The sequence below is a fragment of the Gopherus evgoodei genome, chromosome 1, assembly GCF_007399415.2.
Source record: "Gopherus evgoodei ecotype Sinaloan lineage chromosome 1, rGopEvg1_v1.p, whole genome shotgun sequence".
In the NCBI taxonomy this organism is placed as follows: domain Eukaryota; kingdom Metazoa; phylum Chordata; order Testudines; family Testudinidae; genus Gopherus; species Gopherus evgoodei.
In genome coordinates this window covers 338,767,134-339,920,566 of record NC_044322.1, presented here as the reverse complement: position 1 = coordinate 339,920,566, position 1,153,433 = coordinate 338,767,134, and the positions used below count along the sequence as shown (strand labels likewise).

The 1,153,433-nt window shown below is 43.2% G+C and overlaps 14 protein-coding genes, 3 long non-coding RNA genes and 2 pseudogenes across 36 annotated transcripts; 10 read left to right on the top strand and 9 right to left on the bottom strand.

The window, feature by feature from the left end:
• Positions 1-67,044: 67,044 nt before the first annotated feature.
• CCDC71L (coiled-coil domain containing 71 like) lies at positions 67,045-68,210 on the bottom strand. The gene has a single exon (XM_030550665.1). The coding sequence runs from the start codon at positions 67,903-67,905 to the stop codon at positions 67,144-67,146; it is 762 nt and encodes a 253-aa protein (XP_030406525.1). The 5' UTR covers positions 67,906-68,210; the 3' UTR covers positions 67,045-67,143.
• A 57,285-nt stretch (positions 68,211-125,495) lies between these two features.
• Positions 125,496-186,417, top strand: PIK3CG (phosphatidylinositol-4,5-bisphosphate 3-kinase catalytic subunit gamma). 4 transcript variants are annotated; one of them, XM_030550372.1, is made up of 12 exons: positions 125,496-125,582; positions 144,347-144,498; positions 144,788-146,797; positions 149,119-149,184; positions 149,292-149,517; positions 156,883-156,986; positions 165,519-165,665; positions 166,508-166,598; positions 169,622-169,752; positions 171,267-171,378; positions 173,560-173,717; positions 183,722-186,417. In XM_030550372.1, the coding sequence occupies exons 3-12, from the start codon at positions 144,800-144,802 to the stop codon at positions 184,001-184,003; spliced, it is 3,315 nt and encodes a 1,104-aa protein (XP_030406232.1). In that variant the 5' UTR covers positions 125,496-125,582; positions 144,347-144,498; positions 144,788-144,799; the 3' UTR covers positions 184,004-186,417. The 4 variants fall into 4 exon arrangements, with proteins under 4 accessions (XP_030406232.1, XP_030406137.1, XP_030406401.1 ...); XM_030550277.1 differs by lacking the exon at positions 144,347-144,498 and having other exon boundaries at positions 125,502-125,582; XM_030550456.1 differs by lacking the exons at positions 125,496-125,582; positions 144,347-144,498 and adding an exon at positions 143,423-143,579.
• Positions 186,418-231,545: 45,128 nt separating this feature from the next.
• On the top strand, positions 231,546-431,551 carry PRKAR2B (protein kinase cAMP-dependent type II regulatory subunit beta). Of its 2 annotated transcripts, none has more exons than XM_030549404.1 (11): positions 231,546-231,966; positions 307,679-307,714; positions 370,423-370,475; positions 371,876-371,959; positions 412,091-412,197; positions 421,121-421,274; positions 423,687-423,788; positions 424,659-424,733; positions 425,955-426,020; positions 426,212-426,350; positions 430,088-431,551. In XM_030549404.1, exons 1-11 carry the CDS (start codon positions 231,615-231,617, stop codon positions 430,219-430,221), a joined length of 1,302 nt encoding a protein of 433 aa, XP_030405264.1. In that variant the 5' UTR covers positions 231,546-231,614; the 3' UTR covers positions 430,222-431,551. The 2 variants fall into 2 exon arrangements, with proteins under 2 accessions (XP_030405264.1, XP_030405318.1); XM_030549458.1 differs by having other exon boundaries at positions 231,549-231,903.
• A 94-nt stretch (positions 431,552-431,645) lies between these two features.
• LOC115645413 lies at positions 431,646-442,171 on the bottom strand. Of its 2 annotated transcripts, none has more exons than XR_003998743.1 (4): positions 441,879-442,171; positions 437,637-437,777; positions 433,632-433,739; positions 431,646-431,762 (listed from the first exon to the last, which is right to left on the bottom strand). It is a non-coding gene; the product is annotated as an uncharacterized LOC115645413 (long non-coding RNA). The 2 variants fall into 2 exon arrangements; XR_003998735.1 differs by lacking the exon at positions 441,879-442,171 and adding an exon at positions 441,290-441,364.
• Positions 441,046-475,718, top strand: HBP1 (HMG-box transcription factor 1). 2 transcript variants are annotated; one of them, XM_030549334.1, is made up of 12 exons: positions 441,051-441,143; positions 442,179-442,278; positions 447,697-447,889; positions 449,151-449,385; positions 450,647-450,779; positions 452,368-452,479; positions 452,569-452,678; positions 459,534-459,690; positions 461,153-461,297; positions 464,979-465,305; positions 473,111-473,252; positions 474,599-475,718. In XM_030549334.1, the coding sequence occupies exons 3-12, from the start codon at positions 447,721-447,723 to the stop codon at positions 474,614-474,616; spliced, it is 1,548 nt and encodes a 515-aa protein (XP_030405194.1). In that variant the 5' UTR covers positions 441,051-441,143; positions 442,179-442,278; positions 447,697-447,720; the 3' UTR covers positions 474,617-475,718. The 2 variants fall into 2 exon arrangements, with proteins under 2 accessions (XP_030405139.1, XP_030405194.1); XM_030549279.1 differs by lacking the exon at positions 442,179-442,278 and having other exon boundaries at positions 441,046-441,143.
• Positions 475,719-475,934: 216 nt separating this feature from the next.
• COG5 (component of oligomeric golgi complex 5) lies at positions 475,935-822,355 on the bottom strand. Of its 3 annotated transcripts, XM_030549122.1 has the most exons (22): positions 822,185-822,355; positions 820,699-820,838; positions 818,661-818,718; positions 805,131-805,185; positions 804,974-805,043; positions 794,979-795,099; positions 686,910-687,040; positions 589,746-589,911; positions 588,702-588,814; positions 588,528-588,605; positions 565,983-566,064; positions 563,136-563,340; positions 560,493-560,654; positions 558,743-558,842; positions 521,469-521,579; positions 518,395-518,457; positions 517,478-517,581; positions 514,450-514,687; positions 500,025-500,101; positions 499,355-499,481; positions 498,636-498,715; positions 475,935-476,703 (listed from the first exon to the last, which is right to left on the bottom strand). In XM_030549122.1, the coding sequence occupies exons 1-22, from the start codon at positions 822,288-822,290 to the stop codon at positions 476,589-476,591; spliced, it is 2,502 nt and encodes an 833-aa protein (XP_030404982.1). In that variant the 5' UTR covers positions 822,291-822,355; the 3' UTR covers positions 475,935-476,588. The 3 variants fall into 3 exon arrangements, with proteins under 3 accessions (XP_030404982.1, XP_030405072.1, XP_030405120.1); XM_030549212.1 differs by lacking the exons at positions 588,528-588,605; positions 588,702-588,814; positions 589,746-589,911 and having other exon boundaries at positions 822,185-822,354; XM_030549260.1 differs by lacking the exons at positions 475,935-476,703; positions 498,636-498,715; positions 499,355-499,481; positions 500,025-500,101 and adding an exon at positions 510,887-514,353.
• On the bottom strand, positions 579,100-582,776 carry LOC115645309. Its single transcript, XM_030549801.1, has 2 exons — positions 579,250-582,776; positions 579,100-579,133 (listed from the first exon to the last, which is right to left on the bottom strand). Exon 1 carries the CDS (start codon positions 581,714-581,716, stop codon positions 580,691-580,693), a length of 1,026 nt encoding a protein of 341 aa, XP_030405661.1. The 5' UTR covers positions 581,717-582,776; the 3' UTR covers positions 579,100-579,133; positions 579,250-580,690.
• On the top strand, positions 758,244-767,385 carry GPR22 (G protein-coupled receptor 22). Of its 3 annotated transcripts, none has more exons than XM_030549604.1 (4): positions 758,244-758,378; positions 760,169-760,419; positions 761,441-762,520; positions 764,545-767,385. In XM_030549604.1, exon 4 carries the CDS (start codon positions 764,568-764,570, stop codon positions 765,867-765,869), a length of 1,302 nt encoding a protein of 433 aa, XP_030405464.1. In that variant the 5' UTR covers positions 758,244-758,378; positions 760,169-760,419; positions 761,441-762,520; positions 764,545-764,567; the 3' UTR covers positions 765,870-767,385. The 3 variants fall into 3 exon arrangements, with proteins under 3 accessions (XP_030405464.1, XP_030405535.1, XP_030405402.1); XM_030549675.1 differs by lacking the exon at positions 758,244-758,378 and adding an exon at positions 758,860-760,021; XM_030549542.1 differs by lacking the exon at positions 758,244-758,378 and adding an exon at positions 758,860-760,052.
• Positions 822,356-828,659: 6,304 nt separating the features above from the next.
• LOC115645358 lies at positions 828,660-866,262 on the top strand (annotated as a pseudogene).
• On the bottom strand, positions 830,630-837,728 carry LOC115645470. Its single transcript, XR_003998757.1, has 3 exons — positions 837,718-837,728; positions 835,716-835,721; positions 830,630-830,708 (listed from the first exon to the last, which is right to left on the bottom strand). It is a non-coding gene; the product is annotated as an uncharacterized LOC115645470 (long non-coding RNA).
• Positions 866,263-873,280: 7,018 nt separating the features above from the next.
• On the top strand, positions 873,281-907,908 carry SLC26A4 (solute carrier family 26 member 4). The gene is made up of 21 exons (XM_030544852.1): positions 873,281-873,341; positions 875,306-875,468; positions 877,193-877,332; positions 879,708-879,818; positions 880,275-880,459; positions 881,637-881,801; positions 887,388-887,540; positions 887,642-887,724; positions 888,516-888,663; positions 892,442-892,555; positions 893,189-893,266; positions 893,485-893,580; positions 895,214-895,320; positions 896,366-896,435; positions 896,800-896,892; positions 897,002-897,097; positions 901,936-902,166; positions 903,760-903,814; positions 904,155-904,300; positions 905,519-905,602; positions 906,683-907,908. Exons 2-21 carry the CDS (start codon positions 875,314-875,316, stop codon positions 906,704-906,706), a joined length of 2,334 nt encoding a protein of 777 aa, XP_030400712.1. The 5' UTR covers positions 873,281-873,341; positions 875,306-875,313; the 3' UTR covers positions 906,707-907,908.
• LOC115645252 (basic proline-rich protein-like) lies at positions 873,618-875,315 on the bottom strand. The gene has a single exon (XM_030549624.1). The coding sequence runs from the start codon at positions 875,313-875,315 to the stop codon at positions 873,618-873,620; it is 1,698 nt and encodes a 565-aa protein (XP_030405484.1).
• A 5,738-nt stretch (positions 907,909-913,646) lies between the features above and the next one.
• DUS4L (dihydrouridine synthase 4 like) lies at positions 913,647-959,548 on the top strand. Of its 6 annotated transcripts, XM_030547317.1 has the most exons (8): positions 913,647-914,548; positions 915,416-915,518; positions 945,923-946,058; positions 946,351-946,472; positions 952,287-952,404; positions 952,970-953,092; positions 954,306-954,532; positions 957,689-959,548. In XM_030547317.1, exons 3-8 carry the CDS (start codon positions 945,949-945,951, stop codon positions 957,934-957,936), a joined length of 948 nt encoding a protein of 315 aa, XP_030403177.1. In that variant the 5' UTR covers positions 913,647-914,548; positions 915,416-915,518; positions 945,923-945,948; the 3' UTR covers positions 957,937-959,548. The 6 variants fall into 6 exon arrangements, with proteins under 6 accessions (XP_030403177.1, XP_030403813.1, XP_030404250.1 ...); XM_030547953.1 differs by lacking the exon at positions 915,416-915,518; XM_030548390.1 differs by lacking the exons at positions 913,647-914,548; positions 915,416-915,518 and adding an exon at positions 944,824-944,871.
• LOC115644515 lies at positions 919,794-926,102 on the bottom strand. Its single transcript, XR_003998519.1, has 3 exons — positions 925,600-926,102; positions 923,983-924,103; positions 919,794-921,084 (listed from the first exon to the last, which is right to left on the bottom strand). It is a non-coding gene; the product is annotated as an uncharacterized LOC115644515 (long non-coding RNA).
• Positions 939,948-944,776, bottom strand: LOC115644476 (conserved oligomeric Golgi complex subunit 5-like). Its single transcript, XM_030548895.1, has 4 exons — positions 944,624-944,776; positions 943,139-943,278; positions 941,068-941,125; positions 939,948-940,163 (listed from the first exon to the last, which is right to left on the bottom strand). Exons 1-4 carry the CDS (start codon positions 944,727-944,729, stop codon positions 940,099-940,101), a joined length of 369 nt encoding a protein of 122 aa, XP_030404755.1. The 5' UTR covers positions 944,730-944,776; the 3' UTR covers positions 939,948-940,098.
• Positions 959,549-974,557: 15,009 nt separating the features above from the next.
• LOC115644350 (B-cell receptor-associated protein 29-like) lies at positions 974,558-1,028,163 on the top strand. 3 transcript variants are annotated; one of them, XM_030548772.1, is made up of 8 exons: positions 974,558-974,653; positions 975,672-975,779; positions 987,333-987,433; positions 990,139-990,289; positions 997,489-997,624; positions 1,006,717-1,006,828; positions 1,021,301-1,021,401; positions 1,027,127-1,028,163. In XM_030548772.1, exons 2-8 carry the CDS (start codon positions 975,688-975,690, stop codon positions 1,027,163-1,027,165), a joined length of 732 nt encoding a protein of 243 aa, XP_030404632.1. In that variant the 5' UTR covers positions 974,558-974,653; positions 975,672-975,687; the 3' UTR covers positions 1,027,166-1,028,163. The 3 variants fall into 3 exon arrangements, with proteins under 3 accessions (XP_030404632.1, XP_030404462.1, XP_030404549.1); XM_030548602.1 differs by lacking the exon at positions 974,558-974,653 and adding an exon at positions 974,874-975,001; XM_030548689.1 differs by lacking the exon at positions 974,558-974,653 and adding an exon at positions 974,874-975,053.
• Positions 1,028,164-1,030,197: 2,034 nt separating this feature from the next.
• LOC115645239 lies at positions 1,030,198-1,071,853 on the top strand (annotated as a pseudogene).
• Positions 1,071,854-1,076,673: 4,820 nt separating this feature from the next.
• Positions 1,076,674-1,092,355, top strand: CBLL1 (Cbl proto-oncogene like 1). Of its 3 annotated transcripts, XM_030543826.1 has the most exons (7): positions 1,081,152-1,081,923; positions 1,082,055-1,082,086; positions 1,083,194-1,083,361; positions 1,083,768-1,083,868; positions 1,084,151-1,084,234; positions 1,086,239-1,086,312; positions 1,087,703-1,092,355. In XM_030543826.1, the coding sequence occupies exons 3-7, from the start codon at positions 1,083,322-1,083,324 to the stop codon at positions 1,088,742-1,088,744; spliced, it is 1,341 nt and encodes a 446-aa protein (XP_030399686.1). In that variant the 5' UTR covers positions 1,081,152-1,081,923; positions 1,082,055-1,082,086; positions 1,083,194-1,083,321; the 3' UTR covers positions 1,088,745-1,092,355. The 3 variants fall into 3 exon arrangements, with proteins under 3 accessions (XP_030398932.1, XP_030398468.1, XP_030399686.1); XM_030543072.1 differs by lacking the exons at positions 1,081,152-1,081,923; positions 1,082,055-1,082,086 and adding an exon at positions 1,076,674-1,076,768 and having other exon boundaries at positions 1,083,771-1,083,868; XM_030542608.1 differs by lacking the exons at positions 1,081,152-1,081,923; positions 1,082,055-1,082,086 and adding an exon at positions 1,076,674-1,076,768.
• A 21,380-nt stretch (positions 1,092,356-1,113,735) lies between these two features.
• SLC26A3 (solute carrier family 26 member 3) lies at positions 1,113,736-1,131,778 on the bottom strand. Its single transcript, XM_030549607.1, has 19 exons — positions 1,131,648-1,131,778; positions 1,130,990-1,131,129; positions 1,130,741-1,130,851; positions 1,130,352-1,130,509; positions 1,128,982-1,129,146; positions 1,127,998-1,128,150; positions 1,126,373-1,126,455; positions 1,124,509-1,124,656; positions 1,124,261-1,124,374; positions 1,124,082-1,124,159; positions 1,122,899-1,122,994; positions 1,121,691-1,121,797; positions 1,120,991-1,121,060; positions 1,120,809-1,120,901; positions 1,118,855-1,118,950; positions 1,117,833-1,118,066; positions 1,116,759-1,116,813; positions 1,115,037-1,115,182; positions 1,113,736-1,113,999 (listed from the first exon to the last, which is right to left on the bottom strand). The coding sequence occupies exons 1-19, from the start codon at positions 1,131,776-1,131,778 to the stop codon at positions 1,113,736-1,113,738; spliced, it is 2,442 nt and encodes an 813-aa protein (XP_030405467.1).
• Positions 1,131,779-1,153,433: the final 21,655 nt, after the last annotated feature.

Below are 1,153,433 nucleotides of genomic sequence, written 5' to 3'. Positions count from 1 at the left end.
TATAGGAGATAAGCGAACTCAAATGGATGAGCCCACGTCTGGGTTATGAACAGACTTAGGCTTTCTGGATGACCATCTAGGGTAATGGGAGAGTAACAATTTCTGAAATACTTTTTGGATGACAGAAGCTATAATGTTGAATAACTTTTTTTGGTTTGGTTTGTGACTATTTAGAAAAAAAACAGTAGAAATTTTTGCATCCTGGTTGGGTTGCCTCCTTCAAATAACTTCCCAACACCGGGAGGGAATGTTGAAGGAAGCACCACAGTTGCACCTGTTCTAAGTACTGACCAGGCCTGCCCCTGTTCAGTTTGTGAGGTCTGTTGAGATAACAGCCCAAGTTGTTATGACTGGACATAGTACGACTAGGCAGAGGTGAACATGAGCTGAGAAAGAGCTGTGTGGTTAAATTAATTGTGGGCAATAGTGCTGTTCATAGCCTCTGAAGAGGGAGCAAAGTGCAGGCGCTCTCCTGTTTAGGCAGTCTGGCTTGCTGGGAATAACACACTGTAGGCAGGGAACTGTGATCCTTGAAAAACGCCAGTCATGGGGGAGAGAGATGTGAATGATGGTTGGGAACTGGAAGTGGGTGCTGTCACTGGACCACAGAGGGAAATACAGGTGCAGTTGCCCTGAACTGTGACAGTTTATGCACAAATGCAAGAACTATGAGGAACAAACAGGAAGAACTGGAAGTCAGTACACATGCTAAATTGCGATTTAATGGGCATCACAGAGACTTGGTGGAATACATTTCCTGAATGAAATATTGATACAGAGGAATGTAGCTTGTTCAGAAGGACAGGCAAGGGAAAAAGGGAGGAGATGTTGCATTGCATGTTGATGTTACAGAGTAGCTCACCCCTTGGAGGCTGGGGTGAGCCAATACTGACCACAGAACAACTGCACCTCAGAGAGATCAGGCTGATTGTCCTACAAAGAGCAGCAGGAGGCTGCAATGAAGGGGCGGGGAATGTTCAGGGATTAGAGGCTGCTAGCAGCGAATGGGCTCCAGCAGAGTCCTGGGAGTTTGGACTTAGACTCCAGCCAGATAAGGCCTGGGCGTGGCCTGCCAAAGCAGGAAAAACCCAAAGCAGGAAGGCCTGGGAGGAGGAAGAGAAATCTTTGTTTGTGTGAACTTTTGGATGAACTTGAAAACTTTATTTTCAGTGTTTGTTAATAGACTCATAGACTCATAGACTCTAGGACTGGAAGGGACCTGGGAGGTCATCGAGTCCAGTCCCCTGCCCTCATGGCAGGACCAAATACCTTCTAGACCATCCCTGATAGACATTTATCTAACCTACTCTTAAATATCTCCAGCGATGGAGTTTCCACAACTTCCCTAGGCAATCTATTCCAGTGTTTAACTACCCTGACAGTTAGGAACTTTTTCCTAACGTCCAACCTAAATCTCCCTTGCTGCAGTTTAAGCCCATTGCTTCTTGTTCTACCATTGGAGGCCAAGGTGAACAAGTTTTCTCCCTCCTCCTGATGACACCCTTTTAGATACCTGAAAACTGCTATCAGGTCCCCTCTCAGTCTTCTCTTTTCCAAACTAAACAAACCCAATTCCTTCAGCCTTCCTTCATAGGTCATGTTCTCAAGACCTTTAATCATTCTTGTTGCTCTTCTCTGGACCCTCTCCAATTTCTCCACATCTTTCTTGAAATGCGGTGCCCAGAACTGGACACAATACTCCAGTTGAGGCCTAACTAGCGCAGAGTAAAGCGGAAGAATGACTTCTCGTGTCTTGTTTACAACACACCTGTTAATGCATCCCAGAATCATGTTTGCTTTTTTTGCAACAGTATCACACTGTTCACTCATATTAAGCTTGTGGTCCACTATGACCCCTAGATCTCTTTCTGCCTTACTCCTTCCTAGACAGTCTCTTCCCATTCTGTATGTGTGAAACTGATTGTTTCTTCCTAAGTGGAGCACTTTGCATTTATCTTTATTGAACTTCATCCTGTTTACCTCAGACCATTTCTCCAATTTGTCCAGATCATTTTGAATTTTGACCCTGTCCTCCAGAGCAGTTGCAATACCTCCCAGTTTGGTATCGTCCGCAAACTTAATAAGCGTACTTTCTATGCCAACATCTAAATCGTTGATGAAGATATTGAACAGAACCGGTCCCAAAACAGACCCCTGCGGAACCCCACTTGTTATACCTTTCCAGCAGGATTGGGAGCCATTAACAACTACTCTCTGAGTACGGTTATCCAGCCAGTTATGCACCCACCTTATAGTAGCCCCATCTAAATTGTACTTTCCTAGCTTATCTATAAGAATATCATGCGAAACTGTATCAAATGCCTTACTAAAGTCTAGGTATATCACATCCACCGCTTCTCCCTTATCCACAAGGCTCGTTATCCTATCAAAGAATGCTATCAGATTAGTTTGACATGATTTGTTCTTTACAAATCCATGCTGGCTATTCCCTATCACCTTACCACCTTCCAAGTGTTTGCAGATGATTTCTTTGATTACCTGCTCCATTATCTTCCCTGGCACAGAAGTTAAACTAACTGGTCTGTAGTTTCCCGGGTTGTTTTTATTTCCCTTTTTATAGATGGGCACTATATTTGCCCCCTTCCAGTCTTCTGGAATCTCCCCCGTCTCCCATGATTTCCCAAAGATAATAGCTAGAGGCTCAGATACCTCCTCTATTAACTCCTTGAGTATTCTAGGATGCATTTCATCAGGCCCTGGTGACTTGCAGGCATCTAACTTTTCTAAGTGCTTTTTTACTTGCTATTTCCTTATTTTCTCTTCTAAACCTACCCTCTGCCCGTAAGCATTCACTATACTAGACATTCCTTCAGACTTCTCAGTGAAGACCGAAACAAAGAAGTCATTAAGCATCTCTGCCATTTCCAAGTCTCCCGTTACTGTTACCCCCTCCTCATTGAGCAGTGGGCCTACCCTGTCCTTAGTCTTCCTCTTGCTTCTAATGTATTGCTAAAAAGTCTTCTTGTTTCCCTTTATTCCCATAGCTAGTTTGAGTTCATTTTGTGCCTTTGCTTTTCTAATCTTGCCTCTGCATTCCTGTGTTATTTGCCTATATTCATCCTTCGTGATCTGACCTAGTTTCCATTTTTTATATGCCGCCTTTTTATTTTGTAGGTCACGCAAGATCTCAAGGGTAAGCCAAGGTGGTCTTTTGCCACATTTTCTATCTTTCCTAACCATCGGAATAACTTGCTTTTGGACCCTTAATAGCGTCCCTTTGAAAAACTGCCAACTTTCCTCAGTTGTTTTTCCCCTCAGTTTTAATTCCCATGGGACCTTGCCTATCAGCTCTCTGAGCTTACCAAAATCCGCCTTCCTGAAATCCATTGTCTCTATTCTGCTGTACTCCTTTCTACCCTTCCTTAGAATTGCAAATTCTATGATTTCATGATCACTTTCGCCCAAGCTTCCTTCTACTTTTAAATTCTCAACAAGTTCCTCCCTATTGGTTAAAATCAAGTCAAGAACAGCTTCCCCCCCTAGTAGCTTTTTCAACTTTCTGAAATAAAAAGTTGTCTGCAATGCAGTCCAGGAACTTATTGGATAGTCTGTGCCCCGCGGTGTTATTTTCCCAACATATATCTGGATAGTTGAAGTCCCCCATCACCACCAAATCTTGGGCTTTGGATGATTTTGTTAGTTGTTTGAAAAAAGCCTCATCCACCTCTTCCATCTGATTAGGTGGCCTGTAGTAGACTCCCAGCACGACATCACCTGTGTTTTTTACCCCTTTTAGCCTAACCCAGAGACTCTCCACCCTTCCGTCTCCTACGTCCATCTCCACCTCAGTCCAAGTGTGTACATTTTTAATATATAAGGCAACACCTCCTCCCTTTTTCCCCTGTCTATCCTTCCTGAGCAAACTATACCCATCCACACCAACATTCCAGTCATGTGTATTATCCCACCAAGTTTCAGTAATGCCAATAATGTCATAGTTGTATTTATTTATTAGCACTTCCAGTTCTTCCTGCTTATTACCCATACTTCTTGCATTTGTATAAAGGCATCTAAGATACTGGTTTGATCTTGCCTCCCAGCTTTGCCCTGACCCTCCTTCCTCTCTGCTATTATAGCCCGTGCTCCCTCCTGTTTCCAACCCATCTCCCAGGTCTTGTTCCCCACTTACCTGTCGAACCTAGTTTAAAGCCCTCCTTACTAGGTTAGCCAGTCTGTGCGCAAATAAGGCCTTTCCCCGCTTCGAAAGGTGAACGCCATCTGTTCCTAGCAGTCCTTCCTCAAATAGCATCCCGTGGTCGAGGAAGCCAAAGCCCTCCTGGCGACACCATCTTCGCAGCCAGGCATTCACCTCCACGATGCATCTGTTTCTGCCCGGACCCCTACCTTCAACAGGAAGAATCGAAGAGAATACCACCTGCGCTCCAAACTCCTTAACCCGTACTCCCAGAGCCCTGTAGTCACTCTTGATCTGCTCAGCATCACACCTCGCAGTATCATTTGTGCCCACATGGATGAGTAGCATGGGATAGTAGTCAGAAGGCCGGATAATCCTCGACAAAGCCTCTGTAACATCTCGGATACGGGCCCCTGGCAGGCAGCATACCTCCCGGGATGAACGGTCAGGGCGACAGATGGGTGTCTCCGTCCCCCTCAGCAGAGAGTCTCCAACCACCACTACCCTACGTTTCTTATCAGTGGTGGCAGCAGACCTCCCAGCCTTAGGGGTACGAGGCTTCACCCCCTTAACTGCTGGGGGTGATTTCTTCTCTCCTGTATCAAGAAGAGCATAATGGTTATCTTTTACCACAGCAGGAGGGTTCGCAGCAGCGGTGGAGCACTGCCTGCTGCTAGAAGTAACCAGCTGGCTGTGTCCACCCTGAGCCTCCTCCTCCACTGGTGTGTCAGACACACCCTGAGGCATCTCCTCCTCCACTGGAGTGTCGGTAGTCCTGTCAACTGGGACAGCTCCATCAGCTGTCTCCACATGGATACTGTCCAGGAATTGCTCATGGACATAGATGTTCCTCAGCCTGGCCACCTCCTCCTGTAGCTCTCCCACCTGCTGCCTGAGAGATTCCACCAGTAGGCACCTTTCACATTGGATGCCACCCCCAGCCTGGATATCAGTAAGTGGAAATTGCAAATTACAGTCTTTGCAAGCCCACACCAGAATCTGGGTAAAAGCATCCATGCTTTGGTGCTCTGTCTGGCTACAGGCGCAGGTGGAGGAGACAGAAGCAGTGCTGGCACAGGTGTTGCGGGTCCTCCTCACCATTGTAAGCCTCCCTCTGTCAAACTCTCGCAAGTTCCCGTCTACAGTTCCCTGTCCGCTCCTCTCTGCTGTAAACAGAAAGGTTTTTGATGTGGCTCAGGTTATGGGTTCAGGGGACCGAAGGGTCACAAATGAGACCGACAAGGGACCCCCCCCTTCCTACTCCCCTTCCAAACTCCCTTGCAAAACTCCCTGTTAGCAGCTCCTGTTCGCTAATGTAATAAAGCACAAGCCAAGAAGGGCTGGGAATGGACAGAAGCATTTTTTGAGTTTCTTGAACAATCCAAGAAGGAAAACTAAGGCAGGCTGGCTGTAGTGTAACCCTAGGCCACAGGGAGGCCCCCAGGAGGCAGCCAGACCACTACAGCCAAGAACACGGTCATTTGTTCTGAGCTCCAGAAGGAGATAAGAGGCAAACCAGTTGAAAGTCACAGGGTGAAGATAAGAGGGGGGAAAAACAGGGGTGACATGATAGAGGTTCTCATGTCGACACAGCTTCAGCTGTTCATGGAAGTGGTTTTATTATGACAAAAGGAGACCTCTCTCCATCAGCGTACAGTGTCTTCAGCGCTGTATGAGTAGACATGCCCTAAGGCATAAAATGAGTTACACCTAGTAAGGGATGTGCAAAGCAACAAGAATAGGGTCTATATACATTAGGAGCAAAAGAAAGACAAAGGAAAGTGTAGGTCTGCTACTTAGCAGGAAAGAAGGGCTAATAATAGGATACACCGAGAAAGCTGAAGTGTTTAATGCCTATTTTGCTTCAGTCTGTACTAAAAAGGTTAATTGTGACCAGATGCTTAACACAATTAATATGAACAACACAGAGGAAGGAACACAAGCCAGACTAGGGAAAAAACAGATTAACACATATTTAGATGTATTAAAGTCAGCAGGGCCTGATGAAATTCACCCTAAGATACTTAAGGAACTAGTTGATGCCATCTCAAAACTATTAGCAAATATTTTCAGAACTCATGGAGGATGGTTGAGGTCCCAGAGGACTTGAGAAGGGCACGGCTGAAAAAAAACCATTCAGAGTAGTTACTAATGGTTCTAAGTCAGGGGCGGGCAAACTTTTTGGCCTGAGGGCCACATCAAGTTTCCAAAATTTTATGGAGGGCCGGTTAGGGAAGGCTATGCTTCCCCAACAAGCCAAGTGTGGCCAGGCTCCCGCCCCCATCTGACTCACCCCCTGCTTCTCGCTCCCTGACAGCCCCCCCAGGACCCCTGCCCCATCCACCCCTCCGTGTCCCCTGACTGCTCCTGGACCCCTCACCCCTGACTGCCCCCCACTGCCCCATCCAACCCCTCTTCTCCTTCCTGATGCCCCCCCCAGAACCCCTGCCCCATCCAACCACCCCTTCTCCCTGACCGCCCCTGGAATCCCTGCCCCTGACTGCCTCCTGCTGCCCCATTCAACCCCCCTTCTCCTTCCTGATTGCTCCCCTGGGACCCCTGCCCCCATTCAACCCCCTGTTCCCTGCTCTCTGACCACCTGAACCCCTATCCACAACCCCGCCCCCTGACCACCACCCTGAACTCCCCTGCCCTCTATCAAACCCCCACTGCTCCCTGCCCCCTTACTGCGCTGCCTGGAGCACCAGTGGCTGGTGGCGCTACAGCCACACTGTCCAGAGCACCAGGCGCAGTGAGCTAAAGGTGTGGGAGAAGGGGAACAGTGGGGGAGGAGCTGGGGGCTTGCCTCCAGGGCCAGGAGCTCAGGGGCCGGCAGGAGGATCCCATGGGTCAGATGTGGCCCTCGGGCCATAGTTTGCCCATCTCTGATCTAAGCACTGATGGTCAAAATGAAAGTATGTATCTTGTTGGGTCCCTCGGGGTGTGTCCCGCGTCTGTTCCTATTCAATATTTTCACTAATGGCTTGAATAATGGAGATGAAAGTATGTTTATAAAGTCTGCGGATTACACCGAGATCGGAGGATTTGTAAGCCCTTTGAAGGACAGGATTAGAATTCAAAATTATCTCAGTAAATTGAAGAAATTGGTTTGAAATCAGCAAGATGAAATTCAGTAAAGACAAGTGCAAAGTGCTACACTTGGGAAGGAAAAATCAAATGCACATATACAAAATTGGGAATAACTGGCTAGGCAGTAGTACTACAGAAAAGAATCTGGGAGTATGATGGAGCATACATTGCATATGAGCCAACAGTATGATGCAGTTGAGAAAAAGGCTAATGTTCTGGGGTGCGTTAACAGGATTGTTATATGTAAGACAAAAGAGGTAATTCTCCTGCGGAGCTTGGCCCTGGTGGGGCCTCAGCTGGAGTAGTGTCTTCAAATATGTTAAAGGCTGTTATAAAAAGGACTGTCATCAATTCTTCATGTCCACAGAGGTAGGAAAGAAGCAATAGGCTTAATCTGCAGCAAGGGAAATTTAGGTTAGGTATTAGGAAAAACTTTCTAACTATAAGGATAGTAAAGTACTGGAACAGATTACCAAGGGAGGTTGTGGTTAGATAAACACCAAAGATCAGCAACCTTTGGCGCGTGGCCCAGGCCACTTTGTTTACCTGAAGCATCTGCAAGTTTGGCCAATCGCAGCTCCCACTGGCCACGGTTTGCCTCTCCTGGCCAATGCAGGCTGCAGGAAGCGGCGTGGGCCAAAGGATGTACTGGCCACCGCTTCCCACAGCCCCTGCCGAACAGCAGCCAGTGGGAGCTGCGATTGGCCAAACCTATGGACACTGCAGGTAAAAAACCGGCCCAGCCTGCCAGGAGCTTTCCCTGGCGAGCTGCGTGCCAAAGGTTGCCAATCCCTGGTCTAGGTATACACGGAATCATTTCAGCATGGGGGGTGGGTGGACTAGGCGATCTTTTAAGGTCCTTTCCAGCCCTACATTTCTATTAATGGCTCATGGCTGTGAAAATGGCTTCTTTTAACATATTACCTAAATAAATGAGTAATAGTAGTATTCCCGCCTGAGCCCATTTACTCAAAACTAGAACGAACTGAGCTATGCCCCGGTTACATCAGAGATGACAGCTGCACTCTTCTGTCTAGTTCTCATGCCTTGCCCATCATCATGTTTGAGTGCTTGTTGTTCTCTGGTGCAGTATAACTGTGAGCATCCAAGGCTAAATTCTTGAAAGCCAGAGAGATAAGGAGTTCTTTGTTTCAAGCCCTTGCCTGTGGAATGACGTACTTGGAAGAGATAAGACTGAGCCAACGTATGTTCTCAGGCATGCATTGTTGGAAAAGTCTTCCAGCAATAATGAAAGACAAGGAATAACCACAGAAAAAGAAAAGAAAAGAGTAAGAAAGCTGCCCAACAAAGAATGGTGATGAGCAGAATGCATTAATGACAAATCTGTAAGACACTTAACTACCCTATTTGGCACTCAATACTATGGTGATGAGTCAGTCATACCTCCCCGACCCACAGCATCCCTTCTTTGCAAACTTGACATTCCAGAAAAGAGTGATTTGTCTTTATAATTTGTTTAGTTTTGTTGGGAGGAGAATTCTTCTGTTTTCTTAACTTGTAGGGAGATGAACAATTATGCAGTATAGGTGCAAGGGCTTAGATTTGAAAATTTAAAAGAAATCTCTTTTCTATATATTGGGGGGAAAATCCTCTTTCTGAGCTTTTATTTAGAATCTTTCCTTGTCTTGTCTTATATTTGAGACACCAATAATCAACTTTATCTCAGCTGACAAGGTGTCTCCTTATCTCTTAAAGTCCATTTTGTGGACATAAAAGATTCTCTCAAATTCAGTTAAAATAACTTCTCATCAGAACAAAAAGTGAGAACTTTGGGAAAAATTGAAAATCTGTGTTGTTTTTATTATGAAGTACAATAGACTAATTTTTTCCCAATTCTTTTGGCAATCCTCACTCCTATTTTTTTTTTTTGCCAAAAACATTCTAAATATGTTATCTAAACAATTATTGAAGTTTTTCATTTGCCAAAAACCCACAAAACTGCAATCTGTACCTCACACTTTAGCACATATTACAAATGCTTTTGTAAAGCCTATTTTATATATGTGACACAGGATAGTCCAAATAGATACTTTCTGCTGTAGAGAATGCAGAGCATTGGGGAAATGCATACACTTGGTGGCATTTCCCAGGAGCGAAAATACTTTGGAAGCTGGTTTACAAATATTCTAAAACCTCCATAACCAGCTACCAGCTACTTAAAAATCATCATCCATTTGCCAACTGAAGTTTTACTTGCTATGGTTACAAGTAAATGTTGTAATGAAAGAGATTACAGAAAAAAATGTAATTTTTCAGATTGTTGTTTTGTGCATTTGACTTCTCCTATGTAGGAAGTTAGTAATCTTTGTCTTTTGTTTGTGTGGGTCTTTCCCACGGCAATGAGGTGGAGAAACAGTGTTAAAATTAGAAGACAAGACTGTAAAACTACACAAATTGGTAAGGAATCTCAGGAACAAGTGTAGGACCTAAAAAAAAAAAAATAGCTCATTTAAAAAAAAACTGATTAGATTTCAGTTTGATCATGCCCAGGGGTGGCTCTAGGTATTTTGCCGCCCCAAGCACGGCAGGCAGGTTGCCTTCGGCAGCTTGCCTGCGGCAGGTTCCCGGTCCCACGGATTCGGTGGCATGCCTGCGGGAGGTCCACTGAAGCTGCAGGACCAGCGGACCCTCCGCAGGCATGTCGCCGAAGGCAACCTGCCTGCCACCATCACGGTGACCAGCAGAGCGCCCCCCCGTGGCTTGCCGCCCCAGACACGCGCTTGGTGTGCTGGTGCCTGGAGCCGCCCCAATCATGCCCCATTAAATTCAGATATAATTTGGTGTACAAATTATGGGGGGGAAGTAGGGGGCTCATGAATGGCAAGTCGCTTGCTTTAATTTAAACGGTAGTGGGACTTAAAGGGGATCATAAGAAAGAAGTGAGGTAGCCCCTAAAGCAGCAGGGTCCCCGCCAAAAATTTTTTCCTGTAATTCAAGTATGGATATATCCCAGTGTGGCAACAGCATTGCTGGGATACATTAACAGAGAGATAGATTTGGAAATGCTCAACCTCTTGTTTCAGACTGCCCAAATAACAATGGCAACAGAATGGAAGTGCCCTTGTGCCAAGAACAACAAAGTAGATGCATAAATTCTGAGAATTCCTGGCAACAGATATGAAAATTAAAAACTCTAATATGCAGTATTTTTAGATTTATTGGAAATGGATAAGATAAGACCCTGGCAAGCAAGTCCCGTAGTTTGATCCCTTCCTAGAAAATAAAGTAACTCTTGATAGCAGAATCCACATTTAATTCCAGAAGATGATTTTCTTCATTTTGATTATTTACTGCAGCTCATATTCTCAAAAGGACAAATGATCACATATTGACAAACAAACATCAAGATGTGGAGAGGGAAATAGTGAGGCCCACAAAAGTTTGTGCTTATATCTCAAGTAAATACCAGTGTCTATAGTTTAATAAGATCCTGAATGTCCCCATCTCCCATTGACATCAATGGAAACCCTTGGTGTCCAGATCCTTGCAGAAGGCATGCACCATCTGTCATGATCAGGGCCTACATGAACAGATCCAAGTGTTTCTAACTCTCATTATAAAATCATGAGTCTCATAATATTTGGTGATTTTGTTAAAGTCCCAGCTCATGGATCCTGTGATTGTGTAAGAATCTCATTTTTTTTAAAGCAAGTAAAAGTAAATAAATAAATCTTAAGACTGCTGAGAATGTGAACCCTAAAGACTCAAAAGACAGAGGGCAAATTAAAAGACACCCCCAAATTTACTATTTTTAAAATCTCATGATTTTTAAGCCAACCTCAAGATTTTTTGCAGGGAGGTGAGTGACTTATGATTTTTGAATCCTTGAAGATGGCAATACTGTGATCATCCTCAAAATTCTCTGACGCTACAGAAAATCCCATGAGAGATGTTTTATTTAGACTGGACAGGAACTTTGTCTTCTTGCTTTTAAAATTCGTATTATAATCATAATACAGTAGTATCTACTAAGGAAACAGGAACCCATCATTTTGCTCCTCTCCGATATAGATCTTCATTCTACTTCCATTGAAGTTGATGACAAAGTTCCCATTGATTTCAATGGAGGCAAGATCAGGCCATCAGGTTGTAAACAAAGAAAATGGTGTCCCAAATTTACATACCTGAAAGTGACTGGAGACGTCCACAAAAATCTAAGAGAAATTCTGTGGATTAATAGAATTGTTGTTGTTGGTAATTCAGTTGTTCAGTATATGCAATATTTGTATTTTTATGTATTACTTGTATTTTCTACATACCTTTTATTATTGACAAGAAAAATGTATCTTACACATGAGGCTGCCTTGAGCACTTTTCTCTCTGCACTCTCTTTCGTGCATTCGTTGTCAAGAAGCATCAACAGATTTGACTTTCTAAAGAGAAGTAGTGGTAAAATAGCAGTGCTCATCAAGAGAGGCTGAGAGATTAAAAGCTATGGGAGATGTTAAAACCTCAGTCCTGCAAATGGCTCCATACAGCCTCAGTGGTCTGCCTGCATACAGCCTGTTACAGAATCAAGAACTAAGGACCTGATTCAGCAAAACATTTAAGCAAGTGCTGGGAAGTCACTGGAACTACTCGTGCTTAAAGGTAAGTATATGATTAAGTGCTTTGCCAAATCAGGGCCTAGAATGGTAATTGGTATTTTTAAGAAATATTTTGACAATTTAAACTTTTTAAATATGTTTTCTTATCTTGGTACCTATTCAATGTAAGCTAGTAGAACTAATCACTGCAGCATTTTCCCCCTTTACAATTATTGCAAAGGGTAAAGAGGTAGGTTTGTTGCAGAGTAAATTTTATCTTCATGCTCAAGTATACATTTAGATTCATTCTTCCTAACTTATTTAGTAAAGCAATGTCATTGACAAAGTCAGCTTATGTAACTCTTCTTCATTATCCAATTTTACACCGTTCATGAGGTCTTTTATTACTCACTTTATCACCAGTCTATTGCTAATGCAGAGAGGATTGGTAATAATACACACTATTGTCTAACCCCAGTCACAATATCAAACAATTCACCAGTCCTGTATCCGATCATAGTGTGTATCTATTTCCATCGTATGTTGGACATCATATGTCCCTATTACGTTGATCAGCTTGACCATCAGTCCGTAGCTCCTAGTCCTATTCTACAGGGGGTCGATAAAATTGATTACGATGGATTTTTGCCAAACAGTAGCTGTGTTGATAATCTGTCAAAGAGCAAATATCTATTCACAATGCAGGATGAAACTCAGCCCATCCTTCTCATACTATTTCATCCACTGCTTTCTTCATTCTATTCAGCATAACTGTATGTGATGCTCCGCAGGGGTATTCAGGGTTGGGAGGCACCTCACCACCACCTGCCCTTAGCATGAAGCCCTCGTGTAAGCTCCCTCAAGCCACCAGTCTAACTGCACAAGCAGGACTTTCCAGGTCCCTGCACACCTCACTGTATCTGTACGGGCAGTCCTTGGAGCTTGTCCTACAGTGTCCAGCCTCTTGTCCACTGAATACCCACAGAATTACAGGCCAACTGTTCCCCAAGCAACAGAACACACCAGGTTGTACAATTCAGCTCAGGAGCATTACTTTAGTTAACACCACTGCACTTGGATATATTTATAATGAAAACAAGAATAAGTTTATCACCAAGAATCAGAGAATCAAGTAACAATGAGTAAGAATATTGGAAACAAATGGTTACACATAAAACAAAATCATAACATGTTCTAGAAAGAGTCAACTTCACTAACAAGTTATTCTCTTGTTCAGAGACGCTTACCTCACTCAAAGCTCTCTCCAGCATTTTCAGCCAAGTCTTGTTGAGAGCTCTTATTGATGAAGCAAAATAACTCAGTGAAGGGTGTCCGAGCATCTTGTCTGCCCCCCAAATATAATTGAACCAACCTTTGAAATGCACCTCAACGTAAGGTTCTTTCCCCTGCTGGTTTTCTCTTCCTGAAGTTCTCTATGCTTCATTCCGTTCACACTGGTGATAGGAAGCCCACTGTGAATGAACATGTCTTGTCTGACAGAAAATCTGTTTTTCCCCTTTTCTGGTGACTAACCCCCCCAACACTAACTTTAAGAACATTAAGTTCTTAGACATAACTCCTTACCTAGTATCTGTACATACATTTCACAGTGATATTGATGAACAGTGTTGTCATAACCTTAGTCCCAGATTTGGACCTTAGCGTCCAAAATATGGGGGTTAGCATGAAAACCTCCAAGCTTAGCTACCAGCTTGGACCTGGTACTTGCTGCCACCACCCAAAAAATTAGAGTGTTTTGGGGCACTCTGGTCCCCCTGAAAAACCTTCCCTGGGGACCCCAAGACCCAAATCCCTTGAGTCTCACAACAAAGGGAAATAATCCCTTTTCCCTTCCCCCCTCCAGGTGCTCCTGGAGAGATACACAGACACAAGCTCTGTGAATCCAAACAGAGTGACTCCCCCTCTCCGTTCCCAGTCCTGGAAACAAAAAGGACTTTCCTATTCCCCAGAGGGAATGCAAAATCAGGCTAGCAAATCCAACGCACACAGATTTCCCCTGATTTCTTCCTCCCACCAATTCCCTGGTGAGTACAGACTCAATTTCCCTGAAGTAAAGAAAAACTCCAACAGGTCTTAAAAGAAAGCTTTATATAAAAAGAAAGAAAAAATACATACAAATGGTCTCTCTGTATTAAGGTGACACAACACAGGGTCGATTGCTTAAAAGAATATTGAATAAACAGCCTTATTCAAAAAGAATACAAATCAAAGCACTCCAGCACTTATATTCATGCAAATACCAAAGAAAAGAAACCATAGAACTTACTATCTGATCTCTTTGTCCTTACACTTAGAAACAGAAGATTAGAAAACAGAACTACTTCTCCAAAGCTCAGAGAAAGCAGGCAGGCAGAAAACAAAGACTCAGACACAAACTTCCCTCCACCCAAAGTTGAAAAAATCCGGTTTCCTGATTGGTCCTCTGGTCAGGTGCTTCAGGTGAAAGAGACATTAACCCTTAGCTATCTGTTTATGACACGCCCCCCAAATTGCAGACAGTGGGGAAGCTCACTGGCGGCGATTTCCTTCTAGAACTTGAAAATAAACAGATGAATACAACACATGCACCTTTACATATACCCCTAAGTATATAACTAACAGACTTCTACATTTTAAGAACACTTTTTAACTACTGAATTCTGGGAAACTCTCACGGGAGAGAGCATCAGCAACTTTGTTAGAAGCTCCTGTGATGTGTTGATTTTCAAAATCAAAATTTTGGAGAGCTAAACTCCAACGAAGAAGTTTCTTGTTGTTTCCCTTGGCAGTATGAAGCCACTTTAGTGCAGCATGGTCAGTTTGTAGTTGGAACCGCCGTCCCCAAACATATGGGCGTAGCTTTTCCAGGGCGTACACAATGGCATAGCATTCCTTTTCACTGACTGACCAGTGACTTTCCCTCTCAGACAGTTTCTTGCTGAGAAACACGACAGGATGGAAGTTGTGATCTGTTGCTTCCTGCATGAGCACTGCTCCTATACCACGCTCAGATGCATCCGTGGTTACTAGGAATGGCTTGTCAAAGTCCGGGGCCCTGAGCACAGGGTCAGACATGAACATTACCTTAAGCTGGGTAAAGGCCTTTTGACACTCATTAGTCCACTTAACGGCATTTGGCTGGGTCTTTTTGGTCAGGTCAGTCAATGGGGCAGCGATTTGGCTGTAGTGTGGTACAAATCGCCTGTAGTATCCGGCCAAGCCTAAGAAGGATTGGACCTGCTTCTTGGACCGTGGGACAGGCCACTTTTGGATAGCATCCACCTTGGCCTGTAGGGGGTTTATGGTTCCTCGACCCACCTGGTGCCCCAGGTAAGTCACTCTGTTTTGGCCTATTTGACACTTTTTGGCCTTAACAGTTAGTCCTGCCTGCCTGATGCGCTCAAAGACCTTTTCCAGGTGTAGTAGGTGTTCGGGCCAGGAGTCTGAAAAAATGGCCACATCATCGAGGTAGGCAACTGCAAATTCTCCCAGTCCAGCTAGTAGACCATCTACCAGCCTCTGGAAGGTGGCGGGTGCATTTCGAAGGCCGAAAGGAAGGACATTGAATTCATACACCCCCGCATGGGTGACGAATGCTGACCTCTCCTTGGCAGGTTCATCTAGCGGTACTTGCCAGTACCCCTTGGTTAAGTCTATTGTAGAGATGAACTGGGCACGTCCCAACTTGTCCAACAGCTCATCAGTGCGTGGCATTGGATAGTTGTCCGGACGAGTTACCGCATTTAGCTTACGGTAGTCCACGCAAAAGCGTATTTCCCCATCTGGTTTGGGTACCAGAACCACTGGAGATGCCCATGCACTGGTAGATGAGCGGATTATACCCATCTGTAGCATGTTCTGGATCTCCCGTTCTATAGCAGCTTGGGCATGAGGAGACACCCGGTAGGGTGGGGTTCTGATTGGGTGAGCATTACCTGTATCAATGGAGTGGTATGCCCGTTCAGTCCGTCCTGGGGTGGCTGAGAACAATGGGGCGAAGCTAGTGCACAGCTCCTTGATTTGTCGCCGCTGCAGACGTTCCAGGGTGGTTGAGAGGTTCACCTCTTCCACGCCACCGTCTTTTTTCCCGTCGTAGTAGACACCGTCAGGCCACTCAGCATCATCTCCCTGGACTGTAAACTGACAAACCTGTAAGTCTCTGGAATAGAAAGGCTTGAGAGAATTAACATGGTAAACTCTAGGTTTTAGTGAGGAATTGGGAAATGCTATGAGGTAGTTTACAGTTCCCAGGCGCTCTTGGACCGTGAATGACCCTTCCCATGATGCTTCCATCTTATGGGCCTGTTGCGCCTTCAAGACCATAACCTGGTCTCCTACCTTGAAGGAACGTTCTCTGGCATGTCTGTCATACCAGGCCTTTTGCTCTTCTTGAGCATCCTTTAGGTTCTCTCTAGCAAGGGCTAAAGAGTGTCGGAGGGTGCTTTGTAGGTTGCTTACAAAGTCCAGAATGTTAGTTCCTGGAGAAGGCGTAAACCCCTCCCATTGCTGCTTCACCAACTGTAATGGCCCCTTAACCTCGTGACCATACACAAGTTCAAATGGTGAAAACCCTAAACTGGGATGTGGTACAGCCCTGTAGGCAAACAGCAACTGCTGCAACACTAGGTCCCAATTACTGGAGAATTCGTTGATGAATTTTCGTATCATGGCCCCCAAAGTTCCATTGAACCTTTCCACCAGGCCATTGGTTTGATGGTGGTACGGGTTGGCAACCAAGTGATTCACCCCATGAGTTTCCCACAGTTTTTCCATGGTCCCTGCCAGGAATTTAGACCCTGAATCTGTAAGGATGTCGGAGGGCCAACCTACCCTGGCAAAGATGTCTGTTAGGGCCAGGCACACAGTGTTAGCCCTGGTGTTGCCTAGAGCTACTGCTTCTGGCCATCGGGTAGCAAAGTCCACTAAAGTCAGTACGTACTGCTTTCCTCTGGGCGTCTTTTTTGGGAAAGGGCCCAGAATATCCACAGCTACTCGCTGAAATGGGACCTCAATTATGGGGAGTGGCTGGAGAGGGGCCTTGACCTGGTCTTGAGGCTTTCCCACTCTTTGGCATACCTCACAAGACCGGACATACTTGGCAACGTCCTTGCCCATCCCCTCCCAGTGGAAGGACTTCCCCAACCGGTCCTTGGTTCTGTTCACCCCAGCATGGCCACTGGGATGATCATGGGCTAAGCTTAAGAGCTTCCCCCGGTACTTAGTTGGAACCACCAACTGTTTTTGCGGCTGCCATTCTTCCCGGTGTCCACCAGAAAGAATTTCCTTGTATAAAAGTCCTTGGTCTATAACAAACTGGGATCAATTAGAAGAGCTGAGAGGCGGTGGGGTGTTCCGTGCCGCCGCCCAAGCTTTCTGAAGGCTGTCATCTGCTTCCTGCTCAGTCTGTAACTGTTCCCTTGAGGCTGGGGTCACCAGTTCTTCCTCAGACTGTGGACTTGGGCTTGGTCCCTCTGGAAGCGATGTAGGTGATGGGGTTGTTTCCGTTGCTGGTGAACCGCTCTCCGCTGGTGCACCTGAGGGTATTTCAGGCTCTGGCTGAGCCTTTTGGGTATGGCTGTCTGTTGCTTCTGCCAGTTTGGGCTCGCTGGCGCCCTCTGGCGTTGAGTTTGAAGCTGGGGTTGCAATTGCTGGTGCTGGTTGCTGTTCCAGTTCCGGGCCTGGGACTGGAGGTGCTGTGGCTGTTTCAGTGGTTGGCATGGAATCTGGATCCACTACCTCTGTCTGGGTCTCTGGTAACACAGACGGGGCCTCTGTGGACGGCTCAGGAACAGGAATAGGTCTGGAAGCTTGCCTGGTTTGGCTACGTGTAACCATTCCCACTCTCTTGGCCCGCCTCACCTGGCTGGCCAAGTCTTCCCCCAGTAGCATGGGGATAGGATAATTGTCATAGACTGCAAAAGTCCACATTCCTGACCAGCCTTTGTACTGGACAGGCAGTTGAGCTGTAGGCAAGTCTACAGCTTGTGACATGAAGGGGTAAATTGTCACTTTGGCCTTTGGGTTGATGAATTTGGGGTCAATGAAGGATTGGTGGATAGCTGACACTTGTGCCCCCGTGTCTCTCCACGCAGTAACCTTCTTTCCACCCACTCTCAAATTTTCCCTTCGCTCCAAGGGTATTTGAGAGGCATCTGGGCCTGGGGATCTTTGGTGTGATGGTGGTGTAATGAATTGCACTCGCATGGTGTTCTTGGGACAGTTGGCCTTGATATGTCCCAGTTCATTACACTTAAAGCATCTTCCATCTGATGGGTCACTGGGCCGAGGTGAGTTACTGGAGACTGGTGAGGTGGAAGGGTAGGGTGTCTGTGGCTTTACTTGGGTGGTATGTGGAGTCTTTGGCTGTCCTCGGTTGTAGGGTTTATGGTCTGTGTGCCCCCTGGGGTAATCGTTCCCCTTGACAGTAGCTTTCTTGCTTTCTGCCAGTTCCATCCATTTGGCTCCAATCTCCCCCGCCTCAGCGAGATCTTTGGGTTTTCCATCTTGTATGTACCGTGTGATGTCTTCAGGAAGACCATCCAAGAACTGCTCCATTTGTATGAGGAGGTGCAGTTCTTCCAAGGTTTGAACGTTGTTTCCTGTTATCCAGGCCTCATAGTTTTTTGCAATGTAGTAGGCGTGTTTGGGAAATGACACCTCTGGTTTCCACTTTTGGGTTCTGAAGCGCCGACGGGCATGATCTGGGGTTATCCCCATTCTGTATCTGGCCTTGGTTTGAAAAAGTTTATAGTCATTCATTTGCTGCTTAGGCATTTCAGCTGCCACCTCTGCTAAAGGTCCACTGAGTTGTGGCCTTAATTCTACCATGTACTGGTCTTCGGGGATGCTGTACCCAAGACAGGCTCTTTCAAAATTTTCCAAGAAGGCCTCGATGTCATCACCTGCCTTGTAGGTGGGAAATTTCCTGTGCTGTGGAGCAATAATTGGCGCCGGGTTGTTAGGGTTGGCTGGCACATGCAGCCCAGCTTTTGCCAAGTCCAGTTCATGTTTTCTCTGTTTTTCCTTCTCTTCATTCTCTTTTTGTTGTTTTTCCATTTCTTCTTGTTGTTTTTCCATTTCTCGGCGGTGGGCCACCTCTTCTTCTTCTCATTTTCTTTTGTGTGCTGCCTCGTAGGCTGCCTGTTCTCTTTGGTAGGCTGCCTGTTCTCTTTGGTAGGCTGCCTGTCTGATCTGTTCTTCTCTTTCTTTCATCTCCATCTCTTTTTGTTTTATTTCCAGCTGTCGCCTGTGTTCAGCTTCTCTGATTTGTTCTTCAGCCTCCATTTTTGTCTTGGTAGACATGGTTCCTGTTTTCTTGTGTTGGGGTGCCCTCCGGTGTTTATCTTCTGAACTGCAGGTTCTCTGTTGCCTCCTGAAGTCTGCCTAGCAACAGTGCCTTTAGCTAATCTTCAATGTTAAGTAAACCTGAAAAACCACTTTATTTGCATTTATATAGTGCTGGTAATGACTCTCAATGGGAGTGCTATTGTGTGACAAAAGACTCGTGATAGCACCTTAATGATTTCTTGCTTAACATGCTGTCATAAACAGATAGCTAAGGGTTAATGTCTCTTTCACCTGAAACACCTGACCAGAGAACCAATCAGGAAACCGGATTTTTTCAACTTTGGGTGGAGGGAATTGTGTGTCTGAGTCTTTTGTTTCTGTCTGCCTGCTGTCTCTGAGCTTTGGAGAAGTAGTTCTATTTTCTAGTCTTCTGTTTCTAAGTGTAAGGACAAAGAGATCAGATAGTAAGTTCTATGGTTTCTTTTCTTTGGTATTTGCATGAATATAAGTGCTGGAGTGCTTTGATTTGTATTCTTTTTGAATAAGGCTGTTTATTCAATATTCTTTTAAGCAATTGACCCTGTGTTGTATCATCTTAATACAGAGAGAACATTTGTATTTTTTCTTTCTTTTTTATATAAAGCTTTCTTTTAAGACCTGTTGGAGTTTTTCTTTACTTCAGGGAAATTGAGTCTGTACTCACCAGGGAATTGGTGGGAGGAAGAAATCAGGGGAGGTCTGTGTGTGTTGAATTGGCTAGCCTGATTTTGCATTCCCTCTGGGGAATAGGAAAGTCCCTTTTGTTCCCAGGACTGGGGAACGGAGAGGGGGAATCACTCTGTGTAGTTTCACAGAGCTTGTGTCTGTGTATCTCTCCAGGAGCACCTGGAGGGGGGAAGGGAAACAGGATTATTTCCCTTTGTTGTGAGACTCAAGGGATTTGGGTCTTGGGGTCCCCAGGGAAGGTTTTTCAGGGGGACCAGAGTGCCCCAAAACACTCTAATTTTTTGGGTGGTGGCAGCAAGTACCAGGTCCAAGCTGGTAACTAAGCTTGGAGGCTTTCATGCTAACCCCCATATTTTGGACGCTAAGGTCCAAATCTGGGAATAAGGTTATAACACATGCAAACCACAAACTGCCAGAGAGAGCAGAAAAAAAAATTCTCTCTGGTTCCCTTTTAAAACCAAACTGTTCTCTCTGTTAAAAAGCCCTTAGCAGAGAAGAGAAAAATATAATATTCCTACTGGCTTCTGGATTCTGTCTATATCCCAACCACTGCCACTCATGTGATAACCTTAGTCCCAGATTTGGACCTTAGCGTCCAAAATATGGGGGTTAGCATGAAAACCTCCAAGCTTAGCTACCAGCTTGGACCTGGTACTTGCCGCCACCACCCAAAAAATTAGAGTGTTTTGGGGCACTCTGGTCCCCCTGAAAAACCTTCCCTGGGGACCCCAAGACCCAAATCCCTTGAGTCTCACAACAAAGGGAAATAATCCTTTTTCCCTTCCCCCCTCCAGGTGCTCCTGGAGAGATACACAGACACAAGCTCTGTGAATCCAAACAGAGTGACTCCCCCTCTCCGTTCCCAGTCCTGGAAACAAAAAGGACTTTCCTATTCCCCAGAGGGAATGCAAAATCAGGCTAGCAAATCCAACGCACACAGATTTCCCCTGATTTCTTCCTCCCACCAATTCCCTGGTGAGTACAGACTCAATTTCCCTGAAGTAAAGAAAAACTCCAACAGGTCTTAAAAGAAAGCTTTATATAAAAAGAAAGAAAAAATACATACAAATGGTCTCTCTGTATTAAGGTGACACAACACAGGGTCGATTGCTTAAAAGAATATTGAATAAACAGCCTTATTCAAAAAGAATACAAATCAAAGCACTCCAGCACTTATATTCATGCAAATACCAAAGAAAAGAAACCATAGAACTTACTATCTGATCTCTTTGTCCTTACACTTAGAAACAGAAGATTAGAAAACAGAACTACTTCTCCAAAGCTCAGAGAAAGCAGGCAGGCAGAAAACAAAGACTCAGACACAAACTTCCCTCCACCCAAAGTTGAAAAAATCCAGTTTCCTGATTGGTCCTCTGGTCAGGTGCTTCAGGTGAAAGAGACATTAACCCTTAGCTATCTGTTTATGACACTGGTGATAGGAAGCCCATTGTGAATGAACATGTCTTGTCTGACAGAAAATCTGTTTTTCCCCTTTTCTGGTGACCAACCCCCCCAACGCTAACTTTAAGAACATATTTTCTTAAGTTCTTAGACATAACTCCTGTACATACATTTCACAGTGATATTGATGAACAGTGTGACACTGGCTTCTATCTGAGACCTCACATAAGACTCTTTGGTGAACTGGAACATACAGATCAGACTCAAGAGATCCTGGCAAGATGAGGCATAAGCTGGCCCCAATGCATGCCTCATCTTCTGTGTCAAGACAAAATAGAGGGAGGGATAGCTCAGTGGTTTGAGCATTAGCCTGCTTAAACCCAGGGTTGTGAGCTCAGTCCTTGAGGGGGCCATCTGGGGCAAAATCAGTACTTGGTCCTGCTAGTGAAGGCAGGGGGCTGGACTCCATGACCTTTCAAGGTCCCTTCCAGCTCTAGGAGATAAGATATCTCTATTTATTTTATTTAAAATCACATACAGCCTAAGGCCCAGCTATGAGCCTCTTGCTGAATTATTCACAGTCCTGTAAGCTTCATGCACAATGCCATGCCCACAAATCCATACTCCCACCCATAGATGTTCCTCCAATACATTCTATACGATAGACCAGCACTCTATAGCCTGGACCTCTGACCCATCCAGACCCAACTGGGTAGCCACTGTTATGGCCTCTATACAGAACAAGTGGGAGACATACTCTTTTGGTGGCAAGCCCAGAAATGACAGCCCCTTCCTAAGCCCTCCCACAACTGGAATTTTGTTGGAAAGGAACAATCCCTCATGCAGGAACAGGGGATCCTCACTGAGTGACCACTGAGTCACATATGCCCACAGTGCCCATACAGGACACAGGTTCCCCTCACCAGAGCGGTGCAGAGCAACAGCCTCGCCAACCCCCCCACTGGAACAATTTTTGATCTGCAGACCTTGAGCCACAGAGAGTCACCTTCTTGCTGCACGTACTGTTGTTCGAGTGCCTGCCCCAAAGAGTATCCCTTGGTTGAAAGGAACAACTCACTGACCCACAAGGCCTCAAAGAAAACCAGCAGAAAGGATGTTGTCATGAGGTTTGCATACCCCATCCTCCTTGGGGGGGGGGTCAGGGTTGTGATACCACTGGGGTTACAGTTTACCAGACTGTCCTTAGGCTGAAAGCAGCGCAGCTCAAGTGCTGGAGTCAATATAGTGGCCCTCGGGTACAGGGCTATGTGGTCTAATGAACAGAGTCAACACAGCTGCCCTTATGTTTAGGGCTGCGTGGCTGAACAACTAGAGTCCATACAACTGCCCTTGGGGTATTGGGGTTGCATGGCTTAGTGGCCAGAGTCTATGCAACTGCCCTTGGGGTCAGAGCTGCTCAGCCTAGTGGCCAGAGTCTCTGCAACTTCCCTGGGGTCAGGGCTGCATGCAGGAAAGTGGGCCACCACGTAGAGATGGGCAGGACTGTCTGAAGGAGTTAACCCATAGCATGGAGTTAACCCTTTTTTGCCCAGTGCGGGGTATGCCTACCCTGTCGCAGATGGTTTGAAGAGTACAGCCTCATCCCTGAATGTTAAATCCAGGAAGAACCTCAATTAATGGCCTAAGGACCTGCAAGGTCACTGATTTGCTAGCATGGCTCCACATCCCTGCAGCCTGGGCCCAACCCTCCCAAGTCCTGAAGATCACGAATCCCTGATAGGGGCCTAGATGACTCACAGACCTGCAGTAAAAGGCCACCCCAGATAACAAGTTAGCTATAGCAAGACCATGAACCACCAAATCTGGAGTTCTGGTATCGGTCAGGCCTGGATAGACCCTCAGCCCCCTGAAACTCCTCAAATGCTATTGTGTAATCTAAAAAGGTGCATGGTGCAAGTGCTCCCTGGGCCATGGATATTGCTTCTAGAAACCAATATTCCATAGGGATGCCAGCATCTGTTCTGGGACTTCCTTGGCCACTGGTGCTCGTGCTCTGAATCTGTTGACCTGCAATCGAGAGAGCCTGGGTACATGCTTGAAGTGCAATTAATATTGTATGCACATTTCTGTTTGGTAGTCTTCATTATTAAACATCTCAGGACAGCAGAGAGTGCTCTGAGAGCCTTAGTCACATTAAGGTTTCCATTCAGGTGGAGTCACTCCTTCCCCTGCCTGTGAAGGGCTGCTGCGTCCCTTGTCTGGAAGGGAAATCTCCCTTCTTCCACACCTCAGTGGGTGAGACACAGAATAGATATAGATAGAATAAGCCCTGGTGTCCTGCCGTTACATAATTCCAGCAAGAGTGGAGTTAAGTGCGTTCCAGTTCCCGTCAGGGAGGATATAGGGACAGACAAGCCTCTCTTCAGTGCCTACCATGCACATTTCACAAGCAGGGACTTTTTCCTAGGAGTGGCTCTGCTCATCTCAGCCCCTCATCTGCACTCCCATACCCACTTGAGGGCACGCAAGGAGAGATATGGAAGAAATTCCAATGCTGAGCCATTTCCCCCATTCAGGAATCTGGTAATGAGTGTTCAGTTCATCCAGCAAGTGACTGACTCATACTGCAGTCAGTCTGTGGGGCTACGAAACACCTGTCTGACCAAAAGAGTCCTGCATTGGTACTGACTGATGTGCTTGAGCAGGACTGGTATGCAAGGACAGAGACGGACACACTGAAAGCCATTCAAGACACAGTTTAATAATCTAGGCATTGTCAAGCTCCCACCTACATTAATGCCTTGCTTTAAGGCTCCAGTTAGGATATGGGGCTAAGGGGAGCTGCCTTCGGATTATCCCATTTAACAGACCAGACTGCAGCCCTGCAAAGCTGAAGGCTGCATCATGCTCTGGGGACATGACTCAGTGTCATGAGCACTGAAGGACAGAAGTACATCGGGGCTACCATGTTTATCCATATCCCAGCATGGTAGAGATTCTAGTGTAGAGGTGCAGTGGTGGATTTAGAGTTAATGGGGCCCTGTGCGCAGCTTCATTTTCACACACACCCCACCCCCACCCCTCAGAACCCACCCAAGAAAAAGAACATTCTCTCTCATCTCCTCCCACATTTTTCATTCTCCTTTTTCTTCATCCTCCTCCTATATTATAAATAAGAGGAAGTAAATGAAAATAAAGTGAGGTATCTTGATTGAGGCGGGGGCTGGGGTGTGGGAGGAGATGCGGGGGTCAGGCTCTGAGAGGGAGTTTGGGTGCGGGGTGTGGAAGGAGGTGAGGGGTGCAGGCTCTGGACTGGGGCAGGGGGTTGGGGTGGGGGACGGGATGCGGTGGGTCAGGGTCTGAGAGGGAGTTTGGGTGTGGGGTGCAGGAAGGGATGCGGGGTGCAGGATCTGGGCTGGGGTAGGGGGTGTGTGGCAGGATGAAGAGTATGGACTCTGGAAGGAGGTTTGAGTGCAGGGTTCAGACCCTGGGTTGGGGCAGGGGGTTGGAGTGTGGAAGGGGGTGAGGGGTCCGGGCTCTGGGAGGAAGTTTGGGCGCAGGGTGCGGGTTCTGGGCTGGGGCAGGGGGTTGGAGTGTGGAAGGGGGTGAGGGGTCCGGGCTCTGGGAGGAAGTTTGGGTGCAGGTTCTGGGTGTGTGGGAGCAGTCAGGGGTGGCATTTACCTTGGGTGACATGGCTCCCAAAGCGACTGGCACACCCCTCTGGCAGTGGCTCCTAGGCAAGGGAGGGGCAGTGGGTCTCTGCCTGCTGCTGCCTGCAGGTGCCACCACCACAGCTCCCATTGGTCGCAGTTCCCAGCAATGGGAGCTGCAGAGTCAGTGCTTGGGGCAGGGGCAACACATGGAAACACCCCCTCCCCCCTCCAGGGGCTCCAGGGACATGCTGACCACTTCCAGGAGCAGCTGCAGTGCAGAGGGAGGGAGGCAGTGTGGGCAGGGTGTCACCTTAGCCCTGCTGTGCAGCTGCTGGCACATCTCTGCGTGCCCCTTGGGTCTCTGTGTGCTGCTTGAGGCACAGGCAGTGCACAGAGCCACCTCCCCACAGCCAGGGGCATGCTGAGACGTGCCAGCAACCAGCCACTTCTGTAAGTGGTGTGGTGCCACCGGCCACACAATGCAGGGAGCCTGCCTGCCTGAGCCTCTGGCTTGGACACAGGGGCAGGTTGTCAGATGAGATTTATCCTGCATTTTGGGGGCCCCATGCCACTGCACTGCTTGTTTCATGGTAAATCCACCTCTATAGAGGTGGCTTCTTACTCGACAAGCAGAGTTGCTTTAGCTCTATAAGTAAGAGCTCAATGGAGGGGGAAAGTGTGAGAATGTCTTTGTTGAGACATTACAGCCTCCAGTTTAAGTGAACAACCAGATCAGTTCTGCACTTCCTCACATACAAGTCCCCTAGCAGCTCATGCAGTGTTTGCTCAAGGCTCAGCTCACAGGGTTTTTTAGCATCTTTCACCAGATGATCACTCCCATCATCTCAGTTTCTGTTGGGAGGGGTGGGGCTCAGCAAGGTGTGGGAGTCTTCATTTGCCTTTCAAACACAGATAATTGTCCTCCCTTGGCTTGTACATTAGACTTGAAAAAGCTGCATTCTCATGGACAAAAACTCCTGCACTCCGAGGGAGGAGCAGAGATAAAGAGGGGACAGGCCCACTACTTTTTCTGTTTGTTTGTTTGGGGTGGTGTAAGGAGAAGCAGCTTTTATAACCTCTTCTCTGTAGTCTGTAAGTGTTGTTTGGACTGTGGGATTTATGGGCACTGACAGCAAAGGTCACCAGCACTCAGTGGAAAGTTATGAACAGAGGAAGTTTGCCCTAATGTAACTACATAAGTGTGCAAACCCCTAACTAAAGTGCAACAGTCCAAAGCGGGGCTTTTAAATAATAATGGAGATATACCTATCTCCAAGAACTGGAAGGGACCCTCAAGGGTCATTGAGTCCAGCCCATTGCCTTCACTAGCAGGACCAAGTACTGATTTTGCCCCAAAACCTTAACTGGCCCCTCAAGGATTGAACTCATAACCATGGGCTTAGCAAGCCAATGCTCAAACCACTGAGCTATCCCTCCCCACTCCTTTAACATAGTGGCTCTCAACTTTTCCAGACCCTTTCAGGAGTCTTATTTTTCTTCTGTACCCCAAGTTTCACCTCACTTAAAAACTACTTGCTTACAAAATCAGACATAAAAATACAGAAGTGTCACAGCACACAATTACTGAAAAATAGCTTACTTTCTCATTTTTACCATATAATTATAAAATAAATCAATTGGAGACTCCCTGGCCGGCCATGGAGATAGGGCAGGCAGAGAACCTACCTTAGCCCTGGGCCCCCAGCTGCGCTGTCAACCAGACTTTTAGTGCCCCAGTCAGTGGTGCCAACTGGAGCTGCTGAGGTCCCTTTTTGATCGGGCATTCCGGTCGAAAACCGGAGGCCTAGCAACCCTAGCCCCTGCTTGCCCCCTCTTGAGCACACACCTAAATCCAAGCACATGGCTCTTATAACAGTTCCAAATCTCATGCCAGATCCTGTGAGATCTTATGGCTCCAAATTAAGTGCCAAATCCCACAAGACCTTAAGCCTATTCTGGAAGTCCCCATCCTGTGGGGAGTGGAAATCTCATAGGACCCACCCCCTCCGGTCCTTTTTGCCTTCTCCCATTGCGGAAGCCATCAAAACACACCCCTCACTAGGCTTGGGGACCTCTTTTTGAGGGCTATTTCAATAGCATAGCAAGCCCAAGAAGAGGAAGGAAAGGAAGTCAAGGCACTGGGAGTAGACTGCTTGCTTAAGAAGCTTTGACATGAAGGGAGAAAGGAGATTTAGTAAAAGGCAGAGAAGGAGGTAGGATTGAGTGAAGTCTTCTTAAAGACAGAAAAAGCAACAGCAGACTTGAAGGTGAAGGGAAAGAAGCACAAGGAGAGATTATTTAATGATAGGATACCAGGAGGGGCTGAGGGAAGTAACCATAGGAAATGGGAGGTATAAAATAGCTTCTCATAGAATGACAACAATGTAGAAATGGAAGGGACCTTGAGAGGCCATCTAATCTGGCCTCCTCTCCTGAAGCAGGACCAAGTATATCTAGACCATCCCTGAGAGCTCTTCATGTAACCTGCTCTTAAAAACCTCCAATGACAAGGATTCCACAACTTCCCTTGGTAACCTGTTCCAGTACTTAACTATCCTTATAGTTAGAAAGTTTTTCCTAATATCAATCCTAAATCTCCCTTGCTGCAGATTAAGCCCATTACTTCTTACTGTACCTTCAGTGGACCTGGAGAACAATTGATCACCATCCTCTTAATAACAGCTCTCAACATATTTGAAGATTCATCAAGACTTTTCTCAAGACTAAGTATGCTCAGCTATGGCACTGTAGCTCTGCCAGAGTAACCTCCTAGTACAGATGCAGCCTACAGCAACAGAAAGGGTTTTTCCATCTCTGTAGGAACAACACCTCCTCAAGCAAGGTACTTATGTTGAAGGAAGCATTCATCTGTCAATCTAGCAGCAGCTACACCGGGGGGTAGGTTGATGTAGCTACAGTGCTCAGGGACGTCAATTTTTCACACTCCTGAGTGCCATAGTTATGTAGACTTACGTTTTATGTGTAGACCAGGCCTGAACAATTTACCATCCCACACAAATGGGTCCTGGTCTACATTAAAAAGTTACATCAACCCAGCTACGTCGCTCAGGGATATGAAAAATTCACATCCATGAGCAGCATAGTTTAGCCGACCTAACTGCCAGCATACACAGTGCTAAATTGATGGAAGAAGTCTTCTGTTGACCTAGCTACCACTTCTCGGGGAGGTGGATACCTATGTTGATGGGAGAATCCCTTCTGTCAGGTTAGGTAGTGTCTACAGTGTCTACTATAGCGTTTCAAGTGTAAACAAGCCATAGGTCTGCATTTGAAAATAGAGTGAGAAAACAACCTCCTCGACAGTAGTTACCAAACGTTTTGTCTGCATGACCCCAGACTTGCTGTTTCCTGTGACCCCAGACAGCAACAAAGCAATGTAGGGACCAAGAAATCCATGGAATTTACACTTAAGTACACTATTTAAAGATCTCTAAAGTGACACATGGATTTGCATGTTGTCACACAGATTCTCAAGTCTGGTGGTATGATAGAAATTGCACATCTAATCTCTGATGTGACATCAACAGTAGATCGATACTAAGACTGGATGGACACAAAAGCCATCTCATATTTGTGAGCACATTTCTTGCACTCTCGTTTTTCATTCATAACTGCATCACTAGACTCACTGCTGGAGGTTGAAGCAGATGCTCTGCATACAAATGAGTCCATAGTGCGTCTGATCACAAATCAGGAAGAGGAATTCACTGTTGAGCAAATGAGGCCAGCACTTAGGAAGGTCCTGTGTGGTTATACTAAAGCAGCACAGAGACAGTGCCTTACAATGATTCTTTATCGAGTGCTAAAGAAGCTTTGGGCCCTGCCTTAAGGACACTTACAAGCCACAGCAGATTCCCATCTCAGAAAAGGCTAGCACAGGCATAAGTACCAACTTTCTCCGGTGCCAGTGGGTGCCCACGCCCACCCGCCCCTTTCCCCATCCCTGGCCCCGCCCTGCCCCTGGCCAGACCCCATTCCAACCCCATCCCCAAAGTCCCCACCCTAACTCCACCCCCTCCCTGCCCCTATTGGATCCCTTCCCCAAATCCCCACCCTGGCCCCACCTCTTCCCCCAGCATGCTGTGTTCCTCCCTCCCCCTGCCCTCCCTGCCCCACAAATCAGCTGTTTTGTGGCGCAAGCACTGGGAGGGAGGAGGAGAAGCAGGATGTGGCAGCACACTTGCTGAGGAGGCGGAGGTGGAGGTAAACTGGAGCAGGGGGGCAGGGCGGGGTCGGGAGCTGCCGGTGGGTGCTGAGCACCCACCAGTTTTTTTCCATAGGTGCTCCAGCCCCATGGAGTCAGCACCTATGAGCACAGGCTCCTACTAGCTCAAGCAGACAGGATGCTCTGTTGATAAGGCTGCTGCCTAGAGATAAGTCTCTTTTAGATTCAAGTCTCTCAGCTGGTTGCTTGCACAGCCAGATGGTGCAAATGGCAAAATGACATCCACAGTGCCACCTCAACACAGCCAACATGTCCAGACCTGCTCAACAAATGCTGCACCAGGAGGCCACCATTTTACAAAACGGCAGCCTCCATGTCACATGAACTCACATGGATTGTACATGCAAGGTCGTGCTGAAGGCTGCCATTTTGGGGATAAAAATGGCAGCCTCCTGGTGTGGTGTTTGTGGAGCAGTCTGGACACATTTGGGGGCAGAGGGCATCATCTTGCAGACCAGATGTGGCCAGTTGGACCCGAAGCCATCTGCTGATGGAGTGACCCCAAATCACAGTTTGGAGACTGCTGCTTTGTGATTGTTCCCAATACAGGGCTTTCTTCCTCTTTGTTTGAACATGTCTATTTCAATCATTTTGATTAAATGGTTGATCTTGTTATCCATATGGCAACCGGATGCTTATAATATCAGTAACAATGCCTGAGTAACACAACCTTTAGTGGTAAATGCCTTTTATTGTCATGGATTTTTCTTGGGTTCTTTTTACCTCTCATTCAGAATGTTGACCTTCCTTATCAGTGAAGTGAGAACTCTTTCTAGCTAGAGATCACATTATTCAACAAGTGCCTGAAGCAAACAAAAGAATTGTTGTAAATTAAGCTGTTTTATTCTTTAAAACAAATGATCTGGTTCTTGAGGTACCAATCAAATTAACAAGAGATCAAATTAATTAATGATTGAATTAAATGGTATGCACAGCAGCCTATTCAGAGCAAAAATATATTATTTTTTTAACGCAGCAGCAGCAGCAGCGATGTCCATAGACAAAAATGAAAGGCTTAAAATATTCTCATGTTGGTTTATTTATTTTTAAACATATCATTTGGTTGGGATAAGAGATAGGACTTGGGAAAGTTTTGCAGATGTTCAGGAAATCGTCATGTGCAAACTGTTCATTCATTTGCATTAAATAAAATAGGAGGGAAAAAATGAGCAAAAGAGAAGGTAAAATTAACGGGGGAAGAGGAACGAATACTCCTTTTGTGGCTAGATCATGAATGTGTGGCTGTGTTAGCTCAGGCCTGGTCTACACCTAGCTACTACTTCTTGGGGAGATAGATTAACTTCAGTGACAGAATCCCATCACTTAATTAGCAAGTGGCGAAGAGCTACAGAGGCACAGCTGTGCTGCTGTAGCAGTTTAAATGTAGACATAGCCTCAGAGAGGTGGATTTACAACAACAGAAGAACCTCTTCCATCACTGTAGCAAGTCTACACTAGAGTGGCACAGCTACATTTCTAGTGTAGACATACCCTCGGGCAGGAGATTCAGTCCATTCTTCAGCTGAACAGAAACACGTGTTCTGGCTAAGGTCACGCAGAAAGACAGGAGTGAGCAACAAAATCAATTTCCTGCATGGAGTTTCCTCTTTCTCCCAGAGGCAGCTTACAGGAGGCACTTGTCAGGTGCACTGCTAGGCTCTAAGGACCAGACGCACAAAGGGATCCATACTCAGTAACAAATGGTTTCTTTACCAGGGCTGCCAAAAATAAAAGATGCAAATGCCCTAGGTACAATTTCTTTAACAATCACAACAAAAGATCAAAACAACAGTTCCTAACCCAGATCTTCGGAAAGCACTCCAGTGCAGGGTGTCAGGGTAAGCACACCCTGTGGAACTGCTCAAGCTGCTACCTTTATCTTCCTGCTACTGATATGTCTGGTCCCCTGCCAGCAACAGGCTGCTTCCCAGCCTGACTCTCAGCTTTCAGTCCCATCTCTTGGGATGCCTGCTGCCAAGACTCTCCACAGACAGAGCCCAGACAGCTGTCTCCAGCCTGCTGCTCTTGCTCACATCGTCTGGCTCCCACCCAAGCCAGGTCCTCTGTGATCCAATGGCACAAACTCTCACAGCGGTACTGTGGGGCTTATAGTATTGATGTTTTTCTGAGTTCCACCATTTCTGGAGTGAAGTGAATACATGGAATTTCAGCTTTCAGAGTGGTAACTGTGTTAGTCTGTATCAGCAAAAAGAATGAGTACTTGTGGCAACTTAGAGACTAACAAATTTATCTGAGCATAAGCGTTCATGGGCTAAAACCCACTTCATCAGCTACATGGAGTGGAAAATACAGTAGGAAGATATATATACACAGAGAACATGAAACAATGGGTGTTGCTATACCAACTATAACAAGAGTAATCAATTAAAGTGGGCTATCATCAGCAGGAGAAAAAAAACGTTTGTAATGATAATCAGGATGGCCAATTTCCAACAGTTGACAAGAAGGTGTGAGTAACAGGGAGGGGGAAATTAGCAAGGGGAAATAGTTTTTACTTTGTGTAATGACCCATCCACTTCCAATCTTTATTCAAGTTTAATTTTATGGTGTCCAGTTTGCAAATTAATTCCAATTCAGCATCTCTCGTTGGAGTCTGTTTTTGAAGTTTTTTTGTTGGAGTATTGAGATTTTGAGGTCTGTAACTGAGTGACCAGGGAGGTTGAAGTGTTCTCCAACTGGTTTTTTAATGTTATAATTCTTGACGTCTGATTTGTGTCCATTTATTCTTTTGCATAGAGACTGTCCAGTTTGGCCAATGTACACGGCAGAGGGGCATTGCTGGCACATGATGGCATATATTACATTGGTAGATGTGCAGGTGAACAAGCCTCTGATAGTGTGTCTGATGTGATTAGGTCCTATGATGTTGTCACCTGAATAGATATGTGGACAGAGTTGGCAACAAGTTTTGTTGCAAGGAGTTTTTGTTGTGTGGTTGCTGGTGAGTATTTGCTTTAGGTTGGGGGGCTGTCTGTAATTGAGGACTGGCCTGTCTCCCAAGATCTGTGAGAGTGAGGGATCTTCCTTCAGGATAAGTTGTAGATCCTTGATGATACGCTGGAGAGGTTTTAGTTGGGGGTTGAAGGTGACAGCTAGTGGCATTCTGTTACTTTCTTTGTTGGGCCAGTCTTGTAGTAGGTGACTTCTGAGTACTCTTCTGGCTCTGTCAATCTGTTTCTTCACTTCACCAGGTGGATATTGTAGTTGTAAGAATTCTTAGAGATCTTGTAGGTGTTTGTCTCTGTCTGAGCGGTTGGAGCAAATGCAGTTGTATCTTAGAGCTTGGCTGTAGACAATGGATAGTGTGGTGTGTCCTGGATGGAAGCGGGAGGCATGTAGGTAAGTATAGCGGTCAGTAGGTTTCTGGTATAGGGTGCTGTTTATGTTACCATTGCTTATTAGCATTATAATGTCCAGGAAGTGGATCTCTTGTGTGGACTGGTCCAGGCTGAGGTTGACGGTGGGATGGAAATTGTTGAAATCATGGTGGAATTCCTCAAGGGCTTCTTTTCCATGGATCCAGATGATGAAGATGTCATCAATGTAGCACAAGTAGAATAGGGGCATTAGGAGATGAGAGCTGTGGAAGCATTGTTTTCTAAGTCAGCCATAAAAATGTTGGGCTACTGTGGGGCCATGCGGGTACCCATAGCAGTGCTGCTGACTTGAAGGTATACGTTGTCCCCAAATGTGAAATAGTTGTGGGTGAGGACAAAGTCACAAAGTTCAGCCACCAGGTTTGCCATGACATTATCTGGGATAGTATTCCTGATGGCCTGTAGTCCATCTTTGTGTGGAATGTTGGTGTAGAGGGCTTCTACATCCATAGTGGCCAGGATGGTGTTTTCTGGAAGATCACCAATGAAATGTAGTTTCCTCAGAAAGTCAGTGGTGTCTCGAAGATAGCTAGGAGTGCTGGTAGCGTAGGGCCTGAGGAGAGAGTCTACATAGCCAGACAATCCTGCTGTCAGAGTGCCAATGCCTGAGATGATGGGGCTTCCAGGATTTCCAGGTTTATGGATCTTGGGTAGCAGATCCTGGTCGGGGTTCTAGGCATGTGTCTGTGCAGATTTGTTCTTGTGCTTTTTCAGGGAGTTTCTTGAGCAGATGGTGTAGTTTCTTTTGGTAACCCTCAGGGGGACCAGAGGGTAAAGGCTTGTAGAATGTGGTGGTAGAGAGCTGCTTAGCATCCTCTCATTCATATTCTGACATATTCCTGATAACGACAGCACCTCCTTTTTCAGCCTTTTTGATTATGATATCAGGGTTGTTCCTGAGGCTGTGGATGGTGTTGTGTTCTGCACAGCTGAACAGCTGAGGTTATGGGGCAAGTGATGCTGCTTTTCCACATTTTAAAATATGAAGTATGTATGCATCTAGCATCCTGGTTGCAGAGAAACATCTGAAAATGTGAAGAATAAAGACAAAAAACAGAAGGCAAATAAAAGAACCCCAAAGTTATTCTTTCTTAAAAATCTCATGGTTTTTAAGTCACGCATGATTTTGTTATTTATTGGTGGCTGAAAGGTGAAGTGTCTGACATGACTTCTGAACAACTGAAGTTGGCAGCACTGCTAACTGTCAGGAAATTACTTCCTTTTCCTGTACTCTTGATATTATGGAGCCATCCTACAGGCCGGATGCTTTCCATCCAGCTGAGCAAGGTGGAGAGCTATCATTCTGCTCTGGTAACTCTTTGCCCAGGAGTAAATGCTATACAATGTGCAAGACAGTGAAGTACGAAAAGTTATTTACCTGTACAGCAATTGGAGCTTGAGATGTGTTGTCCATATGTATTCCACTCTTTGTATGAATCCAGATGAGACAATGATGAAGATATTGCCACCTCTTCTGGAGATGAAGAGGAGATACCCACTGATGCCTGAACTTCCTCATCATGGGGCTGTTCTTCCTAGTTAGAGATTTCCTCTGGATGCTGTCTGCCACAAAGAGATGCCTGAGACTGTCTTGTCTGCTGCCTCTGAGCAGCAATCTCTATGAAGTGGAGTATGAGAGACCCTATGAGTTTATATGGCTATGCAGGAACATTATAGGGAAAGGGAATAGGAGCCCAAAAGGAAGGGTACCATGGCATTTGGCTACCATCATAGCTCTTATGCTGTCTAGATCTGTAGGAACCCTGGACTCTCTCTCTAAACCAGTGGTTCTCAAACTTGTACTGGTGACCCCTTTCACATAGCAAGCCTGAGTGCAACCCCCCCTTATAAATTAAAAACACTTTTTAATATATTTAACACCATTATAAATGCTGGAGGCAAAGCAAGGTTTGGACTGGAGGCTGACAGTTCATGACCCCCCAGGTAAGAACCTCTTGACCCCCTGAGGGGTCCCAACTCGCAGTTTGAGAACCCCTGCTCTAAACCATAGAACTCAGAATAAGGGGCCCTCAAGAAATAGGTCGGGGATCTCTCAATACTTCTCCGCAAGTCAGGAGAATAAGAAAATTCTACCTCTCAGGCTGTGTCTAAACTACACACCTTGTAGCGATAGCTGTGCCTCTAAGAGGTGTGCAGTGTAGCTGCTGTTCTCCTGCCAACAAAAACTTCCACCCTCAACGAACGGCAGCAGCTTTGTTAGCAGGGAAGCGCTCCTGCCAACAAAGCGCTATTCACACCAGAGCTTTTTGTCAGTAAAACTTTTGTCATTCTGGGGGGTGGTTTTTTCACTCCCCTGCAAGACAAAAGTTTTGCCAGCGAAGTTCCAGTGTAGACAAAGCTTCAGAGTGAAGCAGTGGGCGTACGTACTCATCGAACATCAAGTCCTACAGATAGCAAAGGGGCTTTAGTTCTTCCATACCTGGAGGTCTTTCAGTACCATGTACGTGAGCACTGGTGCCAAAGTGGATAGGACTAAAGTATAGCCACAGGGGAACCTAGAGTTAAAGCACTCAGAACCAGTGTGTTTGGTAACAATACTGTTATTGGCAGGGGTGAAAGTTGACCAGTATGGGCCGGTACTGTGTAACAGTAAAAAATGGCAGCTGGTACCCGCCTGTACGCAGCTGACGTTAAAGCGCTGCCGTGGCACAGCTTTAATCAGGGTCCTTTGCTGCAGCAGCACTTTAACATTACTGCCCCTTTTGCCCCTCAGCTCCCCTGTTGGCAGCCCTGCCAATAGGGACCCTATCAGCAGGGCAGCCAATGGGGGGGTGGCGCGGGGTGCAAAAGGGGCAGTGAAGTTAAAGTGCTGCCACGGCAAAGGGCCCTGCTTAAAGCACTGCCACACCAGCACTTTAACATCGTTGCTCCTTTTGCCCACCCAGGCCGCCACTGTGATTTAAAAGGGCCCGGGGCTCCCAGCTGCTGCCACTGCTACCACAGCAGCAGCCAGAGCCCCAGGCCCTTTAAATTGCCACCGGAACCCCAGGCGGCATGGGCCAGGCAGCGTGGATATGCTGGCTGGGAGAGGCTGACCCCCAGCCCCGCCCCTTCTGCCTGAGGCCCCACCCTTTCAGCTCGAGGCTCTGCCCCTTCTGGGGTCCCGGAGCTGGGCCCTCATACGAGTATGTGTTTAATATTAATTTCACCCCTAGTTATCGGTACTGAAGAAAAGGTAGAAGCTGGTGCCAATGCACATGGACCCACCATCACCACAGTAGTTATAGTCTCAGTACCAACCATGGAGACTGTACTCTCAGTGAACGGTACCACATTCCCTGGAAGTACCCAAATTGGCTCAAGGTGTGTCTCCTTAGACCAGGCATGAAAAGAGAATGTTGACTTCTTCTTTACAGAAGTCTTAAGAGGAGATCCTCTTCTAAAAGTACAGACAGAATGATGCTTCTATCATTCAGAACTTTTAACGGGAATTGTCTTGCCAGAATCCCTGGAAGTTAAACGTTATTCAGTGGAGCCTTGGAGCTAACTGAAGCCAAGCTCACAGGCTGAGGTATGGGTGGGAAGGGAGTGTCAGAGAGACCCCAATCTGAGATAGCCTGCATGGAGCACTCAAGAAGAAACATTTTAAACCTCATTCTCTGGCTTTTAAAGTTTTCTTTGAAAAGGACTTACACACGATGCATTTACTGGGAATGTGGGACTCCCCTCAAACAAAAGACTCCTCATATGTCTATCAACTACTCGGATTGTTACCACTCAAGAGGGGCAATATTTGAATCCAGGAGGCTTTGGCTGCAACACACTAAAGGCCTGGTACTGAGAAGGTCCCAAGTGAGAATACGTACAGGGGGGAAGGATTAAAAAAATTCCTCAGAATTAACTGAAACACCAACAAGGAAGGGCCAACGAGCAACTGACTATACTAATATATACACGAATTCTAAAATGTTTCTCTTAAAGGGAGAGCATGGCATCTCAAAGCCATGGGTCATGAGAAGATGAGGAGGCCTGGTCTACACTTAAAAATTTGATTCTGGCTTCTGCCTCTGTCCCAGTCAACAAACAACTCAGAGATCCTTGTGCTGGTCCGACACCTTGTGCAGTTTATTTACAAATGGGTTCCTACCTTCATAATATAAACAGCTCTTGTAAGAAGCAGGGGAGAGCAAACGAGCAAATGCACTCACTCACACACACACACACACTCACTAGCTCTCTCTCTCTCTGCTTCCACCCTTTCCAGTTCCTTACTACGCCTATGGTGGGCTCTGCCAAATTGCTTAATTAGCCTTTCTGCCCTGCACCATGCACATATTAGGTACAGCTCTGCTTAATCAGCTCCATTCTGTCTTGCTTGATTGGAGCTGCTGTGAACTGAGTGCTGACTCAGCCTTTTTTGCCTAGCACTCTGTCACACTACATCATTCAGGGCTTTGAAAAAAAATTCACCCTGAGAGCACCATGGTTAGGTCGACCCAACTGCAGTGTAGAGTGCAGCTAAATAGATGGAAAATTTTTCTGCCAAATTATCTACCACCTCTCAGAGAGATGGAATAATTACATCAGTGGAAAAACCCCTTCCATCAATGTAGGCAGCATCTACACCACAGTACTGTAGCTATGATGATGTAGTGTAGACATGCCATAAGACTATGCGCACACTACCAAGCCTCTCCCAGCATAGCTATGTCAGCATAGTCCACCAGTGTAGACACAGAGGACACCATCCGGAATTTTTGTGCTGGTGTAGAAACACCACCTCCCCAACTGAAGTTGGTTATGCTGACAGAGGGCGGAGGAGGGGTGTTTGCTAACATACCTATGTTGCTAAGGGGTGTGGTTTTTTTCATAACCCTGCCTTGTACAGCCAATGCCTGTATAAATTAATTGTAGACTACACCCAAGTGACTGTTGGTCCTACACCACTCTTTCTGCCCCTGGAGAAGACTTCAGGATACATATGCAGATCTAACAAACATTGCTGGCCAAAAGGGTCCAATCTCAAGCACAAGGGACACACATACACCAAGCACATATGGACATGTACGCAAAGAACCAGGCCTTCAGACTCCACATTAATCTAAGTCCATATCTATACTACAGACTTATGTTTACTCAAGTTAGATTGGCATACAGCCACCGCAGTTAGTACCTCACTTGTGCACGTGCATACTTGGCTCCTTGTGTCAGCGGTGCACATACTCATCAGGAGTGCTTGTGTTGATGCAGAGTGCGGTGCACCATGGATAGGTATCTGTGACATTCCCCTCTGGTGTTATCTGGACCAGTGATCTGCTAGATCACTCCAATCCTTGACTCTGGGAGCCAAACTTACCCTGCTCTGCTGTGAGAATCCCCACTCCTGGGCTGTTCACGCACAGCCTCTGTCTTTCAGTGTCCAGTTATGCCCACTGGACACTGCAAGCTTATATGAATTCATCAATTTAACAAAGAAATTGATATGTACCTTGGCTTATTATCCCAAGGGGAGTCTTTGACACGCTTCAAACCAAACACACTGCTTCAGGAATAAACAAACAGATTTATTAACTATAAAGATAGATTTTAAGTGATTATAACTCAAAGCATAACAAGACAGATTTGGTCAAATGAAATAAAATCAAAACACATTCTAAGCTAATCTTAACACTTTCAATGCCCTTACAAACTTAGACGCTTCTCACCACAGGCTGGTTGTTCTTCAGCCAGGCTCTCCCCTTTGATCAGCACTTCAGTCACTTGGTGTGGTGTCTGTAGATGTAGGTGAAAGAGAGGAAGATCATGGCAAACGTCTCTCTTTTTTATCATGTCCTTTCTTCCCTCTTGGCTTTGTCTGCTCCCCCCTTCAGAGTCAGGTGAGCATTATCTCATTGCAGTTCAAACTGACCAAAGGAAGGCGAGTGACTCACTCAAGAGTTCAACAGATTCTTTTGTTGCTGCCTAGGGCAGCGTCCTTTGTTCCTGTGGGGCTGGGCTGGGTTTGTCCTATACATGCCCTGAGGTCTGAACTGCCTCTCTGCTCTTGGAGAGTTTTTGCTTGGGCTTATTTTAAGCCATGAGGACACATTTTCAGCCTCATAACTATATATATGAAATTATAACCTATGACACTGTAACAACAATGCTCTGTGCCTCATGAATCTTCCGAAGACACTCGACATGACTAACTTTGCATTGGACACCACACAATCATTTTACAAGGATGAACATGGGGTTGCTGGGTGTTCCCCCAAGGTACAGAGCATCACAGTATCCCACTGTGCAACTCAACACCATTCAGACTGTCTTTTGGGAAGTTCTGGCAATTCATGAGGGCCTAAAGACGTCACATTGGGTGACTGGGAGCATGAGGTCAACTTCCCAGTTTGCAACTGTCTTCATCCCATAATGTTATCTGTATCCCATAATTTTCATGCCTTTTTTTCAAAGTCCCACAAAGTTCGCATGACTCTCCTCACTGTCCACCATCTCTGAAGAAAGCATGCAGCCTGCACAGCTCTGTACTGTTGTCATGAGCATTGCAAACACAGGGCGCATGATCCTGTGGTATTTGCAAAGCAGCACAAAGAACTGAATGAGTGGGGAACATGATGATTTCTGGAGGACAGATTGCTGTGGGACATAACAAGAACCAAGTCAAGGTTTTGGTGGTGTTCATGAAGCAGCTACAGATGGTTGAGCTGCACCGACAGCGGAGAAGCAAATGGCGATCACACTGTGGAAACTTGCAATGCCAGAGTGCTACCAGTCAATCGTGAATCAGTTTGGAGTCAGGAAATCCACCGGCGGCTGCTGTTATGCAAGTGTGCAGAACCATTAAGCACCTTTTGCTATCCAGGACTGTGAATCTTGGCAATGTGCAAGACATAGTGGATGTATTTGCAGCAATGGAGTTTCTGAATTGCAGTGGGGTGATAGATGGCATGCATGTCCCTATTTTGACACCAGATCACTTTGCCAGAGAACAGAAAGCGCTACTTTGTGTGGTTATGCAAGTACTGGTGGATCACCAGGGACGCACTTCACAGACATCAGCGTGGGCTGGTCAGAAAAGGTGCATGACATGCACACTGTCATGGTATGAAACCCCACTCTGAACCTTAGCATCCAAAACATGGGGTACCAGCATGAATTCCTCTAAGCTTAATTACTAGCTTAGAAATGATAGAGCTGCCACCACCCAAAAATATAGTGTTTTAGGGCACTTTCTGGCCCCCAAACCCTTCCCTGGGGACCCCAAGACCCAAAACCCCTTGGGCCTCACAACAAAGGGAAATAAACCGTTCCCCCCTCCTTTCTTCCTCCCTGGGTAACACCAGGAGATCCCTGTGATTCAACTCCTTGAATCTTAAAACAGAGAGGAAATTCACCTTCCCCCCCTTCTCTCCCCCTCCCAGACTCTCCCTGAGAGAGAGACCGTAATCTTAACACAGAGAGAAATCAGGCTTTTCCTCCCCCCTTCTCTCCTTCCTCCCACCAATTCCCTGGTGAGTGCAGACTCCCTCCCCTTGGGTCTTACACAAGATAGCCAAAAAAATCAATCAGGTTCGTAAAAAGAAAAGCTTTTAATAAAAGAAAGAAAAAAGTAAAAGTTGTCTCTGTAAAATCAAGATGGCAAATGTTACAGGGTCTTTCAGCTTATAGACACTAGAGAGAATCCTCCCCACAGCACAAATACAAGTTTCAGCAACAGAGATACAGTCCTTCCAGCAAATACAGATTTGCAAATAAAGAAAACAATCCAGAAGACTAAATTGCCTTTCTAACTGGTACTTACTAAATTGAACAGAATAGGCTGTTTCAGAAGATGGGAGGAATCAGTTATATGTCTGGCTTCTCTTAATCCCAAGAGAGAACAGAGCAAAACCCAAAAAACACAAACAAAGGTTTCTCTCCACCAAGATTTGAAAGTATCTTGTCTCCTGATTGGTCCTCTTGTCAGGTGTTCCAGGGTCACTGTTTGTTAACCCTTTACAGGTAAAAGAGACATTAACCCTTAACTATCTGTTTATGACACACACCTTTCAGAACACAGGACTTTTCAGAAAGCTGCAAACAGAGACTTTCTTTCCCAACTGATGGATTACCATTGGCACTGTTGAAATGCCAATAGTGATCCTGGAGGAACCACCCTATCCCTTGCTCCCCTGTGCACCATCCTCCTCAACAGCACTAAGGAATGATTCAACTACCAACTCAGCAAGTGCAGCATCACAGGCGCCATCTGCCTCCAGGTCCTGCAGGATCTCAACCCCCACTCTGTCCCAGCCCCACTCTCACTGCCACCCCACCCCTTTTCCCAAGCCCCAACCCCGCCTCTTCCCATCCCCACACCACCTCTTCCCACCCAGTTCCACTCCCTCCTCCAAGCACGCCCTGTCCCCGCTCCTCCTCCTCCCCCCACAGCGCCTCCTTCATGCTGCGGAACAGCTGATCGTGGTGGGCAGAAGGTGCTGGGAGGAAGGGGATGGAGTTGATCAGCGGGTCCACCGCTAGGTGGGGGGTGCTGGGTGGGGGGGCTGGTGGTGGGTGCTAAGCATCCACTAATTTTTTTCTGTGAGTGCTCCAGGGCTGGAGCACCCACTGAGTCTGCGCCTATGTGCAGCATGAGAGTTGAATGTGCCTTTGATAATCTGAAAGGACACGAGCATTGTTAACTCAGAAGATTGGACCTCAGTGAGAAAAATATCCCAGTGGTTATAGCTGTCTGCTTGTGCTGATTTACGGTGATCATATTTCCCAAAGGGAAAATGGGACACTGCCTGAGCCCTCCCACGAGACCCCCACTGTGCGGGGCTGGCCCAAGCCACTTGTTGGAGCCCTGTCCCTCCCTCCTTGGGTTGGGCAGGGCAGGCATCACTGCTTCCCCCGGCATGTTTCTCCACACCCCACTTTTTTGATAAAAGTGGGCCTTTGTCCCGTTTGCTCTTGCCAACTGATCAACTCAGCAAGAGCAAGTCAGCGTAACAGGGCACTTACATCAGTGGGAGACAAATTTAAGTACAGTCACCAAGGCTGACATTAGCTGCCTTGCGTTGACCGAAATTTGTAATGTAGACCAGGCCTAACTCCAGGCACGGGAGATGTAGTTTGAGGGAGTGTTCACTGAAAGCCCTCTTAGAGGACGAACAACAATGTTACACCACTACAATAGTCCCTGGGCTTGTCCCTGACATACTATGTTCTCATCCAGCCACCGTCAATTTCACAAGCACAGTTGGCTAATGACTCTTTTAGACAGGTAGCCTACTGGAGTTTACAAAAGCCAGGACAACAACTGGTTTTAGTTTGGGAACAAGCATTGAAAACAGGGAGATTCCAGTTTTTAGTGACACATCAGTACTGTATTTATAAGAACAGAAGCTGGTTCAAAATTGAAAATTGAAGTATGAGAAACTTCTAAGTGGTTTCCATTCCACAGGGTTCAAAACTGACTGACTTTTCAAAATATTTTCACCGTTTTGTAAAAAAACCGAACTTATCAAAACATTTAGTATTCCAAAATAACAAATTTATTGGAAAACAAGAACAGGAACAGTTTTAAATGTAAATGTAAAAACAAAATAGTGCACACAAAAATAGCAGCTTTTTGCAAAATTCTTCATTTTTTAAAAAAGTCAATTTTTAATAAGTTCTTTAAAAAAATATTAATCCTACCAAAAACTGAGCGTGAGGTGCATTCACATTATCTGGGATGGGATTTGATCAGAGAGTAAGAGTCAATTTGAAAAAAAAAGGTTACACAGGAAGGAATCGGTAATTTTCTTATTTTGCAGGAGGCTTGAAGGTGAGGGGCAGGTAGTTAACATTTGTTTTTTGCTGCTTAAATGATTCAGAGCATTAAAGTCATTAAAAGAAACATGGTGGGTGAGAGAGTATCTTTTCTCAGACCAATTTCTGTTGGTGAAAGAGACAGGTTTTTGAACTACATGGAGCTCTGGGAAGTCACTTAAGACACCTGGTTCTGTGGTATGTGGGATGAAATTGCACTAGTGGAGTCAGCTGCTAAGCAAGGAAGTAGATTTGTACATGCAGATAAAATTAATTCGCATATAGTCGTTACACAAAGGATCACTACTTATTGATAATACATGAGTGGCTAAAATGAAGTTGATCAGCATCAAAATGCCTGTTGTGCTTAAAAGGAAAAATAGGGAAGGCATCTATTCTCTGAAGCAAAGCTCACCACACTGAAAAATTTTATCAAATTGAATATGGATATTTTATAATGAAAGGAAAGCTGGGAATTGAGACACTGAGAAAAAATGGCTGTGGTGCATGGAAAATTTTGGAAACGGGAAATTGCCCAAGGATTTTTAACCTTCTCCTGTCAATTTGCTGGAAACACGTAACAGAGAGCATCTGTACAATCTGAGTCAAGGGACATAAAACGCAAGCTCCAAACAGGACCACAGTTGCAATTTACAGTTTCTAGAACGTGAAAAAGCAGAACTCTCCTGGTCCTCAGATGGTTCCTGCTTCTTTTGTCACAGTAGTCTCACTTTGGCTCTGCCCCCAAGATGTCTGTGTTCCCACTCCCCTTCATGCTGACAACTCCTCCCTCAATTCGTACGTTCCCCCTTCTCCTCTCTAGCTTTCTATTGGCCCTTTCCAGCCAGAAACGTTTAATGTTTCATACTAAGCATCTTTCTGTTGGACTTTTTATCTGTCAACTCAATGTTGTTTTCAACTTAATTCCAAATAATTAATACTTTTTAGATTATCTGAAGGAGCAAGAGTGAATTGCAAGAAATATTCATACTGTATAAGAAAATACAGACAAGGGAACCAGTTGTCCTTTATAGTAAAGACCTTTTACACCACTCAGGCACTTTTCTGCTTTTGGAGTCCTGCCAATACGTGGGCACAAACCCAGCTCCTTAATACACATAAGTCCCTCCAAGAAAAACAGAAAGACAAAGAAAAATAATCACAGCCAACCAAAATAGAAGCATCCCCCCAGCCATTACACAGTAGAATCCCCTCACCAACGCACTCCTTACCCGTGGTATGCCAGTCTCTGTGATATCTAGGGTAAGAGCAGTGAACCACACCTTTGCTGCACATGTTCCCCCTACCTAATACTGTAACCTTATTCCAGTTCTTACCATATCACAAGCTAAACACTCTCCAGTATCCTCTTACTCAGGGGACCCCTTTCACAAAACAAGCCCCTGAGTGCGACTCCCCTTATATATTAAAAACACTTTTTAATATATTTAACACCATTATAAATGCTGGATGCAAAGCGGGGTTTGGGGTGGAGGCTGACAGCTCACGACCCCCATGTAATAACCTCGTGACTCCCTGAGGGGTCCTTACTCCTTCACCCATTCCCTCTGAACCTGTTCCAAGAGGTCTCTGGGCCTCTAGACTGGGCTCTGTCGTCACCCCCACCTTCATTATTGCCTCTCCCTTTCTAGGCAGCACAAGCCTTAGCCCTCAGTTCTTTCCAGCTTATCTGTACTAACTCTTCTGAGAAAGCCCAGGTCATGGGGCTCTTTCAGAACATCACCTCATATCTCACCTTCTAGACAAATGAGCATAAAACCATGCTGATGAGAGAGAGTCTCTCCTCTCATTGCCAGATCTGAGAAAACCCTGTATCCCTCCATAAGCACTCTCTTGTCCTAGGAGGACAGGCACATTCAATACCATCATGTGACGCTTTCTCGGGGTGTCCAGAACTGTGAGACACCTTATTACCTCTCTGCCTCAGTGAGAGAGAGATTTGCTGCTGCTAAATTGTGCATCACTTCCATGACATTCCACTGTTAGCCCAACAACCCCTCAGGATGCTGGCAGTCCTTTCCTTGGCTTAAAATAACTCTTGGTGCCGCCAAGCCCTTTGGAAGAGTGTTCCACTGCAATACCCAGCCCTTGTCACTGGACATTGACAGAAATTACCAAGTCTGCTCTCTCCAAAGAGACAATATACACACCAGCCTGCTGGCTCAGCTGAGGACTCACACCTCACTATAATATAACAGCACTGAGATGAATTTATAACAAAGTAAGAATAAGTTTATTAATCAAGAACAGAGATATAAGTGATACTAAGCAGAGATAACAGGAACAGAAAATGGTTACAAATGAAACAAAAATGTAATCACACCTTCAAGTCATTAAAACTTAACTCAACAGGTTACAACCCTTGTCTAAGGCAGTTTTCTTATTTTAAGCCACTTATCTGTGTCACAGGCCTCACATAGTTGGGGATCCACCAATCATGGATTGCAAAGACCGCTGACCTCTCCATTTCCTTAATGATTTGATAACCAGTTGCCCTTTTTCTTCTCCTAACATTCCCCAAATTTCATTGTCTTTGCCTCAAGAATCAGGATGAACCCTGGGATTCAGACTTTAGGGAGTCTTCTTGTGCTGATTTCACATCATGACATTAATTTGTTCCTCTGATGCAAATGAAGTGTCCATTGTGTTGGTTTCACAATATTTGATTCAGAACTGATACCCAGACATGCAGGTAAATCTACATTCCTTTGTCTGAGGAAGACTTGTTTATCGATCCTGCTTGGCTGCATAGTTCTAAATATATTTTCAGTATACACATACAGCTTTTTAATTAACATACAATGCCTATGATGACTAATGTGACATAGGTGTTCATTTTATATCTTACACAATATTCTTTAAAGCAATGGTTCTCAACCTTTTTGGGCTCAGGAACCATTTGTAACTATTTGTCCTGTCATGACCCAGTAAACAGTCTGAGGATAGAAGCCTTGGGGTGGTTTCAGTTGGATTCTGTCCTTTGGGAGGGTTGGGTCCTGCCTGGCACTCATCCCACACTCGTGACTCGTGTAGCTCCTGTGCTATAGGGCTGGTTGGGCTTTGCTCTCCACTCCGGGCTTGCAACCTCTGGGCTTGCAGCATCACTCAGGTTTGGCCCTGCCCCCCAATTAGATTAAATGTGTGTAAGTGGAGTTGTGATCTGGTGTTACGTTATTGACGTGAACTAAGACTGTATAGATCATTGTTGCAACCAAGGTCCTATAGTGGGCACCAAATCTTTTATAAAGGGAGTCAAATAAGGTGTGTAAGACAAGGTTATGACTTGCTGGTTATGATTATGCTGTCCATATGTGTATATCATTTTTGTAGTTGAAGCTATGAATATTGGCTCTATACTGTCTGTATTTCAAACTTATGCTATGCTTCTGGGTGACATCCCAGACAAGTTGGTGTCAGCTCTGCCTAGCCTGCTTGATGGCCCATTAAGGACCATCAGCTATATAACTGACCCATTGAGAGAAGGCAGATATGCCTTTGTGACTCAAAAAGTATGCAGGGACTTGCCCATGTGACTCCAAACTCCATTTTGCTGTAATTTTCCAGTAAGAACAAAGAGGTGTTCTTATACCTGGAAAAGACTATAAAAGGCTGATGCCTCATCTCCTCCATCTGGTCTTTAATCGTGCTTCATACCTCTGGAGGGACTTTGCTACAAACGGAAGCTCTACACAAAGGATTGATGATCCATCCCAGCTTTGGATGTACTCCAAAAACTTGATTTGAACCTGCAGTTTATTCCATCACTGCTACAAGCCTGAACCAAGAACTTTGTCATTACTGTATGTAATTGATTCCATGAAACCAATTCTAGCTCTCTTCTATATCTTTTTCCTTTTATGAAAAACCTTTAGATTTTAGATTCTAAAGGATTGGCAACAGTGTGATTTGTGGGTAAGATTTGATTTGTATATTGACCTGGGTCTGGGGCTTGGTCCTTTGGGATTGAGAGAACCTTTTTTCTTTTACTGGGATATAGGTTTTCAAAACCATTCGTCCCCATAACGAGTGGCACTGGTGGTGATACTGGGAAACTGGAGTGTCTAAGGGAACTGCTTGTGTGACTTGTGGTTAACCAGTGGAGTGAGACCAAAGTCCTCCTTGTCTGGCTGGTTTGTTTTGCCTTAGAGGTGGAAAAACCCCAGCTTTGGGCTGTAACTGCCTTGTTTTAAGCAATTTGTCCTAAACTGGCACTCTCAGTTGGGTCCCGCCAGAACCAGCATCATTACACCTGGCTCATAGGGTTGCAGTGCCACTCACTCAAATTTGGTCTACCCAGATTCCCATCATCATAGCAGTTGGGCCAAACCTGAGTGGTTCTGGGACCCCAGAGGTTGCTATGCTTAGAGCAGGGAGCCACAGGAGCTGCCACATGACCCTTTGGAACATTCTGGCGACCCAGTTTTGGGTCCTGACCCACAAGTTGAGAAACCTGGCTTTATAGATAAATATTATCACAGCAGTACATTAGGTGAAATGAGTTTTTCAGGCCTGATGGGAGTTATATAGCAGTGGACCCTTTCCCAGTGGGCATGGAGGGGCTCTTAAGATGACACCACACCAGCTCTGCCTGCATCTATTGAGCCCATGGACAGTCCATCAGCATCTCCACATAACTGAGATGCCCCTCTGCCCTGCCAACTCCATCAAACTGGGCAAATACACCAGTTTATTATCCTCTAACCCTCTCCTCAACTTGACCCGTAAACTGTGTTCCCCTGCCCCAGCCAACTACAGTGCTTCTCTCCCTTGGCTAGAATTACTGTTTTCCAACTGAACCATACCTCAATCAGTTCATAGGGAACCATATTGCTCTTGAACATAACTGTTACTTCTTTATGCCTTGGGCAGTTAGAGAGATGGCCACCACATACTGCCACTCTCCTTTACTACTAGCTACTAGCTGTCACTAAGGGCCACTGGACCCAGCAAAGCCCAGCTCACACATAGAACACACTGCTGGGGGAAGGAGGAGGGAGCTATAGAAGTGGTGTGCAACGTGTGGCCCATCACGGTAATCCGCTGGTGGGACGCGAGACAGTTTGTCTACAATGACCGTCCGCAGATCTCAGTGGCCACGGTTCACCTTTCCTGGCCAATGGGAGCTGTGGGAAGCAGCAGCCAGCACATTCCTGTGGCCTGCATCTCCTCCCGCAGCTCTCATTGGCTGGGAACAGTAAACCGCAGCCACTGAAAGCTGCAGCTGACTGTACCTGTGGCCAGTCAACGTAAACAAACTGTCTCGTAGCCTGCCAGCAGATTACCCTGACAGGCCACACATTGCCCACCACTGATCTAGACGGTTCCTGGCACTTGCATTTCCCAGCATGCCCTGAGAAAAGTAGAGGGCAGTGTGCAGGAAACTTTGTGTAACTCTGTGGCTGAGCATCAGGCTGTTTCTCCCTCTGGATCCCTGGGCTCTGAGGGTGAAGGGGGGCAGGTGTCTGAGCTGGGGACCATAGCTGGGCTCTGGGGAGGTGGGGGTGGGTATGGGTATTTGGGCAAGTGGAGGGCCCTGTGGCTGCATACTGGAGGGGAACAGGTGTGGGTATCTGGGCAAGGGGGCCCCATAGCTGTGCTCTGGGGGAAAAAGGGATGCGGGTATCTGGCCTGTGGGAGAGGGCCCATGGCTGGGCCCAGGGGCAGGGTAGGGGGGAGAGAAACAGGAACTGGGTTGTCATAGGGGTTTCTTTAACTCTCTACTCCTAGGGGAATTTTTGTGTGTGTCTATATTGTTACAGACCTACTTGCTGACAGGTATTTTGAAATAAATTAGCAAAATAATTGAAACTGGCATGATTATGTAGCGTTATTTTGACAAATAAAATCTGTAGAATTTTAAAATATTGTTTGCAGAATTTTTAGGCACAGAATACCCCCAGGAGTAAAAAAGTCCCTTGACCCTGGCAACTGAATCTCTATTACGAGGGCCGAAGGCGCAACCTCATACCTTTCAACAGGAGAGTCTCAATGAAGACATGTCTCTTTTGCATTATTAGGGAAACAAACCATGTCCCTTCTCATCTATCTCCAGTTATTTGTCCCTGTACTCCCACTTCCCACCCCATTTCCATCCCCTCTCCCTTCCAAAGTCAGCACCCTCCTCTCACTGCTGCCTTCCATCCCTTCCACTTCAAGAGTAAGCAACGGGATCAATTGATTGTATAAAATGGTATTATGCTAAAACGAGTACCAAGTAAGGTCTTTTATGAAAGCTTCTGTTGTTCTGAACTTGATCATCATTATGAGATAGGTATACTTGTCTGTACTTATGAATCTATTATATTTATGTGTATAAAAAAATATGTTCATGACATGTATTACAATTTCAAATACACTTCACAGCATGGAGAGGCTTCTCTCATGCTGGTTGTTTACACAAAGCTAAGTTCAAGTATCCAGCCATTGCCAGCTAGGAAAAAACAATGATGGGCCATTAGAGTAAATGGGGAAACATAAAAACAACTTGAAACTGAAAAGAAAACCCCACCTTGATCATCTAGCCTGACCTCTTGTGTAACACAGGCTCTAGGAATTATTTTGGGGAAGTTCTGTCTGTGGCCTATCTTGATTTTAAAATGGTCAGTAATGGAGAATCCACCAGGATCCTTGGTAATTTTTTCCAGTGGTTAATTACTCTCACCATTAAGACTTTCTGCTTAATTTCCTTCATCTGAGGAAAACCCTAGGGGGAGGGCATTACATGTGTTAAGAATCCAGCATCATTCCTGACATCATGACTAAGTTAAATGGATATAAATTAAACATACAACATAGATCCTCTATGCTATAATACACAGAGTGGGAGGCTGGGAACTAATACCAGACATCAAAAACAGTTTTCTTAATTCACTTAGGGTATGTCTACATCTACAATTTTGCAGCGCTGGTTGTTACAGCTGTATTAGTACAGCTGTATAGGGCCAGCGCTGCAGAGTGGCCACACTTACAGCAACCAGCGCTGCAAGTGGTGTTAGATGTGGCCACACTGCAGCGCTGTTGGGCGGCTTCAAGGGGGGTTCGGGGAACGGGAGAGCAAACCGGGGAAGGAGACCAGGTTCCCCGCGGTTTGCTCTCGCGTTCCCCGAACCCCCCTGCAAACCGCAGGGAAGGAGACCTGCTTGCACGGGGGTTTGGGGAACGCGAGAGCAAACCGGGGAAGGAGACCAGCTTCCCCGCAGTTTGCTCTCGCGTTCCCCTAACCCCCCTGCAAACCACAGGGAAGGAGACCTGCTTGCTCGGGGGTTCGGGGAATGCGAGAGCACACCGCGGGGAAGGAGACCTGCTTGCTCGGGGGTTCGGGGAACGCGAGAGCAAACCGCAGGGAAGGAGACCAGCTTCCCCGCGGTTTGCTCTCGCGTTCCCCGAACCCCCCTGCAAACCGCAGGGAAGGAGACCTGCTTGCTCGGGGGTTCGGGGAACGCGAGAGCAAATCACAGGGAAGGAGACCTGCTTGCACGGGGGTTCGGGGAACGTGAGAGCAAACCGCAGGGAAGGAGACCTGCTTGCTCAGGGGTTCGGGGAACGTGAGAGCAAACCGCAGGGAAGGGGACCAGCTTCCCCGCGCTTTGCTCTCGCGTTCCCCGAACCCCCTGCAAACCGCAGGGAAGGAGACCTGCTTGTTCGGGGAACGCGAGAGCAAACCGCAGGGAAGGAGACCTGCTTGCACGGGGGGTTCGGGGAACGCGAGAGCAAACCGGGGAAGGAGACCAGCTTCCCCGCGGTTTGCTCTCGCGTTCCCCGGACCCCCCTGCAAACCGCAGGGAAAGAGACCTGCTTGAAGGAGAGGCTTCCTCAGGTATGCTGGGATACCTGCTTATTCCACGGAGCTCAAGAAAAGCGCTGGTAAGTGTCTACACTTGATTACCAGCGCTGGATCACCAGCGCTGGATCCTCTACACCCGAGACAAAACGGGAATACGGCCAGCGCTGCAAACAGGGAGTTGCAGCGCTGGTGATGCCCTGCAGATGTGTACACCTCCTAAGTTGCAGCGCTGTAACCCCCTCACCAGCGCTGCAACTTTGTGATGTAGACAAGCCCTTAGAATCCTCCAAAGCAGGTAACCAACTTATGTTACTGCAAAGTTTAGCCTTTCGATTGTGGTGCAGACATACTCCACATGAGGTGTCACAGTCCTCCCTCTATCCATGACTGCTCCACCATCAAGCTCTCATGAGAAGGGTGAGAGAGACAGCAGGTGTCATCCTTTTTTTCACTGCCTTTCAAGACTGAAGCAGCTAAATGGGGAGTTTGCCCCAATTTCTGCACCAGCTGATTCAAAATAGGGTAGAAGGACACAGAAACTGTATTACACAATGTTTCCTGGCCCAGCTACTTCTCTGTTGTGGCCTTTTGTCAATTCCTGGAGTGGCTTCAGCCATCTTAAACAATTTCTATAAGAACTGGAGAAGTGCAAGATACTTTTCTGAAGAATTCCGGTGATCCTCTGTAGTGGATAGGTGGGAGTCCTTTAGATACCAAAACACCTAACAAAGTATTGTTGGCAGGGCCAGCCCACAACATTTTGGCACCTGAGGCAGGGAGCTAAAATGACGCTCCCATGCCCCCTCAGTTAGGCCAAAATTTTGAAAGGTCTCAATTCTGCCTTCTTCCTGTTCTACTCCTCTCATGGTACTGCTCTGCTACCTACCCCAATAAAGGAGAACAACTTAAAATACTTTGTTCAAAAATTTTAAACAACACTTAACTTTCAAATACCTGAACAGCAAATGTAACTTTTCTTGTCTGCATAGTAAACACTGGCATTTTTATCTGTTTGAATAATCAAAGTGGTGCTTTCCGTGCCTTCTTGGTTGCAAAGATTTGAACTGCTTCCTGAAGGTATACCGTCTGGGCCAGCTCGTGCTCTATTGAGATGGTTGCAAGGCCGACCAGCCTCTCCTGTATCATTATGGAGCATAGATGTGTTTTTATTAACTTCTGCTTGGAGAAGCTGCATTCTCCACTGACAACTGTTACAGGAAGTGTTAGAAGTATGCACAGAGCAACAAAAGCATTTGGAAAGAGGGTGGTCATCTTAGGGTATGGCTACATTTGCACTTCAAAGTGCTGCCGTGGCAGCGCTTTGAAGTTTTGAGTGTGGTCACAGTGCCAGCGCTGAGAGAGTTCTCCCAGCGCTGCACGTACTCCACATCCTCTACGGGTGTAGCTTGCAGCACTGGGAGCCGGGCTTCCAGCGCTGCGGCACTGTTTACACTGAGGCTTTACAGTGCTGTATCTTGCAGTGCTCAGGGGGGTGTTTTTTTCACCATTTTTCAGCATTGCAGCGCTGTAACGCGCCAGTGTAGCCATGGCCTTAGTTGTGCACATATATTCCAGAACAGCCTTTGGAGTTGATACTGCTGAAATGTATCTTGAAAGGGCTTTCAGTTCATCACCTAAATCACTCGCATCAATATCATGCATGTCATCATGTGTCAACATTGTCTCTAGTGCCCTGCATTGCTAGTGTAGGTCTTCAGGTACAGTGAAGAGTTTTGGAACATCATACAACATCCCAAATATACCGCTGTGTTCCTTGAGCTGCATGAAACCTTCTTCAACTGACTATATTGCACAATCTAGCCCCTGGTTAAAGAATTCAACTTTGAATTGTTGTTTGGGGTCTCTTATGGGATTATCCCATGCATCTGAAGAAGTGAGATTTTTTTACCCACAAAAATTTATGCCCAAATAAATATGTTAGTCTTTAAGGTGCACTGGACTCCTTGTTGTTTTTGTGGATACAGACTAACATGACTACCCTCTGATATTTATCCTGTGCCTCGTAATCAAAATGTCTTCTTCTTTGGTGACTTCTGTATTCTTGAATGGATGGGAAAATAGCTTCAGTGTGAAATTCCTCTGCCAACTTCTGTGCACTCTTCAGATCATTTTGAAATCCCTCATCTGGCTGATATGACTTTGCTTTGTCCAGTTGTTTCATTGCTCCAGATATATCAAGATCAACACCTTGGAGTCTCTTGCTTACAACATTTATTTCAAACAGTATGTCATGCCACAACACTAAGCCACACAGAAATGTGAAGTTATGTATGTTTCTGGTGATTCCATTTCCATCTGCCACTGTTCTCCCACGAACAGTTCCTGTCATAGCATTATCCCGAATAATGGCAACTATGGCATCATCTATCTTCCCAATTCGGTGTTTGATAGGCTTTATCGCCTCCACTCGACTTTCCCATCGTGTGGCACTCAGTGGTTTCAATGTCAGAGAGGATGTTCCCAGATGTTGCTTCAAAATTTGCCATCAATGAGTTAATGCAGAGAAAAATACATAGATGCTTTGAATTACATTAAAAAAAATCAGCAGCCTCACTAGAAGCTGATGCTGCATCACTAACCACCAAGTTCAATGAATGAGACCTGCATGGGACAAAAAAAGCTCAAGGGTTTAACTCTCGGATCCATGTCTGCACTCCTATGTTCTTTCCTCTCATGTTGGCACCATTATCGTAGCCCTGACCTCTCATGTCAGCTATCGCAATTCCTGTATCTTCCAGCTTTTTAAGAAGCACATTTGTCATATCAGCTCCAGTAGTATCATCAATGTCAATAAATTCTAGAAAATGCTCTCTGACAGTCACCATTACAGGGACATTTTCACTAGGTTCTGTTGTTGTTACAAAACGCACCATTAAAGTCATTTGTTCTGTATGGCTAATGTCAGGTGTACAGTCCAGAATAACAGAGTAATATCCTGCTGACTTCAGATCTGTCACAATCTTCTGTTTGACTTTTGTTGCCAGTAACTGTATGATCTCATTTTGAATTGTTTTTCCAAGGTAGTGATGTGTGTACATTTCTTGGGTGGTGACTTTTCGTAGATGCTCCTGGAGTACAGCATCAAACTCAGCCATCAGCTCCACAATTTTCAGGAAGTTTCCATTTTGTGGCACATACAGCTGATCTGAAGTGCCACGCAGTGCTAGGTTTTGGATAGCAAGCATTCTTACAATGGCAATGAGCCTTTTCAGAACTTTTTGCCAGTAAACAGACTCTGATGCAATCTTCTCTTGATGCTGATCATCTATAGTGGCCTTTAACCTTAGTCTCATCCGGGGGCGGCTCCAGGCACCAGCGCAGCAAGTGAGTGCCTGGGGTGGCCTGCCGGTTGCTGTGAGGGCAGCAGTCAGGCTGCCTTCGACGGCTTGCCTGTGGGAGGTCCAGCAGTTTCGGCGGCAATTCAGCGGCGGGTACTGAAGCCACGGGACCGGCAGCGGAAGATCACCCACAAAAACGCCACTGAATCCAAGTGCTTGGGGCAGCAAAAAACAGAGCCACCCCTGGTCTCATGTCAAGCTCTCTCAACCTATGGAATGCTCTCTGGTGATTTGCTGCCTTCTCATGGTATGCCAGATTTCTAGCCAGATTTTTCCAGTCCCGGCAATGACCACTATAGTCACAATTGTGAACTCCACTGCCCATGGGCCACAGAGATCCCACCCTTTAAATCCCTGTGTATTTTTGAAATGCCCTTTCCTGATTGCCCCAGTTGGTGAGCTCTCCTTTGTTGTGTGCAACTGCCCAATCAACCATGCAGGCTACACGCTAGACAAGCTCCTGCCTGGAGCAGACAGGAAGTATTGAATTTCCTGAGCCTGTGGGGAGAAGGGGCTGTGCAGTCCCAGCTATGGACCAGTCAGAGAAACACAGACATCTACAAAAAGAATGCACAGGGAATGTAGGCAAAGGGGCATGACAGGGATCAACAGCAGTATCGCATGAAAGCAAAGAAACTGCAGCAGACTTACCACAAGGGCAGGAAAGCCAACAGACAATCTGGTGCTGAGCCACAGACCTGCCACTTTTACAATGAGCTGCGAGCCATATTTGGTGGAGGCTCCATCAGTACCCCACACACCATCCTGGATACCTCCAAGGAGCAAAACAGAGATACTCCTGCCATGAACAGTGAGAAGGAGGAGGAAGCTATTAAAAAAAGAGGAGAGTGTCCAGGTAAGCTACAAGCCAGGATCTTTTCGAGACTCCACCGCAGTCTAGCCAATCCCACCAGCTAAGGATGCATGAGCCTGATCCAGGGAAAAGAACCTTGGGGAAGCGTGGGTATCGATTCACCCCTACAATATTTAAAAGTGAAGATGGAGCCTGGCCCAACTCCAAGTTAGCAGGACGCAGGTACCTACTTTTCATTGGTTTACTTGTATGAGAAGAGATAGCGGTACAACCAAGAGAGACAGAGTTACCTGCTTTTCATTCCCCTGTAGGGGTGTGGGTAGGGGGATAAGCAGTTTGTTTATATACACAGGAATGTCCCTTGTATCTTCCTGAGAGATCTCAATGAAACTTTCATGGAAGTACCCTGCAATTCTCTCCCAAATGTTTCCAGGGATAGCAGCCTTATTTCTTCCTCCATGACTTCCTCCATGACTTATTTCTTTCCCACTACTTCAGCAGGCACCGTTGCAGTAAAGAGGCAAGCAGCATATGGGCCTGGATGGCTTCGTGGTGCTAGCAGCAGCTATACTCTCTTTGGGCCTGTCTACACTGGCAATTAACAGCGCTGCAATTTTCTCACTCGGGGTGTGAAAAAACACCCCTGAGTGCAGCAAGTTGCAGCACTGTAAAGCACCAGTGTAAAAAGTGCCCCAGCACTGGAAGCCCCCGCAGGCCATATTCACCAAGGCTGCAGCTGGAGACCAGTGCTGCACAGAGGTGCTCCAAAGCTGTCAATAAACATGAAGTGTCAATAAGCATGTCTTGTTTAAAACTGTTCTGGGAATAAGGGAAGCGAGTTCTGAAACTTAACTTTCTCTTTCCATTGTGACTGTCCATTTCATCTGTAGTTGCTGTCATTATGACCTGGCCCTGAGGAGGAGGAGAAAGAAGCAGACTAGGAAGGACATGTTCACACCATGATGCTGCAAGTCAGTGGTGCATTGAACCACGAACAGAGGGCCTGGAGGGTGAATATTGCAGATAGACTTAAAAAGAGAAAGCAGAGAAGAGAAAGGTCTAGGATTCTCAGCAGGAAAAGGAGAGGAAGATGCACCAGGACGTAAAGAGGCCATCTCAGTCAGCAAATGCAAATGATTCATTCTTGCTGACCTACAATTACAACTATCACAGGTTTCCCTCCTTCTGCAATTAATAGAGAGAGCTCCATTTCAGCAGCACCCTACATCCCTCAAAATTCCACATGGCATCATGGACCACATCCTTATCCCTACCGCTCCACACTGTGGGACAATAAGGAAAACCGTAGCTTCACATACACTGACCTGTGAAAGCCATGGCTGGTGTATGTTTGGCAGCAATGGGTTTAAATGGACAGTACTGTTCTACTTTTAAAGTTTTGTTAATTGATTTTATAAGTTTGCACTGTACTGTTTTTTAATTGCATATTAATGTTTTGCACTTTTTGGTATACATTTTTTTTTAAATCATCTTTATTACTTCATAACTTATACTGCAGAAAGCCCACCACTACTCAAAGCACATTGTGTAATAGAACAGGACTGGAGAATTCATAGGTAAGCACTGCATAATTCAGAGGTTCATTAAAAGACAGTGTGATATTCACAAATGTACACTAACCTCTTCACAATTCCTAACAACCTCCAAAACTTCAGGGCCGGGCAGAGCGCCATCCAGTACAACACATTACTGTTGCTGACTGTTGAAGTGCTCTTCCAAGGCCTCCCTAGCTGCATAGGTCTTCACTGAGCTCTTCTAATGGCCTTTGTGTCTGGACGTTCAGACTTAGCAAACAGCCGCTCCACTTCCGCCTCCACTCGGCAGCAACTTGTCCCCTTTTGCCTCACAGATATTGTACAGGACACAACAGGCACTTATAATCATTGGGATATGTTTCTCTTTCAGATCTAAATCTAGTGAATAAATACCACTAGCAACCCTTTAACCTGCCAAAAGTACATTAAACGGTCATTCTGCACCTGCTAAACCAGTAGTTTAATCTTTCCTTGGCACTGTCAAGAGGGCAAGTGTATGACTTCATGAGCCAGGGGAGCAAGGTAGGGTTCCCAAAGATCATTACTGGCATTTCAACATCATCAATGGTAACCTGCTGCTTGGGAAAAAATGTCCCTGCTTGCAGCTTCCTGAACAATCCTGTGTTCTTAAAGATGTGAGCATCATGCACTTTCCCTAACCAACTCACATTGATATCAGTGAAGCATCCCTCATGATCCACCACTGCTTATATAACCGTAGAAAAGTAGCTCATTTTGTTGATGTACTCTGTGATCAGGTGAGCTGAAGCTAAAATAGGGATGTGCACACTGTCTATCACTCCACTGTAGTTTAGGAGCCTCATAGCTGCAAATCCATCCACAATATCCTGCATATTACTGAGCGCCACCGTCCTGCATAGCAGTATTTGATTAATAGTCCTACACATTTTCATGAAACAGTGCCCACTGTGCCTTTTCCAACTCCAAAATGATTTCCCACTGACCGGTAACAATCTGGCATTGCAAGTTTCCACAATATGGTTGCCACTTGCTTCTCAACTGTCAGTGCAGCTATAATTCTGGTGTCCACATACTGGAGGGCTGGGATGACCTTGGCACACAAATCCAGAAACGTGGCCTTCTGCAACCGAGAGTTCTGGGCACTGGTCACCATTCCAAAACCTGCATGGTGATACAATCCCACCAGTCAGTGCTCATTTCTTGGGGCCAGAAGCAGCACTCCATCAACTGCAACAGCTCTGTGAAGGCCATCAACAACCTTGAATTGTTTTTCACTATGACCCCTAGCAATCCGTCGTCAAAAAATAATCATGTCCCCCATTATTTCAGTACTTCCTGTGGCTCTACAAATACAGGAGGATCATTTGTGCTATGTATGCAACATTCACAATAATAAGTGCAAAGCTGTGTGAACGCTATGCCTGCGTCAGAGATGGACAGCAAAAAGTGGTGCCCAGGTTTGTGGGATTTTACAAAAAAGTGTGAAGATTATGGGATAGAGATGGCATTCTAGGATGGAAAAAGTTGCATGATGGGAACTTGACACCTTGCTCCCAGACCCCCTGCAAAACTCATGTGAACCACACATCACATTGTGAAAATTCTCCAAAAGGCATTGAGTCAGAAGGTGCCATACAGCACACTGAGATATCTACCCATGGTGCATTGCACTTTGTATTAACACAAGAACTCCTGGTGAGTATGCAAAGCAACAAGTATGCACACACACAAGTGATACACTAACTGCAGCAGCTTTATGTCAATGTAACGTGCATTGACCAAAGTTTTAAGTGTAGACATGGTCTGAGACTCATCTTCTGGTACAGCAAGAATGGCATTAGTACATTAAGAAGTTTAAGCAAAACTATGTCAAATACCAAAACTGCATGTATGTGCACAAAAATAGGCACTGGAGCTGCATAGCCAGCAGCCAATGTCAGAAAAAATGCACCCCAGACAACAGTTTCAAACCCAACTAGAAGGCAGGATTATACGCACAAAAGGATACCCAGTCAACAAGGTGGTGTTGGGATCCAATGAAAAGCCAGATCACTGGCAGATAGTCTTTTGTGGTGATTTTCTTTGTCAACCACAGACACACAAGAATTGACAACTGTTTTGTAAGGCAACATTTCTACAGTGTGTGCAAGGAGACACAGGAATGTGGTACATAATGGCCCTAAGGAGTTTGGCTTGTGCTCTAGCCCACTACTTCTGTCCTGAAGCATCAAAAAACCTTAAGAACTGGAGGAATTCCATTATCAATTTAATTCTTAAGAGTTAAGTCTCAGGAGTGAATATTCTGCACAGATGGAGATTCTTAGGGGAGAAAATGTTACTTTTCTGTCAAGGTTACCTAAACAATTTTCTATTGTACAGTGAATTTAGGGTTTGTTAAGTACACTCATTTCTGAGAGCTCACCATCCCTCCAGAAATATATGCTCAGTGCTCACTGTATTACAAAAGCAGGAGACAATCTCAATTATAAATGATTGTAACAATCCTGAAATGAAAGAAGTGGGTGATTATTTTTGGAATTACTGAATTGGAAAAAAAAAAACTTTAACAATGCAGTATCCCCATTGTGGAATTCAAGTGTATGAATGTGTGGGCTGTGTAAAGAGGATAGTGGAAGAAATCTCCCCTGCTTCCCACCCAAGCACTAGTTTCTAAAAATCCTTGTAGGAGAAACACTTAAGTGTTTTGACTTTTCATTCAGGAAAAACAGCGAAGAGTCCTGTGGCACCTTATAGACTAACAGACGTTTTGGAGCATGAGCTATCGTGGGTGAATACCCATTTCATCAGATGCATGTAGTGGAAATTTCCAGGGGCAGGTATATATATGCAGGCAAGCTAGAGATAATGAGGTAGTTCAATCAGGGAGGATGAGGCCCTGTTCTAGCAGTTGAGGTGTGAAAACCAAGGGAGGAGAAACTGGTTCTGTAACTGGCAAGCTATTCACAGTCTTTGTTTAATCCTGAGCTGATGGTGTCAAATTTGCAGGTGAACTGAAGCTCAGCAGTTTCTCTTTGAAGTCTGATCCTGAAGATTTTTTTGCTGCAGGATGGCCACCTTAAGGTCTGCTATAGTGTGGCCAGGGAGGTTGAAGTGTTCTCCTACAGGTTTTTGTATATTGCCATTCCTAATATCTGATTTGTATCCTTGTCCGTAGCGACTGTCCAGTTTGGCCGATGTACATAGCAGAGGGGCATTGCTGGCATATGATGGCGTATATTACATTGGTGGACATGCAGGTGAATGAACCGGTGATGGTGTGGCTGATCTGGTTAGGTCCTGTGATGGTGTCGCTGCGGTCATGGTGTGGCTGATCTGGTTAGGTCCTGTGACGGTGTCATTCAGGAAAGTCATTTGTATAGTGACTTAAGTCCTTCATTCACCCTACAAACCTGAGATTAGGACAATGCACATTTTTAATACTTACTATCAATATGCAATGGGTGTACATATAACTATGACCTCTTTATCTTCTCACATCATGCTGTAGCAGCAACATTTGGTGTGGACTTCATACAGCAACAAAGTGGACTGCTGAAGCATGTATAAGATGGATTCAGAGAAGGTTGAAGATGCAGTAAAAGTCTTCCTGGGGAGGAGAGAAATCCAATTGTACCCAATAAGCTAAAATACAGCAACTTAAAAAGTTGTTGTACAAGCCAGGCACCTGACATTTGCTATAGATCACTGAGTAGCACCCTCTCCAACCCACCCACTGCAAAAACAGCAGGAGAGGACAGTCAGCATTTCTGGAGCTGCAGAGTTAGAAGCAAGAAGATGTTTATTATTTTCAAATAAAGGGTTGGGAGGGGGGGGGTTGCTGTGTTTGTTTCTTCTTTTAACTGTAAGAATATCAAGTCTCATCCGCCATAATTTTGCTTGAATGTTTTGGAATACAAGAAACCAGAGTGGGAACTTTCTCAAACTCCAGGGGACTGTGTAGGGAAATATTTGAATCTTTAACAAAGACAGTCTTTTCCTGAAGAATATCTGTCAGATGTTAAACAAGTAAATGTAAACCATTCCCCTCAAACTCCTGTGATGTCATTAAATGCTTCTGGTTCTGCAATTGTTCAGAAAGTTCCCCATCAAAAAAATGGGTAGATATAATTTGAAATTCTTGATATCAAAACTTCTGAAAACACTTTCAGGTCTCCTTACAGTATAAGAAAACAGCAGCAAAAAAGCCCAAAACCAAACAAATCACAAACATTTTTTACAAGCCTATAAGATTCAGACAGATTTAAGAATCTATGTTGTTTATGGAGCAATAGCTCTGCCAGAGTTAAGGATGAGATGAGCTCTAAAATCCTCATACTCCCTTTGTCCTGTAAATTGGTGTGCCTCAGCAAGGCCTGTGGTAAAGTTCATGGTGCAAATCTGGACTGATTGGTTGAGAGGATCCTGATATGATGATCTCCTAGAAAGGACCAGTCAATAAAATTTCCCAGTTCTTCTGGTTTTTTATGCACACGTAGGGCTCAAACTATAGCACTGATCAACCCCAAAATAACACTAACCAATTGGATTTGATCTAGCACCTGCTGCCCTATCAGAGAAGAAATATTTTAAAAGTTATTAGGAGTTAAAGTTAGCTGTACAAACTGGTTTGAGCCTGGGTGCAAGCTGCAGTGACTTGCACATATACTGTGGGACTACTGTTCTGTGGTGTGCAAGTTTGTGGAGACAAGTCACTGGATAGCTCACAGCAACATGCTGATGCTATTGAACCAAAGCAAAACACAAACACTATGAGTTTAAATCCTACCTGTGGCAAATATCTGAGATTATTCTGTGCCAGCATTTTCCTTGAGGCCCTTTTGGAAGTTTGGGCCTAAGAACCGAGCTTTTTGTTAAAAGCCAGCAACTCATGCTCTAAAGGCCAAATGCTCACAGATTGTTTTGAAAATTTCTATGCTCCATCAGGGTAGAGAGAGAGTAGAACAGGTTTGGGATCATTTAATCAAGGGTTTCCTCAGGTACAACCATCACAGTAAATAATTGATTTTACTATTCAAATAGCTCTAAATCTCACATGCATATGGAGACTTGTCATGAAAACTTGTGTGCAACAACAGGTAGTTTGTGGTGCAAATCTGGGGTCATTTGGTCAGTGATCTCCCAAGATGTAACCTCCACGATACGAGATGCTTATAATTTTCAAAATGCTCTACAAATCGATGTGCATTGGAAGCTTGTCTCAAAAACTGGTATTCTGCAAAGGCAACTGCAGTAGAATTTGTGGGGCAAATTTTGGGTTACTTGGCCCAAGACATTGAGGAAATATTCCCCACACCCCCAGAAAAGCTGCTTTTAATATTTTCAGATTCTAAAACTTTTTTGGTGTAAACCTGGGGGCAGGAGGAGGGAGAAATAAGGCTCTGATCTCAGGAAACTTGTATCACTGAAGTGCCCTCAAGATCAGCTATTCAACACTACAAGGACCTGTTTAGAAATATTCCAAAATTTATTGCATTACAAAAGCTTTATACTCCTGGGAGAATTCTGGGCCACTGTGCGTGCACAGAATTCATGTCCCCTGGAGATTTCTTTGCTTCCCCACAGAAAAATGAGTTTCTGACAGGAAAGCAAAGGGAAGCTGCAAGAGCAGTTACGCACCAATCCCTAGCTGCGCAGGTATATTGTTTCAGGCACCCAGAGCAGCCGGCAGAGAGGTAAATCACCACAGGGCTGGGGACACTCCACCCAGTAGCTCCTACCTTGAACAGGGATCTCTGGAGGCAGGGGAAGATGGGATTTCCTCTTCCCCTGCAAGGAGTGGCTAGAGCTGTGTCAGACCCATCCCTAGAAACCTACCCCAGCTGCAGGAAGCTCAGCATCCCCTCCCCCCTCCCTACTTCTTGCCCTTGTTGCTCCTCAGCTGCAGGGGGAGGGATTACAGTAGAGGGGAGGGTTTCCCCATCTACCCAACCCCATGCATCTGGACCTCCCATACCTACACACCCCACACACCCAGAACCCCCCTAGCTCACCATACCTAAACCCACCCTACTGAACTTCAACCTCTGCATCTGGAGCCCCCCCCTGCACCCAGAATCCCTGCATCCAGACCACCACCACCCAAGCTCCCTGCATTCAAACCCCTACCCTGACGAGTCCCACCCCCGACAACACTGACCCCAAACTAGCTGTACTGACTCCAACCTCACCAAGCCCTACTCCTCCAAGACCCAGACCCCTTCGCTGAGCCCCAACCACCTTCATTTGGAAGCCCTTACAGAGTCCCATTGCCCCTGCACCCGGAACCCCAACAAGCCTCTGTGCATCCAGCTCCCCTCACACCTATGCTGCCTGCACCGAGACTGTCCCACACAGAATCTTCTCACCCCATACTGAGCCCCTCCACATTTAGATCCTGCCTGGTTGAGCTGGCTTGCTCCCACCTGGTGCATATGGGGCAGAGGGGAAGGGTCCCAGGGTGTTTCTGGGGTAGGCCTAGGCCTGTGCTATGTCAGGATCAGGTGCAGCCCCAACACTGAGTCTGTGTCCTGGGGGTGGGGAAACTGCAGGGTGACCTCCCACCTTTGTACAACCAGTAGCCTGTACTCCTCACTGCTATGCTGGAGCCTCTGCCTTTATATTTTGACAGATCAAGCTGGCAGAGTATTGTAGAATTTTAAAATATTATGCACAGAATTTTAATTTTTTGGCACAGAATGCCCTCAGGAGTAGCTTTAGAACCTCTGCTGACCACAGCATCCTCTACAAGCTATTGCCTCCTCAAGAACTCCTTTGTGAACTACACTTGCTGAGTAATGGAATTACATGACAGTTCAAGAGAACCAAGAACATGCATGTGAACCTCTATGCAGGAGATCTGAGGATTGCGCACACTGGTGTTCTCAACCTTCCATTTGGTTGGTGTCTTGGGCTACAATAGGACTTCTTCTGGAAGTGAGAATATCATGTGAAATTTGGTAACCCATAAGTGTACCCCAATGCTGTATGCACCACTCCTCTCCAGGGACAGTTTTGGGGGCAGGACTGTGTCCAGGACATGAGATCAAATATGATGGTGGTAGGCAGGGCTCAGAGGAGGAACTAGCTACTACACTGAAAATGATACCAGAGAGGTTGGCATAAGAGTCCTAGCAAGGATAACCACTTCTGTGCCAGGACAGGCTCAATGAACTCCTGGTAGGAAGTAGTAGGCACAGTGGACTGGGTCTGGGCTGGGCACAAGCGTGCATGGTGCAGGTGTACGTGCTGAAACCAGGGTAGGGAGCTGGTTTCCAGACCTACAAAGAGGTGAGGGCTTCTCTACACTTAAAATGCTACAGGGGCACTTCAGTGTAGACACTAGCTATGCCAACAAGAGGCATTCTCCCAGTGGCATTGGTAATCCTCCTCCCTGAGCAGCAGTAGTTAGGTCCTTGGAAGAATTCTTCCATCAACCAATGTCTGTACAGGGACTTAGGTCAGTTTAACCACACTGCTCATGGGTGTGGTTTTCTCACACCCCTGACTGATGTAGTTAAACCAACCTAATTTTCTAGTTTAGACCAGTCCTGAGATTTGGAGGAGATGGACTTGGGTGTAATCTTCATTGAGCTGAATGTGGCAGTTCAGGCCCCTCAGAACTAGTGTTTCAGCCTATATTCATCAGTATGGTGTGGTCTCATTCAACTGATGGATGAAAGAGCCCTTTCACACCTCTGTAACCTCCCACACCACAGAGCCCCTTCCTACTATTAACCCCTAGAGTATAAATTCTAGCCCCACCCTGCCACCATCTCAAATTGGCAGATGCACTCTTCACAGGCCATTAGCATTTACATTCATCTCTAATGCACATGCAGTAGATGAATGGTGGCAAAGCATACCCAGGACCTGTCTCAATCATGGCCCCAACTCTTCCCCAGAAAACAAAGGAAAGTCACTGACAAACTTTAACACAGAGTTAAGGTTATCTACTCCCACCCTGTGTCTTTCCAGAACACAGAAGATAGACAAACATAAATCTCTGGAAGTCAAGAAATACAAAGTTAAAGTTAGCATCTCTAATAGCCCCCCACAACCTTAACTCTGCCAGTAGGCAGAGGGGACCAAACCAAACCTGATCTAGCCCTAACAATTTAACATTCTATATCATCCCTCAAAAACAACAAGGAGTCCGGTGGCACCTTAAAGACTAACAGATTTATTTGGGCATAAGCTTTCGTGGGTAAAAAAACCTCACTTCTTCAGATGCATGGAGTGAAAGTTATATATATATATATCCCTCTTTATATACTTTCACAGATCCCTATGTTAGCTATAGCAATACTGAGCCAGGGCTAGTTAGAGCAACTTGACAAATTCAAACTGCTCTCTTAAGAGAGATGCAGCTACAGCTAGAAGAAGCTGGGTTCCCTATTTTCTGGACTGTTATGGAGGAGGTACAAGTAAATGATCAGAGCCGTCCCTATTGGCTCTAAAAGTCAGGAATGTACGAAAGAGCTGTAAAAACAAAAACGGGCTGCTAGAACAGCCGCCACTGCCATCTCCAGAGGCAGATATTCCACTATGGATATGAAGAAGATAGGAATGAGTCCTTTGTCTTACTCTAATGAGGCGTAGCCTCAATGCAACAAGAGTTTTGAGATTGGCAATTTAAGCACTCATGTTCCCGCACCCTGGCTTCCTACCTGCAGCACTCAGTAATCTCCACCCCTTTCCTCCTCCCTAAAAATATCCCAAGCTCTACCACAGTATCCCTGTACTCAACTATATTTATACATTGTGTTCTTTATCATGCATGATGTAGTATTATAAATGCTTCAGTAAGAATGGTGATTTGCAAACCACTAGTTACCTCATCAGAATGAGGAACTGAATTAACAAAGCTGGGATTTGAATTAGAGGCTGATTTGACACGCACACTCTGCACAACTCCCCCCCTCCCCCATAAGCTACAGTGATCAGTGATGCATATTTCTAAGAAATGGTTTTAAAAAGCCAAACACACAGTAATAGTTCAAACTCCACCTATGTCTATTGTGTTAAAACATTTCAGAGTCCAAATATGGGATGAAATTACATTGAACACACAAAATAGTAATGGATAAAATTCTGATCCTATTGAAGTCATTGGAATCTTTATCATTGATTTCAATAAGGCCAGTATTTCACCCATTTTCTTATTTATTGGTATATCAATCCATGGTCCAACTTTGGGAAGCCAATGTCATAAATAAGTCAAGGCCAAATTTGGCCCTTCATACGCTGTACATTTGGGTATTTATTCTTATTACCAGTTCATCATACAATAAGGTTTTTCAAGTCAACATATAAATTACACCAAGGTATCTCTAAGAAAAATGTAGGCTTCAGATAGGATTTGTATAAATATACCTTGATCTTTCATGATTTCCTAGTGTTTTGGAATCTGAAATGGTAGTACAGTACAGCAATCAGCTTGTCATCCCATTTTATGTCAATAATTTTAAAAGCACAGCATCTACAAGATTGATGAAGCTTTTGGTTTTAGAAAGATATGGATATTGCAATGTAGATTTAAATGAACTACAATGGTATAAATAACCCAAAATATTAAGATTCAAAGAAAGGGAGAGAACTACTTTTTAATTAAAAATTAGCACTATAACACAAAATTAGACAAATGTCACTATAATCAAATCTAATTTGCTTCTTAGCACAAGCCTTCTGAAGAAAGGAAATTAGAATAGGAATTTGAAGAACCAATAAATTGAACAGGGAAATCAAGAAGCAGGTCCTACTTCTCAGGGCCTATAGGGATATAAATGACCAGTTAAAGCAAGTTACTTGTCCCTCTTTTGGAATTTCAAGATCTTTTTCCCTCCCCCTACCTTTATCAACTTTACCTTCCCCACTGGGAATATTCCAGTTTTTAGTATTGTGAAAGCACCAAAAGAGATTTAAAGAAGGATGAGTAAAATGTTAAACAGTTTTAAATATCTACCAAAGGCTTTGTACTTTGCCTTAAAAATGGGCATTTGTACAAGACAAGACAGCCAAAACACAAAGCCTCAGTCAAAACGAGCCTTTAGCCATAAACTGTAACACTTTCTAATGAGTCCTTGCATATCACATTTTAGCTGCAACTGATTTTTAAAAACAATACTTGAAGGAGTGACATGTTAATATGAACATCCACTACCAGACTCTAGACCCTGAAGTGACAACTTGTGCTATTTTAACTAAGAAGGCACTAGCTACCACAATAGAGTATTGCTACCTCTGTTTAAAAGGCACTTAGATAATCTAGAATTCTGATATGTGGCCACTTGAACTAATCTCTTGCTAGCATTAATAAGGAGATTGTCTATTGCCTGCCCTCTAGTAATCATTATAATAGTTATTTCTCTTTTACATTAGATTTTAAATAAATATTCCTCATTTTAAGTAACTTTGGGTTTGTTTACTAGAGCAGTAAATACATCAAACTATTTGCTTGTTCCACTGAATTACACAAAAGGTATATGTAACTATCCAACAACTATCCATCCCTTTGCAGTTAGTTTCAATGTACTGAAACAGCATTAGTTGCTCTTTCACTTTTATTAAGTTCACTTACATTGACCAAATAAGTGTCACTAAAGTAGAGAGTAAATAAAATAAGAGCAATTCAATCGGATTCCGGTGCTCCATAAAAACAAGTACTTAATTCAGCTATAAAACTTTAGAAATGACTTTAGATACAAAAAGTAGAGTACACAGTACATCCTTTTATAGATCACTAAGGAAACTTTTGCACCATTGAGACAGCCTAAGTTCTGAACCTCCATAATTTTTTTTTGCATCCTTGGTCAAAGTTTCAGTCGGTTGAAATTGGGAACAAGTGGGATTCAAGATACCCTGAGCACATACTAGTGCAACATCACAAAAAAAAAAACAACATACATAATCCAATGGTTAGGGAAAAAATTAAGCAAGAGTCAGATGGTGCTTTATTATACAAGCATGACTGCGAGTTCCTTTGGAAAATAACTTCTTGGGTGGACTTCCAGACCAGTGAGGTAGTCCCAGGGAAGAGAATGGAAGGAAGTAGACCTTTGTCCCTGCTTGAGACGCCTGCCAAATAGCTTCTCAGTTTTGGGCATAAATACGATAGATGAGAACAGTGGCCCCTACTAGGGAACATAGCGAAACAGCCTCTCAGTCCAGGTGAGGGTGGTAGTCGCAGCTGGTGACAGGGGCCAGGCAGGTTCTCAATCCGGGTTTGGGTGGGCAGGAACCTGGCTCTGTGGAGGAAGTGGTCCCATCAGTCTGAGCCATAAAGTGCAGTAGAAGGACACGATCCAGACAAATGCAATGTAAACAGGTGACTGACACTTGTCTCTGCTCGCTTCTTCCCGGGGAAGAGCCTCCCCCCCTCCCCGATGTCCCCGTTCCCAGGCGGGGCAGCAGCTCACGATCTGGCTACGGGGAAGCGGCGGAGCCTCACCACTGGCGCCAGGTCCACTCGAAGGATCCGCTGCGCCTGGCGCCGCGCCGCCTCCAGGCTCCGCGGCTTCCAGACGCTGCCCCGCACCTTGATGGTGGGGAAGGTGGTGAGACGAGGGGTGGCCGCTTTCCAGATCTCCTCCAAGGACCGGCCCCCAAAGGGAGCACAGGAGGGCACCTCGGCCGAGCCGACCTGCTCCTCCTCCCGCGGCGGCTGCGCCTCCCTGCCGGGGGGACCGGCGAGCGCTGGGGCGCGTTTCCCCCCCTTTGCGCGGCCGGTCGCTCCGCGCCTGGTGCCGGCGGGCAGGGGGCGCCTCCTGGCCGCTCTGCGGCGGGTCCGGTGCCCCGGCGCCGGGAGGCTGTCGGGCACCACGGCCCGGCAGGAGGCGTAGCCGTACACGTCCTTGCTGCGCAGGATGACCGGGGAGAACTGGTGCTTGAGGCTGCAGAGGAAGTTCCACAGCTCCGAGTCCGAGCTCATGAACTCGGTGGAGCGGGGCATGAAGAGCTTGAAGGCGTCGCCCAGAGCCTTGGTGCCGGCGGAGGACACCTGCGACCGGGAGTAGACAACTTTCTCCGCCTCGCCCTCCTCGCCCCACGCCGCCGCGCCGAGCCCGGCAGCAGCTCCCCGGGCGGCTCCCTCCTGCTCCATCCTCCTGGCTCCTCGCTCCAGCGCCGCCTGCCTCCGACTGCAGGGCGCAACGGTCTCAAAGTGAGAACTGGCCATAGCGGCGGTCGCACCACGCCGCTCGCTCGCCTGTCTCCTGCCGCCGCGGCAGGCAGCCAGCCCCAGCCGAAGGCGCTTCTTTGCCTGTCTCGCCTCCTTCCAGGGCGGAGAGCAGCGATCAATATCCTACCGCTCGGCTGGAGGGCCCCGCCCCATTCGCTCCCCTCAGACACAAGGGGCAGCTTGGCTGTTACTGAGCGTGCGCAGGAGGGCTGCGCGTGCTCAGTAACAGCCACTGAAGACGCTCGCTGCCCTCACCCTGCCCTTACTTGGGGAGGAGGAGAGAGAGTGTGCCGGCTGCGAAAGCCGAGGGGTGGGAAAATCTGTGCAGGGGGCAAAGGGAGTGCCCTGAAGGCAGGGGAAGGAGAGGGTAGGAGCTGGGATATGGAAGGGGTAGGGAGGGGGGTAAATGTTACCACATCAGAGGTGAGCATCGGTTTGGAAAGGGGTGGGGTGGGGGAATAGAGGGGCTCCCCGCTGCTCCTGCAGAAAGGAAATTTCCCCACCTCCTTATATTGCTGTGGTCCTACAGGCACAGTCAGGGAGGCCACTCATCCAGTTGTGTACTGGAGGGGCTGGCATTTTTCCTGGTTTGTCCCTGTCCTGGGGACAGCTTTAGGAAGTGTGACGCCCAATTTGAACATTTTCAGCGGGGCCCTGGCAGGGATGACTTAAAAAAAAAGTGGAAAAAAAAGCCTTTCATTTCTTTCATGTATTATTTACTTTCCATAACTGTATAAATACAATTATATATTATGTACATTGCATCATTTATGCTGTTGACGGGTTATTAATGAGTGCTGTTTCACTTGTGTGGGTCCCAGCTGCTCCCTGCCCCCCTCATTGAAGCAGGTGTGCAGGGTTACTGCCCTGGGAACTGCAGGGCACAAGTGGACATGGGGCTGACTGGAGTTAGGGTCTGGCTGCAGGCAGGGCAAGGAGTGTGGGACTGGTTGGCGATAGGGGGTGTGTGGGGCGGGCTGGCTTCAGGCAGGGCCATGGGGGGATGCAGCAGGGGTTGGCAGGGCTGGAGACAGAGGAGTGTGAGACTGACTGGCTTCAGGCAGGGGGTTGCAGCAGGGGTTGGCTGGAGACAGGGCAGGGTGTGCAGGGCTGGTGCGGGCAGCAGTGTGTGTGGGGCTGGCTGGCTTTGGGCAGGGCCATAGGGGTGTGTCGCAGGAGTTGACTGGAGACATGGCAGGGGGTTTGACAGGGACTGGCTGTGGGCACGGGGTGCAGAGCTGGCTGCAGGTAGGGGGAGCGGGGCTGGTGTGGGCAGGGCAGGGGGTGCAGCAAAGGTAGCTCCCTGCTATCCCAGGGCTTTGGGGACTATTTAAAGGGCCCCGGGTTCCCCAGCTTCTACCCTGCCCCGGACCTTCTAAGTAGCCGCGGGAGCCCTGGGGAATGCATGGGGGTGGTGTGGCTCTAGCGGCTATTTAAAGGACTGGGGTGGCAGAGGCAGCTGGAGCCCTGGCCCTTTAAATAGCCCCCGGAGCTCCTCACGACCCCAGGGCTCTGGAGGCTATTTAAAGGCCCGGAGCTCCAGCCGGGAGAGCGGGGACAAGGGGCTTGCTGCGCTCCAGCTGGGGCTCCAGCTAGGAAAGCGGGGCCTCGGGGCTTGCAGCGCTCTGGCCGGGGCTCCAGCCGGGAGAGCGGGGCTTGCCGCGCTCCGGCTGGGGCTCCAGCCAGGAGAGCGGGGCTGCGGGGCTTGCCGCGCTCCGGACGGGGCTCCAGCCGGGAGAACAGGACTTGCTGCACTCCGGCCGGAGCTCCAGCTGGGAGAGCGGGGCCGCGAGGCTTGCCGCGCTCTGGCCGGAGCTCCAGCCGGGAGAGCGGGGCTTGCTGCGCTCCGGCCGGGGCCCCAGCCACGAGAGCGAGGCCTCGGGGCTTGCCGCACTCCAGCTGGGGCTCCAGCCGGGAGAGCAGGGCCTCGGGGCTTGCCACGCTCCGGCCAGGGCTCCAGCCGGGAGAGCGGGGCCTCGGGGCTTGCAGCGCTCCGGCCAGAGCTCCAGCCTGTAGAGCGGGGCCTCGGGGCTTGCCACGCTCCGGCCGGGGCTCCAGCTGGGAGAGCGGGGCCTCGGGGCTTGCAGCACTCCGGCCAGAGCTCCAGCCGGGAGAGTGGGGCTTGCCGCGCTCCGGCTGGGGCTCTAGCCGGGCTGCGAGGCTTGCCGCGCTCCTGCCTGTGCTTTGCTCAAGGGAGCGGGACCACGGAAGACCCCCTGAGCAGATCGCAGCCAGGGACCCGGGGTAAGTTTTAAAAAAATAAAAAATGTCTAAGGCGTGGGGCCCTCTTAGGCGCGGGGCCCAATTCCTGGGAATCGGGCGAATCGACCTAAAGCCGGACCTGTGTACCAGGACAAACCACATCCAGTTCTGTCTGGTATTGGACAGGAGACACCATTCTGAAGAGTACACTGCTCTGCTCCCACCACCACAACTTCACATGCTGCATGCCCGGTCAGGCTGGTCAGGACAGGGCAGCGCCCTTTTGAAAATGTTGTCCCTCAGCAGCATGACTTTGCACACACCACATATGATCTCATGCCAGTGGGGGCGGGGCAGCTGGCTCTTGAAAAGGGTGTCCCCAGAGTGGTATGCCCTTGTACACATCATGCATGTGAGATCATGCCAGTGAGGGTGGGGCAACTTGCTTTTGAAAATGCTGTCCCCTGTGTAGTGTGACCTTGCACACACCATACATGTGAGATCATGCCAATGGGGGCAAAAGCAGCTCACTCTTGAAAATGGTATCTCCTTTGCAGCATAACTTTGTCACGATGGCAGGGGCACGGTCATGCAGACGGGGCGGAGTCATACAAGCAGGGGCAGAGGCAAGCCCATGCTGTTTCGGAAAGTGCCAGATGTCCAGTATTCTAGGAACATGTTAGTGGAAACCTTACACACACTGTGTTCCTCTGCCTAGCCAAAGCTTCTCTTCCCTATCTGAAATGATGGCTTGAACTGCTAAAGGAGACAGGATTCAGTTAAATATTTTATTCACTTAACTCCTAAAAAAGAAAATGTAATCTTCATACATTTTTAGTGTTTAAAAGAATCTCTTATCTGTTTATATGTCTGCATAAAGCCTCATACCATAATTCACATATTTGTCTTATGTGCTATTCTGATTTCCTAAATTGGACTCCCTTGCTTGTAAACCCCTATAAATATAGTTTAACTCCTTTTAATTATTTTTTAAAATTTCATTTTTTTTATTCTTAGTACTTCATCATTAACCTTGTTAACATTGTGCAGCAGGATGGCATTATGCTCTTGCTATTTTTAATGGCAAATAATCATTGGAAATAATAGTTGCTTGTAACTTCAGTAATCACATCTCACCTAATAGGCAGCAGGTTTAAAACAAATAAAAACGAATGATTTCTTCACACAATGCACAATGCACACTAAGGAACTCCTTGCCGGATGATGTTGTGAAAGCCAAGACTATGACAGGGTTCAAAAAAGAACTAGATTAATTCATGGAGGATAGGTCCATCAATGGCTATTAACCAAGATGGGCAGGGATGGTGTCCCTAGCCTCTGTTTGCCAGAAGCTGGGAATGGACAACAGGGGATGGATCACTTGATGATATCTGTTCTATTCATTCCCTCTGGGACACCTAGCATTGGCCAGTTGGAAGACATGATACTGGGCTAGATGGATCTTTGGTCTGACCCAGTATGGCCATTCCTATGTTTGCACTATAACACTTCCGTGACAGGGACATCCCACTACCATCTTGTGCTCTATTTACACACTCAGACTCAGAGACCTTCCATTGTTAAACACCACAGTGCAGTTTTCTTTACACTTACTCTTCCCACCACCTTACTGCTGCATAGACTGTATTTATTTACAGTTTCATTTTCTCCTCAGTTCTGTGCAGGAGAGGAGAGGGGAGGGGAGGGGGAAGAGATCTCTCTACCCAAAGATCCTTCCTGGTTCTGGCTCTGCTGGTTTACCCCTCAATCCTGCACCTCCTTCCTATGTCTTCTTATACCTCCTGTGTTACTGGGCCACTTTGCTCATTAGTCTCCCCTCCCCCAGCCCATTCTAATCCATTAATTTGGCCCCAACATTTCCACTTTAGGGGAATTAAAGGTGTTTAAGTGACCAGAGTGCTGGCTCAGTTGTTGGTTCCCAGCACCCACTTCCCAGGACTTTAATAGGTGTTGCTTCCCAGCATTCTGTCAAAATGGCCCAAGTTTTTATTGTGATTTGTAATTTGCAGTTTGCACCATGCAGTCTTCTGGATTTCCACTTGGAAGTTGAGGTGGAGGGAGCAAAGAGGTAGCTGGGGGGCTTTTCCTGGTTGACAGCAATTCCTCCGAGTCTCATTTTGTGTTATAGAGGCTGAGGGAGAGGTCTCACCAAATAATCATCTAGCACCAACAAAAAAAATTACCTGGTTATCACAGTAGCCCTTCCATCCCACCGCTCTCCTGAGCCAAAGCCCTAAAAAGTAACTGCACCCCCCATTTGCAACTCCCATCTCCCAAGATATTTCCTTCACTGAAAGCCTCACAATGCCACCTGGCTTCAGCTCACTCCAAAATAATAACACATTCAGAATTTCCAATGTGTATGTCAAATGTTCATGCTTCCCTCACTTTTCATGTTGTATTCAGAGTCCCTTTACAGGGTTTTCAAGATGCAGCAAAATAAATTTTCTTGTGTGTATTTAAAAAGGAAGGGTTTGTGTAGCAACTTCCAGGGGGAAATGATCCCCAGAGAAAGAACAGAAGACTCAAAAGGAGAACCCAGATGAAAAGAACAAAGAAGAAGTGGACAAAATTCATACTAGATTAAAATTATGCTCATGTGTTTATATAATAATATCTACTGAAATCCCTAGATCCTATGGACTTTTTGATTACACTGCTCTACAGCCAAAATGCTTCTGAAATAAATGTAGTCCAACTTTACTAATTCTGGGTCACTGAGAACGAAAATGATGCTTAAAATTGTTGATTGGCTCTAGTTTTCAAAATACGCTATTGGGTCAGTGTATACGACCCTTGACTTAGGAATGGCGGAGGATAAGTGAGTTATAAAGGGAAGAGACCTCAATTTAAACCAGAAATGACTAAAATACATCTTTGACTGGATCTATGAATAAATCTATGACTGGGTTTGGATAGTACTTGCTTTTTAGGCAAAACAATGAATGATGCAATCTGAAGCTGGTATTGCATCATACATGATATGAATTGCATCATGTTATTCCTCGAAGTCATGGATGATGCAATCATAACGAAGCTTACATCACTCTGCTGAACAAATTGCCCTATATCAGCTCTAGAAATCATACAGTGTTGTACTCTCTTATTTGTCAGTGTTTGATTTTGCAAAGGGACACATTTCTGTTTAGCCAAAGTGAGCAGAGATGCCTCGTACTTGTGTGAACAGTGCAGATAACTTCTGCTATGTTTGTGGTGAAGTGACTTTTGCATCACAAAAGCGCAGTATAACCACTATGGTTAAGAAAGCCTATCACCTTTCTTTTGGCAGCAAAATTGGAGATCAGGACAAGAGGTGGGCCCCACACATATGCTGCAACATTTGTGCAACAAATCTTCACCAGTGGTTGAACAGGAAAAGGAAATCTATGCCTTTTGCAGTGCCAATGATTTGGAGAGAGCCAACAGATCATACCAGCAATTGTTACTTCTGCATGGTGCCTCCAGTTGGGAAAGGTGTGTCAAAGAAGAAAAAGTGGACTGTGCATTATCCAAACATTCCATCGGCTATACGCCCAGTACCCCACGGAGAAGGACAGCCGGTTCCTGATGTACCAGAATCATTCTCACTTGAGTCAGACGAGGAAGAGGAAGAGGATGAAACTTCTAGTCCTGAACCATCAACGTCACAGGACCCACATTTTCTCCCATCCTCCTCCTCTGAATCACACCACATAACACAAGGTGAACTGAATGACCTTGTCAGGGATTTGGAACTACCCAAGAGTAAGGCAGAGCTGTTGGTCTCCAGACTACAGCAGTGGAATCTCCTGGCAGGCTATCAGGGCAAATGGAGCCCATCAATGCTTGCAGACTATTGCTGGACAGTGACAAGAGATGCTCCATTTAATGAATACAAGAGACAAGCCAAGAAGCGCCGAGTAGACACTGAATAGGACTAAACTATGTACATAATAGTTTTTTGCCTTTTGTTTCATAATAAATTTTATTTATATAACCCTTTTACTAATTTTTAAAGTGTTACATAAACAGGTGAAATATTATCATATAAAGCAACCATAAACACATGAAAAGACCTAGGTTTACAATTTATGATTACACAATATACATAGACATAAAATGTAAAAACTTAAATATCTTAGAAACAGTAGCCAATCAGTTGTTTTAATTGTCATATCTGAATTCAGCACATCAAAATACATAATAAATATCACATTTTATCTCTGCAGCAGAAGACTTCTCAAAAATTGTAGACCAGTGTTACCAAGAAAAAAAGTTATTGTAATGCAGTAAATCAATTATTCAGTTCACTGATGTGCTGAATATTGTGATAGACCCAGGCCAGTTAGGTACAGCAGAAGGCAGATATACTGGCCACTGGATTAACAGTTTTCTGTTCCCTGACTGACCAGAGCAGGGGTTGCTCCAGGCTAATGAGAACACCTGACTCCAATTAACCTGTAAGAGTCAGGTGAGGCCATTCAGTTAATGTGACCACCTGACTCTAATTAAGACCCTGCTGATACTATAAAAAGGGCTCACTCCAGTCAGGCACGGGAAAGGAAGTGTGGCTGAAGGGCTGGTTACTGAAGATCCCCCTCAAACCATTGTTTAAGGAGGCCTAAGGTAAGGGTGAAGAAGAGAGAAGCAGGAGAGCTGTGGGGAAGTGGCCCAGGGAAATGTAGCAACTCTGGCAGTGAAAGGTTGGCTGCCAACAACTGCTACCGTTAGGGTCCCTGGGCTGGAACCCAGAGTAGAGGGCTGGCCTGGGTTCCCTGCAACCCACCACTGCAGGAACATCTCCTGGAAGGGAAAGTCAGGTCCCTGTCAGGACAGGAGGCTGAACAGAGATTGTGGGAGTTCTTACCAACCTCCTTGCAGGCCTATGATGAAAAGGGCTCAGACTGTAACCCTGGCCCTAGAGAGGCTCTGACCTTGCTCCTGTGGGTCCTGTGCTTCTAGATGGTTTATGTTAGCCTCAGTGGCTCACTGTGACCCTCCACATAGCCCTTCTCTCTCTAGGGCCAGGGTTACAGTCTGAGCCTTTTTCATCATAGGCCTGCAAGGAGGTTGGTGAGAGAACTTCCACAGTCTCTGTTCAGCCTCCTGTCCTGACAGGGACCTGACTTTCCCTTCCAGGAGATGTTCCTGCAGCGGTGGGTTGCGGGGAACCCAGGCCAGCCCTCTACTCTGGGTTCCAGCCCAGGGACCCTAATGGTAGCAGTTGTTGGCAGCCAACCTTTCACTGCCACAGTTGCTACATTTCCCTGGGCCACTTCCCCACAGCTCTCCTGCTTCTCTCTTCTTCACTCTTACCTTAGGCCTCCTTAAATGATGGTTTGAGGGGGGTCTTCAGTAACCAGCCCTTCAGCCACACTTCTCTTCCCCTGCCTGACTGGAGTGAGCCCTTTTTATAGTATCAGCAGGGCCTTAATTAGAGTCAGGTGGTCACATTAACTGAATGGCCTCACCTGACTCTTTACAGGTTAATTAGGGTCAGGTGTTCTCATTAGCCTGGAGCAACCCCTGCTCTGGTCAGTCAGGGAACAGAAAACTGTTAATCCAGTGGCTGGTATATCTGCCTTCTGCTGTACCCAACTGGCCTGGGTCTATCACAAGATATTGATGTATTCACACTATTTACATAACTAATTTTGTATCTTAGGATAGCAGATTGGTTATGAAGTCCAAAAATAAAGATCATCTCCTGTAGTTTGTTGATGAGTGTTTTTTTTGGTAAGCCACCCTCTGAACCTGGTTCACAGCACCATTCCTCACTGTGTGGTACTCATAATGCTTTCATAGACTCATAGACTCTAGGACTGGAAGGGACCTTGAGAGGTCATTGAGTCCAGTCCCCTGCCCTCATGGCAGGACCAAATACTGTCTAGACCATCCCTAATAGACATTTATCTAACCTACTCTTAAATATCTCCAGAGATGGAGATTCCACAACTTCCCTGGGCAATCTATTCCAGTGTTTAACTACCCTGACAGTTAGGAACTTTTTCCTAATGTCCAACCTAAATCTCCCTTGCTGCAGTTTAAGCCCATTGCTTCTTATTCTATCATTGGAGGCTAAGGTGAACAAGTTTTCTCCCTCCTCCTGATGACACCCTTTTAGATACCTGAAAACTGCTATCATGTCCCCTCTCAGTCTTCTCTTTTCCAAACTAAACAAACCCAATTCCTTCAGCCTTCCTTCATAGGTCATGTTCTCAAGACCTTTAATCAATCTTGTTGCTCTTCTCTGGACCCTCTCCAATTTCTCCACATCTTTCTTGAAATGCGGTGCCCAGAACTGGACACAATACTCCAGTTGAGGCCTAACCAGCGCAGAGTAAAGCGGAAGAATGATTTCTCGTGTCTTGTTTACAACACACCTGTTAATGCATCTCAGAATCACGTTTGCTTTTTTTGCAACAGTATCACACTGTTGACTCATATTAAGCTTGTGGTCCACTATGACCCCTAGATCTCTTTCTGCCATACTCCTTCCTAGACAGTCTCTTCCCATTCTGTATGTGTGAAACTGATTGTTCCTTCCTAAGTGGAGCACTTTGCATTTATCTTTATTGAAGTTCATCCTGTTTACCTCAGACCATTTCTCCAATTTGTCCAGATCATTCTGAATTTTGACCCTGTCCTCCAAAGCAGCTGCAATCCCTCCCAGTTTGGTATTGTCTGCAAACTTAATAAGCGTACTTTCTATGCCAACATCTAAATCGTTGATGAAGATATTGAACAGAGCCGGTCCCAAAACAGACCCCTGCGGAACCCCACTTGTTATACCTTTCCAACAGGATTGGGAGCCATTAATAACTACTCTCTGAGTACGGTTATCCAGCCAGTTATGCACCCACCTTATAGTAGCCCCATCTAAATTGTACTTTCCTAGTTTATCTATAAGAATATCATGCGAGACCGTATCAAATGCCTTACTAAAGACTAGGTATATCACATCCACCGCTTCTCCCTTATCCACAAGGCTCGTTATCCTATCAAAGAATGCTATCAGATTAGTTTGACATGATTTGTTCTTTACAAATCCATGCTGGCTATTCCCTGTCACCTTACCACCTTCCAAGTGTTTGCAGATGATTTCTTTAATTACTTGCTCCATTATCTTCCCTGGCACAGAAGTTAAACTAACTGGTCTGTAGTTTCCTGGGTTGTTTTTATTTCCCTTTTTATTGATGGGCACTATATTTGCCCTTTTCCAGTCTTCTGGAATCTCCCCCGTCTCCCATGATTTCCCAAAGATAATAGCTAGAGGCTCAGCTACCTCCTCTATTAACTCCTTGAGTATTCTAGGATGCATTTCATCAGGCCCTGGTGACTTGCAGGCATCTAACTTTTCTAAGTGATTTTTTACTTGCTCTTTTTTTATTTTATCTTCTAAACCTACCCTCTTCCCATAAGCATTCACTATATTAGACGTTCCTTCAGACTTCTCAGTGACTAAGACCGAAACAAAGAAGTCATTAAGCATCTCTGCCATTTCCAAGTCTCCCGTTACTGTTTCCCCCTCCTCACTGAGCAGTGGGCCTACCCTGTCCTTGGTCTTCTTCTTGCTTCTAATGTATTGATAAAAAGTCTTCTTGTTTCCCTTTATTCCCATAGCTAGTTTGAGCTCATTTTGTGCCTTTGCCTTTCTAATCTTGCCTCTGCATTCCTGTGTTATTTGCCTATATTCGTCCTTTGTAATCTGACCTAGTTTCCATTTTTTATATGACGCCTTTTTATTTTGTAGGTCACACAAGATCTCGTGGTTAAGCCAAGGTGATCTTTTGCCACATTTTCTATCCTTCCTAGCCATCGGAATAGCTTGCTTTTGGGCCCTTAATAGTGTCCCTTTGAAAAACTGCCAACTCTCCTCAGTTGTTTTTCCCCTCAGTCTTGATTCCCATGGGACCTTACCTATCAGCTCTCTGAGCTTACCAAAATCCACCTTCCTGAAATCCATTGTCTCTATTTTGCTGTACTCCCTTCTACCCTTCCTTAGAATTGCAAACTCTATGATTTCATGATCACTTTCACCAAGCTTCCTTCTACTTTCAAATTCTCAACGAGTTCCTCCCTATTTGTTAAAATCAAGTCTAGAACAGCTTCCCCCCAGTAGCTTTTTCAACTTTCTGAAATAAAAAGTTGTCTGTAATACAGTCCAGGAACTTATTGGATAGTCTGTACCCCGCGGTGTTATTTTCCCAACATATATCTGGATAGTTGAAGTCCCCCATCACCACCAAATCTTGGGCTTTGGATGATTTTGTTAGTTGTTTGAAAAAAGCCTCATCCACCTCTTCCACCTGATTAGGTGGCCTGTAGTAGACTCCCAGCACGACATCACCTGTGTTTTTTACCCCTTTTAGCCTAACCCAGAGACTCTCAACACTTCCATCTCCTATGTCCATCTCCACCTCAGTCCAAGTGTGTACATTTTTAATATATAAGGCAACACCTCCTCCCTTTTTCCCCTGTCTATCCTTCCTGAGCAAATTATACCCATCCACACCAACATTCCAGCCGTGTGTATTATCCCACCAAGTTTCAGTAATGTCAACAATGTCATAGTTGTATTTATTTATTAGCACTTCCAGTTCTTCCTGCTTATTACCCATACTTCTTGCATTTGTATATAGGCATCTAAGATACTGGTTTGATCTTGCCTCCCAGCTTTGCCCTGACCCTCTTTTCTCTCTGCCATTATAGCCCATGCTCCCTTCTATTTCCGACCCATCTCCCAGGTCTTGTTCCCCTCTTACCTGTGGGGTTTGCTCACCTGTCCCCGTCGAACCTAGTTTAAAGCCCTCCTTACTAGGTTAGCCAGTCTGTGCGCAAATAAGGCCTTTCCCCTCCTCGAAAGGTGAACGCCACCTCTGCCTAGCAGTCCTTCCTCGAATAGCATCCCGTGGTCGAGGAAGCCAAAGCCCTCCTGGCGACACCATCTTCCCAGCCAGGCATTCACCTCCACGATGCATCTGTCTCTGCCCGGGTGCCTACCTTCGACAGGAAGAATCAAAGAGAATACCACCTGCGCTCCAAACTCCTTAACCCGTACTCCCAGAGCCCTGTAGTCACTCTTGATCTGCTCAGTGTCACACCTCACAGTATCATTTGTGCCCACATGGATGAGTAGCATGGGGTAGTAGTCAGAAGGCCGGATAATCCTCGACAAAGCCTCTGTAACATCTCGGATACGGGCCCCTGGCAGGCAGCATACCTCCTGGGATGAACGGTCAGGGCGACAGATGGGTGTCTCCGTCCCCCTCAGCAGAGAGTCTCCAACCACCACTACCCTATGTTTCTTATTATCAGTGGTGGCAGCAGACTTCCCAGCCTTAGGGGTACGAGGCTTCCCCTCCTTAACTGTTGGGGTGATTCCTTCTCTCCTGTATCAAGAAGAGCATAACGGTTATCTATTACCACAGCAGGAGGGTTCGCAGCAGGGGTGGAGCACTGCCTGCTGCCAGAAGTAACCAGCTGCCAGTGTTCACCCTGAGCCATCTCCTCCTCCACTGGTGTGTCAGTAGTCCTGTGAACTGGGACAGCTACGTCAGCTGTCTCCACATGGATACTGTCCAGGAATTGCTCATGGATATGGATGTTCCTCAGCCTGGCCACCTCCTCCTGTAGCTCTCCCACCTGCTGCCTGAGAGATTCCACCAGTAGGCACCTTTCACATTGGATGCCACCCCCAGCCTGGATATCAGTAAGTGGAAATTGCAAATTACAGTCTTTGCAAACCCACACCAGAATCTGGGTAAAAGCATCCATGCTTTGGTGCTCTATCTGGCTACAGGCGCAGGTGGAAGAGATAGAAGCAGTGCTGCCACAGGTGTTGCAGGTCCTCCTAACCATCGTAAGCCTCCCTCTGTCAAACTCTCTCAAATTCCCTTCTGCAGCTCCCTGTCCGCTCTGCTCTGCAGAAAGGGTTTGGATTATAGGTTCAGGGGACCAACGGGTCACATATGAGACTGACAAGGGACCCCCACTCCCTTCCAAACTCCCTTGCGAAACTCCCTGTTAGCAGCTCCTGGTCGCTAAGCTCCCTGGTCGCTTGTGCGCAGCTTTCTAAAGCCCTGGCCTGAGTGAATGCCCCGCCCACTGGTTAAGGCTCAGCCAATTACCAGAGGCTTCTAGCTTTCAAACCTTCCTTGGTAGCTCAGCCTCCAACTGCCAGCTACAGCACACGGTCCTTCAGACAAACAAACCACCACAACAACCAAACATTCTGACAAACACAAGCTCAGCACACAGCAAGTAACCCCCAGCATTGCAACCCCCAGCATTGCAATGCCATTTCTCAGATATCAACAAATCACGTCTTCCTCAGCCTGTGACTTTCAAATGATATAGAGACTGGTCCTAATAAAATAGACTAGATATAAATTGAAGAGTCACTTGAATAAAAGAAAGGAGTCCCTCTCTGTGTCCAATGTCTCCCGGAATCCTTAATCTGTGTGGGTATCATTTATATTTTGAAATTATTTTTTAAAAGTATGAGGCTTAAATGACTCACTGAAACAAGGAAAAATTCTCTGAAAGGAGACATTTTGACTTTGTGTGCCAGTTTAGCTATAGTCTCCTTGTGTAGGTGAACTTCTTACTGGTAAAAGAGAAAAATTTTGGCAGCATATTTTACACTAGTTCCCCAAACAAAATAAGCTATTCCAGAAAGCACATTTTTGCAGCTATAACTGTGTCTACACTGGGGCTTTTGCTGACATAAATGTAAAAATAATAATAATAAGTCACACCCCTGACTGATGTTACTATACTGTTAAAACTGACCTTGGAAAACTACCTTAAAAGCTAATCCCAAAACGAACAAGTCTCCCTACAGATAAGTAAAGTTTGGAATATCTTTGACAGTTCTACCTCTTTATTTGCTTCTCTGAAGATATCAGATGAGATCCTTGCCTACACTTTGTTCCTTTTACATTGCATGAAAAGGCTGAAACACTATAAAGGGACCCCCAAAACCTCATAATCTGTCATGAGTCCCCTCAACTCACTGCAGAGACTGCTGTAAACCACCCTCCTAAGGTCCCTTTTGCAAGCCCTGGCATATGGCCAAGGCTGTGGACACAAAGGGTATATGGGGATGGGACCATAGCACTGCCAAGATTTCAGGGAATGCTGCAGCCCATAGGGCAGCCTGCCTGAAATTTGACAGGCCCCATGGTTGTTTAAGTTAGAACAGAGATCTCTCCAGTCGCCACAACACCCCAGTATCAGGAGGGTGCTGTCACAGATCAGGGCAATTGAACCTTATTTTCCCTTAGTGGTTCAGCAAGGGTACCAGTCCTCTGGCTTCTGGCCTCCTAGCCACTGCCTTTCTTGGGCGGAGACCCATTATCTCTCTCCCTCCTGACCAGAGTATTTCCCTATTGTCACTGTGTTATTCCCAGTAAACAACGGTCAGCCTAGACAGGTCGACTTGTTTCCTCTTCAGAGACTGATAATAGAGTAATTGCCCACATGCATGCTAATAAGCTTCCCTCTCCCCACCCCCTTTGTCATCTCCACCAGGCTCTTCCAACCCTTCCCTAAGGATTGGGGCCTTCCATGGGCAGGAGGTCTTGTCCCTTTGCTGGAGCTGAACCAAAGCCCTAAGTCAGTTCACCACCAGGTTATTTATCGAGTGTCCTTTCTTTGTCTGCTGGTCTCTAGATAATCCAATTAAAACCTTTGAAGACAGCATGAATAGGTAATCAGATAGACAATGAGTCCCTTCCCCACAGGGAAGCTTCAAAGAACTGATAACAGGAGGAATTATATTATCATGCTCCTTCCTCCTAAAGCAGTTACATACAATCTTACAATAACACATAAACTATGGCATTTTAATGCATTAGACTTAATTTAATAAAGTTTAATTTAATCCAGTAAGGTTTATCTAGACTATTGTCAGATCTGTCTCAGGCACAAAGTTGGTTAACCTTTCCACCAAACTGCATGTTGGTACAGTGCAGAATTGTGCCCACTGTTTGAGTGTATTCCTACTCACCGCCTCTTTCCAGCATTTATTAAGGAGATAAAATTTTTTATCATTTTTTTCTAGGGCTGTCACACAATTAAAAAACTAATCATGATTAATTGCACTGTTAAACAATAATAGAACACTATTTATTTAAATATTTTTGGATGTTTTCTACATTTTCAAATATATTGATTTCCATTACAACATAGAATACAAAGTGTACAGTACTCACTTTATATTTATTCTTATTACAAATATTTGCAATGTAAAAAACAAAATAAATAATATTTTTCAATTCACCTATACAAGTACTGTAGAGTAATCTCTTTACCATGGCAAACAACCACAACCACAACCACTTGGAGGTAAAAAAAGGACGATTACAACACACATGAGATTGCCCTGGCTATGAATAAAGACAAAAGATTGTTTCAGTATATATGATCCTGAAGAAATTCGGCACCAAAAAATTTAAACTTCTGCACACAATATTTTAAAATTATGCAAAATTCTGCATATTTTATTTGTCAATAAATAAATGTGGATGCTCTAGCATGGCAGTGGGGAGCACAGGCCACTGTCTGCACAGAGGTGGGAAATCACCCTGCAGCCCCCTTCTTGCCCCCAGACCCTGCTGCACCTGACCCTGACACAGTGCCTGGGCTGGGCCTGCCCCAGAAACACCCCAGAGCCCTGCTTCTCCATGCCAGCCACACCAAGATAGCAAACAAGAGGGAAAGAACCTTGCACGCCCTGATCCCCTGCTCAGCCCAACAGGATCCAATGTGGAGGGACTTAGTGTGGGAAGATCCAGGTGTGGGGTGAGAGGGTTCTCTGTGGGGCAATCTGTGTTCAGGTGGCTCAGTGGGGGGTCTGAGGGGGAGGGTCTGGTTCACAGGGGCTCACTGGAGGGGTTCCAGGTGCAGAGGAAATGGGACTCTACAAAGAGGTCCAGGTGAAGGTGGTTGGGGCTCAGAAGGGAGGTCTGGATACTGGAGGATGGGGCTCAGCAGGGGGATTTGGGTGTGGAGGATCAGCGGGGGGTCTGTTTGCTGGAGGACTCGGGCTCAGTGGGGTGGGGGTGCAGTTGCAGGTGCAGGGAGCTCAATGGGGTGGTTCAAGTGCAGGGGGTGGGGCTTGTCAGGGTTTGAATGCGGGGGGCTCAGTGGGAGAAGAGTGGTCCAGATGCAGGGGGGGAGGGCCTCAGCGGAGGTCCAGATGCTGGCAGGTGGAACTTGGTGGAAGGGTCTGGGGGTGGGTCTGGGTGCAGGGTGTGGCTTAGCAGGGTGGAGGGTTGGGTGCCGGGGGCACGGTGAAGGGGTTCTTTGTGTGGAGAAGCCAGTGCAACCATTTAGGTGACTTAGGCGGTCGCTTAGGGCACTGGGATTTGGGGGGTGCCATTTTCTTTGGCAGTGACTGCGGCGGCCGGATCTTCAGCCACCCCAGTCACTGCCGGCATTTAGGCGGTGGAAGCTGGGGCAGGGGAGCACGGGGAGGGCCGCCAGCAGCAAGTAAGGGGGGGGACAGCACGCAGGGGAACTCTCTGCCCCAGCTCATCCCTGCCCCACCTCCTCCCTGAGCACTCCGTGGCTGCTTCACTTCTCCCACCTCCCAGGCTTGTGGCGCCTAAGCTGATAGGCGCTGCAAGCCTGAGAGGCAAAAGAAATGAAGCAGCCATGGCGTGCTTGGGGTGCTTGTGCTCGTGCTCGTGCGTGGAGCAGGGGTGAGCTGGGGTGGGGGGGTGCCTCAGGGCAGAGGGTGGGGGGTGGGGAGCTGCTGCAAGGGGAGCACCTCAGGGCGGAGGGGGGTAGCTGCCATGGGGGGGGCACCTCAGGGCTGGGGCACGGGCAGGGGGGGCGCAAGGTGGAAGTTTTGCCTAGGGCACGAAACATCCTTGCACCGGCCCTGCACGCCCTCATTCCACCCCTTCCCCAAGGCCCCCGCATGTCTGCCACTCCCTGCTCTCTGCCTTCCCCCAACCCCTTCTCCAAGCCACCAAACAGCTGTTTGCCAGCGGAGCCACCTATCAGCTGTTTGGCAATGCCCTGGATTAGCTGATCAGTGGCATTGCTGAACAGCTGTGGCTGGTTGGTGCTGAGCATCCACTATTTTTTTCTGTGTGTGCTCCAGCCATGGAGTTGGTGCCTATGGGTGGATGTTTTCAGAGAACTATCAACAATGACTCCAACATCTTGTTGAGAGAGGGTATTTTTCTTGTAAGATTGGATCATGGTTCCTGGTAGGGGCACCAGAACAGGGAGAGCCAAGGGGCTATGGCCCTCCCACTTTTGAAAGTCTGGGGGATGGGGACACAGGACAGGGGCTGCTCTCAGGACCCCCACACTGCAAGCAGGTGAATGGGCCTGGGCTCCACAGCCAGGCTCCGGCTTCTGTCTTGGCTAGGGGCCAGGGCCTAGGGGGAAAGAGGAGGGGTAAGGGTGGGGCCACAGAGGGGGTGGGGCCTCATGCCCTCCCCCCACACTTTTAAGAAGAGTCTGTCACCCCTGGTTCCTGGGAAGCCAGCCCGCTCTGCAACAGACTGCACTTTGCGAGGATATCTACCTGATTAAATAAGAAAAGTAACATTAATAAGTGCAAGTGCCAGTTCACATTTTGTAGTGTAACTATTTGTTTCCATCACTCTCTTTTGTTTCTAGTGGAACCTCTATTCTTTTTTACATAAACCTTCTTTTGTTTCATTACAAACTGTGTTATACAGGAGCGGTGGTTCAAAGTGAAACTGGGTTACCCTGCTCCTTTGGTGGCAGAGGACCTGGGAGGTCTGAGAGTAGTCGGTGGGTGGAGGGGATGACTGGGTATCACAGGGCAATACTTCAAAGGGACTCCAGGACTGGGATGGAACTATTGTTAATGTGCAATGCAAAGACAGAGCTGGCATAGCCCAGAGGAGAAAGCTTGAGTGGCTGAAAGGCTGGTGTCATTATGGAGCTAACACCCAGCCACTACAGGCAAGACTCCCCACTGGAAGCAGGTGGTAACAAAGGGATTCACCGTCCTAGGTACCCCGAGAACCATCACACTTAGCATCATTGTTATGATCTTGATCTCCATTGCTGATGAATGTGCCAATGTAGCATTCTTTCACTTGACAGTACATGCTGTAAGAACACAGATGCAAGTTTTGAAGGTGCAAATATCTATGAAATATTCCTTCCGTTATTCAGATAATTAAGGTAAAAAGCAATGTTAAACTAAAAGGGTTGTGTTCACGTGGTGCAGCTTTTATGAGTTTTCTGTGTTCTCATCTTGGGATTTTCTATAACATGTAGTCCTAGGACACAAAAAGCTATTCATTTTAATAAGCTAATAAATATTCCTGAATGACTAGAGCCTGCAATGACAAATGATACTAAAATACAAAAGTAAGACCAAATAGACTACTAATTGTGACCCTGAATTCCATAAACACAGAACAAAATGCTGAAGATTTAGGACGGAAATCTCAGCAGATTTAGTCCAAATTTTCCATACATTTCATTCTCTGTGGGAACTACCACTTCTAATGATAGTATAGAACAAAAGTTGTTGAGAATGTTGTAAAAACCCTTTTATTTAGGTCAACCAGTCTAACTACCTGAATTTTGCAGGGCCACTCTTTATGTGCCTGATCCTGCAGTCCTTACTCACTTAAATGTTCCATTGAAGTCTATAGGAGATTTGAGTGAGTCAAATCTGAATACGGACTGTAGGAATTGGCCCTTTTCTACTGCATAATCAGGCATTAGATTGTTTCCACCCTTCCCTGATTTAGTCTGTTTATGAAAATCTGTACATAATCATCATCTCTTTATTCAAGTATGAAGTTGTATTTGGTCTTGAGCCTGCATTGTGACCTATGTGGAAAGACTTGTGACCCCCACAAAGCTGTATCAACTTCATTGCGGCTCTACATGGGTGCAGTGGTCCACCAGAGTACTACACAGTGCAGGATTGCAGGAGGGGGAGAGAGGGAGTTAGTTGTCTACTGACACTCTTCCTAGGTCTTTCTCAGACTTCGTACTGCACAATTTTTAGCTGCGCATCCTGGACAAACCTCACTGAATTAAGTTAAACTTTATTGAATTAAGTTTAACATCTTTGGAGTTATATTAAACATCTTCGTATTAAAAATGCAAAGGTTTCTGTACTTCTGTGAGATTGTATGGAACTTCTTTAGCAGGTAGACAAGATTAATGTAATCTCTGGAAGGCATTAGGAACTTCAAAGGGCTTTTTGGAACAATACCTGTGAAGTGGATTTCCTAGGAAGTATGTGGGCCTGAGGAGCATGCTAATTCTTCTCTGAAGTCAATATTTTTAAGCTATACCCTGAGGCGAGAGACCCATTGTATACTAATTACTTGTTTTTGGAAACTTCTGATCAAAGACCCCTGAACTGTATAAAGGGTGGACTAAATATGATCTGAGTGTGTTTGTTCTGATTTGAAGTGGTGATGAACTTGTGACCACAAAGGAAATCTCTTGGGTGAAGTGTCGAAGGACTGTTCCTGCCAGAGCCCATGTTAGAGTTGGGGTGCTGCCTGGTACGCTTAGGCAGGTCTACATTTAAAACACAGCAGTGGTGCAGCTGCACTGGACGTTAGGTCAGTATAACTTGCGTTGTTCAGGAGTGTGGATTTCTCACACCCCTGAGCAATGTAGTTATACAGATGTAAGTTTACAGCGTAGACCTGGCTGTATTAGCATGTGTATATGATCTTTTATTGTCTTTAATATGTTTTTTTCTGTAGTGCTTTTACTTCAAGAATAAAATAGAACTGTCTGGTAACTTATAACAGTTGGAAATCACTCTGTTATCAGTCTTTGAAGAGAAAGCAAGCAGGTGTGCTGAGCAGCCTATCACTGCTGGGAATAACACAGTGAAGAGAGTGAACTGTCCAGCCTGGAAATATGCCAGTTAGAACGGAGTGAGACCCAGGTGTCCACCCAAGAAAGCAATAGCTGGGGAGCTGAAAGTCTGAAAGTGGGTGTGGGTGCCCTTGTTGGACCACTAAGAGGAAATACCTGTGCAATTGCCCTGAACTATGACACTATTTCCTATCCATTGGTGTATGAGCCTACATTTATATACTGAAACGCTGCACACAGTATATGAAATTAAATGTGTTTCAAGTCCACATCATGTGACTTTTATAATTTATATCCATTTTCTGAATTAATGAACATAAGAATGGACATACTGGGTCACATCAACGGTCCATCTAGCCAAGTATCCTGTCTTCCGACAGTGGTCAATGCCGGGTACCCCAGAGGGAATGAACAGAACAAGTAATCATCAAGTGATCCATCCCACTTCCCATCCCCAGCTTCTGCCAAACAGAGGCTAGGGATACCATCCCTGTCAATCCTGGCTAAAAGCCATTGATGGACCTATTTTACATGAATTTATCTAGCTCTTTTTTGAACCCTGTTATAGTCTTGGCCTTCGCAACATCCTCTGGCAAGGAGTTCCACAGGATGACTGTGTGCTGTGTGAAAAAATACTTCCTTTGGTTTGTTTTAAGACTGCTGCCTATTAATTTTATTTGGTGACCCCTAGTTCTTGTGTTATGAGGAGTAAATAACACTTCCTTATATTCTTTCTCCATACTTATCATGATTTTATAGACCTCTATCATATCCCCCTTAGTAGTCTCTTTTCCAAGCTGGAAAGTCCTAGTCCTATTAATCACTCCTCATATGGAAGCCATTCCATACCCCTAATTATTTTTGTTGCCCTTTTCTAAACCTTTTCCAATTGCAATATATCTTTTTATAGATTGAGTAACACATCTGCACGCAGTATTCAAGATGTGGGCATACCATGGATTTATATAGAGGGAATATGATATTTTCTGGCTTATTATCTATCCCTTTCTTAATGATTCCCACCATTCTGTTAGCTTTTTTGACTGCCATTGCACAGTGAGTGGATGTTTTCAGAGAACTATCCATAATGACTCCAAAATCTCTTTCTTGCATGGTAACAGTTAATTTAGACCCTATCATTTTATATGTATAATTGGAATAATGTTTTCCAATGTGCATTATTTTGCATTTATCAGCATTGACTTTCATAGGTCATTTTGTTGCCCAGTCCCCCAGTTTTGTGAAATCCTTTTGTAGATCTTCACAGTCTGCTTTGGACTTAACTATCTTGAGTAGTTTTGTATCATCTGCAAATTTTGCCACCTCCCCTGTTTACCCCTTTTCCCAGATCATTTATAAATATACCAAATAGGATTGGTCCCAGCACAGACCGCTGGGGGACACCACTATTTACCTCCCACCATTCTGAAAACTGAAAATTTATTCCTACCGTTTGTTTCCTATCTTTTAACCATTACTGAGAGAACCTTCCCTCTCATCCCATGACAGCTTACTTTGCTTAAGAGTCTTTGGTGAGGGACCTTGTCAAAGGCTTGTCCCATGCTTGTTGACCCTCTCAAAGAATTCTAATAGATTGGTGAGGCATGATTTCCCTTTAAAAAAAACATGTTGACTCTTCCTCAACAAATTATGTTTATCTACTTGTCTGACAATTTAGTTCTTTACTATAATTTCAACTAGTTTGCCCAGTACTCAAGTCAGGCTTGCCGGCCTGTAATTGCCAGGATCACCTCTGGAGACCGTTTGAAAAATTAGCGTCACATTAGTTATCCTCCAGTCAGTTGGTACAGAAGCCGATTTAAATGATAGGTTACAAACTAGAATTAAGTATCAGAGGGTAGCCGTGTTAGTCTGGATCTGTAAAAAGCAACGAAGTCCTGTGGCACCTTATAGACTAACAGACGTATTGGAGCATAAACTTTCATGGGTGAAGGGGGGAGGGATAACTCAGTGGCTTGAGCATTAGACTACAAAACCCCATGTTATAAGTTCAATCCTTGAGGGTGCCACATAGGAATAGGGGCAAAAATCTGTCTGGGGATTAGCCCTCCTTTGAGCAGAGGGTTGGACTAGAAGACCCCCTGAGGGTCCCTTCTAACCTTGATATTCTATGATTCATCAGATACACGTAGAGGAAACATGAAGGCAAGAATCAGTCTAGAGATAACAAGGTTAGTTCAATCAGGGAGGATGACACCCTCTTCTAGCAGTTAAGGTGTGAACACCAAGGGAGGAGAAACTGCTTTTGTGATTAGCTAGCCATTCACAGTCTTTGTTTAATCCTGAGCTCATGGTGTCAAATTTGCAGATGAACTGAAGCAAATTTGACACCATCAGCTCAGGATTAAACAAAGACTGTGAGTGACTAGCAAACTACAAAAGCAGTTTCTCCTCCCTTGGTGTTCACACCTCAACTGCTAGAAGAGGCTCTCATCCTCCCTGATTGAACTAACCTTGTTATCTCTAGACTGAATCTTGCCTGCATATTTATACCTGCCTCTGCAAATTTCCTCTATATGCATCTGACGAAGTGAGTATTCACCCACGAAAACTTATGCTCCAATATGTCTATTAGTCTATAAGGTGCCACAGGACTCTCTGAAACTCTTGGGTGAACACCATCCAGTCCTGGTGACTTATTATTTAGTTTATCAATTTGTTCCAAAACCACCTATAATGATTGCTTATTCTTGGACAGTTCCTCAGATTTGTCACCTGAAAAGAATGGCTCAGGTTTGGGAATTTCCCTCACATCCTTAGCCATGAAAAATGATGCAAGGAATTCATTTAGGTTCTCCGCAGTGGCCTTATTGTCTTTGAGTGCTCCTTTAGCATCTCAATTGTCCAGTGGCCCCACTGGTTGCTTAGCAGGCTTCCTGCTTCTGATGTACTTAAAAAAATGTTTGCTAGTACTTTTTGAAAATGTCTTTATACAGCATACAGTCAACCTGTGGAACTCTTTGCCAGAGGATGTTGAAGGCCAAGACTATAACAGGGTTCAAAACAAATGTAGATAAATTCATGGAGGTTAGGTCCATAAATGGCTTTTAGCCAGAATGGGTAGAGATGGTGTCCCTAGCCTCTATTTGCCAGAAGCTGGAAATGGGCAATGGGATGGATCACTTGATGATTACTTGTCCTGTTCATTCCCTCTGACGCATCTGGCATTGACCACCATTGGAAGACAGGATACTGGGCTAGATGGACCATTGTTCTGACCCAGTATGACTGTTTTTATGTACTCAGATCAAATTCATCTTTTATGTAACTGCACTGGCTCATTGTTTCCAGGCTGAGTAGCTCTATCATCAGTAATTAAATACAATTATCTTTCTGGAATAGTCTTTCTCTATTTGCTCAGCCTCATCTAGACAGATGGTAGTATCCAAGTAACCAACTAGCAATGGTGTGGAAATCTTTTTCCAAGATATAGAGAGAGGCCTCCAAAGTTGTATAATAAAGGCAAGATTTATCAAGAATTTAACACCATCCAAATCTGATTCCCTTCAAGCACCTAAATTGCACTCACTTAACCTGAACTGATTTAATTGAATTGGCATAAATGCCTGTGTGAGCACTCTCATTTTGGTTACATGTGGCTTACTTCAGTTCTGTTTTACCCATTCCTAATCAATTTAAGCTAAATTGAAATAATCCACTCTTAAACAGAAATGTGTGCTCACAAACGTTTGCACTGATATAATCAAATCAGTTACAATCAACCTCTTCTCAGACCTTTGTTCTCATAAATCTACTTCTCGAGGCCAAGGTTTTAAAGTTATATTCCTAAATTCATTGACTTCAATTGGAGTTGCTGGGTGTTCAACACTTGCAATGTATGACCCAATTTTCAGAAGTATTGAACACTCGCCAGTCTCTTTGCAGTCAATGAGAGCCCAAGGTGCGCAGCATCTCTGAAAATTAGAACATTAAGAATTTAAATAAATATGTCAGTGGCTAACTTTAAGGTCCTATTTTTGAAAATCTTAATTTATAATTTCTAGACTGTAACACATAATGGACATGTTACAACAGAGAAATATACATTTATTCTACAAGTTAAGAGTTCTAAGCCTGTTTCTTTTTCTTCCATTCCCCCTTCCCTTTCTGTCTATTTTCCTCGTGATTGTTCCTCTCCCTGACTGTGAGTTTAATCATCACAAGTCCTCCTATTGCTTCCTGCCACAGTGAGTCAGTGTTTCCAGATGCAGCACTTCCTTTCAATGACTAATACATTACAGTACAAATTTATTTTGTATAATATATGTCATATTATATCCTGGTATGATTACAGAGTTAAATAATTCAGTTACAAAATTAAAAGGTAATGGATATTAGCAGAAAGGAACAATGGGAGAAACAGGGAAAGCAGAAAAGAGGAACAATTTTATGTAAACCTTGTCTACTACAATAAGAATTTGAACAATGTGGAAAATAGTTTTCAGATACTAGGCATAATCAGATGAAATTTGAAGATAGATGTGGAGTCTTTGAGGCAGAGATTTTACAGGAAGGCTGTTCTAGATGGCAGGATTTTCACAGCAGAAGGTTCTCATGCTAACAATAGTTAGAACGTGTGAAGGTGAAGAGAGAGAGCGAGAGAGAGCTGATGCTAGAGAAGTGGAAGGAATGGGAAGATCAGCAGAGAGAGAAGTACGCTGTAAGGTTTCTGTGTCACCCAACCTGGCTAACGCTATGTCTACACTACAGCAGCTACCATAGCACAGCTCTGATGTTACAGCTGTGCTGCCATAGCATCATAGTGTTGATGCTTCCTACAGCGAACGAAGGGGATTTTCCATCATTGTAGCTAATCTACTTCTCTAAGAGATGATAGCCGAGGTCAGTGATTATCTATAAATCAAAGACCCACTTGAAGACAGCCATTTACATTTTCCAGAATAAGATTATCATAGTTTCTTGCACCATTCCCAACAACTTCTGCTCTATACTATCTTTAGAAATGGTGATTCTCACTGAGAATGAAATGTGTGGAAAATTTTGACTAAATCTGCTGGGATTTCCTTCTTAAATCTTCAGCATTTTTTCTGTTAATAGATTTTGGGGTCATAATTAGTAGTCTATCTGACCTTATTCTTATATTTTAGGATAATGTCACTGTAGGCTATAGTCATTAAGGAATATTTATTAGCTTATTAACATATAGAGATATACCTATCTCATAGAACTGGAAGATATCTTGAGGATCATTGAATCCAGTCCCCTGCCTTCACTAGCAGGACCAAGTACTGATTTTACCCCAGATCCCTAAATGGCCCCCTCAAGGATTGAACTCACAACCCTGGGTTTAGCAGGCCAATGCTCAAACCACGGAGCAGCTTTTTCTGCCCTAGGGCTATATGTGATAGGAAATCCACAGAATGAGAGCGCAAAAGACCGATAAAAGCTGCACCACATGAATCTAACCCTTTTTAGTGTAACATGCTTTTTACCCTAATTAGCTGAATAACTGAAGAAATATTTCATAGATATTTGCATCTTCAGAACTTGCAGCTGTGTTCTTACAGACTGTACTTTCTAGAGAAAGAACACTTACTGGCATATTCCACAGCAATGGAGATCAAGAACAAGAATATGACTGACCAAGGTGATAGTGAGGGATGGGTTCCAGAACCTCCTCTACCTCTGTTTTAAGGAAACTAAAAACAAAAACAAACAGTTCATCTAATATTACTATTAGATTTATATTTTACATAATTTACACGAGCTAAGGTCTTTTCATCTTAAATTAAAGAAAGGAAAGAAAAAGCTTACGTGTCCCAAAATGTAATCCTTGGCTCTGACCCATTTGTCAGGGTCCCAGGATCTATTCTATTCTTTATAGCAGGGGGTCTCAAACATTTTTTTTTACTGGGCCCCCCCCTTTGAAAATATTTCAGGCTATCACACACACACTCTCTTGGTACCAGACATAGCTTCTGCAGCATTAGTACAGAACCCTACAGAACTAAGTAACCATCCCATGCCACCCTTACTTCTGCACTGCTGCTAGCGGCAGTGCTGCCTTCAGAGCTGAGTGCCCAGCCAGCAGCTGCTGCTCTCCAGCCACCCAACTCTGAAGGCAGTGCCACTGCCAGCAGCAGCACACAAGTAAGGGTGGCAATACCATACCTTGCCATCCTTACTTCTGTACTGGCCAGCAGCTAAAGCTCTCCATGCTCCCAGCTCTGAGGGCAAGGAAAAAGGACAAACAGGGAAAAATCACCAACATCTGTTTGTATGTCAAAAAAATCTGCCAGAGATTGGAGGACCAAAAAAGAGGTCATATCCAGGAAAACCTGGATGTCTGATAATCCTGTTTTGAACTCACAACACCCCTAGAATAGCGACCCCCTTTTGGGTCAATACCTCCAGTTTGAGAAACACTGCTATATAGGTTCATATACCATGCTCGTCACCAGTGGTGCTGGAACAATTTTTATAATGGGGGTGCTGACGGCGAAAACCATGTATTTGGGTTGTTATTACTACTTCAAGCTTGGGGGTGCGGCAGTAGACCCAGCACGTCTAGTTCTCGCACCTATGCTCATCACTGTAGTATCTGAGTGCCTCCCAATAGTGCATTAAGCAAGATGACTACACACCCCTCCCTCTCCTCAGGGAAAAGTGTTAACATTGGAGTGTTTTGTTTTTTAATTTACTTTATGATATATAAACATCTTTTATGTTTGCTAGAGAATGCTAGGTCAAAGAAAGGCACCTTGCTCTTGGAGCAGATGGTGGAGAGGTCTGTGATAATCCTTAGCTCCTGCAGGAGTTCATTCCACAGTCTTGGGCTACCCCCCGTCAAAGCTCTGTCTCCTGCACAGACAACTTGTATCCTTATTGTAGATAGTTCCTTTGTGCTAGAAGAACGAAGTGCTCCATCACAATCTTCACCCTGTGGTTTAGGGCAGAGGTTTTCTGGAGCGGTGTTTGCTTATATATCCTTCTCGGCTCCTCGGAGCTAAGATCAAGTGTAGATCTGTACGTCTGAATCAAATTGCAAAAATCATCAACTGAAATTGTAACCTTTTTTAAGAATGTGACCTATATTTTGCGTATGTAACAGTAACTGTTTAGGGATATCAAGGGCAGCAAGCCTTATTGTAATGCCTGAAACTCCCTGAGGGACTAATAGAAGAGTCATCAAATTCAACTGTGACTGTGTTCTAGTCACAGTCTAGCATAGTCTTTGTATTCCAGGGGGTCCACCCCTAGAATAATGGTTTTACTATAGGGAGGAGCCCGGTGGCAGGAAACTGGTTTTCCCAGTGGTGATGCAACAAAATGACACCAGTTCTGATTGATGATTCTTACTGGCACGCTAACAAAGTAGAATCAAGGGGCTGTGGTACATCTATCCCATAGGTATATCCCCAGAGGGACACATAGGAATAGGATAACTCTGGTGCCAGGGGATTCTATCACCAGCTTTATATACCCCTAGGTACATACTGCTTTGCACATACCCCTAGGTATTTTATTGAGTGCTCATTAAAATCCAAGTTTTTAAATCACATCTTATTGATTTGTCTTAGAGAGATACTTACTCCTAACATTTCTGATTTACTGCAGTTCACTTTAAAACTAGAGACTTTCTCAAACACTTGCTCCAGAAGGGCCAATAATTTTAAAAGAAACAAAAAAACAATCAAAAAACAGGCTGGAAGCAAATAAAATTTCCCTACATTGTTACCAGCTTTGACCGTTACTTTGGGGTATGCTCATTTATTTGGGTTACTCTTCTGGGCGGCGGGGGGGAGAGGCGGGGCAGGAATCTGTATTTCTATCAATGTACTGCTTGTGTCACTTGTGTTCTCATATGGAGCTCTACTCCTCCCTTCTGCAAGTTCCCTCCCAGTGGAGTTATGCTGCAGGACCCAGGTTCCCATGGACTAGGTTCCTCCAGCCCCAGAATCAGATGAAAATACACATACACACACATTAACAGAGCACGTCTGCGAGGATCAGGTTAATCAGCACTCCCAAGTTGACCTCTTTTATGTCCCTGGACTCAGTAGGCTGGGTCAAGCAGCATTTCCAAGCTGTCCCCTCATAGCCTCTTGGATTCAGCAGCCTGGGTTGAACAGCAACTCCCAGCTGTCACCCTCAGATGCTATGAGCACTGCAACAGAATAGAGTACACCTGAGAGGCTGGGTCGAGCAGCACTTCCAAACTGCCATCTTCATATGTCCCAGGGTCAGCACGTCCCTATCCCCACTTTCACATTACAATTGTTCTGGTAGTAACCCACTTGATGAGCAAACCCCATAGGATTTTGGGCGCTGCAGGGATCTTTTCGCTTAGGTACAAGGAGCGTTACTGCAGAGCGAATGAGGAAACCAAAATACACACCCATGGGGCGGGGGGGGGGGAGTGAGAGACAGAGAGAGAGAGAGGGAAGCAACCAGCTTAATCATGAAAGTTACTTATTGCCAGGTAATAAATATAGAGGAGCCAAACAAACAAAACAGTTATAAAATTAAATCTAACTTAAATTTGATTATAAAAGTCAGGTTTAGAAAACTATAACTGATCACACGATCAGGGTCATAAGGCTATATCTAGAGAGAGAGAGAGATGAGTTCTCACCACTTCGTAAAGCTTGAATCAATCGGGGTTCCCAGGTGGTGGTGGTAGCTGAGGGTCCGGAATGCTGGAGATAGGCACAGCCCCCAGCATGATCAGTCAGGAGAAGATGAAGTCCAATGGAACTGATGCAGATTTTGGATCCAGGCATCAGAACGCTTACTTGAGCATGGGTACGGATTTTTGTAGAGAAACAACAATGGTTCAAGGGAGAACACTAGATTTGTTTATGTGTATACTGATGGCTCAGGGGAGTATATCACAGCTGTTTTGTTCAGGCCAGACAATCGGAGCTGATCACTTTTGGGTGGTGTTCCTTGGAGGGAGCTCACAATGCAATGAGGGAGCATAGAATTAGAATTTCATAGAATTATAGACTTTAAGGTCAGAAGGGACCATTATGATCATCTAGTCTGACCTCCTGCACAACGCAGGCCACAGAATCTCACCCTTTTAATACATCCCAGAATCATATTTGCCTTTTCTGCAGCTGAATCACCTATTTTGGATACCAGTAAAGGATTTATTACTAGAATTGATCTGATAACTACTGAGCTGGGTGTGTGCAGGTGTGGGTTCATTAACATCTGGAGCAGAGATCCCCCATCAGGCAGTGCTTCCCTGCTTTTCTGGTCCCAGAGTTCTGTGCAGTTCTTGCCTTGTAATCTCTGTTCTCCATTCTGTATGCTAATGGCAATGCCTCCTTGTCCAATCTTCAATCCAAATGAGGCTAAGGGAGTTTCCTTAATCCTGTCATCCTTATCCGAGGGGTTTAGATGTGTCTCCCATTGCCTCTTCATTGTTTTTTGTAAGTCTTCCTTCTGATGCAGATTTGCTTCAAGCAGAGGCTGGGGGTGGGGGGTGGCAGGAAGGTCTTTCTTGAGTCAGACAAGCTGGGTACTGTGCCCTGGTTCCCCAAGAACAGAGAGCTGACAGGTAACAACATGCAGATAGCAATCTATGTTGTCCTCCAACAATAGTGACACCTTGTTTAAAAAACATTCATTGGAAGTAAGTTGGGCAAGTGGTTCTCTTGCTATGGTGCCTTTTTGGAGAGAGACTGTATCAGAGCTGTATCCTTTCATATAAATAACAGCTTGGAGATGGGCATATAATATTTCTATCCTTTCCATGAATTGGGGCCTATTCCTAGTGTTAATTTAGAATATTTCCAGTTAACTCTATCAAAGCTTTTGCAGGTAACAATAGGAGTACTTGAAGGTTCTTTTTATTTGAGTTGAATGTAATATTCGTTATACCCCTCTTATATTGACTATTAAGATAACTGTCTTTGATAAATCTTATCAGGCCTTGGTTGATATAGCTTGGTAATATGTGATATAGACTTTTTGCCCATACCTTAATTGGAATCTTTACATCTGAATTTAATAAGAAAATTGGCCTGTATGCTGTAAGATCCTTTCCAGTTTTAGAACAAACATTATACTAGTTTGATTAGAAACTGCTATTTCTTCTCCATCAATTCCAAATTAAACCCATTTTTGACAGGTCATGCCTGTTTTTCTTTAAATGTTTCATAATATTCTATTGGCAAGCCACCTGGGTCCAGGACTTTTCTATTTTTCATATCACATATGGTTATTAAGACTTCCTCCCGTGTGATGGATGTTCAAAGCTGTCTAACAATAGAAGCCTGCGTAGATTCACATTATTTATATGGGCCAGAATTTTCAAAAGCTTGTTCGTGAAACGTTGGCATTATGGACGGTGGCTAAACGGGGAGTTTTAGTTCCTCTGGCTACACCTGGCATTTTCAAAAGGGGTCTTCTAGTAAGGAACACAGAAAGGTCCATTCAGCCAAAGGGATAAGGCTGGGGTGAGGCTAATATCTTTGTGTGGGAAGGTATCCCATAATTCTCATCATATCTGACATCACAGATGCAGTCCCACATACCAGGTTGGATCATTTGAAGGAGGGAGCAGGAGAAATGAAATAGATGAACAAGAGCAAATAAACTTTATAGCACCTAGGCGATATGCAACTGAGCCAGGAAACAGTGCAAGACACCAGTGCAACAGTAGAAAAATCCACAGGCAATGATGGGGGTGATGGGTACATAGAAAGCAAGGTAGAGGCGATATGATGTGGCGAATGGAGAGCAGCAGGAAGTGCAAGATAATTAACATCAGTAAGCAGGGTGACCAGATGTCCCGATTTTATAGGGACAGTCCTGATTTTTGGGTCTTTTTCTTATATAGGCTCCTATTACCTCCCACCCCCTGTCCTTATTTTTCCAATTTGCTGTCTGGTCACCCTATCAGTAAGGAGCATAGTGTTCTATAATTATAGGACAGCAGACCTGGAGCAAGTCTAACATCAGACACCATCCTTAGCATGGGCATGCTCCTCCAGCTTGTCCTTCCACCTGCCTTAGAGGATGCTTACTGATCTTCATGCTGTCAGCTCCCCCTACACCACTGGCCTTGTTTAGGATGGGTCAGCAAGTTAGTTAGACCATGCATCAAAGACTGATCCAGCAATCATTCTGAGTGTACCAATATCACACTCAGCAAAGTTGCCCTTTTCTTTGTGCCCTTCCCCTCCTCATTTTTAATGCACGTTCAGAATCCACCCTAGGTTCTTATGTGGCAAGAACAGAATACATGGTGGTTTGATGTGATATTAAATCACCCATTTGGGTGATATAACTTGGTGTGGCTATCCCAAATTCCTGCTGATAAAGCCTTTTGCTACATCACAATGTACTTTCTTTGTCATTCATCTGTTACACACATATTTCTAGATCACCTTCCATCTACAAATCTTAAAATTTACTATGAGTATTAATAAATTAAACTTTACACCATCGTTCTGAGGTGGGTAAATATTACCCCACACTCACACACTTACAGAGAGGTAGAGAAATGAACATACAGGCTAAATGATTTGTTTACAATCATGGCAGAGCTTGGAAGAGATCTCAGATTGCTTGCCTCCAATGACTGTACCTTAACCACACAATTGTCCTTCCTCCCACCCAAGTGAAACTAATGAAGAAAGAAGAGGAGGAAGTTTTTAAGTTTATGGAGAAAAGACACCTATCTATGGTACTTACATGGTCCCCCACAGTATCTGAGCACTTCACCATCTTTAATTTATTTATTCTCATAACACTTCTGTTAAGTAGGGGACTATTATTATCCCCATTTTACAGCAGGGAACCATGGCAAGAGAGATTAAGTGACTTGTGCAAGATCACACACTCTATAGTACAGCAAGGAATGGAACTGGAGTCTCCCATGTCCTAAATTAACACCCTAACCACGGGACCACCCTTCCTTGCTAGTAAGGTTAGCCTTAGGGACTCTTTGCACTGTACCAGAAATAAAACTAGGTTACTGAGAAAAGTACTTTATTTCCCCTTTCATTGAAAAATACTACTACTGAGAGAAGCAACCATTATTATTTTTCCACTTTCCCAGCAGGTGTCACTATAAGACAATGGTCTCATTTACATCCAAAATACAGTGAATGACATATCATTTATAGGGTGCCATAAAAGTACATACCACTTGGCAGTAGGTTAGATATATTAACAACAAACAAATAATTACATTTCTGTTCCACATAGTTTACACTCTGAAGAGTAAAGCCTTGTAAAGGAAAAGCAAAGTGAAAAGTAAGAGTGCTCACAGAAGACAAAATTATATAACATCCAATTAATTACATTATGAAAAAGTGAACTAATTTAACGTTTTGAGTTGAGCCATTGCTATTTATTATTTGCCTTACAGTAATGCCTGGAGACCCTCAACGAGATCAGATCCCCATTGTGCTGAGCAAATAGTAAAGAATTTATAACTTAAGTTACCAAGAGGGACAATGGGTGGGAGAAATGGGCAGGATAACACTGCCTTTTATGGAACTGTGACACAGAGAGATTAAAGTCACAACCACAAAGTCCACTGAAGTCAATGGGAGTCCACTCACTTCAATGAGCATTGGGCTAGGAGCTAAGCATCCCAAGGTCACCAAAGAAGCCTGTTGCAGAGCCAGAAATCAAACCCCTCTCTATAAAGTCCCATTCAAGCACCTTAACCACAGAGCCCTCCCTTCTCTCAAGGCATAGGGCTGTAGTACAAACACGGAACTTGTTTTTCTCCAAAAGCTGCAGTGTTGTAATATTTGCACTTCATTTAAATCAGATTGCCAGCCTACTTCAGATTAATATAGCTTGTTATTCCCCATTAACCAGGGCAGAGGATTCTCACTTTTTGTACTCCTCCTTTTGTGAAACTCTGTCTGAGTACACCAGTCATTTCGGTGTAATGCCCAGTTCTTCGAGTGACAGTCCACATGCAGACCTGGATTAACCGGTGTGCACTGAATACATTTGCACAGGGCACCCATTCACAGAGAGGTCCCCTGACCACTTGGTCAGTTTTTTAACCAGGCTAGCTGCTTTTTATTCCTGCATTGCCTGTTGTGATGTGCCACAGGGCGGGGTGTGTGGGCATATCTTTTACAAGCTACTTTTAAATTACAAATGGGAAAAAAATGGCACGTTGCAAAATGCAACCATTGCTGCGTGCACACAGCGGAGTGGCAGCTGCTGCTTCCACTATGGCACATAGGTCATATGGCCACTGGGAGCACCGTGGTGCATTACTCAGATCCTGTTTCATGTGTCAGGCCCTCAACAAGCTGACATGGCAACTCCAGCTCCTCTCGGTGCCAGCAAACAGGATGCATCCAAGGCTCGCCAGCCGGGTGGGGTAAGGAGTGGGGACCAGGGTGGGGGAGACAGGGGCTCCTGGGAGGGGAACGTAAGAGGGGACTCCCTGGGCTGAGGCTTTTGTAGGGTGACCAGATGTCCCGATTTTATATGGAGAGTCCTGATTTTTGGTTTTTTTCTTATATAGGCTCCTATTACTCTCCACCTTCTGTCCCAATTTTTCACATTTGTTGTCTGGTCACCCTAGGCTTTTGGGAGTGGGTGGGTGTGAGGGCTCATGGGCTGGGACTCCAGGCTCCTGGTGGTGGTGGAACACCTGGGAGGGAAGAGGAGGGACAGGCTGGTAGTGAGCACAGTGGTTGTTTTTTCTGCCTCAGAGGTGGCAAACATATTTGGACCCTGACCAGAGGTGTCCAGGCCAAACTTCAGTGAATGGTGCCATGACCTGGTGAACAGGGTTGCAGCACCACTCAGGTCTGGAGCCTAGGGAGCAGCACAGGCAGGTTAGGCTCCCTAGGCACCTGGGCCTCTTCTTAGCACTCTCCCAGATGACCATGGTGATCAGAGCCACATAAGAGTAGGGGACTTCTGGTAGGGATCTAGTGTCCTAGGTCCCTTTTCAGGGTTCAGCTCAAGTTTGGTTCATTCTGCCTCCTGCTGGCATTGGTGTCAGGAGCCATGGTGTTCTCTTCAGAGATGTGGTAACTGGCCATCATGGCACTCAAGTCCACCCTTCTTCCTGGGGGAAAAGGACCAGCTTTTCTGCTTGCTCAGCTGCTGAAGTCCAATCCCACAATGAGTGTCTGAATCAGTCCCTTCTTTGTATAAACTCAGATCAAACTAGTGTACAGCACTAGCTGAGACTCAGAGACTCTTTCCCTTAGGAGCTGATAAAGTTCCTCTTAGCCCTGCATGCTTTTCCAAAGGCAGTAAAGCATCTCTGTATCAGGAGGCTCAGAGATCCAAATGCTAATGTACTTGCTCTCTTCTGATTTGTATGGTCTCCAGCAAGTTCTGCTTTAGTGAGGGACCCTTTCCCTTATAAATGGGAGCCAGCTGGGCTCAGACAAGTTCATTTCTAAGTCACATTTAATAAATACACCCAAGTGATTAACCTCCTTAGCAAATGTTTCCCAGGGCAAAAGGAAAGAAGGTACTAGATTTTTAAAAAATAAAATCAAATTGCCATGTATATCTAAATTTAATATATTTCATATTAAAAAAAGTCTTCTCTGATCTAAGAATCAAATGAAGATGTTCTCGCATTTAGACTATGTCACAAGCTCTGCCTGGGAAGGTGGGGAAGGAACCCTAAAACTCTTTAATATAGCTCTGTTCACATGAATTCCACACTTGGTGCACATGCACGCCCTGTGCGCAAGATTGTATCCTTCTGGCCAGCAATGTCTATTAAGATTGCACCTGTGCCCTAGATGTCCTTGTGCCCCACTTTGGTGGAACCAACTGCACCTCAGTTCCTCCTTTCTGTAACGAGACTGAACACCTGAAATGTCCACCCTTTGCGCACAGTGCTAGTGTTCCTTTAGATAAGATTATTAATTAGTTTGTATGATTAATTGTCCACTGGCTAATATGTGTCTTAGACAGTTTGTTAGGCTAGAACTCTGTGACGGTACCTCCCATAAGGCTTTATGGAAATATATTTAGAATGTGTTTTATGCTACATATGCCATGTAACATATCTCAAAGGTTATGATCTACTGAATCTATTAATCCTATTTGTATGCATGCGTAAGCAGAGTCAGAATGAGCTTTACCCTGACATCTGGTGGTGAATTATGGGGAGTGTGGAAAGGAATTTTAGGTATTTGCATTGGCACACCCACCCCACCTAGCATAGCCCACGGCAGCCTGGGATGGTTATTTTGACAGCTCTGGGATCCCCAATTTCTTTGTTATTGGGGCAGGAGGAATAAAGTGTTGTCACCCTGTTTATGTGAATGAGGAACTATGAGACTGCTTTATGACAGAGATATCTCAATATCAATTAAGTAGCACTTGCTAGACAAGGGACATGGGTGCCAAAACCCATTGAAATGAGAGAGGTTGGGGACTGGTGTGAGTATCTGATAGTATGGGCCCCTTTTGAGGGCCTGGAACACCAATTGCACATCCTCCTCTCTCCACTGTTGAAGAGTAGAGCTCATTTTGATTCCATTCGGAGTCCAGCTAGAGGCTGCTGAGCTGAATTCATGTTGGGCCAATGGTGCACCAGCACTGGGGCTCCCCTACTACAAGCTGAAATCACTAAGAACTGAAATCACTAAATAGAGCTAAACTTACTGAGCTGAGATCACTGAGTGCTGTGTTAACTAGTGGAGGAGCCTGAAGATCTATTGCTAAGCGGCTGGCAGAGCGGAGCAGTTTGCAGCATGTTGGAGCAGTCCATGGAACAGTGAGCAGAGTGGAGCGGTTTGCGGGGATGGCTGGCATGGCTCATGGCTTGGCTGGAGGAGCGGCCCAGCTGGTGTGGTGAAGGTTGCAGCAGAACTCCATGGAGAGGCACAGCAGTTGGTCCTGGCCCACGTAAGGTGCCCCTTAACACCCTGTGTGTGCCCCCTCCATTTCCACCCAGGCTAGGGGGGTAAAACTCTGCAGATAAACTTTTGAACTCTGGGGTGGCACTGACCCCAGAGACTTTCGGGTCGTTGGACTTTGGGGTGATTGGACTTAAGACCCTAAGGGGGAAAGGACATTGGCAAATGTACTTGGAGGTGGATTTTGCTTATGGTGTGTGTTATAATCCTGTTTGTGGTGTTTCTCCAACGTGATGCCACATTGTTTCCCTCCTTTATTAAAAGGATTTTGCTACACTCAGACTCCGTGATTGCGAGTGGGGAAGTATTGCCTCCTAGAGGCGCCCGGGGGGTGGTATGTAATTGTCCCAGGTCACTGGGTGGGGGCTCGAGCCGGTTTTGTATTGTGTTATTGAAACGGAGCCCCTGGATACTGAACCCGGCCCTTGTTGCTGCCAACTCAGAGGGGCAGAAAGGTTACACATGTATCATTTTTGTATTCAAAGTTATGAATATTGGCTGTGTACTGGCTTGATTTCTAAACAACTTTAGTGGAGCATTTGATCAGTTTCTGGAGAAAGGAATGTTGAAATTAAGTACCTAATCAAGAGACACTTAAAGGACAATGAATCTTGGAATGCTCCAATGCACATAAGAAGTCTACTTGAGAACATTCAAGGTAGCATGTGACCCATGGCTGCTACCTGGTAAGAAACTGTGAGTCATGCATGGACTTGTGACTTGCCCAGAGGACTCCAGAACTCCATCTTGGAGCTAGACTTTGCATAGGAGTGCGGAGGGGGTCTCCACCCACAAGGGAAAATCTATTTAAACCCCTGGGAGATCCCTCCATTTTGTCTTCAGCTGGCTAAAGAAAGAGCCTCTCAACCCCCAAGGATACTTGAAAGAAACTGGAACAAAGGACAGTGTGCAAGGAGTGTTAGTGATTGGTGGACCCAGACTAAAAGGAGATTAGTCTGTAAAAGGGAACATTCTGGAACTGTTGAGGATCTTATCTGTATTTAGTTTGATTAGACATAGATTTGCGCATTTTATTTTATTTTGCTTGGTGACTTACTTTGTTCTGTCTGTTACTACTTGGAACCACTTAAATCCTACTTTCTGTATTTAATAAAATCACTTTTTACTTATTAATTAACTCAGAGTATGTATTAATACCTGGGGGAGCAAACAACTGTGCATATTTCTTTATCGGTGTTATAAAGAGTGATCAATTTATGAGTTTACATTGCATAAGCTTTATACAGGGTGAAACAGATTTATTTGGGTTTAGACCACATTGGGAGTCGGGCATCTGAGTGTTAAAGACAGGAACACTTCTGCTAGCTGTTTTCAGGTAAACCTGCAGCTTTGGGCAAGTAATTCAGACCCATGGTCTTTGGTGGAGCAGACGGGTGGGTCTGGCTCAGCAAGACAGGTTGCTGGAGTCCTGAGCTGGCAGGGAAAGCAGGAGCAGTAGTCTGGGCACATCAGGTGGCAGATCCCAGGGGATTTCTGTGATCCAACCCATCACAACCTCCTCCCCTTCCAGTACAGGTGTGACAGCAACATGTTGAACCTAAATTTTTGGGAATGAAGACTTGTCCCTTGTGATGCTTTGATACCTGTTAAAAATGTGCATTCCTGGTGCCTGCTCTGCATAGGAGAGGGACATATCCTGAAGCAATGTTCTATATGAAACTCCTCTAAGAATATTCAGAGCTAGAGAAGCCCACCTGAAGCTGTTCCTCCTTGAGAAGTCAATGCAAGCCTTCTCAGACAGCAAGTGGAAGGTCACAGCCAAACCACAGTGTTCTGTTGAGTCTCTTTCCATTGCTGCCCCAATAAGCCAACACTCCAACAACCCCAGCTCCTGAGTCACATCTACTCAAAGGCTCCAATTATCCACCACTATTCAGGGACTGACATCTTCTGACACGAGAAGAAAGAAGCCCCACCCCAGGGATGAGCCGAGTCACAGGTCACTACCTCTAGCACCTAGCAAGTAGAGACACAAGAGTCAGACTTCTGATGCATTGTGGGTGCAACTTATAAAGGACAAAAGTCTGAAAAGGCCTCTGCTGATGCCCCAGTACTGACCACTAAGAGCACAACCAGTACTCACTAGATCTGCAAGCTGCACTTATCTTGGACCCCACCACATACACACACACACCCGGCAACAAGTGTCTCAGCACCCAGAACCTTGGCAGCAAGTGCCACAGTCCTTGAAGCCCCAGCGCCTACCACTTCTGTATCAGTTGCCTCAGAACTGTGCCCAGTCGGTACCCACTATTCAATATTTCAATATTTAAAGCATACAAGGTGCTGAGTGACTCAACTGCAGGCCCAGAACCAGAGTCTTCTCTCCTTGAGAGATTAAGGATGGTGATAAGCAAACCACCAGCTTGTCAGCTTAAGGAAATATACCCTCTACTGACCTCTTCTCCACAGTGGCAGAGGACTGCGTTGAAATGGCCTCTTGCTTGAAGGATGCGTACTCCTTCTCCTGTAGGCACTGTTCTGATTCATCACCCACCCATCCACCTTCTACTCCTTGGGTAGCACAATGGGAGTCAGGAAGTGATTCTTGAGAGGATTCTGTGAGAAGTAGCAGGAAGGAATCTGGGACTCATGTTGGAGGCCATGAAGTGTGCAGCCATATACCCAGGTCAGCACCACAAGAGTGTGTGGTGCTTTGACATATGAGATGACATGTTCACTGGCCCAAAGAGCATATAGTCTAAGGCCTTAATCCTGCAAGATTTTCGGTGCAGGCAAACCTGAGTCCCTGCAGAGCCTCCTCAAAGGTCCATTCACTTGGAGTAGATGGCCACACAACAAAGCTATTTGTGATAGCTAACAAAAGCATTCATAATGCAAAGTTATATTGTCTGAAACTTATGTACGAGTGCTGCTGTTTTCTGTCTTGTAGGTACCGGATTTTGCATTAACGTTTTCATTTCTATAAAAAGGACATATATGAAGTATCTGCTACACCAGGGTAGGTTCTGGTCTATTATATCTGCTTCTAGTTGAAGTGCTGGCTATAGGGACAATAGTCAAAAAAAGGAGAAGTTGTACTTCCCAGTGTAAGTATAGGCATTTTCTCCACCAAAGCTATTTGTGTCAATGAAGCACTGTCTCTCTCTCCGTAACACACTGCCACAGTTGTGGTCAGAGGCACTTACACTGGGATCCCCTTCATTATGAAAGAGAATGCTCTGCTGACAGCCCCCAGCAGCCTCGGAATTCTGAAACTTGCTCCTGCTATTGGTCCAGAATGGCGCAACTTTAGTAGTTTTCTGCATGTGCTGCAAAAGCTATTTGTGTCACATGGTTTTTGAAGAAGACTAAAGGCATGTTCCCAGAGATGATGGGAGTTGGGAAAGAGGTTTTTCTGTGGCTGATTTACTTAAGGGCTGAATTGAGTTGAGATGATTTGTTCCTTTTTTAATAGTAGCATTAAAAAGCAAACAGGTATTATGTTGCAAGATCAGTTAGATATGAGGATGCCTAGAACTCTTGTATAGGATTTTTTTAGAGGGGCGAGGGGATTTACACTGCCTAAATCTAAAGAAATAAACACAGTAGTTTAAAATAGAAGCATTTAACATTATCAGCATAAGAAAATGCATGACAAATCCCTAATAAAATTCTTACCTAAGGTAACCCATGTATTACTCCAATATACAGATGCACTCATACAGATACACACACATACCAACATCCCGCATATTTACACACACACACAGCAGTTCATCGTACAAGGACTAAGAATAAGAAAAACCTAGCTAGTAGGCTAAAAGCAAGGGGTATTAGTGTACATGGTTACAGAAAGCTGAATAAAGATTTTTTCCCTGTGATTTATATATAGCCAGTTTAGATTCAGATGCATTTTTGGTGGGAATATTCCAGAGGCTACTGCAACCTCTCCTATCTGTATCTTAGATTTTAAAATGTCACAAAATGCTTTTTCTCTCTCTGAAGGTCTGCTTGGGCATATGAACTTTCTACACATTTCTCCTTTTTGTTCCCATTCACTTCCTCTTTTAGAGTCCTAGCACCACAAGATGATGCAATATTGCATCACTACATAATAGTGAGCCCTTTCATGATAGTCACAAAAATTAGTGAGTTCCTCTCGATTCACTTCCTCAAAGACCCATTTACTATCCTGAGCAATAATACCTCTCGGCTACACACATAACTCATGCAGACTAACATGCAGATAAAATCTGTTCTTAATGCATTAAAATGAATTCAGTTTTACACAAGTTTATCCACTGTTTTATATTTCAATTGTGCATGTACCATGCAGAGGTGAGCAGGAGTACATTGCTTGTACTCCCCACCTCCATATCTGTAAATGCCATCTTTTAGAATACAACATGAGGATTCTGTTTAAAGCCATTTTAAATCAACTAAAAACAGGAGGAAAGGCTGCAGGAAGTTCATCTGCAGAACTTTCTGAAAAACCTAGTGTAGCTTCCCGTAGTATAAGAGTCTGAGACATTTTGAAAGATTTATGCAAAATCTATGTATTGTCCTTTTTGCTCAGAGGGAAGGTAGAGCTGGCAGAGGTAAAAAGGGAGAAACAGATATTCCTTTGAAGACAAAGAGGTGGATATAGGCAAGACCACTTCTGACTCCATCAGGAGTTGCTGCTGCTACGCCTCCTGCTAAGACTCCAATCGTATTTCAACAGCTTTGCCTTCTGTGGCAAACAGGGTCCAGACAACCCAAGGGGAGAACAGGGGGTCTGCACCCCCAAAGAATAAGCCATCAAATCAACTAGTTGTACTGTGTATAAAATATGTTGCGTAAGATCTATTATGAAAACTTGAAGTGTTCTGAAGTTGATGGTCATTACGAAATGTGTATATAGACTGCGCTTATGAGTTTATGTATTTGTGTACGTGTAGAGCTGCACTCATGATTTGTGCTGCAGCAGTCGGCTCCATTTCACAGCAGGGAAGTGAACCAGGCAGGCTGAGAGGGGCTGCCTCCCCAACTAGATGAGATTAGCTCCAGCTATTTAGTGTTCCACAGCCCAGGAAAAGCCAAATGATGGGCTACTGGGGCTAATGGGAAAACATTAAAACAGCTTGGCTAGAATTTCTCCATCCTAAATGACCATTAACTGCCAGGCCAGGAGAAAGAGAAAAAGAAAGTGTGGGGGGTGGGGGGCGGAGAACCCTTCTAAATAGAAGGCTTGAAACCAGGGGTAGTGGATGAAGCTTCCCCTGGGAGTGGTTAGCTCCCTGTCCTGCCTCTTTCGCCACTGGCCCTGCTCACATTCCACCCCCACTCCACCCCAGACCCTCCCTGCTGTGCCCCAGGGCCCCACCACCACCACACCCCCCTCACACCGCTGCTAACCTTGTCCCTCCTCATCCCCTCACCCACTGCATCCCTCCTCACTCCCATACCAGATCCCTCTGCCCACTGCAAGACACCCCCCTTGCCTGCAGCTGGCTTGCTGCATCACTCCTCATTCCCTACCTATCACCCACCACCTCACCCCCACTAACCTCCTCAGCCACTCACCGCCCCCGCTTGCTGCAAGACCCCTCTCACCTGCCATGTCCCTCCTTGCTCCCCTGTCCACCCATCTCCTCACCTGCTGCTTGTTATGTCCCTCCTCTCCCCCCCTACCCCTATGGGGGGATGAGGAGGGACACAGCAGGCAGCGGGGACCTTTGGGGAGGAGGGTGTGGAGTGAAGGAGAGGAGGAAGACTCACCAGGCAGTGGCAGCAGGGGACCTGGGGAAGGGGTGGAGCAGGGAGAAGGAGAGGCAGGGCCATGATGCACCAGTGGCGGGTCCACAGTGGCTGCATCAGAGGAGACTTGTGAAAAGGCCTCTGCAGGGTCCTGGAGGGGATGTGCTGTGAATGTTGCCAAGCTCTAGTGTGACACTGGCAAACGAGCTGCCAGCTCAGGTCAGAACCCTAGGCCGATTCACTTGTGTGTTAGTATATCTCTGAGGTTCTCACAGTGTGGATTGGGTCGTGACCACGTTTTAATGAATTGCCAGTGCTGGCTTAAGACTTGCTGGGGTGCAGGGCCGAAACCTGAGCCCTGGGTGGCGCAGCTCAGGCTTCGGCTTCAGCCCTGGGCTGCAGGGCTCAGGTTACAGGCCTCCCTGCCTGGGGCTGAAGAGGCTTTGGCCCTCCCACCCAGGACAGCAGGGCTCAGGCTTTGGTCCCCCCTCCTGGGGTTATGTAGTAATTTTTGTTCTCAGAAGGGGGTCATGGTGTAATGAAGTTTGAGAACCTCTGGTATAGATCAAAGTGTTAAAGGTATGTGTGTGTATTCAGATGTTTAAACTTCACGAAAATTTGTCAAATGTTACTTGAATTGTTTTTATTTATCTGTTCCTGTTATAATGTAACTGCAAACATTTACATGGTGTATACCCTGTGATTAAATAACCTATCAAAGAACTCTTGTGAAACACTGATGAAGGACTTAAGGGCTTTAACAGAAAAGGCTAATTCCAAAGCAAATGGCAATTGTGGTGATGACCCAAGGTCAGAAACTCAAAGTAGACCCCTCGCTCATCGTCAAAGGAAAAGCCCATACAGGTAGAGGCACTGTCAGAGGTGAAAGTAAGCTGGCCTGGTCCACCAAATGGCGTACGGGCAAGAGCCAGTACACCCTGCTGGACTGCACTGCCTTCCACGGCGGCAATTGAAAGGGCTCAAAGCTCCCTGCAGCTGCGGGCAGCCCAGAGCCCTTTAAATCCCGGCCGCGGCTGAGATTTAAAGGGCTCAAAGCTCCCTGCGGCTCCGGGCAACCCAGAGCACTTTGAATCCTGGCCACAGCTTCAGTGGCCAGGCTGAGGCCGGGATTTAAAGGGCTCAGAGCTTCCCGAGGCTACGGACAGCCCAGAGCCCTTTGAATCCCGGCTGCGGCTGAGATTTAAAGTGCTCAGAGCTCCCCGTGACTGCGGGCAGCCCAGAGCACTTTGAATCCCGGCTGCGGCTGAGATTTAAAGTGCTCAGAGCTCCCCGTGACTGCGGGCAGCCCAGAGCACTTTGAATCCCGGCTGCGGCTGAGATTTAAAGTGCTCAGAGCTCCCCGTGACTGCAGGCAGCCCAGAGCCCTTTGAATCCAGCCGCGGCTGAGATTTAAAGGGCTCAGAGCTCCCCGCCGCTGCGGGCAGCCCAGAGCCCTTTAAATCCCAGCCACAGCTGAGATTTAAAGGGCTCAGAGCTCCCCGCCGCTGCGGGCAGCCCAGAGCCCTTTAAATCCCAGCCGCAGCTGAGATTTAAAGGGCTCAGAGCTCCCCGCCGCTGCGGGCAGCCCAGAGCCCTTTAAATCCTGGCCGCAACTCCAGCGGCTGGGCTGGGGCCATGATTTAAAGGGCTCAGAGCTCCCCGCAGTGGCAGGCAGCCCACAGCCCTTTAAATCACAGCCGCGGCTGAGATTTAAAGGGCTCAAAGCTCCCCGCAGCTGCAGGAAGCCCAGAGCCCTTTGAATCCCAGCAGCAGCTCCGGCGGCAGGGCAGGGGCCAGGATTTAAAAGGATCTGGGCTCCCCTCAGTGGCAGGAGCTCTGGACCCTTTAAATCCCTGCCCCAGCCCTGCAAAGCTTAGGGTTCCCCCCAGTGCTCCAGACCCTTTAATTTGTCCCTGAGCCCCAGGGGGTCTCCCAGCCACCTCTGCAGCTGGGAGCCCCTGGTTGATTTAAAGGCCCTAGGTCTCCCAGCCACAGCTGGTGCCCCAGGGCCTTTAAATCTTGACAGGCCACACCTCTTCCGGATGAGGCCACACCCTCCTCAGGACTCCAGCAGTACCGGTTAGTCCTGTAAGTTACTTTCACCTCGGGCACTGTCAGCTTGCTTTCTGTGTGAAGATACCATAAATATGGATTCAAAGAAAGATCCTTCATCTCTGGACTCTAACAGGGCAAAATAACTGAATGAGAAGAGAGAGATCCCCAGAGTTATTTCTGGTAGCCCTGAGAGACTTTTGGGAAACTGGTAGATCAGGGGTCGGCAACCTCTGGCACGCGGCTTGCCAGGGTAAGCACCCTGGTGGGCCAGGCCAATTTGTTTACCTGCCACATCAGCAGGTTCGGCCGATTGCGGCTCCCACTGGCCACAGTTCGCCATCCCAAGCCAATGGGAGCGGCGGGAAGCCGCAGCCTGCACATCCCTCATCTGTGCCGCTTTCTGCAGCCCCCATTGGCCTGGGATGGTGAACCGCGGCCAGTGGGAGCAGCGATCGGCCAAACCTGATGACGCAGCAGGTAAACAAACTGGCCCGGTCCACCAGGGTGCTTACCCTGGCAAGCCGCGTGCCAGAGGTTGCCAACCCCTGTGGTAGATTACCACATCTCTGCTACCATTTGGAATTATAGACTGTGACTCACCTGTACATATATTTTACCTGCTTTAAATAAGACCTGGTCGACAAGGGACCCTGGCAGGTCCAGTCAGCACCACTGATCAGGTTGCTAAAAGTCCAGTTGGCAGTGTAGCTGGGCTAAGACAGGCTCCCTGCCTGCCCTGGCTCCACATGGCTCCTGGAAGTGGCCAGCATATCCAACTCATAGGCACAGGGGTCTCCATGTGCTGCCCCCGCCCTGAGTGCCAGATCCACAGTTCCCAGATCCACAGTTCCCACTGGCAGGTGGAGGCAGAGCACAGAGTCCCCTGGCTCCTCCACCTAGGAGCTGGCCATGCTAGCTGCTTCCAGGAGCCGCCTGAGGTAAGCACCGCCTGGAGCCCGCACCCCTGAATCCCGTCCTACAATCTAATCCCCTGCCCCAGGTCAGAACCTCTTCCTGCACCCTAATTCCCTCCCAGAGCCCACACCCCATCCTGCACCCTAACCCCCTGCCCCAGCCCTGAGCCCCCTCCCACACACAAACCCCTCATCCCTGGCCCCAGCCCAGAGCCCACACCTCCAGCCAGAGCTCTCGAACCCCAGACACACACACATCCCAAGTCCCTTCCCAGCCCGGAGTCCCCTCCCACCCTCTGAAGCTCACAGCCCCACACCCCAGGCAGGAGCCCTCACCTGCAATGCAAACCCCTCATCCCTGGACCCATCCCAGGGCCCACACCCTAACCCCTGGCCACAGCCCAGAGCCCCCTTTTGCAACCTGAACCCCTCATTTCTGGTCCAACTCCAGGGCCCACACTCCCAGCCAGAGCCCTCACCCCCCCACACACCCCAACCCTGCCCCAGCCCATTGAAAGTGAGTGACGGTGGGGGAGAGCAAGTGACAGAGGGAAGGGGTGGAGTGAGCGGGATGTGGGGCTTCAGAGAAGGGGCAGGGCAGAGGATGGGGTAAGGGTGTTCGGTTTTGTGCAATTAGAAAGTTGGCAACCCCAATTTAACCTCTCAATAACTTTCATTATTTTTTCTTAGCTAATAAACATATAGTTAGTTTAATATAGTATTGGCTGCCAACGTTGTCTTTGCTGTAAGATCCAGAGTACCAATTGATCTGAGTAAGTGACTGATCTTGGGACTGGGAGGAACCTGATGTGGTGTGATTTTAGGTTTAAGTGACCTTTTATCACAAAGTTCAGTTGTCCGGGTGCAAGACAGATTGGAGAGTCTAAGGGGACTCTATGGTAAGACTAAGAAATTTATTTGAGCATAAGCTTTCATGGGCTAAAACCCACTTCATCAGATGCATGCAGTGGAAAATACAATAGATAGATAGATAGATAGATAGATAGATAGATATACACACAGAGAACATCAAAAATGGGTGTTGCCATACTAACTATAATGAGAGTAATCAATTAAGGTGGCATATTATCAGCAGGAGAAAAAAAATTGTAGTGATAATCAGGATGGCCCATTTCCAACAGTTGACAAGAAGGTGTGAGTAACAGTGTCACATCCCAATGGTCCCCTCCCTCAGGGAGTCCCCAGGGAAGGCAGATCAGCATTGTATGTGGCTAATGCTGTTGCAAGCATCGCAACGCATTTTGGGGAGGGTCAAAGGTGTGTGAGTGGAGAATGGAAGATTCCCTTCCAGGAGTACGAGAGGCCAAGAAAGGGAGGGGAAGAAAGAAAAAAGCAGAGAACGGGTTATCTCAACACTTTAGCTAGAACACAAAATTAGGCTTGCAAGCATTAGATTTTGATCAGTAAATGCTGATTTTGCTGTTCACACAAACCAACAAAAAATATTTCCATCAATAATTAAAATTTACAGACAGGGAAAAAAAGGAAAATGCTGCTTGAGAACTCAGTTTGATTTAAGGAAACTTAGTTTATATATTTTGACATGATATTGACAACGTGTGTCTAATGGTAATAAAGCTTTAACTTTTTGAATCTCAACATCTACTGTCATTAAATAACAATTGTTTGACCCCCCCTCCCACCCATAACTTCCCATAGCAGTTAAAATTTAAATCCATAAAAATGGGGGGAAATGCTTAAACATCTATATTATCCATGAAAATTATAAAAAATGAAAATTGAAATCTGCCAAGCCTATACAACTAATTTTTGCTAATGCAATAGGCATAAAAGATATAATCCTCCGTTTCTTGCCCCCTCAAACCTTTAATATAATGACAGCATGTCATTTGCAGTATTTTCACAGCTGAAACGTAAAACAAATAAATGCATTTTCTCTGCATTCCAGATCACATTAGCAAAATGAAGTCTTCTTTGCATGAGACTTTTGATTGAGCTGGCTTCATTTAAATACCAAATTGGGTTCTTCATCTTCCTACAGTAAGCTGTGGTACTGTTGCTTAGGTAGAACTCCTGTGGTGAAATATGGATTTCATTTTAATGCTCAATCCTGACTGACAAAAGAAATATAGATGGACAAATTATAGGAAAAGGTTTAAGTAATTTTTTGGAAATCAACTGTTATAGTGCTAATTTAAAAAAAAAAATGTCCAGAGCTACGGCAGCCTATAGACACTGTATCCACTTACAGTATTCTCTTTATTACTACATCTTTCACATGAAGAAGTACAGAAAGCCATGTTTTATGTTTAGAAACTGAAATTAATTATGGTATAATTGTGAATATTTTATCTATACTCTTCCTAGACCTATACGTAGCCTAAAGCTACTTCAGCTATGGCTTTCAGTGATGCCTTAGGAAAATTCTTTTCTCTAACTTTTCAGCAATTATAATAATCAATTTCTTCATGTATTTCATTGCAAATCACATTATGCTGATTGATACCTATTTTTAAAAGTCTATTCATATATAATTCTCTCTCAAGTCTACAAGGAAAGTAAAGTGTGTCATTCATACTGTAAATTATTCCTACTGTCATTATATTATTTTTGACAAATGAAAGTCTTTAAAATCATTATGGGCTAGAAAGATCTTGCAAACAGATCTGCCTGCATGTACCCTGCCCCCACATAAAGTTCCAATGACTCAGCCTGGCTCCCTGTGGATGCAGTCATGCTCCTGGAAGGATCCATTTGTAAGATCTAGCCCTTAAAATATTAAGAATGAAGGGGGTTTAATAGCTATTTTATCTATTCTTAAATTATTTCATAATGCATGTATTGTGCAAGGCTGGGCTTGTCACAGTTATAACTAGTGGCACCATTGCAAATTAACTCGCATGACAGCTAGCACAAAGCTGAGAGGTCTTCATTGTGTTTTCATTTTTTACCACAGAAAGGTCCTTGCTCTGCTCCCATTTTTGCAAGAAGGGGAACTTGCTTCTGGGAAGAGTTATGCTTTATTTGGCTCCAGTGCAGTGGTACAGTGTTTCAGAATTATGATACTTGTTCACCCAATTTATAGTTCCTCAGTTACTTTCATGACCTGAGCAACTCTGCTTCAGACTGATTAAAAATGAATATTTAATGACCTGTAACATTGTCATAGACATTTGTAAAAAGGTCAAATGAGTGAATTACTTTATTATAAGCAAAAATAAAATGTTTAATAATGACAACTGGAATTTCATAGGAAAACATAGCATTAATTACATGGATGACAGTTATTGTAACTAGCGCTTATATTTTAGTATCTATGGATTTTAGTAATGCATGGATTATGCCTGTTATTTTGTCTCTAAATGTAAATTAAAAAGGCATATCTAGAAAGGTCATGGTCATTTTGATATACATTAAGGAAGAGGTGGGCAAACAACAGCCTGGCCTGCAGGACCGTCCTGCCTGGCCTGAGCTCCTGCCCCGTAGGACCAGCTCCAGGCACCAGCACAGGAAGCAGGTGCTTGGGGTGGCCAATGGAAAGGGGCAGCACGTCTGGGTCTTCCGTGGCAATTCGGCAGCGGGTCCCTCGATCCCTCTCAGAGGGAAGGACCGACCGCCGAATTGCTGCTGAAGAATGAAGTAGCGCAGTACAGCTGCTGCCGAAGTGCTGCCGATCACAGCTTTATCTTTTTTTTTTTCCTTCGCCACTTGGAGTGACAAAAAAGTTGGAGCCGGCCCTGCTGCCCCTGCTGTTCCCCCTCCCCCACAGCATCAGCTCACTGCGAGCTCCTGGGGCAGCACAGCTGCAGAGCCTGGCCTGACCCAGTGCTCTGTGCTGCACAGTGGCATGGCTGGCTCCAGCCAGGTGGTGCGGCTGTAGCGCTGCCAGCCACCAGTGCTCCAGGCAGTGTGGTAAGGGGGCGGGTGGATAGAGGGCAGGGGAGTTTGGGGGATGGTGTGGTCAGGGGCGGGAGGGTGGATAGGGGTCAGGGTGGTCAGAGGGTGGGCAGTAGGGGGGTTGAATGGAGGTAGAGGTCCTGGGGGGGCAGTCAGGAAGGAGGGAGGGTTGGATGGGGTGGCAGGGGGGTAGTCAGGGCAGTGGTTCTGGGGGCGGTCAGAGGACAGGGAGAAAGGGTGGTTGGATGGGGCAGGGGTCCTGGGCGGGCAATCAGGGAATGGGGGGATTGGATGGGGCAGGAGTCCCGAGGGAGCCAGCAGGGGGCAAGAAGTGGGGGGGGGGTCAGATAGAGGGCAGGGCCGGGCCACTCCTGGCTGTTTGGGGAGGCCCAGCCTCCCATAACCAGCTCTCTGTACAATTTCAGAAACCTGATGTGGCCCTCAGGCCAAAAGGTTTGCCCGCCCCTGTATTAAGGCCTTGATCCTGCAAGCTTTTCCTTACAGAAAGGAAACACACAATTTAATGCAAGCCTCTGGGCTCCATGCAGGTACAGGGGGGCTCACATGTGCAACCTCATTGCAAAATCCTGATGGTATCCTGGAGAGTTTTGTCATTGCTTTCTATAGAAGGCCTACACAGGGACCTGCAGATGCTCAGTTCCTCTCAAGAATAAATATTTGGTATCTCATTCAGCAAGTATGTATCAAGAATTCCCCCTGAGTATTTTACAATTTGGGGTGCATACCAACAGACACACAGACTTAACAGGCAGAGCCCAGGATATGGCTTTCTAAGAACATAAATTACAAAAAACACAAGCATTTTATCCACTACTTCACAGTCAAATACTAAACTAAGATTGCTTCAATTCAGATCACAGTATAATTTCTTTATCCACCCAGAGTCCCAGAATTTGTAATGCATATTCTGTACTAGTTGTTCATATTAAACATTAATTCCAAAACCAAGTCACATTCAAAAGCTAGGTAAGGTAGCTAAGTGACAACAATTTACTTACTGATCACATTTCCAGAACCCAAACATTTAAATCAAGGAATAACGAATAATGGGGACAATATAGATCAATCATGCACTGCTTATATTAAATCATAGAAGATTAAGATTGGAAGAGACCCCAGGAGGTCATCTAGTCTAACCCCTTGCTCAAAGCAGGACCAACACCAATTAAATCATCCCAGCCAGAGCTTTGTCAAGCTGGTCCTTAAAAACCTCTAAGGATGGCGATTCCACTACCTCCCTAGGTAAAGCACTCCAGAACTTCACCACCCGCCTAGTGAAATAGTTTTTCCTAATATCCAATCTAGACCTCCCCCACTGCAACTTGTTCTGTCATCTGCCATCACTGACTACCTGAAAGGGGTTCCAAAGAGGATGGATCTAGACTGTTCTCAGTGGTACCAGATGACTGAACAAGGAGTAATGGTCTCAAGTTGCAGTGGGTGAGGTTTAGGTTGGATATTAGGGAAAACTTTTTCACTAGGAGGGTAGTGAAGCACTGGAATGGGTTATCTCGGTGGGTGGGGGGGAGTTAGGTTCCAGGGAAATTTTTTTCACCAGACAAAAAACATATATATATATATATATATATAAATAAACACACACACACACGAGTATACCTTTTAAACGAACAATTTAATACTGTACATAGCAATGATGATTGTGAAGCTTGGTTGAGGTGGTGAGGTCAGAGGGTGGGATATTTCCCAGGGAATGCCTTGCTGCTAAATGATGAACTAACACTCAGCTGAGCCCTCACAGGTTAACACATTGTTGTTAATATAGCCTCACACTCTACAAGGCGGCATGAATGGATGGAGGGGAGACAGCATTGCAGACAGAGACACACACCGCATGTGTGAGAGAGAGAGAGAGACACACATTGCCCCTTTGAGTACGCTGACACCATTCTAAGTACACTGCCTTTTTAAGTAGATCAGGAAGTTGAGACAGCAGCTGCAACCGGCAAGCTCCCTCCATCCTGAGCCCTGTCATGCCTCCCCCTTACTCTATGGATGGGGTAAGTGGATGGCAGGAGCAGGGGAAGGAAGACACCCTGACATTAGCCCCCTCCTCCCCCACACACACAGCAAGCAAGAGGCTCCCAGGAGCAGCTACAAGACAGAAGGCAGGAGCAGCATACAGCAGTGGGGGGAGGAACAGTTGAACTGCTGGCAATTGATAACCTGCTGGGCAGCTGCTGCACAGGGAACTTCCTGCCTGTCCTGGCACCGTGGACTGTGGTGCATACCGGAAGTGGCCACCAGCAGGTCCAGCTCCTATGTGGAGGTGTGCAAGCAGCTCTGCCTGGCTCTTGCCTGCAGGCACTGCCTCTCCTCCCAGCTCCCACTGGCCAGGAACTGGCCAATGGGAGTCAATGGGAGTGCAGAGCCAGTGCTTGGGGCAGGGGCAGCACACGGAGCCCTGTGGCCCCCCCGCCTAGGAATCGGACTTCCTGCTGGCCGCTTTCAGGGTGCAGTGTGGTGTCAGAACAGGTAGGAACTAGCCTGCCTTAGCCAGGCAGCACCGCTGATGGGACTTTTAACAGCCCAGTTGGCAGTGCTGACCAGAGCAGCCACCACATTCTGCGACCCAGTACTGGGTTGCGACCCACAGTTTGAAAACCACTGGTCTAGGTCACTCTGGATCCTATATTTAGCCTCCAGCATATCCACCTCTCCCCTCAGCTTAGTGTCATCCACAAACTTGCTGAGGGTGCAGTCCATCTCATCATCTAGATCATTAATGAAGATGTTGAACAAAACCAGCCCCAGGACCGATCCCTGGGGCACTCCGTTTGATACCAGCTGCCAACTAAACATCAAGCCTTTGATCACTACCATATCAAAAACTTTGCTAAAGTCAAGATATATCACATCCACCACTTTCCCCATATCCACAGAGCCAGTTATGTCATCATAGACTTGCCCTTGGTGAATCCATGTTGACTGTTCCTGATCACCTTCCTCTCCTCCAAGTGCTTCTAAATGGATTCCTTGAGGACCTGCTCCACGATTTTTCCAGGGACTGAGGTGAGGCTGACTGGTCTGTAGTTCCCCAGATTCTCCTTTATATATAGTCATATAAAGTGCAAGGAACATGCATGTTTCATCACAGCACAACTACTTTAACTCTGAACAAGGGTGTAACTGGGTGCTTTCCTGTGTAACTCTCTTGTGGCTAGGAGTGGTTCTGCAGAACTCTGCCTCAGTTTTCCATCTCACAGGACTCCTCAATCACTCACCACCTCAGTCCAACAGTAATTAGAACACTCCTCTCTTGGGGTCCAAATTATTTAGTCTTTACACACGGTCCCTCCAGGCCCTAACCCCAGTTCGGCATCTCTCTCCTTTAATCAGAAGCTCCCAGCACTCCTTCTCAGGGGTGGGTTCATAGAGCCCAAAGCCAGAAGGGACAACATGACCATCTAATCTAGTGATTCTCAACCTGTGGCCCATGGGCCACTTGTGGCCCAATCAGCACACAGCTGAGGCCCATGTGACATCCTCAGGGCCATACACATTGTGGGCCACACACAGGCACTGACTTTTGTTTTTGCTTGTGGGTCCTTTTGAAGAGGTGTGTGTGTCTGAAGGGGACACTCTGCCAGTTTTGGGGGGAGGCTATTTTCAGCATATTTATACACTTCTTTCATATTCTAGTTCAGGCGAAGGCGGCATGTGAGCTGATTTTCAGTGGCACTCACACTGCCCCAGTCCGGGCCACCAGTCTGGGGGGCCTCTGCATTTTAATTTAATTTTAAATGAAGCTTCTTAAAAATTTTAAAAACTTTATGTTCTTTACATACAACAATAGTTTAGTTATATATTATAGACTTATAGAAAGAGACCTTCTAAAAACATTAAAATGTATTACTGGCATGCGAAACCTTAAATTAGAGTGAATAAATGAAGATTCGGCACAGCACTTCTGAAAGGTTGCTGACCCCTTTTCTAGTTATTGAATGTGTCTGTCATGGGTATCTTTACTATTTTAATAATTATTCAATTGTTATGAACTACGTAATTACATTATCATAAATTACAGTATATTAAAATCATTGCAATCACCTACAAGCTGTCTTCACTAATGTCCCAGTTTAAAGACATTATGTCTCACTGTAGCTTTCTGAATGAAACTATCAGCAATCTTATTTACATCTGGCTTCTCTGGTATTGTTTTGATGCACATTAAGGACAGCTACATTATTCAATTGTGTCTGTCCCATTGATGACTAGAGACAATTTTTAGGTCTTCTGAAGCTGGAGAATGAATTCAGGATGATAGAGGTACAGTGAGAAGGATACTTATGAATTTGCAGTACTCTGGAAACATAGTGCTTCCAGAATACTGCAAATGACTCCAAGTTCTCTTTCTTGATGGGTAACAGCTAATTTAGGCACTATCATTTTGTATGTATAGTTGGAATTAAATTTTGCCATGTGCACTACTTTGCATTTAAAATTGAATTTCATCTGCCATTTTGTTGCCAACTCATCCAGTTTTGTGAGATCCCTTTGTAACTCTTTGCAGTTTGTTTTGGACATAACTATCTTGAATAATTTTGTATCTCTGCAAACTTTGCCACCTCAGTTTACCCCTTTTTGCAGATCATTTATGAATATGCTGAATAGCTCAGTACAAGCCCCACTATTTACTTCTCTCCATTCTGAAAATAGACCATTTATTCCTACCCTTTGTTTCCTGTCTTTCAACTGGAATGCCTGAGAATGCTTTCAGGATCATCTAAGGATTCTTAAATAATGACAAGCCTTTTGTTATCTTAATCACCCTGCCTCTGTTTATAAACAAATTCCCTGCCCCCAGGGCAGAAGTTGTTAGCAGCACAGAACTCATCACATTCCACACTCAAGCTCTGGCACCTGGGTGCTGAACACCCACTATTTTTTTCCCATGGGTGCTTGAGCCCTGGAGCACCCACAGAGCATATGGGGCCCACACTGGTAAATAGGTTGAGAACCACAGATCTAATCTAACACCTGTGTAACACAGGCCATGGAACTTCTCCAAAATAATTCCTAGACCCTATCTTTTAGAAAAACATCAGATCCAGATTTAAAAATTGACATGGATGGAAAAATCCCCCATGACCCTTAGTAAATTGCTCCAATTACAATTTATGCCTTATTTCCAGTCTGAATTTGTCTATCTGAGTGCAGCCCACAGTGTGTTATGTGGGCCACATCCAATACTACATGTGTGGCCCTGAGGATGTCACATGGTCCGCAACTGTGTGCTGACTGGGCCACAGGTTGGGAACCACTGGTTAAATTCTAGCCTTTTTGTTGTACCTTTTTCTAGTAGATTGAAGAGCCCATTATTAAATATTTGTTTTCTATGTAGGTACTTATAGATTGTAACCAAATCACCCCTTAACTTTCTCTTTGTTAAGCTAAATAGATTGAGCTTTTAGAGTCAATCATTATAAGGTATGTTTCCTAATTCTCTCATCATTCTCATGTCTCTTCCTGAACCCTCTTCAATTTATCAACATCCTTCTTGAATTGCAGGCACCAGAACTGGACATAGTTTTCTAGCAGTGACTGCACCAGTTTCACATAAAGCAAAAACAACCTCTCTACTCCAGGTTCGCATTAGTTCTTTTGGCCAAATGTCACACTGGGAGCACATTTTTAGCTAATCATCCACCATGACCCCAAAAATCTTTTTCAGAGTTACTGCTTCCCAAGATAGACTCTTTCATCCTGTAAGTATGGCTACATTCTTTGTTCCTAGATATACACATTTACCCATATTAAAAGGCATATTGTTTGCTTGTGCACAGTTTACCAAGCAATCCAGATCACACATAATGCTGAACCTGGAAGGGTAGCTTCTCATACTCATTCTATATGTACATTGCTCCTTGGGAGAAGACAATCTGGGATTTCCATGACTAGCTAGCATGAAGGGCTGGATATCATAGATGTCAAGGTTTTTCCCCCACTTTGAACTTTAGCGTCCAAAAAAATGGGGACCTGCATGGACCCTTCTAAGCTTAATTCCTATCTTAGATCTGATAACGCTGCTACCAGCCAAAATATAGTGTTTGGCACACTTCCTGTTCCCCCAAAACCTTCCCTGGGGAACCCAAGACCCAAACCCCTTGGATCTGAACACAAGGAGAAATTAGCCTTCTCCTTTTTCCCCCCAGACTTTCCCCTCCCTGGGTTACCCTGAGAGGCTACACTGATACAAACTCCTTGGATCTTAAAAAAAAGAGGAATTAACCTTCCCCCCCCTTCTTTCCCCCCCCACCAATCCCTGGTGAGTTCAGACCCAACCCCCTTGGGTCTTAAAACAAGGGAAAAAAATCAATCAGGTTCTTAAAAAAGAAAGCTTTTAATTAAAGAAAGAAAAAGTAAAAATTATCTCTGTAAAATCAGGATGAAAAATGTTTTCAGGGTATTCAGATTCATATATCCTAGAGGGACTCCCCCCCTCCAGCCTTAGATTCAAAGTTACAGCAAACAGAGGTAAAAATCCTTCCAGCAAAACGAAAAACCATTCACAAGTTGAAAGAAAACAAACATAAGACTACTCCACCTTGCCTGGCTACTTACAAGTTTGAAACATGAAAGACTGATTCAGAAAGATTTGGAGAGTCTGGTTGTACGTCTGGTCCCTCTTTTTCCCAAGAGCGAACAACGAACAAAATAAACAGCACAAACAAAGACTTCCCTCCATCAATATTTGAAAGTATCTTGTCCCCCCATTGGTCCTCTGGTCAGGTGTCAGCCAGGTTCACTGAGCTTCTTAACCCTTTACAGGTAAAAGAGACATTAACCCTTAACCATCTGTTTATGACAACAGGGGAAAGTTTCAAGGGGACATGGGGACTGGGTTGCACCTTTTGTTAACTTGCAAAAAAACATGAACAGGTCTGACTACCAAAAGGAGGCTGCCAGACAACTCTCCAATACCAAATTCTACAGACCACTTCCCTCAGATCCCACTGAGGAATACACTAAGAAACTTCAACATCTACTCAGGACACTCCCTACACTAACACCGGAACAAATCAACATACCCTTAGAGCCCCGACCAGGGTTATTCTATCTACTACCCAAGATCCACAAACCCGGAAATCCTGGACGCCCCATCATCTCGGGCATTGGCACTCTCACTGAAGGACTATCTGGATATATGGACTCTTTACTCAGACCCTATGCCACCAGCACTCCCAGCTATCTCCGTGACACCACTGATTTCCTGAGGAATCTACAATGCATTGGTGACCTTCCAGAAAACACCATCCTAGCCACCATGGATGTAGAGGCTCTCTACACAAACATCCCACACAGAGATGGAATACAAGCTGTTAGGAACAGTATCTGTGATGATGCCACAGCACAACTGGCTGCTGAGCTCTGTGCCTTTATCCTCACACACAACTATTTCAAATTTGATGACAATATATATCTCCAGATCAGTGGCACCACTATGGGCACCCGCATGGCCCCACAATATGCCAATATTTTTATGGCTGACCTGGAACAACGCTTCCTCAGCTCTCATCCACTCACGCCCCTTCTCTACCTATGCTACATTGATGACATCTTCATCATCTGGACCCATAGGAAGGAGTCTCTGGAAAAATTCCACCACGATTTCAACAGCTTCCACCCCACCATCCACCTCAGCCTGGACCAATCTACACAGGAGGTCCACTTCCTAGACACCACGGTGCAAATAAGTGATGGTCACATTAACACCACCCTATACTGAAAACCTACCGCCCATTATGCCTACCTTCATGCCTCCAGCTTCCATCCCGGGCACATCACACGATCCATTGTCTACAGCCAAGCACTGAGGTACAACCGCATCTGCTCTAACCCCTCAGACAGAAACCAGCACCTACAGAATCTCCACCAAGCATTCTCAATACTACAATTCCCACACAAGGAAATAAGGAAACAGATCAATAGAGCCAGACGTGTACCCAGAAGCCGCCTACTGCAAGACAAAGCCAAGAAAGAAACCAACAGGACTCCACTGGCCATCACATACAGTCCCCAGCTAAAACCCCTCCAACGCATCATCAGGGATCTACAAGCCATCCTGGACAATGACCCCACACTTTCACAGGCCTTGGGTGGCAGGCCAGTCCTCGCCCACAGACAACCTGCCAACTTGAAACATATTCTCACCAGTAACTGCACACCGCACCATAGTAACTCTAGCTCAGGAACCAATCCATGCAACAAACCTCGATGCCAACTCTGCCCACATATCTACACCAGCGACACCATCACAGGACCTAACCTGATCAACCACACCATCACCAGTTCATTCACCAGCACGTCCACCAATGTAATATACGCCATCATATGCCAGCAATGCCCTTCTGCTATGTACATCGGCCAAACTGGACAGTCACTACGGAAAAGGATAAATGGACACAAATCAGATATTAGGAATGGCAATATACAGAAACCTATAGGAGAACACTTCAACCTCCCTGGCCACACTATAGCAGACCTTAAGGTGGCCATCCTGCAGCAAAAAAACTTCAGGACCAGACTTCAAAGAGAAACTGCTGAGCTTCAGTTCATCTGCAAATTTGACACCATCAGCTCAGGATTGAACAAAGACTGTGAATGGCTTGCCAATTACAGAACCAGTTTCTCCTCTCTTGGTTTTCACACCTCAACTGCTAGAACAGGGCCTCATCCTCCCTGATTGAACTGACCTCATTATCTCTAGCTTGCTTGCTAGCACACATATATATACCTGCCCCTGGATATTTCCATTACATGCATCTGAGGAAGTGGGTATTCACCCACGAAAGCTCATGCTCCAAAACGTCTGTTAGTCTATAAGGTGCCACAGGATTCTTTGCTGCTTTTACAGATCCAGACTAACACGGCTACCCTCTGATACATGAGTCAAACAGAGACATTTGCTAGAGTTACAAAACAAAAATATCTATATCCTTAAAAAATAGGACTGAAGTTACAGCTGTACTGGAGGAGTGACAGGTTCAGGCCACAAAGATAAATTTTGATAAACTACTAAGGTGTCAGATAAACTGGAAATAAAAATAGGCACATGGCCAAAAATAATCAATGTAAGTATCTAAATACCAAATCATAATACAAATACATAATACAAATATACCAGTAAGACTATACTGTTGGCCTTAAGATCAGAAGTGGGCTATTGAGTGAATAATATTGAGAGAAATCGAAGAGGCATCTAAATCTAATAAAATAGTAATTACCTATATATAATCTGGTCAAATGTCACAGTGGGTGTAGAGAAGCAATTACATCTTGCAATAGTTAGTTCTAGAAGGGAGTAGCTATTTCTCCACTGAGGTCTTGCCTAGTCTAGGGAGATTTGCACCAGTACCACTATTTACAACAGTACCAACCCCTAATGCACACAACTGCACCAGCTAAAACAAAACAACAACAAAACATAAACCTGTGGCTTGCACCAGCGTGCCTTACCTCAGCAGGTGAACTAGCACTGATGCAAGCCCCGTGTGAAAGGGGTGCAGGCAGCACCTCCATGGGGGTGGGCGGAATTGTACTGGCGTAGGGGTACGTATACAAAACCTGCGCTACAGACCGCGCCTCACTCCGAAGTCACAGACAGGATTTGTCTCAGCAAGTAGGAACATAGCAGACCGGGCCATACCAAAACCCAGCACTGCCACCACACTTGAGAAAGGGGGATTTAAAACTCCATCGCGCCCTCCCCCATTCCTCAGGGCCCCTCTGTGCTCTGCACTCCCCCGCCTGCCCGCCCGCCCCCTGCGCGGGTCACAGGGGATGCCCTGGGCTTTCCCCCGCGCTGTCCTTCCGCCGGGCGTTGCCCTGCAGAGCTGTTCCGCGCCCGCCCCGGGCTGCCAGTGCCCTGCCCCGGCTCCAGGCCCTGGCTGGCGTGGCCCGTGCGCGGCACTCGCAGTAGCTGCCAGGTGCGGGCCGGGCACCACAGGGCCGCTCCCGCCCAGAGGCTCGGCGCCGAGCTGGACCGAGCGGCTGCAGCTGCCCGCCGCGGCTCCGGGGGAGGGTTCCGCAGCCGGCTGCCCAGCGCGCCGGGAGTGGGACAGGCGGCGCCTGGAGCTCGGGGACTGCCGGCGCCAGGCTCCCCTCCGCCCGCGGGTCCTGCCCGCCTCCCGGCTGGGGAAACACCTGCGCGGAGCCGGTGAGTAGCGACAAGCGGGGCTCGCCCCTGGCTCCAGCTGAACAGGCTCGTTTGTTTCCTCCCTGCCTCTGCGGGCTCCAGGCAGCTGCTGGAACACGCACCTCCCCCTGCGGTCAGGGGGCGCTGGGTGCCGGCGGGAGGGGGAGTAGGAGGCGGGTTGTTGTAACAGCTGGACTCGAGGCGCAGCCTCCCTGGAGCAGGGGGGCGGCCTTGGGTGCAAATGATACCCCGGGGGGCAGGTGTGGGCCTTAGAAAAAATGGGTTTTGCAGCTGTGGTGTAACACCGACACAACTTGGCTTAAGGGCTTCAAGGCTTGTTTGATTCACTTTTCCTCAGTGAAAGCTATCGCCTAGGCCTACTACTTTTACCTTCTGGGAGCTCCCCGTTCTCAGGGGAATGAGCTCTGTGCAGGTGGACCACTTGCCCGAGCAGAGCCCCACTGAAGTCAAAGGATAGGGGTCAGATCACATTGCAGAAGCCTTCCTTGCTTTCCCGCTGACATAAGCAATCCTGAAAAAAAATCTTAATGTAGACAAAGCCAAACAGAAACGCACTAACCAGTGGGTACAGCTCTAACAGTTGTAACACTAATGTACTGTACACAAAGACTGGGTGGGGTCAGGGATTTTTGGCCCCTAATTTTCTAACACTGGTGTAGTTCAATCCTATGAGATTGGTTTATTGTTAGTTCACAAGATCTGGAAGTGTATCCTGCACACAGGTTGGCCATTCTTACAGTTAGCAGGTGTATATGCTTTTAAACTCCAGAGTGACTGCTGTAGATTTTAGAATCTAAGGAATTTCTTCTAAATCTGAATAGTGACCATTGTAGAATGTATGAGTTGTGGTTTGACTGCTGTGGTGTTCTAAATTCTGTAGCAGTAAATACAGACCTTCTACGCTTTGGAAAAATTAATATGGAAGCATATGTAAATATTTCTTAATATAAATGACAAAATAGGTTAGACTGTTTAAAACCTAGGAAAATTGAAGACTGATATGTTAATTACAATACAGTTAAGGTTAACCGTTAATTTAATGTCATTATCAATGTTTTAAGTTTAAATTTATTTTTTATTTTTTTCTTGCAGTTTTTTTTCTTCCTGTAACAATTTAAACTCTGTCTCATTACTCTCAATTTATTTAAGCCCTGATCCTGCAAATACTTACACATGCAAGTAACTTTACCCAAAGGGACTATCTATTTGCATAACTGGGAGTGTAGATTAAATTCTTCAAATCAGGGACTGAGTCTTCCTACATATTGTATGGTGCCAAATAGAATAGGGCCCTAATCCTGATATGCTATAGCTCAAACAGAAGTTATGGGCTTGATGCAGAAATTATTGCGTGAAGTTCTTTGGCCTATGTTATGCAGGAGGTCAGACTGGATGATCATAATGGTCCCTACTTGCCTTAAAATATATTAATCTGATCTACTGCAGTATAAATATTAAACACTAATAAATGGATTTTCTCATCTAACAAATAATGTCTGTTGTGTCCATCCTATACATATAGAGGCCATAAATCTTCCAATTATTGTACATGCCCTTGTGATTTCCCTGTACCTGGCATAAGAGGGGAGTGTTGGTGGAGACTAAATCACCATGCGACTGAAGACCAGAGTGTTGTAAATAAAATACACAATAGGAAGAAGTAGGCAGTAAACGGAATGCTGCAGGGACCTTCATTGTGAATTTCCTTACTTTCAAACTTTTGTTTGCTTTTGTGCAATATCACTCTATTATTAAAGTTATGTATAATTATTTATAACCTTACTATATTTTACTCAAGATATGTGTTTGAAATTATGGAGGCTGCTAAAAGTTTTAGCTCATTTCAGAGTCTGCCACCAAACCTCCCCTTTGACTAGAGATCTAAACATCTTTAAATCTCCAGTGAGACCAAACATGCTGAGGAACTAGGGTAGCTTTTAGATAATTTGATTCACTCAAAGTCCTATTGATAAGAAGAATGAATGTGTATGTGCCAGTTGTCTAGCATACTTTCTAGTGGGTACCAGAATTCACCTGGTTCATCTGAGAGTTAGTAATTTTCTAATGGGTTTGACATAATGGGTATGGGTACATACAGATTTGTGTTTTACAATGTCTTATTTGCATAGTTCAGCATTGGATCGTAACAGATGTGGAAAAATCAGTACCCCTGCAACGGAAGGATACAATTCCCTGATACAGAATGTATTAGATATTACATTTCTGTGTCTGCATGGGAAAGACCCATGAAAACAACCCAAGTTGTGTATTTAAACCAATATAGTTACACCAGTATAACCCTTCATGTAGACATCCTTATTCTGCTACAGAGTGCCTTTTTTTTAGTTTAGTTTAGTTTGTTGTTTGGGAAATTAAACTGAAAAAAAGCCACTCCTATACCAAAATAAAAGTTTTTCATATGGTGGGTTATGACAGTATGACTTTATCAGTATAACTGGTAAAACATTCCCACATGGACAAGCTCTAATAGTTGCACTTGATTTTATTCAAAAAGCGAAGTTCAATAGATGTTGTGACTATTTCATGGTACAAAATATACAATTAAAAGCCATAATAGTAATAACACATTGTCCTTCTATATAATCTTTCATCAGATCTTCTCAAAATACTTTACAAATGCTAATTATCAATTAAACCTCACAACATCATTAAGAACTAGATTAGTAGTATGCCTGTATTGGGTAAACTGCAGCACTAAGAGATTAAGTAACTTGCCCAAGGCATATATATCTATATTTCTATTGACTAGAACTAGATTTATCCCTGGTATAACTGTTTTGGCCTGAGGAGTCCATGTTTCCAGTCCCCGCCACTAGCAATGGATGGCAGGACCATTAGATTATCACACAATACTGCCACCCCTGTCCTTTCCAAATGGATGAGTCCAAAAAATATTTGTAATGGCTAGGCAGTGTATAGATTTGCTGTCTGTTATGCAAGATGACAACCAGTCTGATCAGCTGGTTGATGTTTATCAGAATAGTTGACCAGGAAATGGTGTGTTTTTGTTTTGGAGGAATTGATCTTTAAACACATGCCAGCCAAATGTAAAAATGTTAGGACTGGTTCTTGCTGGCTTTTGCCAGATCTAAGGAGGCACAGCCATTGAGATCCTGCTGAATCCAAGTATATTTAATAAAGTCAGGGCAATGGGATTCCATTAGATCCAAGAATGTTTAGGTAAAACATATATGGGTCCATTGACATAAAAACTCACAGCTAGTAGTTTGTGATTAGTACACATTCTTTCATTTTACAAATTTTCATTAGTACACATTCTTTCATTTTACAAATTTACACTATGGTCGACCTAAGTTATGCAACTCCAGCTACGTGAATAACGTAGCTGACATCGACGTACCTTTGATCGACCTTTTGCAGTGTCTATACCACGCTGGGTCGACAGGAGAATCTCTCTTGTCAACTAACCTTACGCTTCTCTTTCCCGTGGAGTACCTGAGTTGATGGAGAATGATCAGCAGTCTTTTTAGCAGGTCTTGCCCCCGGTGGATCGATCACCACACGTCGATCCCCCGGTAAGTGGAGTCAAGCCCTATGATATGTAGAGACAGATTTTTTTCTAACTATATTACAAAGTGTATAGTAATTATATTAAAATTATCTGAAAGAATGTTAAGGCTGCAAGTGAAGCACTCAGAAGTTAGGGAAAGCTAGAATTAAGATTGCCCAGACATGTTTCTATGATGTTCCCCAGGGTACAGTCTGGACTGTTGGACAGCTGCATCCGCTCAGTTCTCCAACCTGAGGTGCTTTTTACACTGCTTTGCTGTGAGAGCAACCGCTCCTGGTCTGCTCACACCCAGCCTCCAGCATGTAAATTACTCCTAGCTATAGTGAAAGAGTGCTTTAGTCAGCCAGCCAGCCACCCTTGAATGATACTGCAGGGCAACACCAGCAAATTCCCAGTCCCAGACTTTCCTCCAGTAATGTGCGTCTTGTATTACCCAGTACTTTCCTGAACAATACAAGCTCATATAAAGTCAGTCATTTCATTAATAGAGATTGATGTGCACAAACATTGTTCTCTCAAATGGAGTTTCCCAAACACTTTAATCCAAACACACACACGCTGCAATAAAACAAGTTTATTAACTGCAGAAAGAAAGATTTTAAGTGATTACAAGTAATGAAGCATAAAAGTCAGAATTGGTTAGAAAGAAATAACTGGTAGAACACAATACCTAATTTAACAAGATAAGTGAATTTAAACAAAAAGATTTCTCTCACCACATGCTTACAGCAGTCTGGGTGGATTTCTTTCAGCCAGGACGCCTCTCCCAGTTCGGTGATGCTTCTTTTGTCTTTCAAGTGTTACTGAGGCCATGAGTAGAGATGAAGGGAGAGAGGTGATTTGGGGCCTCTGTTCCTCATTTTTAATCTCTCTCTCCTCTTTGAGAATCATTTCCAGCTGGGGTTCAGGTGGCAGTCTGTCTGTTTGCTCAGGAACCTTGAGCTGTTCCATTGCCAAGATGTAAATTTCTCACTCACACCCTACTTCCTGCCAAAGAATGGCCACTTAACCAAGTGATAGTCCATTTGATTTTGTTGACACCTGGCTGAGGCATCAGTTTGCCTTTTGTCTCTGAGGAACTGGTTAGTGCCTACTTTTCTAAACTTGGAGTATGTCTCAGCAATGTCATACAGTAGAGTCTTATAACTTTACATACAATGTTGTCACACATTTTATAAGGACAATAATGTTCAGCAAATTCTGAGTTTTCAAATGATACCTCACAAGGCATACTTTGTACAAAATTGATCATAGTCTTGTAAAAAGGATGAACATAAGGGTACACACTTTCACAGTTTCCCCCTTACCTGGTATATTTCTGTCCCTGTCATTGCCTGCTCCTCTTCCCTTTGCCTGTGAGTCAGGCTGTTTCCCTGCTTTCAGTTCTGGTGCTCAGCACCAGAGTGGCCCTGTCATCTAAAAGAAGCAATTGCAGGAAAAGTCTTGCTCCACTCTGACAGAATCTTCAGAGAATTTAGCTACCAAACTCCAACAAACCTCATGTACAAATGGTGATTTGCAGAGGCTTATTATTTGGCTAATTTGAGTGAATTTTTATGGGGCTAGGAAAAAAAAAACACTTCCATGACCCCAGAGCAACCTCTTCCCCACTTGCCAAATTTCAGGTCCTTGCTTCAAAGGTTTGAGGTGCTAGAACTTCTCAACCAAAAGGATTAGGAATTTTTTTAACATTAGCATTGGGATTCCCTCCGAGACCTTTTGTACTCAGCTTATCCAGAACACCTTGTCCATTTCTGGGAGAACACTTCATCCAGGTCTCTGGGATCCAAAACATTCAATTTGACTCTGGATTTCATCACTCAAGTTCCTATAGCAAAGCTACATTGAGTTGATCAGACTCACGCGTACAGGCTGGATATAGGGCAAACCACACATCCAAAGTTTCACAGACAATCTCTTCCTTTCTACATGTTTGTAAATTACATTGCATTTGCTACTTATTAATTCGTACATTTTTGGATTGGCTTGGTTACTTTGCAGGAACCAGTACCTATACAGCATGCTCTTCGTGTGTGCTCTTCACGTGGAACCTGATCTTTACGTTCCAGGTTTATCTTGTCTATAGCCCCTATCATCAAGGTGTTAATGCTTATCTTAGCTAGCACAGACATCCTGACTCCAGCATCCTGTTTGTCAAGCCCCTTTTTACAACTTAACCTTCCCAATTATGCCCACTAAGAAATGAGACAAGTTACTTATATCAATCCAAGACTACAATTAACAAAACAGCATATTTCCCCCCAAACTCATTTTCTGAAGCAGCTGAACTTTAAAAATAAATTATTCTGAGTCTGACATCCAGCATGGAAAATTTCAGCCCTAACTTTTAAAGTTTGGCAAAGTTAAAATCAACTGAAAACGGCATCTTATAAAGGAAAGTGTTAGACCATCTTAACTATTTGCATCCTTGTCAGCTCTGCCTACCATAGATAAGAATGGCTGAAAGCCATTTCTAGCTGAATGAGGTGATATCTTTTATTGGACCAACTTCTGATGGTGAGAGAGACAAGCTTTCGAGCTTACACACAGTTCTTCAAGCCTTGAAAACTTAAAGTGTCACAACTAAACACAAGATGGAATAGATTGTCTAGCATAAGTAGTTAAAACACATTTCAAGGGACCATTCAAGGTGAACTGGCCTTTTTTGTAGGTAGCTGTGACACTCCGAGTTGGGCCATGTCTACACTTACAAGCTTACAGCAGCACAGCTGTACCAATACAGCTGTGCTGCTGTAAGAGCACTCATTTAGCTGTATTACGCTGATGGGAGAGAGCTCTCCCATCTACATAATAAAACCAGCTCAATGAGCAGCGGTAGCTATGTTGGCAGGAGTGTCTCACTCCAACAAAGTGTTGTGTACATAAGCAGGTGACGGGTTGGACCCTTTGAGAAGTCACCTGATGTGCTGACATGCCACTGAGTCTACCTGTTCTGCCGGGGCCCCCTTTAACCTGTCTTGCTGAGCCAGGCTCTTAAAACCTCCTCTAACACACACAGGCAGAGCCACACCCAGTTGCAGATCAGCTATGGGAAGACTCAGTTTAAGGGATTTGCTTCAGCACTCAGATGTCCACCTCCCTTGAAGTGCAGACCCAAAGATATATTAGGAAATTTGCCCCCTCCCTCAGTGTGGAGAGAGGTGTGCACGTTTCTTACCCACACAGTTAGAAATTACAGAAACTGGGTTTAATAATAAACAAGACACATTTTATTAACTAGAAAAGGCAGATTTTAAGTGGTAAAAGAACAAAGCAGATTACTAAGGAAATTAAATCAAACATGCAAACTAAGCTAGTTTCACTAAAGAAATTGGTTACAGATAATATTTCTCACTCTAGATATTGTTGTAGGCAGTTTGCAAAGCTTCTGTGGTTCAGAGTTCCAGTTATATTCCTTTTCAGACTAGACCCCTGTCTCAGTCTGGACTTCCCTCTTGCCTTCAGTTTTCCTTCTGGGGCAGCCAGGCTATGGAGAGGAGGAATCCTGTTTGCCTTCCTCCCCACGCTTAAATAGGATTTACGTAAGGCAGGAATCCTTTGTTTCCCAAACTTGACCCCCTTCCCTTACAGTGGAAAGTTACAAGAAGTCCTAGTAATATTTTAGTATCAGGTGACAAGACCACCTGACCCTATAGTATTACAGCATCCATGAGTCAGTGGCAGTATGGAGAGTCCACAGGAAGGCCACACTTTTCAGTCTGTAGTCCTCGCTGATGGGCCATCTGCCCTGTTTCGTTTTTCCATTGTTGTACCTGAAGTGTTAGCAGTGGGCGTCACCCAAAGTAGCATAGTTGAAATGCAGATACATAGTCAATATTCCTAACTTCAGATACAGAAATGATACAGGCATACAAATTGGATAATTGCATTCAGTAAATCATAACCTTTTCAATGATATCGCACATGAGCGATCTTGCATAAAGTATATCTCAGCTATGTCATATACATATCATAAGCATATTTTCATAAAAATTATGGAATGACATGTCACAGAGTGCTTATGCTGAAAAAAATTATGTTGCCTGGGGAAAGATGATTTTTTTCATACTCTTAAGTGACAAAAGTTTTGCCAACGTAAGTGCTGACATAGACATGGCTTAAGTTTCCCAGATATAAAAAAGAACAGTGTAATTCAAAAGCTTCTTTCTCTCACCAACAGAATTTGGTAAGGTAAAAGATATCACCTCACCCACCTTGTCTCTCTAATATCCTGGGACCAACATGGCTACAACAACTCTGCATATTACTAGCTGAAGGCTTTTCAGTGGCCTCATTGTGTTCCTTAACAGAGTTGCTATTTTGGGTCTTAAACCATGATGGCTCTGCTATGAATAAGGTGAATTATTTACTGTGAAGATTTTTTTCACCTCTGTGAAGTGTTAATTTGAGAGCCTAGGGGTATGTCTACACTTAAACTGCTACTGCGTCACAGCTACAGCAACGCAGCTGCATCACTGTGTGCTTCAGCATAGACTCTACCTACACTGCCAGGAGGGGTTCTCCCATCAGTGCTGGTAATCCTCCTCCCCAGGACACGAATCTTCCATCGACCTAGTGCTGTCACATCAGGTGTTAGGTCAGCTTAGATATATCTCTTAAGGTTGTGGATTTTCATATCCCTGAGAGACGCAGCTATGCCAATGTAAGTTTGCAATGTAGACAAGCCCAAAGACTGTTTCAGTGTTTTGCCTCATGTGTAGATGGGGCTTGATCTTTCTGGAAACCAGGAAGTTTGTTTAGTGAAGATGGCATCTTAAGTGCTGTTATGACTAAGGTCTAATCTACATTTAAAATTGAAGCCTGGTCTACACTAGCATTTTATATCAATATAGCCATATCTCCCAGGGATGTGAAACATCCAAAATGACGTAGCTATACCAACATAACCCCTGGTATAGACTGTGCTAGGTCAGTGGAAGAATTCTTCCATCAAACTAGTTATCACCTCCAGGGGAGGTGGATTACCTGCACCAATGTGAGACTCCCTCATCAGCATAGGTCAGTGGTGGGCAACCTGCGGCCCACAAGGCACATGCGCCCCATCAGTAATCCACTGGCAGGCCACGAGACAGTGTTTACATAGACCATCCGCAGGCACGGCCACCCACAGCTCCCAGTGGCTGTGGTTTGCCATTCCTGGCCAATGGGAGCTGCGGGAAGCAGTAGTCCACACTTCCCTGCGGGCCCGCAGGTTGCCCACTACTGGTGTAGGTAGTGTCCACACTGAAGCATGACAGCACTGCAGCTGTTCTGCTATATTTAAGAGTAGACAAGCCCCAGACTGACATAGCTACAGCCCTCAAGGGTGTAAAAAATCCACATCCCTGAATGCTGTAGTTATGCTGAACTAACTCCTGGTGTAGAGACAACTAGGTCAATGGAAGAATGCTTCTGTCGATGTAGCTACCATTGCTCAGGGAGATGGTGTTCCTACAGCAACAGAAAAAGCTCTTTCATTTCTGTAAACTCTGTCGCCACTAAAGGTTATGCCAGCATAGCTATAGCACCATAGCTATGCTGCTATAGTCCCTCTCCCCATATTCTAGACCTAGCATAGGCATGGATGTCTAAGGGCTGGTCTACACTAGGAACTTACATTGGTATAGTTACATCTCTCAGGAGTGTGAAAAATCTCACACCTGTGAGAGACATAGCTATACAGACCTAACCCCTGGTGTAGACAGCACTAGAGTAATAGAAGAATTCTTCTGTCATCCTAGCTACAGCTTCTTTGGAAGGTGGATTACTTACACCAATGGGAGAACCCCTCTTATTAGCATAGGTAGTGTCCACACTAAACCGCTACAGCGGTGTCACTGTAGTATTCTAAGTGTATACATACCCTAAGAAAACACTACTGGAGTTTGATCACCTTTATATTTGTCTGTTGTATACTTTTCTCTCCTCCTCACAGCCGCCATTTTTCCAGAGTGGGTTCTACCTGCTGTTCTCCAAAATAGCCAGCATGTTACTAATAAAGTCCTATGCTGAAAAAGATTAAAATTTGTCCTGTCCCTTCATTTTGATTTTTAATTTTTGTTTTCTTACATTCCCCTTCCCCTATGGCATTTTCCATTAACTCCAACCTGAAGGATGTGCATATCTCATAGCTCCTTTAACTTGTGGTATAAGTGGCTGCACAAATCTAGGGTTGAAAGTGCATCCTTCAAATTCTTCCTGAATCTCAGGCCATCACTCACGGTAGATTTCAATGTGTGCGGAAGTGTTTGTTTATACATTATATGTCATATATAAAATGGAGCAGTAGCAATACCTACAGTTAAAGTTCCCTAATGCTTCCCATTTTGACTCACTTTGTCCAGTTATAATTGTGACAAATTTTAACCATTCAAGCTGAAATTCAGAAAATGAAAAATATATGTAATACAAATAACTGATTAATATTCTAACCATTCATACATATTATATATAATTAAAAGTATAGCTTTTAAGTAGCAAATGGTAAATACATTATCAGAAGTTCATGTATTACCACAGTCTCTCAGAAATATTGGTATCCCACAACCATACACTTGGTCATCATTTGTAGCACATATATTCGCAGGAAATAACATGGATACCTCAATCTAGTCTTTCGAGAAAGCCAGCTCCATATGGCATCTGTACTGAGATCACATTCAAAAACTGCAGTTAACAGTGTTTTCTTCAGCAATTGAAATTAGTGAGGGTGTTCAAAAATATAGAATGTGTTTGTGAGGCTCGATGAGGGGTGAGACCATTGGGGCTAAGATGGGCTGTATGGCACCACAGTAAAAACTGAATAATGTTTCACAACCATTTTATTAGATTTAACTTATGTTTTAAAATCATCACACAGATTAAAGTTGGCTACATAAGCCTACTATGAAGCATGACATCTACGTCCATCTTGGTTTCTTGTTGTAATTTTGCACAACTCTGTTAATGAACTTCTTGAATGCAGTGCATTCTTTTTTGGTGGCTTCCTGTGTGTCCTGTACTTCCAGTCCTTCATGATATGCTCATGATCATTCAGAAGGCGACTTCTTTCAGAACACAAAATTCTATTCAAAAGAGCACTCAGTTGTGACTCGGAGTAGAAAGCGATGATTTCCTACTTCTTTCATCCCAGGAAACATAGTACAGAGATTGGGTCAAACCACTAGTGATGATAAAGAAGAAGTTGAAGTCAAATCCTCATTCATTCATCATATGATATTCCACTCTGTGTTCATATTCTCTATTTTGTCCTAATCAAATTGCAGCCCCATTGCAGGTAGTGCTTCACTTCACTCAACTGTTAGTGTTTTATAGACAGGCATCTGTAAAAACGTAGATGTTGATAGAATCCAGAAGTTGCTGTTGTAGAGATGTAAGAATCAAGTCTGTGTACTTTATTTTTTCAGCTGGCTTAACAAACACTTCTTGTCCTCTTCATTTAAAGAATCAATATAAGTGCCCTAATTAGTCAACTTCTGAACTGAAGTCTGTGCATCTTCCAGTACGTTTTCAATGGGTATCTCTCTGACTGATCCTAGTGTAGTTTCCATTGCTGGACAGAGATCTACTACTGTTGTAGCAGATGCCTGGATGGCATTGTTTAATGACCCAAGTGATTTCAACAGTAGACTTACAAGAGAGAATGGCGATTGTTTTCTCTGAACTTAGTAGCAAAAGTAGTCCACCAATCTCACTACTTAAATCCGTCCCATCTCGGTAAATACATTCCAAAGCCAGTAATAATGGTTGCAGTAATTTTAAGACAACAGCCAAGGATCGCTCATGAGAAAGCCAGCGGGTTTTCGCAGTTTGGACCAATTTAAACTTCATTCCTGTGTATCTTCTATATTTTCCAAGACACTCAGTCCTTTTGGACTCTTGCTGAAATAAGAGTATAATGAAGACATTAAATTTATAGCTTTTTAAATGCCTTTTGAAGATTCTGCAGCTCATATTAGTGCTAGTTGGAGTAGATGGTCTCCGCAGTGTGTATAGGAGAGTTTAGAGTTACACTTTTCTCTGAGCAAAGCTTGTACTTCACTATGTCTTCCAGAGAAGTTTGCAGCTCCATCAAATGCATAAGCAGCCATCTCTTTGGGGTTCAATTTACAAGCTTTTAACTTTCCTAAGATGTGGGTTGTCAGAGATGCAGTAGATGTGTCTTATATAACCTGAACATCTAGCAATTCATCTATTGTCCTACCACTGACCTTAAGATAATGTATGCAGTGACTTAATACTTGGACACCCATTTGCTTCAGTTCATTCATGAGCCATATATGCATATTTTCTGAATGCAGTGAGAGTTCTTCACTTTTTCAGCTGCTGAGTTTTTCACAGTTACACTGCATGCTTCTAACCTGTCAGTTGAGTTTCTTGCAGAAAGATAGTGAGCATTTGCTGGTCTTGGTCAGAACCAGTGTCCAGCTTCAGGATTAACAAATGACAATGCACTTACCACACACTACAAACTTGAGGCCAATGTTATCTCTTGCTTAAAGAGAAAGTATGTGTGATAGCCATGTTTGTTTGAATAAACTGTGTTGTGTGGCCAACATTTTTAACAGCCTCATTAAGTACTTCTAAAATTGGCTTTGACAATGGCTGGCCTCCTGCATGTCAATGCAGTCCAGAAGATTGGTGTTTTGCAGCCTTTTCACATAGTTTATCAGCACTGGCTTTGCTGATTACTCTGGCAAACCAAGCTCCTCCATTTTTATTACATAAATCCATGATATGCTCACATCTTGAATACTGCATGCAATTCTGGTCACCCAATCTCACAAAAAAATTAAATTGGAGTTGGAAAAGGTACAGAGAAGAGCAACTAAAATGATTAGGGGTCTGGAACAGCTTCCATATGAGGAGAGATTAAGAAGACTGGGATGTTTCAGTTTGGAAAAAAGAGGACTAAGAGGGGATATGATAGAGATCTATAAAATATTGACTGGTGTGGAGAAAGTGAATAAGCTCCATATAACACAAGAACTAGGAGTCACCCAATGAAATTAATAGGCAGCAGGTTTAAAACAAACAAAAGGAAGTACTTCTTCACACAACACACGGTCAACCTGTGAAACTTTTTGCCAGGAGATGATGTGAAGGCCGAAACTACACTAGGGTTCAAAAAAGAAGTAGATAAGTTCATGGAGGAAATGTCCATCAATGGCTGTTAGCCAGGGTGGACAGGGATGCAACACCATGCTCTGAGAGCCTCTGCTTGCCAGAAATCAGGAGTGGATGACAGGGGATGGATCACTTGATAATTGCCCTGTTCTGTTAATTTCCTTTGAAGCACTTAGCACTGGCCACTATCAGAAGACAGGGTTTCAGAGTAGCAGCCGTGTTAGTCTGTATCCGCAAAAAGAACAGGAGTACTTGTGGCACCTTAGAGACTAACAAATTTATTTCAGCATGAGCTTTCATGAGCTACAGCTCACTTCTTCAGATGCATAGAATGGAACACACAGACAGGAGATATTTATACATACAGAGAACATGAAAAGGTGGAAGTATGCATACCAACAGGAAGAGTCTAATCAATTAAGATGAGCTTTCATCAGCAGGAGGAAAAAAAACCTTTTGAAGTGATAATTAAGATGACTCATAGAAGATGTGAGGAGAACTTAACATAGGGAAATAGATTCAGTTAGTGTAATGACCTAACCATTCCCAGTCTCTGTTTAGGTCTGAGTTAATTGTATCTAATTTGCATATTAATTCAAGTTCAGCAGTCTCTCTTTGGAATCTGTTTTTGAAGTTTTTTTGTTGCAAAATTGCCACCTTCAAGTCTGTCACTGAGTGGTTAGAGAGGTTGAAGTGTTCTCCCACTGGTTTTTGAATGTTAGGATTCCTGATGTCAGATTTGTGTCCATTTATTCTTTTGCGTAGAGACTGTCCAGTTTGGCCAATGTACATGACAGAGGGGCATTGCTGGCACATGATGGCATATATCACGTTGGTAGATGTGCAGGTGAACAAGCCCCTGATGGCGTGGCTGATGTGATTAGGTCCTATGATGATGTCACTTGAATAGATATGTGGACAGAGCTGGCATCGGGCTTTGTTGCAAGCACAGGTTCCTGGGTTAGTGTTTATGTTGTATGGTGTGCAGTTGCTGGTGAGTATTTGCTTCAGGTTGGGAGGCTGTCTATACGCGAGGACTGGCCTGTCTCCCAAGATCTGTGAGAGTGAGGGATCATCTTTAAGGATAGGTTATAGATCTTTGATGATGCGCTGGAGAGGTTTTAGTTGGGGGCTGTAGGTGATGGCTAGTGGTGTTCTGTTATTTTCTTTGTTGGGCCTGTCCTGTAGTAGGTGGCTTCTGGGTACTCTTCTGGCTCTGTTTTTTCACCTCAGCAGGTGGATATTTTAGTTTTAAGAATGCTTAATAGAGATCTTGTAGGTGTTTATCTCTGTCTGAGGGATTGGAGAAATACGGTTGTATCTTAGAGCTTGGCTGTAGACAATAGATCATGTGGTGTGTCCTGGATGGAAGCTGGAGACATGTAGGTAAGTATAGCGATCAGTGGGTTTCTGGTATAGGGTGGTGTTTATGTGACCATCGCTTATTAGCACAGTAGTGTCTAGGAAATGGACTGCTTGTGTGGATTGGTCTAGGCTGAGGTTGATGGTGGGATGGAAATTGTTAAAATCACGGTGGAATTCCTCGAGGGCTTCTTTTCCATGAGTCCAGATGACGAAGATGTCATCAATGTAGCGCAAGTAGACAGGGTTAGATGGACCGTTGGTTTGACCCAAGATGGCCATTCTTATTAGGGCTGTCAAGTGATTAAAAAAAATTAATTGCGATTAATTGTGTGATTAAAAAAAATAATCTTGATTATTCGCATGATTAATCACACTGTTAATAATAGAATACCATTTATTTAAATATTTTGAATGTTTTCTACATTTTCAAATATATTGATTTAAATTACTATGCAGAATACAAAGTTTACCATGATCACTTTATATTTATTTTTGATTACAAGTATTTGCACTATAAAAATACAAAAGAAATAGTATTTTTCAATTCACTTAATACAAGTACTGTCATGCAATCTCTTTACCCTGAAAGTTGAACTTACAAATTTAGAATTATGTACAAAAAACCCTGCATTCAAAAATAAAACAATGTAAAATTTTAGAGCCTTTATGTCCACTCAGTCCTACTTCTTGTTCAGCCAATCTCTCAGACAAACAAGTTTGTTTACATTTGCAGGAGATAATGCTGACCACTTCTTGTTTACAATGTCACCTGAAAGTGAGAACAGGAGTTCTCATGACATTGTTGTAGCTGGTGTCGCAAGTTATTTACGTGCCAGAGGCACTAAAGAGTCATATGTCTCTTCATGCTTCAACCACCATTCCAGAGGACATGGTTCTGCTCGATAACTGCATGTTATCCAAAGCAGTGTGGACTGACGCATGTTCATTTTAATTATCTGAGTCAGTTGCCACCAGCGGAAGACTGATTTTCTTTTTTGGTGGTTTGGATTCTGTAGTTTTCCTATTGGAGTGTTGGTCTTTTAAGACTTCTGAAAGCATGCTCCACAAGTTGTTTCTCTCAGATTTTGGAAGGCACTTCAGATTCTTAAACCTTGGTTGAGTGCTGTAGCTATCTTTAGAAATCTCACACTGGTACCTTCTCTGTGTTTTGTGAAATCTGCAGTGAAAGTGTTCTTAAAATGAACATGTGCTGAGTCGTCATCTGAGACTGCTATAACATGAAATATATGGCAGAATGCAGGTAAAAGATTGCAGGAGACATACAATTATCCTCCAAGAAGTTCAGTAACAAGTTTAATTAGCACATTATTTTTTTAATGAACATCATCAGTTATGGAAGCATGTCCTCTGGAATAGTGGACAAAGCATGAAGGGGCATACGAATGTTTAGCATATCTGGCACGTAAATACTTGCCATGCAGTCTCTGTACCACAGCTACAAAAGTGCCGTGCAAATGCCTGTTTTCACTTTCAGGTGACATTGTAAATAAGAAGAGGTCAGCATTATCTCGTGTAAATGTAAACAAACTTGTTTGTCCTAGCGATTGGCTGAATAAGAAGTAGACTGAGTGGACTTGTAGCCTCCAAAGTTTTATGTTGTTTTGTTTTTGAGTGCAGTTATGTTGTACTTTCACGATAAGGAGAGTGCATTACAGTACTTATATGAGGTGAATTGAAAAATACTATTTCTTTGTCATTTTTACAGTGCAAATATTTGTAATAAAAATAATATACACTCTGATTTCAATTACAACACAGAATACAATATATATGAAAATGTAGAAAAGCATCCAAAATATTTAATAAATTTTAATTGGTATTCTATTGTGTAACAGCATGATTAAAACTGAGATTAATCACGATTAATTTTTCTGAGTTAATCACGTGAGTTAACTGTGATTAATCAACAGCCCTAGTTCTTATGTAAAAATTAATTATAATAAAAATCTTTAGTACAGAAACTCCCCAAGATAACGATCCCTCGAGATAGCAAGAATATGAGATAATGACCTTAGCAAACAATGCACTTCAAAAATCTTGGCCTACTAGGAAATGTATATTTGTATAAATTTCTCAGTCACAAATCTATCATTTTGGAGCAAAATCACTAAAACGTAGTCCAACAAAGAAATGTTCTGTTAACGTGCCCCTCCCTTCTCTTTGTACCACACCCCACTCCTAGTTGTTGTCTTTGGTCAGTGAAGACCAAGAGTTCAGAGGTGCTTTCGCATGAGTTCACCTCCCACCTTGGGGGTGGAAGGGTGGTGCAGGGGAGAAGGCACCTTGCTCATTCCTCCAGCTGCTCATCACTCCCTCTGGCCACTCACTCTGGCCGCAGTTGTTTGTCGTGCCACCATTCACTCCACCTCTCCATTGCCGGTGGCCCTGTGACATCACCTTCTGCTGCCACCTGCCACTGTGACCTCTGTGAGTTGGTCTCTTGAGGTTCCACCCAGCACTCAGTGATTTCATCTCTCAGTGGGAGAACCTCACAAGAAGTGCAGGCTGGGCTGTCTTTTCCACAGAAATGCTGTCCTGCAGCAGGTCTAAGCACTTAGACCTGATTATCAGTGATTTCAGTTCTAGCGGTCACTTAACAAAACAAAAGATTCTCTATGGAGCCTAATAAGCTCTATCTTTAAATAGGGGAGAGGGGCAGGTCAAACAGTGCCTGCGAGTCTTAGGCACAGCCCGCACCACCAAGCAAAACCCCTATCTCTCCCTCCCCTTCACTCCACTGGGATCTGTAAGGAAAGAGGTGTTTTTGACTTTCATAACCGACATGGCAAGTCTAGAGGTACTGGGGCTCAGCCCTGGCAAAAATTAAGCGCTGCGGGTGACCCCCCTCAATTAGGGCAAGCTAAGTACAGTTCTGCTGCCCTTTATTCATACAACAAGGTTAACAACATTTCATGATCCTCACATTCAATACTAAAGTGATTTGTAACCCAACACCAGCCAAAATTGATCGCTTGGACAACACAGCTCTGTGGGCTGGATACCTAGGTAGAGTAGTTGAGTTCATGTAAATACAGCCTGGTCCTGAAGCCTTCCCCCTGCCCTGGCTGTCAGGGTAGATCTCATTCAGACCTTGCTTACAAATCATAATTTGAAATTATAAGGTTGGCCAATATTGCCAAAATAAATGTGCCAACATTGTCAAGAAAACAACAGCTGTAAGAAGCTAGTCTTCGTTCGTACTTTTCAAACTTCTTATACTTTTTCAGGTACAAGTATTTTATCATATACTGTATATGCTGTTAATGTTTCAATTTCAATTCAAATTTCCAACCAATGACTAAATTGGCAACACTGTGTAACTAGCTGACCACTGTTGGTATGTTGGGGAAATTCAGGGGGTCGGGGTAGGGAAATCCCTGGTAGTCAATCTAGTCAAAGGTCCTAACGACTACCATATGGGCAGCATTAGAGCCTTGTGTCTTGTTTAATTTGTCCTTTTTTACTTTCTTTTTTGTACTAAGCATCTATAATTTGGCTCTTTCAAATATAGTTCATCTTTATACAGAACATTTCTTCTAGTCAGCTAGTTTTATGCATATGTCATTGTTTTAATTTTTATTAATGTTTTTATCTAAGTGGGTAATTTTTAGCACATTCCTTCCACCCATGAGCTTTAAAATTAAGTTCAGGTTTTTGTGGTTGCCAGTACTGTAAATATATTTTTTCTGTTCTGACAGGAAAAACATTCTGACTTTTTTAAAATGAGCAATCATATGTATAATCAACTTGGTTAAAACTTCCTTCCTGGTAAGTGCAGCACTTCCTTTGCATCTGGATATGAAGGCAAGCAAGAAAAGCAGAACAACTTAAACAAACAACTTTCTTGTGAATGATCCTCATTTTAAAAAAAAATACTTTAAAATTAAACAAATGAGTCTTATTCAGCGACTCATCCTGTGCTTTGTAATCAGGTAATGTTTCAATTTGATTTGGTAATTATAAATATGGTGCCCACGGTTATTTGCTTTCTGAAACGTTAAGAACGAATTGTAGTCATTGTGTGTTCTGTTGTTTCAGGTTAGTTTTGTTGTATGTTCTTACCTTTTGTTCTAATATTAACAAGGACACGATGAGATTGCTGGGGCTTTTTGTAAGCAAATAGAGGGAGGCTTTATGTATAAAAGTTTATTTTTTTCCCTAAAAAAAGGTTGAAATAATTAAGCAATCTAACATAATTTATGAAGGAGAGATTGAAGGGGAACAAATGTAAGTACATCCAGTCAACTTTGCATTCCTCAGCTGAATACTCTGTAAATAACTTCCGCTTTGATATGGTAGAACAGAGACTAATTCTGAGCAATAACATTTTTGCTTTCTTAAAATCAGTAAGATTGTCTTAAAATTTCTTTCTAATTTTGTCTGTTTTAGATATTTTCACTTGCTATAAAATGTACTATAGTGTCATTGGCTTGCAAACATTTCCATCATATTAGGCTAAAATTTAGATGTACATTATATAAGGGATTTTTAAAATAAAAATATCTTAACGTTTCATCATGGAAGGGGGAAATAATCAACAGTTTCGCTTTCTGTGGGGTCCACATAGAAACAATATTTGTTTCCTCTGCTACTATTACCGTATTTTTCTCCGGCGCTTACTATGACATCATTCTGTGATACTGGCTCACTAATAGCAAAATGTCTTTTAATTATTAAAATCCATTTGTGTTAATTTCAGCATAATCCAAAATACAGGAGGGGAAGAAAATCAATGTTTGCCAAATTCAAAAGAGAAAATCAGTCGGAGCAAAAAAAGCATTGTCAAGCTTCTAGAGATCACAGTTTCTACTGAAGTCTGGAAGTTTAGGCCCGAGGCCCTTACACGATCAGGTTCACAATTCATAAAATATGTTTGGGTAGATAGTGTTCTATAAATGCACAATTTTAATTAGTTATTGCTGTACCTAATGTTTGGTTTTAAAATTAATAGATTGATTCAAATAAGCCATCCTGAACAAAAATAGTTTTATATTCAGAAACTTTTGGAATGTATATTGTATATGTAAAGGTTATGATTAAAGCCTGTAGTTAAACATAACAAAAAGAGCTAATGTGTCTGTAGGAGTACACAAACAGAAATTAAATGAGAAAGTGATCAAACATCTGTATGTTTTGCTAGATTTCTTCTGGCATGGAGTTGGGGAATTATGAACAGCCTGTTGTAATGAGAGAGGAAGCCAAACGAAGGAGAAGAAGAATGAAGCCACACAGTCCAGCAAGTAATTTATCTTCAGTGGAACTGATATCCATTGAGTTCATTCTGCCTACAAGCAATAAACAAGTGCAGGAAACAATGTTACTCGAAATAGCTGGCAACTGTACTGTTGAGCAAATGAAAGCACAGATTTGGATGCGTGCAATAGAGATGAGCCAAACCACAGACTTTTACCATAAATTCGCTCCAGATCAATTTATTCTTCAATATCAGAAGAAAGGGCAGTGGTATGAAATTTATGACAAACATCAAGTAATACAGACGTTGGACTGCATACTGTATTGGAAAGTGTTACAGAAAAAGGTAGGCAAAATCTCTGTGATCCAGAAGCAAAAACCAGCACAGGCGGTTCAGGAATTTCAGACACAACTTAATGATTTAATTGGCTATGATGTCACTGATGTTAGTAATGTGCATGATGATGAGCTAGAATTTACTCGTCGCAGGTTAGTCACACCACGAATGATTGAAGTAGCCTGCAGAGATCCAAAATTGTATTCAATGCATCCATGGATTACATCTAAGCCACTCCCAGAATATGTGCTTAAAAAGATTACTAATAACAATATTTTTATAATCATACACAGAGGAACAACTAGCCAGAAAATTAAAGTATCAATTGATGACACACCAGACATGATCCTTCAGAGCTTTTTCACAAAAATGGCAAAGAAGAAATCTTTGATGGATATTCCTGAGGATCACAGTGAACTGGATTTTGTTCTCAGGGTTTGTGGCAGAGATGAGTATATCACAGGAGAGACTCCAATCAAAGATTTTCACTGGATAAGACAGTGCCTGAAAAATGGGGAAGAGATCCACCTAGTACTAGATGACCCTCCTGACCCCAAGGAGGATGAGGTTCAGAAAGAAGAATGGCCCTTGGTGGATGACTGCACAGGTGTTACAGGATATCATGAACAGCTGACAATAGATGGAAAAGATCATGAGAGGGTGTTCACTATCTCTTTGTGGGACTGTAATAGAAAATTCAGGGTCAAGATAGTTGGCATTGATATCCCAGTGCTACCAAGAAATACTGAACTTACTGTGTTTGTTGAGGCTAATATTCAACATGGGCAACAACTTCTTTCACAGAGAAGGACCATATCTAAGCCTTTTACTGAGGAGGTTCTATGGAATACTTGGGTTGAATTTGATATTAAAATTAAAGATTTGCCTAAAGGAGCACTACTGAATCTACAGATATATTGTGGCAAAGCACAGGCATTATCCACAAAGGTTAACCTTCAGTCACATGATTCCCCCAACTCCGATTCTAAATGTAAAACTCAGCTACTCTATTATGTAAATATTTTGTTGATTGATCACCGTTCCTTGTTACGTAGCGGGGAGTACGTGCTTCATATGTGGAAGATTTCAGGTAAGGGGGAAGAGCAGGGAAGCATCAATGCTGACAAACTTACATCAGCAACCAATCCTGATAAAGAAAACTCAATGGCTATCTCTATTGTTTTGGATAAATATTGCCACCCAATAGCTTTGCCCAAACATAGGATAACATCTGACCCCCAAGGGGACAGGACAAGAGCTGAAATGCCTAACCAGCTTCGAAAACAACTTGAAGCAATCATAGACACTGACCCACTTAATCCTCTTACTCCTGAGGACAAAGAATTATTGTGGCATTTTAGATACGAAAGCATAAAGCACCCTAAGGCATATCCTAAGCTGCTTAGCTCAGTGAAGTGGGGACAGCAAGAAATAGTGGCTAAAACATACCAGTTGTTGGCTAAAAGAGAAGCTTGGGATCATAGCAGTTTGGATGTTGGACTAACAATGCAGCTTTTGGACTGTAACTTTTCGGATGAAAACGTAAGAGCAATGGCAGTTCAAAAGCTGGAGAGCTTAGAAGACGACGATGTTCTGCATTACCTTTTGCAACTAGTGCAGGTAAGGTATATTTGCATTCCTGAACATTAGTTTCCTTGAATATTAGCATGATCATTGAAATGTTCCAGTATTATGAATGCCCTACTGTTTGAAGTTTCCAATGTTAATCAAAACACTGCTAGTAAAAGGAATTAATAATATCCTTAATTCATTTACCTTTGTTACCATTCACACGTTGTGTCTATATTAACAGTCTTCTTCAGATTTCTCCACAGTCACCAGTGTAGTTCTAATGATGGAAACCCACCCACACTGGATTTTCTAATCCTGCTCAGATCAGGTCTGGATCACATGATAGTTAAAGCACCAGTTGTATAATGATCAGCAGAACCGCAGTCAGAGAGCCCATGTTTCCCTGAGGTAGGGTGATCGGATATTTGGGGTTTTTCTTACATAGATGCCTATTACCCTCCACCCCCTGTCCTGATTTTTCACACGTGCTATCTGGTCACCCTACCCTGAGGGACTTTTATTGACAGGACACCAGGGAATGTGGGGAGTTTGGCTGGAAGCAACACAGCCACATGGTCAGAGTAATGCACAGGATTTAATAAAGTTACGTCTTCAACGTAACCTGTATTCAGCTTCTCACTAAGTAATTGAAACTCCAGTGGCCAGTCCGTACCAGTGCTCCTGCTATTGCTGCCACTGTTGGTAATGAAACAATGAAAAATTTAAAGAAAATGCTGGTTTAGACAAGGCCTGACACAAAAGTTTTGGGTTGTGCTTAAGGTCTGCTTGCAGAATTGTGTGAAGAATCTTTCATGCTGCTGTGCATGCGTCTTAGCTGACAATACTATCAATCTTGTGCTTTCATGTACTTGTACTGCTCCATAAAATTTTAAAAAGTATAAAACAGTAGAATAAAAGGCATGGCAAGGAACCATGGTTCTGACTCCATACTTAGGATTTATTCATTCATAGAAAGTTAGAAAGATCAAAATCAGGGTTTTAATGGAAAGTGAGTTACCATCCTATTTGCTTGAAATATCTCATATGATCTCTTGCTAGCTGTTGCTGAAAGCTTGAGATCAGCTACACGACAAAGCATTTCAGAGATCTGAGTTTGAAAAGAGAAGTTTCTTTCACTTTCACAATAGTTTGCTTTGGGGTGGGAACACTGCACCATTGCAACTTGCAGAACTGAGGGTATTATTGATTGCAGATCAAATTTGTAATAGTGCAATTCTCTAGTGTAAATGCATATCCAGCTATTCTGGTCCTATTCTGCACCTTTCCATGCCTGGCAGCTCTTTCTCTGTAAAGGTTATAAACTCCAGAGCAGCAGACACAACTAAATATCAAGGAACCTGTGAGCAAATTCTACAATAAGATTGGGCACCTCTGTGGCAAGGCAGCCTGTGGACCTTGTAAGCCGCACAGGTTCAGAGGTAGTTGCTGACTCCTAAGAAAGTGGAGTTGGCTTTTCCAAATTTGCAGGAGCAGTGCTTCTGACAAAGCCTCTATATACTCTCCTGCCTTATCTTCACCCATCTGGAGGTTGGCTCCCCCTCGACAGGACATATGCAATTCAAGGTTTGTAAATTTTCAGGCCAAAAGTTACCACTAGATTATCTAGTCTGACCTGCCATGTAACTGCTACTCTGTACGCTCTCCTTTAAGACAGCAGAGCTTACAGACAAGTCCTTGTTTGTTTGTTTGTTTTTAACACATTTTTGCATCCAAATTAGGGGCTCAGTTAATATGCAGGCTGGCAGATACACAAGTGCGTACAATGCAGGATGCTAAGATTATTCTTTGTGCATTTTCTAAAAGAATTTGTTTCAAGATGATAAACATTACAATGATTTTAAGAAGGAATAAACTACTGAGGTATTTTTAGTTTCTTTTCAAAACAAAAGGGAAAAATTATGGGTTAAAACTTTTATTAAATTACAATATACACAATAATTTAATGTAAAACAGTATTAGAATGTTTTGGTTTTTTGCCACCCTCTCATCTGAATCTGTGAGTACTGTCACTATAGTGCACCAACATTCATGAGTGTGAAGTTAGACTGGATGGCTACTTCTCCATGTGGCTTTTGTTTGTTAATCATCTGTCACAATAATAATGTCTCAAAAAAAAACAACTAGCATGGAATCATAGAATGCAGTGATCAAATCACATTCAAAGAAACATCAGTGCTTTTTCCAACTTTTTTTTTCTCCAAAGGCCTATGCTTTTCTATAACACTTTTACTTTGACAGAGCTCTATTCTGTTGATGTCATCTGTAAATTGCACATATAAGAAAATGCAACAAGGTATTATAAATATTTTAAAATATGTGTTACTTTGATTTTTATATGCATTGTTTAGGCTGTGAAATTTGAACCCTATCATGACAGCGCACTAGCCAGATTTCTACTAAAACGAGGTTTGAGAGTAAGTACTTCAAAATTAAATACATTAAAGTTACAGGCATTGTTAAAATTGACTGTTTCTCAGGAGAAAATCATGTATATTAATTTTAGCCTTTTCTCTGCCTTTAGAACAAACGAATTGGTCACTTTTTGTTTTGGTTTTTAAGAAGTGAGATTGCTCAGTCCATGCACTACCAGCAGAGGTTTGCTGTGATCCTAGAAGCGTATCTTAGGGGCTGTGGAAAAGCCATGCTACATGATTTCATGAAACAGGTTCAGATAATTAAGTTGCTGCATAAAGTCACAATGGATATAAAATCAGTTTCTGCTGAAAAGTACGATGTCACCTCTCAAGGTATTTATTCATAGGTATTGCTTCATTTGTTATGTAATGTATGTGTCTTTTCACTCCATGTGTGTTAAAACCAAGGCAGCAAACAGTACTGTTTCCCTGTAGTGTCCATAAGAGTAAATTATACCTCGGCCACTGAGCTTTACAATTAATTCTTCTAAATAGCCACATAAGTTGTGGGTGTCAAAGAAGCCAATAATATATTCACTTGCGGAAAACTGCATTCATGCGGAGTTAAGGTTGGAGGCACTCAGTGGTGCACTGTGTTCCTGGGTGCCTTCCAGAACTTAAACATTGTAAAACCAGGAAATGCAGAATTCAGGTACTCTTAATATTCTTCTAATCTAAGGCATATGTAATGTGACAAGAAAAAACAAAAGACACATGCTACCATGAAATGAAGAGGTAGGATGACACCACACTATACAATCTTAACTCCTCTCTCCTTTGTGTATTACTGCAACACAGATGCAGGTGCAAGTTAATGCACCTCTCCTGGTAGAAATGGGAAGCAGTGTGTTCTCAGTGAGGGGTCCTGGGCTTTGAAATTAATTTTCCTTCTTGTTTCATCTGAGCCATGGATGTGGTGTGACTTGCAGGTGATGATGCAGATGTTTATGCAGACTTTTCCTAAAGAAGTGGAAGGTTAATTGTAGGGATTGATTAAGGAGATGACTGGTAGGCTCTTGGGAGATGTTGCTTGGGGTTGGGAAAATTACTGGAGGTCTCACTTTCTCTTTTCATGTTGTGACAAAGTTCCTCCTCTACCTTGGTGGGTCCTGCGCTTATTTGCTGATCTGCTCACCTCAGTGATCTTCCCCACAGTCTGGATCAACTCCTCCTGTGTCTGATCAGGAGTTGGGAGGTTTGGGGGGAACCCAGGCCCGCCCTCTACTCCAGGTTCCAGCCCAGGGCCCTGTGGATTGCAGCTGTCTATAGTGCCTCTTGTAACAGCTGCATGACAGCTACAGCTCCCTGGGCTACTTCCCCATGGCCTCCTTCAAACACCTTCTTTATCCTCACCACAGGACCTTCCTCCTGGTGTCTGATAATGCTTGTCCTCCTCAATCCTCCAGCAGTACACTCTCTCACTCAGCTTCTTGCTCCCAGCTCCTCACACACACTTCCTCTCCTCTGGCTCCTCCTCGCCTGGCTGGAGTGAGCTCCTTTTTAAACCCGGGTGCCCTGATTAGCCTGCCTTGATTGGCTGCAGGTGATCTAATCAGCCTGTCTGTCTTAATTGGTTCTAGCAGGTTCCTGATTACTCTAGTGCAGCCCCTGCTCTGGTCACTCAGGGAACAGAAAACTGCTCATCCAGTGACCAGTATATTTGTCCTCTACCGACTCCTGTATCCCGCTGGTCTGGGTCTGTCACAATGTATGTATTTATTTTTGAGAGAGAGAGAAATGATCAGTGTGTATGAGCCTGGTTAGGTGCCCTGTTTTAATTACAATTTGTATTAAAGTTGTGTATATGTTTTGTTACATGCGTAGCACCTGAGATAGGCACAGTAGACAAATTTGAGTGAAACCATACTTTTTTATCTCAATTAATAGTGAATGGATTTTTAATTCAGTTCATTGATTTTATAAAAGATGACACCTTTCTTCAGATTTATGGTATATTTTGCATACCTAATATGAAGTCATATTTTTCATTAAGCCACTTTCTCAATATATCTCATAAACCAGTTTATGCTCCAAGCTATAAGTCCTTAAACAGTGTTTTGGATTGTAGTAAGTGTGAGGCTTCATTTCAAAAGACTTGGAGCATTCTTTCCCAGAACGAAAGAAATGTTTACTTCATTTTTGACTATGCCTCCTGCTTTTTGAACAACTTTCCAGATTCTTCATTCCTAGAGGAGAGAATTCCGTTCACTACTATACCTGCACCGTGACATCTTACCAGTTCTTTTTCAGCATTTATCATGCTGTATCAACCACCAATAGGAGCTTGTAACATGACTGGTTCCAGCAGTTGGAAAACCCACTGTGAATAGTGCAACTCATATCAATCTAGAAAGTGTTCCTTCAGTCCAGAGATCCTGATGTTGTTAATTAAAAAGTAAATTTCAAGTTCCCTTCCATTGTGAATATCAGCTTTGAAATCCCAATCCAACTCACCATCCACTAATTCCATGCTGTAAATTGATGTTTCCAAGATAAGCCAGTCAGTTATGTGAGTAGACATGAAAAAATGCAGTGTTCACCCTGGATGACCCAGTTATTTTTTTCAGGTCTTGCTATGTTTTCACTTTTATCCTGCATTCCTAAATTCAGGAGGAGTTTTGTTGTTTTAAAGACTGTAAAATTGGGGCCGTAGTATTTAATAACCTAGACAAACCTTCCTGTGTCATGCCCACTGTTCAACATGGTGTTTATTTGGTTGTGATGCTGACAAACTCCGTTAAAAACTTCTATATTTTAGAAGAAATTTACTGTTAATTATTTTACAAAACACATAGGGAGACTTCCCCAAACTTCTTTGATCAATCTACTTTTTAGGAGGAAATTTGAAGCTTCTGCAGCTATAGAGAGAGAGAGAGAGAGAGATTCTGAAATTTCAATCACAGCAATCAGCTTTATGTCCAGCAAGTTGTCTGTCTTATGTCATTTTTTTTCTTCTCTTTCACTCTCTGCAACAATAGTGTGATATATAGCAGGACCTGAAAAGAGTACTTGGGTGACCAAGTGTGACGGCTCTGCATTTTTCAGGCCTTCTCACATGACTGTTCCACTAATATTTTCAAAAACAAGTTAGATAAGTATGGGATATGTTGCCTTTGGAAATGTGTCACTGCCTAGCTATGCTTACTTGTTAAGAAATGTTTCCTTACGTTGTTCCCAAACTTTTTCTTCCTTTAACTTCAATCTGTTGTGCCTTTTGCCTACCATCTCCATTGACTTCCTTTATTTATATTGTCAGTCTGAATGTGTTGGATCACATCTTCTCCCTTTGGTCTTCACTTTTCTAGTCTTATCAGTCTTTCAATCTTATCCCCTAATTCTTGTATCTCTCTTTTTAACCTTCTCAGTACTTTTGTTTAGTCCTTTTTTATCTTCCCTCAGTTTAGGTACACAGTATTCCAGGTGCAGTATCACCATGGTTATATAGGGTAATATTTTTCTTATTTTTCATGTCAGAATCCCTATGTTTACATTGAAATTTTTTTTCTATAAGAGCAACACACTTCAGTCTTATACTTGTTTTACTATTTACTTTCATCCCTGGCTCTGCATAATTGCTTCCTAAATATCTTCAAAATAGATATCTGTGCAATTGTTTCCTCTCTCTAGGTTCCAGTTTTGAGTTCTTAAACTAGATCAGCTGGGAAATCTTATTATTTATAGATACTTTTTTTTAAATCAACTAGTTCCAAACCTTTACTGCGATCGCTTTAAGTAGTTGATATTCAGTATCTTAATTATGTGGTTTTAGATCAGATAGCTTATCGAAATTGACGTGCTATATCCTGAGCACCTTTGTGTAGTAAATCAATAATTACATTGTAGAAAGCTATTAGATTTATTTGAGAAGGCCTATTTTAATAAACTCTAGTTTGTCTTTAAAGAAAGGTGTCTAATTATAATGTTCACATATTGACTCCTTTATCTTGCACTCAGATATTTTACCCAGAATAGGTATCACATTAGTCATCTGGTATTTTCTAGGCCCTTCTTTCCTAAAAGTCTCAAAGATAAGTGTCGCTTGTTTGTTTGTTTGTTTTTAATTCCTGGGTGACTCTTAATTCACTGAACTTTATAGCAAAGATTTTGAGATTTTTCTGTTAGCATTTTAAAAATTCTAGGTGCATAAATGCTGTGTCTAGCTTCTTCATTTTCCAGTGGTCCTTTGTTTCCCTTCTAATTTTCCTATTTTTTTTTTAAGGGTATAATTATTTATATCGGGTTGGCAACCTATAGAACGCGTGCCAAAGATGGCACGCGAGCCATTTTTTAATGGCATGCAACGGCGTGCCATTAAAAATCCTGCCGACGCGGCAAGCTGCAGGGTCCGCGCTCCCCAGCCATAGCATCCGGCCGTGCGCAGCAAGCCGCCGGCCCCTCCTCCGCCTTCCCCTGGAGCTCTGCCACCACACGCGCAGCACTCTGGGGGTCAGGGCTGTGTGCTCCCGCGTGGCAGCGTTTGCGTCCGTGGGGAGGGAGACGCTCCCCACTTATCCAGGGCCCTGCTGCCATGCGCGTAGTGCTCTGGGGGCGGAGCAGGGCTGCGCGCACATGTGGAGGCAGAGCTCCAGATGAGCAGGGAATCTCATGGTAAGGGGGCCAGGGCCGGGGGTTGGGTAAGGAGTGGAGGCAGTCAAGGGACAGGCAGCAGGGTGCGTTGGATGGGTGGGTGGGATCCCGGGAGGGTGGTTAGGGTCGGGAGTCTCTGGAGGGGGCAGACAGGGAGCGGGGGGGGTTGGTTGGGGCATGGGAGTCCCGGGGTCTGTTAGGGAGTGGGGGGTGGATAGGGGTCAGGGCAGTCAGGGGACAGGGAGCAAGGAGGGTCGGGGGGCAGTTAGGGTGGGGGGCTCTCTGGAGGGTGTGGTCAGGAGACAAGGAGCTGGGGAGGTTGGATGAGTCGAGAGTTCTGCGGGGGCTGTCAGGAGGCAGGGGTGTGGAGAGGGTTTGGGGCAGGCAGGGAGCGGGAGGGGGGGTTGGATGGGTCCAGAGTTCTGGGGGGGCCCTGTCAGGGGGCAAGGAGTGGTTGGATGGGACATGAGAGTCCAGGGGGTTCTGTCTGGGTGCAGGGGTGTGGGTAAGGGTTGGGTCCTAGGGGGGCAGGTCCTAGGGGGGCAATCAGGGGACAAGGGGTAGGGCGGCTTAGCTAGGGGGTGGGGTCCCAGGAGGGGTAGTCGGGACAAGGAGCCGGGGGTTGGGGATTCTGGGGGGACAGTCACCCGGCCTTCAGCCCTGAGCCCTGACCACCCCCCTACACACACCCCAGGCCCCTGCCCTGAGCCCTGTACCACCCAGCCCTCTGACTCCTTCATCCCCCACCCATGAGCCCAGCCCTAACTCTGGCACCTCCACACATACCCAGCCCCCCTACCCTGACACCTGCACCCCCCACATCAAATGGGAGCTGCCCAGGTAAGTGCCCCCACACCCAAACCTCCTGTCCCAGCCCTGAGCCCCCTCCCTCATTCTAGCTCCTGGCCAGACCCTTCACCCCCAGCCCTGTGCTCAGTGAAGTGCCCCCACACCCAAACCTCCTGTCCCAGCCCTGAGCCCCCTCCCTCATTCTAGCTCCTGGCCAGACCCTTCACCCCCAGCCCTGTGCTCAGTGCACTCCCACCCTCAGCTCAGTGCAGAGAGAGGAAGAAAATGGGCCAGAACCAGGAAGAAGGTAGGTACCTATTGTATATGGGCAGAGCCGGGACCCCAGACTGGCAGCAGGCTGAGCGGGTCCGGCAGCTGGGATCCCAGCTGGCAGGGGCCGGAGGATGGAACCCCTGAGTGGCAGTGAGCTGAGCCGCTCAGCCCACTGCCGGTCTGGGGTCCCAGCTGCTGGCCCCGCACAGCCCGCTGCCGGTCTGGGGTTCTGTCTGCCAGCCCCTTGCCAGCCGAGGTCCTGGCCGCAGGCCCCACTCAGCCCACTGCCGGCCTAGGTGATCAGAACCCCAGACCAGCAGCAGGCTGAGCGGGCCAGTGGCGTAAGATCAACATTTTAAGTTAATTTGAAATGAAGCTTCTTAAACATTTTGAAAATCTTGTTTATTTTACAATACAACACTAGTTTAGTTATATAATATATAGACTTGTAGAGAGAGACCTTCTAAAAAACATTAAAATGTATTACCAGCACGTGAAACCTTAAATTAAAGTGAATAAATGACGACTCGGCACACCACTTCTGAAAGGTTGCCGACCCCTAATTTATATAGTGCCATCAATATGGGGGGCACTTGAATAGCTAGAAGTTGTGCACATAGAAATCCCTGTCTTATTTTCTTTTTCTTTTAAATTGGTGTCTTGTTTGTTTAATATACAAGAAGAGTACTTCCCAGCATATTGCAGAAAGGGATTGTGACTGACTATCTAAGGTGGAACAATGTTAGTATTAACCATTTCTATTTAAACTGAAGGATCAGAAATCTGGAGGGGCTATGAATGAATCTCCTACATATATGAATATTCAATGCCTTATTTACATAATCAGCAGATGTTCTGTTTGCTAGAATTTAAAACTGACAGAGCTACAGTATGGAACATTCTTTAAGAATATAGTAAGAAGCGACAAAGAGTCCTATGGCACCTTATAGACTAACAGAAGTATCGGAGCATGAGCTTTCATGGGTGAATACTCACTTCTCATGCGTCTGACAAAGTAGGTATTCACCCACGAAAGCTCATGCTCCAATACTTCTGTTAGTCTATAAGGTGCCACAGGACTCTTAGTCTGGATCTGTAAAAAGTGACAAACACAGCTACTCCTCTGATACTTAAGAATATAGTAATTGCTTTGCCCCTGGCTGGCTCTAGGGAACTGGTGGCTCCTTGAGGCTCTGCCACTGGTTGCTTCTTGCCCTGGACTGGATTGAGGGCTGTGGTCGGTTGCTGACTCCTGGTGCTGGCCATTGCCCTGTACTGGGTGAGGGATCTGCTGCTGCCTGCCATCAGTTTGGGGGATACTCTGACTGAGCTGCTAGCCCTTAATTGTAACTATTCCTTGCACCCTGGCTTGTGAGGATTGGAGCTCTAGCTGTAACTGCCTGGCTGCTGCTGGAAAGCCTTGTGGTCACAGAGAGGGAGCTAAAGCAGTGCCCAACATCACTATAACTGTAGATCCAAATCTGTGACTAGGTATGGTCGGGGGCACTATGCTCTAGGGAGGCTATGTCTCTGGCTAGTGTCTTCATGCCTTCAGTATTATTCACACTAAGCATCCAAAATCATGAGATTTGTTTAAAAAGTTGTGTTCTTGTATTTGTCTTCTAGTTTTGAACCTTTAGGGGTCATGTTTTCAGGTTTTTTGTTAATAATGAGGGCTAGAAATGTTATTTAAATGAAAGCTGAGATCCTCATATAATCACCTGAGTCCAGGAGTTGGAGCTTTAAGAAAAACACCAAATTCTACAAGACTAGTGGCAACATCATGAAAGTTGGTAACACTGTAACTGGCTCTTTATAGTTAGACACCCGAGGACATTTAACCAGATAGCGCATCCCTACCTATAGAATCTCCTTGGATTTCCAAATCAGGAGAACCTGCTAGATGGTCTTAGACATAAGCAGTTCAAAAAGGTAGCTAAAAATAGGAGCCTTGCATCCAAATTCTGAGACTTAAAAGGTCTAATTAACTGTAACTTTCTGATTCTAACTTTTGAACCCAATAATGGTGATTTTTTTTTTCGATTACAGTTATCACACAGCTGAAACAAAAGCTTGAAAAACTGCAGAACAGCAAACTTCCAGAAAGCTTTAGAGTTCCATATGACCCTGGGCTGAGAGCAGGAGCACTAGTGGTAAATATATTTTATTATTTACAAATTCTTCATGGTTTGAAAATCTCTTATCTGCAAATATGTGTGATTTACATATCTGCCTCTTCAAATCATGTACACAAAAGTCTTGACTTCACTTCTGCCTTAGATATCCTCATTTATGGTTTTACCTCAGTTCACTTTGACAACCCTATCTTTTCTGTGGTCTTTGATTCTTAGTTCTCACCTTAAGCAAGTATAAGCAAAAGGGTGCTGCTTACCTCATATTCAAGGAAGAAACATGATGACAAAACACTAATCCTCAAACAGCAATTCTGGCTCCCCATTAATTTTGGGATCTAGTTAGAAACTGGCTTTCTTGTATTAAAAACGTCTATTGACTTATTCCAGTCTACTTCATTTGCTTTGTATCTGTCTAGTCCTCCAGTTACTCCCCTTACATATGATGGATCACAGACCTCAAACCTGGATCCATGGGTCACCAGGCAGCACTCAGACCATGACTTCCACCCAGCAGCTCACCTCAGTAACTAGGGACAGGTTCAAGGAAGGTCCAGCTTGCAGAGGACCCTGCCCCAAAACACTGGGGGAAACATCCAGACCCTCAACTGGCTAAGGAGCACAACGTAAACCAGGAAGTAACAACAGGAAGTTGTGCGAGCAAGTAGCGGAATCATTGGCTGGCTGTGACTACCTCTGGATTACCTGACTCCTGAGCCCTGCATTCCTTCCTGTTCCTGTCCTCCCATCCCAGATCCCATCTACTCCCATCTCCTGCTGTCCTGCTCTACTTTGGCCTCTGCTGCTCTGCCTTATCCTTGACACTGTCCTCAGCTCTGATCCCTAGCCTAGCACCTGACTTTGTCTCTAGCTCTGACCTTCAGCTTCATACCTAACGTTATCTTTTGTTTTGACCCTCTGCTCTGATCATTAGGCCTGATTTCTGCTCCAACCACTAGGTATGACTGCCCATGGCACAGTCATTGCACCACATCGTTGAGCCATTGTTGATACAAAAGTCTTCTCTGCCATTTAGAATAGCCTTTCTGTATCTCTTCAATTGTCATGGTATGAATCCCCACTCTGAACCTTAGCATTCAAAAGATGGGGTACCAGCATGAATTCCTCTAAGCTTAATTACTAGCTTAGATCTGATAGGGCTGCCACCAACCAGGACTTGCAGTGCCTGGTACACTCTGGTCCCCCCAAAACCTCCCCGGGGACCCCAAGACCCAGGCCCCCTGGATCTTAAAACAAGGAGGAACTGACCATCCCCCCCACCTTTCCCCCTCTTAGACTTTCCCTCCCTGGGTCATCTGGAGAGGCTTCACCAACTCCTTGGTGAAACAAGATCCAAATTCCTTGAATCTTAACACAAGGGAAAATACACCCTTCCCCCACTGTATCCTCTCCCAGGCTTTCCCTCCCTGGGCTATCTTGGAGAGAGAGAGACAGATTCAAGCTCCGTGAATCTAAAACAAAGGGAAATTCACCTTCCCCCTCCTCCTTTCCCCCCACCACTCCCTGGTGAGTTTAGCCTCAATTCCCTTGAGCCTTAACAAGGAGAAAAAATCAATCAGGTCTTTTAAAAAGAAAAGCTTTTAATAAAAGAAAGAAAAAGTAAAAATTGTCTCTGTAAAATCAAGTTGGAAAATGTTAACAGGTCTTTCAGCTTATAGACACTAGGGAGAGTCCTCCCCCCAGCACAAATACAGTCCTTCCAGCAAAATACACATTTGCAAATAAAGAAAACAAAGAAAAAGAAGACTAAACTACCTTTCTAACTAGTACTTACTAATTTGAACAGAAGAGATTTTTTCAGAAAGATTGGAGGAATCTGCTTACATGTCTGGCCCCTCTCAGAACCCAGAGAGAACACACACAAAAAAACCCAAGAAGCACAATCAAGGGCTTCCCTCCACGGAGATTATAAGCTTGCTCTGCCTTGAAAGCATCCTTCAATAATTTTAACTTTTTTTTTAATGACATTATGAAAAACTGGTACAAAATGTAAAAAACCTTTCCATTTATCACCACGAGAAATTAGGTGTCAAACAGAACATAGGCCAATTAAAATAACATTCCCTTGGTCCGTACCAGATGTGGTCCTGTTAAGCCACCAAAAAATACTTGTCATCAACAACATAGGCAGTTTTTACTTTACCAGCATCCCAGCATCTCAACTGTACTGTGCAATTTAAAGACTATTCCCCCATATTGAACCCATGTGCTGGCAACTCTTACTCTGTGCATGTAAATGCCATCCTGGTGCAAGCAGCAGTACAAGTCTGGAGCTTTCTGGACTTCACATTGTCTTGCAACAGAATTTGAGGAAGGAAAATAAAACTTCTTCCACGCCAGACGAGTTGTAGTGCTTTTCACATTTAACTTCATGTTATTGGACCTTTGTTAAATTTCTTACCCTGTACCAATTAGTATTACATCCCTTGTACCAAATTTTTAACATTTCTGTGGTGATAAAATAGGGCAAACCTTTGTTCTGTCACTTAAGGCCTCTTTTACTTTATATTGTATGTCATTGTTTTTGCCTTTTATCTTTCATGTTTGGAAATTAACTTTATCTTGTACGTAAAAAAATGTTTTACAACATCATACATATAAAATAGTAAAAAAAATCTTTATCAATAATTTTTTTGCTCTGTTAATTTTCAAAATACAGTACTCTGGATCGGGGTCAGCAACCTTTCAGAAGTGCTGTGCCAAATCATCATTTATCCACTCTAATTTAAGGTTTTGCGCGCCGGTAATACATTTTAACGTTTTTAGAAGGTCTCTTTCTATAAGTCTATAATATATAACTAAACTGTTGTTGTATGTAAAGTAAATAAGGTTTTTAAAATGCTTAAGAAGTTTCATTTAAAATTAAATTAAAATGCAGAGCCCCCCGGACTCTGTGTGAGTGCCACTGAACCCGGGCAGTGTGAGTGCCACTGAAAATCAGCTCAGGTGCCGCCTTCAGCACGCGTGCCATAGGTTGCCTACCCCTGTCCTAGATGCTAATTCTGGCTGAAACCGGTGCTCATGTAATGATTGCAGTACTTCTGCTGCTAGCTTCTGTTCAGATGCTTGTTCATGTTCCCACAGCCTCTCTATGTCAGCCATTGATGATGCATGAGCCACACATTTGGGGATGCTAGCCTCTGGCCCCACCCCTTGTGCCCGAGACCCGCCCCTTTCCCACCGGAGCCTCAAGTCCGCCACCGCCCCCTAGCCTCAGACCACCCCACCCGACTGCCCCCAACCTCTGCACTGACCCCAGCTTCCCTGAGTCCCATGCCACAGGCGGGCCCACCCTAGTCCCAGACCACTTTGGGGAAGAGGAGCAGCCTGCCTGGGCTAGGGCCATGGGGGAAGCGGCAGGAAGCAGGAGGGGGCCTCGGGATGGAGCATAGGTGTGGCCACGCCTGGCTCGGGAGGCTCAGCCTCCCCGGGCCTGCAATACTTGTCACTGATGATGTCATCTTGGTTTCAAAGTGATATACCAGTCCCAAAAAGCTCAGTTCCCATGTCAGGCTCCCTCCAGGTTTCATTGCTTCCTGACCTTGGTAGGCTTATGCATTTTAAAAGTTTACTTTTTTTGTCCATAAAGTCCTTACAATAGTTTTAAACCATTTTTGACCAAACCCCTGTGACTACAGATTGGTGAAATTCAATAACACTTGGCACATTAATAAATTAAAATTTATTAAGCAATGTGGCCTTAATTTAACCCTAAGCCATTAGTTGGATTTGTTTCAGATCTAGGCTATTTCAATCTTTTATATAATTGCTTAGTTTTCCGTTTATAAAACACTTCCATATAGGTTTTTACTTCCTAATGACACTATTTTACACTACAATTAAACAAAACTTTTAGATAAAAGCATTAATGGTTAAGATTCATTTCTTGCATTCACCGATGTTTCTTGGTGCTGGTTTGATTTCTGCTTCCAAAGTGCACAGCCATCTGAAACAGAAAACACAACCTATTGTGGCTCCTATATGGAGCCTCTATATAGTTTTAATTAAATAGCATGACTTTACATTTGTTTTATCTCTCTTACGAAACATACTTCATGTACCATAGGAATCTTCCATAGTGCATCTCTCACCCATTATCTGCCATAACATCTTGTTAGCCATATTAATTTTCACATCAAAGTTTGTTTTGTGAATAAAAAGTCTCCATGTACCCCTATGAAAGCGATTGTCTGATTACTAGAGCCACCTTAAGGCTCAGTGTTCAAAACACTGCTATTCGTCTAACAATGCCCCCTGCCCTCCCATACAGATCTTTGCTGTTGCTCCAGAGGTGTACTGTCTCTTTAATTTTTCATTCTCACTCTGCAGCTCTTTTGGCTGCTGATGCATTACAACAGGATGCAGAGTCTCTCACTTTCTTGATTCTGGTCATCCCTGCCACAGCCGCAACCATGTCCTCTAGCCCTTATTTAAAAAAATGTTGAACTTCATAAAAACATTGAGGTAACAAAGCCAAATGAGACAAGCTACGTGTGTTTGGCTTGAGTGGGGGTCTTGAGGGGGAAGGATTTAGCAAAGACTACCAGCAAACCTTGGCAGCTGCTCAAAAGTGCCTGTCCACTTTTGCAACTTTGAATGAAAGATTGAAATGGATTTTTAGTGGAATCTTTTAAAAGCCAATTCATTTTTTACGTACAAAGTAGGGTTTTACAAACCAGGAGTGTTTGTTTAGGTCCATAAAACCTTATGTAATTACACAAATATATTTGCATTTCTTTTTAAGTATTTTAATCAACACAACTTGTTTTGCTCTAATTGTATTTTACAAACTGTACCCTGACTACATTCCCTATGTGTACATTTGTAGGCAGCTAAGTTCAAATGGAAACCCCTTTTTTCTTTTTAGTGAGTTTGACTAAATTGTCCATAGTCCAGTGATTCAAATCAGAGTGTCTCTCTGCCTACAGGAGTCCTTTACAATTGATTATTTACAGACCATTCAATGGCCATTCTCCTTCAGAATGACTATAAAGATTCCTGGGGACAAAAGCATAGTGGTGGTGTTGTCACCACCTGACCTCCTCTTGTGTAATTTGTTTGACTACCAGGGTTCCACCAGGGAAAACTCGACCAAGTTGCACTGTTGTAACCAGATTTTGTGATCAAACCAAGCATTCTCTCTCCCCTTACTGAATATTATGCCCAATACCTTTACTATACCAGCCTCCTTAATCCTTTCACCACTCTAACATTTTTAACATCTGCATAAATAGTCCCTTTAGCCCCTCACCTTGAATATGAGCTTATCTTTGTGATTGTTTGCATTCATTCTTTAGCTACAATTACTGTTCTCTTCATGATCTCCCATTGGCCTTAGTCTTTAAAGTTTCAGTAGCATTTGGCATACCTTTGCCTGCTCTGCCAAGCATTCCTTTCTATAGGAATCCAAAATAGCTCCCTCCATTCCCTGTATGTTACTTAATTTCTCTTTAGCAGAGTCTTCTGTATAATAATTTAATAACATTTTTTGTTTCTTTTTGTTGCATATCTTGTCTAACACTATTTATTGGAGTTCCTTTTCTACCTGGTTCCGGTCTCCCCTATCATTTATTTAGGGGAGTCAATAGGGACTGCTTTTAGATCTAACCCACTCCTCCAATGCCCTGGAAACCTGAAATTTAAACCCTTCCAATGCCATTGCTAAACTTTTGGGTTGTTAGCCTTGCAAGTAAAGCTACATATGTAATAAACTATACATTACCTGCTCCAGACAAATGGAATCCGAGTCACTGAACTGCTATATTGGCATTCTCCTGAGACCTTTTCCACTCAATTCCCCAAGAACTCAGTTTGACTACAGTCTCGTCACTCAGGTTCCTTTCTATGGCATACAGAAAAGCTATGTTGACGACAAGTGTAGGGGGTGGGTATATTATGGAGCATACCACACATCCAAAGTTACACAGCAAAACTTTACCTTATAGAGTAACCCTTCACTTAATATCATCCCAGTTAATGTTATTTCGTTGTTACGTTGCTGATCAATTAGAGAACATGCTCATTTAAAGTTGCACTGTGCTCCCTTATAACGTTGTTTGGCAATTGCCTGCTTTGTCCACTGTTTGCAGAAAGAGCAGGCCACTGGAGCTAGCTGCTGGGGGCTTGGAACCAGGGCAGACTGGCAGCTCCCCCGTCAGCTCCCCTAAATTCCCTGTGCCACAGCCTCCCAGCAGGCAATCCGTTGCCAAGCAGTTCAGCTGTCCTGCTCCTGCCCTCTGCCTTGGAGCTTCTCCCTGGAGCCTTCTGCTTGCTGTGCAGAGGGAGTGGTGGAAGAGAAGTGCTAATGTCAGGGTGTTCCCCTCCCCCCCCCCCGCTTCTCACCCCCTGCTCCTGTACCTCTCCACAGAGCCAGGGGGGACACTACAGGGCTCAGGATGGAGGGAACTTGCTGGCAGCAACTGCTGTCTCAGTTTGCTGATCTCCTTAAAAATGAGTGGGATCAACATACTTAAAGGGGCAATGCAGGTCTCTGTCTCTCACACACACACACACTGTGCGTGTGTCTCTCTCTCTCACACACACACACACACTCGTCTCTGTCTCTCTTTGCCATGCTGTGTCTCCTCCCTCCATTCCTGCTGCCTTGTAGAGTGTGAGACTACATTAACAACGTGTTAACCCTCAGCCGAGAGCTCAGCCAAGTGGTAGTTCATCATTTAGCAGTAAGGTATTCCCTGGGAAATATCCCACCCTCTGACTTCACCACCTCAGCCAAGCTTCACAATCATAATTGCTGTGTACACTATTAATTGTTTGTTTAAAACTTACTCTGGTGTGTGGGTTTGTGTGTGTGTGTGTAGAGTCTTTTGTCTGGGGAAAAAAAAATTTCCCTGGAACCTAACCCCCCATTTACATTAATTCTTATGGGGAAATTGGATTCGCTTAACATCATAGCGCTTAGCATTTTTCAAGAACATAACTATAACATTAAGCAAGGAGTTACTGTATTCCTGCTTATCTTAGCTAGTACAGACATCCTGACTCCAGCATACTGCTTGGTAAGTCCCTAATTACATTTTAACCTTCCATTCACCTTCCCAGTCATGCCCACTAAAAAACAAGGCAAGTTACTTAACGTCAGGCCAGGCCTACAGAGAAAACTAAAGCATGAGGAGGGTGACTTGCTGAAAGTCTGTTGCAGAACTAGGAACAAACTTCCAATTTATGTTTTATCCATAAAAATAACTAGCTGGATTTTTTTAATTTTATTTTCTAAAAAGGAAATTACTGAGGTGGTGGGAGAGCGTTACTGCAGTGCTATGCTTGGGAATTCAAGCACTTAAAAATCAGGATAATCCAAAAAATTGTCTTCTCTTGCAACATTAATTCATCCATATCTTGCATGTATGTAGCAGTTCCTGTTTTCTTTGTGCAGTGTAAACATACTAATATTAACATATGCATATAAGTTTACATTGAAGAAGGCAATCAGGAATAATATATGTTACATGCCACACATGCAATATGCCTGAATTAACTTGGTTGGAAAAACAGTAAATAAGTTTTCCGAGTTTCAGTGCTGGATTTCACAAGCTTGAAATTGCATTAACGTTCTTTTTTTTATTTTCGTATTTTATACATAATTACATTAAATTACTTATTGCTGTCATACTTTAAGAATGTAAGCAACATGTTTTAAGGGGTGGGTTTTGGAGGTGGGAGTTGTGGTTTGTTTGGAGATTTTTTGTTTTTGTTTTATATACGGTAAATACTGTGGTCCAGATCCACAATGTAGCTCCACTGATGTCAACGACTTATAAACTAACTTACCTCAGCTGAGGATCTGTCCAAATACATGTTTCTGTGTTCTCTACCATAAATTGGAAATAAAATAAAATGCAATAAACAACTAATAATTCTTAATATTGTAGAGACTTGATACAGATGTGTACTTACAATTGATCTAGCTTCAGATGCCCTCACAGATGTAATTTTCTTGCTCAAAAAGTCTGTTCATGCTTTTTCAAATACCATGTTTCACTGATGTTTAAAATAGAATCAAACAGAATCCAGAGACATAGGATCCAGTTCACTCACAATGAAGTCAATAGGAGTCTTTTGGGGGAGGAGGGAGGGTAATTAAATGTATGTTTCTACTCTGCAAAGTAACAGTAAAGCTGCTATTGTGGGTTTCCATACTTATTGTCTCTCTATGATTTCAGAATCTCATATTCTTGGTTCACAGTTTAGAAGATGCTGTTTGTTTTTTAATGGCCAATTCTATAAATTTAGCCTGTGCTCTGAGTCAAGCTGGGTTCTTTCCAGCTCATGCATCATCACTAGTATTAAAAGTTCTGCAAGCTAAATTAGGCCTTCTGTGGCAACTGAATAACACCTTTCTCCCCCAACCTTTAAATTTGTTTCCACAGGCATAACTGATTGGAATTTTGTAAACAATGTGTTGATGATGCATGAAAAGCAGTAGGATGTGCAGCTAATTCTATGTTAGCTGCATTGACTCTGCTGTGCCAACAGGAGTAAAAAGCTTAGAAATGAATTCATCTTTTACAGATTGAAAAATGCAAAGTAATGGCATCCAAGAAAAAGCCACTTTGGCTTGAATTTAAATGTGCAGACCCCACAGCCCTATCAAATGAAACCATAGGCATTATCTTCAAACATGGAGATGACCTTCGCCAGGATATGCTTATTTTACAGGTATGATTGCTAAACTGCCATGTGATATGTATAAGAGCCACGTGAATAAAGTACTGTTTGGGGAAAAAACCCTTTTCCTGTCAAAAATGTGTGTAAATTGTATTTATGGTACACTTGGAACATGAACTTATTATTTATTAAATCATATTATGGTACTGCTCAGAGGCCCCAACCAGGACTAGGGCCTCATTTTTTTATGTCCTGTTGGTACTTTATATCACCTTTGCACCTCATTCCTCCTGTCCTAGTCCTCCTGCATGCGTTTGGCTAGATGGTAGAATTGAGACTCTGAGTTTCTTTAATAAATTTCACACTTTCACTATCCTACAAAATTAATTTGTCATTTTGGCCATTATGATTCATTTCCCACTAAAGGAAAAACATATTTTTTGTAAACTTACAAAGGTAAAAGAGAGTGACAGATTGCATTTCTCCTGTATGACCTTGCTGGTTGATCTGATGATGGTGTTCCAATTGACCAGTTTACCAATATTAGCACTTTTTGAGGATTTACATAGAAGCTGGTGTTTCATAATGTGGTCAGTTCTTGTCTGTTAAAATACGGCATACAATAAATATGTATGTTTTATCAGGGAAAGAGACATGATGTGAGGACAGGACTGAGAGCCAAGAAGTATAATGTTCTAATTCCAGTTCTGCCACTGACTGACTCTGTGGCCTCAGATGGATCATTTATTCTTTCTGTCTCAGTCTATCCATCTGTAAAATGGGATAATGCTGTTGACTTATCTCACAGGATTATGGATAGGGTTAATTAATTGTTTTGTAAAGTGCTTTTGAAGATGGAGTGCTGTAAAAATGTATATTGTTTTTATGACTAGATTCTTCGAATTATGGAATCTATTTGGGAAGCAGAATCCTTGGACCTGTGTTTGTTGCCTTATGGTTGCATTTCTACAGGAAATAAAATAGGTACAGTACACTGGATGAGATCAGTGGATTGCATAACATCATGGTGGTAACAAATCACAAAAATTGTACATAAAGTTCATATTGTATGTCTCTGTGTAAGTCATGGCTCTAGGGTGAGCCTTACTTTTGACCCCTCTCTCAGTCCCTCCCTGAGCATTGCTTTCAAGTTGGTAGGTCCAGCATTTGCATGTCTCTGAGTGAAATCACCACTGTGTTTACCCAAACTGGGTTTGGCCCCTGCTATACACTTCCCTTCAGGAGTTGTGATCAGTATGACAATGCAGTGACTCCAGCAAGCTTCTTCAAAGCAAAGTGTTGTTTGTCCATAGATACATAGCAATCAGAGAAAGAAGGGTTAAAACAATATGAAGCCACTACACATATTATCTTACCAAAAGCTTCACATTTTCCCCACAATGTTGGTAGGCCTGACATATGCTTGGTACCCTCACTCTTCTGGGAGCCAGGTTTCAGTCTGTTTTTCTACAGACCCTGTTTTTCTCCATCTCACCTGAGCAGGGCTGGCGCTTCCATTTAGGCGACCTAGGCAGTCGCCTAGGACACCAGGATTTGAGAGGATGGCGTTTTGCCGGCCTCGGTGGCAATTTGGCGGCGGGGGGTCCTTCTGCGCTCTGGGTCGGCGGCAGCAATTCTGCGACGGGTCCTTCACTCACTCCGGGACCTGCCGCTGAAGTGCCCCGAAGACCGGGAGCACAGAAGGACCTCCCCCCGCCGCAGAATTGCCACCAACGACCGGGAGCACGGAAGGACCCCCGCCTAGGACACCAAAAACCCTGGCGCCACTCCTGCCCCTGAGCTTCAGGGGACAACTCTTTTTAAAACCAAACAGACTTCTCTGTTCTTTCTGTCCACGCGCTTTTCTCCCTCTCCCCATTGCCCAGGGAGTGTTGTGTCCAACTTTGACAGGGACAGAACCTCAAAGGCCTTGACACCAGTATTATTTGTTGAACAATGATGACTGGAGCTGTTCAAGGCTTGGTCTACACTGGTGACTTCTGCCGGCACAGCTATGTCACAGGAGTGGTAAGAGGTGTGACTCCTTACTGACATAGCTATGCCAGCAAAAGCCCCTAGTATAGATGTAGCTATCCCAGCAAAACTGCACATTTACTGGGATAGCTTGTTTCACTTGTGAGGATGGTTTTTTACTATTCCACCACAAAATGCAGCTTCGTTGGTATACCTACATCCACACAAAGAATGCTTTGCCAATATAGTTATACCAGTATAGCAATACTGGTAAAGTGATCCTAGTGTAGACATGGCCGTAGCTTGATCTTCACTTCAAAGTTTTGCCAACATAGCTATGTTGATTAGGAGTGGGGCGGGTGGGGGGAGTAACTGACGCATCTAAAAATCCCAGTGTAGACAAAAGTTATACCTTTTGCGCTGGTGTCACTTATTCCATTTGGGAAACAGGTTTAAGCTTTGCTGGCAAACGAAGTCTTTTGATGGTACAAGCTGCATCTCCACCACCAGGTTTGTCAGTATAGCTATACTGGCATTCCTCTTTAAGTATAGACAAGGATTAAAGTAATTAACTTTGGTTTCCTGGAGACATGCAGAACTTCCCAGGACTGAGTTAACTTTTTGCATCCACATACCAGATGACAGCATGATAGTAATCAAATAGGCAGAGGTCCACATAATATTCACAAAAAATAATATAGGTATTTCCCACATTCTTCACAATACATTTTTTTTTTTTTTACTTACCTCTTCCCCCCCCCAGCAGAAACTGCTTTGTAGGCAGTACTGCTCAAATTAAGAATTCTCTAAAATATCTCTAAAGTAATTTTTCTGAAAGCTAAAAATATATGGCATAGAGAATGTGATATTGCAGTGGAGAGATTTCATCAAGATTGCTTGGAGGTCACCTGTATTACGCATTCATAACTTTGTGATTTCTGAGCAATGCAGCTGTCCCAAATTCATGCTTATTAAAATGCAGAATGTTGCAATATAAAGGGTATTTCTCTCTCAATACATACTATGTTTTTAAAATCAGAGAGATTACTATTCAAATTATATAAAATGAAAATCAGAGGAAATTAAACATGAATATATGTGAAAATATTACTTGATACATGTACTTTAACATTAATTGTTAATGTTAAAATGTTTTCAAATTTTCCGGCCTCTCTGTTAGACCATTTTTTTAGAAAATGTATTATTTTCCAGAAACTATAAGATTTAAATTTATTGCATATAAATTTATCTTAAAACTATCCAATTACATAAAAATAGAATTGTGGGGGGGGGGGAATCTGCCATTACTCTCTCTTCTTTTATGAATTCTTAATAGGCTCCCAGTTTTTTATTTCAAGAAAATTATATTCTTTTGTACTTCCTAGATTCCCTTTTCCATGTGATGGATCTAAGAATTGTGCACCCCTCAGTACCACAAAAAAGGATATTGTTGGTCAAATGAAGGAACAGTCTCAGCTCATTACTGAATGTTTTCTCAGGTTAAACTAGTGTTCTTCAATATGTGACTCTTTGGTGCACCACTTCAAGGTCTCCTAGAGGTTACATTCCCTTGGACCAAAATCAGAGGGTCATGATAGACAAGTGGTCTGCCAGAGCATTTACTTGCGGATTTCCCCAGATCTCATTCTTCTCCCCAATCTTATTCAACGTATATATGAAGCTACTGTTTGTAAGCCAACACACAGATTGATGTTCCAGCAATATGGAGACTACTCAGATCTAAATTCCATTAACATCAAATATAAAAAAGAACCAACTTTCAGCTTTTTCAGTACCTGGATGGAGATATTACATTTGCAATATTTGTACTGTAGTGTTGCTTGAGACATAATGACTTTGAATTGTGACAATGCAACCTCCTAATGTAAATATCTCAACAGAATATAAGACCTTCACTCTGACTTTGTGGCTCTATGAAATAATACGCAGACAGCACTGCTTCTATATATATACGTATATATATAAAAGTGTTTTCAAAAATAAAATTCTTATTTCCTCCCTGTCTTTTGTAGGAATGATTGAAATTGTGAAAGATGCTACAACAATTGCCAAAATTCAGCAAAGTACAGTTGGCAACACAGGTGCATTTAAGGATGAAATATTAAATCAGTGGCTGAAAGACAGATGTGTGATTGAAGAAAAGGTGAATTCTTAGACACTTTTGAATTGGATTATCAAAAGCACCTAAGTGACTTAGGTGCACAAGTCCCATTGAAAGTCCCAAAAGTGTTCTGTAACACACACCCTACATCCTCTTTGTAAATTATTCTGTTTTGTTGTTGTTTTAAATTGGTTCACAGGTTTCATTAACATAGTTTGTTTTTCCTTTAAAAATAAATGTTACTGTGTGTTGTAGCAGAACAAGAACTATGGTGTGTATGATGGGGTGTGATGTAACAGGGCAAAAGGAAAGCTAACAGTCATAATCCTGAGTAACAAGGTGCTTTTTTATCCCTTTTGTTGATGATATTTGGAAGTGATGCATGGCAAGCTGATTAGACTGTTAGGCCTGGTCTACACTGGGGGGAAGGAGCTAAGTCAATCTAAGTTACGCAACTTCAGCTACGAAAATAGCGTGCTGAAGTTGACATACTTAGAGCTACTTACTTCACTACTTACTCCTGCACTTCAGTAGGTCAACTGCTGATGTTCCCCGTCGACTCCACCTACGCTTCTCGCTCCAGTGGAGTACCGGAGTCGACGGGAGAGTGCTTGGTGGTCGACTTATCGTGTCTTCACTAGATACGATAAATTGACCCCCGCTGGATCGATCGCTCCAGAGGTAAGTGTAGACAAGCCCTTGGGAAGGCTGTAAAAGGCAGCATTGTTTAAGGTTAAGCACAGGACTGGGAGCTAACACAGGCTTTCACACTGATTTGCTGTGTGGCTTTGGGCAAATCATTAACCTCTCTGCATGATTTTTTCCTCTGTAAAAGTGGGATAACAATATACATGTAGCTCACAAATGTGTTGTGGTAAGTAATTAATAAGGGCCTGATCCTGCAAGGTGCTGAGTGCTGTGTAGGATCCTGTTCTTAGTGCCTATACTGATATTTGAAGGTGAAGTGTTCTGTATAAGCCAGTGGTTCTCTACCTGCAGTCTGCAGGCCACATGTGGTCCAATTAGCACACAGCTGCAACCCAGCTGTGTGCTAAAGGTCGCCAGGCCCTGTGGTGGAGTATGGTTTCCTGGCTGCCTGGCATGACAGGGTCTGGGCTGCCCAGCTCGGTGAGGATCTGGGGCTGCCAGCCAGCCCCACAGAGTACGGCCTCTGGGGCTGCCGCCTGGTCCTACATAGCAGGGGTCTGGAGTCCAGGGCTGCCACCCGGCCCTACAGGCTCCACGGTTGGAGTTGCCAGCCCCACACAGTGGGGATCTGGGGTCAGAGATTCCCCTCGGCCCTACACAACAGAGGTCCAGTCCAGGGCTGCCACTCATCCCCATACAACAAGGGTCTGTGGTCCAGGGCTGCCATCCGGCGAGGTCCAAGATCGGGCTGCAACCCAGCCCCACATGGCATGGTTCAGAGTCCCTGCCTGCCGGCTCCCCGCCCAGAACTCCAGTCCTCCACAGATGTGGCCTACAATGGGAAATAGTTTGAGAAACATTGATATAAGCAATAGAATATTCTTACTTTTATTCTTGCTATTCATTAGTTTCAGGCAGCAGTGGAAAGATTTGTTTATTCTTGTTCTGGTTACTGTGTGGCAACCTTTGTACTTGGAATAGGAGACAGACACAATGACAACATTATGATTACAGAATCAGGTGAGGTTTTTTATGAATTACATACTTAAAATAGGGACTGGGTATGTTTTAGTAGATGTGTGTTTTAACAGATATTTAACTGATATTTACATTTTACTCATTAATCATCATATCCCTGTACCTTTTATTTATTAACATTTGTATTTAAACTGACTCACAGATATGTAAGACTGCACTGACTGGAAGTCAGGGTGAAAATGTTTAATCATGTAACATAAATAGGGTTGGTAACATTTTTATTGATGTGCATAGATTCTGTGCTACTGGTTTAGCTTTATGGACATTTATTTCATCTGTTTTTTCTGTATAATTTTTTAAATGTATGTAAAACCCAAATTCCAAAAAAGTAAAACAAAATCAACAACTTTAGCACCCTGATTCTACCATCAGAAACATAGATGCAACTCTGATTAAGCTTAATGAGCATAAGAACAGCCATACTGGGTCAGACCAAAGTATCCTGTCCTCTGACTGGTCAATGGCAGGTGCCCCAAAGGGAATGAACAGACAGGTTATCATCAAGTGATCCATGCCCTCTCACCCAATCCCAGCTTCTGGCAAACAGAGGCTAGGGACACCATTCCGGCACATCCTTGCTAATAGCCATTGATGGACCTATCTTCCATGAATCTATCTAGCTCCCTTTTGAACACCGTTATAGTATTGGCCTTCACAACACCCTTTGGCAAGGCGTTCCAGAGGCTGACAGTGTGTTGCATGAAAAAATACTTTCTTGTGTTTGTTTTAAACCTGCTAGCTATTAATATCATTTGGTGTCCCCTTGTTCTTATATTATGAGAAGGAGTAAATAACACTGCCTTATTTACTTTCTCTATGCCACTCGTGATTTTATAGACCTCTATCATATCCCCCCTTAGCTGAAAAGTCCCAGTCTTATTAATCTCTCCTCATACAGAAAGCGTTCTATACCCCTAATCATTTTTGTTGCCCTTTTCTGAACCTTTCAAATCCAATATCTTTTTTGAGATTAGGCAACCACATCTGCACATAGTATTCAAGGTGGGGGCGTACCATGGATTTATATAGAGGCAAAATGATATTTTCTGTCTTATTATGTATCCCTTTCTTGGTGATTCCCAACATTGTTAACTTTTTTGACTGCAATGCACATTGAGTGGATGATTTCAAAGAACTATCCACAATGACTCATCTCTTTATTGAGTGGTAACAGCTTATTTAGACCTCATCATTGTATATGTATAATTAGGATTATGTTTTCCAATGTGCATTACTTTGCATTTATCAACATTAAATTTCATCTGCCATTTTGTTGCCCAGTCACCCAGTTTTGTGAGATCCTTTTATAGCTCTTTGCAGTCTTCCTGGGACTTAACTATCTTGAGTAGTTTTGTATCATCTGCAAATTTTGCCACCTCACTGTTTACCCTTTTTTCCAGATTGTTTATGAATATGTTAAAATAGGACTGGGCCCAGTACAGATCCCTGGGGGACACCACTATTTTATCGCTCTCCATTCTGAAAACTGACCATTTATTCCTACCCTTTCTTTCCTATCTTTTAACCAGTTACCAATCCATGAGAGAAAGCAGAATTAGGCTGTTAGTGAAATGGCTTGGTTTCCAGTGAACTCAAGCATTTATATACCTTTATGAAAAGATCTTACGGAATTAGTGACTATGGAATATCTTTGTTATAGATATTTATATGATGATTAAAAATAACTACAGAAAGGGTTGCATTATGTATTAAATCCTAAAGGAATAATTTCTGTGGAACCATATTTGTTTCACCTCTATTGTATTTTATGGGGGCTTTTCCACAAGGGTATGTGGTGATATGGAGTTAAGACACAAGTTTTCATAGTACAGCTTTTTTTTTTATCATGTGACTTGGGACCTTATAACATATACATCACAATAGTAACAAGGCCACTAAGAGAAATAGATAAAGATATAGAAGTTCTGCCTGCTTATTAAGGAATGCAAAAAATAAATTTGAACAATAAATATTTTGCTCCGAGGCTATGATGCTGTATAAAAAGGAGAACAAATAGTCTGTTCTAGTAAACCAGAGTTATATTATAGTAAACTAATGTAAGATAAATCATAAGGTTGCTATCCATAGTATTATGGATGCCAGTGGAAATATTTGTCTGCTACTTATTTATCAGCCTAATCTTGAATTATCTTTCTTATGAAGGTAATCTCTTTCATATTGACTTTGGTCATATTCTTGGGAATTACAAAAGCTTCCTCGGAATTAATAAGGAAAGAGTCCCTTTTGTGTTGACACCAGATTTTCTTTTTGTCATGGGAACTACTGGAAAGAAGACAAGTATGCATTTCAGTAAATTTCAGGTAAGGAGTCAATCTTCTGATGTAAATAAGTTAAACAATGTTTAATTTTTTGAGACTAGCATTTGGTGCCTTAGTCTTCAAAATTTAAGACTCCTCTGTTAATAGAATGCACTGAACCAAAAATCAAATTCTCGGCTATTTTAGGCCCAACTAAATTCTCAAATTACCTATATGATTATGGGAACTATAATTCAAAAGGCACATATGGCACTTCTTGGCACAGCATTACCCTACAATGGAAATGAATGGGAAGACCTGTTACTCTATTTCATGTTTTGAATGGGATCACCCAGTATGACATACCAGGATACAGTCCAGACTAATGAGCAGCTATATCACCCCTGCCCGGCAACCTTGGATGCCTTACACTGCCTTGCTGAAGTAGCTTGCACCTGGGTCACTCACAAACTGCTTTCTTGCATGCAAACCACACCCTGAGTGTCTGTGTGTAACTGCAGCCTGCCAACCACTCTGGGTTACACTGTGTCTCTCCCCAGCCTCGGTTGTACTGCCAGGTAACCACAACACCTCCCCAGTCCCAGATTTCCCCCCAGAAATGTATTGTACTGCCCAGCTTTTTCCTGAACAGTACGAAATATTTTAACTCCATTACTCTTTAAGCGGAATGATATGACATTTTATTATCTCAAATAATTATTCAGGCACTTAAGTTTAAACACATTGGATTAGATGGTACAGTAAAACAAGTTTATTAACTACAAAGAGATTTTAAGTGGGTACAAGTAATGAGGTATAAAAGTCAGAAAAATAACTTTGTTTGAGGGCTGTGGGGTTTGGAACATATGTTAAAAACATCATACAGGGCAATCTTTTATAACTTTACATGCAATGTTGCCACACATTTTATCAGGACGATACTGACCATAACAAGATTTCAAATGATACCTTACAAGACATGTCTTGGAAAAATTATTACAATAGTGTTTAGGGTGTGAATATAGTGGTGTATTCTGTTAGACCCAGTTAATAGAGTCATTTTCAGTAGACTATTTGTTTATTATTAAGGTTCAATATATATATAAAATTAGAGAAGACTAATGGAATTTGCTAGAGTCAGCCATAGTGTGAGCAGGTGCTGTGCATACTTTTAACTGCTATGCCAGGGCAGCTCATTCCTGCTCTGCATGCCTATTTCAGTCCTGGAATTCTGTTTCTGAATAGAAATTTCCAGTTGTCCTGAACCATGGTAGGTTCTGTAGTATTTTTTTCATATGTCCTAAGTGTAGGATAGTGTTTCCTTCTCTGGAGTGCTATCGTTTAACAGTGAGGCCTTCCAAAATGGCTAAGGACATGACGTGGTCTTTTATAGGACCTGCAGAAGAAACCTATGTAGTAGGCTTAAGAAAGATAAGACAATGGCTTCCAGTGCTGCTCCTCTGAGATGTTTAAAATAGGCATTTTCGGGGTAAAATCTTCTATATTTGAACATACATGTGTTGTTCTGTCTTCAACTAAGCTTTTCTGGAACAAAAATTCCCATTTCTAAACACAAAGCAGCTGCCATTTTCCATCCTGTGCTTCTAAAAGTAAGTGAAGACCCACTGCTAGTTTTGAGCCTTTATTTTAAATCAAAAGCAGTTCCAGCATCATCTTAGTGTGAATGGATTTCATTGCTCTAGCAGTGCAGAATTCCAAGTGACCTGCAGATCCACCATATTTGTAAGGTGATAGAACATTTAAAAGTCAAACTATTGCAAAGCCCTCTATAAAGCTAGGCATTTCTTGGCTGTTGGAAGATAGGAGAGTTGAACCCCCCTTCAAAGGAGGATTTGAACCGAACATAGCTGTGTACCAGTGCAGAAGTGCTATTGCAGACGCTGTGTAAACCATGCTTGAATGTAGGGTTCAAATGCCAGTGTGAATTGGTAGGTCATATTCAATCTGGAAGCAGTGATTAGATAGACAGCAAGAAAATATACCCCAGGAGAACTGTGAGAAGACATTGTAGCTACACTGTACTGCAATTCCCCAGTGTTGTTGCACTGAACCAGTGTAAACTGGCACATGGGACAGTGACTTTCCCTGGGATCTGGGAAGCTACACTACTGCAAAAATATCTAATGAAGAGAAACCTGAATTCTGGTGTGGGCCTTAAATCACAATCTTTTCCCCCAAATCTAAATTGCAGTCCTCTAAATCATACAGACATTGTTGCATGTAAGATGGGGCAGTCTAATTTCCGTTCGTGCCAATAACCAGATAAAAAGTAGTTAACCCATTCATATTTTCTTGAACTACAATTCTGATAGTATAAACTGGTCAATTATTTATCTTTTCAAAAAGTACAAGAGGGAGGATTTAGGGAGAGGTTTCTGTAATAACAAAAAAAAATGTAACTGCATTTGCAGTTCCGCAGTATTACAGTACTGTCTCAAAATTTGTGTTCTGTCAATGTTTTAAATGGCTTGTTGTCTTCAAAACAATAAAAAGAAAGTTAAAAATAAGGTGAGAACACCAAATAAGATACTTTCCTATACTAAAGCTGTATTTTTAGTTATAGAGTGTTTAAAAAATGTGCAATATCTTTTTTATTTCAATAATGCTAGTTATCATAACCTTTTGTAATAGTAAGTGTTTCATTTGTTGTGACTGACTTTGCTTACTAGGTATTAATGGAAAGGTTCATTACTGAGCATTCATTAATTTTTAAGAGTGCCTTATATTAATTTGATGTTCAGCCATATTGCAGTTTTATTCTTCAGAGAAATCTTCTGTAATGTACTGCTCTGGTGTTTATTCCTCTTCAAAATGTCTGATTTTGCCCCTCTGACAGCCGTTGAAGACCATAGCCCCATGTTATTTGGCAGATCTTAAAGAAGCTGTTAGTTAAAAAATAGTATCTTTGATAAAGAATAATGCAACATAACATACAGCTAGCTATTACATTTCCAAAGTTACCAATGGCATGGCATATAAAGCTAGCAACAAAGACGCATGGTACAATATTGTCTTGGTCATTTCTATCAGAGCTTAACCTAACTTTTGCATTTTCTGATAAAAGCAGCAAAGAATCCTGTGGCACCTTATAGACTAACAGATGTTTTGGAGCATGAGCTTTCGTGGGTGAATACCCACTTCCTCAGATGCATGTGGTGGAAATATCCAGTGGCAGGTATATATATGCTAGCAAGCAAGCTAGAGATAACGAGGTCAGTTCAATCAGGGAGGATGAGGCCCTGTTCTAGCAGTTGAGGTGTGAAAACCAAGAGAGGAGAAACTGGTTCTGTAATTGGCAAGCCATTCACAGTCTTTGTTCAATCCTGAGCTGATGGTGTCAAATTTGCAGATGAACTGAAACTCAGCAGTTTCTCTTTGAAGTCTGGTCCTGAAGTTTTTTTGCTGCAGGATGGCCACCTTAAGTCTGCTATAGTGTGGCCAGGGAGGTTGAAGTGCTCTCCTACAGGTTTTTGTATATTGCCATTCCTAATGTCTCATTTGTGTCCATTTATCCTTTTCCATAGAGACTGTCCAGTTTGGCCGATGTACATAGCAGAGGGGCATTGCTGGCATATGATGGCGTATATTACATTGGTGGATGTGCAAGTGAATGAACCAGTGATGGTGTGGCTGATCTGGTTAGGTCCTGTGATGGTGTCGCTGGTGTAGATATGTGGGCAGAGTTGGCATCGAGGTTTGTTGCATGGATTGGTTCCTGAGCTAGAGTTATTATGGTGCAGTGTGCAGTTACTGGTGAGAATATGTTTCAGGTTGGCAGGTTGTCTGTGAGCAAGGACTGGCCTACCACCCAAGGCCTGTGAAAGTGTGGGATCATTGTCCAGGATGGGTTGTAGATCCTTGATGATGCGTTGGAGGGGTTTTAGCTGGGGGCTGTATGTGATGGCCAGTGGAGTCCTGTTGGTTTCTCTCTTGGGTTTGTCTTGCAGTAGGAGGCTTCTGGGTACGCGTCTGGCTCTGTTGATCTGTTTCCTTATTTCCTCGTGCTGGTATTGTAGTTTTGAGAATGCTTGGTGGAGATTTTGTAGGTGTTGGTCTCTGTCTGAGGGGTTAGAGCAGATGCGGTTGTACCTCAGTGCTTGGCTGTAGACAAGGAGTGAAGTTCTGGAACAGCCTTCCGAGGGAAGTAGTGGGGGCAAAAGACTTTTCTGGCTTTAAGACAAAGCTTGATAAGTTTATGGAGGGGATGTTATGATAGGATCGTTAATTTGGGCAATTGATCTTGGATTACCACCAGATAGGTCTGCTTAATGGTCTGCGGGGAGATGTTGGATGGAATGGGAACTGAGTTACTGCAGAGAATTCCTTCTTGGGTGCTGGCTGGTGACTCTTGCCCACATGCTCAGGGTTTAGCTGATCGCCATATTTGGGGTCGGGAGGGAATTTTCCTCCAGGGCAGATTGGCTGGGACCCTGGAGGTTTTCGGCCTTCCCCCTGCAGCGTGGGGCACGAGTCGCTTGCTGGTGATTTCTCTGCAGCTTGAGGTCTTCAAACCAATTTTGAGGATTTCAATAACTCGGTCCTGGGATAGGGGTTGTTATAAAATTGGATGGGTGGGGTTCTGTGGCCTGCCTTGTGCAGGAGGTCAGACTAGATGATCAGATTGGTCCCTTCTGACCTATGAGTCTATGATGTGTCCGGGATGGAAGCTGGAGGCATGAAGGGGAGGCATAGCAGTCGGTAGGTTTTCGATATAGGGTGGTGTTAATGTGACCATCACTTATTTGCACCGTGGTGTCAAAAAAGTGGACCTCCCGTGTAGATTGGTCCAGGCTGAGGTTGATGGTGGGGTGGAAGTTGTTGAAATCATGGTGGAATTTTTCCAGAGTCTCCTTCCCATGGGTCCAGATGATGAAGATGTCATCAATGTAGCGTAGGTAGAGAAGGGGCGTGAGTGGACGAGAGCTGAGGAAGCGTTGTTCCAGGTCGGCCATAAAGATATTGGCATATTGTGGGGCCATGCGGATGCCCATAGCAGTGCCACTGATCTGGAGATATATATTGTCATCAAATTTGAAATAGTTGTGTGTGAGGATAAAGGCACAGAGCTCAGCAGCCAGTTGTGCTGTGGCATCATCAGGGATAGTGTTCCTGACAGCTTGTATTCCATCTGTGTGTGGGATGTTTGTGTAGAGAGCCTCTACATCCATGGTGGCTAGGATGGTGTTTTCTGGGAGGTGACAAATGCATTGTAGTTTCCTCAGGAAATCAGTGGTGTCACGGAGATAGCTGGGAGTGCTGGTGGCATAGGGTCTGAGTAGAGTCCATATATCCAGACAGTCCTTCAGTGAGAGTGCCATTGCCCGAGATGATGGGGCGTCCAGGATTTCCGGGTTTGTGGATCTTGGGTAGTAGATAGAATAACCCTGGTCGGGGCTCTAGGGGTATGTTGATTTCTTCTGGTGTTAGTGTAGGGAGTGTCCTGAGTAGATGCTGTAGTTTCTTAGTGTATTCCTCGGTGGGATCTGAGGGAAGTGGCCTGTAGAATTTGGTATTGGAGAGTTGTCTGGCAGCCTCCTTTTGGTAGTCAGACCTGTTCATGATGACAACGGCACCTCTTTTATCAGCTTCTTCGATGATAATGTCAGGGTGGTATCTGAGGCTGTGGATGGCATTGCGTTCTCTACTCAGACCCTATGCCACCAGCACTCCCAGCTATCTCCGTGACACCACTGATTTCCTGAGCTCATGCTCCAAAATGTCTGTTAGTCTATAAGGTGCCACAGGATTCTTTGCTGCTTTTACAGATCCAGACTAACATGGCTACCCCTCTGATACTTGACATTTTCTGATAGTTATTTAGTGGACTTAAGATGTGAAAGGATACTAACTATGTCTTGAAACTCTGTTTTGCTGAAAGCAATATTGACGCTTTTCTGTGTCTTTACCACAGAAGTTCAATTTAGAAGAGCAGAACTCGGATCTGAGAAGAATAATATTTTAGTGCCCTTGTAGGTGAATTTTCTGGCTGCCTTCAATGCCTTTAGAATTCTCTTTGTTCTTAATGTCCAAGAGTGTGCCAGTGGTACTGAATTTTTCTTTTCCAGCTTTTTTGGCTGGGATCTCGCAACTCCTTTTCATATAGGAGGACTTCTTAAAACAAAATTATCTGTGAATCAGAGGTTTGGTCCTCCTTTAATTTACAGAAGCCTTAAAAATGTTCTGGTTTTACCCTGTATTTCTAACATCTTGAGCCATCTGTCTGCTGGGTTTTTGTTTTTATTATTAGCTTAGATATTTCACTCTTAGCATTTTGCTTCGCCCTACAAACTTGATAATGCTGTGTTATTTTTCTAATAATGCCTGAACAACTTCCTCAAGAGATACCCTGTGGCTACCAAATCATATAGATGATTGTTAGGAAAAGTGATAGGGGAAAAATACAACTCATCTTCATTTAAAAGTACTAATTTGTAAAATAAATTGTGCGTTGAGAAGAGTGGGTTTGTACAGGTGACTTTGGACAGTGTACATTAGAAAGGTGCCAAAACTTCTAAAAGTGATCCCCAAACTTTTCATGTAGCACCCCCTTACCTCTGTCCATCCCTCCACCCCCTGGAGCCACAGTCAGAAGCCAGGGCCAGGCATGTGGCCATGGGTGTGTGGCATGAACAGTAGTAGGGATGCCAGAGCAGTGACAGGCACCAGGGGCCAAGGGTGGGGCCACAGCTGGGGGGCAGGTCCGGAGCTGTGGCTGGAAGCCGGAGCTGTGGTGGGGGGCAAGGCTGGAGCAGAGCTAGGTGGCACTCCCTCCCTGCTTCCCATGGGGGCTGGCCAGGACTTTGCCACCCTCAACCCCCGAATGTTCCTCTTTGCACCCCACAGTTTGGGACCACTGTTCTAGCTAATATCTAGCATAGCTTTTTGGACCTAAGTACTCTCATTTGTCCCTTTTGTTGTGTGTTTAAGGGGATTTTTTTCTTTCTTGCACTATGTCTGTCTTCAGAGATCATTTTGCTTTATTGTGCCTGCAAGGATACCTCAGGTGGGTCTATAGCCATGTACCTGAGGCAATCTTCTTCATGTCCTCGATGCATACATATGTGGTTTTCACCTCTCTGCCTCTTCAAAGAGTAGATATCGGCATCCTTTGAGAGTGCCAGTTCAAAACTGACTTCAGATTATACATAGACAATTAGCTTTAGTAAGTCATTGCAGATTCTCAGAAATCTCAGTGTCCTTAGACTAAATGTGAGACCTGATGAAGCAACTTTCTTTATGACACCATGGTTCCTCTGCCCTGGCACCAACAATATTGAGATATAACATCCAGGGGAAAATAGTCTCCCTGGAAACCAAATTTCTTTGATTTCATAAACTGATACAACTATAAAAAGTGCTCACATCTCCTTCAAGGGGAAATGAATACACATTAGTTTTTGTGCCGAAATTTCCTTGTTTGAAATGAATATACAAATTAATATACAGAAAGACACTAATCCCCATAAAGTTACAGATGAAATGAGTTTTCTATTATAAACTCAATTCTGATCAACATAATCTATCCCCAACTTTGTCAGCACTAAACCAACTGATCTTAGATTTAACTGAAGAATTTATTTGGAAAATTTTAGGCAAATGGAGAGGTTTGGGAGAGGTGAGAAATTATTTAAAAACCTTCTTCTGGAACATCTTCCTAACCTGTTTGGCTCTTGTCACTCCTACAGCTGTGCTGGGATCACTCTTTCCAAGGGATGCAGGGCATGAAAGCAGGATTTCCCCCTTAATGGTCATGGCTCCATAGTTAACATTTATTTGTTAAAATGGGGTGGTATGCAGGCTCTTAAAGGACTAAAAAAAACTAACCCTGATTTAAAATGAACACACTCCAATAGCATATTGATAGATTTTGGAGAAAGTTACCTGGAAATACTTTGATTGCTTAAGGAACTTAAACTGACTTATTTTGAAATTTGTGGAAAGTCTAATCTTAAAGATAATTCATACACTTGGAAGTATAGACGTTACCATAAAATTTAACTTTGATTTTTTTATTTTCTATTGCTTGGTTTTGTTTTGATTTTTTTTAATAACTATTACTTGGAAGGATTTTACCTCTAAGCTATTGAAATATACTGTCTTAACTCTAGCAGTAGTGTTTTCTTGAATATGGAGCTTCATTGCATTACTTCGCTATGTTGGTTTTGAGAAAACTATTTCTAAAAGTAAATGGGATACAGATTTAAATAAAATGAAAGTGTTTACAATTAGTCACTTTCTATTAAATAGTCTTTTGATTCATTGTACATTTAACCAACCTATAAGGACTGTTTGCCTTTCTAAAGCTTTAAATGATGTACCAGTGTAATTAGATAAGGTATATAGGTAAGTGATAAAGCAATAGTGATAGCAGAAAATATATTCTTACTCCAGTGAGCTCAGTATGGCAGTCAACTATATACATATATACACACCTCTACCCCGATATAACGCTGTCCTTGGGAGCCAAAAAAAAATAAATCAATCTTACCGCGTTATAGGTGAAACCGCATTATATGAAACTTGCTTTGATCCACTGGAGTGCACAGCTCCTCCCCCCCAGAGAGCTGCTTTACCGCATTATATCTGAATTCCTGTTATATTGAGTCATGTTATATCGGGGTAGAGGGGTGTGTATGTGTACGTACACACACACACCACTCCTGCAGCAAAAATGGGGTAACTTAAAACTAGAGCTGGTGAAAATGATAGCTATCTATCAACAAGATGAACCTTAACAGTGTTCTCCATTAAACATGTAATCATCTCTGTAAAGTGTATAGAGATATAAAAAATAAATATTCCCCCAGAAGGTCTGCTGAATTTATTACAAAATGAGCTTGTTTGGATTCTCCCATGATAAAAGGAAATGCTACTGATTTTAGAGAAAGATGGTAAATTAATGAGATTTCTTTCATTGTTACTGGCAATCATCATGCATTAGGAAAATTAAACTTAAATCCTCTTTTTCACTAAAAAGCTTATGTTTGATTAATTTATGTAAAGTTGTTACAGAAAGCCCTTTCGTTTTTGCAACAAAACACGGCCCCATGCCTCAATAGCTACTAGTGCATCCTGAGCTATGGATGGGGAAGTTCAGGGGTGGTAGGTCTGTAGAAATGTTGGTGGTGCCCAGAACCCGCCCCCCCCCCACTCCGCTCCCCACTTGTCTAAGGCTCTGGGAGGGTGTTTGGGTTGGGGGAGGAGGAGGTCTGGAGTGCAGACCCTGGGGTCGGGCAGGGGATTGGGGTGCAGGACAGGTGAGAGGTTGGGCTTTGGGAGGGGTACAGGATCTGAGATGGAGTTTAGATGTAGGCTGTGAGCTTGGGCAAGGTTGAGGGTGTGGGAGGGGGTGAGGGGTGCAGGCTCTGGAAGGGAGTGTGGAGGGCTGTGGTGCAGGCTCTGAGAGGGAATTTGGGGGCAGGGAGGGGTTGTGGGGAAAGGAGGTGCAGGCTCTGGGAGGGGGTGGAGGGGTGCAGCACTTACCTGGGGCTCCTAGGCAGGGCGGGCCAGGAGTGTCCATGTGCTGCTACCTCCAAGCACTGCCCCCGCAGCTTCCCATTGGCTGCAGGGGCACTTGGGGCAGGACATAGACCCACCCCGCCCAGGGGCTGCAGGGAGGAGCTGGCAGCCATGTGGAGCGAGTGGGCTGGCAGCTGCCAGCTCCACTGCCCTGCCGGTGGTGAGTGGGGGCCCTAGGCTGTTCTAAATGGCCCGGGAGATGCACAGGGTGAGAGTGCCCAGGGCAGAAGGCGGGGCCAAGGGAGAGGCTCTGCCTCAGACAGGGCTCGACCTGGGTCTGTAGTACCTGGGCACCAGGAATATTCCTGGTGTCTGGGCACCATGGGCCCATAAATTTCACCACCCATGGGGAAGTTAGCTTAATGTTTCTTTTAAAATGAATAGTAAGGAAATTAAGCATCAGCAATTTAACATGGTTGATTAGTACTGTGTAAATCAATTTTAAGCAAGTTCCTAAATGAGCTTCCTAAAACTTTTGTTTCAGTCTGCTCACTTAGTTAACAACAAAACTTTCTTTCCTCTTGCAGGACATTTGTGTGAAGGCTTATCTTGCTCTTCGACATCACACAAACCTGCTGATCATTCTGTTTTCCATGATGCTAATGACCGGAATGCCCCAATTAACCAGCAAAGAAGATATTGAATATATCCGGGATGCTCTAACTGTAGGTAAAAGTGAGGAAGATGCTAAAAAGCATTTCCTAGATCAGATTGAGGTTTGCAGAGATAAAGGCTGGACTGTGCAGTTTAACTGGTTTCTACATCTTGTGCTTGGAATCAAACAAGGAGTAGAAAAGCATTCTGCCTAATGTGTCTGTAAAGTGAGTAACTATGCATAACTAGAAAGTTATCAAGTCTGGGTGTTTACTTACAGCTTACTAGTAATTGAACTATCTAAGTTGCCTTTTAATTTGCTAACAGGTTAAATAGGACTTCTAAAAATGGCAAACTGTTTCGTAACAGAAAAAGATTTTCTGGAGTTGCTGACATTGCAAATACTGTTTTTTATTTGTTAGTAGCTTTGCTGATGTGGCCTACCATTTTCCCATTTTTCTAAAGCTACAATGAAGACAAAGGCAAAGCAGGGAGTGGAGCCTGGGAACTGAAACATGGGTGCCCTGTGACTTTCCCCTAAATTATGCAGGCCCTTATCAGGCCCTTCAAGAGATGGAGGATTTTTATTTATTTTAAATACTCTGATTTGTAAGTGCCCCTACAGGATGTATACTTCAGGATAGCTTTATTACCAAGCATTCTTCACCCTCATTCTCCTTCATCCTTTCCTTAACTCCCCTTGACTAGGCCTAAAAGAGAGTCCAAGTTTAAAAATTAGATTGACCTAGCTACATTGCTCAGGGTTGTGAATAGTTTCATGCTAACTGCCAGTATAACCACAGCTAGGTCAACAGAAGAATTTTTCCATTAACCTATCTACCACCTCTGAAAGAGGAATTAACTACATTCGTGGAAAAAACAGTTGATGGTAAAAAGAAGTGGCTCAGGACCCATTTGTAAATGTTTATGGCTTGTCGTGACCCAGTAAATAGTCTGGGGATAGAGGCCCTGGGATGGTTTCAATCGGATCCTGTCTCGGGTGGGGGGGGAGAGTGGGGGTCCTGCCCAGCACTCACCCCATAGTGGCGGCTTCTGCATCTCCTGTGCTGTAGGCCTGGCTGGGCTTGGCTCTCAGCGTTGCAACCTCCAAGGTTGCAGCGCCACTCAGGTGTGGCCCCGCCTCCCTGACTGGATTAAATTTGTGTGAGTGGAGTTGTGATTTGGCTCATGAGGTTGCAGTGTCACTCACTCAAATTTGGCCTACTTGGACTCCTGTCCTGTTGATAGCTGGCCCAAAGCTGAGTGGTGCTAGGACCCCAAAGGTTGCAAAGCTAGGAAGAGGGAGATGAGCCCAGCCAGCCCTGTGGGACTAGAGCCACAGAAGCTGCCACTAAACCCTTTGAAACATTCTGGTGACCCAATTTTGTGTCCTGACGCAGGGGTTGAGAAACTGTGGACTAGGAAAAACCTTACATTACCATTGATTTAGCTTCCTGAACCATAAAACCAAAGACCTAATTGGCCCTTCCACAGAACATCTCCTTTACCTTAAAGTTCCTGGGTTTGCTCTGAATTTTAAATTTAAGTGTTTCAATTTTCATTTAAGTTCCTTTTTTAAATGAACATCCAATATATTCTATTGAATCTTGATGCTTATATAGTTTTCTTGTGCAATTACTAGAATTCTGCCTATATATTAAAAGCTTTATAAAAGTAATTTCCTTGTTCCTCCAAAAGAATCTTCTCTAACAACAATTGACATTTTGCCAAATGTTTAAGAAGCCCAAAGGTTGTTTATTCTTCAGAGACATATTTTCAAGTTATACCAATCAGGAACTAAAATGTAATCTTTGAAATGGTGTATATTTTGCTATTTATAGTGTTTTATTTTTGAAGTTATTTTAAAAATAATTGACAAGCTATTTATGAAAGGAATTAAATTTTTTTTTAATTTAAGTATAAACTAAATCTAAAGACAAGGAAATACTGAGGTCAAATATTAGGTGTATATTTAACTATTTCTCTAATAGGATATCTGAAAATAATTAATTGATCCTATTAATAAGAAAAAAAGCAAAACAGTTTATAGCATGGAATTTTGCTTCTGACTTAAATTATTAATACTCTCCCTGCTGATTAATTGATTTTACCAAAGAGAGAAGACAGCTTACAGTATGGCCTATTTGCACTTGTGCCTATGTAATTGCTTCTTTCATTACATAATGACATGAGTTCTACATTAAACCCAGATGATCAACTGGATTTGCTAATTTGTTATTGTTTGTATCCATTTCACACTGTTGCTTAGATTTTAAACAAGAACTACTGAGTGTTCTCTTAAAGGATTGGTAATAGATGTACTGTAGTTGGTATCTCAATTATGAAACAGAATTTTTAGTTTTTAAAATGTAGGTGCTTAATTGGTTGCTCTCCACAAAGTATTTTTGATGTGTAGGGTAAATTTTGATGAGGAGGTCCAAAATGCTTACATGTTATGAAATTATTTTCCATTCTGTCACATAATGACCCTGTGCAAAATGGTTTTCAAAGCATGTTGAGGTGTAAAATGATTAGTATTGTGTCTAATGCAATATTCTTGGGTGTGTGCTCTATAGTCCTGAAATGAATTGTCTGATGATAAATCATGAAATAAAAGGATTTCTTTTTCAAAAAATAGTCTGTTTCTCCAATAATTCAAAAAAAACTTGTATGGAACTTCTGGAAGAAATGCTATTCAAAGCCCAGCTTGGAGGAAATTTTTATTAAGTCTAGAACTCTTCAAACAGCTCTCCCAACCCTCCTAATTCTAGAGACTTGGTTGATATGAAACAAAAGACGACTCCATTTTCGTGATTATCCACCCTGAGGGCAAACCCCCATTTTCTAATGGGATTTTATAAACCTTGGTTCAGTTCTTTAAAGCAAACTTGATTTAAATTATGCTATGATTTAAATTAAATTCTCTGCTGTTAATATTAGTACCACTGGAGTCAGCAATATTAGAAACAGCAGTTGCAATTTTGCCAGATAATGCCATTCATAAGCAAACCTGTTCATGTAAATAAAGATCTAACAGCAATCTATCCCTGGGAGAGAAGTTCACAGTCTACTACTAAGTTTAAAGCATGTATCAGCAGTTTATTATGTGCTGCAAGCTGACAAAAAAAACCCTTATTGATTTAATATATAGTATGAAAACAGGATTTGAGGCTAGAATTTAGTAAAAAGAGTTCTGAAACCTTACAAAAATCTGTTTAGGCTAGCTAAAGCCTATGATAATAAAGGAACACAGATATTTGTTATACACAGACTTATATGGGGGAGGGGGGACCATTATAGTAGGAATTAAGGGAGAGATAAGAGAAAACATAGGGGGGGAAATCAAATCAGTATCTGAGATGTCCGTATACTGATGTGAGAAGTATGGGGAATAAGCAGGAAGAACCTGAAATGCTAATTAACACAACTATACACGACTGGAATATTGGTATAGAAGGGTATGGTTTGCTCAGGAGGGACAGGCAAGGAAGAAAGGGAGAAGATGTTGCTTTATATATTAAAAATGTGTACACTTGGACTGAGGTTGAGATAGAAATAGGAGACAGATTCGTTGAAAGTCTCTGGGTAAGGATAAAAGGGGTTAAAAACATGGTCATGATAGGGGTCTGCTACAGACCACTTCACCAGGAAGAAGCAGTAGATGAGGCTTTTAAAAATAAACCACACGCACACACATCCAAAACATGGGACTTGATGGTGATGGGGGACTTCAACTACCCAGACACCTGTTGGAGAAATACAGCAGGGCACAGATTATCCAACAAGTTCTTGGAATGTGTTGGAGACAATTTTTTATTTCAGAAGGTGGAGAAAGCTACTGGGGAGAGGCTGTTCTAGATTTGATTTTCACAAATAGGGAAGAGCTGGTTGAGTACTTGAAAGTGGAAGGCAGCTTAGGTGAAAGTGATCATGAAATATATTCTAATACGTTAGAAGCAAGAGGAAAACCAAGGACAGAATATGCCCTGTAACAATGTGTGACTCACCCCTGCGGTACCTCCTCCTTGTCCAGTATGGGAATTCACTCTAAAGCCTTGGAGAGCCCTCTGCAGGCTGGTGTCTCACATCTTCCTGAACCCTAGTGCTCCTTTCTCTAGGGGGCTTCCCCCTGGCAGTACCCCCACAGTTTCTGGGTCTCCCCTCCAAAGGGGACCCCCACCCCCTGTCCCCACCTCACCCAGTCCCCATCTAGCCCCCATTCACTGGGGCAGACTGCAGTATATAAGCAACTCATCACAGGCAAGGGGGTTTGGACCTGCTGCCTCCACCTACCCTTGGGCTGCCCTCTGCAACCCCAGTATCTATTCAGCCTTATACTAGGCCTTCCCCTAGCCCTGCTCTACTCCAGGTACCTTCTCTCAAGTCCCAGGCAGCCAGGCCCCCCTCTGCCTCTGGATTCGACCACGAAAACTCATGCTCCAACACGTCTGTTAGTCTATAAGGTGCCACAGCACTCTCTGCTGCTTTTAGAGATCCAGACTAACACAGCTACCCCTCTGATATTGTCTGCTCCTAGCCCACCACCCTCTTATAAGGGCCAGCTGGGCCCTGATTGGGGCATGGCCACAGCTGAGACTGCTTCCCCAATCAGCCTGGGCTACTTGCCTCCAGCCACAGCCCTCTCCTGGGCTGTTTTAGATGGAGAAAAAACAAAAATAGAAAAGGTGGAAGTGGCAGAAGTGCTAAGTGACTTACGTTTCAGTTTTCACCAAAAAGGTTAGTAGTCATTGGACAGCTAACAGTGAATGCCAGTGAAAATGAGATAGGATTAGAGGCTAAAATAGGAGAAGAACAAGTTAAGTTACTTAGACAAGTTAGAGGTCTTAAAGTCAGCAGGGCCTGATGCTCAAGGAGCTGACTGAGGAGATATGAGCCATTAGTGATTATCTTTAAAAAGTCATGGAAGATGGGAAAAATTCCAGAGGACTGGAAAAGGGCAAATATAGTGCCAATCTATAAAAAGGGAAATAAAGACAACTCTGGGAATTACAGACCAGTCACCTTAACTTCAGTATCTGAAAACCTAATGAAGCAAATAATTAAGCGGTTTGCAGACACCTAGAACATCATGTCCCTGCAGTCCCCCACTTCCCGCAGCTCCCATTGGCTGGGAACAGCAAACGACTGTCACTGGGAGCTGCAGGGTGCCATGCCTGTGGATGGTCAAGGTAAACAAAATGTCTCATGGCCTGCCTTCAGATCACCCTGATGGGCCACATGCCAAAGGTTGCTGACCCCTGGTCTAGATAATACTTTGTCCAGTACCCTGCATTCATGACAGGACTAAGAGACCTCAAGAGATTCCTTCCATTCCTATGATTTCACCAAGAATATGATATTGACTTCAATGGGACCACCTACACGAGTTAAGGGTTGTTAGAGCTGGCCCATTATATGTAATAAGCACAATATACAGTATCAATATATAACAAACATCCCCTATAGAATATAAGAACGGCCGTACCGGGTCACACCAAAGGTCCATCTAGCCAGTATCTGTCTACTGACAGTGGCCAATGCCAGGTGCCCCAGAGGGAATGAACCTAACAGGCAATGATCAAGTGATCTTTCTCCTGCCATCCATCTCCATCCTCTGACAAACAGAGGCTAGGGACACCATTCCTTACCCATCCTGGCTAATAGCCATTTATGGACTTCACCACCATGAATTTATCCAGTTCTCTTTTAAACGCTGTTATAGTCCTAGCCTTCACAACCTCCTTAGGTAAGGAGTTCCACAAGTTGACTGTGCACTGCGTGAAGAAGAACTTACTTTTATTTGTTTCAAACCTGCTGCCCATTAATTTCATTTGGTGACCCTTAGTTCTTGTATTATGGGAATAAGTAAATAACTTTTCCTTACCCACTTTCTCCACATCACTCATGATTTTATATACCCTCTACATATCCACCCTTAATCTCCTCATTTCCAAGCTGAAGAGTCCTAGCCTCTTTACTCTCTCCTCATATGGGACCCTCTCCAAACCCCTAATCATTTTAGTTGCTCTTCTCTGAACCTTTTCTAGTGCCAGTATATCTTTTTCAAGGTGAGGAGACCACATCTGTACACAGTATTCGAGATGTGGGCGTACCATGGATTTATATAAGGGCAATAATATATTCTCAGTTTTATTCTCTATCCCCTTTTCAATGATTCCTAACATCCTGTTTGCTTTTTTGACCGCCTCTGCACACTGCATGGACATCTTCAGAGAACTGTCCACGATGACTCCAAGATCTTTTTCCTGACTTATTGTCGTTAAATTAGTCCCCATCATATTGTATGTACAGTTGGGGTTATTTTTTCCAATGTGCATTACTTTACATTTATTCACATTAAATTTCATTTGCCATTTTGTTGCCCAGTCACTTAGTTTTGTGAGATCTTTTTGAAGTTCTTCACAGTGTGCTTTGGTCTTAACTATCTTCAGCAGTTTGGTATCATCTGCAAACTTTGCCACCTCACTGTTTACCCCTTTCTCCAGATCATTTATGAATAAGTTGAATAGGATTGGTCCTAGGAGTGACCCTTGGGGAACACCACTAGTTACCCCTCTCCATTCTGAGAATTTACCATTAATTCCCACCCTTTGTTCCCTGTCTTTTAACCAGTTCTCAATCCATGAAAGGACCTTCCCTTTTATCCCATGACAGCTTAATTTATGTAAGAGCCTTTGGTGAGGGACCTTGTCAAAGGCTTTCTGGAAATCTAAGTATACTATGTCCACTAGATCCCCCTTGTCCCCATGTTTGTTGACCCCTTCAAAGAACTCTAATAGATTAGTAAGACACGATTTCCTTTTACAGAAACCATATTGACTATTGCTCAACAGTTTGTTTTTCTATGTGTCTGACAATTTTATTCTTAACTATTGTTTCAACTAATTTGCCAAGCACTGACGTTAGATTTACCAGTCTGTAATTGCCGGGATCACCTCTAGAGCCCTTTCTAATATTGGCATTACATTAGCTAACTTCCAGTCATTGGGTACCGAAGCCGATTTAAAGGACAGGTTACAAATCTTAGTTAATAGTTCCACAACTTCACATTTGAGTTCTTTCAGAACTCTTGGGTAAATGCCATCTGGTCCCGGTGACTTGTTAATGTTGAGTTTATCAATTAATTCCAAAACCTCCTCTAGTGACACTTTAATCTGTGACAGTTCCTCAGATTTGTCACCTACAAAAGCCAGCTCAAGTTTGGGAATCTCCCTAATATCCTCAGCCGTGAAGACTGAAGCAAAGAATCCATTTAGTTTCTCCGCAATTACTTTATCATCTTTAAGCGCTCTTTTTGTATCTCGATCATCAAGGGGCCCCACTGGTTGTTTAGCAGGCTTCCTGCTTCTGATGTTCTTAAAAAACATTTTGTTACTACTTTTGGAGTTTTTGGCTAGCCGTTCTTCAAACTCTTCTTTAGCTTTTCTTATTATACTCTTACACTTATTTTGTCAGTGTTTATGCTCCTTTCTATTTGTCTCACTAGGATTTGACTTCTACTTTTTAAAGGAAGTCTTTTTATCTCTCACTGCTTCTTTTACATGGTTGTTAAGCCATGGTGGCTCTTTTTTAGTTCTTTTACTGTGTTTCTTAATTTGGGGTATACATTGAAGTTGGGCCTCTATTATGGTGTCTTTAAAAAGTGCCCATGCAGCTGGCAGGCATTTCACTTTAGTCACTGTACCTTTTAACTTCTGTTTAACTAACCCCCTCATTTTTGCATAGTTCCCCCTTTTGAAATTAAATGCCACAGTGTTGGGCTGTTGAGATGTTCTTCCCACCACAGGGATGTTGAATACAATGTAGTTAATATATTTCTGTAGAGTATGAATTTGCAAACAATTATTTTCCACACCCTTAAGGCCACCATCCCTTCATCTAGACTTAATGGTTCATGGTAGTGGAGGGGAAAACTCTGTGGGGCTCTGCAATGACGTGGAATTCACCTCTGCGGTACCTCCTGCTGGTGTCCTGGGAATTAGCTCATTTTCCAGCCTTGGAGCACCCTCTGCAGGCCACTGTTATCTGGGGTGCTGCCCCCAGCAGTAACCCCTCATTCTCAGGGTCTCTCCTCCCCAGGGACTCCAACCCCCTAATCCACCTTGCCTCAGCCAATGGCTACTTTCAGTCAGCAATGAGGCACCACTCCCTGGGGAAGACTGCAGTATAAGAGCCAGTAATCACAGGCAAGGGGATAGGAGCTGCTGTCTTCCTCTACTACCCAGTACCTCAGGTGTGGGCCTGAAACCAGGCTGGAGCTCCCCTGGCCTTTCCCCAGCACTGCTCCATGCCCAGTACCTTTGCTACTGACAGCCAGGCCTTGCTCCCTCCAAGACCAGAGAGAGCTACTTTAGCACCCAGCTAGCAGCCTTTTATAAGGACCTGCTGTATTCTGTTTGGGGCATGGCCCCAGCTGTGCCTACTTTCCTAAGCAACCTGGGCTTTTCCTTAGAGCCCCAGCCCTCTCCTAGGGCTGGCCCTAACCCTGTCAGGGCTGGAGTGGGTAACCACTCCGCTACAGGCTCACTGTGCAGTAATGTGTTGTCTTCCCTCCTTTCATGAGCTGAGAACCCTTCCTCCGGAGCACTTGGAGCTTCTGCCAGCCTGGGCAATGAGTGACCAGGAATTGAACCCAGATCTTCTCTATACGTACAGACCATGACAACTAGGTTTCCTGGCTGGGCTGGTAACCATCTAATTTTTAAATAGTTACCTATTTATGTGGTTGGATTCTATGTTGCCTGCCAACCTTTAGCTTTCAGTTACTCCCATTCAGCCATTTGGCAAATGTAATTTTCTGTTTAGCCCTGAATGAAGATAAAATATACAGTTTGTCTTCTATCGCTTGAAGCGATTCCAACATGCTCAAAGAAATTCCACCTTCTCTTCCATTTACACCTCATTGTTGGACTGCAGAAGAGATAACTCAAAAGTAGTGTGACAAATGTTAATTATAACTTTAACATTCTGTTTATTCATCATCTTAATATATATAATTGCATTTCCATCCAATACTATGGAAGCTATAGACTGGTAAGCTTCACCAACAACCAGATGAAGACCAAAACTGGAAAATAGCAAATTCCCTCCATTGCCAGGAAACTCCAAAGCAACACTATGTATGTATTGTCATTTTACCAGATTTCATACACATTCCTCTTAGGTTTTAACAAGAAAGAGGAAGTTTTTACATTGTCCCTGACTCGGTACTTACCAGTAACACTACATTATTACCAATGCCATAATACTTAACACATATACTGCACTTTTCATCTATGGATCTCAAAGCATTATACAAATGTATTAAGGCATTGATATGACCCCCAGTGCTCTAGTACCTGAGTACTTGACAATCTTTAATGTATTTCTCTTCTCAACACCCCTATGATGTAGGGAAGTACTATGATCCTCATGCATTGTGACTGAGGCCCCAAGGGGCTGAGTGACATTCAGAGGCAGTCTATGGCCGAGCATGAAGTTGAACCCAGGTCTCCTGAGTACCCAGGCCAGTGACTTAACTACTGGGCCACCCTTTTGCTTTGTTTGATAATTTTGACCATTTTACAGCTGGAGAAACTGAAGCTCTGAGAGGATAAGTGGCATTCCCAGTGTCTCGCAGCTCAGTGATGTTGGAGCTGAAAATGGAACCCAGGCCTCCTGACTCTGGCTGGTGATGTATACACTGGACACATTTAAAGTAGAAAGTACTAAATTCAACATCAGAAAAAGAGCCTGCAGAATGCTACCTGTAAACATGAACTCAACTGTAGGAAAAGAAAAAAGGTAACTATGAAACCTTGCAAGATCTTTTTTATAATTAATGTATGCTTCAAATGTAGTACAATTCTACTAAGCATCTAAAAATATTATGACCATTTCATAAGGGACTATACAAAAGAAAATGTTAATTATTCACGGATTATCTCCTCTGCAAGGTCTGATACAGGTGCTGCAAAGCTTGGTTGCCTCTTAACATCAGATGTTCTTTTTGTTCCCCCTGGGATTTTTAAAAGAATGCACTTTAGTGTCTAAGGTCACTTATTTTCTTCTAAGATTTATTGGATTTCTGGTTGTTCTGAATTTATGTTAGTACAGAACATAACAGTGGAAATTGGAAGCCATTCTTTTAAGGCCCCACATATAAATGCAGCCACTACTTACCATACATTTAGGCTTCAATGGAACAGAACAGGGTGTCAGCAATGAATGTGTTGCCAAGGCTTCATCCTAACAGTTACTAAATTCAGGGATGGGAAGAAGAATTGGAAGTGGGTATGTACCATAATTAAGACTACAATTTTGTCACAGAGGAATCCATGACTTCCAAAGACCTTCATGATTTCAGCCCCGAAGCTGGGAGCTGCAGGGTCCCGCTGTGTGAGGTACCCCTGCCACCTGAGGCAGCGGACCCTCAAGCTCCCAGCTGCCATGGGCAGCGGGGATACCCCACAGCTCCTAGCCAGCACAGGCAGGGGGTACCCCGCAGCTCCCAGCCTCTGCAGGGCACAGGGGAATCCCCACAGCTCCCTACCCGCTGCTGTGGAGCAGGAGGACATTCAGAGCTCCCAAGCTACCATTGCAGGGCAGGGGACCCCTGCCACTGACACAGGGCCTCTGGGAGTTCCCTGGCCACCATTGCAGAGCAGGGGGACTCCCCCCCCACTCCCTGCCACGGGGCAGGCAAACCCTGGCAGCTCCCTGCCTGCCGCCACCACAGGGCGGGGGGATCCCAGCAGCTTCCTGCCTATTGCCACCAGGGGGACCCTAGCATCTCCTCGTCACCACTGCAAGACAGGGGGATCCCAGCAGCTTCCTGCATGCTGCTGTGGGACGAGGGGACCCCAGCATCTCTCCGCTGCAGGGCTGGGGGACCCCTGCAGCTTCCCACCCAGCAGGGCAACCCCAGTCACTCCCTGCCTCCGCCCCAGGGCAGGGGGACCCCTGCAGCTCCCCACTTCAGTAGCAGCAGGAGGCTTCCCACAGCTCCCTGCCACTGGGGAGGGGGCAAGAGGACCCTGGAGCTGAGTCCCCATGGGTGGTGGGGGTCCCAGAGCTCCCTGCCACTCCCACTGCTGCCCAGTCCCTTCCCATGTTGTCATGGATATTTTTAGTAAAAGTCAGGAACAGGTCACGGGCTTCCGTGAATTTTTCTTTATTGCCCATGACCTGTCCATGATTTTTACTAAAAATATCCATGATAAAATCTTAGCCCTAACCATAATTATTATTTACTTATATAGACCCATAGTTGAAAATACATTGTGGATGTACTTAGAAGAAGAAAAAGCAGGAGTTTTCACCCGGTCAAAAGCCATATTTTAGTAGAATTTCATCTGAAATATAAGAAATAGGAGAGGAGGTTGAGGCGCTGTGCTGATAAGACTATAAAGAGAAATAAATCACTAATTTAGGGTATTTTTCATGAGGTATAGTGCAACTTGCATCAATTGGCTCACCGAGCTGTTAGGGGGCGGTGGGGAGCTACTGTCCCACTGGCCAGCCTGTGTCATGCCGTCTCTCACTAGGGAGCTAGTTGAGGGAGGGACACTGGCAAGGGTCCACATCACGCCCCTCAGGCAAGGGTGCGGTGGCGGCGAGAGTCCACAGCACGCCCCTCAGGCAAGGGAGCAGCAGCGGCGAGAGTCCACAGCACGCCCCTCAGGCAAGGGAGCAGCGGCGGCGAGAGTCCACAGCACGCCCCTCAGGCAAGGGAGCGGTGGCGGCGAGAGTCCACAGCACGCCCCTCAGGCGAGGGAGCGGCGGCGGTGAGAGTCCACAGCACGCGCCTCAGGCAAGGGAGCAGCAGTGGCGAGAGTCCACAGCACGCCCCTCAGGCAAGGGAGCAGCGGCGGCGAGAGTCCACAGCACGCCCCTCAGGCAAGGGAGCAGCGGCGGCGAGAGTCCACAGCACGCCCCTCAGGCAAGGGAGCGGCGGCGGCAAGAGTCCGCAGCACTATCAGGATTCTGCTACCCAAGGCGGGTTGGCCAGGGTAGGGGAACACAACTCCACTGCATTCCAGCCCTGACAGTGGCAGGACAAGGGTCCTGCCACTGGGTCAGTGGGTCTCTCCGCAACACTCTGACCAAATAGACTCACCACACTGTGCAGTTCTGTCCCTGGGCTACTTCCTACCCGGTCCCTTGAGCAAGTCCCTCCGGTCCTTCCAGCTCGTCCGGGTATTCAGCTGCTGGCAGCTCCAGCTCCACCTCCACCTCCTCCAGTTCCTCCAGGTACTTGGTGGCGGGCAGTCCTGGTATCCCCAGTCCTTCCTCCAGGGCAGGTTTCTCCTGGTCCAGGGTCTCCCTTGGACCACCAGCAGGGTCTGAAGGGAGTGGTCTGCATCTACCTCCCTCCCTGGTGCTGCCCTGACTGGGCTAAGGGCCCCGCCTTTTGTTCTTCCTGTTCCACCCCTCCCCTTCCAGGAGTTGGAGTAAGCTTGGTCTGGCCTGGGGCGGCTCCAGGCACCAGCACGCCAAGCACGTGCCTGGGGCGGCAAGCCACGGGGGGCGCTCTGCCAGTCGCCGCGAGGGCGGCAGGCAGGATGCCTTTGGCAGCATGCCTGCGGAGGGTCCACTGGTCCCGCAGCTTTGGCAGACCTCCTGCAGGCCTGTCGCCGAATCCACGAGACCAGGGACCTCCCACCGGCAAGCTGCCAAGGGCAGCCTGCCTGCCGTGCTTGGGGAGGCAAAATACCTAGAGCCGCCCCTGGGTCTGGCCCTCCCCCCTCAGTCTGAGAGAGTGGCTCTTTACCCTCAGGTTCAGAGAGAAGCCACCCTGGCTCCCTACATGTGTACTAAATTTACTGTCTAGTGGATGTATCTTGCAAATCCATACAAGTCCCTTTGACTTTAGATCGTGAATTCTTGGTAAACTGTTTCTTTCGCTGGGGTTTCTTGGTGCTATCACAATGTGAATACTAACAGTAATAATCAGGAGAGGTAAAGCTGCTTTCATGCTTAGGATATTTGCTGGAAGAGGTTCTTAGCACCAGCTGCTACAGAATTGGACAAAGAGAGCCAGCTAATATGTTAAAAACTTTGCTGCAGGTGTATGGAAACAAGGCTTGTGCTACAGATAAGAAGGCGTTTTTTCTAGGCTGACAGTGGCAGGAAAAATGTTGCCCAGAGATGAGAACAAATTGAAAATATGAACACAGTTGCTATTACCATCACATGTGCCTGAAGTGTGCATGCTGAGCTGTTAGAGGAAAGGGGTGTTAACTGACACTAAAAATAAATAAATAAACAAATAGTAATATATGTTTTTTTTCTTGTTTTATAGCAAGAAATACCTTAAAGCCACCTCAGGAGCACTATCTATTTTATCCTGCTTAGTGCCTTGGAAAGAGATAGGTGCTGATGGTGAGGAATTACACATTTGATAGGGAAAATTAGTTCTTTGTGTAAAGCCATCCTAACCCCAGGAAGGAGACCTTATCATTTCAAATAGTGTTATTTGAAGTGTCAGAGCCCTCCACATGACTGTGAAGGGCAAGCACAATACATCTATTTAATCCAGAGAAATTTAGAGAAAGCTGTAGCAGCTCTAGAGCAATCTCCTGGGGATACAAAAGACAAGGTTGCCACTCTGGACACAGCATGAGAACTGCCGGTCAATTTTAAGTAACAAAAGAGATCTGAGTGTGGCACAATGTGCTATCTAGTAAATACAATTGGACCCCAAACTCTGCTTTGAATTAAAGTTACAAAAAGGCCACAGATGCTTTTTAGCCTCTATGGTAACATCATAATTTACAAGTGCTGGTGGTGCTCCTAGAGCTGCCGTGTAAAAAGTATTGGCGAACTTCTTGACAACTTTATTTCACAAGTGTGTGAAGGGGCACACTGGAAACATGCCCATCTGCAGATACTTATCTGCATGTTTCCACAAAGTTTTGTTGTCAGCAGCTTAAGAGAAAACTAAACCTAATATTACTAGGTAAGACCTGGGTAGATGAAGAGGACCCTTGAAGGGAGAGGGAAATGATTAAAGGTCCAAATTTCAAAATAGGGTGATGTACTAATGTAGCTCCCAACAACTTGAACGTTATTCTTCAAATTTTGCACATTCTCCTTTGTCTTCTTTAGAGTGAATCTGGCTTTTTTCAGGTTGAACTAATTTTCAAGTACAAAGTTGTAAGGGGGGCTAAAAATAAGGTTTCAAAACAGAAACTGGTCACAACTTTGACTACGGACAAGTTACCATCTCTCCATAATGCAAAGAAATTATTGTTACTTTCTGTATAAATAGCTTGAAAATTCACTGCCACAAAATTATAGTGAGGCAAAGAGATTAATAATAGCATTCAAAACATGATCAGAAATTTGTTACTAATAAAAATATATGCAAGTACCTTAGCTATGATAAAAATGATAAGGGAATATACAACTTCATGCTTCAGGATCTAGGCTAAGTACTGAGTGTCTGGGTATGACATTTCCAGGGTGTAACCCGAACTAGTGAGGGGCTGTCACTTCCTGCCCTGCAACATTGCCTCACAATACTTTGCTGCTGTAGCTCCCACCTGGGCTGCTCATACACAGCATGCAGGTAACACCCTGTCTGTGTATAGCTGCAGCCTGCATAGCCACACATCAGTCACGCTCTGGCTTCCACCAGCCTTGGTAACTACTTGCAGGGTGACCCTAACACACTCCTGGTCCCGGATTTTCCCCAAATAATGTGTGTTCTGCAATGTCCAGCCCTCTCCTGTTTTTTAACCTATAAAGAGAGATGTCTTAAGTGAGTACAAGTATAAAGCATGAAAGGCAGAAATGGTTACAAGAGAAAGAAAGGGAAAACACTTTCTACATTTAATAAACTAGACTTGGTTCTAAGTAAAGTTCTTACCACATGCTTCCAGCAACAGGGCTGACCAACTTTCAGGTCAGGATCTGCTCCTAAAGTCCATAGGCTGTTTCTTTTGTCTTCTTAGGTGGAAAAGAGAGATGAGTAGAGAGAGAGCACTTGGGGTGTTTTTGCCTCTCACTTTTAAAGTTCAGTCACCCTTCAAAATGCATTTTCCTCAAGGTCACCCCTAGTTAAAGTTTATTCAAACAGTAAAGGAGGTGACATGGAGTCTGGTGGTAAAAGGGGCTGCATGCTGTTTCCTCTCACATTTGTTTGGTGAAATACAGATTTTCCTTGTCTCCTGTTTTCTCCCTTTCTCTGTCTGAAGACCCAGTTTATAACTTAGATAGACTCATAGACTCTAGGACTGGAAGGGACCTCGAGAGGTCATCGAGTCCAGTCCCCTGCCCTCATGGCAGGACCAAATACTGTCTAGACCATCCCTAATAGACATTTTTCTAACCTACTCTTAAATATCTCCAGAGATGGAGATTCCACAACTTCCCTAGGCAATCTATTCCATTGTTTAACTACCCTGACAGTTAGGAACTTTTTTCTAATGTCCAGCCTAAATCTCCCTTGCTGCAATTTAAGCCCATTGCTTCTTGTTCTATCATTGGAGGCTAAGGTGAACAAGTTTTCTCCCTCTTCCTGATGACACCCTTTTAGATACCTGAAAACTGCTATCATGTCCCCTCTCAGTCTTCTCTTTTCCAAACTAAACAAACCCGATTCCTTCAGCCTTCCTTCATAGGTCATGTTCTCAAGACCTTTAATCATTCTTGTTGCTCTTCTCTGGACCCTCTCCAATTTCTCCACATCTCTCTTGAAATGCGGTGCCCAGAACTGGACACAATACTCCAGTTGAGGCCTAACCAGCGCAGAGTAAAGCGGAAGAATGACTTCTCATGTCTTGTTTACAACACACCTGTTAATGCATCCCAGAATCATGTTTGCTTTTTTTGCAACAGTATCACACTGTTGACTCATATTAAGCTTGTGGTCTACTATGACCCCTAGATCTCTTTCTGCCATACTCCTTCCTAGACAGTCTCTTCCCAGTCTGTATGTGTGAAACTGATTGTTCCTTCCTAGGTGGAGCACTTTGCATTTATCTTTATTGAACTTCATCCTGTTTACCTCAGACCATTTCTCCAATTTGTCCAGATCATTTTGAATTTTGACACTCCTTTGTTTAAGACCTGCTTGACTAGTTCTGCCTAATTGGTGCTATGTGGATTTGAACATGTGCCACCATCATCATTCAAGGGCATTCATAACTTTATATATAATGGTGCTACATACATTTTATCATGATATTATTGACAAGTGAATTATTAGTTTTCAAATTATACCTCACGAGGCATATTTTTACAGATTATTACAATGTTGTGTAGGGGGTATATATGGGGGTACATTCAGTCACACTGGGATTGGCAAGAAATTCTCCACATGGTCATGTTATTGTATTAATTCCCATTGTGGGGGGTATGTGTCTTCCTCTGAAATGTTTATGCTGGCCACTATGAGAGACAGGATACTGGACTAGATGGACCACTGGTCTAATGCAACATAACAGTTTTTATGTTTGTCATAGCCCTCATCTGTGTCCCTGCAAGTCTCAATAAGATAACCAGGCCTCTTCAGAAAATACTTTTTCTCTACCCAAAGTTAGCCCTCATTCTGACGAATCTCATGACTGTTCGTCAGTTGTACAAACATCACTATTTCCTACTGTATATGATATACCTCTCAGCATATCTTTTCATGTAGTTAATAAAATGTACATTCCAGCTCCCTGGGAGGAAAACACCCAGAAATCATAATAACATTAAAATATTTGCATTTGCTCAGAGTTGAAATATTCTAGACAGGGCCCCTTGTACTCTGTGGCACAATGGTCCCAGAATCTGTGGCAGGTCTCATTCAGTTTCAAGTCCGGGAACCCTCAATTCCTTGACTGTGTTAATTACATTAACTTGCTGATTTTGTATAGTGTGTTTTTTCACACCCCTGAGCGAGAAAGTTGCAGCGTGGTAAAGCGCCAGTGTAGCCAAGGCCTAATTCCAAGTGATGCTACGTGGAGGTGGGGGCTGGGTAATGGTGTGTTTAAGGCCCCAGGCTGCCTTAAACCAGTCCAATTGAACTGAACTCTGCCTAGTGCTCATGACTCATTGCCTTGGCCCCTCGTTGCTATGTTCTCCTGTCAGAGGACACACCTTTAGAAATAGACAAGGAAGATCCTGATGAGTCAGGAGCATCGTTCTGCTTTCTAGGGCCCTGTTGGGGCAGCTGCTTGAGTCACACACTCCTCCTTGCGGTGAAAGCAGTGCAGAAAGAGAAAGTTGTAGCCAAGTTCCACTGGAGCTGACAGAACAAAGTGTCAGACATCTGGCTGCTGCAAAATGAGAGATTCTGTGGCCAGAATATAGAATCCTATAGAAATTTGGCAACATGACAAATTCTGTGAGGAAAAATGGCTTGAATAGGAATCAGAAAGTCTATGGGGCCCTGGTCATAAGAAGCATTTAATATTGAGCTCTTGTAGGTCTGTAATAAGTAAAGAACATACATGGGAGCAGGATATGCTGTGCCCAGAGGGAAACAAGATGCAAAGTCAGAATCTGAGAAAATCCACCTCAAGACTTCCTCAGGTCCTGGAAACCACCCTGGATAAATTTCCAGCCTCATCATCGTGGCCATTTTCCCAGCTTGTTGGCTATACAGATTGTCTTCTCAGTACTAAAAATAGTCCTTATTGGCATGCTAGCAGGATCTTGTCAAATGAGAAGGAAAGCAATGTGTCATTTCTAGGAGGTCGATGCAATGTTTAGGCATATGGCACCAAGCCAGAAACAATCCACCACATTATGACAAGCGTCCCACTATCTGCAGCAATCCGATATTTAACTACACTGACATATCACAGTTGTAAGCTGGAGGATATCTAGGAAACTTATAATAATTCCTGTAGAAAAATAAAAAAATGCTACCATGTGATATAATGTTGGGTATATATTGAAAGTTCACTTGGGACTTGCTGCGGTTACTTTTAGACCAGAGAGAAATAAGCTCAGCTAAACTGAGGAACCAATGTAGTCCAAAAGCATGATATAAATATGGCAAGAATAGAACTCTTCCTGATCTCTTTAGGGAAAATGTTCTATAGCCCTCTATAGCCAGTTAAGAAAACTGTACATCCAGCTACTCTTAGAGTATATATGAGCTATTCTAGACATAGCATACCAGACAATCATAGCTGTAATGGTGAGTTAGTGTGAGCCTATCCCACAAACACTTTGTAAATCAATACCAGAAATTTGAGGAGACCTATGGTGAGCAAGACTAGGTTATAGAGCTCCAACAAGATATGCTTTGTATAGATCATCTTTCTCAGGAGATGGGCTTCCTCACTGTGAACAAATTAGATGTATCATGAATTTCTTGTCTTGGTGTAAGTACTTGTAAACTGAGTTACAATCGTCTGATCTAGAGGTAAGTTGGTCATTTAACAAGAAGAATGACCAGAGGATCTGGCCAAAGTCTTTAAAGTTCACTCAAGCACACACATTCTTTCTTTTCAGAGTCCTCCGATCTTCCCCCAAACCTAATTGGCTGCTGCCTTATTCCAGAAACAGCTAGTTTAAACAAAAACATTTACTTTTAGAAATAATACCCTGACCCAGCAGGCAAATGCATGGACCTAACTGAAGGATCATGGCCTAGGACAATAGAGAAAACAAATTAAATCAGGGGAGAGACTTTGCAGAGTAATCATAGAGATACAACAAATGTATGCACAGATATCCCCCCAAAAAGGCAGAATACCCTATTGATAAAAAGGGCTATGCATGCTTCCAGGAAGCTTGCACGTAAATTCTCATGAGGAAAGAGTTGTGGTTGCATTTGGAAAATGCTTTGTTCTTGTTCCAAAATAGGGAATTCAGCTGCATTCAAATAATTAGGACTCGGTTTTTGTATTGTTTGTTTGTAACCTTCTCTATGAAGAAGGTATCAAGATCCGTTTAAGATAAGCAACTGTATCTGGATTATGTTTCTTTTTCCAACATGCAACTAGGAAGCATCTTGCTACAAATGAGATAAGAAATAAGTTTTTCAGTGGGCCAACCCCTTTCAAAGGAAGACCTAGAAATATCACTAAGGATCCAAGGGAAGTTTGCATCTAGTGATTTCAAAGATACCCATCAGGATTTTGAAAACCACTTTTTTATTGACAACCATCTTATTTTGATGGATACAGAATTATGGTTGTAGCAGTCTGCTAATGTAACACTGACAGACCCCCGTCATCACTGGGTGGGATCAAACCAGGGATCTCTAAAGCTTAGTGTATGAGCCTCTACTGTAGCAGACTCATCAAACTCTAGACCAGGTCTGCACAACAGGTCTGTGTGGCCCTTGGGCAAGTGGCGGGGTGGGGCTACTGGGTTTGCCCCCTGCCTGGGGGAGGGCCCCACCTCACAGCCCCACGCGCTCTGTGCTCCAACCACCTTGACTGCCAGAATCGCATGTGTCTCCATCTCCCACTCCCTCCGCCTGGCATACAGTGGGTGTATCACTTCCGGGGCCTGCTGAGGCGGGAAGCGCTGGGCACGAGGCAGAGTCAATAGCGCCTGGCCTGGGTTCAAGTCGCAGCTCGGTGAGGGTGGGGGGGACTGGCCTGAGACCCCCCCAAGCCCTCCCTTTTGGTTGGGGGCAGGGCAGGGTGGCTACTGTGCTGGTTGGTCCCAAGGCGGCTTCCATAGTGATCGGGGGCGGGGGGGTTGAACTGTCTGTGGGCAGCCAGGAAATCCACGGGGGAGATGTGTGTGTGTGTGTGTGTGTGTGTGTGTGTGTGTGTGTGTGTGTGTGTGTTGCACCTGCCCCGCCCCGACTGCTGCCCCCTTCCCTAGTCCAGGGACTTTCCCCCTCCCCAGCCCCTATCACACTGCCCTCTCCCTGCGGCTCCTGTGTTTGTGTGTTGGACAGTCACATCCAATCCCTTCACACTGCCCCCCTTTCCCCTCCCCTTAGTTCATAGCCCCAGAAAATCCCTTCAAACTGTCCCCCTTTTCTCCCCCCTTATTTCATGGGGGGATGATGAGCCGAGCGGGCGGGCAGGCCGTAGCGGCAAGGCTTTATACTGGGGGATGGGTGAGGAGGCGAGCGGCAAGTCAGTGGCTGGAGGGAGTGTCAAGGTTTCTTTCCCCACTCTGAACTTTAGGGTACAGATGTGGGGACCTGCATGGCACTTCTAAGCATAATTACTAGCTTAGCTCTGGAATACTGCCACCACCCAGAATTCCAGTGTCTGGGGCCCTCTCTGGTCCCCCAAAACTTCATCCCCTCCCTGGGTTGCCTTGAGGGACTTCACCAATTCCCTGGTGAACACAGATCCAAACACCTTGGATCTTAAAACAAGGAGAAATTTACCATCCCCCTCCTTTCCCCCCACCAATCCCTGGTGAGTCCAGATCCAATCCCCTTGGATCTTAAAACAAGGAAAAATCAATCAGGTTCTTAAAAAGAAAGCTTTTAATTAAAGAAAGAAAAGGTAAAAATTATCTCTGTAAAATCAGGATGGAAAATGCTTTACAGGGTAATCAGATTCCTATAGACCAGAGGGGCCCCCCCTAGCCTTAGGTTCAAAGTTACAGCAAACAGAGGTAAAATCCTTCCAGCAAAAAGAAACATTTACAAGCTGAGGAAACAAAAATAAGACTAATACGCCTTGCCTGGCTAATTACTTATAAGTTTGAAACATGAGAGACTGATTCAGAAAGATTTGGAGAGCCTGGATGGATGTCTGGTCCCTCTTAGTCCCAAGAGCGAACAACACCACCACAAAGAGCACAAACAAAAGACTTCCCTCCACCAAGATCTGAAAGTATCTTGTCCCCCTATTGGTCCTCTGGTCGGGTGTCAGCCAGGTTTACTGAGCTTCTTAACCCTTTACAGGTAAAAAAGACATTAACCCTTAACTATCTGTTTATGACAGGGGGGCATCCATTTTCAATATTTTAATTTTTGGTACTGCTGTGTACAGTAATATAGTGACCCCTGGGGGGTTGAAGAGGGGTGTGATGGTGGGGCCGAGCGAGGAGGGAGCGGATCCTATTTTACTGCTGTGATCTGGTCACCCTATGTGCGCTGTTTCTTTCCCCCTCTACAGGCTTCCACACACCATCAGTGCCTTCCTAGGGTGCCTTGCGCCTTGAAATATCTCTTCTCTTTGTGTGTGACTGTGAGTGTTTCCTTTGTGTGTGAATTTATTCAACAAAATCTTGAGCTTCATAATGGTTACCATGAGCGAAAAGAAAAATAGAATCAGAGCACAGAGTTTTCAACACTGAATGGAAGAATAAATATTTATGTACTGTTTCCAAAGACAAAATACTGTTCCTCATGTGTCATGAAACGTTAGTGGTTCTGAAAGAATACAACCTTCAACAGCACTTTGAAACTAAACATCCCAATCTCACCAAATTGAACCCAGATGAAAAAATAATTAAAGCAGCCGGTTAAGCAAAAAACCTTAGTGGAGAACAGCAAATTTTCAAGAAAGTGAGCACTGAGAATGATATGGTTACTAAAGTAAGCTTTCAAATTTCTAAGGAAATTGCTGCTGCTGGGAAATGCTTCACAGAAAGTAAGTTTTTTTTAAAGTGTATGTTGATTGCTGTATCTGAGTTATGTCCAGAAAAGAGGGGAATATTTGAGAATGTCAGTCTATCATGCATGACTGTACAGACTCATAGACTCATAGACTCTAGGACTGGAAGGGACCTCGAGAGGTCATCGAGTCCAGTCCCCTGCCCTCATGGCAGGACCAAATACTGTCTAGACCATCCCTAATAGACATTTATCTAACCTACTCTTAAATATCTCCAGAGATGGAGATTCCACAACTTCCCTAGGCAATCTATTCCAGTGTTTAACTACCCTGACAGTTAGGAACTTTTTCCTAATGTCCAACCTAAATCTCCCTTGCTGCAGTTTAAGCCCATTGCTTCTTGTTCTATCATTGGAGGCTAAGGTGAACAAGTTTTCTCCCTCCTCCTGATGACACCCTTTTAGATACCTGAAAACTGATATCAGGTCCCCTCTCAGTCTTCTCTTTTCCAAACTAAATAAACCCAATTCCTTCAGCTTTCCTTCATAGGTCATGTTCTCAAGACCTTTAATCATTCTTGTTGCTCTTCTCTGGACCCTCTCCAATTTCTCCACATCTTTCTTGAAATGCGGTGCCCAGAACTGGACACAATACTCCAGTTGAGGCCTAACCAGCGCAGAGTAAAGCGGAAGAATGACTTCTCGTGTCTTGTTTACAACACACCTGTTAATGCATTCCAGAATCATGTTTGCTTTTTTTGCAACAGTATCACACTGTTCACTCATATTAAGCTTGTGGTCCACTATGACCCCTAGATCTCTTTCTGCCATACTCTTTCCTAGACAGTCTCTTCCCATTCTGTATGTGTGAAACTGATTGTTCCTTCCTAAGTGGAGCACTTTGCATTTATCTTTATTGAACTTCATCCTGTTTACCTCAGACCATTTCTCCAATTTGTCCAGATCATTTTGAATTTTGACCCTGTCCTCCAGAGCAGTTGCAATCCCTCCCAGTTTGGTATCGTCCGCAAACTTAATAAGCGTACTTTCTATGCCAACATCTAAATCGTTGATGAAGATATTGAACAGAACCGGTCCCAAAACAGACCCCTGCGGAACCCCACTTGTTATACCTTTCCAGCAGGATTGGGAGCCATTAACAACTACTCTCTGAGTACGGTTATCCAGCCAGTTATGCACCCACCTTATAGTAGCCCCATCTAAATTGTACTTTCCTAGCTTATCTATAAGAATATCATCCGAGACTGTATCAAATGCCTTACTAAAGTCTAGGTATATCACATCCACCGCTTCTCCCTTATCCACAAGGCTCGTTATCCTATCAAAGAACGTTATCAGATTAGTTTGACACGATTTGTTCTTTACAAATCCATGCTGGCTATTCCCTATCACCTTACCACCTTCCAAGTGTTTGCAGATGATTTCTTTGATTACCTGCTCCATTATCTTCCCTGGCACAGAAGTTAAACTAACTGGTCTGTAGTTTCCTGGGTTGTTTTTATTTCCCTTTTTATAGATGGGCACTATATTTGCCCCCTTCCAGTCTTCTGGAATCTCCCCCGTCTCCCATGATTTCCCAAAGATAATAGCTAGAGGCTCAGATACCTCCTCTATTAACTCCTTGAGTATTCTAGGATGCATTTCATCAGGCCCTGGTGACTTGCAGGCATCTAGCTTTTCTAAGTGCTTTTTTACTTGCTCTTTCCTTATTTTCTCTTCTAAACCTACCCTCTTCCCGTAAGCATTCACTATACTAGACATTCCTTCAGACTTCTCAGTGAAGACCGAAACAAAGAAGTCATTAAGCATCTCTGCCATTTCCAAGTCTCCCGTTACTGTTACCCCCTCCTCATTGAGCAGTGGGCCTACCCTGTCCTTAGTCTTCCTCTTGCTTCTAATGTATTGATAAAAAGTCTTCTTGTTTCCCTTTATTCCCATAGCTAGTTTGAGTTCATTTTGTGCCTTTGCTTTTCTAATCTTGCCTCTGCATTCCTGTGTTATTTGCCTATATTCATTCAGAGAAGAATAGCTGACATTTCTGCCAATCTAAGTGATCAGTTAAAGCAAAGAGTCAGTGAATTCTGCTTTTACTCTCTAGCTATGGATGAAAGCACTGATTTAAAAGACACCGCCCAACTTCTTATTTTTATTAGAGGTATTGATAAAAACTTTGAAATTACTGAAGAAAACTTGTTGGCATGTGCCCCATGACAGGTCACACAACCGGAAAAGAAGTCTCCAGTGGAGTGATAAAGTGCATGAATGATAAGTCAGGATTAGATTTCACAAACTTGGTGGCCATTTGTACTGATGGTACTCCAGCTATGTGCGGAAAAAATGTTGGAGCAGTTACTCTTCTTGAAGAATTTATCAGGAGACAAATAACCAAACATCACTGCATTATACATCAGCAGGTTTTGTGTAGCAAAGTCTTAAAATTTGAGCATATAATGTCAGTGGTAGTTTCCATTGTAAACTACATTTATTCTAGAGGACTAAAACATAGGACATTTCGAGCCTTTCTTGAAAGGGTAGAGGCCAAATGCAGAGACTCAATCTACCATATGGAAGTGAAGTGGTTGAGTCAAGGAAGAGTGCTCCAGCGTTTCGTTGCTTTGAAAGAGGAAGTAGCAAAATTCCTAGAAAATGGGCCAATAAAATTCCCAGAGCTTGAAAATGAGTCCTGGAATCAAAATCTGTTTTTCTTTTGTGATATTACAGCACACCTGAATGATCTCAACATTCAACTTCAGGGAAAAAATCAACTTATATTTCAAATGTGGGCAGCAGTGAAAGCTTTCAAAATGAAATTGAAACTTTTCAGAAGTCAGTTGTCAAAAGGTGAAATGTGTCACTTTCCCACTTGTGCACAGCATATCCCTCAGCACAAACATGCCAAGTTAGGAGAAAAATATGCAAAGCACATCAATCTTTTGATTGAAGAATTTGACAGAAGATTTACTCTGTCTAAAGAAGAAGATGTCCAGTTGAAGCTGATTGAAGATTCCTTTTCTGTGGATCCAGAGGAAGTGCCACTAGACTTCAAGTTGGAGGTTATTGAACTTCAATGTTCGGCAGTTTACTGAAATAAGCATAGAGAAAGCAGCCTGCGGGACTTCTGCAAAAGTCTGGATGATGAAAAATACAAGAATCTTATCGAAGTTGCACTGAAAACGTTCAGCATTTTTGGAAGCACTTACATATATGAACAAACATTTTCCATCATGAACATGAATAAAAACAAGCAACGTTCTTCTCTGACTGATTACCATTTGGAAGACATTATGAAAATATCCACTTCAAATATGACCCCCGAATACGACAAGCTTGTTGCCGAAAAGAGATGTAATATCTCTCATTAAATTTGCAAGGTAATTATGAAAAGTACAAATATTTTCTTTCAAGGAACAGATGTTTTTCATTTTTCCATGATTCATAAAAAATTAAAATAATTTAAAAAAGTGTTTGCTTTAATTGAAAAATTCTTAATAAAGTATCACCCACCCCCAAAACCTTACTTTTCAGCCCACAGCTGTTTCGGCAGGGCGGCACTGGGGAATGAGGGGCAGGCTACGCGGGGGGGGGTTGTTCCATGGGGCCGGGCAGTGCTGGGGCAGGGAATGTGTTTCGGGGGGGCTGGGTGGTGCTGGGGAGAGTGTTTCACCAAGGCCAGGGGGGTTTGGCTGTCAGCTGTTTTCTTTGGACTAATATGGCCCTTAACGCTTTACGAGCTGTACAGGCCTGTGCTAGACGGTCTAGGTGCCACTAGAGGGGAACAGAGTGCCACACCAAGCAGGCATAGGTTACAGTAGTTCTTATCTTCTGCCTCTGTTATGAAGCTCAAATGTGGAAAAATAAGAACACCTTGGCATCCTTCAATTTTCTTTTTAGTATCTGAAAGGACCATAGGCTGGCTCATCCCCTGTGCTGAGGCCACTTTGCCACAAAGTGACTCTAAAGCTGGTGTATCTGGCCACTGGCGAATTCCCAGGTGAGGTGGGAGGCTTAGGTGGAGATTGATCCCTGCTTCTGGAGTGCCCCTACATTCTAGAATAGCCCTTTGGAGCTGCATTTTATAGGAACCTCAAGCTGCAGATTGGCCCAGGATCAGAGAACGCAAAGGGATTAAAATCATGGAAGGCCCAGAGAGTAGGAAAATGCAACTCCTTCTCAGCTGGGGATGCTAAAAGAATAGGTAGAATTGCCCCTTCAGTTTCAGTAGTCTGCAGACACTATGAGAGATGTGGGTAATGTTCAACCTTAAAGCCTCCTTGGTACACCTCTTTGGCACACCAACTTGTGAGCTGAGCTAAGAGGAGCTCTCCTTGGGCTGCCATGCAGGAACTGGGCCCTTAGCCTTATCTCAAGAGCAAGACAATCAGGACTATGGCTTCTTAATGTCTTAGTTGCAATTAGGCTTCATATAAGCAATCTGGAACATTTTGATGTAGAAATGGACTTTGTAAACCAGTTGTGTGATTGATTATGCATGTGTATGTGATTCCTACCATGCTACAGATTTTCTGCAAGGATAAATCATCTCTCCATGCCAGAGAGACTCTTTATTAAGGCAATGGAATAAAATAAACCCTTTAGCCCCACTAACTTTTATCTACACAACTTTTTAGCCTATCTACATTAGCCCATGACATTGTTAATTCTAACGGACATGGATTCAAACCTTGCTTCAAAACCACCATGTGTTTCTTGCAGTTTGTCTATTTTTATATGCAAGAACTCTAGTAACTCCAGTGTTAATTGAATACTACAGCCTAATCTCCCTGCAGGAGTGTGTTATATGCATTGAAAAACTCAGATTTCCACCAGGTTTCAGTTTTGGTCACTGTGACAAAGTGGGGATTTTCCCTTGTTATGTTGTATGTGAGTCTTACTGTTGAGCCTATGTGAGTTTTACTGTTTTGCCTGAATACTGTGTGTGCCTCAGTTTCCCTGTGTGCTGAACTAATACCTCAGTGGTGGGAATAGGCATGTGTGACTGTGGCTGAGACCTCTGGGGCAGGTGAGGCTGCTCCAGCTGCCTGCACATATGCTATGACTGGTGCCCTTCATAACCTGAAACCCAGAGGGGGATGCAATCAGGTGACAACCAGGTGACTCTTTGCCCAGGAAGCAAGACACAGAGAAGGATGAGGAGCAACGGGGGTGTCCAGGATTTCTGGCTGAAAGTCACTGATTTCTGTGCTACCAAGTTCTGTTCTATGCTGTGTTCCTGTCGAACAATAAACCTTCTGTTTTACTGGCTGGCTAAGAGTCACTGCTGACTGCGGAGTTGGGTGCAGGACCCTCTGGCTTCCCCAGGAGCCCCACCTGGGCGGACTTGCTGCAGGAAGTGCATGGTGTGGAAGGGGATGCTGAATGATCCAAGGTCAGACCCAGGAAAATCAAAACTGTGTAAGCTCCTTGCGCTGGAGACCGTTTGCTCAGAGAGAGGAGGCATGCTCCCCCAGAGTCCTGCCTGGCTTCATATGGAGTAGTTCCAGATCATTGGCCTGGTGACTCCATGACAGTCATATATTTAAAAATACTGATTTTTAGATTCCTGCTGCCCTTTTTTCATCAGAAAGCAGATCATCTTGTTAGTGGTACTGTCACTTTAGCAGAGAATTTGGGCTGATACTGTAATTCCTGTTTGCATTCTCATTTGATAGTCCCACTGATTTCAATGGGATTACTCATTTGAATAAGGATTGTTCATGAGTAAGGGCTTGTATATTTAGAGCCTGTGAGCCTTAACAATGCTCCTTTTAGTACAGTACCGGGGGGAGGGATAACTCAGTGGTTTGAGCATCAGCCTGCGAAACCCAGTGTTGTGAGTTTAATCCTTGAGGGGGACTTTTAGGGATCTGGGGCAAAAATCCATCTGGGGATTAGTCCTGCTTTGAGCAGTGGGTTGGACTAGATGACCTCCTGAGGTCCATTCCAACCATGATATTCTATGATATTATCAGGTATTGACATTAAGATTTGATTTGGTATATGCAGGTGATTGAAACACACAAAGTAAATTAAATATTCTAGATTGGATTAGGTCAGTTCCCATGCAAAAATCTGAGGTATCCTCTTCATAACATGACAGAGAGCTGTGGCATGGTTTATACAATGGGACATTATTTAAATGCTGTTTCATTAATTAGTATATTTGCACAGAAACAGTTTAATTTACATTAGTATTTATTAGTTTAAACTCATCAGCATTATATCATGTAAACTGATAAATAGGAAGCACTGCATGTGCTAGTGTAAAACACCACCCAAGCTTGAAGGTCTTTTCCTAAAATTTCCATGCACGTCATGAACAGAGATATTAAAACTCTTCCAGCCCCATTTTTATATTGGCCTGTGTTATAACTTAAACTTTGACCAGCTTCCTGAGATAATGGTATAGAAATTAATTTATACTCCTGTATAAATAGTTTACTTTTCTTTATCTACATTTTCCTATATTTTAAAGCCTCTGAAACATCGCCTTCTTTTTGTATTAAATTACCTTTTTATATGAGGAATCAACATGAATCCTGTAGAGCCTCACTCAATATCCACTGAAATGGATATCAAGAGTCCCAGTTACAACAGTGGGCAATGTATCAGACCTGTACATTTCATTTATATGATGTATTGACAATCGTGTGATTTATTTATTTATTTATTTATTTATTTATTTATTGCTATTTCTAAAATGCAGCAATAATCAAAGACCCCAACTCTCTAAGTACAAACCAGCAATATTAGATCAAATACTCATTCACACAGGGTCTGATTCTCATTTATACTAAAGCCCCTGTACACCACTCTGGCATGGAAAGGGTCATTGGACCTGGTCTGCACACAGGTTTTGTATTAATATAATTTTTTTTTAAATGCAATGGGCTTTTTTAAAAGAAATTGTTATTGTGGTGTAAGCCACAGTTATATTCATAAAAAGTGCCTAATACTGGTATGGTTTATTTCCAATCCTATAGGGAAATAGCTGTATCAGGATTGTCTTCATGAGGGAATAGCAGTTGCAGAATAATTCCCCTTGTGGACACTTATCCTCATTAAGAGTGCTTTTGTGCCATTTAGGTAAATTCACTTTGGAAGTTCATTAAGCAAAACCACACAAAGGCCCAAGGGGAGTTAATGCAGAATATTGTGCTCTAAATTCACATCCTAGTTTAACTTGCAATTGCTTTCCCAAGTAGACAATCCCTCAAGCATCTTTATACTGATATAACTGCATCCACATGAGGGGGGTTCTACTGTTTTTAGTTGAAACGATTCATCAATTTTGTGTGTAGACAAGCCCTTAGTGTAAATGAAAATCATGTCCAAAGAGGGAAAGTCATCTCAGTGCCAAGGATGAATTTCACCCAAAGGGCAATGATATTACAGATGAAATATTTAAGTGATTTTATCAGTTAAAGTCCCAATCCTTAATTATGCATGTTGTCCTATTGGGGCAGATGATCTTCTCCCTTGTTCACCAGATGCAGAGCCAGCTCATAGGCATCCCTCCATCAACCACTTGACTTCCATTCAGGGTACATGTTGAGTGCAGGTCTGGAGCAGCCTGATGTGCTCTGACCAGCCCCAACTAGTGGATGGTTCCTAGGGAATTGTACTCAGCTGGTGCAAGTCTGAGGAGTCACCAAACTACTCTAACCTGCACTCAGGGCAGTGACAGAAAATCATCCATGATCCCCCTCCCCAGCAACTCCCATAACTTGCTACGCTCAGCAGAATCTGGACACAGCAGAGATTCTACCCCACTGATGTCAATGGAACTACTTGTATCATAGTGTATAGGTGCTGTGTGTATGAGTGATGTTACTCTCTCATGACTAGTCCAGAGAAAGAAAAATGGGCTTACCAGAGGTGACTCACATGCCCCCCGCCAGATTTCTGCCTCCCATTTAGCACACAGGTTTTCAAAGTGGGGAATGTGCCCCTGCACCCCCAGGGGAGGCACGCCCTACAGTTTGAAAACCATAGCCTTCTGCCAGGAGTCAATGGATTGGAAGCCAGTGGGAGCCACTCAGGCTCCTGGCCCTCAGCATTGTGGGCACTGTGGCACTGGCTGGCTGCCCAGCAGCCCTCCCTGCCCTGCTCCTGAGCCAGGCCACCTCTGCACAGGCAGGCATTCCCCAGGGCAGGCAGCACAGCATGTGCTCTTGCTTCTCTCCTGAAGGAGCCCGGTGCCGGCCCACACCCCCTGGAGCCAGTCCCTACCTGCAGAGCCCAGCTGCTATGAGATGCTCCTTGAGGCACTCACTTGACACTGCCCTGGTGCTCCTGGCTCTGCTGTTGCTTCTCAGTCCAGATGTGATGCATGGTGTGGTCACATGTCCCCCTGCCCACCTTTAAATTGTGCCTCCCCACCATCAAGAATTATGCATCGTCTCTGGGGCCTACTGTTACTATCAGTAATGGGAGATTTTCTTCAGCTCAGGAAGTGGATGGGGGACTAGGCTGTAGCCCCAGCTCTGTATATGAGGCTGTTGTCCTCAAAATATGGATTAATTATGGCATGAATAAGGATTACTTACTGGATTAGGCACTAAAGTGTTCTTGCAAAGTACTCTGAAACTGGAAAAAACACTCTGTTGGAAATAAGCAGTAGGCACTGGGAAATAAATTTTGGGCAATTAAACAAAATATGTGTGTTTCCTATAGAACGGAATAAAAATAGATCTTAGAACATACAAATGGCCATACTGGATCAGACCAATGGTCCAGCTAGCCCAATATCCTGTCTTCCAACAGTGGCAGATGCTTCAGAAGGAATGAAAAGTACAGGGTAATTTACTGAGTGATCCATCCCCTATCATCCAGTCCCAGCTTCTAGCATTCAGTGGCTTAGGGACACCCACAGCATGGAGTTGAGTCCCTGTCCATCTTGCCTAGTAGCTGTTGATGGAGCTGACCTCCATGAAGGTATCTAATTCTTTTTTTGAACCCTGTTATAGTTTTGGCCTTCGCAGCATCCCCTGGCAATGAGTTCCACAGATTGACTGTGCATTGTATAAAGTACTTCCTTATGTTTGTTTTAAACCTGCTACCTATTTATTTAATTGGGTGACCCCTGGTTCTTGTGTTTTATGAAGATAGCTTTTCCTCATTCACTTTCTTTAAACACCTGAAAACAATAACAAAAAACTCATGGGGCTGACATATAAAGCATGGCTGGCACTGATTATATTCTATTACAGTGGCTAAACTTAGAATTGAAAAGAATGCTAACATTACAGATGACATGAAAGAAAATGCTTTATAAAAAAATTAAAATCTTCTGTTTCTTATCAAAGTGGTAAAGTAGACTTCTTTTCCATATGCATTATTTATATTAAGCAGGGAGACTTGACTGATTTCAAGATTTGAGGTATTTTATTACCAATATTTTCTAGATGTGTTTCTACAATATCAAGTACAACAGGGTTTCCAGATGCTGCCATTATAAAAATAAATAATAATTTCATATTTACCATATAATAATTGCTATATAGAGAGAAGAGTTTTTCTGTTTCAGAATCTGAAAAGTGTCACTAACTTTAGACGGCTTTTTTAAAATCAAATCCAGATTTACAAATAGTCCACAATTCTGCATACTTGGCATTATAGTGTGTAACTCTGAACCATTTGTGTTTGGTCCCTTACAGTCTGCTGTGCTGAGTTGTATTGCACCATTTTATCAGGCTTAGCCTTTTGAAGCTCCAGGGACACAGATTCCCTCATAGACAAAGGCCTAATATTAGATAGACATAGCAACAAAATTAGCAACATAGGTAGTCAACCTAACCCGCCCTGTGCACTCAGCAAGATAGACAGAAGGATGCTTCCATTGACCTCACTACTGCTTCTTCGATAGATTGATTACCTACTGTGATGGTTCTCTGGGTACTCAGGACTGTGAATCACCTTGCTACCTGCTGCCTCCAGCAAGAAAGAGACTTGCTGGTGCTTAACTGGTTGTCAGCTCCCTGACACTATCAATGTGTCAGTCACCCAACAATCTCCGTGTGCTATGCCAGCCCATGTAGTGCTCATTCCCTTATCCACTGAACAATCACAGTAATACCAGGTCTGCTATCTCCAAAAGAGCAGTACACCCACTAGCTTGTTTGATTCAACTGAGGATCAGCTAACAACTTAACATCATTGCACTGAGATATAAACTTATGATAGTTTTCACTATAAATATATCAAAGGCTAAGACTTAAGAGATAGTAAGGATAATAGGAACCAGTTATACATAAAACAAAAGTATTACTCTCTTTCTACAGACTAAACTTAAACAGGCTAACCATCAGTCTAAAAGCAGTCTTATCTCACCTAAATGTCCTTTACAGTGCTTCCAGCCACGGCAGGTTGAGATCACATGTTCAGTAATATAATTGCACTGCTCCATTACTTCCTCAGGTGCAGGATAAAGGGGTGTCCCTTTGCCTTCTCCTTATCTCTCAAAGTTCAGTGTTTTTTCCTCATTGTCAGGTTTATCCTGTGGTGTGCTGATACCATGATCATCTCATGTCCTCATGTAGTCTTTTGTATGTAAATGACATGTTGACTTACAGTGCTTAACTTACATGTGAACTGAGGTAGACAGGGGAACATACATCCTTTGTTGGCAGAAACGTATTTATCAACATGGTCTTAATTCAGACTTTTAGAAACATATTTTTAATATTTAACTTTTACATAGTGTCTGTACATACATTTCACGGGATATTAATGGTCAGTGTGATCTTGGCTTTCATTTAAGACCTCACATGATATTCTTTATGGATAAATACTATGAAAGCAGTGTAGTGCTCGGTGTAGTGAGTTTGTCAGGCCTTCCAGGAATTGCTGCTACAAACTGAACACTTTGCCAGTTGGCACTGAGGGGTTCTTAGGGTCACATTTACATCAATGGAAAAACTGCTTCCACTGATGTAGGAAGTGTCTGTGCTACAGCAGCAGCACTGTAGCTATGCCACCGTATCCGCTGTAGTGCAGACGTAACCAAAGATAAACATCTTAATTTCTGTTGTTTGGCATCCACATGTCTTTTCTTCTAAGTTGTATACTTAATGCACAAAAGCTGTGATATAGCTCAGCGTGTTAGTCTCAGAACAATCTAGCACAACAATGGTGTTAAACCAGTAGGGTGGATGCAAGTATGGAAGAAACGCATGCTTAATAACCTATAGACTTAGAACAGTGAAATGGTTCATTCCATTAATAAGGTTGACAATTTTCACAGCACAGAATTCTGCAGGTTTATGAGTGTCACACTTCATCGCTGCCCGAGTTTGGGAAGCCACTTCAGAATGGGACTAAGGGTTCTGTTGAATTTAGACAGACACTTGAGTCATTTACTGAATCAGGGTCTAAGAAACCAAGCACAAGTATTAAGTTAAATTTCCACAGAAAAAATCTGTCTTCCCTAGGGGAGCATATCACTTAGAACAGCAAACACTTCAGCCCCCACTGGCAAGTTAGCTCCCAAGAAATCAAGAGCAATACCAGTAGTGCAATGGTTGTATGAAGGGAATGCTGGCAGCCAATGAGCAATTCAGAACATGCATTTCATGTTTGTCTCCAACAGCTGTTTCCTCTCCTTTGCTCCCCGTATTTGCCACACAGCAGATGACAGCACAGGGTCCTTTGAAAATCTCAAAGCTAAACCTTGGGCTTTATCTAATACTAACAGACCAGAAGCTCAGTGGATCAGAGCACTAGATTTTCAGGGAGAGATTTAATTTTCCATTACTCATGAAATTTCATTCCTCTTCCCACGCAAAACAAAAACTTATTCAAGCAAAACTATTCTTATTTAATGTAGAGAGTTAACGTGGGTTTAAATAGTGCCTTAGGTATTTGAAAACAAGTCTGCTGGTGGTGCTGGTTTTGTTTTTTAAGCACCTTTTTACCAGCACTTTCCTCAAAATATTCCTTGATATTTCACAAATTTATAGACATATAACAAGGGGATTTTGCTGTCTTTCTGAAGCATCAGACTAGGTGGACCTGTAGTCTATGGCAAACTGTTATTGCAGCACACATACTATTGGAAAATCATGGACTTTTAAAAAACAATACTTGAGATTTTCAGCATAACTAGCAAAGTTAGCTGCCCAACTTAAAACACAAAAATGGTGTGATTTTTTTCTGAGAGAAGGTACCCAGCACTTTCTGAAAATCAAGAACTAGATTAATAGATTTTTAAGGCTTTCATTCAATCATCTAACTGTCTGACCTCCTTTATATCACAGACCACCGCTTTAGTGAGGGCAATAACTTGAGCTGTTGAAACCTTATCTTCCAGAAAAGCATCTAACCTTAACTTGAAGACAGCAAGAGATGGAGAAATCACCATTTCCCTTGGAAATGTGTTCCAGTGGTTAATCACTCTCACTGTTAAAAATGTGTGCCTTATATCTAATTTGAATTTGTCTGGCTATTAGTTCCTATTATGCCCTTCTCTGATAAAAAGCCCTTTAATACTGGTGTTTCCTGCTTCCGAAAGTACTTTGAGACTACAAACAAAATACCTCTGTCTTCTTTGGATAAGCTAAACAGATTGAGCTCTGAGTCTCTCACTGTAAGGCATTTTCTCCAGTCCTTGAATACTTTTAGTGACTCTTCTGCACACTCTCCAACTTTTCGGTGTCCTTTTTTTAAAAAATGTGGACATCAGAACAGTATGCAGTATTCCAGTATCAGTCTAATCAATGCTGTATTCTGGGGTAAAACCACTTCCCTCCTCCCATTCACCACTGCCCTGTTTATACACTCAAGATTTATATTAGCCCTTGTTGCCACACAGCAGCAATCTGGGAGTGCATGTTGCATTGTTTGTCCATTATGACCCCTAAATCCTTTCCAGAATCATTGCTTTCCAGGATACATTGCCCCATTCTGTAGGTATGGCTTGCATTCCTTGTTCCTAGATGTATGACCTTGTATGTGACTATATTAAAATGCATTTGTTTGACTTGGGCCAGCTTACTAGGCAACCTGCATTGCTCTTTATGACTGCCCTGCTTCATTGTTATTTTCTACTCTACTAATCTTTATGTCATCCACAGATTTTTATCAGCAGTGATTTCATATTGACCTCTAGACTACTGATGAAAATTTTGAATAGTGGCAGGTCTGCTCCCTATCCCTGCAAAGCCCCACTAGAAACACCCCTATTCAATGATGATTCCGCAATGACAACTACATTCTGAGATCCATCAGTTAGCCAGTTTTTAATCCATTTAACCTGAGCTTTAAAAATTTAGCAGCATACAGTATTAATAATCAGAATGTCATGCAGTACTGAGTCAAATGCCTTACAAAAGTCTAAGGATATGACATCTACACAGTTACTTTATCTCATTTAAAATATAAAAGACTTTTTAATGGCAAATCCTATATATAACCCATCCTGCACTTTCTTGGCCACAGTGTGGTTCCTTGGTATAGGAAGGGGCAGGATTTGGGGAATTTGTGCATACCGATAGGTTTTTAAGGAACCATACAGCCCAAAAATGAAGTTTTGGATGTGGATGACGGGGGTGAACTGGGAGACAAGTGGGCTTGGTGATCAGTAAATCTACTACTATACAACTCTACTGATCATTTTCCCCCGGCAACCCAAAGCTGCTGGAGTGGCAGGGGCTATTACATTCACAAGGCTTCACTGCTTCCGTTTTCTGAGGTGAATTCCTTCCATCCCAAACCTTGTGTCAAACCTGGTTATTCAGTCCTTGTTGCACAGGACTGGCTGTGATGCTTCCCAGGGAATCCAGGGTTGTGATTCACCTTGTCTTTAGTATGACAAATTCTTATCTGTGCCTGCTGTGGATTAACTCCCTGAAACCACCAACCTCTGGCAACACAAGAACTGCCTTCCAGGCCTCCACAGGTCTCACTGTCTCTGCACAGGTAAGTAGTAGGGACACACACCAACTCCCAAGTCCTCAGAGCATCCTTCTGGAATGCTTGACCCTTTTCTACTAAACACTCACAAAACTCTTAGGTCCGCTATTCCCAAAGGAATAGTACATACCAGTTTATAAAATTCAACTCAGATTACGGTGACCAGACGTCCCGATAAAATCGGGACTGTCCCAATATTTAGGCTTTTGACCCGTGTCCTGACCGATGTTTCATCGAGACTCAATTTGTCCCGATATTTCACACTGGGTTTTTTTTTTGTTTGTCTGGTGCTCCGCCAGTGACTCCCTTTCCCCCCATGTGTCCCGATATGTTCTTCCTCTCTTCTGGTCACACTAACTCAGATTATCACTTCATTTAACACCCAGCAATTTTATATTCTGTGAAAATAAGAATAAGTTTATTATCAAAGAACACAGATTTGAGTGAGAATATTGTTTCTAATATATAAAACCAAAATCCTAACCTGGTTTCTAGAGCCTCCTAAACTTAACTACCAAAGCATTCTTTTATGTCCTACAAGAGGAGTTGGATCATGCTGGCATTGTAAAAGACATTGTCACGAGTGCAAGGAGACAAAGAGAATGGTAAGGCAAGAGAAGTGGGTAGAGCAAAGGGCACAAGATGGGAAATAGGAAGAATTAAGAGCAGAGACTTAAATAGAGACATAGCAATGTAGAACCTTGAAGCTGAGGACAAACAGTTTAAATGTGATCAATGAACTATATCTACAAGTTTTCGAGATTGTTGATAGAAGTGCAAACCAATGATAGATAAATTTGGGCTCTATAGGGCTTTTAATTGGCTTTGGTAAAATGAAAAATATCTTATCACAAACTTTAGCAGACTAGGTGAATGACAGGATACCTGACTCTGTACAGTTGCTGCTTTTGTTGTTTGCTCGAGAAGTATGTGGCTTGATGACTATCACTAGATCTGTGGATGAGTTTATTAGCTGACTCATTTGGAAGCCAGTGAGAGTTGCTTTGTACATCAAGAGAAAAAAAAAACAAATGTGGTATTTTAAGGATGCTTCAGGAGGTCAAAAGTTACTAAGTGATTAAAAAATATCAGTCTATAAGGTGCCACAGGACTCTTTGCTGCTTTTAAGTGATTATTGTGCTCACTCCAGATTTGAGGTGCTTACAAACAATTGTTACATCATTAAGAGACTGCAAATTTAAAATCTGCCGTATCGGCGAAGAGATTTTGCAGTGCATGTAAAACATTCAGGAATGTCAAAGTTGGCCAGCAGTGCCTTGTACCCTTTCAGAATGTGAAATGCACCTATACTTAAACCTTTGACAACCAGGACATACAGAGTTAAGGTAAAAGGAATGTAAACCCCTCTGAAATATAGGAACTACAGCATTAAGGTAACATCCCCCAACCCCACGCCCAACCGCCTTGACTCTCCTCCCCATAGAGTTGGCAATAGGCATGGAGACCAAACAAATCCTGACCTGTGCCTAGCAAAATCTGCCAATTTCTATGTGATGTCCAACATAATGGTATATTATCACTTCTCTTCAGACACTCTTATTGTGTTCGATGTCGACCTGGTGAGCCAGTGATTAGTTGCAGTAAATTGCCAGAACTCTCATTGACATATGAGGAAGTGGAGCTGCAGCTAGAGGGAACAGGGATCCCTTTTGTTATTCAAAGCTGGATGTGGAGTGGGTGATCACAATGGCCCCTCTGCTCTTAAATTCTCATACTTTGTAGAATTGCAAGGTTGCTAGTATGGCTGTCACCTAGTAGAAAGCCAGCATGTGGAGGTAGTAGTATGTCAGGAAGAAAGGGGAATGAATACAAATGTTTCACCAAGTTCTAACACTGACTTGATCAGACACACTCAATGCCCACCAGCAACCCACATCTGCACCGGTATGCACACAGTACCCTGCACCTTCTGTGCGCTGTGTGCTACACTATTGCTCTGGGGAGTTCTAGCCATCTGGTGGTTCACATCACAGTGTACCCACAGCTCAGTCAATGGTAACTGAAGGTGATGTCCCAGAGGGACTCTTCAGGACAAGGATAAAAGAGCGTTAACATTTGGCAAATCCTTGGGAGAGCTGTTTGCCCAAAGCCAAGTTGTCAAGTGTAGGTCAGGCTTAGCTAGCTCATGTTTACTAAACTGTATGTCTTTCCTAGAATAGGTATACAGTTTAGTAAACAAGACCTAAAAGTTTCCCCCCACTCTTCATGCACTGTCTCCATGGTCCTCTACATGATCAAAAGAATACAATCCTCTGATCTCTGACAGGTACGGGTTGGAGCATTGTTCAAGGGGAGCAAAATTAAGGCTGTGTGGCGTGAGAGATGTTTCCTTAATTTTCAGAGGGGTAGCCGTGTTAGTCTGGATCTGTAAAAAGCAACAGAGAGTCCTGTGACGAAGTGGGTATTCACCCACGAAAGCTTATGCTTCAATACATCTGTTAGTCTTAAAGGTGCCACAGGACTCTCTGTTGCTTTTTTACCTTAATTTTGTATTTTCACAGATTTAGACGTTTAAGTATGGGTACATTTCATATTCTGAAACATTTCATACTGCTGGTCATCTTTAACTCCACATTAATGAAATTGTTGGACAGTGAATTTTACTTGTTTTCTGAGGAAGTAGTGGTAATGATGGGGGCATTATTTGAAGGCAGAAAACAAAGGGTCTTCCTGGGAAATAACTCACTGCCACTCAGCCGCCCACTCTAGCCTCCTTGTGGTCCCAGAAGGACTGGAGGGACTGTGTGGAGGAGGGAAGGTGGTAACTGATGGCCTGTGAGGAAAACATCTACCAAATGGAGGCAATAAGGGGAAGGGGAGACCTATATTCCCTACTCCACTCCAATGGCTAATGTATGGGAAAGGGCCCAAGCCCTCAAAGGTATATAGATGCCTAACTCCCATTTGATTTCTATGGGCCTTGAATTCCTAAATACCATTAAGGATCAGGTCCAAGGTGCTCTGATGAATAGACTTATCACAGAGGTTTGAAGTGGCCCATTCATTTCAATGGGATGTTCCCAGATAAATCAGAAAATGCCACAGAAATGAATGCAGCCTGTCAAAATAGCTTTGAGAAGTGTGAACTGACTCATTCATACATTGGCCAAACTGGACAGTCCCTACGTAAAAGGATAAATGGACACAAGTCAGATATTAGGAATGGTAATATACAAAAACCTGTAGGAGAACATTTAAACCTTCTTGGCCACACAATAGCAGATTTTAAGGTAGCCATCCTACAGCAAAAAAACTTTAGGGCCAGACTTCAAAGAGAAACTGCCGAGCTTCAGTTCATTTGCAAATTTGACACCATCAACTCAGGATTAAACAAAGACTGTGAATGGCTAGCCAACTACAAAAGCAGTTTCTCCTCCCTGGGTGTTCACACCTCAACTGCTAGAAGAGGGCCTCATCCTGATTGAACTAACTTCGTTATCTCCAGACTGATTCTGGCCTGTATATTTATACTTGCCTCTGGAAATTTCCATTACATGTGTCTGACGAAGTGGGTATTTATCCACGAAAGCTTATGCTCCAATACATCTGTTAGTCTATAAGGTGCCAAAGGTATCCTAATGTTTGGACCTCATTGACAGTAAAAGCACCTCTGTTTAGAAATGCAACAATTCTGTTCAAGAGAATTGATTACTTTTAAACCAAATATCCCAAATAATAAGACTTGATCTACACTACAAAGATACATCTATGCAAAGCAACTCACATCAACCTATTTGCGCACTCAAATTTGTTTCTGGCAATGCAGAAAAACCACCTCCCCAAATGGCATTGGGCCATGATCTACCTACTGAGGTCAATGTGTAGACACTGAATGACCTGTGGAGATCCTAACAGGCAGCCAGCGGCTGTCCCACAATGCCTCATTCACTGTAACAGTGACAGGTCTAGTCACAATTGTAAATTCCACTGCCTGGGATCACAGAGCCCACAAAGCATTCTGCCCCTCCTTCACCCTGTTTAACCCCCCATGCCTGTTTTTGAAATGCCTTTTCCTGATTGCCCACCTTGGCAAGAACACCTAGCAACTCTCCCTTGTGTGCATCTGATCACATCAGCTCCATGCACTATATATGCTTCTGCTTGTAGTAGACGGGAAGTATTATATCTCCTGGGTCTGGAGGGAAAAGAGTTATGATCCAGCCATAGAGACATGGACATCTATGGGCAGACTGCACAGGGAACGTAGTCAAAGGGGTATGCCAGGAATCCACAGCAGTGCCACATGAAAGTGAAGTAACTTTGTCAGGCATACCATAAAGCAAGGGAGGCTAGCAATAGTGTGCTGCCCTGCAGACCTGCTGCTTTTACAATGAGCTGCATGCCATAGAGGTAGAGGCCCCACCAACACCCACAAACCATTGTGAATACCTTGGAAAAGCCCAAGACAGCAACCCCCATCATGAATATGCAGGAGGCAGAGAGACAGGAAATGCAATGGGAAACTCCAGCCATGCTCCAGATCAGGACCTGTTTGAGATCCTGCTACAGTCTATCCAGTCCCTCTAGGCAAGCGTGGATGAGCCTGGTAAAGGGAAGGACCTCAGGTAAATGCGTGCATGCAATTTTCCTTACAACGTTTAACTTTGACAATGATACCCATCCCATCCCCAAGTTAACAAGAGAAAGGTATCAACTTTTCATTGTTTTACCGATAGGAAAAGAAATGCAACAACCAAGGGTAGTGCTGGGATCTGTTTTTTGTTTCCTTACTGGGTTAGGTGGAGGTGGCCATGCAGAGCACTTTTGTGTGTGAATAGGGGACTTCCTTTAAATCCTCCTGAGATCTTGATGAAACTTTCATGGAGACACTCTACAAGCCTCTCTCAAATGTTTCTGGGGAAGGCTGCCTTATTTCTTCCTCCATGGTAGGACAACTTCCCATGCCACTCTGCAATGAGTTCAGCTGGCACCAGTGCAGTAAACGTGGCATATGAGCCTGGACAGCTTTGTAATGCCTGTAGCAGCTGTGTTCTCTGCCATTGTAACTCTCAGAAGTGATAGAGCAGCTAAAATCTCCACTGCTGGTGGAAAGCAGTGTCACAATGAAGTGCCATTGTCCTATTATTGGTTTCTATGGAAGATGGACTGAAAAGCCTTCTCCTCCGTGGTTTGTACTCACTGTGGCTGGGACTGGACAGGTGTCTTGTGCAGAGGCGCTCCAAAGCTGTAGTGTCAATAAATATATCTTAGTAAAAGTGTTTATAGGACTAAGGAGGAGGAAGTTTTGAAACGTAACTTTCCCTTTCTGTTGTGCTTGTAAATCCAGTGGCACATCTGTCTGTTCTTATCAAAAGCTTCTGGTGTGATAGCCTTGAGGGATGCCACTTCCATACTTGCAAAATGTCTGACCCTGATGAGGTGGAAAAGTAGGGAACGAGGGAGGATATGTTCAGCAAGTCATAGACCATGAACAAAGAGCTCAAGGATACCAATAGCATGGAAAATGAAAAAGAGGACAGGGACTAAGTCCCAGCAGTACAAGGAGCAGAAAATGCACCAGGACATAATGGGTTTTCTCAGGCAGCAAACCCAAATGCTGCAGACTATCTGGTTGACCTATAGGTCCAAAAATCCTAGACGTCTCCCTTTCCAGTCCTCCATGGTCATTGCTCCCTGCACCTCCTAATGTACAATGTGGCATGACAGAGCACAACACTACCTCTACCACAGCAAGGTACAGCAAGGAGATCCCAGCTTTACATATCCTGAGCTGTGAGAACAACTGATGTATGGTTAGCCATAACAGACTACATTTGTTTACTCAAATGGACATAAAATGTTTACTTCCTAATTTTAATTTTTCACCCTATTACATTAAGGGATTGTCTACACTTACATTTTATAGTGCTCTATCTTGCTGGCTCAGGGGGGTGAAAATTCACTCCCCTCCCGAGCGCAGCAAGTCTGAGCGCTTTAAAGCGCTAGTGTAGACAGGCTCAGCCACACTCCCAGCACTTGGAGCTAATCCCCTTGTGGAGGTGGATTACCAGGAGTGCTGAGAGAGCTCTTTCCCAGCGCTCGCGCGCAACCACACTCGCACTTCAAAGCGCTGCTGCAGGAGCATTCCTGCAGCAGCACTTTGAAGTTTCCAGTGTAGACATACCCTTAAAATGTGTAGGGATTTTTTTGCATAGTGATTTTCTGTATCATTATTTTCCACTCAATGTTACATTTTTGAAAAATCAAATCATTTTATCAGTTTGCAACAATACACCTTCTAATTACAGTACACCAAGCACCCTCTAATTAATATCTTCAGGAAACCCCCCAGCCATCTTAATAAATGTACAGCAATCACTACACAATCCTTAGCAGTGCCCCAACCTCCAGGCTCAGAGAACACTCCATTACAGAACTCTACTGTGGCTGACTGTTAAAAATGTTCTGTCAAAGCCTCCCTCCAGTGTATAAACTTTCATGGGGCTCTTGTAATAGTCTTTGGTGTCTGGCTATTCAAAGTCAACAGACAGCTGCTCACCCTCTATCCTCCATCCCACCAGCAGCTTTTGCCTTACAGATATTATGCAGGATACAGTAGGCACCTCTGCCCATGAGGATGTTTTTCTTACCACGATCCACTCCAGAAAGTAAACACTGCCAGTGTCCCCTCAATGTGCTGAAAGCACATTCAACAATCTGCTGAGCTCACAGTTGGATCTCTCATTGGTGCTATCATGGTGGTCTGTGTATGACTTCATGAGCCAGGGGAAGGCCGTGTTCTCTAGAATTACTATTAGAATTTCAATATCACCAATAGTAGTCTACTGCTCAGGAAATGTTCCTGACTGCAGCTTTCATAACAGTCCTGTGTTCTTAGAGATGTGAGTGTCATGCACCTTCTCTGACCTGCCCATTGTGATACTTATGAAGCATCCTCTGTGATCCCCCAAAGCTTGCATAACTATGGAAAAGTAACCCTTTCTATTACTGTACTCTATGGCAAGGTGAACTCATGCCAAAATAGGGCTATGCATGGCCTTGCCACAGTTTGGGAACCTTAGTGTGGCAAATCCATCTGCTAGGTCTTGCATAGCAGGAGACAATTAATGGCCCTACACACTTGCATGATAATGGCCTTATTGTGTTTTTTCCAACCCTAAAATGATTTCCTGCTGACCGGTAGCAATCCTGTTTCAAGCTTCAAGAGTGTGATGGTCACTTGCTCCTCCACTGTCAATGCAGCTCTCTGGTGTCCCAATACTCGAGCACTCGGATAAGCTGGGCACACAGATCCAGGACTGTGGCCTTTCACAGCCACTGCTCATTTTCCCATACCTGCATTGTGGTATGATGTCACTAGGCAGTGCTCATTTCTCAGGCCCAAAGGTGGTACTCGACAGTGTGTGTGTGTGTGTGGTCTGTGAATGCCACCAATAAACTTCAATTGTTCTTCACTATATCTCTCAGCAAGCTGTCCTTAAAGAAATCCTCATGTTCCCTGTTGTTTCAGTACTTCCCTATGGTCTGCAAATGGAGGCAGATCGTGTGTTTTGGATTTGCACTATTCACATGAATAGTGTAGAGGTCTGCTGGCTTCATGCCTCTCTCAGAGCTGGCAGAAACCAAAAAGTGCTGCACTGGTTTGTGGAATTTTTAACAAATAGCATAAAAATTTGGGATGCAAATGGCATTATGAGATGGAAAAAGGAGTCAAGCTCTCAGCATGAAACTATCTTCCAGAGATCCCCAGGCAAGTCATTACTATCTACAAAACATTGCAAAAATTTCCCAAAATGCACTATGCTGGATGGTGGCACATAGCACGCTGGGATACCTACCCATGGTGCACCACAATTTAAATTGAAACTATTAAAACAAGCACCCCAGTGAGTACTTGCTGCACCCCCACAAGCAGCCGAGTGTGCCTGGGCCATATACAAACTTCAGTGGCTACATGCTGACCTAACTTGCATGGACCAAAGCCTGGAGCCAGTGCCGTCCTTAGCCATAGGCAGAACAGGCAGCCGCCTAGGGCATCTCTCTCCCTGGGGGCACCACTCGGCCGGGAGCCTGGACAGATGGGAAGCAGTGGAGCATGTAAGAGCAGGGCTGCTGGGTCCTAGAGAGAGCTGAATGCAGCACAGTCTGAGGGAGGGGATTGTCTGCTGGGATCTCTGGGAAGGAACTCACTTGTGAGTGTGACTCTTTCCCCCGGTGTGAGGTGAGGCAGGCTGGGTGGCTCTGGCAGTATCCTTTGTTGTCCTCCATAACATCCATTCTTCTCCCCCCTGCCCCACAGAGTACCCCCTTTCTCCCTCCCCCCCATGGAGCACCCCTCTCTCCCCCCTCCCCTCTGTCAGAGCTGGGTTGGGTGAGGTGCTGCGAGGGGAGGGAAGGCTGGCTGCCTGCTGAGGAATGACAGTGAAAGTAACTCATTTCCTCACAGCCAGCCAGGACTGGAAGGGTCGCACAAGACTGGGCTGGGGATAACCAGATAGCATGGGTGAAAAATCAGGACAGGGAGTTGGGGTAGGGTGAGCAGATGTCCCACTTTTATAGGGACAGTACCAACTTTTGGGTCTTTTTCTTATATAGGCTCCTATTCCTCCTCACCTCCTGTCCTGATTTTTCACACTTGCTGTCTGGCCACCCTAGGTGGGGGTAATTGGTGCCTATATAAGACAAAGCCCCAAATATCAGGACTGGCCCTATAAAATCAGGACATCTGGATCTGGTCACCCTAGCTGGAGAGCGCATCTCTCCCCCAGGCTGGCAGTGATCCATCTCATCCGAGGAGAGCTGCACAAGGCAGGATGAGCTGCTGTGGCTCCATGGGTGCCCTGTCCCTGAAATCAGATGCTGTGCTAATTTCAGCATGATCCATTGGGCTGGCAGTGGTGCCAACTGGTGTGTGATAGGACCTGAGGGTTTGCTGCTGCTGTTGTCACTCTGCTCCCCGAGAGGTGGATTTTGGGGTCTTGCAGTTTTCCACCTATCTCCTCTACTGCAGCTGTTGGACCAGCAGGCTGGGGGGTGAGCCAAGCATGAAAGCAGTACTGCGTTGCCATTTAGATTGTCATTTAACAAATTTGTTCACCAAAAATGCTTGCTAACAATCCTGAATTCAATTTCAATTTTTTTTTAAATCAATATCTTAGCCAAAAACAGAAAATTAAGTTGTTGACAATTATTTGTGAAAAGTTTGGTATGGGGAAGGGAGTGGGTCAGTTTTCATCAGAGAAACAAAAAATGTTGACTGACTTTCCTATAACCCTGTTACTGCTAAATAGAGCCCTCCAACAACTGTAATATGCTTATCTCCTTATTCGTGTATAGAGCAGGGGTCGGCAAACTACGGCACACATGCCAAAGGTGGCAAGTGAGTTGATTTTTGATGGCACGCAGCCGCGGGCTGAGCTGCTCAGCCCGCCGCTGCTTTGGGGTTCCGGTTGCTGCCCCATTGCCACCCGGGGTCCTGGTGGCCGGCCCCACTCAGCCAGGGGCGGCTCTAGACATTTTGCCGCCCTAAGCACAGAGGGTCCACTGGTCCCGCGGCACCCTGCTGGAGGTCCATCGAAGCCACGGGACCAGCGGACCCTCCGCAGGCATGACGCCGAAGGCACCCTGCCTGCCACCCTCATGGCGCCGGCAAAGCGCCCCCCCCCAGCTTGCCGCCCCAGGCACCCGCTTGAAGAGCAGGTGCCTGGAGCCACCCCTGCACTTAGCACCCACTCTGGTCTGGGGACCCCCAAGGAACCCCTGGCCGGCAGCGGGCTGAGCAGGCCGGGGGCTGATACCCTGACTGAGCCACTCAACTCACTGTCGGCCTGGGGTTCCATTCACTCAGCTGGTAGTGGGCTGAGCAGGACTAAATTCAACGAAATAGGAAAAAAAGAGCAACTAATGACACAGTGCAAGAACATAGAGCAGTGGTCCCCCAGGTGCCAGATGAAGGACCGTGGTGGCGGATGAGCATCTGCTGATATGCTGCTGAAATTCAGCGACGACACCTCTGGATGACGCTGCTTGTTGGCGGCAAGCAGCGTCTGGCACAGTATCTTTCCCCAATCTGAACCTTAGAGTCCAAAAGTTGGGGTACCGGCATGAATTCCCCTAAGCTTAATTACCAGCTTAGATCTGATACACTGCCACCACCCAAAAATATATAGTTTTGGGGCACTCTGGTCCCCCCAAAACCTTCCCTGGGGACCCCAAGACCCAAATTCCTTGAGTCTTACTACACAGGGGAATAAACCATTTCCCTCCCCTTCTCTTCCCATCCAGGTGTTCCCTCCCTGGGCTCCTGGAGAGAGAGACAGATTCAAGCTCCGTGAATCTAAAACAAAGGGATTCCACCCTTCTCCCCTCCCTGTTAAGTACAGACTCAATTCCCTTGAGCCTCAAGAAGGAGAAAAAAATCAAACGGGTCTTAAAAAGCAAAACTTTTAATAAAAAGAAAGAAAAAAAGTAAAAGTTATCTCTGCAATTTAGATGGTAAAAGTTACAGGGTCTTACAGCTTATAGACACTAGAAAGAAGCCTCCGCCCCAGCAAAAAATACAATTTAAAATACTTCCAGCAAACTACACATTTGCAAATACAGAACACAATCAAAAGACTATAACCGCCTTCTCTACTAAATACTCACTATTCTGAATATGTAAGACACTGTAGCAGGAGATTGGCAAGAAACCCGGTTGCACGTCTAGTCCCTTCCAGGACCCAGAGAGAACAAAGCAAAAACCCAAAAAACACAAACAAAGGCTTCCCTTCACTGAGATTTGAAAGTATCTTGTTTCCTGATTGGTCCTCTGGTCAGGTGTCCGGTTCACTGTTTGTTAACCCTTTACAGGTAAAAGAGACATTAACCCTTAACTATCTGTTTATGACAGCATCATCCAGAGGCGTTGCCGCCAAAATGCCGCTGAATTTCTGCAGCATTTTGGTGGATGCTCGTCCGCCGGTCAGTACGTAGGCATACTGAGAGGCCCCTGCAGGCGCTATGGCATCCACTGGCACCATGTTGGGGACCCCTGACCTAGAGAGCCTCCTGACGCACGGTGATCATTTTGACTTAAATGGACTTGAACTGTATGTAGAGTACGCTGTCATCAATGTTGCCACATGCAAAATCGATGGACTTTGTACAGTTTAGTCATACCAGCAAACTTGTTGACATATATCCTAATGTCTAGATTGCCACTTGTATTCTACTGACAATTCCTATAACAGTAGCATCAGGAGAACGGAGTTTCTCAAAACTAAGGCTCATTAAAAACTATCTCCGCTCTACAAGGAGTCAGGAACACTTGACTGGTCTTGCTATTCTTGCAATCAAACAAGATGTCACTTTGTCTTTGTCATACGATGACATTATTACTGATTTTGCAGCCAAAAAAGCCAGAAAGATTGCTTTTAATTAAAAACAAATCCTTGTTTCAATACCTCTTCATAGAAATTTCCAATGAAATGTTGACAAATTAAAAACATTATATTATTTGCATCATTCTGTCAAATCAGAATTTTTTCTATAGTGCTACTTCTTTAGCGCTAGTCCACCAGCATTACAGTGTGCTTCATTAAGTTAAACTGGTTTTAATAACATGCATGCGGCAAGTTTTCCAATAGTGTAAGCGTATGTTTGTGTTTCTAAGAGCAAGACAGGCACAGAGGCACCAGTTTAATAATCCCGCCTATGGCACCATAAATCCTAAGGACAGCTCTGCCTGGAGCATAGCCTTAGCTTTACTGTAAGAGGGCAGGTGGAAAGGCCACCTGCCCCCCTAGCTACAACCCCTCCCTTTCCGTGGTGCTTTGAGCTGAAGGTCAGACTATCCCCTAAAGCGCCAAAGAGGAGGGCTCCCCCGTGGCTGTAGGACCCCTGCATCACTGTGTGCCATGCCCAGCTCCGGGGGAGAGCGCAGGCTGAGGCCCTATGTCCCAATCTGGGGGATCAGGTACCTTTCCAGCCTGGGCAAACCCTGACCTCCCGCCTCTGACCATCCCCGGCTGAGCCCCCTGCCCTGCCAGCGAGACACACCCCCGAGCCGCACCGTCCCCGCAGCCCGATCGCTTCCCCTCTCTTGCACGCCGCTCCCGGGGGAAGCCCGAGCCCCGCCCCGCCCGGCGCAGCGCTCCACCGTCCCTGGCTGGAGGTTGTCATGGTTTCCCGGGTCACATGCGTGCGAGCCCCCCCGGCGCTGGGGGAGGAGGCGGGGGCGGGGATGCTACAGTCACCGCCGGGGCTACCGCCGCCGCCGCGCCGAGAGGGAACCGAGAGCAGCCGGCGCCTCCCGGGCTCCCAGAGAGCCGCTCCCGGCACCCCCAGCGGCCAGGGCGGGCTCGGACCCCCGCGGCTCCCAGCTGCACCCGCTGCGGTTCCCCGCGCGCTGCGGCCCCCGTTCCCGCCGCCTTGCCCAGGCCGGCCCCGGCATGAGCATCTCCATCCCGGCGGGGCTGACGGAGCTGCTGCAGGGCTTCACCGTGGAGGTGCTGCGGAGCCAGCCCGGGGACCTGCTGGAGTTCGCCCTCCAGTACTTCGGGCGCCTCAAGGCGGAGGCGGCGGAGAGCGGCGCCGGTGGGGGCTCCCCCGCGCCGGGCCATGAGAGGGGCAGCCTGGCGCCCCGCAGGGCCCCCACCAGGGGGGTCAGCTTCGCCGAGGAGCCCCTGCAGACCGACTCGGAGAGCGGGGACGAGGAGGAGGAGGAGGAGGAATTCGCCGGTAAGGGCGGGGTCCCTGGGAGCTCCGCGGTCGGGGGAGGGCCGGGCGCCCCCCCGAGACTAGGTGAGACGGGGAAGGGCTCAGTCCTCTCGATACCCCGGAGGGGAGGGGCTGCAGGGGGAAAGCAGCTGGCGGCGGTAGCGTTTGAGGAGTGACCCGGAGACCCCTCACACCCCCGCTGTCCGGCCTGGGGGTGCCAGTAGTTCTGGCTTCACGGGACAGTGTATTGCTTAGCCTGCATGACTTCCAGATTCATGTCCCCTTCTCCTGAAGCGGGGGGGAGGGCGGGATGAAGCCCAGCATCCTTGCGCGCTTCTCCCTTGCTTGTTGTGAGGATGAGTGATGGGCAGAGCGAGGGGAAGGGCTCAGGACACAACCGTTACTGTGCTTTGAGCCTTGTGTGCTACCAGTAATGATGTGTGAGTGGAGAGAGAGCGAGAAGCTGCAGTAAGTGAATCCCAGCTCACTGGTGCAGCAGGACTGCATTTGAAATCATAGTTTATGAACCCTGACATGATGTACGTTTTTCTTTTCTTTGTCAAAGCACATGAAGTTGTTGTGGCAGATGCCCTATCTGTCCCTTCTCGCTTCAGGCTGGTTGTATCTCTGGCACTTTCTGGGGCTGCAACCTGGTCACAACTGTATTTATTGCTGTTGAGTAGTACCATGTTAAAGACTGCAAAAAAATCCATTTTCTTAAAAGATTGGCTCAAAAAGGAAACTGGGCAAGCAAGTTGTAGGGAGTATGCTGGCCAGAAGGCTGGAGAATGAATGGGAAGAAGCATCCTGTCAAGTTACTGCTATTGGCAAGTTCCACTCCTTCTGTATTTAAACAAAATGACAGATAACTGAAGGTTAGCTTCCATTCTGTTTGTCAAACTGAACTTTAATAACATGGGTGTCTCCCAGCCACCAGATATGCTGCATGGTGTATGTAAGTGTTGCACTGCACCAGATTTTTATATTTATGTTGTTTATTGTGTATAGGCCTGCATTATGCCTAAGAGATGACATGTAATTTAAAGAGGGACTAATGATCCCTTCTTTGTAGTAGGGATATTGGAAGGCAAAATCTGTATTTTTGTTGTAAATCAAATAGTATATTGCTATTTCTGTTTATGAATAGGCAGCAAGATATAGAATCATAGAATAGAAAGTCAATCTTTTGATGCTTTCTGTGCTTAATGCTCAAGGACATGTTGCTGTACAAATGCACTCAAATTAATTAAGCATTTTACTTAGATGTGCTCTGGGTATTCCATAAGGTAGACCACCAGAGGTTAAAATTTTTATTTCCTTTTAATAGTTATGTTCAAACTACCTGCACAGTAGGAAGGCCCAAGGAGTAAGCATAGCTGAGAGGACAGCAAAGAATGATTCAGTACTTCACTTCACTACAGGCTGATTCCTATCTGCCCACAGTTAAAAATTCTCTTTGTGTAACTGACAGGGTTTATTAGGAGACAAAGCATCTATCAAGGGGACAAACTGCAGCTGTCTCTGAAAAGGTGCAGAGCATTCAGACTACATACTGTGAACTAGCTAACTAAAGGGTAAATTGATAGTGGTGATTTGAGGAGGGGTGGAGGGGGACAGGGAAACAACATAAACATGTCTTCGATATCATTGACAGTTTTGTGAGAACAGTTTGAAAATGAAGAACCAGATTAGCTCATTGAAATATTGGTTCTTCCAGGTCAAGTTCAAGGTATATTTGCATAACCGTATCCAAAAGCTTGCTGTTTGCCAGCTGAGCTGTGCTAGCTTTGTAAATGAATGAAATGTTTTTATATGCATTTTATCACTGAAAGTCAGATATTTAAGGAGGTGGAAAAAATAAATTAGCTATTTAAGGAGAAGGATAAATAAATTAGCTTAAATAATATTTACATCTAAATTGGAAAGTTATGCTGCGTATTAAGATATTCAACATCCTTGTAATCTTTGCCCCAACATAAATAGGGTTTGTAATTTATAAGAATTTGTAGCAATTAATTTGGGTACTGTAGATTTATGTAATAGTTTTGAACTCTGCTGAAACCACGTCATCTATGAGGTGAGCAAAAATCCTAAGACCATTAGTGTATCTGCAAGCTTGAAACAGAATGATAATGGAGAAAAATTTAAATGTCTTCATTTCTTCATATTGAACATGACTGTCAAACCTGGCTCTTACTATGTTAAAAAGTCTGTTAGTTTAATCCATGGTATGTGGACTCCTTGTATGTTATATTTATGGTATAAATACAGCATTGTAGCTTGAATTTATTATGTGTTACACATGTAAATGTTTATAGGATATTTTAAGAAGCTTTCTAAGAATTGTAGTGAATATCCATAATCAACGATAAAACATTTTATTTATATTCAATGTTTTGTGATCTTAGGGGAAGAATGTAATTGTAAATAGTTTTGCTTAAAAAAGAGACTAACCAGGAATTATTTAACTAACTAATTATATGTAAAAATAATTTTGTAAAACAAAGCATATATGATATTTTGGAGTCTTTTTAAAGCCTACTTTGTACTAAGGTTTATAATCTGTATCAGTATTCCAAGCCTGGAGCAATGAATGGTTCAGGATCACAGGATGTAAATATTTTGGGAACCACTAGGCAGGGATTAATGAATCAGTTCTAATAAATGGTTAGTGGCTGGTTATATGTAACTTTTTTGCAAAATTTTACTTTTAGCATAGATGTCTGTACCTTCAAAATAGCACACATGTATCTACACTTCTCATATTGATAACTGGATAGAGGGATTTGTAGTTTAATAACTGTTTTATGGTCTTAAACATATACTTAAAATCAATTATTTTTAAATACTTTACACTTCTGTAAGTAGCACTTTTGATTATTAACACTGGAAGTGATTAGAATATGTTGTTTCAGTTTGTTTCCTTTGCCTTTTGCATCACTATTTGTATAGTTAGTTAGTTTCCCCTATTTGTGTGAGGCTTTTATACAGGAAGGAGGGAAGAAACATATTTAAACAACTGAGAACATTTGATTGCAAAATGACAAAAATTGCAGGGGACTCAAGAGTAGGTGTAACACCTGAAAGTTCTGCTTTTAAAAAAAAAATCAAATAAATGTTAAGTTGACATGTTCCTTTTTTTCATTTGGGAATTCGAACTGAACATTGTTTCATTGTTGAGAACACGTAATTGCCATTGTCCCCCAATTCTTGTTTTGAATAAATGTTTCTATCTATCTAGATACTTGTGTGACTCTCATTCACTGTAGTATTTGAACACCTCACAGGCAATTAATTTTTCCCTCTCGGCACCTCTTGTGAGGTCGGAAAGCACTGTCCCATGTTATAAATGGTGAACTGAGCAGTAGGATAGATTTGCCCACTGTCAGATACAAGTCTCTGGCTGATCCAGGAACTGAATCCAGGTCTCCTGAGTCCAAGTCCATTACCCTGTCCATTAGATCAGCCTTCTTAGTTACCGAAATTAAAAGAAATTTAAGGTCCTTACCTTGCAAGCTGTGGATCAGCTTGTGCCATAGGTATCTTTATTTTGAATGAATATCTGAGGTGTATGTGATTTCTTTAAAAAATAAATAATAAAAACATTAAAATGCATTCTCGTAACTTTAGTATACTTGAAGAATTGCTTGCTAAGCACACTGGCTGCTGTGCAAATTATTTTTAGATTTTATAGTAAATATCCATATAAATATAATTCCCATCAATGCATATGAGTAAGTCCCAGTAACAGTAGAAAGAATGATGTCCACATTTAAGGGGGAATTGAGCCTTTATTTTAATATGTTGCCCAGATTATTTAGAGACTGAAATTCATAGTAAATCATGTGTTATGATGTACCTATTGAAAAGTTAAAATTCTTCAGTAATGTTGTTGGCTTTTAAATGTTACCATTTTTGTTTCTTTAAATTGTTCTGAAGTGCCAATGCTATTATGAACCTTTATTTTGGTGGAAAATGAGTTGCATCATTTATAGCAGCTGTTGTTAAATATTTATTTACAGCTATAGCGAAAGTTCATATTCAGCCTAACCTTAATGTATTTTCTACAGATATTTCTAGAGCCGCTGTTGTTGCTTTCTTAGTAACACAATTGACATGAGTTAATATATACCACTCAATATTATGTAGCCCTTTGGATATTTACTGAGGTATTTTAACAGGAAAAAGCTTCGGTTTGGATATTTTTCTTTCAAGGCTGACTTTGCATCTGCATATCTCTTATTTGCATATGTTGCTATGAATACTGTCCTGAAAATGTGAACTATAAAATACATTTATATGTTTTAGTTATGTCCACCCTCTACATCCACACAATTACAAATAAAACATTGCAAGTTAAACATTTCTACTGTATCTTGCAACGTCATATGAAAGACACTCCTTTTTGTTCTGGTCACTTTATCCATTGTAAATTCTTTTAAAAAATGCATTGTGTTCATAGAGATGCTATAGCACTGTTTTATCTGTGGAATTCTGAGTTTCAGACAGAACTTGGTATAAATCTTGAACATGTCCAAATATTAATATTGTCAAGTCATCTGTGTATGACACAGTGTGATAAACTAGTTCTAAATCAGTAAAATTAATATCTGTTTTCAGGTTTCTCTTTTGACTATTTCTGAACATTTACACACGTGAAAAGTCTGAGAACTATAATAATAAATGCATTTTATTAGTTTTCAGGTCAGTGTTGAAAATGGGATGCCTGAAATCAAATGTGATATTTTGTTTCCTCACACTATTACTGTTTGTAAAACTGACATCATAACACATTTAATTATGTCACCTTTTTGTTTAGCTTCTAGAAATGGTTCAGGAGTATTTTCATGTTTATTAAAACTTCAAAACAGAGCAATTTGGTTGCAAAAATTACTTCAGGGTCTGTTATGCAGATATAAACTAGTTGTTATATTAGTAGGCATGAGTCAGTATAATCAAGTGGGTAGTGTAAATAAAACAACAATCTTATATAGATAATCATAATGATACTTAATATTAAATTGAAAACCACATAGAAAGATTTCTGAATTTTGTTAGAGTAAACCGTAAATCTAGGAAAATGCTAATACATACAAATGGTGAAATATGTATTTCTGTATATAGTTTAATTGAATTTAGTGCTTGTTAAAGCTCATTTCCTTGAAGGCCATTGAACAAACTTCAGAAAGTAATGTCTTTCAGTCGTTGTCAATGAACAAAGTTTGAACTGGTGACCTAGAGGTGAAAAGCTCAGTAGCCTATTACCAATTTACTGAGCCACCTAGTCTGAAATGGATTCTTTTTAAATAAACAGTTTCAGTTCCCAAAGTAGTTCCAGAATACTGGTGTAAACTTATATTTTTTAACTTAAATAATTAAGTAATATCTACAGTCTCCATTCAGGCCAGGGTAGGACTCCACTTGTCTAAGCTCTGCCTGTACAAACCTTAAGGCACCTGCCTGGATGTTGTCATGGGCACAGGTGCTGACTTTTATTTTTCCAGGTCAGTGCTCAACTCCTGCTCCACCCTCCGGCCATGCCCCCACTCCACCCCTTCCCCCGAAGCTCCGCTGGTGCTCAGCCACTTCCCACCCCCACTCTGGCCCATCTTCCGAGGCTCCGCCATTGCTCTGTCTCTTCCCGTCCCTGCTCCGCCTCCTCCCCCGAGGCCCTTGCCCGCCTGCCCCTCGCTGCTCTCTGCCCTCCCCTGAGTGCCTCCTCCAGCCTAAGAACAGCTCATCGGTGGCCCTGCCAAACAGCTTTAGCTGGTGTGTGCTGAGTACCCCCTATTTTTTTCCCATGGGTGCTTGAGCCTCAAGTACCCATGGAGTTGGTGTCAATGGACCTGGGGGATACTGAGAGAACAGGAAAGAAAGCTTCCTACTCTCTGTTCTGGTGCCTGGACATGCATGGCTTGGAGCAGCTGGGAACTGCATTGCATAGGACATCTTGCTCATTCCTAGGCTGGATCATGCTCAACATTGGAGGAATCTTTGGGGAATAAACTCTGAATCTCTAGCAAGTCTATGAGCAGGTGTGAATTGTGATTCCGTCTCTTCCCAAAGGCTTATAACTTGGTCAAATTTGGGTAGATTTTCATAGTGATAGCAAAGGCCACCCCTGACATAACGGCTACCACCTTGCCAAATTTCAAGTCCCTGTTGCAAAGCATGAGGGTGGTGGCGCTTTTCAATAAATGGTTATCAGATTTTTTAACATGGTCAAAGCATATTATTCCTTAGCCTGGCTCTTAGAAAAAAATGATTTGTCTTCACTGCAATTTTCCAGAAGAAATTCAGCCTGAGGCAGATACCTAGCATGGAAAATTTTAGCCCCCACAGGTTGAAGGTTAGCAAAGTTATAAGTAACTGAAAACAGGGTTTTACAATGGGACAGTGTCAGGTAACCTTACTAATAGGCCGTACTATCAGGGCCATCTGTTGTGTGTGTGTGTTGTGTGTATGTAATGTGTGTATTTGTATATACTTACACTTATGGAATCATGGTAATGTAGTAGATATTGGTGGCATAAGCATGGGGTGACTGTGCTATTCATGCCTGGCAATGAACAAGCCAAGTGCCAGTACTAACATTTTATGTTACACCACACCACTAAGTATCTGTACACTAACAGATATATTACAGAGAAATGTATTATTTGTTAGGAAAGTTTTAGCAAGTCTTTTTTTTTTTTTTTTAATTACTGGCTCTTGTACCACCCTTCTAAAGAAATTTGCACTTGATGGTTCCTGTGTTTTACACTCCACTGTGCATTATATGAATGAAACAACACAGTATCAGTTTTTGTAACTAAACAAGATAACAATTTGGCCTGGAAAGCTAGGCAAGTCCCTATTTTCAGGACTTGTCCATGATGTTTTTTGCAGAAAGCAGTGTGTTGTCCTAGTTTTTCTAAGCCCCAGTAGACTGGATGCCTGAAGAAGCTGTCAGCCAGCAGTGCTCAGCCTCAGAGGCAAACCTCAGGTCTGTCATACAAACACCATTGCACATGCTCTACCCTATGAAGCCTCTCAGTGAGCATCCCTCTTAAGCCAGCCTCCCTGCACACAGTCAAATCCTTGTGAAGCCTGAGATCTTAGGCACTGCTGCAAGTAGTGAGCCTAAAAGCATACAGTTGTACTGCACATACCTATTAACACAGATAGGGGCTTGTTGTCTATGCTGCTTCTCATTTCGCCACGATCTCAGATGAGCACTGTATTGTAACAGCATTGTCTTGCTCTGTGGCTCCATCAATTATGTCTCATTAGTCAGGCATCCAAAACATCTATTCATTCAGTAATTCAAATGATGCTACATTGTGCAGGAAAGCATGAAATCTAAGATGAAATAGGATGTAGACTGAAATACAAAGATGTCTGGAGACTGCAGGGATAAAATACAGGGCTCACTGCATAACACCTTCTTCTGCCAAGGTGAATTGTACAGGAGCCATGATGATTTTGGGAATTTGTCTATGTACAACTTGTGAATTCTGGTTGATGTTATGACATTGCTGTATTTTTCAACAGCAAGAGTATGTGGAATCCACCATTTGCTGTCAGGGGCTATATTATGTATCAGACCAGGTACAGTGGTTGGCCTTTAGACCTCAAGTGGTACCTGTTCAGTTGGAAACATTGTGGGACAGTAGGTTGGCTTAAGCTAGGAGAAGCTAGGCCCCTTCAGTTCTCTATGGGGAGTGGAGATAAAAACTTCCTAGCAACAGAAACAAGGAAACCCTCTGTTGGACGTGGAACATGCAACCTTGATGGACTCTTGGAGCAAGAGAGAGATTGCTTTGGCATAAGAGAGGGGCATGCTTTCTAGCAGGGGGGCCCTGTTTAACTGCGGGACTGGGCCAAGGTGAAAGGGAAGCAAGCTAAATTGAGAGGAGAGGGGGAGAGAGATGGCATGATTTCAAGAGAAGCATTTACAGACAAGGGAAACCTGAACTTTTCAGAGGATCTTCCCTAAACTCAAAGAATGATCTATAGTAGTGAGGAAGTTGAGGCAGGTACTTGCATATAGGTGTTTATTATTTTGTCTATAGCCGTGTATTTCATGTACTGCTAAGTAAAGAGTAACTTGATTATAATCCTGTGCAATCTATTGGTGTGTTTACTTTTGCTATCTTGTGTCTGAAGAGTGAACCCAGAGTACCCACAAGGTGGAACGCTTGGAAAAGTTGTGCATAAGCTACTGCGGAATCTGAGAGAGCCCGCACAAGTCACAGAGCCTAGGTAGTGGGACCACAGGGTATCCGCTCTCAGGAGAGGAGTAGGGGGGAGGCTGGTAGATAGAGGATCTGAACTCCGAGAGTGCCCCAGGGGCTAGTGCTGTGATTGTTCAGAGACAGAAGGCTTAAAAAGCACACATGACCCAGCGAGGTACGCTCCAAGTGCAACAGCCTGGTGAGTGCCAAGCCAGGGGGAGCTCTGCCTGGACTGTGTGTATGTGACAGTAGACTCGCCTCCAGTTGGGGGGAAATAAATGTAACTCACCCCATTATCACTGCACCACAGAGGAATCTAGAGATTCCAGGTAGAAGGAGAAAATGATCAAGAATGAAAAATCAGAGAAATTCTGACTCTCTTTACTTGTTTTACTGTATTTTGGAAAACAGTAGGCAAAAAGCCTATTGATTATTGGAGTGAAGTGTTCATAAACATGCATTAATAACATTAAGTACTTTTCACTTGTGTGTTTGCATCTTAGATTGCTGTACTTAATGATATTAATATTTACATAGTGGTCGAGACTAGAATTGGAGATGGAGAGCTTTTTGAGATAAATGTTAGTGATGAGTCTAGAGTTCTTACACTTAATTTGGCTAGCAATGCTGGCTTAAAAGGGCAATAGCATGTAAGTTACTGTAATCATAAATACTTCATTAATTGAATGGACTAGAAAATTAGTGCATAAAATAGATTTTTTTCTTTTGGTTTTCAGAAAATAGCATGCTCCTTAATGCTTTATTTTTCTGTTTACAATTGTCCATAATTTTTTACTGATGCCTTATCCCTTCTTTTGAGGTACAGCATTACTAACAGCATCAAACCATGCTACATCCCTACAACTCAGATGTAGATAAATACCTTTTTATAAATATTTATAGACTCTCTATAGTGTAACTTTTAATACGCACCAGACAGAAAGAAAACGTAACACGTTCCCTGCTCAAGAAACCAAACATTCCTGACCAAGTCTCAGCATGGACTGTAAATAAAAGGTGTACAGAATACTCACTGTCAGCGTGGATACAGGCTGGAACCCAATATAGTCATCCAAAATTGTGAGCTTGAGTACACAGCCTGAGAAAGGATAGGTGCTTGTATGGCTCTGTTCTGACTTGGGCTTTTGATATTTTTTTTTTAAGGTAAAGCATTCAGATCCGATATTTGTATTTTGAATTACACTGATAGGATTAATCCAGGGTAAGGGCAGTAGTGTGAGCTTCCTCAAGAAGCCACTGGAATAGTACACATTCTGATTGCAGTGATCTTGCCCATTATATTTTACCCCGACTATCTTGACCCACCTTTGTCACTGCATGGGTGCCTTTGAGTTCTACCCGCTGCTAGTGGCATGGCTTTTCATTAGCACCCCCTGGTCCACAGGGACCTCTATCATATTTATGCTGGCATAAGGCTTTGGTGAAACTGCCCACTAACTTTTAAGTTTTGTGAAACTGATTAAATTTCACCTAGTTGATATTCAGTAACCTGATAGAAACTTTGGTGAAGAAATTGTTACATTTGGTAACAGTCATGCTTTTAAAGTTTTGCCAAGGCTAGAGAACTTGAGTGAGTGCAAACGCTTTCAGGACTAGTAAGCTTTTTTTAAGCACCAGTGTTGGATTAATGATCATTCAAAATATTTTGATTCCCTGTAAGCCAGGAATTCAAAGGGACCAGAGCCAATGCTTTTTTTTCAAATTATACACCACCATGTCTAAAATTAATGCAGGAAGAATTAATGCTCCTGTTAAACTTTTGCTGGACAAATGTGGCTTCAGTCTGCAGTATTTTATCCCAGTTTTTCTGTACCTGGAGTGGGATATTTAGTTAATGTTGAAGTCAGGTAGTTTTTGTTGTAAACAAGAGATGCAAGTGAAAACATATATGTAGGAAGTTAAGAAAGTCAGTAACTTAATTTGTTTCACTTTGGTTTGCTAATCACCAGTTTTCTCTGTCTGTGCCAGTGGGCTGGTGGGTTTTTCTAAAACAGAGTTTGTATCAATAATGTCTCATGATTTCTTATGAGCAAGATTGAGTCCAAATATTGCTGATTGTGGGAGGTATTGGAGCTATGCAAATGGAAAGTGCTAGCTGCTTCTTTCAATCAGCAGAGAGGGCAGAATCCATAAGTAGGCACCCAGGGTGGATAAAAACCAATGATTTAAAAAAAATAGGATTTTTAAATTTAAAATCTGATTTTTTTATTTAAATCGGATTTATTTTTAATAAATGCTTTCTGAGGAAAAAAATCTATCTAAAGATAGTTGTAATAAACTGAGGACAGACAGCTATAAGGGAGGCATAGAGAAACAGTCTCAGAGGGTTAAAAAGCCCTCCTCCCTATCAACTAGGGGGTAACTATGGGTCAATCAGGTTCAGCTCGAGAAGGATATCAGTTAGAATCAAGCTATTAGTTAGAATCAGCTGAGAGGGAGCTACCTGAAGTTAATAGGATCAGCTGGTTCAAACCAAGGGCTGCCTGAGACCTCTCCAAACTCTCCCCTGGGAAGGAGGAGGGGAGAGAGAGAAGGGAGCCCGCTGCTAGGAGGTGAGGAATAGCAAGGACAGCAAGCCTCACCAGGAGGAGAGGCACTTTTCTCTCCACAAGGGGAGAAATATACTATAAAAGGGACTGGTGGAGGGAAGGGAACAGACTTCCCCTGGGTCCCAAGGGGGACCAGATTACCCAAGCCGTCTCACCAGGGCTAAAAGCAGTGGAGGCTGGGGAGACCGAGAAGGTGCCTTGCCACAATAGTTTTAATTAAGATACTTTATAGCACAAAGAGATCCCATCATGGAATAGTAATTATAAATTCTATAGTATGAGACAATTTATTCATGTAATGTTTAAGAAAAGTTTGTAAAATAAGTTGCAATATTCATGGATTAGGGACCCAATCTAATGGGGGTCCAGGAGCTTCTGTATAGATTATTTAGGTTAATCTTTCTATCTACCCAATGGAACTCAGTGCTCAGTCTAGAAGATACCATCAGAGATGCTTAGTTTTGCAGTTCTCAAACTGTGGATTTGTGTCTCCAGAGATAACATGCTTGTTATCAGCAAAAATGTTTTAAAAAATAAATAATATATGGAGGTGAGAAATAACAGACCTCAACCCTATTGTCCCTCTGCAAATTTACCTCTCTAAAAGTGCAAAGTTTAAAAAGTTCAATGAATAGAAAATTGTTGGGGGCAGATTTGGTCAAGGAGGAGAAATCTGGAGATAAATGTGAGAAGGGAAGGACAGGCAGTAGAAACAAAAATGAAACTGTCTGAGCAGCATATTCCAGAAGTCTTGAGGTCTTTCTGAGTGTAGCCTTCATTGATTTGAGATCTACCGTACCATTCTCTCACTAGAAGGGAAAACCTGTAATGGCAGCAGGCCATAAAAGAGACCCAGTTTGGAAATAAGAGCCATTCAAGAAATATATGTTTGCTGCTGGTTTTAAAGAAAGTCACACCAGTGAAGTGGTGGAAGTCACTTAAGCACTTTGCCCTGGTCTACACTACGAGTTTAGGTCAAATTTAGCAGCATTAGATCGATTTAACCCTGCACCTGTCCACACGACGAAGCCATTTTTGTCAACTTAAAGGGCTCTTAAAATCTATTTCTGTACTCCTCCCTGATGAGGGGATTAGCGCTGAAATCGACCCTCTGGGTCGAATTTGGGGTAGTGTGGACGCAATTCAGCGGCATTGGCCTCTGGGAGCTATCCCAGAGTGCTCCATTGTGACCCCTCGGAACAGTACTCTCAACTCAGATGCAGTGGCCAGGTAGACAGGAAAAGCCCTGCAAACTTTTGAATTTCATTTCCAGTTTGGCTAGCGTAGCGAGCTGATGGCACAGGTGACCCTGCGGAGTTCAAACACAGGTGAGCATGAAGTCCCAGAATCTCAAAAGAGCTCCAGCATGGATCGAACGGGAGGTACTGCATCTGATTGCTGTATGGGGAGACGAATCCGTGCTATCCAAACTCTGTTCCAAAAGATGAAATGCCGGAATATTTGAAAAAAATCTCCAAGGGCATGAAAGACAGAGGTTATAACAGGGACCCGCAGCAGTGCCATGTAAAGCCTACCAAAGAACCAGAGAGGCAAATGGCCACTCTGGGTCAGAGCCCCAGACATGCTGCTTCTGTGATGAGCTGCATGCCATTCTAGGGGGTGCCCCTACAACTACCCCATCCCTGTGCTTCCCTCCTTCGACACCCCTCCCGGGCCATGTTGGCAGTTACCCCCCAGTTGTGTGACGAATTAGTAAAGAATGCATGAATTTGAAACAACAATAACTCTATTGCCTCTGCAAGCAGAGATCAGAAGGGGGAAAGGAGGATGGTTAGCTTACAAGGAAGTAGAGTGAATCAAGGGGGCTGGTTTTCATCAAGGAGAAACAAACAGAACTTTCACACCATAGCCTGGTCAGTCATGAAACTGGTTTTCAAAGCTTCTCTGATGCACAGCGCGTCCTGCTGTGATCTTCTTACTGCCCTGGAGTTTGGCTGCACCTAATCAGCGGCTAGGCGATTTGCCTCAACCTCCCACCCCGCCATAAACATCTCCCCCTTACTCTCACAGATGTTGTGGAGCACACGGCAAGTAGTAATAACAATGGGAATATTAGTTTTGCTCAGGTCTAACTGAGTCAGTAAACTGTGCCAGAGAGCTTTTAAACGTCCAAAGGCACATTGTACCACCGTTATGCAGTTGCATAGCCTATAGTTGAACTGTTCCTTACTACTGTCCAGGCTTCATGAGCCATGGGAGCAAGGGCTAGGCTGGAGTAGGTGCAACCATGTGGTGCTGCCGACTGGGAGAGGAGTCTGAGGCAGAAGCTTCCAGCTGGCATGATATTCCAGGAAGGACTGAATCTCTATTAGACGAAACTTAAAGAAGAGAATACCCTGGAGTCATTCCCATTTTTGTCCAGGCGCCCCCGACCGACCTCACCGAGGCCGGCCAGGAGCACCCAGAGGACAATGATGACAGCTAGCAGTCGTATCACACTGTCTGCCATCCTCAAGGCAAGGCAAGGGGATGCTGCTGTGTAGGACTGTAGTACCACGTCTGCCAGCAGCACCCAGGAGACATATGGTGATAGTGAGCTGAGCGGGCTCCATGCTTGCCGTGGTAGACATCTGCACGGGTAATCCAGGAAAAAAGGTGAGAAACTATTTTTTGCCGTTGCTTTCACGGAGGGAGGGAGGGGGGCCTGACGACATGTACCCAGAACCACGCACAACAATGTTTTTGCCCCATCAGGCATTGGGAGCTCAATCCAGAATTCCAATGGGCAGTGGAGACTGCGGGAACTGTGGGATATTTACCATAGTGCAACGCTCCAAAAGTCAATACTAGCCTCAGTACTGTGAATGCACACTGCCAGCTTAATGTGCTTAGTGGGGACACACACAATCGACTGTATCAAATCGATTTCTAAAAAATTGACTTCTATTAAATCGACCTAATTTTATAGTTTAACATACCCTTGATTCAAAGACTGTTGAAGTGATAATCTCACTTTTAACAGCAGTAACTTCTGCCAGTGTAGAAAGAATATTTTCTTTCTTTGGACTAGTTCATTCCAAATTGAGAAATTGTTTGGGACCTGAAAAAGCAGGAAAGCTTGTCTTTATTTTCCCAGTTATGAACAAACAGGAAAATGAAGGTGAAGACGACCGATTTAGCTGTAGAAACCAATATTTTAAGTTTCTCATGTTGACCTGGCTGTCATAGTCGATTTAATTTTGGTTTTTAAAAAAAATATTCTATTTAACTATTTTGTTAAAAACAATTTTAACAAAAACAAACCTGATTTTTAAAAAACTTGACTGTTTAACTAAATTAAAAAAATAATATGCTTGTTTTGTTTAAATATTATGTATTTGCTGTTGAAGAAAAAATCCAGAATACATAATGTCATTGTTTTAATTAAATAAAACAATGTAAATGTCTGTCTGGTGATGTTCTCCTCCGAAACTGCATGGCAAGGAAATCCTCCAAGTATTAATGATTAACCTGTTGACTTGGAGATAGTTCACCTCCCAATGACTCATAAATATCTGCTTCAGTACCTTTGGTAAATGAAATAACCAATCAATCATTTATTTCTGATATAGTTGTAAAACTAATCTGAAGAGTTTTCAAAATAAATCACTTAAAAATATATAGTGGTACCTTCTAAAATGAAACCTACATCTATCTCTGAGTTGTGAAGAATATGTATTGAGGTTATAACAACCAATAAGAATGTACTTTTATGTAGAAAATCGGCCCGTGCCCTCACCCAGTGTTTATGTAGAGTGGCTCTGGCCAGACACGGATTCAGGGGAAGGGCAGGCAACCTCCCTGTGTGCCTGCCCCTGGCGCTGGCCAGAAGGTGAGGAAGGAGGGGCATAGGGTTTGTGTATTGCTGTGGCTTCAGACACCGCCCCCAGCATCTCCCATTGGCCGCAGTTCCCCTTTCCCGGCCAATGGGAGCTGCTGGGGGCGGTTGCCTGAAGCCACAGCAATACACAAACCCTGTTGCCCCTCCCTTCCCCATGTTCACTTCCTGAGCGGCGCGGAGGCAAGGCAGGGTGAGCGGGCAGGCAGGCAGGGAGTCTGCCCTGCCAGAGCTCACCCCCCAAACCCCTCCTGCACCCTGACCCCCTGCCCTGAACCCCCTGCCACACCCTGCACCTGTCCTGCACTCCCAACCCCCCTTCCTGAATCACTTGCCACACTCTGTACCTCCGCCCCCTGCCCAGAAACCCCCTGCCACACTCCTCTTGCACCCTGATCTCCTGCCCTGAGCCCCCGTTGCAACCCCAACCCCTCTGCACCCCAACCCACTTCCCAGAGCCTCCTGCCGCACCCCACACCACCAACCCCCTGCCCTGAAACCCCTGCACCCCTCCTGCAACCCCAACCCACTGCCCTGAGCCCCCTGCCGCACCCCTCGTGCACCTTGACCCTTACCATACCCCACACCCTCCTGCACCCTGACCCGAGCCCCCGCTGCACCCCCAACCCTCCTGCACCTCGAACTCCCTGCCCTGAGCCCTTGGTTCACATCCCACACCCCTCCTGCACCCTCTAGGGGCAGGGCTGGGGGCGAGTTTGGGTGGGGATTTTGGAGAGAAGGGGTTGGAGATGGGGGCAGGGAAGGGGTGGGAAGAGCAGGGCAGGGGCGGGGCCTCATGGAAGGGGTGGAGTGGGGACGGGCCGAGGGCGGTGGGAGGAGGTGTCAATAATGCAAGCCCTCGGGCCAATGTACTAGTCCTCATGTGGCCCTCCTGGTCATTTGGGTTTGAGATCCCTGCTCTGAGTATTGATTTTATTCCTTAAAACATGCTTTACTGGTTAAGAAAACATTATCATCGCTGGTTAGGGAAGAAATTAGTTATCTAGCTATTAATCATTCACCCAAAATGCCTTTTGGATTTAGGCTGAAATATCTTCATATTTTATGATCTCTGGACATTACGAAAATGTGTGTGTGCAGCTAACATGACTAAAACTTAAGAATACACAGCTACTGCATAGCACATACGAATTGACACATTTTGATATTCTTTTAAAAAACATTACAAGTTAAAAATCACACTGGCTCAGTGGAATGCTGTGATAACATCAATATAAACTGTGTACTGTGGCATAAATCAATAGATGCAGTGCTATAAACGGCAAATGCTACCACTGCAATAGCAGTAATATCCAGAAAAACACAGCTGCTTCAAGCAGCATTAATTTGTGACGTGCAAATATAGGAAAAAGGAGGTAGAAAGAGGTTATGAGTACAGTAGAGAACCTAAGAGTCCGAACACCTTGGGAATGGAGGTTGTTCATAACTCTGAACAACACATACGGTTCTTTCATAAAGTTTACAACTGAGCATTCACTTAATACAGCTTTGAATCTTTATTATGCAGAAGAAAATGCTGCTCTCCCTTATTTTTTTTAAATAGTTTACATTTAACACAATACTGAACTGTATTTGCATTTTTTTTCTTTGTCTCTGCTGCTGCTGATTGTGTACTTCTGCGTTCCAAATGAGATGTGTGGTTGACTGGTCAGTTCATAACGTCTGGTGTTGGTAAATTTGAGGTTCTACTGCATCAGAATCTTGGATCCTCTGTTCCTGCTATTACCGTGTGCAAGATGTATGGAATTCTATAACAACCATTTGATAGCTAACTGTAGAAGGACCTTTCTGTTCCAGAATCGAGAGGGATCCTTAAAAGGGAGACTGTCAATTTAAAATCACACTTCTGTCTGAAAAGTTTCTTTCATTATTACAGGTAACACTAAGAAGACTGTAGCTGAAACAAAATAGATAAGGCAGACAAACAGTTTTCTTGAAACCTGGTAGTTCATATTGACATTTTGTTAGATAACTACAAACACTCTGTAGCTATTGGGAATTGCTCTGTTTAGGAGTTTGTATAGCTTAAGTAATGTGAAATGAACTCACACTGTTTCCGTCTGACGAAGTGGGTATTCACCCACGAAAGTTTATTCTCCAATACTTCTGTTAGTCTATACGGTGCCACAGGACTCTGTCGCTTTTTACAGATCCAGACTAACACGGCTACCCCGCTGATACTTGACCGTTTCCCGTTGTGTAACTATTTTGTTGTAAGAGTTTAAATTAAAATAGTCAGGTCAAGTTACGTGAAAACATGGCTCTTCTAAAAGTCAGGAGTATAAACATAATTGCTATAACATTTACAAAACGTTAACATTTACAAAATGTATTTCCATTTGTAACTAATACATTTGAAGACTCAAATCAGTCTAGTTGCTGCTGTATAAAAATATTACTGTCTGATTTTTGGAAGATACAATAGGTCACAATTGAAACACATGTTTCATTTCAAAAATTTAAAAGGAAAGCCAAGGACATATACGCACTTGTTCCGGAAACTGTACCTTTATATTTACTTTTTGCTGGGAAGTGACATGGTTTTACTTGTGTTAGATGTTCCAAGACAAATAGTTTATAGACCTATTGAATGTCCTTTTTTTTGGTGTGGTGTGGGAGAAGGAAGCTTGTTTTAAAAGTATTGGACTTATCAGTAGTGCATAGTAAAAGGTGACCTGAAGTTTTCAGTTCACTTTAACTTCAATCTCATGCTCTTTCATGTACAATTAACACATTATTGACTTTACCACTACAAATTTGTCTTTAGGCAGTGTATCTTAACGTAGCTTAGGCTGGAGTTAAGGTTGTGTGTGTGAGCAATTGGATGAGTGTAATTGTAGATGACTACATGTTGGAGTTAAAAGGCTGTTTAAGTTGTCTGCAGTACATTACACACCACTGGTGGCAGCATGCAGTGCTCGTGGAGCTACACACTGCAGTGAGAAGCATATCACATCCACTCTGCAGTAGTCAGTGAAAGGCTCCAGCAGAGGGAAGGCAGCAGGGAAAGGCTTCAGGAGCTCCACACTGCTGGAGCCTTTGACTGCAGCAAGGAAAGGCTCTGGTGTGGGAGGGCGCAGTAAAGGGCTCAGCCTTTCCCTGTTGCCTCCCCGCCAGAGCCTTTCTTGCTGCCAGAGCCTCTCCCTGCTGAGGGGGAGGGCTCCAGCAGCAAGGAGCTGGGTGAGCCTTTCTCCACTGCTGAAGTATTCACTGCGGCAGGGAAGGGCTCAAACAGTGCAGAGCTGATGGAGCCTTTTCCCACTATCTCCCCCCTGCGAGAGGTTTCTCTGCTGCTGGAGTCTGTTCCTGTGGCAAGAAAGGGTTCCAGCAGTAGGGACGCAGTGGGACATGAAACTGCTAAAAATAGCTGTGTAGACAGGGAGGCACTGCTTGGATGACTAGGGAGCTGTGTGGGTTTGTATTTGAGTACATACCCACACTTTTCAGGTGTGTCTTTACTCACCTAAGTCATGCCTCATGGTCTACACTGCTATGTATACACAAGCTAGGGGAGCTATAGGGACTATGTATACCACATGCTGCCGAAAGAAGCATTCAGTGTAGATGTACCCTTAATGTGTTCAATGGTAAACACATGAATTCTGGTTGGCCTGATGTTAGTATTGTCTTATTGTGTAACTTTCTTTCTAAGTTGATAAAGTTTTTTGTGTAGTGAGTAATAGGCTTATATTTTAAAGTAAATTTTAGTGTGTCGTTATGCCATAATATGTTCTGTAGGAAGGAGAGGGGTAGTTTTTAAATTGTGGTATATGAAGTAATTTTATTTTAAAATTACTAACGATGTTTAAAGAAACAAGAAATGGTAGGCCAGCTGTTACTGAGGCTATGGCTACACTAGAGAGCTTACAGTAGTCTGTGCCACTGTAAGCTCTGTAGTGTAGCTGTCTAAGTTGACGGGGAGAGCTCTCCCGTCACCTTAATTACTCCAGCCCCCCTGAGTGGCGGTAGTTATGTCAGCAGGAGAAGCTCTCCCGCAACATAGCACTGTCCACATCAGCATGTATGTCGGCATAAGTTATGTCGCACAGGAGGGTGGCTAATTCACACCCTGAGCAACTAAACTTACATTGGGCTAAGCAGTTAGTGTAGCCATCGCCAGTGTTTTCTTAGTGCCAGCTCAAGGGTGTAGCTCAACTATTTGGTGATGGGTTCTTTTACATACCTGAGGGACACCATGATCAAGACCAGTAAAATAATCACAGTTATTGATTATGGCTATTTTATTGTTAAAGAAAGGAAAAGAGAACATTAACCAAAACAATACAAATGTCTGAACACAAAACAATAACTGGTGCTTCTGTTACAATCTCTTCTGTATGTCTCCATGGAGAGCTTTTACAGATTGCAATCCTGAGAGTGAATACTTCTGGGGGGTGCTTTCATCTTGACAAGGAAAGACCAAAGTATGCTATTTCCAAAATTATTGTGAATTCAGTTTTTAATATCTTATTAGATACTTAAAATTCTTTATATATATGGGAGCAAAATATAATTTGTTTAAGGGCAAATGAAGACTATGTAGTTGTTAATATAACCTAAAACAGTTTATAGTTGGGCTAAGTAACCAATCTTAGTTACATTCTATGAAATCAAAGAAGGTATTTAAGTAAGTTACTTAGAAGAAGACATTTAGGGAGCTGTCTTAATACATGCCAGTTATGAATATTAGGAATCTTAAATTTAGTTACGTCCCACTGTTTCTCTCCTTACCAGTGTTTAGCCCTCGTCTCCTCTCTAGGAATTCATGGTCTACATTGGTGATCAACAGGAGAAACTATTAGTCTAAATTACTAAGAACATTTCAATATTCCAGCAAAATCATTACAAGAGTTTTAAATCTAATCCTTTGGTAGTATCTCAGTTAACTTCCTCTCACTAATCCATATTGAAGTCTTAGGGAAGTTCTTCTTGGATTGATTTCTTCTTGAGTTGTCTCTGTTTGTTTATCTGCTTGTGAAGTGCTGTTTTTTGAGCAGGGTAGCAGAAGTTGTGTGTGAGGTGCTCATTTCTGAGTTTTTGTACCCTTCTCTTTCCTATTTTAATGAAATTATAGGAAAACACACCTCTTTCAGGCTTGTTTAGATCCCAAGTAGTTGCTGTCACCTTTCATTGGCTTCATGCCTTTGGGGTGGCTTATGTGATGTATTAAGCTCCTGAATAGCAGTCTGTTTGATAATGTGCAACATTTCTTTATCTGCTTTGTTCCTCTTTGTGGCAGAAAAGATCCAGATAACTGATAAAGTTAAGTTTAAGTTTCTTTTTTATTTAGTCCAGTTTCTGCAATATTCTCTCAATTTTTAATATTAGAGTCTGACAGGAAATGAAATTTTTATTTTCAAAAAAGTCTCAGTCCTCCTGTTCTTTGTACAAAAGTTTAAGTTCTCAGAGTAGTCTTTTTTAATTAAGAACTCTTACAAAGTCTTTAGCTTAAATAATTAAAATTATGACTTTGGAGGAATTATTCTTGTCTTCTGGAGTTGGTTGAGGGTTGCTTGTTAATTAATTCCCTATTAGTATACATAGTCTGTACTTAAATGGCTTCTCACACTAGTTTAGCAAAGTCATTAGATTCCATGTTGATCCATAAAGCATTTTATCATTTACATAACGATGTGGAGGACCGATATTGGGAGCATGCATTTAACTAACATATTTCCAAATACACCTCTACCCTGATGTAATGCAGTCGTGAGGAGCCAAAAATCCCTACCACTTATAGGTGAAATGCCGTTATATTGGAGTAGCAGTGGCAGGGCGCCCGGCGGTGATTTAAGGAGTTCCAGGCTCCAGCCGCTGCAGGGAGCCCGGGCCCTTTAAATCGTTGGTGAGCCCTGCTGCTGCAGCCCTGGGGTAGCAGCGGCAGGGCTCCAGCGGTGATTTAAAGGGCCTGGGGCTCCCCACAGCAGCCGGAGCCCCAAATCCTTTAAAGCGCTGCTCAAGCCCTGCTGCTGCAGCCCTGGGGTAGCATGCTATATCTGGAGCCCTACTGCTAACACGCTATGTGCGAACCTGTGTTATATTGGGTCATGTTATAGCGAGGTAGAGGTGTATGCATTTCACAAAGAGGTTTGCTATTTCAATATAACGAAATAAACAAAAGTTTAAAACATCTCTGTGACCCCATATCTTCATAGTTGTATGATTATGATATAATAATGATGCATTTTGTACAAGATGTGTCTTGTCAGGTGTCTATGGAAAAGTTATGATTTGCTGAATATGATTATCCTATTTGTGGGCATGTATCATTTTTGTATCTAAGTTATGAATATGACTATGTATCTATTTCAAATGTGGCTACAACTAGGTAGCACCCACCAGGCAAAAGGCTTCCCAATCTAGACAGCTGGGTGTCAAGGGCCTATTCGCTATAATGAGCCATTAGGGAACAGGGTTTTGGAGTGGAGCCTGGAGCTGGATCATGGAGCAGCTCTGGAACAGTGGAGCTGCAGGTTTTTGCCTGGAGCTGGAGCGGAGCTGGAGTACAGCTCCAAAGCCCTGTTAGGGAAAACAGTAGGCCTGAGGAGAAGCTTATCCCCCACCTGGTGAGCCTTTCTGAGAAGTTCCAGAGAGCCTGTAAGTAATGGCTGCTATGACTCAGCAAAGGCGTGTGACCAGATCATATTACACTGAAATCCATTTTGATACCTGTATTTTTCCACAGACTTGTCTGGGACTGAGTTTGGAACAAAGATTCCTGCTGTATGTTAAAGCTATATAAGATGGGGTGTGACATCATCTAGGTATTCACTCCCCACACCAAGACACTCCTGGAAACACCTGAGGAACAAAGACTAAACTGGAGGAAGTGCTGGTCCTGGGCTAAAAGGGTTTCTAGCCTGTGTATGGAAACCTGGTGAACTGTTTGTATCATCAGCCAGGGTGAGAAATTGCTAATTCATATCCAGTCTAGCTAGTATTTTAGGTTTAGTTTGTCGTTTTATTTATTTGCTCGTTAATCGGCTTTGATCTGTTTACCCTCACTTTTAATCACTTAAAATCTATCTTCTGTGTAGTTAATAAACTTGTTTTTTGCGTTATCTATACCACTGTGCCTTAAGTGAAGTGTCTGGGGAAAAATCTCAGCTTAGTTAAACAGGTTTGTTGCACATTCCTCACCACATTGAGGGAGGGTGTGAACCAAGTAATAAATTCATACTGATCAGGGTTTTGACCAGGGTAGGATGGTATAGCTCTGGGGTCTTAGGCTGGGGAGCTGGGGTTTATCTTGGCTGTAGCCTCTTTATTGTTGGTTCACGCAGTGGCTGATCGAAGCCTGCATGTAACTGCAGCTGGATGTGTCCCTGCCTGTGTGAATACTGGTTGGAGTGTAGGACCGAGGGGCTGTCTACAGTTTGTCACAGCAGCACAGTGGGAGAGGGAGCCCAGGCTGATGAGTCAGAGGACTTCATGGTACCCCCAGTTCAGGTGGCACCCCAAAAGGAACCCATCACAATCTCTAGCTACTTCTCTTTCTTTAAAGTTTTAAAACACAAGAAGGTTTTCTTCCAAGAGGATGGCAGTTGGTAGAGAACCACTTTCCCCTTGATTTATTGCTTTGATAACACACTCTACATTCCTTTTTACAACTTAGGCCTCTACTTAAAATGTGAATATTTGTGGGGTTGCCTACTTGAGGTTTGCTTGTCCTTGCAAGATAGAAGCAGAAAACTTCTGAAATTTCTTTGATTAGCTTTATATTTTTAAACATAACTAGCTAAACATATGTGCTGTTATTTCCAAACATCCTGGCTATAATGTTCTTGTAACTATATCTTAATATTCAGCAAAAGGGCAAACAAGTTATAGTGACTTATGTTATGATAATTTTATTAATATCATTTTGCATCAATTTGGAGTCTCCCTCCGCCACTCGAGTGGTCAAATCCTGCTTGCCTTGCATGAGTAATTCCCATGTCTTCTATGGACTACTTATTTAAATAAAATAAACAGGATCTGGCCTGAATGTCTTGTGGTATTTTAAAAAGAAAATTGAAAAGGCGGACACATTAATTCCAAATCACCCACACATCTGCAAAATTAGCTATAGTACATCTAAAATACTTTTTAAAATTAATTTTAAGTTAATCTTATATGACCATCCACAGTTCTCTGAAAATTATATGCATTTAAAAATAGAATATTTTTACATGCCAGACTAATAAAACTGTCATGGACTGTCAAATCAATGATGCATACATTTAAACAATGTGTTTCATGATGCCGCATATGACTTAGAGCAACTTTTTCCACATTCATGTGATCATAAGAGATTTCAAAATGTGCAACAAAATTGTGATATGTAGGTCTGAATTAAATCCACAAAAGCAGTGAAGCACATATTTAAGGTGCAGGTTTGGGCTGCATGGAATGCAGGCCATATGGGGCTGGGTGCTGGACAAACTTTTATAGGGGGATGTGCTGAAGGCGGAAATCATGTTTTTTGAGTTGTTATTACTGTTTCAAGTCATGGGGTTTGGTGGCAGCACCCCCAGCACCTCTAGTTCCAGCACCTGTGTATGGGAGATTCTTTCTAGAAAGCAGGACTCTCAATAAGATTTGTGGGTCATGGTAGATAGTAGATGAACATGAGTTCCCAGTGTGATGCTTGACCAAAAGAGCTAATGCAATCCTGGGATGCATAAAGAGGGAATCTCAAGTAGGAGTAGAGGTTATTTTACATCTATATTTGGCACTCGGTCTGACACTGCTGAAATACTGTGTACAGTTCTGGTGCTTACAATTCAAGAAGGTTATTGATAAATTGGAGAGGGTTCAGAGAAGAGCTACGAGAATGATTTAAAAGATTGGAAAACATGCCTTATAGTGACAGACTCAAACAGCTCAATCTATTTAGCTTAGTAAAGAGAAGACTAAGGGAGGACTTGATTATACTATATAATATCACACTGATAAAATATTAAATAATGGGCTCTTAAGTCTAGCAAAGAATGGTATAACATGATCCAGTGTCTGGAAATTGAAGCTAGACAAATTAGACTGGAAATAAGATGTAAATTCTTAATGATGAGTAATTAACCATTGGAACAATTTACCAAGGGTCATGGTAGATTCTCTATCACTGACCATTTTAAAATCAAGATTGGATGTTTTTCTAAAAGATATCCTCTAGGAATTATTTTTGGGGAAGTTCTGTGTCCTGTGATATGCAGGAGGTCAGACTAGATGATCACCATGGTCCTTTCTGGCCTTGGAATCTATGAATCTGTTTTCTCCTTGATAGCCACCCTTAGAGAGAAGGATTCTCCAGCAGTTAGGGTGCTAGTCTGGGACTGCGGAGACTTGTTTTCAGTGCCCTCTCTGCCACAGATTTCCTGTGAGAGCGTGGGCAAATCGCTTAATCTCTCTGGGCTAGATTCACAAAGGTACTTAGGCAACTCACTGTCTTTTTAGGTGCCTGAATCCAAAACTTAGGCACAACTGACATTCACAAAACTGCTGCCAGCTAATCCCACAAGTTCCCATGGGGATTTAGGCACCAGAATTTTTGCTGGTGGGTATGGTCAAAACTGCCTAAATCCTGACACTGCTCCACAGCTAATGAGCTGCTCAGAGCCCTTCATCATGCTTAAACCATGGCAGGATTCTCAAAGTAGGAATTCCCCCCCTCCTATTCTGCCTGTAGGGCCTGATCCAATAGGCATGCTCCAAGCATGCATCGCCTGCACAAAAGACAGCTGGGGCAAATAGGTCAGAAGTGTATGTGTGTCCCAGAACCCCAGTGGTGAAGACGCTTACCTGGGATGTAGGAGACCTGGTTTCAAGTCCCTGCTCTAAATCAGGCAGAGCAGGGATTTGAAAACAGATATCCCCCATTCAAAGTGAGTCTCTCTTTCTGTTTTTTCAGAAGGAAGGGCTGATCTGATTTAGGCTCTTCATGAACTCCAGGAGAGGGTTTGTGGCTGATAATCCCAAGTGGAGATGGGCATCTCCCTCTGGCCCATCAGTCAGATGCCTAGGGCCCAGATCATTGTGAGTTGTGCACCTTGGGGCTGTGAATTTCACTGGACTGCAGGATGCTTATGAGTTGGGTGTTGCAACACTCAGCATTGCAACACCTAAATCCTCTTTGTAAATCTAGCTATCTGTACTTCAGATCATCCTCTCTAAAAAGGGAAGTACTGTTATTCCTGATCTCAAAGGAGTGTATGAAGATAAATACATTAAAGATTGTATGCAGTATAGGTATAGCCATGTTGGTCTCAGGATATTAAAGAGACAAGATGGGTGAGGTAATATCTTTTATTGGACCAGCTTCGACTGGTGAGAGAGACAAGCTTTCGAGCTGCACAAAGCTCAACTTCAGTTCTGAGACTGAAAAAGATCTCTGTGAAGCTCGAAAGTTTCTCTCTCTTACCAACAAAAGTGGTCCAATAAAAAATATTACCTCACCCACCTTGTCTCTCTACATTAAAGATTGTGAGGTGCTCAGATATTACAGTAATCGGACCATATAAGTATCTTATCTAGATAGATGCTGCAGTGTGTTTGTAATATCATACTTGCCATGAGATCTCTGTAATAATTAACGTAGTCAAGCTCCTGTTGATACTTGACTTTTCTGAGAAATTTCTACCTATTGTACCCATCCTCCTGGCCAAGTGTAGATGGAAGATATGCTGTTAAGCACTACTTCTATATAGACATCCAGAAGTCTGAATATTCAGTGAGAATTATGAAACTTGTGAAAAATTTGTGAACCTGCATTGCAAAAAGTGGGCAAACTTCCTCAGTTGGTAGAGCTGATGTTAGCTTCATTTCTTTCAGTTATCTTTTCCCCAGATTATTAGGTCAATGTTTAAAAAAATTACTCGCTAGTGGTTTTAGAGGGTCTGACTTAAGACATTCTAAAGTGTCCCAGTTTTCAAAAAGTGTCAGGCACCCAACCTCTGAAAATCATGTTCCTTTCAGGGATCTCAAATTAGGCAAAATCTTGGCCATCAGCCTTACTTGGATTAAATCTGAGCCAGCTCAGACTTATCCAGTTCTTGATCCTTGGAGAGCCCTAGCAAGATGGTTGGCAACCACATCATTAGTTTCTGATTGAACAGATATAGAATTGTCTTATCTGCACACTGGAGATTCTGCATGCTATATTTCCATTTTATTTTCTGGTTATATTACTTCTCTTTGAATAGAAAAAACAATACATGGTTATTAATGAAAACTGATTTTTGTCCATGTTGCCATAATAGGAGACTTTACTGAACAGTATGCTCTATTGGTGGCACTTTATAATAAGGCCCCACTTGAAAATAATTTATACATAGAAAAGGGTTAATAAATTACTGTTCTGTTGTCCAGAGTGCCTAGCACAATGGAGTCCTGATCCATGATTGAGGCCACACTATATGCTGCTACAATACAAATAATAGATGTGTATTAAATGGTTAATCAGCTGTTAGAGTTCAACAGATCAATAGCTTGTTTATAACACCCATAATACATACAAGTCACGTCTGTCACATTCTTGTAATATCTGTTTATGTAACCCTTTATAAATGTGCCCTTAATATAAAGGCTGATCTCTCTACTGTGGAGGGATTTTTCTATTGCTTACAGCAACAAATAGGCTTTCCATTGATGTTTAATTCTATTCAAGAGATAAAAATCCTTGTCTAGCTCAAGTATGGAATAAACTGTTTGTTTCTACCACCCTCCAATCTGCTATTTATGTACAGAAACTATCAATGAAAGATGTTTTCAAATGGATTCCCCTAATTAAGCATACTCAGAGAGTCAGCTCAATAGTGGGTCTTTAAATCCGCTTGATAGAAATCCCACTACTGGTGAGCCACGCAGTTTTTTTTTCTTTTCTTAAGTAGAACTTATTATTTAAAATGAAAATTAGCTAGAAAAGACATCTGGCAGTTGACAGAGCAAAATGAACTTGACTGTCTGGTTAGGACACTGGCTAATTCATGGTTTCAACAGGAAGTTCTCTTTCTAAATACTGTTGTGTGGTGGGCCAGGTTTTGGTCTTTGTAAATGAGGTGTAAAAGGAAGAAGGCTGAAGAGAATTCTTAACAAGAAATCTTTACCTTTGATGCTCTCAGTAGGCTGCTTGGCAGAATATGATCAATGTTGTTCTACTAGATGATCAGGGGAATGGAGAGCCTATCTTACAAGAAGAGACTACAAGAGTTTGGTTTGTTTAGCCTAGTAAAACATAGGCTGAGGAGGTATAGGACTGCTCTCTATACGTACACCAAGAGACGTAAACACCAAGGAGGTACAAGAGCTATTTCAGGGGTCGACAACCTTTCAGAAGCAGTGTGCCGAGTCTTCATTTATTCACTCTGATTTAAGGTTTCGTGTGCCAGTAATACATTTTAATGTTTTTAGAAGATCTTTGTATAAGTTTATAATATATAACTAAACTATTGTTGTATGTAAAGCAAATAAGTTTTTTAAAATGTTTAAGAAACTTCATTTAAAATTAAATTAAAATGCAGCACCTCCCCGGATTGGTGGCCAGGACCCAGGGCAGTGCGAATGCCAATGAAAATCAGCACGTGTGCCATAGATAGCCTAGACCAGAGGTAGGCAATGTTCAGGAAATGTGTTGCTTGTCAATTAATTATGGTCACATAATATAGTGAATGCTTAAATGAGAAGATGGACCTAGAAAAGCTACTTGCTCCTCTTCTGTTTGTGTCTTTTTTTCTGTTAGGAATGGTTACTTGAATTGCAGTCAAATAAAACCTATTTTTCATAGTTGAGCTACAGTGTTTGGCAGAACAGTGCTGCAATAGCTTTAGCTGATTCTTAATACTGTATATTCTGCAAACACAAGAGGCAGCCACCTGCATTTTATCAACAGTATAGTCATAACTTAGACCAGTGGTGGGCAATCTGTGGCCTGGTAACATGACTGACCCTTTGGGATCAGAAGAACATTTTGCATATGTGAGCAGAGTTTTTTAAATAACTTCTCACTCCACTGGAACTAAGTGCTGACTAGGAGCCAGAGAACTGGAATTCAATAAAGGGGGTTTCTTTATTTGCTTCTTGATAACCGGTGTGGAGAATCAGAAGTGCAGTTTGTGACTGGTTGAGGAGAATAACTTCAGTGTTACCCACAGTCTTGGGAGTGTCTGCTCTCCCTTTTTCAGCCTGCCCTGACCTTGGCATTTTCATTGAGGGCTGCCCTAGGCACCCTAGGTCACACAGCTTACCAAATGAAGGAAGGAAAAGCTCCAGGAAGAGACAGAATGACAACCAAAATGATGAGAGCAGGAGGCCAAGACCTCTGGAAAACCCTTGCTCAGAGGTTTATCTGTTAATTGGAAATGCAGAAGATAGCATCCAGCTGGAAGGAATCCATCTCCATTTTGCTGTACAAGAAGGACAATTATGAAGATCTAAAGAACTGTCGTCCAATATGCCTGCTCTCACATGTCTACAAGCTATTCACCAAAATAATAACAAACCAACTCTCAGAGTCTGGACTAGCACTATAAACTAGCTATTGAAGCACTCAAGGGAATACAAATTCCCTTTATGCATTGCCTTCGTTGACTATGAAAAAGCATTTGACAGCGTAGAGATCAATGCAGTGTTGAAAGCTCTTGCAGAGCTGGGCATCAGCACGAACTACCTCAAACCTCTAAAGGATGCTCTCTTGTCATACCATTAAAGGACGTAAATTCTGACTGCACTACGGATATAACTCTTTGACACTCCCCTTTGCATCCAAGTCGAAAAAGGTGTGAAACAAGGAGACACGGTTCCACCAAAACTCTTCACAGCCTGCCTCAAACTGATAATGAGGCGGATGAACTAGAAGGGTGGAATCAGTGTCAACCAAGAGCAGTTAAGCTGCCTCAGATTCGTGAATGGTATGTTCATTGCTGAAAACACTATTAAACAGAAGGGGGAGGAAGGATAGCTCAATGGTTTGAGCATTGGCCTGTTAAACCCAGGGTTGTGAGTTCAGTTGTTGAGGGGGCTGCTTAGGGACCTGGGGCAAAAATCAGTACTTGGTCCTGCTAGTGAAGGCACGGGGCTGGACTCAATGACCTTTTAAGGTCCCTTCCAGTTCTAGGAGATAGGTATATCTCCAATTATTTTTTTTTTTTCATTACAGAAAATGCTGCAAGAACTTGACACAAAAAACAGCCACATTGGACTGAAATGAACTGCTCTAAAATAAAATTTATTTGGTTTAATGTCTTCCCAAAAGCCCAAATAATAGTCAAAGGTGAACAAATAGAAGAAGTTGAACAGTACATATATTTGGGCCAAGAAATGAACATGCACCGCGATAAGGAAGGTGAAATTTCACAAAGAAAAAAAATCTGGTTGGCACGCATACAATTCTATCAAGGATGTCCTCCAAGGAAAAATCAACAAGGCAACATGCACCAACCTCTTCAACTCAACAGTACTGCCAGCAGTGTTGTACGGCAGCAACGAAGACGAGTGCTGATGAAGCTAGCGAAGCAACAACTGTCTGTCATGGAGAAGGTGATGGAAAGAAGAATTCTGGGGATTTCAATACATGACTGAGTCCCCATTGAAGTGATCAGACAGCAGAATGGAGTGCAGGATGTCCTTGTTGAAAGCATGTACAGTAAAATGCAATGGGCCAGGCATATAGCTCGGCTCACTGACAATTGGCAGTATTTCAAACGGACACTATTAAGGGCCCAAAATCAAGCTAGTCCGCTGGGTAGGAAAGATAGAAAATGTGGCAAAAGACTAGCTTGGTTTAACCATGAGATCTTGCATGATCTAAAAAATAAAAAGAAGTCATAAAAAATGGAAACGAGGACAAATTACAAAGGATGAATATAGGCAAACAACACAGTAATGCAGGGGCAAGATTGAGGCAAAGGCACAAAATGAGCTCAAACTAGCTACAGGAATAAAGGGAAATAAGAAGAATTTTTATCAATACATTAGAAGGAAGAGGAAGACCAAGGACAGGGTAGGCCCATTGCTCAGTGAGGAGGAAGAAACAGTAACAGGAAACGTGGAAATGGCAGAGATGCTCAATGACTTCTTTGTTTCGTTCTTCATCGAAACTCTGAAGGAATGCCTAACATAGTGAATGCTAAAGGGAAGGGGGTAGGTTTGGAAGATAAAATAAAAAAAAAAAAAGTTAAAAATCACTTAGAAAAGTTAGATGCCTGAAAGTCACCAGGGCCTGATGAAATGCACCCTAGAATACTCAAAGAGCTAATAGAGGAGGTATCTGAGCCTCTAGCTATTATCTTTGGAAAATCATGGGAGACAAGAGAGCTTCCAGAAGACTGGAAAAGGGCAAACATAGTGCCCATTTACAAAAAGGGAAATAAAAACAACCTAGGGAACTACAGACCAGTTAGTTTAACTTCTGTGCCAGGCAAGATAATGGAGCAAGTAATTAAGGAAATTATCTGCAAACACTTGAAAGGTGGTAAAGTGATAGGGAATAGCCATCATTGATTTGACATGATTTGTTTTTTACAAATCTATCTGATAGCTTTCTTTGATAGGATAACGAGTTTTGTGGATAAGGGAGAAGTGGTGGATGTGGTATACCTAGACTTTAGTAAGGCATTTGATAGTCTACATGATATTCTTATCAATAAACTAGGCAAATACAACTTAGATGGGGCTACTATAAGGTGGGTGCATAACTGGCTGGATAACCGTACTTAGAGAGTAGTTATTAATGGTTCCCAATCCTGCTGGAAAGGTATAACAATTGGGGTTCTGCAGGGGTCTGTTTTGGGACTGGCTGTGTTCAATATCTTCGTCAACGACTTAGATATTGGCATAGAAAGTATGCTTATTAAGTTTGCAGATGATACCAAACTGGGAGGGATTGCAACTGCTTTGGAGGATAGGGTCATAATTCAAAATGATCTGGACAAATTGGAGAAATGGGCTGAGGTAAACAGGATGAAGTTTAATAAAGACAAATGCAAAGTGCTCCACTTAGGAAGGAACAATCAGTTTCACACATACAGAATGGGAAGAGACTGTCTAGGAAGGAGTACGGCAGAAAGGGATCTAGGGGTTATAGTGGACCACAAGCTAAATATGAGTCAACAGTGTGATGCTGTTGCAAAAAAAGCAAACATGATTCTGGGATGCATTAACAGGTGTGTTGTGAGCAAGACATGAGAAGTCATTCTTCCGCTCTACTCTGCACTGGTTAGGCCTCAACTGGAATATTGTGTCCCGTTTTGGGCACTGCATTTCAAGAAGGATGTGGAGAAATTGGAGAGGGTCCAGAGAAGAGCAGCAAGAAGGATTAAAGGTCTTGAGAACATGACCTATGAAGGAAGGCTGAAAGAATTGGGTTTGTTTAGTTTGGAAAAGAGAAGACTGAGAGGGGACATGATAGCAGTTTTCAGGTATCTAAAATGGTGTCATAAGGAGGAGGGAGAAAACTTGTTCATCTTGGCCTCTAAGGATAGAACAAGAAGCAGTGGGCTTAAATTGCATCAAGGGAGGTTTTGGCTGGACATTAGGAAAAAGTTCTTAACTGTCAGGGTGGTTAAATGCTGGAATAAACTGCCTAGGGAGGTTGTGGAATCTCCATCTCTGGAGATATTTAAGAGTAGTTTAGATAAATGTCTATCCAGGATGGTCTAGATAGTATTTGTCCTGCCATGAGGGCAGGGGACTGGACTTGATGACCTCTCGAGGTCCCTTCCAGCCCTACAATCTGTGAATCGATGGACTACAGCTGTCGTTGAGTGGTTCCCATGGGAACTGAAACAACCACTTGGCCAACATCTAAAGAGATGGGAAAATTTTATCATGAAAAGGCATAGCTGCACATAGAGAAGGAAGACCAAGATAAGAGAAGAATGGAAGACATGTTGTGATCTGCACAGTCTACATGTGAGCTGAAGGACTAGGCATGTTGTTCCAGTGCTTAACTACTCTGACAGTTAGAAAGTTTTTCCCAATGTCCAGCCTAAACCTCCTTTGCTACAATTTAAGCCTATTGCTTCTTGTCTTGTCCTCAGAGGTTAAGGAGAACAATTTTTCACCCTCCTTCTTGTAACAAGCTTTTATGTACTTGAAAGCTGTTACCGTCTTTCTGTTCAGTCTTCTCTTCTCCAGACCAAGCAAACACAGTTTTTTCAATCTTTTTGTCATAAATCATGTTTTCTAAATCTTTAATAATTTTTGTTGCTCTTCTCTGGACTTCCTCCAATATGTCCACATCTTTTCTGAAATGTGGTGCCCAGAGCTGGATACAATACTCCAGTTGAGGCCTTATCAGTGTGGAGTAAAGCAGAATATCTTCCATACACCACTCCTGCTAATGCATCACAGAATGATGTTTGCTTTTTGTTTGTTTGTTTGTTTGTTTTTTTGCAACTGTGTTACACTGTTGACTCATATTTATCTTGGGGTCTACTATGATTCCTTTCTGCAGTACTCCTTCTGAGGCAGACATTTCCCAGTTTGTATGTGTGCAAGTACTTTGCATTTGTCCATATTGAATTTCATCCTGTTTACTTCAGACTATTTCTCCAGATCATTTTGAATTTTAATCCTATGCTCCAGAGCACTTGCAACCCCTCCCAGCTTGGCATCGTCCACAGACTTTTTAAGTGTACTCTCTATGTCATTATCTAACTCATGTGTCAATCATAAGTGACAGGACTTTGCCAGTTTCGAACCAATGTAATTATTGTTATGGAGGACATTAAGTGTTATGGGTTGGCCTTTGCTGCAGTTGAGGGTGGAAGCAATGCCATTTCCCTTCCCTTACTCCCCAACCCAGACATGTGTGATCCAAAATAGATTCCAAACAGGAATGGAGACTGTGTGTTTTAAACATGCAAGTACTGATTTATTCTAGTGACCACTGTTGCATGAGTGCAAAGCTGGGAAATTTAGTACAAGCTGAGCAATGTCTGTAGGTATAGGGATGCATGCAGCATGTGCATATCCATCGCAGTGAAGGAATCCTGTGATGTCAGAGACACACGGCAGGTAGCGCTGTATGTCTGGTTTTTTTTAATGGAGAGAAATGTGTGTAGGGTTTGTTGTCGCTTATACTGCATAACAATCACACAACAGGTGAGGATTTGTTTAATTCTGTTCAAACTGTTTTGTCTAATGAAGGTTTTGATATGACTCAGATTGTGTCAATTACAACCGATGGCACTGCTGCCATGATCCATACTCACCAAGGGCTTTTGAAACAGCTGCACGATCTGAAACCCATTTTCATTTCCTATCACTCTATAAACTGCCAAACCACACTTTGTGCAAAACTGAACGATGAGTATGCTAATGTAATGTTAACGGTGATTAACCTTGTCAGCTTCTTTCGGTCCAAGTCATCATTGCAACACAGACAGTTCAAAACCTTTCTTTCAGTAGTATCTGCAGATTATAATGACTTGTTGGTTCATAATGACATCCAGTAACTGAGCAGAGGGCAAGGCTAAGAAGGCTGTGGGAAATTTGAGTTCATGTACAAGAATATCTACATAACATGCCTGGGAAAAAGGCAGAAGAGCTACACGCATTTTTGAGGGATGCCGCAATGCAAGTGTTATGCTTGGATTGCTCTACAGCTCACCAGCCTTAATTGGCTTTTAGCTCATGTGGTAGAGGCACAGGCACTAAGCTCCAGAGATCCCAGGTTCAGTCCCACCCGCCGACGGCTGGGGTCTGTTGGTGTTACACAAGCATGAGCATCCTGAACTTTTTCATTGATTTGACAGGCCACTGACATGATTTCAGCGTAAAGCTACAGGGGCGAAATCGTGCAGCAGTGTCGCTTCATTTCAAAACAAATGGAGTCTCTTCAAAAGTGATTTGGAAATTGGGGAGATGCTGCATTTCCCAACTTTGCTAAGCTGCCGGGATACTGCAGATGTAAATCAGATGGCATCATCTCTGGACAGCCTTCTTCAAAACTTCCAGCAGAGATTCCAAGAATTAGAAAGTGTTAAAGACATCTTCCTGTTTGTAATGAACCCATTTTTGGCACTTAGTGTAATCAAGTAAAAGCATCCTTTCCAGATGTTGAAAAAGCAAAACTACAGCTGGAAGTTACTGATTTACAAGTGGATGAAGTGCTTCAGGTGAGGCATACTGACACTACATATGAAACTTTCTGGACAACTCTGGTGTTGCACTCCACATATGCACAATTGAGGACGTTGGCATTTAATATTTTGACTAGATTTGGCTAGACATATGTCTGTGAGACAGCATGCTCAAAAATGAACAATACTGAGCTGCATAATTTCTCCATTCTGACTGATAATCATATGTGCAATTGCCTCCATTTTGTCTTGACTGAACTCACTTCAAACTTTAAGGCCCTTTTCCAACAGAGGACCTATCACTTTTCCCACTGATCGCAAGTAGTATAATTATACATTATTCATGCATATTTTATTTTAAATTTATATTGCCATATAAAATTACATTTTCAGTAGTGATACTACAGTTTTAACAGGTATTTCAGCAGTAAATATTCGTGAATCTTTTGCTTAATACATGTGTAGGTGGGTGTGTATTTGTTATTGGAAAGACTTGAATCATAAAAGATAAAGCATTCATGTATACTAAGTGTTATTTTCTTTCAAATTCTGATACTTATATTAAATAAACCACAAAAGGCTTTAAAGTTTTGAATGTTTCTCTATCTATATACATATCGTCTACAAAAATGTTATTTGATAAAACACATTCAAAACCTAAACCAGTTGTCTGAAAGTGTTTTAATGCTAATATTTGCATCTATTTGATATTTTATCTATGTACTTTCTCAAGTGACATAGATTTTTAGATTTTACAGTGATTTGATTTTTCATTTAATGCACTAAAAATGTAAGCAATAGGCCCTGGGTGTATTATATAGCCTTGCATGTGTTCATTGAATAGGAGCACTTGCCATGTGAAAATTGTTTCTCTGGAATCCAGACGTTGACTATACCTTGACCAAGAAATTTGGTCCTTTACAAAAAATAATTTATTACCCATAGGTTAGATGTAACCCCATGAGTTGAGGTGCCTCTCTAATATGCAGCTCTGTCATAGTAATATATTGTTTCTCTGGCTCCATTTTGTTCTTTTTAAATATAAACTTGCCATCAGATCCTCAGCTGGTGTAAATGGGTGAGGCTCTGTTGACTTCAAATTCTCAGTCTTAAACAGACTTATTTATACTAGCTGAGGAGCTGGTTCTGTATTTGTGTTGGCTGCAGGATCATTCAAAGATAAAAACTGGCAGGAAACTGAAGAGTGCTGCTGGCATCCTTTCTACTACAGTACATTCAACTCTTCTGAATTGGATAATGTAAACCCAATGTAAACCATCAGTTTTCTTAGTGATAGCTCAGACCTTTTTATTTCCAGGTCAACTAGTAGGGAAATGAAAGGACTGATTGTTCACTTCTATCTCCATGAATAATCATAAATATATTTTTAAGAAGTTTAACCACCATCTCCTCTTCTTTTCAGGTTATATACATTTGGGAGTGTTGTGGAAAATGGTACAGAATAAGCATAAACATACTAATTTAGAATTTATATTCTTTTGTGCCTGTCTAGGGAATATGTGGATGGAAGGGACTATAAGGGGGAAAAAGAAGGAGGTGGAGGGAGATAGAGGTAAGAGAGATTGACATTTGTAGAACAGAAATGCATTGTAGATTAAGTAAATTTAAGTTTAAATATTTGTAACTGTCATTGGTGATCTGTATCAGGTTGTTTCATTTTGCACATGCTGGTAATCCCATATTCATTCTGAGCTTTTATTTAGACTAAGTCAAATCAGAATGTAGCTGCTGTTATAAAAGGCGTGAGACGGCATGTTAATGAAGCTAATTATGCAGCTGAGCACAAGGTGGTCAGTCCATATGTAAGCATTCTAAATCCGGATAGAATTCTGTAGCAGGAAAACTGTTTATTGTAATTGGCTGAGATCATTTCAAGCCAAAGAAAGAATAGGGAGGACCAGTTACATCATGGCTGAGGAAGGTGTTGCTATTTTATTCTGCAGGAATTTTTCTGTGTAGCAAACATACATATACACACAGTGTCAACCATTATATCTTAACCTTTATACCCTGACAGTAATGAATCATTATTGATCTAATATTAGAGTGTATCCTTAGTTTACCTACTGATATAATTTTTGGGCAGGAACGTAAGTTTCCAGTATTCCACAAAATTTCTCCGCCTCCAAAATATACTTTTCTTTTCTTCCATGCCTTGTTTAAGGTCATCCTACTGTGACTAGTAACATACTTTACTCCAATTCAGGGATTTTACTTTCACTTCTCACTATAAGCCCATAAAAGCAGCAAAGAATCCTGTGGCACCTTATAGACTAACAGACGTTTTGGAGCATGAGCTTTCGTGGGTGAATACTCACTTCTTCAGATGCATGTGAAGCCCATATTTATTGTGGTCTCATCTAGTTGTGAGTCACCTTTTAACTGAGTAAAGATGAATATGATAGATCACATAACGATGGTCATTTTTCTACACCTTAGATAAGTGTATTTTGTAATATTTTTCATTGCGTACTTGTTAATTCTGTACTTATAATTCAGTATCTTTATTTAATTTACACTTTTATATGCTTTTTCTTTAATTTATGTATTTTAATCCTATTATCAGCACTCAAGTACTGTACCTTTTTTCTTTTGACCTAGCAACATAGTCTTTCTTAGGTTCAGTCTAAGTTTAAGGAAAGTTCTAAGCCAATTTAGCTGTGCCTTCATGCTGGGTATAGGCTGTCGTAGGTGTCTTTTGCAGAATAAAGCAATGAAATGAGATGCTAATTTATGGAAGGAGCAATAACAATGCCTATAGCTAAGCATTTACAGTAACTCCTCATTTAACGTTGTCCCACTTAACGTTGTTTCAGGGTTACGTCCCTGCTCAATTAGGGAATATGCTTGTTTAAAGTTGTGCAATGCTTCCTTATAATGTCGTTTGGCTGCCTGCTTGTAAGATTCTGTGGAAGAGCAGTGATTTTACAAGGGAGCATTGCACAAGTTCCATTTCTCCGCCTCCTCCCCCTCTCTCCCAGTGCTTCCCCCACCACCAAACAGCTGTTTGGCAGTGCTTAGGACTCTCTGGGAGGGAGGGGGAGGATCAGGAAAGTCGTGTCTCTGATCCTCCCCCTCTCTCCCAGAAAGTCCTAAGTGCCACCAAACAGCTGTTTAGCAGCACTTAGGGATTTTCTGGGAGGGAGGGCCAGGAGTGAGGAAGCCCTGCGTCTCCTCTCCTCCCCTTCCCTCTTTTCCTCCCTCCCTCCCAGAAAGTCCTGAGCGCCGCCAAACAGCTGTTTGGCGGCTTAGAACCTTGGGGCGAGGGGGAGGGATGTGGCATGCTCCGGAGAGGAGGTGGAGTGGGAGTAGGAGAGGTGGGCCTGGAATGGAGCGGGGACAGGAAGAGGCAGGCCTGGAGCATTCCTGGCAAAATCTGAGCCTGTTATCCGGGAAAGCTGTCACTGCTGCTGCTGAAAGGTGCTTTCTAGCGTCCTTGCCTGCAGTGAGCTCTGCCTGTGTGGGGTAAGCCATGGTCACTTCCCAACCACAGTGTACAGTATAATGCCTTTTGTCTGCTCCCCCAAAATTTCCTTGGAACCTAACCCCCCACATTTACATTCAATCTTATGGGATAATTGGATTCGTTCAACATTGTTTCACTTAAAGTTGCATTTTTCAGGAACAAAACTACAACATTAAGTGAGGAGTTACTGTACAAGTGTTAACATTCTAAGGGGCCTTTTTCAGCTTCTTGTAACTTTGTCAGCCTTTTGGATGGAGATTTTTTGGGGGGCTGGCTCACTGGTGAATTTGATGGGAAGTTTGAGCAAAATCAGTTCAGCTGTTTTGAGAATGAATGAAGAGAACAGAAAAATACTTTTCTTACCACTTAAAAAAAATTGTGATTTTTTTTTAAACAGTCCTAGTGTCTCAGCAGTTGGTAACAATCCCTAAGTTGTAGATCTCCTTTCAGGGTATGGCTACACTGCAATTAAACACCTGTGCCTGGTCTGCGTCAGCTAACTCAGGCTTGGGCTGTAGGGCTATAAAATTTCAGCGTAGACATTTGGGCTTGGGCTGGAGCCTGAGCTTTGGGACCCCAGTGTAGACATTACCTCACAAGGTTAGAGGGGCCCAGAGCTTGTGTTCCAGCCTAAGACCAAATGTCTACGCTGCAATTTTATAGCCCTGCAGCCTAAGCCTCATGAGTCCGAGTCAGCTGATACAGGCCAGGTGCAGGTGTTTAATTGCAGTGTAGACATACTCAGGGGTCTGGTGAAAGCTAATTGAAAATCATGGTAATTTTTAAAAAAAGTTACTTGCAAATGGATACTAGATTTTGTAAATCTTAAGTCTGTGAGAATTTCGTTGGCTCTGTATGTGTGCGCTGCTTGCGGAACTTCACAGGTAGTGTGTTACATTTTTATAAGCTCACAAGAGTGATGACTGCCAAGCAGCTAGCAAAAGGGAACCTCCCTTCCCATTTCCCTGCTATTGCTGTTAATCGTTCCCAATCAAAATGACCCTGTAGCCTAGGGCACTTGTTTCCCAAACTTACAACACTTGCGTACCAAGTTTTGAGACATTTGTCTTAGTGGCATACCTTTTCTCCGATGAAGATAATTTGGGAGAGGGACGATGGTAGCCACATTTTTATAACTAACTCCTAATTCGTTTAATTCTGGATTAAACGTTTATTAGAAATAAATACAAAATTATATTACATACAGTTGAAACAAAACTTTTAATAGAAATAATAGTTACATATAGAAATAGTACTAGAAATAGTTAAAATAACACTGCTCTACAGCCAAAATGCTTCTGAAATAAATGTAGTCCAACTTTACTAATTCTGGGTCACTGAGAACGAAAATGATGCTTAAAATTGTTGATTGGCTCTAGTTTTCAAGATATGCTATTGGGTCAGTATATACGACCCTTGACTTGGGAATGGCAGAGGATAAGTGAGTTATAAAGGGAAGGGATCTCAATTTAAACCAGAAATGACTAAAATACATCTTTGACTGGATCTATGAATAAATCTATGACTGGGTTTGGACAGTACTTGCTTTTTAGGCAAAACAATGAATGATGCAATCTGAAGCTGGTATTGCATCATACATGATATGAATTGCATCATGTTATTCCTAGACGTCATGGATGATGCAATCATAACAAAGCTTACATCACTCTGCTGAACAAATTTGCCCGATATCAGCTCTAGAAATCATACAGTGTGTGCTCTCTTATTTGTCAGTGTTTGATTTTGCAAAGGGACACATTTCTGTTTAGCCAAAGTGAGCAGAGATGCCTCGTACTTGTGTGAACAGTGCAGATAACTTCTGCTATGTTTGTGGTGAAGTTACTTTTGCATGACAAAAGCACAGTATAACCACTATGGTTAAGAAAGCCTATCACCTTTATTTTGGCTGCAAACTTGGAGATCAGGACAAGAGGTGGGCCCCACACATATGCTGCAACACTTGTGCAACAAATCTTGGCCAGTGGTTGAACAGGAAAAGGAAATCTATGCCTTTTGCAGTGCCAATGATTTGGAGAGAGCCAACAGATCATACCAGCAATTGTTACTTCTGCATGGTGCCTCCAGTTGGGAAAGGTGTGTCAAAGAAGAAAAAGTGGACTGTGCATTATCCAAACATTCCATCAGCTATACGCCTAGTATCCCACGGAGGACTGCCGGTTCCTGATGCACCAGAATCATTCTCACTTGAGTCAGAAGAGGAAGAGGATGAAACTTCTGATCCTGAGCCATCAATGTCACAGGACCGACATTTTCTCCCATCCTCCTCCTCTGAACCACACCTCATAACACAAGGTGAACTGAATGACCTTGTCAGGGATTTGGAACTACCCAAGAGTAAGGCAGAGCTGTTGGGCTCAAGACTACAGTGGAATCTTCTGGCAGGCTATCAGGGCGAATGGAGCCCGTCAATGCTTGCAGACTATTGCTGGACAGTGACAAGAGATGCTCCATTTAATGAATACAAGAGACAAGCCATGAAGCGCCGAGTAGACACTGAATAGGACTAAACTACGTACATAATAGTTTTTTGCCTTTTGTTTCATAATAAATTTTATTTATATAACCCTTTTGCTGATTTTTAAAGTGTTACATAAACAGGACAGGTGAAATATTATCCTGTAAAGCAACCATAAACACATGAAAAGACCTAGGTTTACAATTTATGATTAAAACTCTACTATCTACACAATATACATAGACATAAAACGTAAAAACTTAAATATCTTAGAAACAGTAGCCAATCAGTTGTTTTAATTGTCATATTTGAATTCAGCACATCAAAATACATAATAAATATCACATTTTATTTCTGAAGCAGACGACGTCTCAAAAATTGTAGACCAGTGTGTGTGTGTGTGTGTGTGTATGTGTATGTATATATATATGGTGAATTTGTATCATTCTGAAATTAAAATATGCTGGTTTGGTTAGGTTACTGAAGAAAGCACTAGTTTTAATATTTGCTATTTCGGTATTGAAAATTTTTTAGTACAAACGAAACTATTCAGTGCGAGGGATGGAGCTGCTTTTGACCAGACACTATCGCGGGGATATCTGGCTCAATGTTTGTGATCTTAAGATAAGAGGGGGGCTCCATGTCAGTAAGATTATTTCGTTTTTTTGTTTTGATGCCAACCAGCACAGACAATCTGATCTTGCACAAATACAAGGTGGGAAAAGGCAGAAGATACTTGAAGATACAGCTTTGTCCGATAGAGCTGTATATTCAGAGCTAACCCTCAACCAAAATTCCATCAGTGTATTTTGCTCCTATTTTGTTTTCAGGAAGCTATCTGAAGTGAGCTCCAAGAGCTGTTCTTCTTCTAAAGCAGAGAGGTTATTTGGCAATGTTTGAACATTGATGATAAAAGAGTTCCTTATCCATTCAAAGGTGCCGTCCGGTTCAGGGAAATACTTATGAAGATCTTTCTGCAAGCTTTCCAAATGCTGCTTCATGGTTTGCAACACATCACTATCAAGTTCATTAGTCGAGTTTATTACTAAGTCATGAAGAGATGGAAAGGAATCCAGTTCACAACGACTAAGACGTTTATGGCACAGTTTCAATTTTGCAATCATGGCGCTCACTTTGTCTTGAACATGGAATATGGATATGAGTTTCCCTTGCAAGGATTGATTGAGGTTGTTTAAATGAGCAAAGATATCTGCAATATATGCTAGTTTGTGTAGCCATTTCCAGTTGTGTATATTGTCTCACAGGTTAAAAGTTTCATCTAAAAAAAACTTGCAGTTCTTCTCGCAGCTCAAACAGGCAATTCAGAACTTTTCCATGTGAAAACCAACGCATTTCAGTGTGAAATAGGAGTTGTGTGTAATCACTGCCCATCTCATCACAAAGCTGAGAAAACAGCTGGGCATTCAGAGGGCAGCCTTTCACAAAACTGATTATTTTCACAGCTTCATCCAGTACTTGCTTTAGTTCTGCCCACATGTTCTGAGTGGCAAGTGCTTCCCTGTGAATGCAACAATGAGGGCTTGGCTACACTGGAGAGTTGCAGTGCTGGTAGTAGCTTTACAGCGCTGCAACTCACCGTCCACACTTGCAAGGCACATACAGCGCTGTATCTCCCTGGCTACAGCGCTGATTGTACTCCACCTTGGCCTGGGGAATAACGACTATAGCGCTGCTGATGCAGCGCTGCTCTGCCATTGTGGCCACCAAAAGTGCTGTTATTGGCCTCCAGAGGTATTCAGAGATATCCCAGAATGCCTGTTCAGCCACTCTGCTAATCAGTTTGAACTCTACTGCCCTGGCCTCAGGTGACCCGCCTTTTAAATGCCCCAGGAATTTAAAAAATCCCCTTCCTGTTTGCTCAGCCAGGTGTGGAGTGCAATCAGTTACTCTTTCCAGGTGACCATGGGTCCACGTGGCAGACGAGCCCCAGCATGGAGCAATGGCAAGTTGCTGGACCTCATCAGTGTTTGGGGGCAGGAAGCTGTTCAGTTCCAGCTGCGCTCCAGCCGTAGGAATTACGATACCTATGGGCAGATATCAAGGGCCATGCTGGAAAGGGGCCATGACCGGGATGCGCTGCAGTGCAGAGTTAAAATGAAGGAGCTGCGGAGTGCCTATTGCAAAGCCCATGAGGGAAACTGCCACTCCGTCGCAGCCCCCACGATATGCTGTTTTTACAAAGAGCTGGATGCAATACTTGGGGGTGACCGCACCACCAATCCGAGGACCACGATGGATACTTCAGAGTGGGGGGAGGAGGAGGAGGAGGAAAGCGAGAGTGAGGATACTGGGATGGGGGGAGACACCCCGGAGTCCCTGGAGGCATGCAGCCAGGAGCTCTTCTCAAGCCAGGAGGAAGCTAGCCAGTCGCAGCAGCCGGTACTTGGTGGAGGACAAACAGAGGAGCGGGTTCCCAGTAAGCGGCTTTAATTTTCATGATGGAAATTTTTTGGGAGAGGAGGGAGGTTTAGGGCTGCATGCGTGCATGCCTAGATGCAGAATAGCGCATTGATGTGGTCTATCACATCGCGGTAATCTGCCTTGGTAATCTCTTCAAAAGTTTCAGCCAGAGCATGGGCAATGCGCTTGTGCAAGTTTATTGGGAGAGCCACTGTGGTCCTTGTCCCAATCAGGCTAACGCGTCCATGCCACTGTGTCGCGAGGGGTGGGGGCACCATTGCTGCACGCAGGCAAGCTGCATAGGGGCCAGGGCAGAATCCGCATTGCTGTAGAAGACCCTCTCGCGCTTCCCAGGTGACCTGCAATAGTGAGATATCTTCCAGGATCAACTCCTGTGGAAAATGTTGGGATAATGTTCAGTGTAGGTGCCCCTTGCAGCTGTTTGCTTTCCCCAACGCACAGAAACCCCTAGGACAGTAGAGCCCTGAAGCAATCAGTCCCCCTTACTCACCATTTTGGGGCTCCCGTGGGTTATGTGCACTCTTTTTGGGATGGGAAAATCATGCTATTGTGAAGACTGTTACACTCCTTAACTGTGTGGGAATAAATGTCTGGTAAATGTTGCATTTTTTGCCTTTACAGAAGCAACCTTGATATCTCGGCTACCTGTGTTATCAACATCTCAAAAACTACAAAACGTCTGGAAGAAGCCGTGAAAAAGCAAAGAAGACATGCTGCAAGCAGTTATGAAGCACTCTGTCACAGAGAATCAAAAAGTGCAGGACTGGAGGGAAAGGGAAAGCAGGATCCGCCAGAAAAACATAGCGGACAGGAAGAAAAGCACAAAGCAGCTGATAAGCATCCTGGCATGGCAAGCGGACTCTATCCAGGCGCTCGTAGCTATGCAGGCAGAGCTCTACCGCGCCCGTCCCCCCTGTCCCAAAACTCTTTCCCTTGTGTCCCAATGTCAGCTCAAAACCCCCTTCCCCAGCATCCAGGTTCTTACAACCATCAACTGCCTCCAACACCTGTACGTTCACCAACCAGCCCTGAGAACTATGACCCTTACTCTCTGCACTCAACCCCTATTGCCATGCAGTATAGCCATCCTGAAGTGCAGCAGTCATTGCACAGCACTCCAGACAGGACATATTCAAACCTGTGACTGTACAGTTCCCCACCCAACCCCCCTGCCCTTTTAGGTTCCCAAAAAGTTGTGTGTCTGTCAATAAAGTAATTTTCTTTTCAATAAATGAATTCTTGGCTTTGAAAACAGTCTTTATTATTGCAGAAAGTCAAAGATACTTTAGCCCAGGAAAGAAACAGGCACTGCAAATCAGCTTAGGAAGCACAGATTCCTACTAACATTGTAACCACTGCAGTTCACTCCCGTGCAAGGCACTGAAAATTACTGTTGGTTTTCAGCCTCAAATTCCTCCCTCAAGGCATCCCTAATCCTTGCAACCCTGTGCTGGGCCTCTCTAGTAGCCCTGCTCTCTGGCTGTGCAAATTCAGCCTCTAGGCATTGAACCTCGGAGGTCCATGCCTGACTGAATCTGTCACCCTTCCCTTCACAAATATTATGGAGGGCACAGCACATGGATATAACCACAGGGATGCTGCTTTCCCCCAAGTCTAGCTTCCCATACAGAGATCGCCAGCATCCCTTTAAACGGCTAAAAGCACACTCCACAGTCATTTGGCACCGGCTCAGCCTGTAGTTGAACCAGTCCTTGCTCCTGTCAAGGTTCTTTGTATATGATTTCATGAGCCACGGCATTAACAGGTAAGCGGGGTCTCCAAGGATCACAGTGGGCATTTCGACGTCCCCTACTGTGATCTTCCGGTCTGGGAAAGAAGTCCCTGCCTGCAGCTTCCTGAAGAGGCCAGTGTTCTGAAAGATGCGTGCATCATGCACCTTTCCAGGCCAGCCTGTGTTAATGTCAATGAAACGCCCACGGTGATCCACAAGCGCCTGGAGAACCATAGAGAAATACCCCTTCCAATTAATATACTTGGATGCTAGGTGGGGTGGTGCCAGAATAGAAATATGCGTCCCATCTATCACCCTCCTTAGGGAAACCCATTTGTGCAAACCCATCCAGAATGTCCTGCACGTTCCCCAGAGTCACGGTTCTTCTTAGCAGGATGCGATTAATGGCCCTGCAAACTTGCATGAACACAATTCCAATGGTTGACTTTCCCACTCCAAACTGGCTCCCAACCGATCAGTAGCTGTCTGGAGTCGCTAGCTTCCAGATTGCAATAGTCACCCACTTCTCCATCGGCAGGGCAGCTCTCAATCTCGTGTCCTTGCGCCGCAGGGTGAGGGCGAGCTCAGCACACAGTCCCATGTAAGTGGCTTTTCTCATCTGAAAGTTCTGCAGCCACTGCTCGTCATCCCAGACTTCCATGACGATGTGATCCCACCACTCAGTGCTTGTTTCCCGAGCCCAAAAGTGGTGTTCCATGATGCGGAGCATTTCCATGAATGCCACAAGCAATTTCATGTCGTACGCGTCACGTGACTCACTATCATCGTTGGATTCCTCATCACTTTGGATCTTAAGGAATAGCTCAACTGCCAAACGTGATGTGCTTGTGAGACTCGTCAGCATATTCCTCAGCAGTTCGGGCTCCATTTCCCATAGAAATCGCGCTGCACAGAAACCGTTGAGAGAGTCAAGATGGCACCAAACGTGTACGGAAAAACAGTGGTTTCTGGGATGTGAAGCGAAGCTTCATGGAGCGTTGGGACAGGAAGCAGAATGACCTGCACCCTCCGCCCCCTTCCCACAACCCACGGCGCCAGAATGGGAAGAGGTGCTCTGTGGGATAGCTGCCCATAATGCACCACTCCCAACACCGCTGCAAATATGGCCACACTGCAGCGCTGGTAGCAGTCAGTGTGGCCACACTGCAGTGCTTTCACTACACAGCTGTATGAAGACAGCTGTAACTCTCAGCGCTGCACACCTGCAAGCGTAGCCAAACCCTGAGTCATTTTTGCTTCTGGCGCAACAGCTTGAATACGTGCAACAACCCCTTTCTTCGAACCAGTCATGACTTTGGCACCATCTGTGATTATTCCAACACAGCGACTCCAATCCAAGTCACTGTTTTTGATAAAGTCATCAATAACTTTAAAAATAGCTTCTCCAGTTGTATGTGTTGGCAAAGGTTGGCAGAACAAAATATCATTGTGGACTTCATTATTCAGCTCATAAATCTAACAAACAACAAAAGATTAGCTAAATTCACAACATCAGTGGGTTAATCTGCATAGTAGCGACTCTTTTGTACTCTTGACAATAATTGCTGCTTTACGTTTTCGGCCATATCTGTGATTCTATGATGAATAATGTTATTTGAGAGGGGAACACGATCTATAGCTTTGCTAACCCTGTCTCCAATCATCACTTGCACCATTACTTTGGCTACAGGTTTTACTAATGTCTCGCCAATCACCTCAGAAGCTCCGGACTTTGCAATTAAGTATGCCACACTATATGAAGTTTCCAAAGCTTTCATATTTTCACCTCCCGTTACATTATGAATTGCTTTCTGGGACTTTTGGAGATCTTTGTGCCTATTTTTGAAGAATTCTACAGGTTTTCCCTCGTATTCTTTGTTTGCTATCGAAATGGCGTTTTAGGTTGGATGGTTTCATACTTTCATTTGTGAGAGTCTCGTAACAAATCACACATAGTGGAACAGGCTCCACCTCATCGCCAGTCCATGAAAATCCCAGTTTAAGATATTCTTCAAAATATTTGCGGGCTTTTTTCGTTTTCTTTGCAGCTGATGCGCTCAGTAAACTTACAGATGGTTCACACGGTTCATTAATTTTGTCATCACAATTGTCTGATGTAGCTATATCACTGAATTTTTCAGCTTAATTATCACTAACATTTGTATTTCCTTCATAATTTTCTTTTGTACATTTCAAGCTTCCCATTTTTAGCCAGCGATCTAAATGGATTTAGCAAAAACAAAGAGAAATTTTGTATATTAATACACACAAAGTATGTAGTTGCCAGGAGTAGTTATTCACTTTTATCTTTTATCCGTCAGTACGACTGCACATGCCACAAAGGCACGTGTTTTGCCTGAGCCACGGTAATGCTGCACACGTGGTTTGCGTCGGCACACCAGCCAATTTTTACTGGTACACAGCTGCCAGCCAGGGTCCCGGCCACTGGCCCAGCTCAGCCCGCTGCTGGGCTGGGTGAACAGGACCATCGTCTAGCAGCGCGCTGAGTGGGACCGGCAGCCGGGACCCCGGCTGGCAGGAGCTGGTGGATGGAACCTGGGCCGGCAGCAGGATGAGCCACTCAGCACACCATGGGTCTGGGGTTCTGTCCACCGGCTCCACTCAGCCTGCTGCTGGCCCCTTGCCACCTGGGGTCCTGGTTGCCGGCTTGGCTCAGACCGCTGCCGTCCTGGCTGAACAGGACCCCCGGCCAGCAGCGGGCTGAGTGGGTCCAGCGGACGGAACCCTGGGCCGTCAGCAGGCTGAGCCGCTCAGCCCACCGTGGGTCTGGGGTCCAAGCCACCAGCCCTGCTCAGCCCACTGCTGGCCTGGGTGAACGGGACCCCTCACCGGCAGCAGCCTGAGCAGGGCCGGTGGCCGGGACCTGGCTGGCAGGAGCCGGCGGACAGAACTCCAGACTGGCAGTGGGCTGAGCCACTCAGCCCGCCGTGGGTCTGGGGTTCTGTCCACCAGCCTGCTCAGGCCACTGTTCGCCCCTTGCTAGCCGGTGTCCTGGCCACCGGTCCGGCTCAGCTTGCTGCCGGCCTGGGTGAACGGGACCCCGGGCTGGCAGTGGGCTGAGTGGGACTGGCGGACGGAACCCCAGGACGGCAGCAGGCTAAGCCGCTCAGCCCGCCAGGGGTCTGGGGTTCTGTCTGTTGGCCTGGCTCAGCTCACTGCCGACCTGTGTGAACGGAACCCCTGGCTGGCAGCAGCCTGAGCAGGACCCGGATGGCTGGAGCCGGTGGACAGAACCCCAGACCAGCAGTGGGCTGAGCCACTCAGCCCACTGCAGGTCTAGGTTTCTGTCCGCCGGCCTTGCTCAGCACACTGCCAGCCCCTTGCCACCTGGAGTCCCGGCCACTGGCCTGGCTCAGCCTGCTGCTGGCCCCTTGCCAGCCGGGGTGAATGGGCAGCGTACCCCTAGAAACCCTTTCATGTACCACCAGGGGTACATGTACCACACTTTGAAAAACACTGGCCTAGGGGAAGGACCACTTAGCTGTCTTTTGAGAGACTATGCATTCTAGTCCAGTATTTTCCACTGGCTGGCTTTAATGTTCTATGTTTCATAACCCGTACTTAACTTCAGTGTCCAGTCACTTCAACAAAACCATGGAAATTAGACAGTCCCCAGATTATATCTGTTGGGAAAGTGGCCAGTTTCCTAGCATTGATTATTTGTTTTCAGTGAATATCAGAGCACCTATCCTAAGGATCTAGGGGCTTCATATAATATTAGTAAATACAGCTCGTATGAATTCTTAAATAGAAGTATGGACTTCTGGTTAAGGAACTGGAGTGGGACTCAGAAGAACGTGGCTCAGTTCCTGGTTTTCACACACACTCTAAGAGTATGTCTATGATGTGCTAAAAAGCCTGTGTCACAGAATCTCAGCTGACTCAGGTTCACGGGGCTTGGGCTGTGGAGCTATAAAATTGCATTGTAAATGCTTGGGCTTGGACTGGAGTCCAGGGTCTGAGACCCTTTCCCCTTGACATACCCTAAGTCACCCTGGGGAAGTCAGTCTTTCTGTCTCAGTTTCCAATCTGTAAAATGGAGAAAATATTTCCCTGCCTCACAGAATGTTGTGAGGATAAATTCATTTTGTGGGCAAGGTGCTTGTATACTGTAAGTTTAGGGCCCATACAAGAGCCTAGATAGCCTCAAACAACCCCACCTTCCAGTTAAACAAAACAACCTTCAAACAATTAGGTATGTATGTTTGTTTGTTTAAAAAGACTCCATCCTCTCTAATGATCCCAGCCAACCCAGAATTCTCAGGCTTCCTCAGACACCTGAGAAAATTGATGGACCTTGTACATGTGTTGAACGTTTGGAAATGTGACTATATCAGATCTATTGAGAGTAAATATTAGGCGTACAAGAGGTACTCTTTGCTATGCAGATCCCAGGCCATTTAGCCCTTTAAACCATAGGCCAAGACCAAAATCTTAAATTCCACCCAAAAACTAATAGGTAGCTAATTCAAATTAAAAATCACCTGTGCATATACGTACTCTTTCTGATCTAATTTAGGTATTCGTATGTTATATATTTTTGCCAAGATACTCCTAACAACTGAAGAGCAGCTTTCTATATTTAGCTTCTGTTTTTGAAAGATTTTAAGGTGATAGCCATGTAGAATGCATTGTAGCATTCTGATGACAGGGTGACAAAGACATGAATAACAAAAGGGAAGCCTGCATTTGAAAGACAGGGTTGCAGCCTTCTGACTAAACATAGATTGCATGTAAGGGGGGAGCAGTTCTGGTCACTGCTCTTGTCTTGGGGCTAGTCTACACTTAGGGCATGGCTACACTTGCAGATGTAGAGCGCTTTGAGTTAAACCAGCTTTCGTAGAGCGCAGTAGGGAAAGTGCTGCAGTCTGTCCACACTGACAGATTAAGTGCACTGATATGCCACATTTGTGGCACTTGCAGCGGCAGCTATCCCAGCATGCAAGTGACTGCAATGTGCTTTTAAAATGGGAGGGGTGGGGTGAAGTGTGACAGGGAGTGTGTGGGGGGAGAGAGAGAGTTTTTGGGAGTCTGACAGCATGTCATCATGCTGTCTTCTAAGTTCAACAGCAGCAGACCTCCTCCTCCCCACCACCTCTCTCTCTCGCACACAGCATTCCACAGTAATGGCTTGCATGCCGGCTGTCAAAAATGGAGCCTTGAAAGGGCATTTCCGCATTCCTACAGGAGTTCAGAACGATGACAAGAGTGGCCACTTGACCTAAGGGGATTATGGGACATTTCTGGAGGCCGATCAGAGCACAGTAATGCAACACCTCGTTCGCACTGATGCCCGGGCGTTGTAGCCAAGGTGCAACAAACATTATTCCTCTCACCAAGGTGGAGTACCAGCAGCACTGTAGCCATGGAGTCAGAGCGCTCTACGTGCCTTGCCAGTGTGGACAGAGAGTGAGCTAGTGCGCCCGGGGCTCCTTTATTGCACTGTAACTGGCAAGTGTAGCCAAGCCCTTACAGTGCTGCAGCAGCATAGCTGCACTGCTGTAGTGAAGACTCTACCTATGCCCAAGTGAGAGTTTCCTCTGTTAGTATAGGTATTCCAACTCCCTGAGAGGCGGTAGCTATGTTGATGGGAGAAGCCCTCTGTCAACACAGTGCTATTGACACTGGTAGTTATACCAACACAAGCCTTACAGAAGGGATAATAGAATATCAGGGTTGGAAGGGACCTCAGAAGGTCATCTAATCTAACCACCTGCTCAGAGCAGAGCCAATCTCCAATTTTTGCCCTGTATGGCCCCCTCAGGGACTGAACTCACACCTCTGAGTTTAGCAGGCTAATGATCAAACCACTGAGCTATGAGATGCTAATAAAATCATCCAAGCACTGGATGTGTGTAACAGCAGGTGCTGATGTAATAAACAAGGGGCTCACATTTGGACCATCTCTTCCATTTACATGTCCCAACTAGGTCTCATTTGTATTCTCTTTAATGAATTAAACTTTGTGGCTACTACAGAGATTTATCAACTGTGGCCTAAAGTATTTTTTAAAAATAGGCACCTAAAATTAGACTGTATACTCTTAAATGCTGAGCTCTCAGTAGCTTCCACTGAAATGAATGAGAGCGGCTGGGTGGTCAACATGTCTGTAAGTTAGGTCATTTTTTAGGCACCCATTTTCTAAAAATCTTGGCCTAAATATCTAGCTGTTAGGTTTGTGAAGGACCTTCCAAGTGTGGGTTTAAGCAATGTTGTTTCCTGGAGTCTGCAGATAGACAAACAATAGCTATAAGGCAGGGACCCCCTCAACCCTAGCCCTGCAGGGCGGCGGGAGACCCCTCTCAGCCGCTGGGAAATGGGGTCCCTGCAGCTCCCAGCCTCTGCAGGGGAGATGGGGCAGGGTGCTGGATCCTCCTCCCTGCCCATTTTGTCAAGACTGTTTTTAGTAAAAATCAGGAACAGGTCATGGTTTCTGTGACTTTTTGTTTATTGCCCGTGACCTGTCCCTGACTTTTACTAAAAATATCCATGGCAAAATCATAGCCTTAGTGCTAATACATGGTGAATTCTCATATACTTATTGAGCATGCTTGACAGCTCACACATGGCAACCTCAGGAATGGCTGGTGGGTGTAGGGGGCACTAAGTTCACCAGACTAGGGTTTCCTTACAATTCAGGTTTCACAGCCTGTCTGTGAACAGTCATTGCACAGGTTAACATGTTGCAGCCTCCGATATAATTTAAAATTGGAAGCAGAGATTTGAATAACTTTTTTCCCCTTAGCTAAATGACTTTGAGTGGTTCGTATGAGACAAGGACTGAGTACATTGGTATAAGCAGTAATACCAGGATGAACTTATAAAGCAAAAATGTCTGACAGTGCTGTGCATCATAATGCATGCTTTAGATGACAAGAACAATTAAATATAACAGCAAGCATTTTATTTAACCTTCTTTTATATTCTGACACAGAAAATTAATCCATCAAACAAAATTTAAGTTTCTTGTTTTTAAAAAAGGAAAAAATTGCAAGATCTGCTTATGTGGAAACAAATATGTTCCCCAAGAGCAGCATTCCCTTCCTATTGTTCTGTTGCTTCTACAGCCACTTTCCGCATATGGGTTATCAGTCTAATACAAATTGAAAGCTCCTTCAGGCAGAGCTCGTTTCTTTATTTGCATGTAAAGCATTATGCACAGCAACAGTTTTGAATAATAGCGGAAACTGTTTTTCACAGATAAGGGGTGCAAGGTGTATGTGCCGTTTTTTTTCATTATAGTCAAGGTTAAATAACTAGCCAATTTGCAGCATAATGATTAGCTGCAAATATATGTCAAAAGAACACTACAATGGAGCTGCTTTGTAATAGTATTTTAAAAATACAAGAATTTTAAAGTCAATATAGAATTGACTTTAATTTAAAAATTTTAAAACTGGAATAATACGTTGGAATCTTTGTATGGCTTAATGCAGGAGTGAGCAAACTTTTTGGGCCAAGGGCCACATCTGGGTGGGGAAATTGTATGCAGGGGGTTGGGGTACGGGAGGGAGTGCAGGGTGTGGGAGAGGGTGCAGTGTGCAGGAAGGGACTCAGGGCAAGGGATTGGGGAAGAGGGGTGTGTGGGCTGTAGGAGGGGGCTAAGGGAAGGGCGTTTGGGTGCAGAGTGCAGGAGGGGGCTCAGGGCAGGGTTGCAGGAGGGGTGCGGATTTCGAGAGGGGGCTCTGGGCAGGGGATTGGGGTATGGGAGGGGTGCGAGGTGCAGGCAGGGGGCTTAGGGCAGGGAGTTTGGGGGCGGGGTGCAGGAGGGGTTCGGGCTCTGGCCCAGTGCTGCTGTTTACCTAAACCACCTATGGGGTGTCAGTGGCACGCACCAGGGCCAGGGCAGGGGGAGCGGAGAGCTACATGTGCTCTGCCCTTGCCGCTCCTCCAGGTACCTCCGGTGAAGTTCCCGTTGGCCGTGGTTCCCTATTCCCGGCTAATGGGAGCTGTGGGGGGGGGGGGGGTTCCCTTAAGCCAGAGCAACGCATGTGTCATGGTATAATTCCCCACTCTGAAACTTAGCGTCCAAAAGATGGGGTACCAGCATGAATTCCTCTAAGCTCAATTACCAGCTTAGTACTTGTAGCGCTGCCACCAACCAGGAATTCAAGTGCCTTGTACACTCTGTTCCCCCCAAAACCTTGCCCGGGGACCCCCAAGGCCCAGACCCTCTGGATCTTAACACAAGGAAAGTTAACCCTTTCCCTCACCATTGCCCCTCCCTGGGTTACCCTGGAAGATCACTGTGATTCAAACTCCTTGAATCTTAAAACAGAGAGGAAAATTCACCTTCCCCCCTCCTTCTCTCTCCCCCTCTCCCAGACTATCCCTGAGAGAGAAAGTAATCCTAACACAGAGAGAAAATTAACCTTTCTCTCCTCCTTCCCTCCTTTCTCCCCTTCGATTCCCTGGTGGATCCAGACCCATTTCCCTGGGGTCTCACCAGAATAAAAAAAAAAATCAGGTTCTTAAACAAGAAAAGCTTTTAATTAAAGAAAGAAAAAACAGTAAAAATTATCTTTGTAAATTTAAGATGGAATATGTTACAGGGTCTTTCAGCTATAGACACTGGGAATACCCTCCCAGCCTAAGTATACAAGTACAAATTAAAATCCTTTCAGCAAAATACAAATTTGAACTCCTCCCAGTCAAATACACATTTGCAAATAAAGAAAACAAACATAAGCCTAACTCGCCTTATCACCTAGTACTTACTATTTTGAATCTATAAGAACCTGTATCAGGGAGATTGGAGAGAAACCTGGTTGCACGTCTGGTCACTCTCAGAACCCAGAGAGAACAACAACCAAAAACTAACAGCACACACAAAAACTTCCCTCCCTCAAGATTTGAAAATATCCTGTCCCCTGATTGGTCCTCTGGTAAGGTGACAGCCAGGCTCACTGTTTTTGTTAACCCTTTACAGGCAAAAGAGACATGAAGTTTATGACAGCATGGAGCCCTCTGCCCCCCCACCCGGGGGCTGCAGGAAAGTGGTGCCTGCTGCTTCTGAGATCGGTGTGGGGCCCCCGGCGCCACAGGGAGCGATTCCGCAGGCCAGATCCAAAGCCCTGAGGGGCCAGATCCGGCCCACGGGCCATAGTTTGCCCACCCCTGGCTTAATGTTTGCTGGGATGTCATGCTAGCATTTCTTTCCCCCTGATACCATAATAATGGGGTTAAACAAATAGACACAATAAGAGCTGGGACTTAAAAACCCAAGAAATAGACTATTTATCAACAGCTCCGTTCTTCTTGCTGTTGTGTGATGATATTATATTAATAAATGATCACATTCTGAAATTATTTTTGAAGAAATTCTTATTGAGAAAATTTCAATACTTTTACTCCTGGAGGAATTCTGTTCCAAAAAATTAAAAATTCCATGCACAATATTTTAAAATTCTGCATATTTTGTCAAAATAACACAACATAATCACTCCAGTTTCAATTTTTTGGGTAATTTATTTCAAAATACCTGTCAGCAAGTATGTCAACAATACAGACAACAGCAAAAAAGGTTCCCTCAGGAATAGAGAGTTAAAGAAACCCCTACAACAACCCACTTCTAGTTGGGGGAAGGGCTGTGGGGGGAGGACCCCCAGAGCCCAGACATCTGCACTCCCATCCCTCCTATAGCCCAGCCATGGGGCACCCCCTGGCCTAGACACCAGCACCCTCCTCCCTCCAGAGCCCATCCGCAGGGCATCCCCCGGCCCAGACACCAGCACTCCCAGAGCCTTCACTCCTCCCAACTTCTTTACTGTCCTGCAGGGGGACATGGTGCGGTGTGGCCCTGCCCTTCCTTACCCTTTGCCAGGGCTGGCTGGGTCTCCTGGGCCCACTCCCCTCTCAGGAGAATGAGGATCAAAGAGCATGGAGCCTCCAGCTCCATCAGGCTGAGTGCTCTGCTCACTGCAAACTGTGCTCTGCAGAGTCCAGCATCCAATAGTGGTGGCCAGCAATTCTGCAGGGGAAACAGGAAATTCTGCAAAATTCTGCATTTGCAGTGGTGCAGAATTCCCCTAGGAGTATACTTTTGACAAAAGTCACTAGGTGTCATTGTCGCAGTCTTAAAAATTCTTTATCATAGTCTGAAAGCAAGCTTTTAGTTTTTGAAGAAATAATTTCTGACTAGTTTTTTTATGCAGTGTTATGCAGTAGTTCTTTGAGAGAAGCTGTGACAGATAGCAGAGATAGCTATCTTCTTTGTTCTCTATATTAAGAATGCCATTCTTGGAATAAAATAGCTTCCTGGGAAATGGGTGTTGCTGTGTGGAACACTGAGATTTCTGTAAGAGGGGATTGCGTGCATGCCTTTTCTGACTGCCTCTGTTGGTGTGTATATATATGTAAATAAAATAAGGTGCACACAGAATACCCAGACTTGACATCATTGATTTTCTCTTTGACTGGAAAGCTACCCTGTAAGGTTGCAGAATTCTGCTACCACTCAGTAAATGGGAGATGCTGGTGTTAGAAAAATGGTTGACTGGTGTAGCAGTCATTTCAAGTAATCAGAGAAATTAGAGCTTGAGCTTTTAAGTAATTGTGGTTATGAAGCTTCTCTTGGAAGCCTATTCTGCAGTCTAATGGATTTCATTGTTAGGATTTTAAATGCCAAAAAGAAATGTAGTCTATACTGCAAATTAATGGCTTATAAATTCATCTTAAACATATTGAGCTATAGGAGCACAAAAATTAACAACTCTTGGTTTTGCATGTTTACCTTATTTTTTGCTTATATTTGTGAAAATGTAGGGAGTTTGTTGATTTAGGACATGCAGGTGAATGAGGACAGACACAGATAGATTTAAGCAGCAGGCTGCAACTTTATTAACATAATACTGAGGAGGTATGATATCTGCCCTGTCTCTTCCGACTCTCACATACCAGGCCTTTAAATGTGTCCAGTATGGGAGTTTTATGGTAGGAGTCCTATAATCCATAACTCAGGGTAGACTCTCCTCAGCCTACCCTTATGTTTCAGCTCAATCATTTTGATCCTCTCACCCTGCTCCCTTCAAGGATACCAAAGAAGGTACCGAAGAGACTGTGAAGACTTCCTGTCTCTCCTTCTCCCACAGTCACAAAGATCCACCAGTGAAATGGCAGGTCTCTAACTTCTGGGAGCTGGCTTTTTTGGCCTTTTCTCTGCGCTGGACTGCAAATTGCAATGAACTAAACATTTATACAAATTACTAATATTTCATAGTCCTACTCCTATTTAACCTAACTGTGCCTCCATGCACCGGTGTGAGGAAAGTGAAAGAACCCACCAAGCCTCTGTCAGTTTGTCCCAAATGGGAAAAAAATTCTTCCTGACCCATACCTACAGCATCCTAAAAACACAGCTTCTATACCACAGCCACAGGAAGGGAGGGTGGGAAAGCTGAAATGGAGTGAGAGAGTCCAGAATACCCAGAAAAATGTTTAAATTAATGAGGGGAGGGAGTGAGGTGCCGATCTGCTCCTGTTTTCCTCTGTCCGGCTAATGAGAGGCAGAGAGTCTGTGGAGAAGAAGGGTCCACCATTGCATTTTCCCAGCATGTGCTCCCCCTTGCTTCCTTCTGTTCACTACAGCACTGGTCCTATCAAGTTACCCTCTTGTTGAGCAAGGTATCAGGTGTCTGTGCACCTTTGTTACTCTGCTTCTTGAAGGAGCAGCTGATGTGTTGGTATGATGTCTTTAGCAATGTGAATGTTAATAAACATGTAGTGGTGATGGTAAGTGTTTTAAAGTTGTAGGTTGATACTGTTTTTTAAAATTTGTTATTACCCCAGAACATTCCACACAGCAGAGTTTTCCCCAAGCAGCAACTGTTTCTCTTGCAACATCCTAATCAATTCCGTCTTGATTTAGTTTTTCTCCCTCGCACCATGGCTCACAAAACCAGAGCTCCAGCATAGTCCTTACCTAAGGAGTGGCTCCCCAACCTTTTCCTGCTGAACTTTCTGAAATATTTTTACAGCATCTCATACAGTACCACATCCATTCATGTGAATGCACATGCACATACTCTTCTTTGTCCCCAGCAGAATTAACTCTGTTGCTGCTCAATACCTCTTTAGCAATTAAGTCTTCTTGGGGAGCCTGCCCCAGAAGTGCTTTCTGTTGTTGTTGTGCCTTTCTTTGTAGGGAGCCATCTGGTGGCACTTTCTCATGGGTAGATCATATCATTTGGGGGAGATGTAGCCCCTTTCCACTATAGTGGAGAAGTTCAAGGATTGTTTCCTTATCATAGAACCTGACAGGAGGACTGTTATCCAAACTTTTATATTCAGTAGCAGAGTATTACATATCTGTGCACATCAGCAGGACTGTGTTTTGCCATTCGGGGTAAAGATTGCTCAGGGCCCAAGCAATTGTTTTGTTTGTTTTTTTTTGGTTTTGTTGTTTTTAATAAAAAATGTAAGTTTAAAGAACAAGAATAGAATCATCATCATCATCATGGTAAATCCCATCCCAAAGGGATGTATCCTCTTGGCAGATCAAGTGCCACCTGGATCAATCTCTGGGTAAGTCCTTAAGATGATCTGACTGAATATTTAGTTTCTGTCCATCACTGGCAATCTTATCATGCCACTAAACTTTTGCCACCCATATGATCACTGGCAGTGTAGCAGCATTCCTTGGTGTACATATTTTAAAATTTATTGGTATTCCATTTTAATAATATGTCCATACCAAGAAAGGCACCAGAACTGAACCAGTGCTAATGGAGAAATTTAGTGGGTTCAACTTAGAATATCTTCATTTTTGATCTTGTCCTGCCACCTAATGTGGAACAGCTGACAAAGATGACAAGAATTGATAATATCGATCCAGTGTTCTTCACCGTCCTCGGTGCCCCTGCTTCACTTTTATACAATAAAGTTAATATAACTGTGGTTCTGTAGGTCAGCAGCTTTGTGGCAAGCTTGAAATCACAGTGTCCACACAGAGGCTGCTGAAGGGCCTGAAACATGACCACAGCTTCTGATATCTGAATGTCCACATCTTTTGAGCATCCTCCAGCGCCGTCTTTGAAACTGCCCTAATATTTGAGAGTCACTCCCTGTTCAGTGTCCTGCCATTTCGTTGTAATCTGGAGTTGGAGGCTGTTTGATGATTTTAATCAAAAATGTAATCTTAAAGAACAGGAACAGAATGATAGAGAGGTAAAGTTGGTGAGGTGTACGTATGAAATTTAAGGGATATATTTTATATATGTAATATTACTGCTATAGGTTCCAAGTATCAGAGGGGTAGCCATGTTAGTCTGTATCCACAAAAACAACAAGGAGTCCGGTGGAATCTTAAAGATTAACAGATTTATTTGGGCATAAACTTTCATGGGTAAAAAAACTCACTTCTTCAGATGCATAGAGTGAAAATTACAGATATAGGCATAAATATACTGGCACATGAAGAGAAGGGAGTTACCTTACAAGCGGAGAACCAGTATTGACAAGGCCAATTCAGTCAGGGTGGATGTGGTCCACTCCCAATAACTGATGAGTTGATGTCAATACCCAGAGAGGGAAAATTGATTTTGTAGTGAGCCAACCACTCCCAGTCCCTATTCAAGCCTAAATTAATGGTGTGAAGTTTGCAAATGAATTGTAGCTCTGCAGTTTCTCTTTGAAGTCTGTTTTTGAAGGTTTTTTGTTGAAGGATGGCTACTTTTAAATCTGTTATTGAATGTCCAGGGAGATTGAAGTGTCCTCCTACTGGCTTTTGTATGTTACTATTCCTGATATCTGATTTGTGTCCAATTATTCTTTTATGTAGAGACTGTCCGGTTTGGCCAATCTACATGGCAGAGGGACATTGCTAGCACATGATGGCGCATATCACATTGGTAGATGTGCAGGTGAATGAGCCCCTGATGGTGTGACTGATGTGGTTGAGTCCTATGATGGTGTCGCTACAGTAGATATGGGGACAGAGTAGGCAAGGGGGTTTGTTACAGGGATTGGTTCCTGGGTTAGTGTTTCTGTGGTGCGGTGTGTATTTGCTGGTGAGTATTGGCTTCAGGTTGGGGGGCTGTCTGTAAGCGAGGACTGGCCTGCTTCCCAAGGTCTGTGAGAGTGAGGGATCATTTTCCAGGATAGGTTGTAGATCATTGATGATGTGTTGGAGAGGTTTTAGCTGGGGGCTGTATGTGATGGCCAGTGGTGTTCTGTTGTTTTCCTTGTTGGGCCTGTCCTGTAGCAGGTGACTTCTGGGCACCCATCTGGTTCTGTCAATCTGTTTCCTCACTTCCTCAGGTGGGTATAGAAGTTATAAGAATTCTTGATAAAGATCTTGTAGGTGTTTGTCTCTGTCTGAGGGATTGGAGCAAATGTGGTTGTATCTTAGAGCTTGGTTGTAGACAATGGATCGTGTGATGTGTCCTGGATGGAAGCTGGAGGCATGTAGGTAAGTATAGTGGTCAGTAGGTTTCCAGTATAGGGTGGTGTTTATGCGACCATCACTTATTTGCACTGTAGTGTCCAGGAAGTGGATCTCTTGTGTGGACTGGTCCAGGCTGATGTTGATGGTGGGGTGGAAATTGTTGAAATCCAGGTGGAATTCTTCAAGGACCTCCTCTCTATGGGTCCATATGATGAAGATGTCATCAATGTAGCGCAAGTAGAGGAGGGGCGCTAGGGGATGAGAACTGAGGAAGCATTGTTCTAAGTCAGCCATAAAATTGTTGGCATACTGTGGGGCCATGCAAGTACCCAAAGCAGTGCTGCTGACTTGAAGGTATAAGTTGTCCCCAAATCTGAAATGGTTGTGGGTGAGTACAAATTCACAAAGCTCAGCCACCAGGTGTGCTGTGGCCTCATCGGGAATACTGTTCCAACAGCTTGTAGTTCATCTTTGTGTAGAATATTGGTGTAAAGAGCATCCACATCCAATTTGGCCAGGATGGTGTTTTCAGGAAGATCATCATTGAATTGTAGTTTCCTCAGGAAGTCGGTGGTGTCTCAAAGATGGCTAGGAGTGTTGGTAGTGTAGGGTCTGAGGAGAAAGTCCAAATAGCCAGATAATCCTGCTGTAAGAGTGCCAATGCCTGAGATGATGAGGCTTCCATGATTTACAGGTTTATAGATCTTGGATAGCAGATAGAATACACCTGTTCAGGGCTTTAGGGGTGTGTCTGTGTAGATTTGTTCTCATGCTGTAGCAGGGAGTTTCTTGAGCAGATAGTGTAGTTTCTTTTGGTACTCCTCAGTGGGATTGGAGGATAGTGGCCTGTAGAATGTGGTGTTGCAGTCTTGCCTGGCAGTCTCCTGTTCATAATCCGACCTGTTCATGATGACTACAGCACCTTCTTTGTCAGCCCATTTAATTATAATGCCAGAGTTGTTTCTGAGGCTATGGATGGTGTTGCGTTCTCTACGGCTGAGATTATGGGGCAAGTGATGCTGCAAGTGGGGGATTTTACCCATGAAAGCTTATGCCCAAATAAATCTGTTAGTCTTTAAGGTGCCACTGGACTTCTCTTTTTTGTGTATCACTTGCCCCATCACTTAACCCATAACCTCACTTCAATCTCCCTGGACACTCAATAGCAGATTTAAAAGTAGCCATCCTTCAACAAAAAAACCTTCAAAAACAGACTTCAAAGAGAAACTGCAGAGCTACAAATCATTTGCAAACTTCACACCATTAATTTAGACTTGAATAGGGACTGGGAGTGGCTGGCTCACTACAAAAGCAGTTTTCCCTCTCTTGGCATTGACACCTTCTCATCAGTTATTGGGAGTGGACCACATCCACCCTGACTGAATTGGCCTTGTCAATACTGGTTCTCCGCTTGTAAGGTAACTCCCTTCTCTTCATGTGCCAGTATATTTATGCCTGTATCTGAAATTTTAACTCCATGCTTCTGAAGAAGTGGGGTTTTTTTACCCACAAAAGCTTATGCCCAAATACATCTGTTAGTCTTTCAGGTGCCACCAGACTGCTCACGGCTATAGTTTGTTTCCTGGACTTGTTAAGTGTATACATTTAGAAAGCCATGCCATAACTAAAAAGGAAGACATTTGGTTTTGTTTTGAAAGTTGGTTTTTTTTATTCACTTGATTTCCCTTCCTGTCTCCATGTTCTGCTGTTTCTTGTCAGAGCCATCATAGTTCCTCACGGGGAAGACAGAAAGCAGCTCCCTCTAGACCTAACTATTCCCACGTTTGTCACAGAGTTGTTCTTTTTATACAGACTGTCATTGAATGCAACAGCCAGAATCTGATAACTAAAAGGAGGAAAAGCCCTTTACAGTGAAGCGACTTCTTAAAATTTTATTTCATATGAAGATCCGTATTGGAGTCTTGTAGCTTTTTTGTGTTAAACAGCTTTTTTACCATAGCAGCTAGATTCTATAATTATCCTAGATGTGTGAGTTTCTTGAGATGGCTTAGTAGATTCTAAGGCCAGGAGGGATAATCTAATCTCACCTCCTGTATAACACAGGCCATATTTCACCCAGTTACCTCCATATTGAGCCAAAGAACTTCTGTTTACCTAACACACATTTTCCAGAGAAGCATCCAATTCTGATTTTGATTTGTTCTGATTAGTTTAGCTCATCCTAATTGTTAATCTATTTTTATGAGAATTAGAAGACAAACTGGTGTTAAATCGTATAATGTAAGAATTGTGATCAATATAACTCAGTAGCTTTTCTGAAGGTTTGTGGAGCTCTGAGAAGTGAGCCGGGCTTAGAAACATAAAAGGTGGAGCCTTAAGCACAACTAAGCCTCACCTAAAAGTCTGGCTTCATTCTTGTTAATATGGAGTGAATTATCATGATGTAATGAAAAAACTTGAGTAACTATTTTTAAGTCAGAGGAATTAAACCAGTGTAAAATCATATAATGAGATCAGAAGCAGGTTCCTAAACTCTGGATAAAATTCTGGCCCTATTAAATGTACCGACCCCATTGAAATTGATGGGAATTTTGCCATTACTTCACTGCTTGAGTATTACACTAAAATAGGTGAATTTGAACTGATGTTGTTGTATACATAAATAGTGCCTTCCATCCATAGATCTCACACCAATTTATAAATATTAAGCCCCTCAACACCCATGAAAGGAAGGTAAACAGTATTCCCATTTTACAAACAGAGACAGATTTGAGGGATCTAGAAATGTAAATGCTAATCTTTAAGTTTTCATTTAAAACAAAAAACCACCCTCACGAGGTTTTTTATTTAAAGTGTTCTAGCGCAGGGGTCGGCAACCTATGGCACGCGCACCCAGGCCAGCAGCGAGATGAGCGGGGCCGGCGGTTGGGACCCCGGCAGGCAGTAGTGTGCTATTAAAAATCCGGCCCGGCTCGGCCTGGCCCGCTCTTCTCGCCCCTCTCGCTGGCATTTGCACATGCTTTCCTGACCTTTGTCACTTCCAGCGGGAGGTTGTGTTTCTGGGTTAGCGGGTCCATACCGCTACCTGCTGTCTGCGGAGTCTAAGCGGCCCCTCCGGCAGGGGCAGGAAGAGGGACCTGGCCCCACAGGCGTTGCAGCATTTGTGAGGCCTGTAAGTGGGGAAGGGTCCTGGGTCCCAGCTGTGCCATGTGCCCACCCACCCACCGTGAGCATGGCCGGCCCTGCTCTCTGGACTCAGGCAGGCTGCCCAGGGGCTGGAGTCCCGGTGCTGGGATGATCTTAGCTCTGTACTGGGGCAGGCTGCGTCCCACAGCCTGAACCCAAGTCTAGGGGCTGTGGCTCGCCGCCTGCTGGACCCTGGCAACAGCTGGGTCACGCCTCTTTCCCTACCCCAGGTCACTGGATCCTGCTCCCCTCCGGCATTGAGGGCAGAACCTAGAGGTCCAGAGCCCTAGTCTCTGTCTGTCCCCCCCCCCCCGCCTCAAATGACTAGAGCCCAGCTGGAAACCTAGGAATCCAGAGTCCTTGCTCCCAGCACTCCTCCCCCAAGCATCAGACACCAGCCCCTTCCTGGAGCCTAGGAGTCCCAACTCCCAACCCGTTCCCCGCCCTACCCCCCTGCACACACCAAGTCCCTGCCCTGACCCCTGCACCCCCTCAAACACCCAGACCTCTGCCCTGACCCCTGCACTCCCCACATCCCCCAGCCCTCTGCCCTGACCGCTGCACCCCCTCACACAGCCCGAGCCCCCTGCCCTGACCCCTGCACCCCCCATGGCCCCAGCCCTGACTCCAGCACCCCCACACATACCCAAACGGAAGCTCCTGCACCCACCCCTCACATTCCCACCTTCACCCCTTGCACCAAATGGGAGCTGCCCAGGTAAGCACTCCACACCCAAACCTTCTGCCCCAACTCTGAGCCCCCTCCTTCATTCTAGCTACTGGCCAGACCCTACACCCCAATCCCAGCGTGCTCCTTCACCCCCAGCCCTGTGTTCAGTGCACTCCCACCCTCAGCTCAGTGCAGAGAGAGAGGAATAGAACCAGGGAGAAGGTAGGTACCCATTCTATGTGGGCAAGGCCGGGACCCCAGACTCTCAGCTGACTGAGCGGCAGTGGTCTGAGCTGCTCAGCCCACTGCCAGTCTGGGGTCCTGGCTGCTGGCCCCACTCAGCCCACTGCTGGCCCCAGGTTCTGGCTGCTGGCCCCTTGCCAGCCGGGGTCCCGGACGTCGGTCCCACTCAGCCTGGTGCCAGCCTAGGCGAATGGAACCCCAGGCCGGCAGCGAACTGAGCGGGCCAGCAGCATAAGATCAGCATTTTAATTTAATTTTAAATGAAGCTTCTTAAACATTGTGAAACAATTGTTTACTTTACATATGACAATAGTTTAGTTATATAATATAGACAGAGAGAGACCTTCTAAAAAACGTTAAAATGTATTACTGGCATGTGAAACCTTAAATTAGAGTGAATAAATGAAGACTCGGCGCACCACTTCTGAAATGTTGCTGACCCCTCTTCTAGCGCTTTTTTTTTGGAAGATATTCTTGGAACTGATTAGCTGAGATTGGAAGTTTTGCCTCTTGACTGTTCCAAAACATCTTGGGTTATTCACTGTTCTCACCCAGGGCAGCCACCAAGAGAGGCATTTTGAGTTCATTAGATTAATAGTTCATTAACTTTTTTTGAGGACTCCAGACCAGTTCATGTGTTTGTGTGGTTATTAACTGGCTACCTCAGCTGCCACTAATGACAGTAGCATCACTCTCAGCCAGTTGTCTGCCGCAAACTTGTCCCTTTTGATCAATTAAATTGAGGGGACCACAATGAGGAGCAGCTCAATAAGAACTAGTGAACTATATATAGGACTGGGAGCAAGGGATTCCTTCATCCTCTTATAATCTCTGACACTGACTTTCTGTAAAAAATCATTTAATTTTTTCCCCTTGGTTTCCCCTTCTGTACAATGATTATCTCACAGGGGTGTTGTGATAACCAGTCGATGTTCATAAAGCCGCGTGTAAGTGTTAAAATATAAGGAAGGGTACGGTATTGATAATCCCGCTTGGTTCATTGGGTAGTGGAAATGTTTTTACTTATTTTATATAATTTGCAGTTGTTTTTACAGTACATGATCCCACAGTTATGGACGGATAGATACATATTTAAGTTTAGCCTCATTTTCATCATTCCTATGGTATCAAATGTATCTGTGTACTTATTTTAATTTTTATCACCAAAATACATTTTAAAAAATTCTGTAGCTGTGCACAGTTGTCTGAACTGGGTTTTTCCAAGTGTGAACTTTGTATACAGGCAGATTTATTTCCACGGTTTGAAACATACAACCATTATGTAGTTTAACAAGAAAATGGTGTCCTTCAAAGCACAGTGCACTGTAAGCCAGACTGTCACATATCCCACACAGGAATTGATTTATTTCATAATTTAAAGTGAGAGACTTCAATAAAAACATGGTGTTGATAGCAAAATCTGCTTCTTTCCTGTCCTTTGCAGATAGTGTTCCTTTGTGAAAACTTACAACATATTTTCGTTGGAGTAAAGCAGAATCTGAAAAGTCACATTAGTATTTAAATGACATCATGCACTTAAATGAGATCCTCCTCTAATTGAAATATAATGTGCAGTTGTGGTAAGGAATTCAATCTGTTAATCAACAGGAAACATCAAGTGGCACTAAAAGCAAACTGGATGTATTTGCCTCCCAGGTTGCTCCTTTTGGAGAAAACTCATTAATCAGATTTTACAAATCTATCTTTGACCCCTTTTTATAATTATGCAGAACTCAATATACTATTTTGCTACTGCAAATCAATAAATATGCAGCCTTTTCAAGCCAGTTTTTGGTGTGCAGTCAATCTGAGCATATTTTAGGGCAATATCATTAGAACTGTTTGATAGAACCAAGGGTGTGTCCTTACTGAGTTTGGTTTCAGATCAGGTATTATATTGGTAGTACAAGTGTCTCCCCAAAGTTCCTCTCCCTGACCTAGTGAAACTCTTTTAGTAATGTCAAGGGACACTGTTTTATGTCTTCTTAGCAGAAGGATGTCAGTTAGGTTTCAAGTGTTTTTGTGATATAAAATTGATTTCACATACTGCAGCTACCCAAACAGTCATTAGATGATGGTTACTTTGGTGACTGAAATGGATTTGAACTGATAACTCTAGAGGTAAAAGGAAACAGATTCCATTTACAGATACTTTTTATAGATACTGTATTTTTAATCAGTAATGATCTGAAGTATATCACTTATAATTGCATTAGCATTTGGGTACATAAGAACATAAGAATGGCCATATTGGGTCAGACCAAAGGTCCATCCAGCTCAGTATCCTGTCTACCGACAGTGGCCAATGCCAGGTGCCCCAGAGGGAGTGAACCTAACAGGTAATAATCATGTGATCTCTCTCCTGCCATCCATCTCCACCCTCAGACAAACAGAGGCTAGGGACATCATTCCTTACCCATCCTGGCTAATTCCTATTAATGGACTTAACCTCCATGAATTTATCTAGTTCTCTTTTAAACGCTGTTATAGTCCTAGACTTCACAATCTCCTCAGGCAAGGAGTTCCACAGGTTGGCCGTGTGCTGTGTGTAGAATTTCCTTTTATTTGTTTTAAACCTGCTACCCACTGATTTGATTTGGTGGCCCCTAGTTCTTATATTATGGGAACAAGTAAATAACTTTTCCTTATTCACTTTCTCCACACTGCTCATGATTTTATATACCTCTATAAGATTCCCCATTAGTCTCCTCTTTTCCAGGCTGAAAAGACCTAGTCTCTTTAATCTCTCCTCATATAGAACCCATTCCAAACCCCTAATCATTTTAGTTGCCCTTCTCTGAACCTTTTCCAATGCCAGTATATCTTTTTTGAGATGAGGAGACCACATCTGTACGCAGTATTCAAGATATGGGCATACTATGGATTTATATAAGGGCAATAAGATATTCTCCGTCTTATTCTCTATCCCTTTTTGAACAATTCGTAAAATCTTGTTTGCCTTTTTGACTGCTGCTGCATACTGTGTGGACGTCTTCAGAGAACTATCCACGATGACTCCAAGATCTCTTTCCTGATTAGTTATTGCTAAATTAGCCCCCATCATATTGTATGTATAGTTGGGGTTATTTTTTCCAATGTGCATTACTTTACATTTATCCACATTAAATTTCATTTGCATTTTGTTGCCCAATCACTTAGTTCTGAGATCTTTTTGAAGTTCTTCACAGTCTGCGTTGGTCTTAACTATCTTGAGCAGTTTAGTATCCTCTGTAAACTTTGCCACCTCACTGTTTACCCCTTTCTCCAGATCATTTATGAATAAGTTGAATAGGATTGGTCCTAGGACTGACCCTTGGGGAACCCCACTACTTACCCCTCTCCATTCTGAAAATTTACCATTTATTCCTACCCTTTGTGTTAACTAGTTCTCAGTCCATGAAAGGATCTTCCCTTTTATCCCATGACAGCTTAATTTATGTAAGAGCCTTTGGTGAGGGACCTTGTCAAAGGCTTTCTGGAAATCTAAGTACACTATGTCCACTGGATCCCCCTTATCCACATGTTTGTTGACCCCTTCAAAGAACTCTAATAGATTAGTAAGACATGATTTTCCCCTGAAGAAACGAAGGAGACACAGCACAAGCTGCTGGACCTCCTGCATACCTCAGCATCAGCTCATATTGCACTCCCCGTTAACGAGGCCTTGTTCGATCCAGCAAAACCTATATAACGGACACCAGCCACAATACCTCTCACATGTAAGAGAGCAGATAAAAAATATGTTTCCTCTAAAGATGTGGATTTTTTATTTTCATACCAATCTTCAAATTCTCTTGATGTTGACACTGCAAATGAACATGGCAGACAGCACCACACTAAATCGACACCCTATGACCAAGGACTGGAAACAACTGAATTTATTTGAAGGAAAGTAATATTCATCAGTGACCCTACAATTTAGGATCACTAATTATCAAGCCATTATGGCAAAATTCAATCATATCAATTACCTTAAGTTAAACGCCTTCATTGAACATCTCTTAACTGATCAAATAATAGTTTCAATCGATCATTCCTGAGGGTCAGCTCCTTGTGAGAACATTGTTGCAGGCCTCTCTGGATGCTGCTGATAACAGCTGCTCGCTCCATCTCAACAGCAATTGTCATGCAAAGAACCTCATGGCTTCTCCTTTCTGGCTTTCAAAAGGATGTATGATCCACTGTGGAAAACCTTCCATTTGAAAGATCAAAGTTGTTTTTTAAAAAATGGACAAATCTCTCCACACATTAAAAGATTCTAGAGCCATGTTGCATTCCCTGGGAATTTACACATCTACTCAAAAAAGAAGATATGATAAGTCACAGATGGCACAGAGATCTCAGCCTGTTCTGTTCCCTCTGCCCCAGAGCCATTATGAATCCCAAAAGAAAGGACAACTACTACAGAAGTGAAGACCAGCTGCCCCACAATCTTCAAAATCAGAGCCATTTACATTTAAACATCAATTTTGATGTATTGGTCAAGGCCTCGCGTTACCATCCTCAGCTTTATTTGCAGCAATGACCCAAACATCTCCAGCCCTTCAGCGACCACTCTACACCTTTTTGTCAAAACTGGGTGTGTATAACCACAGACAAGTGGGTATTGGAAATCATTTCCATGGAATATTTGATCCACTTTACCTCCCTCCCTCCTACCTACCTTCCCTCCCTAACCTCCTTCAGGGATCCTTCTCACGAGCACCTTTTACATCAGAAAACAAACTATCTTCTGAACCTAGGTGCTATAGAATCAATTCCCACTTAACACAGAGGGTAGGGCTTTTATTCCAAATAATTTCTGATACCGAAAAAGAATGGTGGTTGAAGATCCATTCTGGATCTAAGGTCACTCAATAGATTTGGAAAGATACGCTTCAGGATGGGCAGCAATAATCCCATCTCTGAACCAGGGAGACTGGTTAAGAAGCTCAAATAACCTGGTTGGCACCTGACCAGAAGGACCAATGAGGGGAGAAGATACTTTCAAATCTGTGTGGGAAAGTTTTTGTTTTGTCTCTTTGTTGTTCTCTTCGGGTCAGCGAGGAACAGGGCAGGGAAAGTACATCTCCTAAAGCCATATCTGAACTAAGCATCTAAGATTACAAATTATAAAGTAATAGGAAGGAAATGCATTAGATTATCTTTTGTTTTAGCTTGTGAATTTTCCCTATGCTAAGAGGAAGGTTTATTCCAGTTTTTTTTGTAACTTTAAAGTTTTGCCTAGAGGGGACTCCTCTGTGTTTTGAATCTTATTATCCTGTAAAATTACCTTCCGTCCTGATTTTACAGAGGTGTTTCTTTTACTGTTTTCCTTTATAAGGAAGTTATGTTTTTAAGAATCTGATTGGGGTTTTAGTGTGCTAAAAACGCAAGGATATGGTCTGTGCTCACCTTGGTTACCTATTTGGTTGGTATATTATTCTCAAGCCTCTCCAGGAAAGGGCATGAAGGGGCTAGGGAGGATATTTTGGGGAAACAGGAACTCCAAGTGGTCCTTTTCCTGATTCTTTGTCTAACTCACTTGGTGGTGGCAGCATATTGTCCAAGGGTAAGGAAGAATTTGTGCCTTGGGGAAGTTTTTAACCTAAGATGGTAGAATTAAGCTTAGGGCATCTTTCATACGGGTCCCCACATCTGTACCCTAGAGTTTAGAGTGGGAAGGGAACCCTGACATATGCTTTTCCACCAATTCCTCTAATATCCAAGGTTCAGTTCAAAATAAGAAAAGAAAGGGCCAGGTTATTCTTATAGTTCCACTATGGCAAGACAGACATGATTTCCATATGTTATTCAATTGGTGATTTGTGTGAGGGAGCTTGTCAAAGGCTTTCTTGAAATCTAAGTGCACTATGTCCACTGGATCCTCCTTGTCCACATGTTTGTTGACCCCTTCAAAGAACTCTAATAGATTAGTAAGACATGACTTCCCTTTACAGAAACTATGTTGACTTTTGCCAAACAATTTATGTTCTATGTGTCTGACAATTTTATTCTTTACTATTCTTTCAACTAATTTGCCCAGTACTGATGTTAGACTTACCGGCCTGTAATTGCCAGGATGACCTCTAGAGTCCTTTTTAAATATTGGCGTTACATTAGCTATCTTCCAGTCATTGGGTACAGAAGCTGATTTAAAGGACAGGTTACAAACCATAGTTAATATTTCTGCAATTTCACATTTGAGTTCTTTCAGAACTCTAGGGTGAATGCAGTCTGGCCCCGGTGACTTGTTACTGTTAAGTTTATCAATCAATTCCAAAACTTCCTCTAGTGACACTTCAGTCTGTGACAATTCCTCAGATTTGTCACCTACAAAGGACGGCTTGGTTTTGGGAATCTCCCCAACATCCTCAGCCGTGAAGACTGAAGCAAAGAATTCATTTAGTTTCTTTAGGGTAATGCTTCTGCCAGGTGGAGTTGGCAGCAACAAAGGCTGGATCCAATATCTAAGGGTTCCGTTTTAACAAAACAACACTGAACTGGCTCGAGCCCCTACCCATTAACCTGGGGAAATTACACACCACCCCGGGTGCCTCTAAGGGTAGGTCTACACTGCAAAATTAGGTTGATTTAATAGAAGTCTATTTTTTAGAAATCGATTTGATACAGTTGATTGTGTGTGTCCCCACTAAGCGCATTAAATTGGCAGTGTGCATCCACAGTAGCATCGACTTTTGGAGAGTTGCACTGTGGTAGCTATCCCACAGTTCCCGCAGTGTCCGCTGCCCACTGGAATTCTAGGTTTAGCTCCCAATACCTGATGGGGCAAAAACATTGTCATGGGTGGTTCTGGGTACATGTTGTCAGGCCTCTCTCCCTCCCTCCCTCCCTCTGTGAAAATAACAGCAAAAAATCATTTCAAGCTTTTTTCCTGGGTTTCCGGTGCAAACGACATACCACCGCAAGCATGAACCCCGCTCAGCTCACTATCACCGTATGCAGGGCCGTCTCCAGGGGTTTTGCTGCCCCAAGCAGCCAAAAAAAAAAAAGCTGCGATCGTGATCTGTGGCAATTCAGCGGGAGGTCCTTTGCTCCGAGAGCAGTGAGGGACCCTCCGCCGAATTGCTGCCGAATACGTGAAAGTGCCGCCCCACTTCGGAGTTGCCGCCCCAAGCACCTGCTTGATAAGCTGGTGCCTGGAGCTGGCCCTGACCGTATGTCTCCTGGGTGCTGCTGGCAGACTTGGTACTGCAGTGCTACACTGCAACATCCCCTTGCCTTGCCTTGCAGATGGCAGACAGTGCAGTACAACTGTTAACCGTTGTCGTGGTCCTATGGGTGCTCCTGGCCGACCTTGGTTAGGTTGGTCGAGGGCGCCTAGGCAGACATGGTTGCTCCTGGCCGGCCTCGGTGAGGTCGGTCGGGGCGCCTGGACAAAAATGGGAATGACTCCAGGTTATTCTCTTCTTTAAGTTTCGTCTAATGGAGATTCAGTCCTGCCTGGAATATCATGCCAGCTGGAGGCTTCTGGCTCAGACTGCTCTCCCAGTCTGCAGCATTGCCTGGTCTCACCTACCCCAGCCTACCCCTTGCTCCCATGGCTCATGAAGCCTGGACAGTATTAAGGAGCAGTTCAACTATAGGCTGAGCAAGTGCATAATGGTGGTAGAATGTGCCTTTGGAAGTTTAAAAGCTCTCTGGCACAGTTTACTGACTCAGTTAGACGTCAGCAAAACTAATATTCCCATCATTATTACTGCTTGCTGTGTGCTCCACAGTATCGATGAGAGTAAGGGGGAGAAGTTTATGGCGGGGTGGGAGGTTGAGGCAAATCACCTAGCCACTGATTATGCGCAGCCAAACACCAGAGCGGTAAGAAGAGCACAGCAGCGCGCGCTGTGCATCAGAGAAGCTTTGAAAACCAGTTTCATGACTGGCCAGGCTACAGTGTGAAAGTTCTGTTTGTTTCTCCTTGATGAAAACCCACCCCCTTGATTCACTCTACTTCCTTGTAAGCCAACCATCCTCCCCTCCCCTCTTTGATCTCCGCTTGCAGAGGCAATAAAGTTATTGTCGTTTCAAATTCATGCATTCTTTATTAATTCATCACACAACTGGGGGGTAACTGCAAACATAACCCGGGAGGGGTGTGGAAGGAGGGAAGCACAGGGGTGGGGTAGCTGTAAGGGCACCCCCTAGAATGGCATGCAGCTCATCATAGAAGCGGCATGTCTGGGGCTCTGACCCGGAGTGGCTGTTTGCCTCTCTGGTTCTTTGTTTAGTCTTGCCTGAGCTCCTTAAGTTTCACATGGTACTGCTGCAGGTCCCTGTTATAACCTCCGTTCCTGGAGATTTTTTCAAATATTCCGGTATTTCATCTTTTGGAACAGAGTTCGGATAGCACGGATTTGTCTCCCCACACAGCGATCAGATGCAGAACCTCCCATTCGGTCCATGCTGGAGCTCATTCAAAAGTTTGCAGGACTTTTCCTGTCTACCTGGCCAGGCATCTGAGTTGAGAGTGCTGTCCAGAGCGGTCACAATGGAGCACTCTGGGATAGCTCCCGGAGGGCAATACTGTCAAATTGCGTCCACACTCCCCCAAATTTGACCCAGCAGAGTCGATTTCAGCACTAATCTCCTCATCGGGGAGGAGTACAGAAATAGATTTTAAGAGCCCTTTAAGTTGACAAAAATGGCTTTGTTCTGTGGACAGGTGCAGGGTTAAGTTGATCTAATGCTGCTAAATTTGACCTAAACTCATGGTGTAGACCAGGGCTAAGAGGCATTACTTCTCTTCTCAGAAGCATTGAGTCTATGTAGAAAAGAAACTTTTAATAAAAAGGGGAAAGTAACCGAGCATTAATTTGGGAAATGCTGCAAGCATGATTCAGAAGCATATGACCATGAGCAAAACACCCACTCCTGAGTACGTTGGGCAATGTCTTTTGCCACAGGTTCTCACCTCGTGGTGAGAGAGTCCAACAAACAAAAGTTCCTTTAGTGTGCTTTTAGGTTAAGTATAAAATTAAAAGATTAAAGTTAGCTTATTGGTTAAGGAAACGTATATGTGTTGTAAAGAAAGACCCTGACTAGCAAGTAGAAGAAAGGCCTTGAAAATAATGAGTTGTAGGGCTAAAAGGAATAAAGTAGGGAGGATATCTGGTCCAAAGAATAACTAATGAAATACAGTAGAACCTCAAAGATACGAACACCAGAGTTACAGACTGACTGGTGAACTGGACACCATGTAAAACTGGAAGTAGCCAATCAGGCAGCAGCAGAGATTAAAAAGAAGCAGCAAGTACTATACTGTGCCTGTATTGCATCTTAAAGGTAGACTCATCTGGGCTGCCTGTGCCCACCCCACCCCCATCTTGTGAGTGGGGTTGCCAGCTGTCTAATTGGACAAACCCAAACATCCTTGCTTCGCCTCTTCCACAAGGCCCTGCCCTGCCCATTCTCAGAGGCCACACTCCCCCGCTCACTCCAGCCTCCCTCCCTCCATTGCATGCTCTCTCCCACCCTCACTCACTTTCACCAGGCTGGGACAGGGGGTGGGTGTGGGAGGGTGTTTGGGGTGCAAGAGGAAACTCAGGGCAGGGCAGAGGGTTGGTGTTTGGAGGGGGCTTGGGGTGCGGGCTCTGGGAGGGAGTTTGGGTGCGGGAGGGGGTTCCAACCAGGGGAAGGGGGCTTGGGGTGAGGGCTCTGGCAGGGAGTTTGGGTGCAGGAGGAAACTCAGGGCTGGGATGGGGGTTGGGATGTGGGAGAGGGTTCAGGGTGCAGGCTCTTGCCCAGCGGCATTTATCTTAGGTGGCTCCCACAAGCCACCTAAGGCAAGCGGTGGCATGTCCAGCAGCAGCTCCTAGGCTCACAAGCGGCCAGGTAGCTCTGTGCGCTGCCCTTGCCTGCAAGCACCACCCCTGAAGCTCCCATTGGGCCGCGGTTCCCTGTTCTCGGCTAATGGGAGCTGCGGAGTCAGCGCTCGGGGTAGTGGCAGTGCGCAGAGACCCCTTGGCTGCACTTCCACCTAGGAGCCACTGCTGGACACCTCACAGCTTCCAGGAATGGCGTGGAGCCAGGGCAGGTAGGGACCTGCCTTAACTCTGCTACGCCGCCGGACTTTTAGCAGCCTAAAATCTTCTGAATTCGCTTCAGTAGCCTCCAGGAGATTGAGCCTGATTATGGGAGACTCCTGGCCAAACCAGGAGGATTGGCAACCCTGCTTATGGGGCAGCCACTTACAGGAAGACCCTGGGGCTGCCTGCTCAAGGCAGCTGGAGCCAGCAGAGCAGGAGCAGAGCTGGGGTCCTAGCAGCTTTCACCCTCCTCCACCCATTCCACTGGGAGAGGGGTGTGCTGTTTTTAGCCCCCCTCCCCTGGCTGGGAGGGGCACATGCTGGTCTCTCTCCCTCACACACACACACACACACACACACACACACACACACACACACACACACACACACACACACACACACACACGAGCAACCTCATGCCGGGGCTGACTAGGTTGCTCAGCTGTTGCTGAATTGTGGCCTGGAGTGTCATCTGCTGGATCTGGAACCCCAACTGCACTTTGTTCAAAGTTACGAACATTTCAAAGTTACAGACAACCTCCATTCCCAAGGTGTCCATAGCTGTGAGGTTCTACTGTAAGGGGCAGTTTCTAAAAAATAGGCCTCTGACCGATAGGGGTAACTGCAGATGGTTTTAAATTAAACAAAGAGTATCTGTCTTAAAATGAGCCAATACAGCCCTTGCCCACCCACAGCTAGTGTTTATCTCCTGTGTGAACTCAGGTTCAATGAAAAAGCTGTTGGTCCTCAGAAAGGAGGGGAAGAGATACAGAGGAAAGGTCTTGAAGAGAAAGACTGTTGTAAATCTTATCTGGGTTAAGACTGGAAATAAGGATGAATTCTCTCATATTGTTTTTAGCTGAAGTCAGTAATTGGAAATTACATCACTTGTTTATTAAAGGGTATAAGAAGTCAGCTCTTAACAGGTTCATTGGTAATACCTGTCTGACTGAACTGGAGCCAACCAATATGGGTCGAAGCAGCCCTGGTTTAGTCTGTTTGCTAGAATCTTGATAAAATGCTTATAAACATTTTGTTACTGTTTGGGTGTAGTAAATTGCTTATTAGGTAAGCTTTTGAGGCAACTGCATGAAGTACCATTTGGCCTTTGGATTTGATAAATTCCTTTATGGTTAAATTGGTGTTGGGTGATTTTCCATATTAATATTACTAATTTTATTAAGCCCCTACTTGAATCGCGAGATGATTGTCAAAAAAATAGCAGCTGAGTTGTGGACAAGCCATGGAAAAGTAATAATGGATGTTATTATTTGTGGTAATTTGGAAAAGGGTTAACAGCAACAGCCTGGGGCTGAGACCCAGGGAGGCTCCCGCTGTCGTCTGCCTGGGGCTGAGAGCTGGAGTGTTTCTGCTATCAAAATTGTGGTGGAAGCCTAATATTGCAGGAACTGCAGTTTCCTCAATGTCACAAATTAAGTAGGGCCTTAAATATTATTAATAATTCCAACAGTGCCCCTCCTCTCTCCCGCTACTGCACCCCACTCACATTCGTTGTCCTTGGTTAACGAAGACTGAGTTCAGAGATGCATTTGTGTGACATCACTTCCTGCCCAGAGGATCCTGTCTTGGAGAAATGTACTGCTCTGGAAAGCGTGTGTCACCTTTCTGGAGGAGGACTTGTTATTATTTCACCTAGATGCCCCAGTCAGGGTAAGAACCCCATTGTGCCAGCTGCTGTACAAACATGTAGTGATAGTTTGTCATGAGGAGCTGACAATCTAAATCAAGAAAAGGTATAACAAGTTAGTGTGACTAACAAAAGGAGGGAAGAAGGAAGGGAAGATAAGAGTAAGAAAAACACAAGCATGTGGTTTCATAGGTTAGCTATGACATAACTTGGAACCATTATGCCACTTCAACTTTATTTTTGCATTATTTTTTAAAACAGAGCCACAAAATTTTATTTACATTGCGCAGGTGGAAGTCTGAACCTGGCCCAGTGATGCCTGCCAAATCCATTACACCCAAGATGAGATTCACCTCTGCAAAAAGCTGTCATTATTTCATCCTCTACCCCCCACAAAGGTTTCTGCTGTTGTGGGGCTAGATTTACTGTTTGCCAGTGGGAATGACTGAGAGAAGGCTCTGAGACTATGGATATTGTATAGACTCCCACCTGTGTTGGTTGGTTCCTGACAGGCTGTTTTTCCTTGTAATGGAATTGTGGTCCCTTTGCATCACTGCAGTCTAGTCTCCTGGTATGCTTCTGGCTATTAGGATCTTCCACTACCATCTGTGAATTTGAATCAGAATGTGTAACTCTGCTCTTGTTCCCTCTCATAACAGAGTTTGAGAGGCTGTTAGCAGCTTCATGGGATTCAGACTTTCCTATTTCTTAAGCAGTTCTTAGTTCTATGTGCATGTGTCTACATTCAAGAAATGCTATATAAGCCCAAGTGAAAATAAGTGAAGAAAAAAATTCAATATTTTCTTCATTTAATGTTCATACAGAATGATTGAGAGGGTTTTATACAGTTATAAATATTCCTTCTTATATTATTATTGTTATAAAAGTAGGTGACTCCCACACTTTAAAATACATCATTCTGATTATCATCTTCGTCTCTCTTTCAGTTCTATTAAGATTTTAACAATTGATCTCTTAACCTGCTAGGGTTAGAGATAATTTATTATCATTTGAAATCAGATTCTAGTATGCATTTTGATGGTATAATATATAGATCATTGGTTTCTAGCTCTAGCAGTACATGAGTATGCTGGTAACACTAGGCAGGAATTGAAGTGGAGGGTACCCCCCACCCCCGCAAGAAAGTAGTCAAAATTGTATATATCTTGCAGTCCGTCAGGGTTAGAAACAAGCTGGGAATCTCTGTTTTCTCAGTGTGTATAGGGCACATTTATAGGTAGTTTGTGAGTCACTGATGCCTTGGAGCTACACGTGGAGGTTTTTTTGGCATTGTTCTTGTCTTACGTGAACAGTTACTGACCTGTATAACTTTTGATTCCTCAAGTGGCATTTCAGGTTGGTCCTTTTTTATGCAAGAGTATCTTTAAGTTAACTGATATCTAGATCTATACATTTTGTAAAATTAAAATAAAATCCACTCTATTAAATGTTTGCATCCAAGTTTGCATCGTTTGTAGACGTTGGCTTCTTGCAGTCCTAATTATTTAAGTAACTGATGCAGATATAAACTATTTCATCATGAGACATGGCAATAAGTACATGCATATAGTAATGCTTAAAAAGAGAGTGAAAATGATATTTTAAATCTTAATTTCTTTAAATGTAAGTGATAACTGACCATAACACCTTTTGTGACTTTGTGTTCAAATATTTAGATTTAGAGAACAACTAGCATGTTTCTCTGAAAATCTACAGAGAATTGTTAAACAAAATAATACTATTTTTATACAGTGTTATTTTTTAAAGTTCTGTCTTTAAACCATTAATAAAATCTAATTATGTCTTTCTATTTTTCTTTTAGCTCCAGTGATAAACCGGTTCACTAGACGGGCATCAGGTAGATTTAATAAAGTTGCATGTTTTCATTGGCCTATGTAACTATTGAAACATAATGATGATTATGGCTATTATATTAAGTATGTTGTAACATTAATTATATGTGTTCACAGATAACTAACTTAAGTTTCTCTAAGTTAGTTGTCTGGTTTGCTGAAAAAAAATACTGTATGTACAATGACTGTTGTTAAGACTTAAGGCATCCTGCAATTCCAGGGTCACAGAATTTGCCATAGAATTCTCCCATTGTTACAGAATTGGTCAAGAATCTAAGCTTACTTTAAAAAAAAAAAAAGAAGGAAAAAAACGGAATGTTTCTGATGGTGAAGGGTGCAAAGAAAATATCAAAGGATTGTAAACCAATGTCGTTTCTCTGAGTTGGCCTGCAAGCTTTGAGATGCAATATTGTCAAGCCCGAGCATTTAGAAATCATGAGTTGGCCTTCCCAAAATGATGACATTAAAAAAATTAACTTTGGGGTTATTTTTATTTGTTGTCTGGGTTCATAGTCTTTGGGTTTCCTGTTTTCAAACGTTTCTCCACAGCCATGAAGTTGAGAAACTTAGCTTTCATTTAAAAAAAAAAAAAGTGAATTGACAAGCTGATGCTTTAAGAAAATCTCCAGTTATCATGAGACCTATAAAATTGTGAGCTGGCAACACTGGAGAGCTGAACTAGCTCCATTATCTCAGTGAGTTAAATTTGAAGCCTAAAGAAAACAATACTGACACTTTCTGCTATGAACTATTTTATGATTGATCATTTTAACCGAAACAGATAATTTGGGAGTGTGGGATAAGCACACTGACACACATGTTGCCTATCCTGCTTCGAAAACCTCTAGGTTCTTCCCTGGCAACTTCAGCTATGCTATCGTCAGCACAAAAGTCTTTGCCATATTGAAAACTGAAATGTGGGAACGGCATAAAATAAATGCAAAGTCACATGCATGTATATTTGCAGGACTGGTGCCTGTGGTAAGTGACACACACATTAAAGAAGGATAATGCATCACAATACCTAGTTTATTTTATGTTTGCATTTGTAGTTTTAAATACATGATAATATTTCATGTATTCCAATATTGTATATTTTATCAAGATATGAACTGTTAGCAAACAGGAGCATTCACTAAAAGTGAGGAAAGATATTTTTGATGCTACCTGTAGTGTGTGATGGTTGGCAAGGGTATACTGTAACTTTTTTTATCAATAGTTGACTTTTTAATTAATGAAAGCTGACTAGGAAAGGAGTGACAGCTTTGTATTTTAATAGATGAGTTCAATTCAATAGAAAAGAGTGAGTAATATTGTAGAGGGAAAAAATCAGCAATTACTTTTATATTATAACATTGGAAGGAAAACAATGGTTCGGGACACTTTTTTTTTCTACATGCCTATATCTGAAAAACAACACTTTAAAAAACCATACCAACTCTTGTGGGCCGTTAATGCATAGTGTGCTTTTGTCCATTATAAAGAGAGAAAATGGAGTTATATCATTTAGAAAAGTGATAACTGACAAAAACAGCTTTTTCTCTTTCTTAAACAAATGTGACTTTTAGTGCACTTGCATAGAAGCCTGTGGACGGATTAGACTGTAAGGACTTCACAGGGCCCAGAATGGTTTATTGTGTTAATAATGTGTGCATTAACTGTCTCTAATATAATCCTGGGAGTTTTGACTAGGTAAGGAGTTGAGAAAAGAACTGGAAGGCTTCAAGAAAATTAGGCCCATTAAAAAAAAAAAAAGAAGCACTAGTAAGGATCCCTGTTACAGCCCATGTGGTTATTTTACAGTAACATGCAGTATATACCTAGAATTTGCAGGACCAGCCTTATTATAATAATCATGGAGTAGTTATTTTTGAAACAAAAAAAGTCATGAAGGGTGATATTTCTTATTTTTATTCTTAAATGCTCACTGGTGATAGAATTGGTATAGCATATTTTTAAACAGTGTATTTGTAAAATATAAGGAGACATTTTATGAGGGCTGTTGCTGACATCCATACATTTTACAAAGACATTTTAAAATAAGTGGAGTAATCTTGAAATGCAATTTTTTTTTGTTGAGGCACCTTTTGGTACATTGTGATATTCAAAATGCTCTTGCAGATGGAAAAGCGATATGAATATTTCACCTATTGCAACTTCATAGAATTCAATAATTTTAAGTTGATTAATACTTTTAGGAAATGCTAGCCCGCCCCAGTGGGGAAAAAATCATTATTTTTTAAAATATGGATTCCAATCACCTTGAGACATACTTTCCCAGGACTAACTAATCTTAAGGGTCTGAACTCTGCAGATTTAGTGACTTTTAAGTAAGTGCCACAGAAAGAAATCTACATCAGGCTTCTACTACTTCTTTTCAAAGCCTGGTACTCACCACTACAATGGACAAGTTGTTTGTGATGTTTCTCTCATAATTAAGAGATATTCCGTACTATTTTAGTAGACTGCATATGTTTTAGTTCCTTTGCTTAGCAGAGCTAGAAATTAAACATCCAGAGATTAATTGTTGAAGCACCTGCTGATAACAATATAAGGCATTTATTATTTAATAGCTGTTCTATTAACATAATGTGAATATACTAATATGCTATCAGTGTTCCATTTGTTCATGGAGGGCAGTTCTATAGGGGAAACAGGAAGATGTAATTATTCCTGAATTTTAATACTTAAAACTCAGTGAGATAAATAATGTATCTTTGTGCATACGCACATGCACACAGTATGTGTATAAATGTGATATAGTGGAATGCTAGTATGACTTAGCTTAGTTATGTTGCACAATGATTTACATTCTAAAGCCTGTTTTAGGTTGTTCATAACTTTCTGAAATTTTCGCTTCTTGGGCTGGAATTTTCTATTCTTGGTCTCTGCCAGAAAGTGAATTATTTTAAGGTTCAAGAGGAAAGTGATTTAGCTGCTTTTTTGAACAGGCGGAGAGTGAAAAATACATGTTTCATAGAGTTGGAAGGGACCTCAGGAGGTCATCTAGTCCAACCTGCTGCTCAAAGCAGGACTAATCCCCAGATTTTTACTCCCTCAAGGATTGAACTCACAACCCTGGGTTTAGCAGGCCAGTGCTCAAACCACTGACTGCTTCCCATTCCCTCAAATTCTTGACTTTTTACAAAATGGGCCTACAACTGGAACATTTGGTTGATATTTTTTATTACAATAGTGTCTAGTTACTGACCAAGAATGGACCCTCTTGTGCTGTGCACTGGATAAACAGAGTAACAGACAGTCCTGGCCTTGAAGAGCTAACAGCCTAAAAATAGACAAGACAGACACCGTGGGGGAAAAGGATGGAACATACAAGTAGAGGGAGCAGTTTGATAGCAGTAAACATCATGGTACTTCCACAATTTAAAAAAAAATAATGGACTCGGGTTTTGTTAGGAGGGAATTAGAAGACAAAGATGAGGGAGTGGGGAATACTGAAAAGGGTGGAAGGACAAAGTAGGATTGAAGAGGGAGAAGGGGAGAAGGTGAAATGAGGCTGTAAGGATGGGAGCTAGAGGAAGTTGGAGTAGTCAGTCAATCAGCAAGGGGAGAGACTATCCAGAGCAAAAACTGTAGAAAGCTATTTGATAGTGTCATCAGTGTCAGTCTGTCCCTACTGCAAAAGCTCTGAGGCTACTTACATGTTTGCTCCTGCCACCTTCAATTTCATTGGTGCCTGGAGTTGGGTCTTACTTAGAATTTTTCTTTGCCAAACCCAAGTGACTTGTGAGGTGAGATGAGCAGTATGAGTCCAATGACCCTGAGGGGAGTCATCTCTGCACAGTTATGGTCTAGGCTGCTGGGAAGAGGGGTAGTCCTGTCTGGTCCATTTCTTGCCCTGTATCCCCTCAATGCTTCTGTGCCTGCTGAGGTTAATTCTGTGTCTGCTCTTGGAAGCTTCAATGTCTTTGGACCCTGGGATTGTCTTCTCTTAGGAGATTTGAAATGTGAAATTTAGCATGGAAATTGCCCTCACTGAGGAGCAATAGCTTTCCTTGTTATGGAGGTTTTGATTCATCTGGGTAGGAAACCTGGGACTGGAAAGGCTTCTGCAGGCCTTGTAAGATCTTGTGCATACCTCAGCAGATGCTTCAGGCTCTTGTGCTTCAGCAACTTGTAAAGCTAGATAAATAGGTCATCTATCGCTCTTATGTAACACATTTTTAATTCAGAAGTTGTAAAATTGGAAAATACTCTGTTTAGAATGAACCTGAACTATAGAGCTGTCAAGGTTAGGTGACCTGCAGTGCTAGCAGAAAGTTTGTTCTTTAAGATGACATATACTTGTAAGAGTACTGCACTCTGGCAGTCTCTGAGGCTCTATAAAGAAGAAAATAGGACAGCTGGACATGATATAAATATATGTGGCACCTCAGTGTGTCACTTGGACTGTGACTAACTGCAGTTGAAATACTAGAAAAGGAAAACCATGCTTTCACGATGCTTTATTGAAAAGAAGCAGCTCTTTTGGAAAGTGCCTGTTTTATTCATCTGCTAATTACTTACCTGGCCTGTATCCTGCTTAGTCATTTACATATGATGGTGAAATAAATTTTAAAGTGTTTTTGTTTGTTTGTTTGTTTTTTCTAGCAAGGTAAAAAAAAATGAAACCATTTTAGTTTAAAATTTGCAAAAATGAGTTGATAGTGATTATTTTCTCATTTTACTGAATTGAAAATCAGTTATAAAAAAACTAAACACATCAAGGTAGTTCAATTTTTATTAACATAATAGAATTAATGTTACATTGTTATGGTAGTTCTCAGCATTTTAATGATGTGATAATGTTTACATGTATTGCTGCTACCTTTCCTTCAATTATTTCCATGATAAGTATGCTAGATATCCTAAGAAGCAAAGAAGAATTCTTACTGAATTTAGTCTACTTAGAAAAATTTGATATTAGTCGAGGAAGATTTAATATAATTCATTCCTTCATGGAACTGGACAGATGATTTAAGTTTGGAATAATGCAAGTGGTATTAAACGTAGTTGCAGTGTTAAACCCAAGTGAATAATGGCAAAAACTAATACTGGAAACCATGTATGGAAACAATGGAATATGTTATTGGGGAAGAGAAGAAACCTTTGAACTCACAAAAAGTTTAAATGTTCTCTGTGATGACGGCCTGTTGGAATTAGTTGTCCTCTACTTTTGCAGGCAGGCACTCACTTCTTATGATAGTTTCAAAATAGAGAAAGAAAAGAGGATAATTTAAATAAAATGGTCATGTATTTTCATTAAAGGCAGAAGATGAAAATATATTGGAACAAATGATGAATTAACATTGACATACTAAAGTATCTGTACACGCCATGCCTAGAGCGCAAATAGAAGGAAGAACTGTTGTATATTAAGCAAATCAAATTCTGATGTCTGGGGATGGAAAATGAGGAGCTTATTAATGGGCCTGTGATGCCAATCTACTTCTTTCAGGGGGAATCATCGGATTCTTAAAGGTTTGAATTTTTTGTACCGTAGTATTTTAACATGAGAACTCAAAGATGTCTGGATTCATCCATGCTTCTTATATGCCTTTAAACACTATCTGGCTTAAATGCCCAATTCTTCACAATTTTATTTTGAGAGAGAGAGAGAGAGAGAGAGAGAGAGAGAGAGAACCACTTCCCGCAGCCCCCATTGGCCTGGAGCACTGAACTGCAGCACGTGGGAGCTGCGATTGGCCAAACCTGTGGACGCAGCAGGTAAACAAACTGGCCCAGTCCATCAGGGTGCTTACCGTGGTGCGCCATGTGCCAGAGGTTGCCGATCCCCGCTGTAGAAAATTTTAATGAATGCTAAATTGTAGTGGATAGAACACATGACGTTATTTTTCTCTGATATATTCTCTGTTCTCTCAGTCTAACTATGCAATTTTCCATATTAGCAACCAATCAGTTTGGTCCCATTACATTTAACATCCAGGCCATCTCTTTGTGACAGAGACTCATTGGTGCCAACAGGCAAAGGTTTCAGTTTTCTTAACAAGCAACTTATGTCTCAACCTGGGCAAACTCACTACACCAAATACATTATTTTCATGGTACTTATCCATGAAGCGTAGCATGTGAGGTCTCTACTGAAAGCTTGTAACTTAATGATACTCATAAGCATTGTGAGATGTGTACGGGTACTAGTTAAGGAATAATGTAACTGTGTTGAAAATTATACCCTTACGGTCACCGTGAAAGACCAACTGTAAACATCAAAATTAATTGGAAGGGAAAAGGAATGATCTGACATCAAGGGGATCACCCTGTCTGTGAATAAAGATAAAAGACTAATTCAGTATATCGCAGGGTCGAGAAAGACATTCTGGGTCTATTCATTGAAGAGACTCTTGTTGAGAGGGGTTGTTTCATGAAAGATTGGATCTTGGTTCCTGGGAAGCCACCCAGCTCTGCAACAGACTGAACTTTGTGGGGGTGGAAAACCTACTTCATTAGTAAGGAAAGATAGCTATTAATAAGTGTAGGCACTAGTTTGTGTTTTATATTTTAACCATTTTTTTCCATCACACTCTCATTGCTAGTGAAATCTCTATTCTTTCTTAGAGAAACCTTCTTTTGTTTTATTATAAGTGCTCAAATGTGATTTAAGGTAAAACTGGTTGTCATGGTATAATTCCCCACTCTGAACCTTAGCGTCCAAAAGATGAGGTACCAGCATGAATTCCTCTAAGCTTAATTACCATCTTAGAACCTGTAGCGCTGCCACTAACCAGGAATTCCAGTGCCTGGTACACTCTGGTCCCCCCAAAATTTTGCCTGGGGACCCCCAAGACCCAGACCCTCTGGATCTTAACACAAGGAAAGTAAACTCTTTCTCTTACCGTTGCCTCTTCCAGGCTTCCCCTCCCTGGGTACCCTAGAAGATCACTGTGATTCAAACTCCTTGAATCTTAAAAAAGAGAGGAAAATTCACCTTCTCCCCTCCTTCTCTCTTCCCCTCCCAGATTCTCCCTGAGAGAGACAGTAATCCTAATACAGAGAGAAATCAGCCTCTCTCTCCCTCTTCCCTCCTTTCTCCCCACCAATTCCCTGGTGAATCCAGACCCCGTCCCCTGGGGTCTCACACCAGAATAAAAAAACAATCAGGTTCTTAAACAAGAAACTTTTAATTAAAGAGAGAAAAACTAAAAATTCTTTGTAAATTTAAAATGGAATAGGTACAGGGTCTTTCAGCTATAGACACTGGGAATACCCTCCCAGCCTAAGTATTCAAGTACAAATTAAAATCCTTTCAGCAAAATATAAATTTGAACTCCTTCCAGCCAAATACACATTTGCAAATAAAGAAAAGAAGCATAATCCTAACTTGCTTTATCTACCTAATGCTTACTATTTTGAATCTATAAGAACCTGTATCAGGGAGATTGGAGAGAAACCTGGTTGCACATCTGGTCCCTCTGAGCCCCCAGAGTGAACAACAACCAAATTCTAACAGCACACACACAAAACTTCCCTCCCTCAAGATTTGAAAGTATCCTGTCCTCTAATTGGTCCTCTGGTCAGGTGACAGCCAGGCTCACTGTTTTTGTTAACCCTTTTCAGGCAAAAGAGATATGACTTCTGTTCTATTAACTCTTAACTATCTGTTTATGACACTGGTAAACTGGGGTACACTGCTCCTTTGGCAGCAGAGGGTCTGGGATTTCTGTGAGTAGCCAGTGTCAAGAGCTGGAAATCATGGGGGGAAAGCTTCAAGGGGACTTGGACTGGTGTGTACCTTTTTACCCTGCAAGGCAAAGACTGGTCTGGCATAGCCCAGACGAGAGTGTTTTGTGTGGCTGAGGCTGGTGGTGTTAGGGAGCTAACCTTCAGCTCTTGCCTACCAGAGAAAAGACTCCCTCTTACTAGAAGCAAGAAGTAACAAGGTGACTCACAGTGCTTGAGTCACACTCTTGTACACCTAGCAATCATTGGCATATACTACTTTCCTCCCCAGATCCACCTTATGAATGTCACTTTTACCATTAACTGCAGCTTGAGGTCTTCAAACCAATTTTGAGGATTTCAATAACTCAGTCCTGGGTTAGGGGTTGTTATAAAAGTGGATGGGTAGGGTTCTGTGGCCTGCCTTGTGCAGGAGGTCAGACTAGATGATCATATTGGTCCCTTCTGACCTATGAGTCTATGAGTAATATACCAGAGAACACAATAGCATTGCAGCACAGAATACAGAGGTGCTCAAAGAAGCTACAGTTTTAGGAAATAACCTTTAAATCCATTTATGCAAGTGCTTGTATTTTACCATTTGAGGCTAATGAAACAAAACAGTTAATATGGATTAAATAAAGTTTGTATGTATAGCATTTTCATATGTGGACGGTTTTTAAAAAAACATTTTGGAGCAGATGGCTATTATCAGTTCTTGTTAAATATTTCTGATTTGCTTTCTTTAATTTATGTCAGCATCTGTAACTACTATGGTCTTAATCTCAATTTTTCTACTAACTTATTCTTTCACAAATATAGTTAACACTTGCTCCTTGATAACTAATTAGGGAGAAACTATTATCTCTATTATAGTTACAGAATAAATGAACCACATCTTTTAAGCCTGTTTGTAATATCAATTTTGCCAAAGCGGATCCATTTTGTCTGCAATGTCACTTGGTGTGATTTTTATGCTTTGGGGAAATTCCATAAATGAGGCATTTCACTTTTTGAGTACTTTCTCTTTATTGTTGAACAATATAACTCAAATGGGTTGGCCCTTAAACCAAATCTGAATTTAAATTTGAAGTTTAAGCGTCTGGACTTGGCAAATACTGATGTTTTGAGTAGTTCTGGGTAGGGGATGGGACATTAAGTTATTTAATATCATTCCTGCATATATTTTGAACACTGTATTTTAGGAAATGTACAGTGGCTTGATGTTTGCTTCCTAAACACAGTCAGTTCCATATGCCTTATGGGAAGCATGAAGCCTTGAGCTACATATTTCTTACAAATTGCACAGTGGTTTTATTAAATAACTGACGTCTCTGTGACAGGGAGCAACTCGCCATGCTAGCGCCTCCTGCTGGCTGTCCCGAGGATTAGCTCTGCTAATCCGTGCGCCGCCTTCTAGTGATGTCTCGCTGCCATCATTTCTGCTCCTGGACCCATGTCGTTCCAAAGACCACAGCATCCACTCCCTACTTTCCAGGGGAAAGTACCGCAGTCCAACAGTTCAGCCACTTTCTCAGTGGCAAGTGGGGGATCCAGGCTGGCCCACTACTCTGAAGTTAGGCAAGAATCACCTGTAGTATCTGACCAACCCTCAGAATTGCATAACTTGTTATTTGGTTGTGGGTATTGGGTAGCTGACCAAAGCTTCTCCTTTTGTCCTGGTTACGTGGTCTTGCTATTCCCGAATCTGCATTTAGCCGGGTTGGCAGTCAAGCTGGCTTTGATGATCAATTTTAGTACCTCATGTGGCTGTCCCAATCTGGGCCATATAGTATATCATTTAGATAAGCTGTGGCATAGAGTCTGTGTGGAAGTAGCACTTGATCCACTGGCCTCTGAAAGGTTGCAGTCACCCCATGAAGTCTCAGTGTCATGGTCAGAAAGTGGTAGAGTCCAAAGGGCATGGCAAAGGCCGTCTTTTCCCTGGACTCTGGAGTCAGCTGGATCTGTTAGGTCATATGTGCACAGGTACCTGGCTACCCTGAGTCGTTCCAGTTGCTTGTGCACCTGTGGCATGGGGTATGGATCAAACTTGGAGATTATGGTGACCTTCTGGAAATCAATAGAAAACCTCATTGTGCCATTAGGCTTCAGGACAAGAACTGTGGGGCTCTGCCATTCATTATGGGATTCCTCTACTACGCCCAAAACTAGCATTGCATGGAGTTCAGTCTTGATGATGTCCCATATCATCTTGGGAGGGGGCTGATGGTCCTCCCTAACCATCTCTCCATTATTGGTCTCAATGCATTGATATGTCAGGTGGGTAAACCCAGGAAGGGCGGAGAATACCGGAGGGAATACTTGTACCAGCTGATCCATCTGGGCTTTTTGTTCAGCCCCAAGCACTTCCCCCAATTTGATAGCATTATCAGCCTCTCTTGTCAGAATCTTGGGTGCTAGTTCAGGGTCAGTGGTGACGGGAGTGATAAGAAAAGCTTCCCTTTCACACCAGGCCTTTAGTAGTTCAACATGGTAGACTGGGTGTCTTTTTTTTCTTTTTTCTGGATTTCGTATCTCATAGTTGACTGGGCCTACACATTGCAACTCCTCAAAAGGCTCCTGCTATTTGGCTAGTAGCTTGGACTCTGTGCTTGGCAACAGCAGAAGAACTCAGTCCTCTGGCTTGAACTCTTGTAACCAGGTTCCACAGTTGTGCATCACTGCCTAGCTTTGCCTGTAGGTTCATGGGAAAAGGCCACCAATCTTTTAAACCATTTGTACAACTGAAGGCCATATGGGATTAGGTTTTCTGCTCATGGTCCCTAGCTTTTCCAGGGCTCTTGTAATAAGTCAAGGCTGCCCCGGGAGTGTTGGCCATATAACAGTTTGAAGGGTGAGAAACCTGTGGATGTTTGGAGAACCTCCTGATTAGCAAATGGTAGTGGAGGCAACAATTGATCTCAGTGTTTGGGATTAGTGGAGGAAAACTTCTTCAACATCCCCTTAAGGGTCTTATTAAAATGTTCCAGCAAGCAGTCTGCGTATGGTAGGCCAATGGTTTTTAACTTGTCTATGTTAAGGAGACTACATGAGTCCTGCATCAGATTGGATGTAAAGTTGGGTCCCTGGTTGGTCAAGATTTCCTGTGGCAGGGCTACCCTGGCAAAGAGTTTCATTAACTTACTTGCTAGCACACTTGCGTTGACAGAGCACAGGGGACTGTCTTCTGGGTGACATGTCACATAATCCACTGTTACCAATATGTATTGATGGCCTGATGATCTGTTTTCTAAGGGACCAACTAGATCCCACCCTGTCCTCCTCTCAAAACTGGTGCCTCAGGTGAGGGTATCTGTATGGTCATTATAGGTCTTAGCTTTGGGCTGCAAACTTGGTTGGGATGAGGTTGGGTCCTTTGGTTTTATGGTCCCTGTCCAGGATTGTCGAGTTCGCTCACCTCCACCATGTAGGTTCTATGGTGGAGTGACTCTGGTCCTGCAGTTATGTGTTTGCTTGTTTCACCAGAACCTCACTGAAGCACTCCCAGTCTCTGCCCCGTATAACTGGTCAGGCCAGTATGGACGCTGTGCCCACCCATACAGTCACTGAATGTCCCCTCACTTGTATTTGTTGCGAGGGGTAGTGCCTTATGTACCCATGGACACACTGGAAGAGGATCCATTCCTCTAGTGTCCTTCTCTGGGTCTACAAGTTGCTGGCAGATCAGGTTCTGGTTACATCCTGAGCACGCCAACCTTACTACTTTCTTACCCAAACCAGGACTACTTGCAGTTCTTCTTATGGTCTCTAGAGTCTGCGGGCCACACTCACCCATAGTCACATTCCATATAGGGGCAGTCTCTAAAGAAGTGGCCCATCTGTCCACAGGAGAAGCACTTCTCAACGGACGGTGCAGATGTCAGGTGGTGGCATAGCCTGCCATTACCCGGCCTATCTAGTTTCTCTGGGGTTGTGCAAGAGGTACTATTGTGGGAGACTGGGGGGTCCTTTATGTGTGGTAGAGGGTTCTGCCAACCTGTCCTCGTTTCTTTTTGTTCCGGCTTGGGCGACTTAGCTTCTTCTTGGCAATTAGGGGTCCTTTTGAGACCCTGTCAGGCCTCATATGCTGCATTACTGGTTCTCAGCGAATCTCTGTCTCTCTGAGTCCAACCTCCAGATGTCTTGAGGGGATTGTAGGCAGCTTGGTAGTTTTCCATAAAGCCTACAGCATCCTTCATGGTCTCAGGTCAATGTCTTAACACTCAGGCCCATCCTCCTGCCTGTAAGATTTGCTCTATGAGTACGAGCTCTGCCACCTTTACCCCTGTCTAGAAGTCTCACTTCAACCACTTCCAGAAGGGATCTCTTAACTTCTGGGCTACTGTTTGTGGGTGTGCCCCTGGAGGGTATGCCTCTTCCTGGAACTGCTGCCGGTGAATCTCCTTAGTGATGTCCAGGTAGTCAAGGATCGCCTTGTTTACCTTTGCATAGTCCCAGGACAACGCTGAGTCGATGCTGAGGCAAGTTCTCAGTATGTGGTTTGGGCTGGTCCCGACAGGTGGGGTGCCACAACACAGCCCAGTGTTCTGGAGGCATCATGTTAGGGGGGCCCTGAATGGTGTTCGCCTCTACCTCCGGTCATCTCTTGAGGTTGGAGTGCAGACACCATTTGTTGCACTGAATTCTGTTATTGCTCCTGCTGGTGTATGGCTAATGCCCCTAATTTCCTGTTGTTGCTGCAGCTGCTGTTGCTATTGCTGTAGGGTGGCCTTCTGCTGATCCATTTCTAGATCCATTTTTCAGGATAGACTTTACAACCCTGGGCTGCCTCCTGTTTTTGTCTCCCTTCACTGCTCAGCAGGGCTGATCGAATATTACAAGTGATGGAGAATGTAGGCAGAGTCCTTCGTGGTTCTTCCCTCAGGGAGTGGGGGAATCTGACCATGCCCAGTTAGCTACAGTGGCTGGTCACAACCCAGACCCCACTTCCCCACTACTTGCAGGAGTGTGGTTCTGCCCTTGTGGGCCTCCGTAGGTCTCTCCAACTGATGGATCAAAATGAAAGTCACAAACCCCCACACATTCAAGGATACTCCCTCCCTGCAATCCCAGCAAAGGAGGTGAGGGTGGATTGGCGAATTGATAGTGCTGCCAACGATCCAGCCCCATCGTAGTGGGTTTGGAGACATCACTCTGGCTGGGTCACTGAGACAGGCTCAGCCTATCTGTCTTACCCTGGAAGTGTGCTGTACTCTCAGGATTGGGGTGAAAGTTTCCTGCCTAGCAGTTCCCTCCACAGCTTCAGGAGTCACTCCTGCAGTCTGCTGCTTAGGACAATCCTGCTCCTTCTTCCCCTGCTGACTTCAGCTTCCTCCTTTTTAAAGCCCGCCTCCCTAACATGCATGATTGGCAGGGCTGGATGGGAGGTGGGGATAGCCCTGCTACAGGGCATCTCTGGCCCCTTCCTTGTCCGTGTGGGGCATATATACCCTGTCACAGATGGAATAACAGAGCAATTATTGAGTGATCTATCCCCTGTCCAGTTCCAGCTTCTGGCAATCAGAGCATGGGATTGCGTCCTGACTATCATGGCTAATAGACATTGATAGAACCTATCCTCCACGAACTTATTTAATTCCTTTTTTGAACCCAGTTACACTGTTGACCTTCATAACATTCCCCTGGCAAAGAGTTCCACAGGTTAACTCAACACAGGTGCATTGTGTAAAGAAGTACTTCCTTATGTTTGTTTTAAACCTGCTGCCTATTAATTTCATCAGGTGACTCCTGATTTTTGTGTTACATGAAGGGGTAAATAAAACTACTTTATTCACTTTCTCTACACCATGATTTTATAGACTTCCTTTAGATATTATATCCCCCCCTAGTCGTCTCTTTTCTATGCTGAACAGTCCCAGTCTTTTTAATCGCTCCTCATATGGAAGCTGTTCCATACCTGTCATCAGTTCTCTGTACTTTTTCCAATTCTAATGCATCTTTTTTGAGATGGGGCAACCAGAACTGCAAGCATTATTCTAGGTGTGGGCGTACCATGAATTTATATAATGGTGTTATGATATTTTCTGTCTTACATATCTCTTTCCTAACATTCTGTTAGCTTTTTTGACTGCTGCTGCCTAGTGAGGAGGAGGAAGGGAGTAGGAAATGCTCTGAGTCAGGACTTGTTCAAGACCCTGCACAGTCTTGCCTGTCCCATCAGGCAAGCACAGATGATCTGATGGAGGGGAAGGAAACTTGTGTAAGTATGTGCATACATTTTCCCTACAATATTTAAAATTAAAGATGGCTCCTGGCTCATCCCCATGGTAACAGGACAAAGTATCGACTTTTTCATTGTTTTATTCATATGAGAAGAGGTCAAGGTGCAACAGCAAGAGGTAGAGTTGGCATCTGCTTTTCATTCCCTGTTGGGTTAGGTAGGGAATGGCCGTGCAGAGCACTTTATGTGAATAGGAATGTTCCGTTTATCTTCCTGAGAAATCTCAATGAAACTGTCGTGGAGATACTCTGCAAACCTCTCTTGTAGGTTTCTAGGGCTGGTTGCCCTATTTCTTTGTCTGTGTTAAGACAATTCCTATGCCACTCTGCAATGATTTCAGCTGGCACCATTGCTGGAAACAGGCTAGTGGCATATGGGACCAGGCAGTTTGAGGATCCCAGCTGACAGGCTCACGGGGTTTGGGTTGCAGGGCTGTTTAAATGCAATGTAGACTTCTGGACTCAGACTGGAGCCCAGCCTCTAGAAGTCTGCAAGTTAGGAGGGTCCCAGAGCTCAGCCTGCAGCCCAAGCCAGAATGTCTACACTGCAATTAAATGGCCCTACAGCTCAAGCCCCACGAGCCCAAGGCAGTCTTCTAATTGCAGTGTAGACATACAATGTGATCATCAGGAATGAAATATCAGCTAAAATCACCACTGCCTGTGGAAAACAGTGTCAAGATACAGTTCCATTACCTGTAGCTGTGCCTATGGAAATAGAAACTGACATGTTATAGCTTTATGCAACAGAACAGCCTTCCTCACCTCAGTGGGCCATAATCTCCATCGCTGGGGCTGGAGGAGCAGTGCTATGCTGAGGCATTCCAAAACTGAAGTGTCTATAAGCATTTCTTATTATGGGAATAAGGTGGAAGGAGTTTTGGAGACTTATCTTTCCCTCTTCATGTAATATATTTATATGTATGTAAAACATACATATGTGCTCGCAATCACAGAGTAAACAGCATCTTCATTAAAATAAAAGCAAAAAGTCCTAAAAAATCCCAGACTCTCCACCCTTTGCAGTCCTTGGTGAACTCCATGGTTGCTATTCCCTACAGCCCCCATCATAGACTTAGTGACTCAACATACCATGTGACATCACATACTCCTTACTCCTACTAGGTCATGCTGAGGGACAAGGAAAAGTACTGCTTCATGTACACTGAGCAGTGAAAACCATGAATGTGTAGACACAGAGGATTACATATGTGCACATTGGACTCCCTTTCCAATTTTGAAGTTTCACCCTGTGGATTTGTTAAAAATGTGTATAATGTTGCCTGTGGTTTTTCTGCACATTGATTTTCTGCACTGTTTCCCACCCATAAAATTTCCATTTTTGGAGAATCAAATTATCTTTATTAGTTCATAATAAATATTGCAGAAAGCATAGTGGTTGTCAAAACAAACGGTACCTGTAAATGTACAGCAAGTGCCACAGAGTTCATAGCTTCAGGAAAATACCCAGTCATATTTATAAATGTACAGAAAATACTACACAATTCTTTGCAACACTTGGCAAGAGAACACTCCATCTGAGACCACTACTGTGGCAGATTGTTAAAAGTGCTCTTTCCAAGCCTCCCTCAATTGCATAGCTCTACATTAGGCTCTTGTAGTAGCCCTTGTGTCTGGCTGTTCAAAGTCAGCAGACAGCAACTCCCTCCTCCCTGATGGCAGCTTCCCCCCCTTTGTATTACATATATTATGCAGGACACTACAGGCAGCTGTAACCACTGGGATCTTTTTTTCACTGAGATCCAGTCTTGTGAGTAACTATCACCGGCATCCTTTCAATATTCCAAAAACACATTCAACAGTCATTCTGCACCTGCTGAGCTGGTAGTTGAATTTTTCCTTGGTGCTGTCCAGGTGGTCAGTGAACAGCTTCATGAGGCAGGAGAACAAGGGTTAGTCTGAGTCTCCCAGAATCACTATTAGCATTTCAGCATTGCTAGTGAGAATCCACCTTTCTGGAAAGAATGTCCCTGCTTGCTGTTTTCTGGACAGACCTGTATTCTTAAGGTGTGAGATTTATGCACCTTCCCTGACCAACCCGCCTTGATATTGGTGAGCTATTCCCTGTGATCCACTAGCGCTTGCATAACCATGGAAGAAGTAGCCTTTTCTGTTGATGTACTCTGCAGCAAGGTGGGCTGGTGCCAAAATGGAGATTTGTTTGCCATTGCCCCACTGCAGTTTAGGAACCTTATTGCTGCAGATCCATCTACTATGACCTGCACAAAGCTGAGTCATAGTGCTGCATAGCAGGAGACGATTAATGGCCCTACACACTTGTATGAGAACGGCCCCCACTGTGGATTTTCCAACTCCGAAATGATTTCTCACTGAGCTGTAGCAATCCTGTGTTGCGAGCTTTCGGAGTGATACCTGTTTCTCCACTGTCAAAACAGCTCTTCTTCCGGTGTCTATGCATTGGAGATGAGCTGGGGAGAGCTTGGCATACAGATCCAAGAGTGTGGTCTGACATATTCGGAAGTTCCACAGTCCCTGCTCATCCTGCATTATGATACAATCCCATCAGTTAGTGCTTCTCTTTTGGGCCCAGAAGCAGCCCTCCATCATCTGTAGCTGTTCCGTGAATGTCACCGACAACCTTGAATTGTTTTTCTTTATGTCACCCAGCAAACTGTCCTCAAAGAAATCCTTCTGTCCACCATTGTTGCAGTATTTCCTGCAGGCCTGCAACTACAGGAGAATTACATGTACTGTATTTGCAATCTTCATGCAAATAGAGCAGAACTGTGTGGTCTCCGTGCTTCTGTCAGAGATGGTGCACATTGAAATGTGCCACTTGGGTTTGTGGGACCTTTTTTAAAAGGTGCAAAAACTATGGGATATGGACAGCAGTATGGGAAGGAGAAAGTTACATGCTGGGAACTTAACTTCTAGTTCCCAAAGATCCCTGAGCAAGGCATTTGTATCCCACAACACACTGCAAACATTTCTCCAAAGGTATTGCTTCAGATGGCAGCATGTGGTGCATCGCCCTTTGCATCAACAAATGTAGGCCTGCTGAGATGTGCAATACCAATGCAATCAGCACAAGTGTGCATGCTCCTGAGTGATATAGAGGTGAATGCTAATGTAACTTGTGTTGACCAAGGTTTGTAGTGTAGATATAGTCAAATTTAAGGATTGAGAGGAAATGCGGTTTAATGAGTGGAGCCAGTATTTCTGAAATTTTTATATTGTTCTTCTGATGAATCATGCGATAGCCCAAAAAGCCATTCATACTCCTGCAGGCAATAGTTCTGTTACATCAGTCTGACATAGTAGAGTTGTGAGTTTTTTTTGATCTCTCTATGTAGCTTTTGTATGATAGAACATCTGGCACCTGTTAAAAGAATTAAAAACCAACTACTTTGAGTCCATAATAAAGAGCCCTTTTTAAGCTTCAGATATTTCTGCTGCTTGTTGATAATGGTGGCAAAAGTGCTCTTCTCTCTCTTGTAAAGACCGTTGGGGAGGTAATTTTAAATTCAGAAATGTGTGGTGTATGTTTGTTCTGCTTTTAAAATTAAATTATTCAAAACTATGTTAGAAAAAGCACTTACCATTTGGACAGGACCAAATATACTAGAAAATCTGGGACAGGTGCTTGACAATTGCAGGTGCTAAAACTTTTTTTTTTTTGGTATTAGACCAGATCATTTTACTATCACATGCAAAAACTAATGGTAATAAATATATTATTTGTGTAAAATGCTTCTTCATAAAGCAGCAAATCACAAAAGACTGTTCTAGTAGCAGTACAGCCGTGTGTTAGGGGCGGTGTGAGATTGCATTGTTCCAGGGAGCACTGAAAGGCGTGTTGATAGAACGGTCAGAGCGATAACTCTGCATACTCCCAGCCCCCTTTCTTTTGAGTTGTTTAGTTGGCATAAATATGTAGCTCTTGAGCCTCTCATCTTGTAGCTCTTTTAATAGCTCTTGAGCTTCAGAGGCTGTAATTCTGGCCCAGTCTTGTAGGTTTACGTGTACAGCCATAGGCATAGTTTGACTTCTATATTTGTATATGTGTGTGTGGGGGGGAGGAGTTGGATGGGGTGTGAGGCAGTTCCAGTCAGGACAATAGGGCATGTGTAGGGTGGAGGACAGGGGGCAAATTCTATGCCTGCCCAAGGCTTGCAGTTTGAGGGCAGAGATGACCCATATCTGCTGATAGTGAGGGGGAAAAAGGGGCAATTTAAAGGTGGGGGGGTCATGTGACTGTCCCACCCCATGTGTTGCCTCTGGGTGCAGGAATCTTCCAGCTCCACCTCCCTGGGCCAGGGCAGCCAATCCTGGCTCCTGCGGGGCTGGGGCCACAGAAGCAGGGAGCACATGACTTTGAGCCAGGGCTAACACTGGTGGGGGAGACGGACGACTCACAGAAAAAAAGTTTCTCTCTGGAGCTCCCTTGCGGACACCTCAGGGGTGTGGGCAATGCTCCTACTTGGCCTGAGCAGAGGGAAACTTGCTCATGATGCTTTCCCCAGCGACCCCCTGCCCTGTGCCTGGCCCAGGGCCTCCATGTTCTCCCTGCTCTGCCAGAGTTACCTGCTGCATGAGCTGCCGCTGCCACCTTCCCAGCCAGGCTCTTGCAGGCAGCTGCCGCACTACACAGATGCAGCGACCTGGAACGGTCACCCTCACCCAGCAGAAGAAGTGGATCTGTCCCGCCCCTTCCACTCCCTGTCTGGGCCTGGCCTGGGGCTGCTGCACGCTCCCCACTTCACCCCACCGCACCAGGGTTACCTGCACTGCAGTTGCCACAACCATTTCCCCAGCCAGACTCTCCCAGGCAGATGCTGTGCTGCAGAGGCAGCAAGCCTCATACGGCAGGAGAAGCGGCTCCATCCTTCCCCCTCCGCTCCCTGCCTGGGACTGGCTGCTGGGGAGAGGGATTCAGCGAGCTGGAAACGTGCCAGGCTGGAAGTGCAGCATGAGGAGAACAGAGCCCCCTTCTACGCCCCCGGCAGGCCGAGCAGAGAACGCCCTGCAAGGGCAGTTCGGCGCTCGCAGAAATCAGGGGGAGGCAGTGGCACATGACAGCATGATCCGAGCACGCGTTGCCTCTGCTTGCGCTGTGTAGAGTATAGACACTGCATGCCCAGCTAGCACAGGTAGCAGTGAAGATGTTGAAGCACTGCTTAGGCAAGTAGAGCGTCCTACACACCTGAACTGTAGGGTATGCACCCTGCACAGTACTCTACAATCCCAAGCAGTGCCTCACACATCTACACTGCTCTTTTTAGCATTGTGGTGTTGCTTCCCTGCCACGGTGAAAGACTCCGGCAGTGGGGAAAGGCTCTGGCAGAGGTAGGCAGCTGGGAAAGGCTCCCCTGGCAGAGCCTTTCACTGTTGTTGCAGCTTCACATTTCAATGAGGGTGGACACTGCCTGCCTTTCACTGTGATATGTAGCTACACATACCCTACATGCCTACCAAAGGGTCCTGCCTTCTGCTTATGTGTTCATGTACAGAGTGAGGAATAATCTATCCCAGAATACCTAACAGATTTACTGTGTGTGTGTAAAGCAGTACATATATAGCTTTTGGTATGAAATCTGGAAACATTGTATGAACTCCTGCTACCACAGTCCTCTAATTGCAGTATAGTGAGATATCAGCTAAAATCACCACTGCCTGTGGAAAACAGTGTCAAGATATGGTTCCATTACCTGTAGCTGTGCCTAAGGAAATAGAAACTGACATATTATAGCTTTAAATCTTGAAGAGTCTTTGTATGCAGATTTTCCACAATGCACTGACATAACTTGATGTGATTTTTTTTTACAGTATTCATAGACTTAATGGTTCATCACTCATTATCTATCTGAATGATGATTTATCTGCTAAAATACATTGTACTACAGTTTACAAGCAACAGCTAATACAGTTCATGACCTATATGAAAACTAGTTTTAAAGGTTTTCATATTTTTTTTGATCACTGTCTTTCCCTCTTCATGTAATATATTTATATGTATGTAAAACAAACATATGTGCACGGACACAGAGTAAACAGCATCTTCATTAAAACAAAAACGCCTAAAGGGGAAACTAAAACTAAATAATGCCTTACTCATATTGTACCAGTAGACTCTGTAGATTTTTACTGTGGCTTGATGTGTATCATTAACAAACAAGTGGTAACTTCCTATTCTGCATCTGTGAAATCACTGTTTTGTGCAAAATAAGAAATATTACATATGCTTCTGACATCTTGTATTGTTGTCCAGATTTACTATGAGCATGTCAAAATGAATAATTGCCACACGGCACAGTATATATTCAGTGAATAGTACAGATTTTTATCATGAGGAAAAACATGCTTATTTGATACAGATCTAAGAAGAGCTATCAGATTTTGATCAAGACGCAGCAGATGGATTTTAGAGCAGAAGGCTGCAACTTTATTAATGTTAAGCTTTTAAATGGGAGGGGGTGGAGGTGTTAAATCCCTCTTCCCTCCCAGCACTAGGTGCTTACTTGGGCCTGCATACCAAATAACCAATATTCAGGGTTGACCTCCTTCAACCAATCTCTGATGTTGTCCCTTTTGAGCCTCTCATCTGCACTAGACACAAGCCACGTGCTGAAATTACAAACTTACAACTTTTAATTTCCTGTCCTTTCTCTTTATTAACCTAAAAGCACACTTCCAAGATGCTGTGAGGATCACAAAAAACAAAATAAAACTCTTGACATCTTGCCAATTTTGCCTAGGGGAAACCCTTCCTGATCCCAAATATTAGCAGTTTGTTCAGATGCCCATATTATCTTGGAAATGCAGTTAAAACTATACCTCCATTGCAGAGCAGAGCAACACTGCAGCAAAGCCCAAGCTCCAATCCAAGCTACAACTTCAAAGCACTGTCTACACAGCTATTTTTAGAGTGCCAGTGTGAGCCCTGCAAAGCTCTAAGCAGACTTCTTAGCCTGTACATTGTTTGATCCAGGGCAGAGTCGTTAGCTGTAATGACTCTTCATTGCCCCAGGTCTGGTAGGTATGCTGAGCCTGCAGCCCATGTCAGCCCGGGGTGAAAACTACATGGAGGCATTCCCTGATTCAGTTGTTTTATAATATTTTCATAGCATCAACCAGAATTAACAAGTTGTATCTACAGATTCTTCACGCCATCACAAGGACATTGTCTGGTAAAGGAGTGCGTACGGAAGGGATAGTTTGGGGAGAACATGTTGGTTGTGCTCTGTGGTGCATGGTAGTTGTGGTAGTGGTGAGGTGTGTGTCTGTGGGTAGTGTAGTAGAGGGTATGTTTTATAAGGTGGCTTAGCTTTTCACTATTTTGTTTTTGTCAGATATGTGTTTATCAATGTTAACTTGCACAATAAATGTGTGTGCTCGTGTGTACACATATACATTAACAGTGTAGGACCCTTATGTTTTACATTTCCTGATTTTTTTGTTAACGATAAGAATCTAGTTCTATATTAACATAGTCTGTTGCCTTTGGTCTAGAAAGATACTGTATATTGAGCATTAAATATATTGCTTTCATGCTTTAGTAAACAAACAAACCAAAAATTCAAAATACATTAAAAAAAATACCTGGTGGGGGTGCCCCTCTAGGTGCTTGATCCAGTGGGCAGTGGCCTGTGCAGGTCCAATGGTCTTTTTGGAATCCAGGGGTTTTTCCCCTGGTACTAGGACTGCCTTCAAGCCATTTATACTCAATGGCATTCGAGAGAAGGGCCCTTTTGCTGCACTGTCCAATACTCAAGATTTGGGGCTATGTGAGGTGGTTGGTGCAGAAGAAGAGGAAGGCCTACTGATGATGCAGGCTTGCTCCTCCCTAAATGAAGATTGGGTCAGGATTGAGTGGCTCAGCACCTCAGAACAACTTTAGAGCTCACCAGGAGTTGTTGAAAAGGGTAGTTTCTAACCTAGGGCTGGAAGTGGAAGTGCTTAAAGAATCCTCCCACAGCCTGATGGACAACTAGGCTGAGGCAGCCCCATCAAAGGTGGCCCTACCCTTCAAGTAGGCTGTTATGCGTCCAGTCAGATCCCTATGGCAGAACCCACCCTCTCTGCCCCCCACTTCAAAAAGATCAGAGAAAAAGTATGTTATTCCTGCCAAAGGGTAGGAATACATATATTCCCCTCCCCCTCCCGGGTTGCTTGTAGTTGCAGCAGCCAACAAAAGAGACAGGCAAGAGTGTGACCCAGCAGGGTGTGACCCACAAGGCAAAGGACTCAAAGAAGCTAGACCTGTTTGATAGAAAAATTTATTCTACTGGTTTACAGCCCTGAATCTCCAATCTCCAGGCCTTGCTGTGGAGGTACAATTATAACATCTGGGACTCCATGTCTAAATTTAAGGACTCAGTGCCCCAGGAGTCCCAGGAATTCTCTGATCTGGTGGAGGAAGGAAAGATTATAGCCAGGGCCTCCCTCCAGGCTGCCCTGGATGCAGCTAACATGGCTGCCAGAATGCCAGCATTGTGCTCATGGTTCCAATCCTTGAGCCTACCACCAGAGGTTCAGCAGTCCATTCGGAACCTTCTGTTTGAGGGAACTTCCCTCTTCTTAGAACAGATGGAGGCAAAACTCCATGGCCTTAAGGATTCTAGGGCCACTTTGAAATCCCTGGGCCTTTATACCTTGGCACCTTTGAGGAAGCACTTCAGACCTCAACAACACCATGCCGCCACCTGTTTAAGAAACAAAGCTAATCAAAGGCCAGTCTGAGACCTGGCTGAGAGCCAGCATCGATCTAGTCCAAGCTACCTTCTGAGCCCTGGGCCTACTGATAAACGAGCAGAAGTCAACTCTCATCCCCATTCAGAGGATAGAGTGTATCGGTGTGATACTCAATTCCACTTGGGCCAAGGACTTCCTCCTAGAGGTTTGCTTCCAGACAATGTTGCCACTGGTCAAGGCCCACCCCGTTATAACAGCTCATTTATGCCTCAAATTTTTAGGTCACCTGGCCACATGCATTTACATAGTACAGTATGCGAGACTGCTATAAGCTTCAGACCCCTTCAAGCTTGGCTGGCCTCAGTGTACTGACCGAGCTGTCACTATTTGGACTTAGTGGTTACAGTTCTTGCCCAGTCCTTGCCTCCCTCAACTGGTGGAGGGATCCCTGACCGTGGGCTTGGCCATTCTCTTTGTTACTCCCCAGCCATCAGTATTCTTAATCTCAGATGCATCCAATCTAGGTTGGGGGGTTCACCTGGAGTTCCTCAAGATTCAAGGCCTATGATCCTTAGAGGAGTTCTCCTTGCATATAAATGTCAGAGAGCTCAGAGCAGTCCACCTAGCATGCTAGGTGTTTCTACCCTAGATTGCAGACAAGGTTGTGCGAGTACTTATGGATAACAAGGCAGCTCTATTTTACATCAACAGGCAAGGAGCATGCTTGTCCATCCTGTGTCAAGAGGCTATTTGTTTGTGGAATTTCTATGTGGAGCACTCCATCCACCTCAAAGCTTCTAACTTTCTGCGAGCCCAAAACACCCTGGCAGATCACCTCAGCAGAACTTCCTTTTCTCACCACGAGTGGTCCTTTCACTCCGACATAGACTCATAGACTCAAGGACTGGAAGGGACCTCGAGAGGTCATCGAGTCCAGTCCCCTGCCCTCATGGCAGGACCAAATACTGTCTAGACCATCCCTAATAGACATTTATCTAACCTACTCTTAAATATCTCCAGAGATGGAGATTCCACAACTTCCCTAGGCAATCTAGGGACATAACCAAGTCCATCTTCCAGAGGCGGGGATTTCCCCCTGGTAGACCTGTTTGCAACCAGACAGAACAGGAAATGTCAACAGTTTTGCTTGCTGCACGGTTGCAGCCCAGGCTTGCTCACAGATGCCTTCCTACTCCCATGGATAAAATACCTGTACTACACATTTCCCCCCATTCCCATTGTACACAAAGTCCTGTTGAAAGTAAGGCAGGCCAAAAATAAAGGCTTATTCTTATAGCCCATGCATGGCTGCGTCAGCACTGGTTCAGCATGTTATTGGACATGTAGAGAGCGACCCCATTGCCGCTCCCTTCCCTCCCCTCCCTTCCCCTCTCCTCCCAGACATGATCTTGCAAGGTCATGACTGATTGCTCCATCCAGACCCCAGGACTTCCATCTGACCGCATGGAAGTGCCATGGTTTAATCTGGCAGAGCTGGCTTGTTCAGAACAAATCCAACAGGTCTTGCTAGGTAGTAGGAAGCCTTCTACTAGAGCTACTTACCTCTCCAAGTGGAAGCGTTTCTTGGCGTGGTCATCCCAGTGAGGCCTCTTACCTGCTTGGTCACCTCTCCAAACCATGCTGGAGTTCCTGCTCAATCTGAAACAAGGTGTAACTTCGCTCCCACCCCATGTTCCTCCCAAAGGTGGTTTCACAGTTTCACAGTATTTAGGCTATTTTCCTGCCAGTGTTCTTCCCAATACAACACAAGAATACAGAGGAGTGGCATCTCCACACATTAGATGTTAGACATGCCCTGGCCCTCTCCATAGAAAGGACCAAGCTATTCCATAAATCTGTGCAGCTCTTGGTGGCAGTAGCAGACAGAATGAAAGGCTTATTGGTTTTGGCCTAGAGAATTTCATCCTGGATCACTTTCTGCATTCATATGTGCTATGAACAGATGGGCGTCCCACTACCTGCCATCTTGACCACTCATTCAACAAGAGTTGAGGCTTCATGTGTGGTGTTTCCAGCCCAGGTCCTGATCCAGGACATTTGCAGAGCAATGACCAGTTGTCGGTACATATCTTCTCCTCCCACTACACCATCATCCAGCAGACTAGAGATGATGCCATATTTGGTAGAGCAGTGTTGCAATCCGCATGTCCATGAACTCGGAGCCCACCTCCTCAGGTAATTTTTGGGAGTCTCCCAACATGGAATGGTCATGAGCAAGCACTCAAAGAAGAAAAAACAGTTACTAGCATTTCTGTAACTGTTCTTCGAGATGTGTTGCTCATGTCCATTCCATGACCCACCCTTCTGCCCCTCTGTTAGAGTTAGCCAGCTAGAAGGAACTGATATAGTGTGGGGCCGTCTGGGCCCCTTATACCAGCGCATGAGCATGCGGCACTAGAGGGCAGTAGAGCTGGCCCAATGTATACCACTGAGGGAAAACTCTCCAGTGACTGTGCGTGTACCGCATGCACACCTAACGTGGAATGGACAAGAGCAACACATCTCAAAGAACAAGTTATGGAAAGCTTAGTAACTGCTTTTTTTTCTTGTTCAGTTTCTTTGTGTATTCCCCATTTCTGTGTCCACAAAGACATTACTTCACCTCGTCTCCTATGGGAGGTTTACAAATATGTAAATTCTTTTCTCTTGATTTTATTTTTCTACTTGTTTATATTTTTGCCAATGTTCAGTTTGGTTTAATTTGAAATGCAGCAAACAAATCAATTAGAATTTTTTTTAAGACCCCCCTAATGTTAGGTAGCTACTGTTTGGTTTTATTTGGGTTATTATCAATAATAGAACAGATGAGTATTTTGATGATTTTATTGTATTTAGTGGTCCAATACAAAAAAATGCTAGGAATTACAATTAGTGCATTGATTTTATTTCTTGAAAAGCATGATGTCAGCTGAACGCTTTATAAATGGGAGCCCATTGGGTTTCATAATCTATTCATTTTATTGTAGCATTTGTTGGGTCATAGCTAAGACAGCAAAAGAGTGCCAATGATAATCCCCAGTTTTGACATGCTCATAACTTTGTGGGAAATAACTTTTGCGATGAAATTTTCTCTACTTCATCTCTGTCCAGAATGGAATTATTTTTGAAAGTTGGAGTAAAATTCCTTAAACCATTTTGAGTTCTGCCAAGAGCTGAAGCAAAATCAGTGTTTCCATTTTTTAAAAATTGCTATGCTTCTCAGACCATTAAATCAAAATGGCTGAATTTTGAAACTTGGCATATGAAGAATCCCCTCATTAAGGAATATGGCCATAACTAAATAGAAGAAAATTGGTTGGGCATTGTTATAATTGAAAATCAGTTACCATGAATTCCTGGTTTAAAATGTATATAAGACTCACTTAAGGCCTAATCCTGAAAAGTGTTGAGCATCTCCCATTGACTTCAGTGAGAATTGAGGTTGCCCCATATCTTTCAGGGTGAGGGCTCAAAAACATGCATTGTGCAAGAGAGCAGTTTTAGATGTACCCAAAAGTCACCTCCTACAAGACAGGCCCAACAAAGAAAATAACAGAACACCACTAGCTGTCACCTTCAGCCCCCAGCTAAAACCTCTCCAGCGCATCATCAAAGATCTACAACCTATCCTGAAAGATCCCTCACTCTCACAGATCTTGGGAGACAGACCTGTCCTCGCTTACAGACAACCCCCCAACCAGAAGCAAATACTCACCAGCAACCACGCATCACTGAACAAAAATACTAACCCAGAAACCTATCCTTGCAACAAAACCCGATGCCAACTCTGTCCACATATCTATTCAAGTGACATCATCATAGGACCTAATCACATCAGCCATACCATCAGGGGCTCATTCACTTGCACATCTACCAATGTAATATATGCCATCATGTGCCAGCAATGCCCCTCTGCCATGTACATTGGCCAAACCAGACAGTCTCTACACAAAAGATTTAATGGACACAAGTCTGACATCAGGAATCATAACGCTCAAAAAACAGTAGGAGAACACTTTAACCTGTCTGGTCATTCAATGACAGACCTGCAGGTGGCAATTTTGCAACAGAAAAGCTTCAAAAAAGACTCCAAGGAGAAACTGCTGAGCTGGAATTGATATGCAAACTAGATACGATCAACGTAGGCTTAAATAGGGACTGGGAATGGCTGAGACATTACAAACATTGAATCTATCTCCCCTTGTAAGTATTCTCACACTTCTTATCAAACTGTCTGTACTGGGCTATCTTGATTATCACTTCAGAAGTTTTTTTCTCTTACTTAGTTGGCCTCTCAGAGTTGGTAAGACAACTCCCACCTTTTCATGCTCTCTGTATGAGTATATATATCTCCTCAATATATGTTCCATTCTATGCATCCGAAGAAGTGGGCTATAGCCCACGCAAGCTTATGCTCAAATAAATTTTAGTCTCTAAGGTGCCACAAGTACTCCTGTTCTTTTTGCAGTTTTAGATGTTCATCTGTTCAGTGCACATTTTTCATGTCATTGAGCACCAGGCAGTATGAAGGATTTAATGTGGGTTAGGTTCTTCATGAATGTTGACTTATCAATGTATGTTATTACTGGCTTAAGCACTTATGTTACCTTATGGACTAACTGTGACTTAAGAAACATATTTACTTGCATGGTACTAGTTAGGATTTCCCTTCTATTTTCATCAACTGTTACAATGTTAGATCAATAGGAACTGGTGAATTCACCTGTGTCCTGTATCTATTAATGGGCAAATCGTGACGTTCTAAATTTACTAGACTCTCTTTTAATTAAGCAGTATGCACCGTAGGCTTACTCATGGATCGTCATAAAAACATTAGTGTGTGTGTGTCACTGAGTGGAATTGCTTGTTTTTATGGCCTGGTTACCACCACTTCAGACTGATGGGTCCCTCTTTGCATCTGTGAGATAGGTAGTAAACGATAGGAACTATGCATTTCTAGCCAATCTTGCTATTTCCTTTCCTTCCATTTTTGAGTGAATATGCTCTGTAAAACATCTCCCTTTTGCTCCCTGGTGTTAGTGTGGTGAGTGCAAAGTGTAATCTACTACATTCATGGACACTAAAGAGCAAACACATAGCACTTTCAGTGATTAGTGCTATTCATGAATTGCAAGTTGCTGCTAGCTCGCTGAACAAAACAAAGAAAGGTTACTCAGCAGGAAGGAACAACACAAATCTGGGACCTTCAGGCTAACTGAAGATCTGCATTCTCAGTAGACTTGTATAAAGAACTGTGTTTTTGGTTTCATTTTGGGTTGAACAAAATACTTCATTTTGACCAGAAACAAAATGTTTTCTTTAGATTTTAAGTGTTTTTATTTTTTAAAAAGATTAAAGATTTTCTAAACATTTGATTTTTTTTTCAGAAACCACTTAAACATTTTGTTTTTAAAATGTTGAAATGAAACATTTAAACTCTTTTGGGTTTATTTTTTGCTTTTTTCCCCTGACAAGAACAGTTAGGTAAATTGCTAAGTGTCTCCAAATCTGCATTTTTAACCTTAAAAAAAGTTTTGGCTGAAAAATTTTGCCCGTTTTATTTTGCGTTTTGTAATGTACTTGGAATAAAATAGATTGGGTACAGCACAAATAGCTGCTTCTTTATATATTGCCTTGCCATTTTGCCTCAACCCTAACTTGGAGGGATCACATCCAAGGAATACTGAAAGTTCAGTTTTCAGGTTGATTAAGTCCTTGATTTCTTAGTTGTTATAGCCTCTCCCACAGAAAACAGTGAGGAAATTGTCACTGTCCAATCTCCATTCCCTCTGATATAGGCATTGGGAAAATCATTAAGGAGAGTGGCTGAGTTAGTTCATTTTAAATTGCTGTGATGTCTTTTAGAGTCTTTGGAAGGTTTAAATAAGTGAGCGTGTGCATGTATGTGAGCATGCATGTGCACCCACATGCCCAGAATTATTAAAAAGAAAACTTCATTTTATCTTTTTTTGATGGTCTGTCCATTTGTTTCTTTAAGCAATCTTATTTTATTCATGTGTACGTTAATCTATTGTATGCTTATCATAATATCTAAATGTGGAAATAAACACTAAAATAGACTGACCCACAAGCCAAACAGTATGGCTACACAGCAAACTATTCTCCACTCACCACTGGTCCTCTGTCATTTAAAGACCTACATTAAAGAGAAGCATTTTGCACCACGTGGCATTAAACTCTAGAAATTTGTTCTGTATTATGGTGGATTGAAGACCCAGAGTGGTTGGGTAGTGCCTTGGTGACAGAGCAGAGATCCTGAACCATGTGCACCCTCTTCTCTTGGATCTTTAAGCACCATGTTATGCATTTTCTTTTTATTATATTCTTACAGATATAAGGAATGGCTGGGGACTGCGGGGGACAGATGCACCACTATGAAGGAGCAGAGGCTCTATATATGGTGTATCCGCCATTCTCTGGATCCCACAGGCTACCCATACTGTATGTACAGTGCTTTCATGTAGTGTGTATAATTTTATTCTTATATGATCCTGTAGCTAACATACTTGGGTTCATCTTTATGGGGTGTATAATATTAACTATTTGAATTAATTTCATGAGGCTGCAGAATAATTTTGAGGGCTTGTTGCAGTGCCTGTTTTAAGTCAATGGGACTCTTTATACTATTTTTACCAAATTTTTAGCCTCAAGCAAGTAAAGAAGTTCTGTAGTTTTTTTTAGGGTATTTTGTATAATCTTACTGAAATCCTTTGTAATTCATTTAAGGAACTCAGTGCAATACCTCATTGCATTTATGCATGTATAGTATGTACGTATTGTAGTGCTGAAAGAAATTAAAATATTATATTGGACTAGATTATACCAATTAAAACTATTGCAAATATTGTGAGGGGGGGAATGATGGGCTCAGTGTAAAGATCCATTAACTGGTAAGTCTATTCACTAGGTTGGCAGGTACTTTTTTAAAATTATGAAAGCCAGAAGAATAACTTAAAAATAAAATGACTTTTAAATTTGGTGAGCCCTGCGATCTCTGTTCTGATAAAGGAGCTAAGATTTCAATTGCAATCACAGACAGCAATTGGCAGAACATTTGCTATAGCTTTGGTTGACATAATAGGTAGCATTAATTTTCTTAAACTGAAGAGAGAAGGTTTAGTAGTCCAAATGCTGGACTGAAGTAGCAGATTCTTCTTTGAGTAGTATCCCTATGGATGCTCCACTGTAGGTGTATCTGCGTCCCCACACATCAGATTGGAGATTTTTCAGTAGTGGTGTCTGTTCGGCTCCCACGAATGCTCTCCTCATCTTGTGCTCTGCCTCAGTGATATTTAGTGTTGTGCAGGCAAATCACCCTCAGTACCACTTTGGGCCTGAGATGGGGCCTTAACACAGTCCGATTTCAGAGTTCCTTATCTATATCTTACTTTTGTTCTCAATTAATAGTGTAGTTCATAGAGTTACTGTTAATTAGTGGTAATACTCCCCTCCTTTACTTTCAATTTTTTTTCTTTATTTCATTATTAGAATAGCCAACGTCCTGTCTTTAGTTAGTTCTTCTTTGTCTCTTCGCGCTCAGGAACTGAACCCTGGAAAAAGTACGCCCGGCTTTCCTGGATTTAAACAGGGTCTCTCATGCCAAAAAGTCATTCCAGGTCAGCAACAGACATTCCTGTTGCATTCGCTGTCTCAGAGAGTCAGAAGTGCCTCAGAAGTGCACTTTTTGCCTGACACAAAAATCAAGGGCTAGGAAGAATTCTGAACTAAAATTAAGACTCCTTATGATGGAAAGTTCACTCAGACAGCCTCTGACCCCCGCTCCAGGACTCCTCCTCCAATTTCATCAGCATCCTTGGCTCAATACTCTCTTGTAACTTCAAAGAGGAAATCTTGGGATTTCTCTCAAAAAGTTTCAAAAAAGTGGGCTACAAGTTCAATGAGTAGGGTATCCACAAGCCTGTAAGCTCCTTAGGTACCAGTTGTCATGCTGTCTGGAGGGACTCACAACTATGAAGACCTAATTCAGAGCCGACTGTCAGAAAACAGGGCAGATACCTGAAACTAGTGGCATATTCTATAATGAGATTTCACCAAGACAGTAACAAATATGAACTTCTGGATCACTCGCATTTCAAGAAAGATGTGGAAAAATTGGAGAGGGTCTGGAGAAGAGCAACAAGAATGATTAAAGGTCTTGAGAATATGACCTATGAAGGAAGGCTGAAGAATTGGGTTTGTTTAGTTTGGAAAAGAGAAGACTGAGAGGGGACATGATAGCGCAGTTTTCAGGTATCTAAAAGGGTATCATAAGGAGGAAGGAGAAAACTTGCTCACCTTAGCCTATAAGGATAGAACAAAAAGCAATGGGCTTAAACTGCAGCAAGGGAGGTTTAGGTTGGACATTAGGAAAAAGTTCCTAACTGTCAGAGTGGTTAAACACTGGAATAAATTGCCTAGGGAGGTTGTGGAATCTCCATCTCTGGAGATATTTAAGAGTAGGTTAGATAAATGTCTATCAGGGATGGTCTAGACAGTATTTGGTCTTGCCATGAGGGCAGGGGACTGGACTCGATGACCTCTCGAGGTCCCTTCCAGGCCTAGAATCTATGAATCTATACCAGTCTTAGCATGGAGTCACAGACAGCATCCTTGGGGTAAGTGACTGACTGTAGTGTGTGTTTATGTTCGGGGGTTACTTGCTGTGTGCTGAGCTTGTGTTTGTCAGTCTGTTTGTTTGGTTGTTTGAAGGACCTTGTGCTGTGGCTGGCAGTTGGAGGCTGTGAGCTTCAAAGGAAGGTTTGAAAGCTAGAAGCCTCTGGTAATTGTCTGAGCCTTAATCAGTGGTGGGGAATTCACACAGGCCAGGGCTTTATAAAGCCGTGCACAAGCGTCCAGGGAGCTTTGCGAACAGGGGCTGCTAACAGGGAGTTTCCCAAGGGAGTGGGAAGGGAGCAGGGGTCCCTTGTTGGTTCTATCTGTTCCCCCTTTATTCCCCTTAAAACTTATAAACCAAACTATATTCAAAACTTCTTGCTTTAAACAACTCTTTCGTTAACTAGGAGACAATGCAGGCAGAAGCCCAACTGCATAGTGGGGGCTATCCAGTTTATTGCACTGAATGTAGCATGTATGATTACCTGCCCAGTAGGCGGATGGTGTATGTGTGCAGTCGGTGCAAGGAGCTCCTGGCCCTCAGAGACCACGTACGGACTTTGGAGGCCAGGACGGTGGAACTGGAGGAACTAAGAGAGGCAGAGAGGTATGTTGATGAGGCTTTCCGGGACACTGTAGAATTGTCCCACCTCCGGTCAAACAGCCCCTGCGCTGTTGAGGAGGATGAAAGGCCCAGGGAAGCAGAGCAGTCAATGGGAGCAGAGGGAAACCTTCCCATAGTTGGGACCCTCCTTCCAGATGGTGCTGGGGTTGCCTCTCGCACTGAGGTTACCTCTCTGGGGGAGGGAACTCCAGTTGCTAGGAAAAGGCAGGTGTTAGTAATGGGAGATTCGATCATTAGAAACGTAGATAGCTGAGTTTGTGATGACCGAGAGAACCGTATGGTGACTTGCCTACCTGGTGCGAAGGTTGCGAATCTCTTGAGGCATCTCGATAGACTTTTATGTAGTGCTGGGGAGGAGCCGGTGGTTGTGGTACATGTAGGTACCAATGACATAGGGAAGGGTAGGAGAGATGTCCTGGAAGCCAAATTTAGGCTGCTAGGGAGGAGACTGAAATCCAGGACCTCTATGGTGGCATTCTCAGAAATGCTCCCAGTTCCACGCGCAGGGCCAGGTAGACAGGCAGAGCTTCAGACTCTCAATGCGTGGATGAGACGATGGTTTACATTCATTAGGAACTGGGGAAACTTTTGGGATGGGGGGAGCCTATACAGGAGAGATGGGCTCCACCTAAACCAGAGTGGAGCCAGACTGCTGGCACTAAACATTAAAAAGGTTGTAGAGCAGTTTTTAAACTAGGAGATGGGGGAAAGCCGACTGCTGCAGAGGAGCATGTGAATCGGACACAGACTTCTCTTAGGAGAGAGTCTAATGATAGAGAATCTCCAGGTTATAGTCAGGAGCAGAGGATGGAAGAGGATAATGTAAGGGCCAGATCAGATGATAAACAGTCACATAAAAAAGAATCTGACACATCAGAAAAGGGCAGACAAATAAACAGGGACAAGTTTTTAAAGTGCTTGTACACAAATGCTAGAAGTCTAAATAATAAGATGGGTGAACTAGAGTGCCTGGTGATAAAGGAGGATATTGATATAATAGGTATCACAGAAACCTGGTGGAGTGAGGACAATCAATCGGACATAATCATCCTAGGTACAAAATATATTCAGAAGGACAGAACAGGTCGTGCAGGCGGAGAGTGGCACTATATGTGAAAGAAAATGTAGATTCAAATGAAGTAAAAATCTTAAGTGAATCCACATGTTCCGTAGAATCTCTATGGATAGAAATTTCATGCTCTAATAAGAATATAACATTAGGGATCTAATATTGACCACCTGACCAGGACAGTAATAGTAATGATGAAATGCTAAGGGAATTTAGAGAGGCTATCAAAATTAAGAACCCAATAATAGTGGGGGATTTCAATTATACCCATATTGACTGGGAAAATTTCACTTCAGGACGAAATGCAGAGATAAAACTTCTCGATACTTTAAATGATTGCTTCATGGAGCAGCTGGTATGGGAACCTGCAAGGGGAGAGGCAAATTTAGATTTAATCCTGAGTGGAGCGCAGGATCTGGTCCAAGAGGTAACTATAGCAGGACCGCTTGGAAATAGTGACCCTAATACAATAGCATTCAACATCCCTGTGGTGGGAAGAACATCTCAACAGCCCAACACTGTGGCATTTAATTTCAAAAGGGGGAACTATGCAAAAATGAGAGGGTTAGTTAAACAGAAGTTAAAAGATACAGTGACTAAAGTGAAATCCCTGCAAGCTGCATGGCGCTTTTTAAAGACATAAAGACATAATAGAGGCCCAACTTCAATGTATACCCCAAATTAAGAAACACAGTAAAAGAACTAAAAAAGAGCCACTGTGGCTTAACAACTATGTAAAAGAAGCAGTGAGAGATAAAAAGACTTCCTTTAAAAAGTAGAAGTCAAATCCTAGTGAGGCAAATAGAAAGGAGTATAAACACTGCCAAATTAAGTGCAAGAGTGTAATAAGAAAAGCCAAAGAGGAGTTTGAAGAACGGCTAGCCAAAAACTCCAAAGGTAATAACAAAATGTTTTTTAAGTACATCAGAAGCAGGAAGCCTGCTAAATAACCAGTGGGGCCCCTTGATGATCGAGATACAAAAGGAGCGCTTAAAGACGATAAAGTCATAGACTCATAGACTCATAGACTCTAGGACTGGAAGGGACCTCGAGAGGTCATCGAGTCCAGTCCCCTGCCCTCATGGCAGGACCAAATACTGTCTAGACCATCCCTGATAGACATTTATCTAACCTACTCTTAAATATCTCCAGCGATGGAGATTCCACAACTTCCCTAGGCAATCTATTCCAGTGTTTAACTACCCTGACAGTAAGGAACTTTTTCCTAATGTCCAACCTAAATCTCCCTTGCTGCAGTTTAAGCCCATTGCTTCTTGTTCTGTCATTGGAGGCTAAGGTGAACAAGTTTTCTCCCTCCTCCTGATGACAACCTTTTAGATACCTGAAAACTGCTATCATGTCCCCTCTCAGTCTTCTCTTTTCCAAACTAAACAAACCCAATTCCTTCAGCCTTCCTTCATAGGTCATGTTCTCAAGACCTTTAATCATTCTTGTTGCTCTTCTCTGGACCCTCTCCAATTTCTCCACATCTTTCTTGAAATGCGGTGCCCAGAACTGGACACAATACTCCAGTTGAGGCCTAACCAGCGCAGAGTAAAGCGGAAGAATGACTTCTCGTGTCTTGTTTACAACACACCTGTTAATGCATCCCAGAATCATGTTTGCTTTTTTTGCAACAGTATCACACTGTTCACTCATATTAAGCTTGTGGTCCACTATGACCCCTAGATCTCTTTCTACCATACTCCTTCCTAGACAGTCTCTTCCCATTCTGTATGTGTGAAACTGATTGTTCCTTCCTAAGTGGAGCACTTTGCATTTATCTTTATTGAACTTCATCCTGTTTACCTCAGACCATTTCTCCAATTTGTCCAGATCATTTTGAATTTTGACCCTGTCCTCCAGAGCAGTTGCAATCCCTCCCAGTTTGGTATCGTCCGCAAACTTAATAAGCGTACTTTCTATGCCAACATCTAAATCGTTGATGAAGATATTGAACAGAACCGGTCCCAAAACAGACCCCTGCGGAACCCCACTTGTTATACCTTACCAGCAGGATTGGGAGCCATTAACAACTACTCTCTGAGTACGGTTATCCAGCCAGTTATGCACCCACCTTATAGTAGCCCCATCTAAATTGTACTTTCCTAGCTTATCTATAAGAATATCATGTGAAACTGTATCAAATGCCTTACTAAAGTCTAGGTATATCACATCCACCGCTTCTCCCTTATCCACAAGGCTCGTTATCCTATCAAAGAACATTATCAGATTAGTTTGACACGATTTGTTCTTTACAAATCCATGCTGGCTATTCCCTATCACCTTACCGCCTTCCAAGTGTTTGCAGATGATTTCTTTGATTACCTGCTCCATTATCTTCCCTGGCACAGAAGTTAAACTAACTGGTCTGTAGTTTCCTGGGTTGTTTTTATTTCCCTTTTTATAGATGGGAACTATATTTGCCCCCTTCCAGTCTTCTGGAATCTCCCCCGTCTCCCATGATTTCCCAAAGATAATAGCTAGAGGCTCAGATACCTCTTCCATTAACTCCTTGAGTATTCTAGGATGCATTCCATCAGGCCCTGGTGACTTGCAGGCATCTAACTTTTCTAAGTGATTATTTACTTGCTCTTTCCTTATTTTCTCTTCTAAACCTACCCTCTTCCCGTAAGCATTCACTATACTAGACATTCCTTCAGACTTCTCAGTGAAGACCGAAACAAAGAAGTCATTAAGCATCTCTGCCATTTCCAAGTCTCCCGTTACTGTTACCCCCTCCTCATTGAGCAGTGGGCCTACCCTGTCCTTAGACTTCCTCTTGCTTCTAATGTATTGATAAAAAGTCTTCTTGTTTCCCTTTATTCCCATAGCTAGTTTGAGTTCATTTGTGCCTTTGCTTTTCTAATCTTGCCTCTGCATTCCTGTGTTATTTGCCTATATTCATCCTTCGTGATCTGACCTAGTTTCCATTTTTTATATGACGCCTTTTTATTTTGTAGGTCACGCAAGATCTCAAGGGTAAGCCAAGGTGGTCTTTTGCCACATTTTCTATCTTTCCTAACCATCGGAATAACTTGCTTTTGGGCCCTTAATAGCGTCCCTTTGAAAAACTGCCAACTTTCCTCAGTTGTTTTTCCCCTCAGTCTTAATTCCCATGGGACCTTGCCTATCAGCTCTCTGAGCTTACCAAAATCCGCCTTCCTGAAATCCATTGTCTCTATTCTGCTGTACTCCCTTCTACCTTTCCTTAGAATTGCAAATTCTATGATTTCATGATCACTTTCACCCAAGCTTCCTTCTACTTTTAAATTCTCAACAAGTTCCTCCCTATTGGTTAAAATCAAGTCTAGAACAGCTTCCCCCCAGTAGCTTTTTCAACTTTCTGAAATAAAAAGTTGACTGCAATGCAGTCCAGGAACTTATTGGATAGTCTGTGCCCCGCCGTGTTATTTTCCCAACATATATCTGGATAGTTGAAGTCCCCCATCACCACCAAATCTTGGGCTTTGGATGATTTTGTTAGTTGTTTGAAAAAAGCCTCATCCACCTCTTCCGCCTGATTAGGTGGCCTGTAGTAGACTCCCAGCACGACATCACCTGTGTTTTTTACCCCTTTTAGCCTAACCCAGAGACTCTCCACCCTTCCGTCTCCTATGTCCATCTCCACCTCAGTCCAAGTGTGTACATTTTTAATATATAAGGCAACACCTCCTCCCTTTTTCCCCTGTCTATCCTTCCTGAGCAAACTATACCCATCCACACCAACATTCCAGTCGTGTGTATTATCCCATCAAGTTTCAGTAATGCCAATAATGTCATAGTTGTATTTATTTATTAGCACTTCCAGTTCTTCCTGCTTATTACCCATACTTCTTGCATTTGTATAAAGGCATCTAAGATACTGGTTTGATCTTGCCTCCCAGCTTTGCCCTGACCCTCCTTCCTCTCTGCCATTATAGCCCGTGCTCCCTCCTGTTTCCAACCCATCTCCCAGGTCTTGTTCCCCACTTACCTGTGGGCTTTGCTCACCTGTCCCCGTCGAACCTAGTTTAAAGCCCTCCTTACTAGGTTAGCCAGTCTGTGCGCAAATAAGGCCTTTCCCCGCTTCGAAAGGTGAACGCCATCTGTTCCTAGCAGTCCTTCCTCAAATAGCATCCCGTGGTCGAGGAAGCCAAAGCCCTCCTGGCGACACCATCTTCGCAGCCAGGCATTCACCTCCACGATGCATCTGTTTCTGCCAGGACCCCTACATTGAACAGGAAGAATCGAAGAGAATACCACCTGCGCTCCAAACTCCTTAACCCGTACTCCCAGAGCCCTGTAGTCACTCTTGATCTGCTCAGCGTCACACCTCGCAGTATCATTTGTGCCCACATGGATGAGTAGCATGGGATAGTAGTCAGAAGGCCGGATAATCCTCGACAAAGCCTCTGTAACATCTCGGATACGGGCCCCTGGCAGGCAGCATACCTCCCGGGATGAACGGTCAGGGCGACAGATGGGTGTCTCCGTCCCCCTCAGCAGAGAGTCTTCAACCACCACTACCCTACGTTTCTTATCAGTGGTGGCAGCAGACCTCCCAGCCTTAGGGGTACGAGGCTTCACCCCCTTAACTGTTGGGGGTGATTTCTTCTCTCCTGTATCAAGAAGAGCATAATGGTTATCTTTTACCACAACAGAAGGGTTCGCAGCAGCGGTGGAGCACTGCCTGCTGCTAGAAGTAACCAGCTGGCTGTGTCCACCCTGAGCCTCCTCCTCCACTGGTGTGTCAGATACACCCTCAGGCGTCTCCTCCTTCACTGGAGTGTCAGTAGTCCTGTCAACTGGGACAGCACCATCAGCTGTCTCCACATGGATACGGTCCAGGAATTGCTCATGGACATAGATGTTCCTCAGCCTGGCCACCTCCTCCTGTAGCTCTCCCACCTGCTGCCTGAGAGATTCCACCAGTAGGCACCTTTCACATTGGATGCCACCCCCAGCCTGGATATCAGTAAGTGGAAATTGCAAATTACAGTCTTTGCAAGCCCACACCAGAATCTGGGTAAAAGCATCCATGCTTTGGTGCTCTTTGGTGTCATTGCGGAGAAACTTTGCTTCAGTCTTCACGGCTGAGGATGTTAGTGAGATTCCCAAACCTGAGCTTTTGTAGGTGACAAATCTGAGGAACTGTCACAGATTGAAGTGTCACTAGAGGAGGTTTTGGAATTAATTGATAAACTCAACATTAACAAGTCACTGGGACTAGATGGCATTCACCCAAGAGTTCTGAAAGAACTCAAATGTGAAGTTGCGAAACTATTAACTAAGGTTTGTAACCTGTCCTTTAAATCGGCTTGGGTACCCAATGACTGGAAGTTAGCTAATGTAACACCAATATTTAAAAAGGGCTCTAGAGGTGATCCCGGCAATTACAGACCGGTAAGTCTAACGTCAGTACTGGGCAAATTAGTTGAAAGAATAGTAAAGAATAAAATTGTCAGACACATAGAAAAACAAAGTGTTGAGCGATAGTCAACATGGTTTCTGTAAAGGGAAATCATGTCTTACTAATCTATTAGAGTTCTTTGAAGAGGTCAACAAACATGTGGACAAGGGGGATCTAGTGAACATAGTATACTTAAATTTCCAGAAAGCCTTTGACAAGGTCCCTCACCAAAGGCTGTTACGTAAATTAAGCTGTCATGGGATAAAAAGAAAGGTCCTTTCATGGATTGAGAACTGGTTAAAAGACAGGGAACAAAGGGTAGGAATTAATGGTAAATTCTCTGAATGGAGAGGGGTAACTAGTAGTGTTCCCCAAGGGTCAATCTTACGACCAGTCCTATTCAATTGACCTAAACGATGCTTACTTTCATATCACCATCTACCCATTGTACAGACAGTTTCTCAGATTCACTCTGAGTCAAGAACATTTTCAATACAAGGTGTTCATATTTGGTCTGTTGCAGGGATCGGCAACCTTTGGCACGCAGCCCATCAGGGAAATCTGCGGGTGGGCTGGGACGGTTTGTTTACCTGCAGTGTTTGCAGTTTCAGTCAATCGCAGTTCCCACTGGCAGCGGTTCGCTGTTTCAGGCCAATGGGGGCTGCAGGAAGTGGCGGCCAGCACATCCCTCAGCCCACACCGCTTCCCACAGCCCCCATTGGCCTGGAACGGCAAACCGTTGCCAGTGGGAGCTGCCATCAGCCAAACTTGCAGATGCTGCTGGTAAACAAACTGTCCCGGCCTGCCAGTGGATTCAGGGCTGGCTTTAGGTCAATTTCCCCCAATTCCCGTGAATCGGGCCCTGCGCCTAAGAGGGCCCCGCAGTGTCCTGAAGAGGGGCCCCACAAGATAAAGCCCCGGAAGACAACTGCTGCGGAGGAAGGACTCTCTGCTGAAGTGCCGCTGGAAACAGCGGCAACCGATTGAGCTTCCGCCAAATTGCTGCCGCCAAATTGCTGCCGCTGTCTTCGATGGCAGCTCAATCGCTGCTGCTGTCTTCGGCGGCATTTTAGCGGCAGCTCTTTTGAATCGGGCCTGAGCGGATTTCCCTGTTGGGCCATGTGCCAAAGGTTGCTGATCATCTGCACCCAGCGTGTTCTTGAAAGTCCCTGCTATGGTAGTACCACACCTTTGCAAACTAGGAATTATGATACCCCCGTATCTAGATGATTGCCTGCTCAAAGCACTTTCTTTCAATGATGCTGTGAGTTCCATACAAAAGACTATGGATATATTCCTACAGCTGGGGCTACAACTAAATGTCCAAAAGTCCACTTTAACCCCAGTACAACATCTGGAATTCGTAGTGGCCTCCCTTGATGCAGTAGAAGCCAAAGCCTTTCCTCCCATCGCACAGTTTCAATATCTTAACCAACTTAATCTTGACAGTTGAGGCCAGCCCTTAGACTTTGAACAGAAACCGTCTTCAACTATTGGGCACATTGTGGCAGGTACCTTTGTAATAACTCATGTGAAACTCCACATACATTGCCTTCAGGGATGGCTCAGAACGATATATGTTCCAAGCAGACACAGTTTAAATAAACTTCTGTTGATGCCCTCGATGGTCAAAAACTCACTTGGCTGATGGAATGATCCTCACAATATCTGCACCGGGGCTCTCTTCACTCAGCCACTCCCATCATTAATACGGATGACAGGTGCATACCTATTGGGATCGGGAGCTCTCCTGGACACCCACACCATTCGAGGCAAATGGTCCCCTTTTGAATCCACACTGCATATTAACTTACTGGAGCTCAAAGAACTCAGGAATGCCTGCTTACCTTTCCTACCACTGATCAGAGGCAAGCATATAAAGATTGTGACAGACAATTTCTCTTGTATATTTTACATAAATTGCCAGGAAGGAGCAAGATCACTTTCCCTTTGTTCTGAGGCAGAGGAACTCTTCAATTGGTGCATTCGTCACCACATGAACATCTCAGCAGCCTACCTCCTGGGCATACAGAACGTTACAGTGGATATTCTTAGCAGAAATTTTTCCCTTGATCACAAATGGGAAATAGGCCCTTCCATTGTTTACAACCTATTTATACACTGGGGAGTCCCAAATATAGACTTATTTGCCACAGCTAGAAACTGGAAATGCTACTAGTTCTGCTCCGGGGCTGGTCTGGGTCATCACTTTCTTGGAGATGTCTTTCTCCTCCAATGGAACAGAAGTCTCTTGTATACATTTCCACCAGTTCCTCTAATATCCAAGGTTCAGCTCAAGATAAGAAAAGAAAGGGCCAGGTTATTCTTATAGTTCCACTATGGCAAGACAGACATGGTTTCCAGATCTTATTCAATTGGTGATTTGTGTGCCAATCACTCTCTTTCCCATGCCTCACCTCCTCTGTCAGGAATCCACACAGATCCACCACCCCAATCTGCAGGGTCTCTGCCTTAAGGCATGGCTCCTCGATGGTTCCAAAGCTAAATGAACTGCTTTGAGGATGTATAGGCGGTGCTGTTACTCCTCACTGATACTACTCCTCACACGTACATTCAGAAGTGGAAGAGATTCCAACTCTGGTGTGATTCAAAACATGTTACCTCTACACCATCTCCATTACCACTAGTGCTAGATTACATCCTAGAGCTAAAAAAGTCAGGATTATCTCTAAGTTCCGTAAAGGTGCATCTTGCAGCTATCACTGCCTTCCCTCATAAAAGATAGATGGTTATTCTGTGTTTGTTCATGCTACAACAAAGAGGTTTTTCTAGGGTATGGGTAAGCTCTTTCCACAAATCAGATGTCCTATGTTAGCATGGGTCCTCAACTGCCTTACAAGGCCTCCCTTTGAATTTATGGCCGCTTGCTCTCTTCTGTACCTCTGTTAAAAAAAAAAAAGGAATTCCTAGTGCCCATCGCATCTGCTTGGAGACTGAGAGAGAGAAATGGGCTCTAATGGCATATACCCCCCTTTACAATCCTTTTCAGAAACAAGGTTACATTATGACCACAACCAAAATTCCTACCAAAAATACCTTTGGACTTCTTTATAAATCAGCTTATCCACCTCCCAGCTTTTGTACCCAAACCACACTGGGACAAAGGGAAGCAACAGTGCACACACCTGAGGTCAGGAGAACATTAGCCTTCTATTTGGATGGGACTACACCTTTCAGAAAATCTCCCAGACTATTTCTCTCCATTGCAGACAAATCTAAGGGATCCCCATTCTCTAAGCAAGGATGGATATCGGACTGCATTACCTATTGCTATTGCACTCATGACCTTCAACTTCGTTTTAGAGTATGAACTCACACCCTCAGATCCCTCTCCACTCCCATAGCCTTCCTCAAGATCAGAGAAAATGCAGAGCAGGGACTTGGACATCTTCTCATACATTTGCTGAACATTATGCAGTCACTCACTGTAGTAGGAAGAGAGCCTGAGATATAAGACCTTGTATCAGAGGCCTGGCCTGAGGCCTTAGCTAAAGTAGTGGTCAAAAGTTTGCTAATATAAAGCAAAGTCAGCAAGAGACTGACTGTAAGCAGGAGCCAGGCTCTGTCTGCGTACACGCTCAGAGAGCCTGTCAAGAACAGGGCTGGTATTGCACAAAAACACACATTCCTAAGAGAGGCTAGGCATAGGACACTCATGCAAACACATTCCAGAAGGATGGTACCAGAATACCCCAGTACCAAGTATGGTACAACCCCCCACTCCCAAATATAACAGGAACACATTGGCTTCTCTTAAAGATAAGGTCAGGATGACATTATAATGGATAGAGATGTTTTGATTGAACCAATATGTGCCATATAAACGGGTGGTAACAACCCATGTCAAGGGACAGTAACTAACTATGTCAGAGGGGCAATATGTAACTTGTTTGTATTGGTGTATCAAGAGGTATTTCAGAGGGACTATCTTTGGTCAGCCTAGGGGAGGAATGGAAAGTCCTGCCACTCCATTGTCACAGGCATACATGAGTTAGTGTAACTGTAGACATTGATCCAGGGCGCTGGGACCATGGTTCATCGACAATAAACCTGGCTTGTTCCTTCATACTTTAACGGATCTTGTGATCATTGGGTGGTTCGCTTGGAGCTGGCTGTGCCAGGTGTCTGTGCAGAGCTGGGACCAGGGCTGGCTTTAGGAAGTGCAGGGCCCAATTCGAACAGTTTTGATGGGGCCCCAGCAGGGATAACTTAACAAAAAAAAACCCCACATGTAAAAAAACATGTGGGGCTTGTACTCACCAGGCGGTGCTCCAAGTCTTCAGCAGCACTTCGGCGGCAGGTCTTTCACTCGCTCCAGGTCTTCGGTGGCACTGAAGGACCTGCCACCGAAGTGCCGCCGAAGACCCAGAGCAAGCAAAGGACCTGCCACTGAAGTGCTGCTGAAGACCGTGAGCGCCAGCAGGTGAGTAAAAATTAAAAAGGCGCCTCTAGCCAGGGAAGAGATTCTTACTGGGCGCAGGGCCCGATTCGGGGGAATTGGTGGAATAGGCCTAAAGCTGGCCCTGGCTGGGATAGCACACAGGGAGAACACACACACAACCAAACATCTAACAACACTCACAACTCAGCATCTGATGCCATATTTAGCTCCACTGTATTATCTTCAATATTGAATTTGATTCCAAAGCCCCACCCCTCTACTAGGGGGCACTGCTGTAGTGTCAACTAGAGTGAAGCACCCATAGGGACACCACTCGAAGAAGAAGGGGTTACTCACCTAGTGTAGTAACTGTGGTTCTTGAAGATGTGTGTCCCTGTGGGTTCTCTTCTACCTGCCCTGCTCTCATCTGCTTCGGAGTTCTTATCAATGAGTTCTGTGGAAGAGAAGAAACTGAGGACAATTCACCTGTGCAGTGCAATATAGCACTAAGGCAGAGCATGAGAAAGGGAGCATGCATGTGCGGGACAAATGCGGGATCTAAAAATCTCCGATCTGAGGCGCAGGGACATGAATACACTTAGAGTAGAGCATCCATAAGGACACACATCTCGCAGAACTACAGTTATTGCACAAGGTGAGGAAACCTTTCTTAATCTTAACCACAGGTTTAGGCAGGATTGAGTGAATCTTTCCTCTTCTCAGGTAGATAACATTTGTTATATCTAACTATCCATTTTCCTGAACATACTACCTTATTTGTGTGGACAATTGCCAATACATATTTACACATGGACTCAAGCCTCTGCTTCTTTAAAACTTGGCCCTCTAGTGGGCAGAAGTAATAGGAGGCCTGAATCATTTGACCTAAGCCAGGGAAAGTGGATATTAAAAGAAAGAAGAAGAAGGAGATAATATGAAAGGGAAGAAAAAAACAGAAAGAGGACAGTCAGTTTTTTTTGCCATTTAAATGCTTCCAGATTGTACTTTCACTTTTGGTTCGAAAACAATAAAATTCCCTGGAGGAGCTTCAGGCACTTAGAACAAATAAGAGCTATAAAACTTCCAGATAAGTTTATCTGCTTTCATAGCCTCTCTGCATGGTAAAAAGCTGCTTTATTCTTTTCTTGCATTGTGCTTGGATAACTTTAAATGTGTTCAATAGATGTATAGAAATAGTTTGCTTTGCTTTAGTAATATATATGGTTTATTGTTGAACACATAATTAGCTGAAACTTTTGGATGGAATTGGCTATATGATCTGGAAGCTTGCAAAACTTCCTTTTTTGGCAGTTTTGCTGCATTACATTTCTTATGTAACATAGAGAATCACTGTTAAGACATTAATCCTTTTGCATGGCAAAGGTATAATAGTGAATCTTTTATCCTGAACTTTTCCTGAAAGAAAGTGCAGAATATATGAAAGGGTCTTTTTATTCTCACATATAGTTATCTTTTTATTTTAGGCAGTTTTATTATAATTGAAATATAGTTTCCTTTATAGTTTGGCAAGTTGCCTGAAGAAGAGTACACTTCTGAGAGAGTGAAAAAAAAAAACATTTATTTTACAAGTAATTGTACTGTGTACAGCATTTGTATTCAGATTAATTTCTGTTCACCATATTCCAGTCTTGTTACTGTGTTCAACACCAGCAATGTTTTTTTTCTCTCCACATTTTTTAGGATTAGCACAATTTTTAGGTGTAACTCTAGCACCAAGTACATCAATCATTGAGTACAGTCTGGCTCATTCAGCTGGAACATTTTTGTTACTGTGGAGCACTGTGTTGCAGTATTGGTAACTTTTTTACATTGAATGATTATATAGTTGTTAAACCTGAAATTTCCAGAACTGTATTTGGAACTGAAGGCAAATTAAAAGCAAGCTGTTCTTCAGCACTAATATTTGAATTGCAAGATATACATGGAGGGAGAAGTTTCCCTTAGGGTTCATCCAAGCAGCTCCTGGAGCTTTGAATATTCTTCTTATTTTCTCTTTGTTCCTGTCCTTGAGACCCTCCAGCTCTGGTTGAGAAGGCTGGACGTGACTCCATCAAGGGCTCAGTTGTGTTTCTTTAGTTGTTGCGGAAGAACACGTGAGGGCACTCCCTCCCTCAGGACAAAAGGGCCAAACTCTAGGTCTGGATTCTAATACCCTACAAAGAAGGATGTTAGAGTTCTAGGTCAGTTTTCCTGGAGAATGACCAGCTGGGAGGCATGGTTTCAGTCAGTCAATCTCTAAGAAATAGAAGCTACATTAAGCAATTTGTCTGTGTATATTTAAATATTTAAAAGGACCTTAGGGTATTTTCTGTTATATATGTGATATCACATGAATATAATCTATCTGATCTCTCTCTTTATTGGAACCCCTTCACCATAATGTCTGAGTTTCTCTGTTGTATTAATTTAAATGGAGCATATGGACCAAAGGTGTTAACATAACCCAGTCACTGTCCAACATTAAACAGTGTTAATTCAGGTTTGGAGTTTGGTATACAGAGACCTCAGCCTGCTTAATACCATAGCAAACACCATGACAATCCTTTTAATCTTTTATTAAAGACATAGAAAAGAAAAAAAGAAGTTAAAGCATTTGAAATGTAAAGTATTAAGTAAGGCTTTCATTTGTAGCCAATTAGTTTACTACAAAATCACTAGATTCAGTTTAAATTAAAAAAGGCTACATAATTTAATAACATCTCATGTTCCTTTTCTCTTTATCTGGAGAGAGGTTTTAGAAGAAAAAAACTCCACATTGATCGACAGTCTCTTAGATCAGTACCTCTCAAAGCCGGTCCGCCGCTTGTTCAGGGAAAACCCCTTGTGGTCTGGGCCAGTTTTACCTGCTGCGTCCACAGGTCTGGCTGATCATGGCTCCCACTGGTTGTGGTCCAGGCCAATGGAGGCTGCGGGAAGGGCGGCCAGCACATCCCTCGGTCTGCGCCACTTCCCACAGCCCTCATTGGCCTGGAGCAGTGAACCGTGACCAGTGGGAGCCACGATCAGCCGAACCTGCAGACGCGAGAGGTAAACAAACCGGCCTGGACCCCCAGGGGCTCTCTCTGAACAAGCGGTGGACTGGCTTCCAGAGGCACTGTCTTAGATGGTATCAAAGACTGTAATAACTGTCCTTTTGGGTAAAAGAAGAAACTAGTTGAGATGAGCTGGAATTGTTACTGCTGCTGTTAAAGTCTGGTCTTGTTTTATCTCAGATGGTGGTTGAGATTCAACCAGAGCTGATAACAGTGATGATGTAATCTAGGTACCTCTCTCTTGCCCAGTCTGGTCAGGACATTTCTCAGGATCAGGATGATGAAGGCCCAGGAGACAGTGGAGATGGCAGCCATGATAATGAAGCTTGCTCCAATAGCCTCTGTATTCTCTCCCCTCCGCCTCCCCCCAAAAAACCTTTCTTTAATGACCATAAAGGGGATGATGGGTGGAATAGCTCATTCCCTCATTATTTTGTCCACCAGTTTGGTTCATTAATTTCTGGTTCTGCATCTTGTGTTTTTACCAAGCATGATTTCAATATAGTCCTGGAATCATAGCAACTTGGCCTTTTTTGTTTTTGTTTGTTTGGAGCTATTTAGTCGGCTGGCTCTTTGGCACCTATTTATAAATTCACTACTGAAAGCAATTTGACCTATTTTCCATCAACATTTGTTATTTTAGGTTATTTTAACATCTTACAAATGTTCATATATTTTTTTACAATTGGAGTAAAGTTTTAGGAGCAGTAATTACAATGCCTCCCAAATACAGTATTCTAAAATAGAAATAACTATATCTCTTTCTTCCTTTCCAGTGAATAGGATAAATGATTGGATTCATTTATATGTGGTTTTATTTTTAAATAAATGCATGTGTGTGAAACCATATGTATGTAAAGAATTCACTGAGGGATAGCTGAAGAGAATAAGTGAGTTTTGTGTTCTGAAAGTGGTGAGTCTGTTTATTCATATCTTTTGTGTGAGTGAGTTCAATGGCCCAGGTCCAGCTCCTGTGAAAGTTCTGCCTCTCACATTCATTTGCCTCCCCCTATTGGCTGATAGTTTCATTGTTCTGGTAGAATGTAGCCATCCTGGAAGGTCATGTTTATGGGAAGGAGAGGCAGTCCCTCAAGTAGCAATGGGCAGTCCCCTGGAGGCCTTGAATATCAGATGGAGACCATGAATTGGACTTTGTACTCAGTGAGATCTGGTGCAGAGAGTGGAGCACTGAAGTGATGTAGTTGTGGTGACTTGTGTTGCTAAACAGAAAGGTTTCTATGTTTTGTACCTGTTTGATCTTTTCCAGGGTGCTTGGCTTCATTACTAGTTGGGAGCTGCAATAATTAAGCCTAAAGACACATGCATGGATCACAGTGACCAGGTCTTTGCTCAACAGGAGGGGGTGCACTCTCTTTGGTTAGTTTCAAATGGAAGTGGGTACTATTTTCACCTCATCTGTTAGGCACCCGGTAGTACTGGGAAGTCCAAAAGGACTGCAAGGCTGCAGACTGTCTTGACAACTTGAGGCTATATGCCCTGTGGAACTGGAGAAAGGGATAAGGGGAATTTGAACATAGATATCTTAGTATCTAGTAATAGAGCAGAGTCAGGCTAACAAAGTCAGGCTGACACTGACTCTAATAACGCAAGACTTGAAGGCCTAGGCGAGTGGGAACAAACTGTAAGAGATACTGTTTTGACCTTGTGTTAGATAAGAATGGAATGTAGACTGTGGCAGAAATTAATGAGAAAAAGTGAGATATCAGGAAGGAATATGTATAAACAAAATGCAGCTGTTGATCATTACTGTATGTGACAAAAGGTATAAATGCTTGCCTTAATTGTTTATCTAACGGAGACCTGCCTTGGGAGGGGAACCCTTGCCCGTGAGTACTCTCCTGTGCATTTGCAATTGCTCAAAATAAAGCTGCCTCTGGCTTGTTGCTTCAGATTCAGAGTAAGGACTCATTTTTCTCCTACTGCCCTCAGTAGTAGAAGACATTTTTCGAAGTGCTCTCCTTTTCCTACTGACATCATTTCACTCTTTCCTGAGTTAATCTGTAGCCAGCTTCCCTTCAATCACATGGTGATTTTGAGTAGACACAGAGAGCTGAGAGATGGTGCTGTTGATGACCGGTGAAAAAGAGCCTTAGAACTGTCTGTCACTTGCATATTGCTGGCACTTCACCAGCCTCCTCCTTACAACTTCATGTAGAGGCTGGAAAATATGGGAGAGGGGAATTGAGCATTGTGAGATTCCATAAGATTTGGCAGTGGAGGAACAGTTTCCTTAGTATCCCTCAAGCTCTGTTCTGAGAGGAAGAGCTAATGCCAGTTCAGGCCATTTCTCCTGTAGCCTCTTGGAGGCAGGACAGGAGTACTTAATGATCAATCGCATCAAATGCAGTGGAGAGATCTAGCAGGTTGAGTATGGCTGGACTTTCTTTGTTTATGGATAGAAGGAGGTAATTCATCAGCGCAACAAGTACTCTATCTGTACTGTGCCCTGGGCTGAAGACTTACTGAGAGGAATTTATTCAGGGCACTGGTAGCTTAACAGGTGGTGTTTGAATCTTCATTTTCCTCATTTTTTGATTAGCTTGCTTTAAAAAGGGTGGTTGGACACTGGGTGGTGGCTTGCGAGGTCTCTAATATTGAGTAACGGTTTCTTGCATATTTTAGGGTGGGTGGCCCTCAAAACAAAAGTGGATAATTTTTGTTATAGGGATCCAAGGATTTCTCTCCTTTCTTGCACTCTGAGAAGAACCGGTGTCAAATGTGTATGTGGATGCCCTGAATGTTGTGTCTCCATGACTATTTAGCAAATAGACCATACTCTTGGAAGGATTGCAATTTGCTTCTGGTCCAGCTCTTGGATTGTTGGTGACTTAAAAGGCCATTCCAGATATGGGTGAGCAGGTCATATGTTTGGCTGTATTGGGTACTTCTAGAGAATTAGTGCCTGGTGTGGTAGATTAGCCAATTGTTTTATCAAAATTCCATTTAGTTTATAATAAGAGTTACTTACATTATTTTACCTTCATACATGTTACCAACATTGTCTCATAATGTTAATTTATATTTTGATTGTGGCTGAGTAAAATAACATGTATTAGTTAACTGAGAAAAAACACAATTGTTATCAAATTCTTTTAGTTAAAAATAAAGCAAATTTTGTCAGTAAAAAGTCTAAATGGGTTTTCTGGAAATGTGGAGGAAGCAGATGTTGAATATCAACTTGTCTAAATGTCTGGTGGAAATGGTTTTTCTCAGAATGAATTTTGACTACATGTCCTAATTGCTGCTTTAGTTGGCACCTATTTACAGAATGTCCTAATTGCTGCTTTAGTTGGCACCTATTTACAGAATGTGTGGTCGGCAGATCTTTGACATGAAAGACTGTTTGGAGGTGTTCCAGCATGTCTGTCCAGTGTAGGTGCCCAAAATCAATATTCTAAAATTCTAGTGATATTGTCAACAAATGTGTAAATGGAGAAAAATTCTTATTCCCTTTCCATGCCCCTATTTTAGTGAGGGCTGATTCTCTATATCTCTATGGCATCCTATGGAGCCACATTATTCCATTTTTTGCCACTGCACTTATACTAGGTGTGTGGCAATTCTCAAAAAAGGGCAATATTTTTGGAGTTAAATGTACTCTGCACATACCCAAATAATATATCACTTATTTCATGTGTGTTTAGATGAGGTGGAGCTGTCAAGTGGCAAGGTGAAACAGTGGTACCCCAAATGAGAGAGTCATTTTTTGCACAGTTCCAGAAACACTGCAACATGACTATGACTATAGTTTTTACTGTTTAAGTTAATTTCTACACCTTAATGTTAAAGGTACCAGATGGTTAAAGCTACCAAATGATAATATATTAAGAGATTTTTGTTGGTTTTACATGGGCAAGTACACCTCTACCTCGATATAACGCTGTCCTCGGGAGCCAAAAAATCTTCCCACGTTATGGGTGAAACTGCATTATATCGAACTTGATTTGATCTGCCGGCGCGCACAGCCCCCCCCCCCCCCCCCGAGCACTGCTTTACTGTGTTATATCTGAATTCGTGTTATATTGGGTGGCGTTATAACGGGGTAGAGGTGTATTTTTTTCAAAAATAATGAAGTCCTTAGCATATGGTGAAAATGGTAAATATCAACGTTTTGCAAAATACTATCATGAAATGTTTTCACATTTCATATTCTTAATTGTCAAAGCATTTTAAGTGATGATAGTTTTTTCTATATTTTCAACTGAAATTTGCTGACCTGATCAGTCTCACACTGAAGGCTGTGCACCAATAGTGGTAGATTTTTAATTCAGTGACACTTTTGCACAGGTCAGTGTTAGTGTTAGGGATGGCAGTACACAGCTTCTTATTACAAATATGCAAAAGCTATGCGAGAAAGAGATGGGCTAACAAGAAGTAGTGAAGACAAAGTCCACAAACAAGTGCTTGCCTCTGCACCGAAGAGGATGAAGAGTATGTTACAGTTCTTACTAGCCAGATCATCAACAATATGAAAAAACCCATCTGACTCTGAACCACATGCAGAGGTACTTATTAACATATCCACTAGACTGCATGTAACATGAGTTGCACAAGAGAGTCTACTGAAAATAGCAGATGTTGATGAACAAATGGAGAGATATGAGAGGAGCACTTGATTCTAATGGGACACAGCTTCTTCAGCCAGTAAAGAAATCTGGCATCAGAATGATTGCTGACATAACCAATAAGACCAAATTTAAGTTTGGTAAGGGAGGGACAAATCACAGCAACTACAGTAACTCCTTGCTTAACGTTGTAGTTATGTTCCTAAAAACTGAGACTTTAAGCGAAACAATGTTAAGCGAATTCAATTTCCCCATAAGAATTAGTGTAAATGTGGGGGGGGAGGGTTAGGTTCCAGGGAAATTTCTTTCACCAGAGAAAAGACATGATGATGATGATTGTGAAGCTTGGTTGAGGTGGTGAAGTCTGAGGGTGGAAGAGGTTGGGATATTTCCCAGGGAATGCCTTACTGCTAAATGATGAACTCGCTTTTGGCTGAGCCCTCAAGGGTTAAACCATTGTTGTGAATGTAGCCTCACACTACAAGGCAGCAGGAATGGAGGGAGGGGAGACAGCATGGCAGACAGAGACAGAGACACACCCTGTGTGTGAGAGAGAGATATGCATTGCCCCTTTAATTAGGCTGACCCCACTCTAAGTACATTGCCTTGTTAAGTAGATCAGCAAGTTGAGAGAGCAGCTGCTCCCAGGAAGCTCCCTCCGTCCTGAGCCCTGTCGTGTCATCCCCCCACCCATGGAGATGGGGTAAGTGTGGAACAGTGGGGGAGACCCTGACATGAGCCTCTCCTCTGCAAGCAGGAGGCTCCTGGGAGCAGCTCCAAGGCAGAGGGCAGGAGCAGTACATGGCAGTGGTGGGAGGGACAGCTGAACTGCTGGCAATTGATAGCCTGCTGTGCGGCTGCCACACAGGGAATTTAGGGGAGTGGGAAGCTGATAGGTTCCAGGCCTCCAGCAACTAGCTCCAAAAACGGGCTGCTTTTCCTGCAAGCAGTGGACAAAGCAGGCAGCCAAAGACATTATAAGGGAGCATTGCATTGCGCAACTTTAAACGAGCATGTTCTCTAATTGATCAGCAATGAAACAATGTTAACCGGGAAGACTTTAAGTGGGGAGTTAATACTGTATCAGTCCAGAAATTGTTTTCTGCAGAGCCCTGTCCTTAGCAAGATGAAATGATCTTTCAATGGCAACAGTTCTTAGTCAATCAATAGGACCAATCAGAAGAACAGACAAATTTGAACGAGGGCATCAGCTGGAATCTCAGTCTGAAAGAATCCATGAAGCACACCACAGTGTACACCAGAGATGCCATGACTGTCATATAAATGATGGCTGAAGACAAATTCCATAGCTTCGATGATTTGGCTGCTGAATACTGAGGCAGGTCCTTAGAGGATTTAACAAAGCTAATGCTATTATAAAAATATTTGATAGATATGACAACAGTAGCTCTGTGAAAACGGTAATAAGACAGCGCTGGACAGGATTTAAGATTGGATGCAAGAAATACTAGGTGATTGGTGGATGCCCTGTTGCCTCAGTGCAAAAAGTTTCTGAACATGGCATCCAACAAGTCACTTGTAAAATTCTTCTGTGAATATATGGATGCACTTGAGAGTATAAGAATTCACCCAACACAAACACTCCTTCTTGCTGGAGGCTTTTCCAGTGGTGAAGTCCATAAACAGTAAAGGCGTTGAAGAAGCCCAAGACTTCTACTGTACTCAGGAGGAAGCAGACACAAGGAAACTCCAGTATGGCTTTTGGTTTCAAAGGAACCATAGTAAATTAGGACACCTGATATAGATGTTTTGGTCCTTGCTGTTCACTATTCCCCAAAATGGAACACATTAGATAACCGCTTCAGAGATCTTGCCAAACTGGAAAAGCATGAAGGACAAGCCTCAATTTCTGCAGCAAGAAAGTTGGTAGCAATGCTGTATGACCAGGGCAAGAAAGAAAAGGAGACCCACAGGGATCTGATTTTTTTGTATCTCAATCTAGCCATTAAAAAGCACATGTCACTGGCTGAACTCCCACCATGTGAGGACAGTTTGAAGAGCATGTCGGAAGAGCATCTTGGCAAACAAAGATTTGGATATCTTCACACATAGATAAACCGGATATTCGATCACCATTGCAATATGAATGAAAAATGAGAATGGTAAACTAATTCCTGTATTCTTCAAGACCTTATTTGTGCATGTAACAGTAGGGATCACTGCACAATCAACTGTGTCTATAATCAGAATAATCTTCCCTGCACAGAACTGTGTACATGCTAAGGCAGTGAAGACTATGGTAACCCATGCACTTGTGACAGAGATCATAATGATGAACAAAATGATGATAATGGTGTTGACTAGAAATGTCACGAGCATTATTACATTTCAGTGATACTAGTACAAATTTCTTAGATTTTTTTTTTTTTACCCTATGGGATGGTTTAAGAAATCCACAAAGAATTCCGATTTTATATCTTGAAATAATACATAGTCATTAAGCGACTAGAAACAAACACAAATATTTCAAAGTGGTCATTTTAATGTGTTGATGGTGTCATTGTTTATCACTTTTTCTGGGGTAATGGTACCATTTGATAGTTCTACATCATACTTCATTGTTAAAATAGACATAATAAGCTTTAAAATGATGTATGAGGTGCATGTGTGTAGAGAGCATGTCTGCCAAATCAGTGGTGTCTACCACTAAGTTACACTCCTCTATCCTTGCTGCTGTATTTCAAGATTGCTGAACTTCAGCGTTGTGATGCTCTTTTAGGGATGGTGACCACCCTCTCCTTTTGCATGTTGCTTAGTCCTAGCTATATAGGAATGGTGTTGATATAAAACAGGCTTGGAACCCCTGCTCTGAATAATGGTTCCCATCCTGCCACGTGAGGAAAACAAGGATGACACTGTCTCTGGAATCTGTCGGTGGTGTTGCTCAATTGGGCAGAGAAGTGCTTGTGGAGCAGTATGAGACATAGAAGGGCCAAAAATACCAGTGCAGAGCTAATTGTAAACAATTTAAGATACAAAACAAACAAATTGCTGTCTGAAACCATGCCCACAATTTAATCAAGTTTAAAGTAAATTAAAGCAAATTAAAATTATAATGAAAAGTATTACGCAAATTTAACTAGAGGCCTTGCTACCAGAGCCACCTATAATAAAATATAAACAATCATCCATTGCAAGATTTCTTATAAATGTATCCTACTTCCTCCCCAAATAAGAGGTTCCATTCTGTTCCAAAGAAGTGCACACATATTATTCCTTTTCTTGTTAATGGGTTTGTCATGGTTACATGGCTAGTTGCACTTTGCCTCCTTTTTGTTTTTTGTGAGTGCAGGCCCATAGATGTTAGCTCCTTACTTGACACAATGTGGAATCACACAAGATTTCCCCTCTTAGACAAGGACCTGGCTACTGTACCTTGTATATACTGTGGCAAGGCACCTCTTTTCTCTCGCCAGCCTTAGCGCTTCCCCCTCAGGCAGTGGTGGGCCTGGGGTAATCAGCCCCACTCAGGCAGGGTTTACCTACCCCCATCTGTGCTCCCTTGATTTATTTTCAGGGTAGGTCTGAGGGTCGGTCTAAGGGTGATCCCCCTCCAAAAAAAAAAAAAAAGGGAAATAGTCTTAAACAAAAACCCAGGCAGATACCTTTCCCTGCCCCTGTCATTGGGGCCAGGTGTCATCTTGTTGGTTGCCTTGGGGTGTCAGTCATTCTCCTAGCAGGCACTCAGTTTTGGCTATCTCCCCTATGAGAAGGGGCACAGCCTCTCACCCTGGAGTAGTTTATTTCCCTGTTGCCACTAGCCTGGCAGCAGTTTGTCTTTCTCTCTCTCTCTCTCCTTTCCTCTCCCCAGAGAAGGGTTTTTTAAAGGCCTCAGGCAGCCCTTAATTGGATTTAACTGTCCATAATTGACCAGAGGTAACCCCTTCTCTGCTTGTAGGAAAAAGGGCCTTTAACATTCTAGGGCTAATATATCGGCCTTCCAGGACTCTCTTGCAGCCATCCAGCCTGACTTTGTCACAATACCAATTGCTTGTCTTCCTTAGAGTCTGACTGGATTTTGAAGCACCTGCATTTCTTCCTTTCAGGAACCTGTAACCAGGGATATAGTGACCAACAGCCTTCTTATATCAGAGTATTTTATTTAGTAGTCTGAACAAAGCATTAAAGAACAAATTATTTTAAAACAACAAACCACCTGAACATGTCTGTCTTACATAATGTTCTCCCTTCCCATAATGGCAACCTAGGGAGGCCTGTCTTCTTCAGACACTCCCCATGGATACCTGTGTCTGACGGGCTTTTTCAGTCTGCTTCTCCCTATACCTCCAAGAGAGTGTGCTTGTAAATCCATCTTCTTTGTTCTGAATGAGGCTTATTCAAGTGTTGGTGGATTTTTGTCTTTACCAGGTCAAAATATTTAAGCAGACTAGTAAGAGCCAGAGTTGTTATAGTCAATAGTTTTGGGGTTGCCCAAACAACTCTGAAGTGGCAACTGATAGGTAATCATCTTGACCTATCTTCTCCTTCCTATCTGATAGACCTTTGATGAGAAATGCTTAAAACAAAATACTCATGCAGAAATCACCATCCCAATAACCAAGCCAACATACATTACATAAGTATTATAGAGCAGCTCCATATTCATTGCAGGCTTTCTTGCTCAGACCACCTTCAGTTATCTCTCAACTTCTTATGCATCCCCTGCCTCCTTAACCCTCTCTTACCACAAAAACAAAACTTGACAATAGTTGGAAAGTTCTCTCATCATCTCCTTCCTTCCCATTTTCTAACTTGCTCATTCTTTACATTGGTCTCTGACTATGAGGGCCTCCTTTTATCATCTGCATCTGATCTCTGTTCCCTTGAACCCATCACTTTTCAACTCCTGTCATCCTTGGCATCTACCATCATCCATACCTTTAGCCACTTTCTGTCCTCTGACTATTTCCCTTAGCTTTCAAGCATGCGCTTGTGTCAGATTTAAAAAAAACCAAAAACTCAATTTCTTTCAGTCCCTCTAGGCTCCCTAACTACTGCTTCCCTTTTGTCTCAAAAATCCTTCTCAATAAGTTAAAAAGGCACTTGTCTATCCTAATTGTTGACCGGTTTGCTTATTTAGTTCTAGTGTTAGCTATTGTCTTTCTTTTCTTGGCTTCTGTGACTCCTGTGCTTTCCAGGTTCTTCTCCTATCTTGCTGACTGCTCCTTTATTTAGCATCTTTAGTGCATCATCTGCCTGTTCTCTCCCCCTGCTTGTCAGAACTCTGTAAGGTTCTTTCTTGATCTCTTCTTCTACCTCCAAAAGTTCTTGGTGACTTCATCTGCTCTTTTAGTTCTAGCTGTCCCTTTTATGCAAATAATTTCCATATTTACTTTAGCTCGAGGTAGCCTGTCTTGCATCTTAGTGCCTCTGACATCTCTTGATTGTCTTACCATGATCTCACACATGTTCTCTCCCAAACCAGTTTTTTTTGTCTTCAACTACTTGTGCTCCACCTCTTTTTCTTTCACTTAAATTCACTGTCCTTACTGTCAGGTTTGTAAACTCAGTGTCATCTTTTAATCTTCTGTCACAAGGGTGGCCAAACTTACTGACCGTCTGAGCTGCATATAATAATCTTCAAATGTTCAAGAGCCGCAAGACATGCACAACCTGCCCTGCAGGACGGTGCCCGCTGGGGCACGGGGTTTTTGCCCTGCAGGGTGGCGCCTACCGGGGTGCATGGCTTCTGCCTCAACACCCCCCTACCCATGGGGCTAAAGCCCTTAGTCCCACCACCCTGCCACAGGTCAGATGCCCGAAGCTCCTCCCCCCAGCAGTCTGGTAGGTGGAAAAGGAGGAGTGTGGGGGGCTCTGCGGACTGCACTTTAGCTGTAAAAAAGAGTTGCATGTGATTCACAAACTGTGGTTTGGCCACGCCTGTTCTATCACATCCCCTATATCCATTCTCTCATTAAATCCTATTGTTTTATGTGGATGCAGCATGTGTATACACACACACACACACACACACACACACACACACACACACACACACACACACACACACACACACACAGTACATCTGGTTTAACGACAAAAAACAATGTGCTACGCTCCATATATTTTACAATCTAGGTTAAGACATGACATGAATAGACTTGATAGGAAGCACTTGTGGGATTAAGGGGAAGTAAGGATAGATTCAACAGAAAACCACATAGTTGCTTTGGTTATTAATGTGAATGTCAGTTTCTACTTCCTCATTAATGTAACAATATTTACCATTTTCTCACTCTCTCCGCTGCTGACATCCTTGTCAGTTGTGGATATTTCCATTGCTAACTCCCTCTTGAGTCAATTGTGGGTGCTTAGCATCTCAGAAAATCAGATCACTCTTACTTAGGTTTGAAAATTTTGGCTGTAGTAGTTTTGTAGTAAGTGGTTAGATTAGTTTTCTGTTCTATTTATTATAATATATTTGGTCATTAAATATAGTGGAAATTATCTTAATAGTTTATGAACATTGTTCATTAAATCATCATCGCAAAGACATAGAATGTCAGGGTTGGAAGGGACTTCAGGAGATCATCTAGTCCAACCCGCTGCTCCAAGCAGGACCAATCCCCAGACAGATTTTTGCCCCAGATCCCTAAATGGCACCCTCAAGGATTGAACTCACAACCCTGAATTTAGCAGGCCAATGTGCAGACCACTGAGCTATCTGCAAATCAAGCACTCCTTTGCTCCATCTTAAGGTGGCCTGGTTGTAGATACAGTTTATGTCCATCACTGACAATCTTATTGCACCACCAAAGCTTTTGACATCCACCTGATAGATAGTTCAGTAAAAATCAACTGTCAATATTTTAATACTTTTTTCTTTCAATTATTTCAACCATTTTGTGGTATATTAGTATTACTCCTGGGGGAATTCTGCGCCAAAAATTTAAAAATTCTGAACACAATATTTTAAAATTCTGGATATTTTATATGTTAAAATAACACAATATAATCAGGCCAGTTTCAATTATTTTAGTAATTTATTTCAAAATATGTGTCAGCAACTATGTCTGTAACAATACAGACGACAAAAAAGATTCAGGACATGTTTTTTGACAAAGAGACTCTTTACTGGGCATATTAATACAGATTTTTGAGTAATAATACATTTAAACTACAATGCAGAAACTTATTTACCACACCCTCCAGAAGAAGTGCAGACTTGGGGGAGTCAGAGGTAATGGAGGAGCTGAGGGAGAGGGAAGTCATTGCTGGGAAGGAGCCTGGGGGTGAACTTGGAGGGCTGTTGGATGTGGGTGGGAGAAGTATGGAACAGGGGGTTTTTTGAGCAGGGAGAGATTGTTAGGGAGCCTCCCCAATGCAGACCCTAGCTGATCCCTGGCCTCTTGCATTCAGTCAGACACATCTGCCCCATCCCTATGTGTCCCTGCACCCCCACTCAGCCACCTCTTTTCCCCCACATAGCTCTGCACCCTCCACTCCATACCCATATGTTCCTGCACCCCCACTCCTATTCAGCCCCTGCCCCAGTCTGTTCCCCCACTAGTCTTTCTGAATAGCCTCATGTGCCCCACATCGTCCATCTTCCCCCACCCCATCCCATTCCTCCTGACCTGGCCCCACAGGCAGGGCACTGTGAGGAAGGCAGCCTCTTTCTCTTACCTAGCCGCAGCTGGTCTGCTCCAGCCTGGGAGCAGCTGCTCTGTTGTGACATCACAGTGGCCCCTGGTGAGTGAAAAACATAATTGCAGCATGTTTCTGGCAGAATGTATTTTCTGCTGGAAAAAAAAATTCTGTGTGGCACATGAATTCTGCCCATGTGCAGTGGTGCAGAATTTCCCCAGGAATAATAGTATAGTCAGTGATTCTCAACTTATTACACATTATGGGTTATAGATGAAAAAATCACCCCTTCCGAGTGATGTAACTTACATTGACTTTAAGCGGTATCTACACTATGCTATGTTGATGGGAGGCGTTGTCCTGTCAACTTAGCGTCTGCCTCTAGGAGAGGTGGAGTACTGAATTCGACAGGAAAGTGCTCTGCCATCGACTTATTGTGTCTTCACCAGACCTGCTAAATCGATGTTGCTGTTCTTTCTGATCATAACTGCATTCCAAGGCCTGGTCTACACTACGCGTTTAAACCGATTTTAGCAGCGTTAAACTGATTTAATGGCGCACCCGTCCACACTACGAGGCCCTTTATATTGATATAAAGGGCTCTTTAAATTGGTTTCTGTACTCCTACCCAACGAGAGGAGTAGCGCTAAAATCGGTATTACCATATCGGATTCGGGTTAGTGTGGCCGCAAATCGACGGTATTGGCCTCCGGGCGGTATCCCACAGTGCACCACTGTGATCGCTCTGGACAGCAATCTGAACTCGGATGCAGTGGCCAGGTAAACAGGAAAAGCCCTGCAAACTTTTGAATTACATTTCCTGTGTTCCCAGCGTGGAGCTCTGATCAGCACGAGTGGCGATGCAGTCCCAAATCCAAAAAGAGCTCCAGCATGGACCGTACGGGAGATACTGGATCTGACACTGGGGAGACAAATCTGTTCTATCAGAGCTCCGTTAGAGAAGATGAAATGCTGAAGCGTTTGAAAAAAATCTCCAGGCTACACAGTGCTGCGTGACAAGCGTAACGGAAAGCCAAAGAATCAGATGGACGCTCATGGAGGGAGGGAGAGGGTACTGAGGACTCCAGCTATCCTACAGTCCGCAGCAGTCTCCGAAAACTATTTCCATTCTTGGCTGAGCTCCCAGTGCCTGTAGGTTCAAACACATTGTCCGACCTGGTTCAGGATATAGCTCGTCAATTTACTCCCTCCCCCCACCACGTGAAAGAAAAGGGAAAGAAATCGTTTCTTGACTTTTTTCAATGTCACCCTATGTCTACTGAGTGCTGGTGGTAGACGCGATGCTGCAGCAGTGAAGAGCAGTATCCGCTCTTCTCCCCTCCCCAGTGGCAGACGGTACAATATGACTGCTGTCCGTCGTCACCATCAGCCCATGAGTGCTCCTGGCTGGCCTCAGGTGAGGCTGGCCGGGGGTGCCTGCATAAAAATGGGAATGATTCCTGGTCATTCCCAGTAGATGGTACAGAACGGCTGGTAACGGTCCTCATCATAGCAACTGGAGGCTGAGCTCCGTCAGCCCCCTCCCTGTCATGTGTAAAAAAAAGATTCTGTACTGCCTGGACTATCATAGCAGCGGGATGCTGGGCTCCTCTCCCCCGCACTGCTTAATGTTCTACCTGGACTGTCATAGGAGCGGGACGCTGCCTCCCCCTCATTTTATCTCACTAACAAGTCACTGTTTCTTATTCCTGCATTCTTTATAATTTCATGACACAAATGGGGGGGGACACTGCCACGGTAGCCCAGGAAGGTTGAGGAGGAGGGAAGCAACGGATAGGGTTGTTGCAGGGGCAACCTCCGTGAATGGCATGCAGCTCGTCATTTCTGCGGGATCTGACATGGAGCAGCTGTGCTCTCTGATACACTGGTTCTCTAGTACACTTGCCCCTTATTCTAGGCAGGACTGACTCTTTTTTTAGATATCATAAAGGAGGGATTGACTCGGGGAGTCATTCCCATTTTTGCCTTTGCGCCCCCGGCCGACCTCAGCCAGGGGCACCCATGATAGCAGCAGACAGTACAGAACGACAGATAACCATCATCTTATTGCCAATTTACAATGGCAGCAGACAGTACACAATGACTGATAACCATCTCTGCTATCATGCAAAAGCAAACGAATGCTGCTGTGTAGCTCTGCAGTAACGCCTCTGTCGGTGGCATCCAGTACACATACGGTGACAGTAAAAAAAAATGCTCCATGGTTGCCGTGCTATGGCATCTGCCAGGGCAATCCAGGGAAAAAGGGCGTGAAGTGATTGTCTGCCGTTGTTTCCCCGGAGGAAGGAATGAGTGACGACATTTACCCAGAACCACCCGCGACAATGATTTTTGCCCCATCAGCCACTGGGATCTCAACCCAGAATTCCAAGGGGCAGGGGAGACTGCGGGGACTATGGTATAGCTACGGAATAGCTACCCACAGTGCAACGCTCCAGAAATCGACGCTAGCGTCAGACCATGGACGCACACCGCCGAATTAATGTGCTTAGTGTGGCCGCATGCACTCAACTTAATACAATCTGTTTTACAAAACCGGTTTATGTAAAATCGGACTAATCCCATAGTGTAGACATACCCCAAGGCCACTGCCCTTGGTGTCTATATACACACTATCTTGTGTGAGGAGTCTTGGATCACTAAGTGCTGTTATACACCAATAATCAGTTGGAACTTTTTATATGATAATGTTGCTGCCTTAAATACATGTTACATAGCACTACTCAACCTTTATTTTATAGAGTTATTTCTTGATAGTCACTTGATACAAGAAACTGAGTGATTCCTTTAGTAAGTGATAGCTCTTCCATTACACCAGTGAGCTTCTGGAACTGTGAAATATGCTTTAATGGTTACTGTTACAATTTATTCCATAATGAGGATATGATTTTAAGAGACTTTCCTGTGCAATTAATTTTATTGTAACTAATTCTTGTGCCAAAATGTCTAGAATCAGTAAATAAATTATGTTTGTAGTACTATGAGCTGCAACTAACCACATAAGTAAAGAGAATGGTGTGGGTGTGTGTGTAAATTAAAAAAAATCCAGTCTTGACAAAGTGGAAGTCAGAAACTGATAATAAATATTGCAAGGATTAAATGTAAACTATAAAAGGAAGTATATTCCCTACTCTCAGTGTGGAGTAGAAAAGTTATTTAACACTATCAGCGCGATATACCATGATCTCTTTCTAATAATGTTTTCTTGTGTATGCAAAGTATGCATAAATTTAGAGCTTACCAGTGGTGAAAGCATGTTGACTTTTCTCTGCCCATATGTTTAGTGTAATGAATTACATATAGTATCACTAATTATTTAGCTATTGAGTGAAGAAGTAGCTCAAATAAGCAATTGATGGAAAAGAAATTGCACATTTAGTGCTATTCAGCTACAGAGCAATGCTTCTGAAATGTTGAAAACCACTGGCTGAACAGTTATAAAATAAACATATACATACTCAATTACAAGATATAAGACCTAACCAGAGGAAGACAGATCACTCTGTAGTCCTGGCAGAAAGACTGACAGATCAAAATTATAACAAAAAGAACAAGGCCTTTGTCAATTAATAAACCATAGATTATGCATTGTCCAGAACAAACTACAGTGATTAAAGAAATGTCACATCATCAGTAGTCAGTTATGATAGAAAATGGAAACCATTTTTTGAAAGAAGCTGCTAATGACCTAAGAATGAGACAGAATGAGAATGAACATATATCAAGGAAGAGTGAAGGGAGAACAGATACACTAAAAGAACAAAAATACCTTAATGGATTGATCCAGCTTCCGGTTGTGTGAAGAGATTAAAAAGATTATTTAAGACATAGATAAACCTAAATTCAGTTTTCTTCTCAATAGATCTAGAAGGCTGTTAAAATGTCTGAAAAGACTGACTGAGACCTGTTGATACAGTGATGATAACATAAAAGATATCAAGTTAAATAAATGTTTTAGAATCTGTTAGTGTAGAGAATTGGAGGTGGGGGGGGGAAACGAGAAGTGCGCTATGCTGTCGCAGGGAGTCTGTTGTGTTTATACATGCTGCAAGACGCTATGCAGTACTGCACTATGCTTCCTCTTGACACACTAACTCTCACAGACAGACAGAAACCAGTTGCAGAGTGTGAGACAGAGCATACAGCCATGCTAGATTTACAACAGATCACTACTGTTTACTTTGAGTTATTTTTAAGTAAATCGGTTACCCTAAAACCTGACTCAGTCATCACTGAAATACTACAGCTACCATAATACTGTTTATAAGAATATTCTGTTTATTTAGAGATACAATACTGTAGTTGTTCAACAGATTTAAAATGTCCTTTTTATGGGCATATTTCCATTTACTCTGGACCTAATCCAACTGTAGTAAAATCAGCAGGAGGCTTTCCATTGATTCCACAGAGAGTTGTATCGGGCTCGTTAAATTATTGAAACTCTAAAGTTTTATGAAATGGACATTGTAGGCAGTTTATAGGGTGCCTAGCACGGTGGAGCTCCACACCTGGTTTGGATCTCTGGACACTAGTGTAATATAAATATTTAACAACAATAATATGCTTCATGAAACAGTAGCCCTTAACAGGAAGAGAACAGAGCGAAATTATCAGTTACTACAATTCAGTATTGCACGTGATGTGTTTTCTGTTATTATTTCTGTAAATGCTTATAGAATATGTTGCCTTTTGAGAATCAGCTTAAACTCTTCATTTTTGTTTTGTTTTAGTATGTGCAGAAGCTTACAATCCTGATGAAGAAGAGGATGACACAGAGTCAAGGGTATGTAACTCATTGGGTGAAATGCTTACCTCTCAGTTTTCAGACATTAGAAATAAAAACAAAGAGGTCACTGATGATAGTAGTTATGGAACCAATGTAACTATTCTTTTTCAGTATTCTTTGACAGTGTATGAGACTTTGTTCCAAAGGACTGTCATCCCTTTAATTCCTATACTAGGTCCCTGTGTAGGGCCCAATTTTTTAAATATTAAAAAATGTTTTGAGTGATCTCCCTTGTGATACCTAGACTTTTGATGAGACCTTTCTTGTTCAATGATATATTTGCCCAAAGGGCCCTGTGTCTTAAAGTAGTCACTTGATAGCCTTATAATTTTGCAGCAGTACTAGTATCTTTCCAGGGGGAAAAACATAAAATTGTGCAGATATTTTCTTATTTAGAAATGCAATAGTTATTTGTTTGGATTAACAAAACTAATATTTTTAATAACTCAGTAAGTCATTCCTTCAAAGATATTACATTAACTTTGAGGATAAAGTAGTGCAAGTATGATTTTAAGGCAATTTTTGAAGCTGTGCCTCAACTCAGTTGATTGCAATATTTTAAAAGTAGTTTAAAAGTGATACCTTACATATGGTGTTACAGCTATGATGCTTCATTACACCTTCTTAAGACTGTGGATGAAACAAACAGTTTGGTTGCCAATCACGTTACTAAACTGGGATGGGTTAGTCTTCTTTTCTAATTTAGTACATCTGTACCCCACTTGGATGCTATGCAGTTTATTTACTGTGTGAAAATTCTGATGTAAATTAACCCAGATCTGATGTGCAAAAGTGTTGGAAAATGATATGGGAAATAATCATGGCAAATAAAAAACATTTCCAAGGGGACACATGACTTTGGTGTTACATATCACCCCACTGTGTTTGAAACATAAACTGAGAACAATAGTAAGTTGTTTTAAATAACAAAATTTGAACTCTCAAGGTATCCCACGAGGATTTGCAAAAATGAATTGGATGTTAGTGGTATAGTGGCTGGCTAAGCACTAACAGATTAATGCTGCTCTCCCTAATACTGTGGTGCAGTGCTTAATTTGTGCCAGGGTTTGCCAGGGCTGAGCCCTGGCACCCATAGGCTTGGCCATTCATAGTTCTGGCATCTCTGGGCTTGGTGCATCAGTTATGAATGTAAAAAATTGCTTGAGCCTTGGCACCTCTTTCCTTACAAATTAAGCGCTGCTGTGGTATAATGTCTTTATTGAATATGTACCCAAGTCCTTATGGTTTTGAGACAAGAATGCTGCCAAGGGTGTCATACTGTTATATAAACTTTGTTAGCAGGGTTAGTTCAGAGTTCAACTATGTGCTCTTTTCATTTTTAAGGTTCTGCACTGAGAAAAGAAAATTAAACCAGAAATTTCTATTATATCTTTCAGATTATTTACCCCAAAACAGATGATCAACGAAACAGATTGCAAGAGGCTTGCAAGGACATTCTTCTTTTTAAGAACCTAGATCCGGTAAGAGATTCTTTACAGTGAGCAATATTTAGTAGTGTCAATAAGATTGAATTCAGTTAGAGTTTGGTATAGACATTCTTTAAACAAACTTACATCTTGTAAGGTACTAAGAGATTTGCTGCTGCCCGTCTTGAGCTTTTTGTAAGCTGTATAGATGCACATTTCACAAAAAGAAAAGTATTATGAAAATTTGTGAGGTGTATACAGCACAGTTCTTTCCTTTAGTACCAAGTAACATAACCCTGATATTGGTGGAAGTGAAATACATTAACATGATTGTAAAATGTTTTGCCTTTTCAGAGGCTTATTTAAAAACTGTTTTAAGAGATTAAAAAGTGTTGATACATATAAATGCACATCAATTAATTACAAAATGTTAAGAAAGTTGCTTCTGATGTTGTTTGTTTTATAGCCTCCAAAAGTGTGCTAAATGCCTCTCAGAAACCTCATAAGGCAAGGTCCCTGCCCCAAACAGTATACAATCTAAGGCCTGGTCTATGCTACAAAGTTAGGTTTGCATGAGTTTCCTTGCAATGACCTAATTATGCACATGTCCATGCTCAAATTTGTCTCCTGCCAATGTAAGCGCCCTGTTACAGCAGCAGTGATGCCACCTCCCTGAATGGCATTGAGCCGTGGTTGATGCAGTGTGACGTAGATTATACAGGGTCTACATTCAACTCTAACAGTCCTCCAGCAGCTCTTCTACAATGCCTGACACTGACCACTCTGATCACAATTGTGAACTCCACTGGACAGGGGTCACGGAGAGTGGAAGCATCTCCTACCGTTTTAAAACACCCATGTATTTTTGAAATGCCTTTTCCTGATTGCCCAGTTTGACAAGCACACCTAGCCCCGCTCTCCCTTGTGTGCAGCTCACCAGGCCATCTGCACACTCCAGATCCGCTCCTGCCTAAAGTAGACAGGAGGTGTTGGATCTCCTGGGCCTGTGGGGAGAAGAAAATGTGCAGGAACAGCTACAGACCAGTCATAGAAATGTGAATATCTATGAAAAAGATTGCACAGGGAATATAAGCAAAGGGATATGATGGGAATCAGCAGCAGTGCTGCATGAAAGCAAAGGAACCGCAGCAGGCATATCGTAAGCCCAGGGAGGCCAACAGTCGACCTGGTGCCAAGCCACAGACTTGCTGCTTTTACAGTGAGCTCTGTGCCATGTTTGGCAGAGACCAGTGTTCCCTCTAATTTTTTCCACCCATGTGCGGAATAAATTTTGTAATGTGCACCAAGATAATGTGTGGATGTGCACCACCAGTAGAGACAAAAAAACCTAGATATAATATATATTTTTAAAAAGTTACCATAGGGATAATTACTCCAGCCAGGACATGTTAGGCATTTTGGAACTCACTATTCAAAGAATTAAATATAAGTGTAAGAGAAATAAAAATTATGAAATGCATAGACCAGTCAAAACACTAAAATAACATACTTTGAAAGAATAACATTACAGAGAATATATGTTTATTGCAGGAAGTACCAAGAAGTAACAACAATAATACAAGTATGTGTTGGGAGGTGAGTGAGAAAGAGACAGAGCGTGTGTGTGTGTGAGTGTGTGTGACAGAGAGCGTGCGCGCTCGCTGCTGTGGAAGTTTCTGAGAGATGCCATGTGCTGTCTCTTTACGGCACTCATTGAAAGCTGTCCTGAGCACTGTCTCTCCTCGCCTGCTCTGCAGAAATGAGGTACATGGGCAGTGGGGAGGAGGAGAGAGACAGACAAACAAAGACTGTGTGAGCTGGCTGCAAGGGAAATCTCAGAAAGCTTGCACTGTCTCTTTAAGAAAAGCACTCACCGTTCAGACCTCAGCAACTCCATGTTCTCCTGAGCCAGGCTGTCCCCTTTCCCCTGCTCTGCGGAGATGGGATACAGGGGCAGAGGGAGGGTTGTCAAGACTCTTCCACAGTCTACTCAGTCCCGCCAACTGAGCATGGACGAGCCTGATCCAGGGGAAGGAATTTCAGGTAAGTGTGTGCATGCGTTTTTTGTATAGTGCTAAACGTATTAGTAGGACTCAGATATCTACTTTTCATTGTTTTACTTCTACGAGAAGTGGTAGAGGTACAACAACAAATTTAAAGTTATCTGCTTTTCATTCCCCTGTAGGGTTAGGTGGGGATGGGACTGCAGAGCAGTTTGTTCATGTGCATAGTAATGTCCCTTGTATCCTCCTGAGAGATCTCAATGAAAATTTTAGGGAGGGATGTTAGCCTTATTTCTTCCTCTGTGGTAGCACAATTTTCCATGCCAGTCTGTAATGACTTCGGCAGGCATCTTTGCAGTAAACAGGCTAGTGGTATATGGGCCTGGATGGCTTCAGGACACCACCAGCAGTTGTGTTCTCTGTGCCTTTACCTATCTCATAGAACTGGAAGGGACACTGAAGGGTCATCGAGTCCAGCCCCTGCCTTCACTAGCAGAACAAGTACTTTGTTACCCTTGGGACTGAGATATCAGCTAACATCACCACTGCCTGTGGAAAATAGTGCCAATATTTAGAGCCATTGCCATGTACTCGTACTCATGGAAATAGGGGCGTAAGTTCATTGTTTTATACAACTGAACGATTCCCTCCTTGTCCCTCCCACACTCTGGCAGGCCATACACACCATGGCTGTGGTTGGAGAGTGTTGCTGTGCAGACATAGACTCATAGACTTAAGGTCAGACGGGACCATTATGGTTCCATGTCTTGCTTAAAACTCTTATGGGAATAAGGGAAGGGAATTCTGAAACTTAACTTTTTCTTTTCATTGGGACTGTGAATACAATGATACATCTGTCTGTTTTATCTGTAATCACTGCTGTTGTGGCCTTGAGGAGTGCCCTTACCACACCTGTGGAACTGCCTAACCCTGATGAAAAGAAAGAAGCGGGGTGGGCTGCACTCTTGTTGACATACAGGCCCAACAGTTGTGGGCTCGACTCCCTTTGTAGTCAGTGGAGAACTCCATTTCAGCAGCTCTCTATACCCCTCAACATTCCACATGGCATCATGGACCACATCCTTACCTCTACCACTCCACACTGGGGGATAGTAAGGAAAACCATAGCTTCACATACACGGACTTGTGAGAGCCCTGGCTGGTGTATATTTGGCAGAAATGAATTTAAATGGATAGTACCATTCTACTTTTCAAGTTCTGTTAATTGATTTTATAAGTTTGCACTGTACTGGTTTTTAATTGCACATTATTGTTTTGTACTGTTTTTGGTGCGCAATAAATTTTTATATTTTGGGAAAAAATAATCTTTATTACTTCATGAGGTATACTACAGAATGCCTAATACTACTCAAAGCACACCTTACTTGTAATACAACACCGTGACAGAACTCATTAGTTTAGTTAAAAACACAGTGTAGTAATTATGAATGTATAGGAAGCACTGCATAATTCATAGGTTCATTGAAAGATGGTGTGATATTCATAAATATACACCAAGCACTACACAATTCCAAACAACTGCCAAAATTTCAGGGCCAGACAGATCACTGTCCAGCACAGCACATTACTGTGGCTGACCTTTAAAGTACTGTTTTAAGGCCTCTCTCAGCCGCATAGCTCTGCAATGAACGCTAATGGCCCTTGTGTCTGGCTGTTCAAACTCAGCAGACAGCTGCTCCACCTCCACCCCGGTGGCAACTTTTCTGCTTTTGCCTCACAGATATTATACGGGACACAGCAGGCAGCTATAACCATTGGGATATTTTTTCTCACTGAGCTCTAATCTAGTGAGTAAACACCACCAGCATCCCTTTAATTTGCAAAAGCACATTCAACTGTCATTCTCATCTGCTGAGTCAGTTCTTGAATATTTCCTTGGCTCTGTCAAAGTGGCCAGGGTACAGCTTCGTGAGCAAGGTGTAGGCTGAGTCCCCCAAGATCGCTATTGTCACTTCAACATCACCAATGGTAATCCGCAAATTAGGAAAAAATGTTCTCTGCTTGCAGCTTCCTGAACACTCCTATGTCCTTAAAGATGTGAGCATCATGCTCCTTCCCTGACCAGCCCACATTGGTATCAATGAAGTGTCCCTGGTGATCAACCACTGCTTGTATAACCATAGAAAAGTATCAGAGGGGTAGCCGTGTTAGTCTGGATCTGTAAAAGCAGCAAAGAGTCCTGTGGCACCTTATAGACTAACAGACGTTTTGGAGCATGAGCTTTCGTGGGTGAATACCCACTTCGTCACATGCATCTGACGAAGTGGGTATTCACCCACGAAAGCTCATGCTCCAAAACATCTGTTAGTCTATAAGGTGCCACAGGACTCTTTGCTGCTTTCATAGAAAAGTAGCCCCTTCTGCTGAGGTATTCTGTAGCAAGGTGAAATGGGGCCAAAATAGGAATGTGCATGCTGTCTATCACTCCACCACAGTTTGGGAACCCCATAGCTACAGATCAGTCCACAATATCTGCCATGTCCTTAACAATCACGCTCCTATGTAGCAGGATTAATGACCCTACATGCTTGCATGACAATGACCTCACTGGATTTTCCAACTCCAAAATGATTTGCAACTAAGCTTCAACACTGCAACTGCCACTGGCTTTTGAACCATTAGTGCAGCTCTCATTCATTCTGGTGTCCATATGCTGGAGGGCTGAGGTGAGCTCAGCACACAAATCCAGAAATGTGCCTTTCCTGTCTGAAATTTCTGCAGCCACTGCTCATCATCCCAAACCTGTGTTACAGTGCAATCCCACCAGTCAGTGCGTGTTTCTTGGGCCCAGAAGGATCACTCCACCATCTGCAGCTACTCCATGAATGCCAACAACGACCTTGAATTGTTTATCACTTTGTCCTTTAGTAATCTATCCTAAAAAACCCAGAAAATACAAAGTTAAGGTATACCCCCTTCCTCACATGACAACCTTAATTCTGCCTTCTGAACAATGCCTTGGCTGACTCCAAATGCGCATGCTAGCATTCTGCCCTTCCAGATACTATAGAACGCTTTAGGAACAGACCATGTGAACCCTGTAGGGCAAAGTGTAAAACTTTCTCTTTGCTAAGGCAAAACTGAGGTTTAGGTCTGGCATAGCTGACTACACCTGGTTTACTTTCAAATACTGAGCCTATTCCACACAAACCACCCAAGACTGCTAAATGTTACCACTTCTTCACCTTTGCCCTGAGGATTTCCTTTGAGACATTGCCTTCACTCACCCTCACTAAGCCTTGGAGGCCACTATGTCACAAGACTGCTGACAATTCTCATGGCAAGAGGACACCCTTGTGCACATACTGCAAATACAGCTTACTAAAATGAGGCATAGTTGATCTTTCAAAGTATGCATGTATCTCTTGTCATATCACAGTGAGAACTGCTCCAACTGATCCCTTCACCATTCAATACAGCTACACCTAACAGTAAAGGCAGCTGTAGTACACACAGATTAATGCTGAAATTCAAATCTGTGGATCACAATACAAATAGTACATTCTCTTAGAACTTCCTCATGTCTACTTATTATGGCAGCCCCCTTACTGAACCATTCCCAGTGGCTACTGCCAGCTCCAGAGGGCAGAGCTTAAGCTACATTGTGGAGATGGCCTGTACCTTAACACTTTATTTCCTGTTTTTCTGAAGTTTAAATTTGCATTACTTTAACTCTTCCTTTCCTGGTGTTCAGAGGTTTACATTTAGCCAATCTGCACATTCTGGAAGGACACTAGTCACCAGTGGGCAACCTTCCTTCTGTGTTAACCAAGATTTTGGGCATTTAATTTTACATGCATACAGGTATAGTGCTTTGATATCTGCAGCTAGTTTGTATAGACTGGGTGAATGTCTGAAGGGCAAGTATCCTGTTACACAGTTAGCTTTATTTACATGTATGACTTATTTTATATTAAATTTATTAGGCTGTTTGGTGTCAAAATATACCAGATATGCCTCTTTGACTTGACATTCGGTGCTGTGCTGTGCTGTAGGGGGCTGTCTGGGTCTTCCAGGAGCATCTTGTTAAAATTATTTTGCCACCGAAATGCAAGGAAGGTCACGATGATTTCCATGCTGCTGATGTAGTCTATCCCTCCCTGGATATAATTATATTATCTCTGTCAGGGATGTCTAAGATCATTTTATGTGCACATTTTACTTTAGGAGTGGATTGGATTATATTAAATTGCAAATATTCAAAAAAACAAAAAATTCTGACACCCTCACTAGATTGTCATGCTGTCTGGACACCCAAAACGGGTGGTATGTTCTGTAACTATATTTCAGCAACCCAGTAGCAAATGTGAATTCCTGGAGTACTATAACAGTCTGACCTTGGAGTCACAGACAGTCACCCATGGGCACACAAGTCACTTGGGCAAGCTGGATTTAGTGATAAATGGTCATTTACAATAAAGATGACAAAATATTTAAAATATTGCTCCCAGTCCCAAGAGACCAGTCACTTACCTCAGGTCAATGTGTACCTTAAATTTCACACCAAAGACAACACTTGTAGCCAATCCTATAGTAAACTAACTAAGGATTTATTAACTAGGAAAAATAAATGAATTATTTACAGGTTAGAGCAGGCAACATGTGTACACAAATAAGTTACAGCCTATTGTTCCAAAAGGTGTCAGAGAGATGATAGTCTGTCAGCTCTAAATGTCTTTTAGGGCTAACTCAACTTGACCCTGGGGATCTGCTTTTTTTTCCTGGCTCCAGCCCTGCCAGAGTCCAAACAGCAAAGAGATGAAAAATATTCATGTCAGCTATCTTTATTTCCCTTTTGACATGCACTTCTGCATATAGCTTGTGTAGGGACAATTACCAAAGTCTTTGTATTGTGATGCCTCACAATGGCCTGCCTAGTTCTGATAGTCCTCCTTGATGGGTGAGGCAATCACTCCTCCTGCCTGAGTTCACAGGTTCAGAGCAGGCCTTTTGACAGTTATAAAGTAAAACGTACATTATTCCTTATATCATGGGATACAGACATAAGTAAGATTAATGCATATAGCAACTTACAAGCATTTTGTAAAATCTAAAAACTAAACATGTCTTTACAAATTCAGCAGCTATCTTGAACAATATTAACATACAGGTGAGCTAGTCTGGATTCCAGCTATGCATTTGTCTGTGCTCAGATGATGCCTACAGCCTTGGCAATAGCTGGCAGCTGATCTGCAAGCATCACACCCACTCCACCCCTAACTTTAAATTACACAGAGTGATCACTGTATTATGCCAACATTTTTCAGAAACGAAGTATCACTGCCAGCAGAGTGTAGTTTAATATGTTTCTTTGCCAACTTCTGGTGTCTCTTCCTTGTATAAAGTTCTGGAAGAGCATTTCTGATGAAATGAGAAAGCAAATGAATAGTTACATTAGCTCATTCTGTCTGCAAGTACTGTTGGTATGCAACTACAGCGACAACTTTGGTGAAGACCCTTGTTAAAATATATATTTGTAGCACATCACTGCTGCTGTTCTTTATCTAAGTAACACTTTACCATTGTTCTGAGGGGAAACAGATATTAGTTTACGCAGTCAGTGCTGGAAAGTTCTGGGAGGAGCCAGCCAGTTCGGCTTGCTTACACATGTTGACTTCAAAGATGTTTGAAGTATCATTAAGCCTGCTTGATGGAGATGTGTGGTTATTTGCAAGGCAAAGTTGCAGCTATCTGGGAACAAAGGTAAATTATGTGCTTAAGAAGGTTACTTAAGGAGAATATTAATTAATATTCAAGCATATTTAGGCATATGAGTCAGCTGCAATTGGTCTTGAAAAACGAATGTCTTTTGTTTTGCTTATAAGCAGATGTCACGGGAGGGAGCTAACAATCTTGGACTGGATTAAAGTGCTCTGTCATGGGTAATAAGAAACAAATGGGTAATAGAGGCCTTTGACATGTGAACCTTAAAGTCCCAAGTGGGCTATAAGGGCATAGGGTTTACGCTTAATTGTTTTGTGTGTATAAAATGGGGGCAGGGAGCTGTGGGGGCCCCCCTGTTGCCCAATGGTGGCTGACTAGCCCAATTCAAGAGCAACACAGATTTCACAGATCCATGTGTTATCTGAGTTAGAGTCCATGATTACAGCACACTGCTTTCATCTTTCTTGCTTTGCATCCATCCTCTGGATCAAAGCTGTTTCATGTTCAGCTGTACCCAGTGCCAGATATTCTCTCCAAATTGGATGGGATTCTGCGTGTTCCTCCCAGCTTTCTACACTGATGTTGAATAACTTCATATCATATATTATATAAAATAAGTCAGACAAAGAACTTTGTGCTATGTGAAATTTTTAGGTATCTTAAACTCTACTTTGTGACTGTTCTGTGCCACCCTTGTGATGCTTTCTATGTTATTCAACTAGACTTTTTTACCAATTTTTATTGTTTTTTTTCTGTTTCTGCAAAACTGCCAGTGAAATGTTACTTCATTTAACAATACCTGAATTGAATTTTTTCCTGTACTATATGTTATTCGATGGCAAGATGTATGAATGTTTTATTGTGAACAACGTGGTGAATGAAGGCTGATCTGGCTATGAGATGGTAACCTTGAGATTTGTATGACAGTATGCAAGGAGAGATTTGTGATTATAGCTGAGATATTGTGGATGGGAAAAAGGGAGTTTTTGGTGGCTAATAATGTTTTTATTTAATTAATATCTATTCAGATCTTAATCTATTTTAAATACATTTTTGTTTTGTGAATTTCTTTTGTTTTTAGGAAATATTTAAAAGCAATGATTCAGATTCTAAGGCCAGAAGGGAGAAGTATAATAATCTATCTGATTTCCAGTATAATACAGGCCACAAAACTTCCCCCAAAATAATTGCTAGATCATATCTTTCAGAAAAACATCCAATCTTGATATAAAAATTGTCATTGATGGAGAATCTACCATGAACTGTGTAAATTGTTCCAATGGTTAATTATTCTCACTGTTAAAAATGTATGCCTTATTTCCAGTCTGAATTTGTTTAGCTTCAACTTTCCTGTTATACCTTTCTCTGCTAGATTGAAGAGCCCATTATTAAATATTTGTTCCCCTTATAAGTGCATATAGACTGTAATAATGATCACCCCGTAACCATCTCTTGTTAAGCTAAATGGCTAGTCTCAAGGAGCTCAATCAGTACAAGACATATTAATCACTGTTAATCTGTTAATCATTCTCATGTCTTTTCTCTGAATCCTCACCAGTTTATCAGCATCTTTTTTGAATTGTGGACACGAGATCTGGATGCAGTATTCCAGCTGTAGTCACACCAGTGCCAAATACGGAGGTAAAATAATCTCTGCTCCTGCTTGAGATTTCCCTCTTTATGCATCCCAGGATCACATTAGCTCTTTTGGCCAACCGTCACACAGGAAGTTCATGTTCAGCTGATTATCCATCATGACCCCAAAATCTTTTTCAGATTCACTGCTTCCCAAGATAGAGTGCCCCATCCTGTGTATATGGTCTACATTCTTTGTTCCTAGATATTTACATTTAGCCATATTAAAATGCGTACAATTGCCTACAATTTACTAAGCAATCCATATCACTCTGAATCAGTGACCTGTCCCCTTCATTGTTTTACCACTCCCCCAATTTTTGTGTCATCTGCAAACGTTGAGTGATGATTTTACGTTTTCTTCCAGATCATGGGTAAAAATGTTAAAACATAGGGCCAAGAACTAATGATAGATATAAGGCTGATTACCCAGCTCATAGTGTTTACCCTTTTTAAAAATTGACACAACATTAGCTTTCTTCCAGTCTCCTAGAACTTCTCCAGTGCTTCTAGACTTATTGAAAAAACAACATCAATAGTCCATTGAACTCCTCAGCCAGCTCTTTTAAAACTATTGGATGAAACTCTTTTGGACCTGTTGATTTAAAAATATCTGATGTTAGTAGCTTCTGTTTAACATCCTCCAGAGATATTAGTGGAATGGAATGAGTATTATGATCACCGTATGATGAGACTATATCATCTGGGTGTTTTGGCTGTCTTCATTTCTCCTCTATACCAGGTTCCTTATTTTAACCAGCACAGATTTCTTCCTCAGCTGTGGAATTGTGGCTTTTGGGATATAATAAATGATTTCCAATTATCATTCACATTCTTCTGATTAAATTCTTCCTCCCCTGATTAGGCTCATAATTATTTTCGCTTTGTAAAATTGGCCATGTTAAAACTGCAAGTATGTATCTTACTGGTCTGAATGTGATTCTGCTTGCACATTATAAATGTGATCAAACCATAATCACTTGTACCTAAGCTACTGTATATAACACTATAATGTTTAGAAATTCCAAGAACGTTTTAGTTCAGGCACCGTGAGAGCTCTAGCACATGTCATTTACATGCAGCTTTTTACCCCTACACATTGTAGATAAGGGCATAAGGAAGCAGTCTGTCAGCCACTTAGGATGAGGGTGGTCTAGCCTCTGATACTCTCCTGTTAGCTTCCTCTGTTTGTGGTTCTCAAGTTCATTAAAATGGCCATACTGGGTCAAACCATTGGTCCATCTAATTCAGTGTCCTGTCTTCTAGTATTGCCCAGTGCCAGACGCTTCAGAGGGAATGAAAAGAACAGGACAGTTAATTGAGTGATCATTCCTTGTCCAGTCTTAGCTTCTGACGGTCTGAGTTTAGGGACACCCAGAGCATGGCATTGCATCCCTGACCATCTTGGACCTATCCTCCAAGAATTGATCTAAATCTTTTTTGGATCCAGTTACACTTGGCCTTCATAACATCCAAAAACAATGAGTTCCACAGGTTGACTGTGTGTTATGTGAAGAAGTACTTCTTTATGTTTGTGAAAACTGATTATTCCTATCTTTTGATTCCTATCTTTTAAGCAGTTGCTGATGCATGAGAGGACTGACTCTTATTCCATGACTGCTTTACTTTGGTTAAGCCTTTGAGGTGGGATCTTGTCAAAGGCTTTCTGAAAGTCCAAGTACAATATACACTATATCCACTATCAGAGGGGTAGTCGTGTTAGTCTGGATCTGTAAAAGCAGCAAAGAGTCCTGTGGCACCGTATAGACTAACAGACGTATTGGAGCATGAGCTTTCGTGAGTGAATACCCACTTCATCGGATGCATGCTCATGCTCCAATACGTCTGTTAGTCTATAAGGTGCCACAGGACTCTTTGCTGTTTTTACTATATCCACTGGATCACCTGTGTCCACTTGCTTGTTGACGCCCTCAAAGAATTCTTATAGATTGATGAGGCATGATTTCCCTTATAAAAACTGTGCTGATTTGGTTTTTAACCACTGCCTCATTCACTAACCACTATTTATCTTTTAATGTGAATGAGGCAGGACTCCTGTGGAAAAGTTAGTGTAGGATTATTAAATTAGGACTGTATCTCTGTGTATGTGAACAAGTTGCTGAATTAACGCTGTGTGGGAAACTTAAATTCTGGCATCTCCCGCATTTGAGAGCTTGACTTTGTAACCTTAGAAACACTACATTTACATAGTTTGCGTTTTTTTACTTGATATGTAAACATATATAAAATATGTCTGTGCTCAAAGTGTCCCTGCACAATAAAACAGATACAAAATGAAACAGCAGCAACTCTCACAACAATGAACCACCACTAACTTAGAGGAGTCAGAACTTGAACAAGAACGAAAAAAAAAAACAAAAAATGCAGAGGTCTAAATTTAAAATAATACTATATACAAGTAGGAAGTAATAATACTTCTCCCTACTTCAAAAAGAGGTATTGTGAAGAGGAATTCATTCACGTATGCAAAGTACTGATGTACTACTGTGATGAGGACAACAGAAAAGCCATGAGGAAATTAAAAAAAAACAACATTCAGTCCAGCACCTGGATGAGGTGTAGTACACTAGGCATGAGTTACATACTGAATACTGGGGATAAAAAAGTCGTGAACTGCCTCATTCACTGAGCACTATCCATTCTGTGCACTGAAAGAGGCCTGGGCCCTGTACGAAAATATTTTTTCCCAAAATTGCAGGTCAACTTTTGTGATGCAACTTATACCAAAGTCAAACTAGCAATACAATGCTGTAAAGCTGTGCGATTCTCACTTAGTAGAGCTTCTAAGCTCTTTATGCTTCCCAGAGATCAGTTATATCCAGGAGTTTGGCTTTCATGGCAAGACAGGTTGCTATCCCCAGCTCACAATTACCATTCATATGTGTATGCTTATGTTCACACCTAACTGGTGTATCTGAACGTCAATGATTCTTTTAAAATGAGTTTTACAACAAAATTGTATGTGTGTATAAGCTCAGTAACACTGTTATAGATAGTACAAACAAGAAATATACACAGCTAAACCCTATAGCATAGTAATTTTTCTATTGTTAGTGACATCGCCCTAGAACAGTATATGATGCTTTTTTCAAGGTCAAGTAAAAAATTACCAGTTTTTGCTCCTGGCCCTTCTAACTAGCTAATATTAATATCATGTCTTAAGTACCATCCTGTATGCACACACTGCATGAATAAAATAATGTTTTAGTCTCAAGTTACTTTCATGTCAGGAAAATAAATATGGTATCTATCTCAAGGGGACTGTGAAGAAATTTCTAATAGATAATAAACAGCCATTGAACATAACCAAATGTGTACTGTATTTATTATATATTCTATATGGATTAAAAACCTAGTCAACAGGAGTCCTTGGATAGGGGCTCCTGCTTCAGATAGGAGAGTGCTTATGGAATGTGATTTGCCCTTTGGAAATGCTATTTAGTTCCTTTTTTTTAAAACACTAGAGAGCCCACTAATTTGCCACCATTTGGAAACCTGTGTATCTTATTAATGTCACTTCATAGATTTGGTAACGTGAGCCCTTCTGAAAGGGGAAAGAGAGAACAATGCTCTCCCCACTGCACATCTATTCATCAAAACAGCTGGGCCCAAAGAAGCATCAGCATTTAAATATGTTGATACAAACTCCCAATGCCTGACCCAGCGATGGTGGCACTTTTTCAACCCAAGCAGGATAGAAAGAATGGAAAGTCATGACCAGTACAAAGACAGAAAATAACTTCCATGAGTCCAAATTTACTTCCCTACTACTCATGCAAAACAAGATATCCTGGATTTAAATGAACTATCATATATGTACAGTTGCAATGGTGTTTGCACCAGCCAATCTGGAACAAGGAGCTGGGCTCCAACTTGACTATTAAGGTAGATGCCACAGGCACCAGAAGTCTTGGATGAGATGCTCGGGGTGTGAAAAAGACCATGATAAAAACCACAATAGGAAAGATGATCCAGTGATTAGGGTTCTTGCTTTGGACTCAAGAGATCTCAGTTCAATTCTGTTCCATCCCAAACTTCCTGTATGACCTTGAGCAAATCACACAGTCTCCCTGTGCCCCAGCTCCCCAACAAGAAAATGGGGATAACAGTAGTTCCCTACCTCACAGGGATGCTGTGAAGATAAATACATTAAAGACTGTGAGTTCCTCAGATACTATGGTGAGGGAGCCATATAAATACCAGACATTGATAATCAATAATTCCTTTACTCCAAAAAGACTCAGTTCACACAGTTCTTTGATTCTGTTCTGTTCTTCCTTTCAACAACAATTTTACACAATCTGCTCACAAGTTAAAATGACATCCTGTCATTTACCTTTCACTCACTTTGGTCAATTTAATATTTCAGCATCAAGTAGGATTCAGCATAACAGTGGGAAGGAAAAGAGGCACACAGAGCCAGGGTAAGGAGCAAAATGAGGAAGAGAAAATCATGGAGAGAGGTGAACAGAATGGCAGTAAGGTCTGGGGACAAAGGACAGTTTTTCTTCAGCAACTCACTAGACCATTAATGACTGCTTCTTGGAACAGCTAGTCCTGGAACCCAAAAAGTGAGAGGCAATTCTTGATTTAGTCCTAAGTGATGCACAGGATCTGGGCCAAAAGGTGAATATAGCTGAGCAACTTGGTAATAGTGACCATAATGTAATGAAATTAACATCCTTGTAGGGAGAGAAATACCAAAGAAATGTACTATACTAGTGTTATAACCTTATTCCCAGATTTGGACCTTTGCGTCCAAAATATGGGGGTTAGCATGAAAGCCTCCAAGCTTAGTTACCAGCTTGGACCTGGTACTTGCTGCCACCACCCAAAAAATTAGAGTGTTTTGGGGCACTCTGGTCCCCCTGAAAAACCTTCCCTGGGGACCCCAAGACCCAAATCCCTTGAGTCTCACAACAAAGGGAAATAATCCTGTTTCCCTTCCCCCCTCCAGGTGCTCCTGGAGAGATACACAGACACAAGCTCTGTGAAACTACACAGAGTGATTCCCCCTCTCCGTTCCCCAGTCCTGGGAACAAAAAGGACTTTCCTATTCCCCAGAGGGAATGCAAAATCAGGCTAGCCAATTCAACACACACAGACCTCCCCTGATTTCTTCCTCCCACCAATTCCCTGGTGAGTACAGACTCAATTTCCCTGAAGTAAAGAAAAACTCCAACAGGTCTTAAAAGAAAGCTTTATATAAAAAAGAAAGAAAAAATACAAATGTTCTCTCTGTATTAAGATGATACAACACAGGGTCAATTGCTTAAAGGAATATTGAATAAACAGCCTTATTCAAAAAGAATACAAATCAAAGCACTCCAGCACTTATATTCATGCAAATACCAAAGAAAAGAAACCATATAACTTACTATCTGATCTCTTTGTCCTTACACTTAGAAACAGAAGATTAGAAAACAGAGCTACTTCTCCAAAGCTCAGAGACAGCAGGCAGACAGACACAAAAGACTCAGACACACAATTCCCTCCACCCAAAGTTGAAAAAATCCGGTTTCCTGATTGGTTCTCTGGTCAGGTGTTTCAGGTGAAAGAGACATTAACCCTTAGCTATCTGTTTATGACAACTAGCATGCAGGAAGTATGGGTAATAAGCAGGAAGAACTGGAAGTGCTGCTAAATAAATACAACTATGACATTGTTGGCATCACTGAAACTTGGTGGGATAATACACATGACTGGAATATTGGTATGGATGGGTACAGCTTGCTCAGGAAGGACAGACAGGGGAAAAGGGAGGAGATGTTGCCTTATATATTAAAAATGTACACACTTGGACTGAGGTGGAGATGGACACAGGAGATGGAAGTGTTGAGAGTCTCTGGGTTAGGCTAAAAGGGGTAAAAAACAAGGGTGAAGTCATGCTAGGAGTCTACTACGGGCCACCTAACCACGTGGATGAGGCTTTTTTTAAACAACTAACAACATCATCCAAAGCCCAAGATTTGGTGGTGACGGGGGACTTCAACTATCCAGATATATGTTGGAAAAATAACACAGTGGGGCACAGACCATCCAATAAGTTCTTAGACTGCATTGCAGACAACTTTTTATTTCGGAAGGTTGAAAAAGCTACTGGGGGGAAGCTTTCTAGATCTGATTTTAACAAAGAGGGAGGAACTCATTGAGAATTTGAAAGTGGAAGGCAGCTTGGGTGAAAGTGATCATGAAATCATAGAGTTTACAATTCTAAGGAAGGGTAGAACGGAGTACAGCAAAATAGAGACAATGGATTTCAGGAAGATGGATTTTGGTAAGCTCAGAGAGCTGACAGGTAAGGTCCCATGGGAAACAAAACTGAGGGGAAAAACAACTGAGGAGAGTTGACAGTTTTTCAAAGGGACACTACTAAGGGCCAAAAAGCAAGCTATTTCACTGGTAGGAAAGATAGAAAATGTGGCAAAAGACCACCTTGGCTTAACCACAAGATCTTGCATGATCCAAAAAATAAAAAGGAGTCATATAAGAATGGAAACTAGGACAGATTGCAAAGGATGAATATAGGCAAACAACACAGTAATGCAGGGGCAAGATTAGAAAGGCAAAGGCACAAAATGAGCTCAAACTAGCTACAGGAATAAAGGGAAACAAGAAGAATTTTTATCAATACATTAGAAGCAAGAGGAAGACCAAGGACAGGGTAGGCCCACTGCTCAGTGAGGAGGGAGAAACAGTAACAGGAAACTTGGAAATGGCAGAGATGCTTCATGACTTCTTTGTTTCAGTCTTCACCGAGAACTCTGATGGAATGCCTAACATAGTGAATGCTAATGGGAAGGGGGTAGGTTTAGAAGATTGACATAACCTTATTCCCAGATTTGGACCTTAGCGTCCGAAATATGGGGGTTAGCATGAAAACCTCCAAGCTTAGTTACCAGCTTGGACCTGGTACTTGCTGCCACCACCCAAAAAATTAGAGTGTTTTGGGGCACTCTGGTCCCCCTGAAAAACCTTCCCTGGGGACCCCAAGACCCAAATCCCTTGAGTCTCACAACAAAGGGAAATAATCCTTTTTCCCTTCCCCCCCTCCAGATGCTCCTGGAGAGATACACAGACACAAGCTCTGTGAATCCAAACCGAGGGACTTGCCCTCTCCGTTTCCAATCCTGGAAACAAAAGTACTTTCCTATTCCCCCAAGAGGGAATGCAAAATCAGGCTAGCCAATTCAATGCACCCAGATTTCCCCTGATTCCTTCCTCCCACCAATTCCCTGGTGAGTACAGACTCAATTTTCCTGAAGTAAAGAAAAACTCCAACAGGTCTTAAAAGAAAGCTTTATATAAAAAGAAAGAACAAATACAAATGATCTCTCTGTATTAAGATGATACAACACAGGGTCAATTGCTTAAAAGAATAGTGAATAAACAGCCTTATTCAAAAAGAATACAAATCAAAGCACTCCAGCACTTATATTCATGTAAATACCGAAGAAAAGAAACCATATAACTTACTATCTGATCTCTTTGTCCTTACACTTAGAAACAGAAGATTAGAAAACAGAACTACTTCTCCAAAGCTCAGAGACAGCAGGCAGACAGACAAAAGACTCAGACACACAATTCCCTCCACCCAAAGTTGAAAAAATCCGGTTTCCTGATTGGTTCTCTGGTCAGGTGTTTCAGGTGAAAGAGACATTAACCCTTAGCTATCTGTTTATGACACGCCCCCCAAATTGCAGACAGTGGGGAAGCTCACTGGCGGCAATTTCCTTCTAGAACTTGAAAATAACCAGGGTAATACAACACATGCACCTTTACATATACCACTAAGTATATAACTAACAGACTTTTACATTTTAAGAACACTTTTTAACTACTGGATTCTGGGAAACTCTCACGGGAGAGTGCATCAGCAACTTTGTTAGAAGCTTCTGTGATGTGTTGAATTTCAAAATCAAAATCTTGGAGAGCTAAACTCCAACGAAGAAGTTTCTTGTTGTTCCCCTTGGCAGTATGAAGCCACTTTAGTGCAGCATGGTCAGTTTGTAGTTGGACCCGCCGTCCCCAAACATATGGGCGTAGCTTTTCCAGGGCGTACACAATGGCATAGCATTCCTTTTCACTGACTGACCAGTGACTTTCCCTCTCAGACAGTTTCTTGCTGAGGAACACGACAGGATGGAAGTTGTGATCTGTTGCTTCCTGCATGAGCACTGCTCCTATACCACGCTCAGATGCATCTGTGGTTACTAGGAATGGCTTGTCAAAATCCGGGGCCCTGAGTACAGGGTCAGACATGAGTGTTGCCTTAAGTTGGGTAAAGGCCTTTTGACACTCATCAGTCCACTTAACTGCATTTGGCTGGGTCTTTTTGGTCAGGTCGGTCAATGGGGCAGCGATTTGGCTGTAGTGTGGTACAAATCGCCTGTAGTATCCGGCCAAGCCTAAGAAGGATTGGACCTGTTTCTTTGACCTTGGGACAGGCCACTTTTGGATAGCATCCACCTTGGCCTGTAGGGGGTTTATGGTTCCTCGACCCACCTGGTGCCCCAGGTAAGTCACTCTGTTTTGGCCTATTTGACACTTTTTGGCCTTAACAGTTAGTCCTGCCTGCCTGATGCGCTCAAAGACCTTTTCCAGGTGGAGTAGGTGTTCGGGCCAGGAGTCGGAAAAAATGGCCACATCATCGAGGTAGGCAACTGCAAATTCTTCCAGTCCAGCTAGTAGACCATCTACCAGCCTCTGGAAGGTGGCGGGTGCATTTCGAAGGCCGAAAGGAAGGACATTGAATTCATACACCCCCGCATGGGTGACGAATGCTGACCTCTCCTTGGCAGGTTCATCTAGCGGTACTTGCCAGTACCCCTTGGTTAAGTCTATTGTAGAGATGAACTGGGCACGTCCCAACTTCTCCAATAGCTCATCGGTGCGTGGCATTGGATAGTTGTCCGGACGAGTTACCGCATTTAGCTTACGGTAGTCCACGCAAAAGCGTATTTCCCCATCTGGTTTGGGTACCAGAACCACTAGAGATGCCCATGCACTGGTAGATGGGCGGATTATACCCATCTGTAGCATGTTTTGGATCTCCCGTTTTATAGCAGCTTGGGCATGAGGAGACACTCGGTAGGGTGGGGTTCTGATTGGGTGAGCATTACCTGTATTAATGGAGTGGTATGCCCATTCAGTCCGTCCTGGGGTGGCTGAGAACAATGGGGCGAAGCTAGTGCACAGCTCCTTAATTTGTTGCCGCTGCAGACGTTCCAGGGTGGTTGAGAGGTTCACCTCTTCCACGCCACCGTCTTTTTTTTCGTCGTAGTAGACACCGTCAGGCCACTCAGCATCATCTCCCTGGACTGTAAACTGACAAACCTGTAAGTCTCTGGAATAGAAAGGCTTGAGAGAATTAACATGGTACACTTTAGCCTTTAGTGAGGAATTGGGAAATGCTATGAGGTAGTTTACAGCTCCCAGGCGCTCTTGGACCGTGAATGGCCCTTCCCATGATGCTTCCATCTTATGGGCCTGTTGCGCCTTCAAGACCATAACCTGGTCTCCTACCTTGAAGGAACGTTCTCTGGCATGTCTGTCATACCAGGCCTTTTGCTCTTCCTGAGCATCCTTTAGGTTCTCTCTAGCAAGGTCTAAAGAGTGTCGGAGGGTGCTTTGTAGGTTGCTTACAAAGTCCAGAATGTTAGTTCCTGGAGAAGGCGTAAACCCCTCCCATTGCTGCTTCACCAACTGTAATGGCCCCTTAACCTCGTGACCATACACAAGTTCAAATGGTGAAAACCCTAAACTGGGATGTGGTACAGCCCTGTAGGCAAACAGCAACTGCTGCAACACTAGGTCCCAATTATTGGAGAATTCGTTGATGAATTTTCGTATCATGGCCCCCAAAGTTCCATTGAACCTTTCCACCAGGCCATTGGTTTGATGGTGGTACGGGGTGGCAACCAAGTGATTCACCCCATGAGTTTCCCACAGTTTTTCCATGGTCCCTGCCAGGAAATTAGACCCTGAATCTGTAAGGATGTCAGAGGGCCAACCTACCCTGGCAAAGATGTCTGTTAGGGCCAGGCACACAGTGTTAGCCCTGGTGTTGCCTAGAGCTACTGCTTCTGGCCATCGGGTAGCAAAGTCTACTAAAGTTAGTACGTACTGCTTTCCTCTGGGCGTCTTTTTTGGGAAAGGGCCCAGAATATCCACAGCTACTCGCTGAAATGGGACCTCAATTATGGGGAGTGGCTGGAGAGGGGCCTTGACCTGGTCTTGAGGCTTACCCACTCTTTGGCATACCTCACAAGACCGGACATACTTGGCAACATCCTTGCCCATCCCCTCCCAGTGGAAGGACTTCCCCAACCAGTCCTTGGTTCTGTTCACCCCAGCATGGCCACTGGGATGATCATGGGCTAAGCTTAAGAGCTTCCCCCGGTACTTAGTTGGAACCACCAACTGTTTTTGCGGCTGCCATTCTTCCCGGTGTCCACCAGAAAGAATTTCCTTGTATAAAAGTCCTTGGTCTATAACAAACCGGGATCGATTAGAAGAGCTGAGAGGCGGTGGGGTGCTCTGTGCCGCCGCCCACGCTTTCTGAAGGCTGTCATCTGCTTCCTGCTCAGCCTGGAACTGTTCCCTTGAGGCTGGGGTCACCAGTTCTTCCTCAGACTGTGGACTTGGGCTTGGTCCCTCTGGAAGCGATGTAGGTGATGGGGTTGTTTCCATTGCTGGTGAACCGCTCTCCGCTGGTGCACCTGAGGGTATTTCAGGCTCTGGCTGAGCCTTTTGGGTATGGCTGTCATGTGTTTCTGCCAGTTCTGGCTCGCTGGCGCCCTCTGGCGTTGAGGTTGAAGATGTGGTTGCACTTGCTGGTGCTGGTTGCTGTTCCAGTTCCGGGCCTGGGACTGGAGATGCTGTGGCTGTGTCAGTGGTAGGCATGGAATCCGGGTCCACTACCTCTGTCTGGGTCTCTGGTAACACAGACGGGGCCTCTGTGGACGGCTCAGGAACAGGAATGGGTCTGGAAGCTTGCCTGGTTTGGCTACGGGTAACCATTCCCACTCTCTTGGCCCGCCTCACCTGGTTGGCCAAGTCTTCCCCCAGTAGCATGGGGATAGGATAATTGTCATAGACTGCAAAAGTCCACATTCCTGACCAGCCTTTGTACTGGACAGGCAGTTGAGCTGTAGGCAAGTCTACAGCTTGTGACATGAAGGGGTAAATTGTAACTTTGGCCTTTGGGTTGATGAATTTGGGGTCAACGAAGGATTGGTGGATAGCTGACACTTGTGCCCCCGTGTCTCTCCACGCAGTAACCTTCTTTCCGCCCACTCTCAAATTTTCCCTTCGCTCCAAGGGTATTTGAGAGGCATCCGGGCCTGGGGATCTTTGGTGTGATGGTGGTGTAATGAATTGCACTCGCATGGTGTTCTTTGGACAGTTGGCCTTGATATGTCCCAGTTCATTACACTTAAAGCATCTTCCATCTGATGGGTCACTGGGCCGAGGTGAGTTACTGGAGACTGGTGAGGTTGAAGGGTAGGGTATGTGTGGCTTTACTTGGGTGGTATGTGGGGTCTTTGGCTGTCCTCGGTTGTAGGGTTTATGATCTGTGTGCCCCCTGTGGTAATCGTTCCCCTTGACAGTAGCTTTTTTGCTTTCTGCCAGTTCCATCCATTTGGCTCCAATCTCCCCCGCCTCAGCGATATCTTTGGGATTTTTATCTTGTATGTACCGTGTGATGTCTTCAGGAACACCATCCAAGAACTGCTCCATTTGTATGAGGAGGTTCAGTTCTTCCAAGGTTTGAATGTTGTTTCCTGTTAGCCAGGCCTCATAGTTTTTTGCAATGTAGTAGGCGTGTTTGGGAAATGACACCTCTGGTTTCCACTTTTGGGTTCTGAAACGCCGACGGGCATGATCTGGGGTTATCCCCATCCTGTATCTGGCCTTGGTTTGAAAAAGTTTATAGTCATTCATTTGCCGCTTAGGCATTTCAGCTGCCACCTCTGCTAAAGGTCCACTGAGTTGTGGCCTTAATTCTACCATGTACTGGTCTTCGGGGATGCTGTACCCAAGACAGGCTCTTTCAAAATTTTCCAAGAAGGCCTCGGTGTCATCACCTGCCTTGTAGGTGGGAAATTTTCTGTGCTGTGGAGCAGTAATTGGCGCCGGGTTGTTAGGGGTGGCTGGCACATGCAGCCCAGCTTTTGCCAACTCCAGTTCATGTTTTCTCTGTTTTTCCTTCTCTTCATTCTCTTTTTGTTGTTTTTCCATTTCTTTTTGTTGTTTTTCCATTTCTTTTTGGTGTTTTTCCATGTCTCGGCGGTGGGCCGCCTCATCTTCTGCTTGTTTCCTTCGGTAGGCCACCTCTTCTTCTTCTAGTTTTCTTTTGTGTGCTGCCTCTTGGGCTGCCTGTTCTCTTTGGAAGGCTGTCAGTTTCATGTTTTCTTCCTTTTCTTTTATCTCCATCTCTTTTTGTTTTATTTCTAGTTCCTGTTTGTGTTTTTCCATCTCTCGCCTGTGTTCAGCTTCTTTGAATTGGTCTTCGGCCCCCATTTTTGTCCTGGTAGACATGGTTCCTGTTTTCTTGTGTTGGGGTGCCCTCCGGTGTTTCTCTTTTGAACTGCAGGCTCTGTTGCCTCCTGAAGTCTGCCTAGCAACAGTGCCTTTAGCTAATCTTCAATGTTAAGTAAACCTGAAAAACCACTTTATTTGCATGCATATAAGTGCTGGTACTTGCCTCCTAATGGGAGGGCTATTGCATGACAAAAGGCTCTCAACAGTCTCTTAATGGCTTCTTGCTTAACATGCAAACCACAAACTGCTAGAGAGAGCAGAAAAAAAAAATTCTCTCTGGTTCCCTTTTAAAACCAAACTGTTTCTCTCTGCTAAAAAGCCCTTAGCAGAGAAAAGAAAAATATAATATTCCTACTGGCTTCTGGATTCTGTCTAGATCCCACCGCTGCTACACCATGACATAACCTTATTCCCAGATTTGGACCTTAGCGTCCGAAATATGGGGGTTAGCATGAAAACCTCCAAGCTTAGTTACCAGCTTGGACCTGGTACTTGCTGCCACCACCCAAAAAATTAGAGTGTTTTGGGGCACTCTGGTCCCCCTGAAAAACCTTCCCTGGGGACCCCAAGACCCAAATCCCTTGAGTCTCACAACAAAGGGAAATAATCCTTTTTCCCTTCCCCCCCTCCAGATGCTCCTGGAGAGATACACAGACACAAGCTCTGTGAATCCAAACCGAGGGACTTGCCCTCTCCGTTTCCAATCCTGGAAACAAAAGTACTTTCCTATTCCCCCCAGAGGGAATGCAAAATCAGGCTAGCCAATTCAATGCACCCAGATTTCCCCTGATTCCTTCCTCCCACCAATTCCCTGGTGAGTACAGACTCAATTTTCCTGAAGTAAAGAAAAACTCCAACAGGTCTTAAAAGAAAGCTTTATATAAAAAGAAAGAACAAATACAAATGATCTCTCTGTATTAAGATGATACAACACAGGGTCAATTGCTTAAAAGAATAGTGAATAAACAGCCTTATTCAAAAAGAATACAAATCAAAGCACTCCAGCACTTATATTCATGTAAATACCAAAGAAAAGAAACCATATAACTTACTATCTGATCTCTTTGTCCTTACACTTAGAAACAGAAGATTAGAAAACAGAACTACTTCTCCAAAGCTCAGAGACAGCAGGCAGTCAGACAAAAGACTCAGACACACAATTCCCTCCACCCAAAGTTGAAAAAATCCGGTTTCCTGATTGGTTCTCTGGTCAGGTGTTTCAGGTGAAAGAGACATTAACCCTTAGCTATCTGTTTAAGATTAGAAAGGCAAAGGCACAAAATGAGCTCAAACTAGCTACAGGAATAAAGGGAAACAAGAAGAATTTTTATCAATACATTAGAAGCAAGAGGAAGACCAAGGACAGGGTAGGCCCACTGCTCAGTGAGGAGGGAGAAACAGTAACAGGAAACTTGGAAATGGCAGAGATGCTTCATGACTTCTTTGTTTCAGTCTTCACCGAGAACTCTGATGGAATGCCTAACATAGTGAATGCTAATGGGAAGGGGGTAGGTTTAGAAGATAAAATAAAAAAAGAACAAGTTAAAAATCACTTAGAAAAGTTAGATGCCTGAAAGTTACCAGGGCCTCATGAAATGCATCCTAGAATACTCAAAGGAGCTAACAGAGGAGGTAGCTGAGCCTCTAGCTATTATCTCTGGAAAATCATGGAAGACAGGAGAGAGTCCAGAAGACTGGAAAAGGGCAAATATAGTGCCCATCTACAAAAAGGGAAATAAAAACAACCCAGGAAACTACAGACCAGTTAGTTTAACTTCTGTGCCAGGGAAGATAATGGAGCAAGTAATTAAGAAAATCATCTGCAAACACTTGGAAGGTGATAAGGTGACAGGGAATAGCCAGCATGGATTTGTAAAGAACAAATCATGTCAAGCCAATCTGATAGCTTTCTTTGATAGGATAATGAGTCTTGTGGATAAGGGAGAAGCGGTGGATGTGGTATACCTAGGCTTTAGTAAGGCATTTGATATGGTCTCACATGATATTCTTATATATAAACTAGGCAAATACAACTTAGATGGGGCTACTATAAGGTGGGGTGCATAACTGGCTGGATAACCATACTTAGAGAGTAGTTATTAATGGTTCCCAATCCTGCTGGAAAGGTACAACAAGTGGGGTTCCGCAGGGGTCTGTTTTGGGACCGGCTCTGTTCAATATCTTCATCAACGACTTAGATATTGGCATAGAAAGTACACTTATTACATTTGCAGATGATACCAAACTGGGAGGGATTGCAACTGCTTTGGAGGATAGGGTCATAATTCAAAATGATCTGGACAAATTGGATAAATGGTCTGAGGTAAACAGGATGAAGTTTAACAAAGACAAATGCAAAGTGCTCCACTTAGGAAGGAACAATCAGTTTCACACATACAAAATGGGAAGAGACTGTCTAGGAAGGAGTACAGCAGAAAGGGATCTAGGGGTTATAGTGGACCACAAGCTAAATATGAGTCAACAGTGTGATGCTGTTGCAAAAAAAGCAAACGTGAATTTTTGATGCATTAACAGGTGTGTTGTGAGCAAGACATGAGAAGTCATTCTTCTGCTCTACTCTGCGCTGGTTAGGCCTCAACTGGAGTACTGTGCCCCATTCTGGGCACTGCATTTCAAGAAAGATGTGGAGAAATTGGAGAGGGTCCAGAGAAGAGCAACAAGATTGATTAAAGGCTTGAGAACATGACCTATGAAGGAAGGCTGAAAGAATTGGGTTTGTTTAGTTTGGAAAAGAAAAGACTGAGAGGGGCCATGATAGCAGTTTTAGGTATCTAAAAGGGTGTCAGAGGAGGGAGAAAAGTTGTTCACTGTAGCCTCTAAGGATAGAAGAAGAAGCAATGGGCTTAAACTGCAGCAAGGGAAGTTTAGGTTGGACATTAGGAAAAAGTTCCTAACTGTCAGGGTGGTTAAACACTGGAATAAATTGCCTAGAGAGGTTGTGGAATCTCCATCTCTGGAGATATTTAAGAGTAGTTTAGATAAATGTCTGTTTAGGATGGTCTAAACAGTATTTGGTCCTGCCATGAGGGCAGGGGACTGGACTCGATGACCTCTTGAGGTCCCTTCCAGTCTTAGAATCTATGAATTATTAATTTAACTTCAAAAAGGGGAACTACATAAAAATGAGGAAGCTACTTGAAGGTAACATAAAAGGAACACTCACAAGAGTGAAATGCCTAAAAACTTCATGGAAACTTTAAAAACACCATAAAAGAGGCTCAAACTAAATGTATACCCCAAATAATTTTTAAGAGGATCAAAAACAAAAAACAAAAAACCCACCATTGGCTAAACAACGGAGTAAAAGAAACAATTAGAAGCAAAAAGACATCACTTAAAAATTGTAACTCAAATACTACTGAGGAAAATAGAAAGGAGCATAAACTCTGGCAAGTCAAGTGTAAAAGTAGAGGTAGGCAGGCCAAAAAATAAATTGAAGGGCAACAAGCAAAACACACAAAAACTAACAGCAAATTGTTTTTACATACATCAGTAGCAGGAAGCTTGCCAATCAATCAGTGGGGCCACACACTCAAAGAAGACAAGGTCATTGCGGAGATGCTAAATGAATTCTTTGTATCGGTTTTCACCGCAGAGGATGTGAGGGAGATCCCCATGCCTAAGCCATTCTTTTTAGGTTGAATATCTGAAGAATTATCCCAGATTGAGGTATCAAATTGATAAATTAAACAGTAGTATGTCACCAGGAACAGATGGTATTCATCCAAAAGTTCTGAGGGAATTCAAATATGAAATTGCAGAACTAATAAGCGTGGTATATAACCTATCACTTAAATCAGCTTCTGTGTTTTTAGTATGTATGTTTACATATAAAGTAAAAAAACGCAAACTATGTAAATGTAGTGTTTCTAAGATTGCAAAGTCAAGCACTCAAAAGCGGGAGATGCCAGAATTTAAGTTAAAAGATAGATAGTGGTTAGTGAATGAGGCAGTGGTTAAAAATCAAATACCGAACAACATTTAGTATATGTGTGGCTGATCCCTTATTTACTTCATGCCATCCAAACACTGCACTAAATTTGGCAGTCATCACAATAATGTAGACTAATCTTAAGTGTACTTATAATTGTACATTGTTGTCTTAATACAATTTCTAAAATGTGGCTATATGGGACTCTATCAAGTGATTCTTTTATTCTCTTTTCCTAAAGGCACTAAAAAGTAGAAATGACAACACATGGTCCCCAATGTATCATGGATATTTATATTTAGAAGTTGCATAAAGTGTGCGCCCTCTGGGCATACTTGCCAAATTTACTAATTAACAAATTAAGAGGAATGCCTAACAACCATTGGAAAAGTTGTGTCTCAAAGTCTGTATTTACTGCAGCATCAAGACTTCTGTGATCACTCCTTATTTGGACAACTGTGCAAATTCTTTCTCCCAGCATAATTTTTGCCAAGTTTTAGACTATTCCTTTTGTACAGTAGAGCATAACATTTTGAAACAACTGTTTAAAGATATTGTTCTCATGAATATTTCAGTGCCAAACGCAACAGGTAACTTCTCTTCTTGCAGTGTGAGATCAAATATGATTTAATTTGTATCAAACAAACAATTTTGCCCAAGTGTATAAAATCAATTTGTGTTAGAATGGTTATTTTTCCAGTGAGTCAGAGCCATTTTACTTCAGCATGCAGCCAATTTGCATATTGTGTGAATAGAGAATTAAAAATAAACCCTATGTTTTTTCAGTAGTTGTCAGTCATAATGACAACCACCTACATATTGAATGTTTCCTTAGTTCTGTGCTATGAGGTTATAATTACAGGGAATGATAGATTTTGATTGATTAGAAAGACAGATCTTATATGTCATGAGATTAGGAAGAGTGCTCAAAGGCATTGTTAGACTGTGTCTACACTAGACATTTTTGTTCTTAAAATTTGCCACAGTTAGTACCTCTGTACAGCTCCAGGAGTGGTAGCACTAGAATGGACTGTCCACCAGCACTTTAACCACTATATTGTCTAACCCTGCTCAGAATAGGTGTAGATTATACAAATACGTGTGGCCACCAGCAGCTGGTGTACACTTGTGATCCCACTCTTGGTACCACTGATAGAAGCAATGGTGTGAAATTTTGAGAGAAAAAAAATCTAGTGTAGACACAGCATCACTGCGCTACTCTCTTTGCTGCCATCTGAAGTCTGTGACCCTGATTTGATTTACACCAGGGTGAAATCAGAGTCTACTCACTGAAGTTGTAGTGGAGTAAAACCAGTGTAACTGAGACAATAATCAGGCTTTTTTTTTCCCATTATGTATCCAGGCTAATTATGGATGCTCATATACATTTTGTTTTGGAATAGGTAGTAAAGTTACTTTGTGAATTCACTGCAATTAAACCGGTCTTTTTGCCTTCCCCTGCAAAGCCGGCTGTAACAAAGATTTTGGGGTGAAGTACATTAGCCACAACATTTCAAACAAAGAAAATATCTTGGACAAGAACTGTAATATTCAAGTCCTTTGTGTCGGCCAGGAGTCTTTGTGCATGAATCCACTGTCAACTGTGGGTTTGTTGTTAGGAAAACCGCATTTCTTCCCCATCCCTTAGTGTGAGAGAATGGCAGTGATTCTTTCTCGTATCAAAAAAGGGTATTTTGATTATTCTAAAGTGTGCTGTCATGACTGAAACCCATGTTTTCGGTCACTTTCTCAAAAATGTTCCTTTTCTGACTGACATTAATACACTTATTCTCAGTCCAAAGTGTAATTATTTTTTGAATGGCCTAAGAAATTCCACTGAGCTGTATTAATTATCCAAGTATGAAAACAAATACTATATAAATATACTAAATAATTCTAAATTATTTCAAATGCAGTTTTTCCTACTCAACCCACTTTTTAATAGAGCTTCAAATTTGGCATGTACATAGTTCTCAGTGAGGAATCTGTGCTTTGTTGTATTTTTTTTTAAATAACAAATAATGAAGTGACTAAAAAGGTTGTTAAAATGGCATAATGTGCATGTTTAGTACAACATTTTCCTTAAGGAAATGTGTCTAATTTAAATCAAATGTATCATATTTGTAATGCTGCTGGTATTGTAGTATAGAGTATTAGGATGCCCCAACTACAGCATTCCATATAGCACATGTGCACACATTGCAATAGAAAGCTGCATCTGGTTGTGTTTTATATGTATGTAAACACAAACTACTTTAGAAAAAAACTAGTAGCAGAGCACTTAAAAGTAGGAGCCATCAGAATTAAGGTTTGCCTGTATATATGTATTATGACAGTCCTAATTACACAATCACATACAATTGTTCCTACAAGGCCCATGCTGCTTTTAGTGCAAAGTAAGCTGTCCTGGGATAAGAGGGAAGGTCTTCTCATGGGTCAGTAACTGGTTAAAAGATAGGACACACAGGGTCAATTTTCAGAATGCAGAGTGGTAAATAGTAGTGTCACCCAGGGGTCTGTGCTGTGATCAGTACTGTTTAACAGTCATAAATGATCTGGAAAAAAGGATAAACAGTAAGATGGAACAATTTGCAAATTATACAAAACTAGTCAAGATAGTTACATCCAAAGCGGACTGCAAAGAGTTATACAAAGGAATCTCTCAAAACTAGGTGACTGGGCAGCAAAATGGCAGATGACATTCAGTGTTGATAAATGCAAAGTAATGCACACTGGAAAACATAATCCCAACTATATATATAAAATGCGGGGGTCTAAGTGTACTGCAACTGCTCAAGAAAGAGCTTGGAATCATCGTGAATAGTTCTCTGAAAACATCTGCTCAATGTGCAGCAGCAGTCGAAAAAGCTAACAATGTTGGGAATCATTAGAAAAGGCATAGATAATAAGACAGAAAATAACATAGTATGCTCACATCTTGAAAACTGCATGCAGATCTGGTCTCTCCATCCCAAAGAAAAGATATATTGGAATTGGAAAAGATACAGAAAAGGGCAACAAAAATGATTTGGGATATGAACAGCTTCCATACGAGGAGAGATTAATAAGACTTGGACTTTGCATTTGGAAAAGAGACAACTAAGGGGGGAGATGATATAGGTCTATAAAATCATGACTGGTGTGGAGAAAGTAAATAAGGAAGTGTTATTTAATCCTTGACCACAAGAACTAGGGGTCACCAAATCAAATTAATAGGCAGCAGGTTTAAAACAAACAAAAAGAAGTATTTCTTCACACAACACACAGTCAACCAGTGGAACTGTTTGCCAGAGGATGTTGAAGGCCAAGACTTTAACAGGGTTAAAAAAGAAACTAGATGAGTTCATGGAGGATAGGTCCATCACTGGCTATTAGCGAGGATGGTCGGATGCAAATCCTTGCTCTGAAGTATCTCTAGCCTCTGATTGCCAGAAGCTGGAATGGGTGATGGGATGGATCACTTGATGATTATCTATTCTGTTCATTCCCTCGGAAGCATCTGGCAGTGGCCACTGTCAAAGGTTGGATACTGGGCTAGATGGACCATTGATCTGTTCCAATATGGCTGTTCTTTTGTTCTTATCCAGTGCTGCACTGAATATGGATATTTTAATGAGCTTTTCTGTTGTGCTTATCACAGTAGTCCTGAATGCTCACAAGCATGAATTAATTAATCTTTACAACACCTCGTTTGAAGGAGGGAGAAATATTATTACCCCCACTTCACAAATGGTTGGTGTCAGAATCAGCATTGGAATTAAGTTCTCATTTGCATCCTGTGCCTAGTTGTATAGAATATGGTGCCTCCAGGCAATTCTTTTAATCTTTGTTTCCATGTTCCTATTTTTAATATGGGAATTATCATACATAATTACCTACCTCGCAGCTGGTACCAATACCCTTGCTTTATGCAAAACCAGTGCCCAGAGTGTTGACATTCTTTCATTTGTTGAATTGGGGTGGCATATGTGAAAGTCAATTAAAAACAAATGTGTGGATCAGTTGTCAGAGCAATGATACTATGTGTGTGAGCTCATTCTCTGGGTCAGCTATTGAGGAGGAAACTTGGACAGGGAGAAGAAACATCAGTACTGCATCAGCAACTAGCTGGATGCCACACTGAATGTGCATGTGCAGTTTGCAGAAATCTCTTTGTGTGATCTGTTGCATGAACTGAAGAATATGATAAAGTTGCTGAATTTAAAATATCTTCTGAATCTTGGAGAGAATAAACAGGTTAAATTCCAAAGCATCTATCTAAAGGAAATTGTCTACATAGACATTCTGGGCAAGATATTTAGAAATTAGAGGTCTTCAGTGTATTTAAACTGTGAAAGCCAAGTTTCATCTGTACATTTCTATATTTCTACTTGAGAGTTGATTTAATTGAATGTATCCTTTGATACTTCTGACTCCATATGTCAGTGGTAAAGTAAAATATTTGTTGTTGTAGTCTCCAAAGCATAATTCAGACTGTCACTTTATTAGTCTGCTACATTTCTTTATAAACCTACTTATTCCATTAAAGCAGTGTTGTATCCAGTGTGTGAAATCCTACTAATCCTACTCACTGACTGCACTAATTAAGTCCAGGGTTTATCTATTCAAATGAAGCATTGCACACATTTAGGTTTGCTTCTGTCCTCACATTATCTAGGCATCATATGATTTATCTTTTCATAATGGTTCACAGTGGTTTGGAAAGCCAGGAGATAGAAAAATCACTCTCAGAGCCAAGAGGGCACAGACACAAGACAAAGAACAAAGAACTGACACCCAAAACTTCCCTCCACCCAGATTTGAAAAAGTCTTGTTTCCTGATTGGTCCTCTGGTCAGGTGTTTCAGGTTACTCCTTTCCAGGTGAAAGAGACATTAACCCTTAGCTATCTGTTTATGACACATGTATTCCCATAAGTTGGCTCCAAACACTAAAACAGCTAAGGAATATTTTGTTGGTGGTATAGACCTCGTTTTCTAACTTGTATACTGTATGTGATCACTAAGGGCAAAACTATATCCTCAGATATTCATGTACAACTCAGCTTGACGTGCATAGAAGCTATATGCAAGTCTCTGAGGTTAGAATGTGACCCTTGCAGCTGAGAGGCCACAGGTGTAGAAAAAGGGAGACAAGACAGTTGTGCAGGAATTCAGAGAAATTAAGGTTGTCATTTAAATTAAGGGAAAAAATCAGGGTATCTGTTAGGTCCAAACAGACAGAAGCAGTGATGTAAGCCTGAACAGGTTGAGGAGAAGGTAATTTTAACAGGAATATTCTCTCATTCCCATGAGGCAGGATTTTAAAAATTACCACCACCGAAGCCATGAGAGTGGATCAGCTTTTGCCTTAGGGATGGTGTGGAGGAAGGAAGGGCCAAAAATAGAACCTTTGGGGCTATCAATAGAGGGGAGAAGACCACATTGGACAGTATTTCTGTAGATGTCTATAGAAAGGGAAGGTTGCACATAGAGCCTTCCTGTAGATCAGCAGTTCCCAAACTTTATTAATTCACAATTTAAGAAGGGGACACACAATGTGATGAAGTGAATTGATGGAACATCAGGGTCATGCACCACCAGTGGCACACATACCATAATTTGGGAACCCCTGATAGATGCGTACAGGAAGAAGGGCACTTATTATAGAGAATATAAATCAGGGGTCAGCAACCTTTCAGACATGGTGTGCCGAGTCTTTATTTATTCACTCTAATTTAGGATTTTGCATGCCAGTAATACATTTTTAGATGGTCTCTTTCTGTAAGTCTATAATATATAACTAAACTATTGTTGTTTGTAAAGTAAAAAAGGTGTTTAAAATGTTTAAGAAGCTTCATTTAAAATTAATTTAAAATACAGAGCCTCCTGGACAGGTGGCTGTCCAAAACCAATGCAGGTTCAAGTAAGTTTTTGATCCAGTGAGGAAAATCAAAATGTGACAGATTGAAAGTTCAAAACCAAGTGGCCGTTTATTGATGGGGGATAAGTTGCAACTTGGGCTGGGGAGGAGCGCTTTTACCAACTAACAATACTATTAGAACGAGAATCTACACACAACTTGAAACAATCTATTTACATCCAACAACAAGAATCCAAACAATCTATAATTAACTGCTTACTAAAATCCAGAACAGATACACAAAAACTAAATAAACTGTGCGCACATTAACCAAATACTGTAAAATATAACAATTAACCACAATAGCAATTAATACAACAATTTAACTCTCATATACTATATACATAACTTTACACCAGACAACAATTTACACAGTTCTATACCAAATAAGGGAGGGAAAAAGAGAAGAGGCTAAGCAAACAGATTATTCACAGAAATTAGAATACAAATACCACGCTCCAGGCACAGCTGACCAGCAGTACAGACACCAAGGGCATGACGAATTGACGGGAAACACGGCACAACACGAGCCGGCAAAATACGCAGGAGACCCTTCTAGCTGGAAGGAGGATCCAAGTCTTTCAGCTAACATGTGGATACTCCTCCAGATCTTGGTGCGAGACATGGTTTTATTCGAAAACCCTCTTACTCGTGTCAGCATCTGATTGGTCCCTAGCTCCTTCGCCTTCCAGATTCCGAGCTGGAGCCCTCCACGTAAACAGGATCTGCACACAGCACACTACCCTTATGCACACAACACACTGGTATTTTTGCACAAGGCACTAGCCTGACCCCTAGGTGACCAGGCAAAAAGGGCGGGAAAATGCACACGGCACTGTAATGTTGCATACCACACTACGGTGTTACACATGATACCAATGTGACCTTTTGACCAACAATTGACCATACAGACGCCATGTTTGAGCATAGGCTTAGGGCTGCGACAGTGGCCAGGACCCAGGCAGCATGAGTGCCACTGAAAATGAGCTCTCGTGCCACCTTCGGCATGCGTGCCATAGGTTGCCTACCCCGATATAAATTAATAAAAGGAAAGGAAAACTCAATTTAGCTGTGGCTTCTGTGTATGTTGGATGTAGAATCACAGAAGTACAAGACTGGGAGGTGTCATAACCTATTCCCAGATTTGGACCTTAGCGTCCAAAATATGGGGGTTAGCATGAAAACCTCCAAGCTTAGTTACCAGCTTGGACTGGGTAAAGCTGCCACCACCCAAAAAATTAGAGTGTTTTGGGGCACTCTGGTCCCCCCAAAAACCTTCCCTGGGGACCCCAAGACCCAAATTCCTTGAGTCTCACAACAAAGGGGAATAAACCATTTCCCTTCCCTTCTCCCTTCCAGGTGTTCCCTCCCTGGGTTCCTGGAGAGATACACAGAAGCAAGCTCCGTGAATCTAAACAGAGGGATTCCACCCTCTCTATTTCCAGTCCTGGAAAACACAAGTACTTCCCTCTTCACCCAGAGGGTATGCAAAGTCAGGCTAGTAAATCTAACACACAGAGATTTTCTTTTCCCCCTGACTTCTTTCTCCCACCAATTCCCTGGTGAGCTACAGACTCAATTCCCTGGAGTCCCCCACTAAAGAAAAACTCCAACAGGTCTTAAAAAAGAAAGCTTTATATAAAAAGAAAAAATACATAAAAATGGTCTCTCTGTATTAAGGTGACAAATACAGGGTCAATTGCTTAAAAGAATATTGAATAAACAGCCTTATTCAAAAAGAATACAATTCAAAGCACTCCAGCAACTACACACATGTAAATACAAAAAAAACAAACTTATCTTTGTACTTACAACTTGGAAACAGAAGATTAGAAAAGCAGGAGACAGAAATCCTCTCATAGCCGAGAGAGAGAGTACAGGCAGAACACTAGAACAAAGAACTCAGACACAAACTTCCCTCCCCAGATTTGAAAAAGTTTTTTTTCCCGATTGGTCCTCTGGTCAGGTGTTTCAGGTTACTCCTTTCCAGGTAAAAGAACATTAACCCTTAGCTATCTGTTTATGACAGGAGGGGCCTCTTGAGGTCATCTAGTCCAGTCTTCTGCATTCAAGGCAGGACTAAGTATTATCTAGACCATCCCTGACAGGTGTTTGTCTTGATATGTACAATACTTTAAAAAAGTTAAATATTCATATTTTCTGAAGTTACAGTATATGTAGTTAACATGGTGGGGCCCACTTGCCTCTCTTGAATGTCCTCGATTGAATATGTGCATACACCTGCTTTTTCTTCAGCTTTGCACTGCTCACAGTGCCTCCGGTTGGCTAATCCCCTTGTCTGGTGGATCTTCAGTGATTCAGCCCTTCAGCCAAATCACAATTTATATACTAATAAAACAAACCCCTTCCAGGGTACAAGTCCAACAGGGCCTATCCCAGTACCCTGGTTATAGTCCCTCATGGGCTTGCTTCCCAAATGGTCTCTCAGCTCCTGCTGGGCTCTCTCTCATCTTGTCCCTTTTCTAGTATGGAGCAGTGCCCCCAGGGCTTCCTCCCTGGGGGGCTCTTCACCAGTTATCCCAGCTCTTCAGCTGAGACCCTCTTTACAATTCAGTTCACTCACTTTCCAGGGGATATCAAAAATTCCCACAAATGCTGACCTTCTTCTGGGTCTTTAGCTCCTTCTCTGGATTACATACCTTCTCAGTGCTTAAGCCACTTCCCTAGTGGGGGCAGGGGGCAGGCCCATCGACTACTCCGGGTCCCAACTAAGGGATCCTATAAGTAGCAGCTGACTGCTGCCTCCCTTTACTGAGGCCGCTTCCCCACAGCCCCAGTACTTTCATCTTCACCCTTATCTCAGGGCTGAAGTCTTTCTTGAGTCCCTTCAGGCAGCCAAGAGCACCTTCCTTGCTCCCCGGGTCCCCTGGTCAACGCAATTGCTCTGTCAATTCCTGCAGCCTGCCAGGAACACCTTCCTGCTTCCCTGGCTCTAGCCAGCAACTGAATGTGGGCTGTCCAGTAGCTCCTTTTTATATATGAGCCTGCTGGACTCTGATTGGCTGCTTCCCTGTAGCTGTTCTAGGCAGCCTGGAGGACTCACTTCTACTGCTTTTTCCTGGGGCGGGGTGTGGTAGGATCAGGAGGCCTCTCACAAGGGACCTCTGTGCCTAGTATTCCCCTTTGCAAGTTATGATCTATCATCAGTGTGCTTCATAGATACTAATTATATGTAACTAATATTATGTAACTTTATGTGTATAGCTTCACATACTAATACACAAGATATGGCTATTGTATAAATAAATGGGGAATTTCAATATTGAAACATACTAGTTCAGGTGCTACTTATAGAAGTCAAATAAATACTATATTGTGACAAATATATCTACCATTGTGTGACAGGATGGGGGGAGGTCCCCATCCAGTGCAGCGTGAATGCACACCAGCATTTAAGCTGTCTTCTATCTCAAGACTGTGAGGCCTAGTGTATAAAGTCAATAGGCTCGCCCTGGTCAGCAGGGCAGGGAGGCCTAGTGGGGGTTGGGCTGCCTCCCAGTGGTGGGTGGCAGCCTGGGTAGGGGGACCTGAGCCCTCCCTGCTCTACCAGGTCCCAGCCCAGGACCCTGGTAGTGGCAAGTGGACTCGCCACTTAGTCAGTGGGGATCCGCCCAAAACATACTGACTGCTGTAAGGACAATGGCTAGTCCCTCCCTGGGCTACTTCCTACCATGACTCCTGCAGTTCCTTACTGTAGACATCTTGGGGGTCTCTGGTTTCCTTGGGTTGTGCTGCTCCTGGGGGCTCTGACCTCCAAATGGCATCCCACTTGGTGTCTGCCTGGGTATCAGCACCTCTGGCTCCCACAGTCTGGGACTTCAGCAGCTCCTAGGCTGGAGTGTGCAGCATGTGTCCTTCCTCTCCAGTGGTCAGCCCAGACTGAGCTGGGGGGCTACTCCCCTTTATACTAGTGCTACACCTTGAGCATGCCCAGTAAAAAGTGGGAGCATGGCTTCCTCAGCTCACAGTTTGGAGTTAACACTTCCCCATCCAGTGCAGGGTGAGTGCACGCCATCACACATTGGTTAGCAAAACAACAATTAATGTATTTTATGCGGCTGAAGGGGATGACAAGTAATATATGGGTATCACACCAGATATCAAGTAATCTTGCATTATTAAGTGAAGGGACCGTTTTGGAAAGGAATGTTACAGGGCACTGCATAAGGAAAGTGAGCAACAGCAGAATTAAAACTGCAGGTGTGTCTGTGCTCTGAACACAATAAAAGGAAAGAAGTGGAACTAAATGTTGAAATACTGACTAAAAATCTCACTATTTTTCTGATAAATTGACAGATTATTGTAACATGAAAATTTTATGTATTTCAGGTGTGCTATCATCATCTGAGCGGTGTCCAGTGCAATATATAAGGGCTTGGCAACACTGGAGAGTTGCAGCGCTGGTAGTGGGTTTACAGCGCTGCAACTTAGTAACTGTCCACACCTGCACGGCACATCCAGCGCTGCAACTCCCTGGCTGCAGCGCTGGCTGTACACCTGGTCTGCTTGGGGTATAACGATTGCAGGGCTGGTGATGCAGCGCTGCTCGTCAAGTGTGGCCACGAAAAGCGCTGTAATTGGCCTCCAAGGTATTAGGACGTATCCCAGAATACCTGTTCAGCCACTCTGCTCATCAGTTCGCACTCTACTGCCCTGGCCTCACATGACCCGCCCTTTAAATGCCCCGGGAATTTTAAAAATCCCCTTCCTGTTTGCTCAGCCAGGTGTGGACTGCAATCAATCAGTGACCATGCCTCCACGCTCCAAACGAGCCCCAGCATGGAGCAATGGCGAGTTGCTGGACCTCATCAGTGTTTGGGGGAGGAAGCTGTGCAGTCACAGCTGCGCTCCAGCCCTAGGAATTACGATACGTATGGGCAGATATAAAAGGCCATGATGGAAAGGGGCCATGACCGGGACGCGGTGCAGTGCAGGGTTAAAGTGAAGGAGCTGCGGAGTGCCTATTGCAAAGCCTGCGAGGGAAACCGCCGCTCAGGTACTGCCCCCACGACCTGCCGTTTGTACAAGGAGCTGGATGTGATACTTGGGGGTGACCCCACTGCCAGTCTGAGGACCACGATGGACAGTTCAGAGCAGGGAGAGGAGAGGAGAGGGAGGTGGGGGGGAGGAAACCGAGAGTGAGGTTACTGGGGTAGGGGTAGACATCCCAGAGTCCCAGGAGGCATATAGCCAGGAGCTCTTCTCAAGCCAGGAGGAAGCTAGCCAGTCGCAGCAGCTGGAACTTGTTGGTGAAGAAGAAGCAGAGGAGCGGGTTCCCGGTAAGCAGCTTTTATTTTCAGGATGGAAATATTTAGGGAGAGGAGTGGGGGTTATGGCTGTATGCATGCATGCCTAGATGTGGAATAGCCCATTGATGTGGTCTATCACGTCACGGTAATCGGCCTCGGTAATCTCTTCAAAAGTTTCTGCCAGAGTGTGGGCAATGTGCTTGCGCAAGTTTATAGGGAGAGCCACTGTGGTCCTTGTCCCAGTCAGGCTAACGTGTCTGCGCCACTGTGCTGCGAGGAGGGGGGGGGACAATTGCTGCACATAGGCAAGCTGCATAGGGGCCAGGGCGGAATCCGCATTGCTGTAAAAGACTCTCCCTTGCTTCCCAGGTAACCCGCAGCAGTGAGATATCTTCCAGGATTAACTCCTGTTGAAAATGTAGGGATAGTGTTCAGTGCAGGTCCCCCCGCAGCACTCTGCTTTCCCCGACACACAGAAACCCCAGTACAGCCCTGAACCAATCAGTTCCCCTTCCCAGGTGAGCAGCAGCAGCAAGATGGCTTCCAGGATTAATTAACTCCTGCACTCATTACCCCTTACTCACCATGTCTTCACTGCTGTGGGCTCTCTGTGCTGTGTTTGGTATGTGGAAATTATGCTAAAGTGAGACTGTGAACTCCTTCACTGTGATTATACACAATGCTGCCTTTCTGTTAAATGTTTCAATTTTTGTCTTTTTTCTAATAACAGTGTCCTTGACTGCTGCTAGAAATGGACTGGCCTTATCACAGACTGCTGAAAAGCTACAAAACCTGAGGAAAAAGCCACGAAAAATCAAAGAAGATATGGCGAAAGCAGTTATGAATCAGTCTGCCAGAGAGAGAAAGAAGCTGCAGGACTGGAGAGAGAAAATGCAGCACTGGAGGGAAAGAGAAAGCAGGAGAAAGGAATTGGCTAAGAAGAAAAGCACAAAGCAGCTGATAAGCCTTCTGGTGCGCCAAACAGACTGTATCCAGTCACTCGTAGCCATGCAGGCAGAGCACTACCATGCTGCCCCCCCCCAATCACAAAGCTGTCTCCCTTGTGCCCCAATGTCAGCTCAAAACCCACTTCTCCAGCATCCAGGTTCTTACCACCACCAGTTGCCCCCAACACCTGTACGTTCACCCACCAGCCTTGAGAACTACGGCCCTTACCCTATGCACTCAACCCCCATCACCATGCAGCATTTTCATCCTAAAGTGCAGCAGTCATTGCACAGCACTCCAGGCAGGACATATTCAAACCTCTGACTGTACAGTTCACCACCCTACCCCCCTGCCCTTTTACTTACTTTCTTTTCAATAAATGATTTCTTGGCTTTTAAAACAGTTTTTATTATTGCAGAAAGTGAAAGATACCGTACCCCGAGGAAAAAACAGGCACTGCAAATCATTGTAACCATTGCACTTCACTCCCGTGCAAGGCACCAAACATTACTGTTGGCTTTCAGCCTCAAATTCCTCCCTCAAGGCATCCCTAATCCTTGTAGCCCTGTGCTGGGCCTCTCTAGTAGCCCTGCTCTCTGGCTGTGCAAATTCAGCCTCCAGGTGTTGAACCTCAGAGGTCCATTCCTGACTGAATGTTTCACCCTTCCCTTCACAAATATTATGGAGGGTACAGCACGCGGATATAACCACAGGGATGCTGCTTTCTCCCAAGTCTAGCTTCCCATACAGAGATTGCCAGCGCCCCTTTAAACGGCCAAAAGCACACTCCACAGTCATTCGGCACCGGCTCAGCCTGTAGTTGAACCGGTCCTTGCTCCTGTCAAGCTTCCCTGTGTATGGTTTCATGAGCCAAGGCATTAACGGGTAAGCGGGGTCTCCAAGGATCACAATGGGCATTTCAACGTCCCCTACTGTGATCTTCCGGTCTGGGAAAAAAGTCCCTGCCTGCAGCTTCCTGAAAAGGCCACTGTTCCGAAAGGTGCGTGCATCATGCACCTTTCCAGGGCAGCCTGTGTAAATGTCAATGAAACGCCCACGGTGATCCACAAGTGCCTGGAGAACCATAGAGAAATACCCCTTCTGATTAATGTACTCGGATGCTAGGTAGGGTGGTGCCAGAATAGGAATATGCGTTCCATCTATCGCCCCTCCACAGTTAGGGAAACCCATTTGTGCAAACCTATCCAGAATGTCCTGCACGTTCCCCAGAGTCACGGTTCTTCTTAGCAGGATGTGATTAATGGCCCTGCAAACTTGCATCAACACAATTCCAACGGTGGACTTTCCCACTCCAAACTGGTTCGCGACCGATTGGTAGCTGTCTGGAGTTGCCAGCTTCCAGATTGCAATAGCCACCCGCTTCTCCAATGGCAGGGCAGCTCTCAATCTCATGTCCTTGCGCTGCAGGGTAGGGGCGAGCTCCTCACACAATCCCATGAAAGTGGCTTTTCTCCTCTGAAAGTTCTGCAGCCACTGCTCGTCATCCTAGACTTCCATGACGATGTGATACCACCACTCAGTGTTTGTTTCCTGAGCCCAAAAGCGGCGTTCCACAGTGCTGAGCATGTCCGTTACTGCCACAACAATTTAGTGTCACACGCGTCAGGCGACTCGATATCATCGTCGGACTCCTCACTGCCTCTTTGGAACTGAAGGAATAGCTCAACTGCCAAACGTGATGTGCTGGCGACACTCATCAGCAAAGTCCTCAGCAGCTCAGGCTCCATTTCCCACAGAAATCGCGCTGCACACAAACCGTTGGGAGACTCATGATGGCGCCAAACGTGGATGGAAAAACAGTGACTGATGGGATGTGAAGCGTTGCACCACAGGGCATTGGGACAGGAAGCGGAATGACCCGCATCCCTTCCGTCCCCTTCTCACAACCCACGGCGCCAAAATGGGATGAGGTGCTCTGTGGGATAGCTACCCATAATGCACCACTCCCAACAGCGCTGCAAATGCTGCAAATGTGGTCACACTGCAGCGCTGCTAGCTGTCAGTGTGGCCACACTGCAGTGCTGTCCCTACACAGCTGTACGAAGACAGCTGTAACTCCCAGCGCTGCACAACTTCAAGTGTAGCCAAGCTCTAAGACTAAATAGAACATTTAAATAATTTATTTGTATTTTTGAGCGTGATACCATAAAATTAGAGCCTAATTTTCATCTTATGGGGTTTTTTGTTATTGTTTTTTTAAATAGGAACAGATGTCTCAGGTATTAGATGCTATGTTTGAAAAGCTGGTTGAAGGAGGGGAGCATGTCATTGATCAAGGTGATGATGGTGATAACTTCTATGTAATTGATAGGTGAGTGATTATATATTATTGTAACACAAGGGATTATGCACAGTTGTATCAATGAAAATATATTTTTGCATATACTTTCAGTTGAATCAGACAGGTGTGTGCATGTATAAAAGAAAATGCAAAGATATTTTATCAGAGTTAAAGAGTAGTTGAACAATAGAGAGGAGTAAGTGAAAAAATCTAGCCTTTTCTCCCCTGTAATAAAATGTTTGCAAGGGAACATGTCACTGGTCCTTTAATGTAATGTTCTGTGACAAAGACCAACTGATTTAATGTAACAAATAAGTGGAAAAGATTTAGCATTCAATATTTGATTGAAATCTTATTACATTCTCAATGCTGTAGGTAAAGGTTCTTGTTCATGAGAAGAAAACTTACATTTTCAAAGACTTGCACAAATTTTATCTACACTTCCCATATGGGTCTAATTCTTCATAGTCAGATTAATAGGTAAAATGATAGATATAATTGCTGAAACAGTGATTTGGGAGCACCCTTTGTGTTGCTGCTGCTGCTGTTGACCTTTGGTTAAATTCTTACGAAGTCATCAATATAGGTCAATGCACTAAACTAATGGTTCTCAAACTTTTTTTTTCGTGGACCACTTGAAAATTTCTGTGGGTCTCGGTGAACCTATTAATGATCTTTCCAAATGTTATTTGTACCGTTAGCTAACTATGGTAAAGTGCTTTGGATAAAAGTCCTATATAAGAAAAACCTAATAAGAATTACATTATTTTGTTCTACAAATAAAAGCACACAAATCATATTTTAATATCAGTAGTCTTACCTTTTTAATGCGATGGATGTACCCTCTCTCCCCCGTCGCAGCAGCACCCGAGATGGGTCTGGGAAGGAGGGAGATCTCTCCCTCTCTCCCCCACTGCAGCAGACCTGAACTGGGTCTGGGAAGGAGGGGGGTCTCTCCCTCTCTCCCCTGCCGCAGCAGCCCCCGAGCCAGGGCTAGGAAGGAGGGGGGTCTTTCCCTTACTACAGCAGCCACAGAGCTGAGGCTGGGAAAGAGGGGCATCTCTCCCAGGCAGCCACAGCTCTGGCGCTGGGGAAAATCACCTCTTTCTCTGGCCGCCGCAGCCCTGCACATCCCAAATTCGCCCCACCCCCTCTTCTCACTCAACTGCCCTCTCTCACCTACTCCTATTCCCCTCCAAGGCCACCACCTCACCTTACATGTGCGACTTCTCCAGGGTCCAGGCACCTAATTAGTAGGGCCATGCCTGTGCAGCTCCACTAATTAGGTGGGTGGCCCTTCATTCTGTTATGTGCGGCCGCCCAGGCATGCAGCTTAGAAGGAACGATCTGCGGACCACCTGAATGGAGCTCGTGGACCACTGATGGTCCACGGACCACAGTTTGAGAACTTCTGCACTAAACTTTTTCTACCTTCTGTCTTCAGTTTCAGGTAGGATACAATGATATAGCCAGGGCTATTAATACTGGCTTCTATAGAGAATCCGCAATGTACTCTGTATATCTCTGAGGAGACTGTGACACAGAGTTTGGATTCTTCATTGGAAGATCCAAGTTTCTCCCATTTTTCTGGGATTATGGTTTAGCCACTTCCTCTTCAGAAGGCTGCAGGGACTCCATTCAGTTCTTCTTCTTCGAGTGATTGCTCATATCCATTCCAGTTAGGTGTACGCGCCGCGCGTGCACATTCGTCGGAAAACTTTTACCCTAGCAACTCAGTGGGCCGGCAGGTCGCCCCCTAGAGTGGCGCCACCATGGCGCTCCATATATACTCCTGCCGGCCCACCTGCTCCTCAGTTCCTTCTTACCGCCCGTGTCGGTCGTTGGAACAGTGGAGCGCGGCTTAGCTGACCTCCACTTCCCTAGCTACTCGTTTTCTCGTATATAATTATGCAGTTATAACCCTTTTATATATATATTTGTATGGTTATACGTGTTTTCTTTGCTAACATGGTTAGTTTAGTTAGCGGGGTTCAGGAAGTAGCCCCTTCCATGAGCCCAGTGCCGGAGCCATGCATGGCTCACCGGGTTTTAAAAGGGGCCCGGCCTGCCAAAAGCCGCGGCCGAAGAGAGATCTACAGGACTCCTGTTTGAAGTGCCTCAGGGAAGCACACTTGACAGATAAGTGCCCCATTTGCAAGGCTTTTAAGCCGAGAACAAAAAGGTGCGGGACTTTCACTTACCCCTCCACCTTGGCGCCGAGCGATGTTCAAGCGGCGGGCAGAAGCGCCTCCTCGGCACCGGACCCCGCCGTTACTACCAAGGCCTTTCGGCACCGACCGTCGCCGGCACCGATGTCGACTCTGCACCGCTCCCTTCTTCCGAGGTCGAGAGAGCCTACGATTCCTGCTGGTGCCTGGAGGCTCCCCGGCACGCGCCGTGGTTGAGCCCCCTGCTCCCGCTGCTTCCGTGCCACCTGCATCGCAGCCAGAGAGCTCGCCTAAGTTGCGTTACCCGGCACCGACACCTGCAGAGGCACCGATGACTTCGGCTCCGTCGATTCCAGTCCCCCAGGACCACGGAATCCGGTGCCTGGCAGCTCCCCGGCTCGCGCCGTGGTAGAGCTTACTGCTCCTGCTGCTTCTGTGCCAACTGCACCACAGCTAGAGAGCTCGTCTAAGATGGCTCGCCCGGCACCGACGACGTCGGCACCGTCGATCCCGGTCCCACGAGGGCCGTAGAATCCGGTGCCTGACGGCTCCCCGGCGCGCGCCGTGGTTGAGCTACTGCTCCTGCTGCTTCCGTGCCAGCGGCACCGCAGCCAGAGAGCGCGTCTAAGTCGGATCGCCCGGCGCCGACACCTGCTACGGCACCGATGACGTCGTCACCGTCGATCCCGGTCCCACAAGGGCCGTAGAATCCAGTGCCTGACGGCTCCCCGGCACGCGCCGTGGTTGAGCGTATTGCTCCTGCTGCTTCCGTGCCAACGGCACCGCAGCCAGAGAGCTCGTCTACGTCGGATCGCCCGGCACCGACACCTGCTGCGGCACCGATGACGTCGGCACTGTCGATCCCCGGTCCCGCAAGGGCCGTAGAATCTGGTGCCTGACGGCTCCCCGGCACGCGCCGTGGTCGAGCTAATGCTCCGGCTGCTTCCATGCCAACGGCACCGCAGCCAGAGGGATAGTCTAAGTCGGATCGCCCGGCACCAACACCTGCTGCGGCACCGATGACGTCGGCACCGTCGATCCCGGTCCCGCAAGGGCCGTAGAATCCGGTGCCTGACGGCTCCCCGGCACGCGCCGTGGTTGAGCTCCTGCTCCGGCTGCTTCCATGCCAACGGCACCGCAGCCAGAAGGCTAGTCTAAGTCGGATTGCCCGGCACCGACGCCTCTGAGGCACCGACAACATCGGCACCGTCGATTCCAGTCCCACAAGGGCTATCGAATCCGGTGCCCGACGGCTCCCCGGCACGCGCCGTGGTTGAGCGTATTACTCCCGCTGCTTCAGTGCTGACGGCACCGCAGCCAGACAGCTTATCTAACTCGGTTCGCCCGGCACCGACACCTACCGAAGCTCTGATGACCTCGGTACCATGGATCCCGGTCCCACGAGGGCCGTCGAATCCGGTGCCTGACAGCTCCCCAGTACGCACTGTGGTTGAGCCTGCTGTTCCCTTCACGCCGGAGATGTTACCATCGGCGAGGGCTCTCAGTGCCATGACAGAGTCAGTGCTGCCTGTTCCGGGCACCGCCGGTACGGGTAATACAGTCTCTTCAGGGGACTGTCCCCTGTCAGCACAGCAGAGTGGCACCGTTCATGATCACGGTCCCGCAGACACTCCAAGTCCTGTCGGCACGCCGGACACCACTGGCAGTCCCGGTGCTGTTTTCCTCGGTACTGGTCACACTCGCTGCACCGGTCGGTATCCCGTTCGCCGACCCGCTATCGGCACCGTTCCGACCTCTGGCACCAGGGCGGGTACCTTGACTCCTGTAGCCCTTCTCCGAGCCTCGAGATCTCGGTCGACCTCCCGACACCGTTCTGGTTGCGGGTCTGGATCTCGTTCCAGGTACCGATACGCCTCCCGATGCCGGTCCTCGGTGCCGAGTTGGGCAATGTCCGAGTGAGTCAGAGACTCTGCCTGTGCCTTCTTTTAGTACCTCCATGGCCGTCCGGACACGCATCCGTGTCATCCCATATGCGCAGATTTTATGCTCAGGACCACGATCCTGATATGATGGCCAGCGGGCGCCAGCCCCGAAGCAGAAAGAGGCTTGGCGAATGAACAGGCTTGGCCGCCAGGTGTACTCTGCAGGGGCCCTGCAGCTCGGGGTAGCAAAGCAACAAGCCTTGCTTAGCTGCGATAATTATAGCACCTGAGTGAAGGAGTTTCTCCCTCAAAACTTCCACCTGGAGTTCGCTGCCGTCTTGGAGGACGGGGGGAAAGAAGGTTCCCAGAGCGTCCCTCCAGGCCTCGTTGGACGCAGCAGACTCTGCGGCCGGCACTCTGGCCTTGAGTGTCGCCGTGAGGTGCATTTCATGGCTTCAGGTTTTAAACCTCCGGCCGGAGCTGCGGTATGCCATTCAGGATTTACCCTTTGTTGGTAAAGGCATCTTCGCGGCAGAGACAGCCCCAGACTGCGAAGTCTGGTGGGCAATAGGGTCCTAATGCGTCTCAGCATGTATACGCCAGCGACGAAACGCAGGCCTTTCTGGCCCCAGCCGCCATACTCTGTGCCTAGCCAGAGGCAGAACTCTGGCAAACGGCAGGGCCAAGGTGGTCGCAGACGAACGTCAGGACCCCTAAAGAGCCAAAGTCAAGGTCCCTCGCAATTACCACTGGGACCAAAGACGGACCTTCCAAGGTTCACCTGAGGGCAGTGTACCAGTCGCAGGACGGGATCCCGATTCCGCTTTCTCCTGGCATGGCCCCAGTTACTTTCAGATCGCTGGGTCCTGCGCACGATGGAGCATAGGTACCACCTTGAATTTGCTCCAGCCCTGTCCCACTTCAGCGGACGAAAGGGGTAAGGGGTTTTACCCCCGTTATGCCCTAGTCCCCCACTCGAACACAGGTCTCAGACCTTCTTGGTCCTGCACGGACTCAACCGGGTTAGGATAAGGTTGGAGTTCTGCATGGTATCCCTGGGAATCATTACTCCATCCTTGCCTCCTGGGGGCTACTGTGCCGCCCTGGATATGAAGCACGCGTACTTTCGCAATGCCATCTTCCCTCCGCACGGGAGATGCCTCCGCTCTATAGCCGACTGTCAATACTCCCAGTTTACGGCCATAGTCGCCGCCTACCGTCGCTGATGTCGGATATGCGTTTTTCCGTATCTGGACGATTCGCTTATCCACGGAGACTCTGAGACACAAACCACTCAGCGCGTGGGCATCGCCACGGTCTTATTCACAGGTCAAGGCCTGCTGTTTATTATAGAGCAATCCACTCTGGTCCCCACGCAGAGGTTGGGCTCCCTAGGGGCTATCCTGGTCTCCTACCTAGTCGGAGCCTGCTTATTGCAACTGAGATTTTAGGCGATGGCAACAACCATCTGAGGTCTGAAGGCTTTCCCAACGACCTCAGCTCGTTCTTGTCTCAGTCTCCTGGGTCCATGGTTGCCCGCAAGTTTGTAACCAAACACGCCAAGCTCCGCCTCCGTTCTCTCCAAGTCCGGCTCACTGCCCCTGACGGCGGACGCCTCATCTCTCTGCTCGAGTGTTCATAGTCACCTCTGAGCTTAAGGCCTTTGGTCTTCTAGGGAGCTGGCATTCCTCCTCAATGCCCCAAAAATTGAGAGTAGTCCGCCTGGCATGCCAGGGGTTCCAGCGGCAGCTGCGAGGCTGTTGTATCTCGGTGTTTACAGCCAACACAACGACCAGGTGCTTCATAAGTATTCAGGGGGGACATAGTCCCCCCCCCCCTTTTTTGTTAGGAGGCCATCCATTTCCGGGTCTTTGGCATGGCCCACTCGATGGAGCTGGCGACGTCCTTTCTCCCAGGCGTTTGGAACGTCCTAACTCTTTGCCTCAGCAGGTCTTTCCTGCCTTACGAGTGATCACTCTGCCCCATGTGAGGCGTCCCGCTTTCCAGAAGTGGAGATGTTTCCTCACACAGACCTGTTCGCTCACCGCGAGAGCAGGAAATGCCAGGTGTTCTGCTCCTTCCAAGGTCTCTCCCCGGAATCGATCTTGGACGCATTCCTGATGCAGTGGAAAGGCCAACTGCATTATGCCTTCCCACTGTTCCCACTGGTTCATTAGGTCCTGCTCAAACTCCGCAGGGGCAGAGCGTGCATCATCATGATCACTCCAGAATGGTCCAGGCAGCGCTGACATACCACGTTACTCGGCCCGTCAGCCCAGACCTCATCACTCAGGGCAACGACAGGCTTCGTCACTCGGACCTGCAGCCTCTTCGCCTCACGGTGGCTGCTGCGTACCTGAGTCGGGGTGACAGGCAGCCTTCCACCTGGTCGACGTACCGGGCCAGGTGGAAGCGTTTCTTTTACAGCTGCAATGCGCTCGATCTTGCTCCTGCTGAGGTCTCGATCCCCTCTGTTTGGCCTGCCTCTGGCCTTCAGCGGCAGGACCTGGCGGTATCAGCGCTGAGGATACACTCGGCAGCCATCTCTACCTTCCAGCAGGCTGAGATGGACGTTTAGTGTTCTCACGCTCTATGGGTTCGAGGTCCCTCAAGGGCTTGGAGCGCTTGCACCTTCGGGTGCGCCGCCCAGCCCCGACCTGGGACCTCAACCTAGTCTTGGCCAGACGGGTCTCTGAGATCAGAGCTCTTACGGGGGTTCCGCCATACACTAGGTTTCACAATGACAAGGTGCAGTTATGACCGCACCCGGCTTTCCTCCCTAAGGTGGTTTTGGCTTTTCATGTTACCCACAGTTCAACGCAATGGGCACAACCGTTGCACTCCTTGGACATCTGTGGAGTGCTCGCATTATATTGTGCTGACAGAACCATTTCCTAAGGTGCCCCAGCTCTATCCCGGTAGCGGGCCAAAGGGAGGGCTTGCTTGTTCTCCTCTCGGAGGATCTCATCGGGGGTGATGGCGGACATCCCCACTTGTTATGATTTGGCTCATATTTCCACAAGCCACATCAACGTGCATTCTACCAGGGCTCAGGCTTCATCTGCCGCCTTGCTGGCTCGTGTTTCTACCCACGAGATCTGTCGCGAAGCTCCATTGGTCCTCGGTCCATACCTTTGCTTCGCAGTATGCCCTGGTTCAGCAGTCAAGAGAGGCTGTAGCCTCTGGCTCAGCAGTTTTATTCTGCCACATTTCACTCCGACCCCACCGCCTTTGTAAGGCTTGGGATTCACCTAACTGGAATGGATATGAGCAATCACTCGAAGAAGAAAAGACGGTTACTCACCTTTGTAACTGTTGTTCTTCGAGATGTGTTGCTCATATCCATTCCACACCCGCCCTCCTTCCCCACTGTCGGAGTAGCCGGCAAGAAGGAACTGAGGAGCGGGTGGGCCGGCAGGAGTATATATGGAGCGCCATGGTGGCGCCACTCTAGGGGGCGACCTGCCGGCCCACTGAGTTGCTAGGGTAAAAGTTTTCCGACGAATGTGCACGCGCGGCGCGTACACCTAACTGGAATGGATATGAGCAACACATCTCGAAGAACAACAGTTACAAAGGTGAGTAACCGTCTTTTCCAGATACATAGCTGTCACATCTAGGTGACTCTGGGTACGTCTACACTACAGGATAAATTCGAATTAGCTTAAACCGATTTTATAAAACAGATATTATGAAGTCGATTGTGCGCGTCCACACTAGGCACATTAGTTCGGTGGTGTGCGTCTGTGGTCCGAGGCTAGCGTTGATTTCTGGAGCGGTGCACTGTGGGTAGCTACTGTAAAATAATGAGGCCAATAATGTCGATTTGCGTCCACACTAACCCTAAATCGATATAGTAATATCGATTTTAGCGTTACTCCTCTCGTTTTGTAGGAGTACAGAAATCGATTTAAAGAGCCCTTTAAATCGATATAAAGAGCAGTATAGTGTGGATGGGTGCCGTGTTAAATTGATTTAATGCTGTTAAAATCGGTTTAACAGCGTAGTATGGACCAGGCCTCTGACCATCTGTCTTCAGAGTCCTTGACCATGAAGGGAAAGGAATTGTAGAGAGAGATGCATTCCATTCCAGCTACTTCCAGAAGGGAAGGCTATAAATATTTGGCACTGAACAAGCTGACACAGCATCAGAGTTAGTGGCTGTCATATTTTACTTCTTTCTCAGAGCAACTACTATCGATAAATACTTTTGTGGGTTTGCTTTGATGTTTAAAGTTAAAACTTTATATTAGATGAGTATACAATATTTTTATTTTGTATTTATTACTCTTTAGATAAGGACTCATGGTATGTTTTGCCACCATTCTCACTAATGCAACTGTACATTGCAATATACCAATTACTGTTTTAAAAAAGCATTTTACATGCGAAAGAACTTTTACATTTTAAATTAATTTAATAACAGAAGCATAGTTTTCAGAAACCATTTCTTTGTGACAACTTTGTACATTACACAGTTTCATGGTAAAAGAGAAATTGTTAAATAATTTAGGCTCTAAATTTGTTCATTTTTTTTTAATAATTGCCATTTTGATTTTATTTATATTTTATTCATAATTGTAATTCTGATTTTTTAAAAAATTTTCAAGTGCAAACTTACCATGTTCTCACAAAGAAGTAGCAACTGTCCCCCTTAAAATAGCCCCCGTTTCTAGGGCAAACATAAATAAGTGAGATGACCCTGCAAGCTACTCAGTATCATTTAACTGAACAAAATTTATATTTCCAGAGCAGTACCATCAGTGTAATGCGTGGTGCATAATCAGCTTGGTAAACTAAACAAGAAGGTAGTAAACTAAACTAGCTAATTGCTCAGTAAGGAACACGGGGGAGTGGAAATGGTGGATGTTTACTCACTGTTTTTGTGTATTTTGTTAACAGAGGAACATATGACATTTATGTAAAATGTGACGGTGTTGGGAGATGTGTTGGTACCTATGATAACCGTGGAAGTTTTGGTGAGTTGGCCTTAATGTACAATACACCCAGAGCAGCTACCATAATTGCTACATCTCCTGGTGCTGTATGGGGTTTGGTAAGTGAAATGTATGTTTGAATGTATTTTTCATTAAAACATATTTGTCTATATATAAAATAATTTTAAATTGTATATCTGTATCTACAGCTATTTGAAATTGAAAGAATGTCTTATAATTGGAAGTGTATCATTAGGATAGAAGCCTTTTAAAACTTGCAGAAAAATCCTGGACAAATACTGTCTTTTCTCAGACCCTGAACATACGCTTCAAGTAAACTTGAATATTAGAATGGGAATTTGATATAAGTACCACAACAAAAGTAATTTTGGAAAATACTTCAATAACTTTAAGAGCTTAGTTATCATGTTTCCAACTGTAAGAGACATGGCAATTATTTTGCCAAATAGTAAATATTTTCTTAGATCTCAAAAAACATGAATGCATTTGGCAACAGTATAAAAAATCCACATGGTGCTATTTGTTAAGCTTACTATATCTGGAATCTGCGCAATGGGTATTTGGGGAAAGCGGTTTGACTTCAAGGCTTATATGGTGCCTTATTTTTGGGTGCCTAGAAAATTACAGGAACCACACTGTGATCCACAAGCGAACTTCAGTGCAAGGCTCCCTGTACAATGAAAGGGGAGGGATAGTCCCCTTAGAATGTGATCCATAAAAGCAAGCACGTTATGTGAGAAACAGCCTAAGCTAGCCAGAGGGAGATGCCGATGAGAGAGCCCCACCCCTCTCTCAGAGGTAAGGCACCTAAGTCCAGACTTTAGGGGTATGCCTATCTTTGGTTAGTGATCCAGGACCGGGAATCCCTCTCTTGGAGTCAGGCAGCTTAGGTGCCTCTTGCAGGAATGAGTTAGGTGCCTTCCTTGCTCCACACAAAATGGGGATGGTGCCTAACTTGTAGCCCAGTGGTTAGCACACTCACTAGGGCTGAGATGTGGGGAGACCCAGGTTCAATTCTCCCCTCTCTGCCAGAGGGGAGAAAAAATTTGAGCAGAAGTTTCTCACCTCTTAGGAGAGTGCTCTAACCACTGAGCTGCGGGATATTCTGATGTGGCTCTCTCTTGTTGAAGCTGTTCCATTGTGGATAAATAATGAAAGAGTTTTTGGAGTAGAGGGACTGAACCCTGGGTCCCCCACCTCCCAGGTGAGTGCTTGAACCACTGAATTAAAAGTAATAAGGCGGGCACTATCATCTCCACATCCTCCTCCTCTGGTAGCTGGATTTTGAACGGGATCTGATCCAGTTGGTGAGCATGGCTACTGGATCAGGACCCACGTGCAACTTAGGATGAACACCTATCTTCTCCTGGTTTGGGGGGCGGGATTAGGTGGGGTTAGGCATCTGGATATACATGCCCAGAGGCAGAAACAGAGGCACCAAGGGAACTTTTACTCTGAAAAATAGACACCGAGTTTAGGCACCTAGAGAATTTCGTGGATTGCAGCGGATCCAGAACTGGGACTTCAGCACCTCAGTATGGAGCTTAGGTACTTAAGTATCTTTGTGAGTTTGGGTCTATGTGTCTGGTTCCTAAACCTGTATTAGGTGGAATGTTGGTTCAAAAAAGGAAGGTAAACAGCCAATCTGCCTCAAAAATAGAAAATCATAGAAATCTGAATGGGAGTCAAAAATTGAACCTTTTTATGGTCTGAAAGACTAACTAATTCTCTGTAATTAGTTAAGAATGCTGGCTTGGGATGCCCTAACATTTCGTTGGATTACACAGACATTATTCATCCTTCTGAATTTGTAACTAAAACAAGATATTAAAGGGACACTTAAAATCATCTTAAAAGTCACATTTCTATCTGAAAGTGTTATAATTGCTATTGTTACAAGAAACAATATAAGATTTCTAGAGCTGAAGCTGATTGTGGGGTGGGGAGGAGAAATCACTTCAGTTTCTCATTTGTTGATTCATCAGCAGTTCGTGTAGAGTCAGTTTCAGTTTTGTTGATGTCCAGTTGTATTTCCTATCTCATGCATCTTGTCTGGGGGCAGTTTGTGTATGCTCTCCCTGGGCCAGTAACTGCTGCTGCACAGCTGAATCTGAAACCCAATAGGCAGCAGCTGTGCACAGAAGTAGGCGGGTAAGGAGGAGTGGGCACCACGATGTTTGTTGTTGCTCTTGGGCCTGCGCAAAAAACCCTTGCAAACATCACCAAGGAAGATGAATTTTTAAAAGAGGTGTACAAAGATGGGCAAGAGATTTGACTTCAAAGATCTCTTATCAGAAAAATCAGTTATTTGAAATGATACAATTTAAAATATCAAATTTATTATGCCGCTTTTAATAGAAGGCCTCACTGAAGTACTTAAAAACACACAAAATTGCTCTCTAGTGGCTGATTATAATCATTATAAATTTTACCTATGTCTTTTATGCATTTTCCGTCCTGTGCTAACATTTTCCTTTAATATACGTTTTTTCTTCTCTTTGTGTTTTCAGGACAGAGTAACATTCCGGAGAATCATTGTAAAAAACAATGCCAAAAAGAGAAAAATGTATGAAAATTTTATTCAGTCATTGCCATTCCTTACATCTTTAGAAGTAAGCTTTCAATTGCATTATTTTAGTAGTTGTGGCATGGGGATTTATCTTGGAATAAAAATTTCCTCTAGATTAAAAATTTGCACATCTTTATTTTTGGAGAAGGGACTTCTGAGGAAAAGTGTTGAAATTTCCAATTTGATCCCCCCCATTGACTATTTTAGTTTCTTCATAAAGCTTGATCCTATAAGTTGATCCACACAGCAGTCCCCTAATCGGGATCTGCCTGGAACAGGAGTCTGCTTGTGCAAACCACCTTGTAGGATAGAGACCATAATACTGCAAAAGTTTAGAATATTTTTGTGCTTTCCAGCCTTTCATTTCTTAAACTGAATTCTTGCTGGATATTAATAATGTGAATTAGTGCTTTGGGCATGTTGAAAAAAGTGAATACTTTAATTTAAAAGATATATTTTTCTGCACACACATGCACTTTCTCCAGTAAGTATTTTGGAAAACTTAGAGCATGTAGATTTACAATACAAAAATAGAAAATTAACACGTACACCTCTACCTCGATATAACATAAATTCGGCTATAACACAGTAAAGCAGTGCTCCGGGAGGGTGGGGGCAGGGTGGCGCACTCTGGCGGATCAAAGCAAGTTCAATATAACGCGGTTTAACCTATAAAGCGGTAAGATTTTTTGGCTCCCGAGGACAGCGTTATATCGGGTAGAGGTATATGTTGGTAAACCATTCCCTGGAAAATTGTTAAACAGAGGTCTCTTATCCCTTTATTGTCAATACAGATGGCTAGGGACATATTATACTGTATATAGCTCCATAAAAATAGGTATTAAGGATTAGCAAAACATATGGTTAATATTTTTAGCAAAACATTTTAAATATTCTCATTCTTTTTATAAAGCTATCTGAACGCTTGAAAGTGGTGGATGTAATAGGCACCAAAATATACAAAGATGGAGAACAAATCATTACTCAGGTATGGTAGTGTCTAGTTGATTTAGTTTTTGCGTCTATAAGTGAAACTACTGTATTATCTATGATGAATCCATTCTTTTAAACTAAGTGAGTCTCAGTATAGTGCACATAAAAGGAATAAACTGGTCTGAAAAAAATGGTGTAGTTCAAAGAAATATGTTGTTATGATGATATAAATTCCAAATAACAATTTAAAGCCAAAAAAAAAAAAAGTTTAGTACAAATACTTGGCAGGCTATTTCAATTAATTTTCCAGTGGCTTTTTTACCCTTTTATATTTCCATATTGCGCATATCTGCAGTTAGTAGCGTGTCTCTATGATGACAAAATGTAATTAATTATTTCTGGGATTTGGAATGTTTTGTTAGCTTTTACAAAGCTGTAAATGGTAAATGCCTGTTGTGGAATATTTAGCCAGCGTCTGATTGGGGGTTTTCTTTCCACTTTAACAGCTACTTTATTTCATCTGCTGTATTTTAAGAAACATGTTTTGTTAGTCTGAACAGAACAAAGTAAACTATGCAAATACTATAGAAGAGGAAGGCTTGTACTAGGAGGTGCTGAAAATGGATCTTATCATTGAGTGTCTGTTTCTGTTCCGAAAAAAGAACAATGTGAAGATAATTCCATCAGGGTAGATTGCAGGCAACTCGGATTCTGTATAGCCTTTGGACTTCCTTTAGATTTTGGCTTTAACCTCTCTTATGCTTATTGATGCCTGAGCATCCATGATCGGGAATAATTTTTGGGATTTTATGAGTTCAAAATCCTCTAGAACAGAAGAAGGTGGCAACTGGATTTCAGACTGATTATTTCTGTCCACCAACCCAATTCTGCTCTTCCCTACTGATACATAGGGGAGCAGCTTGTTTGTTTTGGGGAATAGGGATAAGTATCCTCCAAGTTATCCAATATCTTCTTTTGCCTCTCTTGGTGCTTCATATTGTGTTTTGTCCATGGCTTAGAACTGAGGTCTACATGGAGCCAACGGTGTCATTTTCTTTCAGGAGAGCTAGTTGCTCATCTCATCTGTGTATGGACATTTTAATCCTTCTATGCCATGAATGTGGATTTCTAAGTAGAATGTATTAAAGCATTTTGCATTAGGTACCAAAGGATTAGCTGTTAGCCTCTGGCTACATATATTTTAATGTATTACTGTTACTGCAGAACTAAAAAGCAATATTCATGTTTTCATTACTTGCTTTTTTATTTTTAATAGGGAGACATGGCTGATTGTTTTTTCATTGTAGAATCTGGAGAAGTGAGAATTACTATGAAAAGGAAGGTAAAAACTCTAACATGAATTTAATTTTTCAAAATCTTGAAGTCATTAATATATTCTAAATGTTAAACAGCAGATGTTTCTAGTTATCTCTCTGCAGTTTTCTTTATTCTTTAGACATGTTTAAATTCCATTTTGAGTAAAACTGTACATTCAGCAAGTGTCTCTTATTCTTATCTTATCTGACTTTTCAGAATAAACAGGATGTAGAAGAGAATGGAGCGGTTGAAATAGCCCGGTACTCTAGAGGACAATATTTTGGAGAACTTGCTCTTGTAACTAACAAACCTCGAGCAGCTTCAGCATTTGCTCTTGGCACTGTCAAGTGTTTAGGTACTGATTGAGTGATATTTTTGCTTGCTGTGATTAATAAAAAAGAATCTTTTTACTTATCAAAGACTGCATTTATAATGTACTACTGTATGTTCCTTCATACCATAAAATCAGATTTCAGTCACCCAGTAGCATTGCTTTAAAACCATTGGACTGTTAGACTGTACTGTACCTGTTATAGTATATTCCTACGTACACTAGAAAAATTATTTGTAATTGACAACTGTGTCAACCATGGATCTCCGATGTCTTCCCTCTTTAGATGGAATTGAAAATGGTTTCTAACTAGCGCAGACCTGGTCATAGTACTTTTAATCTGCATAACACTTAACAGACAAATAAAAAATTGTCCTTGCCCAGTGATCAACCAACACCTAAGAAACAACTGCTTAATATAACCAACCTTCCATGCTACCTTATTTAATCTAACTTCCCATTTCTGAGTAAGTTAGCAAGTAGTTAGCAAAGTCTCTGGCTTTACCAGCCCCATGTCACTCTGTCAGGTTTCAGGCTGAGGCACAGAGCAGAGATAATAATGATTGTGTTAATAGAGAACATCATCTTGTCGTGGACATGATGTAGAAATACGTATGTTTTCTTCTGGATCTTTGTGGCATTTAAAACAAATACTACTCCTTCTCCTTTGAGAGACTGCAGTGGTGAACTGGAAAGATGGCTTCAATCCTTCACCTGGGACTAGCTGCACAAGTTCATGATGGGAAGCTGTTCCTCCACCTCCAGAGCCATCATCTGTACAATTCCTCAAGGGTTAGTCTTCCCTTCTCTTACACAGGAGTGGACCAAGACTGTGTAACTCAGTACTAGCAGTGATAAATGACCACGAATGTCACTGCATTCAGAACTAAATGCAAAACTTATTTCTTTAACTTAACTTTCCTTCAGTAATTTTGTAATTTTAAAAAAAACCCTGAACCTACATTCAAAACAAAACAATTAACTCATCCCAACTGAGTTGACATGGTTTATGGTTTATTTAGATGTTACTTAATGCACTCCTTAATGCTGAAATATAGGATTCTTTTGTATGGTTTAAGGTTTAACTTCTCAGTCACATCATTATATAACCCTTCCATTTTATTAATCTAACTATTAGGAAAATTGTAAGATACAAAAGCAAATTTTGTATTCTTAAATGACAGACATCAGGCTAGCAAACAAAATGTTCTCTGTTTATTCACAAAGCTACTGGGTTTTTAAAAATAAGTCTCCCCAGCCAAACAAAGATAAACATGCAGAAAAAAGAAGACCAAAGAAGAGGAACATGAGGTGGTGATAAGAAAAATGATCTGTTATGGTCCAGTGTGGGCAAGTTGTTGGGTCACTGGCACCTTTGAGAAAGCAGCGACCTTGTTCCACTGGAGGCTGGTTCAGGAAGGAAGTTTTCTTCTTTCTTTTGATGACAAGAACCAGTTAAGATGGCATCAGATGAGTAAGCACAGACCAAATTCATTGCTGGCTAGAGCTCACAGATAAACCTGAGAAACCACTATGATTACTGTTCAATGCTATTAGACTCATAACTTTGAGCAGACGATAAGAAAAACAAAGGAAAAGAATAAATTAGACACCAAGATACCATCCCCAAGTTCAACGGAAGCCATTATAGAGTCATAGTGGTAGAAGGGACCACAAGGCTCATCTAGTCTAACCCCGAGGTTCCTTTTAGAACCTCTTATAACTATAGTCTGTTAGAAAAGTACAGTGTGCTGTAGCCCTTCCCAGAGTTACCCAGTAGGTTTTGTATTCCACAGAATCTTAACCTGGAAAATGTTTTCAAAACAAAGTTCCCAACAACCACTGAATTCTTCTTGACAAACCTTATTTAAGCAATCTTAGATATTTCACAAAGTTGTAGGTTATCATGCTATGGTGATAGGCACAGTATAAATACCTAGATAAATCGATACCCTGAAGAGTTACTACCTAATCTTGAGGATAGTTTTCAAACCTTTTATTTGCATTATATCCTACCCAGACTACGGACAAAATTCTGCTAGCGGAACCATTAAAAAATATTTTTAAAATGGATAGCATACTCTTCTTGTGTAGTGTTGGATGGGTTTGGGTGTGACATCCACACACAGTTTGTGCACCAATTAACTGATTTAGACACCAAATTAGCTTAATCAATGCAACACCACTAGCACAGACATTCTTAAATTGGTGTAAGACTATCTTAAATCAGCTTAATTTAATTCAAAACTGATATGAGTGTCCACACACAATTGCACTGGTTTAACTAAGTATCTTTAAAATCACACTTCTAGTTAAACTGGTGCATCTTTGTGTATAGGCCAGGTGTTAGAATCATTCAAATGAAATGTACAGAGTGTGTTGCCTAAGTAACAGCCATGTTTATTTTAGTGCCACAAAGTGAATTTTACTATTTAAAATATTGAGTCATGATTATGCAGTAGATACAGTTTAGACTGTAAATTCATATGGGCATGGACATTTTATTTTATCTGTCTGTAAGGCTCTATGCACATTTATGGTGCTTTATGAATAACAAAGATAACAATTAAAAAATTAACACTTAAAATCTGTGCATGATATCAGGCTGTAAATGGTGAGATTCTCAGTTTTAGCAAAGAGTTATATCTGAAGTAAAAACATTCAGGTATGTGTTAGCAGGAGCATGGCTCCAGCAACTTTTTGAATAGAGAAAGGAAGTAAAGAGACTGAGACAACAGGAAAGCAGTTTTGGTGGAATGTATGTATAGATTACTGGCAATTCCAGGATAGGAAAAAAGTAAGAGTGTGTGTGTGTGTGTGTGTGTGTGTGTGTGTGTGTGTGTGTGTGTGTGTGTGTGTGTGTGTGTGTGTGTGTGTGTGTGTGTGTGTAACAGAATTGTTCATTTTGATGTTTTCATCTAAATGTGTATTTTCCCATAAGAACTGCCATAGGTAACATATTAAGACATAAGTCGAAAATACATGCACGTTCATGCCATAATTTGTACTATATAAACTTGTAGGAAAAATTGTGTGTGTGACTGAAAAAAAATCAGTTTTCCTGCATATGGACTTTTTATTGACTTACTAAATTTTTCAGTGCTAACGTAATAGATACAAAGTTAGTTCTAGACTTTTTAAAATGTAAAGTTTCTTGAAGTAAAAAACATAAATTATTGACTACAGTATTTTTAGTTCTCCTGATTAACACTCCCAGTGAACCAATATGGATAACTATACTTTTAAATTGTCATCCAAAGCATGGGGGGGAGAGGTATCTCAGTGGTTTGAGCATTGGCCTGCTAAACCCAGGATTGTGAGTTCAGTCCTTGAGGGGGCCACTTAGGGATCCAGGGCAAAAATCAGTATTTGGTCCTGCTAGTAAAGGCCAGGGGGCTGGACTCAATGACCTCTCAAGGGCCCTTCCAGTTCTAAGAAATAGATATATCTTCAATTATTATTAAAGCCCAGATCCTGCAAAGACATATGCATTGATATCAGTAGAACTATTCCTATTAATAAAGTTAAGCACAGGCATAAATGCTTGCAGGATTGGGGTCAAGGTATTTATTTAGGTCTGAATCATATGGGAAAAGTTATCTCCAGCTCTACTGACATAGCCTGGTCCTCACTGATGCCTTTCCCATTATAATTTAAAATTCTACACAATGAATGTCATAAACTCTGAAATTCATTTCTGCAGCTGACGGCCACATTACATTCTCTCTCTCTCTCTCTCCCCCCACCCCTTTTTATCTTAGTTATGGATGTACAGGCATTTGAAAGGCTTTTGGGACCTTGTATGGAAATTATGAAAAGAAACATTGCAAACTATGAGGAGCAGCTAGTTACTCTGTTTGGAACAAACATGGACATTGCTGATCCTAGTGCATGAAATAAAGTTTGGAACAACAAGATCTGTTACGAGAAAATAGCACAGTAGTGGTTAGTCCACTGAGAACATCTATCTTCCTGTAGATGCCAAGCATTTTCTGTGATTTTAGGGTTTGGGTTTTTTTTGTTTGTTGGGGTTTTTTTGTTTTTGCTTTTTTACATATTACAATGGATGTATCAGTAAACTAAATAGGGATTTAATAGACTTTGGTCCTGATTTTCAGAAGAGCTTAGCACCAGCAGTTCCAGTTAAAGTCAAGGGTAGCTGTACATGCATAGCACCTTTTGAAAATCAGTTCTTTGTATACAGCATTTCATAAAGAATAGATTTCAAGAAAACACTATGCTGATGAATTTGTTCAACCAGCTTCTATTCTATAAAATGGTTAAGATTTTCTGGAAAGACTGTTAGCTTGAATGTGATATGTTTAAAGTATTAATGCACAGAGTGTTCATTAGTATTGATAATACAGAATGTATGCTGTAGGTATCCATTTCTGCCTATTACAATTGTCATAATTTTATGTTGCAATTACTATAGCTGTATAAAAAAGAAATAACTCAAAATTCCTCATAACAATAAGGCACAACAATACATTTTGTGTAAAGTTCATTACCCAAGTCTTATTTTAACATTTGTGATTTGGTATTAAAGTCCTCTTTGCTTAATATGTCACATTTCAGCAAGCCCATGTGGAAAATATTGTAATATCTTATGCAATTTAGGGGATTTTTATATTTTTTGCAATAAACTGCATTTTTATTTGTTACATATAAGTGGTATATTCCTCTGTTGAGAAAGCTGGCAAATTAATCTTGATGCAAGCATGTTTTTTAAAAAATGGCAAAAGTATTTTATGTAGACAATTGTCACATTCTATCTAATCATGCATAACCTACATCATTTTCCTTCTAATTTCTTTCTTGTTTAAAAATTTATGCATTTTGTCTTTCCCATATTTATTTGATATCTACACTAGGGTTAAATTTTTGTCCTTAGAAATCACTTATTTTTCTCTGTACGTTTCAAGTCAAATGTTCTCTGTATCTCTTTCTCTTAGTAGAGTCTGACTTCAGTAGTTGAATCTGGTCTGTAATATATGAAGTGTTGAAAGCCATACTAAAATTTTTGGTCCCCAAAATCCTTACCAGCAAGTCTGAGAAAGAATATGACTCTAAATATGAAAGGCTGTTTTATACATGTTTGGAGAGCATGTTATTAAAGCTGACAGATTCTGCTTTGGTCTTCAGAGACCAAAGGCCCCTAAGATATCATAAAAGACTGTCATTACATCAGTCGAAGGATGGGGTAAAGTTTTGCTCTGTGACGAAGGAGAAAGTATTATCTTACTTAAAATAAGAAAAAAGGGTTTATTTCTCACTAGTAAAAGTCTATAATTGGAAGTATCAGACACAGTCCAATTCTCACATTATATACTGACATGTTTATTGCTCCAGGTGGAAAGATAGTTCACATAATGACAAGTTGCAGTAGTTCTATCAAGACAGAACCAGAAGAGTTTCAACAAGGTTGCTTGATCCCTGTTTTAAACAAATGAAAAGTTACACCTTACTTTTCTTCTTAGACAATGACTTTTCTAATGCAATGTATTTGTGTTTGTCACTTGGTATAATTATATATCCTGTAGTTATAGTGATCTGTTCTGACAATTTATACAATCATACTTGAATATGAAACTATGATTATACAATTCTATTACTAACATGTAATTTATATCGTATAATATGATATAAATTATAAATGAACATTGTTAACAAAAACAGTCTCAGCAGAATTTACAAGTGTCAACAATTTTTTTACACAGCCTCCTGATATGAATAGTTGCACATGATTGCTTTTGTACTTTTGATTTATTGAAAAAAGTGAAGTTTGTTATACTAGAAGGAAACATCAGATAACCAAAATCTGTATGTGATTCTATATGCTTAATCTATAAAAGTTACTTATTTTTTGCACTAGCTTAATGTTATTCAGAAAAATGCTAATGATTACTTTTCTGATGATGAATTCCAATCAAGGCCATAAATGCTAGTAACAATATTTTCAATATTATTTGTTATATTTAAAGTTTCCTTACAATAAACAACACTTTTATATGTATATATATATATATATACAGTGTTCATTTTTATAAATAGTTATGTGAATTATTTATAGCCACTTATTAACACATTCATAATTTTTAACATTTTGTAGTGCTTTAAACCTTCGAAGAACTTTACAAACATTGAGCCTCTTGCTCCGTTCTTCATGTATTGGGAACAAATAAAAGAGAAAATAACTTGTACACAAACAGGATGTGTATACAGCAACTCTGGACTCTCACTCAGTACAGATCAAATGCCAGGACATGGTCTGGTGATGGCTACTTTTAACCATTTTACTGCAAACCCATGGTCCTTTCTCCCCTCCCACCCCCCAAAATCCTCCTTACCCAGTTATAAACTGCAGCTAAATGTCAAATGCAAGAGGTGTGATAATTATAAGATAAACACAAAATTTTGGGTTTAATGAGGCCCAAGGTCAGGCTCTGTGTTGCAGCAGGTTGTTGTAATGCTTCTGTAAATGGGAAAAAATCTCTGGGATTTTATTTGTTGGCTCATGAATTTTTCAATTTAAAATAATGGGATTTTAGCTCAGTTGGGTGCATCTCACTAAACATTAATAATATTTGATGTAGTTTTAATATAAATCATGATGCACAGTTAACCTTAATTCTTGCATTTCCTAACTATTGAGTGCTTACCTTTGTAACCTAAGCAATGTTATTTCAAGTTTCATTAATGTAATCTTTTATACAGTTTGTTTGTGAACCACTGCCCTCTACTGGATGGAACATCTGGCCTTTTACTCATTCTCTCTTCTACTAAAGATTTACAATATACAAAAGAAAATAAAGAAGTTTGAATATAGAAAGCTCATATCATGAGTTTATTGCTCAGGTTGTCAAATCAGTTCAAATATTCATTTTAATAAGATTTAAATCTGAGGATTAGACTCATGGAATATGCACATATTCTCTCTGTCAATGTGTTATACATTTTGTGGAGTGTGATATGCAAGGCCCAAGTCTTGTGGTCATATTCACTAGTTTTGACCTGTGCAGGAGTGTGCCAATGGATCATATTGCTGTATAAATTTAGAATTTAACCAGCACTTTTAAACTTAACGTCTGTAAAGAACTTTGAATCTTCACGGAATCCCTGTAAGATTTTGGGGAAAGCACTTTTATCGTTGGATAGAAAGTGCTATAAAAGGGGATAGGGATGAGCTCCATGGAAAAGATGATTAAGCATTAGGATGTATTGTCTTTTCTGAAGTGTCTCCACAGGGATAGAGGGAGGAACATGTGTCCCGCAACCGCCTCCTTGCCACTCGTCACCCCCTACCTTAGTGCTGACGTTACAGAGCCCTCTGCAGCATCTGGAGGAGTGGAGGAGAGGGTGCACACGCAGAATGGAGAAATCTGCATCTAAAGGGCTTCTGCCAACATGGATCTGGAGATAGATGGCAATCAAGACCACTATTATTATTTGTACTATGCCCAAAGTAACCTTGGAGCTACAGACCCATAAGAAACAGGTCCCTTCCCAAAGAGCTTACAACCTAATTAGACAAGTAATGGAGTGGGAGAGCGGAGAAGAAAAGCATGAACTTGTTCTGTTTGGTGGGGTTGTTAAATTCATCTACTTGTGGCAATAAAAATTTAGTGAAAACTCCCTGATATTTTTTCCATATCCTTTCTGTCCCTCACATAGAAATTCTTTCCTGGTGGCCTTTCCCTTTAGAGCATGCACCTATACAGAGCACGAACAAAAGTCAGAGAGAAGGTAGAGATTTAACATCCCCTTGCTAGCGGACCATAATTTCACCACTTAGCTATGGGGGGAAATGAAACAGAATATGACCCTTTCCCTAAATGGTGTACCAGACAATTGTTCAGGAATGTGCGTGGACAAGTTAGACTACAAAGGAGGAATCTGAAACTGTGGCGAGGAAAGCCCTGTTGAGCCTGGCTGTGTGAACACGATGCAGCATTAGACTTCAGCAAACTTTGTCCTTGACCTCTCAAAAGTAAGACTGCAGTTAAATAGATATCTATTAGTTAAATTATATTTTATATCTAATAGGGCAAGAGCCTGTGCTGTACCTCCTCTAGGCATAGTGAACTTCAGTCTTCCAAGTGGTCACTCTAGTGCGTTTAGACACTGAATTCACTGTTAAAAAATGCTTTGTTGGGCTAGGAAATTAGGAGGAAATGACTACTGCAGTGTAAGGCTGCAGTCAGTAAATGGATACCTACAAAGGAAAAAAGACTGAAGCATCAGTATTGTAGAGAGTTTATGACTGAGAAATAAGTTGCATTTAAGTTATTCTAAATTTTAAAAAACTGGCTGAGTGTCTAGACTCTAATAATAAAGGGAATATTAAAATTGATACAAAACTGTGTAGGGCAAATTCCAGGAGAGGGGGAACAGTTTTCTCTTTGGAATACTATAGAAGTCTTTGAAAGGGCAGCAGATCTAGACTTTTTTCAACAGATGGTCTTCCCTCATACATGATGATTTTGTCTAATACTTTCCGGTCCAAAAAAAAAGGACCTGATGGAATTGACAAATGAAGGACCAGTTTCTTAAAGAAAATGCTCTTGTTTGTTCTAGCAACATGAATTACCAGCTACTTCCAAAAGGGCACAGTGCAAAATTATATATTGAGACAAGCCAGGATTTGTGAAAACCATCATCATTTCACTCCTTAGCCAGCTGACATAAAATATCTTAAAGTGGTCCATTGACCAAGTATTAAGCAGCTTGCACTTAGTTGCTCAGCTCTTCATAAAATTTTGGTTGACATTACAAGGCAAGAGAGGTACGCATTAGAAATATTTGTTGATGAGCATGTCAATTGCAATGTGGGATTTTGAATGGATTTTCTCCCTTTGCTCCAATTGAAAATAGAAATGTAATAATGTGTGCTGGTAATAAGAATCTTAATCTGAAAGGCATCTTTAATGTCTCTGTTTTTTTAAATGGTTCCTTTAGAACAGTCCAAAACACACAATTAATGTGTACTGATAGTGTCTACTCTTTCAGCACTTACAGGAATTCAAAAATTCATGTAAGAATATTTAATTTATCAACAAAGTGGAAATATTTTCTAAAGTAATGCTTCTATAAAATCTTTCCTATGCAAAAGTGTATAAATATGTAAGAAAAAATTTAAACTCTTAATATTCAGAATATTGAGGAAAAAAGATCTCTGAGCTTGCCCATTGTAATATTAGACATTTAATATTATATTTCATTGTTCAATATCTTTGGAGTTGAGTCTCAACATTTACTTTGATTATACATGTATTCTTTTTAATAATGTCAGCTTTTCAAACTGAGGAAATGCCTGCAAAAGGTTAATTATTTTGGTATATAGTTAAGCACAAGTATTTTTAATTGAATTCTAAGACAGTGATTGGCAATCTTAGGTCTGCCGCCCGCCAGAATAAGCCCCCTGGAGGGCTGGGCTGGCTTGTTTACCTGCCGTGTCCGCAGGTTCGGCCGACCGTGGCTCCCACTGGTTGCAGTTCGCCGCTCCAGGCCAATGGGGGCTGCAGGAAGCGGCGCGGGCAGAGGGATGTGCTGGTTACCACTTCCCGCAGCCCCATTGGCTTGGAGTGGCGAACCGTGGCCAGTGGGAGCCGCATTTGGCTGAACCTGCAGCAGGTAAACAAACCGTCCCGGCCCGCCAGGGGGCTTACCCTGGCAGGACGCATGCCAAAGGTTGCCGATCCCTGTTGTAAGACATCAGCTTTTGTACTCCATTGTTTTTGTCATATTAGTCTGATGAACTCCTATAAAGACTTTTGTAATTACCGATTCTCACCCCCAGAAGATATTGCATGTTCCTGAAAGTGAAATACCTTCAAATAAATCCATCTGGATTGAAATAATCCACTTTATCTTACTAATAGACAAGCTATCACTTCCCAGAAATGACAAAAATCAAGATTTCATTGCTTAACAATTACAATAAAATCAGGCATCTGCTTCCTGCAGTCCTGTGTCTTGATGCTCAGTAAGTAAAACTGGGATAATGTGTACCTTGATGCTTAGTAAATTATATTGTAGTCCCTGTGAAAGTTTGTTCATATGAATTGCACTACATTATGTATTCATTTATTAACAGCCAGAAAATAGTACTCTTTTCTAGTGGCCATTACTAAGAAGTGGAACCATTTTTCTTGTAACGGTAATAAACTTAATAAATAAATAAAAAGAACTAGTTCTTGCTCATTTTCTCACACAGCACTTTGTTCGCACATGTTAAGATAACACATCATAGGCTATGCCTGAGAGATTCCTGTCTTACAGTGAATATAGATTTTTTTTCTTTATATTTATTTGTGTGCATTCCCTTATTAGTTTCGTTCAGATAGTAGGTTACCAAATTGTAACAAACTGTAAGACGAATCGCTGTATCTGATTGGTTAGCTGAGATGAGAGTGGGTTGGGAATGGAAAAGGAGGAATTGTTTTTTCTGATTTCAATCCACCCCCCCCACAATCTCTGAGCTATTTGTTACTGAAGTTTTCATATCTTTATTAAGTACTGATGGTTATTTTTAAATTGTCAAAACATTTCTGTTAGTATTAAAATTTTTAAGGTGATCTGGTAGATAGGAAACATCACTTGACCTCAGGAAATCTGGGTTCTGTTCCCACTTGTGCCACAGATTTCCTGGGTGACCATAGGCAACTCACTTAATCTCTATGCCTCAATTCTCTGCCAGTAAATAGGGAAGCTTCCTAGTCAAACAGGGGTGTATAGTGAGGATAAGCTCAGTAATATATGTGAGGCCTTCTGATATAGATGGGCACTGCATAGGAACCTAGAAAGGGATTTTTTGTGTTTTCCCCCGACTACATTTTGAGCCTCAATTACCACTGCCACTTTAAATGCAACCAGATTGTTGTCTGATAATTAAAACACTGGACTGGGAGTCAGGAGCGTTGTGGTCTAGTGTTAGTGCTGCCACTGACTCACTGTTTGAACTTTGGCAATTCACTTAACCTCTTTATGCCTCAGTTTCCACAGCTGTGAAATGGGGATAATATGTTCTTTACAGGAGGTTTTTGAACATTAATTAAAGCTGGTAAATCATTTTGAGATTTTAAGTTGAAAGGTGGTAGGAAAGTACAAAGTATTATTAAAGTCAGAAACCGAGCAAGAGCAAAATCATCACTTCCAGTCTTATGCTATGACTCAGTGCAACATCAGCTTGGTAGTGAAAGAGCTCCTGTTGCGAAAGAAGGGGAAAAGCAGCTGTTCACTCCAAGACAGGACAAAGCCCAATCCCCAGTGCAGGCTATTACAAAATGTGCAAAAGAAGCTGAACCTTACCAGAGAATTAGTTTTGTGAACAGAAGATGGTGACAGCAAACATGATTTGAAGTAACTAAATCCACAGAAGCAAAGGGTAAGCTTTTTAAAATTCAGTAAGATTAAGGGAGTGTGCATAGGTGCTGCTGATCACCTTGAGTTCTGAAATGATACAGATTATGGAGAAGATAGTTAAATACTAGCATTCAGTGGCTCTGTGCTGTCCTGAACTGAGACTCCTGCAATGTGCTCATTGGGATTCATCTAAAGCCCTGCCATTTGGCCTATCACTTTTTATGGCTGATTTCCTGGGCTTATAGATAGGGTGCCCACTAGTACATTTCCAGGATACCGAACTTTCCGGAAATAGCATGGGCCTGCCCCTACTGGGGCATGATCTTGCACACACAATGCATCTGAGGTCAAAATGAGGGTGCCATTTTGAACAGCACTCTGCCCAGTCCCTGCTGGCATGACCTCACATGCACAGTATGCAAAAGATCATGGCTACAGGAGTAGAGTGGTGCACTTTCCATTATGGCATCCCTCTTCTGACACCAGACAAAACCACACCCTGTTTTGTCTCAGTACTGGCTAGGGACAAACATTACAAAGGCAGGTCTGGTTAAAAATGCATGAGTGGCCTGCCTACTTATAGGCCCAAAGCCACAAAAGTATTTAAGCACTTTAACCTCAGATTTAGAATTCCGAGTCTCAAGGTTTGTTGCCACTGCAGTAGGACAAAACTCCCACTCAACCATGTAGGTGCCTAAACTCACTTGGCACCTAAGTTTTCAGGGTACAAGTTCCCTAGGCACCTACATTTCTGCTTTGTGGGCACATAGTGTTGCATTCCTGTAAGCAACTGGATGCCTACCTCCCACCCAAGGGCTTCTCTTCATGTACAATGCAACAGCGGAGCAGCTGTGCCATTGTACTGCTTGAGTGAAGATTTTTCTGTTGGCATAGTTAGCTACTGCCTCTTGGGGAGGTGGATTATGTCAACAGAAGAAGCTCTCCCATTGACATAGTGCTGTCTACACGGGACGGGGGGTAGGGTGTGCGTGTTATGTCGACATAACTATGTTGCTCAAGGGTGTGGATGCAGCAAAGAATCCTGTGGCACCTTATAGACTAACAGACATTTTGGAGCATGAGCTTTCGTGGGTGAATACCCACTTGGTCAGAGACACATTGCTGCTTTTACAGATCCAGACTAACATGGCTATTCCTCTGAAACTTGAAGGGTGTCGATTTTTCACATTTTTCATAACATGTAGTTATACCAATATAGGTCTGTACTGTAGATCTGGCCTAAGCCTGAGAGTGATCCACTAACTAATGAAAGATAAGTGGATCAATATCTAAGTTGCATGCAGGGCCTAACCTGGTAGGCAGCTTCTGAAAATGTGGATAAATACTTAATAAGTGGGTGAGAGAATGATTCTGCAGTGCAGTGCTTAGGGCAGCCATCTGGGCCGTGGGAGACCCATGCACCAATCACTCTTTCATTAGTTATCCAAAGTGGAACAGCTTTAAGAGGAGAGATTGAGAGAGACCCACATAAGAATATCCCATAGCGCAGTGGCTAGATCACTCTCAAAAAGGTGGGAAGACCTCTGTTCAAATTCTCTCTCTCCCTCTGCCTGAGGGGGAAAATTGAACCACATCCTAGGCAAATACTCTCTAGTCGGGGGCATCCAGGGCTGTCCTTAACCATACACAAAGTATGCAGCTGCACAGGGCACCAGGAACTTTGGGGCACCAAATTCTCTAGTACACTATGCAGCTGCATGTTGCTCCAGCCCCCACTCCACCCCAGCCCCTCTTCCCACCCCTGCTCCGCCCCCTACTCCCCTGAAGACTGCAGCAGGGCTGGGCCTGCACTCACCTGTGGCAGAAAGTGCAGGGGCCTGGCCCCAACCCCAGCTGCACCTCCGTTGAGTGCTGGGAGGCAGTTTCCCCCTTCCTCCCAAGCTGTCCCCCCACAGGGGGCACTGTGTAGGGCCCCAGAATAGCTAGGGACGGCCCTGGGAGCAGCCACCATCTCTTTTCCATTTTGTGTATAGCCAAGGCAGCCACCTAGATCACTTTTGCAAGAAACACCTTAGATGCCTAACCTACCTGAGTTCAGGCACTGGGTTCCCATTTGTGGCTCATTAAGCAGATCCAGGTGCCTCCTGTAGCCTGGACATAGGCACCTGTCTTTATGAGAGGGCTAGGACTTAGAACACAATGCTCTCATGTGCATCTCCCAGCGGCTAGCTTAAAATGGCTCTTAGATGCTAGGCATCTATTTTTCCTCCTATATTGCACAAGGAACCTAGATGCCTAATTCAGGCTTTGGGGATTGCAGTGGTGTTCCTGTGACTTTTGTGTTTTACACATCTAAGTTACACAACACGTTGCAATGCCACAGTCCCTTTGTGGATTCCAACTCCAGTGGCAGTTAGTTCTCCCCTCTCTTTGATATCCGAGAGAGGGTTTAGAGCCTCAGTGCTCAACTTTTTCCCCAAGGGCTGTCCCATCCCATTTGGCACCATAAGAAAAGACAGCATATGCCTGCCTCCCAGGAACCTGCTCTCCCCGCAGCCTGGGAGGCAGTGAGGCCACGTCCACACTACAGAGTAAAATCGAAATTAATAAAATCAATTTTATAAAACAGGTTTTATAAAATCGATTTTACATGTCCACACTAGGGCACATTACTTCGGTGGTGTGCGTCCATGGTCCCAGGCTACCATCGATTTCCGGAGCAGTGCACTCTGGGTAGCTCAGTAAAAGAATGGGACCAATAACTTCGATTTCCATCCACACTAACCCTAAATCGATATAGTAATATCGATTTTAGGGTTACTCTCGTTGAGCAGTACAGAAATCGATTTTAAGACCCCTTAAAATCGATTTTAAGTGCCTTGTAGTGTGGACGGGTACAGCGTTAAATCAATTTAACTCTGTTTAAATCGATTTAACGCTGTAGTGTGGACCAGGCCTGAGTAGCACTCTGGCCGGCTGCACTAGATCTAGGTGCCCACTGTGCTGAAGTAACTTCGCTTAGCCTTTCTCTGCCTAGGCTTGAGCCACCCGCTAAGTCTCCTGGGTAAAGTTAACCAAAGGGGAAGATAATACACGTGTCCCTATGACTCTTGTTTACTATCAGTTGAGCGCTTCGCGGCGCATTTTGGGGCTTGTTGTCCAGCTGCTCCCCGTTTAGTAGCCCATGATGGAAAAAGAAACTACATTTCCCAGAATGCAGGGACATCGCCACTGACCAATCGGAAACTGCTCTTTAGTGTGATTGACGTTCCGCTCTGTGCAATCGTCCGAGCAGGAAAGTCAAAACACGCCCGCCCTATAGGATGTAATCCTGACGGGCAGGTCAAAAGGCCAATAGCAAAGGGTCGTGCCTTGAATCGTGTCTGCTCTAGCCACTGAGGACGAGTCCCATCGGCGGGGGCGGGGTTTCATGGAAGCGGGGAGCCACCGGAGGGGGAATCTGCGGGGAATCTCGAAATGGCGACGGGTTTGGTAAGTGCTGAAAAGTTTTGGGCTGAGGCGAGAAGGGGCCGGGACGGGCGAGGGCGGCTGGGCTGGGGCAGGAGAGCAGGGGCCGCTGGTGGGGGAGGCGCTTGGCTCGGCTCCCGGCCTCGGGCTCCCGATTCGCGAGCTCCTACCCAGGGCCGGGACTCGCCTCAGCGCGACCCAAATTCCGAATCGATGTGTCTGCCACGGGGGCCGGCGGGACCCTGAGCGCCCCCCCGCCCGCCGGCGCTGCCGTGCAGGGGCCTCCGAGCGCAGTGGCCACCCCATGGGGAGCGGAGCTGGGCGCCGCCGAAGTCCTGCGCAAGTTCGGCGTCCGGCCGTCTGCGCCAGCCCCCGCCGGAGGCGCTGAGCAGCGCCGGGGCTGCGCTGTGTGGCCCCTGCACCGGGGGGGGGGGGGCGCTGCCTGAACCGAACGGGATCAAATCCGCCAGACGGGCAGGGAGTCCCCGGGGAGCCCTAGTGCGGATCAGCAGCCGCCGGAGGGGGGGCGCGGGGGACCCCACTCTCCCCATCCCCCACCAGGCTTGTTACGCAGTGTGAATGAATGGGCCTTGCGCGCATGCGCCATGCTGGGGAAAGTTTATAAACAAGGGCAGCTTCCAGGCGCTGATCACATGACGGGAGGGGGATGGGGGCCTGGCAGCTGCGGAGCCCGTTTCCTCCCTGCCGCCTATGGCTAACAAGCCGGGCCTTGGTCAGTCACTGCGGGGACAGCCTTACCGGCGTCGGCTTCTCTCAGCCTGGCCACTGGGCTTGTGGTTCGCAGCCTACGTCCAGGCTTCCTTGTCTTGTGACTCAAGGGCAGATCTGTCTGCTGCTTGTGTTTGGACAGTGGCGGCTGCAAGGGCTGCTGCAGTATAAATAAAAATAACCCAAATCCTCTTCTGGAAGTTGATGGTTGCCTAGTGACCATGATCTAATTACATCTATTAGCGGCAAAGAGAGGGAAGTCCCAGCCAGTAGTTTCTATAGAGCAGACCCTCCCTCCTCTTTATCTAATCTGATTGAAACGGGGGCTAGGTCAGTTCATCATAATCTGGAGAATGGGAACGTGTGAGGCCGCGGTGCCATCTAGCGGCCCTGGGAGAGATGGCCTGCTTCTGGACCTGTGTGGGCTGAGGTGAGTTATGAGCAAAATTTAGACAGAAGAATGTGAATGGAAATTGGGGGGGTCTTAAAAATTTATTAGCTGGCTGAAAAGCCATAAATGCACAGGACAACTTTGGGTGGATGATACTCAATGATTTCTTGGGGGAAAAACAATTTTTGATTTTTTAAATTTGAATTAAATACAGGTATAGAGTGTTAAACTAGCTTTTGACAGTAGTCTCTTCTGACAGTGCGGAGAGATTACTTTTGTTTTAGTTTATTCAAATAGTTTAGGTCAGTGTCTCTCAATCTTTCCAGAGTACTGTACCCTTTTCGGTAATCAGATTTGTCTTGCATACCCCTAAGTTTCACTGCACTTTAAAACTATTTGCATACAAAATCAGGCATAAACATACAAAAGTATCACAGCAAACTACAGAAAAAATGCATATTTCTCACTTTTACTGTAAAATTATAAAATTTATTAGAATATAAATAGTGTACTTAGATTTGAGTGTATAGTATATAGAGAAGTATAAACAAGTCATTGTATGAAATTTTAGTTTGTACTGACATCAGCAGGCTACATAAATTGCACTAGTGTAAAACTAGTCAAATATCTAGATGAGTTGAGGTATCCCTGGAAGACCTCTGCATACCCCCAGGGGTAGTTTACCTCTGCTTGAGAACCACTGGTCAATGACTAGTTAATTCAAAGTTCAGAAGCCAATTCAAAGCTTGTTTTCCTCTTCCATCTGTGAATAAAAACAAGGTCTGAGAGAATGAGCTACCAGTTCTAAAATCTTGAAGAACATGGTGACCAGAAACAATCAGTTCAATTCACTAACTACAGATATTTCTGTTGTTTAATAAATGAGTTAGTTTTATATGTAAAACATGTTTTCATAATTTTTAAATAAACTTTTATGTATCAGTACAGCAAATGTACTTTTATTTAACTTAAAAAAACATTTCTGTGCATCTAATTGTTTTAATTCCCATCCAGATAGAGCGTGACACAAATCACAAAAAATTAATCAGTTAGGATACATCATTCACTGTTTTCTAACGTAAAAAATTAAGAATCTGAATAAAAGTAAATTAAGTAAATTGCTCAAATTAATCTCTAATTTAGATATAGTTTTTATTCTCCTGGTTAGCAAAAAAAGCATGAAATTTAGTGTGTATTTAGGTGCAAATCAACATGTTTTAATGGTTACCAACCAAGAAAAAATAACCTTTCTTTAGGAAAATAACTAAAAAGTACAATTGCAGAACAAGATTAAAATCAATTATTTAACTTAATTTAAATCACCAAGCAGAAAACCTTATGATTAAATTCAGTGATTTAAATCATTTTGATTTTAAATCAATCCATCTGGACACTAGACGTTATTGAACATCCTCCTCAGTTAAAATCAGCTGAAAAGTACTTCATCTTCCGTATGTGATATGGATTCCTACCATCCTTCTTTCCAAATATAGAACAGAAATATTTATTGTACACTTCTGCCTTTTTTGCATCATTATGAACACTTCTACCATCTCAGTTTAGTAATGAGCTCATACCATTGCTACGGTTTCCTTTCTTCCTGGGATACTTAAACTCTTTTTTGTACTTACTCTTGCCAGCCATGGAATATTGTCTTTAGCTTCCTTATCAACATTACACACTCCATAACTTCTAAAATATGCAATTTGCTATCTGTGTCTCCCTCTCTACATTTGCTATATATTGCTTTTTTATTTCTAACTGTTCCCTTCATATGTCCACTGAACCAGGCCATGATAGGGGTGGATTGATTCCAAAAGTAAAAGTTTTATAACTATTATAACATGAGTTATCAATATCAGATGTCAACATATGCAAAGTAAATATTCTTAAATAAAACTTTAGGTTCTCAGGCAGCATTTTTCTTACTTTGCCTGCCTGTAAATTTTGATTATTATAGTTGGAAATATTTTCTAGTCAGTTTGTGTATGGTCAAATCAACATTTACTGATAAAAATTGAATACTTTCAAGTCTAAAAATATGCTTAATCAAACACAAGTCATTGAGCTCAATGCAGGGATAACAGGATGAAATTTAGTGCCTGTGATATACAGGAGGTCAGACAAGATGAATTAATGGTCCCTTCTGGCCTTAAAATTTATGCAACTAATTCACACCTAGTCACTTATCTAATATGTCTTCTAAAGTGTGGTAGTTCAGCATGCAAAAGTCAAAATGAAAACAATGTCCCAGTCCCAGAAGCTTGTAGCATTTTTAATTTCTTGCAGTAGGTAGACATGCTCCCCTTTCCTGTCCAACTTCCTAAAGATTTCCAATGCCCCTTAAAATCTGACCTATGAACTGCATGATCCAGGAGTAATTTGGGGGTTAAATAAAATGTCTAAGCATGTACATGCAACTTTCATTTGGAGATAATTATGCTGTAATCCAGTTCAAACAGGTAAGAGGATCCTATGTGTGGCATTTAAATGGTTTGAGTAGACTAGCACTCTGACCCTCCTCAGAGAATAAAAGACAGCTTCTAGAATTGGATAAAGCCATTGGAGTTCAGTATGTCTAATTCTAAAATACTCTGTATACGGCATAATATATTGTCTTACTGGACTTTCTGAGACTTTGGCAGTTGATTGAGGAAAAATAATGCCAAAAGGAAAACCACAGGATATAGTTTCACCCAAACATCCCAGCTCAATGTGGCTTTGGTAGATGTTGCTCACCCTTTGCAAGAAGTCTCACTGAACCCCATTTTTTTGCATAGAGATACTTATCCATTTTAATAGAAGGTATATAACCTAATAAATAAACTCATTATTAATTATTGTCAATTTCTTAAACATGAACAACTCAACTAATTTTTAAAAGTTGTATTTATACAGTCATTCACATTTGTCTTTGTTGACCAAAGGAAATAAAATGTTATTACAATGTTGTGCTACAATTTTGTACTTCTAGCAAATATGTTTATCACAAATGTTTTTGAGCATGAAACTGAATTAAAAAGAAAACCATTTGTACTCTCAGGCTAATTACTGTTTATTCCATGACAGTAACATCCTAGGGGAGAGAAAAAAGCATATGATGCCCAAATCAGACTTTAATCTACCAGGATAAAATATTGCAAAATGAACTTGGACCCTTTTTTTTTCTTTCTAATTTGTCAAAGGCATTTCTAGACTTTTGCATACAGAGAGATTTTTGTCTGGGTAAAATTATTGAGAGCTGGAAACATTAACTCATTTGCTGACTGGAAAATGTATTCTTCATGCACCTTGTACGGGTTGTATTCATCATAGACTTTGACTTTTATTAGGTAAATTTTATTATGAACTTAGCATTTGTTTTAGAGAAATATCTTCCCTGTGGAGCAACTAACTCAGCCATTTTGGCAGGGACAGAAAAATCAAGGAGAAAAAACCAAATCCATGGAAGAAGAGAAGGAGGAAGCAGAGAGAACACAAGGGACAGCAAAACTAGGTGGAAGGGAGGAAAAGAAGGGCATAAACAGAAAAGAAGAGAGAACAGCTGGAAGAACAGAGAGTGCTCTGATTTGTTGTGATCCCTTGTCGTGATCCCTTCCTCACCTCCCCATGAAGGGCCAGACCCAAATGGAGGATGGGGGGAGAAAAGCCAGAAAGAATATAGAATGAAGGAAGGAAATAGGGATGGTAAAATAAAAATGACATGATGCATGTAGCACTTAGATAATAATGTTTATGCACATAAGTCACTTTCTCCATTTCACTGTGTGGTCCCCTGGAGAACACTCAAAGCTCTGTTAGAACAAATTCTACTTTCAGCTGCACAAGTCTGAGTTGAGTAATTAGATTATAACTGACTTGAAAAATCTGAATGCATAGCTGAACAAATTTGGAGTGCGGAGCAAGATGATGGCAAAATATTGATTAGGTGACTTGAGGCAAATTATTGCTTAATACTAGACATAACTAGATTGATGCTGTTGACCACAAAGTATTGCTGACAAGGATGTGGTTTCTAGTAAGGGTAGATAGTGTTGCTCATGTGGCTGTGCAACTTTTTAATTGTATCGGACAACTCTGATTGAAATAAATGACAAGACTCCCACTGACTCCAATGATAGCTGGATCAGGCCTTAATGAAAGCTTCCTGTGGGTAGTTATTGGCAATTGTTCTTCTGCTTCTGAAATCCCTCTTATGCAGAATACCACGGGGCATTATTTTGCCATCCTTCTTGTTGAATGTATATGTGAGGCAATTAGAAGTCCTGTTTAGCTCACCTCAGCTTGAAAGGACACAGATTCTACAGTAATATAAATAATAATAAATGGTAAAGGATACCCATGGCCCCAAAAGTGCCTCTGCCATCGTGTTTCCCCACTAAAGAAAACATTAATGACTTAGTAGACATGCCAAAACTGGCAATAAATGAAAATAAGACAAGTGTGCAATAGTGTCAAATAATTTAATTGTGGTAGCAGAACTCTATTTGTAGTGTGGTTGTGGTTGATTTTCAAAGGCACAAATGGGAGAGTTAGGCTTAACTGTCCTGTATGCCTTTGAAAATCTTCCCTATTATTATTGTCAGGTTTTATTATTTATATTGTGGTAGCATGTAGCGACCTCTGCCAGGTCAGGGCCCCATTGTGCTAGTCACTGTACATAGTAAATAACAGTCAGCCCGAAGAGTATACAATCTAAAAGATAGGGTGTGAGGTGGATGAAACAAGTTCATAGGGAGGTACAGTAACAAAAATAGGCTATTTTAGCACAGACTTGCTGCGTGCACAGTTTATAGCCAGTGAGTTGTGGTAATCTCAACCACAACCTGCCTAACCATTTTCAGATGGCAGTTTTCAATATACATAGAGCAGAGGGAAGATTATTCTTCAAATAATTATAGTGCATATGGGGTGCACATTTAGTTGTCTTGTGTCTTGGAATTTAGTCAGCTATCCATCTCTTTGTATTCTGCCCTGTTATAAAACACCCATGATTACCTTTTCAGTGATACTTTTTGAAAGTAGTCACGAATCATGTTACAGTGGCTTTAGTCCATTTTTACCTTTAGACCAGCAAATAAACCAAATTATTATAACTAAAAAAGAAAGGTTTCTAATCTTTAGGAAACAGCAGTTGTGCAGAATAACCACCTGCTCCTCTCACAGTTGGTACTAACATTTAGTAGTATTCCTTTTATGTTAAATGTTACAGCACCAAGATTTTAGGAAATGAAGAAAGCAAGCTGTCAGTGTAATTAAAATGTGTAATGAAACTTACTAAAATTGTCTTTTTGTTCTCCAGTACAACTTAGCGTTTTGATAATACAAGAAGTTAGATAAAAGAAGTAGATAAGATTTTGGATAAGGGAGGGCTTGGTGATAAGGCTACAATTTGTCTATGAAGCCACATAACATAACGTAATTTTTGTGTGTGTGTAATTTTGTGTCTTTTCAAAGTCAGAAAATTTGAAGCATCCTAACATGGTGTGGGAAGTGAAGACGAATCAAATGCCTAATGCCGTACAGAAACTCCTGTTTGTAGTGGACAAGAGAACTTCAGGAATGACTGAGTCATTGGAGTTACTGAAATGTAATGAGAACCTGCCATCTTCTCCTGGATATGCATCCTGTGATGAGCACATGGAGCTTGGTAAAGAATTTAATAGCTTTCTAAAAGTTACATAAAGGGCCCAATTCTGTAGTTGCTCCATGTGTGAAATTCCTGTTGAAGTCCATGCAAGTTACACACATGGAGTAACAGCAGAATCAGACAGAATTTTCCTCTTTCTAGATTTACTTTTGTTTTTTATTATTGCAGGAAATACGCATGGTACGATAGTTGATGTATCATGCCATCTTACAGTCCTAAGGCACAATGGTTTCCCTGTTTAGCCTATCCCCAGCTCCTGCCCCATTCACATACAAGCAGATGTTGACAGAAACTTGCTTTCTTAACTCAGGGCTGTAAGTTTCTGCTCACAACTTCCAGTGAAGTTCTTTTTGTTGGGGTAGAAGTACACAGACAGACAAAGCTTCACATCTCGTCTCTTAGGTCCAAGTCCAAATGCAGATTCTGGTCTAGAGGAACATTTAGCTTAATTGCTATCATGTTCAAGAAAAGCAGTATATAAATAATTGAATAATGTGTAATTAATAAAATATTCACGTTATATAAAGTTACACAGTAGTTCAGTACATGAAGTACAATAGTGTTATTAAATGACAGGAGTAGAGTGTATATTGACGGCAGTAAGAACTTAAATATCAAAGGGGGGAGTCTGATTTTGCAAGAATGTTTAAAATGTGAAGGCTACTGTTCATATGTATAAATAATTGCTGCGTTCATGGCTTCTGAGATATCTCTCTCCAGATTAGCTGTGAAACTTTGTCAGAAATAGCCCTGGATGTTTATAGTTTTGTATAAGCTTTCCTGTTAAAGCAGTTAGATTGTAGTGCTTGATATTCATTGAACATTTTAAGTGGTGTAGTGTAAAGACACAAATTAATTTACTGATTCATCAGGCTGAAACTGATGCTATTTCCCCCCCCCACGTTGTTCTAGTTAAATCTAAAAAATACTGCATTTGCTATCAGAACCCCTTTTGTATGTATTTATTTGTGTTCATGAAACTTGATCTTTGAAAGGATATGTTCAGTTTATTTTTTTATTAAAATTGTTGCCTAAAAGTAAAAATAGGAGTTTAGAAAACCATTCTATAGTGTCACATCTGCAGCCCTATATAAGTAATATAGATGAGAAAAGGATTTGAGAAGCACAGATAATTGCTATTTAGAAGTTTTTTTAAGTTACTGTGTCCCTTCTCCTTTTGTTCACCACAGATTCTTTTATCCATAATTAAGTAAAATTCAGCCAGGGGAAAAAACATGATTTCTTTTGTACTTGTTTGTAGATGATCTTCCTGAACTACAGGCTGTTCAGACTGATTCTACCCCAACTGCGCTCTTTCAGCTTGGTACAGATATTTCACATCAAGAATATTCAGGGCCTTCATGGAACCAGCATACCTCGAATAACAATTCAGAAAATGCTTATTCTTGTGAAAATGGGGTGAACTGGTTGACAGAACTGGCAAACATAGCCACTAGTCCACAGAGTCCTCTCATGCAGTGTTCTTTTTATAACAGGTACAGGCATTAATTTTGGTTCTTTTAGTTCCAAAATATGCAATATTGTTTATGTTGTTACAAACATTTCCTTTGTTCCTCAGAGGGCTCTATGTCCCAAACTGAAGCTCTGAGCATTCCCTATTTTAACCCTATTTTTGATCTTCCCATTCCTGCATGATAGCCACATTCCTTTCCCAGAATACAGCATGGGACTCCTTTTAGTGCCTGTTGCAGCAGCTTCATAATTGCCTTTGTGGGATGAAGTTGAACAGTGCTAGGCAGTCTCTCACCACAAAGAGATCAGAATATACTCATCCTGCTGTGGTGCTGTATGAGAGACTATAGGTATTTCTGCATTGCAATCGGGGTGTGTGATTGCAGCATGTGTAGACATACCCAAACTAGCATTGATCTAGCTAGATCAAAGCATGCTTGAGTATGTCTACAGGTGCTGCAATCATACCTCCCAGTTGCACTGTAGACATACCTTGTGTCACAAGCATAGCATGAGAGCAAACCAGACTTGTGGCAAAGGGTGCTTAGATTGAAAGCTGCTCTGCAGGTTTAGTTGGAATCTGGGGTGTTGGCTTGTTTCATGTGGCTCTCCAGTCTATGCAGTGCCAGTCCTTCCACATATGAGTGTGGGAATGAAGCAGCAGCAGCAGCAGAACTATGACAATATATTGTATTTTTAGATTAACTTCTCATTTGGGTAAGGAATGATCTTGTCATTTTTAAAAAACTTCCTGCATTGTTATTTCCATGCATACCTGGTTGTATTAGAAATTGGCTGAGATGCTAAGGAAAGGTATGGACCAAAGTCATAATTACAGGAGAAAAACTGAAAATAATTGTGTGATGAAAGCGTGAAGACTTCCATGGGGTATGGTAAATGAAGTGACTTATGGAGTAGAGGTTGCCTAGTGACTACATATATAGAAACTTAAGAACCCAAGTTAAATCATTAAACATGGGTATTAAATTGCTCCTACACAATGTGCTAAATGTCTGCCTATTTTGGATGTTATGATTTAATGATAAATTCAACTGTGTGTAAGGGAAAGCTGTGTCTGTATGTGGCTGTTTGTGTGTAAAATATGAACACAGGCAAGATGCTTATGCACAAAGTTTGGTTGTAGACAAAGAGTATTATCTTTTGGATTGAAATGTATATATGAAAAAGAATTGTAAAAAAAATCTATTTAGAGTAATATTAGCATAATCTTGTGATGCCAAAATATCAAGTTTTATTGTAATAAAAAATAATTTTTCATTGTAGATCATCTCCTGTTCATATAATAGCAACAAGCAAAAGTTTACATTCCTATGCACGTCCTCCACCAGGATCCTCAAAGAGTGATCCCAGCTTCTCTAAGCATCACTTAGATGAAACACCAGTCAGACATGAAAGGGTGAGTTGTCCCGAAATGCTTGTTAAAGTATGTGAAGAATCAGGACAGGCAGGCAAAAGTTTTTAGAAACAGAAGAAAGTACAAGAATAAAAATGTATACATGCCTAAAATCCTTCCTATTGTAAGCAGGGCTTTGGAGCGGAGCCCAGAGCTGGAGCCCAGAGCAGCTCCGGAGCAGTGGAGCTGCAGGTTTTTGCCTGGAGCGGAGCCGGAGCACAGCTCCAAAGCCCTGATTGTAAGCTAGATTCCCCATTATCATTTTTTTAGCACTAACATTGTGGCTGTACATGACACAAAGATAAGTCTGTTACCCAAAGAGATTACAATCTAAAACACAGAGTAGGAAATGCAGAGGAGGAAATAAGAAGTTCTTGTCATTTAATTATTGTATTTTGAACCTGCACGTGTTGATATTGTGAAAGAGCGATGCCTCAGACCTTTAAAGATATGAACAAAGGACCAGCCTCAAGATTATGCTCTACATTGCCATTAGCGTTCCCTCTAATTTTTTACGTCCATGTGCAGAAAGAATTTTATGTGCACCAGTATGGTCATAGGTGGGTTTGGAGTGTGGGAAGGGGCTCCGGGGTGGTGCAGGGGGGGTGAGGGTTCTTGGTGGTACAGCTCTGGGGTGGCATGAGGGGATTGGGGTGTAGGAGGGGGCTCAGGGCAGAGGGTTGAGGTGTGGGGGGTGCGGGCTCTGGGATGGGGCCGGGAATGAGGAGTTTGGGGTGCAGGCTGCCGTGGGGAGAGACGATTTCCTCTCACCTCCTCCCACTACCCCCCTCCCCGCCTTCTGTCACCACAGCAGCTCGGGGCTGGGTGAGAGGCGCCTCTCCCCGACTGCGGCAGCTCTGCTAGAACTGGGCTGGAGGAGGGGCTCATCTCCCCAGTAGCTCCGGCAGACCTGGGCTGGTGGCAGGGCTCCTCTCCCCGGCAGGGCAGCTCTGGCGGGGCTGAGAGGGGGCGGGGTACCTCTCTCCAGTGGGGCTGGGCTGGGCTGAGTGAGGGGCTCCTCTCCCCAGCTGCTCTGGCAGGGCCGAGGGAGAGGTGCCTCTCCCCGCCTGCCTGCACGGCCTTGAGAGGTTGCTGCACGACTCTGCAGAGAACATAGATTGCCATGTGTGTTTTTTAGCTTTAACTCCTGTCTGTTGGTCTTTGGGTCTGATCCTGTTCCCACTAAACTCAGTGTCAAAACTCTCATTGGCTTTAGTGGAAAGAGTATGACGCCCTGGAGACTGACAACATTTAGCTACATTGTGGGATGATGGGATGCATTGGGTTTTGCAGAAGTGTTCCCTGTAGCTGACTGAGGAATGGAGTTGAAGGGTTCTGAAAAAAAATGGTGTCTAGACTTTGGCCAGAAAGATGATGGTTCTGTTCCTCAAATAGTCAAGCATGAAACTGAGCACTGGTTCAGATTTCCTCCCCTTTCCTTGAGCCTTTGTATCCCTATTTCCAAGGAATCCTCGTTTTACAATTCTCAGCTTGAAGTCAATGTGTAAAAGTTAAGCACATGCATAAATATATTCAGAATTAGCCCTAAAGATGTGTTAAATCATTTTATATATTTTTGTTTTCTGAATAGGCAAGTAGTGAATCAGAGTCTGGTATTTTCTGCATGTCATCGCTTTCAGACGACGACGATCTAGGATGGTGCCATTCTTGGCCCTCAACTGTTTGGCACTGTTTTTTAAAAGGTAAAATAGCATTCATTGTAGGATCCTTTTTTTAATAACAGCTGCTTCTTTTGACAGAAACTTATTGACCTTTTCTTTTCAAATGTCAGGCACACGTTTATGCTTTCACAAAGGACACAACAAAGAATGGCAGACCGTTGAACATTTTGTTAGAGCTGAAGGTTGTGAAAATGAAGACGATTTAATGGGAACTTACAAGGTAGTTCTTTAATGTACTGAATCCTTTACAGTAACCGTAGCACAGTGCTTATATTGTGTGCAACATTATCCACGTCTTGTTGCATCAAGAGGGTTCTTTTTTTGGTAGATGCAGCTGTGTATCCTGCTTAGGTGTCTGTGTGCCCAGTGCACTGGAGCTGGGTAATTTTGCCTAGCAGTACCCATAGAAGACAGGTGCTCGTGAACCCTCTCGTGGCTATATAAGTCAGTGCTGCCATGACCCCCCTCAGTTCCTTCTTGTCATCTGTGGCTGGAGTCAAATTTCTGTGTGGTTCACAACCTCTCTATTTCTTAGTGACTTTTTCTAGTTTGTATATAGTTAATTAGTATCCTTAGTATAGTGTTAGTTTCATTTCTTGTTAGTTAGCATTAGTTGAAGTATTTCCCTGGGGATGCCCTTACCAGGATTTAAACATTATCTGTCATATAAGGAAGCAGTTCCCGTCAACAGTCCCCACACGCAGTGCTTGCTGTGCTTAGGCGAAGTCCATGTCAAGGAGTGTTTGTTTGCAAATTGTTTACGATACGGATTCAGGTGGTGAGGGATCTTACTCTAAAGCTGCACCGGCTTGAACAGGCCATGTGACTTGCTTCAGCTCTGAGGCCTGCATTGGATCGGAGGTTGCCTTTGGGTTCTGAGAGGGCTGTCTGGAGCAGATGGAAGAGTTGTTCCCCCTAAGGTGCCCCAACGAAAAGATCAAATAAGACCAGTCGAGGCCATTCAAGATCATCCGCCTCCTCCAGAAGGAGCACAGACTAGCACAGTGTGAATGCCAATGTGCAGATTGGCGCAGGTTCCGTCAACCACTCCCGGGTACAGTGCAGGGAGGTCAGAGAACCCCTTACCATTGACTACGCTCTGGCCACAGGGCATCCATTGAGTTTGGTACCGACAAGGGCAATGGTGGCACTGACTGTTTCTGCGCTGGTGGCCTATCAAGTGGCTCCTCTGGTTTTCTGTCCTGAGTTTGTCCTTGCTCCAGGTCTTTGTCAGGGCTTGCATTGTTTATAGCCCCATTGGCTAAGCAGGCAGCTGAACCTTTGGATCCATCAGCACTGCACCCCAGTGTTTCCCTTCTACAATTGGTGGAAGTGGGGCTGGTGCCAGACTTGGCATCAGGAAACTGCTTCAGCTCCCCTGCGGTTGGTACTGCACTCACCACCTTCCACTTTGGGACCATCAGTCACCTCGGTACATCTGCCAACTTTGTGGTGAACCAGTGCTTCCAGCTCAGAACACAGTGGAGGCATATTTGGTGCCGGTTGTAACATTTCCACCATCAGCATCAGTTCTCTCTTCATTCTGGGCTATAAATGAGTCAGACTTGTTGCTCGCCCCCTTTGGGCTGGCTCCACCTTTAATCTCCGGAAGCCCGGCATTCCTTGGTGTCCAGATCGGTTTCTTCCTTCTTTCCATTACCTTAGTAGCATTGGGGGTGGAGTGCTGTGGTTACCAGGATTGGTATGTGATTTGTGGTCAGGATGGGGCCCCTGGCCTGGCACCTACTGGCCACCAGTGGCCATACCAGTGGTCTCCCTGGAATCTGTGGGGCGCTTCTTGGTTGCAGAGGTCCATCTCCTCATCTAACTCTAAAGTGAGATCACCGTTGATCTGCCACAGGACCAGGCATCAGTGAACCTTTGCTTCCAGAGCCTCCAGACTTGTCCCATCCAGATCTGACTCTCCTGGATCAGGATCCAACTCTGGCAGTTAATGGCTTCATCTTTATCCCTAGACAATTCCATGGTTCCCGGCTCTTCCTCTCCTTCAGTACCAGAGGATTTCAAGGCATACCAGGACCTTTTGCGGCATGTGGCTGCTTCCTCGCATATTGAAGCAAGAGTTCCTTCAGGAGAATACCCATAAGTTGTTGAATATTCTGCTGCTATCTGCTCCTTAGAGAGTTGCCCTCCCTATTAATGATGTACTCATAGAGCCTGCTAGGGTTCTGTGGAGCAGTGGTTCTCAAACTTATTGGATTGTGCTGCCCTTCTTTGTATCTGTAGTAGTTTATGCCCCCTCACCGCCACAAGTACGTATATCAATATATGTGGTGGCCCGGGTGCTTCACTTGAACCAGTTTTTGCTTTGTTTTTCACTTGAGTTTTTTTTTTCTTTCTGTTGCATGAATGAGCCAATGATCCATTTTAATAAGGAGCAAAAGCAAAATTGCAATTGTGTTCCATGCTTACAATTAAATGTGAACGCTGTGTCGCAGCAAAATTAGTTAATGTACAGATAACAGTGACTTTGTATAATGCTATGCAAGCTTAACAGAAATCCATCAAAATGCACAGTGCCATCTAGAGTCAGATGCACAGCACCATCTGAGGACCTGATATGTCTGGAGGGATTAGCTTTGCTAGTTATTCATTGCTGTGGGTAAAATGTGCGCAGTAAGGTGTTCTTTGTTTTTTTGTTTGATTTTTTTTTTCCCCTAAAGCTTTCTCCCACCCTCCAGAATCCATTCTGTGCACCCCATGGGGGTCCACCGCCCACTTTGAGAACTTCTGCTCTGGAGCATGCTGGTTTCAGTACCTTCTATGAAGCACATGGAGAAACGTTGCTTTGTTCCAGTGCAGAGATTTCGGATTTGTACTTGCATAGAGCGCTAAAGTCCCTGGTTGTAACCATAGTGAACAATAGAGCCCAGGAGGGCAGATTTAAGTCCACTTCCAAGGATGAGGACATTGAATGGATAGACCTGATGGGTAGAAAGATTTAACCTCCTTTTCTTTGCAGATGCATATTGCTGTCCGAGTAAGATTTGTGAACTGGATATCTGTGTCTTAAGTTTACAGACCAAGTGCCCAAAGCCTCCAGGGAAGAATTTTGGGTTTTTATTACCTAAGGCTGCTTGGTGGCTAAGACTTCATTGGAGTCTGTGCTGGACATTATGGATACTTTGGCCAAAGTGATGGCCTCAGCAGTGACCATGAGAAGGACACCTTGGCTGCAAAATTCGGGCATTGCTCCCGATGTGCAGCAGACCATAGAGGATTTGCCCTTTGACAGCCAATATTCTGCACTCATTCAAGGACTCTAGAACTATTCTACCGTCCATGGGGGTGTATATCCCGGCAGTGCAGAGGCACCACTACGATGGGTGGCAGCAGCAGCAAAAGTATCATCCGTAGTACGCATTTGGGGAGCCTTTCCTTTCCCTAGAAAGGAGCATAGGTCCCAGAGAAAGAAGGCATTCAGGTCTGGGGTTCGGCCAGTTGACATGCCTTACCCTGCCTCCCTTCCACCCGCCCCCAAGTGCCAACTTTCATTCTTTTTAGTCTGGAGCAGTTTCCAGTTGTCGCTCCCTTCTCCCTGTCTCCTCCCTTTGGGGACAAGCTAACTCGCTTTCAAAATGCTTGGGGCTCAATCACCACTGGCAGGTAGGTCTTAAGCACCATCAAATCAGGCTGTACCATGCAGTGCCTTTCTATCCTCCGTCATAGAGGGACCCCTCTCATGAGATACTGCTCCTCAAGCAGATTCACACTGTTCTGGCTTTCGGAACGATGGAAGAGCTTCCTCCAGAATGCCACGGTCAGGGTTTCTATTCCCAGTACTTTCTGGTACCCAAATCCAAGGGAGAGGTAAGACCCTGTCTCAACCTTTGCAGCCTCAATAAATATGTCTGATACATAGACTGACCATTTGGAACTTCATCGATTATTCTCCCTGTGCTGTCTCAAAACGACTGGTTTGCTGCTCTGGACTTCGTGGTTACGATTTTGCCAAGCCACAAAAAATTCTTTTGATTTGTTGCAACAAAGCACCATTTCCCTTTGGCCTCTCCTCTGCACCTCAGGTTTTGACTATATGGTGACTGTCCCTCCAGAGGAAAGGAATCCACATCTTCCCGTATCTGAATGACTGGTTAATGAGAGACAGATCCAAAGAGGAAGACCTTTCTCATGTCAGCGCTACACTGCACTCGCTCAACCATCTGCGTCTCATCTTAAACACCTTGAGAGTATTTTTGCTGTATGACTTCATTCAGGTGATTCACTACCTTTGCTTTAGTCTGCAGTCTCAGCCTTCCATGAGATTGGATGTGCCTGAGGCTCTTGGGCCACACATTTTCATAGATGCAGGTGGCCCAGGTTGCAAAGTTGCATCTTTGCCCACTTTAGATGTGGCTCAGGACAGTTAACTATCTGATTCTTAACTCCTGGACTCCTTGCAGTGGTGGGCACTTCTGGAGCACATTTGTTGGGGCATTCCCTTTGTCTGGCCCTTACCAACCAGGTCTGTTGTCACCGATGCCTCCCTGATGGGTTGGTTCAAGATCTGTGGTTGGAGCAGGAGTCCTCACCATATATCAGCATTGTGGAACTTCGGCCCATCTACAGTGCATGTCACGCTTTTTTGGACTGTATCAGGGGCTCATGGATCACATACTTATCGACAATACCATGATGTATTATATGAACAGGCAAGAAGGTGCATATTCCAGGATGCTCTGCCAAGAGGAAGTCAGGTTGTGACAGCTCTGCATTGATGAGAGTGTCGCTCTGATAGCCAACCACTTGCCCAGTGTCCAGAATCATCTTGCAGACCATCTCAGCAGGAATTTTTACTTGAGTCACAAGTAGTCCCTGAAGACAAGTATCCTCCACGTCATCTTTGCAGTGTGGGGCATTCTGACAATCGACATGTTTGCTGTGAGGGACAACAGGAAATGTCCACTGTTCTGCTCTCTCAGTCCAGGCTCTCTGTCCAGCACTTTCCAGCTCAGCTGACAGTTGGCTCCTGTACACGTTTCCTCCAATCCCAGTCATCCTCAAGATGAAAGAGGACTAGGGCAAGCTAATTCTCATTGCCCCAATGTGGCCAAGGCGGCAGTATTGGTTTTCTGATCTCCTTATGTTGTCAGTTCAACCCCCCAGACTCCTTCCTCTCCAAACCAACCTGGTCGCACCTTACGTCCCCCACTGAGCTCCCTGCATCTCATGGCGTAGCTACTTTCTGGCTGAGTGAGGAGGAAGTGCAGTGTTCGGTAGCTGTTCCAGATTATATGGTAGGTCAAGTTGTCCCTTCACAGATGATCTCTAAATGGGTAAGATCTTGTATCAAGACTGCATATGAAATAACTTCAGCTATGTCTCCTCAGTGAGTGTGAGCTCATTCTGCAAGAGTGCAAGCAATGTCAGTAGCATTCCTTTGTGACATCTCAATATTGGACTTTCCCAGGACTGCTTCATGGTCATCCCTATGCACATTTATGAACCGTGATGCCATTATCACATCTTCCAGAGTAGATGCAAGTTTTGGTAGGGCAGTCCTGCAATTCTTGTTTAGTAGACTCCGAACCCCACCTTCTGGAATGGATACTGCTTTGACTCACCCAAGTGGAATACACAGCTGCATTTACTCAAAGAAGAAGAAACTGTTATTTACTGTATCTATGGTTCTCCCAGTTGTAATGCAGATGTGTATTCCACAACCCACCCTTTGTCCCCTCTGCACTGGAGTACAGTCTTGGTGTTCAGTGTGAAGGAACTGAAGGGGGTCGAAGTGGCGCCATCTCATACAGCCAGGGGAGGAGCTATGAGCACGAGGTGTAAGTGGGCCCCCGCCCCCAATATGGTGTGACAGATTTTTCATTACCAGTCTTCCTGAGGCCACAGTTGATCAGGCTGGGGCCAAAGGATCTTTTTTGGAGAGGAGATGATGAGGCACACCAAATGTCTAAATTTTAAAGCTTTATTGATAAAATAGTAAAATAACAGCAAAGAGTGCTGAGAATGCTGTCATGTCACTCGGGGAAGATAGAAAGCGTTAATGCCCCAAGCCTTAACCCACTCTCATACTCACACATGCATGACCCAGAGTGGCCAAGTCTGGGTGTAACATCAGAAGAAGAGGGGGTTGGGAAGGTGGATGGGAGTGCTGTCCTGGGCCCAGGTCGTCCAAGGATCTGCTGTGCTCTGAGTGTCTTCAGCTTTCAGGAGGGTTTTAAGTCCTGGGCTCCTTGAGGTGAGGGTTCATCTGGGGAACTCTGCTCCTGGTGCTCTTTGTGCCAGTCCAAACCGGCTTTCTGTGGTCTCTTCAACTTTTCCCAAAACACACCGGTTTCAGGGCCGTGAGACAGTTCTGTTTGTTCCTGGCTGGTCTCGCTCCTTTTCCTGGCCCCGCATTTTGTTTGACAGCTTTCCTTTCTCACGGCTGGGGAAGGTGGCGGATGGGGTTTGGACTTCCCCCCCACTTCTGTCTTGGCAGGTAGCAGCTGGCCTTGGGCTGGAGTCAGCTTCTTCTCTTGACTGAGATTGCTAGCTGCAGTGTTGAGTTAACCTGTTCTCTGCATTCTTCTTTCTTCTCCCCCTCTCTTGGCCTCTCGGACTCCTGCAAAGGAATCTTCCACTCTCCACTCACACCCTTTAACTCTCCCCAAAATGCTTTGTGATGCTTGCAACAGCATTAGCAACATACAGTGTTGATCTACCTTCCTAGGGGACTCCCTAAGGGGAGGGGGCCATTGGGCTGTGACAATGGTACTGCTAGGCAAAATTCTCTGGCTCTGGTGCGCTGTGCACACACACACCTGAGTGGAATACACGGCTTCATCACATCTCGAAGTACCACAGTAGGTAACCATTGCTTGTAAAAGATGCATATTGAGTCTGTCCACTATAGTGTCTGAGCACCCGAACATAAAACAACTGAAAAGAGTACCTATAGATGTGTTCTGAATGTTGCATAATCTCTTATTAATTTGTGGGGTTCTTCTAACCCTTTGAATGCTGGTATTTTTCAGTGTGCCAGAAAACTGATATATTTGCAGTATCCACAGTTTTAAATTTTTCTGAAAAATATGAAGCATATGTGTGTTTCTAGGACTATGGTTCTGATGGTTTGAAGTTGATATCTCACGAAGAAAGTATTTCATTTGGTGAGTCAGTATTGAAGTTGACATTTGATCCTGGTACAGTGGAAGATGGCTTGCTCACCGTAGAGTGCAGATTGGATCACCCATTTTATGTTAAAAATAAAGGTAGGAAAATATTGTATGTGTACAACAAAACTCTCAGGAGTTATGTAATAAATTCTTCTGAGACAATATCTGTAAATCTCATAACCATCTCCTGCAGTAGTTGAAAGCAGAAATATTCCCCATTCATGTTTCTCTAAATCTGCTTGAAAGAAATACCGGAATTTGAACAATAAAGTTGGTAGAAATGTTGTATGTGTTGTCTCTTCTTGAAAGGTTTAGCAAATACGATAGAGAGCACAGAAAAGGCAAAAAGAGAGAGAGAGAGCAAATAAGGGAGGCTACTTACGCTTCCTATATCTAAATGTGACACTTAAGGCTTGGCTACACTTGCAAGTTAGAGCGCATTAAAGCAGCCCCAGATGCACTAACACACGACTTGTCCACACTGACAAGGCACTTAGAGCGCCTGGACTCTGCAGCTGGAGTGCTCCTGGTAATTCACCTCCACAAGAAGCATAATGCTTGCTGCGCCTCAGCTGAAACGCCCCAGCGTCAGTGTGAACGAGGTGTTGCCTTACTGCGCTATGACTGACCTTGGGAAACGTCCCATAATCCCCTTAAGTCCCGTGGCCACTCTTGTCATTGTTTTGGAATTGGCTGCAGGAATGTGGATATGCCCTTTCAAAGCTCCTTTTCTGACAGCCAGCATGCTTATCTGATCCGAGACAAAGCAACCATTAGTGTGGAATGCTGCTTGCTGTCAGTGAGAGAGAGAGAGAGGCAGGGGAGGGAGGGGTTGCTGCTGTCTGAACTTACAAGACAGCATGCTGATGTGATCTCAGCCCCTCAGTAACTCACTCTCTTTCCCCTCACATACACACACAACACACCTCCTGTCACACTCCACCCTACCCCCCCATTTGAAAAGCACGTTGCAGCCAATTGCATGCTGGGATAGCTACCACAATGCATTGCTCTCTGGCATTGCTTGAGCTGCTAATGTGGCCACGCCAGTGTGCTTGAATCTGACAGTGTGAACACACTGCAGCACATTCCCTACTGCACTGTCCGTGGGCTGGTTTAACTCAGCGCTCTATATCTGCAAGTGTAGCCATGCCCTTAAAGTTGGTAAAATGGTTACTTGGTTTGGTTTTCTGCTCTTTTTTTGCTTGGATAAAAAGCTTGTAAACGAGGTAAAAATGAGCACGAAAGCTCATGCTCCAGTACATCTTAGTCTATAAAATGCCACAGGATCTTTGCTGCTTTTATATATCCAGACTAACACAGCTACCCCTCTGATACTACATCAGTAATTACACAAGCAGAAGTTTCTGATTTTGCTTTTGGGGAAAAAGGTAAATAAAAACTTTATCTGGACTAATATTTGAAATGCATTTTTGGGAAACCCATATTTTCTTTTGTGCTCTCTGCCAGGTGGGATTGGCAATGATTGATCTCTGCCAAGACATCAGAGCTAGCCCTCACTAGATTATTTGTCTAATTTAATTCTTTACCCCTGCAGGTTGGTCTTCTTTCTATCCAAGCTTGACTGTGGTTCAGCATGGCATTCCATGCTGTGAAATGCATATTGGAGATATGTGTCTACCTCCAGGACACCCTGATGCCATTAACTTTGATGATTCAGGTGTTTTTGATACATTTAAAAGGTAACTTCTGGATAAAATGGCGTCATTGCTTTTCTGTGACATTTTTATGCAGAAGAAAAGTTGCATTAACCTTGTGGGCATGTAAATCTACCAGTATGTGAAAGATGTGCCCCCAGGAGGGAGAGGAATTATTTATGATGGTACAAGAGGGTATAAATAGAATAAGACTTCAGGCAAAATGTCAGAAAACCTTTCCGATGGTGAAATCTATTAGTCTATGGAATAGTCTCACAAAGAAAGTGGTGGTAGACCCATTTAGGACATTTCAAACTAGACCAGATAAAGCACTAGAAAATATACTGTATGGAATAGTCATACATTGGGTGGGGGAGTAACGTAGGCTGGATAACCTATTTGCCATTACAAGGTGCATTAGTTGGCTATTGGCATATGCTTCGTATACATCCCACTGTCTTTAGCCATCTGAGCAGTTCACCAGTAACCAGAGAACCAACCAATATGACACGGCTTTATTGCTCCTGGAATATGGTTCCTTTATTTTAAATGTTGTCTAATCAGTTTTTTGAGGATTCTGCAGAGAAGGAAGAGGGAAAAAATAGTTTTGAGCAAACTGATTTTCCCATACTTCTTTCTTCCTAGATTCTCTAGCTGATATGAACCCCATCTTTATCCCCATTACCCTAGCAGCTTCCCTTTCAGCAGCAGATTATGGTCCAGTGATCACTTTGAACTTTCAGTTTCTTTATTGGTACTACTAAAGTTTCCTGTTCCATTTTTTTGGACTAAAACCGCTACTGAAAAAGCATCAGGGTTGCTGGGGATGAAGGAAAAATAAAAAAAATGCCTGTCCCCTGTCTGGACACTTATCAGGCCCTATCTAGTTCTTTGGGCAAAAGGAGTAAAGCAGTGAAGAGATCATGAGGCAACAGCTGCGGGCAGCAGAGCAGAGAAAGTTAAAAACAAAACACTCCAGGCTCAAGCTGTCCTGGGAGCGGGAAGGTGGGGAAGGAGCAGGATCATTGGGAGACAAAAAGCTCCTTTCCACATTTCTCTGTCTCTCTTTGAGCTGACAAGCTAGGCTGTCAGCAGCTTACCCCACCGTCTCCCCCTTTTGCAGTTCTTTACTCTTCCAAGCAGATTTTGGACAATGACTATTCTCCATCCCAGAGCACTGAAGGGAGAGAAGAAATCCCCTCTGTAGACAAGCAAGTCACAGGGTATCTGTCTGATGCTACTTTGATCTTCTATTCAGAACAGCACTTCCAGCCTGTATCTCAACCAGGAAGTACAGGCAGGTGATGGAAATGCCAAATTCAATTTTAAAAATAAAACTATTGGGGTTTATAGATTATGCACATTTTAAATTCAGTTTTGTGGTACAAGCTGGTATTTTAGAGTGATAATTGAATGGTACCTCTTTTTTTAAGGGCATAGAAACATTGTATTTAGTCATTCATATTTTCCCCAGCTATGATCAGCTAAAGGCCTTAGCACTTGAATGTCACATAAGCAGTTAAGAGCATCATGAAACATGATGGAATTATGCAGTGGTGTTGTAGCCACGTTTGTCCCAGGATATTAGAGTGAAAGGTGGTTGAGGTAATACCTTTTACTGGTATTAGTGAGAGTCGAGCTTACTCAGATCTCTTCTTCAGGCCTGGGAAAGGTACTCAGAGTGTCACTGCTAAATACAAGGTGGAACAAATTGTTTAGCTTAAGTAGTGAACACCCTAAATGCTCCAATAGTAATGTGGAGTGAAAGCAGACAGTCACTACACTCTTGAACTAACTCACACAGGAAAAGGATAAAAGACAAAAACACCTCATCACTTGTGGGTGAACACTTTTTTCACAAAATGATCACTTTATAGCTGGCCTCTCGTTCCTCATCCTCAAAGGAAACCTGCCCAACACTTTCAGAAGACAAGCCTGGGAGCTTAAATCCATAACTTCACTAGACACCTAGAAATCATGGACTGAACAGAGACACTAGATTTATGGCTTATTACAACAACCTGTAACCCATTAACAACCTTCCCCAGCTGCTTCCCTTCCACCCCTTCCTTTCTTCCCTGTGACTGAGCGGTGTTAACGGGCCACTTCACCTTGAATGGTCCTTGAAATGTATTAACTACTTATGCTAAACAATTTTTTTGGTCCAATAAAAGGTATTACCTCACCCACCTCATCTCTAATGGTGGAATTCTCACACTTCTGCCACTAGAGGGTGGAAGATTATCAGCTGTGAATTAAATCATGTACTGTATCAATTGAATTAAATCATGTATCTGTGTTAATTTTTCAGTGAAAGTTGCTATATAAGTACAAAAGTGTGCCTAAAGCAGTTGTTTATGAAGACATTGTTTATAATGTTAGTCTCTGTGAGTAGTGTGTTTTTTATATTTGCTGTTAATATAAAAAATTACAAATGAACTACAGGTTTTTTCTGGAAGGTTTATGGAGATGCTCTGTTTTTCATAATATGAAATACACTGAAGCATATTGTGTATAATAAAAATGTAAATGAGTAACACGTTTATATAGACTTTAGTCCTTCTTTAAGTTCAATTTTCAACACAACCTTAACGATGAAGTTCTACTGACTCTTTTATAATATATATTATACAAAAGTATGTATAATCTTAAATACTATACTAAAACTTCACATAAATACTGATGGGGCTTAGTTAGGGCTCAAATTGAAGGAAAAAAGTGCTCTCCCAGATTTTGTCCACAAACCGAACTCTGCCCACTTGCAACTTGAGAAACGAGAATCAGATGCCACTCACCGTAAATTGTATAGAATAGATGTTCAAAATACATTTAGCTATCTCTGCTGGGTTCCACTGGCAGCCTCAACTTAATTCTTCTTCACTGGGGTTTGAGTAAGGCATGTAGGAATTTAAGCTGATTTAGTGATGTAGGAATCTAAGCTGTCATTTAAAAACCATTGTTTCTAGATGTCATGGTTGTCACTTGAAAAGGTGAACTGATGCAGTGATCTTTGCCTGAGTCTGCTGACAGCCTCTGGCAGAAGGAAACACTAAAGTCAGGGAGGAAGCTACCCGGCCCTACATACGCTGCCAGAGCAGACCTGGCCCTTATTACCGTGTGGTGAGCTTTGGTGCCCTGTTGGTTTCTGCAGGATTGGCTCCCACTGGTAAGGCTCAGATGCCCCCTGGACTCCACTTTTCCTCTCTGGCCTTTGGGCTCTGAGTCACTTTGTGGGTGAAGTAGTGGTTGTACTCTCCCATGTGCTATTCACTCAAGGTCCATAAATGAGTTGTCACTGCCAGCAACCATCACACACCAGGCCTTGAGTTCAATCACCTGCCTTGAGTGTTAACAGAGACAAAAACAGAAGGTGGACTAAGGTCCAAAGCAGAAATGAAAGAAAGCTCCAAAAGGAGGTGAAATGAGACCAGAACTACAACTGGCGTACAAGGGGGGAGCCAGTAGTAAACAACAACAGATCTTGCACAGTTGCATCCCACCACCACATTGTGGTGCATCTACCAAAGTTGTTGACTAATCTCTGTGCCAAGTACATCACAGTTGGATGATGTACGTTTTGGGTGAAGCACAAGAACTCTAAAAATGAACAGTGGAACAATTAATTAGGGATTGTTCAGGCACCAACATAGGTTTTAAAAGTAGGACCTGTAAATTTCATTCTAATTGATTCACTTCCTAATCAAGTGATGTATCTTTTCATTCTAGTTATGATTTTACACCAATGGATTCTTCTGCAGTTTACGTATTAAGCAGCATGGCTCGTCAGCGTCGTGCTTCTTTATCTTGTGGAGGATCGGGTAGTCAAGACTTTGAGCGATCAGAATGCAGTAAAAACTGTGTGGCTGATGGATCATCGCAGCTTTCCTCCAGTTCTTTGTGTAGTAAAGCTGGCAAAAGCCACAGCTCAGGGACTGCAAGTACTATGAGTGCCACTTCTCCTAACAAATGCAAAAGACCAATGAATGCCTTCATGCTTTTTGCCAAAAAGTACAGAGTTGAATATACTCAGATGTATCCAGGGAAAGATAACAGGTAACGGTACTTAGCTTCTTAGTTTTGACCATATAATTGATCTAGTAAAGTTTGCAAGTCCTATTTTTAAACCTATAGCAAATTAAGTTTCACAAGTGAAATAAAATGTGTATATATTGTTCCAAGAAACAGACTGAAAGCTGCTCACATAAGGCCAAACTTAAGAGGAGGCTTCAGACCTCAATGAACTTGACAACCAGTGTCAGGGCAGAAACTGGTTTAATAGCTACTTTTATTGTAGCTTTATGTATACTTTATCCTGCCCTCAGAAGCATTTGAGCAATGTTTGTGTGTGTGTGTGCTGTGCACACAGACTTTGTACATTTTGGTAAGATTCGTTCAGGGGAAAAAATACTGTGTTGTCCTTTCTGTTACGGCAGGGAAAGGGGGTTTTTATATCTTGCCTCCCAGTCTCTGATTGTGTCTTTACATAAGATTGTAAGCTCTTTGGGGTAAGGAGTGTTTGTCTTTTTGCCTCTGTCTATAAATCACCTAGAACAGTGTGACTCTGATCCTTGATTAGGGTTTCTAAGTATTGTTCCAAGCAATAATGTTTTAACTGTTCCTATGCCATTCTGTTTACGTTACAAAGCTTGAAAAATCCAGTTACTTAGTCACTAGTGGCGAGTAATATGTAGCTATCCCTGGCAAGAAGGGTTAAATGGGTCTGTTTTGATATGTGTGTACATTTTATTTATTTATATACACACACACACACACACACACACACACACACACACACACACACACACAGTTTATATATAATAAATGTCTAGACAAAGATATCTATTATATATAAATGTTTGTACATATCAGATATGAATAATATGTAAGTTGTAAGTTTTTATATCTATATACATACATAGGTATGTTTGTGCATATTATTTATAAAATGTTTGTGGTTTTATGTACAAGTTCTGAAAAGAATTTTTTTGCCTTTATATGAGAATAGAATCATTTGTTATAAATTACAGTACTAAACCTAGCAAAAACCCAGAGTTAAGAAATTAAACCTCATAGCACAAATAACCCAACCCTTAAATCCCTCTGCTTTGCCATATCATAGAGTTCCATAATGGGATAGTGTCACTTCAATGATGCATCTTTGCAAATGTGTCTGTCTTCAGATTCACTATAACTATCACTGAGAAATCAAAATAGCCAATTAGAAAAACATAATATAATTTCATTTAAAATACTGATTTCAAATGGAGCAAGCTGGAGCTGCAGTTGGGTGAATTCCAAGGAAGTTTTAACATTTCCATATGTAAATTTAGGCTGAGAAAAATAACTGAAGATTAACAAGTAACTGACATTCTGGAATGAAAGACTTAGGGCCTTGGTGGGAAATGCAGTGCATGGGAATACGTATATGCTTTGTCTTTTAAAAAAACATAGTGCCGCATCGGTCACTAGCTTTGGGTTTATCAATTCTACAAACTTGTGACCAGCAAAACAGCCTTTTAGACATACCAGTGGAGTATTCACAAATTTGGATATGCAGAAGCAATCATATTTATTCAAATCTATACAACTTATCAAATTACTGAGAAAATTTTACAGTATATGGTGTATGTTTAATTACAGCATAATCATTAATTTGTAAACTCAGGTTCTGACCTTCCATTGCAATAACAGCTATGCCATTTTTGTTTGTTTGTTTTGCTTACACATATTAAATAGCATTTGTGAACTGGCATTCCAAACTGGGGGCTTAGCGACACTCGAAACTTCAAAGCGCTGCTGTGGGAGCGCTGCTGCGGCACCGCTTTGAAGTTTCGAGTGTGGTCGCAGCGCCAGCCCTGGGAGAGAGCTCGCCCAGCACTGCATGTACTCCACCTTCTCATGGGAATTAACTTGCAGCTCTGAGAGCCGCGCTCCCAGCGCTGCAGCACTGTTTACACTGGTGCTTTACAGCGCTGTATCTTGCAGTGCTCAGGGGGGTGTTTTTTTCACATCCCTGAGTGAGAAAGTTGCAGCGCTGTAACGTGCCAGTGTAGCCAAGGCCTGGGTTACCTTTTTGGGGGTGGGGAAGGGGAACACAATGTATCCAACCCATAAAAGGTTAGATTCATCAAGGAGCTTAGGCACTGGGATGCTCAGTGTCTCAACACCTAATTTTTAGGCACTTAGAAAATCAATGAGATTCACAAAGCTTGAGTGAGGTGCTGAGGTTTCCTGTAGAATGAATGGCGGAAGCTAGCTGCCTTAAATAGGATTCACAAAAGCCAGTGCACTAGTTGGCCCCCTGCCCAATGTAGCCAATAGAAGAGGAGTGTTTCTGCCTGACTTCAAGCTGGAGGGAGGTGCCTCCTTCTGCTTGGGATTCTTAGGGCTTGGCTGCACTGGAGAGATACAGCGCTGATGGTGGCTTTACAGTGCTGTAACTTACTCCTAGTCCACACTGGCAAGGCACATACAGCGCTGCATCTCCCTGGCTACAGCGCTGGCTGTATTCCACCTCAGCCGGGGGAATAACGACTATAGCACTGCTCTTGCAGCGCTGGGGTGCCAGTGTTAACAGTGATTAATCTTACTGTGCTGTAACTGACCTCCAGAACATTCCCATAATGTTTTTTAAGTAAAGATAACACTCTTTGTTTTGTTGTGAACTCAGGGCTCCCGGAGCTGCTTATCTGAAAAACACACAGCTACTGTTTGCTCCAGCAGAGGCAGGCAGGGGGATTCCTTTGGAATGTCCACAGCTAGTGTTTGCTTGAGGAGAGAAGCAGCCCGGAGGGGGAGAGGGGGGATCCGTTTTGGAGCAGCTGCTTAGCTGGTCTGAAGGCTATTTGCATTTAGTGAATGAGAGGGGGGTGGGGGAAGGGGTCGAAAATTTTAAAATGATTGAAGGTTGGTGCTGTGTATCTTCCAGTCCTTAGAACTTGCAAGGCAGGGAGCTGATACAGTGTCAGCTCCAAAAATCCACTCTCTGTCTCCCCCACGCTTCCTGTCACACTCTACCCCACCCCCGTTTTGAAAAGCACGTTGCAGCCACTTGAATGCTGGGATAGCTGCCCACAATGCACCACTCCCAACACCGCTGCAAATGTGGCCACACTGCAGCGCTGGTAGCTGTCAGTATGGCCACACGGCAGCGCTTTCCCTACACAACTGTACGAAGACAGCTTTAACTACCAGCACTGTACAGCTGCAAGTGTAGCCAAACCCTTAGTTGCAAAGCTTTTATTGGAGTTAGGCACCTATGCTCTTTTTGCAAGCTGCCCCAGGGGAAGCAGGGAGGAGCTCTCTCATAACTTGTAGGCCAGGGCTCAGGGTAATTAAAGAGTCATAGGATCAAAAGAACTAAAAGCTGAGTCTCCCACATCTTAGGTGGTTGCTCTAACCAACAGGCTAGAGTCATTCTTATGTGTTTGTGCATGCGCTCTGGCACAATGACACTTTAATTAGTTAATCTAACAATGGAACACCTTCAACAGGAGAAATCGAGGGAAGCCAGCATCCAAATATCCCATAGTCCAGGGGTTAGGTAGGTCACCTGACAAGTGGCAGATACCTGTTCAAATCCCTTCTCCCTCAGGAGGTGTGGATTTGAACCACAGTTTCCCAGGTCAGTACCCTAATCACTGGGCTAAAAGTTATGAGGGAGCTCCTCTGCCTCCTGCTCCACAGTTGCATTACGCCAAGGAACATATATCAGTCCCTGGTTCATGGATCACACTGGGTATAGGTGTCTGGCTGCCTAGAGCAAGGCAGCAGTGCACATGCTTAGAGGCAGAAACAGCCAGCTTTTACTGCAAAACCTTATGTGCCAAGTATGATTAGTGCATACAAGGTTTGGCAGAAGCTGAGCAGGGTGGTTTGTGAATACCTATGGGGCCTGATCCTAGAAAGTAGGCACCTAAAGGGGCACTTACTTAGACACCTAAGCCCCTTTGTGCCTCTAGCCCCAGGCTAATAAAATAGTGATCTGTGAAAACCCCAGTATATAAGGCAACATCCATTTCAGTCTAAGGCTTGAGCAGAATGCTCCCAATCCAAACCTGATTTAAGGCGATGCTTTAGGTGTTTCAGACCTCAGTAAGCTTGACAACCACCATGGGTTCATTGCCATGTATCCATAAGTGGACTTTATCCTGTATGCAAACATATTTAAATAATTTTTGAATGACATGTAAGTTTTTAAAGTGGAACATATCTGAAATACAGCCCCATGTCTTTAGTATAATTGATAGCAAGAGATACCTAGGGTCAGATCACTTTAAATGTGTAGCAGAAGCAAATTTAATGGCTTGTTTAGTGCAGACTTTACAAGGGCTAGAACCTGTAATAATTCCTTCCTCTGCTTAAAAAGCAGCAAAGAGTCCTGTAGCACCTTATAGACTAAGAGACATTTTGGAGCATGACCTTTCGTGTGTGAATACCCACTTTGTCAGACCCACGAAAGCTCATGCTCCAAAACGTCTGTTTGTCTATAAGGTGCTACAGGACTCTTGGTCACTTTTTACAGATCCAGACTAACACGGCTACCCCTCTGATACTTCCTCTTCTTAATTCATCATAAGTAACCATAGCTGTTTGATTACGTAATCAGATGCCTTACTAGCACTTGAAAAGGACAGCAGATGCTTTTTGAGGTACCCTAAAAACATGAGTGAGGGAACACAGGTTGGGGGGAGGGGCAGTCTAGTGAGGGATGTAATTGGACAGGTTTTTGCCTGAATTACTGCTGTCCATAAAGGAAATTTAGAAGAGGCTTACAAGGCCATAGACTTTACTAGCCAGACTTTTCATCAATCTCAGTAGTACTGGTTGGTGAGGAGCCAGGCTCCATTGCCTCTTCCACGTGAAGCTTGCTCTTTTCCACCAGACTGCTGAAGCTCCAAAACCATATAGGTTCAATACCTGTGTGCGCAGCTTTGTCTCTTGGAGATATCAAGTGTCTTGGGCATGAGAGTGTTTTACCAGCCTGTCCTGTACACATTTAGGAAGGTTTAACAAGTTTATAACTCCTTGCTGTGTAACTACCAGAGACAAACCAATAGTCATTATACCAGTAACCTTTGGTTTAGAGCAGGGGGTCAGCAACCTTTCAGAAGTGGTGTGCAAAATTCACTGTAATTTAAGCTTTCCCGTGCCTTAACATTTGTAGAAGGTCTCTCTCTCTCTCTCTCTCTCTGCCTATATTATATAAATAAACCATTGTTGTGTTTAAAGTAAATAAGGTTTTAAAAATATTTAACAAGCTTCATTTAAAATACAATTAAAATGCAGATCTTATCAATTTAGTGTGATCCTTCCCTGGTATCATTGTCTGGGGTTCCAGCCACCAACCCCGCTCAGCCCACTGCCAGTCTGGGGTCCAGCTGCTGGTCCTGCTCAGCCCGCTGCCGCTCTGGGGTTCCATTTACTCAACTGGCAGTGGGCTGAGTGGGCCGGTGGCAGGCTGAGCAGGGCTGGCGGGGGGACTGAGTGGCTCAGTCTGCTGCCAGTCTGGGGTGCCAGTAGCACTCAGCCTGCTGCCAATCTGGGGTTCCAGCTGCCAGCCACTTGCCAGTTGGGGTCTCAGCCGCTGGCCCCGCTCAGCCTCCTGCTGGCCTCGGTGAGCAGAACCCCAGGCTGGCAGTGGGCTGAGGGGGGCTGGTGGCCAGGACCCCGGCTGGCAACAGGGCAGCAGCCGGAACCCCAGAGCAGCGTGTGCCATCAAAAATCGGCTTGCATGCCACCTTTGGCATGTGTGCCATAGGTTACTGGCCCCTGGTTTAGAGAAATGTGGTAAAGTACTAAAATCGGAAACGTAGAGGTGGCAGGTCCCCTCAGAAGTCAGCTAAACTGTCCCCTGTCCCCCCATGCTAAGGCTGGACCAAGTATACCTGGACCAAAGCTATAAGCAAGTAATAATCATATAATGTTATTGAATATTAATATTCAGTAGTCATGCCTGGGTTGTTAAATATGTATAAGCAGCAGTTTCATCCAGTTTAATAAAATGACCAGAAACAGCATGGGTAGGGTCAGACTGCTCACACATGCACATTTTCATGCCTTTGCACGGTAAATGGAAGGTCTGACCCCTTTCCCATGGGCTAATAGCTAGACCTGTATTTAATGACAAGGTTACTATTTGTAAATCAGTTTTCCAGCCTCAGCAGCAGGAGAGGGCAGTATTTGAAACAAGAAATAACATTTTTTTTTTAAACTGCAGTTTAGTTCCTTGAACTCTGTCTGGCTGAGGTATATATAATAACTGGTTCAGCGATCTCCATTTGCCCTAATTAAAGTGAGCTTCTGCAGCATGCTTCCCATACACTGGGGCATATTTAGATCTTCAGTATCTATAGTTGGAAGCCCAGGGGCTTGAGGTGACACCCTTTAACAAATTCTTCATTTAGCTGAGTCACCGTGTTCTCACTCCACAGCACTTGATGATGTACCAGTACTAAATAGTGCCTGTCTGAGAGGGGCAGCTTTTGGGGCCATTGGACAATATCTTGAAACAGATATTTATGAAACCTTCCAGCTAAACTAGTGCATGTACTGGTAGAACTAGCCATGATAACTTAACTCAGAAACATGAACCCTATCATTGAAAGACACAAATTGACCTACCTGTGTGGATTTACCAAAGACAGTTTAACGTGTGAGCCTTTGGGCTCAGGCGTCTTCAAAGCATCTCACTATACAGGCTTAGAGATTAAATTGCACTTCCATTTTGGTCCCTGGGTGCTGCGTAAACCATAGGATTCTGGCTGTGGTAGAACCTTTCAGAATTAGTTTGTCTCCTAGTTGGTGTGGAGCAGAATGAACTACCTCTGAACAGACATATGTAAAACTACCCAGAAGTGCTTGATGTTGCTGTGCTTTACCCGATTTGATTAGGGAGCCAGTAAACTGCACAGTTTACTGCGAGCCTTTTTACTGACAATGTGTGTATCATTGGTAATTTGAGGGGCAATATCCCCTATCCCTTGTTTTCATGAATCACTAATAAAACTTTCTCTGTAATTTAAAGAGGATTTATTAAAATGGTGGGGCTGTGGATTGTATTTTGTATGAACAGCTAATCACCATCATTTTGGAAACAGTTAAGCAGTATGGCACAATGAGGGGAGATGTCCAATGGGCATAGGGCCTATTAGGTGTAAGGTAGAGAAGTTTTTTGTTCACGTTAAGCTTTAGGAAATAATCAAGGGGTGAGTCATAACAAATGGTCCCATACTGCTGTCCAGCCTAGAACTTGTTCAAGAGCCCAACAGTCTGAGCTTCTCCTCCCCACACAGGCTAATAGTGGGGAACTCTGAATGCATCTACCCAGTAGGTCAACCCATCAACCACAGGGAAGCCCATTCTGGTGCGTTTTCATTAAACAAAATCTTTTGTTCGGTTGCAGTCATAGCAAAATCATTACCCTAATTATGTGGCAGCATCTTTTCAGCAAGCCCTGCCATATCATCATCCCATAAAATGAGGTGAAAGAGAACAATTTTGAAAATATTGTGTGGTTGTACATAACGGGTGATAGCCTGCATGGTGACCAACCAGACTCTTAACTTTCCCACTTTGTTAGATTATAGTATGTGATGTTCAAACTTATTTCTAAATGTCAAAATATGCCCTTGTAGCCTTACTCTGTTTAACAATAGCTGGAGGGCTTCCCTGTGACTATTCAGAGAGGCATAGGACAGTCAGAAATATGCTCACACACTGCAAAGAGGAAATTGTTCTTGTTTGCTTTCATGTCTAACATTTTCTTTCTGATGAGAGCCTTTTACAAGAGACAAGAAATATTGTGGGATTTATAAGAAATTCCTGCCTTGACCATTCTGTAAACATTTATTTTGCAGAGCCATAAGTGTGATACTTGGTGACAGGTGGAAGAAAATGAAAAATGAAGAAAGACGGATGTACACGCTGGAAGCCAAGGCTTTGGCTGAAGAACAAAAACGTTTAAATCCTGACTGTTGGAAACGGAAACGAACAAATTCAGTATGTTTTGTCAAGCAGTGCTCGACTGCATTACATAGTTTACAAATAAGTTCATACAGTGCCATGTTTTTCTTTTTCTGCAGTATATAGTAATATAGTATAGTAGACCTCCTGGTCTCCTTTGTTGCACTAGCCCACACTTTCCTTTTGTTACTTTATAGCCTTTAACCTGCTGTTGCAGAGTTGCTGTCACAGTCTGTTCTGACTGACGACAGAGCAATAGGCCTGTTCAAAACCGATGCCAATGTGACTATGTATTGGGTGGAAGCCACTCACTCTCATGTTACTCCTTAAAAAAAAACCCACATGAATTCCACTGGTCTGAAAAGTGAGAAGTTTTTTTCAGAGTATGGAGTCTGTAAGGACTTCGACTTTAAGAGTGTGAATGAGACAGCTTTCTAAGGAGCATATGCAGGTGTTGCTTTAGGGCTTAGACAGAAATGCTGCAAGAGCATGGTTGCTTCTCCACTTACTACTGTACATAGAGCCTTCAGTCTCTGGGCTGCACAAAGCACCATCAAATCCCTGATGGTATCACCCAGCTGGCTGCTTGTATCTTTCTGTTCAATTTATCATTCTAGCAGCTACAATGGCAGAATTAAAATTAGAAATTGTGTAATAAGGCAACAAAACTTCATGTAATTCTGTTAAAGCTTGCAGTAATCCATTATGGTTTAACTAAAGACTTCTGTTTAGTAACTATTTTCCCCAGTAATGTGGTCTTGGGAATCACAATGGGAGATTGCCTGTGCCATTCTAGCCCTGGGCTGGTAAGAGAGAGTTTAGTGTGCATATGCTGGTCATGAGGACCAGATTAAACTCAGCTTCACCTGTGCATTTGAATCGAAACAAATGGATTGTGCATGGAACTGAGAGCAACGTTTCAGTCAGTCTTGGGTTGGCCTCAGCAAGGGGGAGAACTTGAACACACCCCTATGTATTGAGATTTTTCCTGCTAATGCTTTTTGCATGTGTAGATGCAATGATGATGGACATCGTAGCAATACCTAGGATGAACTACCCCCGTGACAAAGCAGCTGTAGCTAGTGATTTGTGCAATTGTTACACCTTGCTTGAGGTTCGGAGAGCGAACAAGCTGATTCAAGAAACTCTCCAAATAACTATTTGGCTTCACTTGTTAGTCTAGGGACAGAGTTAGAGTTAGCTCATTTTGCAACTACCCACATCAGCATGTTATTTTTTGAATGCACCTTGATCAGCAAATGCAAATACTTCTGTACATTCTGTAAATAAATCTTTTTCACATCTCATATTACCTCTGCATCTGTATTTCTCTTTGATTTGTAATTGCTAACATAGTTTCTCTTTTGTTACTGTTTTTACAGGGCTCACAACAACATTAAATCAGAATTTTACTGTTCTTAAGTATATTTACAAAACGGCTGACACTTGATGGAGAGATTTACGAAGATCAAGGTCTTACCATTTGTTGTGAATTTGTGAGACCACAAAATACTGGCATTATCAAGTCAGAAAATGATTTCACATGAGTGAGGATTTGCTTTTTACAATAGAGCATTCAGTAAGCTAAAACTATCAACATTTTAAACCAAATTGCCTTATTTTTCTTCCAGACTTCATATATGTCTATCAGGTAATATAGGCTTGAAATGGATATCCTGTGGTGCTAAGTAAATTAGGAAAAAGAAGAGGAGATGTGTATAAATGTTTTATTTTTTAAAAATGTACAAAATGGGGAATTTTAAAATATGTAACAGCTGTTTATACATTGATTTCTATGCTGATTAATATGTATTGCACAAGCCATGTAATTAATGATGAGTCTGGGAACTGGGATTTCCTGAAATGGCAAAAAGCATTAGTACCAACCTGTGAACTCCCAGTCTGCCCCATGCCAACAAGCTACCAGATTGTGTGGTAAGTGGACAGCGTAGTGTACCGTAGCAGGAGAGTTGCCTAGTGGGGTGCCACATATAAAATTTATATCCACGCTGTGATGTTTTTGCACCAGCTGACAATACTGTGAGCTGTTATTTCCAATGGAAATAATGGCCTGGGCCAGGATGAAATGAATTAATAGCATTGTATTATCTCAAGAAAATATTGCAAATTATAATTGTCACCATTGTACTTTTAACTTTGTGTTTTGTCTCCTCTGCCACATATTCTATGATTATATTTTATTTTGCCATAAGATATCTTTATGGTGGGGGCAAACTTTGCACTTACGTAGGTGCAACACTTGCACTTTACTTTTTTCCTCCAACTGTCTAAAATTAGGCCAGATACATTAAAATTACAGCTGCTTTTGCTGTAAACTTTTATAATCATGGCTTTTCATGTTACTAAACAAGCAGTATGTTTCTTTTTTAAGAATCACAACTGTAAATTAATTGTTCATGACACATGTCTACAGGATGTTGCCCCTAAGATTTTTGCACACTATATTCTTGTATATTATTTCAAATAAATTTGTAAAACTTCTTGGTGGTGTTTTTTTTATAAACTAAAGACTAGTCATTAAGTCAGGCCTGCAGAAATACACATTTTAAGTATTGCAAATCTGTATAAAGGCTTGTGTTGTTTCATAAAGAACCAAAGATGTAGAATAGTTTTACTGCACACATCTGTAAGTATGTTTGTTGCTTTTTAATTAGGAAGCCGCTTATTGAATTTTAAGTACTGAATTCGAGATCAAAAGATAGTAGATGCTCTTTATTACACTTGTAGCAAAAAGATAGAAAATCAAAATTACTTCAATGCGCTAACGATGCTGCAAAGAATCAATGCTACTTTATTTTGTAAATTAAATTTTTTGTGTGTGATAAATAGTGCTTTTTACCTGGAATGTTAGACAAACTGATGTAACGCTACTGAAGTTTAGACTCTTTCATTCTAACATTATAAAAAAAGCTACCTTTCTGCATAACACTAATATTTAATCAAGCTTTTTTTTGTGCCATATTTACAGGAAAATAGCTAAATGTGCAGGTATTATTTATTAGAATTCATTTACTGAAGCATATAGAACATTTGAGAAAGTCCTAAGTTTGTTTTTTACCTTCTAAATTCAGAAAGGATATTAGAAAATATTAGGCAAATATTGTTTGAGAATAATTTTGTGTGAAATTATATTTTTCTATTACAATAAAACATTTCCTACTGTTTAGACAAAGTTGAGGAATACAGAGTACAAAAAGAAGATGTTAGAACCTTTATTAGGGCTTCTTCTAATAGCACTTTTGGAAAGGATGGCATATTTGAAAAGAATTATTTATATTAACCCTATAAGCATTCATCGGTCAGTGCCCAATTACCAATATAGAATTTGAGTAGCATTGGAGTCGGATGCTGCTACTGAAGCGTAGACATTGCTTTCTTCAGCAGTTGAACCATTATGGGATAGACTGGTGCAAACTCCTTTCCTTCTCTTGTTCTTACTGACTGAACATAAGCTTCCAGTGCGCCTCTGAGTTAAAAAATAAAAAAAACTAAATCAGAGGATCATTTTAATTGTAAAGAAGTTAGATCAATTAATTAGTTAAGTCAAGTCTATTAGAAAACAGTTATTTGTGCAGCTAGATATTGGGACCCAGAGTAGATCGGCAAGCTAGAACCGGGAATACCAAAAAAGGTTCCTGACTGTATAAACCCTGAACGATCAGCCCTGCTCTCTCACTAAACCAGGGTCTTCCCAAACTGTTGGAAGTTCAGCCGCTCACCTCTCAAAAATCAGGAAAATAAAATTAGTTACAACCAACCCTCCAATCCTGTGTGGTGGTAGACAGACATTTTCATTTCTGTATCTTCACAATCCCAGCTTCCCACACCTGTTCTATGAAGATCAACTTAGTCTCCTTTCAGCAGTGAAATAATTAGTGGCCATTTCTGCCTCCCAGTGATTGCTTCAGGCTCTCTATAAACTCAGGCAGGCATGAAGTGAATGTGTTCTTCTCAAACAGAGCTGCTAACTTTTAATGACTGACTGGAAAAAAATCGAAAGGGCTGTAGGTGGCTCCTCTCTGCTCCACCTTTTGGGAAATACTGCTTTTACTGATGATACATTTTCACATGTATGTGTGCATTTCTACTGGATTTTTCTTATGCAACTGTCATGCATGTTGCCAGGCTAAGTATGTAGATTCAGGCCAGAAGAGACCATTATGATTATGTAGGCTGACCTATGTAACACAAGCCACAGCTTTCACCCAACAGCGGGGTTGAACTAGAGCATATCTGAAGACAGAACTGGGTCCTGTGGGCTTGATTTGTCAAAGATGGTTTATTAATATTAAATGGTAACCCCTAGTTTTTTAAATAAAATAAACTGATTTTGATTTTTACTGTTAGACAAAAAAATTAAAACTACTTAGTTAAATATTTACCAGTAATTCAATTTACTGTCAGACTCCTCTTTTTCTGTCCCACACGAGAGACAGATGGAACAATAGTGCCAACTATCCGGTAGCAAAGTTGAGAGTGAGCCTTTTCCTCTAAGCTCCAGTCTGAGCCTCCCTTTCCGTTAGACTTTACCATAGCAAATAGTTAGAAAAGCTTAAAAAAATAATCCTCAGAGGGTGGATTAGGGAAGAGGAGCTGACAAACAGTTACTAGTAAATAATTTCCCCTCGTTATACATTTCTTTTCTCCTATTTAGTAAAAATCAACTCAAGGCCAGTTGGTTACAGCATGAACACTTTACCTGATAGTGCTATTAGCAAAATTCTGCCCAAAGGCAGGTTGAGCAGTCAGCAGGTAAAGCTTTATGAATGAGTGCATGGCTGCCTTATTTCAGAAGCAAATGGCTTTGCCCTCGCTGCCCAAGAAATATAACTGCCTCAGGGGATGAGGAAGACTGCCTTGTTTGTAAACTAGGCAACAACCTCCTTTATCCATCTGTTGAGGACAGGCTTTAGCAGCTCTATTTTCTTTATAGCATCCCTCAAAACAAACAATTAGAATAACAAAAAAAATTTAGAACGCATTTATTACCCACGGTATGCAGCTGGGACAGGGCAAGAGCTTGAGAGAAAAATAGGATCACTGATATGGAATTCCTTGTTCACTTGTAATAAAGTCTAGACCCGGGATCAGCAACCTTTGGCACGCGGCCCGTCAGGGAAATCCAGTGGCGGGCTGGGATGGTTTGTTTACCTGCAGCGTCCGCAGGTTCGGCGGATCACAGCTGCCACTGGCCGTGGTTCACCATTCCAGGTTGCGGGAAGCGGCATGGGCCAAGGGATGTGCTGGCCACCACTTCTCCCAGCCCCCATTGGCCTGGAACGGAGAACCAATGGGAGCTGTGATCGGCCGAACCTGAGGACGCTGCAGGTAAACAAACTGTCCTGGCCCACCAGCAGATTTCCCTGATGGGCTGCGTGCCAAAGGTTGCTGATCCCTGGACTAGAAGATGGAACAACTATTTGTCAGGGAGGAGGGAGAGAAGCTCTGAGGAGGATGGGGAAACTTTATTCCTCAACTCTCATAGCTGAAGTCACTACACTCATAGCATCTTTTAGGGTGATCCATTTGAGAGGGAACTTGCCTAAAGGCTCAAAGGGAGAGGAATCCCATTGAACAAGAGGGAAATCCTGCTGAGGAGTAAAATGGGCTATAATGGTTTCACAGCCCACTTTTAGTGTAGTTGATTGTGATGCCGAGGAGGTAGAAGGCTTCACGTCCTATAAGTACTGTCCTGGGCTGTCGAATAATCACAGATAACTCACGCAATTAACTCAAAAAAATTAATTGAGATTAATTGCACTGTTAAACAATAGAATACCAATTTAAATTACAATACAAAGTATACAGTGCTCACTTTATATTATTTTTTATTACAAATATTTGCACTGTAAAAATGATAAAGGAAACATATGAGGTGAATTGAAAAATACTAAGTAATGTAGTGCAATCTCTTTATCATGAAAGTGCAACTTACAAATGTAAGTTTTTTTGGTTAGATAACAGCACTCAAAACCAAAACAATGTAAAACTCTTGTAGCTGGGGTCGCAAGATATTTATGTGCCAGATGTGCTACAGATTCATATGCCTCTTCATGCTTCGGCCATCATTCCAGAGGACATGCTTTAATTAAATTTGTGACAACTCCTAGGGGAGAGAACTGTATGTCTCCTGCTCCGTTTTACCCGCATTCTGCCATATATTTCATGTTACAGCAGTCTCAGATGATGACCTAGCACATGTTCATTTTAAGAACACTTTCACTGCAAATTTGACAAAATGCAAAGAAGATATCAATGTGAAATTTATAAAGATAGCTACAGCACTCAACCCAAGATTTTAAGTGTCTGAAGTGGCTTCCAAAATCTGCGAGGGACAAAGTGTGGAGCATGCTTTCAGAAGTCTTAAAAGAGCAACACTCTGATGCAGAAACTACAGAACCCAAACCATCAAAAAAGAAAATCAACCTTCTGCTGGTGGCATCTGACTCAGATGACAAAATGAACATGTGTCGGGCCTCATTTCTTTGGATTATTATCGAGCAGAACCCGTCATCAGCATGGACGCATGTCCTCTGGAATGGTGATTGAAGCATCAAGGGCCATATGACTTGTTAGCGCATCTGGCATGTAAATATCTTGCCACGCCAGCTATAACAGTATCATGCAAACACCTGTTCTCACTTTCAGGTGACATTATAAACAAGAAACAGGCAGCATTATCTCCTGCAAATGTAAACAAACTTGTTTGTCTGAGTGATTGGCTGAACAAGAAGTAGGACTGAATGAAGTTATAGGCTCTACAGTATTACATTGTTTTATTTTTGAATGCGGGGGGGGGAGGGGTTGTACATAATTCTACATTTGTAAGTTCAATTTTCATGATAAAGAGATTGCACTTGTCATAACATTTTTCCCAGATTTGGACCTTAGCGTCCAAAATATGGGTGTTAGCATGAAAACCTCCAAGCTTAGTTACCAGCTTGGACCTGGTAAAGCTGCTACCACCCAAAAAATTAGAGTGTTTTGGGGCACTCTGGTCCCCTCAACAACCTTCCCTGGGGACCCCAAGACCCAAATTCCTTGAGTCTCACAACAAAGGGGAATAAACCATTTCCCTTCCCCCCTCCAGGTGTTCCCTCCCTGGGTTCCTGGAGAGATATACAGAAGCAAGCTCTGTGAATCTAAACAGAGGGACTCCACCCTCCCTATTTCCAGTCCTGGAAAACACAAGTACCGAGAGAGAGCTAATCTCTCCTCTTCCTCCCTCACCCAGAGGGTATGCAAAGTCAGGTTAATAAATCTAACACAAAGAGATTTTCCCCCCTGACTTTTTCCTCCCACCAATTCCCTGGTGAGTTGCAGACTCAATTCCCTGGAGTCCCCACTAAAGAAAAACTCCAACAGGTCTTAAAAAGAAAGCTTTATATAAAAAGAAAGAAAAGGACATAAAAATGGTCTCTCTGTATTAAGGTGACAAATACAGGGTCAATTGCTTAAAAGAAAAATGAATAAACAGCCTTATTCAAAAAGAATACAATTTAACACATTCCAGCAACTATACCCATGTAAATACAAAAAAACCCAATATAAACCTATGGTCTTCCTATCTTTGTACTTACAACTTGGAAACAAGATTAGAAAGCCAGGAGATAGAAAAATCACTCTCATAGCCGAGAGGATCAGACACAAGACAAAGAACAAAGAACTCACACCCAAAACTTCCCTCCACCCAGATTTGAAAAAGTCTTGTTTCCTGATTGGTCCTCTGGTCAGGTGTTTCAGGTTACTCCTTTCCAGGTGAAAGAGACATTAACCCTTAGCTATCTGTTTATGACAGCACTACAATAGGTGAATTAGGTGAATTGAAAAATACTATTTCTTTTGTTTTTCACAGTGCGAATATTTGTAATCAAAACATAAAGTGAGCACTGTACACTTTGTATTCTATGTTGTAACTGAAATCAATATATTTGAAAATGTAGAAAACAGCGAAAAACATTTAAATAAATGGTAGTCTATTATTGTTTAACTGCGAGATTAATCATGCAGTAAATCACAATTCATTATTTTAATCACATGATTAATTCTTTTAATCGCTTGACAGCTCTAGTACTGACATTTCTGAAAGTAGAGGGCTCTTTAACTGAGCAAAGGCATAATGAGATCCAATAGTTGGAAGCCGAAGTGACAAATTCAGGGCAGAAATAAAATGATGAAGGCAATTAACAATTGGAACAGATTACCCAGGGCTGTTGTAGATTCTCCATCATTTTAAGTCTTTCAATCAAAAGAGGATGTCTTTCTAAAAGAGATGCTCTAGATTAACCAGAAGTCAAGGACTGGATGCAAGAACTGCTTGGTGAAATTCTACAACCTGGTCATGCAGGAGGTCAGACTAGATAATCATATTAAAGTCCTTCTGGCTTTAAATTCTATTGGTATGGAGAAAGTAAATTAGGAATTGTTATTTAACTCCTCACAATACAAGGATTAGGGGTCACCAAATGAAATTAATAGGCAGCAGGTTTAAAACAAAACAAAATAAAGTATTTCTTCACATAACACAGACACCCTGTGGAACTCCTTGCCAGAGGATGTTGTGAAAGCCAAGACTATAACAGGGTTCAAAAAAGAACTAGTTAAGTTCATGGAGGATAGGTCCATCAATGACTATTAGCCAGGATGGGCTGGGATGGTGTCCCTAGCCTCTGTTTACCAGAAGCTGTGAATGGGTGACTGGGGATGGATCACTTGATGATTACCTGTTCTGTTCATTCCTTCTGGGGCACCTGGCATTGACTACAGTCGGAAGACAGGATACTTGGCTGGATGGACCATTGGTGTGACCCAGTATGGGCATTCTTATGTAATCTAACCAGGTAGATGACTAACTCTGCAGAGATACTCTCCACTAAGAGCTGAACATGTGACTTGAGTCAGAATTTTGCATGTATGTGGAATGTGAAAATCCATGTATCTATGAAAAGCATTGTTATGTGAATGAATCACTGTGAGTTTTATGTATAACACATAGTGACTTGCAATACCAGGGTACCTGAACTGACATGACTGGTGAGCACATAAGCAAATACAATAATATGGTGTAACTGAAATTGTCTTGTGTGGTGTGATGCGATGGAAAATACACTAATGCGCTCACTGCTATTTACACAGTATGAACTTGAGGCAAGGTTGAAAGTCAAACACCAGTTCTTGAGAAAGGAGTTTGGGAATTTCAGGACCAAGACAGAGTCATGACCATGTTCATAAGAGCTGAGACCCAAGGATGCTAAGGCCACCAGGGGAGCCAATAACATCACCATTGTCCTCTCCTGACTGATTTTCCTTGGAAGAAATGTTTGTAACTGGGTGCTGAAAAATTAGGGAGTTTAATCCTCTTAGCATAACAAGACAACTAGGGGGACAGAAACTGAAGGAGCTATTTTCAAAATCAACAGATACCGATGTTTTTTAATCCCTGGTGTTCTGGGGTGGGATCGCTCCTGCTAAAGCTGTTCCATTTTGTATAACTAACAGGGCTTGAACCTGAATCTCCCACACCTAGCTGGGTGCGCTACCCACTTGGCTACAGTGTCAATTTGTTTTCTCTGGCCCAATGTTCTTTAATTATTAGGCATTAGGTATTGCAACACTTAGGTCCCTTTTGTGGCTCTAGCCCTTAGTGCTTTTGCCTCTCCCTCTGCCAAACAGGGACAAAACTGTTTCCATATTTGTAGTGGTGACAAGAGGCCAAACTCATCAATGTTTGAACACTTCTTTGGAAACTTACACAGTGCTATATATGTTATATATGGATTTCCTCTGAGCTAGCAGAAAGGATGGATCCCCAAAACAGCTGTGTAATGTTCAACACCTCCCTGGGAAAACTTGGATTCTGTTCTGTAGAACTCTGGCCTGAATGGAAAAGAAGGCTAAGTACAGCTACGACTTGTGTAACAAATGCAGTGATAGCAGCAATTCTAATGGCCACCCCGGAGTCTCAAAAAGAAATTCAAAGAAATATTCCTTTCATAATAATTGCACCACTAACAGCTGATATAGAAGAAGAGAACCACTGTTTTCAATACCTCATATTGATAAGCTGAGAATATAAGGGAGATTTAAGAAATAACAAAGATGTCTGGAAAGTGCGAGATGAGATGCAGTATCCTGGAGAGCAAAGGCAACATTTCCTGAGGTCAAATATGCTCTCAAAATTATACACCTCATATGCTCCCTGAAGGAGATCAACAACTGCGAGCTGAAGCCAACATTTTCAAATAATAGAGGCCCTTAAAGTCAATGGGAGCTGCTGGACACTTGGCATTTTTATAGATTAGGTCACTTATGTGGGTGTCTAAACGTGAGTTTAGGAGCTCCACTTCAGCACTTACTGTTGAAAATCTTTGCCTAGGGAATTCAGAAAATCTAAATAGGAAATGAGCTCAGATGTGAGTTTCCTGCCAGGGAAATTATCCCCATCCCTGCAATGCAGTAGCCACCTCCACAGTCAGATGCTCCCCCAACAAGTTGGAAGCTGGGTCTCGGTGCACAGCAGGAGAAGGGTGCTTAGGCAGTGGATTGATCCTAGCATCTGGGAAGGCAGGAATATGCAGTTTCACAGGAGATATGTCCATGCAAGAAGGAGCAAGGATGAGAGCCTGTTATCTCTCAGACGCAGGCAGTAGACAACAGGCACAGAGATTAGGAGAAGAGGTTCTGAATCATCTCCATAGTGCTGCAGTAATGGAGACCCACTGGCCCAGGCTAAGAGAGGAACACCGTGGCAGGCAAGCCAGCAGAAGTATAACAAACCAATGCTGTGAGAAAGAGTGCTGCAGAGAAAGGCACAAAACCAAATCCAAGGGAAATCAGGACCAAGGAGCAGGGTATTAACTCACCTAGGGTATGTCTACACAGCTGGAGGTGTGATTCCCAGCATAGATATATATACATGCAACGAGCTCTGCTTGAGCTTGCACCTAAAAATAATCATGTGGCCATGGCAGCATGACATGCCCCTGGATAGATACCCAAGTAACCAGCCTGAGCCAGCGCCCATGCCACAGCACTAGCACTGCTATTTTCAGGTTCCCGCTCTGCTTGAGCTAGCTTGACACATGTATGTCTACCCACGCTGGGAATCACACCTCCCAGCTGTGGTGCAGATATCACCTTAGTTGCTTGAGAGAAACACAGAAGCTAAACAATGAACCTAAGGTCACTCAACAAAGGTCAAAAATTGGGCATGGGGTGAGCCCTACTGATAGCAATAAACAGAAAGTTCACCACGACTGAGAGAAGACTGATCTGAAGCCTGGGGTCCTGCACTTACAGCTTGCTAGAGGGAAGGAAGAGAATCTGAGCACAGCACTGTAGCCCCTGAAGAGCTTGAGATTCAAGCCCTGCCAGGTGATCGCTGGGCTGCAGAGAGAGTCCAGCACTTCATTTTATTTACATATCAAAGACCAGAGCAGGGTAATGTATTCTCAGTTACTGAGCCTTTTACAGAAGGAGCTAGGTTTCCAAGAGGGGACTTGCTAGCAAGCTAGGTTTGTGTATGGTCAAAGTACCTCACAGATCAGTTCTTGCTGCATTTTCTAACTCCTTAGAGGCCAGAGGTCTACCAACAGTACCAGCGTCTTTCCTGTTGAAGCTATGAAATACACTCAGGCTGTTGAACATCACATACGCAACCTTGACATTGTGGAAATCACCTAGCGTGGTATACATAATGCTGTATCATGCACCATCAGTGAAACAATCTATTTCGGATGGGCACTGAAGAAACCATGGCTTTCTGAAGAGGACTCTGATACATTAGGAAAAAAAAGGAAGAAGCACATAAGCAGGGAGATGTCCATGAAAGTAAATGGTTGAAACGCTTTTTCTGGGTCATGGTACAATGTGACTGAGATCTACATCAACTCCCTGGTCGATGAAGTAGAGGACAGCCTACAGCACAACATTCTTTGTCTTGCCTACAAAGGTATCATGCACCTGGCTGGCAGCCATAAGCAACCTTCTAATATTCCTTTCACGAAACCAGGTACATCTCTCTGCCCCTCAGCAGATGAAGTCCTGGACCATGCATTCTCATCCCTGCACTATTCTGTCAAGCTATTGACTGAATGTTAGGACTTGCCACTCCACATACTGGAATAAAGATTGTTCAAGAAGTGGTCACCAACAAAACCATGGTGCCTTGCTTGTGGAGAAGCTACGGAATTTCAGTTCTGCCCTTCAAGGTTTCTAAGACTCTGCTTGCACTGTGGGCTTGAATATCTCATGGCAGAAGACCAAGATCCAGAACTCAGGGCTGGCACACCAGCACCCCCAGTGCAGTGCAGGTCAAGCACCATGGGAAGGATTGACAAGTTTATCTGCTTTCACTGCAGAGTGCTAACAGTTGCAGCAAACCAGATGTCCTCTGACGAATAGTTCTTGCTGCCTCCTGCATGAAGTCTGTGTCTCACTTATGGACACAAAAACGTTTCTGTGCTGAGACAACATTCAGGATCTGCCGAAACTGCATACTGCCTGTACTGCTATTCCAGTCAGAAACCTGGACTCTCTTACAGGCACCTTGGAGAGGCTAGCGGGATTCTATATGCACTGTCAGCATCAAATCCTGAACATCCAGCAGTTCGACTTTGTGAGAAATGTCACTATCTCTGAGAGACCTGGCCCTCCTCTAGTCGCTCATTAAAAAGCAGCATTGCATGCTCTTTGGCCAGGATGTACTAAAACACCCCAATACACCATCCTCTGAAACTTTCCATCGGTGTACGAAACTCTCCATCTTGACCCAGCCTGGCACTGTTTGTGGGGCTGCCCCAGAGATTTGTGGATTAGCAGGATAGACGCAGTTCTGGGAACGTCACCTCTACAATGCCTGATATGATTCTATCAATAGAAGTTACTGTGGCTGGTGCCATGGTCCTCAGTAGATTACACATTTTTGAGAGAGGAGATAGAGGAGAAGAAAGCACCGCACAGTAAAAGGACAGCCTGACTGGAACATAGAGGGAGAGCAAATGAGGCACTGAACTGAGTAACCATGGAGCCTGGGGTAGTCAGTCACGATAGCTACCTGGCGTAGCTCCTCTACAGAACACAGATAAGAAGGAAATGGTGGCCTGAGTACCAGGCAGTGCCTCTATCCCATTGCAGGGCTGGCACAAGACGCCCTAACTGGAACCAATGGACTGAGTTTGGGAAAGTTCCTTCCCTGATCATGCACAGGAGCATATCACCCAAGACTGAGGCTATGTTAAAAGTGTGTTAAGAGTGTATCTGAGACTCGTATAACTTGGTTGTATTAAGAGCTTTCAAATGACCAGAGAACTGCAGGTGAATGAGTGCAGAAGAACTCCTTGAGGTGCCCATATGCTTTTATAGGACATGCTGCGTGTTCCATTTCTGTAACCATATACTAATGAGTCACCACATGCCAACCCCTTTTGAACAGCCACTCAGACTCTCCTCCTAGAACGTCTATACTCTCATATCCTACTACAGGAAAAGCGAGCCCTCTTCCCAATCAGAAAGCAGGCTGCAGGCATGTTAGCCAGTGATCAAATTATTCCACCCATTGATCCAAAGTAACAATGAATGCTGGGATTTGTTCAACTACCTGAACATTCTAAGCAACCTCAGCCCTCATTCCCACTTTTCTCACTGGTGCTCCACAGCATTACCAGCCACCCACTGCCTGCAACAAGTGCACAAGAAGGATCACACAGGACTTCTGCTTCCACACATGGCTGGCATTCGGTTTGAGAACAGTGAAGAGGCAGCTAGAAAGCTGCTGCTGGCTGCATCTCTGAGCAGCACTTCCAATGTAGCCTGTTGACCCCCTCTACACACACAAGTTTCAATAGCTGCAGTGCTGATTGGGAAGAGTCCAGTGTTGTCCCCATTCAGATTTTAAATGCCATGGGGAGAAGGGGTAGAGGTAGAGCGCAGGGAAATGGGAGGGAGGAGGAGGAAAGAGTTGTTAATATAACTAAGCATTTGTTAAAAATGACTTCTGATGGGAGTGAGGGGAGCCCAAATAAATCTGTTAGTCTTTAAGATGCCTCCAGACTCCTCACTGTTTTTGTGGACACAGACTAACACGGCTACCCCTCTGATGCTTGAGGAGCTGTGTGTTTGGGACAGTGCATGCACATGCTATATGAGAAACAGGGATGTAAAAAGGCCCAGAGGTGATGAGGGAAAAAAACACTTCAGAAGAACGAGACACAAAATATTCATGTAAAATAGAGGTGAACCTGTTCTCCCCGACAGCCAGGACCTTTTCATCACCCTGGACCCAATACACTCCCAAGGTGGGATCCTGGACCCTGAAGCCGGAGAAGGCACCTCTGGTGAGTGCACATTTGTAACTACCGTACAGGGTTTAAAAGCAATTGTGTTTAATGTTTGATTTGTCCTGAAGAATTGGGATGCATTCGCGGTCAGTACAGCTCCTGGAAAAGTCTGTTAACGTGTTTGGGGATGGAGCGGGAATCCTCCAAGGACATCACCATGAAGCTCTCCTGGAGGTACTCTGAAAGCTTTTGCAGAAGGTTTCTGGGGAGGGTTGCCTTATTTCGTCCTCCATGGTAGGACACTTTACCAGGTCAAGCCAGTAGCAAGTAGTCTGGAATCACTGCAGCACAAAGCATGGCAGTGAATGATCTGAGGTTTTGGTCACATTCAAGCAACATTCAGTCTATATCTTTCTGTGTTAGCCTCAGGAGAGTGATATCATTCATTGTCACTTGGTTGAAATAGGGGAATTTTTGTAAGGGAACAGTAACAGGACCCCACTCATGTTGGGCTGTTTGCGCTTCGCTAAAAGGGATCATCCCTGAGAATAACCACGCCGTGGGGGGAGGGGTAAGGGATAATTCCCAGAGAATAGCCATGTGGAGGGGTAGAAGGAGGTGTGTGCTGCCCATACACCTGAAAACCGCAGCCCCTCCTTTTAAATGGCAAACCCAACCGGCATTGTTTGCTATGGGAAAGGAGGGCGCTGCAGTTTGAAACCATTCCCACATGTTATGAAAGTGGAAGAAGCCAAGCCCACCATGACTTACCATGGCTGCCTGGAAACCGAATTCTGTTGCCCAGCTGTATGTGATGTGTCTCCATACCAGCAGGCACTCAAGATAAAAGGCAAAATGCGACCTTGTACCTAAAGCACATGTGCTGTCTGCTGTGAATTGCTTGATTCACTGTGAAAGAGTTTCCCTTTAGTTCTCAGAAATGTATCATCTTAAATTTTACTGTCCCTTTTTATCTCCCCGCAGGTCCAAATGTTTCTACGCTCCCCCTATCATCTCTGTCGCTGAGGTTATCGCAGATTAGAAGACAAAAAAAAAAAAAAGCTCTCACGATGACATGTTTTCCAAGCTCATGCAGTCCTCCTGCACTGATAGGCCACAGTTTAATGCATGGAGGCATTCAGTGGCAGAGGCCAGGAAAGCATTAAATGAGTGCTATGAGAAAAGGCAGAAGGCGATCCTGAGGCTAATAGAGGTGCAAACGGACATGATGAGGCATCTGATGGAGCTGCAGGAAAGCCAACAAGAGAACAGACCGCTGCTGCATCTATTGTATAACCGCCTGTCCTCCTCCCCAAGTTCCATATCCTCCTTACCCCGATGCCCAAGAAAGCAGGATGGAGAGGCTCTGGGCACCCAGCCACTGCACTGCAGAGGATGGCCTAAGCAACAGAAGACTGTCATTCAAATAGTTTTTATTTGTAGTGTGGCTACAATAAGCATTGTGCCCTTGTCCTTTCCTACCCAACCCGGGCTACCTTGTCAGTTATCTCACTTTTTTTTTTAATTAATAAAGAAAGAATGCATGGTTTCAAAACAATAGTGACTTTATTTTCTTTGCCAGCTATGATCGAAGTGGGAGAGTGATTGGCTTACAGGGAATTAAAATCAACAAAGGGGGCAGGTCTGCATCAAGGACAAACACACACAACTGTCACACTATAGCCTGGCCAGTCATGAACCTGGTTTTCAAAGCCTCTCTGATGCGCAGCGTGCCTAGCTGTGCTCTTCTAATCGCCCTGGTGTCTGGCTGCTCAAAATTGGCTGCCAGGCGATTTGCCTCAACCTTCCACCCTGCCATAAATGTCTCCTACTTACTCTCACAGATGTTATGGAGCACACAGCAAGCAGCAATAACAATGGGAATATTGGTTGCGCTGAGGTCTAACCTAGTCAGCAAACAGCGCCAGCGAGCTTTTAAATGTCCAAAGGCACATTCTACCACTGTTCTGCACTTGCTCAGCCTATAGTTGAACTGTTCCTTACTACTGTCCGGGCTGCCTGTGTAAGGCTTCATGAGCCATGGGAGCAAGGGGTAGGCTGGGTCCCCAAGGATAACTATTGTCATTTCAACATCCCCAATGGTAATTTTCTGGTCTGGGAAGTAAGTCCCTTCTTGCAGATGCTCGAACAGTCCGGAGTGCCTAAAGATGCGAGCATCGTGCACCTTTCCCAGCCATCCTACATTGATGTCGGTGAAATGTCCCTTGTGATCTACCAGTGCTTGCAGCACCACTAAGAAGTACCCTTTGTGGTTTATGTACTGGTTGGCAAGGTGGTCCGGTGCCAAGATAGGGATATGCGTTCCATCTATCGCCCCACCACAGTTAGGGAATCCCATTGCAGCAAATGCTATGACCTGCACATTTCCCAGAGTCACTACCCTTGCTAGCAGAAGGTCAGTGATTGCATTGGCTACTTGGATCACAGCAGCCCCCACAGTAGATTTGCCAACTCCAAATTGATTCCCGATCACCGGTAGCAATCAGGCGTTGCAAACTTCCACAGGGCTATCGCCACTTGCTTCTCAACTGTCAAGGCAGCTCTCATCTTGGTATTCCTGTTCTTCAGGGCTGGGGAATGCAACTGACAAAGTTCCAGGAAATTGGTCTTATGCATGCAAAAGTTTCGCAGCCACTGGGAATCATCCCATACCTGCAATACTATGCGGTCCCACCAGTCTGTGCTTGTTTGCCGGGTGCAGAATCGGCATTACACTGTATCAACCTGCCCCACTGCTACCATGATGTCCCAATTGCCACATCCTGTGCTTTTAGAAATGTCTTTGTCCATGTCCTCCTCACAATCGTACTCGTGCTGCCGTCTCTTAGCCAGGTTCTGCACATACAGCAGGATAATGCGCGAGGTGTTTACAATGCTCACAACACTAGCAGTGAGCTGAGCGGGCTCCATGCTTGCCGTGCTATGGCATCTGCATGGGTAACCCAGGAAAAAAGGTGTCAAATGATTGTCTGATGTTGCTTTCACAGAGGGAGGGAGTGGGGAAGGGAGGGGAGACTGACAACATGTACCCAAAACCACCCGTGACAATGGTTTTGCCCCATCAGTGATTGGGAGCTTAACCTAGAATTCCAATGGGCAGCAGAGACTGCTGGAACTGTGGGATAGCTACCCACAGTGCACTGCTCCATGAGTCGATGCTAGCCACGGTATTGAGGACGCACTCCGCTGATTTAAGGTGCTTAGTGGGGACATACACAATCAACTGTATAAAATTGCTTTCTAAAGATCGACTTCTATAAAATCAACCTAACCTCAAAGGTTCATCCAGCCCAGTATCCTGTCTACCGACACTGGCCAATGTCAGGTGCCCCAGAGGGAGTGAACGTAACAGGTAATGATCAAGTGATCTCTCTCCTGCCGTCCATCACCACCCTCTGACAAACAGAGGCTAGGGACACCATTCCTTACCCATCCTGGCTAATAGCCATTAATGGAATTAACCTCCATGAATTTATCTAGTTCTCTTTTAAACCCTGTTATAGTCCTAGCCTTCACAACCTCCTCAGGCAAGGAGTTCCACAGGTTGACTGTGCGCCCTGTGAAGAACTTCCTTTTACTTGTTTTAAACCTGTTGCCCATTAATTTCATTTGGTGGCCCCTAGTTCTTATATTATGGGAACAAGTAAATAACTTTTCCTTATTCACTTTCTCCACATCATTCATGATTTTATATACCTCTATCATATCCCCCCTTAGTCTCCTTTTTTCCAAGCTGAAAAGTCTTAGCCTCTTTAATCTCTCCTCATATAGGACCTGTTTCAACCCCCTAATCATTTTAGTTGTCCTTCTCTGAACCTTTTCGAATGCCAGTATATCTTTTTTGAGATGAGGAAAACACATCTGTATGCAGTATTCCAGATGTGGGCGTACCATGGATTTATATAAGGGCAATAAGATAGTCTCCGTCTTAGTCTCTATCCCCTTTTTAATAATTCCTAACATCCTGTTTGCTTTGTTGACTGCCACTGCACACTGCATGGATGTCTTCAGAGAACTATCCATGATGACTCCAAGATCTTTTTCCTGATTAGCTGTAGCTAAATTAGCCCCCATCATATTGTAGGTTAGCTCAAGACGCATACAGTTAAAAAAACAGGACTGTTTATCATTTGGGATGCAGCAATTTTTAACTTAGGAACTAAACTTGGGGTGGCAGCTTCGTTCCTCCTTCTTGAAGGAAATTATGTAATTATAACTGTAGCATCTTGGCACAATGACATACAGGGTTGGGTCCCTCAGCAATATGAATAATGATGGTAAGGTGCACGGAACACAGTGAACTCAGTCATTGAAGAACGCTGTTAGATTTCATTCTTAGCTCGCTAAGAGCACAAAATTGTGTAACTTCTTACAAAATGTTAACTTATGCTGCTGAAAGAGAGGTTCCTTCCTGTCTAAATCTCTAGTTTTATTTACAGTATTATGAGACAGGTTACATCATCACATTATATAACTTACACCAGTCCTAACTTACAAAAACTAGTTTAGACAATCTGGCATAAAAAAGTTAAATAGTGATGCATCATTTTACCATGACAATTCTGTACCAGGAATAGTAGATTAATTTATTCCTACAGAGTACATTGTAAAGATACTTGTAAAACAGGAGCAGTCAAAGAATGAGATGCTTTAAGGGCTTAATCAATATCATGTAGCAAGCAGCACTGAAACAGAAACAGGACCATATTCATATAGAAATATGTCATTTATGTGTATATTCCAAATGTTTAAGTAAAAAGGAAGGAACCTTATTTATATAATCTACAGCACCTGGTCTCTAAGGGATTAGACTCAATATTGCCCTAGACTCAGCACCTTCAAATCTAATAAAGGACATAAAATCTGTTCAATAATTCTTTTTCCATTTGAAAAGATCAGACATGATACACATTACAGATCTGATTTTAAGAGAAGGCTACAGAAAGAGGATTGGCGGGATGCTCTGTATATATTAATGTTTCATGAAAAATGCTATCAGATGTAAGAAAAAAAGTCTAAGTTTAAGATGCCCTCCCACATAAAGAAGAAGAGAAGAGGATTTTAAAGCACTTATTAAATTACTTCACTTGCTTGCTCAAAAACATTAGCTTTCTTGGGATTCAGGACAAGCTGATTATATAAGACTAGATAGGTTTTTATAAAACATTCTTTCAAAACATGAAGATTTATATCTAAATTAAAATAATTAACAAAACTATGATCTGGATACTGTCCCTTAAAGGAATCTCAGTATATATCAATAAAATGGATTGTTAATTAATTTGTTAATGTTTATATACTTTGAATACTAAGGCCTCAATCCTGCCATCTGATTCACTCAAGACAAATCCTTACTCAGACTGTAAGCTCCCTGGTGCAGAGACTGTTTGTTCTGTGTTTGTGCAGTGCCTAGCACAATGGACTCATGGTCAATGACTGAGGTTCCTAAATACTCTAGTCATACAAATAATACTAATAATAATGTACATGGCCCCATAAAGGCGCACGGATCAGCATGAAAGATCAGATTACAGGATCAGGATCAGATTACAGGAATTGCTTTACAAATAAATATTATTGTTATTATTTTGTTAAGAGAAAGTGCTATGTAAAATATAAGGCAAAGAGGAGATACCTATGAAAAATAGACTATTATGCCATAAAAATACAACAGTATGGCTCTAACTATTTAATCAAAATATTACAAAAGCTATTATATGTAAACACAAAATAGTAGGAAGAGGACTCTATTTTATTAAAGATTGCAAAATAATTAGCTGAAATAATTGTGCTATAGTTCTGCCAACCAAAAACTAACTTATATCAAAGCATTTTTATGAACAAGCTTGTGCTGGTTGGGTGCTTTGCTTTTGTTTTTTATACCATAGGCTTATCGGCAAATCAGGGCCAGTCAGTCAGCAATCTGATTGGCTGGTGCTAGGTTTGTCTGACTTAGCTGGAAATTTAAACAATATGTGCCTGAAGAGGAAAACCAGTGCCTGTAACACAGTACGACCTTGTGGACTGGTCATACTTTTGCGCTTAATACCAGGATGGACCAAATTAAGCTTGTAACTCAGTTTCATGAATAATCTAATACTGAGGTTCACAAACTGATCTTTGCCAGTACTAAGGGGAAGGGGGTCATCTCTGAGACAATTTCTCTATTAAGATACAGTCCACACTATGAAAATGTTTCAGAACTCTTGGTTTAATATACTGGGCCAGCTTTTGATCTCTATTACAGCAGCGTAATTACACCTGGTCTGACTACACTGGCTTCAGTGGAGTTAATAGGTTTACACAGCATAAGTGGAATCAGAATTTGACCCATGACTGCAGCAGTTCAGAGTCTATAACAGGCTCAATTTAACTTCCATTAAAGTCAATGGAAGGTCTACAGGAGCTGGTTCTGACTTGATACTACATTAAGTAACAGGAACCCTTGCTGAAAAGGGAGGGATTTGATTTTTAAACTGTAACAAAAGTATGTGGATCAACTAGTTTAAAAAATACAATTTTAATTCCAATAACTCAGTCCCCAGGTATTACCCCAGGCCCTAGGAAGACAAACCAGAAGGAATACAAAAATAGTTCATTAATAGCTACCAGCTGGCCATATGCACACTGTGCAAGGTTTAAAGTATTTAGTCACTCCATAGTGAACAGAAGGAACTAAGGATTTGATAACAAGCTGTGAGGAACCTGATAACCCTACTACAGTAATATTTAAAAAGCAGCTCTTTAGAGCAGCTGCAGTCATTACAAACTGAAATGGCAGCAAATGTACCATTTGTAAAGATGCACCAGAATTAATTTCCCACAAGTAATATTATACAGTACATTCTACATTACAAAGCAAAAGAACTACAAATTCTTCTAAAAACAATTACCCAGTGATAATCTGCAACAGTAATACATGCCTTTGGGATTACAAAATTCAACTGTTTTAATTCTTCTTAGGCCTAGTCTATGATATGAAATTTAACCATGGCTTAACATGGTTTCAACAATGCTGTTAGCTGAACCAGGCCTGACGGTGGTTTAGCTGTAAATGCAGACAAGGAAAAACAACTATCAGCACAAAGTCAGCGAACACAATTACTGAAATACTGTTCAGATACGGTTACATGTCATCACATAGTTCAGATCTTAGCAGGGCTTCTACAATACTTGTAGCTGAAACAAAATGCAATAGCAAGCCTGGCCACAGGCTTCCGTAGCCAGGGTCAGCTGCCTTGTGTTCTTTCTGTTGGTTGCAGAGAAAGGGGCAGACTAATCTTAAGCGGGTTCTGTTGACTTTGAAAGCCCTTAATGGAGAGGCACCTCCTCCAAAAGCCTTATCCTGGCTGGTGACAGTATAGTAATACCATCTTACCTGTAGGGCCCCACCATCACTCTATGGATCAGCAGGGAATCATGCTTTTGGTTGATACTTTTGGTATGTAGCTTGCTCATCCTGGGCACCTATCTTACCCATTTAAAAAAACACCAGCTTTTTCTCAGAGTAGTTTTTGTCTTGATTGCTCTTCCCCCAATGCTTTTATGATGATACACTGACTTGTTTATATTTTGCTCTGTTTTTATAGTGTTTAGTTGCATTGTCGTTTAACGGTGGGATTTTCAAAGTTGCCTAAAGGGATTTATAAGCACCAAGTCCTGTTGATTTTCAATGGCATTTGTGCTCCTAATTTCCTAGATTAGCGGTTCTCAAACTTTAGTAACCCGAGGGACCCCATTTTGATTTAAAAATGTTTGCAGACCTGAAGCACCACCCCCCGCCCTGCTCAGCCCCAGGCCCTACCCCCGCTCTACTCCTTCCCAGGGCCCCACCCCACCTCTTCCCACTCCTCCTCTTCCCCATCTTTTTCTGCCTCCCCCGAGCACACCCCATCCCCACTCCTCCCCTGCCCTCCCAGTGCCTGCTGCACACTGCAGAACAGCTGTTCCCCGGCATGCAGGAGGCACTGTGAGGGAAGGGGAGGAGTGAAGGGAGAGAAGGGGAGGAGTTAATCAGCGGTGGCTGGTGGACCCCCTGGAGTACCCTCATGGACCCCCAGGGGTCCACAGATCCCAATTTGAGAAACACTGCCCTAGACACTTTTGAAAATACCATCTATACATAAAATCCCAGCCCCAATTAGGTCAATAAGAATTTTGTCATTGATGTAAATGGGTCCAAGATTTCAACCTAAGTGATCATCACCCCATAATGCTTCAGCACTGGCAGGAGTGCTGTAGAACTAAAACTTACCCTCAAGATTTCATGATTTTAGATATAAGAAAACCTAATTTTTTTTAGCCAAATTGCATTATTACATTCATATCAGCCAATATGTGACCTTCAAAAGACTCCTATATTTAAGACGTGAACAGACATATTTTGCATATTTATTTTAGGTGTTGAACACAAACATATAAGAAGGCCATACTGGGTTAGACGAATGGTCCATCTAGCACAGTATCCTGTCTTCTGATAATGCCAATGCCAGGTGCCCCAGAAGGAATGAACAGAACAGACAACGGTCAAGTGAACCATTCCCTGTGATCCACGCCCAGCTTCTGGCAACCAGAGGCTGCTAGGGACACCCAGAGCATGGGGTTGCTTCCCTGACCTTCTTGGCCAATAGCTATTGTCGGACCTACCCTCCAGCAACTTACTAGTTCTTTTTTGAACCGTGTTATAGTTCCCTGGCAACAAGTTCCACAGGTTGACTATACATTGTGTGAAGCAGAACTTCCATTTGCTTGCTTTAAACCTGCTGCCTATTAATTTCATTTGGTGACCCCTGGTGCTTTTGTTAAATGAAGGAGTAAATAACGTTTACTTTTTCATTTTCTCCACACCATTCATGACTTTATAGACTTCTATCATATCCCTCCCTTAGCTGTCTCTTTTCCAAGTCCCAATCTTTTTAATCTCTCTTCATATAGAAGCTGTTCCATGCCCTTAATCACATTTGTTGTCCTTGTCTGTACCCTTTCCAATTCTAACAAGTCTTTTTTGAGACAGGGAGACCAGAACTGTATGCAGTATTGAAGGTTTGGGTGTACCAAGGATTTATATAGTGGCCTTATGATATTTTCAGTCTTAATATCTATCCCTTTCCTAATGGTTCCTAATATTCTGTTAGCGTTTCTGACTGCCACTGCACACAGAGTAACGATGCAGATAGAGTCACTTAGCAATTACATATTCTAAATACAACAGGTTCAAATACAATAAGGTGTAACATAGAAGAAAAGGAGAACAGTTTAATAGTTGTACATGAGCTTCCAAATTCTAATTCCAATTGTATGCGAGCCACCACATGACAATAACTCACAGATGCTTATGAAATAAATCTGTACTAAAATACATCAACCAGCCATTCTCTTAAGTACCCTGTATCTGTTCTGTATGCTATCATTAGCTTAATGAAGTATCAATATTTACAGAGGACTTCTATTGACTATATATTTTAATTTCTGTTTAAAAGGATAGGTAGATAAGTATTTCTTTTCAACACAAATATTGCTGGCTGAAATTTAAACGTCAGCCATTATAATTTCAGCAGATGATTGGAAGGTACACAGTCACAGTGTTGCTTCTTAATCACATTGGGCTACATTGTGAGCAGCCCTGGAAGAGGATCTCCTGCAGGGGCTAGGCACCCTACTGCGGGGGTGGGAGCATTGTCCTGGCTAACACCAGTAGCAGTAACAGACTCCCAAAAGGGGGCAGGGAAAGGCAGGGCCACAGCCCCGCTATCCCGTCACATGAATCAGTGGAGGTAGTGTAGTACAAAGAGCCAGCTCAACAGACATGCCACTCCATCATGCATCCCTTGAAGCCCCAGGAAGGATTCTAGCTGCATTTGAAGTCCTGCAGGGCCTTGAAATGCAGCATTTCCCCTCCCATTCTCCAGAGCACAGGCTGCAGTGCCACTGTCAGGCCTTTGTAAGCATGTCATATGCAACGTAAACAAATCAAATGTTAACCTTTGCCCCTGAGTAGCATTTTATGATGAATCCAGTATTCCAAAAGGACCCAAGGCTCAGATACTATGAAGTCACATGGTCAATTGTCCATGGTCTTGTCAAGAAAGAGTTATTTCCCAGTACTATTAGAGCTCTGAAAACACCTGCTACAAGGGACTCATCACTTGAAAGGTCCCATTTTGTCTGAAAGTGTTTCAACTACCATTGCTGCACATAACTTTTAAGATTATTGGAACTGAAAAAGATCGGAGACTGAAAAATACTCTTTGTTTTTCCAGTTTATTTTCTTTGTGCACTTTTTGGACAGCATTTTGTACAGAATCAGTTTCACTGCTTCCCCATATAATCTAGAATAATAGGTGAAAATAAGTCAGGGAGAGGACACAGGACTTACGACTTGTAGATTTTGTTAGCATGTGGGATGATTGATCAAATGATGATCAATAAGTAGAAGCAAGTTTAAATAATAATCATAAATATGTAGCTCCTTAGCTATGCACCATTGTTGAATTTCTCTTAATACATTTCTTAAAGGTCAACTGCAGGTTTTGAAAAAAAACTGCAAAACTTTTTTCTAAGATTCTAAATCAGGAAAAAGTCCATAACTGTTATGGGAAGACGTCATTAGTGCACTATATTAACAAAATCTGAGACAGTTACTACCTCCTATAGATCCTGAGCTGATGACTTCCTGATTTCTCTGGCAGAATGAATGATGCCACAACCCTTATAAACAAAAGTTTTCCATTTTGAACACCTGTTTTATTTCCCTTTGTTTATGGCTTTGATTTCACTCGCTTCTAGCACTGGAAGCAGGAAGGTTGGAACCTAGATTTCTCGAGATATTAAGGAGGTAATTTTGTGAAAATATAGCGATTATTACATTCCTAAACCACTTTGTGCCCATTTTCCCCTCTTTTAAAATTTAACTAAGGAGTGTTTCGGGGTGGTGTTTTTGGGGGAAACCTTTTGCAGCTCACCTCTAAAGATGGGCAGAACGTGACACTCTTTGGAACAAATCCTCTAAGCTCACATCTCACATCACAAGAGCAATCCTGTTTTTTTGGCTAAAATACTGCTTCAAGGTAATACATTCAAAAAGGACAATAATTGTTTTTACCTTATGAGAATGAGTCTGTCCTTTTCAGATGGATGGTCATCAAGCCATTGGGAATAACGGGCAATGGACCATTCTGCTCTCTGATACACAGAAATATTGACAAACCCATTAAACACTGGTATATAAAAGATATTTGCTATAATGTCAAAGAAATACGCACAATTGTCAGACACAAAGGTAAACTAAATTTAAGTCAAGAGAAGCTGGTTCATCACTATCACAACTGTTAATCAGCAATAAAAATAAACAGTCTCTCATCTAAGAAATCTTAGATGATACAAAGACGTAGATTCACTTAGCATTCTTACAGGGAGTTTTTCCTCCATCTCCACTAACGATAGACTTGAAGAATTTAACAACATAAAAGAAAACAGCAAGAACCCTTTTCATGGACATATTTTAAGTTATGAATTGTTAGCTCTAAAATGAACACCAAGAAAATGCCTACAGTTATCTGGGAGAATAAAAAAAAATTGTGAGCCCACTTCAGTATAGCTTATCTGCAGGATGATTCGTTTTTTGTTTTTGACTTCTACAAACTAACCAAAATATAAAACCAGTGACGTGAGCACCCTCTCCACAAATTAATAACAACAGAAACAAACTGTATCCTGAATGTGGGTTCCACCAAACGCTAATTAGAGCAGATGCACTGATGTACAGCAGAGTTAATGTATTAATGGAATATTTAAAACAGGAAGATGGCTTGACCTGGTTACCTGGAATGGTGATTTTAATTCAGGTGGTGATCTTGTAAATAAGAACTGAAGAATAATGCTGAATGGAATAATATCTCCTACAGCTGGACTATTGGCAATGTGCTCACTAGTCTGGAACAGCAGTGGTCTGGGAAAAGCACAAGTTACACAATATAATCATGAAAGAAAGGAAAAAGACACATCTCAGAATATTATTTATAGCGTGCCAATACTGTGCTAGGCCTTTTAGAGATAGAATTATTTCTGGCTGTACATCTCATTTGTTTTTTGCTGCTTTGCATCATTGCTTTGTAATGCACAATTTGGCAGGTGATCATTTGTACAAGAAGCATATTATTTTAATTAAACAATCTCCCAACATTGCAACGCAAATTCTATATTTCTATGCAAACCCTTGGTCTGACTACACAGTTCATTATCATAAGAACTAACATTAAATACAATGAAAGAAGGTACAATTTAGCTGACATTAGCATGACAAAATTCACCAAACTGTAGTTACAGCATGAATAAAAATTAAAAGGAAAAACACTAATTTATTGCTAATTTGCATGTGAAGTTGCCATAAGGTTTTTAATTAGAATCATAAGCAACAGTAAGTAGGAAATTAATTTAATAATATTATTTGGCCACATTACCAATTGCTAGAGAGACTCTGATTGTAACTTACCTGAATGACCTCAACAGCCTATAAGACTTTCCTAGATCAGATACTCGCCTGCAGAGCGGGGCCACTGCTAACTCCATCTGTAGAATAAAAAGACTTTTACTTAAATCAAAATGTCCCCAAATGCAAAGCTCTGAATCTAACTGGTTTGTCTATAAACAATAAGTAGAGGTTGTGGGATGGGTCATCAGCGTATCAATAACTTCCATGTTTGGCATCAGGAAGAAATTTTCTCCACACAGCAGATTGACTGGGCCAGGGCTTTTTTGCTCTCTTCTTTGAAACATCACAATCATCATACAGCAGGCAGCAGTTATGTTGGCTACAGACTTTCTGGTTCACAGAGAAATTATGTGAGCAATACATTGAACTTTCCCAATGAGTTTGGTGCTTTGTTTATCTCAATATGTTTCATCTTTACTGGTGGAGTAAAGTTCTCCCCACAACCTGGGCTAAGATTTGAAAGAGGGGATACTTGACAGACATTGGTGATCCTACTGATGAGGCCTTATTATTGGAAACAGGTCCAGGGCTCCCTGACAAAAGTGGCTGATTCTCCCTCTGATGAAAGGGCTTGTTAAGGGATTTATGACTGAAAACACACATCTCCACAAAAGACTTGAGCACAAGCCTACATGAATTAGAAGATGACTGCTGGGACCTATTGTCACTAACACTCATTAAAGTGTGGTCATAGTCAAAAGAATGTCTCTGTAAAAGTGATAACTTCTTAACAATCTTATCTGAGTGATCTCTGCTGCCTTCAGTAACAAAAATAAGTAATTTATTTAAACACTTAGCACTGTGAAACTCTTACTGCCTTTGGAGAGTGAGCTAGTCTCTGTTCTGGTGTGTACATTGTTCACAGAGTACAGAGAACTGAGTTTCAGCTGCAGAATCTTGATTAATGGTGAGGATGTATAAGCCAAAAAGAACAAATGAACTTTCAGATTTTAGAGTTTAATAAAACAGAAGTTGAAAACACAATGTTTCTACACATCTACCCCAATATAACACTGTCCTAGGGAGCCAAAAAATCTTACCGCATTATAGGTGAAACCGCGTTATATCGAACTTGCTTTGATCCACCCCCCCCCCCCCCGAGCTTTACCGCGTTATATCCGAATTCAAGTTATATCGGGTCGCGTTATATCAGGGTAGAGGTGTATTAGTAAACTGAGAAAACATTATATGGAGTCATGGAAATACAAACATGGAACCCCACAATACCAATAAGTTGCAGACAGCATGCTTTTATCCAAACATGATGAATTTTCACTTTTGCCATTCGAGATGGCGGGAGCTGCACTGGGTCCATGGAGAAGCCCGGTGGGGCTGTAAGTGATCCCCCCAACAACAGTGGGATGGCAACTTAATTCTAAGTAAATTTTTAAATCACTAACTTAAACGACTATTCAGATATCACACACTTGTATTTGACTTTCATTGGCTGATTCTATTTCCACGTAACATACAATTAAATTAAGGTTCAAAGGGGCAAAGCTAAAACTGAGTAGCCAGAGCAGGATAGTGCAAACAACCAGACACTATTTAAAGAACATTACTGAACTAGCTTCACTGGTGGGAAGACATTTATAACAAGGCCTTTATTTCTTATTATTTCCAATCATGTAATGATATCTGAAACAGAACTATCAGATCACATGCTGACAAACAGATTTCACAAAGAACATTTAATTGTACTTGAGAGATTCTTGGTTACTGTGAGCATGAGAGAACAAAGCAGTAAACTGTGCTCATACTTTCTGACAGGTTAATTTCTCCATAATGAAAATGATAAAAGGAAGCATGGCAGTTTTGATAGAATAAAGTAGTAATAATAGGGGAATTTTCAAAGTCCAAATGACAGTTAGACATCTAACTCTCACTGAAAGTTAACAGGGTTAAGGGTGAGATTTCCCCAGCATGTCTTTCCAGCTCCTGGGACTGGCTGGTGGTAGTAGGAAGCATCTGCCTTTCAATGAGAGCATCCTTAGGTGCTTTAGACAATTCTACCCTAGGCACCTAACTGCTGTTTGGACCTTTGAAAATCAAGATATATGGAGCAAACTGCTCCTTATGACAAGGAAGGGAAACAAACAAAGGTGACATCATATTCTGCCTTTTCCTAACACATTTCCCCTCCCAAAGTGGATATAATATGGGAAGATTTTAGTTGCACTTTTGTTTCCTACAGCAAAAGCCAAACACTTAAATTCATTAAAACAAATTTCAATTCTCTATATTACATAAGCTTTAGGAATGTCCCTAAATTCATATTTTTTGGTCTTTAAGTATTTGAAAGAACATACTTTACTTAAGAATACTCTGTCCCTTAAATGTCAACCTTTATTCATTCTACTATTCATAATAATTCATTCTAATTATTACTATTGCCAGAACTAGACAAACTTAAAAGGCAGCAGATGGCTGCATCGTGAAGCTCTAGTTGCCAAAGAAATATTTCTTTGTAAGCTTGGAAGTCTACAGTAGACTGTAGAATTGAGTCATGCAAGTGGGAATAGAGTGGAACTAATTTGGTAAAAATACACATAAACAACAAACTCAGATTCTCTAGATCTCCAGCGCGACAGGGTCTGTACTGTACCTTGATCATTCAGTTAAATTCAGAGGAGTAAAAGACTGTTCTTTTTAATCTGATTTTTGTATTTGTTAGACTGCATTAGATTCTTCATTGAGGGGTGTGTGAGCATATTTCTGCAATGAGGGGTGGTGTGCTCATTCTTGTATTCACAGTATGTCCAGTTTTTATATTTTAAATAAAGATTGCTGTCGGCCACGACAACTGGTGCTGAAGCAGGGCCTATGAATAGTCTGGATGGCAGCAACACTCATTTCAGCCGTTGAAGAAGGGCTCTTGTCAGAAGAGCTGCCGTTGGTCAATCCCAATACTTTTTTCAGGTGCTGGGATTGGCTGGTAGGAGGAAACATCTTTCTGTTTGTCCTACCAACAGCAGTTGCATCAGCCTTCCTTCCTATAGCTGCTTATAGATACACCTTGTTTAGCTATAACAGATATATTATGATTTAAAGTTATTGTTTCCAATGTGCTGAGATGCACAGTTATGCTGTATGATGCACATGCAGGGTTTCATGTATTTTGGGAGGGTCTGATCTCTTACATAGCAATGTGCTATGAACTTTAAAAACATAAGGATGGGGCACGTTTTTGGTTCCTTCTTTTATTTTTTTTCCCTAGATCACAATTTTGGGAGGTCAGATGCCCAGGTTAAATTAGCTTCACAGCTGGGGTTAAAAATCAATGAATGTAAGCTGGTCTTCGAATCTCGTGACAGCTGAGAGGTGGAGAAGATAGGCTTTCCCATGCATTAAGCACCAAACAAACATCCCAACCCATGGGGTCCACTCTCATAGATCTGCCAGCACAAGCTCTAGGAATTTCGTGGAGCAGAAGCTGGTACAGTTTGCAAGTCTGTTTAGGCCTTGAACAGTCAGGACACTCAAATGTGCGTGTTGAAAGGGATGTGGGATGCCAGTCATGGTACAAGACCTACCATTGTCTCCAACCCTTTTAATACTGGCCAAAACCCAGGGCTTTTAAAGTTTTATTCTGTTTTATGTAATTCAATAAAATTACAGATTCCTGGTCAATTTCTATATAAATTTATGTCTGATCTCAGAGACTCCTGCATGCTGCGAACATCTAACCCTTAAAAGTCTGTTTTATATTTCCCTTCTCTGTGACCCTGTTGCAGCCCATGGCTACAGTTGGTCTATTATTTGTTGCACTAGTCACTTGCTAGATATAGTGTAAAAAACTGTGTCACAGGATTGTCTTGTCTGAGTGGATTATGTTCAGCAACCTAAAGGTGAAGTTAATACAACGTCCACATACAGCATACATCTACTGATGAATGTTTTTAAACAATCTTCCATGGTGAAGTTATTGTTTAGTGACTACTGTGGAGTTTTCGAAACCTCTCATTACTAAAAGTTTATTTTTTCAGCTGGAAAATATTAACATGAAAATATTTCAGCAACTACTTTTCCTCCTGCTTTAAAGAATTCCAAGTTTTCAAATATTACCTAAAAATGCTTTTCTCTAGCACTTGAGCAGCAGAGAATGTTGAAACAAATATTAGTGGCAGAGCAGAGGAAGAGGTGGTTATATACCTACAATGGAGGTTCTTTGAGATGCGTGGTCCCTATTTGTATTCCAGACACGGTGCGCATGCCCACCATGCATCAGAGCCAGAAGTTTTTCAGCAGCAGTGTCCGTTGACCCACATGGTCGCTTTACATCACCACATGCTCCATGCAAGGTTATAAGAGGCCATGTGGAGCGATATGCCCTCAGTCTCCCTTTTACCACTGCATAGAGAGTCCGCAGCACAATGGAAGGTGTGTGGATATTGGAATCCAAATAGGGACCACACCTCTCGAAGAACCTCCAGTTACAGGTAAGTAACTTTCTCTTCTTCCTCAAGTGATGGCCTTTATATGTATTCCAAATGCAGGTGAGTATGGTGCAGTGATCAGCTCTGAGATAGGTGCGAGGACGCAACGGATAAGTCCTGCTGCAGGATAGCACATACTACGGTCGTGTCTGTGGCTGCTTAGTGATCAATGGTGTAGCGCACTGTGAAGGTGTGGACAGAGCACCATATTGACACATGGCAGATCTTGAGCCAGGGATGTCTGTCAGGGAAGCAGAGATGGTTACGTGTGCCCATGTGGAGTGTTCCGTGATTCTGCCGGGCAGTGTCGCATTGGAGCAAGCATAGCATTCTGTAATGCACTTAGAGATGCAACTGCATATGTGCTGCAAGGAGAGGGCCTGTTCTCTGACTGTTCTGCAATGGTTACGAAGAGGCATGAGGAGCCACAAATCCTGTCCAAGTAGAAGGGTGCCCTCTGGACATCCAGGGAGTGCAGCGTCCTGTCTGCAAGAGTGGCGTGCGGTTTAGAATGCAAGGCTGGGGGATGGGTGAACTGGTTAAAATGAAACTCGGAAATGACCTTTGGGAGGAACTTAGGGTGAAGACGCAGGGAGACCTTGTCTTCATGGAAAACTGTATACAGGGGGTCAGCCATCATGGCCGCTAATTCACTGACCGACCAGGCAGAGGTGATAGCCACCAGAAAGAGGACCTTCATGGATAGGTGGGCATGTGGCTCAGTAGATAGAATAGAGGCTGGGTGAGGGAAGATGGCACAAGGTTGAGGTCTGGGGGTTGAGGGTAGGGGTAAGGACTGGCTGGAAGCAATTTGTCAGGCTCCTCAGAAACTGGGTTGTGGTAGGGTGGGTGAACACTGACTGGCCGTCCATGGGAGGGAGAAAGGCGCTGAGCACCGGAAGGCAGATAAAGCTGAGTGTCAGGCCCAAGTTCTTGAGCTCCAGGAGGTGATCTAGGATGATGGGCACGGAGACAGCATGGAGGGGGAGGTGGCAGAGTTGAGCCCAGGTGAACTGCTTCCATTTCATGCCATAGCATGCTCCTGTGGACTCCTGCCTACTGTGTGTAAGGATACAGCAGATGGGCAAGAGGTAGGCATTGTCTATGCACAAGCCCCATCCAAAAAAACAGGCCATCAGTTGGAGCAGGCCCGGGTTGGGGTGGTGAACCTTGCTGCTGTCCTAGGTGAGACAGTCCAGCTGGGTGGGGAGGCTGATTAGCTGGCAGCTGACAGTCTGAGTAGATCAGGCAACCAGAACTGTTGGGGCCAGTGCAGAGCTATCAGGATGATCCTGGATCGGTCTTAGCAGATCTTGTGGAGGACCGGGAGAAGGAGGGGAACTGGGGAAAAGCATACCAAAGGCTGTCCCGCCATACAAGAAGGAGGGCATTGTCCTCAGAGTGCTGACCCCTGGAGCAGTAGAGGGGGAACTTACAGTTTGCATGGGCAGCAAAGAGGTCCCAGAGCAGGGGTGCCCCGGGCCCGGCAGATGGAGCAGAAGATAGGGTCATGGAGTTCTCAATTGTGATTGAGGTACCAGGTACCTGCTGAGTGAGTCTGCCATGGAGTTCTGCACCCTCGGGAGGTACACCACATAGGGCATGATGTTGTGGCAGACACCCCAGTTCTGGGATCTGGTGCCACCCTGTCTGTTTATGTACACCACGGTGGTGGTGTTGCACAAGAGGATATGGACGTGTTGGCCACGCAGCAGAGGAAGGAATGCACGGGAGGCCCAGTGGACCACTTGCAGCTCCAGTGTGTTGATGTGCATAAGCGCCTGCCTGGGAGTCCACTTGCCCTGTGCAGTGAAGCTGACCAAGTGTATGTCCCACTCCGCCAGAGAGGCGTCTGTGGTGAGGGTAGCTCTGGAGATGAGGGTAGCAAATGGGATGCTTCGGAGCAGGTTGGTAGGATTGGTCCACCAGGTAAGTGAGGCATGGAGCCAGCTGGGAATGATTAAGGATGAGCCCAGGTGTGCAATGTGGGGCTCGCAGAACCAAGAGGAGCCACAGTTGCAGGCAATGCATATGGAGGTGCGCATGTGATGTCACATAGGTACAGGCCACCATGTGGCCAAGAAGACAGAGACATCCTGCACGTGCGGGTTGTGGCGCAGGGTCTTCATGAGGGTCGTGAGGGTGGCAAAGAAATCTGCTGGGAAGAAGGCTCGCGCTTCGACCAAGTCCAGGCATGCTTTGATTAAGTGGATTGTCTGTGTCAGGAGGAGCATAGATTCCTCCTCATTGACACAGATGGCCAGTGAGGCAAGAAGTGAGCGGAGGGCTATGACTGCTATTGCCGCCTCGGTGAGGGACGGAGCCATCAGCAGACAAAGTGCCCTTCCCCGGCAGAATTGGGCTGCTACGACTGCAAAGACCTTGGGGAAGATCATGGGGGACCTGAATTGATAATGGTTGTCACCCATGCAGAAGTGGAGGAATTTGTGGTGGGCCAGGTGGATGTCGATATGGCAGTATGCATCTTTCATGTTGAGGTCTGTGAACCACTGCAACCACACCCGCTGGGGGAGGGATGGAATGATGGATGCTAGTATCATCATATGGATCTTGATCTTTCTGATGAAAGTATTGAGTAAGCAGAGACGAGGATAGGGTGGAGGCCTCTGTCCTTCTTCAGGATGAGAAAGTATGGGGAGTAGAAGGCCCTGCTGACGAAGAGGTGGGCATGGGTTCAATAGCACCCTTCCTGAGGAGAGTGTCAGCCTTGTGTTGAAGGAGGGTGTCACGAGCAGGAGTCCCTGAAGAGAATTTTGGGGGGAGACCCGGTGAGATGGGAAGGTGATTCTATTCAGTAGCTGTGTCATATGAGCTCCCATACATATCAATCTGTGGTGATCTTGCCCCAACGGTAGCTGAATAGGGCAAGACGGCCCCTGAAGGTGGCACAGGGGGCTGCAGTCAGCGAGGTGGGGGGTTCACAGCTCTCAACCATCACATCAAAATTGGGTCTTCTGCTGGTGGCAAGGTATGGCAAAGGAGGTGGTGGTGACCAATGGTCATGGGTGCTGGGATTGTGGGCACTAGCAGGCCATCTTTTGGTACCTGGTATAGGTGGGTTGGTATGGCAGGTAGGAGCACGGCCAGAACTGCGTCTTAGGTTTCCAGTGTCAGGGGCGAGGATGTAGATCCCAAGGGGCCAGAGGGTTGCCCATGCGTCTTTCAGGGAGTGTAGGGCTTCGGCCATTTTCATAGAGAACAGCTTATCCTCACTGAAGGGGAAGCCTTGGAAGGTAGACTGGACCTCCCTAAGAAAACCAAACAACTGGACCAAACTTCTCATTCCATCACCACCCCCCTGACCAGGGTGAGGAAGAATGTGACTGTCGTATCTACCACAGCCTGGAGGCTGACCTTGGCCATCAGGCGGCCCTCATCCAGCAGGGCCTAGAACCACTGCCACTTGCCTGCGGGAAGTTCTCCAAGTACTCTGCCATCATGGCATAACTCTGCCACCTTATCGAGGGATGGGGTGAGGGGTGGACGTGAGGAGTGCTGGTGTGCCCATTCCATGGCTGTGTGCATGATCAGTGAGGCCGGGGTGTATGCATGGGAGAACAGAAAGTCAGCCCCCTCAGCCAGCATGAAGTACCTGTACTCTGCCTTCTTGGATGTACGGGTGCAGGATGCCAGCGTGTGCCATACTGTGCGTGTGGGTTACAGAATGGCATTGTGAATGGGCAGAGCTATCTGCTTTGGTCCCCAAGGCTGGAGAACATCCAGCAGCTGGTCAGGGTTAGTCCTGGTAGAGGGCCACCCTCCGTAGCAGCTCCTGGTACTGCTGATGGTTGTCAGATGGTGAGATGGTTGGTGGGACTGGGGCCTTGTCCAGGGAGGAGGAGGCTGCCGTCAAGTCCAGTGGTACAGACAGTGCCGGGTCAAGCTTCAGATCCTCTTCTGGGTCCAAGGTGATCGGTGCTGGTGGAGGGGCTGGGGCGGGCTGGCATTAGGTCACTGACTGGCCAGTGGAGGGGCTGGGGTATGGCTGGCAATAAGGGTCCCATGCAGGCCAGTGGTGCCACAAGGCTGGGTCCTGATAGTACTAGGGCCCCTAGGATGAGGGTACCACCCAGACAGGCCTGGAGCGTAGGGAATCATAAAAGGTGGGCATACCCAGGAGTCCGCACTATGCCAGGAGACTGGAGAGAAGGATCCTCTTTTGCTGAGAAGAATTTCCAAGTCTGAAGAAGACACTGGAAGTGGCAGAGTCATCAGTGCAAGTGGTAGTGCAACCAGTGGTGGCGGGTCGTGACTGAGGAGGAGCAGCTCATCCTCCAGTGTAGGTGGCTGTGGGGCCAAGAGAAGCGGTGAGGGCAGGTACAGCAGCTCAGGGTGGGATGTGGGGAACAGCAGATCCGTCTGGCCTAGTGTCCAGGGCATATCTGGTTGTCAGCCAAACCAAGGAGAGATACATGGAATGGAGCACAGAGAATCCTGCCATGGCTGAGGAGCATGCACTGGCGGGCTATGGTGACCCTCAGTCATCGTGGGAGCCGGTGATGCCGGGAAGTCTTGCTTCTGCTTCACCTTGCCCTCTGCCTTAGGGGGTGGCCCTGTGAGGTTGTCATGTGACATCTCACCTGCCCAAGCCCAGCTTGGGGAGGAAACGCAGTGCATCACAGCAGTCTGCAATGGGGACCTGCTGCGGTGTTCATGAGATTCCTTGCAGCCACAGGCACCAACTTCTCCTGGCGCTGGAGGATGCTCGTACCCCCTCACTCCCGGCCCAACTCCAGCCCTGCCCCACCCCCATTCCAACCTCTTCCACAAAGTCTGTGTCCCAACTCCACCCCCTCCCTGAACCTATTGGACTCCTTCCCCAAATCCCCACCCTGGCCTCGCCTCTTCCAGCTCCAGCGCATGGCATGGATGCCCACCCGCGTTTGAAATACAGGTAGGGACCATCACTTGAACAAGAACTCTAAATTATATGAAAAAAGCTGACCATGAAGGAATGTAGAACTGAATTTCCCCACCACATAACAATTCTAAAACAATAAGTATTTAAAGTAAATTTTTCAGCTGTGAAACACCTCCAAGATATTGCACACTAAAAATAATTTCCTTCTTCTAGCAAGAGAGAGCATCAAATATTAAGTATACTTTAGTCCAACTATTTTTTGCCTTTCTGCCCAGCAACCCTGATTAAAGCTTAATGGTTCCTTAGCTTCCATCATAAGAGACTAGCAAGGAAGGATTTCTTGCATAAATAATGGATTTCTTTTCACTCATCTGGCCCCTTTTGATCTGAAGATCTTAAATCTCTTTAAAAATGTTAATTAAGCCTCAATAGGCATGTGATATAACTAAATATACTAATAAGTAACCATTTTACAGCTAAAGTCGGGCACAGAAAGGTTAAGTGTCTTTCAGTGTACCCATTTCCCACCCTACACAGGCTAACCAGTAAAAAAAAAAAAAAAAAAAAAGTATCTCGGTTATACTAGTATTTACTAGCACTGACCTTGCAATAATCATTTCTTTTATGCAACAGACACCATCTTTTTATCTGATTATTTTACTAAAGAGACAGACTATATTGTCCTCCTATTATTCAATTCTCCTTTAGAATAATTGGCTATGAAGATCACAGTGCATCCCATCATATCTAGTGTCTGTGATAGGTGCTTTGAGGGCCAGGTGGCATAGTGATTAGTGCACCTGTCCTCCAACCCCTTGTTTCTGTCAGAGGGGATGGTAGTGGTGCCTGGTTCCTGTCCCAGGCCAGGAGCATTTGGGCTTCCCCACTGCATCTAGGCCTTTGCCCTTTGGTAGGGCATGGAAGGGGGACCTGGTCCCTCTCTCTCCATTGGGTCCCAGGTCAACACACTGTAGGAAGTAAACCCAACAGGTTCCTCCCCATAGACAACCTAAATCTGCCACCCTGCTACTCCTCATTTAAGTGCTCCTTCATTTTGGGTCTTGGCCCCTATAGTCCAAACAGTGAATAGTTTCACAAAGTCCAAATGAGCAGGGCCTACAAGACCTGCTGGTTTTCAAAGTGGAAGGAGGCCAAAGAAGGCACTGCCTAAGGGCCTTACCCACTATGCAGTCCTCTCTCAGGGTCCACTTTCTGTCTGACTTCATGAAGAAGGATTCTTCTCTCCTGCAGCCTGTCCACCATCCCTTTCCTGGGCTTCTGAGCTCCTTTTAACCCACTCCTCCAGCTGGAGCATGCTCATCCGGCCTGTAGAAGCAAGCCTACCTGGACTCAATACTGCCTTTTAAGCCCTTTGGGCACAGCATGTGGTTACTATATATCCCACCACAGTGCCAAATTAGGATTTACTGGATGCAAGAATGAACTTTACTAAACAAGATGCAACCCCCACAAACTAATAGTCCCCTTGGACTTTCACCTACACGCAATTCCTGCAACTCTGGTTTAAATTACCAAATAACCGGTCACAATTTAAAATTGGTCTTTAATCTTATTAACAGAGTCTCCTTCCACACTGATGTAATCCTTAAAATAATCTCTTAAAGATTGCGAATCTAATCAAATCCTCTTTATGGGCTGCATAGCGATCTTAAAAATAAATACTGCTCCTTGTCTCCTATCTACAATGAGTATAATTCCATAATATCAATAAACTCCAGCTTCATTTGAGCTACTAAATGTGCAGACTTTCACAAAATTGTAAAGAAATCTTAGCAAGATGGAGTAATATCACTAGATGCTTCAGAAGGTTTTAAACTAGCATTGGTTGAAATTTTTCCATTAGAACATTTTCCATCAGAAAATACTGGTTCAACCAAATCAAAATGTTCCATGGGACAAGATACAGAATATAGAGAATGTCAGCAGAGTTCACGATGCCCTGTAGCCACCCTTGGAGCACTGGACAAGAATTAGAAATACAATAAAACAAACAAAAACTGCACAATAAATAGAAGATTTATAGAACTATAACTACAATGAATCATAAAGGGACCAAGAAAAATTGGTTGTGACAATAATGGTGGAAAACACTATGTTTGGGATGGCTGTCTAACAAGTGTGGTCTCTTGTAAATGCTTCACCATGTATACATACATAGCACTTAACTATTTTTATATTATACCCTAAAGAGAAGGAAAATTTTGTCTGATTCCATCTGGTGATCAGTTTATGTTGTGTAGAATGAGGACTGATGGCCCTTGCAATTTTTAGCCTAGTTTGTGTCTGTGCAATTGTTATTTTTATTCTCATTAATGTCTACATTATTCCTTATGAGTTTAGGACTTTATCTCAGCAGACTATCAATTTCTATGCCAAAATATTGAGGAATGCTTGTTTCTTCGAAATAAATTCCAGAATGTGTAGTGTTCAAATTTTGTTCTCTGCTGTACTGTCTCTATCAATCATTTACGGTTGCATGCCATATAAAGGGCAATGTATGATTCTAAAGCATATTTTTGAATCTCAAAGTGTCTAAGATCCATGGAGGTCACTGTAACCCAAGTGGCCTTGGTTTTGTTACAAAGTAACAGAACTCTTAGTAATGAACAGGTCAAAAGGTTCTCCAGTACCCAGCTGATACCTCATTGGAAATATAAATGTCAAGAAAATGTCATTTAAGAGGGCTCGACTGACCCCAGAAAAACCACTTCCAATTTAACTAGTTCTAAAAGTGAAAGGAACGCTTAGCAGCGCATCCATGGTAGTGAATCAATTTTATTTTTTCAAAAACTCCACCTTAACCAAATATGTTGGTCCAGAAATGAACAGTGCTTAAGTTAACAGTAGTCCCATTTTTGGATCTTGTGCAGATGGCTTCTATAAAAGTTCTAAGTCAGCATGAATTGCAGGCAAATTCAACCCCCTGAATGCTGTCACTCTTTTAAATCACAGGAATTCTAATAAGTGGTACAATATAGGACAGTAACCTTGCAGCACTGCAAATATTTTTAAGCATTAAGATGCATCTTGAGTGTTCTGTTAAATGATGTTCAAAAGCACACAAGTTTACAGAACATTTCATGCTGAAAGTGCTCATGAGTATATCTGACAGCATGTCACACAATTAGCCAAAGTGGCAGAGAGCATCTATAATACACAATTTTATAACGCAACAATTTTATGTGGCATTGTGGGGATTGTATAGAGGTTCTGAGTTCACTGGTGATATATATACTGGAGGACTTGAACTGACTGCTGATAGGTGGTAGGGCTGATCTTCCCCCCTGCTTGCAATGCTAACAGAAGGGAGAGATCCATACTAGAGTATCATTGCACCAAGCATTTTATTTTTACACAAAGTTTTCTATGGCCCAGTATATCAGATTTCCCCTGCCAGGCCTCCTCGCTAGCTGGGTTGGAAGTGCTGCCACCAGAAAAGCTGAACAGCAGCTAAGAGCAGCAGCAGGGGAGGCCCAGCCTATGACCAGCATCCAGCTATTTCTGGTTACATGTACAACTTAAACAGGGAGAGGAGGTAAGGGGGAGAAAAGAGGAGAGGAAGGGAACACAAGGCAGCTAGACAGGGAAAGAGGAAGGACTCAGAACCAAGCAATTGTAGGTCTAGTTTAAAATCTTCTCCTGCAGCACAAAAGCATAGATATCAGAGAACTCATTCCATTGCACATTCAGTAAGTACAGATAACACAGTGAGAGACAGTCTGTAAACTCCCTCACACTGAGGTAACAACATACCACTGCCTTTTAGATAAGAGGCAACACTTACTGTAACCTGTTTGATAAAAAAGATGCATTTAGAAAGATAAAGGAAGGGGGTATTTTCATAATTATATTTTCATAATTAAAAGGCACTCTACTGTAACATCAGATATAAATACTTACTGAATTTAAGAAGTACATTAATATTTATGCAGGAGAAGGAATCAATTGTCCTCATCATCCCACATTTTAGGTCATTCTGGCCCCTTTCCTACTCCCATTGAAGTCAATGGAAAATCTCACATTAACTTTCTTGCTGAAGGATTGTGATGCTACAAACTAATCGGTGAATCCAGGTGGTTTATTCAGTGGCATGTGGCTGGGGCCATTACACAGTTTAGCTTGATGAAGCAATGAGCCTTGAAGGCCACAGGATCTGGGTCCCACCTGTTCCTTAGTAGTAGCCAATTCCACAACTAAGGGCTCTATATGAAACACTGTGTCACCAGCCTTCTTGGATTTGACCCTCAGCTATGCCAGCCAAGGCCCCTGTTGAATGCAGCTGGAGGCAGAGCCTGTCTCTGAAATGTTTGGATCATAAGCTGCTCCTTAGAGCTTTGAAAATAAGGACGAATACCCTGAAACTGACCTAGAATCAAAGTGCTGAATATTTGTGTTACGTTCCCTAACAGGTTCACTCTGCACTGTATTACTATTAAGATTCTTTCATCTGAAAATAGGAAGTAGCTCATTGGAAACTGGAATTATCTACTTGATTGTGCTTAGTTCACCAGTCCAATATAAGTTAAGGCAAAAAATATGAAACAGAGAAACGAACTATGTCACCAGCAGAACCTCAGACAACACTAATTCTTTCAGTATTCACAGCAAGGTGCAGGCCTTTCACACTCTATTTATGTTTATTTGTATGCTACACTGCAAAGTAGGTCAGTTCATGATCATAATCAGTGCTGGCACTGTGGGACATAAAGCAATTAAGAAAGGAAAACCATCTTACAGGGAGGTGGTGTGGGGGGAATGGTAGCAAATGATGGATCTAGCACTGAAGACTACTGTTCTGCATTAAAAGGTTTCAAAATGCTGATGATTTTCAATGCACCAATAATTTGACAGGAAGGTATAGGGCTTTACTGAATTTGCCTTATGATGAGAATGGCCCTCATTAATTATTTAGAGGATAAATTTCTCAAGATTCAGTTTCTCACAGGATGAAATCTTGCAGACCCAACTAAGTTGTATAGACAACAGGCAGCTGCAAAGGAAAAAAAAAAGTGCATATTTACCAAGTACATGTTTCCATTAAAAGAAGGCAACAAACAAAATGTAAGCCAGCCTTGGTTAAGTCTACCTGTGCAAAGTCAGCAGCAAGTCGCATTTTCCCACCTTCACCAAGGGGTCTCAGTAGACTGGCATTGCGAATAAAAAGTTCAATTGCTCTCTGAGCAATGGCTTCTGTGTTGTCAAAGACAAAGTCGAAACACTCGAAGTGTCTGAAATAGTCGCTCATGACTCTTGCTATGAAGCCCTGTAGTTCCTTCATGTACAGAGAACAAGGGACATCTGGTTTTCCTGAGCTGGATAATGATCTGCCAAAAATGAAAAAAGATGCTAAATCCATTTTTATAATACAACTAAAAATTATTCGTTTCTTTTTAATTTTCTTCTTATCCCATGTAGTAATTTTTCTTTGGTGGCATGAATTTCAGCATCCTATTTCTGCTCGGAACAAAGGAGTGTGTAAATCCCTCTGGGACTGCAGTCCAAAAGATCTCTTGATCTACCATTGCTACCATCACAAGATAGAGGAAACCACCCCCTCTTATCCAGCTTGCAGGCCCTCCATCAGCCTGGAGTTTACAGCTCTAAATCCAGCTCCCAAATTTAAGTGTCCCAGCTGTTTGTATAATATTCTAATAGATCACATAATATCAAGCTACATCTCACAACGTTACTAGTGAAGTCTGTCCCAAGCCTAATCTCTGCAAAGAATTAGTCTCTTAGATTGTTCAAGTCCCACACCCAGGATTATAGGCACTCTCTTCTAATCAGTGAAGAAACAGAGCCCTGCAAGATATAGGACATGGTAATCAGTAATCACTCTCTTTCTCTTTGAATCATAGCCAGGCTGTAGAGCCCTCCCAGACGTCAATAGGAGTTGAGGGCACATAACATCTTGCAAGATTTAGTCCACAGTCTGAATCAAAAGATCAAACCAGAGAGTGTGTGCTAATGCCAGCAGCAGGAAAAGTTGCAGCAGGTAAAAAATATTGTAAAAGCCAAGGGGAAAAGCAAAAGGGAAAAACATCTTTGAAAAGATACTGTTTTCAACAGATTTATTTTATTTATTTTTTAAAGAAAGGAGAATGGATGAACTGTAGCAAGATGTGCAGGGGAAGCAAATAATACCCACTATGGCTCACCATTACTGGTGTCTGTGGATAAAGATAAAGGGTGTTAGAGTGCACGTACCCACCAGGACCAGGCTCTCATAGCAGGCCTCAAATATAGCTACGTCCTTCCTGGTTTGGAAAGCCCTTCAGGAAGAGAGTCTGTTCAAAATCAACCTCCTCCTAAGAATGGTCATACTGGGTCAGACCAATGGTCCATTTAGCCCAGTGCAGACATTGGCCAGTGCCAGATGGTTCAAAGGGAATGAACAGAACAGGGCAACCTGTCACCCAATTCCAGCATCTGACAATCAAAGGCTTAAGGCTACCCAGAGCATGGGGTTGCAACTCTGACCATCTTGGCAAACGACCATCGATGGACCTATCCTCCAGGAATTTATCTAATTCTTTTTTGAATCCAGTTATAATTTTGGCCTTCACAACATCCCCTGGCAGTGAGTTCCACAGGCTAACTGTGTAGTGTGTGAAGAAGTACTTCCTTTTGTTTGTTTTAAACCTGATGCCTATTTATTTCATTAGGTGACTTGTGGTATGTGAATGGAGTAAAGGAGTAAATAACGCTTTGTATTCATTTCTCCACACCATTCATCGTTTTACAGACATCTATCATATCCCCCCTCTGTCATCTCTTTTCTAAGCTGAAAAGTCTCAGTCTTTTTCTCTCTTCTCATACAGAAGCTGTTCCAAACCCCTGATCATTTTTGTTGCCCTTCTCTGTATTTTGACATTTCTAATACAACTTTTTTGAGATAGGACGATCAGAACTGCACGCAGTATTCAAGGTGTGAGTGTACCATGGATTTATGATATTTACTGCCTTATTATCTATTCCATTCTTATTGGTTCCAAACTTTGTTAGTTTTTTTGACTGACACTGCATATTGAGCAGATGTTTTCAGAGAACTATCCACAATGACTACAAGATCTTTCTTGAGTGGTAACAGCTAATTTAAACCCCATCATTTTGTATGTATAGTTGGGATTATGTTTTCCTATAAGCTTTACTTTGCATTTATCAGCACTCAATTTCACTTCATTTGTTGCCCAATCTCCCAATTTTGTGAGATCCCTTTGTAACTCTTCACAGTCTGCTTTGATCTTAACCATCTTGAATAATTTTGCATCATCTGCATGCTTTGTCACCTCGCTGTTTACTACATTTTCCAGATCATTTATAACTATGTTGAACAGCACTGGTCCCAGTTCAGATGACTAGGGGACACCGCAATTTACCTCTCTCCATTGTAAAAACTGACCATTTAGTCCTACCCTTTGCTTCCTGCCTTTTAACCAGTTACGATCCATTAGAGGACCTTCCCTCTTATTCCATTACTGCTTACTTTGCTTATACATCTTGTAATACATGTGGTCAAAAAATGAAAATGCAAAATTTTTTTTAATTTTGCAGCTGTTTTCATTTTATAAGGCTCAAAACTGATCCTTATTATTGTTTTTTCAAAAAATGTCACTTAATTTTTTAATGGGAATTTTAATCTAAAACCTTACAGAAAATGTTATTGAAAACAGTTATCAGAATATTTTATTTGCCAAAATACATTTTTCACTAAACACATTTTGATAACCATTTCAGAGTTTATAATGTAGATTAAAATGTCTACGAAAATTTTAGATAAAAAAGCCACAAAGTTTTTTCTGAAAAACAAAACTGTTCACAAAAACATTGGTTTTGAATAAAGCTCTTCTTACTTAAAAAAACTGAAATTTTTTGACAAATTTTACTTTAAGACAACCAAAATAAAAGGACAAAGGCAAGTGTGATATGATTTTGGCCACTCAGTTCAATGGCCAGCCACGTTGCTGCCTTCAGTGCAAAAAGACAATCAAGTATCATTAGCTTCCAGACAAGTGATCCTGTTGCAAAGGTCACTGTGGTATTAACAGTATATTATGCATATATATTATATTTTACCAAGACAATGCCATATTATGAAGATAGTGGCTGATTACCCAGAAAAATCTTCCTGATGCATAGTGATGATAATGGCCTCCACGGAGTCTCCTACCGAGTTCAGTAGGGGTTGCACAGCACTACCCATGAGATCATAGATAGTCTAAAAAAAAAAGTGAGAGGACGAAATCAGTAATGAACAAAAAGTACATACACTGACACCACCAAAATTTAAGATAAATTTAGTACAGACATTTGCCTCCTTTATGTTACCAGTGCCCTTTTATTCCATACTGGAAACATTTAAAGGAAAGGAAAATGGAAGTCTTACAACATTTAATCTGTTCAACCATTTCAGTAAGGCAGAGAAATAAAGGCCACTTTACTATTACTACTTTATTTCACAGTAGCGATGCACATTGACATCCCCTATATATAAAGATACATATTTTAATGCACACATGTATGCCTATTATAATCTCCTGCTGTAGGCATGCCTCCTGTCCTCTACTTGTCATCATCACTCAAGACAGGGAATATAGAGGGATGGGTCCAGACAGCCATCACCATAGAAACCCAGATGCACAAGGTTACTAATCACCCTGAGAGACAAAAGCACCAAACTGGTGAGGAAAGAGGGAGTGGAGGATCCAGTGCTTGTTGTGTAAAGATCGTAGGGATTTACATTTATTGTTAAAGCAGATGTATGGGTTCCAAGCATCATCAAACTATCAGAACTCTCAAATACAAATAATTCTTAAATCAAAATAGCCTACTCATCCACAAATAGTTAGAGGAAGTACAAATTACAGAGAATTTGAAATTAATGCATATTTTGGCCAGAAAGTAAGGTCCATATTGACAAAAAATGCCAGAACAAGACAAAACTCACAAGTTAAGTTACAGTGCCCATTGGAAGTATGGCAAATACAACAAACGTTCAATCTAATTTTATAGCATGTTGACATCAAATTACCTTTAAGGCTGTAGCTATAGTTTGTTCAGCAGCTGTCGGGAATGAACTCTGGCTGGAAACTACCTAAAATATGTAAACAACTATTAAAATAGTCAAAGCTTAGTGAATGATTAATGACCCCAGAATTTTGTTTGGACTGAAAACATTTTTAGCTATTACTGAAACAGAAGTTGGCCATATTTATAAATAACGAACAAATGTATTATAGAGGGACAAGATTTTAAAAGTTAGAAAATTTCACAATATGAAACCACTTTGTCAAAAAATACTTTTGTCCTTCTTACAGTATTTAACAGCATTTTGCAGCCCCAAAAGTTCAGCTGGTAAATCATAGTGACAAAATAATATTTTAATAAAAACATTCTGATTCTAGGGAGGGGTTTTTGAAATGCAGCATCTACTTTTCTAGGGCAATCTGAAGATGCAAATGCCAGCTTATCGCTGCATAGTTATCCAGTCACAACATTTTTAAACTATGAAAAGTCTACCGTATTAAAAACAAAAACAATACCCAATTTGGTCCAAAATGAAGCATCTATATTTCCCAATGCTCCAGAATAATTATGATTGACATGATATGGAGAACACTGACATTTGAATACACCTGAGTTAATTATCTGTCATTTTGCTTTCTTGATATGCAATGAAGCAGCACTCAGTTCCTACTGAAGTCAAAAGTCTAATTCCCATCAGTTCAACAACATCTGGATAGGCCTTTAATTTTTTCTTATGCCAAATATTCATTATGAAATCTCTAATTTCCAAGATTTGCAGTTTGAAGCAAGAGACACACAACATGATAAAAAGTAAATGGTTTGTTCTCCTACTGATGTGTGTGGGGTTTATGGAGAGCCGTGCAGCTGTAAATAATAGCAGGAATTCCTTGTAAGTTAAAATCTACACTTGAAATAATTGCTCAAATCCCAACTACAGTAGCATTTGGACTAGATGTCAAGGATCAAATCTGGAAACATCCCACCAATTTCCTTACAGTTATCAACATGTTATATTTATCTCAGTTAAAATAGTGTATTGACCATTAAATTCACAGTTAAGAATGGCTGAGCCATTACAAACATTGAATCTATCTCCCCTTGTAAGTATTCTCACATTTCTTATCAACTGTCTGTACTGGGCTATCTTGATTATCACTTCAAAAGTTTTTTTCTCATACTTAATTGGCCTCTCAGAGTTGGTAAGACAACTCCCATCTTTTCATACTCTCTGTATATGTACATATATCTCCGCAATATATGTTCCATTCTATGCATCTGAAGAAGTGGGCTGTAGCCCACGAAAGCTTATGCTCAAATAAATTTGTTGTCTCTAAGGTGCCACAAGCACTTCTGTTCTTTTTGCGGATACAGACTAACACGGCTGCTACTCTGAAACAATTAAGAATGACTCACATCAGATCTCTCTCCAATACCAAAGCATACAAGATTCATTACATCAGAATTACCATCTGTTTTCATAACCCATACAGGTTTTATATGCTATCTGAACCTTTTTATTTTTATTTTTTTTCAAGTCAGCGTCTGCATTCATGATCATGTGTTTATTCAGATCAAGATTTTATCATGTTGAGTAGACACAGTTTGCTCTGGCTTATGCTGACTGTGTAACCATAGTCAGCACTGGGTCAGTAAACTTTATTGGGTATGTCTACATCGCAATTAGACACCTGCGGGGGTAAGGCTAAGAGACTGTTCAACTGGGGTATTCAGGTTTGGTCTTCAGCCCAAACTCTGGGACTCTCCCATCTCGCAGGTCTTAGCCCCTTAGCCTTCTTGCGTTGGAGGGTTTGGGAATATTGGTTCCATTCTAAACATTGTTCTATCTCACTGAAAACCAAACTGTTTTTTAATTAATTATTACAGCAAACTCAGTTGATATTTCAGTCACCTAAGTTCAAGAGAAAATCTATATTCTATCCAGTTCTTTGACAGTTTCCTAATTTACCACACCACAGGTAAAATGATACATAAGTACACACACAAGCCAAAAATGTATGATGAAAAGCAGACATATGCTAATCCATCAAACAGTATTCACTAGTTATAACACAAGCAGGTAACAAAAGCAGGGCCGGCTCTAGGCACCAGCAAACCAAGCACATGCTTGGGGTGACACATTTTCATGGGTGGCATTCTGGCCCTTTTTTTTTTGTTTGTTTGTTTTGGGCAGCAAAAGCCTAGAGCCAGCCCTGGCGGCGGCAGCAGCGCGTTGTGCCCAGAGGGCACCCTCGGGCTGCTGTGGTTCCTGCCGTGGGGGAGCAGCGCCTGCACCTTGTGGCTGGGCTGAGCAGGCTCTGAGTGGGGGACACTCGGGCTGGGGGCACCCCGTGGGGCACACAAAGCCGCCTGCATGTGCTGCAGGACGGTTGCCCCCCAGCACTGCAACCTGGGCTGAGTGACGCGGCCCGAGCTGCCCAGGGACCGCTGCAGAGCAGCCAGAAGCAGCAGCAGCAGCGGGGCCATAGAGGGTGAGGCACTGCTGTGCGGGGCCTGCATCCTACTCTCCGAGGCTCTGCTCCCTCTGGGACTATCCTGCCCGGGCTCCTCAGCTCCCTGCCTGGCCAGTCCTGGAGGCAGGAGCCTTGGCTGGTGGGACCCTGGGCTGAGGTGTGGCCCAGAAGCCTCGCTGCTTATCTCGACCCTCGCAGTGCCAGACCAGCTGGAAGCGAGGGAGGAGTAGGCGGAGTCAGCACTGGTGAGGGGAGTCAGGGCTGGGGCAGCAGGGGTGCGGGTGGGGTGGGGTGAGGGGACAGCCCAGCGCTGGGGCGGCAAGGGGTGCAGGTGGGGGAGGGCACTGGTGGGGGGGTGATAGCCCAGGGTCAGGGTGGGGGGCAGCCAAACATTTTTTTGCTTGGGGCAGCAAAATACCTAGAGCCGGCCCTGAACACAAGCCTCATTTATGCACAAATCACAAACTTTGTTCTATGATGCTGTTCAAATAATCTTTAAAAAGTATTTGTATAAGTTCTCATCAATGCAAGGCTGACTAAGCCTAAGAAAAAGCAAAGAATGTAATCAAAATTAATGGCAAGAAGTTAAATATCGCTGAAAGCTTACCTTCAGCACTGACTGGTGTAGCCTGTACAGTGAATTCACTACTGCCACATTCCTTCTCTGTCCTTCTGTAAGGGGTCCAATCACTTGGCTGGCATCGCCTTGGGTGGACAGCTGCATTAAGTAAATAAATAAGCAAATGATTTTAAAAATAGTACTATCAGAATGTCAACTCCTTTCTCTTGAAATAAAGTGAGATCTAAAAAAGTAAAATTAGTTAAGCTGAGTGTTGTCTGTACTATTCAGAGCAGAATAAGTAGTATGTCATTTGTAAAAGACAATATCTTCCATTTAACCCATGACATATACATGCATACAGATTACACACACACTCACTCAGCCCCGGGTCTCAGAAGACTCATACAAGCAGGGAGCAAGGCCTATCTCCTTCCTCTGTTCCTCCAACAGGCGCTGCCAAACCAATCCACTTGGAGATACAGGGTCTCAGCAGTCTGCCCACCTCTGTAAGTGGCAAAACAGCAAATAGAATGCTGGTATCCCGTCTCCCAGTACCCTACTCTAACCATTAGCCAAGCTTCTCCCTTCAAAAGCAGATTTTTGTTGTAAAATATGTGTTTAGAATGACATACACATTAGTAGTTTAAATAAAGAAATATAAATGTGATGAATTACAAAAAACAAACAAAACAAAACAAAAAGAATAGGAGAGCGTGACAGGGTGCTGATTAGAATGACTGCAGAATCAGCCCCCTGCCACGCCAGCCCCATTTAAGTGAATAAAATGGAGCTGGCTGGAAAGAACCTGCCCTAATTGGGGAACGAGAGCCAGCTGCCAGCCCAATTAGCTCAGGCCTATATAAGAGGCTGGGAAGAAGAAAGCCAGGGTGGTGGGATGGAGGACAGCAAGGGAGTGCAGGCAGGGAGAAAGCCCTTCCTTCCCGGATTCAGACGCAGAACTGTGTATGCTGTATTGTGTGAAGGTGGTGGGAGCACAAACTGGTAAATAAAAGCACCAGTGGTTCCTGAACCCAAGGGTCTCTGAGTGACTATATTTGAACATAATAGAGACAGGAGCCAGGAGGGCCAGCTGCACTCTGCTACAGAGAGGTTGTCATGTGCTATTCCTAATATTAAAGGGAGTCCTTGCATAAATCACCACAGAGCAAAATCAAAACTTACTCCAAAATAGAGAACACTGTCCCTTCACATTTAAAGTACATGGTCATACAAATGATGCTGAAATCATAAAGTACAAGGATCAGACATATGACTATTTAACTATGGTCCCATAAGGATATCACAAGGAATGTTTACTATATAAAATAAAGTCAAATTTGGAAACATAACTAGAAATTTTCTTATACACCCAGTAAGGTGCAGAAACACAACATTCTGTTAAAAGAACTACACTGGTTTAAGTTGATTGAGTGAATCTTAAAAAAAAAAAAAAAAGACTGTCAAGCAATTACAGCAGGAATACTATTAATACACAACGTCACTGAGCTATGATTCTGTTATCAGCTACATATTCCAAGACATACGTTTATACTCAATTAAAGTCCCAGAGAAATAAGCCCAACACTTAAGATCCTCCAGCAAGAAGGCATTAAAACCTCAGAACAAACAGTAAGTGATCTTACTGAAATCTATTCAAATAACCTATTCATAGCTGTTCAGAAAATAGACAGTCAAAATATACACGAGTAAAAATTAAAAGAACATTCTGAAAACATGCAGCACAAGCATAACAAGAGAACACTTCTTAAAACGATATAACACAATAAATCTTCATTAAAGAAAGAATATTGCTTTAACTCATAGTTCTTCTAAGGATTTGAGCACTCAACATAAACATCAAAATAGCAAATGCATGGTATAGCAGGTTGACTTGCTTCTTTAAGGCCTGGAGCCAGCCAAGCCTAGTTAGGAAATAGCCACACTTGAACACGGTTCACCTGTTTCCCCCTACAAAAGGCAGCAGGATGCTGCAGAGAGAGAGGGATGCTCAGAGAGAAAAATACAGTTACTTTTTTTGTAATTGGTGTTCTTTGAGATGTGTTGCTCATGTCCATTCCATTGTAGGTGAGTGTGCTCCCCAATGCACCAGTGCCGGAAGTTTTTCCCTCAATGGTATCCACAGGGGACCGGCTTTGGTGCACTCTGGAGTGGAGCACATATGTCACAGTATGAGGGGTGCTGCCAGCTCCCCCCATCCTCACTTCCTTCTTGCCAGACACTCCGACAATGGGGAAGGAGGGCAGGTCATGGAATGCATGAGCTACACATCTCGAAGAACAGCAGTTACAAAAAAGATAATTGTCTTTTCTTCTTCTTGCTCATGTCCATTTCATTGTAGATGACTCCCAAAGCAGTACCACTGGAGGTGGGCAGGAGTTCATGGACATGTCGATTGCAAAACAGCTCTGCCAAAACCAACATAATCTCTGGTCTGCTGAGTGATAGCATAATGATTCGTGAACGTGTGCACTGAGGACCACGTCACAGCTCTGCATATGTCCTGCACAGGGACCTGTGCCAGGAAAGCTGTCAAAGATGCTTGCGCCTTTGTCAAATGAGCCCTCACTATTGGAGAGGGCACAGCCTGCACTAACTTGTAGCAAGTGCGGATGCAGGTGATCCAAGCTGAAATTCTCTGAGAGGACACTGGAAGACAACCTTTCATCTTGTCGACTACTGCAACAAAGAGCTGAGTCGACCTGCAGAAGGACTTGGTATACTCTAAGTAGAAAGCCAATGCCTGCCTGACATCCAGAGTACGCAGGCACCTCTCCTCATTATTAGTGTGAGGATTCAGATGTAACACAGGAAGGTTGACATGGAAGTGTGACACCACCTTCAGCGGGAAAGCTTGTAGAACACTGTGTATGGGGGCTCTGAAGTAAGAGCTCTAATCTCAGAGACTCATATTGCTGAGGTAATGGCTACAAGGAATGCAACCTTTATGAGAAGTGGGAAAGGGAACACAAAGCCATAGGCTCAAATGGAGGGCCCGTGAGCCTGAAAAGGACCAGGTTGAGGTCCCATTGAGGAACCGGGTCCCGGACTGGTGGAAACACTCTTTCAAGGCCTTTCAGGAACCTAGCCGTCATGTCTCATGAAAAAGCCAACCTACCCTGGACTTGAGGGCGGAAGGCCGATGTGGCTGCCAGGTGAACCTTGACTGAGGAAAGGGCGAGGCCCTGATTCTTTAGGTGAAGCAGGTAATCTAGAATGCACTGCAGCGATGACTGGATCAGGGAGATATTCCACACCACCACCCAGGAGGAGAACTGCTTCCACTTTGCCGGGTAAGTGGCTCTTGTCGAGGGCTTTCTGCTCTCCAGGAGAACCTGTTGCACCTGACAAGAGCAGGCCAACTCCTCTGGGTTCAGCCATGCAGCATCCAAGTCTTGAGGTGGAGTGACACAAGGTTCAGGTGCAGTAGCTGACCATGGTCCTGCAACAGTAGGTCTGGGCGGATGGGAAGTGTCCGTGGGGGCACTACGGCCAGGTCCATGAGCATGCCGAACCAATGCTGGTGTGGCCAAGCTGGGGCAATCATGATGACCCAGGCCTTGTTCCTCATATTCTTCAAGAGGACCATGTTGATTAGCGGATTGGTAGGAAGGCATAAAGCAGGTTCCCTGACCAAGATAGGAGAAAGACATTGGAAAGTAAGCCTCTGCCAAGGCCTTGCAGGGAGCAGAACACGTGACACTTCCTGTTCTGTCTGGTGGTGAACAGGTCCACTCGGGGAGTCCCCCCTCAGGAACAGTGTCCTGACAACCTCCAAGTGAAGAGACCACTCGCGGTGAGAGAAGAAGGACCTGCTGAGGTTATCTGCCAGCGTGTTCCTCATACTGGGAGGGTGCAAGGCTTTCAGGTGGATCGCATGCTGGATGCAAGATCCCACAGACAGAGATCCTCCTGGCACAGGACCGATGACTTGGCTCCTTCCTATCTGTTGACATAGAAAATGGAAGCGATGTTGTTCATCAGCACCTGCATCACCCGACCGGAGAGGTGGGGAAGGAACAGCATGCAAGCCAGCAAACTGGCCCTCAGCTCCCTGATGTTTGTATGAAGCGCAAGCTCTTCCCTGGACCATAGGCCCTGCGTGCACAGTGTGCCCAGATGTGCCCCCCACCCGAGGTCAGACACATCCGATACTAGTGAGACTATGGGCTGCGGGCTTGCAAACTGCACACCTTCCAGTACCATCGCCGGGTCAGACCACCATTGCAGGGCAGTAAGTATCCATGGCGGAATCATAAGGATCTTATTCAGGTGATGTCTGGCTGGGGAGTAAATCATGATGAAGAGGGCAAAGCCTGAGCCCTGAATGTTGAATGACATATGTGCAGGCAGCCATGTGCCCTAGAAGTCTGAAGCAAACCCAGACAGTAGTGAGTGGGTGGGCAGTGACACTTGCAATGAGCTCCGACATTGCCCTGAACCTGGCCACCGGCAGAAAGGTTCTGCTGGGTCAAATCTAGGACTGCTATGATAAATTCTAGCCTTTGAACTGGAACCCATGTTGATTGCTGTTCGTTTATCAACAGACCCAGTGCTTGGCAGGTGGCTTGTAACATCTCAATGCTGTGCTGAACCTGTCCTTCCAATCAGCCCTTTATGAGCCAATCGTCGAGGTACGGGAAGATTTGAATACCTTGACATCTGAGATAGGCTGCTACTACTGACATGCACTTTGTGAACACCCTTGGCACCTAGGTTAAGCCAAAGGGAAGCACTGCACTGACCCGACCAGGAAGCGCAGGAACCTTCTGTGGCCGGGGAAAATTGAAATGTGGAAGTATGCGGCATACCAGTCTCCAGGATCCGGGGACAGAATGATGGAGGCCAGAGAGACCATCTGGAACTTCAACTTCTTGAGACATTTGTTGAGGTTCTGCAGGTCTAGAATGGGGGGCATGCCCCCTTTGGCCTTTGGGATAAAAAAAGTAGTGGAAGTAAAACCCTTTTCCCCTTTGGTGCTCAGGGACTTTCTCCACCGCTCCCACTCATAGGAGGCTTTGCACCTCCTGAATGTGGCAGATGCTTATGAGAAGGGTCTCTGAAGAGGGATGAGGAAGAGGAGTGGAAGGGGAGTATAGAAATGAAATGGAGGGTATAACTCCTTGCCACTGTGCTGAAGACAGGGCTCTGAACAGGGCTGGCTCCCAAATCTATGGGGCTGTTGCGGCTTAAACTGCTTCCTCACCGGGCCTGGCATGTAGAGGCCGAGGGAGCACAAGGTGACCCTCAAATCTTTCAGGCCATGTAATTTAGCATCTGTTCGTTCTGAAAACAGAGCTAGGCCATCAAATGGGAGATCCTGGATGGATGGTTGGACCTTCATTGAGACCCCCGACGACTGGAGGATGCACGCCTCATCGAAATGGCCGAAGCTATGGTCCAGGCCGCAGAGTCCACAGCAGCCAAGGTTGCCCGGAGGGCTGCTCTGGCCACTGCCATGCCCTTGTCGAGGATAGCCAGGAATTCTTTCCTGGGCTCCTCCGGCAGCGAGGCAGCAAACTTAGCCATCAACTGCCATATATTGAAGTCATAGCAGCCAAGCAGGGCTTGATGGTTGGCCACCCTCAGTTGGAGGCTTGAAATAGAATAAATTTTTCGACCAAATAGACTGATCTTCTTCACCTCCTTATTTTTCAGCATCAAACCCGGTTGATCCTGCCTATCGTGATCACTGGCTACGGATACCACTAGCAAACTTGGGGCAGGGTGGGTATACAAATCCTCATATCCTTTAGCAGGAACAAAGTATTTTCTTTCTGTCCATTTGGTGATTAGGGGCAGAGAGGAGGGTGCCTGCCACAGGGCCTTAGTAATTTTTGCCACTCCCTCATGCACTTGCGGTGATGGCTCTTGGTGCTGTGGGTCCGGTGATCTGCGGTGGCACTCAGCAGATCTTCGATGGTATCCCGGTGATCTACACTTTACGCTTAGAGAGTGTTGCCACTCCATAGACCTGGAGAGGGAGCGAGAGGATCAAAGTCTTGGAGACCACTGACGCATGCATGGTGATCTGTATCAGCGCTCTGACAGCCAGTGACGGGGCCCCGGAGACCGACATTTGGAACCTCCAGAATGGTGCCTTGAACTGGGAGACCAGCTTGGACGCTCCCATTACCAAGGCTCTGGGGACCGGCGCACCTCCGCAGGTCTGTGCCCAACCACCGGCATTCAATGCTATGATCTCGAAGAGCGCTGCCTGGAGTCAGGGGGACCGACGCTGGGAATTCTGGCAGTTAAGTGAACCCACATCTGGGGGTTAGTGGCGCTGCTCGGGAGTGCTGTTGGGGCACTCCCCGGAGCAGGGAGTGGTGCCACATTGATGGAGACCATTGGAAAGAGCCCATGGCAGGCTTGCCGCTCAAACAGGGCACCTCCGAGGCGGGGCTGGGCGGCTCCAGAAGGGACAATATGTCCTTAGCGGCCTGAAAGGCATCTGGTGTAGACAGCACCACCAGGTGCTGAGTGTCTCTGCCACTACCCAGGGTGGCGGGCAGGTCTCGAGCCAAGCTCGACAGCTCATCTACCGCTGGATCCTGGCCACCAACTGGAGGCAATGAGCTGCCCCTTGCTGGTCTTTATTCTCCTCCGGCTCTCTCCTTCACTTTACGGGTTCCAGGACAACATCCCCCACTGGCCCTTTCTCTGCTTCTTAGCCAGTACTGGGGATGAGAGTTAGCATTGGTTGGATGTCGGTGCTGGCGGCGCACTCCGCACCGAGGCCATGGTGCACTCCGCACTGAGGCCGTTGCAAGGGCTGACTCCATAAGGAGTGCTTGGAAATGAATATCCCGCTCCTTCTTGGTACGTGGCCCGAAGTTTTTACAAATGTGACACTTATTGCTCTTGTGGGCTTCAAACAGCATTTCAAACAGCTTCTACGGGGGTCGTTGACTGGCATAGACTTTTTGCAGCAGTCACAAGGTTTGAAGCCTGTGGACCAGGGCATGCCCCATCCCAAGGCTAAGTCCCATATGGGACTATCTAACTAACTATTTTCTACTAACACTAAGGGAACTATTACCCAGACTACTTAACACAACTATATACAATCAAACCACTACTGTGGTGCAGTAGGAGAAGTAGCGTGCCGAAGTAAGAAGACATTCCAGCACCATCACTGGCGGTAAGAAGGAACTGAGGGCAGGGGGAAGCCAGTAGTGTCTCTTATACTGTGGCATACACGCACCACTCCAGAGGGTGCCAGAGCCGGTCCCCTAAGGATACCACTGAGGGAAAAACTTCTGGCATCTACAATAGAATGGACATGAGCAAGCACTCATAGAAGAACAAGCAGAGTCAATGGCTGACGGGAGTAAGTAGCCTCTAGAAGGGAACTTTGAGTTTTCAGGGAAACAGCTCTAACCAGAGAAGGTCTGAAAGACCCCCAGCAGGAAGTCTAGGGGTATGGACTAAATGGGGATTTGAGAACTTTAATTTTGAATATTTTGTGATACTAAAAAATCTAGCCCAAGGGTTCAAAGTTGCTAAATATGCAAAGAGTTTGGGTGGAATTTAAGTCTTCTGAAGGAGAGACTGAGGCAGGGCACAAGGGGGCGTGAGGGAGGTGACCTACACGATGACACATGTATGACTAAATTAGCCAGTATTTAACTAACATCCTGCAAATATTAATTTTAGGCAACTTTTCATTCACATGCAAGTATGTAGTGATATAGTATTACTAGTAGTCTGTCTTGAGTGCCTATTCACCACCACATTTCTTGCAACAAAATCAGTTCAATCCAAATTCTCCAGAATTAAGACTCATCTCGACTGAGGTTTCTCATATCTTTTCAAAGAGAAAAAATGTACCTTCTCCTAATGCCTCAGAAATAGTCTGGCCTCAAAAAACTATCCTCAGACTAGCAGAAGTAAACTTGGTGCCTCATATGTTGGCAGTTCTTTTCTTTCCTGTAATCTGGGTTCTCTTCCATCTCACTCCCTGACATTTCAACTTCAAGAGACCGGACTGACTTTAAGAATTTTGCTCTGACACCAATATTTTCACAGATTAATAACAAAACAGACTTGTGTTGAGTTAAAGGTGGTAAATCAGTGTGCTGAAGTTATGGTTTAGACTTTTACCAGCCATTTAGTGCTCAATCATCATCAACAAGGCAGGAAATGCAGCTAAACTGGGAAGAATAACAAACCTTCTGATAAATGCGTTTTTTTAGTCATTTGTTATTAGACTTGCCCCATCAAGCTGTGCTTGCTGGAGGATGAGCTGAGTCTTCTGAAGTAACTTTAAAATTGGACCCACACAGATAGAAAAAATTCTCCCTACCTGATGCAGTTTGGCTTTTAGACATTTTGAAACCACATGGCAATGGCTCCTCAGCTCTTGATGAAATAACCTAACTTCAGGGAACTGATATAGGAAAAATAACCTTTCTGTAGGAACATGCAACTCATGCACTCAGCAACTGTTGTGCACAACTAGACAGATATCAACAAAAAATGCTTTAAAACACTATTTTTCTAAAATTATTTTTTTTTTTAGTTTTTTCAAATAAGCAACTTATTTCAGTAGAAGGATTTGCTGAGCCCTTGTAGATTATAAACTACTATCAGTTGTTTGAAGCACTGAGCCGGTAAATCTTTACCACAGTGAACGACATTTGAAACCCAGCTGTACTGGGTTCACTGAGGCTGCCTTTAGGGAGACATGCTACAAGACAACTAAGATCAACGGGACATAAGCCCCAACATTTGTAGCTTGGTATGAACTGTCAGCTGCTGTCTCTTGTCTATCCTTGCTGACGCACTGGGAATTTCTAGGATCCTATCCTGAGGCAGGAAGGCTTCGAGGGTTGATCTCTGTCTAGTGGGGCTTCTACATACTCCATTTGTTGCCAGGTAAATTGGGACTCTGATTCATTTATCATGACTCCAACATGCTTGTGATCACACAGACTGATTTTCTGAAACTCTCTGGGATGATATCCTCAATCAGCCACTTTATTTATCTAGAGAAAAACATGCACTACCGTGCTATGCAGGTAGGCTATTATTATTACCACTAAGCATGTCATGAAAATACGTGGAGCAGATGACAGACCAAAGACCTGTGCAAGAAAAGACAGAATAACTGATAAATAAAAGACGGTTACTCACCTTTGTAACTGTTGTTCTTCGAGATGTGTTGCTCATATCCATTCCAGTTAGGTGTGCACGCGTTGCGTGCACGTTCGTCGGAAGATTTTTACCCTAGCAACACTCGGTGGGTAGGCTGGGCACCCCCTGGAGTGGCGCCGCCATGGCGCCGGATATATACCCCTGCCGACCCAACTGCCCCTCAGTTCCTTCTTGCCGGCTACTCCAACAGTGGGGAAGGAAGGTAGGTTTGGAATGGATATGAGCAACTATCATAGCATTCCTTCTTAGATCTGAACCTTAGAGTTCAGAAAATGAGATACTAGCACCTGAATCCTCTAAGCTTAATTACCAGCTTAGATCTGATAGCACTGCCACCACCCAAAAATATAGTGTTTGGGGGCATTCTGACCTCCCCAACCTTCCCTGGGGACCCCAAGAACCCAGATCCCTTGGGTTCTTAAAACAAGGAGAAATAAACCATTCCCCCCACCTTTTCCCCTCTCAGAATTTCCCTCCCTGGGCTATCCTGAGAGATACTGATCTAACCTCTAAATCACCATACAGAGAAGCATCTCCCTTCCCTTCCACAAAGAGGCAAACAGATTTAAGGAAAACAAAGAGAGATTCTCTCTCTCCCCCTCCCATCTCCCCCCCCCCACCCATCCTGGTGAGTTATCCCAATCCCCTGGAATAACACAAGGGAAACAAGGAAAAAAAAATCAATCAGGTTCTCTAAAAAAAAGAAATCTTTTAATAAAAGGAAGGAAAAAGTAAAGAATTATCTCTGTAACTTCAAGATGTAAATCTTACAGGGTCCTATAACTTACAGACACCAGAAAGAGACTTCCCCCCCCAGTACCAATACAAATCAGAATATTCCCAGCAACTACACATATAAAAGTTAACCAGCCAGATCCACAATTGCTAATAGAGTAAAAACAATCAAAAAAGCCTAAACCGCCTGTTTTTACTTACTATATGAAAATAAACTTAGAGAGCCTGTAGTAATGTCTGGTCTCTCTCAGACCCTCCGAGAAGAACACACAACACGCAAAGAACACACACAAAAGTTTCCCTCAGCCCAAATTTAAAAGTATCTTGTCTTCTGATTGGTCTTTTGGTCAGGTGTCCAGTTCCCTGCTTGTAACCCTTTACAGGTACAAGAGACATTAACCCTTAACAATCTGCTTATGACAGCAAGACATCTTGAAGAACAACAGTTACAAAGGTGAGTAACTGTCTTTTCTTCTTCGAGTGCTTGCTCATATCCATTCCAGTTAGGTGATTCCCAAGCCTTACTTAGGCGGTGGGGTTGGAGTGAGATGTGGCAGAATGCAAAACTGCTAAGCCAAATGCTGCATCATTTCTTGACTGTTGAACCAGAGCACAAAGAGAAGCAAAGGTGTGGACCGAGGACCAGGTAGCTGCACGACATATTTCCTGGATTGGTATATGAGCCAGGAAGGCAGCAGATGAAGCCTGAGCCCTGGTAGAATGTGCGGTGAGATGGCTCGAGGGAACATGAGCCAAGTCATAACAAGTGCGGATGCATGCTGTCACCCAAGAGGAGATCCTCTGGAAGGAGACAGGTAAGCCCTTCAATTTGGTCTGCCACTGCAACGAAGAGTTGTGGCAATTTACGAAAGGGCTTCGTCTGTTCGATAAAAAATGTGAGCGCCCTATGGACATCTAGGGAGTGCAACTGTTGCTCCCGTTGTGATGAGTGAAGCTTCAGGAAGAAGACTGGAAGGAAGATGTCCTGATTGATATGGAAGGCCGATACCACTTTAGGGAGGAATGCTGGGTGTGGTTGCAACTGCACCTTGTCCTTGTGAAACACAGTATATGGTGGGTCCACCGTGAGCACCCAAAGCTCGGAGACTAGTCTGGCTGATGTAATGGCTACAAGGAAAACTGTCTTCCAGGACAGGTATAGCAGCAAGCAAGTTGCTAACGGCTCGAATGGTGGAGACATAAGTCTGGTTAAGACCAGGTTGAGGTCCCAGGTAGGGGCAGGGCAGCATACTTTGGGGTATAGGCACTCCAAGCCCTTGAGGAACCTGGAAACCATAGACTGTGAAAACACGGAACGGCCACTCTCCTTTGGGTGGAAGATAGAAATGGCCGCCAAGTGCATCCTCAATGATGATACCGCTAGGCCCTGCTGTTTGAGAGACCATATATCAAGTATCAGAGGGTAGCCGTGTTAGTCTGGATCTGTAAAAGCAGCAAAGAATCCTGTGGCACCTTATAGACTAACAGACGTTTTTGGAGCATGAGCTTTCGTGGGTGAATACCCACTTCTTCAGATGCATCTGAGGAAGTGGGTATTCACCCACGAAAGCTCATGCTCCAAAAACGTCTGTTAGTCTATAAGGTGCCACAGGATTCTTTGCTGCTTTTTGAGAGACCATAGGTAGTCCAGGATGGTGGGGATCGAGACCTCAGTGGGAGTAACATTTTGTGTTTCGCACCGGCAGGAGAAATGCTTCCACTTGGCCAGATACGTAGACCGAGTGGAAAGTTTCCTGCTATCCAGGAGTATTTGTTGTACTGAGGCAGAGCAGCGTAACTGAGTGGCTCAACCACGCAGGAGCCATGCCATGAGGTGAAGGGACCGCAGGTCTGGGTGGTGAAGTCTGCCGTGGTCCTGAGTTATGAGGTCTGGGTGAAGAGGCAGGGTAATTTGGGCTGGCTATCGACAGGTCGAGCAACATAGTGTACCAGTGCTGCCTGGGCCACGCTGGGGCGATCATGATCAAGCAAGCTCCGTCTCTGTGGACCTTTAGCAGGACCCTGTGAACCAGCGGGAACAGTGGAAAGGCGTAAAGCAGTTGGCTTGTCCACGGTATCAGGAAAGCGTCCGAGATCGAGTCCGGAGAGAGACCTTGGAAGGAGCAGAACATCTGGCATTTCCTGTTCTCGCAGGAAGCGAAGAGGTCTATGCGGGAAAATCCCCACTTCCGGAAAACAGAATGAATAATGTCCAGACGGCTTGACCACTCATGAGAGCGGATGGATCTGCTGAGTTGATCCGCTATAGTGTTCCGAACCCCTGGGAGAAAGGAAGCTACCAGGTCTATCCAGTGGGCTATACAAAAGTCCCAGAGTTGAATGGCTTCCTGACAAAGGGGGGGGGACCGTGTCCCCCCCGTTTGTTTACGTAATACATGGCCGTTGTGTTGTCGTGAACACTGAGACACAACGGCCTTGCAGATGCTGTTGAAACACCTAGCATGCAAGGCAGACTGCTCTCAACTCTCGGACATTGATGTGCAAGGCCAGCTCCTGAGATGACCAAAGGCCTTGAGTGCGAAGATGTCTGAGGTGAGCACCCCAGCTGAGAGATGACGCATCCGTCGTCAGGGTCATAGAAGGCTGGGGCGGATGGAACGGCATCCCTGCACACACCAGGGAGGGTGTCAACCACCAGTCGAGGGAGCCTAGGAGTCTCAGGGGAACCGTGAGGATCCTGTCTATATTGTGTCTCCTCGGGTGGTATACTGAGGAGAGCCAAGTTTGAAGGGGACGTAGGCGTAGCCTGGCGTGCTTGGTCACGAACGTGCAGGCAGCCATGTGATCCAGGAGGCCGAGACAAGTTCGAGCCGAAGTGGTTGGGAATTTCTGTAGGCCTTGTATAATAGATATCATTGCGTGAAACTGCGGCTGTGGTAAGCAGGCCCTGGTAAGATTGGAGTCCAGAATGGCCCCAATGAACTCTATTCTTTGTGTGGGAACCAGAGTAGATTTCTCTAGGTTGATCATCAGGCCTAGTTGGATGAATAGGTCCTTGATGATGCCCACATGCCGCGTTACTTGGGTCTCGGAGGCCCTGCGAATGAGCCAATCGTCGAGATACACGAAGACATGTATGCGTTGACGACGGAGGGAGGAGGCGACTACGGCCATACACTTTGTGAACACACTTGGGGCTGTGGAGAGGCCAAACAGAAGGACTGTAAATTGGAAATGTTGACGGTTGACCACAAACCTGAGGTACCGGCTGTGCGGAGGATAAATGGCAATGTGAAAATACGTGTCCTTCATATTGAGGGCGGCGAAGCAGTCTCCAGGATCCAAGGATGGGATGATGGTCCCCAGCGATACCATGCGGAACTTCAACTTTATCAAGAACTTGTTGAGTCCTCGCAGGTCTAGAATTGGTCTGAGACCTCCCTTAGATTTGGGGATTAGGAAATAGCGGGAGTAGAACCCCTTGCCCCTCAAGTCCTCCAGTACCTCCTCTATAGCTCCCATGGCAAGGAGGGACCATACCTCCTGCAAGAGGATTTGCTCGTGAGAGGGGTCCCTGAAGAGGGACGAGGATGGGAGGTGGGGGGGGGGCGGCGAAATAAACTGAAGGCAGTATCCAAATTCTATCGTGCGTAAGACTCAACGATCTGAAGTTAGTTGGGTCCACACAGGGAGGAAAAAGGAGAGGCGGTTGCAAAAGGGAGGGAAAGAATCCTGTTGAACAACTGGTACGTCACCCTTGGGTGTGCCTTCAAAAGTTTGGTGTAGGTACCGTGGGTGGTTTGGCGGGGCTTTGATGCTGACCCCCTTGGGGTCTGGACTGCCATCTATGATTGCCTCAGCCATGCCTCCTGCCAAAGCCCTGCCGCTGTCTAGGCAGGGGGTAAGGGCACTGAGGCTGGGGCCGGAAGGGTCTGCGCTGAGTCTACGGTGTGTACATTCCGAGTGAGCGCATGATCACTCTATTGTCCTTCAGACTCTGCAGCCTAGGGTCAGTCTTCTCCGAAAATAGGCCCTGACCTTCGAAGGGCAAGTCCTGTATCATATGCTGCAATTCAAGTGGAAGGCCTGACACCTGAAGCCATGATATTCGCCCCACGGCAATTCCTGAAGCCAGAGTTCTGGCTGTGGAGTCAGCTGCGTCTAACGAGGCTTGGAGAGAAGTTCTCGCCACCTTCTTTCCTTCCTCCAAAAGGGCCGCAAACTCTTGACGCGAGTCTTGGGGGACTAACTCTGTGAATTTCTCAACCACTGCCCAGATATTATAGTTATAGCGGCTAAGCAGGGCTTGTTGGTTTGCCACCCTGAGTTGGAGGCCGCCCGCAGAGTAGATTTTACATCCCAATAAATCCATGCGCTTAGCCTCCTTTGCTTTTGGGGCAGGGGCTTGCTGGCCATGGCGCTCCCTTTCATTAACCGATTGGACGAAGAGGGAGCAGGGAGGAGGGTGTACGTACAGGTACTCGGACCCCTTAGAGGGCACCATGTACTTCCTCTCAACTCCTCTAGCCGTGGGCAGAATAGATGCTGGAGACTGCCAGATGGTATCAGCCTTCGCTTGGATCATCCGAATAAATGGTAAGGTCACCCTTTTGGGAGTGTCAGCCGACAAAATATCTACCATTGGGTCCTCTATCTCTGGAACCTCCTCCACTTGGCCACCCGTATCAGGAGGTCTTGATGTGACCTTAGGTCAATTGGAGGAGGGCCCGGGAAGGACGTCCCCGCCACCGCTTCATCTGGAGAAGAGGAAGAGGAAAGGCCAGGGACAATCAGGTCCTCTGTTGTCTTGTGGACTTGGGCGACATCCGGCTCTGGTGGGACCTGAGGGTCTGGTGCCTGAATAGGAGCATCCTCCGTACCTGCAGGAGGGAGGCGGCTAACAGTAGCCTCCAGCACCCGGTGCTTCGACGGTACGGAGTGTGATGGCACTGGAGGTCCACCTTGGGCTTGGTGATATGCCCAAGGCATCCAGAAGGACCACTGATGAGGTCCTTGGTCTTGAGCCTGGGTCTCTTGGAAGACACGGCTGGGGACATCTAAGTCACGGTCCTGTGCACAGGAAGCACTGTCTGCATGGGATGACATAGATGCATGGCGAGACGGTCAAGGAGGAGCAGAAAACCCCTGAAAATGGTCTCCATCCCTGGGTAGTCTGAGACCGGTACCGGGCGCTATACTGGTACCAAGAACGAGACCAGGACCTGCGACTGGAACGGCGCCGGGAGGTCAACCGGGACCTCGAAGCCAGGAGCAGCTGCGAGAGGTGAGGTGCCGGGAGCAGTGCCGGGAGCTTGATTGGTACCAAGAGTACTGGGCCAGCAAACGGGGTCCTCAACGGTGCAGCGAGTGCGACCGGTACCAAGATGGAGAACGGTACTGGGACTGTGAGCGGCATCGGGACCAGGATCGGCGATGGGACCGAGAACGCTGGCGGGACCACGATCGTGATCGGTGCCTCTCAGTGGTGTCGATGGAGGATGGTCTCAGAAGGGCAGGCTTGCCTATGGACTGTATAACCCGCACCAGCGGTGCCGGGGGTTAAGGCAGCGCAGACTCCGTCAGTGCAATCAGTTCCCTTGCCGTAGAGAATGTCTCCGGCGTGGAGGGAATAGTAAGCTCAACCACGGCGTGCGCTGGGGAGCTGTCAGGCACCGTACTCGATGGCTCTTGCGGGACCGTTGTCAGTTGTCAGTGCTGGACGGTCCGACTTAGGTGGGTGCTCCGACTGCAGCGTGGACACGGAAGAAGCAGGAGTCTTATGTTTTTTTTACACGCGAAGAGAGGGAGCGGTGCTGAGCAGACATCTGGGCTGGCGACGGTTGGTGCCGAGGGGTCTTACCGGTACCGGTGCACTACGATGCCGAAGATGCCCTTCTCCCCGGTGTGGACTGTCCGGCGCTCAGTGCCGAAGGTGGAGGAGTAAAAGCTGCCTCCATCAGGAGCTCTCTGAGACGAAAGTCCCGCTCCTTTTTGGTCCGCAGCTTGAAGGCCTTGCAAATGCGGCACTTATCTGCTAGGTGGGATTCCCCGAGGCACTTAAGGCAGGAGTCGTGAGGATCTCCTGTAGGCATCGGCTTGTGACAGGCCGAGCACGGTCTGAAACCCGGTGAACCAGGCATGGGCCTCAGCACTGGGTGAGGGGAAGGGACTAATCCCCAAACCCCTCTTAACTATATACACTACCTATGTTAAAGAAAATAATAAACTAACTGCAAGTACAGAAATTTGAACTATATACACAATAACAACGAGAAAACTACAAGTAGCTAGGGAGGTGGAGATCAACTAAGCCGCGCTCCACTGTTCCAACGACCGACACGGGTAGTAAGAAGGAACTGAGGGGCAGTTGGGTTGTCAGGGGTATATATCCGGTGCCATGGCGGCGCCACTCCAGGGGGCGCCCAGCTGACCCACCGAGTATCGCTAGGGTAAAAATCTTCCGACGAACGTGCACGCAGCGCGCGCACACCTAACTGGAATGGATATGAGCAAGCGCTCGAAGAACTTTTTACATTTTAATGGTGTACTTGAATAATGCAGTAAGAAACTTTTGCCTAATTTGAGCCTTGGTTTCTGTAACTGACAACGAATGAAATATTGCAAATTGAATGAAATGTGAATCTGCATTTTGGTAGGTTCTGTAGTGCAATGCAGGAACTTACAGAATTGCATTATGTTGTGATATGTCCTATGGGATTTTTTAAAATTAATTTCCTGCTTTGAACAGGTAGTAATGAAAAAAGAATTTAGTTTACTACATGGGTGGAGTTTTGAGTTCTCTGTCTGGCACTATACTAAATGCTAACTAATTTGGACTTTTTCTGTAGGAAAAGTCAGCCTTCTGATAAAACTTCTCAAGAGTTTAGGACTTTGTTTAACTTGAATTTCAAGTGAATAATAGTCCCTACCATGTTTGACAGTGAGTTGGGGCTAGCTTGCATTCTGTCTTGCTACCACTGATCTCAAGGGTCAAAAAACCTGAGCAAGGAGGTACAGTCAGTCTCATATTAAAGAGCTAAGACCTTGAAGCAAGTATCTTCCACAGATGGTATTTTTACAGAACTCCATTTACTTTCTTTCTCCATCATAAACTACCTCTGCAAATCCCCTCTTTAAAGGACTAACCAGTAGCATCATAATCTAGGAGGAGTGCTGAAGAGAGCTTAATCAAACTAAGACTGAAGTAGTGCATCTGATCTAGCTCTAGGATCAAGAGCATAATATTTTGTGAAAGTATGACTTGAACTCAAATTGTTCTTCTGATATTTTTCAAGAATAGACACATTCCTGATGGTCATGTTCTGATAGAATGAACTTAATCCATCTGGTACTTGGACTTCTGCTTGATCATAACAAGTTATTATAAAACATATAATCCATTTAGAAAGCTTCTGATTCATTAGGGCTAGGTCCTTCAATTTCTCCCCATAAACTATAAATAATTGGGAAGATTTACAATTAGGTTTAGTGATTTTAAAAGATGCCCTTTTATCATCCGATCTGTGAAATTTCACCCTGTTTAATTTCTCTAGCAAAAATAAAGAGTTTATTGACATCAGTTTACCTATTTATAAGAAAATCTGCTGCCACTGAAAGCAAAAATTTTATGTGTGGTTTTAAAATCATATTAACTTTGTTGAATACAGTATAAATAGAACTGGCCATAAGCATCTGCAACTCATTCTGTCTCTCAGCTGATGTTCTGGCCACAAAAGAGCCATTAGCAAAAAGAGTAGGTAATCTCCCAGAGTTTTAAAAGGTAAAAGTTAAATTCAAGTGCCAAGGGTTTATGAGGTTCCAGACAGGTGAGAATAAGTTTTAGAGATCTAAACTTTTTTTTAAAAGAGCTCATAACAAAAGAGTGAGAAGGGATCCAACAACCTCAAATCCATAAATAACAATAGCTACTATACGAATATATCCATGACAAAGATAATCCTGAATCTTTCAGAAACCACGGATATTGTAAGATATGGAGAACAGAACAAATCTCAGGTTTCTCCTAACAATATAAAACTACAGTATAAGAAGAAAAGGAGTACTTGTGGCACCTTAGAGACTAACAAATTTATTTCAGCATAAGCTTTCGTGAGCAAATTTGTTAGTCTCTAAAGTGCCACAGGTACTCCCATTCTTTTTCCTGATACAGACTAACATGGCTGCTACTCTGAAACCTACAGTATAAGAAGTTTCTGCTTCACCACAAAGGATTCTCTTGTAGAAGGTCTGCATTTCAGAAGAAATGTTTTTACCCTTTCAGAAAAAATGAAAACATTTATTTTCTACTGATTCAGGGGTTGGCTATACTTGCAAGTTAGAGAGCACTAAAGCCGACCAGTGCGCTCTAACTCACTCCCCATCCACACTGACAAGGCGTGTAGAGTGCTCTGACTCCATGGCTAGAGCGCTCTTGGTACTCCACCTCAGCAAGAGGAATAACGTCTGATGCGTCTTGGCTGAGATGCCCCAGCATCAGTGTGAATGAGGTGTTGCATTACTGTGCTCTGATTGACCTCTGGAAATGTCCCATAATCCCCTTAAATAAAGTGGCCACTCTTGTAATTGTTTTGAACTTGGCTGTAGGAATGCGGATATGTCCTTTCAAAGCTCTGTTTCTGACAGCCGGCATGCTTATCTGCTCCGAGACAAAACAAACGTAACTTAGAAATGTTGCTTGCTGTCAGTGTGAGAGAGAGGGAGGCGGGGGGGCAGGGAGAGAGGTCTGAACTTACAAAACAGCATGCTGACACACTCCCAGCACCCCAAAAACCCACTCTCTCTCCCCCTCATACACACAAAACACTTCCTGTCACACTCCACCCCACCCCCTGCATATGAAAAGCATGTTGCAGCCACTTGAATGCTGGGATAGCTGCCCATAATGCACTGCTCCCAATGCCACTGCCAGTGCCACAAATGTAGCCACGCCAGTGCACTTGCAGCTGTCAGTGTGGACAGACTGCAGTGTAGACAGACTGCAGTGCTTTCCCTACTGCGCTCTCCGAATGGTTTAACTCAAAGCGCTCTACAGCTGCAAGTGTAGCCAAGCACTCAGAAACCTCAAGATACTGAAAGGGTATCCAGCCCTCCTTTTGAGATGAGAGATCTGAAATTAATGGAAGAAAATTGATTTCTTGTACATGGCTAATGGATTTGAATACTGCACTGGCAAGAGTCACACTGGATCACTTAAAATAACCTGAGCTTTTTCTCAATTTATCTTTAACATCTGTAGGACTGGAGGAAATGAAAGGAAGGCAGATAATAGCCTTCCTCTAATGGAAAAATAAAACATTCCTCTCCAACTCCCTGGAACAAAACTTCTTGGACAAGATATTCAGTAGTATCTAGTGGTTTTGGGTGCGCAAATGGTAAGACACATTGAAGAGACCCTGATTTTCATAAGATGTTGGGCACCCACTCTCTGAAAGTCAGCACCTTTAAGATATCTTGAAAAAAACAGGCACCCAAAAACTGAGGCACTCAAATTCACTAGTCACAATTGAAAATCTTGGCCCTTGCATTTGGTGTTTTGCCAGTCTCAGGTTTGCCCCATTGAACAAAAACAGAGAAAGCTATGGAGGACTTCAGAGACAATTTGTGTTGATCCTGATACTTTTGACTGAAGCCATCTAATGAATTCTTCATACCTGCCAAATTAATCACTGAAGGATGAATCCTGTTGCGATACACTATTCCCACAGGTGAATTGCCTCCAGCCTGCCTCTACTGGTTTCCTACACACTGGACTATTTAGAACCAAACTCCACAAGGCAGAGGAAGTGCAGAGACCCTCTACATAGCTGCTCAATCCATCCCACTGAGGGCTACAAGACACAGAGAGCCTTTAAGCAGGACCACCAGGATGGGATGAATTCCAGCAACACATAAAAAGCATAAGCAATTTTTTAATTACCATCCGTCTTTTTAAACGACTAGTGATTCAGTCCATGCATTAATTCAATTTATAGTACTTCAATTACCATTTTTAAACTGAATTAGCAAATAAGCTTTACACTGTTAAACTCTAACTTGATATCTGGTGAGAGCTATTCCAAAATAATGAAAACTCCAAGGCCTCTGAAATAAAGTGATACACTGTCATAAACAGATAGCTAAGGGTTAATGTCTCTTTCACCTAAAGCACCTGACCAGAGGACCAATCAGGAAACCGGATTTTTTCAACTTTGGGTGGAGGGAAGTGTGTGTCTGAGGTCTTTGTTTTCTGGCTGCCTGCTTTCTCTGAGCTTTGGAGAAGTAGTTTCTACTTTCTAGTCTTCTGTTTCTAAGTGTAAGGACAAAGAGATCAGATAGTAAGTTATATGGTTTCTTTTCTTTGGTATTTGCATGAATATAAGTGCTGGAGTGCTTTGATTTGTATTCTTTTTGAATAAGGCTGTTTATTCAATATTCTTTTAAGCAATCGACCCTGTGTTGTGTCATCTTAATACAGAGAGAACATTTGTATGTATTTTTTCTTTCTTTTTATATAAAGCTTTCTTTTAAGACCTGTTGGAGTTTTTCTTTACTTCAGGGAATTTAAGTCTGTACTCACCAGGGAATTGGTGGGAGGAAGAAATCAGGGGAAATCTGTGTGCATTGGATTTGCTAGCCTGATTTTGCATTCCCTCTGGGGAATAGGAAAGTCCTTTTTGTTTCCAGGACTGGAAACGGAGAGGGGGAGTCACTCTGTTTGGATTCACAGAGCTTGTGTCTGTGTATCTCTCCAGGAGCACCTGGAGGGGGGGAAGGGAAAAAGGATTATTTCCCTTTGTTGTGAGACTCAAGGGATTTGGGTCTTGGGGTCCCCAGGGAAGGTTTTTCAGGGGGACCAGAGTGCCCCAAAACACTCTAATTTTTTGGGTGGTGGCAGCAAGTACCAGGTCCAAGCTGGTAACTAAGCTTGGAGGTTTTCATGCTAACCCCCATATTTTGGACGCTAAGGTCCAAATCTGGGACTAAGGTTATTACATGGTGGCAGTGGGTGGGATCTAGACAGAATCCAGAAGCCAGTAGGAATATTATATTTTTCTTTTCTCTGCTAAGGGCTTTTTAGCAGAGAGAAACAGTTGGTTTTAAAAGGGAACCAGAGAGAATTTTTTTTTCTGCTCTCTCTGGCAGTTTGTGGCTTGCATGTTAAGCAAGAAGCCATTACCAGACTATTAACAGTCTTTTGTCACACAATAGCACTCCCATTGAGAGTCATACCAGCACTATATAAATGCAAATAAAGTGGTTTTTCAGGTTTACTTAACATTGAAGATTAGCTAAAGGCACTGTTGCTAGGCAGACTTCAGGAGGCAACAGAGAACCTGCAGTTCGGAAGATAAACACCGGAGGGCACCCCAACACAAGAAAACAGGAACCATGTCTACCAAGGCAAAAATTGAGGACCAATTCAGAGAAGCTGAACACAGGCGACAACTGGAAATAAAACAAAAAGAGATGGAGATGAAAGAAAAGGAAGAAAGCATCAAACTGGCAGCCTTCCAAAGAGAACAGGCAGCCCAAGAGGCAGCACACAAAAGAAAACTAGAAGAAGAAGAGGTGGCCCACCGCCGAGAAATGGAAAAACAACAAAAAGAAATGGAAAAACAACAAAAAGAGAATGAAGAGAAGGAAAAACAGAGAAAACATGAACTGGACTTGGCAAAAGCTGGGCTGCATGTGCCAGCCAACCCTAACAACCCGGCGCCAACTATTGCTCCACAGCACAGGAAATTTCCCACCTACAAGGCAGGTGATGACACCGAGGCCTTCTTGGAAAATTTTGAAAGAGCCTGTCTTGGGTACAGCATCCCCGAAGACCAGTACATGGTAGAATTGAGGCCACAGCTCAGTGGACCTTTAGCAGAGGTGGCAGCTGAAATGCCTAAGCAGCAAATGAACGACTATAAACTTTTTCAAACCAAGGCCAGATACAGGATGGGGATAACCCCAGATCATGCCCGTCGGCGCTTCAGAACCCAAAAGTGGAAACCAGAGGTGTCATTTCCCAAACATGCCTACTACATTGCAAAAAACTATGAGGCCTGGATAACAGGAAACAACATTCAAACCTTGGAAGAACTGAACCTCCTCATACAAATGGAGCAGTTCTTGGATGGTGTTCCTGAAGACATCACACGGTACATACAAGATGGAAAACCCAAAGATCTCGCTGAGGCGGGGGAGATTGGAGCCAAATGGATGGAACTGGCAGAAAGCAAGAAAGCTACTGTCAAGGGGAATGATTACCCCAGGGGTAATAGACCACGGACCATAAACCCTACAACCGAGGACAGCCAAAGACCCCACATACCACCCAAGTAAAGCCACAGATACCCTACCCTTCCACCTCACCAGTCTCCAGTAACTCACCTCGGCCCAGTGACCCATCAGATGGAAGATGCTTTAAGTGTAATGAACTGGGACATATCAAGGCCAACTGTCCCAAGAACACCATGCGAGTGCAATTCATTACACCACCATCACCCCAAAGATCCCCAGGCCCGGATGCCTCTCAAATACCCTTGGAGCGAAGGGAAAATTTGAGAGTGGGCGGAAAGAAGGTTACTGCGTGGAGAGACACGGGGGCACAAGTGTCAGCTATCCACCAATCCTTCGTTGACCCCAAATTCATCAACCCAAAGGCCAAAGTTACAATTTACCCCTTCATGTCACAAGCTGTAGACTTGCCTACAGCTCAACTGCCTGTCCAGTACAAAGGCTGGTCAGGAATGTGGACTTTTGCAGTCTATGACAATTATCCTATCCCCATGCTACTGGGGGAAGACTTGGCCAACCAGGTGAGGCGGGCCAAGAGAGTGGGAACGGTTACACGTAGCCAAACCAGGCAAGCTTCCAGACCCATTCCTGTTCCTGAGCCGTCCACAGAGGCCCCGTCTGTGTTACCAGAGACCCAGACAGAGGTAGTGGACCCGGATTCCATGCCAACCACTGAAACAGCCACAACACCTCCAGTCCCAGGCCCGGAACTGGAACAGTAACCAGCACCAGCAAGTGCAACCACATCTTCAAACTCAACGCCAGAGGGCGCCAGCGAGCCAGAACTGGCCGAAGCAAAAGACAGCCATACCCAAAAGGCTCAGCCAGAGCCTGAAATACCCTCAGGTGCACCAGCGGAGAGCAGTTCACCAGCAACGGAAACAACCCCATCACCTACATCGCTTCCAGAGGGACCAAGCCCAAGTCCACAGTCTGAGGAAGAACTGGTGACCCCAGCCTCAAGGGAACAGTTCTAGACTGAGCAGGAAGCAGATGACAGCCTTCAGAAAGCGTGGGCGGCGGCACGGAGCACCCCACCGCCTCTCAGCTCTTCTAATTGATCCCGGTTTCTTATAGACCAAGGACTTTTATACAAGGAAATTCTTTCTGGGGGACACCGGGAAGAATGGCAGCCGCAAAAACAGTTGGTGGTTCCAACTAAGTACCGGGGGAAGCTCTTAAGCTTAGCCCATGATCATCCCAGTGGCCATGCTGGGGTGAACAGAACCAAGGACCGGTTGGGGAAGTCCTTCCACTGGGAGGGGATGGGCAAGGATGTTGCCAAGTATGTCCGGTCTTGTGAGGTATGCCAAAGAGTGGGTAAGCCTCAAGACCAGGTCAAGGCCCCTCTCCAGCCACTCCCCATAATTGAGGTCCCATTTCAGCGAGTAGCTGTGGATATTCTGGGCCCTTTCCCAAAAAAGACGCCCAGAGGAAAGCAGTACGTACTGACTTTAGTGGACTTTGCTACCCGATGGCCAGAAGCAGTGGCTCTAGGCAACACCAGGGCTAACACTGTGTGCCTGGCCCTAACAGACATCTTTGCCAGGGTAGGTTGGCCCTCCGACATCTTTACAGATTCAGGGTCTAATTTCCTGGCAGGGACCATGGAAAAACTGTGGGAAACTCATGGGGTGAATCACTTGGTTGCCACCCCGTACCACCATCAAACCAATGGCCTGGTGGAAAGGTTCAATGGAACTCTGGGGGCCATGATACGAAAATTCATCAACGAATTCTCCAATAATTGGGACCTAGTGTTGCAGCAATTGCTGTTTGCCTACAGGGCTGTACCACATCCCAGTTTAGGGTTTTCACCATTTGAACTTGTGTATGGTCACGAGGTTAAGGGGCCATTACAGTTGGTGAAGCAGCAATGGGAGGGGTTTACGCCTTCTCCAGGAACTAACGTTCTGGACTTTGTAAGCAATCTACAAAGCACCCTCCGACACTCTTTAGCCCTTGCTAGAGAGAACCTAAAGAATGCTCAGGAAGAGCAAAAGGCCTGGTATGACAGACATGCCAGAGAACGTTCTTTCAGGGTAGGAGACCAGGTTATGGTCTTGAAGGCGCAACAGGCCCATAAGATGGAAGCATCATAGGAAGGGCCATTCACGGTCCAAGAGCGCCTGGGAACTGTGAATTACCTCATAGCATTTCCCAATTCCTCACTAAAGCCTAAAGTGTACCATGTTAATTCTCTCAAGCCTTTCTATTCCAGAGACTTACAGGTTTGTCAGTTCACAGTCCAGGGAGATGATGCTGAGTGGCCTGGCGGTGTCTACTACGACGGGAAAAAAGATGGTGGCGTGGAAGAGGTGAACCTCTCAACCACCCTGGAACGTCTGCAGTGGCAACAAATCAAGGAGCTGTGCACTAGCTTCGCCCCATTGTTCTCAGCCACCCCAGGACGGACTGAACGGGCATACCACTCCATTGATACAGGTAATGCTCACCCAATCAGAACCCCACCCTACCGGGTGTCTCCTCATGCCCAAGCTGCTATAGAACGGGAGATCCAGAACATGCTACAGATGGGTATAATCCGCTCATCTACCAGTGCATGGGCATCTCCAGTGGTTCTGGTATCCAAACCAGATGGGGAAATACGCTTTTGCGTGGATTACCGTAAGCTAAATGCTGTAACTCATCCGGACAACTATCCAATGCCACGCACTGATGAGCTATTGGAAAAGTTGGGACGTGCCCAGTTCATCTCTACAATAGACTTAACCAAGGGGTACTGGCAAGTACAGCTAGATGAACCTGCCAAGGAGAGGTCAGCATTCGTCACCCATGCGGGGGTGTATGAATTCAATGTCCTTCCTTTCGGCCTTCGAAATGCACCTTCCAGAGGCTGGTAGATGGTCTACTAGCTGGACTGGGAGAATTTGCAGTTGCCTACCTCGATGATGTGGCCATTTTTTCAGACTCCTGGCCCGAACACCTACTACACCTGGAAAAGGTCTTTGAGCGCATCAGGTAGGCAGGACTAACTGTTAAGGCCAAAAAGTGTCAAATAGGCCAAAACAGAGTGACTTACCTGGGGCACCAGGTGGGTCGAGGAACCATAAACCCCCTACAGGCCAAGGTGGATGCTATCCAAAAGTGGCCTGTCCCAAGGTCAAAGAAACAGGTCCAATCCTTCTTAGGCTTGGCCGGATACTACAGGCGATTTGTACCACACTAAAGCCAAATCGCTGCCCCATTGACCGACCTAACCAAAAAGACCCAGCCAAATGCCGTTAAGTGGACTGATGAGTGTCAAAAGGCCTTTACCCAGCTTAAGGCGATGCTCATGTCTGACCCTGTGCTCAGGGCCCCGGACTTTGACAAGCCATTCCTAGTAACCACAGATGCATCTGAGCGTGGTATAGGAGCAGTGCTCATGCAGGAAGCAACAGATCACAACTTCCATCCTGTCGTGTTTCTCAGCAAGAAACTGTCTGAGAGGGAATGTCACTGGTCAGTCAGTGAAAAGGAATGCTATGCCATTGTGTATGCCCTGGAAAAGCTGCGCCCATATGTCTGGGGACGGCGGTTCCAACTACAAACTGACCATGCTGCACTAAAGTGGCTTCATACTGCCAAGGAGAACAACAAGAAACTTCTTCATTGGAGTTTAGCTCTCCAAGATTTTGATTTTGAGATTCAGCACATCACAGGAGCTTCTAACAAAGTAGCTGATGCACTCTCCCGTGAGAGTTTCCCAGAATCCAGTAGTTAAAAAGTGTTCTGAAAATGTAAAAGTCTGTTACTTATATACTTAGTAGTATATGTAAAGGTGCATGTGTTGTATTAATCTGTTTATTTTCAAGTTCTAGAAGGAAATCGCCGCCAGTGAGCTTCCCCACTGTCTGCAATTTGGGGGGCGTGTCATAAACAGATAGCTAAGGGTTAATGTCTCTTTCACCTAAAGCACCTGACCAGAGGACCAATCAGGAAACCGGATTTTTTCAACTTTGGGTGGAGGGAAGTGTGTGTCTGAGGTCTTTGTTTTCTGGCTGCCTGCTTTCTCTGAGCTTTGGAGAAGTAGTTTCTACTTTCTAGTCTTCTGTTTCTAAGTGTAAGGACAAAGAGATCAGATAGTAAGTTATATGGTTTCTTTTCTTTGGTATTTGCATGAATATAAGTGCTGGAGTGCTTTGATTTGTATTCTTTTGAATAAGGCTGTTTATTCAATATTCTTTTAAGCAATCGACCCTGTGTTGTGTCATCTTAATACAGAGAGAACATTTGTATGTATTTTTTCTTTCTTTTTATATAAAGCTTTCTTTTAAGACCTGTTGGAGTTTTTCTTTACTTCAGGGAATTTAAGTCTGTACTCACCAGGGAATTGGTGGGAGGAAGAAATCAGGGGAAATCTGTGTGCATTGGATTTGCTAGCCTGATTTTGCATTCCCTCTGGGGAATAGGAAAGTCCTTTTTGTTTCCAGGACTGGAAACGGAGAGGGGGAGTCACTCTGTTTGGATTCACAGAGCTTGTGTCTGTGTATCTCTCCAGGAGCACCTGGAGGGGGGGGAAGGGAAAAAGGATTATTTCCCTTTGTTGTGAGACTCAAGGGATTTGGGTCTTGGGGTCCCCAGGGAAGGTTTTTCAGGGGGACCAGAGTGCCCCAAAACACTCTAATTTTTTGGGTGGTGGCAGCAAGTACCAGGTCCAAGCTGGTAACTAAGCTTGGAGGTTTTCATGCTAACCCCCATATTTTGGACGCTAAGGTCCAAATCTGGGACTAAGGTTATTACATACACATTTAATCAAATGTACTTATTTAAATTCAGTGTGAATCATAGAGTTTAACTTGATATGAAACCAATCAAGCCACCTAACATGAAAAGCTACAAGCACTGTGTAATCATGCTGTTTTTCTACCTGTTAGCAAAACTACATGCTAGATTTAAAGTACAATTTTCAGTCCACTCTACCAGCAAGATAAAATAAAGTACATAGTACTCCAAGATGTTTAATGCCTAGTTAAACATTTTCTGTATTTTAGCCAAGAGCCTCAAAAACTATTCCATATTTGTTATGTGAATCACGATCCAGGTAGCAAAGAAAAACATGAAGGAAATATATGAATATTTATCTCCTAATCTCTCTTTCTAAATCATTACAAATTCAAATGAAAACATACAAGATGTGAGTAAAGTTTTCAAAAGCACCAAAGTTGCTTAGGAACACAAAACCTTGGGCTCTGAAATCATTTATCACATAGGCACTTTTGAAATCACATAGATGCATGTTTTTCAATCACAGCCATGTCTTCCAATTACTTATAATAGACAGTATGGACGCTAAAAAAATTATATCTCAGACAAAAGTCGGGCGTGAGGGGAGAACAGTGCCTCATGGTACCATTGGTTTGTGGCACAATCATTGACCAGTTGAAGCCTCCCCACAAATGTCACTTTTATTATTGTTTTTGACTGTTTGCAAGCTCATTAAAGTTCATTCTACATTCCAACAGTTCACAATATTTGACAGTGAGACAAGAGGACTTGATACATTTGCCTGGAACTGTCAGACAAATCTCATTGTTGGAAGATGTCCTGAATAATGATTCATCCTTAAACTGAAAAAGCACGATTCCATTCAATTCAATACCACACAATACAAGGCATGGTTTAAACTTTCATAAGACCACATAATAAAAGTGACAATCAGAAATTTATCTTATGTCATTATGTTAAGGGTCTAGCAATATTTCCATTACAAATAAAGTCTTTGATGGGCTCATAAATTTGCTCCAGCTAAAGGGCCATTCTAAAACCAATAATTTTTCTGATACCATGGATCTTCACTTTTTGTACAGAAAGATATTACCGTATATTATTATTGCATTGCTTATATGTACCTTTGCTTAAACTTATGAATAAGTACTGATAGCTTAAACTGGTTATCAGCAAAAACATGGATTCTATAAATGCTCCACAACTCAACTGAAGTATGAAGAAGTAATGAATGTGCCTTGCAAGTATCATCACATTCTGATGACACCTAGGAAACAACAGCATTTTTCATACAGGATCAAACTTATCTGCTCCCACCTGAATCAACAGAAAAACATTCCGGATCAAAAAAAAAATGGCCAGTGTCTATTAATAGAACAACCTATGCACATACACTGAAATCTTACAGACTACCCTATGGGTATTTAATGTTAATTATTATAGGCCTATTTCAAGCCACATCTGCATTCTAGGAAGTCAGGAAATCAGCACAGTACACATAAAAGCATAAAAGATAAAAACATCATAAAACAATAAGTGAACTGAAATACATCCAATAGTTCAAAATTTTAAAGGGACCTCCACCTACAGTTTCACAACTGGAAATGGGCACAAAAGGAACAATTGGATAGTTATGTGTCCATTACATCATTAGCACTCTCACATTTGCGCCCACAAATGTTTGTTAATGTAAAATTCCAGGTGCAAAATCAAAGAGCATTTTTAAAAACACAGATGCAATGTTTATGCAAAGTTGATGTTCTAATAACCCCTGTAACTGCATCAAGATGTGAATAACCCAGGGTAGAGAGGGCCTTACCAAACCCTTTGCTTTTCTTTAGACTTGTGGTTGAATGACACTGGTGGGGACTGATCATCTGGCACAAGGAGGCCTCTGAACCTTCTGCCACCTATGAAAGGGTGCTCTAGGCTGGCCCCCAACCAGCCCCAGTGCATATAAGAGGTTTGGTAATAGGCCAAGGATGTGTTCTGAGATCCACAGCTGCAGTGTCTCTAAAACCCCAATGAAGAGGCTGTGAAGCTGGTTGGCTGAATGAGCAAGAACTCTTTTGCCAATCCAAGCTGCATCTCCACTAGAGGTATTTGCTGGCATAACTATACTGCTAACCCCTTGCTAGTGTGGACAAGGCCTTAGACTTTTTTTCATTTCCCAAAGGAGAAAACGGAATTGTGGTCCCCCTACAACAACATTTTTCAGTTTCCCTAGTCTTGTTAGTTTTTTTTTCCCCCTCAAACTGTTTGACAGAAAAGAGGTAAGTAACAGGGAATATCTATTAAGCTATCAGAGGGGTAGCTGGGTTAGTCTGGATCTGTAACAGGAGCAAAGAATCCTGTGGCATCTTATGGACTAACAGACGTATTGGAGCATGAGCTTTCGTGGGTGAATACTCACTTCGTCGGATGCATGTGACATGCATCCGACGAAGTGGGTATTCCCCCACGAAAGCTCATGCTCCAATATGTCTGTTTGTCCATAAGGTGCCATAGGACTCTTTGCTGCTTATAGTAAGCTAGACACTTTCTGTCCTATATCTTCCTAAGCAGCAAAATCCTGACTGAATTCAGAGTTAAGGGTTCAAAAAAGCTCTTATTTCCAAATACCCTGTTTTCTAAGAAGCTACATAACTGAATAGTCTGAAAGCCAATCACTTGCACCAGGGTGTTTTTTATTCTCAACATTTTCTTTTTAAAAATCCCACTTTCCTTTTACATTTTTGCTCTCCTTAATAATCTTAGTGGCTGAGCCACAATCTTCCATTACAAACTCTTGGTCAATCACGGTTCTTTCATCATTGTACATTCTGTATGAATACTTCTTGCATTCTGGACTGTGAACAAAATAATCCACTGCACACATTTACCTCTTCATTCCCTTGATTCAACATGTCACACACTTTTTGCTTTATAAATGACACTGTGAAATTCCATTTAAAGATGGTGTAGCTTTCTCAGTTCAGAGTTTAAGCTGAAGTAACTGTTATTTTTGCATTCCACATTGGCTTTTTAGCATTTTCTTCCCTCAATCTCTTCTATGAAATGATACTTACATAATAAGTAAAAGCAGTGATAATTCTAGATTGCATTTAAAAAATTAAAACAAAGAGGAATAACAGAAGCCATTTTATTGGCTCTCACCCTCCCTGGAAGATCAATGAAGCCATAATTACCAAAGAATGAGAACTTTCTAAACTACATTAACCACAGGCATACGCCACACCTTGTGACTACCAACTATTTGACTCAAGGTAAACTGAAAAAATACTCAAGACTGAGATGAAGAATAAGATGCTATTTATCACAAGTTTTTGACAATGGATGGGTGGATATGCGGGAAGGTGGCTTCTACACTGATGCTCAGTAATTACTTTCTGTTTTTTTGACCATACTTTGAGACAAGATCAGCTTTTTTGCAGTAAATTTAAAACACGGGAAGATATTTTCTGGAGATGTATAAAAATGTCCATAGCCTCCTCAAGCTTAAAGGAAGAAAATAATTTGTTACGACTGGTTCTGAATGCTGGCCAGTAGATCAAAGACATTGAAGAACAAAGTGTTAATGCTGCATACCTGTAAAAAATGGGAAATTGAAAACAAATAGTTGTTACTAGCAGCAAGGGCTTAATAAGTGGCAACAATATTAAAGACCACATTTGTAGTTCGGGGCATTACCTAAGGGAAATACAGAGCTTTTCAGCTGCCCATCAAGTTCAAATATAGCCCAAGTCTGTAGCCTCTGTCAGATAAAACGATTCTCTCAGTTTTGTTTCTAATAGACAGGAATCCACTTAGTAAAACCACTACAGTGTGTTTCTCAAACTGGCAATCTTATTGGCAGCCTCAGTAAGGAGACCAGTGACAGAATGATTTTGAGACAAGATACACTCACTCCAAGAGCTGGTTTCTCTGGAGCAATATTGAAAATATACTGAGTCATACCTGTTCTGCGGGTAAATGAAGACTTCATTCAAGAACGGTAATCGTGAAATTGACTTTGAATTATACATTCTTGTTAATTTTAAAGAATGTATTTGGTATTGAGATACTACAGTGATTGGTACTCTATAAATACCTTAAATTATAGGCAGATAGCTGAGGATTATCTATACATCTGCATATTAAACTCACTAAAAATAGGACATTAAATTAAAGGAGGCATTAGGGTGCACTAGCATCCAATGCTACGTCAACCGTATTGGCATAAAAATGTATTGGATTAAGGAAACCAATGGAACAGACTTACTATTCAAGGTACCCATGCTATCAATCCAACAAGATTTTGCGTTTCCAAGTACTCACCTACACCCCCGAGCGTATAACCTGTGCTCTTTCTTAGGTCTCAACTATGCAATGGTGTTAGCTAAGTTGTTTGAAAACTGTCACTTATGACTGACATGGGCTACAGAAGGAAAGTTACATGTAGGGAACATACCTCTAAAATATCCCTCATTTTGAGTAATGTTGCTTTTAGTTCCAATATTATATATGTTCCACAGAAACTTGGCATGTCCCTCACATTTACCATTTACACCAGAAATAAAGAACTATTGAACTGAGGTTACAGAAAGAATTTTATACTGAAGAATAGAATCCTGCAGCATTTCAGGTTTCCCACATGAATAATTTGTTTGCGCTCCGCATTCTGCACGTTTCTTTGACACATATTGTGTCCCACATTTGGGCATTGACTATGATAGCAAGTGAAGTCCTGAAGCAAGTGAAACAGTCACAAGGTTTTACTGCTTCACAGATTCTTAACTAACAGAGTTAAAAGACATGCACTAACATCAGAGCAACAGTGCAGAACAGTTTTATTGCACAGCCTTGCCATAGACAAGACAGACACATTTTGCCAATCCATGATGTGTATGAGAAATTAGATCCTGCAGAAGTTGATAGCTTAATTCTCTCCACCTGCCAAGAAAATCAAGTGGGTGAGTTGATTTTTACAACTCTGCCTCTGCATATTATTCTATTTGTTTGTTCATTGGTCAAAAGACAGCAGGCCAATTTGTACCTGACAGTTAAGTCTTGTGCGGGGGGGAAGGCAGCAAGCCAGAGCCTCCATAGCATTGACAACAAGATACAAGGGGTAGCAGTGGGATTCTGATTTAAATTAATACCAGTGTCTGACAGGCTGATTGTGACTGGGGGCAGGGGAGAGGGGGATTGAAAGAGGTCCCTGGGTTCAAAAAGCATGAGAACCACATCTTCTCTAGGCAACTAAATTTTTATGCTCACAGTACAACACATTTTATCTATGTGCAATGGGTGGGTGTGTTAGTGTATTTTAATCCACCCACATGCACAGCTGAGCAGAAATAGCACCAAAGTAAAAGAACATACAGTACTTACATTACCACTCAAACACTGTGAGCTAACTGAAATCATCACTCAAAATGAAGAAAGAATGAAAAAAAAATCTATAAATATTCTAGGCAACAATCCTGCACTGGGAAGGGGACAGACAAGATAACCCAACAGGTCTTTTCAATCTAATTTCTATAAAAATCTTTGGATCTTGGAATTTACTTTTCTGCATTATCTAACACGTATACTGACAATGGTATGAATTTAGACCAGGGTTTCCCAAATGTACAAAGCTTTTGTCCTTTTCAGGGACAAATGTTTCATGACTCTCTCTGCCCAAGACCTGCAGTTCAAACCATGAACCCAAGAAACATGTCTAACTGCAATCAGACCAAAACACATAATTATGTTACCAAAAAGGAACTTCAATTATAAAGGAACTGCAACATTTTAAATACATTCAAAATTCAGTGCAGTAGATAAGCCAACTTGTTGGTGAAAATTGTGCCCTGGGAGGTTGAACCAGGGAAATACTTTTGCTTCACTTTCAATCAACAGGTGACTGTGACACTTTCATTTTTTCACAACCAGCAAAGAGAAACCTGACTTTCAGATAGGGTGACCAGATGTCCCGATTTTATAGGGACATTCCTGATTTTGGGGTCTTTTTCTTATATAGACTCCTATTATCCTCCATCCTCTGTCCAGATTTTTCACATTTGCTGTCTGGTCACCCTACCTGCAGAGATTTAAGGACAAAGTCAGATGAGAACTTTCAAGGTGTTTGCTCCTAAAGCTGGGTTTTCCTCTTCCTTCAGAGAGAGCCAAAAGTTAAGTTCCTGGCTAGGGAATGTCATGGTAGGGACATGTTGCTGGAGAGGCCTGTCACTGTGTCTTAGAAAAGTGCAGTTATTGCTGCCAACTCTATGGCATCTTATGAAGAGGTTGGTGAGTCACCTCTTTCCTCTCTGCAGGTCTGCAAGAAGTAATTCCATAGGTGGTTCTGAAATTCGCTGTGATACAGATTTATGAGTCCCTGATGGTTGCTAACCAGCTCTTCAGTTCCTTGAAGTCTAAAACAACAGGAAATGACTAAAAGTTTCCTCTCTGTGCTCAGGAAATATAACTACCAGCTTTTCTGATTAACTTTCCTACTCTATTGTGCACAGACAGGAAATTCCTATTTCCAGCTCTAGAGAGAAGAGTTCAGATCATTTTAGTACCCAATAATGTCTGCCAGGCTGACTAAGTGTACCGCCCAACATGAATTATCAAAGGTATTAGCAAGTGAAGATGGATGATCACTCTGGGAATCTGTACTTCTGCTCTTAATTCAGAGTCAATTAATTAATCTGTACTTCTGCTTTTAATTCATGTGAGACATCTCACAAAGAATTGTTCGTGAAGGAAACCCACGTCAACAAAGAACAATGCAAAGAGTAAAGAATTTAGTGAAGTTCACTCCTTTAATTGCTTCACGAAGGACCCGGTAGAGCACTGGTGCCCCCACCTTATTACACAGGAGGGCCACATAAATCTAAGCACAACACTGTGTGGGTCAAACAGATTCTACATATTTTAATAAGATTTAAAGTCACCTGAATCTATTTATATTTTAAGTTCAGCTTGTTTCGTATGCATTTAGCTAAGTTGCATTTATGTACAATATTGTCTGTTTACATATGTGTGTAAACTAAAATGATATAAACATGACAAAAAAATGCTAATGAACTGGCTGTTAGTATACTGTGTTGAAGAAGGTCACAGGCCTTATGAAATGCTCTGGTGGGCGGTGTACAGCTCACAGGCCTTAGATTGGACACCACCATGACAGAGAGTAAGAGAAGCCAGCATGGCCTCTATACAGAAAAAATCATGCCTCTCTAATCTAATAGCATGCCAATGTAATAGTTAATAAAGGCAAACCAGCTGACAATTTATTTAGTCTTTCAACAAGTCTTTTGCAAAGTCCTTCACAAGAGGCTATGAAGGAAATTAAGTAGCCATCTGATGTCATGGATTAGAAATTGGCTATGAAACAGAAAACTAAGAATAAGACTAAAAGGGTCAATTTTCAACATGGCAAAAAGGTAACACTGGGAGCTCAAAGGTTCTATACTAGATTCATGCTAGGTACTGTTTCATATATTTATTAATGATCTGGAAAAGAGTGATAGCAGACAAAAATTTTTAGGTTAATCAAAATTAGATGCTGCTACTATTACTAATAAAAACAGTTAGGAACTTCAGAGAGACAGTGAATGGGCAACACAATGGCAGATGAAATGCAGTATTAACAAATGCATCAAAATCTGAATTAGCTACATGCATTGCTGGTTTCTAAACTAAATGTACAAACTCAAAGCATCAATGAGAGACAGGGTGACCAGATGTCCCAGTTTTATAGAGAGAGTCCGGATATTCAGGGCCTTGTCTTATATAAGTGCCTATTAACCACCCCCCACCATCCCGATTTTTCACATTTGCTAGTGAGAGAGCAACTTAATTAAAAAAAACTCTGCTCAGTGAGCAGCAGTTGTGTTAAAAAAGCAAACAAAACGAATGGACAGAAAAACATTACATCTTCACCATGAATATGATATTCAGTTCTGGCCACCCACTTTCTCTCATACCTATAACAACATAAAATCAAGTCAAAATTGAAACAAAATGTTATGATCAATCCAAAACATTTTTTTCCTCTGAATTTTCTTTTGAAGAATTTTGACATTTTGAGGGTTTGTTTCAATTTGGAATGAAACCATATTTCAAAATCTCAAAATCCTTTATAAAACAATTTCCACCCTCCACACAGCTCTAGTTCTAATGCACCTTTGCAAAAGAACAAATTTTCAATGGAACCATCAGAAACACACTTCACAAACACTAGAAGCTGTGCAGCACCTCATATAACTCATCAAGTTGAAATGTTAAGTAGTCACTTTTCTTGGGTGACTACTTAGCATCTGTTGCTTTCAGATATCCTTAGCCATAACTTTAGCATGAAGTGAATCAGTGTTATTTGACAGAGGCACTATTTGCCATTTGATAGCTGCTTCAGATCCTAGAAGTTTTGATAATATGAATATTGAGTAGGCAAAAATAAAATTTTTCTGTAGTTGTATAGTATACAATTTACAGTGTTGCATGGTTTGTAGAAATACTAGAAAATAGGCCCAACAGACATAAGTATTCTCTCACACTGCCAGTTTGACTAAATCAGATCTCTTGATTTTTCAGAGTTTCAAGTTTGTTCCCCCAAAACTCCTCTGACTGATCTTCTCATGACGAATGCTCAGTTGCAAAATATAGCAACAAAGTTGAAGGCTTCAGGCTCTCTCACCTAGCACTTCAGAATACAGTCTGGTTTCAAACCAATTGATGCAAAGTCATACACTAGCATACTTTTGCATTTTCTTTTTTTCCTTTCTGAGTTGTCTTTGGAACAACATGCTGCTTTACTAGGCACAAAATGATCCATTTTCTGAATAACTCTTCTAGAAATGAGCTCCAACGAAGACTGGGTGGCGTGAAATATTGTCAGGGGAGGCACAGTGCCCATTTGCAGCTGACATGTCTGGTGTGCAGATCAGTGACGTGGGCATAGGTATTTTGTGTTGTACATAGAATCATAGAATATTAGGATTGGAAGAGAACTCAGGAGGTCATCTAGTCCAATCCCCTGCTCAAAGCAGGACCAACATCAACTATATCAGTAAGTGATAATGTTAATATGGCTTGTGCTGTATTGTAACAGGTAAATCCAGGCACACATACAAAGGTATAAGTTTGCTGTTTTATTTGCAGAGGCTATAGCAATGTACTTCTTGCACTAATATGCACTGACAGTCTAGCTGGAGTTATAAAATCAGAACACAGTAGCTTTAAAGGGAGGCCCCATTACAGGGCTTTATGTTGTGTATCAATTTAAAAAATCATTTAAGTGTATTAATTATTTTCAAAATGTTAGTTTTTCTGCATGACCTGTCATGGACCTCTCCCCTATCATACCTCTTCACTCTCCTTGAGGTTGCCCAGCCCACATTCTGGGAAACCCTGGTGTAAAGCATTGAGCAGAAATGGTCACTTCGCAACCAAAATATTTACCAATGCTTTTCAACTTTTTACAGCCCATTCAAGTACAGGACATGCCTGAAAGGTAAACAGAACCCCAATGGCACAGCTATTTTATAGTAAATTGCTGTGTAACAGTATCAGCAGGCATCCACCACTGAGTTTCTATCACTGAATGAACATTATAGTGCAGTACTTGAATTTCAATGAAATCTGATCCTGCCTTCAGAACTACAGCTGTTTAAAAAAATACCTTACTAACACATGTAAGTAACCAAAACAGCCACTTACATTGTGTATAAAAGGTTTTCCTATTGCAGGAAGAAGGTTTTTTTTCAATTTAAACTGATGTTTGCAATACAAGTATGAAAACACTGAAATCAGAACTCATGGGAAAATTGTACATATATTTAAAAAAGCAAAATGGTTCCTATTGCAATTCCAATCACTGTACTTCCAAATGCTGGTTTCTTGCTGCTCTATGGTTCTGTTCAATTTCACACTAGGTAGAAGTGCATGGCAAATGGTCAGGAATGTGTGACATGACAGTAAACAAGCCCAAAACTGAGCACCATTTAAATGCACATTTGTGAAAAATATGCCCGAATTTTGATCCAAATAAGGGTCCCAAACTGAAAACTTTATTTGCACATACTAGGATTTTAATACAACAAATAAGAAGTATTATATAACAGACAGACCATCAAGTGTTAGTAGTGATTACACTAAATTTTAATTATTTTAATTCCACTGCAAAACAACTAAAATCCTGATATCTCAGTTTATGGTCAACAGGGCAAGTTCTGCTTTGACTTACATACATACAACTCCCACAGCAGTCAACGGGTCTGCGTGGGTGTAACCAAGAGCAAAATTTAACCCAAAATGCATTCAATACAATTGAAAGTGTATTCAATAGCTTTACGTACTAGGATTTCAGTGCTGTTATTTTAATAAATCTGTGACAAAAAGAAAACATTCTATCTTTTAAAACATCATTATTTAGAAATTGAAAAATGACTCACAAGTTGCTCCGACTTTACACCATATAATTGTATGGTCTTTGCCACGTTTTTTGAAACAGCTAAACTGAGGTTTGGGTCCACAGCAGCCACATTTAGCTCGCTAGAAACAAAAATGATAGATATTAATTTAAACGAAATAGTCCAAATTGTAACAAATTAACTATTAATAACTAATAACATCGCATGTCAACTTGGAGGAGAATAGTATATACACCAAAATTCTATGAGGCACAATGGTCCAATTTACAGTTTAACAAGTCCATTCAGGAATTTTATGAGGTGAGTGTTCTAAGAAAGAACTCGCAGAGAATAAACTTGGTACTGCAGCGTGTATGCTAAAATCATACTATTCTCCTTGGGTTCAAAGTATTGACTTCAATGCATTACTTGGCAAGCAGAATTTGGTAGAGGCAAGCACAGAGCCATTCACCGATGAGGCTAGGGAGTAAACTATGCAGAGATTCCAAGGTGGGGTCTTTGTTTGTCACAACTAATAGGCTTTATTGTAAGCACAATATGCAGTACAAGGGACCCCAAAATAGATGGAAGGCAACAAACTGAAGAAAACAAGAAGAAATTATGGTCCAAATCACTCCCTGGGGAATCCCTGTCAGGAGGATGAGCGCTGACTCCTCAGCACTATTTCCCTCACGCTCCCAGAACCCCACAGACATCCATCTGCTAGAGCTCCATCTACAAGGAGCTCTGCAGAAATTTGTGGGGAAGGATAGAGATAGCTATCCAAGCAGCATTATCCCCCTTTAGGTCATGCTGCCAGAGGTAATCCTCCAAGCATTGAGGGAGATGTGAGGATTCACAGAATTGGGAAGCCTCACTCTTAGAGAACTTCACAGGGCCCTATACTTCACTAGCTAGACAACTCAGTTTTCCTGCCCTCTGTGAAGTTCCCCTACTTCCTCTGTAAGATGGGGCATTAGGGCCCATAAATATGTGCCATACAGTCCAAACCAGTGATATTGAGTCAGAGGCTCTTTGCAGCACATTATATTAAAACACTGTGGTTTACTGTGGCTCTTTTGGGTAATGTTGATTGCTAATTTGGCTCCTGAACCACTGAAGTCTGAGTATGACTGTTCCAAATCCTAAAATGAGATGAGCACTTGTAATTCCCACTGAAGTCAATATAAGAGCTTTAAGAGTTCAACATTTTTCACAATATTAACACTATCGTAAATTACATAGAATGCTACGTATTCATGCTAGTGTTTGGACCAGTCCTTGCTAAATAGACTAAAACACTGAAATCAGGGATTAATTAAAATGTTCCATTTGCGATTTAAACACTTCACTTTTTCTAACTGGGATATTCCTCTTCATCAACTATTCTTCTTATTTCATTCTTTATGCAACAGACTGTTTTAATCAGAGATTTAGTTTATAGCCAAGCAAATATTATCTTCCCTTTGATACATTCAGAATAATTTAGTGGTAACACATTTACACTAGATTTAAAAAGTCTCTTTTTTACTGTATTTTAAGCACAATCATAAGAGTAAAATTATTTATGTGCATGCTTGCAGAGAGCAGACCCCATATGAAAATTTCAGAATTACTCCTGCATGACAAAATTCAGCAGATGAACTCTGATTTAATTTTAGTGCTGATAACTTCTATAATTAAAGGAGAATCAAACATTTACTGTTAATGACGTTTCATTTCCAAAATTTTAATACAGAAAATAAAAAGACATGGTGCAGATTACATGTTGTAATATATTATAACCACTTACCTTGCTATAGTTTTAATGATGCTGTCAAGTTCATCTGTGGAAGGAGGATTCCGACCCCCAGGGGGGAATACAAGGTTGATGGGGTCAAAGAGTCGAGATAATGACTTTGACAAATAAGCAGCTTCATAAGGTTGCAATGAGTCTTTCAAGGCTTTTTCTGAACTGTGGGCATAAAACAACATTATCATTTTCTAAAGTTGAATTATATAGTAGCAAGTTGCGCCTGGGACTCCTCTGGAGCTTGTAAACTCTCGAAGAGCCAGAGCTATATGTAATGCCCAGGAATTATTTTTTTCCATTGAAGTAAATAACTGTTCAGTTAGCCTCCCTACATAGTTCAACACAGCTCTGTGCACTAGCTCCCCCTGAGGCCTGTTGTATGAAACAACTTTGGTGTACCTAAACTAAGTTATTCTTGAGATATACAACATTAGGAAAGTGTTCCAAAAGTGGGATCAGAGCCTTTTTTTGACATCACATATCTCATAATAGATGTCCAGAGCCCCACCCAGAATATGCTAAAAAATTCTCCTCTGACATGGACCTACCTGTATAAAACACCAGGGAGAAAGGACCATTTTTGTGCTGGCTTCAATATTTAATTTTAAACTATATTTAATATACTTCCATCATTACAATTCCTGTTCATGAAAATGATTCAATAGTAGCTACTATGTCAACTCAACCAGTGGAATTATGATTTTTATATTTAGGAACGATAGGATAAATGTGTAGGGTGGGATTTTCAAAAGGGCTTAGCACTGACCTTACTTGCTTTCACTAAAGTCAATGGTAAAACTCCTATTGACATCAATCGGAGTATAGTTATGCCCATGCACAGCTCTTTTAAAAATCTCGTCCTACATATTTATCCTATTGCTCATAAGTCATAATAGATTTATTCATCGTCAAACCTAATCTTCTCCATATTTAACATGTAAATCATATATATTCTAGGATGTAAAACAGATATGGTAAGAATAATCAGGAACTGATTATCTAACACTCTGTAGTGATTGTGGTACCACAAAATACAGGGAGACACTACAGCAGAGGTCAGCAACCTTTCAGAAGTGATGTGTCGAGTCTTCATTTATTCACTCTAATTTAAGGTTTCACGTGCCGGTAATACATTTTAACGTTTTTATAAGGTCTCTTTCTATAAGTCTATATTATATAACTAAACTATTATATGTAAAGTAAACAAGGTTTTTTAAATGTTTAAGAAGCGTCATTTAAAATTAAATTAAAATGCTGATCTTACACCGCCAGCCTGTTCAGCTCGCTGCCAGCCTGGGGTTCTGTTCACCTAGGCCAGCAGCGGGCTGAGCAGGGCTTGCAGCCGGGACCCCAGACCGGGATGGGGAGGTTTCAGGGATCAGGGCAGAGGGCTGGGGTGGAGTGGGGGTGTAGGGCAGAAGGCTGGGTGTGTGTAGGGGGGTCAAGGGTCAGGGCAAAGGGCTCGGTGTATGTGGGGGTGCACGGCAGAAGGTGGGGGGTTCAGGGCAAAGGCATGGGGCTGTGGGGATGCAGGGCAGAAGGCTGGGTGTGGGGGGGTCAGGGCAGAGGGCTAGGGGTGTGGGGGTTGTAGGACAGAAGACTGAGTGTGTGGGGGGGGTCAGGGCAGAGGGCTGGGGTGTGCGGCTCATAGGGGTGCTCTCATCCCCCTGCGCTGAGGGCTAGAAGGAATATGCCCTGTTCCACCCCCTTCCCCAAGGCTCCATCCCTACTTCTCTCTGCCTCCTCTAGGGAACTGCCTGCACACTGTTGCTCTTTCCCCCGCCCCCTCGCTAGGGCCATCAGCTGATTGGTGCAGGGAAGGAGAGGGGGCGGGGCAGGAAAGCACCAAGCCAGGGGAAAGAAGCAGGGGAGAGGGAAGCTTGGTTGCCGCAGAACCAAGCTTCTGCCCCTGCCCCTGCAGGGGAGAGCGGTGGGCAGGGGGGGATGAGTGGGGCTGGGGGCCAGGACTGCTGCAGGCGGCTGCATGTCGCTCAAAATCGGCTCGCATGCCATGTTTGGCACACGTGCCACAGGTTGCCGACCCCTGCACTACAGTAATTGCATTTGCACCAGATAGACAAATGGTGACTTTTAATAATTCCTATTTAATCTGTCTACAGCTATACACAGATGTAAAGACAAAACTAGCTACAAAGTACTGACACAGATCAAAAACATGAATCTTAATGTGTCTTCATTTTATTTAAAACACACATACACCCCAGCTGATAGAAAGACTGCTGAAAAAGCCCTTAAAATTCTAGCTCTCCTGCAAGGGATTTCCTGCTTTGTGAAGCTGAAAAATTCTGAGTTCTTGTCTAAAAAACCTCCCCTGTTGCAGAATGGGTGCCAGCAAAGTGCATTAGAGGAGTGTGGTTGGTAAAATACTCTAACGTGTTGCACTCTAACTGCCCCAAATAGACTCTGCTGGCACACTCTAAAAGGTGCCTAGTTTATGTGCACAAACCAGGCACGTTTTAGAGCATACCAGCAGGGTTTACATGGGACAGTTAGAGCACAACATGTTAGAACACTTTACAAATCACACACCTCCAGTGTGTTTTGCTGCACCATGCAGGAAGGCCTATGGCTCTAGGATTGTATAGTTATCTTGTCGGATACAGCAGTTTGTGCTAAACATACTCATAGTCCTGTTTCTTTTGCATGAAAATGTCATGTGTATCTTCTTCCATCTGTTGCAGTTCAGCAAAGAGATCTGTATTTCCACTCGCATTAAAATTTCTTTGAATATTTTGACTATATTGTTGTAGGCGCTTCCACAAGTCATTATAAAGTCTCAGTAATTTAGGGTATTCTCCTTCAAAAGCTTGCTTCAAAAACACAGAAGCTGTAAAACAAAACAATAAACAGCATTCGTTATGATCTTTCAAACTAGCCTCTTCGATAAAAATAAATAACATGGATCTTGGCACTTAAATCAGTACATTCCTATACAATAAAACTGAAGTACACTATATCTACAATTAATATCACTGTGGTAAAAACTATCACAGTATATGCAGGTGACAAATATAAGTGTCTAAAACACTGTAATGCATCCCTCCCATCTGAACCTTGAACATAAAAATCTTGCCTTGTACAATAACCATCCCCGCTAGGTTATACGGCATTTCAGGACCAAATTATTATTTTATCACTGTTACTATTTATCAAGCACAACAGTGTGCTTGGTTTCATATATCTAAAGCATTTTTCAACGATAGTTTTGCAATGGAAAAATCTATACTTTTGTTTCATTTTCAAGGCACATACTTAAGGGACACAGATAACTCGAAGTAGGCCCAAATCTTTAAAAAACCTTAAAGTTATTGTTACAATCTGGTGAGAGAAGCCCTTCAGATTTAAATATCTGAAGTGTTCTGCTTTTACACATGCTACTTTTTTTTAAAAGAAGACTAAAAAACAACTGCATGTTTGTCAAATAAAGAATTATAACACGAACTGAGAAAGCAGTGTTATTTTCAGCCCTGGAAATCATGTCACAAAAAGTGGAAAGTGAAACAAATTTAGAATGGTTTAAAAAAGGTTGACAATATGTGTGCCCTGACACCACCTGACTTTAGGGATTCCACCACCATGTTTTAGGTGAGTAGAAAATTGGCCCTTTAATATGGTGGCCTTCAGGGTCTGAACATATGCTTCAGTTCATCCATTTGCACCTTTACACTTCACCATCTGAACCATTCTTTTTACTCATATGAATTTTTCATTTTGACCATTGTAAGGTCCATATTTTTTACTTCCATAGTAATTACATATTTCATTGTGGCAAGCTGATGTCTGTAATCGTTTTTCCCCACAGCATAAAAACAGATGTGGACTGTTATTCTTTTATTGTTTATACTTTGTCACACATTTATTTTCTTCTCTACGCCTAATGGCCCAGTCTTGCTACCACTGATGCAAATATGAATTTTATGATTTATGTCAGTGGGAACAAGATCTAGCCCCTACTCTACACATACAAGTTACTAAACGTCTCCTATCCCTGGGGGCAGAAGTCAAGAAATTTCTTTGGCCTTGGTTTCCCTAAAAATGAATGGGTTTTTTGCTCTCATTTTATTTCACATGCTGCTTTAAAAGCCATTCTTCCTTTTAAAAACACTTTGGTGAAAAGTGCTTCTGCCTTTAGTTAAAAAAAAATATTCCAGACATTTGGAGTTCTTTGCACTTTTCAATGTTAAATATGCAGTTTTCTGTAAACAAAAATATTTAAAAAAAACAAAATTGACTACATATTGCATGCACTGAAAACTCACATATACTGAAAAAAACAAAACAGCATTTGCAGCATAAACATCCTGCTTTCACCAAGCTTTTATTTAAAAATAATTCTAACGAGTATAAGTAGCAAAACAGTGGTGTTTTGATTAATAACTCTGTTCTAAATTGCTGACAGGACAGAAAAGTTACCTCAATGTTGAAATAAAAATTGTGCCTCTTGCTGTCACCATTTTACAGTCTTAGGCCCTACCCTGCAAGCACTTATGCACATGCTTAAGTTTAAGCACATGAGACTCCTACATTTGCTGGATCATATGAACCTAGGTGCCTGTGTTATAAGTAACATATAAGACAATCTATAAAACAAAAGAGTTTTTAATATAGTTGAATAAATTTCCTTCTGGAATCACCTAGTTACTTAGCAACTCCTGAACAGAAACCAAGCAGCTACTTCCTCAAATTAATAACACTGCCGTAGAACACCATAGGCCCATTTTTTTAAAAGGACATCATAACGACTGAGCCCACAGAGATAAGCATATGCATGTTGCACCTCATTCGTATGTACAGTACCAAGATTGGGGATTTTCAAACTTCACATGAGTGTAAAGGGTATTTTTGTGACTGCAACCCCAGTACTTAACTTTGACAATTCAGCCAGTTGCATGCTGCACTGTTATTTACTGGCAACAGTGCTGTCTAAAGTTTATGACTCTTCCTTGATTTAGCATGACATTTGTACAGCATATTTTGCATGTGTATTCAGAATCCGTCACCAAGATTTACAAAAAAAAGCTCAGCTTTGTTTTAGGTGCATAATGCAAGTGGCCAGATTTTCAAGATTGCTCAGCATCCAAGAGCACAATAATAAAATAATTGCTCTTTTAATTAGGTTAATGTTTATGGTTTTGACTGACCTATTCACTTTTGGCCTCTGGAAGTATAATCCATTATTCCACTAATTTCCCCCCTCCAAAAAAAGGATATTTTTATATCGGATGATGAATGTTAAATAAAGCAAAGTACATATCTTCCTAAATGTACAGTGAAAGTCTGGGGGAAAATGTGATGATCATAAATACATCTATCCTCAGTTAAGAAAATATATGTATGAAGAGTAACAGAAGAAACCACAGCTACAGATCTGATAGCAGGAAATAACACGCAAAAGTTTATTGAATTGACATATTTTCAGACTAACTCTAGAAGACATCACAAATCACACATGTTAAATACAACACTTACAGTCTGTTGCTATCTGAAACTGAGAGGAAAGAGTCTGAGTTACTGCAGTCCAAAATGTGTACAAAATATCTGACTGGCCTTCCTGGGCGGGGGGAAAAAAGAGAAGAAAAGTTCAAAATATGTCATAGGCATAAAAAACTGCATATATTACATCATAGTACATTTGCCAGAAAAAGATTCCCTGACCATCCCAAGTGTTTTAATAAACTTCTTCTTTGTATTTATATTTTAGTACACAATATATAAAAAGCTGCAAAATAGAAACATTATGGTCATCAGTAGGGAGGGGCTAACTAGTGTGAGCAAACAAAAATAAATGCAGCCTTTTCTCTGGGTTTTAGAGGTCTCCTCTCAATGCACTTCTTCCTGGTAATGGGTCTTCCAGGGACAGGGGTGAGGGAGAGGGCAAACAGTCCAGAACCTCCAAAACATATTGGGAATGAGAGAGCTATTCCCCCTCTCTCCTTGTGAAGCAGAGATCTGTCCATACTAAAGCTTCTGAAGTATGATCACGCTGGTATAATTTCCAAGGGTTCCCATATGATAATTCAAACTAAGAGATTGCAGTGAAACCCACAGATCCCTCACCACCAGGATTTTTTGCCAGGAGGGGACATTGGTGTACCCAGCTACTGCCAGCAAAGCAGACAAGGAGGGGAAGGAGGCATCTGTTCTGAAGGGGTCAATACCTGGAGCTTTGGTGCCAAAGTGTCAGTACCAGGTGATACATGAAGCTCTGAATGAACTGGTACTGGGACATGGTACCTGGTGTCTGAGTGGGTGCCAGAGTGGGCCACCCTTGTCTATTTTAGAATGAGAGGATTTCTACATTTTAGAGCTAGAATCTGGCAAAGATGACCTGGAACTGAGGGGAGCAGCATTCCTTTCATCCACTGATCCCAGGTGTTTTATCAGTCACAGAGGAGGATTTCTGAGAGGTGTGACCCTCCGAATTACAAGTGGAAGAACAGACAGGAGCTCTTTGTGAGGAAAACAATTCAGGATTTTCAGTCCCAGCCATTCCAGGATCTCTCTAGCAAAGACAACTTCAGATGAGCCTCTTTCACCTTGAGTGTTCTCTTGCAAATGGTGTATCTCTCAGGAACATGCCTTTTACCAAATACCTGGTGTGCCCCATATAAAGGGGCAATAAAGCCTCAAAGGAAGATAGCGTTTAAAACCTGGGGTCCTTTATTCTCCCATAAAGGCTTGACCCAGTATCAGAAAAGTCTCAGAGAAAAAAAAATATTTAAGGAAAAAAGGAAACACTACGAAAGAAGTGATGAGTGAAGACTAAGGTTATGGCTACATTATATCTTATTTTGGCATAATTTATGTCACTCGGGGGGGGTACATAAATCACACCCTGGAGTGATGGAAGTTACACTGACATAAGCATCATTGTGGACAGCACTAGGTGAGTGGGAAAGCTTTCCCTGCCAACAGAGCTTCTGCCACTCGCGGGGGCTGGAGTAGGTAAGTTGACTGGAGAGCGCTCTCCTGTTGGCTTAGAGTGGCTACATTAGAGAGCTCACAGCGGCAAAGTTGCATTGGTGCAGCTGTGTCACTGTAAACTCTAGTGTAGATGTGCCCTAAATAAGTAACTAACTATCTATAGGTATTCACAACTATTTACATAAAAAAGGGGAATCATACAGTGAGTGAGAAGCTTGGACAGTCCGTAAGGGCTTGTTTGCACTTGACAGTTAATTTGGATTAAGGCAGGGTCTGAATTTAAAACCAGCTATTCCTGAATAGCTCCATGTAGAGAGAAGCCCTGAGTTCCACTTTGTAGGCACAAGCAGTAAAAAAGAACTGAAGGGTGGATGGGTGACTCCATCCTTTATGACTGTGGTGGGAGGCACGAGGACACTATAGGTATGTCTACACAGCCAAGAAAAACCCAGGGTTGGCCTATGTCAGTCAACTCAGGCTTGTGTGGCTCAGGATGCGGAACTGTTTCACTGCTGTATAGACTACTGAGTTTGGGCTGGAGTTTGAGATCTGCGACCCTCCTACCTTGCGGGATCATAAAGGCCAGGCTTCAGCCCAAGCCCAGAAGTCTATACAGCAATGAAATAGCTCTGCAGGTCAACCCCCATGAGCCCAAGTTGGCAGGCACGGGCCAGCCGTGGGTGTCTAGTTGCTGTGTAGGCATACCCTCAGGGCAAATGCATGGCTCCAACAGATACTGCAGGCCTAAAGAATCTGAACTCCACCAAGATTGGAATGTATACAGACAAGCATCTGAAGAAGCAGCTTACAGTTGGGAACACAATTATGTGACTTTTTTTGAAAAAGTAACGATTATGCAACTGCATAATCCCATCATGCAAACACAAGGGGTGCTGATTTATTTATTGTATATAAACTGTTGCAACAATAAATAATACAACAATAGATAAAGATATCACATGCTCTACCTTGCACACAATCTACAGTAACTGTATAATGGACACAATTCTAAAAATCATAAACAAGTCCCATTTACGTGTTTTTATAATAGAGTTAGACAGCATAGTGGAGTTACCATGAGCCTTGAATAAGAGGCTATGCATAGCTGCACTTCTCCAGAATCAGACTCATACATTCAAAATTCAGTTCCTGTTTCCTTTGCGCTCCAGGGAGCAGCGAGATGCTCTTGTCACATACATGACACAGCTTACCTGCTCCTCCATGCCAGCTCACCTGTGTTAGCCCTGCGTAAGTGGGGTGGATTCCAGGGTCTACCCACTCCAAATCACCTACTTGGGAGAGGGAGTAGCAGCTCTATAATGGTTGCTTCCTCCCCTCTGCACAGACTGGTGATGCAGGTAGCCCACAGAGAGGAATAAGGATGTGCCTTATTTACCCATGTCGCCCAGTGTGGGTCTAGAGTCAGCTCACAATGCAGCATTAAGAAAATAAATTCTTGAACAGACATTCCAATTCTTAGATATGGATATGACTACATTTGGGAGACTTCATTTGTTTTGTCTGTTTTGCTCTCCAGGAAGGACTTTATGTATATAAATTAAGCAACTTGCTTGATACTTATGTTTGCATTTTTGTAAAATGTTTAGTCCACTTTTCTCTAGCAAGCAAAGGTGACCGTTAATATTAAGTAATAATTCAAAGACTGTAACGTATAAAAATGTCTTTGGTGTGTTTTAATTTGGTATAAAAGTACAAATGTCAAACTATTTACTTCCTCGTTTCACAGTTTTATATTTACCATATGAAAACTGCTTTAAAATAAATGGTCTTTCACCACCACTTATACAGCAAATGAATTTTAAAAATTCTCAATTCTAAATTGGAAAAAGATTGACAATGACGGTTGTTAATTCAATTCTTTGTCTAAGTGAGTAAAAAATACTTTTAAATGGCTTCTTTTTACCACAGTGACCACCACATAGACTTATAAACTTTAAAGTCAGAAGGGACCATCATCATCTAGTCTGACCTTATGTGTACTACAGTCCACAGACCCTCACCCACCCACTCCTCAATAGACTCAATCTCTGGGTGAGTTACTGAAGTCTGCAAATCATGATTTAAAGACTTTAAGTTACAAAGAATCCATCATTTACACTAGTTTAAACCTGCAAGCATGCCCCATGCTGTAGAGGAAGGCTAACCCCCCCAAGTATCCCCGCCAATCTGACGCAGGGAAAAATTCCTTCCTGACCCCAAATATGGCAATCAGTGAGCAAGACCCACCAGCCAGACACTTGGGAAATAATTGTCTGTAGTAACTCAGAGCCTTCCACATCTAGTGTCCCATCACTAGTCATTGGAGATATTTTCTGCTAGTAGTCACAGATCAGCTAGATGCTGTTGTAGGCAATCTCATCATGCCATCCCCTCCATGTACTTATCAAGCTCAGTATCTTTTGTTGGCTTTCTCAGCTGAGGGACCACAGATTAGAATAACAGAATATCAGGGCTGGAAGGGACCTCAGGAGGTCATCTAGGCTAACCACCTGTTCAAAGTAGGACCAATCCCCAGACAGATTTTTTACTCCAGATCCCTAAATGGCCCCCTCAAGGAGTGAACTCACAAGCCTGGGTTTAGCAGGCCAATGCTCATACCACTGAGCTATCCCTTCCCCTTGTGTAGGACTGGAAAAAGACAAGCCAGTGCAATGTTAGAGGTAGTTCCACAGGATCCAATTGTTGGATTCAGCTTGGTAAATCCTAGGCTGAAATAATGTTTGTCTGTTTGCTTTTTGGTGCAGTCATTTGCACAACAGTCAATAGTATACCAATCAGGCACGCAGCCACCAGCTTCCATTTCTTCCTGTTGTGTCCCCCTGCTTTACACAGGGGATGTATGGTGCTCATGGAATGAATCATGGCTATGTAGCAAATGAGGTTTTTGCCTAAGATACCAAAATTCAATGGTATCCTATTAAAAATATAGGAAAAGAAACTGAGGAAAAATCTACATAGAGAATCCAAAGGGCATAATACTGTGTCCAAAATTTTACACTGATTTACCTACATATAGAAAAAAACTAGAAATTTATGCCCACTTCAGGACCATTTTAGAACACAAACTTAACTATAGAGTCACTACCAGGTTTCCATAATCCAGTAGAACCTCAGAGTTACGAACTAACTGGTCAACAACACACCTTCTTTGGAACCGGAAGTATACAATCTGGCAGCAGAGACCCCCCCCCAAAAGGCAAATACTGTACAGTACAGTGCCGTGTTAAATGTAAACTACTAAAAAAATAAAGGGAAAGTTTAAAAAAAAAAGTGTGAGACAAGGTAAGGAAACTGTTTTGTGCTTGTTTCATTTATCTTAAGATGGCTAAAAGCAGCATTTTTCTTCGGCATAATAAAGTTCCAAAGCCGTTTTAACTTTTTTGGGGGAAAAAAACAAAGTTTTGTTCAGAGTTACAAATAACCTCCATTCCCGAGATGTTCATAACTCTGAGGTTCTACCATACAAGATATAGCATATCACTACATCGAACACTGAAATGAAATGAAAGAAATACAGCAACTGATTAACAGTACATAGAGAACTATACAACAATTTATGGCACAAACTAGAGAACAGTGTATCCTACTCAAACTGCAGGGGGTATTGAAGTGGGCAGACAGTAGTTACCAAAACTGGTATCTGGATAAGACATCACAAATACTCTGACTTGTGAAAGAAGTGCCACAAGATCTTCAATGACACAAGCACTCAGAAACCATTTAATTTATTTTTTTTTTACCAAAAATCTACCTTTCTTTTCTTACAATATTTTCTTACCTACTTGTTTGTGTCTTACTACTTTTCTTTTTTAAATGAGTGAAATCAAAGGAAACAAATTAAATTATTAATTCAGTATCTTAGAAAAAGACTATATAATGCAATTATTCAGGTAAGGCGTTAATGCACATGCAACTATTTTTCAAAAAATAAGTTTAAGAAACAATTTGTCTTAATGCATTTTATTCAGAATGCTGTATTTTTAATCAAAAGTTATTTTCTTTAAAAGAGTAAGATACAGTTACGGATCACAGAGACAATTCATATGTATTATTTAAATAATTATCATTTTTTAATCTTTTAGAAAGTAACCAACTCCACAAATTGAGCATGACTCAGAAGTGGGAAGGCTTTTTCTAGGCCAGCAACCCTGGGCCCCTTTAAGGATTGCCTCTCCCCACCTTTTTTCATCCCCCCACTTGTGGGCAGTCAATTTCCTCATACGCTGGGTTTGATGAGAGGGGCTCCTTGGCAAAACAAAAGTGTACAATTGGCTCCCACACACCCTGCTGTTGGGAAGAACACCCCCACCGCCACTGCCCCTTGGTAACTGGCATTAAGAGTAGGATTGGGGTTTGGGGCCTTGCTGTGGTCACCATGCTAGTAGCCTTTTTGGACTGGGAAAGACTTTTTCCCTCACTGCTAGATTTGCCTTGGGTGTTGTATGGTTTTCTTCCTTCCTCTCAGCAGCCCAGGCCCCCAGAGGATAGGTTATAAAATTTGTGTTGTTGCAAATTGGCAGGTGCCAAGAGTAGGTGCTTATTCAATAGAGGGTCTGGTTCCCTGACAAACTAGAATTTTGTCCCTGGCAAACAGGAGAAGAGGTTCCACTCCCAGAGCAGGCACTAGGTTAAATCTGGAGTTTTACTGAAAGTAGTATCCAAACAACCAAACACACACAACTTGAACAAGCCTCACTGCGTCTGAGTCTCTCTGTAACACATGCCAAACTCTCCTGCTGCTGTAACCACACTTCCTCCCCAGCGCTGTCCCTTTTGACCTCATCAACAGATCTTCAATCCTTAAAGGGATAGAGCACTAATAACTATAACCTTGGCATTCCCTTCTCAGTGCTGCAAAGGCATTTCCTAAAAAGGTGAGGAACTGGCTTGCGGTTTCTGACAGGGAAAGGAGATAATCCCTTTTCCTCAAACACTCAACCCTTGTTCAAGGGGCGGAAGGCAGTGGGGTCCCACCAATGGGACCAGGCTAAAGATGTGGAGAAGTGGGACTAAGGACAGCCCTCCTCCAAGTGGAATGGATTACAAAGCAGGGGTGCCCTGCATGGGATAAATTATTGCCAGAGAGTTTCCCAGATGTGTTACTTAATAAAGTTGTGGCCTAGTTAAACTACACTCCTGGCAACATGTCTTTCTTCCTAGAACATATGTCAACCTGAACATTGCCAGGCCTGAATTTTACGTACCACTAAGCACACAGTTAAGGTTCTTTTTATACGAGGAAAATAGTGCGTGGGAGCAGGGTGGTTCTGACCACATTGTCTATGGAAGACAGAGCTGTGGAGGGAGAAGATATGCAAATAGTTTTGGCTTGGATTGTCCCTCCAAGGTCTAGCAAAAACCATTACTCAAGACACATACAGAATCAGCTTCATTAGATTACAAAGCACAACTTCTACAATGAAATGAACTGTCTACAATGTATCATTATAGGTTTTCTAACATAAAATCCATTCCAGAAAACAGATGTTAATATTTTTAATTAATTTATACACTAAAATTTAGAAACCAGTATTCCATTTCTTTCTGTGTTGAAAATTATACATGAGTGGAGAAAGTTAAACTACATACACCAGAAAAAACACCCTAATGCTTGCTTTGAAATCTAGTCACAGACAGATTAACATCTTGTGATACAATCCCCTGTAGTAGAAGCAGCTGACAAGATGAGTAATGGCCTGCATCCGATTATCTTCAGCTCCGTGGCAATCATTTTCCATCAGTTTCCTATCTCTTAACCAGCAACCCTGGAAGAAGGTCACCATTCTGTCAACTTCTTTTCTTTGCCCAATGAGTTGGTTTTAAAAATGCAGGGAACACATAAATCTCTGTAAATTAAGAGGTCTGATTACATTACCACTGGCTGGTGTACAACTGGCTTACATGAACACGGCATGATTTGTCAAATTCCTTAAGTAATATAGTCTCCAAGAAGTAAATCATTGCATTTCTGCATATAATACAGTGCAGCTCCCCTTTTCATAGAATCTATTCTTTTCTTCTTACTAAAAGAACTTTTAACTGTACTTAATGGCATCTAAAATTCAGGATTAGTAATATTCAGGTCAACATATTCATATATTTCTCATTATGGGACATATCTGAATCAAATTTTCAAAGCCTTATTCCTAACACCTGAATAGCTATACATTGTCAAACAGAGAACTGTATATGCATTCATTAAACAAGTAATTCCTGCATAAGCAATACTGTGGAAGGTTTACCAGGAACTATACGGTATACACTCTGCCTGATACTAATATAACACCAGAGTGAATGAGAAAAATACTACCGAAATAAACCTTTAGGAGATCAGGATTGGCCCCACAGTGTTTATTACTTTTGTTTATAGATTCTATTCTGAAAAGAATGTGTTATTAATTCCATGAATGTTTTGGAGTATGCCAAACCAATTCTATATATTGAAAAGATACTGTATTATGAATATAAAAACATTGACTGTAACCTTCATCTATACAGTGGCTATTTTACACACCACCACTGGTGCCAAGTAACTCTAGTGCAGGCATAGCTGGCCAGGGGAGGGTCATCCCAGCATAGGAGGATCCTCCAGTGGTACAGGATCAGTTTAGTGGCTCCCATGTAACTCCAGCAGTCAGTGTAAAAAGCATAACCAACACTTCTCTGCATCCTGACAATCCCTAATTGCGGGATAACTGGAGTTACTGGCAAGCAATATAAATTAGAGGAGCCTTTCAACTGCTTTTGATTAGCCCAGTACACAGCCAGTCAGGACTGATGAATTATAAAGGTGCCTTTAAATAACACTTAGGCTACCACTACACTAGAGAACTTACAGAGAGCTGCAGTTGCCACCACTGTAAGCTCTCTAAAGCCGCTTTAAACCAATGGGACAGAGCTCTCTCGTCAGCTAAACTATTCCAGCTCTCCTGCCAACTTAGTGCTGTCCACACCGGCACTTATGTCAGTGTAACTTATGTCGCTCACGGGTATGGTTTATTCACGTCCTTGAGCAACATAAATTATGCCAACATAAGCTGTAGTGTAGACATAGCCCCAAACTACTAAATTACTTCTGAAGATAGGACATAGGCATTTTTGTAAATGTTATTCTTAAAGGTCTACATTCTATTTCATCATGTAAAGTCCAAGGAAAACGATCAGAAATTAGATTTCAGTTTGACCCCATTCCCTACCACTGCATTTTTCCCCCTTACACAATTTATAAATTAGACTCAGTCTCACAAACCTTCCTCGAATGAGTATTCCTTACTCATGTGAATACTTGCACTGGAGCCAATGGGCCTCTGCATGAGTAGGGGTTGCAGGATTGGGTCTTCTCTCAATAACACAGTTTACATTAGCACATATGTTACACAGAAAAAGCTGGGGCATGGTGGAAACAACATTGGTTATGCGTAGGCAAAGAAACATAATATATAGTAAGAGACAAATTCTGATCTCAAATACTTTGGAGCAACTAGTATGGGACTCGCACCTACACATCTGATGGCAGAAGATGACTGTCAAAGGAAGTCTCTGTCCCCTCAAGTATACTGTAACTTTCTGGTATGGATCATGAGTCAGCAAAGCACTATTATCTCATTGTTCACCTGTAATCCCCCATCTGTCTGTATCAAACTGTTGTTTTTCATCTAATACTTGAGTGTAATCTCTTCAGGGTGGGGACTGTCTTTTTGTTCTGTGTTTGTATAGCATCTAGCACAGTAAGTTCCTGATCTATGATTGGGATACAAACAATCACACACCACAAAAGCACATCCTTAACTTTAAGCATGTGCATTGTCCCATGGACTTCAACAGTATTTCTGATATACTTTAGATTAAGCGTGTGCTTTCTTGTGTCACCAAATCAGGGTTATAACTAGCTATTAGCATAAAGGCTTTTTCCACCTCTTATACTTTGATTTCACATGTTGCCTTGAAGATTACTGCCTTGTGCATCTTCCAAGACATTACCTCTTTCTTCCCAGATGAACAAATAATTCTACATCAGTGAAGAATAATGCCTCCTGGCACTGTCCCTCAGACAGTGGTAATTCATCTTACTCCCCAGCATGGCTGAGCCTCATAGGAGCCATAATCTGGACATTTACTAGGATATACTTAGGCTATATCTACACTTGAGTTGTTACAGCGGCACAACTGTAGCAATGCAGCTGCACTGCTATAAGATCTCTCATGTAGCCACTCTATGCTGATCAAAGAGAGCTCTCCCGTCAACATAACGAAACCACCCCCAACGAGCAGCAGTAGCTATGTCTCCTGCCGACATAGCGTTGTGCACACTACCACTTATGCTCGCGAAATGTATGTCACTCAAGGTGTTTGCTTTTTCCACACCTGTAACAAGTCTTCTCTTGGGGAGCATGGCCTAGTGGTCACAGCTGCAACTCAGGACTGCCAAGGGGGTTGTGGGGAGGGGAGCCCGGGCCCTCCCATTCCACCGGGCTCTGACCCAGAGCCCTTTGAACTATGAGTAGTTTGGCAACCAACGCTGTTTAAGACTGTCCTCCTTGGGCCTCTTCTTCTCGTCCATCCACCCCCCTGCCCCCCAGAGTCAGCTTAGTCCAAGGCTTTCCCCTGGTGTGGAAACCGAAACCACAATAAGTACGCCCACATTCCACAAGATACTTCCCACTCTGATTGTCTCTGGGTTGGGTCCTCCCTTCCCTCAGGGAGGGTCCCTTTGAGCAGCTGTGTCAGAATCTTAAGCTTCCTTCTGCTCTGCTGGAGCTGTGGGCTGCAAGTCTGCTCACCTTCAGCTCTGCCACCCAAATGAGCTAATTTCCTGCCTTTTAATTCTTCCATCAGATGGAGCATTTGCTTCAGGTGTGGCAGGGCAGAGCTGGCTGAGCCCAAAATAATCCCTTAACACCTTGTTGCCCAGTGTGTGGTTTGTACACTCCATTACAACACCCTTGAGCTACCTAAATATTGCTGAAATAAGTAGTAGTGCAGACGTGGTCTTAGAGCAAGCAGTACAGTAAATTAAGGTTATCTGAAGTAAATCTCTTTATTGTAAACCAAGATGATGGAGTCCTTCCCTGGAGACTGTACCTTGATGCAGTGGGAAAGTGTGTATAGTCCAATGACCATGAGAGCTAAGACAGTGGTAATTTAACTCCGCACAGTGTCATCCACGCCAGACATGTCAAAAATGAGTGACCAGAGGAAAAGCAGTGCACATGTCCTGCAACAACCTAGCCTTGTACACATCTTGTGCTACAGCAGAGGTCAGCAACCTTTCAGCAGTGCTGTGCCGAGTCTTCATTTATTCACTCTAATTTAAGGTTTTGTGTGCCACTAATACATTTTAACGTTTTTAGAAGGTCTCTTTTTATAAGTCTACAATATATAACTAAACTATTGTTGTATGTAAAGTAAATAAGGTTTTTAAAATGTTTAAGAAGCTTCATTTAAAATTAAATTAAAATGCAGAGCCCCCAGACCGGTGGCAAGAACCTGGGCAGCGGGAGTGCCACTGAAAATCAGCTTGTGTGCCACCTTCAGCACATGTGCCATAGGTTGCCTACCCCTGTGCTACAGAAATACAAGATAGCCATTCTGGCAAACACCATGACAGTGAGGGATGGCAGGGCATTCTTCAGATCCTAAGTCAATGGTTCTCAACCAGGGGTACACATACAGCATCTTTCAGGGGTACATCGACATCTAGATATTTGCCTAGTTTTACAACAGGCTACATAAAAAGCACTAGCGAAGTCACTACAAATTCAAATTTCATACAGACAATGATTTGTTTATACTGCTATGTATACTATAAACTGAAATATAAGTACAATATTTATATTCCAATTTATTTATTTGATAATTATATGGTAAAAGTGAGAAAGTAAGCAATTTTGCAGTAATAGTGTGCTGTGACATTTATGTATTTTTATGGCTGATTTTATAAATTTTTAAGTGAGATGAAACTTGGGGGTACACAAGACGAATCAGACTCTTGAAAGGGGTACAGTAGTCTGGAAAGATTGAGAACCACTGTCCTAAGTGATATGACAGCATGGGAAGGATTCAGATTCAGAAGATGGAGTATTAATTTATATTTTAGTATGACAACAGAAACAATAAGAACATTTTAAAGATACAATATCTGGGCATTATATAAAATTCTCCTTTTGACAGTCTTCATTATTACAATACAATATATTGTAGATAGACTGAAATAAGTCTGTTCCTTTTATAGTTGGGAGTCATATTAGTATTGTAGTTGCTCAAATCAACTGCAGATTCCACATTTAGCTTAATGCTGCCTACTCAGAGGATTACAAGATTATTTTAGATGGTATGTACTGCAGGCTGGTAAAATCCAAGTGATAAAACTGCAGTCCCACATGCTCTTATGAAAATGGCTTGATTCCATAGCTCAAAAAGTATAACTCATTTTTCAGTAGACAGCTTTTGAAGTGTCAATAAATTGCTGAACACCAGTGTCATAGAAGCAAAGATGTTTGAAATTGTGCAGCCCCCACCACCATACAATAATATTAAGGTTGCAGTATGACAAACTGGTTTAAAGTTAGCTTTGAACACAAAATCAGAACAGCTTCCCTAATTTAAAAAAAAAACCATATATAAACTACAAATTAACTTTGATAATTACTGAAATGCAATCTCTAGAGCTCTGTTCTTAATATATCAAGTTAGTACTTTATATCAAATCCAGATTAAAGAAATGAGAACAAAAGAGTACCACTATATTCAGTATTAGATATAAATGCAAGAGGGTACCAAAAATATAAGATTTATTTTTACAGGTTTGTCTTCATTACATCCTGAATAGCAGAGCCACTCATGATGCAAGTTCTGAACTTAATGAGTACAATAACCTCTCATCTGTGAATTATCAGATTTGTGTGTATTTAACATTGCTATTCTAACATTAAAATACCATACCCACTCTGATATGCTACTCCCAAACGAGTTCTCACTTCACAACCATCCCCCTACAACTTATTTTTCCTGTGAAAACTTAGATATTTTGACTAGGATATGAAAAACATCTTTATTGCCAAGTCTCTCTGAAATGGAAAACAATACAGAGAATATATGCTATTTTCTGCAGGCTTGTGGAATAAAGCTTTGCATAATGATGCACACAACATTTTCCATTCGTAGTCAAAAGCCTGGCATATAGAAACTCAGATTTGAGACCATCACTTGGAAAACTGAAGATATTTAAAGGACAACCTAAATGTTTTTCCCACCAATAAAGAGAGTGCAAGTGATTTAATAATTCTGTACAGCAAGACCTCATGGGACTGAACTAAGGAAAATCCATTTGCACTATTTCTATAGCAACATAATTGCCAAATGTTAGACTATGAACAAAAGCTATCATTTTCAGTAGTACAATTCATCAGTACAGAAACAGACTAATGCAAAACGTGTTCTGAATAAACCCTTGATATCTTCTAGAGATAGTCAGGATTAAACTAAAAAAAAAAAAAGATTAGTGCATTTAAATTTCTGATGTTGTCTACATTATATATTGCAGGTAAATTTATTCAATAACCACCACCATGACTTTTTAAATAAAACTTTCTTTTACTGCAGGGCATGGAATTTCATTACACTGAGTCTGATCACTTTAAGCCGAAGGTATAATGGATTCCAGATTTCCAGCAGCACTGCAAAATTAAAAAGGGTGTTTTTATGTAACTGAGAAAGTAATTAAAACTGTTTTTAAAATATAACTTCCTGAACTAGAAAATAAAGGTTAAGAGCATATAGTTTTGAAACTCACCATTAGAACACTTAGGTGATTCCTAAGAAAATCTATTTCCAAGCAGTAAAAATATTAAGTTGTTAAATAGTGTCCTGTGTCTTTTAAGTGCTTCAAAAACATTAATCCTCTCATACCTATGAAAGATAAGCATAAACTGTAAAACTAAATCTAATGCTTCAGAAAGTCCGAGGCCACCCAAGAGACTAACATTTTCTTGTCCCCAGAAAACAAGTCCAACATGGGCGCAGTGTAAGGTTTCCCACACGCTTCTAAAATGCTTTCACCTTGATCTTGAGAAAAAAAACTGTTACCTACCTTTCATAACTGTTGTTCTTTGAGATGTGTTGCTCATGTCCATTCCATTCTAGGTGTGTGCATGCCCACATGCACAGCTGTCAACGATTTTTGCCGTAGCGGTATCCATAGGGTTGGCAGTGGCACCCTCTGGAGTGCTGCATTCATGTGTCAGTATATTAGGTGCCGCCAGCCCTACGCCCTCTCAGTTCCTTCTTGCCAGCAACTCTGACAAGAGGGGTAGGAGTGCGGGTAATGGAATGGATATGAGCAACATATCTCGAAGAACAACAGTTACAAAAGGTAGGTAACCATTTTTTTTTCTTCAAGTGATTTTTTTTGCTTCGATTCCATTCTCGGTGACTCACAAGCAATATCCATGGAGGTGGAGTCAGAGTTCACAGCCGTGCGGCTTGCAACACTACTCTACCGAAGCCAGCGTCATCTCAAGCTTACTGGGTAAGGGCATAAAGAGATGTGAATATGTGAATGGATGACCAGGTAGTGGTCCTGCAGATATCTTGAATTGGCAGTTGGGCTAGGAAGGCTGCTGCCAAGGCTTGCACCTTAGTCGAGTGAGTGGCTACAATGGCCAGTGGAGGTACTTTTGCCTGCTTATAACAAAAGATGCAGGTGGTAATCCATGATGAAATTCTCTAGGCAGACACCAAAAGATCTTTTATACTGTCTAACACCACGATAAATAACTGTGTCAACTTCTGGAATGACTTAGTACTTTCAATGTAAAAGGCCAGTGCTCTCCTGATGTCCAGAGAGAGTAATCTACGCTCCTCGTCTGACTCATGAGGCTTTGGGAAGAAGATGGGCAAGAATATGTCCTGGTTCATATGAAACTGTGAAACAACCGTGCCGCAGAAAAGCTGGGTGCGGACTCAGCTGGACCTTGTCTTTGAAAAATGCCGTATATGTAGGCTCTGAGGTTAGTGCCCTAATTTCAGAGACCCTGAGGGCAGATGTTATCACCACTAAGAATGAGACCTTCCAGGATAGTAGAAGAAGGGAACAGGAAGCCAAGGGCTCGAAGTGGGGGCCCATGAGCAGCGCCAGCATGAGATTCAGGTCCCAGGAGTGATTGGATTTCAGATATGGGGATAAAGTCATTCCAGACCTTTCAAAAACCAGACTGTCATGTTATGAGCAAAGATCAACCTGTCCTAGAATGGAGGGTGCAAGGCTGAAATAGCGGCCAAGTGACATCAATTGATGAAAGAGAAAAGCCCTGGAGCTTGAGATGCAGAAGGCAGTCCAGGATCAACTGCAGCGAGGCCTGCTCAAGCCAAATATCCTGGTCCAAGGCGCAGCACGTGAATCGTTTCCACCTGGCCAGGTAGGTAACCCTGGTGTAGAGCTTCCTTCTGCACAACAGGACCTGCTGGACACAGGCAGGGCACTCCTGCTCTTGTACATTCAACCATGCAGCAGCCAAGCTGTCAGGTACAGCACTCACTGCCAAGCTTGGGTGCAGAAGACTGCCATGGTCTGAGACAGCAGAGCCAGACAGAGCGTCAGCTGCAGTGTGGTCACCACCGAGAGGTCCAACAGAACGCCGAACTAGTGTTGGCAAGGCCAAGTCAGAGCTATCAGGATTACCTTTGCCTTGTCTTGTTTGATCTTCATTAGAACCCTGTGGATTAATGGCACCAACGGGACTATGTACATCAGAGCCCCCGACTGTAGGTGTAAAAAGGCGTCTGACGGGGAGCCTCTCTTGATCCCTCGAATTGAGCAGAACACATGGCATTTCCTGTTCTGACAAGACACGAACAAGTCCACTCGGAGAGTTCCCCACTTGTAGAAGATCACACTGACCACATTCAGATGGAATGGTCATTCTTGGTGATATGAGAAGGATCTGCTGAGATGATTTGCTAACGTGTTCCTGGTCTGGGGAGGTGCACAGCCATGAGATAAATGGCACGCCGCACACAGAAGTCCCAGAGCCAGAGAGCTTCCTGGCAAAGGGCTGACGACCTGGCTCCGCCTTGCTTGTTGAAATAAAAATCGAGACGGTATCAGCCGTCAGGCCCTGTACCATCTTGCCCTCCAGGTGGGACCAGAAAGCCTGGCAGGCCAACTGAACTGCTCTGAGCTCCCTGACATTTATGTGGAGGGAGTGATCATTCCGAGCTGAGCCCGCCCAGGTAGGCTCCCCAGCCCAGGTTCGAGGCATTGGAAACCAGGGTCAGCAATGGGGATGGAGCCAGGAAGGGAACTCCCTCCAGCACCGATCTGAGGTCCACCCACCATTTCAGGGACAACCAGATATGGTGCGGCACCCTGAATACCAGGTCTAGATCGTTCCTTTTGGTGTGGACTGATGCCAGCCACACTTGCAGTGGCCAGAGATGGAGCAGGCATGACGGACCATGTGAGTACAAGCTGCCATGTGGCCTAACAACCTCAGGCAGGTGTGGGTGGTGGTGAGCGGCTGGTCCCTTATATGCGAGATCAAGCCCAACATGGCTTGGAAATGGGCCTCTGGAAGGAAAGCTCTGTCCCACATGGTATCGAAGACCGCCCCATGAACTCTATCCATTGCACTGGCATGAGGGTTTATTTCTTTTCATTAACAGGCCCAGGTTGTGACAAAACACAACAGACTGAGGCTCCTCTGCCTGATCCCAAGATCTGCCCTTGATGAGCCAGTGGTCAAGATATGGATAGACCTGGACATCTCAGATAAGCGGCTACTGGCACTTTGTGAACACCCATGAGGCCAAAAAGACAAAGGACAGCACCATGAATTGGAAATGATACTGGCCCACCAAAAAACTGACGAACCCTCTGTGTCCTTGAAAGATGGAAATATGAAAATAAGTGTCTTTCAAGTCAAGAGCAGCATACCAGTCTACCGGATCCAGGGCGGGAATGAAAGAAGCCAGGGAGACCATGTGGAACTTCAACTTCTTGAGATATTTGTTGAGGCACTGCAGTTCCAGAATGGGTCTTAGGACCCCTTTTGCTTTCGGGATTAGGAAATAACAGGAGTAGAATTCTTTCCCCCTCATTTCCTGAGGGACCTCCTCCACTGCCCTCAGCTTCAGAAGGCTGTCAACTTCCTGAACAAGGAGTTGCTCGTGAGAAGGGTCCTTGAAGAGGGACGGGGAAGGAGGGGCGGAAGGGAGGGACAGCTGAGAATTGCAGGGTGTAGCCCAGAGATAATGCTGATAACGCTTAGGCCTGTTACAGGCAGAACAGGACGTAAAACCTGGGAAGGGGGGCATGTCCCGTTCCGGGATAAGTCCCCTGCCAGGACTCTAACTTTACTAACTAACTAACACTTAACACCTACTTACTCACTAACTACTGTAAACAAGTATATACAAAGAACAATAGTGAAGAGGTGAGAGGAAAAAATGCTATCCACTTGCAAAGCAAGGGGAAAGGAGAACCCAACCGTCAAGGGTGGTAAGAAGGAACTGAGAGGGCGTAGGGCCAGCGGCGCCTAATATACCAATGCATGAGTGCAGCACTCCAGAGGGTGCCACTGCTGATCCTATGGATACTGCTAAGGCAAAAATCTCCAACAAGTGTTCACATGGGCACGCACACCCCTAGAAAGAAATCGACACTAGCAAGCACTCAAAGAAGAACCACATCTCAGGTTGAGGGATTAGTTCTAACTGCAAGTCTACCTAGTTGTTAGCTTCTCTAGTGAGACTGGCAAGAACAATAATTAATGCAAACAATGGTGGTGGTTTTGTTAAGTGTATTCTTGTTCTCTAGGAACATTCATTTCACATTAGCTTTCACTCATCATCAAACCCAGCAAGTCACAGGTGAAGAGCACTACATGCCACTATCAGTCTCATGAGTCAGCCAAGCCCAACCCTCCCCGTCACTCCATCCCCCAAGAAAAAACAAACAAAAAAACCCATCTATTCTTCATGATGGTGCATTTTTAGACATTGTCCCAGGTAAAAATAAAAATTAAATTTAAGGGAAAAGGAAAAAGTTACATTCAACACAATGTAGTTAAAATTTATTTCATATAAGCCCCTGACTCTGCAGTATAAAGTTGTATTAAATTTACCTTCAGTGGGTCTCCATGCAGGTACAAGAGTTTATTCAATTCCAGTATTGGGGCTTAGAATGCAAACACATTGTATCTAAAGGCTGGGACTGTAGCTCCAATCCTGAAAACATTCATGTACATGCTTACCTTTCAGCACATGAGTATCTTCAATGAAGTCAATGTGTGTCCTTGTGTTTAAAATTGAGTATTAAGTGTAAGATCAGGACTGATGCCTTTACTCATGTCTTAACTGCGCCAGACACCATATCTGTACTTAACCAATTAGTAATAAATAATAATATTTAAGTAGTTTCTGTGCTCACTTGTGCTTCTATAAAAAATGTTGGGAAAAAATATAGCAAAAAAAGCATACCTATAGTAATTAAGGAAAATCTAAATAAAATTATATTTTCTCCAAACTCACAGAAGGCAGTAATTCTACTGGCTTTTCTGTTTTTCCACTTAGGACCATTTGCAATTCTGTCAATAATGGAATGTGAAAACATTCACATCTGAAATGACACAAGTTACATTTTTTTTGTCAACTTTGAAAAAAAAATTTTCAACAGCATTTTTGTGAAATGCAGAGTTATTGTTTGTTTGTTTTTAAATGCATTTTTAACGTCCGTCCCCCCCCGTCCTAGGCACTTTTGTGTAATTGAAATTTCACAATTCCAAAATTGACAATTAAATAAAATAGACTGCTTATACCACTCCAAAAATACCGACCAGGAGGTATGAGAAAAAAAGCCTTCCACAACATGCAAAAGAATAGCTCTTTAATCAGTTTATCTTGAAGTGGTTAATGAAGGTGGTCAGTATCTTTATCTTGAAGTGATTAATGAAGGTGGTCAGTATCATTATCTGCACATTACAAATGGGGAAACTATGGCATAGAGAGGGGAAATGATCTGCCAAAGGTCACTCAGCATGCCAGTGAGAGCTGGGAATAGAACCCAAGTCTCCTGAATCCCAGTCCAGTGCTCCAATCAATAAAATAAAATAAAAGAATAATAAACTCCTTCAGCCCTCAGCCCACCCTCTTCCCCAAAAGTCTGGGGGAATGATGGCTTTTGCAGTCTAATTGGATTGTTAACAAATCTGGGCACTAGCAGACCAAAGGAAGGAAAGAAGAGCTGCTCATGGAGTGTTCTGTCATTGGCCCCCTCCTGTCTGAATGGAGGGAGCCCCATCTCACATGTCTCTGCCAATCACAATTGCCAAAAACACAAAATGTTTTGTCATGCTGTTAAAACTGCTTTTCACTTTGTAATGCCACTAACTGAAATGTGTGTGGGAGTGGAGGATCTACTGCATGTGAAGATCAGAGTTCAGTTTCAACTCTATATCACAAGGAACTCAATCAGAGTCTTACCTATACGATTAGGGAATGGGCTCTCATAAAAAGATAGGCCAGATACTGAAATCAGTGTTAGCTTAGCTATTGGCTTCCATAGCAGCAGGATTAGTCACTAGCTATTGAAAGAGGAAAGAAATAGGGTAGAACAGTTGAAGTCACCTACGAGTTCTTTAAAGGTGAATCAAATCTATTTTTTAAATAAATACAAAATCATTATAAAGAACAGAATCATTAAGAGAACAAGCACAACAAATTACATTATTTCAAAACGTATTTGTAATTTTAATGTTTAAACTCATCAGTTTTAAAATAAAAATTACTAATACATATCAAAACAATAACATGTAAAATAAGTTTTTCATTCTTTTGCCTGAAAAGCCTGAGATTAACCCATCAAGTGTCTGAATTTCTCTTGATACTGTTCATCAACACACATCTAAATCACTAAAAGAATATCTTGGCAGGTAAACAAACTCAATTCACCTTTAGTTTCAATATTATTATTTGTCATTTTTAAGTCCACATATGTAGATGGAGGAGGGTAATGAACCAAAAAGCAACCAGTTTACTTATTATTAAAGTGCGTGCCTTATCAAGGCCGGGGTCACTTCTTTCATGTTTCTTCAGCTGGCACCTATATTGCCATGGTTAGAACAAGAAAGCAGGTGGACAGGCAAAGTGGTAGTGCAGCTGCCACAGAAGATGACTAATAATGATGTTGACATCACTAATTGTAATTAGTACACAGAATGCAAAGTGGAATGTCATCTTCATATCATCTGGTGTGGGCATGCTGCCTTAGAAAATGGGTATAATGCTATTACATTTAGCTTGTTTAATTGTTTAGCTCAGTTTACTAATGAAACTAAACACAAAGAACATCCAACCTTCTCTCCCCTCTCTACAGCCTTTTTCAGAGGACTTGAAGATGGTGAACTGGTGGTGGCTTGGATAAGCATGAGATATACAGTTTTCATGAGTCAATGCTGCGATTATTTCTTACTGGCAATGCACATTGTAGTTCTTGTTCCCCCAGACAGCTGTCTGTACAGCTCAAACTGAGTGGATTTACATGGCTTCCCAAATTTTAGCTGTGACTAGTACTTGACTGCTTTTGGCTGAACACCATCAACACTGATTTGTGTGGCTTTGTTGCCTACGCTCACCACATGATGCTGCACAGTACTTTTTCCCGCAGACCTCACACTGGGTGTTACCATGATAATGGCTAAGAAAAGCACTGTATTGTATGGTATCAACCTGAGAAAGGAAGAAGTAAAGCAGCACTATACTATGCAGGATGAAGAATTGCAAGAAGACCTGATACTGCATTAGCTAACTCATTCCCAGAATAAGAACTGCCCAGCTTTGTTTTATACTCCTCTGTGCTGATCTCATAATTTACTGAAGAGGTCACTAATTGAGAAGGAGATAACCATGGAGAAACAAATACATATTATTTATAAAATTCATTCTAGCACCATAGGCTCAGTCCCACATTATGAAATTAATGGGAGGGGTGGGTGTTCAGTACCTCAGAACAGAGGCTCAGCACTTTATGGATTAGAACACAGTATTTCATTTACTAGCCAGTCTTTCCCTAATTTAAGCCTACAAAATTCCTTTCACTTGGGTATTCTTTAGTTTAACAGTGAGATAAAGAAGACTTTCCAGTCTCTCTCTCTCACTCCCTGCCCAATCCCCTTTCCCTAAGTCTCCTCGAATGATTGGGAAAGTCCTCTCCCGATCCAACAGCCACTCCTCAAAAGTAATGAGGGACACTGGGGATGGATCCAGGAAAGGGAGCTGCTACATATGGAAGATGGAAAATTCATTTACATGAATTCTCCTCACATCCAAACTGCTTCACAACTTCCCAGTGTGCAAGATTGCTCCATTTGTTTGAAGGGTCATTTTCCTCTTTTAAGAGATTGGCCTATTGCAGAGAGAGTTTGTGAAGCCCAAGGAGCAATGAATAATTTTTGCAAGAGCAAGTTTTTGGTATGCAGAGACATTTACCAAAAGTTTATCCACTTCTTTGGGTTTAAGAAAAAAGAAAATGAAAGAAAACTCCAGTCATTTCCTCTCAAGGAGATATTTCAAAGTGTCTGGCCATGGGACAATGCTATACTCCATGTATTTCAGAGTGGGCTTAAGTAATAGACAAGTAAGTTCACTGTGTTCAACCTTTATTATTTGATTTTACTGCTGAGAAAAATTTATATATGAATAGTTTCCCAAAACCATTTCAAAAATTAAATCTGTGTGAATTAATAATCCAGCCATATGCATAGAAAAGGAGATGTCTGCATAAAAACAGACCGTAAAACTTCTTTTGTTTTTGTTGTTTCCTATTTATTAACTCAGACAAAATGGCTTCAATATTGCTGTTCCTAGCCCTGAAGGAGACCATTAATCAAATTATTCCAAATAAGAATAGAAAACAATACAAATGAATGGACAAGAATAGGTATTCATATCTGGGCCTCTGAAAGGAAAAAAACAGCCATGATTATTTTTTCAGAGACGAAATTGCCAAAAAGTAGAGAAACAAATGGCTGAGAACACTAGATACCACATGAAGACCTATTTTCCTATGAAGACTAATGCACAACATTAATTACCCAAACTACACAGTATATTATGGAATGACAATAATGATCACTAATAAAAACTGACAATGGTGTCTTATCGGTTCTGTGGCAAATTGCTGGCACTATTATGATGGGTCTCACGCTCTCTCTTCTTTGGGGAAGGGGGTGTTCAGGGCACCATTTTTTGCCCCTGAATTGGAATATTAATTGCCCCACTAGTGTCCTTGAGGAGGGGAGTGGAGAGGGAGAGACCTGGGCCCGCCCTCTACGCCAGGTCCCAGCCCAGGGGCCCTGAGGATAGTGGTGAACCACTTGAACTGGCAGTTCCTTTCCCTGGGCTACTTCTCTCTTCTGCCCTTCAGCTTGTGGAGGGACTTTCTGCCCTCCCTCTGCACAAGCCAGGTGCCCCTTACCTAGGGTCTTGGACTTCTTAGCCCATTGCAGCACTCCGCCAAACTTTCCTCTGCTTCCCTTCAAACTATTCTCTGCTCCAACACCAATCTTCTCTGCTCCAACTCCTTCAAACTGTTCTCTGCTCCAATACCAATTCCTCTCTGCTCCAACGGCTCCAAACTGTTCTCTGCTCCAACACCAATTCTTTCCGCTCCAACTCCCACATTGTCTGATTGAAGCAGGGGGGTTTTATCATGTGACTGACTGCAGGTGCTCTAATTGGCTTCAGGTGCTCTAGTTAATCTATAGCAAACTTTCTTCCCCTTACAGGGAATAAGGTCCCTTCTAACCCTCTCCTGCTGCCCTCTGGCCATGCTGTATCACAGTTCTTTTAAAGAAAACAAATGCAATTATTACAAGAAGATGTCTATGCCCTACAAATATACCCCACAGATCACAAACAGTCCATAAATGCACTTTTCTATGCTAGTCTGACTTTCACCACTGTCTCATTACTGAACTCTAAAACTGTAACTGAAGGGCTCCTCTCATCACATTTTCCTTAACAGAACCACTCGCTGTCTTTGTAAGAACTTATTCAGCTAAATGAAAACTTTACCTTAACTATTTCCTCAATGAAACAGACATGTGAAACAGGGTCTCTCTTCTTTGTCAGTACTTTTTGCAAGTGCTGCACCTGTAAAAGAATTTGTTTCAAAGATAATTTAGGTTTTCTAATGTGGTATATGCAAAAATTGCACTAACTAGAAGAGGAAATATAGGGACTGAATACCTGTGCACAGGCTGCACAGATCTGATCCATAAGTTTCTCCATGTTTGTCCAGAGGGCTGCTCGGAAGGCTGCAGCGTTTCCTGGTGTTGGCATAACAGCTCGGCCAGGGCCACCTAAACATATTTTGAAGGAAACATATCAATCCATTTCAGAATTTAAAAATCTAGACCAACATTGTCAGCTGTGAGCGCCTAAATGAGGTTAAAACATAAAAATCCATTTATAGGCACCTAAAGAAGTGGCCTGATTTTCAGAAGTGTTGAGCAGTCACAGACAGCTTGAAACAACAGCTTTGAGAGGCGTGAACAGCCTCAATCATCTCAATCAAGTATTAACTCTGAAGCCTAGTGAGGATACTTTAAATGTCAGCATTATTAACTACTTCACTGCTTCCCATCTCAGCAAAAACACAAAGCCAATGTACTTCTCCACTGTTGTAAGATGTACTGGTAGGGTGATGTGGGACAACTGGTTGCTGTCAAGGATACAGGCACTCACCTGAACGCTTTTGCCTAAGGGTATTAGAATTATAAAAATAAGACTTTTTTTTTAACTGAAGGAAATACCATTAAGCAGCCTTCATGTTCCTTGAGAATCCATATGCCATTATTATGGTTCCAACACAAATTCTAACCCCAAACTGTATTGTAGAGGCTTCAAATAAAAATCTGACATCTAAGTGTGTTTTGCATTTGTGTTCTTCAATGCTCCATGGTACCATAGCTTAAAAAATAAGGGGAACTAAGTTTAAAGATGCAGTGATCCCGCAAGTTGGAAACACTACTTTGAGATATTTCCATTTGACAAAAGTGTTCAAATACAGTGGTCTGATTTGTTGCACTGTTAACAAGCAATATACCAGTCTTTCTGTGGTTCTCTCACAGGAAGTAAAGTAGAATCAGACTTCAAGAAACCTTAACGTTTTTCATGATGAATTCCTAAGAATTCTAAGCATTTTTCTCCCACATGACTGAGCACAATGCAATTCTGCCAAATGACCAGAGACTGTTATGCTGTAAATTAAATAGTATGCCAATACTGTACCTCTTGTAACTGTCTGGGATGGCTGAGTTAAAACTTTGATATCCAAAGCATTGTTGATGTTCTCCTCTAGAGACACACAGTATCCATCCACTACATTAGAAATGGTATCCTTCAAAGTTCCAAGGTTGTGGAAAACCTGAAGAGCTGTTCCTACTTGAGTAGGATTCTAGGGAGATAAGTGGAAAATGGTGATCTCTAACTGTAAAATGGTTTTATTTATCCATGATGAGATGTTATTTCAATATTAAAGTTAACGTTCTAGAGTTTGCTGGCTCATTTCATTTCTCATCAGGTGATTGGTCTCCTTACAGGGGAACAGAAAAGAGGAGGAAAAGGGGAAAGGGTTGATTTACTTTGATGTTACTATCTCACTACTCAACGAGTTATAGACAGGGCAGAATCAGAGGGAGAAGAGGCGAAAGGAAAGAAGATGAAAACAGTGATGATTATGGCAGGCTACCAGTTACAGATCCAATAGTTCTTGCATACGAAAATTACTGTACAATATTGAGTATCGCTGTATCTCTGCTATCTCCAGTTATGAGACAGTTAGTAATACTGTAGTTTTCATGTACAGTACCTGTTACACTTCTGTCTTTTAACTGTCAAACTGTTGATTAAACCTTATCAGGGATTGAAAAATCTACTCCTCCACTCACCTAGGGCAAGTAGGGAGCTTTCACAGGTGAATACCATCAATGTATTCAAAAAGCTAAGCTTTCATTTTTAAAAATGAAGTTTCTAGCTCTTATGATTTTGACAATAAGTTTACAAATATGAACTGAGTGTGAACTAATGCCATGCTTTCTTTCTAAGTCTGCAGACAGACAGCTCCAGTGCCTCTGCTGATGTTCAGAGCTTTCCCTAAATATAACAGTGTGAAAACCAGCCATAGTATTTTCAGTGTCACTGCTGTGCTTCAGAATTCTTTTGTTAGGAATAAAACTGATAAAACCCCCTGCAGCCAAGGCAGGTACTGGAGCTATTCAGCTCAGGACGGAGAACGAACAAGTGGAGTCTTTGGGAAGGGTAGAGTACTGGAGACAGCCTCCCACACACACACAAACACACAATGCTGCTTCTCCCTTCCTCCATTCACAGGAGATTGGTAGGTGGAGTTGCATATTTCAGATACCCACTAGTGGGAAGAGGATCCAAAAACAGTTCCTTTCCATTCTATATATTCCCAGTGCCCAGGGCTGGACTGAGGACATCCAAGGCTCAGGACACATCCCTATGTGGCCCCATGCAACTTGGCCCTACCCCTGTCCCTTCTTGGAATGGCAGTGGTAAGGCCACGTAAGAGCAGTGATCTAGGAGACCACGACCACTCCTCTTTGGGCAGACTGGATCTCCCCTTCCCAAGATCACTGTCATCTTCTGTCCTGGTGGAGGAGGGAGACTCAGCCATCACCCAACTGAACAAAAGATGATGGGGTGGTAGCAATGAGGAGCTCCCTGCACAGACACATCCAGAGGAATGAGTTTCAAAATTCAGACTACAATGAAATGAATGATGCAGTTCATCCCTCTCAGAGCTATTGTTTCAGGTGCCTGCTGACCCAGGCAGACATCACTAAAGAAGATAATCTTGAAAATGTGGCTGACTATTTCTTCACAACCAGGAGGGCTGGAATCATAATTTTGAAAAATAAAAGCTGAGATTTTAATATCAAATTATTCCTGGAGCTGAGGCCCCAGCAGTGGGGGAGAGGGAAGGAAAGAGAGGAGGGAAGAGAAGCATTGACCATGAACAGGGGATCCCCATATCTTCATGGGTTTGTAGCTAGTAGGATTAGTCCTCTGACAATTAGAGGTGTGGTAAAATTTCCAAGCCTTATATGTGTGTGGGTTTGAGGGGGTAGGTGACCGAGCAGGAGAAAATGAAAGATTGGTGGAAAAATAAGAAAACTGAAGCATGGCAAATATATATAGATAGATATTGGAGGCAGGGGGAGAACAAAGAGAAAATATAACAGAGGGTAGAGAATACAATAAATGGAAAGGGAGAGAGTGAGAATGAGAATGAAACAGACACTGAAGGTTACTAAGGAAAAGTCACTGATCTATAATAGGACTAAATGGACTAAAGATAGAAAGGAAAAGAAGGGAGTGATAGTAAGTAAGACTGAATGGTATTTGGTGAATAGGTTATTTGATTAATTTTACTAGTGATTGTTGACTAATTTATTCAACAATTCTTGTAGGATAGCTGATTTAAATACTATTCTTTTAATATATTATTCAAGGAATAAGATAATTATCTCTATTTGGGAAGGCTCTAGCAGGAAATTGCAAAGATTTGTAATAATTTTTAGCTGCTAGGTATGGTATATATTAGTTATTGGGAGGCAGGGGACAGAACTACTGAAGTAGTCTGGTTTTTTAAATACATCAAAGACCACCTAGAGCAAAGAGCTTCTTTATATGGAATGAACATATAAATAAGTGTTTAACCAGCCATTTGCACTATGTTACATTTAAAAACGGTATAAAATAAAAACTTGAATGACAATATTACAATTAAGTAAAAAGTCCAACAAACAGTACACAGCTGTCTTATTCCATTAAACTGCAGGGGTGTGGCCTTGGGGAGTCATGGCCACATAGGTATTTCACACAGGTGTTTTATCCTGGGTAGCAGGAGAAAGGTAAAATATTTAAGCCCTGAAAATAATATACTAAAATCATTTTTTTCATTCATTTGCTTCACATAGCACTTTTTTCCCTCCTCAAAAAGTACTCCATATTTTATTTTTCCCACAAGGGTTCAGAACACACAGCTGGTGCATCATTAATCCTAAGAGAATTTTACTTTTTATGCATAGCTAGTTTCTAGGTTTAAGCATGAAAAGTACAAAAACTAGAGTCTCTCTTGGGGCCAATTGTATTGTGGAGAGAGAGAGAAATGTTGGAGGGCAAGGAAAATAAACAACAATTACACTAGCAGATTGGCATATACATCTCAGAATTACAGTGTTTAGCATAGATACATTATTCAGTGGAAGCTGGAAAACAGTCTTGCAGACTTCCCACTGCCAACAAGTTTTGCTTTGGGGAAAAACAGAAGGGCAAAATTCTTCCATCTAAAAAACCATTAGACAGAGCTTCCAAGTGTTTGTGGATCTCTTTAAGCAAAAAAAAAAGCAGCCCTACTTTTGCCAATGTCTTTACTATAACAAAGGTATATTCCCAAAGTACAAACTTGGCTACAGAAGTGGTTTGCTGATCTGCACTAAACACATGGTCATGCACAACCATATAGCTGGAGTTACAGGGTGGCTATGTTCTTTCAAATGCCTTGTTCTGACCTCCAAACACAGAATGAACTCTTTGTATTATCTGAACATACGTGAATAGACAGATAATTCTATTTGTCTACTATTAATCTATGTTTCTGCTGAAACACTGTGTCCTAACAGATAACAATAACCTATTCTGCAAGATATTATCCTACAAATATTTACAAATATGTTATAACTTTAAAATAAATCATGGCTGCTGTAGCCAAGAAGTTAGGTAACAAATGAAAGTAATGCAGGCTACAGCATTTTGTAGTACATCAGTAGCAAGGTAAAGCCTAATGTGCATGCCACAGCAGTAAATCAGGTGTTTACAAGTCTCATTTCATTCACCTACATAAACGCAAAGCTCTAACCCCTCTAACCTCTACAGAGATGCAAAACTCCCACTTGAAACAGTCTTAAATAATGTTAGACGGCAGAAATTAAAGCCCTGACTTGACCAAAGAATGCACCTTTCTATCCAAACTACTCCTCCCTTTTTGGGGCTTCAGCATATCAAATATGGTAGACATGCTGATCTAAAGTTAAGCTGAGTTATGAATACAGAAAAATCCCAGAAGCCATCAGCTAAAGCTGTGAAAGAACTCCACACCTTAAAGAATGGTTTTATGGTGACAGATTTTAAAAAGTGACTGGGGATTTTGGGTGCTCAACTTGAGACACCTTGAAGTAGCCTGATTTTCAGGAGGATGGGTACTCAGAAGTTTTTGAAAACAAGTCTCCTGCAAGGTGTCTCAAGTTGGGCACCCAAAAATTGAGGCATCCAAAATCAGTGGGTGACTATGTACAAATAGCAGCTATCTACCTACCAAACAAATCTGCTCCCTGTGTGTACCAGTCGCAGCTGTTCACTTTAGTAACTAAAATTAATTTTTACTGTTTTTCACTCCTGTGGCACATCAGAGTCAACAGTTAAGAGACAGGTAGACACAGAATCTCCAGGAGAAAATAAATATGAAACCCCATGATGATGTGTTTATGGTCATTTTTCAGATTAAAGAACCACATTTTGTCACTCCTTCCCCTGTGCAGGTCTGATGGTGAAATTTTGTTTGCAGTGTCAATTGCAAGGTCCCTAAACGAAATGCTAGAGTTTACAACAGAAACTCTACTGTACCTGTTACCTCTCTCACACCTTAGTGTGGAATACAGTTTATTTTCTTTTGTTTCTGCCAACACAGCAGCTGACTACATTATGACTGCCAAACTGTAATGTTTATTAAAAACTCACCTAAAACAGTCACCTCTCTGGCGTACTAACTGAAGTATGATGAATTTTGCCATAGTTAAGAAACATAGTTTAAGTTTACACAGTCACCTTTGACTGGGGGGGTTCATGAACTTCTTCACACAGTATGGAATACATCTTAACAGAGATTGTCATGGGCCTCCACCTATCCTCTAAGCCAAGATGGTGCTGGCCACCTTTACTATACATTCATGATCAAATAACATCCATCTGCCAACTACAGCAATTGCTTACATAAGAAAGCAACATTAGGAAAGTAGTGAATTCTTAACTGTCTTTTAAACCATATTCAGCAAATGGAAAGAGCAGAGCCAGCACCCTATGACTAGGCAGCTCTCTGAGGAAGTGCTCCATGGATCATACTCTGGGAACTTCTCACCCAAGGGAAGGAAGACTTAGCTCGACTAATTTACACACATCATAAGGTTTTCTGATTTGCTTAGTTAAGTTCCACAAGTGACTTTGATTGAAGTCTTTATAATTCTGAAGAAGACAGATGACCCTGTTCAGACAGGACTGTGTCAGGAATGCAGAGAAAGAGGGCTTTCATTGTAATCAGTTGTAAAACAGCTGACACATTGTATATAAAATTTTATGCTTTCAAACTCTGACTAGCTAAGTGGCAAAATATTCACCCCTTCTCCAAAAGGAATAAAGATAATACAATACACATAAACAGAACTGGAAAACCTACATGGCTTATTAAGTAAGTTCATCTAAAACCAGATCCATTATTAATAACAAATCATTATTCCACAATGCATCTATAACAAAATACTTGCCATTGTAGTGAACAAGAATAACTACACATATTTCACGCAAAGCAAAATTCCACAGCATTTAAGGCAACCAATATTAGAAAATAGTAACTGAGCCCTAGAATAGAAGACAAAAACTGGGAGAGCTAAATTAATTTAGAAAGCTAAGATGTCTTCTTGGGATTGAAACTAAATACATTTTAGATACAACCTTTCAGAATATGGTAAATGCTTTTGAAAGACAGTTTCCAGAATGACACCTTACAATACTTTGGACATATACTTTGAATCAAATGGCGTTATTTGATATTAAAACTTGCAATGATGAGAAGTATTTCAATTGCTTTTTTGCATCTGGTTCATAAAGGCAATTTTGCTTGCATGAAATACTATATGTAATTTCCATCACAACATGGCTTTACAGAATCAGCTTAACAATTAATACAAGCCTCCTTTACACTTTTTACTATGATTCTAAATATGAGAACCACTTGGAAAGGAATTTTTAATATATTTTTAGTAACAGTGGGGCAGCCCAGTCTTCATTTTGCAGATGAGAATCGCCACTCAGCCCTCTAGTTACAATATTTAATAATTTTCAACCTCCGTCTCAGCTTCTGCCACCATCCAGGGCACTACCTTCTCAGACAACACTGCCGCCTCAGAACAATTCTATTCTGACAGGAGTATTTTTGTGTCCTTTCCATCGAAGTCCAAGAATACTGCTCCTACAAGTCCACCAGTTTAGTGAGTGGGGGGGGTCCAGAGGTAGCTCCCAAAGCTATTCCAGTTAGCAATATGTTATTTTGGTTTCAAAACTAGTATATAACTATAATAGCATCCAAATTCATGCCTAATGTTACTGTCCTTAGTAAGGATTAACAGTAGGACATAATTCTAATGTTAAGTTTGAAGAGGACAGGTTGTAACTAACTAAATTTTCTTTAGCCTGGTCTACACTACTAGTTTAGGTCGAATTTAGCAGCACTAAATCGAATTAACCCTGCACCCGTCCACACAACGAAGCCATTTACTTCGACATAAAGGGCTCCTAAAATTAATTTCCGTACTCCTTCCCAACGAGGGAGTAGCACTGAAAACGACATCGCTGGTTCGAGTTAGGGTTAATGTGGATGCAATTCGACTGTATTGGCCTCCAGGAGCTACCCCACAGTGCACCACTGTGAGCGCTCTGGACAGCAATCTGAACTCAGATGCACTGGCCAGGTAGACAGGAAAAGCTCCGGGAACTTTTGAATTTCATTTCCTGTTTGCCCAGCCTGGAGAGCTGATCAGCACAGGTGACCATGCAGAGCTCATCAGCACAGGTAACCATGCAGTCAAGAATCGAAAGAGAGCTCCAGCATGGACCATATGGGAGGTACTGGATCTGATCGCTGTATGGGGAGACGATTCCATGCAAGCAGAACTATGTTCCAAAAAACGGAATGCCAAAACTTTTGAAAAAGTCTCCAAGGGCATGAGGGACAGAGGACACAATAGGGACTCACTACAGTGCCATGTGAAAGTTAAGGAGCTCAGACAAGCGTATCACAAAACCAAAGAAGCAAACAGACGGTCAGGTGCAGAGCTGCAGACATGCCGCTTCTATGCTGAGCTGCATGCAATTCTAGGGGGTGCCGCCACCACTACCCCACCACTGACCATGGATTCCGAGAAGGGGTAATCTCAGCCATGCCTGAGGATTTTGCGGATAGGGAAGATGAGGAGGAGGAGGAGGAGGATAAGCTTGCGGAGAGCACACAGCACATCATTCTCTCCACCCGCCAGGATCTTTTTCTCAGCCTTACTGAAGTAGCCTCTCAACCCTCCCAAGGCAGTATCCCGTACCATGAAGCCATAGAAGGGACCTCTGGTTAGTGTAACTTTGTAAATATAAAACATGGTTTAAAAGCAAACGTTTTTTAATGATTAATTTGCCCTGAGCACTTGAGATGCATTCGCGGCCAGTACAGCTACTGGAAAAGTCTGTTAACATGTCTGGGGATGGAGCAGAAATCCTCCAGGGACATATCCATGAAGCTCTCCTGGAGGTACTCCAAAAGCCTTTGTAGAAGGTTTCTGGGTAGGGGAGCCATATTCCGTCCTTCATGGTAGGACACTTTACCATGCCATGCAAGTAGCAAGTAATCTGGTATCACTGCATGACAAACCATGGCAGCGTATGGTCCTGGTGTTTGCTAGCATTCAAGCAACAGCCGTTCTTTATCTCGCTGTGTTATCCTCAGGAGAGTGATATCGTTCACGGTAACCTGGTTGAAATATGGGATTTAATTAAGGGGATAGAGGTGCCCGTTTCTACACGGCTGTTTGCCTGTGGCTGAAAAGAAATCCTTCCCTGCAGTTAGCCAAGTGGAGGAGGGGATTGGCACTGAGCTGTTCACATTTGGCTAGCGGGGATCTTCCCTGATACGAGCCACGAGGTGGGGGAGGGGTAAAGCGATCATCCCAGAGACTTGGATGGGGGGGGGTAGTTTGGTTTCTGCTGCTGCATGTTAACACGAAAACTGCAGCACTCAACAGGTTTTGCTTGGTATGGGAAAGGAGGGCCCTGCTTTTATGAAGGTTGCAGAAGCCGAAAGACAATGACTTACCATGGCCGCATGCAAGCCGAATTCTGTTGACCGGACATGCATCTGTGATCTCTAACACCAAAGCCCAGGCACTCAATATTACGATGCAAAATGCGACCTTGTACCGAAATCACATGTGCTATGTAATGTGAATAGTGTTGTTCACAGTGAAAGAGTATACTCATTGTTCTGTAAAATGTATCTTTTTAAATACTTCTCTCTCTTTTTTCCCCTCCCACAGCTGCAAATTTTTCAAGCCTCCCTCCTCCGTCCCAAAGGCTATCTCAGATAAGCAGGCGAAAAAACGCACACGCGATGAAATATTCTCTGAGATCATGCAGTTGACCCGCAGTGAAAGAGCTCATTTGAATGAGTGGAAGGACACAGTATCACAGTACAGGAAAGCGGCCAACGAACGTGAGGACAGGAGGGATGAACGTGAGGACAGGAGGGACAAATGTGAGGACAGGAGGGACCCTCGAGAGGTGGCAGCAGGAAGATTAGAGGAGGCAGGATGCAACGCTGCAGCTACTGCGGGATCAAACGGACATGCTCCAGCATCTGGTGGAGCTTCAGGAACGGCAGCAGGATCAGAGTGTCACTGCAGCCCTGTATAACCACCCTCCCCTCTCCCCATGTTCCATAGCTTCCTCACCCAGACGCCCAAGAACATGGGGTGGGAGGACACTCCGTGCACCCTGCCACTCCACCCCAGCGGACAGCCCAAGCAAAAGGCTGTCATTCAACAACTTTTGAAGTAGTCTTTTCCTTCCTTCCCTCCCCCTACACTCCACCCAGGCTACTTTGTCAGTTCTCTCCCTATTTTTATAATCAATTAATAAAGAATACATGGTTTTTAAACAATAGTGACTTTATTTCCTTAGAAAGAAAGCTGTGATCAAAGGGGGGGGGTGACTTCCAGGGAATGAGTCAATCAAGGGGGCAGGTTTTCATCAAGGAGAAACAAACAGAACTCTCACACCGCAGCCTGGCCAATCATGAAACTGGTTTTCAAAGCTTCTCTCATGTGTAGCGCTTCCTGGTGTGCTCTTCTAATCACCCTGTTGTCTGCCTGCATGCAATCAGTGGCCAGGCAATTTGCCTCGACCTCCCACCCCACCAAAAATGTCTCCCCCTTACTCTCACAGAGACTGTGGAGCACACAGCAAGCAGCAATAACAATGGGAATGTTGGTTTGGCTTAGGTCCGAGCGAGTCAGTAAAGTGCGCCAGCATCACTTGAAACGTCCAAATGCACATTCTACCACCATTCTGAACTTGCTCAGCCTGCAGTTGAACAGCTCCTGACTACTGTCCAGGCTGCCTATGTATGGTTTCATAAGCCCATGGCATTAAGCGGTAGGCTGGGTCTCCAAGGATAATGACAGGCATTTCAACATCCCCAACGGTTATTCTCTGGTCTGGCAAGTAAATCCCTTGCTGCAGCCGTTTAAACACATTAGTGTTCCTGAAGATATGAGCGTCATGAACCATTCCCAGCCATCCCATGTTAAATGTTAGTAAAACGTCCCTTGTGATCCACCAGTGCTTGCAGCACCATTGAAAAAGTACCCCTTGTGGTTTATGTACTGGCTGCCCTGGTGCTCCGGTGCCAAGATAGGGATATGGGTTTCATCTATCGCCCCACCACAGTTAGGTAATCCCATTGCAGCAAAGCCATCCAATATGACCTGCAAATGTCCCAGAGTCACTACCTCTGGCAGCAGCAGCTCAGTGATTGCTTTTGCTACTTGCATCACAGCAGCCCCCACAGTAGATCTGCCCACTCCAAATTGATTCCCAACTGACTAGTAGCTGTTGGGCATTGCAAGCTTCCACAGGGCTATCGCCACTCGCTTCTCATCCGTGAGGGCTGCTCTCATCTTGGTATTCTGGCACACAGAGTTCCATGAAAGTGGCCCTATGCATATGAAAGTTTCACAGCTACAGGGAATCGTCCCACACCTTGAAACACTGTGCAGCCCCACCAGTCTGTGCTTGTTTCCCGGGCCCAGAATCGGCGTTCCATGGCATGAACCTGCCTCATTAACACCATGATCTCCAAAGCGCCAGGGCCTGCAGTTTGAGAGAATTCTGTGTCCATGTCCTCATCATTCTCGTTGCCATGCTGCCGCCTCCTCCTCGCCTGGTTTTGCAAGTTCTGGTTCAGCATAAACTGCACGATAATGTCTGAGGTATTTACAATGTTCATGACTGCTGCGTTGAGCTGAGCGGGCTCCATGCTTGCCGTGGTACGGAGTCTCCACAGCCAACCCAGGAAAAAAGGCGCAAAACGGTTGTCTGCCGTTGCTTTCACAAAGGGGGGGGGGCTGACGACATGTACCCAGAACCACCCGCGATAATGTTTTTTGCCCCATCAGGCATCGGGATCTCAACCCAGAATTCCAATGGGTGGGGGAGACTGCAGGAACTATGGGATAGTTATGGGATAGCTACCCCCAGTGCAACGCTCTGGAAATCAACGCTAGCCTTGATACTATGGACGCACACTGCCAAATTAATGTGTTTAGTATGGCCGCATGCACTTGACTTTACACAATCTGTTTCCAAAAATCGAATTCTGTAAAATCAGAGTAATCCCATAGAGTAGACATACCCTTTAAAGGAGATCCCTTTTTTCTTTTTTGCTAAAGCCACAACTATAACAAAAGACAAAGAATACTAACAAAAAGTGTGTGTGTGGGGGATTCCAAAAGTGCTTGCAGCACTTGTCAGAGGTGAAAAGCAAAATCCACTCTATTCTCAGTAGGGACAATGCCTTGTGGATCTAAATTACCTATTCAGTAATTCAGATACTATGGAGATAAGTTCTACAGAGAACTGTAAAAGCCTTCACTACCCATCGTTTACTCCTCATTTTCATAGTCCTCACTATGGCAAGTGGCTTTTGCAGTTAAAAATGACAGCAGTAGTCTCCTTTTGGAGCCCACCAATCCACTTCCTTTAATCAGCCTGCAGGGGAGCATGAATACTTCAGTTAGCCAACCAGAGATTGGATTTCCTAGCCCTTGTCAGTGTGAAGAGCAAGAGACCAAAAATTGTGAGAGAAATATAGTTATAAAGTAACGCAAATAACTTCCAGAGTGGTGAAACATTCAAAATTGACCTTTTGGTCTGTAGATTAAAAGTAGCATTGTTAACTATTAAGATACATAGCAGAGGAGCATTAACCTGACAGATGGCAAAAAGTCCTCTCTTTAATGTGTGTCATATTCAGACATAGAATATTTCTTTTGAATGACTGGCAAGATTTGTGGTTTTCTATGAACTTTCATTTCCTTCAGTAGTTTTTATCTATATTTTTTTCCATTCATGCTGGGATAGCTGAAATGACATAGCCATTAAAAATAATGTGACAACATTAAAGAAAAAAGTCAGCACAAAAAAACAAAAAACAAAACAAAACAAAAATCACAGAGGCAAGGCCCCTGCTGGAGCTGGAATACAGGAGTTCAGGCAAGTGGGTTTGTAACTTTCATCCTGTATATGGCATGGTCCTTAAAGTTACTTTTTATTTATTTTAAACTAATTTATAAAATCATGATATATAGCAGGGGGAGATACAATTTACCTCTGCTCTTTCAAACCAGCTCTATGGATTTCTTAAACAGCTGATGCATTCTGGACCATCACAGCAAAGCTAGGACTAGTAATTTGTAACTTTAGGGAATAGTTTAAATAATGGTAGCAAGGCATGTGATCAGAGGAGGATTAAGGTTTCCTGGGGCACTGGCCCAGAGCAAGTAGTAGGCCCCTCCGTACCCCTTCTGCCTTCGGCCCCACTCCTTTCTGCCCCGTCCCTGGGATCTGCCCCCATTCCACCCAAGGTGTTCTTCATTCCCCCCACCCCCCACTGCAGCCCCGCAACCCCTTTTGCTTCTTTCTCCACCCCCCACTGCACTCCCAAGACCAGAGAAGCTCTGTCCCACGCCACTGCCCCAAGGCTGCAGCAGAGAGAGAGCTCCTCCAGTCCCAGAGCCGCTGTGGGGATTTGAGGGCTGGGGCTTCCCCTGCCACCTCCCGCGCTTCTGGGGGGAAACAGGGTCAGGGCAGGAGAGTGGTCTGAGCGCAGGGGCTTGTCCTGCCACCCTGTGGCTTCTGCTGGGGATGGGTAGGAGGCACTGGAGGGGGCTTGCCCTGCTATGCCACGGCTTCTGACAGGGACAGGGTTGGGGGTGGCTTCCCCCATTCCTCTGCTTCTGACAGTGATGGGGGCTGCTGGGGCGGGCTTCTACCGTCCTGTGATTTCTGCCGGGGACGGGGCCGCTGGGGATGGAGGGCTTCCCCTCTCCTGCAGCTGTTGCCAGGGATGGGGGCCGCTGTGTGTGTGGGGGGGCTCCTCATCTCATGGCTGCTGCCAGGGACAAGGTTGGGGGCTGCTGGAGGGGCTTCCCCCACCCAGTGCTGCTACTGTGGAGCAGGGTTGGGGTGTGTGGGTTTCCCCCATCCCTCCCACCCACTTGGTGACTGGGGCTCTGGGCTTCCACTGGCAGTGGTATATTTTTTCCAGGGGCACACCAGATGGCCGGGGACCCCCTGGGCACAGGCCCTGTGGGACCAGTGGCTCATCCACCACTGCATATGATTAGTCTTTAATTATTTAAATACTGGACATCTGTCTAAGCATGATTAGTAAGGATATACAGTATACATCGGTGAAATATTTCAACACACAAATCCTAAAGCAATAGGCACCTTGTATCTAAAGCCGTGCGAATAACTGATTTTTTGGTTCACTAACTGATTCCCCCCCAAAAAAGTTATAAAATTGAAGTGAATTTCTAAATGAAGCAATTTTGAATAAAAAAAATGTAAAATTTAATTTCAAAAACATCAAAATGAAATGGTTTACATTTTTTTCAGAAGTTTGGTGGGTTTTTCAACCTAAACAATTCAACAAATTCAATACAAATTCACAACATGTTTTCATCTGAATCTGCATTTTTCAGCAAAAAAAGTTTCATCTTAAAAATTTTGCCCAACTCCGCTTGCAACTGTCTTGTGACAGAGAATTAAGTAAATTATATTTAAAGGTGATCTTCAAACAAAGAGAAATTTGATAAAAGTGGAGCTATTGGAAAGTGAGGTTTCTTTCTGTTACCAGCGTTAAAAATCTGTGGGAAGGACAGTCTCAGCAGGATGAAAGAGGTACTAGCAACATGCATGCATGCACGTTTCTCAAACTACAGCAGCCTTTCTCAAATGCAGCCACCATGGCTGAAAGTGGCTACCAGGGGCTCTTCATGCAGCCATAGCCTCCTGGGCAATGACAGGAGGGCAAAGCAGTGGACTCTTCCCCAGAGTCAGCAGCAAGGATTGGGACCTGCCCGCCTCTGGAGTCACAAATGCCAGAGGAGTAGGCTTTAGCCCTGGGGTGGGAGGGAGCAGATCCAGCCATGCGGCTGCGGGCTCCATCCCCTGGGGCTTTGGGCTCCAGCCCCAGCCAGGAGGCGACAGGTGCCAGTCCTGGGCTCAACCCCGCATTGGTCCTGGCCACCATCACATGGCTGAAGGACTCTGATCCTTCAGCTCACCCCCCACCATCACCCCTGGCCCCTGCTGCCTTCCTACCTATATCCATATCTAGGGCTTAATTTGTCCTCCAGCATGCCAGGGCTGAGTAAGTCTGTTGTGAAAAGTTATATTTTATGTTAATATCACTTTTCACTGTCTCTCAGCTAGCTAGCTAGCAAGTCTGCTGCTGTGAAAAGTGATAAACATTCAAATTTAACTTTTAACAGAAACAGACTTACTAGTTACCAAAAAATTTGTTGAGAGAACCCCTCGACTACAGTATGAGACAGCTACAGACCAGCTTTAGGAGCAGAGCTTGAACATAGAAGAGTGTAAAAAATAGCAAGTAAATGATTACAGTAAATTGGCCTCTGATTAAGACATGTTTATGTAGATAACAGACCTTACAAATACTAGTCAATTTCCATTAGGGTGTGCTGACGAAAATGCATCATTTTTTAGTTGAAAGGAAAGAAACTTACTTCTGAGGTTTATAATCAGATCAGTTTTGCAAGAAAGATTACTGTAAAAATGATGATGTTAGAACCATTCCCTCCAGAAATAAAGCAAGTGCTTTTGCTACATAAAAAGGCTTCATTTTCTGAAAACCCAAGTATCATGCACACTTTCCAGTCCACTTCACAGTAATGAATCAAGTGAGTTACAAACTTTATATATATATATTGTGACAGATCCAAACCAGTGGGGTACAGGAGTCTGGTAGAGGGCAAATATACTGGTCACTGGATGAGTACTTTTCTGTTCCCTGAGTGACCAGAGCAGGGGCTGCACTAAAGTAATCAGGAACCTGCTAGAACCAATTAAGGCAGACAGGCTGATTAGAACACCTGCAGCCAATCAAGGCAGGCTAATCAGGGCACCTGGGTTGGAAAAGGAGCTCACTCCAGTCAGGCAAAGAGGAGCCAGAGGAGAAGAAGTGTGTGTGAGGAGCTGGGAGCAAGAGGCACAAGGAGCTGAGAGTGAGAGGGTGTGCTCCTGGGGGACTAAGGAGTACAAGCATTATCAGACACCAGGAGCAAGGTCTTGTGGTGAGGATAAAGAAGGGGTTTGGAGGAGGCCATGGGGAAGTAGCCCAGGGAGTTGTAGCTCTCATGCAGCTGTTACAGGAGGCACTATACACAGCTGCAATCCACAGGGCCCTGGGCTGGAACCCAGAGTAGAGGGTGGGCCCAGGTTCCCCCCAAACCTCCCAACTCCTGATCAGACACAGGAGAAGTTGACCCAGACTGTGGGGAAGATCACTGAGGTGAGCAAATCTGCCAAATAAGAGCAGGACCCACCAAGGTAGAGGAGGAACTTTGTCACAATACACACACACAAGCACAAATATATACAAATTAGACAACTATCCATGAATATGATCAGGCTAGTTAAAAATTCTAATCAGGGACTAAAGACAGATAAAAAGAAAGATAATAAGGAACATAAATACTAACCTCTTTGGGATAGAAGTTGGGGTGTTCTAGATGCAGACTGCATTACTCAATAAAAGATTGTTATAACTGATGATGCAAAAGGGTTAAAGACTACACAAAGGAGGAGCATTTTTTCTAAATTAAATTCTAATACACAGAGGTAACAGATGAAGAATTCAAGGGTTTAGAGAACCAAACCTGTTGTTAAAACGTTAAAATCTCTTTATAGTGTTTGGGCACAAGATGTAAAGACAAAGCTAATGCAAGCATACAGAAAGAATCATAGAATCGTAGGACTGGAAGAGATATCAAGAGGTGCCAGCCCCGGTGCCATATAGTCTAGTCCCCTGCACTCATGGCAGGACTAAATATTATCTAGATCATCCTTGACAGGTGTTTGTTCTTAAAAATCTCCAATGATGGAGATTCCACAACCTCCATAGGCAATTTATTCCAGTGTTTAACTTCCCTGACAGGAAGTCTTTCCTAATGTCCAACCTAAACCACCCTTGCTGCAATTTAAGCTCATTGCTTCTTATCCTGTCCTCAGAGATGAAGAATAATAATTTTTCTCCCTCCTCTTCCTTGGAGCAACCTTTTATGTACTTGAAATCTATCATCACATTCCCTCTCAGTCTTCTCTTCTCTTCTCCAGACTAAACAAACCAACTTTTTTCAACCTTCCCTCACAGGTCATGTTTTCTAGACTTTTAATCTTTTCTGTTGCTGTTCTTTGAACTTTCTCCAATTTGTTCATCTCTCTCCAGATGTAGCGCCCAGAAATGGACACAATACTCCAGTTGAGGCCATATCACCGTGGAGTAGAGCAGAAGAATTACTTCTTGCGTCTTGCTTACAAACACTCCTACTATTACATCCCTGAATGATGTTTGCTTCTTTTGCAACAGTGATACACTCTTGACTCATATTTAGCTTGCGATACACTATGACCCCCAGACCCTTTCATGCAGTACTCCCTCCTAGGCAGTCATTTTCCATTTTGCATGTGTGCAACTGACTGTTCCTTACTAAGTGGAGTACTTTGCATTTGTTCTTATTGACTTTCATCCTATTTACATCAGACCATTTCTCCAGTCTGTTCAGATCATTTTGAATTTTAATCTTATCCTCCAAAGCACTTTCAACCTCTCCCAGCTTGTTATCGTCCACAAACTTTAGAAGTTTATCTCTATGCCATGATCTAAATCACTGATGAAGATACTGCACAGAACCAGACCCAGAACTTATCCCTACAGGACCCCACTCGATATGCCCTTCCAGCTTGACTGTGAATCACTGACAACTACTCTCTGGGAACGGTTTTGCTACCAGTTATGCACACACCTTATAGTAGTGCCATCTAGGTTGTATTTGCCTAGATTTTTTTATGAGGAAGTTATGCGAGAGAGTATCAAAAGCCTTACTAAAGTCAAGATATACCACATCTATTGCTTCCTCCCCATCCACAAGGCTTGTTCCCCTGTCAAAGAAAACTATTAGGTTGGTTTGACACGACTGGTTCTTGACAAATCCATGCTGACTATTACTTATCACTTTATTATCTTCTAGGTGTTTGCAAATTGATTGCTTAACTATTTGCTCCATATCTTTCCAGGTACTGAAGTTAAACTGAATAGTCTGTAATTCCCCAGGTTGTTCTTATCCCCCTATTTTTAGATTGGCAGTATATTTGCCCTTTTTCAGTCCTCTGGAATCTCTCCCGTCTTCCATGACTTTTCATAGATAATTGCAAATGGCTCAGACACCTCTTCAGTCAGCTCTTTGAGTATTCTAGGATGCATTTCATCAGGCCCTGGTGACTTGAAGACATCTAACTTGTCCAAATAATTTTTAACTTGTTCTTTCCCTGTTTTGGCATCTGCATCTTACCTCATTTTTACTGGCATTCACTATGTGAGATGTCCAATCGCTACAAAGCTTTTTGGTAAAAACAAACAAAAATGTTATTTAGCACTTCTGTCATTTCCACATTTTTTGTTATTGCTTTCCCCCCAACTGAGTAACTGGCCTACCCTGTCCTTGGTCTTCCTCTTGCTTCTAATGTATTTGTAGAAATGAGGTTAGAAATTAAAGACGCTTTTAGCAAATCCCTTTAGACTTGAAATTGGTCAGCCCAGTATCATTACACTTGGGACACACTAGTAAATTACAGAGCACTACCACTATGAATAGTGATTCTAGACAAAATCATAAAAGTTATTTAAAGAGTTCAAACAAGTGCATAGTTAAACAAAGTCAGCCACCTCAATTAATGACAGTTAAAATGATTTCGGAGAACAAAATTCATTATTTATTAAATTGCTGAAATTTTAGGGTACTGGGTCAGAGTACATTGTCAGCTTATTATTTATTTGCCGATAGAACAGAAGTTGAAGATGAAATTGCATTTCAGTAAAGTTCAGCTACATCCCAAAGCGAATATTACACTCTTTTCAGAAAGATTTCACATCTTTATAAAAAAACCCGAAGTGTCAGAATGTCTGGAAATGAACAGCTAATGGGGCCCACCTTATTTGCCACTAAAGTATAATCCTTCATCACTCACTAACACTCTACCCACTCAACCTTAATTTTGCCCCCTAAAATTTGAAAAAATATATGACAAAAGGTCAAATTGACAGTTTACAAGGAGACGATAAAAATCCCATTTCCTATTCAAGGGATCTTTTTCCAATTATCAATTTTTTATTTTGATCCTTGCATATGTTTTTCCAAATGTTGGGGGGCAAAGTTAAGTTGTCAAACTCTTGTACAGAATGTTTGAGGTATTAGCTAGAGTGCACGGAAGCACACTTTCAATCTCAATGTGTTTTTAACCAGTTGTTTTGTTTCTGAATTTCCCAAGTTTTTGAATGAATACTAGAAGTTTAAACACAGTTGGTATATAAGATCTTACAGTAGGGGAAGCCTTTAAGTTTTAGTGGGATGCATTTGAAATTTGCACCATTTTTGGTATAGGTAATTTCTTTTTTATTTCCAACTTTAAAAACATCAAGAAAATAGCAATAAGCCCCATCACCATCTCAACTTCTGGTCAGTATTTCCAATCCTCTGCCCCTTAGCATAACAGGAGTACTGCAATAGAAGCTCTCTCCAAAGATTATATTTGAGAAAATTATATAGTAACAACAAATCACTAGAAAGCAAAGAGAGAAGACTTTTCAGCACAACTAAAATATTTGCCAGAACACTTACTCCCTGTAACAGTGTCATCAGCATAACAGATGGTGAAGAGCAAATGGAACAGAAAGGCAACAGGAACTGTTGTAAAGAATTATTACATGAAACATCAAGCAATATTCCAGAGTTTACCAAGTCTAAGGCTACAAACATGACAACCATTTAAAAAAAAAAAGAATCTTCTATCTTTAAAGACAGAAGCCAGCTAGTGCTCAAGAATTACAAAAGTATTTTAACAATTGAACTCACAGAGTATGAATGTACAGGAGAGACCAGTTTGATAAATATTAACATGAAATAGGGAAATGATGGAATCTGACACAAATCAAACTTACTCAAGTGCTGCTTTCACCTCCCACACAACTTTACCAATTTTTAAAGCCGGTATGAAAAAAAGTTCCAATTTAGCTTTTCATTTTGAGATTAAGTTTCTCTTTTAAAGACGTAGCTCTCATTTTCTAATGGAAGATAGAAGCAAGGCAGCAGTCTTAAGGTGACACCATTGCCCTTCTGTTGTCCTGTCCCTGCAGTTGTAGATTGAGGTCCCATTACTGAAACACAGAGGTGGGAGAACAGAGGACAGGGCTGAGAACATGGTGGCTGTCTGGCGCTGATGCCTGCTTGCTTTCTGCCCATGTGTCATCAGTTAGGTGCTCACTGTAATCCCATAGTCAGTCAATTAGTGAGGGCTGGGCCATTTGAAGGTGAGAGAAGTTTTAAAATTAATGGCTAAAGAGAAATTAAAAACAAAAGTTTGGGGCTTAGCTACTTAACGCTTTAAACGGGCACTGTCAACTTGAGTTTTTTCTAACTCATAACAATTTCCAGTTTCTGACAGGACACCCTTTAAATAGTATGTCCTGAATATTATTTTTAAGTTTCTATTAAAATGATGAGGGTTTTTCCCTTCCCTTGTAGATGTTTATAAATATCTTTTCAGCAAGGGAGAAAGTGACTAACTGGCTGCACCGGTTACTGTATGCAAAGGAACTGATTTCTGGAAGGGGAGGTTACTTACCTGTAACTGAAAGTTCTTCAAGATGAGTGGTCCCTATCTGTATTCCACAGAGGGTTATGCACGTGCGCCATGCTCCCAGAGCCGCAGCTTTTCAAAGTAGTATTGTCCGTCGGCTTGCGCATGCGCCCTTGTGTTGCCTCGTGGTTTCGCCTGAGGCAATAAAGGATGAGGTGGACCAACCACATCATCAGTTCCTTCTCCACCGCACATCTACCAGATCCGCAGCAGGGGAGAAGGAGAGTGGGATTGGAATATAGATAGGGAGCACACATCTCAAAGAACCTCCAGTTACAGGTAAGTAATCTCCCCTTCTTCTTCGAGTGAGGGTCCCTATTGTATTCCACTGAGGGTGATTAACAAGTAGTACCCAAGTAGTGCGTGAGGAAAATGACGGAACTATGGAATGGGGAACTGCTGTGCCAAACAAGGCGTCTGTTGCAGAATCATGCACTAGAGAATAATGAGAAGAAAAGGTGTGTATTGAACTCCATGTGACTGCCTTACATATGTCAGCAAGGGGCACGTCGTGGAGCACAGCAGTACTTGATGCCTGCACTATCATGGAATGGGCCCATATCCCATCTGGTGTGGACTGTCCTGATAGTTGATAGCAGAGCATAATGCACCCTGAGACCCACTTTGAGATTCTCAGGGTGGAGATGGCATGCCTTTTAATTCTCTCGGCTATGGCAACGAATAGTCTAGAAGACTTCCAGAAGGGTTTCGTCCACGTAGGTAAAAGCAAAGGGAGTGAAGCCGCTGTTCCTCATTTGAGGTGTGTGGTTTGGAAAAGAAGGTTGGCAAATGTGTGGGTTGGCTGAGGTGGAAGTGGGAAACCACTTTTGGTAGAAATTTGGGATGCAAGCATAGCAAAACTTTCTGTTTACCATCACGGCTCCCAGTTCGCCAGTATCTCCTTGCAGAGCTGATAGCCACCAGGAAAGCAACCTTTACGGAAAGAAGAGAAAAGAAGCAGGAGGCCAAGGGTTCAAAGGGAGAGTTCATTAATGATGTAAGGAATAGGGTCAGATCCTATTGAGAAGCAATAGGCTGAACGGGTGGGTATTGACATAAAAGTCCCTTACAGAATCAAGCAGTCAATGGGTGGATAAAAACCAAATGTTCCTCCACCTGAGGGTGGAAAGTACTAATAGCCGCTGTGTGAGTTGAGAGCAAGTCCCAAGGCCTTCAGATAGAAGAAATAGTTCAAGTGCATCAGGATGTCAACATCCTCGGGGCAAGACCATTCTGTTGAGTGCAGGAGGTGAAACACACACATTTAACTTGATAGGATCATCTCATGGAGTCTTTCCTGTTACTGGAGAGGACATCTCATACTGCCAATGAACATTCTCATGCTAGCAGAGGTGTCCATCCAAAAACCAGACTGTCAGATGAAGCGACAAACAGAGAACAGGCAAACAGAGGGAGTCTCTCTGAGAACCATGAGAGAGGGGCTACAGAGAGTGCTGCATTGGGGGGCTATGTTGTGAGCTGGTGGGGTCAGTCTCTGAGTGTCTGTCTGCTGTGACCATTTGTTTTACTGGAGCTAGTTGCAGGGGCTGTTTGACCATGTTTGTTTGACAAGTGTGAATTGGGAGTGCTTTGTTCCAGGTGGGCCTTAAGTGGTTGATTGGAGGGAAGGCTTTGAGTCGGGCCAACTGCTTCAAGCCAGCAGCCTTATAAAAAAAAAGCAGCCAGTTGCGAACCAAGGGAGTTCACCTGGGAGGAGTTCCCACAGAGGGTTTTTTGGGGGACAGGTTGCGGGGGGGGGGGGTTGGTTTTTGGCCTGTTAGGCTTCTGAGAGCAGTAAATACAACATCTGAAGAGCCTCTTGGAAGGAAAACATTACGGATAGTGAGCGATCAGCTCTTATGCCACATTCTGTGCAGGTCACGTTTGTTTTTCTCTCAGAGGATAGAAGAGACTTCATCTGTACAAAGTGCAAGCTGGTCTCCATATTGGAGGAGAAGGTATCAACCTTGTGTTGCATCAGAGAAAATGAAGATTTTCTGGAAAGAAGTCAGCGCTGGGTACTGCAGGCACAGCATGCTGAAGAATCTGACAAGGCAGTGCAGAATGAGGAAGAAAATTGGCAGCATGTGACCTCCAGAAGATGAAAGAGGAAAATGATTTGGAAGAATCACCTGAGGGAAAGGATCAGAAGGAAACCCCATCGACCAGAAGGCAAGAGGTGCATTGTCCTAGGGATGGGGGTTCCATGACCACCAGCCTAGAGGAGGAGATGAGTGGTTGTGGTTGGGGCCTCCTTCCCCAAGGAGGACGGAGTCATTCATCTGTCTTTCAGACCGGGAAACTCAGAAGTGTGCTGCTTGCCTGGAGCTAGAATTCAGGATGTGACAGAGTGTCTGCCAAGACTGATCAAGCCCTCAGACCACTACTCCTTCCTACTTCTCCACATGGGCACCAATGATACTGCCAAGAAAGACCTTAAGCGGGTCATTGCAGACTACGTGGCTCTGGGAAGAAGGATAAAGGAGTTGAGGCGCAAGTCGTATTCTTGTCCATCCTCCCTGTTGAAGGAAAAGGCCCAGGTAGGGACCATTGAATAGTGGAGGTAAATGTGTGGTTACACAGATAGTGTCGGAGAGAGGGCTTTGGATTCTTCAACCATGGGATGTTGTTCCAGGAAGAAGGATTGCTAGGAGGAGATGGAATCCAACTAAGAAGAGAGAGAAGAACATCTTCACAGGCAGGCTTGCTAACCTAGTGAAGAGGGCTTTAAACTAGGTTCACCAGGGGATGGTGACCTAAGTCTGGAGATAAGCGGAGAAGTGGGATACCAGGAGGAAATACAAGGAGGAAGGTGCAACAGGGAGGCCTCCTGATTTATACTGAGAAAGTAGGGCAATCGGCTAGACATCTTAGGCGCCCGTACATGAAGATAAGAAGCCTAGGAAACAGGCAGGAAGACCTGGAAGACCTGGCAGTCAAGGAACTATGATGTGATTGGAATAACAGAGACTTGGTGGTGTAGCTCACATGACGGCAGCACAGTCATGGATGGGTATAAACTGTTCAGGAAGGACAGGTGGGGGAGAAAAGGTGGAGAAGTTGCGCTGTATGTAAGAGAGCGGTATATGATTGCTCAAGACTTCAATATGAAACTGAAGAAAAGCCTGTTGAGAATCTTTGGGTTAAGTTTAGAGGTGAAAGCAATAAGGATGATGTCGTGGTGGGCATTTGCTATAGACCACTAGGCCAGGAGGATGAGGTAGACGAGGCTTTCTTCGGACAGCTAACAGAAGTTTCCAGATCACAGGCCCTGGTTCTCATGGGAGACTTCAATCACCCTGATATCTGCTGGGAGGGCAATACAGCAGTGCATACAAAATCCAGGAAGTTTTTGGAGAGTGTTGGGGACAACTTCCTGGTGCAAGTGCTGGAGGAACCAACTAGGGGCTATGCTGCTCTTGACCTGCTGCTCACAAACAGGGAAGAATTGGTAGGGGAAGTAGAAGTGAGTGGAAACCTGGGCAGCAATGACCATGAGATGGTCCAGTTCATGATCCTGACAAAAGGAAGAAAGGAGAGTAGCAGAATACAGACCCTGGACTTTGACTCCCTTGGGGAACCAGTGGGCAGGATCCCCTGGAAGGCTAATATGAGGGGGAAAGGAGTCCAGGAGAGCTGGCTGTATTTTAAAGACTTATTGAGGGTGCAGGAACAAGCCATCTAGATGTGCATCCCGATGTGCAGAAAGAATAGCAAATATGGCAGGCGACCAGCTTGGCTTGATAGAGAAATCTCCAGTGAGCTTAAACACAAAAAGAAAACTTAAAAAAAGTGGAAACTTGGACAGATGACTAGGGAAGAGTATAAGAATATTGCTCGAGCATGCAAGGGTGTAATCAGGATGGCCAAAGCACAACTGAAGTTGCAGCTAGCAAAGAATGGGTTTCTACAAGTATATTAGCAACAAGAGGGGGTCAGAGAAAGTGCAGGACCCTTACTGAAAGGGGGAGGCAACCTAGTGAGAGATGATGTGGAAAAAGCTGAAGTGCTCAATGCTTTTTTGCCTCAGTCTTCACAGACAAGGTCAGTTCCTGACTGCTGCACTGGGCAGCAGAGTATGGGGAGGAGGTGTGCAGCCCTCAGTGGGAAAGAACAGGTTAAGGACTACTTAGAAAAGCTGGACGTGCACAAGTCCATGGGGCCAGATCTAATGTATGCAAGGGTGCTGAGGAAGTTGGCTGATGTGATTGCAGAGCCACTGGCCATTATCTTTGAAAACTCATGGTGATTGGGGGAGGTCCAGGACAACTCGAAAAAGGCAAAAATATAGTGTTAATCTTTAAAAAAGGGAAGAAGGAGAATCCAGGGAACTACAGACCAATCAGCTTCACCTCAGTCCCTGGAAAAATCATGGAGCGGGTCCTCAAGGAATCCATTTTGAAGCACTTGGAGGAAAGGAAGGTGATCAGGAATAGTCAACATGGATTCACCAAGGGCAAGTCATGCCTGACCAACTTTACTGCCTTCTATGATAAGATAATTGGCTCTGTGGATATGGGGAAAGCAGTGGACCTGATATATCTTGTTTTTAGCAAAGCTTTTGATACGTATTCTTGCCTGCAAGTTAAAAATGTATGGATTGGATTAATAGACTATACGATGGATAGAAAGCTGGCTAGATTGTTGGGCTCAACAGGTAGTGATCAACGGCTCGATGTCTGGATGGCACCCGGTATCAAGTGGAGTGTCCCAGGAATCTGTCCTGGGGCGGGTTTTGTTCAACATCATCATTAATGATCTGGATGATGGGATGGATTGCACCCTCAGTAAGTTCGCAGATGACACTAAGCTGGTGGGGAGAGGTAGATACACTGGAGGGTAGGGATAGGGACCAGAGTCATCTAGACAAATTGCAGAATTGGCTAAAAGAAATCTGATGAGGTTCAACAAGGACAAGTGCAGAGTCTTGCACTTAAGATGCAAGAATCCCATACACTGCTACAGGCCGGGGACCAACCGGTTCTGCAGAAAAGGACCTGGGGATTACAGTGGATGAGAAGATGGATATGAGTCAGCACTGTTCCCTTGTTGCCAAGAAGGCTAACGGCAAATTGGGCTGCATTAGTAGGAGCAGTGCCAGCAGATCAAGGGAAGTGATTATTCCCCTCTGTTCAGCACTGGTGAGGCCACATCTGGAGTACTGCGTCCAGTTCTGGGCCCCCCACTACAGGAAGGTTGTGGACAAACTGGAGAGAGTCCAGTGAAGGGCAATGAAAATGATTAGGGGGCTGGGACACATGACTTATGAGGAGTGGCTGAGGGAACAGAGCTTATTTAGTCTGCAAAAAGAAGAGTGAGGAGGGATTTGATAGCAGCCTTCAACTATCTGAAGGGGGGTTCCAAAGAGGATGGAGCTAGGCTGTTCTCAGTGGTGACAGATGACAAAACAAGGAGCAATGGTCTCAAGTTGCATTGGGGGAGGTCTAAGTTGGATATTAGGAAAAATTATTTCACCAGGAGGGTGGTGAAGCACTGGAATGGGTTACCTAGGGCAGTGGTGGAATCTTCATCCTTAGAGGTTTTTAAGGCCCAGCTTGACAAAGCCCAGCTTGGGTTGGTTTAGGTGGGGTTGGTCCTGCTTTGAGCAGGGGGTTGGACTAGATGACCTCCAGAGGTCTCTTCCAACCCTAATCTTCTATGAGTCTATGGTCTGAGGATTGGGGTGTCTAAGACTGCTATTGTGATGTGTGAGCAGTTCCAGAAATGTTGGGAGCGGGAGTGGAGGATGTTTCAACATGCGAAGAATCAGAAGAAGCCAGAACTGGTGAGGCCAGAATGGAGCAATCAGGATGACCATCACCCTCTTCCATCAGAGTTTGTGAAGGACGCATGGCAAAAGTGGCAGAGGATGGAATGCATAGTTGATCCAATTGAACCAGTCGACAACCAAGGCATCACTCTGTGAGTCCTTCCCTTGAGCAGTACTGAATGCACTTGGTGTCGGTGTGAGATGCAAAGAGGTCCCTGACCAGAGTTCCCCATTGACCAAAAATGTCTGCCATTACCGTGTCATGCAGTTCCCATTCGTGACTGGTTGCAAAGTTCCTTCTGAGAGCACCAACAATCTCGTTTTTGGTCCCTGCTAAGTAGGCTGCCACCAAGAAGATACAGTGTGCAAAGCACCATGTCCAGAGGCGCACTGCTTCCATGCACAGTGCTGGGGATCCTGGGCCTCCTTGTTTATTTATGTAGTAAACTATAGTGGTGTTGTCCAGCATGATGAGAACATGACGAGAATGGATGGATGGTAAAAACGCGTGGCATGCCTTGACTTTTGTCAAGACTGGTGAAGTAACAGTAAATCCAAACAGGAGGACACTGTATTGGAAGTGTTGCGGACCCACCATGAACTTCAGGAACTGTCTGTGGGTAGAGTGGATGTAGACATGGAAGCAAGCATCCTGCATATCGAGAGCTGTAAACCATATGCCTTTTTATAGCGAGGCAGACCTGTGGAACTTTGGTTTGCAAATGGAACGGTTGAGGTGTTGGAGATCCAAGATTGGTCTTGGGCAGCAGGAAATATTTGGAATAGAATCCTGTGCCCTGAAAGGCTGCAGGGACTGGTTCCATGGCTCCTCTCTGCAGGAGGGAGTTTCACCTCTAGGATAAGAATATTGTTGTGAGCATGATCCCTGAAACAGGCTTGGAGTGGGTGACGTAGAGGAGGTAGCATCATAAACTTGATTGTATAGCCATGTCAAATGACATCCAGGACCCACTTGTCCGTTTGTTATTGTGCTCCATTCTGGGAGAAAGAGTTTGAGACAGCCCTCTCCCTGACCTATGGATGCTTCTGTGGAAGTTCGTATGCTTGCTGGTGACAGGAACTGGGGAGTTCTATAGCACTGTGTAGGCAACAGGCAGTAACATTTTCATTTCAGCACTGGTGTATATATGCCTAGGGATTGCAGGGTGGCTCTACTCTTTCAGTGAGTGTAAGGAATCATCTGTCTTCTGAAAAGATGTGATTCATAAAAAGGGAGGTCCTCGATTATGCTTTGTATCTCTTTAGAGAAGGCTGAGGAATGTAGACAGGATTCCTTCCAGTCACCGTTGTACAGAAGGACATGTCCAAGAATCAACAACAGCCTGAAGTATGGTCCTGGAGACCAACTTGCCTCTTCAAAATAGCTTGGAAAGCAGGCATGATCTTGTTGAGGTAATTTATCTTCAAAATCCGTCATCTGCCCATAGTTCAAAATGGCATATTTGGCCATCAGCGGTAGGTAGTTTTGAGAAATGGAACTGGTGGCTGGTCAAGGAAAAGACCTTTCTACCCATAAGATCTAACCTCCTGCCCTCTTTGTCTGAGGAGATGGAGCATGGATGCTATTGCCTGGCCTGCCCCGTAGCAGCCTGGATCAGGCAGAGGATGGAGAACAGACATTCAGACCCCTTGGACAGCAGTCATACTATCTCTTTTCCACCCCTTTGCGGTTAGGGTGCACATGGCCGGGGTATGCCGCACAGTGTGTGCCAGCTGGAGAATAGTGTTGTTGATTGGTAGGGCCACTCTGGCCGGTACTGATACATGCAAGATGTCCAGTAGTTGGTGCTGACTGTCCTACACCTCCCCCAACAGGATCTGAAGAGCATTAGATATTCTTCTGAGCAGCTCCTGAAACTGACGGTAGTCACCTTGGGGAGAGGAGGGTGCCAACGACACAGCCACATCCAGGAATGACAAGAGGAACCTCTCTAGATCCGTGAGTACCTATAGGCACCGACTCCGTGGGTGTCCCGGGGATGAAGCACCCATGGGGAAAAATTAATGGGTGCTCTGCACCCACTGGCAGCCAAGCTCCCTGCCCCGCCCCTCCGCCTCCTCCCCTGAGCTCGCTGCATCCCCGCTTCTCCTTCCCAGCGCTTACCGCTGCTAAACTACTGTAGCAAGCTCTGGGAGGGAGGAGGGGGAATGTGGTGCACTCAGGGGAGGAGGTGGGGAAGAGGGATTTGGGGAAGGAGTCAAATAGGGGCGGGGAGGGGGCAGAGTCGGGGCGGGACTTTGGGGAAGGGGTTGGAATGGGGGTGGGGCAGGGATGGAGTCGGGGTGGGGCCAAGGGCAGAGAAGGGTCAAGCACCCACCGGTACCCTTAGAAGTCGGCGCCTATGTCAGTACCATCAGACCCAGGTTGACCAGCACATCATCCAACCCCAGTTCTGAACGAGTACTCCACGAAGGACAGGGTGGTGAGGCAGGGGATTCCTCCCGGGGTTGAGCAATACAGTTCTGAAGGCGAATATTGGGGCCACAAGCTCCAATATGGCCAATCTGGTTGATCCTGCTTTTGCTGCGGTGGTGCTCATGGATCCAGATACCAGTGGCTACTGAGCTGAGGCAAGGGAGGGTACTGCAATGGTGCCGTCAGAACTCTCTGGTAATCATGGCTTCCGAATGGAAGCAGCAGACCATGCGTAGTGACCAAATGCTTGGACTCAGAGGAATGAGTGGACTGTTAAAATTAAAGGGAAAACACTGAAAAAATCTGAAACTGAAAAGAAAACCCCAGTCTTGGAAAACTAAGACAGGAGGGAGTTTTTCCCACTTTGAATATCTAGAGTTACTGAAGAAGAAAAAAATCCTGAAAAATATTTTAAAAGGGAAGGGGCTTGAAGTTAAATCTTCCAGAAACTGAGGGATAATCACTTGGTGGGTGCTGTCATGAAATGCAGGATCCCCTCTAAGAGAGCGGTTATACTGGGAAACTGTTAAGAGGCAATAGGTAACTTGTATTAGAAAAGGGATTTTATCTAATTTGAAAGTGTAAAGCCTAAGGTTGTGTCTTTCTTTTCTGTGTAACTTGTATGTGTTTGCTCTCTCTTACTATTTCACTTTTGAATCTATGGTTTTTCATTTAAATAAAGCTTTTATTTATTTTTACCCAAGCAGGTCTCTGTTGTGCAATCTGCATAGAGTGTGGGTGTCAAAGTGAACTGATAACTGGGGTGCTTTCCTCACATCTTTGAGGGTGACAACCAAAAAGGGAAAAGTCAAGTGTGTATGTACTTAAGAACTTGGAGTAGAAAGATTTGCGGAGGCTCAGGATTAGAAGGGCTCTTGGGATCACCCTGCCAGGAGTACTAAGCTGGTGGAAGCCGGAGTGAAATATTTATGCTTGTGGGCTGGCTGTTGGTGTCAGGGCTCTGAGCCACAGCAGCACAGCACTAAAGCACCCAAGGTTACAAGGCAGGCGGTGACGGAACCCCTTGCTAGTCTGGGTGCTATGCCATTGATGTTTTGGGGATAGCCCAATATCCACAATGAAGAGAGTCTCTGACGTAGCCTAAGAAAAAGGGAACATTATCTTAAGTCTTGTCTGCAGCTAACTAACAGCTGCAAGGTGGCGGCGTGAGGTCTGTCCCTTTCTGATGCAATACCTTGTATAACATTGTATGCCATGTTAGGGTAACCCAAAGCATTAAAGCTCTGTTTTCTCACAAGAACACCTCTGTCTAAACATGTGAGTAACCCTACAGTGTGTCATTGTACAACATATCAAAATGAAACACTTATTATTCAGGAGGGGAGTAAGGAGGAATGAAAGATAGGAAATCAGATTTTCAACCTGAGAAAAAAGCAAGAGGAATTACATTAGCTTCTCTGCATAAGATACATGCTTTGTCAGATTTTTGACTCTGCCATATGCAGATGTGGCCTAACAATGCCTGATATGTATTTCTTGGTTCACCTAATTACATTATTTCAGAACCTGTTAACAATCAACAGTCAACAGTACAAAACACAAATGGAATTAAGAGCCTGGAAAGGGCATTTAACAGCAACATATTATGTTATCAAGAGGGAGTCAACGTCACTCTAGTCTTAATTTTGAAGAGAGGCAGAGATACAAGAGTGCCAATTAAAATGATTGAGATAGATTACACAAAGATACAGATGAAGACAAAGGGTCAAATTCTGCTTATCTTCACCTGTGTTACACCAGAGAATTAAGTGCAACTGAGAGAAGAATTTGACACCCATAGTTCATCTACTCATAGTTTGAGCACAGATTTAACTAAATCTGCTTAGAAACTGACAATTACATTGATGCAAACCATGAGCAAAGCTCACTGGTAAGTGAAGAACATGGAGACCTGGGAGATGGGTCGGAAATAAGAGGGAGCATGGGCTATAATGGCAAGAGAAAGGAGGATCAAGCAAAACTGGAAGGCAAGGTCAAATCAGCATCTTAGATGCCTATATACAAAAGTATGGGTAATAAGCAGGAAGAACTCGAAGTGCTAATAAAAAAATACAACTATGACATTGTTGGCATCACTGAAACTTGGTGGGACAATACACATGATTGGAAGAACGTTGGTGTGGATGGGTACAGCTTGCTCAGGAAGGACAGACAGGAAAAACAGAGGAGGTGTTGCCTTATATATTAATAATGTACACACTTCGACTGAGGCGGAGATGGACATTGGAGACAGAAGTGTTGAGAGTCTCTGGGTTAGGCTAAAAGGGGTAAAAAACAAGGGTGATGTCATGCTAGGAGTCTACTACAGGCCACCTAACCAGGTGGAAGAGGTAGATGAGGCTTTTTTTAAACAACTAACAAAATCATCCAAAGCCCAAGATTTGGTGGTGATGGGGGACTTCAACTATCCAGATATATGTTGGGAAAATAACACAATGAGGCACAGACTATCCAATAAGTTCTTGGACTACATTGCAGACAACTTTTTATTTCAGAAGGTTGAAAAAGCTACTAGGGGGGAAGCTGTTCTAGATTTGATTTTAACAAAGAGGGAGGACCTTGATGAGAATTTGAAAGTGGAAGGCAGCTTGGGTGAAAGTGATCATGAAATCATAGAGTTTACAATTCTAAGGAAGGGTAGAACGGAGTACAGCAAAATAGACACAATGGATTTCAGGAAGGTGGATTTTGGTAAGCTCAGAGAGCTGATAGGTAAGGTCCCCTGGGAATCAAGACTAAGGGGGAAAACAACTGAGGAGAGTTGGCAGTATTTCAAAGGGACACTATTAAGGGCCCAAAAGCAAGCTATTCCGCTGGGTAGGAAAGATAGAAAATTTGGTAAAAGACCACCTTGGCTTAACCACAAGATCTTGCATGATCTAAAAAATAAAAAGGAGTCATATAAAAAATGAAAACTAGGACAGATTACAAAGGATGAATATAGGCAAACAACACAGGAATGCAGTGCAAGATTAGAAATGCAAAGGCACAAAATGAGCTCAAACTAGCTACAGGAATAAAGGGAAACAAGAAGACTTTTTATCAATACTTTAGAAGCAAGAGGAAGACCAAGGACAGGGTAGGCCCACTGCTTAGTGAGGAGGGAGAAACAGTAACAGGAAACTTGGAAATGGCAGAGATGCTTAATGACTTCTTTGTTTCGGTCTTCACCGAGAACTCTAAAGGAATGCCTAACACAGTGAATGCTAATGGGAAGGGGGTAGGTTTGGAAGATAAAATAAAAAAAGAACAAGTTAAAAATCACTTAGAAAAGTTAGATGCCTGAAAGTCACCAGGGCTTGATGAAATGCATCCAAGAATACTCAAGGAGCTAACAGAGGAGGTAGCTGAGCCTCTAGCTATTATCTCTGGAAAATCATGGAAGACAGGAGAGAGTCCAGAAGACTGGAAAAGGGCAAATATAGTGCCCATCTACAAAAAGGGAAATAAAAACAACCCAGGAAACTACAGACCAGTTAGTTTAACTTCTGTGCCAGGAAGATAATGCAAAAAGTAATTAAGGAAATCATCTACAAACACTTGGAAGGTGGTAAGGTGATAACAAATAGCCAGCATGGATTTGTAAAGAACAAATCGTGTCAAACCAATCTGATAGCTTTCTTTGATAGGATAACAAGTCTTGTGGATAAGGGAGAAGTGGTGGACGTGGTATATCTAGACTTTAGTAAGGCATTTGATACAGTCTCACATGATATTCTTATCAATAAACTAGGCAAATACAACTTAGATGGGGCTACTATAAGGTGGGTGCATAACTGGCTGGATAATTGTACTCTGAGAGTAGTTATTAATGGTTCCCAATCCTGCTGGAAAGATATAACAAATGGGGTTCTGCAGGGGTCTGTTTTGGGACCGGTTGTGTTCGATATCTTTATCAATGACTTAGATATTGGCATAGAAAGTACGCTTATTAAGTTTGCAGATGATATCAAACTGGGAGAGATTGCAACTGCTTTGGAGGACAGGGTCATAATTCAAAATGATCTGGATAAATTGGAGAAATGGTCTGAGGTAAACAGGATTAAGTTTAACAAAGACAAATGCAAAGTGCTGCACTTGGGAAGGAACAATCAATTTCACACATACAGAATGGGAAGAGACTGTCTATGAGGGAGTACGGCAGAAAGGGATCTAGGGGTTATAGGGGACCACAAGCTAAATATGAGTCAACAGTGTGATGCTGTTGCAAAAAAAGCAAACATGATTCTGGGATGCATTAACAGGTGTGTTGTGAGCAAGACATGGGAAGTGATTCTTCCGCTCTACTCTGTGCTGGTTAGGCCTCAACTGGAGTATTGTGTCCAGTTCTGGGCACCACATTTCAAGAAAGATGTGGAGAAACTAGAGAGGATCCAGAGAAAAGCAGCAAGAATGATTAAAGGTTTTGAGAACATGACCTAAGAAGGAAGGCTGAAAGAACTGGGTTTAGCTTGGAAAAGAAAAGACTGAGAGGGGCCATGATAGCAGTTTTCAGGTATCTAAAAGGGTGCCATAAGAAGGAGGGAGAAAACTTGTTCATCTTAGCCTGTAAGGATAGAACAAGAAGCAATGGGCTTAAACTGCAGCAAGGGAGGTTTAGGTTGGACATCAGGAAAAAGTTCCTGTCAGGGTGGTTAAACACTGGAATAAACTGCCTAGGGAGGTTGCGGAATCTCCATCTCTGGAGATATTTAAGAGTAGGTTAGATAAATGTCTGTTAGGGATGGTCTAGACAGTATTTGGTCCTGCCATGAGGGCAGGGGACTGGACTCGATGACCTCTGGAGATCCCTTCCAGCCCTACAATCTACTTGTGTGGATACTCATTTTAGATGAAGACTGCTCTATTTCTATTTAGCTCAGAAGTTTTCAAACCGTGGGTTGGAACCCCAAAATGGATCGCAACCCCCTTTGAATGGGGTCGCTGGGGCTGGCTTAGACTAGCTGGGACCCAAGGCTGAAGCCAAAGGCTGAGGGCTTCAGCCCTGGGAGGCAGGACTGAGGTTGCAGGCCCCCTGCCTAGGAGCGAAGCCCTTGAACTGCAGCTTTGACCCCACCCCCCCTGCCTGGAGCTGTAAGGCTCGGGCTTTAGCCCCCCACCCCCACCCCTGGACAGTGGGGCTTGGGCAGACTCAGGCTTTGGTCCCCCCTCCTGTGGTCGTGAAGTATTTTTTGTTGGTAGACGGGAGTTGCTGCGCAATGAAGTTTGAGAACCCCTGATTTAGCTTAAACTGGTTGTTTATTGAGGTTATTCCAGCTTAATCCCCTAGTAGACACTGCCTATGGTGAGAGAAGGAGTTTTTCTGCTACTGCAGGAACACCCCCCCTGCATTTTAGCTATTGCTGACAGAAACACTCTTCTGCCAACGCAGCTGTATCTACACTGGGGTGTTGGCATAGCTGTGTCTGTAGGGAGTGTGGTTTTAAATGTAGATCAAACCTTACTAAACTGATTTAGTTAAAGTAATGCAACTTTTTTATTTTGGACAAGTCCTCAGTGTCCATTCCAATCTTGGCACCATTATATCTAATATTACTATAATCTTATCTGACTTCTCTTCCTTACTATTTTCCTTTCTTAATTTGCAATAAATTCAAGCTCCATTTCCTTACTTCACAACTCCACCATGCCAACATATCATTTCATCCTTCACCCATTTTCACCCCCTGTAACCTTTTCTAATTGCACCTCTGTCTATCCATCTTCCTTTCTCTCAACTTCACAGCTACTTTCAGTCCCTGTTCTTTTACATGTTAGCACATATTTCTGGACCTCAGTCAGTTTCGAAGCATGCTCTGTGTTGCCCAATGCAGAGAGGAAGACATGTTCCTTGTCATAAGGATTTTATAGCTTAAACAGATGGACAACACAGAACACAGCAGCAGACTAAAGCAGCAGCCTCTAATTTAAAACCTCCTCTTTCTGTGAAAAACTAAGATCAGTGTTACTAAACATTCCTATGGTTTTCATGACTGATGTTCTGTGAGGAATATATCTAGCGTGACAATGTATGACATTTAATAATTGCTAAGGAGCCAAACTAACTCATATTTCAAAATGCCTTTCGTCAGTGTTCCAGGTAATGTCTTACATTTCACTAAGCATCTATTACACGTTGTTAATAAGAGAGCGTAAGAATATGCTTCTGCAGATTCAATTGGTATTTTGCTCACATTGGGTCTGATTGTGGAAAATCTAACTCATAAGCAGTGTGTGAGAAGTAATGTCTATAGAGAGACTCGTGTGAGTGTCTTGCAGGCTTGGGCCTTTTATTTTTAATTTTCAGATCCAAAAGAGTTCAGTTTTAATTCTCTCTATAGCAATATCTAGCTTTAAGCCAATCTTAAAACCAATCTCTCTAAAGGAAGCTCTAGTTTTAATATATTTTGGGCAACGTGCCAGATCAATGAAGATTAACCCTTCAGAAAGGTAAGCCTCGGACAAGTAATTAATACATTTAAATATCATTCAAAGAGTTCCTAGATAAAACCACCACTAAACAGATTACAAAGATTTTGGCAATTGACTGAAGTGATTATTCATACAAAAGGAAAGTAATATAAAAATTATGACCTTTCATTTATCACCTACTACTTTACCACAAAAAAAATTATATAAAAATCCTGTAGAGATTATACCATATTTTCAAGAAGATCCATTTGTAGAAGCTACTTATAAACCACTTTCTTACACGATCATAAAAACAGGAACAGAAATTATGGGATTTCCTGGGCCTCAGTATAATAAATCCTTACAAATAAACACCGGAAAATGCAGGGCTATTTGTTGTATAGCATGGTAAAGTACAGTAAAGTACTTGCAAACACCCCATTATCCTGTCTGAGATTTTGGGCCTAATTCTGCATTTATGAGTCACAAACACCTACAGGAAATATATTTTAAAAAATCAGTCACATAAACCATGTCTGTCAATCCATTTTTATTAATCATAAACACAAGCTGGTAGCTGTGAAGAGTCTCACCTGTACAGAAACCACAGTACTGCAGATGGACACATTAGCCTGCCTATTGTACCACTATGTAGGACATACACATTATGGAAGGCGAGAGGGTGGGGAGGATAAACCATTCTACAGCACAGCTGAAGCCAGACATGAGAGTCTACATGATCCTATAATCTGGTTTTAATTCAACATGCACATTTCAATAAATGAAAACTGTCCCACCAGAGACTGTATGATCAGGATCCTTTCTACAATACAGTGAGTCTATCAACATTTCTATTATTTTCAGGGATTAATAACTGAGCAGTATAAAATTGAGTTTAAGCTGAAATGTGAAAAATCTCAGCTCCAGAACAGTTTAATTTAAAAAGAAAGTATCTGTTCTGCCACTGATTAACTTAAACAGTGAAAAGAATGAATTTATTGATTTGAAATGATTTCTGCACCCTGAGAAGTCCTTTTACAATTTTTAGATTTGTTGATTTCCTCAGCGAGGAAAGGTTTAAAAATTAGATTAATTCCTCCACTGATATTTTTGTTTCCCAGTTAACACAATTAATTGTTTCCCTGCATTTCTAACAGAAACCTGCTTGGCTGCTTGATATCATTAAGACTTAATAAGTCACCAGGACTGGATACCATTCACCCAAGAAGTCTGAAGGAATTCAAATATGCAGAACTACTATCTGTGGTATGTAACCTATTGTTTAAATCAGCTTCTGTACCAGATGACTGGAGGCTAGCTAATATGACATCATTTTTAAAAAAAGGCTCCAGAGACGATCCTCACAATTATAGACCTAACTTCTGTACCAGGCAAACTGGCTGAAACTATAATAAAGAACAGAATGATCAGACATTTAGATTACCACAATTTGATATGGGAACCATCACCACAGTTTTTGTAAAGGGAAATCATGCCTCACTAATCTATCTTTCTTGGGGGGGGGCAACAAACGTGGACAAGGGGGATCCAGTGGACTTTCACAAAGCCTTTGACAAGGTCCCTCACCAGAGGCTTTTAAGCAAAAAAAAACAGTCATGGGATAAGAGAGAAGGTCCTCTCAAGAATCAGTAACTGGTTAAAAGATAGGAAATGAAGGGTAGAAATAAATGGTCAGTTTTCAGAATGGAGAGAGAAAATAGTGGTGTCCCCAGGGGTCTGTACTGGGACCAGTTCTATTCAACATATTCATAAATGATGTGGAAAAATGGGGAAACAGTGAAGCGGCAAAATTAGCAGATGATACAAAATAACTCAAGATAATTCAGTCCAAAGCAGATGAGGAAGAGTTACAAAGGGATCTCACAAAACGGGGTGACTGGGCAACAATATGGCAGATAAAATTCAATGTTGATAAGTGCAAAGTAATGTATAGTTGGGAAAACACAATCCCAACTATACACACATAACGATGTGATCTAAATTGGCTGCTACCACTCAAGAAAGAGATCTTAGAATCATGGTGGATAGTATTCTGAAAACATCCACTCAATGTGCAACATCAGTCAAAAAATCTAACAGAATGTAAGGAACCATTACGGAAAGGATAGATAATAAGACAGAAAATATCATAATGTTACTATATAAATCCATGGTACAACCAAACTTTGAATACTGCATGCAAAAAAAGAAACGGTACAGAGAAGGACAACAAAAATGATTACGAGTATGGAATAGCTTCTGTATGAGGAGAGATTAAAAAGACAGACTTTTTAGATTGGAAAAGGACAACCAACAGAGGATATGATAGAGGTCTATAAAATCATGACTGGTGTGGAGAAAGTGAATAAGGAAGTATTATTTACTCTTTCACATAACACAAGAACTAGAGGTCACCAATTAAATTAATAGGCAGCAGGCTTAAAACAAACAGAAGGAAGTACTTCTTCACACAACACACAATCACCTTGTTGAACTTGTTGCCGGGGATGTTGTGAAGGCTTCCAAAAAAAAGGGATTAAAAAAGGAATTAGATAAGTTCATGGAGGATAGTTCCATCAGTGGCTATCAGCCAAGAAGGTCAGGGATGCAACCCCATGCTCAGTGTGTCACTAGCCTCTGCTTGCCAGAAGCTGGGAGTGGACAATAGGGAATGGATCACTTGATTGCTTGTTCTGTTTATTCTTTTGCAAGCACCTGGCATTGGCCATTGTCAGAAGACAGGATACTGGGCTCGATGGAACATTGTTCTGATCCAGTATGGCCAACCTTATGTTCCTATCTACGAGCTTGTCTACACTTGAAACACTACAGTGGTACACCTGCAGCTGCACTGTTGTAGTGCTGCTGTGTGATACTACCTACACCAATAGGAGGGGTTCTCCCATCAGCAGAGACAATCCACACCTCCCTGAGAAGTGGTAGCTAGATCAAAAGAAGAATTCTATACTGGGAGTTAGATCAGCGTAACTATGTTGCTCAGGACTGGGTTTTTCACACCCATAAGCGACATAGCTGGGTTGACCTACATTTTTAGTGTAGTCCAGGCCTACGCTGGAAAAGTAAATGCCCAGCCACCTCAGAAAAAGTAGAATTTCAATTCAATGTGTGTTTTCAGTATACCCACAGATACCATCATTCATCACTTGTGTTTGTTTGAATTGTTAATCACTGAAATAAACCCAAGCATTTATTTCATGCATTTATCTATCTATCCATGCTGACTCCTGGGGGAATTCTGCACCACTGCACAATGCAGAATGTCGCAGAATTCCCTGTTCCCCTGTAGAATTGGCACTGCAGAGTTGCTGGCCCCCACTAGGGGTCGCTGGACTCTGCAGAGCCCAGCTCAGTGAGAGGAGTGCCCCGCCTGGCTGGACTGGAGGCTGCATGATCTGCTTCATCCTCATTCTCCCGGGGATGGGAGAGGGTCCCAGGAGACTAGGCATCCAGTTTTCAACCGGAACACCCAGTCGAACAGGGATCCTGGCAGCAGCGGTCGGCAGTGCAGTGGGGCTAAAGCAGGCTCCCTGCCTGCCCTAGCTCTGCACGGATCTGGGAAGCGGCTGCCAGGTCTTTGTGGCTCCTAGGCGCATGAGCGGCCAGGGAAGCTCTGCACGCTGCCCCTGCCCTGAGGACCGGCTTCGCAGCTCCCATTGGCTGGGAACTGCAAAGCTCTCACTGGCTGGGAACTGCAACAACTGAGAGCTGCAGGGGCAGCGCACAGAGCCTCCCTGGCCGCCCATGCCCCTAGGGGCTGCAGGGACCTGGTGGCCGCTTCCTAGGAGCCACGGTAAGTGCCACTGGGACCCCACACCCCAAAATTCCTCCTGCACCCCAACTCCTTGCCTTAGCCCAGAGTCTCCTCCCGCATGCAAACTCCCTCCAGGAGCCCGCACCCCTCACCCCCAGTCCTGAGCTCTCTCCTGCACCCCAAGCCCCTCATCTCCAGCCCCACCCCAGAGCCCGCACCCCCCGCCTGAGCCCTCACCCCCATCTTGCACCCCAACCTCCTGCTCCAGCCCGGTCAAAGTGAGTGAGAGCGAGCGACAGAGGAGGGGAATAGAGTGGATGGGGCGGAGCCTCAGGAAAGGGGTGGGGCCCTGGGAAAGGGCAGGGCAGGAGTGATCAATTTTGCACCATTAGAAAGTTGGCAACCCTATGGGAGACCCAATTCTGGCAAAGAGTGAGGAGGGGCAGAGCCACACCATACCCACATCCCTTGGCAGGACAGTAAAGAAACTGCGGGGAGTAAAGGCCCTGGGGGTGCTGCTGTGTGGGCTGGGAGTGTGGCCTGTGGCTGGGCTCTAGAGGGAAGGGGGTGTTGGTGTCTGGGTCAGGGGTGCCCAGTGGATGGGCTCTGGGGGGAGGGAGGTGCTGGTGTCTGGGCTGGGGGTGCCCTGCAGCTGGACTCTGGGGTGATGGGAGTGCAGGTGTGTGGGCTCCGGGGGCCCCACACAGCCCCCTCCAACATCCCCCAACTGAAACTGGGTTGTCATAGGGGTTTCTTTAACTCTACTCCTGGGGGAATCTTTTATGCTGTTATCTGTATTGTTGACATACTTGTTGACAGGTATTTTGAAATAAATTACCAAAATAATGGGAAACTGGAGTGATGATATTGTGTTATTTTGATAAAGAAAATATGCAGAATTTTTAAAAATATGCGCAGAATTTTTTGGCGCAGAATTCCCCCAGGAGTAGCTCTTGCACAGGGGCGTATTACTATATCTAAGCATATTGCCAAACAGTTATGGAAAGACACAAAGTAGGCATTGCAAATGAATGTAATTGAAGGCTATGTAGTAGTAATACCTAACCCCATTTCTATGGCCCTTTGCATGTTCTAAGTCAGGGGTGGGCAAACTGTGGTCCACCAGCCAATTTAATCCGGACCTCGAGCTCCCACTGGGGTCTGGGGCTTGCTCCGCTCCCACACTCCAGACAGGAAGCGGGGTAGAGGATCACTCCTCGAGCATGTGCTGTGGCTCCGCGCAGCTCCCGAAAGCAATGGCATGTCCCCCCCCGGCTACAATGCGTAGGGACAGCTGGGGCTCCACACACTGCCCTCACCCCAAGCGCTGCCCCCGGGAACTGTGGTCAATGGGAGCTGCGGGAGTGGCGCCTGCGGATGAGACAGCGCACAAAGCCGCCAGGCTGCGCCTCCCCGTAGGAGCTGGAGAGGGTGACATGCCTCTGCTTCTGGGAGCTGCTTGAGGTAAGCGCTGCCCGGAGCCTGCACCCCTGACCTTCTCCCACTCCGCAACCCCCTGTCCCAACCTAGAGCCCCCTCCCACACTCCGAACCCTTTGGTCCTAGCCTGGAGCATCCTCCTGCAACCCAAGCCTCTCATCCCCAGCTCCAACCTAGAGCCTGCACCCCAGCTGCAGTTCTCTCTTTCTCTCTCTCTCCTCTCTCTCACACACGCACACACACACACACACACACACACACACAGTGCCCCAATCCCCTGCCCTAGCCAGGAGCCCCCTCACACACCCTGAACTCCTCATTTCTGGCCCCAACATAGAGGCCACACCCTGAGCCACAGCCCTCAACCCCTCCTGCACCCCAACCCCAATTTCATGAGCATTCATGGCCCGCCATACAATTTCCATACTCAGATGTGGGCCTTGGGCCAAAAGTTTGCTCACCTCTGTTCTAAGTGCTTTAGAAATAATAACTAATTAGATTTGAAAGATTTTTCATTAATATATGAGGCAGTATGGGGCACTTAATAGAGCACACAACTAGACATCAAAAGACCTGAGTCCAAATACAGATTCTAACAATGACTTCCTGTGTGACCTTGTGTCACTATGCCTCAGTTTCTCTGAAGGGGCTAATGGTCCCCACCTATGTAAAGCACATTGAAATCTATAGATAACGAGAACAATATAATTGTAAATAACGTCACCTATTATTTTGTTTTCAATTTCCAAATAGTTCATCACTTCTGAGCAAAGGTGAGAAATTTTATGGAAACTGGCATTTTTAACAGTTAAAAACACCCCAAAATAGGACTTAATAATGGATGTACCCAATCAATCACAAGTATCGTGTCACTAGTGCAACATTATAATACATTAGGCAGGCAGTTTTGAGTTTCAAGGAAATAAATATATTGAGGGATACAAAGCATAAAAGCAGAAACAATTTCCCCCCTCTCTATTGAAAATGAAACTTAGTAATAATAAATATATCCCCTTCCTAGCATCTCCCTATTCCTTTCTCCTTCTCTGACCATACAGCAATAGTTGACGCTGGAATCTGGCACGTAGTTTTACTTTTTAAATAGATGATTATTCTCTTTGATTTGAAACACTCTTGTCATGACAGGTTTCCATAGTGCTTACCTGCAGCAGCCACTCCATTCGCCTTCTCTATTTCTATTCTAAAAATATAACTTCGCAGAAATAAAGGCCTAATTAAGTTGTGCAGTAGACTGCACCAGCAGCACAGTCAGAGCAGCCAGGGAAAGGAGGAAACACATTTCAAATACGTTGGGATTTATTTTTTTCCCTAGTGCAAGTTGTAATTCACTAGGATAATGACAAGGTTATTCATTATACCAGTCAGAGCAGGGTAATTCTTGGGCAAGAAATTACAGCTATACAGTAAACAAAAAGTTTAGGAAATGGCAGCTTTTTCAACATTTTCAAGTCTAATACATTATGGAAAGGATGGGTGTTCCAGTTGCTAGAGCCTGGAACTCAGGGACCAGGTTCAATTCCCAGCTCTGACACAGATTTCCTATGTGACCTTGGGCAAGTCACTTACTCTTGCTGTGCCACAGTTCCTCATCTGTAAAATGGAGATCACAGTATTTCCCTACCTCACAGAAGTGCTGTGATGATAAATGCAATAAAAATAATGAGGAACTGAGATATTATGGTAATGTGGACTATTTAAAGTACCCAAGATACATAGACAGACCAAACTCAGCTAAATCTTTATTGAATCCATTGCTCTCTCTCACCTCCGATGGGACTTAGAATGCCACAGAACAAATTGCACTTTTCCCAAATACTCCTGGCAAGAACATGCAGAAAACATAAAACTTGTATAGGGCACTTCTGGTAGATATGGGAAAGTTTAAGAGATTTTGGTCTCTGGTTTCCTTACATCTGCATTAAATTTTAGTAATACAATATTTAAGTGATCTAGAAGTTGGTTACTGATTTATCAAAAATACAGCAACAAGTCATCATATAACATTTTTCAGAGTGGCACTCTTGTTGTTTATAATATCCATCCATTAAACTCATTTGTAATGGAACTGGTGTATGGAATTAATTCATGTATGACACCTGAAAAGTTTACTTGCAAAATTGGAGGATAACCTGCAGCTTTAAAAAAAAAAAAAAAGAAGAAAACATCAGTGCTTATAAATACATCTGAGCTTTTCTCCTAGTTCTACCCAATAATGGAGGTCATGGGGATTGTGGGAGGAAGAAGGAATTAAAATATATGCTGTGTAGGTTTATCTATCGTCTTTGGACAAGGGTGGACAAACTACAGCCCATGGGCCATATCCAGCCCACCAGCCGATTTAATCCAGCCCTTGAGCTCCTGCTGAGGAGTGGGCTCTGGGGCTTGCCCCGTTCCCCCGCTCCAGCCGGGAAGAGGGGCTCGGGGTTGCTCCACGCACGTGCCGGGAACTGCGGCCAATGGGAGCTGAGGGGGCAGCACCTGCGGACGGGGCAGTGCACAGAGCACCTGGCCATGTCTCTGCGTAGGAGCCAGAGAAGGGGTCATGCTGCTGCTTCCGGGAGCTGCTTGAGATAAGTGCTGCCCTGAGTTTGCAAACCTCTTCCCCAGCCCTGATCCCCGCTCACTCTCTGAACCCTTTGATCCGAGCCCGGAGCACCCTCCTGTGTCCCAAACCCCTCATCCCCAACCCCAGGGCCTGCACCCCCAGTTGGAACCCTCACAAACACCCGCACTCCAACCCCCTGTCCCAGCCCAGAGCCCCCTCCTGCACGCCACACCCCTCGGTACCAACCTGGAGCACCCTCTTACACCCCAAACCCCTCATCCTCAGCCTCACCTCAGAGCCTGCACCTCCAGCTGGAGCCCTCACACCCCCCTGCACCTCAAACTCCTGCCCCAGCCCTGAGCCACCTTCTGTACCCTGAACTCCTCATTTCTGGCCCCAACTCAGAGTCTGCACCCCCGGCGAGAGCCCTCACTCCCTCCTGTACCCCAAGCCCAATTTTGTGAGCATTCATTGCCCGTCATACAATTTCCGTATCCAGATGTGGTCCACAGGCCAAAAAGCTTGCCCACCCTTGTTTTAGACCCTACCGGCCTAATAGAATATTGGATAACATATTTTTCTGATGAAATGAAACAAATATATCCTCCAAGTATCTGTAAACAATACGTTAATAATTTAGTAGCTCTGACTGCATAATGAAGTAATTCTAATGTCCTGGCTGGAAACGCCTCTTGGCTACAAACTAAAATGACATTTAAACCATGGAAAGTTGCCAGAAGTAACTGATATTCAAGACTTCTCAAATTGCACAGTGGATCTGTTTACAGAAATCTTGAGTATTGCCCAGAAATAAAACTACAGCATATATCACTTTTTTTTTTTAACATCCCTGGTGTGTTATCCAGGTTTTTAACAATTATATGCTAAACAAATAAATATCTACTCCCAAAACAACCAATATTCTGCAGCACCAGTTCCAATACACTGTCACCATCAGACACAAAAAGAAGGTAGAACATGTGCTAACCTGAAAATTGGAGGAAGGCAGCAGATCTGCAGGACATTCGAAGGAAAAATTAATACTTTTTCTTTGTGCTTCATAGAAATGCCTCATGCAACAGAAATCAGGAGAAATTAGATGAGTTACTTATATCTATACGCAGTATTATAGCCATTGTGTTGTTATAAAATGTGAAGTAATTATTGCAAGTACAAATCAAAGTTTAAATTTGAGAAGTGAGACACTGTTGTGTGATATTTAAGATTTTATAAAGTTTATTTTTACAAAACGTCTTATGTTGGTAAGTTGAAAGTATAATTGCCTAGACAGAAAAACTTGACTGTTTCCCTTTGAAGATTTCTGCGAGTGCCATCTGAGAGCTTTTAAAAGGACACTTCACTCCACAGATGGGGACAGTCATTTCTTTTTGGTGCTAAGTCCTCGATCTTGCAATAGCAATCTGTGCAAGGCAGCTCCTTACACTCACACAAAGTCCCTATGAGTCAACGGTACTTCCCAGAGGGTACACAGCTATTCCAGTGCGGATTGCTTTGCAGAGTCATGCCTTAAGTTAATAGCCTTTGTAAATACCAGCTAGTAGAATTTATGTATGTTAGGAAAGGTTGATATTACTGTTAAATGCACACTAATTGTTTTACTTGGAGAGCTGAATAATTCCAGGAAGGAATCTATACTGAAAAGAGAGTCTTTTCTTGGAGATCATTCTCTATCACAAAGAATATAAAAATCTTCCCTACTCTGATTAATAAAACAAAGTATTTTTCTAGCTGTCTGAACAGCAATTTCTTGGATGACACCCCTGTTTTAAGATTTCTCACTTCAAAAATGGATACTGAATGTTTATGGGGGTGGGATAGGGTGGACGGGGGTTAAAATTTTTTGCTTTTGTTTTTCTGAGATATATACAGAAATTTTCTCTACAAGGCCTCTCCCTACCCCTTACACATGCCATCTGGCTTCCTTCAGTGGCTTGTCCTCCACAGCAAATCCATACCAGATTGACAAGACCTTGTGGGTAATCAGGATCCAGGGAAACAAGCAGCTAGAAGAGCCAGAATTTAAATTTGAAGCTATATGACAGACCACATTGAATCCCTTCTGTTCCACCCTTAGAGAGCATATTGTAAAGCCCATCTACATGTGAGTAGGGAATCAGCCTGCCTTTAGAGAACTGCCTTCTGCCCACATTAGTCTGCGTGAGCCATGCTGTGATGGTTATTGATATTGTTGTGAACTATTCCCAATACTTAACAACCTGGGGGATAAAAAACTGAACCGCAGAATCAGATGATTGACTTTGTTTGTTATAGCAATGATACTCAGACCGAGGCTCCACAAGCTGCAAGTGGCTCTTTAATGTGTCTCTTGCTCCTTTTGCAGAACATGATATTAAAACCCCTTCTCCCTCTGCTCCATGGGAACGTCTTCTGCGGCCTCTACCCACAGGAGAGCTTGCACCTCCTGGATGGGAAACTGCTCATGAGAAGGGTCCCTGAAGAGAGATAGGGAAGGGGGGGGCGGCAGAAGAGAGATGACGGAAACTGGAGGGTATACCCCACTGCTACCGTACTGAGGATCCTTTGGTCCGTTGTTATGGCAGTCCAAGCAGGGAGGAAGGGCAGTAAAGGGTCCAAAAATAAAAGGTGGGCTGGATCCTGGTTGCAGACTGGGAGGTTGCCCTCGAGTGTCCCCTCAAAATGCCTGCCTGTTTCTGGGTGTGGCATGGCTAGAGCCAGACTGAACCCCCTCTGCCAGCAGTTAACCCTGGTGTTGCCTGTAGCCCTGCCTCTTTCTGTGGTAGGGTAGGGCACGCACTGCTCTGGCCTGGCCCATGAACCTCTGTGTCCGCTGAGGTTTAAACCTTTTCCTTGCATGGGCCGGGGTGTAAAGGCCCAGAGAATGAAGGGCGGCCCTAAAGTATTTCAGGCCATGTAATTTGCTGTCCGTTTTCTCCACAAACAGGGCTGATCCATCGAACAGGAGGTCCTGGATGGACTGTTGAACCTTCGCAGAGAGGCTGGAGCTGCCGCAGCCAAAACATCAAATATGGAGTCTGCAGGCTCCGACATTTCTTCTGTCTCCAAGCCCAGGTTAGCAGCCTCCAGTTTAAGCAACTCCTGGTGTGCCTTCACATCGTCCTGCGGCACAGTGTGTGAAGGTCCTGCTACTGCCTCATCATGAGGAGGCGGCGGTAAGCGGGAGGGCAGGCTCCGTGTTCCCTGCCTGGGGTTCCATGTCAGGTAGAGGTTTCTGTGCCCTTGGACAGACCCCTCATCCAAGTCAGGGGGTGGGCGGGATACCATCACTGACCACCTCGCCGATGTCCCTGAGACTGAGCGCTGCACCTGGTTCCTTATAGTCTGGGGAAATGCCCACAGATTGCAGAATTGCCAGGGCACAGCCCACTGGCCTTGTGGCCACACATTTGCCACTGGGCCCTGGGGAAACCCCACTGGCTGTACAGGGAATGTCTGGCTTCTGGGCCTCTTCTTGCTTTCAGAGCCCAAGGAGGAAGAGTCTTCCCTTGGTGACCAGGTCGGAGCCACCATAGGATGTGCTTCCCCATTACATCAGGTAGTCCCATGCCTGCTATCTGAGCAGCGTACCTTGACCTTGTCAAGCTCTGTCACATGCCTGGCAACACTGCCCATAGGGCTGGGGATGCTCTGGGGAGCGACGCGTCCAGTTTTGGGATTGGTGTCTAAGCTCTGGTGACTGGGATCGCAGGCTGGGTGTGGGCAAACGGTGCCGAGGTTCTGGGGACTCAGAGCGCACCTCTGGGGCCCAGTGACGAGGACACGGGAACCAATGCCAGGTGTTCTGTGCTGGAACTCAGCGAACGGCCACGGGTCTCTGGTGACGGCAAATGCATCTCCAAAGGTTGCTGGCAAGGAGCTGGTGATCGGAATGGAACTGGAGTGTGGTGCCACAGGGATGGGGATCTCCACAGGAACCCCATAGTAAGTTTTCCCCTAGACACAACTGTGAGTGGAGGGTCCCAGAGCCTATCTTCCCTGGGTGTAGGCAGCACCGGCAGGGAGAAGATGTCCTTCAACACTTGGAAAGCCTACAGCATGGTCAGACTGTGAGGTACTGGGTGCTTCTACCACTCCCCAGAGAGGAAGGCAGGTCACGAGGTGGGCTTGATCTGTCAGGTGAGGCTGATGCCTGGCTGCGTTCCGGTGAAGATGAGGTAGACAGCATGGATCTTGGCTCATCTCTGCCTTTCTCCTTATTCTTATGAGATACTGGAGAGCACCCACTCCCGGTATGCTTCCTGTGCCTCTTGGGCAAGCACCAGTGACGGGGATCAGTGCCAGGAGGTAGTTGGTGCTGGACATGCACTTCTGACCGACGCTGAAGTGCTCAGCACTGAGTCTGAGTGGGCCGGCTCAAGGACTGACTCCATGAGGAGTGCTCAAAGTCATATGTTCAGTTCTTTCTTGGTCCGGGGCTTGAATCCCTTGTAGATGCAGCACTTTTCATGAATATGGGACTCTCCCAGACACTTTAAACAGCTCTGATGTGGATCGCTGACTGACACAGGCTTCTTACACTGCTCACAAACACATGCATACCCCACTGCTGTGAGCAGAAGGACTTGTGTGTGCTCAAATCAATCAACAATGCTGGCAGCCTCATTAGCTCTCCTAGTATCCCTGAGCCTCCTGGCAGCGTGCACCAGATAACCCAAACTCGCAGTTTACTTTGTATGTCCTTGACTCTGCTGAGATGCCCCAAGGGCTGGCTCCAGGTTTTTTGCAGCCTCAAGCAAAAAAAAGCCAGAGTGCTGCCGCTGAAGCAAACTAAAAAAAAAAGCCAAAGTGCCGCCCCTTCAGAAGTGCTGCCCCAAGCACAAGCTTCAGTACCACTCATTCTAGAAAGATAAAATCATTTGAACACAATACAGAATAGGTCATCAACTTAGTCTCTTCAAAATAAAAGTGAAAGAAAGTGTCCCTCAAAAATAAAAAATTACATGTATGAGCAGGAAGAAGGAGACTTAATATTGCATTATGCCAATCGGTTCCCTTGCCCATAAGTACTGACCATGACCATGATGGAATTAAAGGAAGAGGACTGGAACAAGCACAAGTTAATATAATTAGAGGACTCCCATTAAGATACAAAAGGTGATGCAGCTTTAATCAGTATGAGACCTACCATGAAATCCTGCCATGTCTGCTTTCATCTCGGAGCAGGCAGACAACATTCATGTTAACTGATGGTATGTTATCACATGTACTGGAGTCCTTAGTGCTGCCATTGTCCCAGGCACATTCAATGGAAGTAGTTGGTTTCCAGGCTTGGCCGGTGGGTAGAGGCCCTGTAGAAGGGGCACCTAATTGTGAATCAAAACTCCAGACATAGGGGCATCCAAGGCCAGCTTTAGGTGCCTAAAGCTGCCTGCTCTGAGATGAAAGCAGACATAGCAGGATTTCATGGTAGGTCTCATACTGGGACTCTAGTCTAGAGTAAACAATGTCACAGAATTTAAAACTGGCTGCAGCTCTGTCACATGACGTCCAACATGGTTTTAAGTTCATGTGATTCTTTACCCATCCCTGAGGGTGATACTGATTAAAGCTGCATCACCTTTTGTATCTTAATGGGAGTCCTCTAATTATATTAACTTGTGCTTGTTCCAGTCCTCTTCCTTTAATTCCATCATGGTCATGGTCAGTACTTATGGGCAAGGGAACCGATTGGCATAATGCAATATTAAGTCTCCTTCTTCCTGCTCATACATGTAATTTTTTATTTTTGAGGGACACTTTCTTTCACTTTTATTTTGAAGAGACTAAGTTGATGACCTATTCTGTATTGTGTTCAAATGATTTTATCTTTCTAGAATGAGTGGTACTGAAGACCCACAGTATTTATGATTTCTTATTTGTTGGCAAGTTGGAGTCAAGTGAACCCCAGCTTCTTCTGGAATCATTCCAAAATATGACAAGCAGATCTGTGGTTCAATTTGTCAGGAGAAGACAAAAGAGCCTTCTGCTTGCCTTGTCTACTTATCCTACTACCATTTCTCTAGGCAGTGATGAATCTCCGCTGAATAATCTTGTTTGCTGTCAGAGCATATAACATAACCTGCAGTAGTTATAATACCCTATTGATCATCTGAACTTTGCCTGCTGAATCATTGCTCCACTAAGACCTTAAGGATAATGTCTACAGTGCAGCTGGGACTATGCCTCCCAGCATGGCTAGAGAGACATGCTAGCTCTGCTTAAGCTAGTGAGCTAAAAATTGCAGTCTGTGACATGGGCTAGCTGCCTGAGTACAACCCTGCCCAATCTCTTGGGTACATACTCAAGTAGCAAGCCCATACCGCAACATTCTTTCTGCTATTTTTTGCACACCAGATCAAGCAAACATAGCTCCTGTTTGCCTATCGAGGCCAGGAGGCATACTCCGAGGTCCTGTGTAGCTATATTCTTTGTGCCTGCCTAGATGCAGCAACCTCAGGAACTAGAAAGCTATACTTTGGTGATGACTTGATGGTATAGAAGCAACTCTTAGAATTTACTGGCTCTATTGATCAACTGAACAGGTCCTGGTCCTACAGGTCCACCTGAAAGCAGCAATGGTTCAAAAATTTGGCATATTCTGAAATTCAGCTGTTACAGATATTGCAACTGCTTGCAATATCTTTGGGGACCATACGGTGTTCAGTTTATGTATCACTGTTTGCCAGGGATGGTAGGCAACTCCAGTGGGGAAGGTTACCACCGCTCCTCCAGGAACTAAAAACAGTGGGGGATGACTATGGCAAATCACTCAGGTTGTAAACACCTCCAGAGAGAGATACCACTCCCTCCAGGAAGGAGTCCAGATACTGGTTCAACTTGTGTTTTACAGAGACCAACAGACAAAGAAAGGACTTTTGGCATTAAAAAGCTGAGTTTAAATTGACACAGGACCTTCTTTTGATTTAGCAAGCAGACAGGACCTTCTGTCTTGGAAAGATTTTGGCTTACTAAGATCCGTTAAGACTGATAGGTAACCTCTGCTAAGCTTCTAGCATGTGTATAAGAACACTTCTTGTTTTTTATATATTTTCTCCATAAAGCTTTTACTCTAAGAATAAATTTATTTTGCTTTGTGAAGGCTGGTTGGTAACTGGTATACACTGTTGTAGCCCCTAGAGAAAGGATAATAACAGGGTGCTGGACCCCAGTCAGATCTGCTGGGGAAATCACAGTGAGGCGCAATGGGACTGCAAACCTAAACACCTGTCTGGAGGGAGAGAGACGCGGACCTCCGCCTGAGAGAGGTGATGGCTGGCAGCCTGAAAACTTAAGTGGTGCCCTTGAGGAGGACCAAGAGAGAGAGAGAGAGAGAGCGAGCGAGCAAGCGAGCGAGCGTGCGTGCGTGTGTGCGTGCGTGTGTGTGTGAAGTGCAGTTAATCCTGAAACTGTGATAATGGTAAAATAAATTGAGCACTGTTCCTGAATTTTAGTCTCTGGGGGGATTATTTCAGGCTATTATCTTCCTCTTTGTAGTCATGATATGGATTGAAAATGTCTGGAATAAAATGATCCTGTTCTAGCTCAAACACCAGTAAAGAGGTATACTTCACCAACAGGCAGTAGGGTCAATCTCCCAGGAAAACACATCTGATACAAGATTCATGTTTACGCACCTAATAACTAATATATATTTTACATAAAGGCACAATGGCAACAGTATTTTCAATGCTTTGTCTTGTTTCAAGCCTTAGGCCTGGTCTACACTATGCGTTTAAACCGATTTTAGCAGCGTTAAACCAATTTAACGCTGTACCCGTCCCTACGAGGCCCTTTATATCAATATAAAGAGCTCTTTATATCGGTTTCTGTACTCCTCCCCAACAAGAGGAGTAGCGCTAAAATCAGTATTACCATATCGGATTAGGGTTAGTGTGGCAGCAAATCGACGGTATTGGCATCCGGGCAGTATCCCACAGTGCACCACTGTGACTGCTCTGGACAGCAATCTGAACTCGAATACAGTGGCCAGGTAAACAGGAAAAGCCCCGCAAACTTTTGAATTTCATTTCCTGTTTGCCCAGCGTGGAGCTCTGATCAGCATGGGTGGCGATGCAGTCCCAAATCCAAAAAGAGCTCCAGCATGGACCATACGGGAGATACTGGATCTGATCGCTGTATGGGGAGACAAATCTGTTCTATCAGAGCTCCGTTACAGCAGATGAAATGCCAACGCGTTTGAAAAAAATCTCCAAGCTACACAGTGCTGCATGACAAGTGTAACGGAAAGCCAAAGAATCAAATGGACGCTCATGGAGGGAGGGAGGGGGTACTGAGGACTCCAGCTATCCCACAGTCCACAGCAGTCTCCGAAAAATATTTACATTCTTGGCTGAGCTCCCAATGCCTGTAGGTTCAAACACATTGTCCGGCGTGGTTCAGGGTATAGCTCGACAATTTACTCCCTCCTCCCCCAAATGAAAAAAAAGGGAAAGAAATCGTTTCTTGACTTCTTTCAATGTCACCCTATGTCTACTGAATGCTGCTGGTAGACACGATGCTGCGGCAGTGAAGAGCAGTATCTGCTCCTCTCCCCTCCTTGGTGGCAGATGGTGCAGTAGGACTGCTAGCCGTTCTTGTCATCAGCCCGTGAGTGCTCCTGGCTGGCCTCAGGTGATATGGCCGGGGGCGCCTGGGTAAAAATAGGAATGATTTCCGGTCATTCCCAGTAGATGGTACAGAATGGCTGGTAACCGTCCTCATCATAGCAACTGGGGGCTGAGATCCATCAGCCCCCTCCTTTTCCTGTGTAAAGAAAAGATTCTGTACTGCCTGGACTATCATAGCAGTAGAATGCTGGGCTCCTCTCCCCCACACCGCTTAATGTCCTGCCTGGACTGTCATAACAGCTGGAGGCTGCTTCCCCTTCATTTTATCTCACTAACAAGTCACTGTTTCTTATTCCTGCATTCTTTATAACTTCATGACATAAATGGGGGGGACACTGCCACGGTAGCCCAGGAAGGTTGGGGGAGGAGGGAAGCAACAGGTGGGGTTGTTGCAGGGGCACCCCCCGTGAATGGCATGTAGCTCATTATTTCTGCGGGATCTGACATGGAGCAGCTGTGCTCTCTGATACACTGGTTCTCTAGTACACTTGCCCCCTATTCTAGGCAGGACTGACTCTATTTTTAGAAACCATAAAGGAGGGATTGACTCGGGGAGTCATTCCCAGTTTTGCCTTTGTGTCCCCGGCCGACCTCAGCCAGGGGCACCCATGATAGCAGCAGACAGTACAGAATGACAGATAACTGTCATCTTACTGCCAATTTACAATGGCAGCAGACGGTACAGAACGACTGATAACCGTCTCTGCTATCATGCAAAAGTAAACAAATGCTGCTGTGTAGCACTGCAGTAACGCCTCTGTTAGTGGCATCCAGTACACATACGGTGACAGTAAAAAAAAAAGCTGAACGGGCTCCATGGTTGCCGTGCTATGGCGTCTGCCAGGGCAATCCAGGGAAGAAGGGAGCGAAATGATTGTCTGCCGTTGCTTTCCCGGAGGAAGGAATGACTGACAACATATACCCTGAACCACCCTCGACAATGATTTTTGCCCCATCAGGCACTGGGATCTCAACCCAGAATTCCAAGGGGCGGGGGAGACTGTGGGAACTATGGGATAGCTACAGAATAGCTACCCACAGTGCAACGCTCCGGAAATTGACGCTAGCCTCGGACCATGGACACACATCGCTGAATTAATCTGCTTAGTATTAGTGTGGCCACGTACACTTGACTTTATACAATCTGTTTTACAAAACCGGTTTATGTAAAATCCGAATAATCCCGTAGTGTAGACATACCCTTAGACTTGAAAGCCAGAAATGATCCAGCAGCAACCACATTCCTGTGTTTGGTAGGACTTATGTTCTTATGACTCAGATGTGCACAATGATCAGTAACCCACAGGACCCTAACCCTACACAACAAAATTTTCCAATCTGTTTTTGTTTAGAGTTCAGTCGAGTCTTCCCCTTAAATGATTGGCACTGAAGGAAAACATTATCCAGATTTTCTTAGACCTCGGCTGGTCCTGTCCACCATATCTAGGAAGCTTGCTAGTTTAATTTCACACTCAGACAAAGGATTTCCCAACCTTTGCAAGGATTTCCTCGTATAGAGTTCTAGAGAGCTGGGTTCTATCTGGAATTCTGAGACAAGACACACATTGGACTATAATGCAGATTCACCCAACTGTGCTCACAGTTCTGGAACATTTGCACTTGCTGTTCTGAGGTTCTGATATTTAAAGCCTTTTTTATGCTAGCCTCTTTTAGAGAACTTGTAGTAGAACATTCTTGGGACTACTCCAGACACATTCTTGTCTGGGACACCTGGTGGGCAGAAGGCACAGTTTAGTTTAGGTTGTATTTCTCTCAGAAAGATTAAATAAGTAACATGTTGATAGAGTGTGACAAGACGAATGTCTGTCCTGTCATGGTTCTATCTCTGTTGACATCTAGGAGTTTCAGGCACCAGATTCCTACACAAAGAAGACACTACACTAGCCACATTCCAATTGGATTCTATGTTAAAAGAGGGACATTTGTCCTAATGACCCGTATTTCTTGTGACAAGAGTCCTCTGCACAAACAATGCAGGTTGGTGCCACAACTTATACCATACTCAAGCTCAGCACTGGGGATGACCGAGCCATGGGACACAGTCAGCAGTAGACAGGGGACTTCATAGTCAAGTAGAGGCTAAAGCAGTGATTCTGAACCAGAGGTCCAGGGACCGTTGGGGGGTCACAAGTAGGTTTCAGGGGTCCCTCAAGTAGAACCAGTGTTAGACTTGCTGCGGTCGATAGCAGGAAGCCTAAGCCCTGCTATGCAGGGCTGAAGCCTGAGGCCCTGAGCCCGCCATCTGGGGTTGAAGCGGAAGACACTGCTTCAGCTTCGCAGCGAGGCCTGTGGCATGGGGCCCTGGGCAACTGCTCTGCTTGCTACCCCTTAATGCCAGTCCTGGCTTTTATATGTAGAAAACAGTTGTTGTGGAACAGGTGGGCCATGGAGTTTTTATATCATGAGGTGGGGGAGGCTCAGAAAGAAAAGGGTTGAGAACTAACACATCTCTTTTGTGGCCCTTTCTTCATAAGGGTGGAGTCATTTGGGGGTTTCAGTTTGAGGCCTTAGATTTCCCTGAGCCTGTTAGGGCCATTGTTTAAGAAGACGAATATAGAGAAGTGGCTACATGCTGAGTACTAGTATGGAATTTCCAAGCCCAAATAATGTAATCAAGTTGCAACTATTCACTTAAACCATAACTAAAAGTCTTTATTCACTGGCAGTCTCATAGTGTGCCAATTAAATTTTGACATTATGGGGAAATTAAAGCATGGTCAGAAGTATAGTTTAAATCTTTAAATCAAACCTAATGTCAAAAATATTTCTGCCTAGGATAACAACCCATACTAATTCTTTACTATAAGACACAAGAATTTTGTAGAGCTAAATTAATGTGGCCTAAAATGAAGGCCTATTGGTTATTTCCAATGTGTTCAGTCTTTTATGGATATAGGATTTTACTCTGCAGTAAAGGTCATTCCTACTTGTGGCATGAAAAATTATAAATTGTTATGCTTTTGAAAACCTTGGTTTAAAAAATTACAGTTTTCATTATTAAAAATTGTTAAGCTACCTTCTTAGCAAACTAACAGTATTTGAACATTTTCACAAGATGGAAAAAACTGTTTTGGCATTTCTTTGTTTCTAATTAACCAGATGCATAATGTAAGCTCTCTCAGTGCCATCAACCTTTTGTTTGTGATCAAATCAATTATCTGCAATTAACTTTCATTGAGTTCTAAGTTTTTTAAATATTAGGGCTGTCGATTAATCACACTTAACTCACACAATTAAAAAAATTAATCATGATGAAAAAAAATCATGATTAATCGCCATTTTAATCGCACTGTTAAACAACAGAATACCAACTGAAATTTATTTCGGTCTGCACTGCTTTGGATAGTTATCAAGCAGAATCTATCATCAGCATGGAAGCATGTCCTCTGGAATAGTGGCTGAAGATGAAGGGACATATGAATCTTTAGCATATCTGGCATTAAATATCTTGCAACGCCGGCTACAACAGTGCCATGCGAACATCTGTTCTCACTTTCAGGTGACATTGTAAACAAGAAGTGGGCAGCATTATCTCCTGCAAATGTAAACAAGCTTGTTTGTCTGAGTGACTGGCTGAACAAGAAGTAGGACTGAATGGACATGTAGGCAGTCTAAAGTTTTACATTGTTTTATTTTTGAAAGCAGTTTTTTTGTACATAATTCTACATTTGTAAGTTCAACATTCATGATAAACCAATTGTACTACAGTACTTGTATGAGGTGAACTGAAAACTACTGTTTCATTTGTTTTTTACAGCACAAACATTTGTAATAAAAAATAAATATAAAGTGATCACTGTACACTGTGTGTTCTGTGTTGTAACTGAAATCAATATATTTTAAAATGTAGAATACATCCAAACATATTTTAAAAAGGTATTCTATTATTAACAGTGTGATTTATCACAATTAATTTTAATCGCCTAATTAATCGTGATTAATTTATTTAATCGCTCAACAGCCATAATAAATATTAGTAATGCTATCTTTGATATTCTTTTATCTATTTTTACAGAATTTATCTACTTATAACTATACAGTTGGTGACTGACTAACTCAGCAAAACATAACCACTGGTTGCACTTAATTATTTTTACAATTTGCTTTAAAAATAAATAGCTTCGCTCACAATGATAAAAAAGAAATGTTTAGCAATTCAGCATGTACACCAAATACCCAGGATAGGTGGGACACAAGCTCTCCTACAGTTGGACTGAATTAGTGTTAAAAACTTAACGGAATATAAAGTTCTATTAAGATTTCTTTAAATGACATTCCGATAGTGATTTCGGTGGGAGGCAGGATTCTTCAGGATAATTAGAGATTTCTCATGATTTCTATAACACTACTTTATATAAATGACTACAGTATGAGTTCCTACAATTTATACTTTATAATTCACCCTTTCAGATGGTGTGCTGCAACAAGAGCCCTCAGTTAGATGTTAACATCAGAACCTATCACTTATTTAATTGTTCAAAATCAGACCTCAGTAAAAAGCTTGTCAGGTGGAAAGTGATGTCAGTATTGAAAACTTTCTGTCCCAGTTCTATTGTCTGAACTAGCTGGACCAATATTTCTTTATCAAACCAGTCCAATATACTAAAATAAAATACTTCCTATAGTCCTTTCCTAAGACCTCTGAAAGAAAAATATTAAGCCACAAAAAGTTATTAACGTCATTGCTTAAAAGTTCAAAAATTCAGAAATAAACCAAAATATCCAGTATTAATCCAGCTCTTTGTACATGCCATTCATGGTATTCAAAGATGTTACTTGGTTTAATTAACCAAGCAAGCAAGGAAACCAGGATACCTTTTGAGGGTTTTTTTTTTTTAAGAAGGAATTTTAAAAGCTGAGAGAGAAAATGGTATTGTAATGCTGTGTAAGCCAAGATGACAAGACCTACTCTAATTCAGACAAGATATGTGAATTTTCTAAAAAGGAATTTACAGCTAATAAATGAAAGTATGCTGTTCCTGTATTCCTCCTCACATCTGTTTTTCTTTATCCTTGACCACTCAGTATGATACACTGATAACTATTTTCATGTTATAGATAATAAAATACTTTATTTTTAAAAATATGCCCAGTCAATGTCTTTGAGCACATAAGAATTGCGATTCTGGATCACACCCAAGGTCCATCGTCACTATCCGATCTTTGACAATGGCCTCACAGAAGGTGTAAGCACTACAGCTGATCAGAAATTTTCCAACTGAACATTTTTTGGTCAGAAAATACTAATCTGTCGAAAGGGAAATGTTTCATGAAAACATGTCACCTTTGACGAAAATTTGTTTCAACACAAAAATTGAAAAAAAGCATTTTGATAATGGAATGTTGTGATTTTTCTTCCTCAAAAGGACATTTTGTTTAAATTGTTTTTATTTCTTATTATGTAATATAAAATGAAGTTAAAACTAGAATGAAATAAACCAGTTTGATTACCCCAAATCAAAATGTTTTTAATATAATTTCAGTTTGCAAAAAATTACTAATTATTTGGGTTTTGTTCTGTTCAAGAATGGAAGAAAATTTTGAAATTACAAAACTCCTGGAAAAATGTGGTTCCCATACAGCTCTAGTAAAAACCTAGAGGAACTTGGGAGTAATCTGCCACCTAAAGTAGATCTCAACCTAATTTTTAATAGTTAGAGATTGATAAACTCTGAAGCATAGGTTCAACATCCCTTCCAAAAAATTTGGTATCATTATGACAACTCTGGATATTCTTGTTATCCAAATAAATGCCTCGTCCCTTTTGGAAACTAGCTTAATTATTAGCATCAATGACTTCCTAGGGCAGAGTTTAAAGTCTAATTATATTTGTGTGAAAAAGTATTTCCTTTTATTAGTTTTTGAATTTTCCATCTTTCAGCTTCATTGACTGACCCTTTGTAATTGTGTTAAAGTGACAGGGAGAGAAGAAGCACACATTCTATATTCTCTATTCTATTATTTTATATGCGGGGGAGGGATAGCTCAGTGGTTTGCGCATTGGCCTGCTAAACCCAGGGTTGTGAGTTCAATCCTTAAGGGGACCACTTAGGGATCTGGGGCAAAAATCAGTACTTGGTCCTGCTAGTGAACGCAGGGGGCTTTCAAGGTCCCTTCCAGTTCTAGGAGACAGGTATACCTCCAATTTTTTTTTTTAATTGTGCCCCCTGCTTATTCATATTTTTAAGGTATATCATTTCCATTTCAATCTTTTCAGTCTCTCTTCATATAAGAGTATCAGAGGGGTAGCCATGTTAGTCTGGATCTGTAAAAGCAGCAAAGAGTCCTGTGGCACCTTATAGACTAACAGACATTTTGGAGCATGAGCTTCGTGGGTGAATTAGACTTCAAAGAGAAACTGCTGCGCTTCAGTTCATCTGCAAATTTGACACCATCAGCTCAGGATTAAACAAAGACTGTGAATGGCTTGCCAATTACAGAACCAGTTTCTCCTCCCTTGATTTTCACATCTCAATTGCTAGAACAGGGCCTCATCCTCCCTGATTGAACTACCTCATTATCTCTAGCTTGCCTGCACATATATACCTGCCCCTGGAAATTTCCACTACATGCATCTGACGAAGTGGGTATTGACCCACGAAGCTCATGCTCCAAAATGTCTGTTAGTCTATAAGGTGCCACAGGACTCTTTGCTGCTTCATATAAGAGTTTTTCTGTGCTCCTAATCTTTTCTGCCTCCTTTTCTGGACACCTGCCATATATTTTTTGAGATAAGTGACCACACAGTACTCTAGACAAGGCTACATCTTTATTTATATAGTGACATAATATTTTCTGTGTTATTCTCCATCCTATTCCTTTTGTATCCTAACATCTTGTCTGCTTTTTTGACAGCTGCACACTGTAGATATCTCATTGAAGACCTCAGTTCAATGACATCCTGGTCTCTTTTCTGAGTTAACACATTTTAATTTAGAACTCTGTAAGGTATACGTGCAGTTTATATTTGCCCCTGCCATTTATCAACACTGAATTTCATTTACTATTTTGCTGCTCATTCATGTAGCTTGTCTAGATGTCTCTGAAGTTCTTTGCAATTCTCTCTGGTCATGACTAAGGCTCCATGTTTGGATTCCATGACTTTCCGTGACCTCCATGACTTCTGCAGTGGCCCAGGCGGCTGGCCTGAGAGCCACCTGACCAGCTTGGGCAGCCCCTGTCCAGTCGAACTGGCTGCCGCTAGGGCAGTCTCAGGCCTTCCTGACCCCCAGCAGCAGGAGTTTGAGTGTGAGGATGTCATAAACAGATAGCTAAGGGTTACTGTCTCTTTCACCTATAAAAGGGTTAACAAACAGTGACCTGAAACACCTGACCAGAGGACCAATCAGGAAACAAGACTTTTTCAAATCTGGGGGGAGGGAAGTTTTGGGTGTGAGTTCTTTGTTCTTTGTCTTGGTTCGGTGACGCTCTCGGCTCTGAGAGTGTTCTCTCTATCTCCAGGCTTTCTAATCTTCTGTTTCCAAGTTGTAAGTACAAGGATAGTAAGACAATAGGTTTATATTGTTTTTTTGTATTTACATGTGTGTAGTTGCTGGAATGTTTTAAATTGTATTCTTTTTGGATAAGGCTGTTTATTCAATTTTTCCTTTAAGCAATTGAACCTGTATATTGTCACCTTGATACAGAGACCAATTTTATGTCTTTTTCTTTCTTTTTATATAAAGCTTTCTTTTTAAGACCTGTTGGACTTTTTTTTTAGTGGGGGCTCAAGGGGATTGAGTCTGCAGCTCACCAGGGAATTGGTGGGAGGAAGAAGTTAGGGGGGAAGAGAGAATCTCTTTGGGTTAGATTTACTAAGCCTGAATTTGCATAACTTCTGGGTGAGGGGAGAGAAATATTTGATTTCTCGGTGTGGTGTTTCAAAGACTTGAAGCAGGGAATATCCTAGAGTACCCAGGGTGGGGAAATCTGGGAGGAGGTAAAGAGGGGGAAGGGAAGTGGTTTATTTCCCTTTGTGGTGAGACTCAGGGCATCTGAGTCTTGGGGTTCCCCAGGGAAGGTTTTGGGGAAACCAGAATGAGCCAGACACTGGAATTCTGGCTGGTGGCAGCGATATCAGATCCAAGCTGGTAATTAAGTTTGGAGGTTTCATGCTAGCTTATCATGTTCTGAACTCTAAGGTTCAGATCTGAGTAGGAGAGTTATGACAGAGGGCGCTCAGGGCTGGGGTGCGGGGCAGTGTTTACCTGGGGGAGGGCTCCCTTGAAGAGTGACAGGAACTCTTCTCCCTCAGCTCCTAGCTCCAAGAGCTACCTCCGCCAGCAGGCACTGCCCCTGGTTCCCAGCCAATGGGAGCTGCGGAACTGGGGCTTGGGGAAGAGCGGAGACAGCATGCAAAGCTAGGAGGTGGAGGTCGCTGCTTCCCAGGAGCTGCGTATGGAACCTGTGCCAAGCCTCCCACCCCCCAGCACCCATGGCACACCCCCAGGCCATGACCCCCGCCCAGCACCTGTGGCAGCCCCCCACCCCTGGGCCACACCACCCCTGCACCTGCAGTGCTCCCAGGGCTGCCCATCACCCCCCACCCCCCAAGTTTTAGTCGGGGTATATAGTAAAAGTCATGGACAGGTCATGGGCCGTGAATTTTTGGTTACTACCCATGACCTGTCCATGACTTTTACTAAAAATACCCATGACTAAAACGTAGCCTTAATCATGACTACTCTAAGCAATGTTGCAAATAGTGCAGTACGGTACACCGTATGAGAAAGATATTTATAGCTGGTACTCCGTACCAGAAAGACATAGGAGGAGCAGAACGTGGGGCTGCCTACTCCTTCAAAATTCTTAGATGTATACTACCAGGACCTGGTGACTCATTGCTTTTTCAATTATCAGTTTGTTCCAGGATCTCTTCTTCTGACATCTCAATCTCTGAGAGTACCTCATATTTATTACCAGAAAAAAGCGGGTCCAGGGTAAGTATCTCTCTAACATTCTCCGCAGTGAAGATTGGTGTAAAAATAATTTAGCTTTACAACAATGTCCTTGTCTTCTTTAACTGATCCTTTTAATCCCTGGTGATCTAATAGACTCATCAGTTCTTTTGCACGCTTCTTGTTAGTGATATACTTGAAGAATTTGTTTGTTTTTACACCCTGATCTATTTCTCTCATATACTGACTGTTGTAATGAATACAAATGAAATTCATGTAGATAAATTTAAAAAAAATACAAAATTAGTTAACAGATTTCCCACTAATTTTAAAATAGCTCAACTTCAAAATAGAGATAAACATTACTATCTTTACTCAAGAAAAAGTCTGAGTAATCAAATGGGCTTCACACCAAGGCTTGAAGGCAAACAGAGGCAGAGTCCACTGAACCAAGAAGGGAAGTGAATTCCAGAACTGAGGCTATGGCTTTGTCTACACTACAGAGTTTTGTTGACAAAAAGTAGCTTTTGTCATAAAACAGTGAATGCATACACACTGTGATGCGACTTCTGGTGGGAAAATACCCTGTTTCGGCAGCAAAATAAAACCACCCCAACGAGAGAGACAAGACTTTTTGCACAATTTTTTGTTGACAAAGTGCCAGTATAGACACCACGCTTGACTTTATCGCTTTAATTGGCCTCCATGAATTCTCCCTCAATGCCCATCCTGACCACTCTAGTCAGCAGTTTGAATTCCACTGCCCTGCAGCCAGGCAAACAACCATCCGCCCCTTCCGCTTAGAAGCCCTGGGAATTTTTGAAATTCCACTTTCTGTTAGCTCGGGGTGAAGAGGTCTCATTGCATCTTCCTAGGTGACCATGGCAGCTTATCACAGCAAACGCTCTCCCACTTGGACCACTGCAGAGCTGCTGGAGCTGCTCAGTACATGGGAAGAGGAGACTGTGCAGTCCCAGCTGTGCCTGAACCGTAGGAATTTTGATACCTACGGACAGATTTCTCAAGCTTGTGTGAAAAGGGCTGTGATTGAGACATGCTGCAGTGCAGAGTGAAGTTAAAGGAGCTGAGACGAAGGAGACAAACCGTTGATTCAGTGCTGCACCTAAGACCTGCCAGTTCTAAAAGGAGCTGAACACTATCCTTGGTGGCAACCCCACCTCCACCGCCAAGAGCCCCCTGGATACTTCTGCAGGCCTGGAGACAGTGGAAAGAGGACCTAACCCATAGGATGAAGTCATTGATGAAGACGCGGAATTAGACAACGATGTGACGTGCTTGGTTGGGTTGCCTGGTGGAGCAGGCAGCCAGGAACCGTTCACCACTCCAGAGGTGTTTAGCCAGTCTTAGCAGTTGCTCTTCAGCGAGCAAGAAGCAGGAGAGGATACAACTGGTACTTGGCTGAGGTTTGTGTAGTGCGGACGTGGGTTCAGGCTGCCTATATTTCTGTGTGCTGGACATTCCCGTGCAGCTAATCACTACAGTGGAACAGCGTGCTGATGCATGCCGAGATCTCATGGGAATCCTCCAGAGCAGCAGTTTTCGGCCCATGAGTCGCATGCAGACCATTTAACACACAGCTGCAGAGCAGTTGCAGACCAGCTGTGTGCTAAAGCAAATTCAGAATTTGCCACTCTGATCTGAAACACAGTGGGGCTGGCTGAGAGGGAGACAGTGTCTGGCAGCCTGCTGGAGCACTCCTGCCATAAGGGGGCTGGGGAGTGCCGCTGGAGGGCAAGGTGTGGGAGAATGGATCTCTGGGCAGGTTTGTGGGGAGGAGGGGTGCTCTGGGTCGTGAGGGGGTGGGAGCACTGGGAACTAGAGGTTTGTGGGGGTGCTGCAGAAGCCCCAGGTTTTAGGTTGCCCAGCCCTGCATGGAAGGGTCCCAGTTGCCCGGCCCCACACCCAGGGCTCCACTCCTGGCCCTAGTCAGCTGCACTGCAACGAGTGCTCTTTTCCCCATGTAGAGCACCCCACCCTCACTCAACACTCACCATGCTTTGGGTGTTCACTGAGATGTGTACTTGCGAGAAAGTGTCAGCAAGAAAGTGATTGTTATGTTGCAAAAGGTGCATTTAACTGAAATGTTTCAATGCTGTGCATGTACTTAACAATCATGCTTCTGTGCATTGTTCCTTGTGCTTTGGCAGATGTGTCCTTGAGAAACACCTTACACACACCAGCCGAGCATCTCTGCCAGATAAGAAAGCACCCAAGACAGAGCAAAGAAGACATGTTCCGGGAGGTACTGAAGTTCTCCATTGCAGAGAAAAGGGAATATAAGGAGTGGAGGGAAGCCGAAAGGCAAGACAGAAAAAAAAAATTATGAGTTTATTAAGGATGCTAATGAGCAGGTGATTAAAGTCATGGAGGAGCAAACGCAGATGCTGAAGTCCTTAATAGTGCTACAGACTGAGCAGATGCATGCCCATACTCTCCTGCAGCACATTCAGAACTGTTTTCTGTGCCCCACCCCGCAACTCCCACCTGCACAGTCATTTCCGCATTCCGGGACTTCTCTGTTTCTCCTTCACTCCAGCCCCTCGGACAACTTTCAAAATGATAGCTGGACCGACTCACAGCTCTGAAAGTCTGCCCTTCCCTGGTACCTCCTTTCCCACCAAGTGTCATATTGTGTGTGTGTGTCTGTGTGGGTGGGTGGGTGTGTTTCTTGTGCAATAAAAGCAAAGTTTTTAAACAGTAACATCTTTATTTGTTTCCTACAAACTGAGATAGCAGGCACTACCAATACATACATAGGCTGTTTAATCATTTGCTTATTGGAATGTAAGGCCCAAAATTTCACTATTGCTTTCTAGGAAAACTACATGTAATGTAACATTGCAGCACCAATCACAGATATACATTACTCGTTCTCATTTTCAAAGAGTTGCCTCAAAGCCTCCATGATTGGAATTGCCCTGCTCTGGGCCCTTCTGATAGCCCTGGTATCTGGCTGCTCAAAATCAGCAGCCAAGTGGTCTGCCTCAACACTCCACCCCTGAGCAAATATTTCACCCTGAGCTTCCCCAAAATTATGCAACGTACAACACGCGGCTATGACCATTGGTATATTACCCTCATTGAGGTCTAACCTGTCCCAAAGGCATCGCCAGTGTGCTTTAATGTGCCAAAGGCACATTCCACAGTAATCTGGCACTTACTCAGCCTATTGTTGAACCACTCCTTACGGCTGTCCACATTTCCTGTGTAAGGTTTCATGATCCATGGCCCTAAGGGGTATGCTGGGTCTCCCAGGATCACTATAAGTATTTCAACATCTCCCACTGTAATCTTCTGGTCAGGAAAGAAAGTCCCCGCTTGTAGCTTGCTATACAGGCCAGTGTTCCTGAAGATGTGTGCGACATGCACCTTGCCAAAACACCCCACATTGATGTCAGTGAGACACTCACAGTGATCTACAAGCACCATGGAGAAGTACCCCAACCTATTGATATACTCTGTCGCAAGGTCATTCTGGTGCCAAAACTGGAATGTGTGTGCCATCTATTGTCCCTCCACAGTTAGGGAAACCCATTTCTGCAAAGCCGTCCACTATTGCACACACATTTCCCAGAGTCAGGGTCCTTCGTAACAGGATGCAATTAATTGCCCTGCACGTTTGCTTTAACGGAGCCCCAGTGGTCAACTTCCTGACTCCCAATTGATTCGTGACCAACCAGTAGCAGTCTGGAGTTGCCAGCAAATTGCCACATGCTTCTCTACCAATAGACTGCTCTTATTCTGGTGTCCTTGTGCCGTAGTGCTGGGGCAAGCTCCACAAAGCTCCAGGAAGGTGGCTTTCTACATCCAAAAGTTCTGTAGCCACTGCTCATCATCCCAGACCTGCATGATGATATGATCTCACCATTCAGTGCTTGTTTCCCCAGCCCAAAAACAACGGTTCACCACCTGCAGCTGTTCTGTGAATGCCAAAAGCAATCTAAAGTTGCTACTATCCATATCACACAGCATGTCAGGCAACTGGGAGACTACTTCTATTAGGAACTTTATGGTTAACTGCACTGACATCCACAATGTCTTCATGACAGCTATCAGAGTATAGGAGAGCAGTGAAGGATCCATCCCTTCTCACAAAAATCCCGGGGTGCACAACAAACAAGGGCTTTGGGAAAATGCCACGAAAGAAAGATGGAAGCCTATGGAATGCTGAGACAGAAAGCAATGCCTCATGGGACATTGGTTCTGATACTAAGAAGAGCCGCAGTTCGCTCTGCCTTCCCACAAGACCTAGCAACAGAAGGTGTCGAGCTGGACTGTGGGATAGGTACCCACAGTGCATTGCTCACACTGTCGATGATAGTGCCCCAAGTATGGACATGCTCTGCCAACAGAGGGACCGAGTATGAACATGCAATACTGATTTTTATTATAGCACTTTTTGAGTGTCAACATAACTTTTGTCAACAAAACCCTTTAGCACAGACAAGGCCTATGTCTACATACGGACCTTACAGAGGCAAGATCTCTCGTGCAGCACTCTATGCTCGCAGGAGAGAGCTCTCCTGCCAGAATAATTAAACCACCCCCAACAAGCAGCGTTAGCTATGTCCCTCTTCTGTGAACAGCACTGTCCACACCAGCACTTCTGTCAGTGAAAGTTACGTCGGTCGGGGGGAGAGGGTTCACACCCGACTGACACACTTTGCTGACAAAAGTGCTAGTGTAAACAAAGCATGAGACTCCAGCAATAAAAACACTCTGCTACCAGCCCCTATATTCAACTCCATTGTTGTTATTTCTTTTCTCTTATAAATAAACCTTGAGATATTAGATACTAAAGGATTGGCAACAGCGCGATTACTGAGTAAAATCTGAGTTATATATTGACCTGGCTATGTGGCTGATCTCTTGGGATTAGAGGACCCTATATGTGATTAAATTGGCTTTCAATAGCCACTCATCACAGAGTCTAGTGTCTGAGTGGTGAAGCAAGGGCTGGAATGCCTAAGGAGAAGGCATTTTTGACTTCTTGTTAACCAGTGTGCTGAGACAGAAACCTAGTTTTGTTACTGGCTTAGTACATCTTATGATAGAGTAACCACCAGTTGGGGGTGAGTCTACCCTATTTCTCAGCAGTTTGTCCTGAATCTGATATTCTCAGCTATGACTCACTGAGGCCTGGTTACACACATGACTAACTTCACTCATCTATTTATATCAACTTTGGGGCCTTAACTGTAAGCTCTCTGGGGGAGGGGACCATGTTTTGGTGGGTTTTAACAATCCCTAATACAATAGGGAACCAATCCTGAAGAGAGCTTCTTGGAGGCAGTTTTTAAAATGTTAAAATGATAATAATGAAAGAATATGACCCCAACTGAGTCATGCATATAAGCACATATTTAGGGAAATTGAAAGAGTCTAGTACTGACCCAACAGTCCTTTCATACTCTAGCTATGTTTTACTGGATATAATATCCATGTTAGGGAGCTTCCTGAACATGAATACAGCAATAGCAGTTCTTAAACACAGTTACTATAATAGTCTGTCAAGTTCATGGGAATTTGCATACTGAAACAGGGTTATGCTATATCATATACACAGCATTGCAATGGACCTGAAAGTTCACACAATGCTTTATGGCAATTTTGTTTAGAAAGCAGTTACTGAGATTATGTTAATCTTTCCACAAAAGCACCAGTTATCTACACCTCTACGCCGATATAACGTGACCCAATATAACACAAATTTGGATATAGCCCAGTAAAGCACCGCTCCAGGGAGGGGGGTGGGGCTGCACGCTCTGGCAGATCAAAGCAAGTTCAATATAACACGGTTTCACCTATAATACGGTAAGATTTTCTGGCTCCCGAGGGCAGCGTTATATCAGAGTAGAGGTGTATATTGTGAGGGAACATAACCACCCTCGTCTCGTTAGGTAAGGATGGCCATTCTTTATAGTTAGAGCTTTGCAATTGTTTTTTTTAACAGACCTCTGTGTGCAGGCCTTGGGCTTTAACTAAACAGATGCTAAATTAGAACATTTTTTGGGTTGGTTTCCGAGGCCTGCATATAGGGTTATCAGCATACTGAGCACTGAGTCACTGGCTGGATACTGTACCAGGGCCATGACTGAAATAGTAATCTATCTGTCCCTGCTGCAGGGCCCTGCCATTGATATAAGCATCTGTAGTTTTAACCACAATTATATGGTTGCTGTCATTGGTCGGGTACTGCACCAGGACCCTGATTGAAATAGTAATCCATCAGTCCCTGCTGCAGAGCTCTACCATTGTCTATAAGCATCTGTGATTTTAACATATAATATTGCAACAATCATATACTTTTAGCTTTATTAGTTTATAGGCCATGCAAGCTAAATAAATGCAAAATAAAGGCATAGTTTTAGTGCTCAAAGAAACTTGTATTACTGTGGCACTGGGTGTGCACTGGGTGTGGAGAAACTAGATATGAGGAAAGCGGGGTATGGAACACTGACAAAAGAGGAACTGGGAGGAGGACAAGGGGTCACTCAAGTGCCAGTTCAGTTTTAAGCAAAATATAGCATAATAATTATTGCCTGCTTATGGTAACTGCAAGGTAGAATTACAGAATGACCAGCTCACCCACTGCCAACACACATGATAAGTGTGGAAATGGCTTGCTCAATTATAAAATGACCAGCTCAATCACTGCCAAAATGCATGATATATGTTAAAATAGCTTGCTGATTTGCAATATTAATTTACGAAAAAAGGACAAATACCTTGTGTAATCAATATGATGTTTTGCGGTTTTAACCTTTATAAGCTTGGTGAAAACTGTAAAGGGCAGAGCAGCCTACCTCTTGCGTAAGGTTACGCTGTCTCTCCCTGTATGCATACTTGTAATCTTGTTTTATCAATAAAGGTGCCTCCAGCTGTCTGATCCAAATCAACTGGGTGGTGGTCTTTTCCACAATATGGAGGAATAGTTTGCAAAATTTTTGTTTAAAAACCAAACCAGTCTTACTTTTCAAGAATGTAAATATGAATCAGTTTTGTACATGTGCTCTTCTAATTTTAAAATGTCAATTATTGACAAAAGTTTTTTTGGAGGGGAGGGAACAGGGGTATTTTTTGTGTTTGTTTTTAAAGCAGCACAGTATGCTCCTAATGTTGAGATGTTATCCAGGGCCATCATTTAATATATGTTGAGTCTCCATTAAAAAATATGCAGAGATTTTTTTTTAGGGTTCTTACAGAATTACATAACCACATGCTTACTGGAATAATCTGCAGAGCTGAAGTATGATTTCTAGCATTTCAAGGGGCAAATTCTTTACTGGACTTATGTTCCATGTGAAACTATTTTGTCTTCAAGTATGGAGGTAAAGTGAGAAGTCATTGAGCTGTAGTATACCAAAGAATTTAGCCCTGAAAAAGTTAGCCACTTTTCAACTAACAGAGCTGTACATTGTGTTAAATCTGGGTTCACTGCTAATGTAAAAACTCCCATAAATAGGAATTTTCAATAGAAATACTCAGAGACCCTTAACTAAATTGGCATTAACAAAATTTACAATTACAAGTGTTTGCCTCCACACATTAGTAAAAATACAGCTGTCACCACCAAGAATTTCCCTCGCCAGAATGAAGTATCAACTGTAAACTTAACTTCAATGAAATGTAAGTAAGGCCACATTGTATGTATGTAATATAGGGATGTAAATATCCCTTTCAGAAATTGAACTGCATGGTAATGTTATGCAAGAAAAACATTTAAATATTTTAGACCAGGAAAAAACAGAATGTGTTTAGCTGGGACATGTAGTATTTACTTCTATGAATCTTAAGAAAAAAGGGAAGGCAACTTTTCTGCATAAAAATATTCTATTTACAACAAGACGGAGGAGAAGAGCAGGAGCTCAGGTTTCAACAAGAAATTATATTTATGACACAATTATTTATAAGTGAAGGTGATAAGTTACCTCTTCTTCAGCTACTGCTAGCGATTTAGCATATGAGGAACTAAAGTATGACAAGAAAGGAGCTTTAATTTGATATGAAATGCATCATATAGGAACCAATTATTATTTAAAACTAGCTAGATGCCTTCTTTTTAAAAAAAGAAAAAAATCCTGCTATTACCTGGTCCAGAATAAATGATTTTTAGACATGAAATAAAGCCTGTTCTAAGGCCTTTCTTCTCTGAAAGAAAAACAACAAAGATTTGGAGACTTGCATGCTGGAAAAAGATTAGCAAGACCTCAAATAATTAATAGAATATGTGTAAACCTGATTATAAACATATTTAAATTTGAAAATATGTTTCTCATACATTTATCTGTCTGATCTTGAGTTCAGAATTCCATTTTACTTCTACAATAACTAATGATCTCACAAACACTTAGACTCATAGACCCAGCTTTGTTTTAGATTATTGTGATATGATCTGTTGCAAAAAAATCAAAGACCTTTAAACTCAGGATTTAAGAGGCAGGTAAAGGATACACCCAACAAATATTTTACTGTAAAATGTAATCATCTTAAACAATTTACTTATTCAATTAATACAAGTTTGTAGCTCGACTTTTAATGGTGAAATTCGGTGGCCTACATTATGCAGATCAGACTAGAGGATCATAAGGGCTCCCTATTTGGCCTGAAAAATCTCTTAACCTTATATGACATCATCATCTACAGTTTGCATCAAACCTGGTACAAACTGGAGTTAAAGATCTCATGAGCTAGTGACGCTTTCCCACATGACTATGAATAGAAAGAATATTACTGAGTCTTCATGAAGAACCCTACTTTGGAACTATTCGTTTTGACTTATACTGTTTTGCTGCTGACTGAAAAAAATAGCTTCATTTAAATTAAAAGGAACATGCTTTCACGGTGCATTGAAGATGGTCCTTGACAGAGTACAGTAGCTGCAAACAGCAGCAAAGAAAGACTGCATCTACTTGATGAGATGTCAAGAAATACATTCCTTGTCAACATTTCTGCCATTAGATACAAGCAAGACTCTAAATTAGTGTAAAAGACACCACAGTAACTTCTGATCATGTAAATAATGTTGAAGCAAAAAAATAACTCATTTAAAATAAAAAATTTAACAAACTAAAATCTCCAATCAGGTGACATATATATGTTTTATAAAAAAATGTTTTAAAAGACAGTATTAAGCAAAAAGATAAATACTAATTTAGGCCCCAATTTAGGAAAGCACATAAGCAGGTACTTAAATCCCACTGACTTCAAAGAAAATTAAATATGTGCTTAAGAGATGTCCTGAATAGGGATACTTTTCTGAAGCAGGGCCTTAATGAACTTTCATATCTCTTCATTCTAGGCATTGCACCACATATGAGACAAATTACATTTCTTGAGGATTATGGGAATGAAAGGAAGGGAGATTTGATAAGATCTGTATGTTTGGATTTTTGTTCTGAACTCTCTTAAAAGAGAGTTGTCATAACTATTGTATACAAAAAGTGTATTGTATTATGTAGTACTACAACATACAGTCCTAAATCTAGGTGCTGTCTCTGAATTCTTCAAGTTATTGCTCTGTGAGAAATTGGTATGTAGGAATCATAGTTTTATAGTTTGAACTATTTTAAAGACTTACTTTTTAAAAGCCAGACACACACAGGTTTTCTGCTTCAAAATCAAAACCTATCCAAGGAAAACTTAAATGACCTCAGTCCTTTATCCTGAGTGTTACATAAATGTATCAGGTACAAAAGGAAAAACATTAAATGTCACCTGGGCCACCAATCACCACAAATGTATCAACTGCTGCTGAAATCAGAAGACTGAACAGCCTTTCTTTTTATAACAAAACTTGGTTTTATGCTATTCACCTCAGTTTTCATTTCTTACAATTACGAAGACTAACCACTGTAAATCAGTATCTTAATAAAAGAAAAGCAGGTAAGAAAAATAATCTGATTATGTGATGTATTCTCAGGGAAAAACATCAGAAGAGTTCACCACACAATAATATCTATAGAACCTCAAATAGGTCTTTAATTAAGAAAAGTTTTTGCTGAATCTTGTTAAGAACTGAGATCTAATGGATAGCAAGGATTAAGCTGTTCTCAAGGTATGTATACACTACGGGATTATTCCGATTTTACAGAAACCGGTATTTGGAAACATTGTATAAAGTCGAGTGCACGCGACTACACTAAGCACATTAATTCGGCGATGTGCGTCCATGTACCAACGCTAGCGTCAATTTCCGGAGCGTTCCCGCAGTCTCTCTTGCCCATTGGAATTCTGGGTTGAGATCACAATGCATGATGGGGCAAAAACAGTGTCACGGGTGATTCTGGGTAAATGTTGTCAGTCAATCCTCCCTCCGTGAAAGCAATGGCAGACAATCATTTCACACCCTTTTCCCTGGATTGCCCTGGCAGACGCCATAGCATGGCAGCCATGGAGCCCGTTCAGCCTTTTTTCACTGTCACCATATGTCTATTGGATGCTGCTGACAGATGCGGTACTGCAGTGCTACACAGCAGTATCCTCTTGCCTTTGCAAGTTAGCAGAGACGGTTACCAGTCCTACTGTACCATCTGCTTCTTTGCAAGTTGGCAATGTCGGTTATCAGTCATATTGCACAGTCTGCTGCTGTCATGGGTGCTCCTGGCTGGCCTCGCTGAGGTCGGTCGGGGGCTCACGGACAAAAATGGGAATGACTCCCCAGGTCATTCTCTTCTTTACGCTTTGTCTAAAGGTAGAATCAGTCCTGCCTAGAAAATCAGGTAAGTCTACTAAAGAACCAGAGAGGCAAACAGCCGCTCCATGTCAGAGCTCCAGACATCCCACAGAAGTGATGAGCTCCATGCCATTCTAGGGGATGCCCCTGCAACAACCCCATCTGTTGCTTCCCTCCTCCCATACCCTTCCTGGGCTACCGTGGCAGTTATCCCCCCATTCGTGTGATGAAGTAATAAAGAATTAAAGAATGCATGAATAAGAAACAACACTGACTTTATTGAGATAAAAAGGGGGGGAGGCAGCCTCCAGCTGCTATGATATTCTAGGCAGGACTGAATCTCCAGGAGACAAAGCTTAAAGAAGGGAATGACCAGGAGTCATTCCCATTTTTGCCCAGGCACCCCTGGCCGACCTCATCAAGGCCAGCCAGGAGCACTCACGGGATGACAATGATGGATACCAGTCCTACTGTACCATCTGCCATCCGCAAGGCAAGGCAAGGGAATGCTGCTGTTTAGCACTGCTGCACCGCGTCTACCAGCAGCATCTAGTAGACATACGGTGACGCTGAAAAAAGGCGAGAAATGATTTTTTTCCCTTTTCTTTCACCGGGGGGGGGGGGGAGGGTTGACGACATATACCCTGAACCAGCCGCGACAATGTTTTTGACCCTTCAGGCACTGGAAGCTCAGCCAAGAATGCAAATGGTTTTCGGGAACTGTGGGATAGCTAGAGTCCTCAGTCCTCCCTCCTTCTGTGAGTGTCCATTTGATTCTTTGGCTTTCCATTACGCTTGTCACGCAGCACTGTGTTGAGTCCCAGCTGTGGCCTCTGTCTATCATAGCCTTGGAGATTTTCTCAAATGCTTTGACATTTCATCTTTTGGAACGGAGTTCTGATAAAACAGATTCATCTCCCCATACAGAGATCTGGACTGCATGGTCACCTGTGCTGATCGGCGCTCCATGCTAGGCAAACAGGAAATGAAATTCAAAAGTTCCCGAAGCTTTCCCTGTCTACCTGGCCAGTGCATCCAAGTTCAGATTGCTGTCCAGAGCACTCACAATAGTGCACTGTGGGATAGCTCCCGGAGACCAATACAGTTGAATTGCGTCCACATTAACCCTAACTCGAACCGGCGATGTCGATTTCAGCACTACTCCCCTCGTCGGGAAGGAGTATAGAAATTGATTTTAAGAGCCCTTTATGTCGAAGTAAATGGCTTCGTTGTGTGGACGGGTGCAGGGTTAATTCGATTTAGGGCTAAATTCGACCTAAACTCGTAGTGCAGGCCAGACCTCAATTAGATAGGTATACTGTACTATAAGTCTAGTGAGCACATTCTGCAACAATACCATAGTCCAAATAAGTACAGTGAATTTTGGTGTCTCCATACCCCTAGTTGTTAAAAACATTTTAAGAACACATTAAAAAACAATGGCTACTGTGTATTAGAATTTCAACAGAAAACACTAGTAAATGTTTGCATTGCTGCGTGCATCCTTCAATACTAAAGTAATTAGTGAAGACTTGTAAAAGACATGTGCTGTTATTTATCCAAGAAGCTTTGTCCTCAATTCCTAATCTCCTGCTAACTGCCATCTCCAATATTTGCTCTAAGGAACACATGACCATCCGTCATCCTAACTAATGACCAAAATTACTACTGGAAATCAACAAGCAGCAGCATATGATTTGCAGAGACACCTAGTATTGTATCATATGGACAACAACAAACAAGTTGTGTCACGAATCTCAACTGAGGTCACAAATCTGTCAGTCTTCTTCCCCAGAGAAAAATTTGAAGAAAGAAAAGATGGCAAAAACTTTCATTCATTTGTTGAGATAGACTGAATTAAACCTATTCTTGAACAGGAGTTTAAACACTCACAAAACCCAAACTGCAGTCACTGAATTACCATGACAAAATATCTCAGTGACAAACTCTGGTTAAAAAACCCTGTGTTTTTAACTTGTGTGTGCCATATACTTGGTGATGTCAAGAACCACTCCTTTACTTCCGAAGTGTCGTTTAGAACAACCGTTTCATAAGAACCCTGGGTCTGGGAGAAGTCACTGTAAGTTTACACATATGCATGAAGCAATAATTAAAAACTGCCATCTACCCTTAAAGCTCATCCTAACTACATAGCTCATTCAAAACCAGTCAACCAATAATAAAGCACAGTTTGAAATATAAGCCTGCTCCATCACTGTTTAAAAAGAATCCAGTTACAGTGGCAGAGAAATAAGCAGGCTGAAACATAGAAGTCTCCAAGATGAATTCTAAGATAAGTTATTTTTACACCACTAAATACTCCCAAAATCAACTATAAGGAAAAGACAACAATTTATGTTGGGATGTATACCTAGTGGTTAGAGCAGAGAAAATTGAATCAATAATCCTAGGTTAAATAAAATAAATAGAGAGAGAGAGAGAGATACCTATCTCACAGAACTGGAAGGGATCCCGAAAGGTCATCGAGTCCAGCCCTCTGCCTTCACTAGCAGGACCAAGTACTGATTTTGTCTCAAATCCCTAAGTGACCCCGTCAAGGATTGAGCCTACAACCCTAGGTTTAGCAGGCCAATGCTCAAACCACTGAGTTATCCCTCCTGCAGGTTTTGTTACTGGCTCTTCTATTGACTTGCTGCATAACTATAGCCAGCTCACAACTTCTGTTTCCCGCTATGCTTTTGCGAAATAGAGACTATAAATACTTACTTAACCCAATTGTTGAGCAAGTTAATGTTTGTGAACCACTTTCTGAAAGATGTTATAAAAATGGAAAACATTATTATCGTGGTTGTTAATTTAAGATGCCTGTTCAGAATATAATGTGTGACATAATTGCCCCTATCGTATTGGCAGCAGCAGTGGAAGACTAACTATTCTCAATTAGACTAGGGAAAGCTGGGTAAAAACTGTATATCAAGTATGTAATACTTTCAGAATACTTTGCTATTAATCCTTCCCTATAAGTTAGAAGAGATATGGTCTCCCTGAATTCCTCACACACACGAATGGTAGCTATATGCCCCACCTATACTCTTTTTGTATACAGAAAAGTCTTACATTAGATTATTAATTTAATTGCAGTAGCCTTGGAGCCCTAGCCATAAACCAGGACCCTACTTTGTCAGGCACTACACAAACACAGAAGATATCACAAAGGTTAACTTCCTGCTACTTCTTAAGATTTTTTTTAAATGAGTATTACCTTGACTTCCCCAGATGGAATATTATAATGATCTGCGTAAACATTTAATTATGGTTGCCAAAAAGCAGATTGCATGCACTGCTCCCATTCCCTCCCTTCCATAAATGAACTAACTGTCCGACACATCTGAAATGCCATCATTATAATATAGAAGAGTACACATACCATAATGCCTTAGCTCTTATATAGACAAAGTATCAGAGGGGTATCCGTGTTATTCTGGATCTGTAAAAGCAGCAAAGAGCTTTGGAGGGTGAATGCATCCAACAAAGTGGGTATTCACCCACGAAAGCTCATGCTCCAATACATCTGTTAGTCTATAAGGTGCCACAAGACTCTTTGCTGCTTATAAAGACAAAGATACAGATGATATTGCCATTTGAACTCCCTTCAATTAATTAATAGATTTTATATCATGCGCACATTGACTTCAAATGGATAAGTCACAAAACCTCTACCCTTTTTCCCATGGCTGTACATTTAGCTCTCTCTATCACATCCCACCCACTTCTCTCACTACACTTAGTTTTAAATGTATTGAATTATCCCCATAGCCTGTGGGATTTAGTAATATAAACTGTTGTTTTATGAGCTGTTTGACTCATAGACTCTAGGGTCAGAAGGGACCAATATGATCATCTAGTCTGACCTCCTGCACAAAGCAGGCCACAGAATCCTACCCATCCACTTCTATAACAAACCCCTAACCTATTTCTGAGTTACTGAAGTCTTCAAACTGTGGTTTGAAGACCTCAAGCTGCAGAGAATCCATCAGCAAGTGACCCATGCCCCATGCTGCAGAGGAAGGCGAAAAACCTACAAGGCCTGGGCCAATCTGCCCCGGAGGAAAATTCCCTCCCGACCCCAAATATGGCGATCAGCTAAACCCTGAGCATGTGGGCAAGACTCATCAGCCAGCACTCAGGAAAGAATTATCTGCAGTAACTCAGATCCCATCCCATCTAACATCCATCACAGACTACTGGGCATACTTATCTGCTGATAATCAAAGATCAATTGCCAAAATTAAGCTATCCCATCATACTATCCCTTCCATAAACTTATCAAGCTTAGTCTTAAAGCCAGATATGTCTTTTGCCCCCACTACTCCCCTTGGAAGGCTGTTCCAGAACTTCACTCCTCTAATGGTTAGAAACCTCCGTCTAATTTCAAGTCTAAACTTCCTAGTGTCCAGTTTATATCCATTTGTTCTTGTGTCCACATTGGTACTAAGCTTAAATAATTCCTCTCCCTCCCTAATATTAATCCCTCTGATATATTTATAAAGAGCAAGCATATCGCCCCTCAACCTTCTTTTGGTTAGGCTAAACAAGCCAAGCTCTTTGAGTCTCCTTTCATAAGACAGGTTTTTCATTCCTCGGATCATCCTAGTAGCCCGTCTCTGAACCTGTTCCTGTTTGAATTCATCCTTCTTAAACATGGGAGACCAGAACTGCACACAGTATTCCAGATGAGGTCTCACCAGTGCCTTATATAACAGTACTAACACCTCCTTATCTTTGCTGGAAATACCTCGCCTGATGCATCCTAAAACTGCATTAGCTTTTTTAACGGCCATATCACATTGGCGGCTCAGTCATCCTGTGATCAACCAATACGCCAAGGTCCTTCTTCTCCTCTGTTGCTTCCAACTGATGTGTCCCCAATTTATAACTAAAATTCTTATTATTAATCCCTAAATGCATGACCTTGCACTTTTCACTATTAAATTTCATCCTATTACTATTACTCCAGTTTACAAGGTCATCTAGATCTTCCTGTATGATATCCTGGTCCTTCTCCGTGTTAGCAATACCTTCCAGCTTTGTGTCACCCGCAAACTTTATTAGCAAATTCCTGCTTTTTGTGCCAAGGTCAGTAATAAAAAGGTTAAATAAGTTTGGTCCCCTTGAGGAACTCCACTAGTAACTTCCTTCCAGCCAGACAGTTCACCCTTCAGTATGACCCATTGTAGTCTCCCCTTTAACCAGTTCCTTATCCACCTTTCAATTTTCATATTGATCCCCATCTTTTCCAATTTAACTAATAATTCCCCATGTGGAACCGTGTCAAATGCCTTACTGAAATCGAGGTAAGTTAGATCTACTGCATTTCCTTTGTCTAAATAATCTGTCACCTTCTCAGCGAAGGAGATCAGGTTGGTTTGGCAGGATCTAGCTTTTGTAAAACCATGTTGTAATTTGTCCCAATTACCATTGACCTCAATGTCCTTAACTACTTTCTCCTTCAAAATTTTTCCAAGACTTTACATACTATGGATGTCAAACTAACAGGCCTATAGTTACTCGGATCACTTTTTTTCCCTTTCTTAAAGATAGGAACTATGTTAGCAATTCTCCAGTCATACGGTGCAACCCCCGAGTTTACCGATTCATTAAAAATTCTTGCTAATAGGCTTGCAATTTCATGTGCCAGTTCCTTTAATATTCTTGGATGAAGATTATCTGGGCACTCCGATTTTGTCCCATTAAGCTGTTGAAGTTTGGCTTCTACCTCAGATGTGGTAATATCTACCTCCCATATCCTCATTCCCATTTGTCATCCTTCCATTAAACCTAAGCCTCCTCATTAGCCTTATTAAAGACTGAGGCAAAGTATTTATTTAGATATTGAGCCATGCCTAGGTTATCCTTAACCTCCATTCCATCCTCAGCATTAAGCGGTCCACTTCTTCTTTCTTTGTTTCTTCTTATTTATATGGCTATAGAACCTTTTACTATTGGTTTTAATTCCCTTTCAAATGTCCAACTCTACATGGCTTTTAGCCTTTCTCACTTTATCCCTACATGTTCTGACTTCAATAAGGTAGCTTTCCTTGCTAATCCCACCCATCTTCCACTCCTTGTAGGCCTTCTGCTTTTCTTAATCACCTCTTGAGATGCTTGCTCATCCAGCTTGGTCTTCAACTCCTGCCTATGGTTTTTTTCCCCTTTCTTGGGATGCAGGCTTCTGATAGTTTCTTCAGCTTCGACTTAAAGTAATTCCAGGCCTCCTCCGCATTTAAATCCACAAGTTCTTCAGTCCAATCCATTTCCCTAACTAATTTCCTTAATTTTTTAAAGTTAGCCCTTTTGAAGTCAAAAACCCTAGTCCCAGATCTATTTTTGTTTATTCTTCCATCTAGTTTGAACTGAATTAGCTCATGATCACCCAAACCAAGGTTGTCGCCTACAACCATTTCTTCTATGAGGTCCTCACTACTCACCAAAACCAAATCTAAAATGGCATCCCCTCTTGTTGGTTCTTCAACTACTTGGTGAAGAAATCCATCAGCTATCACATCCAGAAAAATCTGAGCCATATTATTCTTACTAGCACTTGTTCTCCAGTCTATATCTGGGAAGTTAAAGTCTCCCATGATCACACAATTCCCATTAGTGTTTACTTCATTAAAAACATTAAAGAGGTCTCTATCCATATCCAAATCAGATCCTGGCATTTGTCTACTAGATAAAAATATATTTAGCATTGTTTCTCATTGTCTTGCTTCTTTAATATCTTTTGTCATAAACACTGAAATACCATGTTATGGTACATATTTCTATAAAGTCTTTTTTGTTACATTAACTGTTTGAAATACAACATGATCTGAATTAGAAAGTCAATGATTTCTCTAGTGTTGTACAATTTGTTCCAATGAGAAAACACTGATCTACACAGAGAAAGGGAGTGAGATGTAGCAGTGTCTAGGAAGCGTCTAACTAGTATACAATATATTTGCTAATAAATATTTAAAAGAGTATTTCCATATAGCAATAATTTCTAGTTCTGTGGTGTTTTGCTTTTGCTTTTGCTTTTGCTTTTTCTCTGGATCTGGGAAAACCTGTGGTGTTACTGTAAAATAAAGCGCTGATACCACAGGAAATATGCATAGTGACCTCTAGCAAGGCGGTTCTTACTAAAACAAATATGTAATCTGAAAAGACAGTCTACCTCACTTGTGGTTTGCACATTTACAGTCCTTAAGTAACAGGGTTACATAGAGTAATACAGAAGTTAAAGAACAGAACACTAGAAATTTATTCCAGCTATTCCAAGGCTCAAACACTCTATCATCAGTTCCTATGGAAACTAAAAGGATATTCTAGGTTATATCAGTATCAGCTGATCATAGTGCAGAGAAATCTGTGGTTTATTTTAATCCATAGCTCAGAAGGTATAAATGCATTCTTAATGTTTCTTGCTGATTCTGAATTGCCCAAGCCTGATAAGCAATTCAGTTCCATTAGATCATGCTTCAAGATAAACTGAACACTTTTAAAGACCACAACAGTTATGGACAAATCTCGTAAGATGCTGCTGCTGGATATAACTGTAATACATATTTAGAAGATTGTCTTTGGGTGCGGGATGAGTAATAATGTGTTTAAATTATTTATTTTACATGGTAGCTAACACGTTCTGAAGTTAAAGAAACATAACCTTAGATTTACAGAAACTCTTTTTGTAGTTCCTTGTATCAGATGTTGAAGGGGTTGATTCTTGCAGTTCGAAAGGTGTGTAACCCAAAACTATAATACTGAAGATGAACAGTAAATTGAATAATGCAATATAAATGAGTACTGTTCTGCTAAAAAGAAAATAGTGCATGAGGATAATAAGGTGGTAAAGATGTACAGCCAGCTGACTCTGGGTTTGTCTACATAAACTGTGACTGTAGAACAACTACAGATGCTAAATTGATTTAAGACACTTAGTTCACCTATTTAATGTCAGCAGGGACCACTGCAATCACCTAGCTTACGTTCTGCATAACACAGGCCATTGGACTTGCATGACTTAATTCCTGATTCAGGTCCAAAAATACACCAGTGATGACAAACTCACCACAAACCCTTAGAAAGTTGTTCCAATGATTAAATTACCCTCACTGTTAATATTAGTGCCTTATTTCGAGTGTGAATTTGTCTAGCCTCAAATTCAGCCTTTCAATCTTGTTATAACTTCACCTGCTAAACTGAAAAGCCCTCTATTATCAAATACCTGTTTCCATTTAGGTATTTATAGTCCAATCAATCACTCGTTAGCCCTCTCTTTGATAAGCTAAGTAGATCGAGTTCCTTGAGTCTTTCATGATTGGGCATGTTTCCCAATCCTTAATCATTCTGTGGCTCTTCACTGAACTCCCTTTAATTTTTCAACATCCTGCTGACACCAGAACTGGACACTCTATTTCAAAAGAGCTTGCACCAGTGTCAATACACAGGTAAAATGTTTCTCTGACTCTAAATAGTCTCTCTAATCCTATTCAATATTCCCCTCATATTATCTAACTGGGATGGCCCCACACACATTTTGCACTGAAATAACAAAAGGTGTGATTTAAAACAAATTGAATTAATTTGTGACAAGTACAGACAAGGCATAAGGGACCCTATCCAGTTCCTAAGGAAGTCAATGGGAGTCTTTCCATTGACATTAATGAGTTGCATCAAGCCTTTAATTGGGTTAAGGGACCCAGTGCTTGAAGACAGTTAAGTTAAATAATGGTTTCCTTTGAATTTAGTGGATCACAAACTTGTTTTTAAGACGAGGTGTTCTTTACACTGAAATTGAGTGAACATCATTTTGTGTTGCAATAGACAAGGGCGGCAAACATGTTAGAGAAATTATGATGAACACTTGGATCATTGACAGGGTGTGGACCAAAACTCTAACAACACAAAATGATTAATATATTGAGGAAGAAAGAACACGTATTCTGAACATGATAAAAGATGTTTTTTTGTGGAATGTATTAGCTAGCACCTAGATTTCAACTTGACTAGCTAACACATACTGAAATACAACTTGTTTTCTCTAGTGTGGCTAAGTCAGCTTCCACAGAGCCCCCTGTAGCCCACTGTGTCACTATTCACCCTGCCTCAGTGCTCTATCCCCTGAGGAAAGTCTCCCAGGCAGTAGCTTCTCTTGCACCACCAACAAGGCTCTGGTAACAAACGTACACAGTAGTCCCCCATGCAATATTCTTCTTCCCCTCCTGGGCTCAGATCTAATTTATTTCCCATTCTTCTCCAAAAGTACTGATTCTCAGGGCTTTTCCCTCCTCTGAGAGTCTCCCATCTTCTAGGGCCAGTCACAGGAGCCAGACTCCCTCTTCAGTTCTCCTCTAGGCTGTCTGCCCAGGAGTTACCTTCTGCAGGGCATACTATAGGAGCCAGCTGCCCTCCTCCAACTGAGTTTTCACAGCCTTTTGTGGTTTGTAGGCATCCCTTTCCAAGCTGGGTCTAGTAACTGAACATGGCCACCTGATCCCTAGCCAGTCAAGATCAGCTGATCCTACACATCAGTCTAGACCCAACTCCCCTTAAAGTGCCAGACAGCTGATGACACGTATATTACAAAACAGAACTTGTTCATTAAAATAGGATGGATAATGTACTATCTTTATCCTACACTTTTCCTTGACTAGGAAAAAGTTTGAGTTAAGGTGAGGCTTAACTATTCCCGGTTAGCTAATCTCAACCTATACTCAACAACTTTTTCTAGAAAAACAAATCAACCGAGTCAAAGGAGTTAGAAAACAGTTTTCAGCTGATAACACCTAGCACATTGCTTTCTATAGTTCTGACTCCCAACCTGTATAACCTGGAAAATTAGGTGCATTTAGCAAACATCTTAATTAGCCTGTTTTTAAACCCCAGGTAACATTTAGAGCAGACAGATGTTTGGCATTTAAAAATGTGTGAACTGATTTTGGCCAACCCTAGGGTTGACTGTGTCACACACTTTTTAAGCACCAGTATCTTTGACTACACTAGGTGCTAAGTAGTGTTTTAAAATGTATTAATTAATATGCTGTAACTAACACACCTCACCAGCTACTCTAGACAGGGCCCTAGCATGAGCATTCCAGAGCTGTAGCTGCGCCACATCTGGAAAAGGCAAAGGATGCCCCACACATAACTAGTTCCGCTCTCGCCCTTTTTTAGTTAATGACCAAGGGGCATTAACAGGTTGGTCATTAATGGGAGCTGAGACTGCACTTCACAGTAGGACTCTGGCTAGTCCCAAGACTGGAGTGCAAAGGAACAGGTGGATCAGAGCACTTTACACCCCCTCACCGTTTCCACACATGCACAGGGACACTGTAAGCACATATACTTCTCACTCTTCTTCAAACAGCATACATCACGCGTGCACATACATGCACAAAATACCCTACTCCAGAGTAGCACCTAGTAACAAAGTAACAAACCTCAAATCTAAGCTTTCTCTCTGAGCTTGGCTGTCCCTAGGACGTTTCCTGCAGGACCACTCCTTACTGGGTTCTAATTTTCCTCTGCCCAGATTTATACTCCAATACTCCTAATATCTTTGCTGGAATTAACAAGAGCCACTTGCTGATATGACTGCACATTCATGCAAGGTTCAAGCACCTGACATTAGAATGACTTAAAAGACTTGACCTACATTCCTATGAAGTGTCATTGTGTACCACTTTATTACAGACACAAAAACTGAGATAGCTACTTTGTCAAGATCTCCTCCAGGGGACCAATTTAGCCAAATAACAGTGAAACTAATGACTGCTGCTTAATGAGTACTATATTAGAAAAAGTTCTGATAGTTTTAAGGGATTAAATAATATTTAAATGAGGGTTAACAGATGTAAAATTCTGAACTCCACTCTGTTAAATAGTTATGGTCTTTAAATAGTTATAGTCCAATAAAGAAATATGTAATGTGAATGCCATTTTTAGTCTTGAATTTATATTCCACACAGCATTTATTATAATTCAAATCTTTTCAGATTTTTCATGAGACTGGCATACACTCTTCATAAGGACAATAGGTTGTCTTAATTTTGGGTTCTAATTAAGGAGATTCTATTGTATTCTTATACAATATAAAGTGGAAATTTTATAAGAGTTGCAACGTTAACTGGGGCAGATAAATGCATCATTGCAACAAGATCAAGTGACTTTCTGCTATACATCACTCCTTACAATAATGGATTGGGTGTGAGTAACAGAAACAGATATAATATGGTATCAATTATATAAGTACATAGCGATGTGAAGGCAAGAACAGCATGCAACTCATGGTTCATCCTCTGTCTAGGACTGAACATCAGTATGTGGAATATGGAACGCACTGCACTGCATGAGACTAGAGATGAAAAATAAGAGTGCACAGAAATTACAAAGGAAGTGGGTCCTACTGCTGGTTGGATCCCTGCTCACAAGCTGCCTGCCCACTAGCGGTGAGTAGTGGGGGTCCAGTGGCCTACGATGGAGGTGAGTGTGCAAGGCTGGTGGCAGGGCAAAGTTGCAGCGTGCGGGGCCAGCCTGCTGGTCCAGCATCACAGAACCCATTGCATGCCAGCTCTCGGCCAGTGGGGCTCTGCCCCCACATCACATTTCCAGCTGGCTCTGGCTGTGAGTGCAGCAGGCCCCAGGCAGCAGCCAGTTACACGTCACCTCTGCTGCCCCTCCATCGGCCTCTTACATGCTCCCACTTTCACTGTCCTCTCCTTGCATTGCCCCTTTACCCCCACACCCAGCTCCACTGCTCTTCCATATCCCCCCCTAGTGGGAAGCATCTTGCTCCCAGCGCCATATGAAGAACAGCCCCTGGTTGGAGTGCTCAGCTCACCTGTCCGGCAGGCTTTTTTTCCCCACTGCCTCTGGCTTCACCTTTTTCCTTCACCTTCCTGTTTCCAGCTGATAAACTGCATGTAAGGCAAGAATATATTTAAATGTGTTTAGTTAATACTTCTTTTCCAAGTAGAACATGCTGCAGTTGTTACAAGGATGATGTGTGATTAGGAGAGGTGGTCCATATGTTCAGGAATGAAGGGGTGTGGTCTACCAAACAAAAAACAAAAAAAAACCTCTGCCTTCCAAGCTGTGGTTCACAGTATGAAACATTTAAGCAGCCCTTCTCTAAGCCTTACATCCAGGCTGGCGAAGCACAATCTATGGATTCAACCAGAGTATACATTCACCATGTGATTAATGCACATAGGTGATCAGGTCTATATTTCTTATGGAGCAAGAGTATATGACATTTTTGTACTATAAATTATCTACTCAGGTATTTATACTGTGTTCATCACCATGGTATCAGGGCATCTTACAAAAGATGGTCTGCATATTTCTGTGCCCCTCACGCAGAAAAATGCACAAGAATCTGCAGGGGAGTGGGGGAAGGGGAAGGAAGGAGAGACATGCTTCTCTCCCATCAGCCCAGGCAGCGCGTCTGTTCCAGCATGCAGAGAGCACGCTCAGACAGGCAAATCACTGAGGTGCAAGGGCATGCGTGCCTGCGCGGAAATGCTGATTACTGTCGGGGATGGGGCTGGCCAACAAGCAAAAAAGACTCTGTCCCTCTCGCTTGCTACTGCGGCTCGCCGGCATCGGAGAAGACTAGGTTTTTTGTTTTGTTTTTTTATTATGCATGAGAAAGGTTCTGTCTCGGAGGACAAAATATAGGCAGCCTGCCTTCTAGTTAATTGATCTCATTCTCTAACACAGAAATGTAGCAGCCTGCCTGCCTAGTAACATGTCTGTAACTTCTTGAGAATCGAAAAAACACTTAATTAAATATTAGTATCATGTTCCTGAAATGGTTGTTTTTAAATGAAAGAAAATAGCTTTTGTGTTAAGAAAAAACAACAAATTACCAAGTTTTGTCACCAAAAACTGCTTTTGTCGACACAAAAAGTACATTCATACGCACTGCAATGCAATTTTGTCGGGACAAAATGCCGGGTTTTGGCGACTAAATACATGCACCCCGACGAGAAACTTACTTTTTTCTCTACATTTTCTCGAAAAAGTGCCAGCGCAGACACCACACTTGATTTCATTGCTTTAATTGCCTCCAGGAGGTGTCCCACAATGCCCATCCTGACTGCTCTGGTCAGTAGTTTGAAGTCCATTGCCTGCAGCCACATAAACAACCATCCATCCATTCCCCTTAGATGCCTTGGGAATTTTAAAATTCATTCCCTGGTGCTCGATGTGGAGAGGGTCTCATCACATCTTCCTAGTGAATATAGTGGCTTATCACAGCAAACTATCTCCCGCTTGGACCACTGCAGAGCTGTTGGATCTGCTCAGTATATGCGGAGAGGAGGCTGTGCACTCCCAGCTGCACCAGAGCCATAGGAATTTTTATACCTATAGGCACATTTCTCAAGACTTGTGTAAAAAGGGCTATGAACAGGACACGCTGCTGTGCAGAGCGAACATAAAGGAGCTGAAGCAGGCGTACCATCAGGTGAGGGAGGCAAACCGTCACTCCAGTGCTTCACCTAAGACCTGCCAGTTCTATAAGGAGCTGGATGCTATCCTCAGTGGCAGCCCCACCTCCACTGCCAAGAGCTCTGTGGATATTTCGGAGGACACGGAGGCATGAAAAGAGGGTCTAACTGGAGGACAAAGTTATTGATGAAGAGGTGGAGTTACACGAGGATGTGCAGCTCCCAGCAGGGAGGCAGGCAGGCAGCCAGGAACTGTTCTCCACTCTAGAGGTGTCTAGCCAGTCTCAGCAATCACTCTTCGGGGAGCAAGAAGCAAGAGATGAGATGCCTGTTAAGGGGCTGTGGCTTGTGTAGTGCAGAGGAGGGTTCAGGATATAGAAATGTGGGAGGCTTGCTGTGTTTCTGTGAGGTGGACCTTTCCCTGTGTAGCTAATCAGTACAGCAGAATAGAGTGTTGATGCACGCCGAGATCTCACAGGAATCCTCCAGAGAGATCTCCAGGAAAGTTTCCTGGAGGTACTTGGTAATCCTCTGCCAAAGGTTCCATAGCAAAGCAGCTTTGTTCCTTCCCCCATTGTAGGAAACTTTCCCACACCCTTCAGACATCATTTGTGCAGGGACCAAAGTGGCATATAGTCGAGCAGCATAGGGAGCAGGGCGGAAACCACAAACATGGAGTAGATGTACTCTCATTTCCCTACTTACCATTAGCAGTGTGATGTCTGCTAGAATGTTCCCCGCCTCTGGAAAAGTGTGGAAGAATTTTAGAATTTTTCCCCTAGAATGCTGCACCACGACCCTTGCAGAGAGCGTGTACTCTTTTCCCTATGTGGAGCAGCCCCTCTATCCCGCCAACACTCACCATGCTTTGTTTGTGGAGATGTGTGCCTGGCTAGCGTCAGTGAGAAAGTGATTTCAATGTTGCAAAAGGTGTATTTAACTAAAATGTTACAAAGCTGTGCGTGAATTTAACAATCCTGCTTCTATGCATTGCCCCCTGTGCTTCACCAGATGTGGCCTTCAGAAACCCCACGCACCCTTGCCAAGCATCTCTGCCAGATAAGAAAGCGCCGAAGACACAGCAAAGATGACATGTTCCAGGACGTACTGTAGTGCTGCTTCAGAGCCTCTATGATTCAAATTGCCCCCTCTGGGATCCTCTGACAGCCCTGGTATCTGGCTGCTCAAAATCAGTGATCAAGCAGTCTGCCTCAGCATTCCACCCCTGAGCAAACCTTTCACCCTTAGCGTCACAGAGATTGTGCAATTTACAGCATGCAGTTATGATCACGGGAACATTATCTTCATTAAAGGTCTAGCCTGACAAAGGCAACACCAGAATGCCTTTAATGTGCCAAAGGCACATTCCACAGTCATCCAGCACCTACGCAGCCTGTTGTTGAACCACTCATTACAGCTGTCCACATTTCCCTTGTAAGGTTTCATGAGCAACAGCTGTCAGGGTTATGCCCAGGATCACTATAGGCATTTCAACATCTCCCACTGTAATCTTCTGGTCTGGAAAGAAAGTCCCCGCGTATAGCTTGCTATACAGTCTACTGCTTCTGAAGATACATCCGTCATGCACCTTCCCAAAACACCCCACAATGATGTCAGTGAAATGCCCACAGTGATCCACAAGTACCCCACCCTATTGATATACTCTGTCACAAGGTCATTCTGGTGCCAAAATTGGAATGTATGTGCCATCTATTCCCCCGTCAGTTAGGGAAACCCATTTCTGCAAAGCTGTCCACTATTTTACCTCCATTTCCCAGAGTCATGGTCCTTCATAGCAGGATGTGATTAATTGCCCTGAACACTTGCATTAACATAGCTCCAATGGTCAACTTCCCAACTCCAAATTGATTTGCAACCAACTGGCAGTAGTCTGGAATTGCCAGCTTCCACCAGCAATTGACACATGCTTCTGTACCAATTGGGCAGCTCTCATTCTGTTGTCCTTGAGCCACAAGGTCTGGGGAAAGCTCCGCATGCAGTTCCAGGAAGATGGCTTTCCATATCCGAAAGTTCTGTAGCCACTGCTCTTCATCCCACACCTGCATGACAATACGATCCCACCATTCAGTGTTTGTTTCCTGAGCCCAAAAGCGACGGTCTACCCTATGCAGCAGCTCTGTGCATGCCAAAAGCAATCTGAAGTTGCTCCTATCCATGTCACACAGCATGTCAGGCAACTGGAAGTCTTCTTCAGTTAGGAACTTGATGATTAATTGCACTGCCATCCACAATGTCTTCCATGACAGTTAACAGAGCATAGGAGAGCAGTGCAGGATCCATCCCTTCCCACAAAGATACCGGGGTGCACAGCAGACAATGGCCATTACAGAAATGCCACAAAACAAGGCTGGAAGCCCGTGGACTGTTGGGACACAAAGCAATGCATCATGGGACATTTAGCCAGGTCCCAAGATGTACCGCGATCTGCTCCGCCTTCCCACAACACCTACCAACGGAAGGTGTGGAGCTAGGCTGTGGGATAGGTACCCACATTGCCATACTCATGCTGTCAATGACGGTGCCCGCACTGTGGACGCAATCTACCGATAGAGGGAGTAAGTGTGAACATGAGATTCCGATTTTTATTATACAAACTCGTGTGTCACCATCACTTTCGTAGATAAAAACTGTTAGTGTAGATATAGCCTTTGTTAATGTTGCTATTGATGGTTAATTGATCTCATTCCCTGAGGCAGAAATGTAGCAGACTGCCTGTGTATAACATTGTTAATATTCCTATTGTTAGTCAGCTGTTCCCATTTTCAGTCAATTCCCCCAGAAGCATAAAACCTGTAAAAGTTTTAAGGCCCCTACATTGCCAGAGTGATGTAAAGCCTTATAAATGACAGCATGGGAATCAGCTAGGAAGATTTTATGTTCTCTCTCACTTTTTTCCTGTGCCAAAGTGGCACAATGGGGTTAGATTACAGTGTAGGATTTATTTTACTTAGCCAATAAAATACTTTGAGAGCAAATAAAACATTTACCAGTCAATAAAATGTCAGGACAATCAGAACCAAGCACTTCCCAAAGTACCCAGCCATGACCATAACAATGATTAGCAAAATTGTATGACTTTCATGTGTGAAAGTCTGAGCAATTTAAAATGACATTCTTTGTTTTTTTGTTGATTTTTTTTCAGGGAGGGGGCTGTTTGGTGTTCTTTAATGTAGTCAAATGAAAATCCAGGATTATAACTGGAATGCAGGGTATTAGTTACTAAGCATTTGTAACTTAATTTTCACGTGTTTAGGAAAAGCTGAATAGCTATTGTGTTTTTTCTATACTGTAGTTTAAATAACTTACCAAAACAATTGAAACTTGTGTGATTATATCACATTTTCTGCAAATTTTATTTGCAAAATTTTGAAAAAAAATTTGGTGAAGAATTTTGCATTTTTTGGCACCATATCGCCCCAGAAGTAAAAAGAGGAACAGAGTAAAGAATTCCTCTTTTTTGTCGGTTTTCTTCCCTTTCTTCCTTAATTTGTTTGAGTGTAGTTGGCAGAGGGTGTTTTTTTGTTTTTTTTTTATGAAAAACATCTCAACCATTATTATGAAAAGCTACAGCAGTGTAATTTACATTCATTTAGATCAGAAAGTAATTATTTATTTTACATTTATTTATTGGATTCTCTAACATGATCACCAGTATCTGAATGTCTCACAAATATCAATGGATTTATTTTCACAGCACCCATGTGAGGTAGGAAAATACTATTATCTCTCTCTTATAGAGCAGGGACTGAAGCATAGACACTTTACATAATATCCTCAAGGTCTCACATGATGTCTGTTTCAGAGCAAGAACAGAACCAAGAGCCCAAGAATAGTTTGTCTGCATCTCAGTCTAGGGTCTTAACTACAAAATAATTTTTCCTTAAGATGTACTGTCATTCTTCACTCCTATAAAAGGAAATTGCAGAGACCCAAGACCTCTGCTAATGAAAGTTTGCCTCCCACTCTTAAGAGTTTTACTAATATTGTTGACAGTCCCAAAGAATCTAATGTGTGCAGGGTCCTGAAGCATCTCTTCTGTCTACAGTAAGTCTAAACTAATAAACTGACCAAAAAGGAAAAATTGCTAGAACTTCTGCACTTGCAAAAAGTTTTTTCTAGAAGCACACACAGACATACCTGAATGGGATCATAAAACAAAACAGGAAGTCATAGTCAAGGACAAAACCATATTTACATTACCCAACACAAGACAGGAAAGATAACTTTATGGCTAAGGTACAGGAGTAAGACCCAGAAATCCTGAGTTCCCTTCACAGCTCTACCTCATGCTTTGTTTGACTTGGGCAAGTCACCTGACTTCTTGGTACCTCTGTTTTCCAATGGCAAAAACAAACAAACAATATAGAGATAATACTACTTCTACTAATACTAATTCTCTGACTCATATGATTATTCGATGCTTTAAAACTTGTAAACTGGAGTAATACAAATAGGATGAAATACAATAGTGAAAAGTGCAAGGTTATGCGTTTAGGAATTAATAATAAGAATTTTGGATATACGTTGGGGGCGCATCAGTTGGAAGCGACGGAGGAGGAGAAGGACCTTGGGGTACTGGTTGATAGCAGGATGACTATGAGTCGCCAATGTGATACGGCTGTTAAAAAAGCAAATGCGATTTTGGGATGCATCAGGCATGGTATTTCCTGCAAGGATAAGGAGGTGTTAGTACCGTTATACAAGGCGTTGGTGAGACCACATCTGGAATACTGTGTGCAGTTCTGGTGTCCCATGTTCAAGAAGGATGAATTCAAACTGGAACAGGTTCAGAGACGAGCTACAAGGATGATCCGAGGAATGGAAAAACTGCCTTATGAAAGGAGACTCAAAGAGCTTGGCTTGTTTAGCCTGGCCAAAAGAAGGCTGCGGGGGGATATGCTTGCTCTATATAAATATATCAGGGGGGTTAACGTTAGGGAGGGAGAGGAATTATTTAAGTTTAGTACTAATGTAGGCACGAGGACGAATGGGTATAAACTGGATATTAGGAAGTTTAGACTTGAAATTAGACGAAGGTTTCTAACCATTAGGGGAGTGAAGTTCTGGAACAGCCTTCCGAGGGAAGTAGTGGGGACAAAAGACTTTCCTGGCTTTAAGACAAAGCTTGATAAGTATATGGAGGGGATGTTATGATAGGATCGTTAATTTGGGCAATTGATCTTGGATTACCACCAGATAGGTCTGCTCAATGGTCTGCGGGGAGATGTTGGATGGAATGGGAACTGAGTTACTGCAGAGAATTCCTTCTTGGGTGCTGGCTGGTGACTCTTGCCCACATGCTCAGGGTTTAGCTGATCGCCATATTTGGGGTCGGGAAGGAATTTTCCTCCAGGGCGGATTGGCAGGGGCCCTGGAGGTTTTTCGCCTTCCCCTGCAGCGTGGGGCACGGGTCGCTTGCTGGTGGTTTCTCTGCAGCTTGAGGTCTTCAAACCAATTTTGAGGATTTCAATAACTCGGTCCTGGGATGGGGTTGTTATAAAATTGGATGGGTGGGGTTCTGTGGCCTGCCTTGTGCAGGAGGTCAGACTAGATGATCAGATTGGTCCCTTCTGACCTATGAGTCTATGAGTCTATGGAGTTCCTCAAATCAAAGGCACTATGAAAGAGCTAAATGTCATTATCATCAGATGGCCCTGGGATGGTTTATTTTGCAAACTGAAGTTGTGAAGGACGCAGAGGACCACCCAGGTAGAAAGTTGCTCAGTCAAGCCCTAGTGCCATTTTACAGCCCAATCCTGCAACCCTAATATGAATAATTTCAATGTCTACATAATTGATTATTCTTCTGAATCAATTTAGAATTTCAGCCATGACAATCATGAAACTATATCAGGTTGGTAGGGGACACACAGAACTGAGCCCACTCTGGATCTGAAATTTGTTTCAGGACTCAAAGTTCAGCAGGTGGAAGTTACACTTTTGTCATAGACTAACCATTGACTCCTTCAATTCAAAACTCAAGTGTATTTATATGGTTTCTGGTGGGCTGCCCCTGTATGTCAATGGAATCAATGTGCTTGCAGGCAGTCATGAGAAAGAATATTGTTCAACCAAGCAACCACTCTATCAATGGCTTGGTAGCCATTTATAATGATCTTTTGTCTATCTTTTTGTCTATGACAGCGCCCTCTCCATTGGCAACATTCTCGCAGGTCAACACAGTTGACTTCAGATGAACTGAGAGCAGAAAGAGCAAGAGTGACAGTGGTGAAAGATCTTTTGTCTATCTTTTTGTCTATGACAGCGCCCTCTCCATTGGCAACATTCTCGCAGGTCAACATAGTTGACTTCAGATGAACTGAGAGCAGAAAGAGCAGGAGTGACAGTGGTGAAAGTCTCATGCTGAGCCTGACCAATGGTAGCATTAAAACTTTTGAAATCTTATGCTATGTCTCTACAGGAAACAAAAGGCTTTACTCACTAACGTTCAGTGTGTCTCACTGGCCTTAGATGTGCTGGGGATGCGTCAGGCCACAACCTGAAAGTTGGACCAGTATCCATTATTGATACAGATTGCTGATGTTTCCCTTCAGGAACGACAGGGTATCAGAACACCAGAAAGCTGTTGGGAGATCACTGCTGAAGAAGCCAATTCTTGATGCTTGCAATTTTGCTAATTTTCAACCTATTTCCAAACATCCGTTTCTGGGAAAAGGCCATTGAAAAGGCTTTGACAGGGCAGCAAGGGAGGTTCTTGAATCCTCACATTCCTTTGATATAGGTCAGTAAGGCCTGAGTATGGGATAGAAACTGCACTGATAAAATTTAACTGTGATCTCCCTCTGTCAGAGGATGACAAAGTGTGCAGGACAATTTCTTAAGATCTGACAGTAGTCTTTGATGTCACTGTTTGTGAGGTTTGCTTGCCTTTGTGACTCTTAGCAAGGATTAAGTAGCTCCATTTTTACCCTTCAGAGAGGACTCAAAGGACAACTGTGGGCAATTACTTCGCTATGCCAAGGGACCCCTCATGCAGGGTACTGCCAAGGTCTATATTTTTCTCCTGGAAAAATATACCCCCCAAGGAGATCAGGCTGTGGAATGAGCTCTCAGAGGGAATTCGGACTGAGGTCTTGGAGCAACCCCATGGTAGAAGCCTAGCTCCTCTGCGACCTTCACCTGCTGGGAAGGAATATGGTGCTTGCCATGGACCCAGTTTTGGGGTTCCAATTTTAAAATAAGCCTCCTTCTTCAGAGATTTCAGATAAACTGAAAACTCTATCTTCCCTCCCATAACTACAGAAAAGAAGGAGCTTTTCTTTTTTTCCCTTCAGAACCTCCTGGCTGCTGTGAGGGGGGATGCTCAGTTATCTACTTTTCTCCATGAGCTTTCTGGATGCTTATCTTTGCTGCTCCCCTTAGTCTCCTGGCTACTGCAACAAAAGGAAAGGAGAAGGTTTAAAGTTTTCCACTACCCAATCCTTCTTAGCATCCGCTATTTTGGGGCCCTTTGGCTCATCACTTTCCCAAGAAATAGTATCAATAGCAGGAATTTGACATTATTCTTGATAAGTTCACTACTGTCAGGTTTCTACAGAACAGCTGCAGTGAAATTGATCAGTCTGGTAAATTTCAGTCTGCTGTTGATTGGAAGATCTACAAGAAGTGGCAGAGGCAGTGGAGGTATCTGTCTGCAGACTCAAGAAGACTAACAGTACATTACTCTATATTCAATTTACATCTCTAAGGTCATCTTCATGGCCACGGAGAAATAGCTTAAATTCTGAAGAAGTTGATAGCTTGTACTCCCACATTAGCCACAGAAGAGAGAGGAATCATTGCTGTTAATCCTACTCTTGGGAGGTGCTCAGATACAATGGTGATGTGGGCATCAAAATAAGATTAGGTTAGACAGAGAGAAGATTGGGAAAACATCCCGCTCGACCCTAGCAAGAAGTGAATGAATTTGTCAAGCCCTGCTGCCAGCTGAGATCTCTATATCTTGTCACGGGTAGTAGGGATTATCTAAATGATTAAAGATAATAGCAGCAATTTCTTCACTGGACAGATAGTTGCTGAAATGTTAGAAGGAGAAGTTTCACCTTGTTAGCACTGTGTCTCATGTTATGGTTGACAGCCATCGTAAGTCAGGGTAGCTTTACATGGAGAATAGTACAATTCTAGGAGATAGGTGGTGATTTTTTGGTACTGCTACAATTCTTTTGCTTAAAAAGGTGACACTTATGTGTTTCTCGTAGCTATAATTTTTTTTTACTCCTCCTTGCCCCATTTTCAGATGCATACTGATGAACTACTGTAAGAGGGCTCATCAGAAGACGGATGTTGATAAACTCGAGAGGGTTCAGAGAAGAGCTGCAAGAACGATTAAAGGATTAGAAAAAATGGTTTATAGGACAGACTCAATCTACTTAGTTTAACAAAGAGAAGGTTAAGGAGTGACTTGATTACAGTCTATAAGTACCTATATGAGGAACAAATACTTAATAATTGGCTCTTCAATCATGATCCAATGGCTGGAACATAAAGCTATATAAATTCAGACTGGAAATAAGGCATGCATTTTTAACAGTGAGAGTAACTAACCAGACGAACAATTTACCATGGGTTGTAGAGAATTCTTAATCACTGACAATTTTGATATCAAGATTGAATCTTTTTCCTAAATGATATGTTCTAGGAATTATTTTGGGGAAGTTCTATGGTCTATGTTACACAGGAGATCAAACTAGATGATCACTGTCATCCCTTCTGGCCTTGGAATCTATAAAACCTGGATTGTTTATATTTAAAAAAAAAGAGCAATGAGTATTTGGCTTATAAAGGAGATGCATGGACTTTGCAAGCATAAATATAAAAACATACACAGTCATATTCTGGTCTTACCAACCACAACTGCGTTCCTTTCAAAGGGAGGTGAAAAAAATCTAGAGATTTCTATTTCAAACAGCACTCAGAATTATCCTCAGAATAATCTCAAAATACTATAAGTCTGTATTAAGATCCTGAGAAATGATAGATTATCAACCTGTATCAAAACATCTGATCAAATCCTGTGTGTATTTTTTATAAATCTTCCTTTTTTTATCACTTCCTTAAAATAAATTCAATATTTTTTGTTTTGTAAATTTCAAACTGTCTTCTGATTTGACTTCAAAATGGAAATTGCATAATGAACTGAGAATACAAGATTCAGTTCTAATTCCCATGGATCTTTAGTTGTTAGTTGGACACATGGAACAGGAGATGTTTACAATGCAGATTGCATTCAATAGAATGCCTTATCACCACGTTATTGATGGATGATTTAACAAGCAATTTTTAATCATTTCCATGTGCAGTATATTGTGAGAAACAGAAAAATAATTTTGTCTCACACAATCATTAATTATAATTCTGTCCACAGTATCAACCCAGATTAACAGAAGCACAAACATTTTTTCAAAATAGCATGTAGAATACAAATTAGAAATATAAAATGTTCTTTGCATATTAATTTGTATAATCTCAAACCTTTCAGATGTACAATAGTATTACTTTTGAATAATAAACACACATCTGCATGTCTACTTAATAATTTTGCCTTCTTTGCCTCAATGTGAATAAGCTTTAGCATATGTAAAATACAGTAACAGACATGTAATTAAGTCTCCTTGTATTCATCTTGTGATTTATGTTCTTCAAATTTCCAGCCCAACATTACATACAGTTGTAACAAAGCAGATCTCATTATAGACATTATCTAGCTAGCTTTTTAAAACTTTACAGTTAAATTCCCTTCTCCCTCAAGGTGGTACTCCGAAATAAACTGTTCAGGAAATACCACTTGTAAATAACTTTTGCAAAGGTTTTCATAATATGACTAGATACTTTCGCATAGTATGCTAAAGATACATTCAATACTTGCCATCTGGTCTTGAGAACAGAACAACATTCAAAATCAACTAACTGAAAATACAAAGGGCTATAAACTCAACTCACACAGACATGAATCATGATGGTTGCTAAGACAAAAAACATCTGTTTAATGTAGTAGGAACATAATCTAGAGTGTTTACTATTTAAAGAGAAATTCAGGACATAAAACCACAAACTACAACTACAGAATGTACATATACACATCCAAATTATTCCGAAGTTATCGCATCAGAAACTACAAATGCACTATCTTCAGCTGCACAGATGCATGCCTGCTCAGAAAGGATTAACTAGGAAGTTGAGCTATTTCATGGCTTCTCTTATACAAAACACAAAAGAAAGAAGTAGGGAGAATCCCAACTCTCTTATGGTTAAGATCCAGCCTTGAAATGTATGAAAAGTAAGTATATCTGTCATATAAATACCTACAACTAGAACGATAAAAAGTTCTAAACAAAGACATAGTATCTGCTGTTCATCTCTGTAATTCTATATTTCTCAGGACAATGGAAGGAAGCACAGTCTCTAAGGCACATTATTCTCTTAATCAAGAAATCAGTGAAGCAAACCAAGCAACATTTCATCATGACAGTTTCATCTTTCTTTTTCTTCTGATACAATTAAGCACTAATAAAGTTCTTCCAAACAATCCCCAGTTTGATTGGAAACCGGTCATTCGCTAAAGCACAACAGGCATCTAATCTACTCTAATAATCTCTTGATTATTCTGATACAGTCTGAAATGTCTAATAAAACTATCAATTCTTCAAATGAAGTGAGATTAATTTTCCTGGGGTTTGTCAGCCCTGTGTTAGTATTTAATATGAATAAAAAATTATCAAACAAGGTCAAATCTGACAATGTGAAAAGAATCCAAACTGAAAGGCGTGAACACTAATCGTAAAGATCTTTTTGCTATATTTACAATTAAGGCTGTCAATTAATCACAGATAACTCACACAATAAATTCAAAAAAATTAATTGCAATTAATCACACTTTAATGGCACTCTTAAATAACAGAATATCAATTGAAATGTATTAAATATTTTTGGATGTTTTTCTACATTTCCAAATATATTTATTTCAATTGCAATACGGAATACAAACTGTACAGTGCTCATTTTATATTATTTATTATAAATATTTGCACTGTAAAAATGATAAACAAAAGAAATAGTATTTTACCACTCACCTCATACAAGTACTGTAGTGCAACTTACAAATGTAGATTTTTTTTGTTATATCTGCACTTGAAAACAAAACAACGTAAAACTTTAGAGCTTACAAGTCCACTCAGTCCTACTTCTTGTTCAGCCAATCACTCAGGTAAACAAGTTTGTTTACATTTGCAGGAGATAATGCTGCCTGCTTCTTGTTTACAATGTCACCTGAAAGTGAGAACAAGCATTGGCATGGCACTGTTGTAGCCAGAGTTGGAAGATATATTTATATGCCAGATGAGCTAAAGGTTCATATGTCTCTTCATGCATCAATCACCATTCCAGAGAACAATGTGTACAAGCTAATGATGGGTTCTGCTCGATAATGATCCAATGCCAATAAGGACCAATGCATGTTCATTTTCATCCTCTGAGCCAGATAACACCAGCAGAAGGCTGATTTTCTTTTTTGGTGGTTTGGGTTCTGTAGTTTTCGCATTGGATTGTTGCTCTTTTAAGATTTCAGAAAGCATGCTCCACACCCCGTTCCAATCAGATTTTGGAAGGCACTTCAGATTCTTAAATCTTGGGTCGAGTGCTGTAGCTATTTTTAGAAATCTCACACTGGTATGAACAACATGCTGGTTCATCAGCTGAGACTGCTATAACATGAAATATATGGCACAATGCAGGTAAAACAATGCAGGAAACATACTATTCTCCCCAATGAGTTCAGTCACAAATTTAATTAATGCATTATTTTTTTAATGAGTGTCATCAGCATGGAAGCACATCCTCTGGAATGGTGGCTGAAGCACAAAGGGGCATATGAATGTTTAGCATATCTGGCACATAAATACCTTGCAATGCCGGCTACAAAAGTGCCATACAAACACCTGTTCTCACTTTCAGGTGACATTGTAAACAAGAAGTGGGCAGCATTATCTCCTGCAAATGTCAACAAACTCGTTTGTCTCAGTGATTGGCTGAACAAGAAATAGGACTGAGTGGACTTGTAGGTTTTAAAGTTTTACTGGTTTTATTTTTGAATGCAGTTATTTTTTGTACATAATTCTATATTTGTAAGTGTTCAACTTTCATGACAAAAAGATTGCACTTCAGTACTTGTAGTAGGTAAATTAAAAAATGCTATTTCTTTTGTCTTTTTTACAGTGCAAATATTTGTAATAAAAAATAAATATAAATTGAGCACTATACACTTTGTATTCTGTGTTGTAATTGAAATGAATACATTTGAAAATGTAGAAAACATCCAAAAATATTTAAATAAATGGCATCCTATTATTGTTTAATTGTGCAATTTTTTAAATTTGCTTGATAGCACTATTTACAATAAAATGTTACTGCCTACTTCCTCTTAGGTATTGTTTTCAATAGTTTTTTTGCATTGGTGTAATACACACTAGGAAAGCCAGACTGATGAAAGTCACAGTTCTGCTAAGACTCAGAGAGAACTGAGTACTGCAGGATAAGCTTAGGAGAGCCACTCTGCATTATGGGTTATATGGTAACGAGCCCTGTAACCCTGGCACTGGTTAACAGGTTATATGGTAAGAAGCCCTACAACCCCAACACTGGAAACAATTAAATGCCTGGCACAGGAGAGCAGAGGCAATGGGCAGATAGAACTCTTCCCCTGTTTTAAAGTTTAAAAAAGATGCAGCCTCTTTAAAAAAGATTCCATGCTCATTTTGCCGACTTCAAAACCTACCATAGACTGGCCTTAAACAGGCAAGAAATCTCAGTGTAAGTATAAGTATGAGACAGGCTGGTCTTTTTTAGCACTCCATTATGTAGTACAAACAAATATGGTAAGCGAGTATTGCATATAACTGATGGTCTCATTTTTTTTTTTTTTTACCTTTTCCTATTAACTTTCAATAGGATTCCTCCACTTTATATCTTCAAAGCGATTAAGCTTAAACCAAGTCTTTAACCCTTAAATGTCACTGAAAATGTAGGGAACATTCATGCTATTTTAATGTTTTTACTTATAATCGCATTCCTAATTTTTTAACATGATTAGAAAATTTTGTGAAAAAGAGCATACAAATGTCTTTTTCTAATATTCTGACTTTGTTTCCCATAGAATCCCAACTGACTACAGAACTATATTAGACCAACATTCCCCTTACGATAATTAAGGGGCTTTAAATTAAAATAAAGGGTTATTTTAATTATAAAAATGTAAATTATTTTAAAATACTAAGACAGGAAAATAGAAAAATGCAGAAAAAAGCATAGATGGTATTGTAAATAGTTATATAATAATATATTTATTCAGGCCCTTTAACTTGCAGATAGTCAGATTTAGTATATGAATATAATTATGCACATTCATTCTGATACTCCTTAAAGTAGATTTTTATCTCAAAGTCTAAGATGTCTTTTAAAGTTTTAATAGGAAAACTTCTGAATCAGTTCATTACATCAAAGCACACCTAAATGGCAGCAGATTCTTTGCAATTCTCAGAAAATACATTTTTCAAATTCATTTGTAATGCTCAGCAACCTTAAATATAAAGCACAGAGCATTATGTTAATACAAAATATTTTCAATTAACAAACAATCCCCTTACCACAAAAAGAAGTTGTTATTTTATGGTCTATAAAATACACATTTAATTTTTCTCAAGTTTTCAGGTCCTTATTCTGCAAAATCTTATTTTTGTGAGTAAATTTATTATTGCATTTAGCCTCATTAACTTCTGTGAGAGTCCTTATGTGAGTAACAATTGCTCAGATAAGTAAGATTTTTCAGGTTTGGTCCCTCAGTTTGACAATCTCATAGTAAACTGAATAATCAGCTTCAAAGTTCCATATTTATCTTTGCTTTTGAAAATTAAAAAAAAAATGTATTTTACCTGAGTCTCTACCCCTTGCTCAAGTAAGCGTTTAGCCTGATTTTCAACCTCAAGTCGAGCTCTTGCAATAAAAAGCAGGTCATTTTCAATTACTTCTATTCCAGAGAGGTCTATCCCTTGCGAAAGATAATCTATAAAAGCAACAGAATTTAGGTAAAATTAAAAATTCTGACATATATGATCATGAAACTTTTACAACATACAGGTATTTCTGACATTTTCATAGAGTACTTGATGTAGCATGTATTCAAATAAATTAAACAAACTGAAAATCAAAGTAAAATTATTCAAGAAGTGAGCATTACTACAGTAAATTCACTGCACTCATTTCATAGTTTTCCTGTAAACCCAGATATGTCCAAATACATGGGTGTTATAATTAAAGTGCAGAAATCATGATTTAGTTTGCAGCCTATATGTCAAAGATGACAGAAAAATCTATTTTTAAATCAAAGAGGAAGGATGGTAAAATCTCTTTTCAATATTATAAGAGTGTTTATCTGTTGAAAAATAAAATTATGAGTTTTATTAAAGTCATCTCTATATCCACAGTTTCCTTCTTTCTAATCCCTTTGAAAAAATGTCTCACTCAAATAAGGTATTTCCATATTTCTATTCTCTTATAGCTAACTTATCCAGGGGCCTGACCTTGATCCTCTCAGCAAATACAGAGCATTTTTATTTGTCTGTTCTAGTTCCCTTTGAGTACTTTCAAAAAAGAATCCCAGGAAAACAACAAAAGCAAACATTGTATCATCAAGTCCTAATTTTACACTTTCCTTCCAGATAAGGCGATTATGAGTTTTCCATTTGGTGTGTGAAAATTGTTTCTTCCTGTTCACCAGTACTTCAGCAGATGATAACTGATCACTGTCAGTTGCTCTGTGGTATGGGTGCATACTACAGATGATACGGCAAAGCATCTTTAACAATTTTACATCTAAATTAGATGGAAAAAAATCTAATTTACACACGTCCCCAGAATAATGCCCGAACTGATCATTTCTAATACATATGGTACATATCATAGATACCAGACAGAGATTATTTTTAAACGTGTCTGAAGTATTCTCCTTTCTTTGTACACCCCGACAAAACTCATATTGTCTGACTTTCCAATACTCAAACTGATTCACTGCCATCTCCCTCCCAAATTCATGCTGTCTTCCCTCCAAAATATTATGATATGCCTCCCTCAACTTATTTGTAGCCTTCTTTTCAAGCTAAGGGGAATGAAGAAAAAGAGTAGACTATCAGTATCTTCTCCCCTCCCACGCTGTACTCAGTGTTGGAACAGAGAAGAAAGCCATGCTATGCTAAGGGCTGTCCTGGGCTCAGGAAGTAGTAGTCAGTGGAGCACCTATCATGCTTTTCCTTCCATCAGGTTCTCACATGGTACCAAAGCCCAGCAAGAAAGCATAGTTCAGCAGCCAGAGCTGCTCTCTCTTCCCTCCCTCCTATCTCCAAGAAGGGATAGCCTACCACAGGTGGGGCTGCTAAGCACCTGCAGCCAAGTTGACAGAACAGTTGCTCAAACTGCTCCTAGCTCACAGAGGGTGCTGCTGCAAAGATTACTGGCCAGTCCAGAGGAGATGGTGAATAAGAATTAGGGAGCAGAGCCCTCCTGCCTGCAGATTTTAAAAGGCAGCACTCCATTGGGTTTCATCTGTAAATATTCAATTTCCCACTCCCCCACGGAAACATATATTCTGAAGATGTTGATGGCAGTGATTCTGGCAAACGCCTAAGAAAACTTCCTACTTGCCACAGACAATTAGAAGAGTACATTTTTCAAGTCCTAAATAAACAATACTGCCATTTCCTCATAAATCAGTCTTCAAATTAGGTTTCCTCATGCCAGCACAGTACATAGCATTTACAATACATCAGCAAATAAAAAAAAAATTGGTAGATCAGGGATGTGGCTATTGTGCTGAATTGGATACAATTACAAAAGAAGTCTTACAAATCCACATGCAGAAAGAGTAAGGAGAGTACAAATTGAATATGTTTATACAGTAAGATTTCTAAACTTAATATAGCTGAACTCTAGAGAAACATAAAAAGATATGAAAGTTGATCACTTTTTTCAATGTGAATTCTGTGGCAATAGTCTGGTTCTCATGTCTGCTTTTCCTGAACATGATGCAATTGTAAGTATGTTCACTGGAAATACCAAGCACACAGTGTAGATAGCTAATCTGATATAAGGGCTAGGGATCACACTTGTACTTCTACTATCTAAGCAATGAAGAAATAATACAATGAAACTAAAGTCATTTTATCCTACAATAACTGAATATGTTGGCATATTGTCTAATGGTCAGAAAGCAGCCTAGTATTTGGTAGCTTATGTGCGTATACAAAGTCAAATGATAACGTTCTGAGCAAAAGCAAAGAAAATAGTTAAAGTGGGTTTTCTTTAAAATAAATAATCAAGGAATAATTGTGGTATAATACACCATAACCTACCAATCTGAAAATAATTGTTTTTCATTGTAACTGACACTTTAAAACTTTCTAATTTATTAAAACTGTTATTAGAGAGACATGGTGGGTGAAGTAATATCTTTTATTGGACCTGTGACACACTGCACCCCATATTCACCATAGTGATATAATTATGACATGATTATGATATAATTATGATGCATCTTTTACAAAATGTGTCATGTAAAGTGTCAATGGAAAAGTTATGGTTTGCTGAATATGATTATCCTATTTGTATGAATGTATCATTTTTGTATCTGGAGTTATGATTATTGACTATGTATTTGTATTTCAAATGTGCATGTGCCTGGTTAATACCCATAAAAGCTTTACATACAGCCTGCCAGCACACTATAATTGGCCTGTTCAAGTTGAATGGCACATCAACAAAGACAATGGGCCATGGAGAAAGCTTATCTTCACCTGATGAACTGTAAGTCAGCCTAAGGATAATGGCTACCATGACTCATCAGAGCATGCAAGGGCTTGTGACCAGTTCACATGATACCAAACTCTATTTTGGTACCTGTATTCTTCCATAAACTGGATTGGGAACTTGGCTTGGAACAAAGGGGTTCCCGCCATATGGAATAAGCTATAAAAGGGGGAAGTGACCACCACCAAGGGGCCTCACTCCCCACGTGGAAATACCTGAGGAACAAACACTGAACTGCGTGAAATGCTGGTTCCAGGCAGGAAAGAAGGAAACCTGCCTGTGTATGAAACCTTAGTGGACTGTTTATACTATCTAATAGGTCGAGACACTGCTTAATTCAAATTCTATCTAGTATATTAAGATTAGATTGCATTTTTGTTTATTTGCTAGGTAATCTACTTTGGTCTGTTTACTATCACTTAAAATCTATCTTTTTGTAGTTAACAAATCTATTTTATATTTTTACCTAAAACAGTGTGGTTTGAGTGAAGTGCTTGGGGGAAAATCTCAGCTCGAGACCAAGAGTTGAGGCATGTCAACTTTCCTTTGTAGAAGTGGCAGACTGGGTAACAACTCATATATGGCCAGGCTTTTGACCAAGATAGGATGATACAGCTCCGGAGTCAGAGGCTGGGGAATATTTTGGCTGGAGCCTCTCTCTTGTTGCTTCATGCAGTGGCTAGCAGAGGATTCATGAACACAGCTGGTGTGGACCTTCCCTGTGGATGTTTGTGTGAGGGCAATCTTGGAGGGCTTTGCGGCTTGTCACAATGTCACAGTGTGAGAGGGAACCCAGATTGGTAAGACAGAGGGCACAGTGGTACCCCAGTTACAGGATGCACCCTGGGGGCAAAGGGGTGGCCCGTTACAGGACCAACTTCTGTTGGTGAGAGACAAGCAGAGACAACAGAAGTTGGTCCAGTAAAATATCCTGGGACCGATATGGCTACAACACTACTTAATAAATTAAAATAACAATAACAATTTAAGTTATTATTTTAAATTCTTAAGTTATTTCTTATGCATGGCATATATTATGGGATAATTTCATATAAAAGGACAAAACCTTCTTATTTCCATACACATTATGCAAACATTAGTTTTAAAAAGTTGGGTTGTATTTTGACAGTAACTAAACTTCATGAGTGAAAACCTAGTCCTGTTAATGTCAATGAGAGTTTTGAAATTCATTTCAATGGAGACAGGATTTACCACATAAATTTTTATTAGGGCTGTTGATTAATCACAGTTAACTCACGTGATTAACTCAAAAAATTGATCACAATTTAAAAATTAATCGTGATTAATCGCCATTTTAATTGCACTGTTAAACAACAAAATACTCATTGAAATTTATTTTGGTCTGCAGTGCTTTGAATCTTTATCAAGTAGAACCCGTCATCAGCATGGACGCATGTCCTCTGGAATGGTGGCTGAAGATGAAGGGACATATGAATTTTTAGCGCATCAGGCACATAAATATCTTGCCACACCGGCTACAACAGTGCCATGTGAACGTCTGTTCTCACTTTCAGGTGACATTGTAAACAAGAAGTGGGCAGCATTATCTCCTGCAAAAGTAAACAAACATTGTCTGAGTGACTGGCTGAACAAGAAGTAGCACTGAGTGAACTTGTAGGCCTTAAAGTTTTACATTGTTTTATATAATTCTGCATTTGTAAATTTAACTTTAATGATAAAGAGATTGCAGTACAGTACTTCCAATAGGGGAATTGAAAAATACTATTTGTTTTTTACAGCACAAATATTTGTAATCAAATAATTATAAACTGATCACTGTACACTTAGTGTTCTGTGTTGTAATTGAAATCTATATACTCTAAAATGTAGAAAACAGCCAAAAATATTTAAATAAATGGTATTCTATTATTGTTTAACAGTGAGATTAAGCATGATTAATTTTTTCAATTGCCTGACAGCCCTAATTTTTATATGTTTTATACACTTTGGTCACTGGAACCCATGATCTGTTGTATGTCTAACACTTTCTTTAATACTTATAAACTGCATCTTAACTAATTTAGTTATGTTATTAAATGTATATTAAAAATCAACCACACAAAGCAGAACTACAATATGATACTGAATCCAGATTAAAGTGTGTAAGTACATTTTATTTTACAGGCATCTTAATTTGGCTTTAAAATGAGGTCAGAACTCAATGGCAAGTTAATGATTTATTATTTATTTTTAAAACCAAATGCTTTTTAGCCCTAGATATTTCTCATCTACTCACAGAACTGGAAAGCATTTTTTATCAGTAAAAGCAGTTAATGTTTTTAGAGAAGCGGCATGGTTTAGTGGATTGGGATTGGGGGCAGAAAATCCATTTTAATTCCCACTCTCCCACTGATTCACTGTGTGATCTAGGGCAAATCTTTTAACCTTCTGGTTTCCCAATTTCCTCTTCTGAAAAATGGGGATAATCTTTACTTACCTTACAGAAATGTTGGGAGAGTTTGCTTGTTAGTGCACTCCTTCTCAAACCTTTCATTTTGTGGAATATCTCTATAAATTAGAGACAGAAAAGATCTAGGAGGGATGATCTATACCCTCTTCCTACCAATACAGGATTGTTCTGAACTGTACATTTATAGACGTTTTCTGTATAAAACAGTGCTTACATCACTTCCCCTGGAAGAATATGCAACAGTCTAACAGATACCATGGTCAGGACATTGCCCCCACACTCTGCCCCATTCCAATAGATATCTCTAGCTTTTAAAAAAAAATATGACTCCACTGCTCTTCGTTACAATCACTGTACTATGCTAATTAATTTGCCTCCTTGATGTTCATGCCCTAGATTAATTAGATTTATAGCCTCACTTAGCAAAACTCTTTTAATCTTCCCTAATAAACCAGCCGCTCCAGCCCCCCTACATTTTGTGTTACTTTAATCAACTCGTTTAACTCTAAGAATTTGTCTGACAATAACGTGCGCAAAACTGAACACAAAACATATCAGAAGTCACATCACAACCGTACAGATGGGGAGTAGTATTCCCCTGCACTGTGACACAATACAGCTGTATATGCAACCCAGCATAACAAACTTAAAACAAGACTCATGTAGCACCACACGATAAAGTTTGATAAGGCAGAGGGAAAACCTATCCGATCAACGCTGAATGTCTAATAGGTTTCAATTTCACAAGGACCGGCTGACAAATACTTTGTATGTTTTAGGAACTGAACAGAGAGAGGGACGGAGGACAGCAGAAAGGAACTCCTCCTGTAAAAGCTGCTAATGAAGTACTGTACACAACAGAGGTTTACAACACTGATTTTGCTGGGTGCAGCATGTCACTTTCCCTCAGATTACTGCCTACCAATTTTTTCTGTGAATATGCTGGCAAACCATAGGGTAGCTTTGCTCCTGCATCCATTGAAGTCAGTGGGCGTTTTGCTATTGATTTCAATAAGGCGAATGATACTCTTAAGGGTAAGGAAACTAAAGAGGTTCAGAATCTGTTCTCTGAAGCTGACACACCAAATTAATTTAACTTCAGGTAAATTGGGATAAAGGAGGCATGGGTATAGCTAGGGCCCCTTATGCCCCACCATCACAGAATTTGCTGAGGGTTCCTTTCATTGTACCACAGAACAGTGCTCCAGAAGCCAGACTTTTGTTAAACAAAATATGGCTCCGATCCTTGCTTCTCACAGGAAAGTCTGCAGAAGGGGCCAAAGGAGAGAAAGCTTCCCCTATTGTCTACAGTCCTTCCCAGAGAACCAAACTGCCTGGATCTGCTGGTTTTAACATATGATTGCAAGATGTAAGCAGGAAGTCCGGGCCTCCTGTGAGAGAAAGTGTCCCTCTGCAGAAGCTCTGGCCCCAGTTGTTGACACCACACTACACCAGGGCTGCACTTCCCAGACCCTTCCCTGGAGAGACAGTTGATAAGTAATAACGATATTGCTTTCCCTCAGAGTTCCACTGGGCTGCTGGGTGGATGTGCATCCCAATTCCTGGTCATCCCACTCTGACTCTGGCCCACAGCCCAGCCTCCACTCTTCATGTGGCCAAGGTGTGCCCTGTCCAGTCTGCATACTAAAGGTCACTGCCCCATTCAGACCTCTACCTTGTGTTTCTAGCCCTCAAACTTTGAAAATTCAAACTGAGCATAAACAGATGCACTAATGTCTTCCTGAGTCCACAGCCAGCCCAAACAGTAGCTCTGAGAAGTGTACCCTGTCCCAGTCATCTCAGTCAAGTCTGAATTCTGAAACCTAAAGATGGCAATGTAGAATGTCAGCTTGGGTACCTATTTCAGAGGTGCTCATTTAGAAAAAATCCAGATAGCATACTTACCCCACAATTTCAAAATGCTCCCATGTCTTCCCAGGTGCCAGAAGTGAAAGCCAGCCCCTGCCCAAATGCCAACATCTCCAACTTCCTCCCTCAAAACTTCTACAATGGAACTATGTATCTTTGTCAATATAAAGTTACGTGCAACATCAAAAACAGAAAGCATGGGGACAATGCATTTCAGTGGGACTCCAAAGCAGAAAGGTCAAAATGTGTGCAGGATTCAGGGCTAGATTAGCTGCTGGAGCTGTTTTTAAATTAGTGCTGGGACTCTTACTGGTTGAGAAAGTCACACGACCTTGAGAGTTTAAAAAGAAAAAAAAACCTCAAGGGACAATGTCCCCACACTAGAAACATTTATATGTGTTTTTCTGCCAGTGCTAAAAACAATGGAAACTGTAACGTAGGCAGGAAATGTGCCTTTTTACCCCTTTGACATCTAAACAGACAACATAGCTATGGACATGCCTATCCCTTCTCTACAATAAAGCCTCTCCCACTGGTAGCACGAGCGGAGCTGAACTGGTGAAGAAAAACACTTAACTTTCTTAGCATAGGCAAAGCCAGATAGTAACCACAAACACAGCACATTTAGAACAAATTTTTTTCTAAAAGGTAACAATGGTATATATATTTCCCAGCCTGGCAATTTTAGCTGATAGGAAAAAAAAAATTGTCCTGAAGAGTCTGAAAAGCTACCTTCAGTTACTTAAACCAGAGATTAACAAACCTTGAACCAGTGCTTCAGGCACTGTATCCCACAGTCAGTCATGTCTGCTCCTCATTTACAATCAATATCCATAGACTCACGGTCACAGAAGTTTGAGAAGATGAGAACTATTAGTGGTTCAGTTTATTGCCCAAACAATATACAGAAAGAAAGGCTGGTCTTCTAGTGAAAGTACTGGACTCAAGTGATCGGGGTTCAGTTCCCAGCTCTGTCACAGACTTCCTCTGTGACCTAGCCCAAGTCATTTACTCTCTCTATACCTCAGTTCTCTATCTGTAAAATTAGGTTAATAATACTTCCTTTCTTTCATCCTTTAACTGTCTTGTCCGTTTAGACTGTAAACTCATGTATACAAATACAGACTCAAACTCATTTTGGGCCTCTACAGACTATTGTAATACCAATAAAAAATAACAACAGCACAGATTGGATGAGTGAATTCTTTGTTATTGATGCTACTATTGGGCCTACTGTGATGTTTTAACACTGAGCATATACAAACATATTTGTCAGAGAGGTATTTGTAACAGTTTATGGAAAGTTAATTCTGTCTAAATTCTAAGTTTGATGAACAATATAAATAATGGTTTATAAAACACAAATAAAAACCTTATGTGTCCCATAATATGTTGACATTGCTCACCCAGCAAGTATCACACCTTACTAAGTTTGGAGTGCACTGCTGGAAATATTTTGGGGACTTAAAATACAGACTGCCTGATGGATCCCTTCACGAACAAAAATATTATATGCTAAAGAAAAATACACTGAGCACTAGGGATTAGTGACATTTATAATCTATATCAACCTGAGAAAGAGTTGGGACTTTAGGTCTCTTAAAGGAAGAGAGATTTAGGTCATTAGAATTCCAAATTTTCTTGGTTTACTAAATCTGAACAGCTTTCTAACCTACCAGAATGATGCTGCTTAATTATGTGCTTTCTTTAAACCAACATTTCCCAGATAGTTATATAACAGGAGTTTAGCTGAGTGAGATAAACCTGATATCAGTATAGCATGTTATGTAGGTAAAACATATCTTAGCCAATAGCTGTTTTTGTAACTATTTAGATGACTCCAAAAACTTGGAATCTTTCTATATTTGTGATTTCAGTTTCTGACCTCTAATGCTACTCTGACAACTTCATATGATGAAGATATGGTGGGGAAAATGCAAGATTAAAACAAAACACTCACTGAGAGTTGTAAATAATGATAAATAAAAAATCTATGAGTATAATGACAGAATCCGTATGCGATTCATACAAAGCACATAAATGATGTTGTACTTTATATTACAACTGTATTGATCTTGACCAGTCACTAGAAGGTAGCAAAAAGAAATGTACTAATAGCAATGGTGCAATAACAAAAGGAGAACCAGGAAAGCAAGAAGTAAACCAATATGATTAGATGACAAGGCTTGAGAGCTTATTCAGGTCAAATTGAAATCCTTCAAAATTTGGATACGCAGCACCAGTAAAGCCAATAAGCAGGAGCATAAAATTACAACACACAATATGGAAGAGGGAAATTAGAAGGGCTAAAATTGATTTTGAAGAGCAAATAACTAAAAATGTAAAAACAACAGATTCTTTAGGTATGCCACTGGTGAGAAGTCTGTGAAATAATTGATGGGTCTGCTGGATCAGCAAGGGTTAAAAGTAAAGACAGTGGTGAAAATCAATGTATTATTTTACATACACACACACACACTCTCTCTCCAATCCTCCCCATCGGCATGTACTGGACCTGCTCTTTTCTGGTAATAAAGATGAAGTTCTACGAGAGATTGAGATATCAGAAGAGGAAGTGTTGGAGCAAAAATGATAATTTAAAAAGCAGTAAGTCACCTCATAGGCCCAGACAATATCCCCCAAGAGTTCTGACAGGGCTTACGAATGAAGTGGCTGAGAAGCTAACAAAAATGTACGAGTGCTTATTAAAACAGCTACTGAACCGGAAGATTGGAGGATAGCAAACGCTGTACCTATGTGACCCAGAGAATTAATCCTTACAGCTGGAGCTGGCAAGTTGTTTGAAATAACTAAAACCAGAATATTATATCCTGCTATTTGAGGTGTTTTAAGACTAACCAGCAGAATTTCCACAAAGGAAAAATTGATTAGATTTTTTTGAATTTATTTAGAGCTCTAGAAGGCCTTTGACTAGGACCCTTGCAAGAAGCTACTAAAAAAGCTAAGTAGTCGTGAGTGTATTATAATAGATCAAAAACTGCATAGGAGATAGAAAACAAAGGACAGGATTGTTTGGTCAATTTTGATCATAGCAAAAGGTTAACAGCAGGATACCTCAAGACTCTATATAAGGCCTAGTGCTTAACATATTTATTGACAATCTGGAAAGGGAGGTGAGTAGCAGGGTAGCAAAATCTGCAGATGGTACAAAGTTATTTAGGTTAGCCATGATCGGCGAGGACTATGAGGAACTTCAGAGAGACCCAAACAAGCTATGCAACTGGGTAGCACAATGGTAAATATTAAATGTTGATAAATGCAAAGTAATGCATTTTGGAGAGAAAAAATTGAACTACTCATATACCTTATGAGGTTCTTAGTTAATTGTATTAACTCAGGAAAGGAATCTCGGTATTATTGTTGACAGCTGAATGAAGAGTTCTGCTCAATGTGCAGACGTAGTCAAAAAAACCTAACCATCTTAGAATGCATATGGAAATGGATGAAAAATAATATGTAGCATATTAAAATGCCATTATATAAATCAATATTGTGGCATCATCTAGAATACTGTGTACAGTACTGGTCATCCCATCTCAAAAAAAGAATTACAGCATTCAGAAAAGGACAACAAATATACGAGGGAAAACTCTCATATGAAGAGATTGAAAAGACTGGGATTGTTTACCTTAGAAAGGAGACAAGTAAGAGAGAACATGGTAAAAATATGTAAAATAAATCAATAGTATAGAAAGGGCAGATCAGGAGCTTCTGTTCTCCCTGTCACATAACACAAAAACAAGGAGGTACTCAGTGAAATTAAATGGTTGCAAATTCAAAACTGATGAAAGGAAATACTTTTCCACAAAATGCATAATGAAGCTGCGGACCTCAATGTCACATGAAGCCACTGAGGCAAGAGTTTAGCAAAATTCCAAGAAGAACTGAACATTTATATGAAAAAGACTATTCAGAGTTATATTAGTCAATGCCTACAGATTTAGGAAGAGGTAATAAACCTCAGGCCTCAAACCAATCTTTAACTACAAGGATTAGGAGGAGATCAAATGTGGGGAGCAGATTACCCTTCATCTACCCTATCCTACCCTACATCTGCCTATGGTCAGGTTTCTCGCACCTTCCACTGAAGCAACTGGTGCTGGCCACTGCTGGAGATGAGCTATTGGGCCAGATGGACCATGGGTCTGTTCCAGTAGGGCAATTCTTTATGTTCCTAATAATAATGCTCAGTAGAGGACTGGGTGCTGAAAGAGGAAGCTATTGTATGGTTAGGATTACAAACAATACTTGATTTATGGTTCTGTCATATAGTTGAAGCTCTTCAGGGCAAACAATATGTCAATCTCTGGAAAGTACCATGTAAATTTATGGTGCTATGTAAGTTATTCCAAATAAGACAGATACCACAGTACGTTGGCATAATTTAGCTTACTACACAATTTCAATAAATTTAAATCCTGGGAACCGCATTGGACAACGATAGTAACTGCTGTGAATAATGGACTTGTACAGTGGCCAGTAGTTTAATCAAGAATTGCAATAACATCAGTGCATTTTTACAGACTGATTTATTAGGAAAGAATTATATTATTTTGAGCAGTTAAACAGAAGAATATATTTTTTAGATATTTCAGCCTTAGAACACAATGCCAACGAGAAACAGCATTTCACCAGTGTACTGTAGAGACTTCACTAATGGCATATTTGTTCATCAGCAGTACTGCATATCTGTGAATTATGGGGAACCAGGATACAGAGTAGAAAATGAACAAAGGACGACATAAAACATTAAAGCTTTTGGAACAACAGAGAGAACCACACATTAAAAAGCAACAATATGACTTAAAGTACTGTATTAAAGCTAAAGTCTAGTTGTCCTGTAGTCAGTCAGTTAAAATTGTTGAAACTTTCATTATTCAGGTTAACATTTTCCAGGCTTAGTATCTTTCCAAAAGGTGAGTTTTCATTTGGAGCTGTGAGCAAAGATAGTGCAGTCATTTTTAAGTATGGAAAAAAAAATTTAAAGAAGGACTTTCCTCATAAAATTCTTACAGATCCTCTCCGCTTAAAACAGTTCTGCTGCTAAAACATCTGTGCACAAATACTTGAAATATGGTATCAAAATACCCTCCTGCAACTAAAATGTGTAAGTGTTCCAATGAAAACTGTTTTTTTGTTTGACCAAATTATCCTTTGAAAATTGCACTTCATGCATACATAGTACAATTGAGTTTTTAGTATTTTAGCAACATTTACCATGGCAGTAGGGCTGGATTACTAGGGTTACACACTGCATGGGGTTGGTTGCTCCCCCTAGCGCTATGTGCTCTAGTCACAGAGCCTCAGTAGAGGGTATGACAGCTGAGGCAGCCTCAGGACAGCTTCTCACAGATATTTCTAGAGATGAGTGAGAGAGAGAGAGAGAGAGTATGTCAGTTGCTTATGTCTCTGCCACCTGGAGCAGGATTTAAAGAAGATCTGGGGCATTTGTGACAAAACCAAACAGTTGGAAAATATACAATTCAATCTCAAATAAACTGTAATTTGTACCAATAATTAACCACATACACTTTATTCCACACTGTTAAACAGGTCCCTGCCATATACATTCTTTTATCTTACCTGGCTGCTTCACTGTAGGGGAAAGACCTAAACTTGTCCTCATTGATATTAAAGAGCACCTAGATAAGGAGGAAATGGTTTTCTCCAGCATAGTGAAACAAATGGCTTTAGAAAACTCATATGTGTGGGGTAGGGGTTGTCATGCCTACCATACACTTGGGTTTGTTTTTTTCTGTTTCCAAAAAATGACTATCATTGGACTAAACAGAGAATTTATTTTATGTTATAAATACTTCCTACCTAGTACTGTTATCATCATCTATGACCAATCCCTCCCACAGTGGAAAGTTGTGCGTTTCTCACAGGAGGGTGCGTTTCTCAGTTTATGCGTGCATTAAAAGAACAATATTGGGGGATGAGTGATTATCTATTTTTAAGAGCATATGAAAATAGAGTTTTATGCATCGTGATGGAAGAGTTAATTCTTTTTGTTCTCTCAGTCTGGAAATCAGATGCCAGGCAGGAACTGGAACTGATGGAAATGAATTTACTTCTATTTTTATCATCATCACTGACTTGACAACCGAGCACCATATTTTGGAGGCATTCCTGTGAAAATGCCATGATTCAGAAAATAGCTTAAAAGCATCAAGACAAACATTACTTAGGTCTAATTGCAAGTTATGCCTCAGAACTCCCACATTCACTTAAACTAAAACAGTGGGATTTTAACTTCTTTAGCTCCGCCCCCTTCCAATTTTTTCTAATACATGTAGATTTGTGACCTCATTGAACATTTATTACTTTCATTCACTGTACCAACCAGCTTCATATTCTTTTGCTAAGTCAGCTTTTGGGGTTTTATCCCCAACAGAGGCAGATCAGCTAGGAAACATCTCTTTTTTCCCCAGCCTTCCCTATCAGAATACTGCATAACACACAGGATGGGAAATAAAACCCTTTAATATTATCCTCACCAGTGACTTAAAACACAAAACCAAATCATTTGCCATCTGGTACAATTGTATACATTCTGAAAGCAAAAAACTTAAATCGCTTCTATGAGGTAACCCTGCTGGCACTGACTTATCCCAGCATCTTAAAAGGTGCTTCTGAAAAACAACAGGATATACATATATATAGCTTTATGAATGCACTAGCAAAACACATACACACAGTCATACAGAGTGTTTGTGTGCTAAGAGGCGGGCAGGGATGTTTGCATATTAGCACAAATTTATTTTATTGTAAAAATTTGGCATTAAAATTATTTAATGTGTGAAACACATTATTTTGTTACTCCTTATGGCTGGAGTACGAGATATGGAATTACTGCTGGGAAAAAGAATTCCAGCCCGCTAAGGAGATCCCCAGCACATATCCCAGTTGCTCAGTCATTGACAGCTTACTATTTCATATATTTGAGGAACTGATATGTGTGGATACGATGCCCTCACTGTATGCTATGCAGTCTGGTACAGGTACTCTAATGGAAACAACCCTGTAAGGCCCTGAATTTTGGCTATCCACGAGGGCCAAAAGGACACAAAACATTCACACTGCAATAACTTTATTATGGTTAACAGCTGTAACTGAATGAGAAAAATGTGAAAAAGCAACTGTAGGAATTCTTAAACCTTTTCAGTTTGAGCCACATCTTGCAAACGACAAGGGCAGAGAAAGTAGATGTGGCCATGTGGCAGCAACTTTACTAAAACTTAAAAGGCAAATCAAAGTAACACCTATAGACAACCCCATCTCTCACCCCAGAAATAAAAGAGGCAGTGAAAGAGTGACTGGTGCAGTTATACCACTGCATTGTTTCAGTCTGCCTGTATCCATTCATTGTGTCTTGTCTTAGATTGTAAACCTTTTGGGGCAGGGATCATCTTTTTGTTCTGTAATTTGTACAGTATTTAACATAATGGGGTCCTGGTCCTAGACACAACTGGTAATATAAACAACAACAGAGGAAACAGTTGCCCCCAGTGTGCTTACCCTGCCTTTGATGCTCAAAGTTCAGATCACCCTTACTGTTCTGGGCCTTGCAAATCAGCTTCTACCTACAGTCTTGATGGGCTCATACAATGTCATGGCTTAATCAAGGCCTGTAATCCTGCCAGTTTCCTTGCAAATCCAATCTCCTTTGGCACAAACAGTGGTCTGATGCCTAATTTACCCCTTAGCCTCCGGGGAGTTGGAGACTCAGCCACCAATCCCAGTTACTCTAGCTCACCAATATTAAACCGACCCCGGTTATCAAGAAAAGTCACCCGTAATTTCAATCCTTTTGAAACACACCATACCATTAATTTAACTGAAGCACCTGAATATCCTAATGGAGAAGTTCATGCCCACGAAACACAATCCACACAATAATTTCAAAGCTCAAAAGGCATGCGTAACCCAAACAAACCTCAGATCCCTGTGATTATCTGATACACAGCACATAACCCTATAAATATTTGTTGAATTTGACACAGCCAATGTAACCATTAGCATCTAAGCGAAGGAATTTAGATATTTGTGGTAGCAGAGCAGGAAGAGGCTGCCTCCTGATGTTCCCAACAAAGGGAGTTTAGTTGCCCTCCTAATCCTGCAGTCCAGCATTAGCTGAGATGGTCAGCACTTTTTCATGAAGATACTATATGTGGGGTATCCACCTCCTCTCTCTTTCAGGATTGCACGTGTCACCTACTCACTCATTCATAGTCTTGCAATATTATTGGGGCATCGACATCAATTTCTGAGATGGAAAAATAAAGTATTGATGTATTTTTTACTTTCTTGTGTTAAGCATTTTGTCCTTTTTGAAAATGGATGTCTGTAGAAAAACGCTGTGAGCAAACAGGAGTCAACAGTGTGTGATCTGACATTTGCAGAGCAGAGTTTGGGAACCTTTGAGACAGAATATCACAATAGTAGAAATTTAATGTTACGTGTAACAAAGTGTTCACCTCTCTTTTGCTACCCCACTGCCTTTGAAAGAAAACATCAGGTTTAAGACCTAGAAAACTAAAACTAACTCCAGCTTCTTGCAAGAAAGAAAGTCTTTAAGAATAGTGATTATCCAGATATGCTCAACAGCTCCAAAACCATTTTGGTCTAGCTAAGACAACATTTTTCTGAGTTCTCCATGATGACAAATTACTGAGGGAAGATCTCCAACGCTGATGTCATCTAGTGACTGAATTCAATCTTTTTTTAAATTAAGTACATTTTCGGTGTACATCATGTAAACTCATAAGAACTAAAGAAAAAGTTTACAACACCAAAAGGCAAAAAATCAGATATGCAATACATCTCTAACATTTACATCTATAGCATAAGGCAAAATGAGATATTGTTATTTGCATGAATATATTTCTGTATCATCTGAAACATTGTACCCACCTTTGCAGCTTATACATGATTATATATTATTTCAAATACAATCAAAGATATCAGTTAATCCTTGTGCCAGCTTTCCACTACATTTTATTCTTCTAATTAAAGATTATTATTATTCATTAAAGAGTCAAGATTTAAAAAACACTCCCTCCATAATAAATCCACTGTGGCTTCATTTATAGTATAAGGGACAGCCACAATCTCAGACAGATTTTCAAACTCACATCGGAGTTATTTTAGAGATACTAGTGCTCTCCTGGAAGCTAAATCAATGAACCCAAAATTAGAGCCTTCCAAATATCCCTGCAGGAATTCTTTGCGGGTATATACTTCATTGATCCCCAGGTAAACCGAGTTGTCCCAATTGCCCTAAAACACACATATGTAAACAGACTTAACAGAAGCATGGATGCAAAGTCACGTACAGCATATGTGTGAGAAATAAGGAGGTAGAAAAGAGGGAGGCTAAAAGAAAGAATGAGCAAAGAGAAAAAAGAGAGATAAGAGGCACCGAGGAAAATATATGAGGAGGAGGAGAGACAGGAATGGCAGAAGAATAAATAAAAATAAGGAAGAGAAATTGGGAACAGAGAAAAGAAAGAGTGGGAAATGCAAAATGATACTGATGGGATTTTGTATGTACAGGTCGGACTTGTTACCTAGCAGGAATCATATAGTACATATCAATAATTTTCCACTTCAACAGTTCCCTCCCCTAACCAATTCAGTAGTGTGTTACTTACTAACCTATTCCGACTGCATTCCCACTCAAACTTCAGGAGAACATCCAAGACTGGGAAACAAAGAAACTGCCAAGCTTTTTATATAAATCTTCAAATTGCAAATACACATCACTCAGAATGTAACAAAAGTTCCTTGCAGAATATTTCTTAAATTCTAGTAGATGTACAAAACACAACCCCTCCATGAAACTATGCTTCATATCAGTATGAAAGTAGCACAAAATGGTGGGGGGGAAGCACTCACTCCTGCAGGAAATAACTGTATTAATGACATATTACAGTCACACCATAAACTCATATCATAGCAATTATGATTTCCACCTAACTGGACTGATCCATTGCCTGAAGAATGATTTCTTGTTTCAGGAAAGAGATGAGGGCTCATCTAATCAAAGGTATTTGCCACAGTGTTTTTGATTTACCAAAGCTCCTAGTATGACTAACTACTAAAAATAAGGAAATATTGCACGGCGTAATATATACTTACATGTGGCCTGTCAGGTGTCACTGGTCTTGAACCTAGGCATGGAGTTGCCAAGCAAGAGCCTTACCCTCTGTGCCACTGCACTGCAAGGTCAGAAGAGGGAACTGCAGCTAACACTCAGGGGTGCTGGAACAATTTGTATAGTGGGAGTGATTAAAGCCATTGAACCAAAAATTGTAAACCCTGTATGTGATGGAAACCACTTCAAGCCAGGGGTGCAGTAGCACCCTCAGCATCCCTTGTTCCTGCACCTATGCTAACACCCCACTGCCAGAGGCTACGTCTATTGACTCAACTGGGTCAGGTGACTAGCAGCAGACAGCTCATTGGACATGACCAGGCATAAAGCTTCTTGTTCCTGTCCCATCCCTTGTCTGAACAACTAGTTGCCAGACCTGCTGCTGACCAGAGACCCTAAGACCAAGTTCCTGCCTCTTTGGCCTAGTCCTGCTCCTTGCTCCTGTTTCCAATCCTTGTTCTTTGCCCTAATTCCAGTGACTGATTCCTGCTTGACCCTTGGACTGACCTCTGACTCCAGTTCCAGCAGAATCCTTGGCATGGCTACTGACACTGACCTTTGGTGCAGCTCCTCACTCTGATTCTGGATTGATCCTTGTGAATGCCAACTGTGACCCAGCTCCCACCACAGCTCTAACCAGGTCAGACCGCCCCATTACAGGCCCTGACATTGGCCTAACAGTACCATTATTTGCATGGCTTTAAACATTTTAAATCTATCATTTCAGTCAAATGGCATTTTTCAGCAAACATTGTATATGGGGCAAATATTAATATAATATTTCCATAAATTCTATACTGTGCTGAAACTAATGTAAACAATTTTAAGAAAATGAAGGAAAATCTTATGATCTATACCAAGATCTTCCAGAAATGTTAATAAATTCCCTTAATCTGTCCACTCTTTGAGAGAGCAAGGAGATCAATGCAATTATTCTTGGTTCTAAATGTCATCAGATTTAATTACTAAGCAAAAATAAAACAAACAGGTACTTAGTCAGTGCCTAATGAACTGCTGCATTGCTACAGAAACGCGTGTTGTCTAGGGGGTTAGGAACAAGAGAGGGAATCAAGTTTTCTAGTCATAGTCATACTAACTATCTGCTGACTTGTGCAAGCCAGTTAACAAACACTCTGCCTTAGTTTCTCATCCGTAAAATAGGGATAATGCTTACTAAACTACTTCACTGAAAGGATAAGACTATATTTGTATAGCACTTTGAACATGAAAACCGATCTGAGTCAACTGAAGTCAATGACAAAAATTTCCACTAACTTCAGTAGGACCAGGATTTGGCCCTATATAAATTGGAGTGCAATGGAACAGGGGTGGGTATTTGTCAATTCCACAGAAGTATGTAGTTCTCTAATAAAGAACACACACATGCTTATATGCCTCGCTGAACCAGGGACATATTCAGATAAATTTGGGTGTGAAATGAATGTACATGGCCCATGGCAAACTAGGAGAGATGCTCATCTAAAATATTTTAATTTACAATGTCAATGACTAAGACCCTGTTCCTGCAAAGGCTTAGGAAATGTCTATACTACAAAGCCCATTCCTTAAAGGGTAGACACAGCATATGCTGTGGAGGAGGATTTCTCCTGGCACAGTAATACCACTTCCCTGAACAATGATAGCTATGCTGACCGAAGCACTCTTTTGTCAGCATAGTTATATTTATAGTGGAGGTTTCGCCAGGACAGCTGTAATGGCTAATGGGGGGGATTTTTTTCACACTCCTAGTTGACATAGCTGTGCCAGCATAACTTTGAGGGTAGAGTAAGTCTAATACCCATCAATAAAATTAAGCATGATAATAAGTGTTTGAAGATTCTTGGGTCCCAGTTCTGCAATAAGCTTAAAGTAGTGGCTGATCACCTCTAGTTGTATTTCAACGATTTCTTTTAGAAAAAAATCTTTACATGATTCTTGTAAATCTCTTCTTCGTGTAAGGATATACACACAAATGAATATTTTGCAAGATATAGAGAGCCTGGTTAACCCCTAATTTACCCGAGTGTCAATGTTACATTAGTGTAAAACCATGTTACGTAAATTCATAATCATGTCTCTATTGTAGATTTCTTAGTTTCAGAGGTTTCTGCTTACCAATTGCTAAAATACCCTGGTAATTGGTATAGTATAAGTCTAGATTAGATAACATCAGCTAAGGATTTCATGGGGTATAACTTTCAGATAGAATTAAATAAAAAGAATGAATCATACCATTATGTTGTCCTTGAATCAAAACAGTCATCATTTTCTGCTCTATACATCTGGTTATGACTTACATTCTACTTCTACCATTCTCTTCTCCTCCTGGCTCTCTCTCTCCTCTTTGTATACTTCCTTTTAACCTATACTCACTCTCATGCCTTCATCAAAATATTTAAAGCAGAAATTTATGTTCTGTAAATCAAGTTGTTAGGCTCCTCAAGGTTTTTTTTTTAAATGTATGTCTTCAATAAAAAGCACACTTCATCTGCTCCCACATCTTGTGTGGCACATCACCAATAGCTTCCTGTAATTAGCTGCAGAATTACTCGATTTCACCAACTTTTCAGTTCACAGATGGTGCATACACTTTAGTCAGTCAGATTTACAGTACTTCAGCTACTTTTCGGCAGATTAAACTAACTGGCATTATCGAATGTTTCTGTTAGAGATATTTAAAACATTTTGAAAATTTTAATTTTAAAAACAAATGTGTGAAACTTTATCTTCTAAAGTAAAGGCATGAAAGTCTTTTACCCTCTGAGACCAACCTGTGGCTGAAGTTCTCTTGGTTTCTTCTGGTCATAACTGGATACAACATTAATATTGGGACTGATTTTTAAGAAACCTATGATGAACAACAGCTGATGTAACAGTAGTGTTCAAAATCTGATTATTCACATTTGAAGTAAGTGCTGCAAGTGCTTCTCCTTTCAAATCCCAAGGTGGATATAAAGTTGATCAAGATTCTAAATCATAATAACCACCAGACACTTGTCAAGGGCAGTCATTCCCAAGAGTCACGTTATTAATGCTTCAAATATTCATTTCCAGTTTAGGTGGTTAATGCTGAAAAAACAAGGTAGCACATCTCATACTCTCCCTCACCCCACCCCAATATTTTTTTTGCAGTGGCTGAAAAGCAATAATATAGGTACAAATTTGTAAAACAAAAATCTTGTCCCTAGTGTTGAGAATAAATTACTGGGCTCTGGCTGGGAAGATCTGCAGGGACTAAGGAAGCAGGAGAGGAAATTCTCTTCCTTCCCACCCTCCCCCACAAAAAGTGCCAACTCGCTTTTAACAGCTCACAGACTTAAATTACTATGTGTGTGTGTGTGCATGCAAGAAATGGAGCCAGTAGATCTGCAGAGCTTTTCCTCGTCCCCAAAAATCTCTCTCTGTGACTCTGATCAGGGAACTGCAGAATGGTATAGGGACCCACAAACCACTTATGCAGGCTCTCCAAGATCTGTTCCACCCACCACTGTGCCGCAGAAGCACACCAATTCCATTGTTTCAGGGCCTTTCATGCTCATGGATGTGGGAGACATGATTTTCTCCTAAGGAAAAACCACGTTCACACCCATCTATATTCCATACCACTCACAATGTACGTTTCCTAACTTATGAGTGACCACAGATTAACATTTCACCCAAACATACAGTTAGCTTAATCATTGTGCTATATAATAATTATAGTTTAAGAGACACAATTTCTTCTTTCATTAGGTTCAGCATGGTTCAGTATCAACACCAAATACTTTATAGGATAAGAATCATCAATCACTCACTTACATTTTAATGTTATTATTGGGTAGTGCAATAAGATCTCACTATTAAAAAAAATGTATTCTGTAGCTGAGAGTACATATTTATTATTTCCATTACCAAAATGTCTAGGAGCCCCAGTCATGGACTAGAATCCATGGAGCTAGGTGCTGTACAAACACAGAATAGAAAGATGGTCTCTGCCTCAAAGAGTTTATAATCTAAGTATAATTTTATCACTAGTGATAAAGAGCCTTACTGAAAGAATATATTCATAATCAAGAAAACCACAAATGTAAGGAAGCTCTTCAATTATTAAAGGCATAAATTGTTGATAAACGGGCTGAAATTAATCAAATGATTATTTGAAACATAACTGTATGTATACAGTTATATGTATTTTAGCAGCCAATTATGTCAAATAAAATTGATACAAAAAGGTTGAGTGGACCAAAATATGTCCTGCTTTGAAACTGAAATACATATATTGTGTATACTGAAGTATGATGGTTATATAATTAAACATATATGGGTTGATAATTTGGGTTTCAAAGTGGTTCACATTATTTCTTCTAACTACTTGATGAAACTCAAACTGTTAAAAAATGACAGTTTTTATTAGTTTGTTTTTTTGGGGGGGGTTGTTTTTTTAAACATGCTGCTTAACTAATCTGTGGATTCTAGAAAGAATTAAATGGTAACGAGAATGCCCTTTAGGTTTAAAAAAAAAAAGTATATTTTTACAGCATCAGTCCACCACTTGTTTATGGGGATTAGAAAGAAATCTTCTTGTAGAGGTAAATTATTCCACTATGATGTTTATTGAACTTCTCTCTTAAACATCTGATATTAGCCACTGTAAGAGACAGAATACTGAACTAAGCAGATCATTGTGCTGATCCAATATTGCAGTTCATATTTACCTAAGTGACAAAGCATGGCTTTTGCTACAAGCAAAGCAAGAAAAATTGTCCAAAGCAGAAATTCATCAGAAGTAAAATATCGGTCTTCAAGTTCATTCATGCTGCCCAGACACAGGAGGATTACTACTACTGAAATTAGGATATCAATAGGTTAACAGCCAGAAATGCAGAATCTTTATTTATATTAAGTATTTAAGACTCAATAACATTTTCAACTCTTCATCATATCATCTTGCTTTTTGCCTATCAAGATGGCAAATCTCCTCGTTCAGAAGATAGACTATATAACCCACACAATCTCAGTAAAAGCCGTTCTGAAGCCCATTTATTTTATTGAAATATAGATAAGAAGTATCCTATGGCTTACATGCACAATCAGCACAAACAGCATGACTTTGTGCAAATATATAAAGCCTGACCTCAAGCATAGACCAGAAGACCACAACGCTTGTCGTGTTGCTAAAAATACAACCTCTACCCCCCATACAATGCTGGTCCTCAGAAGCAAAAAAATCTTACCGCATTACAGGTGAAACTGTGTTATATCGAACTTGCTTTGATCCGCCGGAGCGCGCAGCCCCCCTCGCCCCCCCGGAGTGCTGCTTTACCGTGTTATATCGAAATTCATGTTATATCAGGTCACGTTATATTGGGGTAGAGGTGTAGCTCATTGGCTTGTAGAAGTAATGAAATATTAATTTCTAAAGCCAAAAATGCATCAAAAAGTATGAATATTTTTGCAACTAAAACTCACTGATTCATTCACTAATGGTTCTGACCACCTTTACCTGCTTCTTTCCAACTGTGAACATTTGACGAGGGAGGTTTATTGTGGAAAATAAAAGCGCTGTATTGTGTGTACATGACTATTCACAAGTGTATTTGTGTGCGAGATGTCCCTGCAGCCAATCTAAAAGCTGTTGTGGGTTGGAACTTGAAGGGGAAGAAAGCAGAAGAGAAGAAAGAAAAAACTCCCAAAACACACAATTGTTTTAAAAAATTAATTAAAAATTAAAAGCATTGATGAGGAGATGGTAGGTGCATGGCTGGAACCACCACCAGGAGAGATGAACAGAAATATCTTAATTTAGTAGTACATCAACAGAGAAGCATGCCAAGTCATCCAACTGTATGTCTGAAGTGTCACCAGGAAGTAAAGAGAAGTAATAATCTCTCTTTGAACCACCTTTCCAGGATGCTCCAGAGGTTTTCAGTTGTGCTGCATTCTCATGAGCTGCCACCACTGCCCAGCTCACAGAGCAAAGGGCTGCTTGAGTTCCCAAGCAATGGAGTTATTCTGAGGAATAGGCCAAGCAACAACATTACCTTCATCATATCCATTGCAGGAGAGGGCGGGAGTGAGGCACATCCTGATGATATGAAGGACCTGCATGACCATGCTCACCCAGAACTGGGCTGATGCTGTGATTATGAGTGAGGGGGATCTTGAGCACCAAGACAAAAGTTAATGAGGCCATGTGTTCCTGGAAGAACATGAACAGTCAATTTTGGAGAGCATACATCTACTGGCAATGCTCAAGAAGGCAGTGGAGGTGGTCCAACATCTGTTGAGGCATCAGTGAGACAACATATAGAGCGGTACACCAGCTGCCTGGTGGACTGATGCAGTACTGCACTGTGGCACTGACCCAGCCTTAGACACATGAAACCCCAGCTCAGTTCTGGGCTCTTGAAGCACCAGGGTGATGTCTCTCTCTGAAGGTGATGCAAAGTTACTGCACTTTTTAGGTTTGGAACATTCTGAGCACAGTTAAAAAGAACTGTCAGTTGGCTGCAGTTGCAAGAACAATGGGTGGAGAATGAATTAGGAATAAAGTGGGTTTGACTGCAGCTTATAACAAGAACCCTCTCACTGGTCTAACATCATTATTTTGCTATTACTTACTGTTCTTGTGATATTCTAATCCAGTTAAAGACATTGTAGGTAATTAAAAAGCCATGATTGGCTGATTGGATTTTGGGAGACATAACACAGATAGTATCGTAAATAAATGAGTTATTAGAACTGGCTGAGGCACGGGGAGCCTGACAAGAGATTGGTATAGCAGTGCCTTCAGAGAGCTTGAATTAAAGCCACAAGGCCAGTGTGCAGCTCCATCAGGGAGCTCAATCACTAACTACAGCCTGAAAAGAAATGACTGAAAGCCTCTAAACAGACCTGAGACCCTGGCAACTAGCAGTAGCACTAGAGAGGGAACTAATCTCAGTTACCAGTACCTCAAGGTACCAATATCTTAGAGTTGTAGGAGTTCCCAGACTTTCTGTCACTAGAAGATTCACATCAAAATCAGAATCCCATACTGAAGGTTTGATTAATAATAAATAACTAATCAGTAGTGTGTTGTGTTTTTTTAAATGCTGCATGTCTATGCTGTAGGGAAAACTGGGAGAAATATTTGATTTTACAAACAGCTACTGTAAATTCTCTGAGACAGGAGTGGAGTGGATAAAAAAAATCTTTTCTTAACGTAAGTTTTAAAAATGGATTTCTTTTTGTTATTAAATTAAATATAGGTTGTCAATTTAAAAAAACACTTAAAATGAAATGTGAAATTGATAACATATAAGATCTAACCTTATAATATGTTATTCAAATCATTTCAATTAAGTACCAAAAATATTAAGCAGTACATGTTTGCTGCCAAGCTTTAACAGCACTGAACTGCTAGAAGTCACTGGATAAGCACCTGGAAGTGGTAAGCCAGATTTTGACAGCAGGAGCCTCTTATGCAGGTGCAGAGAGAATATTTCCTTCATTTCAGTTTATTCGATTTAGTTCAGTTCAATGACTAAAGTTAAGAAACAAATTAGGAGTTGAAAAAACAGGAAAGCTTGTTTCCCTCTTCTAATCTAGGAATAAAAACTTGGTGAGAGAAGGTAAAATCTACTAGTTCTAAAATCCTGAAGGACATGGTGACCAGAAAATCAATTCAATTCACTAACTACAGATAATACTTTCCTTGTTTAATAAATCAGTTAGTTTTAAATGCAAAACATGTTTTGATCAGCTTTTCTTCTTATGTATCAAGCACCTTATAAGCTAGTCTTGTTTTTAAAAAATATATTTTTAACTGAATTGACTTTCCATCCAAATAGAGCTTCACAAATGACTGGTAAAAAAATGAATCATCTCAGTAAATGAGTCATTCACCCTCCTCTAACATAATACAAAAGTAAAAACTAAATCTGAATAAATATAAGTTATGCTATATGGTTGTTTAAATAAATATGTACAGATAGAGAGTATCCTCTTGGTTAGCAAAACAAACACAATTTAGTGTTAAGGCTATACTTAGTTGTAAATCAACACGTTTTAATGGTTATCAACTACTAAGAATCAACCTTTAAGAAAAATAACTGAACAGTATCAATGCAAAACAACAATTTAAATCAAGGATTCCTGTGTGCTGCTTTAAATCAAAGCAACTTAATCAATCCACTCTGACAAGGAGCATGTGTCCCTACATGTTGGTAACAGTGCCTTGTACAACAGAGACCTGATTCTGACTGGAGACTCTAAGCACTGCCATATAAATAAATAATAAACAACAATGGGACTGTGTAATAGGAATTGTGAGAAAAGTGATTTGTGAATGCTTCTGAGTAATGAAGATTAATTTTACTCTGCAGAGACTGATTAAGAATACTTCACTATCGTTATTCTGCCGATCTGGTGAGTGACTGTTGGGAATGAGTCAAGTATTGAACCGAAGCTAGGGAAAAACAGGGATGTGCTGAAGGTCATTCAAGGCCACATAAACTCTCCAGGAGCAGTAGACATATACATAAAACTCTGTATCCACTAGCAGGAGATAAGCCATAAAGTAACGAACAAAATTATGTAATTCCACTTCCTCACTTTCCACTGTGGAATCACTGTAAAGACGGGTACATAAAAATAGGCAGAACCCTTATAAATACAACATCCAAGTGTTTGTATACTGCTAGGAACAGGGAAAGGGCTTTGCTGGAATGCCTGGCACTGGGAGAAGATATGAACATAACTGGTGTTTCAGAAATAAAGTAGGAGAAAAATCAGATTGAGTATCACAACCCCTGCAACAGGCTATACAGGAAATTCAGATTAGTTACAAGGCTGCGGGGGTGTGGGGGGGGGAAATCACACTACGTATAATAGAATACACACACTACTGAAAGAACATATCTGAGTGGAGACAGTCTTGAGTCAGAATCTGTAAGGACACAAAATCTGCACGGATACAAATAGTATTAATCAAAACACAAGAGTGCAGCTGAAACAGAAGTAGAGCTCAACTGATTTACAACTGGCCTTGACATTATGGAGAGAGATGTGGTACACACTGTACTAATGGACCTGGCAAAATCCATTACTGAAGCATAATGGCTTGTGACTGGAGGCCTGGAGAACCTGCCACACCCCCTTTCTACCTTACTTGGCTATTATGTCTGCAGCCAGTCCAGTGGAAACAGAACAGAGCCCTGTTAAAACTGCCCGTCAGCAGGAACAGCAGATTGTGTAAGAAAGAGGTACAGAAAAACCACACACACACACACACACACACACACATTCCATGTGCAGCGTTTTGTTATCCCGACCTCCCTCACTTAACACTATGCAAGGGAAGGAGAAGCAATTTCACCTTTAAAGAAGAAAAAAAAAATCACTGTTCCTTCACTAATGAATTGGAAAAAAAGCCACTATTTAACGAACGTTTTGTGCTCATATGATTGTGCAGTTGGCTCTGCAGCAGGTAACTAAAACCTGAAAAACTTCCTGCTAGCATCACTGATCATGCTGGTACACAAAGTAGTAGAGAAAAATGAAGCATGTGGGTTTATGCTGCATAGGAGAAAATGGAAGTGCATGGATGTGTTCAACAGAAAGAGGGAGAAGGAATCAGCATCTGCTAATCTTGAATGGAAAAATTAAACAAGATGGCAAAACATATTATCACCAAATCTTTTTACCATTAAATAGTATTGGCTACTTTGAGGGAAGGTGATGGGAGTTAGTAGTATGATTCTCTTTTACATGTTTAGAATATACACCTCCACCCTGATATAATGCGGTCCTATATAATGCGAATTCGGATATATCGCGGTAAAGCAGCGCTTCTGGGGACAGGGCTGCTTTACCTTGTTATATCCGAATTTGTGTTACCGCAAGCGGTTCCACTGCGCTGCTGCCCTCCTCAGGGCCCCCTGCCCCAGCTCACCTCTGTTCCGCCTCCTCCCATGAGCGCGCAGCAGGTCCGCTTCTCCCCGCTCCCTCCCAGGCTTGATGATCCAATCAGCTTTTTGGCACCGCAAGCCTGGGAGGGAGGGAGAAGCGGAGCTGCCACGCACTTGTGGGAGGAGGAGGAGGCAGGCAGAGCGGAGGTGAGCTGGGGCAGGGGGGGCCGCAGCAAGTGGGGGAGGCACAGAGGAACCGCTCCCCGTCCCAGCTCACCTCCGCTCCGCCTCCTCCTCCTCCTCCTCCCATGAGCACACTGCTCAGCTCCGTTTCTCCTCCCTCCTAGGCTTGCCGCGCCAAACAGCTGATTGGCACAGCAAGCCTAGGAGGGAGTGGGGAGAAGCGGAGCTGCAGCACGCTCGTGGGAGGAGGTGGAAGGGAGGTGAGCTGGGGCAGGGGGGCCCGAGGAGGGCCGCAGCAAGTAATTGGGGCACAGAGGAACCGCTCCCCACTCCAGCACATCTCCGCCTCCTCCCCTGAGCACACTGCTGCCGCTCCGCTCCTCCCCTCATCCACAGGCTTGCCAGGCCAAACAGTTGATTGGCATGACAAGCCTGGAAGAGAGGAAGAAGCAGAGTGGCAGCAGTGTGCTCAGGGAGGAGGCAGAGAGGAGGTGAGCTGGGGCGGGAACCTCCCTACTCTGATATAACACGGTCCAACCTATAACATGGCAAGATTTTTCGGCTCCCGAGGACCGCATTATATCGGTGTATGAGTCATTTAAAAGTAAGGTCAAATATTGTACCTAAATTGAGTGGGCCATTTTAACAGCTAACAGCACTTTTATCTTCAACATAAATCTGTAAAGATTTCCGTTTTAGTCCCCAAGAAAGCACTATAGTCACTTTTAAGAGTCATTTAGCAAAATTAATAAAAAATAGCCAGAAATCATGGCACTGGGGCAGAATATTTGAGTAATTCTACTACTTCCTTATCTGCTAGGAGACATCTGTGTATTGAGCAACCATCCCATGATATTGCTATCCCAGGACTGTTTGCAGATATCCTTCTCCTTATTCTCTATAGCAGAGAGAGGCAAACTACGGCCCGTGGGCCACATCCAGCCTGCAGGACCCTTTCCTGTGGCTCCCGAGTTCCTGACAGGGAGCAGAGTCAGGACAGGCTTGGAGAGGAGCCAGTCCAACTCTCCAGCAGCACGGTAAGAGGGGCGGAGGCTAGCTCCTGACCTCTACCCTTCTGCTTCCCTCCCTCCCTGTCACAGTTCCCCCTGCTCCTGGGCAGCGTGGCTGCAACTTCAGCCGGGCAGCATAGCTACAGCACCGCCAGACCTGGTGCTCCAGGGCGGCACGGTCTGGGCACAGGGAGAGTTCAGGGCGGGGGAGGCAAGGAGCAGAGGGGATTGCAGGAGCAGGGGCAGAGCAAGCCAGGACCCCCCTCCACCCCCAGCCTGCTTGGCCCCCGTTCCCAGCAGCCAAGCCCAGACAGGGAGCGAGCCCTGCCCGACTGCCAGACAGAGCAGCCAAACAAGCAGTGGAAATGCACAGGGAAAAGGACTGAGCCCTCATTTCCCACACCCCACAGATAATGTGAGGCGGGGAAAGCAGGGAGGGTTGGAGGGGGTTGAGGGGATTCCAGGGGGGTGGTCAGGGGGGACTGGAGATGGGACAGGCGTCTCGGGGGGGATGGTCAGGGGGCAGAGAGGAGGGGTGTTTGGATAGGACGCTGGAGTCCCAGGGGGCAGTCGGGGTGGGGAGCAAGGGGGGTTGGATGGGCGTGGCAGGTTCCGGGCCCGGGGGGGCTGTATAGGAGGCAGGGGCCAAGCCACACCTCGCAGTTTGGGGAGGCATAGCCTCCCCCAGCCTTCCCTACCCAGCCCTCCATACAATGTCTGTACCAATATGGCCCTAGGGCCAAAAAGTTTGCCCACTCCTGCTCTACAGTCCTCTCCTCTGCAGATAATGAGGTAATGGCTCAAGCTGCTCTGATACCCCTACAGGAAAAGTTGGCAGGTCTGGCCAGCAGTGGAGTTGCAAGCTGTTTACTTAGGATTGAGAGGGAGTTAGAGAACAGAGAAGGCTGAGCTAACCACTATCTTTTGCTGGATGAGGAGCGAGCAGGCTCCTTTCAGTATTGTTAACCGCTGGCATTCAAAAATCATGAATCAGGCTCCAAAAATCATGACATTGGCTTAAAAATCTTGCGATTTTAAAAAATAATAAATGATGCACTCTTTTTATTTGCCTTCTGGTTTCTGAACCTTTCAGGTGCACTCACTTTATGTTTTCAAACTTTCCTCTGCAACAAAGTACATGTAAAGTCAAATGTACATTCTTTTTAAGGAAAGCTGAGATTCTCATGCAACCTCTTGATTCCAGCTGCTGAGGCATTAAGAAAAACTGCAAACACCATAAGATTTCCCATAAAAATCATGAGAGCTGGGAAACACTGAACCATGGTGCAGCTACGGCACTGCTCCTCCCTCCTTTCCAGTAAAACAGCTACCAGTTCCCCAGCTGGGTCAGAGCTGCAAGCTGATTTACAGGAAGGGATGGGGCATACATTGTGTGGGACCTGTGCCCCAGAATGCAAATGGAGACTGTAGTACCTGTGAGCACAAGTTGGGGATGGGGTGCACTACAGCAGCAGGTAAGTAGTTCTGAGAACAATAGCACCTCACCTGCCGATTGCCTCCTCTTCAGCAGTCATCTCACAGCTCCACCCGCTGAAGCCAGGTCTTGATGAGGATGAGAGGAAGCCTGACTGGGAAGCCCGCAATCACGCAGGCAAAGAGAGGAAGAAAGAATTCTACAAAGATGGACCAATATTTTTATAAGGGACAACATTTTTCAAACACAGCAAGGGCTTTAGGACCAGTGGAGGGTTGCATTCTCATGAATTATAGGATTTTCCTGTTCTTTTCCTCGCACTCTCCTAAGAAGAAAATATCCCAAAATTCGTAAGTATGTACACATCAGCTTCCACGACCTGGGGACCTAGTACCCACCAGGTCCAAGTTTGTTAGACTAATTCTCACTGGCAAATATTTTCATAGGTTGACAACTATGCTTCCCTTTCACAGCACTGTGGAGATGCCTCATCCTATACCATGAGTAGCCTGCTACTATCTCTAGCTAGTGTCATTTTTACTTCAAAACAGGTGGTACAGAGCACCTACAGAGCACAGCAAAAATCTGCCAAAGATTTTGGCAAATTCTGCTGTGTACTTGCTCATGGTCTGTAAAATTATGCAGATCATTAACCTTACATAAATTCTAAAAGGCTGGGTCTTTCCAAACACATGCAGAATGATCACTCCATAATACCATTGCCAAGGAAGGCAGCAAAGAAGGAACCACTAAACCTTCCTCCTGGCTACAGGTAAAGCATAACTTATTTGCAATTACTGTAGAGGATATGAGGTTAGAAAAATAAAAAGATTACCAAGGATGAAGGGGAAGCAAAACCCTCAATAAATTTCCAGTATGGCAGTAACTGCCTGCTGGAGGAATAGTTCTGTCTAGGTACTCATATGGCCTTCTACTCCAAAGTATTTGAGCACTTACAATCAGGCAAGAGGAGAACCCACTTTGGATAAAACGAGTTTGAAGGCAATGCTCATTAATTTTCAGTATGGATCTACATGCTAGATATGGCTAGAAAATCTTAATAGCAGTATGAAATTCCTGATAAGTTTTAACAATCCATTTGCTTACCAGTCTAATAAAAAGCAACCAAAATATTTTATGTGCAGAAGTGTGTGTAGTGGTTTTGTTTTTGTTTGTGTTTTACATTTTTAATACAAGCTGTCATAAACAGATAAGTAAGAGTTAATAGAACAAAAGTGCTTCATATCTCTTTTGCCTGGAAAGGTTAACAAGAACAGTGAGCCTGGCTGTCACCTGACCAGAGGACCAATCAGAGGACAGGATACTTTCAAATCTTGAGGGAGGGAAGTTTGTGTGTGTGCTGTTAGATTTTGGTTGTTGTTCACTCTGGGGGCTCAGAGGGACCAGACGTGCAACCAGGTTTCTCTCCAGTTTCTCCGACACAGGCTCTCATAAGTTTAGAATAGTGAGTACAAGGTAGATAAAGCGAGTTAGGCTTATGGTTGTTTTCTTTATTTGCAAATATGTATTTGGTTGGAAGGAATTCAAATGTGTATTTGGCTGAAAGGATTTTAATTTGTACTTGTATACTTAGGCTGGGAGGGTATTCCCACTGTCTATAGCTGAAAGACCCTGTACCTATTCCATTTTTTAAATTTACAAAGATAATTTTTACTGTTTTTTTCTTTCTTTAATTAAAAGCTTTTCTTGTTTAAGAACCTGATTGTTTCTTTATTCTGGTGTGAGACCCCAGGGGACTGGGTCTGGATCCACCAGGGAATTGGTGGGGAGAAAGGAGGGAAAGGGGAGAGAAAGGTTAATTTCTCTCTGTTTGTTAGGATTACTTTCTCTCTCAGGGAGAGTCTGGGAGGCAGAGAGAGAGAAGGAGGAGGGCAGGTAAATTTTTGTCTCTGGTTAAAGATTCAAGGAGTTTGAACCACAGTGATCTTCCAGGGTAACCCAGGGAGGGGAAGCCTGGGAGAGGCAACGGGGAGGGAAAGGGTTTACTTTCCTTGTGTTAAGATCCAGAGGAACTGGGTCTTGGGGGTCCCCGGGCACGATTTTGGAAGGACCAGAGTGTACCAGGCACTGGAATTCCTGGTTGGTGGCAGTGCTACAGGTTCTAAGCTGGTAACTGAGCTTAGAGGAATTCATGCTGGTACCCCATCTTTTGAACGCTAAGGTTCAGAGTGGGGAATTAGACCATGTCACAAGCAAAAGCTCTTGTGTATATTAGAAAAAAAAAGTGCTTTTCCTGGTGTACTATATTTTGTTCAAGGAACCAGTATAAGATATACCAGCAAAAGCATGTTTTTTTACTATTATAAACTGAGTCTAGAAAACAACATCAAGCAGAGTATGCAATTACAGTGCTCCACAATAAATATCTATTTATTTAAACTTCCAACCAAACACTTGGATCATGCATTGCTAAGCAAACAGAAGCTTAAGAATAAAGTACTATGCTGTTCTGCAACATATTTTTGAAGATGGGCTACTGTCCTCTTAGTAGACTCAGACTTAACGTCAGAAGGGACTATCATCATCATCTAGTCTCACTTCCTGCACATTGCAGGCCACAAAACCCCACCCACCGACCCTTTTAATAGACCCCAAATCTCTGGTTGAGTTATTGAAGTCCTCAAAACATGATTTAAAGACTTCATGTTACAGAGACTCCACCATTTACATTAGTTTAAATTTGCAAGTGACCCATGCCCCCATGCAACGGAAGGTGAAAAACCCACAGGGTGTCTGCCAATCTGACTCAGGGGAAAATTCCTTTCCAACCCCAAATATGGCAATCAGTTAGACCCTGAGCATGTGGGCAGCCATATACCTGGGGAAAAGTTCTCTGTAGTAACTCGGAGCCCTCCCCATCTAGTGTTCCATCACCAGCCACTGGAGATATTTGCTGCCAGCAGTTACAGGTTGCCTACAATGGCACGTAGCCTGTCTCATCATACCATACCCTCCATAAACTTATCATGCTCAGTCTTGAAACCAGTTAAGTTTTTTTCCTCCACTACTTCCCTTGGAAGGCTGTTCCAGAACTTCACTTCTCTTATGGTTAGAAACCTTCATCTAATTTCAAGCCTAAACTTGTTGATGGCCAGTTTATATCCAGTTGTTCTCGTGTCCACATTGACACTTAACTTAAATAACTCATCTCCCTCTCTGGTATTTATCTCTCTGATATGTTTACAAAGAGCAGTCATATCTCCCCTCAGCCTTCTTTTGGTTTGCAGCTCTTTGCTGTCTGCTGGGACTTAACTATCTTGAGTAGTTTTGTATCATCTGCACATTCTGCACCTCACTGTTTACCCCTTTTTCCAGATCATTTATGAATATGTTGAATAGGACTGAGCCCAGTACAGACCTCTGGGGGACACCACTATTTACTTCTCTCCATTCTGAAAACTGACCATTTATTCCTATACTTGGTTTCCTATCTTTTAACCAGTTACTGATTTATGAGAGGATCTTCCCTCTTATCCCATGACAGCTTTCTTTGCTTAAGAGCCTTTGGTGAGGGACCTTGTCAAAGGCCTTCTGAAAATCTAAGTATACTACATAGCCACTGAATTACCCTTGTCTACATGCTTGTTGACACCCTCAAAGAATTTTAACAGATTGGTGAGGCAGGTTTTGCCTTTACAAAAACCCTGTTGACTCTTCCCCAACAAAACGTGTTCATCTATGCGTCTGATAATTCTGTTCTTTACTATAGTTTCAACCATTGTTCCCAGTACTTAAGTTAGGCTTACTGGCCTATAAGTGCCAGGATCGCCTCTCAATCCTTTTTTAAAAATACATGTCACGTTAGCTATCCTCCAGTCATTTAGTACAGAAGCTGATTTAAATGTTAAGTTACATACCACAGTTGTTAGTTCTGAAATTTTACGTTTGAGTTCCTTCAGAACTCTTGGGTGAAGACCATCTGGTCCTGGTGACTTATTACTTTTTAGTTTATCAATTTGCTCCAAAACCTCCTCTAATGACACCTCAATCTGAGATAGTTCCTCAGATTTGTCACCTAAAAGGAATGGCTCAGGTTTGGGAATTCCCCTCACATCCTTGGCCGTGAAGACCAGTGCAAATAATTCACTTAGTTTCTCCACAATGGCCTTATTGTCCTTGAGTGCTTCTTTAGCCTCTCAATCATCCAGTGGCCTGACTGGTTATTTAGCAGGCTTACTGCTTCTATGTACTTAAAAAAATGTTTTGTTTTTACTTTTTGAGTCTTTGGCTAGCTGTTCTTCAAATTCTTTTTCGGCCTTCCTAATTATATTTTTACACTTCACTTGCCAGTGTTTATGCTTCTTTCTATTTTCCTTAACAGGATTTAACTTCCACTCTTTAAAGGACGCTTTTTTGCCTCTCACTGCTCCTTTTGCTTTGTTGGTTAGACACAGTGGCACTTTTCTGGCCCCCTTACCATGTTTTTTATTTTGGGGTATATGTTTAAGTTGAGCCTCTATTATGGTGTCTTTAAAAAGTTTCCATACAGCTTACTGGGATTTCACTTTTGGCACTGTACCTTTTAATTTCTGTTTAACAAAACTTCCTTATTTTTGTCTAGTTCCCCTTTCTGAAATTAAATGCTACCATGGAGGGCTGCTGTGGTGTTTTCCCCCCAAAGGGATGTTACATTTAATGATGTTATGGTTACTATTACCAAACAGTTCAGCTATATTCACCTCTTGGACCATATCTTGTGCTCCACTTAGGACTAAATCAAGAATTGAGTCTCTTCTTATAGGTTCCAGGATTAGCTGCTCCAAGAAGCAGTCATTTCAGGTGTCAAGAAACTTTATCTCTGCATCCTGTCCTGAGGTGACATGTACCCAGTCAACATAGGGACAGTTGAAATCCCCTTTGAATGGTTTATTTTTATAGCTTTGCCAATCTCCCTGACCATTTCCTAAGGACTGCTCAAACATTGTAGATTCTCTCTCTCTAGATAGCTCCAACCAGAAATGCGATTTTCAGTTTGGCCCACTCCCTTTCACAATGTTTTATTCATGTATCCCTTTGCCTTCTGCATTGAACAGTCCATAGGACTTCCATGAATTAATTCTTGTTTGAACTCGAGCAAATGTTTGTTAAAAAAAAAAAAAAAAAAAAGTTCAATCTTAATTTAACAATTACAGTGACAGAGAATCCACCACCACGTTTGGCCAATTGTTCCAACTATTAATTACCATAACTATTCAAAATGTGGACCTTTTACAAGCCTGAATTTGTCTAGTTTCAACTTTCAGCCATTGGATCTTGTTAGAACTTCATCAGCTAAAGTGACGAGCCCCCTATTATAAAATTTGTATTCAACTGGTAGGTATGTTTAGACTGATCAAGTCATCCTTAGCCTTCTTTTTATTAAACTAAGTAGATTGCGCTACTGAAATGTCTTGTTGTAAGGCATGTTTTTCTATCCTTTAATCATTCTCATGGCTCTTCTCTGAATCCACCCCAATGTATCAACATCCTTCATGAATTCGGGACACCAGAACTGAATACAATAGTGGTTGCATCACAGCCAAAAACAGGGGTAACACAACCTCCCTGGTTCTAACCAAGATTCCCTTGTTTATATATCCAAGGATTGCATTAGCTCTTTTGGCCACAGTGTCTCACTGAGAGCTCAAGTACAGCTGATAAGGCACATGACCCCCAAGTCTTTTCCAGAGTCACTGCTTCCCAAGATAGAGTGTCCTGCCCTGTCCTGTATGGTCTACATTCTTTGGTCCTAAATATAAAACTTTATATTTAACCATATTCAATCACATACTGTTTGCTTTTGTCCAGCTTATGCAATCCGGATTGTTCTATAGCAGCAACCTGTCTTTTTCATTATTTACCACTCCTGCAATTTTTGAGTCATCTGCAAACTTTATCAATAACAATTTTAAGGTTTTTTTTCAGGTCATTAATTAAAAATGTTAACTAGAATAGAGGCAAAAATCAATCCTTGCAGGACTGCATTAGAAAAACACGCACTCCATGATGATATCCAGTTTACAGTAACATTTTGAGATCGGTCAGTTAGCCATTCAGTGTATGCTATGTTGAATTGTATCCTTCTAGTTTCTTAATAAAAATGCTGTGTGATACCAAGCCAAATCCCTTAAAGAGCTCAAAGTATTTTACATCAATAACTTTGTCAAACAAAACTTGTAATCTCATAAAAAAGAACAAGTTAGCTTGACAGGATCTATAAACACATGATGACTGGCATTAGATTACTTTGCCTTAATTCTTTATTGATTAGTTGCCTCTAAGGTGCGCGCTTGCGCGGCCACACACAAGGCCATCAAGGACCACGCACCAGTCGTGCAGGCATGCACATAAGTAAGCATGGAGAATGTGGAGGGTGTGGGCAGTGGGTTGAGGTAACAGGGATTTGGGGAGCTTGGAGCTTGCAGGGCTAGGGAACGGGAGAGATGCGCCTCTCCTCCAGCCGGGGCTGCGGCAGGGATGAGAGACACGCCTCTCTCCCCCAGCCCCAGCTCCGGGGCTGTGGCAGCCAGGAAGAGACACGTGTGTGTCTGTCTGTCTCTCCCTCTCTCTCACACACACAGTCACACACTGTGTCACACACACACACACAGTCTCTTTCTCTCTCACACACACACAGTTTGTCACACACATACACACACAGTCATTCACACTCACCTCCCAACACATACTTGTATTATTATTATTATTATTGTTACTTCATGAAATGCACATATATTCTCTGTAATTTTATTCTTTCAAAATGCTATTGTATTTTTTTTTTACTAGTCTTTGTATTTCATAATTTTTATTTCTCTCTTATGCTTAAATTTAATTCTTTGAGTAGTGAGTTCTCAAATGACTAACCTGTCCTGGCTGGAGTAATTATCCCTATGGTAACTTTTTAAAAATATATATATATCATATCTAGCTTTTTTGTTTCTGCTCGTGGCACACATCCGCACAAGTGCCTCAATATTGGTGCACATAACAAAATTTGTTCCATACGTGGGTGGAAAATATTAGAGGGAACATTGATTGCCATACTTTATTTTTGCTTACGATCGATGTCTCACTGACAGGCTTATAATCACCCAGGTCATCCTGTTTACCTTTTTAAATACTGGCATATTAGCTTTTTTCCCCTGTCTTTTGGAACTTCCCCAGTGTTCAAAGACTTATTGAAAATCAACATGAATGATCCAGGGAGCTCCGTGCATATAAGCTTACCTTTATGTTTTTTGAAGTGGAAAAAAATTAATATATTTAACTGTTTACAAAATATACCAAAGAATACAAAAAAGAGAGATAAGAGGAATCATGTATATACAAGCATCTCATTATTAAATACTGCATCACTTCACACTGAAACTAAAAACATCTAAAGATCATGTTGTAACTCATGTTGGCAACAAGTTCTCACCTTTTTGTACAGCAATGGCACCTGTATCTATTCTGTGTTCCACGGACTCAAAAATGTATCAATGTGTAAATGTTACATTTAAAATAAGGTAGGCTGGTGCATAAGTACACTCTGGCAAAAATACACAAAAATTGAAAAGCTTGATATGGACAGTGCAACATTCAGAAAAGTAATGAAGTTAGAAAAGCATCAAATGAAAGATTATCCTTCTTTGGAAGGAATCCATTCCAGCAAGGATTTGAACTAGGGAACATTGAATTCAAAATGCAGTGGAGCTATTTAGGAGCTATTAAGCCAACATAAATTCTGATCATTCAGTTAATAACATATAGTGTCATTCTTTTTCAAACATCCAGCCATTGATTCACAATTTATTCACCCTAGGTTATAATTCTAAATCAGTTCTTTTCTTGAGATGTAGCTTTAAAATTATATAAGCTACTGCAGAGGTGAAAAGATGGAAGTTTAGGGGAGTTATTATGTAGCACAGGGGTAGTCAATAGATGGACCACGGACCAAATCCAGACCACCATGGACCATGATTTTTTTAATTTACTACTACTACTTATTATTATTGTATTATTTTCTCTGGAGTCTGGTCTTTGACTATTCCTTTACAAAGAAATTTGGACCATGACAAAAAATAATTGATCACTCAGATGAAGTGCTTACACCAATTAACATACTCGCTACAAAATGAAGAAATTTTAAGTTCTTATACGATTCTGAGGGCCACTCCTGCAAACATGTACACATAATTTTACTCACTGATGTAGCCTCGTTGACTCTAGTAGGGATACCACAAGAAATAAAGTTACTCACATGCATAGGTCTTTGCAGGGTTGGGCCTTTCGTCAAGTCTTGCTTTCAACAATACCAAGCACATATTTGAATATATTCAAATAAATGTAAATGTCAAAATACTGAAGCAACACATCTTAGTATGCTGCTTGGAAGCAAAAAAACTCCAACATATTGTGCTATTTTCTTATCTTTCCAACTTTATTTTGAACCTCCATTTCCTCAAGCAAGACAAAGGTCTGTAGTGCTTAATAAGGACTATGTACATGACATTTTGAGATGTCTTATCACAAAAACATCTGAAATTTCTGTAAACAATGGGCATTTACTATGCAATCCAAAAGGTATTTTCTCCAGAAAGTAATAAGGGATTGAAAAAAGGCAATTAGAATGAAAATGACCTCTCAACTTTAATTCTAGCAACAACCAAATGATATTCCAATAAAAGGAAAAGAATGACGAGGAAGAGAAAAGGGATCCTATGGAGCATCGATCAGGAATACTGAGTCTGCTAACCTCTCTCTTTATAGCCTTATCTCTTGTTAAGTCCAAGGCAGTCCTCAGATGTAGCATAAGGGTGGGAGGGGGAAGTGGGGGTGCTATATTTACATAAAATTGTAATTTTTAATAATTATTACATTAAATTGTAATTATTGTAATTAACTCCAGAATACAGAACACAAACCTCAAAATTACAGTAACTCCAAGGGTAGTATTTTAGACCAATTTAACCAGGGAAAAACTAAATGAAATCTCTCTGAAGGAAAACAGACTATACAGATGGAACTCTAGTACTGTGGGTTTTACTTCTGGGAGTTACAGCCTGCACAAGATTCTATTATTTCATTACAAATCTGTTGTGTGGGGTGGGGGAGGAGGAGTAACTGTGTTACAGAGATAAAAGAATAGCACAACTGTTGTAAGAACATCCAGTTTTCTCTATGTATTTCTATCCATCACCTTCAATTTTCCACTTATTTTCCTCATTTATTGATTCTGATACTTTATCAAAGAAAAATTCTTTACCATTGTAGAGGACTGTAAGAATGACCCTTAACAGGACACTGTTAATTTATTAACTGCAAGTGAATCGTTAAATAGCCAACAGTTTGAGAGGATGCAGACAAACAAAGAAAGATGATCAACCTCCATCAGGAGAGAGAGGAGGACTGGCAGAAATAGCAGCTGTGCCATAGCTCAGATTGGATTTGTGTTGGCAGAAATGTGAAGTGAAGCCTGAAACATATTGTGCCTTGATCTATCCTGCCTCCTCAATAAAAGAGATTAAGGAATTTAGCACTCATATTTTCCCTTTCATTGAATATTTTATTTATCACAATTTATATACAATCAAATTTACAGTGCCTAAAGTGCATCATTAAGTACATACTGTCCCTCAGAACACTGACATTCTCTAACACTTCACACTGATCTAGCATCTTTCATCTTGGTGTATCTCAAAGTGCTTTATAAACACTAATGTAACAGATGTCGTGAATTTGATAACCCCATTACTGTCTGAAAATTGTGCCTTGCACCTACTGTAGTTACAGTAACACCTTTGAAAACTGGAAAGTCAGTGAAGCAAAATATATTTTCAATTTGTTTAAACTGTACATTTGACAGCACTTTGTGCATAATAAATTTCAGTAATCCCCCACTCTCAATCTATTAGCCAGTTTCTCACTTCCTGAAAAGGTCCTTAGAAACATCAACAAGGGAGGAAGAAGTCCCTATTTTTTCACAGGGACACTAGATCGATCGATCAATCGATCATTAAGCTACTAAAAGAGTGCTCTATCAGAAACTGAGATTTTAATAAAATCTTTTTTTTTAAATTAGGTAAAATGTTTTTTTTTAAGTCTCACAGTCCTGTGCGTCAACTACAGTATTTTCCATAGTAACATAATGAATGCTTATGATCACATAATGCATAAATATTCATCTCTCTCTCACATCAGTCATCTGAAAAAAATGAGGTAAACAGATGTGTTCAGTTGAAATCCCTTAAAAATAGGAGAAAAGAGTGGAGACAAAAAGGAAAAGGAGAGAATCTGCAAAAAGAAAAATGCAGAGAAAAAGAAGATAACAAAAATGGGGTGAGGGCACTGAGGCATACAGAAAGAATACATCAGGAAGTGATACCAAGAGTAAAAATATTTGATACCCTCACCTAAACGTGCCGAAGTGCTACCAAATATCTAGTTCAATAGTCCACTACATAACCATATCATAAAACAATGTCTTCATCCCTGCTTCCAGATTTTTTAATTTTATTTTATTTTGAAATGTTGGGGTCAAGAGCAGAATAGGTAATAATTTGCCTGTAATTGTTGTTCTCTGGATGTACACTGTCCAATCTTAATTGCCACTTTTGGGTCCATGAATCTGCAAATAGGCTTGGCAAGAAACTTCCACAACTCAAAGCTTCAAAACTGAATGGAAAGCTAAGATGTTAAGGCTGCCACTAGTTCTTCAGTGGTCAATTCCTTTGTGACCAAGGTCACTGCTGCTTTGATGCTCTCAATCCTCTCATGGTTTGTCTACACAGGAAAATTGACCAGAACAGCTATAACTGAATAAATAAATCCACAACAGTTATGCCGGTCAATTTCCCCATGTACACAAGCCCTTGGACACAACTCTCTGCATCACCTCGAAAGCTTATGCTCCAATACATCTGTTAGTCTTTAAGGTGCTACAGGACTCTTTGTTGCTTTTTACAGATCCAGACAAAGGCCTAGGCTACACTGGCGCTTTACAGCGCTGCAACTTTCTCGCTCAGGGGTGTGAAAAAAACACCCCCCGAGCGCTGCAAGATACAGTGCTGTAAAGCGCCAGTGTAAACAGTGCCGCAGCGCTGGAAGCGCAGCTCCCAGCGCTGCAAGCTAAACCCCATCAGGATGTGGAGTACGTGCAGCACTGGGAGAGCTCTCTCCCAGCACTGGCGCTGCGACCACATTCGCACTTCAAAGCACTGCCGCAGCAGCACTTTGAAGTTTCAAGTGTAGCCAAACCCTAACATGGCTACCTCTCTGATACTTGACACCTCCTAACTGTGATCTTTGTGTTGTGCTTCTCTTGTCTCCATTTCTTCAAAAATTTAAAAACTTCTGTTTTGAATAGGTAGAAACAGAAAGCGTGTCAGCAATTCTTGGGCGAAGAGGGCTATAGAAGTTCCGTTCCTTCACACCCTGCAGAGCTCTACACAAGCTACCAGATTACTTAACCCATCCATCACAAGAGGGAAGAGGATTTGCACAAGCAGTAGCTGTACTGTAAGAAGTATTCTTTAAATGAATAAAAATAAACTTCTCCATATTGGAGGAGAAAGGCCATGGTTAGTTCAAAGTGTAGCCTGGTAGGCTCAGCTTGTGAACAGAATATAAACTACAAAGTGAAATTGTAGAGTAAATACTGATCTAGTCTACTCAAGGAATGATACAGTGGCTATAAAATAAAGTAATTAAAAACACCAAAATGTAAAATGATGTTAAAAGTTTCATCATCCAGGTGACTCATTCATAAATGTTACTCTTATCAATATGTTAGCCTAGACATACAAATAGAATAGCTGACGTTCTGCAAGAAAAAGCAGTATGTTAGCCCCACCACACACACACTAAATGTAAGGGCTTTTTGTTTGTTTATTTACTTTTGGAAATTATAAGTAAAAGTTCTTCCATGCATGACATAAAGAAGCAAGTTTGTTAATGGTATCAGCTTAAAGTGAAATAGACTAATTTAGATACTAATAATTAAGGGTTCTTTTCTGTAATAATTCACTGCCTTGCATCAAAGGTTGCACAAAGATTGTAAACAGGGAGGCTAGCATCATATACATGTTATTTCCCCCCACACACACACATCTTCCCCTCCCCTCCTTTTTAAAAAAATAAGAGTCCATGCTGTGGATCTGCAAGGGAAACAAATTAGGGAGGAAAAAAAAATCTTTTCAAGTGATTTAAAATGTGACCTGCAGCTGCACAGAATATTTCAAGTCGAGAAGTTTCTCTATTCAAAAGCTGAAGAGACACTCCTTTGCAACCACAGATGAAGGACAGAACCCACAATCCAGATATCTTGTTTCCAAAAATAAAATTAGATGTCCATAGCCTATGGTCAAAAAGAAATTTCACGCTCTTTGTTAAAAGAGTTTTCTCTGCTTGTGTTTTTTTTAAACTGTTTTTTCTTTAAAATCTGCCTTACCTGGCAGCAAAACCTCTTTCTGGCTATCAGAAAGATAGCAGGGGCAGCCTGGAACTTTTTATATATTCTTATTATAGAATGAATGCCTAAGATTACCTAAAGAAACATTCCACTTAAAAACAATGTATTAAAAATGTAAATATATGAGTCTACACAAATTCTGCTTTGCAACATAAATTTTTTCCCAGCTCTTTGAATACATAAATATTTACAGAATTTGATCATCTACATCATTTTTAAACTGGTACGGCAAGAAAAGCAAGTCACTCAAATGATATTGCCAGGATATTTTTTCCATAATTTTAAAGCAGCGCTCTGATGGATGAAGGGAAAGGAAAATCTTTTTCCCTATCAATTTTTCTTCATTGTACAAAATGCTGTGCTTTGTAAAATTGCTCAGAAATAGTAGGCACTGGCATTTCTAAATAATCAATAATACTCAGCACTTACATAGCAATGTTCATCTTTAGATCTCAAAGCACTTTATTAAGAGGAGCGGTACCTCTCTCACCATTTTTACAAGTGGGGAAATTGAGCATTAACTGACTGACTTTCTCAGAGATTCAAGTCTGTGGTTAAACCAAGATGAGGTTCCAGATCTCCCAATCCTATGCTCTATCTACAGTATCATGCTGAGCCTCTCTGAAACAGTTGTTCTGCACACTAAACACACACACCATTACAATTAATTAACTTTGCAGCGTCAATAAAAAAAATACAAGTTACATCAGATAAAAAATGGCTTTTAACATTAACTGTAATCTTTTAAAATATCTGTGTTAATAAAATATTACAAAAGGAGAGAAAAGAGATTGTTCTTTTCTTTTCACTTAATTTCATTACTGTAATGATATGCAAGGCTAGTAATCCTCACTGGCCAGACTAGATGCTCATAATAGTCCATTCCGGCCCTAAAAATCTATGATTCACTGAAGGGACTTCATGCACTTGCCTGAGATGGGAGGCAGAAGTGGTCCAAGAAATTCACTGAGTTTGAAGAACATTCTCTAAAAACAGGGAAGGGATGGATAGATAGCCATTCAGATCATTTGAGAAAATAAATTAACAGGTGAAAAGAAAATTTTTCTCTGTCTGATGAATACATGGCTGGCAATCTACACAATTGCGAAGTAAGGAGCAATGTACAAAACTCAAAAAAGGTAAAAACAAAATAATACAAGCATAAGGGGCCTATCAACAAATTTATCCATGAGTAAATAAACATGCTGCAGTATATACACTAAGAAAAAATTGTATTTACCATCCAGTTTGTAGGGCTTTCTTCTGAAAAGGAACATCTGAGGATGCTAGTTTCTCAACCTGATGTTTTTAATATGTTCTTCCAAGTGGTTGCTTAACATAATTTCCCTGCAGATGTCCTTATTTCTTCTAACCAGGATTTTGTGGCTGATTTGACTGAACAGAACAAGAACTCTTTTTACCCCTATAGGTTTGTACTATACGATCTTTGATCCATGAGGCTATAGTAAACTTTTGTAGTTGGTTTGGTTCCATGAAGACAAATTCTGATTGCCCACTTTATAGCAAATGAATGCCAAGATTTTCTTCCAGATGAGCAGAGTTTGGAGAAAAGGAGGAAGGAACATTGCCCTGTTTTGTGAAAAAAACAAATTGAATTGGATATGAACCCTGGAGTGATACACAGAACTAATTTACCTTGACATAAGATGCTATACTCTTTCCCCTATGGAAAGAAGTTCTACTTCAGAGATCTTTTGAACAAACTTACGTGCCACAAGGAAAACAACTTTAATTGGCCAAAAAATGACGGAAACTCCTTGAGGAGTCTCAAGTGATTCATTTATAAAGCCAGATTCAAAGTTCATGTAAAAGATGTCACATCTAGGGTGAATACAAGAAACTACATTTACTAAATCAGCTGGGAGACATGTGAAGCCAAAGGTTGACGAGTGTTCCCAGGTAATAAAGAGGCACCTGTGGAATACCATTTTGAACCCAGCATCTATATGATCTAATAAGAACTACAACATTTCTGATAGCTTACACTTTGAAAGTTCCAGCTGCCTATCCCTATACCAAAAAATGCCTCCACACAATAGCACAGTTAGAAGAAGGATTTTCTGAAGACAAAAAGTAGCAGTAACATTTTCCATGGTTGGTTAACTTTTTGAAGGCCTGCCTTTCAAAAGCCAAGCGGACAATTTCAGTGACGCTGGATTTTGGAGAAGGATGAAGCCCAGTGCCTTTTTTCTAGATGCTGAGGGAGGTCTCTGGATTAGTTTTACTATTGTGCTCCACCCAAGGATGATGAGGCTAATTTGGAGTTAACAGGATCAGAAGCGACCTTCATTTTGGATTTTCTAGGGAATTGTCAGTTCGAAGTGTCACAGGTAATGCATAAAGCGGGTTATCTTTCCAGCAGTGGGATGGAGCAGCTATAGCCAAAAGTTCTGGATCTGGATCTTTCAAGTCATACAGATGAATTTTAAATTTTTCTGATGTTGCAAGGAGAGCAAACTGGGAAGAGTCATTCCAAAAACTGTTCAGAACCCACTCCCTTAGATTTAGTGGTTCTTGAATTGAACCACTCATGTTTGAGATTCCATTTATGTGGATCATGAAAGAGTTAATCTCAGTCTCTTCACAACTGAACAGCAATATTGCTTGCTAATGAAGCAAATCATTATAGCTCTCCCCTTCAGTAGCTAAGGAAGACAACCTTAGAACTATTTTGAAAGCTTAACAAAAGGCAAGAGTATACCAAGTTAGATTGAACCAGAGCTGTATACATTTTTCTTACTGTGCACACCAAACTCTTTGTACCACCATCTTCCTCCAACATGCCCCCCATTTGAGCAGACCGGCATCAGTCATCAGAATCTCAGTGTGTCTGACAAAAATAAATGCTTGCAGCAAAGATCACCAACATAAAGAAGACTTAGCTTTTGTGGGCATACATCATCAATCCCAGTCATAGACTCTGGGAATATCATCAGATATGAAGCAGGAAAAAACAAAGAGAGAGCATACATAGTTTTGCCCAATGAGCTATGCCCAAATAAAACACCCCAGTTCCCAACAACTGTTGAAGCAACAAAATGACTTCTGAGTAATTTGGAAGCATTATGGACATTCAGTTGCTGGTTCTCAAACCTGTTCTCCTATAGACTGGTTTGTCCTTATCTTGCTTACACTTGAATATACAGATAGCTCACATTTTAAATAAAAATAGACAACTTTTTTCTAAGATTTTTAGGAATCCATGCACCCTTAATGTGAATATCGCAACTGAGGTGGTAAAAATAATTACCTCTGTGAATGGACATCTCTACCAGAATGTCAGCCAAATATTGGAAAAAGTGAATTCCTTTCTCCCTGAAATTTGTAATGATCGGACACCATTTTTGTGAAGACACTAAAGGCTGTGTATAAAACAAAAGGATCCTGATACTGGTAATGCCAGTTCTTATGAAAAAAAAATCTTTAAAATGTATGTCAGATGGGCATTTAGAGAAAAGTATCAATGAAAATGATTCAAGTCAGATAATTTGCCATGGAAATATCAGGCAAAATTAATATGTGTTTCCACCCTGAGTGATATCTTTCTAATATATTTGCTGAGATGCTTCAAGATGAGGAGATGAAGGAGAGAGAAGAACTCAAATGGGACATTTTAATGAGAGTTCTGAGAGGGGCATGGAGTGATACCAGCTGATGAACAGTACTCTCCATTCCTATTGCCAACAAGATTCATTTTCAATACTTCAGAGGAGTTGCTGCTAATTCTGTGGCTGCAGCATAACACAAATCTTTTGCCACTCCAGACAGACCTGGAGTGCACATGTTTACCAGGGGAGCAATATTTGGCAGTGGCAGTGATAATGGAATGGTTTCAGTTGAGTCCAACAGCCACAGATTTCATCAAAGATGAGTCAACATGCTCTACTGATGGTGAACTGGAGCCCTGGCTCTCCTGCAGAGTCTGGAACATGGTTTGCTACAGGGCGCTTTAAACATTCCCCTGCCTTGTCAGCAAGCTTGCAGTGACAGCAGGGAGCTTTGTTCTTCATCCTAACCTGTTTGGTTACCATTTTGTCCTCCCTATTGTGAAAGGAGACTTAACAAGCAACAGACCGTTTCTTCAAGCAAAACTGAAGTTGCCCAAAGAGACTACATTCTGGCAGGATGAGAGGCTGCACTGCTAGTCACAAATCCAGTTAAAAAGGAGGGGGAAAGCTTTTGTTACAAATTATTTTTTCTGCACAGAGTGAGAAATTGTAGCTGTTTGCTCCCGCTGTAGAGACAGAATACCTGGCCACACGATGGGTGGGTGAACATTAGGAACTGAATCTGTGACCTGTGATCAGCTTCAGACTGGTTCTGATCTCTGATGTGTGCAATGAGACCTGTTAACCATACATTTACGTGAGAATATTCAATATTTGGTTTATATTTTGACAATGTCCTTCATTATTCTGCTGGCAGTAAAACTCAAAAACAGACCAAACCATAACTAATAAATTCACACTTCTTTCAAATTACAGTTAACAACTAAATTCACATGTGTTTCAAACCGCTTTAATCATTTCACTAAGTCAATAACCAATAAAACTACTCTAAAGAAAACACTGCTGCCAACTTTACAAGCAAGCAATAAAAACAGCATGTCCACTGGAATTAAAACTGCATTTCTTTCTATTTAGTTATTCATTCAACTGGTGCATTAGCCAAGACTCTGTAGCAGAGATTAACATTAATTTACATCAGCTGGACACGTTTCTAAAAGGCAACTTTTAGAGTTTTAAACATTCTAGTGGTGGTGATTAATTCTGTTTCTTCAGTGTCTCACATCACTATTGAGCTCTGACTGTTCTCAGCAATTTCTTTGTATATTGTCAAAAAGAAATTGTAAAAGTCACAAATAAACACAGAGAAGAGAAAAATCAACCAAAATCTCCACAACAATATCACGGAATATGGAATTGGCAACTAAAAACAAAGTTACACAACAACAGATGAACAATTTTCTATGGACCCTATGCAACCCACATTTGTCTCTGAAGCTGTTGGCCCACTGAAGCTTTGGGACCAATTCCTCTCCCACTGATATCACTGGCAGACACGCCAGGGTACAGCAACACTGCATCTGGAAAGGAGCCTCCCAGCCTAGGTCCACAGATTTGTGCTAGCTGGGCTCTAAAAATAGCTGTACAGAGGTTATGGCTCGCACTCTCAAGCCTGTTCCCTGACTACAGATCCTTAGCTCCAGTCCAAACCACAATATCTACAACAGCTATTTCTAAGGTGCTGGAATGTGCCCCATTAACGAGAATCTAAAGACCCAGACTTGCTCCTAGATGCAGTGTATATATGTCCATTTTGACTTCAGCAGGAGCAGGTCTGGGCCTCAAAGTGATTTTTGTAGAGGTCACTAGCCACAGAGCTTGCTCAAGATTCTGAGAGGGCTCTTCTCTTTGTGCAGTGGCCATGTGCAACCACTCCTGGCATTACATGGCTACTCAAAGGAGACTCATTCCTAGCTTCTCCTTCAAAAATTTTTCCAGGACCTTGCATACTACAGATGTCCAACTGACAGGCCTTTAGTTACCCGGATCATTTTTTTTTCCTCTCTTAAAAATAGGAACTATGTTAGCAATTCTCCAGTCATACGGTGCAACCCCCAAGTTTACCAATTCATTAAAAATTGTAATGGGCTTGCAATTTCATGTGCCAGTTCCTTTAATATTCTTGGATGAAGATTATCTGGGCCCCCGATTTAGTCCCATTAAGCTGTTCGAGTTCAGCTTCTACCTCGGATGTAGTAATATCTACCTCCATATCCTCATTCCCATTTGTCATCCTGCCATTAACTCTAAGCTCCTCATTAAAAACTGAGGCAAACTATTTGTTTAGATATTGGGCCATGCCTAGATTATCCTTAACCTCCACTCCATCCTCACTGTTTAGCAGTCCCACTTCTTCTTTCTTTGTTTTCTTCTTATTTATATGGCTATAGAACCTTTTACTAATGGTTTTAATTCCCTTTGCTAGGTCCAACTCCACATGGCTTTTGGCCTCTCTCACTTTATCCCTACATATTCCGACCTCAATAAGGAGGCTTTCCTTGCTGATCCCTCCCATCTTCCACTCCTTGTAGGCTTTCTGCTTTTTCTTAATCATCTCTCTGAGATGCTCATCCAGCTTGATCTACAACACCTGCTTATGAATTTTTTTCCCCTTTCTTGGGATGCAGGCTTCTGATAGTTTCTGCAACTTTGACTTGAAGTAATTCCAGGCCTCCTCCACAAGTTCTTCAGTCCAATCCACTTCCCTAACTAATTTCCTTCATTTTTTTAAGTTATCCCTTTTGAAATCAAAAACCCTAGTCACAGATCCATTTTTGTTTATCCTTCCATTTAGTTTGAACTGAATTAGCTCATGATCGCTCAAACCAAGGTTGTCCCCTACAACTATTTCTTCTATGAGGTCTTCAGTACTCATCAAAACCAAATCTAAAGTGACATCCCCTCTTGTTGGTTCAGCAACTACTTGGTGAAGGAATCCACCAGCTATTGCATCCAGGTAAATCTGAGCCCTATTATTATTACTAGCACTTGTCCTCCTGTCTACATCTGGAAAGTTGAAGTCTCCCATGATCACACAATTCCCATTAGTATTTACTTCATTAAAAACATTAAAGAGGTCTCTATCCATATCCAAATCAGATCCCGGGGGTTTATAGCACACCCCAAGCACTATCCCAGGGAAGGCTCTAGTAGCTTTCTTCCCCATGTGATTTTTGCCCAGACAGACTCTGTCTTATCCATTCCATCACTTCTTATTTCTTTACATTCTACCTCATCATTGATATACAATGTTACTCCACCACCTTTGCCTTTATTTCTGTCTTTCCTAAACAGCACATACCCTTCAATACCTGTACTCCAGTCATGACTACTATTTCACCATGTTTCTGTTATCTCTATAATATCTGGTTTCACTTCCTGCTCCAGTAACTCTAATTCCTCCATTTTGTTACCAAGGCTCTTCACATTGATGTACAAACATCTTAACTTTTGCTGTTTGGCTTTGCTCACATTCTTTACCCGATTAGGCACAGGCATTAGTGGGGCCATGAAGCTCAAAGTTCACCACTCTCATACTATGAACAGCAGAATATTAATTCTGAAGGAAGGGGAAGGATTTGAAAGAGGCAGGAAAATGTCCCTCTTACCATTTAAGAATGTTTCCACTTTGAAGCTATAGACACAATTACACCATCCCTAGGGAATCATGGCATAGGTGGGGAAAATGTGCTACGTCTACATGGTGCAGAACAAATACAGTAAAAATGTAAAGGAGCGGATTTCCCTTCTTTCTCAAAACAGGTTCACTGTAGGGTGTTGGAGGGTTGCTATGCCATAACCAAACTACCTTAACCGTGAACAGGTCCTCCTGCTATAGAGCCAACATTCACAGAATTCAGATAACTGTCTAGGTATGTTCTGAACATTGGATCCTAGTTTCAGCTCTGTTTTTCTCAGATGATGGAATATATCTTTATAATCTTCTTTACACCAAGTTATTGGCAAACAAGGATGTTCTCAGAAGACAATGTTCAGATACAAGAGCAGTATCTAACAATATAAATGCTGAATTTCTTCTTTGACAATAGCCTTATTTAGAAGAAATAACTGGGAAGTCTGTATCTATAGACTTCCTCCTCTCATGCAACTCAATATAAAGTGATACAAATGAGATCACTAATAAGATGAGTCAGAAGAAAAGGGGAAATGGACCTATGCACAGGAGCCTTTGAATACAGTAGTTAATAGACCATGGGCTTGACATACAGAAGATACGTTTCTTAGAGAAAGTAATTACCACCCAGTCAGCACACCAAACAATAGATTATGATATGCTGAGTCATAAGAGTTTTTCAGTAAGGTACAACCACAATGTACTGAACCTAAATTTCTATATTCAGTTTATGCCATTCAGAATGTTGGATTTAGACATATGAAGCCCTGTAAGGCTTAGTTCCTGGGTATTTTAGGAAGTACCTCTCCCCTTACTTTATCCTGCCAGTTGATGTCAGCTGGGCTGTTGGAGCCAATGGCCTTTATATATGTACATCTGGAAGAAGAGCAGGAGCCAGGAAATTCAGTTCCCTCTTTGGGCCAAGAAAGCCTGTGTTTGATAAATTTCTAGGCTATTTACTCAGAGATGGGCAGGTTCTATCTTTTGACACACCAGAAAATGCTTCAGAGCTTTACTATCATTTTTGAAATTTGGATAATTAAATTCACACATTTTTAAATTATGCACAGTATTGCTGAGGGTCTACAGTAATTTAAACAGGCACCGTACGTGAGCTGGAAATAAAATACACACACACACACACACACACACACGTGTCATGTTGCCTATACACCACTGAGTTTGTCAGAAGGAAAAATGAAGTGGAAAGGTGTGACCTTACTTTTCCACTCAGGCTGAATTTTTTATTAACACTAAAGCACTGAACTTGGCAGATGTCCTTTATTAATGTCAGGTTGAAGAAAGAGAAATTTAAGCACAAACATGTAGTGAGCTCAAAAAAAAAAAATAAAAGATGACAAAATAAATCCATTTCCTATATTTTCAAAAGGAAATATGGGTGTTATTGTAAGACATGGGGCAGACCCAGGAGACCTCAATTAAATTCCTAGATGACGCCTCGACTTCTTGTATGACCTTAGTCAAGCACTTCCTAACCTAATAGGGTACCAGCCTGTGAAGATAAATTTGTGAGTCTTTGTCCTGGTCTACAGTACGCGGTTATTTCAGAATTAGCTGAGTTAATTCAAAATAAAACTGATTCTGTCCACATGACCAAATCGTTTTTTTCTATTAAAAGGGCTCTTTAATCCAATTTCTGTACTCCACCTCGGCAAGTGGAATAGCGCTAAAATCGAGATCGCAGTTCCGGGTTACAGTTATTGTGGATGCAATATGACGTTATTGGCATCTGGGAGCTATCCCAGAATGCTCCCTTGTGACCTCTCTGGACAACATTCTCAATGCTGATGCACTAGCCAGGTAGGCAGTAAAAGCTCCAGGAACTTTTGAATTTCATTTCCTGTTTGGTCACCATCAGCACAGTCCACCATCGCAGACAACCATGCAGAGTCCACCATTACAAGAAACCACACAGTCCCGGATTCGCAGACAAGCTCCAGCATGGTCCAAACGGGAGGTACTGGATCTCATTGCATGTTGGGGAGATGAATCTGTTATGGAAGAACTACATTCCAAAAAAAGAAACGCAAATATGTATACTAAAGTCTCCAGGGCCACGACAGAAAGAGGATACTCCAGGGACACAGAGCAGTGTCATACAAAAATCAAGGAGCTCAGGCAAGTATACCAAAAAGCCAGGAAGGCAAACGGACACTCTGGGTCACAGCCCATACATTCCGCTTCTACCGTGAGCTGCATGCAATTATGGGGGGTGACGCCAGCACTACTCCACCACTGTCCATGGACACCTGCAAGAGGAGAGTATCAGAGGGGTAGCCGTGTTAGTCTGGATCTGTAAAAGCAGCAAAGAATCCTGTGGTACCTTATAGACTAACAGACATTTTGGAGCATGAGCTTTCGTGGGTGAATACCCACTTCCTCAGATGCATGTAGTGGAAATTTCCAGGGGCAGGTATATATATGCAGGCAAGCTAGAGATAATGAGGTTAGTTCAATCAGGGAGGATGAGGCCCTGTTCTAGCAGTTGAGGTGTGAAAACCAAGGGAGGAGAAACTGGTTTTGTAGTTGGCAAGCCATTCACAGTCTTTGTTTAATCCTGAGCTGATGGTGTCAAATTTGCAGATGAACTGAAGCTCAGCAGTTTCTCTTTGAAGTCTGGTCCTGAAGTTTTTTTGCTGCAGGATGGCCATCTTAAGGTCTGCTATAGTGTGGCCAGGGAGGTTGAAGTGTTCTCCTACAGGTTTTTGTATATTGCCATTCCTAATATCTGATTTGTGTCTGTTTATCCTTTTCCATAGTGACTGTCCAGTTTGGCCGATGTACATAGCAGAGGGGCATTGCTGGCATATGATGGCATATATTACGTTGGTGGACGTGCAGGTGAATGAACCGGTGATGGTATGGCTGATCTGGTTAGGTCCTGTGATGGTGCCGCTGGTGTAGATATGTGAGCAGAGTTGGCATCAAGGTTTGTTGCATGGATTGGTTCCTGAGTTAGAGTTACCATGGTCCAGTGTGCAGTTACTGGTGAGAATATGTTTCAGATTGGCAGGTTGCCTGTGGGAGAGGACTGGCCTGCCACCCAAGGCCTGGGAAAGTGTGGGATCATTGTCCAGGATGGGTTGTAGATCCCTGATGATGCACTGGAGGGGTTTTAGCTGGGGGACTGTATGTGATGGCCAGTGGAATCCTGTTGGTCTCCTTCTTGGGTTTGTCTTGCAGTTGGAGGCTTCTGGGTACACGTCTGGCTCTGTTGATCTGTTTCCTTATTTCCTCATGCGGGTATTGTAGTTTTGAGAATGCTTGGTGGAGATTTTGTAGGTGTTGGTCTCTGTCTGAGGGGTTAGAGCAGATGCGATTGTACCTCAGTGCTTGGCTGTAGACAATGGATTGTGTGATGTGCCCGGGATGAAAGCTGGAGGCACGAAGGTAGGCATAGCGGTCGGTAGGTTTTCGGTATAGGGTGGTGTTAATGTGACCATCACTTATTTTCACCGTGGTGTCTAGGAAGTGGACCTCCCGTGTAGATTGGTCCAGGCTGAGGTTGGTGGTGGGGTGGAAGCTGTTGAAATCGTGTGGAATTTTTCCAGAGTCTCCTTCTCATGGGTCCAGATGATGAAGATGTCATCAATGTAGCGTAGGCAGAGAAGGGACGTGAGTGGACAAGAGCCGAGGAAGCGTTGTTCCAGGTCGGCCATAAAAATATTGGCATATTGTGGGGCCATGCGGGTGCCCATAGCGGTGCCACTGATCTGGAGATATATATTGTCATCAAATTTGAAATAGTTGTGTGTGAGGATAAAGGCACAGAGCTCAGCAGCCAGTTGTGCTGTGGCATCATCAGGGACACTGTTCCTGACAGCTTGTATTCCATCTGTGTGTGGGATGTTCGTGTAGAGAGCCTCTGCGTCCATGGTGGCTAGGATGGTGTTTTCTGGAAGGTCACCAACGCATTGTAGTTTCCTCAGGAAATCAGTGGTGTCACGGAGATAGCTGGGAGTGCTGATGGCATAGGGTCTGAGTAGAGAGACCACATATCCAGACAATCCTTCAGTGAGAGTGCCAATGCCCGAGATGATGGGGGGTCCAGGATTTCCAGCTTTGTGGATCTTGGGTAGTAGATAGAATAACCCTGGTCGGGGCTCTAAGGGTATGTTGATTTGTTCCAGTGTTAGTGTAGGGAGTGTCCTGAGTAGATGTTGAAGTTTCTTAGTGTATTCCTCAGTGGGATCTGAGGGAAGTAGCCTGTAGAATTTGGTGTTGGAGAGTTGTCTGGCGGCCTCCTTTTGGTAGTCAGACCTGTTCATGATGACAACAGCACCTCCTTTATCAGCCTTTTTGATGATAATGTCTGGGTGGTTTTTGAGGCTGTGGATGGCATTGCGTTCTGCACGACTTAGGTTATGAGGCAAGCGATGTTTTTCCACAATTTCTGCCTGTGCACGTCGGCGGAAGCATTCCATGTATATAGGTCCAGACTATCATTTCGACTCTCAGGAGGAGTCCATGTGGAGTTCTTCTTCTTGTGCTGTTGGTGGGAGGGCACCTGTGTATCAGTGCGCTGTTCAGTGTTGTCCTGAAAGTATTCTTTGAGTCAGAGATAGCGAAAGTAGGCTTCCAGATCGCCGCAGAACTGTATCATGTTGGTGGGGGTGGCAGGGCAGAAAGAGAGTCCTCGAGAGAGGACAGACTTTTCTTCTGGGCTGAGTGTGTGGTTAGATAGATTGACGATATTGCTGGGTGGGTTGGGGGTACCACGGTTGTGGCCCCATGAGGCAGGTAGAAGTTTAGACAGCTTACAATCCTTTTTCTTTGTAGAGAGGTGAAGTGAGTAATGTAGATCTCCTGTCTTATTTTAGTGAAGTCCATTTGTATGGAAGTTTGGTTATTAATGAGAGTCTTCACGTTGAAGAGCTCTTTTTTGATGTTTTCCTGTTTGTTGTATAGGATGCTGATCAGGTGGTTCAGTAACTGCACACTGCACCATAGTAACTCTAACTCAGGAACCAATCCATGCAACAAACCTCGATGCCAACTCTGCTCACATATCTACACCAGCGGCACCATCACCGACTCAAACCAGACCTAATCAGATCAGCCATACCATCACCGGTTCATTCACCTGCACGTCCACCAACGTAATATATGCCATCATATGCCAGCAATGCCCCTCTGCTATGTACATCGGCCAAACTGGACAGTCACTATGGAAAAGGATAAACGGACACAAATCAGATATTAGGAATGGCAATATACAAAAACCTGTAGGAGAACACTTCAACCTCCCTGGCCACATTATAGCAGACCTTAAGGTGGCCATCTTGCAGCAAAAAAACTTCAAGACCAGACTTCAGAGAGAAACTGCTGAGCTTCAGTTCATCTGCAAATTTGACACCATCAGCTCAGGATTAAACAAAAGACTGTGAATGGCTTGCCAACTACAAAACCAGTTTCTCCTCCCTTGGTTTTCACACCTCAACTGCTAGAACAGGGCCTCATCCTCCCTGATTGAACTAACCTCATTATCTCTAGCTTGCCTGCATGTATATACCTGCCCCTGGAAATTTCCACTACGTGCATCTGAGGAAGTGGGTATTCACCCACGAAAGCTCATGCTCCAAAATGTCTGTTAGTCTATAAGGTGCCACAGGATTCTTTGCTGCTTTTGCAAGGGGAGAGTTGCACGAAGCAAAGAAGAGGAGTTATTGGAGGACAAAGAGGAGGAGGAGAAGGACAGTGCACAGGTGGCAAGTTTTCCCCCTTCGCCAGGAACTATTCTTAATGCTGGAAACAATAGCCTCCCCTCACTCCCAAGGCAGGCTCCTGGACCATGACCCTGGAGAAAGCACTTCTGGTGAGTGAGAGCCTGATTGGAGCCACACAATGGGGAGCGGAGGGAAACCCAGCCGCGCTGGGCTGTTCGTGTTTAGTTTAAAGGGCTCATTCCTGCTCAGAGCCTCATTGGAGCCACGCAGTGGGTGAAGGAGGAGGGGAGGAAATGGGATGTGAAGTGATCATCCCAGAAAACCCGCAGGCCCCCCTTTTATATGGTAAACCCACTAGTTTACATGGCAAACCCAACCAGCTGCTCCTTACTACTGTCCAGAGTGCCTGCGTATGGCTTCATGAGCCACAGCATTAAGGGGTAGGCTGGGTCCCCAAAGATAACTATAGACATTTCAACATCCCCAACAGTAATTTTCTGGTCTGGGAAGTAAGTCCCTTTCTGCAGCTGTTCAAACAGACCAGAGTTCCTGAAGATGCAAGCATCACACACCTTTCCCAGCCATCCCACATTGATGTCGGTTGATGTGAGCCACCAGTGCTTGCAGCACCATTGAAAAGTACCCCTTGCAGTTTACGTACTGGCCGCCTCAGTGTTCATGGGCCAAGATAGGGATATGCGTTCTATCTATTGCCCCGCTGCAGTTAGGGAACCCCAGCGCATTAAAGCCATCCACAATGGTCTGCACATTTCCCAAAGTCACTACCCTTGATAGCAGCTAGTCAATGATTGCGTTGGCAACTTGCAGCACAGCAGCCCCCACAGCAGATTTGCCCACTCCAAACTGATTCCCGACTGACTAGTAGCTGTTGGGCGTTGCAAGCTTCCATAAATGCTATGGCCACTCGCTTCTCAACTGTGAGGGCTACTCTCATTTTGGTGTCTTTGCACTTCAGGGCAGGGGACAGCAAGTCACAATGTTCCATGAAAGTGGCCCTACCCATACAAAAGTTTCGCAGCCACTGGGAATCATCCCAGACCTGCAACACTATGCGGTCCCACCAGTCTGTGCTTGTTTCCTGGGCCCACAATCGGCGTTCCACAGCATGAATCAGGCCCAGTGCCACCATGATCTCCCAGTCGCCACATGCTGTGCTTCTAGGAAGGTCTGTGTTCATGTCCTCATCAGTATAGTAATCGCACTGTCGTCGCTGCCTTACCTGGTTTTGCAGGTACTGCACATACTGCTGGGTAATGCGCGAGATATTTACAATGGTCAAAACTGCAGCGGAGATCTGAGCAGGCTTGCCACACTATGGCGCCTTCACAGGTAATCCTGGAAAAGGAGTGCAAAAGTAGGAGAGCAGAGTGGCAGCGGAATACGTGCTGTTTGGTTTACAATAGCTGAAAAAAAGGTGGGAAATGGTTGTCTTCTGTACCTTTCACGGAGGCAGGATCCCAGGACAGACAACATGGAGAAGCTTGGTAGCGCAGCAAGAGCGGGAAAGCAGAGTTGGCGGTGGAAGCTGTGCTGCTCGGTTCACAATGGCCAAGCAGAGTTGGCAGCGGTCAATGAGGAAGAGAAAGAGTAGATACTCATAGAGATTACATAGAAAAGACGAGAGGAAATGAGAGGTGGATTCACAGTACCAGGAGAGAAGCGGTGCACTGTACTGCACTGTGTGCTGAAAGCAGTATGGCGTCTGCACGCCAAAAAGGCACGAAACGATTGTCTGCCATAGCTTTCATGGAGGGAGGAGCGACAGATGACACACACCCAGAAACACCTACAAGAATGTTTTTGCTCCATCTTGCACTGGAGCTTAACCTAGAATTCCAATGGGCAGCAGGGACTGCAGGAACTGTGGGATAGCTACCCACAGTGCCCGCTCCAACATTCGATGCCAGACTCGGTACTGTGGACGCACTCTACCAAATTCACGGGCTTTAGTGGGGACACACAAGACAACGTATAAAATAGCTTCTGAAAATAAGAATAGAATAATTTTGAAATAATTTCAGACTGTAGACAAGACGGTTACTCACCTTTGTAATTGTTGTTCTTCGAGATGTGTTGCTCATATCCATTCCAATTAGGTGTGCGCGCGCCGCGTGCACATTCGTCAGAAGATTTTTACCCTAGCAACACCCGGCGGGTCGGCAGGGCGCCCCCTGGCGTGGCGCCGCTGTGGCACCGGATATATACCCCTGCCGACCCGTCCGCTCCTCAGTTCCTTCTTGCCAGCTACTCCGACAGTGGGAAAGGAGGGTGGGTTTTGGAATGGATATGAGCAACACATCTCGAAGAACAACAGTTACAAAGGTGAGTAACCGTCTTTTTTTCTTCGAGTGCTTGCTCATATCCATTCCAATTAGGTGAATCCCAAGCCTTACCGAGGCAGTGGGGTCGGAGTGAGAAACTGCAGAATGCAAGACTGCTAAGCCGAAGGCTGCATCGTCTCTGGATTGTTGGACCAGGGCATAATGGGAGGTAAACGTGTGTACCGAAGACCATGTAGCTGCTCGGCGTATCTCCTGAATAGATACTCGAGCTAAGAGGGTGGCCGATGAGGCCTGAGCCCTGGTCGAATGTGCGGTAATATGACCCGGAGAGGCGTGAGCTAGATCGTAGCACACCCGAATGCACGCCGTTATCCAGGACAAAATCCTCTGGGTAGAGATGGCCTGGCCTTTCATCCGGTCCGCCACTGCAACAAAAAGTTGGAGTGTTTTGCGGAAGGGCCTCGTACGGTCAATATAGAAGGCGAGTGCCCTACGGACATCAAGCAAATGTAACTTCTGCTCCGTACGTGATGCATGCGGTTTGGGGAAAAAGACCGGGAGGAATATGTCCTGGTTAAGATGAAAGGCCAAGACTACTTTAGGGAGGAAAACTGGATGTGGGCGTAGCTACACCTTGTCCTTGTGGAACACCGTGTATGGTAGGTCCACCATCAGAACCCGAAGTTCAGAGACTCTCCTAGCCAATGTAATGGCTACCAGGGAAGACAGTCTTCCATGACAAATATAAGAGCGAGCAGGTTGCCAATGGCTCGAACGGGGAGGACGTAAGTTTTGTTAGAACTAAATTGAGGTCCCAAGAAGGGGCGGGGCGTCGCACAAGAGGAAATAGACACTCCAGGCCTTTGAGGAACCTCGAAACCATAGGGTGGGAGAAGACGGAGTAAACGCCTTCACCAGGGTGGAAAGTAGAGATAGCTGCTAAGTGTACTTGCAAGGATGAGATCGCGAGGCCCTGTTGTTTGAGATGCCAGAGGTAATCTAAAATAGTGGGGATGGAAACTTCCGTAGGTGCAACATCCTGCGTGTGACACCAGCAAGAGAATCATTTCCACTTGGCTAAGTACGTAGACCGGGTAGAGGGTTTCCTGCTACCCAGGAGTATCTCTTGTACTGGGGCAGAGCAGCGTAATTCCGATCGGGTTAACCATGCAGGAGCCACGCCGTCAAGTGGAGGGACTGCAGGTCTGGGTGGAGAAGCCTGCCGTGGTCCTGCGTTATCAGGTCCTGATGGAGGGGCAGGGGGATCGGGTGGGCTATCGAGTGGTCCAGTAACGTGGTGTACCAGTGTTGCCGGGGCCACGCAGGGGCTATCAAAATCAGTCGAACCCTGTCCCTGCGAAGCTTTACGAGAACCCTGTGCACCATTGGGAAGGGTGGAAAGGCGTAAAGCAGGTGGTTCGCCCAAGAGATTAGGAAGGCGTCCGATATTGAGCCAGGGGCGAGACCCTGGAAGGAGCAGAACCTCTGACACTTCCTGTTGTTGCGGGAAGTGAACCGGTCTATTTGGGGAAAGCCCCACTTCTGGAAGATGGAGTGAACAATGTCCGGGCGAAGCGACCACTCGTGGGCAAGAAAGGATCTGCTGAGATGGTCTGCCAGAGTATATTCCGGACTCCTGGGAGGAAGGACACTACAAGGTCTATTATACAAAATTCCCACAGTTGGATCACCTCCTGACAAAGGGGGGAGGATCGAGTCCCGCCTTGCTTGTTGATGTAGTGCATTGCTGTTGTGTTGTCCGTAAGCACTAGAACACAACGGCCCTGTAGATGTTGTTGGAACGTCTGGCAGGCGAGGTGGACTGCTCTCAGCTCCCGGACGTTTATGTGCAAGGACAGCTCTTGAGCTGACCAGAGGCCTTGCGTGCAGCGATGGCCTAGGTGTGCCCCCCAGCCAAGAGACAAGGAGTCCGTTGTTAGGGACACTGAGGGTTGTCTCGGTTGGAATGGCATCCCTGCGCACACCAGGGAAGGCGTTAGCCACCAGTTGAGGAAGCCTAAGATGGTTTGACGAACGGTGACGACCATGTCTATGGAGTCCCTGCCTGGGCGGTAAATTGAGACAAGCCAGGCTTGGAGGGGACGCAGGCGTAGTTTGGCATGCTTGGTTACAAAAGCGCACGCAGTCATGTGACCGAGAAGGCTGAGGCAGGTACGGGCCGAGGTCATCGGGAAAGTTTGAAGGCTTTCTATGGCCTAGACTAGCGTCCGAAACCGAGGTAACGGAAGACAGGTTGTTGAGAGCTTGGAGTCTGGAATGGCCCTAATGAATTCTATTCTTTGAGTGGGCACCAGAGTAAACTTCTCTAGATTGATCATGAGGCCTAACCGCTCGAATAGGCTTGGGATGGCGGCCATATCCCTGGTGACTTGGGCCTTGGATGTCCCGCGAACCAGTCAGTCGTCTAGGTAAGGAAAGACGCTTATGCGCCGACGACGGAGAAAGGCGGCCACTACCACCATGCACTTTGCAAACACGCGCGGGGCGGTGGAGAGGCCAAACGGAAGGACAGCAAATTGAAAATGCTGGTGGTGCACCATGAACCGTAGGTACCGTCTGTGCAGAGGGTAAATTGAGATGTGAAAGTATGCATCCTTCATGTCGAGAGCAGCGTACCAGTCTTTGGGATCCAAGGATGGGATGATGGTCCCCAATGACACCATGCGGAACTTCAACTTCTTCAGAAAGACGTTGAGACCGTGCAGGTCTAGGATGGGACGGAGACCTCTTTTTGCCTTAGGAATTAGGAAATTTCAGAGGCAAGGGATTTTACTCCCGATCTCCTCCGGCACCTCCTCCTGCTAAAGTCTTGTCGTGGCCTGGGCATGGGATAAGGGTGCTGAGGCTGGGCACAGAAAGACCATCTTTGGGTTTGCGGAGTATGCATCCCGAGGGAACACATTATGACTCGATTGTCTTTGAGACTCTGGAGTCTAGGGTCCGTTTTCTGAGAGAAAAGGCCCTGTTCCTCAAACAGAAGGTCCTGAATAGTGTGTTGCAGTTCGGGAGGTAGACCCGAGACCCACAACCACGATATTCTCCTCATTGTAATGCCCGAGGCCACGGTCCTGGCCGCTGAATCAGCAGCATCGAGCGAGGCCTGCAGGGAAGTCCGTGCCACTTTCTTCCCCTTCTCCAGAAGGGCTTGGAATTCTGGGTGGGAGTCCTGTGGGACTAGTTCAACGAATTTACCCACCGACTGCCAGGTGTTATAATTGTATCTGCTGAGTAGAGCCTGTTGGTTGGCCACTTGCAGTTGCAGGCGTCCGGCAGAGTAGACTTTACGCCCCAATAGATCCATCCTTCTAGCCTCCCGCGATTTTGGGGCAGGAGCTTGCTGGCCATGGCGCTCTCTCTCATTCATAGATTGAACAACCAGAAAGCATGGCAGAGGATGGGTATATAAATATTCGGACCCTTTAGAGGGTACCATGTATTTCCTTTCCACGCCTCTGGCGGTAGGAGGAATAGACACTGGAGATTGCCAAATGGTGTCTGCTTTCACTTGGATAGACCGGATGAATGGCAAAGCCACGCGAGTTGGCACATCTGCCGACAATATGTCTATGACCGGGTCTTCCACCTCCGGGACCTCCTCCACCTGGAGGTTGATATTTACGGCGACTCGCCTTAGAAGGTCGTGGTGGGCTCGGAGGTCAATCGGGGGCGGGCCCGATGAGGTGGTACCAGCCACTGCCTCGTCTGGTGATGAGGAGGATGACAGAGCCGGCACGACTGGATCATGTAGTGATCCTGTTCTTGAGGAACATCAGGGTCCGGGAACACCTGAGGGTCCGGGGCCAGAGCTGAGTCGTCTGTACCCGCTGGAGGAGGGTGGCTAACAGTGGCCTCTGGTGCTCGGTGTTCCAACGGAGTGGAACGAGATGGTACTGTAGGCTCGCCTTGGGCCTGATGATATGCCCAAGGCATCCAGAAGGACCACTGAGGCGCTTGTTCCGTGCCCTGAGCCTCCTGAAGGAGACGGCTCTGCGGGTCTGAGTCCCCATACACGGCACTGTCAGCGTGTGAAGACTCAGATGGGTGCCGTGATGGCCATGGCGGAGCAGAGTGCATGCGAGGAGGGGCCCCATGCGCAGGGTACTGTACGTTGTGCGGTGCCAGAGAGCAGTACCGGGAGTTGTACTGGTGCCAAGAGGTTGACTGGGACCTGCGACCAGCACGGTGCCCGGAGGTCGACTGGGATCGTGAAGCTCGGTGGCGAGAGCGGCGCGGGGAGCTGGACCACCATCTGGAGTACCGGTCCGGAGAGCAGGATCTTGAGCGGTGCCGTGAGTACGACCAGTACCGAGAAGGGGACCGGTACCGGGACTGCGAGCGGCGCCTGGACTGGGACCGGCAGCGAGATCGGGAACGCTGGCGAGACCTCGACCTCGAGTGGTGCCTGCCTGCGGCATCGATGGAAGGTGGCCTGACCAGGGCCGGCTTCCCCGCTGACGCAACAACCCGCACCGGCAGTGCCGGGAGTTGAGGGAGGGTGGGCTCCGTTAGAGCAATGAGTTCCCTCGCCATTGAAAAGGTCTCTGGCATGGTGGGAACGAGAAGCTCTACCGAGGCATGTGACAGGGAGCTGTCACGCACCGGACTCAACGTCTCTTGCATGGCCGGAATCAACGGTGCCACGATCGCCGGTGCCGCGGCAGTTGTTGGTGCCGGGCGACTCGGTCTTGGCTGATGCTCTGACTGCGGCGCAGGTATTGGAGCCACAGGAGCCTTGGCCTTCTTGGCATGCGGGGAGAGGGAGCGGTGCCGGGCTGTCTTCTGTGCCGGTGACGGCTGGTGCCGGGGCGTCTTGGCGGTGCCGGCACTCTCCGGTGCCAACGAGGCACTTCTCCCCGGCACGGACTGTGCGGCACTCAGTGCCGAGGCTGGAGGAGTGAGGGCTGCCTCCATTAGGAGCTGTTTAAGGCGAAAGTCTCGCTCCTTTTTTGTCTGCGGCTTAAATGATTTGCAGATCCTGCACTTATCTGTGAGATGGGATTCCCCCAGGCACTTTAGGCAGCAGTCGTGGTGGTCTCCCGTTGCCATCGGCCGGGGGCAGGCCGAGCACAGTTTGAAGCCCAGTGAACCAGGCATGGGCCTGGGCACCGGGAGAGCGGAAGGGGCTAATCCCCAACCCTCTAAGTATATACACTAACTACATTAATAAAGGTTAATAAAGTATAAACTACAACTATAACTATACAACTATATATACAATAAGTATTAGAACGGTGAATAGCTAGGGAAGTGGAGATCAGCTAAGCCGCGCTCCACTGTTCCAACGACCGACACGGGCGGTAAGAAGGAACTGAGGAGCGGATGGGTCGGCAGGGATATATATCCGGTGCCATAGCAGCGCCACACCAGGGGGCGCCCTGCCGACCCGCCGGTTGTTGTTAGGGTAAAAATCTTCCGACGAACGTGCACGCAGCGCGCGCACACCTAATTGGAATGGATATGAGCAAGCACTCAAAGAAGTAGTACCCTTTGTGGGTGCTCGGATATTATGGTGGAGGCCAAATAAGTAGACAGATTACTTAATTCAGAGAGTAAATCCATAGCATCTCTTAATGTTCCAGACAGGCAAGGACAAAATTTCTGAATCTAGAGTATAGAATTCCCAATATGAAGGAAAGAAAGGAAGAATAGTAATGGGTCAGAGAACTATACCTTTCTTTTAAAAAGTGGGCAAAAAGAGGGCTTGGGAAATTATAGACCAGTGAGCCTAATGCCAATACCTGGAAAGATACTGGAACAAATTATTAAACAATCAATTTGTAAGCTCTGAGAGGATGGAAGGGGAGAGTGGTAGATATGATATATCCTGATTTTAGTAAGGCTTTTGACAGTCCCACATGCCATTCTTATGAGCAAACTAAAGAAAGGTGGTTTAGATGAAGTTACTATAAAGTGGTTACGGTAGCTGTAGAACTGGTTGAAAGACCGCATTCAAACAATTATCAATGGTTCACTGTCAAACTGAGAGGGCGTATCTAGTGGGGGCCCGCAGTGGTTGGTACTGGGTCTGATATTATTCAATATTTTCATTCGTGACTTGGGTAAAGGAGTTGAGAGTATGCTTATAAAATCTGCATCTGACACTAAGCTGGGAGGGGTTGCAAGAACTTTGGAGGACAGGATTAGTGTTCAAAATGACCTTGGCAAATTGGAGAATTTGTCTGAAATCAAAAAGATGTAATTCAATAATGACAAGCACCAACTACTAAACTTAAAGAAAACAAAGATACAAATACATTAAACTCCTCACTTAACGTTGTAGTTATGTTCCTGAAAAATGCGACTTTAAGAGAAACGATGTTAAGCAAATCCAATTTCCCCATAAGAATTAATGTAAATGGGGAGGTTAGGTTCCAGGGCAGCTTCCCCTGCTCTGCAAGCATCAGGCAGGGGGCTCAACTAGGGTGACCAGATGTCCCAATTTTATAGGGACAGTCCCGATTTTTGGGTCTTTTTCTTATATAGGCTCCTACTATCCCCCACCCCCGTCCCGATTTTTCATACTTGCTGTCTGGTCACCCTAGGCTCAACCCTCAGCCTGTTCACTCCACCCCTTCCCCTAAGCCTCCAGCCTTGACCTGCCTCTTCTTTCCCCCCACCTCCTCCCCCTTTACATTGCATGCTGCATCCTGGCTCCTCCCCCTCCCTTCTAACCGCTGCAAGCCAGCTGATTGCAAGGTTCGGGAGGCAGGGGAGGGAGGGGGGAGGCACACCAAGTCCTCACTCCTCCCTCCTGCCTGGGGCAATCAGCTGGCTTGCGGCATTCAGGAGGCAGGAGAGGGAAGGGGACCCTGCGCACCAAGTCCTTGCTCCTCCCCCCTCCCGCCTGCCTCCAAAATGCTGAAAGCCAGCTGATTGCTGAGGGCAGGAGGCGTAGGGAGGAGGTGGAAGGCGCTGATCCACAAGGTCTGACAGTGGGCAGGAGGCACTGGGGGTGCAGGCATAGGGAGGCTGCCAGCTGTGGAGAAAGCAGGCAGCCAAACAACGTAAGAGTGAAGCATTGCACAACTTTAAATGAGCATGTTCCCTAACTGATCAGCAACGTAACAATGAAACAACATTAAGCGGGACGACTTTAAGTGAGGAGTTACTATAGAGACTAACTGGGTAGGCAGTAGTATTGCTGAAAAGAATCTGGGGGTATGAGTATGAGTCAACAGTGTGATGCAGCTGCAAAAAAGGCTAATATTCTGGGGTGTAATAACAGGAGTGTCATTTGTAAGACATTGTCCCATTCTACTTGGCACTGGAGGCCTCACAGCTTGAGCACTCTGGCCAGTTTTGGGAGCCACACTTTAGAGAAAGATGTGGGCTAATCAGAGAGAGTCCAGAGGACAACAATAATGGAAAAATTTTTAGACAACCTGACCTCTGTGGAAAGGTTAAAAAACTAGGCATGTTTAGTTTTGAGAAAAGACGACTGAGGGGGGGACCTGATATTAATCTTCAAATATATTAAGGGCTGTTATAAAGAGAATGGGGATCAATTGTGCTCCATGTTGACTGAAGGTAGGACAAGTAATAATGGGCTTAATCTTCACCAAAGGAGATTTACATTAGAAATTAGAAAATAACTATCCTTACAGTTAGAAAATAAGTACTGTAATAGCTTATCAAGGGAGAGTGAGAATGTCTATCATCAGAGGTTTTTAAGAACTGGTTAGACAAATACCTGTCAGGAATGGTCTAGGTATTCTTGGTCCTGCATCAGTGCTGGGGCTGGACTAGATGACCTCTCAAAGTCCCTCCCAGATCTATATTTCTCTGAGTACATTATTCTATATTCCACACAAATGAAAAATGTGATTATTCTGGACCTGAAATATAACATTTATCTGAGTTCTATAACACCACCAACTTTTATTCCTCCCACCAAATATACTGTAACAGCTGCTTTACTTTAAATTTTCAAGATCATTAAAACTGGACTCTAGATTGTATTAACTATACTAAGGGGCTTACATCAGCCCAGTCTTATTGTCATCACATTCCTTACGTATATAAATTTTATTCTGAAAAAAATTGCTAGTCCCTAAACCTATTGAGTTGTTAGATATAGATACACTTAAAGACCACCAGGAAATACCCTGTTACAGTATCCTATAGTAGTCAAGATATATTTCTAATTATAATAATACTTTGATTATGGAAGAAAAGGGATTATGTTCAGGGAGTCTACAACCATTTTAATACAGTTAGGCTGCTGGCATTTTTTTCACATTGCCAACCAAACCAGTTTCCAACAATAAATGTATTATACATTACGTGTCTACAGCAAACAAAAGGGTTAACATTTTTACAAGATAGCTTGAACACTATTTCACATAAAATGTGTCTTTAATGGAGACTATTTCCAGTCCATCCACATCAAGTTCTAAAATAGTAACCATAAGGGCAAAAACTCCTTTCTTCCCATTCCTTCCACATATAGATCAAATATATTAGCTTTAGTAAAGGAGAATTTAATTCCTTTTACATACAGTTGCCTCTCAGTATGAGCCATTTCAAAGAAGCTAACTATTTGTTAGTCTCTAAGGTTCTACAAGGACTCCTCATTGTTTTTGCTGATACAGACAAACATGGCTACTACTCTGAAACCTATCATCCAGCAGTACAGCTAAACTGGAAAGGTTACAGAATACTGTCTTCCTCATACAGTATTAGAAGGGAGCAATCCACACACACACACGCACACACCTGGAAGCTGAGGTTGAGCAACAGCAGCTGTATTTTTATCTAGATTTATAACAGTTACATGCAACCATCCAGAGCTCCAAATGCTTTCACAATAATTAGAATTCACAGTAATTAAAGTAGAGTTGTCAAGTCAGTACTGTAGAGTCCTTGATGAGAGAATGGAAAGCTCTCAATACCAGCCAAAGTGCTCAAAGTTAAAAAATAACAATGGAAAAAATAAAATACCATATTTCATGGCCATTTTGTGTTTTTAAAAGAAACAGTTTGTGAGCACACATGCCCATGTCACAGCACCCACTACTATTCTCAGGCATTTCTGCAGCTCCTGCCCCAGTTTCCCATCTCCCCAGAGCTCCTCAATATACAACCAAGGCCTGAGTCATACCATAGCACCCCTTCTGTGGGACTAGCTTATTAACATACAACAACTTAAAGACAATCTTTCTCTACCCTGCCTCTTGCTGGATGCACATATCCTGGGTCTGGCTGCTTTCCAGTTTCAAAACACAGTCTCTCTCTCTCCAGTCTCCCATCAGACACAGCTTCTCTTTTCTGAGTAGGGTAACCAGATGGCTCGATTTTATAAGGACAGTCCCGATTTTTGGGTCTCTCTCTTATATAGGCTCCTATTACCCCCAACCCCCATTCCGATTTTTCAAACTTGCTGTCTGGTCACCCTATTTCTGAGGCCTGTCTTCAACTGTCCCCAGTTAAACACCAAATCTCACACTCTCTTGCTGCTTCACCCATCCCCTTTTAGAGTCACATGGCTACCCTGGCTCCCTATTCTGCATCTGTAATCTCTAAACTTTCAGGCTGCTCCTTTCTGAAGGCATACCAGACTTCGTCTCTCACAAGCTCAGTCCCAGCTCAGCCAGCTGGTCATGGGCTGGCTCCACAGATCAGCACTCCCCCACTGCTCCTGATCCTGGCCATTTTTCCTCTCTTAGGAGGCTCTCAAGACCCTTATGAAACCCAGGTGCCTTTCTTTTAATCACTCAGGTGATCAGTACCGGAGTCTAGCCCCAGCTCCCTCTTAAAGGGCCAGACACCCTGTGACACAGTCAATTTAACATTTTCTATTAAATCTGTAAAATCATAAAAATACATCCCAATAATCACTTGCATGTATATAGCAAAAACCATCATTTATGTGTATAAGGATTTACCCATTTCTGAACGGTAGTCTCTTCCAGAGTGGAATATGGAAGTCCTGAGTAGTAAAAAACCTCAGTTTTACACAATGAAAGTGATTAGAGGCACATAAGTACTTTCATAAAACGGAGAAGTTTCTGAAGGTGTATTTGACAGACAGGAGACAGTCCAAAAATAATTGGTTAATTATGAGGCAATGGAAACTCACTTTGAAAGGGCGGAGGGGGGCAGGGGCTACCGTTTGTGACCTGGGCTATGCAGCAAGGAGCCCAGGGTGCAGAGGAAGCTCAGGCAGTGCCCAGGGCTCTGGGTGGGGTGTTCCTTTAACCTTGGAGACATATAGTAGGCTGAGAAAGTGGAATGGCCAGGACAGAAACAGCTCAGACACACTGCCACTTGAGATAATGGAGTAACTGGTAGAAGCAGTAGACTGTCATCCTCTCTATGAACCAACAAACTAAGAGGGCTGGAGGCATACATTTTGCCGCTGGTTTTCACAGTTATTTATTTACAGAAGACGAATGTAGATACTCAAGACTCTTGGGTTCAATTCCAGGTTTTGCTCCTTTGCCCCCTGTTTCTCTCTCCTCATACTTCTAATTCCTCTCCACTCCATCCTAACTCCTGGCCTTCCTTCCACTTTGTACATTGCATCCCACATACCTGACTCCTGCCCCTTCTCCTATATATCATCCAACCTCTTCCCTCCCCACTGACTTATGTCTCCCCTTACCCCATCCTCACCCCTTCACTCCTCCCCAGCCTCTGCAATACCACCCTCCTCCTCCTCACTTCTCCCTCCCTTCATATACAAGTCAGGTTAAATCCAGCTCCTCCTCCATACTACCTGGGCCCCAGGACAAGAGGGAGCGAGGACTGTAACAGAGCACAGGAGAAACAGTCTTTGGGTTCTCAATTCTAGTGCCAGCATCACAGCAGTCTCCAGCAGCCAGGAGGAGCAACTGCAGGAAAAAAGTCTCTGCACCCCACGATGGAGCATGATCAGCGCAAATGGCATCTTCAGAGAATTTAGCTATCAACACTGACAATCATTTACTGACCACATGTAAAGATTTTTTTTCTCATAACTTTGCCCAATTTAGATGAATTTTCATGCACAGAACAAAAATAGCACCCAGACACCAGCACAGCCAATCTCTCCTCCTCACACAGTGCCAAATGTCAAGCCCTTTTTCCCCGGCAGGGAGGTATTAGAACTTCATGAAACAATTTAAAGATTTTTTTTTAAGATGACAAATCAATTTATTTTTCTCTAATCTCATTCCTACAAATGGCTGAGCCCTTTTAGCTGAAAAATTTTCCAAAAATAATTATGCCTATGGTAGACATCCAGAATAGGAAATTTAGCCCAACTTACCTTCTGGCAAAGCTATAAGCAACTGAAAACAGGTTCTTATACAATGGAAAACATTAGGCAACCTTATCTATATCCAGCACTGACAACTCCATCTATAACAGGGGTAGGTATCCTACGGCACGCGAGCTGATTTTCAGTGGCACTCACACTGCCAGGGTCCTGGCCACTGGTCGGGGGGCTCTGCATTTTAATTTAATTTTAAATGCAGCTTCTTAAACATTTTAAAAACCTTATTGACTTTACATATAACAATAGTTTAGTTATATATTATAGACTTATAGAAAGAGACCTTCTAAAAACATTTAAATGTATTACTGGCATGCAGAACCTTAAATTAGAGTGAATAAATGAAGACTGGGCACACCACTTATGAAAGGCTGCCGACCCCGATCTATAATAATGACTTGTAGAGAAAGTAAATTGGGATGCTCTTATTCCCCAAAGGGAGTTTTTTTCTTTGGCCCCCTCTTTTTTCTGCTCTAAACTTTTTGGTGGTATCATTCAATCGCACTATTTCAACTACAATTTCTATATTAATAGCGTGCAAATCTCTCCATCCACGCACACCAGCCTGACCTCTCTCCATACGATACCACTTCTCCTCTGAGATCTCTCTACAGCAAATTTAAGTTAGAGCTGTCAAATGATTAAAAAAATGAATCGTGATTAATTGCACTGTTAAATAATAGAATACTATTTAAATAGTTTTTGATGTTTTCTACATTTTAAAATATATTGATCTTAGTTACAACACAGAATACAAAGTGTATAGCTCTTACTTTATATTTATTTCTGATTACAAATATTTGCACTGTAAAAAACAAAAGAAATAGTATTTTTTCAAGTACTGTAGCGCAATCTCTTTATCATGAAAGTTGAACTTACAAATGTAGAATTATGTACAAAAAATAACTGCATTCAAAAATAAAACAATGTAAAACTTTAGAGCCTACAAGTCCATTCAGTCCTATTTCTTGTTCAGCCAATCGCTCAGACAAACAAGTTTGTTTACATTTGAAGGAGATAACGCTGCCTGTGTCTTGTTCAAAATGTCACCTGAAAGTGAGAACAGGTGTTTTCATGGCACTGTTGTTGCTGGCATCACAAGATATTTAGATGTCAGAGGTGCTAAAGATTCATATGTCCCTTCATGCTTCAACCATCATTCCAGAAGACATGTGTCCATGCTGATAACAGGTTCTGCTTGGTAACAATCCAAAGCATTGAGAACCAATCCATGTTCATTTTCATCCTTTGAGTCAGATGCCACCAGCAGAATATTGATTTTCCTTTTTGCTGGTTTGGGTACTATAGTTTCCGCATCGGAGTGTTGCTCTTTTAAGGCTTCTGAAAGCATGCTCCACACCTCGTCCCTCTCAAATTTTGGAAGACTCTTCAGATTCTTAAATGCTGACTCAAGTGCTGTAGCTATTTTTAGAAATCTAATATTAGTACCTTCTTTGCATTTTGTCAAATCCACAGTGAAAGTGTTCTTAAAACAAATAATGTGCTGAGTCATCATCAGAGAATACTATAACACGAGATATATGGCAGAATACGGGTAAAACAGAGCAGGAGACATACAATTCTCCACCAAGGAGTTCAGTCAGAAATTTAATTAACACATTTTTTTAACGAGCACCATCAGCATGGAAGCATGTCTTCTGGAATGGTGGTCAAAGCATGAAAGGGCATATGAAAGTTTAGAATATCTGGCATGTAAATATCTTGCAATGCCTGCTACAAAAGTCCCATGTGAACGCCTGTTCTCATTTTCAGATAACATTTTAAATAAGAAGTGGCCAGCATTATCTCCCATAAATGTAAACAAACTTGTCTGTCTTAGTGATTGGCTGAACAAGAAGAAGGACCGAGTGTACTTGTAGATTCTAAAGTTTTGCATTGTTTTGTTTTTGAGTGAAGTTATATAACAAAAAATAGACATTTGTAAGTTGCACTTTCATGATAGAGAGTTTGCACTACAGTATTAGTATGAAGTGAATTGAAAAATACTATTTCTTTTGTTTATCATTTTTACAGTGCAAATATTTGTAATAAAAATAATATAAAGTGAGCAGTGTACACTTTGTATTGTGTTGTATTTGAAATCAATATATTTGAAAATGCAGAAAAAAATTCAAAAATATTTAATAAATTTCAATTGGTATTTATTAACAGTGCAAATAACACTGCAATTAATCAAGATTAATTTTTTAAATAATTAATAATTTTTGAGTTAATTGTGTGAGTTAACTGTGATTAATCAATCAACAGTCCTAATTTAAACTTAATGTGATCAAAGCTGAACTCATCTTCCCTCCCAACCTCTCTCCACTATGCCAATGTTTTGTCACCCCACCACCACCCTCTGTCACTCAGGCCCATAACCTAAGGATCGTGTTTGACTCCTCCTCCTCCCTTGCCTCACACATCCAAAAATCCTGGTATTTCTGTCTCCATAACAACTAAAATCCATCTTTTTTCTTCATCTATTCCTACAGCTAAAACTCCTCCATCCCCTCAACATCTTACATCTTTATCCAGCCTCTCTTGGAAGAGAGCTGAAATTGGAATATCTATGGGAATTCATCTATTGAACTCAACAACAGGTCCCCAGGACACCCTGAACACTTCTGTAAGTGGAGCAAATACATCTCTTGCATGTATTTTGTATGTAATTCACCTGCTCCAAGAATCTGTTCTGTCATACGCAACTGTTCAAGAACAATTCTGCCGGAACTTGTGATCAGATTCTCATGGTCAACAAAGCCCAGGGAAGTCAGAAGGTGCTGGGGCAAAGTCACAGAAAATGCTGTGCAGAATCTCTGGGTCGCACTGTAATCTTTGTCTACCTTAGTATTTTCTGAATGATCTTATCCAGAGGAAAAAGTGGAAGAGTTCAAGTTACCTAAAGTGCCACAGATGTGACCAATTGCAAATTAGAAAATTGCATCATCAGCCTACATTATATCAAAATAAATAAATACCACTGATGCTAATCTGAAACAAAATTAAAGGCAAACATCTGAATTACATAATTGTATTTTTATATATGTACACAACAATGGTATGGAAATTTTACAAAAATAAATACAATTAAAATTGCTAAACAGATAATGCTGATATGCGATAGCTGTATTTTAACATTTTATAATTTTGCAACTTTTTCAAGAAATACATCTACAGACATTCAGAATAATTCAGAAACATTTTGATGTGGAACATTAATAGCAATACATCATTTTAGAGTAAAAAAAAGCCTAAATTATTTCTGTTATCACAAGACAATATCCACTGATTATTATTTTGGGTTGCATAGCTTTAATTCACATTCTAAATTAATTTTAGCATTAGTCCTAATTTATGAAGACAAGAAACTAGGTTATTCTCCTCCTCATTGTATGGATATTAGCAACATTGTCTATACTAACAGAACAGAACAGCAAAATAAATTATAAATCTAAATATTTAAAAAGTGAAGACTACATAAAACAAAATCCCAGAAGGTCAAAGGCTCAGGAACAGAGATAGAAAGAGTATGGAATGCAAGAAACAAAATATAGACTGACAAAACATATGGTACATTTAGAAAAACATTAGTCAAACATTTTTAAACAGGTTACTATTTCCTTAAATTTAATTTATGTTGTCAAACTGCATAACTGTGCATGTACTGAACATAGTAATGGGATCTGGAAAAATCACTCTTTAGATTATGAACTAAATTAGATTTTTACCCCTTCATAATAAACAATATGAACATTCTACGAGAATTCTAATTCAGATCATCATTATATTTATGTGGTGTCTACTTATCCTGAATACAATATTAAGATCTAAATGCTGACCTGCATATAAACATACTGGTTGAGTACAGTTTACAAAAAAGATGCAGCAGTTCTGTATCAAGGTAGTCTTAGAACAAAGAACCTCAGAGACAGGATATATAACAGGACATACTCCAACATAAATTGCTAGAGGCTTTTATAGTAGTATACATTTCATCTAATTTTCCACCAGTGTTTTGTCACGTGGTACACATCATACAATCAACAAAAGTAAAGAGAAATGGTAAAAATAAAACATATATGCCTAATATATTCCAGAATTGTGCACAATTCATTTGTAAATTTAGCCTTTTTACCAAAGAATCCTTATATAAAACAGGGAAAAAAAAGTCAGTCCCATATATATGAAGCACAGTTTAAGCCAAACATCACTGACCAATCAAAATTAGTGAATGCACTGCATCTCTCTGCAGTGAAGAGAAGCGACAAGGTAGGCTGTCATTCTGCAAAAGCTGTCCATAGTAAGCTTTCCTCAGAGAAGTATTGCTCTTCTTTTTTAGAAAGGCTGAATCTAAATGTTGTCTCTGGAGACAAGAAGCTTTCAGTATGTTAAATTACTTTCATTATGTATTTTCAGATGCTTATTGATTCTACAATAGGACGAGTGGGAGACTGCAGCAGCCTCTAAAGCAGCACTACACGTTGAATACATTAGCAGTATGCTGAAACAATGGCACAAATCAGGCACAAATTTTCATTAAGGTCATTTTTTGAAGAGATGCTTATGACCCTCTTTCCCCTGTACTCTGCTAACAAGTGAACAAAATGAATCCCTCAAAACTGGAACTGCTTCATCTGCATCGAGAACTGATCAAATCCCTAGTGGAGGTAAGATATGTTCCTTATTATGATATTCAGCAAAAGCAGTGTTTAACAAACATATCTGAAGGAAAAAAAGATGTCAGATTCAACTTAAATTGAGAGCTTTTATCTTGTATTTCTTGCTTGACAATACTAACATTTTTCATTAAAAGAGTACAATTGTTGAAAAATGTTATTTTCTAAGGATACATTGTGGAATATTTAGAACTGTTTTGTTCATACAACGTAAAACCAGTGCAGCTTAAGCTATAACAGTACTGCTAAAAATCCTTAATGCAGTCAGAAGATTCTTCTCAACACCATTTCCAAATATTGAGTTACATATGTTGTGAATGTATTCAAGTACTCCTTGAAGGATCATAGATAGTCTGCATTTTCTGGTATACATACTGCTTTTTTAAGGTTGAGTTATGTGACTAATCGCTGACTTATTCATGGGGAAAAAATGTTGTTTTTAGGGTAACACAAAAGGTAGTTGCAAAAACTATTTAAATAGTCTACATACTTCACCCAATAGAAATGTACTTATAAAAATTTATTTGCATAATATTTTACATTCAAAGCAAGGAAATTTAAGGCCATGTGCAAATTAAACAAATGTATTCCCCATGAAGGAAGGCAAGAGGACACATAGTACATGTAAGCTAGTTGCTCATAAGACCTGTAAAAATCACATTTTCTAGCTGCATTTGTAGATACTGTCTTTTTGCCCAGTAATTTTTACTTCAACTCTTGGCTTTTAACTCCACATTTAATATTTGCCAAATATGTAATCCATCCAATACATTTAATTTTAATACGATGAAAAAGAGGGAAAGATTTTATGAGGAAATAAGTGAAAATATTGTCACTGATTGTATATATCCTCTATAGGAATCAATTGTAGAGATCCATTTTGATTTACACATATTGCATAATTTTAATCAAACGATACCATATAAATATATTCCCGAATAACTTAACTGAAAAATTATTAGAAGCAGCCCTATTTTTAACCTTTTTTTTTCTCCCCCCTTTTTCTCACAAGGGCATGCAGCATCTAATTCAGTTTTACTACTGACAATATGAAGAATGCAATTGACTGGGCATCTTTCTAGCTGTCTGATCTACAAGCTGCAGGATGTACTTATATAGTCTTAAGAAATAAAGGAATTAGAATAAAACCATGGAACAGGTTCTATTTCTACGTAAGTGTTTAAACACTTCAACAATATACATAGAAGATTAGCACATCTGCTCATATTTTCATGAAAAGAAGATTAATATAATGGTTTATTCCTAAAACAAAATGGTGAGCATTTCTTAAAGAGGGATTTATAATTTAAAACCAGATTTATGGAAACTTCTAATTCAAGAAGAAACAATGAAACATGAATTCCCAAAAGGAGAATGTGCATACTTCATCAGCAAGCTAAACAAGGCTTTAATCAAGCTTTTTCTACACCATATATTAAGTCACTTATTTGTCAGAATGACCAATGGATTTTTTTCTCTGAATTTTATGACCTATGTATTCTCCTTTAATAAAAATAAACCAAATTAAGCAGTCCATGGTTTCCATCAAAGCACATGAACTGGATTTTACAATGTAAAACAACTTATGTGACAAAGCCATCACTCTAAAGTAATGAGACGTACTATAAAACTAAATGTGCAATTGTAACTAAAGGATGCCTAAATATATTTTTGAAGCCAGAAATCAGATGTCTCTGTTTTTATTTTCATTTATCCTGGAAAATAAAAATATGTTGCCCTGAGATGCAAAGGGGAAAAGAATTTAATGTCACTGAAAAGAAGTTTTGTTTTTATAGATGGCTTTAGAAAGCAGAACAAACAATATGCACTGGTTTCTAGAAATATTTCAGGAAATTAAGTCCTTTTGTCCAATCACAAAATCGTCCTCCTGAAGTGTTGGAATCAAAAAAAAAAAAAAAGAAAAAAGAAAAAAAAAGGAAGCCAGAATGTTTCATCAAGGGATGAAATAGAGCACAGCTACAACTCAGCTGCCAGGTGAAATGCACGTCAAAATTCTGTCAGTGACACCATGTATCAATTTATGACAAGCTGCTACAGTGAGCTGAAAGGCCCTTGAGGCAACAGAAAACAGGTAGGTCAGAAGCTGCATGCACCCAACCTCTGTTTGACATTTACAAGGGAACAGAGCACTGTTCTTGAGATGTATTTTGTTAATTATCTTCCTATCTTGACATTTCTGCTTTTATTTAACTGCAAATCTATCTGATGTGACAAAGACCTGATGCTTAATCTATTTGTTAGTAAAATCTGGCACATTTAAAATTTTCCATTTTCACAAGATTTCAGTTAGCATATTCTTACAGTTAAGACCATTGCATGTTTTAGCAAAAATGACTCTAATCTTCTGGCTTTTACCAGTTCAAGAGAATTCAATTTATCAAGTAACGCATTTGGAATTGTTTCCGTAATATGTCCATAGCTAAATAAGACCACATACACAGAGGAAATAGTACTGTCCTGAAGCTATTTATAAACTTTCCTGAGGTTGCCTAAAGTAAAAGTTGAACAAAGCTTTTGAAATATTTCTTGTTTCATTGCACACCTGAGGCTCATTCAAATTTTTTTGTTTTTAAAAAGGCATGTAAAGTAGCTCTTGATGCATACAAAGAATCTTCATTATAAAAAGTTTGCAATTAACAGTACTGCACTATTGTGGCTTCTCAGAATTGTAGATAAATGTATTTGCATTTTACATATAGAGTATGCATAATTCATACTTGTATTAAAAAAGCAACTCATTTTTATTCTCCTTAATGCCTTCCATTTACTGTATTTAGGAAGAACAACGGTCTCCATTTAAATTAATCCTTATACCGAATATATTTTCATTTTAATTTTAAAAAAGTGCTCAAAATTCCAAGTACCACCACACCAAGAGAAGAAAATAAAAATCTTTCCCTCCTTGTTTTATGTTATTTATTTATTTTGTTATAAAGCTATGGCTAGTTTTATACACTGGTTAAGAACATAAATGGTACAATGGCAGGCCTCTTAAGCAGACACTAAATTTCAATTTATTAGCATTTGTAAGCCACAGAATGTGTGGCCATAAGATAAAAAAAAAATCACAGCAGTGATTAATGCTACATCACTAAGCCATATTGCCTCAAAGCAGAGATAAACTTTCATTTCATGATGTAAAAAACAAACATAATACAAACAATCCTGTTGTGTCTGTCTCCTTAATTCCATCATCTAATTAGATTACAAATATAAATATTTTACTAAATACTCCTGATACACACAAATCCATAAATCAAAGGGAGAGTATTTCACCAATGTGACTAGTAGTAAAAGTATTTATATTTCCTGAAGTAAATATTTAAATCAGCATATGGAAATGTGATGCTTTGAAAATCTACTTCATTACAAATGAATCGTTTAAATGTAATTTTACAGTTGAAGTTATATATTCAGTGACTCATAATATGAAAATATACATGTACATATAAATATACATATGTATGCAAGCACACATATATATGTACAAAGAAAATTATGAAAGAAAATTAAATGTATAAACATTTTAAAGTTTTATAAAATTTCAATGAACTCTGGAATTGCAAATCTTCCATCAATCGCATTTTTACAAAAGTAGTTTTCAAAAGAAGGAGGTAAACAAACCTATGGAAGAGAAGATCTATTAAGTGATATTTCAATGGTTTACAAGCAACTCCCCTTCATTTTTCTGACCTTGTTTTTCCTAAAAATGTTTTTTAACATTACTTTATGTATTAAGTTTAAAAAAAAAATGGACATTCTTTTAAAATGGCCCTAGACATGATAAAATCCAGTCTACTAGTATAGCTTGTTCTACTACATGTGTCCTTTGTGAGAGCCACATTATAAACAAGGCCTTGTCTCTGTAAACAAAGGCTTTTAACAAGTTTTTTGGAGTTTTTTTACAATCATGTTTTGTTTTAAAAGTTGATGTTGTTCTAGATCCTCAGATTTCTGAGCCCAAATCATGCACAGATCTAAGTACATAAATGATTAGATTTTGATAGAAAGAAATACCTGTTTTTTCTGTATTTATCTAAAATTATTTTAAAAGTGTCAGAATCAAATGTAAAACTATTTTCTCTCACCTTTTAGGACAAAAACACTGCAAAAAAAGAATGTGCTTCTCTCCCATTCTGGAAGTCAACATGCAGTCTGAATCTAACATTACAGTTCGAGATGCCATTGATGACATCAACACCAATATGTACCGAGCACTGTCATATCCATTAAGCTTTCAAGTTTCTCTCACTGGATTTCTGATGTTAGAAATTGTGTTGGGACTTGGCAGCAACCTCACCGTGTTGGTACTTTACTGCATGAAATCCAACTTAATCAATTCTGTCAGTAACATTATTACAATGAACCTTCATGTACTTGATGTAATAATTTGTGTGGGATGTATTCCTCTAACTATAGTTATCCTTCTGCTTTCACTGGAGAGTAACAGTGCTCTAATTTGCTGCTTCCATGAGGCTTGTGTTTCTTTTGCAAGTGTTGCGACCGCAATCAACGTTTTTGCTATCACTTTGGACCGATATGATATCTCTGTAAAACCTGCAAATCGAATTCTGACATTGGGAAGGGCTGTGATGTTAATGACATCAATATGGATTGTCTCTCTTTTCTCCTTCCTGATTCCCTTCATTGAAGTCAATTTTTTCAGTCTTCAAAGTGCAAGTACTTGGGAAAATAAAACTCTTTTGTGTGTCAGTGTAAATGAATACCACACCGAACTGGGAATGTACTACCATCTCCTAGTACAAATTCCAATATTTTTCTTCACTGTTATAGTAATGCTAATTACATACACCAAAATACTCCAGGCTCTTAATATTCGAATAGGCACAAGATTTACAACAGGGCAAAAGAAAAAAGCCAGAAAGAAAAAGACTATTTCTTTGACCACACAACACGAGACTACTGATGTGTCACAAAGCAGTGGCGGGAGAAATGTAGTCTTTGGCGTAAGGACTTCAGTGTCAGTAATAATTGCCCTACGGCGAGCTGTAAAACGGCATCGTGAACGACGGGAAAGACAAAAGAGAGTCTTCAGAATGTCCCTGTTGATTATTTCAACATTTCTTCTCTGTTGGACGCCCATTTCTGTTTTAAACACTACAATTTTATGTCTGGGCCCAAGTGACCTTTTGGTAAAGCTGAGATTATGTTTTCTAGTTATGGCATACGGAACAACTATATTTCACCCTCTACTTTATGCATTCACTAGGCAAAAATTTCAGAAGGTCCTGAAAAGTAAAATGAAAAAACGAGTCGTTTCAATAGTGGAAGCAGATCCCATGCCGAATAATGCTGTAATACATAACTCATGGATAGAACCTAAAAGGAACAAACAGATTACTTTCGAAGACAATGAAGTAAGGCAGAAATGTTTAGTACCTCAGGTTGTCACTGACTAGTTTTCAGTAAAGTATTCACCAAATCATCCAAGAGGAAATATATGAACTGTAGAAAATACTGCTAAATAAGGGAAACTTTTTAAATATTGGCTAGACTGTAAATTTTCTCTCTATATCTATATCTATATCTATATCTATCTATAGATATAGATATAGATATATGTTATATAGATTAGGCTTGTATATTCAATTTCTTCATTACTTAATATACATGTTGCATGGCAGTTTGTTAGAGTAATATCGTGTACATTTGTCAAAAAGATATTAATGTAAGTCATATTTTCTAAAAAAATAAATAGCCTTAAAGCAGTATACACTTTTAAAAACAAACATTTGTATGCCTGATTCTCTGTAAATATAAAAATATTTTTAAATAAGTCTCCCACTCCAGAAATACTTCATTTTCCAACAACATGTGAGTTTAACAACTTGCACCTGGAGAGAAGTGGAAGTAAAATGCAGAGAAATGGGGAAAATTCTGTGTTCCAAGGTTGCCCGATAAATAAATAAATCAAAAACAGTTTATACAGAATTTGTTGGTCTGTTAGCACTAAAGATTGATGTGATTTATTAGCTGGCCCTCCAAAATGTGAAGATCTCCAGGGAAGTCGCTACATATACAGTCAAATGTCTCAATTAAGCAGGAAAGCATACTTTTCTCCTCCCTAACTTTTCTAGTATCCTATCTCTAGCATCCAGCACTGTCCAGTCCTGATCACACAGTCACCTTGCCACACGTCTATCTAAGACAGCTGCCCTACAACTGTGGTAATATTCCTGGATCTACATTTACTGTCATTATGCACTTGTACAGTTCCATTTCTCCTCCCTCCCTTTTCTCTGTCATCTTCAATCATCTCTTCAACTAACATCCACATTTAAGAACCAAGAAACTGATAGATTTCATCATATCTGGCACCAAATGCAAAAGTTAAGTATCATGCTAACCAGATTGATATAGTTGAAGGCTATTTGCTATCCCAAGCTCTGAAGCCAGGAATTTGCAAAGAATAGCACCCACATGCATCCCCTTTATTTGATAATGTTTCAGCAGTTAACTTCAAATGTATGAAGGAAAAGAAAAATCTATTTTACTTTTATTGTAGTATAATCATCTCTACATGTGTATGAATTGCTCCCATTAACATAAGAATAACTCCTAATAATTAGTGTTAATGCAAGTTCCATGCATAAAAGGCAGAATATTTTCTCTCTTGCAATATTGTGTATTTTCTTTTACCTAAAACTATCATGCACCTGGATGTATTCAAATGTATAGAGTAATATAAAAATCACTACAAATCTCGCTTTAAAGAAATCCAAGGCTATTTTCTCTCTAATTTGTATCCTATCATACCTGCACTGAGAGAGCAAAGTCCTGATGCACTCAGCCCAAGAACCAGCATGGAGACAGTTAGAAATCCATCCTCTTACTCCTTAGAGATCAACCACTTACAATAGGTAGAATTTTCTCTAGGGAGGTTCTTTACATAAACTTTTCACATCTGTTTGAATAACATTCGAGCAGCTTTGGTATAAAAGAAAGCACACTACCACTCACTGTACTGGGCTGCACCCACTTAAAGGCCAAGATTCATCCAAAGTCATTACTTACCTGTCACCTAGAATGCTAAGTACAATTCTACTTCTTATCCAAAACCAAATACAATAGCTCAGATTTTATGTACACCTATAGAGCCACAGAAAGTTGTAAGAATATTTTTAAATGCCTCTTTTTAATCTTCTGGAAGAAAACTATCATTTTAAAGTCACAATGTTCCTTCTTTTTGCAGAATATTACATCTTTCCACTCCTGCTACATCTAGTTATCTTGTACGCTCAAATATATGAAACGGAGGGAAGGGGACACTATTAAAATGTTAATATCACAACATGGTTTCTTACATTCAAATAAGATATTTTTAAATAAAGACATAATGTGTATTTTTAAAACTTGCAATCATCTGAATATATAAATAAGACTGTAATACCCCACGGACATATGGTGGAATTAAAACAGTTGTAAGAAAAGTTTTCACTTTCAAACGTACAAAGGGTTATTGACACTTTCAGAGTGCACTCTCTTTTTTTAAAGCTCAAATACCTTAGAGCTCGTTCATCAAAAAGTCAGTGTCAATGAACCAGAATATGTCTTACCGATAATTTCCCTTTTTCCAGCAGCATCTCCCACAGTTCTTGATGTCTGGGCTGCTCTGGGCATTCTTGCAACTCATGGAGGTAGATAAGCATTTTGGTGCCACCTGCTGGCCATGCCCCCTCTGTTTCCACTTGTGGCCAGATGAGTTATTTCAAAATTGTAAAAATTTGTATAACAATATTAGTAACAAATACTTAAGAGGTAACTGACCAACTAAGTTTAATGGACCACAACAAAGTCACAAGGTTAAAAAAAAAAAGTCACAAGGTAATAATCCCTCTCAGCATCTGACCTTTTGGCTCTTGAGCGAGTTAGCGTGGGTAGAATTGTGCAAGATGCATAAAAGAAATTATCAGTAAAAAAAAATTTCATTCTACAGCCCAGCATCTTCCACAGTTCTTGAAGTTCTGGGAAGTAGAGAACAATGAACAGGTGTAGGGAAGGTTATAGAGAAGGTGGGAAGAAAAGGAAAACAGTATCCCTTCTCATTTATAACATTTGTTCAAAGGGCAAAAACCATTTCCCAAATCACAGCCTACAATAACTGCCTGCAATAAGATGCCTCTGCAGAGGACAGGAAATCTATCTTGTAGTGCTTGACCAGGTGGTTGCCTTACATATTTCCACTATGAATGCACTAGTTCTTTCTGCTCATGAAGTCACCAGGGATCACACTGAGCATGCCCTGATCCCTTAAGGAACCAGAATCCCCAATGTCTTGTATGCTCCTTCAATACATAGTCTAATTCACCTAGTAATGGATGACTTGGAAGCTCTGGGTCCTTGGCATTTTCAAAGGAAGGATAACAGGGCACCTGATCTCCAAGTAGACTCTGTACATTTGAATTAAAATTTTCAGGCCCTTCTAACATGTAAAGCATGCTACTTCTCCTCAGTAGCCTGGGACAGAAAAAAGGGAGACCCACCTCTGGGGAAACATGGAGGAAAGAGGTCATCTCCGGGATATACAATTCTGGAGTTCTGAGCACCACCTTGTCCTAATGAAACACACAGAAAAGCTCCTGCAAAGGAAGCACTGACAGCTCCAAAACTCACCTGGCAGATATGACGGCCATCAGAAAGCAAGACACTGATGTGAATGGTTCAAAGAGGTGGTTCATCAGGGCTCTCGGCACAAATGGCAGTTCCACTTGGGAAAGAGAGGCCTGATTGCTGGTTTGACTAATCAGACTGCCATAAGGAATCAGGCTACGTAGGGGGAAGGGAGAGGGGTATTCTGCCAGAGAACCCATGGATCCTGTGACCATCATTCTATGAAGGGTGGACACCTGACGGTCAATGGTACTAGGCTGGGGACCTCTGTCCAAGCCTTCTTGGAGAAATTTCAAGATCGCAGAAATCAATGAATTCTGGCTATTTGCTTCATGTTCCTGGCACCAGCCCAGAACTTGGTCCAGATAGAGGAGTATGCGTTCAAGGTCAATACTCTTCTAGAATGCATTCTGATGACTTTGGAGGCAGACCCAACAACACTAGCACTTCCCTTTCAACAGCCAGGCTGTTAAATGCAGAAGGTTCTGATCCAGATGAAGAAGAGGACCATGTAAAAGGATGTCCTGTCTCTTTGGGAGCGGTACTGGAGGTCGTATTTCAGTTCAAATAGGTCCAAAACCCAGGCTCTCCTTGGCCAATGTGGGGTTACCAATATTATCATCACCTGTTTGTTTTATTTTCTGGACTACCTTTCCTAATGATAGGAAGATTGTAAACACACAGAGGAGGCCCTGAGGACATCAGTGTGATAGTGCATCTATCCCCTTGGATTCGGGGACCACCTCCCTGCTGAAGTACTGTGGTCTCTCCACGTTCAAGTGGTTCATTAATAGATTGGTTGAGGGCAAGCCGAATGACTGGATGATTAACTTAAAAGCCTTCCTGATGCAGGCAACACTCAGTTGTTCATCTTGATCAATCGGAGCAAGATCAGTAGGAGCTTCCCTGAGGGATACATGAGAATGTACTATCCAGTGCATGAATTCCATCACTTAGTTGTATAGCGCTGGGCTACTTTTTCCTCTTGGTTGTTCACATGCGCAACCATGGTCATATTGTCTGACTGAATCGAACGTGATTCCCCTCTAGCCTGGGCTGGAACCTTTGTAGCAACAGCTTGGCTGCTCTTAGTTCTAGGTGATCTATGCTGTCAGTCCTTTCCGCCAGCTATCAGATGCCTGTTTTGACCCCCAGTGTGCTTTCCAGCCCTCCAGGCTGGTGACAGTTATGACAATCTGGAAGGCATAGAGGCTGACCACCATTTTAAAGGTGTTGACCACCAGTACTGGAACTCTCACTTGATTCTTCATGAATTTCAGACAGTGGCCCCATATCTTTAAGATGAAGCCTTGAAGGAGCCTGATGTGAGACTGTACCCATGGAGTGATCCCTATGTATGATACTAGGTGGGGTTTAGTGACTGAAAGCTTAGTGGTTTTAGTTTCAGTGTGCAATTCCAAAACAATTTGAGGAAGTCTTGAATCTTCTGGAACTTCTCTAAAAATGGATATATCCTTGCTATCAAGGTATCTGTGTCCACTCCTAAGTGAGTTATTTTGGTGGATGGAATTAAGGAGCTTTCCTTGATATTGACAATAAAACCATGCACCTGCAGGAAATTCAACATCAGGGATGTACCTCTGTATGCTGTTGCTGGGGATGGAGTTCTGATTAAAAGAGGTCATCCAGGAGGGGTAAAGGTGGATTCCCTGTAACCTAAGTCTGGCTAGGATTACCACCACCACCACCACCACCTTTGTAAAGACCCACTGGGCTGAGGACAAGTCAAACTGGAGTGCCCAGTACTGACAATGCTTCGTGCCACTAGCAAACCTCAGGAATCTGTAATGGGAGGGTCTGATTACTACGTGGAGATATGTATCCACTAGATCCACTGAAGTTATAAAGACTCTGTAGAGATTTCTTCATTTTCTTAATCCACTTGTTGAACCTTCTGAGATCTAGAATGGTTGGATTCCCGTCATTCAGAAGCGTACAACAAAAACGGACTAGAATACTGATAATTTTTCTTCTGAGGGGACACTCTCTATTACTGCCATATCCAGGAGATGAGATATCTCATTCTGGAACAGATTGCACTTTATGAGGTAATTCAAGATAGGAGACCAGATGAAGAATGGATGAGGTGGAGTCCGTAACTCGAGGGATCATCCCTGACTAACTAACTATCTCCCTGGCTCATGGGTCCATGGTCAATGCAACCCATTTCTCCATGAAATGGGAAATTGTGACCCCTAGCTTTAGCTGCAGGCAGGGTTCAATGAAGTCTTTATCAAACAGAGGCTTTGGGAGCGGTAGGGTCTGCTTGGGGCTTTCCTCCAGAGCTATGGTTCCACAGCTTTTCTCTGGAGAACCTGTTGTCCTTTTGATAGTATTTCTCTGAGGATGAAGGCCAAAAGAAGCACCTTTGTCTGAAGACTGGTCTGTACTCTCTCTCAAAGGGATGATGTGGCAGTGGGAGGGACCATTTAGATTTTGCAGTATTGTCCACCACTATGTTGTCTAGCTTCTCTCTGAAAAGCAGGGCTCCTGTAAATTTGGCAGAGCACAGCACTTGCTTGGTGTGGCTATCCACTTTTCACGGACAGATCCATAGGTCCTCCCTGGTCACTAAGCTGGAGGCCATGGCTTTGGCTGAGAATCTCATTATATTCAGTGAGATATTAGCAACAATATGCTGTTGCCAGGGAAATTTTCTTTAACAGAGCTGAAGTCAGGGCAATCTCTACCCACAAGGGTTCTGCAATCTTCCAGCTAGGAGAGAGCTATGCCCTCGAAAAGCAAGTAGCTGCTAGGAACACCTGGAGGGAGGCTGAGGAGTCCACAAAGTCTTTTTTGAGAGAAGCTTCCATTTTTGTATTCTCTGGGGTCCTTAGGATAGAACTCCTCTTCTGAGGGGATAATAGTATCTTCTGCCAGGGACACTATGGTAGTGTAAACCTTCAGTATCTCAGTAATCAGATCCTTTGGTTCCTAGAATTTATAGAACCTAAGATCATTTTTGTTAACGTGCTTGTCTTTCTCTGGCTTATCCCTTCAACTTGTATTATTTCCTCGGAGGAGGAGCACAGGGGAATCACAGTATTGGGGGAGGATTTTCAGGGGGAAATTTGCTCTGAGGCTTACTCTCGGGCATCTGTTCAGACTGAATCTGATTAGTAGATATAGCCTTGAAATTCTCAAAGGGAAAAAAAACCTTTGTAGCTTCTTTCCCGAGTCCTGAACAGAATCAGAGCCCAACAATTCACCACCTTCTGTGGAGGAAAAGGAGAAGAGTCAGAGGACTCAGATCTCTTAGATCTTTTATGATTTTTTTTCACTTTTTAGCTTTTTTATATTTTTAGCTATTTTTCTAACTTAGAGAACATATGAGCACCAGTTAAGGCCTTTTGCGGCTAGCCTTCCCAAGGGCCTGAAGTCCTCTCATAAAATCTTTTGAGTCCTTGCTTGCTGAGTCCTATTCCCCTAAGGAAGATGGAGGGAAAATATTTCCAGAGTCCTCCCAAATAAATTGGAAAGGTGGGGTTCTTATGAGCCCTGCTTCTTTTCCCAGGGCACTGAGGACCAAGTTTAAGACATACGGGGAGGGGGATTTGTGACCACGCAAGTTTCCTCTCTGTTTTCCAAGGGCCCTTGGAACTTGCCCACGGAACCATCTGATGGTGGTCCTCCTTGTTTTTGGGGCTCTCCCAGCTTTGCCCAGAGACTCCTGGTCCATTTTTCTCGTGTTGGAGTCACAGCTGCTCCGGTGAGTCAAAGATCCCACAGTCCTGTCTGACTCAGCCCCAGGATCCAACAGAGTTAGCAACAGAAGGCAGAGTGCAGACTGGGCAAAACTCGCTGCCTGCTGAGCCTGGCAAGGCAGTCTCACAGCTAGAGCACCATGTGGATTTTATTTGATGCTTTTCAGGCTGCTCTGCCATACCTAAAAAGATGCATAAGAGCCAGCAAGGAGGTGCTGCAGCAGAGGCTCTGGATGGGTTCCAACCCACAACCAATAACTGACCTATGAGGTTGGGGAGGGTGGGAGGAGGGTGCTACAGGGAGCTCACCATTGCCCCAAAATTAGTAAAAAATAAATAAATAAAAAAACTACACACCCCTTAGCAGATGAAAGGCGGGAGCACACAAACTGTTGTCCACAACTGCTGCGGAGGCAAAGCATCTGGCCACAAGCAGGAGTAGATGGACGTGCCAGCATGGTGGAGCCAAAACACTAATCTTTCTCTGTGTGCTGCAAGAGTAAACAGTGTAGCCCAGACATCAAGAATTGTGGGAGATGCTGGGCTGCAGTATAATACTTTATGGTATAAAGAAAAGGAGCATGGTCCAGTAGTTAGATCAAGGGAGGGACAATGCAGGTCTACACTTAAGTGCAGCTAAGCCACTGTAGCACTTAAGCAAAGATGCACCTACACTGACAGAAGAGCGTCTCCCATCAGTGTAGTTAATCTCCCTCCACAAGATGCGGTAGCTGTGTCGATGGGATAAGCTCTCCCATCAACATAGTGCTGTCTGCACAGAGGGTTAGGTTGGTATAACTCCCTCATTCAGGAGAGTGGACTTTTCACACCCCCACACAACATACTTATAACGATATAAGTCTGTAATGTAGACCTGGCCTTAGCATCAGAGCCATGTGTGTTCTGCTCCCATCTTTATTGTCAAATTTGTTGTGTGATTTCAAGCAAGTCATTTAAACTTCCTGTGTTTATGTTTCCTCATCTGAAAAATGTGAATAATGATATACGATGCCCCTTGATATCCTCACAAGAAAGGCACTATACAAAACCGCAAAGTATTATTAAGCATATTACATCCCTGTAAGTGTACATGCTTCTTTATAAAACATACCATAACATGTGCGCTCCACAGAAAGCTTAAAATCTCATAAAGACAAGATAAACCATAGGACAATAGTTCAAATAAGGAAGGGTTGTTCACAGATCATTGGGACTCTAGGAAGGGGAAGAAGTCCATTTTAAGAAGGAATATGAAGGAAAAAAGAGAGGGCACTGGGAGGACAAGAAGTTGGATGCTACTGCAACTGTTGGTGGCAGCATGAAAAAATAAAGCTAAAAGCCAGAGACAAATGGAATATGAAATAAATATTACTGTACAGCATGAAATTGGCTAGTACATTTTACACTCCCTTCATAAAAAGTCATTAGTTCAATTAAAATTCACACATCTTACCCTAAGGCAAGTAGGGTTAAAAGAGAAAGAGAGAAAAAGTCTGAATAGTGATAGGAAATATTGGAGTCTCTGGGAGAAGTAGCTTAGCCTTTAAGAACCAGCCCTTATTAAGACATTGACAGAGAAAATTACCATATTATAAATTTGATTTCAAGATGACTAAAATACTGTCTAATGAAAGGTCACTACATGGTTGAACTCCTTAACTTTATTTACCAAGGTGTCTTCCCTCCCTGAATATTTAGGTAAACACACACACACCTACTATAAACACACAGAGGTGTACACACTCTAAAACAAGAGTCCAACATTAATTTAGCAAGAAATGTAAATGATCTACTTTCTTTTAGATTACTTAAAAGCAACATACATGGAATCCTGCAGGAAGGCATTTTGCACATGAACACATCATTTTTAAAGTTACTTTTAGCATGTAGAGAGCATATCTGCCATCTGAATAGACAGAATCACTGTGCTCTGTCAGACATTACTACAAAAACATTTCTTATTAAAGATTCAGAATATACAAGATACATATTTACCTGGACAGATGGAATACCTTTTTTTGCTGAAATAATGTGTGTATCACGACATGATGAAACATTTTAAGACAATGATGTGGTTGTCAGACAGCAGAACAGTTGCATGGCTGAGTGTTCTCAGGTAAATATTTGTTTTCTGTGAACAGTTCTGGTTTCCAACTCCCATTCTCTCTATTCTTTTTTCTTTTAAAGACATTATGGTTCATCTTTTTAAAATCTATGACATGTATGATAACACGCATACATAGTACGTACATGAGACTATTTCAGTTTGAGTCTTGTCCCAGGGGAAAGATGCACTACAGCACTTCTCAAAAGAACAGAAGCAACAACAGCAAGCAAGGACCTTCAGGGCTTCATCCTTCCTACCTTCAATACCAGGGTTACTGTCCTTTATATTGTCTTCTGTTCATCTTATCAAACTTAAGGCATTCATTATCCACCTGATGATAAACATTCAGCTCCTCAGAGGGGTTGAATTCTTAAGTGATATTCTCTCTGGCAAAGCGAGCATGTCTTGCGAATAAAAACAAAAATTCCATATATAGCATCTTAACAATAAAATGTTAAGAGGTATAAACTGTACTAAGTTTCAGATTAAGAACCTTTTTATCCCCCAAATTAACACTGAGTTAAAATGCAAAGAGTTCACTATCTATCCTAATAGTAACATTGGCAGGCACCATGTCCTTGTTTCTCTTATCAACTAGATTTAGGAAATACTCATTTGCTGTTCCGTTATCTCACTATAATCTTTAACTTCCTACACTGCCTTGTAATGGTTTAACTTGACACTGCACCTGATAAGCACCTCAATGTTATTGCTGGAACAACATCATTGCAATAAAACTTGTCTTTTTGGCTGTGTCAGACTGTTATTCCCACAGCCGTATTAGGCCAGTTTTGCTTTTAATTGTGCCAGGCTCTCCCACAGCCTGCCGTACATTATGCATCATGAACTAAGCACTGGTAGTGGGGGGAAAAATGCTTAATATCTGATGACAAATCTATTGTTTCACATAATGCTTAATGTATTGCTTCTTCATTACACCGTTATATTACTGCACTGTTATACCATTCTTCTTCTTTCAACCCTGGTTTCAAGGTTTTCTAAACATCCAAGAGAGATATACAATGGAAAAGAAAAGGGAAGCTTTACCTTTTGGGAAATTATCGCCATCATCAGTGCATATGAATACACTATCATCTAGAAACCAACTGAAGTAAAGACATCAGAAGCAAGAAATTCAGTAGAATACTAGTCACACAATATGCTTGCCCTTATCATAGAATCATAGAATATCAGGATTGGAAGGGACCTCAGGAGGTCATCTAGTCCAACCCCCTGCTCAAAGCAGGACCAATTCCCAACTAAATCATCCCAGCCACGGCTTTGTCAAGCCTGACCTTAAAAACCTCTAAGGAAGGAGATTCCACCACCTCCCTAGGTAACCCATTCCAGTGCTTCACCACTCTCTGGGTGAAAAAGTTTTTCCTAACATCCAACTTAAACTTCCCCCAGTACAACTTGAGACCATTACTCCTTGTTCTGTCACTTGCTACCACTGAGAACAGTCTAGACCCATCCTCTTTGGAACCCCCTTTCAAGTAGTTGAAAACAGCTATCAAATCCCCCCTCATTCTTCTCTTTCACAGACTAAACAATCCCAGTTCCCTCAGCCTCTCCTCATAAGTCATGTGCGCCAGCCCCCCAATTATTTTTGTTGCCCTCCGCTGGACTCTTTCCAAGTTTTCCACATCTTTCTTATAGTGTGGGGCCTAAAACTGGACACTGTACTCCAGATGAGGCCTTACCAATGTCAAATAGAGGGGAATGATCACATCCCTCGATCTGCTTGCAATGCCCCTACTTATACAGCCCAAAATGCCGTTAGCCTTCTTGGCAACAAGGGCACACTGTTGACTAATATCCAGCTTCTCGTCCACTGTAACCCCTAGGTCCTTTTCTGCAGAACAGCTGCCTAGCCACTCGGTCCCTAGTCTGTAACAGTGAATGGGATTCTTCCATCCTAAGTGCAGGACTCTGCACTTGTTCTTGTTGAACCTCATAAGGTTTCTTTTGGCCCAGTCCTCTAATTTGTCTACGTCTCTCTGGATCCTATCCCTACCCTCCAGTGTATCTACCACTCCTCCCAGGTTAGTGTCATCTGCAAACTTGCTGAGAGTGCAGTTCACGCCATCCTCCAGATCATTAATGAAGATATTGAACAAAACCAGCCCCAGGACCGACCCTTAGGGCACTCCACTTGAAACCGGTTGCCAACTAGACATGGAGCCATTGATCACTACCCGCTGAGCCCGACAATCTAGCCAGCTTTCTATCCATCTTATAGTCCAATCATCTAGCCCATACTTCTTTAACTTGCTGGCAAGAATACTGTGGGAGACCGTATCAAAAGCTTTGCTAAAGTCAAGGAATAACACATCCGCTGCTTTCCCCTCATCCACAGACCCAATAATCTCCTCATAGAAGGCAATTAGGTTAGTCAGGCATGACTTGCCCTTGGTGAATCCATGCTGACTGTTCCTGATCACTTTCCTCTCCTCTAAGTGCTTCAAAATTGATTCCTTGAGGACCTGCTCCATGATTTTTCCAGGGACTGAGGTGAGGCTGACTGGCCTGTAGTTCCCCAGGATGCTCCTCCTTCCCTTTTGTAAAGATGGGCACTACAGTAGCCTTTTTCCAGTCATCCAGGACCTCCCCCGTTCGCCATGAGTTTTCAAAAATAATGGCCAACGGCTCTGCAATCACATCCGCCAACTCCTTTAGCACCCTTGGATGCAGCGCATCCGGCTCCATGGACTTGTGCTCGTCCAGTTTTTCTAAATAGTCCTGAACCACTTCTTTCTCCACAGAGGGCTGGTCACTTTCTCCCCATACTGTGCTGCCCAGTGCAGCAGTCTGGGAGCTGACCTTGTTTGTGAAGACAGAGGCAAAAAAATCATTGAGTACATTAGCTTTTTCTAAAACCTCTGTCACTAGGTTGCCTTCCTCATTCAGTAAGGGGCTCACACTTTCCTTGACTTTCTTCATGTTGCTAACGTACCTGAAGAAACCCTTCTTGTTACTCTTAACATCTCTTGCTAGCTGCAACTCCAAGTGTGATTTGGCCTTCCTGATTTCACTCCTGCATGCCTGAGCAATATTTTTATACTCCTCCCTGGTCATTTGTCCAATCTTCCACTTCTTGTAAGCTTCTTATTTGCGTTTAAGATCAGCAAGGATTTCACTGTTAAGCCAACCTGGTCGCCTGCCATATTTACTATTCTTTCTACACATCGGGATGGTTTGTTCCTGCAAACTCAATGAGGATTCTTTAAAATACAGTCAGCTCTCCTGGACTCCTTTCCCCCTCATGTTATTTTCCCTGGGGATCCTGCCCATCAGCTCCCTGAGGGAGTCAAAGTCTGCTTTTCTGAAGTCCAGGGTCCATATTCTGCTGCTTTCCTTTTTTCCCTGTGTCAGGATCCTGAACTCGACCATCTGATGGTCACTGCCTCCCAGGTTCCCATCCACTTTTGCTTCCCCTACTAACTCTTCTCTGTTTGTGAGCAGCAGGTCAAGAAAAGCTCTGCCCCTAGTTGGTTCCTCCTGCACTTAGACCAGGAAATTGTCCCCCTACACTTTCCAAAAACTTCCTGGATTGTCTGTGCACCGCTGTATTGCTCTCCCAGCAGACAACAGGGTGATTACAGTCTCCCATGAGAACCAGGGCCTGTGATCTAGTAACTTCTGCTAGTTGCCGGAAGAAAGCCTCATCCACCTCATCCCCCTGGTCTGGTGGTCTACAGTAGACTCCCACCATGACATCACCCTTATTGCTCACACTTCTAAACTTAATCCAGAGACTCTCAGGTTTTTCTGCAGTTTCATACCGGAACTCTGAGCAGTTATGTTGCTCTCTTACATACAATGCAACTTCCCCACCTTTTCTGCCCTGCCTGTGCTTCATATCCATCCATGACAGTACTCCAGTCATGTAAGTTATCCCACCAAGTCTCTGTTATTCCAGTCACATCATAGTTCCTTGACTGTGCCAGGACTTCCAGTTCTCCCTGCTTGTTTCCCATGCTTCTTGCATTTGTGTATAGGCATTTAAGAAAACTTGATGATCTTCCCACTTTCTTGGTCCAAGACAGGAGTCCTCCCATCTTGCACTCTCCTGCTCTTGCTCACTCCCGGTATCCCATTTCCCCACTTGGAGCAAGAACTGAAAACAAATATAATAGCAAGAGCTTCAACCCTGAACAGGAAAGGAGGTATCACTTCTGCCAACAGCTGCTCATCCGAATCTACTGAATGAAAATATCAACAACTAGAAAAGGAAAAATGTAAAAAGACCTGATGAATTTTTTTCTTAAAGTGCTTTCTTATGCTCTGTGGTCTAGCAGAAACAGTCTCAATACACTAGATACCAGCCCCAAAGAAACTATCTGGTAGAGAAGAACTCATGAAAAATTAAGTGTATGGAAAACTTAAAGTAATTATAACAACAATAGACACACCCAGATGTGTCATTATGTTTGTCTGTTGCTGCTTCAGTCTTTAAACAAACGCTATTCGCAAGATGTTACCATTTTCACTACAAGCAAGTGAACTCATTATAGAAAGAGGTATATTGTACCTCAACAAATACAAACAGTGTCATCTAAATTATAAATGCATCTCTTCACAATCTGAAATTTTCATGGACAATTGTGTTAAAAAGATGTGATCAAAAAGCGTTCCACCGTTTAAATCTAAATGTTCATTCGAACATGATGGGTGCAATGTTACCAACTGTACAATTTAGTGCAAAATTAATACAAATTTTGATCCTTTGATGTTACACTACTATACATTATTTTTCAAACAGAAGTATGCGCCTTATCTGTAGTCTTACAAAAGCATGAAGACGAGCACACAGAGATATAAGTCAGACTTCTTTAGAAAGATTCATGCAGACTTAGCGGCTTTTGCCAACTCTTGTTTAAAGTAAAGCTTGAAATACAGAATTCAGACAAGGAGTTCAAACAAAAGGGAAACAAAAGTTGGATCATTTGGGGGTTATTGATTTTCTGACATCTTTGTTATGTTGCAATTTTGGGTTATATGTTTCAAAACACTGACTAAAGGCCAATAGCTTTCTATGGTATGAATTAGAAAAAACAAAGGTTTTTAAAGCCTTTGTCTGGTATTGTAGACAACCTGCTATATACAAGCCGTTCCATTTATGTTCCCAAAACATTTGGAAGCGCCTTGTTTTAATAAGGTTAGTTGCTGTTCCGAAGCCAGAGAGTCTGCCTTTGACATATAAAGCATTTAACCAGATCGTGTGCCTCTGGGCAGTGGAACACGGGAATTTGGCTGGTAGACGGACAAAACCTATTTTTAATTGTAAAGGTTTTGCTTGTATGTTTGTTTTTGTCTTTAAGAAACCTAATACATTGATTTACTTTTGGAAGCTATAAGCCTGATGCCGCTGAACCAGACATGAAGAATTATAACCCCTCTTCTGAAGACAACCTGTTTATTTTTTTAAAAATTAATTCAGACATGAGAAACTACAAAAATTTCCTTCCACGTGCTCTTTAACTCATACCTCATATGGAATCACATTTATCCATCCTTTAGTTCAGGCACAGAGGACCTTCAAGGGACAACCAGGTCCCTTTCAGTCTCTAACCAAGAAAGTATCTGGTTAGGTTTATTATATTTAGGATTAGTCATTCGTCCTTTTTTCTCCCAGTTCTTTAGCTAGATCCGTTGAACCTGAGTCTGCTCCCAGTGACGTCAATCGGAATTTTGCCACTGAATCTGAGGGGAGGAGGATTGAGTTCTGATAACTGTTGACCCTATTACAAGAGTCGGACCAAACAATTTTTCACATTTGAAAAAGTATGACAGAATTTTACACACACACACACACACACACACACACACACACACACACACCCCTATTTGATACAGCAACATGGGTGTAATGAAGTGCTTTACAAAAAGAGAGAGAGAGAGAGAGAGACACACACACACACACACTATTTCAAAAGATTACAGCCTAAAAGCTAGACTGTGATTTTAGATACTGCCATGTGCAAGGAGCAAAAAGTAGCTGTGCTGGCCCAGAAAGCAGCAAGAAAAGGGACCTGGCTCCCCTTTGTTTCCAGGGGCAAGAAGTCTTTTACTGTTCCTGACTAGTAAGAGATTACTTCCCACCCTACTTTTCACATGCCCATCCAGCATGCTAGCCAGTGCACTGGGAGCTGAGCAAAAATGCCCCTCAGAACTCTCTCTTTACCAGCATGGGAGGAGGGGGCGGAGTATCATGCACTCAGAGTTTAACTACAGCTAGCTGACAGGATGCTGAACACATCTTGTCCTTAGCTGGACTGACCACAGAGTCATAGTAAGCATCATACCTGCCAGTTTGAGTATTCCCAATCACATTTAAACACAAAACAGTTTTCTAGTGTAAAAGTTATTCACACATTCTTTGGCTAAAGTGTTAGGATTCACCAAAATACTTTTTTTCTTCCTATGTTGAAGGCATGTTTTCAACCAGATAAAACTGGAGAAATAGCACCATGGATCTGTTTGAAAGAGACCATCACTAGTATGGCTTGGCAATTTTCCATTTATGTCCATAATTGATCAGGTTCCTTATGGGTTCTCATAGATTCATAGTTTAAGGTCTGAAGGGACCATTTGATCTAGTCTGTCCTCTTGTATATCACAGGATATTAAATTTTACCCAGTTACCCCTGTATTGAACCCAGTAACCTGTATTTGACTAAAGCATAAATTTGTGTTTGTGTAAAGCATGTCTTCCAGAAAGGCATCTGTTCTTGATTTGAAGAAATCGGGAGACAGAGACTCCATCACTCCTCTTGTTTCCAATGGTTAATCATCCTTAACAATTAAAATAAATCAAAGATTTTTAACAGAATTTGTCTGGCTTTGGCTTCCAGCCCAATGGTTCTTGTTACATCTTCCTCCACTATATTTTTACCACTGATATTTTCTCCCTGTGAAGGTACTTATGCACTGTAATCAAGTTACCTCTCAATCTTCTTTCTGATAAAGAGCTCAATCAGTTAGCTTAAGTCTCTCACTGTAAGGCATTTTCTCCGGGACTCAACTAATATTTGTGGCTATTTTATGCACATACTTTAATTTTTCAGCTTCCTTTCTAAAATGTTGACACCAGAACCAGCATCAGCATTACCAGTGCCATATACAGAGGTAAAAATCACCTTTCTTACTCTGACTCACTATTCCCATTGATATATCCAAAGGTCATGTTCGTCCATTTTTCCACACCATTAAACTAAACTAATGTTTATGTTCAATTGCTTGTTCACTTAGACCCTCAGATCCTTTTCAGAGTCTCTGATTTCCAGGATTCAGTCACATTTTCTGTACGTATGGCCTGCATTTTTTGTTCATACATGTATAACATCGCATTTTATTTGAACATTATTTACCACTCATCAATCTTTGTTTCATTCACAAAATTTTAAATCAGCATCAATTTTATACTTTACCTCCAGATCATTGATGAAATTGTTGAATGTCAGGCCTTCTACCAATCCCTATAAAACTCCACTAGAAACACCCCCGGTCAATGATTATTCTCCACTAACAACTAGTTTTTGAGATCTGTCAGCCAGCCAGTTCTTAATGCAATTACGAGCTGCTTTATTGATATTTTATAGTGCTATTTTTAATCAGAATGTTACGCAATACTAACTCAAATGCCTTACAAATTCTAAGTGCATTATATAATTATGCAATTACCTTTACCAGGCAAATTTGTAATCTCAAAAGAATGAAATCAGGTTTGTTTGACAAGACCTATTTTCCATAAAGCCATGTTGACTGGCAATTATATTCCTATCTTTTCGCTATTTATCAATTGAATCCTGTATCAGCTTTTCTATTATTTTGCCTGAGATTGATGTCAGGCTAATTGGCCTATAGTTCTCTATATCATTCCACTTGTCCTTTTTTAATATTGGCACAACATTAGCACTCTTCCAGTTTCTGGAATTTCCCTAGTATTTCAAGATTTATTAAAAAAATTAATATTAGTGGGCCAAAGATCTCCTTGCCAACTCTTTTACGACTCTCGGATACAAAATGTCCAGCAATGCCATTTTGAAAATGTTTATTCTCAGCAGATGTTAAACATCTTCCTTTGTTACGAATGGACTGGAAAACACTTCATCATCCTCATGTAACACAAATACATCACCCTCCTTCTTTCCAAACATAGAACAGAAATAATTAATGAATATTTCTGCCTGCTCTGCATCACCATCAATTTTACCATCTCTATCTAGTAATGGACCTATATCATTGTTTGGATTTCTTTTGTTCTAGTATTACTTTTAAAAACTCCTTATTGTCATTAGCACTGCCAGCTATGGATTTTCCCTGATGTCTTTAACTTCCCTTATCAATTTTCTACAGTTCATAACTTCTCATTTAGATCAATTGCGATTTCCTCTTGTTTTTGTTGCCGTCACTTAACCACTAAACCAGGATGGGATTATAGCCAAAGTTGTCCTCTTTCTTGATTGTGGAATTGTGACTTTTTGTCCAGCTAATAAGCTCTTCTTATAAAAATCCCAATTTTCATTCACATTTTTCTGTCTAATTTTTACCTCCTGTAATGGGCTGGCACCCACCTCTTGCGTGCATCTCCTGGTCAAGTGCATTTGCCTTTAGTCTCTCAGTTTGTGGTGACGCTTGTCAGTGGTTTCTCAGGCAGGTTTTCAATGACCGGCCAAGTATCACACGCTGTCTGTCCGTTAAACAGAACAAACCCCTTCTGGGTATGCAGTCTAACTTGTCCTGGCCCTTTGATGGGGTCATACCCACCAGGGCTTCCTCCGTGTCTCCACTGTCTTTCTGCAGCCTTCCCTGTGCTCATTCCTTAGTCAGTCCCAGCTAGGGTGACCAGATGTCCTGATTTTATCGGGACTGTCCCGATATTTGCTTGTTTGTCCTGCATCCCAATCAATGTTAGGTCGGGACACTGGACAAACAAGCAAAGGCTCCGGAGCCCGGAAGGGCTCGAGCCCTCCCCCTGCCCCGACTCCGGCCCCTCCTTCCCCCATTGGATCCTTCCCCAAATCCCAGCCCCCTCACTGCCCCACTGGCTCCCTCCCCAAATCCCTGCCTCTTGCCAAGCACGCCATGCCCATGAAATGGCAGGGGAGCGTGGGGCCGGGGTGAATGTGAGTCTGGCCTGGCCCTGAGCAGGCAGGACTCGGGCGCGGTACCTGAAGGGAGAACAGGGGGTGGCCTGCGGGGCCAGGCGGTGGCTGCTCTCCCCACCTGGGCAGCGGGACTCGGGAGCAGCCGCTGCTGCAGCTCCCACTGCCGCAGGGGGAGGAAGTGGCCAAGGACGTGGCGCTCGGCGGCTGTGGCTTTGGCGCCCAGGCCTGGACACCCCGAGCCTGGGCCTGCTGTGGGGACCCAGCAGCGCGCACGCTGCGCCCAACCCCTGGCCAGTCGCATTGGGGCTGGCTGCCCAGCTGGTGCAATCCCGCGACGGAGGCATCAGCAGCCCAGCCCAGTTTGTCCCCCTGCAAGACCCAAGCGGGATGCGGGGCCTGGGGCCTGCTGCCCCCACTCCGGGGCCACCTGAAGGATTGCACCAGCTGGGCAGTCAGCCCAGACGCGACTGGCCAGGGGCTGGGCGCAGAGTGCGCACTGCTGGGTCCCCGCAGCAGGACCGGGCTCAGGGGGTTCGTGGGCACCAGAGCCACAGCTGCCAAGCTTGGCCAGCGGCCGCTCACCCCCCTGCCCCCCCGCAGCAGCGGGAGCTGGAGCAGCTTCCCAAGTCCCGCTGCCCAGGTGGGGAAGAACAGCCACCGCCTGGCCCCGCAGGCCACCCTCTAGTCTCCCTCCAGGTACCACGCCCGAGTGCTGCCTGCTCAGGGCCAGGCCGGACTCACACTCACCCCGGCCCCGCGCTTCCCTGAGTCTCCTGGGCCTCCCTCCAGCACTTGCTAAGGAAGGAGGAATCGGTGGTGGGGGATTTTTTTTTTTATTTTTTTTTTGCTCTGCCACCATTTTTTCCCCTCTGCCCCCACCCCACTACCCCCCACATCCTGATATTTGACCTGGGTGATCTGGTCACCGTAGTCCCAGCAGCCATCCAGGAGCTCTCTCTTGCTTGCCGAGGCCCTGCCAGAACTGAGCTGTCCATGGTCCTGCTGCTCTTTCAGCCAGCCAGGAACACAGTTCTCTCTCTTCCAGCTCCAGGCAACAACTGACTGACTCTGGCCCTGAAGCTCCTTTTATGTGAGCATGTTGAGCTCTGATTGGCTGCCCTCTGTAGCTTCCCTCTTTGGTTGCTTCCCTAGTAGGAGGACTTTTCTTCTGCTCCTCTCTTGGACTGGCTATCATAGGACCCTGAGGCCTCCAGGCCTAGTTCATCCCTTCACATCTCCCAATTTTTTTCCATAATTTTCCTCAGCTTTGATAATTTAGCCCTTTTTAAACACCAAGTATATACATTGTTGATTGGCACTGTACTTTGTTTGCCCATACTGATCACTGGACCTTAGGCAAACACCAACGTCCAATTCAGTGATCTTTCTCATGAGGTCCAAAATGTGAGTTTCCTCATGTTGGATGAAATACCTTTTGTGTTAGAAAATCAAATTTCAGTAATGTCAATAATATCACATTTCTTCTCATCAATTAGACTTTCCAGTTCCTCAAAGCTGTAAGCCAGACACCTAGCATTGGTGCATTAGCAAATGAAAAATTTCTTCTCTCCATATTTTTTGTCACATCAGTTCAATTTGTTCACCATGTACTAAGTTTGTTTATATTGCATTTGCCTCCTTTGTGCTCTCCTGACTGTTCCAGCCAGTCTCCAATTAAGAATAGTCCCCTGCTTGTGAGATGCAAGCTGTCCCATTTGCACAGTCCCCTCTCTCGCTAGAATCTGACCCAATGTTCCATGGAACCAAAACCTTCAGCTTCATAGCAATCATGCAGCCAACAGTTCACCTCTAGTACTTTCTGCCTTCTCTCACTTGTGTATTGGAAGATATTGTGGATCTCAAAGAACAGCATTTGAATTTTCCTCCTCTTCAGCTCCCTTCCAAGTTCCACAAAGTCTTCTATAATCCACATAATTCCATGTAATGCAGTGTCATGGCTCTGATGTGCAACATCATAAGTGGAGACTTGCCAAATGAATGAATAATCTTGTCCAATTTACAGTTACAGGTTATGTTTTTGCTCTAGGAAGAGAGCTCACTGTTGCACTGCCTTCAGAGCTGGGTTCCCAGCCAGCAGCCATGGAGCCTCCTGCGGCCAGGGGACGTTTCTGGAGATGGGTCTGACTCGGCACAGGAGGGGCAACTGCAGGGGAAAAGGAAGTCTCATCCCTCCCCAGCCCAGCCAGGACTAGCAGCTGGAGTCCAGCATACGTTAGGCTTCCCTTATAATAGCCACATTTCACAGGGAAGATCAGATTTCACCGTCCGTGACTTGTTTTTCACTGACGGAAATTTGGTAGGGCCCTAATTATAAAACGCAACATTGTCCAGGCTAGTGTCCACATTTTCATCTATTATTCCAAGTACAATCATCTAACTGCCTGTCCTCCCCAACACACACAGTCACCCACTCCTGTCTTTCAGTAGATAAAGGTTTCTGTTTAGTTATTTGAAAATTAAGAGTTCTGAGGGATTTTTAGACTTTTCCCTACTGATCTTGTTTGTTACAGTTTATTGGTAACTTACAAAATTAAAAAAGATTCTTTAAAAACGATTTGTAAAGGTTTACTATTAACCTCCATTTACAATCTGGGCATAATCCCTTTCCTTTTCTTCCTTTTCCTGCCTCCTCTCTCCCTGCACAGAGCTATAGCCTTAAATCCTTCTCTCTCCTTTGTCACATGTAGGTCTGTTTTACCCGAACTGACTTAGAAAGCTCTGGATTTAAAATTGACACTTTAGAACTTGTACAGTGCCTTTAGCTCTTGACAAAAGATAAATCTTCCATTCTTGGACTAAAATTGAGACCCAACTCTTCATCTTATATCCATAATGATAAAGATTTATAAAATCACTGTGGCTATCTAGTTGCAAAATATTTTGCCAATGGACTCAAAAATCATTCACAGAGATCCCTAGTTAGATCCCAGAACCACCATTCTGGCTCAAAGCCACTTTGAAGAGTCTAGTAATTGAAGTACTATTTGTCTTCTATCTGGTTAATCATGGCATCTGCACCTTGGGGATATTTATATTAATGGTTCTTTCAAATCCTTTGACACTCTCCAGTGTGAATATGATTGTCCGGCTGCCAAGCATAGAAACACAAACTCAAACATTGTTTTAGAAAAATCACTGGATGAAATTATAATAAGAGCCAATCTCATATGTCATCTGAGATACAATAATCCTCCACATAGAGACTAGGCATTCATTAGCAGAAACAAGGGTTTTATATCATTTTTGTCTGTCAGATAAGGATTCTTTTAAAAAATAAAAAAAACCAGCGAGAGGGGAATTTGATAATTATAAAGACAGAAGTTTTACTTCTGAATTTCTTTAGCTATATATTCAATTACAATCACTATGTGTGATCAGTAGCCAAAAGAAACTCATAAAAACTGTTCCCCTGAAATTAAGCTATTTGAATAATATTGCTTTCTCATTTAATATTGTGAATTTCTTCTCCATGTCCCTTATTTCCACCACTTTCTCTGCTCCTCATTTCTACTGCAACATTCACAACTCCTCTGTTTCAGTTGCCTACAATGCCCCAGTTTTCTCCTTCATTTTGAAGGCCACACATCACTGGAACCACTGCTGAAGTACATCTAAGCTATTACTACAGTCACTAAAGTGTGCTGTCAGGAAGCAAGTGGATATGTGATCATACTTTCCCATAGGGATGGAAGGTCCTGAAGATACAAGCACTACTAGAGTCTGATATCACAGATAGCACAAAACAAAGTTTAAATGCAACCCAGCATAAGCTGTGACTGCAGTAGCAGTGAAGCTCTCCACTACTGGTCTCACCCATCTCACCACAGCTTGAAGACATCTCTTTACATACCATTTCCTCCCTCTTCTCTTCTAGTATTTGTCTGCTCATTTCTGCTACCATTTCCTTCCTGAAATCTTCATTATCGTCACACATGAATCAGTGTTGTGATTTCTGAAGCTCCAGATTTTGTTCGATTTGTACAGCATCTAGTACAATGAGGTCTTAGTCCATGACTAGGGCTGCTAGTTACTATATGGTAATACAAATAAATTAAAATGAAGTAGCAGCATCTGGGGCCAGAGAAGGAGGCAGCACAGAGGATGCAGAGTCAGAGTTTTTCAATAAGGCAGGGAACAATTGTGTGCCCTTGGGCAGTGGGACACTGGAATTTGGCTAGTGGACAGACAAAACCTACTTTGAATTGTAAAGGTTTTGCTTGTATGTTTGTTTTTGTCTTAGCCTTTAAGAAACCTAATATGTTGATTAACTTTTGGAAGCTATAAGCCTGATGCCACTGAACCAGACAAAGAATTACAACTCCTGCTCTGAAGACAACCTGTTTATTTTTTAAAAAACTATTTCAGATGGGAGGCAGCATAGAGAATACAGAGCCAGAGTTTTTCAATAAGGCAGGGAACAATAGGAGAAGAGAGGGGGCAGGAGGGAACTAAGAATCCCTTCTCCCCACAAAAACTGGGAAAATACACAATAGTAGTCTTCATTGGATTTACAACCATAGGGCAACTACTAAATATACTGTGCATGATACATTGAATGCTCTTTTAAATCCACTGTAATAAAATATTAACTTCTGACATGTTCTGCAAATTGGACATTAAGGCATCCCAACAATATAACCATTAAGATTCAATTCTTTTAGAGTAAAAAAACCAGACTATTAAATCATGTCTTAAAATTTGACATAATACAGCTCTCTGATGAAGTCTTCATATTTGGGAATAAAAAACTCTATTGAATACACTGGATTTTAGCAAACACTCAAAGCATCTCAGAGCATCTATGAGAACCAAAAGCTTAATCCTGTGAAAAGCAGATATCACAATCTTTTAGGGATGGAGTTGTGGGCAGTCTTACCTAGTGGCCGGAGCAAGCATCCAAAGCATGGAAATGGAAGTAAGAGTCAGAGGCTGGAGGCCAGAGCCAGAAGTGGGAGCTAAGTATACCAACTGAAGGCTTGTTTACACTTAAAATACTACTGCAGCTGTGCCACTGTAGTGCTTCAATGAAGACACTACCTACGCCGACAGGAGGGGTTCTCCCAGAGGCATACATAATCCACCTCCCCAAAAGGCAGAAGCTTGGGTCAATGGGTGAATTCTCCCATCAACCTAATGTGGTCTACACCAGGGGTCAGGTCAGTTTAACTGCGTCATTCAGGGGTATGGATTTTTCACAACCCTGAGTGATGTACTTATATCGACCTAATGTCTTCGTGTAGACTAGACCTAAGTACGAAAGCTCAATGATAAATTAAGTTGCTATATATACCTAATACAACAATTTAGGTCTTCATTATTCATGTGTTACTTGAATACTGATGAGCAGTACTTTGTGTATGGACAAACAAAACATTATTCATCACCTTCCCCAAAAAGATTTAGATTTTGCAAAGTAATTTGGTATTCTTTCAAATACCAGTGGAGTCAGCTGCCTGAGAACTGGGGAAAAAAAAAAAAAAACACAAAAAAACAAAAAAAACAACTTACCTGCAAGCAGGTCAAAGCAATTTAGAAATATGGCATTTGATTTCAGCTGTCCAATGTTACCCTTCCCTCAAATTAATGTTGTTTAGCCTAATTACTTTTGACGTAGTTTGTGGGCATTAAATTTTTGCAAAATGGAAGCAACATGGCGACCTGTTCTGGAGTTAATTTGAATGTTAATCACATAATGAGAGCTTGAAACAAAAAGTACTTGGGTCAGAGAGGTGAACTAAAGCAGAAGGTCTTTCAGGAGTTTCTTTATCTATGATTTTATCTGCAAGAGCGATAAGGAAAGGTCTGTGCCTTTTCAATTTAATTTTCTAATCACAATAGTCAAAGACTCCAGCATGTCATTAGCCATGGCTCCCAGAGACTCAACTTCCCTGCAGTAAATTTAACATCAAGCAGTTTAATTTAAAAACTGGAACAACCTATACATCACTGAGCTTTTCTGTTCATGCACAGGAAGGTTTTCTTATCCAATGATAATACTATTGCTTTGGTAAATTCTTTTTATTTTTTATTTTTATTCCCTCAGTAACAAGAAGTATTTTGTGCTCTACTGACTCTGCATATCTTCAAAAATTTCTAATTTCAAAGTTGTCTGTTTAGTCCCAGTAAAGCAATTGATCCTCTTAGAGAATTTATTTAGCGTACATGTCTTTTTATTTTCTTCTGCATTGAATCACAGCTAGAAGTTGTCACAGGGCCTGGTTTTGTAGGAGTAGCTGTCCACACTGCTTATACAACTACAGTTGGGAACTTCATTCACTAGGACAGGGGTCGGCAACCTTTCAGAAGTGGTGCGCCGAGTCTTCATTTATTCGCTCTAATTTAAGGTTTCACATGCCAGTAATACATTTTGACATTTTTAGAAGGTCTCTTTCTATATGTCTATAATATATAACTAAACTATTGTGGTATGTAAAGTAAATAAGGTTTTTTAAATGTTTAAGAAGCTTCATTTAAAATTAAATTAAAAAGCAGAGCACCCCGGACTGGTGGCCAGGACCCAGCCAGTGTGAGTGCCACTGAAAATCAGCTCATATGCCACCTTCGGCATGCATGCCATAGGTTGCCTACCCCCGCACTAGGACATTGATATTTTTCCCATGCACTTCCCTAGTCCATGGTAGTAAATCCTGTCCAGCTAGAAGCAGGGAGGCTTTCCTTTTCAAAGCTTTGTAATAAGACTTGTTCAAATACCGTGATGATAAATTGTTAAGACTGAACAAAGCCATGCTGACCCAGAGATATAAAATAAGCATGGAATAGAAGATCAGGACTCCACATCCTGTACAGAAATTATTCTTAAATATGAACTGATTAAAAACACTTCATTTTCCTTTTATCCTCCATTATCTCTTTTGCATTGGTTTCCTGTTCTAAACAGGAAAACATTGCTGAATCAAATAACATCTGTAATAGCCTCTTGGTTTTGGGTCCATGGTGTACCCTTAGCTCAGGACTTCTTAAGTATCAGTACTAAGACATCTCGTGTGCTGTGGGAAGGAAAATCCTAGAAAAAGCCACAGAGGGGCTGTATGGAAAGAAAGAATGCTCTCTTCTGCAAAACATTCACATATCTGATCAGCTGCACAGAGAGCAGACCCTTGCTCTGAGACAGCGGTTGGCACCTCAGTCAAGAGAGAATTCAAAGGTTTTGTAGCTCTAAAAGAGCTGAAGAGTTTGTAAATTAGTTTATGTTCTACTTCCTGTGTTTTTGCGAAGATAGGGAACATATGGACCACAAAAAAAGAATTATGATTAATATTCTACAAGCACAAAAGTGGAAAAGCAGTTAATTTTCTTATAGAACTAACTCTGAATTTTGTCAGCCATCACACCAACCATTCACCTAGCTTGGTTAGATCTCTGAAGTTTCTCACAGTCCTCTCTGGTCCTGACTAATTTAAGTAACTATAATCTAAATTATTACCCCACTACGCGCTACCCCCTCCGCCTTCCAGACCTAGCTGAGAATGTAGAGGTATCCAGTTGTTAACCTTTCACTATTTTGGAAATTAACCATTTAATCCTATCAGTAGCCTTCTGTCTCTTACCCAGTTTTTGATTGATGACAATCCTTTGCCTTTCACCCAATGACCATTTCGCAACCTCTTGTGCAAGCGCTTGTCAAAGCCCTTTCATAACAGAAGACTAAATAATAAAACCAACCAACCAGAGCAGGTTAAGTGTGGGTGAGAGCAACTCCTGCTATATATCTTTTTAGAGGGTTCAGCATGTGTTCCCCACTTGCTCATCCAGACCAACTAGCAAATGTGTATAAAGTGAGGTCACCCTCTCCCCTCTCTTGGGGAGAATAAGTATTACATACATATGGGATCAAACACACAAATTCAGTATTCATATAAGAGAGAGACAAATATTATAAAATAACAGAGCCCAAAAGTTCAGTAGAGTCAAAAAAGGATTAGATATTAATATGGATAATGAGAACATCAGTTACATATATTTTTAAAATAATGAGAGAGATTAATCCTTATGCATTAGGGAATAAAATAATTGATGGGATTAAAAATAAACACCACATTCATTGGCAGGTTATTTAATAGCTGTCCACTCTGGCCTTTTTTTTTTTTTTTTTAATAATACACCTCCCTTATCTGCTGTGGGCCACTTGCCTGATCCAATATAGCAATTTCTACATGCAAATATATATTACAAGGGAATTTAGTATTTTTTAGATATCTAGAGACTCAGTCTGTGCACACAAACTGGTAAAGAAAATGACACACTATATATATCGTCCTATAAAGCGTTTATTGTGCCAAATTTTGAGACTAAATCTAGTCATTGAAGTGTGAAAGATTTTAGACCTGTTAAATGAAAATCTCATTACAACTTTAAATATGCAGTTGCTACTGACATCTCCATAGTTAAACTATACATCTCCTGCCTTGAAGTGCTGTGGAATACCACCACCTTAATAAAACCCTTAAAAGAGTAGAAAAAAAATGTCTAGTTTTCCTCTGATAAAGTAGGAATTTTTTTAAATCATCTCCACCTAACATTTAGGACTTGCTTTTATTATTATCAGGGGCGGCTCTAGGCCCCAGCACGCCAAGCGCGTACTTGGGGCGGCAAGCCGCGGAGGTGGCAGGCAGGGTGCCTTCGGCAGCTTGCCTGCGGGAGGTCTGCTGGTCCCGCGGCTTCGGCGGACCTCCCGCACGTGTGCCTGCGGAGGGTCCGCTGGTTCCGCGGCTTCTGGACCTCCCGCAGGCACAGCTGTGGGAGGTCCGCCGAAGCCGCGGGACTAGCGGACCTCCCGCAGGCAAGCCACCGAATGCAGCCTGCCTGTCATGCTCAGGGCAGCGAAATGCCTAGAGCCACCCCTGATTATGATGTTATTTTTTCTTCCCACTGAGTAATGATCTTTAAATCAAGATCAGCTGAAAACCTTCATAAAAGGAAACATCCAGTCACAAATTCAGTGGTACAGTTGTTAGTTTGAATTCAGTAAAAAAACAAACAAACAAAAAAAAAACATTAAAATCAATGTTCTGTAAATGCTAAAACGTAGAAATGGTCAGAAAAGCCTATGGGTATATTTAGTATCTAAGGACTCAGATCTGCAAATGCTATAGTGCACAGAAACTACTCACTGTAGCAAGCACATGGAGTGAAATCCTGGATCTGCTGAAGTCAAGGGGAGTTTTGTCATTGACTTCAATGGTGCCAGGATTCCACCCTCTGTCTGGTAGCAAGTGAGACTCATTACTTAACCAGGGCACATAATTCAAGTACCACACTTAGAGAAAACTTATTAATAGACTTTCATAAGCATTAGGGAAAGATTGTAGTTTTCAACATGAAATATGAGAACAGTGACACCTATGTGAATGTATTTATTAGATTTCTGAAAGTCCTTTGACAAGGTTCTTGCGCATCAATTCAAATAGTGTAGAAAGACAGTGAGTGATACAGAGAGCCTTAAAAAAAAGTATAGCGCTAATACTCAGATGGTATAAACCACTGTAAATTAAAAAAAAAAAAATCTTTTGAAAGCCAAATTAATACATTCATTTTAACTAATTATTTCATTCAAATTAATCCCACTCACTACTTGCTTAAGACCTGGTTGAAACAAAAGATTCATTGGCAAGATAATGGGTTTGTACTCTTCACTGTTCTAACTTAGAACATTATAGCTGATACTTAAACATTTTCATCCAATTGTTCTAACAAACAAATAAATAAATATAGACTTTCATTTGCATAACAGCATATGTTAATTATAAAAAGACAATTATTATCTAATAATTTTTGATTACAGAGTATGAAAAGATCAGCAATGACAAATATGCACAACAAACCTTAGGATAATTCTGAATGTTTAATTGTTCAGTCTTCCCACATCTTATTTTTAGAAGATGGAATTTGAATACCATTAAATCAAAGAAGAAATAACAACAGCTGCTAAGATTTTGTATGCACCAGCTATTACTGAGATCTGAGAGATTAAAATGACTTTCAGAAAATCTGCAGGTTTGGCTAATTTTTTTAAAGAAACAAAATACATTTAATTCAAAATACTCTAAACCCAATGGAATAATGGCTCTGAAAAGCCAACATTATTGCTAAATAACCTTCCCTCTCTGCAGGTATTCCATGTAGTCACAGGTTGATATGAAATTAGCTACTCTAAGTAAGTCTGTGCCCAACATGTAACTCATTATCAGAGGATTTCTCTTGTAATTAGTCAACTGTATTGAGGTAAACCTCATGAAAAATGTATGTCTACATTACAAGATAAGCCCAGGGTTCAAACTCAGGCTCAAGCCTAACACTCCTCCTGTCAACACACAAATCATGCTCCAGGGCTCGGACACAGGTCCTAGAACCTTATGGGAGCGAAAGGTTCAAGCCTGTTTGAAGCTGGGACCTAGGGTTCAAGCTCTATTGCTTTGCAGTGTAGACACAGCCCCACTGGACTTGTGCTCTGGGAAATTGTCAAAAGTATCCCACGTGCCAACTTTCTTTGTCCTTTGGACAGTCAAATTTTCCCACACTGCACCATCAACAAAGGGTTAGAGCTGCCACGTGCTGGGAGGGTGTTAGGAAGTCTGTGACATGTACATTTGGACATGGGCCTGCATAATGCAGTGTAGACGTAGGCACCAAGATTGTGACCCAGGGTTCAACAATTCCTAACCTAGAGCTGCAAGTGAGTGTAGATGCTCAATCCCTAAGTTAACAAACACAGAGTTTGCTAACTCGAGTTCTACTAACCTAGTGCTTACAGTGCAGTGTAAACTTGGTCTCTAATTCAGATCAGGAAATAGACAATTCTTTAATTTCATCTTTTAAAAAACAAACAAACAAAAAAACACACTATCAAAAATTAAAACTGCAGTTCTCATGAGCAGAAACTTAAATGCCACTAAAATAACTAAGAGGACTCACCAAGTTCATTGAGACTCTGGGCAGCTTTTGTTATCTCTCTGCTTCCTCCTTGCAGTTGTCCTTGAAGTCTCTTACTTAGATACAAGATGCGTATTATTCTCCGCAGCAAGTCACAGGCTGCCTGTGTGGAAATTATGGCTTTAAGTGAATATTCAATGTTAGCCATGTATCGTTTCAGGTCCCACTCTTGGAAACTCTCGAGTATATGCTTGTAGTTAAATACAAAACACACAAGCAAGCATTTGCAGAATCAGAGACCTAGTGGTTAGTTAGATGGACACGGATAAATAATGACAATTTGTTCATAAGTACTCAATGACTTTATACAACAGTGCACACTATTTTAACTATTAATGCTACAGCACATGATGTTGTTCAAAAGCCTCTGATTTTATTTGCTATGCAAAAATGAAATATTAACACTTGAAAAGTTACATCACATCTTATACATAAAGACAATTTAGCTTTATTTTGTATAATGTCTTTCACAGAAAAGTTTACCCATGTCAGTAAAAAGGGATTTTTGTTCAGCTGATCAAAGTTTGACCAGAAGCAAAACAAAAAAACAAATATTGATTTTATTTTGTTCTATCTCAGGAGATGATAAACCTTAAGGCTGACCAAACAGTCAATATATGTATTATCATGTACTCTCCGAATATCTACAACACTCTATTTTGGGAAAGAATTTTAGAATGGTTACTCTCAAACTCAGACCGGAAATAGGGCATAAAGTTGTAATGGGGAGAGTAATTAACAACTGAAACCATTTACCAAAGATCATGGCGGATTCTCCAGCACTGACAATTTTAAAATCAAGTTTGGATGATTTCTAAAAGATATGCTCTAGGAATTATTTTGGGGAAATTCTATGGCTTGTGTTATAAAGCACGTCAGATTAGATGATTATAATTGTCCCTTCTGGCCTTAGAATCTATGAAAACCTTTGTTCAGTCAATTAAGTCAACTTAATTCATAATCTTGTAAAGTGTTTTGAGATTGGCTGGAAGGCACAAAGTAAGATCCAAGTATATCTTATTCAGAAAACACAATTGCATATGTTTTTGCTTTGCCTTTGTTAACATTGATCTAGGACACAATACTGTTGACTTCTGAGGCACTTATAATAGGTTCCTGGCTTTTTAATTGACTGTTCTCAGATAAATCTTGAGCCAGGTTTTCCTCTTCTAGGTATAAAAAGCAGAAGGAGAAAGACATTAAGAGGTACATCCAAGCCACAAGAGATCTATGGCGTTTGACACAGTTCCACATGGGGAACTGTTAGTTAAATTGGAAAAGATGGGGATGAATATGAAAGTTGTAAGGTGGATAAGGAACTGGTTAAAGGGGAGACTCCAGCGGGTCGTATTGAAGGGTGAACTGCCAGGCTGGAAGGAGGTTACTAGTGGAGTCCCTCAAGGATCGGTTTTGGGACCGATCTTATTTAACCTTTTTATTACTGACTTTGGCACAAAGAGCGGGAATGTGCTAATAAAGTTTGCGGATGACACAAAGCTGGGGGGTATTGCTAACACGGAGAAGGACAGGGATACTATTCAGGAAGATCTGGACCACCTTGTAAACTGGAGTAATAGTAATAGGATGAAATACAATAGTGAAAAGTGCAAGGTCATGCACTTAGGGATTAATAATAAGAATTTTAGATATACGTTGGGGACGCATCAGTTGGAAGCGACAGAGGAGGAGAAGGACCTTGGGTATTGGTTGATAGCAGGATGACTATGAGCCGCCAATGTGATACGGCTGTTAAAAAAGCAAATGCGATTTTAGGATGCATCAGGCGAGGTATTTCCAGCAAGGATAAGGAGGTGTTAGTACCATTATATAAGGCGCTGGTGAGACCCCATCTGGAATATTGTGTGCAGTTCTGGTGTCCCATGTTCAAGAAGGATGAATTCAAACTGAAACATGTCCAGAGACGGGCTACTAGGATGATCCGAGGAATGGAAAACCTGCCTTATGAAAGGAGACTCAAAGAGCTTGGCTTGTTTAGCCTGGCCAAAAGAAGACTGCAGGGGGATATGCTTGCTCTATATAAATATATCAGGGGGGTTAACGTTAGGGAGGGAGAGGAATTATTTAAGTTTAGTACTAATGTAGGCACAAGGACGAATGGGTACAAACTGGATATTAGGAAGTTTAGACTTGAAATTAGACGAAGGTTTCTAACCATTAGGTGAGTGAAGTTCTGGAACAGCCTTCCGAGGGAAGTAGTGGGGGCAAAAGACTTATCTGGCTTTAAGACTAAGCTTGATAAGTATATGGAGGGGATGTTATGATAGGATAGTTTAATTTGGGCACTCGATCTTGGATTATCACCAGATAAGTCTGCTCAATGGTCTGTGGGGAGATGCTGGATGGGATGGGAACTGAGTTACTGCGGAGAATTCCTTCTTGGGTGCTGGCTGGTGAGTCTTGCCCACATGCTCAGGGTTTAGCTGATCGCCATATTTGGGGTCGGGAAGGAATTTTCCTCCAGGGCGGATTGGCAGGGCCCTGGAGGTTTTTCGCCTTCCCCTGCAGCATGGGGCATGGGTCGCTTGCTGGTGGATTCTCTGCAGCTTGAGGTCTTCAAACCAATTTTGAGGATTTCAATAACTCAGTCCTGGGTTAGGGGTTGTTATAAAAGTGGACAGGTAGAGTTCTGTGGCCTGCCTTGTGCAGGAGGTCAGACTAGATGATCATATTGGTCCCTTCTGACCTACGAGTCTATGAGTCTATTTTCAGACAAGTTTTTAAATGAAATGGAGAGATCCAGGAAGGTTCTTCCAGATGGCATGAGACTCAGAGGGGAAGGTTTTCGCACCAACAGTGGCGAGATTGCATGAAACAACAGATCGGAGGTAGTACTAAAAATAAAAGTAAAAAGGAACATGGAAGGTTTTTTTAAAAAAAAAAAAAAAGGAGAGCAATTATAAACTAGATCTTGAGGATCCAGGTCAGTTCACATAGGATTAGGTTGATGTCGTCACGGCACATCGTACACGCAACATTCTGGGCAGAAATCTTAAGATATAGGACTTTAGAGATTCAATGAAAGAAAAGACAAAGAAACGGTGTAGATTTCATCAGAAATGGAATCCATGCAATGAAAAACTACAAGGTTGTGGCAGTGAAAACTGTCAGATTTGCAGACATCAGAAACAAGTATGATGACAAAATTGTGAATAATGGAGACACATAAGAGGTTTGTGAAGATGACAGAAGGTGGAGTGGTTCTGGAATATATATCTCTTGCCCAAGAGGATCTTTTGAGTCATTTAATTTAAGGAAGTCAAGATGAAATTAAGTTAAAAGTATTAATTACTTAACTTATTAAATATTTATCTGATAACATTGCAGAGTACATAATGTTTCGTAAACTGAAGTTTATTTAATTTCTTTGGAAATCAAACATGCAAGTACGTATACATAGATACACACACCCACACAAATGAATGTATCATGTAAGAGAAAATCCAAAGTATTGCTTGTTAGTCACTTCCCCTCTGGATGCTAGCACAAAGTGACAAAAGAAAAGGTATTTTCAGTTTAGTATCCTTCAACAAGTAGACACAACAGGAAAAAATCGAAGGGATGCTCCACTGAATCCAGACGACTGAAAACACAGTAAACCTCATTTCTTTTGGCAATAAACTTCTTGAAGAGTAATTTTTTTTCAGTGTTGCCAGAGGACTTCCCCACATGACTCCCATTAATGATAATGGAAGTCATGTGGGGATCATACTACTGTAACTTACTAAATGTTTGTAATTCAATTAATTTGCTTCTTGAATTAGAAAAATATTAATCCACATATATTTCTATCTTTTACAGTCTATGAACTAAATTTCAGCAACAGAAATGAAACAGCAGCTTTGTAGACTATAATGTGCTTCAAAAGTACAGTATAGTGCCAATATCTTGCTTTTTGACTTAACTAAAATGGAATATTCACAGAAAAATTCAGCCAGATGTGAACTCTAAGAACAGGAAACAACAATCTTTAGAAGATTGCTTATACTGCGTACTAAAAGCCTATTTCATTTTTATTAACTTATTAAGACTACATTTTAGTGATGGGTATTTTTAGTAGAAGTCATGGACAGGTCATGGGCAGTAAACAAAAATTCACAGACCTGTAACTTGTCCATGACTTTTACTAAAAATACCCACCAAGACTAAAACTTGGGTGGGGGGCTGAGGGTGCTCGATGGGGGAGGTGGGAAGGTCCAGGGGTGCTGCAGGTGCTTGGGGAAGTGGCCCAGGACCCCACTGGTGCTGGGGGAGGGGGGGTTTGGCATGGCTGGCAGGGGCTTCCTACCTGGCTCCGCATCCCTGAAGCTCCTAGGCAGCAGAGGGGTCAGGGAAGGGGCCCTGCTGCTCCTGCCACAAGCACTGGCTGCCACAGTTCCCACTGGCCGGGAACCACAGCCAATGGGAGCTACGGTGGCAGATCCTGTGGTCAAGGGCAGCACAAAGACACCCCACCCCACTGGCCCCTCCACCGCCTAGGAGCTGCAGGGCCATGCCAGTAGGGGCCAGGGAGCCCCCCAGCCCAGGTAAGCACCTCCATACATCTCCAATCCCCTGTCTGTAGCCCTGTGCCTCCTTGCACACACCCAAACTGCTGCTGCTGGCCAGGGGCTGCATGGCTTGGGCAATCCCTGAGCCAGGATCAGCTACTGCAGAGGTCACGGGAAGTCACAGAATCCGTGACAGACTCGCAGCCTTACTTATTATTGATTATTTCTCACTCTATTTCTCACTCTCACACACACACACACAGGTATAGCAATTGATCCCCACAATGAGTTATCAGACTGAAAAAATAAGTAATGGAAAAAATTATATTTAGATATAAGAGCAAAAAAAAAAAAAAAGTAAAAAAAAAAGTGTTAGTTTTGGAGTAGGCTGAAAATAAACCTCCTACAATAATGGTTCTCCTAATTTTGATAAAATATTATCCCTATTATGATAATTTATGCCAAATTTTAGGTCAGAGAAAAAAATTCTTAAGAATGACAAATATGTAGACATTGCAGCTACAATGTACAATTTTACAAAAGCAATTTTACACTGATTTATCCTATACCTTTCCTTTGACAGTGTTTTGTTTTACCCAAGTTAATAACGGTTAATATTTAAAAAGGTATTTATTCCTTTTACATTGATTAATTTGGGAGTTCCACTAGATTATATATTTGGGTATTTCTGTGAAGAAAAATCTTATTTAACAGCTATGTAGTTCATTGGTTTGAGTACAAATAAATGAATTGCTATATTCTATTTTTCTATGGATTATATTATATTTATATGCTGAAATTTAAAAGCAGAACAAGTACTTCACACGTAAAGAACATCTGATAGACCATGTTCAAATAATATATAAGACAGGGGTCGGTAACCTTTCAGAAGAGGTGTGCCAAGTCTTCATTTATTCACTCTAATTTAAAGTTTCGCGTGCCAGTAATACATTTTAACATTTTAGAAGGTCTCTTTCTATAAGTCTATAATACATAACTAAACTATTGTTGTATGTAAAGTAAATAAGGTTTTTATAATGTTTAAGAAGCTTCATTAAAATTAAATTAAAATGCAGAGCCCCTCAGACTGGTGGCCACGACTCGGGCAGCATGAGGGCTACTGAAAATCAGCTCGTGTGCCACCTTCGGCACCCGTGCCATAGGTTGCCTACCCCGATATAAGATATTGAGGTCTCTAAATATTTGGACTGACTAGTTCAACTGAAAGCAAAAAAATGTTCTGTCTTCCTGGAACTGCTCCTGTATCAACATACTAATTGAGAGGCATTAGCTGCTGTGGTTAAGGATTAAAAAAAAAAAAAAAAAAATCCAAGAACCTCTTATTTTCTAACCTCTCAAGTTAGTACTTAAATACTAAATACTTTCATATTTTTTAACTAAGACCTTCCTCAGTAACCAGAGATTTGCCTGTAGCTGTTCCAGTGCAAGATACAGCCCTATGAGCAATCAGAATATCTGATTTTTTTTAAGTGTTCTGCCACGTTCTCAGTTTTAGTGTGTCCACCACCTTCTTGTCTTTAGAACAAATATATTTAGTTTGTGTGTTCTTTACTGGGGGGGGGGTATCTATTTGTGAATATTTTGTATTACTCACATCTAAGTACAGAAATGGTTCTATTTTTTGTCTTGTTTTCTATATAAAACGTAAAATTCATACTACATGCAGTTTATAAACGTGTGCTTGTTCAAAGGAGTTGTGGAAATGTTTGGTTAGGTAGGTCATTTTCTTCGCAATTTTCTTTCTAAGCTACATGTACGTCACTTGCATATTTTAACTGTTAATCCCTCTTTAGCTTGTGATCTCCAAAGGTAAGACTAAGACCATGCTCAGAAGAGGATTTTATGATGTAAAGGAGGAAGCATGCTTTGTGATTCTACTAAAGCCCCTGATATTGTGGGGGCAGAGCAAGGCAAAGTATACCACAGCAATAAACCAGAGAGGTTAAAAGTTTGACAATGATGTCATGAAGGGAGTGTTTATAAAGAGGTCTTTATACTTTAAAACAGGGGTTCTCAAACTGGGGGTCGGGACCCCTCGGGGGTCGCAAGGTTATTACATAGGAGGTCGTGAGCTGTCAGCCTACACCCCAAACCCCACTCTTCCTCTGGCATTTATAATAGTGTTAAATAAATAAACAAACAAGTGTTTTTAATTTATAAGAGGGGGAGGTCACACTCAGAGGCTTGCTATGTGAAAGGGGTCACCAGTACAATAGTTTAAGAACCACTGCTTTAAAACACTTAAGGATAGCAGAATCCAAACCTATGCATGCTGAGTAATACCTCACTTTGCGAGTAGTCTCATAGAAATCAATGGGGTTATTTGCAAAATAAAGTACTACTTAATACGAGTAACAGTAGTAAAAACAAGCCCTTAAACATTCTGTGATTTAGCAAAGTTGTTCTGCTGCAATTCCAAAAGGATTGAAACCTGAAGTGTAGTGCTGATTGCATAGCTAAAAATCAGACACTTATCAATTTGAAACTCGAAAGTGCAGTTCATAATAATATTAGAGATGACAAAAAGCTATAAATGGACAGCAAGAAAAAGCAAAGGGGATAACAGCATCCATAACACAAGTAAATCTCTAGCTTTACAGATACATTCCTAGTTCACGCACTGAAACTACTGTAAATGTGCATGAATAGAAACCCAAATATTTAACAATAGTTCATTTACCTTTCAAGGTTCTGTGTTTTCAAACTATAAGCTGCATTTGCACGGCAGCACCTCTCTCCAAGTTCTACTGTACAGTATTTCATTATTATAAAAACCCATTGTTAAGGTATTTAACGCCTACTAAAAAGAGTTTCCTTCCAGTCCCTCTCTCTTCACCAATATCTATATTCTTTGCAGGTTTCACTTATGTGTTAAAGACGAAAATAATGGTGTGGGCCACATTTAGTACAATTGGCTGCACTTTGGCCATCCCTATATTAAAGAAATTATTCCCCAAACTCTTCATTAAATTGTGCTTGCATTAAGTGAGAAATAACCTCAAGAGAACAATACCAAGACATAAAGTTTGATATCAAACATATGGAAATAGAGGTACAGGAGACCAAACAACCTATACTCTGCCCTTGTACCCGCACCCACCCTCAGCCCAAATTAATATGAACCATCCATCTAAACAGATACACCTTCAGCATTAAAATGAGCCACCTACCCTATTATGCTGTCCTTCAACATATATTAACTAGGGCTGTCAATTAATGACAGTTAACTCACACGATTAACTCAAAAAAATTAATTGCAATTAATTGCAGTTTTACTCGCATTGTAAAATGATAGAATACTAAGTGAAATTTATTAAATATTTTTGGATGTTTTTCTACATTTTCAAATATATTTTGTTTTCAATTACAACACAGAATACAAAGTGTACACTGCTCAATTCACATTATTTTTATTACAAATATTTGTACTGTAAAAATGATAAACATAAAAAATAGTATTTTTCAATTCATTTCATACAAGTACTGTAGTGCAATCTCTATAATGAAAGTGCAACTTACAAATGTAAATTTTTTTTGTTACATAACTGCACTCAAAAACAAAACAATGCAAAACTTTAAAGCCTACTAGTTCACTCAGTCCTAATTCTCATTCAGCCAACTGCTAAGACAAAAAGGTTTGTTGACATTTATGGGAGACAATGCTGCCCACTTCTTATTTACGGTGTCACCAGAAAGTGAGAACAGGCATTTGCATGACACTTTTGTAGCTGGCATTGCAAGATATTTATGTGCCAGATATGCAAAACGTTCATATGCCCCTTCATGCTTCGGCCACCATTCTAAAGGACATGCTTCCATGCTGATGAAGCTCGTTTAAAAAATAATATGTTAATTACATTTGTGACTGAACTCCTTGGAGGAGAACTGTATGTCTCCGACTCTATTTTACTGCCATATATTTCATGTGATAGCGGTCTCAGATGATGATTCAGCACATGGTGTTCATTTTAAGAACACTTTCGCTGCTTCAACAAAACACAAAAAAGGTAGCAATGTGAGATTTCTAAAGATAGCTACAGCACTCAACCCAAGGTTTAAGAATCTGAAGTGCCTTCCAAAATCTGAGAGGGACGAGGTGTGGAACATGCTATCAGAAGTCTTAAAAGAGCAACACTCCAGTGTGAAAACTACAGAACCAAAACCACCACAAAAAAGAAAATCAATCTTCTGCTGGTGGCATCTGACTCAGATGAAAAAAATGAACATGTGCTTTGGACTGTTTTCCCTGTCATCAGCATGAACGCTTATCCTCTGGAATGGTGGTTGAAGCATGAAGGGATATATGAATCTTTTAGCACATCTCGCAAGTAAATATCTTGCAACGCCAGCTATAACAGCGTCATGTCTGTTCTCACTTTCAGGTGACATTTTGAACTAGACATGGGCAGCATTATCTCCTGAAAATATAAACAAACTTGTTTGTCTGATCGATTGGCTGAACAAGAAGTAGGACTGAGTGGACTTGTAGGCTCTGAAGTTTTATATTGTTTTATTTTTTAATGCAGTTTTTTTTTGTATGTAATTCTACATTTGTAAGTTCAACCTTCACGATAAAGAGATTGTGCTATGGCACTTGTATTGGGTGAATTGAAAAATACTATCTCTTTTGTTTTTTACAGTGCAAATATTTGTAATCAGAAATAAATATAAAGTGAGTACTGTACAATTTGTATTATGTGTTGTAAATGAAATCAACATATTTGAAAATGTAGAAAACATCCACAAATATTTAAATAAATGGTTTCTATTATTGTTTAATTGTGATTAATTTTTTTTAATCGCTTGACGGCCCTAATATTAACTATAACATATCTCCATAACAAATCTGATTGCTTATTTTCATTGTCTTTACAACTCCTTGAGCACTGAGCCTCAGAATTAGAAAGTGGCAGCAACTGCAAGATGAGAATGGGAGAGGTTATATTTTCTATATTACTCCTGAAAAACAGGGATGAGACTAAAGGAAACAATTTTTTGAATCAATTAAATGAATAACATGGGGTTTAAGAGAACATGGAAGGAAGAGGTACTGGCTCTGTGGGGGGAAATATTGTTTCTAAAAAAGCATAGTTGGTTTCATTTGCAGGTCAGCAGACTCTAGAAGATTCATTCTCCCTCATCCGTCCCCCGTCTTCCCCACTACATTAATCTAATTACTACCAACTTTGCTCTCCTACTTTTCACAGTAAGGAAACTGAATTTTGCCTTGCAAAATGAAGCACTGCCCTTTTAACCCATAAATAGTTGCACCAATGCATTACAAGGATTTAAGTTCATTGAGGAATTGAAGTCTCTACCAAGATGTTTTTCTTCATATGGTAAGTGATTTAACTTTCCCCCCCCCCCAAACAGTTTAAAAGATCCGGAAGCAAAATAATCATTTTGAAAAATAATGTTAAAATAAGGTAAATTTATAATGTTATTTACCTGAAGCTTTGCTAGCTGTGCTGTGCGAGACACTATTTTGTTGTATGGATCAATGATTTTCGCTCTTATTCTATTAAGAAAGGAAATACTTTTTAGAAATGTAATATAGTGGAAAAGTTCAGAATTGATACGTTTCATCGCATAATGAATGACATACCTGTCAACAGTACTTTGTAGAGCACTAATTCTAGTCTGCATCATTTGAAGGACACCTGTAAAAAGAAAGGCATTTTACGTAGTCAATCAGAACACAACTCATCTGATATAAAGTTGTAATTTTCCCACTTCCAATACATCTTTTTATATAAAGTGAAACATTGTATATATAGAAATACACTGTACAGATTATAAGTCAATGAGTAGGTTATTTAAATGTATCAATCTACTATACACAATTTAGGACCAGATCCTGAAGCTTTTTAGTCACAAGTAAGTCCTAAGAAAATCAGTGGGACTACTCAGGAGTATAATGTAGTCTCCTTTAGCTGAAGGTACACATTACTCCTGGGAATCCTGTGGCACCTTATAGACTAACAGACGTTTTGGAGCATGAGCTTTCATGGGTGAATACCCACTTCGTCAGATGCATCTGACAAAGCGGGTATTCACCCACAAAAGCTCATGCTCCAAAACGTCTGTTAGTCTATAAGGTGCCACAGGATTCTTTGCTGCTTTTACAGATCCAGACTAACACGGTTACCCCTCTGATACATTACTCCTGGGGTAATTCTGCACATCTGCAGAGGCGCATAATTCATCTGTCTAGCATAATTTTGTATTTTCCTGCATAAAAAATATTTTACCTAAGAAGTGCTGCAGTGCAGCCTTTTGCCACCAGAGGTTGCTGTGGCATCAGTTGTGTTCATGCCGGCTGCTCTAGTACCACAGCAACCTCAGGTGGGCAAAAGGCTGAACTCCAGCAAAGAGTCCTGTGGCACCTTGTAGACTTAACAGACGTATTGGAGCATGAGCTTTCGTGGGTGAATACCCACTTCGTCGGATGCATGTATTCATCCACGAAAGCTCATGCTCCAATATGTCTGTTAGTCTATAAGGTGCCACAAGACTCTTCACTGATTTTACAGATCCAGAGTAACACGGCTACACCTCTGATACTTAAACAAAATGTTTTTTATGAGGGAAAATACAAAATTCTATGCCCAGTGGTGCAGAATTCCCAAAGGAGGAGAAGTTAATCACAGAGCCAGGTTAGGACAAAGTGCGGCACACAGGGTTGCTCAGGGGGTGGTGGTGTCGCAGACTGGGGTTCAGAATGGCTAGTAGGGAGACAGACTGGAGCATGGGCTCAGGAGCTAGTGGAGTGACAGCGATGAGCCTGGGGTTGAGGGAATGAGGCTACAGAGACCCAGGGGGATGAGGAGTGCCGGAACAGAGGCAAAAGTGCCTGACTAAACGGGAGAGGCTTGGGGTCAGCCAGGGTCTGAAAGGGGGATGCTTCCCAACACCCTAACAATCTCACAGACCCCCCAAGAAAAACCTCCTACCCACACCCAACACCCTCCAGGTTCTTTCCTAGGCTCCTTCTCTCTCCCTCACCTTTTCCGTTACCCCTGACTCCCCCAAGCCTGTGCACTGCTTCTGACAGGTGCAGGAAATATAGTTCTGTATTGTAATTTAAATAAATTACATCAAGATCTGTATTAATATGCCTCATAAGGAATCTATTTGTCAAAAAAACAAAATTACCAGAACCTTTTACCAGGAGTAACACAGCCACAATTAGTCATTTCGGTCTGTGGTTCAAGAACACCCTTGGATTCTAGCTAATACTAAGCTCTCAATAGCTACATCAGCAAGTAAGGCTCTTTCACCTTCGGTTGGCTAGAGGAGACTCCATCCCATCCCAACAAGTGATGGTCTGGCCTGTTATTTGCACATTCCACAATTCTTGGCTAGGTTACAGCAATGTCATATATATATATATATATCGACATGAAGTTATCAGCATTCAGAAAACTCCAACTACTACAGAATACTGCAGGGCATCTCGTTAGCAACAGAGGCTACCACAAACACATCAGACCTGTCCTGTACTCTCTACATTGGCTTCCCATAGAAAATAGTCACATTCAAGGGCTCCATCCTTATCTCCAAGGCACTCCCTGGCTTGGGCCATGGTATCTAAAAGACCCCTTAAATCTCTGGGATGAAGACTGTCATCAACAACTAAACTCCTCTAGAACAACTGAACTCTACAATAAGGGCAAAGTTTGTCTGTGTAGGAGACAGAACTTTCTCTGAGGCTGGTCTGAGACCGTGGAAAGAACTCTTTTAGGAACTAAAGAGGATCATAAACCTCACCACCTATTGCTCTAAGTGCAAGGTGCATTTCTTTGACCTTGCCTTCTCTAATACACAGCAACCTTTTAAAAACACCTTCCAGAACAAGACAGTCCACCGCACATGTTTCTTCCCCCTAGAGAGAGGATGAGAGCACAAATAACATGTGACAGAAGTGTAGTCATATTGCTTAGTACACTGCTGGAAGGTGCTCTGATACTACGGTGATAAGTGCGGTACAAGAATCTATATAGAATACGGTGCTATTCGATGTGAGTAAGGCTATTTCCATCTGAATCTTGCTGAATTTCAAATTATAAATCCTTCTAGACATGAAACCATAAAGGGCAAAATAAATTTATTGATGCTTTAAAGTAACAACACCTTCAAACAACAAAGAAAGAAATTATATCCACGGCACCATGACTCAACATATTTCCAGTTCTGAACAAATCAGCATTTATAGTCTGCTGCACTCCAAGAACACAGTTTGATGCCCAGCATGGCTATTCAGACAACACAGTTAAAACACAACTGTGGGAGCCTGGGTTTTTGAACTTGTCATGCTTAGCATACAGATTTCCCATGTAACCAATATGCATGTCTGAGCAATTGTAAGAGACAAGACACGTACAAAGGCAGAACTCATTTGGCATTGGCAAGACTACAGACAATCTGCAAAAATCATTAGTTCAGAGAAGCCAATGCATAAGAGGAACTGAAAATCCAATCAAACAAGAACAAAGAACTGAAACATAAATGTCCATGTTCAGGCTGCTCTAGTTAAGAGTAAGTCAACAATACCACTATGAGCTCCTTGTAAGTTGGCTATGGAAATTACCAGAACAAGTCCACACAGGGATGTGTTTTTTCTGACATGTTAGATAGCCATTTTACCTGTTTCTTTTAAGAGGGCAAGAAAAAAAAATTTCTTGTCTGCTGATGCATATTTTATACCCTCTTCAAAACAAGAAAAGATTATAGAATCATTTAGCAGCAGGACAAAATTAATCCTCAGGTTTTGGTTTTGGTTTTTTGTTTGTTTGTTTTGTTTTTGTTTGTTTTTGGTTTTTTTTTTTCTATTTTTAGTGTCAGGGCAGATATAAAGCAGGGGTGGGTAAATTTTTCGGGCTGATGGCCACATATGGGAATAGAAATTGTATGGCAGGCCATGAATGCTCACAAAATTGGGGTTGGGTTGCAGCAGGGGGTGAGGGCTCCAGTTGGGGGTACGGACTCCGGGGTGGGGCCAGAAATGAGCTCAAGGTGTGGTAGAGGGCTCCAGGCTGGGTGGGGACTCCAGTTAGCGATGTGGACTCTGGGTTGGGGCTGGGGATGAGAGGTTTGGGGTGCAGAACCAGGGCCGCTCGGGGTGGGCAAGTGGGGCAATTTGCCCCATGCCCCAGGCTCTGCAGGGGCCCCCACGAGAGTTTATCGGGGCCTCTGGAGGGGGTCCTTCACTCGCTGTGGGGGCACCAGAAAACTTTCGTGGGGCCCAGGCCCTCGGAGAATCTTCCGCTCCAGGTCTTCGACAGTGGGGGAGTCCTTCCATCCCAGGGTGGAAGGACCCCCCCGCTGCCAAATTACAGCTGAAGACCCGGCACTTCAGCAGCGGATCCCGCTTTGGAGGTAATTCGGCAGCAGGGGGCCCCCACTGCAGGTCTTTGGGGCACTTTGGCAGCAGATCCCGGAGTGAAAGGACCCCCCACCACCAAATTACAGCCAAAGCGGGGGCCCCCCGCCGCTGAGGACCACAGGCCCCCTGAATCCTCTGGGCAGCCCTATGCAGGACGGTGCTCCAGGCTGGAATCAAGGGGTTTTGAGGGTGGGAGGGGGATCAGGGCTGCGGCAGGGAGTGGGGCGCAGGGGGAGACTCAGAGGTGCAGGCTCTGGGCAACACTTACAAGCAGCTCCTGGAAGCAGCAGCATGTCCCTTCTTCAGTTCCTACATGGAGGCGTAACCAGGCAGCTCTGCGCACTGTCTCCTCTGCAGGCAGTGCCCCGTCGCAGGCACCACCCCTGCAGCTCCCACTGGCCGCAGTTCCTGGCCAAAGGGAGCTGCCAGAGCGGCGCTTGGGGCAGGGGAAGTGTGCAGAGCAGAGTCCCCTAGCTGTCCTATGCGTAGGAGACAGAGGGAGCCATGCCACTGCTTCCAGGAGCTGCATGGAGTGGCCCCTGACCCTGCTCTCCAGCTGGAGTGCCAGAGCGAGGCAAACCCCAGACTCTGTTTCCTAGCAGGAGCTCGAGGGCTGGATTAAAATGGCTGGCAGGCCAGATTCAGCCTGCGGGCTGTACTTTGCCCACCCCAGTCTAGATCGTACAGTATAAACTTCCACCATAGACCAGTGTAAACTGGCAGAAGCCAAGCATTCTTCAGCACTTGTATAATTCAGTGTATTGCAAGGGAGAGGAGAAACCAGGACCAAAATTCTGCAGAATCGACAAAGAAAGATGATGCTGGTCCCTCGCAGTTCCTCCAATATGGTGGCAGAGATAGGGATGTTCATGAATTCCTAGTTCTCCTACTGAGCTCACAAGTTCCACAAAAACCACAGCTCTGTAGCACCTTATTAGCCCAATAGTTTTTTTATTATTATTATTAATTTAAAGACAAAGCAAAATGAAGAACTTTAAACAGAAATTGTCAACTTAAGGTTTTTACTTAACATTTATCTTTATATTGCAGTACCAAAAAAAAAAAAAACTATCAGAGTGAACTGAAAAGGATGTAGAGAAATATTCAAGTACTCCCAATTCAAACTACTTAACTGCATAAACATTAAATACAATTACACATTTCAATAAACAACCTTAAATCTGCCAGCCAACCTCCATCTCACAGGGATACTTTGACTGTTCACAAATACTAAAATCTTCACACTTTTTTAGTCTTTGTTTACAAACGAATCCTCATACATTGTATAAACATGTCAATTCTTTTTTCCTTCATAAATTGAGAAGTTCTAAACTGACTTGATGACTGGGATGGTAAAAGACCTGTAACATTTATTACAGTAGAGCAACAGTTCTGCTAGAGTTAAGATCAGCTTTCTGTTTCAAGCTCGACTGTTATAAGTGGTCTAAAATTCATATGGTTAATCGGATTGCCTTGAAATGTGGTGTGCCTTAAGGAGGCACAGGATACAGTCAGTAATTCAAATTTGGGACCCCCAAGATGTAGACCCCATCAAAAACAGCTTTTCTGAAATGTTGCATATTCTGACTTTTTGCTCACAGATAGAGATCAAACCAGGACTCGGATCATCGTACGAGGGTCTGAAATGCTCAATGGTTACCCCAATAGAGTGCATGGCACTCACCAACCCTGTGGAGGAAATCAAATTAAATAGTATTGAAAAAGAGTTTCTTCTTTAGCTCTTCATCATCATCACTTGTCGCTCCAAAGCCACAGCCAAGACCTGATGTTTTCACTTAAATTGACTAGCTGCTCAGGAGTACGTGATGTTAATGGAGGTGGGGCACTTTGTCAGGCTGTGTTCAAGTGTTTGCCTAGATTCCCTACAGTCACATTTGGGGTCATTCCTCCAGCTTCCTCTTGGTCATATCACCAGTCTTTGCTATCTCAGCTCTTGCTCAATTTAGAGTACACCAGTGTTTTCCTTCAAGGTCAGCAGGGTGACCAGACAGCAAGTGTGAAAAATCAGGACAAGGTGGGGCACAATAGGAGCCTATATAAGAAAAAGACCCCAAAATTGGGACTGTCCCTATAAAATCGGAACATCTGGTCACCCTAAAGTAACCAGGTTCTCCAAGATCATTGGCATTTCCCACCATTTTGTTACTCAGTAGCCTTCCATGCTGATATTCTCAGTTAGGCACACAGATGCCCAACAGATTACACTGAGCATGTGCAGAGAGGCTAACTATTTGGAAAACTACCTCTATATCATAGAAGATGGGAGGTTCTGAGGGTACATGACAGTCATCGAGTTCAAGCACTGAAAGTTCAAATCCAAATCCAAGATAGAAGTTAAACAACAGGCATAATGCTCCAATCTTCCTCTAACAAAGGGAGATTTTTATTTTGGGGAAACTTCATCTGAGTATAGCAGAATACTGTATTCAGAAGGCACTGAAACAATTGGTTGTTGTAGCTTTAGAAAATAAATGACAAAACCAAATGCTTGCTGGGAAGGAGGGTAGTACGGGCTGGAAGAGTAGATGGGAATAGAAAGAGAGGTTGCAGGGAGAGGGGAAAAATCACATGGAGAAAAGGGCAAGGACATGTGTCTGTCCAACATTCCCCTCCCATGTGTGTCCGTGCATAACTATTTGGTGGGCCCCAGTCCATCTACAGGAGTGTGACCCCACATATCCATGTCCCCCTTATGTGAGCCAGGTTCTAGAGGGGGCTTCTCTACCTGGGGGAGCCTGACCCTTCTCCCTACACCCTCCGTGTGAGCTGAGGTTCCCTGCCACCTACACATGTCTGAGCCCTGCTCCCTGACCAAGGATGCCAAATTCTGGGAGACCAACTGTTCATCTACAGGAGTCTGATCCTTCATCCCTGCCACCTCATGTGAGCCAAGGTCTGGGAAAGCCCTGCCCCACTAGGTGGGGAACTTGGAACAGGCATACTAAGAGCATACACCAACAACACACTGCTGAGACTGAGGTGACGAGAAGGGAAAAGGTTTGCTTGACACTCTCCAGCACTGGGGAGGGAGATGGCAACATCCACTGACAGGAATGGAGCAGTTGACATGACCTGAAACAATCGCTTTGAGACATGGAATCAGAATGGACAATCAGACTCCAGAAAAAAGTTTTTTATGCAAGCTGACACTCAGAAAATGCAGGTGTGGTCAACAAAAGCACTTCAAAAACACCCATAAGCAGAATCTTATCTCATGAAACATAAATATTGATAACTTTAAAGACACAGCCACAGACAGATCTGAACACAGAGCAACTGCCAATAAAGGTTGCAAACACTTTGAAGAAGGCAGAGGTGAAAAAATGATCAAAAAAGGAACAAGCATCATGCCAGCTCCTTACTGGGAGCATGCACATTCCCATGTTGACATCTGTTCACAATTTTGCTCCTCGTGGATAGGACTACACAGCCACATAGAAAACATACCTAATGCCACGACATCATCAGACTGGATAGCCATACATTTTCTTAGTATCAGAGGGTAGCCATGTTAGTCTGTATCCACAAAAACAAGGAGTCCAGTGGCACCTTAAAGACTAAGAATTATTCGGGCAAAAGCTTTCATGGGTAAAACACCCACTTCTTCAGATGCATGTAGTGAAAATTACAGATGCAGGCATAAATATATATTGGCACATGTAGAAAAGGCAGTTTCCTTACAAGTGGCAAACCAATGTTGAAGGACAATTTAGTCAGGGTGGATATAGTCCACTCCCAGGAATTGATGAGGTGTCAATACCAAGAGAGGTGTCGATACCAGCCACTCCCAGTCCCTATTCAAGCCCAAACTGAAGGTGTCACGTTTGCATCTCGGGTTATATAACCAAGGTAACATGTGACCTTCCACTAAGCTGCTGTCTGCGATGTGTTTGTATATAGGAGAATAGGGCAGGAGACAGCAAGGAGCAGCTTCTTACATGTTAATGGCTTCTACAGTGCCATCTAATGGCTAAACAGGATGGGAACGAGAGAGAGGGGCCGGGGAATGGTGGCGGTGGGGGTACATGTTGCAAAGAATAGTCAGGAAGGAGGTGGAGAAAGAAGACTGGTGTATGTTCTCTCTCATATGGTCAGAGTTACTTTAACAACCATGTAATAAAACTGTCAAGATTTTAGGACAAACCATGGATGAGATTTGTCTCACTGGCCACGTTAGCAACTACCCAATGAAAACATTTCAAAGGACAACAATTACCCCATTCTACTGTAACAAAATGTAGAAAGGTGGAAGGAAGGGAACGGAGCATGTAAGGAATCACACTGCTCAATGGTTTGAGCATTGGTCTGCTAAACCCATGGTTGTGAGTTCAATCCTTCAGGGGACCATTTAGTGATCTCGGGCAAAAAAAACCTGTCAGGGACGGTACTAGGTCCAGCTAATGAAGGCAGGGGACTGGACCTGATAACCTTTCAAGGTCCCTTCTAGCTCTGAGATAGGTATATCTCCATATATTTTTTATTTTTTAACTCTGTCTCCTAGCAGAAAGACCACAGACAAGGACTATTCCTAGCTCTGCTACCAGTCTGCTGGGTGACCCTGGGCAAGTCATGTCACCCTCTGTGCCCTAGTTTTCCCGACTGTAAAATTGGGATAATGATGTAAAGCTCTTGAAATCTATTGATGAAAACCACTATATAAAAGCTATGTCTTCTGATTATTACCTAGCCTCAGTAGCACATTAGCTATAAATCTAGGTGAGAACAATAACTGCCTAAAGGACCAACAAGCATTTCTCTTTCTGCTTAAAAAAAATAAAAAGGGAGGAAATTAAATTGCAAAAGATTTGTTAATGCAGAGTTAAGCAGTGAGAGCCTGTGTCCCTTCAGAGTTCAACAAAACTCATGCTTTTGAACCAGAAAATACACAATTAAGTAAATGTTCATGTAATCTTAACTCTGCCCTCTTAGAGTGATACCTCAATATGCTCATAACACACTTTCCAACTCTATCTTTTCACTGTGATGACAAGTGCTGCCTACACCTGCCTTATGCTCAGACACTGAAAACCACATTTGGAAAAAAAATGTACAATCCCATCATGGTTGCACAGAGGGTGCCACCTAAATCTTTACTTTCCCTAGCTCTCATATCCCACCTCACCACTTCCAGCACCAACGGCCAAAAGACCCCAGAGCTCTGCCACTGACACAGCCTACAGAATTCTGTGCTGAAATGATGCAGATCAGAACCTCAAGGTACACATGCACCTGTCCTTTGATACACATGCAGGGACTCAGATCTCCTCTTATCACAATCACAGCTCCCCACAAACTGCTCCAACTGATTCCTCCACCATTTACTACACCTACACCGATCACAGTGAATGCAGCTGAAGTGCATGCAGATCATTCCCAGGGGCCAATGCCCGTTCTGGGAAAACAGATTTAAAGCTGTGTGGGCATTTACTCTGAATTTCCTGGTTTCCAGAGTTCAGCAAAATTCAAACTTCTGAAAGGGCACAAGCGATCACTGGACAATCTTAATTCTGCATTAACAAAGGTTTTTTCCCCATTTAATATACAGAATAGAGGACATGTGATTCCCAACTCACATGAGGATGACGACTATGGAATGTATAGTGGAAAGTCGGTTAAAAAGGCTAGGCCTTCTGGCTTCTGCAGGAAGAAAGGTAGCAGGACAGTGCAATAGCAATTAAAATGATCCCACAATACCATTACTAATATTAAGTGGTCTCCTTACAATAGTAGGAAATTGGGATGGAAGACGTGGGAAAAAATATATATATTCCATGCATGGAGTATAATACAAGAGATGTCAAGACCTCTGATCACATTGGGCTAAGGAATCAATGGATGCTTTCTGGGCCAGATTAGTTTGTGGCCCATACCAGACATGCACAGGATGTAGAAAGGGTAAACAGTTTTTAAGAGACTTCTGTTCTACAGGAGAGAGAAAAGGGGGTTAGTCAAGGTTGGCTTTTTGAATTAGTAAGGAGATATTTCACTCTTACGCATTTAAGAGAGTCTGCGGGCTGTGAGGATATTTGAATATTGCCATATTCTCAGACTGTCAGATTCCCCCATACATACACACATGCTGATTTTCTCTGATATCCATCCATTTTTCATGTTAAGTAGCAACTTAAATTAAGTATTTTTTACTCTGTGAATATTGTCATGTGGAAGATAAATGGTGTGCAGACCATGTCATCGTTTTGGATGAAGGGTAGAGTTAAGGCTGTTTTGTGGAACTGTAACTTTATATTTCTAAACTTTCTAGTATTTGATAAAGTTATTTGTTTTTAGTGTAACTTTACCTTTGAATTCCTGGCTCTCTCATCTTTTAAACATTAGTCTATTACAGTTTTCTTCTTAAAAAAAGGTATTTGCAACCCTAACTCCACTTTACATGTTTTTTTCAGGAATTTACTGTTTTGTGGCAATAGGAGAAAAAAGACCTCAGTGTTATGTCAGTGTATTTGCTTGGAAGCTGTGAGGTGGCCACATTAAGCCTTTCAGTTTTTGCATGGCTAAAATTTCTCTCCCCCCACTAGCTCAATCCAGTCCACCCCATCAAACCATACCACTTGCCAAGCTGCACATTGTTTCCTAGGTTTTATGATCTATGTGCTCCGGAAAGTAGCAGAGCTAGGATACAGAGAAAAGTGTAGGGAAAAACAAGCAAAAATTAAAAACAGAGACATGGAGAGGTTTACAGTCTTGCCGAAATGAATTTCCATGGGATGTAATGTAATCCAGACTAGAGTATAGGGAATGACAGTCAAGATTCTGCTCTGATACAGACTTGCTGTAACGCCTTGGACAAATCATTCAACTTTTGTGGACAATGAGTTACTTCCCTACCTTACAGGGAGACCATTAGTCATAACTAATTTTTGCACAGCTCTGCGAGATCAGTGGACAAAAACCACAAGGCTTAATTATTAAGGTTATACAGAGTAGAAGAGCTGAGAATAGAATTTAGAAGCTTCTGGCTTTTAGCCCTATGCTGAGTACACTGTTCTATACTGCCTCTATGCAGTGCCTTTCACCTATACCAGAGCTTATTAGGATATCCCCAGGGTATCTTTCAGGCTAGGCTTTCTTCATGTGATCCAAAGCAGCTACTGCAATTCATGGAGAGAAATTATATTGTTAAAGATTTTAATTCTATAATGAAATTTAGATTGAATAATTAAGAATAACCACAAACATCAGTTCTCATTAAGGCCAATTAAAATTAAACAAATTTGAAGTCCCCAGGCCAAGCCACTTTCCAGACTGACAAAGGTTTTTTTTAACTGTTTAAAATTGAAGTATTTTACTAGCATCCCTCAAATATGCTGTATAATCCCAACCCCAACAAAGACCAAAAAGCCCCATCTTTTTTTTAAAAAGGTCTCTATGTAGATGGAGGAGCAAACTTAAATTTCAGGTGGATTGACTGATAAAAGATTTATTTCATTGGGAGGGAGGAGGAGGTGAAATGTTTAAAGAAAAAAGTAAAACTTTAACGTTGGGAATTTCAGGTTTGTACCTTTAAAAAATGTTAAATCAGAATTTGCTCTCCACTCCCATTACTCAAGTATCTCACCCCATTTTGGTGTCTTAATATCTACATCCTATGAATCTATACCTAAGGCACCCCACCACACAGGACCACTCAGGTTAAACACCCAAGTGGGTACCAGTTCAGTGCCCAGGGAGCAGGAGGATGTGCAGCTTTGGGAATACTGAAACGTAAGAACAAATGCACAGTTTCTCACTGAATGAGCTGCTGGGGTGGGGTGGGGTGGGGTAAATAAATTAAAACCATCTTTATTAACACAATTCCAGTGAAGCAGTTAAAGAGAGCAGCATATAGTACTATAAAGAAGGATGCAATTGCAATTATTGTTTATAGTTTGTAAGATAGGCATTGAATTCAAAAGAAGGCAGCATGAACCAGAGGTTAGAGCACAGGACTGGAATTGGGCAACCCAAACTCTGATGCCAGTTTTGAAACAGACACACTGTATGACTCAAACAAGCCATTTAACCTCTTCGTACTTTATTTTCATGAGTTTCAGAATGTAACTTACCATGTATACTGAATAGGGGTGAATTAATGTTTAAAGAACTTTGCCATCATAGAGCGAAGTGTCCAAGCAAGTTCTATTGTTAAGTCTTCCCAATAAAAGTAGAGTGCCTTCAAAACCAAGCATGGTTTTAGGGCATTTAAGTTCAACTGGGCACAAATTGATACTGGGTGAGGAATGTGACTGGGGGATGTTTATCAGCACTTGCCCACTTCAATCATTTGAATGTGGAGTACAAACCATCTTCCTAAGCATTCATTTGCCTGGCAGTTTAGAAAACAGTAGCATTTTAAGGGTTGACACTGCTGAGCTGAGGAGAAGTGTTTAGCAATTTTGATACATAAGTGTGACAACTCATTTTTCTTCTTTTTTGGCAGAGACATTTCTCTGCTTGGCTGGCTGGCTGTAACACAGTAACTTTTGAACACCACATCAGTTTAAATCCAAAATTTCAAGGAATCTTCTCAGCATCAGAGGCCAGAGCCCTTTTGATTTTGCTGAAAATTTGAAAACCAGAAGAAGAAAAGGGGAGACACAAATCCCCTGGCATCTGGTTAGCACATTCATCAACTTTAACCAAGTCTATAATTGTTGAACTGGTTGAAAGTCTGTACTGAGAAAGTAGCTATCAATGGTTTGCTGTCAAACTGGGAGGTCATATCTATGTGGGGTCCTGCAGAGATCAGTCCAGGGTCTTGTACCTTTCAATATTTGCATTACATGTCTTGGATAAGGGAGTGGAGAGTACACTCATAAAATCTGCAGGTGCCACCAAGCAAGACTGTTAGGAAGAAATTAGCAAGACTGTAACGGCTAATGCAGTAGTTCTCCAACTTTTGTGTTGCTGACCCCTTTTATATAGGAAACCTCTGAATGTGACCCCCGCCCCCTTCTAAACTAAATACACCTTTATATATATTTAACACCATTATAAATAATGGAGGCAAAGCAGAGTTTGGGGTGGAGGCTGACTTGTCCATGTAATATCCTGACCCCAGTTTGGGCTAATGGGACCCAAAATGTAATCTTAAAGTAAGTGAGATTCTGAAACCTTTTATCTATTTTGAAAAGCCACATAATGACCAGTTTTTCATGCAGACATAATAGTTCCCAAATTAGGACTTTTTGATCAGCAATTGGTATTATACCAGACCCCAATCAGTGGAATCAAAAATCTGTATTTAATTTTGCAGCCTCTTACTACAAAAAGGAAGTGATGCAACTAAGACCACAAAATAACTACTTTGTTCTTTATTTGTAGATTAAATGACATTAGAAACATGTTCCACCATTCACAAAGCTGGTATTCCTGGCAACATGTCACTGAATGGTGTGTTAGTTGATAGACTGGAGGCTACTGTATGAAATTTTTATAACAGTGTGAGTTTTCAAGATACTTACAGAAATTTGATTGCATTATTTAAGTTGCTTAGAACATTCCTTCCATTAACAAATCTTTCTATAGTGTAATTACGTTAAAAAAAGTATTAACAAAATACTCTCCTTACAGCTCCATCTGCTGACAGTAAAGAAAACTGCCATAAGTTAATAAAGTAAGACCTCTGTCCAGTAACTTTACTACTCAACAATCTGATGTCACCTTAACTATGAAGCTATTAACAGTGTCTCCATCATGCTAAAAACTAACCAGCATAAAATGAATTTATACCTTCCAGAGATCCAATCCCAGTTGCTTGTGCCAATAAGTCCTCATGTCTTGCAACTACCTGAAAAATTAGACCACCAATCATTATTTGCAAGGCTAATTCCAAAAATATAAACTCAGATTTTCTTTAAGCATATATCCATGAGTGGGCTTAGAAGAGAAAAAAGTGATTCTCAGGGTAGGAAGAATCCCTGAGTGACAAGGGACCTCTCTATTTTTCCCCACTGGCTTTACAGTCAAACCCCTCTACCTTAAAAATTCATTTGTGTCCATAAGACATTTTAAATCAGATGAGACTCTTCACAGTCAGCACCAAACTGATATAGTTTATGCTTTAAGGACACAAACATTTTATTTTAGTAATACAAACTTTTTATTTATTCAATTATTTTTTTCTGAATTGATGTTCAGCAACTGGGCTAGCCAGGCAGATTACAGCCGATAATGTTTAAATTTACCCACCATCCAGTGATTAACCTTAGTCCTTGCCTTCTTCACATATTTAACTAAATCCTGGATTTTTCTAAATCCAGAATGCCAGCTGTGTCAAAATATGAGATGTGGAAAAACATTTACAAGGGATAAATTGAGAAAAATTCAAGTTTCTTATATAGTCGGGACATGAACAAAACGTTTACACAAGTCTCTAGAAGAGAGAAGCTTCTAACTAGCCCACGGTGTCACCACACCCTGTAAAGTATTTCCAGTTAATTCTATATTTAGGACAATCATCCTCTTAGATATGCACAATAGATCTGAAACTCTGCTCTCCTTACATGAATGTTCTTCTATTGGTGTCAAAGGATGTTCCACAAAAGGAGGGAGATCTTTCATGAAGCTCTGAGAAAAGTATATTGCTGTTCTATCACTTCTGCTAACAAACACTAATAGTATGAAAATGCGATTCCTATGAGGAAAATCCCAGATTTACAGGTATATTCTACACCTGACAGATATCAATAGGGCCCTACCAAATTCATGGCCGTGAAAAATACATCACAAACTGTGTAACCTGATCTCTCCTCCCCCTAGATATCTGGGAGGGGGGGCAGGACTGGCGACATCCAGCCAAGGGTTCTACCCAGCTCTGAAGGCAGCGTCCCCACCAGCAACAGCGCAGAAGTAAGAGTGGCAAATCCGGCAACCCCTCACATCCTCTTTTTGGGTAGGGACCCCAACTGTTACAACACTGTAAAATTTCAGATGTAAACATCTGAAACCATGCAATTGACTATTTTCAAAATCCTCTGACTGCAAAACTGACCAAAACAGACCATGAATTTAGTAGGGCCCTAGATATAGATGCACTAGTGCTGCGAATGGCACTGGTTATGCAAACAAAGAACTACACCCCTTACGTTTATAATTTTAGCTTTCTATTTATTACATTGTTTGCTAACTGCAATAATTACTGAATATTTCATATCATCCATTAGTACACAGTCCTCTGTGGAGTTATTTTACACATGATCCCCACTTCAAAAAGCTCAGACTCTATCTCAAAGTACCAAATAATCACTGTATCAGTTACTTGATCACTAAATAACGTAAATTTAGATTTGTCTTATGTTCGTAACAGGTAACTTTTTAAAAACTGGTTCCCAGTGAAAATGTCAGAAAGCAGAAGAGAGGAGGAAGTGCATTGAACAAGCACTGCAGTTAACATTCTTGAAAGACACACACTAGGTATGATTAGGTAGCCCGTGGAAATGAGCCTCCCAGCCCAGGTTCACAGACTCAGGCTCATGCTAGCGCTCTAAAAACAGCTGTAGACAATGCTTTGAAATCGCAGTTCAGACTCCGAAGACTAGGGAGGCAACTTGAAATGCTGCATATACAGTTATCTGTAGAGCGCTACTGCAAGCCCAAGTCTGTGGACCTGGGCTGGGAGGCTCGCTGCTGTGGGCAGTGTAGGCATACCCTTAGTCACTAGTTACTGAGAATGTGGGGAAACTTTACGAGCATGCAAGACTGAAATACTGAACTTTTAAACTATGTTTGTACATGATTGCCTGAAACAAATGACATACCTGGTACTTACTTGTAAGTGAAGCTCTTTATCCAGTTGACTGATTCCTTGAGCAAGTTTTGCTAACTGTTCAGCTATCACAGCTTGATGAATAGATTGAGAGGTATAAGTCTTTACATCAAAGTCTTCTCTTAAAAAATCAGCGTAACATTCTGAAAAAATATATTTTAAGCTGTTTATTTTTCATACCACAAAAGTTACATATGTATTTAAGGATGTAAAGAACTGCAGGTACACTAGACCTACACCTCATGTTATTAACAGGTGTGGTCTGGTTTCCAGAATATAACCAGACGTTGATTTAAGGAGCAACCATTAGCAAAAAGAGCCAATTTAAAGGAGACATGCTCGACCACATCATTTTTATTGCCCATGTCTTGCTGCCTAAATCCAAAACTGGATAAAGCCACCTTTTCAGGAATGCATTACACTAAAACTATACTTCCCATTTCCTCTTCAGAATTTTGTAAGCTAAATAAGATGAAGTTTTACGCAGAGTAAAATTACTGAGAATTGCAAACAGAAAACTGACAATTGCAACTGACACCATCAAATCATATTGCAATCTTGTAAACAGATTCATTTCTATGGCATTAAATTAAAACCACCAAAAGAATTTCATTTGTGATCCACAGTAGAACTAAACCAGAGACTCTAAACATTAACAATGATTACAATGATTTAATACATCTCCTAGTTCTAGTCTAGTCATTATGATAAAAATTGAAGAGGAGGCAGACAACCCTTATAAGGGGATTTTGCTTTTTAAAGAGGAGACTGTAATTCCAACATGCAATCGATCCACATAACAAGATGACACGAACATCAGCACAATTTAAATACAGAGTTCTCCCTTCTTAGAGAGACGAAGATGTAATCAGAGGACAGACTAGGAACCTGGAATTCCTGAGCTAGCAAGCCTTGCACACAGGGACTAACAGGACATTCACTAAGAAGCAGCCACCTTCTGCCCCCCACAGTATATACAGCAGGATCTCGTGTGTATAAGGGCCACTAACAACAACACAATTCCTACTAACTTCATTTGATGCCACGATAAACCTGAAGCACAGGGACTAGAACAACTCCCAGCAAGGGCAGTTACCCCCTTTCCAGCCAGCAGGCCACACAGTGGGGACCTGCAGGAGCAGCAAGACAGCCACGCAAGCAGACAGGTGTGACAAGGTTCCCCTGCTACCAGAGCAAACTCCCCCGAAGCCTCCAGCTCTTCCGCCTCCGGTCCCTAGTCCGGCTGGCAAACCCAACACAGCCCGCACCACTAGCCTGGTGCCAGTCCCCTGCAGGGCCCCTCTGCTGCCCAACGCCCTGTGCGCCCCCAGCAGAGCCCGACTGCCCGGTGCCCTCACTTCACCTCAGAGCCTCTGCTGCCCAGGTGCCCCAGCTCCAGCATCCCCCACTCGTGTCCCCGCCGCCCGCGACTTCACTGTTACCCCGCACCGCCTGCTCCCCCACGGACCCCGCGCCAGCCCCTCCTCACCGTCCCCCAGCAGCTCCCCGAGAGCCAGTCCCAGGGCAGGGCTACCACCGCCGCTTCCCGCCGCGGCCTCCTCCATGCTGGCAGCTCGCGGAGACCCGCACGTCATCCAAGAGCGACCGGCTCGCGACAGCGCCAGAATTCCGCGCCCCCGCGGTGTCTGTTGGCAGGGGCGGTGCTGGGGGAGGGGTGAAGGGTCAGAGGGGAAAGGTCGCGCTGGCCTGGCATGTTCCGCCTGCCTCCCGGCGCGGGTGAAGTGGAGATCGAGGCTACGAGGGGCGGGAGCGGGCGCAAGGAGGGAGGGGAGCTGGGCCTGGGGAGGGATGGGGGCAGGAGAGTGGGGAGCAGTACTGGGTGCTGGGGAGAGCAGGCCTGGTATAGCTGGCTCAGCATCGTTCTCTGCGCCATTCAACCCCGTCCTCTTATTGCTCCGCCTTTTCCCGCCCCTCTGTCTTCTTCTCGCTTGTCTGTCTCTCCCCTATTCCCTGTCTTTTCCTTCCCTCTCTGAGGATGTTATACAATCGGGCACTCCTACAGCTGGCTCATGACATCTTGTCTGCTGGGCACTTTGGACAAGGTTTTCTCCCAGTCTCTGTATTGACTCATTCCTGCTGGCCCAGTGACCACCGTCAGCTTAGAGAATACTGAGCCTTTTGTCCATAGTACCAATTAACTACCCCAAAGAGCATCCCAAAGGCCCCTGTGATCTCATTCCTCTTGATCAAAACTCCCTTAAGGCAAATCAAGACTGATATTGTAGACCTCCTAGAGAAAAGTGTGGTGGGATATGAACACTTGCTTGTGATCCTGGCCGTCCCCCAACTACACTACACAAAGGCAACAGCAGTTGCCATGGAACTTTGAGCAAGGATTTCCCCCTGCCCCCTCCCCCCGCCAAAAAAAAAAAAAACCTCACCGATCAAGGGACCAGCTTTACATCCCAGTTAATGCTGGAGTTATGCTCCCTATTGAAGATCAAGTCTCCAAAGACTTATGTCTACCATCCACAAACAGATGGATTAGTTGAGAGAGTCAACAAAACTCTTAAAGTGATGCTAAAAAACAATGTCTATCCTCTGATCCCAAGCACTGGGACCAATTACTTCCTCCCCTCTTGTTTGTCATAAAGGAGGTACCGCAAGGTTCCACTGCATTCTCTCCCTTTGATCTGTTTATATAGGTGATAGCCTCAAGGAATATTGGACCTTCTATATGAGGGCTGGGATGGCCAGATGATATCCAGTATGGCCCAGTATGTTCTCCATGTCAGGGAGTGCCTCCAGTCTGGGAGTGTTTGCTTGTGAAAACCTGTCGCGGAGGGGAGAAGGGAGCTTGCAAGAACAAACATAACCAGGCTGCATGCCTACTGACCTTCCAGTCTGGATAATGAGTACTTTTGCTACTCCCTAGCATGGAATCCATAGTGCTAGCCAGATGGCAAGTGCCTTTTGAAGTGGTTTTTCAGTTGGCCTTGTGGACTACAAAGTCTGCCTGCCTGGCAGGAGGGAAAAAAAGTATTTCCCATGTGAACCTGTTGAAGCCTTGGAAAACCAGGGAAGAGATGTTTAATGCTTCTCACGTACCAGAACTCAAACTGGGGTTTCAAGCACCCATTCACCAAGAGCCTGCACAAGTACAGATGAGTGCCAGTCTCCTAAACAAAGAGCCTAGGTTTTACATCTTGGTGAGGCCTTCTGCAATGAATTCCTTCTGGGTGCAGTGGAGAATAGACTAATACACCACCATCTCAAGACAATATACCCTATGCCACAATTGGATGAGCTTTTGCAACATTTTGGAGCCCCCAAATACCTCACTACAGTAGCTTTTACAAAAGGCAGATCCTCTTCGCTGCTGAATCACAAGAAAAAACAGCCTTCTTGATACCTTTCAGGGTCTTCCACTTCCTGACAGTGCTTTTTGGCTTGCATGGAGCAGCTGCAACATTTAATGGACAAGGTTCTCAGACTTCATCAGCAGTATGCCATTGCATATTTGGACAATACATATAGCAACAACTGAGACGATCATGTGCAGCAAATATGAGCTATTTTTCAGTTGCTGGCTGACGGGGGGAGATCACGGCCAATCTGGCCAATCAAGAAGTTAGTTACTTGGGTTATAATGAGGGAGGAAGCCAATCTGAGCCACTGATTATCATAGTGCAGGTATTGTCAGCATGTCCCATTCTCTAAACAAAGAAAGAGGTAAGATGCTTTCTTGAACTAGCTGGGTGATTTGTCCCTGGCTTTTACCACTATCGGGAGCACCTCTGATGGACCTAATAAAAAGTGGTAGTCCAAAGAAAGTCTACCAGAAGGACAACTGTTAAAAGACTTTTAACACCATGAAAAAACAGTTGTTCCAAGAGCCAGTCTTCTTCACTCCTTATTTTTCAAAGGAGTTCATTTTACAGTTGACTCCTCAGGTTTAGGCCTGTTACAGGAGAGAGCAGCTAAAATACCTGTTGCCTGGACCCTCTGGAGGGATGGAGAAGACACCTTTGCTTTTATTTTATTTTTAAAGCGCAGGAGGTTCAGCCTGAGCCGCTCAGGCATTCAGGAGATTAGGAACCCAGCCCCCTTCGCAGAGACTTTTTGCCTTTTGAAAAAACAGTCAGGTGAGCCCAGACTGTCTTGTGACTTGCAGGATTATTTTGTTTACCTCTTTCATTTTGTACTGCTATTATGCCCAGAAGCAGGGGGGAGGAGGACTTCCTCCTTAAGACTTACAACCAGAGAGTTGCACCACACGCTCCAAACTGGTATTACAGCAATGTCTACAGGCAGTGAAGGATGCCTAGGATGGGAGAGAGGCCCATCCTTATCCCAAAGGGATGTCCTAACAACCTATGGCATATGCTTTAAAATGGTGGCCTGAATGTACCCCCAACCCTGGACTTCTTCTTTCCTCCCACCCCTGCCCGAATCTAATAGGTCTGAGACATAGCAGCCTATGGAGAATTTCAGCCCAAATAAATTGAAGAAAGCTATGCATAACTGCAAAAGATAGTCTGAAAGTTAAACTAAACTATAGTGATAATCTGTAGAAAGAAAGCTGCTCTATGGGTGTCATTACAGGTTGAATAAGAATATCTGGTTTTATGATGTATGCAGATATTCTCTGTGAATTACAATGAAAACATTAAACTCAGTTTGATTTATGCTGTAACTAGGATTTCAATTGTCTTCCCAGTTGATGAGTAATTCATTTACCCACAATACTACTAGGTCCCAGTATTCATTCAAATGTTAAACATGGTGCTTGATGATATACTCTGGCTCATTTGTGCCATAATAATGGGATCTATTGGGCTCTTCTAGTGTCCAATTTATTTTGTGCTAATTCTGAGTTTGATTTACAGCATTCAGGTCTCTTAAAACGTTATTTTGAAAGAACTAAATCCTTTTTTGATTTAAATTATGTTTAATTATCTTATTAACAAAACTGTCACGGTAATCTTGCAAAAAGAATAGGAGTACTTATGGCACCTTAGAGACTAACAAATTTATTGTGGCATAAGCTTAAATTTGTTAGTCTCTAAGGTGCCACAAGGACTCCTGTTCTTTTTGCAGATACAAATTAACACAGCTACAACTCTGAAACAGTAATCTTGCTGGATCAAAGACTACATTTAGCACTTGTGACAATACCTTAAGGCAGTGGCTTTCAAAGTTGTGCTCTGTGAAGCACTTCTAGATGGTCTTGTGAGCTAAGTCTGTCACAGCAAGAAGCAGTCCTATTGTTCTTGAAAGTTTCATAGATGTTGTATTTTTACAGAATATCAGGATTGGGAGGAATCTCAGGAGGTCATCTAGTCCAACGCTTTGCTCAAAGCAGGACCTACCCCCAGACAGATTTTTGCCCCAGATGCCTAAATGGCCTGTTTAAGGATTGAGCTCATAACCCTGGGTTTTACAAGCCAATGCTCAAACCACTGAGCTATCAGGCCTTGTCTACACTGATACTTTACAGCGCTGCAACTTTTTTGCTCAGAGCTGAGTGCTGCAAGTTTCAACACTGTAAAGTGCCAGTGTAGACAGTGCATTAGTGCTGAGAGCCGCACTCCCAGTGCTGGGAGCTGCTTCCCTTGTGGAAGTGTTTTTTGTTTTGTTTTTTACAGCACTGGGAGAGCTCAGTGCTTTAACATTGCTAGTGAAGACATGCCCTCACTTATCTGTTCAAGCAGCGCTCCTGTGTGCCTGTGCTTATTTGGGTTAATGGACAGATATTAAAATTCTGGTAATAAGAAAAACTTCCTGTCTGGTGAGTATATTAAAAATACCAAAATACAAATATCTAGACGTATGGAACCAGGCTGCCAAGTGACCCATAACAGAGGAACTGCCATATTGGATCAGATCAGTGGTCCATCTTGTCCAGTTCCTGTCCCACAAGTGGTCAATACCAGCTGCTTTTGAGGAATCAAATGTCTGGAATGCCCTGTGCACAGAAGAAGTTTCTTCCTAATAAATCATAGAATCAGAGAATATCACGGTTGGAAGGTACCTCAGGAGATCATCTAGTCCAACTCCCTGCTCAAATCAGGGCAGAAGGCTGGGGGCCTGGGGGAGTTCAGGGGTCAGTGCACAGGGCTGGAGGGTGTGGGGGGTGCAGGGCAGAAGGCTGGGTGTGTGAGGGGGTTCAAGGGTCAGGGCAGAGGGCTGGGGGTGTGCGTGGGGTTCAGGGGTCAGGGCAGAGGGCAGTGGGGGTGCAGGGCAGAAGCCTTGTATGGGGGTGGGGTTCAGGGTTCAGGGCAGAGGGCTGGGGTGCTCAGCTCATGGGGGTGCTCCCAGCCCCCTACCCTGAGCGGCTCATGGCAGGGGGCTGGAAAGGATATGCCCCATCCCATCCCCTTCCCCAAGGCCCCGTCTGTACCTCTTCCCTGTCTCCTCTACAGAGAAGCGAGCTCACTGCCACTCTTCCCCACCCTCTCCCTTGCAAGGACCATCAGCTGACTGGCGCAGGGAAGGAGAGGGGGAGGGGCAGGAAAGCACCACGCTGGGGGAAGAAGCAGGGGAGAGGGGAAGCTTGGCTGCTGTAGGACCGTCAGGGGAGAGCCGTGGGTGTGGGGGCTGAGTACGGCTCAGGGATGGGACTGTGGCAGGCAGCGGGATGGGACTGTGGCAGGCAGCAGCATGCCACTCAAAATTGGCTTGCATGCCATAGCTTGCCAACCCCTGGACTAAATAAAACAAAGCAATGACATTCATCATCCAGGACCACTGTTGTTGTTTGGGGTGGGGGGTTCAATTTTCCGGGGAATGGCTTCCATAGTGTGTATATTAGGGGCAGGCAACCTATGGCATGCATGCCAAAGGCAGCACGCAAGCTGATTTTCAGTGGCACTCACACTGCCTGAGTCCTTGCCACCAGTCTGGGGGGCTCTGCATTTTAATTTAATTTTAAATGAAGCTTCTTAAACATTTTAAAAACCTTATTTACTTGACATACAACAACAGTTTAGTTATATATTATAGACCAGGGTTTCTCAAACAGGGGTCACTGCTTCTGTAGGGAAAGCCCCTGGTAGGCCAGGCCGGTGTGTTTTGCGGCTCCCTCTGGCCGCGGATCACTGCTCTGGGCCAATGGGAGTTGCTGGAAGCAGTGGCCAGTACATCCCTTAGCCCATGCCACTTCCAGCAGCTCCCATTGGCACGGAGCAGCAATCCGCGGCCAGTGGGAGCCGCAATTGGCTGGACCTGCGGATGGGGCAGGTAAACACACCGGCCTGGCCCGCCAGGGGCTTTCCCTACAGAAGCAGCAACCCCTGTTTGAGAAACCCTGTTATAGACTTATAAAAAGAGACCTTCTAAAAACGTTAAAATGTATTACTGGCACGCGAAATCTTAAATTAGAGTGAATAAATGAAGACTTGGCACACCACTTCTGAAAGTTGCAGACCCCTGGTCTATATCTTTACCCTTGACCAGAGATGTTAACTCCCTCCCTTAAAATGTAAACCCAAGAGTAGAATACATCTCCATTTTTAAGGAAGAACATGGTGCTCAGTGTAATAGGAAATTGCTCAATGAGTTGAGGAGCTTTTTATTTTCATTGTTAAAAGATATGCCCTCTGGAAAGAAATCACTCTGGCATAGTGAGTTACAGCTACTATTTTTTTGTCAGTTTACTTCATTTTAATATGAAGATCTTATGATTTATAGATTGCTTTTTCCTAACTCACCTGAAAAGACTATTTGCAGATAGCTAAAAATTTAATGGCACACTATGGATTATGCATTTTCCCCTGAAGTTCTCTATTCTATAATGGGTGTAGAGCATACAAGTGGTAAAGCTAAGTTTATAGGCAAAAGAATGTACACAGCTGGAAAATAGCTAGTATTGTGATGGATTTTTTTTCAATATGAATAAACACTGTTTGTAACATTTTCTGTTTTGGTTTAAGAGAAGTTAAAATGGGTTGTAGGCAAAACTGTAGTTAGCTTAACACTATCAAATTACATTGCAGTTGACAGAGTTGTTACTAGCTCTTGATGATTGGTTATTATGAATTAAAAGTATTGACAAACTCTTGTGTAAGGTGGTTATCTTCTAATGTTCAATTTTTGGGGGATTAACACAGTGTTATTTTACAGATGGCAGAAGATCTTTATGATTCCACTATGGAATAAAATAGCAAATTATTGGAATAAGCCATTCCTAACAATAATCATTCTACTGATTGTTTTGTTTCTTGGTAAGTAGTAAATCTTTCTTCTTGTGTGTTGAAAATTGTTTAAAGGGTCCACGGCGTCCAGGGGCAATAGATAAACAGGAAGAGTACAAACTTAACGTGACTAGAAACATTTTTATATTCTTTAGATTTCAGTTCAAACACTTTTTTGGAGGGGGGCATTTAAACTTTTGTGTGCAGACTTAGTAACATATACACAATAATACAGTATTATGATGATGCAAGGGAACAAATGGAACTTCAGCCAGACCACTTCTTGGTGCCATCCCATCAGAAATTACAAGCCAAGTATGATTAAGGTAAGTAAGTAACTGGATGGTAGATTTCCAAGGGACGCTTAAGTGCTGATAGGAAGATGCTTCAGTAGGTGGCACTCTTTCTGTGGGTTGACATTGAAATAATGTCCCAGAACCATGGGGAAAAGGCAGTGTTCTATTGGAGATGTTTTTTCTAAGATGAGGCATAAAACAGGTGCTGGCCACAGCTGGTTTTGAGGGGGAAAAGAACACTGGAACCTTAGAATAGCATCAAAGTCTAGTGAAATTTGAGCTTGGGTAACATCTGCCTGGCTAAATTCATTTTACTTCTGTCACAAATTACTGTGCCTGGTTTCTGTGTGCTGATGAACATACTATGTACTGTCTTGGGTGATGGAAGTGATTCTTTTGCATGAGAAGGAGAGGTGATAATTTAGTAAAATGCTTTGAGATGAAAAATGTAATGTAATTCCAAATGACTTTAAACAAAGTGAAATTGACTAGATTTACTGTCTATGGAGAATGAAAGAAATGCAAGAAGTAAACTTCATAAATATCAAAAAGCAAACTAGACTGGAAAATATTCTTTTTAATAAACTAACTTGTAGTAATGCAAGTACAGACATCTAAAATATAAATAATATTTAAGTGCCTGTTCTAGAAGACCTCCAGAAACCTTAGCTAGATATAATGGAGAATGTCACTACAATAGAAAAAACAGAAAATAAAATAGAAAAGTGGTGGATATTTATTTTCCTTCCTGAGCTCCAACTGGAAAGATTGTAAGTGAATTTTGGTCAAACTTTTTTGTTAATGAAAGGCAGATTTGAGCTGAAATTAAATATGGAGTATCCTTGTGAAACCATAATACAGCTGTCTTAAGGCAAGGCCTGAACATACCCATAGCATAAAAGGATGGAAATTTGTTTGATCTTTTCAATTTGAATACATTCAGTATGAAGTTTAACTCCAGAACTTCGTAGAAGTTATGTGCATGTTGAAAAAGAAGGTTATTATAATGGAAGCTTGTATGTAGTGACATGCAGTTGCTTTTCTCTAAGGTGGAATGCAGCAGCAGATTAATAACACAGTCTTGATACTTCAGAGTTTAGGACAGGAAGTGAAAGTACCTTTACCTTGGAGTTATATTTTAGGTAACCAGAATTTTATTCTTGGAATCTATCTAGGAAACTAGGATTAATACCTTATTCTTTCAAAAAGAGGGTTATATGATGACCCCAAGTTTTGTCTCCAAAAGATGGCAAATCCAGCAGCAAATCATCACATAACATGATGATGGGGAACTGGTTCAATAATGGATTGGAGAGAAGAATGTGACTTGCCGAATTGCCAACATCATCCCCTATAATATCTGTGCTGCCGGGACATCCCCCATTCCAATATTAATTTAGCTCAACCTGGCTTAATGCTTATGTACACTTGAAATGCCACATCGGCAGAGCTGCAATGATTTACTGTAGACACTACCTCTGATGATGGGAGGGGTTCTGCCATCGGTATCAGTAATCCACCTCCCCTAGAGGCAGTAGCTAGGTCAATGGAAGAAGTCCTCCTCAACCTAACACTGGCTACAAGGGGATTTAGGTCAGCTTAACTAAGTCACTCAGTGGTGTGTATTTTTCGCACCCCTGAGTGATGGAGCTGTGTTGATCTAATTTTCTAGTATAGACCAGCTCTTAGTTTCAGATGCTGCTGATTGCAGCCAAGGCTGTTGGCCACTTAGGAAAATGTTTTATAGGGAAAGATGGCAAAATAACGTACTTCTCCCATACTGTATTTGCAATAGTACAACTCATCTGAAAGGATTTTTTTTATACATTGGTAAATGTGAATAAACTTCATTATGTTTGATTGGATTCCAGTAAATCCTTTTTTCATAGTTACAGTGTAAAGGAAATATAAGCATTGCTTCTGTCTGATCAAATCTTAATTTGAACCATATATGCAACACCTGCTTAGCAAGAGAAATCCTTAGGGACTGGGAGGGAGATCTATTTGTGGTCTTCTCACTGCTACCTAAGCAACTGGAATCTGGTCCGAGTTGGAGGTGTCAGAAGTCATTCCCATCTGATGGGTCTCTGATAGTGTTTGTGGAATGATATTTTGTTCTTAATGGGTAGGTACATATATCAGAAGACACCATCATAGCTGGCACTATTGCATCCAGACAGAGGACAGTGATATAGCATGGTGACTGAACTACCTAATCACTCCAGAATGATTCCTTCAGGTGGATCAGCCACATTCCAAAGGCCGTTGAAGTTGGTACTGCCACTACAGGGATTTGCCTATTCTATGGACTGAGGAGACTGCATATATTTCTAGAGTTCTCAGTCTTATACAGTAGCCTAATACACTATGACACACACACTTATTAAAAAACAAGACAAAACAATTTTTGTTTTTGTTTTCAGATGCTATTAGAGAAATGAAGAAATACTCAACTGCACATGGGACTGAAAAGGCTGCAAATATCAACCCCCATGCCTATGACCATATTCAGATGAAACTCTTTAGGTCACAAAGAAACCTTTACATCTCAGGATTCTCCCTGTTTCTCTGGCTGTAAATGTAAAATTTGCTATTCCAATTCATGGACCGTGTCTCTCATACAATAAATACTGTACAAAGCAGTAACAAGAAGATCAGAAAACTGGATGGACAGATTTATAAGAAAAGGTTGAAAGAGCTACATATGGATAGCTTGGCTAAGATAGTATAAATGCTAAAGGTGAAAAGAAATTGCTGAATGTAATATTCACAGATAACTAGAAAAGGAAAATTTGGTGTGACTGTTAGGAGAAACATCTCAGTCAGGAAGTTATTTGGCAGTAGGTGTTTCCATGGGGAAGTTGTAGGAGCCCAATCTTGAGACTTTAAATCTATACTAGATAGGATAATAGAAAATGTATTTTAAGGAACAAACTTGGACTTGCAGTGAGATGGGACTAGATAATCTAGTTTTTTCATCTCTGACTTCTATAACTGTTGATTTCCTTCTTGGAATTTGTCAGTTATGAGTATTTTTTTAACTGCAGATTTGCAGAAAATAAGTTACAGCACCATTAAAATAATCCTAGTAGCCAGCATGTTGGTATCAGGAACCTAGGTTCTCAAGTCTAACTGGACTGTTTCACTGAAGCTCAGCAAGAGTGTGGATCCTTAAGAGCAATATTCCCAGCCTCCGAGGCATATGCTTGGCTGTTGAGCACTTTTTGAGAGATGGCTAACCACTACATCCTTTTCAGCAGGTTTAAGTGGTTATGCAACTAATAACACAGATCAGTATAAATTTTTAAGTGAATATCTATGTTAACAATAGTAGCTAGCCCATTTATGTTAAGGAAAGATAGGCAGAGCTACCTAGATTTAAAGACCCACCCACTCAATCAAGGGAAGGGGCCATAGGATGAAGGATCAACTAATTCCATGGGACAAATAATGAAAAGAACAAGAGTGCATGTCCTTGGTTTAAAACAAAGGCAACAGATGGGGACATTGAGTAGTGAACCCTAGTCAGTGCCCACTACTCAATAAAGCATCAAAGGAGTTGGCATGTGCCACTGAGAGGAACTCTGGCCAAATAGCTGAGACAAATAGGTACCAAAAGTTGGCATCACAGTTACAGAGAACCTCTTTGTCAAGCTGCTTCTTCCTGGACTGATGTATGTCTCTTGGCGAGTGCCAGTAGGAGGTTGACTAAAAGGTCCTGTTACATCATGGGGTCATAGACTGGGAGTTGTTAAAGGAAAAGATGTGGAGAAAGGTGCAGCCAGAATCTCAGCAGGAGGCTGTGGAGGAGCCAGAAAAGAGGCTGCAACCTGGTGCTGCGGAAGCAGACATTCTCTAGGGTCTCTCTGGGAACAAATATTGGGTTCCATGAACTGTGCCAGCAGAGTGCCTGTGCTCACTGCTCCGTGGAGACGCTCCCAGATTATGTCCTCAGTGGACCATGGAACCAAGGTGGAATAAAAGTTGCTGCACTGGGAACCTCACCCTCTGCAGGAGGTAAAAGGTCTGACCACTTTGTATTGGGGTGAAACATGATAGAGAGGAAGTGGATAGTGTGGAGCATAAGCTGTTCTTGAGGCACTGTTCAGAGGTGGATTGCCTGTATATCTTTCAACCTACTCAAGTGGGGCATGGCGGTAAGAGAGAGGCCCAATTTTTGAGGTCTGAACAGTCCTGGGTTAGCAATGGCCACGGAGAACCTTTTCACAGCACCCATTTGAGATAATCAAGAGAGGCAGGAAGCAAAGCAGCCTTCACCTCCTGAAGCACCTGGGGGACACAAGGGGTGGACAGCCCCATGCATTGGGCAAGCGCCATTGGATCCACCAGTCCCACAGTTCAGGAAGTCTCAGATTCTGATAAACATTATTCAAGTCGGTCCCCCAGCACACCAGGGGAGCCATATTCACCTATGCATGAAGATGAGAGTTGTGCAGCAGGGGCTTGAGGAAGAGCTTGCCTCCCCACATCTCCACAGCGGCCACAATGCATTTCTTCGCAGAGCTTCCAGGTCCTGAGACGGTCCTGGTAAAAAAACCAGTACCTCAGAGAGAACTTGAGTGAGAGACCCTCCCCCAGGGTGGTTATGAAAGCTTCCACAATTGTTGCTAGATTGATAGCCCTATAGACTGAAATATTTTCTTTTAATTGAAAACTCTTATTTTAACCTGTAGAACACAAGTCACAATAGCACAATCTCATTACCCCGTCTTGCTTCTACCCTGCCCTAGAGGGACCACAACTAAGGATGAAAGGATGGTTAATTGTCCTTGATTCAGTCCTTGGCCTCTGTACTAAGACTATCAAGAAGGGGCTAATCTTCATATTTTTGGGCCCAACTTTGTCTTTTACATTCATTTATTTCAGCTCATAGAGCTCTATAGGTGCCTGTTTCATGATCTGGGGGCCCATTGTCTCATTTTTATATACACAGTAGTAAACATTATAGAATACAATCTTATCTCTGCAACCTGAGTGTGAATATGATATATAGTAAAAAAGTGAGCCTGTGATACAACAGACTCGTTCAGCTAAACCTATCCATCTCAAAGAGTGTGAGGGAGTGGGAAAAGATGAACTCTGCTGCATGCCTAAGTGCATGTCTATGCTACCAATTTTAAGTTGACATCCAGCTGCCACAGTCATTAAGTCGGAAGTGCATACCCACACTGTACTAGGTGGAGCGTGTCCTCACTAGCAGCGCTTGCATTGATGCTGATATCTGTATACCATGGGTAGCTATCCCACAGTGCAACTCGCCATGGGGTTTGGGGAAGGGCTTTCAGTGCCTCATGGGACCAAAACATTTTCATGGGGGGACTGGGACCCTGGCTTCAACGACCCATGGTATATCCCCCTCTCCCACATCTCAACTGCAACCGATAATATTTCATGCCTTTTTTCAAAATACTGGCATAGCTGCATGTGCGCCATCTCCCAAGAAGGATGGATCCCATTCAGCTGTGACTGTTGGGAGCATTACAAACACCACACGCCTTATCCTGCAGTATTTCCAGAGCTGAGAGAGAAGCCGCCGATGGAACATGGCAATGTCCTTCAAGCAGCCATGCTGGAAGCCATAGAACAAAACAATTCTTGATTGCTGCTGGCAGTCGTACAGCAGCTGAACACAATGGAGCATCATTTCTGACCAAGAAACAAGCACTGACTTCCCTGAAGTGGAAGCCAATCTCCCCATCAGGTGTTCCATGTTCAGAGTCACTGGGAAAACAGCCCAGAACCTGGAGAGAGAGGTCAAGGACATGCTGGCTTTAGATGTGATCCAGCCGTTCAACAGCCCATGGGCCTCACCCGTGGTGCTGGTCTCCAAAGAAGACGGGATGATCTAGTTCTGTGGGGAATATCAGAAGCTTAAAGCCCTCACCATGTCCGATGCCTTCCTCATGCTTAGGCCTGGGGAGATTCTAGACAAGCTGAGGGGGATGGAGAATGTGGCCCTGGCGTACATCGATGACATATTTGTCTTTAGCCAGACCTAGGAGGAACATGTGTCCCAGATGAAGAGGGTGCTGGGCTGCTTCAAGGAGGCAGGACTGATGGTAAAAGCCAAAAAGTGTAAGGTGGAGATGATCAGAGATTGGCCCATTCCCCAGACCAAGAAACAAGTCCAGGCCTTTAACAGGATGGTGGGGTGCTACCGGAGGCTTGTACCCCACGTTACCCCCTGAGCTGCCCCCATCCCTGAACTATGTGAGAAGGGTAATCCGGACAAGGTGGTCTGGACTGAGCAGTGCCAGAGGGCTGTCTGCATACTTAAGGAGGCTCTAATCCAGGGCCCAGTAAATCTGGTAAACCCAGACTTTGCCAAGCCTTTTGCAATGTTCACCAACACCTCAGACGCAGGGCTGGGTGCGGTGCTGATGCAAGCCGATGCTAAGGGCGGGAGACACCCCATCGGGTACCTGAGCAAGGAACTGCTGCCCCGGGAGCAGAACTATGCGGCCTCAGAGAAGAAATGCCTGGCCATCGTGCAGGCCCTTAGAAAGCTGCAGTTGTATCTATTTGGGCGGCGCTTTGCTGTGTATACTGACCACTCTCCTCCGACATGGTGGCATCATATGAAAGAAGCTGATGCCGAGCTACGGGTGACAGAGACACCTGTTCAGAGGGTGGCCAAGGTCAAGATGGGGGCTCTTAACCAAGAGAGCCCGAATTGCAGCCCTCCAAACTGGAGCAGGGGGAAAAGACCCAATTCCAGTTTAAACCCCCGGGGTATTGGGGTGGCAAAAGGGCACGGGCCACATAAACCTTCCAATGTACAGCCTGCAAGTGCCATCAAGCACAACAGACCTACGGGAGGGCATAAAACTGGAAGGGCCTGGTGTAACTCCCACCAAGGAATGGGAGAAATGATGGGTCATCCATGGGAACGTTGGTGGGTTCAAACTTCCCCAGGTCACCGGCTAAAGTGACCTCACTCAGTTCAGTCTCGAAGGGGGGACAGATGTGACGAAGGGGGACTGTTCTTACAGTTTCCTGTGAATACTGTAGGGGTGCCTTAGTTTCCCCTATGCATTTCTTAAGTCTCTAGGTGATGGGATAAGGAGGTGAGATTGTTGCAGAGCAAAGGGCCAGTGTGCATACATGGCAGACACTCTGTCTCCTGGCAACTAATGGCCTGGGCCCTTCCCCACTGCAAGGTGATAGCTAAAGGTGTTGGAGAACAAAGGAATCAGGTGACCTTCTGGCCCAGGAAAGGGACAAAGCAGAGGAGGAGGGGCTGGTGGGTGAGTCAGTATGGGGCTGGCTGGGAACGTGAAGTGAAGTGCAGACTTGGTTGTCTGGCTCACTGCACCCCAAAATGGACCCGCCTTAGGAGTCCTGTCCTCTGTACCTACAAGATCTGTTTTAGACCATGTTCCTGTCATCTAATAAACGTCTGTTTTACTGGCTGGCTGAGAGTCACATCTGACTGCAAAGTGGGGGAGCAGGACCCTCTGGCTTCCCCAGGACCCCGCCAGGTGGACTTGCTGTGGGAAGCACACGGAAGGGCAGAGGAATGCGCCAAAGGTCAGACCCAGGAAGGTGGAAGCCATGTGAGATTCTTACCCTGAAGACAGTCTGCTCACAGAGAGGAGACTTCACCAAAGTCCTGACTGGCTTTGTAGAGGGCAGTTCCAGAGCATCGCCTGGGGACTCCATGACACCTTGGCAATATGCAGGACATACTGGATAGTTTTGCCTCAATGGGGCAATCTATCTTGGTACCAGACCACCTTGCCAAAGAGTACATAAACAGAAAGGGGTACTTTTCTCCCCACTCCTGCTGAAGCCCTGAGCCCCGGCAGGCATGCCCCTCGGGGCTGAAGCCCTGAGCCTCATCAGATACCTACTGTGGGGAAGAAAGCCTGAGACACCCTTCCCTATTCTGCAGAAACCAGAGGCAACGTGTGGAGAGGGACACATGGAGTCACATGCCCCCCAGATTTTTGCCAGAGCTTGCTGGACCCACTTGGTCACCTGGTGCCATCAGGCTCCCTCCCTGCATTGCAGCTGCTGGAGCTGGCAAATGGGGAGCTGCATCCATCGGGAGAAGCATCAGCAAACAGCAGGGAACTGCAGGGAAAGCCATTGCATTTGCTGCTCTCTCCCCCCACAGCGCTAAAGCAGCGACCCCTCCCCGCAGCTCCCAGAAAAAAGCATAATGGGGGAATCACGTGCTCTATTATTCGCAGTCTGAGCAATTGAAATGAAAATTGCCACCATCTCCCTATGTGACCTTAGCTGATATCACCCTCCTGAAGGTAGTAAAGGCAGCAAGGGAACAGATGCTGCAATGATGCCAGGAGATTTAATATTGGAGTGGTGTGGGAAACTGTCCTACTATGGTGGAAGAAATAAGGCAGCCCTCCCCCGCCCCCCGAAACCTTTTGCAACAGATTGCAGAATATCTCCATGAAACTTTCCTGGAGATCTCTATTAAGGTGACCAGATGTCCTGATTTTATATGGACAGTCAAGATTTTTCAGTCTTTTTCTTATATAGGTCCCACTCCCTGTCCCAATTTTTCACATTTGCTGTTTGGTCACCCTATCTCTGTGGAAGATTCCCAGACTATCCCTCTGCACATAAACAGCTTTTTCCATGGGGCTCCCTCTGCCTCGCTGGTGCAGCCACTGGGAAGCAGATAGCCACTGTACCTCATCATTTAAAACAAAAAAAAATTATACATAGAGTATAAGACCATGTGACCCCAAAATATTAATTGGAGTTGCATACTCACCAGAGATGCCTTCCCGGGCATCAAACTTGTCCACAATGCTGTTCTGTGACTGGCTGGATTGTTCTTGGGTTTCAAACAGCTCCTGGCTCTCCGGGAGAATGGATTCCCTGCTCACTTGTCTCCCATTCTCCTTTTCCTTATCCTAGTCCAAGACCTCCTCAGTGTAGCCTGTAGTGGCCCAGGAGTCCGACTCCTCAGGGGTATCCACACTGCTCTTTGGGGTTGTGGGGTTGTCGATGGGAATCGCATGTAGCTTGTTGTAAAAGCAGCATGTCTGCGCTGCAAAAACAGAATGACTGTTTGCCTCTCTTTTCTTCTGGTACACCTGCTGAAGGCCCTAGTGCAGCCCTTGTCCCCTGTACCACATGCAATCTTTTTGTAGTTGTCTGGATCAGAGCTGTGCCTGTACAGACTGTTCTTCACACAGACCAATAAGATCCACCACCTCCTGTGTACTCCAGGCTGGAGCGTGTTTGGGACATTGAATCACCATGATCCACTTGGCTGATGAGCTCTCCACACTGAACAGACAGGAAATGGGAATTCAAAAGTTCTTGGTGCTTTAACAGGAGATGTGCTGTTTCCTGCGTACCTGGCTGTTGAGCAACAAAGTTGAAAACGTTCACCAGAGCAGTCACAGCGGAGTATTGTGGGATACCTCCTGGAGGCCAATAAAGTGGATGTAAGCAAGGCACTGTCTACGCTGCCTCTTCATAGATCTAACAACATTGATTTAAGCACTATGCCTCCTGCAGAGATGGAGTAGTTAAGTCAATGTAGCAAGCAAGTTACATCAGCAAAATGGACATGGTAGTGTAGACACAAACTTCATTAGATCGACATAAGCTTCTTTCAGTCAACCTAACTGTGTAGTGTAGACCAGGCCTAACAGGTTAACAGGTCTGTTAATGCTTCTTCTCAGAACAAGGATGAAGCAGCTACTTGGATTTGTGAATCCAGGCAGCCATCTTACAAAAATAATTTTCACTCACTGCTGCATTTAACTGAACCTGTAACGTATTGCCGAAAGGCTCTGGTAATGTAAGGAGAGAAGGATGCATCAAAATGAAGTGGAAGTTTGTGTGTGTTCAGAATAAAGAGGATCTCTGAGAACCTGAATTATACTACTTGGACTCAAGTGTTCTCTTGAAACATTAGTAGGGAGGTGAAATTGATGTGCGTTCCTGGTCAGAATTATGGGGAGCTGTCATATTTGGATATCTTGGGAGTAGTAATCACTATAAAATTAAAAACTCTCAGACTTTGTCACACTTCTGTGTATGTGTGTGTTTGTATTTTATTATTAGTATTAGTAAAAAATAAATGTTCTAGATCCAAAATCATCAACAGAATGCATAGGAAGTAATATGCAAAAATTACAAATACATTTTAAAATGAAATTGAAAAGTGCTTTTACCCTTGCCTCCTACAAAGGTTTTTATCCCATGTTTATTACCATAATATCTTAGCACCTGAATCTTGAGTTCATGGTTCTGTGTTTCTCCTATGACATTAAATAACAGCACAAGCACCTTCAATCCTGTAAGCAATGGAGGTCCCTCCCCCACTTTTTAAATATGTGTAATGTCATCCTTTGGAACAGGTGACACTCAGAACTGGAATTCAGGTCCCGAAAGGTTTTTCACTTTTCAATTTCTAATTTTAACTATTTGTCAATCATTAAGCTTATGCATGTGTCCTATTAATTTAAGATCCTAAATAGTCTTTTAAATTTACTTATAGAACTATTTTGTTCACCTTTACATCTAAAATAAATCTTAACAGAAAGCTAAGAATCCTATTAGAAAAAGTAATAATGCTTAAATTCTCACTGTTTCTTCCTCAATGTACTGAGATGTACTACTCACCCTTATTACTCAGTTGGCAAAAGAGATGGGAATTCCGGTAGCTATGGAAATTTAAGTAGCAAATACTAACGAAGCTGCAAGAAAATACATGGAGGAGAATGAAAAGTTGCAACAGGTATCTTAATTGCCTTTTTAATTATCTTGTTAAAAGGAAATAATTACAGCAAAAACTGTATGAGCTGTAAGACCCAGTGGGTATGTCTACACTGCAATTAGGCACCCATGGCTGGCCCATGCCAACTGACTCATGCTCGAGGGGCTCAGCCCAAGGGGTTACAGTTAAAGCCCAGACTCCAGCCCGAGCCCTAAAGTTTACACTGCAGTTAAATGGCCTATTAGGGCTACTCGCCGTTGTGGAGTGATGTGTTCCGTGGGTAAGTGCTCTCTCCTTAGTCTCCACAGGCTTGTGTGGTGGTTCAGAGCATGTTTGCCCCTTCCCTGGCTGTTAGTTAAATGTCTGGGAAGGGAAAGTGCTCCAGACTCCCTTGCAGTACCAGCTCTTCCAACCTTGATATCAGCAGGAGAGGGTGAGCTGCATAGGTTTCAAGATTTCTACTCAGTTTATGGCAGCTGTTTGACCCTACCACCATGATTACCTCCTCATGCTTCTAGAACAGTGGTCCCCAAATTGTGGGGCATGCCCCTCAAGGAGGACACAGATGAATGTTTGTGGGGGGGAGGCACATGGTGGGGCCCAGGCCAGCACACGCACGTGCCAAGGAGGAATCACCATGCTTTAAGCCTCACTCTGCCTTCAGGCGCAGTTCTGTCCCTAGACCATCTCTGCCCTCATTCCCTCTCCGTCCCCAGGCCAGCCTCATCTCAAGCCCCAGCTCCTACCTCATCTCCAGATCTGCCCCCAACTACTCAGCCCAAGTTCTGCTGCTGAGGAAGCCTTAGCTGTGCTGTAATGGAAGGGGGCATGGACGGATTCCCTTACTGGTGGGGGGGTACAGCTGTAAGAGTTTGCGTACCACTGTTCTAGAACAACGTGCAAGGGGGGATATGCAGGAACTATGAGTTTCATCCCCTATGATTTTAATTTAAAAAAAATCTAATTACTGTGATACTATAGGATAGATAGATCCAGACTAACACGGCTACCCTTCTGATATAGGATATCATAGGTTCAACTGAATTGGAATGCATGGAAGACCTCCAAGGAACAATGAAAGGCTATAGGAAATGGTGTAGGAGATTCAGTAGATGGCATTATTTCCTGTCAGTATTGAGCTAGTGATAGAGGGACTATTATAGAATCATAAAATATCAGGGTTAGAAGGGACCTCAGGAGGTCATCTAGTCCAATCCTCTGCTCAAAGCAGGACCAATTCCCAACTAAATCATCCCAGCCAGGGCTTTGTCAAGCCTGACCTTAAAAACCTCTAAGTTGTTGATGGAAGTGCCATGCTTCACAAAAATAGAGAACTGAGGTCCTAACCACTTGTGATCATGAAAGGAGTATTTGGACCTTTACTGGTAGCAGAACCTCTACTCTTAATCTGGCCAAATTCCAGTTTAGACAATTATATTCTCTCTACTTAAATTTCTTCTGCAGTTGAATTTGACTAAATTTGGGTTTTTTACTGATATTTGTTTTTAAGCTACTATGCATTGTGGTGTTATACCAAATGTATATATCACCCCAGAGGTGGTTGTGTTTTAGTAGTGGCTGATGTGATTGATCTCTCTAGTTCGCATGTCTTTCTGCACAGGATTTTTGAAACACATATTTATATAGCTGCATATTGAGTGGATGTGTTTAGAAAACCATCCACAATGACTCCAAGATCTCTCTCTTGAGTGGTAACAACTAATTTAGACCCCATCAATTTATATGTACAGTTGGGATTAGGTTTTCCAATGTGCATTACTTTGCATTTATCAACATTGAATTTCATTTGCCCATTTGTTGCCCAGTTACCCAGTATTGTGAGATCCTTTTGTCACTCTTCACAGTCTGCTTTGGACTTAACTATCTTGAGTAGTTTTGTATATTGTCTCCAAATTTTATCACCTCACTGTTTACCCCTTTTTCCAGATCATTTATGAATATGTTGAATAGGACTGGTTCCAGTACAGATCTCTGGGTGACTCCACTGCTTACTGCTCTCCATTCTGAAAACTGACCATTTATTCCTACCCTTTGTTTCCTGTCTTTTAACCAGTTACCAATCCATGAGAGGACCTTCCCTCTTATCCTATGACAGCTTACTTTGCTTAAGAGCCTTTGGTGAGGGACCTTGTCAAAGCCTTGTCAAAGACTTTCTGAAAATCTAAATACACTATATCCACTGGATCCCCCTTGTCCACATGTTTGTTGACCCCCTCAAAGAATTCTAGTAGATTGGTGAGGCATGAGTCCCTTTACAAAAACCATGTGGACTTTTCCCCAACAAATTCTGTTCATCTATGTGTCTGACAATTTTGTGCTTTACTATAGTTTCAACCAGTTTGCCCGGTACTTAAGTCAGGCTTACTAGCCTGTAATTGCCAGGATCGCATCTGGAGTGATTAGGTTACATCCACAGTTAGTAGTTCTGCAATTTCACATTTGAGTTCCTTCAAAACTCTTGAGTAAATACCATCCAGTCCTGGTGACTTATTACTGTTTAGTTTATCAGTTTGTTCCAAAACATTCTCTAATGACACCTCAATCTGGGGCAGTTCCTCAGATTTGTCATCTAAAAAGAATGGCTCATGTTTTGGAATCTCCCTCACCTCCTCAGCTGTGAAGACCAATGCAAAGGATTAATTTAGTTTCTCCACAGTGGCCTTATTGACTTTCAAGGTTGCCCAACACTTTGCCTGAACGAGGCTCGTGTATTAGCATGAATTGATTTAAATCAAAGGATTTAAATCACAGATCTTAATAATGATTTAAATAATCAATTTTAATCATGCTTTGCTCATTTTAATCATACTAACAAAAAGTTGATTCTCATTGGTTGGTAACCATTAAAACATGTTGATGTGCAACTAAAGATAGCCTTTACACTAAATTTGATGTTTCTGTTTGTTAACAATACACATTTATTTAAGCAAATTTAATTGTAACTATGTGTATTTTTTAAAAAGAGACCTGTTTTCAATTTAAATAAAAATCCAATTTAAACTAAAACTGATTTTTCTTTTTTCTTAAATTTTTTAATCCACCATGTCATGTAATCACTTACACAAACATCTAGTTTTATGTAAGCTATTGGCATGCTAGCTACTTTCATTATGGCTGTTACCTGGGGATTAGCTAATTTGTTTATACACTTACAATTTAAACTTTTCAAAGAATATATTGTTTTAGGAAAAGTAGAAACAAAAGGTTTAAAATTTGTCATTTGAAGTAATCCTTTGGCTGGTTCAATACACGGTATTGTTAAGGAAGGAAAATTAATGTATTTCATCAGTGTTGTATAATATAAGGAATTTTGCCTGGCACTAACTAGTTGGATCTCTGTAGGAAAAAGTTAAGCAAGAAGTCAAAAATACAAATTTTGGCAGTTTTGTTTCACAACTGAGATTCTGGTCAATAAAACCCATTATCAAAATAGAGTTATCTAGAGATGTGTTCAAGCATACCGTCAGTGAACGTAGGCGGTAACAGCTTGTGGAGCCAGGAAGCATAACTGGTTTTGGTAACTCTTAGATATGTGAACAAACTTTAAGATCAATATGTACTAGAAAAGATACACAAAATTTATTGGTAATTTGGGTAGGTGTCTTGTAAGGAAATAAGATCAGTAGAGTGGACTGTAGGCAAGTCTTTGTGTAGTCCATGATTCTGTGTTCATGGAATTTGGCATTTTGCCAAACTACCATAGAATCCTGTTTTGGCTGGGAAATCTGCCATTTTACTCTAGCCAGATGCCCGACACCTTGCATTTTCTGTCCTGCTATGTTGTGGCTGCAGCTTCCTCTTCCTGTGCCGCTTTCGCTACAAAGGGGACTGTGTTACATAAGCAGCACATTCTCCCCTCTTGCAAATAACAGAGTCAGAAAGCAGAGTATCTCTCCTGGCTCATCAGGACCTTCCTTGCATACCTCTGGAGGTGTGTCCCCGAGGGGAGAACTGTGGCAGCCCAGGGCCATGCTGGTGGGTTGCAGGTGTTAGGCAGAGCTCCGTCCCGCTTGGGATGCAAAGTGTAGTGGACTGGTTTAAGGTCTGGATTCTTGGGCACACAGTGACAGGAGGTTCCCAATGGCTCTGCCCCTGCACTAAAACCCCACCCCCCACTTGAAGTAGTGGTGGAATAAGGTCCACTTCTCTCACAGATCATCATGAAGTCCCTTTCTTAGCCTGGCAGGAATGGCATCAGGGCCCCTGCTCTTCTGGAGAATACCAGTTGCAGCATTTGGGATCACTTTCTTGCCCCAGAAAAGAAAGGGTGGCCCAAGTACTTACACCTTGGCTGCTAATGTATCTGCTTCAGTGGACCAGGCCCGCTGCTGTCTTCCCCTCCTGTCACACGCACAATCCTCTGCTGCGGTAGCTTGCAGGGATTGGCAGGGGTGTGGCGTTTGAATTAACACTCTGTTGAGGAAAAAATGGACAATTCTACACTCAGAGCTAGTGTTTGTCTACAGATTTGGGTTACCTCTACAACCATGAGGGCTAAAAAAAACCCCTTTTTTACTAAAAGTTCAGATTCTGATCTAGTCAAATGCTTTCAGGAGCTGGGTCTATAAGTATGGGCCTATAGTTGCCTACTATTTTGTCCAGCCCTGGAAGCATGTGTATGTATTGGTCAGACTCTGCATATGGACATACTTCACAGCTGAGGAGAAACAGAGTTATGCCAGTGCCCCAGTACAGCTTCTCTGGGACACAGTGCTCTCTCTACAGCCCAGCTCTGACCTCCCAGGGTCCCACTGTCAACCAGAGAAGGATGGAGCTTTATTCACTCCACTGGGTACTCAGTATTTATCTATCTCAGTTGGGTACTGTCCCTACAGAAACCTTAAACACCCAACCATATTGGGACTAACCTTCCCCTTTACCCCAGGTTTCCATAAATTACGCCTTCAGAGAGGACTCAGCAATAAATGATGAAAAAATAAATTAACCTAATGAACACTGCCATAGAACTGAAGGACACTTGATCTGAAATTGTGTGTTGGAGTATAAGGGGCCCAGGTTAGAGGTGATAAATCCATAATCAAACACACCACCTCTTACATTACTGACTACTCCTTCAACATTTTATTTGGTAGCTCCTCTTTCACCCATCTTGGATGATGTCCCAAGATTTTTATCAAGAGCCTTTGCTCCTTCTCTTGAATACTCTGAGCAATCTCATTTGATCTCGTGAGTTCAGCTCTTTTTTCTATGCAGCTGACTCTTGTATCTACCTCTTTACCTTTGAATGATTTGTATGTCCAGTATCCTATCTCCTCCACCCTCTGTCGTTCTGTACAAGAAAATGTGTTGCTCCTTTTCTTCACCTAAAAGCTTGCCTCTTCCCTTGCTCTCCTTAAATGGGACAGTTCATGTTCATGTGCTTGATGTGGGAGGTCAGATGAGCGGAGGATTGAATTTCTTTAAAGGGAGAATACTGGGGAGGGAGGAGTAGGTGCATGGGAAAGGAAGTTGTAGGAGAAATGAGGAAAAAGAGTCACAAGAAACAGTGACTAATCCTGGATATTTTATCATTTTATAATTAAGACACAACTGTTATAAAATTGCTTGAAATATAAAGATTCATAATAGCAAGTACAGTAGGTACATAACTTTTATTTAGTGCCTACTACAGCTTTTGTGGGAACTTCCAGGGCTTAGCATTTCTGGAAATAAGATAAACTTGTATTTAAGTACCTAAACATCTTATTAATATAAAAGGTTAAGAGATGACTTGATCACAAACTACAAGTTTTACAAGGAGAAGCGATTTCTGATAACTAGATATTTATTTTATTCTGTCAGAAAAGGAATAATGAGATCCAATGTTTGGAAGCTACCTCTGGACAAATTCAGAGTAGAAATAAGACACAATTTAACGGTTGAAGGTAGCTAACCATTGGAGCAGCTTACCAAGAGATGTGGTAGATTTATCACCTTGCAGTCTTTAAATCAAGACGGATCTTTTATTTTCAAAGAGATGCTATAGTTTAGACACATTGTGGGTTTGATGCTGAAATTATTGGGTGAAGTTCTTTGGCCTATGTTATGAAGGAGGTTATAATCGACAGTCCTAATGGTTCCTTTCAACTTTAAATGTTATGACTATTTATGGATGCATCTGTTTGGTTGGTTGGTTGTTTTTTCCAGAAGTGCTAATCTTTTATAGCTTCTTTTTGACATCAATGGGAATTGAAGACATCCAGCACATTGTAGGATCAGGCCCAATGTTGTTTGGTCATTTGTATTAATGTCTATCAGTAATTTAAAATAATACTAACTATACTCACAAATTTTTTTTTTGGCTAGACGTTGAATGAAAAGGGAAGTGTGAAAATGAACAGGCCCTAGAAGAAGACAATCAAAAACTGAGGAAAGAAACTGAAAAACTGAAAGCGGAATTAAAGAAAATTTCGAATGGTAACTTTTTTTTAATTGCTTTATATTTAATGAGAATGACTTGGCTTTCTATGCCTTAATACTTGGTCCTTAAATTCAATAGTTTAAGAAATGTCCTAACAAAAATATCAGATTCATCATATTTATATATTCAAGTAATTTTGATTTTATTTCCTTTAAAAAAAAAAGAGAGAAAAATTTAAGATCACTTGATCAAATAATCCCTGATGTAGGTCAGGTGAACTCCACTTACTTAAATAGAATTTGAGATCTTTGTAAGTAAGTGCTTTTGGCCCAGTATTTCAGGTACAGTCAGTGTCACTTTGTCTTACAGTAAACATGTTATGCAAAGTTATATGTTGTAAACAATTATAATGTAACTAAGGCATTAGAATTGTAGCCTTGAGCTGTTTTAATTCAGCGGGGTAGGTCTTGATATCAAAGTGTTATATTGTATAAGAATGCAATTTACAGGTACCGAGATAACTTTTCATGTCTTGTAATATACAAATAGGCTTGGCAGAATTGGCAAATCTTTACTTTTTTAAAATTTGTGTGAATAATATTGATACTTTAAAGCATTTTTCTGTTATGGATTTAAATTTTCACTTGTAGGAATTATGGAGGGGGTTAGACACTAATAACAGAAGTTGAGAGGTTAGCTAGGGCTCATTTCTCTCAGGAGCAGTGGGGAACCGCACCACCTCAGTAATTTGGGAAGATTCTTGTGCGGAATTAGTTTGGCCGTGGGAGTCTTCCTCTGCAGCCTTTGTGAGTGTAGAACTAAACACAGTCAGCCCGGGCCCTGGGTTTGGGTGGAGCAGTCGTGAGTCAGGTGCTCAGGCCCTCGGGTAGGGGCTGAGCAACCACAGTATATAACAGTCAGCCCAGGCCCTACGTCAAGGCAGGGCAGTGGTGAGTCAGGCCCTCAGGTAGGGGCTGAGCAACCACCGTATATAACAGTCAGCCCAGGCCCTAGATCAGGGCAGGGCATAGGTGAGTCAGGCCCTCAGGCAGGGGCTGAGCAACAACAGTATATAACAGTAAGCCCAGGCCCTTGGCTCCAAATTGGGTTTACTGCAGGCCACTGGGGTTTCCCAATCGTGAGCTAGGCCTGAAGCGTCTAGTCTAGTGATGTTATTTTTCATTCTGGTCCGTGGCATGGTCCGTGACTAGTGTAAATGGGCCCCCGCAGAGGTAGTACTGCAGGGCGTCACAGGCCCGTTTCACTGTGAGTGCTTCTTTCGCTATTAGTGCCTAGTTCTTCTCATGGGGAAATAATTTCCGGCTAAGATATAAGACCAGGTAGTCTTCTCCGTCAATTTCTTGGTGTCTGTGGGGTAGGTCTGACTCTGGAACCACTGCCGAAAGGTTTCCGGGCTGATGTCCAAGGCATCCAGGATCGCTGCCTTCACCTGGCTATAGTCCCTTGCATCCTCTGTAGACAGCCCTCTGTATGCTGTTTGGGCTGTCCCGGTTAAGTACGGGGTCAAGAGAGTGGCCCGTTGGTCAGGGGCCCACCCTGCAATCGGCACCACTCTTTCAAAAGTTAGCAGAGGCTCAGGGTCGTCATTGGGTCCCATCTTGGTCAGCTGCACCAGCGCAGTGGTGTGGGGTGACCTGGCCATATCTCCTGGCTGGGGCTAACTGCGGGGTGCGGCAGTGCCGTCGCCAGCTGCTGCAGGCATTGCCACCACTGTCCAGCACCATGGGTTCCTCGGGATAGCTGGTGGGGGCCAGGCCTGGCAACTCCTCTGGGTAGCTGGCGCGGGGCAGGTCGGGCCAGTCCTTGGGTTTACCGCAGGCCGCTGGGGTTTCCCAATCACAACCTAGGCCGGATGTCTGGCTTCCCCGGTGGCTGCCCTCTCAGTGAGCTCTGGGGTCGGGCCTTTATACTTCCAGTGCTGCACCTGACCCTCTGGGGAGGTGGGCTCAGAGCTCCCTGGCTCCATCCACTCTGGTGTTGGAAGGGACTTGTCTCTCTCCGTGGCGGCAGGAACCACACCACCTCACTACAAGATTCGAAAAGTTAAAGTTTTATAACTTTAAAACACAAATTGTCAACATCAGATGTCAAAATATACAAAGAAAATATCCTTAATTTCTTAAGCAGCATTTTTCTTACTTTGCCTATCTATACATTTTGATTAGCATCAATGGAAACATTTTTCATTAGTTTGTGTGTGTCCACTGAAATTGACATTAACGTATAATTACTGATACAAATCTAATCCTTCCAAACCTATGTATAATCTTCCTCTTCATACCAAAAAAGGGATGGTATGTGAAAAGTTTATTCATTACAGTGTACTTTTTAAACCACAGATACAAGGTAAGCCCTTACCGGCATTCTGACTATGTGTGTATTTTTCTTTTCTTTTCTTTTTTTTTAACTGTAGAGACATTTGCATTTCTTTTCCTTTTTTTTTTAAAGGGGGGAATGATGTGCTTTGTAGCATGACACCATATGTTATCAGCTACCGTGTTTAAAGTTTAGGCTGTCAGAACTGCTTTCTTGGTTAATTGACATTGAGATAAAAGCAGATTTTACCTGTTTGAAGATGTCCTATTTGGATCTTTCAAGGTGTGTGACATTTATGAACACCCACCCATCTGAAATTAATGTTTTAGATAACATCACTTATGACCTTGTAAAGATCAAATAGACACAATCTAGTCTAAAAATATTTTTCCTTGACGATATACAGAATGCTGTCACCATAAAGTAGCAGTACTCATGAGATCACAGGGTGGTCAGTGCCCTGGCTAGAGTAGTGTGCCTTTGCTACTAAACTGCAAGAATAGCAACTCTAAACGCTTAATGAATCATAGTTGTCCGTTCTAAACCTGAAGACAAATTAAAACTGCAGAACAACTGTTTTTAGTTGGGCTTGATGCATTAATATAGCAAGAATCCATTATTTTGAAAGGAGGGGGGGTCTCCTTTACCCTGTCAGGCAGGTTTGATTGTGAGTTCTCCATCCCCTGCTGTTTCCTTACAGAAAGGGAAGAAAGGCTTCCTTTGAAGTGACAAGTTCACTGAAAGGAGAATGTAAATGCATATGTGTATTTATACTAGCAGGGGATAGCCTTAATTTATACAATAAGCTTTTTAGCCAGGAATGTAATAGAAAGCTGGGGTGAAAGTAGGTTTATCACATGCCATCTCAGCTGCAGTCCCTGCGGGGGTTTTGAGAGATGTCCTTCAGCTAAAGTGCACCAAAAATAAGTCTCTACAAATTCAATTTAAGAAGTTGTATTGTGAGGAATCAGTTTCTGACACTGTCATATGCACAAGGTTAAAATTTGGTTAATAACCATGAGGAGACTCCTAGGCACTATGATAATATAAATAATAAAAGTCACCCTGCCAGGCTATGTCTCTACACTAGATTCTTTTTCTTAACCTTGAATTGGTTAATTGCTACTTAACTTGAGGTGCTTAACATGAATGTAAAAGCTAGTGTGGGCACACCCCACACGTTTGATCCAGGCTATATTTTTTACAATTTTTATATCAAGTTGTCAAGGTATGTCTTATGAAATTTCAGAATATAGCTTCCTTAAAACTGAGCCATGGAATGTGAAACTTCATGGTTTTTAAAAGTAAGACCAGTGCGTTAAAACAAGTTTTTCAATGTGTTATTTTTAATAATCTCAGCTTTGATCTTGCTTATCTGTGTTGCGCTTCGGTGAGCTCATAGACTGAAAAATCTTTGAAAAGCCTTCCATTTCTTCCTTTGTATTTGCATAGTTGCAAAGTAATGTCTCTTTGAAATTTCCTTTTACCTAATCATGACAGGCCTAAACCACAAACAAAATTAGTGGAAAAACCCTTTATGGTTTTTCCTAGCCTTATTTTGGTAAAATCCGATGATTTGGCTGGAATATTCAACTGCTTTAGAAGACTATGTTTTTGCTCTTTGAATGGCAAATAAACTGTGTACACAGCATATTACACCAGACATCTCTTGCTGTAATATGAAGCTGTTCATGAAACACTTTGTACATAATGTTGGAATGCTGTGAGTGGTTCATTTGCATTAAACAGTGGCAGTACATTAAGGCACCCTAGTGCTGCCGTACGTAAAGTTTCAGTCAGAGTTACATTTAGAACTAAAATCCTTCAGTTTGACATTTTAGTAATAGAATTTTGCATCCCGATCAACACATTAACTTTATGGGAAAGGTGAACTTTTATCCCGATCAACACATTAACTTTATGGGAAAGGTGAACTTTTATGGTTTGAGTTCAATGTGAGATATTTTTGAATTTTCTACTGGGATCCAAATACTGAAGGGGTGTTTTTTGGAGGCCCTCTGAGGAGCAGTCTCTTAATCATATGAAAACTACAAACTGGTGTGTGAGTTTAGAACATGCCATTTTTCCTAGAGAAGACAAGGCCAGAATTCTAGATAAAGGGGTTACCTAAATCTGAGAAAAAGTGGGAGAGGAGATGACAAAGATTTCAGAGGTTTTTTTTTGTTATGTTTTCTTCTGGTTTTCCCATCCCCATTTAGGCCTCTTTTTTAGCAATGGTATGGAAGTGAAGGAAAGGGGGCTTTTATTTTTCTTTATTGCAGACCCACATACTGAGGGCTTTACGGGCACCCAGCAGTGGGTTAGCTAGCACTTTCAGAGTGTAAGTCCATTTTTAGCATACCTGGACGTGTAATTACATGTCCTTAGAGAGAAACTCTGAGATGGCAGTTTATAGATGCACATACATATTATGAAGACTGTTTCACTACTATCTGCAAAAAACTAAGTGCTGGCAGGATTTAGTAGTGGTGATGTAGACCTGATGATCATGAGTGACTGAGTGTCTTCTGGTATGATTTTCTGTATAAAGCCCAAAAAATGAATATTTCTCCTTTTGCACACAGGTACATTTCAAAACTATAATTGCTTATAATAGGAAAATTTTTATCTAAATTCTCAAGGGCTCTCAACCTATCTGCTAGCACTGTACTTACTACCTTTTGCATGTAGACAACTTTACGTATGGAAAACTTGTACATACAAATTTGCAGGGGAACTTCTTGAGGCTATTTCTGAAAATGTGACGTTTCTTTGGTGTGTTTTAGTTTCCTAAATTTCAATCAATAGTAAACATAATAGTCCTACATACTGAAACAGCAGAATACACTATTTTGCTAGTGCCATAAATTGTCTAAAAACCCACAATGAAATAAACTGGTCTGAGTTTAATTTGCAGGACTTTCCTTTTCTCAGCTATCCTTTTCATGGATGGATTAGAAAAGTCTTGCCTAGTTGAATACATTTAAATGACTATATATTAATCTCATCCACCTTGTCTATATATTAACCAGGCATTTGTCTTATCTATCCTTTCTCACTTATGGATCCTGTACTTTAGGGAACTATTGAAATATGAAGTATTTGTTGTTCATGACCATGGACCTTTTTCTGAGGGAAGTACAGCAGAACTGACCTGCTCCTTTTCCTCCTCAACTCACCTTGTCTTCTGCAGGCACTGCACTAACATCTAGTAAAAGCTACAGCTTTATTTACACATAACAACAAGACTGACAAGTATTAATCAAGCATTGCAGCAGAACAGATCTCTACCAAATTCCTCAGTAGTATGTAGACATCTCATGATAATGCTCCACTCCATATGATTTGCACCAAATGTTCTGCCTGTATCTGAGAACATGACAACTCTTCTGCTCTTCCATTCCTATATATTTTAATTAAATATGACCCTTCTTCCATACCAGACTCCATCCATATCAAAGCTTTTCCACTACACAGGATAAGAAATCCAAAATAAGAGGACACAGAACCTCACTGACATGTCTCCTTTTTTAACGGCCAACCTTCCAGCCACAATAAGCAAAAGGGGTAATGTCTGTTTTTTTCATTGTTTAATGTGGCATTTATGTTTTGCAAAATGTTTAAGGTTGGGGAGGTAATTTTGAACTTGATGATGGATAAAATTTTCATAAGTGCATTTGGTGCTTCGAAGCTTAAGTTTAAGTCATTTTTGAAAATGAGATTTAGGCCTGGTCTAAAAGAGAATCGCTTGGCTGAATTCGACATATCTTAGATCGAATTAAAATTACTTACTTCATGTCCTCACGATGCTGCATCGACGGCCGTGGCTCCCCCGTCGACTTTGCTTCCACCTCTCGCACTGATGGAGTTCAGCAGTCGACAGGAGAGCGATCGGGAATTGATTTATCGCATCTATACTACACATGATAAATCGATAAGTGATAGATTGATCGCTACCCGCTGATCCGGCGGGTAGTGTAGACATATCCTCATGGTATGTCTCCACTGCAGCTGGGACTCGGGCTAACTCAGTTCAAGCTAGTGTGCTAAAAGTAGCAGTGGGGATGTTGCAGCACTGGCTGAGACTTGGGCTGGCAGCCTGAGTCCAAGCCAGCCTGACCCCCTGGGTCCAAGCTCAGACAGCTAGCCCAAGCTGCCTCCTGTATTGCAATCTCCACACAGACATTTTTAACACACTAGCTCAAGGTGAGCTAGCGCAAGTCTGTCTGCCCACACTGTGAATATCACCTCTCGGCTGCAGTGTAGACATACCCTCAGGTGCTTTTGAACACATATTTACACACACACACATAGACACACACATGCAGAACTAAAAAGTATTCAAAATAGTTCTTAGAGGCTGATAATGGGATGGGAGTGGGAAGGAAAAAGATGCTGCTGAAACAGGATCCTGGATTCTTTAAACAGATTTGGTTTGTGTACAAAATAAGTGTAACAAGAACATTGTGTTGCTAGTTCTCTAGGTTTTACGGGGGGAAATAAGGGATGGTTTTAGCCAGTCTAGTTTTAAAATACACACACCATTTCAAGACCTATAATAGTACAATCATTCATTCATTTTTTAATTTAAAATAAATTGATCCAAGATGCAAGATTGTTCAAGATTTGAAAGGTCTGAACAAAAAACAGGGACATGTGAAAGCATTTGATAAATGTTATCACTACCAGTGAGAGTTCAGTTTGGGCATTATGAGGTTTTTGTTTTAAAAAGGCGAGGGCAGAGACGATGCGGAGGGGTCATGTAGGGTTCCCCTCAAATGTGCTGTTTGGCTTGTACTAAGCGGGCTCAGTAATACTGCTTAGCTGGCTGCCCTCATTCTGTGCCTCCCCACCCTCGCTGTCAGCAGGCATGGGTCATCTCTGGGTGTGGGAGAACCAGGCTGAAGGGATGTGTGAAAATGCCCTTTACATTAAAACCTTCACAGGATCTCAGAACATTTTACAAAAGTGAGTAAACATCATTTTCCATCTACAAATGGGGAAATTGAGATACAGAAAGTTTAAGTGACCAGGTCAGGTCACACATTGAGTTATTGGCAGAGCTAGATATACAGGACAAGCCTACCATGCTCCCATCCTTTTGCTTTAACCTCTAGACCAGGGCGAGCAAACTTTTTGGCCCGAGGGCCACATTGGGGTTGCAAAACTGTATGGAGGGCCGGGTAGGGAAGGCTGTGCCTCCCTAAACAGTCTGGCCCCCGCCTCCTATCCGACCCCTCCCACTTCCCACCCCCGGACTGCCCCCCTCAGAACTCCCAAACCATCCAACCCCCCCTGCTCCTTCTCCCTTGACCATCCCCTCCTGGGACCCCCTGTGCCATATCCAAACCCTCCCCCCAACTCCCTGACTTCCCCACCCCCTATCCACACAGCCCGCCCCCCTGACAGGCCCCCTGGGACTCCCACGCTTATCCAACCCCTCCCCGCATCCCCTGACCACCACCACCCCCAGAACCTCCGCCCCATCCAACCGCTCCCTGTCCCCTGACTGTCCCACGGAATCCCTTGCTCCTTATCCAATCCCCCTACTCCCCGCCCCCTTACCGTCTCAGAGCAGCATGTCTGGCAACTGCGCCACCTGGCCGGAGCCAGACACAGTATTGTGCTGCCCGTGCTGTGATTTGGCTGCAGGGGAGTGGGCACAGCAGGGGAGGGGCCAGGGGCTAATCTCTCCAACCAGGAGTTCAACGGCTGAGCAGGACAGTACCGTGGGCTGGATGTGGCCTGCAAGCCGTAATTTGCCTACCTCTGCTCTAGACTAACTTTATTGAAAGGCATCCTATGTAATGCAGTACATGTCATAGCTGAGTATTTCTGGTTATATTTTTTCCAAGGGATATCATTAACCCTGGTGAGGAGGGTTTTTGCAGGGCCTGCAAATCTACTTAAGCATCATGTTAAGATGTTATGCAAGGGACAAACTTAATTTGAATTTGATAATCATTTTATCCAATTGCTTGGAATTGCTCACTCAACATAAAAACAGTGAAAATGCGGGGAGGAGGGGAGCCTAGTGAATTAGTTTTTAATGAGGAATTAACATTTCTGAAGTATGTGTTTCTGATTAGAGCACAGTACTGAGAGTCAGGAGATCTGAGTATTACTCCTAGCTTTACAACTGGCTTGCTGTTATCTTGGACAAATCACTTAGCCTGTTTGTGCCTTATTTTCCCTGCCTGGAAAATGTTTTGCAAATACACTTTGAGATTCTCTAAAGAAAGTGGCCCTTCACATTATCTTTCAAACTACATAAGAGCAAAGTATTAGCCATTTAAAAAAAATTACCTTGCAACCAATACTGATAAGTTTTTAATTACTGCATGAATTATCTGGTAGCAAAACCAGTTTGAGCAGGGGAAAGGCCTAAGAATTGCTGTGATGATCTGGTCCACCACTTCTGCAGAGAGGAGTATGTGGTAGGAACATTGCAGCTTTTCCAGTTATTAAGATGGAGAAGCCCTCTTAGAACAATTCCACTCCTCTTCTGTGGCCCAGGCAAGAGCATCCTACTCTTGCCCAGTTTGAGTTTTTAAGGCTGGGAATTGGGTACAAAGACTTCACTGAGAGTGGAAGGTGCTGAACATGTTCTTAAATCTACCCTTTTCAAAGCATGTGGTTGGTCACCGGTCAAACATAAGTATTTTCATAAGTTCATAAGGACAATAAGGAATTTTTAAAATATATTAGGAACAAAAACAATCCTGACAATGGTATTGGTCCATTATTAAATGACAATGGTAGAATTATCAGAAATAATGTAGAAAATGTAGAGGTCTTCAGTAAATATTTATGTTGTTTATTTGGGGTAAAACAGATGATACAGTCTCATCATATGACACACTTTCCATTTCACTAATATCTCTGGAGGATGTTAAACAGAAGCTGCTAAAGTCAGATACTTTAAAATCAGCAGGTCCAGGTGACTTGCATTCAAGAGTTTTAAAGAACTGGCTGAGGAGCTCTCTGGACTGTTAATGTTGATTTTCAGTAAGTCTTGGAGCACTGGGAAAGTTCCAGAAGACTGGAAGACAGCTAGTTTGCCACTTTTTAAAAAAGGTGAACAGGATGACCTAGGTGATTATAGACCTTTCAGCCTGACATCAGTCCCGGTCAAGATAATGGAGCAGCTGGTACAGGACTCAATTAATAAAGAACTAAGGAAGGTAATGTAATTAATGCAAATCAGCATGGTTTATGGAAAATAGATCTTGTCAAACTAACAATATCTGTTTTTGATGAGGTTACAAGTTTGGTTGATAAAGGTAATAGTGTTGACGTAATATACTTGTGCTTCTGTAAGGCATTTGACTTGGTACTGCATAATGTTTTGATTAAAAACTAGAATAATATAATATTAGCACACATTAAATAGATTGAAAACTGGATGATAGTTACATTTTGAGAACAGTAAACAGGGAATCATCATCGAGCAGGTTTGCTTCCATAAAGGTTTGTTCTTTCTTCTATTTAACATTTTTATCAATGTCCTGGAAGAAAACATAAAATCATCACTGACAGAGTTTGCAGACGATACAAAAATCAGGGGAGTTTTAAATAATGGAGAGGACAAGTCACTGATACAAAGCAATCTGGATCACTTGGTAAACTGGACACAAGCAAACTGTTTTAATACAGCTTAAATGTATGCCTCTGTTAACAAAGAATGAAGACCATACTTGCAGGATGGGGAAATCTATCCTAGGAATCAGTGAGTCTGAGAGAGGTTGTAGTGGATAATCAGGAGAACATGAACTCCCAGTGTGATGCTGTGGCCAAAAGAGCTAATGTGATGTTGGGATGCATAAACAGGAGAATCTTGAGTAGGAATAGAGAGGTTATTTTACCTCTGAATTTGGCATTGGTGTGACCTTGCTGGAATACTGTGTCCAGTTCTCCTGCCCACAATTCAAGAAATATGTTGATAAATTGGAGTAGATTCAGAGAATAGCCACAGGAACGATAAAGGATTAGAAAACCTGCCTTATAGTGATAGTGTGAAGGAGCTCCATCTATTTAGCTTGACAAAGAGAAGGTTAAGGGGTAACTTGATTACACTCTACAAATACAAACATGGAGAACAAATATTTAATCGTGGGTTCTTCAGTCAAACAGAGAAAGATATAATATAATCCAGGGGCTGGAAGTTGCACCTGGACAGATTCAGACAGGAAATAAGGCTTATATTTTTAATGGTAAGAGTAATTAACTATTGGAAGAATTTACTAAGGGTTGTGTGGCATATCCTGGTCATTTTTAAATCAAGATTGGATGTTTTTCTAAAAGATATGCTCTAGGATTTATTTTGGGAAAGTTCTATGGCCTGTGTTTAGACAGGAAGTCAGACTAGATGATCATTATGGTCCCTTCTGGCCTTATAGATGCATAGATTCTAAGTGCCTTTATCCTTTATGTTGCTATAAGGATTTTTCTTTGGGCTTTTTCCCTTTTAAAAAAAAAATTGGAAATTAAATACAAAACTTGTATTAAGGTAACACAATCCTAACATGCAAAATCACAGTGTAATCTTAGCTACATTGTGCACATTTTCTGTTTTATTCTGGTTAAATGTATTTATTCAATGATATTGTCATAAAATTCATATTGTAGAACATAAAGATGTCCAGTGCAGCTAAGTTAATGATTCAGACATTATTACTGTAGGTGGGGATTTACCATAGGGTTGATTGGACTGTAATGTGTGGGTCACAGGGAGGTGTTCAGAAAAGGTGGTCGGGAAATAACTTTGCAAAGGCAGCACAGTTCTTCTCATTCTGTAGTCCCCAGCACGGATCAACGGGGTTGTCCTCATTTCCCCACAGAGGTGGAAGGGACAACCTGGCCTTTGGTTTCCTTCAGCTAGGATTGAGTGGGGTATTCCTGTCATGAGTCTATTGTGGTCAAAACACTGAGACAGTGCAGTGAGTTGTTTGCTTTGTTGATCTACAGATATCTTTAGACATTTTGTTCATGTTTAGAGATATGGGTGTTTTTAGTTACAACCAAAGCAGTGTTCAGCTTCTTGTAAAACAACCCACTAGCTACTATTAGATCAAGTTACCAAAATATTGTATGAAAAATAGTGCAATGGCATTAGATTGTGAATTCCCTAAGTATGAAGAAAAACTGTTAAATCCTGAAGTATGTTTCCTTTTTAGTTTTCTATACAGCATAGAGAGGAATTTGAAAGTGAAAAGGGGAAAGAGAACATTTGTTTACTTTTATCTGCAATGTAAATAGTAAAAACTTATTTTATAAAGAGTAACACTTATTGATTTGATTCCCACATGTGAGTGTCAGATATATCAGTAGCAGAAGAGAAAATTAAGTAATATAAGAAAGGAAGAAAAGTTCAGCTAAGATTGTAAATATAATGGAGAGTCCACTTGTCAGATGTGCAGAATGGCTGGCTGTTCCAAATGGTGGGAGTTGTGGAGGAGAAGGTTCTTACATTAATGCTGGCAAGATGGTATTAAAGGATGAGAGGCCGGTGCAAGACTAGCAGAGAGGGGGAGTGGCTCCATTGAAGTCAGTTGGAGTTTTGCCATTGGCTTCCATGCAGTCAGCATTTCATCCCAGGTCTATGAGGTAAGGCTACAAACATTTAAAAAAAAGAAAGACCATGGAAAATTTAAAAAATAAGGTTGATTTTGAACTAAATTGTCAAATGAACACCCAGTGGAAGTATTGCCTCTGTTACACACTAGTTCCCTTGTTCCTTCTCTTCATTAATCATCTATGCTTTGTTCCATGTCTGCTGAGAACAGCATCTTAGCAAATTGCAGATGCAATCATAAACTAGGCATGTTCTGGGGACTAAAGAAGGAATGATCACTATCTTGAGGAGTTCATAGTCTAAGGACACTGATAGGGGTTGAGGGAAGGCAAGCAACAAAGGTAATTTAAAAATAAAGTCACCTTTTACATTTCTGTTGCTTGCTTTTAAAAATAGCTTTGTGGGTTAACCTCTTAGACTTATGGTTAATAGCCCGTATTACAATGTGGGTGACCTAATTTGGAGTCTCTCTCTTGCTACCTATACTAGGATGTGCTATATAGGCAGCACATTAAGACAATGTTTACACTACAGTGACTATAGTGGGACAGCTATGGCACTGCAGCTGTAATGTAGATGCTTCCTACGTTGATGGAAGTGTTTTTTTTCTTTTGAGATAGGTGATCCACCTCTTGGAGAGGCGATAGCTAGGTCAATGGAAGAATTCTTCTGCTCACCTACTTGCATGTGAAAGTTAGGCGAACCTAACTATGTCACACAGGGAACAAAATTTTTCATAGCCCCGAGCAATGTAGCTAAGCCAATCTAATTTGTAGGTGTAGAACAGTGAAAAAGGAGTGCTCTTTATCACCCAACAATGGCACTTTTGGCCCTGTTGATGAGCTTTAAAAAGTCCTGTTCAGGACTTCTTAGCCATAAGGCTGATGCCTGTACTGAAGGGCCTCAACTGTTGTGTGATATACAGCAGGACTAAAAAGGAGCTTGGAGCTCCTATAGAGAAAGAGAAGGAGTGGGGGGAAATTGTTTCATTCCTAATTAAAATGTTTTTGAATTCCATGGACAAAACTGCTTTGCCCTTCTGAAATCCGATTTCATTCCTTAGTTATGTTCTTATGTCAAAAGGAGCCTGGTTTTGGAGTGATCTGCCACAGCACAAAGGACTTCCACATCACTTTAGTTACTTGATAACATTTTTGCTTAGGAAAGGTCTAACACATTACTAAAATGAAAATGAATATGTTGCTAGGGAATATAGCACCTGGTCCTGCAAGACTTATTTGCTAAGTAGTCCAATTAAGGTCAATAGGGTAGACTATTTGCAAAAGTAAGGCTTGCAAATACTTGCATTTAAGATGCTTGATGTAACATCTAGGTAGACGAGTGGTGGTGTATATTATCAAGCTACTTACTTTCACGAGCATAAATCCAGTATGTATTTAAAATAATTCAAACTCTCAACACCTGAAACATGTCACATTTGTCTAAACTTCGGCTATCATATAGTAACCAAATTTTGCTGCACAGTTAAACCTCCATTAGATCTGCAGTCCCTAATTCTGGGAATAGAAATATAAATCAAATTGATCTACATTTAAAAAAAATCAGTTTGAGACACTTCAGAATGTCATTTTTTACAAATGAAAAATGATTGGTGAAATCTGACTATATGTAAAATACATATTTTCCTATCAAAGTTAAGTGAATTATATGACAAATTAGATTTCATTCCAAAAAGCAAATGGACAGAAAAGATACTGCAACACATAGAACATCTTCTCAAGTACCAAACATTTAAATTATTTGAACAACTTGACTTCTGGGTACCACTAAATAAGACATTTCTGCACATGGAAAACTGGATAGGCATGCAAAACACGCTGCCTCCAATAGAAATTACATTCAAACAGATCTTAAACCCTCCCATAGCACTATTTGGCACTACAGTGACAGTTCTCCAGAATGAAACAGGTGAATTAAAGAGCAAATAGGTGACTGGGAAATTGTTTTGGGCAGTAATAGCAGCCCTAATAGGCAAAGGCAATTGCAACAATTATTCTGCTCCTAAAATGGGGAGACAAAAGAAATCACTATACTTTGTTGGAAAACTGTGGTCTAACAACAGGAAGTCACCTCTTCATATTCTTGAGACTGCTTGGTACAAATAGGCTTCCGGTTGTAGAAGACATGAGGGAGAGTGAATATAGCTCCCTAGCCCTTTCCTACTTTCTGACACATCTTGGTTGAATGTAACAACAAATTTCCAAAATAGCTGCCCCAAATTATTAAATCTTTGGCTCAAATCATTTCACACTGTCCAGGTTTGGACACAAAAACTAAATGTAATATAAGACACAAAGCTGATCACATCAAAAATTAGACAATTATGTAGTTCAGTAGATGGTGCAATTCTTTAAAAGGTCATCAGCTGTTTATAAGTGTATTTCTTTTCTGACTAAATCTATAAAGGAAAGGGAATGGAAACTCATACAATATATTAAACAATATGAACTTCTTCTGAAACTTTCCAGTGTAATACTTTTTAATTTCATTTTCTACAAATAATAATTCTCACAAACTACTTAAGTACCAAATATCTACTTACCTGTGATTGTTTAAAGTACAATGGCAATACTTCATATTTACACCAATGTGAGAATCAGACCCTTAAAGTTTTTTAAGTCAATAGACATAGACCAATGCGAGATCAGAATTGGGACGTATATTTCTGGTGCACATGCTGTTAAAGATAGAATTGAAAATTTACTCTTGGACACCTATAGCATTATTGCATAGAGGTTTCTTTATATTAAAATGCAGTGACTAAAGTGTTTTGATAAATTCACTTCTATATCTTCTAGCCCTTTCCAAGGCAACAAATGAAGTGACTGCAGTTAAAAAGCAATCTGAAGGCCTTAAAAGAGAATATGATCGCCTTATGAAAGAACATGAATGGCTGCAGGTAGGTGGTTGTGGTTCACTGCATGAGCAGAATGTTCTGAAATTGTGCTGACAAAATTACATGTTGGATGTTTATTTTCCAAGAGCAAGAGAATTTATCAAACCCTTCAATATATGTTACAATGGAAATTACTCCTGAAGGACTTTTCAGCTTGGAAAGAGGAGACTAACGGAAGGTCTGATAGAGGTATATAAAATCATGAGTGGTGTGGAGAAAGTGAATAAGGAAAGGTTATTTACTTGTTCCCATAATATAAGAACTAGGAGTCACCAAATGAAATTAACGGGCAGCAGATTTAAAACAAATAAAAGGAAGTTCTTCACACAGCACACAGTCAACCTGTGAAACTCCTTGCCAGAGGAGGTTGTTAAGGCTAGGACTATAACAGGTTAAGGGTAAGGAATGGTGTCCCTAGTCTCCGTTTGTCAGAGGGTGGAGATGAATGGCAGGAGAGCGATCACTTGATCATTACCTGTTAGGTTCACTCTCTCTGGGGCACCTGGCATTGGCCACTGTCGGCAGACAGGATACTGGGCTGGATGGACCTTTCTTATGTTCTTATTATGGTAATAAAAATACCTTGTAGAATTCTGCCTTCTTGCAGGAATCTTATGGCAAAGCTGGGTAGTATTTTTCTGAGGTAAGAAAAGGAAAGGTGGCATCATCAGATTTCTAGGCTGATGTGGCTATAGCTTTGGGGTTGAGTTCAGGATTCATGTGAAGTCCTTCACTCAAGGACTGAGGCTGAGAGCTTCAAGAAGGTAATGGAAATTACAATGAAAGGGAGAGTTTGGGGTTGGTTTTTGTTTTATGGTTTTAAACATTCCTCTGATGTTTGCAGTCCAAATGCTGCAGCATTGTTAATGCTCTAGAACCAGGAAGCAAGAGACTACAAACAGGTCAGTGTAAACACAGTGTTCAGACTGAGTGACATGCAAGATGTTAACAGGCAGCCTAACTGGCAAAAGCTGAATAACACTTTTAAAAATCATTTCATGAATTTTTATTGGGCTTACGGGTTCAGAGCCATTGAAACACTATAAAAACGTAGTGGGGCTGGTAGCACTGCCTGTTAAGATTTCCAGACCCTTCCCATGTAATACCCTGTTTTCAGTTGATTAAAAGTTGTCAAACTTTAATTGTATGGGATGAAATTTTCTATTCCAGGTGTCTGCCTCAGAATAAATTTTTTTTGGAAGTTTTTCAGCCAAAATGGTTCAGCTGTTTCCAAGAACAAAGTTGTGGAAAATACATTGTTTTACAGTATTAACAAAATTCTCAGGAGCTTTTCTTTGAGAGGCTCTAGTGCCCCTGTGCTTTGGAGCAGTAACTGGAAATTTGGCAGCCGATGGCTTTTGTGTCAGGAATGTACCTGTGCTGTTGAGAAAAATTGGTGCAAATTTGACTAAATTGCAAACCTTTAAAAATATTCACATGTGACAGCTAAAACATCAGAAGATTCTGTCTTCCCTGAGCTTGCTGCAGCCCCTCAGAGCACCTGTACTGACGAGACTATGCATATGCAACCCCCCCAGAGTGACTGAACATATTCCAGCCCAGAGCTTTAGGGTGGAAGCTGGATTTTCTCTGTAATTGCAGCTCCCTGCTGCCTCAGGCTGGGCACTAGAATTGAGTACGAGTAGCTAGCTTCTCCTGTGCCACCACACTGACCCAGAAACACAGTTTTGCTGCTGCACAGGGAGCATGAAGAGGAAGCCACCTGACTTAAATACAGAGAGGACAAGAGCAGTAAAAAGGAGTGGGGGAGGAAGGGAAAAGAGCAGAGTGATTGCAAAGTGTCTGACTGTACTGAGGGTGGGGAGAGAGAAAATGACTGGGAGCTGAGGAGACTGGTTGGGCAATAAGACCAGGGGCAGCTCTAGGTATTTTGCCGCCCCAGACACGGCAGGCAGGCTGCCTTCGACGGCTTGCCTGCAGGAGGTCCCCGGTCCCGCGGATTCAGTGGCCCACCTGCAGGAGGTCCGCCGAAGCTGCGGGACCAGCGGACCCTCCGCAGGCATGCTGCCGAAGGCAACCTACCTGCCGCCCTCGCGGTGACTGGCAGAGCACCCCCCCATGGCTTGCCACCCTAGGCACATGCTTGGTGTGCTGGTGCCTGGAGCTGCCCCTGAATAAGACTGTGAGTGAAGAGTGTAGACTGGGGGCTTGTCTCCACTTACCAGGGGATCGATACACAGTGATCGAGCCACCAGGGATAAATTTAGCAGGTCTAGTGAAGACCCGCTAAATTGCTCACCGATCGCTCTCCCAGCGACTCCAGTACTCCACTGGAACAAGAAGCATAAAGCAAGTCGACTGGAAAGTTTATCCTGTCAACACCGCACTGTGTAGACACTGCAGTAAGTCGACCTAAGGTACATTATTCACATACTTAGAGTTGCATAACTTGGGTCAATTTAGCCCTGTAGTGTAGACCTGCCCTAGGATTTAGATGGGGAGATAACGGGGGGAGGCTGAACAATGAGACTGGGATGAGAAGCCTGAGAAGTGGAGAGTTGGACTGGGACAAGGAGCCCAGGGGTGGGGAAGAGACAGGATTGTGACACGTTGAAGAGGATGAGGCTGAAGGAGTCATGTTTGGGAGGGAGCAGGAGAGAACAGGCAGAAAGGTCTTAATGCTCCTTACAGTATAGTCTCTTCCAAAACCAAGAATAGAAACCAAGATTCCTGAGTCTCACCATTCCTCTGCCATCAGCAATATCTGTGAGCCCCCCTGGCTAAGTGTGTGTCTCATTCCCCCACACCCACGCCAATCCACACTGAGGATGACAGCCTACTACTTCTATGAGTTACTCCATTAGTTCAAGTGACAGAGATGTGTGTGACATAGATCAAAAGGTTCATCAGCAGGGTTGGAACCACATGGGTGTCAGTATGATGCCACATGATGGAATTTGGGTTTGGTGGTCTTTTTAAAAAAAAGAAATTGCACACACAAACGCAACTGTTAAAAGAACATATTGAATGAGAATAAAAGCAAAATACTGAATAGGTGCTCATTGACTGTCCATCCTGAGCACTGGCTGAGGCACAGGGGCTCTTTGGAACAAATAATATTTGTGATCATGTAGGTAAACACCTTGTCATAATGTGCGTGCACACAAAGGAGCCAAATTAAGGTTGCACAGGAATTCTGAATTCCTAACTTCTTGAGTGCTTGACTTTGCAACCTTATTGTTACTTTAACATAGTTTTTGGTGAACAAGATTGCTTTTCCCCTCTCCCCTCACTTCTCCTTCAACCAAGCATTGAGCATATTGGCCTCTTTTCTTCCTCCCGGCTCAGGACAAGTCATACCTTATTATTTCTACATTAACACATACTCAATGAGAGAAAGATATGGTCATATACAATTTCATAGACATTGCTAACACAAGTGAACCCCTGCCAACACTCAGTCTTAACCTAAAAAAATCAAACTCTTAAGTTCTGAGAAGCTGAGAGAATTCTGCCACTATCCTAAAGTGCAGCTTCAGTTAAAAGTTAGAGAAGTAACTCTGTAAAATGTCACCACCCACATTAGCACCCTGTTGGTCCATCATGTATATTTACTTGGGAAAACGTCATTTTGTTTCTGTTAATTGTATTGGTTCTACAGTGTCTGTGTGTCTTAAGCAACTTGTATGTGCCACTGGAACTAGGCTCCGGCAGTGCTATGGGGGAGAGCACAATTCTATTGACTCCTACATCAACAAAATTGCCTGCCACGTTCTAACTGTAGAATCTTCATTTTAGGTGGTGATGTAGCCTCCAGAAAGAATACCAATGGTGTTCAGGAGGAGATTGCGGTCTGTTGTGGGATTTTGTTTTGCCTTTGTTAAATGTTGTTATAAACCTTAGATTTGCAAAATGAACAAACTTTATTTCTCAAAATGAAGAGAGTATGGAACTCCATGTGCACTTTGGGTGTTTTTTGTCACTTTTGACAATTGGTGCACTTAAGCTAAAATCTCTATGGGCTTGTCTTCACTACCAGGGTAAGTTGACCTAAGTTACACTACTCCATGTACACAAATAATGTAGTTGGAGTTGACATAGATTAGGTTGACTTACCCTGCTGTCTTCACTGCGCCGAATTGATGGGAGACGCTCTCCAATTGACTTACATTACTCTTCTCAGAGGGGTTGACCAGAGAGCGCTCAGCCATCGATTTAGCAGGGCTTCACTAGACCCACTAAATTGACACCCTCTGCATCGATTGCAGCAGCATCAATATCCCCAATAGTGAAGACAAGCCCTTTCTTATATATAGGAAATCAACATGAGTGTTGAGGAAGACAGACTTTTTCCCTCAACCCAGAAGCCAGACCCCAACCACCTACATAGCTGCATCCATACTGCAGCTTATGAGCTATAGCAAGGGTGGCCAAACTGCAGCTACAGTTAAAGTGCAGCTTGCAGAGTCCTCCATCCTCCGCCTACCAGACCGGGAGTAGGGGCAGCTCAGGACTTCTGCCCTGCAGCAGGGTAGTGAGGCTTGGGGCTGCTTCTGCACATCAGGGAGGGGTTCTCGGGGTTTCAGCCTCATGGGGTGCGCCTGCCAGGGCTCATGACTTTGGCAGGAGCAGGGTTGAATCCCTAAGCCCCATCAGGCACACCCCAGTTCTCAAATTTCTGAAGATTTGTCATATCTGGTTCGGAGGGGCAGTAAGTTTGGCCACCCCAAAGCTATAGTAAGAGCTGCAGCCTACTGGCCCTTTGAGGATGTGTGGTTGTAGCTAGTAGGTCTGCACAATGTACTGGCTATATCTCCCAGCCAGCTCGCCCACCCGCAACCCCTCCCGAAGTCCCTGTGCAGAGAACTCCATGGATCTTAGCTCTAGGATGTGAAGTCCAATTGTGCCATTTTTCATCTTCTTGGTTCTCCTCATGCAGTGGAACCGTAGTGTTTCTGGTGCATTTTGAATTTGTGTGGCCACAGAGAGAGCCCAGCATCTCTTGCCCTTTCAGGATTTAACATTAGGATATTCATCCTGAGAATCGGTTTCTAATCTTGCCAAATGCAAAGTTTGTTCGTTGTCTTCTTTCTGATTTGTCTATCTCTTTGTTTGCAAGACCTCCTAGATGAAAAGGAGGACAAGCAAGACCAGTAGAAACAATTCAGGAAAGACTACTTTGATATAACTGCATCAGTGTGAAGTCTCTTGTTCTTCTCTTTAGCCTCCTGAAGTAAATGGAAGCATATAAATGGAAATTTTCCATCTACACTAACAACTCAGATGATCTGTATCCTTTTCCTCTCAAAAATGGTAAAAGATCATGCACAATAACACCAATTGCTTGTAACATTTGAGTGGTTTTGTAAATCATACCAAACCATGAAAACATGGTGACTTTAATCCCTTTTTGCCAGTGACTGTCAGAAGTTGAATATTTTTCATTCTACTTGTGTAGAAGGATTTGATTGACAATAAGTAAATCAAGTAAAATAAAAATATAAAAGGTAGATTACACTACTTTGTTTTTTCTCATTGTGCCACGCAGACGGGTGTGTTTCACAATTATCTATTTTGCATGCCTTTGGGTTATTCTTTTGGAGTACATCAGAATTTTTTGTCATAAATAGTATTGGTGGGGTTTTATTATTCCCTGATTCACTTGTACAAGGATTTAAATCTATTGTTTACTTTGTGTGTACCACTGAGCTTTCTTGCTTTGCAAAGTGTAAAATTCTTTGAAGAATTTATGTATAATTTACTTATACTGATGAAAAGCAATTCATGGTTTAAGGAGTAATTATACAATACCTCAAATAATAAAACATAATTGTTTTTGCATTATTGTTTTTTGCATCTGACAGCTAAATTCTGAGTAATTTTTGCATCAGTGATTCAAATTTTGTACTTAGAAGTTGGATATGATTGTTATATTAAAGGGATTGTTTAAGCTTATGAGTTTGTATGTTTGTGGAAAATGTCCATTTTATTTGATAAACTGTCTCCCTTAAAATCAGTTTATAATTACCCATACGAAGAACAAAACATTTTCATAACATTACTATTTCACTTGCCTTGTCCAATAAATATGTATGTTTGATGCTAATAAGTGTTTTTAAATTAATACAGACCAGAGGGTTCGAAAATTAATGCAAAAGTTCAGAACAGACCATCTGAAGACAACATGCCATATAAGGAAGTATGCGCTCAGCAAAGTTATTCAGCCTAGCAGGGAGGTTAGTGGCATATGCGGGGAGGAGGAATTTTTTTCTATATAGAAATTTAAAACACTTTTTGAAATTCAGACAAAAAATGAAGAGCTGGTAATACATCTTTGTTTGGTATATGTTTGTTTGTTGAGTGTTTTCTGATAAAACTTTAGAAAGTAAGGCCCCAATCTTGGAAGATGATTTGGAAGGAATTAGGGCTCTGTGCAGCCACAAAGGTCAATCCATGCAGCTCAACTTTTAGGATTAGAGCCTAAAACTTTTATGGCTCCAACTAAATGCTTTTATGTTATCAGCTTGTCTATACAGTAAATATGCCCTGGACACAACCATTATATTAACATACAGAAACCTACATTTCAAAGAACCTTAAAAGTATAAACTCAAGTACCCAATTGATTGAAAATGCTAGAATTTACCATTGCCCGTGTACAGTCCCTATTTTTCCCTACTCTCATTTTCAGAAACAACTGAACAAAAACAGCTGAAATTACAAACCAACCTAAGGCAGAGACCCAGATTGAAAATCTTTAAAAATTTTGGCAAAAATATAAGGAACTGAAAACAGGTGCTTATGAAAGTGTTGGGGAACTTTAACTACTTATGTTTCTATCGGCTCCACCTGAAATAGTACCTAGCATTGTGAAGGATCCCAAAGTGCTTACATGTGATAGAAAGGAATAAAGCACTCTTGCTGTGAAATGAACTGTAGGTTAGATTAACAGTACAGAGCAACTCTGCATTACCAGTTAGGTTAGAATTCTTAGAATATCACATGTTTAATTAAGATGAAGAGGAGAATGGGATCATCGTATATCCTGTTTTATATGCTGACACATATTGGGTGTAAATCATTCTCTTTAAAAGTTTTATAGTTACATAAACTTGCCCCTCAGCCTAACAATTAAACACTGGCTGACACTGGAGTAGTTGTAAAAGCCAGTCTTGAAAAGATCTGGAGGAGGACAGGATGCTTATTAGTACAGGGAACGTGTTTTTGTAAATGCAGATTTTAAGCAACCCCTAATTTTCACACTCTCTATTTTGCCTCCACCTCTTGTTTCTGTCTTAGAGATATTGCATTAATGGTACTTTATCAAAGTGCATGACAGTCAGATCTGTTAGATTCCAGCCTTCATGTTAAGTCATTTTGACAACTGGGTTCAAAAAGGAATTAGGTCAATTCATGGAGAATGGGGCCATCAATGGCTTTTGGCCAAAATGCTCAGGGGTGTACCCCATGATCCAGGTATCCTTAAACCTCCAACTGCCAGAGGCTAGGACTGGAGAGGGGATGGATCACTTGAAATTACCCAGTTCTGTTCATTCCTGTTGAAGTGTCTGGCATTGTTAGAGACTCCATCCATACTGGGCTAGCTGGACAATTGGTCTGACCCCGTCTAGCTGTTCTTCGTTCATTAAGCATTGCTCACAAATATTTGACTTCATGTTACATCTGATGCTTATTAACCTTTGAACTCTAGAGTTCCACACTTTCCATATTATTTGTCTACCTAAAGTTAAAATAATTTTCCATGCTTTCAAAATATAACCACACTTATTTGGAAAGAGGGTTAAAAGCACATGACAAATATTACAACAGGTTTAGAGAACACTGGCATTTCTAAATTTTATTTTTAAAAACATTTTACAATATAGTGCATGCAAGTGCTTCACATTGGGGTTTTTTGCACTTTGGAAAAAAGTACTCTGTTGTCCGGTTATCTCACAATACCTGTAGCCCGCAGGACTGTGGCCATCAATAGAAACAGTAGGAGTGATATTATTCAAAAAAGTCCCAATTTAGCAATGTAGACAAAGAATGGAAGAACCCAAATTGACAAATATTTGGCTCTTACAAGGTCTTGATCATGTGAGAAAAATTCAGATGCTCCTCACAGATTATCTCTGGTACTTTATAGTTAAACTAGTCCATGCCAGTACGGATTGAGTCAAAATTTCTTCCAGATTTAGTGATCAGTTTAACCCTGTGCATGTTAACAGAAATCACTTTGGGGAAATTTGAGTCCAAAGTGGGCAAGATAGACTCCACTCTAATAATACTTAGCACTCTGTGTTACGCCATCAAAGCGTTTTGAACACAGGTGCCAAACATTTACTGATAGCTGCATGGGTGGGTGATGGGAAAAGAAAAAACCTTCCCCTGCTTTTGTGTCCCTCATGCCGGAGCCCTGCACAATGGCAGGTGATAGGGACTTACTGCCCCCTCCTAGCACCCGTGTGTGCCCATCACCCCAAAAGGGAGAGAAAAGATGCAGGGTCATGTTGCTCCCTCCTGCGGGCACTGGTTAGCAGAACTGAATGGACACAAAGGGGGGAACATTGCGCTCCTCAAAGGCTGGTGTCCCCTCATGTCTGGGAGTTCCAGGAATATACACCCCCAAGCCCACCGACTTGCTCCCCTCCACTCCCCTAATGCTCCTGGTGTGTTAGTAGCACCAAGCGCATATACTAGATTCTCAAAGTGTTAAACATTAGGCTTGGCAGGAACTCCACAGCTGGAGAAATCAGGTAGTAAGTTATGCAGCAGGGAGAGAGAACTCCAGGAATTCCCTGGCATGCAGGGGTCCCAGCCTTTAGGAGAGCTCCACATGTTTCCCCCCCTTCGGCTCTGCTAAACAGTGCAGGAGGGAAACATGACCCTGAGTCTTTCCCATCCCGTTAGGGGTGACGTGCACCCATGGGTGCTAGGAGGGGCCGGTAAGTCCCTATCACCTGCCATTGTGCATGGCTCCTGCATGAGGATCACTAAAACAGGGGAGTCTTTTTTCTTTTTCTTTTCTTTTCCTACCATGGACCCACACAGCAGCCAGGAAATGTGTGGCCCTATGTTCAAAATACTGTGAAGGCGTATCACAAAGTGCAAAGTATTCTTAGAGCGGAATGGGGGGTGGGGGGCTATCTTGCTCTAACAATCCCTTCCTAAACTTCCCTGGGGTAATGCCACTCTGTGCCACTCCCAGTGCCAAGCTGCATCTAATAGACAGGACTAAGCTCTGAATGATTAGAAATACGTATGAAAGGAATCCCTTTCCAGTGCACCACTTGTATCCCTTTTGTTTCATACCCATAACTTAGTCACTAGGCATTAAGAAACCGAACAAGAACCTAACAATCTTCTAACTATTTCCACAAAGGAATCATAATGGAAAGTTAAACAAAAGAAATTAAAAAAGAGAGTTTGAAAGAGAAGTGATGTAGGTTTCAAGTGACAAACGAAAACCTCCTCCCAGTCGCCAGCGTTTGGTGCCACACTTGATAATAGGTGCTCTGTGAAGCAGAGTAAGGAATGAAGGTTCTCTCTTGTGCCAGGTTTCATCATTCACCTCCTCCACATTCATCTACCTAGTCTTGGTGGGGGGGAATCATTTTGAATTAGGGCAGGGCTGCCCAGAGGGGGGGGCAAGTGAGACAATTTGCCCTGGGCACTGCAGGGGTCCCCACAAGAATATAGTATTCTATAGTATAGCAACTTTTTTTATGGAACGGGCCTCTGAAATTGCTTTGACCCAGGCCCCCTGAATCCTCTGGGCAGTCCTGAATTAGGGTGACATTTTTTGTTTTGTGTTTTTCATTCCTCAACCCATTTTTTCTCAAATACTTTTATTTGCAACACAGATGGGGTTTTATTTTTCACATCTACTGTCCTCAATCTCACTATCCCTTCAATGTGCGATCCTGCAAAGTTCAGAGCATCTCCTCAAGATGTTTGAACACCATGGACAATCAGGGCTAAATTAATTCCTAGTTTATACCTCATGCACACTTCTTGAAATCCCTGGGGTTGCTTAGGCTGTGAACCAGGGCAGAATTAGTTTCCCTCTGATTTTGGCCCTAATTAATGTTAGCTGAGGCGAGTCATGCGGATTCTTCTCCAAACTTCTTCCAGTGTTACAGGACATCCTTAACTAAATCCATGACTTTGTTACTATCCTCTGCTGAAATCCCAGGTACGCAGATATCAAAAGAGCTCTCAGTTTTGTGGGTATTTGGATGAGATCGTATACAACATACATTGCCAATCATTTAGTTTATGAGGATGGTATAAACTAAGGAAATCTGTGTTGTTCCTATTACTATTACCAGAATGGTAGCTGTGCTAGTCTGTATCCACAAAAACAAGGAGTCTGGTGGCACCTTAATGAGGAACAGATTTATTTGGGCATAAGCTTTCCTGGGTAAAAAAGGTGCCACCGGACTCCACGTTATTATTATAACCGCCATTTAATACAGTACTTCATCTGGGATCCAATACACTTTATGTGATCACTTTAATTACATTTCCCTCGTTCTAGCACCTAAAACATTTGACCACGGTAGCTTATTGAAGTGAACCTTTAAATCTATTTTCGTTCTACTTCATTTTTTATCCTGAGTGGATTCTAAGTCTACTTAGAAAGTCTTTGACCGCATGTGGTGTCCCTATGTCCTTTTAGTAAATAATGTTAAGCTACAATTCTGTATTTCATGGTCCACTATTCCATTCTGGAGGCTGTATCAAATTCATCAGACCACATCCCCTTAAAAAATAAAGTACTTCTACTGCATGTGTCCAGGGAAAGGACTCCTTAGTTATTTCGCATGGACTGTTACCCAGATTGTTGTGTGTGGTTATTGTCCGTAGTGATATGTGATACACGCTTTGGAAGCTGACTGCCTTACTCACATGCTTAAAATCTTTGCTGAATCGGGGCCTCAGACTGCAGATGAGGGAGCTGCTGGTATGGCTGGCAATTCTCAGCACCACGGAGAAGGCGGGATAGGGATAGGAGTGCGGATGGGAGCATGGGAGGAGCACAAGCCCCACCTTTTCCAAGGTGTTGTATGGACTGCAAATGAACTCATTATTACCTCCCAGCCTGCCACAGGACTAGGCTACGGAGTGGTGTTGGTGGCCTGTGACTTACAGCAGGTCAGATCAGATGATCTGGAGGTCCCTTCTGGCCTTAAATTCTATGACTATACAGGCTCAGCCTCGGCTGGCATAAGCCCTCTAGTGTAGGCTATACAGCCACCGTTCATGTCCTGCACCTCCTCCCCCAGCAGCAGGGCTCTGTCTCCACAAGCGCTCTGAGCTGGGCACTGGTACTATACTCATAGTCACTGCGCCTTCCTGCGGATGTGGCTTCCGTGGCAGGTCGCGCGTGCCGCTGACACCAGTGGATGTGCTAACGCGCTCGGGGGCGATACACCCGCCGCTTGCTGACCTCGAGTTCCCTGACGGTGCTGGTGTGTGGGCAGCACCGAGCGCTTATGCAGTGGTTAGATTCTCAACGCCTTGAACATTGGACTTGGCGGGAGCTCCACAGCTGGGGACATAGACTAGGGGCTGTTTTTTAAGATGAGCGACACGGAGCCAATCGAGCCGTTCCGGCCTTTGGCAGCCACGGGGCAGTGTTCAGCCCACTGTGTATCTGCAGCATGTGCGACTCTCTAACGAGCAGGTCGGGAGCCCCTACGCTGCCCACCGAGGACTGGTGAGTGTAGGCGAGGGGCGAACAAGGACACACTGGGGACGTGGCCAAGCGGCGGAGGGAATTGCTTACTGGAGCAGGCCCTGGAGTAGCTGCCACCCGCTGGCTGTGCGGATGGGGAGACAGAGGGGGCAGTAGCCAGCCAGCCAGCCAGCCAGCTCCCTCCATCTAGGTCTAGGTTTCCGGCATGAGACTAACCCATTTCCCAGCTAATTCCTTAGCACTAATAACCCGACGCCCTCAGCCTCCCCCTGCGCTGCCTGCGGGGTGTCCCGGGCGGGCTGCTGGCAGCGCAGGCCGGGAGAGCAGGGGCAGGGAGCTCCCCACCGTGAGCAGCTTGTGCTTGAGGCTCCCTCCATCCCCAGTGCCCTGGAGTGGGAGGGCGCCAGCGGAGGCAGCAGGGCCGGGGCAGGGCTTGCGAAGGGAGGAGCGGGAGGGCAGGCGGCTCCTCGCTCCGGCTGGAGCCGGGTGTCTCTGTTTCCCCATAAATAAAGAGTCCGGCCGTGGCTGGCCCTATAAATGCTGCGGCTGGGCCGGCTGCCCTGCCCAGTGCGGGGGCTTAGGAGCCAGCGCAGGTACTGCCCGCAGCGGCTGCCCTCCGCCCAGGGACACCGGGCTCAGTGAGCTGGGAGCCCGAGCTCCAGCGGGAAGACGGGGGGTCCTGGCCCGGTTCCTGCGGCCGGTGATTTCAGGACCCGGACAGCGCTGGGCTGGGCAGGGGCTCTACGGGCGGCGGGGCTTGTGGGGTGCGGGGTGACTTGCTGGCTGGGCTCACGGTGCGCTCCTGGGGGCGGCCTGGGAGCTCGGTGCTGGGCTCCTGGGTCACAGGCTGGGTTCGCAGGGAGGGCTCCCTAGCGATGCAGGGGGCTCGTCACTGGGCGCAGGCCGAGCTCTTCGCAGTGCCCGCTCGCTGGGCGCCGAGCGTCTGCTGGGCTGCGCTCGCTGGGCGCTTGGTGGGCGCAGGCTGGGCTCGGGCGGGCGCTGGGCTCGCTGGGCGCGTTGGGAGCAGGCTGGGCTCGGGCGGGCGCTGGGCTCGCTGGGCGCTTGGTGGGCGCAGGCTGGGCTCGGGCGGGCGCTGGGCTCGGGCGGGTGCTGGGTGCATTGGGCGCAGGCTGGGCTCGGGCGGGCGCTGCGCTCGCTGGGCGGGTTGGGCGCAGGCAGGGCTCGGGCGGGCGCTTGGCTCGCTGGGCGCGTTGGGCGCAGGCTGGGCTCGGGCGGGTGCTGGGCGCGTTGGGCGCAGGCTGGGCTCGGGCGGGCGCTGGGCTCGGGCGGGTGCTGGGCGCGTTGGGCGCAGGCTGGGCTCGGGCGGGCGCTGGGCTCGGGCGGGTGCTGGGCGCGTTGGGCGCAGGCTGGGCTCGGGCGGGCGCTGGGCGCATTGGGCGCAGGCTGGGCTCGGGCGGGCGCTGGGCGCATTGGGCGCAGGCTGGGCTCGGGCGGGCGCTGGGCTCGCTGAGTGCTTGGTGGGCGCAGGCTGGGCTCGGGCGGGCGCTGGGCGGGTTGAGCGCAGGCTGGGCTCGGGCGGGCGCTGGGCTCGCTGGGCGCAGGCTGGGCTCGGGCGGGCGCTGGGCTCGCTGGGCGCTTGGTGGGCGCAGGCTGGGCTCGGGCGGGCGCTGGGCTCGGGCGGGTGCTGGGTGCATTGGGCGCAGGCTGGGCTCGGGCGGGCGCTGCGCTCGCTGGGCGGGTTGGGCGCAGGCAGGGCTCGGGCGGGCGCTTGGCTCGCTGGGCGCGTTGGGCGCAGGCTGGGCTCGGGCGGGTGCTGGGCGCGTTGGGCGCAGGCTGGGCTCGGGCGGGCGCTGGGCTCGGGCGGGTGCTGGGCGCGTTGGGCGCAGGCTGGGCTCGGGCGGGCGCTGGGCTCGGGCGGGTGCTGGGCGCGTTGGGCGCAGGCTGGGCTCGGGCGGGCGCTGGGCGCATTGGGCGCAGGCTGGGCTCGGGCGGGCGCTGGGCGCATTGGGCGCAGGCTGGGCTCGGGCGGGCGCTGGGCTCGCTGAGTGCTTGGTGGGCGCAGGCTGGGCTCGGGCGGGCGCTGGGCGGGTTGAGCGCAGGCTGGGCTCGGGCGGGCGCTGGGCTCGCTGGGCGCAGGCTGGGCTCGGGCGGGCGCTGGGCTCGCTGGGCGCAGGCTGGGCTCGGGCTCGCTGGGCGGGTTGAGCGCAGGCTGGGCTCGGGCGGGCGCTGGGCTCGCTGGGCGCAGGCTGGGCTCGGGCGGGCGCTGGGCGCGTTGGGCGCAGGCTGGGCTCGGGCGGGCGCTGGGCTCGCTGGGCGCAGGCTGGGCTCGGGCGGGCGCTGGGCGCGTTGGGCGCAGGCTGGGCTCGGGCTCGCTGGGCGGGTTGAGCGCAGGCTGGGCTCGGGCGGGCGCTGGGCTCGCTGGGCGCAGGCTGGGCTCGGGCGGGCGCTGGGCTCGCTGGGCGCAGGCTGGGCTCGGGCGGGCGCTCTGGGGCCGGGCTGGGTGGGTGACAGGCTGCGCCAAGCTCAGCAGGTGGGTGGGTCCCCGGGGTGGCTGCGGGCGGCGCTGATGGTGCCCCGCTCTCTCTCCCCCGCGCAGGCAGGGCCATGGCAGCAGGCGGCCGGCAGGCCGCTCCCAGGCCGGACCTCGGCCGCTATGTGGTGTCCCGGCCCGTATACAGCGAAGCGGCCTTTCAGGAGGAGAACGAGAAGAAAGCGCGTCTGCAGCCGACCCTGCGCGAGCGAGTGCAGGGAGCCTGCAGGTGAGAGCAGGGCCGCCGGCCGGGGGAGCCGGGGAGCGGGGAGGGGACACAGCCCGGGCGCGGAGTCCCGCCGAGACTTTGGGGAGCCCGGGGCCGTGAGCGCGGCGTCACCTGCCTGCGGGCCCGGGCGGTGTCTGGGCAGCGCTAAGGGCGGCGGCGGCCCGCGGAGCCGAGGGACTGTCTGGGCGCGGAGGAGCAGAGGGAAAGGAGGCGAAAGGCTCGGCTGCTCCTGGGTAGCCCCAGCCCCCGGCCGGAGCGAGCGGCGGCGGGACTGACCGCGCTAGCGGCTTCCCGGAGAAGCTCTGAGCTCCCGGCGTGTGGGAAGCGCAAGCCCGGGCACAACAGACTCCAGCCTGTCCCTGCTGCGCACTTGGCTCGGCATTCGCCAGTCGCCGGGCTGGGAGATAAGTTGTGACCAGAACAACAGGGAGAGTTTTCACAGGTGCTTGGCTCTCTCCCCGTCACTGCTCTATTGATTCCTTCTTCTCCTCCCCTTGTTTTTGTGACCGGTTGAAATCCTGATTTTATTTGACATAAACCACGCAAGTAACATTTAGGTGTTTTCCGTCTCGTTAAACCGCCAGATTCCGCTCTGTGTAAATCCAGAGAGACTCTGTCGAAGTCAGCGGAGGCGCTCAGATACCACGGGGATGGGCGCAGAGTCTAAATTGAACGGAGTCGAATTTGACCCAACACTGTCCTTATTAGAAGATACATTTAGCACGTGCAGAGTCTAGCCTCTGGAGTTCCTTTGAATGTATAGAGTTGCTCAACCATTATTCTTTGTTGCTGGAAGTAATCTTGGCGGTACATATAACATATTGCAATTACAATTTGATTTCCTTTTATAGTCCGAGGCAGATTGAATCCTTTTTCTTTCGAGACTAGTTGTTTATACACACAAACAATCATATCACGGACCAGAATAAACTGGACCCAACTGAAGAATCAACTTTCGATCCTATAGAAAAACTTTTTATCAAAACCAAAATTACTGCCAAAAACACATATTGCTCTGCCTGTACCTAACTATGTAATAAGAAAATAGTCTAAAATAATGTGAACATTGATAATCTTTCGTTCTTTTAACATTCAGGGGACTATAGGGTACCTTTACTCCTGGTGAGTAGTATTTTACTCCTCAGATAATATACTTCAATACCAGTGGGACTACACACAGAGTAAGGTGCTAGCCAGTGTGAATAAGAGTGACAGACGTCGACCCACTGAGAATAATCCAATATTTTGTTTGGAAAAGTGAACAATTCAAAATTATTTTCAAAGTAGATCATTTTTTATTTTTAGAAACATAAACAAAAAATTAAATGCTGTGGTAACTCCCTGATTGATACAAAATCTCTTTTGAGAAAATCCACTCGTTACTGTGCATCACCAAATACCAGCCATTGGTTTTGCAAATGAAATATTTAAAAAGTTATGATGGGTGAAACTTGCTGATGGCTGTCACCATTTTCAGTAGTAAATTCTAAGCATTATGGACCAAACCTGGGGTAACTCTTAACTTAAGAGCAGAATTTGGCACTATAAAATCAGTAAATAGTAAAAAACATTCAGACAGTTTCTACATAATATTACCAATGTTCTTTTGGCTAAATATCACCTACTGAGATCTCTTGGTAGGATTTTTTCCACTTTCCAGTTCTGATTTTACAGGGATAGGTTGACAATTTAATTATCTGGAGTTTGTTGGTTTTTTTTGGCAGCTGTTCAAGAAAAAAGGCCTTTCAGATAACCAAGTCCTTTCTCCCTGTCCTGGAATGGCTACCTAAGTACAGAGTAAAGGAATGGCTAGTTAGTGATATCATCTCCGGTGTCAGTACGGGGCTTGTAGCTACTTTACAAGGTAAGGACCAGGCAGATTTTATCTGTTATTAAGGAGAAACTGGATGTACTATATTGACATTGCCCTAACTATGTCTTACCCTTTCTAATCAGTGCTTCAATGTTAACCATGATTAAAATCCATGGGGACTAATGCTATTTTATATTGTATATGAATTAATATTTCACAATAAATTATTTATTTCCTTAATTTAGCCTCCTTTTTCTGTTTATGCAATAGTGACTAGAAGACTGCAATTTCCTTGAAGTTGTTATTCAGATATATTTGCCCAGTATCTTTTTTATTTTTTTTAACTCTATGGACGTAAGGTGAACATTTAAAAATTGAATAGTGTTACCCAGTTATTTGTGATTGGTCAGATAAGTCACTTAGTATTATTTCTGTTCCTCAAATGACTGAGCACTCCAAACACTTGTCTATCCAAATATAAACTCATGAATACAACTTTCTGTTAACATTAGTGCCAGTAAAGCTTGATTGCTCAAATATTTGTAGTAAACAAAATGGACATGAACCTGGCCAAATTAAAAAAATTGGAATGGATATTCACAGAACATAGTTTGCAATGTTCAGCTAGCTTTGTTTAATACATTTATTAATGATAGAAAAAGTAGATAAACAGAGAGGTGGTACATACAGATGACTAAGCATTAGTTAGCTTAATCATGACTAGGCAGTTGTGAAGAACCCCAGAAGGAGATAAGTAAGAATCCCATTCTCGTCCCTGGACCTTCTGATACTGGCCACTTTCAAAGACAGGACTAGACTGGCTACTGTTCCAGCATAGTAATTCTTTTGGGCAAGATTGTCCCTTCATCTAGACCTGCAAGCAAATCTTCCCGGTCCTGTGCAGACGATAAAGTCAGCTGCCTCTACAGCTCTGTTGCCCCCTTCTGCCCCTCAGTGGGTCGAGTATCTGTGTTTACAGCTGCATCTAATGGCCCCAAACAAGATTAGGGTCTGATAGTGGCAGACATTATAGAAAGATAGTCAGAAACACTCTCTGCCCCCAAAAGCTTGTCATTTAAATAGGCTATCAGGCTGGACAAAGGTTGGAAGAGAGGAAGTAGAATCAACTAGAACTGAGATACAGATAATATGAGATGACTTAACTTGCCTAAGGTCACACAGGAAGCATTTGGCAGAGCTGGGAAAATCTTCTGATAACCAGGCCAAGCAGTGGCAGTGCTTTAACCACAAGAACATTCTCTCTCTCTCTCTCTCTCTCTCTCTCTCTCTCTCACACACACACACACACTTCTTAAAGTTAGAATCCAGCAATACAATTTATTTTAAAATATACTGTTTAAATACATTTTTGGACTCACATGCTTCCTTCTAGCACAAATGTGCTTAGAGATAAATTAATACAAAATTTCTGTGGCTTGTTTAGAACTACATACCCTGCATATAATCCCCAGCCCAAGATGGTTGGGTTCATAGTAGCCAGGAGGTGGAACAAAAAAAACTGAGCCAAAAAATTAAGCAGATGCCAGGGAGCCTCAAGTGCCTTGGTCCCCAAACCAGACAGATCCCATGACTCTTTGTGTGTGCTGCTCTTCAGACTTCCCGCCGGTTTATTATTTATCTTGAAGTCCTGGTAGCCCTTTGTGATACCTCTGAGAGGGGACTCAGACTCCATAGTGGCAGTTAGTGCTGCCTGAAACAGCATTAAATTTTTGCACAATTTACTGGGGATGCTCCACAGTTCTAGGGGTGGGAAGGGATATAACACTTCTCCAGATCCCCTTATCTCTCCTGACACTTAATCAATGTAGCTGACAGGCCAAACAGATATGCCGAGGAAGGCAACATGGCTATACAGGGAAAAACATCTTGCAAAACTGCTTTTCTGTTCTGCAGAGCCCCATCATAGCCTTTGTTACTAATTGATTATTTTATTGGTAAGGAGCAAAATTTTCAAATTTGGGTGCCATATTTAGATACCTAAATAAAAATGGCCTAATTTTCAGAGGTGATGAATAAATGGGCATCCATGTTTGAAAATTCCAGCCATAACTGAGACTTTTTTGGCACAAACTTACCCATGGAAAGGTAGATCAGCTGCTTTCACAGCAAAGTTCGCCTGCCTGAACCTTGCAGAGCCCTTAAAATTTGTGCCTGTGTTTTGTGAGAACACAAATGGCTGGTGTAACACTTAATATTTACACCTGTAACTACCTGGTTGGTACTCTCAAATATGTTGAGGCACAAAAACTCAGATTTGTGCCCACAAGTGAATTATAGATACAAAATGTATTTTCAAATTGTGCCTACCTGAAAGGAAGCTGCCTTCCAGAAAATTTGGCCTATTACTTGACCGGAGATTAGTCTGTGAGATTTGTAACTAAAATTATGATTATATATGATTACAGGTTTGGCATTTGCTTTACTGGTTGCAGTTCCTCTTGGATATGGTCTCTACTCTGCATTTTTTCCCCTCCTGACATATTTCTTCTTGGGAACATCAAGGCACCTCTCAGTTGGTAATTGCATATGTTTAATTTCAGTTTCAGTCAATTATCTTTTTTTCACAATCTTTATGTTTGGCATGACTATTAATATTCAGTGTGAGACAGTCATTTTGTTAACCATATTCATTGTATTGAGCTTTAATGATGGCAAGTGGGTGGGGCTTAAAACATATTTTGGCTCAGTACAGAGGGCTATGCATAATGCTTAACTTTACTTGTTCCCATGCACAGCTTTACTGCTTATATTTGTGCTGAAGTTCATCAGTCCTGTGTTCTGCTGGACATCATGCAGAATGAAAACCATGGAGGCACAGAGAAGTTCATTCTAGCTTATTTAATGAACAGGCATTTTGTCATCATAAAAACATTTTAACTAGTTTGCTAATGTAGAACTGCTTATTTTATCTTGCAAACACTTTGATTTTGTGATGTATGTAAAGTCATGCTTTATACTGTTCATCTTTACAGGACCTTTCCCTGTGGTCAGTTTGATGGTGGGATCTGTTGTGCTGAGCATGGCACCTGATGACAAGTTCTACATAATGAGCAGTAATGCTACAGGGCTTAACAAAACACTGATAGACACTGTATCCAGAGATGCACAGAGAGTAGTGATTGCCAGTACCCTCACATTTCTGGTTGGAATTATACAGGTAATAGAACTGCCTCAAAGATTCAGGCTGATGTTGCTTTTACTTTATTAAATAATTGGCAAAAATGGAGCTTGAAATAGCTTACTAGGGCTCCCTTCCCATGGTGAAACACACAGGAGGAGGGAAAGTCACCCTGAAATTTACACAGCTTTCAAATGACAGCGAACTCAATACATTTCCCCCTTCATGGCAGGAGTGCTGGAACAATTTTTATAGTGAGGGTGCTGAGAGCCATTGAACCAAATTGTAAACCCTGTATATGATGGAAACCACTTCAAGCCAGGATGGATGGCAGTACCCCTAGGACCTCTAGTCCCAGCTCCTATGCTTCATGGGAAAAGGTTTGTGACAGAACGGCTGGGAGTGGAGGAGACAGAAGCATAGCTGAGTGACTGCCAAATGCCTGAGACAGCTGTAGGGAAACCAAGTTCCAACAGCATAGAACTTGGATCATCAGGAAGGTGGGTCTACCCCTCTACACAGCTGTGCAGTTCTTCCTTTGTCTCCCTGGAAGGTATGCTGGTTGGTGTGAGGGAAGATGGTCCAATGAGTCCTAGTCAATACAAAAAGAACAAGGCATGTCTAACATAGAAAATGCAGAAGTAGACACCAGATAATGTAAAAGTGGGTGAGAATTTGAGCTACATAGGACACAGATGGACATTGTGGATAGGGTAGAAATCCACAACAACTGTCATGCAAAGGAAAGAGTCCAAGGCACCATATCAATCCTGCTGTCCCATGACAAGTAGTGATATACCAAAGTTGTTCTTTTGTCCACTTTTCTATTGAAGAACTCAGGAGCAGATTCTACAGCTGCTCTGTACACAGTACTCCCAATGAAATCAGCAGCACTCACAGTGGCTACACTATGAAGCCCTTCAAGTTTTCCTTAATAAAGTAGTTTCAGACTTTTCAGATTCACACAGGGCCAAGTTACATGTGATACCACTACTCACGCTGAGTAGTACTTTACTCCACAGATAACCTGATTTACTTCAGTGGAGCTATTTATGGTATAAGGTGCTATTCAGTGTGAGTAAGGATATCACAATCTGGCTCAATCTGTTGCCATTTGACCTGTTCTCAGCCAGCATACTGTATGGGACTGAATCCTACGCATTTTGTAACATCATTTTAACTGTTTGGCAAACTTATTCCCTTGTGATTTTTCCAGCTTGTGTTTGGAGCCCTTCAGATTGGTTTCATTGTGAGGTACCTTGCAGATCCCCTGGTTGGAGGATTCACAACTGCAGCTGCTTTTCAAGTTTTTGTTTCACAACTGAAAATAGTCTTAAATGTTTCAACCAAAAATTATAATGGGATCCTTTCCATAATATATGTAAGTATGCCCTGCTGATTTGCTTTTGTTTTATGCCACAATTTCTCCATAGTGGCCTCTCTTCCATCTTCTGCCTTCATTTCCTGCAGGGGTGATATACATAATAGATTGAGGGAATACAGAGTTTTCTTCAAGGACTTGATCCTGCTCCCATTAAGGTCAATAGATCGATAGGTGTTTGGGTTTAATTGACATGAATGGACCCCAATTCTGCATTTGTGGAAGGCTCCTTTTCCTTTCCTCTGTTCATAGGATGTCACAAGACTGTTTTGAGGTCAGTTTAATTCACTTTCAATGTCCTGGGAGAAGGAACAGGTCAGTGAGATGATAACATTTGGATACAATAGTGGAGCCAGATTAATACAATAGGGGCTGACAAAATATAGGATGATCGATGTGACTCTTTTTTAATTTAAGTGAAAGAGACCTGTCTTTCTGGAGGAAAAGGTCCTGCGTTCTGTCCTTGTTAATGACTATGATGTCTGTGTGGCCATGTGCTATAAAGGGTACAGTCCTATGTTAGGGAATTACTACAACACATTTGAGATATTGTACACAATTCTTGTATTATTTTTACAAGGATATCACCCAGTTATGGAGGATGCAGCAGAAAAAATAAAATAATTTATTAAGGGACTTCAACGTGTAGCTGTACAGAAATGCTAGAGAAAATACAAATTAAATCTTCCTATCAGATCTGGGGGTAAATCTTGGAGAAAATGGTCAAATGAAGAATTATCTAGACTGCATTGTAGTAATATTGATTTCCTGAATTGTCACATATTATAGAACCTACAGCTTTTCCCACTGAAGCTAATGAGTATTTTCATTGACTTCAGCAGCAGCAGGGCTGAGCTCAAAGGGCTTTAGACTGGCTATATGCTAACAAGTCTCCAAAGGGGGACAGGCTTTGGCCAAAAAGAATCAGACCTTATTTAAAATACTACTCTGCTGACATTGGTAGAAATGAGGGCCAGTTCAGGCAGAAGTATATTCAGTTCTTCGCAATGTTTATGGAATGTCCAGTCTATTAATGTATGGAGTGGAATAAATTGGCATATGGATTAGGAGTAATAGTGAAATTGAGAAAAAGAGAAAATCAGGCAGAATATTTGGAAAATCTTTCTGACAGTGAGATGTGTTAGGCTGTGGAATAATCTTCCTAGGAACTAATGGAAGCTCTAGCATCTTGGAACATTGAAAATAAGATCGGACAAAGCACTAAGTAATGCGCTATTGCAGGGGTGGCCACACTGTGGCTCGTGATCTGCATGCATGTCTTTTACAGTTAAAGTGTGGCTCGCAGATCCCTCTCATCTCTCCATTTTGCATCTATGGGTATGTCTACATTACGGGATTATTCCGATTTTACAGAAACCGGTATTTGGAAACAGATTGTGTAAAGTCGAGTGCACGCGACCACACTAAGGACATTAATTCGGCGGTGTGCATCCATGTACCGAGGCTAGGGTCAATTTCTGGAGCGTTGCACTGTGGGTAGCTATCCCATAGCTATCCCATGGTTCCCGCAGTCTCCCCCGCCCATTGGAATTCTGGGTTGAGATTACAATGCATGATGGGGCAAAAACAGTGTCACGGGTGATTCTGGGTAGATGTCATCAGTCAATCCTCCCTCCTTGAAAGCAACAGCAGACAATCATTTTGTGTCCTTTTCCCTGGATTGCCCTGGCAGACGCCATAGCACAACAACCATGGAATCCGTTTAGCCTTCTTTCACTGTCACCGTATGTCTACTGGATGCTGCTGACAGACGCCATACTGCAGTGCTACACAGCAGCATTCACTTACCTTTGCAAGTTAGTAGAGATGGTTACCAGTCCTATTGTACCGTCTGCTGCTTTGGAAATTGGCGATGACAGTTACCAGTCCTATTGTACCATCTGCTGCTTTGGAAATTGGCAATGATGGTTACCAGTCCTATTGTACCATCTGCTGCTGTCATGGGTGCTCCTGGCTGGCCTCGGTGAGGTAGGCCGGGGTGCATGGACAATGGGAATGACTCCCCAGGTCATTCCCTTCTTTAGGTTTTGTCTAAAGGTAGAGTCAGTCCTGCCTAGAATATCAGACAAGCCTACTAAAGAACCAAAGAGGCAAACAGCCGCTCTAGGTCACAGCCTCAGACATCCTGCAGAAATGATGAGCTCCATGCCCTGGAGGGTGCCCTGCAACAACCCCACTCCTTGCTTCCCTCCTCCCACACCCCTCCTGGGCTACCATGGCAGTTATCCGCCCATTTGTCTGATGAAGTAATAAAGAATGCATAAATAAGAAACACTGACTTTACTGAGATAAAACGGGGGAAGCAGCCTCCAGCTGCTATGTTATTCCAGGCAGGACTGAATGTCCATTAGACATTAAATGCAGGGGGGATAGGAGCGCAGTCTCCAGCTGCTATCATATTCCAGGCAGGACTGAATCTCCAGGAGACAAAGCTTAAAGAAGGAAATGACTGGGAGTCATTCCCATTTTTGCCCAGGCGCCCCCGGCCGACCTCACCAAGGCCAGCCAGGAGCACTCACGGGATGATGACGACGGCTAACAGACCTATTGCACCGTCTGCCATCAGGGAGGGGATGCTGCTGCTCAGTGCTGCAGCACTGCGTCTACCAGCAGCATCCAGTAGACATATGATGACATTGAAAAAAGGTGAGAGATTATTTTTCCCCCTTTTCTTTCATGGGGGGGGAGGGAGGGAGATTGACGACATATACCCTGAACGACCCGCGACAATGTTTTTGACCCTTCAGGCATTGGGAGCTCAGCCAAGAATGCAAATGGTTTTCGGAGACTGCGAAAGTCCTCAGTCCCCCCTCCCTCCCTCCATGAGTGTCCATTTGATTCTTTAGCTTTCCGTTATGCTTGTCATGGAGCACTGTGTTGAGTCCCTGCTGTGGCCTCTGTCTATCATAGCCTTGGAGATTTTTTCAAAAGCTTTGGCATTTCGTCTTTTGGAACTGAGTTCTGATAGAACAGATTCATCTCCCCATACAGAGATCAGATTCACTATCTCCCGTACGGTCCATGCTCTTTTTTGATTTTGGGACTGCATGGTCACCCGTGTTGATCAGCACTCCATGCTGGGCAAACAGGAAATGAAATTCAAAAGTTCACAGGGCTTTTCCCTGTCTACCTGGCCAGTGCATCCGAGTTCAGATTGCTGTCCAGAGCAGTCACAATGGTGCACTGTGGGATAGCGCCCGGAGGCCAATACCGTCGAATTGTGGCCACACTAACCCTAATCCGAAATGGCAATACCAATTTCAGTGCTACTCCCCTCGTCAGGGAGGATTACAGATATCGGTATTAAGAGCCCTTTATATCGATATAAAGGGCTTCGTTGTGTGGACGGGTGCAGGGTTAAATCAGTTTAACGCTGCTAAATTCGATATAAACTCGTAGTGTAGACCAGGCCTACCAGACTGCTGGGAGGGAAGCTTGGGGATTCTGCCCTGAGGTGGGGTGGTGGGGCTAAGTGCTTCTGCCAGAGGCAACTGGTGCCTTCTGGGGGGAGGGAGGGCCACAATTTAAAGGTTCATCCTCCCCCCACAACAGCTTGAGTCATGCCCCCCAAGGCATGCCTTCCCCAGCTCTCCGTGGCCCCTCCCTGCAACTCCAAGCTGTTAGCTCTGTGGGGAGAGGCAGCAGCAAAAGCAATGGCTCTCCCTGCACCTCCCAGCTGTTTGCTTCTGCCTCGTCCCATGGCTGCAGTTCCCAGCCTGCTGGCTCCAGTAGCTGCTGTGCAGGGAGGGGGCCTAGCGTCGCCATGTGATTGACTGGGGCCAGCAAACCCTGTCAAAAATCTGGGGGTCACGTGACCCCATGTGCCCCTCCTCCCACATCACCTCTGCTTCTGCCCAACAGGGAGGAGGGGTCTCAGGGCTCCAGCACCACAGGATATTCCTGCTGTGGCTCAGGGCTTCAGCAGGAGCAGGGATGAAGCCCTGAGCCCAGACAGGCATCTGCCATGGGGCTGAAGCCCCAAGCTCCTCCTCCGTGCAGAGCTGAAGCCCCGAGCCTTGGCAGGAGTGCCCAGCTCTTGAACTTCTGAAGATTGTTGTATGCGGCTTGGAGGGTGAGTAAGTTTGGCTGCGCTTGCTCTACAGGAAGCAATGCTGTACTGTCATGGAGATGTACCAGATGATCTCTCAGGTTTTTCCATCTGTATCTTTTATGATAGCCAAAGGGAAGTGCAACTAGGAAAGATATAGTTTGAAAAGAAATTAGATGGTGCTCCCAACTCTGATGAGCCTAAAAATGAAGAGCTGCTGCTCTTGGTTAAAACTTAATGTCCTTGTAGTCAAGTATCAGAAGGGCAACCGTGTTAGTCTGGATCTGTGAAAGCAGCAAAGAGTCCTGTGGCATCTTATAGACTAACAGACATATTGGAGCATGAGATTTTGTGGGTGAATACATGCATCTGACAAAGTGGGTATTCACCCACGAAAGCTCATGCTCCAATACGTCTGTTAGTCTATAAGGTGCCACAGGACTCTTTGCCGTCCTTGTAGTGTAACAAGTTGGTCAAGCAGAGCCACTGTGTGCAGAGCACGTGGATGAATGAGTTCTAATCCCACCTCTGATAGTGACTTGTGTGGTCTTGAGCAAGTATTTTAGCATCGGTGTGTCAGTGTTTCCCCACATGTAAAGTAGGAATAGTAATAAGATGGGCTCACCTCCTTCACATGGGTGTTGGGATGAAATTAGTAAAAAGGGTGAGAATAATTAGTAGTCCTCTCTCTGGATCAACCTCCATACACTTAGTATTGAAAGCATATTATGTTTACCATTTTGTCAGCAGTTTAAATTTTTTTTTAAATCAGCTGCACAAATTGCTGTGTGCAGTAAAACAATAAGGTCACATCCTCCTTTGCCTAGTGCTGCATGGATGGATAGAGATCCTGCCCATTACACACTTGCTGTAGGAATCTTCCTGGCCAGGGCTGACTTCCAATGGAGGATTTGGGCACCATGAAGTGAGGTGACTCTGGTTTTCTCCAGAACAGGATCCATGATGGCAGAATCATGCTCTCTGGCTATGGACAATGGAGATAGGGAGGCTGAGCAAATATTTAATCCACACACTAGATACCATGCTCCTTGGGCATATGGTGAGTGAGCCAGTGTTTTAGCCATGCATCTGCTAGCTCCTTCTTGAGCACCACAGAAAGATCTTGCCTCCTATATGGGCAAGGAGGAAGAGGCACCATATGTCCTCTTTCTTGCCCTGTGCTTCAACAAAACACAGGCAGGATTTAACCCTTGTTATGTAGTTTTAATTATACAGAAGTTAAAAAGCATCTGATAAATAAGAGATCAGTCATTCTCCTAGTTGTGCTTCTTCAGTTAAATTCACCGTGAGATCAACCCACTGATTCAGTGAGAGATTGATAGTGCACAAAAGAAACTCACATTCATAATCAAATTCCTTAGACCAGTAAAAATGAGCATATGGGACAGGTAGTCCCTGACCACCTCTGAGACTGTGTCTGCTTCTCTATATGGGCTAGTTTATCATTCTATTTAAGAGGCTTCAAAGTATTTTGAATTTTCTTTTTTTTTTTCCAGACCCTCATTGAAATATTTCAAAGAATTGGTACCACCAACATTGCAGATCTCATTGCTGGGCTACTCACCATTTTTATTTGTATGGTAGTTAAAGAAATAAATGATCGATTCAAACACAAGATCCCTGTTCCTATTCCTATAGAAGTAATTGTGGTAAGCAAAGTACCCTAATAAGAAACACAGGAGACTGGGCTGATTGCAGGAAAATCAGAGCAATGTTTTAGTATTAAAACCATTGTTTTATATGATTCCAGACAATAGTAGCCACAGGGATCTCATATGCTGCTGACCTGGAAAAAAAGTACAATGCAGGCATTGTTAAAACCATTCCTAGAGGGTGAGTGCACTTATCTTCTGAGATACAGCTAATATTTTAAATGGCTATTAATGAGACTAGTAAAAGAATATTTGTGAGAATCAGAGAGAGACACAGTCTGGTTCACAGCCAAACATTTCCTGAATTCTAGTCCTGGCTCTGTCACTAATTGTCTCCATGGCCTTTGGTAAGCATCCCCCTAGCTGTACAATGGGAATAATAATATCTCCTTTGTAAAGCATTTTGAGACCTATGGATGAAAATGCTATATAAGAGCTAGGTCCCCCCCACATATCCCAGCTAGCCCAAGGCCCCTTTAAACCCAGTGATGGGGTTGGAGCTGGGGAGAAGCAGGGGTGGGGATGCTCCAGTTGGGGCCTCTTACTGTGTGCCGGACTCCAGTTGCTAGTCCCAGCCAGGCTGTGGAGGGATGAGACTTCCTGCACCTGTGCCCCCTGCTTCCTGCCCCCATAGGTCCCCAGTCACGGGGGAGAGGTCACTATATGGGGAGCTGCCCCGCCATCTGACCAAACCCCATGCGTAAGGGAAAATGGCGCCAAAATACAAGTTCATCCAGCATGCCATTTTCCCTAAGGCCAGCCCTGTCAATAGGACCAGGATTTGGGCCATATTGAACAAGGTAATCTTGTTGTATGGTCTGCAAGTGTTCCCATCTTTTTGTTAATTTGAAATATTATTGTTCATGTTATCAGTAGTATGTGTGTCCTGCTGCCTTGAAGCTTCTTGACAAATCTAGTAAACACAGAATTTGATCAAAATTGATAATGTAAATATATTTTCTTAAATATTAGGTTTTTGCCTCCTGAGCCTCCAGCTGTCAGTATGTTTTCAGAAATGATAGCACCCGCATTTTCCACTGCTGTGGTTGCTTATGCTATCGCTGTGTCTGTGGCAAAAGTCTATGCAACGAAACATGACTATCCTATTGATGGAAATCAGGTATATGAAACCCAATTAATTTAAAAACAAATTAAATGTAATTTGGGCATGAAGGATGCTCATATGTCCAAACTGGAAAAGAAATTATACAGATTTATCAGACACAAGTGAAACTCTCATATGTGAACTTAATTAAACTATTTGAAAAAGCAGATAAGATATGGTCCTGTGATACAGTCAGTGATACATAGAGGTGAGACTGGTGTGAGCTACCCAGGATACTGAACCAGAGCCTCAGTCCTGGTTAATCTCCTGTGTTGTTCCAGTGACATCAAGGCACTGAAAGATGCTCTTAAGAGGAAGCGGGGATAACCATTGTGTAGGGGAATTCTGTGGTGATGTAAATGTAAGGGGACCGTTGCCCCCTTACTAACATTCAGTGAGGGTGTTTTGGTTGGCCAGATCCCAGCACTAAAAGGGGAAGGGTCAATGGGAAATCAGGAGCCTGAGACTGACAGTCCCCAGGAACAATGGGGAGAGGCCAATGCTCCAGATCAGCCTGATTGACAGGGTGGACAGGCTAATCAGGAAGTCAGGAGGTCGGGGGGGGGTCCCATCCTCCCTGTGAGCTGGAATTGCCTGAGTCAGACGGAGTGGGGCCGAGCTAAGGAGGAGCAGGGGCCCAAGCTGAGCTGCCGGAAGCAGAGCTGTAGCAGTCAGAGTCAGAGGGGCCAGACAAGCAGCCCCGGAAGCTGAAGGCAGAGCAGCAGCAGCAGCCGTACTGAGACAGTGTGGAGCTGGAGTTGGAGCTGGAGCTGAGGCTGGAGCAGTCCGGTGTAGGGATCGGTCCTGGCTGGCAAACCACCAGAAACCGCCCCCTGCAAAACCCCCTTTTGCCACAGAATGCTGATTTGTCTCAGAATGCTGACTCCATATTATCACAAGATTAGGAAAGTATAGCACGCTCTGCCCACATGCAGCGGGTGAGGGGAAAAAGGGGAAGAGAGAGTCCTCCACCAATGCGAAACAAGTAAACAAGGCTGTAAGCTATGCATGACGCTGTAACTGAAAGAATAAAAAGGTTGCCACGCCTCACGGCGGCGCGCTTTCCTGAACACACAAGCTGTCTGCATCTGGTTCCTTCCCGCAGTCCGGAGCCAGGAGCAGTGAGCAGCTGGGAAGAGTGAGGGGGACCCTGGGCAGTGGGCCCAGCGCAGGGAGACACCTCAGCCAAGAGGCTCTGCAGGCCAGACTTGAAGGGAGCTCATAACCCTGACAGGGCAGGGATGACGCTGGGAAGAAGGGTTCTGCCACCTAGAGCCTGAGAGTGTGTGGCCACGGCCAGAGCAAGGGTCCAACCTGCAGCATCCCTGCAGCACAGCCAGAGCCTGAGAAGGAGGCCTGGGACCTACAAGGAACAGACTGTGAAGTGCCTTGATGTCCAGAGACACTGTTTGTAACGTTCCCTGCCATAGAGCAGGGTGATGTGTTTTCCTTTAATCTTTCCCATTTTTCCTTACCCTTTTTTGAAATTAATTGTTAAACAAACAACTTGTATTTGGTTTAAATTGTATGAAATGATCAGTGGGTCAGGAAGATGCCCAGTGCAGAGAGAGCACCCCAGAGTGGGGACACCCTAGCCCCTGTCCTGGGTGACCACAGCAGGTTTGGGGGTTGAGCCCCCCAGGAATCCTGAGCCCAGCCTTGTTGGGGTTACGAGGACTCTGCCAGACAGGAGAGTAGAAGGGGAGCCCTCAAGGGCAGGGAGGCCTCTGGGTAAAGGAAGTGGGAGCGAGGACTCAGATCCTTTTGCTAGCCCACTTCACTGGGGTAGTGCAGAAGCCAGGAAAGTTCCTCACAATAGTGGGACCATTCCCCCGCTTACATAATCCTGGAATAACTGACTTTATGTGGCCTGCTTCCACTTCTTTGCATAGGGAGTGTTCTGAGGTGGCTGGTGGTAGGGAGGGGCAATGCTGGGCTGGTGAACCAGTACCTGGAAGACCACTCCAGTCAGCATAAGTTAGGCCTGATCTATAGTTAGTTTTTGTACCAATTTAACTCTTTCAATTGGGAGTATGATTTTATGCCTATATTATTAAATTGGCACATCCCCTTAGTGTAGACACAGTTATACTGCTATTAATGTGTGTATGTCTGTACAGCTTACTCCTGTAAATGTGTGGGTGTAAGCTGTGCCAGTGTCGGAACCTTTATACCACTGTCACTGCATCCATACTAATGCGTTGGGGTTGTATTGCTTCAACTATAGCCATTTATAAACCATTTATAGTGTTATAAAAACTGTAGACAAACCCTGTGGTTGCTCAAACTGTCTCTATCCGTAGGATCAAGGAAGATGAAGAAATGGCTTAGAGCTACCTTTGTCTCCTCTATCCATGCTGAACATATATTGCATCCTTTGAATATGTGGGAAAATTGTATTTGCTACAAAAAATGAGCCAAGCATGTTGTTTAACTGGTCTTTCTGTCCTTTACAACTAATGAATAATGCCCTAATTACAATATATCTGATTTTAGAAATATTTTTATTTATTAGGTAACCAAATTGGCCCTCTAAGCATGTGAATTATGAGTGGAGACTCCTCTATGTTGGCCATTGTGTATCGTCAAACTATAATACACAATGTTCACATTGGGAAACACTTTAAATGAAGGTTGCCTAACATGTCTTCACTTGCAGTTTAATAAGGCTAAGTGGGTAGTACAGCTGCATGTACTGTTTTCAACATTCTAGCTACACTGCCCTGTTCCAGAAGTCATTACGTAGTGATTACAGTAGCTGAATGATTGATAATCAAAAATATTATGTTCCTTCTAGTACTAATACTATGCCTGGCAAACATTCAACAACAGAAAGTCATAGAAAGAAAGCTTGATTACTAGTCTGCTTAAACTAGATGAGTGAAAAATAATAAGAGCATAAAAACAGGCCATGAAAGAAGGTTTGAGGGAGGGTCAGTTACCTTCTTTCGTCAGTGATAATTAGGGCCCTACCAAATCCACGGCCATGAAAAACACCTCATGGACTGTGAAACCTGGTCTCCCCTGTTAAATTTGGTCTTTTGTGTGATTTTACCCATACTATACAGATTTCATGGGGGAGACGAGTGTTTCTCAAATTGGGGGGTCCTGACCCAAAAGGGAGTTGGGGGTGGGTCACAAAGTTATTTTACAGGGGTTGCAGTATTGCCAACCTTACTTCTGCGGTGCCTTCAGAGCTGGGTGGCTGGAGAGTGGCAGCTGTTGGCTAAATGCCCAGTTCTGAAGGCAGTATCCCACCAGCAGCAGTGCAGAAGTAAGGGCTACAATACCATACTACACCACCCTTTACTTTACAGCCTTCAGAGCTGGGCGTCTCATCTTATTTTGGTACATTTATGGAATTAAGCTATACCAACATAGGCGTCTTTATACTGGTACAACTGTGTCCACGCTAGGGGATTGCACCAGTTTAACTATATTGGTTTCTAAGATGATGTAGTTAAATCAGTAAAAAAAAACTGTGTGCAGATCAGCTCTGAAATACTTTACAGCAGCTGTTGTAACGAATCCAGTATTTTGTGTAAGCCTACTGTACTTCTCACTTTACAAGCTCCTATAAGGAAATGTTACCTTTGCTGTGCAAACAGGGGGCTGGAACAATTTGTATAGTGGGGGTGCTGAGAGCCATTGAACCAAACTCTAAACCCTGTATATGATGGAAACCACTTCAAACCAGAGGGTGCTGCTGCCCCAGCACCCCTAGTTTCAGCACCTATTTGTGTAAATGACATCTTAAAAAAATCTACATTTACATCATCATCTAATCTTCTAGGAACTTATTGCCTATGGGATCAGCAATGTGTTTGCAGGAGCTTTCTCTTGTTTTGTTGCTACTACCGCTCTATCACGTACTGCTGTCCAGGAAAGCACTGGTGGGAAAACCCAGGTAATGGGTTTATTTTACTATTAATTTTAAAGATATTTCAGTTTAATATTGCATAAGGCAAAGACTTCACAGAGGGTTAACTCCAATATGTTTGTCTGTATGACGCTGGTTGGGTAGACAGTGGGATTTGAACCCAGGTTATGTAGTGCTAAATGCATGAAACACCACTGCTAAAGCTAAAGCCCAGAATACTGCAAATGGAGCCTGTAACACTCACAAACGTCTTATGTGGACCAGCCACTAGAGGGACACAAAGACTTTCCTAGTGTGGGTTATACTTTACATAATAACAACTGTACACTATTTAATAGTAGGGCCATTCAAAGGGTAAGTAGCAGGTAGAATATGGAGCTGGTGTGGATTTCTTCTCTTCTCTTACACAAAGTCACCCTTTCCCAAGGTACTAATTTGTGGTGATTTACATGGACTGATGAGACTTAATCACCTTGTACAGTTGAATTGTTTCTGGATTTGGCTGTGTATACTTAAACATAATAAATATTTTAACAGGTCTCCTTGTTTACAAAGAAATATAAAATATACCAACATATGCATTATTCATAGTCAGTTTGAAAACATAGCAGAGAGTCTAAAAATACTTGTTTCATATCAACACTACTATTGTCTTTGCAGGTTGCCAGCCTAATCTCAGCAGGGATTGTACTGATTGCCATTGTGGCTCTGGGGAAACTGCTAGAGCCCTTACAGAAGGTACGATGCTTCTCCTCTCTAGCACTCTTACCCCTGCACCATTTAGGCCATATGCTCAGCTGATGTACATTGGAGTAGCAGCTCCATTTGGAACTGTGCTGATTTATACCAGAAGACTATCTGGCTCATAGTGTAATTAATAATCAGAAAACTGGCCCAAAAACATACAGTGTGTTCTCCCTTCTGAATAACCCAGTTTTCACAATCTCTCTTTGCAGTCTGTATTGGCAGCTATTGTCATTGCCAACTTGAAAGGGATGTTCATGCAGGTGTTTGATGTTCCTCGTTTGTGGAGGCAGAATAAGGCTGATGCTGTAAGTCATTTACTTTTTTCTTAAATGTTTTGGTTCTAGTTCTCTTTTTGTGTTTTAACCCCACCCAGTTTACTCATAACTTCCACACTTTGTTAACAGAAACAGAATTTTGTATTGTTAACACCAAAAGACTTTAAGACAGATTATCTGGTCCATTAACGCAGTTTTGTGTTAGTCTGCCAACACAAAACTCTCCTAAAGCCAGCAGATCCAGCCAGTGAAAATCTCATCCTGTGTAGGAGGCACTTGTGACAGCTTCTATATCACATTCATTCCTAGTCTCCCATCGGAAGGGGTGTGTCTAGAGGAAAGGGGGCTTGATCAGGGGCCATCCCTTGCTGTTAGCAACCAGCAAAGTTTAGAGTTGCCTTCTAGTTCAATCAGTTGAGCTGCAGATTAATGTAAAGACAGCCTGAAGTCACTTTTACCATCCCACTGTGGTCTTTTGCCGAGCACAGTTTGGCTGAATAAGAGAATCTGGCCCCTTATATTCAGATTCTGAACCAACGCATAACCAGTCGCCAAATGTTGCCATATAGCCTGCAACAACAACATTAGTGTGGACCATGCCTGGACCAATATCATCACAGTCCTCACCAAATAAATGTTTTTTTTCTTACTTGGAGCAGTAATAATCTGTGCTGGAATGTGTACATAGGGGCCCTTGCTGTGTCAAGATGTATGCACAATTACATTTAGACTGTGCCGTCATACCCCTATAATCTCATCCCAAGGCCCCCTCATGTCTCTTATTGGAGTTTCTGTGTGGCGTGCTTGTGGGAATCAAGTATTGCATGGAAAGTATCATCTCCACATAATCCCTGATATGCAAATATTTTCTCATGAATGCCTATGCTTCTCCCAAGTTCCTTATTTTTCTTTGGTGCTTTATGGATTGAAGGCCCTCAGGCTTCCCACCCAAATCCCAAAGTCCTTACTCAATTTTTACTCAGTCCTTTTCTTGGGTAAAAGTCTCTTTGACTTCATTGGGAACAGATGGTGCTCAGTACCTCACAGGGTTGGGCCCAATGGGAGTTTCTGAGCTGTAACTGAGTAAGGAGTTCAGGAATTAGCCCAAGTAGGCAGCACAGACTTCAAAATGTGTGTCCCCCCACCTTCCCCACCCGGTTTATGTGAAATACTACCCATTTGTGGTACAGATCCTTCTCCCAGAAATAAGTGGAAGCCTTCCTTTGCCACCACATATCTGAGGGCAGACTATCATCCTACAATAAATAAGGTTCTTGGGGAAATACATTGCTTCAAACTCCTGGAGTGAAAATAACAAAAGTAGCTGCTGCTTGAGAGAAGTAAAGACCATGAAAAATTGTATCTTCTTTAACTGTACAAGGGATAACTGAGTCCCTGCTAGACTTTGTTATCTTAGAATAGCTTGATAATTTATTGCCTAAAAACAAAATACAAATAACAAACAAAACAAAGATGGGCAAAAGTGGCTTGGAAATAAAGGAAAAGTTTAATATAGAAGTCAGTACATAGCTGGGTATTTTGACCATGTTGAAGCTTAAATTCTTTTGTTGCTATTATTATTTGGTGTAGTGATCTTCTGTTGTGATCAGAAGCTATTTTCTTGTTTAATTCAGAGACACTATGTTTGTTCTTTCCTCTCTAGATGATCTGGATTTTCACATGTGTGGCATCCATCATTCTGGGTCTTGATTTGGGATTACTTGCTGGCCTTGTGTTCGGATTACTGACAGTTGTGGTGAGAGTTCAGTTGTAAGTAACACAGAAACAGAAAAACCAGTCAGTGCTATAAGTAAGGGAATTTAGAGAAAAGGAGAAAATTTATGTCTGAAAATCAGTCATATTTGACCATGAATTTGAAGTGAAAGAAAATCTACCCTTCTGTTTCTGAAATTCTGTTCATAGATTCTAAAGCCAGAAGGTACTGTGTTGTAGTTACATTGATGTAAAGGACGCATGCATTATTTTTATGATTGATCTACTCTATATTTTACCTGGCCATCTGTCATTTAGATACCCATGAGAGATCTTAAAAGGGATGGAAGCATTCAAAATAAAGTATAAGAAGATATGAGTAGCCATACTTTATCAATTACTATTCACTCAGTATAGAACAGTACCATTGGGAGGAGGGGGAAGGCACATGTTGAGACAGATAACATTTTGGCATGTAACATTCTCTGCAGCTACTTATTCTGGGTGTCTTTATAAGGTACCTGTAGAGTAGAAGATATGTGCAGACATGTGTGTGCTATGTGACCATTCCTTCCCCTTCCCACCACCCACACTTTATTGCTGCTTTAAGATTCCACTCCAAGATTCACATTTTAGCTGTTGACTATGGCTCTGGTGTTCCCTTCACTGCCTAGCATGGATGAGAGCAAACATGTGGAAGAATAAGTGAACTGAATGGAGGTGATGGGTGACTTCACAGGATGTTGCTCCACTGCTCAGCCACCTCATAACTCTCTATTGCTGAATATAAGATAACACCTTTCCTTCCGCCTGGAATCCAGGAAGCAAAGCTGACATCAAAGCCAGTCCATAGCTTTGCTGTCAGGAAGTGCTTAAAAGTGGTGCAGTCAGTACGCTTGAGTCACCATAGATCAAAGTGCATCACATCCAAGCAAGGGCCTGCTATATCCAAGGGAATCCCCTGCACAACCTCCTGCTGGGGCTATTCCGTTTGCTGATTCTCGCCATTCTGTAAAAGGTTATATGTAACAAGTCATCCCATGTTATACGTTCTTCAGCTGAATGTTAATTTTACACCATATTTTCTTTTTGTTTCTGTTAGTCCCTCATGGGGTGGCCTTGGGAACGTTCCTGGCACAGACCTCTACAAGAACGTCAAGAACTACAAAACTGTGAGTGTTTCTGACTGGTTATTTTCCTAATGGCAGCCTGCAAACTAAAGTGAGGTATGGAGTTCTACCTTGCAGATCTATAAAGCACATCTCCTGAAGATAATGGATCTCAGTTTAAAAATATCCATCTGGAGCCAAGTGGTCAGACCACATTGCATGCTGGGAGCAATAGTTTCTGGGAGCTAAACCTTTATATTAAAAGTGAAGGTAGCTAGCAATCAGCTCCTTTTTATATAAATTAGGTGCCTACTTGGATTCTTGGCAAGTAATCAAACTGATGGTCTATTAGGCTAAAGTTTGGTTGGTGCTGCTAATTAGGTAAATGTTATATCCATGCTTGACCTTGAAATTATTTTGACAACAGGTTGTTGAACCAGAAGGAGTGAAAATTCTCAGATTTTCCAGTCCTATTTTTTATGCTAATATAGATGGATTGAAAAGCAGCCTGAAATCCACTGTAAGTAGTCTGTGATGATTTTGAAGGTTTGCCATTTAATTGGCTTTGGAATTTCTACAGCTGTTTGCCTAGATAAAACAAAAATCATTTTGATAACTTGGTCCTGTAGGTGGGGTTTGATGCAATTCGTGTGCATAACAAGAGGCTCAAAGCACTGAGGATGATACAGAAACTGATCAAGAAGGGAAAATTAAAAGCAACTAAGGTAAAGTTTAGTGTTTTTTCTTCTCTTTGTTAAAGGGTTACTGTCATGGCTAATAGCTCTATATCAGGCAAGCTGGCTTTGTTTTGGTTCACATTGATGTGATGTAAGCTTCCATGTATTTTATTTTTAAAATAAAGAGGAGAGAGTTTTGACAGATCACTGTTATAGGAAGTATGGACCCTACATGAGACTTGGGAAGCTAGGGGTGAAAACCATGCATCAGGCCACTGGAGGCAACTACGCTTAGTGGTAATCTGTGTGGTGTAGCAAAGAGCATGTTTAGCTGTGTTCCCAAAAGGTGGCACATTCACCCAAAAGACAGCAGACTGGGCTGTGTTAGATGTTCAAGAAGGCTAGATGGGTATATTTCTTAATGGACTCCCTATAGTGTAAAAATATAATTAGTAAGGTCAAAAAAGACTCAAAGTAACAGCATTTTTTTTTAATTACATCAGAAGCAAAAAGCCTGCTAAACAACCAGTGAGGTCACTGGATGATTGAGATGCAAAAGGAGCACTCAAGGAAGATAAGGCTATTTTGGAGAAACTAAATTAATTCTTTGCATCAATCTTCATGCTGAGGATGTGAGGGAGATTCCCAAACCTGAGCCATTCTTTTTAGGTGACAAATCTGAGGAACTGTCCCAGATTGAGGTGTCATTAGAGGAGGTTTTGGAAAAAATTGATAAACTAAACAGTAATAAGTCACCAGGACCAGATGATATTCACCCAGAAGTGCTGAAGGAACTCAAATGTGAAATTGCAAAATTACTAACTGTAGTTTGTAACCTATCATTTAAATCAGCTTCGGTACCAAATGACTGGAGGATAGCTAGTGTGACATGAATTTTTAAAAAGGGCTTCAGAGGTGATCGTGGCAATTACAGACCGGTTAGCCTGACTTCAGTATCAGGTAAACTGGTTGAAAATATAGTAAAGAACAAAATTGTCAGATTCATAAATGAACAGAATTTGTTGGGGAAGAGTCAACAGGGTTTTTGTAAAGGGAAATCATGCCTCGTCAATCTACTAGAATTCTTTGAGGAGGTCAACAATCATCTGGACAAGGGGTATCCAGTGGATATAGTGTACTTAGATTTTCAGAAAACCTTTGAAAAGATCCCTTATGAAAGGCTCGTAAGCAAGATAAGCTGTCGTGGGATAAGAGGGAAGATTCTCTCATGAATCCATAACTGGTTAAAAGATAGGAAACAAAGGGTAGGAATAAATGGTCAGTTTTCAGAATGGAGAGAGGTAAATAGTGATGTCCCCAAGGGGTCTATAGCGGGATGAGTCTTCTTCAACAAATTCATAAATGAGCTGGAAAAGGGGTAAACAGTGAAGTGATAGAATTTGCAGATGATACAAAACTACTCAAGATAGTTAAGTCCAAAGTGGACTGCGAAGAGTTACAAAGGGATCGCACAAAACTGGATGACTGGGCAACAAAATGGCAGATGAAATTCAGTGTTGATAAATGCAAAGTAATGCACATTGTAAAACATAATCCCAACTATACATATTGAATGATGGGGGCTAAATTAGTTGTTACCACTCAAGAAACAGATCTTGGAGTCATTGTGGATAGTTTTCTGAAAACATTCACTCAATATGCAGTGACATGGATAACATACATGGGCTTTCAATCTTCCCCAATTTACCCTTGTGTCAGATTTAGAAAGTGAACGCCCACATTCTCCACCATGTCATAGGTTGTACTTCTAAGATGGACTCTTGGGGTAAGGGTGGGCACCTCTCTTGTCCCAGACATCCTTCTCTGGCTGTAGGCATTGCTGTATTGCTGATTCAGAGCATGGGGTGCAGCTCTCTGGCTCTGAGTCATAGGGAGGCAGCTCCCTGTCCCTTCTGGCCATAACCTCGAAAAGAGACAACTAAGGCGGGATATGATAGAGGATAGAAATCATGACTGGTATGGAGAAAGTAGATAAGGAAGTGTTATTTACTCCTTCTTATAACACGAGAACTAGCAGTCAGCAAATAAAATTAATTGGCAGCAGGTCTAAAACAAAGAAAAAAAATATTTCTTCACACAACGCACAGTCAATCCATGGAACTCTTTGCCAGAGGATGTTTGTGAAGGCCAAGACTTATAGCAGGGTTAAAAAAATAACTAGATAAGTTCATGGAGGATAGGTCCATCAATGGCTATTAGCCCAGATAGGCAGGGATGTAAAACCTTGCTCTTAAGTGTCCCTAGCCTCTGTTTGTCAGAAGCTGGGTGTGGACGAGAGGGGATGGATCACTTGATGATTGCCTGCTCTGTTCATTCCTTCTGAAGCACCTGGCATTGGCCACTGTTGGAAGACAGGATACTGGGCTGGATGGACCATTGGTCTGATCCAGTATGGCCGTGCTTATGTTATTATAATGCAAGTGGAAGGAAGCTCGACTCTTTGTTTTGATGTAATTGTTTATTTTGTGATACATACTGAAATGGAGAGTGGAGATTCTTTTTCCAGCCGATGTTGCCCAGACACTTCCACATTCAGAAAAACTATCTGACGTGTGTACCAGGCACCACATGCTACAGAGTTGGAAATCTCTATGTTTGGGTGAAATATAGGTGGATGTAGGAAAGGACCTGTGACTATTGTGACAAAGTTCCTCCTCTACCTTAGTGGGTCCTGCGCTTATTGGCAGATTTGTTCACCTCAGTGATCTTCCCCTCTTGTGGAACCCACAGTCTGGGTCAGCTCCTCCTGTGTCTGATCAGGAGTTGGGAGGTTTGGGGGGAACCTGGGCCTGCCCTCTACTCCAGGTTCCAGCCCAGGGCCCTGTGGATCGCAGCTGTGTATAGTGCCTCCTGTACCAGCTGCATGATAGCTACAACTCCCTGGGCTACTTCCCCATGGCCTCCTCCAAACACCTTCTTTATCCTCACCACAGGACCTTCCTCCTGGTGTCTGATAACGCTTGTCCTCCTCAATCCTCCAGCAGTACACTCTCTCACTCTCAGCTTTTTGCCTTCTTGCTCCCAGCTCCTCACACACGCTCCTTCTCCTCTGGCTCCTCCCTACCTGACTGGAGTGAGCTCCTTTTTAAACCCAGGTGCCCTGATTAGCCTGCCTTGATTGGGTGCAGGTGTTCTAATTAAAGTAGCTATCTCTACTGCCTTCTAGAAAGATCTTAATTGGCCCCAGGCGCCTTGATTAACCTGAAGCAACTGCCTTTTGGTTACCAGGGTACTAGGGATTTGTTTAGCCTGGCGCTAACATACCTGTTTCTCAGTACTTTACTGTAGCCATCTGGCCTTGCCCCATCACACTGTGTATCCATTCACCAGCCTCAGATGATCACTGAGAAGCCCAAGATGCACAGTTCTGTAGCATAGTGCACTGTGATATGACTGTATTGATCACTCACCTCTCTTTTTGGTGATATGCTGGGAAGGGGAAGTCCCTGGCACTGGGATGTGACTGTGTGAGACACCCAAGATTACACAGAAAGGGCAATGTACACATAGTATCAAGTCTGGTAAGTGGACATACACCTACGCTCACTAGGGAGAGGAAGTCCTCTTGGCCCACCGAGAGCGGTAACCATCCAGTGCTGCATCTAAATGCTTTGAGGTGTATCAAGGTGCAATAAAGATCAATGCTCCATCATAAACCACTGCAACATGGAAACTTTATAGAACATTGTGGCTACTTCAGAGTCAAAATGCATCTGGTCAGTACTCGTTATGGAGGGGAGCCATTAACTGCTGATAACGTGTAACTAACTGGACAATTCTCCTGAAAAAGGGCAATATGTTCAAACATGGGCACCTGAAGAGGATAATCAAATTGCAAATATGAAGTGTCAGTTTGAACCTCATCTTCAGAACTTGACCTATCTAGTGAACTCTACCCTAGAGTATTTTCAGGGCCTGGGTAAAAGAAATCCTTTCCCTCCAGCATGCAGGCAGCAGTAGAACTCCTCCGTGGCTGCTACTATAGCCTTGGGGTTGAGGTTGGAGTGAACATTGGCAGCTGTGCCCACAGTGTGTTGGGGAGGGGAGAGAAAGGCCAGTGGATCTGGACACAGTAGATTACCTGGCCCTTCCTCTACTCCTCATCCCTACATCTGTTTTACGAAGTTATAGACTGGCAGTCCCTTCAGAGCTGCATTCTAGTGCACAGAAAGTGCAAATTCCTTACACAGGCTCCTTATATCTTGCCTTCTATATGCAGAAGAATTGCATAGGATTTCCTGCCAACAGGGCATTCCACTGCTGCTTAAATGGGGCAACATTTATTGTGCTAGTTATAAAATGGCCATTTATACTAAGTGATTATATCAGTGTCCAAATGTGGAATGTTGATGTCCAATTGAAGTCCCCACAGTTGAAGTTGGGAATAAAAGTGTCATTTTTTGCCAGATATTATACTGCAGGATGCTAGAATTTTGTTTTCTTTCAAGTTTATATGATGAAATGTTCAGTTAAGTGACAACAACTCTTGACCCTTGGACTGTTATTGCAACAAATGTTATATATATAATTCAAAAATAAAAACATCAACCCTAAAGATTCTATAGGGTGAGGTTCTTAAGTGGAAGCTTGCTAGTTGTTTTCTGGACAGTGGTTTTCCCACATGGCTCTCCGTCCTTAATGCACAAAAAAACAGGAAAGAAAATACACTGTATGCAGGGAGAAATGCTCATTATTGGCTCAGTATTGTTTCCATTGAAGTCATTTAGTGCAGGATCAGTCATATGTGAAGAAATGAGGGAAAAAATGCTTCAGCCAGTATTGCTTAAATAAGCTAATATGGAAAAATTCCAAAATCTTTGTCCCTGATTAAGGGATATATTTCTTATATTATCTATTCTGATTAGAATGGCATCATCAGTGATTCTGGGGCTACCAATGAAGCTTTTGAGTCTGACGAAGATCTCGATGATCCTGAAGATCTTAAAATTCCAACCAAAGAAGTAGAGATCCAAGTGGACTGGAATTCAGAACTCCCAGTCAAAGTGAATGTCCCCAGAGTGCCTATCCACAGTTTAATTTTTGACTTTGGAGGTGTATCATTCTTGGATGTTGTAGCCGTGAGGACAATGAGAATGGTAAGTCTTTTTTTTTTTCTGTGCAGTATTAGTCATTGGTATGTTAGTTAGGGACAGTTTGGCTGAAATTAATTTTGAGTTTCTCAGTGTATGTTGGTTTGTGACACATCTTTCATATTTCTGTAACAACAGGTAGATTTTGGTCTATTTAAAAATTAGATTAAAAAAACTATAATAAAAATATTTTTAAGCTTGTAAAGACAAGCACTTAAGCATTAGAAAATGCCAGACTTAGGATGCCTGTGCAACCTTAATTTGGCCTCCTTGTGCCTATGCATTGCTACTATCTTTAATTTACATGATCGCATATTTTTTCCATGGGATCCCTGCTTCAGTCAGTGCACAGGATGGCCAGCGCTCACTTAAAGAGAAGCTATTCAATATTTTGTTTTATTCTGATTGTTCAATGTCTGGTCCCATGCCTTATTTACCACACACGAGTCAGACTTTGCCATGAAGAGAAAACTACTAACTTCCTCATGGACTTTTCTTTAGCACTCAGCACTGTAGTATCTGACTACATTAATATTAATCAATGTATGTTCACAACACCCCTGCGAGGTGAGGGGTATTATCCCCATTTTACAGATGGGGAGCTGAGGCACAGAGAGATTAAAATGAAAAGTATCCACTAATTGTGGGTGCCCAGTAGGTGACACATAGGATCTGATTTTTCAGAGAACTTAGCATTATATAGCACTTGGTATGTTCACAGCATTGACTTCAACTGCAGTTCCTGAGTGGTCAGCACTTCTGCAATTCAGATCCCAGGTTATTAAGTTGGACATCCAGAAAATGAGGAACAATTAATAACTACCTGCAAAAAAAAATTTTCTGTTCCTGTAATCCTCAGCCTTATTCATTATGCATCTTCCAACTACTGCAACAAATGAGGGAGGGGTCCCACAGACCATAGGTTCTCCACCTTTTTGTTTCTGAGGCCCCCCTTAATATGCTATAAAAACTCCATGTGTGCCACAACTGTTTTTTCTGCATATAAAAGCCAGGGCTGGCATTAGGGGGTAGCAAACAGGGCAATTGCTTGGGGCCCACACCAAAGGGGGCCCCCACAAAGCTACATTGCTCAGGTTTCGACTTCAACCATAGATGACAGGACTCAGGGCTCCAGGCTTCAGACCCATGCAGTGGGGCTTCTGCTTTCCACTCTGGGCTCCAGCGAGTCTAATGCTGACCCTGCCTGGCAGACTCCCTGAAGCCTGCTCACGGCCCCCCAGGGGGCCCCGGACCTCTGGTTGAGAACCATTTCCACAGACAACCTTCTGTACTGCACAACCCCAGTTCATTCCCAGAGCATGTCCATAGTGCCATGCAGTCATAATCATAGATGGCACTGTCAGCTTTGCCTTTAATAATCAAAGTCTGGCCACTGACAGAAACAGCATACTGGAGTAGATGGACTTTGGGTCTGGCAATTCCTATATTCCTATGAATCAAAGAACACATGATTCGGGATTGTGGTGCAAATGCTCAAAGGAAAATGAAAAATGTAACTAAACTTTGTGAATACAAATACTATTTCTTAAATGTGTGTGTATAAGAAAATGTTTATTGCAAACTACCCCTTTTTTCCAGATAGTTAAAGAGTTCGAGAGAATTGATGTGACTGTATACATCGCATCACATCAAGGTAAACATATATGTACAATCTCTAATGCACAGCATGAAGAATAAAATAAAAGTAATAAAGGATCTGTGGATTGTACCTGTAGAAGTACTTTTTTAGTAAATATAGTTAAAAGTGAACTGAACTGCTCTTTTAAACAAATAAATAGTTAAACTGTGTCTGGCTGTGTCTGCAGGGTACAAAGAAGTCTTGGGGAGAATTGAATTTAACTTAGAGAGAACCTACTGTGATAGAATTATAGTTCTATACTTTCTATTGTTGATAATTGTTAATCTCTATTTTGACACATTTCTTCAATTATTTTCAAATTTATCAGTCTTTTATAACTTTGTTTTTTGTTCAGACAACATTATAAGAAAGCTGGAACAATGTGGCTTCTTTGACGATAACATCAGAAAAGACATGTTCTTCCTGACTGTCCATGATGCTGTGCTTTACATACAGCATGAAATGATGCACAGAGACATCCAGGATCCTATTTTTGAAAAGGTGAGGACCATGTACCATTCATTTTTCTGTATCATACACTAGCTGTAAATAGTTTTCACAGTTTGTGGTAAAGGGAAAAAGCTTTAGGAACTACATGAAGAGTTGTTTAAAAAAAGCAAAAGATTTTCATACAAGGTGCTTATAAACCGGACAGCTTGTGTTGTATGTTTGATGGCCTGCAGATCTTTTCTAACTGTTTAGAGATTATTAATTACTATAAAAAGAACGGTTGCTACTCTGAAACCACTAATTACTATGTATCATTTATATTGCAGTAGTGCAGGCTGAGGTCCCATTGTGCTAGGCACAGCCAGAGATACCCATGCCTACCGATGTGTGTGTGTGTGTGCGCGCGCGCGCAGAGTGAGGGCAACTGGCGTCAGCAGCATTACTGAGCATGCTCAGTCCATGTGAACATGCTCAGTCCAACCAAGCAACAAATCTAGGGGAGGAGGAGGAACTGACCCCACATGCCCATGGCCCACCCCCCACATCGCCTCTGCAACAACACAAAGATGTAGTGAACCAGTGCTTCCTGCAATTCCTGAGAAACTTTAGAACACTGAACAGATTGATTCAAATCCTCCATCCATTACAAAGAGGCCCTAAAGTTCTAACTCTGCCTCTATCCAGTGCCAGTGCTAGCCCATTGGGGGCCCTAAGCAGGAATATTTTTGGGCCTCCTTACAACACACAATTAATTAATGGGGTGGGGCCTTGAATTGCTCAGGGCCTCAAGCAATTGCTTCGTCTGCTTATGCCGGGCACTGGCTCTGCCTACACTCATCTTAAATATTCAGCCTTGATAAGGCCATACACTCCACCAGGGGCCTTCAAATTTTGTGACTGTCCTCACAAATACAACAGTATGGGGCCCTGAATTTTTGGTCATTTTTGCTTATCATATCAGACTCTGGAGGAGTTACTCTGCAGTATTTATGTATTTAAAAAAGGTTGCATACCATTTTAACTAACCTATGGCTGCATATACACAGACACTGAGTCATCACCAGGATTACAACCACGGCCTTCAGCATCAAAAGCACAAGTCTCTACCCCAACAGCTAAAAGAATAATTTTGTTAATTGTGAGTAAGCAGCAGGTTTTTATAGGCGGAGGCAGTAACACCAAGGCTTTTCATGGCAACATAACTTTATATATATAACTTTATTGCAACATTCATTTTGTTCACAATACTTGTTAACCTTTTCTGTTAAGATTTCACTGATGCAGGAATCTAAGGAACCAATAGATTTCTCAGAAACAGGCAAGCTTGATGATGAACTTGATGTTCAGGAGGAGGTATGGAGCTATCCTTTTAATTAAATAAAGCATGTGTCCATGATGTATTCATATTTATCTTAACTATAGCAGCATGAGTGGTGCTGACATATGGGGCCAACCAAGAAAAAATAAAATAAATCAAAACAAAAAAAAACACCATAGCCTTGTGGGCTTTACAGACTGTGGCAGCCGACTGGCTGATCCAGGGAAAATATTGACTGACGCCCAAAGAATGGGTTGTGGGATGCCCAAAGTCTGCCCTCCCTCTTCACCTAGCAGTCCATGCTAGTTAGGGAATTCAGTGAATCTTTTTTGAAGGTGTAGCAGGTGCCACATGTATTCACACTTCTCCAGCACCCACAAGGTTTTATGCCGGCTTCTACCCTACAAAGGCTTAATGCTTTCACCTGAAACTGCTCTCCCCATCCACCAAGCACCAGCCAGTTCTAAAAGCCATAATTTACCCCTAACATTTTCAAGTTACCTCAGGGACTGAAGAAGAAACAGCCTGACTCCAGATTGATTGTTTTGTGAGGGTTCAACCTGCTACTTGACAACCAGTGTTTATTGGGTGTAGGTCATCTCCCTGGTTGACTACTGAGATGAAGCTGCCAACCAGAGAGATGGCTTCAGGTTACAGCCTCTTTTAAAATTATTTCCTGGCAGACTCAGTCAGGGCCGGCTCCAGCTTTTTTGCCACCCCAAGCAGTGGTGGGGGAGGGGAGGAAAGATGATCAGCAGCACTTTGGTGGCAACTGAATCGGCCCGCTTCAGTCTTCTGCAGCGGGTCTTTCACTCTCTCTCTTCCTCTTCAGCGGTACTTCGGCGGCAGCTCAAAGAGGCGGAGAGGGACTGAGGGACCCACTGCCAAAGACCCAGACATGGCACCCCTTTCTATTGGCCGCTCCAAGCATCTGCTTCCTTAGCTGGTGCCTGGAGCCGGCCCTGGACTCAGCCAGCCAGCACTTAACTCCTTGGTTGTATAGTAATATATGTGCAAAAGTTGTTCGTTTGTTTGTTTTAAATATGGTGTGTACACAGAACTAACCACCCATTTCCCTCTCACCATCCCCCATCTTTTAAAACTTATTTCATTAGGCCATGCGCAGACTTGCTTCGTGAAGGAAAACTATTACTGATATCTTGGACTCCATAGCAATATTCAGGCACCAATACTATATAAGCGTCTTCTGCACTGGGACTTGTCTTTGCACTTGAAGAAAACACTAATTTCTTTGTCTGAACTCTGCAGATCTCTATACATCTCCAAATTTTGTCTATTGACATGTAATCCTTGAAACAGTCAAGTCTGATCAGAAAAATTTGTTCACAGAATCAGCGTTGGCAAGATATGGAGGCAGATCATCAGAACCACTACAGAAATTGCAACTAGTTTTAGGGTTTGTTGGTCTGTGTATATAACCCACAGGTATATCAGTGCATATAGGAAAAAATAGCTTCTTCATGGTAACTCAGCCCCAGAGGTTGAGGAGATTGTAAGCTCTTCTTGGAACTGTCTCTTATGTATTTGTATTGTGCCTAGCACAATGGAGCTCCAACCCTGATGGGAAGCCTCAAGGTGCTACTGTAATACAAATAATAAATTCCTCACAAAAGAGAAGCAATAGGCAGTAGCAGCCCTAGGCCCTGACCTAAAAAAGGATCTGCAATCCCATGTAATTAGTTTTGCAGGACGTTAACACTGCTGCATTCAACAACACACGTCTTTTAAATTTATCTATTAGTCATTCAAAATAATTCCTGGGTTTGTTGCAGTATTACAGTCTCAATATAAAAAATCCCTTATATAACAGAAATGGAGGTAAAATTTATTTACTCAAAACTGTTTACTATATTGCTATAAAATGTTAACCATATATATGGATAAGGCTCAATAAGAGGGACTATTACTTAAGAGTCTTGGTTCATTAGTGCTATTTTTAGTAACTCATGGACTCCTGGTTAATAATCATTACTGAAATTAAACATATCTAGATTGAACAGTACCTTACTCTACAAATAGTCCCATTGAAGTTAATGGAATTTGTGGAACAGGCTGCTATAAACCTGGAGCAAAGATCTGACTTAATATCTAGTTTGGTTTTTGAAATGGGATATAACAGTATCAATGGTTTAATGAAGAATTATCTGCATAAACTGTTTCATTCTTTTAATACTCTACACACTGCTTCTATTCTTCTAAAAAATGTGGACTTTTAAAAGTTATGCTACAATTCCTTAGTGCAATAATTTACACAAAATTTAGGATTACAAGAAAACATTTTTAACTTCTGTTTTTAAGGCTTTATATTGGCTATGTAAGAAATGATTGTTCCCATGTAATAATTATATGTTTAGATGAAAAATTACACAAATTGTTACATTAAAAATTAAATTGTAAATAAATTAGTTTTTAAAACTGAAATTCCTTGTGGCAACTACCAATATACAGTGTTGAAAAAACATGCCATAAAAACCATACGTAGTTCTTACAATACATAGGTTTCTAGATTACATCATATTTATGGTCTAAACTTTTGTGATCTTTTGATAAATTCACATATTGAAAATTACAGCGAAATAAAATTTGTAATTAAAGTATCACACAAAATTTCCAATGGGACCAGCCACACACACATTGCACACAGAAAATTACCACCATAACTGGCATTAATTGGCAGTCTCAGCTGGGAAGCCAAGCACTAAGTAGCACAGATTATATCTCTAAGAACCTTGCTGAACCTCCATTAAAGTCAGTTGATAGACCCCCAGTGACCTCACTGACAGCTGGATTGGGCCTTCACCCAGAGATGGTCCTTTTTCTGGCAGAGCTGAAACACTGGCATAACTGTGTGATGCTGTACATAGCCTACGGATAAACAAGGGGTTTCAAGGACAGTCTAATAGGCTACTACTTTCAAAAGCACAAAGGGCTCAGTCCTGCAAGGTGTTGAGCGTTCTCATCCAATCCAGTAAAACAAAAGCACATATTGAAATTTAAGCAATGGAACTATTCAAGTGCTTAGTGCTTCATTGGGTCAGGCTCGAGTGCTCTGCACCTTGCAGGACTGATCTCCACATTCACAAACTTGCTCAGAGCTTGCCTCTGCTATTCTTATGTATGTTGATCTGAAAATGGTGGCAGATAAACTGCAGATAAACTGCCACTGATGTCAATGGAAGTGCTGTGTGTGCAACAATGAAGGATCAGGCCAATTTCCCTCAGAAACTTTACTTCTCATCAACTGTTGTCCATTTTGTATCCCTTTATATAAAAGAAACTGTAAACACTTACAAAATACTGAATATTTTGATTAACTTGAAAATTGTTAGAAGCTATTTGGGCTTTTATTTTTCTGAGGAACATGTAGTAAGGAATATCACAAAATAATAGAGAGGCACTGGTAGAACATTTTTGTCCTGCTAGAGATGGGCCGTCACTCTGAAGTTTGAATCCTGATCCAAACTTTCCTCAAATGTAAATGGCTTTAGATCCAGTATTTTGGTTTGGCTCTGTCTTGCACTTTTGCTGCCTGAGCATTTAAGAAGAGTAATAATAAAATACGAGGATATTTAAAAATACAGTTTCCTTTTAAAATATTTTTTTATTCAGGACGAATTAATGCAGAATGGGAGTATAGGACAATTATTCACAGTCATGGGCTGCATATACACTTATTATCTGAGTCACGTTTGTATGTGTTTTGAGTTTACTGGTACAGTATATTTACAGTTGTCCAGATAAGAATGTTCTCATGGGTTTCCATTATTTTCTTAATTTAATACACCCATCCAAGCTCTAAGAAGAACAACAATAGACATCATGAAGAAATTTTTAAATACCTCTGTTCAATGGGGGGTGGGGTGGGATGCAAGGGGAGACGTACTTATTTTTATATGAAGGATACCAAAATAATGTATTTTACAATATAGCTAAAACCCTGCAGAACTTTGCACTCATGCATAAACCCCTCAGAAGCACCGCTGGATATACTTGTTTTTCAAGCATAATACAGGAGTGGCATTTTTCTAAGCATTTTGTAACTATTAATACTGTTAGATCTCTGTATGTTAAAGATTTACCTTGAAAGAGAGAGATTTTATTAATCTTTTTACCATCTAGAAAAGGTGCTGTATTTTACAGGAATGTTGTCAGTGACCTAAGGAATAAACGTGCATACTGAAAAATACCCCTTGGTGTTGCTTTATTTTTCTCTGCCTTGTTCTTTTGTTACTTCTTGTCATATGTTGTCTGGAAGACATAAATGCACAATGTGGAAATAGGGTTCTTATTTCCCCCCATATTTTATCTTTTTAGCGTTCTCAGAAATGTTATCACTTTCATTCCGGCTTCCCTCACTGCAGGGTCTTCAGTGGAGATCGGATTGGGCAATAGTCACTGAAAAGACACCAACTGAATTGAATTTAGTGGGAATTGTTACTATTTTGACCTTAGTTGAATTTACAATACACTGCCATGGGGCAGCTCTAGGCAGCAGCAAAGCAAGCACCTGCTTGGGGCAGCTCATTTGCAAGGGCAGCAGGAATCCAACATGGGAGCTAAGAACCAACAGGGGCCCCTGGGAGCTGTGGTTCCTTGGTTAGCTCCCTGCCTATAGAGCCAGCCCTGGAGCAGGGAAAGAACTACATTTCCTAGCATTCCCTTGGCCACTACCAACAGGAAAGGAAGGGAGAGGGAGTGAGATAGTTGAGACCTCATGCTGCAGCTTGCTGTGAATGGAGAGCTGCACTGTGAAGAGTAGGGATACCATATTTTAACATTCAAAAAATAGGACACTCCACGGGGAGGGAGGGTAGCCCCACCCTGCCACCATCCACTCCCTCCAACTGCCCCACACAGAAACCCCAACCCATCCAACCCCCCCTTGTCTCCTGCTCCTTGTCTCCTGATCACCCCCTCCCAGGATCCTGCCCCTAACTGCCCCCCAGGACCCCACCCCCTATCTAAGCGTTGCTGGTCCTTGTCCCCTGATTGCCCCCTCCCAGGACCCCACCCCCTATCTAAGCCTCCCTTCTCCTTATCCCCAACTGCCCTCTCCTAACTCCCCTCCTAGGACCCCACCCCCTACTTGTCCCCTGACAAACCCCTGGGACTCCCATGCCTATCCAACCACTGCCTGTCCCCTGGTGGCCCCCCCAAACCCCTGACCCATCTAACCCCCCCTTCTGCCTGCCCCTGACTACCCCCCCAAACCTCTACCCCATCCAAACCCCTCCCCACTGGATCCACGCAGTGCCAGACATGCTGCTGCATACATGCTGTCGTGCTCCCTCGCAGAGCCACAGCAGCCGCCCCCACCCCCCAGCACCTGCCTTCCAGATTTGAACATCTCAAAATTCAGGAGTACTCATGCTCAATTTGGACAGCTGTTACTTCATTTCTCCCAAATCAAATATACTGATCCACTGTAACTTGCTGTAGAAAAAGTAGGATAAAATTGAGCAAGAAATGCTTCCCAGTGGTTATTAGACCTGGAATTGCTATTTTCAACACTACTGCCTTTTTGTTTGTTTGTTTGTTGTTTAAAAGGAAGACAGTGATATTGCATTGGCAAATTCCCCATAGAAAGAGAGTGGAACAAAAGAATAATAAAGGCACCTCAACTTTTCCTCATTTATGGAGGACAGTCTTATAGGCATCCAGATATCCTCCAATCACACACGCTGAAAATTGTTCCACTTTACTGCAGTTCTGTAACCATATGGGAGCCAATCCTGTCTGTGTTCTGTGAATGACCTGCCCTGGGAGCAAGTTACCAGTGACCCAGGGCTGCAGCGGAAGAAGGGTGCAGGTGGGGGGGGGGGAGGGGAAGAGCCCAGGGCTGGGACAGGGGGCAGCCAAAAATTTTTTTGCTTGGGTGGCAAAAAACCTAGAGCCGGCCCTGACACTGACAAGAGAAGCTAACAGGCTCACCTACTGTTAGTTGCCCCCTAGATAGATCAAAACACAGGCCGCTTGTGAGCAGATGACTGGAAACAGCATCAGCCATGAGCCCCCTAAAAGCTGCAGAAGAGCTGCTGTGGATTCGTGACTCGGCAGTTGTGGCCACTCTCTTTAGCACCATCCGTAGACCCTAAGGTGACTTCTCAACGATCTTGTACAGGAAATGTCTCCACACACTGAAACTCCTCCAAGGCCTGCCTGCAGGCAAGATTCCCGTCATTGGAAGTGGGTATCAAAGGCCAGGAGAGGCTGAGCTGCCCCAAAGAGCATGGCCCCATCCACTTCCAGACCTCCTCCTGCTTGCTGCCAGGCCCTGTGGCTCGGGCTAGTGAGGGGCTGGCCATCAGCGAGGGACTCCAGGCAGCTGAAGCCGGTGCTTGCACCACCTGTCCACCAGTGCTGGGTGCTGTGCCACCCGCCCGGAGCTGGGAGTGCCTGGGCAGCTGTGTGTGTGGGGGGTCCTCGGGGCAAGGGGGGGGGCATGGTGTCAGGCAGAAGGACCAGGCCAGGGGCTAGCCTCCCTGAGCCCGCAGTTCACCTGCCGCCCATGGTTCCCATGGCTCTTGAGAGAGAAATAGGTGCCCCCTTCATCCTCCCCTGCGCTTGCAAGAACTCATTGCTCCTATTATGTCTGCAGAGGCCTTTTGAAAGCTCCACATCCTGCCCACTACCCATAAGGGCAAAGCCTGGACAAATGACTGTATCCTACTGAATTTCTATACAAAGTTAGACATTGCACATATAAGTTAGGGTCAGAGAAAAATTACAAGAGGTCCCAGAGCAGGGATCAGCAACCTTTGGCACGTGGCCCATCAGGGAAATCCGCTGGCAGGCTGGGACAGTTTGTTTACCTACAGCATCTGCAGATGTAGCCAATCTGTGCCGCTTCCCGCAGGACCCATTGGCCTGGAACAGCAAACCACAGCCACTGGGAGCTGCGATTGGCCGAACCTGCAGACGCTGCAGGTAAACAAACCGTCCCATCCCGCCAGCGGATTTCCCTGACAGGCCGCCTGCTAAAGGTACCTCTGGACCAGGGATCGGCAACAAGAAATGTGGGAAGAAAAATAACAAAATGAGAAATTTGGAAAAAAAGCCAGGCCAATGCAATACAAGGAAAAATATTCCAACACAGGTATATTGATTGGGCAGGATCAGAATGGGAAGTCTAAATGCTGAAAGACACCAAATTGTGAGGAACAGACATCAGTGCAATGTGCAGGGCTGGCTTTGGCTTTTTTGCCGCCCCAAGGGCTGGCCAGACTAGCAGAGCAAAAAAAAAAAACCGTGCAGGGTGGCCAGAGCGCGAGTGCAGGGGGAATCCCGGCTGGTGCCTGGGAGCCAGCCCTGGCAACGTGGCAGGACAAAAAAAGCCATTAATTCAAGGTAGGGCTGTCTAACAATTAAAAAAAAATTTTCATTAATCACGAGGTTAACAATATAGTTGCAATTAAATCACAGTTTTAATCGCACTGATAAACAATAATAGAATACCAATTCACATTTATTATAAATGTTTGGATGTTTTTCTATATTTTCATATATATTGATTTCAGTTACAATGCAGAATACAAAATGTAGCATGCTCACTTTATATTTTTTAATTACAAATATTTGCACCGTAAAAAAAGAAACAAAAGGTAGTGCAATCTACAAGTCAAAGCATGAATGGACATACAAATGCTTAGCATATCTGGCACACATAGACCTTGGAACCTTGGCTACAACAGTGCATGCGACCACCTGTTCTCACCTTCAGGTGATGTAAACAAGTGGGCACTATTATATCTTGTATATGAAAACAAACTTGGATGAACAAGAAGGAGGACCGAGTGGACTTGTATAGTTTTACAGTTTTATTTTTTAGTAGTTATGTGGAAAAAATAATTCTACATTTGTAAGTTGCACTTTCATGATAAACAGACTGCACTACAGTACTTGTATGAGGTAAACTGAAAAATATTATTTCTTTTGTTCATCTTTTTAGTGAAAATATTTGTAATCAAAAATATAAAGTGAGCACTGTACACTTTGTATTCTATGTTGTAACTGAAAACATTTGAAAAGATAGAAAACATACAAAATATAATACATTTTAATTGATATACTCTTACTGTTTAATAGTGCAATTATTTTTAACTGAGTTAATTTATTTTGCTTAAATCGCCAGAGTTAACTGTGATTAAATGACAGCCCAGATTCTAGGCTGCAGATGCACAACACACCTAAGGTCGCTGGTGACATTCCCTTAGGTGACTCCTGCAAAGGAAATACCTTTGTGTGTGCACCACAAAGATCCTGACAAACCCCAGCGAGGTCAGAGAAGAGCTACAGGACCCCTCAGGCCGGGCTTGGTTCAGACAGCAGAGTTGGAGCCTGGGGACGCGCTGCCTGTGAGCCTCGGGGGCATGTTGCTCACTCACTGCCAGGCCCGCGACCTTTGGTGTTTTCCATAATGCACCAGCTGCCGGAGCCGCGCGATACGGGGAGACTCTCCTCACTGAGTCAGAGCCCAGAGTCCGCATCTAGATCACGCAGCTGCGGACAAAAGCCCGAAAGAGCCACTGGAGGGACCCCGAAGGGCTCGCACCCGGCCGGGCGGGGCCCTTGTGGGACGCGCCGCGGGCTCCCACACCAGCCCGCCCCGCCCCGCCCCGCCGCGGAGAGCAATTCACGGTGGGACTCCAACTCCCGGCATGCCACGGGCCAAGACAGGCCTTCAACGAAGAGTAAACGTCCCAACATGGCCGTGGCTCCCGCAAAGCATGCTGGGAACAACAGTCCCCGGTCCGGCCGCAATGCACACTGGGAGCTGTAGTTTACACGGGACCTATTCGTTTTACCCGGGCACGCGCGGCTCAGGTCGGTTCTCCTTTTGCCAGACCCCCGCTCCGATAGGACCGCTTCCGCTTCCGCTGTCCAGGTGCTTCCGGCCCCGCCCTTCCGGCGCAGTGGCTTCCGCTCCCACAGTGCCCCGCGCCGAATCATGGACCACAATGGTGAGGAGGGGAGAGGGAGGGAGGCGCATTTATACCCGGGCGGGCCCGCCCCGGGGCACTGCGCGGTCCGGCCGGCCACGGGCAGACCCCCATGGGGCGAGCACCCGGGGAGCGGCCTGGCGCCTGGGGCCTAGCGCGGGCTGGACCCCAGCGCCGCCGGCTCAGGGTGTGGGGTGGAGGGGACTCGGCCGGGCCTCGCAGCCCTCGCGCCCCCCAGTCCCCACCCCGACAGCGGGCTCGAGTCTCACCGGGCCCCGCCGCGGAGCAGGCGCCGATCCCAAGGCCGCTGTGACTGTCGGCCCGGGGGGGCAGTGACGTGGGCGCAGCCCCAGGCTGTGAGACTAGGTGCCGTGTGGTTTGTGCGGCCCCCTCCGCCGCCCGCGTAGCCATGAGCTGGGGTAGGGACGGGGGGTCCCGCAGCAGAACTCGCCCAGACGTCACTGCCAGAGCATTGGCCGAGGTCCTTCATTTCGGGCTGAAGGATCGGTCCACCTTGTACTGACTTAGCAAGGGACTCTGGCTGTTGGTGTGTAGTTAGCAGAGAATGGGAAACACTTGGCTATATCTGCTATGCTATGAGTATGGACTGTTTGTATAACGTGCTGTGTTTTTTGTAACTGGTTCTCATCCATTGGTCTAAGAAGCAGGCAAGTCAGTAGGGATTGCAGATTAATATAAAGGTTGCAGGTTCAAATATGCAGTATACTATGCTGCTCCTTTGGCAGCATATTCCATGCATTTTACTGGATGTGTGGGCCTGAGAGGAGCATTTAAAAATCAAGGTTTTGAGTAGATAAATATCACGATTTTTCTAAAATTTATCATAATGGTATTGGTTAAAACTTTATTTTCTTATTCTGCTTGCAGCATGCTATGTTGATGTCCTCAAAGTTTCTGGCACAAAAATACCTGAATTGAACACTGTTCTTTACCTGATTGCTGCAAATCCTCCTTGGATGCACACCTTTTTGTAAGTGTTGTGTATATATAGCTTGGGTTTGGGGATTACTTTGAATGTAGCCTAGAGTTCATCACTAAGGCTAAGATTTAATCACGGGTATTTTTAGTAGAAGTCATGGACAGGTCACAGGCAATAACCAAAAAGTCATGGCAAGTGACCTGTCAGTAACTTTTACTAAAAATACCACTAACTGATTCTAACCTGCTGGAGTGGAGGGACAGTGCATCTGGGGGTGGGTGGCAGCCCAGAGCCCTGCTGATGCTCGGAGGGAGGGTGGGTGACCTGTGGCCCTGCTGCAGCTCCTGAGTAAAAGGGGGAGGGGAGAGGCCAGACGGGCTGCAGCATTAGAGACGGGTGTGGAAATTGTGGAGGTCCTGGAAAGTCACGGAATCTGTGACATCTGTGAAAGATTCGCAGCCTTATTCATCTTGTACAGAAACAAGTGACTAAATAAGCTACGATTCTGTTTGCTAACTGATGATTAATGAATGTGTTGGAACACAACTGAAAATTGAAATTTATAAAAACTCTTTCATGAATTTAAGTGGGCTGTGGTAGCTTTTATTTGGGTCAGAACTGTGACAAGAGACTCAGGCACGCATGGAGATGTGTTAATTTGTGGTGTGACTCCATTGACTTCTGAAGTCAGTGGAATTACACCAGACGAATATGGCCCATAGAGCTTGAGATAAAAAATTAGACCGACATATTAGACTGACCGATCAGTCTATTTCAGGGGAAGGCAACCTATGGCACGTGTGCCAAAGGTGGCATGTGAGCTGATTTTCAGTGGCACTCACACTGTCCGGGTCCTGGCTACCAGTCCGGGGGGCTCTGCATTTTAAATTTAATTTTAAATGGAGATTCTTAAACATTTTAAAAATCTTACCTACTTTACATACAATAGTTTAGTTATATATTATAGACGTATAGAAAGACCTAAAAACGTTAAAATGTATTACTGGCAGATGAAACCTTAAATTAGAGTGAATAAATGAAGACTCAGCACACCAGAGCACAAGTCCAGTGGGGCTGGAGGAGCGGGTAAACGGTGCTGACTCTGGGAGGGGGTCAGGGCTGGGGTTCAGGGTGCAGGAAGGAGCTCAGGGTGGTGGCTCAGGGCTGGGAGTTGAGGTGCAGCCTCTCACCAGGCAGCAATCTAGCTGTGTCATCGTGTGTTTGTTGCTGTTTCAGTCTTTAAACAAATACTATTCACAAGATGTTACCATTTTCATTACAGACAAGTGAACTCATTATAGAAAGAGGTATATTGTACCCCAACAAATACAAACAGTAGCATCTAAACTATAAATGCATCTCTTCATAATCAGAAATTTGCATGGATAATTGTGTTAAGATGACATGATCAAAAGGAGTACCATTCAGTGTTCCACCATTTGCACCCATCATGTAGGAATGAACATTTAGATTTAATGTTACCAACTGTACAATTTAGTGCAAAATGAATACGAATTGATCCTATGATGTTATACTACTATAATTTTTTCAAACAGAAGTATACACCTTATCTGTAATCTTACAAAAGCATGAAGACAAGCACACAGAGAAGTCCAACTTCTTTAGAAAGATTCATGCAGACTTAGCAGCTTTTGCCAACTCTTGTTTACAGTAAAGCTTGCAATACTGAATTCAGACAAGGAGCTTAAACAAAAGGGAAACAAAAGTTGGATAATTTGAGGTTTGATTTCTCTGAGACTTTATGTTGCAATTTTAGGTTATATGTTTAAAAACACTGACTAAAGGCCAATAGCTTTCTATGGTATGAATTAGATCAAATAAAGGTTTTTAAAGCCTTTGTCTGGTATTGTAGACAACCTGCTATATACAAGTCATTCCATTTATGTTCCCAAAACATTTGGAAGCTTTTTTAAAATAAGGTTAGGTGCTGTTCTGAAGCCGGAGCGTCTGCCTTTGACACATAAAGCATGTAACCAGATTGTGTGCCCTTGGGCAGTGGAACACTGGAATTTGGCTAGTGGACAGACAAAACCTACTTTGAATTGTAAAGGTTTTTGCTTGTATGTTTGTTTTTGTCTTAAAGTCTTTTTAGCAAACCTAGTATGTTGATTAACTTTTGGAAGCTATAAGCCTGATGCCACTGAATCAGACATGAAGAATTACAACTCCTGCTCTGAAGACAACCTGTTTATTTTTTAAAAAACTATTTCAGACAGGAGGCAGCATAGAGGATACAGAGCCAGAGTTTTTCAGTAAGGCAGGGAACAATAGGAGAAGAGAGGGGGCAGGAGGGAACTAAGAATCCCTTCTCCCCACAAAAACTGGGAAAATACACAACAGTAGTCTTCATTGGATTTACAACCATAGGACAACAACTAAAAATACTGTGCATGATACATTGAATGCTCTTTTACATCCACTGTAATAAAATATTAACTTCTGACATGTTCTGCAAATTGGACATTAAGGCATCCCAACAATATAACCATTAAGATTCAATCCTTTTAGAGTAAAAAAAACAGACTATTAAATCATGTCTTAAAATTTGACATAATACAGCTCTCTGATGAAGTCTTTATATTTGGGAATAAAAAACTCTATTGAATACACTGGATTTTAGCAAACAAAGCATCTTAGAGCATCTATGAGAACCAAAAGCTTAATCCTGTGAAAAGCAGATATCACAATCTTTTAGGGATGGAGTTGTGGGCAGTCTTACCTAGTGGCCAGAGCAAGCATCCAAAGCAGGGAAATGGAAGCAAGAGTCAGAGGCTGGAGGCCAGAGCCAGAAGTGGGAGCTAAGTATACCAACTGAAGGCTTGTTTATACTTAAAATACTACTGCAGCTGTGCCACTGTAGCGCTTCAGTGAAGACACTACCTACGCTGACAGGAGGGGTTCTCCCAGAGGCATACATAATCCACCTCCCCAAAAGGCAGAAGTTTGGGTCAATGGGTGAATTCTCCCATCAACCTAATGTGGTCTACACCAGGGGTCAGGTCAGTTTAACTGTGTCATTCAGGGGTATGGATTTTTCATAACCCTGAGTGATGCAGTTATACTGACCTAATGTCTTAGTGTAGACCAGACCTAAGTATGAAAGCTCAATGATAAAGTTGCTATGTATACCTAATACAACAATTTAGGTCTTAATTATTCATGTGTTATTTGAATACTGCTAAGTATGGACAAAAAAATCATTCATCACCATCCCCAAAGATTTAGATTTTGCAAAGTAATTTGGTATTCTTTCAAATACCAGTGGAGTCAGCTGCCTGAGAACTGGAAAAAACTAACCTGCAAGCAGGTCAGAGGAATTTAGAAATATAGCATTTGATTTCAGCTGTCCCGTGCCACCGTCCCCTATAATTAATGTTGCTTAGCCTAATTACCTTTGACAGTTTGTGGGCATTAAATTTTTGCAAAATGGAAGCAACATGGCGACCTGTTCTGGAGTTAATTTGAATGTTAATCACATAATGAGGGCTTGAGACAAAAAGTACTTGGTCAGAGAGGTGAACTAAAGCAGAAGGTCTTTCAGGAGTTTCTTTATCTATGATTTTATCTGGAAGAGCAATAAGGAAAGGCCTGTGCCTTTTTCAATTTAATTTTCTAATCACAATAGTCAAAGACTCCAGCATGTCATTAGCCATGGCTCCCAGCGACCCAACTTCCCTGCAGTAAATTTATCAAGCAGTTTAATTTAAAACCCAAACAACCTATATATCACTGAGCTTTCCTGTTCATGCACAGGAAGGTTTTCTTACCTGATGATAATACTATTGCTTTGGTAAACTTTTTATTTTATATTTTTATTCCCTCAGTAACAAGTATTTTATGCTCTAATGACTCTGCATATCTTCAAAACTTTCTAATTACAAAGTTGTCTGTTTAGTCCCAATAAAGCAATTGATCCTCTTAGAGAATTTATTTAGCGTACATGTCTTTTTATTTTCTTCTGCATTGAATCACAGCTAGAAGTTGTCACAGGGCCTGGTTTTGTAGGAGTAGCTGTCCACACTGCTTATACAACTACAGTTGGGAACTTCATTCACTAGGACAGGGGTCGGCAACCTTTCAGCAGTGGTGTGCCAAGTCTTCATTTATTTGCTCTAATTTAAGGTTTCGTAGGCCAGTAATACATTTTGACGTTTTTAGAAGGTCTCTTTCTATATGTCTATAATATATAACTAAACTATTGTTGTATGTAAAATAAATAAGGTTTTTAAAAATTTAAGAAGCTTCATTTAAAATTAAACTAAAATGCAGGTTCCTCCAGACTGGTGGCCAAGACCCGGGCAGTGTTAGTGCTACTGAAAATCAGCTTGTATGCCACCTTTGGCATGTGTGCCATAGGTTGCCTACCCCTGCACTAGGACATTGATATTTTTCCCATGCACTTCCCTAGTCTATGGTAGTAAATCCTGTCCAGCTAGAAGCAGGGAGGCTTTCCTTTTCAAAGCTTTGTAATAAGACTTGTTCAAATACCATGATGATAAATTGTTAAGACTGAACAAAGCCATGCTGACCCAGAGATATAAAATAAGCATGGAATAGAAGATCAGGACTCCACATCTTGTACAGAAATTCATATTAAATATGAACCGATTAAAAACACTTCATTTTCCTTTTATCCTCCATTATCTCTTTTGCATTGGTTTCCTGTTCTAAACAGGAAAACATTGCTGAATCAAATGATAACGTCTGTAATAGCCTCTTGGTTTTTGGTCCATGGTGTACCCTTAGCTCAGGGACTTCTTAAGTACCAGTACTAAGACACCTCGTGTTGTGCCGTGGGAAGGAAAATCCTAGAAAAAGCCACAGAGGGGCTGTATGGAAAGAATGAATGTTCTCTTCTGCAAAACATTCACATATCTGACCAGCTGCATAGAAAGCAGACCCCTGCTCTGGGACAGGGGTTGGCACCTCAGGCAAGAGAGAATTCCAAGGTTTTGTAGCTCTAAAAGAGCTGAAGAGTTTGTAAATTAGTTTATGTTCTACTTCCTTTGTTTTTGTGAAGATGGGGAACATATGGACCACAAAAAAAGGTTACCTGAGAATTATGATTAATATTCTACAAGCACAAAAGTGAAAAAAACAGTTATGATTGTGGCTGTAAGGCTACAGTTCCATGGCCAATGCAATGGTGCTCCACATAAGAAGAAGCTCTTCAAGGCACTGTGCCAGCAGCAGCACTGGAGAAGCACCTAGGAACATGATTTTTTTCCCCTCCAATATGCATTACTTTGCATTTATCATCAACAGTGAACTTTGTCAGACATCACACCGACCATTCACCTAGCTTGGTTAGATCTCTGAATTTTCTCACAGTCCTCTCTGGTCCTGACTAATTTAAGTAACTATAATCTAAATTATTACCCCACTACTTGCCGCCCCGACCCCTTCCAGACCTAGCTGAGAACGTAGGGGATCCTGTTGTTAACCTTTCATTATTTTGAAAATTAACCATTTAATCTTATCAGTAGCCTTCTGTCTCTTACCCAGTTTTTGATTGATGACAATCCTTTGCCTCTCATCCAATGACCATTTCGCAACCTCGTGCAAGTGCTTGTCAAAGCCCTTTCAGAACAGAAGTCTAAATAATAAAATAAACCAACCAGAGCAGGTCAAGTGCGGGTGAGAGCAACTCCTGCTATATCTTTTAAAAGGGTTCAGCATGTGCTCCCCACTTGCTCATCCAGACCAACTAGCAAATGTGTATAAAGTGAGGTCACTCTCTTTAGTGACTCTCTTGAGGAGAGTAAGTATTACATACATATGGGATCAAACAGACAAATTCAGTATTTATATAAGAGAGACAAATATTATAAAATAAGATCCCAAGAGTTTAGTAGAGTCAAAAAAGGATTAGACATTAATATGGATAATGAGAACATCAGTTACATATATTTTTAAAACAACGAGAGAGATAAATCCCTATGCATTAGGGAATAAAATAATTGATGGGATTGGCAGGTTATTCAATAGCTGTCCATTCTGGCCTTTTTTAAGAAAAAAGAACCTCTCATCTGCTATGGGCCACTAGTATGATCCAATATGGCAATTTCTACATGCAGATACTGTACATATTACAGGGAATTTAGTATTTAGATACTATTTTGTAGATATCTAGAGACTCTGTCTGTGCACACAAACTGGTAAAAAATGACACTATATATATTGTCCTATAAAGTGTTTATTGTGCCAAATTTTGAGACTAAATCTAGTCATTCAAGTGCTAAAGTTTTTAGACCTGTTTTAAGTGAAAATCTCATTACAACTTTAAATATGCAGTTGCTACTGACATCTCCATAGTAAAACTATACATCTCATGCCTTTAAGTGCTGTGGAATACCACCACCTTAATAAAACCCTTCAAAGAAAAACAACCACCACCGATTTCTGGTTTTCCTCTGATAAAGTAGGAATTTTTTTAAACCATATCCACCTAACATTTAGGACTTGCTTTTATTATTATGTTATTTTTTCTTCCCACTGAGTAATGATCTTTAAATCAAGACCAGCTGAAAACCTTCATGAATGGAGACATCTGGTCACAAATTCAGTGGTACAGTTGTTAGTTTGAATTCAGTAAAACAAAAACAAAAAACCATTAAAATCAATGTTCTGTAAATGCTAAAACGTAGAAATGGTCAGAAAAGCCTATGGGTATATTTAGTATCTAAGGACTCAGATACTAAATATGCACAGAAACTACTCACTGTAGCAAGCACATGGAGTGAAATCCTGGATCTGCTGAAGTCAAGGGGAGTTTTGTCATTGACTTCAATGGTGCCAGGATTCCACCCTCTGTCTGGTAGCAAGTGAGACTCATTACTTAACCAGGGCACATAATTCAAGTACCACACTTAGAGAAAACTTATTAATAGACTTTCATAAGCATTAGGGAAAGATTGTAGTTTTCAACATGAAATATGAGAACAGTGACACCTATGTGAATGTATTTATTAGATTTCTGAAAGTCCTTTGACAAGGTTCTTGCGCATCAATTCAAGTAGTGTAGAAAGATAGTGAGTGATACAGACAGCCTTAAAAAAAAGTATAGAGCTAATACTCAGATGGTATAAACCGCTGTAAATTTAAAAAAAACTTTTGAAAGCCAAATTAATACATTCATTTTAATAATAATTTCATTCAAATTAATCCTGATAACTACTTGCCTAAGACCTGGTTAAAACAAAAGATGCATTGGCAAGATAATGGGTTTGTACTCTTCACTGTTCTAACTTAGAACATTATGGCTAATACTTAAGCATTTTCATCTAATTGTTCTAATAAAACAAACAAATATAGACTTCATTTGCATAACAGCATATGTTAATTATAAAAAGACTATCTAATAATCTTTGATTACAGCGTATGAAAAAATCAGCAATGACAAATATGCACAAGAAACCTTAGGGTAATTCTGAATGTTTAATTGTTCAGTTTGCCCACATTCTATTTTTAGAAGATGGAATTTGAATACCATTAAATCAAAGAAGAAATAACAGCCGCTAAGATTTTGTATACAACATCTATTACTGAGATTTGAGAGATTAAAATGACTTTCAGAAAGGCCACAGGTTTGGCTAATTTTTTTTAAAGAAACAAAATACATTTATTTCAAAATATGATCTACTCTAAACCCAATGGAATAATGACTTTCAAAAGCCAACATTATTGCTAAATAAGCTTCCCTCTCTGCAGGTATTCCATGTAGTCACAGGTTAATATGAAATTAGCTACTCTAAGTAAGTCTGTGCCCAACATGTAACTCATTATCAGAGGATTTCTCTTATAATTAGTCAACTGTATTGAGGTAAGCCTCATGAAAAATGTATGTCTACATTACAAGATAAGCCCAGGGTTCAAACTCCGGCTCAAGCCTAACACTCCTCCTGTCAACACACAAATCATGCTCCAGGGCTCGGACCCAAGTCCTAGAACCTTATGGGAGTGAAAGGTTCAAGCCTGTTTGAAGCTGGGACCTAGGGTTCAAGCTCTATTGCTTTGCAGTGTAGACACAGCCCCACTGGACTTGTGCTCTGGGAAATTGTCAAAAGTATCCCACGTGCCAACTTTCTTTGTCCTTTGGATAGTCAAATTTTCCCACACTGAACCATCAAAAAAGGGCTAGAGCTGCCACGTGCTGGGAGGGTGTTAGGAAGTCTGTGACGTGCATTTGGACGCAGGCCTGCATAATGCAGTGTAGACATAGGAGCCAAGATTGTGACCCAGGGTTCAACAATTCCTAACCTAGGGTTGCAAGTGAGTGTAGATGCTCAATCCCTAAGTTAATAAACAAAGAGTTTACTAACTTGAGTTCTACTAACCTAGGGCTTACATTGCAGTGTAAACTTGGTCTCTAATTCAGATCAGGAAATAGTTTTTCTTTTTAAAGATGAAATTAAAGAATTGTCTATCAAAAACTAAAACTGCAGTTCTCATGAGCAGAAACTTAAATGCCACTAAAATAACTAAGAGGACTCACCAAGTTCATTGAGACTCTGGGCAGCTTTTGTTATCTCTGTGCTTCCTCCTTGCAGCTGTCCTTGAAGTCTCTTACTTAGATACAAGATGCGTATTATTCTCTGTAGCAAGTCACAGGCTGCCTGTGTGGAAATTATGGCTTTATGTGAATATTCAGTGTTAGCCATGTATAGTTTTAGGCCCCAATCCTGGAAACTCTTGAGTATATGCTTGTAGTTAAATATAAAAACACACAAGCAAGCATTTGCAGAATCTGAAACCTAGTGGTTAGTTAGATGGACATGGATAAATAATGACAGTTTTTTCATAAGTACTCTGACTTTATATAACAATGCTCACTATTTTAACTTAATGCTACTGTGCATGATGCTGTTTAGTCACAAGCAAGCCTAAGAAAATCAATGGGACTACTCATGAAGTATAATGTAGTCTCCCTTAGTTGAAGGTACACATTACTCCTGGGGGAATTCTGCGCATCTGCAGATGTGCATAATTCATCTATCTCGCAAAATTTTGTATTTTCCTGCATAAAAACATTTTGCCTAAGAAGTGCTGCAGTTCAGCCTTTTGCCAACCAGAGGTTGCTGTGGCACCAGAACAGCTGGCATGAACACAGTTGGCTGTTCCAATGCCACAGCAGCCTCTGGTGGGAAAAAGGCAGAACTGCAGCACTTCTTAGGCAAAATGTTTTTTATGAGGGAAAATACAAAGTTCTGTGCCTAGTGGTGCAGAATTCCCACAGCAGGAGAAGTTCATCACAGCACCTGCTCACGGAGCCAGGTTAGGACAGAGGGGAGCACACAGGGCTGCTCAGGGTGGGGGGGGGGTATCACAGACGGGGGTTCAGAATGGCTAGTAGGGAGACAGACTGGAGCATGGGCTCAGGAGCTAGTGGGGTGACAGCAATGAACCTGGGGTTGAGGGACGGAGGCTGCAGAGACCCAGGGGGATGAGGGGTGCCAGAACAGAGGCAGAAGTACCTGACTAAATGGGAGAGGCTTCGGGTCAACCAGGGTCTGAAAGGGGGAGGCTTCCTAACAGTCTCACCCACCCAATAAAAACCTCCCTGTAGAAGGGTTTGGCTGGGGCTCGTTCCCCCTCCGGGGCAGCTGGGAACCAGGCTGCCTCACTACTTAGGTCCAGTGAATTAGCCTGGCTGGGCGGCAAACAGTCAGCCCCTCAGGCAGGGGCTGAGCCAACGGTTTAATATTAGCAAGCCCCGTCCCTGGATCAGGATGGGGCAACAACAGTCAGCAGCTCAGACCCTCAGGCAGGGTGGAGCAAACAGTTCAGTAACAGGCCCAGGCCCTGGGTCAGGGTGGGGCAGCAACCAGTCAGGAGCTCAGACAGGGGCTGAGCAAATACAGAAGTTCAGGAGGCCCCAGTCCTAGGCCCAAAGGGCCTGGGAGAGGGGGAGACTGCCACCCACACATTGGATTGCAGGGGGACGCAGGCCCAACCACTCCACTGTGTCCCAGCCCGGGGCCCTAGCAGCGGCAGAAGACCCATTGCTGCATCAATGGGTATCCTGACCACAACACACTGACATTGGGTTCTGGGTGTGCTGCAGCCAGACTAGGGTTGGCTGCCCCTGGGCTACCTCCTCCTCTAGAGGTACCTGCGTTTGAACGGTGTCCTCCACGGCATCAAGCACCATGGGCTCCTCAGGGTTCCCGGTGAGCGGTAGGCTTGGCAGCTCCTCCGGATAGCTTGCCACAGGCAGGCTTAACAGCTTCTCCGGGGTCTGGTCATCATCAGGCCTCGGCTGGTCTGGCCAGTCCTCGGGTTGATCGCAGACTGCAGGAGTCTCCCCACTGGGAGCTAGGCCACAGGCATCTGGCTTGTCTGGCGGCCGGGGCTCTAGTGAGCTGTGGGATTGGGCTTTTGTACTTCCTGTCCTGTGCCCTGACCTCTGGAGGGCAGGTGCAAGCTCCACTGGCTCCGCCCACTTTGGCGTCAGAAGGGGCTCGTAACTTTCTGGGGCGGCTGGGAACCAGGCTGCCTCACTATACTCCCACCCACAACCAACACCCTCCTAGGCTCTCTCCTAGGCTCCTTCCCTCTCCCTCACCTTTTCTGTACCTCTGACTCCCCCAAGCCTGTACACTGCTTCTGAGAGGTGCAGGAAATACAGTTCTGTATTGTAATTTAAATAAATTACACAAAGTTCTGTATTAATATTCCTCATAAGGAATCTATTTGTCAAAAAAAACAAATTACCAGAATTTTTTGTCTGTATTGTTAGAGACATATTTGCTGACATATTTTGAAATAAATTATCAAAATAATTGTAACTGGCATGATTATATTGTTATTTTGACAAAATATGCAGGATGTTCAAACACTGCATGCAGAATTTTTAATTTTTTTGGCGCAGAATTCGGTCTGTGGTTCAAGAATACCTTTGGATTCTTGTTAATACTAAGCTCTCTATAGCTATATCAACAAGTAAGGCTCTTTCACCTTTGGTTCGCTAGAGGAGACTCCATCCCATCCTGGCAGACAATGGCCTGGCCTCAGTTATTTGCACATTCCAGAATTCTTGGCTTGGTTACAGCAATGCCAATGAAATCATCAGCATTCAGAAAACTCCAATTACTACAGAATACTGCAGGGCTTCTCCTCAGCAACAGAGGCTACCACAAACACATCAGACCTGTCCTGTACTCTCTACACTGGCTTCCCATAGAAAATGGTCACATTCAAGGTCTCCATCCTTGTCTTCAAGGCACTCCCTGGCTTGGGCCAGGGTATCTAAAAGACCCCTTAAATCTCTGGGATGAAGACTGTCATCAACAACTACAGGCCTGTCACATCTTATGCTGGGGTTATGTTCTGCAGTCAGCGCATAAAGCGAAAATCGCGTATAGTCAAAATTACATTGAGTGTAATGGCGGGCGGAATCACCTGCACTACAGGTACAGTATTAAAATTGTTTTTCTTTTTGCCGATCGTGTAAAGCTGAAATTGCGCATGTTAAATGCACGTAAGATGCGACAGACCTGTACACTTCTCTGGAACAACTGAACTCTACAATAAGGGCAAAGTTTGTCTGTGTAGGAGATAGAACTTTCTCTGGGGCTGGTCCGAGACCATGGAATGAACTCTTCTAGGAACTAAAGAGGATCACAAACTTCACTCCTACTGCTCTAAGTGCAAGGTGATTTCTTTGACCTTGCCTTCTCTAATACATAGCAACCTTTTAAAAACACCTTCCAGAACAAGACAGTCCACTGCATATGTTTCTTCCCCCTAGGGAGAGGATGAGAGCACAAATAACACGTGACAGAAGTGTAGTCATATTGCTTAATACACTGCTGGAAGGTGCTCTGATACTATGGTGGTAAGTGCGGTACAAGAATCTATATAGAATATGGTGCTATTCAATGTGAGTAAGGATATCTCCAACTGAACCTTGCTGAAAATCAAATTATAAATCCTTTAGACATGAAACTATAAAGGGGAAAATAAGTTTATTGATGCTTTAAAGTAATAACAGCTTCAAATGACAAAGAAAGAAGTCATATCCATGGCACCGTGACTCAACATATTTTCAGTTCTGAACAAAATCAGCATTTATAGTCTGTTGCACTCCAAGAACACAGTTTGATGTCCAGTACAGCTATTCAGATAACACAACTGTGGGAGTCTGGGTTTTTGAACTTGTCATGCTTAGCATACAGCTTTCCCATGTAACCAATATGCATGTTTGAGCAATTGTAAGAGACAAGACACGTACAAAGGCAGAACTCACTTGGCATTGGCAAGACTACAGACAACTTGCAAAAATCATTAATTCAGAGAAGCCAATCAAACAAGAACAAAAGAAACTGAAACATAAATGCCCACGTTCAGGCTGCTTTAGTTAAGAATACGTCAACAATACCACTGTAAGCTCCTTTTAAGTTGGCTAGAGAAATTATCAGAAAAAGTCCACATGGGGATACATTTTTCTTAACATGTTAGATAGCCATTTTACCTGTTTCTTTTAGGAGGGCAAATAAAAAAATCCTGTTTGCTGATGTGTAGTTTATACCCTCTTCAGAACAAAAGATTATAGAATCATTTAGCAGCAGGACAACATGAATCCTCAGGTTTTTTTTAAAAACTATTTTTAGTGTCAGGATAAAAAGCAGAGGTGGGTAAACTTTTTGGTCTGAGGGCCACATCTGGGAATAGAAATTGTATGGCGGGCCATGAATGCTCATAACATTGGGGTTGGGTTGCAGGAGGGGGTGAGGGTTCCAGTTGGGGCTGCAGGCTCCAGGGTGGGGCCAGAAATGAGTTCAAGGTGCAGTAGAGGGCTCTGGGGTGGGGCTGGGGATGAGAGGTTTGGGATGCAGGACGGTACTCCGGGCTGGAATCGAGGGGTTTGGAGGATGGGAGGGGGATCAGGGCTGCAGCAGGGGTTGGTGCACAGGGAGAAATTCAGGGGTGCAGGCTCTGGGCAACACTTACCTCAAGCAGCCCCTGGAAGCATTGGCGTGTCCCTTCTTCAGTTACTACATGGAGGCGTAGCTAGGCGGCTCCGCGCACTGCCCTGTCCACAGGCACCCCCCCTGCAGCTCCCATTGGCTGCAGTTCCTGGCCAATGGGAGCTGCCAGGGCAGCGCTTGAGGCGGGGGAAGTGTGCAGAGCAGAGTCCCCTACCTGTCCTATGTGTAGGAGCCAGAAGGGGGCCATGCTGCTGCTTCCGGGAGCTGCATGGAATGGCCCCCGACCTTGCTCGCCAACTGGAGTGTTGGAGCATGGCAAACCCCAGACTCTGTTCCCCAGGAGCTCAAGGGCTGGATTAAAATGGCTGGCAGGCCAGATCCAGCCTGCGGGCCGTACTTTGCTCACCCCAAGCTAGATTGTACAGTATAAAAACTTCCACCATAGACCAGTGTAAACTGGCAGAAGCCAAGCATTCTTCAGCACTTGTATAATTCAGTGTATTGCAAGGTAAAGAGAAACCAGGACCAAAACTCTGCAGAATCGATTAAGAAAGATGATGCTGGTCCCTCGCAGTTCCTCCAATATGGTGGCAGAGATAGGGATGTTCATGAATTCCTAGTTCTCCTACTGAGCTCACAAGTTACACAAAAACCACAGCTCTGTAGCACCTTATTAGCCCAATAGTTTTTATTATTAATTATTATTATTTTAAAACCAAAGCAAAAAGAAGAAGTTCAGACAGAAACTGTCAACTTAAGGTTTTTACTTAACATTTATCTTTACATTGCAGTACAAAAAAAACCCCACAACACTATCAGAGTGAACTGACAAGGATGTAGAGAAATATTCAAGTACTCCCAATTCAAACTATTTAACTCTATAAACGCTAAATACAATTATACATTTCAACAAACAACTTAAATCTGCCAGCCACCCTCCATCTCACAGGGATACTCTTACTGTTCACAAATACTAAAATCTTCACACTTTTTTAGTCTTTGTTTACAAATGAATCCTCGTACATTGTATAAACATGTCAACTCTTCTCTCTTTCATAAATTGAGAAGTTCTAAACTGATTTGATGACTGGGATGGTAAAAGACCTGTAACATTTATTACAGTAGAGCAACAGTTCTGCTAGAGTTAAGATCAGCTTTCTGTTTCAAGCTCAACTGTTCTAAGTGGTCTAAAATCCATATAGTTAATCGGATTGCCTTGAAATGTGTGCCTTGAGGGGGCAAAGGATACTGTCAGTAATTCAAATTTGGGACCCCCAAGATGCAGACCCTACCAAAAACAGCTTTTCTGAAATATTGCACATTCTGACTTTTTTTGCTCACAGACAGAGATCAAACCAGGGCTCGGATCATCGTACGAGGGTCTGAAATGCTCAGTGGTTACCCCAATAGAGCGCATGGCACTCACCAACCCTTTGGAGGAAATCAAACTAAATAGTATTGAAAAAAGAGTTTCTTCTTTAGTTCTTCATCATCATCATCACTTGTCGCTCCAAAGCCACAGCCAAGACATATTGTTGTCACTTATCTTGACTAGCTGCTCAGGAGTACATGATGTTAACGGAGGGACAGAAGGGGGCGCACTTCATCAGGCTGTGTTCAAGTGTTTGCCTAGATTCTCTACAGTCGCATTTAGGGTCATTCCTCCAGCTTCCTCTTGGTCATATCACCAGTTTTTGCTATCTCACCTCTTGCTCAATTTAGAGTACACCAGTGTTTTCCTTCAAGGTCAGAAGGATGACCAGACAGCAAATGTGAAAAATCAGGACGAAGTAGGGTGCAATAAGAACCTATATAAGAAAAAGACCCAAAAATTGGGACTGTCCCTATAAAATCGAGACATCTGGTCACCCTAAAGTAACCAGGTTCTCCAAGATCATTGGCATTTCCCACCATTTTGTTCCTCAGTAGCCATCCATGCTGATATTCTCAGTTAGGCAAACTAAGGTTTTGATGTCTAACAGATTACACTGAGCATGTGCAGAGAGGCTAACTATTTGGAAAACTACCTCTATATCATAGAAGATGGGAGGTTCTGAGGGTACATGACAGTCATCAAGTTCAAGCACTGAAAGTTCAAATCCAAATCCAGGGTAGAAGTTAAATAATAGGCATAATGCTTCAATCTGCCTCTAACAAAGGGGGATTTTTATTTTGAGGGAAACTTAATCTGAGCATGGCAGAATACTGTATCCAGAAAGCACTGAAACAATTGGTTGTTGTAATTTTAGAAAATAAACGACAAAAGCAAATGCTTGCTGGGAAGGAGGGTAGTAAGGGCTGGAAGAGTAGATGGGAATAAGAGGAGAGGTTGCGGGGAGAGGGGAAGGATCACATGGAGAACAGGGCAAGGACATGTGTCTGTCCAACGTTCCCCTCCCGTGTGTGTCTGTACATCACTATTTGGGGGGGCCCCAGTGCATTAACAGGGATGTGACCCCACATTTCCATGTCCCCCTTTATGTAAGCCAGGTTCTGGAGGGGGCTTCTCTACCTGGGGGGAGTCTGACCCTTCTCCCTACCCCCTCCATATGAGCTGAGGTTCCCTGCCACCTAGATATGTCTGAGCCCTGCTCCCTGACCAAGGATGCCAAATTCTGGGAGACCCACTGCTCATCTAAAGGAGTGTGATCCTTCACCCCATGTGAGCCAAGGTCTGGGGAAGCCCAATCCCATTAGGTGGGGAACTTGGAACAGGCATGCTCAGAGCATACACCAATAACACACTGCTGAGACTGGGGTGATGAGCAGGAATGGAGCAGTTGACATGACCTCAAACAATCGTTTTGAGACATGGAATCAGAATGGACAATCAGACTCCTTAAACAAGTTTTTTATGCAAGCTGACACTCAAAAAAATGCAGGTGTGGTCAACAAAAGCACTTCAAAAACACCCATAAGCAGAATCTCACCTCATGCAACATAAATATTGATAACTTTAAAGATACAGCCACAGACAGGTCTGAACAGAGAGCAACTGTCAATAAAGGTTGTAAACACTTTGAAGAAGGCAGAGGTGAAAAAATGATCAGAAAAGGAACAAGCAGCATGCCAGCTCCTTATTGGGAGCCTGCAAATTCTCATGTTGACATCTGTTCACAATTTTGCTCCTATACAGCCAATTTGAGAACATACCTAATGCCATGACATCATCAGATCGGATAGCCATACGTTCTCTTAGTATCAGAGGGGTAGCTGTGTTAGTCTGTATCCACAAAAACAAGGAGGAGTCCGGTATCACCTAAAAGACTAACAGATTTACTTGGGCAAAAGCTTTCGTGGGTAAAAAACCCACTTCTTCTGATGCATGGAGTGAAAATTACAGCTACAAGCATAAATATATATTGGGACATGCAGAGAAGGGAGTTTCCTTACAAGTGGCAAACCAATGTTGAAGGCCAATTTAGTCAGGGTGGATGTAGTCCACTCCCAGGAATTGATGAGGAGGTGTCAATACCAAGAGAGGGAAAATTGCTTTGTAGTGAGCCAGCCACTCCCAGTCCCCTGTTCAAGCCCAAACTGATGGTGTTAAGTTTGCATCTCAGGCAATATAACCAAGGTAACATGTGACCTTCCACTAACCTGCTGTCTGTGATGTGTGTATATAGGAGAATAGGGCAGGAGACAGCAAGGAGCAGCTTCTTACATGTTAATGGCTTCTACAGTGCCATCTAATGGCTTAACAGGATGGGAAGGAGAGAGGGGCCGGGGAATGGTGGCGGTGGGGGTACATGCTGCAAAGAATAGTGGTGAAGGAGGTGGAGAAAAAAGACTGGTATATGTGTCTCTCTCATATGGTTAGAGTTACTTTAACAACCATGTAATAAAACTGTCAAGATTTTAGGACAAACCATGGATGAGATTTGTCTCACTGGCCACGTTAGCAACTACCCAATGAAAACATTTCAAAAGGACAACAATTACCCCATTCTACTGTAACAAAATGTAGAAAGGTGGAAGGAAGGGGACAGAGCACTTAAGAAATCACACTGCTCAGTGGTTTGAGCATTAGCCTGCTAAACCCAGAGTTGAGAGTTCAATCCTTGAGGGGGCCATTTAGGGATCTGGGGCAAAAAACAAATAAACAAACTCTCAGAGACAGTACTAGGTCCTGCTAATGAAGGCAGGGGACTGGACTTGATAACCTTTCAAGGACCCTTCCAGCTCTATGAAATAGGTATATCTCCATTTTTTTTTAAATTTTTTAACTCTGTCTCCTAGTGGAAAGACCACAGACTAGTTCTGCTACCAGTCTGGTGGGTGACCCTGGGCAAGTCATATCACCCTCTGTGCCTCAGTTTTCCCAACTGTAAAATTGGGATAATTATGTAGAGTTCTTGAAATCTATTGATGAAAAGCACTATATAAAAGCTAGGTCTTCTGATTATTACCTAGTTTCAGTAGCACATGAGCTATAAATCTAGGTGAGAACAATAACTGCCTAAAGGACCATTAATTGCTACCAACAATCATTTCTCTTTCTGCTTAAAAAAAATAAAAAAGGAGGAAATTAAATTGCAAAAGATTTGTTAACGCAGAGTTAAGTAGTGAGAGCCTGTGCCCCTTCAGAATTCAGCAAAACTCATGCTTTTGAACCAGAAAATACACAATTAAGGTATATGTTCATGTAATCTTAACTCTCTCCTCTTAGAGTGATACTCCAATATGCCCATAACACACTTTCCAGCTCTACCTTATGCTCAGACACTGAAAACCATGCTTGGAAAAAAAAAATTTACAACCCCATCATGGTTGCACATAGGGTGCCACCTAAATCTTTACTTTCCCTATCCATCATTAAAGTCAAGACTGCTCTCATATCCCACCTCACCACTTCCAATACCCATGGCCAGAAGACCCCAGTGCTCTGTCACTGACACAGCCTACAGAATTCTGTACTGAAATGATGCAGACCAGAACCTCAAGGTACACATGCACCTGTCCTTTGATACACATGCAAGGACTCAGATCTCCTCTTATCACAATCACAGCTCCCCACAAACTGCTCCAACTGATTCCTCCACCATTTACTACACCTACACCGATCACAGTGAATGCCGCTGAAGTGCATGCAGATCATTCCCAGTGGCCAATGCCCGTTCTGGGAAAAGAGATTTAAAGTTGTGTGGGCATTTACTCTGAATTTCCTGGTTTCCAGAGTTCAGCAAAATTCAAACTTCTGAAAGGGCACAAGTGATCACTGGACAATCTTAATTCTGCATTAACAAAGGTTTTTTCCCCATTTAATATACAGAATAGAGGACATGTGATTCCCAACTCACATGAGGATGATGACTATGGAATGTATAGTGGAAAGTTGGTAAAAAAGGCTAGGCCTTCTGGCTTCTGCAGGAAGAATGGTAGCAGGACAGTGCAATAGCAATTAAAATGATCCCACAATACCATTACTAATATTAAGTGGTCTCCTTACAATAGTAGGAAATTGGGATGGAAGACATGGGAAAATATATATATATTCCATGCATGGAGTATAATACAAGAGATGTCAAGACCTCTGGTCAGACTGGGCTAAGGAATCGGTGGATGCTCTCTGTGCCAGATTAGTTTGTGGCCCATACCAGAAATGCACGGGATGTAGAAAGGGTAAATGGTTTTTAAGAGACTTCTGTTCTACAGGAGAGAGAAAAGGGGGATAGTTAAGGTTGGCTTTTTGAATGAGTAAGGAGATATTTCACTCTTATGCATTTAAAAGAGCCTGCAGGCTGTGAGGATATTTGAATATTGCCATAATCTCAGACTGTCAGATTCCCCCATACACACATGCTGATTTTCTTTGATAGCCATCCATGTTTCATGTTAAGTAGCAACTTAAATTAAATGTTTTTTACTCTCTGAATACTGTAAATGTGGAAGATAAATGGTGTGCAGAGCATGTCATCATTTTTGATGAAGGGCAGAGTTAAGGCTGTTTTGTGGAACTGTAACTTTATATTTCTAAACTTTCTAGTATTTGTTATTTGTTTTTAGTGTAACTTTACCTTTGAATTCCTGGCTCTCACCTTTTAAACAACATTAGTCTATTAAAGTTTTCTTCTTAAAAAAGGTATTTGCAACCCTAACTCCACCTTACCTGTTTTTATTCGGGAATTTACAGTTTTGTGGCAATAGGAAAAAAAAGACCTGTGTTATGTTAGTGTATTTGCTTGGAAGATGTGAGGTGGCCACATTAAGCCTTTCAGTTTTTGCATGGCTAAAATTTCTCTCCCCCCACTAGCTCAATCCAGGCCACCCCATCAAACCATACCACTTGCCAAGCTGCACATTGTTTCCTAGGTTTTATCATCCTTGTGCTCCGGAAAGTAGCAGAGCTAGGATACAAAGAAAAGTGTAGGGAAAAACAAACAAAAATTAAAAACAGAGACATGGAGAGGTTCACAGTCTTGCCAAAATGAATTTCCATGGATGTGATCCAGACTAGAGTATAGGGAATGACAGTCAAGATTCTACTCTGATATAGACTTGCTGTAACACCTTGGACAAATCATTCAACTTTTGTGAACAATGAGTTACTTCCCTACCTTACAGGGAGACCATTAGGCATAACTAATTTTTGCACAGTCTGCAAGATCAGTGGACAAAAACCACAAGGCTTAATTGTTAAGGTTATACAGAGTAGAAGAGCTGAGAATAGAATTTAGAAGCTTCTGGCTTTTAGCCCTCTGCTGAGTCCACTAGTCTATAGTGCAGGCCTGCACAACTCGTAAAGCGGCGAGGGCCACATTACTCCAAAGAAAACAGCTGAGGGCCGAAACCCCCTGGCCCCGCGGAAACACCCCCGACCCAGCCCAGCGGAAACACTCCGCCCCAGCACCGCCCAGCCCTGCAGAAACAAACCCTCCTTTCCCAGCGCTGCCCCACCAAAACAGCTGTGGGCCAAAAAGGAAGGTTGGGGGTGGGGAGGTGATACTTGATTTTAAATCAACCAGGGGCTCCCAGCTGAAGAGCTGGCTGGGAGCCCTCGGGGTCAAATTAAAGGGCCCGGGGCTCCGGCGGTTGCTGGAACCCAGAGCTCTGTGGGGCTGGGACAGGGATTTAAAGGGCCCAGAGTTCCTGGTGCTGAGGGGAGCCCAAGCCCTTTAAATCCCAGCCCCAGCGCATCCGCTGGAGCGGCTGCCGGGATTCAAAGGGCTCTGGGCTGCCTGTGGGGGCGGGGAGCCCTGATCCCTTTAAATCTCAGCTGCGGCTGGGAATCTCTGCAGGGAGCCCTGAACCCTTTGAATCCCAGCCACGGCTGAGATTTAAAGGGCTCTGGGCTCCCCACAGCTGTGGGGAGCCCAGAGCCTTTGAATCCCGTCCGCAGCTGGCAGGGCCTGCTTTAGGAAGTGCGGGGCCCAATTCGAACATTTTTGGCGGGGCCCCGGCAGGGATGACTGAAAGAAAAAAAAAAGTAAAAAAAAAAGCCTTTCATTTCTTAGCAACCGGTTCCCTATAAAAAGTTCTGCCACAGTATGTATTTTTTGTACCAATAGGGTTACCATATGTGCATATTTTCCTCCTGGATGGCGATTTAAGATTCAAAAAGCCTGACATGTCCGGGAAAGTACAGATGTATGTTAACCCTACCTAAAGTTCTTTTTTAAAAAGATGTGTCTGAACTAGAAATGAGATCCGCCACTCCCTGAGCGTGTGCTAGGGTGCACGTGTGGGTCCCAGCTGCTCCCTGCCCACCTCATTGAAGCAGGTGTGCAGGGTTACTTTCCTGAGAACTACAGGGCACCAGTGGACATGGGGCTGCCTGGAGGTGGGGGGGGAGATGGCTGGAGGTAGGGTCTGGCTGCAGGCTGGGCAAAGGGTGTGAGGCAGGCTGGAGACGGCGTGTGAGATGGGCTGGCTGGCTTCAGGCAGGGCCACAGGGGGGGTGCGGCATGAGTTGGCAGGGCTGGAGACAAAGGAGTGCAGGACTGGCTGGATTCAGGCAGTGGGGTGCGGCAGGGGTTGGCTGGAGACAGGGAAGGGGGTGCAGGGCTGGCTGGAGACGGGTTGGTGCAGGGCTGAAGGCAAGGCAGGGGGTGAGTGGCTGGCTGGAGACAGGCTGGCTGTGGGCAGTGGGTGCAGGGCTGGCTGCAGACAGGAATTGGTGTAGGCAGGGCAGGAGGTGCGGCAGGGGTTGGCTGCGGGCAACTGGTGAAGGTACAGGGGTTACAGCGCATCCTGTATGGTGAGTGTCCCCTCCTCCTGCCTCCCCCACCAGGGTAGCAGTAGCAGCCCGTGGCTCAGGAGCTATTTAAAGGGCCTGGGGCTCCCCTGCTTCCACTGCCCCAGTCCTGTAAATAGCTGCAGGAGCCCTGGGGAAGTGGTGGGGCTCCAGGGGCTATTTAAAGGACTAGGGCAGCAAAGGCATCTGGAGACACCCCCCCCCCGCTACCCCAGGGCTCTGGGGGCTATTTAAAGAGCCTGCGGCTCCCCTGCTTCTACCGCCCCAGCCCTGTAAATAGCCGAGGGAGCCCTGGGGAAGCGGTGTGGCTTCAGCGACTATTTAAGGACCGGGGCGGCAGAGGCAGCTGGATCCCCAGCCCTTTAAATAGCCCCCAGAGACCCCACTACCCCGGGGCTCTGGGGGTATTTAAAGGGCCCGGGGCTCCCCTTCTTCTACCGCTCCAGCCCTTTAAATAGCCACGGGAACCCTGGGGAAGTGGTGGGGCACCAGCGGCTATTTGAAGGGCCAGGGCAGTAGAAGCGACAGGAACCCTGGACTTTTTAAATAGCCCCCCGAGCCCCACAACCCTACCCCAGGGCTCCAGCAGTGGTGCTCTGGTGGCAATTTAAAGGGCCTGGGAGCCACAGGCCTTTTAAATTGCCCCCTGGGGAAGCTGGGCCACCCCGCTACAGCGCACTGGCTTTTTCCGGTACACCATACTGGGGCTTGGGCATGTGGCCCTCTTAGGGGCGGGCTGATTCAGGGGAATTGGTTGAATTGGCCTAAAGCCGGCCCTAGCAGCTGAGATTTAAAGGGCTCTGGGCTCTCTGCGGCTGCGGGCAGCCCAGAGCCCTTTGAATCCCGCTGAGATTTAAAAAGCTCAGAGCCTTTTGAATCACGGCTGCAGCTGGGATTTAAAGGGCTCTGGACTCCCCGTGGCTCTTTTGAATCCCTGCCGCGTCTGAAATTTAAAGAGCTCTGAGCTCCCCCTCACTGCGGGCAGCTCAGAGCCTTTTGAATCCGGGCCATGGCTGAGATTTAAAGAGCTCTGGGCTCCCCACCACTGCGAGCAGCCCAGAGCCCTTTGAATCCCGGCAGCAGCTGGGATTTAAAGGACTCTGGGCTCCCCGCGGCTGTGGGCAGCGCAGAGCCTTTTGAATCCTGGCCGCGGCTGAGATTTAAAGGGCTCTGGGCTCCCAGCCGCTGCAGGCAGCCCAGAGCCCTATGAATCCCAGCCGCGGATGAGAATTAAATGGCTCTGGGCTCCCCACCGCTGCGGGCAGCCCAGAGCCTTTTGAATCCCAGCCACGGCTGAGATTTGAAGAGTTCTGGGCTCCCTGCCACTGCGAGCAGTCCAGAGCCCTTTGAATCCCTCCCACGGCTGGGATTTAAAGGTCTCTGGGCTCCCTGCCACTGTGGGCAGCGCAGAGCCTTTTGAATCCTGGCCGCGGCTGAGATTTAAATGGCTCTGGGCTCCCCACCGCTGCGAGCAGCCTAGAGCCCTATGAATCCCAGCCGCGGCTGAGATTTAAAGAGGTCTGAGTTCCTTGCCGCTGCGGGCAGCCCAGAGCCCTATGAATCCCAGCCGCGGCTGAGATTTAAAGAGGTCTGAGCTCCTTGCCGCTGCGGGCAGCCCAGAGCCTTTTGAATCCCGCTGGGGGCCGCACACTGAGCCTCTGCGAGCTGCATGTTGTGCAGGCCTGCTATAGTGCCTTTCACCTATACCAGAGCTTATTAGGATATCCCCAGGGTATCTTTCAGGCTAGGCTTTCTTCATGTGATCTAAAGCAGCTATGCAATTCATGGAGAGAAATTATATTGTTAAAAGATTTTAATTCTATAATGAAATCTAGATTGAATAATTAAGAATAACCACAAGCATCAGTTCTCATTAAGGCCAATTAAAATTAAACAAATCTGAAGTCCCTAGTCCAAGCCACTTTCCAGACTGACAAAGATTTTTTTTAACTGTTTAAAACTGAAGTACTTTACTAGCATCCCTCAAATATGCTGTATAATCCCAACTCCGACAAAGACCAAAAAGCCCCATCTTTTTTTTTAAAAAAGATCTCTATGTAGATGGAGGAGCAAACTTAAATTTCAAGTGGATTGACTGATAAAAGTTTTATTTCATTGGGGGGGAAGAGATGAAGTGTTAAAAAAAAAAGTAAAACGTTAACTTTGGGAATTTAAGGTTTGTGCCTTTAAAAAATGTTAAATCAGAATTTGCTCTCCATTCCCATTACCCAAGTATCTCGCCCCATTTTGGTGTCTTAATATCTACATCCTATGAATCTATACCTAAGGCACCCCACCACACATGACCACTCAGGTTAGACACGTAAGTGGGTACCAATTCAGTGCCCAGGGAGCAGGAGGATGTGCAGCTTTGGGAATACTGACATGCAAGAACTAATGCACAGTTTCTCACTGAATGAGACGCTGGGGTGGGATGGGGTGGGGTGGGGGAAATAAATTAAAACCATCTTTATTAACACAATTCAAGTGAAGCAGTTAAAGAGAGCAGCATATAGTACTATAAAGAAGGAAGCAATTGCAATTATTGTTTATAGTTTGTAAGATAGGCATTGAATTCAAAAGAAGGCAGCATGAACCAGGGGTTAGAGCACAGGACTGGAGTTGGGCAACCCAAACTCTGATGCCAGTTTTGACACAGACACACTGTATGACTCAAACAAGTCATTTATCCTCTTCGTACTTTATCTTCATGAGTTTCAAAATGTGGGTAACTTACCATGTATACTGAATAGGGGTGGTTCAAGGCTGAATTAATGTTTAAAGAACTTTGCCCTCATAGAGCGAAGTCTCTAAAAGCAAGTTCTATTGTTAAGACTTTCCAATAAGAGTAGAGTGCCTTCAAAACCAAGTGTGGTTTTAGGGCACTTAAGTTCAACTGGGCACAAATTACTACTGAGTGAGGAATGTGACTGGGAGATGTTTATCAGTCCATTAATCAGACTATCAGAACTTGCCCACTTCAGTCATTTGAATGTGGAGTACAAACCATCTTCCTAAGCATTCATTCATTTGCCTGGCAATTTAGAAAACAGTAGCATTTTAAGGGTTGACACTGCTGAGCTGAGGAGAAGTGTTTAGCAATTTTGATACATAAGTGTGACAATTCATTTTTCTTCTTTTTTGGTAGAGACATTTCTCTGCTTGGCTGGTTGGCTGTAACACAGTAACTTTTGAACACCACATCAGTTTAAATCCAAAATTTCAAGGAATGTTCTTGGCATCAGAGGCCAGAGCCCTTTTGATTTTGCTGAAAATTAGAAAACCAGAAGAGGAAAAGGGGGGACACACATCCCCTGGCATTTGGTTAGCACATTCATCAACTTTAACCAAGTCTATAATAGTTGAACTGGTTGAAAGGCTGTACTGAGAAAGTAGCTATCAATGGTTTGCTGTCAAACTGGGAGGTCATATATATGTGGGGTCCTGCAGGGATCAGTCCAGGGTCTTGTACCTTTCAATATTTGCATTACATGTCTTGGATAAAGGAGTGGAGAGTACACTCATAAAATCTGCAGATGCCACCAAGCAAGACTGTTAGGAAGAAATTAGCAAGACTGTAAGGGCTAATGCAGTGGTTCTCCAATTTTCGTGTTGCTGACCCCTTTTATATAGGAAACCTCTGAATGTGGCCCCCCTTCTAAACTAAATACACCTTTTTATATATTTAAACACTATTATAAATACTGGAGGCAAAGCAGGGTTTGGGGTGGAGGCTGACAGATTGTGACCCCCATGTAATATCCTGACCCCAGTTTGAGAACACCTGAGCTAATGGGACCCAAAATGTAATCTTAAAGTAAGTGAGATTCTGAAACCTTATATCTATTTTGAAAAACCACATAATGACCCGTTTTTCATGCAGAGATGACAGTGCCCAAATTAGGACTTTTTGATCGGCAACTGGTATTATACCAGACCCCAATCAGTGGAATCAAAAATCTGTATTTAATTTTGCAGCCTCTTACTACAAAAAGGAAGTGATGCAACTAAGACCACAAAATAACTACTTTGTTCTTTATTTGTAGATTAAAATGACATTAGAAGCATATTCCACCATTCACAAAGCTGGTATTCCTGGCAACATGTCACTGTATGGTGTGTTAGTTGATAGACTGGAGGCTACTGTATGAAATTTTTAAAACAGTGTGAGTCTTCAAGATACTTACAGAAACTTGATTGCATTATTTAAATTGCTTAGAACATTCCTTTCATTAACAAATCTTTCTATAGTGTAATTACGTTAAAAAAAAGTATTAACAAAATACTCTCCTTGCAGCTCCATCTGCTGACATTAAAGAAAACTGCCATAAGTTAATAAAGTAAGGCCTCTGTCCAGTAATGTTACTACTCAACAGTCTGATGTCACCTTAACTATGAAGCTATTAACAGTGTCTCCATCATGCTAAAAACTAACCAGCATAAAATGAAATTATACCTTCCAGAGATCCAGTGCCAGTTGCTTGTGCCAAGAAGTCTTCATGTCTTGCAACTACCTGAAAAATTAGACCACCAATCATTATTTACAAGGCTAATTCCAAAAATATAAACTCAGATTTTCTTTAAGCATATATCCATGAGTAGGCTTAGAAGAGAAAAGTGATTCACAGGGTAGGAAGAATCCCTGAGTGATAAGGGATTCTCAGGGTAGGAAGAATCTCTGAGTGATAAGGGACCTCTCTATTTTTCCCCAGTGGCTTTACAGTCAAACCCCTCTACCTTGAAAATTCATGTGTGTCCATAATAAATTTTAAATCAGATGAGACTCTTCACAGTCAGCACCAAACTGATATAGTTTATGCTTTAAGGACACAAAGATTTTATTTTAGTAATACAAACTTTTTATTTATTCAATTATTTTTTTCTGAATTGATGTTCAGCAACTGGTCTAGCCAGGCAGATTACAGCCGATAATGTTTAAATTTACCCACCATCCAGTGATTAACCTTAGTCCTTGCCTTCTTCACATATTTAACTAAATCCTGGATTTTTCTAAATCCAGAATGCCAGTTGTGTCAAAATATGAGATGTGGAAAAACATTTACAAGAGATAAATTGAGAAAAATTCAAGTTTCTTATATAGTCGGGACATGAACAAAACGTTTACACAAGTCTCTAGAAGAGAGAAGCTTCTAACTAGCCCACGGTGTCACCACACCCTGTAAAGTATTTCCAGTTAATTCTATATTTAGGACAATCATCCTCTTAGATATGCACAGTAGATCTGAAACTCTGCTCTCCTTACATGAATGTTCTTCTGTTGGCGTCAAAGGATGTTCCACAAAAGGAGGGAGATCTTTCATGAAGCTCTGAGAAAAGTATATTGCTGTTCTATCACTTCTGCTAACAAACACTAATAGTATGAAAATGCGATTCCTATGAGGAAAATCCCAGATTTACAGGTATATTCTACACCTGACAGATATCAATAGGGCCCTACCAAATTCATGGCCGTGAAAAATACATCACAAACTGTGTAACCTGATCTCTCCTCCCCCTAGATATCTGGGAGGGGGGTCAGGACTGGCAACATCCAGCCAAGGGTTCTACCCAGCTCTGAAGGCAGCGCCCCCACCAGCAACAGCGCAGAAGTAAGAGTGGCAAATCCTGCAACCCCCCACAACCTCTTTTTGGGTAGGGACCCCAACGGTTACAACACTGTAAAATTTCAGATGTAAACATCTGAAACCATGCAATTGACTATTTTCAAAATCCTCTGACTGCAAAACTGACCAAAACAGACAATGAATTTAGTAGGGCCCTAGATATAGATGCACTAGTGTTGGGAATGGCACTGGTTATGCAAACAAAGAACTACACCCCTTACGTTTATAATTTTAGCTTTCTATTTATTACATTGTTTGCTAACTGCAATAATTACTGAATATTTCATATCATCCATTAGTACACAGTCCTCCGTGGAGTTATTTTACACATGATCCCCACTTCAAGAAGCTCAGCTCTATCTCAAAGTACCAAAAAATCACTGTATCAGTTACTTGATCACTCAATAATGTAAATTTAGATTTGTCTTATGTTCGTAACAGGTAACTTTTTAAAAACTGGTTCCCAGTGAAAATGTCAGAAAGCAGAAGAGAGGAGGAAGTGCATCGAACAAGCACTGTGGTTAACATTCTTGAAAGACACACACTAGGTATGACTAGGTAGCCCGTGGAAATGAGCTTCCCAGCCCAGGTTCACAGACTCAGGCTCATGCTAGCGCTCTAAAAACAGCTGTAGACAATGCTTTGAAATCGCAGTTCAGACTCCGAAGACTAGGGAGGCAACTTGAAATGCTGCATATACAGTTATCTGTAGAGCACTAGTGCAAGCCCAAGTCTGTGGACCTGGGCTGGGAGGCTCGCTGCTGTAGGCTGTGTAGGCATACCCTTAGTCACTAGTTACTGAGAATGTGGGGAAACTTTAGGAGCATGCAAGACTGAAATACTGAACTTTTAAACTGTGTTTGTACATGATTGCCTGAAACAAATGACATACCTGGTACTTACTTGTAAGTGAAGCTCTTTATCCAGTTGACTGATTCCTTGAGCAAGTTTTGCTAACTGTTCAGCTGTCACAGCTTGATGAATAGATTGAGAGGTATATGTCTTTACATCAAAGCCTTCTCTTAAAAAATCGGCGTAACATTCTGAAAAATATATTTTAAGCTGTTTATTTTTCATACCACAAAAGTTACATATGTATTTAAGGATATAAAGAACTGCAGGTACACTAGACCTACACCTCATGTTATTAACAGGTGTGGTCTGGTTTCCAGAATATAACCGGACATTGATTTAAGGAGCAACCATTAGCAAAAAGAGCCAATTTAAAGGAGACATGCTCGACCACATCATTTTTATTGCCCATGTCTTGCTGCCTAAATCTAAAACTGGATAAAGCCACCTTTTCAGGAATGCATTACACTAAAACTATACTTCCCATTTCCTCTTCAGAATTTTGTAAGCTAAATAAGATGAAGTTTTACGCAGAGTAAAACTACTGAGAATTGCAAACAGAAAACTGACAATTGCAACTGACACCATCAAATCATATTGCAATCTTGTAAACAGATTCATTTCTATGCAATTAAATTAAAACCACCAAAAGAATTTCATTTGTGATCCACATTAGAACTAAACCAGAGACTTTAAACATTAACAATGATTACAATGATTTAATACATCTCCTAGTTCTAGTCTAGTCATTATGATAAAAATTGAAGAGGAGGCAGACAACCCTTATAAGGGGATTTTGCTTTTTAAAGAGGAGACTGTAATTCCAACATGCAATCGATCCACATAACAAGATGACACGAACATCAGCACAATTTAAATACAGAGTTCTCCCTTCTTAGAGAGACGAAGATGTAATCAGAGGACAGACTAGGAACCTGGAATTCCAGAGCTAGCAAGCCTTGCACACAGGGACTAACAGGACATTCATTAAGAAGCAGCCACCTTCTGCCCCCCACAGTATATACAGCAGGATCTCGTGTGTATAAGGGCCACTAACAACAACACAATTCCTACTAACTTCATTTGATGCCACGATAAACCTGAAGCACAGGGACTAGAACAACTCCCAGCAAGGACAGTTACCCCCTTTCCAGCCAGCAGGCCACACAGTGGGGACCTGCAGGAGCAGCAAGACAGCCACGCAAGCAGACAGGTGTGACAAGGTTCTCCTGCTACCGGAGCAAACTCCCCCGAAGCCTCCAGCTCTTCCGCCTCCGGTCCCTAGTCCGGCTGGCAAACCCAACACAGCCCGCACCACTAGCCTGGTGCCAGTCCCCTGCAGGGCCCCTCTGCTGCCCAACGCCCTGTGCGCCCCCAGCAGAGCCCGACTGCCCGGTGCCCTCACTTCACCTCAGAGCCTCTGCTGCCCAGGTGCCCCAGCTCCAGCATCCCCCACTCGTGTCCCCGCCGCCCGCGACTTCACTGTTACCCCGCACCGCCTGCTCCCCCACGGACCCCGCGCCAGCCCCTCCTCACCGTCCCCCAGCAGCTCCCCGAGAGCCAGTCCCAGGGCAGGGCTACCACCGCCGCTTCCCGCCGCGGCCTCCTCCATGCTGGCAGCTCGCGGAGACCCGCACGTCATCCAAGAGCGACCGGCTCGCGACAGCGCCAGAATTCCGCGCCCCCGCGGTGTCTGTTGGCGGGGGCGGTGCTGGGGGAGGGGTGAAGGGTCAGAGGGGAAAGGTCGCGCTGGCCTGGCATGTGCCGCCTGCCTCCCGGCGCGGGTGAAGTGGAGATCGAGGCTACGAGGGGCGGGAGCGGGCGCAAGGAGGGAGGGGAGCTGGGCCTGGGGAGGGATGGGGGCAGGAGGGTGGGGAGCAGTACTGGGTGCTGGGGAGAGCAGGCCTGGTATAGCTGGCTCAGCATCGTTCCCTGCGCCATTCAACCCCGTCCTCTTATTGCTCCGCCTTTTCCCGCCCCTCTGTCTTCTTCCCGCTTGTCTGTCTCTCCCCTATTCCCTGTCTTTTCCTTCCCTCTCTGAGGATGTCTTGTGTACTTCTTCTGTCCTATTCATGGGCTTTGCATTTTTCACGACAGTAATTAGAGCTAAAATTGGTAAATCCTCTGTATAGTACAGGGGTTCTCAAACAGGAGATCAGGACCCCTCAGGGGGTCACGACGAGGTTATTACATGGAGAGTCACAAGCTGCAGCCACCACCCAAAACCCTGCTTTTTCTCTGGCATTTATAACGATGTTAAATATATAAAAATGTGTTTTTAATTTGTAAGGGGGTCGCACTCAGAGGTTTGCTATGTGAAAGGAGTCACCGGTACGAAAGTTTGAGAACCAGTGGTATAGTATATCTCTCACTTTCTCAATCTCCATAGCATAAACGAATTTTTCCAAGTATCTCAGCATATTCTCTATTGTATTTCTAGGAGATTCACTTAGCTGAGAGTCAAGTACCCATTTCTGTGTTAGTCATGCATTGCGGAAATGTAACAAAAAGATATTTGTAGGTGTATTGCTTTCTGTTGCAGAATGTTAAGTATAAGACACATACAAAGGATATGTTTAAATTAGACGTAATTTAATCCATAAACTGCTTCCCACAAACTGAGGACAGCAGGACACTAACTTCTCACCAGGACATAGCCCCAGACCTTGGCGGTGGAATCACCCTCCCCCCTTTCCCCATCCTCCTTGTGAAGTTAGTGTAAATTCTATTAACTTTTTTGTTAATTAACTTTGAACAGTTATCCATTGCTGTATGGTATGAGAATTGGGAATAAGTAGTAAGAGTTCTGTTTAAAAATTTGTTTTCTTTTTCCAGATTTTAAATAGTATTGAAACTCATAAATGATTAGTGACGCCATAGAAACCACACAATGTCAACAAAAAGATCCAGTAGATTTGTTTCATTCTGGGCACTTTGTAAAAATATGTGCCCCTATGGTCCGATATTCAAAGTAAGTAACACATCATGTTTAACTATACACTTTCAATGGTTTCTCCATGTAAATATACATTATGTATAAAAATAAGTCTGGTTACTTTTTTTAACAGTTTCGAAAACATGCTTCAAAATGTGCATGTTTATTTGTTTAAACTTTATACTGTGGTAACACCTAGACACCTCACTATATTAGGTGCTGTATGACTAAAACCACTTACATAATTTAATTTTAAAATAGTTTATTTCGAAAAACAATGTATGTTTTGGGTTGGTTTATTTCAATTTAAATGTCCATCTACTCACAGGTTGGCTTTCAGAACTTTGGTCAGGAAATACAGCTGTGATTTGTGTTATACACCAATGATAATTGCTGAAGATTTTGTCAAATCTGTGAAAGCTAGAGACAGTGAATTCACAACAAGCAAAGGTATTTATTTTATATATTCTTGCTTTTTCAGAGAATTTTATGCAATAATTGATCTTAGATAGTAGATTCTCTGTAACTTGAAGTCTTGAAATCATGATTTGAGGGGTGAGGTGCTAAGGCCTGCAATATGCAGGATATCAGACTAGATGATCATGACAGTCCCTTCTGGCCTTAAATTCTTTTAATCCCTTCTGTTTTCCGGTTGTTATCTGAAGGTTGATTATATCCCCACAGGGTTCACAGGACTTGTCGATATGTGAAACGCTACAGCTTCACAGATGCAGCACTGCAACTGCGCCGCTGTAGTACATCAGTGTAGACACTACCTATGCTGATAGGAGGGGTTCTTCCATCAGCGTAGGTAATCCCCCGCCTAGAGATAGTAGCTAGATAGAAGAATTCTTCTGTAGACCTGGCACTGTCAACAGATCAGAATAGCTACATCTCTCCAGGTATGGATTTTTGAGACCCCTAGAGAAGTAGCTATGCTGATGTAAGAGCCCAGTGTAGACCAGCCTTTAGCACCACTGCTGCTGAGGTGCTAAACCTTGCAGACATAAAGAGCATCAGACCTGAGACTATGGGTATGTCTACCGTATGGGATTATTCCGATTTACAGGAAACAGATTGTATAAAGTCGAGTGCACGTGGCCACACTAAGCACATTAATTCAGCGGTTTGTGTCCATGTACCAAGGCTAGCGTCGACTTCTGGAGTGTTGCATTGTGGGTAGCTATCCCCCACCCATTGGAATTCTGGGTTGAGATCCCAATGCCTGATGGGGCCAAAAATTTGTTGCGGGTGGTTATGGGTAAATGTTGTCAGTCAATCCTCCCTCTGTGAAAACAACGGCAGACAATCATTTTGCACCCTTTTCCCTGGATTGCCTGGGCAGATGCCATAGCACAGCAACCATGGAGCCCGTTCAGCCTTTTTTCCATGTCACCGTATGTCTCCTGGATGCTGCTGACAGACGCGGTACTGCAGTGCTACACAGCAGCATCCCCTTGCCTTATGCAAGTTAGCAAAGACGGTTACTAGACCTACTGTACCATCTGCAGCTTTGCAAGTTGGCAGTGATGGTTTCTAGTCATACTGTAGCATCTGCTGCTGTCATGGGTGCTCCTGGCTGGCCTCGGTGAGGTCTGTCGGGGGCTCCTGGACAAAAATGGGAATGACTCCCCAGGTCACATCTCTTCTTTGTTTTGTCTAATGGAGAGTCAGTCCTGCCTAGAATATCAGACAAGCCTACTAAACCAGAGAGGCAAACAGCCACTCTGGGTCAGAGCCCCAGCCATCCCGCAGAAATGATGAGCTGCATGCCATTCTAGGGGGTACCCCTGCAACAACCCCACCTGTTGCTTCCCTCCTCCCCCGCTCCTCCTGGGCAACTGTGGCAGTTATCCCCCCCATTTGTGTGATGAGGTAATAAAGAATGCATGAATAAGAAACAACACTGACTTTACTGCAAGCAGAGATCAAAGGGGGGAGGGGAGGGAGGTTGGCTTACAGTGAAGTAGAGTGAACCATCATTCTGCACTTGCTCAGCCTATAGCTGAAAATGGGAATCTGTGACAAGCACTAGGATAGAAGCACAGGCAGGACTGAATCTCCATTTGTGCGGGGGCCTTTGGCTGACACTGGTAAAATACAAAATTTCCCAGGATATGTATGTTGGGGGACAGTTCTAAACGGCAGCTTCATTTTTTTATTTGCAGCAAAATGTAGAGGTCTAAGTATCTGATTGTGAGTCCTGGTAGTAAGGGGTAGGCTGGGATAGGCGCGACCGCGCGGTGCTGCTGACTGGGAGAGCAGCCTGAGGCAGAAGCCTCCAGCTGCCATGATATTCCAGGCAGGACTGAATCTCCATCAGACAAAACTTAAAGAAAAGAATGACCTGGAGTCGTTCCCTTTTTTGCCCAGGCGCCCCAGCCAACCTCACTGAGGCCAGCCAGGAGCACTCACGGGATGAGGATGATGGATATCAGTCATACTGTACTGTCTGCCATCTGCAAGGCAAGGCAAGAGGATGCTGCTGTGTAGTGCTGCAGAACCGCGTCTGCCAGCAGCATCCAGTAGACATATGGTGACATTGAAAAAAGGCGAGAAACTATTTTTTTCCCTTTGCTTTCGTGGGGGGGCTGATGACAAACCACCTGCGACAATGTTATTGACCCTTCAGGCTTTGGGAGCTCAGCCCAGAATTCAAATGGTTTTCAGGGAACTGTGGGATAGCTACAGTCGTCAATCACTCCTGCCTCCGTGAGCGTCCATTTGATTCTTTGGCTTTCTGGTACGCTTGTCTCAGCTCCTTAAGTTTCACGCAGCACTGTGTTGAGCACCTGTTGTGGCCTCTGTCCATCATGGCCTTCGAGATTTTTTTCAAATGTTTTGGCATTTCGTCTTTTGGAACGGAGTTCTGATAGAACAGATTCATCTCTCCATACAGAGATCAGATTCACTATCTCCCGTACAGTCTATGCTGGAGCTCTTTTTTGATTCTGGGACTGCATGGGCACCTGTGCTGATCAGCGCTCCACGCTGGGCAAACAGGAAATGAAATTCAAAAGTTCACGGGGCTTTTCCTGTCTACCTGGCCAGTGCATCCGAGTTCAGATTGCTGTCCAGAGCGGTCACAATGATGCACTGTGGCATAGCTCCCGGAGGCCAATACCGTCAAATTGCGGCCACACTAACCCTAATTTGAAATGGCAATACCAATTTCAGCACTACTCCCCTCGTCGGGGAGGAGTACAGATATCGATATTAAGAGCCCTTTATATCGACGTAAAGGGCTTCGTTGTGTGGACAGGTGCAGGGTTAATTCGGTTTAACGCTGCTAAATTCGCAATAAACTTGTATTGTAGACCAGGCCCACTATGTCTACACTACCACGGTAAGTCGACCTATGCTACGCAACGTAGCTGGAGTTGACATACCTTAGGTCAAGTTACCACGGGATTTACACCGCAGGGGGTCAATGGGAGAAAATCTCCCATCAGCTTACTTTACTCTTCTCATCGGGGGTAGAGTAGAGGGATCGACTAGAAAGCAATCTGCAGGCAATTTGGTGGGTCTTTACTAAACCTGCTAAATCAACTGCCAGTGGATCAATCTCAGAGCGTCGATCCCTGCAGTAGTGTAGACCTGCCCTTAGTGTTTCTGGGCTTATAAGTACAATGGCACAGATTTTTGTAGTTCTACTCCTGCAGAACTTAGAAGTTCCAGTTATATTCAAGGCTTCATTTTTTTGTGGTTTTAAAAATTCTTTGGGACCTTCAGCACTTAGCTTTACATGACTGAGTCTTCTGGTTATCTGAACCTGCCAACTCTTTTGGAGGTTTCAGATGTCCTCTGAGCCTTTGTAAAATTAAGAGCAGAACTCAGCAGGTGTAAATTATTACAGTTCCATTGAAGTCCATGACAATTTACACAAGCTGAAGATTTGCCCCAAAGATTGCTTCATCGTACTCCTGGGGGAATTGTACGCCAAAAAAATTACAAATTCTGCGCACAATATTTTAAAATTCTGCATATTTTATTTGTCACAATAACACAATATAATCACACTGGTTTCAATTAGTTTTGGTCGTTTATTTCAAAATAACTGTCAGCAAGTATGTCTGTAACAATACAGACAACAAAAAAGATTCAGAAAATGTTTTTGACAAATAGATTCCTTATTAGGTATATTAATAGAGAACTCTGAGTAATAATTCATTTAAACTAAAATACAGAACCATATTTCTCGCATCCCTCAGAAACAGTGCAAAGGCTTGGAGGAGTCAGGGATAACGGAGAAGCTGATGGAGAAGGAAGGATTGCTGGAAAGGAGCCTGGGTGTGAACTTGGAGGGTTGTTGTGTATGGGTGGGAAAAGTATGGAACAGGTTTTTTTGGGAGGTGGGAAGGGATTGTGAGGCAGCTTCCCCCATGAAGACCTGGGCTGACCCCTAGCTTCTCCCATTCAGTCAGGCACATCTGCCCCTGTCCCCATGTGTCTTTGCAGCTCCTGTCCACGTGTCTCTCCACCCCCACTCAGACACCCACTCTCCTATCCCTATGTGTCCCTGTATCCTCTCCCCCGTCCCCATGTGTCTCTGTGCCCACACCCAGCCACTCACCTGTCCCTATGTGTCCCTGTACCCCTCCTCCTGTCCACATGTCTCTGTGCCCCCACCCAGCCATTCCCCTGTCCCTATGTAGCTCTGCATCCCCTCCCCAATCACCGTGTGGCCCTGTGCCTCCCTTCCATTCAGCACCTGCCCCAGTCTCTTCTCCTCCACTAGCCCTTATGAGCCCCTGTGTGACGCCCCCCTCCCCTGCAACCCATGCTGTCTGTCACCCATATTCCCTGTCTCCTGACCTGGCTGGCTGCAAAGAAATCTGTAGGCTCTTTCTCTTCCCTGGCTGGCTGGGAGCTGCTGCTGTGTTGTTGTGCCACAGCGCCATCTGGTGGGCAAAAGGCAGAACTGCAGAAGTTATTTGCTGCTAGGAGCTGCTGCTGTTCTTGCATCACAGAGTCCTTCGTGGGCAAAAGGTGGAACTGCTGCAACATTTCGGCAGGAGCTCTTTTCTGTGCAAAAAAATTAAAACTACTCATGACTCATTAATTATGCACATGCAGTAGTGCAGAATTCCTCCAGGAGTACCCATCTGTGAGATATGGTCTGTGGCTTGTACCATGAAAGCAGTGGAGAGTTTGGTCTCCATCCATTAATTAGAGGAGTGTTTCCCAAACTTGGGCTGCTGCTTGTGTAGGGAAACCCCCTGGTGGGACGGGCTGGTTTGTTTACCTGCCCCATCCCCAGGTTCCGCTGATTGCGACTCCCACTGGCTGCGGTTCGCCACTTCAGGCCAATGAGGGCTGCTTGAAGCAGCGGCCAGTACATGCCTTTGCCCGTCCCGCTTCCAGCAGCTCCCATTGGCCTGGAGCAGCAAACCGCAGCCAGTGGGAGCCACGATCGGTGGAACCTGCAGACAGGCAGGCTAACAAACCGGCACGGCCTACCAGAGGCTTTCCCTACGAGAGTGGCGGCGTCCCAAGTTTGAGAAAGACTGAATTAGAGGATTAGGTTTGAAGTTTATAATCCCATATTTAGAGTTTTCTTTGGTCTTGTGATGCTCTTGTGGCATGTCTTTACAAAAATCAGATATGGATAAAGGAGTGTAATTAAGGTTGGTGCTAGAACCTTTATTATTTCTAGACTTGCTGAAATTTTAGGTTTTATGACTTTAAATTTTCTTACTTTAAAAATATAAATATAAAACTTAACTCTGAATTTCTTTACTTCTTAATTGGTTATTAAAATGTCACCATTATAAGAACCCTATTCTGTACAGTTTCTAATGTTTCCTTATATTTTGTGTGTCAGAACATCCAAGTATAAGGCAATATAAGAAATGAAATCTGCATAGATCTTTTAAAAAAAAAACCAAAAAAAAAGTGTCTCTCTGTCGTTGGAGACTTTTTATTCTGTAAAAAGAGTGGGATTCTAATTTAGAGATAAATGTTTCTGCTAAAAATTATTTTCTTGTGGCAACACACATTGAAAATACTATTGCTATTAGAAATTTATTTTCAGTTATGCAGGAAAGGAAGATATACAAGGGATGGACTTGATCCAGGTATAACAAAACATTCATAAGTTTAGAATTCTTGTTTACCATTTTTTAAAAATCTTCTGTGGTTATACTGATTATGTTAAAGACCTGATTATGTTGACTTATTTGAAGAATTAGTAAGGGTAAGTTTCATATGTAATATGCATTGTTCTTGTTATGGTATATTCTAAAGAGCTCTCTCTTTGACTAGGTGATCGCCCACTGATTGTTCAGTTTGCTGCTAATGAAGCACAGGTTTTATCTGATGCTGCCCGTATCGTCTGTCCTTTTGCAGATGGAATAGATCTAAATTGCGGCTGTCCTCAGAGGTAAAACTTTAAGAAGTTGTAAGAATGTTCCTAATTGTTTCAATCGGTATGAAAATGAAAAAATCACTTCCTAGTTTTCCAAATCCAAAGGAAATAATGATAGATTAATGGTAGTCCTTAAATGTAGAAATTCTGATTTGTTTTTTTGAGAAGATAGATTCCTCTCAGGTTTCATCTGTTTATTGGCCCAAATCACATTGTACCTGAGGGCCTCAGACATGTTAATTTATTTTTCCTTCTGATTCCCTTTTGGGGGCAAGGGGATGGGTAAAAATGTTATAATTTAGCTGAGTGGAAACGAAATTGGAGAGAGACTAAGTAACTTTGTCCAAAGTCACATAGAAAATCCTGTGGCAGAACCAGGAATTGAAGCTACATCTCCCAAGACCTGAGCCTGGACCATAAGACTATCTTTCACCCATAGCCAGTACTATCTCTGCCTTCCTCCCCGTCCACAAAATAATTCACCAAATATGTTAAGAAGAAAACTGAAATAGAGCATTATGTTGAAACTGATCTTTTATTGTAAATATACAATACAAACGTTATTCTCTTTAACTTAAAGATGGGCAATGGCAGAAGGTTATGGTGCTTGTTTAATAAATAAACCAGAGCTGGTTCAAGATATGGTGAGACACGTAAGAAATCAAGTAGAGAACCCCAGATTTTCAGTATCTATTAAGATAAGGTAAGTTTAGACCACTACTATGTCTCAAGACAATGAAGCATGTTTATTATCTAATCAAGCAAAACAGGAAATGTGTTGGGTTAATATTACCTTTATAGAAAAAGTGCCGTACGCATGGTCTGTGGAGACTTGCACTCAGCTTTTTGGTAGGTCAACCCTGGGATCTGTAACAACCCCAGCTGATCAAGATCTGTTTTCTTTCTCATCCAAAACACATTTGGGGACATGTAATCCTACAAAATTGCAATCGGTGTTTCTCTGCGATACTATACGTGCTACACGTCATCAAGTGTTCTTTGGTTTACAAGAACATACTGATATTCAAAACAACTTAAAAGGCATGCATTTTTTAAAAAACTCAGAATTCAGGAAAGGTAAAATGATCCCAAGCTAGTTGAATAGTTTTGTATTGTTTATACAACCATATCACCTAGTGCTTTGAACCAAGCTAAGCAAACTCAAGTTACCACTTGGATGGGAGCTCTCAAAGGAACATAGAGGGAACAGGAAATTATGTTGGTAAGTTAGTGATATTCTTCCTCCTATCAGTTTAGAACTATATCTAGTATAGTATTAATGGCATTGTCCAGCTGGAGAAACTGTCTTTTAGATGAGCCATTAAAAATAGATCCTGACAAATCATGATTGCTTAAAGATTTGTTTACATTCCTTATCAAATTCCTTGTCATTCTGCCTACCTAAATTCCCACTCCAGTTTCAGTTGGAAAAAGATATCCTTCACTTCATTGACTTCTAAAATATTGTGATGTGTTGCCATGTTGCATTTCAGTGCTGGAGGCAGTGATTCCTATGTAGGTTTTGTATATCAGCAAAGTTTCTGTTAATAAAGATCTAAAGTTGATTGAGATTTTTCAGAAAGAAAGGTGCTATATAAATGTGACTTATTTCATGATTGGTACAAAATTACACAAAATTATATATTTTTAAGAGCCTCATGGGTTTCTGACAATTGTTATAAAGTTTGGACACCCTTTCAATTTTAGTGACATGATTAAACAGGATAATACTAAATCAAGGGATATTAATTTATTAAAATAATGTGTTATATGATAAAAGATCTGTTTATCTTCCAACAATAATGTTCTTTCTTTATTTGTACAATTCTTGTTTATTCTGCCTTATGATGGGATTTCATGCAGTTCAGATAACTGTTTGATGGTGAGGATAATTATTACATTCCTTGGAATTTTAGAATCCATGATGACCTAAAGAGAACTGTAGATCTCTGCCGAAAAGCTGAAGCAACTGGAGTTTCCTGGATTACAGTTCATGGGAGAAATGTAGAAGAACGACATCAGCCAGTACACTATGATGCAATTAAAATAATTAAACAAAATATGTCTATACCTATTGTAGCTAATGGAGATGTTAAAACTTTAAAAGATGCCGAGAATATTCATCATATGACGGGGACAGATGGTAAGAACTCAGCATACTTTGGGTATTATTTCAGTAAACTTGCTGGGAAACGTACTTTTTAAAAAAAATACACATTTGTCTGTAAGTTGAACTTATATTTGAGTGTTTTGCACTCTTCAAGGAGAGAACTGAGATATGAAGTTGGTTCGTTCTGACAGCTTAAAGATTTATGAGCAGACACACTTAAAAGCTGTTACCAGCACAAAATTCTCTGTTACTCTCACACATTACGGGCACCCACCTTTACCCTTATGTGGGCTCAAGACGTAACCCTCTTAATTTAGGCACCCACCCTTACTCTGTTCCTAGGGCTCAGGTGTAACCTTACACTCTCAGGCACCCACCCTTACCCTGTTCCTAAGGCACAGGTGTAACCCAGTTAATTTAGCCCCCATCCCCACCCTTTCCCAGTTTCTAGGGCTCTAGGCAAATGGCACCTAACTTCACCCGCTGTGGGCTCCGGGCTCTATGTCTCTGGGCTCCGTGCTTTACTCCTCTGGGCTCCACGTAAACACCCATTCCCTGTGGACTCAGGGCTTAATCTTTTGTGGGTTTACAGGGTCTTTTACGAGAAAAAGAGCATTACACAGTAATAGCCTACTTAACCTCTATTTATTAACAATCACATGCTACAGATACAGTGCTCACCACTCCCAGTAAGAGAGATGAACTTTTCCTGATGGCCAGTCAAGATCAGGTCATCTGGGGGACTCCAGTTTCTGCACAGTGTCACTGGCAGATGTTGAGGTCTGTCAGCTGTGATCTTGGGGCTGTGTCCTGGAGTTGGTTCCCAAAGAGCTTCCTTTTGGAGCACAGTTTATATAGTAAAACTTGAGTCCTGCTTAGCTGTACCTTAACTAATCATTTTACTAAAATATTCCTAACCAGTCTTAACATTGTAAAACAATTATTTAACCAATCATACTCCACTACCTTAATGAATTTACACCTAGAAAATTAATTATGCAACAGACAAAGAATCAAAGAACCAGACAGAGATCATATAGATAACCAGTAGAGAAGTGGGGACCATAAAGACAAAACAATAAAGAAATGAGGATTTCACAACCACAACTATTGATAAGTGGTTTCTTGCCAGACAGAATGCTGTCAAACTAAGTTTTCTTTTAACCATCTTAAGAGCTGTTTCTTTATGTGGTGATAGGGGCTGCTGTTAGGACAGGATCTCTTTAACTCGATATTACATCGTTTTAATATAATTTAGATGGAATGTGAGGATGATACTTCCTGCTTCTTCGCTAATGGCTGCTGCTTTCCTAATATGGCTGCAGTCAAAGGCTTTACAATATGGCTACAGGAAAAGGCGTTATCCTTACAAAACTTTAGAGTACTACTATGCATAACTATGAATAAGTACCTCCAAGGCAAATTGCAAAAACCCTTTATTTAAATACTATATCCCACCCCTACATGCAGAGAACCCTCAGACACTCATCATCTTAATATGAATGATTAATGACATTATTCGAGAGTTCCTTTTGTTCCTACAAGGCAGTGGTGGGCAACCTGCAGCCTGTCAGGTTAATCCGCTAGTAGGCTGCAAGACAGTTTGTTCACATTGACTATCTGCAGGCACAGCTGCCCGCAACTCCCAGTGGCCGCGGTTCGCCATTCCCAGCCAATGGGAGCTGTGCGAAGTGGCGGCCAGCCCGCATCGCTTCTTGCAGCTCCCATTGGCCAGGAACGGCGAACTGTGGCCACTGGGAGCTGCAGGCAGCCAGTCAATGTAAACAAACGGTCTCATGGCCCGCCAGAAGGTTACCCTGATAGGCCACGTGCAGGCTGCAGGTTGACCACCACTGCTACAAGGGGTGCCTCAGTGGCAGCCATTTTGGCTCTTGCAGATGGGAGGTGGATCTGTGACTCTGGCAAGTAAAGGGAGGAAGGAGGAGTACTGTCCAGCCAGATACTTGCCAAAATTCAGGACAGTCAGTTTCAGCTTTATTGTTTCCTTGTACTCCCTAGTCAGTCTGTCTGCGTCATAGAAATGCAGGGCTAGAAGGGACCTCAAGAAGTCATCAAGTCCAGCCGCTAGCCAGGACCAAGTAAACATAGACCAGGGGTCGGCAACCTTTCAGCAGTGGTGTGCTGAGTCTTCATTTATTCACTCTAATTTAAGGTTTTGCATGCCAGTAATACATTTTAACGTTTTAGAAGGTCTCTATAAGTCTATAATATATAACTAAACTATTGTATGTAAAGTAAATAAGGTTTTTAAAATGTTTAAGAAGCTTCATTTAAATTTAAATGCAGAGCCCCCCGGACTGGTGGCCCGGGCGGCGTGAGTGCCACTGAAAATCAGCTTGTGTGCTGCCTTCGGCACCCGTGCCATAGGTTGCCTGCCCCTGACATTGACCATTCCTGATTGGTGTTTGTCCACCTGTTCTTATAAACCTCCGATGATGGGGATTCTTCAACCTCCCTTTGAAGCTTATTCCTGTGCTTAACTGCCCTTATAGTTAGAAAGTTTTACCTAAATCTCCATTACTGCAGATTAAGCCCATTACTACTACTTCTGTGGATACAAAAAAGAATTGATCCCTGTCCTCTTTATAACAGTCCTTAACAAATTTGCAGTCTTAACAGGTTCCCCCATCAGTCTGCTTTTCTCAAGACTAAATGTCCACAGCTTTCCTAAAGTGTAGTGCCCAGAACTGGATGCACTATTTCAGCCGAGGCTTTACTAGCTAGTGCAAGTATTCTTTAAGTCATTTGAGTTACCACAAGGGATGAATTTGTTTCCTCGCTATGGGTCAATCAGTAGTAAATTTTGCTCAAAAAAACAGGATTATCCTATGTTTAGCTAATAAAAACAAAATATTACTGAAGGAACTGGGAAGAAAAGTTCCCATTCTGTGTATGCTGTGTTTTCTTTCAAATCCTCTATCATGAAGTGCCATTAAGCTGGGTAGGCTGGACCTCTAAATACCACAGGTAATCTTGGATTTGGACTGTTAAACAGAGTTTCCCAGGGTGCAGTTGCCATATCGACTTTCTAGCTTCTACTGCTCTCTAGTTAGCTATTCACAAGTATTAGATACTGTGGTGATGGGTGCTGTACAAAACACTCAGGTAAACATAAAAAAGTTAAAAGTTAAAATATATATTAACACTTCTCAAATTTTCCATTTGAAGGTGTAATGGTTGCTAGGGGGCTCTTAGCCAATCCAGCCATGTTTGCAGGATATGAAGAGACACCTTTGAAGTGCATCCAGGACTGGGTTGACATTGCTCTTGAACATGGGACTCCTTTTACGTGCTTTCATCATCATTTAATGTACATGATGGAACGGATAACTTCAAAACAGGAAAAAAGGGTTTTTAATGTTTTATCAAGCACCTCAGCGGTTCTAGACTACCTTAATGACCACTACGGGGTGTAATAGCTTTTAAACTATTTTAATCATGTGAATATTGCATTTTATATTTTAGAGTTGCGGGTACTTTGTTATAGTGGTAGGTTTCCCCACACTTATATTTATTAGTCAAAATCACAGTGCATTGAAAGATCTCATGCAGTGTAATATTACTGGACATTTCTGAACTGATCATATTATATTTTTATATTAACATTATTTTCAACTCAGAAAATATTCATGACTTGAAAATAGCTTTTATATATGTGTGGTAATGCATTGCCATACACAGGAATGTGATGCTGTAAGCAAAGTGTCTTATGAGAAAATAAATTATATATGCAGTACCAAAGTGCTTTCAAAGATCATTCCCAATGCTGCTACCCTTACTCATGTGAGTAGAAGGGCCGCAGGAACAGGCTCAAAGGGTATTAAACAGAATTATATTGAATTGTTCCCTTAACTGAGAAAAGCTCAACAGAGAAGCCCTGCTAGTGTTTATCTAAAGTGAAAATTCAGTATTTATGTTTTGGTTTTAATTATGTGGGCCCCTAAATCACAGAAGAGAAGGGCTTCACGCCACTGCCCCTCTTTAGGTTCAGGTGTCCCATTTGCTGCTCTGAAGGCCTGAAATCCCTTAAACTGATGTTGAACTTAGAGTTCCAGATTTTCCTAGCCGAGTGGAAGAAAATTAATATATTAAATTATAGTTTTCCACTCCATTAATTTTCAAGTGGAAGCTCTGTCTGCTTAATGTTAAGTGTTACTATAAGTCCAGAATGAAATTGTTTTGGTAAGTAAGGTCTCAAATCAGACCTTGAATCAGTGCTTGAAATTAAGCATGTGCTTGTTTTGTCCCCTTCACTTCAAAATAGGACTTCACTTCTGTGCTTGAAGTTATACACGTGTTTAGGTACCTTGCAGACTTGGGGCACAAAACTTAAAAAGATTTGTTCAACATGCATTATGTACAGTATATGTTCCTAAGATCAAGTGGGTGAGGTGATATCTTTTATTGAACCAACTTCTGTTGGTGAGAGGTAAGATGCTGAGCTTACACAGAGCTCTTCAAGACTGGGAAAGGCACTCAGGCCAGGTCTACTCTACAGACCTATCTCAATAGAACTACATTGCTCTTGTGTGAAAAATCCACATTCCTGAGCAACGTAGTTCTATCAACCTAACCTACTGTGTAGACTGCGCTATGTCAGCAGGAGAGCTTCTCCCATTGACATAGCTACCACCTCTCAAAGAGATGGATTAACTACAAAACTCTTCCATTGGCTTAGGAGTGTCTTCACCAACACCAGCTCCTCAGAATGTTACAGCTAAATACAAGGTGGAACAGCTAAGGAGTTAACACATCTTCCAAAAGACCCTGAAGGTGAATTGGGTAGGTATCACCTCTACAACCATAGGATAAAAGAGGTGTTAGTAGGTTCCAGACTTTTGTAATGAGCCATAGATTCAGTGTCTTCCTTAAGTATAGTAACTCCTCACTTAGTCATCCCGGTTAATGTTTCATTGTTACGTTGCTTATCAATTAGAGAACATTCTGGTTTAAAGTTACACAATGCTCCCTTATAACTTTGTTTGGCAGCTGCCTGCTTTATCCACTGCTTGCAGAAAGAGCAGCCCTTTGGAGCTAGCTGGTGGGGGCTTGGAACCAGGGTGGACCAGCAGCCCTCCCTATCAGCTCCCCGCTCCTCTAAGTTCCTGTGCGGCAGCTGCCCAGCAGGCTATTAATTGCCGGCAGTTCAGCTGTCCTTCCCGCCACTGCCATGTGCTGCTCCTGTCCTCTGCCTTGGAGATGCTCCTGGAGCCTCCTGCAGGGTGTGTCCCTCTGGCTCTGTCTGCCATGCTGTCTCCCCTCCCTCCATTTGTGCTGCCTTGTAGAGTGTGAGGCTACATTAACAAAAATGTGTTAACCCTTGAGGACTCAGCTGAATACTAGTTCATCATTTAGCAGTAAGGCATTCCCTGGGAAATATCCCACCCTCTGACTTCACCACCTCAATCAAGCTTCACAATCATCATTGCTGTGTACAGTATTAAATTGTTTAAAACTTATACTGTATATGTGTGTGTGTATATATATAGATTTTTTCACACCAGACAAAAGACTATATATGTGTATATATATATGTAGTCTTTTGTCTGGTGAAAAAAAATTCCCTGGAACCTAACCTCCCCTATCCCCCCATTTATATTAATTCTTATAGGTAAATTGGATTCGCTTAACGTTTCACTTAGTCACATTTTTCAGGAACATAACTACAACATTAAGCGAGGAGTTACTGTACATCATTTTTGGTGTCTAGCAGTTATGAATTTAAGTTCCCAAGCTTGTCTTTTGAAAGTGTTGTGCAGGTTTCCTTTGAGGATGAGGACAGAGAAGTCCGTTATGGAGTGATTATTTTGTGAAAAGCGTTCACCCACCCCAAACACATCACCAAACTCAACCATTTAATCCTCACCCATAACAATTTTACATTCAACAATAAATAATTTATCCAAACCATGGAAACAGCCATGAGTACTGGGATGGTTCCCCAATACATCAGCCTTTTCATGACTACCTTAAGGAAGAATTTCTGGACAAATGCACTACAAAATCAATGATATACCTGAGATATATTGATAATATTTTCATTTGCTGGACAGATGACCAGAAGAGCTCTGTATAAGCTCAAAAGCTTGTCTCTTACCTACAGAAGTTGAGCCAATATATTATTTTTTCATCCACCTTGTTTCTCTAATATCCTGGGACCAACAAGGCTACAACAACACCCTAACAATATACGTTCCTGTACAGTGTATAATAATGACATGACAGAATGTAACTGGGCATAGCAGGGCCCCCTTTGCTCCTGCCTCTGTTCTGCTTCAAAAACCATTCAGAGACCTTGTGGTTTAGCAATCACTGGTGCAGTTTATTTACAGCGTGCAATCGCACCACACACAGATTGGGGTTTTCAGCCTTAAGGACTCAGTTTCTACAGCCAAGCCACTCTTACTCTCCTTCCGCTCTCTGACTTCCCCCTTTCCATCTGTTCCCATCGCTTCTTTCCTCTGAGCAGTTTATGCAGCCCCAGGCTAGCAGTTATTTCCCCTTTGCCAAGTAGACATAGGTTTCTATAGCCAGCTCCAGTCTACCTCTCATAATTGGAGCTGGCGTGACAGAGGATTATATCAGCAGTTCATGCCCAGCACCCTGTCACATAGAAATAGGATAAAATCGGTGCAGGTAAGAAACAGTCTTTCTTCTGAATTACATCAAAAAAAAAAAGTTAGAAAACATTTAAACCTGGTTCTCTCAGCCAGATTTTAACAATCTTGTCTTTTGTTCACCCAAACCATGATTGTCACTACGCACTGTGTTTTTCATAAGCAAAAGGTAGTGAAAATTAGAGCAAGGTAGTAACATTCTACACTTGCTACAAATTTGAGTCCAATATAATAAAGATTTTGAACAAAAATCATGTTTCATATGGTGTATGTTTATACAGAAATTCATGCCAGTAAGTGGTAAATTATAATGAATTGGGAGTTTGTTGACTCTCATACCTCTGGATATAATTACCGGTAAATAGAAAATATTTTCTAATTGTCTGAATCATATATGTAATAATTTTGTAAGTGATTGGACTTGATTAACTTTTTTATTAAATACTTCATAAACTGTTCTGGGGTGGTGTTCTTGCTCCCCCAACCGTGAGTTTTATTTTGGAATAAATGTTTGTTACATGAGACTTTTTAAATATGGCAGCAGAAAAGAGAGTCATTCTTTAGTTTTAATAAAGTATGTGCCACAGCTGAGACGTTACAATACAATTATCTAGGTTTATTTATTGAAATAAAGACAATTTACAATTTTGAGTTTTTCTGTCAATAGCATTCAACATTTATTTTGTCAACAAAAGAGACAAGTCTGAGGATGATTTAACAAGAAATCAGTTGTTGAAGTCCACTTGATTCTGAAGTCCTGCAATACTTGAGAGAATGAGATCTGTTCTATTTAAGAGGTGCTCCCATGTGCTCCAGAATGGCTGTGTTGGGTTTTTGTTTATTTGTTTTGCTCACTCACAAAGATCCACAAATAATGAAGAGCAAAATCTCAGAATTTAGATTAACTGAAAAAAAACTTTTGGATGGTGTGGCAAGTCCCCTCGGGATGCAACCTGGAAGTGGGGTACCACTGAGCCCTCTGACTCACCAGTCTGGGTTCCCTCTCACACTGTGCTGCTGTGACAAGCTGTACACAGCTCCTGGTCCTACACTCCCACCAGCATTCACATGGGCAGGGACACACCCAGCTGCAGTTACATGCAGGCTCTGGCTAACCAGTGCATGAACCAACAATAGAGAGGCTACAGCCAAAGTACCCCCAGCTCTCCACCCTAGGATCCCAGAGCTGTACCATCCTGCCCTGATCAAAAACCTGACTAGTATGAATTTATTACCCAGTTTGCCCCTCCCTCAACATAGAGAGGAAAATACACACCAGCCCTTCTTAACTGAGCTGAGCTTCTCCCAAGCCTTCACTCAAAAACACACTGATTAAGATAAAACAAGTTTATTAACTATAGAAAGATAGATTTTTAAGTGATAGCAAACAGATCATAGCAGATTATTTAGCAAATAAACAAAACGCAAACTAAGCCTAATATGCTAGATAGGATTTGAATTAGCTGTATCTCTTGGGATTAGCTTGGGACCAGCACTTCCCCCAGTTCAGTCTTTGTTCCTCAGGGTTTCCAGGTGTTCTCTTGTGTAGGGAGTGAAGCCAAATCATTATGTCACTCCCCACCTTATATATTTTTTCCATATGGTGGGAACCTTTTATTCTAAGCTAAGTTCCCAGCCATTTGTGGAAAAATACAGGTTCCAAAATGGAGTTCAGTGTCATGTGGTCTGGTCACATGCCTTGCTGAATCATAGCAGCCAATTACTCATAGGTCGGTGAAACGTTCCTGGGTGAGCACAACCTTTTCCATGGTCCATTGCCTTTGCTGATAGGCCATTAGCACTGTCTAACTTCTTCACTGTTGTACCTGAAAGGCTCATTGTAGGTGTTTCCAACTTAACAACATATTTCGGTAACACATTGTGACAATCTGTACCTCGGGGGAACACCCAGCACCCCCATGTATATCCTTGTAAAATGATTGTGTGGTATCCCATGCAAAGTTTGTCATGTCAGGTGTCTTCGGAAGATTCATGATGCATTGATAGTAATTGTTATAGTGTTGTTACAGGTTATAATTTCATGTATGCAGTTATGAGGCTGAAAATGTATCCTCATGGCTTAAAATAACCCCAGGCAAAAACTCTCCAAGAGCAGAGAGGCAGTTCACTCCTCATCAGGGCAGGTATTGGACAAACCCAGCCCAGCCTCACAGGAACAAAGGACACTGGTCTAGGCAGCAACAAAAGAATGTTAGACTCTCAGGGGAGTCACCCCTATTCCTTTGGTCAGTATGGAACTGCAATGAGGTAAAGCTCACCTGACTTGAATGGGGGGTGGGGCAAAGCCAAGAGGGAAGAAAGGACATGATAAAAGGGAGAGACATCTGCTATGCCCTTCCTCTCTCTTCCACCTACATCTACAGACACCACACCAAGGGACTGAAGTGCTGATCAAAGGGGAGAGCCTGGCTGAAGAACAACCAGCCTGTGGTAAGAAGCATCTAAGTTTGTAAGGGCATTGAAAGTGTTAAGATTAGCTCAGAACGTGTTTTGTTTTTATTTCATTTGACCAAATCTGACTTATGTTTTGACTTATAATCACTTAAAATCTATCTTTATAGTTAATAAATCTGTTTGTTTATTCTACCTGAAGCAGTGCATTTGGTTTGAAACATGTCAGAGACTCCTCTTGAGATAACAAGCCTGGTACATATCAATTTATTTATTAAGTTGACAAACTCATATAAGCTTCCAGCGGGCATAATTGGCCACTGCAAGACAGAGATTCCTAGGGTTTTGTCTGGGACCGGAAAGCTCAGGAGTGAACAGCCCAGGAATGGGGGTTCTCACAGCAAAGCAGGGTAAGGCTGGCTCCCAGAGTCAAGAATTGGAGTGACCTCGCAGATCACCAGTCCAGATAACACCAAAGGGGAACGTCACACATACATAGCAAAACTTCATAACTTCACATACGACAATAGCACATACAAACCAATGAGATATTAATGTTTAGTAGCTTAAGACATTTAGAATGATACCTCACAAGGCATACTTTGTACAAGACATATAATTATAAGACAGTGCTGAATATAGGGTACGAGGGTGTCACAGATGGCTCTTGTTTTCCATTGAAATAAATGGTAAAACGACTGAGTTCAATAGAATCAGGATTCTTCATAGTGTTACTGTTTATACCCTTCTTGGAAGTTTAATTAATCAAATTTTGTACTCAACCGCCCACTACTTATCTTTAATTGCTGAGTTCTATAACTCTTTGTTTTATGTACTCATCATGAGCAAGCCTGCTGAGTTCAGAGAGGCAAGAAGGGAGGATTATTAACTGTGATTACGTAACATAATTAATTAGGCTTCTGTTAACATTAGGAGCCTGTTTATTTAATTCATGGTAGACCATAAATCAAGGGTGGGTAAACTATGGCCTGCGGACTGTGTCCGGCCCGTGAGACCTTTTAATCCAGCCCTCAAGCTCCCACTGAGGAGGAGGTTGGGGACTTTTCCTGCTCTGCATGGCTCCTGGAAGCAGCAGCTTGTCCTGCCTCTGTCTCCTACACGTAGGGGCAGCTGGGGGCTCCACACACTGCCCTCACCCAAAGCACTGTCTCTGCAGCTCCTATTGGCCAGGAACCGTGGCCAGTGGGAGCTGCAGGGACAGTAGTTACTGATGGGGCAGCATGCAGAGCCACCTGGCTGGCAACTCGCCTCTGCATAGGAGCCATAGGGGGGACATTCTGCTGCTTCTGGGAGCTGTGGGGGTGGCGCCTGTGGACAGGGCACCGCACAGAGCCACTTGGCCGTGCCAAGGCACCTGGCCTCACCTCTGTGTAGGAGCCAGAGGAGAGACATGCTGCTGCTTCCGGGAGCTGATTGACATAAGCACGATCCAGAGCCTACACCCCTGACCTCCTCCTCCGCCCCAACCCCATGCCCCAGCCCTGATCTCCCTCCCACCCTCCGAATGCCTCATGCCCAGCCTGGAACACCCTCCTATACCCCAAATCCCTCATTCCGAGCCCCACCTCAGAGCCCACACCCCCATCCGGAGCTCTCACCCACCCACACCCCAACCCCTGCCCAAGCACAGAGCCCCCTCCCACACTCTGAACCCCTCAGCCCCAGCCCAGAGCCCTCTCCCCTGCAGCCCAACCCTTTGTCCAAGCCCTGATCCCCCTACCACCCTCTGAGCCCCTCAGGTCCAGCCTGGAGCACCCTTTTGAACCCCAAATCCCTCATCTCCAGCCCCACCCCAGAGCCTGCACCTCAGGGGTGAAAGTAAGTTAAAGGACTTACTGGTACGCCTGAGTCCTGGGGAGACCTTCTGCCTGAGCCCCAAGTAGCGGAGGCAGGGCTCCAGTGGTGATTTAAAGGGCCAAGGCTCCCCACAGTGGCTGAAGCCCCGGACCCTTTAAATCACCACCAGAGCCCTGCTGCTGCTATCCTGGGGCTCGGGAGGCGATTGAAAGGGCCCTGGACTCTAGCCACTGCAGGGAGCCCCGGGACCTTTAAATTGCCAGCCTGGGGAAGCCAGTTGGGTCCAACACGGCGTACATACCGGCCCGAACCGGCTTACTTTCACCTCTGCCGCACCCCCAGCCGGAACCCTCACCCCCCTGCCCCCACAATCCACAATTTCTTGAGCATTCATGGCCTGCCATACAATTTCCATACCCAGATGTGGCCCTCAGGCCAAAAAGTTTGCCCACCCCTGCCATAGCTGCTTGAACTACAGGTGCTGGACTTGCTGTCCCACCCCCTGGCTTGACGTGGTTTCCATTATATATGGGGTTTACAGTTTGGTTCAATGGCTCTCAGCACCCCCATTATAAAAATTGTTCCAGTTCCCCTCTGGTAGACATGGAATGCTTGCCCCATATTGTGATTATTTTAATATTCATTACCTGCATATGCAGTTGGGTGTTACTAACTTAGGGCCTGAACCTAAAATGGTAAACATCTTCTGTATGGGGCTTTGAGTTTTCCAATCCTAGACATCTGTGCCCACGCAGAGCCTAATTTAAATCAGTTGGGCTCTGTGTAGGCTCAAGGTTTACCTACAGAAAGTAGCATATGCAATTGAGGCATTAGCTGATACCAATTTCTTGACTGGGCCCAGTTCTCTACTACTACAGTCAATGGAAGTTTTGCCATTAACTTAGGGTTGCCAACTTTCTGATTGCAGAAAACTGAACACCCTTGCCCTGCCCCTACCCCTGCCCCTTCTCCAAGGCCCCGCCCCTGCTCATTCCATCCCCCCTACCTCCGTCGCTCACTCTCCCTCACCCTCGCTCATTTTCAGTGGGCTAGATCAGAGGGTTGGGGTGTGGAAGGGCGTGAGGGCTCCATCTAGGAGTGTGGGGCCAGGGAAGAGTGCTTTGGGGTGCAAGAGGGGGCTCCGGGCTGGTGCCAAAGGGTTTGGAGTGCAGGAGGAGGTGCGGGCTCAGGGAAGGAGTTTGGGTGTGGGAGGGGGCTCCGGGCTGGGGGCTGCAGTGAGGGAGGGAGTGAGGGCCCCAGCTGGGGGTGCAGGGCTCTGGGGTGGGGCCAAGGAAGAGGGATTTGGGGCTCTGGGCTGGGGTCGAGGGGTTCAGAGTGCAAGGGGGCAGGGGCGGGCTGCATGCTCTGGGATGGAGTTTGGTTGTGTGATGGGGCACAGGGCTGGAGCAGGGGGTTAGGGTGTGGGAGGGGGTGAGGGCTCCAGCTGGGGATGCAGGCTCTGGGGTGGGGCTGGGGATAAGAGCTTTGGGGTGTACGAGGGGATGAGGGCAGGGAGTTGGGGTGCAGGAGTGGCTGAGGATTGCATGCTCCAGGCGGCACTTCCCTCAGGTGGCTCCCAGAGGTGGCTGACATGTTCCTGTGGCCCCTAGGTGCAGGGGCGGCCAGGCAGCTCTTTGTGCTTCTCCTGTCCGCAGGCGCTTCTCCTGCAGCTCCCATTCACCGTTGTTTTAGGCCAATGGGAGCAGCAAAGCTGGCACTCAGGGAAGGGGCAGCGTGCAGTTACCCCAAAATCTCTATTACAGAATAATAAGGAGGTGACATATAAATAACAGGTTTGACTCCTACCAACATCTATCAACTGGGAGAGTTAGTTAGTGCCTCCCGCCCATGTTGCACTGAAATAAAGGACAGAGCGAATATAACTGTGACATTATAGACATGAACTGTGACGGTATAGATCATTGTTGCAACCAGGGTCCTATGTTTGCACCAGGTCTTGTACAGAGGATGTCAAGTGGGGTGTCTACAGAAAGGCTGCAGTTTGCTGGTTATGATTATGCTGTCTGTATGTGTGTATCATTTCTGTATCTGAAATTACAAATATTGGCTATGTACTTGTATCTCAATGTGTTTGATTCTCAGTAGCCTCAGTGAAGCATTTGGTCAGCTTCTTGAGAAAGTACTATTCTCAGTAAGTGCCCTATCAATAAACATTTAACTGACAATGGACTTTGGGAGACACCAATCCACATCTGAGCTTTCCTGGGAACATTCAAACTAACATGTAAACAATGGCGTCGGCCTGCAAAAAATTGAATCATTAATTGACGTGACTTGTCCAGGTGGCTACAAACTCCATCTTGTTGCTGTGACTCTGCACAGAAGAACAAAGGGGTTTCCACTCACAAGAGATAGAATATAAAAGGCCCTGGATGCCTCTCCATTTTATCTTCAGCTGGCTTAAGAGATAGCCTCTCCATCCCCAAAGAGATGCCTGAAAGAAACTGGAACAAAGGACATTAACTATGGGGGTGTGAGTGATAGCTGGACCCAAACTAGGAAGGAGTCCAGTCTGAGAAAGAAGCTTATTGGAAAATCTCTGGGGGTGAGATTTCATCTGTAATCAGTTTCTTAATGTATAAGGCTTAGACATGTTTGGTTTTATTTTACCTGGTAACTTTGTTCTGTCTGTTATTACTTGGAACCACTTAAATCCTACTTTTTAAACTTAATAAAATCACTTTTGTTTATTATTGAACCCAGAGGAATTGATTAATACCTGGGGGAGCAAACAGCTGTGTATATTTCTCTATCAGTGTTAAAGACGGTGGACAATTTATGAGTTTACCCTGTACAAGCTTTACACAGAGTAAAACGGATTTATTTGGGGTTTGGATCCCATTGGAAGCTGGGTGACTGGGTGCTAGAGATAGGAGCACTTGCTAAGCTCTTTTCAGTTAAGTCTGCAGCTTCAGGGGTATAGGTTAGACCCTGGGTCTGTGTTGCAACAGATTAGCATATCTGGCTTAACAAGACAGGGTTCTGAAGTCTGAAGCTGGCAGAGGAAATGGGCTCAGAGGTAGTCTCAGCAGATCATGTGACAGTCCCAAGGGGGTTTCTGTGACCAAACCCGTCAAAATAACCTTAAACAGAAAGATTTATTAAGGGGAAGTTACAACAGGGGGAAGATTCACTAAGGGGATCACTACAAATACCTAAGAATAGATTCCAGCAAGGGGTATAAAGCCCAGACCCTTAAACCGTCCCTTCGTTAAACTCTTAAGTGCCCAAAAAACAATTACTGTCTCTCTTCTACTGCAGATGGAGGTCACCAGCAACTGATGGGCCATCTCAGAATCTCAGGAACATCAAAGGATCTGGCTCTCTGCCGCCGAAGCAGGAGATCAACAGATCTGGGCTAATGGCAAAGCCTTCATTGGATCCTTTGGTAGAATATAAGGATCAGGTAAGGTAAGCATCAAAGTCCTTGGCAGGTGTTAGTAGCCGAAGTCTTGATCCGACGGTCTTATTCCGATGCCGGGCAAAGAAACTGGATGTAGTTGCCTCAGTGGTGGACAGCACCGCTTCATCGCTAACAGTGCCTTATTGGGTCCGCTCCGGGTCTTCAGCAGCATTTTGGTGGCAGGGGATCCTTCAGTGCCGCGGAAGACCGGGAGCAGAACCCCCACCGCCAAAGTGCAGTTGAAGCCTGGACCGTGGCCAGGTATTCGAATCGGGCCCCACAGTTCATAAAGCCGGCCCAGCCTGAGGCACATTCTGGCAGACACTGCCCGCAACCAGTTCCAGCCAGCTCTCAGTCACTCAAGTTCTGGCAGGAAACAGAATTTTGGCAGGAAAATGCCATGAAGAAAGGGTACCAAGATAGAGCTGAAACTCTTCCTACCACAGCACCATCTTGAATTCTTAGACTCCATTTTGAATTGCAGCAACATTAATTATAATACATAACAAAGGCATAACCATACACCAAAGCCCTGGCTGGGATGATTTAATTGGGAATTGGTCCTGCTTTGAGCAGAAGGTTGGACTAGATGACCTCCTGAGGTCCCTTCCAATCCTGATATTCTATGATTCTATGAACACCTTACAGCACAGAGCCTCCCTTGCCACCCCTGCGCCGAAGAGCCGGACATCCCGGCCACTTCTTGAGAACCATACGGAGCCAGGGCAGGCAGGGAGCCTGCCTTAGCCCCGCTGCGCTGCTGACTGGACTTCTAGCTGCCCAGTCAGCTGTGCTGACAAGAGCCGCCAGGGTCTCTTTTCAACCAGACATTCTGGTCCAAAACTGGACGCCTGACAACCCTATATTAACTTCAGTGATTGAAGGTTTAGTTACATGGTCCTCTGTTCTTGCCAGATAGTATGTGTGAGTTGACTTCTGCCTATACAGAATGTATTGCATGATGAATCCTGCTCACGTGCCACCTAAGGCATGTTGCACATTCATGTAGTATTGCTGCACAGTGTTCATGGCAGGTTATATGTATATCCCTACTCTTAAGTGCCTGCCATCTAAGGTTCTGAGATGGCAGGCACATGAATAAGAAATAAATTAAAAAATAAAAAGTTTTATGCTGGGTCATATTATTCCAAATAAATCAATTGATCAGAGTAAAAAAGAAAACCAAACCAAATTCCAATATCAATGCTATATTATACTTTTTCCTTATTTGGTCCTGCCATGAGGGCAGGGGACTGGACTCGATGACCTCTCGAGGTCCCTTCCAGTCCTAGAGTCTATGAGTCTATATGAGTCTATGAATATTGTGTATTTATATAGCATCACGAGTGGGCAAGGTATCACAGAGAGAGCAAATAAAAGAAGACCGCCACACTGAATATCTTAGAATCAAATTCAATGTAGTTTTTAGGCTGACTTCATTTTATCTGAGATCTAAAGACCAGCAGGTGCCAGTGACAGATACCATGTTGCTACCTTCAGTGCACGAAGCTCCTTGTGTTGCCAGGCAGTGAGTAAATATCTCCAGTACCCTTTAAGCTACTGTCCTGCTATTTAGAGAGGACTGGGTGGGAGGCAAAAATTCCTAGTTCTAATCTTGGCTGTGGCCGGGGCTGGCTCTAGGTATTTTGCCGCCTCAAGCAAAAAAAATTTTGGCTGCCCCCCACCCCAGTCCTGGGCTCTCACCCCCCCCACCAGTGCCCTCTCCCATCCGCACCCCCTGCTGCCCCAGCGCTGGGCTCTCCCCCCCGCACCCCAACTCACCCGCATCCCTTACTGCCCCAGCCCTGGGCTCCCCCCACACCAGTGCTGACTCTGCCCACTCCCCCCTCGCTTCCAGCTGGTCCGGCACTAGGAGGGTCGGGGAAAGCAGCGGGGTTCTTGGGCTGCACCTCAGCCCAGGGTCCCACCAGCCAGGGCTCTCGCCTCCAGGACTGGCCAGGCAGGGAGCTGAGGAGCGGGTGCAGGGTAGCCCCAGAGGGAGCGGAGCCCCGGATACTGGGATGTGGGCCCCACATGGCAATGCCCCACCCTCTATGGCCCTGCTGCTGCTGCTGCTTCTGGCTGCCCTGCCACAGTCCCTGGGCAGCTCGGGCTGCTTCATTCAGCCCTGGCTGCGGCGCTGGGGGGCGGCCGCCCTGTGGCACCTGCAGGTGGCTGTGTGTGCCCCACAGGGCAGCCCCCAGCCCGAGTGTCCTCTGCTCGGAGCCTGCCTGGCCTAGCACAAGGTGCGGGCGCTGCTCCCCCATGGTGCAAACCGCTGTGGCCCCAGGGTACCCCCAGCCACGATGCGTTGCTGCTGCCAGGGCTGGCTCTAGGCTTTTGCTGCCCAAAGCAAAAAAAAAAAAAATATGGCAGAATGCCGCCCATGAAAATGTGCCACCCCAAGCACGTGCTTGGTTTGCTGGTGCCTAGAGCCGGCCCTGTCTGTGACTCAGTGTCAAAGCACTTTTCTGTCTCTGTTTCTTTGTATGTAAAATGGTGAGAATATTTATAAGGCTTAATTACACACAAAAAACTACATTAAAAGGACATTATTATGAGTGGAAAGCCAAACACTCAAAAGTTAGGGAATGCCAGAATTAAGGTTATCTGTGCAACTTTAATTGAGCCCTCCTGTGCATATGTATTCTGGTAGTCTTTAATTACATGATCCCAGGCTGTATACTCCACAGGACTCCTGCCAAAGGCCCGGTCCTGACACAAAGACCGCCCCTTTCCTCCGCCAAACTTCAAGTCCCTGCTGGGGCATCAGAGCATTTCAGATAAAATGTCTCAAGAATTTAACAAGAGCAAAACAATGTACATTACTTAGTCTCATTTCTAGGAATGGTTGAATGATTTTGGGTGACATTAAAAAAAAATGAGCCTGAGACAGACACCCAGCATGAAAACAACAAGGAGTCCGGTGGCACCTTAAACACTAAGATTTATTTGGGCATAAGCTTTCATGGGTAAAAAAAATCACTTCTTCAGTTGCATGGAGTGAAAGTTACAGATGCAGGCATTATATAATGACACATGAAGAGAAGAGAGTACCTCACAAGTGGAGAACCAGTGTTGACAGGGCCAATTCGATCAGGATGGATGTAGTCCACTCCCAATAATAGATGAGGAGATGTCAATTCCAGGAGGCAAAGCTGCTTTTGTAATGAACATGCCACTCCCAGTCCCTATTCAAGCCCAAATTAATGGTGTTAAATTTGCAAATGAATTTTAGTTCTGCTGTTTCTCTTTGAAGTCTGTTTCTGAATTTTTTTGTTCAAGAATAGCTACTTTTAAATCTGTTATAGAATGTCCAGGGAGGCTGAAGTGTTCACCTACTGGCTTTTGTATGTTACCATTCCTGATGTCCGACTTGTGTCCATTTATTCTTTTACGTAGGGACTGTCCGGTTTGGCCAATGTACATGGCAGAGGGGCATTGCTGGCACATGATGGCATATATAACATTACTAGACATGCAGGTGAATGAGCGCTTGATGGTGTGGCTCATGTGGTTGGGTCCTCTGATGGTGTTGCTAGAGTAGATATGGGGACAGACTAGGCAATGAAGTTTGCTACAGGGATTGGTTCCTGGGTTGGTGTTTCTGTGGTGTGGTGTATAGTTGCTGGTATTTGTTTCAGGTTGGGGAGCTGTCTGTAAGTGAGGACTGGCCTGCCTCCCAAGGTCTGTGAGAGTGAGGGATTGTTTTGCAGATCATTGATAATGCGCTGGAGAGGTTTTAACTGGGGGCTGTATGTGGTGGCCAGTGGTGGTATATCTTAGGGCTTGGCTGTGGACAATGGATCGTGTGATGTGTCCAGAATGGAAGATGGAGGCATGTAGGTAAGTATAGTGGTCAGTAGGTTTCTGGTATAGGGTGGTGTTTATGTGACCATCACTTACTTGCACTGTAGTGTCCAGGAAGTGGATCTCCTGTGTGGACTGGTCCAGGCTGAGGATGATGGTGGAGTGGAAATTGTTGAAATCCAGGTGGAATTCCTCAAGGGCCTCCTTTCTGTGGGTTCAAATGATGAAGATGTCATCAACTTAGCGCAAGTAGAGGAGGGGCGCTAGGGGACAAGAGCTGAGGAAGCGTTGTTTTAAATCAGCCATAAAAATGTTGGCATACTGTGGGGCCATATGGGTACCCTAGCAGTGCCACTGACTTGAAGGTTTAAGTTGTCCCCAAATCTGAAATGGTTGTGAGTGAGGACCCAGCATGAGAAATTTCAGCCCAAATGATTAAAGATTAGTACAGTTATCAGCAACTGTAAACAGGGTCATGTAAGGGGAAACATTGGGCAACCCTAACAATAGGCAGTGCCCCCAGCTGCGCCTATGTCTACAGTGCCGTGAACATGCTTTAAACATGCTCAGCATTATTGTTCTGCTCCCATCCCATCCCCTGGAGTTCCTATGGGATGGGGTCCTTCTGGAGGAGACAGTTTCAGAAGAGCCAGAGTTAAACAGGGTTGCCAACTCTGACTGAAGCTATTCCCGAAGATCCCCTCCCCCCATGATATAATGCCATTTTCTTAAAATAGCCTATTCAAATCTTCTGGATTGCTTTAAATAGTCACCAGGAGATTGAGATCGATTCTGGAAGACTCCAGGCCAGTCCTGGAGGCTTGGCAACACTAGAGGTGAAGGTAGGACGGGATTCTGTCTTGGGGTATGGCTACACTTGCAGCCATACAGCGCTGCCCCGGGAGCGCTTTGAAGTGCGAGTGTGGTCAAGGCGCCAGCTGGGACAGAGCTCTCCCAGCGCAGCACGTACTCCACCTCCCTGTGGGGATTAGCTCGCTCCCAGCGCTGGGACAGTGTTGACACTGGCGCTTTGCAGCGCTGTAACTTGCTGCACTCAGGGCTTGTCTACATCAGAAAGTTGCAGGGCTGGTGAGGGAGTTACAGCGCTGCAACTTTGAAGGTGTACACATCTGCAGGGCATCACCAGCACTGCAACTCCCTGTTTGCAGCGCTGGCCGTACTCCCGTTTTGTCTGGGGTGTAGAGGATCCAGCGCTGGTGATCCAGCGCTGGTAATCCAATGTAGACACTTACCAGCGCTTTTCTTGACCTCCGTGGAACGAGGAAGCCTCTGGTAATCAAGCTGGTCTCCTTTCCCGGTTTGCTCTCTCGTTCCCGGAACCCCGAGCAAGCAGGTCTCCTTCCCTGCGGTTTGCAGGGTGGCTCCGGGAACGCGAGAGCAAACCGCGGCGAAGCTGGTCTCCTTTCCCGGTTTGCTCTCTCGTTCCCCGAACCGCCGAGCAAGCGGTTCTCCTTCCCTGCGGTTTGCAGGGCGGCTCCGGGAACGCTAGAGCAAACCGCGGCGAAGCTGGTCTCCTTTCCCGGTTTGCTCTCTCGTTCCCCGAACCGCCGAGCAAGCGGTTCTCCTTCCCTGCGGTTTGCAGGGTGGCTCCGGGAACGCGAGAGCAAACCGCGGCGAAGCTGGTCTCCTTCCCCGGTTTGCTCTCGCGTTCCCGGAACCCCCCTTGAAGCCGCCCAACAGCGCTGCAGTGTGGCCACATCTAACACCACTTGCAGCGCTGGTTGCTGTAAGTGTGGCCACTCTGCAGCGCTGGCCCTATACAGCTGTACTAATACAGCTGTAACAACCAGCGCTGCAAAATTTTAGATGTAGACATGGCCTCAGAGGGGTGTTTTTTCACATCCCTGAGCAAGAAAGTTGCAGTGCTGTAAAGCGCCAGTGTAGCCAAGACCTTGGGCATGTAGCAGTAGCCGTGGCCTCTTTTGCCAGACCCAGCGACTGCTGCTGTCAGTGGCCAGTGACAACAGGGGTCTGGAGAGGGGAGAAAAGGCAGAAGCTGCCGGAGGGCAGAGCCCCCAGGGGCTTGGGAGGGTAAAGAGGGCAAGTCTCGGCGGCGGGAAGGCGGCTGGGATGAACACGGGGGGGGGGGGAGGTGTGGCAGAACACTATTGTGCTCTCGGCCCCTCCCAAAGGTCGTTCATTGGGGAGAAGGAGGCACCTCCCCTTATGCAGCCCTGCCCCAGACTCCCTCAGCCCTGGGGGCCGCCCGCCGCAGTCCCGCCCCAACCTCACATTGGGCGGGGAAGCTGTGCCCGAGCTCGGCTGCCTGCCTCAGGCGTCAGTCAGCGGGCGCGGAGGCCAGGCTGTCGCTCGTCAGCCCGCCTCCTTTTCCCCGCCTCAGCCAGGCCCGGCTGGCCGGCCTTGCGCTCGGGGGTGGAGGCAAGTTTCCGCGGCCGCCCCGAGGCGGGAGGGAGGATTTTGTTCCGCGTGGGTCAGTGCCAGCCTGACGCCTCCTCGCTCCGTGCCGCCCCCCGCATATCCCAGCAGCCTGGGCAGGCCCCGCTTCCCGCGGCTGAGCCGAGCGCCATGCTCGGGTGCTTGCCCAGGCCGCTTAGCGGCGGCGTTTCCTGCCGCTTGGCAGAGGCTTTGGCCTCCGCGCCGGGGAAGGGGCGGGTGGGGGATCCCCGTGCAGTAGCGTTGTCCTGGTAACGGGGAGAGGGAAGAGTCTCATCCGACGCCCGAGAGGAAGGAGCCACCAGCGGGGCCCGGGCGTTATTCCCCCTCGTAGCGCGGCGCTGGGCTGCTCCCGGCAATACAGTGCCCGGGCCCGGGGGGAGGGAAGGTTGTTAGTGCAGCCGCGAGGCCGCTCGAGCTCTTCATTGGGGGAGGGAGCCTTGCGCGCACCCTCCACTAAGTTGCTTAAAATCCCCGCCCTTTACCCAGTCACCCAACTTGAGGCCCCTCCCAGGGAAGAGGGAGTGTTTGGGCCTTAAATATCCGATGTAATTTGAAGTGGAGAAACTTGGCTCAGCCTGAGCTGTGCTCACTGCGGGATTTATCCTGCGTGCCTCACGGCCAATTTGCAGTGACTGCGCTGTCCTCCCCTCAGGCCGTCCAGGGAGAAGATGACTTTTCAGTGGACAGCAGTTGCAAGCTTTCTGTATGCTGAAATAGGAGTGATTTTACTGCTCTGTGTACCGTTTATTTCTCCACTAAGGTAGGGATCCACTGTAGGCTATATGGCTTTGTCTTAAGACATCTTTTACATATTGCTGTTGTAACACACCTAATGTGAATCAGGTTTATTTTGGCTCCCACATTTGGGGCTGGTTGAGAACTGAATTAAATAGGAGCTACTTGTTGCTTAACTAGGGTTACGAGATGTCCCTCTTTTATAGGGACAGTCCTGATATTTGGTTCATTTTCTTTTATAGACACCTATTACCCCCCACCGCCGTCCTGATTTTTCACACTTGCTGTTTGGTCACCCTATGCTTAACACTCTTGAACACCAGGCCATTTATTTAGGTGCCTAAACTCACGCCAAGGAGCTTAACTTTAGGCACCTATTTTTGAAAATCATGGCCAGAATCATTTTTCCTGCACCAGTGGTTAATAATTATTTATTTCTAGTCATAATTCCAGCATGCCCTCCTCTCTCACTCTCTGTTTCAATATGAGGAGTTAGTCCATTTAATTTTATTTTCTGAATGGTCAGTTTAGCGGAGAATGTGTGTCTTCTTTTCATACTAAGTTATTAGTGGATAAATAGGCAGCAGCCTCTTTTCCGAGGAATCTGAATTATCAGAGGTGAATCAGTAGCTATTTTCCTTAGTGCTACCTTGCACTAGGCATTGGGAATGGAAAGAAATATAAAGCACTCCCACTTTTCAGTGTTGACTAGGTGCAATTTGTGAAGATTCTTCCAAAAGTAAAGAATTCTCCTGCTTGATGTATGGAATTTAACAGAGCAGTAAGAGAGGCACCTATAAGCTTATATGAAAACCAAAGAAATCGGTGTTAGTCCCAGAAACATGCCAATATACAAGTGTTTTAAAACTAATTTTCCCAACCTTTAGTAAGGGAGAGAAGCTGAAAGGAAAGTAAACCAGCTACTATCTCTTTATGCAAAGTACTGCCTTCCTTACCTAATTTTCTTGAAACAACTTTCTCTCATACTACTGCTTACCTTTGATCATGTAAATTTGTTTTTTCCCCTGTGTGGGAGAGTCCTATTAGCTCCAAAAATGTTACTAGAGGATTAAACCTTAACATTTTGTAGAAAATTTACTATTGCCTCAGATTATAAAATAATCTATGAAATGTGTTTTCTTTTCTGCGGCCTTAGACACCAACTCACATCATCAGAATGAAGAAGGTAACTTTTCCCACTGATTAATCTATGGCCTTCTTATAGCAACCTGAGCAGGACCATAACTTTTCCTGTCCTAGTCTTAAAATGAATTCCACACACTGCGTAGAGTCAAAACTCAACCACTTGCTGGGGTTTGCACTTATAGACTCTAGGACTGGAAGGGACCTCAAGAGGTCATTGAGTCCAGTCCCCTGCCCTCATGGCAGGATCAAATACTGACCATTCCTGATAGACATTTATCTAACCTACCCTTAAATATCTCCAGAGATGGAGATTCCACAACCTCCCTAGGCAATTTATTGCAGTGTTCAACTACCCTGACAGTTAGGAACTTTTTCCTAATGTTCAACCTAAGCCTCCCTTGCTGCAATTTAAACCCATTGCTTCTTGTTCTATCCTTAGAGGCCAAGATGAACAAGTTTTCTCCCTCCTCCTAATGACACCCTTTTAGATACCTGAAAACTGCTATCATGTCCCCTCTCTGTCTTCTCTTTGCCAAACTAAACAAACCTAATTCTTTAAGCCTTCCTTCATAGGTCATGTTCTCTAGATCTTTAATCATTCTTGTTGCTCTTCTCTGGCTTCTCTCCAATTTCTCCACATCTTTCTTGAAATGCGGTGCCCAGAACTGGACACAATATTCCAGTTGAGGTCTAACCAGCGTAGAGTAGAGTGGAAGAATGACTTCTTGTGTCTTGCTCACACACCTGTTAATGCATCCCAGAATCATGTTTTATTTTTTTGCAACAGCATCACACTGTTGACTCATCTTTAGCTTGTGGTCCACTATAACCCCTAGAACCCTTTCTGCCGTACTCTTTCCTAGACAGTCTCTTCCCATTCTGTAAAAGCAGCAAAGAATCCTGTGGCACCTTATAGACTAACAGACGTTTTGGAGCATGAGCTTTCGTGGGTGAATACCCACTTCCTCAGATGCATGTATCTCCATGCATCTGAGGAAGTGGGTATTCACCCACGAAAGCTCATGCTCCAAAACGTCTGTTAGTCTATAAGGTGCCACAGGATTCTTTGCTGCTTTTACAGATCCAGACTAACACGGCTACCCTCTGATACTCTTCCCATTCTGTATGTGTGAAACTGATTGTTCCTTCCTAAGTGGAGCACTTTGCACTTGTCATTATTAAACTGCATCCTGTTTACCTCAGACCATTTCTCCAATTTGTCCAGATCATTTTGAATTATGACCCTATCCTCCAAAGCAGTTGCAGTCTCTCCTAGTTTGATATAATCTGCAAATTTAATAAGCGTACTTTCTATGCCAATATCTTAAGTCGTTGATGAAGATATTGAACAGAGCTGGTCCCAAAACAGACCCCTGTGGAACCCCACTTGTTATATCTTTCCAACAGGATTGGGAACCATTAATAACTACTCTCTGAGTAAAGTTATCCAGCCAGTTATGCACCTACCTTATAGTAGCCCCATTTAAATTGTATTTGCCTAGTTTATTGATAAGACTATTGTGCGAGACCATATCAAATGCCTTACTGAAGTCTAGGTATACCTTATCCACAAGACTCGTTATCCTATCAGAGAAAGCTATCAGATTGGTTTGACATGATTCTTTACAAATCCATGTTGGCTATTCTCTATCACCTTACCACCTTCCAAGTGTTTGCAAATGATTTCTTGCTCCATTATCTTCCCTGACACAGAAGTTAAACTAACTGTCTGTAGTTTCCTGGGTCGTTTTTATTTCCCTTTTTGTAGGTGGGCACTATATTTGCCCTTATCCAGTCTTCTGGAATCTCTCCCGTCTCCCATGATTTTCCAGAGATAATAGCTAGAGGGTCAGCTACCTCCTCTGTTAGCTCCTTGAGTATTCTAGAATGCATTTCATCAGGGCCTGGTGACTTGCAGGCATCTAACTTTTCTAAGAGATTTTTAACTTCTTCTCTTTTTATTTTATCTTCTAAACTTACCCCCTTCTCATTAGCATTCACTATATTAGGCATTCCTTCAGAGTTCTTGGTGAAGACCGAAACAAAGAAGTCATTAAGCATCTCTGCCATTTCCAAGTTTCCTGTTACTGTTTCTCCCTCCTCACTGAGCAGTGGGCCTAGCTTGTCCTTTGTCTTCCTCTTGTTTCTAATGTATTGATAAAAAGTTGTCTTATTTCTCTTTATCCCTGTAGCTAGTTTGAGCTCATTTTGTGCCTTTGCATTTCTAATCTTGCCCCGCATTACTGTGTTTTTTGCCTATATTCATCCTTTGTAATCTGTCCTAGTTTCCATTTTTTATGTGACTCGTTTTTATTTTTTAGATCATGCATGATCTCATGGTTAAGCCAAGGTGGTCTTTTGCCACATTTTCTATCTTTCCTACTGAGTGGAATAGCTTGCTTTTGGGCCCTTAATAGTGTCCCTTTTGAAAAACTGCCAACTCTCCTCAGTTGTTTTTTCTCCTCAGTCTTGATTCCCATGCGACCTTACCTATCAGCTCTCTAAGCTTACCAAAATCCGCCTTCCTGAAATCCATTGTCTCTATTTTGCTGTACTCCCTTCTACCCTTCCTTAGTATTGTGAACTCTATGATTTCATGATCACTTTCACCCAAGCTGCCTTCCACTTTCAAATTCTCAGTGAGTTCCTCCCTCTTTTCTAAAATCAAATCTAGAACAGCTTCCCCCCTAGTAGCTTTTTCAACCTTCTGAAATAAAAAGTTGTCTGCAATGCAGTCCAAGAACTTATTGGATAGTCTTTGCCCTGCTGTGTTGTTTTCCCAACATATATCTGGATAGTTGAAGTCCCTCATCACCACCAAATCTTGGGCTTTGGATGATTTTGTTAGTTGATTTTAAAAAAAGCCTCATCCACCTCTTCCACCTGGTTAGGTGGCCTGTAGTAGACTCCTAGCATGACATCACCCTTGTTTTTTTACCCCTTTTAGCCTAACCCAGAGACTCTCAACACTTCCGTCTCCTATGTCCATCTCCACCTCGTGCTCACATTTTTAATGGTAAGGCAACACCTCCTCTCTTTTCCCCGTCTGTCCTTCCTGAGCAAGCTGTACTCATCCATACCAACATTCCAGTCGTGTATTATTCCACCAAGTTTCAGTGATGCCAACAATGTCATAGTTGTATTTATTAGCACTTTCAGTTCTTCCTGCTTATTACCCATACTTCTCGCATTTGTATATAGGCATCTAAGATACTGATTTGATCTTGCCTCCTGGTTTTGCCCTGACCTTCCTTTCTCTCCGACATTATAGCCCACTCTCCCTCCTATTTCTGACCCATCTCCCAGGTCTCCATGTTCTCCACTTATCTGTGGGCTTTGCTCACCTGTCCGTGTCGAACCTCGTTTAAAGCCGTCCTCACTTGGTTAGCCAGTTTGTGTCCAAATAAGGTCTTTCCCCTCCTCGAAAGGTGAACGCCATCTCTGCCTAGCAGTCCTTCCTGTAATAGCATCCCGTGGTTAAAGAAGCCAAAGCCCTCCTGGCAACACCATCTTCGCAGCCAGGCATCCACCTCCATGATGCACCTGTCTCTGCCTAGGCCTCTACCTTTGACAGGAAGGATGGAAGAGAATACCCCCTGTGCTCCAAACTCCTTCACCCGTACTCCCAGAGCCCTGTAGTCACTCTTGATCCACTCAGTGTCACACCTCTTAGTATCATTTTTGCCCACATGGATGAGTAGCATGGGGTAGTAGTCAGAGGGCTTTATAATCCTTGACAATGCCTCCGTAAGGTCTCTGATATGGGCCCCCGGCAGGCATCATACCTCTCGAGAATTGTTTCCTGTTCACAGTGGTGGCAGCAGACCTCCCAGCTAGAGGTATGATGCTTCTCCTCTGCTCTAGGGGGTCATTCCTTCTCTCCTGTATCAAGAAGAGCATAATGGTTTCCTATTACCATGGCGGGAGGGTTTGGAGCAGGAGTGGAGCACTGCCTGCTGCCAGAAGTAACCAGCTGCCAGTGTCCACCCTGAGCCATTTCCTCCTCCACCAGTAGTGTGTCAGCAGTCCTGTGTACTGGGACAGCTACCTGAGTTATCTCCACATGGACACTGAGGAATTTCTCGTGGATTTGGATGCTTCTCAACCTAGCCACCTCTTCTTGTAGCTCTCCCACCTGCTGCCTGAGATTCCACCAGCAGGCACCTTTCACATTGAATGGTCCCCCTAGCCTGGGTATCAGTAAGTGGGAATTGCAAGTCATAGTCCCTGCAAACCACACCAGGATCTGGATAGAAGCATCCATGCTCAGGTGCTCTGTCTGGCTACAGGCGCGGGTGGAGGAGACAGAAGCAATGCTGGCACAGGTGTTGCATGTCTTCTTAACCATCGTAGGCCTTCCTCTGTCTGCAGCCCCCTGTCCGCTTCGCTCCCCTGGTCACTGCTTCTGGCTTTTAAAGCGTGCTTGCCTAGGTCAGTCCTACCCCCTCGTGAGTCTCACTGGGGAAGGCGGTGTTGACCTTGGTCAAGAGAATGAGCTCATACCACAGCACGCTAACTTGTTTCTTGTGTGGGCAGCTAGGAACCCAAGAGAATGCCCCCTTACAGAGTAAGAGTATGCTGAGGTAGGGACAGCAGAGAATAGCATAAAAGTAAGGACTCAAAAAATAATGGATCAGGAGGGCAAAAGTGCAAGGTCTGTTGGACTCAGGATGTGGCCAGACCTTGGTACAGATTCCCTTAGTCTCACCTAGGATCTGTTTTACCCCAACCATTTTCATCCAGTGCATAAATGGTGATGTGACTGCCTACTCCAGATGACTATGGGTCAGCGTACGAATATCCTTCTGGTGGCTATATCCTCAATGCTGGTCTGCCCTGTCACCACTGGCTGGGATTGGCAGTACTTTCGGGAAATTATCTACAAGCTAGGAAAACCAGAGACTGCAACCACTGACCCAGTCTCTACACCTAGGGTTGGTCCTGGACTGTTAGGACTAGCTGAGTTAAGAGAACCAGAGGATCTCTATGAAAGGAGTTTAAAGCCCATTGCACACCCATCCAGGATGCAGACAGGCAGTAGCCAGTGGATGACTGTTGCCAGAATTGCAAGTCCTGACTCATGATGCAGATTTATTCTGTAAACAGGGGTGGGGAGGGGAATCCTACACTGAGTCGGGCTTACGATCAAATTCCTGCAGTGAACAATCAATTTTTGATGTCTGAGGCAGTGGTCCCATTTCATAATCTATGAAGTATGCCTCTGGCAAGTTGAATGTGATAGATTGAGGAGGTAAAGACCCAGTTATTGATATCTCCGTTATACAGCCGGGCACTCCTACATGACATCCTATTTGCTGGGCACTTTGAACAAGGTTTTCTCCCAGTCTCTGTATTGACTCATTCCTGCTGGCCCAGTGACCACCATCAGCTTAGAGAATACTGAGCCTCTTGTCCATAGTACCAACTAACTACCCCAAAGAGCATCCCAAAGGCCCCTGTGATCTCATTCCTCTTGATCAAAACTCCCTTAAGGCAAATCAAGACTGATATTGTAGACCTCCTAGAGAAAAGTGTGGTGGTATATGAACACTTGCTTGTGATCCTGGCCATCCCCTACTACACTACACAGAGGCAACAGCAGTTGCCATGGAACTTTGAGCAAGGATCTCTCCTCCCTCCTCCCGCCCAACCACCACAAAACAAACAAACAAACAAACCCAAAAAGCCTGACCAATCAAAGGACCAGCTTTACATCCCAGTTCAATAGGGAGAATAACTCCTGCATTAAGATCAAGTCTCCAAAGACTTATGTCTACCATCCACAAACAGATGGATTAGTTGAGAGATTCAACAAAACCCTTAAAGTGATGCTAAAAAACAATTTCTATCCTCTAATCGCAAGCATTGGGACCAATTACTTCCTCCCTTCTTGTTTGCCAGAAGGGAGGTACCGCAAGGTTCCACTGCATTCTCTCCCTTTGATCTGTTTATATGGTGACAGCCTCAAGGAATATTAAAGCTTCTATATGAGGGCTGGGATCACCATGGCCAGATGATATCCATATGGCCCAGTATGTTCTCCATGTCAGGGAGTGCCTTGAGTCTGGGAGTTTTTGCTTATGAAAACCTGTGGAGGGGGAAGGAGAGGGGAGCTTGCAAGAACAAACATAACCAGGTTGCATGCCTACTGACCTTCCAATCTGAGTAATGAGTGCTTTTGCTATTCCCTGGCATGGAATCCATAGTGCTAGCCAGATGGCAAGTGCCTTTTGAAGTGGTTTTTTTCAGTTGGCCTTGTGGACTACAAGGTCTGCCTGCCTGGCACGAGGGAAAAAACTGAATTTTCCATGTGAACCTGCGGAAGCCTTGGAAAACCAGAGAAGGGATGTTTAATGTTTCTTACCTACCAGAACCCAGAGTGAGGTTTTAAGCACCCATTCACCAAGAGCCTGCACAAGTAGAGATGGGTGCGAGTCTCCTAAACAAAGCGCCTAGGTTTTACATCTTGATTAGACCTTCTGCAGTGTATTCTCCACTGCACCTAGATGGAATTGACTAATACAGCACCGTATCAAGACAATATACCCTATGCCACAAGTGAATGAGCTGTTGCAACATTTTGGAGCTCCCAAATACCTTGCTACAGTAGCTTTTACAAAAGGCAGTTCCTCCTCGCTGCTGAATCACAAGAAAAAACCGCCTTCTTGGTACCCTTCAGTCTTCCACCTCCTGACAGTGCTTTTTGGCTTGCATGGAGCAGCTACAACATTTAACGGACAAGGTTCTCAGACCTCATCAGCAGTATGCAATTGCATATTTGGACAATACATATAGCAACAACTGAGACGATCATGTGCAGCAAATATGAGCTATTTTTCAGTTGCTGGCTGACGGGGAGAGATCACGGCCGATCTGGCCAATCAAGAAGTTAGTTACTTGGGTTATAATGAGGGAGGAAACCAACCTGAGTCACTGATTATCATAGTGCAGGTATTGTCAGCATGTCCCATTCTCTAAACAAAGAAAGAGGTAAGATGCTTTCTTGAACTAGCTGGGTGATTTGTCTCTGGCTTTTACCATTATTGGGGGCCCCTCTGATGGACCTAATAAAAGGTGGTAGCCCAAAGAAAGTCCACCAGAAAGACAACTGTTAAAAGACTTTTAACACCCTGAAAAAACAGTTGTTCCAAGAGCCAGTCCTCTTCACTCCTTATTTTTCAAAGGAGTTCATTTTACAGTTGACTCCTCAGGTTTAGGCCTGTTACAGGAGAGAGCAGCTAAAATACTTGTTGCCTGTAGCCTCTGGAGGGATGGAGAGGCCACCTTTTTCTTTTCTTTTTCTTTTCTTTTTAAAGCACAGGAGGCTCAGCCTGGGCCCGTCAGGCACTCAGGAGATTAGGAACCCAGCCCTCTTTGCAGAGATTTTTTGCCTTTTGAAAAAACAGTCAGGTGAGCCCAGACTGTTTTGTGACTTGCAGGATTATTTTGTTTACCTCTTTCATTTTGTACTGCTATTATGCCCAGAAGAGGGGGAGGGAGAGCTTCCTCCGTAAGACTTACAGCCAGAGGGTTGCACCGCACACTCCAAACTGGTATTACAGCAGTGTCTACCGGCAGTGAAGGATGTCTGGGATGGGAGAGAGGCCCATCCTCATCCCAAAGGGATGTCCTAACAACCTATGGCATATGCATTAAAATGGTGGCCTGAATGTACCCCCACCCTGGACTTCTTTCCTCCCCTCCCCCCCCACCCGAGAGTCTAATAAGTTTGAGACATAGCAGCCTATGGAGAATGTCAGCCCAAATAAATTGAAGAAAGCTATGCATAACTGCAACAGATACTCCGAAAGTTAAGAAAGCTGCTGTATGGGTGTCAGTACAGGTTGAATAAGAATATCTGGTTTTATGATGTATGCATGCAGATATTCTCTGTGAATTACAATGAAAACATTAAACCCAGTTTGATTTATGCTGTAACTAGGATTTCAATTGTCTTCGCAGTTGATGAGTAATTCATTAACCCACAATACTACTAGATCCAAGTATTCATTCAAATGTTAAACATGGTGCTTGATATACTCTGGCTCATTTATGCCATAATAATGATGGGATCTATTGGGCTCTTCTGTCCAATTTATTTTGTGCTAGCTCTGAGTTTGATTTACAGCATTCAGGTCTCTTAAAACGTTATTTTGAAAGAACAAAATCCTTTTTTGATTTAAATTACATGTTTAGTTATCTTGTTAAGAAAACTGTCACGGTAATCTTGCTGGATCAAAGACTACATTTAGCACTTGTGACAGTACCTTAAGGCAGTGGCTTTCAAGTTGTGCTCTGCAAAGCACTTCTAGATGGTCTTGTGAGCTGAGTCTGTCACAGCAGTTAAAGCAGGTACAGTTGAAGCAAGAAGTGGTCCTATTGTTCTTGGAAGTTTCAGTTACTAAGGTTTGGCTACACTGGCGCTTTACAGCACTGTAATTTTCTTCCTCAGTGGTGTGAAAAAACACACCCCTGAGCGCAGCAAATTACAGTGCTGCAAAGTGCCTGTGTAAACACTGCCCCAGCGCTCGGAGCGCGGCTCCCAGCGCTGTAAGCTAATCCCCTCGAGGAGGTGGAGTACCTGCAGCTCTGGGAGAGCTCTCTCCCAGCGCTGGCGCTGCGACCACGCTTGCACTTCAAAGCGCTGCCGCAGTAGCGCTCCTGCGGCAGTGCTGTATGGCTGCAAGTGTATCCATACCCTCAGGCCTTGTCTACGCTGGCACTTTACAGCGCTGCAACTTTTTTGCTCAGAGCTGAGCACTGTAAAATGCCAGTGTAGACAGTGCACCGGTGCTGATAGCTACTCCCCTCGTGGAGGTGTTGGTTTTTTTTGTTTGTTTTTTTTGTTTTTTACAGCACTGGGAAAGCTCAGTGTTTTAACATTGCTAGTGAAGACATGCCCTCACTTATCTGTTCAAGCAGTGCTCCTGTGTGCCTGTGCTTATTTGGGTTAATGGACAGGTATTAAAATTCTGATAATAAGCAAAACTTCCTGTCTGAGTATATTAAAAATACCCAAATATGAATATCTGGACGGATGGAACCACACTGTCAAGTGACCCATAACAGAGAAATTGCCATGTTGGATCAGCTCAGTGATACATCTCGTCCAATTCCTGTCCCACCAGTGGTTAGTACCAGCTGCTTTTGAGAATCAAATGCCCGGAACGACCTGTGCACAGAAGAAGTTTCTGCCTAATAAATCATAGAATCCTAGAATATCACGGTTGGAAGGGACCTCAGGAGGTCATCTAGTCCAACCCCCTGCTCAAATCATGTGATCCTATGATTTTCCTTTAGGAGCCACAAATCTGCCTTAAATCAATTTTTTAAAATTAGCACAACTTCTGAGCATCTTCTGCATATGATGGAAATTTGTTATGTTTATATGATACACCTCTACCCCGATATAACGCTGTCCTCGGGAGCCAAAAAAATCATACCGTATCATATGTGAAACCGCTTTATATTGAACTTGCTTTGATCCGCTGGAGTGTGCCGTTCCCTCCCCCCCCCCAATGATAAACCACTAGTAGATTTGGGCAAAATAATCTAGTTATGTAAATTGGCATCACTCCCTTGAAATCAGAGCTATGCCAGTTTACACCAGCAGAAAATAGGGTCTTCTGTCTTCCAGTTTCTCTCTTACTGGTTTGCAGTTCATTTAAACATTCCAGACTTCTTCTGTTCTACTTCTTGTTTTGCAAATCTGAAGTTTTTGGAGAACTATCCATTAATGCTGAATGACTAAATAAAACAAAGCAATGACATTCATCATCCAAGACCACTGTTTTTGTGTTTTGTTTTTTTTTTCATTTTTTTCATTTTTAAGGACGAATGTGGTGCCCAGTGTAGTAGGGAATTGCACAATGAGGTGGGGAGCTTTTTTGTTTCATTGTTAAAAGATTTGCCCTCTGGAAATGAATCACTCTGGCATAGTGAGTTACAGCCACTATTTTTTGTCAGTTTACCTCATTTTAATGTGAAGATCTTATGATTTATAGATTGCTTTTTCCTAACTCACCTGAAACAACTATTTGCAGGTAGCTAAAAATTAAATGGCACACCATGGATTATGCATTTTCCCTTCAAGTTCTCTATTCTGTAATGGGTGTAGAGCATTACAAGCAGTAAAGCTAAGTTTATAGGCAAAAGAATGTATAGTTGGAAAATAGTTAGTGTTGGATTTTTTTTCAGTATGAATAAACACAGTTTGTAACTTTTTTTTTTATTTGGTTTAAGAGAAGTTAAACTGAGTTGTAGGCAAAACTGTAGTTAGCTTAACACTATCAAATTAAATTGCAGTTGACAGAGTTGTTACTAGCTCTTGATGATTGGTTATTGTGAATTAAAAGTATTGACAAACTCTTGTGTAAGGTGGTTATCGTCTAATGTTCAATTTTTGAGGGATTAACACAGTATTATTTTACAGATGGCAGAAGATCTTTATGATTCCACTATGGAATAAAATAGCAAATTATTGGAATAAGGCATTCCTAACAATAATCGTTCTACTGATTGTTTTGTTTCTTGGTAAGTAGTAAATCTTTCTTCTTGTGTGTTGAAAATTGTTTAAAGGGTACACGGGGCGTCCATGGGCAATAGATAAACAGGAAGAGTACAAACTTAACGTGACTAGAAACATTTTTGATATTCTTTAAATTTCAGTTCAAACACTTTTTTGGAGGGGGGACATTTAAACTTTTGTGTGCAGACTTAGTAACACATACACAATAATCAGTATGTGATGATGCAAGAGAACAAATGAAACTTCAGCCAGACCACTTCTTGGTGCCATCCCACCAGAAATTACAAGCCAAGTATGATTAAGGTAAGTAAGTAACTGGATGGTAGATTTCCAAGGGACGCTTAAGTGCTGGTAGGAAGATGCTTCAGTAGGTAGCATTCTTTCTGTTGGTTGACACTGAAATAATGTCCCAGAGCGATGGGAAAAGGCAGTGTTCTGTTGGAGGTGTTTTTTCTTAGATGAGGCATAAAACTCAGGTGCTGGCCACAGCTGGTTTTAGGGGGGAAAAGAACACTGGAACCTTAGAATAGCATCAGAGTCTAGTGAAACTTGAGCATGAGTAACATCTGCCTGGGTAAATTCATTTTACTTCTGTCGCAAATTACTGTGCGTGGTATCTGTGTGCTGATGAACATACTATTTACTGTCTTTGGTGATGGAAGTGATTCTTTTGCATGAGAAGGAGAGGCGATAAGTTAGTAAAATCCTTTGAGATGAAAAATTTAATGTACTTCTGAATGACTTTAAACAAAGTGAAACTGACTAGATTTACTATCTATGGAGAATGAAAGAAATGTAAGAAGTCAACTTCATATATATTTGGTTCATAAATATCAAGCAGCAAACTAGACTGGAAAATGTTCTTTTTAATAAACATTATTTATATTTTAGATGTCTGTACTTGCATTTCTGCAAGTTAGTTTAAGTGTCCGTTCTAGAAGACTTCCAGAAACCTTAGCTAGATATTATGGAGAATGTCACTACAATAGAAAATAAAATAGAAAAGTGGTTGATTTTTATTTTCCTCCCCGAGCTCCAACTGGAAAGATTGACCAAAATTCACTCTCAAACTTTTTTGTTAAGGAAAGGCAGATTTGAGCTGTAATTAAATATGGGGTATCCTTGTGAAACCATAATACAGCTGTCTTAAGGCAAAGCCTGAACATTCCCATGGCGTAAAAGGATGGACATTTGTTTGATCTTTTCAGTTTAAATACATTCAGTATGACGTTTAACTCCAGAACTTCATACAAGTTTTGTGCATGTAGAAAAAGAAGCTGGTTATATGTAGTGATGTGCAGTTGCTTTGCTCTAAGGTGGAATGCAGCAGCAGATTAATAACACAGTATTGATACTTCAGAGTTTAGGGCAGGAAGTGAAAGGTACCTTTACCTTGAAGTGATATTTTAGGTAACCAGAATTTGATGCTTGGAATCCATCTAGGAAACTAGGATTAATACCTTACTCTTTCAAAAAGAGGGTTTTATGATGACCCCAAGTTTTGTCTCCAAAAGATGGCAAATCCAGCAGCAAATCATCACATAACATGATGATGGGGAACTGGTTCAATAATGGATTGGAGAGAAGAATGTGACTTGCCGAATTGCCAACATCATCCCCTACAATGTCTATGTGCTCCTGGGAGGTCTCCTATTCCAATATTTAATTTAGCCCAACCTGGCTTAATGCTTATGTATACTTGAAATGCCACATCAGCACAGCTGCAATAATTTACTGTAGACACTACCACTGATGATGGGAGGGGTTCTCCTGTCGGTATCAGTAATCTACCTCCCCTAGAGGCAGTAGCTAGATCAATGGAAGAAGTCCTTCTCAACCTAGCCCTGGCTACAGGGGGACTTAAATCAGCTTAACTAAATCACTCCGTGGTATGTATTTTTCACACCCCTGAGTGACGGAGCTGGGTTGATCTAATTGTCTAGTATAGAGCAGCTCTTAGTTTCAGATGCTGCTGATTTCAGCCAAGGCTGTTGACCACTTAGGAAAAAAAAATTTTGTAGGGAAAGATGGCAAAATGTACTTCTCCCATTCTTTATTTAGACTACCATTTACAATAGCACAACTCATCTGAAAGGATTTTTTTATACATTAGTGAATGTGAATAAACTTCATTATGTTTGATTGGGGTTCCAGTAAATACTTTTGTCATAGTTACAGTGTAAAGGAAATATAAACATTGCTTCTGTCTGATCAGATCTTACTTTGAACCATATATGCAACACCTGGTTAGCAAGAGAAATCCTTAGGGAATGGGAGGGAGATCTATTTTTGGTCTTCTCACTGCTAGCTATGCAACTGGAATCTGGTCTGAGTTGAAGGTGTCAGTCATTACCATCTGATGGGTCTCTGATAGTGTTTGTAGAATGATTTTTTGCCTTGATCCAGTTCCTAATCAGTAGGTACAGATGTCAAAAGACACCATCATAGCTGGCACTATTGTATCTAGATGGAGGACAGTGATATAGCATGGTGACTGAACTACCTAATCACTCCAGAATGATTCCTTCAGATGAGTCAGGCACATTTCAGGCGCCGTTGAAGTTGATACTACCACTACAGGGATTTGCCTGTTCTGTTGACCGAGGAGACTGCATATATTTCTAGTGTTCTCAATCTTAGATAGTAGCCTAATACACTATACCACACACGCACATTAAAAAACAAGGCAAAAAAATTTTTTGTTTTTCAGATGCTATTAGAGAAGTGAAGAAATACTCAACTGCACACGGGACTGAAAAGGCTGCAAATATCAACCCTAATGCCTATGATCATATTCAGATGAAACTGTTTAGGTCACAAAGAAACCTTTACATCTCAGGATTCTCCCTGTTTCTCTGGCTGTAAGTGTAAATTTTGCTATTCCAATTCGTGGACAGTGTCTCTAATACAGGCAGTAACAAGAAGATCGGAAAGCTGGATGGACAGATTTATAAGAAAGGGTTGAAAGAGCTAAATATGGATAGCTTGGCTAAGATAGTATCAATGCTAAAGGTGGAAACGAATTGCTGAATGTAATATACACAGATATAACTAGAAAAGGAAAATTTGGTGTGACTGTTAGGAGAAACATCTCAGTCAGGAGGTTATTTGGCAGCAGATGTTTCCATGGGGAAACTGTAGGAGCCCAATCTTGAGACTTTAAATCTATACTAGATAAGATAATAGAAAATGTATTTTAGGGAGCAAACTTGGACTTTCAGTGAGATGAGACTAGATAATCTAGTTTTTTCATCTCTGACTTCTATAACTGTTGATTTCCTTCTTGGAATTTGTCAGTTATGAATATTTTTTTAACTGCAGATTTGCAGTAAATAAGTTACAGCACCATTAAAATAATCCTAGTAGCCAGCATGTTGGTATCAAGAACCTAGGTTCTCAAGTCTAACTGGACTGTTTCACTGAAGTTCAGCAGGAGTGTGGATCCTTAAGAGCAATATTCCCAGCCTCTGAGGCGTATGCTTGGCTATTGAGCACTTTTTGAAAGATGGCTAACCACTATATCCTTTTCAGCAGGTTTAAGTGGTTATGCAACTAATAACACAGATCAGTGTAAATTTCTAAGTGAATGTTTATGTTAACAGTAGTAGTCAGTCCATTTTATGTTAAGGAAGGATGGCCAGAGCCTACCTAGAATTTAAGACCCACCCACTCAATCAAGGGAAGGGGCCATAGGATGAAGGATCAACTAGTTCCATGGGACAAATAATGAAAAGAACAGGAGTGCGTGTCCTTGGTTTAAAACAAAGGCAACAGATGGGGACATTGAGTAGTGAACCCTAGTCAGTGCCCACTATTCAATAAAGCAGTCAAAGGAGTTGGCATATGCCACCAAGAGGAACTCTGGCCAAATACCTGAGACAAGTAGGCATCACTGTTACAGAGAACCTCCTTTGTCAAGCTGCTTCTTCCTGGACTGATGAATGTCTCTTGGCCAGTGCCAGTAGGAGGTTGACTAAAAGATCCTGTTACATCATGGGGTCATAGACTGGGAGTTGTTAAAGGAAAAGATGTGGAGAAAGGTGCAGCAAGAATCTCAGCAGGAGGTTGTGGAGGAGCCAGAAAAGAGGCTGCAACCTGGTGCTGCAGAAGTAGACCTGCTCTAGGGTCTCGCTGGGGAGAAATATTGGGTTCCATGAACTGTGCCAGCAGAGTGCCTGTGCTCACTGCTCCGTGGAGGAGCCCCAGATTATGTCCTCAGTGGACCATGGAACCAAGGTGGAATAAAAGCTGCTGCCCTGGGAACCTCACCCTCTGCAGGGTTAAAAGGTCTGACCACTTTGTATCGAGGTGAAACATGATAGAGAGGAAGTGGATAGTGTGGAGCATAAGCTGTTCTCGAGGCATTCTTCAGAGGTAGATTGCCTGTGTATGTTTCAACCTACTCAAGTGGTTCATGGAGGTAAGAGAGAGGCCCATTTTTTAAGGTCTGAACAGTCCTGGGTTAACGATGGGCACGAAGAACCTTCTCACAGCACCCATTTGAGAGACGTAAGAGAGGCGGGGAACAAAGCAGCCTTCACCTCCTGAAGCACCTGGGGGACACAAGGGGTGGACAGCCCCATGCATTGGGCAAGCACCGTTGGATCCACCGGTCTCACAGTTCAGGAAGTCTCAGATTCTGATGACATTAGTCAAGCCAGTCCTCCAGCGCACCAGGGGAAGCCATATTCACCTATGCATGAAGATGAGAGTTGTGCAGCAGGGGCTTGAGGAAGAGCTTGCCTCCCTCCCATCTCCACAGCAGCCACAATGCATTTCTTTGCAGAGCTTCCAGGTCCTGAAAAGGTCCTGGTAAAAAAGACCAGTACCTCAGAGAACCTCCCCCAAGGTGATTATGAAAGCTTCCACAATTGTTCTTAGATTGATAGCCCTATAGACTGATATATTTTCTTTTAATTGAAAACACTTTATTCTAACCTGTAGAACAGATATAACCACAAGTCCCAATAGCACAATCTCATTACCCCGTCTTGCTTCTACCCTGGCCTAGAGGGACCACACCTAGGGATGAAAGGATGGTTAATTGTCCATGATTCAGTCCTTGGCCTCTATACTAAGACTATCAAGAAGGGGCTAAACTTCATCTTTTTGGGCCCAACTTTGTCTTTTACATACATTTATTTCAGCTCATAAAGCTCTGTAGTTGCCTATTTCATGATCTGGGGGCTTATTAGCTCGTTTTTATATACACAATAGTAAACATGATAGAATACAATCTTATCTCTGCCACATGAGTATGAATATGATATATAGTAAAAAAGTGATCCTGTGATACAATAGACTCATTCAACTAAATCTGTCCATCTCAAAGAGTGTGAGGGAGTGGGAAAAGATGAACTCTACTGCATGATAAGTGCATGTCTACGCAACCAACTTTAAGTTGACTTTCGACTGCCACTTAAGTCAGAAGTGCATATCCACACCATACTAGGTGGAGCGTGTCCTCACTAGCAGTGCTTGCATTGATGCTGATTGCAGTATACAGTATCTCCTCACTTAAAGTTGTCCCAGTTAATGTTGTTACATTGCTGATCAATTAGGGAACGTGCTCGTTTAAAGTTGTGTAATGCTCCCTTCTAATGTCATTTGGCAGCCGCCTGCTTTATCTACTGCTTTCAGGAAGAGCAACCTGTTGCAGCTAGCTGGTGGGGGCTTGGAACCAGGGTGGGCAGCAGCCCCCTATTCAGCTCCCCGCTCCCTGAAGTTCCCTGTGCAGCAGCTGCCCAGTGGGCTAGCAATTGCAGCTGTCTCTCCCCTCATTGCCATGTGCTGCTTCTTCCCTCTGCCTTGGAGCTGCTCCCTAAGACTCCTGCTTGCCGTTTAGGGGGGAGGGAAGAAGAGGGGGGCTAATGTCAGGGTGTCCTCCCCCCTGTTCCTGCACTCCACTTACTCCATCTTCCATAGAGCAGGGGGGACGCACCAGGGCTCAGGACAGAGGGAGCTTGCAGCAGCTGCGGTCTCAGCAAGCTGATCTAATTAACAAGGCAGTGTACTTAAAAGGGAAATGCACATATCTCCCTCCGTTCCTGCTGCCTTGTAGAGTGAGAGAGTTAACCCTTGAGGGCTCAGCCAATTGCTAGTCCATCATTTAGCCGTAAGGGAAATATCCCACCCTCTGACTCTTCCACCTTAACCAAGCTTCACAATCATCATCACTGTGTACCAGTATTAAATTGTTTGTTTAAAACGTGTGTGTGTGTATATATATATATATATATGTACGTATGTATATGTGTATATAAAATATAATATAAAAATATGTAAATGAGGGGGTTAGGTTTTTCACCAGACAAGAATGTGTGCGCGCGCGCGCACACACACAGTCTTTTGTCCGGTGAAAAAAATTTCCCTGGAACCTAACCCCCTCATTTACATTAATTCTTATGGAGAAATTGGATTGGCTTAATTTTGCTTAGTCGCATTTTTCAGTAACAACTATGTTAAGTAAGGAGTTACTGTACCATGGGTATCTATCCCACAGTGCAACTCACCAGGGGTTTTTGGGAAGGGCTTTCAGTGCCTCATGGGACCAAAACATTTTCATGGGGGGACTGGGACGCTGGCTTCAAGGTCCCATGGTGCATCCCCATTCCCCACATCTCAACTGAAACTGATATTTCATGCCTTTTTTAAAAATACTGGCATAGCTGCATGTGCGCCATCTCCTCAGAAGCATGGATCCCATTGAGCTGTGACTGTTGTGAGCATTACAAACACCACGTGCCTTATCCTCCAGTATTTCCAGAGCTAAGAGAGGAACTGCCGCATGGCAACGTCCTTCAAGCAGCCATGCTGGAAGCCATAGAATGAAACAATTCCCGATTGCTGCTGGCAGTCGTACAGCAGCTGAACACAACGGAGCATCATTTCTGACCAAGAAACAAGCACTGACTGGTGGGATCGCTTTGTTATGGGATGACGATCTGTGGCTGCAGAACTTTGGAAAGCAGCCTTGGGCGTACAGGAGCTGTGTGCAGAGCTCTCCATAGCCCTGCAGCACAGCAACACTAAAATGAGATGTGCTCTGACAGTGAAAAAACAAGTGGCGATCGCTGCATGGAAGCTTACAATGCCAGACTTCTGCTGGTCAGTGGGGAATCAGTTTTGAATTGGTAAATCCATGGTGGGAACTGTTGTGATCCAAATATGCAGGGCCATTAATTGCATTTTTTGCTAAGAGTAGAGTCCCTTGGCAGTATGCAGGACATATTGGAAGGTTTTGCTTCAGTGGAGCAGTAGGGATATGCATGCCATCTATCTTGGTACCAGACCACCTTGCCAAAGAGTACATAAACAGAAAGGGGTACTTTTTCTCCCCACTCCTGCTGAAGCCCTGAGCCCTGGCAGACATGCCCCTCGGGGTTGAAGCCCTGAGCCCCAGCAGACACCTATTGTGGGGATGAAAGCCCGAGACATCTTCCCTATTCGGCAGAAGCCAGAGGCAATGCATGGAGAAGGGCACATGGAGTCAGGCTCCACCCTCTCCTTTCCCCTCCAGATTTTTTGCCAGGGCTTGCTGGACCCGCTTGGTCATGTGATACCACCAGGCCCCCTCTCATTGCAGCTGCCGGAGCTGGCAAATGGGGTGCTGCATCCGTAGGCAGAATCAGCAGCAAAGAGCGGGGAACAGCAGGGAGAGCTCTCTCCTCCCACGGAGCTAAAGCAGCGACCCCTCTCAGCACCTCCCAGAAAAAGGCATAATGGGGGAATCACGTGCTCTATTATTTGCAGTCTGAGCAATTGAAATGAAAACTGCCACTGTCTTCCTAGGTGACCTTAGCTGCTGATACCCTACTGAAAGTATTAGTGGTGGTAAGGGAACAGATGCTGCAATGATGCCAAGAGATTTAATATTGGAGTGGTGTGGGAAACTGTCCTACTGTGGTGGAAAAAATAAGGCAGCCCTCCCCAGAAACCTTCTGCAACAGATTGCAGAGTACCTCCATGAAACTTTCCTGGAGATCTCTATGGAGGATTCCCAGGCCATCCCTCTGCACATAAACAGCTTTTTCCATGGTGCTCCCTCTGCCTAGCTGGTGCAGCCACGGGGAAGCAGATAGCCACTGTACCTCATCATTTAAAACAAATAAAAAAAAATTATACATAGAGTATAAGAACATGTAACTCTGAAATGTTAGTTGAAGTTGCATACTCACCAGAGATGCCTTCCCGGGCATAAAACTTGGCCACGATGCTGTTCTGTGACTGGCTGGATTGTTCTTGGGTTTCAAACAGCTCCTGGCTCTCCGCGAGAATGGATCCCCTGCTCACTTGTCTCCCATTCTCCTTTTCCTTATCGTAGTCCAAGACCTTCTCAGTGTAGCCTGTGGTGGCCCGGGAGTCTGACTTCTCAGGGGTATCCACATTGCTCTTTGGGGTTGTCGCTGGGAATCGCATGTAGCTTGTTGTAGAAGCGGCATATCTGCACTGCAAAACCAGAATGACTGTTTGCCTCTCTTTTTTCTTCTGGTACACCTGCTGAAGCTCTTTAATTTTCATGCAGCACTGCTGCATGGCCCTAGTGTAGCCCTTGTCCGCTATGCCACTTGCAATCTTTTCGTAGGTGTCTACATTTCTACGGCTGGATCAGAGCTGTGCCTGTACAAACTCCTCTTCACACAGACCAATAAGATTCATCACCTCCTGTACACTCCAGGTTGGAGCACATTTGGGACATTGAATTGCCATGATCCACTTGGCTGATGAGCTCTCCAGGCTGAACAGACAGGAAATGGGAATTCAAAAGATCTTGGTGCTTTAATAGGAGAGGTGCTGTTTCCTGCGTACCTGGCTGTTGAGCAACAAAGTTGAAAACGTTCACCAGAGCAGTCACAGCAGAGTATTGTGGGATACCTCCTGGAGGCCAATAAAGTGAACATAAGCAGGGCACTGTCTACGCTGCCTCTTAGTCGATCTAACAACATTGATTTAAGCACTACGCCTCCTGCGGAGATGGAGTAGTTAAGTCCAATGTAGCAGGCGAGTTACGTCAGCAGAATGGACATGGTAGTGTAGACACAAACTTCATTAGATCGACATAAGCTGCCTTCAGTCGACCTAACTGTGTAGTGTAGACCAGGCCTAAAAGGTTAACCGGTCTGTTAATGCTTCTTCCCAGAACAGGGATGAAGCAATTACTTGGATTTGTGAATCCAGGCAGCCATCTTACAAAAATAATTTTCACTCACTGCTGCCTTGGGCTTTAACTGAACCAGTAATGTATTGCTGAAAGTCTCTGGTAATGTAAGAAGGGAAAGATGCATCAAAATGAAGTGGAAGTTTGTGTGTCTTGAGAATCAAGAAGATCTCCGAGAACCTGAATTACATCACTTGGACTCAAGTGTTCTCTTGAAACATTAGTAGGGAGGTGAAATTGATGTGTGTTCCTGGTCAGAATTATGGGGAGCTGTCATATTTGGATATCTTGGGAGTAGTAATCACTATAAAATGGAAAAACTCTCAGACTGTGTCACACTTTTGTGTGTGTGTGTGTATTTTATTATTAGTGTTAATACAAAACAAATGTTTTAGATCCAAAATCATCAACAGAATGCATAGGAAGTAATAGGCAAAAATTACAAATACATTTTAAAATGAAATTGAAAAGTGCTTTTATTCTTGCCTCCTACAAAGGTTTTTATCCCATGTTTATTACCATAATATCTTAGCACCTGAATCTTGAGTTCATGGTTCTGTGTTTCTCCTATGACATTAAATAATAGCACAAGCACCTTCAACCCTGTAAGCAATGGAGGTCCCTCCCCCACTTTTTAAATATTAATGTTATCCTTTGGAACAGGTGACACTCGGAACTGGAATTCAGGTCCTGAAAGGTTTTTCACTTTTCAAGTTCTAATTTTAACTGTTTGTCAACATTAAGCTTATGCATGTGTCCTATTAATTTAAAATCCTAAAGTCTCTCAAATTTATTTATAGAAGTATTTTGTTCACCTTTACATCTAAAATAAATCTTAACAGAAAGCTAAGAATCCTATTAGAAAAAGTAATAATGCTTAAATTCTCACTGTTTCTTCCTCAGTGTACTGAGACGTACTGTCACCCTTATTACTCAGTTGGCAAAAGAGATGGGAATTCAGGTAGCTATGGAAATTCAAGTAGCAAATACTAACAAAGCTGCCAGAAAATACATGGAGGAGAATGAAAAGTTGCAACAGGTATCTTAATTGCCTTTTTAATTATCTTTTTAAAAGGAAATAATTACAGCAAAAACTGTATGAGCTGTAAGACCCAGTGGGTATGTCTGCACTGCATTTAGGCACCCATGGCTGGCCCATGCCAACTGACTCATGCTTGAGGGGCTCAGCCCAAGGGGTTACAGTCCTAAAGCCTGGACTCCAGCCCGAGCCCTAAAGTTTACACTGCAGTTAAATAGCCTCTTAGGGCTCCTCTCAGTTGTGGAGCTGCTTTTTGGGTGGGTTGACCTAATATGAAAACCATTCTTCTGCATAGTTCAGCCCACTATCTACCCATCATTTGTGTGGCTCGGTGATATGATGCCAAAATGTTAACAAGGGTTCTTTGTCTCAAAAACTTTCCATCTCGGTCAGTGATGTGTTGTCTGGGTAAGTGCTCTCTCCTTAGTCTCCACAGGCTTATGTAGTGGTTCAGAGCATGTTTGCCCCTCCCCTGGCTATTAGTTAAATGTCTGGGAAGGGAAAGTGCTCCATACTCCCTTGCAGTACCAGCTCTTCCAACCTTGATACCAGCAGGAGAGGGTGAGCTGCACAGGTTTCAAGATTTCCACTCAGTTTACGGCAGCTGTTTGACCCTACCACCATGATTACCTCCTGATGCTTCTAGAACAGTGGTCCCCAAATTGTGGGGCATGCCAAGAAGGACACAGATGAATGTTTGGGGTGGGGATGGAGGTACACAGTGGGGCCTGGGCCAGCCCCCACACATACCAGGGAGGAATCACCATGCTTTAAGCCCCACTCTGCCTTCAAGCGCAGTTCCGCCCCTAGACCCTCTCTGCCCTCATTCCCTCTCCATCCCCAGGACAGCTCCATCTCAAGCCCCAGCTCCTATCCCATCTCCAGTTCTGCCTCTAACTCTGCCTTCAGCCCAAGTTCTGCTGCTGAGGAAGCCTTAGCTTTGCTGTAATGGAAGGGGGCATGGACAGATTCCCTTAGTTGTACCCCCCCTTACCAGTAAGAGTTTGCGCACCACTGTTCTAGAACAACATGCAAGGGGGGATATGCAGGAACTACGAGTTTCATCCTCTATGATTTTAATTTTTAAAAAATCTAATTACTGTGATACTATAGGATATCATAGGTTCAACAGAATTGGAATGCATGGAAGGTCTCCAAAGAACAATGAAAGGCTATAGGAAATGGTGTAGGTGATTCAGTAGATGGCATTATTTCCTGTTAGTATTGAGCTAGTGGTAGAGGGACCATTATGTTGATGGAAGTGCCACGCATCACAAAAATAGAGAACTGAGGTCCTGACCACTTGTGATCATGAAAAGAGTATTTGGACCTTTTACTGGTAGCAGAACCTCTACTCTTAATCTGGCCAAATTCCAGTGTAGACAATTACATTCTCTCTACTTAAATTTCTTCTGCAGTTGAATTTGACTAAATTTGTATAAGTTTTTTACTGATTTTTTTTAAACTACTATGATTATGGTGTTACACCAAATGTATATATCACCCCAGGGGTGGTTGTATTTTAATAGTGGCTGATGTGATTGATGTCTCTAGTTCGCATGTCTTTCTGCACAGGATTTTTGAAACACACATTTATATAGCACTCTTCTTGAAAGCTGTTGTTCACTGATAAGAACAGCTATACTGGGTCAGACCAAAGATCCATCTAGCACAGTATCCTGTCTTTCAGCAGTGGCAGTGCCGGGTGCCCCAGATGGAATGAACAGAACAGGTAATCATCAAATGATCCCTACTCTGTTTCCCATTTCCATATTCTGGCAAACAGAGGCTAGGGACACGATCCCTGCCCATCGTGGCTGATAGCCGTTGATGGACTATCCTCCATGAACTTATCTAGTACTTTTTAAAACCCTGTTCTAGTCTTGACCTTCACAACATCCTCTGGCAAGGAGTTCCATAGGTTGACTGCGTAATATGAAAAACTATTTCCTTTTGTTTGTTTTAAGTCTGCTACCTATTAATTTCATTTGGTGACCCCTAGTTCTTGTGTTATGAGAAGGAGTAAATAGCACTTCCTTATTTACTTTCTCCACACTAGTCATGATTTTATAGACCTCTGTCATATCGCCCCTTAGTCATCTCTTTTCCAAGCTGAAAAGTCCGAGTCTTCTTAATCTCTACTTATATGGTAGCCATTCCATACTCCCAATAATTTTTGATGCCTTTTTCTGAACCTTTTCCAATTCCAGTATATCTTTTTTTTTTTTTTTTGAGATGGGGTGACCACATCTCCATGCCGTATTCAAGATGTGGGCGTATCATGGATTTATATAGAGGCAATACGATATTTTCTATTTTATTATCTATTCCTCTCTTAATGATTCCCAACATTGTGTTAACTTTTTTGACTGCTGCTGCATGTTGAGTGGACGTTTTTAGAAAACTATCCACGATGACTCCAAGATCTCTCAAGTGGTAACAGCTAATTTAGACCCCATCATTTTTTATGTATAGTTGGGATTACTTTTTCCAACGGGCATTACTTAGCATTTATCAACACTGAATTTCATTTGCCAATTTGTTGCCTAGTTACCCAGTATTGTGAGATTCTTTTGTCACTCTTCGCAATCTGCTTTGGATTCAACTATCTTGAGTAGTTTTGTATATTGTCTCCAAATTTTATCACTTCACTGTTTACCCGTTTTTCCAGATCATTTATGAATATGTTGAATAGGACTGGTTCCAGTACAAACCCCTGGGTGACTCCACTGGTTACTGCTCTCCATTCTGAAAACTCACCATTTATTCTTACCCTTTGTTTCCCATCTTTTAACCAGTTACCAATCCATGAGGGGACCTTCCCTCTTTCTTATCCCATGACAGCTTACTTTGCTTAAGAGCCTTTGGTGAGGGACCTTGTCAAAGGCTTTCTGAAAATCTAAATACACTATATTCACTGGATCCCCCTTATCCACATGCTTGTTGACCCCCTCAAAGAATTCTAGTAGATTGGTGAGGCATGGTTCCCTTTACAAAAACCATAGACTCATAGGTCAGAAGGGACCAATATGATCATCTAGTCTGACCTCCTGCACAAGGCAGGCCACAGAACCCCACCTATCCAATTTTATAACAACCCCTAATCCAGGACCGAGTTATTGAAATCCTCAAAATTGGTTTGAAGACCTCAAGCTGCAGAGAATCCACCAGCAAGCGACCCATGCCCCACGCTGCAGGGGAAGGCGAAAAACCTCCAGGGCCCCTGCCAATCCGCCCTGGAGGAAAATTCCTTCCCGACCCCAAATATGGCGATCAGCTAAACCCTGAGCATGCGGGCAAAACTCACCAGCCAGCACCCAAGAAGGAATTCTCTGCAGTAACTCAGTTCCCATCCCATCCAACATCTCCCCGCAGACCATTGAGCAGACCTATCTGGTGGTAATCCAAGATCAATTGCCCAAATTAACGATCCTATCATAACATCCCCTCCATATACTTATCAAGCTTTGTCTTAAAGCCAGAAAAGTCTTTTGCCCCCACTACTTCCCTCGGAAGGCTGTTCCAGAACTTCACTCCCCTAATGGTTAGAAACCTTTGTCTAATTTCAAGTCTAAACTTCCTAATATCCAATTTATACCCATTCGTCCTCGTGCCTACATTAGTACTAAACTTAAATAATTCCTCTCCCTCCCTAACGTTAACCCCCCTGATATATTTATATAGAGCAAGCATATTCCCCCGCAGCCTTCTTTTGGCCAGGCTAAACAAGCCAAGCTCTTTGAGTCTCCTTTCATAAGGCAGTTTTTCCATTTCTCGGATCATCCTTGTAGCCCGTCTCTGAACCTGTTCCAGTTTGAATTCATCCTTCTTGAACATGGGACACCAGAACTGCACACAGTATTCCAGATGGGGTCTCACCAACGCCTTATATAACAGTACTAACACCTCCTTATCCTTGCAGGAAATACCCTGCCTGATGCATCCCAAAATCGCATTTGCTTTTTTAACAGCCGTATCACATTGGCGACTCATAGTCATCCTGCTATCAACCAGTACCCCAAGGTCCTTCTCCTCCTCTGTCGCTTCCAACTGATGCGCCCCCAACGTATAGCCAAAATTCTTATTATTAATTCCTAAGTGCATGACCTTGCACTTTTCACTATTGTATTTCATCCTATTTCTATTACTCCAGTTTACAAGGTGGTTCAGATCTTCCTGAATAGTATCCCTATCCTTCTCCGTGTTAGCAATACCCTCCAGCTTCGTGTCATCCGCAAACTTTATTAGCACATTCCCGCTCTTTGTGCCAAGGTCAGTAATAAAAAGATTAAATAAGATCGGTCCCAAAACCGATCCTTGAGGGACTCCACTAGTGACCTCCTTCCAGCCTGACATGTGGACTTTTCCCCAACAAATTCTGTTCATCTGTGTGTCTGACAATTTTGTTCTTTACTATAGTTTCAACCAGTTTTCCTGGTACTGAAGTCAGGCTTACTGGCCTGTAATTGCCGGGATCGCATCTGGAGTAGTTAGGTTACATCCACAGTTAGTAGTTCTGCAATTTCACATTTGTGTTCCTTCAAAACTCTTGGGTAAATACCATCCAGTCCTGGTGACTTATTACTGTTTAGTTTATCAGTTTGTTCCAAAACGTCCTCTAATGGCACCTCAATCTGGGGCAGTTCCTCAGGCTTGTCACCTAAAAAGAATGGCTCATGTTTTGGAATCTCCCTCAGCTGTGAAGACCAATGCAAAGGATTAATTTAGTTTCCTCACAGTGGCCTTAATGACGTCCAGGGTTGCCCAACACTTTGCTTGAATGAGGCTCATGTAATAGCATGAATTGATTTAAATCAAAGGATTTAAATCACAGATCTTAATAATGATTTAAATAATCAATTTTAATCATGCTTTGCTCATTTTAATCATACTTTTTAGTTATTGTCCTAACAAAAAGTTGATTCTCATTGGTTGGTAACCATTAAAACATGTTGCTGTACAAATAAAGATAGCCTTTACACTAAATTTGATGTTTTTTTTTTAACAATACATATTTATTTAAACAATTATATAGCTTAACTTATATTCAGATTCTTGATTTATGCATTTATTTTTTACTAGATGAATTTTTATTTGTAATTTGTGTTGAGCTCTCTTTGGATGGAAGTTCAAAATTGATTAAAATGCACAAAAACAGCCTTTAATTATTTTATTAAATCTACCTTAAATATGCTGATGCACTATTTTTTATGCATCATAACATGGTTTGCCTTTCAAACTAATATCTGTAGTTAGTAAATTGAACTGATTAATTCTGTTCACCATGTCTTTCAGAGTTTTGGAACTTGTAAATCTCATCCTGTCATGCTTAGTTTTCATTCATAGATTGGAAGAGGAAAAGAAGTTTCATGCTTTTTCAGCTCCTAATTGGTTTCCCAACTCTGAATGAACTAGTCATTGAACTGAACTAGTTGAATAAACTGAAATGAGCAAAATAGTCTATCTGCACTTGCAGAAGAGGCCACTGCTACCAAAAGTTGATTTAGCTCATCAACAAATTGTGGTTCTAAGTTGCTTAGCCAGTGACTTTCACCAGTTCAGTGGTTTAACTTTCTTTAAAGCTTGGCAGCACATACAAGTTGCTTAATTTTATTTTTTTAGTATTCTAAATTATTTTAATTCATTATAAGAAGTTTAGGCCTTCACATAGATCATTAATTTCAAATTTAATTGTAACTATGTTTATTTTTTAAAAAGAGACCTGTTTTTCAATTTAAATAAAAATCCAATTTAAACTAAAACTGATTTTTCTTTTTTCTTAAATTTTTTTAATCCACCATGTCATATAATCGCTTACAGAGACATCTAGTATTATGTAAGCTATTGGCATACTAGCTACTTTCATTGTGGTTGTTACCTGGGGATTAGCTAATTTGTTTATGCACTTACAATTTAAACTTTTCAAAGAATATATTGTTTTAGGAAAAGTAGAAACAAAAGGTTTAAAATTTGCCATTTGAAGTAATCCTTTGGCTGGTTCAATACACGGTATTGTTAAGGAAGGAAAATTAATGTATTTCATCAGTGTTGTGTAATATAAGGAATTTTGCCTGGCACTAACTAGTTGGATCTCTGTAGGAAAAAGTTAAGCAAGAAGTCAAAAATACAAATTTTAGCAGTTTTGTTTCACAACTGAGCTTCTGGTCAATAAAACCCATTATCAAAATAGTTATCTAGAGATGTGTTCAAGCATACCGTCAGTGAACGTAGGCGGTAACAGCTTGTGGAGCCAGGAAGCATAACTGATTTTGGTAACTCTTAGATATGTGAACAAACTTTAAGATCAATATGTACTAGAAAAGATACACAATGTATTGGTAATTTGGGCAGGTGTCTTGTAAGGAAATAAGATCAGTAAAGCAGACTGTAGACAAGTCCTTGTGTAGTCCATGATTCTGTGTTCATAGATTTTTGGCATTTTGCCAAACTGCCATAGAATCCTGTGTTTTGGCTGAGAACTCTGCCATTTTACTCTAGCTAGATGCCTGACATCTTGCATTTTCTGTCCTGCTGTGTTTGGCTGCAGCTTCCTCTTCCTCTTTCTGTGCTGCTTTCCCTACAAAGGGGACTGTGTTACATAAGCAGCACATTCTTTCCTCTTGCAAATAAGAGTCAGAAAGCAGAGTAGCTCTCCTGGCTCATCAGGACCTTCCTTGCCTATCTCTGGAGGTGTGTCCCCTGAGGGGAGAACTGTGGCAGCCAAGGGCCATGCAAGTGAGTTGCAGGTGTCAGGCAGAGCTCCATCCCGCTTGAGATGCAAAGTGTAGTAGACTGGTTTAAGATAGTCTGGGTCCCTGGGCACACAGTGACAGGAGGTTCCCAATGGCTCTGCCCCTGCACTAAAGCCCCACCCCTTTACTTGAAGTGGTGCTGGAATGAAGTCCACTTCTCTCACAGAGCATCATGGAGTCCCTTTCTTAGCCTGGCAGGAATGGCATTAGAGCCCCCCCCCCTCTTCTGGAGAATAGCAGCTGCAGCATTTCGGATCACTCTCTTGCTCCAGAAAAGAGAGGGTGGCCCAAGTACTTACATTAGCAGCCAGGGTGTATCTGCTTCACTGGGCCAGGCTTGCTGCAGTCTTCCCCGCCTGTCAAACACACAATCCTCTGCTGAGATTGGCGAGGTAGTGGTGGTGGGGGGTTGAATTAACACTCTGTTGAGGAATAAATGGACAGTTCTACACTCAGAGCTAGTGTTTGTCTACAGATTTGGGTTACCTCTACAACCATGAGGACTAAAAAAACCCCTTTTTTACTAAAAGTTCAGATTCTGGTCTAGCCAAATGCTTTCAGGAGCTGGGTCTATAGGTATGGGCCTATAGTTGCCTACTATTTTGTCCAGCCCTGGAAGCACATGTATATATTGGTCAGACTCTCTGCATACAAACACACTTCACAGCCGAGGAGAAACAGAGTTATGCCAGTGCCCCAGCTCACTAGTACAGCTTCTCTGGGACACAGTGTTCCCTCTACAGCCCAGCTCTGACCTCCTAGGGTCCCACTGTCAATCAGAGAAGGATGGAGCTTTATTCACTCAGCTGGGTACTCAGTATTTATCTATCTCAGCTGGGTACTGTCCCTACAGAAACCTTAAACACCCAATCATATTGGGAGTAGCCTTCCCCTTTACCCCAGGTTTCCATAAATTACACCTTCAGAGAGGACTCAGCAATAAATGATGAAAAAATAAATTAACCTAATGAACATTGCCACAGAACTGAAGGACACTTGCTCTGAAATTTTGTGTTGGAGTATAAGGGGCCCAGATTAGAAGTGATAAATCCATAATCAAACACACCATCTCTTATATTACTGACTACTCCTTCAGCATTTTATTTGGCAGTTCCTCTTTCACCCGTCTTGGATGATGCCTTGATAAAAATCCGGGGACCTTTTGCTCTTTCTCCTGAATGCTCTGAGCAATCTCATTTGATCTCATGGGTTCAGCTCTTTTTCCTATGTAGCTCACTCTTGTATCTACCTCTTTACCTTTGAATGATTTGTATGTCCAGTATCCTATCTCCTCCACCCTCTGTCGCTCTGTACAAGAAAATGTGTTGCTCCTTTTCTTCACCTAAAAGCTTGCCTCTTCCCTTGCTCTCCTTAAATGGGACAGTTCACGTTCATGTGCTTGATGAGGGAGGTCAGATGAACGGAGGATTGAATTTCTTTGAAGGGAGAATACTGGGGAGGGAGGTGTAGGCGCATGGGAGAGGAAGTTGTAGGAGAAATGAGGAAAAAGAGTCACAAGAAACAGTGACTAATGGATATTTTATCATTTTATAATTAAGGCACAACTGTTATAAAATTGCTTGAAATATAAAGATTCATAATAGCAAGTACAGTAGGTACATGACTTTTATTTAGTGCCTACTACAGCTTTTGTGGGGACTTCCACGGCTTAGCACTTCTGGAAATAAAATAAAGTTGTATTTAAGTACCTAAACATCTTGTTAATATAAAAGGTTAAGAGATGACTTAATCACAAACTACAAGTATTACAAGGAGAAAAGATAATAATAATCTATTATCAGAAATCCTATCTGTCAGAAAAAGGAATAATGAGATCCAATGTTTGGAAGCTACCTCTGGACAAATTCAGAGTAGAAATAAGGCACAATTTAACAGTGAAGGTAGCTAACCATTGGAGCAGAGAATCTACCACATCTCTTGGTAAGCTATCACTTGCAGTCTTTAAATCAAGACTGGATCTTTTATTTTCAAAGAGGTGCTATAGTTTAGACACATTGTGGATTTGATGCCGAAATTATTGGGTGAATTTCTTTGGCCTATGTTATGCAGGAGGTTATAACAGACAATCCTAATGGTCCCTTTCAACCTTAAATGTTATGACTATATTTATGGATGCATCTGTTTTGTTTTGTGTTTTTGTTTTTTTTCCCAGAGGTGCTAATCTTTTATAGCTTCATTTTGACATCAGTGGGAATTGAAGACATCCAGCACATTGTAGAATGAGGGCCAATGTTGTTTGGTCACTTCTATTTATGTCTAGCAGTAATTTAAACTAATACTAATCCTACTCACGATTTTTTTATCATTATTTTTGGCTAGGCGTTGAATGAAAAAGGGAAGTGTGAAAATGAACAGGCCCTAGAAGAAGACAATAAAAAACTGAGGAAAGAAACTGAAAAACTGAAAGCAGAATTGAAGCAAACTTTGAATGGTAACTTTTTTTTTTAATTGCTTTCTTTTTAATGAGAATGACTTGGCTTTCTATGCCTCAAAGCTTGGTCCAAAAATTCAGTAGTCTAAGAAATCTCCTAACAAAAATGTAATTCATCATATTTAAATATTTAAGTAATTTTGATTTTATTTCCTTAAAATAAAAATAAAAGATTTTAGCTCACTTGATCAAATAATCCCATGTATAGGTCAGGTGAACTCCACTTACTTAAATGGAATTTGAGACTTTTATAAGCAGGTGCTTTTGGCCCAGTGTTTCAGGTACAATCAATGTCACTTTGTCTTACAGTAAACGTGTTACGCAAAGTTGTATGTTGTAAACAATTATAATGTAACTAAGGCACTAGAATTGTAACCTTTAGCTGTTTTAATTCAGTGGGATAGGCATTGATATCAAAGTGTTATACTGTATAAGAATGCAATTTACAGGTACCAATATAACCTTTCACGTCTTGTAATATATAACTAGGCTTGGCAGAATTGCGATCTTTACTTTTTAAAAATTTTTGGTGGATAATATTGATTAACTTTAAAGCATTTTTCTGTTATGGATTTAAATTTTCACTTGTAGGAAATTATGGAGGGGTTAGACAGTAATGACAGAAGTTGAGATTTTTAGAGAGGTTAGCTGGGCTTCGTCTCTCTCTGGGGCAGTGGGGAACCACACCACCTCACTAAATTTGGGAAGATTTCTTGTAGGGAATTTGTTTGGCCGCAGGAGTCTTCCTCTGCAGCCTTTGTGACGGCAGAACTAAACACAGCAAGCCCAGGCCCTTGGTCAAGGCGGGGCAATAGTGAGTGAAGCGCTCAGGCAGGGGCTGAGGAACAACAGTATATAAGTCAGCCCAGGCCCTTGGCTCCAAAGGGCCTGGGAGAGGAGGAGACTGCCACACGAGAGTTGGATGGCAGGGGAGATGCACGCCCTCCCACTCCACTGTGTCCCAGCCTGGGGCCTTAGGAGCAGTAGTAGACCCGCTGCTGAGTCAGTAGGGATCCTGGCTGCAACACACTGACATGGGCTCTGGCAGTGCTGCAACCAGAGTTGAGTCGGCTGCCCCTGGGCTACTTCCAGACTTCCCCTCTTGAGGTACCTGGGTCAGGGTGGTGTCCTCAGAGGGGTCCGGCACCAAAGGTTCCTCGAGATAGCTGGTGAGGGGCAGGCTCGGCACCTCCTCCGGATAGCTGGCGGGGCAGGTCGGGACAGTCCTTGGGTTTACTGCAGGCCACTGGGATTTCCCAGTCGCGAGTTAGGCCGGAGGCATCTGGCCTTCCCAGTGGCTGCTGTCTCAGTGAGCTCTGGGGTTGGGCTTTTATGCTTCTCGTGCCACGCCTGAGCCTTGGGAGGGGGAGGAGGGCAGGCTCAAATCACCCTGGCTCTGCCTACTCTTGTGTCCGGGACTCATCTCTCTCTAGAGTGGCAGAGAACCACACCACCTCACTACACACACACTCCCTCAAGTCTGGCTCCTGCTTGTCTAGGCCAGGGTCTTCCATCCCTTCTAGGCGGTACAGGAAGTTGGTATTCACATGGTCTTTGCCGACCCTAGTCCAGATGGTGAAAATATACGGCTGTAGCACGAGGTGCCAGCTCATTAGTCTAGTGTTGTTGTTGTTTTTCATTCTGGTTAACCACTGAAGTGGGGCATGGTCTGTGACTAGTGTAAATGGGCCCCTGTGGAGGTAGTACCAAAGGTGTCACAGGCCCATTTCACCGTGAGTACTGCTTTCTCTATTGGCATGTTCTTCTCACGGGTGAATAATTTCTGGCTAAAATATAAGACCAAGTGGTCTTCTCCTTCAATTTCTTGGGATACGATGGCCCCAAGCCCTACCTCCAAGGCGTCTGTGTGAAGGATGAAGTCACGGTCGAAGTCCGGGTTATATAGAACTTGCTCCTGGCAGAGGCACTCCTTGAGTGTCCAGAAGGCATCTTTGCATTCTTGGGTCCACGGCACATGCCGGGGGCTGTCCTTACTCAAAAGTCTCATCCGGGGGCTGCGATGGAAGTGAACTGGAGACTGGATCGCCAATAGTAGCCGGCGAGCCCCAGAAATTGTCACACTTGACGTTTTGTGGTGGGTGGCGAGCAGACCACCAGTGCTTGAATCTTCCCCATGAGGGGTTTCACCTGTCCTCTCCCTTTGTTGTATCCGTGGTACATTGCCTCTTGCCATCCAATCCAACACTTTTTTGGATTGGCCGTTAGTCCCAACTTTCACAGGGATCTCAGGACCGCGACTGCCTGTTCCAGATGTTCCTCCCACTGGCAGCTGTAGATGACAACGTGGTCCAAATACGCTGCTGCGTAGTCTTGATGGGGCTGTAGGAGGCAGTCCATTAGTCGTTGGAACGTCACCGGGGACCCAGGGAGGCTGAAGCTCATCTGGATAAATTGATAAAGTCCCGTGGGGGTGGCGAACGCCATCTTCTCCTTAGAGATGGGGTCGAGCGGGGTCTGCCAGTACCCCTTACTGAGGTCGAGGGTGGTGATGAAACAAGCCTAAGTGACCAAGCAATTGATCCACATGCAGCATAGGATATGTATCGAAGCTCAAGGTGGTGTTGACATGCCAGAAGTCTATACAGAAGCGCTGTGTTCCATTGGGCTTGGGTACCAAGACCACCAGATTGTGCCACTCACTCTGCAGTGTCTCGATGACTTCTAGGTCTAGCGTGGCCTGTACTTCCTCCTTGACCTCCTGCCGCATTCGGTGCGGCAGGGGCCTGGTTGTCTCCTAGATTATCTTCCCCGGTTTGGTCTGGACGGCATGATGGATCAGGGTCGTGTAACCGGGTAGGACCCTAAAGATTTTCCTGAAAGCCTTTAGGAGACATTGGGCTTGCTTTTGCCGCTCTTCCATGAGTGTGTCATCAAGCTAGGGGCCTGCAGGGTCCTCTGTCAGGGGTGCATGGGGACCCAACTCTGGTTCTAGTGGGTAAGGGTTAATAGGCCCTCCCACTCTCACCATGGTTTCAGTAGTCACATGATTTTGCTGGGTCATCTTGTGCTGGTCAGGCTGGTGGACCTCAGAGGTGATGGGCCCGACCTTCTGGACCATCTCACAGGGTCCCTGCCAATTGACCAGCAGCTTTGATTCGCTCGGCAGTAGGAGGAGCAGGACCTGATCATTGGGTTCAAAGGCACAGATCAACACTTCCTGGTTATAGGTTCGTGCCTGGGCTTCCTGCGTGACTTAAGTTTTCTCTGCTAGGGCTCTGGCCTGAGCGAGGTGCTCCTGGAGCTGGAGAACGTACTTCAGGAGTCCCTGGGTTGGCGACGGAGACTGCTCCGATGTCTCCCGCATGAAGTGTAATAGGCCCTATGGGTGACAGCCATATAGTAGCTCGAACAGGGAAAATTTTGTTGATTACTGGGGTACCTCATGGATTGCCAGCAGTAAGGGCAGGAGTAGCTGGTTCCAGCAGCGTAGCTCCTCTGGGGGGAGCTTGCACAGCATTTCCTTCAGGATCTGATTGACTTGTTCCACCAGCCCATCAGTCTGTGGGTGGTAGACTGAAGTGCGTAACTGTTTAACTCCCAGGAGCTCACATACCTGCTGCAACAGCCAGAAGGTGAAGTTGGTGCCCTGGTCTGTTAGGATTTCCCAGGGTAGGCCCACTCAAGCAAAGACCTTCGCTCGTTCGCTGGCAATGGTTCAGGCAGTGGTGCTCCGCAATGGCATGGCCTCGGGAAAACGGGTGGCATAATCAACTATGACCAACACATACCAGAATCCCGCGGCACTTCTTGAGAGCGAGCCCACCAGGTCCATGGCCACCTGCTCAAATGGCATCTCCGTGATGGATGTGGGAACCAAAGGGGCCTTGGGTACCTGTGGGAGAGCCGCTAATTGGCATTCTGGGCAGGGGCTACAGTAGTTTCTCACCTCCTGGTGAACGCTGGGCCAGCAGAATCGCATCAAAATCCGGGTGAGGGTCTTTTCATGGCCCAAGTGTCTTGTGGCAGGGATGTCATGTGTGAGCTTTGTTACTACTTGGCGGTGGCACTGAGGCACCAGCAGCTGGGTCTGTGGTTCTTCCATGCGGGGATCCTGTTCCACCCAGTAAAGATGGTCATAGCGTAGCTCGAAACAGAGCCACTGATTTGCACGATGTGGGTCAATCTGTAGGCCCGACTAAAGGCGGGGTCTGCTCTTTGATCATGCCAAAAGTCAGTGTTAAGTCAGGGTTCGAAAGCTGGCCCAGGCGGGGGATCCACGGGTTCCTCCCTCGGGTTCCGGGTCCTCCTCCTCCAGTTGGACCTTGGGGTAATGTCCTTCCAGTGCAGGGGTTGAGCGGAGGATCTCCTCGAATGCCGGCCAGTCATGCCCCAGGATCACCAGGTAGGCTAGTTGAGGTGCCAGGCTGACTAACATCCATCGCGTGACTACAGCCACCGTTGGCGGGATCTGGGCACTGGGGTAGGGCTGCATGTTGCTGTGGATACATTGCAGCCGGATCATCCACAGGTGGGGGTTGGCCCGGGGCCCCAAGGTTTGATGGATTAGCATCTGGCCACAGCCCAAATTGATCAGAGCCAGGATTGGGTGGTCCCCGACAACTTCTGCAACCATGATCTTGGGGATCTGGGGCAGCCAGGCCCAGGTCTCTCCCACACAGATGTGGCTGAAGCTGCATTCCATCTCAGTGCAGTCACGCTGCAAGTGTCCATATTTCCCATGTAAAAAACAGGACCGAAGTTCTGGGCGACCACCCCAGGTGGGGGCTCCCAACAGGCCCATGGCGGGACTCCGATTGGCCCTTGGGAAATGGGGACATGGATCCTTGTCAAGGTGGGAGTTCAGGGCATCTGGTCTGAAGCCTCGAGCGAGCGTCTTGCCTGTGGGGGAGACTCCACACTTCCATCTGAGCGCCTCCTTTCTTTTCAGGGTTAGGACGCTCTCGGGAGTGGGGTCTGGTAGCTGGCCCCACTAACGTGTCAGCCGTGAGGATGTCTTCCATGAATGCTACTGCGGCAGTTAGCATTGCTAGCCGAAGGTGAAGCACCCAGGCCCTTCCTCGCTCCAAGAGGATGTGTACGAACTGTTCTAAAATAATTTGTTCTGTGACCTCATCCATGGTCCTCCTCTTTGGCTGTAGCCACCGCTTGCACGCTTCCTTCAGCTCTTGTCTGGTGCCTGTGGGGTAGGTCTGGCTCCGGAACTGCTGCCAAAAGATTTCTGGGCTGATGTCTAGGGCGTCCAGGATCTCTGACCTGAGTGTAGTCCCTTGCATTCTCTGTAGACAGCCCTCTGTATGCTGTTTGGGCTGTCCCGGTTAAGTACGGGGTCAAGAGAGAGTGGCCCATTGGTCAGGGGCCCACCCTGCAACCAGCACCACTCTTTCAAAAGTTACCAGAAAGGCTCAGGGTCGTCATTGGGTCTAATTTGGTCAGCTGCACCAGCGCAGTGGTGCGGGGTGACCCAGCCGTGTCTCCTGGCTGGGGCTCCGTGGGGCGCGGTAGTGCCGTTGCCAGCTGCTGCAGGCATTGCCACCACTGTTCCTGGTTCTGAACCCCCAGATCCTGAATCAGCTGCTTTTGCTGTGCTCCCAGCTGCTGGATAAGCTGCAGCTGCTGCTGCTGGAGCTGGAGCTGGAGCTGGGCCGCCTGCTGTGACTTCTAGCTCTCGGTCAGGAGCTTGATAAGTTTGTTCATATCCATGGCTCTTTCTAGGGTACATTTCCCACCCCCAGACTGCTTCTCACAGGGGTCGAGGGATCGTGCCTATGTTCTCTACCACACGTAGAGTCGTTAGCCAGGGCTCATCTCTTTCCAGGGTGGTAGAGAATCACACTGCCTCACTAAACTCGGGAAGATGTCTTGTCTTGTGAGGAATTAGTTCGGCCATGGGAGTCTTCCTCTGCGGCCTTTGTGAGGGCAGAACTAAACACAGTAAGCTGAGGCCCTGGGTCAGGGCGGGGCAGTGGTGAGTCAGGCCCTTAGGCCCAACAGTATATAACAGTCAGCCCAGGCCCTTGTCTCCAAAGGGCCTGGGAGAGGGGGAGACTGCTACCCGCTAGTTGGGTGGCAGGGGTAATGCAGGCCCTCCACTCCACTGCATCCCAGCCCAGGGCCCTAGCAGCAGCAGAAGACCTGCTGCTGAGTCAGTAGGGATCCTGGCCCCAACACACTGACATGGGTTCTGGCAGTGCTGCAGCTAGACCAGGGTTGGCTGCCTCTAGGCTACCTCCAGACTCCCCCTCTTGAGGTACCTGGGCCAGGGTGGTGTCCTCAGGGGGGTGCAGCACCATGGGTTCCTTGGGATAGCTGGCAGGGCACAGGCCCACAACTCCTCTGGGTAGCTGGCAAGGGGCAGGTTGGGCCAGTCCTTGGGTTTATCGCAGGCCAGTGGGGTTTCCCAATCGCAAGCTAGGCTGGAGACGTCTGGCCTCCCCAGCGGCTGCCATCTCAGTGAGCTCTGGGGTCAGGCTTTTATACTTCCCTGGCTCTGCCCATGCTGGTGTTGGGCAGGACTCGTCTCTCACCAGGGTGGCAGGAACCACACTGCCTCACTACAGGATTCGAAAAGTTAAGTTTTATAACTTAAAAACACAAATTGTCAACATCAGATGTCAAAATGTACAAAGAAAATATCCTTAATTTCTTAAGCAGCATTTTTCTTTGCCTATCTATACATTTTGATTAGCATTGATGGAAACATTTTTCATTAGTTTGTGCATGTCCACTGAAATTGACATTAACTTTATATTTACTGATACAAATCTAATCCTTCCAAGCCTATGTATAATCTTCCTCTTCATATCAAAAAAGGGATGGTATATGAAAAGTTTATTCGGTAAAGTGTACTTTTTTAAGCCACAGATACAAGGTAAGCCCTTACTGGAATTCTAACTGTGTGTGTTTTTCTTTTCTTTTCCTTTTTTCCTTTTTTTTTAAACTGTAGAGACATTTGCATTTCTTTTTTCTTTCTTTCTTTTTTAAAGGGGGGGATGATGTGCTTTGTAGCATGACACTATATGTTATCAGCTACCGTTTTTAAGGTTTAGGCTGTCAGAACTGCTTTCTTGGTTAATTGACACTGAGATAAAAGCAGATTTTACCTGTTGGAAGTTGTCCTCTTTTGATCTTTCAAGGTGTGTGACATTTTATGAACACACTCACCCATCTGAAATTAATGTTTTAGATAACATCACTTGTGACCTTGTAAAGATCAAATAGACCCAATCTAGTCTAAAAATATATTTTTCCTTTACAATAAACAGCATGCTGTCACCATAAAGTAGCAGTGCTCATGAGATCACAGAGTGGTCAGTGCCCTGGCTAGAGTAGTGTGCCTTTGCTACTAAACTGCAAAGAATAACAACTCCAAACATTTAATGAATCGTAGTTGTCAGTTCTAAAGCTGAAGACAAATTAAAACTGCAGAACAGCTGTTTTTAATTGGGCTTGATGCATTAATACAGCAAGAATCCATTATTTTGAAAGGAGGGGGTCTCCTTTACCCTTTTCCCTGCCAGAGGCCCTCTGAGAAGCAGTCTCTTAATCATATGAAAACTACAAACTGGTGTGTGAGTTTAGAACACACCATTTTTCCTGGAGAAGACAAGGCCCGAATTCTAGATAAGGGGGTTACCTAAATCTGAGAACAAGTGGGAGAAGAGGTGACAAAGATTTCAGACACTTTTTTTTTTTGTTGTGTTTTGTTCTCGTTTTCCCTTTCCCATTTAGGCCTCTTTTTTAGCAATGCTATGGAAGTGAAGGAAAGGGGGCTTTTATTTTTCTCTATTGCATACCCACATACTGAGGGCTTTACAGGCACCCAGCAGTGGGTTAGCTAGTACTTTCAGAGTGTAAGTCCATTTTTAGCATACCTGGACATGTAATTACATGTCCTGAGAGGGAGTGTGTTCTGAGATGGCAGTTTATAGATGCACATACATATTATGAAGACTGTTTCACTACTATCTGCCGATGACTGAGTGCTGGCAGGATTTAGTAGTGGTGATGTAGACCTGATGGTCATGAGTGACTATCTTCTGGTGTGATTTTCTGTTATAAAGCCAAAAAATGAATCCAGAAATAAGAAAATTTCTCCTTTTGCACACAGGTACATTTCAAAACTATAATTGCTTTTAACAGGAAAACTTTATCGAAATTCTCAAAGGCTCTCAACTTGTCTGCTAGCACTGTACCTATTATCTTTTGCACGTAGACAAGTTTACTTATGGAAAACTTGTACATACAAGTTTGCAGGGGAACTTCTTGAGGCTATTTCTGAAAATGTGAAGTTTCTTTGGTGTGTTTTAGTTTCCTAAATTTCAATCAATAGTAAACATAGTAGCCCTACATACTGAAACAGCGGAATACACTATTTTGCTAGTGCCATAAATTGTCTAAAAACCCACAATGAAATAAACTGGTCTGAGTTTAATTTTCAGGACTTTCCTTTTCTCAGCTATCCTTTTCATGGATGGATTAGAAAAGTCTTGCCTAGTTGAATACATTTAAATGACTTTATATTAACCTCATCAACCTTGTCTATATATTAACCAGACATTTTGTCTTATCTATCCTTTCTCACTTATGGATCCTGTACTTTAGGGAAGTATTTGTTGTTCATGACCATGGGATCTTTTCTGAGGGACATACAGCAGAATTGACCTGCTCCTTTTCCTCCTCAACTCACCATGTCTTTTGCAGGCACTGCACTAACATCTAGTAAAAGCTACAGCTTTATTTACACATAACAAAAAGTTATACAAATTGACAAGTATTAATTAAGCATTGAGGCAGATCAGATCTGTGCCAAATTCCTCAGTAGCATGTGGACATCTCATGATAATGCTCCACTCCATATGATTTGCACCAAATGTTCTGCCTGTATCTGAGAGCATGACAACCCTTTTGCTCTTCCATTCCTATGTATTTTCATTAAATATGACCCTTCTTCCATACCAGACTCCATCCATATCAAAGCTGTTCCACTACACAGAATAAGAAATCTAAAATAAGAGGACACAGAACCCCACTGACATGTCTCCCTTTTTTTTCCTGCCAACCTTCCAGCCACAATAAGCAAAAGGGTAACATGTCTGTCTTTTTTGTTTAATGTGGCATTCATGTTTTGCAAAATGTTTAAAGTGTGTGTTTGTGAGGTGGTAATTTTGAACTTCATGATGAGTAATATTTTCAAAAGTGCATTTGGTGCTTTGAAGCTTAAGTCGCTTTTGAAAATGAGATTTAGGATATGTCTCCACTGCAGCTCGGACTTATGCTAACTCAGTTCAAGCTAGTGTGCTAAAAGTAGCAGTGGGGATGTTGCAGCACTGGCTGAGACTTGGGCTGGCAGCCTGAGTCCAAGACAGCCTGACTCCCTAAGTCCAAGCTCAGACAGCTAGCCCAGGCTGCCTCCAGTTTTGCAATCTTCACACAGACGTTTTTAACACACTAGCTCAAGGTGAGCTAGCACAAGTCTGTCTGCCCACACTGGGAATATCAGCTCTTGGCTGCAGTGTAGTGTCAAAGTCAGATTCAGGACTCACAATTTGTCAGACCACTCTGTTTTATTAGCAAAGCGTTCTGCTAATACACCCAGATAATGTGCGAGTGCCATGCAAGGCTTAAGCTACTTTATTTATACGGATAGAAAGGGTGCGAACTTAACAAGATAACAAAGGGAACAGAACTGATAAATTTACCTGGGGCTAGACACGCGTATCTTATTTCCTTATTAACTCTTACCGATCTCCTGCTAATGTCCCACATTAGCTTAAGTGGACCCATTGTTCCATACTTTAATGTTTCTCTTCCTGACAACTTTATTTCAACATTTCTCATTCCTGCTTAAAGGAAGATACAGCATTTCTTTAATTCATTCTACTTTTACAATCTAATTCATTCTACTTTCACAGTAGACATACCCTCAGGTGCTTTTGAATATATTATATTGTGCGCGCTCGCACACACGCACACAAGCAAAACTAAAAAGTATTCAAAATAGTTCTCAGTCTGATAATGGGATGGGAAGGGGGAGGTAAAAGATGCTGCTGAAACAGGATCCTCGATCCTTTAAACAGATTTGGTTTATGTACAAAATAAGTGTAACAAGAACATTGTGTTGCTAGTTCTCTAGGTATTTGGGAAGAAGTAAGGGATGGTTTTGGCCAATCTAGTTTTAAAATACACACACCATTTCAAGACCTATAATATTACAATCATTCATTCCTTTTTTTAATTTAAAATAAATTGATGCAAGATTGTTCAAGATTTGAAAGGTCTGAACAAAAAATGGGGACACATGAAAGCATTTGATAAATGTTATCACTACCAGTGAGAGTTCAGTTTGGGCATTATGTAGGTTTTTGTTTTAAAGAGGCAAGGGCGGAGATGATGGGGTGGGGGAGCATGCGGGGTCCCCCCCCAGATGTGCTGTTTGGCTTGTACTAAGCGTGCTCAGTAATACTGCCAAAGCTGTCTGCCCTTTGTACCTTCCCACCCACTCTGTCAGCAGGCACGGGTCATCTGTGGGTGTGGGAGAACCAGGCTAAAGGGATGTGTGAAAATGCCCTTTACATGAAAACCTTCACGGGATCTCAAAACATTTTAGAAAAGTGAGTAAATATCGGTTTCCATCTACAGATGGGGAAATTGAGATACAGGAAGGTTAAGTGACCAGGTCAGGTCATTGAGTTATTGGCAGAGCTAGATATACAGGACAAGCCTACCATGCTCCCATCCTTTTGCTCTAACCTCTAGACCAGGGGCGGGCAAACTTTTTGGCCCGAGGGCCACATTGGGGTTGCAAAACTATATGGAGGGCCTGGTAGGGAAGGCTGTGCCTCCCTAAACAGTCTGGTCCCTGCCCCTTATCTGACCCCTCCCACATCCCACCCCCTGACCACCCCCTTCTGGGACACCCCCCCCGCCCCATATCCAACCTCCCCCATCCAACCTCCACCCCTTTTGCCTGACTGCCCTGCGCCCTATCAACACCCCCACCCCCTGACAGGCCCTCCAGGACTCCCACGCTTTTCCAGCCCCCACCCCTGTCCCCTGACTGCCCCCTCCCCAGAACCTCCGCCCCATCCAATCACCCCTGCTCCCTGTCCCCTGACTGTCCCCCGGGACCTTTTGCTCCTTATCTATCCTCTTCCCCTCCTGCTCCCTGCCCCCTTACCATGCTTCTCAGAGCAGCATGTCTGGCAGCCGCGCCACCTGGCCAGAACCAAACACACTACCACACTGCCCTGTAGGAGCATGCAGCCCCGCTGCCTAGAGTGCTGCCCGCGCGGCAGCGTCACTGCAGGAAGGGGGGGGACAGCAGGGGAGGGGCCGGGGTCCAACCTCCCTGGCCAGGAGCTCAAGGGCCGGGCAAGACGGTCCCGCGGGCCATAGTTTGCCCACCTCTGCTCTAGATTAACTTTATTAAGAGGCATCCCATGCAATGCAGTACATATCATAGCTGAATATTTCTGGTTATATTTTTTCAAAGGGATATCATTAACCCTGGTTAGGAAGGCCTGCCAATCTACTTAAGCAGCATGTTAAGATGTTATGAAGTCCCTCTGCAAGGGACAAACTTAATTTGAATTTGATAAACATTTTATCCAATTGCTTGGAATTGCTCACTCAATGTAAAAACAGTGAAAATGCTGTGAGGAGAGGAGCCAAGTGAATTAGTTTTTAATGAATAATTAACATTTCTGAAGGATGTGTTTCTGATTAGAGCACAGTACTGAGAGTCAGGAGATCTGAGAGTTACTCCCAGCTTTACAACTGGCTTGCTGTTATCTTGGACAAATCACGTAGCCTGTTTGTGCCTTATTTTCTTTGCCTGGAAAATGTTTTGCAAATACACTTTGAGATTCTCTAAAGAAAGTGGCCCTTCACATAATCTTTCAAACTACGCAAGAGCAAAATATTAGCCATTTAAAAAAGAAATTACCTTGCAACAAACACTGATAAGTTTTAATTACTGCATGAATTATTGGTAGCCAAACCATTTCCCCAGTAGAGGATTAATAGTTTGAGCAGGGGAAAGGCCTAAGAATTGCTGTGATGATCTGGTCCACCACTTCTGCAGAGAGGAGTATGTGGTAGGAACATTGCAGCTTTTCCAGTTATTAGGGTGGAGAAGCCCCCTTAGAACAATTCCACTCCTCTTCTGTGGCCCAGGCAAGAGCATCCTACTCTTGCCTAGTTTGAGGTTTTTAAGGCTGGGAGTTGGGTACAAAGACTTCACTGAGAGTGGAAGGTGCTGAACATGTTCTTAAATCTACACTTTTCAAAGCATGTGGTTGGTCGCCAGTCAAACATAAGTATTTTCATAAGACAATAAGGAATTTTTAAAATATATTAGGAACAAAAACAATCCTGACAGTGGTATTGGTCCATTACTAAATGGCAATAGTAGATTTATCAGAAATAATGCAGAAAATGTAGAGGCCTTCAGTAAATATTTCTGTTGTTTATTTGGGGTAAAACAGATAATACAGTCTCATTATATGGTGATAACACACTTTCCATTTCACTAATATCTCTGGAGGATGTTAAACAGAAGCCGCTAAAGTCAGATACTTTAAAATCAGCAGGTCCAGGTGACTTGCATTCAAGAGTTTTAAAGAACTGGCTGAGGAGCTCTCTGGACTGTTAATGTTGATTTTCAGTAAGTCTTAGAGCACTGGGGAAGTTCCAGAAGACTGGAAGACAGCTAGTTTGCCAATTTTTTAAAAAGGTGAACAGGATGACCTAGGTAATTATAGACCTGTCAGCCTGACATCAGTCCCAGTCAAGATAATGAAGCAGCTGGTACAGGACTCAGTTAATAAAGAACTAAAGGAAGATAATGTAATTAATGCAAATCAACATGGTTTATGGAAAATAGATCTTGTCAAACTAACTTGTAACCACATCAAAAACAGATATTAAGTTTGGTTGATAAAGGTAATAGCGTTGATGTAATATACTTACCCTTCTATTAGGGATTTGACTTGGTACTGCATAACATTTTGATTAAAAAACTCAAATGATATAAAATTAGCACACATTAAATAGATTGAAAACTGGCTGATAGTTACATTTTGAGACCAGTAAACAGGAAATCATCATTGAGCAGATTTGCTTCTATAAAGGTCAGTTCTTTCTTCTGTTTAACATTTTTATCAATGACCTGGAAGAAAACATAAAATCATCACTGGTGACAAAGTCAAGCGAGTTTTAAATAATGGAGAGGACAGGTCACTGATACAAAGCAATCTGGATCACTTGGTAAACTGGGCACAAGCAAACTGTTTTAATACAGCTTAAATGTATGCATCTGTTAATAAAGAATGAAGACCATACTTTCAGGATGGGGAAATCTATCCTAGGAATCAGTGAGTCTGAGAGAGGTTGTAGTGGATAATCAGGTGAACATGAACTCCCAGTGTGATGCTGTGGCCAAAAGAGCTAATGTGATGTTGGGATGCATAAACAGGAGAATCTTGAGTAGGAATAGAGAGGTTATTTTACTTCTGAATTAGGCACTGGTGTGATCTTGCTGGAATACTGTGTCTAGTTCTCCTGCCCACAATTCAAGAAATATATTGATTAATTGGAGTAGGTTCAGAGAAGAGCCACAAGAATGATAACGGATTAGAAAACCTGCCTTGTGTGAAGGAGCTTCGTCTGTTTAGCTTGACAAAGAGAAGGTTAAGGTGTAACTTGATTAACTCTACAAATACATATGTGGAGAACAAATATTTAATCATGGTTTCTTCAGTCAAGCAGAGAAAGATATAAAATAATCCAGTGGCTGGAAGTTGCATCTGCAGATTCAGACAGGAAATAAGGCTTATATTTTTAATGGTAAGAGTAATTAACTACTGGAAGAATTTACCAAGGGTCGTGTGGCATATGCAGGCCATTTTTAAACCAAGATTGGATGTTTTTCTAAAAAAATATGCTCTAGGAATTATTTTGGAGAAGTTCTATGGCTGTGTTTAGACAGGAAGTCAGACTAGATGATCATTATGGTCCCTTCTGGTCTTATAGATGCATAGATTCTAAGTGCCTTTATCCTTTATGGCAGGTTTCAGAGTGGCAAATTAATTCCAATTCAGCAGTCTCTCGTTGAAGTCTGTTTTTGAAGTTTTTTTTGTTGTAATATTGCGACTTTTAGATCTGTAATCAAGTGACCAGGGAGATTGAAGTGTTCTCCGACTGGTTTTTGAATGTTATAATTCTTGACATCTGATTTGTGTCCATTTATTTTTACGTAGAGACTGTCCGGTTTGGCCAATGTACATGGCAGAGGGACATTGCTGTCACATGATGGCGTATATCACATTGATTCACCTGCACATTGAAACGTATATTTCTGGTGCATGTACTGTTAAAGATAGAATTGAAAATTTACTCTTTGGACAGCTGTAGCATTATTGCATAGATGTTTCTTCATATCAAAATGCAGTGACTAAAGTGTTCTGATAAATTCACTTCTGTATCTTATAGCCCTTTCCAAAGCAACAAATGAAGTGACTGCAATTAAAAAGCAATCTGAAGGCCTTAAAAGAGAATATGATCGCCTTATGAAAGAACATGAACGGCTGCAGGTAGGTGGTTGTGGTTCACTGTATGAGCAGAATGTTCTGAAATTGTACTAACAAAATTACACGTTGGATTTTTTTTTTTTTCCAAGAGCAAGAAAATTTATCAACCCCTTCAGTATATGTTACAATGGAAATTACTCCCTGAAGGACTTTTCAGCTTGGAAAAGAAGAGACTAAGGGGGGATATGATGTATATAAAATCCATGAGTGGTGTGGAGAAAGTGAATAAGGAAAAGTTATTTACTTGTTCCCATAATATAAGAACTAGGGGCCGCCAAATAAAATTGGTGGGCAGCAGGCTTAAAACAAATAAAAGGAAGATCTTCTTCACACAGTGCACAGTCAACCTGTGGAACTCCTTGCCTGAGGAGGTTGTGAAGGCTAGGACTATAACAGAGTTTAAAAGAGAACTAGATAAATTCATGGAGGTTAAGTCCATTAATGGCTATTAGCCAGGATGGGTAAGGAATGGTGTCCCTAGCCTCTGTTTGTCAGGGGGTGGAGATGGCAGGAGAGAGATCACTTGATCATTACACCCCTACCCCGATATAACACAGTCCTTGGGAGCCAAAAATCTCACCAGCTTATAAGTGAGACCGTGTTATATCGCGTTTGGTCCGGACTGGACCGGTTTCCCCAGCGGCAAAGCCGGTGCAACCATTTAGGCATCCTAGGCAGTCACCTGGAGCACTGTTTTCTTCGGCAGCGACCGCGGCGGCTGGATCTTCGGCTGCCCTGGTTGCCACCGGCATTTAGGCAGAGGGAGCTGGGGCAAGGGAGCGCGGGGAGGGCTGCGTGCAGCAAGTGAGTGGGGGGAGGCGGCATTCAGGGGAACTCCCCACCCCAGCTCACCCCTGCCCCGCATCCTCCCCGAGCACGCCATGGCTGCTTCACTTCTCCTGACTCCCAGGCTTGCGGCACTGCAAGCCTGGGAGGCGGGAGAAGTAAAGTGACCATGTTGTGCTTAGGGAGGAGGTGAAGCAGCTGCTTCACTTCTCCCGCCTCCCAGGCTTGCGGCACCAATCAGCTTAGGGAGCTACTGCAAGAGGAGTGCCTCAAGGCGGGGGCGCAGGTGGGGGGAAGGGCGCAAGGTGAAAGTTTTGCCTAGGGCACAAAACATCCTTGCACCGGCCCTGCCCAGCGGTGATTTATAGGGCCCGGTGCTCCAGCTACTTTTGGGAGCCCCGGTCACTTTAAGTCACCGCCGGAGCTCTGGCAGCAGGGCTTGGGTGGGGATTTAAAGGGCCTGGGGCTCCACATGAATTTGGATATAATGCGGTAAAGCAGCAGGGCTCAGGTGGCGCTTTAAAGGGCCCGGGGCTCCCCACTCCTTTACCGTGTTGTATCCAAATTTGTGTTATATTGGATCACGTTCTGTCGGCATAGACATGTACCTGTTAGATTCACTCCCTCTGGGGCACCTGGCATTGGCCACTGTCGGTAGACAGGATGTTGGGTTGGATGGATCTTTGGTCTGACCTGGGTTCTTACGTTCTTAAGGTAATAAAAATACCAAGTAGAATTCTGCCTTCTTGCAGCAATCTTATGGAAAAGCTGGGTAGTATTTTTCTGAGGTAAGAAAAGGAAAGGTGGCATCATCAGATTTCTAAGCTGAGGTACTGTAGCTTGGAGTTGAGTTCAGGATTCATTCTAAGTCCTTCACTCAAGGACTGAGCCTGAGAGCTTCAAGAAGGTAAAGGAAATTACAATGAGACGGAGGGTTTGGGGTTGTTTTTTGTTTTATAGTTTTAAACATTCCTCTATGATGTTTGCAGTCGAAATGCTGCAGCATTGTTAATGCTCAAGAACCAGGAAGCAAGAGACTACAAACAGGTCAGAGTAAACACAGTGTTCAAACTGAGTGACATGCAAGATGTTAACAGGCAGCCTAACTGGCAAAAGCTGAATAACACTTAAAAATCATTTCATGGATTTTTATTGGGCTTAGAGGTTCAGAGGCATTGAAATATTATAAAAACATAGTGGGGCTGGTAGCACTGCCTGTTAAGATTGCCAGACCCTTCCCATGTAATACCCTGTTTTCAGCTGATTAAAAGTTGTCAAACTTTAATTGTATGGGATGAAATTTTCCATTCCAGGTGTCTGCCTCAGAATAAACTTTTTTTGGAAGTTTTTCAGCCAAAATGGTTCAGCTGTTTCCAAGAACAAGGTTGTGGAAAATACATTGTTTTACAGTATTAAAATTCTGGTGAGCTTTTCTTTGAGAGGCTCTAGTGCCCCTGTGCTTTGGAGCAGTAACTGGAAATTTGGCAGCTGATAGCCTTTGTGTCAGGAATGTATCTGTGCTGTTGAGAAAAATTGGTGCAAATTTGACTAAATTACAAACCTTTAAAAAATATTCATGTGACAGCTAAAACATCAGAAGATTCTGTCTTCCCTGAGCATGCTGAAGTCCCTCAGAGCACCTGTGCTGACGAAACTATGCATATGTAAACCCCCCCCCCCAAAGTGACTGAACATATTCCAGCCCAGAGCTTTAGGGCGGAAGCTGGATTTCCCCGTAATTGCAACTCCCTGCTGCCTCAGGCTGGGCACTAGAACTGAATACAGGGAGCTAACTTCTCCTGTGCCGTCAATGGCACGCAGACTCAGAAACACAGTTTTGCTGCTGCACAGGGAGCATGAAGAGGAAGCCACCTGACTTAAATATAGAGAGGACAAGAGCAGCAAAAAGGAGTAGGGGATAGAGGGAAAGGAGTAGAGTAGTGCAAGGTGTCTGACAGTACTGAGGGTGGGGAGAGAGAAAATGACTGGGAGCTGGGGAGACTAGTTGGGCAATAAGACTGTGAGTGAGGAGAGGAACCTGGGGGCTTGTGTCCACTTAGCAGGGGATCGATGCACAGCGATCGATCCACCAGGGGTCAATTTCACAGATCTAGTGAAGACCCTCTAAATTACCCACCGATCGCTCTCCCAGCGACTCCAGTACTCCACTGGAGCAAGAAGCGTAAAGCAAGTCTACGGGAAAGTTTCTCCTGTCAACCCTGCACGGTGTAAACACTGCAATAAGTCGACCTAAGCTATGTTATTCACGTAGCTGGAGTTGCATAACTTGGGTCAATTTAGCCCTGTAAAGTGTAGACCTGCCCTAGGATTTGGATGGGGAGATAATGGGGGGAGGCTGAACAAGGAGACTGGGATGAGAAGCCTGAGAAGTGGAGAGTTAGACTGAGACAAGGAGCCCAGGGGTGAGGAAGAGACAGGATTGTGACATGTTGAAAAGATGAGGCTGAAGGAGTCAAGTTTGGGGAGGGGGGCCAGGAGAGAACAGGCAGAAAGTTCTTAATGCTCCTTATATAGTCTCTTCCAAAACCAAGAATGGAAACCAAGATTCCTGAGTCTCACCATTCCTCTGCCATCAGCAATATCTGTGAACCCCCCTGGCTAAGTGTGTGTCTCATTCCCCCACACCCACGCCGATCCACATTGAGGATGACAGCTCATTATTTCTATGAGTTACTCCATTAGCTCAAGTGACGTGTGTGTGTGTGTGTGTGTGATGGATCAAAAGGTTCTTCAGCAGGGTTGGAACCATGTGGGTGTCAATATGATGCCACATGATGGAATTTGGGTTTGGTTGTCTTTTCTTAAAGAAATTGCACACACGAACACAACTGTTAAAAGAACATATTGAATGAGAATAAAAGCAAATACTGAATAGGTGCTCATTGACTGTCCATCCTGAGCACTGGCTTGAGGTGCAGGGGCTCTTTGGAACAAATAGTATATGTAATCATGTAAGTAAACATCTTGTCATAATGTGTGTGCACACAAAGGAGCCAAATTAAGGTTGCACAGGAATTCTGAATTCCTAACTTCTTGAGTGCTTGACTTTGCAACCTTATTGTTACTTTAACATAGTTTTTTGTGAACAAGATTGCTTTTCCCTTCTCCCCTCACTTCTCCTTCAACCAAGCATTGAGCATATTTGCCTCTTCTTCCTCCCGGCTCAGGACAAGTCATACCTTATTATTTCTACATTAACACATACTCAATGAGAGAAAGATATGGTCATATATAATTTCATAGACATTGCTAACACACATGAACCCCTGCCAACACTCAGCCTTGACCTAAAAAAATCAAACTCTTAAGTTCTGAGAAGCTGAGAGAATTCTGCCACTATCCTAAAGTGCAGCTTCAGTTAGAGAAGTAACTGTAAAATGTCACCACCCACATTAGCACCCTGTTGGTCCATCATGTATGTTTACTTGGGAAAACATCATTTTGTTTCTGTTAATTGTATTGGTTCTACAGTGTGTGTGCGTCTTAAGCAATTTGTATGTGCCACTGGAACTAGGCTTCGGCAGTGCTATGGAGGAGAGCGGAATTCTGTTGACTCCTACATCAACAAAATTGCCTGCCATGTTCTAACTGTAGAATGTTCGTTATAGGTGGTGATGTAGCTTCCAGAAAGAATACTGATGGCATTCAGGAGGAGATTGCAGTCTGTTGTGGGGTTTTGTTTTGCCTTTGTTAAATGTTATAAACTTTTGATTTGCAAAATGAACAAACTTCATTTCTCAAAATGAATAGAATATGGAACTCCATGTGCAGTTTGGGTGTTTTTTGTCACTTTTGACAATTGGTGCACTTAAGCTAAAATCTCTGTGGGCTTGTCTTCACTACCAGGGTAAGTCAACCTAAGTTGCACTAGTCCATGTACACAAATAATGTAGTTGGAGTTGACATAGCTTAGGTTGACTTACCCCGGTGTCTTCACTGTGCCGAATTGATGGGAGACGCTCTCCAGTCGACTTACATTACTCTTCTCGGAGGGGTCGACCAGAGAGCACTCAGCCATCGATTTAGCAAAGCTTCACTAGATGTGCTAAACTGACACCCAGTGCATTGATTGCAGCAGCATCAGTATCCCCGGTAGTGAAGGCAAGCCCTTTCTTATATATAGGAAATTGACCTGAGTGTTGAGGAAGCCAGACCCCAACCACCTACATAGCTGCACCCATACTGCAGCTTATGAGCTATAGAGGGGTGGTCAAACTGCAGCTCATGTGCCACATGCAGCTCTTTTTTACAGTTAAAATGCAGCTCGAAGAGCCCCCCATCCTCTGTCTACCAGACTGGGGGTAGGGGGAGCTCAGGGCTTCTGCCCTGCAGCAAGGTAGTGGGGCTCGGGGCTGCTTCTGCACATCGGGAGGGGTTCTCGGGGTTTCAGCCTCATGGGGTTCGCTTGCCAGGGCTCAGGGCTTTGGCAAGAGCAGGGTTCAATCCCTAAGCCCCATCAAGCACACCCCGGTTCTCAAACTTCTGAAGATTTGTCATATCTGGCTCGGAGGGGCAGTAAGTTTGGCCACTCCTGAACTATAGTAATAGCTGCAGCCTACTGGCCTTTTGGCGGCATGTGGTTGTAGCTAGTAGGTCTGCATAATGTACTGGCTATGTCTCCCAGCCAGCTTGCCCACCCACAACCCTTCCTGAAGTCCCTGTGGAGAGAACTCCATGGATCTTCACTCTGGGATGTGAAGTCCAATTGCCATTTTTCATCATCTTGGTTCTCCTCATGCAGTGGAACCGTAGTGTTTCTGATGCATTCTGAACTTGTGTGGTCACAGAGAGAGCCCAGTATCTCTTGCCCTTTCAGGATTTAACATTAGGATATTCATTCTGAGACATCAGTTTCTAATCTTGCCAAATACAATGTTTGTTCATTTGCTTCTTTCTGACTTGTCTGTTTCTTTGTTTGCAGGACCTCCTAGATGAAGAGGAGGACAAGAAAGACCAATAAAAGCAATTCAGGAAAGGCCACTTAGATATAACTGCATCAGTGTGAAGTCTCTTGTTCTTCTCTTTAGCCTCCTGAAGTAGATGGCACAAGGTTTGATTTTTCTTAAGAAAATCAAATGAACTGCGGTTCACTACTCCAATTCTACTTATAGCTCTTGGTTGCCAAATATATTCTGTGTTGCAATGAGACTACAACATGATATATGGGATATGCTTTGAAGTTTATATTTCAGTTCTTGTGAGGAAAAATGTAAGCATATAAATGGAAATTTTCCATCTGCACTAACAACTCAGATGATCTCTATCCTTTTGCTCTCAAAAATGGTAAAAGATCATGCACAATAACACCAATTGTTTGTAACATTTGAATGGTTTTGTAAATCACACCAAACCATGAAAACATGGTGACTTTAACCCCTTTTTTCCAGTGACTATCAAGAGTCCTATGAAATTTGATTACTTACGGGTTAAATAAGACTAAATATTTTTCATTTTCCATTCTACTTATGTAGAAGGATTTGATTGACAATCAGTAAAAATACAGAAGGTAGATTTCTAAATCCACCTTACACTAGTTTATTTTTTCTCATTGTGCCACACAGACGGGTGTGTTTCACAATTATCCATTTTGCATGCCTTTGGGTTATTCTTTTGGAGTACTTCAGATTTTTTTGTCATAAAAAATAGTATTGGTCAGGGTTTTATTATTCCCTGATTCACTTGTACAAGGATTTAAATCTATTGTTTACTTTGTGTGTGTGCCACTGAGCTTTCTTGCTTTGCAAAGTGTAAAATTCGTTGAATGTTCATGTGTAATTTACTTATACTGATGAAAAGCAATTCATGGTTTATTACCTCAAAATAAATATACATTGTTTTTACATTATCTGTTTTTTTGCATCTGACAGCTAAATTCTGAGTAATTTTTGCATTAGTGATTCAAATTTTGTACTTAGAAGTTGGATATGATTGTTATATTAAAGGGATTGTTTAAGCTTATGAGTTTGTGTGTTTGTGGAAAATGTCCATTTTATCTGATCAACTGTCTCCCTTAAAATCAGTTTATAATTACCCATACGAAGAACAAAACATTTTCATAACATTACTATTTAACTTGCCTTGTCCAATAAACAAGTATGTTTGATGCTGATAAGTGTTTTTAAATTAATACAAACTAGAGGGTTCGAAAATTAATGCAAAAGTTCAGAACAGGCCATCTGAACACAACATGCCGTAAGGAAGTGTGTGCCCAGCAAAGTTATCCAGCCTAGCAGGGAGGTTAGTGGCATATGCTGAGGAGGGACGGGATTTTTTTCTATTTAGAAATTTAAAACATCTTTTGAAATTCAGGCAAAAAATGAAGAGCTGGTAATACATCTTTGTTTGGTGTATCTTTGTTTGAGTGTTTTTTGATAAAACTTTAGGAAGTAAGGCCCCAGTCTTACAAGATGATCTGGAAGGAATTAGGGCTCTGTGCAGCCACAAAGGTCAATCCATGCAGCTTAACTTTTAGGATTAGAGTCTAAAACTTTTATGGATCCAACTAAATGCTTTTATGTTATCAGTTTGTCTATACAGTAAATATGCCCTGGACACAACCTTAATATTAACATACAGAAACCTACATTTCAAAGAACCTTAAAAGTATAAAATCAAGTACCCAACAGTTTGAAAATGCCAGAATTTACCATTGCCCGTGTACAGTCCCTATTTTTCCCTACTCTCATTTTCAGGAACAAAAACAGCTGAAATTAAAAAACAGCCTAAGGCAGAGACCCAAATTTAATATCTTTAAAAATTTTGGCAAAAATATAAGGAACTGAAAACAACTGCTTATGAAAGTGTTAGGGAACTTTACTTATGTTTCTATCTGCTCCACCTGAAATAGTACCTAGCATTGTGAAGGATCCCAAAGTGCTTACATACTATAGAAAGGAATAAAGCACTCTTGCTGTGAAATGCAACTGTTTAGATTAGCCGTACAGAGCATCTCTGCACTACCATTTAGGTTAGAACTCTTAGAATATGACGTTTAAGATGAAGAGGAGAGTGGGATCGTCATATATCCGGTTTTATATACAGATACATACTGGGTGTAAATCATTCTCTTTAAAAGTTTTATAATTACATAAACTTTCCCATCAGCCTAACAATTAAACACTGACTGATATTGGAGTAGTTGTAGAAGCCAGTCTTGAAAAGATCTGGAGGAGGACAGGACAGTAGCCATGCTTATTAGTACAGGGAACGTGTTTTTGTAAATGCAGATTTTAAGCAACCCCTACTTTTCACACTCTCTCTTTTGCCTCCACCTCTTGTTTCTGTCTTAGAGATATTGCATTAGTGGTACTTTATCAAAGTGCATGACAGTCAGATCTGTTAGATTCCAGCCTTCGTGTTAAGTCATTCTGACAACTGGGTTCAAAAAGGAATTAGGTCAATTCATGGAGAATAGGGCCATCAATGGCTTTTGGCCAAGATACTCGGGGTGTACTCCATGATCCAGGTATCCCTGAACCTCCAACTGCCAGAGGCTGGGACTGGAGAGGGGATGGATCATTTGAAGTTACCCAGTTCTGTTCATTCCTGTTGAAGCATCTGGCATTGGCTGCTGTTAGAGACCCCATCCATACTGGGCTAGCTGGACCATTGGTCTAGCTGTTCTTCGTTCATTAAGCATTGCTCACAAATATTTGATTTCATATTACATCTGATGCTTATTAACCTTTGAACTCAGGAGTTCCACACTTTCCATATTCGTCTATATAAAGTTAAAACAAATTTCCATGCTTTGAAAATATAACCACACTTATTTGGAAAGAGGGTTAAAAGCACATTAAAATATTACAGCAGGTTTAGTGAACACTGGCATTTCTAAATCTTATTTTAAAAAACATTTTACAATATACTGCCTGCAGCTGGTTCACATTGGGATTTATCTCACAATACCTATAGCCTGCAGGACTGTGGCTATCAATAGAAATAGTAGTGATGATATTCAAAAAAGTCCCAATTTAGCAATGTAGACAAAGAATGGAAGAACCCAAATTGACAAATATTTGGCTCTTGCAAGGTCTTGATCATGTGCGAGAAGCTCAGATGCTCCTCACAGATTATCTCTGTTTGGTACTTTATAGTTAAACTAGTCCATGCCAATATGGATTGAGTCAAAATTTCTTCCAGATTTAGTGATCAGTTTAACCCTGTGCATGTTAACAGAAATCACTTTGGGGAAATTTGAGTCCAAAGTGGTCAAGATAGACTCCGCTCTAATAATACTTAGCATGCTCTCTCTGTTACACCATCAAAGTGTTTTGAACATAGGCCCAAACATTTACTGATGGCTGCATGGGTGGGTGGTGGGAAAAGAAAAGAGAGGAGGAAAAAAAAAAAAGCTTCCCCTGCTTTTGTGTCTCTTGTGCTGGAGCCCTGCACAATGGCAGGTGATAGGGACTTACTGCCCTCTCCTAGCACCCACGAGTGCCGGTCACCCCAAAAAGGAGAGAGAAGACGCAAGGTCATGTTGCTCCCTCCTGTGGGCACTGGTTAGGAGAACTGAATGGACACAAAGTGGGGGAACATTCTGCTCCCCCAAAGGCTGGTGTCCCTGCATGCCTGGGAGTTCCAGGAGTATATACCCCCAAGCCCACCGGCTTGCTCACCTCCACTCCCCTAATGCTCCTGGTGTGTTAGTAGCACCAAGCGCTTACTAGGTTCTCAAAGTCAAATGTTAGGCTTGGCAGGAACTCCACAGCTGGAGAAACCAGGTAATAAGTTGAGAGACAGGGTGTCATAAACCTAGTCCCAGATTTGGACCTTAGCGTCCAAAATATGGGGTTTAGCATGAAAAACCCCAAGCTTAGTTACCAGCTTGGACCTGGTAAAGCTGCCACCACCCAAAAAATTAGAGTGTTTTGGGGCACTCTGGTCCCCCCAAACCTTCCCTGGGGACCCCAAGACCCAACTCCCTTGAGTCTCACAACAAAGGAAAATAAACCTTTTCCCTTCCCCCCTCCAGGTGTGCCTGGAGAGAGACACAGAAGCAAGCTCCGTGAATCTAAACAGAGGGACTCCACCCTCCCCGTTCCCAGTCCTGGAGAACAAAATTACCAAGAGCTAATCTCTCTTCCCCCCTCACCCAGAGGGAATGCAAAGTCAGGCTAGGAAATTTAACACAGATTTCCCCGACTTCTTCCTCCCACCAATTCCCTGGTGAGTACAGACTCAATTCCTTGGAGTTCCCCACTAAAGAAAAACTCCAACAGGTCTTAAAAAGAAAGAAAAATACATAAAAATGGTCTCTCTGTATTAAGGTGACACCTACAGGGTCATTTGCTTAAAAGAAATATGAATAAACAGCCTTATTCAAAAAGAATACAATTCAAAGCACTCCAGCACCTATAGACATGTAAATACAAAAAGAAAAACAATGGAAACCTTACTATATTGTACTCACAACTTGGAAACAGAAGATTAGAAAGCAGGAAACAGAAATCACTTCTCATAGCCGAGAGAGCACACAGGCAGAAGACCCAAGAACAAAGGACTCACACACAAACTTCCCTCCACCCAGATCTGAAAAAGTCTGGCTTCCTGATTGGTCCTCTGGTCAGGTGTTTCAGGAACTTCTTTCTAGGTGTAAGAGACATTAACCCTTAGCTATCTGTTTATGACACAGGGAGAGCTAACTCCAGGAATTCCCTGGTATGCAGTGGTCCCAGCCTTTAGGGGAGCTCCATGAGTTTCCCCCCCTTTGTCTCCTTTCAGCTCTGCTAACCAGTGCCAGGGGGAAGCATGACCCTGAGTCTTTCCCATCCCGTTAGGGGTGCTGTGCACCTGTGGGTGCTAGGAGGGGCCGGTAAGTCCCTATCACCTGCCATTGTGCATGGCTCCTGCATGAGGATCACTAAAACAGAGGAGTCTTTTTTTCTTTTTCTTTTCTTTTCCTACCACGGACCAAGCAGCAGCCAGAAAATGTGTGGCTCTATTTTCAAAATACTGTGAAGGTGTATCACAAATTGCAAAGTATTCTTAGAGCAGAATGGAGGGTGGGGGGCTATCTTGCTCTAACAATCCCTTCCTAAACTTCCCTGGTGTAGTGCCACTCTGTGCCACTCCCAGTGCAGAGCTGCATCTAATAGACAGGACTAAGCTCTGAATGATTAGAAATGCGTATGAAAGGAATCCCTTTCCAGTGCACCACTTGTATCCCTTTTGTTTCATACCCATAACTTAGTCACTAGAAACCGAACAAGAACCTAATAATCTTCTAACTACTTCCACAAAGGAATCGTAATGGAAAGTTAAACAAAAGAAATCACAAAGAGAGTTTGAAAGAGAAGTGATGTAGGTTTCAAGTGACAAACAAAAGCCCCCTCCCAGTCGCCAGCGTTCGGTGCCACGCTTGATAAAAGGTGCTCTGTGAAGCAGAGTAAGAAATGAAGGTTCTCTCTTGTGCCAGGTTTCATCATTCATCTCTTCCACATTCATCTCCCTCCGTCTGGGGGTGGGAGGTGCATTTTGAATTAGAGTGTTTTTTGTTTTTTGTTTTTAATTCCTCAACTCATTTTTTTTCAAATACTTTTATTTGCAACACAGATGGGGTTTTATTTTTCACATCTACTGTCCTCAATCTCATTATCCCTTCAATGTGTGATACTGCAAAGTTCAGAGCATCTCCTCACGATATTTGAAAACTGTGGACAATCAGGGCTAAATTAATTCCTAGTTTATACCTCATGCACACTTCCGTGAAATCCCTGGGGTTGCTTGGGCTGTGAACCAGGGCTGGATTAGTCTCCCTCTGATTTTGGCCCTAATTAATGTTAGCTGAGGTCAGTCATGCCGATTCTTCTCCAAACTTCTTCCAATGTTACAGGACATCCTTAACTAAATCCATGGCTTTGTTACTATCCTTTGCTGAGATCCCAGTTATGCAGATATCAAAGGACGCTCTCAGTTTTATGGGTATTTGGATGAGATCGTATACAACATACAGTGTCAAAAATTGAGTTTATGTAGGATGATATAAATTAAGGAAATTTGTGTTGTTTTTAATGATTTTTCCAGTTCCTATTAGTATAACCAGAGGGATAGCTGTGTTAGTCTATATCCACAAAAACAACAAGGAGTCTGGTGGCACCTTAATGACTAACAGATTTATTTGGGCATAAGCTTTTGTGGGTAAAAAGGTGCCACTGGACTCTGTGTTATTACTATAACCACCATTTAATACAGTACTTCATCTGGGGTCCAATACACTTTATGTGATCCCTTAATCTGCATTGCCCTCATTCTAGCACCTAAAAAGATTAATAATTGTGTTTGACCACAGTAGCTTATTGAAGTGAACCTTTAAATCTGTTTTCGTTCTACTTCATTTTTTATCCTGAGTGGATTCTAAGTCTACTTAGAAAGTCTTTGATCACACGTGGTGTCCCTATATCCTTTCAGTAAATAATGTTAAGCTGCAATTATGCATTTCACGATCCATTATTCCATTCTGGAGGCTGTATCAAATTCATCAGATCACATCCCCTTAAAAAGTTAAGTACTTCTACTGCATGTGTCCAGGGAAAGCACTCCTTAGTTATTTCGCATTGACTGTTACCCAGATTGTTGTGTGTAGTTATTGTCCGTAGTGATATGTGATACACGCTTTGGAAGCTGACTGCCTTACTCACATGCTTAAAATCTTTGCTGAATCGGGGCCTCAGACTGCAGATGAGGGAGCTGCTGGTATGGCTGGCAATTCTCAGCACCACGGAGAAGGCGTGCAGGGATAGGAGTGCGGATGGGAGCATGGGAGGAGCACAAGCCCCACCTTTTCCAAGGTGTTGTATGGACTGCAAATGAACTCATCATTACCTCCCTCCCCGCCACAGGACTAGGCTACGGAGTGGTGTTGGTGGCCTGTGACATACAGCAGGTCAGATCAGATGATCTGGAGGTCCCTTCTGGCCTTAAATACTATGACTATACAGGCTCACCCTCGGCTGGCATAAGCCCTCTAGTGTAGGCTATACAGCCACCGTTCATGTCCTGCACCTCCTCCCCCAGCAGCAGGGCTCTGTCTCCACAAGCGCTCTGAGCTGGGCACTGGTACTATACTCATAGTCACTGCTCCTTCCTGTGGATGTGGCTTCCGTGGCAGGTCGCGCGTGCCGCTGACACCAGTGGATGTGCTAACACGCTCGGGGGCGATACACCCGCCGCTTGCTGACCTCGAGTTCCCTGACGGTGCTGGTGTGTGGGCAGCACCGAGCGCTTATGCAGTGGTTAGATTCTCAACGCCTTGAACATTGGACTTGGCGGGAGCTCCACAGCTGGGAACATAGGCTAGGGGCTGTTTTTTAAGATGAGTGACACGGAGCCAATCATTCCAAAGTCCAACAACCCAAAAGTCTCTGGTCAGTGCCACCCCAGAATTCAAAAGTTTATCTGCAGAGTTTTACCCCCTCTCAGCCTGGATGGAAATGGAGGGGGGCCCACACAGGGTGGTGGGGCCCACACAGAGTGCTAAGGGGCACCTTATGTGGGCCAAGGCCAACTGCTCCGCCTCTCCGTGGAGTTCTGCTACAGCCTTCACCACGACCAGCTCCACTTCACCAGCTGTGCCACTCCTCCAGCCAACCCGTGAGCCACTCCAGCCGTCCCCGCAAACTACTCCACTCTGCTCACTGTTCCATGGGCTGCTCCAACATGCTGCAAACTGCTCCGTTTGCCAGCCGCTTAGCGATAGATCTTCAGGCTCCCCCACTAGTTAGCACAGCACTTAGTGCTCTCAGCTCAGTAATTTCAGCTCTTTGGTGATTTCAACTCTTAGCGATATCCGCTCATAGTAGGGGAGCCCTGGTGCTGGTGCACCATTGGTCCAACCCGAATTCAGCTCAGCAGCCTTTAGATGGACTTCTAATGGAATCAAAATTAGCTCTACTCTTTAACAGGGGAGAGAGGAGGATGTGCAATTGGTGTTCCAGGCCCTCAAAAGGGGCCCATACCACCAAGTACACACACCAGTCCCCAACCTCTCTCCCTTCACTGGGTTTTGGAACCCATGTTCCTTGTCTAGCAAGTGTCACTTAATTTATATTGAGACATCTCTGTCATAAAGCAGTCTCATAGTTCCTCATTCACATAATTGGGTGGCAACACTTTATTTATCCTGCCCCAATAACAAAGAAATTGGGGATCCCAGAGCTGTCAAAATAACCATCCCAGGCTGCCTTAGGCTATGCTGGGTGTGCCCATGCAAATACCAGATTCTTCTTCGAGTGATTGCTCACATCCATTCCAGTTAGGTGTGCGCGCCGTGCGTGCACGTTCGTCGGAAACTTTTTACCCTAGCAACTCCAGTGGGCCGGCAGGTCGCCCCCTGGAGTGGCGCCGCCATGGCGCTCGATATATACCCTTGCCGGCCCACCCGCTCCTCAGTTCCTTCTTACCGCCGTGTCGGTCGTTGGAACTGTGGAGCGCGGCATAGCTGTCCTCCACGTCCCTAGCTCTCCTTGTTAACTACCGTTATTATTACAGTTGTTAGTTAATTAATTGTAGTGTAAATAGTATTGTATATAGTTGTTCGCCGGTCTGGGCTGTAGCCCTTCCCGGCACCCGGCACCGGGCTCATGCCTGGTTCGCCGGGCTTTAAGCAGTGTACGGCCTGTAAAAAGCCTATGCCAACCAGAGACCCCCACGACGCATGTCTGAAGTGCCTGGGGGAATCGCACAGGTCGGACAAATGCCGCATTTGCAAGGCTTTTAAGCCCAGGACAAAGAAGGAGAGAGACCAGAGACTCAGGACTCTCCTAATGGAGGCGGCACTTGACCCAGCAGCTTCACAGGCCGTGATCTCGACGCCGGCACCGGATCGCACCGGCACCGGAAAGACTCCCCGGCACCGACCTTCCCCGGCACCGGGTGTAGAAGCGAGACCGTCTACGTCTGCTACTCCTGCCAGGCAGACCCGAATGGAGCGCCCGGCATCGACATCGGCTGCGGCGCTACCGGCACCGTCGACTCCGGGCCCGGTGGGTCCGTCGAGTCCGGTTCCACCAAGCTCCCCCTTAAGATCTGGGGTTGAGCTATTGGTCCCATCCACTCCGGAGACCTTCGCCTCGGCACGGGACCTTATCGCCCTTACTGAGTCTACTCAGCCGCCACTCCCGGTACCTCCGGTGCGGGTAGCATCTAGGGGCAAGCCAATGATGACGGCAACGTCTCGGGACTCGCGCTCGCGATCGAGGTCCCGACGCCACGGTCGCTCGAGATCCCGCCGCCGCTCGCAGTCCCGGCACCGCTCCCCTCGGCGGTACCGGTCGCACTCGCGGAACCGATCGACCTCCAGACGGTCGCGGTCTGACTCCAGCCGTTGATACCGGCACCGTGACTCTAGGAGCCAGTCTCGCCGTCACTCACCACGCCGGTCGACCTCCCGGCACCGAGCTGGTGGCAGGTCCCGGTCCCGGTCGACCTCCCAGCACCACGTCGGTGGCAGGTCCCGGTCCCGATCCTGGCACTGAAGCAGCGGCCGGTACTGATCCAGATCCCGGCACCAAGACAGAACCCGGTCCCGATCCCGGCGCCGCTATGACTCCCGGTACCGATCCCCGGCACCGAGAAGGTCTTCGGTGCCGAACCGCGCAGACCCTTATCAGCCGCGGTCGGCCCCGCCATGGCCTTCTAGACAGCCGTCGGTGTCGTCTCAAGCGGACAGCGTGTATGCGCTGGGCACCGACAGGCAGACGGCATTATTTCAGGACCCTCCGCAACAGGACCAGGGTCTGCAGCAGTGGGGGTTTTGGACACCCTGGGCATACCATCAAGCCCAGGGCCCCCAACAGCTTCCTGCTAGGCCTGCAACGGCGGAGCACAGGGTGCCAGAGGCTTCGTTGTCTCGCCCCTCTCCCTCCCCTGATGGAGAGGAAGGTTCGAAGCAGCAAGACCCTGGTCTTGCTCCTGAGACAGAGGCGAGGGCTGATGGGGACCCCCCACTGGACACTTTCTTGCCAGGGGTCTCCTCATCCTCCTCCCCCGACGAAGCGGTGGCTGGCACTTCCTCCAGTAGCCCTCCTCCACTGGATCTCAGGGCGCACCAAGACCTCCTTAGGCGAGTAGCACAGAATCTGAGCTTGCAAGCCGAGGAGGTCTCTTAGATCGAGGACCCCATTGTCACCATCCTCTCATCTGATGCTCCCACCAGGGTCGCCCTACCCTTCATTAGAACGATCCAGGCCAACGCCAATACAATCTGGCAGTCACCGGCCTCCATCTCCCCTACGGCGAGGGGCGTCGAGAGGAAGTACATGGCCCCCTCCAAGGGCTACGAGTACCTCCACGTCCACCCGACACCGTGTTCCCTGGTGGTGCAGTCGGTGAACGAGAGGGAGCGCCACGGACAGGAAGCTCCAGCCCCCAAATCCAAGGAGGCCAGGCGTATGGACCTCCTCGGCCGCAAGGTCTATTCGGCTGGGGCCCTTCAGCTCAGGGTTTCAAATCAGCAAGCCCTGCTCAGCAGATATGCTTTTAACTCTTGGGTGGCAGCGGACAAATTCAAAGAGCTGCTGCCACAGGAGGCCCGCCAAGAATTTGCGGCCATTCTGGACGAGGGCAAGAAGGTTGCACGAACCTCGTTGCAGGCTTCTTTGGACGCTGCGGACTCGGCTGCCCGCACCCTCGCCTCGGGGGTAACGATGCGCCGTATCTCCTGGCTTCAGGTCTCTGGCCTTCCACCGGAGCTCCAATACACCATCCAGGACCTCCCGTTCGAAGGCCAGGGCCTGTTTTCAGAAAAGACAGACCCCAGACTCAAGAGTCTCAAAGACAATCGGGTCATTATGCGCTCCCTCGGGATGCACACGCCGGGAACGCAGCGCAGACCCTTCTGGCCATAGCAGCAACAGCAGTGCAGGCCATACCCCCAGTTCCGCCAACGGCAGGACCTCAATAGGTGCCGTGGCAGGAATGGAAGGCGTAGGCATTCGGGGAACCAAGGGGGGCAGAATCAAAGCTCCTCTAAGCCCCCGCCTGGGCCCAAGCCTTCGTTTTAAAGGTGCGCCTGAGGGCGCAGTAACAGTTTTCCCCTCGGATCCTTCCCCCCCGTTTTCCAACCGCCCTTCATTTTTCCTCCCGGCGTGGACCCAAATAACATCGGACCGCTGGGTCTTACGCATGGTGCAGACGGGGTACCGCCTGCAGTTTATATCATTTCCTCCTTCCCGCCCCCCTTCCTCGTCCCTCTTCAGGGACCCCTCTCACGAGCAATTCCTTCGACAGGAGGTACAGGCGCTCCTCAACAAAGGAGCTATAGAGGCGGTTCCGGAAAACGAGAGAGGCAAGGGGTTTTATTCCCGCTACTTTCTGATCCCCAAGGCCAAGGGAGGCCTCAGGCCTATCCTCGACCTGCGAGAGCTCAACAAATACCTAGTGAAGTTGAAGTTCCGCATGGTATCCCTGGGGACCATTATCCCATCCCTGGATCCGGGAGACTGGTACGCCGCCCTCGACATGCAGGATGCTTATTTTCACATTGCCATTTGGCCACACCACAGACGTTTCCTTCGATTCGTGGTGGGCCGCCTTCACTACCAATTTGAAGTCCTCCCATTTGGCCTTTCTACGGCCCCGAGGGTATTCACAAAATGCATGGCCATCGTTGTGGCACATCTTCGGCGCAGTCGTATCCACGTGTTCCCTTACCTAGACGATTGGTTAATTCGGGGCACGTCGGAACTACAGGTTTGCAGCCACGTCCGCAGGATCACCGGCCTGTTTGCTACCTTGGGCCTCATGATCAATATAGACAAGTCCACCCTGCTCCCCACGCAGAGTGTGGAGTTCATCGGGGCCGTCCTGGACTCCACCGTGGCCAGGGTTCTTCTGCCGTTACCGAGGTTCCAGGCATTGTCGGCGATCGTTCAGCGATTGCGAGCAGCCCCCTTAACATCAATACGGACATGTCTAACCCTGTTAGGCCACATGGCAGCATGCACCTTTGTGACTGGTTATGCTCGGCTCCGCATGAGGCCCCTCCAGTTGTGGCTCATCGCACATTACCGGCCGGCAAGGCAACCACTAGACATGCTGATCACAATCCCCCAGGGGGTGTTAGATTCTCTCACCTGGTGGCTAGACCAGTCCGTAGTGTGCGCGGGGCTCCCTTTCCACCCACCCCAGCCTTCGGTGTCCCTAACGACGGATGCCTCAGATCTCGGCTGGGGGGCCCACCTGGGATCCCTGAGAACACAGGGCCTGTGGTCCCCGCAGGAGGTGAAGCTACACATCAACATGCGGGAGTTGAGAGCGGTCCGCCTTGCTTGTCAAACGTTCTGTCACCAGCTTCGGGGTCGTTGTGTCACGGTGTTTACCGACAACACGACGACCATGTACTATATCAACAAGCAGGGCGGCACCAGATCCTCTCCCCTATGTCATGAGGTGATGCGACTCTGGGACTTTTGTGTAGCCCACTCCATTCACCTCACGGCTTCCTTCCTCCCCAGAGTACGGAACACGCTGGCGGACCGCCTGAGCAGATCCTTCCTCTCACACGAGTGGTCCCTTCACCCGGACGTCGCCCTCTCAATCTTCCAGAGGTGGGGTTATCCCCGTGTGGACCTCTTCGCGTCCGGGGGGAACAGGAAATGCCAGGCGTTCTGCTCCTTTCAGGGCAGGGACCCCGGGTCTATAGCGGATGCCTTCCTTATTCCGTGGACGACCCACTTGTACTACACGTTTCCCCCGTTCCCACTGGTCCACAGGGTCCTTCTGAAGGTGCGCAGGGACAGGGCTCGCGTGATCATGGTAGCCCCGGCGTGGCCCAGGCAACATTGGTACCCCATGTTGCTGGACCTGGCCATAGCCGACCCAGTTCCCCTGCCCCTTCACCCGGACCTGATCACCCAGGAACACGGGACTCTCTGTCACCCGGACCTGCAGTCGCTGCACCTAGCGGCGTGGTTCCTGCGTGGCTGACCAGTTCTGAACTGCGCTGCTCCACCCCGGTACGGGAGGTACTCTTGGGCAGCAGGAAGCCTTCCACTAGAGCGACATACTCGGCCAAGTGGAAGCGTTTCTCCTGTTGGTGCGTGGAGAAAGGTCTCCGCCCGATGGAAGTTTCAGTGGCCAATATTTTGGACTATATTTGGTCCCTCAAACAACAGGGCCTGGCGATATCGTCTTTGCGGGTCCACCTGGCAGCTATCTCCACCTTTCACCCGGGTGGGGATGGCCGCTCCGTTTTTTCTCACCTGATGGTGACTAGATTCCTGAAGGGGCTGGAACGTTTGTACCCTAACGTCCGACTCCCTGCTCCAACCTGGGATCTTAACCTGGTGTTGTCTCGGCTCATGGGGCCCCCTTTGAGCCGTTAGCTACTTGCTCCCTACTCTATCTCTCTTGGAAGACTGCCTTTCTAGTAGCTATCACCTCAGCTAGACGGGTGTCGGAACTCCGGGCTCTCGTGGTAGACCCCCCGTATACAGTCTTCCATAAAGATAAGGTGCAGCTGAGGCCGCACCCTGCCTTTCTCCCCAAGGTGGTCTCAGCCTTCCACAACAACCAAGAGATATTCCTCCCGTTGTTTTTTTTTCCCCGAAACCTCACTCTTCAGGCAGGGAGCAACAGCTCCACTCGCTTGATGTCCGTAGGGCTCTCGCGTTCTATGTGGAGAGGACCAAACCGTTCCGCAAATCCCCCCAGCTTTTTGTGGCAGTAGCGGACCGCATGAAGGGGCTTCCCATCTCCTCGCAGAGGTTATCCTCATGGGTAACGTCCTGTATCAGGACCTGCTATGAGCTGGCCCACGTTCCTACGGGCCGGGTGACTGCGCCTTCTACCAGGGCGCAGGCGTCGTCGCTGGCTTTCCTCGCCCGTGTGCCCATCCAGGAGATCTGTCGGGCAGCGACCTGGTCATCGGTCCACACCTTTGCTTCCCACTACGCCCTGGTCCAGCAGTCAAGAGAGGATGCGGCCTTCGGAACTGCAGTGCTCCATGCCGCGACTTCTCACTCCGACCCCACCGCCTAGGTATGGCTTGGGATTCACCTAACTGGAATGGATGTGAGCAATCACTCGAAGAAGAAAAGACGGTTACTCACCTTTGTAACTGTTGTTCTTCGAGATGTGTTGCTCACATCCATTCCACACCCGCCCTCCTTCCCCACTGTCGGAGTAGCCGGCAAGAAGGAACTGAGGAGCGGGTGGGCCGGCAAGGGTATATATCGAGCGCCATGGCGGTGCCACTCCAGGGGGCGACCTGCCAGCCCACTGGAGTTGCTAGGGTAAAAAGTTTCCAACGAACATGCACGCGCGGCGCACACACCTAACTGGAATGGATGTGAGCAACACATCTCAAAGAACAACAGTTACAAAGGTGAGTAACCGTCTTTTCCACACTTTCTGAAATTCTTTCCACACTTCCCATAATTCACCACCAGATGTCAGGGTAGAGCTCATCCTGACTCTGCTTACACTTAATAAAGTAGTTTCAGACTTTTCAGATTCACACAGGGCCAAGTTACATGTGATACCACTACTCACACTGAGTAGTACTTTACTCCACAGATAACCTGATTTACTTCAGTGGAGCTATTTATGGTATAAGGTGCTAGTCACTGTGAGTAAGGATATCACAATCTGGCCCATCTGTTGTCATTTGACCTGTTCTCAGCCAGCATATTGTATGGGACTGAATCCTGAGCATTTTGTAACATTGTTGTTGCACCTTTTAACTGTTTAACAAGCTGTTATTCCCTGGTGATTTTTCCAGCTTGTGTTTGGAGCCCTTCAGATCGGTTTCATTGTGAGGTACCTTGCAGATCCCCTGGTTGGAGGATTCATAACTGCAGCAGCTTTTCAAGTTTTTGTTTCACAACTGAAAATAGTCTTAAATGTTTCAACCAAAAATTATAATGGGATCCTTTCCATAATATATGTAAGTATGCCCTGCTGATTTGCTTTTGTTTTATGTCACAATTTCTCCATAGTGGTCTCTCTTCCATCTTCTGCCTTCATTTCCTGCAGGGGTGATATACATAATAGATTGAGGGAATACAGGGTTTTCTTCAAGGACTTGATCCTGCTCCCATTGAGGTCAATAGATCGATAGGTGTTTGGGTTTAATTGACATGAATGGACCCCAATTCTGCATTTGTGGAAGGCTCCTTTTCCTTTCCTCTGTTCATAGGATGTCACAAGACTGTTATGAGATCAGTTTAATTCACTTCCAATGTCCTGGGAGAAGGAACAGGTCAGTGAGATGATAACATTTGGATACAATAGTGGAGCCAGATTAATACAATAGAGGCTGACAAAATATAGGATGATCGATGTGACTCTTTTTTAATTTAAGTGGAAGAGACCTGTCTTTCTGGAGGAAAAGGTCCTGCATTCTGTCCTTGTTAATGACTATGATGTCTGTGTGGCCATGTGCTATAAAGGGTACAGTCCTATGTTAGGGAATTACTACAACACATCTGAGATATTGTACACAATTCTTGTATTATTTTTACAAGGATATCACCCAGTTATGGAGGATGCAGCAGAAAAAATAAAATAATTTATTAAGGGACTTCAACATGTAGCTGTACAGAAATGCTAGAGAAATTACAAATTAAATCTTCCTATCAGATCTGGGGGTAGATCTTGGAGAAAATGGTCAAATGAAGAATTATCTAGACTGCATTGTAGTAATATTGATTTCCTGAATTGTCCCATATTATAGAACCTACAGCTTTTCCCACTGAAGCTAATGAGTATTTTCATTGACTTCATCAGCAGCAGGGCTGAGCTCAAAGGGCTTTAGACTGGCTATATGCTAACAAGTCTCCAAAGGAGGACAGGCTTTGGCCAAAAAGAATCAGACTTTATTTAAAATACTACTCTCCTGACATTGGTAGACATGAAGGCCAGTTCAGGCAGAAGTGTATTCAGTTCTTTGCAATGTTTATGGAATGTCCAGTCTATTAATGCATAGAGTGGAATAAACTGGCATATGGATTAGGAGTAATAGTGAAATTGAGAAAAAGAGAAAATCAGGCAGAATATTTGGAAAATCTTCCTGACAGTGAGATGTATTAGTCTGTGGAATAATCTTCCTAGGAACTAATGGAAGCTCTAGCATCTTGGGACATTGAAAATAAGATCGAACAAAGCACTAAGTAATGTGCTATTGCAGGGGTGGCCAAACTGGCTCGTTATCTGCATGCATCTCTTTTACAGTTAAAGTGTGGCTCGCAGATCCACCCCCACATCCCTCCATTTTGCATCTACCAGACTGCGGGGAGGGAAGTTTGGGGCTTCTGCCCTGTGGTGGGGTGGTGGGGCTAGGTGCTTGTGCCAGAGGCAACTGGTGCCTTCTGGGGGAAGGGGGAGCCACAATTTAAAGGTTCACACCCACCTCAACAGCTTGAGTCATGCCCCTCCAGACATGCCCTCCCCAGCCCTCAGCAGCCTCTCCCTGCAACTCCCAGCTGTTAGCTCTGTGGGGAGGGGCAGCAGCAAAAGCAATGGCTCTCCCTGCAGCTCCCAGCTGTTTGCTTCTGCCTCGTCCCATGGCTGCAGTTCCCAGCCTCCTGGCTCCAGTAGCTGCTGTGCAGGGAGGGGGCCTGGCGTCACCATGTGATTGAGTGGGGCCAGCAAACCCTGTCAAAAATCTGGGGGCCCCATGACCCCATGTGACCCCCCTCCCACATCACCTCTGCTTCTGCCCAATGGGAAGGAGGGGTCTCGGGGCTCCAACACCACAGGACATGCCTGCTGTGGCTCAGGGCTTCAGCAGGAGCAGGGATGAAGCCCTGAGCTCAGGCAGGCATCTGCCATGGGGCTGAAGCCCCAAGCTCCTCCTCCGTGCAGAGCTGAAGCCCCGAGCCTTAGCAGGAGCGCCCAGCTCTTGAACTTCTGAAGATTGTTGTATGCGGCTTGGAGGGTGAATAAGTTTGGCTGCCCGTGCGCTATAGGGAGCAATGCTGTACTGTCATGGAGATGTACCAGATCTCTCAGGTTTTTCCATTTGTGTATTTTATGATAGCCAAAGGGAAGTGCAACTAGGAAAGATATATTTTTGAAAAGGAATTATATGGTGCTCCCAACTCTGATCCTAAAAATGAAGAGCTGCTGCTCTTGGTTAAAACTCAGTGTCCTTGTAGTGTAACAAATGGGTCAAGCAGAGCCACTGTGTGCAGAGCACAGGGATGAATGAGATGAATAATCCCACCTCTGATAGTGAATTGTGTGATCTTGAGCAAGTATTTTAACATCGGTGTGTCAGCGTTTCCCCACGTGTAAAGTAGGAATAGTAATAATATGTGCTCACCTCCTTCACATGGGTGTTGGGATGAAATTAGTAAAAAGGGTGAGAATAATTAGTAGTCCTCTCTCTGGATCAACCTCCATACACTTAGTATTGAACACATATTTTTACCATTTTGTCAGCATTTAAATTTTTTTAAAATCAGCTGCGCAAATTGTTGTGTGCAGTAAAACAATAAGGTCACATCCTCCTTTGCCTAGTGTTGCATGGATGGATAGAGATCCTGCCCATTACACACTTGCTGTAGGAATCTTCCTGGCCAGGGCTGACTTCCAATGGAGAGTTTGGGCACCATGAAGTGAGGTGACTTTGGTTTTCTCCAGAACAGGATCCATGATGGCAGAATCATACTCTCTGGCTATGGACAATGGAGATAGGGAGGCTGAGCAAATATTTAATCCACACACTAGATACCATGCTCCTTGGGCATATGGTGAGTGAGCCAGTGTTTTAGCCATGCATCTGCTAGCTCCTTCTTGAGCACCACGGAAAGATCTTGCCTCCTATATGGACAAGGAGGAAGAGGCACCATATGTCCTCTTTCTTGCCCTGTGCTTCAACAAAACACAGGCAGGATTTAACCCTTGTTATGTAGTTTTAATTATACAGAAGTTAAAAAGCATCTGATAAATAAGAGATCAGTCATTCTCCTAGTTGTGCTTCTTCAGTTAAATTCACCGTGAGATCAACCCACTGATTCAGTGAGAGATTGATAGTGCACAAAAGAAACTCACATTCATAATCAAATTCCTTAGACCAGTAAAAATTAGCATATGGGACAGGTAGTCCCTGACCACCTCTGAGATTGTGTCTGCTTCTCTATATGGGCTAGTTTATCATTCTATTTAAGAGGCTTCAAAGTATTTTGAATTTTCTTTTTTTTTTTTCAGACCCTCATTGAAATATTTCAAAGAATTGGTACCACCAACATTGCAGATCTCATTGCTGGGCTACTCACCATTTTTATTTGTATGGTAGTTAAAGAAATAAATGATCGATTCAAACACAAGATCCCTGTTCCTATTCCTATAGAAGTAATTGTGATAAGCAAAGTACCCTAATAAGAAACACAGCAGACTGGGCTGATTGCAGGAAAATCAGAGCAATGTTTCAGCATTAAAACCATTGTTTTATATGATTCCAGACAATAGTAGCCACAGGGATCTCATACGCTGCTGACCTGGAAAAAAAGTACAATGCAGGCATTGTTAAAACCATTTCTAGAGGGCGAGTGCACTTATCTTCTGAGATACAGCTAATATTTTAAATGGCTATTAATGAGACTAGTAAAAGAATAATCGTGAGAATCAGGGAGAGACACAGTCTGATTCATGGTCAAACATTTCCTGAATTCTAGTCTCGGCTCTGTCACTAATTCCCTTCATGGCCTTTGGTAAGCATCCCCCTAGCTGTACAATGGGAATAATAGTATCCTCATTTGTAAAGCATTTTGAGATCTATGGATGAAAATGCTATACAAGAGCTAGGTATTAATAATAATAATAATAAATAATCAGTTAATGTTTGTAAAGTGAGTATGGAAAATGCTATATAAATGCTAAGTGTTTTTAATAATATTGGACATGTACATGGGACTCAATCTTGAAAACCTAGACTTATGTGAGTAGTTCCATTGTAGTTCTTATTAATACAAATAGCCAGGGCCTCCCAAAGGATTCAGGGGGCCTGGGGCAAAGCAATTTCAGGGGCCCCTTCCATAAAAAATTGCAATACTATAGAATACTATATTCTTGTGGGGTGGGCCCTGTGGGGCTCGAGGCAAATTGCCCCGCTTGCCGCCCACCCCCAGGCAGCCCTGGGAAGAATAAACATTTTAAAACCTTCTGCATCTCGGCACAAACACAGTTTTGAGAACTTCTTTTTGCGTCAGCTAGTGCTAAAAGGCACTAAAGCACATTAAATAATTGGACACATATTCTCCATCAAAGCTTTTATTGAATCGAAAACTAAGGGTTTTTAAAAAGCAGAAAAAAATCATGGACAATGTCTGCTTTCCTTCAAAATTTGTTTTTTTTTTTTAATTGAAAGGCTGAAATTAGTCTGCCAAAACCTGAACTTGGTTTGGGGTTTCAGAAGTGTGTGGCCAAATATTTGCTGCTTGCTGTGTTTGTTTAAACAATAAAGTTCTGCTTAAAAAAAATCCAAAACTTTTGAACCACCTCAGCTTGTGACCAAATGCCTGAGCCCATCCAGTCAGAGATTTTTCCAGCTTTCTGATACTCTGCTGGCGTCCTTAACTCATATCTGTCTCCATAACTTTGGGTTCATTTAGCTTAGAACATAAGAATGGCCATACTGGGTCAGACCAAAGATCCATCCAGCCCAGTATCCTGTCTACCGACAGTGGCCAATGTCAGGTGCCCCAGAGGGAGTGAACCCAACAGGTAATGATCAAGTGATCTCTCTCCTGCCATCCATCTCCACCCTCTGATAAACAGAGGTTAGGGACACCATTCCTTACCCATTCTGGCTAATAGCCATTAATGGACTTAACCGCCATGAATGTATCTGTTTCCTAGAGACTGGCTCCACAGGGTCCCTCACAAACTGGAGATGGTTACTGTGGGTTTGTCTTTAGTATAGTTTATGTACATACTCCACGAACTGAGCATTTGAGCTTGTTCCAGAATCTGGGATGAGCCTCTGTTGTGAAAACTGAAATGCTCAAAATAGCACATGCATGTGAATGGACACAGGGTGCTAAAATTAAATTAACCCAAGGGTTCTCAAACTGGGGGTCAGGATCCCTCAGGGGGTCATGATGTTATTACTGGGGGGTTGCAAGCTGTCAGCCTCCACCTCAAACATCACTTTGCCTCCAGCATTTATAATAATGTTAAATATATAAATAAGTGTTTTTAATTTATAAGGGGAGGGGACACTCAGAGGTTTGCTATGTGAAAGGGGTCATCAGTAGAAAAGTTTGAGAACCACTGAACTAACTCCTCTGGCACTCGGGGAATGCAGGGCAGGGGAGAAAGGGTCTCCTTTGGTAGGGTTGGGAAGGAGATAGGTGGTGTAAGATATTGCTCTTCTCATGTGATTCCCTCCCCCATGGAAAAGATAACAGCTTGGCTCTTTGTGTTAAATAGCTGTCTGCAAGCCTCAAACTGCTGAATGAGCTTTAGGGTAGGGAAGGCTGTGCCTCCCCAAACAGCCTGGCCCTGCCCCCTATCTGACCCCTATTCACTTCCTGCCCCCTAACTAACCCCCTCAGAATCCCTGACCCATCCTGCTCCTTGTCCCCTCACCGCCCTCCCAACACCCGCAAAACAACAGCCTGGAACCTCCCCATCAAGCTCCCATTCCCTGACTGCCCCGATGCCTATCCACCACCCCCCTGCCGAGTCCTGACAGACCCCTGGAATGCCCATGATCCAAGCCTCGGTTCCCTATCCCATGACCGCCCCCCCCAGAACCTCTGCCTCCTCCTTGTCCCCTGACTGTCCCTGGGACTCCCTGCCCCTTATCCTACCCCCCCTAGCCTCGGCCCCCTGCCATGCTGCTTACCCCTGCCTCCCCCCTCTCACAGAGCCTTAATGCCCCGTGTCCATGAGCGACCCTGGACAGTGCTGCAGTGGTCTGACTCCAGCAGGGCCTGAGCTCCTGCTGCTCAGCCCGGAGCTCACAACCCCACCCTCTTACCTTGCGGCTCTGAGCGGGGAGGAGCTCAGGCCCCACTGGAGCCACGCCACTTTAGCTCTGTCCAGGGCCGCTCCTGGATGCGGCACGCTGAGGTTCCAGGGTATGGGGGAAGGTGGAGATGGGGCTGGGGCTGGAGCATTCTTGTAGGGGCCCCACTTGCCCCCCCCCCGGGCTGCCCTGCAAATAGCCCAGTCAAAAGTACCCCTGGCATACTCAAAAAGTAAGGGTTTCACTGACAGTGACTTTCACATGGAAGATCTAAGCATTTTACAATGATAACCTTCACATTCTGTTTGGTGTGCAAGCCTTAATAAATTGATATTTGTAAAGGTCTTTCAGACTCTTCAGATAAAGTGTTCAGTATAGCAGTGTGAAATATTGTTAATGTAATAGTGTTATTAATCATATAATGTCCAACATATCCAAAAAATACACTTCTTCGCTTTGTTACCACAAGGCCAAAGTTTAGTCCCCCAGATTTTGAAACAATGGGAGTTTTGTCACTGACCTCAATGGCCAGGGCTGGCCTTATGGGTGGACACTGTGGGCGACTGTCCAGGACGCCATGGTCAGGGGGCACCATGGTCAGTCCGCCCCACATACCCTAGCTAGCCCAAGGCCCCTTTATACCCAGAGTGATGGGACCAGAGCTGGGGAGGGGCAGGGCTGGGGGTGCTCCAGCTGGGGCCTCTTACTGTGTGCCGGACTTCAGTTGCTAGTCCCAGCCAGGCTGTGGAGGGATGAGACTTCCTCTTCCTCTGCACAGGCCTCTCTCTGAGCCAGGTCAGACCCATCTCTGGGAATCTCCGCCAGCTGCAGGAAGCTCTGCACCTCTGCCCCCTGCTTTCTGCCCCATAGCTCCCCAGTCACCGGGGAGAGGTCACTGTATGGGGAGCTGCCCCGCCATCTGACCAACCCCCATGCCTAAGGGAAAATTACGCCAAAATACAAGTTCGTCCAGCGTGCCATTTTCTCTAAGGCCGGCCCTGTCAATAGGACCAGGATTTGGGCCATATTGAACAAGGTAATCTTGTTGTATGGTCTGCAAGTGTTCCCATCTTTTTGTTAATTTGAAATATTATTGTTCACGTTATCAGTAGTATGTGTGTCCTGCTGCCTTGAAGCTTTTTGACAAATCTAGTAAAGACAAAATTTGATTAAAATTGATAATGTAAATATATTTTCTTAAATATTAGGTTTTTGCCTCCTGAGCCTCCAGCTGTCAGTATGTTTTCAGAAATGATAGCAGCCGCATTTTCCATTGCTGTGATTGCTTATGCTATCGCTGTGTCTGTGGCAAAAGTCTATGCAACGAAACATGACTATCCTATTGATGGAAATTAGGTATATGAAACCCAATTAATTTAAGAACAAATTAAATGTAATTTGGGCATGAAGGATGCTCATATGTCCAAACTGGAAAAGAAGTTATACAGATTTATCAGACACAAGTGAAACTCTCATATGTGAAATTAATTAAACTATTTGAAAAAGCAGATAAGATATGGTCCTGTGATACAGTCAGTGATACATAGAGATGAGACTGGTGTGAGCTACCCAGGATACTGAACCAGAGCCTCAGTCCTAGTTAATCTCCTCTGTGTTGTTCCAGTGACATCAAGGCACTGAAAAATGCTCTCAAGAGGCAATGGGCATAACCATTACGTAGGGGAATTCTGTGGTGATGTAAACCTGGAATAACTGACTTTATGTGGCCTGTTTCCACTTCTCTGCATAGAGAGTGTTCTGAGGTGGCTGCTGATAGGGAGGGGCAATGCTGGGCTGGTGAACCAGTACTTGGAAGACCACTCCAGTCAGCATAAGTTAGGCCTGACCTACAGTTAGTTTTTGTACCAATTTAACTCTTTCAATTGGGAGTATGATTTTATGCCTATATTATTAAATTGGCACATCCCCTTAGTGTATACACAGTTATACTGCTATTAATATGTGTATGTCTGTACAGCTTACTCCTGTAAATGTGTGGGTGTGAGCTGTGCCAGTGTCGGAACCTTTATACCACTGTCACTGCATCTATACTAAGGCGTTGGGGTTGTATTGCTTCAACTATAGCCATTTCTAAACCAAGTTAGTTATAATGTTATAAAAACTGTAGACAAACCCTGTGGTTGCTCAAACTGTCTCTATCTCTAGGATCAAGGGAGATGAAGAAATGGCTTAGAGCAGGGGTAGGCAACCTATGGCATGGGCGCCGAAGGCGGCACGTGAGCTGATTTTCAGTGGCACTCACACTGCCCAGTCCTGGCCACCGGTCGGGGGGGCTCTGCATTTTAATTTAATTTTAAATTAAGCTTCTTAAACATTTTTAAAATCTTATTTACTTTACATACAACAATAGTTTAGTTATATATTATAGACTTTACAAAGAGACCTTCTAAAAATGTTAAAATGTATTACTGGCATGTGAAACCTTAAGTTAGAGCAAATAAATGTAGACTCGGCACACCACTTCTGAAAGGTAGCCGACCCCTGGCTTAGAGCTACCTTTGTCTCCTCTATCCATGCTGAACATATATTGCATCCTTTGAATATGTGGGGAAATTGTATTTGCTACAAAAAATGAGCCAAGCATGTTGTTTAACTGGTCTTTCTGTCCTTTACAACTAATGAATAATGCCCTAATTACAATATATCTGGTTTTAGAAATATTTTTATTTACTATGTAACCAAATTGGCCCTCTAAGCATGTGAATTATGAGTGGAGACGCCTCTATGTTGGCCACTGCGTATCATTAAACTATAATTCCCAGTGTTCACATTGGGAAACACTTTAAATTAAGGTTGCCTAACATGTCTTCCCTTGCAGTTTAATAAGGCTAAGTGGGTAGTACAGCTAGCTGCATGTACTGTTTTCAACATTCTACCTACACTGCCCTGTTCCAGAAGATATTATGTAGCGATTACAGTAGCTGAATGATTGGTAATCAAACAAAATTATGTTCCTTCTAGTACTAATAGTCTGCCTGGCAAACATTCAACAACAGAAAGTCCTAGAAAGAAAGCTCGATTACTAGTATACTTAAACTAGATGAGTGAAAAATAATAACAGCATAAAAACAGGCAATGAAAGAAGGTTTGAGGGAGGATCAGTTGCCTTCTTTCATCAGTGATAATTAGGGCCCTACCAAATTCACGGCCATGAAAAACACCTCATGGACCGTGAAATCTGGTCTCCCCCTGTGAAATTTGATCTTTTGTGTGCTTTTATCCATACTATACAGATTTCATGGGGAAGACGAGTGTTTCTCAAACTGGGGGTCCTAACCCAGAAGGGAGTTGTGGAGGGGTCACAAAGTTATTTTACGGGGGTTGCAGTATTGCCAACCTTACTCCTGTGGTGCCTTCAGAGCTGGATGGCTGGAGAGTGGCGGCTGTTGGCCAGGTGCCGAGTTCTGAAGGCAACGCCCTAGCAGCAGCAGCAGTGCAGAAGTAAGGGTGACAATACCATACTACACCACCCTTTACTTCTGTGCTGCTGCCTTCAGAGCTGGGCGGCTGGAGAGTGGCAGCTGCTGGCTGAGGGCCCAGTTCTGCAGTCAGCAGCACAGAAGTAAGGGTGGCAACACCATACCATGCTGTTGGTGTCACTAGGCATAAATCTAGGCCTCAGTGAACCAAAGCTCCTCCATGTTGAACTCTACTTGATCTAGAAAGCTAGCAGCTGTGAAATTAAATGTGTAATAGTAAGTTATCAGTTGCAGCATAGCTAAAACCGGTCTAAAGCAGTGGTGATAAGGCCTGTGCACCTTTAGCAGAAGGACAAGATAACTTGCAGAAGGAAAACTTACTAATGAGCTGCTGTGGCCAAGATTACTTAATGCACTTGCGCTTGTGTAACTGCTACTGGAGGAGAAAGGGGGCGGGGGAGAAAGAGGAAAAAAACCTTATAAAAAGGGAAAAGCCGCTTGTGTAGGTGTGCATGATTTGAGACGTTTGTCTCCTTGCACCGCTTTGAGATCTCAAATAAACTTTGTTTGCTTCTCCACCCTGGTGTGTTTATTGGCGCTACGCACGCTGGGCAACGAACCACTGTTGCTTGCCTCGGGCACTCTCTGTGCCTGTAACAATGCCATCCTTACTTCTGTGCCGGTTCTGGCGGCAGCTCTGCCTTCAGAGCTGGGCTCCTGGCCAGCTGCCACTGCTCTCCAGCTGCCCAGCTCTAAAGGCAGTGCCACAGAAGTAAGGGTAGCAGTATCGCAACCCCCCCTACAATAACCTTGTGACCCCCTCGACAACTCCTTTTTGGGTCAGGACCCCTACAATTACAACTCTGTGCAATTTCATATTTAAATAGCTGAACTCATGAAATTTATGATTTTTAAAATCATATGGCCGTGAAATTGACCAAAATGGACTGTGAATTTGGTAGGGCTAGTGATAATTTGTTTTAATAGACTCATAGATTTTCAAACTTAATAATAATAACAGTCACTGATCTATTTCTAGCATCTTCTTCCAGAGCAAAGTTGTGTGGAAATCTGTGTGGATCGTCTAGGTCTGTTCTATTTAAGGATCTGGCTTCAAGATCCTACCCTGGTAGTAAATCTTTTACATAAACTAAGGGCTCGTCTAAACAGTTTTTGTACCAATGTAACTATATTGGTTTAGAAACTGATATATTGAAATCTGTACAACCCCCCATGTATGGATGCTTTTATACTGGTATAAAAATGTTTATATTGAGATAACTTATTTTGATAAATTTATGGAATTAAGCTATACCAACATAGGCATCTTTATACTGGTACAACTGTGTCCACACTAGGGGATTGCACCAATTTAACTATATTGGTTTCTAAGATGATGTAGTTAAATCAGTAAAAAAAAACTGTGTGCAGATCAGCTCTGAAATACTTAACAGCAACTGTTGTAACAAATCCAGTATTTTGTGTAAGCCTACTGTACTTCTCACTTTACAGGCTCCTATAAGGAAATATTTTCTTTGCTGTGCAAACAGGGGTGCTGAAACAATTTTTATAGTAGGGGTGCTGAAAGCCATTGAAACAAACTCTAAACCCTGTACAAGTTACTCCTCACTTAAAGTCCTCCCGGTTAACATTTTTTCCTTGTTACCTTGCTGATCAATTAGGGAATATGCTCGTTTAAAGTTGTATAATGCTCCCTTCTAAGTCGTTTTGCAGCCACCTGCTTTGTCCACTGCTTGCAGGAAGAGCAACCCATTGGAGCTAGCTGGTGGGGGCTTGTAATCAGGGTGGACTGGCAGCCCCCCTATCAACTCCCCCTATCAGCTCCCCGCTCCCCTAAGGTTCCTGTGCTGCAGCTGCCCAGCAGGCTAGCAATTGCTGGCATTGAGCTGTCCCTCCCCCCCAGCCCCCCGCCTTGGAGCTGCTCCCAGAGACTCCTGCTTGCTGTACTGGGGGAGGAGGAAAGTGGGCAGGGGTGGCTCCAGGCACCAGCACAGCAAACACGTGCCTGGGGTGGCAAGCCATGGAGGGTGGCCTTCTAGTCACTGTGAGGGCGGCAGTCAGGCTGTCTTCGGTGGCATTTCTGCGGGAGGTCCTTCGTCCTGCAACTTCGGCGGTAATTTGGCGGCGGGTACGACGAAGGCGCGGACTGGCAGAACACCTGGCAGAAATGCTGCCGAATTTGCGTGACTGGCAGAGCTCCCGCAGAAACACCACTGAAGGCTGCCTGACTGCTGTGCTTGGGGCAGCCATAAACATAGAGCTGCCCTTGGAAGTGGGGGGGGGGGGTTATTGTCAGGGTGTCCCCCTCCCACCTGCTCCTGCACCTCGCTTACCCCATTTCCATAGAGCAGGGGTGCACACGACAGGGTTCAGGATGGAAGGAGCTTCCAGGCAGCAGCTGCGTCTCAGCAAACTGATCTAATTAACAAGGCAGTGTACTTAAGAGTGGGGTCAGCTACTTAAAGGGGAAATGTGCATCTCTCGCTCTGAGACACATTGTGTGTGTCTCTGTCTCTGTCTGCTATGCTCTCTCCCCTCCCTCCATGCCTGCTGCCTTGTAGAGTGTGAGACTACATTAACAACCAGTTAACCCTTAAGGGCTCAGCCAAATGCTAGTTCATCATTTAGCAGTAAGGCATTCCCTGGGAAATATTCACCCTCTGACTTCACCACCTCAGCCCAGCTTCACAATCATCATCACTGTGTACCAGTATTAAAATGTTTGTTTAAAACTTATACTGTGTGTGTGTGTGTGAATATATATGTCTATTGTCTGGTGAAAAAAAATTCCCTGGAACTTAATCCTCATTTACATTAAAACTTATGGGAAATTGGAATCGCTTAGCATTGTTTCACTTAAAGTCGCATTTTTCAGGAACGTAACTGTAACGTTAAGTGAGGAGTTACTGTATATGATGGAAACCACTTCAAACCAGGGGGTGCTGCTGCCCCAGCACCCCTAGTTCCAGCACCTATTTGTGTAAATGACATCTTAAAAAAATCTACATTTACATCATCATCTAATCTTCTAGGAATTTATTGCCTATGGGATCAGCAATGTGTTTGCAGGAGCTTTCTCTTGTTTTGTTGCTACCGCCGCTCTATCACGTACTGCTGTCCAGGAAAGCACTGGTGGGAAAACCTAGGTAATGGGTTTATTTTACTATTAATTTTAAAGATATTTCAGTTTAATATTGCATAGGGCAAAGACTTCACAGAGGGTTAACTCCAATATGCTTGTGTGGGCTGACAGTGGGATTTGAACCCAGGACACAAAGTGCTAAACGCATGAAACACCACTAAAGCTAAAGCCCAGAATACTGCAAATGGAGCCTGTGACACTCACAAACTTCTTATGTGGACCAGCCACTAGAGGGACACAAAGACGTTCCTAGTATGGGTTACACTTTACATAATAACAATAACACCTCTACCCCTTATAACATGAATTCGGCTATAATGCAGTGTGAAAGTAGAATGAATTATATTGTAAAAATAAGAATGGATTAAAGAAATGTTCTATGTACCTTTAAGCAGAAATAAGAAATGTTGAAATACAGGTGCCAGGAAAAGGAACATTAGGCATAAACAAGGGTGCTAATGGCGAAATATATCGGTAATAGTTAGTAAGGAAATAAGATATGCATGCCTAGCCCAGGTAAACGTATCAGATTCTGCTTCCTTTGTTATCTTGTTAAGTCCTCGCTCTTTTATCTGTATAAATAAGATAGTTTGTGTCTTGCATGGTGCTCACATTATCTGGGTGTTATTAGCAGAGCGCTGTGCTAATAAAACAGAGTGGTCTGAGAAACTGTGAGTCCTGAGGCTAACTTTGACAGCGCTAAAGCAGTGCTTCAGGGGGGCGGGGCTGTGCACTCTGGTGGATCAAAGCAAGTTCGATATAACACAGTTTCACCTATAACGCAGTAAGATTTTTTTGGCTCCCAAGGACAGTGTTATATCGGGGTAGAAGTGTATACACAATTTATTTAACAGTAGGGTCATTCAGAAGGCACGTAGCAGGTACAATATGGAGTTGGTGTGGATTTCTCCTCTTCCCTTACACAAAGTCACCCTTTCCCAAGGTACTAATTTGTGATGATTTACATGGACTGATGAGACTAAATCACCTTATATAGTTGAATTGTTTCTGGATTTGGCTGTGTATACTTAAACATAATAAATATTTTAACAGGTCTCCTTGTTTACAAAGAAATATAAAATATACCAACATATGCATTATTCGTAGTGAGTTTGAAAACCTAGCAGAGAGTCTAAAAATACTTATTTCATATCAACACTACTATTGTCTTTGCAAGTTGCCAGCATAATCTCAGCAGGGATTGTACTGATTGCCATTGTGGCTCTGAGGAACCTGCTAGAGCCCTTATAGAAGGTACGATGCTTCTCCTTTCTAGCACTCTTTACCTCTGCACCGTTTAGGCCATATGGTCAGCTGATGTAAATTGGAGTAGCAGCTCCATTTGGAACTGTGCTGATTTATACCAGAAGACTATCTGGCTCATAGTGTACAATTTTAATTTACTTAACCAGAAAACTGGCCCAAAAACATACAGTGTGTTCTCTCTTCTGAATAACCCAGTTTTCACAATCTCTCTTTGCAGTTTGTATTGGCAGCTGTTGTCATTGCCAACTTGAAAGGGATGTTCATGCAGGTGTTTGATGTTCCTCGTTTGTGGAGGTAGAATAAGGCGGATGCCGTAAATCGTTTACTTTTTTCCTAAATGTTTTGGTTCTAGTTCTCTTTTTGTGTTTTAACCTCACCCAATTTACTCATAACTTCCACACTTTGTTAACAGAAACCGAATTTTGTATTGTTAACACTGAAAGACTTTAAGACAGATTATCTGGTCCATTAACGCAGTTTTGTGTTAGTCTGCCAACACAAAACTCCCCTAAAGCCAGCAGATCCAGCCAGTGAAAATCTCATCCTGTGTAGGAGGCACTTGTGGCAGCTTCTATATTACATTCATTCCTAGTCTCCCATCGGAAGGATGTGTCTAGAGGAAACGGGGCGTGATCAGATATCCCTGTGTATTGGCCATCCCTTGCTGTTAACAACCAGCAAAGTTTAACGTTGCCTTCTAGTTCAATCAGCAGATTAACGTAAAGACAGCCTGAAGTCACTTTTACCACCCCACTCTGGTCTTTTGCTGAGCACAGTTTGGCTGAATAAGAGAATCTGGCTCCTTCTATTCAGATTTTGAACCAATGCATAACCAGTCCCCAAATGTTCCCATATAGCCTGCAACAACATTTAGTGTGGACTGTGCCTGGACCAATATCATCACAGTCTTCACCAAATACATGTTTTTTCTTACTTGGAGCAGTAATAATCTGTGCTGGAATGTGTGCATAGGGGCTCTTGCTGTGTCAAGGGATGTATGCACAATTATATCTAGACTGTGCCCTCAGACCACTATAATCCTAAGGCACCCTCATATCTCTTATTGGAGTTTCTGTGGAGCAGGCCCATAGCATGCTTGGGGGAATCAAGTATTGCATGGAAAGTATCATCTCCACATAATCCCTGATATGCAAATATTTTCTCATGAATGCCTATGAACAGTGCCCTGCCTGTAGCCAAATCCCAAATTCCTTACTCAATTTTTACTCAGTCCTCTTCTTGGGTAAAAGTCTCATTGACTTCAATGGGAGCAGATGGTCTCAGCACCTCACAGGGTTGGGTCCAATGGGAGTTTCTCAGCTATGACTGAGTAAGGAGTCCAGGAATTAGCCCAAGTAGGCAGCACAGACTTCAAAATCAGAGGGGTAGCCGTGTTAGTCTGGATCTGTAAAAGCAGCAAAGAATCCTGTGGCACCTTATAGACTAACAGATGTTTTGGAGCATGAGCTTTTGTGGGTGAATACCCGCTTTGTCAGATGCATCTGACGAAGTGGGTATTCACCCACGAAAGCTTATGCTCCAAAATGTCTGTTAGTCTATAAGGTGCCACAGGATTCTTTGCTGCTTTTACAGACTTCAAAATGTGTGTCCCCTCACCTTCCCCACCCGGTTTATGTGAAATACTACCCATTTGTGGTACAGATCCTTCTTCCAGAAATAAGTGGAAGCCTTCCTTTGCCACTACATATCTGAGGGCAGACTATCATCCTACAATAAATAAGGTTCTTGGGGAAATACATTGCTTCAAATTCCTGGAGTGAAAATAACAAAAGTAGCTGCTGCTTGAGAGAAGTAAAGACAATAAAAAATTTTATCCTCTCTAACTGTACAAGGGATAACTGAGTCTCTGCTAGACTTCGTTACCTTAGAATAGCTTGATAATTTATTGCCTAAAAAACAAATATGAAAAATAAACAAAACAAAGATGGGCAAAACTGGCTTGGAAATAAAGGAAGATTTTAATATAGAAGTTGGCATATAATTTGGGTATTTTGACTTGTTGAATCTTAAATTCTTTTGTTGCTATTATTATTTGGTGTAGTGATCTTCTGCTGTTATCAGAAGATATTTTCTTGTTTAATTCAGAGACACTATGTTTGTTCTTTCCTCTCTAGATGATCTGGATTTTCACATGTGTGGCATCCATCATTCTGGGTCTTGATTTGGGATTACTTGCTGGCCTTGTGTTCAGATTACTGACAGTTGTGGTGAGAGTTCAGTTGTAAGTAAGACAGAAACAGCAAGGCCAATCAGTGCTATACCATGAAAAGTAAGGGAATTTAGGGAAAAGGAGAGAATTTATGTCTGAAAAATCAGTCATATTGACCATGATTTTGAAGTGAAGGAAAATCTACCCTTCTATTTCTGAAAGGGTGTTCATAGATTCCAAAGCCAGAAGGTACTGTGTTGTAGTTACATTGATGTAAAGGATGCATGCATTATTTTTGTGCTTGATTTACTCTATTTTTTACCTGGCCACCTGTCATTTAGGTACCCATGAGAGATCTTAAAAGGGATGGAAGCATTCAAAATAAAGTATAAGAAGATATACGAGCAGCCATACTTTATCAATTGCTATTCACTCAGCATAGAACAGTACCGCTGGGGAGAGGGGGGAAGACATATTTTGAGACAGATAACATTTTGGCAAGTAACATTCTCAGCTGCTACTTATTCTGGATATCATTATAAGGTACCTGTAGAGTAGAAGATATGTGCAGACATGTGTGTGCTATGTGACCATTCCTTCCCCTTCCCACCACCCACACTTTATTGCTGCTTTAAGATTCCATTCCAAGATTCACATTTTAGCTGTTGACTATGGCTCTGGTGTTCCCTTCACTGCCTAGCATGGATGAGAGCAAACAGGTGGAAGAATAAGTGAACTGAATGGAGGTGAGGGGTGTCTTCACAGGATGTTGCTCCACTGCTCAGCCACCTCATAACTCTCTATTGCTGAATATAAGATAACACCTTTCCTTCCGCCTGGAATCCAGGAAGCAAAGCTGACATCAAAGCCAGTCCATAGCTTTGCTGTCAGGAAGTGCTTAAAAGTGGTGCAGTCAGTACGCTTGAGTCACCATAGATCAAAGTGCATCACATCCAAGCAAGGGCCTGCTATATCCAAGGGAATCCCCTGCACAACCTCCTGCTGGGGCTATTCCGTTTGCTGATTCTCGCCATTCTGTAAAAGGTTATATGTAACAAGTCATCCCATGTTATACGTTCCTCAACTGAATGTTAATTTTACACCATATTTTCTTTTTGTTTCTGTTAGTCCCTCATGGGGTGGCCGTGGGAACTTTCCTGGCACAGACCTCTACAAGAACGTCAAGAACTACAAAACTGTAAGTGTTTCTGACTGGTTATTTTCCTAATGGCAGCCTGCAAGCCCAAGAGAGGTACGGAGTTCTACCTTGCAGATCTATGGAAGCACAGCTCCTGAAGATAATGGATTTCAGTGTAAAAATGTCCATCTGGAGCCAAGTGGTCAGACCACATTGCATGCTGGGAGCAATAGTTTCTGGGAGCTAAACCTTTATATTAAAAGTGAAGGTAGCTAGCAATCAGCTCCTTTTTATATAAATTAGGTGCCTACTTGGATTCTTGGCAAGTAATCAAACTGATGGTCTATTAGGCTAAAGTTTGGTTGGTGCTGCTAATTAGGTAAATGTAATATCCATGCTTGACCTTGAAATTATTTTGACAACAGGTTGTTGAACCAGAAGGAGTGAAGATTCTCAGATTTTCCAGTCCTATTTTTAATGCTAATATAGATGGATTGAAAAGCAGCCTGAAATCCACCATAAGTAGTCTGTGATGATTTTGAAGGTTTGCCATTTAATTGGCTTTGGAATTTCTACAGCTGTTTGCCTAGATAAAACAAAAATTATTTTGATAACTTGGTCCAGGTTTCTTTAGGTGGGGTTTGATGCAATTCATGTGCATAACAAGAGGCTCAAAGCACTGAGGATGATACAGAAACTGATCAAGAAGGGAAAATTAAAAGCAACTAAGGTAAAGTTTAATTTTTTTTCTTCTCTTTGTTAAAAAGTTACTGTCACGGCTAATAGGTCTGTGTGAGGCAAGCTGGCTTTGTTTTGGTTCACACTGATGTGATGTAAGCTTCCATGTATTTTATTTTTAAAATAAAGAAGAGATAGTTTTGACAGATCACTGTTATAGGAAGTATGAACCCTACATGGGACTTGGGAAGCTAGGGGTGAAAACCAAGCATCAGGCCACTGGAGGCAACTACGCTTAATGGTAATCTGTGTGGTGTAGCAAAGAGCATGCTTAGCTGTGTTCCCAGAAGGTGGCAACATTCACCCAAAAGACAACAGACTGGGCTGTGTTAGATGTTCAAGAAGGCTAGATGGGTATATTTCTTAATGGACTCCCTGTAGCGTAAAAATATAATTACGAAGGTCAAAAAAGAATTTGAAGAACAGATAGCCAAAGACTCAAAAAGTAACAGCAATTTTTTTTTAAGTACATCAGAAGCAAGAAGCTTGCTGAACAACCAGTGGGTCCACTGGATGATCGAGATGCAAAAAGAGCACTGAAGGAAGATAAGTCCATTGTGGAGAAACTAAATGAATTCTTTGCATCAGTCTTCATGCTGAGGATGTGAGGGAGATTCCCAAACCTGAGCCATTCTTTTTAGGTGACAAATCTGAGGACCTGTCCCAGATTGAGGTGTCATTAGAGAAGGTTTGGGAAGAAACTGATAAACTAAACAGTAATAAGTCGCCAGGAGTAAATGGTATTCACCCAAAAGTGCTGAAGGAACTCAAACGTGAAATTGCAGTACTACTAACTGTAGTCTGTAACCTATCATTTAAATCAGCTTCTGTACCAAATGACTGGAGGACAGCTAATGTGACACAAATTTTTAAAAAGGGCTTCAGAAAATGATCCTGGCAATTACAGGTTGGTTACCCTGACTTCAGTACCAGGTAAACTGGTTGAAACTATAGTGAAGAACAAAATTGTCAGATACATAGATGAACAGAATTTGTTGGGGAAGAGTCAACATGGTTTTTGTAAAGGGAAATCATGTCTCGTCAATCTACTAGAATTCTTTGAGGAGGTCTACAATCATGTGGACAAGGGGTATCCAGTGGATATAGTGTACTTAGATTTTCAGAAAACCTTTGAAAAGGTCCCTTATGAAAGGCTCTTAAGCAAGGTAAGCTGTCATGGGATAAGAGGGAAGATCCTCTCATGGATCAATTGTTTATTTTGTGATACATACTGAAATGGAGAGTGGAGATTCTTTTTCCAGTCGATGTTGCCCAGACGTTTCCACATTCAGAAAAACAATCTGAGCTGTGTACCAGGCACCACATGCCACAGAGTTGGAAATCTCTGTGTAGGTGAAATATAGGTGGGTGTAGGAAAGGACCTGTGACTCTGTATCCATTCACCAGCCTCAGATGATCACTGAGAAGCCTAAGGAGCACAGTTGTGTAGCACAGTGCACTCTCATATCATTCACAGTGATATGACTATTGATCACTCATCTCTCTTTTTGGTGATATGCTGGGAAGGGAAAGTCCCTGGCACTGGGATGTGACTGTGTGAGACACCCAGGATTACGCAGAAAGGGCAATGTACACATAGTGTCAAGTCTGGTAAGTGGACATACACCTACGCTCACTAGGGAGAGGAAGTCCTCTTGGCCCACCGAGAGCTGTAACCATCCAGTGCTGCATCTAAATGCTTTGAGGTGTATCAAGGTGCAATAAAGATCAATGCTGCATCATAAACCACTGCAACATGAAAGCTTTATAGACCATTGTGGCTGACTCAGAGTCAAAATGCATCTGGTCAATACTCGTTATGGAGGGGAGCCATTAACTGCTGATAATGTGTAACTAACTGGACAATTCTCCTGATAAAGGGCAATATGTTCAAACTTGGGCACCTGAAGAGGATAATCAAATCTCAAATATGAGGTGTCAGTTTGAATCTCATCTTCAGAACTTGACCTATGTAGTGAACTCTACCCTAGAGTATTTTCAGGGCCTGGGTAAAAGAAATCCTTTCCCTCCAGCACGCAGGCAGCAGTAGAACTCCTCTGTGGCTGCTACTATAGCCTTGGGGTTGAGCAATGATGAGCTGCCAAAATATTAACAACAGGTTCCCTTCTCCTCACCTCACGAGGGGGTCATGCCCCCCTGGGGGGGTCGTACCCCATCCAACCTCCCATGTTCCTTGACACCCCTCCCGGGGAACCCTAACCCATCCCTCCCTTCCCTGTCCCCTGACTGCCCCATGCTGCCTCATTCAACCCCTCCTCTCATTCTTGATGGCCCCTCGGGACCCCTGCCCTTTCCAACCACCCCTTCTCTCTGTCCCTGACTGCCCCCCCCCACCTCATCCAACTCCTGCTCCATCCTGACTGCCCCCCGGGCCCCTTGCCCCCATTCAATCCCCGTTCCTGGCCCTCTGACCGCCCCGACCCCTATCCATCCTCCCACAACCTACTGAACACCCCCTCCCTGCTCCCTGCCCCCTTACCACACTGCCTGGGGCTCGGACCGGGTCGGCTCGGCTGGGACCGCGACCGGTGCCCCGGGGCCTGATTCCCTGAGCCAGGCTGGGCCGGAGCTGCTCGGCCGGCACCGGGACAGGCACCGCGGGGCCTGACTTCCCGGGCCGGTGCCGCTCGGCAAGGACTGGCACCACAGGGCCCGACTTCCCGGTCCAGGTCGGGCTGGCGCCGCTCGGCCGGGACCAGCCTGAGCTGGGGGCACTCAGCCGGGGCCAGGGGGAGCTGGACTGGGCCGTGCGTGCCGTGCCTCCCTGGAGCCCCCCGCCCGGCTTACCTGCCTGCTCCTTGTTTCAGGCTTCCCACGAACATTTGATTCGTGGGAAGCAGGGGAGGGGGAGGAGAAGGAGGGCAGAGTGTTCAGGGGAGAGGAGGAGGTGAGCTGGGGCTGGGGCCGGGTGGACAGTTGCCTGAGCCTTTGTTAAATTTAAAAGCTTCTTTAGAACCGGTTGTCTTGGAACAACTGGTTCTAAAAAGGCTTCTAAATTTAACAACCGGTTCCTGCCAACTGGTGCGAACCAGCTGGAGCTCACCACTGGGGCTGAGGTTGGAGTGACCATTGGCAGCTGTGCCCACAGTATTTTGGGAAGGGGAGAGAAAGGCCAGTGGATCTGGACACAGTGGATTACCTGGTCCTTCCTTTATTCCTCCTCATCCCTACATCTGTTTTACGAAGTTATAGACTAGGAGTCCCTTCAGAGCTGCATTCTAGTGCACAGAAAGTGCAAATCCCTTACACAGGTTCCTTATATCTTGCCTTCCATATGCAGAAGAATTGCATTGGTTTTCCTGCCAACAGGGCATTCCACAGCTGCTTAAATGGGGCAACATTTATTGCGCTAGGTGTAAAATGGCCATTTAAACCATTAAGTGCTTATATGAGTGTCCAAATGTGGAATGTAGATATCCTATTGAAGTCCCCACAGTTGAAGTTGGGAATAAGTGTCAATTTTTGCCAGATATTATACTGCAGGATGCTAGATTTTTGTTTTCTTTCAAGTTTATATGATGAAATTTTCAGGTAAGTAACAACAATTCTTAACCCTTGGATTGTTATTGCAACAAATGTAATATATATAATTCAAAAATAAAAACATCAACTGTAAAGATTCTATAGGGTGAGGTTCTCAAGTGGAAGATTGTTAGTTGTTTTCTGGACAGTGGTTTTCCCATATGGCTCTCCTCCCTTAATGCACAAAAAAACAGAAAAGAAAATACACTGTCTGCAGGGGGAAGTGCTAATTATTGGCTCAATCTAGTTTCCATTTAAGTCATTTAGTGCAGGATCAGTCATATGTGAAGAAATGAGGAAAAAATGCTTCTGCCATTATTGCTTAAATAAGCTAATATGGAAAAATTCCAAAAACTTTGTCCCTGATTAAGTGATATATTTCTTATATGATGTAAGCAGAGTCAGGATAAGCTCTACACTGACATCTGGTGGAAACAATTTCAGAGAGTGTATTTGCATAGGCACGCCTACCCTATCCCAGACTCCCAAGCTGTGGGACTGCTTGGTGACAAATTGCTCACCCTCAGTTGGATGGTACTGGCTAGACATGGGACATGGGTTCCAAAACCCAGAGAATTGAGAGAGGCTAGGGGCAGGTATTTGTGCCTGGTGGTGCAGTCTCCTTGTGGAGCCAGAAGCACCAGTTGTTCCTCCTCCTCCTCCTCCTCCTCCTCCTCCTCCTCTCTCCATTGTAGAATGTCAGAGTTGATTTTTTTTTCCCTTAAGAATTTAAATACAGGTTACTGAGCTGAAATCACTTTGGGCTAATGGTGCACTTGCACTGGCTAAGAGCTGAGATCACTAAGAGTGGAAATCACTAAAGAGCTGAAATAACTGAGCTGAGAGCACTGACTACTGTGCTAACTAGTGGGGGAGCCTGAAGATATGCTGTGGAACAGAGTGGCTGGCGGAGTGGAGCAGTTGTGGGGATGGCTGGTGGCAGCAGAGCGGCTGACAGAGCGGAGAAGCTGTGGGACGGGTGGAGCGGCCCACAGAGTGAGCAGAGCCGAGCAGTTTGCAGGAAGAACTGGAGCAGCTCATGGAGCAGAGCAGCTGGTGGAGCAGAGCAGTTTCTGAGGACGGCTGGAGGAGCAGCGTGGAGCGGCTGGTAAAGCGGAGCAGTTCGTGGAGAAGGCGGAAGCAGAACCCACGGAGAGGCAGGGCAGTTGGCCCTGGACCACGTAAGGTGCCCCTTTCTATCCAGGCTGGGGGGGAGGGACCTCTACAGATAAACTCTCGAACTCTGGGGTGGCATTGACCAGAGACTTTTGGGTTGTTGGACTTTGGGGTGATTGGACTTAAAACCCTAAGGGGAAAAAGGACAGTGCCAAACGTACTTGGAGGTGGGTTTTTGTTTATGGTTTGTGTTATAACCCTGTTTGTGGTGTTTCTCCAATGGGATGCCGCATTAATTCCTTCCTTTATTAAAAATTTTGCTACACTCAGACTCCGTGCTTGCGAGAGGGGAAGTATTGCCTCCTAGAGGCGCCCAGGGGGGTGTGGTATGTGAGTGTCCCAGGTCACTGGGTGGGGGCTCGAGCCGGTTATGCATTGTGTTACTGAAACGGAACCCCTGGATACTGAACCCGGCCCTTGTTGCTGCCAACTCAGATGGGCAGAAGGGTTACATTATCCGTTCTGATTAGAATGGCATCATCAGTGATTCTGGGGCTACCAATGAAGCTTTTGAGTCTGATGAAGATCTTGATGATCCTGAAGATCTTAAAATTCCAACCAAAGAAGTAGAGATCCAAGTGGACTGGAATTCAGAACTCCCAGTCAAAGTGAATGTCCCCAGAGTGCCTATCCACAGTTTAATTTTTGACTTTGGAGGTATATCATTCTTGGATGTTGTAGCTGTGAGGACAATGAGAATGGTAAGTCTTTTTTTTTTCCCCTTTGCAGTATTAGTCATTGGTATGTTAATTAGGGGCAGTTTGGCTGAAATTAATTTTGCATTTCTCAGTTTATGTTGGTTTGTGACACATCTTTCATATTTCTGTAACAACAGGTAGATTTTGGTCTATTTATAAATTAGATACAAAAAAACTGTAATAAAAACATTATTAAGGCTGTAAAGACAAGCACTTAAGCATTAGAAAATGCCAGACTTAGGATGCCTGTGCAACCTTAATTTGGCCTCCTTGTGCCTATGCATTGCTACTATCTTTAATTTTCATGATTGCATATTTTTTCCATGGGATCCCTGCTTCAGTCAGTGCACAGGATGGCCAGCACTCACTTAAAGAGAAGCTATTCAATATTTTGTTTTATTCTGATTGTTCAATGTCTGGTCCCATGCCTTATTTACCACATACTAGTCAGACATTGCCACGAAGAGAAAACTGTTAATTTCCTCATGGACTTTTCTTTAGCACTCAGCACTATAGTATCTGACTACATTAATATTAATCAATGTATGTTCACAATATCCCCATTTTACAGATGGGGAGCTGAGGCACAGAGAGATTAAAATGAAAAGTATCCACTAATTGTGGGTGCCCAGTAGGTGACACATAGGATCTGATTTTTCAGAGAACTTAGCATTATATAGCACTCGGTATGTTCACAGCATTGACTTCAACTGCAGTTCCTGAGTGGTCAGCACTTCTGCAATTCAGATCCCAGGTTATTAAGTTGGACATCCAGAAAATGAGGAACAATTAGTAACTACCTGCAAAAAAATATTTTCTGTTCCTGTAATCCTCACCCTTATTCACCATGCATCTTCCAACTACTGCAACAAATGAGTCAGGGGTCCCACAGACCATAAGTTCTCCACCTTTTTGTTTCTGAGGCCCCCCTTAATATGCTATAAAAACTCCATGTGTGCCACAACTGTTTTTTCTGCATATAAAAGCCAGGGCTGGCATTAGGGGGTAGCAAACAGGGCAATTGCTTGGGGCCCACACCAAAGGGGGCCCCCACAAAGCTGCATTGCTCAGGTTTTGACTTCAACCCTAGATGACAGGACTCAGGGCTCCAGGCTTCAGACCCATGAATGGGGCTTCTGCTTTCCACTCTGGGCTCCAGTGAGTATAATGCTGGCCCTGCTTGGCGGACTCCCTGAAGCCTGCTCACGGCCCCCCAGGGGGCCCTGGATCTCTGGTTGAGAACCACTTCCACAGACAACCTTCTGTACTGCACAACCCCAGTTCATTCCCAGAGCATGTCCATAGTGCCATGCAACCATAATCATAGATGGCACTATCAGCTTTGCCTTCAGTAATCAAAGTCTGGCCACTGACAGAAACAGCATACTGGAGTAGATGGACTTTGGGTCTGGCAATTCCTATATTCCTATGAATCAAAGAACACATGATTCGGGATTGTGGTGCAAATGCTCAAAGGAAATGAAAACTGTAATTAAACTTTGTGAATACAAATACTGTTTCTTAAATGTATGTGTATAAGAAAATGTTTATTGCAAACTACCCCTTTTTTTTCCAGATAGTTAAAGAGTTCAAGAGAATTGATGTGACTGTATACATGGCATCACATCAAGGTAAACATATATGTACTATCTCTAATGCACAGCATGAAGGATAGAATAAAAGTAATAAAGGATCTGTGGATTGTATCTGTAGAAGTACTTTTTTAGTAAATATAGTTAAAAGTGAACTGAACGGCTCTTTTAAACAAATAAATAGTTAAACTGTTTCTGGCTGTGTCTGCAGGGTACAAAAAAGTCTTGGGGAGAATTGAATTTAACTTAGAGAGAACCTACTATGATAGAATTATAGTTCTATACATTTTATTGTTGATAATTGTTAATCTCTATTTTGACACTTATTTCTTCAATTATTTTCAAATGTATCTGTCTTTTATAACTTTATTTTTGGTTCAGACAACATTATAAGAAAGCTGGAACAATGTGGCTTCTTTGACGATAACATCAGAAAAGACATGTTCTTCCTGACTGTCCATGATGCTGTGCTTTACATACAGCATGAAATGATGCACAGAGACATCCAGGATTCTATTTTTGAAAAGGTGAGGACCATATACCATTTATTTTTCTGTATCATACACTTGCTGTAAATAGTTTTCACAATTTGTGGTAAAGGGAAAAAGCTTTAGGAACTACATGAAGAGTTGTTTAAAAAAAGCAAAAGATTTTCATACAAGGTGCTTATAAACCAGACAGCTTGTGTTGTGTGTTTGATGGCCTGCAGATCTTTTCTAACTGTTTAGAGAATTATTAATTACTATAAAAAGAACAGTTGCTACTCTAAAACCACTAATTACTATGTATCATTTTATATTGCAGTAGTATAGGTTGAGGTCCTATTGTGCTAGGCACAGCCAGAGATACCCATGCCTACCGATGGGTGTGTGTGTGTGTGTGTGCACGTGCGTGCGCAGAGTGAGGGCAACTGGCTTCAGCATCATTACTGAGCATGCTCAGTCCACGTGAACCTGCTCAGTCCAACCAAGCAACAAATCTGAGGGAGGAAGGGTATCTGACCCCACATGCCCATGCCCCACCCCCCACATCGCCTCTGCAACAACACAAACTTTTAGTGAACCAGTGCTTCCTGCAATTCCTGAGAAACTTTAGAACACTGAACAGATAAATTCAAATCCTCCATACATTACAAAGAGGCCCTAAAGTTCTAACTCTGCCTCCATCTAGTGCCAGTGCTAGCCCATTGGGGGCCCTAAGCATAAATATTTTTGGGCCCTCTACAACACAATAATAATAGGGGGGCCCCCTTGAGCTGCTCAGGGCCCTAAGCAATTGCTTAGTCTGCTTATGCCGAGCACTGGCTCTGCCTACACCCATCTTGAATATGCAGTCTTGATTAAGGCCATACACTCACTCCACTAGGGGCCTTCAATTTTTGTGACTGTCCTCACAAATACAGCAGTATGGGGCCCTGAATTTTTGGTCATTTTTGCTTGTCATATCAGACTCTGGAGGAGTTACTCTGCAATATTTATGTATTTAAAAAAGGTTGCATACCATTTTAACTAACCTATGGCTGCATATACAGACGCTAAGTCATCACCAGGATTACAACCACGGCCTTCAGCATCAAAAGCACAAGTCTCTACCCCAACAGCTAAAGAATAATTTTGTTAATTATGAGTAAGCAGCAGGTTTTTATAAGTGGAGGCAGTAACACCAAGGCTTTTCATGGCAACATAACTTTATTGCAACATTCATTTTGTTCACTGTCATAAACAGATAGTTAAGGGTTAATGTCTCTTTTACCTGTAAAGGGTTAAGAAGCTCAGTGAACCTGGCTGACACCTGACCAGAGGACCAATCGGGGGACAAGATACTTTCAAATCTTGGTGGAGGGAAGTCTTTGTTTGTGCTGTTTGTTTTGTTTGTTGTTCGTTCTTGGGGCTAGGAGGGACCAGACGTGCACCCCAGGTTTCTCCAATCTTTCTGAATCAGTCTCTCATGTTTCAAAATAGTAAGTACTAGCTAGAAAAGGCGGATTAGTCTTATGTTTGTTTTCTTAACTTGCAAATGTGTATTTTGCTGGAAGGAGTTTTACCTCTGTTTGCTGTAACTTTGAATCTCAGGCTAGGGGGGAGGGAGTCCCTCTAGGCTATATAAATCTGACTACCCTGTAAACATTTTCCATCCTAATTTTACAGAGATAATTTTTACTTTTTCTTTCTTTAATTAAAAGCTTTCTTTTTTAAGAACCTGATTGATTTTCACCCCCTTGTTTAAGACCCAAGGAGATTGGGTCTGAACTCACCAGGGATTGGTGGGGGGAAAGGAGAGGGGGAAAATTAATTCCTCTTTGTTTTAAAATCCAAGGAGTTTGGATCAGTGTAGCCTCTCAGGGTAACCCAGGGAGGGGAAAGTCTGGGAGGGGGAAAAGAGGGGGGATGATTTATTTCTCCTGGTTTTAAGACTCAAGGGATTTGGGTCTTGGGTTCCCCAGGGAAGGTTTTGGGGGAACAGAAAGTGTGCCAAATACTATATTTTAGCTGGTGGCAGTGTTATCAGATCTAAGCTAGGAATTAAGCTTAGAAGTGTCCATGCAGGTCCCCACTTTTGGATGCTAAAGTTCAAACTGGGGGAAAAATACCTTGACATTCACAATACCTGTTAACCTTTTCTGTTAAGATTTCACTGATGCAGGAATCTAAGGAACCAATAGATTTCTCAGAAACAGGCAAGTTTGATGATGAACTTGAGGTTCAGGAGGAGGTATGGAGCTATCCTTTTAATTAAATAAAGCATGTGTCCATGATGTATGCATATTCATCTTAACTATAGCAGCATGAGCGGTGCTGATATATGGAGCCAATCAAGAAAAAATAAAATAAATAAAAACAAAACAAAACACATAGCCCTTGTGGGCTCTACAGACTCTGGCAGCGGACTGGCTGATCCAGGGAAAATATTGACTGTGACACACCCAAAGAATGGGTTGTGGGATGGCCAAAGTCTGCCCTCCCTCTTCACCTAGCAGTCCATGCTAGTGATGGAATTCACAGTGAATCTTTTTTGAAGGTGTAGCAGGTGCCACATGTATTCACACTTCTCCACCTCCAGCACCCACAAGGTTTTATGGCAGCTTCTACTCTACAAAGGCTCAATGCTTTCACCTGAAACTGCTCTCCCCATCCACCAAGCACCAGCCAGTTCTAAAAGCCATAATTTACCCCTAACATTTTCAAGTTACCTCAGGGACTGAAGAAGAAACAGCCTGACTCCAGATTGATTGTTTTGTGAGGGTTCAACCTGCTACTTGACAACCAGTGTTTACTTGGTATAGGTCATCTCCCTGGTTGACTACTGAGATGAAGCTGCCAACCAGAGAGATGGCTTCAGGTTACAGCCTCTTTTAAAATTATTTCCTGGCAGATTCAGTCAGGGCTGGCTCCAGCTTTTTTGCCGCCCCAAGTGGTGGAAGTGGTGGTGGTTGCGGTGGGGGAAGCAAGCCTATCGGCAGCACTTCGGCAGCAGCTGAATTGGCCCACCTCAGTCTTCTGCGGTGGGTCCTTCACTTCCTCTCTTCCTCTTTGGCGGTACTTCGGCAGCAGCTCAAAGAAGAGGAGAGGGACTGAGGGACCCACCGCCAAAGACCTGGATACCTGGATGTGCTGCCCTAATCAGAAACAGAATGCCGCCCTTTTCTATTGGCCACCCCAAGCACCTGCTTCCTTAGCTGGTGCCTGGAGCCGGCCCTGAACCCCTTGGTTGTATAGTAATACATGTGCAAAAGTTTTTTGTTTAAAATATGGTGTGTACACAGAACTAATCACCCATTTCCCTCTCACCATCCCCCATCTTTTAAAACTTATTTCACTAGGCCATGTGCAGACTGGCTTCATGAAGGGAAACTATTACTGATATCTTGGACTCCATGGCAATATTCAGGCACCAATACTATATAAGCATCTTCTGCACGGGGACTTGTCTTTGCACTTGAAGGAAACACTAATTTCTTTGTCTGAACTCTGCAGATCTCTATACATCTCCAAATTTTGTCTATTGACATGTAATCCTTGAAACAGTCAAGTCTGATCAGAAAAATTGTTCACAGAATCAGTGTTGGCAAGATATGGGAGGCAGATCATCAGAACCATTACAGAAACTGCAACTAGTTTTAGGGTTTGTTGGTCTGTGTATATAACCCACAGGTATATCAATGCATATAGGAAAAAATAGCTTCTTCATGGTAACTCAGCCCCAGAGGTTGAGGAGATTGTAAGCTCTTCTTGGAACTGTCTCTTATGTATTTGTATTGTGCCTAGCACAATGGAGCTCCAACCCTGATTGGAAGCCTCAAGGTGCTACTGTAATACAAATAATAAATTCCTCACAAAAGAGAAGCAATAGGCAGTAGCAGCCCTAGGCCCTGACCTAAAAAGGATCTGCAATCCCATGTAATTAGTTTTGTAGGACGTTAACACCGCTGCATTCAACAACACACGTCTTTAAAATTTATCTATTAGTCATTCAAAATAATTCCTGGGTTTGTTGCAGTATTACAGTCTCAATATAAAAAATCCCTTATATAACAGAAATGGAGGTAAAATTTATTTACTCAAAAATGTTTACTATATTGCTATAAAATGTTAACCATATATATGGATAAGGCTCAATAAGAGGGACTATTACTTAAGAGTCTTGGTTCATTAGTGCTATTTTTAGTAACTCATGGACTCCTGGTTAATAATCATTACTGAAATTAAACATATCTAGATTGAACAGTACCTTAGTCTACAAATAGTCCCATTGAAGTTAATGGAATTTGTGGAACAGGCTGCTATAAACCTGGAGTAAAGATCTGACTTAATATATAGGTTGGTTTTTGAAATGGGATATAACAATATCAATGGTTTAATGAAGAATTATCTGCATAAACTGTTTCATTCTTGTAATGCTCTACAAACTGCTTCTATTCTTCTAAAAAATGTGGACTTTTAAAAGTTATGCTACAACCCCTAGTGCAATAATTTACACAAAATTTAGGATTACAAGAAAACACTTAACTTCTGTTTTTAAGGCTTTATATTGGCTATGTAAGAAATGATTGTTCCCATGTAATAATTATATGTTTAGATGAAAAATTACACAAATTGTTACATTAAAAATTAAATTAAATTGTAAATAAATTAGTTTTAAAAACTGAAATTCCTTGTGGCAACTACCAATATACAATGTTGAAAAAACATGCCATAAAAACCATACGTAGTTCTTACAATACATAGGTTTCTAGATTACATCACATTTATGGTCTAAACTTTGTGATCATTTTGATATCTTCACATATTGAAAATTACAGCGAAATAAAATTTGTAATTAAAGTATCACACAAAATTTCCAATGGGACCAGCCACACACACATTGCACACAGAAAATTACCACCATCACAACTGACATTAACTGGCAGTCTCAGCTGGGAAGCCAAGCACTAAATAGCACAGATTATATCCCTGAGAACCTTGCTGAACCTCCATTAAAGTCAGTTGATAGACCCCCAGTGACTTCACCGAGAGCTGAATTGGGCCTTTACCCAGAGATGGTCCTTTTTCTGGCAGAGCTGAAACACTAGCATAACAGTGTGATGCTGTACTTAGCCTATGGATAAACAAGGGGGTTTCAGGACAGTCAAATAGACTATTACTTTTAAAAGCACAAAGGGCTCAGTCCTGCAAGGTGTTGAGCGTTCTCATCCAATCCAGCAAAACACAAGCACATACTTAAATTTAAGCATGAGTAGAATCAATGGGACTGTCAGGGTTCCTTCCCCACTCTGAACTCTAGGGTATAGATGTGGGGACCTGCATGAAAGCCCCCTAAACTTATTTTTATCAGCTTAGATTAAAACGTGGTATGCTGCCAACACCAAGTGATTTAACAAGAAACAGGGAAAGGAGCACTTGGAGTTCCTCTTCCTCCAAAATATCCCCCCAAGCCCTTACACCCCCTTTCCTAAGGATGCTTGAGAATAAGATCCTAACCAATTGGTTACAAAGCGATCAAAGACCTAAACCCCTGGGTCTTCGGAAAATGGAAAAATCAGTCTGGTTCTTAAAAGAAGGATTTTATTAAAAAGAAAATGTAAAAATCATCTCTGTAAAATCAGGATGGAAAATAACTTTACAGGGTAATCAGATTCAAAGAGCCCAGAGGAACCCCCACTAGCCTTAGTTTCAAAGTTACAACAAAACAGGGATACCTCCCTCTAGCAAAGGTAAAATTCGCAAGTTGAGAAAACAAAGATAAACTAATATGCCTTGCCTGGCTGTTACTTACAAGTTTGAATTATGAGAGACCTGTTCAGAAAGATTTGGAGAACATGGATTGATGTCTGGTCCCTCTTAGTCCTGTGGCAAGGCGGTGGGATCCCCCACTGCCCCGTGGAGGGATGAGCCTCCCCTAGCTCCAATGTAGGTGAAGCCAGCATGTCCTGCACCCGCCCCCCCAGAGGACAGGCGCAGGACAGGAAGTAGAAAAGAGCAACTGCAAAGCTCACTTGAAAGCCAGCTGCAACAGAGGCCAAATGCCTGTGGCCTAGCTTCAGGTTCAGACATGCCGGCAGGCTGTGGCCAACACGAGGACTGGCCAGGCCAGCCCAGCCCAGCCCAGCCTACCCCTTGCCACCTACCCTGAGGAGCAGCCAAACCTACTCCTTGCCACCTATCCTGAGGAGCAGCTGAGCCTATCCCTCACCCGCTACCTGGAGGAACTGATGGTGGTGGAAACCTCCGAGAACACTGCCCTAACCCAGGTACCCTATGAGGAGGAGTCCGGAAGTAGACCTGGGGCACCTGACCCTGGTCTGGCCACAGCCCAGCTGGAACCCATGTCAGTGTGTTGCAGTCAGGATCCCCACTGACACAGCAGCGAGTCTCCTGCATCCCCCTCACAGGTGGCAATCTCTTCCTCGCACCAGATGCTCAGAAGCCTGAGCTCCTGACTGTGTGTTTGCTGCCCTGCCTTGACTCAGGGCCTGGGCTCATCCTGAACTATTGGCTCAGCCGCTGCCTAAGGGCCCGAGCTGCTGACTGTTTATTGGCCATCCCTGACCCAGGGCTGGGGCCCATAGCGAACTATTGTGAGGCGGTGGAATCCCCCACTGCCCTGCAGAGGGACGAGCCTCGGCCGAGCCCTTCTACAAGTCCCAAGAGTGAACACCACCAAACAAAGAGCATAAACAAAAGCCTTCCACCCCACTCCCCCTCCAAAATATGAAAGTATCTTGTCCCCTTATTGGTCCTTTGGGGCAGGTGTCAGCCAGGTTATGAGCTTCTTAACCCTTTCCAGGTAAAAGGATTTTGGTGCCTCTGGCCAGGAGGGATTTTATAGTATTGTATACAGGAGAGTTGTTACCCTTCCCTTTGTGGTTATAACAGGGACTATTCAAGTGCTTAGTGCTTCATTGGGTCAGGCTCGAGTGCTCTGCACCTTGCAGGACTGATCTCCACATTCACAAACTTGCTCAGAGCTTGCCTCTGCTATTCTTATGTATGTTGATCTGATAATGGTGGCAGAATTGAGTTTCAAATAAACTGCCACTGATGTCAGTGGAAGTGCTGTGCGTGCAACAATGAAGGATCAGACCAATTTCCCTCAGAAACATTACTTCTCATCAACTGTTGTCCATTTTATATCCCTTTATATAAAAGAAACTGTAAACACTTACAAAATACTGAATATTTTGATTAACTTAAAACTGTTCGAAACCATTTGGGCTTTCATTTTTCTGAGGAACATGTAGTAAGGAATATCACAAAATAATAGAGTGGCACTGGCAGAACATTTTTCTTTTGCTAGAGATGGGCTGTCACTCTGAAGTTTGAATCCTGATTAAATCTTTCCTCAAATGTAAATGGCTTTGTATCCAGTATTTTGGTTTGGCTCTGTCTCTCACTTTTGCTGCCTGAGCATTTAAGAAAAGTAATAATAAAATACAAAGATATTTAAAAATACATTTTCCTTGTAAAATATGATTTTTTAAAATCCAAGATGAATTAATGCAGAATGGGAGTATAGGACAATTATTCACAGTCATGGGCTGCAGGTACACTTATTATCTGAGTCATCTTTGTATGTGTTTTGAGTTTACTGGCACAGTATATTTACAGTTGTCCAGATAAGAATGTTCTCATGGGTTTCTATTACATTCTTAATTGAATACACCCATCCAAGCTCTTAAGAAGAGCAACAATAGACATCATGAAGGGTCTCAGGCAGAAGGACCGGGCCAGAGGCTAGCCTCCCTGAGCCCGCAGTTCACCTGCCGCCCATGGTTCCCATGGCTCTTAAGAGAGAAATAAGTGCTCCCTTCTTTGTCCTCCCCTGCACTTGCAAGAACTCATTGCTCCTGTTATGTCTGCAGAGGCCTTTTGAAAGCTCCACATCCTGCCTACTAACCATAAGGGTAAAGCCTGGACAAATGACTGTATTTTACTGAATTTCTATACCAAGTTAGATATTGCAAATATAAGTTAGGGTCAGAGAAAAATTACAAGAGGTCCCAGAGCAGGGATCAGCAACCTTTGACAGTGGCCTGTCAGGAAAATCCGCTGGCAGGCTGGGACAGTTTGTTTACCTGCAGCATCTGCAGGTTCGGCAGATCTGTGCCGCTTCCCACAGACCCCATTGGCCTGGAACAGCGAACCGCAGCCAGTGGGAGTTGCGATTGGCCGAACCTGCAGACACTGCAGGTAAACCAACCGTCCATGTAAAGTTCTCCTTCTTTCCTCTGCTGATGATAGCTCATCTCAACTGATTAGCCTCTTACAGTTGGCATGGCTATTTCCACCTTTTCATGTTCTCTCTATGTATAAATATCTTCTGTCTGTGTGTTCCACTCCATACATCCGAAGAAGTGAGCTGTAGCCCGTGAAAGCTTATACTGAAATAAATGTTAGGCTCTAAGGTGCCACAAGTACTCCTGTTCTTTTTGTACATATCTAAGGTCGCTGGTGACATTCCCTTAGGTGACTCCTGCAAAGGAAATACCTTTGTGTGTGCACCACAAAGATCCTGACAAACCCCAGCGAGGTCAGAGAAGAGCTACAGGACCCCTCAGGCCGGGCTTGGTTCAGACAGCAGAGTTGGAGCCTGGGGACGCGCTGCCTGTGAGCCTCGGGGGCATGTTGCTCACTCACTGCCAGGCCCGCGACCTTTGGTGTTTTCCATAATGCACCAGCTGCCGGAGCCGCGCGATACGGGGAGACTCTCCTCACTGAGTCAGAGCCCAGAGTCCGCATCTAGATCACGCAGCTGCGGACAAAAGCCCGAAAGAGCCACTGGAGGGACCCCGAAGGGCTCGCACCCGGCCGGGCGGGGCCCTTGTGGGACGCGCCGCGGGCTCCCACACCAGCCCGCCCCGCCCCGCCCCGCCCCGCTGCCGCCGCGGAGAGCAATTCACGGTGGGACTCCAACTCCCGGCATGCCACGGGCCAAGACAGGCCTTCAACGAAGAGTAAACGTCCCAACATGGCCGTGGCTCCCGCAAAGCATGCTGGGAACTACAGTCCCCGGTCCGGCCGCAATGCACACTGGGAGCTGTAGTTTACACGGGACTTATTCGTTCTGCCCGGGCACGCGCGGCTCAGGTCGGTTCTCCTTTTGCCAGACCCCCGCTCCGATAGGACCGCTTCCGCTTCCGCTGTCCAGGTGCTTCCGGCCCCGCCCTTCCGGCGCATTGGCTTCCGCTCCCACAGTGCCCCGCGCCGAATCATGGACCACAATGGTGAGGAGGGGAGAGGGAGGGAGCCGCATTTATACCCGGGCGGGCCCGCCCCGGGGCACTGCGCGGTCCGGCCGGCCACGGGCAGACCCCCATGGGGCGAGCGCCCGGGGAGCGGCCTGGCGCCCGGGGCCTAGCGCGGGCTGGACCCCAGCGCCGCCGGCTCAGGGTGTGGGGTGGAGGGGACTCGGCCGGGCCTCGCAGCCCTCGCGCCCCCCAGTCCCCACCCCGACAGCGGGCTCGAGTCTCACCGGGCCCCTCCGCGGAGCAGGCGCCGATCCCAAGGCCGCTGTGACTGTCGGCCCGGGGGGGCAGTGACGTGGGCGCAGCCCCAGGCTGTGAGACTAGGTGCCGTGTGGTTTGTGCGGCCCCCTCCGCCGCCCGCGTAGCCATGAGCTGGGGTAGGGACGGGGGGTCCCGCAGCAGAACTCGCCCAGACGTCACTGCCAGAGCAGTGGCCGAGGTCCTTCATTTCGGGCTGAAGGATCGGTCCACCTTGTACTAACTTAGCAAGGGACTCTGGCTGTTGGTGTGTAGTTAGCAGAGAATGGGAAACACCTGGCTATATCTGCTATGCTATGAGTATGGACTGTTTGTATAACGTGCTGTGTTTTTTGTAACTGGTTCTCATCCGTTGGTCTAAGAAGCAGGCAAGTCAGTAGGGATTGCAGATTAATATAAAGGTTGCAGGTTCAAATATGCAGTGTACTATGCTGCTCCTTTGGCAGCATATTCCATGCATTTTACTGGATGTGTGGGCCTGAGAGGAGCATTTAAAAATCAAGGTTTTGAGTAGTAAAATATCAAGATTTTTCTAAAATTTATCGTAATGGCATTGGTTAAAACTTTATTTTCGTATTCTGCTTGCAGCATGCTATGTTGATGTCCTCAAAGTTTCTGGCATAGAAATACCTGAATTGAACACTGTTCTTTACCTGGTTGCTGCAAATCCTCCTTGGATGCACACCTTTTGTAACTCCTGTATATAGCTTGGGTTTGGGGATTACTTTGAATGTAGCCTAGAGTTCATCACTAAGGCTAAGATTTAATCACAGGTATTTTTAGTAAAAGTTATGGACAGGTCACAGGCAATAACCAAAAAGTCATAGCAAGTGACCTGTACGTAACTTTTACTAAAAATACTGTTAATTGACTCAAACCTGCTGGAGTGCAGGGGCAGTGCATCTGGGGGTGGGTGGCAGCCCAGAGCCCTGCTGATGCTGCTACTCCTGGGAAGAGCGGGTGACATGTGGCCCCGCTGCCTCTCCTGAGTAAAAGTGGGGGGGTGGGCGGCCCGCTGCCATGGGACGGCCTATGACCCTGCCCCTACAGGCCACAGGATAGCCTGAGGCTCCACTGCCACCCCTCTGGGACTTCTGCTTTGGCGCAGCACCTGGGATCAGTTGCCTGGGGCCGCTGCAGTAGAGGCTGGTGCGGGTCAGCCGCTGCTGCTGCGGAAGTCGTGGAGGTCCTGGAAAGTCACAGAATCTGTGATCTCTGTGAAAGATTCACAGCCTTATTCATCATGTACAGAAACAAGTGACTAAATAAGAAGCTACAGTTGTTTGCTAACTGACAGTTAATTAAAATGTGTTGGAACACAACTGAAAATTGAAATTTATAAAAACTCATAAGCGTAAGATTCCTCTTACATGAATTTGAGTGGGCTCTGGTAGTTTTTATTTGAGTCAGAACTGTGACAAGAGACTCGGAGATTCATAGAGATGTGTTAATTTGTGGTGTGACTCCACTGACTTCAGAAGTCAGTGGAATTACACCAGACAAATGTGGCCCATAGAATTTAACAGCTAGAAAAGACATATTGGATCTGTCAGTGTACTTCGGGGTAAGCAACCTATGGCATGCGTGCCAAACATGGCATGTGAGCTGATTTTTCAATGGCATTCACACTGCCCGGGTCCTGGCCACCAGTCCGAGGGGCTCTGCATTTTAATTTAATTTTAAATGAAGCTGCTTAAACATTTTAAAAACCTTATTTACTTTACATATAACAATAGTTTAGTTATATATTATAGACATATAGAAAGACACCTAAAAATGTTAAAATGCATTATTGGCGCACACAACCTTAAATTAGAGTGAATAAATGAAGACTTGGCATGCCACTGCTGAAAGGTTGCCGACCTCTTGTCTACTTCCTGGAAGTCACTATAGGTTTTTTCCTTTCTGTAACTTTTTCAGTGTTTTATCTGGACTAGTTTTAAATCCTCCAAGTGTTTGGGAAATGGTGACAGCCCCAGTAATCTCCCTGTTAGGAAGTTTTTCTAATATTTGATCTATAGTTCTTTTTTCTTTGCAATGTTATCTGTGTAGTTAGCATAGTTAGTGCACATGGGGTAAATTGCCAGGTAAATAATCAGAAGAGTTATTTTGCCCAGAAGAGTTTCCCGTGTAAAAGCACGTGCAAGTACAGAGAGGAGGTACATATGCTTTTTTAATCTGGAATACTGTATTTCATACACTAGCTAGGTTTTCAGATAGAGGGGACTTAACTTGTGGTATCATCCCATTACTCTTGATTATAAATACATTCTCTACCATTCTAAACAGTTCTTACTTTTTCTCCTGTTTAGCCATACTGATACATGCTTGATTTTTATTCTTCTCTTGAAAAATAATACCTCTTTCAATTACTCAATGCCAAATTAAGCCCCGTAATCATGTTTGTTACTTTTCTCAGAAGGTTTTGATCTTGAAGTAGCAGAATGTAACTTTTTCTTGTATGTATCTACACTAGCAATGAGATGGACTGGATGGCCTAAAATGTATATCTAATCTCTCTATTCCATGTGTGCAGACACATCAGTTTTCTGCAGACAGGGACTATCAGCTTTTTTGCAGTGCCTCAGCATGCAACTCAAAATTGCTCCCCCTGTTGACCTCTGCACTGAAATTGCAGTGTTCCTTTAAGTTGGCTGCCCAGGAATGCATATGAGCAGCATCATATGCTTTATTATAAAAGGATTCACGATTTCCTAATATGAGGAACATCCACAAGCTTGATTATATTGCCTATGTGATGCACTAGTCCAAACTGCATCTGTCTCTCATTACTACTTTGTACTCCTCCATATTTTTCTCTTGTCTTATACTTAAGTATTATACTTAGATTGTAAACTGCTGGGGGCAGGGACTGTCTTTCTGTGTTTGTACAGCACCTAGCACAATGGGGTTCAGATCCATCACTAGGGTTTGTAGGTGCTACAGCAAAATACAGATGCATAATATTTTCATGTAATGAGGACCCTGTTTATTGCCTAGACATTGTCCTTGCCCATTGTTTTGGGAATTGGCATGTGTCAAGGTGTCTCTTGCGTCCCTTGCACCAAAGATTTAAGGTTTAAAACAGCTCTTAAGAGCTCTGTGTGTGTGTGGAGGCCAAGACTATAACAGGGTTCAAAAAAGAACTAGATAAGTTCATGGAGAATAGGTCCATCAGTGGCTATTAGCCAGGTTGGGTAGGGATGGTGTCCCTAGTCTCTGTTTGCCAGAAGATGAGAATGGGCAACAGGGGATGGAAAACTAGATGATTATGTGTTCTGTTCATTCCCTCTGGGGAACCTGGCATTGGCCACTGTTGGAAGACAAGATACTGGGCTAGATGGGCCTTTGGTCTGACCCAGTATGGCCGTTCCTATGTGTGTAGGAGGATTAGCTTTTAATTGTACATATATATGTTATCAGATGTGCTGGTAAAGCCTTGGTAGTTCTCTGTTTGGTATATTTGGTCACTGATGTTCCAGTGATGTATTAAATAAGATGTTATAGAGTCCAAGGCCAAAAAGGATCACTCTGGTCCTCAAGTCTGAGCTCCTTTATAGCACAGGCCATATAACTTCCTCAAAATAATTCTCAGATCATATCTTTCAGTAAAACATCCCATCTTCATCTGGAAATTGTCAGTGATGGAGAATACACCATGACTGTAGTGAATTATTCCCATGGTTAATTACCCTCACTCAAATAATGTATGCCTTATTTCCAGTCTGGATTTGTCTAGCTTGGTGGTCTCCAACCTTTTTATGCCCAAGATCACTTTTTGATTTTAAGGGCAACCTAGGATCTGCCTGGCCCCTTCCCCCAAGGTCCTGCCCCACTCACTCCACCTCCCTCGCTTGTCACTCACTCTCCCCCACCCTCACTCACTGTCACCAGGCTGGGGTAGGGGTTTTAGAGGGGATGCAGGGTCTAAGCTGGGGCTGAGGAGTTCGCAATGTGGCTAGGGGCTCTGGGCTGAGCCTGGGGTTGGGATGTAGGAGGGGATGCGGCGTGTGGGCTCTGGGAGTGAGTTTGGGTGCAGGAAGGGGTTCCAGGCTGGGGAAGAGTGTTGGGGTGGAGGAGGGAGTAAAGGGCACTCTGGGACGGGGCTCAGGGCTTGGGTTAGGGGTGCAGGAAGGAGTTCAGGGTGGTGGCTCAGGGCTGGGGGTTGAGGTGCAGCCTCTCACCAGGTAGCAAGCCATGCTGAGACAGGCTCCTTGTCTGCCTCGGCCCCACGCTGCTCCCTGAAGGGACTAACATGCCCCTGCAGCCCCTTGGAAGGGGGGACGGCACATGGCTCAGTGCGCTGCCTTCTCTGCAAACATTGCCCCTGCAGCTCCTGTTAGCTGCAGGTCCCTGTTCCCGGCTAATGGGAGCTGCAGGAGCGATGCTTGCAGGCAGGAGCAGCATGTGGAGGGTGACCCTTCCCCCCAGAACCACAGGACGCACTGGCCACTTCTGGGAGTGACATGGGGCCGGGGCAGGTACGGAGCCTGGCTTAGCAGCAGCCCTGCTGCACCACCAGAGATCTTCTAGGATCGACCAGTCGATCGCAATCAACTGTTTGGTGACCACTGGTCTAGCTTCATCTTCTACCTATTGGATCGTATTATACCATTCCTGCTAGAATGAAGAGCCCCTTATTAAATATTCTTTCTATGTAGATATTGTAATTGTCAGCCCTTAACCTTCTTTTTGTTATACTAAATAGATGAGCTCTTTGTGTCTGTCACTATAAGGCATTTTTTCTAATCCTGTAATGGTTCTCATGCCTCTTCTCTGAACCCTCTCCAATTTATCAACATCCTTCTTGAATTGTGGGCACCAGAAATGGACACAGTATTCCAGGAGCAGTTTAACCAGCACCAAATACAGTGAGGTAAAACAGCCTCCTACTCAAGATTCCCCTGTTTATGCATCCCAGGATCACATTAGTTCTTTTGGCCACAGCATCACATTGGGAGTTCACATTCAGCTGATTATCCACTATAACCTCCAAATATTTTTCAGTCACTACTTCCCAGGATAGAGTTCCCCATTCTGTAAGTATGACCTACATTTTTTTGTTCCTAGGTGTATACATTTACCTTTAGCCATATTAAAACACATATTGTTTGCTTGTGCCCTCCTTACCAAGCGATCCACATTGCTCTGAATCAGTGATCCACCCTCTTTATTATTTACCATTCCCCCAATTTTTGTGTCATCTGCAAACTTTATCAGTGATGATTTTATTTTCTTTCAGGTCATTGATAAAAATGTTAAATATCATAGGGCCAAGAGCCAGTCTCTGTGGGACTGTACTCTAGAAACACACATGCTCAATGGCGATTTCCCCATTTACAGTTACATTTTGAGGCCTATCCGTTTTAATCCATTTAATATGTACCATGTTAATTTTATATTGGTCTAGATTTTAATCAAAATGTCATGTGATACCAAGTGAAATGCTTTACAGAAGTCTTAAGTATATTACATCAACACTATTACCTTTTATTAACCAAATTTGTAATCTCATAAATAAAAGATACCAAGTTAGTTTGATAAGGTCTATTTTCTGTAAATGGTGGTTGATTTGCATTAATAATAGTACCCTTCTTTAATTCTTTATTAATCGAGCCCCATCTCAGCTGTTCTATTATCTTGCCCAAGATCATAAACAGAATATGTTTGTCTTTTGGTTTCCCTTGCAAACAGCATATACCAAACCATTCCTGAGGGAAGATCCTTGTTGTTCATTAGTTGTACAGTGGTTATTCCAAGAAGCCCTAATCATGAATTAGGGTACCACTGTGCAAGATACTGTACAAACACACAATAAAAAGACAGTCTCTGCCACAAAGAAGTTACAGTTTGAGAGAGACTGATTCAGTCCTAAACTGACTTCATTATAAATCTCATATTACTGCATAATTGCATTTGACCAATACCGTTGGCATGACCTGACAGTTTGAAGGCACCATGTGAGCAGTAGATTAAGATTTTTTTTTTCAAACAAGTAAATTCTGGTAGAGTAAATGAAATCTGAAACTAGCTTTAATAAAATCAGTGGTTTCCTTAAAATGTCTCTGCTAATATCTAATCTTTCAGAAACTAATGTATAAAATAAGTAGAAAATGACAGTAAACACACATTTTTCTCTTGTACAGACAACGATTTGCAAGGCACTAATAGTTCTGGATCGTTGGGTGGTCTGGATGTTCGCAGACGAATCCCTATAAAGCTCATCTCCAAACAGCCCAACAAAACCAAACCTGCACCACGTGCTCCAAGAATTATGAACAGGATGCCTTCAAAGGCACAGGCTGGTGATGAAGGTAAACTAATTTAAATAGTTTAATGCCATAGAAAGAAAGGGTATTAATGTATTATTATTGATTCTGCAGTGGTACTCAGGGGGGCCCTATTCAGTATTGTAGAAGTAGCACGTTAGATGCTGTCCAAACTTAGAAGAATACCTGATAGAGGCCTCTAGGTGCTGCTGCAGTATAAAAAAATAAATGGTCTCTGTCTTCAGAGCGGAGCACTATTTCTGTTACTTTTCCTTGCAGAATGGATTTAAGCCAGGCTGCAGACATTGGAAATGCTGTAGCATTTCTTGATGATTGTAATGTAGAATTACATGTGTTTTTAATAGCAACTTGGGTCAATTAGAAAAATTATGGTATGTACTAGAAGTGGTTTTTGTTTCTTATTTATTTCTCCCCTCCCATTTTCCCCCAGAAGAATTTGATTATAATGAAGAGGAGCGGTATGAGTGCAAAGGAGCTGACATGTTTGGGAATCAAAGAAGATTCCCTGGACACATATTTTGGGACTTTAAGGTACACTCATGAATAGTTCTGATACTATACATTACATTTGAAATCATGGGGTGTCAGTTAATTCTTACTATTCTTAGAGTGCAGAGCATCCTACTTATCTTTAGAGAAATCCAATAAAAAATAAACACTACCACTGCTTTTTGACTTCTTGAAAATATATTCTGTGCTGTGTTTCTCAGATTGTATGTAGTTCTCTATTCCTTATTAAATATTCACGAACTTTCAAGCATATTGGTAATAACCTAATGAAATAGAGAATCCTAATGAATGCTATTTTGACAGATAAACTTGCTCGGAGAAAAGGATGATACTCCAGTCCATTTCTGTGACAAGTGTGGATTGCCTATCAAATTGTATGGGCGCATGGTGAGTAGAGCTGTAGTGATGGAAAAGCTACCCTACTGTGAACTAACATGAAGTCTATACGTGTTTTTGGAAAAGTTCTAAGATCTGCCATTTGCATATGGGTAGTTAGCTGGTGAAAGTGTAACATCATGCATGACAGCTACTTAACTTTTTTTTTTTTTTTTTAAAATGGGAGTGTCAGCTTCCCACAAAGTAGAATTATTATAAAGTTAGGCCCGATCTTGCATTGAGATGCACACAGATGTATATCTGTCCCATGCAGAGCTCACTGACTTCAAGGGGGCTCTGCATGAGCAAAAGGGTATATCCCAATGCATCTCAGTATAAAACCAAGGCCTCAGTTGTACAAGAACTCCCAACTGTTCTTGTTGCAGATATCTTCTGCTGCTTAATTAAGGGATAGAATAGCTTTGGAAAAATGGCTGACATGGTTCTTGATTCTGCTGCCATTGTAGTCAATTTAAAAATACCTGTTGACTTCAGCGGAAGCAGAATAGGCCCATTTAGCTTTAAAGCAACTTCTTTTTTTAAGCTAAGCATTATATCTTACTTGAAGACTTCTAACTGAGTTAGTAAATACTAGACAATAATTTCTGTGCCCCTTTAAAACAGTGAAATAACAGAATGCAAAGTATAAACTTTAAAATATTGACTACAGGTTAATAGATGCTGAGGGATCTGACTTAGTGGCTTAATTTTTTAAAAATTAGCATTGCATTTTGAGTCACTAATCTTTATCGTTCTAATACAGGACAACCAACCTTTATTATTAAGATGCTCATGGGTGCATTTTTTTAATTTTATATTTTAAATTTTATAGACAGTGAATCATTTGTGTTGCGTTAAGTTGTAATCTTTCCTCTTACTCACCTGCTTCTTGTAGCATCTGTGGCGTGTTGAAAAGCATTTCAGGAATGTAGTTTTGATTCATTAGGTCTTACCTATACTATGGTTATGACCAAGTCAAGAGGAATTGTTACACCACTTTGGCCTTTGACTATTTAAAAATTGTGCAGACTAGCCCTATGTCTCTAATGTAATTGGATTGTCTAGATTTTAATTTGACTGTGGGAACAATTAAAAACACACCTGCGCTACATCTTTGAACCATGTTTTTACTAGCTTGGGAAGAACAATGTGGTAACTTGATTCCTTGAGTCATTTATAGTTGTAGTACAGATGGAAGTCTCAGTTTAAATGCCAAGGCTCAGATCTGCCAGTTAGGAACTTTACAGGCTGCCATGTGAATCAAACTCTGCTGTGTAGTCTCTTCTTTATTTTAAAACATGGGTGAATACCAGTCTATTTGGAGAACTGTACCAGTTAGCGAGACATGGACCTTGGGCACTAGCTGTTAAAGCCACTGTGTCCTGTTCAGTTGTGCCTTCGCTGACCTGTCACAGAACTTGAACTATTCCAACTGCCAGGATGGAAACTTTCAACTTGATTTGGAGAAGTGCAAGCTCCATCCAAGTTAATGTATGCACAGTTACATGGGAGATTGGCAGAAGCAGTGCACTGAGTCCTGCTAAAAGGACTGATTAGCGAGGGGAAGTCTAGAATGCCAGCTGCTAAAGCATGAAGTACTGGTGTTACTAAGTCCCAGTAGCAGGGACAGCTGAAATATACGCCTGTAGTTTCCATAAAAGGCTTGCCTCGCTGCTATAGGAAGAGCTTGTGGTGCATGTGCATTCTTTTATTTAAAGTTTTGCCTATATGTTTTGCATTTTTCTTTTTAATAGAATTTACCTTTTTCAAGCTATTTTTGAAAGCGTTCCATCAAAGGTACTGCATATTTTGTTACATGTAGCTGTATCTTGTCCATTTCCCAGCATGCATTTCAGACAGCTTAAATGTCAGAATTTTATTTTCAGGAAGATACAGAATGAGAGAGCATGTTCATGAGGGAGGAATGTATCAAAACTTATTTAAAAATACATTCTATAAATGACATACTGGTTTACACATAATGGTTTAATGAAGTGATTGTTTGTATGTCTCTAGATACCTTGCAAGCATGTTTTCTGCTATGACTGTGCTATATTACATGAGAAGAAGGGTGATAAGATGTGCCCAGGGTAAGTTCACTAGTGATTGTTTGTTTGTTAAAAAGGGAGAATATACTAGAATAATTTAAACTGCTTATTCTCACAAGTCTTAGTTAATGTACATAATTTTTGTTTGGTGGAAAAACAGCTCAATAGGAAGAAGCAAAGAATGCTTTTGCTGCACTAGAGGGGTTGTAGTTTGACAATACATTGTCATCCAGGTACTGAGAGATTCAATTTAACTGTTGATGTTTAAATTAGGGCTGTCAAGCAGTTAAAACAAACAAAAAAAAATCACGATTAATCTCACAATTAAAAAAATAGAATACCATTTATTTAAATATTTGAAAAAGTAGAAAACACAAAAATACTGATTTCAGTTACAACACAGAATATAAAGTATACAGTGCTCATTTTACATTATTTTTTATTACAAATATTAGCACTGTAGAAAATTGAATTTTTCATTCAGCTAATACAGGTACAGTAGTGCAGTCTCTTTATCATGAAAGTTGAACTTACAAATGTAGAATTAAATACAAAAAACCCTGCATTTAAAAAAAATGTAAAACTACAAGTCCACTCAGTCCTACTTCTTGTAGGCTCTGAAGTTTTATATTGTTTTGGTTTTGAGTGCAGTTATATAACAAACAAACAAATGAAAAAAATTTGTAAGTTGCACTTACACAATAAAGAGAGTGCACTACAGTACTTGTATGAGGTGAATTGAAAAATACCATTTCTTTTGTTTACAAATATTAACACTGTAAAAATGGCAATAAAAATAATATAAAGTGAGCACTGTCAATTTTGTATACTGTTGTAATTGAAATCAATATATCTGAAAATGTAGAAAAATATTTGATAACTTTCAATTGGTATTCTATTGTTTAACAGTGCAATTAAAACTGCAATTAATTGCAATTTTTTTGAGTTAATTGTGTAAATTAACTGTGACAGCTCTAATTTAAATGGTAAATAGAAGATATTAAAATAAGTTGTTGACATATGTGTTCAGTCTTCCCCTTATTACCTGCAATAAAGCAAATAACAGTTCACTAGTAATTAAGACTCCACTTACTAATTGTGTACCCTAATTGTGTCCCTAATCTCAAGAACTCCTTCTCTTTTGTGCTGTTTGACACATCTTGGATTATGATACAGATTATGGGATGTAATTTTTAAACTCCTCCTCAGGAAATGTTGATGTACTTTGTAACTGTGCTTCTATAGGAGAATGTCTAATTTTGAAATATTGTTATTAAATTTGAATTAAGAAAATACAAGCCTTTCATGTTGTGTTGGCACTAAGAAATGCCATTTCTAATATGTAGAATTGTGGAATGATCGTTTAGTGTAAATATTTCTAGATTCAGAGCTGTTGGTGATGATGATAAACCAATCTTTTTTTCTAATTTAGCTGTAATGATCCTGTGCAGCGAATTGAGCAGTGCGTGCGAGGGTCTCTCTTCATGTGTAGCATTGTTCAAGGGTGCAAGAGAACATATTTGTCTCAGAGAGACTTACAGGCTCACATCAACCATCGTCATATGAGAGCTGGAAAACCTGTTACCCGTCCTTCACTTGAACCTGTTCATCCTCCTATTGCCCCGCCTCCTGCTGAAATTCCTGAGCGTTTCATAATGCCACCTGATAAGCATCATATGAGCCATATTCCACCAAAGCAGCACCTCATGATGCCACCACCTCCTTTACAGCATGTGCAACACGAGCATTACAACCAACCGCACGAGGACATTCGTGCACCCCCAGCAGAGATGTCAATGGCTCCACCACCACCACGCTCGGTCAGTCAGGATACGTTTCGTATTTCCACAAGAAAACACAGCAATTTAATAACTGTCCCTATTCAGGATGATTCAAATTCAGGTGCTCGAGAACCACCTCCGCCAGCCCCAGCACCTGCTCATCATCATCCTGAATATCAGGGTCAACCAGTGGTATCCCATCCTCATCATATTATGCCTCCACAGCAACATTATGCACCACCCCCGCCACCACCACCACCAATAAGCCATCCAATGCAACATCCTCCCCAGGGAGCAGGTACTCCTCATATGGTTTATAGCCAAGCTCCACCACCACCGATGACCTCTGCTCCACCACCAATAACCCCTCCCCCTGGACACATAATTGCCCAAATGCCACCATATATGAATCACCCTCCTCCAGGACCTCCCCCTCCTCAACATGGTGGCCCACCAGTAAATGTAAATGCACCCCCTCCCCATCACTATAATCCTAACTCTTTGCCGCAGTTCAGTGAAGATCAAGGAACTCTCAGCCCTCCTTTTACACAGCCTGGGGGAATGAGTCCAGGGATGTGGCCAGCTCCAAGAGGGCCTCCTCCACCCCCAAGAATGCAAGGCCCACCTTCTCAAGCCCCACTTCCTGGACCACATCACCCAGATCAAACCAGATATAGACCATACTACCAATGATATTAATGTAATTTGAACTGAGTATGCTATGGGAAGGATAAACTATATACAGCAGCCTTTTAATGAATCTGTTTTGGGGGGTCTTTTTTCCCCTCTTTCTCCTCCTCTTCCTCCCCCCCCCCCAAAAGAAATACAATGGTTGTGACTAACACACTGTGGGGACTTGACCCTTGGTTGTTGTGGGTTTTTTTTTGTTTGTTTTAATACCTTGACCTTAGGACTCCAACTTCAGATATACTGTAGTGTTAAGATAAGTGGCTCAGTAGATAACAGCTACATTTTTAACAGATTTTGTGTCCCTAGTGAGGTTAAACTCTCTGAAAGATGGTCATTTGTAATATTATTTCCTGAAAAATTGAACACCCGTTGTACCACTCTGTTGTTTTTGTTAAGTCCAATGTTTAGTTTTACTTGTGATACTTTTTTGTTAACCTGTGACCAATAATTAAATTTAAACATGGTTGTAAAAATGCTGGGTTTTTATGTGAATTTGAGCACAGACACAATTACTGAAAAAACATTTCATGTTTTGACACTAATACTTTCCCATCTGGCATCATAATAAAATGTGCAGTGTAAGAGACATTCAAGTTTACCTTTTGCAGTAACATTGTTTGTAGTAAAGTCTGATCCAAGTTTAAGGAGCTGTAAATCTGAAGTGCAGAATCTTGCATTTCATACAGATTTTTAAATTTTGAGGCAACTTTGGGAGCACAGAGTGAATGGTACATGAAAGGCACAGTTTTGGTGATGACATAAAGCCGTGTTGTCTTAACATTTTAAAATCTTACCTCCCTTCTTGTTTGGAAAATTCTGGTTAACTTGAGATCTCATACACTCCCTACTGGTGCTGAATTCATGTCTTGTGCATTTACTCAATCGATGGTTTCACATAAAAGGTGCCATTTACTGACTCACCACATGATATGAAGGAATATGAATTTTTGGGACTTGGTTTTTTCTTTTTCTGTATAAAGGGTAATTAATGTAGAGTAGGAAAGTATTCCACTTTGATAATCTGGAGTTAGGGATCTGACATCTCTTATGCAGATTAAAAATACATATGTATAAATCATGGCAAATTTTATTGCCAGATTTGATGAGGTGGCTAATGGTTTACAGGATTTAATAATATGTTTTAGCCATGGCCTTAAATAGATATGACACACTGTCAGGTCCCTTTAGGCCCAAAATCTAGCTTTTGTAAAACTTTTTTTTTTTTTAAATCCATTGGAAACAGGTGTAAGAAATAAATATCCTATTTAACACTAGTTGTGTTAGTGCAGGAGAGCCAGAGAGTGAAACTGTTTACACTGCTCTCATTGTCCAAGCAGAGTGCTTGCTTTTTACATTGCAGCCACATTAGTGTTGAAAAATAAACATTTTTTTTTTAAAATCTCTTAAAAATTAAGGGAGTTTAGAGGTAACCATCTGTTTTTGACCTAGGTATCTAGTCTCACGTTGTGCCTCTAAAACAATGTAGGAAACCATCTGTTTACTGGAATTTTCTCAAAGGCTTAATTAATTTACTTCCGTAAGTTCTGTTTTTGCCTCTCACCTAATATGAGTTGTTAGCACTGCGCCTGTCAGAGCACCTGATGGCAGAACATTCCAAACTTTATAATTTTGCATATAAAATGAGTGTCTGGCATTCAGGGCAAGGACTCTGTTAGGTTTGTGTTCTGTTCCTGAATCTGCCATTGATTTGCTGGGTGATGTTGGGCAAATCACTTAGGACCTGAGTTTTGAGTTTAGGTGCATGCAAACTCCATAAGTGGGTTGAAAATCAAATACTTATTTTGCACAAATAGCTATTATGTGTCTAATTGTCCAGTTGCCTATGCAGTTGTAATGTGACTAACTTAAAAAAAAAAATAAATCAGACTTCTTTGCCTCAGTTTCCCTATCTGCAAAATAGGAACAATACCCACCATTGTTAAATGCTTTGATGTCCTAGGAAGAAAGATACAAGTTAGTATATTATACGGTTAGTTGAAACTTTACCATTTGAGTGTGAGGGGAAGGAGGAAAAAATGACTGACTCAATAAGGGGATGTTTTGTGGTTAATAAATATGTAAGGTAATTTAAAGGTACACCCTCGTGTTACAGAATATTTTGTTCATGATCAAATCACTCACAAGCTAATATCTTAAAGCAGATTTTACTGTATACATAGAGGAACTTATCCAATAGGGTAATTCCCCTGTCTTAGGGAAGCACTCGTCTTTCGAAGGTTTCTTAAGGAATTTTATTTGGCCTCTTATTAAAGACTAGCCTATACTAGACAACTATTTAATATTTATATTGGCTTAGGTGGTTCTAAGTGCAGGCTTCATTATATATAGACTGACATTTACAATTCTAGATGCATAAGGGTAACAAATCTAATGAGTACGTTACTATTAAAAGTTTGTATTCAGTAGAGAGCCCAGTTTTACTCAGCACTTGCTTCTCTTTGACAGACTAACCATAGGTAATGTGCTGTCTATTGAAATCGTGGCAAACTTGTAATTTAGTGGGCTTCACAAATGTTCAGCAGCCATGTGCATTCTTTAGGTGATTGAAAAATTTGCTGATATTTCCATTATGGGCCTAGTTTTAGGAATGATCTGTATTGCATTTATTTTGGGGCCCTATTCAATGCTCATTGAAGTTGATACAGATTTGGGTCACAGACGCTTTAGCCTTAAGACCATGGATTTGTACCATACTGACTTGTTTTCCTTGTTGATTGCTATTACAGTGGTCAGGCTGTTTTATTGACTATTTAAGGGCTGCTCACAAGCACATCACCTTGAATAAAATATGAAATGTACTTCCTTTTAAAAGTCAAGAAAACTGGCATTTCAGAGCTTAGGGTTACATCAGTGAGTCTTTCCTTTGAATAATGGAAGTGGAATCTAGGTCTTTATGCTGGCGGCGGCATTTTTCAGTAAATGGCCCTCACGTAAGCAGAAATCATTCTTACACAACACCCCTTGTGTGTTCCTCAAGTGAGTGCTTGGCCAAAATCTGCTCATGTATTTACACCCATGTAAATCATGAGTACACCAATGTAACGGAAAAGAACTGAGACCAGCATTTTTACATCTTTCCAGAAGAAACAGATTTGCAGTTTAATTGCTGTGGTGGGAGCCCAGGGTTACTCAAAGGAACTTTCCAGAAAAACTGTTGCTTCCAATTCTAAACTCAGAAGTGCCAGTTGTCAATAAAAACTTGTGTACATGGTACACTTCACAGTCAAAGTCATAGTGACGAGTGCGTCTTACCCTGTGAATTCTTGAGATTCTTGGCTCGAATGAAATAGGTACTGTTTCCTTGTGAAGATACCATTATCGAGGTGATTAATGGTTTAGTTTGATTCTGAATAACAAATGGCCCATAAGATCGTATGTGCTCCATTCATTCACAATATGTTGCTGCCATTCAAAAATAGCTCCATGTTTTCAATAAAACTTTTGACTATATTATACATTTATTAGCCATTCTGAAACTCTAATTACATATAGGCAAATAGAAGTGCTAGTGTGCCAGTCATTTAGACTGAGGAGAATGAGACTTCCAAACCGTTAAATGGCTCAGATAAATCCTTTTAATTGGTAAAAGGTTTGGGGTGATATTTTGAACTGTCTGAGTGATTGGACCCGCTTCCTTTAGTCAGCTTTGAAAATCTTAACCCCTTCTTATAATTGTGTGTTCTATTTGCCTGAAGGATTTGTGGCAATAGCACAGAATCAGGCTGAATGTATGAGTGAGTTCTTCACTCTTAGTTAGGGTGTATGCTCTAAAGCTCACTCTGTGCATGTATGTTATAAAGTTGTTTTCTTTTTTAAAAAAAAAATGTGATTTGCCACTGTTATAACTGACTCAGGAATTTTTTTAACTATGGCAGAGACCAATCCGATACACAGTATTTCTGCATCTTTCATTTTATATTGCTTTTAGGGGTGATAAGTTCATTCTGACAAATGTGGAAGAGGAAGTACTAGTGATTTGTTTTGCATTACTTGATTATTTACAAATGTAGCAACACGGGAAACTGTGTTTCTGTTCTCTGGTGCATACTTCCAGTCCTTCCAAAGCGCAAATTCAGCAATATTTGTTTTGTATCTAGTTAACTTTCTATATTTACTTATATCCGTGAGTAAATTCTAAATTCGTGGATTGTGTCTGGTTTTGTGCTAATTCTCAAGTAAGTTGTTTAGCTGTCTCTTTCTTTCACTTTGAACACATCTTGATGGCAGAATAGGTACAATGTCCCATCAAAGGAAGAGCAATGGAGTATAATCTCAAATGAGTATCTAATGCATGGGAAATATGATCTGAACTTCCAAGTTTCTAAATGTATTACATTGTACACTGCATTTTTCCTGACAATGTACTGTGCAAGACTTGTGTTCATTTTTATTTGATCTCTGTGTCAGATTAGGAAATTAAAGGGTTATATGAATTGCATTTCTATTTTGGCAGTTTTAGTTATTCTAGGGGTTAAAACAATTCTTGCTCCGTTGGTATTAATCATCTGTCTAATGTTACACTGAACTGATTTTGCAGGTAAATTATGTACATTTTGTGCTTTTAGGCTATTTTGTTTATAGCAAAATTGGGGGTTGAAATAATGCATTAGCTTTGATTATTTGGGAACAATAAATGAAAATTGTGGGGCTTAGTGCTCCAATTTTGTTCTTAAAATAATAAGTTAGTCACCAAAAACACAGCTTTGGAAATTGTGAATTGTATCTTACTACCTCCCCAAAACTCATGGGTATTAATTCCATTCTGAATGTAGTTTTATTTGTTTGGTTTTATGCTAATAGCATCAACATGGATTGGAGCCCAGTTTTGCTAAGCACTTTCATACTCTCAGTATCGGCAAAAATGACGAGGAGTCAGGTGGCACCTTAAAGACTAATTTATTTGGGCATAAGCTTTTGAGGGTAAAAAACCACTTCAGATGCATGGAGTACAAATTACAGATGCAGGCATTATACTGACACATGAAGAGAAGGGAACTACCTTACAAGTGGAGAACCAGTGTTGACAGGGCCGATTCAATCAGGTTGAATGTAGTCCACTCCCAATAATTGATGGGGAGGTGTCAATACCAAGAGAAGGAAAGTTGCTTTTGTAGTGAGCCAGCCACTCCCAGTCCCTATTCAAGCCCAAATTAATGGTGTTAAATTTGCAAATGAATTTGAGTTCTGCAGTTTCTCTTTTCAAATACAGACTTTAGGTGTTTTTGTTGAAGAGTGAGAGTTGTTATAGACTACCAGGGAGATTGAAGTGTTCTCCTTTTGGCTTTTGTGTGTTACCATTCCTGATGTCTGACTTGTGTCCATTTATTCTTTTGCAGAGAGACTGTCCGGTTTGGCCAATGTACATGGCAGAGGGGCATTGCTGGTACATGATGGCATATATCATATTAGTAAATGTGCAGGTGAATGAGACCCTGATGGTGTGGCTCATGTGGTTGGGTCATCTGATGGTGTTGCTAGAGTAGATATAGAGATGGAGTAGGCAATGGGGTTTGTTATAGGGATTGATTGTAGATCGTTGATGATGTGCTGGAGAGGTTTTAACTGGAGGCTGTATGTGATGGCCAGTGGTGTTCTGTTATTTTCCTTGTTGGGCCTGTCCTGTAGCAGGTGACTTCTGGGTACCTGTCTCACTCTGTCAATCTCAGTATCAGGCAGTCCTTGACCAGAAGACTACAATCTAAAAATATTCTTTGGCATGTCACTTTCACACCACATTACTACATGTCACTCTTTGGGATATAAGATCAGTCAAGATGGCTGTAAGGGTTGAGTGGTCTTGTGGTTAATGTCTGGAGTGAGACTCTAAAGATCTGGACTCAGTTCCTCGCTCTGCCACTAACTTGTTGTGTGACCTTTAGTTATACTATTGATTACAAAGCCAGAAGGGACCATTGTGATCTTCTAGAGTGACCTTGGGCAAGTCACTTAATCTCTCCATGACTCAGCTCTCTATCTATTAAATGCGGATAATAATTCCTTGGTCTGTTTAGGCTGAAATTCAGAAAAGCACTTAAGCATATTCTTAAAGTTATGTGTGCTTAAATGTTTTCCTGAATAGGGATGCTTTTCTGAATCGGAGCCTTAGATTGCAAACTCTTTGGGCAAGGATTATCTGTTACTATGTGTGTGTACAGTGGCAACTGCAAAGCAAGCCTGATCTTGGTGGAGGCCTTTAGGCACTAATGTAATAAACTCAAAATAATCATCATCAGCAACATGTTTGCATAATTTAATTTTTCAATTTAAAGTGCAGTTCTGTTCTGAAAAGTGTAAAAATTCTCTTTAGGTTCCTAATCTCCATCACAATTGTAGCTCTCGTGTAGTTAAAAGTTGTCTCTCACACACTCCCAAGTCCAATCTGCTCAGTTTACAAATAGGAAGATGTTTTCTCCCTTTCTGCTTGCCTTGCAAATTTAGCCTGGAACTTGAAAGTCAAGCTGGGTCTCTTCAGGCATAAACATCAACATTTTCAGCTGTGGGGGCTTAGTAAACAATTTTGTTTGATATGAGCTGTAATGGAATGCAGTTGACTCTCTCCTACGTATGTTAACCGGGCAGTGCTAGGGGGAATGATTGGTAACGCACATTTTATTTTGACTGGGACAGCAGCAATGACTGAATACACAAAGGCAGTGAGGCAGTAGGAGGGTTTGAGTAAAAAGTTCATATTTTTACGTAGTCACTCTACAGAATAGAACCACAACTCCATAACTTAGGTGGGGGAAGTGTGATTTAGTAGTTTATTTAAATGTTTCTAAATGTGTTTTAGAGCTTCTTGATGGGGCTGTTTCTACCTATCTGTTTATATCTGCACTCTATCATAGAATTAACGATTCAAAAATATTTTGAAACTAGTCTTCATCTTAGAGCTGGGTGAGTCCCAAAGCAATGCACTCACCAAACTAACAATAAAATCACTTTAATCAATTCTAGTGACTCCATACATGCATACACTTACCCATTTCTTGCTCACGCTGCCTTTAAATGCTGTTATCAGAGAGTCCATTTTGGAGGGCACAAGAGTAGAGAGGGAAGCGATAAGACTTGTGGCGAAGTGTGCTCTGTGTGGGAAAGGAAAACTATCTAGATTTAAGGTGAGGATAGAGAACAAGCTATATATTCATAGATTCTAAAGGCAGAAGGAATAATTGAGACCATCTGGTCTGACCACCTGCATAACACAGGCCATAGAACTTCCCTGAATGATTTCCTATTTGAACTAGAACAGGTCTCTTAGAAAAACATCCAGTCTTGATTTAAAAATTGCCAATGATGGAGAATTCATCTCAACTCTTGGCAAATTGTTCCAATGGGTAATAACCTCGCTGTTAAAAATTTGTGCCTTATTTCCAGTATGAATTTTTCTAGCTTCAACTTCTAGCCATTGGATCTTGTTAGACTTCTGTCTGATAGACTACTGGGCTTTCTAGTATTAAAATTTTTGTTCCTCATTGGTAGGTAAAGCTAGACTATGATCGAGTCACCTCTTAACTTTCTCTTTAAGCTAGATAGGTGTTTGTTCTTGGAGTCTGTCACTATAAGGCATGCTTTCTAGTCCTTTAGTCATTCTTGTGGTTCTAATCTGAACCACTTCAAATTTATCAACATCCTTCTTCAGATGATGACACCAGATTGGACACTGACTTCAGTAGTGGTCACACCAGTGCAAGACACAAAGGTAATATAACATCCCTATTCCTGCTCAAGATTCCCTGGTCTATACATTCAAGGAATGCATTAGCTCTTTTGTCCACAGCACTGTAAGCTTACCAAGTGATCCGTATTGCTCTGTATCAGTGACCGCAACCTTTGAGTCATTAGCAAACTTTATCAGTGTTGATTTAATGTGTTTTTTTCCAGATCACTGATAAACATGTTACATAGGTAGGGCAAAGAACCAATCTCTGAGGACCTCCACTAAAACACACCTGCTTGATGATGATTCCCCACTCACAATTACATTTTGAGACCTGTCAGTAAAATGGTTTTTGTGTACCATGTTAATTTGATGATATTCTATTTTTAATCAAAATGTCTTACCATGTCAGTTGCCTTACATAGAAGTGTAAGTATATTACATCAACAATATTACTCTTATCAAATACATTTGTAATCTCATTAAAACAAGATATCAAGTTAGTTTGACAGGATTTATTTTCCATTAACCTATATTGATTAGTATTAATTATGTTACACTCCTTTTATTCTTTATTAATAGAGTCCTGTATCAGGTGCTCCATTATTTTGTCTGGGATCAATATCATGCTGACAGGTATATAATTGACAGTGTTGTCCTGTTCACCCTTTTAAAATATTAGTACAACATTAGCTTCCTTCCAGTCTTCTGGAACTTCCAACACTGTGATCCAGGTCCTATTTTTAATAAACAAGGCTTAAATAAACATTTTTAATTCAAAGAATTATGTTGTCCTAGGCCTTGTCTACATGGGAAAATTAGTGTGCAGTAAGTAACCATGTGAATTCACAGTGCACTAGCTACTCCACACAAGCTCCCTGTGTGGACACTTTCTGAGCATTAGAAGTATATTTCACTATCTCTACACTACAAATAAATACCTGCAGCTGTCCCATACCAGTTGACTGGGCTTGTGGCACTTGGGCTAAGGGGCTGTTGAAGTGTGGTATAGACTTTCAGGCTTAGGCTGCAGTCTGAGCTCTGGGACCCTCCCACCTTGCAGGCAGGACTGCCCGGGGGGAAGAGGGACCAAATGGGGCAACTTGTCCTGGGCCCTGCAGGGGCCTCCAGCCCCACCTCCACCTTCCCCCATCCCCTGGCACCTCAGCTTGCTGCATCAGGAGCAGCCCTGGACAGCACTGCAGCAGCAGGGCCTGAGCTTCTCCCACTGAGTCAGAGCTGCATGGTAAGGGGACAGGGCTGCGAGCTCTGGTCCCACCAGAACCATGCCACTGCAGCGCTGGCCAGGGACCAGGGCAGCTCCTGGACGTGGCGCGTTGAGGCCGTGAGGGGGGGGGGGAAGGCAGCGGTAACCCAGGAGCGGTCCTGGACAACGCTGCTGGGGGCGGTCAGGGAACGGGGGGGCTGGATCGTGGGCATTTCAGGGGTCTGTCAGGACTCAGCAGGAGGGTGGCTAGGGGTCTGGACAGTTGGGGTGGGGCCTAGGGTGGTGGTTGGAGGGGGGGCGGTGAGATAACAAGGAGCAGGATGGGTTGGGGATTCTGAGGGGAGCAGGAAGTGGATGGGGGTTGGCTGGGGGGCAGGGCCAGGCTGTTTGGGGTGGCACAACCTTCCCTATCCTAAAGCACATTCAGCAATTTGAGGCTTGCAGACAGCTATTTAACACAAAGAGCCAAGCTGTTATCTTTTCCCTTCGGGCTACCATCCCTTTTACGTTTCAAATGTCAACTATTTTATAGTCTTCATTTAATTTCAGTGCCATAGGAAGATTCATGTCAGGGGAGGGTCCTTCATTTAAAATTAGCCACTTTAGATTAACAGTGATAGAGCCATGGGGGAGGGATCACATGAGAAGAGCAATATCATACACCACCTACCTCCTTTCCAACCCTACCAAGGGAGAACCTCGTCCGGTGCATTCTCCGAGGCTCCAGAGGGGTTAATTCAGTGGTTCTCAAACTTTTGTACTGGTGCCCCCTTTCACATAGCAAACCTCTGAGTGCGACCCCCCCTCCCCTATAAAATAAAAACACTTTTTTATATATTTAACACTATTATAAATGCTGGAGGCAAAGCGGGGTTTGAGGTGGAGGCTGACAGCTCGTGACCCCCAGTAATAACCTTGTGACCACCTGAGGGGTCTTAACCCCCCAGTTTTAGAACCCCTGGGTTAATTTAATTTTAGCACCCTGTGTCCATTCACCTGCATGTGCTATTTTGAGCATTTCAGTTTTCACAACAGAGGCTCATCCCAGATTCTGGAACAAGCTCAAATGCTCAGTTTGTGAAGAATGTACATAAACTATACTAAAGACAAACCCACAGTAACCGTCTCCAGTTTGTGAGGAACCTCATGGAGCCACTCTCTATGAAAGAGAGAAATGCATGGAGGTTAAGTCCATTAATGGCTATAAGCCAGGAGAGTAAGGAATGGTGTCCCTAGCCTCTATTTGTCAGAGCGTGGAGATGAACGGCAGGAGAGAGATCACTTGATCATTACATGTTAGGTTCGCTCCCTCTGGGGCTCTTGTCATAGGCCACTGTCAGTGGACAAGATACTGGGCTGGATGGACCTTTGGTCTGACCTAGTACGGCCATTCTTATATTCTGTTCTAAATGAAACCAAAGTTATGGAGACAAATATGAGTCAAGGAAGCCAGCAGAGTATCAGAAACCTGGAAAAATCTGGATAGGCTCAGGCATTTGGTCACAAGCTGAGGTGGTTCAAAAGGTTTGGATTGTTTTTTTAAGCAGAATTTTTTTTATTGTTTGTTTAAACAATCAAACACAGCAAGCAGCAAATATTTGGCCACACACTTCTGAAACCCCAACCCATGTTCAGATTTTGGCAGACTAATTTCAGCATTTCAATTAAAAAAAACACAACAAATTTTGAAGGAAAGCAGACATTGTCTGATTTTTTTTCTGCTTTTAAAACCCCCCTAGTTTTCGATCCACAAAGTTTTGACAGGAAATATTTGTCCAACCCTTTTAATGAGCTTTAGTGCCTTTTAGCACTAGTTGATGCTGAGAACTAGTGATATTTTGTAAAGGTGACTTGAAAAGATGTTTTCTCAAAAGTGGGTTTGTGCTGAGATGTGGAGGTTTTTAAATTTTTATTTTTCCCAGGGCCGCCTGGAGGAGGGGTGTGGGCAAGCGGGGCATGGGAATATAGTATTCTATAGTACTGCAACTTTTTTTATGGAAGGGGACCCCAAAATTGCTTCACCCCAGGCCCCCTGAATCCTCTGAGTGGCCCTGCTTGCAGGGTCCTAAAGCCCAGGCTCCAGCCTGCGCCTGAATGTCTACATGGCAGTCAAACAGCCCCTTAGCCCAAGCCAGCTGGCATGGGCTAGCTGTGGGTTTTTAATTGCAGTGTTGACATATCCTTTTTGTGTGTGTTAGGTTAATGCCCTCTAATACTCCCGAGGGCACTTCTGGTGCTCAGTAAGTGTGTCCACACAGGAAGTTTGTGTGGAGTAGCTAGTATGCTGTGAATTAACACTGTTGCTTGCTGAGCACTAGCTTTCCTATGTAGACAAGTCCTTGCAGACACAAATATAACCCTTATGTATTTTTAGTGGTCTCATGACTTGAAATGTCTGTCACAGTATTTGATACACATAGATAATCTGCCTGACTCCTCCTCTCTATCCCCTACCCCAAACCCGAAAAGTGTTGCAATTTATGGCTTGAAAATGGAAAACTGCTTTTGCTCTTTCACTGCTGTACATTGCATTGGTCTTTATGTGAGTGTCTTCTGTTAAAGGATACAATCAATTAAGGTTGAAAGTGGAGTTGTAAATGAACCAGAGGGCTGCCTACCAGACATGAGTGATGCACAGACATTTAGACACTTTGAGAAGGAATTTCCTTTATAAAGATCTGACAGCTCTCCAAGAAGGTAAAAAGCCACTAGATTTGCTTTGTAGCTTATCATTAAACGAAGAAAAAAAAGAGCAGAACATTATGTTGTGTCCAAGCAATGCTGACTTCTGAGGCAGCTCAATATTTTAGTTTCCAGGAGGCCCCTCTTTTAAGAAATAAGCCACAACTCTGCTTCCTCAAGTGAACCATGTAAATGGCAATAAAACATGTTGTGTGTGGTCACAGCCAAGAAGTGGGAGACCAACCAAAGGAAACAATAGAATGAAATGGATAATCAAAAGATGAATGGAGAAATAGCAAGAAGCCTGGAACTGGGAAGTCATATAAAAGGTAAAGGTACATGATGTTTCTATTGTCAGTGCCAAAACTGGGAGTAAAGTCATAAGGAGTCAGAATGGAGAAGTAGGGAAACATGACACTGAAGCACAAAGCTGTGTGATTTAAATGCGCTTGTGCCAAGTTGGATAATGGTGAACAGTTTTAGGATGGAGCTTTATGCTCTGTTTATTTCCAGTGAACATGTTCTACTTGGATGGAAAGGAAAAAGGTTGAAATAACACTGCTTGGTTCCTTGGGTGGGTGGAGGCAAGAGGGTCATCATGTGAAGCTCTGCTGCTTCTAATTGTGTTTCATTCATGGCATGTTGTCACGGAGTGTGGGGGAGTCCGGTCCTGCACCCCTGTTCCTGGGCCTCACAGTGACTCTCAGCCAGGCAGTAAAACTGAAGCTTTGTTGGACAACAGGAATGCAGGTTACAGCAGAGCTTGGAGGCACGACCAGGACCCCTCAATCGAGTCCTTCTAGGGGTTCAGGGTGCTTGGATCCCAGCCTAGGATTCCCTGAATTCCAATCACCCAGCCCAAAACCGAAACTGAGCTGCGCTTCCTCCAGCCGGCTGATTCCTTTGTCCAGTTTCCCAGGCAAAGGTACTGACAGCCTCCCCCCCTACCTGGCTCAGGTTACAGGCTTAAAAATCCTGTCTCTCACCTAAAGTCCTCCCTGGCTCTCCCATCCCCCATACAGACAGACCCTACTGCATCACACATGTTATAGCTATTAGTTATAGTGAGATGAGCACTAAAGCTGATTCTGTCTGGGCTGAAGCTCTGAAAAAGACTCATTTTTCTTTACATGACCAAAACCAGCCAATGTTAGGTGTTCAGACCTTTTTGAAAGGAAAGAATTAGGGCCTGCTTCTCTTGTCAGCTACACTAGTGTAACTCCAAGTACTTCATTAGTGTTACGCCTGACTAAGTCCAAAGTGCCTGTTTCTTCAGTATCTGACGCCTTGTCAGCCACATCTGTTCAGTGCTTGGATAATGCTACCACCTTGACTTGTCAGTATTTTATCCCCACTGTGTAAATGCTTACACAAGGGGCAAGGCAGAGCAGGGCTCAGGCCAGAAGTGAGAGCTTTAGGGTGCGATCTCTAAAGGTACCTAGGCATCTAAAAACAGGACTTAGATACCACTGCAACCCACAAAACTCCTGCTTGGCTGCCACCTAACCCTGTGGGTGCCTAAATTCACTCAGTGCCTAAGTTTTTGCCTTGGTGCATGCCCCATGCTGCCTCACTGCACGTGCCCAGGCAACTATCTCCCACCTAAGCACTGCATGTGACTTCAGGTGACTCAATGCCTCTTTCCTGGTTTGTGAAGCATGAGCAGAGATAGGAACTTCCCTGCAGCCCAGACTTAACGGCCCATCTTTGTGAGAGGGGTGGGGCTTTTGCAATCATGACTCTTATCGACATACCCCATTAGCTAGTTTAGGTGACTCCCTGTCATAACCTAGTCCCAGATTTGGACCTTAGTGTCCAAAATATGGGGGTTAGCATGAAAACCTCCAAGCTTAGTTACCAGCTTGGACCTGGTACGGCTGCCACCACCCAAAAAATTAGTGTTTTGGGGCACTCTGGTCCCCTCTAAAACCCTTCCCTGGGGACCCCAAGACCCAAATCCCTTGAGTCTCACAACAAAGGGAAATAATCCTTTTTCCCTTCCCCCCTCCAGGTGCTCCTGGAGAGCTACACAGAAGCAAACTCTGTGAGTCTAAAGAGAGGGACTCCCCCTTCCCGTTTCCCAGTCCTGGAGAACAGAATTACCGAGAGTTAATCTCTCTTTCCCCCCTCACCTAGAGGGTATGCAAAGTCAGGCGAATAAAACTAACACACACAGATCTCCCTCTGACTTCTTCCTCCCACCAATTCCCTGGTGAGTACAGACTCAATTTCCCTGAAGTTTCCCAGTAAAGAAAAACTCCAACAGGTCTCAAAAAGAAAGCTTTATATAAAAAGAAAGAAAATACATAAAAATGGTCTCTCTGTATTAAGGTGACAAATACAGGGTCAATTGCTTAAAAGAATATTGAATAAACAGCCTTATTCAAAAAGAATACAAATCAAAGCACTCCAGCAACTATAGACATGTAAATACCAAAGAAAAGAAACCATATAACTCACTATTTGATCTCTTTGTCCTTACACTTGAAAACAGAAGATTAGAAAACAGAAATCACTGCTCAAAGCTGAGAGAAAAACAGGCAGACAGACAAAGACTCAGACACAAAATTCCCTCCACCCAGAGTTGAAAAAATCCGGTTTCCTGATTGGTCCTCTGGTCAGGTGCTTCAGGTGAAAGAGACATTAACCCTTAGCTATCTGTTTATGACACGCCCCCCAAATTGCAGACAGTGGGGAAGCTCCCTGGCGGCGATTTCCTTCTAGAACTTTAAAATAAACAGATTAATACAACACATGCACCTTTACATATACCACTAAGTATATAACTAACAGACTTCTACATTTTAAGAACACTTTTTAACTACTGGATTCTGGGAAACTCTCATGGGAGAGTGCATCCACTACTTTGTTAGAAGCTCCTGTGATGTGCTGAATTTCAAAATCAAAATCCTGGAGAGCTAAACTCCAACAAAGAAGTTTCTTGTTGTTCCCCTTGGCAGTATGGAGCCACTTTAGTGCAGCATGGTCAGTTTGTAGTTGGAACCGCCGTCCCCAAACATATGGGCGTAGCTTTTCCAGGGCGTACACAATGGCATAGCATTCCTTTTCACTGACTGACCAGTGACTTTCCCTTTCAGACAGTTTTTTGCTGAGAAACACGACAGGATAGAAGTTGTGATCTATTGCTTCCTGCATGAGCACTGCTCCTATACCACGCTCAGATGCATCCGTGGTTACTAGGAATGGCTTGTCAAAGTCCGGGGCCCTGAGCACAGGGTCAGATATGAGCATTGCCTTAAGCTGGGTAAAGGCCTTTTGACGCTCATCAATCCACTTAACTGCATTTGGCTGGGTCTTTTTGGTCAGGTCGGTCAGTGGGCAGCGATTTGGCTGTAGTGTGGTACAAATCGCCTGTAGTATCCGGCCAAGTCTAAGAAGGATTGGACCTGCTTCTTGGACCGTGGGACAGGCCACTTTTGGATAGCATCCACCTTGGCCTGTAGGGGGTTTATGGTTCCTCGACCCACCTGGTGCCCCAGGTAAGTCACTCTGTTTTGGCCTATTTGACACTTTTTGGCCTTAACAGTTAGTCCGGCCTGCCTGATGCGCTCAAAGACCTTTTCCAGGTGTAGTAGGTGTTCGGGCCAGGAGTCTGAAAAAATGGCCACATCATCGAGGTAGGCAACTGCAAATTCTCCCAGTCCTGCTAGTAGACCATCTACCAGCCTCTGGAAGGTGGCGGGTGCATTTCGAAGGCCGAAAGGAAGGACATTGAATTCATACACCCCCGCATGGGTGACGAATGCTGACCTCTCCTTGGCAGGTTCATCTAGCGGTACTTGCCAGTACCCCTTGGTTAAGTCTATTGTAGAGATGAACTGGGCACGTCCCAACTTCTCCAATAGCTCATCGGTGCGTGGCATTGGATAGTTGTCCGGACGAGTTACCGCATTTAGCTTACGGTAGTCCACGCAAAAGCGTATTTCCCCATCTGGTTTGGGTACCAGAACCACTGGAGATGCCCATGCACTGGTAGATGAGCGGATTATACCCATGCACTGGTAGATGAGCGGATTATACCCATCTATAGCATGTTCTGGATCTCCCATTCTATAGCAGCTTGGGCATGAGGAGACACCCGGTAGGGTGGGGTTCTAATGGGGTGAGCATTACCTGTGTCAATGGAGTGGTATGCCCGTTCAGTCCATCCTGGGGTGGCTGAGAACAATGGGGCGAAGCTAGTGCACAGCTCCTTGATTTGTCGCCGCTGCAAACGTTCCAGGGTGGTTGAGAGGTTCACCTCTTCCACGCCACCGTCTTTTTTTCCCGTCGTAGTAGACACCGTGAGGCCACTCAGCATCATCTCCCTGGACTGTAAACTGACAAACCTGTAAGTCTCTGGAATAGAAAGGCTTGAGAGAATTAACATGGTACACTCTAGGCTTTAGTGAGGAATTGGGAAATGCTATGAGGTAGTTTACAGTTCCCAGGCGCTCTTGGACCGTGAATGGCCCTTCCCATGATGCTTCCATCTTATGGGCCTGTTGCGCCTTCAAGACCATCACCTGGTCTCCTACCTTGAAGGAACGTTCTCTGGTATGTCTGTCATACCAGGCCTTTTGCTCTTCCTGAGCATCCTTTAGGTTCTCTCTAGCAAGGGCTAAAGAGTGTCGGAGGGTGCTTTGTAGGTTGCTTACAAAGTCCAGAATGTTAGTTCCTGGAGAAGGCGTAAACCCCTCCCATTGCTGCTTCACCAACTGTAATGGCCCCTTAACCTCGTGACCATACACAAGTTCAAACGGTGAAAACCCTAAACTGGGATGTGGTACAGCCCTGTAGGCAAACAGCAACTGCTGCAACACTAGGTCCCAATTATTGGAGAATTCATTGACGAATTTACGTATCATGGCCCCCAAAGTTCCATTAAACCTTTCCACCAGGCCATTGGTTTGATGGTGGTACGCGGTGGCAACCAAGTGATTCACCCCATGAGTTTCCCACAGTTTTTCCATGGTCCCTGCCAGGAAATTAGACCCTGAATCTGTAAGGATGTCGGAGGGCCAACCTACCCTGGCAAAAATGTCTGTTAGGGCCAGGCACACAGTGTTAGCCCTGGTGTTGCCTAGAGCTACTGCTTCCGGCCATCGGGTAGCAAAGTCCACTAAAGTCAGTACGTACTGCTTTCCTCTGGGTGTCTTTTTTGGGAAAGGGCCCAGAATATCCACAGCTACTCGCTGAAATGGGACCTCAATTATGGGGAGTGGCTGGAGAGGGGCCTTGACCTGGTCTTGGGGCTTTCCCACTCTTTGGCACACCTCACAAGACCGAACATACTGGGCAACGTCCTTGCCCATCCCCTCCCAGTGGAAGGACTTCCCCAACCGGTCCTTGGTTCTGTTCACCCCAGCATGGCCACTGGGATGATCATGGGCTAAGCTTAAGAGCTTCCCCTGGTACTTAGTTGGAACCACCAACTGTTTTTGCGGCTGCCATTCTTCCCGGTGTCCACCAGAAAGAATTTCCTTGTATAAAAGTCCTTGGTCTATAACAAACCAGGATCGATTAGAAGAGCTGAGAGGCGGTGGGGTGCTCCGTGCCGCCGCCCAAGCTTTTTGAAGGCTGTCATCTGCTTCCTGCTCAGTCTGGAACTGTTCCCTTGAGGCTGGGGTCACCAGTTCTTCCTCAGACTGTGGACTTGAGCTTGGTCCCTCTGGAAGCAATGTAGGTGATGGGGTTGGTTCCGTTGCTGGTGAACCGCTCTCCGCTGGTGCACCTGAGGGTATTTCAGGCTCTGGCTGAGTCTTTTGGGTATAGCTGTCTGTTGCTTCTGCCAGTTTTGGCTTGCTGGCGCCCTCTGGCATTGAGTTTGAAGCTGTGGTTGCAATTGCTGGTGCTGGTTGCTGTTCCAGTTCCGGGCCTGGGACTGGAGGTGCTGTGGCTGTTTCAGTGGTAGGCATGGAATCCGGGTCCACTACCTCTGTCTGGGTCTCTGGTAACACAGACGGGGCCTCTGTGGACGGCTCAGGAACAGGAATGGGTCTGGAAGCTTGCCTGGTTTGGCTACGTGTAATCATTCCCACTCTCTTGGCCCGCTTCACCTGGTTGGCCAAGTCTTCCCCCAGTAGCATGGGGATAGGATAATTGTCATAGACTGCAAAAGTCCACATTCCTGACCAGCCTTTGTACTGGACAGGCAGTTCAGCTGTAGGCAAGTCTACAGCTTGTGACATGAAGGGGTAAATTGTCACTTGGGCCTTTGGGTTGATGAATTTGGGGTCTACGAAGGATTGGTGGATAGCTGACACTTGTGCCCCCGTGTCTCTCCACGCAGTAACCTTCTTTCCGCCCACTCTCAAATTTTCCCTTCGCTCCAAGGGTATTTGAGAGGCATCCGGGCCTGGGGATCTTTGGTGTGATGGTGGTGTAATGAATTGCACTCGCATGGTGTTCTTTGGACAGTTGGCCTTGATATGTCCCAGTTCATTACACTTAAAGCATCTTCCATCTGATGGGTCACTGGGCCGAGGTGAGTTACTGGAGACTGGTGAGGTGGAAGAATACTGTGTCTGTGGCTTTACTTGGGTTGTAGGTGGGGTTTTTGGCTGCCCTCGGTTGTAGGGTTTATGGTCGGTGTGCCCCCTGGGGTATTCGTTCCCCTTGACCTTAGCTTTCTTGCTTTCTGCCACTTCCATCCATCTGGCTCCAATCTCCCCCGCCTCAGCAAGATCTTTGGGTTTTCCATCTTGTATGTACCGTGTGATGTCAGTGGCACTCACACTACCCAGGTCCTGGCCACCGATCTGGGGAGCTCCGCATTTTAATTTAATTTTAAATGAATCTGCTTAAACATTTTAAGAACCTTATTTACTTTACATATGACAATAGTTTCGTTATATATTATAGACTTTACAAAGAGACCTTCTAAAAATGTTAAAATGTATGACGGGCATGCGAAACCTTAAATTAGAGTAAATAAATGAAGACTCGGCAAACCACTTCTGAAAGGTTGCCGACTCCTGGGCTAGGCACCTAAAAGTTAGGCACCTTGGTGCTTAGTGTTGCAACACCTAGGTCCCTTTGTGCATCCCACCCCTAGCTCATAGTTCCCTGAGTTGACTCCAACAGCAAGAAATCTGGAGTGAATTTAAAAAATGCCATACTTAAGACAATTAAAGCAAGAGAAGAGAGTTTTAGCAGTGAATTCTGGGCAGCTGCAATGAACTCTCTGCTACAGGATTTGCAAGAAATACATTAATGTAACTGTGTGTGTTTGTGATGTCCAGTTACATATATAGTTTAACTGCTACTTGCTGGTGTGTTGTGGTACCTTCAATAGTACAAATAAAGATCATAAAGAGAACAACCTAGGTAGGTGTCAAATGCCTCCCTTGGATTTCATTTAGGCTGGCCCTCTCAAGATAGTAGGTGTGGCTAGAACAAAACCCAGGATGAGTCCTGAAATAGGTGTTAATATGCAGACATAACCCCATTTCAACAGTATGCTGTAAAATATTGGAACTATGTATACTAGCCCTATTCAGTTCACTAAACACAGCTGGATGATACTAATTTTGTTTACACTGTTAAGGCTAAATACAAAAACTAACTTTTTTTTTTAGATTTAAGATCTATGAAAGAAAGAGGAGGGCTGTGAAAGTGTAACCACAGTTTTACAAATAATTGCAGTGCTGCTGTGGGTTGTTTCTTGTCAGAGGTGAAAGTAAGCCGGTATGGGCCGATATGGAGGACCGGTAAGAAAAGGAGACTGCCTGAGGGAAGGAGAAGCCTGCCCCCTGCATAAGAATAGTTTAAACTCAGCTGTTCCCTGAGTGGTTCAGCCCCTCGGGGTTAGGAGCGGTTTCTGGCATCCTTGTTAATTTCACAGTAGCTTGGGGGGAAGGTGTGTTTGACCATGGCAGGGGCAGTCCTTTTCTGCCCCCAGGATGAGAGGATCTTGTCTCCAGTACTAATATACAACAAATACAAGGATTTGGCAGCACAGCTTAAATCCAGCGCTAATAAAAGCAGGTGGAAGGGGAAAACTCACTGTCCCTCCTCCTCCTCCTCCTCCGCTAGGCTGCAGACAAGGCTCTGCATTCCTCCCTCCCCACCAGCAGGGGTTCTCCTCTAAGCTCTAGCTTGCAGTAGGGAGACTGGCTGAGATGCCTGCTGCTGCTGCTGCTGCTGCCTGCATAAGAACAGTTTAAACTCAGCTGTTCCCTGCGCAGTTCAGCCCCCAGGGTTAGGAGCCATTTCTGGCATCCTTGTTAATTTCACTCCCAATTGTTGTTGGGGTGGGGAGGGTGTGTTTGACCATGGCAGGGGCAGTCCTTTTCTGTCCCCCAGAATGAGGGGATCTCCTATACACAAAAAACACAATCAAAATTGGGAACCTTTTCCAAGTTCAAATCTATCCCATTCCCTCCCCAGCAGAGGATCATGGATGTGATGTCCAAACTGCTTGCAGATCCTCTTTGAAATGTTACTGAACCACGCAGGGAACAGCTGATTTTAAACTGTTCTTATGCAGGAGGCAGGCTTCTCCCTCCCTCAGCCAGTCTCCCTGCTCCTGCTGCAAGCTAGAGGGAAGCCCCTGCAGCTGCTGACTGCCAGGCAGGGAGAAAGCATGGAGCCTAGTGTCTGCAGCCTGTCTGGAGGAGGAGGGAAGACATGGAGAAAAATGTGACAGTGAGTTTTCACTTTTTCAGGCTTATTCCAATAGTAAAGTTTTATTACAGACAGTACTGGTAGTAGTAATAGTAGCTTTATTTTCTCTCTCTATGTCATGCAATGGGAGGGATCCATGAAGTACATAGGAGAGGTGGGTTGCTTGTGATTGGACCATATTGGTAAGAAATGTAAATTACTTTCACCCCTGCTCCAAATCCCAGGGCTCCCATCTGCCTCTGCAGCTGGTAGCTCTGGGGGTGATTTAAAGGGCCAGCTCCTAGCTTCAGCCAAATCCTCGAGCCCTTTATATTCTGATTTAAAGGCCCCACCTCTTCCGATAAAGGCCACGTCTCTTCCGGTTGAGGCCCCTCCCCCTCCACAGGACTCTGGAGTACCGGTAAGTCCTTTAAGTAACTTTCACCCCTGTTCCTTGTCCAAACTTGTGCTAAGTCTGTTCACACATGGGTCATTCCATATTCTTCCAGATAATTCAGATGCCTGGTGGCGGTCTGTGTCAGGGGGATGCAGAAGAAAGCTGGGGTCAGTTGGTCAGGATTTGCAATGTCTGCTTCCCCACACCTCCCTCGTGCCTGTTTGAAAAGTTTTACCATGCAATGAACCACTTGTGCTTGATATCCAAGAGTGAATTTGCCTTCCAATGGTGGAGTTGGAGCAGCACAATACAAATCTGCATCTCCACAAGGTCTTGGCTCCTTGCGGGGGATGGGTGCATAATTTCTTTCTTCTATTCCACACTCTGACTCTTTTTGGCTCTTGCTTCTGTCACAAGCACAAGAACCTGTGTCTTTCCTGCTTTTATCTCCTCATCACTTAGATAGATGAGGGTTTATTTGGTGAGTGTGTGCATTGAGGGTGGGGGGTGAGACTGGTTTTACCAAACTAGACAAACTGGTGACTTGATCACTGTCTATAAGTACTGTACCTACCTGGTGAACAGAGATCTGATAATAGAGGGTTTTTCCACTGGCTGGAAGTTGAAGCTAGACAAATTCAGACTAGAAATAAGTGCCCATTTTTAATAGTGAAAGTAATTGCTATTGGAACAATTGACCAAGGATGGTGGTGGATTTTCCATCACTGGAAGTCTTTAAATTAAGATTCTGTGGTTTTCTAAAAGACCTGCTGCTGTTCAGTCACAGCTATTGGACCAGAAGCAAGAATTAATTCAAGGAAGTTCTATGGTCTGTGTGGGTTAGAGGAGGTCTGACTAGAGGCTCCCAATTGGCCCTTCTGGCCTTAAAAATCTATGACTACGTAAGTCCACATGGCATGGGGAAATGCAGTTTGGCTTTCAAGAAGCTCTGTAGCAGCAGATCTTTGAGCTGGGTCCTTCAGCCAATATGTCTTTTTGCAGGAGAGTGATACATCCAGTGGCATACATCCAATTAGAATTGGAAAATGTATAAAGGAGAAGGAAAAAAATGATTGAGTATGGAGCAGCTTCCGTATGAGGAGAGAGATTAAAAAGACTGAGATTTTTCAGCTTGGAAAAGAGACGACTAAAGAGGGGAGGATATGATAGAGAGCTATACAATCCTGAATGGCGTGGAGAAAGTGAATAAGGAAGTGTTGGTTACCACTTCACATAACACAAGAACCAGAGATCAGCCAATGAAATGAATAGGCAGCAGGTTTAAAACAAACAAAAGGAAGTATCGGGGTAGCTGTGTTAGTCTGTCTCCACAAAACCAACAAGGAGTCCGGTGGCACCTTAAAGACTAACAGATTTATTTGGGCATAAGCTTTCATGAATAAAAACCCCTCACTTCTTCAGAGGCATGTGTTTTATTTTGTTTTTTACCCACGAAAACTCATGCCCAAAAGAAGTACTTCTTCACATGATGCGTAATCAACCTGTGGAACTCATTGCCTGGGGATGTTGTGAAGGCCAAAACTATAATGGGTCTCAAAAAAATTAATAAGTTAATGGAGGAAAGGTCCATCAATGTTAGCCAAGATGACCAGGGATGCAACCCCATACTCTGGGAGTCTCTAGCCTCTGACTGCCAGAAGCTGGGTGTGGACAAGAGGGGATGGATCGCTTGATCATTTCCTGTTCTGTTCATTCCCTCTGAAGCACCTGGGATTGGCCACATCAGAAGACAGGATACTGGGCTAGATGGACAATTGATCTGACCCAGTCTGGCTGTTCTTATGTTCTTATGGCTACAGTGCAGAACAAGGCAAAATTTGAGAACAATGTCAGGTTAGCAGGGAAGTGAAAAGCTATCATCAAGAAACCAACTAGCGCTCTCTGTTGGCCTGTATTTGGGCTCTAGCTTTTGTATTTATCAGTAGATATGTGTGCCTCAGTCTTTGCTTCGCTGTCAGCTAATGTAATGCAATGGAACTGTAGTGCTGTTATATAAGTAGGCTGGGAAGGATTAGATTTTTGTTGGTAAATGTAGATTTAACCATACAGATACAAACCACAGAAAAAATATTTCCATTGATAACTGAAATGTACAGATAGGCAAAGTAAGAAAAATGCTGCTTAAGAACTTTTTTTAGAGTTGATGTAACAAGATTTACTGTGTATATTTTGACATGAGATGTTGACAATTTGTGTTTCAACAGTTTTATAAAGGTTTAACTTTTTGAATGCTAAAGTCTGCTGTCATTAAATAATTATCTGTCTCCCCATAATTTCCCTCAACTCTGAAAAATTTAAATAGGTAAAAAAGACTGAACCCCATAACTTTGTGCAACTGGGAAAATTTTATTTTGATAAAAATCTAAAAAGATGCTTAAAATAAACATCAGTATTCTCTGTCGAAATTATTAAAAAAATATAGAAATCTTATTCTGCTAAGGTTATATATAGGTGAGATGACTATCTAGCACCTGGCTGGGTGGAGCTATTTTTGGCATCTGGTGGAGCCAAATAAAGTCGAATTTTCACAATCCTAGGATGTAGCTCTAGCAAAGTACAGCAGCAATTTACTATTTTCAATCCTCTGTAAACTTTTTAGGATAACAACAATAAACCAGTGTGCCACCTTGTTTGTGTCTACACAGATACATGTACACACTGAGCTATTAAAATAATTATTTAACCATTCACTATAAATGTTCTCTTATCCTGTGTTTTATTTTGTGCATTTTATATCAGTTTGAGCCAAATTACAGGTATCTTCTCTGTGTTTGTAAATTGCTGTGTACGTTTGCTGCACTATATAAATATTTCAGAATAACCATGTGAATCACTTTACACACATTTGTGGAATAAAATATTGGGTTGGTCAGTTTAAAGATAATGCAGTCTAGAGGGATATCTCATAGGACCCAAGAAGAACTTTAAATAAATTATGTGCAGGTTGAAGATACAATGTGGCAGTCAACTATTATGCTATACTATATACATTACAAGATTTCAAACAGTTATAACAACAGAATATATACTCTTGTTACTATACTGGTTGTCTATAAACTGTTTGAATAATATACACATATATATACACATGTACAAATGGTGTTAACATTGCTTAAACCACTGTTTGTCCTTTGGAAGAAGGTAAATCAACAAAGTATAAAATCAGAAAAACTACATAATTTTAGCCTATATATAAAAATATATGTAGTGTATAACAAGCTTGTTCCAAAACTTGAAACATAGTCACATGTAATAAAGTCCCCTATACAATGTATCAACATATCTACAACTGTCTTTGTATGCTGTACTTGTGCATTCATCTTCTGTAGCTGAAAATCTGGTTGTTGGATGATGTAATTTGGAGAGAATTAGAATTTTGTTTCTGTTGGAATCTGTGGAAAGAAACAAAGAAATAAATATCACTTCTGGATAAAGACATTTTTATGTATCTACCTTTCTCTAAGCTATACAGGAGGACTTTCCAATCTAAAAGCACGCATGGGAAGATGGGGGTTTAACATTTCCAATCTCAATCATGTTACCCTTAGTGGCAATTCTGCAGCCCACTATTTTGGGAATATTTCCCTCTCACTCCTTTACCAACTATCTTCCCTGATGCCATCTCTCCAATCACGATTACAGTCAGACCCCTGGCAATCAAATCCAGCAGCTGTATCTGGCATTTGGGTAAGTGAGAATAATACTGTGCAGAAGAGGAGGAGCTCACTAAGCACAACTCCTGACATCCTTGTTTGGGGCTCAGTTACTGAAAATGTTTAAGGGCAGGTGCAACCTGAAATCACCTGTCCTTAGCTGAGCCTGAGTGTGGAGCTATCAGCCAAGGTGGAGCAGCAGGTTTGAGCTCCATCTCCTTCCTATACAGGCTCCAAGAGTGGAACTGCTCCAGCCCCAAGGTTGTAGGAATATTCAAGGGCTGTGAACCCTTGGGAGGAGGACAGATTCAGCATTGATAAGCAGTGCTTATCACATCAGCTGACCTCTCCCTGTCTCCCAATGTGGAAGTGCGTCCACCTGTTGCCAGCCCAGATGGCCATGGATAATTTGTCCTGGCTGGGCCATAACCTCCCACTATGGCTGTGGTTTGCCTTAAAGTGCCAGATACCAATCAGTGAAAAAGTTAAACAAACTCGATAGCTCATGGGGATAGAGCCTTTTATGCTAAGAGGTCACTTTTTGAGTCTGACCCAGGTGGTCGGTGATTGGACATTATTGTTCTCTGTTGGTGACTCATGGGAAGCAAATTGACCATCTCAGTCCCTATGGCAGTGCTGAAACCATAGCACATAGCCAGAACTGGCACCTTTGAGCTCAGTGAGCCTGAAGAGTGAGTGGGCTTGGAGTCTGAGCAACACTCAGACCCCTAGAAGCGGATACAGGACACAATGTGTATCACTGCGAGGCCAGTGCCTGTGCTTTCGCTTCTCTCTGTTGAGTCCTGGGAGCTGGTGAGGCCGCATCTTTCACAAGTGCTTGACTTCAGCCTATATGTGTTTAGAAAGTGCTGGTGATCTTCTGTTGCTGCCGACATGCAGGGGGGAAGGGAGAGGGGTGGCCTTACCGTGTATGCCCGGTTGCGTAATTCTCCGTTTGTATTGATGATATAATGATCACTGCTTCCCATCTCCTGTAGTGAACAGAGGGACTCAGGGTTAGAAAATACCCTCTATTTCCCTCTTTTTAGCTAATTTTAAAGGTAATATTGCTGTAAAGACTCATAAAATGTAACTCTTGAGAATCTTGACCATAGTGTTCCCCCCATCTGTGCCACTGGAGGGGACAGAGTCCCGGTGGAGGAGGGGTTGGTATGATGGAAGTGCATTCTCTGCGACGCTCTTCCTGCCCCTCCTTCCAGCCTACTCTGCTGGAGCTTGCTGTGCTCCACTGCCCTGTGAGAGTAGGATTGGGATGTGGGGGTGGCACTGCTCTCTATGGCCTCATCCCTTACTTGCCCTGCAGCGTCCTATGCAGAAATCTAAGTGGAAATGAGGTCTTGCCTAAACACACAAAAGTTGCACCAATTTAACTGACTCAATTTAGAAGCTATTTAAATTGGTACCATTGGTGTGAACACCCTTCAGTTGGTTTGAGTGCCTCATATGGATTTAATTTGAGCTGATTGAATGAACCCTTACTGAATGAAGCTAAATTTATATCAGCTACTTTTAAACTGATGTAAAAGAGGCCTCACATGGGGTTTGCACCAATTTAATTACATCAGTTTCTAAACCAATTTAATCAATGCAACTCTTGAGTGTAGACAAGGCCTGAGAATCCAAATCCAAGCATCATCTCCTCCTGAGTCCCTCCCGCAATTGCTGGGGTAGGGCAACCATGGAGTAGGGGTCTCTGGAGGAGCCAAATTGCCAGCAGGAAGGGGAGATAAGTCCTTGGAAAACCAGCCTGGGAATTCCCTTTACTATGGCTCCATCAGAGTGAAAGGCCACACCCCTGCCTTTATTAGAGGCCTCTGAGCCCTGTCCCCTCAAGGTGACAGTTTCAGGGGAACTCCACTGCATGCAATTTCCTGGGCTTCCTGCATCCTCCCTTGGGTGTTCTGGTAAGAGGAGATGATCCAGCCCCTTGAGACTATGTAAACAACTGGACTGCGAGCAATTTAAGGTGTTACTCCAGGGAAGAATGAACACATAGTACAGTGGTTACCTTCATGGGTTTGAACTTTGGTGAGCTGTCTCCATTCTTTTTTACCAAAATGTGTAAAACAGCATCATGAATGCTGATGAAAAATATGGAGGGCTTAATCTCCTCATCAAAAAATGCACATCTTTCCAGCTTGTCCAGGAAGCCGTCTGCAGAGAAACAGAATCAAACCACAAATCAGTGACTGACAGGCCTGCTGTCATTAAGACAAAAATGAATCCTCAGCATATCCTTTGAACGAGCGCACAGAATTTTCTATCTAAGTGGGTTAGTTTGGCTGCCACCAGCAGGGGCTCCAGGCACCAGTGCTCCAAGCGTCTGCCTGGGGCGGCAAGCCGTAGGGGGTGCCCTGCCGGTCACCGTGAGGGCGGCAGTCAGGCAGCCTTCAGTGGCATGCCTGCGGGAGGTCCACTGGTCCTGCAGCTTTGGCGGTGGGTACGCCGAAGCTGTGGGAAAGACGGACCTCTCACAGGTGTGCCACCGAATCCGTGGGACCGGGGACCTCCTGCAGGTAAGCTGCTGAAGGCAGCCTGCCTGCTGTGCTTGGGACAGCAAAAAAGCTAGAGGTGTGTCTGCTGCTGCAAGGCCTGATTCTCCACTGTCTTGCCTCTTAGGCATTCACTGTGCTAAGTGGACACCAGACAGTACATTCTCAGCTGGTAGCATTTCACATCCATCTTTTGTGCACTTTGCACAGAAGTGATGATACAAGGTGCACAGGAGAGGAGAACTGGCCCTTGTTGTTTTATCACCTCATTTAGGCCCCATCCTGTGGTGCCTTATACTAACTTGTAGAGGCCAAAAAGTTTACAAGCTCTCTCTCTCTCTGTGTGTGTGTGTGTGTGTGTGTGTGTGTGTGTGTGTGTGTGTGTGTGTGTAGGGGGGGCGGGGTTGGAGAAACCCACCTATGGGCTCTATATATCCTCTGCCTCATGCATGAGACCTTCATGACAGGTCTCCACAGCACACTGCAGATGGGGCATGGACAGCATGTCCATGTACAGTCTGGCTCCATATGGCTGTAATTCTGCATAGCCAGTGTCCCCTACGGCCTGCAATATTGGGACATGGTTGGTCTGTGTGGGTTCCTCAAGCTTCACTCTTAGTTTGAGTTCCCCAGCTATCTGTACAGAATGTGTTTATGCAAGCTCCCTTTGCTGTCCCAGAACTGGGCGCTCACTAGCTTTCAGGGGGAAAGGCAGAGAGAGCATAAACAGAGGTGATTTTTTTTTATCCTTCTAAGTCTGAATATTCATAAGTGGACTGAATCTCACTCTGGTGGGATGAGGGAAATGGAAGGATGGGGAGATCTAAGATGGAGGAAACCATGACAGTATCAAACCCTGAGAGGGGAAAAATAGACCCACGTGTATTTAGGGTGGGTGCAGATATTTTTACACATCTGGGTCCCATTTCCTCTTATCCACCCTTGGTCACAGTTGCATAAAAGGCTGACTTTAGCCAGTAAAAGCTTTATCTTCTTTCAAGTCTGTTTAGTTTGGCTTGTTGGTTTTAATCAATTAAAATCAGTACTGCTGATTTCTGCAAGACTCTCCTAATTTGAGTCTGACTAGATGCTTTTAAAGTTTCTTTTAGTATAAAAATTTGGTTTGCCCCTTCTAATTGTGTGGGGAAAGCAGTGTGTTGATAGAAGAAGCATAATTATACACATCAACAAGCAATTGGTTGCTTAAAACCAAGATTAACAGAAATGGAAGAACTTACCTTGTGCTCCCACAATATACACATCCACATCAACCCTGATGAAGTCTTTTAAAGTCTGTTAAACAGAAAGCAGGCATTGCTTAGAGACTAACTCTTTTGCATTAACTCAACAGCAATGGCAATGATTGTCTACAGCAGGTGTGCAGTACAGTTGTAAGATAGCATTTGTATTTTGAACACAAATAAATAGATTTATGCTGCCATTGGAGTTAGTGACAAAATTTTCATTAACCTTAATGAGTGCAGAATAGGTTCTTTAGATTGATGCTGGGCTTTGAAGCCAACCTTCTTTTGTAAGATAAATTAAAGTTTATAATATATTTTAAGAAAAGGATCAGTATTAAATAATATTAAGAGCTGAAAATGAAATTATTTGATGGAAAGACAATGCCGCAGTGTGATAAAGCATTATTGCTTCTATTTTATAGATGAAGAAACTGAGATTTCAAGAATTAAAGGACAGAATTTTCAAACAGAACTGCAATTCCTACTCAAGTTCATGGAAGCTGTGGGTGCTCAGTTCACATGAAAATAAGGCTGGTGCCAAAGTGACTTGTCCAAGGCAACTGTGGAAGTTGATGGCAGAAAAAGGAACAGAACCTAGGTGTTCTGATTCCTCACCCTATGTTTAAACCCTGAGACCATGATTCATATCTTATTGCTGTAAAACTTTCAGAACTGTTATCCGTTCAAGAAAGGAGTGTATAGCCATTGATATAAGTGATTGGAAAATTTAGATGAAAATGGGAAAAAAAATAGTTTTCATCAAAGTTTTCCATGGAAAATTTAAACTTTTTGTCAAAAAAATGAACATTGATGAATTTTTGATGAAAACTCAACATTTTCCATAGAAACCAGACACTTTTTGTGAAAAACTTTAGATAGTTGCAAACCCAGTTTTCAGTGGAAAAATTGTTTTGATGGAAAATTTCCAACTAGCTCCAACCATTGAGTCTTTATGCAATCTATTCCTGATCTCCTATTCAAATATGGGTGTACCTTTAAGAAACCTAGTACATTTACGTTTTTTCTACTTGTAAGCCCTGGAGAGTTGTTTCGTGAAAGGTAATTTACCGCTTTGAGGACTCTCAAGGCAGAAACATCAAAAAATGATACTGCTGTGAAATCAAGAATGAGGCTGTGGATGTCAATTCTGGGCACGGTGATGTTGGGAGGAAGTTCTGCGTTCCAGTCAATTTGAAATGGTAAGTCTGCCATGTTAGTGGGCTGATCCAGCTCCTCTATTTGATTGTTGTCCAATTCTTCATCAGAATCATTCAGACCATTAACAGTGCAAATAAAGGATTTCTGTATTAAAGAGAAGAAAAGGCCACAGTAAACATTACAGCCTCAGGTGTTATCCAGTGATAAGAGTACACATTGATGTGTACACTTGATAGTATACTGAGGCACTGGAGAGCTGAAGCACTGATTGAATGCATCATCATTCACTATTTGTGCTTCACACTGGAAGTAATTCTACCTCCTTGTAGCCATTTTGACATTTCTGTTTTGTTCCAATTAATCAAGGATTTAGCACATGCTCCATAGCCCACCGAATGGTAAGAAACCTCTGACCAGTGGGCTTTGGGTCAGGCCTATAGAAAGTGTGAAGGATTTTTCCTCAGAGAAAACCAAGTACCAGCTGTGAGCCAACATTAACTATAGGCCAAAACTTTTTCTCTTTGGGATCTGGTTCTACAGTCTGAGGGCAAACAAAACTCGTTCTGAAGACAAGAGAACTTTGCCTAACATTAAGGCTGCAGAGGGGGGTCCAGGGTGTTTATATTAACAAGCTTATTTTTTAAGCTTGTATTTAGTTTAACAAATGGTAATATGTGGGAATACTTATCCAGTCTTACATTATATTGACATGGAAGAGAGTTTCAAAGGCACAAGGGCAATTAAGTACCCAACCCCAGATCCTCAAAGCTATTTAGGTGCCTAATTCCGTCCTTTGAGGATTTGGGCCTCAGCTCCCACTGAAAGTCCATGAAAATAAGATGCCTAAGTCTCCCATGTGTCTTTGAAAATCTTTCTCCTAATTTATACCTTTCATCTCTGCTAGATAATAAGCTCCATAATATAACACTTACAGGTGTCATTTGCAGCTCTCCTTTCTTCAGCATCTTTCTGATTTTCCTCAGAGCTTTATTGCGTTTGCGCAACACCCTCAATGGATTAAAACCAACCTGCAAAATAACATCTTGATTAACATTCCAGATTTCTTTTTATAAAAACAAAAAAAATCCCAGTATCCTTGGATCTGAGAGAGAACTTGATCATCTAAAAAGTGATTAGTACTAGTAAATTCTTGGAAAGTGACCAAGCTAAAAAAAAAACAACTCTGAACAAACCTTAGATGAATTCACTATGGTAAATTAAAATCAAGCACAGAACAGTCTTGAGAAAGATAGTTTGTTGCGTTTAAGCAAATGATCTGAATCTCCGAACCAGATTCTCATCTCACTTACACTGAGGTAAATCTGAAGTTATTCTTCTGGACACAGTGGTTCCATTTTTTAAAAAGGATTAACATGGTGCAACTGAGATTAGTGTTGGGAATTGGCCTTGTCAGCATTAGCCCCCCACTTGGTAAGGCAACTCCATCTTTTCATGTGCTGTATATTTATACCTCCCCATTCTATTTTTCACTCCATGTATCTGACAAAGTGGGTTCTAGCCCATGAAAGCTTATGCCCAAGTAAGTCTGTTAGTCTCTAAGGTGCAACAAGGACCCCTCATTGTTTTTGTATTCAGTCGGTTTGCTGGTATGAATAAGGGGCCTGATGCAAAGCCCACTGAAACCAGCAGCAAGGTTTGGGCTTGTGTTTACTGGGTACTGCCTCAGCACAGGTGGTTGGATGTGACCTCTTGAGGTCCCTGTTGCCTCTACCTTTCTATGATTCCATGTTCAGGGGGAGCAGGCCTTGGGCTTCAGTATCTCCAGTATTCTCATAGGACTGAGATTATGGTGTGACTTGACCCTGAGGTTGTTCAAGGAATATTCTCTCTGTAAGGCTAAATTGTCCACTCAGTTTGTCGACTATTTATTTTAGTAATAATTGGAGATATACCGATCTCCTAGAACTGGAAGGGACCTTGAAAGGTCATTAAGTCCAGCCCCCTGCCTTCACTAGCAGGACCAAATACTGATTTTTGCTCCAAATCCCTAAAGTGGCCCCCTTAAGGATTGAGCTCACAACCCTGGGTTTAGTAGGCCAATGCACAAACCACTGAGCTATACCTCCCCCTTCAGTTTTTAGGACTGAACTACTCATTAATAATAACAAATAAATTATCCTGTCCTCATGTAGTACTTCTATCAATGTAGAGGGAAGAGGCTGACTGTTGGGAGTGCCGAGTGAGAGATATAAGGAGACTGGGTTGCTGTGGAGGGCTGAACAGTAATGCTGAATGATGAAAGGGGGATGTCTATTGTTTTCAAACGCACCAGCCACCAAACATGCAATCAGTAAGATGTGGCCTATCATCCCTTTTCACTTAGCTCGTGTGCTGTCACTTGTCCCCTTCTTCTGCCTGTCTTTTTAGACTGTAAGATCTTTGGGGGGAAAACTGTGTCTTACTCTGTATCTGGGGAGAGCCTAGTGGTTCTACTGCAATTTGAATAGTAATAATAATAGTATCCTCTTTTTTGTGTTTGTGGTCTTTTTTTCCAGAGGGACTTTTAAGAAAATATATAGTTACAGTAGAAATTCAGCACAACTGTAAGATAGGCTGTCATTTTCTTACACACACACACACAGAGTCAGTACTGAAGTGAACGCTGAAGACCCGAATGCCAACCAGAGTTTAGGATGGAAACTAGCCTAAACGTTTCTGTCTATAGAGGTAATTAATGATGATAATGGTAATTGTAGTTGTGTGTTTCTACTCTTTTTGGACTCAGTTCTAGGCTAATTAAATCACATGCTGAACATACAAGTTAATTATTATTAATTAAGTTTTATTTATCTTTAATTTGTTATGTAATTCATTCATTTGAACACAAAGTAATTAATTTAAAGTGATTACCAAGAAAAAACTTACAGAGGTGATAAGTTTGTCGTGAAAGAAGTCAATATTAGCAAAGAAGATCGGGGCCGGGCAGCTGAAAATCTTCACTCCCTCTGGCTCATATATCTACTCAACAAAGTGAGAGCGTTACTTACAAGTGTTTATTTCACAGAAATGCATACAACAGATGATGTAAATAATATACAGGCTCTTACATCTACATAATCCTTTCTGTTTTTGTAGATGTTGCTTCTTCCAACATTAGCCAAAAGAGTGCACTTTGGACTGCAAACAAATACAAATCAAGTTATTTATACACCATGCTGGAACATAATGGAATGAACAATTGCTGTTGTCTTAAAAGTCTTATCTTGCTGTTGGAAAGCTGTACTGCCTTAATGGCTGATAAAATAAGATGATCTCAGCATCATGATAATTGTACTGGTCATGGAATGCATCTAAGAGCCTTTCGCTCTAAGAAAGACAATTAACTATGAAAAGTAAATTCAAATGGGAAAAGAGTATCTATATTGACAGAGTGCTGTAGCTTATTATGGGCCAGACTGCGAACCCCGTACTCTTACTGTCTAACGTTACGCACATGAGTAATAATTAGAATAATACTTAGCTATATATGAGCTAGATATAATAATTATTATTGTCTAGATTATATAGTCCCATTAAAGTGTGATTCACATGCCTTTTCTTATTAACAGGGAGCAGAACACAACATTCTTATTGCTTCCCCTTGATTTATAATATTTAGTATCCAGAATTATCTCCTAGAATTGATTTTGAGTGCAAAGTTGCAGGCCACACTGAGGCCTGGAAAATTTGGTCCTCTATGTCTTTAAATGAGTTTATTTTCAACATGCAGTCTTGACAGGGTTTACATTATATTCAGCATTTACTTACAACTGTGTGCGGAACACTATGGTCAGGAGTTCAAATCCTATTGAGACTCCTAGTCCAATAGCAAGCCCCAGTATTACAGTACATAGGAATGTCACAACCCATATCATCTGTAAAAAATTATACACAATTTTAGATGTTAAATTACACTAGGAAGCAAGAGTATAAATCCAAATAGGGAACCAGAAACTCCAGGTCTGATCTGGACTGTGCCTATGCTCTTGGGTAAAAATCTTTCTTAGTTAACAGACCTGAGAGAGTGAGATTTACCAATCTCATGGGTGTGCTGAAAGGATAATTTAGTTAGTTAATGCTGGAAAGTCTTTTTGAAGCTGAATTCTGTATAATAGATGTGAAGTGCTGATATATTAAAAAAGCACGACTTTGTATACAAAAGTATACTCAAAAATATCTGGCAAAAGGACAAGGTAGAATGTAAATCATGATATCGAGAAAGATAATATTTGTGAATATAATCTCGTGTCGAGACAGGAAAGTTTAGCTACTGTGAATGTATTTAATTGAAAACTTGAAGTATTTAAATAATAATTATAATAACACTTTGCATTTTTTTATCACAGACCTCAAAGTATTTCATCATGGGGGGTAAAGATCCACATCCTCATTTTCAAACTGGAAAACACGGAGGCCCACAGTAGCTAAGTAACACAAAAAGTGAGTGGCACTGTTGGGCACCAAACCCCGATCTTCTGATTGTTAGAGGTGTGCCTTGTCTACTGGCAATGCTGCCTTTCAGTCATTTCTATGGCTTTATCATTAGCAGTAATTGCCAAGCTACACTGTAAGCAATGATTCATGTACATAGCTCTCATTGGCAGTAATAGGAGTTACATACATGTATTGAAGTGAAAATAGGTCCGTATATGTGTAGCCAATGGGCCAAATCTTTACCAATTTTTCTGTCACTTCTTTATATAATTGATTTTGAATGGTGGGATTTTTTTTAAGGAAGAAGACTGATGAAATGGGTGAATGTGAAGGGTGAATGTGAAGATTCAAGAGAGAGAACTGAGCTAAAAGAGATGAGACTGAGTGAAAAAATATTTTTAAAAAATCTTGTATAAAAATACAGGTCAGAAATATGTTCAGTGCGATAAAGCAAGACAAGCTATTAAAATAAACTGAATCTTTAAGATAATTTGCAAAATAAATTGGATTTTATTCTTAAGTGTAAATTGGCGGCTACTTACACAGTCATATTTGTCCTTTTTCCATAAAACACCTATTTCTTTGAACTGCATAAGCATCCCCTTTAAATTGCCAAGAGCCAAAGCTGCAAGGACTGACTGTTAAAAACACAAAACAGAGCAAATGCCAAATGTTATAATTACAAGATTCTAGTAACAGACACCCAGAGTATGGGCCAGAGGATAACGAGTCCTTCCTGCTATACTGATGCTATGGGCCAGGATGTGCCATTAAGCTAGAGCACTGTATTAGGTGTGATGCAGATGCCTTCTGCACCTCCCTTTGGGATAGTGGACCATGTGCTTCTATTTGTGGCTGGCCTGCTGCACTGGCCAGTGCAGAAGAGGGTGAGGCCACACCAGTGGTGGTGCTGGTCTTTGCGAGCAGGGCAGTGGTGGGTCATTGGTGGCACTGACCACACACAGCAGCACTCTCCATTCTGGCCTGGTGCAGAAGGGAGGCCCTAGGGGTGGGCTGGAAGATAGAGAGTGAGCCCACCTTGCATTCACCCAGCAGTGGTGACTCCTGTCCGCAGGACTGGACCTGGGTCCCCACTGTGGGTATTGTGACCTGGAACACAAGGTTACAGAGCCATTCAGGTTTGGCCCAGCCATTCCTCTGTCATGATGGAGAGCTGGCTGGGCCAAGTTGGACTGAATGGTGCTATGACATTGCATACAGGGTCACGGCTCCATGTTGACCCTGTGTGCTATGTCACAACATACGGAACAGGGAGCATGGTCCAGCCCTGTGGGACACGAGTCACTACTGCCAAGGGAGTGTGGGGTAGTCCCGTGTGAAAATTTGTGTTGTAACCTTCTTTTTGTCAGTTGCACAAATAAAATTCTATATCATGGACATAATTCCCTATGTAATTATCAGAGGGCTCAAAACACCTCTAGAAGTGTTACAATTTCTATTAAACTCTATTGACTATAGATCACTTCCTCCCCATACATGCGGGGTTCAGGGAAGGAGCAGCTGACCCTTCCATTCATGCAGACAGGGACAAAGTCACACTTGGAAAGTCCCCTCTATGCATTGAGCTGGGGAAAACAATCAGGCCCTGACACAATCCTGTCCTGCTCCCCCTGAAGTCAATAGCAAAACTCCTACTGACTCTGGCTGGAGCAGTGTCAGGTCCTTGATGAGTAGGGATACATCCTATGCAAAAGTAGAGAATACCTTCTGTAATGGTTCCAGAAGAAATCCAATGGCCAGGATGACAATCATGACAATGACAGCAGAGAGAAGACCAGCAACCTGTTGAAGAAAAGGATTTCACCATGTCTGCAGCCTAGAGCACTTTGTGCAGCCAGTGCCATGTGGCATTCAGCTCTGTCAACATCTTGTATTTGCAATACCTGTGTTTTGCCACCTGTGCTTTCCTGCACACCTGATCTTGACAGCGATGTACTTGCGGCAAATCCGCTGAATGCTCCACAAAATATGTTACTCAGGCCAAAGGCAATTAATTCCTAATAGAATAAAGAACATGAGGTTTTTTTTAAGAAATAGTTCTGAAAAAATAATTCATAAGCCAAAGCATTTCTAAAGCTATGTTCATTTGCAATGTATTATGGTCATATCAATTTAAATGTTTCTTGTTTACCTGATTGCCATTTATGGGATAATCATACTTGATGGAATATACTTTAGCGACCGAAAAGGCTACTGCAAATCCAACAATCGCTATGGAAAAAGCCTCACCCACACAGCTTTGGAAAACCCTCATATCAAGTTGAATAGGAGGCTTAAATCTGTAAGAGAACCCAAAAGAGAGAACTGTGCTTTACTGGGGTTCTTAAGCAAACAGTATGACAACCAAAGCATTCAGTGAGCTTGGTGACAGTCCATCTCTTGTGCTATTTTAACTGTACACTTTTCTGTAGAGGTGGGACCAAAACATAATCTTGCATCTAAACACCAATGAACTTCAGGGATGTTTGGATCAGGATTGGGATTTTTCAAACTGACTCGGTTCCCTACTACTCTGCAATCAGCTCAGTTTGCAATTCAGTTATCAGACTCTCTTTACTGGAAGTTAAATCCTGTAAGGTGTCAAGCACCTGCGATGAGCATTATTATTTGTAAGATACACACAAGGCCCTTCCTAAGTCAAGGGCTGACTTGTTGCTGAGACCTTGCACAGGTCCTCTGCACTGGAGTGGATTTTGCTCTGTAGGAAAAAACTGCTGTGATTTGCTCTGGTTCTTTAGACAGTTAAATATTTGCTAAGGAAGGTCAATCACCAAGTTTAGATCTTTTCCTTATTTCCTGCTCCCTGGCTTTTTGGGCTGGAGCTTTTGCAGTCCAAGGGCAATAAAAAGACATTCTTCAATGAGCTGGTTTTTCAGTGCCCTTAAATTGATCAGTCAGAAATCTGAGGGTCGGAGCCTGTTGAGCACTAGTAGCTGTTCCTCTGCTGGCTTCATCCACTGAAGCACCAGTGACTGTGAGCACTTCCCTGTCGGGCCAGTCAGAAACATTTCTGTTGCAGCCGTGTATTATCATGCTATGTTTCTTTCTTGTTATATACTACTGTGCTTATATTCTAAATGTAGGTATTTATGCCCTACTCATCATGGGGGATTTAGAGATGTTATAGTAATCTAAGCAAACTGAGTCGTAATAATGTAATGAATGCTGTATGTGACCTGGTCAGTCAGGTGAAGTTATTATATATTGAGTTATAAGACTTTTTTACATGAATGTTTTGTTCCAGTTTAATAAGGGGCTGTGGGAAAAGCAAGCAGGAGGGCAACAGAACAATTACAGATAGGCAACCTCTCAAGAAACACATTAGACACCTACAGGACAATGGACTATTCCTAGGCTGTTTTGCCAGGCTGAAAACTAATAAATCAAATGGTTATAAATAGGTAACAAGCTTTCTTTGAGGGCAAGAGGGAGCTCAATTGTCAGGAACTATTGAGGGGGACAGGCTTGCTTTAAGTAGACTATTTGGTTGCTGGAAGGAACAGAATCACAGGCACTGAAGACAGGTCAGGCCCATTGAGATAATCACGTTTGATCATAGGGGACTGCAGTTCAAGGACTGGTCTGAGTGCCAGAATTTCACGATTCCACTCTAAGATAGCTGACGGCCTGAGACTTGAGTCGGGGTGTGCTCAAAGACCAGGATGGGACAGAAAAGCAGTTAGGCCGGTAACTCTGGCACCCCTTCTCCTAGTATTCAACTGGTCATTTCACATAACAAGAAATGAATGAATGAATTCTCAGTTTCTTGGAAGAAAAAATGCTTTTCATTACTGAATAGCTTTTATCTACTGAAAATTAGTCTGTTGAAAGCTGTGATATTGCAGAATGCAAAAAGTTTACTTAACTTCTCGGTAAGTAAGTTTTATTAATGCAGAGTATTTAATTAGAAGGCAGAGATGGGTGAATTCTGTGTTAAGAACTTGTTTAGACAGCATATTGTGCTACACTGGAAACTTTCAGAATTATACTCTTACCCTTTTTCTAGTTGTCCAATGACATCAACTTGAAACCTCTCTTTAAAATTACAGGCATAGGATATACCTGCAGCTACGACTGTCTGTAAGGTAGCAAAATTACCTACATTAGGAATTTGCAAATAAGACCACAAAAAAGTCACTATTTCAAACCATCCTTTTGCTTCTTCCTAGCAAACATTGCCTCTTTGATGTGCTTTCTAATGTCCTTACTAGTGGTAGATTAGGCTTCCAAAACTAGACATTTTCCTGCTATTCAGAGCCGAGGCGTAGCCAGCATGGGACATGTGGGTGGGCCTAAACTTTGGGTGAGTGGGCAATGACAGAGGGCAGGGTAGGGGGTAGGAAGGGTTAGGGAAGAAGGAGGGATTGGGGGGGCCTGCCTCCCCTCTATCTCTCCAGCCGGCCTTGCGGGGGCGATAGACACTCTGGCCAGGGGTTCCTTGGGGCCCCCTGTGTGCACCCAACTCTGGAAGGAGATGCTGCTCTCCAGCGCGCACAGCTCCCGGCACCCATCCCTGTCCCACTGCCCCACAATGTCCATCCTCCTCATCTGGTGCTCCGCTGCTGTCCCTCCCCTTCTGGTTGGGCTGGGGGCACCCAATGTGCAGCATCCTCCAGGTCTGGGCTGGGGTAACGCTGGGTCCAGACCAAAGTCGGGGTCGGGGGTGGGCCTGGATGCTAAGTGAGTTGGCCATGGCCTGCCCAGACCCAGGCGTGGCTATGCCCCTGATTCAGAGGTAAGTTTTAGGTGTTACAGGTGTGTCTGTGTTCGTAATCCACCTCAAGAGTCCAGAAAATGTTCCCATTAGTGGTGGAATACGTCCATACAAAATGGACATTTTCTGCTCTCCTTAAGTAGAAAAAAGTACTACAATAGTCTACAGTACCACAACAGTGTTTCTCAACCCTTTCCAATTGGGGACCCCTTATTCAGAGTTTTGTTACCCCATTACATTTACTATGAAAGCAAGAGTAAACACTGGAGCCATGCTATGGGCTATATACTTTATTTGTGTGTGTGTTTTAAGAAGCTGATGGAGAATAATGGATGTTGAAGAATATAGGACGGGTGGAGTGAGACAGTGGGAGAAGGTCAACTGCATGGACATGAAAGGGGCAGAGGTACTGCATGTAACAGATCAAAGGGTTATAAATAGTTTGATCTCAAAAACACTGAAAGTTTTGGCCAACCCAAAGTTATTCTGGAAATCTGATTTATTCATTTTGCTTTAGATTGTAATAAAATTTTCAAGCCTTGTGACCCCCCTGCCAGTCATGACCCACCAGTTGAGAAATACTTTTCTGCGGTAGAGTTCCAGTAGAATGTTGTAGTGCTTGGTTTTAAGGGGAGTGTCTGATTTTACAGATAAATCAGACATAAAACATTTCACAAATAATGCTTTTTTCTCTAAAGATATGTTAAATTATAAAACAGTGAAAGAAATGTAAAGCACATAATGCTCTGTCAGGATGTATAAAACCCACAATGTTTTTTGTCAAAGATAGAGAAAAGACGGCAGTTGAGAAAAAGACTATAGTACATAGAAACAGGTTTAAAATTCTGCTTTGGGTGACACTATTGTCAATATACACTTGAAATAAGGAAGTGGAATAATCCTTACCACAAAGAGTTCAATTGGGATGGGCACTGGTAGTTTGGTTTTGTATCGCTCATTAATTTCTTTCACCACAAACACAATGACCAAGATAATGAGTCCTGTGACAAGATCTGCAATGTTTGTCTTCGTGATCTGCCCACCAATCTTTCCCAGAGTCTACAGAATTAAAAAGAAAGAGAGTGCCTTGAAATAGGCTGCCTTGGCTTGATGGAGTGGGCATCACCTTTAAAAAAAAAAAAGAAAACATTTATTTTTCTGTAATTATTATTTTAGTCAGGATTTAGTTCTGGTGGAATGGTTTGGACTGAGACTCCTGCCGAGTAAAGAATGATATTTATCCACAGCTAGACAACAGCAATGCTAACTTCTCCACAATGACCCTCAAACCTGACGTCCTGGTCTCATATCTAGGGGTGAGATGGTACAATATCTAAATATCATTATTTTGTGACAATAACGCAGCTTTTTGCAAATTGCTTCTTTTCTTTTTTATTCTGAAGATTCGGTTGGTATAACTACTTGGTGAGATAGAGTCTGATGTACTCTACTTGTCTATGTAACTCACACACCTCTTGGGTGTGGGGCTCTGTCCTAGCTAGTGGCACTGAGACCACTTAGAGAGAGATTAATGACATTGCTTTACAGCTCTAGCTAAAGGCCAACTGGCTTTTAGCTCATGTAGTAGAGTCTCATGCATTTAGCTCCAGAGGTCCTAGGTTCAATCCTGACTGGGGTCTGTTAGTGTTACATCATGTTGTTAAGTATCAGAGGGGTAGCAGTGTTAGTCCAGATCTGTAAAAACAGCAAAGAATCCTGTGGCACCTTATAGACTAACAGATGTTTTGGAGACATGCAGACATGTCATGCATCTGATGAAGTGGGTATTCACCCATGAAAGCTCATGCTCTGAAATGTCTGTTAGTCTATAAGGTGCCACAGGATTCTTTGCTGCTTTTATCATGTTGTTAGTAACTGGGGAATACTTACACAGAAAATTGAAAATGGTTCCTTACATCCAATAACTGGTAGCTGGAGTATGAATTTCAGCTGAGACACCACAACATGGATAGCTGCAGCAGTAGTGAAACCACTGATTAATGACTGAGAAAGATAAATAATCACGAATCCAACCTGTAATGCTCCCAAAAGCAACTGTAACACAAAACAACCAATCATTTGTTAGATGTAGTTAGAAGAGAAGCACAATATTGCTGACCGCAAACATTCAAAAATCATGATTGGGATTGGTTTATGAATGATGAGATTTTTTTTTAAATTTTTTAAATTTTGCATTCTGGATTCTGAGCTTTTAGGGTTCACTTGCTTCATGTTTTCAAGCTTTTCTCTGCAACCAAGAGGATCAGGAACTTACTTATTAAAAAAATGAAAGCTGAGATTGTCACCTAATCTCATAACTCCAAGAGCTGGGGCTTTAAGAAACACCCAAATATTGTGAGACTTGCATGACAGTGAGCAACACTGGAAGCATAAGTAACAACAGTCATTGCTACAGAATTCCTAAACCGCTGAGTTATACTTTTGATCCAAAGTAAGAGTATAGATACACAGCAAAGAAAAACCTGTGGCTGGCCTGAGACAGCTGATTTGGGCTTGCGGGACTGTTTCATCTCTTTGTAGAATTCTGGGCTCAGGCTGCAGCCCCAGCTCTGGGAACCTCCCACCTCACACCAAGTCAGTGGGCATGGGTCAGCCATGTGGGTTTTCTTTGTTCTGTAGACATATTTTAAATGTCCTGGCTGTTAAGATTTTCAGTGTATCTATATTTTTTACGCATTATAAATCTTTCATATTATGGAAACATATATCTGCATTCAATACACAGGAATGTGTTCCACAGTATTATTTCCAGAACAAAATGGAACTAAATATATTTGTCTTCCTCTCTGACTTCATCTATATACTGTATTACTGTAATATGGAGCTTCCTTCAGTATGACTGTTTACCTCACCAATATCATCATTCCATTCTGTTCTCAGACCTATAGATATGTATCATCGCCCCTCTAGGAAAAATCTGGTTAATGATTTTACAATAAGTGGAGGATTCTGTGCTTGGATAGCCTGTGGGATCGGGCCCATACGCAATAATTTTTTTAAATAGAAATGTAGCAGCATATGAAAGGTAGGGCCATCTTTAATGCCCTTGTCATTAACCTGCACATCAATAGCCATAGAAGCTTCCATATAGCTCACCCAGATGGCTCCTGGTCAATGGGACAGATTCACCCAGTCAGGAGGATAATGGTGGTTATGGTTTAATTTATAGCCCCTTGGGGCTGGCAGCACGGAGGAAGGATAGATAGATAGGTAGACAGATATCATTATGAGGTACCAACCTGAAAAATTCCAGCAAGGAGTGATACAGTTGCTGCCACCTGTATCCTCTCTTCATCTAGTGCCGTAGAAGTTGTTAAAGTGCTGTTTCCAACACTCTCCTCATCGACTAACTTCAGAACTACTTCTCCCACCATTATGCTCAGAACAGGGAATGGACCTAATTGACACAAAATAATGCAGTAAAGCTGGATGGGCAAAATATAAGTTTCCATCAACCACAATTTTATTTCACATTTGAAAAAAGTTACAAAGCTTTCTGAAATGGAACAGTGTGTAATAAGTTACGTCTGAGGATTTTAATTTCTTTATTTATTTTCCGCATGGAGTTAATAAAACATAAGCTATGAAAGAGAGCAGAGTAAATAATGTGTAATATGACTTAACTTACCAACAGAGATATGTCTGGAAGTGCCGAAGAGAAAATAGCCAATGACTGGGAAAAAGGCTGCATAGAGTCCGTATCCTGGGCGAACATACACTAGTAAAGCAAATGCTAGACCTGTAATGATAGAAAACATAGGGAATGTTAAGCACGTATTAGAGGTGGAAGTCTACAGGATCTCTCAACATGGACTTACATGCTTTTTTATCTTAAAAAAAAACAAAAGACAAAGCAAAAGCATTTCCTAAAGATTACCTTGCAGGACAGCCACCAGCCCTGTGCTGATCCCAGAGACAAAGTCACTCAGGAGCCATTCTTTGATGCGATATGCCGGCAACCAGGAAGTTATAGGTAACAAACCAGTGGCAATATTCTTGGCCTTTTGTGGGGAACATCTGAAAATATGTGACAAGCCACAGTTCAGTCAGCTAACATTTTTTAGTCAGTCAATAGTGAAACCTAATCTTGATATCTGAAACTAAAGGATAAGAATTTAGATTTCAGCCTGTCAGATGTATCCAGCATGGAACAACCTGCCTGTGTCATAGCCCCACCGTTTCAGGAATATTTTTAGGCAAACGGGTGACACATTCCTCCGTGGTGGGACTCCATTGACAAGAGTTACACTAGGGGTCATCTGAGTTGAATGGATGGAGTTATCTCAGTGATGAACTGAACTGAATTGAATGAAGTTAAGGGATGAATTTGTCCCTCAGTGTTGAGAGTTAATGCTTGTTTTCTTCAGAATGGGAGAGGTGGATGTTGAAGAAACCAACAGCAAAAGCTAGGTGAAAGTCTTTATGAGACTATCTGGAAGGAAGATTGTAAGGATATAGTTCAGAATATTTGAGAGTTAGGAGGTAGCTCAGGGGATCTATTTCTAACGTCAATATTTAGAAAAAATGTTTCTTACCTAAAACATACCCTCAGATGATCCAGAAAGGTTTTATGGTATCTGTGCACTTTCTTATGTTCTTCGCCAAATGAGTTCTCTGAGTATACCGGTCTGGCCACAACATACTGGTTGCCTACAGGTTCAACCATTTTTCCTGAAGTGCTGGGTTAGGATGGAAGATTCTTATGTATATTTCTTTGACACTAGTCACTTAAAAGCCTGAAAATAAATAACAGAATGTGCTTGTTAAACAACTCAGGAGGAGCATTATGAAGTGCACAGATGAGTGGTTTCCAAACTGAGCATTACTACCTTTGAAGATCAAAAGAAACAGGATTAAGAAAAAGAAATTTTGTTTTGTCAGAGTGACCTCCTTCCCTCCCCCTCACATTGCTAGGGAGCATTTCACCAGGGCAAGAAAACTATTTTTCCAAAAGAGACAGTCAGAATGTTGAGATTGGGTCAGGGTTAGCGTATCTCCTAGTCATGTGTTTACCAATAAAATCTACCTCAGTCAAGGGAAACTGATTGTTTTTAATACAATTTCCTGTTGTGACACTGAGCATGAAGAACACTGTGGGCTGCCAGGAGGTTTGGGAGCTCACTGACTCTGACCTAGAAACCTAAGGAGTAAAGATGTGTCCAAGCCCTTGGACTTTGTGAAAGCTTGGAACTGGAGTTAAACTTTTTGGCTTGGATCCATAAGGACTAAGGAATGGCTTTACCCAATAATAAGGATAATTTCCTAGATTATTTACTTTTAAGCAGATGTTTCCTTTACAGCTTCTTGCATGCTTCTGCCCCATGCACCTGCACAAGTCTTCATCACAGTCATCCCCTCAGTGTTATTTTCTATCCTGCTCCTCACGCATACTAACATTTTATTTGTCTGCATTGAGCAGAAGTTTTTACTGAGCTGTCTACTATAATCCCTGGTCTTTCTCCTCAATGGCTACAGGGAATTTAGAATGCAGCATTGTGAATGAGTAGATTATTATCATTCTTCCTAGAGGGCATTATCTCAATCTTTTCAACAATTAATTTAATCTGCCATTGGGCTGCCCATTCACCAAGCTTGGGTAGGCTCTTCTGAAATTCTTCAAAGTCTTCCTAGTTCTGATTAGCCTAAATAATTTTGTGTTGTCTGAAAAACGTTTCCACCTCACTGTTCATCCCCTGTTCCAATCATTAGTAAATCTATTAGACAGCATCAGTCCTAGAACAGAAGCCTGGAGCACCAGCTGTATAATCTTTCACAATCTTAAAAACAGACTGTTTATTCTTACAACTTTGTTTTCGGTCTCTGAGCACAGAATTTTCCAAACTGTGTTGTGTGGATCATGGTGGTCAGAGGAGAGGTGACGGGCCACTTAGTGCTAGTTCCCTCTTGTTTCCAACTGCTAAACTGCATTACAGTATATTAAACAAATATCTAACATTTTGCTTCCATGTATGCAATTGTTGAAGTTGTCAGAGGTATGTTAATATATTTGCAAATGGGAAGAAGTGGTCTGCATGATTGTGACTGCGAGGACAGGTGCTTAGTCATGAAACAATCTCTGCATCAAAATCTGATTCCCACCAAAAAAAAGTTTGAAAAATTTGTTTAGCCCCTTTCTCATCCATGACAGAACTCTACATGTTACCCCATGACTATTTAGTTTCTTAATAGCCTCTTGAGGGAGACTTTGTCAATGGCTATATAATGTCTAAATAAATTATGTCAGCTGATTCTCCTAAAACCACTCTTTTGTTGATATGCTGTTTTTCGCCTTTGGCAATGGCTTGACAAAATATTTCCATAGATGATATAATAGTTGAAAAAACTTCTTACTACAAAAAAAATCAGACCTAAAAGGTTTTCCAAAATTTGAAACGAAGCCATTGCGCGCTCCACCAGACAAAAATAGTTAAAACCTAGGTCCAGCCATAGCTGGTTTATTCTTCCAGATCCTGTCACAAATTCCTCTAAAGTCAACAGGAGTCTTTCCATTGACTTCAGAGCCTATCTATCTTTAGTTTTATACTTCTGCCCATCACTGTAGTATCTGAGCAGTTGGATCAGACCCCAGACCTGACGCAGATGGTGTTTAAATAGATGCGGTGTTTTATTTTATTCTTCCTTCATTGATCCTTAATCTGCATGTCCTAAACATATTTCCAGATCAGAATTTTCCTCATTGAAGATTTTAGCGTTGTTATATTTGTAAGCAGAGTCAGGATGAGCTCTACCCTGACATCTGGTGGTGAATTATGGGGAGTGTGGAAAGAATTTCAGGGAGTGTGGAAAGGAATTTCAGGTATTTGCACTGGCACACCCACTCCACCTAGCATAGCCCATGGCAGCCTGGGATGGTTATTTTGACAGCTCTGTCTGGGATCCCCAATTTCTTTGTTATTGGGGCAGGAGGAATAAAGTGTTTGTTACCCTGATTATGTGAATGAGGAACTATGAGACTGCTTTATGACAGAGATGACTCAACCTCAGTTAAGTAGTACTTACTAGACAAGGGACATGGGTTCCAAAACCCAGTGAATTGAGAGAGGTTGGGGACTGGTGTGTGTACTTGATAGTATGGGCCCCTTTTGAGGGCCTGGAATACCAATTGTACATCCTTCCTCTCTCCACTGTTAAAGAGTAGAGCTAATTTTGATTCCATTAGGAGTCCATCTAGAGGCGGCTGAGCTGAATTCAAGTTGGGGCAATGGTGCACCAGCACCGGGGTTCCCCTACTACAAGCTGAAATCACTAAAAGAGCTGAGCTGAGATCACTGAGTGCTGTGTTAACTAGTGGGGGAGCCTGAAGACCTATTGCTAAGCGGCTGGCAGAGCAGAGCAGTTTGCAGCACGTTGGAGCAGCCCATGGAACAGCGAGCGGAGTGGAGCGGTTTGCGGGGACGGCTGGCATGGCTCACAGGTTGGCTGGAGGAGTGGCACAGCTCATAGACTCATAGACTCTAGGACTGGAAGGGACCTCGAGAGGTCATTGAGTCCAGTCCCCTGCCCTCATGGCAGGACCAAATACTGTCTAGACCATCCCCGATAGACATTTATCTAACCTACTCTTAAATATCTCCAGCGATGGAGATTCCACAACTTCCCTAGGCAATCTATTCCAGTGTTTGACTACCCTGACAGTTAGGAACTTTTTCCTAATGTCCAGCCTAAATCTCCCTTGCTGCAGTTTAAACCCATTGCTTCTTGTTCTATCATTGGAGGCTAAGGTGAACAAGTTTTCTCCCTCCTCCTGATGACACCCTTTTAGATACCTGAAAACTGCTATCATGTCCCCTCTCAGTCTTCTCTTTTCCAAACTAAACAAACCCAATTCCTTCAGCCTTCCTTCATAGGTCATGTTCTCAAGACCTTTAATCATTCTTGTTGCTCTTCTCTGGACCCTCTCCAATTTCTCCACATCTTTCTTGAAATGCGGTGCCCAGAACTGGACACAATACTCCAGTTGAGGCCTAACCAGCGCAGAGTAAAGCGGAAGAATGACTTCTCGTGTCTTGTTTACAACACACCTGTTAATGCATCCCAGAATCATGTTTGTTTTTTTGCAACAGTATCACACTGTTGACTCATATTAAGCTTGTGGTCCACTATGACCCCTAGATCTCTTTCTGCCATACTCCTTCCTAGACAGTCTCTTCCCATTCTGTATGTGTGAAACTGATTGTTCCTTCCTAAGTGGAGCACTTTGCATTTATCTTTATTGAACTTCATCCTGTTTATCTCAGACCATTTCTCCAATTTGTCCAGATCGTTTTGAATTTTGACCCTGTCTTCCAGAGCAGTTGCAATCCCTCCCAGTTTGGTATCGTCCGCAAACTTAATAAGCGTACTTTCTATGCCAACATCTAAATCGTTGATGAAGATATTGAACAGAACCGGTCCCAAAACAGACCCCTGCGGAACCCCACTTGTTATAGCTTTCCAGCAGGATTGGGAGCCATTAACAACTACTCTCTGAGTACGGTTATCCAGCCAGTTATGCACCCGCCTTATAGCTGGTGTAGCGGAGCTGGTTGTGGTGAAGGCCGCAGCAGAACTCCACAGAGAGGTGAAGCAGTTGGCCCTGGCCCATGTAAGGTGCCCCTTAACACTCTGTGTGGGCCCCCTCCCCGACATTTCCACCCAGGCTGAGGGGGGGTAAAACTCTGCAGATAAACTTTTGAACTCTGGGGTGGCACTGACCAGAGATTTTCGGTTTGTTGGACTTTGGGGTGATTGGACTTAAGACTCTCAGGGGGAAAGGACATTGCCAAACATACTTGGAGGTGGGTTTTTGCTTATGGTTTGTGTTATAATCCTGTTTGTGTTGTTTCTCCAATGTGATGCCGCATTGTTTCCCTCCTTTATTAAAAGGATTTTGCCACACTCAGACTCCGTGCTTGCAAGAGGGGAAGTATTGCTTCCTAGAGGCACCCGGGGGGGGGTGTGATATGTGCCCCAGGTCACTGGGTGGGGGCTCAAGCCAGTTATGCATTGTGTTATTGAAACAGAACCCCTGGATACTGAACTCAGCCCTTGTTGTTGCCAACTCAGAGGGGCAGAAGGGTTACATATTTCCTAATACATGAAAATCTGCATATGAACCTTTTAAGCTTCATGTTGCAAGGTCTAATGCTGTTGGAATTCCTTCTTCAATAGTTCTGTGCTTTGTATGTCACACCTGACGCACCGTATTAATTCTTTGAAACATTCACAGAAAATAAATATTAAAACATTGGCTGTACTTATACATCTCTCAAACATTTTCCCCTGATGCTGCAGCATTTATGAATTTCTTAGTCAGCATGTTGGTTTTATTGCCCTTCTTTTATCTTCCAGAGCGCTAAATTAATTTACTGAGCTCAGAGTACATTGAGTATGTTTCTTCAGGACTCTCCTGTGCTCAGTTCCACTTCACTATTCCAGTTGACTCTTTACAATAGCACAGTTTGTTTTCTTAAAGTTTGTCTTGTTCAAGATAAGAGGCTCTCCCTCATAGAAATCCAAATACGTTAAGCCTCATTCTTATTAGATTTTGAACAGTGTCCCTTAGGTTTTCAGCTACAGTTCCGGTGCCTTAAAATTCTTCCATCCTGAAGGGGATTTCTTACTCTTCAAGGTGGATGTCACTGAATAACACTGAGTTCTACATTACTACATCTCTGCTTCCTTCTCCTATATGTTGTATCAGGAATCCATCCAGTACCCCACACAGTACTGTCCTTCTACTGCTTCCTCTGATTTTATCACTTGCATTTTGCTTAGTAATTAATTATTTTAAGCTTCATTTTCCAACCCTCTTTATCATTAATTACTTTAAATATTTGAAAGAAAATGTAATGCTGGATAGTCCTGGAGACTGATGTCCTCTGCATAGCCACAGAAAAGATGCAGCATCAAGAATTAGCCTAATATCAGTTTCCTAAACCACCTTGCCAAAGTATTTCTGCCTTTTAATCTTCCCACTGAGACTGCTATCTAGTTCCAATTCTGTTAGTGGCTTTTGTAACTTGGAAGCCTGTCCACTGGGAACTAGACTGAGATTTACATCAGTCACAGAACAGCCATCAAATGATAACAACTTTCGCTCAATATTAGTTAAGGTTGGATTTGAACTGACAACCTAGAGACAGTAGTCTATTCTACATAGGTTCTTGTATTGCTCACATCACTCTGGTGTCTGAACACTTTCTAATAGTTCATAAAGCAATATGGCTAACATCTCTCACCTATACAAGACTCTATCCCAGTACTAATCTCCTAAAATGTCTGAGAAGTCTTTGATAAAGCACATCTTATTGTCTGCATGCTGTTATTTGAAACTGTTAAATACATAGCTGTTTGATTTTTTTCCCTCACGGTATTACAGATATAATGCAAATGTATATAGTACAAAACCCACAAACAAATAAATTCTGTAAGGAAAGCTTTTATCTTTCTCAAGAAATTATATAACATAAAACTTTTTTTTATGTGTCATGCTCTTAGAACTAAATTATGTATCATGCACACGCATTGGTAGTTCTGAATCCTACCTGATGTGTTTTCTATGAAGCCCTTTGGGAGAAGGTATCCAAGAAATTCAAAGCAGAAAGGAACCCCAAAGTTTCTCTGAGTCAGTGCGAGCAGCTACTGCTGTTCTTCATTTCAAAATTTCCCTATATACTGGTGGAAGATGTAGTCATATGGGGAGCTTTAATAACTAACCTCCATTAACTTTTACAAGAATATGAAGATTTCACTGTAGCCTTGACCATTGAGCCTATACTCAATCAGGATGATAAGAGTGGTTTCCTTATGTTCTCTGTGAGATTGCTTAATGCTATTTGGGGAATTGTTTTTAGTGGTTTGCAGAGCTTAATATAGACACATACACATGAATACAAACCCAGAGAAATTGCTTGTTCCAATCTTGTGCTCTTGTCCTGCCACATCTGCTAAACAGAGACAAGCCAGGTCAGTACTTGGATAGGAGATTTCAAGGAAACTTCTGAGGCCTGGTCTACTCCTGAAACATATGTTTTAGGTAGCTCTGGGTTTGTGAAAAATTCACACCCCCTGAGAAACATAGTTAAGTTGACCTAAGTCCTGGTGGAGACACTGCTAGGACAACAGAATTCTTGAATTCCTGTCCCCTGGCTACCGCCTCTTGAGGGGTGGGTTAACCATAGTGATTAAAAAACCCCTGCCACTGCTGCAGCAAATATCTACACTATGGTGCTATGGTGGCCCAGCTGCAGTGCCATAGCTCTGCTAGTGTAGCATGTGTAGCGTAGTCAAGCCCTGAGTGTTGTAGGATGCAGTGGTGCCAGCTTTTGGAGACTGAGTAGAACAAACCTTTTGCACAGTGCGTTCCTTCATGGGAACTCAGCCTGATTTTGGTAAATCTCTGGTGCGAGGCCAGCAAAACTGTGGACTTTAGTAATGACGACAAATTCCAGCAAATGGCAAAGAAGCTGGCAGCTGTGCAAATTTATCAGCTTGGTGACCTGTGCAAGAAGTGGATTAAGTGGCTCAAGAGCGAGTATCAGAAAATTGGGAATCAGAACCGCACCTTGGGCAACTCACCAGCCCATTATATGAGGAGTTTGACTGGGCACTGGGCACTGCACCCAGCACAGAGCCAACTGTGGTGCATGATGACCTCATCAGGTAGGATGGTGCCTTGTTGGCCCCAAAGTCCAGTATTGGGACTGATGGGAGCCAGCAGTCAGTAACGAGTGAGGACTATGAGGTCACTGTGTTGCAGAAACTGGTCCCAGAGCAGGCTTTGGAACAGGATCATCATCATCAGCAAATTCTGGGTCCATGCTCAGAGGAGCTGTTTGATGCACCCCCTGAGGAACAGTCCCTTGCAGAACCTGTAGCAGACACAGAAGCTGCCCTGAGTTTCTGTCACCATATTCATGTTTATTAATACAGTAATGAGAGGAATTTCTGTTCTGTGAACCAATGCAAAAGTTATGAGAGGCCCCGGTTAGCAGCATGTATCTGCTAATTGCAGATTGTTTGCCAGTGGCTTGGTGTTCCACCCTCCCGCTCCCTCCCATCTTGTGGAGTTCAAAATGGTAACTGGGAAAAGCAAATAGTAAACCCTTAAGGTGAGGTTTTAGTGGAAAGGCACAGATCTTTGCTAGGGCCATTCCTATTTCTTAAACATAATAACCTTACGTTGCCACGCTGCTCTGTAACCTTTCAATGGTCTATGAAGCCACCTGGAGACAGTGAACTATGTAGGGGTGAGGGGTGTGGAAATATGTTCCATTTACAAATCTAGTCCATTTCAGTCCAAGGTAGTCCAGGCAGCCCATAGGCGACAAAATCGTTTGTACCATATTCGACTGGAGTTTGAAATTTTGTCCAGAAATATGCCAGTGGATAGAATAGGGAGGAGAAAGGCTGTGGAGTTCTGCGCGTTTGCATGCAGCCATAACAGGGTAAGACATGTGGAAGCTAATGCAGAATCCTATTGATTTCCTCATGAATTCTGACCCAACCACGGGTGCTGATAGCTGCAAACTTTTCCAGAAGCAAGAATACCAGATAGGTAGTCACATCTCAGGGAAGGGCATATTTTCCAGGACCACCTTGGAAGCTCACCAGCCCACTCCACTCTTTGATTTGCTGTTCAGTCACTGTATGTTTGAATACTCTGGTTGAATACACTACATGTTTCCCATCAGCAGCTTAGAATAACATCTCCCTTTGCCAGTTGGGCACCATAAGAACTGTTATGTCCTCCAAAACATGGAAGCCTGAAATGATAGAAAAAGTTTTTGTAGCACAGCCACTAATGGCAGCCTGCTCTCCCACACTCCTGCAACCCAAGTAGCTTTGCAATTTTCTAAAATCAAAAAAGCAGCTTTGCATTTGTACCTCAGCACTGTGCCTGCAATTCTTTCACTACGATTTATCAGGCTGTGTCCAGGGAGCTTCTGTGGTCTGAAGCATCCCTCTCACTACCTACTGAAGTTCAGCTTGTAAATGTAACATTTTATGTCCTTGAAATTCCACAAGGATTTCCTGCACTGAGCTACTGATACAGTAACCCTGTTTCTTGTCCTGTTCCGGGCCCCTCAACCTTGGTGGGCTGCTGTACTTCTACAGCCGTCCCACATTGCAGCAGAACCTGCGTTGCTGCATCTTCACAGATCATTCCAAGAGGAAGTGTTTCCCGATGAACTTTTGGATGAACTTCTGAACAGGGCCAACAAGCAGGCCCAGAACCAAATACAGAGTGACTTACAGCTAGAGGAAAGGATCAGGCTGCCTGTACACAGCCTGAAGACAGGGTTTCAGCGTGTGAGCAGGCATCGGCATCGGCTTCGCAGCTCCTACTGCATCACCCACAGCAGGGCCCAAGTTCCCTGTGTGGTAATATGTGATATAGTCCAGAAACAGCTTGAAAAACTCTATGGCTGGTTGGCCCCATGCATTCAGACCCCACGAGTGTCTTTACAGAGCAACTTTACCCCATGCAGCCCTCCATATTGACCCTCTGCCCCCAGCGCTGAGTGCATGGCAAATGGGGAAAGAAGGGAAAGGAGAACAGGTGGCCAGGGGACATGTAACAGCAGGGGAGTTCTGTCTTCTAGGTGATTTCAGTTTGTACTTGTTCATGCACTTGTTAGGTTTTTTTTCCTGTAAGGGTCTTTTGTTACTGGTGTTTTGGTGTGGTAATGGCAGCTAGCCTGCCTGATAATGGGTGGATGTTGTACTTCTCTAATATGTGTGTGTGTGTGTCTGTGTATATATATATATATAAAGTTTGTTATTTAATCAAGAAATGTTATTTCTATCACTGCTTCACATCACACAATGCACATTCAAAATAATAATGGTAAACACATGATCCAGGGCAATTAGGAATTAATAGGCAAACACTATCCCTCAATACATTTATCTATAGCAATTCATACTACAATCACTTCCTTACATCAATCAATAATGTGAATTACCCACCTCCTACCATTTCATAAGTGGTCTTGTCATTCATAAGTACATTGCAGACACTAAAATTCCATACCCCTCCCCAAGCACCCCACCCTTCCTCACAATCAGTGAGCCCCAATACCACCCCCCACAAAAAGCACATTCGTAAAGGTACTAGTCCTCGCCTTCCATGGGGCCATTCAAGTCCATAATGTGGGAGCTTGGCTGCTGGTGGGTGCAGAGCACCCACTAATTTTTCCCTGTGGGTGCTCCAGCCCCAAAGCACTCACGGAGTTGGTGCCTATGAGTATCTAAACTAGCAAATGGAAGATGCTGATGAGAGGCATGATAGGTGCCTAAGTCCAGGCTGGAGGGAGGTGCCTCTCTCTACTTGCAATCCATACCTTGGAACCTCTCTCCTGGAGTTAGGTGGCTTAGGTGCTTTAGCTGTTTCTTGTGAGAATTAGTTAGACAGCTGCTGGAGAAGAAGATAGTGCCCATCTTATAACTTTTAGCCCAATGGTTAGAGCACTCACCTAGGATGTGGGACCCCCAGGTTCACTTCCCCCCTCTGGCTGGCAGGGAGAAAGAATTTGAACAGGGGTTTCACACTTTGCAGAAGAGCCAAGTAACAACTGAGCTATGAGACTTTCTGATGGCAGGCTCCCTCCATTTCTCCTGTTGATACTGTTCCACTGTGTAATTACTTAAAAAGTCATTGGGACAAAGAGAGAGAAAGTGACTCTATAGTCAGGCAAACCACCTGGGAGGTGGAAGAGCCATGGCCCGGCCCCCTGCTCCAATACAATAAACTCCGAATTTGGACCAGTGTCTTAAGCAAGGTGGCGTACATGCACAATTGGGTGATGGGTGAAGGAAGGGCTCTTGCTGCCACCTAAAGAAAGCATGACAAGTAGAATCTATGCCCCGTGCAGTTTTGCTGGCTCACAATAAGGAGGAAGTGGAAATTTCCAGTAACTAACTAGTACACAGAGCCATCCCAGGCTAGGTAAGTTTTAATTCAGATTTCTTTATTGTACCTTGGCATTTCAAGTCATTTTTATGACGTGCTGAGGGTTGTAAAATTTAGAAAGGCAGCAATTTTGGGCTGATGATTAAAATTTACATGTTTACATTTTACCACTAGTCCCACCAAAGCAACGTGCAGCACTTTGTCTTTCATAATGCAGAGTTTTTCAATCCTTCACTGCCAGTGTTACAAATGATGCCTGGTTATTCTGAGTACAAACAGCAGAATTTTTAATAAAATATTTCAATTAATTTATTTTTTAAGAATTGACCACATTTTTCTTAAAATGTGAAGTTTCTTCATTTTCTTTTGAAGCTTGCTTCTTGCCAACTTCACAGTGTGAAAGCAGCAAAGAATCCTGTGGCACCTTATAGACTAACAGATGTTTTGGAGCATGAGCTTTCGTGGGTGAATACCCACTTCGTCAGATGCATGTGACAAAGTGGGTATTCACCCACGAAAGCTCATGCTCCAAAACGTCTGTTAGTCTATAAGGTGCTACAGGAATCTTTGCTGCTTTTACAGATCCAGACTAACACAGCTACCCCTCTCATACTTCACAATGTGAGTTTCTCAGCAATAAAAGGTCTGTAACAATGTTAAAAAAATTTACTAGAATTGTTGAGTAGTGGCAACATTTTAACCATATTTGTACTGAGTCTAGCTACAGCAACATGCACAATCTGCACTACAACAGGGGCTAGTGGCATGTGAGATCACAATTAATTGAGAATCATAGCAGTGAGTGGAAGCCAAGTTATAATGTACCCTAGGTCTGGTTTTGATGGTCCATGGGGAATCAGGGAGGGCAAAACATTGGAGCTTGGCTTGCTCTGTGCTTTGGTGTGGAACTGGTCACTCTAATGCTGTATACAAACTCATAGACTCTGAGGCTGAAGGGCCCATCACAATCATCTAGTTTGACCTCCTGCACATTGGGGGCCAGAGAATCTCACCCACTCACTCCTACAATAGGTCAATAACCTCTGTCTGAGTTACTGAAGTTCTCAAATCTTGATGTAAAGACTTCAAGTTACAGAGACTCCACTATTTACTCTACTTCAAACCAGCAAGTGACTTGTGCCTCGCATTGCAGAGGAAGGAGGAAACCCCCAAGGTCTCTGCTAGTCTGAGCTGGGGGAAAATTCCTCCCCAACCCTAGATATGGTGATCAGTTAGACCCTGAGCATGTGGACTAGACTCACCAGACAGGTACCTGGGAAAGAATTCTCTGTAGTAGCTCAGAGCCCTCCCCATCTAGCGTCTCATTTCCGGCTGCCAGGGATATTTGCTAAAAGCAGTTGCTGATGGGCCGTATGCCATTGTAGGCAACCTCATCATTCCCTTCCCTCTATGAACTTACCAAGCTCAGTCTTGAATTAAATTTGTTTTTTGCCCCCACTTCTCCCCTTGGAAGGCTGTTCCAGAACATCACTCCTTTGCTGGTTAGAAGCCTTCATCTAATTTCAAGCCTAAACTTGTTGATGGCCAGTTTATATCCATTTATTCTTGTACCAACATTGGCCCCTAACTTAAATAATTCCTCTCCCTCCCTTGGTGTTTATCCCACTGATGTATTCATAGAGAGCAGGATTTCAATAACTCGGTCCTGGGATAGGAGTTGTTATAAAATTGGATGGGTGGGGTTCTGTGGCCTGCCTTGTGCAGGAGGTCAGACTAGATGATCAGATTGGTCCCTTCTGACCTATGAGTCTATGAGTCTATGAGCAGTGAGATCTCCCCTCAGCCTTAGTTTTGTTAGGCTACATGAGCTAAGCTCCTTAAGTCTCCTCTCATAAAGCAGGTTCTCCACTCCACTGATCATCCCGATAACCCCTCTCTGAACATGTTCCAGTTTGAATTCATCTTTCTTAAACCTGGGAGACTAGAACTGCACAGACTACTCCAGATGTGCTATCCCCAGTACAATGGTAATAACATTTCCTCTCCATGTCATTTTAATACAGGCGAAGTCCTGGGAGGAATAAATAGCTCCAATACAGAAAAAATAGGCCTGGATTTGCCTCACCCCTAGAAATGGTTGGAAGGGAGGGCTCTGGGGTGTAAACCTTCACAGCATTCCCCGGGCAGAGCTTTCCTTGGATTGGTTCAGCTAAGGGGCAGGGTTTGCTCCTTAGCCAGTGGCTTTGGTCCCAACAACCACAGATAGCCCAGAATCTAGTCAGACTCTGTGGGATCTGCAAGAGGATAGGGCTATCCACCTTTGGGCCCTGTATCCCAGCGCCTGCTGCAGCATCCCTCTAGCTCCTTGGCAGCACTGCTCCTTACAAGTCACACTGTCAGGGAAACTCCTCCAACAGCTTCTCCAAGGATAACCCTTTAATGATGGGTTTGTCTAGCATGGAGTGGGGGGTGTGGGAGAGATAATGCACTCCTAGATATAAGCAGGGCTGGTGGGAGATGCTGCACAACCTCCAGCAAAGGCTCTGACCTGTCATATCACAGGATACAGCAGCTTTCTCATATTGTGTAGAAAATATGAATGTCTTCAATTTTTAGCAGGAATATTTCCATTGCGTTCCTGGAGTTGGCTGCTTTCAGTCAATAATTTTTGTTGCCGTAGTGTTTTTGTTGGTAATTCTATTAACTTTTCTCCATGAATGTGGACCCAGCCCCATGGCTTCTGATCACTGTCCTGGAAGAACAAAGAAACCCATCATCTCTCGCATATCTCACATGTATAATAAAGCCAAAGCAAAAAAACCCAAAAGACTTCAGCCACATGAGGATGTGCTGGCTTCAGCAGGCGTAGTTACCAGCTGTGGGCCTGCAGATAGATAGGGTGAGAGATGGTGGGCAGAGAAACTTGCTGCAATCACTCTCTTTGCCGGAGGGATCGAGAGAGGTTATCACAGCCCCTGAAGGCCGTGTGGCCAAGGTGACTTCGGAATGCACATGTAGCGCTGACAGATACCAGTCACTGGTGGGTGGGATCGAACCTGGGACCTCTGGAGCTTACTGCATAAGCCTCTATCGCATGAGCCAAAAGCCAACTGACTGTTAGCTAAGGCTGTAGAGCAGACTCATTCTTCTCTGTCTCTATGGGTATGTCTACACTACGGGATTATTCTGATTTTACAGAAACCAGTATTTGGAAACAGATTATATAAAGTCAAGTGCATGTGGCCACACTAAGCACATTAATTCTGCGGTATGCGTCCATGTACCGAGGCTAGCGTCGATTTCCGGAGAGTTGCACTGTGGGTAGCTATCCCATAGTTCCTGCAGTCTCCCCCCGCCCCCCATTGGAATTCTGAGTTGAGATCCCAATGCATGATGGGGCAAAAACAGTGTCGCGTGTGATTCTGGGTAAATGTCGTCACTCAATCCTTTCTCCGTGAAAGCAATGGCAGACAATCATTTTGTGCTCTTTTCCCCTGGATTGCCCTGGCAGACACCAGAGCATGGCAACCATGGAGACTGTTTAGCCTTTTTTCACTCTCACCATATGTATACTGGATGCTGCTGACAGATGCTGTACTGCAGTACTACACAGCAGCATTCATTTGCCTTTGCAAGGTAGCAGAGATGGTAACCAGCCCTATTGCACCATCTGCTGCTTTGGAAATTGGCGATGATGGTTACCAGTCCTGCTGCTGTCATGGTGCACCTGGCTGGCCTCGCTGAGGTTGGCTGGGGGTGCATGGACAAAAATGGGAATGACTCCCCAGGTCATTCCCTTCTTTATGTTTTGTCTAAAAGTAGAGTCAGTCCTGCCTAGAATATGGGACAAGCCTACTAAAGAACCAGTGAGGACAGCTGCTCCGGGTCAGAGTCCCAGACATCCTGCAGAAATGATGAGCTGTATGCCATTCTAGGGGGTGCCCCTGCAACAACCCCACCCATTGCTTCCCTCCTCCCTCACCCCTCCTGGGCTACCGTGGCAGTTATCCCTCCATTTGTGTGATGAAGTAATAAAGAATGCATGAATAAGAAACACTGACTTTTTAGTGAGATAAAATGAGGGGGAGGCAGCCTCCAGCTGCTATGATAGTCCAGGCAGGACAGAATTTCCATGTGTCATTAAAGGGTGAGGGGGAGAGGAGAGCAGCCTCCAGCTGCTATGATATTCCAGGCAGGACTGAATCTCCATTAGACATTAAACGTGGTGGGATAGGAGCGCAGCCTCCAGCTGCTATGATATTCCAGCCAGGACTGAATCTCCAGGAGACAAAGCCTAAAGAAGGGAATGACCAGGAGTCATTCCCATTTTTGCCCAGGCGCCCCCTGCCAACCTCACCAAGGCCAGCCAGGAGCACTCACAGGATGATGAGGACGGTTACCAAGCCTATTGCACCGTCTGCCATCGGGGAGGGGAAGGGCGGGGATACTGCTGTTCAGCACTGCAGCACCGCATCTACCAGCAGCATCCAGTAGACATACGGTGACATTGAAAAAAACAAGAAATGAGTTTTTTCCCTTTTCTTTCACGGGTGGGATTGATGACATTTACCCTGAACCACCCGCAACAATGTTTTTGACCCTTCAAGCACTGGGAGCTCAGCCAAGAATGCAAATGCTTTACAGAGACTGCGGGAACTGTGGGATAGCTCGAGTCCTCAGGCCCCTCCTCTCCCTCTATGAGCATCCATTTGATTCTTTAGCTTTCCGTTATGCTTGTCACGCAGCACTGTGCTGAGTCCCTGCTGTGGCCTCTTTCTATCATAGCTGTGGAGATTTTTTCAAACGCTTTGGCATTTCCTGTTTTGGAACAGAGCTCTGATAGAACAGATTTTTCTCCCCATACAGAGATCAGATCCAGTATCTCCCGTACGGTCCATGCTGGGGCTCTTTTTTATTCTGGGACTGCATGGTCACCTGTGCTGATTGGCACTCCATGCTGGGCAAACAGAAAATGAAATTCAAAAGTTTGTGAGGCTTTTCCTGTCTACTTGGCCAGTGCATCCGAGTTCAGATTGCTGTCCAGAGCGGTCACAATGGTGCACTGTGGGATACTGCCCAGAGGCCAATACTGTCGCTTTGCGGCCACACTAACTCTAATCCAACATGGCAATAGCGATTTCAGTGCTACTCCCCTCGTCAGGGAGAATTACAGATACCGGTATTAAGAGCCCTTTATATCGCTATAAAGGGCTTCGTTGTGTGGACGGGTACAGGGTTAATTCGGTTTAATGCTGCTAAATTTGGTATAAACATGTAGTGTAGACCAGGCCTAAGTGTTCTCAGTGCCACTAGATGGCACAGAACACCACCCCTAGGAAGTGTGTGGGTTACACACAGATTTGCATTTTCTCCTTAGCAGTTTCTTTCATTGGCAGGGCTTCTGTATTATTCCAAAATCCTGCTCCCACCTGACTGAAACTTCCAGAGACAGTGATAGTGGTGCCACTGCAGGTCCTCCCTTAGTGCGAATCACCCTTCTGGCAAGGATGGCAGAAAAAGGCGTAATTTACTCTCTTTCGAGCCTAACCTTTGGTATCTATACTAGCATCCTTGTTAGCTATTTGTAACAGGCACCTGGAACTTGAACCTATCACACTCCTGTTATTTGGCTCTCCTCCATCCACTTTGGGCCATGCCAGATTCCTTACAGCCAGGGCCGGTGCTACCATTTAGGCAGCCTAGGCAATTGCCTAGGACGCCAGAATAATTGGTAGGCGCCGTTTTGCCGGAGGGGGCGGCAGGTGGCTCCGGTGGAGCTGCCACAGTGGTGCCTGCGGAGGGTCCGCTGGTCCGCGGCTCCAGTGGAGCTGCTGCAGTCATGGCTGCGGACGGTCGGCTGCTCGCGCGGCTCCAGTGGACAGCCCACAGGCATGACTGCAGCAGCTCCACCAGAGCCGCGGAGCACCGGACCCTTCGCAGGCACCACTGCGGCAGCTCCACCGGAGCCGCGGGACTAGCGCGCTGGGCGGCAAAATTGCTGTGCGCCTAGGGCGCTCAAACCCCTACCGCTGGTCCTGCTTGCAGCACCATTGAGGAAGAGAATCACAAGCCCTTTTCACCTTGACTGAATTCTCACATCATTACCTAATCCCTGTTTGCACCTCTCTTATGGCTAGCCAGCTTCCTTTCTCTCTGAGGCTTCCAACAATTTAAGTCACTATGTGCCAGATTTGTAAAGGTATCTAGGCATTTAAGAATACAGATAGGCGCCAAATGGGATTTTCAAAAGTTGTTAGGTGCCTAATTCCCACTGAAATAAATGGGAGTTGGGTTTCCTGGATGTTTTTTGAAAATCACACTGGGCGTCAATCTGTAGCTTTAGGTGCCTGAATACCGTTAAAAATCTGGCCCTAGGTCTAATATCAAGTAGGTTAAATAAAAGCAACATTTATTTGGCATAGTCTAGAAAATAAAGAGAATGCCACAAAATAAGCAATAGTTGTAAATAGTCAGCAATAGACAGATGAAATGCATCTGGTTGTCGAGCTGCAGAAGGGAGTGTGAGAAGCAACTTCTTCAAAGCAATGCAAGTTCTCTTTATTTGCTTACATGCTCTTAGCAGCTCCTTATCGATCCCGTCTTTAAAGGCACACTGATGCAATCAGGTACAATGATGTTTGCTTATTCATATATCTTTAAAGTCACTACAAAAGTACCAGACAGTAAATATATAACAGACTCACGTGTACCTTGTCTGAGTACAGACTTGCCATCATGCTCCTAATAATCACACTTTCATGTGCCCATGGCCTACCTATGGTGCACTATCCACAAACAGTGGGGCTGTATAATACTGCATATGTACAGCTACTTTAGCCCATGTTCCTTAAGCCAAATGAATTATATCAAAGATGGCCCTTAACTAACTTTTATATTCTATGAACATATTTCCTAATATTTCACTAGGACTCTTAGCTCTTTGCTTTCTATCAGTTTTTGCTCATTTTGCAGAATGTGCAAAATGAAAACAGCTGTTTTTTTACTTCACAAAACAAAGTTACTGTCTGTCTGGTAGAATTGGTTCACCCAGCTAAGCTCTCAAAGAAACCAGATTGGAAACTCTTCTCTAGCATGCCCAGTGATCTTTCAGCCCTTGTTTAGGTTACACATACTGAAGCTACTGCCCTTCAGAACAGTCTCAGGTGTAAGCCACTGACTCTCAAACTGTGCAATTTATGGGCAAAAGACTCATACTAGACAAGGCATATAGCTTTAAGTACAATTTTATTTTGAAAAGTGACTATGTAAAAATGGCACTTCCTTACTCAGCTGATCAGTTTTCAGTCTGGTAACTATCCACTTTGGTGACTAAAGTAAGGTCTGGTCTACCCTACAGAGGTAGGTCTATGTAAGTTGCTTGTTGTCTCCCTATGTGTGCATATTTCTACACTCAAATGTGTCTCTGGTGAGGTCAGTGCCCCGTAACAACAATGCAATAAAACCACCTCCCCAAATAGTGTAGAGTCTTGGTCGACCTATTGAGGTTGTCGCAATGCCAGGGTAGCCACTGCATGATCTATGTCAACACTAATAGTCCTCCAGCAGCTGTCTCACAATGGCTCATTCCCTGCAATAGTGACCCTGATCCCATTTTTAGCTACATTGCTCAGGGGTCATGGAGACCAGAAGCCACTCCTACTCTTTAACCACCAGGGCCGCCCAGAGGATTCAGGGGGCCCGGGGTCTTTGGCGGCGGGGGTCCTCCGCTCCGGGTCTTCGGGGCACTTCGGCAGTGGGTCCCGGAGCGAGTGAAGGACCCACTGCTAAACTGCCGCTGAAGACCCGGAGTGGAAGGAGCCCTCACTGCTGAACTGCCACCAAAGACCTGGAGCAGAAGGACCCCCTTCTGCCGAACTGTCGTCAAAGACCCGGAGCGGAAGGAGCCCTCGCCGCTGAATTGCTGCCAAAGACCCGGAGCGGAAGAAGCTCTGTGTCTTCAGCAGCGGGTCCTTCACTCAATCCAGGTGTGTTTGATGGCACTGAAGGACCTCATGGGGGCCCTTGCCCCCCCCTCCGGCGGCCCTGTTAAGCACCCCCCCACATGTGTTTTTGAAATGCCTTTTCCTGATTTCCCAGCTAGGCGAGCACACCTGGAAGCTCACTCTTGGGGGCAGCTGTCCAACCGACCATGCAGGCTCCACTCACTAGACAACCTCCTGCCTGGAGTAGACAGGAGCTATTGGATCAGGGAACCTGTGGGGGAAGGAGCAAGGACAGCTATGGACCAGCCATAGACACTAAACATCTACAAACAGATTGCACAGGAGATTCAGGCAAAGGGGTACAACAGGGATCAGCATGAGTGCTGTGTGAAAATGAAGGAACTTCCCAGGGATATCGCAAGGCCAGGGAGGCCAACAACAGATCTGGGCTGAGCTGCAGACCTGCCGCTTTTACAAAGAGCTGCATGAAGCCCCCCAACCCCTCCGTCCCACAGATTCTTTGGAGTAGGCCAAGGCACAGATCCCTGCCATAAACAGCGAGGAGGCAAGGGATAGGCTGGATCCTCCAGAATCACTACTAGCATTTCAACATCGCCAATGGTAATCCACTGTTCAAGAATGAATGTCCCTGCTTGCAGCTTTCTGAACAATACTGTTCTTAAAGATGCAAGCATCATACACCTTCCCTGAGCCGCCCACATTGATAATAGTGAAGCAACTCTGGTGTGGGATGATGCCAGAATAGGTATATGTGTGCTGCCTATTGCCCCACACAGTTTGAGAACCCCATTGTGCAAATCCATCCACTATGTCCTGCACATTGCTTAGCGTCATAGTCCTGCATAGCAAGAGATGATTAATGGATAACTGCCCCCCGTATGGATTTTCCAACTCTGAAATGATTTCTCACTGACCGGTAGCAATCCAGTTGTGCGATCACCACTTGCCACTTCTCCTCTGCCAATGCAGCTCTCATTCTGGTGTTCCTGTGCTGGAGTTCTAGGGTGGGCTTGGTACACAGACCCAGGAATGTGGCCTTTCACATCCAAAAGTTCTGCAACCGTGGCTCATTGTCCCAAACCTGTATTACTACACGATCCCACCAACCAGTGCTTATATCTTAGGCACAAAAGCAGTGCTCCACCATTTGTAGCTGCTACATGAAAGCCACCAACAAGCTTGAATTGTTTTTTGCTACATACCTTAACAAAGGGTCCTCCAAGAAATCCTTATGTTCCCCCACTGTTGTGGTTCTTCCTGCATCTCTGCATATACTGGAGAGTTGTGCATCCTGCATTTGCATCATTCATGAGAATAATGAAGAGCTGAGTGGGCTTTATGCTTCTTTCAGAGAGGGCAGACACCAAAAAGTCCTGTGCAGGTTTGTGGGATTTTTAAAAAAATGGCATAAAAATTATGGGATAGGGATGAAATTATGGGATGGAGAAAGTTGCATGCTGGGAAAAGACGGTTACTCACCTTTGTAACTGTTGTTCTTCGAGATGTGTTGCTCACATCCATTCCAGTTAGGTGTGCGCGCCGCGCGTGCACGTTCGTCGGAAACTTTTTACCCTAGCAACTCCAGTGGGCCGGCAGGTCGCCCCCTGGAGTGGCGCCGCCATGGCGCCCAATATATATCCCTGCCGGCCCGCCCGCTCCTCAGTTCCTTCTTGCCGGCGACTCCGACAGTGGGGAAGGAGGGCGGGTGTGGAATGGATGTGAGCAACACATCTCGAAGAACAACAGTTACAAAGGTGAGTAACCGTCTTTTCTTCTTCGAGTGATTGCTCACATCCATTCCAGTTAGGTGACTCCCAAGCCATACCTAGGCGGTGGGGTCGGAGTGAGAAGTCGCGGCATGGAGCACTGCAGTTCCGAAGGCCGCATCCTCTCTCGACTGCTGGACCAGGGCGTAGTGGGAAGCAAAGGTGTGGACCGATGACCAGGTCGCTGCCCGACAGATTTCCTGGATGGGCACACGGGCCAGGAAAGCCAGCGACGACGCCTGCGCCCTGGTAGAATGCGCAGTCACACGGCCCGTAGGGACATGGGCCAAGTCATAACAGGTCCTGATACAGGACGTAACCCACGAGGATAACCTCTGGGAGGAGATAGGAAGCCCTTTCATACGGTCCGCTACCGCCACGAAAAGCTGGGGGGATTTGCGGAAGGGTTTGGTCCTCTCTATGTAGAACGCGAGAGCTCTACGGACATCCAGCGAGTGGAGCTGCTGCTCCCTGCCTGAGGAGTGAGGTTTTGGGAAAAAAACCGGGAGGAAAATCTCTTGGTTGACGTGGAAGGCTGAGACCACCTTGGGTAGAAAGGCAGGGTGTGGTCTAAGCTGCACCTTGTCGTTGTGGAAGACCGTGTATGGGGGGTCCACCACAAGGGCTCGGAGTTCCGACACCCGTCTAGCTGAGGTGATAGCTACTAGAAAGGCAGCCTTCCAAGAGAGGTAAAGCAGGGAGCAAGTAGCTAACGGCTCAAAGGGGGGCCCCATGAGCCGGGACAACACCAGGTTAAGATCCCAGGTTGGAGCAGGGGGACGGACGTTAGGGAATAACCGTTCCAGCCCCTTAAGGAATCTCGACACCGTCGGGTGAGAAAAAACGGAGCGACCGTCCGCACCCGGGTGAAAGGTGGAGATAGCTGCCAGATGGACTCGCAACGACGATAAGGCCAGACCATGTTCTTTGAGGGACCAAACATAATCTAAGATTTCGGATACCGAAACTTCCATAGGGCGGAGATTTCTCTCTACGCACCAACAGGAGAAGCGTTTCCATTTCGCCGAATATGTGGCTCTTGTGGATGGTTTCCTGCTGCTCAAGAGCACCTCTCTCACAGGCGTGGAGCAGCGCAGCTCGGAACCAGTTAGCCATGCAGGAGCCACGCCGCTAGGTGCAGCGACTGCAGGTCTGGGTGACAGAGGGACCCGTGGTCCTGGGTAATCAGGTCCGGATGAAGGGGCAGGGGAACTGGGTCGGCTACGGCCAAGTCTAGCAGCATGGTGTACCAGTGCTGTCTGGGCCATGCCGGGGCCACCATGATCACACGAGCCCTGTCTCTGCGCACCTTCAGGAGGACCTTGTGAACCAGAGGGAACGGAGGAAACGCATAGTACAGGTGGGTCGCCCACTGGATGAGGAAGGCATCCGCTATCGACCCCGGCTCCCTGCCCTGAAAGGAGCAGAACGCTTGGCACTTCCTGTTCCCCTTGGACGCAAAGAGGTCCACCCGGGGATAACCCCACCTCCGGAAAATGGAGAGAGCGATAGAAACTAGGAGAGCTAGGGACGTGGAGGACAGCTATGCCGCGCTCCACAGTTCCAACGACCGACACGGCGGTAAGAAGGAACTGAGGAGCGGGCGGGCCGGCAGGGATATATATTGGGCGCCATGGCGGCGCCACTCCAGGGGGCGACCTGCCGGCCCACTGGAGTTGCTAGGGTAAAAAGTTTCCGACGAACGTGCACGCG

Coding starts and splice junctions, on each gene's coding strand:
- CCDC71L (XM_030550665.1), bottom strand. CDS start 67,905: ATGGCCAGTTCTCACTTTGAGACCGTTGCGCCCTGCAGTCGGAGGCAG.
- PIK3CG (XM_030550372.1), top strand. CDS start 144,800: ATGGAGTTGGGGAATTATGAACAGCCTGTTGTAATGAGAGAGGAAGCC. Junction 166,599..169,621: donor TTCTACAGGAAATAAAATAG/GTACAGTACACT, acceptor TGTCTTTTGTAG/GAATGATTGAAATTGTGAAA. Junction 169,753..171,266: donor GATGTGTGATTGAAGAAAAG/GTGAATTCTTAG, acceptor GCTATTCATTAG/TTTCAGGCAGCAGTGGAAAG.
- PRKAR2B (XM_030549404.1), top strand. CDS start 231,615: ATGAGCATCTCCATCCCGGCGGGGCTGACGGAGCTGCTGCAGGGCTTC. Junction 371,960..412,090: donor TTTTTAAGAACCTAGATCCG/GTAAGAGATTCT, acceptor TTTTTTAAATAG/GAACAGATGTCTCAGGTATT. Junction 412,198..421,120: donor AACTTCTATGTAATTGATAG/GTGAGTGATTAT, acceptor TTTTGTTAACAG/AGGAACATATGACATTTATG.
- HBP1 (XM_030549279.1), top strand. Junction 449,386..450,646: donor CAGTGTTCTTTTTATAACAG/GTACAGGCATTA, acceptor TTTTCATTGTAG/ATCATCTCCTGTTCATATAA. Junction 452,679..459,533: donor ATTTAATGGGAACTTACAAG/GTAGTTCTTTAA, acceptor GTGTGTTTCTAG/GACTATGGTTCTGATGGTTT.
- LOC115645309 (XM_030549801.1), bottom strand. CDS start 581,716: ATGCCTCGAACCTGGGCTGGGGAGCCTACCTGGGCGGGCTCAGCTCGG.
- GPR22 (XM_030549604.1), top strand. CDS start 764,568: ATGTGCTTCTCTCCCATTCTGGAAGTCAACATGCAGTCTGAATCTAAC.
- COG5 (XM_030549122.1), bottom strand. CDS start 822,290: ATGACGTGCGGGTCTCCGCGAGCTGCCAGCATGGAGGAGGCCGCGGCG. Junction 820,839..822,184: donor CGGGGAGCTGCTGGGGGACG/GTGAGGAGGGGC, acceptor ATATTTTTTCAG/AATGTTACGCTGATTTTTTA. Junction 500,102..514,449: donor TTGCTGCTGACTTTGCACAG/GTAGACTTAACC, acceptor TTTATTCTACAG/ATGGAGTTAGCAGTGGCCCC.
- SLC26A4 (XM_030544852.1), top strand. CDS start 875,314: ATGGCAGCAGGCGGCCGGCAGGCCGCTCCCAGGCCGGACCTCGGCCGC. Junction 879,819..880,274: donor ATCAAGGCACCTCTCAGTTG/GTAATTGCATAT, acceptor TCATCTTTACAG/GACCTTTCCCTGTGGTCAGT. Junction 893,267..893,484: donor TGCTAGAGCCCTTACAGAAG/GTACGATGCTTC, acceptor CTCTCTTTGCAG/TCTGTATTGGCAGCTATTGT.
- LOC115645252 (XM_030549624.1), bottom strand. CDS start 875,315: ATGGCCCTGCCTGCGCGGGGGAGAGAGAGCGGGGCACCATCAGCGCCG.
- LOC115644476 (XM_030548895.1), bottom strand. CDS start 944,729: ATGACGTGCGGGTCTCCGCGAGCTGCCAGCATGGAGGAGGCCGCGGCG. Junction 943,279..944,623: donor CGGGGAGCTGCTGGGGGACG/GTGAGGAGGGGC, acceptor TATATTTTTCAG/AATGTTACGCCGATTTTTTA. Junction 941,126..943,138: donor ATAAAGAGCTTCACTTACAA/GTAAGTACCAGG, acceptor CTAATTTTTCAG/GTAGTTGCAAGACATGAAGA.
- DUS4L (XM_030547953.1), top strand. CDS start 945,949: ATGATTAGTGACGCCATAGAAACCACACAATGTCAACAAAAAGATCCA. Junction 953,093..954,305: donor TCAGTATCTATTAAGATAAG/GTAAGTTTAGAC, acceptor TTGGAATTTTAG/AATCCATGATGACCTAAAGA. Junction 954,533..957,688: donor TCATATGACGGGGACAGATG/GTAAGAACTCAG, acceptor TTCCATTTGAAG/GTGTAATGGTTGCTAGGGGG.
- LOC115644350 (XM_030548772.1), top strand. CDS start 975,688: ATGACTTTTCAGTGGACAGCAGTTGCAAGCTTTCTGTATGCTGAAATA. Junction 975,780..987,332: donor CCGTTTATTTCTCCACTAAG/GTAGGGATCCAC, acceptor ATTATTTTACAG/ATGGCAGAAGATCTTTATGA. Junction 1,006,829..1,021,300: donor ATTGAAGCAAACTTTGAATG/GTAACTTTTTTT, acceptor TGTATCTTATAG/CCCTTTCCAAAGCAACAAAT.
- CBLL1 (XM_030542608.1), top strand. Junction 1,083,869..1,084,150: donor ACATATTTTGGGACTTTAAG/GTACACTCATGA, acceptor CTATTTTGACAG/ATAAACTTGCTCGGAGAAAA. Junction 1,084,235..1,086,238: donor TCAAATTGTATGGGCGCATG/GTGAGTAGAGCT, acceptor GTATGTCTCTAG/ATACCTTGCAAGCATGTTTT.
- SLC26A3 (XM_030549607.1), bottom strand. CDS start 1,131,778: ATGGTTGAACCTGTAGGCAACCAGTATGTTGTGGCCAGACCGGTATAC. Junction 1,131,130..1,131,647: donor CATCTGAGGGTATGTTTTAG/GTAAGAAACATT, acceptor ACATATTTTCAG/ATGTTCCCCACAAAAGGCCA. Junction 1,118,067..1,118,854: donor GAGAGCTGCAAATGACACCT/GTAAGTGTTATA, acceptor TCTTTAATACAG/AAATCCTTTATTTGCACTGT.